Source organism: Prionailurus viverrinus, chromosome C1, assembly GCF_022837055.1.
Source record: "Prionailurus viverrinus isolate Anna chromosome C1, UM_Priviv_1.0, whole genome shotgun sequence".
NCBI classification, from domain to species: Eukaryota; Metazoa; Chordata; class Mammalia; order Carnivora; family Felidae; genus Prionailurus; species Prionailurus viverrinus.
In genome coordinates this window covers 165,307,455-166,460,887 of record NC_062568.1, presented here as the reverse complement: position 1 = coordinate 166,460,887, position 1,153,433 = coordinate 165,307,455, and the positions used below count along the sequence as shown (strand labels likewise).

General features: G+C 41.9%; 4 protein-coding genes, 2 long non-coding RNA genes, 1 other non-coding gene and 1 pseudogene across 21 annotated transcripts; 4 read left to right on the top strand and 4 right to left on the bottom strand.

Annotated features, from left to right (window-relative positions):
• Window positions 1–196,710: 196,710 nt before the first annotated feature.
• On the bottom strand, window positions 196,711–205,831 carry LOC125173791 (uncharacterized). The gene is made up of 3 exons (XR_007155152.1): window positions 205,543–205,831; window positions 204,506–204,538; window positions 196,711–197,387 (listed from the first exon to the last, which is right to left on the bottom strand). It is a non-coding gene; the product is annotated as an uncharacterized LOC125173791 (long non-coding RNA).
• Window positions 205,832–263,728: 57,897 nt separating this feature from the next.
• On the top strand, window positions 263,729–689,051 carry FGGY (FGGY carbohydrate kinase domain containing). 14 transcript variants are annotated; one of them, XM_047872218.1, is made up of 17 exons: window positions 263,751–263,848; window positions 264,796–264,918; window positions 286,327–286,541; window positions 301,913–302,024; window positions 308,715–308,866; window positions 334,278–334,366; window positions 418,076–418,191; window positions 464,583–464,711; window positions 499,713–499,816; window positions 542,074–542,181; window positions 570,328–570,389; window positions 582,440–582,587; window positions 598,040–598,114; window positions 603,590–603,710; window positions 609,730–609,824; window positions 683,068–683,129; window positions 688,822–689,051. In XM_047872218.1, the coding sequence occupies exons 3-17, from the start codon at window positions 286,341–286,343 to the stop codon at window positions 688,901–688,903; spliced, it is 1,656 nt and encodes a 551-aa protein (XP_047728174.1). In that variant the 5' UTR covers window positions 263,751–263,848; window positions 264,796–264,918; window positions 286,327–286,340; the 3' UTR covers window positions 688,904–689,051. The 14 variants fall into 14 exon arrangements, with proteins under 14 accessions (XP_047728175.1, XP_047728174.1, XP_047728185.1 ...); XM_047872220.1 differs by lacking the exon at window positions 264,796–264,918 and adding an exon at window positions 278,807–278,933 and having other exon boundaries at window positions 263,770–263,848; XM_047872219.1 differs by lacking the exon at window positions 264,796–264,918 and having other exon boundaries at window positions 263,729–263,848.
• On the bottom strand, window positions 675,595–734,141 carry LOC125173290 (uncharacterized). 2 transcript variants are annotated; one of them, XR_007154983.1, is made up of 3 exons: window positions 733,753–734,141; window positions 728,270–728,372; window positions 675,595–675,674 (listed from the first exon to the last, which is right to left on the bottom strand). It is a non-coding gene; the product is annotated as an uncharacterized LOC125173290 (long non-coding RNA). The 2 variants fall into 2 exon arrangements; XR_007154982.1 differs by lacking the exon at window positions 675,595–675,674 and adding an exon at window positions 720,787–721,098.
• Window positions 734,142–734,264: 123 nt separating this feature from the next.
• Window positions 734,265–805,974, top strand: HOOK1 (hook microtubule tethering protein 1). The gene is made up of 23 exons (XM_047873250.1): window positions 734,265–734,386; window positions 734,653–734,799; window positions 742,921–743,006; window positions 749,855–749,927; window positions 753,597–753,647; window positions 755,055–755,187; window positions 765,514–765,581; window positions 767,222–767,284; window positions 769,148–769,231; window positions 774,691–774,857; window positions 781,471–781,611; window positions 783,091–783,292; window positions 783,844–783,954; window positions 786,564–786,651; window positions 786,979–787,039; window positions 788,994–789,134; window positions 791,318–791,411; window positions 793,309–793,343; window positions 793,879–793,961; window positions 794,588–794,688; window positions 798,212–798,313; window positions 800,666–800,734; window positions 802,452–805,974. The coding sequence occupies exons 2-23, from the start codon at window positions 734,737–734,739 to the stop codon at window positions 802,620–802,622; spliced, it is 2,187 nt and encodes a 728-aa protein (XP_047729206.1). The 5' UTR covers window positions 734,265–734,386; window positions 734,653–734,736; the 3' UTR covers window positions 802,623–805,974.
• On the top strand, window positions 767,987–768,113 carry LOC125174298 (U6atac minor spliceosomal RNA). Its single transcript, XR_007155410.1, has one exon. It is a non-coding gene; the product is annotated as a U6atac minor spliceosomal RNA (small nuclear RNA).
• Window positions 805,975–816,117: 10,143 nt separating the features above from the next.
• Window positions 816,118–846,918, bottom strand: LOC125173408 (cytochrome P450 2J2). The gene is made up of 9 exons (XM_047872509.1): window positions 846,629–846,918; window positions 836,042–836,204; window positions 831,931–832,080; window positions 831,367–831,527; window positions 828,662–828,838; window positions 826,459–826,600; window positions 823,558–823,745; window positions 820,602–820,740; window positions 816,118–816,556 (listed from the first exon to the last, which is right to left on the bottom strand). Exons 1-9 carry the CDS (start codon window positions 846,836–846,838, stop codon window positions 816,378–816,380), a joined length of 1,509 nt encoding a protein of 502 aa, XP_047728465.1. The 5' UTR covers window positions 846,839–846,918; the 3' UTR covers window positions 816,118–816,377.
• A 45,897-nt stretch (window positions 846,919–892,815) lies between these two features.
• On the bottom strand, window positions 892,816–973,602 carry CC1H1orf87 (chromosome C1 C1orf87 homolog). Its single transcript, XM_047872135.1, is given in 13 exon segments — window positions 892,816–893,218; window positions 901,294–901,501; window positions 905,033–905,112; window positions 914,543–914,607; window positions 927,079–927,176; window positions 933,795–933,957; window positions 937,974–938,095; window positions 939,867–939,948; window positions 939,950–940,125; window positions 940,687–940,827; window positions 953,942–954,176; window positions 972,283–972,402; window positions 973,467–973,602. Coding segments are annotated over 12 exon segments (1,641 nt in total). The 5' UTR covers window positions 972,390–972,402; window positions 973,467–973,602; the 3' UTR covers window positions 892,816–893,054.
• A 76,568-nt stretch (window positions 973,603–1,050,170) lies between these two features.
• On the top strand, window positions 1,050,171–1,060,444 carry LOC125171750 (bridging integrator 3-like; annotated as a pseudogene).
• The last annotated feature ends 92,989 nt before the right edge of the window (window positions 1,060,445–1,153,433 follow it).

Sequence of the window (1,153,433 nt, the reverse complement as noted above, 5' to 3'; positions counted from 1 at the left end):
GTTCCTCTAAAACCACAGCCCTGCCAGTGGCCCCTCTCCTACAGCTCTGCCTCTAACTGGGCTCCAGCAACACCTGGCCCTCCATTTATCCCTTCGGGTACAGAGATGTTGATAGCTTCCCACTGTGGCCGGTGTCTGGGTGCCTCAGTATCCCTTATTGGGTCCCTTAGCCCCACCCCATCCCTGCAGGTTACCCCTTCGTGAAATCCTCTCCAGGAGCCCAGTAGAGGGTGAGGCTTCTTTTTCTTCCTGATAATTAGTCATGCCAAGAAAGTGACAATGGTGATCACGTATTAAATATCAACCGTGTGTGGTTGAGGCTCTATATGCAGTCCATTTCTCTTTGTTCTCACCACGGCCCACAAGTTCTGGATCATTTACATCCATTTTTGAGATGAGGGTGCTGAGGCAGGCACACAGATATTAAGCCCCTTGCCTGCTGGTCAAGAGCAAAGTCAGAATTCGATCCCAGAGCTCTGGACTCCAAAATATATCCTCCTCCACTGCTCCATGTCACTGAGTAAATTCTTGCAAAAGCTTAATTTGCCCAACTCTGGAAAGAAAGTCAGTAAAGGCCTCAATAGTAAAATCTCCAGGGGGAGCAGGGATGGGGTTTTCTGTGAAGGGATGTGTGTCTATTGAGGAGCGGGTTGGATCTTTAAGTAAAAGTTCCAGAATGTTGCCATTCCTCTGTTGACGGAAACACAACGGTGGATGATTACCCAGAATATCTCTCACTTCATAATGTGTGGTTCCTCTGTGGAGGGGAATGTAGCCCTTAATTAGTTCAAAAGAAGAGGAAACTCATCTCTCCAAGACCCACAGCAGAAAGCATAAGGGTTTATTTATAGAGAAGAATTTTATTATTTTTTAAAATCACTTGTGGGCTCCTGCACCGAAGCTTAGGAAAAGGCACATATTCATGGCCAGTGGTCAAGGGAAACCACCCTGTTTTCTTGGCAGTGGTATGGCTGAAACAGCCCTTCCCAAAAACAATATGTGGGGGAAGGAAAGTCAAAACCAATGGGAGGTGCTTTAGTGCTGTGGTTTGTTTTTTAATTGTGTGTGTGTGTGTGTGTGTGTGTGTGTGTGTGTGTGTGTGTGTGTCTTTGGGGCTGAAGAAGGCATTGGGGGATTCTACAACTGGCCAAAAATGTCATGCCCCTTGGACTGAAAATTCCTGGAGCTGCCCTTACATGACTCATGCCTTCTCGTTCCTCCTACTGCCCTGGGCCTCTTGTCCAGGCCCACCTGTGAAGGATAGTAACAATAATGCAGTGATGATAATGCTTCCACCTTAAAGTTCAGTAGCCCTTTCTGTTTCACAAAACTCATATTGGAACAAACAGGGATGTCTTTATCCTAAATGCTTCATGATTTTATTTCATCTTAGCAACAACAACCCTTTGGAAGCATAATTTTTACCCTAACTTGATAAATGAAGAAGCTGGACCTCAGAAGATTAAATATCTTGCCCTAAATCACACAGTTAGTACAGAACCAAGCTGAGATTTAAACCCAGGCTCATCGCAAAGTTGCTGGTCTTATGCTTCAGAACCGTTCTGGAAATTAGCATTGTCTTCCCATTTTCCAGATGAGGAAACCAAAGTAGAGCAAAGGGGAGGAGATGCTACACATCATTGGGCAAATTGGGGATGAACTTGGCCCAAACGCACAATTCAGGATACTTCCCAGGCAGTGTTCATCCACAGGCATAAAACTGCATCTCATAGATGCTACTAGCGGGTCAGAGGGACAGACCACTACCTCCTGGGCCCCATCAGCCAATCACAAAGCTTCTGTCTGAGACCCAAACAAGCACCCTCATCATCCCAGTATTATCCACAGCCTTGTCTTGTCATACCGTCAATCCTTATGCATGTATGTTTAAAGCAAGGGCCTCAGACCCTCCAAAAGGCCAAGGGGTAGGTTGTGCTTGGACGTGACATCAGAACCCAACCTCCAAGGCAGATCTGTATTTAACTCATGTTCAACCACAAGATGAATCAGCGCTAGAGAAACTGGTCTGGATTGGAAGTCTCCACAGAGTCTTGCCCTGTTTGCTTGGGACCCTGAGCTCTGATTCAGTGTCCCTCACTCGCTGTGCATCCTCAAGCAATCTACTGAACCTCTCTGAGCCTCACTTTCCTCCGAACACTGATTTGGGTTGCTACAGTCAGGAATTCATTTCTTCTAAAAATCTGATTGACTCGAGGAGACCCGGCAGGACCTTCTAGGCCAACCAACTGAGACATAGGACAGGACTAATGCTGAAGAGCAAAGGGGATGCTAAAACTTCCAAACCCTCCCGTCAAGATTCACAGTATATTCCAATTCTTGACAATTTTAAGCCATTACAAAGAATAGTGCATATGTTTAGGGTTATAAAATTCTTCTCTTCTCTCACAGAATTTCAGAGTAGATGGGTCCATGCCAATTTATCTGATAAGCTTCTTATGATATAGAGTTTATGGGCCAGGAAAGGGAAGCCCTGGGGTGAGACCTTACAAGGGCTTCAACCCAAACACCAGTGTTCTTTCCAATAGATGCTACTGTCACTTTAAAGAATTCTCCATCTGTCCCCAGAAATAGTAAGCATGAACTCATACCATTTTTCCGAGGATAATAAAAATTAAGACATATGACAGTGTTTTGTATACTAAAGCAGCATGCTTCTTTCTTTTTAATTTTTTTAACATTTATTCATTTTAGAGAGACGGAGAGACACAGAGGGTGAGCAGGGGAGGGGCAGAGAGAGAGGGAGACACGGAATCTGAAGCAACCTCCAGGCTCTGAGCTGCCAGCACAGAGCCTGATGCGGGGCTCAAACCCACAGACCTGAGCTGAACTTGGTTGCTCAACCGACTGAGCCACCCAGGCGCCTCTTAAGCAGCATGCTTCTAACAAGAGTTTTCATTAAACTCTGATAGAGCCACACCGGTGATGCTGCAGAAGCACAGGGTGATGAGGCCAAGGGGGAAATCTTGCTTGAAAACATAACTGTGCTTTGATTTGTTTTCAATCGGTATAGTGACATTACCTAGAAATTGTAATTAATGGGCATGAGTTCGAGCCCTGCGTGGGGTTCTCTCCTGTCAGCGCAGAACCCACTTCAGATCCTCTGTCCCCCCTCTCTTCTTGCCCCTGCCTCACTTATGCTCTGTCTGTCTCTCTCTCAAAAAGAAACATTAAAAAAAAAAAAGACACTGTAATTAACATTGAAGGTAGAGGTTATCTGACTTTGTTTTTCAAAATGGATGTCTAAACACTGAAAGATACTGTTTTATCAGGACTCTCAAACTCACATGCCTCTAGAAGTCCGGGGATTAGTGCCTCAAAGCGATGAGCTTCCTTCCTTTCTAATGCCAGCTAATTTTGCATGGCAGGAATGAGAATTCACCCGCTTCACCGTGCTGATGGCTATTTTTTTTACATTTAGCTACAGGGATCTGTTTGAGATTTTCTTTAAACCTTGGGTTGAGCCCTTCCAAAAATACATCTGCGAGCCTGATACAGGCTGTGGGCCACCAGTCTGTACCCTCTGCCCGTCTAGGTGTTCATGTTTCTGTGTGTTAGCGTGTGTGGTTTCTGTTCCTCCGCTCATTGCAATATGGGCATCTCCTTCCCTAAGTACACTGGCCACCGTGATCATGTTACTGTTACTTACCACTGCCTCCAGGGTTGCAGGCCAAGGGTGCCAGGGTATAGGAAGTGCACAGGCTTTGGACACATGGCCCAAGATTGGACCTCAGCTCTGCCACGTGCCAGCTGAGAAAGGGACATAATCTCTCTGCTCAGGCCTCAGTTTCTTCATTTGTAAATGTATAATACCCACCACCCCAGGCGTGGCAAGGAGTGATGAGAAGGCAGTTACAAAAGCCTCAGCTCACGGAAGATGCTCAAATATGATGGCTCCCTTCTTTTCTTAAAAATCTTAACGAGTGTTGAAAACTCATTGTAGGCTGCAGCCCTTCCTGAAAGGCTTTCATGACCTCTTCTGCTCACTGGACCCTTTTCACTTCCAAATTCCTGTTGCCCTTCAGGTTTTGGCATTTAGTGGACAGTTCTTTGCATTACCAGGTCATTTTTCATATGTATGTGACACTTTGCCTCAATTAGGCCATCAATTTCCCAAAGGAACTTTTCTCCTTTAAAAAAAAAAGTCTATTTATTTTGAGAGAGAGAGAGAGAGAACAAGCAGGGGAGGGGCAGAGACAGATGGAGAGAGAGAGAGAGAGAGAGAGAGAGAGAGAGAGAATCCCAAGCTCTGCACTTAGCACAGAGCCTGACATGGGGCTCCAACTCACAAACGGTGAGATCATCACCTGAGCTGAAATCAAGAGTCGGATGCTTAACTGAGCCACCCAGGCACCCTGGTACTTTTCTCCTTTTCAAATGAGCTTAATTCCTTGCACTTGACTTTGAACCAGCCTTTGCCTGTGTCAAGCTTTCTTGTCAGAGCAGCATAAGGAAGGGAACATCGCAGATTGGATACTGTAACAGGGCAGCTGGCACACAAAGTGGAAAAACCGGAAAGAAACAGGTGAATATACAGTGTTCATGGTCACCAAGGAGATCAGGCAAGAAAGGTGGATGACCAAACTCAACCTTACTTCTGCTTCTGGAAAAATGAAACAAAGTGCCATTTTCGGGAGGGGACGGTGAGCATGGCAGGCTGAAAAACGTCTCCCAAAGATGTCAGGTCCTAATCCCCAGAACCTGCAAATACGACCTCACATGGGGAAAGATGTAATTAAGTGAAGAGTCTTGAGTTGTGGAGATTATCTTGGATTATCCAGATGGACCCTAAATGCAATCACAGATGTCCTTGTAAGAGGGAGGCAGAGGGAGCTTTGATAGCAGCTGAGAGGAGGGGAAGGAAGGTAATGTGTGGTTGAAAACAGAGGAAGGGATCTGAGTACCACACAGAGAAGAGGCCACATGTTGCAAGAAGAGTGAGGCGGAATCAGATGCCACACTGCAGGCTGTCAAGGCGGAGGAAGGGGCCATCAGCCAAGGGAGACAGGAATGCACCTGTAGACATGTAATAAGGCCAGGAAATGTATTCTGTCCTAGAGCCTCTGCAGGGCATATGGCTCTGCCAACACTTTGATTTCAGCCCAGTGATACTATTTCCAACTTCTGGCCTCTGGAACCATTTAAGAAGGTATTGTTTTAAGCCCCTAGGTCTGTGGTAATTTGTTACAGCAGCAATAGGAAACTCACGGAGCAAGTGAGGGAAAGAAGCTGAGGGAAATGAAATAAGGATGAGTCGTGGAGCCAGTGTGGGTGCCTGGAAGAACCCTTCAGAAAATATCAAAGACCCCAGGGCTTGTCTTGGCTATTTCATCAGCCGGCTGTTTTAGCTTGGGAGGAGTCACTTCACCTTTGAGCCAGGATCTCCTCATCCGGAAAATGGGATAATAACCTATCTGTCATCTGGAGTTGCTATTATCTTTGTGTTCAAGAATGACACTGTACCGTGGCCAAGTGCTTGGGGTGGGTTCCAACTCTGCTTCCCTGGAACACGAGCGCTGGACTGATGCAGCCTGCGGAAGTCGACCGGGAGACCCCCTCACTCATTTCACAGGGAAAGAAAGGAGTCGGAGGGATAGTTTTATTCGTTTGATGATTCCTTCTCATATTCTCATTTAGGCCTTTGGTCCTTGCCCATACAAAAAATCGGTGAAGACGGCACCTGACGTGGTGCAAATTATACATTCATTGGAAGGTTAAAAAAATTCTCGGGGTGCCCGGATGGCCCAGCCGGTTGAGGGTCCAACTCTTGGTTTCGGCTCAGGTCGTGATCTCACAGTTCATGAGTTTGAGCCCCATGTCAGGCTCTGAGCTGACAGCGCGGAGCCAGCTTAGGGCTCTCTCTCTCTGCCCCTCCCCCACTCAGTCTGTCTCTCTCTCTCTCTCAAAATAAATAAATAAACTTAAAACAAAAAAGCTCCTTATAGGTGATATTTTGCAGAGACCACCGAGACCCTGAACTTCTACATCAGAACCAGTCTTGAACCACTGCTAGCACCAAAGTGACACCCTGAGAATATTCTGCCACTTCCTGGCTAGGTGACCTTAGGGAAGCTCCTCACCTTCTCTGTGACTCATTTCCCCCATCTGCAAAACGGGGATACCACCTTCCTCCGTGGGTACTTTTGTGGGGTGGTTGAAATAATATATGTAAAGTGCTTAGCGTGGGCATAGTAAGTGCTCAATAATTGGCAGTTTCTTAGCAATATTATTATTTGTCACTATGGTTACCCAGCTCTTAATGAAGCTAATTAACTTTGGAAAAATTTCATCTCCTGTATTTTTTTTTTAATGTTTATTTATTTTTGAAGAAGAAAGAGACAGAGCATGAGTGGGGGAGGGGGAGGGAAGGAGAGAGACGGAGACACAGAATCCGAAGCAAGCTCCAGGCTCTGAGCCTGACGCGGGGCTTGAACTCACAAGGTGTGAGATCATGACCTGAGCCGAAGTCGGATGCTCAACCGACTGAGCCCCCCGGGGAACCCCATCATCTCCTGTATTCTTCCATCAGGTAGCCACCGATCCTACCAGCAGGACCTGTGTTGTGGGAATGAAAGAGCTGAGTGGTGAAGCAAAATGAAGTTAGAGACAGACCCAAGTTTCATCCTATTCACACGGCCAGCCGTGTGATAGGGGGCCAACCGTGTGAACTTTTCTGAGCCGCAGTTTTCCCACCTGTAGCATGACAATGATATTTATGGTCGTGGTATTTATCTCACTGACGTGTTACGAGGGTTGCACAAGACCGTTGAGTTCACAGGGCTTAGCATAGCCAGGAAAGCATAGGCGCTTCATCAATATTCGAGGAATTCAATTCCCTTGCTTTCATTTCCATCCAAAAGTAGAGAAAAGCCTGAAGTTCTCGGAGGCGGTGAATGTCACCGGGCTCTTAGCTGAATGTGAAAACTGTAACTTCACACCTGGTGTTTGTGTCGCTTTAAAAGGCCTCGGGTTCTCTGTTGCTCTTGGTGTCATTTCTAGGAGGTTGCCTTAACAGGAAACAGGACCCTTCTCTCCCAGAAACCTGAGGCCTTAGCCCGGAGAAAAATCCCTTAGCCAGGAGGCCTGCTCGGTGGTGACCTTTCGCAGGCAAATTTACCTCAGGCCCCGGGTGGGCGGGAAGAGGCCCCGGGAGCTCCCCTTCCCAAGCGAGGCCCAGCGCTGTGGGAATTTCCTCCCGCCTCCCTGGGCCGGCCCTGGCTGCGCCTCACTGAGCGGCCTGCGGTTTCTGTCGCTGCTGAAACTGCTGTGGAAAGTTTAGCTTGAGAAGAAGAGGGAACTAGGGTGTTTTGATTTTTTTTCCCTTTCTTTTAGAGAGTCCAAACCACATGCTTTGCCCATGGGGTGACCGCCCGGTGGAGCCCCCCACAGCCCCCCCCCAACCCCGGCCCTGGGGGGTGGGGGCACGCTGACTTCGAGATGACAGTGACACGGGGACAGGAGCCAGATCTCCTCAGAAATCAAACAGCACAGGTTCACACGCCACCAGGGACTGCTGGAATGTTGCTTTGTTTTGGACTCTGGATTTATAGTCCAGCTCCTCCTTCCCCACCCCCTGGAACTTGATTTATTATTGTGCCGACCCGGTGGCTCCCCTCCAAATTTATTTCTTTCTTCAGAAGTAAACAAGGATTTTACAACTCCATAACCTCCCCAAAGTTTGTTTGTTCTTCCCTCCGTACAGTGTGGGCCATGTTTGTTCCCTGGGAAAGTCTCTTCTCTAATTATTTTCACATTTCAACAGCTTTTGTTTCTTCTTCTTTCTCAGAGGTTTATAAAAATGCTGATGGCGGATTTGCTCCAGGCTACATTGTACCGTAAACATTTTCTCCTCGGCACAGGGGAGCCTCGGTGACTGGGGGCCATGTTGCCTTTTCTTACCGTGTTCACTGTGCCAGAAGGAAATGTGAAAATCCTGAAGTGTTCCTTCAGATGGCTGAAGGAAAAATATGTAAATCGGTAAAGAGAGGAAATTCTGCTGATCTTGGACAAGGAGCCTTTGACAATGTTGTGTGTGTGAGACTCTGCTGAGAAGAAGGCTGCGTTGATGACTGACTTTTCATTTTAAGTTGGGATCTTTTCTGCCTCCGAGCACAGATGGAAAACTTGGTGCGTTTCAAGGAAATAGGATTTAGAAAATCAAAGGCTAATACATTTTAGAAAATCTTGGATTATGGGACAGGGGGTGGCTTGTTCTCGCCAAACACTGCGAATCTAACCTTGATGTTTACGTATTCAGTTTGAAGACTGAAGCGTCTCTTTTTAACAATGGCAGTCAATGGTTCTGGGTGAAATAGGGGCTCAAAAGGCTGGCGCATTGCTTGTTTTCTCCCATCCTTATAAGGCCCTATGTGTCTCGCTGGTTTCAGCAAGACATCCTCCCCCACACATCCACCCCCAGAGAGCCTTCCTGACTCTGAGTGGCTCCAGAATCTCAGATTCACATGGGCCATCAGCTGTTGTGTGAAATTCCAGACCTGCCCCTGACCATCCCTTCCAGTATCCGACAAGGACCCTCAAACCTGACCGTCCAAAATGGAACTGTGATCTTACCCTCAGTCTGCACTCTTCTCAAATTTCCCACCTCAGAGTGGGGCACCGTCATCCATGGAGGCCCCTTGCAAGGGAGCCTGGAGTCATCCCACCTTCCCCGTCTCTCCCACCTGATCGGTCCTTGAAAGTTGTCCATTCTACCCGCCCCCTGTCTGTTGAATAGGATCATTTCCCTCCTTCCCCATGACATTTGCCTCATTCAGGCTTTCATTGCCTGTCACCTAGCCCACTGCCATAGTCTCCTTGTTGCTCTCTACTGTGGTCTGAATGTGCGTGTCCCCCAAAATCATATGTTGAAATCCTAATGTCCAGTGTGATAGTATTAGGAGGTGGGACCTTTGGGAGATGCTTGGCTCCTGAAGATGGAACCATCGTGAATGGGATAGGTGCCCTTAGAAAAGAGGCCTCAGAGAACTTGCTAGCCCCTCTCCACTGTGTGAGTAGCAGCAAGAAGTCTACAGTCGGCAACCCGGAAGAGGGCCTTTGCCAGACCCCAACCATCCTGGCACCTAGATCGTGGACTTCCAGCCTCTAAAATTGTGAGAAATACATGCCCATTGTGAATAAGCGGCCAGGTCTGCTGGTATTCTGTTATAGCAGTTCAAACAGATTAAGGCAGTCCCTATATAAATCTCACTCCCTGAGCCACATCACAGGGATCGCCTGCCAACCTGTGAGGGTGCTCTGACTGCAGGAGGGACATCACCTTTGTCCCTCTCACCCCCTTGTGCAATCAGGCTGCTCCCAGCCCCTGGCACTCAGTGCCCTCCAGGAGCTAGTTCCAGCCTCCTCCCCAGGCTTGTCCTGCTGCTCAAGCCCCACATCCACCCACCCATCGCATAGCTGGTTAGTCCTCCAGGTACACCCCATGCTCTTCCATGCTTCACGCTGTTCCTTGACTTGGAGTGCTTTTCTGTCATAGGCTACAAATTGTTTCCTGTTCAGAGTCCTCCTTTCAGAATAAAGCAGAAACCACCTTGGATCTCACCTACCTTCATTTACCATGTGTGGTCTGGAATGTCCCGCTGCCAGGCACCCCTACCGTCTTGGACCCTCTGGCACCAGGTTCCGAGCCTGAGTGTGCCGCATCCCCTACAACATGGGGAATTGAACTGGGGACCACCCTGGCTCAGGGTCCTGCCTTCCATAACTCATGGGGCTTCTGTTGTGCATGAGGAAGTCCCAGTATGCTTCAAGGATGATCCCACTGTAGCCTGTTGGCACACGTTTTATCCAGGAATAGGGCAGCAGAGAGGCCACGAGCTTGAGGGCACTGTCCCCTTTGCTAAGACTTTAAGTGAAACAGGGAAGTTTCCAGGATCTGGGAGGTCAAAACCTCACAGCTTTATTCATTCATTTAGCTAGTGTTTTTAGACATCCTACTACGTGCTAGAGACCGGGGCTGAGTGCTCAGGTTACAAAGATGAATTAAACAGCATCCTTGTCTTAGAAGAGCTCTTGACTCAGGCTGGGAGGTTCTTTTCTGGGACCTGCCCAGCCTCAACCCCAGCCCAAGGACCAGGAAATCACCTGTGCTCAGAGTCAGGGTGCACATATGAGATGGATAGGACTGGGCTGGAGGGTAGGGAAAAGAGAAAGTGAAAGATCAGTCCTGGAAAGACCTGAGTCTTGCCATTATCTGAGGCCCATGCTATCTCTGGGTCTCAGCTCCCTTATCTATGAAGTAGGGATCCACACCCTTGCTTGTTCACAGTATATGTTGTGAGCACAGGCTATGTGGAGCCCTAGGTCAAGGCTAGAGATGCAAATACACATCCGGTACAGTGTCTATCATACTAAAGGTGCTCCATAAATATTGTTTGGATAAATGAGAATAAATGAATGGTTTCTCCTCTCAGCCTTATAGAGAAAGGCCAAAGAGCACCTGCTGCACTTTACCTATGTCACAACATGGTAGCAACAACCACAGCTAACAGGACCAGCATGAGCTAAGGCTGCCTATGGGATAGATGGTTTGCTTTTCCTCTCCTCTGGATGGAGAGTGGTTTCTGTTCAGGTATGCTTGGGAGGGCTCTGTGGAGGAGGCAAGCTCAGAGCAGCCCTTGGGTAAGGTCAGACCATACACTCCGCCCTCCAGGCTTCTTGGGGGACACTGGAACTTCTGCAGAGGGTCTCTTTCCATCTTGGCTTCCTTCCTGAACATGGCTGGGAGACACACAAGGATCGTACATCCTGGAGGCAAGAACCTTGCTTGGGATCCTCTGCAGATGCGAAGGAGGTCTTTGCAGTAGGGAGACACTTTGGCCCTCTCTATTTGTTTCTAGATATTTTGCCACATCATTGTCCCTCTGGGTCTTCATGTGCTTCTGACTCTTTTTATTGTTCTCATGGTCTCTTTTCTCTCTGTCCACCCCTACTCTGACTGGAGGTGTTCATCTCTCTCATTTTCTCTTTCTTGTCTCTCTTTTTCTCTTTTCTTCTTCTTCTTTTTTTTTTTTTATTTTTAGAGAGGGAGAACATGAGCAGAGGAAAGAGAGGGAAGGAGAGAGAATCTTAAGCAGGCTTCATGCTCAGTGTTGATCCTGACATAGGGCTTCATCCCATGACCCTGGGATCATGACTTGAACTAAAATCAAGAGTTGGATGCTCAACTGACTGAGCCACCCAGGTGCCCCCTCTGCTCTCTTTTTTTCAAAATTAAACAATTTGGGACTGATTGAAATTGCTTTTTTTTTTTTAAATTTTTTTCAACGTTTATTTATTTTTGGGACAGAGAGAGACAGAGCATGAACGGGGGGAGGGGCAGAGAGAGAGGGAGACACAGAATCGGAAACAGGCTCCAGGCTCTGAGCCATCAGCCCAGAGCCTGACGTGGGGCTCGAACTCCCGGACCGCGAGATCGTGACCTGGCTGAAGTCGGACGCTTAACCGACTACGCCACCCAGGGGCCCCTGATTGAAATTGCTTTTAACCTGGAAGTTCTATGATCATACCCCCCTTGAGGGCAAGGATCCCTGTCTGTCTGTTTACTGTAATGCATATGACATCTAGCATAGCAACTACACTCACTAGTGATGCCCAAATATTGTTGATCGAACACATGGAGAAGGCATGTTTTCTTCAGAAGTCTGAGGAGGGTCAGGACAGGGCCAGAAATCCCTGAGAAAAAGGCTACAGTTTTGGTCTGGCTTCATCTAAGCTATAAGGGGAAGGGCAGAAAAACATTGGTTGAGATTTTTAGATTGTCCTGCCCAGTTTCCCATGAGAAGTGAGAAGTATGACAGATTCTGAGTAGAAGCATCTCTTGGGAATAAAGAGGCTGTGTTTAGAAGCATATCCCTGGGTTTTATCTCTTAGAAACATGAGGACCTGGGGAACAGAAAGCCCTGAGGATGCCTGGTGCTACAGGAGCATATAATGTGGAGTCCCTGTCCTCGAGGGGTTGACAGTCACCTCATAAGAGTCTTAACTGCAGTAGGAGTCCCCATCCCTGTCCCATCTCAGCATGGCTGTTTGAACCTACTCTTTTGTCCCAATCCTACCTGGAAAGTGAGGGATGTGAGTTAGATGATCCCTAAAGGCTCTGCCAGTCTCTGTGGTTCTTAGCTTCACAAAATGAGGTAGGGGGTGGCCTGGTGGTTTGAGCAGGATTCCATGTCAGAAGCTGTTTCTCTCACAGGAAAGATGGGAAACTATGATTTGATTGATCTGCTCATTGCTGGCAGCACTGAATGTGCCTCTGATCTGTATGCTGACTCATGCAGGCTTTCTAGAAGGGCTTCCTGGCCCAGGCAGGATGCTACCTTCATTGTGAATGTGGTAAACAGTACGTGTGAATCTAGAACACAGGAATCCAGGTCTCTGAGCCATAATTGTCCGTATGGGCGATAAGCCAAAAAGTTCACAACTTGAAGTGTCAGGAAAATAATACTTTGGTTGTCTAGTTCATCTTTATATTTCACCCTTTGGGTTGTCCCCCCACCTCAGAACGCATACATATATACATATGACCACAGTTAATGAGGTCAGGCAGTGTATGCCCCTTGAACCACACACAAACACAGCCACCCATGTGGATACCCAGCTGACATGCGTCAAACAGGCACATGCCTTAGACATGTTTAGAGATTCTATATGTTCTACACCCATAAAAACCCACCTGGATATTCAGATATTTTATTCTTGCCCTTGGACTAGCATTTGGAGATACACAATGTGGTTGACAGAATAGTGGCTCCCTAAAGATCCCTAGAAATCTGTATGTTATGTTACATGGCAAAGAGAATTAAGGTTGCAGATAGAATTAAGATAGAATAGTAGCCTAGACGCTCCAGGTGGGACCAATATAATCACAGAGTTTCTTAAAAATGGAAGAAGTGAAAGAGTCAACGTCAGAGTAATGCAATGTAAGAAAGAAAGACCCCACCAGCCACTGAAGGTTTTGAAGAGAAAGCCAAGGAGTGTGGACAATCTCCAGCTGGGAAAGGCAAGGCAACGATTCTGCAACAGACCCTCCAGAAAGGAATACAGCCTTCCCACACCCTGATTTTAGCCCAGTGATACCTGTGTCAAACTTGTGACCTCTAGAATCCATAAGACCATTATTTTGGGTTGCTTGAAGCCACTGAGTTTGTTGTAATTCATTACAGCAATAGGAAAATGAATACCCACAGAAACATAGTCTCATAGCCACAGAACCTATGGTCTGGTAGAGAAGACAGGTGCAGAACAAGAAGACAGAGTGTTCTAGAATACATAGTAAAAGGGCTGTAATAGGAGTAGACCACACTGTAAGAAAACACACAGAAGAAACCTCCAACCCAGATTTGGGCATGGAACCAAGGTTTCCTCATGGAAACTCCATGAGGGCAGGGACCAACACAGGCCAATGTCAGCAACAGCTACCACTGTGCCTTTATTTACTGGGTGCCCAATAAATATGTGTTATAAGGGGGAAAGAGGAAGGGGGATAGGGGAGAAAGATGAAAGAAAGGTCAGATTTAGGGCCTGATAGATAAATAAGATAAATAGAATAGAAAGCAAGAAAACATGTTCCAGGCAGAAGGGACAGCATGGGCAAGATCTGAAGGCTATTTAGAGAACTAAATGAAGTTTAGTTTGGCTGGGACACAGTGCCCCATGGGGAATGGGGAAAGATGAGTCGGGCAAGGTACAGATCATAAGGGGCCTTATCAGCTATAATTAGACATTTGGCCTGTATCCTATATACAACTGGCTGGTTCTCTCTCTCTCTCTCTCTCTCTCTCTCTCTCTCTCTCTCTCTCTCTCTCTGTCTCTCTCTCTCTCTCCCTCCCTCCCTCCCTCCTTCCTTCCCTCCCTCCCTTTCTCTCTCTCCCTCCTTCTCTATTTTTTTCTCTCTCTCTGTCCTTTTTCTTTTGGTTTATACTTTAATATCTTTTAAGTGGAGTATGTGTGTTCAATGTCAGTTATGTCTTATTTGACATAACCTAATTTGGCTTATGGAAATATTTCATCCTTTTCTCAGGGTTTTCAGTCACTCCCTCCATTTTAACAATGCTTCACGACCTAACTCATCAATTTTCATTTTCGGTAAGATGGGATGATCCAGTAGACAAAGAGCACTGGATATGTAATCACAGATATCTGGGTTCAAGTCCACACATGCATACACACACACACACACACACACACACACACACACACACACACACACCTTTTATCAGCTAGTATTTGACCTCTGTAATCCCTACTTTCCCATTCTGTAAAATGGGACCAGAATAGTGCTTTCCTTATGGTCTTGCTCTGATTATCAAATGAGCTAGTCCATAGAAGTGCTTTCAAAAGGGCCAGGTATACAGCAAGTAGTCAATGACACATATCTACCCAAATCATCACTCTTTGGATAGCTATTCTTTTTTTTTTTTCAACGTTTATTTATTTTTGGGACAGAGAGAGAGCATGAATGGGGGAGGGGCAGAGAGAGAGGGAGACACAGAATCGAAACAGGCTCCAGGCTCTGAACCATCAGCCCAGAGCCCGACGCGGGGCTCGAACTCACGGACCACGAGATCGTGACCTGGCTGAAGTCGGACGCTTAACCGCCTGGGTGGCGCCCCATGGATAGCTATTCTTAATCCGCCATAACCCTTGTCCTGGTGAGTGTCTGTGTCCCTTCACATCACTGCCATCCTTCTGCACTCTGTGCCCCACAGACCATGTGGACCATAAGCTCCCTTGCCTTCTAGCTCCCAATGAGTCCAGCCTATGGGAGGCACTAGCAGGTGCAGAGTGGAAGGAGAATGAAATTGGAGTCTTTTTTCTCCCTGGTTCCCTCTTTCAGGGCTTCTGAAGCCCAAGTGATTTCCTCTGTTGACAGCAGCCTCTTCTCAGAAGACCCTCTCTCTACAACTATCCTCTTTTGGTTCCAGGAACAGCTCCCTATTCTTTCCCCTTCATGCCCTAGTGATAATAGTGGCTCTCTGCTGTTTCAAGCCCAAGATTTCCTTTGTACCATTTGATACTGCTTTCCTTTGCACCTAAGTGAGGGTCCTTTCACTAAAAGTCCCCCCAGTAACCCCATTTGAGCATGTCTTCTGTTCCTGCTGGAACCCTGACTGGCAACTTTTTCTCAGGCATTGAGGCTGGTGGCTTAACAGGCTGAGAATGGAGCCCTTGTCCCTCTGGTCAGCTATGGAACATTTACCAAGGTGGCCACATTGTCACAAGACCCCTTCTCGTCCATTCTGCAAGAAGCTTTGAAAGTATGAAGAAAATCTGTACGCTTAATAAACATTGTGACCATAACTCTGTAGCAGGAAATGAAACCAAAACCAAGTGGCCAAGGCAGAAAACTGGGTCACTGTGGATTTCCTGCAGCCAAAAGGCCATGAGTCAGAGTGACCAGCTTGAGGCCATGGGGGAAAGTAGACTAGCAGGTCTAGGGACCACCGTAGTAGCCCTGCTTTCCTGAGTCAGCTTCCTGCTTTTTCCTTTTGCCACAGTCCAGCGCTGTGTGGACCCTTCATCTGTATACTTCTCCAGCCTCCATAGGTTAGCAGTTCTCCCCTGCTGGGCACATCACTGAAATGAAAGTCCCAATTGTTTCTTCTCCCACCGCAGTCCATGTTTCTCTGCAGAAATAGAAGCTCAATCACTTTTCTCTTCACCCCCATTTAGGGCTACAGTACACAGCCCTCCTCCTTTCCCCCACACATCCTTCCCATACCTGGGCTCCTTTCTTGTTCCAGTCAGGTCTCCCTTTTCCCAACTGTGAACTTGTTGTGGTCAAGGAGTCTTCACGGCCTTGGTACCCAGCTCAGAGCATGCTTTTTAGAAAGTCCTGAGGCTAGTTCTGTAGTTAGGAGCATAGGCTTTGGAAGAAAAGAGATAGATCTTGGTTCCTTTGGTCTTTTATTAATCACTTCTCAGATTAACCTGATTCTTGTCATGTTGGTTACCACTGACTTCAGGTGCGGTATTTTATCTTATTGAGTTTTATTTTCCTCGTGTGGAAAATGGAGATAAAATTGCCCTCTTCAGAGTTGTTGTAGGGATTGAAATGGTGTATACAAAACTCTTAGTGGATTAGCATACACAGAAACAATTATTGTTATTATGTTCATGAATAAAACTTTTTGAAATTAGAGATCCATGTGCCTGGTTGCCTATAATTTAAAAATGGACAAGGAAACAGAACTATCGGAAGGTCAAAGCAGAAGAAGCATCATTTTCCATCAGTGCATCTGCCTGCGTTCATGGAGCAGCTGTATCCTATCATTAGAGAGGTTTGGGGTCTCAGATCTGCTGATCACAAAGTACCCACTGAAGGCATGTCACCCCACATCCATGAGCCTGTTTCCTAATCTCTCGTATTGGCTTAGTAACACCCTCCACTCGAGGTCATTTTCTCCCTGGATGATAATTGAGCACCTACTATGTGCCAGACACTATTCTAGGCTATAAATATAGCCACAAAAAAAAAAGGGAGATTAACCTCTGCCCTCATGGGGCTTACATTTCAGTTGGGGAAGGAGCAGGGGGAAACCTATAACAAGCAAGGAAATAAATACATCAGCAAGCTAATTTCAGGTGTTAAATATTATGGAGAAAATAAAAGAAGAACTAGAATACAGAATAGTCTTGTCAAGGGGTCTGGTCATGTTCCCTGATTGAGCTGGTCAGGGTGAGACTCTCAGAGGAGGTGAATTTGAACTTGAATGAAGAGAAAGAGCCAACCATAGAAGGATCTGGGGGAAAGTGTTCCAGTCAGATTAACAGCCAGTACAAAAGTCAGAGGTTAAATAAACAAGCTTGTATATTTAAGGCATTAAAAACAGGCCAGTGTGGCCAGAGCACAGGACAGCAGAGGAAGAGACCAGGTCACATGGTGGCGAGGATTAAGTGAAATGGTGTGACTGCACTGCCCAGAACAACAGCAGACATAGTGGGTATGTTTGATGGGTGCTATCCTTCCCTTGATGTCACCTCTACCTTGGGGACCCGCTGTGTGCCAATGTAAGATGCGAAACTCAGTAAACCATATCTCCATCTCTAAGGAGCTCATCGTCTAATATAAGGGAAAGATACTGACTTTACAAATAAACAAATCAGAACCAGGCAGATGATGTGAACTAAAACCAAGTAATAGTACCTGGGCAATGATACAAACATAGAATAGGTATAGATGTGGCTGTGGACTTGTCATTCTATCTATTTCTACAGCACATGAATGAACAAAGCCTGTCTACAGCAGACCTGAATTTATATGAGCATATATTATTTCCCCAATTTTCCCCTGGGAAAGTAGAAATGTAGAAAACAGCTTCCACCTGCCCTTTCTCCATGACCATTTGAGGTCAAGTATTATGTCTTAAATTCAACAAGCAGTGAAAGCATACACCTACAAAGTCTCATTGAAGCTCTGTAGGGAAAGAAGATGGAGGGGCCAGTGGTGATACTTAAAAAAAATGTTCTAAGTTTGTTTCTTGATTTATACTAAGTGTTTTACAATGCTAAAAATTGAAATACGGAACGAAAATCAGGAAGATTCAAAAATAAAGTTATTATAGATGTCAAAATTGGGGTGGCATAAGAACATATATCTGCAGTCCATAAGGAACCTCAGGATTTCTATCAGTGAGTTATCCATTTGATTCTGTGCAGCTTCAAGGTCAAAACCAATCATAGAGTGAGACCACAGAACTCCACATAGATGATCTTCCTGTGAGATGGCGTTTGGCAAAGGAAGCCCTGAAAAAAAGCCAATATCTGCCATTGAAGGTAGTCAGAATGATTTAGACCTGAACACTTTCCAAAGCAGGGGGTGCCATTTGTCCAATAGAATTGCAGAAAATATTTTAATAATATGCTATAGAACATGTACTTTTGAGCAATTTAACTTGCCAATGAATCTTCTAGGTTGAATTAGTTATAAATTGTGTCACTAAAATTACCTTAAAAATTTGAGCCATTGAAAGGGCTATGGACTATGTAATAATTACGTTTTTCTAGTCATTGTCAACCCAAAATAGAGTTTTAGAAGTGTTGATGTTAGGCTGCCCTTGCTGCCAACAATTAGATAGACATTTACCCATTGAAATAATAACTTCAGCAGAAGAAAAGATCCTTTCCTTCCAGCGTCTGTGGGAATGTGCCATGGGGCACATTTGTGAATTATCATCTGACCATGATAGGTAGGACCCAGTGCTGGCCTTTGTAGCCCTGGAGTCCACACAAAGAGGGCCTTAAGAAATATTGGCTAGTTGTGATGTCAAGAGAAGTTTGCAGCTCTTTTCAAAAATGACAGAGTTGAGATGGTAGAGTTTGTTTAGAGAATGCCATGATTTGGAAGAGTTTTAAAAATAAGTGAGTGACTCTATTTTGTTTTCCCCTGCTTCTGTCAAATTGATTTACATTTGAGGCACATGAAGGCTAGGTGCATGGCCTTGACATAGTCCTTGAGTCAGCCCTGTGTCCTGCAGTTTGACAAAAGCAGCCTGTCCCACCCGTGCCCCCAAATCATTGCAGACACAGTGGACTAGTTTTTGGCACTTGGGCGAAAATTTCAACCTGCTGTAGACCATATTTCCCGCATTTCCCTAAAGGGCCCCCCCAACCCAAATGTCCTGTTTTCCCTTAAGGTATCCAGACACAGAGCATCCCCATGCTGGAAACCCGGGGACTGTGGAGTAGAAAAATATGACTCCTCCCTCTCCCTCATATGTTTTGTTAGGTTCAAAAAAAGCAGGTGCAAATCACAACTGAATTTGAAACCCCAAAAGAAGCCAGAGCAAATCAACTTAACAACAACAAAAAAAGCTTATTATAGCAAAGCCTCCAAGCAATTATCAACTCCCTGGCTGATTTCAGAGCCCCCTAAGGACCTCATGTGGATTGAATCCCCATGATCTAGCCTCATGTGAGGACTGAGTGGGCTGTTCCTGAGCCAAATGTCTGAGGCTGTGGGTAAATATATTGATATCCTAGCAACTTGCAAAAGCCACAGTACCTTAGACAAGGGCTTGTTTTCACATTTTGTTAACGGGAGAGTAGGTTTCAGATGGGGGCCTGGATATTTTGGGCCAATCAAAGAGGTTGTGATGAACACGAAGTCACTTCCTTTTGGTCATCTTTGTCTGCCCTTTGCCAGCTGGAGTCGTTTTCCCATTCAACCACCCAGTGTTCTCCTGAAAAGTAAAGTTTGTTCTTTTTTTTTTTTTTTAAAGGTAGAAACCAATATTATTCAGTCACCAAATTCTCACTGGTTGAGAGTGCCTAGTTCCAGGCTCTGTGAATGGTTATAAACATGGAGATGTTTAAGATATGCTTTCCACCCTCAAGAAGAACATGATCTAGTCAGCAAGGTTCACTGTACCATCTCGCTCAACTTGCTGCTTCCCCCCTTGGTGTCTTTGCACTTGCCCTCTCCTCTGCCCGGACCAAATACCCTTGCTTCCCTTTCTTCTCTGTCAGAGGCATCTTCCACCCCCACCCGCACCTCTGGGATGGGCTGTGCTTTGGTCTCACATCTGTTTCACATTTCTCACCTGGCATGGGATTATCCGAGATCCTGTTTATCACTTCTTCCAGACATATTCCTTCAGCCTGGAACATTTCCTGGCACACGGTAGGCACATGACCATTATTGTTGGGATGAGTGAGTGAATGCATTCACTAAAAAGCATAGCACACTAAAGCCTGTCTCAGCTTAAATCTGGCTTGAATGCTTACGGTTTGGATGAACTTGGCTGAGTTATTTAGCTTACTAAGACTCACTTTTTCTATCTGTAAAATAGGAGTGAGACCTACTTTATAAGGCTGTTGTGAGGACGAGCAAATTCTTATTAAGTTCTTAGCAAAATGACTGATCCATGAATAGTAGCCACTAGGATAGTTGTTGCTAACACATCTGGTTGGCCTACTATGTGCCAGGCACTGAGGATATAAAATAAATAGGGAACAGTACCTGCCTTCAGTAAACTCCCAGGCTGGTTTGGTAGACAGATATATTAACAGAAATTAAAAGGCTATTTTACAAGTTAAGTGGGATTAGGAACACAGAGCATCAGTTTAAACCAGACTGGGGTGAAGGGACTAGATAGATAAGGAAGAATTCATAGCAGAATGATCCTGGGGATTGTGAGATCCAAATGGAAAAACAGACTTGGAATCTTGAAGGCCTCTCCAAACCCTGCCCTAAATATTTCTAACATACTTCATCATTTCCCTTCCCTTCCAAATCACCTTCCTTTAGCCATACTGTTGACTGTTATTGTTCTTTGAATTCCATAAGTGTGTTGTATTAGAATTTACAAAAGGCCTTTGTACATCATGTGATTGTTTCATTTGACTCTCCTAACTTCCCTGTGAGGCAGATAGAGCACATAATATACCATCCAGTTCATGAGTGAGGAAACTGAGTCTCTGAGAAACCACACAAATTCTAAGTGATCAGTTAGACGTGACTTTGATGACTGAACTAAGTCCAATGACTTTCAGTTCCCACAGAGTGCAAATCCTATGAACGAACCAAGAGTATACCACCTCTGCACCCGTTCCTCACCATTTCTCCCACCTGAAATGCCTTCACCATCCTCTCTGTTCACCTGAATCTTTCCCTGCTTTGAAGTCCCTGCTCTAAGCCCAAACTCTCCTGGGAAGTTTCTCCCTGTCCACGCAGCATACAGGGGTCTCTTGAACTGTTGAACTGGCTGGGCCATAATAGGACATTGATGTCCCCTGGAATCATGTTTACAGTTCATTTTCAGGTGCTCAGGGGCTCAGGGCTGAGCCACCGGAGGGAGAGACTATACCTTGTTAATCTCTGTATTTGGTATATAGTAGGTGCTCAGTAAATGCCTATTTATTAAAGGAATATCTTCAAGGTTGTTATTAGCCTGGAAGCCTCCTTTTAGGCTGATGGGAACATGTTTGCAGGAGAAGCAGGTGAGTTTTTGTTAGGCAACTAGGCCCTGATATAGAGATGTAAGTGAGGGGGAGGACCAAGGAGCATCTCGTCTGCTCAAGGGACACCAGATATGTAGATAATAATCACACAGATCGGGAAGTTCCAAATAGAGTAAGGTACAAGGTACAGTGGGAGATCCTGGGTGGTAGGGGGAGGAGGGAGTAGAGGGGAGGGAAGGGGTACAAGCTACCACAAAGGAGAGGAGGTATGGCAAGATCTGCAGAGGGTCTTAGAGCATAAGCAGGTACTGACCAAGATAATACCAGGTATGGTAGGGGGTAGAAAGGGGCTCTAAGGTCTAGAAAAGAAACCAAAGACAAAACCAAACCAATCTGGAGTCATGAAAGGATATAAAGTGGATATAAAAATATCACAGAGTATTGTTTAAATGCCTCCATAAAGTCTGAATAGATTTGCCTCCTGAGTGGGTGGATGGGTGGGTGGATGGATGGATGGATAGATGGATGGACGATATGAACATTATTAATATTAATAACTATGTGTTTGCAAGAGAGACTTAAGTTTATTGTTAAATCAAGAAATAAAGGTAAGCAATTTTAAAAATTTTCTAGGGGCACCTTGGTGACTCCCTCAGTTAAGTGTCCAGCTTCGGCTCAGGTCATGATTGGCGGGTTTAAGCCCCGTGTCGTGCTCTGTGCTGACAGCTTGGAACCTGAGTCTGCTATAGATTCTCTCTCTCTCTCTCTCTCTCTCTCTCTCTCTCTCTCTCTCTCCCCTCCCACTCATGCTCTGTCTCTCTCTCAAAAATAAACATTTGAAAAAATTAAAAAATTCTTCTAAATTTCTTTATCCAGATGTAACCACTGTTAATGTTGGTGTAGGTTTTTCTAGTCTTTGTTTTATCTTTCTGTCTCTCCCATCTGCTGCCCATCCAGCCATACCCTTATTGTCCTGCACATATATATATATATATATATATATATATATATATATCCCTTCAATCCAACCACTCATCTATCTATCTATACTTCTTAAACATTTTTTAAGGTTTATTTATATAAAGAAAAAAAGAGAGACAGAACACGAGTCGGGGGAGGGACAGAGAGAGAGGGAGACAGAATCCACAGCAGACTCCAGGCTCTGAGCTGTCAGCACAGAGCCCAACGTGGGGCATGAACTCACAAACTGCGAGATCATGACCTGAGCCAGAGTCAGAGGCTTAACCGACTGAGCCACCCAGGCGCCCCAGCATCTATACTTTTCTAAAGCAAAAAATAGGCTCATATGGTCCTTTACATTTTGTAACCTAATTTTTCTAAGCAATTTGTTATGAGAATCTAGTTATGTCTGCCTATTTTCAATCAGGCAGTAATAGTACTAAGAGAATGTTAAATTTGGGATTATAAGCCTCTGTTTTTGGTTTGGTTTTGGTTTTGCCACTTTCAAAGGTGCTTCGATGAACATTGTTGGTCTCCTTTTGGTCCAAAGTTACGACACAGAGGCTACTTTTCTTTAAAGCTCCTGAGGCTCTGGGATGATCAAGCAGAACTTGAATTTGATATGGGGTCGTATTTAATCCTCTGACATAAATCAGCTGCCTCCCAAAGTGACATCCTTTCATCTCCAGTCGCTCCCTCCCCACAGCAGCCAGGCAGGGTGGAGGGGGCTTTGTCACAGTGAGGATACCCCAGGGCAGCCAGTGGCGGTCACAGGCTGTCTCCAACTGATAGGCTTTGATGGCACCAGCTCTCCTGGCATCTCCACAGCACCGGTGATTCAGACTTGTCAGCTAATGCAGCTAGTGATGGATGTATGGCGTGTGACCCACAGATGGAAAAGCATGCTTTTGAAAGAAGACTAGTCAATGTGGCACAAGGGAGGAGAGAGGGACCAAGTTTATTAGCCAAATAGAACCCATCCTGCCACTTCTTTGAGGCTTTAAACATTCACTAACTCTCCCCACCGCCAGCACTTACAGAAAAACAAACAAACTCAACCTTTTTAGTTTAGCAAAGAGATAACCGATGTGGTGGAAAGAGGACTGGCTTGAAGGCCAGAAGCTATAGATTCTAGCTGCAGCTCTACTCCCCACTAGCTGTGGGGCCAGGGCAAATCACCCTCTTCTTGGGTTTATTTTTCTCCATCTCTAAAATGATCATACACAGATGATGTATAAGTGTTTGAATAAATGAGTCAGTGAAAAGTCATGCATCATCCAAAAATCATTTACTGAGGGATTTTCATGAGCTGGGGTTACACAGTCAAGCAAGAGAGACCAGCCCCTGATTTTGGAACTTGCACTCTAGGGGTGTGCATGGAGGGGCCAGAATATAAAATAATCAAATAGACTGTCAAATAGTGATGAATGCTCCATTGAATACAAAGCAGCAGAGATGATATAGACCAGTTCAGGGCCTGGATTGGGTTGGGTAGTCAGGAGATAGTGACCTGGCAGCCAAGGTTGGAATAAGAACATAGAAAAACAATGCAGGTACAGCTGGGGAGAAACAATCTAGTTGAGGAAACCATAGTAACAGGGCCTTGTGAGCAAAGGTGAGCTTGGTGTTCAGTTAACTAGACACATAGTTGCTGACTGTCCCTCTGCGAGGCTTTGGGGGTGCCAGGATGAACAGGAAAGCTACAGGCTCCACCCTCATTGGGCTGAGAGTGGAAGAGGTGGGTTAATAAACAGGGGGCACAGACCATGATAAGTACCATGATGCTGAGCAGGAAGTAAGCAGGGTTCTAGAGGAATGTGACAGAAGCCTCTAACCTAGCCCATGAAGGTTGGGACGCCTTCCCTGAGGAAGCTGAGATTGAAGCTGAGATCAGATAAAGCAAAATGAAAACAAGGAAGTATGGGACCTGAATTCTAACCTCTGATGGTCTCTCTGCCCATGCCCACTCTTTGGCCATGCCTGTGATTCTGCTGGACCCTACGTGATGCTGAGAAAATTCTTGACTCGTTTGGAAGAAGGCCAGGACATTGCAAGAAAAATGCATGAGATTTATGAAAGCATTCCATCAAACATTCATGCTGTCACATTATCACTTACTGGAGGATTTCTCAAACTTTGACTCACATCAGAATCCTCTAGTGGGCTGGTTGAAACACAGAGTGTGGATCCCAACCCCCTGAGTTTCTGCTTCGGGATGCTTAGGTGGTGTCTGAGAATTTGCAGGTCTAACAAGTGCCCAGGTGCTGGAGATACTGCTGGTCTGGGAACCATACTTTGAGAACCACTGCCTTAGTTCTTGACTCTTGGGGGAGGACTTTTAGGTCCATGGCAGTGTTTTCTAATTCTCCTCAAAGCTAGTAGAGGACAAAGGAGGGAGCAGAGCTAGAGATAGATACTCTCAGTCCAGGGGATCTGGCACTCTTCCAGAAGGATCCTCTCCAGTCTAGTTTTCCCTTCAGACGTTTTGTTGCCAGTAGATCCCAAAGAACAACACCTACTCTTGCTTTGGTATTTGTGTTCTAATGTGTAAACAAACTTAGAAATGTTTTCTTAGTTTTTTAAAGAAAGATAGGAGGGCTCTGCCAAGCTAACAACACAAGATACAAACACACATTTTCAACCTATCTCTTAGGTGGTTTATCCTCAGCTCTTTTTTGTCTATCATGTGGCTCCCAAAGTCCATACTAATTTTCTACTGGGTCACCTTCCTAAGACACCACTTTTATGGCTTCTGGGCTATGGACGATGCCCAGACCAACCCACCAGGCAGCGTGTGAAGTCTGTGATAGTGGGTGGAGCCCCAGCTTTGCAGTTACATAACTCTGAATCTGAATTCCCAGGCCAACCACTTAGCATCAACCCTTCATGGGGGTTGTCTAACCTCTTTGAGCCTTATGAGAGTGGTGGGCAAGAGGCAGTAATAGCTCCACTATATTGTTGGGATAATTCAAGAGATGACAGATGTTAAGACTTCGGGGCATAGGAGGTGCCCAATAGGTTAGGGACTCTCATGGCATTCTGTCATTTAAAGTGGTACTGGACAGAAAATTGCTGGCTGTAGGCCCATCACTCTGTCCTACATTTCCCCAGGCCTCAAGGGCATGCAATAGAAGATGGTGAGGCCATCATTCCATGCTTACCAGGCCCTCCTCCATGGAATAATTCCAGGCCCTTTACATCTTTTGTGTGGATTAATTCAATGGCCTTCAAAGGATCCCCCTGCCTCCAGAACACCCCTACAAGCTCTCCTCCTCATTAACACCAAGGGAATTATTATAAAGCAGAGGCTTGAGCATGGCTGCCAAAACCCCATCAGAGATTCTCCATCATCCAGAGCAGGGATCACACCCTGAGAGCCTACAGAAGGCACAAAGAAACTGAAATGAGTGCCAGGACAGGTGCTTGGGTGGCTCAGTCAGCTAAGCATGTGACTCTTGGTTTCAGCTCAGGTCATGATCTCATGGTTCATGGGTTTGAGCCCCACATCAAGCTCTGCACTGATAGTGTGGAGCCTGCTTGGGATTCTCTCTCCTTCTCTCTCCCTGCCCTCTCCTACTCACACTCTCTCTCTCTCAAAAATAAATAAACTTAAAAAAAATAAATGAGGGCCAGGACCATGGGGAGACAATGGGGAGCAGTGGGGATTGTGGTGAACTGAAGCATGGCTATCTAAAGATACTCAATCTCGGAATTCTGTAAAATCCCCTGTGAACCAAATAAAACTTGTCCTGTACTGAGTGTAGCGTTGGACTGCCAGCGTATGAGAGCTGGTTTGGAGTATGAAGTCCAAGATCCTTCACCTGGCTTATGAGGATTAGCCTCCTTATTGCTATGCCTTGACTTAACGTCCACACAAGTGTCAAACCGCGGTTCCTTTGTACTTGTCATGCTGGTCCTCAGCTTTGTACCTTGATCAAGCCTGGAACGCCCTTTTTCCTACTCTTCTCTTGGCAAAATCCTGCTCATCCCTTTAAAACTCCTTTCAGGTAACACCTCCTCCAGGAAGCTCTCTTTGTACTCATTTTTGGTTCTGTCAGATGGATTTTGTACCATTTCCTGGTGCCCCAACAATATCATCTGCTTTCCTCCATTATTATATTTATCAAGTGTTTAATATAGTTATATCTCTTGCATCTGCCTCCCCTGCCATGGTGTAGGCACCTATACCAGGTGTTAATCACCTTTGTACTTAGCAAAAAGGAGCTGTTTGATCATTGTTAAAGGGATGAATGGGGAGGCAGGTGGCTCCCATAGTGGTGGTGAAGAGTCTAAACAGTAGCATAAGGGTGTAGCCATCAGCAATAGGCAAAAATTGGGAGAAGTACAGGACTGGTCACTTCTACCTTCTTCCTCAGGCATGAACATCACAGGAATGGGGACAATGAAAGCAACAGAACTGAGGAGCAAGAATGTCTTTGATTTTTCTCTTCTTAGCTCCTAAAGACTGTCTCTCCCCTTATTCCTGATTAAAATTCTGAGGAGAGAATATGATTGTCAGATTAAATCACCTTAAGCCCTGATGAGATAGCTGCCCACACCAGACCACCCCCATCAACCAGCCAGACTGCATATTGGCGGCCTGTTGGCAAGAGTTCCTCTTTGGTCCAGTTGAGGCAGGATCATCTGCTGGAATACATGGTGCCTTCCAGGTATAGAATCTCTCTGGAGGAACTTTGAGTGTGGTAGGTATTCTCTGGTGCAAGGTGCATGGTGCAAGGTTCAGGGGCAACACCAAGGTGAGACAAGCAAGATGCCTAGGGTGCAAAATTTAGGGAAGGATTACTCTCTGGGCTGTGCCAATGCCTTGCCCTATTCCCGGTCCTGATGGGACTGATTTCTTGCATGACTTCAAGAAGTCACTGTCTCTATGAACTTCAGTCTCTCCATCCATAAAATAAAGGGGTAAAACAATTTGGTGTGTTAGGTTCTTTTTGGCTTTGAAACTCCTTTATACTCCCCCAGCTTCTGGGATAGCTCATCCTCCTCCATATTACCCCTGGGCTTTCCCCTTCTGTTGAAGAAGGGGCCTGATCGTCTCTTGATTAGCTTCCCAGCAAAGTTTCACTTGGCTTCCAATGGCTCAGCTCACAAGCCACTTAGCAAAGGCAGTCATGAAAGAACAACATAACATCTGTTCTGGCCCTTCACAGAGGACATGCCTCACATTCCTCCCCTCAAAGCAAAATTGATCAGCCTTGACCTGGGGCTGCACCAGGGAGAAGTAACCCTCGGCGGGCTGGGGTGCCATTCGGCGCCCAGATGAGGTCAGTTACCACATGGTCCCTGGTAGCCCTAAGGTATGAGAGGTATTTGCCTCACCTATTAATCACTCACAAGAGTGAATATCTTGAGTTGAACTGACAGTTTTCGTCTTAGCAGACAAAGGGGACTAAGGCTTGACTCCCACTTAGTGAAAGTCCATGTAGGTTTGTTCCTCTGAGATAGAGCTAGAGGACAACAGAGGGAGGAGGGGGGGAGATGATTAAAGGGAGCAGTGAGGTGGCAAGGAGGTGTTATTCATCTAGTCCGATCTCAGATCTTATACTTGAACCCAAGCTAAGAGAGTTCCATCAGTCATCCTCCTCCAGAGGCAGCTCATTTCACTGTTGGATGGCACAGATTATTAGAAATTAACCAAAGTACATCTCTTTGACACATTCATATATTAGTCAGTGTGGAAGAGGAACAAGTAAATTTCTCATCCAAACAGTTGCCCTTAAAACCTTGGAAGACATTATCACATCCTACTAGAATCTCCTGTTCACTATGCAAAGAAAACAAGTCCCTGTTTCTTTCAGTCCATTCCTTCTATGACAGGTTTTCCAGGCACCATCCCCCCTGGTTTATCCTGGTGCCCCTCTTCAGGAATCACAGTGTATCAGTGACCTTCACACAATGTGGGGCCAGAGCTGCACATGGTTATGCAAGTGTAGAGAGCAGATCAATCATCTCCACTTACAGATGCCATTGGGTGATGACAGAGCCAGGACAGAGCCAAGTTCTGCAGATTCCAAGGTACCTATGGTAGATGGAGAAATACAAACAAACCAGTGGGAGAGGGGACTAGCCTTTGCAACACACAATATTTTTCATGGAATTTACCATGTGTGTACTGTCCTTCAGGGCTCCTGTGAACCAAATATTTCACAAAGCTAGCACAATCATGATTACAGAAATGCTGACCAACTAGATGTGCTTTTAGTTCATCCAAACCAATGACAGTTGGATGGCTAGTGCTAAAAAGCAGTTAACGTAGGGTAAGGAAAAGGCCTGGATGAGGACTCAAGTCTCTGATTTATACCCATGTTTCCTAAAATGTCTTCCTTTTCTTGATTACTGTTTCTCAGTTTCCCTTTATACTACATTTCCAGGAAACACATAGCTACATATGAGCTGTTTCCCTGGCTTCCCTTAGTCTAATATTCTGGAAGAATTATTCCCTCCTTTCATATGATAACCACATTTGTTATCCTACTTTTAATGATCCTATGATTTTCTCTTTAAGATACATATTAGTCCCGTGAATTTTATACAGTATTTCTATAGAAATAGAACACTATTCTCGATTTGCCCCAGGGGTTTCAGCCACTACGTGTATACCATGACATCTCCCAAAACCTCCACTCCAAACTACACCTGGAGCTTTTATCCCAAATTGTGCTTTACACTTTGCAATGGAACCTCTCCTTGGGGAGTTCCATGGATACTTGAAATTCATCATCTTTCCTCCCCATCCAAATCTTGAATAATCTACCCTAATTAATAGTCCTGTGAACACTGCCAATCAAGGCACGACACTGCTGAGAGAAAATTCACAATTCTTGAGCTCCCACTGTGAAGCTTCACACAGTGCAGTACACATATTATCCCTATTTTATAGATACGGAGACTGAGGCATCTTCCTCACGTCCCACACCTGATCCATTAACAAATGCAGTGGGCTCTGCTTTTAAAGTACACCTAGGATTCTAGTTCATTCTTACACACTTGCAGCACAACTACCTTGGCTCTGGCCACCATCATCTTTTGCTGTGGCTATTGCAATAGCCTCCATGTGGGTCTCTCTGTTTCCATGCTTGCTTCTCTAACACCCAACTTTGTAAGGTCCCCAAAGAGAAGTCTTCATGGGATTCAGATCAAATGCCCATTATATTTCAATCTCACTTAAAACAATGTTCTTTTCATTGTCCTTGAGGACCTTCATGATATGTTTCCACTTCCTATTAGAACTCATCTCCAACTGCACTTTCTTTCACCCCCTTTTGCTCCATTACATGGGCCTCCCTGCCCTGCCACACATATTCCAAGGCACTTTTGCCTGATGGTCCCTGCACTTGTTCTTCCCTCTACCAGGAATATACTTACCCTAGATAGCCATTTGGTTTGTACCCTCATTCCCTTTCAGGATTCTGCTCAAATTGAATCTTATCAGGGAAGTTTCCCCTGACCACTCTGTACATAAGCTTCACATCTCCTCTCTCCTACCCTCACCTGCTCACTTTAATTTCCCTCCTAGCACATCTGCAGCCAACATATATATTAATTTTTATTGTCCAGCTCCTTTTACTGGAATATAAGGCTCATAAATTTATAATCTAGTGACAAAAATCTGTTTTATCTTACATTTATATTCACAGTGCTCAATAAATATTCAATGAATGAATGATTTAGAGGCAACTGGCAAACCAGGGAGTATCCAAGGTGGTATGGAATTCAGGAGCCATCACCAAAAGAGTTATTTGGAAGGAAGAGGGAAATTTGACCTAGAAGTGTAGGACCAGGGAAAGAGTCATGAGGACTTGGCTTCAACTACTTGAAAGGCTGGCAAGCAGACTTACTGACTTTTCCATAAGGTAAAACTAGGACTAATGGGTAGCTCACCAGGTGAACAAAGGCAGTCTTGAAAGGCAGGCATTTAAATAAAAAGAATTATATGAGCACTGTGTTGATGCAAAGACATGGAAGGACATGGCTTGTTTGTTGAATACCAATTAACACGTGTAGCTGGATCTGAGGGGTGATAGATAAAGTCAGAAAGATATATTGGTTGGGCTATGAGTGCCATGTCATAGAGTTTTGACTTTTATTGCATTCATTCATTAATTTATGTAAGCATCATATGTTCCACATTTAATGAGCACACATTATGTGTGTGTGACCCGCACATATGCCCCAGGTGTATGACCCAGGCTTTCTGCTGGGTCCTAGGAGTCGAAAGCCTAAAATATAAAATCTGTCCTTAAAGGATGACAATGGGCCTTTATCAAGTTCTTAAGGGTCTCTGCACATAAGAGGTGCTCAAAAAATACTGAATGCCTGAATGCAGGCTAAGTTTTTCTAGTTAACTCTCATGACAATCCTGTGAAGCAAATGGAATTGTCCTCACTTTACAGGTGAGGAAACTAAGATTTACAGAAGCGAGTTTTGTGTCCCACCTCTACACAGCTGGTTAAATTTTGAGCCGTAATTTAATACAGCTCTGACATCATTTTTGTTTTTCTCTTTGTTTTTGTTTTTTGTACTGTGCCATCTTGTCTCCTCAAAGGAGCACAGACTTCTAAATGTCTTCATAGATCAGAGAAGTAGAAAGAGAAAGAAAGGATCTACTCTGCCTATCCGGGAGATTTTTGAGAGGTCCTTTAAAAAATGAGTGAGTCTCTTTAATCTCCTTAGTCAAATAGCTACCAAGGACCTAGAATGTGTCCAGAACTGTCTTGCTATCACTTCTAGAAAGCAGGGGGCACCACGGTTAAATGTACCAGCCTTCGGTTGGACAGTTTGGGGTTTGAACACGTTTTCCCCTTGATTAGTTATATGACCCTGGGCATATCATTTGATTCTGTTAACTCTAAGTTTCCTCATCCTGAAAATGGAGATTAAAAATTGTACCTCTTGGGGTGCCTGGGTGGTTCAGTTGGTTGAGACTCCAGCTCAGGTCATGATCTCATGGTTTGTGAGTTCAAGCTTCATATCAGGCTCACTGATGTCTACCTGTCAGCACAGAGCCCACTTCAGATCCTCTGTCCCCCTCCCCCTCTCTGTCCCTTCCCTGCTCATACTCTGTCTCAAAACAATAAATAAAACATTAAAAAAAATTGTACATCTCAGGGGGCACCTGCCTGGCTCAGTCAGTAGAGCATGTGACTCTTGATCTTGGGGTTGTAAGTCAAGCCTAATATTGGGCATAGAGCGTTAGAAAAATGGTACCTCTTAGAACATTACTACAGATCCTACAGATCCTATGGTTATTAAAGGAAACTAAATGAATACTCTGAACAACTCTATACCCATAATTTTGATAAACTAGATAAAATGGGCCAATTCCATGAAAGACACAATTTGGCAAACTCACACAAGAAGAAATAGATAATTTGAATAGGCTTGTGTCTGGGGCACCTGGGTGGCTCAGTTGGTTGAGTTTCCAACTTTGGCTCAGGCTATGATCTCACAGTTTGTGGGTTTCAGACCTGTGTTGGGCTCTGTGCTGACAGCTCAGAGCCTGGAGCCTGCTTTGGATTCTGTATCTCCCTCCCTCTCTGCCCCTCCCCTGCTCACGCTCTGTCTCTCTCTCTTTCTCAAAAATAAACATTAAAAAATGTTTTTAATTGAATAGGCCTGTGTATAATAAAGAAATTGAATCAATAATTAATAAGCTTCCAAAACAGAAAGCACCAGACCCAAATAGGTTCAATGTTGAATTCTACTGAACATTTTAAAGAAATGATACCAATTCTGCATAACCACTTTTCAGAGGATAGAAGCAGAATGAATACTTCCTAACTCATTCTATGAGGCTGGCATTACCATAATGCCAAAAACAGAAAAAATATTACAAGAAAAAAAATACTACCAATATCTCTCTTGCACATGGAAGCAAAACTCCTCAACAAAATATTAGCAAATTGAATTCAACAATATATAAAAAGAATTATATGCCAGTACCAGGGGGGATTTATCCCAAATATACAAGGCTCATTGAACATTAGAAAATCAATCAATGTAATCCATCACATCAACAGAATAAGAAAGAAAAATCACATGATTACATAATCATATCAATAGATGCAGAAAAAGCATTTGACAAAATCTAACACTATTTCATGATAAAAACTCTCAGCAAACTAGGAATAGAGGGGGAACTTCCCTAACTTGATAAAGAATATCTACAAAAAACCTACAGCTAACATCTTACTTAATGTTGAAAAACCCTAAACTTTTCCATTTTATCAGGTACAAGGCAAAGATATACCCTCTCATCACTCCTTTCCAACATCATAGTGGAAGAAACAATAAGACAAGAAAAGGAAAGAACAGGTAAACAGACTGAGAAGGAAGAAACAAAGTCAAGTATTCACAGATAACATGGTCATTTAAGTAGAAAATCTGAAACAAACAAACAAAAACACTCCAGTAACTAATAAGTGATTATTACAGGGTTGCAAAATATAAGATCAATATACAAAAGTCAATTGTCTTCCTACATACCAGAAATGAACAGATGGAATTTAAAATGAAAAACACAGTACCATTTACATTGGAACATGACAAAATGAAATACTTAGGTATAAATCTAAAAAAATATATATAAGATCTATATGCCAAAAACTATAAAACTCTGATGAAAGGTATTAAATAAAAACTAAATAAATGGAAAAATCTTATCCATGTTGGTATATTGGAAGAGTCAATATTGTCAAGATGTCAGTTCTTTACAACTTCATTTATAGATTAAATGCAATCTCAATCAAAATCTCAGCAAGTTATTTTTGTAATACTGACAAACTTAATCTAAAGTTGATATGTAGAGACAACAGACCCAAAATAGCCAAGACAATACTGAAGGAGAACCCAGTTGGAAGACTGATACTACCCAAATTCAAGATTTAACTATAAAGCCACAGTAAGCAAGACAGTGTGATATTGGTGAAAGAATACACAAATAGATCAGTGAAATAGAATAAAGAGCCCAGAAATAGATCCACATAAATATAGTTAATTGATCTTTGATAAAGGAACAAGGCAAAACAATACAACAAATTTACTCTTTAAACAAATGGTGCTGGAACAACTGGACATACACATGCAAAATAATAATAATCTAGGCACAGACCTTCACCCTTCACAAAAATTAACTAAAATGGATCATAGACCTAAGTGCAAAATAAAAACCTATACAACTCCTAGAAGATGACATAGGAGAGGATCTAGATGGGAGTATGGTGATGGCTTTTTCAATACATTGCCCAAGACATGATCTATGAGAGAAATAATTGATAAATTGGACTTCATTAATATTGAAAACTTCTCTGTGAAAGACAATATCAAGAGAATGAGAAAACAAGCCACAGACTGGGAGAAGATATCTGCAAAAGGTATAAAAGTGTATCTGATAAAGGACTATTACTCAAAATATACAATGAACCCTTAGAACTCAACAATAAGAAACCAAACACCCTGATTAAAAAACATGAGCCAAGACCTTTACAGACACCTCACCAAGGAGGATACAGAGATGGCAATTGAAAGATGTCCCACATCATATGTCATCAGGGTACTGGTACTGGCATATAATTCTTTTCATATATTGTTGGATTCAATTTGCAAGTTGAAGCAACAATGAAATACCATTATACACCTATTAGAATGCCCCAGATCCTGAACACTGACAACACCAAAACTAGGGAGGACATGAATGAGGAACTCCCTCATTCATTGCTGGTGGGAATGCAAAATGACATGTCCACTTCAGGAGACAGTTTGGAGGTTTCTTACAAAATTAAATCTACTCTGGGGCGCCTGGGTGGCGCAGTCGGTTAAGCGTCCGACTTCAGCCAGGTCACGATCTCGCGGTCCGTGAGTTCGAGCCCCGCGTCAGGCTCTGGGCTGATGGCTCAGAGCCTGGAGCCTGTTTCCGATTCTGTGTCTCCCTCTCTCTACCCCTCCCGCGTTCATGCTCTGTCTCTCTCTGTCCCAAAAATAAAAAACGTTGGAAAAAAAAATTTTTTAAATAAAAAAAAAAATTAAATCTACTCTTACCACATGATCCAGCAAATGCACTCCTTGGTATCTAGCCAAAGGATTGAAAACTTATGTCCATGCAAAAACCTGAACATGAATGTTTATAGCAGCTTTGTTCATAATTGCCAAAACTTAGAAGCAAGGAAGATGTCCTTCAGTAGGTGGAATGGATAAACAAATTATAGTCCATCCAGACGATGGAATATTATTCAGGTCTAAAGAGAAATGAGCAGACAATGGACTATTATTCAGATCTAAAAAGAGGTGAGATACCAAGCCGTGAAAATACATGGAGGGACCTTAAATACATGTTACACAGCAAAAGAAACCAATCTGAAAATGCTACCTGCTATGTGATTTCAACTACATGACAATTGGAAAAGGCAAAAGTGTAGAGAGAGCAAAAGGATCAGTACTTGCCAGGGGTTGACATGGTGGGGGAAGGGTGAAAAGGTAGAGCATAGAGAATTTTTAAAGCAGTGAAAATACTCTGTATAATATTATTTTCACGGATATATGTCACTATACACTTGTCCAGACCTACAGAATGTACAACACCAACGGTAAACTGTGGATGTTGGGGTAACTAGGGTGTGTCAGTGTAGGTTCATCAATGGTAACAAACGTACTACTCTGGTGGGGAATGCTGGTAAAGGAGGAGGTGTTGCATGTGTGGGGACAGAGTCTGTATGAGACATCTCCATACCTTCCCCTCAATTCTGCCTTGAACTGCTCTAAGAAAATAAAATCTTCATTAAAAAAATTGTGCCTCTCATAGGAGATTATTATATAGGAGATAAATCATGTAGAATATTTAGCATAATTTCTGGCACAAAATAAACAGTGACTCTCAGTCATGGGATGATGAAGATAATGGTGATGAGAATATTCTGGCTCCAGCTGAAGAAGCCAAGAACACGTCTGGCTAATAAGGACCATGTAGTGGCTTTCCCTAAAAAACTATTTACAAGACAACCTGGGACCCCATCCTTCACAATCCCACACTGCGAAGTACTGTGCCTTAGAAAGGGTAGAGAGGAAGGTGAAGTTGCTATCCAGCCCACAAAGCTCTAAAACCCAAGACAGAGTTTGTTTTTGTTCTATTCCAAATACTTTCTAAATGAATTCTCCTTTTTATTTTTTTATTTTTTTTTTTTCCATTCCTTCTTACATTTTATTTATTTATTTATTTTTTATTTTTATTTTTTTTTTTTCTGAAATTTATTGACAAATTGGTTTCCATACAACACCCAGTGCTCATCCCAAAAGGTGCCCTCCTCAATACCCATCACCCACCCTCTCCTCCCTCCCACCCCCCATCAACCCTCAGTTTGTTCTCAGTTTTTAACAGTCTCTTATGCTTTGGCTCTCTCCCTTTCTAACCTCTTTTTTTTTTTTTTCCTTCCCCTCCCCCATGGGTTCCTGTTAAGTTTCTCAGGATCCACATAAGAGTGAGACCATATGGTATCTGTCTTTCTCTGTATGGCTTATTTCACTTAGCATCACACTCTCCAGTTCCATCCACGTTGCTACAAAAGGCCATATTTCATTTTTTCTCATTGCCATGTAATATTCCATTGTGTATATAAACCACAATTTCTTTATCCATTCATCAGTTGATGGACATTTAGGCTCTTTCCATAATTTGGCTATTGTTGAGAGTGCTGCTATGAACATTGGGGTACAAGTGGCCCTATGCATCAGTGCTCCTGTATCCCTTGGATAAATTCCTAGCAGTGCTATTGCTGGCTCATAGGGTAGGTCTATTTTTAATTTTCTGAGGAACCTCCACACTGCTTTCCAGAGCGGCTGCACCAATTTGCATTCCCACCAACAGTGCAAGAGGGTTCCCGTTTCTCCACATCCTCTCCAGCATCTATAGTCTCCTGATTTGTTCATTTTGGCCACTCTGACTGGCGTGAGGTGATACCTGAGTGTGGTTTTGATTTGTATTTCCCTGATAAGGAGCGACGTTGAACATCTTTTCATGTGTCTGTTGGCCATCCGGATGTCTTCTTTAGAGAAGTGTCTATTCATGTTTTCTGCCCATTTCTTCACTGGGTTATTTGTTTTTCGGGTGTGGAGTTTGGTGAGCTCTTTATAGATTTTGGATACTAGCCCTTTGTCCGATATGTCATTTGCAAATATCTTTTCCCATTCCGTTGGTTGCCTTTTAGTTTTGTTGGTTGTTTCCTTTGCTGTGCAGAAGCTTTTTATCTTCATAAGGTCCCAGTAATTCACTTTTGCTTTTAATTCCCTTGCCTTTGGGGATGTGTCGAGTAAGAGATTGCTACGGCTGAGGTCAGAGAGGTCTTTTCCTGCTTTCTCCTCTAAGGTTTTGATGGTTTCCTGTCTCACATTTAGGTCCTTTATCCATTTTGAGTTTATTTTTGTGAATGGTGTGAGAAAGTGGTCTAGTTTCAACCTTCTGCATGTTGCTGTCCAGTTCTCCCAGCACCATTTGTTAAAGAGGCTGTCTTTTTTCCATTGGATGTTCTTTCCTGCTTTGTCAAAGATGAGTTGGCCATACGTTTGTGGGTCTAGTTCTGGGGTTTCTATTCTATTCCATTGGTCTATGTGTCTGTTTTGGTGCCAATACCATGCTGTCTTGATGATGACAGCTTTGTAGTAGAGGCTAAAGTCTGGGATTGTGATGCCTCCTGCTTTGGTCTTCTTCTTCAAAATTCCTTTGGCTATTCGGGGCCTTTTGTGGTTCCATATGAATTTTAGGATTGCTTGTTCTAGTTTCGAGAAGAATGCTGGTGCAATTTTGATTGGGATTGCATTGAATGTGTAGATAGCTTTGGGTAGTATTGACATTTTGACAATATTTATTTTTCCAATCCATGAGCAGGGAATGTCTTTCCATTTCTTTAAATCTTCTTCAATTTCCTTCAGAAGCTTTCTATAGTTTTCAGCATACAGATCCTTTACATCTTTGGTTAGATTTATTCCTAGGTATTTTATGCTTCTTGGTGCAATTGTGAATGGGATCAGTTTCTTTATTTGTCTTTCTGTTGCTTCATTGTTAGTGTATAAGAATGCAACTGATTTCTGTACATTGATTTTGTATCCTGCAACTTTGCTGAATTCCTGTATCAGTTCTAGCAGACTTTTGGTGGAGTCTATCGGATTTTCCATGTATAATATCATGTCATCTGCAAAAAGCGAAAGCTTGACTTCATCTTTGCCAATTTTGATGCCTTTGATTTCCTTTTGTTGTCTGATTGCTGATGCTAGAACTTCCAGCACTATGTTAAACAGCAGCGGTGAGAGTGGGCATCCTTGTCGTGTTCCTGATCTCAGGGAAAAAGCTTTCAGTTTTTCCCCGTTGAGGATGATGTTAGCTGTGGGCTTTTCATAAATGGCTTTTATGATCTTTAAGTATGTTCCTTCTATCCCGACTTTCTCAAGGGTTTTTATTAAGAAAGGGTGCTGGATTTTGTCGAAGGCCTTTTCTGCATCGATTGACAGGATCATATGGTTCTTCTCTCTTTTTTTGTTCATGTGATGTATCACGTTGATTGATTTGCGAATGTTGAACCAGCCCTGCATCCCAGGAATGAATCCCACTTGATCATGGTGAATAATTCTTTTTATATGCCGTTGAATTCGATTTGCTAGTATCTTATTGAGAATTTTTGCATCCATATTCATCAGGGATATTGGCCTGTAGTTCTCTTTTTTTACTGGGTCTCTGTCTGGTTTAGGAATCAAAGTAATACTGGCTTCATAGAATGAGTCTGGAAGTTTTCCTTCCCTTTCTATTTCTTGGAATAGCTTGAGAATGATAGGTATTATCTCTGCTTTAAACGTCTGGTAGAACTCCCCTGGGAAGCCATCTGGTCCTGGACTCTTATTTGTTGGGAGATTTTTGATAACCGATTCAATTTCTTCGCTGGTTATGGGTCTGTTCAAGCTTTCTATTTCCTCCTGATTGAGTTTTTGAAGCGTGTGGGTGTTCAGGAATTCGTCCATTTCTTCCAGGTTGTCCAATTTGTTGGCATATAAGTTTTCATAGTATTCCCTGATAATTGTTTGTATCTCTGAGGGATTGGTTGTAATAGTTCCATTTTCATTCATGATTTTATCTATTTGGGTCATCTCCCTTTTCTTTTTGAGAAGCCTGGCTAGAGGTTTGTCAATTTTGTTTATTTTTTCAAAAAACCAACTCTTGGTTTCGTTGATCTGCTCTACAGTTTTTTTAGTTTCTATATTGTTTATTTCTGCTCTGATCTTTATTATTTCTCTTCTTCTGCTGGGCTTAGGCTGCCTTTGCTGTTCTGCTTCTAGTTCCTTTAGGTGTGCTGTTAGATTTTGTATTTGGGATTTTTCTTGTTTCTTGAGATAGGCCTGGATTGCAATGTATTTTCCTCTCAGGACTGCCTTTGCTGCGTCCCAAAGCGTTTGGATTGTTGTATTTTCATTTTCGTTTGTTTCCATATATTTTTTAATTTCTTCTCTAATTGCCTGGTTGACCCACTCATTCGTTAGTAGGGTGTTCTTTAACCTCCATGCTTTTGGAGGTTTTCCAGACTTTTTCCTGTGGTTGATTTCAAGCTTCATGGCATTGTGGTCTGAAAGTAAGCATGGTATAATTTCAATTCTTGTAAACTTATGAAGGGCTGTTTTGTGACCCAGTATATGATCTATCTTGGAGAATGTTCCATGTGCACTCGAGAAGAAAGTATATTCTGTTGCTTTGGGATGCAGAGTTCTAAATATATCTGTCAAGTCCATCTCATCCAATGTCTCATTCAGGGCCCTTGTTTCTTTATTGACCGTGTGTCTAGTTGATCTATCCATTTCTGTAAGTGGTGTATTAAAGTCCCCTGCAATTACCACATTCTTATCAATAAGGTTGCTTATGTTTATGAGTAATTGTTTTATATATTTGGGGGCTCCGGTATTCGGTGCATAGACATTGATAATTGTTAGCTCTTCCTGATGGATAGACCCTGTAACTATTATATAATGTCCTTCTTCATCTCTTGTTACAGCCTTTAATTTAAAGTCTAGTTTGTCTGATATAAGTATGGCTACTCCAGCTTTCTTTTGGCTTCCAGTCGCATGATAAATAGTTCTCCATCCCCTCACTCTCAATCTAAAGGTGTCCTCAGGTCTAAAATGAGTCTCTTGTAGACAGCAAATAGATGGGTCTTGTTTTTTTATCCATTCTGATACCCTATGTCTTTTGGTTGGCGCATTTAATCCATTTACATTCAGTGTTATTATAGAAAGATACGAGTTTAGCGTCATTGTGATGTCTGTATGTTTTATGCTTGTAGTGATGTCTCTGGGACTTTGTCTCACAGGGTCCCCCTTAGGATCTCTTGTAGGGCTGGTTTAGTGGTGACAAATTCCTTCAGTTTTTGTTTGTTTGGGAAGACCTTTATCTCTCCTTCTATTCTAAATGACAGACTTGCTGGATAAAGGATTCTCGGCTGCATATTTTTTCTGTCTAGCACCCTGAAAATCTCTTGCCAATTCTTTCTGGCCTGCCAAGTTTCAAAAGAGAGATCAGTCACGAGTCTTATAGGTCTCTCTTTATATGTGAGGGCACGTTTACCCCTTGCTGCTTTCAGAATTTTCTCTTTATCCTTGTATTTTGCCAGTTTCACTATGATATGTCGTGCAGAAGATCGATTCAAGTTACGTCTGAAGGGAGTTCTCTGTGCCTCTTGGATTTCAATGCCTTTTTCCTTCCCCAGTTCAGGGAAGTTCTCAGCTATGATTTCTTCAAGTACCCCTTCAGCACCTTTCCCTCTCTCTTCCTCCTCTGGGATACCAATTATGCGTATATTATTTCTTTTTAGTGTATCACTTAATTCTCTAATTTTCCCCTCATACTCCTGGATTTTTTTATCTCTCTTTTTCTCAGCTTCCTCTTTTTCCATAACTTTATCTTCTAGTTCACCTATTCTCTCCTCTGCCTCTTCAAGCCGAGCTGTGGTGGTTTCCATTTTGTTATGCATTTCGTTTAAAGCGTTTTTCAGCTCCTCGTGACTGTTCCTTAGTCCCTTGATCTCTGTAGCAAGAGATTCTCTGCTGTCCTGTATACTGTTTTCAAGCCCAGCGATTAATTTTATGACTATTATTCTAAATTCACTTTCTGTTATATTATTTAAATCCTTTTTGATCAGCTCATTAGCTGTTGTTATTTCCTGGAGATTCTTCTGAGGGGAGTTCTTCCGCTTGGTCATTTTGGATAGTCCCTGGCGTGGTGAGGACCTGCAGGGCACTTCCCCTGTGCTGTGGTGTATACCTGGAGTTGGTGGGCGGGGCCGCAGTCAGACCTGATGTCTGCCCCCAGCCCACCGCTGGGGCCACAGTCAGACTGGTGTGTGCCTTCTCTTCCCCTCTCCTAGGGGCGGGATTCACTGTGGGGTGGTGTGGCTCGTCTGGGCTACTTGCACCCTGCCAGGCTTGTGATGCTGGGGATTTGGCGTATTAGCTGGGGTGGGTAGGCAAGGTGCTCGGGGGCAGGAGGGGCAGGCTTAGATCGCTTCTCCTTAGGTGATCCACTTCAGGAGGGGCCCTGTGGCAGCGGGAGGGAGTCAGATCCGCTGCCGGAGGTTTGGCTCCGCAGAAGCGCAGAGTTGGGTGTTTGCGCGGAGCGAGCAAGTTCCCTGGCAGGAACCGGTTCCCTTTGGGATTTCGGCTGGGGGATGGGCGGGGGAAATGGCGCTGGCGAGCGCCTTTGTTCCCCACCAAACTGAGCTCTGTTGTCAGGGGGCTCAGCAGCTCTCCCTCCCTTTGTCCTCCAGCCTTCCCGCTTTCCGAGCAGAGCTGTTAATTTCTGACCTCCCAGACGCTAAGTCGCGCTTGCTGTCGGAACACAGTCCGCCCGGCCCCTCCGCTTTTGCAAGCCCGACTCGGGGGCTCTGCTTGGCCGGCGAGCCGCCCCTCCGCCCCGGCTCCCTCCCGCCAGTCCGTGGAGCGCGCACCGCCTCGCCGCCCTTCCTACCCTCTTCCGTGGGCCTCTCGTCTGCGTTTGGCTCCGGCGACTCTGTTCTGCTAATCCTCTGGCGGTTTTCTGGGTTATTTAGGCAGGTGTAGATGGAATCTAAGTGATCAGCAGGACGTGCGGTGAGCCCAGCGTCCTCCTAAGCCGCCATCTTGCCGCAACTCCCGAATTCTCCTTTTTAAAGAAATACTATGACCTTTCCATGGGGCCTGATTAGGATGCCTATAAATGTATACATTCCAGAATATTAACACAATATACTTAAAAATTTTTTTTTCTGCACTTTGGGATGCTGATATGCATTTTGTGCTTGTCTCAGCTGTGAGCTGGGTGGCCAGGGTACACCCACCAGAATGCATTTCATGTAAACATGATTTGATCTGCCACATCTTGGTAATCGGCGAAGACAAAGCAGATTGCAAGTGTGTGAGAGGCCAGTTTCCTAATGAGCTGAAACATATTCTGTTGATAGCAACCACTCCACACAGGGCATGGGTGGGAGACAGCAAGAAGGGTAAGCAGTATGAAGAAGATGAAGAGGTCGGAGTTTGGTCAAGCCCAGGTGTCTGTCTGGGATGCCATTCATGAGGAAGAAAGCTTAGGCACAGATGTCTATGATGTAGAGTAATCCCACATATTTATATTTCAAAACCAATTTCCTGGGGGTGGGATTTTTGGGAATTCACATGTTGCTAAGGTCAGACAATCCTTGGGAATTGGTTTTCCTCTCCCAGAACTCCATAACATTCAGTATGAGGAAAACCCAAAAAAAATGACCCACTTTGACTTCTGACATGAAATGGCAAGGGGGAAGTACGAGTCATATTTATTGAAAATTTACTATGTGCTTTCCTTCATTTTTTTCTATTTATCACAGGACAGGTTATTAGGGGTCAGAGAAAAGCAGTAATTAGGATTTGAAGTCCCAAGTGTCTGAGATGGGCCCTGGGAATCTATCGGGGAGGGGAGGAGGAAGATAACTGCTTAGCTCACCTTCCAAGTTGTGGACAGGGCATTAGAAAGTGAGCCAGGGACATGGGCGGCCAGTGAACATAGCCTGTTCCAGATCATTCCAGGGAGTTCTGCTCCAGTTCAAAAAGCTGTTCCACGTCCCCTCAGGGGTGACTTTGGTGGCTTTAAAGGACTTCCCAACTGAGTTGAGGAAGGACAGGTCATTTTTTTTCCCTTGAAAATGACTCAGCCAAGCCCACATGCCAACCTTCTGGGCCGGTGAACAAAGCAATAATAATACCCATTCAATCTTCTAAAGGGAAACTGCTATCACTTATCCTTATTTTGCTGTGCTGGAAGGAGATTTGCCAGATAAAATACAGGAGGCCCACACTTGAATTTCAGATCAACAATGAACATATTTTTGGTATAAGTTTGTTACAAATGTTACGTGAGATATTCTTATACTAAAAAAAGTGTTTATTGTTTATCTGACGTTCAGGTTTAACCAGCTTTTCCTGTATTTTTATTTGCTGAATCTGGCAACTCCTTCCACAAGTCACTAACCTTCTTACACGTGTGTTCCCTTCCGGATGGTGAGAGGTAGTATGACATAGCACAAGTCGCAAAATGGGAATAATGGCAGAATATGCCACCGAGGGATAGTGAGCCTCCCATCACTGAGAGTTCACCCGACGGATGCCATTCCTTCCCTCTATCTTTAATCCCTCACTGTTTAGTTCCTGAGGGTCAGGAGCTTGGACACTGAGGCAATTGCTTGGTTTGAACTCTGGATCCACAAATTGTTATCTCTATGACTTTATATTAAGTAATGTTATCTCTCTGTTTGTTTCCAGTTTTCTCATCTATGAAATGGGGACAATAAGAGCAGTTACCTTATAGAGTTGTTTTGGAGTTTTAAAGTACTTAGTGTTTGGCCTGGAGGAAGAAAAAAATATTAATTATTGTTTTCATTACACTTGTTATTATTATTCCCTCTTAACCTTATATAAAAAGGCACTAGGCTGGTGAGAATCTTGTTGTCACAGCTAAGTTGGGACAGAATTTGCAGTCTTGGAAGCCCTTGCAGAACGACTGTAGTTCAGACATGAAAAAGACTTTGGGAACATTTATTTAGTATAATTCTCTTGTTATACAGATGAAGAGAAAACTCAAGGCAGAGAGGCCACAGGGCTGGCTCCAAGCTTCACAGGTGGTTAAGAATAACGTCTTGGGATGTAAAGGCATATATAGATCAAAAGAACCCAGAGGAATTGGGTGGGGATTCTTTTGCTAGAATCATGGAATTACAGGGTTTTAGAGCCACCAGGAATAGCCATGGCAAAAAAATTGCACCAGGGCCAGTAAGGCAAGATATTGACATGGGAGTCCAGTGTTCTTGGGGTCCTAGTCTCAGTTTTTCCCTGTGTTTGCTACGTGTCTTCTGGCAAGTTCTCACCTTTTCTGGCCTTCAGCATCCCATCTGTACAAAAAGACAATCATCTTAGCTCTGTCTGCCTCCTAGGGCTATTGCAAAACCTTTGGAAGGAATGACACCCCGGCTGCCTCCCAAAAATTTACTACCCCGCTTTACCCTTGGGCCTCTCCCCAGCTCATGGAAGTGCTGCCTTCCTTCACGTCCTTGGCTTCCAGCCCTCACAGGCATGGGATATCTGGGCCTCAACTGACTGATGACCAGCAGATTCCAGTAGGTGGGGTGAGGGTAGAGATGGCTCCTTTCTGCTTAGCTGGCTTACGTTACGCATCAGCCTAAACGCAAGCCATGCAAAGACAGTCTCTGAGCTCAGCTCTCACCAATTTTTTTCTGAACTAAAGAGTGACCTTGCTAAAAAGCAAGTCTGGTCTTGGCATTTACCAACGTATTGCGTGCATAGGTGTTAAATTGGTCCCCATCCCCACTGCCATTTGTGACCTTTTACCCAGACTTTTGACCCCTAGCTTTTCTGTGCCTGGTTGCCCTGGCTCAAGTCCATTCTTTACATAGCCATTGAAGATCCTTCTAAAATGAAATCTAATTAGGACATCTATCTGCTTAAAACCCATCATCCACTGTGCGGATTTTTTTTAAGCTCATGGATAGGCCTTAGGGAGTTTGTGAATACCCTGAGATGTACACTCTGGTTCTATCTGTGTGCACATTAACTTTGATCAGATTCTCAGACCAGTCTGTGGCATCTTCACCACCCCCCCAGAAAAACTTAACAAACCTCAGCTTCATGGGATTAAATTTAAAGTCCTTACTTTGTAGGCCATGCAAAGACTTTTATGATACAGTTTCTACCTACACCACCTTGATTTTGAGTCTCTTGGTCCCAGTTGTTCAAACACATCTTGTAATTTCTCACCTCCTTGCCTTTGCTCAAGCTGTGCCTTCTGCCTTGAGTACTTCTTCCTTATCCTTCCTGCTGAACTCCTTCACTTGGTTAGCTCCTACATAAATATTATAACTTAACTGAGTTCAAGAGTTCCCTCTTCCAGAAAGCTTCCTCTGACCTTCTCGTCCAGCCCCACACTGAAGAGATGCCTCTCAGTTGTCACAGTAGAGATGTATCCACCTGTTCAGAATTGCGCTATTCACATTGTGCTCCCACAACATGGAAGCTCTTTGAGAATAGGACTTTGTCTTACTCATTCCTTCCCTCCTCTCTTACCCTAAAGCCAATGGTCCCAGGGGCAAGCAGCAGCTACATCATCTACATCTATACCTGGGATCTTGCTAGAATATCCAGATTCTCAGGCCCCATACCACACCTGCAGGATATGGTCTTGCTTTTTTCTCTGGCCTCACCTCATATCTTTTCTCTACCAATTCTCTACCCCGAGGCACACTGGCCTGCTTTAACTTATCAGACCAACAATACCTTCCTGCCTCAGGCTCTGTGCTCAGACGTGAGTCACCTTCTCTGTCCTTGAGGAGGGACAGTCAAGTAGAAGAGACAAATAGGGATATGGGCAGATTACAGAAAGCAAAACGATAGAGGTGTGCATGTGGTACAGAAGCAACAAAGATTAATTCCATTTGGGGACTTCTGTTCTGCGGTGACTTCCAACTGTCTGTCAAACTCAAATGCATAGATTTTGCCTCTTGTACCTTCCAACACTAGCGATTTCAGTGCCGTGAGCCTCAGTCCCCACATCTTTAAATTAGGGGTAATGCCCACCACCAAGGGCACGGGGCAAGGCACACAAAGTGTATGTAAAGCACACCTGATCATAGGGTGGGCCTATAGCAGGAGCTCAGCAGGGATTAGTTTTCCCTTATTTCTGAGACAGATTCAAATTTAAATCTTAGGGGGACCTGAGCTTTGGTGGGAAGCTAAGTGTGTCCTGAAAAACTGAGGAGTCAAGGAGCAGGTTTGATGTTAGGCCTGAAGACAGAGGAAATTTCCCCTCCGGGTCGAGAAATCTCCCTCCTGTGGGTGTGGGAGCGAATGTGAAAGTGGAACCTCCCTCCTGGCCCCTGCACTTACCAGAAGGAGCAGTGAGGCTTGCAAAGCCTTACAGAAAGAGCAGCTGAACAGGAACTGGGGCCATGGGTTCTGGGAAGCCAGGGCTCCGGGGGCAGAGCCCAGCAGGCCCAGTGTTTACAAACTCCCATAGCACCTGGACCCAGACTGTGCTCCACACAGAGTGAATCCCAGTGAGCTGCTGGCAGGAGTCCTTCAGAGCTGGCAAGTTGGAGAGAAAGCCAGGATTGTTTCTCCAGGGTCCAGGGCTCCCAGCTCTCTGGATGAGCAGCCTAGTTCTGGCTGCTGGGAGGAGGTGGGAGACACAGAGCAGGCTGAGTGGGCTAGACAGTCATTCATTCATTCACTCCTGATTTCCTCATCTATGAAATGGGAAAAGGATTCCTCCCCTGTCTATTTGGAATGTGTATAGTGGGGAAGGGTTGCTTTGGAGATTGGATGAGATAATAAATGCAGTCATCCATTTATTCTATGTATACTAATTAAACCTCTGCTGTAATAAAAATAATAATGGACACTCACTGAGGGCCTAAGTAAGTGCCAGCCGCTATGCTGTTTAATCTTTACAACCATTCTATGAGGTAGCTTCTGTTATTTCCATTTATAGATGGGGAAACTGAGGCTCAGAAAGATGAACATACCTGGATCACGTAGCTAGTCAGTGGTGGAACTGGGATTTGAGCACAAACAGATGGCTAACTGGTCCCGTGCTCATAGCCACAAATGGAGCCTAAGTCTTATCCCCTGCATGTGGGTTGGGGATTTTTCAGGTCAGGAATTATTATCTATCAATCTCTGAATCTACAGTGCCTAAGCTATAGCCCAGTGTATAGTAGCTGCTCACTAAATATGGGTGGACAACTTAAATCTCTATAAAACAAGGTGAAATGAAGCAGTCCGGGGCAGACAAGGAAACACACAGACAGCACATGATGCAATAGGTAGGTGCCTGCAAAGGACTCTCTGGGGTTTGCTCTGGGTCAGTATGTACCAGTTGGGGTCTCTATTTAGAGGAGGACTTACTTGCAAAGGTACAGATGTAGAAGAATCACTGGGGAGAATGTAGGAGCTTAGCTGCTGAACTTTTCCTACAAGGGAGGGAGAATCCTGCAAAACTGAACCTTAGGAAGAACAGTGAGGGACATAGTCAGATCTGTGGCCTTACAAGGAGAGAATCAAAGGAAAATTCCCCTCTTTCCCTCTAGTGTCTTTCCAAGGCCCTCAATTAGCCAAGATCCCACTCATGGCATCCACACAAATCAACCTCCTGGGCACATAGCAGATGACGAACAGTGGAACATGGATCTAGAGGAACAAATAAAAGATATTCTGCATAGACAGGTAGGATGTGCAGGTGTTTCCTGGAAAGCAGAGCTGGGAAGAGCATCCTGTCAAGGAAAAGGATGTGCAGTCATACTGTACAGTGTTTGGAATACTCTAAGTACTTTGATGTGGCAAAGACTTTGGGAATAAGAGTTGAATGGTAGGAAATGAGCTTAGAAAGAGAAGCAGGGGCTGGACTGCAGAGGGCTGAGTTGGGGGACTCTATTCTACAAGCACTAAGGAACCACTGAGGGCAGTTAGGCAGTGGACTTGTGTTCTGGAGCACTTCCTTTGATTGCAGAGTGGAGGATGATTCAAGGGAGGGAGAAGAGGTCTAGGGGCTGGGGGACCCATTGTGGACCCACCTGTAACAGCCATGTAGAGATGAAGCTGAGGGTCTGAACAAGGAGGAGCACACTCCTCCTCAAGTAAGAGGAAGACAGACCAGCCCCTTGAGCATCACGGGGCCCAGACTTACTTCCACGTGGGGTTTGTCTGACCTCAAGGGCATACAGGGAGCAGAGGCAGCCCAGTGTTAAAGACCCGAGTGGGGTCATTTGGTTCTGGATTTGGTTTCCTTTTGGGTGAAGAGAGATTGTGGAGAGGACTTTGGGAGAGATTGCAAATCCATAAGAGGCAAGCCTGCCTTGGTCATGCAAGAGAGAAAGGGAAGGAGAGACAAGATCCAGAGATTAAAAGGAGTGCCTTTGTTCTTAGGATGTGTGGCAGACCATGCCCGGGGGAAGAAATGGATCCTGAAAGAGGTAAAGTGTGTGCCTCAGACACCAGGCAACAAATGGGAGGGAAAGTGGTAGGTCTCTGTGGTTATTTTATTTGTACTTATTTTTATTTCGCCAGTACCATGGGGAATGGGGAGAGACAAAGTTTGGGAAAGATCAGGAGGATCAGAAGCAAAAAACATTTCTGAGGAAACTAACCACCTGAAATGCCAACAGGCTGGGCGAACAAGCAAGAACCTCAACCAAGCTTAGAAGAAGATGCCTTTGTTTAGGGCACATCACAAAAGGGCTGATGTTTGGGAGCAGGCCATTTCTTAGCTTCCAGAGATTATTTTGGTGGGTTATGTTTTTCTTCACCATTGAAGTATAATTATGTCTGAATTCCATACAAGAAAGTAGGTGACAGAATAAAAGATGGGAGGTGAAATGTAGAAAACAGTATCTTATGTTAGTATAGTGCCGGGACAGCATCTTCCATTAGCAGATTAAAGACAGAAGGAGACTTACACATCTGTACCTTCCCCTTTCAAAAGGGGAAACCGAGACCCAATGAGGGAGAAATGACTTCTCCAAACTACATACAGACACTCCCACCTCCATTATTTCCTTTGGTCTTCATAATGGTGCTTCAGGTCAACATGGAGAGGAGACAATGTAGCTTGGCTGTCAGCAAACTTTTCCTATGAAGGGCTGGATAGTAAATATTTTATGCTTTGTGGGACCACATGTGATCTCCACAACACAGTCATTTTTAATGTTTATTTATTTATTTATTTTGAGAGAGACAGAGAGAGAGAGAGAGAGAGAGAGAGAGAGAGCGGAATGGGAGAGAGAGAGAGAGAGAGAGAGAGAGAGAATGAATCCCAAGCAGGCCCTTTGCTTTCAGCCTGCCAGCACAGAGCCCAATGGAGGGCTCAATCTCACGAACTGTGTGCTCATGACCTGACCTAAATCAAGAGTCAGAGCCTTCACTGATTGAGGCACCCAGGTGCCCCGACATAGTCTTCTTTTTTAAAAACTATTTAAGCAACTCTTTAAAAATGTAAAAACCCATTCTTAGGCTGCTGGCTGTAGAAAATTGGGGCATACACAAACAGGCCTTTCTAGTGTATTTTTAAAAGCACAGCCATTGGATTTGACCTAGGTTTGAATTTTGGTTCTGCCATTAACAGGCTATGTGACTTTGGCAAATTACTTAAACATCTTCCCCTTCTTTGTAAAATGACCACACCTGCCTCACCAGACTGAATCTTAGCTCTGTCATCTAATTGGAGTGTGACTTTTGTTAACAAAACTCTCTGCACCTCGATTTCCTCATCTGAGAAATGAAAATAATAGTAGTCCCACCTCTATATGACTTTTTTGTGGATGAAATAACACAAATGTAAAACTCATAGAATAGTGCTAGCATGTATAAGTTTTATGTTTTATTACTAGTCCTTATATAAATACTTAAGGTACCTGGTACGTGAGAGATGCTTGGCAAATTCTAACTATACCAGCCATTCCCCAGTAAGAAAGCTGACTCAGAAAAAATTAAGGAAGGTCAGGCCATTTTGCAAGGGCCTGGTCTTGCCAGAGGTCAGCTACAGTTCACTCTTGATTTCTGTCCTGTAGCAAGCATGATTTGGCTGCATGAAAGTGAGCTCTATCTCTCTGACATATGGGGGGCTTCCCCCACCATCAGATAAGCACTTTCATAACCTAAATCCATTTTGATCTCAGCAGAGATCTTTGTATACATGCACACACTTGGCAGTCATGGGCTGCAGATTTGGTACTCTTGCTTGTGATTCAAGCCATGTTATCAATACTTGTGAGAGTACAGTTGGAAGATCAAAGCTATCCAGGGCAGAAAGGCTAATATTTAAATTCCAGTCTTGCAGGCACAACTTTGAAATTCCATGGCGCAGAATCAAGTTCACGTACAAAATCAAGTCAAACATTTATTTGACAGAGTTGTAGGGCTCTGGAGTGTGGGTGGGGTTTGTGTTTAGGGGAAATGGGGGGGGCCCGCCCAGAATGGGATCCTGTAAAACTCTGGCTGAGGACCGTTTTTAGGCTCAAAGCTCTGTGTGACCCTAGTTGGAGCAAACACATTTTCTTGGGCCAGCTTTGATATCACAGAGGAGATGTTTGTCATCTCTGGAAATAATATATTCTGCTGCTCTGAAAAAGTAAGACCTGGAGATGCCACCATTTACTTTGTATTGTAAAAACTAAAGATAACGGACATAACCTTCCTGAAACATAATAGGCTTTCAACACTTGGTAGCTACGTTTTTATAATTATCCGTTATTCCCATTGTCCCATCCCCTACACCACTAAAGACATGTAGACCAAAGACTATATCTTTTGGAGATATCAAATCATCTTTTGTCTGTCCCCCTCACTCAGTTCAATAAACCTTTGGAGAGTGACTTTTACATGCTAGGTAGAGTGTAAGGCTTATTTTAAATAAAAATATGAGGGGCGCCTGGGTGGCACAGTCGGTTAAGCGTCCGACTTCAGCCAGGTCACGATCTCGCGGTCCGTGAGTTCGAGCCCCGCGTCGGGCTCTGGGCTGATGGCTCAGAGCCTGGAGCCTGTTTCCGATTCTGTGTCTCCCTCTCTCTCTGCCCCTCCCCCGTTCATGCTCTGTCTCTCTCTCTCCCAAAAAGAAATAAACGTTGAAAAAAAAATTTAAAACAAAAAAAAATAAAATAAAAATATGAAGGGGCGCCTGGGTGGCTCAGTCAGTTAAGCCTCCGACTTCAGCTCAGGTCATGATCTCGCGGTCCGGTCCATAAGTTCGAGTCCTGTGTCAGGTTCTGTGCTGACAGCTTGGAGCCTGGAGCTTGCTTTGGATCCTGTGTCTCCGTCTCTCTGCCCCTCCCCTGCTTGCATTCTGTCTGTCTGTCTGTCTCTCTCTCTCTCTCTCTCAAAAATAAACAAATGTTAAAAAAAAATAGATGCGCCTGGGTGGCTCAGTCGGTTGAGTGTCCGACTTCAGCCCAGGGCATGATCTCGCGGTCCGTGGGTTCGAGCCCCGCATCGGGCTCTATGCTGACAGCTCAGAGCCTGGAGCCTGTTTCAGATTCTGTGTCTCCCTTTCTCTCTGCCCCTCCCCTGTTCATGCTCTGTCTTTCTCTGTCTCAAAAATAAATAAACATTAAAAAAAATTTTTTTTTAAATAATAAATAAATAAACAAATAAATAAATAAATAAATAAATAAATAAATAAATAAGATGGGCCTTCAAGGAGATTAGTCTGGCCATGGGGGACAGATACACTCACTACTGATTGCAATACAGTGCAGATGGCTTGGAAGCAGAGTGCATCCAGGACTTTGGAGTCACTAGTAACAGAGTGATTTTTCTTAGTAGCAATGGGTTAGCTTTCACGGAGGAGCTAGACTCCCAACCTCTTCCCTAATATAGTATAATGAATGGCCTTAAATCACAGAAACCTAGGTTCAAATCCTGGTTCTGCCACTTTTTGAACTATGTCACCTGGAGCACATAACTTAACCATCATTTAAATGAAGAATTAAGTCTTCATCTTAAAAACATAGTATTCTTTCTTATTCTGCTGACATATATTCAAATAATCGTCTTATGTCCAGGTAATGCTTTTAATATTTCTGTAGTAAGTTGAAAATTGCCAACATTTGACCATTTTTGACATATAAAAATGGCAACTCCATAATAGCACTCCAAGTACCCTCTCCTACAATGTTTCATTTGATCTCCACAGTAGCTTTGTAAGTATGTTAGCACCTGTGGGATTTTCTCCCACAGCCCTTTTCTAAAAGTTTCCCTTCCCCCAGTTCACATGGATGCCAATCCATCAGCAGATTCAGTGGCTACTGTTACTTGCCAAGGGGGTAAGCACATGGCCTAGGTGAACCAAAGAGTCCCTTCTCTGAGATTTTTGGGGGGTGGGGTGGTATTTAGATCCTAGGAAACTTTGTTAGCCTTCCAATTACTGAATTGCTTGGATATTAAACTCTGGAGCTTGTTGATTATGTTTTCTACCATTCATTTATCCAGTTAGTATTTACTGAGCACCTTCTATACTCCAGGTACTGTGTTGGGTGCTAGGGATGTAGAAATTAATAAACGGACAAGATCCTTCCCCTCAGTGAACTTCAATGCACTGGGATAGACTGGAAGCAAGCAAGCAAATAAGTCAGTGTGATCAAGGCTGTGCTGGGACTGTGGGAAGAGCTAGACTGCACTGAGAGAGGAGGATATAGCCAGCACACTGGTAGAAGCAGAGAAAAGGCTGGAGGGAACACTAGTGGGATTGGAGCATCTGGTTACAGCAGCGCCTGAAGCTCAGCTCTCTCACTTTCCTCCCAGCACCTTGCTTGTTCAGCTGTCCTTAGATGTCATGAACTGCCAAAACCTGTCTCTCATTTTTATCCTTCAAGTGAGTTAGGTTTCTGTCAGTTGCAATCACAAGGGTCCATTCTAGTATAGCAAATCTAGATGGGAGCATTTACCCTTTTCCCTGTATAAATGAAGCAAGTAAGGACATGGGTGGGAAAGTAGGTGTGAACCCTGAGCCACACAAACTCTTTTGGGATATGTAGCTTAAGCATAAATTATAAATAACTAAGGTGGCCTGGAATGTTGCATGAAATTAAAAAAAAAATTCATCAACTTTAGTTGGGTCATTGCTGTCATCACCACACAGCTTTTTATGGTCAACAATATGGAAAGATTGATAGGATCAGAGTGTCTGGGAACTGGAAAGGACTTTATGGATCATGAAATCAGACCTCAGTTTACAGATGTGGAGACAGAGACCCAGAGCAGGTACATGACATGTTCAAAGTCAAGTAACTTGAGAGCAACCAAGTAGAGTTGAACACAGGACTCCTGACTCTTAGCCTGTGGTTAGGCTACAATGAACCAATTCATCTGGTCACTCAAGAAATATTTGAGGGGTGCCTGGGTGGCTCAGTTGGTTAAGCGTCAAACTTCAGCTCAGGTCTCATTGTTCGTGGGTTCAATCCCTGTGTCGGGCTCTGTGCTGACAGCTCAGAGCGTGGAGCCTGCTTCAGATTCTGTGTCTCCATCTCACTCTGCCCCTCTCCCACTCATTCTCTCTCTCTCTCTCTCTCTCTCTCTCTCTCTCTCTCTCTCTCTCAAAAATAAATAAACAATAAAAAATTTTTAAAAGAGAGGAACATTTGGGTGTCTGTTATGTGTCAGGCCCTATTCTAGGTGCTGGGGTCACAGTGGTCCCTGCCCTTATAGAGTTTCAGTCTAATTGGGGAAAGACAGACAATAAGCAAACAAAATCCGGTGGTGCATGCTTGGAAGAACCTAAAACTACACATGAGAGAGTATAACTCTATGTGTGTGGTAGGGAGGAGTCGTGTTACTCTAAATTGAGTGGTCAGGGAAGCCTTCTCTGAAGGGGTGTCAGATAGGTCAGGATTTGAATGGCCAGAGCAATCGGCCACTTGAAGATTTGAGGGACGAGTATTCCAAGGAGGGGAGACAATTTGTGCAAAAGCCCTGAAGTTGGAATGAATTGACCTGTTCGAAGAACAGAAAGAGGAGTAAAGGGGCTGAAGCATAGTGAAAAAAGTGGGGACTTGGAGGGTGGCGTGACCTGAAGCTGGAGAGGGCAGCGGGGGCTAGAACTTGAGGGCAAAGGTAAAGAACTGGGTCTTTACTCTAAGTGTAACAGGAAGCCATTTGGGTGGTTTGAAATGAACAAGAAACAAGATCTGATTTCCGTTTTAAAACCTAATTCTGACCACTTGTTGGACAATGAAGAGTGTAAATAAAGAACTAGTAGTACAGGTAAGAATGCTGGTGTCTGGAATAGGGTGGGACAATGGACAGGGAAAGTGGAGGATGGATTTCAGATGTGTTATGGTGGTAGATTTGATAGGACTTGCCTACGGCTTTGGGACGGTGGAGAGTAAACCCGATCCGGATCAATAGCTAAGTCCTGAATTCTTGCCTTAAGAAACTTAGGAAATAGATGGTGTTGCCATTCTCTGTGGATAACTGGGGAAGACAAAGATTTGAGGAGAAAAAACAAATCAAGGGTTCTGTTTTATGTATTACTCTGCATTCTTCTACAAGGGGTCCATAATTTAAGGTCAACAACTGATAAAGTAAAACTAAAAAGAATCAGTAGAAAACTTTAGAGGACAGAGACCATTTACTGTGACTCAGTTGCTACCCAGCTGGCCATCTGGTCCCCTTATCTGTCATTGATTAATCAATGTGGAGCAGCCTGACAAGTAATAATCACCATTATGGCAAATCACAGGAAGGTATCCAGAGGCTACCAAGAGGTCTATCCTAGGATTAAAAGTTACTAGGTGAAACCCCACCAAGAGACACAGACTTGGACTTGAAGGACCATTCCAGAGGACCAGAATGTGCTCCAACTGTTCAGCTATGACAGAGATGATTCTGCTCCAACACAACAGAGACACCAGGGCATTTGTGATAGAGAGTCTAAGATGATAAGTCAACATTTTATTTTATAGGTGAGAGGTCAGAATAAGAAAACACTACCAGTTGAGCATGCTGGGAGGAAAAACAGACTTCATTCATTCATTCATCCATTCAACAAATCCTTATTGAACCCAACGACATGCAAACCTGTTCCAGGTTCAAAGACCTAACCATGAATGGGACAAACACTCTGCCCTCAAGGAATTTACATTCTAACAAGAAAAGACAAACTATAAGTAAGTCATGTAGTCATGTGTCAGGGGCAGATAGGTGCTATGGAGAAAAATACAGCAGTCAATACGTTTTGTACACTTTAAGCATTTTGTTCTCTGCCTAATGGGGCCAGCTAGTAGAGGAAGTGAGTGGGAAACCCAGTCCTTGCTCTGCTCATTGAGCTCTGCCCAGGTGCTGGTTGCTTCTGTACCAAATAAGCCTTCTTCCTCTTTCTTGGCATAAATCGCTGGGTCTGAATGTACCAAGAGGGGAGGGAAGGATGAGGGCAGATGTCACAGGGCTTGGTCTTGTAGAGCCTTGTAAGCTGTTGTCAGAACCTTGGCTTTTACTCTAAATGTGATGCATGTGCCAAAACAATGGGGAAGCAGGAAAGATACCCTGTGTTTGTTCCCAGCCCTACTTCATTCACCTTATCCCTGACCCTGCCTTGCTTTAGCCAATATGTTCTGTATAGGGTGAAGAAATCAGAAACTTTCATTCTCTCTGTGAAATGACATCTGCCAAACCTCTGATTTTCTATTGGTGCTTTACAGAAACCCCACCGGATATTTTGGGTGTGATGGGGAGGGGGATAAACCTACCAATTCTTTCAAACCTAAGAACATCCAGTTTAACCCTCTCTATCCCCAAGGTGGTCTTCTCGATGGAAAGGCTCCAGGGTAAGGGAGAGAGATGCCGAGGAACCTGGTATTGGGTCTGTCCCTGTCTCCCTATGTCCCTTTGAGGAAGTTAACCCCTCTCTGAGGGTGAGGAGAGAGTAGTGCTGGACTGAGGGCTCATTCTCTCTAAATGTTCCATCTGTGTTCTAATATTTCTTGACCCCTCATCAGTCTTTTCCTTCTCAAAGTTTCCCCACCTTCAGGCTTTGAAATCTGCACACTGTTGACAAAAAGGACTAGGAGGTTCAGGCGGGGAGGGGAATCAGGGCTGGGCTAGTGGAAGGCCTCGGGGCTGGCGTGGTCCAGCGCTGAGGAGTCCTGTGCAGCCAGAGCCTGGGGGTCTGTCCTGGTGACTGCTAGGGAAAGTACTGGCTCTCTTTGCAGAGGGGGCTCTGACAAGCTAAATCCAAACCAGATGTGCACCAGAGAGAGCAGGGCCTATTACAAAGTGTTGTGAAACGGCCCAGGGGAGGTAAATAAGCAAAAACAGGCCAGTTGCCTAGCAACATGTACAACAAAACAAGGAGCAGCCCAATTGGCATTGGCCTGGGCAAAACTACTCTCTGCAGTGGAGGGAGAAAGGGCAGGGAAGGTTTGAGTCTGATGAAGACCCAGGGGGCCCGCTTCTAGCAGCCCTGCCCTACTCCTTGCTCTCTGGGGTGGCCCTGCCCAGCCTGGCTTCACAGCCTCAGGGGCTGAGCCCCATGAGGTCACCCAGCCAGCCCCATGGGGTCCCAGTTGGGGCCTCTCCCCAGTGTTGGGGAACAGGGAGGGGGCAGGGACTACACCCCTCCTGAGAAATGTGCTCTGGCAGCATCCACCAGGAGGGGACAGAGGGGACACAGATACAGAGATCTGTCAAAAGTCTACTGCGTGCCCAATACCTGTGCTTTACATGTGACCTTCGTCATTCCTTCATACACTGTGGATTTCTTGAGCATCTATTATGTCCCAGGCACTGTGACTGATCGCAGGGATAGTCAGAAAGGAACAGAGGAAACACACTGTATACTCTCCACCTATGGAGGAGGGAGACATTGAACAAGGAATTACACCATCAAATGCATGATTGTAAATCATGCTAGGAGCTACAAAGGAAGAGAACTAGTGGAATGAAACTGTGAAAGAGGGGGTGGGATCTAAACAGAGCAGGCAAGGAAGGCGTCTTTCTGGAAGGTAAGCTGAGATTTAAAGAATAAGTAGGCACCTGCCAGGAAAGAAGAGGGGGAAAGGGCAGGTGGGAAGGCCCTGGGGCAGGAAAGGGCCTCTGCTTAGGACAAATAAAAATTCTGGAAATGTAGGGTCACATCAGGAAGGAAAGGTAGTGTGTGTGTGTGTGTGTGTGTGTGTGTGTGTGTGAGAGAGAGAGAGAGAGAGAGAAGTGAGCAGGAGGCAAGCATGTTTGCACAGCTTCTTCATGCTTTCCTCACCTCTGTGTGGCAGCTTTGCAAGGCACCTCTAGTTATACTGTCATAACTAGCCCTTGCCAGGCCAGTGCTTGCTTAGCCCTCAGTGATGATGGAGATACACCTCCCTCTTGGGGGAGAACTGAGGTGACACCCACAGCCCAGGAACAAGTCAGGAGCCTGGAGACACCAGCTTGGTGGTTACCCCGCAGGTCCAGGTTTGGATCCAAGCACTGCCTGTGATCTTGGTCTAGTTTATGAATTTCTTCATTTTCAGTTTTCTCATCTGCAAATGGGCACAGTAATACCTGCCTTGTAGGGTTACTATGTTTAAGGAGATATTGGGGCTTACCCTGGTGCCTGACACTAAATAAAGCACTCAATAAAGAGTGTCTATTTTTTATCAGGGTAGGAGAAGACCCTTGCCAAAATAAAACTAGGGGTTCTGTACTCCACATCTGCAGTGGACATCTCCCAGTCCCACCATGTTCTTCTGTTTGGAAAAGCACTGGGCTGAGTGTTGGGAGGCCTGATTCTTCTGGTTCTGCTGTCGGACTTTGAGTGAGGTCCCTCCCTCTCTGAGCTTCAGGTGCTCTCGCCTATAAAATGAGGGGCTCACACCAGATGGAATTCTAATCCAAGGGATGGAAATAAGACCCTGCTATTCACTTGGGGGTGCTCTGGCGATGGGAGGGAATGGAGGGGTGGGGCACATAAATGTTTTAAATTAAATGTGGATTTTTCTGCTCAAACACTTTTTACCATCCCCAAAGATTCTGCAGTTTGGGCAAATCTATCCTATACAACAGAGTTGCCTGTAACCCCACAGATGGGTTCTCTGGTTTCTTGTTGTACTTCCTATTTCTTCCACTCAGAGATAGTTCAACACCCACAAGGTTGTAGGATCTTTGATCAGCTTGCAGAATCACCCCTTCGAGGTTTCTCACTGTTGTAGGAAGAAATAACAAATGAACAACAGTGAAATGCTAGAATGAACCCTGTGGCTGGGTTGGAGTTGGAGACATCAGTAGGAACCCCATTTCGTTCAATGTGATGCACATGGGTAGAGATGGGGGTATATGTAGGTTAGTGGACATATGTCCTTTTCCTGGCTGTGTCCACTGAGAGGGCCCAGAAGCAGTGATACACAAATAGCAACAAATACAACCTAAGTACCCGCATTTCTAAAAACCATTTTTCAAAGAAATAAATCAGGATTTCTTGGAGAAATATAAGATGAACCTGTAGTATCTTATGATGGCATGAAAGAATGAATGAATGAATGAATGAATGAATGAAGAATGAATGAGTGAAGCAAGTGTTCAAAACAAAAACAACAACAAAGATAAGGACATGTAAAAAGGACACGGAAACCAACCTGAAAAGAGCTCCCAATGACGAAGGCTATAACAATCTGAGCAACAAAATATTAATTGTAACAATTGTAATAATCAGCAATAATTGCCTCAGGTAAGATCCACTGATGAATGCTTAAATTTCTGGATGAAAACTTAAGGAGGAACAAGATACTTTCATAGCCTTAAATTATCCCGTCTCAAGTATATATTAATTGCTGTGGTGTTTTAGCATTTGTCCTAAATTCCCCAATATTCCTCTCTCCAGAGGTAGAACTTAATTCCCTGCCCTTAAGTGTGGGTTAGACAGTAACTCCTTCACTCTTTTTTTGTTTGTTTCAAATTTTTATTTAAATTTTAGTTAGTTAACATATAGTGGAATATTGGCTTTAGGAATAGAATTTAGTGATTCATCACTTACATATTACACCCAGTACTCATCATAACAAGTGTCCTTCTTAATGTCCATCACCCATTTAACCCACCCCCTGCCCATCTCCCTCCATTGGCCCTCTGTTCTCTATAGGTAAGAGTCTCTTATGGTTTGCTTCCCTCTCTCTTTTTTTCTTCCCATACGTTAATCTGTTCTGTTCCTTAAATTCCACATATGAGTGAAATCATACAGTGTTTATCTTTTTCTGACTTTCCATTGTAGCTCCATCCACATTGTTGTAAATGGCAAGATTTCATTCTTTTTGTGGCTGAGTAATATTCCATTGTAGATACATATATATACCACATCTTCTTTATCCATTCATCAGTGTATGGACATTTGGGTTCTTTCCGTAGTTTGGCTATTACTGTTGATGCTGCTATAAACATCAGGGTGCATGTGCAGGAAGGGAAAAAGAGTAGCTTTACAGTAGTGAAACCTGGCAGACAACACCTGAGCTAAGTGCTCAAGGTCAACATTACCAGTGAAAAGTTATTTTGATATGGTTTACTCACTGATATGAAGCAATGAGATAGCAAATCATCTCTGGGTATTCTTCCCCCAAATCCCTAACTATACTCTAATCATAAGAGAAACACCAGACAAATAAAAATTGAAGGATATTCCACAAAATACCTGACCAGTATCAAGGTCAAGGTCATAAAAGACAAGGAAAGATAGAGAAACTGTCACAGATCAGAGGAGCTTGAAGAGCCATAAGTGACTATATTGTGAGAAAGTAGATTGGATTTTACAGTAGAAACAAGGACACAGGTGGAAAAATGGGAAATCCAAATCACGTGTGTGGTGTAGTTAATAGTAACGTACCATGTTAATTTCTTAGGGTTACTAAACATACCACAGTTATGTAAGATGCTAACATCAGGGGAAGCTTGGTGAAGGGTATATGGGAATCTCTATACCATCTTTGCAACTTTTCTGTCAATCTAAACTTGCCCGCCTCCACACTTCCTCCCTAAAAAACTTTAAGAGTATAAACTATTCCAGGGAAAAGGTGCTAATATGTACCTTATCGCTATCTTCTCAGAATTCCTAGCAAATATTCTTGTAGAGAAGAGCTCTTTGGAAGTACAGAATGTGTCCTAATAACATTTCTATCCTCACATTAACTAGTGGTGGCACATGATAGGTGAACATGGCTCTGGGAAGCAGGAGAATAGGGTTCCAATTCAGGCTTCACAGTGAATGACTACGTACACTGTAGGAAGCTCCCTTAATGTCTGAGTCATATATTTCTTCATATGGAAAATGGGGATAAAGTACTCCTTGCTTTGCGAGGTTATCGGGATTAAATGAGACAATGAATTGTGGGGAAAGACTTTACAAATTGCAAAGCCCTGTGTAAATATTTATTGTTATGTTGACATACAGATACCGATCAATCAGAAGTTTCATCTGAATGGAGTGGTGTTTCCCCAGTTCTCCACCCAGGACACACCTGTGCACAGAGTCAGGGATGTAGCCTCCCTTTCCAGCACTCACCTAATTTAGCAACCTGTTCATACACACCCTGGGTATGTTAAGCACATACAGGTATGTCTCTTTTTTCCTAACATGGACATAATCAGCTTAATCTTCTGCTTGCTTCTGTTCATGTTCTGGCAAAGAGAAATGAGGAAATCCTAAGTCTTCTCCCCATAATAGTACATGACTCTACGGTGAGATATTATAATGGTAATGTCTGCTTTCACGGTAGGATTCTAAGGCTTATATGTGGATTAGCTCAATATTTCCAAGATTTCAGTAATTTTTGCCATATATAACTATCATCATATTATGGCATCTCCAATTTGCTTTAACATGATTCAGTGTAGATTCGGTGAGTTCTGTAAGTCTGTGTTACTTTCTTTTGCTCTATACTCTGGGATGTCCAGTTGCTCTACACAGGAAAACGCACTCCAGGGGAATTTAACCAGCATCCAGGTAAGGGTATTTAGTCAGGTGGCCACACTCCAGATACAGCATATCACTTAACTTTATCTCCATTCAACACCAAAAATTTTGTTAAATAGCATAATAGATGTTAGAGATTTGTTTTAATTGATAAAAATTAATGTTTTTAAAAATATGTGGGTTGGCTAAAATATTGTGGAGAAAATGTTCACCTTTGCGTAAATAATATGCAAGAATCTAGTGGGCTTTTCACCATTCACTCTTTGGAATGGTGGATGAGGCTTGATACCAAAATCCTCTGAGTCCAGCTATGATTTAGAACATTGCAATTGTCTGCAGCTATGGTGGACATGAGAATGAGCTACTCAGACCACCGACTACATGGAGCATAAAGTAGCTCCTCACATTAGTAGCACTTGAGTCATGCTCCCAAGTACACTCCCAGCCAATGACTGAACACATCAGGAACACGAGGACAGGCTGGTTGCTGGGAGACGGGGATTCCTCTGATGAACACCACTGGTTCAGAACTCTCAATAATTTTGGCAAAGTTCCCTTCAGACCGCACTGTTGTCTAAGACACTTCCACCTGAATTTCCTTCCTCAATTCCCTCTTTTTCACTCAGGGTCAGTTCAGAACTGGAGTCTAACACTCTCCCAGGTTCCCCCAGCTTCCCCATTCCTACCCATTTTCTCTCACAGCCACTTTCATAATACATTTCTCCCACATTTACCCCCCACCTTGGCTCTACTTCTCAGAGGACCCAGGATAACATAAATGATGTTTAAAGTAACAATCAGTAGGATTGGGGATTTGAGACTGGCTCATCCACCACATAGCAGATGAAGGGGGCACAGTCATGGTAGCTAGGTGAGACACAGATGGTCCCTGGAACAAAGTAATAGCTTAGTTAAAAAGATTTCATAAGTGGTGAGCTTGGAAAATGTCCTTCTGGAGGGGAATGCTGTGGCAAATTCAATGATGTAAACATTTGAAAAATATGGGGGAACAATGCATAAAAGGCTTAGGAGTTGACTGGTTGCTACTAAATTGCATTAACACTCTGCAGGAGGATAATGAGACAGGGAAGGCGTTTAGCAAGCAGTTAATGGCTAAGTGTGAGAGTCATCAGGCCTCTATGGCAGCTGACATAGAAGCCCCATCACTTGTGACTGAAGGGCAAAACCAACTGAAGAGTATGCTGAAGCCGTATCTATGAGAATTGCAAAACTCAGTCCAGGCAAGTCTGTTATGTCCTGGTGTGAAAACCTGGGACCTGAAATGTGGGTGCCCCTGAGGATGAAATAAGTGATAAAGGAATTGAGAAAGTAATTGATCAAATAATCTGGATGGGTGCCCCTGAGGATATTGACTCTGTTGGCTCCCAAACAAATATCCAGAGTTAAATCCTAGTCTAATCCAGCTGGAGACATGCTAGGCTTAGTAAGGGAGGAAAGTGACCACACACTTAAAGACTTGCAAGAATTAGCTGTTATATATCAACAGGAGCCAGGGGACTACCCCAAGATGGGGTTTTAAGGATATTTGATCAAGGAAACCATCTTGACTGGATAAGCAAGAATTCGTTGACTTGGGGCACTTTTCTGGGGACATAGGATTTAACATTCCAGGAGGGACCATAGGATAGGGCAAACTCACCACTGTAATAGCTGTTAAAAGCCTGAAAAAAACAATGGCCAACTCTTCGGGGAGAGAAACTGCCTGAATTTTCCTGGCAAATGGGACATGAAGGAGTAAATAGACTGAGGGGTGAGGCATGCTGGCATTAATATAATATATAAGGCGAGAAGCCTGATTATCCAAGACCACCAGGGATGCACTGGCAAAAGAAACAAAGCATCACTAAGAAGTTCAGTGGTAGCTTCTTCTGCAGGCCAGAGGTCATCACAGAAATGGGCTCTTCAACAGCCATGAGGGAAGATGTTTCCCACCCGCCCACCCCACCCCCACTTCATCCACCCAAGTAATGGAGGTCTGGTGGTGGCACTAACCAACGGAAGCCAGGAGACCACAATTACTGGCAAAGCAAAGTCAGAGAGGTAAGCAAGGGAGTTTGACCCACAGGGAGGTGAGGATGTGGTTAAGAGCACATGATGTCCCTAGGGGCAAAATACATTGTTGGTCAGTAAGGGTGATGCTTAACATTTATTACTAAGACAAACAAAAATGGAGGGCAGGAGGCTGAGGGCAGTCACCTTAATAAAACTCATGGTCCTTGCTCAGTTCCCACATGTGAGCCAATTTTCAGATCCAGAACCCACTAGTTGAAGAGGTGGCTGGTCCCTAAGAGGAAAAACCCTGCAACACCATGATAGGTAAATACTGTGATACTCTCTCTATCCCCTTCTGAAATTGACCTGTGACCACTGACTTACCCTGTGGAAAGAGGGGAATATCCAGACATTTGGAGCACTAGTGGACACAGGGTCTGAGATGGCATCAATATCCAGAGATCTAAAGTCTTATTACAGTCTCCTATTAGAGTAGGGGCTGATAGGCAGAGCCAGCTTGTTGGGTTGGCCATGTGACCAGTGCAGCCATATAAAGCCCCACACTTTGAAGGGCCTGAACAAAGAGTTTAATGTTCTGCGACTGCTGTCTTGAAACTCTTCATATTTTTTATCTTTTAATTTGTTTCATTAAGTAAAGTCAATAGGAAAACAGACCTCAGCATGACCCCACCCTCACTGCTTCCCAAAGATGGGTTCTCTGCCACCTGCTTCCCTGCTTACTGGCCCTCTAGGACCAACCCAGCTGTCATCTTATCTTTGCTGTTCTCAGAGCTGGGAAGGACCTGAATGCAGGTAGAGAGTGAGTCAGGCCCAAGCCTCCCACAGCATCTTGGGGCAGGACATGGAAGCAGCTGTCCCTGCCTTGGCCTGGAAGCTATGTCTTGATGGAGGGACTGTGCATTGATGGAGGAAAGACTCTTGTTCACCTTAATCCTGGTACCAAGCATGTCCTAGGGCAGAGGTTTAAAGATCTTTGGGAGGTGCCTGTCTGTCATGAGCTGGGATGGTAGGCCTTGGGAAGTTAAGATGCCCAACTCAACATCTTCATACCCTGGCCATGGTCAGGACATGGCACATTAATCTAGCAGCTGGTGAGGGGACAACCTCACAACTATCAGGCCAGAGTGCAGATGGGCACCCTTCTTTGCAGGGCTGAGCTTGCACTCACCCTGCAAGTATCTCCATGCTCAGCAGGGCTCCATCAGTTGGCCGTGTCTGGGGGATCCTCTTTTTCTCCTTCCAGGCTTCCTAAGTCTGTCTTCTGTTTGTCTTTTTTGGCCATCTTGAAGCACCCTTAGCAGCAAGCTATGAAATACAAATAGATTATTGTGGTGATCCTTCATACTAGTTGGATACTCTGATATTTGCACTTAAAGTTGGCATGATGAGTGGTAAAATTCATGCTACTAATTTACAATTACGATTTTTATTTACTTACATTAAGTAGCAAATAAAAACACCATGACAAATTAAAAGAGAGCCCACAGAAGAAAGAAAAATCTTTATATGTACCTTCAATGACACTTTTTTTCTGCTTTTTGAAACAAGGGTCCTGCATTTCCATTTTGCTCTGGGCTCTGTCAGTCCCGCCTACAGGAGACAGGTAATAAATAAAATTCTGGCTAAAGTCTGGCTCAAGGTAAGCCCACTGGGCTCACAGACCCACCCAGTAGTAATTTTCTCAGTCCTTGAGTATATAATTGGAATTTATATATTTGGCAATCAGACTAATCCCACATTAGATCCTTAGATTGTGAGGTAAGGATCATGATGGCAGAGAGGCAAAGAGAAAAATTCTGAAACTGCCCTCCACCCCAGCCAAGACAGTAAATCAAAAATAATCACATCCTTGGGGGAGTGGGAGATTAGTCTCCCCATTAAACACTTAAAAATTGCAGGAGCCGTGGTCCCATGTAATTCACCAGCGTAGACCCTGCAGAAAGCTGATAGATCCCGGAGATTGAAGACTACTGCACACTTAACGAGGTAGTAGTCCTAGCTCCTGTGGCTATGCCAGATATAGTATCCCTGCTAGAAGTGATTAATAAGACTTCAGGGATATGGTATGCCCCCACGCATTTGGTGAATGCATTCTTTTTCATTTCAATTTAAAAAGAGGATTAGAAAGGGTTTGCATTCACATGAGATGGATAATATTCATTTTCTCAGGACTGTGTCACCTCTGTGTTGCAATAAAACCTGAGATAATTGGACCAGGACACTGGTCCATTACATCAATCACATCATGTTGATTGGCTAAAATGGACAAACAGTGGCTAGTATGCTGGAGGTCCTGTTTAGAGATACACACTCCGGAGGATGGGAGATTCGCCATACTAAAGTTGAGGGTCTTGTCACTTCGGTGAAGTTTTCAGGCATCCAGTGGTCCAGGACATGCTGGGATAGTCTTTCCAAAGTAAAAGATAAATTGTTGCATTTTGTGTCTAATATGAATACTTAATAGTGGTGATGATCTCCAGCTGACTCTGTACCTCAAGATCTCTGTGTCTAGGGCTAAAACATCTGATTGGTCAGTTGATCATTGTCTAGTGCAAAGCTTCCCAATCAGCAAGATACTATCTAGGGGACAGTGGACAGGGCCTGGGAGCTTCATTTATAAGCAGTGTCATCTGGGCTCTGACCTTTATGCTATTGAACCAAATGTGCTGTACATGCATGCACCATCGTGTGGAAAAAAATGTGGGGATGCCCTGTTCTGGCTGCCCAGAGTGATAAAAAGAAACGTCTTTCTTCTTGGGGACAAAGCCATGCTCCTATTCCAGTTTAAGAAGAATTTTCTGACATTCAGTAACTCAAAAAATGTCTACTCCATTAAGGCAGCTATTAATTCAACAGCATTCACTATTTAAGCACCTGTTATGTGCTCAAAATTCTGCCTCTAAATAAAAAAGATCCCTCAGGTTAATATGTATTGGGAGTGGTTAAACCTATCTCCTGATTAGTTTGGACAGTGGAGGGTATGACATTTCTTGTTTTGGCCACTTCTGGTAATTTCACTTTGTGGCTCCCATTTTTTTTTTAACCAAATTTGGACTGATGACCTAGTTGTATAATTCCCTGCTGCAGATGTGTGTTGTCTGAAGGGACAGGATCCCTGCATTGTGATTCTCCCACTGAAGCATGCCATAGGATTCATAATGAAGTCTTTCCTACCTTGTTACCTCCAACATCCAATCATCTGCCAGACATGTGGCCTATGGGTAGTGCTAATCGCACCACAGCCTGAATCTCCTGAGATGCTCTGTCTACTTTGGGCCCCATTTAAAACTCACAGCCTTCTGTGTTACCCAATATATGAGCTGGAGCAGTATTCCTGTGTGTGGAGTGTTTTGCTTCAAGAACCAAAGGAAACCTACCTGGTACAATGCTTTGGACAACCTTTTGGGGAGAAAGTGAGTTTCCAGCAGGGGCTGTCAGCATGGCAGTGAATGGCTGCTGCTGATTTGATGACCAGGTCAGTAGGAACATCCTAACTAGACTGGTCTTGTACTAGCATTGGGCTTCTCTTATTTCCAAGCCTCATCCTTTTGCTTTCCCATCAATTCCATGAGTTAGGCACAGGGTCACTAGCACTTACAGTGCCTTTGCATGAATTTCCTAAAGGCATACCTCTCTTGGTAGATCATTAGAAAGAAGAAAACCTTTCTCCAAGCTGAACACAGCCTCCATTTTCCCTCATCCTGTTGCCTTCAGCAGGACACAGCCTATACAATTCTACTTGGTGGTATTAACTATGCAAATACCATCCCAATCCATTTCTTTGCTACTGAATGCAACAAGATTTGATTTAAGTTTATGGCAGACATTGCTATAGAATTCACCAACCTTTACTTCTTTTTCCTCCTGGACACACAGCTGACTACATTTCCCAGCATTTCTGGAAGCTCTGTGGTTCCACATGAATGAATTCTAGCCAATAGTGTATGGAAAGAAGTGAGGTGCTTCCAGGCCAGGGCTAGCCATAAAAACCTCTCACATCATCAGTTCTTCTTTGTCTTTCCCCAGCTGATCACTGAGGTCACCTAGAAGAAGGCAGATCCATAAGACAAGTGGAGCCTGAGCTCCTAGTTCTTGAATGAGTATGTAGAACAGAGTCCCTCCCTACTCCACATGCCAAGAAATGAGCTTTTGTAATGCGAAAGCACTAATAGTCTGTGCTTGCCTGTTAAAGAAGTTAATTTACTGTGACAAATACACTATTTTCAAATAAGAATCCTGATTAGTCTTGGTCTCCCTAGGCTACTAAACTTTATCCCATTTTTATCATTTCAACTCATCAGTTTCTTAATGAAAAAGAGATCTTGAGTTTGAAATGTATTTTCTAGGGGCGCCTGGGTGGCGCAGTCGGTTAAGCGTCCGACTTCAGCCAGGTCACGATCTCGCGGCCCGTGAGTTCGAGCCCCGCGTCATGCTCTGGGCTGATGGCTCAGAGCCTGGAGCCTGTTTCCGATTCTGTGTCTCCCTCTCTCTCTGCCCCTCGCCCATTCATGCTGTGTCTCTCTCTGTCCCAAAAATAAATAAATGTTGAAATGTATTTTCTATTCCTCTAATACCTAGCCCATGTATGCCTATGGGAAATTAAAGACAGAAGATGTTTTAAAAACTGTAGTTCAATTCACCTTGTCCTAGTCCCCTCTCCACCAATACACTTTCCACAAAGAGAGGGAAACCAAGGTTTAGAAAAAGTGACATAGTAGAAACTAAATGAATATTCAATTGACTGCAATGTATAATTGCTGATTCTTAGTCCAGCTTTCCATATTCAATGATTCAGAAAATAAAGTTGGACAAAGGTTTCCTTTTGTCCTTCTATACTTTCTCAATCAAAGGGACTTTAGTAGTCATCTATTGCTTCGTAGCAAGTTACCTCAAAACTCAGTGGCTCCAAACTACACATTTATTACTGCAATTCTATGATCAGAAATCTGGGCATAGGTTAGCAAGTTGCCTCTGGGTAAAGAGCTCTCATGTTCCAAAGGAAGAGGTTTGAATCTTAAAATGTAGAAAGTTGGAGGTCCCAGGACTGAAACCCAGGTGGTGGTGCTCAGCTAGTGCTAAGGTCTCTAAGCTCAGAGGAGGAGCTCTGTAGTGCTGCAACCCAGGCCTCTTGGGCAGGGTGGAGGTGGGGTTTACTGCCCGCAGCCAGTGCTGATGTCTCTGAGGGGATGCAATGAGGCTGGTTTTCCAAGTATTGGAAACTGCCAGCTGGATCCAACTGGAAGAAACCTTTATTTCCAGGGTGAAGAAACAAGGTTTGGGTGACATGTACAGGAACAGGAGGCAAACAGGATGAAGGAAATCTCTTCCTCTGTCAGTCTTATTAGTCTCTCTCAAGCATCCCCTATCTACAGAGGCTAAAAGGAAGCAGCTAGCAAAGGAGGCATTTGGTTTGTAGAGCCCTAGCCCAATGTCTCAAAACAGGGTACTAAAGGGGGGTGGGGTAGGGTAGGGCAATAAGGGGTTGTATCCAAGAGACAATATCTTCATAACTTGTACATGGAGCCATCATCAACACTGGTGGCAGTCACTTGGTGTCTTTAATTTCCCTAAATGCTCCATTACAAAAGTGCTGACATTTGCACATCTCACTACAGTTTTTTTCAAGCCTGCTACCTCATTTAGTCTTAAGAAAATGATAGGAATTACTCTTTCCCTGTGGAAGATAATAGCACTCAGAAAAGTTAAGGACTTGCCAAATGACATACAATATGTAAATGGTAGACCTGTGTCTCTCTGAATTCAAATCCAGTGTCTTTTACTATACCACAGTGTCTTCTCAAAATTTGTATACAAAGTAAATAAATCAATGACCCTATCTTTATTATTAAGTCCTTAATTGATCAGAAATGAAATCATGCAAGCATATTTAGTAATTATCACTTTAATTCTCCTTGAGTGAGTTAAATTTCTTCCATTCATTTAACAAATATTTAATGAGCATACTCTATGCTGTGGAAGGAGATAAAACCTTAAATAGGATAGGGTTATCTGTCCTCGAGGATCTCTAGTCTAATGTGAGAAACAAAAAATTTCATTATCGTGTGTAAGAAGTATTCTTATAGAAGTGGTATAAAATGCCAGCAGAGAGAAGACTCTCCCTGCTGTACCTGGGGAGGGCAAGGAGGGAAGAGAGGTCAGTGAACACCATGGGGAGTAGATGACAGGAAGAAGATATAGCCTATGAAAGGTCCAGAGACAAGGAAGAACAGGGTTCATTTGGGGGAAATGCTTTTTAAGTGCATCAAAACTCCCCCCTGAAGAATGTGGAGAAGGGAAGAGACTTAGAAGAAAGAGGGAGAGGTACCAAGCCATGGTACCAAAATGGTAACAGCCATTTTGAATAGGTTGAATGCAGTCCTGAGGGCATTTGGGAATCTTGTCTCTTGAGTCTGCTCTTGAAACAACAGCAAACCCAGAGTTTACATCTGGCCTTCTCATCCCTGTGACCGAGGTGACAGAAGATAAAAACTTCCCCTCTCTTGGGTCCCCTGGATTAAGAGAAATCTGTTCTATGTAGCCAGGACCAATTGGTCCTGAGCACATTGCTCAAGAAATTCTCACCTTTCTTGGTTCCAGTAGATCACTCTTTGATGTCAAAGGGCATTTTCTAGGGAAAACATATGCCAAACTTTCCCCCTAATATCTGGGCAGTGCCCCTACAGAGAAATTAAGGAGGAGAAAGCCCCTATTTGGAAAGCCCCAGGTGACCAAATTTCTGGCCCTCTGTGTTTTCATTCTCCCTCCTTTAGCTCTGTGAAGATCCCTTTCCAAAGTCACCATAAACTCTAAATCCCCATCTGAGAATATGACAGAAAGAACTCCACGCCTCCACTTTATAAGCTCAAACTCACTACTTTGCCACCACTTGCATGGAGGTGTTGCAATGACTTTGCACTGGAAGAGAAACTTTAACTCCTTTCAGAAAAGGTTCTGGAGGCTTGGTGAGCAGAAATAGTTGAGCGCCACTTTGGGTGGATGATCATGTTTGCTCTCTTGGGGGTGGGATTACCCGGGCACTTCCATATTTTTATATTTCTGTATTGTTTTAATTTTTTAGCCACCTGTATTATGTGTATCATTTAAGAAGAGTATATAAATATGTACTTAAATCCATCGGAGACGTTATTCTTGTCACTAAAAAGACTGTGAGGTACACAGGGTGCGGGAACTGGAGGGAACTTTTGAACTCAAACTGTGGTCCCCGGCCCAGCATCAATAGCTTCACTAAGCTTTTCTGCTTAGAAAAGCAGAATCTCAGACCAACCCCGACCTGCTGAATCAAACTCTGCATTTTAAAAGATCCCCAGGTGATTTGTATACATATTAGCATTTGAAAAGCCCTGATCTAATCCAGCTAACTTCTGGATTTCTACTGCTAAGGAAACAGAAGGCGTAGGGGGAACCATTTGTCAAAAGTTCCCACAGCTTGTCAGCACCAGAACTAGGGCTTTGACTCCTGTCTTAAGATTCCCAGCCCAGGACTCTTTTTCTGCTTGCCTGTGCAGCTTGTGGTGTTCCTAGAACCTCTGCTTATTTTTTTAGACGTTATATGTGAATACATTCTGAGTCTCAAGGCAACATGGGAAGTGAAGATCAGTCTCGCAATACAACTCAATACTGCTAAGTAAAATAAAGCACTGCAATCTGGGAACTGGACCCACTAGTCTTGGATTGGGCCCCACATCACATTCTGATAGTGTTTGAGAAGAAGCCTAAGGTGGATTGAGGAACAAGTGCAGGTGGGAAAACCAGTAGGGCTGGTGATATCAGGGTATCTCTGGAAATTCAGGGGCAGGGGCAATGTTCAGGAATCCCTTTAGTTATCGGTTCCCATTTGTATGGTGATGAAATGAGTCAAATGCTGGCTGTGGTGTTAAGAAGAAGGGAATCACCTGTGATTGAGTACAGAGTGCTCACACAGTGTTAACCAGTCCAGCTGTTCAGAGTTTGAATCTAGCTTTCTATACACACACTTTTTCAGATGAGATCATTCCACCCTGTTGAGATGTCTGGGGAAGGAAAGGCTGGGTCTGCCTTGTTGGCTGCAACTATTGTTCTGAAGGCATCCTCAGACTGAGGCGTATCTGATTCAAGAAAAGTCTGAGTCTAGCTCCAACCACCAGAGGGGCCAGATGTCTGGAACCAAGGAGTCCTTGCCTGAGACCTTGAGGGATACCTGGGGAAGTGAGAACTACAGGCTGAGTCAAAGATACATAAGAAATGCAAGTCCTACACCTCAGAAGTACTGTCTGGAAGTTAACTACAATGTGGGGAAAGAGCACCAGGGAGAAGCCAGCAGGCACGAAGAATGAAAAGGTTGGTAGCTAAAAGCTGAACTATGGAGAAAGCATCCATTTTGATTCTACCAGTTTCTAGTTGTGGGATCTTAGGCAAGTGCCTTCTTCTTTCAAAGGCATCATACATCAAATTAAAGGATATTATTGCAAGTTAATATCATATCTTTTTTTTTAAATAAAGGACTAATTTTGATAAGGAAATGAATATAAAGTTACCCTCTGCTGTGGTCTGAATGTGTCCCCTGAAAATGTATATTTTGAAGTTCTAATGTCCAATGAGATGGTTCTAGGAAGTAGGGCCTCTGGGACGGGCTTAGGTCATAAGGGCAGAGCCCTCGTGAATGGGATTAGCACTGTTGTAAGACACTCCACAGAGTCCCCACCCACTTCTGTCATGTGAGGACACAAAGAGAAGTTTACCACCCAGAAGAGGGAAGAGAGCCCTCACCCACATGTTAGTGCTCTGATCTCAGACTTCCAGCATCCAGAACTGTGAAGATAAATTTCTGTTGTTATAAACTACTTAGTCTGTGGTATTTTGTTATAGAAGCCTGAGCCAACCAAGACATTTCCTCTTTTCTGTGGAATAGATTTTTTGTGGGGATGGGGGTGGGAAGGGCAAACAGTGCCTTATATTCAGGCCTATAGGAGATCTTACTCAAGGTTTTAGGTAATGGGTGGCAGTGGGGGATTCAACATGGTCTTAGCCCAAGTTCTCTGTCACAAAGCCGTGATATATACTTCCTTCAGGACTAACTTCATCACCTGCATAAGTCCTCCCTCAGTAGTGCTCCCTCTTCTGCCATTTGCGTGAAACCTGCCTAAGCAGCCCTGCTCTGCCTTCCCTGGAAACTCTAGGCTTCCCTCCTAGAACTTAGTATGCTGTGTTGTAAATTGTACTGGAGAACTCATTGAGGGTAAAGACTGTGTCACACTCAGCTGTGACCACAGTATTTAATGCAGTGCCTGACATGTGATAAATGTTCAGTAGAAAATATCTGTTGAATGACTATATACCCTCAAGATGGGATAAATCTACTTTGCCAGATATAGTAGATTAGCATTCAAAATCCACCTCCTTCTCCTTCTGGTATATATCCCTATGATGTGGGGGTTAGGAGAGTAAAAGTTACAAGTCCTAGACCCCTGTGTAGCTGAGCTCTGGGTGGGATTTAGGTTTGGCCAATCAGATACAGGGATGTGAATTCTGGAAGGCAGGAGCAGGGGACAAGCCTCTGCTGCTTCTGTGGCCAGCTTAGCTGTGAGGATTTTTGGTTTTTCTGCAGCCCCATTGGTGGAGGGCCCAATGCTGGTTACTTGCTTTGAGAGAATTAAGAGACATGACGCCTGGCATTCATTCTGTTGATACAGACTACAGCAGGTATCATATGTCCCTTTATGATCTTAGCAATTCTGGGGTAGGTTTGGAACCAAAGCTTCCACTTCAGAAAAGGGACAAGAAGAATTAGAAGATCTCTGGATTGCCCAGGACTTTGGGGTCATTTTTAAAAATTCATGTACACTGTTTCTTCCATCCTCTCAATGACCCCACAAGCCATTTAATACTAGATGTTTCTAGTTAGGACACTGTTTCAGCTGCTTCACCAGGAAAAATATAGTCACTTAAGGTGAAAAGTTTCTTTCTCTCTCATATAAAATTATGAGCTGGTTGACAGCCCAGGAGAGAATGGTGACTCTGTCCCTCCTGGTCATTCAAGGACTCGGTCTTCTTCTTTCTTGGTGCCCAGTCACTCCCTAGAGTGCTGCCCTCATCCCATGGTTAAAGTTGGTCACCACCTCCATGCCCCACATTCTAGTGTGAGGCAAGTGGGGGAAAAATGGAAGGGAAAGAGCTTCCTTTTAAGGAAATGACTTAAAACTTCATGCATCACTTCAAAATACATCTCATTGGCTATAACTTAACCACAGGACCACACCTCATTGCAAGGGGAATAGAAAATATAATTGCTATGTAGGCAGCCAAATAAATGCTGAGCTGAAATTTGGAAGGGGATTTAGTTCTAGTATTAAAAGGAAGGAAAGAATGATAGTGTAGATAATAGGCTCTACCATACTCAACCAAGCAAACACACAAGTGAAAAAAAACCCAGCCAGTCTATCTTCCTTAAACTACCTAGAAGAATTACATTCTTTGCAACTGAAAACTGTCACAGATACTCACACTGACATCAAAAGGGGGCTTCTACCTTGTGTTGGGGAAAAAAGTAACAGCTAATGAGCCCAGTTTATGTCCCAAGGTCCCATCAACAAGACAAAAAATAGCAGAGGACTAAGATGTAGCTTTTGAGAAACATCCAATGCAGCTGAAAAATCCAAATTAACACACAAGAATCACCTTTCAAAAGGACTCAGTGTTGTATTTGGGAGTGAGCTGAACAAAGCAGGGGGGTTAGCCTCAAGTGTGAGTAGTGTTGATAGAAAATACAGGTTTCATGTCATGGGATAATACATAATAAATTCTATTTTGGAAGAAATTGACAGAAGATATGGATGGCAACTCATTAGAAGTAAAATTTAGCTGAGAGGCGAGTGCTAATATTCATCACATGCTTATATTTCTAAGCAGAGAACTAGACATCTGTCTTAGTTTGGGTTCTTCCATTAGCATCAGTGTTTACTATAGCATTTTATATGAATACCTCAGTACACCCCAGCACCCTATAAGGAAGGCATTATTATTATCATTTAGAATTGAGGAAATTAAAATACAATGAAAATAAGTAACTTTCTTAAGGGCATGTGTATAGTGTAAGTGGTAGGACCAGTTTTCAAACCCAGGTAATCTATAGCCCATGCTCTCCAGCACTTTTCTGTATGGTTGGCATATCTAGCTGTGGTTAGAGCTTCCCTGTTTTGTCCCTTGAGATGGCCACCACCAGCTCCAGGTCAAAAACTTAAAAATGCAACCAAAAGATCCAAACGGCCTAGAAATGACCTGTACGTGACTAATGACTACGAATGAAGAGGCAATAAGATTATGCTTTTCCCACCATTGTCCTAGGCATACAAGATATGGTCCTTGTCCTCAGGAAACTTAAATGTGTCCTAGGTATAACATCAGGTACACAGCCATCAATGTAGAGCTGACTTATAAATGGACAAAAGACCTAAATAGACTCTTCTTTAAAAAAATTCAAATGACCAATTGGTATACGAAAATGTGCTCAACATCACTCACCATTAGGAAATACAAATTAAAATCTCAGTGAGATATCACCTTATAACTATTATGATGGCTATTATCAAAAAGACAAGAGATTAAAAGTATTGGGAAAGATGTGGAGAAAAGGGAACCCTCATGCACTATTGGTAGGAATTTAAATTGGTACAGTCATTATGTAAAATAGTATGGAGATTCCTCAAAAAATTAAAAAGAGGTTAAAATTTAAAATATCCAGCAGTCCCTCTTCTGGGTATATATCCAAAGGAATGGAAAATGAAAATATCTTCACAACCATGTTCATTGAAGTGTTATTCATAATAGTCAAGATAAGAAACAACCTAAATGCCCTTCAGTGGATGAATGGATAAAGAAAATGTGGTATACATGTGTATACAATGGAATATCATTAAGCCTTCAAAAAAAGAAAATACTACTGTTTGCAATAACATGGATACAGCTGGAGGACATTATGCTAACTGAAATACACATGATACACAGAAAGAAAAATACTGCATGACCTTATATGCAGAGTCTAAAATGTCCAAATTTATAGAAAGAGACAGTAGCATGGTGGTTTTCAGGAGGTAAGGGCAGGAAGAAATGGAGCGATGTTGGTCAAGGAGTACAAAGTTTCGGTTATCCAAGATGAATAAGTTCTGGAGATATACACTATGGAGGTGATAGTTAACAATACTGTAGGGTATACTTAAAATTTGCAAAGAGCTTAAACCTTAAATTAAATCTTCTCTCTCTCTCTCTCTCTCTCTCTCTCTCTCTCTCTCTCTCTCACACACACACACACACACACACACACACACACTCACAAATGGTAACTATGTAGATGTGATAAATATGTTAATTATCTGGATTGTGGTGGTCATTTCACAATGTATACATATATAAAAACATCAAGTTGCACACCTTAAATATATACGATTTTTATGTGCCAGTGATATCTGTATGAAGTTGTTTTTAGAAAGTTTAAAGTTCACAATCAGGAAAATAGCAGAGCTGCTTACTAGCAGCATGACCATGGGTATCCTTCACGTCTGCGAATCTTAGTTTCTGCACCTGTAACTAGGTATAGTAAACCTCTACTTCTGACGGCCACTGTGGGGGACTGGCACATGGAAGCCATTATTACTACAATATCTTACATAGAGAGTGTTCGATTTTAGATCATTTGTTTAGGGGCCCCTGGGTGGCTCAGTTGGTTAAGCGTCTGACTTCAGCTTAGGTCATGATCTCACAGCTCATAAGTTCAAGCCCCACATAGGGCCCTCTGCTATTAGTGCAAAGCCCGTTTCAGATCTTCAGATCCTCTTCCTTTCTCCCTGCCCCTCCCCTGCGCTTTTTCTCTCTCAAAAAAAAAAAAAAAGAAAAAAGAAAAGAAAAGAAAACTCTTAGATAATTTGTTTAACAAATATTTGAAGACCATGCTCCGTAGTTATTAGTTTCCTTCCTATTCCCTCTCACAAGCATGCAGATGCCTCTGATTCATGACTTCTCTCTTGCTTGTTGCTTACAGCCACCTCCCTATGTACTTACTTTTCCTGACTTCCACTTTCTTCCTTCAGAACCATAACCTTCATGGGGTCAGGAAGAAAGCACTCAACACAATGTCTGGCATTTTGTGTGCATTCAATAATCATTTTTTTACTATGACCCTCTGCTTGCTAACTGCTTACTCCTGGCTTTGCCTGGCTCCTTACATCCTTCAAATATCTTTGCTTCCTTTGGAATACCCCATGACTGGGCCAAAACATCAGGATACAAAGGCAGAACAGGAAAATGGAAAGAAGACGCTTTCCACCCCAGCCCATGCCCTCCTATTTTCAAGGCCAGTGGCACTTTGACAACCAGCTTCCCTTTAACCTTGGCCAGCTGGAGCCCTATCAGCCCCCCGGGGCCGGCAGCTAATGACTATGAGCAGTTGATTAAGGGGTAATTAGCGCGCCCAGTCAGGGTCATTAGCATTTCTAAGTTCCCATTTGTAAATCATAACCGGCTTGAGTGAGGTGCAGAGCAGCTGGTGTGGAGAATTCAGTCTGGAAATTAAGCTATAGCTCTCACTGAAGTACCTACTGGGAATCCTTGGGAACCTAGATAGGCCAGACAGTTCTGCTTGCCCCTTTTCCCGTGTGTGTGTGTGTGTGTGTGTGTGTGTGTGTGTGTGTGTGTGTGTGTGTATGCGCGCGCGCGCGCATACACACGCGCGCACACACACACACACACACACACACACACTTTCCGTAGGGGAAAACAGTCACCCAGCCCTCTGGACCTGTCCAACAGCATAGAAGTGCAAATGCCTCCTCTTCTGGTAGAAGGGACTTAGTTATATTGAAAAGAAAAGAAATTTTGGAGTTAGACTTGGGATGGAAACCTAGTTCCTATATTTATTAGCTTGGTGACCATGGACAAAGTTATGTAACCTCTGTATCAGTTTGGTTATTGGAAAAATACGCTCAGCCATATGGAAGAATTTTTATTTTCTAGCAAATCAAAAGTCTATTTGACAGTAAAAGGATCAGTGTTTGCAGGGATGCAGTGTTTGCGGGGGAGGTAGGGAGAGATGAGTAGGAGGAACACAGGGGATTTGGAGGCAATGAAACTATTCTGCATGATGCTATAATGGCCGATACCTGACATTATGCCATGTCAAAACCCATAGAATGTACATCAAGAGTGAACCCTTACATAAACTATGGACTTGAGTTTAAAACAATGTACTGTTGGTTCATCAATTGTAACAAATGGGCATACCAATGTAAGGTGTTGATGTTAAAAAATAAACTGAGGCATATTAAGATGTTTTTGTTTTTTTGAGCAAACATCAATTCCACTAGGGCAGCACCAAGCCAGAAATGATTGGGAGGACTCCACCAACAGGAGCTAGGGGCAAAATTTCTATAAAAAGACACAGAAGCAAAGCAAGGGTGTTATTTCATTGGTTATAGCTTTAGTGGTTGCTTTATTTGAAGTGGCTGTGATTGGTTGTCTTTAGGTTTTAAATTCTTAGCCTTGAGGCATTTACAGGCTTAGGTTTTGGTTTGCTTTTGTAGGCTGCTGAAGAATTAGAACCACCTCAATCTAATGACCTCTTGGCTTAATCAATATAATATTAATAATAGAGGGCACTCTGTGGAGGAAAGAAGAGGTATATGAGAACTCTACTTTTTGCATATATTTTTGTGTGAAACCTAAAACTACTCTAAAAATATAAAGTCTATAGTTTGGTTTTTTTTAGAGAAGTTATTCCTTACCCAGAGTTGCCTAATTTTGAACTTTGATGTACCTATGAATCACCTATACTTGGCTCTATAGGTCCAGAGGGACCCTGAGAATCTGCATTTATAACAAACAAAGCTGCTGGTCCATGACCATACTTAGAATTGCAAAACTGGAAGCATTAGTTGTCTAAGTAAAAAGACTAGGAAATGGTAGGTGCTCAACCAAATGGGACAATTGTTAATGTGGTTCCCTTCCCTGCCACACTTCTGAGAACCCAATGGCTAACTCCACTATTAGCTAAAGGAATACCTCAAACTTCAGGGACTTCACATTTGCATAACTGGGTCCATTCAGGAGTAGGAATGCCGAATAAAATATAGGACACTGAGTTAAATTTAAATTTCAGGTAAGCAACAAATAACTTTTAGTGTAATTATGTTCCATGTAAGGTTGTTCCCCAGGAACCAACTTACTACATCAGGGAAATGTCTCTCCTCCATCGCTTTCTTGTCCACACCCTCCTCATGAGCACGTGGCCAGCAATGACTGGACAAATAGAAATACTGAGTATGTATAGGCACACCTGCTATTCATCTTTTTCAAATCACTGCTAACCCAGTGCACCTGATTTACAAAACACTCTCACAGTGAGTGTTTACAAAACACTCTCACATCCCTTAGCTCAATGTTTCTCAAACTGTCAGGTGCATACAAATCACCAGGGGGTCTTGTTAAAATGCAGGTTCTGATTCAGTGGATCTGAAATTCAGCCTTTATAACAAGCTCCATGTGATACTGATGCTGCTGGCCCACAGACCACACTTCGAGCTGCAAGGGTTCATCCTAAGTTTACCCTAAGGTAACCTTAGGTTACCTTCCCCTGGGATTTGGTGACATGGGAAGGAGGGAAGAGACTAATCCCAGGGCATAGTAGGTTGTTATTATCCCCATTTTATAGTTGAGGAAATAAAGCCTTAGATTGAAAAGGTATTCTCAGATCTGGGGAAGAGAGGGGAAAGAAACTCACCAAGATGTTAAATCTGGCTTCACCATACTCTGCTTTGCTGCCTCTGCAGGAGAAAGAAATCTTGTGTCTACATCCCTTTTCAGTCTTTCACAGGGTTATGATCTTGTAAAAAAAAAAAAAAATCACTGGCCTCCCTGAATCTCAGTTTTCTGAACTCTAAGAAAAGAGGGTGCCGTAAGTGACAAAGGACAGAATCTCTGGAAGGTCTAATACTCTGTAACATGATACAAGTGCTAGTTATTATTTTTATTAAATCTGAGGACAGCCCTTGAAAAGGCTGTCCTAAGTGCTTTACATGTATTAATTATTTAATCCTCACAGCAGCCTTAGCAGGTAGTAATATAATTTCCCCCCTCTTTTACAGTAGAGGAAACTGAGGCACAATGAGGTTAAGTACACTGGTCAAGGTATCAATGCTGATAGAAGAAAGATGTGGACCTTGGCAGTCTGAGTCCATGCTCTTAATCTCTGGCTATATATCTTCTCTGTAGCTGTTATCTACCTCCCCCTCCCCCGCCCTGTTCTTCCCCTGCTGGTTTTATAGATAAGGAAATTGAGATTCAGGGAAGTTAAGTGATTTTCCAGTGGTCATACAGCAAGAATATAAAAACATGACCCACACAGTATCTTCTTATTCTCTCTCAAGCAGTTGCCTCGCCCCAAGTGGGCCCCACCTCTCTGCCTTACAGGAATCCATGAAAGCTTCTCAAAGGGAGAGAGATGGTCTCATGGAGGAGAAGGGAAAGAAAAGAAGCTTTCCAACTCCATTCCAGAATGACCAGGTGGCTCAGACCCCATCAGCAGCCTGGCCCACTCCTTTCCACCTCCAGGCCTTCCTCCTCCAATAAAAACCCTAGAATTCACCAATGTTGGAAGGACACACACTATGAGAGATGGCTTCTTGACCTGGAGGTGAACAATAACATCTGTTTGTATAGCAGATTCAGCCCAGAATTCTAGGGCCAAAATCTAGTTGGCTGCACATATTTAGAGCAATTATTCAAAAACAGTTGAGCAGGAAGGGGCAGCGTGGGTCTTGGAATTTGGAAACCAATTCCTAGCTCTACCATTTTCTGAGTGACAATAAGCAAATTTCTTCAGCTGGAGGGTGTCAGTTTCTTCCTTTGCAAAACAATGACAAAGACAAGTGTTGCTGAGATCAAATACCATCTTGGATGTGGAAGCACATTGTCAACTCTAAAGGTTGTACCCTTATTAAGTATGATTGTTATGATTGAATTCAACCTTTTCCTTTCTCAGTAGGAGAGGTCAAGACTTCACCAGTCCCCATGACAAGTGACCACTCCGCTCTTTCTTCCTAATACATTAAAGGCTTTCTGTTTGCAGGGCTTGCTGCTTATCCCTGCTTCCCCACTTGGGGAAATTCTCCCCATGCCCCAAATATCAGCTTAAATCCTGCCTCCATTGTGAAGTTTCCTCTTCTTTTTTTTTTTTAATTTATTTTTCACAGAGCATGACATGGGGCTTGAGCCCACAAACGGTGAGATCATGACCTGAATCGAAGTTGGACGCTTAACTGACTGAGCCACCCAGAAGCTTTCTCTTCTTAATCAGAATCCACTACTCCTTTCTCTGTGCTTCTATAGAACGTAGTTTAATTTTTATGCTGAGTGAATGCATGGATATATATGGGATTAGATATCACAGTTTAAATGCTATTTTCTTCTACTAATTGGGAGACCTTGGAAATGTGATTCAGTGTCTGAGCTTCTGTCTCTCTTTCTATAAAATGGAGATAAAAACAAACTGTTGAAAACCATTGGCAAGCCGAGGGTACTCACATGCACATTTATTTACCTGCTGTGTGACTCTGGACCCACCCGGGACTTGGTACAATCTACCTCAGACCTCACTGAGAACTGTACCCAGGATTTGTGACCCAGACCATTGCAATTACAAAGAGTGTATAATCTAATAATCCAGCTCATGAACCAACCAAAGCCCTGCCTTATGTGATGAACTCACTTATTTTTGCCATATTATACAGACCTTTCAGTGTTTGGTCTGGGAGCCCAGTTAAGCTTGTGTTTGAATGATATAACTTTCCTCTGCCTGGCAAGTAAAAAACTCAGCTTTGTTTGTTTGGGTTTTGTTGTTGTTGCTGTTTATTTAGTCTGTTTGGTTTTGTAGTTGTTATTTCACTTCTGTTGGTATTCATAGTTATATTTGACAATATTTATCTCATTGGGTATGATAAAGCTTAAGTAAGTTTGGTACAGTGTTGGGTAGGCATATGGGACACTTCACAATAAATGGTAGCTATTGTAGTTAGTAGTAGTATTGCCTTAGTATTAAGATAGTTGTACACTTCTGTTTTCCCCAGAGGGTTTGAGCATTTTGAGAGTAGGGCAATGTCTTACCCACCCTTCACAACCTTGACACATGGTTCCTGGCATTGGAATTAAACTGAATGTAAAGTTTGTTTTTAAATGGTGAAGCACCTGGGGCGCCTGGGTGGCGCAGTCCGTTAAAGCGTCCGACTTCAGCCAGGTCACGATCTCGCGGTCCGGGAGTTCGAGCCCCGCGTCGGGCTCTGGGCTGATGGCTCAGAGCCTGGAGCCTGTTCCCAATTCTGTGTCTCCCTCTCTCTGCCCCTCCCCCGTTCATGCTCTGTCTCTCTCTGTCCCAAAAATAAATAAACGTTGAAAAAAAATTTTAAAAAAAATGGTGAAGCACCTAACAAATGTGACTTATGATAATTTAATAGATATTCATACAGTTGAACCAATTTGGACCCTTCTCTGGTCATGAGGACACAGGGAGAAAGAAAGCTCATTGATGAATGTTTATGGATGTGGGTCTAAAACTCAAAGAGAACCAAGACCCACAAAGATAGGAGTTTTTTGTTTTTAATTTTTTTTTTTTTTACATTTTATTTATTTTTGAGAGAGAGACAGAGCATAAGTGGGGGAGGGGCAGAGAGAGAGAGAGAGAGAGAGAGAGAGAGAGAGAGAACCCTAAGCAGGCTCCATGCTCTGTGCTGTCAGCACAGAGCCTGACGTGGGACTCAAACTCACAAACTGTGAGATCGTGACCTCAGCTGAAGTCAGATGCTTAACCAACTGAGCCACCCAGGAGACCCGCAAAGATAGGAGTTTTAATCAACTGCTTCTAGCATGTGAAGGATGGACCTACATGATGGGAGATGAGGGGGAAGGATCTGCCTGCTGAAATCTGGAGCTACCTTGGTTTGGGTTGGGACTCTTGGCCTAAGTGGTAGGGTGGGGGTGAGTAGATGAATCTTGATGTATCTCCCAGGCAAAATGGGCACCCAGGCTGTGCAGAATAACTCCAGCAAGAAAAGATGTGCTTGCTTATGTGTGAACATACTGCCAACTTTGGTTTCTCTCCCCTTCCTGTGATTGGAGAGGGAAAGAGCTTATTAGAAGCCTTATGGTAGCTCATCACAACTCAAAGAGTTGGTTGGACCACTAAGGTAGTGGTGGGATCTTGGCAGTGCACTTAATCTTTGTGCTTCAGGGCAAAAGAGGTGTGTGTGTCTTTACATAGAAGGTAATAATGCCCTCCCTAGTTACCTGGAAGATCTTTGAGAAGGTTATATATTGAGAAACATAATGTATTCAAGATAAATTGACTGGCATCTATCATCTCTGCTAAGTATAGGATACACAAAGATGGAGCAAACACAGATTCTACCCTCAAGGAACTCACAATTTAATAAGGGTAGAAAGACAGAAAGAATTACCCTACTGTATGATATAAAACAGAATTATCAGATCTAGAGTAATAGTTATTAACACTAATTGCATGCCAGTCATCTTTCAAGCCTGTTACATTAATATCATTATATAATAATGATATGATGTTATTTTGATATTATTATTTTCACAACAACTCTAAGAGGTAGTTATTATCTATTTATACAGATTAGGAATCTAAGGCTTAGATTAACAACTGGTCATGGGGCACAACGCTGCTAAGAGGCAGAATGAGGGTTCAGATGCAGGCAGGCTGATCTGAGTCCTAGAACTTAGCTGCTGCCCCTCAGTAACACAGGCATCCCCATTACAGAAGAGGCTTCTAGGAGCCATGCTTCTCTTACTCAGCATGCAGTCTATTAATGTTTATTGATTCTGCTCTGTGTCAGATACTGCTAAGCCTTGGAAAATCAACAGCAAAAAAGGCAGCAAATGTGGTCTTTCTTCTGTTTTATAAACATTGTAGAGTGAACAACAAATAAAAAAAAACACATAGCCACCTTGAATGTATTCTCAGTGGCAGACACTGTGCTAAGCACATTACAAATATTAATCTAGAGACATTCCTACCAGATCTTGTGTTATTAGCCTCATTTAACAGATGAGGAAACAAGGGCTTGGAGAAATGAGGCAACTTGCCCTAGGTCCCATAGCTAACAAATTACTAAGCAAAAAGCTGACCTTTAGCATTTGACAGGAGAGCCAGTCTTCTAACCCTAAGGTCTATCTGAAAGCTGAAGATTTTGCTGGGTACTGTGGTGGTGAAGCAGAAGGTGTGGGAAGAACCCTCATTAAGAAGGCAAGGTTGGAGATAGCATCTCCAAGAGATGATGTGACATTTCATCCAAAGTGAGAATCATAAGTGCTAATGGTTGGGCACTGTGTTAGGTATTAATTAGGTTGAGTTTCCCCATCACCTCCAGGGACTCACAGAAGTGCCAGGACTGACTTCTTTACATTCCAGATGCTGCACTGGGAAGACAGCTTAATTTTGCTGGGGGGGATAGGTGTTACACAGATGAGAGTCAGAGAAGCCCTCACTGATAAGGCATTTGAGTCTTGAAGGAGTGAGATTCCAGATGAAGAAGACTGACGAGAACCTTCCAGAGACAGAGAGCACTGCATAAGCAAAAGCAGGGCAAGCACTGTAGTGCAGTTGTCTGAGAATGATTGGGCTCACAAAGACCCTCTGCTGCAATGCTATGGAGTTTGGCCCTGCCCTCAGCAAGATCCTGGGCCATAGACCCTGGGGGCCCACAGCAAGTAACTGCTGTGTGCCAGGCATGCTCTGGGTGAAGAAATGACCATTCGTCAACAAGATGAGGGAGCAGAGACAGGCTGGGTGATGGGAGAGGGGCTATCACTCAACATGGCAACTTCAGTCTTATTCATCAGGCAACCTCACCAAGGCTTTGAAAAAGGTACCAATTTCTGAATGAAGCTCTGAACCTGCTTCTGAAGGGTGAGCGTGGTAGGACATCACACTCCATGAATGAGTGACTGAACTCCTGAACAGACTCACTGCCCCGCCTGGTCAGCTGGATGCTTGCAGGATATTCTAAGAAAGGGTTCTGAACCCCAATCATGCACAAAGCACATTGGTATCAGACCTGTGTTGGAGATCTAACTCTCCTTCCTGTTGCTTGTATTCTCCAAGACCCTGGGTCTGCTTCTTTACTCCTCTGCACTTTGGTTTCCTCACTGTAAACCAGGGGTAACCACTGAAGCTACTCACTGGGTTGGTAGGGAGAAAATGAAGTAAGTCATTTACTATTGTTGTGAAATGGGTAAGTCAGGAAGACATTTAGCATAGTATAAGTGCTCACAAAAAAGGCGGACTATGGTGAGTAAAACATAAAGAGAGACATTTCTGTAGTAATGGGACAGTGGGAAGAAGGAAGAGACCAATGGGATGAAACCATTTAAACCCACACCATCAGTAAGAGTGATCTGCCTACTCCAATCCACGAGTCTTAGGGGTAGGGAAACTAATTTCTCTAAATAGGGGACGCAAATGAGTTTCTCTATCTGTGGGCACTGCATTTCTCTTTCCTTCCTGTTCTTCTTCTTGTTCTCCTTCCCCAAAGAGAACTGCTCTAGAGGAAGAAATCTCAAGTTTTCTGAGTACCTACTGTGTGCAGGACTCCTTATCAAGATCTTTCTTTTATATCCACCCAACCCCTCTGTTGGGATGTAAATTCTGTTGGCTCCATTTTGGAGAGGAGGAACCAAGACTCAGAGATGTTGAAAGCTGCACCCAATATCTCAAGCTCATTAGTGATGGATCTTGGATTCAGACTCACATCTGTTGAACCAACATCAAGGCTTTGATGGGCTCCTTCAGTGCACTCTGGGCTCTCCCTGGGCCCAACCAGTACTCACCCATTACAGTTTCTACGATGACACCACTCTGCACCAGATGGTCTTGAAAGCACTCCATCAATGAGCACAGAATCCTTTTCCCACAAGCTAGGTGGTTAAGTTTTATTAGCCCCACTTCATCCCTGAGAGGAGGCAATTGAGTTAATTATCGGAGTGAGAGCCTCTTGGTGGTAGCAGCTGAGGTAGGGATCACAGCTAGTGGCTGCCTGCCCCAAGCAGAGCTTTTGTTTTCACTCTCTTCCCTCAGAGAAACTCCAGCTCTCAATTGCTCATTAACACGATTTGGATAATTTTCTCAACAGCCCTCCAGTGGAGCAGCTGAAGAAGAAAATTATAAAAGCCCTTCCGTTCAGACGCACCTCCTCCACTTCACCTTATTCTTTCCTTGCCCAGTCTTGGAGAAAGACAGATTTGCTTTGGAATTCTGGCTGGGACATTCACTAGCTGGGTGATTCTAGTTTACAAAATCCCTTCTCTAAACTTCTTTGTAAAATGAGAATATAATACCGTAAGTTGTTTTGAGGGTTAAACTGGTAAAGTTTGTAGTGATGCCTCAGACTGTACCTGGGTTTAAATGGTGCCTGAAGACGGAGGCAGGGAGAAAGGAAGGAAGCAGATAAGGTTATCAAGTCTCTGTTAGGTGGCAGGAAATGCATGGACAATATTTGATCTTCACCATAATTCAGTGGGATAAATAGAATCACCCTCATTTTACAGATGAGAAAACTGAGTCAGCTTTCCTCAGAATTGTACAGCTGGTGAAAGCAATGATTCACACCGAATCTGGGTGTCTTCAAAGCCTTATCTCATTCTCTTTCCCTTTCTTTTTCTCTTGCATTCTTTCTCTCATTCACTCCTATTTGCTCTTTGTCTTCCATTCCTGGTCCATCCCAGACCATGTTATTTCTCTAAACAGGAGAAAGGAAAGGGGGAAGATTGAACAAAGATAATGGCGGCCAGAGTAATAGATGAGAGGTCTGAGCCTGAGAGAGCAAAAATCAGAGAGCGACGAGGGATAGGAAGGCAGAGTTTTTCCTCCATGGATTTACATACTGAGGGTCAAGGTCAAACCCAAGGCAAAATCCAACCTCTAAAATGTCTCCAGTAAGTGAGAAGTAAATGCTTGAGTATTTTTCCAATCTCCATTTTAGAGGTGAGGCTGAAATCTCACCTAGAGACTGGGTACAAATCTCCAGTCCTGCCTTTGTAGCAATGAGACTTCTGACAAAACCTTTCTAGTCCTCTAAGCCTCACTATCCTCATCTGTAAAATGGATACCATAGAAACATCCATGCTCCCGGGATTCAGGTGAGGATTGAACTGGATTGGGCAGAACAATGCTCTACATTGTTCCTGGCACATGACAGGCACTCAACAAATGCTCAGCAGTACCAGTCCTGCTGCTATCATTAATCCAGTGTCCTTGGCTTCCTCAAAACTCTTTGCTCTAACATGCAGGTCTTCTGCAAATGTGAACTTTTCCCTTTCTGCCGACTTCCCATGGTGATCTGGCCCCTTTAACTATAGAGGTGTCAAGGAATCTTTGTGAATCAGCCATCAAGTGTAGGCTGCTTGACATGACTGTGGGGTTAACTTACAAGTGACTAATTTTTGGAGGCGCGATTTTGTACCTTCCCACTGGTGGCACCATTGCTGGGTGTAATTATTGCTGATGAGTTTACTGAGGGGCTCATTAAAATGTCGGTATTCATATCCATATGAATACTTTCAACAAAACCTTTTGTTCTTGGACTAGGGGGTGTGGGAGGTAGTTACAGGAACTGTCTTGCTCTTCGAAACTTAATTGTCTAAATACACTGCTGTCTCAGCAGTTCAGGACATTTTTTTTTCACTCTTTCTTTCTTCACAGGGCTCTGCCAGAAGCCTACTTTGGCAACAGGAATGATTAGTTTGTATTTCAATAAACTTACTTCTTCAGAGTCAGATTATCCCAGCAGGAGCACAGGGAGTTGAAATGCATTCTCTTTAACCAATTTGAGCTGTTATTTATTAGAGATTAGTCGGGGCAAGCTTTGTGGGAGTTTGGGATGAAGAGGAGCTTAATAGCTCATAATCAAGGCATCTTTCTTTTAGCTGATACCTTGCGCTACACGTGAATGTCAGGGTCACAGTCTCTCTAAAGATAGACCTACCTCCTTTTCCAGAGTCGGCTAAATTAATAATTGATTGCTTACTTTGCTCTGAGTGTTCAGCACTGTGTAAAGCTGTGCTAAGTTAATCCTCATAATGACACACAAAGAACTATTAACAGCACTCTGATTTTGCAGGTGGGGAAACTGAGTCTCAAAGAAATTAAGTAATTTGCCTAAGTTCACACAGAAATCAAGTGGTAGCATCAGTATTTGAAGCCAGGTTTGTCTGATTGCAGAGCCTAAGCTCCTAATCACTACCGTGTGCCGTAGTTTGGAGGTTCCTGGTAGCTACCCCGCTTAGGCTTGCACAAGGTCATAGAATGTTATAACTGCAAGGGGCCTGGAGGTTGTGGTTTGCTGAGATTGAGCAGGTTCTCATGATACGAGACTTTTCAATTTTAAAACTGGGATACTCCCAGTCAAACCAGGATGAGTTGGTCACCCCAAAGGCTGTAAGATTGGCAAAACTGTCAAAGAGATTTTTTAAAAAAGTACAAGAGCTTCCAGACTAATATGAATTACTCTTATTACCTCTTCTTCTCTAAATTTGAGGATGAGGAAACTGAGGGAAAGAGGAGGTGATTTAGCCACGTTTCTATGGCTCCTTAGTAGACAGAGCAAGTACTGGTCAACAGATCTTGGGACTCTCATATGCCATTTCTCTTTTCTAATAAGTGAAGCAGGATTCAAGTCAAGGAGCCTTAACTAAATTTCTACTCTGGGAACAGCTGAGCTACACGTTAGCAAATGCCCAGGAGGATTAGGAAGTATCTCAGCAGTGGTGTCCAACAGAACTTTCCACGATGGTGAAAATGTTCTGTATCTGTGCTGCCCAACGTGGTAGCCGTTAGCCACAGGTATCTAGTGTGACTGAGAAACTGAATTTTTACTTTTATCTATTTTTAAGTAATTTCGATTTAGCCACACGTAGTAAGTGGCTACCATATTGGAAAGAACAGGTCTAATAGATATGATTAATATTTCAGAGGCATTTTCTTTCTCTCAGAGCACAGATTCTATAGCGTGCTCATTCTTAAATATTTTTTAAAGGGAAGGGAAGATGGGAGTAGAAAGGAAGTAGCATTTATAGAGAGCTTACTAGGTTCCATGACTGAAGTAAACATTCATTCTTTTATTCTGGAGGACTGTGACGGAAGTTTCTGCATTTATAACAAACATCTAACAAGCCAAATGATGCTGAGGCTGCTGGTTCAGAGACCACACTTTGGGTAGCAAAACTCTGTCATTCTTAAAAATGAAAACTTCCTCCCTTCCTTCTACTGTCAGGGAACACTTATGAGATACCTATGGAGAGAAGGAGAAGTTACAAGTTGTGAAAGAATTAAAGTTCTGAGAGAAAAAAAAAAGAATTTCCTTGTTGACCTGAAAGAGGCCATCTTTACTACTGGAGATTTGAGAGTCTCATCTTCAAGAGAGGTTCATCCAACATCAAGATCCAGTCATAACTCTATTATATCAGATGGTCCACAACCACCCAGGAGAAGATTTTGCATCAGAAGTAGGGGGGAGGTGTACAAAGAACATGTACTTTGGAAGGAGGCTGACTTGAGAGAGAATTCCAGTTGGGCTCCTTATCAGCAAAGTGCCCTTAAGCAAATTGCCGTCATTCATCTCTCTGAGCCTCCATCTTCACCCTGGTGAAAATGAGAATCATAGTTCATGGGGATGGAATAATGACTAAGACATTGTATGTGTGAAGTGCTCGACAGAGTATACACTCGACAAATGATTCCTCCTCTTCTGACACTGCACTGCCTTTTTTCTCATCTCTTCTGAGAAGTCTCCTCCAAAGGCCATTCTGAGTGGCAGAGAAATGGCAGTACCTGGGGTCAGGTTGGTCCGTCTAGAATTGTTCCAGTCTGCTACTTTCAACTCTGACCCACAGCCAGACTGGGAGCCACACAGGGAAGGCCAGGAAACTTGTCCCTTCACCTTCTTCCCCAGCCTCCACCACAGAGGGTTGGTTCTTCAGGCCCTCTTACCCATCATAAATCTGCATTCTGACTCTAGGTTGCAAACATGGAAAAGAGAGAAAGCAAGAATGCAAGCCCAATCACTAAAACATGTCTGGTGCTAAAATCCAAATACATGTAATTAAAAAAATGAATTAGGTGATTTCTTAGACAGGAAGCATAGTTCATTCACATCAAGGGCCCGTGTTTTAATTGACTATGACGATTTTTTTGTTTTGCTCTTTGGAAGAGTCTTAGAGGCATGACTAGAATGTCAATCTAAAATGAATGCAACTCTATTTAGCAACGATTTGTCTTGAGGAAGGCGATTGTAAACTTACTTTGTGCTGTTCACCTTCCCCGTGTGCTTAGCTGGGGTGAGGGGCTCTCTTTACAAGGGTCTTCCAGACTCCCAGCCAGTTAACTCTTACTGTATAAGTAATTCTAACACTCTTGGTTATCTATTACCCATTTGAGTCACCTATTGAACTGTAAGCTTCTGGGTTAGAGATGTATAGCTCATCCCTAGCAGTGTTTGGCATATATTCAGAGTTCAATAAACATTTGATAAAATTTATTGATTTTGATAATACCTATTATGGTAGATTGCAGTATTGATTCTAATTCTTCAACCCACATCAACCTCCATCTCTGCCATAGCTAAGCCCTTGCCATGCCCCTATTCCCTCCCAATCCCTTCCCTAAACACACACACACACACACACACACACACACACACACACACAAACACAGAGTTTCTGATACTGTAGGTCTGGAGTGAGACCAGAAAAGTCTACAAAAAGAGCTTTAAAAAAAAAAGCTCCATAGCATACATTCTGATTAACACCGAAAGAAAATGGAAAGAAGACCTCATTCTGCATTGACCCTATTTATTCTCCTTCTTTAAATGTGCAAAGAAGACTAGATTAAGATAAAAATTGGACAGAGGCCACCCAGAAGTTACAGCCCAGCTTTTAACGGTTGCTTAGTTTACATCTGATTAAGGATTGCTCTGCAACTGAAAACTGTTTCTTCTGCAAGGTCCAGTTGGTCTGAGATGCTTCTAGGCTGAGTCCCATGCCTCACATTGCTGGGTCTTTTTAGGGGCTTTAGGGTTCAGGCTGTGGGCCTGGAGATTCTGAGCTCCTGTCATTCCCTCCCTCCCTGCCTTCCTTCTTTCCTGGCAGAGACTATATCCTGTTGCTCTGAGCAAGGCCCAAGAGAAAGGCCAGCAGCAAGTTATTGTGCTGGGAATGAAGACAAATGAGTCCCTTTTCTGTAGGGTTCCTGGCATCCTGTTGGAGGAAGGAAAAGACAATGCTTTGAGGGAGCAGGCTCTGCCGACCCCTCCTGAAGGGCCCTCCCCTCCCCTTTCCGGTGCAGCATTTGTCAGCCCCAAAGCCTCCACTTCCTGAGTAATCATTAGATGCACGAGTGAGGTATGTGGTTTCCCCATGCCCAGGGCAGATTCCTGGCCCAGCCTCAGGAAGTGCAGCTCAAAGAGCCGTGGGCTGGGCCCTGAAACAGAGGAGAGTCTTGGCGGCTTCTCTCTGCTTGCCAGGGTGACCACTGCCAGATCACTTCACATCCCTGGGCCTCCATTTGGCATTTTTATGAATGCCTCCTGTGTGCCGCCTTCATCAGTGTGTCCCAGACCTCCCTACACCTAAATCACCTGTGGGGGTTTTGGGAGCTTTCCATCCTAAATTGGCCAAGCCTCCAGTCTAGGCGCACACAGCAGACATCTCATTACTGGAAATGCTCTGTGATGATTCCAGGGATCATGGAATAGAAAACTATCCCTCCCTCTCCCCTGACCTAGCTCTTTTCGATCCTTCTCTAAAAATTAGTGGATGAGAGGTTGATACTTACAGGGATACAGGAAGTGGTAAGGAGTAGTAGTTAGAGGCAGATCTAGGGGCCAATCCACCAGAAGATACATGGTCTTGGTCAGAACACCTAACCATTAAGTGCTTTCCTTTATTCATCTATAAAATAGAAGTAACAGGGGTGCCTGGGTGTCTCAGTCAGTTGGGTGTCTGACTTTGGCTCAGGTCATGATCTCATGGTTTGTGAGTTTGAGCCCTGTGTCGGACTCTGTGCTGACAGCTCAGAACCTGGAGCCTGTTTCAGATTCTGTGTCTCCCTCTCTCTCTGACCCTCCCCTGTTCATGCTCTGTCTCTCTCTGTTTCAAAAATAAATAAATGTTAAAAAAAATATTTTTTAATAGAAGTAACAATACCACTAACAACACAACAATAGTAATAAGTTCTTAGGATTGTTGTAAGAGTTAATTGAGTTGATATGTTCAGAGCTCTTAAAATAGTATTTGGCAAATTATAAACATTATGTAAGTTCTGGAACTAGACGAACACTTTAAAGTTGCCCAAAGTTAGGCCGAGATGGTCAAGCCTTTTTTTTTTTTTTTTACATGTATTTATTTTTGAGAGAGAGACAGAGAGGGCACAAGTGGGGATGGGCAGAAAGAAAAGGAGACAGAATCCAAAGCAGGCTCCAGGCTCTGAGCTGTCAGCACAGAGCCCGATGCAGGGCTCCAACTCATGGACCATGAGATCATGACCTGAGCTGAAGTTGGATACTTAACCAACTGAGCCACCCATGCACCCCAATGGTCAAGTCTTTATACCCCTGTGTGAATCAATCACTGCACGTGGGCTGTCCTGGAAGGTCGTGTGACCTTGGGTGAGGTGGCTGTCCCCAGCTGCAGCATCTCAGGAGGCCACCTGCAGACAGCACTCCCAACATCTCAAGTAATAACAAGTTCTTCGCTGAAAAGGGATCTTGATGGTGCAAAATGGTCCACCCCAAATAAGGAAGGGTATTTCTGATAAAATGGGGAAAAAAGGACAGATGAGTCCTACAGGATGAGTCATTAGTCATATATCTTAACCCCCTGATATTTCCATGGCATTTTATGTTTTTCAAAGTATCCTCCCAGACAAGGGCTGACTCGTGACCTCCATTCTAGGTTCTTTAGACAGGTTGGGAAGCCATATGTTGTAAAGGGACAAGGGCTGGATTTGGAGCAAGAGAACACTGTGAATCCCGGCTCTGCCACCATTTAGCTGGGAGTACTCGAGCAAATTTCTTATGTTTTCTGAGCCTACCCTGTGAAAAGGAATTGTTCACACATAATTTACACATTTGCGGTAAGGACTTAATCAAGTGATAGATATCAAACAGAGTGGCACACAGTCAGAACTCAGAAAACACTAACAACGACAAAAACAGTTGCAAAAAAAGCAAAAACAATAAACACGATGTTCCCAATTTTACAAATAACAAGGCTCATCAAGGTAAGATTCTTGCCTGAGAACTCACAGGTAAACTATAGGTAACTGACCTGCTGAGTTTCAGTGCTCTGTAACCCAACAGCTTGTCATCATACCTGCAGAACCCGTAGAAGTTGAACAACCTTTGAGGGATCAATTGAGGTATTCTGTTTATGGTTGAGATTAGAAGGAATCTTAGAGATCATGGTGCTGTAACTTTGATAAATCCAGGGCTCTATATCCAGACCTAGTCTCTACATCAAGTAGATTAGAAATAAGCCCAGTAGTAATCACAGACAAATTCCCATTTTTTCTTATGTCTCTTGGGAACATTAAAGAAGACCAATTCTCAGCAACACTTCTCAAGAAACAGTTCCTCCATTACTAATTCATTGAATTAGCTACTCCACTGTTGGAGAACCAGCTCTGTATGCTCCAGAGCCATACACTCAGCAAATACAGTTACCATCTCTCAAACTTCAGCCTTCAGGGTTTATTTCCTTTCTTACCTCTCCTCATCAACTCTATTACATAGATCAATTCAGTTTCCCTTTATGTTTTTTTTTTTCTAGTTCTGTTTCTCTCTACCTGTTTTCTAGATTCAGCATCAGATAAATCAAGGATTTCTATTAGCAAAGATGACTTAGCCAAGCAAAGACTTTCCACATGAACTGGGTCTATGATGGAGGGGAAGTAGGAGGCTAGGGGCAGAGGCGTTATCCAAAGTCACTAACAATTGATGGTGGTGTAGATATTCGTGAATCAGAATAAGTTGGCCAAAGAATTGGAGTAAGGTTACCGGGGGCCCCCTAATGTGTGATGACTTAAATAGTTGGTTGCTGACCAAGGGGCGATCTGAGAAATTTTTGAAGAAGTTCTGGATTGGCTGAAGTAGCAGAGGAAACAATTGAGGGGCTCAGGGCAGCAGCAATTTATGACTTGATACGAAAATATTTCAGTTTTTGCTATTTTAACAACCAGTAGAGTCTTACAAGTAAGTAACAAACTGTGTTTCTCCCAAGTCTGAGCTCTTATCACCACCCCATATACCTCAAAAGGTATGCAAGGCATTTGGCTGTGGAAAATCATAGTGAGTTTCCTCTCTTATGTCTCTCCCAGGCAATATAGTATACTTCAGAGAACATACAAGTTAGAATCAGAATACTAAGAAACTTCATCTTTACCCCTCACTGGCTTTTAAAACTTGGGCTGACCTCTTACCCTTCATGAGTTTCATTTTTTTCCTTTATTTAATGGAAATTATAACAACAATCTCTTGGGATATAATCAAGATTAAGCATCATTATATAGATGATAGCAATTGACAGCATGCCTGGAATACAGCGGGTACTCAATGAAAGTTTTCCTCCCTAGTTTCCATTTCTTGCAGTTCTTTCTCCCTAGTTTTCTGTTCCCTATTCCTAAGCTCTTGAGTTCATGACCCTAAACTGGAGACACCCCAGGTCAAAAAGAATTAAAAAATCCTTTGAAAACATGACAGATTACCAAAATCTGCACATTCTGGACTAGAGGAGGTCGTTCTAATAAAGAATGTGAAGTCCCACAGTCTGTCCAAGAATAGCGGACCTTCTCTCTTCTGTAGCTGTAATGGAAAGCAAGATCTCTTGGTTTGGGGGTCGAGATTAACTGCTTCAGGAAGGTGACTAGGATGGCCAGAAACTGCTTAAGACCCCCTCTGTAAGTTCCACACCTACACACACATGCACATGCATCCTTGTTTCTCTGTAAAAGATTCAGTGAGACTTACTCGTCCAATCTTTAAATCAGAATTATTGACATTTGGCATTTTGATCATTTTGCCTAATTGCTGGTATTGCGTGGTGTTCATCAGTATTTTGCACTAAGCAAACTCATGGCTATTTTGTTTCTCCTTGTCTCTAAAATGATTGCTGCTTTGTAAAGAGCAGATCATGTTGTCTTCTTATTAAGAGATCCGGCAAGGATGTTTACACACCAATTCAACTTTCTCTGTTGGTTTATTTACCTGATAACATTCAAGAAAGTCCTAGTTGTATTTTATTTTATTAATTTTATTTAAATTTTTTTAAATGTTTATTTATTTTTGAGAGAGAGAGAGAGAGAAAACATGAGAGGGGGAGGGGCACAGAGAGAGGGAGACACAGAATATGAAGCAGGCTCTAGGCTCTGAGCTGTCAGCCCAGAGCCTGATGGGGGACTTGAACCCATGAACTGTGAGATCATGACCTGAGCCTAAGTCGGACGCTTAACTGACTGAGCCACCCAGGTTACCCAAGCAAGTCCTTGTTTTAAAAAAAATGCTCGTAGGGGCACCTGGGTAGCTCAGTCAGTTGAGCATCTGACTTCAGCTCAGGTCATGGGTTCAAGCCCCACGCCGGGCTCTGTGCTGACAGCTCACAGCCTATAGCCTGCTTTGGATTCTGCATCTCCCTCTCTCTCTGCTCCTCCCTCACTCATGCTCTGTCTCTCACCCTCTCAAAAAAATTTTTTTAATAAAAAAGTAAATAAATGCTATTTTATGCAAAACTGTGGACAAAGTCTTGACTGAGCAAATCTTGGAGAAGCCTACTCTAACGTGTACCTTGGTTTTAAAAAGTTACAAGTTTAAAAAAGTTTTACATGTAAAAAGTTATAAGTTTGACACAGAAATATGCAGAATTACACCATCAGTGTAGTATATTTCTTAAAAGAGGTCAGTAAGAAACCTGCTGTACTAAGAACAAATAAAATGTTCTGTGAGTAATAACACAATTGTCACTTACTGAGTACTTATCATGTGCCAAGCTATCTACCTTGGTAGTGAGGGAGGTAGAAATGGAATGCAAGGAAATTTCACTAGAACACCTTTCAGAGACGGCTTCTCGTGTTTGGAAGGATGGGGTGGGGGAGCATCTGAGACCCCTACAGGGTTAACCTACCTTTTAAGGAGGATCAGCTTGATGATGGCAGCCCTCTGGGTTTATTGAGTAGGATGTGCAAGTTTAGATGTAAAATTTGGTCAAGAACTAAGAAGAGGTGAGAGACTGAGAGGCTCATGGGAGAATATAAAGCGAGAGACTATAGCTTCAGGTGGTAAACACATGAGTGAGTTGAGGGACAGCACAGAAAATAGATTCAGAAGAAAGATGTCAGGTACTTATTCTGGGATGTGTAATACAAACCACCTCTTCCCAATAGAATCTCCCAGAAAATCCATGTTTGGTGTGAATGGCTTTCTTCTGGAGAGTCAAGAGGTGCTGACACCTGCATTAAGGCTGGTCTGAGGCAAGGGTGGGCTGCATATATGGACTGCTTACATTTCAGAAATAATAATAAAATGATAATAACAAGGAGCATCTTCACTGCTGAGCACTCCTTGAAGTTAGGCTCATTGTAGATCTTAGTTAATCCTTGTCACTACTTCTTAATTCAGTGGATTAATCTCCATGATATAACTAAAGAAATTATGGCTCAGAGAGGTTAGGCAACTTGCCTAAGGGTGTTCAGTAGTCAGTGGAAAAGTTGGGCTGAGAACAGGTTGTATCTGACTCTAAGTCGGTCTACCTTAGGCTGCTGTCTTGATCAGACAGCAGCTTTACCAAGATGCATCTTGGGTATGGTGTAGTCAGTGTGATCACTTCCACCTTGGCTCCCTGGTCTCTGGTGTCTCAGGAAAGCCTAGTGATTTCCAGGTACCTTCCTCATAGGGTTCTTGAGAGGATTAAGTAAGTAAATACATATATTTTTTTTAATGCTTAAAGCAATGACTGGCAACGGAAGTGCCCAGTAAATGTTACTCATTAGTGAGAGCATTACAGGCATTTCTCATTTAATTCTCACAAACTTGAAAGGTGGGATTATTATCCCAATTTTACAGATAATAAAACTGAGCCTCCAAGAGGCTGACTAGTTTGCCCCGGTTCACACTGAGAGTAAGTTGTAGGGCATGAATTCAACCCCCAAACCGAGGGACTCCAGGTTTATTGTCACAGCATCTACTGTCTCCACGTCCTTCCCCCTGACTTTACCTCCCCAAATTTCTGGACTGGGGAGACTATGATCCCGAGACTGGCTCCAACTCTGAAGTCCACTTACGACTCAAGCATTCGTGCTGATTTGACGCACACACTGTGGACTTCTAGACTCTGCTTCGCTCTGTATTCCAAGGGGCCAGAGATCGAAGTGGATGAGCCCAGCTCCCGTAACATCCTGTCTTCTGGCATGGGTGCGAGCATGCAATGTTTAGTCTATTGTTTGTTTCCAGCAAGTCTGGATTTCAAGCCCTTTTACGAGAGGATTATAACTCAGGAATCCAGAACGAATGGCTTTTCCACAGCGCTTCTGATCACGTCTTCTGCATTTATTCATGCTAAGATGTTTTATCATGTTACCTATTCTAGCTGATGTAACCAAAAATGTCACATGTCATGGTGGCTGGGATTAAGTGACAGGCAACCCAAGGATGCTATTGTGCACAGGTACGTGAAGCACATTCTCAGCCCCCCCACCCCCACCCAAAATGTGTTTTGAAGCTGGGACTATTTGCAGTGACTGCACTGAATATTCAAAGCTATTTGTTATAGTTACCGTTATGGTAAATGTTGACAAGGGTATTCAGAGGTATGTTGTAATGGAGTCTGGAGTCTAGCCATTGACTCTAGGAAGGTGAATCCCAGTGCTCTGTCACCAGATGTGCGACCTGAGGCAAAACAACCTCATTTGTTGAGGCCTCAGTATCATATCTATAAAAGGAAATAATAGTATTATTATATTATAAGGCTATCATAAGGGTTAATGAATGAGTACTATAAAAATGCTTAGACGTATGGTAATAGCCAATACTGATTGGCTCTTATTATTTGGAGCCAATGCCCCTCAATTCTTCTGGGGATTAAATAATTTGGTTAAAAACAATTAGTATAATGCTTGGCAAGAATAAGTGCTCAATAAGTATTTATCATCAATAGCACTGCTGTTGTTGTTGATGTTCCCATTATTAAACCTAGAGTCTTTTATAATTCATTCATTCATTCATTCATTCATTCACAAACCTGAAGTCAGACATTGCTCCCAACACTGGAATGAGTCAGATACTATTCTCTGGTATCTAGAAGGTCACAAAATCATAGGGGAAGCAGACCAATCATGAGAGGTGGGCTCTGGGTGCCTTGACAGAATGAGAGGATGTACTGGGACCAGTGAGCAGGAGAGACTGGTGGGAGCAGTAACTGCTGGGCCAGGAAGGCAGGCAGCCTTGAGATGTGAAACAGAAAGTGCTGATGTTGAGTACCTACAGAGGATTTAGAACAGCTTATGCACAGGGACAAAAACTTGGTAAAGAGTTGAGTGAGAGGGGCACCTGGGTGGCTCATTCGGTTAAGCATCCGACTTTGGCTCAGGTCATAATCTCGTGGTTGGTGAGTTCAAGCCCTGCATCAGGCTCTGTGCTGATGGCTCAGAGCCTGGAGGCTGCTTCAGATTCTGTGTCTTCCTCTCTCTCTGCCCTTCCTCCACTTATGTGCTCTCTCTCTTCTCTCTCTCAAAAATAAAGAAACATTTGAAAACTTTTTTTTTAAAAAGAGTAGAGTGAGAGAAGAGTTGGGTATAGCACAAGGGTAGAGAGCCTTCTCTGCATGGGGAGGACTTGGGTTCCAACCCATTGTAGGTGGAGAGACATTTACAGATGGAAACATGAAGGTGAGGTGATGGTCTTTATGTTTTAGAACGCTTGAAGCTGTGTGGAGAAGCTGGAGGTGTCCATAGGGAAGACTATTCCTGACATAGTGATCCATGGGAGAGATGATGAGGACCAAGTCAAGGGTGGTGAGAGCAAGAATGGAGAGGAGATAACTGCTTGAATGTAGGGAGTGAGACTCAGGTGGCAGGGTGGATATCCACGTCCTTCACCAATACAAGGAACACAAGAAAGCAAAGGAGCATGTCTCGGGAGGCAGTGGTGAGTTCAGATTGGAGCATGTTGGAATGGTGATGCCCCCGGGAAAGCCACCAGGCAGAGGTGACCTCTCAGTCTGTTTGGGCTGCTATAACATATACCACACACTAAGTGGCTTAAAGGTGAATGTATCTTTCTCAGAGCTCTGGAAGCTGGGAAGTCCAGGATCAAGGCACCAGCAGATTCTCTGTCTGCTGAGAGCCCACTTTCTGGCTCATAGGGGGCCATCTTTTCACTGTGTCCTCACAAGGCAGACAGAGCCAGAGATGTCTCTGGGTCTCTCTTGTCAGGGCACTAATCCAATTCATGAGGGTTCCACCCTCAAGGCCTAACCATGTTCTAAAGGCTCCACCTCCTAATTTCACAACACTGCAGCAGGGGGAGGAGGGTGTTCAACATATGAACTGGGGTGGGGGACTGCACAAACTTTCATAACAGATGTCCAATAGATCCCGGAGCCATTCTGTATCCTTTTAGGTAAGGGTGTGAGAGTCATCCGCATGTAGGTAGTCAGATCCTGATGGTGGCTGAGGTTTCTCCAGGGAAGTACTGGGAGGACCGAGGCCTGAGGGTGGACTCTCACAAACCCTCCCTGATGTTGGGAAGTGGAGGGGACCAATACGGAAGCATCGGAGCGTGAGGGGTAGAGAGAAAAGATGGTAAGGATTCCAACTAAGGCCACAGTCTTGGGCATTATACAAGTGTGGATCTGAGTCCAGCTTCCGTCGTTCATGAGTTCTGTGAGCTTGGGCGATGGGACCTCTGAGCCTCTGTTTCCCCTTCAGCAACACGGGGAGAACAGTAGCATCTAACAGAGGACTGTTATGAGGATCAAGTAAAGCACAGAAGGAAGAATCCTTCACTTATCAAGAGCTCAGTAAATGCTGAAGAGTCAGGAGAAGGGGTCACAGAAACCCAAAGGAGAGGGGGTTCTGAGAAAAAGGAACTGTCAATCCTGCAGATGGCACAGGGAAACCAAGTGAGACGAGGCCTTAAACACGACCAGTGGATTGGGCAGGTAGGCCAGCTAGCGGGCTTGGAGAGCACGGTTTCCGTGAGCCGCAGGCACAGGTGGCCGATACGATGGGTTCCAGGGGTAGGAAGGGACTTTCAACAAGACCCAATGTTTCATTGTACCCTTTTTTTTTCCCAGTTGATTTATTTATTTTTGAGAGACAGAGAGTGTAGGGGAGGAGCAGAGAGAGAGGGGGAGAGAGAATCCCAAGCAGCCTCCATGCTGTCGGCACAGAGCCCAGTGTGGGGCTGGATCCCATGAAATGCGAGATCATGACCTGAGCTGAAATCAAGAGCCAGACACTTAACTGACGGAGCCACCCAGATGCCCCACATTGTAGCTCTGTTATCGGGCAAGAGGTAAGCAGAATAGAAGCCCCACCCTGGTGGGGATCGCTCCACCCCTGCAGGACTGTAAGCCACCCCCTAGCTTCCAGACTGAATGCCCGCCCTTATCCCCATTGCTTCTCCCCAGGTCATAATCCTACCACCTTTGTGACTGCTTGTCCGGGGCCTCTCTCCCCTGCCTGCGTGCAAGCTCCACCAGAGCCTGGCCTGCTCTGAGGCCCGAGTACCCAACAGCAGTCAGGCACCGGAGTATACTTTGGGACATAGTTGTAAACCCAGTGGACAAGCCTCACTCTTGCGGAGTTCACATCTCAGTGTGGGCAACCAACAATGAGCAGGAGAATCAGGACAGCGACAGAGGCTGTGAAGGAGGCCTGAGTGTGTCCTGGGGTCTAGAGCAGGCAGGGGTGGAGGGGAGAATTAGATGAGTGGTCAGGAAGGGTCTCAGTGAAAAGGCAGCAGTTCTGCTGAGGCACACAGAACCAGGACAAGAAGAAATGACAAGACAGAGGCAAAGGCTCGGGAGGAAAAGCCTTCCAGACGCTGAGACCAACAAGCAGAGATGTCCTGAGGTGGCAACAGACAGCCTGTTTGAAGAGACGAAGGAAGGTGTGTGGGCCCAGGGGGTTGGGGGCAAGGGAGGAGCCTGACAAATCAGATTGGAGAGAGGGGCGGGACCTCATCACTGGTGAGGTACACCCCCAACTTCCTCACCCTCAGCCCCTCTCCTAATGTGCTGCATCTGAAGGTCGCTGTCACACAGACTGAACCCACTCAGCAGACACCCCCTCAAGTGGTTCTCAAAGGAGAAAGCGCCCCCAGCTGAGAGCTGACAGTGTGGGGGTCACCCCACCCAGCCTCCAGGCTGTTCGGCAGACGGGGGGCTCAGGGCATGTGACGAAGAGGCAAGCATCACTTCAAAGATCTTTATACTTCACTCTAAGGATGGACAAATGAAAAAGAGATCCTCACACACATTTTATTGGGAAAATTTCAAATTTACAGCAAGGTTGCAAGCGCGGTACAATGGATATATGCCCTGCGAGCAGCCCCACCAAGTGTCCACGCTTCTCCACCTTTTCTCGCCCTCTTCCTCTCTCCTCCTCTTCTCTTCTCCCTCCTCCTCTCCCTCCTGCCCCTCCTCCCCCTCATCTCCCTCCTCCTCCTTCTCTCTCTCTCTCTCTCTCTGTTGCCTACATGTTTGCTCATTTTAATTTTTTTGGCTGAACCATTTGAATATTGCTTGTAGGCATTTTGCCCCAAATACTTTGTCCCAACATACTTTACCATGGATCTCCTAAGAACAACAAACAGGAATATTCTATCTACCCACAATTCTCATACTCAAGAAACTTACACTGATATAATACTATCATGTAATAAACAGTCATACATAAAATATAATATATGCAGGATCCAATCAGGGATTGTACATTTTAACTATCACATTTTCTTCGTGTGTCTTTTCATCTAGATAATTCCCCAGGGTTGTTTTTTGTTTTGTTTTGTCCTGTTATTTTTTTGTGGTGTGTGTGTGTGTGATTTTTTGGTAGTATTTCATACCAGTGAAATCTTTGAAGGGTCTAGGCCAGTTGTTACACAGAATGTCCCTTAGTTTAGATTTTTCTTATTATTTCTTCATTAGATCCAGATTGGTCAGTTTTGCCGTGAATACTACGTGGGTGATGCTGAATGCTTCTCAGTGTCTCATGTCAGGAGCCACCGATGCACTGCCCTTGGTGATATTATCTTTGGTCATCTAGCCGGGTGGTGAGCTCCAGATCTGCCCCCTGTGGAGCCAGCTTTATGCTTGTGTAGTTGATCAGCGTCCAAGGATGATTCTGCCTTGAATCCAGTATTATGGTGGTTATAAATGGTGATTGTTTTTCTCTATAGCTTTTCTGCTACATTTCTTGATTGATATTCTTCAGTAAAAAAGTGCTTCCCACTTTTAATACACTTGGTGCTTGGGTGACACCGTCCAAGATAAAAATTCCATTCGAATTCAAAGTCCAGTTGGCCCAGCTCAGGGGAAGGTGATGCAATTCAATTTACAGTTCCACTGAAGCTAGGGAAAGGGGTCATTCTTCAAAGAAAACTTGAAATGCAATCATTAAAAGTAGCAGAAGTAGAAGCCAGGCAGACAAAATCTGTGTCTATGCATTGGAGTAAAGAGTTCATGTTGGACCTCCCGTCATGTTTTCCCATCACTTTGTGAGATATCCTAGTTCCCAAACAGCAGTGTTGAAAACAGTAGAAAAAAAATCCCACATCGGGATATCAGTAAGTTATCGTGGAAAGGTTCAAAGTCCACAGTGGCCTAGACTGCTTCTGTCTTGTGCTTCATTGAGCATGGCCTTCACCCCCAAGACTACTCCTCTCGGTGCCTTATGCTTCCTCCAGCTTTCCTCCACTATGTTCTGACTGAAGGTTCCTACCAAAAAGTAGAAGTCCTTCTTCTGCCCTTTAAAGGACATTTCCTGGAGGATGGACTCACCATTTCTGCTGGCGTCCCACTAGGCAGAGTTTAGTCATATGGCCACGCCTAGCTGCAGTGAAAACTGAGGAAAAATAGTCTTCATTTCACACAGTCGTTGGTTCAGCTAAGAACTGGGGCTTCGAATACCATGGAGGGAAGGTGAAACCAAACAGAACAATTAGCAGTCTCTTGCACAGATCCCACAGGTACACGACCATTTTCAAGGTGAGAAAAAAGCTCAGTGAAATTAAGTATCCAGGTAAAGGTCACACAGGCAGTAAATCATTGTGTCTGTGTGATTTCAAACAGTGCTATGCTACACTGATTCTAATTTTCTCTTATCTGATCCACATTCCCATTCTTCGTGTTCTCATGGTTTGTTAAATTGCCATCTTTGTGGGTTGAGTTGCAGCCTCATGATATAATGACCCTGGTGATATCAGGTCTTTCTTAGAAATGTGCCGTTCCTTTGTAGCCAGTGTTCCCTGCATGACCCACATGCATAGCTGAAGCCCTGATAACGTGCACAGCAGTGACAGGAGATACAGATGGCATGTAGCATGACAGTGGGTGCGTGTTGGAAAGCATCCCAGCCCAGGAGCCTGGATACCCAGTTTCCAGCCCCAGATCAGTCACTCATTAATTGTGTGAACCTGGTCAGATCATGACCCACCGTCCCTGTTCCCTCCTCCGTGTGTTCCTTCTAGCTCTGGTTCTCTCTCATTTGAGGTAATACCTGCTAGAACCATGACTCAAACTGGATTCTGGATTACAAAAGCATTTAGAGCCTCCACGTCCCTACGCTGTGCATTTTTAGAATCTGGTGAACTGCAGGGCCTGGATTGCTAATCGGGCTTGCAGTTTGACTTTATAAAATCTCATATGAGCATTGGGAAATGTTCGTTAACCAGAAGCTCTATGAGAACAGGAATCATGCTTGATCATCTCACCATTGTATCCCCAGCAACTGTTGCACCCCCCTCATACACAGTGAGCTCTACAATATTGACTTGCTGACCGAACTAGAGGATGTCCTTGCTAGATATATGTGACAAATTATTTCCCTCAGCCCCCTCTTCAAGAAAAAACATGAGCTTCAAGGGAAGAAATAAGGAAACTGGGATTTATACAGTGCTTAGTTTGCAACTCGCCTCATTTACTTTTTACAATAATTCTTCAAGGAAGCTATTATCATAAATGAGAAACACGAGATTCAGAAGAACGAAGTAACGTACTTACAATTACAGAGTTTTTAACAAGAAATGTTCAGAAATTCTATGAAGAAAATTATAAGACACACTTGAAAGACACTTGAGCAGACCTGAACAAATGGAAACACATCTCTTGTTGTTGGTTTAGACATCTCCACATCACCACGATGTCAGTCCGCTCTTGTATCAATCCATGGTAATTCCAGTAAAAAATGCCAACAGTTTTCTTTCTCTTTTTTCTGGAACTAAGTAAGCTGATACTAAAATTCTTCTAGAATAAAAAGCATACAAAAATCGCTAGGAATCAGTGAAAGGTAAGAGCTAAGAGTCCTACCAAATATAAAGCGTCTGCAAAGTCTCTGTAACTAAAATAGTCCAGTACCATGATATGAATAGACAAACCAATAGAATAGTTTAGGCAGTCCAGAAATAGACCCAATCATCTATGGAGTTCAGAATTAACTTGAATCATGAGGACAAAAATGGACTTTTTACTAGATGGTGTTTCATCAACCAGTTAGACGTTTCAAAAAAATAAAAGTAGATCCATTCCTCACATTATATACAACAAAAAAATTCCAAATGTATCAAAGACCTAAATGTAAAATAAACTATGCAAGTATGAGGAGAAAACATGGATGAATTCCCTATAGGCTGGGTATAGAAAAGGTTTTCTAACTACGACTGCAAATCAAGATGTGATAAAATAAAAAAATGATAAATATGACAACTCAAATTTTTTTTTAATTTTTTTAATGTTTATTTATTATTTTTGAGAGACAAAGAGACAGAGTGTGAGCAGGGAAGGGGCAGAGAGAGAGAGAGAGGGAGACAGAGAATCTGAAGCAGGCTCCAGACTCTGAGCTGTCAGCACAGAGCCCCATACAGGGCTCAAACTCAGGAACTGTGAGATCATGACCTGAGCTGAAGTCAGGTGCTTAACCGACTGAGCCACTCAGGCGCCCTGACAACTCAAAAAATGTTTTAATGTGTGTTTATTTATTTTGAGAGAGAGAGAGAGAGAGAGAGAGAGAGAGAGAGAGAGAGAGGAAGGGGCAGAGAGAAAGGGAAAGAGAATCCCAAGCTGGCTCCATGCTGTCAGCACAGAACCCAACACAGGGCTCAGTCTTGCAAACCATGAGATCATGACCTGAGCTGAAATCAAGAATCTGACGTTCAACTGACTGAACCACCCAGGCACCCCTCAAAAATTTTTTTTTAAAAACATTTTTAAATGGCAAAATATCATAAGCAAAGTCAAAAGACAAATGACAAATCGGGGAAAATATTTACAATGCATATCACAGATAAAAGGCTAAGATTTCTAACATGTAAAAAACTTTTACACATCAAGGGAAAAAACAAAAATTGTATATAAGAATTATGAACAGATGATTTACAAAAGAAAATAAATGGGCCACTTATACTAAGAGAAATGCCATGACAGGCAGTCTATAGGATGGTCACCAATGATTCCCACCTCCTGGGATTCACACCCCGGTGTAAACCCTCCACTTGCTTGTGGGCTGGACCCAGTGACTTGCTTCTAATGAACAGGGTTTGCAAAAGTGATGAGATGTCACATCTGAGATTAAGTTATAAAACAACGGTGGCTTCTGTCTTGGGTGCCCCGTTTCAGCTTCTAGCTCACTTACTCACTTGTTCTGAGAGAAGCCAGCTTCCATGTTGTGATCCACTTTTTGAAGAGCCCTGCATGGCCAGGAACCAAAGTCTCCAGCCAGCAACCAGCGAGGACTTAAGGCCATCCAATAGGCACATGAATCTTCTTGGAAGTGAATCTTCCTCCAGTTGAGCCCTGAGATGACTACAACCATAGTCAACAGCTTGGTCACAGCTTTGTGAGAGACCCTGAGCGGGAGGCACCAGCTAAACCACAGCTCAATTCCCAACTCACAAAAACTGTGAGCTAAAAATGTTTTGTTGTAAGTCACTAAATTTTGGGATAAATTGTTATGCGACAATAAATAGCACACATAATACATAAATGCACATTAAAACTATGCAAAGATACCATTTCTCACACATCAGATTGGCAAAAAATTCAAAAGCCTGAGAAACAATCACAAGCTTACCCTGCTCATAGAAGTGCAAAATGGTGTACTCCCTAGAGAGAAAAATTTGTTATACCTAACAAAATAACTTTGCATTCTTCTGCAATCCAGCAATCCCACTTCTAGAATTTTACCCTAAAGATAGACCTCCACTAATACAAAATACAAACACACGAGATTATTTACTGAAGCCTTGTTTGTGGTTGCAAAGACTACTTAAATGCCCAAACACAGAAGATGGAGCCCTCGGATGCTAGATTACTATTGTTTCGGTTATCTATTACTTTGTAACCAACTACGTCAATACTTAGCAGCTTAAAAATACAACTTGTTATGTAGGATTCTGTGAGTGGACTGGGCTCAGCTGGGTGTTCTTCCTATCCCTATGCTATAGTCTGAGTCCACTCAGTTGACCATATTCAGCTGGGATCAGCGGATGTTGAAACAGCAAGATGGTCTCTTTTCTCCAGGCTCACTATGATCCATTCATCTCTGTGAATGGATATGCACAATAATGAATTATCACCCTCCGCAGTCCCATGCTGAGCTTTATAACATGGTAGCTGCCTTCCAAGGGTAAAAAACAAAAACAAACAAACTAAAAAACCAGAAGCCCATAATCCTTTGAATGTCTGCAATGGGAAGTTCTAAGACATCACTCATACCAAATGCTATTGCTCAAAACAACTCACAAGGCCATCCCGAATTCAAGGGGCGAGGAAGTAGACTCCACCTTTTCCAGAGAGTAGCAGCAATAATTTGTGGCCATGATAATGGTCGTGTGTAAAAAAGAGTCAAACATATCTCCATGAATGGATATGCAGTGACTTCCAGGGGAAAAAAAGCAAAATGCAAAAGTGTATACATAGGGCATGACCCTTGGTGTAAAAAAAGAAGGAGAAAGAAGAAAACACACATGTATCTATCTGCTTCCTTTTGTGAAGAGAAATACGGAATAAGAAAGCAGAAAGCAATAAAATTACTTATCCACAACAGGTTGAGGAATGCGGGAGGGAAGGACATGTCTCTGAGGACACCTTTTTGCAGTTTTGACTTTGGAAGCATGTTCGTGTTCTACAGGGTCAAAAAATCAAATCAACGAGAAGAAAATGTAAAAACTGAAGACAAACAGAAACAAATGTAGCAAGTAATTACTCCAGATCCTGGAGGGGAAGAAAAAGTCATTACTGGTACAACTGAAGAAATTGGAATACAGACTGTATCTAGAAGTATCCTATTAATGTTAATGTTTCTACTCTACCCGAAGTTACATAAGAAAATATCCTTGTGCTTAGGTGATCCACCCTAAAGTACAAAGAGGTAGTGTGGTGTGATATATGCAACCTACTCCCTCCTGGCTCCAAAACATAATCTGTACATTATTATATAACATTACAGAGTTCTCACATACCTGAGTTCAGCTTTAAATTTGAATAACTCCAGAAAGTATAAATGCTACAAACTTACAAACAAGATCATTTTAAAGTTTATTTATGTTTCTCTTGCATTTATTTAATTTTGTGACTTTTGAATAACTTTTTTATTATTATTTTTTAACATTTATTTATTTTTGAGAGAGAGAGAAAACGAGCAGGGGAGGGGCAGAGAGAGAATGGGAGACACAGAATCTGAAGCAGGCTCTAGGCTCTGAGCTGTCAGCACAGAGCCTGATGCAGGGCTCAAACTCACGAACCGTGAGGTCGTGACCCGAGCCGAAGTCCACGCTTTACCATCCAGGTGCCCATTGAAAAACTTTTTGTTTTAATTTTGTTTCAGAACACTTTTGTTTCAGAATGTAATTTGTTTTTGTTGACCATTTGTCATTTTCAACATGGGGGACTGAAACAAAACATTAGAAGGGAGAGAATAGAATAGCAAACGTTGCAAAATATTAAAAATTGGCAAATACTGGCAAAGGGTACACAAGAATTTCCGGTACTTTTCTTGCAGCTTTTCTGTAAATTTGAAATTATTTCAAACTAAAAAAAAGTTTTTGAAAGATTGTATAGTTGGTGAATGAGTGAAGTATTCATGTTTCATTCCTAGGGCTGTCTGTATCAAAGCTCAAGTTCATTGTCCTTAATGGCACCACCTATCATTCTGAGTGGGAGGGACGCATTCACCCTGACCATTCTCAGTCACTGGGACCAAGCAGGACCACAGTGCCTCTGGCCAGGACTGGGCAGCCAGCCTGCAGCCTTGAGCAGAGGAAAAGAAAAGGCTCCCACTACCCTTGGCTTTGAGGGACTCATTCCCTAATCCACTGAGCTAACCAACTCCAGACCTTACTCTGTAGAGAACCATGTAATAGGCATGTAAAAGCGATGAAGGGGATTGCTTTGGAAACTTGTGTAAATAACTCTTTGGGCAGAAGAAAGATTGCCAACACCTGCTTTTTGTTTTCTGGTATTTATTAAAGCCACCTCTATGCTTTCTGGAACTTATTCATTTATCTGAGTTCATTCTTGGTTCAGGGTCAGCATTCTGAGGGCAAAAAGTTGGCAAGGATCAGAGGAGGGTCACTGACTCTGAGCTTTCAGTAAATGGTCTAGCTAGACAATAATGATCTTGAGGCCAAATCTGATTGTTCACCATGCTCTTCCTACCCCATTACTTCCTCCTTTCCTCTCCTCACAGCCATTTATTCATCCATCCATCCATCCACTTACCTACTCCTTTACCCATTCACTTACCAAATCATAATAATCAGGCCCAAACCATGATTGGCATTGTGCTAGAAGCTGGGAGTATAGTGATGAATAATGCTGGTCCATGCCTAAGGAAGGGATGGACAATTTAGTGCAGCATGGTCAATGCTGCCATAGTCATAGGTGTCCGTCATAGGTATCAGAGAGAAGGGACACCTAGCTCAACCTGATAAGCTCAGTCTAGGGAAGTCTTTGGAGCTGGGTCTGGAAAATAGTGGGAATGGTGGGTTAGGCAGAGGCATGGCATGAACAAAGGCAGAGCAACCTAAATGCTTGCTACTCAAAAGTGTGGTCCGTGGATCAACAGAATCCGCATCACCTGAAGCTTACTAGAATACAGACTCTTGGGCCCCACCCAGCTCTACTGAATCAGATTCTGCATATGAACAAGATCCTCAGGAAAGTCCTATGCACATTAATGTCTGGGAAGCACTAGTTTCAATACCATGTCCTGGGAAAATTATCAGACTCTGCCAGGCATCCCCCTCCTAGTTCTGATCTCTCTTCTCTCAGCCATGGCTGTCTCCTACCACTGATTTGAAGATTCAGCTCTGGGCTCCCCTTGAACTCCTCACTTGCTTCGAACACCAACATCACCAGCCATTCTAAGATTGCTGGGAAAAGAGAAGCTCTTTCCCCGGGAAGAGTTGCTATGTCTAGCTTTCTTCTAGCTATAACACTGTCTGTACTTTTTGACGCAGCTATTCTACTCTGAGGACATTAGCCCCGGGGGAAGGGGTGGGGGTGGGGAACAAAAGAAAATAGTTATTTATACTCAAATGTTAGATGTTTACAACTGTGTCTTCAGTCATAAACAATCACAGGAGAAACAACCCAAGGCCCAGCAACGACACAGGCACGGGGTGGGGAGCTCGTTGTTCCCTAAGCACACTCGGGGGTGGTGAGGCTGCCTCTGGAGAGGCATCACGATGCTGTAGAAAGTGTTCTGGCTGAGAAGTCAGGAAACCTGGGTCGACTTTCAGTTCTGCCCCTCTTAAATGAATCCCCTTGGGTAAGCCCGTGCAGTCTGAGGGCTTCAGGCTCTTCTTTGATTTCTAATCTTTGACATTCAATCTGTGTTCCTCGGTGCCACAAATCCTCCCAGGATAAGCCCTTCCACACAGAGAGGCAAAGCTCAGAACACAAAGACCCTGGGAGGGGCAGCACGGAGACAGAGATTCCAGCAAAGCCAACAATAACCGCAGGGAGAGAGAGGGAGAAAAAGAACACGTATTGAACTCATATTCTCTGCAGACTGTGATACTAATAAAAGTTCATGTTTACTCAGGCTTGCTGTTTGCCAGACCCTGTGTTAAGTGCCTTATATGAATTAACTCACTTAATCCTCATATCAACACTATACAGTAGGAATGATTAATCCCCACTTTCCAGATAAAGTTTAGAGATGCGACCCAAATCGCTCTGCTAGCAATGGTAGGACCAGGGGTTGAACCCTAGTGGTCTGACTCCAGAATTCACATACTTACCTTGACCCAGTGGTGATCCTGGACCAGCAGCATAAGCACCACCTGGCCACTTGTTAGGAAGAAAATCAGTACCATCCAGACCCACTGAATCAGAAACTCGGGGGCAGGGCTCAGCCATCTCAGTTTTAACAAGATCCCCACCCCCCACCCCCCACCCCTCCGCCAACCCAGGTGATTCAGATGCATGATAAATTTCTTGAATCATTGCTTTAGTCACATATTGCTTTTAGTATTTATAACCATCCTTAGAGGTAGGTATAATGAACACCATTATATTGCTGAAGCAGCTGAGTCTCAAAAGGATCACATGCTCATGTTCAAACAGCTAGAAAATAACAGAGCCAGAATCCGAACCCAAGTCCACCAAGGCCTGAACGCCGGCTCTTTCCAGTACCTTGTGGCCACATTCGGCACCTCTGCAAAAGTCACTATTTCCAGAAGCAGAGGCGTGGGAGGAAAGGGAGAGCCAGGCTCTGGCCCTGGTAGGGGAGGAGGAGGCGTGGGGCCGGAGGAGGGTGGGAAAATCAGCCACGCCTCCTCTCTTGGGCCATTGTGCCCCTGAGGTGGTGGCGGCCACTTGGCTCCACCTGGTTAGCCAAACGTGTGTGTGCTGGGCCGCTAATTTTCCTGGGCCCCACAGCACAGCACCTATTTTTAGTTCAGCCCTGACGGGACACGTTTGCTGAGGGTTGCCAAATCCCCAGAACAATCACACCCCGGTAGCAGGCGGGCTCTGCCTGGCTTACAGACCAAAAGCAGGGCTGCCTGGGCATGCACCCAGCCTCCGCCCAGATGCTGGTCCCACCTGGACTAGCCCTAGGTGGGGAGAGAGACTCCAGGGGAACGCAGGTCACAGGATGCTGCTGCTGAGCGGGCTGTCAACTGTCAGAGGCCTAGAGGGGCCCTGTGACTTATCCCTGGTCGCCCGGCCAGCTAGCATTAAGGTAGAAATCAGGACCCAGGCTTCCTGGCTCCTTTTCTCTCTGCAAGGCAGGCAGATTTTGAGTACTTCAATATGTTTGTGTACTTGTGTTCTGTTTCTGCTAACAATAACAACAAATTAGCCCGAGGAATGCCGATGCCCATTGTAACAGATGGAACTTCCCAGGAGGCAGTTTGCAAATGGAGAGAGCAAACTATAGACCCCGGGAGGCGATTTTCCATGGGCAAGGGCAACACAGTGAAATGGGTAAAGGGAGCAAAACTTGTGGCTCCTAGGTCACAATCATAGGTGGCACTTTTATGCTAATTTTCCCCCAAAGTGTTCAAAGTTTCTTTTCTGTTATCTAATACCTCACCACAACTTACCCAAGAGGGGAGAAGAGCCAGAGATGCTTTATTATTATTAATTATGAAGATGCTGGTAATGATTAGAACTGCCGTGTTTGGTGTCGTGCTCCGGGCTTTGCATTCATTAGCTCATTTAACCCCCCCCCCCCCACTCCAAACCTCACGAGGTGGCTAACATCAGCCTCATTTACAAATGGAGAAGAAAGAAAGGCTCGGAAAATGCAAAGTCAGTTGCTCAAGATCAAGTAAGCTGGTGAGAGTCAGAGCCAGGCCTGACTTAGCCATATGGCACACCCCCTCTAGAAAGGAGGGGTCTGGCTGGGAAAGCAGAGGACAAACAGATGGACAGACAGACGTGAGAGCTGCCTTCACATAGCAAATGAGTTCTTTTTTAGAGTGAGGAATAAGCAAGACCTATTTCCTAGCCCAACCGGAGCTGTTGGGTAGAAGTTACTGGGAGGCAGATATTATTCAGTGTAAGAATTGAGCATTGTGACTCATGTAGTAAGCTGCCTCCGATGTAGCCCCCAACTCTGGACGTGTGCGAGCAGAAGCTGCAGATGATTTATCTGGGATGGAAGAGAAGACGGACTGGAGTGGAATGGATGGCCCCCACCATCCCTTCCAGCTCCGAGCTTTTACAGTATGTAAGCATGTACTCACCTACGGACTAAATACCACACGGAGTACTTCTCCACACCCCTCAGAGCACCCAGGGCAGGCCTGCGGAGGCAGTGGTGAGGAAGTGTTTGCTGGAGCATGGCTTTACCCATGCAATTGGGTAAAGGTGCAGTTGACTCCCTCCTCTGCATGGACCCCAGAACCAGCCGACGGGGAGGAGCTCTGTCTCTGCCACAGTAGCAGGTCTCAACTCTAGCAAATAGTAACCCAGACTAGAGCCTTCATTTTGTGGTCTCTCTGACCCTGCAGTGTGGTAATGGGATAAGGTCTGCTAATTTGAAGTACGCAGAACTGAAGACTGCAAATTCCAGGGAGGGTCCTCTTCTGCCATTCTCCTGCCAGGAAAACAGATCTACTGAGGAAAACTTGAGAGCCATCTTGACTCAAGACGTGGAAGCCATGGGCTGAGAATGGCGGTGAGGGACGATAGCAAGAGCCTGGTCCCGACCCTCGGGAAATGCCGCACTAGGGCTACACTGCCAACCTGCATGAAAGGGAAACGAGCTTCACTGTTATTTTGGAGTTGTTGTCACTCCTGATGGACTTCAATCCTAATGCTTACAGAGTTGAAAAAAAATCAACATTCAAAGGCACTCCAATGAGGAACTGAAATACAGTAAAACCTTGGATTGCGAGTAAGTTGTTCCGCAGGATGAGCAAACATATCTAATAAGTTTTATCTTGCTAAACGAGTGATGCTTGGATTACGAGCATTATGTAATGCCCAACGTCACATGATCACAACTGGGCCAATGGTTCTTGAAATTCGCTTTGATGTACGAGTGCTTTGGATTACAAACATGTTTCTGGAACGAATTATGCTTACAGACCAAGGCTTTACTAAATCTAGAAGGACTATTGAAAGGTAAGTAATTACAGAAGAGGAGAGAAGGAGGAGAAAAGAAGAATAAGGTGAAAAGGCAAGAGGAAAGAGGAGAACAGTAAAATAAGTGATGATGTTAATGACAATACTGTGTCCTGTTCACGGCCAGGCTCCAATCCCCCGGATACCCCAGGTAGAGAGAACTCTGTGTCCCCACAGCCACTGTCCTAGTTCACATGCTCACCACATCTCACCGGCAGTGTTGGGTCAGCTTTCTACTTGGCATCTGTCTCGAGTCTCTCCTTCTCTGTCCTCTGTCCATCCTGCACGTTTTTGTCCTAGACATCAACATCACTCCCTTGCTCAAAATCCTCCCTCCCTTTTTAATTACATAAGGTCTCCTTAGCTTGATAACGCTACCATTCCTGCCTTTCAACCCACATCATACCTCACCCCCTCACACACCTTCCATTTCAGAAAAGTAAATGAGTCACTGTTCCCCACGTGCACCTGCTTAATTCCTGCCCCTGTCTCTTTGCTCGTGCTAGTTTCTCCACCTGGGTTGCCCTTTGCCCTCATCTCTGAGTGCTGATACCTCATCTGTCCTCCATGTCCTTAGCCAGATGCCCACTTCTCCGTGAATAATGTTCCACCCTCCTTGCTCCAGCTGGAAGCCACCTCCGAAGCTTCCAGAGCGTTTTCTACTGCAGGGTCCCCCTCCTTGTACCCCCACACCAGAGCCCATGTGAGGCGAGAGGACTCAACAACAGCAAGAGGAAAGGGAAGAAGACAGAGTGTCTCTCTTTGGAGCTAACAATTTTGACTAGTCACTGTTAAACTCTGTCCAGGGTTCCCCAGTGCCTTTTGGCCCCAGGCCCTCCATGTGACAGTCCAAGCAGCCTCATAATCTGGCCTTTTCTGTCTCTTTATTCCTGTGAAGATGTCCCAGGCCAGGTATACTAAATGACATACCCCAACATTGCCCACTGCTGAGATTTTGATCTCTGTAGCCTCCATGTGGAATCTTCTCTTCCTCCACGAGGAGCTTCCCTGTTTCTCAGGACTACATTCCAGTTCCTTCCTCCATGTGTTCTTCCTGATCCTGTCAGTCAGATATCATCTCTTCCTCTTTTGAACCACCTCCTATCTCACAGAGCATTCCTCGTTCTCCAACCTCCCTTGCACCAACCTGAGTATTTTAATTTTTTTTTTTCAACGTTTATTTATTTTTGGGACAGAGAGAGACAGAGCATGAACGGGGGAGGGGCAGAGAGAGAGGGAGACACAGAATCGGAAACAGGCTCCAGGCTCTGAGCCATCAGCCCAGAGCCTGACGCGGGGCTCGAACTCACGGACTGCGAGATCGTGACCTGGCTGAAATCGTATGCTTAACCGACTGCGCCACCCAGGCGCCCCCCGACCTGAGTATTTTATACTCGCTAGACGGTAAGAGTGCAGAACTTTGCAATTACAATGACGTGTCATTGGACAAGATAGTAAACTTGCTTAGCCTCAGTCTCTCTGCCTGTAAAATGGGGATCCTAACACGTACCTCACAGAGTAGTGAGGAGATTATTATGAAGATTAAAGAAGGTAAACTGGTGCTAGAAGCAAGGTTCGCATCACTTGTCTGTGGGGAGTCAGCAGAGCACAGAGCCTGGCACAAAGGAGGTGTTTGCTGGGGCTGGTGCACTGCTCAGCTTTGAGTTTGAGTCTCCTCAAGGAAGCCACACTCTCTGAGGTCAGCTGGGAGTCACTGTTTGAGACCATACAAGCTAAGTGATTTTGCTATGATCTTGTCAACACCTGAACAAGATGAGCTTGACTGTGTAATGGAAGGGAGACCAGAGATACAGAGAGAGAGAGAGAGACAACATCACTGTATGGCTATAGAACTGGGTAACCTCAGGCAAGAGGCTTCTCAAGTGCCCAGTCGGGGCCCTGTGACAGACCAACGTCCTGGGACAGCCTGGGCTTCCTTGTCACCAGGAGCTCCTCATCAATTTATAAAGCTAGTCTGCAGAAAAAGCTTTGATGGGAGATCTCAAAAGATCTCAAGAGATGTGAGTACGCTGCCCCCCAGTACTCTGTGCTGGTCAGCTCAGAGAGCTCAGTTCTCTAAGTCCCATGCTGTGGGAGGGATTTGAATAAATGCAAGGTTTCAGAAGACAGGACAGATCTGTGGGGATAACAACTCACCCTGCTGGAAAAATTCACTGAGCTAGGTATCAAGTGTGAGGAAAGGATGTTCAGAAGGCATGGGTTCTGGTATCTCATATTCACTGGGCCATTGTGGGGAGATAATTGAGTGAAGTGGACCAGATGCAAGAAACAGTAGGGAGTGGTCAGAATACACTCAGGCAGCTGAGTATAATGGACTATTGCGTTTAGGGATATGGGTCCAGACACTCCCGCTTTGTTAGAGGAAATTTAAATCTAGATTTTTCTTGTTAAGTCTCACAATTTTTAGTTTTGGCAACTTATACAAAATTTTCATAGCTCCGCACCCACCAGTGCTAGGCAGCCACATGCAACCTATCTCTGGAAAGTGAGAGGTCCCTCTGAGCTGACAGTTTGCAATCTCTGGTTGAGATGACCTCTAGGGTTGCTTCTAGATTGTATTCTGTGGTAATAAAATGGTCCATAAATTTGGGGTAGTTTGAGTCAAATGGTGGGTGTTGACATCATGTGCCTGAGGAACACATGCTCTGTTATGTCTCTTTAGTGCTCATTACTGCTCCCATCCACCGAAGTGTAAATGGTGAGAGCACATGGAGGCTGGAATCAGACAGATCTAGGTTCAAATCCTGTCTCCACCATTTTGTAGGTCTGCAACATCAGGCAAGGGATTTAACTTCTGACCTCAGATTCTTCAGCTTGAAATAGCAGCTGAACTTATGGAGTTTACAAGGGTTTTTCTTGTTAACTACTGTAGTCCTGTAAACAACCCTATAAGGTACGCAAAATTACCATTACCTCCCTTTCACAGAGGAGAGGCCTGAGGCAAAAGAAAATTAAGGTTTCACAGCTAGTAAATAGGAAGCTGAGATGTAAACACAGACATTCTATCTTTAGGGTCTGTGCTTTCAGTCCTTTTATTGGACTGGCTGGAATCTGAGGAATGGGGATGGTAGGAGGAGTGACCCCCCCCAGGATTTTCATGAGAATAAAAATTAAGATGTATGTCAGATGATCAGCCCAGTGCCTGCATATGTTAACAATGCAATAAAAGGTGCTTATAATTATGATTATGGTTACTAACAATTTCGGTGTTCATCCTGTCTCCTCCTCCCATGCTCTTTGTCCCTGTCTGTCTCTCCCTCTCTTTCCTTTATTCTAATTATTATAGTTAGCATTCTTTCGACATCCAGCTCCAGACAAACACCTTTTTATTTACCTCCAAACCATGGCCTATTCTTATTCACCTTTCCATTCCCTGAAAACCCTCCCGCGTCCCTCCCCAACTTACATTGTTTAATCCTAGGGATTATTTATCAGATAAATCTATCATTAGGTAATGTTTTAATAACAAGTTTCCCATCAGATAGTGGGTATTACGTATTAACCAGCCATGCTCTATGGTAAATATTACCCTAAAAAGGAAATTCGTGACTCAGGACTAACTGAACAGCCAACTGGGAAGCCAGGGAGTTCTCACTTATAAAAATTATTATTGTTTGATTGATTTTTAACCCACCCACTGCCTGAGGGTCGTTTGAGTCATGCTGTACATATGTAGCGTGCAAACTGGCAGGGGTTGATTGGCTGGGAATGAAGTCAGGGTTGCTTCATATGCTATATTTATAATACCTACTTACAAGGGAAAAATCGCCTCTGTTTGATGCAATTACCTATAATCAGGAATTTTCTGGCAACACACACACATGCAAACACACACACTGATAGTTCTGCGTCTCACCTGCCCCAGCAGGCCAGGAGAAGTGTTCCCCAATTCCTTTTGTTCACCCCAGGAATGTGCTCAGGCTTGGCAATCACTCCCGCCTAGTCTGAAACCGAGCACTTACTATGTGACTTCAGACAGGTAACAAAGTCTCTGAGCCTCAGTCTCCTCTTTCTTGGAGAAATGCTAAGGATGAAATCAAATAAAGTGCCTGGCCCATAGTAAAGCACCCAAAATAAGGCACTGCTGAAGGGGCATAAAAGAACTTGAGACTTTGGGAAATTCAAATCCGGAACCGCAGTGGCTACATTTTTGAGGTTGTGACTGGGGTGGTTACAAGGCTCCATGCACATTTTAGAATCATCCGTATTCTGCTTTATATCGATGGGTCTGGACACGATGCCTCCTCTGCACAGTAAGGAGGACTTGCACATCAGGGACCGGGGCAGATAGGTGCAGGGTCATTTAGAGATGAATGTCCATATTGCCCTCGCCACTGAGGAGCTCACAGGTCACCAGGATTCTCTAAGCCAGGGGCAGTCTCCAGGCCCTTGTCCAGGGTCACCTAGAGTCCTGGACCTCCACTCCAGACTTGCTGAGTTGCAATGTTTGAAGGAGGAGCCTGGAATTTTCACAAGTTTCTCTGATCAATATTATGTACACCTTGCACCAGTTAGCAGCATCTAAGATTTACTGTGCACTGACTATTCCTTCCTTCATTCAACAAATATTTATGGAGGGTATTTCTGTGCTGGTCACCACGCTGAGTGCATTATGTGCTTTGTTTCATTGGATTCTCTCAATAGATCTATACAGCAGGTGCTGTTAATTTTTTTTTTCTAGCCAGAGAGCTAAGGAAAGTACACACTGAACATGACTGGATATGCTACGTATCATAACAGAGTTATATAAAATGTGCTCTGGGAATCCCAACAAGGGAGAAGCCACATCTAATTAAGAGATGTAGTTCAAGGAAGGCTCTAAAACGGGCCAGATCAAATGTCATTCCAGGACAGTTTTGTATCCCTCCGGGGACGCTTAAGTCACTAACTCACAAAGGAGCCAATTGCTCACAGGATCCCTAGTTACAAAGGTGTGGGAATATAGAGGAGCTACTCCACAGAGAGATTTATATGTCAATACACACTTTGTGCATTTCTCAGAAACAATTGATAAGCTTAATAATAATATTAGTAATAGATTAATTATATTAATTAACAATATATTAATAATTAATAATAATATAATAATAATAAGCATATACCCATATGCACCAAGAAGGAAGTAGCAACTTTTTCTATTTGATTACGAAGGAATGTGAGATGTTTTAAAACGAATTGTCGATTGACTAAGTCCATGACATTCATTTTCTCCAAATAAAACGCAGTCAGCCTGGTATTTGTTGTTACAGAGCTATGAACATGATGCCCACCAAGCAGACTGTGGTATGCCCAGGGCCTGTCATGGTGCCCGGCAAGTAGAAGACACTCAGCAAATACTTGTTGAATGAGTATAACACCAGAGTTACACTCAACGCATGAGTGCTTTGAAGTCGCACCTCCTGACCCTCATTCTGCAGCTGTGAGAACTTTGCCTCACTACCCTCATTTGCAAGATGAGGGTGAACATAGAACCTTTTCATAAGATTATGTTGAGGATTGAAGGCCATAATAGACACATAAGGTGGCATTCACACAGGAGCACTAAATAAATGTTAGTTGCCATTATTACCCATGGAGTTATAAGGAAACATCCTTCCGGTTAATAAAAACTAGCACCTGAAATATATTCAGTGAGATTGAAAATTCACAATAGGAAAGTACAAATATAGCGTTTATATTTAAAACACGAGAAGGGAAGTTTACTAAATGCAGTGATCTCTGGACCATGAGAAACACCATCATTTTCATACGCAGGGGAGCAACGTGCCCCTGACAGACTTGTGGTCAAAGACGAGTTTAGTGCATCTGTCAGTCTCTCCATTTGATTCCGGAAGGAATCAAAGCAATTCGGCAGGGTCTAGGAGTGGGAGACAGAATCATGCTGTAATCAATTATTGAAATGGCAAACAGAGGGGCTTTGAGAACTTTATTTACATCAAACCACATGTTTAGTGATGATTCTTGATCTCTGTCTGCTTGTGGATCAGAGGCCCCCCAAATGAAATTTAGCTCTTGGCATACTTCTACATTTTGTAGAGAACATCTGTGAACCTCAGGGAAAGTTCTTTCATTTGCTATTTCAAGGTTTTCCCTTAACCACTTCTGTGGCTCTAGACAAAGCCCATGCCCAGACCATTTTTCCAGAACTTTGTCTAACAACTTCAAGCAGATCTTGCCAAACTAAAGACACTACAAGGTAACTCGTGTTTCCAGAGCTTGCCATAAAACGTCCTGGGGGTACAGGCAAGCCCATAATAACCTGCGGGTAAGAGCAGTGATGATTGTTTGAGGTGACACTGTGCTTTCAGAAACCACAGACAGACTTCATGTTATGGACTTTCAAGATGTTTCCCAGGCTACTAGCCTTAAATATAATCTGGAACCTAAGGGAAGTCTTATGATACAACAACATTTTTGTGGTTCCACCCCCACTGCAGTATGGTTAGGCTTGTGGTCCAAAGGTGGGCTGTGGAGAGGGAGAATGAGAGAAAAACCAGTCCTATGTATAAAATTTGATATCAGCTACTGAAATCAAGGGCGAGATACCTCTGGCTGAAAGGGCATTTACTGAGTATAACAGGAGGATTTATTAATCACCAAATGATGAGAATTATTTTGTTTTGAACTGCCTAAAGCAATCAAGGCAGGGAAATTTGGTGAGAGGGTGCATTAGTTGAAATACAGATTCGCGAGTTCTAGGCCAAGACATTCTTGTTCAGGGGTTCTGATGTGAAAATAGTTGTTTTCATTTTTTTTTATCATCATCCCAGATGAAAACACTCATCCAGAAAAACCTTGTTTTTAGGAAATAAGTCCTCCTTTGCTTGAGAAATTACTGTAACTGACTTTTGGGGCTCTGCAAATATAGATGCCAGGGCTCATCTTGATGAGAGAGGTCAAAAAAAAAAGGAGGAGATTTATATGTTTTCTACGTCACAACATAATAGGACTTGAGGGTTTTCCCATTGTCAGCCCTTGTCAGAGTCTTTAGTGCTTGATTTAGGGAGAGAGGAGAACGTGGCAGGCCACATGGAAGTAGGCTGCAGCCAAGAGTGAGGAGACAGTGAGTCACTGCCTTCAAGGAGTGGATGATGTATACCACCGACATGCTGTTTGACATTTAGCTTTGTTTGTTCTCTTGTGACGTGACTTCCCTACTTCATCACTAAACCTTAGTAAAATGCTCTATGCAAGATGGGCTCTGTGCTGGTGGCGCACCGGGGAATGAAGGAGAGAGAAGCATACTGAGATTTTCCAGTGGAACATACTAGAGAGAACTGGAACAGCCATGAGGAGCCAAGATGGGAGAGTGAAAAGTGGGTGGAGAATTTCAGTAGAGGAGGATTTCATAGAACAAAGAAGCAGAGGTTCATAGGGCAGTCTCCAGAAATCTGAGTGGTCCTCCCTTTGCAAAACTTGGGAAGACTGCTGGAAGCCCAGGGTTTATGGAAGATTATTTACATACAATAAAATACTTTCATTGTGTATGTACAGTTTAACCAGCTTTGAAAAATGTATGCACCCATGTAATCATCGCCACCGCAATCAAAATATCCTCCACCATCACCTGAAAAGTTTTCTTCTGCCATCCTATCAGTCAACCCCCAAACACCCCAGGTCACGAGAAATCGTCAATCAACTTTTTGTCACTCTAGATTAGGCTTGTCTCTCATAGCGATTTATTTTAAGGATTTTATTTTTAAGCAATCTTTACCCCCAGCGGGGAGCTTGAACTCACAACCCCGAGATCAAGAGTCACATGCTTCTCCAACGGAGTCAGCCAGCACCCCTCTTCTAGAGTTTTATATAAATGGTGTACATATACTTTTTTTTTTAAGTTTATTTATTTTGAGAGAGAGAGAAAGAGAGACAGGGGTGGGGGGCAGAAAGAGAAGGAGAGAGAGAGAATCCCAAGCAGGCTCCACTCTGTCAGCACAGAGTCTGACTTGGGGCCTGAACCATGAGATCATGACCTGAGGAGAAATCAAGAGTTGGCTGCTTAACCGACTGAGCCACCCAGGTGCCCCTATACACTTTTTAAATAATGGTATTTTAGGTTTCTTCATGTGGTTGCATTTTTTTTAGTAGATAGATTTGTTGGTTGATTGATTTGATGAGTAGTATTTCACTGTATGGATTCACCTGTTGGTGGTCATTTGGGTTTTTCCCAATTTGAGAATAGTATCAACAAAGCTGTTATCAATATTTGTGTAAACAGATGTAAATTACGCAAATACCTTGTAGTGGAATCACTGTGATGTAGGGTAGGTATATGGGTTTGTGTTTAACCTTATAACAAAGTGCCTATTTCCCAGAGTGGTTATACTGTTTTTGTTAGTTCCATCAACATATAAGAATTTTAGGGGCGCCTGGGTGGCGCAGTCGGTTAAGCGTCCGACTTCAGCCAGGTCACGATCTCGCGGTCCATGGGTTCGAACCCCGCGACAGGCTCTGGGCTGATGGCTCAGAGCCTGGAGCCTGTTTCCGATTCTGTGTCTCCCTCTCTCTCTGCCCTTCCCCCGTTCATTCTCTGTCTCTCTCTGTCCCAAAAATAAATAAACGTTGAAAAAAAAATTTTTTTTAAAAAGAATTTTAGTTTCTCCACATCCTTGTCAACACTTGATAATCCCAGTCTAAGTTTAGCCGTTTTAACGACTATGCCCTCTGTCTCACTGTGGTTTTTAATTTGCATTTCCCTAATGATTAATAACATTGAGTATCTTCTCACATGCTTGTTGGCCACTCCTATATCTTCTTTTGGAAAGTATTTATTCTAGGTTTTTGCTCACTTAAAAAAAAAGGTTTTTTGTCTCCTTATGTGTTAAGAGTTCTTTGTATACTCTAGATATTGGTCCTTTGTCATATTTATCCATGACAAATATTTTTACCAATCTGTAGAGTGCCTTACTATTCTTTTGATGGTATATTTGAAAGGGGCATTTTAAATTTTGTCTAATTTGCCTAATTGTTTTCTTTTTTGTTTGTTTGTTTTTTGTTTTTTTGCCTAATTGTTTTCATACTGCTTTTGTCCTGCTGAAGAAATACTTGCCAACATAAGGTTGCAAAGATTTTACTGGAAATGTGTAGCTTTTAAATTTAGATTTATAATCCATCTTTGGGGCGCCTGGGTGGCTCAGTCGGTTAAGCGTCAGACTTCAGCCAGGTCACGATCTCGCGGTCCCTGAGTTCGAGCCCCACGTCGGGCTCTGGGCAGATGGCTCAGAGCCTGGAGCCTGTTTCCGATTCTGTGTCTCCCTCTCTCTCTTCCTCTCCCCCGTTCGTGCTCTGTCTCTCTGTCCCAAAAATAAATTAAAAAAACGTTGAAAAAAAAATTTAAATTTAGATTTATAATCCATCTTAAAGAAGTTTTGTTTTGTTTTGTTTTTGTATTGTGATTTATGTTAGTTAATGGTCTTGTTCCTGATGAAAGTGCTCAGTCATTCACTTTTTCATGTTAGCTGCAAATTTTTCATAGATGCTCTTTATCAGGTGGTTAAAGAAGTGTCCCTCTATTCTTTGGTTGAAAGGTTTTGAGCTTTTTTTTTTTTTTTTTAATGAATGGATATAAATTTTGTCAAATGCTTTTTCTGCTGAATTGTTCTCTTTATTCTGTTAATATGTTAAATTATATTAATGACTCTTAAGTGTTAAACCAACCTTGTATTCCTGGAATAAATCCCACTGAGATGTGGTATATTACTCTTTTTTATATATTCCTGGATTTTATTTGCTACTCTTTAAAAGGATCTTTACATCTGTCCTCACGAAGGTTCTCTTCTTCCTATGAAGTCTTTCATTTTGATAGCTAGACAAGACTAGCTTTATAAAGTAAATTATGAAATATTTCCTCCTCTACTGTTTTCTGAAACTGTTCATGTAGGATTGGTACTATTTCTCCCTTAAATTTACCTTGGAAATCTTTATTTTTATTTATAGAAAAGCTTTTGAGATTTTTTCATCATCACTTATTTTTTAAAATTGGTGGGGCACCTGGGTGGCTCAGTCGGTTAAGCGTCCGACTTCAGCTCAGGTCACGATCTCATGGTCCGTGAGTTCGAGCCCCGCGTCGGGCTCTGGGCTGATGGCTCAGAGCCTGGATCCTGCTTCCGATTCTGTGTCTCCCTCTCTCTCTGCCCCTCCCCCGTTCATGCTCTGTCTCTCTCTGTCTCAAAAATAAATAAACGTTAAAAAAAAATTTTTTTAAATAAAATAAAATTGGTTATAATGTGCCCTGGTGGAGTTTTCTTTGTTATCTTGATTGAGGTTCGTCGAGCTTATATTTTTCATCAAGCCTGGGAATTGTTAGCCTTTATGTTTTCAAATCTGTTTCTGTTTCTCCTTACCCCAACCTCTCTTGGAATTGTATGTCAGACCATTTCAAATCATCCTACAGGTCACCAAGACACTGTTAATTATGTTTTTCAATCATTTTCTTCTATATGATTCATTTTGGATAGCTTCTATTACTATGACTTCAAGTTTACAAATATTTTCTTCTGCAGTATCTATTATATCTTTCATCTTTCCAGAGGAATTTTCATTAGCATATATTATATATTTTTAAATCTTCAGAGGTTTCATTTAGCCTTTTTTTGTAGATTCCATTTTTCTCCTCACTACATTCATGAATAATTCAGTATAACTTAATAGCTGCTTAAAGTCCTTTTCTGCTATTTTATCATCTCTATTATTTCTGGCTCTGTTTCTATTGACTGTTTTTTTTTTCTCCAAGTATAGAACACATTTGCTTACTTCTTGATATCTCCAGTAATTTGTTTGGATACTGAATATTGTGTTTTATGTTGAGTGTCGGGATTTTGTTGCTATCCTATAAAGAGTGTTGAGATTTGTTCTGGTAAGCGGATAAGTTACTTGCTGGTTAACTTGATCTTTTTCCAGACTTCTTTTTAAGATTTTGTAGGGCAGGTATAGAGAAACTTTTATTCTAGGGATAGTTTAACCCCACTACTAACACATGACACTTCTGCAGCCCCTGAATGTCCCAGGAGACCTGCAAGGACCTTCTACTCTTAGTGGATGGAGTTTCCCAATTCTGTGATCTCTGTGACTTTCTCAGTCTGCAGTTCCCCAGTCATCCATTGCCTGGTTTCATGGAGTTTTTCCCTAGGCAAACATGATCTGATATTCACCAAAGATTCTGAAGTGTTTTCCTATATTGCTCTTCTTCTCTGAAACTCTGCTCCACAATTTTGAGTTACCTCAACCTCCCAGATCTCTGATCTGTATCTTCTCAACTTAATGAGATTGCTGCACTCTGCTTAGGATTCTCTTCCTGCACTAAAATCTAGAATGTGATTCCAGGCACAGGCCAAGTGTTTATCTCACTTAATGTCCCTTTTCTTAGTAATCACAATACCATACCATCTGTTGTTCAATGTCTGCAAACAGTTTCATATAATTTTTCCCAGTTTCCTTATTGTTTGTAATGGGAGAATATGTCTGAACCCTGACATTCCATCATGGCCTGAAATGGAAGTTCAGCTATTATGATTTATTTGTACATCAGAGAAAAAAGTAAACCTCAAGACTAGAAGCAGAAATATTCATATTACAAAAAAACAAAACAACATGTATGAGGAGTAAAATATAAAATGTGAAAGGCATCCCAGTCTGCATTAATTGAAGTGTAGTGTCTAAGGCAAGGAAAGTTACAATGCCTTTAACCCCACTCTGCATACTACTGGCCTTGTTCATTCTTTTATTTCATAGGCATGTTTTGAGCACCGTCTTTATCATCTTCTATGCTAGGCACTGAAGTTACCATGTTAAATGAGATACAACCTTTTTCTTTAAGAAACTCTTAGACCAGGGAGAAATAGACAAATAACCTGGAAATAACAATAGATCATGATAAATGATACAGTAAAGATAAGCCCAGCGCTTCTGAGAACACAAAGGAGAAACCCTTCTTCCAACCTGAGTGAAGGTGAGGGTGTCAAGATAGAATGTCTGCAGGAGATGATAGCTTATGAGTGGAGTCCTGATGGATGAGTAAGAATGCATCCGAGGAAAGAAGTGGGAGGGGTTGGGGGAAAGCATACACATGCAAAAGCCCATTTAATTTCTTTGGGAAATTACACGTATTTCAGAGTAGTTGAAGTGCCAAGTGGGAAGAAGAGGAGTGGGGTGAGATGAGGCTAAAAAGAGATGTAGGAGCTGAGTAATACAAGGTCTTGTTAAACACTTTAATTTAATTCTAGAACTGAAGAACTACTGAATTGTTTATTCAGGTGACTAACAGGATCTGTTTGTGTTTTAGAAAGATGCCATTGGCTGCAGTTTGGAAAATGGGACTGTCTGGGAAATAATGATCTGTCAGGAAGATGTAGCATTAATGCAAGCCAAAGATAATTTGAGCCTGAGCTGTTATTGGAAATGGGAACTGAGAGAAGTAGACAAATAAGAAATAGTTAGAAGGCATAACCAACTGAGCCTAAAGACTGATTGGATATGGGGATAGAAAAGAAGGAGGAGCCATAAATAGCATCTGGGGTTTGACTTGGGTGACTTGAGTTGTCTCTTAAGTGGTAGCAGATTTCTTGATTTCTGTCTGGGTTGACTATTGTCTTGCCATGTATGTGATTCCAGCCTCCTGGTTGCCTGGGCCTATGCATTTCCTCCAGGTGTTTGAGATTATTTTCGTCTGCTAAGTTTGCCTTCTATCTCTTTTCTCTTCCAATGGTCAGAATCTGCATGAGCGAATAGTCCTGGCTGCTCTACTGATTCTACCTGGATTACCAGATCTGGTATCTTCTTGAATATGTCTCACTCCTATGTCTTCCCTGGACCTTGTACCTCCAGCTTGATAGTTCTGCCATATTTCTTTCTGTGATTCAGGGAAAATTGTGACACAGAGCTGACAAAATAATTCTTGAAGATCAGCACTGGAAAAAACTTAGGACATCATGTGGCACAACACCCCAATATTGCAGTTGAAACACTGAAAACAGAGTTTCATCATTTCATCTATACATTCACTAAACATGTATTGATTTTACTACCCTTCTGAGGTAGCTATTAATAATTATAACTCACCCACAAAGACATGAGTATCTGTAGATTTTTATAGCCTTATTTTAACTTTGTATAAGGTAAAAAAGATGGTGATTACCTTGCCTTATGGGTATTAGGAGTAAGAGATAGAAGGTTCAATCCATAAAAATTGGATATAAGAACTGGTAAATTAAAGACTGATGGGGCCATGGCAAAGACTACTAGTTGTCCCATTATATGGCTTCTCCTCTCCTTTTTTGGTACCATTACCAAATTCAAAAAAATTCAATTTTTAGGTACCTGGCTCATAATAAAAACTTTGTAATTGTGTCAGTATGTCAAAGTCCCAACAGAAAAGAGATGACACACTCAAAATGGGATAAGCCAAGGAGGATTTATTTATAAAGGGGCTATTTACTAAGACAAGGTGTAGAGGAATTGTAACTATAGTGCAGTAATCCAGAGCTCACAGCAGCTAGACTATTACCTCCCTTAGGACCTAATGGAATGGAGGAAGGGAATAGCTACTAAGGCATAGAAAAAAAGTCAAGTTGATTCAATCACTTTGCAAGGGCCAGTCATCCTCAGTTGAGGGGTAGAGCCACCCCAATGCAACCCTGAAGAGAAGGTTCCAGAGAAATAAATACCCTCATCTCATTCTTCTCTTTTTCTGATCTCCTTCAGAGATCAGAGCCTCTGTTGTCTGAGCTAGAACCATAAAAGCCAGATGTTATACCCTCCCACTGATGTGGTCTACACAGGCCAGCCTCCCTAGGCAGAAAGCAGATGGAAAGGAGTTGGCCATGTGTATGGACAGGCAAATGGAAGATAGCTGGCATATTGAAGTTATGTAACTAAATTTTGACCAGTAGAATAAGAGCAGAAGTAGTGTGTTCAGCTTTTAGGACACACCTTTCAAGAGAGGGGCGTGTCTTCCTCCTTCCTATAGGCTGGATTGGTGACATGATGACTGGAATTTGAGCAGCCATCTTGGTCCTTGAGAGAGAAGTTACATCCTGAGATTGATGATAGAGAGGATCTGGATTCCTGTGGATCAAACAGTTAGTTTTGGTTGCCTATATTCACTTGAGAGAGAGAGAGAAACTTGTGTCTTTTAAAGCCGCTCTTATGGGTTTTCTGTGATTTGTAGCTAATGCAAATCTTAACCAATTCAGAGACCAAACAGGAAATTCTTTTGGAATTCAGACTGTATTGGTTCTTTTGTTGTTGTTGTTAACTTGTAAGCATTTGAAATGGACTTTGTTTTTTTAACTTGTAAGCATTTGAAATGGACTTTTTTTTTTTTTTTAACTTGTAAGCATTTGAAATGGTCTAGCTGAAGCAAAGGGGAAATTTATTGGAAGGATGCTGGGGGTGTCTCAGAGAATCAAAGGAAATGCTGAACTACCAAGATAGGAGAACCCAAAGCAGTTATGGTATCTCAGAATTCTTTATGGCCTTTCATCCTGGAGGACTGCCACACATGTGACTCACCCCCCAACAGCTCCCAATCTCTTCAGAAATCCATTCCAAATTTCATATTTCTTGTGGAGAGAATCTGATTGGACTGGCTCTGATCAGGTTCTCAGGTCTTTGTTGAAGGTGGTCAGGAAGGGCCACAATACAGGCAGGGCCACTGATTGTCTCTAAGCTTCTAGGAGCTATGGGTGCATTGTATACAACAGTTACCCCAAGAGGTGTGGTCTAAAATGACAAAGGGACCATTACCAAAATCTACACCAATCCCTAAAGCATTCACGTAAGTATAGTGTGTCTGCCTAATAAAATCATAAGTTCTTTGAGGGTGGGTTTCATACTTATTCTGGAAACAACATGAACAATAATGCCTGGTCCACAGTAGATACTGAATAAAGGTTCATTTCCTTTTATTCCCCACTTCATTACCAGATGTTCTGAACCTCATTACAGAGGCAGGGACAGGCAACAACTCAAAGCCACAATTTTGTGTAAATTCTAAGTTTTCTGTAACTAAATTCACCGAAATTCTCAATATCTACCATGTGCCAGGAACTATGTTGAACACAAGTGACAGAAAAATATGATTAAATGCTTTTAAGAGTTCACAGTCTGGCAGGGAAGAGAAGCACGTGGACAAATCATAATAATAATGAGCAGCAAGTTGTGTACCATAACAGAAGTAAGCATCAAATACCTTAAGAGAGAACAGAGAACCCCTGAGAGAGTTGGCAGAGGTGATGTTTGAGGTGGCTGTATGAGGATGAGTAGAGATCCTACAGACATAAAATGGAGAGAAAAAATTCTAAGCAAAAGGAAAAGCATGTGCAAAACTTCTAAAGCATGAAAATGCTCAGCTGTGCTCAGAAAAAAAGCCAAGATCTTCATGTGACTAGACTTCTAGGCACTGACTGGAGACTTATTTATTCCTTCAGCAGTAATTTATTGAGTGCCACTCTGTGCAGGGTTACCAGGAAGTCAAAGATAAACGAGATGCAATCCTCACCTTCAGTGGGAGAGGCAAACACAGTGACTATAATCAGATAAGTGCTATAGCAGAGAGGAAGCGAAACCCTGTGGTGTTATTGTAGCAAGGGAAGGGGCATTATTGAGGGACTCAGGAAGAGGTACCCAGAGCTGTATGAGGGAGTTAGGACCTTGAATGCCATGCTAAAGCTGCTTGGGGTTTTTTATCTTGTAGGTCAGGAGACCCTCTACACTTTTCCATGCATATTTGTTAAAGTAAAAAGGTTACAGTATGTTGAGATTGCTTCTAAAACTTTCTGACTCAAGAAAAATAAATCCCATTTACTTTATACTTGTGTGTCAGGGAACTGTGCTAGGGATTTTATATATGTTATCTCATTTGAACTATTTGTCTGCAGGTGGAAAGGGCTATGTACCCGACTTTGGAGGTAAGCAAAGCAGAGAATAGAGAAAGGAATGCTGTGTAGTGTGAATCAGGGGTGGTTGGGCAGGTTAATGCTATTTTATGTAGGGGGCGGGGGCTTGAATTCTCCCTCCACTTCAGAGAAAGGTCCCTGCTTTAATCAAAATGCCTATGATTCCTTAGGTGTGTATGATAAGCCAAAGTCTAGATTATTCCATCAGGAACATGGACGGCTGCAAACTGCTTAAGTTAACAAGGATTTATTTGTCTCAAGCGATGAGAGATCCACGAAAAAGCAGTCCAACAATACCATTGGAGGTGCAATTCTTCCATCATTCCAAGATGGCTGCTGAATCTTCACTTCTTCCATTCCTTGGAGTGAAGTTCCATTCCAGGAAGGAAGAAGCAGAGAAGAAAGGCTTTTGCTAAAAAAAGGTTTAACGTTCTAATTTGGGACCAGATTCCCTTTCTAGAGACTTCTGCTTACATTTTATTGGCCAGAACTCTGTCACATGGCTACTCCCAGGTACAAGGGAAGCTGGGAAATGGAATGTTTTAACAGGATATATTTGCTTCCCCCTTATACCCCAAGTTAGGGTTGAGTCACTAAGGAAGGGACAAATAGGGAGCAAGTAGGCAGTATATATAACCTCATTCCATTTTTCCAACAGCTCTATAAGGTAAATAATGTCATCCGCATTCTACATATGAGAAAATGGAGTCAGAGAGCAAAGTAAATTAGCCAAAGTCACCCAAATAGTGAGTTATGATATAAAGATTTTAAAACAAGTCTGTATCATTCCAAAAGCAAAATACTTTTTTGTTCTTCTGATAGCATCCAGTCTCCCTTAGCCATGTGACCTTGAGCAAGTCACTAAATCTCCCTGAGCCTCTGTTCTAATATCTATGTAATGAAGATAATTACCCTTGGCTCAAAAGTTTTAGAAGCATCAAGTTAGATGGTGAATTCAAAAGGTTAGAAAGGATGATATCCAGGACACCTGGGTGGCTCAGTCGGTTAAGTATCAACTCTTAATTTCGGTTCAGGTCATGATCTCATGGTTTGTGAGTTCGAGCCCTGCATCAGGCTCTGCACTGACAACAAGGAGCTTGCTTGGGGTTCTCTCTCTCTCCCTCTCTCTCTGCCCCTACCCTGCTCTCTCACTTGCTCAAAATTAAAAAAATAAACATTAAAAAATTTAAGAAAAAAGAAAAAATGATACCTGGGACCCTGATTATTATCTGTACATCTTTTGCCAAAGTGTCTCTTTTGCAGTTGACAAGCAGGATCTTTGAGGAGCACAGCTCCAGCATTGGTATTTGGGCTTAGCACCAGTAAAATCTCTTGACTGGCATTTCCTATTTGGGCCCCATCACAGTTTCCCAGGAATTTCCACTGGTTGGATTTCCTTTGTCCACTCCAAGAGCTGCCTATGCAGATGAGTTATGAGGCACATTCCATAGCAGGTCAGATGAAAACAATGTGCAAATCATCCATCCGGGCTTTCTCGCCTTCTTCCCCTGTGGCTGCTCCCCAGCTAGAGCTAAATTTGAGCTACTCCTCAGATTGGGCTTCTTCTGGTTCCCCACTCCAAGATGGAATAGCCATCTGAGTACCAAGAATCATTCCATCTGCAGACCTGCAATATCCCACCTGTTCCATGCCTCTAGGTATGGGCCCTTGTGTTCCTGTGCCCAGAAAGCTTTGCCTTCACTGTTTCCCCTAGAGAGCTCCTTCTCCCAAGTCAAAGCTCAAATTGAATCTCAGACTCTCCTCTCCTGTGACATCTTCCCACTTGTTTCCAGGAAGGTGTCTTATCTTATTTCACTTTTTGTCTCTACTAGCATGGGGCTTTGTCCATACTTTCATTATAGTGTAACACATGGTATACCCAGACTGAACTTAAAACTCATCATGAGTCTGGGGGCGCCTGGGTGACTCAGTTGGTTAAGCGTCCAACTTTGACTCAGGTCATGATCTCATGGTTTGTGGGTCCGAGCCCCACCTTGGGCTCTGCGCTGACAGCTCAGAGCCTGAAGCCTGCTTTGGATTCTGTGTCTCCCTCTCTCTGCCCCTTTCCCTGCTTGTGTTCATTCTCTCTCTCTCTCTCTCTCTCTCTCCCTCAAAAATAAATAAACATTAAAAAAAAAAAAACTCATCATGAGTCTGGCTTTGCCTTCACTGGATACCAGAACTTTTAAAAAGAACAGATAGAGTAATATTGATACAAAAAAAAAAAAATACATGTTCATTATACTGAAGGAGGAAAGGAAGGGAGGAAGGGAGTAAGTCACATATGTAAATGGGGAATAAAGTCCCATGTGACCCTTCCCTTCCCTTCCCATTACTACCCCATATAATCACTTACTTATGTATCTGGTATGGCACAGGCACAGACCAATCAGAACAAAGAGCTGCAGCAAACTGCTAAAGGCCTTTTATAGAGACAAGGGTTCATTTTTTGGTTGTCACAATCTGGTCATCTTTCCATTTCATACCTATGGGCCCATTGAATTTGTTGTCATCACTCCCTAACCATTGTATGAATGTACCATAACTTTTTAACCATTTCCCTACTTTAGAAGTTTCTAGTTTTTTACTATTACAAATGGTACTAGAATGAGCACACTTGAAAATACATTTGCAAACACATGTGCATGTATTTCTTTGATAGAGTCCTCAAAATGGAATTTTGGGGGAGCCTCCAAAGTTCTACTCCCACTAATGGGGTATAATCCTACCCGTTTCCTCAGAGCCTCATGAACCTGGATATTGTCGATCCTCGTAACTCTTGCAAACCTTGAATAATATGCAGCTGAGCACTTTTCTATATGTTTATAGGACTTTTTTTTTTCTTTTGTGCCATGGCTGTCAGAATCTTGACTGCAGTGAGTTCCCCTCAGTCCTGAGATCCATCTCTAAAAATTCCCCAGGAAGTTTTGACACAAGAATTTGTTGAGAATGACTGCTTTCCTTTAGAGTTTACTTGGCATCACTGTGTTTGACCCCCATGCATACCATGCACTGAAGGACTGAGGACAACTTCCAGCAACTTTAAGCATCTATTAAGGGTCTTTCTTTCATTTGTGTGACTAATGGACGAGTTTTTTGTGGGCTTTTTTTTTTTTTGGTTGTCTCATCTGTACTGCTCTTGTCTTTGCTTTGCCCCAGTCTGTCTGAGTCCCTTCTGTGTGAGATGATGTCTAGCTCTGCAACATTCTGACCTAGGAAGTCACCTTCTCAATTCAGATCCCTTGGTATTAAATAGTCGTAGTCTATTATCTTTGCATGATGAGTCAATTTCATTTCATTTCAAATTCAAGAACACCTACTCTGTGCTAAACTTTGGGAATACAAAATTGGCTAACAATCAGTCACTATCTCAGGGGAACGTGAAGTCCAGTAGAGATGAAAGTCATATAAGGGGGATTGTCATTGTCGCATGGTCAAGTCAAGAAAGAGTGAAACCCAAGGTGCTCTGGGAGACAGGACATTTCTCCTGCTTACCAGTGATGAGACCTTGGGTAGGTAATGTAAACTCTGTTTCCTCAGTTTCTGTAAATTGTCGAACATTATTATAAGGACTAAATGAGTAAATTTGAGTAACCCAGAGTTTGTCTTGTAGCAAGTGATCAATAAGTGTTAGTTTTCAGTGTTATCATTATCACTATGTTTCTTAATTATTATTAATATTATTATAATGACAGAGCAAAAGGTACCTACCCCAATCTGTGGGCTACTGGAGGTAATGGCAGGATTGAGTCTTGAGGAGCTGAAAGTGTGTATAGCTTTGATCTGGAGATGCAACACCCCATTCTCATCATGTGTTTAGTGGTAACATTTAACCTTTATCACCTCATTTACAAATGAAGGTGTTCAAGCACAGAGATGTTACATAACCTGCTCAAGATCACACAGCTAGTAACAGACAGTATTTTTATTTCCTCTATTTCATAGATAAGAAAAGTGAAGCTCAGAGTGGTGTTAGGGTCAAGATTAAATCCATGTCTCTCAAACTCCTAAGCCCATCTTCTTCCCACTATGCTGTATTGCATGTATGTATCCAAGGGGATATACACGAGTCTTGTTTCTTTGGGACTTTTGAATAAGACATTGAACATCTTATCCTTTGGTTTTCTTACTCCTACATTGGGCATCTCTATACCTCTCCTCTCTGCACACTGCCCCTCTTCCAGCCTCCAGAAGAAACTGTGACAATGAGAAGGCTCCCTCTGCCATATGCCTTAATTCCTCTGAAGAAAGGCAGCAAGGAAATGTGAAGTATGGTGATGGTGGCCTTTTCAAGGGTGGGTGATGAATGGAAACTTCCTGACATTTCAAGTGACAACATCTGAAAGGAAGTGGAATTTTCCTGAAGCACAGGCAGGAGTTCTCTGTCACAAGCTATTGATTTGGGGTGCACGTCTTGCATTTAATCCAGTGATTAATTTGGAGGGAGGCAGCATGCATGCTGGGCTTTCATTTAGTGAGTTTAAAAGCATACGGCTTCTGATTTATTTTGTCTTCATTTATGCAGGGCTGTTTTATTACTAAGGGTTGAATGACAGACTTCCCGGCAGCCTGTAAAGACAGGTAAAATTTAAGTAAGGAACATAAAATCTTTCAAGGCACTCTATTTATCTTTTGTAATTTATTAATCACACCTACTGAAATCTGGTTGACCCTCCGGGAACAGTTCAGCAAAGGAAAACTATTCAGCATGCTCAACTTGCCAATCCCCTCACTTGTCTTTTTCTTTTCTAAGTGAGAAAACTAAGGACCCCAAGTAGGAAGTGACTTGCCCAAGTCATGCTATGGGTTAGAAATAAAATTAATTCCTGGCTCTGCCCTGCACATTCAGAACCACCAAAACATGAAGAATGTGTGTAGAGCTTCAAACATATTCCTGAAACGTTCCAAGTATTTTCGAAACGTTCCAAGTATTTTCATAACAAATTGATGAATTATCCTAAGTATTCTCTTTCTTGCATCTCTTCAATATCACCCCCTCCCACCCTCCATTGCCTTAAAGATAAACTTCGGGGTGAGGCTTACAAAGTGCTTTAAGAGCTAGCCTCTGCTTATCCACCAAGCTCCATCTCTTGTCCCCTGGTACCCCCTTTGAACTCATTGATATGGAACATCTTTATCTTTTCCCAGATGGATATGCTTCTTTTTCCTGTTGAGTCTAAACATATGCTATTCATCTGCATGGAACATATCTCCCTGGGTGGATGGGTGGGTGGATGGATGGATGGATGGATAGATAGATGGATGGATGGACAACCTAGAACCTAGGTTTATAGCTCATTAGAGGCCATTGCCTCTGGGGTTAGTGCTCATTCCATCATTTTAGTCTACTTTTGACCCACAGTGGTTTTAAGTTCTCTGGCATGACTTTACCATTTGGCTCAGATTCTCCAATTATATTTGGCCTGAAATATCTTCACTTATTTCAGGAAGTCACAATACTTCTCTTGGCACAGGTCTTCCTCCTTAAAAACCCAAGAAATTCTCCTCGTTTCATTTGTTAATAGGCATCAAACCTCCCTCATCTATAATCACATGAAGTTCCAAGAAATCAAATAAAAATTTAACTGTGAGGTCCAGAATAAAAAAAAAAAAACCCTAATATTATGTAAATGAGGCTTATTAACTTACAGGTGTGGTATAAGTTCATAAAGCAGGCATTTTGAGAAGGGCTTGGGGCCATGCAGGACATGATATAATTGTGATAGGCCGCTCAGGAGCCTGGAAAAGCTGCTTTAGACTGTATTGTGGCATCATGGAAAAGACGGAAACCTAAAATTCACAGTAACTATATAAAGGACTGTTCTCAGTATAATTTATAATTCCTATCCCAGCAATTTGCTCTATTGACCCTTGAGGAGCACAAAGATCTTCCCTGCACTTGGCTGGACTGGACACTAAATGTTGTGGTCCTATCAGAGCCACAGGGACAAAACTTGGACAAAACCTAGGCCCCCAGGGGATAACAGCTGGCTCTTTTCTAGGAGCTCCGTGGAGGAAAGAGCCACATGTCGAGTTCAGCCACAGGCTTGGTCTTTAAGGTCTTACATCTTTGTGAACCATGCTTCCCAGGGGAGTTAGGCTTACAGCAGAGACTTCAAAGGAGAGAAGATGGAGAAGGCATTTCAGGTGGAGAGACAGTGGGCCAAAGGTCCAGAGGTGGTGGAACTCGTGGTTTGCTTGTAGAGGTTTACAGTCTATGGGAGTGGGAAGGCATTCAGCCACGGCGGGGTTGGGGGGGTGGTCACATCTCGGTGATCACTTAGCAGCTGGGTGGTTTCTCTGAGCCTCAATTTCCTCACTCATGGACTGGATTTATGTTACCTCACAGGGAAGATAGTTGGGTTCCAGTGAAAAAGAGACTTCATAACCAGCAGAAATGGTTACTAGAAAAGGTATGTAAGCAGATGTAGCTGGGTCCTTGATATTGGCAGGCTTGTTGGCAGGAGGGCCTGTGAAGATCCCTCCCATGACCCAGATTCTGGGATCCCACGAGTCGGGGACTCCAGCCCCGGGTTCTGATGTCGCTACTCACATGCCAGCCTCATGCAAACACTCCATCACATTTGCTGATGGCCTGCTGTGTGCCAGGCACTGTGCTCAGAGCAGTCAGACCGGATGGGCAGTTTTAGACTGAATGACATCTGAATCACTGCAGTTCCAACATCCACCGAATCCTTTCCTTGGAACCGAGAGGGTGCCACCCACACCCTTAAAAGTACACCACTACTTGGGGCGCCTGGGTGGCTCTGTCGGTTAAGCGGCCGACTTCGGCTCAGGTCACGATCTCGCGGTCCGTGAGTTCGAGCCCCGTGTCGGGCTCTGTGCTGACAGCTCGGAGCCTGGAGCCTGTTTCGGATTCTGTGTCTCCCTCTCTTTGACCCTCCCCCGTTCATGCTCTGTCTCTCTCTGTCTCAAAAATAAATAAACGTTAAAAAAAAAATTAAAAAAAAAAAAGTACACCACTACAAAGACAGGACAGTGAAAACCATGTATGCCAATTTGGGACGTCACCAAATTGGTGGGTCACGAGGCCTAGGGAAGAGCACAGACCTCACTGCTGGGTCAAACACACAGGCGGCTTTATTGTACGTTTTGGTCTGTGGCGAATCAAGGCTCCTAAATTCTACGTGAGAATATCGAATCTCTCTAAGTTTCAAAAAGAATTAACGTACCTTTCGCCCTCCATGCCTTTGAACCTGCAATCATTTTCTCTTCCTGGAATGCCCTATAGCCTCTGCTACGTGCCCAATGCTACACAGCAAAGCACCCCAAAATGGAGTGCTTGAAACCGTGGAATCCTTTCTTTTCCTCATGAATCTGCAGTGGAGGCTGGCTGAGGGGGAGCAGCTCATCTCTGTTCCACTTGGCATCAGCCCCGGAGGCTCAAGGGCTGGGGCATCTAGACATCCACATGATGTCTACAGCATGGCAGCTTCAGGGAAGCCCGACTTCTTACAGATCACCTCAGGGCTCCTGAGGTATGTGTCCCGAGAGAGGGGGGGGCCGAGCAGAAGCCACACTACCTTAGGGTGTCCTAGGCTCAGAAGTCACAGGTGTCACTTCTGCCATACCCTCTGGGTGGAAGCAATCACAGGTCCCCACTGAGATGCAAGAGCTGGGCACACAGAGCCCCACTTCTTGGAGCGAGCCATGTCATTGTAAGAAGAGAGGGAGGGGGCGGGGAGGTCTACGGGGCGGGGTATACCTTGAGGAGGCTGTCTTTGGAATTTACTCTCTGCACCCACTCTTTCCATCTGAAAAACTCTTTGCGTGCTCAAGACACAATTCAAATATCACCTCCTTTATAAAGGAGCTAGTTACCTCCTCCTTGGGACCTAACAGCATTTTGTACCTCTGCCTTCAGAGCACTTAGCCCCTGAAATGGCATTATTTCTCTGTCTCTTTCCGGGCACTGCGGACCGTGAGCTCTTCGAGGTCTGGGGCTACAACATGTGTTTCTAAAATATTTTTAACGTTTATTCATTTTTGTGAGAGAGAGGCAGAGCGTGAGCAGGGGAGGGGCAGAGAGAGAGAGAGGGAGACACAGAATCCAAAGCAGGCTCCAGGCTCTGAGCTGTCAGCACAGAGCCCGACGTGGGGCTCGAATCCATGGACCGTGAGATCATGACCTGAGCTGAAGTCGGACGCTGAACCGACTGAGCCACCCAGACGCCCTTACAACGTGTATGTCTATATCCCTAGCTCTCCACTCCAGGGAGCCTCTTAGGAAACCAATGTTACTACAAACCAGACTAGGGTTTCTCACACGCCCTGGACTGCCTACATCAGAATGCCTGCATGCTTGTTAAAGATGCAGTCTCCTCGGTGTGCATCAAGCCTCCTGTATTGACTCCTGGGGCTGGGGCTTGAGAAGCCGCTTTTTGATAAACTCCCCAGAGGATCCCAATGGCTCGTAACCTTTGCGAGCTACCCTATCCCCAGGGCCTAGTACAGTACCTGGCATGTAGTTGCTACTAATAAATACCTGTTGAATGAATAAATGAATGAGTGAAGGAACAAATATTTTTAGAACTGGGCTGGGCACATAAGAGTCAGTTTGCTCTGTTGGCTAATGGGACATCCAGTTCTGGCTCCAGAGTCCGATAGACAGACAGGTTAGGCTCCAGGTTAGGCCCAGGCGGGACTCAATGCCCCACTTCCCCTTACATGGGCCGGCCCTGGGAGAAGGTGGCTGGGACAGAAGGGAGACGAATCTTGGCCGTCGTTAAGTCGGTGCATTATCTCACCCTCTACCAGAAGGCTCCTTTACCGTCCCCACCTCCTCCTCGTCTCCCCACCCCCAAGCATCCTGTCACATCCCAGATCAGAACCATTCTGGAAGCAGTATTTGCTAGTTTGACATTTCAAAATAGCATCAAGGAGGCTAAAGATAGCTAGGTTACAAGGGAGGTTAAACAGCTTGCCAACTGACGCTGAGCGATTTCAGTCTTCTCCATGTTGGTCCAAAGAGTCCTGTGATGTTTTCTCTCTATTCAGAGGGTTAGAAGTATTGGAGGCAGGGGAGAGGGTGTTGAGCCAAGAGCAAAGGGCAGAGCTTCAGTCTGAATTCAGTAAGTGGTGGAAGAGTGTGTGTTTCAGGGTCTCCATTACCAGCCCTGTTTTCTCTAGTTCTCTGAGACAGAAAACTTGCCTTCATATAACCCTGCCTTCTGGGCTCCTTCTGTGGCCCCCACACCCACCGATGCATCTGGTTCGCTGCGGGCACACACAGCCAGAAGCACGCGAGTTGGGGAAACAGTGTGTCAATGAGAGAGAGTGAAATTCTCTAAGTGTCCCCAGCCTTTTAGCTCCTTTTTGCTTCTTCCCACCTCACCCTCACTTAAACTCCATTTTCCAAAGTCGAGACTGTGTGACTGTAGATATGGGGAGCAGGGTCAGCGCCTGGTGACTGTGGAGAGATGCCGTGTGCCCCGGGGATCCAGCATCTACGGAGAGACTAGCGCGTACAATGACCCCTCTCCCTGGATGGACGGTCTGCCAAGCGCTCTGCTAAGCTGCTTACACACGTGACCTCGTTTGTTCTCTCAACAGTCCTCCTCGGCATTAGATAATATTATTTCCGACTTGTAGATGAGGAGCTGAGGGTCAGGGAGCCTAAGCAACTTGCATTAGGTGCCACAGCTTAGCAGACCGCTGAGCTGGGATTCTAACTCAGGTGTGTGGGACACCACAGCCTGCTTTCTTCCCGACCATATTATATCAATATCATCTCCCTTTACGGAGGTAGACAAGGAACATCCTCCCTGGCATGCCCTGACTTGAACCCATCCCAGGCATCAAGCCGGCCTCAGCGAGGGGACAGGGTGCCCCTTGAGATGGGCCAGCAACGACGTGGCATCGAAGCGGGGGGGGCACTCTCACTCCGTGACTCAGCAGCCCGGCCCGCCTGTCTGACCTTTTCCCATGTCACAGATAGCTAATGAAAGGGTTATCCCTGCTTGCATCCTGCAGCCCCAGGGGTAAGTGGCAACCTGAGTCACAAGGGACAGATTGAATGTCAGAGTTGAAGTGAGTCCCTCTGCCTCACCCTCCCTGAATGTGATCGCAGCTGCCCATTCAGTGGTGACAGTGCTGTCACAGCCAGAACATGCTGGCAGAGAGGCAGGCAGGGATCCTGACGGGGCGGGATGCTGGTCATCTGGCTAAAAAAGGGGGGTGGGGAAGGCGGCCCAATTATGTCTGGCTTTGGGGCCAAGCTCTGTAATAGGATTCAGGTGCTTCCAAAGGCCCCCCTGCCTGTTCCGAGCAAATTCAGTTAAGAGCAGGGGGAGGTTGTCCTAATGGCTTCCACATTTGGGGCCTTACGCAACAGGGCCTTTCAAGTTCTGAAGGAGGCAAGGAGTCTGACCTGGCCTCAGACTAGAGCCCTGCTCTGTGGAAGGGAAACGTATGGATTAAGTGCCTCTTTGGAGTGAGGGTCTTACTGAGCTGGAGGCTGAGGATGTGATGATAAGCAAGCAAACAGACTCCTGCCTGGAGCTTACAGCTAGTGAGAAAGACAGAAAATGTACCAGAAAATTACAACACAGGGTGAAGAAGGTGCTGTAGGGGTCCAGATGAGGGCACCCACCTGAGATTTAGAGGTTCGAGGAAAGGCCTGGCTCACTGTGTTAGTGACTGAGAACTGCAGGATGTGGGGGAGGTTGGCAGGGAGCTGAGGGCACCGGGAGCAGGGAGAAGAGCACATGAGAGGCACTTGAGGTGGGGAGGTGATGGGGGTGGACAGAGCCTAAGGCCCAAAGGCACTAGGTGTAAAGGGATAAGTTAGGAGAGCTGAGCAGTTGGAAAAACGTCAGACCTTGAAATCTATCAAGGAGAGCATTGAAGAAGGCCAGGGGTAAAAAGGCCAGAGATGGAAGGCAATCCATTTAGAAGCGCCAGTTGGCTTCTGAGGACAGCCAGGACGGGACAAGATATGTGTGGGGACACCAGTAAAGTGGCTAGCAGTGACTCAGGGTGATGATCACGGTGTTCTTGACTGGAGTGAGGGCCAAAGGGATGGAGGGGAGGGGAGGGCAGAGCCAGTTACAAGGCCAAGTCAAGGAATGATACAGTCTTTGCCTTCAAGGGGAAAATAATTTTAGTTGAAATAATATTTTCTCCCTTAATCCATCCCAGACTTACATGATTGGAAGGGAGGTTAGAAGTCACTTAGTTCAATCTCCCCTTGCAAGAAGTTTTTGACCTGGGTTTGAATTCCATCAGTCAGTGCAGGGGGCCAGTGGGGGGAATGTTAGTCAGCCAGGGAAGAGTCTGGGTGGGCAGTCGGTCTGGACTCAAGCTTTCTTGAAGTGTCAGAAACGCCCGGGCCTGTGAGAGTATGTGTCCTGCTCGCAAGGCCAGGGTGGGCAGGAAATAGGGCCATTGTGAGGGTACACCTTTTCTGCCAGCTTGGTAACACAGGCTGCGGACCTCACCAGACAGAGCCTCCCCAGGAGACAGGGCCATGAGAGCTGAGAGGGGGCTGGGAGCACCTATCTGCCAATAAACCCACCCCCAAGTGCTTGCTGAGTGACCGCCCCACGCCCAGCCTTGTTCCTGCAAACTGCTATGATAACACTCTGGGTGAGAGCCAACGCTCGCTGACCTTTTACATGGGCAGAATCCACCGGAAAAGGTCATTCTTTTTGGAGGTTATTGAAATTTTAATGACAGCAATTCCTTAGGCTTGTAAACCTCCTTTAACGTTCTCTGAACACAGACAACAACATCTTCTCTTACACGAGCACTGTTTTACAGCTGTGAAGTTACTATCAGTGACTCGCCTGATCCACAGGTGAGCTTGGGAGGGAGGCGGAGATCCTCGGTCCTAGAGCCCCGGTGGCCTGGGTTCAAATCCTCGCTCTCCCCCTCGCGACTCTGTGGCCCTGGTCCTTGCTTGACCTCTCTGGGCTTCCTCTTCCGTAAAATAGGGATAATTACACTTATTTTGAAAGCCTGCTGTAAGCATTAAATAAGATGCTGCTGCCTAGCTCAGGGCTCAGTATGGGCTAGTTTCCTTCCTCTTCTTTCCCATTCCTAGGTTACCAACAAGGACATATCCAAGGCTGCAGAACTAGAAGAAGGGGTCCCTGTCATAGATTGTGCTAGTTCAGGCTACTGTAACAAAGTATCATATACCATTGGCTGGATGGCTTAAAAAAAACAGGCATTTTTTTCCCCTCATGGTCATAGAGGCTGGGAAGTCTGAGATCAGGGAGCCTGCATGGTCAGATCTGCAGAGGACCCTCTTTGAGCCTTGCCGATGGCCACCTGCTTCCTGTGTCCTCACACAGCAAAAGGAGAAAGCTGTGAGGGCTCTTCTTTTTATAAGATAACTTATCTCTTCATGGGGACCCCAGCCTCATGACCTCATCTAAACTTAATGGCCTCCCAAAAGCCCGGCCTTCTAATGCTATATTACATTGGGGTGTAGGGCTTCAACATGTGAATGTGGGGGAACACAAACATCAGTCCATAGCACAGTGGGTCTGAAATAAACATTGCTTCACTTTTTCTTACCTTCAACGCCCTGAATTAGGGGTGTCTCTTCTCTAAGCTTCTCCTTACATAGCCTCTAGTGCCTGCTGGTGACCCCCTTCGAGAAAGTAATGAGAGCCATGGACCCTCTCCCCTGAAAATGTACATGTATGGAAATAGGTACTGTGCATGCCTTGTTACCCCCACACAATTTTGCCTACACTTTTAAGGAGTTCACAGACCCCTGAAGCTCATTCACGGACTCTCATTTAAAACCCTGTTGTGGCACCCGTGTGACACCAGTTGTGGTTCAGTTCCCTTATTTCCCCTGGTAGACTATAAATTACATAAAGTTGGAGACCAGCTCCACTTGTTAAAGTCTGTATTCCCTACAGTGACTAGAGAGTGATAGTCACTCTCTAGTCTTTGACTTGTCATTGAATGTCATTGAATGACTTAGTGGATAATAAATGGATGGATGGATGGATGTGTAGATCAGTGGGTGGGTGGTGGACAGATAGGTGGGTGCTTTAGGTGGGTGGATGGATAAGATGGGGGGGGAGTTGCCATGCTCAGAGAAGGGCAGAGGCAAGCAGTGAGAAGGGGACAGGGCAATCCATGGTTGTGGGGAACCCAAATGCTAGAGGACCTTGAAACCCTTGGGTAAAGTCCTCTGAGTTAATTCAGTAGAGAATATGATAGCACAGCTATGGGCTGGGGTTGGACAGGAAGAGTCTGAATCAGAAAGCCAAACAGGAGGGCACCTGGGTGGCTCAGTCGGTTAAGTCTCCAACTCAAAAAAAAAAGAAAGAAAGAAAGAAAGAAGGAAAGAAAGAAAGAAAGAAAAGAAACAAAAGATTTCTGATTCTTGATTTTGGCTCAGGTCTTGATCTCACGGTTCATGAGAGTGAGCCCCAGGTCAGGGTCTGTGCTGACATCGCAGAGCCTGCTTGGAATTCTCTTTCTCCTTCTCTCTCGGCCCCTCCCCCACTTGGAATCTCTCTCAAAATAAATAAATAAATTTAAGAAGATAGGAGGAAAGAGGGAAGGAAAGAGGGAAGGAAGGAAGGAAGGAAGGAAGGAAGGAAAGAAAGAAGAAAGCAAGCCAACCAAATAAGAAGCTGGGCAAGAGGTAGGCAAGCCTCTAATCAAGAAAACAGTACCGGTAGGTACTAAATGGAAAGCCAAAGCTGCAAGACCCTTTTCTAAGGAAAACTGGGGAGTGGGAAGACCCAGGGGAGAGGGCTGAAGGGAGACACAAGAATTCATGGCATGTGGGGATCTCTGAATCATTCACTCAACTACTATTTGTTGAACCCCTCCTGTGTGCCTTGGCTTCTTTTAGGCACTGAGGAGGAGACCCAGTCCTTGCTGTCAGATGAGAAAGACAGAAACATTAGTAAGAGCTGAAATTCACAGAATACCTACTATGCACCAACCACTATTGTTAAGTGTTTGACGTGACTTTCCTTAACAATCATAGGAAGGAGGCATCATTATCACTGCTGCTTAACAGATAAGGAAACTGAAGCACAGAGAGGGTAATTTAGCTCCCCAAAGCAACATAACTAGTAAGTGTCAGAGCCACGATTTGGTCCCAGTTTCCAGAGTCCCTGTGCTTCATCGCCTTGTTACATTGTGGCCACTAAACAGGTGATTAAACATTAGTGGCAACACAGGGTGAAGACAGACAGGAAGGCAGTCTGTGCAGTTACAATCGGATACGAAGCCGGGGGCTGACTGACTCTGGCTGGGTGGGTCAAGGGGGTTTCAGAGAGAAGGCTGTTGGAGAATGGGTAAGGGGTACAGTTGAAGGACGAAGGGACGGGCACTCCCTGCCAGAGAAACCGCTCTATGCAAAGTGCACAGGCAGCGAGACATGAAAGCAACAGAGGCCCATTCGGAAAACAGAGGCAGCCTTGTGTGACTGCAATCCAGAGCTGGGAGCCGGGAAGAGGCAGGGCCGCCTGCCCTCGGGAACAATGCTTGGGAATGGTCCCCCCTGCTTGTGTAGAGATTTATGATGTTCGACACACTTTTTATCTCTTCTGATCATCCTGATCAACCTCAACAAGCGGGCGAGTCAGATATTGAAACTGTCCTTGGTTTGTAGATAAGGAAACTGGTCAGAGAACTTAAATGACTGGTCTAAGTTTATGCTACCAGCATGTAGCAGAGACCAGACGGGACCCTCTGACTTCTCACTTTAATAATCTGAACGCACAAAGCATTTTGCTGAGCACTAGTGCAGAGATAGATAAGATGGACCTCTCCGTGTTTTCTGGTACAAAGGCAAAGATGAGGAAACATAGATCAGCAAAGGACAAGATCATGCCGGGGGGGGGGACCTTGACAGAAAGTCAACTACCAAGGACAAGCACTATGGGCACAGTGCGTCACCGTGGCCAAGCACATAAACATACACAATTTTGACATCTCTGAAGACACCGTAGCAGGTTATACAGATAATACTTCTGTTCCCATTTCTCACATAAAACCTGAGGCTCAGAGATGGGAATTAATTCGTCTAAGGTCACACAGCTTGTAGGTGATAGAGCCAAGCTTCGAGCACAAGTCTTTCTAATGCCAAATGTACAAAACCCGTGAGAGCTGTTATTACAATAGCCAACTTACTAGTATGACTACTACTCGTTAGCTGCTGTGGTCGATACTTACATGCAACATTTCCTTTCTCCAACTGCACCATGAGACAGATGCTGCTGTTAAGCTCATTTTAATATAGAGAATTAAAAAATAGGTAAGGTCCCCCACCTAGGTCCCCCAGCCACCACACAAAGCTGTTATTCAGCACCGCCAATACTATCCTTAACCATCTTTGGACTCTCGTCTAGCGGACCGGAGCTAAGGAAAAAATGTTTTGAGCTTTGCACAAAACCTCTGTGAAAGCAGGTACATTTGATGATGAAAAGTATCTAACAAAACCATCCTCCATGGGGGTAGGCCAGTAAGAAAGGCCTTGATTGGAAAGCCACTGATAGCCAAGACCAGATTCCCTGGTGCCTTCAGTCAGGAAGAGAGATCAGGATTTCCATTGTTCTGGGAAAGAAAGGGCTTAGCCTGGGCACGAGCCAGGCACCAGAGAGGCCAGGGTGCAGGGCAAAATGTTCCTGGCCTCTGCTAAGAAGCCTGCAGGATACAGCTGGGATAATAGAAAAACAAGTAACATTCACTGGGTGCTTATTTTGTGCTGGATAACCTTCCTAACACTTAACAGAAACCATTAATCCTGGCATCTGCCCGGTGAGGTGGTTACAGCAATCTCGCAGATGAGAAAATCAAGGTCCAGAGAGCTTAAGTGGCTTCCCCGAGATCACACAGCGAGTCCGTGGTAGAAGCAGGTTTCCAGCCCAGCCAGCCTGGCTCTAGAGCCTAGATGCTAACCTGCATGTTACATCTGGAAGAAGCCTTTGTAGCCATCAAGCCAAGCTCTGCATTTAATCTCCAAGGGGGGCCAAGAGAGGTCATGAAAATTAATCAGTAACACACAGCATCCACTCTTAGTCCAGTACTCCAAAGTTTCAACTCCAAAGCTGTTCCACTACACTTTCCCCATCTTCCTCTCCTTGATGGCAGCCTGGCCTTCAACCTGGCCTTGTAGGATAATAAGAAGCAGCTTGGGAGTCAAACTGGGGTTTGAATCTTGACGACACTACTCACCAGCTGTCGGGACTTGGGCAATGCACATGGTTGCTCAGGCTCAGTTTTCACATATATAAAATAGTTACATCGTATTATTCACCTTGAAGGGGCACTGTAAGGGTTGAATGAGTACTTTTTAATCATTTATATAATTGTTTTAATTTCTTCAGAGCACAAAGAACACGGTGTGGTTTATATTATTTTGTTTTGTTTAATGTTTATTTGAGAGAGAGAGAGAGAGGCGGAGCGTGAGCAGGGGAGAGGCAGAGAGAGAGGAAGACACAGAATCCAAAGCAGGCTCCAGGCTCTGAGCTGTCAGCACAGAGTCCCTTGCGGGTCTCAAACTCACCGATGGGGAGATCACAACCTGAGCCAAAGTCTGAGGTTTAACTGACCGAACCACCCAGGCACCCCCTGCGTGGTTTATATTATTATTTCCATGGGACATTGCTCATCCTGAACATCTGACACACTAGCTACTCAATAGATCATTGAAATGAATGCATACATTTTCTTGAGTAAACGAGCATCTAGCATAAAGGGGAAAATAGGTGAATAGTGGTCTCTGTCAGCCAGGTGACATCCATAGGATATGGCTGTCTGTGTTAGGTTGATAAACTAATTTTGGTTGAGGTGTTAAGAGCTAGTAACTGTTGGGGCGCCTGGGTGGCTCAGTCGGTTAAGCGTCCGACTTCAGCTCAGGTCACGATCTCACAGTCCGTGAGTTCGAGCCCCGTGTCGGGCTCTGGGCTGATGACGGCGCTCAGAGCCTGGAGCCTGCTTCTGATTCTGTGTCTCCCTCTCTCTCTGACCCTCCCCCGTTCATAAGCTGTCTCTCTCTGTCTCAAAAAAAAATAAATAAACGTTAAAAAATTAAAAAAAAAAAAAAAGAGCTAGTAACTGTGTAAACTATGGAGGGGAGGAGAAACGCCCCAGACACACCGCGCGGGTGCCCCGAGCCTAATATGCACATCCAGGGGCACAGTGGGCTCTTAGTAACTTGGTTAAAAGACTGACCCGAAAAGAAGTCAGTCAGAGGAGAAGAAAGGGCATCAGATGGAGGGGCAGGGCAGAAGTGGAGGTTTGTTGGTTGCGGTCAGGAAGGGTGCAGGAGGGCAGAACCCAGGGTGCAGGCGCTCAGCGGGAGACCCAAGGCAGCTGGAGTAGGACGTGCCCCCTCCCCGCCCTGGACGAAGGTCATGGCCTTGCTGCAGGAAATTTCCTGGGGTGGGGCTGGAAGGACCTGGGAAAGCTGGCCTTGCTTCCTAGGTCAGACTCCTGCTGGGACCACCCTGCAGACCTCTGATGTGGGGGTGCCAGCCTGCCTACGCCCACCTCCACAGGGACTGCTCCTCTGGCCTGACCTTTTAAGCCTTCAGAGCTCTAATAAAATCCCTCCTTTTCCCTAGCCCAGGGATTCTCACACTTGAGTTCATCAGAATCACTGTGGAGGCTTTACTCATAAATTCAGTTTTTTAATTTAGTAAACGAAGTGGATGATTTATTATTTTTGAAGTTAATTCATTTATTTGGAGAGGGAGAGAGAGAGCATGTGCAAGGATGACCTGGGGAGGAGCCAGACTGGAGGGGGGGGGGGGGGTGGGCATCCCCAGCAGGCTCCAAAGTATCAGCACCTACCAGAGGTTAGAACTCAGCAACTGGCGAGATCATGACCTGGGCTGAAATCAAGAGTCCAAGGCCTAACCCACTGAGCCACCCTGAGCCACTGAGCAGTGAGTCATTATCAAGACGCATTGCTACCCTTCCTCCACTGTTTCCAATTCAGTGGGTTTTAGGTGGGGCCCGAGACACCCCAGTTTTAGTAAGTTCTCTGGTGATGCTGATGTGTCTGGTCCAGGGACCATTCCTTGAGAACGGCTGCCTTGTCTCCCTTGATTTCCTCCTTAACCCACTAAGTATCCTTGTTTATAGCCTCCCAGGAAGTCTGGAATCCTTGACAGCTGGAGAAACAAGGGGAGAGGGGACCTGGGTCTAAGCAAAGCCAGGAGGCACCTGGGAATCCCAACGTGCAGTCTGAGGGGTGGGGAGTGGGGAGCTTCCTAAGGCATCATTGGCTGCCTGTAGTCTCTGGGGAGGCTGTCCCAAGAGAACAAGGCAGAACCCTCAGGAGTAAAAGCTGAACAGGAAGCAAGGTTAATCAAGTCTGGCTGCAGGAAAGGGAGAAAAATGTCCTTTCAGGAAAGACTGTACGGAGGATGCCTTATTCGTCAACCAATGGTGCCCTAAGCAGTGCCACTGACTCTTTCATTTATTCAAAAAAATGTTAATTGAGCAGCCACTGTATGCCAGGCACTGTCTCGGGGTCAGGGATAATACAGGAAATAAAATGAGATCACTGTCTTTAGGGAGAATACTTTCTAGTTGGGAGGTTAACAATAAACATAACAAAAGAGTAAATTATTGAATATATTAAAAGGTAATAAATGCTATGGAAAAAAACAAGAGTAGGGTAAGGGAGTGCCAATGAGGGTTGTATTTTAAATAAGATGCTCAAGGGGCATCTGGGTGGCTGAGTCTGTTAAGCATCCGACTTGCGCTCAGGTCATGATCTCACCGTTGGTGAGTCCCAGCCCTGCACTGGGCTCTCCACTGACAGTGTAGAGCCTGTTTGGGATTTTCTCTCCCACCCCTCCACCCCTCCCCCAATGGTGCTTTCTCTATCTCTCAAACAATTTTAAAAATTAAACAATTAAAACAATTTTAAAAAATTGTTTTAATAGTATAAATAAATAAATGGTCAAGGTAGGCCTTACTGGGAAGGTGATATTTAAACCAGGAGTTAAGGTAGTTGGCTATGTGATGGCTGGGGGAAGAATGTTTCAGGCAAGGGGAGCAGCCAGTGCAAAGGTCCTGAGGCAGGAGCATGCCTGGTATGTTTGGGGCCCAGCAAAGATGCCAGTATAACTGGAGTGGAGCTAGGGTGGAAGGAAGAGATAAGTAGGAGAAGAAGTCGGACAGGTAAAGGGGTTGGCAGGAAGATGATACAGGGTTGGGTAGGTCATTATTAGGGCTTGACTTTTACCCTAAGATGTTCCTCCATTTTTCTTTACTTTTTTGCCCTGATTGTTCTTGCCTCTTGCATCTACAATACCAGGCTCAAGAATGGCATTAACTGTTCCCTGGCTCACAGCTGGGCCTGGTTTTGAGGAAGAAGCAACTTTCAATAGACGGTCAATCTCAGCATCTCAAATGGGGGGCTTACAAAGGTTGTAGTTATGCTATTAGGCCTTCAGACGGACCGTTGGCAGTTCGCGTTTGCCTTCAGCATCCTGTCCTCTCTTTATTCCCTCATAATTCTCCACACCTCCCCAGGCTCCAGTTCCCCCAATACGTCTGCTCCCCGAGACTTTCGAGCCTCTAGACCGGCACCGTCCAGTCAAAATATAATGTGAACCACATACGCCATTTAAAATTTTCTTAGTGGCCACGTTAAAAAAAATTCTTTAATACCAAAAAAAAAAAAAGTAAAAGAAACCAGGCAAAATTAATTTTAATAATACATTTGATTTAACCCAATCTATCCAGAATGTCGTCGCATCAACATGTTGTCAATATAAGAAAAATAATGGGTTGTTTTACATTACTTTTTTCCACACTAAATCTTTGAAACCCAGTATGTATTTTGCGCATATAACACACCCCTCCATTCAGACCAGCCACGCTTCAAGTGCTCTCTAGCCTCATGTGGCTAGCAGCTACTAGATTGTACCCCTGTTCCTGCCTGCTCTTCTCCGTCTCAGCATAGCTAACCCCTGTTGCCCACTGAGCTGACGCTTCATTCTGGAAGCCTTCATCGACTTCTCCACTTCCCCCATTGCCCTATGAGAACTAAGTGCATTCGTTTAGGGAGAGTACTTAGAATAGTTGCTGGCAGATGGTAAGTTCAACGGAAGTGTTAGCTGTCATTATTACACCATTTAGTGCAGTTGTAATAAACTGATTGGTTGGGTGACTCTTATTTCACGTTTTCCTCTCCATGTTACGATGCAAGCTTCAGGGGAAGAAAGAACTATGCCTGCCCTTTTCATTGCTCTGTTTTCGGGACCTTGTGTCTGGCATAAGAAGATGAACATTCAATATAAATGAAGTGAATGAATGAATGAGTGAATGGTAAGAAAGCATGCTTGGGGTTATGATCAAGTATTTTCATTCTAACATTACTGTCGATAAAATCTTGATGCTGGATGATGATGGTAGCAGGTTCTATTTTTGGAGGTTCAGATAGTAGAGCCTAAAGAGAGGTAAAATCTGGGCTCAAAACGGGGGGTAGAAAACAGGGTGGTGTGGTGGAGAGACAGGGACTTTGAATTTAGACAGACCTGGGTCTGAAGTCCTGTAAAATCACTTTCTACTTATATGACCTTAGAGAGGGTGGGTAACAGTTGCAACCTCAGCTTGCCCATCCGTAAAGTGGGGATATGAGCTGTCTTTACATTATGTACCTGCATGCAAAGGCCCTAATCTCAGCTCAGATACCCTCAAGCAGGTCACTTACCCCCACTCCCCACCCCTGCACCTCAATACCTACCATATATGTATGTTGTGTGTATGCTTTTAGTATTTAATGAGGTATGATATCATACATACAAGGGTTTAATACACAGTTGATGCCTGCAGTAGTTAGTGTCTTCACTTTTTCTTTCATTTTCATCCAGAAAATTTTCATGCATGTTATCTTTCTTTTCTCCTCCTTCTCAAAGGCAGGAGAAAAGTTCAAGCAATTTACCATTTGGGGAAATTGAGCCATCCTGCCTGGTAGATACAGGGCATCGCTGGTTCAAGTTAAGAAAGGCCCGTCAGCAAAACAGGAAAATTTGCCCCTTTAGTCTTCCTGCCCTTTGGCCTCTTTCTTCAGTCTTGCCTCATTCTTCCAGAAAGTCCTTCACCCGAACCATGTTGGCTCCTGGCATTTTCTTCACTCTGTCTTCTACAGATGGAAGTAATTTCTCACCCACACTCTGAATTTTTCTGCGTGTTAAAGAGAAATCCCAGGTACCTAGAAAGGGTTTGTCATGCTGCTTGGCGTTCTCAAAGCTCTCTCTAGCTCTGCTACAGTTCTGTTTCCAGGACTTCCTGAATGACTGCTAGTGCATTTCCCCCACCAGGCCCCTGAACTGTATGGGCAAATAGTGGATCCCAGTGCTTATCAGCCAGACACATAGTAGGTGCTGGATACAGTGTGCTAAAGGCATACACGGATGCATATGGGCGACTGTTACTGATTATGTCCCCTCCAAAATGCCCAGAAGACAGATGGGTGCGATGCCAGCTGTAACGAGAGGAGGTTGGCTGCTTGCTTAGAAATGAAACTGAACCAGCTGAGAAGCTCACCGTCACTGTCTGGTTCCCTTTGGTGTCCTCTGGGGACGAAGGGAGAGGGGGAGAGGAGCTGGGAGCCCAGGAGGGCCCACAAGGTGCCCTCTTCAGCACTGAGTCAGCAACACCCAGCCCTGTGGACATAGGAAGATCCCGCTTTCAGGGGCTGAGTCACATGAATAACTGGAATAGTTGTTTAGATCAGAATGAATTCCCAGAACCTCTCCAAGCCAACCAGCAGCCACACGCTCTCTCCCTATCCTAAGAGCTTTCCAGCTTTGTGACTTAGCAAAAAGGAGGAGCCAGGCCTGGGTTTCTGGAAGGGAGGGGCTGCAGGGGAGTGGGCCTCAGGAATCCTTGCCATTCCCATTCTCCAGGACTGCAGGTGGTTTCTGAGACTTCTCACGTCTCCAGGAAGACGTAAAAAGACCGGCGGGCAGGAACCCAGCACGGATTGCGCAGCTGTTGTGTGGCCTGGGCGCGGTGTGGACCAGAGGCCCTGGCACCTCACCGTAAGCAGTTAGGGTGTCAGTGGGTACTAAGTGCCCCAGGAGTGGGCAGGTTATCCTCTGTTGAAATGTCCTTAAAGGTCTGTGTACCTTGGATGAAACGAGATATCGAAACTGTAGCCCTATGAGAGAGGTACTGTAGCCTCTCATATGAGAGGCGAAGAGGCTGGCATCTGACATACCGTGGGGCTCGTGCACGCATCTATAGGGTTCCGTCTTCTCGGCTGCTAGTCCGGAGCCCAGCAGCTCCCGGGAAGGCATGTTCTGGGCATCACAGAAGCCCTCAGTGAGTGCTTTGTGCAAAATATTGGCACGGTTCAAAGCTTAGGTCTCAGTATTTCCTTCCTAAGTGTACGAGAAAGATCTCCGCCTTCTAAGATTTTGCCCTACCCTCCTTGCCGCTACATCCAGGGTGAATGGCCCACTTAGGCTAGGGAGGGCACCGGGCCGGTGACCCTATCTCTCGTGCTCACGCTTGCTCCGGGGCACTGGCTCTCAAACTTCAGCACACATCAGAAGCAACCAGAAGACTCCTCACAGCTTCCGGTTCAGGAGGTCTTGGGTGGGGCCTGGGAATGTGCATTCCTAAAAGTCGACCAAGAGATGCTGGTTCAGGGATCACACTTTGAGAACCGCTGCTCTAAGGCCAACGTATTCTTAAAAGTATTTTAAATGCCTTCCTAAATGGATTTTCAGGTCAGTGATCCATCTGAGGATTCTTGACAACACACGTGATAGGCCTTGCCACCAGTTCCCAGAAAAAAAATTGCACAAATGCTGAAAACAAAATGTAAACACTTCATTATAATTTCGGGATTCATTAGGCTTGCAGAAATTCATCCATGAACATCCAGGCTAAAAGAACTCCTGAATCAGAGTCCAAACCAGAATTCGTAAGTGAAATGTAGAATCGCAAAGTACAGGGAAGCAAATTTTATCAGCAAATGCAGAGAAGTTTCACAGCAAGTTGGCTGAATCTTTGTTCTCTAAAACGGGACCACCTGGGTTCAAATCCTGGCTCTGCCATTTGCTAGCCATGTTTCAGTTTCCTCATCCGCAGAAGCAGGTTGATAACAGAGCCTACTTCACAGAGTTTTGTAAGGAGTGGATGAGTTCATGCACGCACAGTGGATAGAATAGAACCTGGCACATAGAATACATACAGTAATTGTTCCAATTGCTTCAGCTTAGTTGGGTCATATTGATTCAACTTCCTGATATACTGCGAGCCCTCTCTTCCTATTTCAACATCCATGGTCCTAACCATGTCTTGTCCATATTGCAGTGTCCTTCCACCTGCTCTCTTTATCCTGATTTCTCCCCTCTTCCAATATGTCTTCCATGCAGCATCCAGAGGGAGCTTTCTAAAACTCATCTTGTCTTGTCAAAGTCCCCCATCACTTCCAGGAGAAAGTCTGAGCTCTCGAGCATGGCATGTGGGGTGCCTTGATCTGGGTCCTGCTTGCCTTGGACCTCAGTGCCCCATGCTCTCCTAGTTAGGGTGTCAGTGGGTACTAAGTGCCCCAGGAGTGGGCAGGTTATCCTCTGTTGAAATGTCCTTAAATGTCATAAGCAAATAATACGCAAGAGAAAAGGAAAGCATAGGCTGATTCTAGGTACAACTACACTTTTTTCATACTGTCTGCCATAACTCATGATGCTTACTCTGCCTCACATGCCCTTCAGCCCTCTTTGAAGCAAACTTCTAAGGTTCCCTGAACCCCAGGCAGAACTGATCTCTCCCTTCTTTGTGAGCCGTGTCAGGCTTTGCAAAGTTTCCTCTACATTTTTGTGCACATGTATGTTCATGAGTCTTTGGAAGCATTCTCCCAATATCTTCTACAGTACATGTTGCTCTTCTGTAGCACAAGTCCATTTTCCAGGCTTCTCTGCAGATAGAGAAGGTTCTGAACGCCAGTTATATCTCACCAATGGTCGCACATATGTGAGATTGAAAAGCAGGAAAGAAACAAAGAGAATCTTGCTGTTTTGGATACTTTTGTCCTGGCAAGCACAGTTGTGGAGACATGAAGTTTTCCTGCATTGTACTCCAGTAATTAGTCAACGGTTTAATGGTTGTCCAGAGTCACTTTTAAAAGCACCACGACTGCTTCCTAATGCTGCCTTTCCTTTTCCCTAGATTGAAAGTGTGCGGTCTGTTACAGATTCTAGAATCTAGACTTCACCGTTCAGCTTGGGTCCTTATTTCCACCTTCCTGATGGGGCGACAGTAGCAGCTCCCTCTGGAAGTTATCACTGGAGCCTAGAACCTACTCTGTCAGAAACATGCAATGATTTTATTAGCATCTGATTCCTACATTAGAATCTTTTCTGCTTGAAATATCTAGAGTGGCTTCCATTCCTTGAGTTGAACCCTAAATGATAGGGTCTATCTCCCTCACCCTGCTGAGAGCATGCCTCTCATTCATCTTTGCCATGAAAGGCTTCTGGAAAATGAAATTCTTAAGAAGTAGGTGGAGCCACTAACCTGAGTTGAAGAGGGGCTTGCTGGTCAGTGGCTGTGATACGGAACCAGGCTGGAACGCTGGTGCAAAAACCAAGCGGCACTTGGAGATCTCGGTAGATTGGAGATTTATTTAACACCGGTGGGCTCAGAGGAAACTCTTTCTCCAAAGGTCTGAACCCAGAATGCAAGTGGGGAGGGTAATTTATAGCCAACAGCCTCCATATCTGTGGGGGGTTTCCCCGCCCACAGCTAACAAAGGAAGAAGAACATGGAGGAGGGGTCTCTAAGCTAGAGAGACCAGAGTCTGTTTTAGCCCCATCGGCCATCTTTGGCATACTTTATTTACTTCTCCAACAGCTGAGGACAGGTCATTGATCTGTGTTCACCAAGTGAGCTTTGAGGGCAAAAGTGCTCTCAGACCAGCCAACCAACAAGAACAACACTACCACCAAAATAACAAAAAGTGGGGATTGAAGAGCGGTGCCAGCTTTGAAACAGGAGACTCAGACTCTGCTCCTCACTGTGGACTGGTACTCTTCTCCACCAAGGCCCTTGGCCCCTCCGGAGACCATGGGGAGGCCAGGAGAGAATGAAGGGGAAGAGTTTCAGCCAGCTGGCTTATGACTGTGCTTCAGAGAAATGTGAAGAGTGGAGAAAACAAGTGCTGGTTGGCATCACCTCGGGGTGTGAGGCGCTGGAGACCAGAGGTGTTGGCCCTGTGAGGCCCAGATGGGTGGAAAGAGGAACATAGGCAATGCAAAAATCTAAAGAGCATACAGTGGGAAACCCATGGGCTTTGGAAATCAGACCGACTCATGATCAAACCCAGGTCTGTTGCTAATTTCTGTGTGACCTGAGACAAATTCTTGACACTCCATGAGCCTCTGTCCCTTCACTCATAAATGGAGATTAAATTCTATCTCAAAGGATCAGCCACCCAGCACAGGGAGGGCCTGGCACGTGGTGAGCTCTCCACAAGGCCCCTTCAGATCCTGTTTCCTGACTTGCCTTAAACCCTGCTTGGTATTCTTTCTATTGTTAACACCCTGCTCTGCAAAGTAATTAATTTAGTGTTTTGTTTTGTTTTCTAATCACGGTGCCTGAAGGTAAGGCCTGGAGGTTTGTGAGAAGGGCAGGGTTCTCAATCCATTCATTGTATTTGCAGAGGCTTAGGGCAGGAAATCAGATTCCCGGAAGTTTTTTGATTGAGTTGAGGTAGGAGGGAGCCGTTCCAGGAAGAATGCTCTTGCCAGCTGGGGAGAGAGTGCAGAACTTGGCCTTGCCTTCCCTGTGTAATCATGTTGTCCATGCTCATCAGAGGAGCTATTAGCATTTGAGTCTAAGCCAATCTTCCAGTGGCTTCCCGGAGGACTCTGGGTTTCATGCAGTGTCTCTGCAGGTTTACTGCTATGAATTCCTCCACCAAAAGGACCAGAAGGTTTCCACTTAAGTGAGGGAGATGGCGATCTCAGATATGTCACCAGCCTTTCATCAAGATATGTCACATTTCCTCAGGGCAGAGCATATCAGAAGTTCTTTGGGAAAGGTCTCGGCCCTACAACACGGGGAAGGCTGTCTATCCTTCTGAGGAGTCTGTGATATTCATGTGCTCCTTCCACGAAGCAAAGTGTTATGTTCATCCGGGACAGATAGGACTATGAGAATAAGCCTCACAGGAACTGATATGGCCCCTGGGAGGGTGATAGTGATGAGCCTCATTTACGTAGACATCAACCACAGGGGAACGCAGACAGATGTCCCTGATAGCTGTTTGAGAGCAGCAATCACAATTAGGAAGGAAACTGCCATGACTGGGCATCCATCATGTACACAGCATCGTGCCCGAGGATTCTATAGCTCATGCACACTGGGCGTGAAACAGTTAAACCTGTCCTACTCTGGGCTTCTCCAGCCAGCAGGAATATTTGATGTTAGTACACAGGAAGCATGTCCTAGAGTGAATAATTCCTGCACAGCAGGGGAGCCTTTGTTCAGGGTGAGCCCGGCTGGAAGATGCTCTTTTCTTGTCCGACAGCCAGGGGCAATAGCTATTGGCCTCTCTCCTGCCCTGCCCTTCCCCCCACCAAAAGCACAGCACAAGGAGTTTGACTCTCATGGAGACACTCAGAGTATGGAGTAGATATCCACAGAGCTCCTACTGTGCATTGTGCACAATGGAAGAAAACACACCTCCTTATTAGATATTGATGACTGTCTGTATGTAGGAGCCCCTGCACAGGGAAACTGGGATTTTACCATCACTTTAATAAAACAACCCACCCGGAAGGGACCATGTTTTGTCTACCTGTGCAGGATGTAGACAAGGAGGGACTCAGAAAGGCATGAGGGCAGTGTGAAAACAGGATGGCCAAGAAGAGGGATCTCGAGATCAGGGGGTTCCCCACTCCCTGGTGAAGGACTAGGACCACAGCCGGTATTGGGGTGTGATATTATTGAGGTGCGTCGGAGGTGTGTGTGTATGATATACCTCTTTTGCAAACTGTGTATGTTATGCTTACAGAAGGGAAGAAGAGAGAAAGAAGGAAATAATAAGCAAGTTACCCCTTCAGATATTATTCTACAGGAATATCTGGCATTGAACCTATTCCAATAATTCTTACAATCAAAATTCTCCTAAGTGGTCTCCCTTTTAGGGCACAGCCTTAACAAGGGTTATTCCCATTGTTTCATGCCACTCACTTAAGAAGAGTTTTATTTATTCTTTGTAGAAACACCAGGAGATGGGCTCACTAGGCTCATTTTACAGACAAATGAACTAAAGTGCAAGGTGTTAATTGAATTGCCCAAGGCGACCTAACGTACCAAGTAGCAGAGCTAAAACGCAAGTTCAAGTTCACGTATACATGATTATTTCCAAACTTGTGTCCTATCTACTAAACTATGTTGATCTCCTTGATCTGTGTTCTGATTTGTAGAATGTCTTCTCAGAGAAAAAGGAAGCTGACTCTAGAGGGAAGAAGTAGGACAACACACACACACACACACACACACACACACACACACACTAAACACAAAGGATTCAATAACAATAAAAGGGACAAAATATTTGTCAATACAGGCATTTTAACAGAGAGGAGATAGAGATGGCAAATAAGTACATCATTAGTTATTGGTTGACACCAGTTTGGGGTGCCTGGTTGGCTCAGTCGGTTGGGCGTCTGACTTCGGCTCTGGTCATGATCTCATGGTTCGTGGCTCAATGCCCGAGTCAGGCTCTGTACTGACAGCTCAAAGCCTGGAGTTTGCATTGGATCCTGTGTCTCCCTCTCTCTGTGCCCCTCCCCTGCTTGTACTGTGTCTCTCTCTGTCTCTCAAAAATAAATAAACGTTAAAAAAAATTATCTAAAAAAACCACACCTGTGAAACGTACCATGAGAAACTTCTGCATGACAACTAGCATGGCTACAGGTAAAAAGATTGATGATATCAAGTGTTGGTGAGCATATAGAGCAACCGGAACTCCCAAATATTGCTGGGGAGAATGTAGAATGGTACAGACACTTTGGAAAAGTGCTAGACAGTGTCTTAAAAAGTTAAATGCACACCTACATGTATCACCCAGGCTTTGCACACCAAGAAATTCATTTATTTATTTATTTATTTTTTCAATATATGAAATTTATTGTCAAATTGGTTTCCATAAAACACCCAGTGCTCATCCCAAAAGGTGCCCTCCTCAATACCCATCACCTACCCTCCCCTCCCTCCCACCCCCCATCAACCCTCAGTTTGTTCTCAGTTTTTAACAGTCTCTTATGCTTTGGCTCTCTCCCACTCTAACCTCTTTTTTTTTTTTTCCTTCCCCTCCCCCATGGGTTTCTGTTAAGTTTCTCAGGATCCACATAAGAGTGAAAACATATGGTATCTGTCTTTCTCTGTATGGCTTATTTCACTTAGCATCACACTCTCCAGTTCCATCCACGTTGCTACAAAGGGCCATATTTCGTTCTTTCTCATTGCCATGTAGTACTCCATTGTGTATATAAACCACAATCCAAGAAATTTATTTAAATGAAAGTGTGTGTCCACATAAAGATTTGTACATGAGTACTCATAGTAGCTATACTTGTGCTGCTTTGTGTGATGTTACAGATAGCAGCATCCATACGAGGAAACAATAGTTAGAAACTAAAAAGAACAAATGATGGATATACTCTAAATCATGAATCTCAAAATAATTATGCTGAATGAAAGAAGGCAGACAGAAAAAGAGTACATACTGTAGAATTCCTATGGCATACAATTCTAGAAAGTGCTCACTGTTCCATGATGACAGAAAGCATATCAGTGGTTGCCTGGGGATGAGGGAGAGAGGGCGAAGAAACAGATTACAAAGAGATATGAGAAAAACTGGAGGAGGGAATGATGAATATGTTTCTTATTTGAACTGGAGTGATGTTTTCATGAGTATAAACATATATCAAAACCCATCAGTTTGTACTAGTTATTGTATGCCAGTTGCACCTCAAAAAGTTGGTAGCAATAGGCTGCTGGGAAGATGGAGGAGGAGGAGGAGGAAAAAAGCAAAATCCCGCAAGATAAGTGACCTAAAAATAAATGCAATGTCATGGTCAAGAGCTCAAGCCACAGGTTCAAATCTCAGCTCAACTTTAGACAACTGTTGTTTAACTGTCCCTCTAAAATGCAGATAATAATAGTACCTACTTCGTAGGATAGCTGAGACACTCAAATGAGCCATGCACATAAAGTCCCAGACCAGTGCCTGGAATTTACTGAGGATTTAATAGGCATGAGCTATTATTGTTGCAGAAATCATCTCGTTTCATCGAAAGTCAACCCTTTTCCAAAGCGTTTCCAAAAAAGACCCTTTTCCCACCTTTCTCCAATAGAAAACTTAAAGCCTCATCCAGTTGATGAATTCAGGGCCAGTGATTTCCAAGCTCAGCTCTTCTGGTGAATGGCGATTCCTCCTCTTGAGCATAGTTCCCTGTGGCTCCTTGAGAGTTTTCAAGCTAAAAGCTAAATAATGGACTTAACTGCCAGATAAAATCATTACTCAAGGGTCAGGGAAATAAAGGATAACAAGACTCCCTTAGTGAGGGTTCGGGAGGAGACAGGACACTGACTCACGGAGCTAGAGCATCATCTGGATTCTGTCGGGCCGTGCTCTCTCAGGGGTATCTGTTTGTTCCTTACCCACCCTGCTAGCTGCCCTGGGTTCCACCAAGTAGGCCAGTGTTAATCAGGGTCAAACTTGAGAGGGGAGTTGAGGGGTTCCATTATAGGGGACTGTACCACCTTGATAGTTCATTTTTGTTTGAGTCATGAACATGGCCTCAAGGTTGCTTTCAGGGTTGAACACAGGCCTGTATACTAGGCTTGAGCATTTCTTACAGTACAACGTTTTATGTATTTTTAAAGTTTATTTATTTGTCTCGAGAGAGAGAGTATATGCCAGTAGGGGAAGGGTAGAGAGAGAGAATCCCAAGCAGAACCCTACTGACATGGGGCTTGAACTCACGAGCTGTGAGATCATGACCTGAGCCGAAATCAAGAGTGGGGTGTTTGGGGCGCCTGGGTGGCGCAGTCGGTTAAGCGTCCGACTTCAGCCAGGTCACGATCTCGCGGTCCGGGAGTTCGAGCCCCGCGTCAGGCTCTGGGCTGATGGCTCAGAGCCTGGAGCCTGTTTCCGATTCTGTGTCTCCCTCTCTGCCCCTCCCCCGTTCATTCTCTGTCTCTCTCTGTCCCAAAAATAAATAAACGTTGGAAAAAAAAATTTTTAAAAAATAAAAAAAAGAGTGGGGTGTTCAACTGACTAAACCACCCAGGCGCCTCCCTCCAGTACAACTTTAGGTCCTTCCTTAGCCCAGCCTATTAACTGCACAGGGTTACAGCAGGGAGGATGCAGGAGAGACTCAGTTTGCTGATACTCAACGCTAGAAATCTTGCCAAAATTTCATTTTGAATTTGGACCCCACTTCGGTAGCATCAGTTTCTTAACACCAAACTTGGGGACTCTGCACATATCTCCAATCTATGTCTATTGGCCTCTGCCTTGGAGTTTGAAGAATAATAAGCTGGAGCCGTGAGGCAAGGTTCACTTTTTCCTACCATTGTGGCTCCTCTCTCCACTCCACGACCCACCCAAATGTGCATTTCCCACTTTCCCAGACAGAACTGCACAGCAGAGCAGCTCAGAAGCATCTGGGGGCATCAGGCCTCCTGGATTCTTCTAAATCCTCCCAGTTCCCAGTGGGCTGGCTGGTGCACCAATTTAAGGCTGTATTCTTAAGGCGCTTGATTATCTGATTCAACAGTTTCAAATTGCCAACCGCAGGTAGAAAGAAATTAATTCTCCAGAGTCATAAACCTACCCGGTTCTTCTCTCTCTGCTATCAGATGGGCCCAAGTCACTAACTTACTAGAAGAAGGAGCCACATGTAACAATGATTTGACATTTCTCCACCAGCTCACCTACAGTTCCCAGTTTGTGGGCAATGGTCTGAGTTCTAGCAGATAACTGGTAATCTTTTAACCAACTGATTTTCTACCACTTAGCAAGGATTGCTCAGATCCCAGCCCCATTTGGCAGAGTCCTTGCAACTCCCTGTATCCTGACTCAGTTGTAACGTTCCACTCTGAGTACCCATTCCTGCACCAGTCAGCACTCTTTTGGTTAGAAGTGACAAACATTCATCTCAGATAAGCCGAGGCAAAGGGAGGCTTCTTAAAGGATGTGGGAAATGACACGCAGTTGAAGGGGAAGAGTGTAAGGCTTCTGAGTGCAGTGACTTGGCTGGCTTTGTCCACGGCTCTAGGCCCAATGCACAGAGCAGAGCTTGCTGAATGTTACAGGCTTGCCGTCTGGCCTTGATACGAGCTGAAATCGGCCCTTAATTAACGTCTCAGGAAGAGAGAAGAGAGGGCAGTTTGTAACACCCAGCTTGGGGCTGTCTCCCCAATCTGTTTATTTGTCAGAACCTCCCTGCCCCATCGTGGTGTCCAGGGACTGTCCCCAGGAAGCCCAGTTCTTACACAGCCATCCTTCCTCCTAGGAAGGGTTGAATGTTGCAGCACTGGCCACAGATCTGCATGTGGCCTGTCACACCCGCTGTCTGGCTAATCCGGCCCTGAGATACAGTCTCTCTTCTGGTGGTTGAACTGGTTACATGTAAACATAGATGCTGATGGAGGCTGTTTTTCAAACAGTGTGTGTGGTGGGGGTGGGGGAAAGTAGAGGCAGAGGGGAGACAGAAAGAAAGGGGAGGAGGTGGGGAAGGAGATGGGAAGGGAGGGGTTGTGGAGAGAGCAGATATTATGAAACAGAGAGACAAATGATTTAAAGGTCCTGGTCTCAGACCATTGCCAGGATCAGCAGAATCCCTGTACTCGGGTTCCTTGAAATACTCCTTATTCCTGTAAAACTTGGCCCTCATTCATGTAAGCTAGCTCAAGTTCTTTTCTGACACTTTTCTGACCAACTGGTATCTCCCACCAATAAAAATATGAACACTGAGAATTCTAGAAGCGCAGAGATTTATTTGCCCGTCCGTGAGAAGATACATAAGTGCCATGGTTTTTATTACCCCCTCAATCCTGAAAAGTGCAGCATATCATATCAGACACAAATGATTTTCGCTGCAGATCACAGAATAAAACTAATAAAAGCTTAAGAAACCAAGGCATTTTGCTATTGAACTTAGCTAGGAGAGGGGAGGCAGGCAGCTCCTGGGTCTGCTGCAAGTGTTACCAAGCACTCTGCCACCCTCAGCCTCCTGGTTTTCTCTTTGCGTTTGTGATCGTAAAAGGCCACCATAGCTCTGGGCATCCTGACCACTCAGTGGCAAACCCCAAGAGATATATTTGCCCCTCTGCCCCCCACCCCTCGCATTGTATCACAGGCCTGATATGTTCCTGACCCACCCCCAGACTCCTTCAGAGCCCTTTCTATAAGAGGAGCCCAGGATGCAGGTGAAAGTCTGGGACTAGAATTTGCGCCCTTGTCTTTCCGACTCACGGTTTTCCTTTGGAAGAGTCACTGAAGCTTTCTGCATCTTGATTTCCAACAAAAAGGAAAACAGTTATCCTTGGTGGTTATAAAAGCAAATGAGGTTATATATGAAAGCGCATCCAGTTTAATACCTTGGAACTTACAAGTTTCTCAAAGAATGAGTCTTTATTCCTTTCTTCCTTCCTGCCTCCTAGTTCCCATAGTGAGAAAGCACAAGGGCCAGCTCAGAAAAATCACGGGCATTGACATCAGACGGATTTTACTTCAAATCCTAGTTCTGCCATTTATCAGCTATCTGACTTGGGCAAATTTCCCCTTGTTCACTGGCAAATATTTACTGGGCACCTACTACATGCCATGCACTGTTCTGCCTGCTGGGGATATGGGAATGAATAAGAGAGACATAGGTCCTGCCCTTTAAAGCTTATATTCTAGTTTGCTCACTTATTAAGTAAAAATAATAATACTTTACATTCTATTAGTCCTATAAATAAAACAATTCACTAACTGTGAATGGTGGACACTCAATAAATGCTGATTCTCTTCCCTCCTTCCCTTTCTTAGGCATTATAGGATGCTGGAAAAGGCATTGGGTTGGATGTTAGAACCCTGGCATTCTATCCTAGCCCTGCTGTTAATAACCAGCTGTGTGATCTTAGGCAAATGCCTTAACCTCTCTGGGTCTCAATTCCCTCCTCTATAAAATAAGAGTACCGTATGAAATGAATTGTAAGACACTTTTTGTTTGCATAAGTGTCTGTATTTCTCAAAAGCAATCATTCATCATCATATGTTGTGTCAGGGTGGGCATATTAGACGGTGCAATGATTTAAAAACAAGTCTATAACTAACATTAATCAAGGACTTACTAGGTCCAAGCCCTGTGCTACATCTCTATGCATTTTGCCTTAATCCCACAGTGACTTTATGCGACAAGTATCATTATCTTCATTTTCTGTGAGGGATCTGAGCTTCAGGGGAGTGAATTTGATCAAAGTTAGTTACTCAGAGGCAAGAGTGATATTGGTACCCACACCTGTTTGAGTCTAAAAGCCATTAGCGTTGCCCTCCATTGCTGCTGTGTGACTGTTAAGAGGTTATTGTGAGACCAATGGAACATTGTTAGTGACTCCATAAATGAATTAGTATGCCATGTCAGGAAGGAGTGCCTCCTGCATGGTTGGTCCAGGGCAAGATGCAGACCCTAAGTCTGGCCCCCTTCTGCATCCCAGTTCTTGTTCCTGCCTCCCCCACAGCTGCCTCTCCCTAACTCCATTTCTGTGGATGAGTCCATGTGATGGACGGGAAACCAAACATTATTGTTCAGGGATGATGTTTTTCAAATTGGACATCTGCTGCTTGTTTATATGGGATTTTGGCAAGGGTTTCAATTCGTCATGGTGGTCAGACCTAGAGGAAATAATTAGGTGGTCATGGCAACCAGCATCCCAGGCACACCACAGTGGTGCTGAGGAGGGAGCACTGAGTGGCATCCAGACATCCACTGTGCCATGAACCCTCTGGCCTTGGGTTCCTAAGAAGGGCCTCTGCCCCTTCAGTTCTAAAATTCTCTCAAAAAGAGAATGAAATACTCAATGCCATACTGAAAAATCTAGGTCCTGAGATCCAAAGAGTACCTGGAGGGGTGGCACAGAGACCAAAATTCATACAAAGCTGAGAAAGACCAAGGAGGGGTGCACATGTTCACAAGTGAACCCTTCACTGTGTCCCAGGAATGGTGCCTTGTACTTGATGTCATTCCCTCAGTTAAATCCTCACAATGACCTTCTTTGGACAGAAGAAGAAACGGAAGCTTGGGAACATGAAATGACTTGTCTAAGATCACGTGGCTATTTGGTAAAGGAATGAGAACTGGCAACTTGGTCTAGCTGGCCCTAGAGCTTTGTTACAACATCCATACTCAGCTGCTATCAGAACCCTTTCTAAGATTGCTCTCTGCTAGAAGTGGTGTGGGGGCTGCATGGGAAGTAAGATGACACCAGTCTTGAAGGCCATGTCATTGGCTGATGTCCTCTCCCCTATGTTGTCTAACTTGTCCTCTCCCCTACCTTGCCCTCTGAGGTAGACCTAACCAATCCTAGCATGGCTGCACATCTTTCCTCACCCCAGGTATTTTAGAACAACCTTCTCTCTACCGTGTTTCTGTGGAGCCCTAGGTGAGTCTGAGTTCAACTCCGTCTTTCTTTGCCTTACTAAAAAAATGGCAGAAAGTGCAAGATGCTCTCCAATTCCCGGATCATGTATCCTCCCTCTGACGCAGAAGTTGGACTGCTTGTTGTCTTCTAGATCTTTGAAGTTTTCTGCTCCCCATGGGCATGTTCAGAAAAATCCCAGTCTGCAGTGATTTTTTTCTTCCCTTTTCCCCATTCTTGTAATTCTTACAGAGTCTCGTGAGATTATTATACACCTCTGTTTGGTGAGGCAAGTTATCTGGCACTTGATGCCCAGGAGGCTCTAGGAATAGAAAATGCAGGAATGAGAGGATCTGCCTATCAGTCCCCTTTCTGCCACTAACTAGCCCTGTGACCTCGGGGAAGTCACTAGAATTTTTACATGTGTGAAATAAGAGGTCAAACTACTATTGAAATGTCTTTCAATGCAGGGATTTGGTAATTCAAGTCTTCCTTCTAGTAAACCAAATTTCCATTTCTATTGGAAAACTAAGATTGTTCAATCTGCCGGTTGCTTCAGAGTAAACAGTGTTACCTCTCAAATTGATGCAAATTCACAGATCTCTCACCTTGGGCTCTTAATTTTTCCAGCTCACATTTCCTGGATTCCAAGGAGGTAATCTCTGGTTTTTAGAGAGTTGTCTTTCTATCTTTCCTGATGGGTAGAATGGTGGGGAAGGGACAAGTAGAGATGGTGATGGTACCAATGAAGAAAGTACACAAGTTAAATGATACCTTCATGAAATTAAAGGCAAGGTTGCCTGGGTCATACTGCCCTCATTATTTCTACATTTCATTGTGCTTTGGCCACACTGGATGATGATAGAACACAGCCTTGGATCTAACTCTATCATGTAAGTAGCTGCATAATCTTGGGCAAGTCATGGAACCCCTCCAAGCATCAGTGTCTTCTTCTGTTAAATGTGGATACCTGTACCTTGAGAATTATTGTGAGGATCAGTGGCGAGATAGATAAAACCCTGCGGCTTTGAAATTTAGAGATACATATTGATATATTTACAGATAAATTGACATGATGTCTGGAATTTGCTTCCAAATAACTGGGGGTGATGGTCAACTGAGTTTTCACAAGGGAGCCAAGAAAATTCGACAGTCATTTCATTATTCTTTTCAACAAACGGTGCTGGGACAATTGAGTATTCACATGCAGAAGAATGAAGTGGGACCCCTATCATACCATCTATAAAAATTAACTCACAATGGATCAAACACCTAAATGTAAGAGCTATAAAATAAAACTCTGAAGAATGCATTGGTATAAACCTTTGTGATCTTGAATGAGGCGACTGTTTCTTAGCTATGATCCACAAATACAGACAGCAAGAGAAAAAATGGATAGCTTGGACTTCTCTAGAATTAAAACATTTGCGCTTCAAAGGACACCATCCAGAAAGAGAAAAGACAACCTGTAGAGTGAGAGAAAATATTTACAAATTATAGGTCTGATAAGGGACTTATATATTGAATATATAAAGAACTTTTAAGTCCCAATAATAAAAAGACAAATAACCCAATTAAATATGGGCAAATGATCTGAATAGATATTTTTCTGAAAAAAAAAAAAGGTCTACAAATGACTGATAGGCACATGAGAAAATGCTCAACATCCTTAGCCATCAGGGAGATGCAAATCAAAAAGACAAGGGCACAGAATTATTATCAGAGAAGTGTAAATAACACTCTGTATTATACTACAATGATGAATATATATCATTAGAATTTTCTGAATGCAGAGAATGTACAATACCAAGAGTAAAAGCTAATGTAAACTGTGGACTTTGGAGGATTATTATATGTCAATACAGGTTCATCAGTTGTAACAAATGCACAGCTCCGGTGAAGGATGTTGATAACAGCGATGCTATGTGTGTGTGGCACAGAGAGTATATAAGAAATTATACCTTCCTCTCAATTTTGATAACCTAAAAATACACTAAAAATAAAAGCCGAGGGGCGCCTGAATGGCTCAGTCAGTTCAGCATCTGACTCTTGATTTTGGCTCACATCATGATCCCAGGGTCGCGGGATCGAGCCCCATGTCCAGCTCTGCACTGACAGCGTGACGCCTACTTGGGATTCTCTCTCTCCCTCACTCTCAGAGAGGGAGTCTCAGAGTCTCAGAGAGACTCTCTGTCTCTCCCCCACTCGTGCTCTCTCTCTCTTTCTCAAAAGAGATTAAAAAAATTTCTTTGAGTTTAACAAAGACAAAGATAAAAGCCCTAATAAACTGAAAGAATTAAGAAATTGAAAACAAAAAATAAATAAGAAAAAGTGTGGGGGGACATGTGGAGAAATTGGCATCCTTCTACTCTGCTAGTGGGAATGTAAAATGGTGCAGCTACCATGACAACCAGTCCGGCAGTTTCTCAAAAGTTTAACTATAGAGTTATCGCATGACCCAGAGTGCCTCTCCTAGGTGTATACCAAAGATAAACGAAAACATACGTCTAGTCGTACACGAATGTTCTTGTACACAAATGCTCATAGTAACATTATTAATAATAGCTAAAAGGGGGAACTCAAATATCCATCACCTGATGAATGGACAATGTAGCATATGCATACAGTAGAGTATAATTGGGCACTAAAAGGAAATGAAATACTGATATATGCTACAAGACAGATGAACCCTGAAAACATCATGCCAAGTAAAAGAAGCCAGTCACAAAAAATGACATATTGTATGATTCCATTTATATGAAATGTCCATTTAACAGGCAAATCTATAGGAACAGAAAGCAGATTCATGGTTGCTTTGGGCTGGGGGTTTGGGATGCAGAGACAGGGGGTGATACCTGAAGAGCATGAGGTTTCTTTTGGGGGTGATGAAATGCCCTAAAACTGATCGTGGCGATGGTTGCACAACTCCATGAATTTACGAAAAACCATCGTGTGGTACACTTTAAGTAGTTGAATTGTATGGTGTGTGAGTTATTTGAAAAAACGATCATGTGGGCTGGGGGTGTTGGGGAAGAGTGAGAGAAAAAAATAGAGGAAACAAGGTCCACGGCCAGGATTTGATCACGGTCAAGCTGGTTAATAGGTACGTGTGAGTTCATTACGTGATGCTCCCTACCTTTGTCTACGTTTGAAATTTTCTGCAATAAAAATAAATTTAAGTAAGTAAATAAATCAGCAAGACATATCATACTGGCAACAAATGGCACTATTATCCTTATTATTAGTAATAGCAGTAGTAATACCATCATCATCATCGATCATAGAGCCACCCACCGAATTTAAGAATTAAAGCATATACCCCTAAATAACCCATTGAACCTCTGACGGTTTTCCTTTAATTTGCCTAAATCAGTATTTTTCTTTGCATCCTGGCTCCATGGGGACAGAAGAATCACTGGTCACAGACATGAAACCGACCTATAACCTCTGACTCATCCCCTTCTTCCTCTCCTCACGGCCAGTCACTCACTCTTGCCAATTTTCCTTCCAAATAACTTTATCTTTACCCATCCTTCATACCCATTGCCACCTACCTAGACTAGGGCTTGGCAAATTATAGCAAGGCTACGACAACAGCTGGTCCTCCCACAGCCTCTCCTCATTCCCTCTCCTGAGTCTTACACCCAACCATCCTACACACCACCAGCAGACTCTTTGCATGTCTGTCCTTACATTTCCTTCTCCCCTGCTCAAAAATTTATAGGCTGTCTATTTCTTATGGCATAAACTCTTAATTTTTCTATCTGGATTCCTATCATCTGATGCCACCCTGTGAATCCAAACTTGTTTCTCACCATTTTATAATTTGTACCCATTGCTCTGACCTAGCATTTCCATCTGCTGTGTCCATCCAGGCATACATGTGCTTCAAGTGAGGTGAATCTTTTTTTTTTTTTTTTTGAGTGAGAGAGAGAGCAAGCAGGGGTGGGACAGAAGGAGATGGAGGGAGAGAGTCCCAAGCAAGCCCCATGCTGTCAATGCAGAAGCTCACAGTTTGTCAGATCATGACCTGAGCTGAAACCAAGAGTCAGATGCTTAACCCACTGAGCCACCCAGGTGCCCCAAGTGAGGTGACTTGTAATTAATTTTATCCAATCATGTTATTCCATTTTTCTTCCCAGTGACCAATTTAGGAATAAGCAGATGATGAAATCCTAAACAGTAACACACGAGAGGAGATCTACTGAGGAGTGTACTTCTTGGGAAAAAAGTATCTCTTATCAAAAGACATGAAAGGGGGAACCTGGCTGGCTCATTCGATTAAGCATCTGACTCTTGATTTCAGCTCAGGTCATGATCTCACATTTCGTGAGTTTCAGCCCCATGTCTGGCTCTGTGCCGGGCATGGAGTCTGCTTGGGATGCTCTCTCCCTCTCTCTCTGCCCCTCCCCCTCTCTCATGTGTGCACGTATGGCCTCTCTCTCTCAAAAAAAAAAAAAAGACAAAAGACGTGGAAGAAGAGTCGGCCTTTCCTTCTTCCTCCACTCCAGACATCTGGGCATTGAGGAACAAAATGTAATGTCTGGAATCACTGTGGCCCTCTTATGATCACGAAGAGAAAGCCAAGAGAATGAGAGAGATGTCTTTGAGCTGGATCCACAAAGCCATCGAACTGCTAAGTCAAACCAGTCCCAGAACTGAGCTATTTCTGCACATCTCTTATGTGAAATGATAGATGTCTATATTGAAATCTTAAAACTTTGTGGGCCATCTCATTCTAGAGCCTCTCTGACTTGGCTAGAAGTCAGCCAGACTCTGACTTCTGAGTTTCTTTCTGCCGCTTATTAGCTCTATGAATTTGGCAAGTTAGACACCTTCCATATACTCAGTGCTTTTCAAATTTTAGGCTGCCTCAGAATCATCAGGAGAGTTTTTTGAAACCTGGATTCCTGAACACCACCCCACAGAGATTCTTATTCACTAGTTTTGTGGTAGAGCTGGAGAATCTCTGTTGCTAACAAGTTTCCAGGGAATTGCTTGGAAGACCACACTTGGAGTAACAGTGTCCCAGACTCTCAGTTTCCCCATCTGTAAAATGGACATGAGAGCATTCCATAGTAGGTTTTATGAGAATTAAACATGGTAATACAGATACAGTGGTTGGCACGGTGCCTGGCCCAGAATTATGGCCCAGAGATGGTCGCTATTCTTATTAACTTGGGAAAACGTTACTCTTACAGTTGAGGGCTTCGTTTGTACAAATTCCAGGTACAGACTCATTCCTCTGGAGTTCTGGGGCCTTGTGTAGCCAGCTTTCCCAGACAAAAGAGCCAAAAGCAACCTGTTGACTGGAGATATTAACTAGGTGACGGTGGGGGTGGTGGTGACTTGAGTGATTTGCTGGGATTATTGAACATAGTCCGAAATACTGCTGGATGGAGAAGCAGACAGGAGGAAAAATGGCCTTCACTTATCAGCCCTCCATTAAGATGGTTTGTAGCGCGTCTCAGCATTGTCCAAATGATTAAAGAGGTGAGACCTTGTGGGGGTGGGGGTGGGAAGGAGACTGCCCGGCTGGCTTTAAAGGACGGAAGGCAATAAAAGATTAGTTATTAAATAAATGAAGTTCAGGAAATGATCCAACGTCTTGGGAGTGTTCAATCACAGGAGACAAGAAGCTTCTAACCTTGTAGAGTCAAAAGAAAATTCACAGAAAAAAAAAAAAAAAAAAAAAAAGGAAGAAAGAAAGAAAAAGAAAATTCACAGAGACACATACCACCCCCAGCATGCCACTCTCTTGCTGTTGCTTGGGGTAAGGAGAAATTAAGAAGACCCAGAAAGCTGGAGTTTTAAAAATTGCCATGAATTCCTTTCCTAGAATTCCCAATAGATCTTGTCTTTCCCAGCAGTAAAGGAATGTGTCTGTTGCTATTGTTGCTGATATGAAGCATACGCACAGCCATTTATTTAGTGCTTAATATATGCCAGACCCCACGCTAAGCATTTACCTACACTGTTTCATTTAATCTCTTTAACAAATCTATGGTGTAGATTCTATTTTTATGTCTTTTATAGATGAGTAAACAGGTTCCGAACAGTGAAGTGTAAACAGGTTCCGAACATATGACCAGCAAAAGTGATTTTAACCTGGGCCCAAATGGCATTTTAACTTTTCAAATAATATATATCTCTCTTTCTCCCTTCTTCCCAGAAGGGGAGGCGGGTATTCATAGTCCTGTTTTAGAGATAGGGGCCTGGAAATTTGGAGCACTTCTGTGACATGTCCAAATGTCACCAAGGGTATGAAGTTGTAAAACCAAAGGAGTACTCTCTCTGCTATATCACACTGCCTTTGGGAATCACTCCAAATTGTTTCTTAAAGGTAATTTACATGATATTTACATCTCTATTTCCTTTCTCATCCATAAATGAGACAAAAGAGTTTCCCAAATCTTTTCTCACATCACTTTTTTATAAGTAGAGTTCACCTTCATTTTGATTTCTCTTCCCTCTCATTTCTATTTCCGTCTCCTCCAATTTCCAGAGTAGGTACTGGAAATTTCCAGTTTCCAGAGTAAGTTCCTCCCTACACAGCTTTCCTTCAGACTTGGCTGTGAATTTCTACAGCCCTAGAGAGCCTGAAGGACTAAGACATAGGTCTTCTTTTTTGTCCGCACCTCCTTTAATTAGCCTGTGACTCGCAAAAGGTCAGATATTATTATCTTCATCTTAACGATGAGGAAATGGAGTCAGCAGAAAGGTTAAAAAACATGTCCAGATTCAGGGGTTTAGTCCATGTTCTTTCTCGTTTTAAAGCCTGCATTCTTTATAAGGCTTTACTTTGAGTTGGCCAGATACCTGACCTTGAGAAGAGTCATAATCTGCCTGGGATCCACTTAAGACCTAGTTGATTCTTAAGCAAATTTCTTACCTTCTCTGGTCTCAGTTTCCTCTTTTGTATAAACGTATTTCTGTCAAGTTTGGCAATACCATGTGAAATGCTTGCTACTGCATCTATAGTGGAAGACATCAGTAAAAGTAAATTATATATATAAACTTCCAAAAGTTTTACAGTTTTAGCTGTTAGATTTAGATCTTTGATCCATTTTGAGTTAATTTTTGTATATGATGTAAAGGTAAGGATCTATTTGGGGTCGGCGGGGGGGGATGGATATCCAATTTTCCAAACACTTTTTGTTGAAAAAACTGTCCTTTATCCCATTGAATGGTGTTGGCACTCTTGTTGAAAATCATTTTCTGTTTTTATGTCTAAAATTTTTTTTTTAATTTTTTTTTCAACATTTATTTATTTTTGGGACAGAGAGAGACAGAGCATGAACGGGGGAGGGGCAGAGAGAGAGGGAGACACAGAATCGGAAACAGGCTCCAGGCTCTGAGCCATCAGCCCAGAGCCCGACGCGGGGCTCGAACTCACGGGCCGCGAGATCGTGACCTGGCTGAAGTCGGACGCTTAACCGACTGCGCCACCCAGGCGCCCCTATGTCTAAAATTTTTTAATGTCTATTTATTTTTGAGAGAGACAGAGAGACAGAGTGCAAGTGGGGGAGGCACAGAGAGAAGTGAGAGATACAGAATCTGAAGCAGGCTCCATCCAGGTTCATAGCTGTCAGCACAGAGCCTGATGTGGGGCTCAAATTCACGAACCATGAAATCATGACCTGAGCCAAAGTTGGGCGCTTAACCAACTGAGCCACCCACAGGCCCAAAAATCATTTTCCATATATGTGAGGGTTTATTACTATATCAATGTTCAATTGATCTACATGTCTGTCTTTATGCCAATACCTCGTTTTGATTACCATAACTATGAGATAAGTTTTGAAATAGAGACCTCTAATTTTGCTCTTCTTTTTTTTTTTTTTTTAGATTGTTTTGGCTATTCTAGGTCCCTTGAGACTTCATATGACTTTTAGAATGGGTTTTTCTATTTCTGAAGAGAATATCATTGGGATTTTAAAAGGAACTGCATTGAATGTGTACATGCCTTTGGGTGCTAATGGCATTTTAGCAATAAGTCTTCCTCCCCATGAGCACAGGATATCTTTCCAGTATTTGCGTCTGCTTTAATTTAATTTTTAATTTAATTCCTTAATTTCTTTCACCAATATTTTGTAGTTTTCAGTGCACAATTCTTTTGCTGCCTTGATTAAATTTATTCCTAAGTATTTTATTATTTTTCAAGCTACTGTTTTCTTAATTTTCTTTTCAGATTATTCATTGTTAATGTATAGAAATGCAACTGATATTTTGCATGTTGATTTTGCATCCTGCTGAGTCATTTACCAGCTCTCATAGGGTTTTTGTGGAATCTTTAGGATTTTCTCCATATAGAATTACGTCATCGGCGAACAGAGACAATTTTACATCTTGCTTTCCAATTTGGATGCTTTTTATTTCTTTTTCTTGACTAATTACTCTGGTTAAGACTTCCACTATTATGTTAAATAGAAAGCAGGTTAAAGCAGGTGTGCATGCCCTGATCATAGAGGAAAAGCTTTCAATCTTTCACCACTGAATATGATGTTAGCTGTAGGTTTTCATACATGTTCTTTATTATGTAAAGTAGTTTCCTTCCGGTTGTAATTTTTTGAGTGCAGATTTACACTTTTTAAAGACACTTCAGCAGCTAAGTAGAGAATGGACTGGTGGGGATGAGCTGATAATAAGGAGACCCTCTTGGAAGCTATTATAGTGGTTGAAGCAAAAATTGATGTAGTCCTGAATTAGGGAATTATCAGAACGCATGACAGGGAGAAAAGTTAGAAGAAACTTTTTGGCAATAATATTAGTAAATCTTAGTGATTGATTTAATATGCTAGGAAGGGAAGGGTCAGGGATGCTTCCCAGTTTTCTGACTGGGGACATAAGACAAAGAGAACCCTGGCAAGGGATAGTTTTGTGACGATGAATTAGTTGAAGAGGACGTGTGCAGGGCTAGGTAGTTACATAGAAGAGTCAGAAACTTGAAGAGAAAGGTATAAACTAGAGATGGAAGATTTAAAATATTTCCAACCGAGGTGGTGGTCAAAACCATGCGTATGGATAAGTTGAACAAGGGTTACAAAAACATACGCTTGGAGGGGCCAGGCAGGTACCAATCATTGCATGGGACTTGACGCAGTACTCTAGGGGAACCCCAGGGCCTGGGGCAACTGACCATGCCTGCCCTGCTTAAAGGCTTTCCAATGGAATCAGTCGAGCAAAGACTGCTGGTTTGTATGTAGGCCCTCTCCTGTCCCATTGTTCTTGCTCATAAACTTAAAGGAGTAGGTCCGTCATCTTAATGGAATTTCAGGGAGTGTGGCTCACCCGTGGGGAAGCAATTAGAGTCAAGAGAAGCCCCTTGCCTTCCCCCTAGCACACTTGACATCATTCCACAGAGGCAGATGTGGCTCCAGCTGCAATTGGCTCTGTTCTTTGCTGTGTTTCTTATCAGCATTACTCAGAGCAATGGCTGCCGAGAGCTCAAATTTAGGAGCCTAGGGGTCCTTAATATGAGACAGCCAAGACATCTCAAGACCAAGGCCAGCAGAGCTGGCTCCTGTTTCAGGGCCTGGAAGCACAGTTCTTCAAAATGTCAACATAGTAATGACCTGCTGAAGGCCTGGCTTCCTATGCAGGGAATATTTGGAAAGGGAAGGTTATTTTTGTTGTTGTTTTTATACATAAATAACACAATCTGACTTTTCAGCACTGCAGAGAGGTCTGGATAGTCAGAATAGGAAGACAACCCCCCACCTACTGGGGTGAGTTTCTGAAGCCAGGGCTTACACGAGCCTGAAGCTCCAAGGGGACTTGGGCCGAGCAGCCAGAGGTCAGCATCTCTGTTCCTGTTTTTCCTATGAATGGCAGGCCAACTAGGGCAGGCAATTGAGATAACTGGGCCTGGGTTACTGAAGCTGTGTGAAATGCTGGATTGAACAAACTTAGCAAGTCTGTGATTTTCACTTTTTGATGGCTATGTGGACCAGGATGGAGATTTTAGGAAGTTCTTTCCAGCGGCAGAAATAATCAGCTCCATTTAGCAATCAGCAAGCAAACACACATATCCTTCAAAACCTGGCTTAGATGTTACCTTTTGCATCCAGACCTTTGCCTGCCTCATTCCTTTGGGTATCCATAACATTTACTTCTGTTATGAACCAAAATAGACCACACTTTGGACTTCTCAAAGGCAGGAGAGGTATTTTCTACTTCTTCATTTATAAGATTCAGGGCCGACCAACGTGCCTCACACACACTCAGCATTTGAATGAATTAACGCATGGCTTTATTATTCTATTAAGCCACTGTTCCTTCCTCACACTGCTTACTTCATGTGGCTTCTATATACCTTCTCTTTGTTTTAGTAATCAAATTAGTTTCCAAGGACTGTCATAAAAAAGCACCACATGCTGGGTAGCTTGAACAACAGGAGTGTATTTTCTGTACAATTCTGGAGGCTAGAAGTATAAGACCAAGCTGTCACAGGATTGGTTCCTTTGGAGGGCTGTGAGGAAAACTTTTTCATGCCTCCCTCTTAGCTCCTAGGGGTTTGCTGGCAATTTTTGAGTGTTCCTTGTCTTGTAGACACATTGCCCCAATCTCTGTCTTCATGCTCACATGGCATTCTCCCTGCATGCATATCTAAATTTCCCCTTTTAATAAAGACACCGATCATATTGGATTCAGGGCCCACTCTACTCCAATATGACCTCATCTTAATTAATTTTATCCACACTGACCTCATTTCCAAATAAGACTATGTTCTGAGATATTGGAGGTTAGGGTTTCAAATTATGAATTTGGGGAAGACACACTTCAACTCGTAACCGAAATGTTTTACGACGAGTGATTTTTATAGCACTCTCCACACTCATAGCCTTCTCAATATCAGGGAGTGTACCTTCTTCTCACAAAGCTGAGGCATATTAGAAGGAGCCCTGCTCTAGAAGAACAAGTCACTCCTACATCCTGACCTCAGTTTTCTCCTATGTAAAGTGCCAAATTGGAGTAAATAATCCTTCAGGCCATTTCCTGCTCCGAGATTCTAGGATTTTTCTGGGAATCAATAACCCTAGGGCTTACTGACTGTTCCCATTGTTTTTCTCCCATCTTTAACTGGCAGCACACCTCACCATCAGTACATTTATTGCCCTTCTTACTGATCCATGACAGTTCTCATTCTTATTCAATAATTTGAATCATCTTATAGTTCATCTTATAGCAGATTTGAATCTGCTTTTTGTTTCTGTTGTCAGGTGTGAAGTCGCAATCTTAATTTAACTAATAGCAACCTTGAAGAAGGTGTTATCCAAGAACTCTGAAAGAAGTTCCCACTCGGTTGTACAATGATCTAGCCTTCTGTGGCTTCCTGTCACATTACAGAACAGCTAGGTCTGGCGTCTGTCTGGTGTCTGTGTGGCCCAAACCCATTTTGTCCACCTCTGTCAGCCAGTCTTTTCCTTCTTGTACTTTCCTCTAGCCACATTATAGGTGTATGTTTCCATGTGTCTCTGTGTGTATGACCATCACTAACATCATTCCTACAGTCATGCCTCTGTTTCCGATATTCTTTACTCCTGACATATGGCCTTTTCCCATTATCTCTTACTCATCCATCAGGATCCAGCTGATACGCTACCTCTTCCATGAAACCTTCTCTTCCCTCTCCAGGCCAAACAATCCACTCCATTTTCTGAGCTGCCATTGTAGTACGTGTAGACCCTCTTTTGGCATTTAATCACTTTCTACTTTGTACCATCATTATATGCAGAAGGCTCAGCTTCACCACTTTCCAGCTCCCACCCTGAGTAAACTCAAGTCTGTTTATTGGTCTGCCAAGTGGGAATTACGCCCAACATCTGGAGAAGTTACGAGAATGATTTACAACAATAAATGTGAAAGTACAGGAACACAGTAAGTGCATAATAAATATTAGTTCTCTCTCCCCCATTCCCTGTGTCAGGTTTGTGTATTTGCTCATTTCCACATTCCTCATCACCCTCTACAGGAGACCTGGCCTTTGGTAGATGTTTAGTAAGAGTTAGATGCATGGATGGAAGGATGGCAAATTGAATAACGTCTGAGAAAATTTAAGAATACTCAATTTGGGCTATTACTTTCATACAAACAATGCCAGAGTTGAGTCCCTATGGAACAAAAACATGATCTAAGTAGTAAACAAGGGAAAACTTTTGTGGACCCCAACATACTGTCCTCTGAGGCCCCTACCCCAAACACATTTTCACTCACTCCTACTCAGATACTCAAAATGCTACAACTGCCTCTTGGCTGCTATATTCAGGTTAGCCTTTCTCCCTGGACTTACTTGTTCTACGTATTCTCTTTTCCTCTCCTGGTCCATCACAATTTACCTATTCCCTGTGCTAATCACTTGGGGCTCCAATTATCACAGAAAAAAGTCTTTATTTGGTAGCAGGAAGGGCTTAATGATGTGGTGGCCAGCCTCCAAGACGTCCCCTAATGATTCTCACTTTCTAATATTCGTGTCCTTGCATAGAGCCCTCTCATATTGAATAAGAATGACTTGGATAGTCAGTAAAATATTGAGAACGTGACTGTGTGATGTCCAAAGAGAGGTCATAAAACACATTGCTGTTCTACGTTGGGTTCTTGGATTGCTCACATTGGAGGAGACCGGCTACCATGTTGTCAGGACATTCAGGCAGCCGTGTGGATAGACTCATGTGAGGAAAAACTGAGGCCTTCTGCCAATAGCCAGCACCAGCTTGCCAATTACAGGAGAGAACCACCCTGAAAGCGGATCTTCTAGTCCCAATTAACTCTTCAGATGACTGTAGCTTAGATCAACATCTGATTCAATCTCATTAGAGACTGTAAGTTTGAACCACTGGCCAAGGTACTCCCCAACTCCTGACCCTCAAAAACTGTGAGAGATAGTAAATATGTATTTCTATTTTAGGCCACTGTGTTTGGAAGGGATGTGTTTCATAGCAATAGGTAAGTGATACACTGGGTTATCTGGAAGCTATCGATTCCTTATGCCCAAAGAGTAAGAGTACATCCTTGGATTTCTGGATTTACAGGCCCAGTGAGAGAAATTGGAAGCACATAGAACTATCGAAGCCTCTCGAGGTTCTACCAATTAAATCTAGGGAAACCTTCTACCACCTTGTGAAACTGCCTGACAGATCTACAAAAGGTGAATGGGTACAAGCCCTAACACTGAAAAATTCCACTCACAGATACGTATTCAACAGAAATGTATTCACCAAAGACACATGCAAGAATGTTTGTGCAAACATTACTGAGAATAGCCGAAGCCACGCAAATGACCAATCAACAGCAGAATAGGTCATTAAGTGGTAGTATAGCCGCTGAAACACTACATAGCAAAGAGTGATGCAACAAAGCCACAAGTACACACAACAGGATGGGTGAATGTCTCAAACTTTGCATAGAGAGAGAAAAGCCAGGCGTAAGAATATCTATACCTGATCCTATGTCTATAAAGTATAAAAAGGTAAAATTAATCTATAATGTAAAATAGTAGTTATTGTCAGAGAGGTAATGAAGGGGCTGCTGGGGTGCTGGTGATGTTCTGGTTCTTGATCTGAGTGCTGACGACATGGACAGGATCCCTTTTGGACAAACCAGGGAGCTATAAGTTTATGATTTATGTGCTTTTCTTTTTTTTTTAGTATTTATTTATTTTTGAGAGAGAGAGGGAGAGGGAGAGTGTGAGTGGGGGAAGTGGGCAGAGAGAAAAGGGAGACACAGAATCCGAAGCAGGCTCCAGGCTCTGAGCTGTCAGCACAGAGCCCGACCCAGGGCTTGTACCCACAAACCGCAAGATCGTGACCCGAGCCAAAGTCGGTCGCTTAACTGACTGAGCCACCCAGGTGCCCCGTTTATGTGCTTTTCTGTATCTGTTATACTGTAACAATTTACTTTTTAAAATCACTTTAACAAATGGCAAAAAAAAAAAAAATAAGTACAGCTGAGAGCAGTACAAGTTTAGAAAGGATTGTGCTTCAAGGAGGAGGATGGAAAATTCCCGCCCTGGTATTAATTTGTGCTGGGGCTCACTTGCCTAATAATAAAATAATAGTTAATATTGATTATGTATCAACTATACCTGAAGCATTAATGAAGCAAACAAGTATGGCATTTTATTTAATTTCAAAATAATATTTCAAGACAAATCATATACTACCCATTTTACAAACATGGATACAAAAGTCAAGAAAAATGAAGTATCTCGTGCAGAGTTTCAGTGTGTGTCAATGACATAGATTGCATTTAAATCTGGATCTGTGGCTCCTAAGAATTTACTTTTCTTTTTTTTTAATTTAAAAAAAAATTTTTTTTTTCAACGTTTATTTATTTTTTGGGACAGAGAGAGACAGAGCATGAACGGGGGAGGGGCAGAGAGAGAGGGAGACACAGAATCGGAAACAGGCTCCAGGCTCTGAGCCATCAGCCCAGAGCCTGACGCGGGGCTCGAACTCACGGACCGCAAGATCATGACCTGGCTGAAGTCGGACGCTTAACCGACTGCGCCACCCAGGCACCCCCAGAATTTACTTTTCTTAACGATACCATGATTCCACTGAAAAGAGGGAGGTAACTAGGTAAGACTTGGGCTCCTCTAGTACAAAATTAAGATCTATGCAAGTGTAAATCTACACTGCATATGTATATAGGTTTGTACAACCACACACAATGCCTAAATGTGCATGGGTGCATGTGAGCGTTCATGCAGTGAGTTATATACCTATGGTTCTATCTGTTTAGTGCCAAGATCTAAAGGAAAACTAAAAAAATATGAAGATGCACTGGGATGATTCCAACTGTTTGATTTCTGGCATCGGACGATTCAAGCATCTCAATAAATTCACTCTTTGCTTTTCATCCGAGTATTTACTCAATACAAATACAGTCTCAGGCTTAGGGACCCAACAAGTGAGTTGATCAGTATTCATTTCCCTACTGCTTTCTTGGCTTCTCTTTTTCCTGTTATTCTGTTATTCCTGATCTTGATTCATAAAGCTCCCAAACTGAAGCTGGGCACATGGTTACCCAGCTAGACACTACATTTTTTTCACCCTTCCTTGAAGTGTGGGGTGTGACTGAGAATAAGTGATATACGGAGTGATACGTGTATAATAAAGACAATACCCCTTACAGAGGATTCACTTTTTTTCCTCCCTGCAGGCTGAAAATCTGTACAGACAGTAACCCAGCCACAGCCAGAGGTGAAGACAATATTCTAGGGATGGTGCAGAAACAAGTTGGTAGAAAACTGGAGTGGTTTATGGTACAGAGCCCCGTACTAACCCAGACTGTTTTCCTTTGGACTGTTAAAGAAGAGAGAAACTTGTTTCATATAAGCCCAGTGTGGGGGCTCCCTGCACTCTCTATAATGCAAGTAGCTTTAAGGGGGCGGGGAGGGTGATTGACAGAGACACATGAACAAGCACCTTGGCCAATGGCCAATAGCTAGACCCTCAGACAGCAGACAACTGGGTCCCCAAGTGAGAGACTACTCTGAGAGGCAGCCTCAGATGGACTGATAGTGTCCCCTTCATAGCTAATAATACAGTAGCATGAACACCTTTTTATTGGATCCTCACCACAAATATATGGGGCAGGAATTAACTTTGTATTCCCATTTTGAAAAACCAGGTCTCAGGGCGCCTGGGTGGCTCAGTCAGTTGAGTGTCTGACTTCGGCTCAGGTCATAATCTCACCGTTTGTGAGTTCTAGCCCCGCGTCGGGCTCTGTGCTGACAGCTCGGAGCCTGGAGCCTGCTTTGGATTCTGTGTCTCCCTCTCTCTTTGCCCCTTCCCCACTCATGCTCTGTCTCTCTCTGTCTCAGAAATAAATAAACATTAAAAAAAATAATAATAATGGAAGAAAAGAAAACCCAGATCTCAAATAAGTGTCTTGCTCAGGTTAATAAGTGACATAGAGCCAAAAGTTTTTCATCATTCCTGATCTCCCTAGAAGGAGTTATAGGGAAATGAGGCCAATGAAGGGGTTCCTGACAGAGGCCTTTTCTTGCAGAGCAACAGAATTCAGAGTTCAAGTCTAGGCCTCATCTATAAGAAGATTTAATCATGTAGGAATTTCAGGAACCTTACTTTATATTTTTAAGGAAATAATTTTTTTTTGAAATTTTATTTTTTTATTTTTTTGTTTTTAAAACTTTTATTTTAATTCTAGTGGGTTAACATGTACTGCAATATTGGCTTCAGGGGTAGAATTCAGTGATTGAGCATTTACATACAATACCCAGTGCTCATCCCAACAAATGCCCTCTTTTGTATCCATCACCCATCTAGCCCATCCCCCCCCACCCATCTCCTTCCGTCAACCCTCAGTTTGTTCTCTATCTTTAAAGAGTCTTTTATGGTTTGTTTCCCCCTCCCTCTTTTTTTTCCTCTCCCCCCCCACCCCGTCCCCTATGTTCGTCTGTTTTGTTTCTTAAATTCCACATATGAGAGAAATCATACGGTATTTGCCTCTCTCTGACTTATTTCACTTAGCATAACACACTCTAGTTCCATCCACATTGTTGCAAATGGCAAGATTTCATTCTTTTTGATGGCTCAGTAACATCCCATTGTATGTAGACACCACACCTTCTTTATCCATTCATCCATCGGCGAACATTTGGGCTTTCTCCATAGTTTGGCTATTGTTGATAATGCTGCTGTAAAACATCAAAGTGTGTGTGTCCCCCTTCAAATCTGTATTTTTGTAGCCTTTGGGTAAATACCCCTTAGTGCAATTGCTGGATCATAGGTTAGTTCTGTTTTTAACTTTTTGAAGAACCTGGAGTCAGGTGATTTGGGACAGGGTTCAAGGAGGCAGGGCCTGCTCTGTATTCAGTGCTATCGTGAAGCAAGAATAATTCTGATTGGATATCTTCATGAATCATATCTATAAGGAGGTACTAATAGAAAGAAGCTAAAGAAGTAATTAACAAAGAAGGAGCCATCACTCATGTTAGCTGGGAGAGGGGGACATTCCATATTTTTGTGGTTTCCACCGTGACCCTGTTTTTGTATGTGCTTAGAAAAAAATGGCTACCTATTGTCAGGGGGTGAGGGGCGGGGGTCTCCTTTAGGAGGTTATTTATGTTTGGCAAGGGAAACACCACAGCCTAGCTGCAGATTCCAGGCCAGCACCTAACAACACGGGAGCCTTGCTTTTAGGGTGAGTCCAATTCACAGGTGCCAGGGGCTGCTTTTCTCCTTCTCATTTACTTAATCTTCACCTCAAATTTATGATTCAGACTCTATCAGAATTATAGATGAGGAACGTGAGACACAGCAGATTTCAGTAACTGGCCAAGGTCACACGGCTAACAAATGGAGGAGAAGAATGAGAACCCAGGCAGTATAGATTACCAGGCTCTTTTCACCTCTTCAGCCATTTCCCCAGGGCCTCATCCTATCTGCAGACCCTCAGCATTTGATCCCAACAGGACAGTCCTACCCACTCCTAACCACATGCTGTGGATTCTCTAGCCTGCCTGGATACTCGCGTGGCTGGATTCCACAGATCCACGGAGGCTCGCCCTCTGGAATTCCGGACCTGATAGCCTGCCGTGACCATGCACTCACTCCCAACCCAAACTCTCTGGAAACCTGCTCCACCTGTTTCATTGGACTCTCCCTTCACCCTCTCACATTCCTCCCCACCCTGGTGAGTGAGGCTTATTTCTGGAGGGGCTAGACCAAGGCCTACCCAATACCACGTGCCTGTTGTGACATCCTGAAAGAATCTGATGAAGGCCCTCTGGGGTGTTTGCTGCTGTCTGCAGCTTGGAGGCAGAGACGTATAGAGGAAGGAGCTAGCTGAGTCCCTACTTGAGGGATGTATGATCTCTTGACAAGTTACTTAACCCCTCCAAGTTTCATCAGCTATAAAATTAAGAGCACCAGTGACCATCTCAAAGTACAAGGAAGATCAGATGAGACTATATACATATGTATGTATATATATATATATATATATATATATATATATATATATTTCGGTGGAAACTGAGGAAGTGATTAAGTTTCCCATATGAGTTGATATGAAGCAGACAAGAGAGAGCAAGCAAGGGAGAGAAAAGAAGGCATAACTAACCTGGGCAGGCAAAACTCTCTAGAACTATTTCTCTTCCTACTATGCACACAGCTCAATGCAGGGACAGGCCCGCCAGCGTGAGGGTCACCAGAGAATTTCCATCTCTGATGGGACTAAGAATGCAAAATATTGACTCTAATAGAAAAAGTATTGAATTTAGCATAGGAGATCTGAGTTCTAGATCGGCGCTGCCATTTTCTGGCCTTGGGCAAATCACTTGACCTCTATGTTTTTCTCCTCAGTAGCAAAAGGGAAGTGCCTGTAAACCAAAGGTCAAGCCCTTTACTTTTTTTTTTTTTAATGTTTATTTTATTTTTGAGAGAGATGGAGACCGAGTACGAGAGAGGGTAGGGGCAGGGAGAGAGGGAGACACAGACTCGGAAGCAGGCTCCAGGCTCTGAGCTCTCAGCACAGAGCCTGACACGGAGCTCAAACCCACCAAGTGGGAAATCATGACCTGAGCTGAAGTGGGACACTTAACCAGCTGAGCCACCCAGGCACCCTAAGCACTTTACTTTTATTAGTGCTTACCACAACCTGCTCCACTATGTAATATCATTATGCCCATTTTATTCAAGAGGAAACCCAGGATAAGAGTGGCCAAAGAGTTTGTCCACAGACACACAGCGGTGAGTGTCTGGGCTGTGAACCAGGCAGTCAGACCCTAGAGCCTGTGCCTCCACCCCTGCCGCCAGCAACACTCCCACTTGCTTATCTGAAACCCTGGAAGAAAAATTGCCCCCACTGCTTCCTCCAGGCAGCTCTGAGGATCAGATGGGCCCATGGGTGTGCCAGGGTGTGCTTTAACTGTGGATGCACTGTGGAGACGTGGTAGTGTCTCATTCGCTGTGGCTTTGTAGGGCAGCATCAGCACAAAAGTCCTTAGCGTGGATGTTTCAGAAAGGCAGATTTCAGCTCAGAGTGAGGACAGGCCTTCTGCAGTGAGTGCTCCTATGTGACCCGGGCTCTCTGTGAGGCAGGAAGCACGCCCCGCCCTCCACCAGCAAAAGAAGCACCCCCAGATGGGAAAGCAGCAGAGGGTTTCCTTCATCACCTGTGGTAACTGAGGCTCCTGGCACAGGGCTCCGCCAGGCAGGGTACCCCATTTGGCGGGCTTCCCTCTCTTTCTGTCTTCTTTTCATGTTAGATGCTTCCTCGCCACCGTTTCCCCTTCAGATTTTGTGAATTCTCATGTTTCTGTGAGGTCGCTGGAGCCCCACTTGACCTGAATGTCCTTTGCCAACTTCATCACCGCCTCTGGGGCAGGGGTGGATATGCGGGAAAACATTTTTCCTGAACTCTGGCTCAGAGTCCTTCAACATCTGTGGAAAACAAGGGAGTTTACCACACAACCCTCTCACAATCAAGTACTCAATTAATGTTTGGCTCCCCAGAACGACCTTTCTCAAGAAAAATACCACTTAAAACATTTTTTCTCCGCCTCTCTCCATCTTTCTGAGAGAGGGAGTTCTGAGGCCAACCACGGAGAGAGAGCCTTTGGTTTCCTCCATGAAAATTGTTGTAATACCCTGGCCAAAGCATGTGGGATGGGCCACTGAGAGTCCCCTGGCATGACCTCCACACTGCCTGGGTGGGGACAGAGCAAGGACGAAGATGAAGAGGTGGGAGGAGAGCAGTGGCTCTTTTATGGCTTCCTCTGTCACAGCTTCACTCTGAGAGGACAGGAGAGCCATGTTTTCTCAGGAACACCAGGAGATGGTATGTGTGTGAGACAGAGACAGACAGACAGAGATGGAGAGACAGAGAGAGAAAGAGAGACACTATGACACTGTTAGAAATTTTCCATCCCTTTGAGATCTGGAACCCTCTGATTCAAAGGGTGGTCCACAGACCACCAGCATCACCATCACCCAAGAGCTCGAACTGTCTGAAATGCAGAATCCCAGGCCCACTCCAGGCTGACTGAATCAAAATCTACATCTCAAGTCCCTCAGGCAATTCTCAGCTAAGCTAAAGTTTAAGAAGCACTGATCTAGATAAGACTGCCTCAGAACGCCTAGGTATGTCCCATGGAAGTCCAAATCTCTGCCCAAATTGTTGGTTCATTCCCAGGGAATCTCTCGGGGGCACCCCTGGAACATTTACTTCCCCTGCAAAGGACAGTTGATAGCTTATTTTGCCCTCCTTTGCTCCCTGTCTCTGTCTGTTTCACATCAGACCAGATGGGGAATTTAATCCCTTCTTCAGTTTACACCAAAAAGCAACTCACACAGCATTTGTGTATGTGTGTAGGAAACGTTCCCAAAATTTGCTGAGTAGGGGGGGATGGGGCGAAATAACCAATGTAACCACTTCATACTGAATGATAGACCACCCAGCAGTGGGAATTCTGCCCTGGTTCCCGGCCCCAGGTGTTTGCTAATCTACCCCATGACCCTGGGTCACCTCTCCCAACCTCTCCTGCTCGGTGGCTTCCCTCGATCGTCTCCCCATTTCTGTGAGGAGCAGAACTCCTCTCCTTTTCTCATATACAGCAGGAACGACCTCCCTTCTGCCATCTTCACACTGTGCTCTCAAGATCCTCCTTCTGTCCTGTATGTGGCAAAAAAAAAGACAACTCTGCACACCTGTGTTCATAGTAGCACCGCTCACAATGCCACGGGGTGGAAGCAGCCCAAGTGGCCATCAACTGATGAATGGATAAACAACATGTGGTACATACATACAGTGGGGATGTTGTTCAGCCCATAAAAAGGAAAGAGATTCTGGTATATGCTACTACACGGATGAAGCTTGAGGACGCTTCGCTGATGAAATAAGCTAATCAACGAAAGACAAAAGGTGTACGAGATTGTACGAAATATACGGAGTAGTCAAATTCACAGAGACAGAAAGTTAAACAGTGGTTGCCAGCGGCTGGGGGAGGGGGAAGAGGGGAAAGCGTTGCTCAGAGGGTGCTAAGTTTCAGTTTGCAAGGTAAAACACTGGTGCCCAAAAAATCTGGTGCCCAAATCTTCCCCAACCAGAATCCCTGGAGGTGCTGTAAACCAGCACCGGCTCCTGAAAGGACGTCGCTGAAGCCACGTGGGAAAAGTGTTGGCCTCACAGGAAAGAAAGATCTGGAGAGGGAGTCCTGCCTTAGTCATTCCAGTATGTGAAATGGCAAGAAACTCACTTCATGTTCTGGGTTCCCTCTGGAGTGTTTTTCACTTACTCATGACCTTCCTACGGGAATCTACAGGAGTGAGTGCCCAGCAGCAAGGCCTGGGCACTGTGACCCTACTCCTTAGCTGCATTTGACCAGACCAGGGGAAGGCCCCTGACTCAAGCTTTTTCAATCGGGGTCCCACTGGTAGTAATGGGGAATCCAAACAGAGAGAGGCAGAAGGTCAATCTCTTGTATGGTTGGCAGGATAACTCATGAGCTTGGAAACTGGGAGGCTGTCACACTCTACCCATTTGCATTGAGCTTCTGAGAAAACCGGGCTTCAGAGAAGAAAGGCAGAGGCAGCCGAGCAGCCACGTTGAGGAAAGGGGAGAGAAGGAGAAGGACCGTTTCCCAAGTTCCCTGCTACCTTCCTCTCACCAGTTTTTGTCATTCCTGGAGACCTTCCCCACAGCTCACTCACCAGCTTGGTTGCCTGAATCACCCCCGCATCTTAACGATGAATTTCTCTCTTTAGCGGAAACTAGCTCTGTTTGGTTTCTGTCGCTTACAACCGAAGCCACCTTGAGCAACTCACATTCGCCATTTTGAGGCTTAGTTTTTTTGGCTGAAAAATGATCATGAGACCGAATCACTGAATTGTTGACCACACGGATATTGTTTAAATGCCAGAAGAATAGAAAGGACAATTATTGCAGGAAGAGAGACATCATGGATGGAGAAAAATGGCTTAGATGGAAATTTTGTTCTGTTTTTTTTGAAACATTGGTTTAAAAAAATAGAAAAATGATGACAAACTAATTAGGAAGATATCAGAATACATCAGACCCTTTTCTAAGTATTTTATACATACTAGGTATTTTAATCCTCATGTCAGCCTGGTTCTGCAAAGGCTCTGTTCTTATCTCTCATTTTGCAGATGAGGTAACTAAGCTATAAGAGAAGGTTAATAACTAGCCGAGGTCACATTATACGAGAGTGCAAAGCAACATCCCTCGCTGTTATATCTGTTTCCTCATCTGTAAAATGGCCCAAATGATGGATACCCCAGGGTTGTGCTGAGAGAATTAACTGAAAATGTCTTCACAATGTATATGACACCTAAGAACCGATTCCATAATCTCTTTCATAAGAAAACTCATCATTAATCTGTTTTGTTACTGAAGTGCAAATTAAGAAAATAACACGTGCAGCTATGAAGAGCTAACTTTCAAACGAATAAAAGGCAATTCTGTTTACACGGTAAGAGTGGGACTCATAAAACTCATACACCCAAGTGGGAAATCGGCTTGAAAATATGTAGCCTGAATGAATGAAACAGGGCCTAAGGCGGCCTCAGACAGTTTTCAAGCCCTCTCTTTCTAGGAGAATCAAGATAAACACATTCTGCAGCACCTGTTGACAATGCAAGCTTTTTTTTATCTTCTCAACTTTGAGAGTGGCACGTCCCAATTGGATATGAGGTGCAGGAAGGCAGGGAAATTGAGAATGGCCACACAGTATCATATCCTGGGGGTTCTGTGGCATCATCTCAGGTTACAGATGGAAGATGGGAGCTCCAGGAGATAAATAAACGTGCCTTCAGTCCAACAACCAGGAAGCCAAAGAATCAGATTTCAAATACAAATCTCTCTGACCCCAAAGTCCTTGCTTTCCTCCTCATACCTTGACATACCTCGCCCAACTCGACACCTGTTGCCACTTAACACATTACCTGAAGTCAATCATTTGAAGCAACCATAAGCATCTTACAGTTTCTGTGGGTCAGGAATTCAAGAACAGCTTAGCTGGGTGGTTCTGCCCCTGGGTTTCTTGTGAGCTTAGAGTCAAGATAAGATGGGCCTCAGCTGAGGCTACGGCTATCTACAGATTTGGCGGGGGCTGGAGGATCCGCTTCCAGTCCTCACTGTTGGCAATCTCATGCTGGTTGTAGGAAGTGGGGCCTTGGTGCCTCTCCGTGCAGGCCTCTCCAGTGGTTATTTGAGTCCTCGCGGCATGGTGGCCGACTTGCCCCCAAACAAGCAATCCAAGAGAAGTGTGCAAGGGAAGCTCTCCTAGCTTCAGAAGTCCCACGGAATCACTTCTATCACATTCTTTCAATTAGACTAAGACTGACCTACATTGAGGGGAAGGAAGTTAGGTTCTGACTTTTGAAGGGTGGAGAATTATGGATCTGTCTGAAGACCCTACACTTAGCAACCTGAGAAAGAATTGGCAGCTCTGGCCTGAGTTGCCTCACCTCTGCTTAAAAGGAGGCAGAGGCTTCCAGTACCTTGGAGGTTAAAGATCAAAATCCTCAACATGGCAGCAAGGCCACACATGTCCTACACACTGCGTGTTCCCAACTTCAAACCCGGTCTTTCTCCTTGATGTTATACTCCTGGGCTTCATTTCCACTAAAATGCTACTCTCTCTCCTGCCTGAAGCCTCTGCACAGATGTCCCCTCAGCCCTCCATGCCTTCCCCTAACCTCCTGCCACCATGCCAAGATTCACTCATCCTTCAGATCCTGGTTCAAAGGTCACCTTTTCATCAAAATATGCCTCTTATCTCTGACCAGATCAGGTCCAGCCAGAAGCTCTTATAAATTGTTGATTTTTTTTTTAATTATACTTTCTTCCTTTCCCATTAGCATATTGGCACAATCATTTCATCCATGTCTGTCTCTCCCACTAACGTTCAATCCACATTGAGACCGCATCTGGATTTTTATTCTCTGATGTTTCCCCAGTGCTTTGCACAGTGCCAAGAGTGTAATGTGTACTCAATCACAAACGTGTTGCGTGAATGAATGAATGAATGCCCAGTCAGTGATCTCCTCATAGCTGGAGATGTGTAGGCAGAAGTGGAACCACCTCTATAAATGTGTTTCAAGGAGGTTCTAGCATCAGATTGGGGTTAACTGCATGACTTTGAAGGTTCTTTTCCTTCAGGAGAACATTTGAGATGTTGTAGTTCTGTGATTCTTGGGTCTCCACTCTCTGGCAAACAAACTCTGCCTCCTTGGGTGACTCACCTGTGGCCTCTCAGGTCTTTTGGCTCCCAGGACACACCCTCTCTGGGGACAGCCTATCTCAGGCTCGGCTGGCAGCCTGATGCATCAGGCGCAAGGAAAGCCTATGCTGGAAATCTTGGGGAGCAGCTGCCCGGGGCTCGAAGGAGGCTCAACTGATTGGGCCCTCTGTAGCTCCTTTAAGAAGTTTTACAAGGTTGAGGTTTGCTCTAAAAATAAGCCCACAAGGCTTTTTAAAAAGCTTCTAAAACCATATGTCCACAACAGCCATTTTTTTTTGAAGGGCCAGTGAGCCTTTAAAAGCTTCAAAAACCACTACTTGGCCTGCCTCCCACAGTAGAGAAAGTTCAATATGCGCTGTGTTGAAAACCAGACCTGCTTTTAAGTCTCCTAGAATCTGCCCCTGAAACATTCTGCTCCTATTAAAGGGGTTCAAGATGGAGATGGGGATATGTGAGGCTGGGGTACCCCAGAGGCAGCTTCTTTCCACTGTAAACAACTGCCCCAAATAACCACAAAACTGCCATTAGCTGCCTATAGAGACATTGTTTCAAGTCCTTCTTTCCTGTTTCCTCTCTTCTCCCTTAGGTCTCTTCTACCTCATGTTGTGGATTGTTCTGTTAAATGCACACACACACACACACACACACACACACACATATCATGGTGTGCCCAAGAAAAATGTCCACCCAGGTAGAGGGCCTACCAGGTGATGGGCAGAAAATGAGGAAGAGCATTTATGTGTTAAATTTTTCTCTCCTTTTCTTTCTCTCTTCCTTTCTTTTTCTTTCTTTTCTTTCTCTCTCTCTCTCTCTTTCCTTCCTTCTTTCTTTTTCTTTCTGTCTCCTGCCCTCTTATTTCTTTCTCTTTCATTTTTAAAATAAATGCATAAGTGCCTATTATGTACCATAAATTGAATATCTATATTTCAGGTGGGAAGAGAGCCATGGAGAGCAGTAGAAAGGGTATCTCAATGAATCAGAAATGCATTCTCCCCAAAGACATGTTACAATCCGTAGGGGACTGGAGAGGAGGCGTACAGGGTATGATGCACCATACTTCTGGCCCCTTGAGTCCTTCAAGCCTCAGTAAGGAATCCCTACTGACCTCTTTACATAAGGAGGAAACTGAGAGTTTAAGATGATTGCTCGTGATCCCATGGATCTATCAGTCTCCATGAACATATGTCTTGCTCCTTCCCTAGCAGAAGAAACACACCCGCCCATAAATAGCTATAGCACAGTAGGACAGGGCTCAGTGTTACAAGACCCATATCAGTCTAACATGACAGGGGAGTGCAGAGGAAAGAGGGATACCTTCCAGCTACAAAGATCAGAGAAGATCTTGATATGGCTCTTTGGAGCCACAGGAAAGTGGATTCTCTCTTCTCCAAACCAGGGAGTTCACTTCAGTCTGATTCACGTGCAAGTGAAATAGCTCCAGTTTCTTCACAAACATCAAAGCACCTATACAGGTGTCCACCTCGCTTATGCTCACACATCGTCAGTGACAGGGAGCTCACTACTTCTTTTCTTTTAATGTTTATTTATTTATTTGGAGAGAGAGGGAAAGAGAGAGAGAGTGAGGCATGCACAAACAAGGGAGGGGCAGAAAGAGAGAAAGAGACAGAGAGAGAATCTCAGGCAGGCTCCAGCTGTCTGTGCAGGAGCCTGACATGGGGCTCGATCCCACAAACCGTGAGATCATGACCTGAGCTGAAATCAAAACTCACATGCTTATCCGACTGAGCCACCCACATGCCCCGAAGTGAGTTCACTACTTCCTCAGGCAAGGCAATTCTGGACAATACAGACTATTGCCGAAAGCCGTGCTTTCTGGTAAAGCCACAGTGGTTCCCTATTCTGCGGTGTGGAACCACATCAAACTGGTTGACTCCCGTGACCATACTGGACTATACTGGCCCTGCGCAGGCAGGAAGAAACTTTTCACACGCTCTTCAGATGTTTCTCTTCACTAAAGCAGACTTCCTGGCTCTTCATACTGGTTAAAGAAGCACTGGGATGAGTTAGGAATTGCATGGGTTCTAGCAATAGACGACTGGGGTTTGAACCCTGGCTTCGCCATTCACTAATTGTAAATCTTTGGGCAATTTACAGACCTTTGGTTTCTTTATCAGCAAAATGAAAATTATATCTACCATAGAGCATTATTGGAGAGAGAAACTGTAATAAGTCATGTCATGATCTATTATCACAATGCCTAGAATATAATAATCATGTAGAAAATGTTACCTAGTTTGAGAGGGTCCCCTTAAAACTTTAAGTAGTAAGTATTTCTTCACTGTTAGGAGACAGAAAGGAATGAGCAGAGAGCTATCTTGAAGGATTATGGCGTTGAGGCACTCAGGAGCCTGAGACAGCTGCAAACGAACTGAAATACATCAGGGGCATTCTGTATGACCTCACAGAACAGAGATGCTCACACCGTAGCATGCACTAGAATCTTCTGGAGGTCTTGTTAAAACAGAGTCTGGGGGTGCCTGGGTGGCTCAGTTGGTTAGGCGACTGACTTCAGCTCAGGTCATGATCTCACAGTTCGTGAGTTCAAGCCCCGCGTCGGGCTATGTGCTGACCGCTCAGAGCCTGGAGCCTACTTCAGATTCTGTGTCTCCCCCTCCCTCTACCCCTCCCCTGCTCACTCTGTGTCTCTCTGTCTCTAAATAATAAATAAACGTTAAAAAAAACATTAAAAAACAAAACAAAACACAGAGTCCTGGGCCCCAAATTTTCTGGGCCCCAAATTTCCTGGGCCCCAAAATTTCTGATTCAGTGGGTCTGGGGTGGGGCCCTATAATTTACTTTTCTTTCTTTCTTCCTTCCTTCCTTTCTTTCTTTCTTTCTTTGATAATTTGCATTTCTAACAAGTACCCAGAGAAGGCTAAGGCTGCTGGTCCAGGGACCATACTTTGAGAACCCCTGATCTAGCATTTAAAGGATGATAAGTAGCAAGTTAACCATGATTTTCCTGAGCACTGTGCACATACATTTACCTCTTAGCCAGTCCTCCTAAAGGTCTTCCAAGGCAACTATGTAACCAGCTCCTCTTCTGAGACAAAGAAATTGACTCTGAATGTTTGTAACTTGCCCTTTATAACACAGTCCCTGCCAGAGCTGGGTTTGAAATCCAAGTCTGATTGCCCCTGAGTCCATGCTCTTAATCTCCATTTAGCAAATGAGTAGACTGAGGCACAGAGAAGTTAAGTCTTGCTTAGGTCACATGTGTAATATGTAGTTGAATTAGTTTTCAGATCCAGATCTGTCTGACCCCAAAGTCTAAGGCCTTCACTCAAGCTTCTGCATAAAGCAGGGTACGGTGAAGGTTGTATGCGTTTCAGCGTGGAGCCCGAGACCTCTTCCCTGGTGCATGAATTTTATTTTCTCCTTTCCTTTTTGCTTGGCTTCTCTAGATAATTGCCTCCTTTCTCCAGGCTCTTGATGGGGTAGATGTGGTCTTCCTGGGGATCGAATGACCACAGAAGGAAAATAACTTAGAACAGGCTGTTCTTCATTCTTCCTCACCAGTGTTTTTCCTTCAGAGCCTGGAAAGAAATGCAGCCCCTGCACACTTTAAATTGGGCCATCAATTATTTGGGTCCTGAATATGCAGCACTCATTAGGGCTGTGTTGGCCACAGCAGAGCACCTGGGTTGACAGAAGTAAACTTTCCTCCACTGTTTCAGGCAGTGCCCTCCAGCCCCCTCAAGAGTGGAGCCCAACCTGGGATTGCCAGGCATTAATGCGACCAATTATTTCTGTCCTCAGTTACTAGGTCATAAATCCTGCCTGGCACTGAGTCCCTGGTTTCCGGTGGAAGAAGGTTCAGCCTCTACCTTCAGGCTGTGCAGTGCTGTGATGTTGTGGTTAGGACTCTTGGGCTTGAAACCAGCGGGTTTGGGAGACCTCATTATGGCCTGTCAATAACCAGCTGTGTGTGAGTGACTGTCACATGCCCATTGTACCTCTCAGCTGTAAAATCTGCCCAGTGCCTCCCAAGTGTGTTCAAGTGACACCGTGATTGAGAAAAGACGTCAGGCCACTGGGGATATCTAGGTTTATCTGAAGTCCCTGGTGTTGTTGCTTAAAGCAAAGGTTCAGAGTGAATGAGTTCCAGGCTTCTTCCCGCTCTGGGGCCTTTGCACTTATTACCTGTCCAGAATGGTCTTCCTTCAGCCCTTTGCCTACCTGGATTCTTCTCACTCCTCACTTACCTCCTCAAATGTCACCTCTTCAAAGAAGGCTGTTTCTGGCACCTATATGAAGACACCCACCCCTTTGCTCTCTGCACCCCAGTTATTGCCAGAAACATCAGCCTCTCCAGTATGAAACACAATCTCTACTTACCTTTTCTTTTCTTTGATTGCATGATCATTATCGAGCGATGTCGTGTGCTACGGGTCATATTGTCTCTTTGCCATGCTCTGAATGAGAGTCTACCCACCCCCTCTATGAACTCCGCTCCCCTGAGATCGCAAAGCTCACTCTTCAAAAACAATACCTTGTGACTGCTCATCTGGGCAAGTCAGGATTTTCCAAAGTGAACATCAACCAAAACCTCGCTCAGAAGTAATCAACCAAAACCTCGCTCAGAAGTAATTGAGTGCTGAGCGTGACACTTGATTTAACATGTTGGTATTCATTAACCCAGCTTTACTGTTTCTTATTCATGGTCCTTACATGTTATAAATTTGATCTATTGTTTTCCAAAAAACAGGGAAAACAAAATGACAAAAGACAATCCCTGCTTTGAAAGAACTCAAAGGGAGAGATACACAAAGTAGCAGACAATTGTAGGGCCCTTTGCCGCGAAGGTAATAAAACAGCATAGAGGCTTGTGAGGTGCAGAACGGCAGGAAAAAAACAGCCTGAGTGACATCAGGACTGAGAAATAGGACAGCATGTTCAGGGATTCAAAAGTAGCCCAGTGTAGCCTAAACAAGAGTGGAAGGGAGTAAGACCCACAAACAACCCCAGCGTTTCTCCATCCCTATCCTGATCTGGGGGTTCTGGCTTTGTGCTTTTATTGCCCGTCTGTCTGCTTGTCTGTAGTCTGAATCCCAGATTCTGAGTCCCCAGTACCAAGCACAGTGCCTTCCCAGAATCAACATTCATTTATCATTTGTTGAATAAGCTTTGAATAAAGGCTCAAGTTCTCAAGGCTCCCCAGCTATCACCCTCTCCCCTACTATGAAGAAAATTCACTTGGGAGTCTTCCTTTTCTCCTCTCCTTCTCTTTACAGAGGAAGATTGATTTTTTTTTAATACCTCCTCATTTCCAAATGATAAAAAAGTAGATGGGGGCTGGGTGTGGGGCTCTCTGGCCTGGGAAGCATCCAGCTCGTTTATAGTACCTATGTACTCTGCTACCCAGCAGTCAGGGGGCTCAGGTTGGAGGACCAGCTCTACCTCTATACCAGCTCTTTACTGTGGACAAATGACAGATTGCCTCTGAACTTGACTTTACTCACCTGCGTAATGGCGATACTCCCCAGAAGAGCGGGAAGACCCTACGAGATGACTCCAGAAGACATGGTTCATAAAATGCTTTCCATGTAGACTTATTATAAGGGACTTGGCAGGCACTCCCTTCTCCAATTTCCAGGCTTCCTCCCTCCTCCCGCTGCCAGCTTCTACCCAGATTTCCCCTTGGAAAAAATGTATTGGCCTCAAAGACAATAACAACTTGAGAAAGGGATTCTGGGGGATAAGAGGAGGCAAGAACAAGCCTTTCATATTATGCAAGAGAAATCTTGAACTGCTTTTTCTTCCTTTCTAAATTACAGCTTATTTTGGGGTAACCTATTGGAAAGAACCTGCCTTAGAATCTTAGGAAATGAGCTCTGCTGAGAACTCACTTTATGGCCTTGGCCAAGTCACTGTGCTCTCTGAACTCTGCTCTGTGCTAACAACAGGGCTAGACCAAGGGCTCCCTACAGAAGCGTGTTGTGTAAAAGAGCACACTCTAGCCAGACCTACCTGGCCTCCTAGTCCTGTGACCTAAATATGTCTCGGTTTCCCCATCTATAAACAAGGTTATTAGATATAACCTAGCTAATGTGCTTTTCCTGCAGCTTAAACAAAGTAAACCACGTAAGAGATTTAACAGTGTGTCTGGTTTATAGTATTTAAGGAAAGGAAGTGCTCGTATGATTAAAATTGTCGTCATTCGTACTGTTACTCTCAAACTGTTGGGATTTTAAGTTGAAGTCAATCTCAGCAGCAGTGTGTTTTGAACAGCCACTTTCTCCCCGGGGGCCCACAGCAACACCCCGAAGAGAGGGTGTCCATCATGCCTGACACATGACCTGGGAAGGGAAACCATGCCCTCCTGTGTCCTTTCCCTGGAGTCTCGTGTTTTCCTCCTTGCGCTGCCCTGTCTGGCCCAGGTCTGAGGGCTGGGGTATCTTGCACTCTGGGCCCACGCTGGTCAGGCAGCCAGGAGGGAAAGGAAACCAGAATAAACATGTTTTGCAAGAGCAGGGCTAGTTTAAGTGAAAGCAATTCTAAATAAGGACAATAGAGAGCCTTGACTGCCCGTTGCCCGCTTCCTGCATGCAGGGGTTTGCCATGGAAAACCAAAGGTCAGACTGATAAGCTGGGGGTATCTGCAGGCAGGCTGGCAGGGAGCTTCTGACAGGATCCCCTCACCCAGCATTTGAACCCATCACAGGCCAGGGGGTGTGGCCATAAGGACAGGTCATTCAAAGACCCAGCATGGGCTTAGCATGGGCTTCAATCTCAGTTCCTCAGCTGTGACTTAAGGCATAGCCTTTTACCTTACAAAACCTCAGATTCTTTATCTATATTTTTCTAAAAAAAAAAAAAAAAAAAAGGAATAAAATGTGCTCTGGGTTCCCACGAAAAATTTTAAAAGATTGTTAAGTCAAGGTGCTTATAAACTACAAGGTGATTTGCAAAACTCAGAGTCAGAACCATGTTTTAATTCCACCTCCACTGCCTGCTAGCCTTTTGATCCCGGGAAAGTCAATTTATTTTTCTAAAACTCAGTTTCATATGTTGTGTTTCATACCTGTCCTGGGTCCAAATGATCCCAGGGGTCATCAAAACAGCAAAGTATGGTAACTTGGTGTGTTAGTTTCCTGCGGCTGTTAGAACAAACTAACACAAACTGGATGGCTTAAAACAACAGAAATTTATTTCCTCTGTGTGTTCTGGAGACCACAATTATGATTTTGTTCCTTGGTCCAGAATCAGGGAGGAGGTATTCCTCACCTCTTCCTGCCTCTCAGGGCTAACCGGCTTTCCTTGGCCTGTATCCGTTATCACTCCAGTCTCTACCTCCATGGTCGCATTGCCTTGTCCTCTTCCGTCGGGTTATCGGGTCTTCCTCTGCCTCCCTCTTAGAAGGACATTTGTGATTTTACTGAGGACCCCCTGGGATAATCCAAGATCACCTCCTCATCTTAAAATACTTACCTTAATCACATCTATGAAGACTTTGCTATGTAAGGTGACGTTTACAGGTTCCAGGTATTAGGACCTGGTACTTTTGAGTTCCATTACTCAGCTACGTTTGGGCATATTGTAATAGTAGTGTACCTACTACACTTACTCGTGTCTCTCTGATTATTAAGGAGAAGGAGACTCTCAGATAAGTGTTGTGATTGAAGCTGAGAATTAGAGACTATGGAAGTGTGCCAGAAATAATAATGTTGAAATTCTTCATCTTGCCCTGCAAAGAACCCCATCTTAGTTATTTCTTTATCCCAAGCAAGTGACTCAGCAGAGACACTAATACAAGCTTGACGAATGGACAGATGCAAGGAAATATTTGCATAAATTTGAATTTCATTTTGGGTAGTTGTGTGCATAGACTAAAATCAGATGACCTGGTGCCTTCTTCTTTATTAGCTATGAGACTTTGGGCAAGTTACTTAGCCTGAGAAGCCATATATATATATATATATATATATATATATATATACTTTTAAATATACTCCCATATATAAAATAAAAATTATTACAATACCTACCACATAAGGTTTTGAAAGGAATAAGTGAGATGATCCAGATGAAGAAATTTTCATGGTTCCTGTCATGCAGTATGTCCTTGTGTAATATACATGTTAGATATTACTAATTTTAAAAAGTTTCCAAACTTAATTAAGTCACCCTTTGTATATACCAAAAACTAACGTGGGGGGTGGGGGCTGGGGTGGGGAGAGATGGTTAGTTTAGAGAGAAATGAGGGAGCTGGCAGTATATCTTCAGACTTATGTTAAAGAATTCTAATTAATTGTTTTCCTTCCCATCTTCAACCCCGATTCCCACAAGGACCAGGGTGGGGCTTTGCCTCTGGGTTTGATTCTTCAGTAAAACACTCTGATGAGGTGAAGTCTTTCTTTCTTTAGGAATTCCTTCAATAAATCCTTTCTGAGCACCTTTGACCTAGAACCTTTCTGAACTCCTTCCCACTGGGGATGGGGAATAGGGCAAGGGCCTAACCGGTCATTGAGAGCTCCGTGGGTCCAGGGCCATTGTAAAACATGGTTCTCAGCCATAGCTGTGGCTCAAGGGATCAGATAGAATTGGGTAAGGGCACGATTGTCAATTAAAAGAATAATATCTTCATCCAGGAGAAGCAGAAGAGATATCTAACACAGGTGTCAAGGTCCAAGGTACCAGAGGGCCTTAGGAAGGTCAGAGAGTTGGTGGAGAAGAAACACCCAGAATATATGTTGTTGCTGCAGCTGGCTGTTACATGCTTGTTTTGTGTGGAAGAGAGGGCTACCCTGAAAGGACTTCTTTTGAAAGATTTCACATGCCACCAAGAACACAGATATTTACACAACAGGTCTAGGATGGACTGTACAAGATGTAGTTTTAGAGGTGTTACAGGGCTACAGGGCAGAGAGATAAAGACAAAAAAGGCCAGCTCAAGGGAAGGGAAAGGGGTGAATTTGGAACAGTGTTCCAAAGAAAATGGCATGACATTTCAATGGGTTTCACACTGCTTCCTGTAACCTCTAGCTCTCTCAACGCATACTTTGAAGAATCAAATACAAGAGACCTCAAGAGATTATCTGGTTTAGACCTCTGTTTTCAAAGGCTGTTTACCCCCATTTTATAGATAAAGTTGCTAAGGCCCAAAGAAACACAGGAAATGGTAGTGGGGAGAAAATAACGTAGATCTTTCTGCTTCTTAATATTCTCCACTTCTAGGCAGGATGAATAAGGAGGAAGTAGAATTTTTATTTTCATTTTAATTGCTAGGTCCTTTGTATTAGTTAAAAATCAGTTGAAAGTGACAAAAATCCAGGGCGCCTGGGTGGCTCAGTCGATTAACCATCCGATTTTGGCTCAGGTCACGATCTCATGGTTCATGGGTTGAAGCCCTGCATTGGGCTCTGTGCTGACAGCTTAGAGCCTGGAGCCTGCTTCGGATTCCGTGTATGTCTCTCTCTCTCTCTCTGCCCCTCCCCCCGTTTGTACTCTGTCTCTCTCTCTCTCTCTCAAAAATAAATAAAAACCTTTTTTTAAAAAAAGAAAGTGACAAAAATCCAAGTAACAATGGGTTAAATAGACAGAAATCTATTCCTGTCGTGTGTTAAAGAAATCTAGAGATACTTGTACACAAATGTTCAAGGCAGCACTATTTAAAAATTGTCAAAAGATAAAAACAACCCAAATGTCCATTAATAGCTGAATAAATAAACAAAATACGGTTTGTACATACAAGGAACTATTGTTCAGTCATAAAAAGGCACAGAATAGTGATACATGGTACAATGTGGATGAATCCCCCAAACATATGAAGCGAAAGAAACCAGATGCGAGTGGTCATATGGGATAAAATTCCATTTATATGAAGTGTCCCTAATAGGAAAATCTATACAGAATGAAGCAGACTGTGGCTTCTAGGGGCTGAAGGAAGGGAGAATGGTGCTGCTTAATGGCAGTTTCCTTTTGCAACAATTAATCTATCTTGGAACTACATAGAGGTGATCGTTTCACAACCTGGTGAATGTACTAAATGCTACCGGATTGTATAATTAAAAATGGTGAATGGCTAATTTTATGTTATATGAATTTTGCATCAGTTAAAAATAATAATAAAAGAAATCCAGAGCGGGGAAATTCAGAACTGGTAGGCAGGTTTATGACAACCTCAGGGATCCAGGCTCCTTCTATTTTGTAGTTCTGCCATCTACAGTTTTCACGTCTACCTCATGGTTTAAAATGGCTGCTCAAACTCCAGTGATTACAACTGCATTCCAGCTATCTGGAAGGAGAAAATAACAAAGAAGTGGAATGAGAGAAGGAACCCGAAGAATGGCATATAAATTGAGATTTGAAGAGTGGAGTACAGGAATTAGCCAAGGGAAGAGCTTTCCAGAAGAAAGACTGGAAGAGTGAACGTCTCAGGTGCTGGGAGAAGTCCAGTGAAGCTGGCATGGGGGGAGTGAGGGGGAGAGGGAGACACAGACTGAATTATCGAGCCTGCCATCAGCCCTGTCTGGCTCTGGAAAGCTGTTATCTTTCCACTCCCCATCCAAGTTCTTGTCATCCAACCACACCATATTCCTGAGCTGTAAGGAAGTGGATTCAATAAAAACAATCACACGAGAGAAGAGTCTCTAGATGGCCTTTGGTACACATAAAAGCACATGTTTTATCTTCCAGTCAAGGACTTCTTGAAATTATTTAACTCTCAAAGACAGCTGCCGAGGACCCCATGACTCAAGGGTCCTCTCCTGCCTCCTGACAGCGTGTTTTACTGCTGCCCTTGCAGAGGTCTTCTCCATTGTCTCCTTCCTTCCATGACCTCATTCTCAGTGCCAATGAGAGCCAAGGTAAATCGCGTAGACTTATAGCCAGGGCAGCTGCTGAGATGTGAACTGGTTATTTGTCTCCCGAGGCCCCAGGGGACAGCATTTGGTAGAACAGGGAGGAGGTAGCTGTTGCCCTGGTCACCAGTGCCCATGGCTCTCTAGATTTTGGCTTTGATAGGAGGCGGGATTTTATGTGCCAAGGAGCACAGCTGGGGCCAGCCTGCCCCAGCGGAACCTCGCATGCCTAAATAAAGAAGGAAACTGCTGTGCTCAGCTGGGGCTCCAGAATGCTTTGGCATGCCCTGAAGATGCCACAGTTTGCTGTGATGACCGAGAATGGCAGAGCTGGAGGACCTGAGTCTCGGAGAGGTGAGGCCACTTTCCCAGGGGCAGACACTGAAATTAGAAACAACCTGGTCAGCTCAAGGGTTGCAGGTCAGATCCTTAATTGTCTTGTGGCACTAACCCAAGAGGACTCCTTCCAAATTGCTGCATTTTGACCAGGAAAGCTGAGGACAGAGAGGAGACGAGAATGCAAAGATTAGTAGAGAATGAGGACTTTAATACCACTGTATCTATGAGTGTTTTCCTCCGGGCTCTCATCTGGGAATAACTCCCAGTAGTTAGTAGTTGACTTCTAACTACGTGCTTGACTCTGAGGGCATTACATGTTTGAACTGATTTTGTCATTGCCCCAATGCTGTAAGGTAGTATGATTGTCTCATCTCACAGGTGAGAAACTGAGGCTCTAAGAGGTGACATAATTTGTCCAAAGTCACCCAGATATTAAGAGACAGAGCTAATATCAAAACCCAGTGATGTCAAGGTTCGTGTTCTTAGTCAATATCCTTTACTGTTTCCCTTTAAACTCTGCTAGCCAGCGTTTCCCTGTTCAGGCAGATGCAGAATCATTTTTCAAGCACAGGAGAAGATGTGAAGAAATCACCAGATCCCGATTTGATTAAAAACAGAAGCAAGGTAGCTGAAGACATGAGATGCTCAGCTGAAGACTGGCTGTAGACAGAGAGGGGAGGAGGAGCAGAACTTTCTACCTCTCGCCATCTTACAGGGGTCTACAAATCTGATATAGACTGAGTAGTTTTCATTTGCCCCTGCAAATCCACTCTCCACTCAGTCTCTCTGGGCCTGGTGAGCCTGGCCTCTGAGGACCCCATCAACCCTCTGGCTCCCAGTTGAGTTTAGCAAATGGGAGACACTCTCAGGAGATCCAGGGACAAGAGAGAGACATCCCGGTGTTTATTCCCTGTTCCCTCCCCTCAGGGCTGTTGGTTGGTTTGCAGTGGCTGTATTCCGCTACCCAAGGCGTCAGCTCCTATCAGGTAGCTCTCTGGTTAAGCCACGGCACAACTCTGGCTTCCTCTAAGGACACTGGTACCAGCTGCCAGTGCTTCACCATCCCTTGTCTGTGTCCCTTAGCTCCATCCATACCTTTGTTACTAATTCCTTCATCAGACTCTTGTCAATGAATCCCATTCAGAGGAGCCATTTCTTTCACGTTAGGACCCAGGGTAATTCAGTGCTAGAGTTTTAAGTCTGAAAGGCATGTCAAAATGGTTCTCAAACCTTCATTTTTACCTGCACAAGCCTAGTAAGAGCAATGATGGTAAACCCCATAAGGTTCTAGAAGGCCATGGAACCCTGCCTGCTCATTCTTCCACAAAATGCACTCCTCTTACTTGCCTCTCCACACCTGCTCCTTGAACTCCCAGGTTGCAGGGAGCACACCCCATAACCAGCTGACCTAATCCAAATCCCTCGCTCACATGAAGAGAGGCAGTTGGCAAGGTTTCCAAAGTGTCCTTTGTTGGCCTGAGTGGGTCTGATTTATGTCCTGGGCCTTCATCAACAGTTTGCCTCAATATCTTCCAAAGTGTAAAGTCCCGTAAATCTTCCCTGGGAGCGACAATTCGACTGCCAGCCCGTGTTATACAAACACACAGAAATGTCATTAAGGCAACAAACAGCCCCACTGGCCTCAGTAGAGGCCTTTTCTGCCAGGCTCAAGTTACCTAAAATCAATATTTGAACAAGGACAAAACCACATGTTTTCAAAACCAAATTAGAGGGGTCTAATACCAGCTCTGGAGATGTGGTTACATCACGCGCCTTCCAGCGGGTCCCCTGGGGCTCTGCCTTTGGACTTGACCAGGCTGCACAGGCTCCCACCCGCTTACAGTCACTGGACTTACTTATCCTGAGCATCTGACCTCACCAGACAGGTGATGCCTGGGACAGAATGAGCCAGACATAGGAACGTTCCAGAGCCAGAGATGGGAACTCGAGTTTACAAAACAAAGGAAGTTGGGTACGTTCTTTCATGCATTCCTCAAGCATTGATTCAGGATCTGTACCAGGCTCTATGCTGAGGTCTGAGAGTCCCAGAGTGAGTAAAATCATGGGTCTCTGCTCTCAGGAAACTCATACTATGGCATGAGAGGAAGAGGAGACAATAGGTCACTTTAAGGCCAAAGGACAAGTACTAGCGATGATGCGAGTTAAGGGAGCTTTGGAGGCACATGATGGGTAACCCAGGGGCCCTTTGGGGGCCTGTCAGAGAAGCTTCCAACGACAGATACGCTAACGGTGCTCCTAACCTATGTTTCTGACTTTGTTTGCCCTGGGAGTGGGGCAGATGCAATGAGAGAAAACTCTGCCTTCTGCCAGAAGGGAAAAGTATGGGAGGAAGAGTTCTATTCCCTCCCCGGAAGAGTGCTTATCTGAGTGGAGGAGTAGGTTTGACACACGCCCACCTCAGCCTTTGTGGCTCCTGTCTGTCTTTTTCAGAACCAGCCTGTCTAGGGTCAGGCCACCGCCACCACTCAGTCTCTGCTTGAGCGTGGGGTAAGGGTGGGCGGGGCTTCTGCAGCTGGGCCTGGCTGTGGACACCTGCCATGGTGGGGGACAGCCTTGCTCAGAAGGTAGAAGGAAGGCCTTGTGCCTGCACATCTGAAGCCCTGTCACACCAGCAATAGAGCCAGCACCTTGCTTTCTATCTGCCTCCCGTGTCTCTATGAAGGGACGATTCTTTTTTTTTTTTTTTTAATTTTTTTTTTCAACGTTTTTTAAATTTATTTTTGGGACAGAGAGAGACAGAGCATGAACGGGGAAGGGGCAGAGAGAGAGGGAGACACAGAAACGGAAATAGGCTCCAGGCTCTGAGCCATCAGCCCAGAGCCTGACGCGGGGCTCGAACTCACGGACCGCGAGATCGTGACCTGGCTGAAGTCGGACGCTTAACCGACTGCGCCACCCAGGTGCCTGAAGGGACGATTCTTAACCACTGGTCCCTTCCAAGACGAAGAACACGTGAGGGGGCTCGTGGTATATTACTAATGAAACGGTAGCATACAGAATTGTCTTTCCCATATTGTGTTTAGAAAATAAGTAAAATTGCCAATATATGAACAATGATTGTATTTACATGTGATGATACAAGGTTTTCTTCTGTTTTTACTGTTTATTTTTCAGAGAGGGAGAGAGAGGGCGAGCAGGGGAGGGGCAGAGAGAGAGAGGGACAGAGGATCCAAAGCCGTCTCTGCCGGTAGCAGTGAGCCTGATGCGGGGCTCGAACTCATGAACCATCAGATCATGACCTGAGCCAAAATTGCATGCTCAACCGACTGAGCCACCTAGGCACCCCAGGTTTTCTTTTGTTTTTAAAGATATTTTCCCTTTTTTTTCCTAATGAGTCTGTGCTATGTTTGATCCTGGGAAAAAGGGGAATAAATCCATGCAATAAAATGTTCTTTTAAATCTTACTAAAATTATGAGGGAAAGCTGTAAATCCAGGCAAAGATGTAGGGTTTCCAGGCTAAAGCAATTAAGAGGTGGCCATGAGGGGCGACTGGGTGGCCCAGTCGGTTAAGCACCCGACTTCAGCTCAGGTCATGATCTCACAGTTCATGGGTTCGAGCCCCACATCAGGCTCTGTGCTGACAGCTCGGAGCCTGGAACCTGCTTTGGATTCTACATCTCCTCGCTCTCTCTGCCTTTTTCCTGTTCACACTCTCTCTGTCTGTCTGTCTCTCTCTCTCAAAAATAAACATTAAAAAAAAAAAAAGAGGTGGCCATGAGAGTAGGCACTGCCCATTGTCATTTTCTTGTAACTTGCTAAGCAACTTTGTGTCCGGTGTGCAGTGCTGTAGGGAGAATAGATACTACCTCCTTAGGATAGTATTCTAGGCCCTCCATAGTCGCGGGAGCCTGCCATCTGTGCTCGTCGTTTGCCCGGCTCCACTGCGCCCTGTGACACATCTTTCCTCAACAAGCAAGCTCTACCATGTCTCTATGCCTGTGCATACAACCTGCTGGAAATGCCTTTCCCTCACCCCCACGAGGAAGATGTGACCTTCCTTTCAGACTCAGCTTTAGTAGCCCTTTTCCCAGGACCCCTTCCCTGGTTTTTCCTACATTCCCCAGGCAAACTGGACATGTTCTGCTCTCCATGCTTGTTTAGAATTTAGCTATGAAATACTTGGCACTTTACGCCGGAACTGCTGATGTACTTACCTGTCTCTCGCTGGCATAGGAACCGCCTTCTGTTCACTCTCTTGTTTCTTTAACTATTTATTTCATTCAACTAACACTGACTGAGCTCTACTACCCGCCAGGTTCTGGGCACTGGGGGTCCAAAAAGGAAAAGACAAAGATGCCCCCTCGAAGGGACTTATGGTCTAACAGAAAAAATTAATATTTCTCTTCCACAAAGTAAGGGATGTAAGGGAGAAAGACAGTCTTCATGGAGGAACATTTCATTTCAACTTAGTGGTGAAGGGTAGGTAGAATTTAACCAAGCAGATTTTTTTTTTAATTTTCAAAGAAAGAAAACAAGAAAGAAAGAAGAGAAAGAAAGAAAGAAAGAAAGAAAACAAAAGAAAGGAAGGAAGGAAAGAAGGAAGGAAAGGATGGAAGGAAAGAAGGAAGGAAGGAAAGAAGGAAAGAAGGAAGGAAGGAAGGAAGGAAGGAAGGAAAGAAAGAAGGAAGGAAGGAAAGAAGGAAGGAAGAAAGGAAAGAAGGAAAGAAGGAAGGAAGGAAGGAAAGAAGGAAGGAAGGAAGGAAAGAAGGAAGGAAGGAAGGAAGGAAAGAAGGAAGGAAGGAAGGAAGAAAAGAAGGAAAGAAGGAAGGAAAGAAGGAAAGAAGGAAGGAAGGAAGGAAGGAAAGAAGGAAGGAAGGAAGGAAAGAAAGAAGGAAGGAAAGAAGGAAGGAAGGAAGGAAGGAAAGAAGGAAGGAAAGAAGGAAGGAAAGAAGGAAGGAAGGAAAGAAAGAAGGAAAGGAAGGAAGGAAAGAAGGAAGGAAGAAAGGAAGGAAGGAAGGAAGGAAGGAAAGAAGGAAGGAAAGAAGGAAGGAAGGAAGGAAAGAAGGAAGGAAAGGAAGGAAAGAAAGAAGGAAGGAAGAAAGGAAGGAAGGAAGGAAGGAAAGAAGGAAGGAAGAAAGGAAGGAAGGAAGGAAAGAAGGAAAGAAGGAAGGAAGGAAGGAAAGAAGGAAGGAAAGAAGGAAGGAAAGAAGGAAGGAAGGAAGGAAAGAAGGAAGGAAGGAAAGAAGGAAGGAAAGAAGGAAAGAAGGAAGGAAGGAAGGAAAGAAGGAAGGAAAGAAGGAAAGAAGGAAGGAAGGAAGGAAAGAAGGAAGGAAAGAAGGAAGGAAGGAAGGAAAGAAGGAAAGAAGGAAGGAAGGAAGGAAAGAAGGAAGGAAAGAAGGAAAGAAGGAAAGAAGGAAGGAAAGAAGGAAAGAAGGAAGGAAAGAAGGAAGGAAGGAAGGAAGGAAGGAAGGAAGGAAGGAAGATCAATCCAGGCAGAATAAATAGCAGCAGAGAGGCTTAAAATGGCCCATCTTATGTAGGCACTCTGAGGTGATTCCAGGTGAAGTGAGAAGAGAAGGAGGAGAAGCCTTGGAGTAAGGGGTAGGTCTGTGTCCAGTGTGGCGAGCTGTGTGTGCTGGGATAGGAAACTGTGCTTTTTTCAGTGACCCAACGTTATTGAAAGCTTGCAGAATCCTCATCAGATTAGTGAGCTAGGAAGATTATTCATCTCTGTGTTCTGAGTGCCGAGAATAATAGAAGCTTAAGAAACATTTGGTGCTGAATCTGAATGTCTCCGCCTATTCTAAGACAGAGGCCAGGCTACCTGCCAAGGGAAGGAGAAACACTCAGCTCTGGTGGCATCAGAACTACAGGCAGTTCTTGCCTTCAAAAACTTGAAGTCCATTCAACAAGCTGCTTAGTTAATGCCCATTCCTCAGTCCTTACTACTATTACCTAGACTGTGTGCAAATCAGGGGAGCACAGCAAACACCTTTCCTTTCCCTCTCCCACTCTGTCCATCAGTTACCAAGACCTGTGATTTCCATCTAACTTCATCCCTCAGATCAGCCCTTTCTCAGCAACAGGCTAGACCTACCAGACTTAAGGTCTCTGTGAGAGGCAGCTTCTGAAGAGGCTCTCTGTGATCCCTGTACTAGCTGGCTAGGTCTGTTATAGCAAAGCACCACACAAACTGAGTGGTTTAAGCAACAGAAAATTATTGTTCTACAGTTCTGGAAGCTAGAAGTCTGAGATCAGGGTATTGGCAGAGTTGGTTCCTTCTGGGGGCTGTGAAGGATAGTCTGCTCCAGGCCTCTCCCCTTGTAGATGGCTGTCTTAATGTTCACACAGTGTTCTCCTAGTGTGCGTATCAGTCTCCAAGTTTCCCCTTCCTATAACGGTACCAGTTATACTGGATTATGGCTCACCTAAGAGACCTCATTTTAGTTTTATTTCCTTGGTAAAGACCCTATCTCTAAATAAGTCATACTCTGAGGTACTAAAGGTTAGGACTTCAACATATAAATTTGGGGATGACACGATTCAACTCATAACATCCCATTGGTATTTCAGCCCTTATGTAATCCTCTCCCCTTGAGTGTTGGCTGGACCTACTGACTTGTTTCTAAAGAACAAAAGACAACAAAAGGATCGGGTGTCACTTCTAACATTAGGTTACGAAAGAGTGTGACTTTTGACTTGTCGTTCTCTCTCTGGTCCTTCTTACTTGCTTAGATAAAGGAAACTGCCATGTTGTCAGCTGCTCAACAGAAAAGTCAATGGCAACAAACTGAAGGCAGCCTCCGGCCAATAGTCAGCAGGGAGCTGAACCCTGCCAACAACCATATGAGTTAGGTTGGATGACACTCCTCTCTGAGTTGAGCCTCAGTTGACTGTGACTCTAGCTAACACCTGACCACAAATTTGTGAGAGACCCTGAAATGGAGGGCTAGCTGAGCCATCCTTGGATAAGTCATGCCTAGAGGAATACTGGTGTTTCAAGCCACTAAGTTTTGGGGTCATTTGTTATGCAGCAATAGCCAATTGATAGATTCTCTATTCCCTCAGACTGGACCTCTTTCTGTCCACCTCCTCCCTGCACCCTTTGTGACTTCCCTAAATGTAAATATGACTGTGAAATTTCCCCAATTAAAAATCTGCTATGGTTCCCCCATTGCTCTCAGGATAAAATTCAAATTCTTTAGCACTTCCAGGCCCCATCTTTACATGCAGGCTCTGGAAGTCTTTGATAGAATGTCATTTGCCTTAAAGAAGCCAGAGTTGGGTTCCAATTCTGGCTGTGCTACTTACTGTTGGTGTGGCCTCTGCGGTCGGCCCCCTCATCTGCAAAATCAGGATATGAATTTGTTATTTAACCAACACTTATTCAAAGCTCACTCCATATAGGATCTGTGCTAGGTACAAAAAACACAATTAAAAATAAGAAATGGTCCCTGCCTCCAAGGACCAAAAAACAAATTTTTAACAACTGCAGATGTGACACATACCATGATGAAAGAAGCATCAGGAATTAAAAGTTAATATGCGCTGAACAGTTCCTGAATACGTGGCACTTTAGATGTACTTACCATGTAATGCCACAGCAGTCCTAGGAGGTATGAACTACTACCTCTACATTACAGATGAGCAAAATGAGGCTGAGAGAAGTCAACTAACTTGCCTAAGATCACACACATAGTAAGTGGAAAGAACAGAGTCAAACCATGGTTTCTATCACTCCAAAGCTCTGTTTCCTACTGTGCTCTGTTCTTTGTTAATGGATGTCATAGGTGGGGTCTCAAGAGACAGACACTGAGACGGATTTGGGATACAAAGGGTTTCTTGGTGATGGACATTTATGTGAGGAAGGAGCAGGACTGGGCAGAAGAAGAAGTTGAACCTCAACACAGACCAACCTGGCAAAGGGCTCTAGACCCAATTGCCAAACAGCGACGTCTTCCATGAGGCTAAAAACGAAGATTCCTTTATGTCGCTGCCTTCCTCAGTACTGATGACTGCAGGGCTATGATTCCCAGGCAAAGTGGTTTTCTACAGCTCAAGCTGACCCTAGGGGAGCTGACAGCTGGAAATGACCTGCTGACCACACTCCTTTCTTGCAGGGGATCTGGGCAGTGGGTCCCTGTGTCTGTCACAAGGAGTGGACACACAACTCTTACAGAAGGGCATGTGAAAGACATCTAGGGGGAGGTGACACCGAATCCTAAAGGAGTTTGCCTAAAGGGAGGGCAGGGGCATTTGGAGCTGCTAGCTAAAATCAGGAGAGAAAAGAAAGGATTAGGGATTGGAATGGAGAGGAAAAGACAGGAAGCAAATAAGAGGATACTTACACCAGCATTTCACCTCCATGGACTTTCTCTGACCATCAGAGTCATGGCAAGATAAAAGGCTTGCCTTTCCCATTGCACCCCGTCCTCATTGAAGTCATTTCCATCAGGGTCTCCTAAGTGCTTCCTAGGGATCTTCTGTCCTGCACAATTCAGGCTTCGTGGATGTGCCTAAAAATGCAGCAAGTTGGGCAGATGGGGGAGCAAATCTGCTCTGTGACCTTCTTGGCAAGGAAGGGGTGCATTAATAAGTAGATGAGCCTAGGAACATAGAACCCTGAGTTAGGAGACAATAGGAAGTCTGTGATCAACATCAGGTAGGACTCTGTAAATAACTGAATCCCAATCAGTGTTTGAGCTCAGGGCCCTGGGATGTGAGAGAGTGAGCAAACATGGGGAGCAAGCAGGAGCATGACAAGGACTGCCGTGCCAGAGGCCGGGGCCAAACCAAGGGGCATTTCATTTATTTATGTATCCACACATCCTGTCTCTCGTTTGTTCATCCAGCCAGCCAGCCAGCCATTCTGCTGTACATTAAATATTTACATGAAAGACAGCGTTTGACTTCCCTCTCGCTTCCTTCTTTTTCCTGCCACCGATCCTTTGCAGAAAAGAGATTATTAGTAAGACGGAGTAAAGACATAAAGGTTGTGTCAGCACAAAAATATATTGAAAGTTGATCAGTATTAGGAAGAGAAATGCTGATTATGCTCATTGATGTTCCACTCTGAATACTTGGAAGGCCTAAGAGCTTTACAGACTTATCATCTCCTAGTAAGGTGCTAGGTTGCCCAAGTTTGGCTCAGATTAGAAGGCTAAGGGCTGTTCTCACCCCTTTGGGTTGCAGCTAAGATTCCAGGCAGGGGATGAGGAAGTACATGCAGGAAATGGGTGGGGAAAAAAAGAACGGGAGAATCAAAGGAGGAAGAAAGGTCCCAGATCCCAAACGTCTGTGTGAGTTGGACTCTGGCATGGGAGATGGTGACCTTTATGTACACTCTGCCATGAAAAGGATTTTCACTTTGATTATGAGAAATACCCACAAGTTCTTCCAGATATTTTGTTCCAACTAGGACCAGCCTTTCCAAGGTACTGGGGACACCAGCATGGATTAAGATGCAATCCCGGCTCAGGATCACTCACATCCTGAGGGAAACAGCAGACAAGCAGAGAAGCATTAACAGAGGACGGTACTGTTGATAAGACAGACACCTCTCCCAGACGTGGACATTCAGGAAGACTTCCCAGGGGGGTGTGATGGCCAAGAGGCTGAAAGATGTGTTGGAGACACCCAGGCAAGGAAGAAGTAACAAGCATTCCAGACAGTAGGATCAACTTGTGAAGAGAGGCATGGCAACTGATGTGTTAGAGAAAAGGTACGAGTGGGAAGGAGACACTGATATTAGGCCCAGAGCTAGATCATGAAGTACCGCGTATGCCAAGATAAGAGATTACACTTTATTCTGAATGCTATAGGGAGCCATTTGAAGAGCATTCCATACAACTATGATCTTGAGTCACTGAGATGGAACTGTTGGAATTTATTGGATGCCTTGAACAGCTTACCTCTGGGTCCTAGGCTCTGATGTCTGGCCTGAAATTCATGCAGCCTTTGGCTTCATTCTCTGCCCTGGGAGCAGGGACTGACACCCCTGGCCCAGATGATGGGCTCATTTCCATGGTATTGGGCCATTGGGTGGAGCCTCTCTAGGTGGGGCCTTCCAGAAATGAGCTGCAGGCCCATGATGTCAGAGGGGTGGGACATGGGGAATGGATGGGGCAGAACAGCTGCTATCACTGTCCCTCCTGTTCCCTCCTGAGAAATCACAAATCAACTCCTTCCTGCAGGCTGCTGATCAAGAAGTCCTTGCACTTCTAGAGCAATTCAACCTTTTGTAAAAACGAATTACTCCTGGAGACTGTAGGGCTGTGAAAAGACCTCAAGCTTTATAGTCAAGTTGATCTAGATTCCCTCTGTTACAAGCTGTGAGAGCTTCCACAAGTTAATTACTTTCTCTGAACCTGAGTTCTTTATCTATAAGATGGAGATAATATCTCTCTTGCTGGGTTATTAGGGGCATCAAATAACAAAATATTTATAAATTGTTGGCAGTATCTATTTAGTTCTGCCCAGATAATTTTCTGCTTATGGAATTTTACTCATTGGTCATCCAGGACCTACTCAATTCAGCTTTCTGCTCTAGTAATAGAAATAGGAAAATATTATGTGAAAATATGAGTTCCATTGACCGAAATAAAACATGTGGCTCATCATGAACTTATGTTGGGAAAATACACCAAGTCAGGCACCATGGATTTATGAAATTGGAATGCAAAGAACCCAGGACTCAAAGCAGCAAGACCTGATTGATCTCCTTTATCCATGCGCTTGGCCAAGTCCCCTCTCTGGAAAATAAAGTCCCTTCTAGACTCGATGGTCCCCAGAACAAGATAATAATTTATTAGACTCCAGTAAGTCACACTTATGAGGGCGTTGAAGAACACCAAAGGGTGTCCCTCCTTTTTTTTTTTTTTTTTTTGTCCCATGTAAGTCCTGTATGTTTCCATCCAGACCTGCTGCTAAGGAAGAAGCAATTCTTCCTCAGAAAAAGAGTTAAAAAGTTCACGCTCCAAGAATGAATCATAAACTATTCCGAGAATGTCAGAGAGAAATATGGCATACCCTGGGGGACCTCCATGAGGTGAGAGAGGAGAACAGCTGGAGTTGCCACAGTCTGAGCCCGAAGTCTCCAGTCTGGATCCAACCATATTAATATGGTGCAATGCCAAGGTGGGACTTCTCTTCCCTTGTTTCTCTCCTTGTCTTTTGCAAACAGGAATCCTTTCAAGGGCACACCCATTGACACAGTCTCTAACTTCTGTTTACTAGATAAGGGAACTACCTTTGGAATCAAACATCTGGATAGCAAACCCAATTCTGCCAATTAATATGTGATTTTTGGCAAGTGAATTCCTTTCTCTGAACTTCAATTTCTTCATCTGCCAAACAGGAATACAAATATCTATTCTCTAAGATTTTTTTTAAATATCTTCAGCCCAACATCCTAGGAGGGGCTCCATCAATGGCAGCTAATATTTTGGAAGAGTGTAGCTGGGTGGAGTGGCCATGTGCTTCTGGATGGCTTAGGCCCTCTCTGAATCATCCTGAGTCCCAATGGATATGTATAAATTACAAGGCTAGCTTTGGTTTCCATCTACAGAGCAGAGGTCTCTAAGGTGCAGGAAGGGCAGAGACTTTTTGCAGCAACATAAAAGGTGAAAGAGAACTTCCAAGAGGCCAAGAGGCCAGGAGATCAGACCTGGCTACCGAGCCTGAATTTGGACGTGTAGCTGAGCCATACTGGAGAGGTGGGGTCTAAGGGGTGGAGTAAGCTGTGCGCGACTCATCCAGTAATCATTCGATAATTCTCTACTGAGCACGTACTGTATGTCAGCCACTGGTTCTGGAAACTAGGGATACAGTAGAGAACAAGCCATTGTCCTTGCTTTCCTGGAGCTGACAGTCTAGTGGAGGAACAAAATAAATAACTAATATCTTTCAGGTAGCCACTTCAGGTAGTACTTCCCTCATTCAGGCAAGTCAACCCCAGGTTTCTGAATGGATGCAGAAGGCTTGATTAGGGCATAGAGACAGCAGCCTCTGTCCCTGGATGGGTATCAGGAGCAGTTCAGTTACTGGTGTTGGAAGCACAGGTTCTGAAGTCAGCGCAGGAGGAAACCTCACTCCACTAGTTATAAACTGTGGGCCTTGGGCACATTAACTGACCTCTTGGAGCTTTAGTCTCCTGCTCTGTAAAAGAGATTAAAATGCAGTTTACCTCTGGGATCACTATGAGGATTAAATGAGATGATAGATGTAAGTGCTTAGCAAAGCACAGAATTCAGAGTGAATACTTAGTAAAGGTAAATCATTCATTAAATTGCTATTATCCTCTGAATAAGCATGGCCAGAATGTGCAGATTCATATGGACTGGGATCCCAAGAAAAAGAGTGACTGGGTGCATGACAAAGACTTTATGACTGAGCCGGGAGCCTAGTCCTAGATCCAGAGATGAGTGCGGGAAGACAAAGGGCACTCAGGGTGCGTGTGAAGGGGGAAGAAAACAGAATCCAATGGTCAATGCCAAGTATGGAACCTGAGCCCAATTGGCAGCTGAGCAAACATAAAGAACTCACAATCTGGGGTACAAAGAGAGAATAGTATTCAAGCCAAAGAGTAGCTAGTAATACCTCATCTGGACTGAACACTTCTGTGTGCCAAGCCCTATGGAAGTGTTTGATATGCATGATGCCATTTAATAATTCAGCAGCTCTCTGTGATGGGCATTACTGTATTTCATTTTTACAAACAAGGAAACTAAGACTCAAAGTGATAGTGACTTACCTAAAGCCAACCAGCCAAGAATTGGTCTTGAACCTGGGTTCAAACCCAGATGTACTTAATGCCAAAGCTGATGTTCTCAGACATAAGGTCATTCTGTTTCTCCCCACACCCACCTGGCCTCCTTCAGTTAGGTTTGTTACCTTCATTCAAGTGACAAACATGTATTAAGCATCACCTGTGGCAGCCATTTACCATGAGTTGACCTGTGTTAGAGTCCTCAATCACTCTTATTAATATCGAGAGGAGGGTGGCACAAAAGAGCCATGCCTCAGGAATCAGACAGATCTGGGTGACTGGTGGGGAGACACTGGGCAGCTTCTGACAGCCCAATTCCTCAAAACTTACCTTCAGAGACATAGAGCTAACACAGGCTTCAGCATGTTGAATTGCTCTGAAATGGTACTGTAGAATGAACCTGGGTCTCTGAGTCAGAAATGCTGGTCGCAGGTCTTGGACTAGTCATTTGGCCTGCCAGATCCTCAGTTTCCTCCACTGCAAAACCAGTACTTAAGACTAGGGCCTGAAAATAAACTTCTGGGATGACAGAAGGACCTTGATTGAGCCTTGAATTAAAATACTTGAGCTCAAATCCCACATCGACTGTAAACCTACTCTGTGACTTTTAGCGATTCAACCTCCTAACCCCAGCTTACCTTAATCCTTGGTTTATTTGTTAAATAGAAATAAATTATCAATCAATATTCAGCATGCCCCTCAAGTAGTGGCTGTTTTCTCTCCCACATCCTTGAATCACTGGGACTGGGACTTGAGATCAATTACGTATCCTCCTTCTTGCATCTAGCTAATGGCTCCTTCCCCCTCCATTCTACTTTACCCCATGTTGGCTGATACATTTCTGGAATCCATTGTATTGTCTTCTGAGGTTCTTTCCAGAGTGTTAGATCTTGTATCACAGGATAGTATTCTTATACCAATACATTTTCAGATCCCACTTTATGTCCTGCCTTCCTTGATTTATCATGCTTTGGATTCAGGTCCAAATGTACCCTCCCAGTTCTTGCTGCTTTGTGCTGTATAGGTCCTTCAGCTTCTTCGGAGTATAGCCCCTCCCCTCCCTTAGTGAGCCCGGCACTTCCTCTGCTTGGTTTTGTTTGGACTTGACATAATTACTGGTCTAATGGTCACGAGGATAAGTGTAGATGAATCCTTGGCAGGGGCATTTTGTCTTGCAAAGCATAGGCTTTTGTATCATCATCAAAGACGGAGCACCATCTTTTAACAAACATGAGTGCACCAATTCTACAGACCAAGAGGGTGTAGAGATATGTGGAGTCTCAAGGTTTCCACATGCAATCAGTGTAGATGTTCCCACCCCAAGTCTCAGGATCCTTTTCATTCCCAATCAGATCTTTGGCCTTGGTTGAGTTGGCTCACTGTGGTTGAGGATTCAGGCTTCTCTAGAGCTCTGCTACCTTTATAAGTAAGTTCTGGGTCTGAGCCTCACTTTTTTTCTGTCTTCTGGCTAAAGTAATTGAGCATCTCCCTGGATGCTCTGATTTTTATGTTTTACCATGAATTGATGATTAAACACTCCAATCCTTCATATATTTTTTCATATATTTTTTAATGCATTAATTGTCCTCAACCATCCAATTCCAATGTCCTTATAATTCCTCTTTCCCCCTAAACCTCTTAAATGGCTGAAATATTGCAATGGCTAGTACATTTCTTTCCACTGGTCTCTCATTCTCTCTATGCACCACTAACTGAAGTGTCTACAACTGTATGGCTGGGGCATGCCAGGGGCTATCAGAGCTCCACATTCCTCTAGCAGTAGGGTTCTCACTGCCCACCAGGATGCCCATTCTAAGTTATCCCCCACAGAAACAAGGAGTCAAGTGTCTGTACCTCTGCTTCAACCAGTCACTGGATGTGGACTGCTCCTAGAGAGTGGGGCAAAATGTCGTCAAGTTAGTTTCTCCTGTTAAGGGCAATTTCAGGAGAGGGATGTAGATGTGGGCCCTCAGCAGCTTCCAGAAGCTGGGGGAATGAGCACCTTGATCCTGATCTGTACCACTCAACTCAACATTTTTTATGATCCCTTGAAATGATAGGAACACTCTTACCACCACCATCCACACTGCATGCGTCTGCTCAAATGTCATCTTTCCAGTGAGTCCTTTCCCTGGTCTCCTCTATTCCTCTTGCCCTTGTTTCATTTTTCTCCCCAGCACTTATCTCCACCTGAAACTCTTGTAGATTATTCATCTCCTATATTCAGATTGCATAGTGTAGACCTATGGTACCCCATCACCTAGAAGAGAGCCTGGTACAAGGTAGTCCCCAACACACATAAATAAAATACCAATATTGATATGTTCCTATTTCATACGCCCACTGAAATTTTAGTAAGGACTAAAATAAGTCTATGGGAAAGAATCAAGCTCACAGTAGACACTCAATGCAAATAAATGTATAAAAATATAAATGTACATAAAGAAATGTTTGTAAATATATGTCTGTAAGTGGCATTGGGATAAGGAAAAAGATCTTTCTTCTTTGCAGAAACACATTGCCATTTGAGCAATTCAGCAGCCAGGGACAGAGACTCAACTTCTTACTCAGGGCTTAAGGGCAGGCCTTTGACTTCTGTAAGGTAGGGAGATTTAGAACTCACTTTTATTTCTTCCAGCACCAGCATTTAATTGCAGACTTAACAGCAGCTCGGGCCTATAAAAGATTCACCTTGTTTCTCTGAATGTATACATTATTTACCATACAGTCTATAAAATATTTACCCATTTCTCAGCCGACTGCACCCTGCTCAGTCTTAACTACCTCATTGCTGTTCGAAGCCGATCAAATAGGCGGCTGGCACCTCTCCAGCAATGGACTGAGCAAGCAGCTGGAAGGGGACCATATTTTATGCATTTGTCAGAGCACATAGCAATCAAGGGTGTTGAAAGCCTTTCTGAAAGTACTAGGGAGGGATGTGGGTCCTTAATCCCTTCCCACCTCCACCCACCCACTCTAAAACATGACTGTCTTTGCCAGACCCAGTACATTCATCTATTTGGGATATACTTACAGAGCACCAATTGTGTCCTATACGCCTCGGGGAGATAGATGGGAATAATGCACATTCCTGTGCCCTTGTTGGGGAAAACAAACCCAATGATAAAGACTCACAGGGAGCAGAGCTCCTAGGTATTGAGCTATCTCCCTGTGTGGCTGGTGTGTATGAAACACATGGCCTTGTAAGCCAGTTTGGGATTGAAACTCTGTCTTAGCCCATCACTTACGAGCATATAACCCTGGGCAAGTTCGCTAAACTCTTTTGCCTCAGGTTCCCCAGGACATCATAGTAGTCCTAATTTCATGGGATTACTGAGCCCGTGGTGCCCAGTTCTTGGAAAGTACTCAGTAAAGGTTAGAGATGAGGAGGAAGAGGGGAGAAAATTCTGAGGACAGTTCTACGTGGTGAATATGTTATGATCCTCACTGTACAGAGGAGACACTGAGATTTAGAAAATTAAGGGGCGCCTGGGTGGCTCAGTCAGTTGAGCATCTGACTTAGGCTCAGGTCATGATCTCAGGGTTCGTGGGTTCGAGCCCTGTGTCAGGCCCTGTGCTGACAGCTCAGAGCCCAGAGCCTGCTTTGGATTCTGTCTCCCTTTCTGCCCCTCCCCTGCTCACACTCTGTCTCTCTCTGTCTCTCAAAAATAAATAAATAAATAAATAAATAAATAAATAATTTTTTTTGAAAAGGGGCACCTGGGTGGCAGAGTTGGTTGTATGTCTGACTCTTGAGATCTTGGCTCAAGTCATGATCTCACCATTCCTGAGTTTGAGCCCCACATCGGGCTCTATGCTGATGGTGCAGAGCCTGCTTGGGATTCTGTCTCTGCTTCTCTCTGCCGCTCTGCAACTTGTCTTCTCTCTCTCTCTCTCTCTCTCTCTCTCTCAAAGTAAATAAATAAACATAAACATTTTTAGAAAATTAAGTAGTGTGCCAAGGTCCGCTTATAATAAGTGGAAGAACCAGGATTCAAGCCCACGTCTGCCTAATTCCACTGTTGGCACATGTGCACACACCCACATTCCCTTATACACACTTATGTGAAAATGTGGCATAACCACCATGTATACCACAGTTTCAGTGATGCTCCCAACTAACCCTCAGTGAGTTTGGATATCCTGTTATTTGCCCTGATGGCATCTCTTTCATGGCAGTTGTCGTGCTCGTAATAATTCATCAACCTGATCATTGTTTGCTGCTGTCTGGGTCCTTCCTTAAGCAATGTGCAGACAGGGGTCGTGTTCGGCAGGTGTTCCCAGTGTCTGGGGAAATGAATGCTCCACACGCACTGTCATTTCTTCTTTGCAACAATGCAAGGATGGGAGCAATATTGTTCTTTCTGTCTTATTGCCAGTGAAACTGAAGCTCAAGGCAACGAAACGACTCATCCAAGAACACACAGCTAAAAAAAAAAAAAAAAAAAAAAAAGGGAGAACTAAGATGTTAACCCAGCTCAGTCGAATTCAGAAGCCAATGTCCCTTCTGTTGGGCTGGTCAGCTCTCTTCTCGAGAAGGGAGAAAGCCAGAGGACAAGGGTAGAGGAACAAACTTCTATGTATGAAAGACCACGGTGGCAGGCATTCTGCTGAAGCTCTTTGTCAACACGATCTCTTTTACTCATGACGAATTTGTGTTCAAAACAACGTTTCTGCTAAAAGAAGTTTTTTGCAAACTCAGTTGCAAACCTTGCTGGCATAAATTGGCAAGGAGGAGAGGAGGCTGGCACTGAGCGGGAAGTGAGTAAGGGTAACGGACAAGGCTACAAAGCCTTTCAATGCAGCTCTTCACTCCAATACTTCATGTCCAGAGAACAAGGCCAGCTCAGGTGTGACTCAAGTCAATGCCAATGTTGGAAGCTTGGTCCAGGGTGAGGAAGACAAGACAAAGCAGATGTTTGACTCCGCTGATTTGACTCTGACTCATGCTGTATTCCCTCCCTGCCATACTAACGCTCCTTCTCTTTGCTTTAAAAAAGAAAACGCAGATACCATTTATCTTCTCAGTTTTTTACATTCGGTGGCTATTTGGTTCTTAATGAACACTACTGGTAGACATATTTGGCACAAAACAAAGTTGATAATGGATAAAACCACACATAGCATGATGTGCTTTTGACGATAAATGAACAGGAATGTCAATTCTTCTTAAACAAGAACAAATTTTCAAATGAATTTTGTGGAAGTAATGCTCACAAAAGAAAACTGGCAGTGGCAGAAAGCTATAATCTGTTCAACTTAACATGGGAAAAATGATGATGGATTAATAAAACATTCATTTTATTTTTAAAAATTTTTAAATGTTTACTTGTTTTTGAGAGAGAGAGAGAGAGAGAGAGAGAGAGAGAGAAAGAGCATGAGTGGGAGAAGCAAAGAGAGAGGGTGATACAGAACCCAAAGCAGGCTCCAGTCTCTGAGCTGTCAGCATAGAGCCCAACGTGGGGCTCGAACCTGTGAACTGCAAGATCATGACCAGAGCCGATGTCGATGCTCAACCAACTGAGCGACCCAGGCTCCCCTAAAATATTCATTTTAGAATTTACAAAAGAAATATTTGATTCTAATAAAATTAAAATGGGAAAATCATAGTGAACTGTGCTACATAAAAATTCAATCAAAAATAAAAAATGGCTCCAGGTACGTGTGTGGCTCAGTCGGGAGCATTCCAACTCTTGATTTTGGCTCAGGTCATGATCCCAGGATCATGGGATAGAGCACCATGTCAGGCTCTGCATGGAGTCTGCTTGGGATTCTCTCTCTCTCTCCCTCTGCCTCTCTTCCCCACTCGTACTCTCTCTCATTCAATTAACAAACAAATAAACAAATAAAATATTAAAATACAAACTGGTTCAATACACTTTGCTCCAGAAAAGAAATGTTTGACCTTACATTCATGTGAATATAATATAGATTAAAATAGTTGTTTCATGTAGTCACAGTTGAAATATCTTTAGGATTAAATCCAAGGTCTCCAAGCATCCTATTCATCACAGTCTAGTGCTGTGAGGGGACATTGTCTCTCTCATCTTTACAACACTTTGTCATAAGGTTGCAATCCTCCAATTTTTAGATGAGGAAATGGAAATTCAGAAAAAGTGAGCAATTCGTCCTGGGTAATACATGATTTAGTGCCAGGGACAGCACTATTTTTTGATTAAACCACAATAGTCTCATCAGAGTGAGGGTCACCTAGACTTCCCTTGCTGGAATTCAGGACATTTTACGAGGGGTGGGGTAACTTCTATCTTCTCCTCCTCTCCAGCCAGTAGGGTGTGGCTGTGCCTTTTTCAGGGTGAAAATGTTGAGACCCCAGGAAAGCAATCAACTAGCCTATGGTTTCAAATTGCATAAAAGACCAGGCCTTGGGCACCTGGGTGGCTCAATCAGTTTAGCATCGGACTTCAGCTCAGTGCATAATCCCACAGTTTGTGAGTTTGAGCCCCGCATCGGGCTCTGTGCCAACAGCTCAGAGCCGGGAGCCTGCTTCGGATTCTGTGTGTGTGTGTGTCTCTCTCTCTGCCCCTCCCCTGCTCTACTCTTTCTCTGTGTCTCTCTCTCAAAAAAAGGAATAAATGTAAAAAAAAAATGTTTTTAATAAAAAATAAAAGACCGGGCCTTTCCTGATCCCGAGTCTACCATTCTCTTTATTCTATGAAATGACCTATAGAATAATGCCATTTTTACAAAGTAACTAGAAGCAGAGAGCTCTTTGACCCAGGACGAGTAGAGTTGTGTGGCATGTGAAGTGATTTATTCATGGCTGATAGCATTCAGGGAGTTTTTCTCCAGGCCACCAATCCTCCTCCACCCCCACCCCTGTCCCAAGTAAAACTATCCTTCAAAGATGCCCTAAAGAATATATCCTTCAAAAAAGAGCCCATGGCTCTTGTACTTACTATTTAACTCTCAGAGAGTGAAGAGAAGGGGCCTAGCTTGGTCATTTCCAACATTATATTAATGTTTCCCCTCACCCCTGGTTTCTCACAAGGGGAATCTCTCCCATCCATTCGATGGCTATCTAAATTGAGGGGTTATGAAGCAGAGAACTGAACACGTTTCAGGAAAGAAATGAAATATTTCTAGTGTGATTTCCATTTGTTTATGTCCAAATCAATAAAATCATACTGAACTTCATTTCATGAGCCTGGCATGACACTTAATGTTCTGTAATAGAGGAGCAATCTTATAGGACATCTTAGGGGACCATCTAGTCTGGTTTGTCGAGGGCTGCAGGGTTTTCCGGGATGCAGATCTTTCTGTTTCAAATCAGACACAGTGTTAGGCAAACCTGGATGGTAGCTTCCTCTACTTGTTCACCATGGTATTGCTAGCACACAGGCCAGCACTTGGCACGCAATGAACCTCTCCTATGCCCACTAGATTTCTCAATGCCTTGACTTCCTTCCCTGAAGAATGGAAACAAAGGGGACTAACATTTGTCCTGTCTCATTCACAGGGTTATTATTCTGTGTAGTAATGTTGAGGGAGGACTGTTATTGCTACCTTTTTATTATGCCTCGCCAAGTCAAAGAGAATTTAAATAATCTCTGAAAAATACAACCCAGAGCATCAGCTTCTTGAGCCTGGAACCATGTCTTATTGTAGTGAAGCACACAACACAGGGCCTGGCAGAAAGATGATGCCCCAAACCCTGGACAGATAAATGAAAGAATGAATAAGTGGATAGTTAGATGAGTAACTATGAGAATGAGCATAAAGTGATTAAATTAACTAAATTTGCAGGATTCTTCTCCGAGCCAGGGTTTTACTTAATCCAACCCCTGCATTTTTTTTTTTTTTTTTTTTTTTTAGAGCCCACAGTCAAACAACTAATTCTCATCATGGTCAAGATTAAATCCGGGTCATCTTAATATATTAAAATATGGTTAAAAATTCCAACTAATTTTACTCATTTTCTCCAATGACATTCTCCTAGCTCACAAAACTAGTTTAAGCTGCAGTTCATAGCTCTTCTCCCAACAAAGCTGGAGGGCTTCTCCAATAGCAGAGCAGTTTGGTTTGAGTCTCATGACATGCCTCGTCTCTGCTCTCATTCAGTTATCGGTGAGCTTCAGTGATAGCTTGAAAGGAAGTCCTGTGGAGCTGGATGGGGTTGTCCATCAGCCTAGGTCATCAAAAGTCATTACCACCAGCATGAGGAAATTACAAGTTTGTTGTTCCAGAAGACTGAGCAAAGCAGGCCAGAACTCTCAACCTGCTTTCATCCTTGTTTTCTCCTCTGCCTTTCCAGATCCTAGCTCCTTCTAGGCCCCAGTCAAATTTATCCTATCTCTTTGGCTTTTGTCATAGTTGAGATTCCATTAGGACAAGGACTTGCTTTATTCATCTCTAGATCCCAGCACTTAGCAAAGTGCCTTGTACAGAGTAGGAGCTCAGTAGATACATGAATGAATGAATGAATGAATGAATGAATTTTTTGCCTTAAAGTTCCAGAAGCTCCCAAAATTACAACTTCTGTGCCTAGGTTAAAGTGTGGTTTCAACAAATATTGAATAAATGTGTGAAATAATGAATGAATGAATGAATAAATGAATGATATGAATAACTACCATGAATGGACTACTGATTATGTGCAAGGCACTAGCTAACAACATTTTATGGTATCTTTCAACAACCCTGCCTTATCTTTTTCTCCTTAGTACTTAGCTCTAACACACCATATATTTTGCTTATTTACCTTGTCTGCTATTAGTTTCCTCCATAAGAATTTAACCTCCATGAGGGCTGAAATCTTCATCTGTTTTGTTCACCACTGCTTCCCCTGTCTAGAAGAGTACCTGATACCAAGTATATGTGAAGTAACTACTCATGGCATAAATATTGAATAAATATTATTATACCTACTTTGCAAAGAAAAAGCTAAATTTAGAGATGCTTAACAGAGAATTCCTGATTTGTGTCGAGCACTCCAAATTACCATGCATTCACTGATAATTGGTGAACTACACTGGTAACTACACTGTGAGATAAATATTATTATTCTAGTGAGGTGGACACTGAGACTTAGGCAGATGGGGTTACCCTGTTGAGTCAGAAAGCAGTTCATCTCATAAAGGGCTGAGTCACAATTCAATTCCAAGGGCTCATATGGCCTCAAAACTTGCTCTTCTCATGACCTCAACCCACCTTGCAATGAGAAAATGCCCATCCCAGCATCAGAATATTCATGGGGAATGTGTCGTTGCACACCTAGAAAAAAGAGAGACAACTCATTACAACTCGAGTCAACTTAGAAAGACCCACTGAACAAAGAGCATCCTTTTAATATGAACAATGCAATCAATGCCGAATGCAAGAGATTAGGAAAACGTTATTAGGAGAAGAAAGACATGCCAATGACTTGAGCCCTTAATGAGATGCCATCATAGCTAGGGTAAGCAATTTTCCAGAGGATTATTTCATGTGAAAGGAATAGTAAAGAGCTATTCAGAGGCACCCAGACACTCCCTCTCACATACACACCTGCTCAGGGCCCAGCTAAAGACAGTGCGTAAATGTCTGGAATATTACATAAAAGCTGTCTGCCTAACCAGTCAAGGCTATTAAAATCCATCTTGCTGAAATGAACCCTGAGAGCAGGTCAAACAAATCTAATTTTTATTGTTCCTTAAGGAGATGGCTGTGTCGGAGACAGAGGAGAGAGGCAGGAGGCCAGTTAGGAAGAAAAAAAAAAAAAACCCTAAGAGGCCTTAAAAAATTAAATGTTCAAAAGAGCCGTGGCAGGCAAGATAAATGATATATTACAGCGCTGGTTTAAACCTAATTGATGACTAATGTTGTAATGCATCTGAACCTACACTGATCTATTATCCGTCTGGTCCAGGCTGAAGGAACACTGCAAGGAGAAAAATTGCTAACTGTTTTAACCTGATGGAACTTTAAAAAAAATAACCAGCCCAGTTACTTTAAAAGATAGATGGCTGGGTGGTGACCTCCTAATGTATATCTGGGTCTTGCAATGCAAAATCAAATGTTAATTAAATAGAATCCAGTGCAGGAACGATGCAGAAAGAACGTGGTTTAGAGCTCAAGAGGCCGTAGGGAATTGTGTTGTTGGGTTTCCTACAAAATGTTTCAAAGAAACTACCAGTGGAAAGGCAGCAATGGCAGACCACATAGGAGTCATTGAAAAATCAAACGTACACACAAACACCATCTGGATAACACCTACATGTAGGTTATATAAAGTGGCATGTGAGCACAGCTAAATCACAGGTCATTGGAAGGACAGGGTCATCACCACCAGAGTCGTTTAAATTCACTGGGGTGGATCAGAGAGGCTTTATTTTCTTCAACTGCATCAACACAATCCCAACACAACCCTCAGAAGGAAAAACAATGTGAGATGTAAGATTATGTCAAAAGGATTCAAGAGCCAACTTGAGAACACTGTTCTCTTGATAGCCAAGGCTAGGCTAATATTAGCCACAAAACAGTAAATGCAATAGATTGTAACCAAAGACTAAAATAAGAACCAATAGGTTTATACTGAAACAGATGAATGAATATATGAATAAATGAATGAATGCCTGCATGAATGAAATCTCTTTGTTAGAATAGAGTTCCAAATCAGAAGCGTATGAGAAATGAGGAAAATAGAAAATGATCATTTGGCAACTAGCAAAAGTGATAGTTGTTTCAGGCAAGATTCTTCAATAGATAGCAAAATTATGAGAAAAGAAAAAAGATGAGAAACAGTATTTTTACATAGTTCCACAGTATCTCCGTTTTGATGACAATTTGAGCAAGGGATCACAGTTAACATCGCCAGGACAGACGAATGATCACCACGTGCCTCCTGGTGAAATGTATTGAGAAAGACTCCCCATCATTTCTGTGGTATTCTTGATAAACATGCATAACCAGAATGTAATCATGTGAAAATATCAGCCAAATGGAGGAATATTTTATCGAATAACTTGTCAGTTCTCCTTAAAGGTATCAAGGAAGTGTATCAAGTATCCAATCAAAGAATTACTCAGGACATGTCCCAGATCAAAGGAAACTAAGGAGACATAACAATAAAACACAACCTGTAATGCTGGTTTGGATGCTGGGCCAGAAAAAAAAGACATATGTGGGTTGGCTGGAGAAATCTATAGTTAGGACAAATTTGCATTAGAGAAATTTACACCAGATACCGATAGTGTATCAATGTTCCCTTCATAATTTTGAGAATAGCATGATGGTTTTAGGGGGAAAAATGTTAACATTCGGGGAATTTAGATAAAAGGTAGACATTCTTTGTCCTATTTTTAACACTTTTCTGTAAGTCTGAAATTATTTCAAAAGTTAAAAAATAAAACATTTAAAACATAAAATGCCATTATTGTGCTTTCTCTGAGGACCTATGTCCAGCTTCATTTTTCAGGAGCTGTTCTCCACAGAGGTAGGAGGAGCCACCACTCATTTGGAAAAGGAAGGAGCCAGGAGCAGAAAAAAAGTGATCATTTTGACAAAGTTCATGAGAAAGGATCACATACCGTCATAGACACGAACAACCATAGGACTGCTTGGTCTGAATAGCTCGTGCCTGTGATGGTATCTGACCATTTAGGTACAGAGGCTGCAAAAGGGTCCACTGAGCACAGCTCTTTTCTGAAGGTGACAGTGCTAACTCCGGAATCCATGCTTATTAGTCTCAATGCTGGTGCGCTAAACAGTCTCAATACGAGTGCAGACCACACCTGCCAGTGCCTTTTTAAAACTACAATGAGGTTTGACCCATAGCTTAGGGTGAAAGTTGAAATGTCAAAAGGAAAAAAAAAAAACAACAAAGCTAAAAACAAAAACGAAGAGTTTCTTAGCCAAGTATACAAGTATATAAGCAAGACTTTTGCAGGGCCATTTAAGGAGACCAGTGATTTCTAGCACTTAGGTAGAACTTCATTTCTTTCACACTAATCATTAACGGGCTACTTGCTGCTAATACTCATCTGTTCTTTTGAGTCAACAAGTGAACATCTTGTGCAAGAAAACAGTGCAGGGCCTCAGAGGGATGAAAAGATCTATTGAGGGCAAGCCATGTTAAGATCCATCACAGGAAAATTCCTCCTTTTCCTTCTCTCTCTCCCCTTCTCTCTCACCCTTCTCTGCCTTCCTCTCCCCTCCCTCTCCTCCTCCTTCTCTTTCTTTTTCTTTCAAACTATGGAAACACAGAAAAGGGAGGAATTCATTTTAACCGGAAATTTAGGAAGACTTACGGAGTGAAGAGCCCTGAGAAGGTTCTTGAACAAGGAGCAGGACTTTGATATTCAGGGATGAGAGACAAAGCTTTTCAGGCAAGGGACTCCGTGGAACAAAACTATACTGGTGGGGAAATCCAAGGAAATAAGAATCTGTGTGTCCATGAGATGATGAGGGTCGGGAGCAAGGAGCAAGGGGAAGTAGTAGAACAGCTGGAGTAGTAGTTCAAGGCTGATTCTGGAGAGACCGTTATTTACCTCAGCAGGAATTGGCATTTGACCTCCCGGACCAAAGAATGTCACTTGCGGAAGGAGGAACAGTTGAGTGGGCAGACTCCTTATCATCATCCAAACCCTGAATCCAATTCCTGAAGGTCAGGCTCAGGAATCTGCATTTTAACACCCTAGGAGAGTCTTACAAACACTAAAATGACTTGAGGAGACCTCCCCTGGGGCCCAGTTTGTTATTATTGCATTCTTTTTAAAGAACGAATTATATGTGTTGTCCTTGAAAATCCCTGTAATCCAAAGCCTTTGCAATACAAACCGGCTATCTCTCTGCTTTGTAAGAATCAGTAGGGATTGTTCAAAAGGAGTCATTTTCCATGATAGATTTTGATGGAAGTAGACGATGTGAGTGGCCAAAGGTAGCAAAATAAGAACAAACACTCTCGGGAAGAATTACTAGCTTCTCTATTAGTGTGGGAGCTGACAAACGAGCTACCCTGCACGGAGGCACTGGCCACCTTCCAGGCTGGCCATGACCACTCAAGCTCCCAGACCACTGGCTGGAAAGGTCAAAGTCATATTTTATGAAGCTCAGCTAGTTCAATGAAAACATCTTGTTGAAAAACCTCAAGTACTTTGTAAATAGATTTCTAGGGTTTTCTTGAAAGGTTTATGAGAACACCATGGCTTAGCACTAAGTTGTGTGAGCAAAAGGACCAGAATGCACCCTTTGAGGGGGTATGTGTCTCCTTGTAAATCTATGCTTAGTCACCCACATAAGAACACAAGCCTTTGGGTCAGGAAGACCTGGGTCCAAATCAGAGGCTGCACACAGAGGCAAGTTTCTTGATTCCTCTGAACCTCAGTTTTCTTGTGGCTATAATGCCTAGTTTTCAGGGTTATTTTGAGGGCAATTTCCCCTGCACCCCCCATCTCAGATATCTGTATGACTCATGATCACACGTCTTTGGGTCTTCACTCAGTTGTCCTTCTTAGTAAAGCTTTCTCCAACCTCCGTATTTAGTACTACAAACACCTCCTCCCTCCCGCCCCAAAACACTTTGCATCCTATCCCATGCTTTATTTTTCTCCTCAGTACTTATCACCATAGGATACACTGCATATTTTACCATTTTTACGTTCTTTATCTTCTATCTCCAACACTTCCATCTTAGCAACACAAGGGCAGGGATTTTTGCCTGTTTTGATCACTGTTATATCCCTTGTGCTTAGGAAAGCTCTTGGAACATAATAAGTGCATAAATATTTGTTGAATGAATGGATGAATGATTATATGGTTAGTCAACAGGAAGATTCCTGGCCCAGAAGTTCTGGTCGGTATGTCTTGATGAGTTCATGCTTCCACTGTTTTTGAGGGCCAAAAACCAAAAACTCAGAGATAAACTACAAAAAGAAGAATCTTAAAAACTTAATTGTGTTATGTAACAGGCTCCTATTAGGGGGAAAAGCCGGGTGGAAAGTATATGGCAACTTCTCATACTGTCTCTGAAACTCCTCTGTGAATAATGATTTTCAAATAAAAATTTGAAAAAATACTTTTAAAAAAAGAAAGAAAGATAAGCATCTCTGTGGCCACACCCAGAAATAGAACCAAAACATAGCACTTATCGGGGTTTAAAGGTATGGCCCCCTGGGCTTTTCACCTAGTCAGCCAAGATAGCACGCAGCTGAATTTCTGGAGCAAGGAGAAACAAATGTGGCAGGGAACCAGAGTGAATCTCATGAACTAAAACTGAGAGTCCGGGTAGGACTCTCCAATCCATGAAGGGAGGCTTAAAGTCGTACCATCTGTTGCCCAGGGCTGTGGTTTGTATAAAGCTCCAGGAGGGAGCAGAACAGCTGTGCAGCTAGGACTCAGGCCAAGCTATCTGCTATTGATTCTCTTCTAGACAAGAGTGGAGAGGCAGTACTTGAAAAGATAACGGGTGAGGATTTTTCAGCATGGAAGACAGACCATTGGGCTGAGACTGAAACTACCAGGGGGGCCAAAAGATAAATAAAAATAGAACAAACTGTACTTAGATAAAAAGTGCAGAATGTTATGGATTCCAAGCAAATCTTCAAAGCTACTAGAGAAAAAGGACAGATTATCTATCACAGAACAACAGTGAGGTGGTTGGCAGGTAACTCATAGCAGCGATCTTAGCCAGAATGCAATAGGTACGTACAACGTGCTGATGGGGAAAAGATTTGATCTTGACTTCTCCGTCATATATTCCTATTATTCAGAGGTATATTGTTTGCCAAGGATGCCATAATAAAATGCCACAAACTGGGTGACTTAAACAATAGATATTTATTTTCTCACAGTTCTGAAAGATAGAAGTCCAAGATCCAGGGTTGATTTCTCCTGAGACCTCTCTCCTTGGCTTGCTGATGTCTGCCTTCCCACTGTGTCCCTACATGGTCTTTCCTCAGTGCACACGCACTCCTGGGTTTTTGTGTGTCCGAATTTCTTCTTCTTATAGGGACACCAGTCAGATTAGATGAGAGCCCACCCTAATGGCCTCATTTTAACTTAATCACCCCTTTAAAAGCCCTACCTCCAAACATTCTGATGTAGGGGGTCTAGAGATTCAACATTTGAATTATAAGGTAGGGTGGAGACACAGTGCAGTCTATAACAAACAGTAAGAGAGATAAAGACACATTCAGATCCACGAAGGTAGAGCATTTATTACCTATAGATACTTGCTTGAAGAACTACCAAATGCTGTTTATAAATAAGGAGAAAATAAAATACTTAAAAAGGTAGTGATATATTCAAAAAGTAGTAATTAAGTTAATTATAAATGAATTAAATTTACCTATTAAAAGCTAGAAACTATCACATTGAATTTTGATAACATCCTGCTATGTGCTTCATGAACGAAACATCCAAAACATGATGACCCAGAGATCGAAACTAAGTGGGTAAAATAAGGTATAAGAGTCACATATAAATCAAATAAAGCTGGAACAGCAATATTAGTATTAAACCAAAACCAGCTTAAGGAAAAAAGCAATAGTAGAATAAAAAAATATTAGATAATTAAAAGAACCGCTTTATAATTATAAAAGTCATAAACTCATATTCACCTAAAATTGACTGAAAACATGTAGAGCAAACAATGATATATCGATCAGCGAATATGGAATCATGAGCAGAAATCTAAAATCCTCTTTCAGAAATGGTTTAACAATCCTGGACATACATGCATTTTCACACACACACACACACACACACACACACAAAGTATCTGACGTAGAAAATATGCACACTCCCCTAGGAAGTTTTCTCTCCCTTGTTAATCTGGCATATGCCTTTTAAACTTCAAGACTGAATCCTACTTGGGTCTTTTAGGCTCATAGTAGTCATTACAACTCTGCGTTCCCTTAATATCTTCCATATACTTTGTATAGTATGTATCTTAGTCATTTTAAAGAAGTACCTATTTGTTTCTACTAGACTCTGAGCCCCTTCTTAGGCACCTATGGGCTAACCATCTCTCTGCATCTCCAATGCATGGCACAAAGTACATGGTTGGTAATTGCTTGTTGAATGAATGAATCCATAGTCCCTGACCTTAAGAAGCTCACAATGTAGAATAACTGACACGCACAGGAAAGGTCTAGGTGCCACTCTTCCAAGTGCCTTACAGGTAGGATTCCACTTGTCATCACAGCAACCGTATGAAGCTAAGTGTTAACAACATCTCCAGGGTGCCTGGGTGGCTCAGTCAGATGAGCATCTGACTTCTGCTCAGGTCATGATCTCTCAGTTCATGAGTTAAAGCCCCATGTCAGACTCTGTGTTGACAGCTGGGAGCCTGGAGCCTTGCTTCAGATTCTCTGTCTCTCTCTCTCTCTCTCTGTCCCTCCCCTGTTCGTGCTCTGTCTGTCTCTCTCAAAAAAAAAAAAAAAAGCATCTTCCATTATAGATGAGAAAATTGAGCCCAGTGAGCTTTTGTAACTTGTCCAAAGACACATAGTTAATAAATGGCAAAAGCAGGATTTGGCTCCAAATCCTTTGATCTCAGGGTCTGAGTCCATCACCATCATACTTTTTTTTTAATGTTTATTTATTCTTGAGAGAGAGACAGACAGACAGAGCATGAGTGGAGTAGGGGCAGAGCGAGAGAGGGAGACACAGAATCTGAAGCAGGCTCCAGGCTCCAAGCTGTCAGCACAGAGCCTGACGTGGGGCTCAAACCCATGAACTGCAAGATCATGACCTGAGCCAAAGTTGGACATTTAGCTAACTGAGCCACCCAGGTACCCCTCTTCACCATCATTCTAGGAGCCCTCTATCATCATATGAGTAGCAAATCACATTTTGGATATGAAAATCTAATCACTATAATCACTAATAGAAAGTTTTGTTTTTTGTGTTTTTGTTTTGTTTTGTCTTTTGCTAAACAACCATTGAAGTAAATAGAACATCTAATGCTATTTTAGTAAAAAGATTGGGCACGCAAATTCATGTCTTGACAAACTGTAAAAATGATTCCAACGACTTTCCCTTTCCCTCTTCTCTGGAAATCATGTCTCTCTCCCACTTCTCTAGAAGGATATGTTAAGTGGGAGATGAGGGAAAAGCTCAACTGGTCACTTTCCTCAGAGTTCAGCTTCTCTCTGAGTCTCTGGGTCATTCTAGAGCCCTACTGGCCACCCTATGATTCTACAGTCTCACCAGGAATTCCAAAGTGGTGCACCATGATTCTCAGATCTGTCTCGCTTGCTGCTTCTCAGTGTCCTTAAGAGGGACAGAAGAGGGCGGCCTGGGTGGCTCAGTTGGTTAAGTGTCTGACTCTTGACTTTGACTCAGGGCATGATCTCATGGTTCATGAGTTTGAGCCCCTGAGCTGACATTGCAGAGCCTGCTTGGGATTCTTTCTCTCTCTGTCTCTCTCTGCCCCTCCACTGCTCATGCTCTCACTCTCTCTCAAAAATATATAAACATTAAAAAGAAAAAAAAAGAGGGACAGGAGACATGAAAGGTACTAAGGGCCCATGTAGACAATTGGGTGGCGGTTTTTTCCCCTCTTTTATTATCCAGAAAGTTCAGCTGTAGGTCAATAGATGGCTTCTGAGAAAAACCTGGAGCAGAAGAGAGTAAAAATCCATCTTCTTCTCAATCCTCATTATGATGAAAATATTATGAAATACTTTATGTTTTTTGGTGCCTGGATCATATGGGTCATGCACTAACATATATACATATACAAGCATACAGATATACACAATTGACATCTTTGCTTATTCACACTGAGGTAATAGTCAAGAAGAAAATACTGCTTCAGTTGAGCAGATATATATCAACTTCTCCAAGTTCTGGGAGCCCTCATGCTCCATCCTGGTGTCACTGAGAAATTATTATATATACAGCTTACATTGTTCATTGTGTTTGTTTTATGGTACATTTGACCACAGTTTATGACACAATTTACCACTGAATAATCGCCATCCATATGTGGAAGCTGGAGACAGTTTAATTCATGTCTAGCTTCAAAACTAAAGTGGTTGAAGGCTGTAGTTGATCAATCTAGCAGATGGCAGGGTGAGCCTTGTAAAGCTTTTGACTACAAAATTCAGGGTGTGAATTCCTGGCCAGCAATTTAATATCAGTGATCTCTTTTAAGAAGTCATCTCAAAAAACTCCTCCAGCTTTCATGGCAGAACTCTTAAGGCCCAAAACTGGTAAGAGAGATCATAATCAAAATAACAATACTTTGTTATTGGTAGAGAATGTTAGAGTTTAAAATTTAATCCTGACACAGATTTGGCTAAGGTCTTATTCTCCCCCACAATATGAGGAAAAGAAAGGTTCCAGAAAAGAAGCGATTCATCTGAGCAAAATTGCATAGTTGATAGGAAGTAGTAGAGATGAGACCTGGACCTAGGTTTTCTTGTCCAGTCCAACACCCTTCCCAGTACTTCAAAGTCCACTCCCTTGTACTTCACTTTGTAGTTATTTTTAACCACCTTCAGAGGTGGGTCCCTTAGCCAAAGAGCTGGAATCTCTGCTGTGTTTCACAAGGGAAGGACCATCAGAAGGTGGCTGAGCTGAGAAGGACCTTGGAGACTATTTGGTTCCATGTTCTTGCTTTAAGAGGAGAAACCAAGGCCCAGAGAGATGGGGATCACTTGTTGAGCTAAGACTGGAGTCAGAATCCGTCTCTGGATTTTCAATCTTTCTGCTAGTCCCTGACACTTCATCAGAAATATTTCACCACGAACTCTTGAAATGTATTTATTTATGCACTGCGTTTGCTCCTCACTTGCTGTGGGACAATTCTTGGTTTACTCTCTGAGAACACAAAGATTTATACCACAGGAACGCTTAGTCCTTCGGGGAAGGTTAATGCACACACAGTCAAGTTAGTCCGTTGGAGGTTTACACAGATGAAATGGATTAGCAAAGAATTAGCAAAGAATTAAGCCTGCGGAACAAGGGGGTATGTCACCAACAAAGAAAAGTTGAGTTTTCAAGAGGAGAAGCTTGCTATCCAGATCATGGAGAAGGGGGCTTTGCATGAAGAGAGAATTATTTGCATAAAGGAATTGGGGCTGAGAGCAACATGTACATCCTTCAGGGTGGGTCACTCGCAGGAGACGCAGAGGACAGTGAGATGAACAGAGAGCAGAAAATGAAGTCCTAGATGAAGGCTTCATATGGCATATCAAGGAGTATGAGCTCTCTTCACAAGGAGACAAGGAACTATGAGGACACAAAAGGCAGCAGAGCGAATTCGCAGACAGACTTTGTCAGATGAGTATGATTATCCCCAACTGTAGAGATGGGGCAACTATGAAGTTCACAGAATAAATAACTCCTCAGGTCACCCAGCATGCGTGTGTGTGTGTGTGTGTGTGTGTGTGTCTGACACAGAGAGACAGACGGAGACAGAGAGAGAGGGAGAGAGAGAGCACGATCCTAGACCAACGACCCAGATATTCTGAATCCAAACCTCAAGTTCCTTAGACATCACCATGCTGTCTCTTGTGAAAGAGAGAAACCGAGTCCTAAGGTCATTCCAAAGATTATAACATGGAGAGTACAGAGGCCCCATATGCTTCCATCCCTGAGGAAACACCAACCTGGCCTCTGCCTCCCTCCCAGAGCCTTCTTTTTCTATTTGTCTGTAGAGTTTAGTTTCTCTTTCCCAACTTCTGAAAACCAAACAAAAACAACTTTCTGTTGTTTTCCTCTGCCTAAGACTCTTAAGGGATTCATGTTGACAGGAAGGGCTGTCAGATGCAATGAGGGGAAGGGGGTGCTCTCTCGAGCTCTGCCCTCAAGAGAAGCACTAACCCCAGTAACAGAAAAGCCCTCCAGATTCGTATTCTCTCTGTCTCTTTCTCTGTGTGTCTCTCATTATCTTCTCTTTGAGCTCCTTCCTAAGAACCAAGGCTTCAAGTCTGCCTTTTGTATGCGATTCTAGGGTGCAAACAAATTTTGTCTATCTTCTGCTAAAAAAATGCATTTATTCTATATTCTGTTTCCTCGGTGATATACTTTCTGCTTATTGTGGTTATAGAAATGAGAGACAAAAAAATACCAGATCAGGGGCGCCTGGGTGGCTCAGTCGGTTAAGCATCCGACTTCAGCTCAGGTCACGATCTCGCGGTCCGTGAGTTCGAGCCCCGCGTCGGGCTCTGGGCTGATGGCTCAGAGCCTGGAGCCTGTTTCCGATTCTGTGTCTCCCTCTCTCTCTGCCCCTTCCCCGTTCATGCTCTGTCTCTCTCTGTCCCAAAAATAAATAAACGTTGGAGAGTGTGGATCCTACCCCCTAGCTCCCCACCACTGCTTCCAATGCTGAATGGCAGTGTAAGACAGGATCAGTAAAAATAATTGCACACACTTCTCTCCCATATATGTTAAAAAAAAAAAAAAAGAGAAAAAAAATACCAGATCAGAGGAGCTTTTAACTAATATAACACTGTGTGTTAAATACACTGGGATTAAAATAAAAACTTTAGGGGCGCCTGGGTGGCGCAGTCGGTTAAGCGTCCGACTTCAGCCAGGTCACGATCTCGCTGTCCGTGGGTTCGAGCCCCGCGTCAGGCTCTGGGCTGATGGCTCAGAGCCTGGAGCCTGTTTCCGATTCTGTGTCTCCCTCTCTCTCTGCCCCTCCCCCGTTCATGCTCTGTCTCTCTCTGTCCCAAAAATAAACGTTGAAAAAAAAAAAATAATAAAAATAAAAACTTTAAAATAAAATAAAATAAAATAAAATAAATTTCCTGGAGAAAAGAGAGCTTTAATAGCCACTCAGTCCCAACTGCAGCTTTTGTAGCTCTTGTATCTACAACATCTAGTACAACCATTGAGGCTAATGCATTGGTAACTTTGTGCCTGGCCCACAGTAGACACTCAGTAATTTTTAGTCAAATTTTCCAAACACTTGATCTCCTCTCTAGCATCTCGGATAAAAACTGGAAGAAAAAGTAAGTATAACCGCCATCCATGTACAGTTGAACAAATGTCTAAAAGTGTAGAAAATACAGTTAAGTAAATAATAGTCAAGGTCCAGTTCGGAAAAGAGAACCCAGATCAAGTAATTTGATGGAGGAGATTTAATATGAGAAACTCATTTCATATGTCTTGGGAGAGCTAAAGGTGCAAACAGGGGGTGGAGAAGTAACCCAGGAATTAGCAGAAGCCCACTGTCACCCCTAAGGATGGGAGGACAAGGAAGTCCTGGTAACAGAGCCAAGAAGCAGAGCTGCCTAGAGGGAGGGCTTGCCAGGGAAAGGAGAAGCCACTGAGAGCTCACAGCCGCCTGGTAGGGCTGCCTGAGCAAGCAGAGAGGAGCAGAGAAATCCCTGCTCTCCTCTCCTCCCACCCCTAACCTCTGTCTGTTGCCCTCCACCGGCCAATCTTAACAGAATGACGAAGAGCCTGAATGCACGAGAAATGGGAGATGTAGTTTGCAGGTCTATCTTGCCACGATACAAAGATCATAGGAAGTAGTGAATGGGTGTGAGATCAAACAAAAAATAAATGACAGAAACAGACATCTATCATTTCACTTTGAAGAGAGAGCCACGGTTTACTTCCTGACAGTTTTATTTTTCATTTTCTTTGGATGTATTTTTCATTTGTATAATTGAGATCATACAGGTTTTGCAAGGTGATGTCCCTCTATTTTTACTTGGTATTATTTCGTATGTATTTTGCCCCATCATTTGAAATTTTATAAACTTGATTTTTATGGATGTGTAATCTTGCATTTTTTATGGATGTACTATAATTTGTGCCATTTCTCTATCATTTTGATATTGAAAATAAAAACATTTTATTTTCAACAAAACTGGGTGGCTGAGTTGGTTAGGCATCCGACCCTTGGTTTCATCTCAGGTCATGATATCACATCTTCATGGGTTCAAGCCCCACATTGGGATTCTCTCTCTCTCCCTAACTGCCCTTCCCCCACTCATGCTGTTTCTGTCTCTCTCAAGATAAATAAATAAACTTAAAAAAAATTTAAATGTATTCATGGAAGCAATTTTTAAAAGAAGAAAAAAGTTAGAGGACTTCAGCAGATTTCATGACTCATTATAAAGTTATGATAATTAAGGCAGTACAGTATTGGTGCTAAGTTAGAAAAATAGACCCACCGAAAGAGAATATAGAGTTTAGTAATAGATCCCCACATATAAGGTCACTTGATTTATAACCCTGAAATTCAGTACAGAAAAGACAAATTTTTCCAAAAATGGTGCAGAGCACATTGAATATCGATGTGGGAAAAAAATGAACCTTGTTCTCTACCTCACAGCACGCACAAAAACTAATTCAAAATGGAAATAAAACCTAATGTAAGGACTAAAACAATCAAGTTTCTAGCAAAACATATCAAAGAATATCCTCCTGACTTGGTATATGAAAGCTATATTAAATAGGACACAACAAAACTCAGCTTAAAAGAAAAAAATAATAATGGGGCACCTGGGTGGGTCAGTTGGTTAAGTGTCTGACTACGGGTCAGGTAATGATCTCATGGTTAGTGAGTTCAAGCCCCACGTTGGTCTCTGTGCTGATAGTTCAGAGCCTGGAGCCTGCTTCAGATTCTGTGTCTCCCTCTCTCTCTTTCTCTCTCTCTGTCTCTCTCTAAGAAAGAAAGAAAGAAAAAGAAAGAAAGGAAGAGAGAAAGAAAGAAAAATAAAATATATTATATTAATATTAAGAATTTCCGTTCATCAAAAAGTGACTAGGCAAGCCACAGACTAGAAGGAATTATGTATAATACATATATCCAACAAATGATTGATACCTATAATATATAAAGAACTGCTTCTAAAAATCAATAAGAAAAATACGATCTTATTTTTTCAAAGGCAAAAATACTTGAATGAGTACTGCACAAAAAAGCCTATTCAAATAGCCAAACACATGAAAAAGTATTTGATTTCATTAGCTATACGGGAAATTTAAGATAAGCCACAGTGATATATCACTTATAAACTCACCAGAGTAGGTACAATTAATCAGCCTAGCTAAATCAAGTGTTATCAAGGATGTGGGGCAACTTTCATACATTAGTGGTATCATTGTAAACTAGTTCAAGCACTTTAGAAAACTGTTTTTCAGCCTGAATTAAAACAGTGAGGCAGAAATTCCAATCCTGGCATTTACTTAAGAGAAACAAAGGTACATGTTCACTAAAGACATGTACAAAAATATTTATAACAACTTATTCATAATAGTCCCAAACTGGAAACAACACAAGTGTCCATCAATAGGAGGATGGATTAGCAAACTGTGAAAAATTTAAATAGTAGAATAAGACACAGTAGTAAGAGCAAGCTATTGATGGACACACACACAATATGGTTGAACTTTACAAACATTAGGCATAATGAAAAGTCATCACAAAATACACTTACTATATGGTTCTAGTTATACGAAGTTCTTGAACGGGCAAAATTATTGTTGGTAGAAGTCAGGATAGATTAGGGTAATGATAGTGCCTATGGGTTATTGACAAGGAAGGCAAGTGGGAGATGGCTTGGGTATTGGAAATGTTCTATACTTCGATCTGGGTGGCAGTTACGTGGGTCTGCATGCATACAAAAAATTCATTGAATTAAACACTTAAGGGGCAGTTAAGTGGCTGCTTAAGGGGCTGGCTCAGTCATTTAAGCAGCCAGCTCTTGATTTCAGCTCAGGTCATGATCTCATAGTTCGTGAGATGGCGCCCCGTGTTAGGCTCTGCGCTAACAGTTGTGAGCCTGCTTGAGATTCTCCCCCTCTCTCTCTCTGCTCCTCCCCTGCTCATGCTCTCTCTCTCTCTCTCTCAATAAATAAATACACCGTTAAAAAAAAAACTTATGATTTGTGCACCTTACTATGAGTAAATTATACCTTTAAAAAGTATCAAAATATTCCCTAGGATAAGTAATATGACCATGCACATCTTTGTTCAGAGATCTTAACCCATGTAACTTGTCTACATAAATTGAAGAGGCCACGTAGTGTGGTGTTAAGCTCTGAAGTCAGACCGCCTCAGTTTAAATTCCCGCTCGACACATTACTGGATGCGCAAGTGTGAGCGTGGCATGTCAGCTCTGCCTTTTCTTACTTTTTGCTTCATCAGTAATGGAGACAATAGTATCTAACTCAGAGGGTTTCATGAAATTTAACTGTCCTAATACATGTATATTGCTTATAATATTTCCCGTATATGGTGTTTGGTTGTTGTATTAGGGTTCTCCAAAGAAGCAAAACCAATAGAAGATGTATCGATTGAGTAATTGATTTTAAGAAATTGGCTTCTGCATTTGTGGTTGCTGACAAGCGCCAAGGTCGACAGTCAGCAGGTTGGAGCTCCAGAAGAGCCAATGGTATAGTTTCTGCCCAAATGCTAATAGGCTCAAGACCTGGGAAGAACAGATGTTTCAGTTCAAGTCCAAAGGCGGGAAGGAGACTTGATGCCCCAAGTCAAAGGCAGTCAGGCAGGACAAGCTTTCTGCAATTCACAGGAGGGTCAGCCTTTTGCTCTTTTCAGGCCTTCAACTGATTGGGTGAGGCTCACCCACATTATGGAGGAAAATCTGCTTTCCCTAGTTTGTCAACTTGAATGTTAATCTCATCCAAAAACATCCTCACAGAAACACCCAGAAGAGTGTTTGATCAAATATCTGAGCACCGTGGGGCCCAGTCAGGTTGACACGTAAAGTCACAACCACCGTAGTCGTATTAGCTTAAATTATTAGTGAACATCCTGGAGTAAAGAATACTGGCATTTTGAAAGTTCTTCATACATGTCACCAAACTTCTTTCAAATGGTTTGCACCAGTTTACATTTGAATCATCAGTCTGAGAGAGGACCTGGCACGCCATTTAATGAGGCAGACTATGTTCAGGTATTACTAAATACTCGTGGGAAAGAACAAATCATTTGGGATGGCAACAAGCCCCAAGACTTGCAGCTTTAAGTAAGGTAAGCACAGGACAACCCTGACGAAAGCAGGTGTGGTGGTTTAAAACTAACCTGCTTTTGTCAGCTCTTCATTTTACAGACTCCATCTTGAAATTACCGTCACCACTCTGGTACTTGTCCTTGTCTCTGAGCCCCACTCCTGTTGATTTGCTTCCCCAACCCCACTCTGACTTTGGCCGCTGCTTGCCGTCCATCCTCTTGTCTTGACCTGGCACTTTTCATATGCAGTTTCCACAACTGCTGTCAAGCAAGTTTCTTAGATGCGGGCAGATGGGGTTTCTAGACAGAGGAATGAGCACAAGCAAAGACACGGAAGAGAGCATTTATTAAAGCTGAAACATATGCTCACCCCTGGGCCCAGCAATTCCAATGCCAGGTACAGTAAAGCCTCGGTTTGAGAGCAAATTATGCTCCGGAAACATGTTCGTGATCCAAAGCACTTGTATATCAAAGCGAATTTCCCCCTAAGAAATAATGGAAACTCAGATGATTCGTTCCACACCCCCAAAATATTCATATAAAAGTGGTTACAATACTGTAATACAATGCACAACAATAAGGGAAATACAAAAAATAAAGAAATCAACCTGCACTTACCTTTGAAAAACTTTCATGGCTGGTGTGAGGGAGACAAGACAGAGGAAGTTTATTCTGTAAGACAACTTTCACTATTATTAACAGAATCACAGCTGTCTATTGGCTCAACAGAATCTTGCTGTGTGGGGGCCATTACATAGGTTCACACAGATGTTGACTACAGTATTGTCACATACTGTATTTAATGTAACTGGCAATAAGGCAGCAGAGGAAAGGGTCTATATCTGCAAGCAGCCTGACCTAGAATGAAGCGAAGCATTCCTAAGCTTACTCTTGTATGGAAAAGCAAAGGACTGTCCATAGGTGCTTTGAAGTGACAAAAAATACACGAATGCCAGTTGTGGGCACCTTCCAACGTTCTGAAAAATCACTGATTTCTACCAAACACCACAGCCTGAGACCAAGCATCTGAGCATGGGAGACGATCACCCACAATCCTGCAGCAAGAGAGAGACCCACTGGCTCAGTTGTGATCGTGTGACATTCGGTGCCGTACTGCAAGATATCACTCGTTTATCAAGTTGAAATTTATTAGACATGGTTGCTTATCTTGCAGAACACTCACAGAACAAGTTAGTTGTAATCCGAGGTTGTACTGTATTTACCTAAGAGAAATGAAAGCATATGCTTAGTGATGGTAAGAGGTCTGGTGGCCCTGAAATTCAAGGTACATGGGATGGAGAGTCCTCACCCACCCATCCTACCACTTCATCACCATCCCCCACCCTCACTCTCCAAGTCCCTGGGTCCTGTCTGTTTTCTTTGCACATGCGATCACCACCTCCTGTATCACCATCCTCAATTGTTACCAGTTGACTGGCTCCTACTGCCCTCAGACTCATCTTTTTTTTTTTTTCCAACTTTTTTTAAATTAATTTTTGGGACAGAGAGAGAGCATGAACGGGGGAGGGAGAGGGGGAGACACAGAATCGGAAACAGGCTCCAGGCTCTGAGCCGTCAGCCCAGAGCCTGACGCGGGGCTCGAACTCACAGACCGCGAGATCGTGACCGGGCTGAAGTCGGACGCTTAACCGACTGCGCCACCCAGGCGCCCCGCCCTCAGACTCATCTTGAGCATTACCATATCTCCTTAAATCAGGATGGCTGAGAGAAAAACACATCCAGAGTGACCTTTCAAACCTAGAGAACCCTAATCAAAAACTTTGGATGATTCCTCATCGTCTTTAGACATAAAAATCTGGCCCAAAACAATCTGACACACCAGCTTCGTTCTCTCAACATTTCCTCTTCAGGCTCCAGTCTCCAAGCATGCTAGACTTCTTTCAGACCTTTGAATTTGACACCTACTGCTGCCTCTGGGCCTTTGCACATGTGTTTATTCCATCAGAAACATTCCTCTCTCTGCCACTCACTCCTCTAGGTGAGTGAATAGGGCTTTTCTGTTCACCGCCAAGTCTCTTAAATGTCACCTTCTCAGGGAATAGTCTCTGTACCCTAGACCGGATTAGGTACTTCCCCACCCAGCATACTCCCAGGCCTCCTGTCCTCTCCTTAACATAATACTCATCATGCTTTATGGCTTATTTACTTTATTCATCAGTTTCTCACTAGACTAGAAGGCCCATAAGGGTAAAAATGGTATTCATTTTGTTTACCCTTCACTTCCAAAACTAAATACGCTCCAGCAACTTTTATCTCCATGATTTACATGGTAGGTAATTATAAGTGTTAGCTAAATAAATTAATGGTGGGTGTGTTTGTGCGTGCACGCAGGTGTGTGAGTGTGCACACACATACCTAGGCTCCCTGAGAGATTGTAGATGCCAGATGTGCTGGCTTGTCTGTGTTTGCCCTCTTCCCCAGATCCATTTTCTGTCCTGGTTTGCCTTGCTCTATGCTTCTGGAGGCTGACTCTGTCGGGTTATGTCACATTTGCAATCTGGCTCCCAGTTGGATTCAGTCAACGGGAAGCATCAATTGAAAATTAGAAAATTAGGGGCATTTCTTCTCTGTTCCTTGCTTTGGTGCCTTTTTTCTGGCAGCAGCTATGACCCGCTATGACTACAGCTCCCAGTGAGAGGCTCTACTTCTCCAGGGCTCTACTTCTTAGCAGACTCTGATACACTGTTTCTTCCTTTTACCCTCTGGCTCTAAGGTTGAGAGTAGCTTCTCACTTACTATTCTCAGGGAGCCCAAATCCCCTTGCTCTGCCCGCATTCTGGAGGTGGTCCCTTCATCACTGTCTCTTCATTTAAAGCACCGGGATGAGTTCTTGTCCCTGCAGGGTCCCTGACATTGCACTTGACAAATGCAGATCATTTTCTTCCTCTATCCCAGCTGCCAGCCCTACTTCACAGGGGGCTTCCTCAGTTTTCTAGCACTTACCACCGAGCTTTCTGATCTCTCTTTGCCACTGGATGGCTAGCATCCTGAGGGCAGAGAAAACCTTTTATTCATCTCTGCATTCCCAGGACCTAAGACAGTGCCTGATCTGTACCAAGTACTTAATAATTCGCTGTTGGTCTTGCCTCATCTGTGAAATGGAGCAATGGGGATGAGCTATCTCCAAAATCACATCGAAGGCTTCCTAAGCAAATGAGGTAAAGAAAATGTTTTTTGGATTTCCCCTCCTGGAAGGGCTGCCCAGGAAGATGCAAATAGACTTGCCTTTTCTGGGAGATGAGAAAAAGCTGTCTCCAGAGGAGGAGACACCTTAAGAAGCCCATACCGAGCCATTTATGGTGGAGAAAAGATTTACCACAAAATATCACAGTTCAGATCAGATTTAATAGACCAATAAATGGCTGCTTAACAAGGACATTTGGTTACTGTTACATTAAGTTTCCTAAGGGACTTTGTTCTCTTCTACTAAAAGGCTGTAAAGGGCTATAAAGCACAGGCCTTCCAAATTTGATTAAAAAAAAAAATCAGTCCTTTTTGGAAATTGTTCTTCTTAAGTGACAGTATGAAAACAAGTCTCAAACGTTTTCTTTTCCAGGCACTTCCTTCATGTATTTTGGAGAAAGTTTGGCCTGACTTACAAGGAAACCCCTTAATTGTCCCTTAAAAGTAGAATTGCGTCATTGTGGATAAGACATAGGGTTCAAATAGCTCCCTGGGGGCTGGACTCTTGGAAACTCAGCAGGATTTTAATTGTAAGCAGACAATTTGTTTTGGATTGTATGCAGAGCATGAAAAGATGACTGCTATAGGATCTAACAACGTATAAGAGGATTAAAATCTAGTATTTCTCTACTGCCCTACTTCTTAAGCCTAGGCATCCTTGGAAGTGATGAACTCACCAACTAAGGTTATTCTGTGTCCTTCTTAAAATCTGAAATGTATTCATTATTAGCTCCTAGCACCTTGAGAAGCAATCTCGGTCTCATTCTCTCCTGTATCCCCAGTGCCTAACATTATTGCCTAGATCACCTGTGCTCGATACATATACTGTATTTCATCCATTCTAAGACCTACTTCTTTCCATTGTTTAACAGCTCCAAAATCAGAATATCTCATGTAACCAATGGTGTGTCATTGATTAATCGGCTTTTCCTTTCTCAGTGGTGCCCCCAAATCATGATGCCTGTGACAATAGATGGCATCTTAGATTCAGTGAAATGTGAAATGCTGAGCACCTGTGGTGAGCCAGATTCTATGTCAAGTTGTCTAAGGCATCGTTCATGACACCATGTGATAATAACTCTTTAAGGTAGGTATTGGTATCTCCACTTGACAGATAAGGCTCCGAGGAGTGCAGTCGATTGTCTGGAGTCACAATTTGTGCTTGGGAAATACAGAGTTGGCCTCAAACCTAAGTCTGATTTCAAAGCCCATAATCTTCCCATTGTGCTATGTAGTCCCAGTGGAGACTTCAGAAACTATATGTTAAACTCTGTGATGCATCGTTGCTGTTTTAACTTTCTCTACCCTGGTTGCCCTTAATTCAAGCAGTAAATACCATCCCCAAAAGCTCTCAAGAATGATCAATACATATGAATTCGTCTGTATTCTTGGTGATAGAGTGACAGAAACCCATCCAAATTAAGCCATGTTGAATCTACCGGAAGCATCCGTGAATATCTCACAGCTCTAAGGCAAGGTGAGGGTTCAGGAACCATTGGCAACAGGGACTCCAGGGCTGACGGGACACTATCTTGTCTCTGCTTCTGAGTACAGCTTCATTTTTCTCTTTTACCGGAGGTTCGTATTTTCTACAAAGCAAAATCATGGCTCTTGACAGCTCCAGAGTGCTACATCTTAGAACGTCAGGTACATGAGACAGGTTGATGCAACTTTTTCTAACCCAGACCTGAAATGTCTCTTTGGTTCAAGTATCCACCCTGCTCTGCACTGAACTGGGCTCTCAGGTGGAGTGACACAGAATAAAGCTGGCAGGCCCCACAGTGACTATGTGACAGGACGGGGTGGGGGGAGTAGTCCCAGAAAACAGCGGTGGTAGGCAGAAAACTCCTCAATGTCTGTTCTACAAAGCCCCTGGAGATGTGCAGAAACCATATTTATAGAGTGCTAGCAAAGAAGAGCAAAAGTATTTCCAACTGGAAGATTGGTGGGACGTGGAAGGATGGCTATGATGTGAGCACTCGGGGAGATGTGAGGGGAGCGCTTTCCGGGTGGGGAAGCAGTATGACAAATATCTTGTGTCTCTAGGAGCAGCCCATATAATAACACAAATGCACAACCGTGATTTAAAATTGGCGCCATGGGGGGAAATACATATGAAGATATGATGATAAAGGAGGCTTGATCTTGAGGAGTGAGGGACAGCTTCCTTGAAAACCTGATATTCGAGCTGCGAGCCAAAGGAGGACAACATGGAGACCAGCGATGCTGGAGGAACGACTCCAGGCAGAAGCAAAACACACGCACAGGATCCTGTGGTGGGAGGACCCTGGCACGTGTGTGGAACTAGATGGACCAGCTGCTCCCAATCTCTTTCTGAGTCCCCGCTGAAACTCCCAAGAGCCCTTGGTGCTACCCTTATCAGGTCATTTACAGGCTTAAAACTCTACTGTTATTCCCTGTCACCTAGAGCAGCACTTCCCAGCTGCATCAGGGCTCACTGCAGTGCCACCAATGGCTTACAGGGGACTTGAGATACGGATCCACTTCTGGACCACTTCTGGACCACGCATCCTCGTCCATTTGCAGCCGTGTGCCACACAAAACCAAAACTACAGTAATTTCCTATGTGTATCACAATGGGACAAAAGCTGGAAAGCTCTGAAGAGAATAAAAGGAAAATATCTAGGGACACCTGGGTGGCTCAGTCAGTTAAGCGTCCGACTTTGACTCAGGTCATGATCTCATGGTTCATGTGTTCGAGCCCCACATCAGGCTCTGCTCTGACACTGAGGATCCGTTTGGGATTCTTTCTCTCTCTCCCTCTTTCTCTGCCCCTCCCCCACTTTCTCTCTCTCTCTCTCTCTCTCAAAGATAAATATAAAAATAAACTTTAAAAAAAAAAAGGGCAAATATCTAGCTTACAACTCAGGTCTCTTCCCTAATTTCCCTGCCGGATATGTCCATCATAATCTTCCAATTCACCACCCTGTCCCCCCAGATACAAGGGAAGCATACGAGGCTTAATGGTGAGCTGGAACGAGGGAATTAGCTTGCACCCTCCCTCCCTACTTACTTTCAGACAAGCATTTTTAGGGGCCTCCATAAAACTGATCCTTTATGACACAGGCCTCTCTCTGCACCCTATTCTTTATGCACAGGAGCCCTAACACATTTCTTTAATATCTTCCTCAGCACTGCTTCCACAGTGCGCCCATCCAGCAAAATTGTGTCACACTTCTATGTTCTTGTACTTTCCCCCTCTTCCTGGAATGCCCTAATCCGAATCCCTCGAAGCCCCAGTGCTGAGTGGTATTAATAAGCTTGTGAAAGAATAATTAAATATGATCGCGGCCGTGAGCCAAGGAGATTAGGAAACCCTGGGTTGAAGGGAGTTAAGTGGTGACTTCACCACAGGATTTCTCGGAGCTTTGGGCATGGTGAGTTGCTCTGAGAATTTCTAGGAAGGGTAGTGGTTTGGTATCCCAGGTTTCCCAAAACTGCTTACATGCAGAGCCATTCGTGGTGGTACATCTGTGGTATGAGGAAATGTTCCCAAGGTCACGTGGATGGGAATATAAGAAATGTGGGGTTTGTGTTTAGGATGGCGAGAAGTCAAGAAGGAGCAGGAGCTGAGACAGGGAAGACAGAGGAGAAAAACTAGGAAGAGGAGGACAGACGTCTACGATACAGAAGTCTCCCCTCCCAAATCCATGGATTGGCCAGATTGCCCTTATCTACAAGGAATATTTTTTCCCTTGGCAGAGTCCCCAGAGTTGGGCTCTGTGTGGAGGGTAAAAATAAGCAAACAAAGCCACCTCCTGCTGCTAATCAGTGACCTGGTTAATAACGGTCCCTAGAGGATGTGGACCGTGCCTCTCCACCTAGGTCAAGGTCCCAGCTGCAGGAAGGATTGTCTGCACTGGCTGTTGGGTTGTGATGATGCCTTCTGCAGGAGCCTTTCCTTCCTTGTCTCAAACAATAGCTCTTCTTGCACTGCTCAGAGATCGCTTAAGGAATGAGATCCAAAAGGCAGGTGGCTGTTGGCATTGTTTCTTGATTATTCCACCAGGACTGTGTTGACCACCCAGTTAAAATTAGCACTTTAACCACGAGAACCAACAATATACTGATACTACTACTACTAATAATAATGTTATTGATCAGTTACCATATATTAAGCACCTTTTATGTAACAGGAACACTGCAAAACAATATGCCTACTGAGTATTCAAAGAATGGTAGCAAGATTGCATGACCTACTTGGTCAACATGGGGTACAAATCAGGCCACGTTTTCATTATTCAAAATTAAAATTAGCTTGACTCTCTTGGGGCACCTGGGTGGCTCAGTCAGCTAAGCATCCAACTTCAGCTCAGGTCATGATCTCACAGTTTGCAAGTTGGAGCCCCACATCGGGCTCTGTGCTGACAGCTCGGAGCCTGGAGCCTGCTTCGGATTCTATGTGTGTGTCTCTCTCTGCTCCTCCCCTGCTCATTCTCTCTTTCTCAAAAATAAATAAACATTAAAAAAATATTTAAGAAGATTTAAAAAAAAAAAGATTATCCTGACTCTCTGGTTCCCCTCTCTCTTTCTGCCTTCTCCCTTTGAATTGCTTTCCTAACCCAAAAAGCCAGTAATACTGCAAACACTTCTCAAAGGGGGAATAGGAGGTTTTGGTCTGTGTGTGAGTGACTCTGTTTTCAGTGGCTCTAGCTTCTGACACTGCTGCATGGGGTCATCATCACAGTCTGGTCCTGGCTAGTTACTTTGACCCTCGCTTCCCACCTCAGTGACACTCTTGCTGTTTCAGACACTTTCAAAGCTGCAGAGGTTTTTAAAGGAAGGGCAGTGATCCTTTCCCAGTGTTACTCTCAGCCGGGCTTGCTCCCCATCTGTGCTCCTAACTGTGCTCAAAGTGGCCACACCAGCAGAATCACAGGCTGCACACCGGACAGAAATGACCCTTCCTTTTCGCCACCTAAACACTGACATTGAACCTGGATAATCAGTCTGGAAGTTTCCTCATGGGGAATCCCTTTTCAGCAACTCTTGGTGTCTTTTTTTTGCCAGTAGACTTCAGTTGGGGCCATCTCCAGTCACTGGAAAGATGTAATAAAGCTGAACATCTTAAAGGGAGTCCAGATCTCAACGCCTTTGGAGTCTCTCTGCACATTTTCCTCCTTCCACGTAAGTGACCCTCTTGAGTACCAAGGGAGGGCAGCCTCCCAAAGCCAAAGATAAAATGCTCTGCTATAGAATTCCCGTGGCAGTGGGTGCCCACTTGCCTTCTGTTTGCATAACTGCAAGGGGCCATCAAGTGAAGAGACATTTCCAGATCAAGGAAAGATGACTCCACTGGCTTTCAGGCTTTGTCCCAGACATACAGGCAATTTTTAAGTGTCAGTTTCTTTAAAAAAAATATTTCCAGACCCGTATACTCAAGTGGTCCACTATTTAGACCACTGTCCTTTCTCTGTCTGGTTTGCTGGCTCTCCCTCTTTCTCCCATGCTCTGAATGTGAGTTCACAACCCTTGACTTTTCTCCTTCTCTTGGATTCTAAATCTTAGCTCCAGCACCCAAGATCTTGGTGACTCTTCAGTCTCTGTTCCCTTACCAGAGCTCTGTTCGGTACCCATCTGGAGCCTGGGACCTAAATGGTGCCCAATATATTTTTACTGAATAAGCTTCTATCTCTAAATGCCAAAGGATGTCTTCATTTGTATACCCTCCTTTCATCAGAAACGAAACCTGCCTGAAACTGCGTATTCCTTCCCATAGAGATGGATCTTCTCCAAGTTGCCTTCTCTTAGTTGTCAGTTTCTCAACCATGCTTGCAGCCTGGGGAGCGGGGCATATCTTGACCAATCCCTCCCCTCCATTGATTGCTCTACTCTGACCCATTTCCCCATCTGTAAAATGGGGATAATAACAGTACCATCTCGGAGAGCTCTTGTGAGATTAAATGAGATCCCATAGAAAAAGTGCTGGCATAGTGGCCAGACTATAGAAGGCAATAAATGCTAACCATTATTATTTTTACAGTCAGAAACCAAAATTGCTACATATGGTGTGACTGGGAACTTGTCACAATCACTGTAAAGATGCAGGAGGACCCCCCCCCCCGAGTCGTGGTTGGTGTGTCAAGAATGATGATGGCACAAATCCACTAAGAGGATTATGATAAAAGGTTACTTGTTCATATAAAGAGGCTTTCTGGGGAGAGAAAGGTGGCTTCCAAGCACATCCAAAAATGGCTTGAGAGAGCAGAGACAGGAGAGTTGGCTGGGAGTTTTATGGTGGTCAGGTGGGGCTGGGGTGAGAGTTTCAATGCATGGTTTAAACTTCCCACTGGTGCCAAAGGACAGAGTCCTGGGCTTTCTTTTCAGCTTCCCCAGTTGTGGGGACGGAGGAGCAGAGAGGGAGGGTGAGGCTTAAAAGCTGTCAGCAAATATTTTTAAAAAATAATAATAATAATGGGATCAGACTCTTTATTACAGAGCTAATAGGGCAAGCCTCAGCCAATCAACTACCAAATCTTTTCAAGTTTTAATTTGAATTACCTCTAATATGTGTCTCTTCTCTCCCCCTCCCATGATGCTGAATGAACAAAGGCTCCAATCATTCTTTTTAAAGTTTACTTATTTTTGAAAGGGAGAGAGTGGGCTCGAGAGAACCGGCAGGGGAGGGACAGAGATTGAGAGAGAGAGAGAGAGAGAGAGAGAGAGAGAGAGAATACCAAGAAGGCTCTGCACTATCAATGCAGAGCCTGACTTGAGGTTCGAACTCACGAGCCATGGAGATCATGACCTGAGCAGAGATCAAGAGTCATATGCTCAACTGACTGTGCACCCAGGTGCCCCTCCAATCACTTTTTAACTTCAAGTAGCACAAACTCTCCTTCCTGGATCCCTTACCTCTATTTCTCATACCTCCTCTTGCCCTCTCTGTCCCCAACTGTCTTTTTGATAATGTAATAAGTCAAAGGTGAGTATTCCTTCCCACTGTAAGGTTCAAAGTAGTTCCCCAGGTGACTTTTTAAAACATAGTCCAAAAATTCTTTGACACTCTTCCCAAAAAAGAGATGGGGTGTATGTACCTCCTCCACGATGCTGTTTTAACCAGTGGGGCACAGCAGAAGTGCTGCTATGGACTTCCCAGTCTAGGTCACTAAAGGCCATGCACTTGATTTCCTTGGGATGCCTCTCCTGAGGTGAGCCAGCCACTATCTAAGAAGCCTGACTCCCAGAGACCACCATGCTCTAGAGGCTATTTATAGGGGCTCCTGTTGAAAGCCCAGCTGAGCTGCTAGCCAGCAGCCAGCCTCAACTGTACCCAGGCGAAGGAGCCATCTTGGACATTCAAACAAGTGGAGCCTGGAGGTGCCTATAGCCACAGCAGATACCTGACCATAACCATATGAGAAACCTTGGGCAAAAACTTCCCGGCCCTTCCCAGAGACCTAGCCCACACTGTGAGTAAATTAAAAGGATGCAGTTTCACATCACTAATTTTAGAGTAATTTGTTATGTGCTAACAATAACTGGAAACTCTCATTTTGGCATTAAAAATGAGGACCATCTACGTAGAATTTCTTAAAATTATAAGCAGTTATAAAGTGAACACGTGTACAAGATTAATCTAAATCATTGAGGAAGAAACCAACAGATTAGTAAAAATCATTCAAAAAAAAACCCCACATAAGACAGGAAGTACTTATATGTGCTGAAGAAAGAATAAAGTGCAAAACCAAAGTGGTTAATGTCCTACAGGGCAATAAAAACATCATCTTTGGGGTTATTATTCTTTCAAACAATCATTTTCATCTGTCCTGGGGAAAAAAAAAGTCTATAAGTTGTTACGTTTCTTCGCAGAATCTGGGCCTTACACAGTGATAACATGAGGTATGAAACAATAGAGAATTAAATAATCTTAGGGTAGGCCTATCAGACAACACCCCAGCATGACATGGAAAGGACAAACCGCTAACATTTTGTCTAAGGCTTCAGTAATTTTTCTTAATATGACCTATGCTAGATCTCACCCTTTTCCTAAAGGTCTTCTTGAGGTGGAAAACAACCAAGGCACCAAGGGAGGAGTAGAACTTGGGTCTCTGTGACAGACCGTGGAAAGAGACAGTAAGGGAGGGCTCCGTCCTAGCACTTTTCAAACCACATTGTGTTGTCACCCGCCTCTTACCGCCTTGTGGCTGTCATTTAGCAAAACCTGTGGTTCACAGGCAGTATGTGGTTAGAGAACCAACTGGGTATTTTTCCTTTGGAAAGAATGGGGCTCTTGGTAGTGAAGATTATGTTGGGGAATGTCCTGAATATCGGGTTTTCAGATTCTCTTAGAGGCTCTATCCCAGTGTGATAGGTTTCATTGAAGTAGGAGATACTTGTATGGAAAACCAGAACGTGCTCTGGACTGGAGTCCTTTTTCCAAGACACCCCTTACCAGCTGAATCACCATCTCCCTGATACCTGGTCTCCTGATCTGCAAAGCGAGGCTGATAATACTTACTTCCCCGTTTCAGAGAGAACGTTGGAAATGGCACAGCTGTGTTCCCAAGTAAAGGATGATTATGATTACCTATTTTGAGGACACACATGGTAGAAAAGGAAGAAACCCATTCTAGCAGATTGCTAGGTCAATGCAGCCCCACCCAACTGGCTGGCCCAGAAGTTTTCAGTGCAGCTGACTATTACCCATGGAATTGTTTGGGCGAGCAGGTTGCTTTGACATCCCCTGGCAGGGGCAGCTCAGGAAATCCCCTCTTCACCCCAGCAGTGACTCATAAAGCAGACTCAGAAAAACCAAAAGTGAGCTGGGCGGGGTGGGGGGGGGGGTCTCCTGAGCCTTGAACCCACTGGATCTAGAGGGAAAACTGGGCCTTTGAAGAGGGGAGGAAGTGCTACTGCAGGCTTTGGATTTGTGGCGAATTGGGTTAAACCCGGGCCCCTTTGCTGGGTGGCCATGTGATGGCAGGGAAGTTTCCTACCCTCTCTGAGGCTCCATGTGCTCACCCATATGGTGAAGCTAATAATCCCCAGTTCACCGAGTTGGTGGGAGATTTGAAATTGAAGACGGGAAAAAATTAGAGACTTCTTCATAGTAGGTAATCAGGGAAAAACCCAAATCTGCCCCCTGCTCTGCCCCTGATAGCAGAATGGATAAATACACAGTGGTGTATGGACACAATCTAGTCCACAGGGAAAGGGATAAACTACAGCTGTATACACCCGAGTGACAGCGTCTTTGTAATATAATAAGTACAAATGTGTGTGTGTGCACATACTGTCCATTAAATGAACGGCGCACAGTTTGCAAGGTGGTTAATTGGGATGGGGATAGAGAAGAAAGGAAGAGGAACACATGGGTTTTCATGCTCAGGTTTGGTGGCTGGTGCAACTATATATTTTTAATTATTATTATTTTTTTTAGTGTTTATTTATTTTTTAGACAGGGCATGAACGGGGGAGGGTCAGAGAGAGAGGGAGACACAGAATCCGAAGGAGGCTCCAGGATCCGAGCTGTCGGCACGGAGCCCGATGCGGGGCTTGAACTCACGGACCGCGAGATCATGACCTGAGCCGAAGTCGGATGCTCAACCGACTGAGCCACCCAGGCACCCCAACAATATTTTATTTTACCGTTAATGATGAGGATGATGAGGGTTACTCATTAATAACATGGTAAGAGTGTATTATGAACTAAGGGTTACAATTAATTCAATGTTATGCAATAACAACATAGAACTGGCACTCAACAACTATTCCTTCCCGTCTCCTTGTCTCCTGTCTGAAGGTCTTCTTCTGGAAATGTTAAAAAGAAGAGAGCAAAGCATTTTCTTGGATGTTATTTGTTTTCTCCCACATGGAATACACAGTTCTTTGTCCCACACATCTTTATTTATTTTTTTATTTTTTATTTTTTTTGTCCCACACATCTTTAATTAAAGCTGAAAATTTTTGCTATAGCTCTGTTTAATAGTTTCCATCTTTGGAAACTGTAACTGATATAGCTGTTTGCTTCCTTCCCTTCCCTGTGGGTCCTTTCTAACTTCTATTTCCCACGCATGTTTCTATTATCATAAGGGGGAAATGCAATAAGATAGTTAAATAATTGAAAAGAAAATGTGTAGTACAGACAGGATAGAGTCAGGACCTCAGACCTACACATGAGGCTTTTCACAGTCTCACACCTAATTCAGACTCAGGCCTCAGCGCCTCTCCACTGCCGTCAAACCGAAAGTCACCGTGTTTGTCCAACGTGCTGTTAACTGTTCAACCTCTGTGCTGGACCCTCCTGGACCGCCTTTACCCCTGTTTGTTTGTTTGTTTGCCTCTTGGAAAATTCCTACTCTTCTTTCAGAACCACACTTAAATGTGACTTCCTCTGTGAAGTTTTCCTGAACACACTCAGGAGACTTTGTTTCTACGTCTTCTACACTTTCACGTTACTTGAAAAGCACCAGTATTTAAGCCCTTAATCTACAGTTATTGTAACTGTTTTGTCACATGTGGTCCCCCTACACTCCTGAGGAGGATCTATACCTGCAGCACCTCCGAAGTGTGTGGCACATCACAAACAGGCAGCTGAAGACTTGCATGGGTGATGGAGTGAGAGCCCATTGCAGTAAATGTTTCACACCCACCTTGTCGCTGGCTGCGGCAGCGTGCTGCTTGGGAGGGCTGATGACAGCCAGTGTCCAGGAAGGGAGCTTTCTTAGAGAAGGGGGCTTTATGTGGAGCCTTGGAGGCTCAGAAATACGGGGAAAGGCGATACCTTTTTTGCCAATGCCACAGTTCCCTAGCTGTTACCTTGCACCCGGAAGACCTGTCTCCGTCCTAGTTACAGGGCTCCTGTGAAGCCCAGGAAGTGGGAAGATCGACCCTCTTGTGAGAGGCTTTCACAGGAAACACACAACCACTTGTAAACACAACTTTGGGTGGCTGGGAACAATTTCCAGAAGTGGAAAGTTATAGGATATGTTGATGTTACTCCTATCTCGTGACATAAATTCTGAAAGTGTGCGTCCACGGAAGAGAAGCCAGCATAACTGCATTACAGGTGCGGTCAGCTTGACATCGAATGGTGGTGGGGCCCCTGTTCAGTAGCATGTCCTACCACTCAAGGCCAAGGGTGCACATGTGCAAGTATTATAGCTGATCAAGAAAAAAAAACCAGTGGGGTGTGGTGATCAAAGGACAGGATTCGAAATTAGGCCTGGGCTCCAACCCATGTTTCATTTACCAACTTAAATATCCTTTGGACAAATTGCTTAACTTTATGGATCATTTAGTTCGTCATTTTTGAAATGGCCAGAAAATAACATTGACCTCGCTGTTGGAAGTTTAAATGAGATGTAAAAACAATTAGCACATCAGAGGTGTTCAGTAAAGGGTGGCGATGATTATTACTCAAACTCTCAGAGTCTGTTTTCTGCAAGAAAGAGAAAGGGGAGGGGCAGGTAAATGTTCCCTAGTACCCAAGAGGGTTAAATGAAGAAGCATTTAGTAAAAATGGTTAGAATAGTGTTTAGCTCCTGACCCAGAATTCAATGAATATCGGAATCAAGAAAAAAAGATACTTTAAAGATGACGTAGTCGGTGTAAAATTTCTTAATTTTTTTTTCCAGAAGTGTAATCAATCAGAAACTCTAATAATCTTAAACAGCTTTGGAGTATTTGATCAGGAAAAAAGTATATGTGTGTATATACAATATGCATACATACTCTGAAATTCTAATAAAGTTGTAGTAACCCCCTGTATTTTATTTTAAAAAGTGGAGTATTTGGATCTCCAGGTTTAAAACCCTGATCTAAATAAAGTTATAAAGTATGGGTCAGAGGAAATGGGAACTGTATGGAGGGGTTATTTTTTTCCTTGTTTTTAAATGAGTAAGTCTGTCATGCATTTTAAAAACTCTAGTTAACTGAGGCAGGCAGAGTCTTAAGTGTAAATTAATAAACTCTTTTAGTGGAAAAAACAGGAAACAACAGCAAACATTTAATCTTTCCTCTTCAAAGTTGGAGTGGTTTAGTCTCTGCCCTTTTTGAACACAGTATAGATTTTAATCCCCTTTTGGCCTTTTCTTTTGATTACAGCTAATGGAATTGTTCCCCCACTTACCCCCTCATTTTCCATTCCTCAACCTGTCTGGACTTTTGCCTCCAAAGGTTAACATCGCTATGAAGTAATGTAATGCATCATTACTATTTAGACAGATTTATTCAAAGCTCTCTCCCTGCAGATGTCTGTAAGCATGGGGACTCTGACATCCAGGATTGCCCAGTGGGGTTAGATATTATATATCCAGTATCCAAGCCCAAAACTGAGAAGAAAAAAAAAAAAAAAGAAAGAATTCTCAAAAGCTCCCTAACTTTGGATTTAATCAGAATTAAATGACAATGTGTTTCAAATCACCATCCCAATTAGGGGAGAAAATTCTTCTGAAGGCAGGAGAGTTGTACATTTGTCTGGCTACACATAGTGATAAACTCTGGTGAACTCAGTTTCAGAATTTTGCCTTACATCGATTGGGACATTGAAGTTAGCCTTACCAACAGTTCTGGGCTGGACCAAATATGCACATTCACTGAGTCACAGACCATAAGGTTTAGAAGGATGTCTAAAGGACAGCGATATTTCTCATTGACTTCTCTATGAGCAGCTTTTCCACAGAGGCCCAGGTAGCTACCATCAATCAGTTGGAAATTCCTTAGGAGTAGGAACCTCTTCGCTATTTCTGGTATTCTAGGAAATGCATTTGGGGCATAGCTTTGTCATATCTCCACACCTGAGACCTCATAGCCTGTTCTGAGCTGGAGAGGCAGAGCTTTCCCACATTCAAGAGTCAAAGCCGGTCAACTCCATTGGAACGGATGTTCTTCCTCAAGAAAAACCACATCTAATCCCTCTTCTTCTTGACTGACATTCGGCAAACTGGTCAACCAATTGCACCATTTACTATTTATTGAGCATTAACTATGCCCTAGGCACTGTGCCAGACACTTGGGGTATTGTGGTAAACAGGAGAGACCCCAGGATTCGCAGAACTTCTGTCTTGGCAGGGAAGTGGCTGATGGCAACTGTGATTCTTCTGGTCTACAGGGTGACCACTCACAATTTCATGAACACTTGTGTGCAGCAATTTCATCATTCTTTTGAGCCTCTTCCAAATTTTCTCTCCTTGGTCTAGAAACCTTGCAAAGGGTGGGGCCTTAATTGAAAACCAGGAGGAAGGCAGGGGATAACAAGACTTGTCACTACTCTCCTAGATTACTTTTCCCTGTGAATCTCTGAGCTTCTCATCATTATCACCCTTTCATTTGAGTCTCCCAGATGCTCTCTGGGGTAGGGGCTGAGGACAGTGCCTAGACAACGTGGATGGGAACTATCTGGAATGGGTGTCAGTATCATTCTGATCTGGGGTGCTCCCATTGTAGGGTTACTTACAATTTGAGACTATAGACTCAAAGGGTTCTGGGTTTAAATCTCAGCTCTGCCACTTACTGGCTTAAGCAAGTTGGGCCAACCTTATGGGTGGGTGACCTGGGCAGTTTTGAGGGTGAGGAATGGGGGAAAACCATGCCCAGGGGGATTCTGAACTTAATATAATGTTTTTCTGTTGCCATTTTGAAATTCTTAATAGTTTCTCAACATGGGGCCCTGCATTTTTATTTTACACTAGGCCCTGCAAATTGTGTAGCAATCTTACAAACAAGCCATTAATCTCTCTGAGCTTTAATGTCCTCATCTAGGACACCTGTTGATACCTATTTCACAGGTTCCTTGCAAGCTTTAGATGAGACAATGTGTGTGCATGTCTGTCCCATAGTAAGCACTCCCCCTAACCAATGTAAGTCAATGGCATTGTTGTTTAGAATATCTATCAACTATTCTGAATTCAGTATATATGCTGCCAAAATGGGCACTTCTAAATTCCCCTGTGCCATTAATCACCCTTTTTGCTACTTCTCCTATTCTCCTAAATCGATAATAAATATGAGAGAAAGGGGAGTCAACTTTTTTTTTTCTTCTTTATCGTGCATCTAATTTCTTAGGTTGCAAATGACTAATACTATCTCTAGGTAACTTACGAAAAGGGAAGTTTTGGAATGATCGTGTGACCTCGAACAAACAAAACTATAGTAAGGCTGCAGAATAGAGCTTGGAAATGAACAGGAACAGATAGCTTCGCTCTTAGGTGGAAGAGCCCTGGCAAAGGTGGTTTGCACGAATGCCTACCATTTTCAGTCTCCGTCACTCCACTAAAGACTCAAGTTCCAGAGAGCCCATGCCCATGACCTAGCTTGTTTCACATGCTCGTGGCCAAGTCAGTGAAGGACAGAGCATCTAATTACAGTAGCATAGGTTGGGGGAGGGGGGAGGGGGCTGCCCAAAAGGGAAATGGTGTGCTGGTAAGAAGGAGAAATAGGTGCAGAAAAATAAAAATAAAACAAATTTTCTCCATAGTGTCTGCTCTATGCCTGGCACTCTGCTAGGGGCTTTGGTATAGCATTCACTTTACATTACATACGATGCCTAGCATGCAACAGGCACTCTGTAGATATTTGTTGAATAAATGAATACTTGAGTGAACTTATATAACCCTCACATAACTCTTGGAGTTAGGTTATATTAGTTCCGTTTTACACAGGAAAGAATTGAGGCTCCAAGAACTTAAATAGCTTGTTCAAAAATCACACAACCAGTAAAGTGGCAGAGTTGAGATTAGAACCTGGGTCTGTGTGGCTCCAAAGCTTGTCTCTGTGCTGCCCCCCCCGCCCCCATGCTGCCGGCCTCCCTTGAGGTACGTGTACATGAGAACCTTCTCTAGTACCGCCCCAAGTCACAGGAGCTCCCTGCATTATTGTTCATGGACAGATTCTGGAGAGTGTATCTGAGCTGGGAAAAGTTCATTTTGTGATTTTCCACTAATTTCAGAAAGGAAGTGATATAAACTGTGACCTTGGACAACATATCTTAGCCTCTTCAACATTAAAGGGTATGATAATGGTATCTCCTATAAGGCTGTTACATGGTAGGTGAGGGGATGTTTGTAAAGCCTTTTGCACAGCTCCTGGTACAGAAAAGCCCTCAAATGTGAAGCCTTATCGAGAGTCTTAAAAGAATACAGAGGCACAGGAAGTGAGTGTTGGGGAGGCATAGGGTTTCACTATGGGATTTCATCACAGTTAAGATTACCAGCTGAACTATTATTTTACATATCTCTTGGAAAGAAAAAGCATTGCTGATTAAGCTATGATATGACACTTCCTAATTACTTCAAGTTTATTTTCTTTTATTAGTACTAAAAAATCTTTGAGACATAATTAGACATGATTTAGAAATTTTAACAAAAATCTCCGACTTATTTAGACATATTCTTTAAATGTTTATTTTATTTATTTTTGAGAGAGACTGAGGGGAGGGGGCAGAGAGAGAGGGAGAGAGACAGAATCCCAACCAGCCTCCGCACTGTCAGTGCAGAGCCTGATGTGGAGCACAAACCCACAAACCCCGAGATGATGGCCAGAGCCGAAATCAAGAGTTGGACTGATTGGTGCTTCCCAGGCACCCTTAGACATGTGTTTTTAAATCACATATTGCCCTTGGGTATATGTAACAAGGAAAATACAAGCAAAACATTGGTTAAGGTATTACTAAGACTTCTTCACATTTGGAATGGTTTACCTCTTCTGCAGCACTTTCTGACTCCATTGTTGACGTGTTTTTCTGCACAATATTGTCAACTGAGCCCTAGAGACAGTCTGGGGATGCAGCGTTCCTTAAGAGTGCTTTGCCTTGGAAGCTGTCTTGGGAAGTTGGTGTCAGCCTACCGGTACCAATTTGCAAAGTCTGATGTTGGTGTCATTTTTTCACTCTGCAAGAAGGCATGAGTAGGAGATTTCCAGACAACTGCAACTCATTTGCTCCACCAAAGGTCCACAGGTGGTCTTTCAACTAAACAATCGGTGACTGTGGTTGCCAGTCACTTTGCCCCAGACTAATAGCCAAAGACCTCCAGGCAGGCAACGCAACTATGGCCTGGCCATCTGACGTCGTTGGGTGTAAGGTGTGCCCTGATTTCTGTGATGTTCAATGTGAAAGAGTGTGCACCTTGGAACATGTGGAATATGGCAGTAGGGAAATTCTGGGACCTATAGGTTCTCAGACCTTTGTTTTATTCCTTCTTTGCCACAACTAACTTGCTACTGCAGAAAGCTTTCAAGCATCGGAAGAGACCTTAAGAAATAATCTTGTTGAAAACTCTCACCTCACACTTAAGGCAACTGAAGGGCAGAGAAGGGTTGTGACTTAGATCATCCAAGGACACGATGAAGAATTTAGCCTGATGGCAGTTCCTTCGCCCTGCACACTCGGCTGCGCTGATTCCTACGGGGGAAGGGTAATTTCAGAAGAGTACGCACCACTGGCTGTCTTGTGATGATGCCCTGTCACAGAGGTTCCTTGGTGTTCTCTAACGGTTCGCTGTCCATTCTGGGCATTTCCAACCACTTTAGTCCTTCTTGGCTGGTAACTCCCAAATCGAATATCCTCTCTTCTCAAATGCCTTTTCTGAGAGCCACTCTAACTCCTTGCTCCCACCCCCAACTCCCCTGGCAGGTAATTTCTCTAGGTTTTGTCGTTCCAGTTCCTATTTTTCTCATGGAAGTCATCATAGTGTTAAACATGAATTTATTTGCTTTTTAAAAACTCTTCTTTTATGGAAAATTTCGAACATACACAAAGTAAACAACATAGTTGAGTGACGTCCTATGTACCCATCATTCAGTTTCTGCAGTTATAAACATTCTGTCATTCCTGCTTTTTCTATACCTCCCATCACTCTCTACCCTCAACTACTTATTTTTTAATATTTTTTGTATTTAATGTAAATGAAATACACACTTACAAATGGGTATGATTGTATAACCCACACATCTATCAAGGTTTTGAACATTTCCATTACTCTAGAGAGTTTTCTCATAACCTTTCATGGTTAGGTTTCCTCCTAACCTCCACCCTTTCACCCTCCAGACCAACCCGAGTCACTTATTTTCCTTCATAAGTTAGTTAAGAACTTCACAGAAATGCACAGAAATGTACGGGTTGTACTCTTTTATGGCCAGCTCCTTTCACTCAATATACTTTCTATGAGATGCATTCATGTCATTACAGTTGTTAGTACTTTATTCCTTTTTTTATGACTGAGGAATATTCCACTGTACAGGCACACCACAGTTTGTTAATCTGTTCTCGTGTTAATGGACATTTGGGTTGTTTCCAGTTTGGAGCTATGAATGATAAAACTTCTATGAACACTCCCTCGAAAATACTTTTTTGTGACTATGTAATTTCCATTTATCTTGGGTTAATACCTAGGAATGAGTTGCTGGGTCATAGTGTAGATGTATGATTTTACAAAATGGTTGTACTATTTTACATTCCCACCAGGGATACAGGAGAGGTCGGCTGCTACACATTATCTCCAACATTTTTGTCAATGTCTTTAATTTTAGCCGTTCTAGACATTAGGTAGTGGTATCTCATTGTGGTTTGACTTTGCATTTCCCTGAGAACTAATGAATCTGAGCAACTTTTCACAGGTTTATTGGCCGTATTGGCCATGAAGTGTCCAAGACTTTTGCCTATTTTTGCAAGCTGGAATGTTTTCTCTTATTAAAAAATGCAAATGGTTTTACAGAGTTATATTTTATGAATATTTATTCCCAATCTGTGGCTCACCTATTCATTTTCTTAGTGTTGTTTAATGAAGTGTATTTAATCAGACTTTTATTTTGTGGTTATTGCTTTCTATGTCCCATACTATCGTCTTACACGCCATTTCTATTGCTAGGCTGTGAATTCCTAGAGGAAAAGAATGTGAACACTTTTTATTTTGTACCCCCAGCCTTCAGCACAGAGCCTGACCCATGAGTGTACCTGGAAGTAGGGAGGAGAATATAAATATTCCTTTTCCTGTCTACCATCTCTTTGGGGAATCACCCTCAACCCTCATTATTCAGTTTTTCTGGTACGGGTGAAGGTTACCTCTTTCTAATCCATCCCTAGAGATGGATGCTTGACCAAAACTGGGCCATTTAAAGCTGTGTCCAGCATTCTTGCAAGAAATCGGAGCCTGGAGAGACACTCATGCACCTCCCAGCAAGATTTATAAGGACATTGTAAGGCTAAAGCAATTGCTGGCCATCTTTGCTACAACATGAATTGCTGCTGCTTGAGTAGGAAGTCAACACAGGAATTAAGAAATAAAAAATGTAGAATAAAAGGCATCAATATACATAAAAGACATAATTTGTATCCCTGGATCCAGCCTTTCCTGAAGTTGACTTCCGTTTGGGACTGCCAAAATATATGAGACAATAAGTTGCCTTTTGGTTTGTTTCTGTATATGTTATTTGCTAAATAAAGTCTGAGTTATATCTCTATTTCTTACAACCAAAAATTTCCTGTCTTTTATACTCCTTAATAATGTTACACCCTCACTGTGAAGTCCTCATATCCTTTTCCACGGCTCTAGAAGTCCTTTGGGAGGTGAAGAAGTTGGGGTAGACACCAATACTTGTGAGTTCTGAAAGTGGATAAACAAAAAAGTGGGAGTCATGATTCTGTATGCTATGTAGCAGTATTAAAAGTCACAAATTTTCCATCATGATATAAGCTAAAAACAAAACTAATTGTAAGACTCATATTATGAAAAGACCTAAGGCTATCATTTCTGAGAGTACCACTCTTTCCACTATCATTTAATTTCTACATATTGTGTTTACATGCTCTGTGTGTAGTGTGGATATATGGCTACATGTGTGTTTGCGCAATTATGTGCGTGTGCTTGTCCTTTGACGTGTGAGTCTGTGGGTATGTTTGTGTGGCTTTATGTGTATGTGTGTTTGCATGCTTGTGTGGTTGGGGCAGGAGAGAGGACAAAGCTACCAAAATTCTGTTTTACACATTGTGCAAATTAGGAAAAGTTGACCTCTCTGGTGGGGTACCAGGGCTTCACAGTCCTAGAGTTTGGCCAGCGGAATGGAGACTGGATTTCAGCCCCTACTAGCCCCCTCATCTGGTGTCTTGGAGAAAAAAACGACTTGGCAGGGAAGGGGGACACTTCGGAGGGCCTGAAAGTTCATTCAGCCTCTCCTTTGCCATGTAGAAACCTTCCCACAGAATCTAGTCTGAAAACTACCCAAACCAATGCTCTCTAATGCTTTCCAAATGACATGATTCTAGAGAAGTTCATGGCACAGTTCTTCCCATTGAAGACTGCATTCTTCACAGGCTCCAGCGGCCCCTGAGGCCTTGAGCATGCACTTCCAGTAGGCTGCCTCCCATCTCTCTTTTGGCCTCATCATCGTCTCATGGCCCTGGACTCTCTTCTTCCACCTGTTGCTTTGTTGCAGAAAAACACTGCTTGGGGTTTAGGGTTGCACATTGTTGTCATGGCTCATCACATAGTTTGCACTTTTATTAAAATGACTCATGGCCAAGAGGCTGTGGGCTTGTGATGGGGTGGTGTCAGGGAAGAAAGCTACAGATGGCATAGAACTGGTTCAATGGTGAGTAGGGTCTTGGAACTGGGAAGTGGGTGGGCAGCTCAAACCCAGAGGGGAAAACTGGGGCTGCGGGTTGACACCAGCGAGATTACTAGGACTTGCCTTCATCGGAAACTTTTCTATCTAGCATGAACTTCTCTGCCCACTTTCGCTCCTCAGCAGAAACTCCCTCTTTGGCAGCTTGACATGTGGTCTTGTGATAGATGACCTTGGGGAGGCTGTTTCACCCTTGTGAGCCTTCCCTTCTTCAGCAGCAACCCCTCTCTTGACACATGGGAGTTTGGGAGGAATCACTGAGGCCGTGGGAGGAGGTGCAGAGCACAGGGCTCGGTGAAGGCTAACACAGTCTTTCCTCTCCCCTTGTACCCCGAGTCTCCTCTTCTTCTCATGGCCTTGGGGTGCCCACCATGATTCATCTCTGCTTTCTGGATAGTACCAGCTCTGGCCTAGCACTTAGCAAGTGCTCAGTATTCAGCAGATGTTTGCTGAGTGAAGAGATGAAGGCAGGCAGACAGAGGGCACGGAATAGGTTGCAAGGAATTAATAAAGTAAGTTGGAGTGTTTTCCTGTCTTTGGAAACAAGCTACTGGCATCCTTCAGAGAGGCGGGCTGAACAGACTAATGGTTTTGTGTATAAAATATGGCTCCCAGTGGTGGTCAGAGTGGCGAGCTCAGCAGGCTCTTCTAGAAAGTGGTTTCCCCTTACTGACCACCTGTTTGGGCTCCAGCGAACTACAGCAGTTATTTTTCCTCCTGAGATGACAGTGTAGATTTGGAAAAGAGAGAGTGTGTATGCAGTGGCACCTGTCCCTGCTGGAGGATCAAGTTTAAGGGAAGTGTAAAGGGGTCAAAGTTGCAAAAGAGAGAAAGGAAGAAAGACAGGAGAAAACAAGTTTCATTAGTAGTGAGGGGCCCAGTGGGCAGGTAGGGGCTGTCACCGGCATAATTATATACCACTTAACATACCTGCTGTTACAGAGCATGGCTCTAGCTGCTGAGACTGTAGTGAAGAAGGCGTGGTTCTTGCCCTCCAGAGGCTTCCAATCTAGGGAATGGAATTGGGTAGAAAACTAAGCACTACGGAGCATTTACCATCTGTTTAGCACTGGGACAAATGTTTTAGGCTATATCTCAAGAATATTGTTACTCTCCAAGGAAACTAAAATACAGAGAGGTGAAGAAACTTTTTCCAGGTCACCCGGAAAACATGCAGAACTGGGAGGAGAGCCCCTGGCTCTAATGGCCTATGTTTTGCTCCCAGGACCGTGAGCAAGGACATTAGGGCTAATCTGTAAAAAAGATAATTCACTCTACAAGGTGTCCTAGGTTCAGCGATAATGATTGTTCTAGGAGCCTAGAAGAGATGGATTGAGGGCTCAAACAGAGGTGGCAACTTTGCAGAGAAAGTAGGCCCTCAACTAGACGCTGAAGCAGGATATGAACCCAGTAAGAGAAGAACGGAGGGAGCAGCTTTCCAGGTAGAAGGAGGCATAGCATGTGCAAAGGTGGCAGGCAGGAAAATTTCACCTTCTGGGTTTGTGAAGTATTGGAGAGAGCACAGCCTGCTCCAGACTTACGAGCAGGCTTAGATCAGTCACCTAATCTCCCTGAGCTTCAGTTTCCCTGTCTGTACAATGGTTGTGAGAATAGCCACTTCACAGGGGTTTGCTGAAGACTGGAGATTATGTATGTAAAGCACCCGTTTCCTCAAAATCATCAATTTAGGGGCGCCTGGGTGGCTCAGTCAGTTAAGCATCCAACCTCGGCTCAGGTCATGATCTCTCCCTGTTTGTGAGGTCGAGCTCCGCGTTGTGCTCTGTGCTGACAGCTCAGAGCCTGGAGCCTGCTTCGGATTCTGTGTCTCCTTCTCTCTCTGCCCCTCCCATCCTCATGCTCTGTCTCTCTTTGTCTCTCAATAATAAATAAATGTTAAAATATTTCTAAAAAAAAAAAAACACTAATCTAAGTTAGACCTTAATCTAAATCAGTTTCTTCTCTCAGGGTATCCTATTTCCCTTTCTATGTGAAACTGAATCAATTGCTTGCTTATTTATTCAATGTCTGTTTCATGTTTGTTTATTGAATGTCTGTTTCATGATTGTAAGTTCCGTGAAGACAGGGGCAATATCTGTTCTTCTCAACACCATCTCTTTAGCGCCTTGAAGAGTAGGCACTCAATAAATCTTTGTTAAATGAATGAATACACAAATGTATGCATGAATAAATGAATTCATGTAAATGAATGACTATGTCTATTTCTGTGCTGTGACTCTAAGAATCTCAGGGAAAAATTGTCTTCTCTTTAACGAGAGGGGGCGGGTTGCTAATGCAGGAAAAGCCTTCAGAGAATGCCACTAGAGAGTCACAAGGTCTCCACGCGTCATCAGAGAGAGCACCAGGTCTCCTGTGTACCTTCTGGTGCTCTATGTAACTCTCTGAGCAGGAAGGAAATTACACAAACTTCCAGTTCAGCTGGTTCCAGGGTTTCACAACCCATTTCTTTCTGTCTCACTTACTTACTTACTTACTTTCTTTCTGTCTTTCTGTTGTGCTGCCTCTCCAGTGTGACTTCTGATGTGCCTAGTGGACGATGACTCTGCATGATCCCCACGCTGCCCAGCAGTAACTGTGAAGGGAAGTCTAGACTTGCCAACACTCAGTCTTCTGATCCAGTGCAACACCATAACTCCTTATGCAGAGTTGGGGAGGAGTTCAGGGGATAAACAGACACACTAATGATGACTAGGCATTTGATACAATCTATACATTTCATGATGGAGGAATGAAGACTGGGAACTCAGGGATACAGAGGAGTATATGTGGCTTTAGCTGACATGAAACAATGTGCGCACAGTTGGATAATAGTGACAGCTTTCAAAATATGATGAAGTGTATCATCTCATCTCAGTCTCCCTGTATCCATGGAAAATGGGGATGTATGAATAACATTTACATTGTTCTTCGTTCATTAGCTAATACATAGGGAAACTGAGGCAACCAGGGGTGGTCCAGGATATAGGCCTGGTTTCAGCGACAGACATAAACTCACTGCCCAGTCTCATTCAGTATCAGCTTAGGGGTCTTTCTTCTGGACCACTCTGTCATGCACTGGCCTTTTACATCAGTCGACAGTGTGGGTCTGCCTGCAATGTCACAATGTCACAATCCCCCACCTCTGTAATGTATTTCCAATGCACTTTTGTAATGGAACATCACTATCAAAAAAAAAAAACCAAAAACCAAAAACCAAAACCAACAACCCTTTGCCCACTTTATTTTTATTTTTTATTTTTTTAATATGAAATTTATTGTCAAATCAGTTTCCATATAATGCCCAGTGCTCATCCCAACAGGTGCCTTCCTCAATGCCCATCACCCACCCTCACCTCCCCCCCCCCCCCCCTATCAACCCTCAGTTTGTTCTCAGTTTTTAAGTCTCTTCTGGTTTGACTCCCTCCCTCTCTAACCGTTTTTTTTTTTTTTCCTTCCCCTCCCCCATGGTCTTCTGTTAAGTTTCTCAGGATCCACATAAGAGTGAAAACATATGGTATCTGTCTTTCTCTGTATGGCTTATTTCACTTAGCATCACACTCTCCAGTTCATCCACATTGCTACAAAAGGCCAGATTTCATTCTTTCTCATTGCCAAGTAGTATTCCATTGTGTATATAAACCACAACTTCTTTATCCATTTATCAGTTGATGGGCATTTAGGCTCTTTCCATAATTTGGCTATTGTTGAAAGTGCTGCTATAAACATTGGGGTACAAGTGCCCCTATGCATCAGCACTCCTGTATCCCTTGGGTCAATTCCTAGCAGTGCTATTGCTGGGTCATAGGGTAGATCTATTTTAATTTTTTGAGGAGCCTTCACACTGTTTTCCAGAGTGGCTGCACCAGTTTGCATTCCCACCAACAGTGCAAGAGGGTTCCCGTTTCTCCACATCCTCTCCAGCATCTATAGTCTCCCGATTTGTTCATTTCAGCCACTCTGACTGGCATGAAGTGGTATCTCAGTGTGGTTTTGATTTGTATGTCTCTGAAGAGGAGCGACGTTGAGTATCTTTTCATGTGCTGTTGCTCTTTGCCCACTTTAGTAAATAAAGTTTTTTGAAACATAGTCACATCCACACGTTTACTATTATCTATGGCTGTGTTTGCACTACAAAGGTAGAGTTGAGTAGTTAAAACAGAAATTGGATGATTCACAAAGTCTAAAATATTTAATATTTGGTCCCTTAAAGGCAAAGTTTGCCACCCCCTAGAACATATGAGTAGAATGGAAGTAAATAGAAAAAAAATAAAAATATTCATTTGTTTATAATAGGCAGTGGGTACTAATTGAAATTGAGAACAAAAATTGGCCTAGAATCACATCTCCACCACTTGGCTGGATGACCTTGAACATTTTTTTTATACTCTCTGGGCATCTATCACCTTACAGAATTGCTGTAGTGATTTGTGTGACATAGGCTGTACATATCAGTTATGATTAGGTTTGGACCCATGTGACAGAAAACACAGAATGAAAGTATCTTGCACAAGACAGCAGTTTATTTCTTTCATGTGGAAGTGGGCAGTGGCTGTTGGTCTGGTGGGGTATGGTGTCAGCCTTTTCACCTTGCTGCTTTGCCGTCTGTAGCAATTATTCTGAGGTTCTCTTATGGTACAAATGGCTTCTGAAGCTCTAGCCACAGTGCTATGATTGCTATTACTACTGATAGTATGCTAATAAGAGGAAACAAGCCAAAAATCAAATACATAAAGCCTAGAAACAGAGACATACCTAAAGACCAGACAGCAAATCCACATTAATTGAAGTCTGGCCAAAATGACATGTCCTGCCATAGTTCATGAGACAACAAGTGTATTTCATGTATTCTGTTCCCGGGGTACAGGGAGGAAGATCTAGAAGCCACGTGTTACATGTATTCAGCATCTAACACTTCACAAAGTATTTCCATAACTATTACTTTTTGTTTGCTCTTCACAACCCTATAGAAAGGTCAAGATACACAGGTCTTAATATTATTTCTATTGTACACTATAATTCAGCCAGGTGCTAAGTATCAGATCCCAGTACCTCCTATCTTCCCAAAGAGTCCATGGTTAGATCTTTGGATATTTGTTGGAAATGAAAGGGGAAAAATTATGGTGTAGAAGAAAGAAAATGACCACCCCCACCCCTCCCAAAGAGACTCCCTAGTAGATGTAGCTGATCATACGGCTTCAGCCTGAGCCAGTATGTACGCCTGCAAGACAAAGCGAAGAGCATCTATTTTGGGGATGGTCAGGAGGACAGCAGACAGGGACTGTAAGGCGCATGGCACATAGGCCAGTTCAATGGCATCACTGTTATTACCTAGGCTTACCTCTTATATCTGCTGTGGTCTTGGAAACTCACTTCCTTTTACTGGACCTCAGTTTACTTTTCTAGGGAAGCAAAGGGTTTGGAATCAGCGGCTTGCTGAACTATCTTCCAAATCTTCAGTCCCATCAGCCTGGGAACCTACTTTTTGAAGGCAAACAGCTCAAATTGGAGCCCAAGTTGGAATTCTCTGTCTGGTTCCCTAGCAGCTAGCTGTGTTTCAGAACAAGCTAAAAAAACAGATGACTCTTGCATCTGTAAATAGGGGCGAATACCGCCTAGTTTACTGGAAAGGCAAGAACTGTGAGGTTTAAATGAATTGGGTGTGTCTAGGGCCCACACATTGTAACTTCTGCACAGGCAGGGCCTATCTGCTTTGAGGATTTAAAGACTGTGACACCACTTCAGAGGGTTGGCCAGAGGATTACACGGATAAATTCCTGCAAAGTATCAGAAAGAGGACCTGGCACAAAGCAAGCATTCAGTAATTATTATTAATATATTATTATTATTAATGACATCCTCCTACAACGGTCAGTAAATTGCATTCAGTAAATGGTTGAGAAGCGGTTATAGGATGCGGATCTTCCACACCCAAGCGTCAGAGGCTGCGAAGAGTTTATGCAGGGGACCTCCTTGCCTTTTTAAAAAGTCCATAAGGCCCGTGGAGCCGGGGCGAGGCTTCGGAGGCGGGGGTGGGCACGCGCGGGCCAATCCTCGGCCCGGTTCAAAGGGCCAATCAGGGGTGGCTTTACAGGGGCCGCGTCCGGCGGGGGCGGGGCCGGGGCGCAGCCGCAGCCACTCTCTGGGACCGCTCTGCACGCGCGCGGTGCCGTTCCGCACGGCAACCTGCAGAGCCCCGCTAGCTAAAATCTAATTTCAGATTGGACAAGTAAGTGACCCTCCTCCCAGTCCCACGTGTGCAGCAGGGGCTTTTGCAGGCGCGCAGGCTCGTAGCGCCCACGTTCTCCAACCCGAGAGCTCACCCGGCCCAAGCCTCCCCCACCTTTCCCGCAGTCGCCGCCCTTTCCTTTTGGTCTTCCTTCTCCTGCCGCTTAAGTCTCAAGCTAGCAGGGCCTCCGCCCCCCGGGATGCTGTTGAGTTCCCTGTGCCCTCTCCTGGGTGAGGCGGCTGGCCCGTGGAGAGAAGAAGAGTCGGCCTTTACTGCATCCCCAAGGCTGTCTATGAGATGTCGGGAACCCGGGGTCCTCTGCCATCTCCGACCAATTAACTGTGTTCACGCTCTCTATATTTTAGTCACTCCCTCCCTCCCCCGGACCCCTATTTTAGGATATTTTTTCTTGAACAGTTTTGAGTTTTTAATACAAATCTGGCTGCCTAAGACATTTTAAAGGCCAATGCTGCTTGTAACTTCAAACGCTTTCAGCAGCTTGTGATAACGTCTAAGGTGCATTTTAGTTGTGATGGTATAATGCTGTTTGGTTACAGTTAGCCTGGTAGGAAAGGCCTAATGTTATCCTTGCTTTTTAATTCATTTCCCTTCTTTTAAGGATTGGCAAGATGTAAAATGGTGAATTTCCCTAATCATTGGCTATTTTCCACGAAAGCACTTCTTAGGTCTTAATAGCGTCCCTAAATTAAAGGGTCAGTCACTACCAAAACATGGAACAGCATTAGGTTAATTTTTTAAAATAGGAGATCTGGAGGGAGGAAGTGATTACACTTTTGAATTGTAAATCAGTGAGAAAGAAGGCAGGTCTTCTCTTGGTTTGTGGCTATTATACAGATGGTAGAGTTTTGTTTTGTTTTTGCTTGCTTTTCTTTTTTTATGATCCACCAAATATATATCCTGATTTTTTTACTTTTTATGGTTCCCAGCTGGGTCTTGCAGCCTTTCCACTGCCTCCTGGTCTTCTGGGAGTCTCCTGTTAATGAGGCCCTCTGCCTGGCTCTTGACCTGATGATCACTGGCCTGGCTGTTGGATCAGCTGAGGAGGACATGTGAGTGGGAGGCCCAGAGGATTGTTGACTAAGGATGATAAGGGAAAGACCAGAGAGGGTGAGAAGGGCCTTGTGATTGATTTTGAGGGGAAGCGAGCTTGGGAGCCTCCCTTGCTGGATTTGGAAATCAAAACATGCGTATTGGGAGAAGGGAATAATCCTGAGGGTGGAGATCTGTATCTTTCTGGATGAAAGTAAGAAGTTTACTGGGAGGAGACTGGGCCTTCTTCCAGGCTGTGTTAATTTTTGCTGTGGACCTTGTCTTTTCCTGGAATCTGGTTCCCTTTCCCTAACCTTTCACTTAGTTCAAATCACAGTCAGTTACCAGCTGGTTTTGAAAACAGTTTAGAGGTAATGAATCTTGCCCAGCCAGAATAGGGACTAACCACCCCCCCCCTTCCCCCACCTCCCTACAGGGGATTTGAAATAATTATTTCACCAGAATGTACTACAGAGATCATTTAACCTCACCTGCCCATCTCTTTATACGGAGAAATACAGAATCAACCCAGGTGGTGGTCTAAGGGTCATCCAAACCAGTTCTTCCATTCATTCATTTGTTCACTAATGGTGTGGCATGTATTCTGGGCCTGGTACTGTGGTAGGCCCTGGGTAGGTAAAGATGAACAAGGTTTGCTCTCTGCTTCCAACTTTCACTCAGTCTGATTATTATATCTAGTCTAATGAGGGAGATTATATGATTCTGAGATTAGTGTTGCGGCAGGGTATGAGGAAGATGCTGGTAATTGACTGTGATTTGAACTAAGTGGAGAGAAGGGCAAATGGCCTAATGTGGGGTTTCGTGGAAGACTTCCCAGAGGAGATCATCCTCGAGCTGAGTGACAGAGCCTCAGTATGAGTGGGCTGGAGAGAGACAAAAGGGAAGGGGATTATTTGACTTGGGAACAGCGTGTGCAAAACTATATAAACCTGGCACATTGTTGACTCATATGGCTAGATAGGAAAGGGTGAGGTGGGAAATCACCAGAAAGGAGGCTGCAGAAGGTGAAAAGGTCCGATCAGGTCAGATTGGGGAGGGTCAGGTGATTCATATTAAGGGAGTTTGAAACCTATCTCCAGAGCAATCAGGAGCTGTTGAAGTGATGCAGATTGGTGTTTTAGAAAGTTAATTCTGGCCTCAGGGTGGAGAGAGGCTTTTATAATACAGGTGAGAGATGGGTTAGGGTGATAGTTCTGGACTGGAGAGGGAGAGAGAATACAGTTGACCCTCAAACGTTACAGGTTTGAACGCAGATGCGCTTATACGTGGAATTTTTACAGTACTGTAAATGTATTTTCTCTCAAGATTTTCTTAACATTTCCTTTAGCTAAATTCATTGTGAGAATACAGTATATAAGAATACAGTATATAACACACAAAATATGTGTTAATTGGTTGTTTATATTTTTGGTAAGGTTTCTCATCAATGCTAGACTATTAGAAAGTTAAGTTTTTGGGGAGTCAAAAGTTGTGAACAGATTTTTATGTCGCGGCAGGTCAGTGCCCCTAACCCCTGCATTGTACAAAGGTTGGCTGTGGAATGGTTAGGAATTAACAGCGATTGGATGTAGAGAATGGGAAAGGAGGGAGCAGTTACAGTGCCGTCAGGGAAAAGGCTTTCCCAACTGGGGTATTTTTCAACAGCTTTATTGAGGTATGCTTGACATATAATAAACTGTATATATTTAAAATATCTAATAGATGTTTTGACGTGTGTCTGGGTCTGTGAAACCATCATCACAAGTAAGATAAAGAGCATCTCTAACATCCATAAAGATTACTTGTGCTCCTGTGTAATCCCTTCCTTCCTGGTTCTCCCAACCCCCCCCCCCCCCCCCCCCCAGCAACCAGTGATCTGCTTTCTGTCAGTATAGATTATTTAATATTATTTTAGGATTTTATCTGTGGGGTCATACAATACGTATCTTTTTTGCATGGTGGCTTTTACTTGATCATGTTGAGATTCATCCATGTTGAGCATGCACACATACTTCATTTGGTGCATTGCACGAATATACTGTACTTTATCTATTTACCTGTTGGTGGGTATTTGGATTATGGGCTGCTTTTTGGCTACTACAAATAAAGCCATTAGGACTATTCATATCCATGCCTTTGAATGGGCCTATTCTTTGATTTCTCTTGGTTAAATACCTAGAAGGAGGATGGCTAGTTCACATGGTAGGTGTGTGTTTAACTTTTTAAAAAGCTGTATTTCAGAGCGATTGTGCCTTTTTGCATTCCCTTCAGTGGTGCATGAAACTTCCGGTTCCTCCAGCACTTGGTGTGGTCACTCGTTTTAATTTTAACCATTCTGATAACATGGAGTCCTCTTTGAGGGAGTTTCAACATTTCCCTAATGAATAATAATTTCAAGCTTCTTATCATGTGCTTACTTGCCCATATATGTATCATATATCTTCTTGGGTGAAGTGTTTGTGAAATCTTGTGTTCACTTGTAAAAAATGAGCCGTTTATTTTCTTACTGAGTTTTGAGAGCTTTTATATACTCATTACAAGTTCTTTATGTCACTTGTATGTACAAATATTTTCTCCCATTTTGTGGCTTGTTTTTTCATATATTTTTAAGCTTATTTATGAGAGAGAGGGGGGGAGAGAGAGAGAGAGAGAGAGAGAGAGAGAGAGAATGCAAGGGGGAGTGGCAGATAGAGAATGGGAGAAGGAGAATCCCAAGCAGAACCCCACTGACATGGGGCTTGAACTCATGAACTGTGAGATCATGACCTGAGCCAAAATCAAGAGTTAGATGTGTAACTGACTGAGCCACCGAGCCACCTCTTCTCTCTTCATTTTCTTAACCGTGTCTTTTCATAAGCAGAGTTCCCAATTTTGATGAAGTCTAATTTGTGAATTTATAACTTTGATGATGACTCTTTTATCAATTTATTATTTTATGGGTCATGGTTTTAGTAATTTTATGTAAGAAGTCATGCCTACCCAGAACTCTCATTTTCTCCTATTTTTTTTTTAATGTTTATTTATTCTTGAGAGACAGAGACAGAGCATGAATGGGAGAGGGTCTTGGAGAGAGAGGGAGACACAGAATCCGAAGCACCCTCCAGACTCCAAGCTGTCAGCACAGAGCCTGATGTGGGCTCAAACTCACGAACCATGAGATCATGAACTGAGCTGGAGTGGGCCACTCAGCCGTCTGAGCCACCCAGGTGCCCCTCTCCTATTTTTTTAAAGAAGCTTCATTGTTTTGGTTTTACGTTAAATCCACAATCTATTTTCAATTAATCTATAGCATCAGATATGAAACAAAGTTAATTTTTTCATGTATGTCATTAATTGTTCTACTACCATTTGCTGAAAAGCCTATCCTTTCTCCATTGACTTGCCTTTGCTCCTTTGGTTAAAATCAATTGACTGTGTATATGTGGAGGCCCATTTCTGGTTGTTTTGTTTTGTTCCGTTGTTCTCTTTGGCTGTTTTAATGCCCAATACTGCATAGTTTTGATGACTATAGTTTCATAATAATATGATAGGAAAAGATAGGATTCAGTAGGCAGAGAGGGAAAGATGATCTGAGGTCCCTGGGTGGGGAACAACACATATTTTGGAACAATTTTGGGAGTGGCTGACTACAATAAACCCCCTCCGGCATAATGTTCCTCTGAAGAATGTAACAGACACCACCTACTCCCCCACCAGTTTCCCTCAGGAATTTGACAAAAGACCTAACTGAAAATAAGGAGTAGACCATAAAACATATGACCCAGAAGGAATGATATGGCCATAGCCCTTATACAATGGAATCGAGCCAATCAGGAATGGACAACCCAGCACCTAGTGTTATCCAGCCAATAAAGGTAGAACCTGAGAAGGAACAAGGAGGAAGGGAAGGGTGGGTGTGTGACCAGAACCTTATTAAACAAGGACCCCTGTTCTATAGTCCACAGGTATTCACCTTTGAATTCCCCCTCTCTGTAAAGACAGCTTTCCTACCTCTTGCTTTCTAATCTTAGACTCTAATAAACTTTGCCTGCTGCTCATTCTGTGTCCACCTGTTCATTCTTCGAAGTGGCCAGACAACGGATCCAGGTATTGAGGTAAAAAATCTTGCAACAATAAGTATTGAAGCCAGGTAGTATAAGTGGATTTTGAAGTACATCTTCAAAAGTTGCTTTGGTTTTTCTAGGTGCATTACATTTCCGTATTGATTTTACAGTCATTTTGTCAGTTTCACAAAAACCTATTTAGATTTAAGTTAGAACGACATTAAATCTCTACATTAATTTGGGAGCAAATTGACATCTTAACAATTGAGTGTTCTAACCCATGGTTGGTATATCTGTTTATTTAGGTCTTTCTTAATTTTTCTCAGTGTTTTGTACCTTTCAGTAGGTAGGTCTTGCACATCTTTGTCAGGTTATCTGTAGGTATCCTATTTTTTTGATGCTATTGAAATGAAATTATCTTTTAAATTTTATCTTCCAGTTTGTTGCTGCTTGTGTATTGGTCACGTATCCTGCAATCTTGCTAAACTCCTTTTCAGTTCTAATAGCTTTTTTGTGGATGCCATCAGATACTCTATGTAGGTGATCATGTTATCTGTGAATAAGGACAGTTTTACTTTCTTCCTTTCAATGTGGCTGCCTTTTATTTCTTTTTCTTGCTATAGTGCACTGGCTAGAATCTCTACTCCGTGTTGCATGGAAGTGACATCTTCTTTCTGATCTTTCTTAGGGAGAAACATTCATTTTTTCATCATTAACTATGATGTATGATATTTGAATAGTTTTTATAGTAGGTTTTTATCAGGTTTAGGAAGTTTCAGTCTGTTCCTGTTTTGCTGAGACATGTTGAAATTTTTTTTGTTTTTGTTTTTGTCTTTAAATGAAGAATGAATTTTTTTTTTGGGTCAGGTGTTCTTTTCTGTAACTAATTAAGACCTTTTTTTTTTTAAAGAATCTTAATATGATGGATTATATTCACCGAATTTTTTTTTTTTTTGAACGTTAGACCTTGTATTCCTGAGATAAATCCCACTTGGTCAGGACCTATTATACTTTTTATAGTTAGTTGGATTCTATTTGCTAAAATTTTAAGAATTTCTCCATTTATGTTAATGATAAATATTGATACAGTTTTCTTTCCTTGTGTTGTCTTTTAAGTTTTGTTATCAAGATAATTCTGGTCTCAAAAATGAGTTGGAAAGGATTTCCTCCAATTCAGTTTTTTGGAAGAGTTTGTATAGAATACTATTTCTTCCTTAAATGTTTGGTAGAATTCACCAATGAAGATGTCTAGAGTTCTTTTTGTTTTTGGTTTTCTGTCAAGAAGAGGAAGAACTCAACTGATTTAATAATACAGGACTATTCAGATCATCTGCTTCTTTTTCAGTGAGGTTTGGTAGTTCCTATATTTTAAGGAATTTGTACATACCTTCTTAGTTGCTCATAATATTCCCTCATTATTTTGATATCTGTAGAATCTGTTGTGATTTCATCTCCCTCATTCCTGATACATAAAATCCTAATACTGGCATCTTTTCTCTTTATTTTCCTGGTTATTCTGTTCAGAAATGTATTAATTTGATTGGTTTTTTCAAAAAAAAAGCTTTTGGTTTTTATTTATTTTCTGTAGTCTTTTTTTTAACTTCTTGATTTTTCCTCTGAAATTTATTTTTTGTTCTGCTAACTTTGGGTTCCTTTTACTCTTCTCTAATTTCTTAAGATGGAAATTGAGTTATTTATTTGAGGCAACTTTTCTATTACATGCTTATGACGCTATAGATTTATTGCATCAAGTGCATCCTACCACTTCTGCTATATTTTTATTTTCATTCAGTTAAAATACTTTATATTTTTTAAATGTCTTCTTGGATCCATGTGTTAGAAGTGTTATTCAGTTTCCAAATATTTGAGGACTTTCCACTTATCTTTTAATTATTGATTTATAATTTAATTCCATTGTGGTCATAGAAGGTACTTTGTAGGATTTGAATTCTTTTAACTTCTTGAGACTATTATTTGGCCCAGAATATGGTCTGTCTTGGTAAATGTTTGATGTGAACTTAAAGTATGTGTGTTCTGCCCCTTTTTGGATAGAGTGCTTTTTACTTATCAATATATCAGCTTTGCTGACTACTGTATATTACATCCTTGCTGATTGTGTGTCAACTTACTCCATCATTGAGAGAATTACCGAGAGAATGGTGCTAGAATCTCTGAGGATAATTATGGATATATGCATTTCTCTTTGCATCTCTATCACATTTTGCTTTATGTATTCGGATGCACTGTTATTAGGTGTGTTAATATTTAGGATTGTTAGGTTATCTTGGTGAATCATCCTCATTATTATTTCTTAGTTTCTGGGAATATTCTTGACTCTGAAATATACTTAGTTATTAGACCTGTGGTGTTTTTGCTTTAAAATCTACTTAGTGTGATAATGATTTAGCTTTCTTTTGAATGCTCTTTTGTTGCATATCTTTTTCTTCTTTTTACTTTTAACCTGTGTGTTTCTTATATTTAAAATGGGTTCCTTATAGGCAGCATATAGTTGGACTGGATAACGAAGTGAGGCCTGCTAATTTCTGCCTTTTAATTGGAGTATTTAGACTATATTTAATGTAAGTATTCATATGGTTTCTTTTAAATTTTTAAATGCACCCATCTAGCTTTTTCTTTTCATTTCTATTTGTTCCATCTGTTCTTTGTTCTTTTTACTCTTTTTCTGCCTTCTTTTGGGTTGTTTTTTATAATTTCATTTTTTCTCTCCGTTATTGGCTTACTAGGCATAGCTTTTTCTTTTGGTATTATTTTAATGGTTGCTTTAGGGTTTACAGAATACATCTTTAATTTATCAGAGTCAACTTTCAAGTGGGAAATATACCACTTAACATATAATATAGGAACCCTATAACAGTGTGTTTATAATTCTTGCCTCCTAGCCTTTGTGCTACTGTTATTTTATATTGTACATTTTATATCTACATAGGTTTAAACCCCATGATGTATGGTTATTCTTTTAGTTTTAGGGAGTCAGTTATCTTTTTAAGACATTCAAGTAATTTTTTTAAGTTTATTTATTTTGAGAGAGAGAGGATGAGTGAGTGAGGGGGCAGAGAAAGAGGGAGTGATAGAATCCCAAGCAGTCTGTGCTGACAGCTGGGAGCCTGACGTGGGGCTTGAACTCACCAGCCGTGGTATCATGACCTGACCCCAAATCAAGAGTTAGATGCTTAACTGACTGAACCACTCAGGTGCCCCAGACATTTGAGTAATTTTTAAAAAGCCTTTATATGTACCCACATAGTTCCTCGTGTGCTCTACATTCTGTTTTGTTTTATAGATGCAGATTTCCATGTGCTGTCATTTTTTGCCTCGCTTCTTATGGTGCAGTTCTGCTGGTAATGAATTTTTTCATCATTGTTTGAGTTAGTCTTTATTAATGCTTCCATTCTGAATTTTTTTTCCACAGGGTACAGAATTTCATTTTTTTAATTTTTTTTATTTTTTTCAATATATGAAATTTATTGTCAAATTGGTTTCCATAAAACACCCAGTGCTCATTCCAAAAGAGGGTACAGAATTTTAGATAGAAAGTCTTTTTTTTTTCAATACTTCAAAAATCTTACTCTGCTGTCTCCTAGCTTGCATTATTATTTCTGATGAGAAATCTGTTGTCCTTACTATTTTTCTTTATTTCTTTCTTTCGTAATGTCGTCTTCTTTGATAATCTTTATTTATTTATTTATTTATTTATTTATTTATTTATTTTGAGGGAGAGTGTGTGAAAGGGAGAAGGGCAGAGAGAGGGAGACAGAGGATCCAAAGTGGTCTCTGGGCTATAGCGGAAAGCCCAATGCTGGGATTGAACCTACGAACCATGAGATCATGACCTGACCCAAAGTTGGATGCTTAAACTGACTGAGCCACCCAGGTGCCCCCGTATTTTTTTTTTTTCTTTTGGGCAATTGTCACCTCCCCTCACCCCAAGCTGCTTTTAAGATTTTCTGTATCATTGGTTTTGAACAATTTGAATCTGATGTTGTCTTGGTTCAGTTTTCTTCATATTTCTTTTATTTGGGGTTCATTGGTATTCTTGAATCTGTGAGTTTGTAGTTTTCATCAAATTTGAAATGTTTGTGACCATTGGCTCTTCAAATATTGTTCCTGACTCCTTCTCTGTGCTCTGCCTCAGGGATTCCCATTGCACATGTGTTGTACCATTTGTAGTTTTTCCACAGCTCACCGATACTCTGTCTGTTTTTTAAGAATCTTTTCTCTCTGTTCGTGGTTAGTGTCTTATTGTTGTGTCTTGAAGGTCGCTCGTCTTTTCTTCAGTATTGTCCAATTCTATACAGTAAGTTTTTCATCTCAGATATCCTGGTTGTCATTTTTAGCATTTCAGCCTAAAGTTGCTTCATCTTCCATTTCTGAACTTTCAAGTTCAATCTCTCACCTAGCTTTCTGACATACGAGATACAGGAATCATAGCTATTTTAATATCTGTGTCTACTAACTCTGTCCAGTGTGTCAGTGTGAGGTCACTGCCCATTGATTTTTCTCATTTTGGATAGTATTTTCCTGTATCTTTGCATGCCTGGTAAATTTTGATTGAACACCGGGCATTGTGTGTTTTACCTTGTTTTGTGCTAGATGGTTTTGTATTTTTATAAATACACTTGAACTTTGTTCTGGGGTATGAGTGAGGTATTTGCAAACCATTGGATTCTTTTGAGTCTTGCCCTAAGCTTTGTTAGGTGGGACCAGGGTTAATTCTTCTTCACTGCTGAGGTGAAACCCTTCTACTCTACTTAGTACCCTGTGAATTACGTTTTTCCACTCTGGCTGGTGTCAGTGGGCACTATTCATGGCCCCCTGTGAAGTACACCAATTCTGGGAGATTCTGGGAGATTCTGGCGCAAATGGTTTCCTCACATGCATGTGGTGTTTGGTACTCTCCTGAATGCTTGAGGAGCACCTTTTGTAGTTCTCTGGAATTCTCCCTCTGTGTAGCTCTCTCTTTTCTTGTACTCTGCCCTAAGAAGTGTAGCTTCCTGTTGTCCACAGACTCCTAGCTCTGTTTCCTCAATGCTGGCAGACTGCAGGGCTTGGCCTGGATTTCCTCTTCCCGTACCATGGTCCCACACATTAAGCTTCAGCAATTTCAGGACATTTCATTTTCCCTCCCCTTTCTGGGCTCACTGTACTTTCTTGCCTTCATGTTCAGGGTCCTGAGAACCCTCATTTCCTATATATGTATATTTTTAAAGTAGTTTTTGATGGGAGGGTAAATATGGTTCCTGTTACTTCATCTTGGCTAGCAGTGGAGGTCTTCAACTGGAATTTCTGAAGAAAATTTAAAGAAGGACTATTTGAGGGTATGAGGAAGAGGTTTTGAAGTATCCAGGCACCAGTAATAATGGGACCACTTTTACTCCTTGATGTCTGAAAGGGCACAGTGCAGGAAGTAGATCAAAAGGAAATAGAAGACACCCTCCAATTAGGATAATTTTTTAGTAAAGGAACTATTTAGAGAGATGAGGGCAGCCTGAATCCATGGGGCTGAGAAAGTAGGATTGTTCTGTCCTATGTAAAGGGGTTAGGAGAGGAAGGTTACCAGAACCCAAAAGGAGAAACTGTGCAGAAATCTGCCTTGAGAGGCTTTGTTACCTTTGTTCAAGAGATGCAGGTTGTTCGGTCCAAGGGAGCCTGGACCTTACTCTCCTTCCTTCTTGACGCCTTTTGCTACTGCTCTCCATTGTCCAAACCCAAGTAGAAGACAGAGGGTTGGGCGCCTGGAGATCCAGACTGTAGCCCTGGGACAGAGGGTAGGCAGAAAAGGATTGAGTGTATGGTGGGGGGAGGGGGGGTGGGGCAGGCTGAGAATAACCTGCACAGGAGTCATAACCTATAGATGCCTGGCAAACAGTCAGCATGGTTGGTGGTGCTGCTCACTGAGAGACAGGAGAGAAGGAATAGTATGTCTGGGAGAAGTAGGTTTGATGTGTGAGGGGGAAATGATGAGATTTCCTTCCCAAACTAGGAATACTTTTCCCAGGAGACTCCTCTATCACATCCTCCCCCCACACCCCCGCTCCGCCCCCGCCACCTCTGCCTTCATCATCTTAAATTATTGAGGAGGCTCTTGGAGGAAGAGAGACTTGGAGGAAGCAGACTTCATACAGCAGGTACCTATACAGTGATACACGGTGATGTATGTGGGGGGTGGCTTTAGGGAGAGTAGGGCGATGAGGTAGAAATCATTCAGGCTCAGTGTATTACCAGTCCCTTGGCCATCTGGAGTCGGGCCTCCGTTACAGCAAAGTCTGTTGCAGACCAGGCTGACAGCCGAGGAGCTTGTGTTCTGCTAAACCAGCCACAGGATGGAGAGATTAAGAAGGGACTCAGTTACCGGTGGGTTGTGGGGGACGAAGAATGAGAGGAAGACTGTGTAAAGTCAAGAGTGATTTCAACAGACAAGTCTCAGTGTATGTTGTTCACGGAATTCTGGGATGGTAGAACTACTGGCCAACTTTGAGGTTAGAATGAGGCTACTGTTAGGACATTTAAAACTATTCGGTGACCTGGTGGAAGGGGCATAGGACTGAAGTCCTTCTCTGATTTTTACTGGTTCTGTGATGGTGGCCAAGTGACCTTACTGTACAGAACCTTAGTTCCCCAATTTCTAAGTATGGATCCCTCCAGGGTTGGGAAAATTAGCAGGGTCACGTCATACTGTGCACAGATACTGTGCTTGGCAAAGAGTCAGCCCTCATGAGATCCAAGGTGAGGATTGGCTCAAACTATAAGTATGTTTGGGAAACATTTGGATTCATGTGAAGATACATCATGATAAAACAGTAGGAAGAGGAGGGTAGTTGACAAAGGCTCCCTCAGAGCCCTCCTTTGGAGATAGTTTGGGAACATATTCAAGCTCCCTTTCCCTTTTCTCCTGAACAAATTATTCTGCTCTTAGTGTCATTGGATATTGGGCCGCATGGGCCCCTGATTTGTCCCAGTATATGTTGCATCCAGTGGGTCTCCAGGCAGGTTTCCGTGTGCTGGTAGTACAGCTTACCTGCTCTCCATACAACATCACATGGAAACGTGAGTGTCTGAAGACCATTCTCATTAAACGTATCAAGTGCACCTTATCCCTTTTATTTTAGAAAAAGCCATGGCATGGAGGAGCGCTTATAGGAACTGAAAACCTATAGTTTTGGAGGAAAGAAGACCAATAGGAAGTCACTAGAATCATCATAAAGCATTTGAAAGGGATAGCTCCCCTGAAAGGAATTAGGTGGTTTGGATGATCCCACGGGACAAAAATGAGGTGTGGAGGATGGGAGCCATACAGAGCAAAGCTCCACTCACTATCAGGAAGATCTCTCTTGTTACTACAGTATTAGCTGCTCATTGTGAACATTCCGACAGCAGAGTGGGGAAGTTCAAAATGTCCTCCACGTTTCCACCACCTTTCTTTTCCCTAGGTGTCACTGCAGGAAGCGGGAGTTGGTTGTGTGCTTCCTGAATCTTGTGTGTTAGGTCTTAGTACAGTATGTTGACCCTCAGACTGTTGCATCTGTCACGATCACCTGGAGGGCTTTTACAGTGCTGGCTGTGGAGTTGCACTCCCAGGGTTTCTGAAGCAGTAGATGTGGGCTGGAGGCTGAGAATTTGCATTTCGAGTGTTCCCTGGTGATGCTGATGCTGTTCTTCTGGAGACCACGGTATTAGAATCACTGATGCTTTAAAAAAAAAAAATTAACATTTATTCATTTTTTGAGAGACAGACAGAGAGTGAGTGGGGGAGGGGCAGAGCGAGAGGGAGACACAGAATCTGAAGCAGGCTCCAGGCCCCGAGCTGTCAGCACAGAGCCCGATGCGGGGCTCGAACTCACAGACTGCGAGATCATGACCTGAGCCGAAGTCGGACGTCCATCCGACTGAGCCACCCAGGCGCCCCACTGATGCTCTGTCTTTAAGAAAAACAAAAAACAAAAAACAACAACAACAAAAAAACTAGTACAAATGTAGTCTCTAAGAACTTGCTCTTTTATTTAATAACATACCATTAACATTTTTCTTTAGCCCCTTTCTCATTGGTATTAATAGCTCCTTATGTGGAAGTTGCAGTAAGTCCCCTATTAGTAAACATTTAATTTGTTTCCAGGGTTTTTGTGAGTGTGCTTTTGCCTTAACGAAAACATGTTGTAGTGTATATTTTTAATGTATATCTTTTAGGTGAGCCAATCCATCAATTCTTAGAAGTTAAACTGTAGGGGAGGGGTGCCTGGGTGGCTCAGTCAGTTAAGCGTCGGACTTCGGCTCAGGTCATGATCTCACGGTTCATGGGTTCAAAACCCCCTGCATGGGGCTCTGTGCTGACAGCTCAGAGCCTGGAGCCTGCCTCTGATACTTTGTTTCCCTCTCTCTCTGCCCCTCCCCTGCTCATGCTCTGTCTTTCTTGCTCTCTCAAAAATGAATAAACATTCAAAAACATAACAAAAAAAAAAGCCCTGTAGGGTAGAAGGGGAGATTTAAAAAATGGATAGATAGTGCCAGATTGTTCTAGAGAAGGTTGAACCCCTTACTCTCCCACTAAAAGTGTATGAAACTACCTATTGCCCCACACTCCTGCAGAAACAGGGTAATATCAAAGTTTTCTATTTTTGCCAACTTGTTACATGAGAATTTATGTTGTTTTGTTTTGCATTTCCTCCATTATTTTATTTGTGAGGCTGAGTGTTCATGTGTGTTCATTGTATTTCTTTTTCTGTGAACTGCAAGTTTGTATTCTTTGCATCATAGGAGGAGGGAACAGAATGAACACAGGTGCCAAACATTCATTTAAGGGATGGCTAGTAGCTCCTAGGGTTGTTGTATAGGGGGTTGAGATTGGGGAGAGGGGTAGGGAGGTAGGGAGGTGAGGTTAGAGAGGCAGGTGGGCACTAGAGCTTTGAGGTCCTTGGGGGCCAAATAAAGAGCTTGGGTTTTTTGGGGGCAGAAGCAGCATTGGTTCAGTCAGTAGTTTGAATTTGTCCCATAGCTCTTGGCAATTTTGACAGGGCATGTTTGCAAAATGGCACCATCCAGCTCCCCAAGTGTAAAATGTGACCTTCAAATAACTCGTTCTTTATGCCTTTCACCTTGGACCTAAAATCCACTTGGTCATGCTTCATAAATAGGTAAACACAAGAAGAGGCCAAAGACCCCGGCTTCTGGCTGAGCATGGTCTCTGGAGGAAGGAGTTTTGGAAGATTGTGTTGGGGGAAGGGATTTTGTTGCTCTAGCTAATACTGCCCTGAGCCTTTCCTGAATTTGCTGACATCTGACAGCAGTCACTGAGGTTGGGGGTTCTTCTGTTGTTCTAATTTGAGTGACTTTTCTTGGAAAAGCCTTGGATTTCAGCCAATATGCTAATGATAAGAGCCTTGCTTTGAAGGTCTGGTTAGTTCTGTAGAAAATCAGTTCATAGTTAATTATGTCAGCAAATCAACAGCCTCTTGGAGAAGAAAGTGACAGAGGGAGAGAAACTACATATATACTTAAATTATTCAGAACTCAGAGGTCAGGAATTCACGTTCCAAAAAGAAGAGTCCATGTAATAATAAATCACTGAGTTTGTGTACAGTTTTCCCCGTTACGGGCTTAGCTTGGTAATTGGCATATTGAGGTTACACTATAATAACTTTGCATTTATAATCAGCGTGCCAGCCCTCACCCTCTTCCCGTTTTGCCATTTTTCTGCTTCAGGTTCCTGGCATGGGAGTGTGAGACTGTTGGGCTCGCGCTCTGAGTTTTAGTGAACTCAGCGTAAACTGGGTTTGTGGAAGATAGACCGACTCAGATGAGAAAACCCCTCGTCCAAGTAGTTTCTCCATCTTCTCCCCGCCGCCCCATACAGGTGCCTGGTCAAGGAGGGAGATTGTCCTGAGGGAGAAGCCAGGGGCCTCACACGGAACACAGGCTTGCTGATCGTGCTTCTGGAACTCTCCAAGGGCAGAGTCCCTAGAGACTTTTTATTTTAAAAGGTATTTGACTCTAGTATACATTAAAAGTCTTCCCTCTCCCCCACAACCTGGTACTTGCCCCGTTCCTAGGTTACCCTACACTGTGTTGCCAGTAGGCAGGTACTAGGAAGTAGCTAGTAGAACAAACAGTCCATTAGTATCTCACGTTTATTAGTGTAGCATTTAGGGTGACATAGTGTTTCTGAATCAGAGCAGAGAGAAACCATTTCTAATGTTTGAGTGTCCCAGAAGATTTCACAGGATAAACAAACCTGGAAGGGCATTCTGAGTTTGCCCAGGATAAAGGTGCCTTGTTTAGCACGGAAAGCCACGTTGTAGCAGGGACAGCAGCAAGAGCCCTGCTCTGGCTTGGACAAACTTGAATTTGAATACAGCCTCCTTCGTCTTCTGGTTTTGTGGCCATCCACTGGAGATCGATCCTCACAGAATTTCAGCATCCTCGTCTGTAAATGGGAGACACAGCACATACTTGGATGGGTGTTCAAAATGAGGTGTCCCCTCTCCCTTTCTGTGTGGAGAGAATAGCTTGGTGGGGTGTCATAAAAGGCTTCTAAGGAGTTGCTTTATCGGATCCCAGGGATTGAAAAGAAGAGAGAGTCAGCAGGGTTTTACAGAAGAGGATGTGGGAGATCCAAAGTTTCATCTGCTGTTAAGGCGGTGTTTGTTGTTGGAGTTTGAGGATGTCTTCTCATGAGTCAGATTTTCCGTCCATGATTTCTTTAGGACCTGTTCTGTGCATTTGTCCTCGACATGGTTGGATTTTGTATTTGGGTCAGCTGCTTTGTCCTGCCTGTGTGGCTTGTGGAGGGCGGTGGTTTTGGTCATCATCCAGGACTGGCTCAGTTTTGATCCTGTGGCTGCCACATTGTGAGGCAGGCACGGGGGTTTGGTGAGTTCTGACTTTTTTTTCTGCCTTTGGGAATCCAACTTTGAGTTGAAAGAACAGCCAGCCTTTCTCCTGTCTGATTTAATACTTTACACCTCCTTGGATACCCGGGGCTTGTACTTAAACATGGGCTTAGTTCAGAACATGAAGACCCTCAGTATCCTGACAAATCCTGACTTTCTGATCTCGTGGTTGGAGCAGTGATGCAAACAGCAAGCTGGTACTTCGACCTCCAACCATCATCTCCGCATTCTGTGGAGAAAGGTGGTGTTGGGATAGGACGCTTGGTCCCCAGCGTGTGGCGAGGGTTCCGGCAGCAGCAGCAAGCTGTTTTATTGCCTGGGTGTGTTAGGTTTTGCTGGAAGCACAAAAACCGGGAATAACTTGAGTCGTCACCATTTGATTTTCAGAAGTCAGATTCTTAGGTTAGATTGTCAGCTCTAAAGCCAGAGATCCTGTCTCTTTCAGCTGAAGAGTCCTAGTGTCCTGGCACAGAGAAAGTATTTACTATTTGCTTCGTTTACTGGGATTTGAGCTGTTAGAGTGAGAACACCCGGGCAGGGGCGGGGTATTTTGCAGGTCTCCAGAGGTGATCCGGTGTTGGCAGGGACATAATAATAGTCCTCACGATTGGAGCTCCTTATGGAGTGTGTGCCACACATCAGGTGCTATGCTAGTCACTTCAGTTCTATAATCTCAGTTAATCTCGTGAACATACTAGGAGATTGGAGCCATAGGAGACAGTTTTTCACCTTAAGAGGAAAACTGGCCACGAGCAACCTGTACTGTTTTCTTCCAGGGGTATTGTTGGTGAAACCACTAGGCATCCAGTTGTTATGAATTGCCAACTGTTATTATTGCCAAATGAGCCCTTTATCTCCCATCCGAAGCCTTCTTGCCATCTTACAGCATGCGAGACTCGTTTGAAGTGCTGTTCAGTTCTTTCTGTTAGAGGGCCGAAGTGGACAGGCATCCTCATTGCTTATCTCTTTCTTTCCAAACTTACCAAGCGCCTGCTTGCAATTTGACTAACCAAATAAATAAATTGTGTGGAACTCATGTGCCTGAGCTCACAGCAGAGTCCAGAGATCAAAGTTGAAAGAGGATATTGAGTTCCTTCTCAGATCCCTGGGACACTGTTTCTGTGGACACTGTCACCTAATTGATCCTGGTGGAGTGGCCTTTTTGAAGAAATAGGACTCAAGGTAAGCTCCTTCACTCTGGAGGATTGTAGTCGTAGGAAACAATATTCTTGCTATTAGGTTGTATGGGGAAAAGGAGGAGGAAAGATACAAGACAACCCCCAAATGAGGGGTTTTGGGCACAATATTTGTAGCCTTGACACCCTTCTTAGAATTACTGAAATAGTTTTGCAAAGAACTGCCTCCCATGTTCATGTCCCTCTTCCTTTTTCACGCTGCATTTGAACAACTTGCACATTTGTTGAAGAATCAGCCATGAAGCCTGTGGTTTCCTGTGGCATATTTCTAATATTTATAGAAGCTATTATTTAATGAGCCATCTAAATATTTATCATAGGAGCAGTCTTTTGATCATGAATCGGGGCTAAAAATGAGTCCCGTGCATACTGGGGGCTTGGACAGGAGGCTCTTTCTGCCCTGTGGAGGATCTTGCAGACTGAGAAGTTAGGTGGCCCAGGACTTGTGTCCGGCGCAACCTGAATTTCTCTCTTTTTCTTTCTCGTGGCCCCCACAGTCCATGTCCTCATTCTGCCTGCCTGTCACCCTCCCTGTAGCCCTAATAGTAATCAGAGTTTTTAGAGCATTCATTCGTCTTTGCTTAAAAGAATGAGATGGTACCAAAGTTCTGACCCCCAGCATTCATAAAGTGGGCTTTGCAGCCATTCCAGCACAGCCTCCGGTCCCAGCTCCTCAGGTTCTATGCTATGTGACGTTAAACAGACTAATTGCCGAGAATCTCAGTCTCCTTAACTGGAACATGGGCTCACACTGTCCGCCTCACGGGGTTGTTACAAGGATTGGATGGAATCACAAAATCGTGAGGGTGATTTGCAGAGCAGAGCTTAATCATTGCTACTTGTTGCTACATTTGTTGTTGATACCGTCATTGAAGAAGTTAACAAAGAATTTTGTTTTCGGTCGTTAGAGGTTGTTGTGGAAAGATCCCCACACTTGCTGTAGAGGCCGAGGTTCATATCTGGGTGCTGCTCTTTACAGCTCGTGTGACTGGGGCGAATTTTCCCCGTCACACTGAAGTACAAAATGGTGATGGGTTTACCAACTCGGTTGAGTTTCATTTGGAAGAGATTAAGGCATGTATGCAAGTGCCAGACACACAGGCGGATCCTAATCCTTTTTTTTTTTTTTTCTTAACAAATTAGAAAATGGAATGTTTTCAATTTTGCAGGTATTTTATTTTTTCAGGCAAAGGTGCACGGGATACAGTTTGGAGTACAGGACACAGCAGAGAGTACCTGCGACCCGGGAACAAAGGGCACAGAGCGGCAAGACAAGGGATCTGAGTTGCAGGGAATTCTCTGGCAGAGTTTTTAAAACTCTCAGGGTCGAGTTTCAGGGAAGCCGTCCAAGGGCTTGAACTTAACTTGCTTCCCTGCTTTCAGGGTCCAGGTGTGGAAACAATCACAAAGAGATCACTTAAAACTATAGTAATGGGAAACATGGTGAACCTGAAATATTTAATTAGGCTCTATTCCTTAGAAAAACATGAACTGGGAGGCGTGTGTGAACAGTGCCAGGAGGTATGGTGCCCTTGTCCCCGTGGGTTTGCCTCTTTCTGACCAGTGCTTTGGTAATGTGGTCTAGAAACGGGCGGTTTGCCAGAGAGAGGCAGCCTGACATTGGGGAAGGGGCCATCTCTGAAGGGGGGCACCTTGAGTTCTGAATCAGCCAATCTTAGACAAAGTAGGCAGGGTCCTTGGCAAATAGGCATTTAGTAGATGGAGGAGAGTCAGGCAGTATAGCACCCCGAGAATGGTTAGAGACTTTGGAGCCACAGGGAAGGGGTTTGCTGTCAACTCTATTACTTACTAGAGACATGATCTACTGCAGCACGTTACTTGACCTGTCTAGGACTCAGTTTTCTCATCAGTAAAATGGGGATGATATTAGGAATTAACCTTGAAGGACTGATGTCAGGATTAAATGTGGTATGGTAATGTAAGCAAGCTGTTGAACAGAGCACTGGGGACACAGTAGACGTAGCGCCTTTTATTATTCCCTAATGATAGGCTTTAAAGGTATCCACTGAGTCACAAAGACTCAGGTTCTTGCTGTGTGCCAGGCTCTGGGTTGGCACTGGGGGTAGCTGTGATCTGGGCAACATTGGAGTTAATAATTTAATAGTAAAGCTCCACCCTTCTTAAGAAGAAGTAGGAGCTCTCCTGAAGGGTAGATTCTTGCCTCTTTAGTGAGGACATGGGTCCAAAAACCAGAACTGAGGTAGGTACGCCCTAGGTGTTTCCAGAGTGGAAATGTGCCTCTGGGTTTTGCTGGAAATAAATTGGACTTGTGGGTGGTGGGTGATAAGATGTTGCACTCCCTGCAGGGGAAGACGGAGACAAAAGTGAGGAACCCAGGCTTGAAGAGCTGGGCTAGCAGGAATGGCGAGAAGCTGGGGGATGGCTGGCCAGTCAGGGTGAGCCGGAATGGTTGTATAGACTCTTGATTTCCTATATATTTCCTTGTTTCTCTCTGAAATGTTTCGAATAGCCTTGGGGAATTCTAGCCAAGGGCAGAGGGCTCTTCGCAAGCCAGGATCAGTGTTAGGAGCACCCCTGGGCCTTTACGCTGGGGACAGTGAGAAGCTAAAAGGGAATTCCGAGTAAAGAGGTTGTGGTGTGGTCAGTAGCAGGGAGATGGAGGAACTGGCTTGGTCAGTCTTCCTCCTGTTTGCATAGGAAGAAACTTGAGGTAGCTCTGAGCCAATGCAGGGCCCTGTCTTGTCCTCCGCTCATAGCAGGGTGCCTGTGCCTGGTGCATTCTGCATTTCTTTGAATATCAGTCATGGATTACAAGATGCATTATTGTTTCATGCATCACCAAGAAAGAAAATGCTACCACTTGATTGTAAGATGCCACTGATTATAGGATTTACTGATTTTAGAGAAGTAAAATGAAAAAAATGAGTGTCTAGAATTAATAAAATGTGGTTGTAGGCATTCAGTAAATGTTAATTGGATGAATGAAGCATACAGAGATTAGAATCAAGACGAAACACACGTGCGTATAGGTACAAAATTAGGAATTCGAACTATTAAAGCATGAGGTTCATCCATGATTTCTATTGATTTCACTGATCTAGCTGCTCATTCAGGAAACATTTATTGAAAACTGATTATATACCAGGAACTAGGGATCCAGAAATCAATAAGTTAGTTCCTTTTTTTTAGGTTCAGGCCAGTAAGGGAGACAGACCTGGAACCGAAAACAAATCCTATTTCACAATGGTTAGCTTGTAAAAGAAAGCAGGGACATGGTACCCTGGTGGCAGCGAGGGACAGGGAAAGGCAAGGATGTCTTTCCTGAAGGGGAGATGGTTGAGCTGGAAGCTTGCAGTGTGAGTCTGTGGCCACCAGGCTCACAAGAGAGGAAGGTGTGAGGAAGGGAAGGGCAAGTAGGAAGCCCTCGGTGGGGCAGCCCCGAGGCAGGGTGAGCCCTTGAGAACCTGCGAGGAGTCTCAGAATGTCTGGGGTTGGTGTAAGACCTGGTGGGATTGTGTTAGACATGCCTGACAGCAAACGGGGAAGCTCGTGGTGGGCCTGGGATGCCATGCAGGACACCATGCTGTATTTCAACCATCCTGGGTCCTGAGAAAGGGCCCCGCAGAGGGGTGGCTGCAGGGAGAGGTGTGGAGGGGCGCTGGGCTGATCTTTGCTTCAAATGGAGCAGCTGCACTTTGACTTGTTTCACTTAAATTTTGTGTGAGTCATGGCTTGAAGAACACTGAGGAATGCGTAGCTTGATGTCTGGTGCTGTAGATCCTGTGTAGCTCCCAAAGCATGTAAGCGAGGAAGTCAGGCTGAGAAAGCGTGGAGGCTGGAGCCTGGGAGCTGTTCTCCGAAGCCCTGCTGAAGGTAGCACGTGTGCTGGCTGTGGCTCCCCAGCACCGCCTCCCCGTTTTCCCTTCCACCTGCCAGGGAGCCTGCTAGCCCAAGGGGGCAAACACCATTGGGAGATCACTGTGATTAAGTCAGAAGTGGTCACTTTTCATGAAGCTGTTTTTGAATGGGATAAATATCCAGGAAGCAGTAACTGAACATCTGCGGGCTGGCTGCGTTTTAGCATCCCCAAGTGTGGCTTTGCCAGGGAAGCATTACCTTTTTGAAATGGATGGGCTCAGGCCACTTTCTCGGTTGAAATGAGATTCCCGGGTGCAAAGACTGCCCCGGGCTCACCTGGGGAGTTGTAGCCTGTTCACCAGCGCTGTTGTCTTGGGGGCTTGTTCTTGCTCTTGGAAAGGCTGATCTGGGAAATGAAAGTCGCTGGGAGATTTCTGTGTCATGTGGGCTAATCTGACCAGAGGGACCTAGAGTGGTGATGACGGCCAAGGAATTCCTGAGTGTTCTCTGGTCGGATTTCCTTGTAACTCACAAGGGGTCTGCAAAGAAAACAGACGGTCTCACAAATTCCTGATCCTGTGCCCCGAGAGGCTCCTTCCCAATTCTCAGTCTCTTCATGACTCGGCTGCAGTGTATTTGCCTCTTCTCCAAAGTGACCCTGCAGGCTGTTAAGAGGGAACGAGGGGAAGGGCATGCATGGGACTTGGCGGTACCAGATGGGAAGTTGTGGGTCTGGGCTGCCTGTGAATGATGCTGCTGCCTCTCTTCATGTCTCAGAGACCTGTTTCCCCATCAGTACAACGTGTGTCATTTACTCTTCCTAAGTGTGTGGACCTGCCTTTAAGAGAAAAGTGACGTATCTCTTGGAGTCTCCTCTGATGATCTATAAATTCGGATGACTTAAATAGACTCCTTCTGGGGTTGCAGTGAGGAATACGGGAGGGGTGCATGGACTTTTCCCAGTGCTTGGCATGTCACAGGTGCTCAGTAGATAATTTTTTGAATGAATGGTTGACAGGGTAGATGAGGTTCCTTTTTTGTACTGTGGCCACTGTCCTCACTTTGATTCAAATTTAATGAGAATAAATACATATCTATTAGCTCTAGATTCTCTGGATTCCACACCCCCTATTTACATGTAAAGCACTTCTTACTCACTGGGTATCATGCCTCTGCTTAAAGAATTGTGAGATTGTAGCTGCTTCACATCTGACTTCCTTCCAAGATGGAAACTCCATGTCTAAGGCCTTGCCTATCTCATTGACCCACCACCCAGCTCAATGTGTCCATCAGCATTCTGTGACCACTCTGCATTTTTGTTGGGTGAACGAGGAAGCAAATGACCACCAGTCAGCTGCACTCCTTTTATTTCCACTTTCAAGATGTTTTATGCCCAATTTTGTAGACCTATTTGGTCTTAGTGTGGTTTTTGTCCTTGATCTCTGCAGGTGGAGGGACCGCAATGCCCGGGGGAGGTCAGGAACCAGGGAGCTACTACGTGGGTGTGGACGTTGGAACGGGCAGTGTGCGTGCGGCTCTGGTGGACCAGAGGGGAGTCCTTTTGGCTTTCGCAGACCAGCCAATTAACCAATGGGAGCCTCAGTTCAACCACCATGAGCAGTCCTCGGAGGACATCTGGGCCGCATGTGGTGTTGTCACAAAGGTATGGCCACAGCTGTGGCATTCTACCCTTGCAGATGCTCCCCTGCCCTCACCTGCTGAGCATGTCTCTTGTACACCTGGTGTCAGGGACAGTGTTGGGGTGCTTTTGATGCAGGCGTTACCTTACGGGAGCTCATAGGCTAGTGACAGAGATCAATAGACAGCTAGACTATGACTCAAGTAGGTGCTGGGGGCTAAGTGGCTATGGCTGGAGCTGAGGAAAGGGGATCTTGGGCACAGGTAGATGGGACAGATATGGAGCCTGCAGATGATCTGGTCGCATGTGACCGAATGTGGAGGAAGTCCTGATAATCATAGCTGACACCTGCTGTGCCTTCAGGTGTGCCCAGTGCTTTGTAAACCGTGGTAGCATGCATCGTGTATGTGCATCCTCACAATGACCTTATGAAGGTAGTACTATTACGACCCCTGTATTATTGAGAAGGAAATAGGCACAGAAAGGTTAGGTGAACTTACCCAATGGTGAATGGTTGACAGGGCAGATGAGGGGACTGGGTTCATGGTGGGACTGGAACCGTAAGCAGGCTGAGTCCAGAGCTGCACCCTTAGTCACTGGACTGTCCTGCCTTCCAAGTGGACAGGTTGGGGAACCTCATTTTGTTCAGTGGCAACAGCATGTGCAAAGGCGCAGTGGCATGCACATGTGTGTTTTGAGGAAGCAAAACTTTGAGTTGTGCCAGGCAGATGTTGATGTTGAGTGGCCTTGGATTGCAGTCAGCCTGCTGATGATCAGGAGCTACAGAGATATTTTTGTCTGTTTTTTTTTTGTTTGTTTTGTTTTGTTTTGTTTTTTTAGAGGGAAAAATAAAGTCCTGGTTTCTCTCTTCTCTCTGTTCCTAGTTTTGTTCCTTAAATATTTATGAAGGGTTTGGTAATTTGCAGATGGACAATTCACCATTCTGTCCGTATTGATCAGTCTGTTTAAACTTTAATGAGCTCTGGGCTGCTGTTAGTGCCCCCAGAGAAGACGGTAGAGAGAGGAGGGTGGGGGTGGGCAGCGCTGGAGCATTCTGTAGGAATAAAAGTGGGGGCATGTCTCTTCTGCCTGTTTAATTTTCCTCTTCCCTCCTCACTCTTGGCCCCCGCCTTGGTGAGAATCTTCTACTCTTTGCCCTTGGGTCTCCTTTGTTCTTCTAACATATAGCCTTTCTTGCCATTAAGGAAATTGTCAAGAAGAAAATATAATCCCCTGATGAAAAGCTACTTTAAAAAAAGGTCTGGTCTAAGTACAGCTTGGTTTAATGGTAGATTTTTAATCATCTCCCGGTGCTGGCCAGCTCATCAGCTGTTTGAGCACTGTGAGCCCCCATGAGTGCCCTGGGCATTGGTCCTTAGTGAGGCTATTGCACTGAGGCTATTGGGATAAAGCTCTTGGGTCTCAGGCTGTCCCCTCACCTGGAGTATGGCTGTGTGACTGCGTGCCAGAAGGCATGGGATAAGCATGACACATTTACTCGCAGCTCATGGCTGGTATGAGGTTTAGAGAGGGAAGCATTTTTATATTCAGGAGTTAGCACACCATAGGGCACAGATTCTGGAGCCAGACTGTCTGGATTGACATCCTGTTTCCGACATTCATTAGCTTGTCTTCTTGCACAGGTTACTTCATGTTTCTTGCCTGAGTTTCCTTATCTGTAAGATGGGAAAGATGATTGTACCTTATCTGCAGCGGGGTTGTTGTGAAGGATCAAATGAGTTAATGCATATACAGTGCCTCGACAGTGCCTGGAAATGAGGAAGCACTGTGTTTTCCTGTTGTGGTGGTGATGGTAACAGTAACGGAAATGGGTAGATGGTGCAGGACAATGAAGTAAGATAAAATGCTGAAACATCAGAGTCAATTAGGGAGGTACCTTTTGGGACTATCCGCTCACTCCCTGTCTTTAGGGTTCTTTGTATGTAAGATTTTGATAAGCGCTGGTATAGGGCAAAGGGTGATGTAAAATACATCCTGTCTTGTGTCTTCTTTTTCAAGGACTTCAGGGAGTTAAGAGCTTGAGAGCAGTTGTTCTCAAGCTGGGTCGTTCACACTGCCTGAGATGGTTTGCCTCTTAGTCAAGTTAATAAGGACAATAACAACAACAACAATAAGATGATGATGATGTTGATGCAACTACCATTTCTCAGGCACTAATTATGTTCCAGGTACCATGTTGAAGACTTCACATCCATTTATGCGCACGACAGCCTCTTGACGTAGTTTTTATTCTGTTTCAGAGCTGGAAGGAATGAGCTTTGAAGGGTTAGGTAGCCAGCCCAAGGTCACATGGTTAATATGAGCAAGGGGTGGACTGCAGCTGCCCCCTCAAGCTCTGCCCTTTGCCCCTGTCCCCAGCCTCATTCCACTCCCATGCTCCCTGCTTGGAAATCATATTAAACTACCTGAAGTGTTTTGAATTTGCCACTATGTGGGGAGCCTTGACCTTACCCTGATTGTTATCTTAAACATACTGAATTATAAGTGGCTTTACCTGGCTGTCTGCTTATGTGAAAAATGTGTGCCCCTCGCAGGGGTCATGTCTTGTTGATCTAAATTTCCCTAGAGTTCCTTGCCTGTGATATGCCCAATTCATATTTGTGGAGTACATGAATGAATTAAACACCTCTGTTCTATTCTTTTTTTTTTTAATGTTTATTTTTGAGAGAGGGTGTGAGTGGGGGAGGGGCAGAGAGAGAGGGAGACAGAGATCCAAAGTGGGCTCTGTGCTGTCAGCGCAAAGCCTGATGTGGGGCTCAAACCCACAGACCTTGAGATCATGACCTGAGCCAAAGTCGGACACTCATCTGACTGAGCCACCCAGGCGCCCCTCTGTTATTTTTACTATCTGACATGTTCTTCTCTTCTTTACCTGCCCAACTCCACAGGTATTTATAAGGTAATCTTAAGGATTATTTCCTCCTGGGAGCCTTCCTGGATGACCTCTGACAGCCCCTGCTCTCCCTTGCCAACCTCAGAGGAAAGAGAGGGTGAGAAACCCCTCTGTGCTGCCCTAGAACCCACTGTCTTCACCTGTCCTTGCCACATAGCATTTTATCTGGTCCTTAACAGGTTTCGTTGTACTTGATGATGTGTTTGGTCACTTTAATACCATCACCCCTGTATTTCCAGCATCTAATACATTGCCTGGCACAACTTTGTTGCTCAATCAATGGATGTTGGATTAATGTTACTTAGAGCTACAAAGAAGTAAACTCTGGCATCCTTTATCTTGCTTAAATGTTGCAGTGACTGTGTGAGGTAGACTGCCATTCTTTGTTTTTGACACATGAGGATATTGAGGCTCTGAAACTAACAGGTATTAGAGACAGGATGAGACCCCTAAGGAGGGGACTCCAAACCCTAGTCTCGGTTCTCCTACTCCCGCTGCTCCTAAAACTGGTGGGTCTTTACTGGGTTGGTACTCACATATCTAAAAAGTGCTATGGAAACACACAAGTCCTAGAGGTATAGACTGTCCCTGATTTTAAGGGCTTAGATCTCTTTTTGGAGCCACAATCTTAATCCTCCCAAGGAGGTGAGAACGTATCAAGCTTGTATATGATTAGTACCAGCTTCCATTAGGAAGAAGGAAAAAGAAGCTGCAGGCATCAGTCAGCCAACAGGCATTTGTTGAGTGTTATTTAGTATGGACACTTTGTTTGAGCACCTGCTATGCGCTATGATTTTTGCTAAACTGGAGTGTGTCTAGAAGAGGGCTATAACGAATTCTCTGCCCCTAAGGATGAAATGGTTCAGTTGCATGGAAAAACCCAGCACCTAGGAAGCCAACAAAGTATTCAAAGTATTGTTTTGTTCTAAGTTGCACTACTTCTATGAGTAATGGTTGGAGGGAGAAGGAGCAGAAGAGGGAGTAGCCCATGTGGGATTGAGCAATAATGTTAACCTTTTACATTTGTAGAACCTGCGAGGTTTACAAAGCTCGTTCATAGCCATTTGATTGTCATACAAGGTAGGTGGGGCAGGGGCAGTTGTTCCCATTTTACAGTTGAAAAGAAAAACTGAGACCCAGAGAGTTAAGTGACCTTCCCTAAGTCACCCAGGAAGTTGGTGATGAGCCTGAACTCAGGTCAGATCTCTGCCTTCTTTCCATCTCCAGCACCACATACCTTTGTTGCTTGTCTGGATTAGTGTGAGAACCTAACTGATCTCATGTATGGGCTTCCCCTTCCCAATCCCGTCTCCTTCTTGGAGCTGGGATGATTTTTATTTTAAAGTTTGTTTATTTTTTGAGAGAGAGTGAGAGAGCAGGGGTGGGGGAGGGGCAGTGCAGAGAGAGGGAGAGAAAGAATCCCAAGCAGGCTCCTCACTGTCACCACAGAGCCCGATGCGGGGCTTGAACTCACACACCATGAGATCATGACCTGAGCTGAAATCAATAGTTGGATGCTTAACTGATTGAGCCACCCAGGTGCCCCAGGAATGATTTTTGTTTTTTAATGTAATCTGATCACGACATTCTTTTGCTCACCACATTTCAATAGCATCAGACTACTATTTGGATAGAACTCCAGGTTCTTAACAGGGTCTTCAGGTCCTGCATGGTTTGGGCTCCACCTACTTTCCTGGTCCATCTCATGATGCTTCTCTCAGCTCCCTGCATTCCAGCCACACTCTCCTGTCCTGCCCTCAAGCATGCAATGCTCCCTCTGGCCTCAGGACTTGTACACGCATCCTTCGTTCGTTTTTGCCTTCTGCCAACATCTCTAACCCTCTTCATCCTTGGATTCATGCTATTCAATAATACAGTAGTCTCTAGGCACATGTGGCTATTTAAGTTTGTTAAAATAAAGAACAGTTTGAAATGCGGTTCCTTGGAAGCACTCGCCACATTTCTGATGCTCTGGAGCCATGCATGGCTCATGGCTACTGGATTGGGCAGCACAGCGACAGAACATTTCTATCACTGCAGGAAGTTCCGTTAGGATACTGCTGCACTGAATCTTAGTTCAAAAGTCAGTCCTTCCAGAAACAAGCCTTTTCTCTCAATATCCCCTCCAAACTAAGCTCTATATTACTTACTGAATGTTGTCACAATACCTTGTACTTTGCCTTCAGAGAACTTCATGTGGTTGGGGAATCATCCCCTTATGATCAATAGTAATCAAATCATAAAATCATTATATAATCAAGTAACATAAATGAGGTAAATAATCCTACATTTTTTGAATTCATATCTGTCTTAACTCCTAGATTTGATGTTTCAGGGGGGTGGGAACTGCGGTTTGCTCACCCAGGTCCCAACATCCAGTAGACTCAGGAAGTGTAAGAAGAATGAATGAGTATAGAAATTGGGACCTCCCTACTCTCAGTGAATTGAGGAAGGATGAGATTGAGGAAGGGTGAGGGGATGGCAGCTGAAGGACTCTGGAGAACTTTGAGAGGATCTTCAGAGCCGAAGGAATGGCATGGGCAGATGGTTTCCAATAGGAGGAAGAGGGGAGACTGCAATCCATGAGGAGGCATAGCCGTAGTAGCTGGTTCTGAGGCCAGTAGGGAGTCTTCTGGAATCATCCTGAGTGTCACATTGACCAGCTGATTGAGGATGGCTTGGAGGGAACAAAACTAAATTCAAGGATGCCTGTTAGGAGGTGGTTTCTTCTTTTTTTTTTTTTATTTTTTTATTTTTTTTTTAAATTTTTTTTTTTTTTTTTCAACGTTTATTCATTTTTGGGACAGAGAGAGACAGAGCATGAACGGGGGAGGGGCAGAGAGAGAGGGAGACACAGAATCGGAAACAGGCTCCAGGCTCTGAGCCATCAGCCCAGAGCCTGACGCGGGGCTCGAACTCCCGGACCGCGAGATCGTGACCTGGCTGAAGTCGGACGCTCAACCGACTGCGCCACCCAGGCGCCCCAGGAGGTGGTTTCTTCTAATGAAATGCTAGAGAATGGGATTCCTTTGAACTACAAGCTCTGGGAGGCTGGGACTATGTCTGTGTTGTTCAGCATGTATACTCCATGCTGGCACATACAGGTGTTTGATAATTTCCCTTTAATAATGAATGGCTGGGTGAGAATGTTGGCAGAGGGATAAATGGGAGTGACAAGACTGACTTTGGAAGGAAGATCTGACAGGACTTAGTGGGGGAGGAAGGAGAGGGAGGCACTTTCAGAGTTTCCCTTCTTAGAAGCAAGTTGGTGTCCCTGACATAAATGGAAGTGTTTGGTCTCCATTTCCCTACTTGGTCTTCAAGGGACAACACCACACCTAAGCCAAGATGCTGTGTAGGTCATGGTCTGGGGTTGGATTTATGCATTTTACTAGTCACTAGGGTCGATTTTGTGAAATAGAGTATTTCCAGGGCTCTTGCAGGTAACCTGCTCCCCACACAGGCTGTATCAGCCTGGTCGCTGTTCCCATCTCAGGGCCTTTGCACTGGCTCTTCTGCCTGCCTGCAATGCTTTGCCACCAGATTTCCACAAGGTCAGCTCCTCCGGTCCCTCAAGTGTCTGCTCAGACCTCATCTTCTCAGTAACTACCTTCCTCTTTTCTGTCACTCCTGATCTCCTTATCGTTTTCTGGTACGCTATATGTACACTCTATGCTTTACTTGTATCAGCTGTTGTCTGTTCCTAATAAAATGTAATCTCTAAAAGAGCAAGGTTTTTTTTTTTTTTATATATATCTTATTCTTCATTGTTTTCCAAATACCCAGAAGAGTGCTCAGCCTGACCCTGAAAGAAGCTTGATTATATTTGCTGACTGATTGAACGTGTGAGTAATTGAATTGTGTAGGCAACAGGGAGTGATGAGCCTCAGGGAACCAGGGATTTCATAACCCCACACACCCTCAAGGCTGACAGAGGCACTCAAATCAAGATTGAAAAGAGTACGGTACCAGCCACAAGACTCAATTGCAAGCTGCACTCTGTCTGCGAGGCCCTAGGCTTTGACCCTGGCTCCAAATAGAGCTACAGAAAAAGCCAGGTATGCCTCTGCTCCTCCAGTTCTCAGTTTGTAGGGTTTCAAAGGAACACTTGTCTCCCCACCCAGTATGGCAGAGCCTGCTGATTTAAAACACATGCAGGATTGAACTGGTTCCCACCAGCAGAACAAAGCGATGCACAATCCCTTCCCCAAATATTTGTTTGCTGCCCCATAGCTACGAGTTGACAGTTGTGAGACATGGACCAGGTTACCAAATGAAGTTGCAGAAATCTGCTTCTCTGGAAATTCTTTAGAAGAGCAATGTGCTTTCTCTCTAGCTGGGGAAATTCCCTTGATGCCAAGTCTTTGGGTGAGTTTACTGGACTGCTTTCTTCCTCCATTAATAAGAGCATTAAAAGGAATCCTCAGGTCAGCAGGTCAAGTCCCAGGGACCTTCTGGGTAGTGTAGCTCTGATAGCCATCTTTCTGGGATGGTTTTGATGGGGGTGGGGTGGGGTGGGAATAGGGTGGTCCTGCTCCTGGATCAGCATGATCATAAGGCATTTTTGTGTAAGGCTGGATGTGGCTACCTAACCAAATCAGGTTTATTTTATTTTACTTTACTTTTATTTTTTTAACATGAAATTTATTGTCAAATTGGTTTCCATACAACACCCAGTGCTCATCCCAGCAGGTGCCCTCCTCAGTGCCCATCACCCACCTAAATCAGGTTTAAATGCATATCACAATTATCCTTCTAGTTCCTTGTGATCGATTTCTATTGTAGAGAGAAGAGGTTGAGCCTTTGTGACTGAAAGTCCATGAGTAGGATATGGTACTCCGTAGGACTTGAGAGGGGTTCATAAAATAGATTGAAGAGAATACTTTCTTTGGTTCTACTGGAAGGTTACTCCCACCATAATAATTTTAGGAAGATTTGAGTTTATACAGTCTTTTCAATCACTCTTCCCTTGGCTTACCATTTTTATATGCGCTTACGTGACACAGAGTGTGCTATGCTTCGTACGTAACAAAGATTCCATGAATATAGTTAATAAGGCATTGAGCGGGTTTTCCATCCTACAAAGGTTTACTGGTTCCGAAGCACTTTTAACCCTGTTAACTCCTTTGGTCTTCACCTGGGAGATGACTCTCACTCTCAGGAAACTGAAGGTCAGAAAGGTGTTGCAATTAGTGTAGGCTTTCCTGATCCGAAGATGGTGGAGTTGAAACTCAAAGCTGGCTCTTTTGATACCATATCTCATATTCGTTTCTATTCCAAATCTGCCCTATGGTATTGAATTTTATTGTCTTCTGCATATTCTCACCCATTTCCCCTTTTGACTAACTGCAGTCCTGTGTGAGTTGGGCCTGCACTCTCTGGGCACAGAGGCCAGTAGGGCCTCATGGCAGGTAGAAGTTAGGGCTGAGCTATCGATTTATTTATTGAATCCACATGAGTTCAGAGAAGATTTGAGGCAGCTGATTACTCTAATAATGGCTTCAAATTATTGTACACCATAATGCCAGATGTTAGGCTAGATGTTAAGCCAATCATACCTTATTTTGCTGAATTCTCATAACACAATTAAGAGATGGAGGTAGGAGAGCCCAGTGGCTCAGTAGGTTAAGCTTCCGACCTCGGCTCAGGTCATGATCTCACAGTCCCTGAGTTCAAGCCCTGTGTCAGTGGGCTCTGTGCTGACAGCTCAGAGCCTAGAGCCTGCTTCAGATTCTATGTCTGTCTCTCTCTGCCCCTCCCCTGCTCACGCTCTCTCCCTCTCAAAAATAAATAAACATTAAAAAAAAAAAAAAAAGAGATGACTGTCTTTGTGCAATGAAGGAGGCTGGTTTTTTGGCTTCCTAAAGTCCTATCAACTAGTAAGTGGATGAGCCAGGTTTCAGACTCAGGCGGTCTGCACCCAACATCATTTATCTTAATCATTGCCTGAAGATTTCCAAGCCAAGTTGGAAATGCATTCCAGGAAGAAGAAGCCACGTGCCTATACATGCTATGGCGACTTGACCCAGCAAGTCAGGAGAGGGATTGGAATGGCTGGAATTGTGTGACTCACACTCAGTCACATGGCCAGAGTGGCAGAACTAGGGTCTGAAACCAGGACTTTGTGACTCGCCACGTGGCCATGCTGGACAGGGTTTGGTCCTCTCTTGTAAGTGTAGATCAATCAGTGTCCTGAAGGCATGCAGGGCATTCAGCTCCTGCTGTGTGGCAAAGGTATTGCCACCAGTCACAGATGGGTCACTCACTAGCAAATGTTCTCCCCCAGGATACTAAATTATAAGTCTGGGGTTCTAAAACAGGGGAAGGGAAGAATTGTGTATTTTAAATGGGGATGGACACTTTTGAGTTGACTTTTGTGGGATTTACAAGGCTATCATCGTGTTTTAAGATAATGGGAAACCATGATTATGGTCAGTCATGCCTTTTCTTTTTTTTTTAAAAAACTTTTTTTTTTCAACATTTATTTATTTTTGGGACAGAGAGAGACAGAGCATGAACCGGGGAGGGGCAGAGAGAGAGGGAGACACAGAATCGGAAACAGGCTCCAGGCTCCAAGCCATCCGCCCAGAGCCTGACGCGGGGCTCGAACTCAGGGACCGCGAGATCGTGACCTGGCTGAAGTCGGACGCTTAACCGACTGCGCCACCCAGGCGCCCCCAGTCATGCCTTTTCAAAAAAGGAAACTGTATGGGGCGCCTGGGTAGCTCAGTCAGTTAAGCGTCTGACTTCGGCTCAGGTCACGATCTCATGGTCCGTGAGTTCGAGCCCCGTGTTGGGCTCTGGGCGGATGTCTCAGAGCCTGGAGCCTGCTTCGGATTCTGTGTCTCCCTCCCTCTCTGCCCCTCCCCCGTTCATGCTCTCTCTCTCTCTGTCTCAAAAATAAATAAACGTCAAAAAAGGAAACTGTAGAAACAAAAATAAGAAATAGAAATAATAAATCTATTAGTTTATAACTTTTTTTTTTTAATTTTTTTTTTTTTTAAATTTTTTTTTCAACGTTTATTTATTTTTGGGACAGAGAGAGACAGAGCATGAACGGGGGAGGGGCAGAGAGAGAGGGAGACACAGAATCGGAAACAGGCTCCAGGCTCTGAGCCATCAGCCCAGAGCCTGACGCGGGGCTCGAACTCCCGGACCGCGAGATCGTGACCTGGCTGAAGTCGGACGCTTAACCGACTGCGCCACCCAGGCGCCCCTAGTTTATAACTTTAAAAATTATATAACAAAGTAAAAAATCTGTCTCCTCCAACTGTAGTTTCTGCTCTCAAAGGCAATCACTGCTAACAGTTTGTTGTATACAAATTGGTCCCTGGCTTACGATTTTGTCACACTATGGTGGTACAAAAGTGGTAGGCATTCCATGGAAACCGTACTTTGAATTTTGAGTTTCGATTTTTCCTGGGCTAACCATACATGGTATGATTCTCTCTCATGACGCTGGGCAGTGGGCCCTGAAGTTATGAGGGTAAAGAACTAATACACTTCATACCATTCTGTACCCATACAGCTGTTCTGTGTTTCATTTCCAGTACAGCATTCAATAAACTACATGAGATATTTAACACTTTAGTGTAAAATAGGCTTTGTGGTTGGTGATTGTGCCCAACTGTAGGCTAATACAAGTGTTCTGAGTACATTTAAGGTAGGCTAAGCAAAGCTATGCTGTTTGATCAGTCAAGCGTATTAAATGTATTTTTGACTTAGACTATTTTCAACTGAGGGTGAGTTTTTCTGATGTAACCACATCCTAAGTGGAGGAAGATCTATATACATTTGACCTTATTTAGCATATATCATGGATATCTTTCCATTTCATCTTTAGCTCAACCTTTTAAAAATATTTAATGGCTTGAAGTATAATTTACATACCATGATGTCCATCCATTTAAAATATATAATTCGGGGCGCCTGGGTGGCGCAGTCGGTTAAGCGTCTGATTTCAGCCAGGTCACGATCTCACTGTCCGTGAGTTCGAGCCCCGTGTCAGGCTCTGGGCTGATGGCTCGGAGCCTGGAGCCTGTTTCCGATTCTGTGTCTCCCTCTCTCTCTGCCCCTCCCCCGTTCATGCTCTGTCTCTCTCTGTCCCAAAAATAAATAAAAAACGTTGAAAAAAAAATTAAAAAAAAATATAATTCAGTGATATTGAATTTGCACATTCATACAGTTATCACTTTAATCCCATTTTTGGACACTTCTGCTACTTCAAAGAAATTTCTCTGGGGCTGTTTGTAGTCAGTCCCTAGTTCCGTTCATAGATAGCTGTTTATCTGCATTCTATCTTAATAGCTATTCTTCTTTAGAAATTTCATATAAATGGAATCCTACAATGTGGATTTTTTTTTGGCGTGACTTCTTTCATTTAGCATAATGTTTTTAAGGTTCATCTATGTTGTCGTACTTTCTTGCATTTTATGGATATGCCACACTGTTTAATCATCTGATTAAATTCGTTTCCAGTTTGGGGATATTATGAATGATGCTACTATGAATATTTACATATAAGTGTTTATATTGACATACACTTTTTAATTTTTTACTTTTTTATATTAAATATAATTTATTTTCAAGTTGGTTTTCATTCAACGCCCAGTGCTCATCCCAACAGGTGCCCTCCTCAATACCTAAGAAATAAAATTGCTAGGTTGTGTGGTAAGTTAATGTTTAAAAAACTGCCAAACTTCTTTCCTAAAGTGGCTTTATTTTACATTTCCACCAGTGATGTATGAGACTTCCTCTTTCTCCAGGATTTTCTAACATGTGGTATCATCAGTCTTCTCCGATTGTGATTTTAGTTCTCATTTTCTTTTTTTTTTTTTTTTTTCAACGTTTATTTATTTTTGGGACAGAGAGAGACAGAGCATGAATGGGGGAGGGGCAGAGAGAGAGGGAGACACAGAATCGGAAACAGGCTCCAGGCTCTGAGCCATCAGCCCAGAGCTTGACGCGGGGCTCGAACTCCCGGACCGCGAGATAGTGACCTGGCTGAAGTCGGACGCTTAACCGACTGCGCCACCCAGGCGCCCCAAGTTCTCATTTTCCTAATGACTGATGATGTTGGGCATTTTCCGTGTACTTTTTGGGCATTTGTTTGTCTTCTTTGGTGATGTGTATATTTAAATCTTTAGCCCTTGGGTTGTTTGTTCTCATTATTTGAGTTATAAGAGTTTTTTATTCTATATATAGGTCTATTATCAGATATATGAATTGCAAGTATTTAATCTGTAGCTTATCTTTTCACTTTCTTATGGTTTTATTTGAAGAACAAAATTTAAAAGTTTTGATGAAGTCACATTTATCCATTTTTTTTCTTTAGGAGTCTTGCATTTTCAATTTTTTTTTAATTGTTTATTCATTTTTGAGAGAGACAGAGACAGAATGCGAGTGGGTTAGGGGCAGAGAGAGAGGGAGATACAGAATCCGAAGCAGGCTTCAGGCTCCAGGCTTTTAGTACAGAGCCTGACGTGGGGTTCAAACTCACGAGCCGTGAGATCGTGACCTGAGCTGAAGTTGGACACTCAACTGACTGAGCCAACCAGGCACCCCTAGGAGTCTTGCTTTTAAAAATTCTTTGTCTAAGTCATGTCACAAAGATTTTCCTCTACAAGTTTTATAGTTTTCATTCTTATATTTGGGGACATGACACATTTTGAATTAATTTTTTTGTGCATATGAGGTGCAAGTCTAGAAGTTTGTTTTTTTTCTTGCATGTGGACATTTAGTTGTTCTTGCCCCATTGTCAAACAGACTGTCCTTTCCCCATTGAATTAATTGTCTTGGTACCTTTATAAAACTAATTGACCATAAATGTTTGGGCTTATTTCTTATATTTCTCTTCTCGTCCATTGCATCTATAAATTTAACCCATGCCAATGCCACACTGATTTAGTAATGATAGTTTATAGTAAGCTGAAGTCAGGAAGCTTAAGTTCTGTCCAATTTTGTTCTTTTAAAGTTTTTTGAAGTTTTTTTAATGTTTATTGAGTTTTGAGAGAGAGAGACAGACAGACATCATGGGCAGGCGAAGGGCAGAGAGAGAGAGAGGAGACACAGAATCCGAAGCAGGCTCTAGGCTCTGAGCTGTCAGTACAGAGTGTGGCACAGGGCTCGAAGCCACAAACTGTGAGATCATGACCTGAGCCAAAATCGGAGGCTTAATCAACTGAGCCACCCAGGTACTGCTTGTTCTTTTAAAAAATGCTTAGGCTCTTCTATATTTCTTATATTTCTACATAAATGTTAAGAGCAGCTTGTCAATTTGTAAACAACAACAACAAAAAAACACCCCCAAAACAAAAACCTCCTGAAATTTTTATTGAGGTTCTATAGAATCTGTAGATTAATTTTGAGGACATTGCCATTTTCACAATGTTGAATTTTTCATTTCATGAATATGGCATATTTCTCTAATTTGTAGTTTTTTTGATAGCAATGTTTAGTAGTTATCAGGGAATAGATTTTGAATTTCTTTCGATAAATTCATTCCTGAGTGTTTTTTTTTAATGTTATTTGGAATGGAATTATTTCCTTAATTTCAATTTTGATATGTTATTTGCTAGCATACAGAAATACAATTAATTTTAATATGTTAACCTTATATCCTTTGATCTTACTAAACTTGCTTATTATTCTAGTAGCTTTTTTTTTTCTTTTGGTAGATCCCTTAGAATTTTCTGCATATGAGATGATGTTTTCTGCAAAAAAAAAGATACTTTAACTTCTTTCTTTCCAATCTGTGTGCTTTAAATTTCTTTCTTGCCTTATTGCATTGGCTGGAACCACTAGTTACAGGTTGAATAGAAGTGGTGCAAGGGACATTTTTCTTTGTTCATAATAGGAGGGAATCATTTCATTTTATCATGAAGTAAAATGTTAACTATAGGTTTTTGTAGATGCTCTTTATCTGGCTGTAGAAGTTCACTTGCCTCTGGGTTTATGGATTGTTTTGTTTTTCTCTTTCCTCTTCTGTTAAGATGATCATTTGGTATTTGTGCTTTATTCTAGTAATATATGTACTACATTAATTGATTTATGGATATTAAATTACCATTTCGTTCCTGGGATAGCTCCAGATGATCATAGTTTATAATGCTTGCTTTGTAGTCAGTATTTTGTTAAGGACTTTTACACTTATTTTCATGGCAGATACTAGTCTGTGGTGTTCTGTTCTTTTGATGTCTTTTTATGGCTTTAGTATGAGAATAATTCTGGCCATGTAGAATTTGTTTAAAAATATTCCCTCCTTCATTATATCCTAAACAAGTTTGTATAAGAATGGTATTGTTTCTTCCTTGAATGTTTAACAGAATTGCCCAGTGGAGCCATTTTGGTTCTGGAGTTTCTTGTTTTGTTTTATTTTGTATTTGTGGGAATGTTTTAAGTATAATTTTGATTTTTCAAGAACAAATCCTTCTCAAAAATTAAATGCTTTGATTTTTCAGGAATAAATAAATGTTGCTTTATTCAAGTTTCATAGCCCCCAAACGGTTGTTTTTGATGATTTTGTCCAGCTTGATACTTTTATTTTGCAAAGAGGATTTGCCAACCTCTACAAAGTACCACACTCAGAAGTTACTTCTCTACCTCTTTTTAGTGGGTGTAGAATATTCCATTTTGCAAATGTACCATAATTTAATGGGAAATAGTTTCTCTAAATTTTAAGTATATTCTTAAGCAGTGCTACAGTTAACTTCCATCCACATATAACTTTACTTATGCTAATAATTCACTAAAGTAAGTTCCTAGAAGTGGGTTGGCTGGGTCAAAAGTTATGCTTTTTTTTTAAAATGTTTATTTATTTTTGGGAGAGAGAGAGCAAGTGAGAGAGCAAGCGCGCGAGCAGGGGAGGGGCAGAGAAAGAGGGAGACACAGAATCTGAAGCACGCTCCAGGCTCCGAGCTGTCAGTACAGAGCCCAATGTGGGGCTTGAATCCATGAACTGTGGGATCGTGAGCTGAGCTGAAGTCGGAAGCTTAACCTACTCAGCCACCCTTCATGTTTTTAATTTTAATAAATACGGTGAAATTCTCAAATTTATACTAAATTATTACACTGTTAGAATAATGTAATAGAAGGTCTACTTCTCCCTAGTTGCCATTACTGTCTACTGTTAGTCTTATACATAATTGCCAGTGTGAAAAGCAAAGATTAGTGTGTTTTTATTTGCATTGATTTAATTTATTTATTTAAATGGAGTTGGGAATCTTTTTATATGCTCTTTGACTATTTCTTTTTATTTTATGAAGTGACTTGCCATGTCCTTTGCTTTATTTCCAATTAGGTTGGTTGTCTTTGTCTTACTAACTTACAGGATCTTCTGTTATTTTAATTATATTGAACTTTTATCTATTTTCTGTCGTAAGTATTTTTTCTGTTTAGTCATATTTGTTTTAGTCATAACTGTTTTCAGTCTTTTAAAAGCCTGCCTTGTAATTTATGTTTCTGTTTATTTGTTTTAACACAGAAAGTTGTACAAGGGATCGATGTAAACCGAATCCGAGGGCTTGGGTTTGATGCTACATGTTCTCTGGTTGTTCTGGATAAGCAGTTTCGTCCTTTACCAGTAAACCACGAAGGTAGGACCATCTCCCTCTCTTTCCCTGGTGGTGGGAGACTGGTTGGGCCCCAGGTGGAACATGAAGTCAGGTGTCTCTTATTGCCAAGGATGAGGTTTAGAGGTGGCACACTGAGGCCAGAATCATGTCCCGGAGGTTATGAGCTTCGAGAACAGTTGGTAGGAGTGGTGATATAGGGGTCGGTTTAGGGAGAGACTTGGTTCACTAATGCGTAAGAGCCACAGTGGTGAGCTCACTGAAGGAAGGACATGGGATCGTTAGCTCTGAGTGAGCAGCCCTTGAAACAGCCGAGTGGTCTGGGTGTTTTCTGGGAAGGGAGTGTCCATGCCTGTAGTTCATTTGTGTATGAGGCCCCTGTGGCGCCTTCATTTGGCCAAATGAAGTGAGCCAAATCCATTTAAAGGAAATAGAATTGGGCAGACAGGACCACACGTCACACACAAGCAGGAAACAGACTGGCTTCTCTATTTTCAGTACTCAGACCAAAGGCATTTCTACTTAATGGTGCTGTCTTAGCAGAGACTTGTGAGTACAGTGGTGAGCTGTTTCAATTGTATGTTCCACTTGGGTCCACCATCGGAAATTTTTCATGGGTCGAGATCCATCCCTCTTGGGAGAATTTAGCCAGTAGCGCTAGCATTCAGGTTGCAACCCAAAAGTCTATGGTAGGCAGGTAATGACAATGAGTAAAGTGGGCCAGGTTTGAGAACAACCAGTAGCACATCTGTGGAGATGAATTGCAACTGATATTTAATCTTGAATGAGCAGAAGACATTTGGGAGTGGTGGAGGCCACGGAGAACTAGAAATTGCGTGTTCCATCTAAGGAGTGTGGTTCTAGGCATCATCGGTTGGTTGTTGCCAAGGCAGCGATTGCAGATGCGTTTTGGGAAAGATTGTGTCTGAGAACCTTCAGCAGTGGACACTGCCGTAGTAGCAGTGCCTTTCTTAGCAGATGGCCGTGGACACGAGGGCACACTGGGACACCCTGGAATTGGGGTCAGGAAGGCCCCAGATCATAGCTCACCCGATGCTAGGCCATGACACCTCGAGCGAGTCACTTTGCCTCTGTATTTTCTGAAAAAATTGGAAGAATGAGCCATAGCTTTGCTGTGAGGATGGAGAGCCTGACATTGAACGCTCAGAAATATTTGTTCCATCCGATTATGAATTCCTAAAAAGAGACTGTGCCACACTCACTTTTATGGACCTAATGCATAGAACAGTGACTTTCATAAATTCCATGTGCTGGAAAAAGTTTCCAAGCGGATGAATTGTTAGAGCACAGTGGTAATGATGCCCATCTTTACACACACACACACACACACACACACACACACACACACACTTTCCTCCCTTTTTGTCACCTTTATTAGCACCTCCCACATACCAACCCCTGTCTTATTAAGTGTTGTGGTATCAGAGATGATTATGAATGTTCCTTGATCTCAGTGGCTGATCACTGGCTCACCTGGCATTGTTCTGGCCCAAGAGTGTGGGACAGCCTCAATCCGGGCCAGTTTAGAAAGCACAAACCAAAGGAATGGGGCTGGACTAACAGACCTCAGTTCAGCAGCAGCAAGAACTCCATTTATGAGATATGGGCAGCCATGGAGCTGGCCACTTTGGGAGGCTGTCAGCGCTTCCTTGATTGGCTTAAGTAGCGATGAAGTGATAGTCTCTCAGGGATACTGTTGGATGAGTTCACATTTGGGGTGGGACTTGAGCTGTTAACAACCCTAGGTTTCAAGGACGCTATACCTCTGGTCTGCTAACATACATGGTTTTAAATTCAGGCCATATATTACAATCAACCCGGGATCTTTCAAAATTTCCCATTCGTGAGCCTTACCCTCAAGATTTGTATTCAGTGGGCTTGTGGTGAGGCAAGGGCATCAACGTTTTTAAAGTTTCCTCCATGCTCTGATATGTGGAGAATCCCTGGTGCAGCTGAATGGAAGCTGAAATACTAGGAATAAGAGCACTTGTTGTGGAAGAAGAGAGTTCCTTGTTAAACCTGCTTACATATGTACCCTCTCCGGGTGCCATCTTTTTTCTTATTGTAGGTGGAATTGTCTCCTGTTAACAGACCTTCTGTTAAAAGGGTAGCTAGCTTGCAGCCCTAATGATAAGTGTTGAAATAATTTTATTTCACCAAAAAGGTTAAAATGTACCTGTTCATCAAATGCGTCCAGCTGCTGGTACCCCTTACCAGTTTCTTGCCTTTCAACAGGTTCTCTTAAGGTTAGATTTTATCTGAAATGGATTATCCTGTCCTAGAAAATGACATTTGAATTATAAAGGTGATTCACAGGTTGTTTTAAAGACTTCTTAGGCCTGCATGGCAGTGACCAACTCTTGATTGGCTGAGTGGAGTGATTGTGGGGAGCAGACAGTGGGGTCAGGAAATGAACCATCACCATTAAAGCCAAACCCACAAAACTGGCAAAAATCTAAAGGTGGTAACAACAACAAAAGCCTAAGTAAATTAAGTACAATAGTTTAAGAACACTACTCATTACTACATGATAAGATATTCTCATTTTAGCCTTGTCTTGCTTGATCTTCTTTCCTTTTTTTTTTTTTTTAAATGTTTATTTGTTTTTTGAGACAGAGAGACAGTATGAGCAGGGGAGGGGCAGAGAGAGAAGGAGACCTAGAATCTGAAGCAGGCTCCAGGCTCTGAGCTGTCGGCACAGAGCCTGATGCGGGGCTCGAACTCACAAACTGAGACCATGACCTGAGCCAAAGTTGGATGCTTAACCAACTGAGCCACCCAGGCGCCCCGATCTTCTTTCCTTCGAAGGTCAGACAGCCCCCCAGTTGGACTGTGCTACCACTGCTGTGTGCTCCCTACTCTGCAGGCTCCCTCTAACTCAGAGCACAACTCTGGTTGGGTCATCGCAGCCACAGGAGCTCTTGGGAGCAAGAAGAAATGCGGGTAAAAATTCAGGATCGGGGAGGGAGTTACCACTTAGGCTACCCTGCAAGAGAAACCTAATATTTAGATGTTTTTGCTATTTCATAGTAATTTCCCTCGAGTGTGCTTGGCACACCTCCTGTGAGGTGTTCAGAATATTGAGTGGATGAACACATGGATGAATGATCTCCCTGTCGGTAAACTGACTGTATAACCCAAATTCTGCCCTAGCAATTGCTCCCAGTTCTCTCCAAACATGACACATGGTTAGGTCTGTGCTTTGTTTCACGTGCTGACTCTATTGTGTAGGCCTCCTCGCTCCCCCTCTCTTCACCTGGCTAACTGGCGGCCAGCCCTTTTCAGAACTATGTGAAAGCTTTCCTGCCTCTTGGCAGCTCCCTGTGTGGCCTTGGGCTCGGCTCTCCACGGCCTTCTCTGTGCTCCTGCTCCTCTGGGCTGCCCGCCCCACTGTGTTCGGGCTGTCAATGCTGGATACTCTTTTCTTTCTTTCTATTTTTCCTCAATCTGGCCACCTGCTCCCGACAGGCAAGACTGCGGCATGTTCTCGGTATCCCAGCACCTACCACTGTGCCTGGTGTGTGTAGATGCTCAGTGAAAGGTTAAATGAGCTGTCAGTGGAATCACTGATTTGTGATTTTAAAAAATATTTATTTATTTTGACAGAGAGAGAGAGCAAGCGTGCGTGCAAGCAGGGCAGGGGCAGAGAGAGAGAGGGAAAGAGAATCCTAAGCAGGCTCCGCACTGTCAGCATGGAGCCTGATGCAGGCTTGATCCATGAACCTGAGCTGAAACAGGTTAACTTACTGAGCCACCCAGGTGCCCCCATTGTGATTTTCTAGAAGAACTGACAAGATGAACTTCTTCTTTGGTGTCCACAATGCAACTTATTAATTAATAATCATCGTATATATATATAATCTAATTCTCACAATTTGAGGGTGTCGTTCTGTGTTGTAAGAGCCTCTTCCTTTAGAGGCAGTAGTAACTGATGGGTCTGTCCTTCCAATTGAAAGTTTAGCAGCGGATACATTTATACGGTATTTAAAAAGCAGTGCTCACATGGTCCCCATTTTACACCATTTATTTTGAGAGAGAGACAGTGTGAATGGGGGAGGGGCAGAGAGAGGGAGACAGAGAATCCCAAGCAGGCTCCTCAACGTCAGTGTGGATAGAGCCCAACATGGGGCTTGAACCCACAAGACCATGAGATCATGCATGACCCAAGCCGAAACTGAGAGTTGGATGCTTAACTGACTGAGCCACCCAGGCACCCCCTGGACATCAGTGGTTTTAAAGCTGTCCCAGGTGGTTCTAATGTGCAGTGAGGGTTGAGAACCGAAGCTTTAGGTAGTGATGTTATACAGTATAATCACTCACCTATTTAAAAACAAATCTTAGGGGTGCCTGGGTGGCTCAGTCGGTTTAATGTCCGACTTCGGCTCAGGTCATGATCTCACGGTCTGTGAGTTCGGGCCCCGTGTCGGGCTCTGTGCTGACAGCTCAGAGCCTGGAGCCTGTTTCAGATTCTGTGTCTCCCTCTCTCTCTGACCCTCCCCCGTTCATGCTCTGTCTCTCTCTGTCTCAAAAACAAATAAACATTAAAAAAAAATTAAAAACAAATCTTAGATGTAGCTCTGGAAGGTCTCATGTACTTTCTCTTAATTTCAAAGTATTACTGTTGTTTGAGGAGCTTTTGTGGGACCCGAACCTTCTCCAGGCAGGCAAAGCAGAGACTGAATCCTTGCCTCATCATGGTGATGATGACCTGATTTAGATATTTTCCTAGGTGGGCATTTTTTCTTTCAGTTTTAAAGATTTTTCTTCAGAGATACAGCAAAGTAAGGAAAATAAAATTCACAGCCTTCTGTGTCCCCACTACTGAGGATAAGCCGATGGAAATTTGCCATGTCTGCCACAGACTTTTTTTCTATTTTGAAAGAGAGAGAGAGTGGAGGGGGGGTGGAGAGGCAGAGGGTGAGGGAGACACAGAATCTGAAGCAGGATCCAGGCTCTGAGCTGTGAGCCCAGAGCCTGACGCAGGGCTTGAACCCATGAACCTTGAACCTTGGGATCATGACCTGAGCGAAATCGGACACGTAACTGACTGAGCCACCCAGGAGCCTCTGCTAGACTTTTTCTTAAAGGAGGAACTCCTTGAATCTTCAGCCCACGCCTTTCCCCTCTGTATGGCAGGTGACCATGCTGCTGTTGACGTTCCCAAACACATTGTTTCTGTGTTTTCACCACATACGTGTATGCCCTCAGCAACAAGCAGTATATATGGTGTTTAAAAATATCCCAGCTGGTATCGTTATTCATGTTGATAGGCGTAGCTTGAGTTTAAATTTGTTTCACGAATTTATTTATCCGTTCCCTGCACAGATCCATTTCAAAGCATGCTATATGCTTTTCCAAGCTGTGAGATAGTAGGCAGGTCATAAATCTCGGAGTCAGCGTGTCATGGAAAATGACCTGGATCAGAGAGTTGTTATGAGGATTAAATGAGACGATGTGTATAACATGTTTAGCACAGGGCTTGGGGCACACACACACACACACACACACACACACACACACACACAGAGCTTTATAAATATTTGCTATTAGCAAAGATACATCATTGCTGCAGTTCTCCCGTTAAAGAATGTGTGAAGTGCCTGGTTCGATTACTGTTGGGTCCCCCTTTATCTTTCCCTTTTACTGTCTCCCAGTTTGTTCATTGCTGATCTCTGCGTCTTGCCATCTGAGGCAGTGGAAGACTGTAAAAAGAATATTGGCTTGCCCGTTAGTACCTGATGAATTAACGGAGGCCGTGGAAGGGAGAAAGGGGCAGTTAGCTCCCGTGTGCGCTGCAGGGTGGTAGAGGTCAGATGTGAGGGGCATGCCTATGCTGTTTTTCTAACTGGCTTTAAATTCTGTTTCTTATTTCTTTTTCTCTTTAGAGCCTACTATGTGATAGGTTCTTGCCTTTATGCGTGGTATCTTGTTCAGTGAATGAAAAATCCCGGTTAACCCTTATATGCTATTAAGTGTGGTTATCCCTGTTTTATAGATGATGCTACTTAGGCTAAGAAAACTTTAATGACTTTTTCACTGTATCTATGCCTGTAACTGAACTAGTGAGCATTCCGCAATAGGTCTGCCTGATCCCCAAACTGAAAAAAATTCCAGTGTTTCCCACTCCACCAAAGCATCTGAGAGGAAGTAAACACCTAAGTTAATTAATTTTCATTAAAGTGACTAGGAGAAGTGGGAATATAAGCAGATAAAAGCCATTATATGGATGTGGTCTGTTTGTTATGCTGGATGTATTATTCCGTTGAAGTGCTTGTCCATTTTTAACGGAGACAGATCTTAAAAAGCCAAGGATTGTTTTAGGCTTACTTCATAGCTCTTTTCCTAAGGTTAAACCCAGGGAACTTTTTCTGGAACAGAAGGGGTAGGAATAGGAAAGTTGGGGAAGAAGTTGGGAGCGAGTCAGTGAGAATCTAATTAATTGGTAGATCTTGACTGTTAGTGTAGACATTTAACCCCGGGGGCTGCATTGTAAAGGACACCTCACCGGAAGGGACATCCAAGTTTAGGGTGGAGTGTACTAATTCGTGATGGTGGTGGCCCGTTCGCTTGCTGCCATCTACGTAGGAAATTGTCGTACTTGTGCAGCTCTGTGCCCTTGGGACTGTGGAAGTGCCTCGTTGAATTAGAAGGCTAAGTATGTGCGTGTGCCCTCATCTCCCTTGTTTCTGCTAGGGGATTCCCACCGAAACATCATCATGTGGCTGGACCACCGGGCGGTCAGTCAGGTCCACAGGATCAACGAAACCAAGCACGGCGTCCTGCAGTGTGTTGGGGGCGTGATGTCAGTGGAAATGCAAGCCCCGAAGCTTCTGTGGCTGAAAGAGGTGAGCACATAGGGTGGAGAGAGGACACTAATTACGGCCAAGGATTTCACTTATCGTGGATCTGCCTGTACCAGGCACCATGCTGAAGTGTGTTGCTTTTGATTTTTCCCAGCAGCTCTCTGAGGGAGGTTGATCCCAATTTGTTGATTCAATTGCAGCTAAATCATTCCTATTTTTAGGTGCTAACCTTATGTAGGCATGGTAATAAGTATTTGGCAGATTGTCTCTTTGAATCCTAGCAGCAACCTTATGAAAGTAGAGGTTGTCTCTTTTTTGGGTGGGGTGGGGGGCGAAGGTTGTCTGTAGACAAGAAAACTAAAGCTAATAGAGATGAACCAACTCCCTCCAAAGTGACCTAAGTATGTGGCAGAGCCAGGGGTGGAAGCTGACCCCAAAATCAGTTCTCTTAATATCCAGGATTCTCCCAGGGTTCGGGAAGGCTGCTGATTCCCGTTCCAGATAGAAAGTGGCAGAGCTGGGATTGAAGTCCAGATCTTCTGACCAGAATCTTCTTTCTCTATGCACTTTTATCTGAGGATTAATCTGGCCTTGGTGGCAGGTTAGGATACTCCTTTCTCATGTCACCTGAACCTGAGTTTCCATGTCCTTGTGTGATACGGTGATCTCTGGACAGAGCACTTGCAGGTGGTTCCTGTTTCCAGATGTTCAGATCCTTTATGAAGTGTGGAGAATGGTGATGTCAGCTTAATGGTTCCCGGTAGAGAGGGATGTGGGAGACAGTTCAAGTCCTTTGGGAACCTCGGACTTGAAGGTCCCTAGGTGGTCTGGTGAGGAGAGTATCTGTCTAATGAGTAAGACCTGGTGTGATTCATGTACTGGCTCTGGGGTTTCAGGTGGTCTCAGTCTTTGATGACTCAGAATGTAAATGGGGTTTGAGGGGAGTGTAAGGGCGCTGAGAATGTGTCCTTGGATTGCCACAGTGGGCAGAAGAGAGAGAAGCAAAGAGGGAATCTGTAATCAAGGTGGGTTTGGCTTGTTATCTGTTTAGTATATGGAGTTGTTTTGTAACCTTTAATTTGCAAAAACGGCTTCTGTATTTACTAAGAGTTTGAAAACACACTATGTTGTAGAAGCCAGGAGTTTTTGACTCCACTGACCATCACCTTGTGTAACTTTGAGCAAATCAGTTCGCATCCCAGGCCTCGCTTTTTTTTTTTTTAAGTTTATTTTTGAGAGAGAGAGAGAGAGAGAGCTGGGGAGACGCATTGAGAGTGGGGGACACAGGATCTGAAGCAGGCTCCACACTGACAGCAAGAGAGCCCTATGTGGGGCTCGAACTCACGGACCGTGAGATCATGACCTGAGCCGGAGTCGGATGCTCAACTGACTGAGCCACCCAGGTGCCCTAGGCCTCACTTTTTCTGTCTATAAAGTGAGAGAGTTGGTCTGGACCAGTTTGCAAACCTGATGTAAATGTATCCTGAAATAGAAATTGGAAGATACAACTACTTTGCACTGCCCCACTCTCTGCTTTGTGTTCTGTAGACCTTAATTGATTTAATCTTAACAAGCTCTGCCTGATGGACAGCATGGGAAACTGAGGCTGACAGAGTTATATGATTGTCCTAAACAGATGGTAGAGCCAGAATTTAAACCCACGTCTACTGGGCTCCAAATCCCAGCTCCGCCCATCATGTGTTGCAGCACTGAAATCCCTCTGTAAAGCATTGCTGGCCCGGAGACTTATAAAATCACTTCTGATTCTAGAAACTGCCCTTGTATTCCGAAGAACACCCATTTATGGAGAATCAGGAGACAGTGTGTTCTTTTGAATGGGGCTATGGGAGATGGAGGCACAGAGAGGTTAGAGTGCTTTCACAGAGTCAGAGTCAGAACGTAAGACTCTGTGCTAAGCTCACTGTGCTGTCTTGTGTTTACTCTTTATTCACTCTTTAATTTGCCACATATTAACCGAGGTTCTCCTGTGAACCAGCAATGTCACAGGCACTGGGGACGCAAGCACAGAGAGAATGGGGCTGACCCTTGAGGGGCACAGAGTCCCCTGGGGCAGTGGTGGGGAAGCAAAGGAGGGGGGGGGCATGGAACCAGAGCTGTCAGAGGACGTGCTAATCACGTTGATAAAGGAATATACAAAGTGCTTTCGGGGAAAACAATTTGCTTCCAGAAGGAGTTCTCTAAGATGAGTCTCAAGATATAAGTGGAGGTTTAGCCTGTAGGAGAAGATGGGGAGGAAATTCTAGAGCAAGACTATGGTTCATTTTTGGTAAGGTATGTAGGTCCTGGGACAAGAGCCCAGGATACTTTCCTGAGTGCAGTAGGAAATGAGGCCCGGTGGGTAGCCTGGGCTTGGTTTGTTCAGGGCTTATTTGGTGGTCAGTTGTTCTTAAGCAAGGGGGAGGGAATGTCTGAGATCCCTTTGGCAGGGATGAAGAGACTGGATTAGGGGTGAGAAAATGTGTGTGTGTGGGATTAGGAACTAGTCTTCATACTTTCCTGATCACAGTGCTTTGTTGGCTTTACTTTGCTCTTAAGATAAATCCCCAGATTTGTAACATGGCCCAGAAGATGGTGTGTGACGTCATTTTCACCTTACCCTGTCTGCTTAGGTGTATCCCTCCCTCGTCTTGCTCACTCTGTCCCCAGGAATGCAGTCAGGGCATCTCAGACACACTCTGTTCTTTGCCACCTCAAAGAGGTTGGCAAACTCCAGGCCATGGGCCACATCTGTTGTGCTGCTTATTTGGGATGTTTTGGGAGCAAAGAATGGGTTTGACTTCAAACGGTTGAAAAAGGATCAAGAGAAGAATAATATTTTGTGACTTGTGAAAATTATGTAAAATTCACACTTTCATGGCCCTAAAGTTTTATTGAAACACAGCCACCCTCATTTATGTATCGTCTGTGGCTGCTGTTGCATCCCAGTGACAGAGCTGAGGACTTGAGACATAGACTGTGTGCCTGCAAGGCTGAAAATATTTACTCTGTGGACCATTAGAGAAAAGTTTGCTGACCCCTGGTCTTGATGATATCGTGATACTGTGCTTTCTGCCCCTGAGTATTCTTTCCTGTGCTCAACACTGATCCTAACTCATCATTTAGGTCTTAGCTTTATTGTCATGTCTTCAGAAAAGCCTTCCCTGACCCTCAAATAAATCAGAGGTCTCTTGTCACAGTCTCTTACTTCATTGTATGTTTTCATAAATTGTCATGATGTATCATTTTGTATGATGATTTGCATGGTGCTTGGGTCTTCCAACCATTGTCATCCATCTGGGGAGGGAGAGCCGGTCTGTTTTGTTCCTGGCTGTTTCTCTACCCCTGGTCAAATGTCTGCTGTATAGTGGGTAGTTAGTATAACACTTGTTGAATAATTTGGGTGGCTCACTAAGGGGGGTGTTGCAGTTCTCCAGGTGAGAAGTCATGAGGTGTGAAGTAGGCATTGTGGGGTGGAGAGGAGATAGGTTCCAGGATTTTTAGGGGCTCATTTCAGCAGGACATCGGGGCTGATCGGCCGTGAGGGGCGAGCTAGATGGCAGAGTCGGAGCTGACTGCTCACCTCAGTACTGCTGTCATTCACGGGCTCCTTGCCCTTAGCCTGGAATCGGATGTCAGAGAGAGTTGGACAGAATCTGGAGTTCAGACTTCCCAGAAGACACAAGTGATATACTAGGACCACCGCAGCTCTTGGGCAAAGTCACTTGGGTCCTGGTTCTGCCATATGGAATTTTAATCATGTCCTTTGCATTTAAGGTTTGTGTGTTTCAGGTTGATGCATGTCTCCTTAATAAGAATTGTCAGATAAAAGGAAAAATGCCATTTGAATTTTTCATAACCCCCAGCAGTCTGGCTTTTCCATTTGGTCTCAATGATTCTGACTCTCATCTTAATGAAGGCCAAATGTAAATTAAGTTCTGTCAGGCTGGAACAGCTGGAGTCTCCTATCTTTATAAACATGAAACATTGTAGGGTAACAAGGTGCAGACTGAGGGAGGTCAAGAGAGTTAACGGCTGATGCAGATTCTGACAGCTCAGTGTTAATGGAAGATAATTAACTGGCTTGTAGGGGCTGCATGGAGATATTCCAACCCGACTTTTAACTCGTTTTCTCTTTTTGCCATTGTCAGCAGAGCAGAAAGCTAATCATTTTAGTTTGAGATTTTCATTGTTCGTTCCAACTGGAACCAACTGGGCTGGAATGTCAGAGGGTTTTATTGACGGGTTTAGAAAATACATCTGCCCCTCCCATCTCCACAGTCCATGCCTCTCTGCTTCTGTTCCCCTGATAATGTACTGGGAAACTGAAGAAATGATTCTGTGCTTCTAATGTGCCTTTTCCTGTGTATACAGATTCCTTGGAGCAAGCTGGGAGTTGGCATGCCCAGATAGGTGGTTTGAGAACTTCGTGCTAGCTGTGGAAGAAATCAGTGGAGTTCTTTACAGGAGGAACTATTGGGAAAAAAAATACAAAAAACAAAAAAACAAACCAAAAAAAAAAAAAAGCACGAAACTGTTGGAGGTCAGGAAAGCCTGGTTCTAGTCCCTTCTGTGACATAAGAGGCTTGCCTCAGCTGTTTTTAGTGCCTTGTCTGGCTTTGTTCTTCCATTCTTCTTGACAATGTAATAACATTTGTTGTCTTATCGTAGATTTCTTCTTGCCTTGAAAATTTGTGAAAGAAAATGTTCAAGTTCCTTTCTTTGAAATACACCATTTCTTTTTTTAATGTCAATTATGGTAGGTACTGTGGTCTTTGTTAGTTATTCTGGCTTGAAGTTGCATGTATAGATCTATTACTGTTCACCTACATTCATCAGACCTTAGCAATGGACCTAATACAAGATATTGAGGAAATTTGGCAGGTAAAACACAGTTCTGTAACAAAGGTACAGGCTTTGAAGTCGGGCATACTTGCATTTAAGTCTTTCTCTGCCCTTTACCAGTTTGGGGACCTTAGAAAGGTAAATCAGCTTCTCTGAGTCTCAGTGTTTAGCTGTAAAAGGATAGTAATATCAGCCTGGTGGAACTACTGTAATTTAGTCAGATATTTGTAAAGCATTTTCTGCAAGCGTATATTCAAATAGTAGTTTAATCTTCATTTCCACTGTATTTAAAAATGTTTGTGTCAACTGATGGGCATGTCAGTAATATCCTATCACCAACTGAGAGAATTTTAAACACTAGAATATCTCATTTCACGTAGCTGGCTGCAATGAGTGGTATTTTTCCTGTTTGACTAATAACTAAGGAAAACATCTAAAAACCACCATGAGTTTGTCAGAGACCATCAGAGACAAAATCCAGTACCATCATACAAAACATATTTTCAGAGGCATTCATTTATGTGAATCATCCACATCCTATGTGTAATACCTATACCAGAAGGCAGCCAGCTTTGAACTTGAAGCAGATTTACCTAATGCCATCTACTGTTTCCCCTAAAATTCACCATTGCCTCCACCATCAGCATTAGTTTATTTCACAAAGATTATTTTATTTAATCTTCACGCCCGTCTTGTGGGGTAGATATGATCTTTTTTTATGGATGAGGGAACTTAGGCTCAGAAACGTCAAATGGCTTACTCAGAGTCTCCTACCATGTGAGCAAACCTGCGTCGGGAGCCATACCACTGGTCTGCCCCCATCCCCATCCTGTGGGGCCTCTGTCATTCACTGTGAGAATCCAGAAGTGGTCTTTGCCTTCAAAAAATCGCGGTGTGATTGGAGAAGAAAGATACAAACTCATCTAAGCAATAGGAACAGAATAAGGCAACAGGTGAAAAGAGTAGCCAAAGTGTATGTTGTGCTTATTTTACATCTAGCACTCTTGCAAGCATTTTATCCGTGTTAAACTCCTCTAATCCTCACCTCGACCGTTTGAAGTAAGTATCCTCTCTTACAGATGATAAAATGGGCTCAGAGATGTTATGCAACTTGCCCAAGGTCACTCAGCTAATAAATAGCTAGGATCGGAACCTCGGCATTTCACATGTAGAATATAGGCTTATCACCATTTCTCCCTACTGCTTTCCTCTTCCAGTGTTGGCCTTGCAGGGTTTGGATAAATTAGTTCAGGGAGGAATTTGTAAGTGATAACTTCAGGAGGGCCCGAGGCCAGGAACAATGGCTGGTGGGTTCTTTTTTTTTTTTTTTTTCCTTTAACCAATACTGTTTATAGTCTCCCATGTGATGGGCACTGTGTTGGGCACTGGAGATTCCAAAGTGAACAAAACAGGCGAGAGCCCTGAGTAGGCTTCTGAGAACTTAGATTCTAGTATAGAGAGGCAGAAAATAGACAAGGATATATCCATAAAGTGATTATATTTTCTGGTAAACGCTGTGAAGGAAAAACACAGATAAGCAGATTTGGCATGGCTGGTGTGTTCTCTCTTGGGAGGTGTTGTTTGGCCTGAATGATGAGGTTTTCAGGAAGAGAGGGCAGCAGGTTCATGAGGGGAGGAAAGTTACCTGTGAGATTAGCAGAGGAGGTCAGCGGGGCTGCGAGGGTGTGAGCCAGGCAGAGACTAGTGGACAGTGGGCTGGAGCAGTGGGTAGGGGCCAGCTCCTGCATGGCCTTGAGGCCATGGGCAGGAATTTGGATTTTATTCTAATAGCAGGGGGAAATGTTTGATGGATTTTAAGCATAGGTATGACATCTGTTTTATGACTTAAAAAAATCACTCTGGCATAGTACTGAGTAGGTAATAAATATTTGTCTAACAATAACACACTTGACATTATAATGTTAAAAGGAAAAAATACAAGACTGAATGTGTGGTCTTAGGAATGTATTTGTTTTAAGAAATGATCAGTAAAAAAAAAACAAAACAAAAACCTGGCTATGTATGCAAAAACCACTAATAATGGGTCACCATCTATGGTTGGAAGAGTTTGCTACTGTGATAGCACAGTGCTCATGCTTTTACTACTTATTAGTAGCTTTTCATTAAAAAAATAGTCTTATAGACCTGGCTAACCTTTCTGGTTTGTACTGCTTCATTATTTAGCATGGGATATTTTTTTCTTCTTAGTCTTGTTTTCCTTAAAAACACTGACACAGTATTATTATCCCAATATACAGATGAGGAAAACAAGACCCAGAGGGCTTACGTGGCTTCCCCAAAGCTACACAGCAAATAAATGGTAGAGCCAGGATTCTCACCAAATCCGGCCTGCCTCCAGCTCCGGCCTGCCTTCACTGGCCTTCACTGCCTGTTCTGAGACCACTCGTTTCCCGCAACATGCCAGGGGCTGCAGGCTGGCGGCCCACAGGCTGAATCTGGTCCCCAGATGGGTTTTGTTTGACCTACCCTATGCTTGGAAAAAAAAACTCTCTCTCTCTCTCCTTTTTTTTTTTTTTTTTGGAATTGGTTTTCAACATTTAAAAACTAAGAAATTTCACATAAAAATCCAGATTTTCTGCTTCTTTAGAAGAAATAACAAAAGGATTTGGCAGTCCTGGGCCCGCATTCCCATGTGGAAAGAATTGGCCAGTGCTGAGTATGGGCTGCCCCCTTCAGAAGGGGCAAGTGTCCTTCATTTCACAGCCATCCCCACCCAGCTTTCTTTTGCTCATTTCCTTTTCCAGCACTACCCTCTAGGCGTTTGGATTTGAGACCCAGGCTGTGGGAATTTGTTCAAGGAATCCATCATTACTTTTCCCATAACAAAATGCTTAGAGAAGTGGAAAGATTTTCCAGATGGCAAACTTCTTGGTCAGTGGCTCTAGGGATGCTGTACCCATATTCACAGACCTCTGAGTCTTTGCTCAGGGTTTTCCTTTGCCTGGCAAACTTAGTGTTTCTTCCTTCACTTGGAAAAACTTACACAAATTCTTCAAGACTCCAGGAAGCCTTCCTTGGCTTTCTCCATTGAGTGTTGATTAGGGTCCTGCCCTTTGTCCCCCATGGCATCCTCCCCTTACCCCTGCCCTGGAACTTATTACACCATATTACGTCTCATTTATCTCCGTGTCACTAATGCCTAGGGCACTGCTTAGCATCTAACACTGATCACTCAGGAAATATTTTAACAGAGGGATGGATGAACTGGGGAACGAATGTACCAAATTGTTTATCGTGCCATTTTTGATTGTTGTGTACATCTGACCATCTGTTCCATTCCCAAGTAAAGATCTACTGCAGACCAAACATAAGTTCATTTTCTCTTCCCCTTTGTGGAAAAGGAAGTTTGGAGTATTACCACTCCTTTCCACCCCAGAACCACCCCTTGGCTGCAGTCGTGTTACTTTGAGTCATAGCTTGTTTTGTGTGTGAAGTGAAGGCCTCACATTGAGGCAGTGACTCCTCCAGGCCTCTCTCCTGTGTCTTTGTGTCTTGAGGTGCATAACCCTTGAAGTTGCTTCCTTTACCCTGCAAGAGAATCCAACACCTATGTACTGAATCAAACAGCCTCTCTTATGAGTGTTTATACCGGGGCCCTGTTACATTCAGACCAGATTCTTTCCAGCCTTTGAGCAGTGTGGACAGTGTTGTCAGCTGTTGTTAGGGCCTCTTTTGTGGATTTTCTCTCCAGGGTGGTCTGCCCACCAACTAGGCTTGGAACTAAATAAAAATGGAGTGTTAAGGCTGGTGCCCTGCCTTCATTTTATTTACCTGGACAGCGAATCCTTTCCTTATCATCCTGGCATTTGCATAGTTGACTTATGCCAAATACGTATTGTATTGTTTTAGTTTTATAGTCCAACAAAGTAATTCTAAAAAGCAGACCAACAATAACAACAAAAAAAAGGGCTTGGTCTGATAACTAGTAACATTTAATAGATGTCAGATATTATTACTTAAACATTTTTTTTCAATGTTTGTTTATTTTTGAGAGAGAGACAGCGCGCGAGCAGCGCAGGGGCAGAGAGAGAGAGGGAAACACAGAATCTGATACAGGCTCCAGGCTCTGAGCTGTCAGCACAGAGCCCAACGCGGAGCTCGAACTCAGGAATGGCAAGATCATGACTTGAGCCAAAGTCAGACGCTTAACCGACTGAGCCACCCAGGCACCCCAATGTCAGCTCTTATTATACCAAATTTTGTATTTTACTTTATGGCTTAAGGCAGACTAATGTCTATTTTCTTTTCTTCTTTTCTTTTTAAAAGAAACTTTTTTTTCTTTTCCAAATGTTTATTTATTTTTGGGAGAGCAAGAGAGAGTGAACAGAGGAGGGGCAGAGAGGGGCAGTTCAGAGGATCCGAAGCGGGTTCTGCACTGATAGCAGCAAGCCTGATGCGAACTGCGAGATCTTGACCTGAGCCAGCACTGGACGCTCAACCGACTGAACCACCCAGGTTCCCCAATGTATATTTTCTTTATTTGATCTATGGTATGGACTTGTGGGATAAATATTACTATTTGCCCCATCTTACAGATGAGTACACGAGCCTCAAAGAAATGAAATGATTGTCCACAAGGATTAGGATTGCATCTTCAGTGAAGGTTCACATGGCTCTAAATTGTGTCTTGTTTTTTTCGTGCTCTACCATGTTCCTTCTCATTTGGGTTGATGGATTTTTAGCTTGCTAAGAGCAGGGACCAGATCTTTCTATCCATACCTGGCTGTTGTATCCCTAGAACCTAAAACAATGCTTGGCATGGAGATCATACTCTATAAATATTTGCTAAATGAACTCATGTTCCCTGGTCAGAGCCAGACTTAGGGCTGGAGCAGTGAGGCCCATGTGCCTGGCTCTTCTGCCAGTCTTCCTGACCACTAGTGCAGGGGTGTCTGCTACATCTAGGTGTTGCCAGTGTAATCAGAGAGGCAAGAACAAGATTGCTAAGTTTGGCTGCTTTTATGCCCACATGGGACGATTTGATATAAAACAAAAACTGAAAAAAAACCTCTTCTCTCATAGTGGCTAAAATGCACCTGTTGAAGGGAAATACTGTCTTTAGAAAAGACACAAAAAAAGACAACACATTTGATGTGTGTCCTGATAGAGGAACTCATGAGCACCATCGGCCTCATTGAGGTGAACTGTCACCTTGGAAATCTGGAAGCTCAGGGTAGATAGTTGATTGAGGCAAGGGAGGAGGCAGGCCAGAAGTTAGGAAAGATGATAGATGGGCTTCTTCTGGAAAGAGAAGTCAACCTCATTTCTCTAAACATATAGCTTGGTTTTACTTTTTTTTTTTTTTTTTTCTCTCTCCAAAATGAGAATAACTGTTCTATTGTTGTAGGGACATATTTATTTAATTGGTGAAACACACTTTTTGTCTCGTAACTACTATGTAGAAGACAATGTCCTTGGTGATGAGACAGAGTGGAAGCCAAGAGTGTCCTTTATCTCCAGTTGCTCCCAAGACAAAGACCAAGGAAAAGGCTGTGAAAGCCATTTTCCCCAACATTTTATTATAATCTTCAGACATACAGAAAAGTTGGGAGAATTTTATAGTGAATACTCAGAACCATCACCTGGATTCTGCCATTAACATTTTACTATACTTGCTTTAGCATGTGTATGTCCATCCATCTGTCCCTCTATCCGTCCGTCAGTCCACCTTAAGTTTTTGCAGTAAGTTGAAACATCATTACACTTCTGAAAGCAGTTTGAAATGTTAAAGACCCTTTACCTTTTTGAGATCCTTAATTCTGTTTAAGGTATTGACCGTGTTTGATTGCTATCTGTAAGCATCGTCAACACCTGTACTTTATTTTTATGTTATGTTATTATTTTTACTTATCCTAGATATTTATTAAATATCTACCATGTGCTTTTAAGTTTGCTATCTTACTTAATTCTTCTGAAAGTCCTGTGAGGTAGATGTTATCACTTCCTTTGCAGATAATGAAGGTGAGGATAAAGGAAGTTAAGTAGATTACCACTTACTGACTGTTGAATCTAATACAGGTGAGACACTTGGGTAGAAAGAGCTAGTTCTCCTAGTTCAGGTTTCAAATACCAGATAGCAACTTTGATTGAAATTTTGAAGTGAAATATGAATTTTACAATGAAAAGTTATCTAAGTTGTCCTTAGATAGACTCACAATTAAAGAATCATGCCTAAGACCCTCCACTGCACAAATTCCAGCCCATTTCTCTTCGTCCGTGTCTCGTACATTAGATCCCTCTGAAAGAGCTGGCCTCTTCCTCCCCTTGGCATTCATCTTAAGTGTTTGCAGTTCAAAAAAATGAGTAAATGATGTAACTAGTTCCTTACCTCGTTTGAACCTGAGGGTCCCGGAAGCATCTCTTCGGCAAAGACCTCGTTCAAGGATTATCTCTGTGCACTATGCTGCAGCCATTCTTTTGGTTGAGTGATCATGCAATTCAGGGATCTTCTTAAAAGTCCACGTCTCCTGAATCCTTCTGACCTCGGTAAGGAAGTCTGATCTCAACTCTGCAGCCCCATCAGTACCCGTACGCACACCCTCTTAAAAAGCTGCTTTAGTTTGGCTTCCAAGCTTTATAATCTCAACAGTCAGTGTCTACTGGCTCAAAAATGCAAGACTAGGGAGTGTTCAGAGGGAATGAGAGGGCTGCCTGGATTCGTGGCTCTGCTTTCCCTGGCCTCTGTCTCCCATTCGGGCTTTGCCAGAGGGTCTGAACTGTCGTGCAGAGACATTTTCTCCCAATAATGATACGTGTATGTATAGAGTATTGGAGCTTGCTCAAGTAAAGCAAAGCAAGCAGTTAGGAAATAAGATCTCTTTGCCAATTAATTCCTCATAATATTTTCAATAATGACTTATCTTCCCTAATATAATTATTATTATTGCTTCACCATTGACTCGTGAAAATTATTGGTCATGGACTAGCACCAGTCCATGGTCTGGCATTTGGGAGCACCTGGGCTCCATGACCCCTGAAGTCCTCCTGCAAAGCTGGCATTCTGTGGATCTGAGATAGATGAGAAGAGAATCAGGACCCGAGTGAACCCTGCTGCACTTGGCTTGGCATGAGGCCGTGTGGTCTGCTTTGGCTGGGGGTCAGAGACAAGCCCATGGACCTGAGAAAGAGAGTGAATCACTGTACAAGTATTTATTGAGCACCTCCCTTGTCCTGGGAAGCAGCAACTGGACAGTAGTGTATTGGCCTTGGAATTCAAGTGGCCGGGGTTTCACTCAGGCTTTTCACTTACTCTCTGCAATTCTCTTCACTATGGGCCTCCTGTTCCTGTCGGTAAAATGGTGTTAACGGCAGTATTGTGTCTCTGTGTCTTAGAAGGTATTTGGGAAGTTGTAGAGCGCTGGTCTAGTGATGTATTTTTTGATGAATATGACAGAAGTAGAATGGAAATTAGGTCTGTTTTTCATATACTTATCTCTGGATGCAGGTAAGAAGGCCAAGAGTGAAGGGAAAAATTCACATTGTTTTGGGGCAGGCACTTAAAAAAAAAAAAAAGCCAGCATGCTTAATCTTTACGGACAGCTTGGGGCACAGGTATTACTGTCCCGTTTGAACAGGTGGCAAGAGCCTGAGAAGGTTCACCTCATGCAGCTCATGAGTGGTCAAACTGGGATCTAACTCAAAATTTTTCAAGTGTGTGCTCATAACAGCTCACAGGCCAAGCCCTGGGGAGAGTGTAAGAGTCTGAGAGAGAGTAAATCCATCCTCAGAGGCCCCTAGCAGACGTTTCCAGAACAGTTTCACTGACGCTATTGTTGGTGACTTATGGGGTCTGGTCTTCAGCAACAAACATGCTCAGGATGATGACTATGAGTACACATTTTATTTTAGTTTATTTTTTATTTTCTTAATGTTTTTTTAAGTTTTTTTATTTTGAGAGAGAGAGGGAGGGAGGGAGCGAAGGAGGGAGAGAGAGAGAGAAAGAGAGAGGGAGAATCCCAAGCAGTCTCTCCATGCTGTGAGCATGGAGCTCCAGGTGGGGCTTGATCTTGTGAATTGTGAGATCATGAGCTGAGCTGAAATCAAGAGTTGGATGCTTAACTGATTGAGCCATCCAGGCTCCCCAAATGAGTGCACATTTTAGAAGTCTAAGAACGGGGTGTGCTAATCAGTTCCCACCAGAATCAAACAGGGACATTCGTTCATTCAGCAGACATTTATTGAAAATGGACTTTATTCCAGGTACTTTGTAAAGTGCTGGAAATACAGCAGTAAACATTAGAGTCCCTGTCCTTAAGCTGCTCATTTTCTAGCAAAGGGAGAGGAGGGGCAGAAATAGAGTCACAGTGCACTTTAAGTTGGATGGAATTTGGGTCCCTGTGAAAGTGCGCCCCCCTTAGGGGAGACGAGTCAGGAGGAGGTGGTGTGTAAGCTGGGGCTGATGGTGGAGAGGCTGTAGGTAAGCACTCGGGGGGGCGGTTTGCAGCAGGTAGGTCGGGTAGGTGGACTGATGCTGGAGAGGTGGAAAGGAGGATAGAGGACGGTAGGAGGAAAGGTCTCCTGGGGCTACAAGTACAGTACATGGGAAGGCAGTTCAGGGAGTCCATCAGAAAGCACCTTTTGAGTCCCATCTGTGTATTCAATGCTATTCATGATGGGAGTTTCCCTTCTGCACATGGATAGATCCCATGTACCCCAGCCACGGTCAGAGAAAAGCTGGAAACTATCTGCTCCACCTTTTCTGACTCTTCCATCTCAAGGGCCTGGAGGTGGAACCCAGTGCTCACATGGCTGCAGTGTCCTCCCTCGGCAGAGGAGAAGCGTCCTCATTTCTGTCACATCAGGACCAGACTAGACAGCGCCCCAGAGGATGAGGCGTGAATTAACCCCTCTTGTCCAGGAGGGTGGGACTGAACACCAGGCAGGGGCTCTTTCCACCTCTCCCTTGGTGGGTGTGTGACTCAGAGGCGGTGACATCAGCCATGACTTCATTCGCCCAGAGGAGAGACAGTGTGCAGACCCAGAGCGGGCTCTAGCTTCTGCCCTTCCTTCTCCATGGTTTGTCTCGTCGGGGACATTGCCATGGTCCTGCTGTTGTTTTCCCCACATCTTTTTCATTTTTCTTTTTGTTCTGGCTTTCTCATTGTATTCATTTCTCATGTGTTCCCATGTGTTTACTTCATTCCATCTCCCCTCTCTGTCCTTTTGCTTCTGTCTTTATTTTCTTTTCCTTCTTCTTCTACTTAATCTTTCCTGTTTTTTTTTATTGTTCATCTTCTCTTTTGCCTTCATTTTCCTTCCTTCCTTCCTTCCTTCCTTCCTTCCTTCCTTCCTTCCTTTTCTTGTGCTTTCTCCTGCTCTGTCTCAGAAATGGCAAAGTGGTCCTCCTGTCTCCTCTCTCTTCCAGACTTCCCACATGGCATTCTGTCCTAACCTTTCTAAAACTGTATTCACAAACCACCCCTACCCAGGACTGATGGTAGCTCCCATTCTCCCCTGACCTGAGTGTGTAATACAAATTCAGATTTCTTTTTACTGTACTTCAACATACATCACTCAGGCTAAACTTCTCAGGATTCCTTTTCCATGGCCAGGGATATATATAGCTGATCCTTCTCCTGAACTTTTCTCAGCCAGTTGTGCTGGCTGGACCACCGTCCTCCCCCATCTCCCGTGATCTTTGCCTTCCCTCCACACTGAGGTCAGACACTCCTCCCACATAACACCTTTCCCTTGGCTGCTTGCCCACAGCCGTCTCTTTCTATCATGACTATGCAGCATCCTTAGTTTGTAACAGGCATTGTCAAACTTGAATTATTCTACACTATTTATACACCTGCTGAGGGTTCACATGCAGACCCTTTGCTTCACCTACTCAATAAGCAATGTGAAGATCGGATCCAGCATATGCCTGACTTTTCATGCAGGGTCCTAGCACACCTGACCACAAACCAGGGCTGATGGACAGATTGTAGCATGGCCAATAAATACTTCATTTGAGAAATAATTATTTCATGTGCACTGTAGGGATACAGCTGAGTAAACAATGGGCCTCCCCTTAAAGGAGCAAATAGTCTTGTTGGAGAGACAGGCTCCCACATAATTTGAGAAGAGTAAGGAATGTAGAAGAAACAAATAGTTACTGGGGATGTGCCAGGATGAGCACATTAATATGTATAAACTCACTGAGTTGAATCCTACTGACAGTACTAGAGTTAAACATTGCTGTAGATGAACATGAGACCCATAGATATTAGGTGACTCTTGGCCAGAAGTAACACAAGTTTTGGTAGAAGAACCAAAGTTTGAACCAAGATGTGTCAGTCCCTGAAGTTCCTGCTCCTTACTGAAGATGGATACGGGTCGTGCTGTTGACATTCTAATAATGAGAACAGTCATTTAGGAAGTACTTACTATGTGCCAGATGCTTTAAACACTTCACAGACATTGGCTCATTTGTTCCCTCATCAACTTTATGGTGGAGGTGGTGTTACTGTTCACTCTAATTATTATGGGACAAGGGAGTGGAAGTGAAGAGTATTTAGCTTTCCCAAAGCCCAATGGCTATGAAGTAGTAGAGCCAGGATCTGCACCCCTGCTGTCTGGCTTGTGGGAAGAGGCAGCAGAATGTTCAGGGGCACCTCCGTGTAGAACAGCATATTGCAATTTTTAGAACTGCCAATGCATCAGTCCATTTGGAGAATCAGGGGTGGTGAGGGTGCTGAGAGGTGAAGGTGTTGAGAGGTGAGTCTAAAGAGGGAGTTGGAGCCGGGTCACAAAAATCAGAGAGTGTTCAGGGCCCTCTCCAACAACCCTTCACCAAAGATGCAAGAGATGTTCTTTGGAAGGGATGTTTTCTGTGGTGTTGAGCTATTCAGCATCCACTATAAGAAAGAGGCTATGAAGTTGTGCTCTTTTTCTACTAGTTGAGTTGTGAAGGGATTTCTCTGTTGTGGACCTCGTCTGTGCACTGTAGGAAATGACAGTGGCACTCTGTAACAGGAAGGATATATATGACCAAATAAAGCCCAAAGAAATGCCAAATGGAATGGTAAAGCACACTGCCCTTTATGGTTTGGGGATAGGTAAATTTTGGGTTGAAGGAAATTTGGGGAAGAAAGAGGAGGGGGCATTCCTGTCAGCCAGCCTGGACCTGTTACCAGCTTGTCCTCAGGTGTCCTGGTGCACTGGACTTTTGACGGAGTGCTGTTCCGGTCTCAGCCCCCTTTCCAATGGTGGTTGGCAGCCATTCAACATGGTGTTGCACTGACCCAGGAGTCCAAGCCAGGAAGTGAATGAATCCATTTTCCAATTAAAATGAAACTTCTCCAAAGACCTGCTAACCCCAAGAAGAGAAATTTATCTTCCTGGCATTCTGGCTTGGCTAGAATGTCTCTGCTCCTAAGTCAGATGGTGAAAAGCCATTAACTTGAATGAGGAAAGAGAAACTGGGACAGTTCTTATTCACAACCTCATTCATTTATCCATTCATTCCTTATTCCCATTTCCACAAACTCCTATTTAGTTTGTACATCTCTGCTCATTTATTTTTTCATCCATTCTGCTAACATTATTCATCATCTATGTATCAGATACTATCCTAGGACCTAGGAATAGAGAGATTGAAAAAAACATAGTCCCCCTCCCTTCCCCCTTAGAGCTTTCAGTGTAGTGAGGGAGACAAACACATGAATGGATAGGATGGGAAGAGCCATGATAGGCATATTCACAGGGTACTAAGAGGGCATAGCCTGGGAGCACCTTACTCAGCTTCGGGGAATCAGAAGATTTTGTGGAGTGGATACTATCTGAGTTGAGTCCTAAATGATGAGTCCATGTTGGCCAGGTTGAAGAGGGGTGGGTATTCCAGATAGGCTACACTATGAATGAAGATATAATGGTAAGAAAAAGCACATAATATGTGGGTGATTCTAATATAGTATCTCAGAGTGATCAGAGATGAAGCTGGTAAGACGTGGATTGTATATGCCATGTTAATGAATTTATTTTTAACTCCAAAGGTAGTAGAAAACTTTGAAGGACACAAGTATATTAGATTGAAAGCTCCCTGTCGGTGGTAGCTCTTATTGTTTGTTCCTTTCCTAGCATTGGGCACAGTACTTGACATGTAGAGGATACCATATAAATACTTACTGAATGAATGAATGAATGAGTTATTTATATAGTTAAATGTACATGTTAAATAGGCTATTCTTTTTTTTTAATTTTTATTTTACAGAGAGCATGAGTGGGGGAGAGGGACAGAGGGAGAAAGAGAATTTTTTTTTTAATGTTTATTTATTTTTGAAAGAGAGAGACAGCGTGAGGCAGGGAGAATCATGGAGAAAGGGAGACACAGAACCTGAAGCAGGCTCCAGGCTCCAAGCTATCAGCACAGAGCCTGACATGGGGCTCGAACTCACCGCAATTCATGACCTGAGCCGAAGTCTGATGCTTAGCCAACTGAGCCACCGAGGTGCCCCATGAAAGAGAGAGAGAGTCATAAGCAGGCTCCATGCTTAGCACGGAGCCGGGTGTGGGGCTCAGTCCCACAACCCTGAGGTCATGACCTGAGCTGAAATCAAAAGTTGGATGCTCAACTGACTGAGTCACCCAGGTGCCCCATACATAGACTATTGTATTCTAATTGGCTGTGTAGGTGGTGGAATTGAAAGGGGGTAGGATTTGAAAGCATTAGGGTGGAAACAAACCACCTCAAAATTTAATGGAGGATAAAACTAACCATTTATTTACTCCATAATTATGCAGGTTGCTGATTTGGGATGAGCTAAGATAAATGATTTTTCTGGTCTCGACTCTTGATTCAAGAGTAGAGTAGATTTCCGGGGTAGGGTTTGCTGATCTTGGCTTTGCTCAGCTCTTCAAGCACGGCTGGAGCCTTAGCACAGGTGGTTCAAGTAGGAGAAGTTCCCTCTTACTCAGCCTTTTTGATCTACTGAGGTCTTCAACTGAGTGGATGAGGCCACATTGGGGAGGGCAATCTGCTTTACTCAGTTGACCAGTTCCAATGTTAATTTCATCCAGAAACACCCTCTCAGATACACTCAAAATAATGTTTGGCCAAATGTCCTTGTGTTCTCTCGTTGTCCAGCAGGCCGGGCTGAGCTGCCTCACCTGGCAGCACTATATTCCAAGAAGACAAAAGCAAGGTGTTTTGAAGCCCGTGTTCAGAAGTAGCCCAGTGGCACCTTTGCTCCATTCCAGTGGTCAAAGCAAATTGTAAGGCAAGACCAAGTGAAGTGGTGTAGAAAGAGATTCACCTCGTGATGAGAAGAGCTGCAGGGCTATATTGCAAAGGGCATTAATACAGGGAAGGGAAGAATTGTGGCAACTTCTAGAGTATGCCATAGGTATGATAGCAGTAATCTGGGCAATGGAATGTGATGGACTGAAAAAGGATAATGATGATACGAGGTAGTCTGATGGTTAATTTTATGTGTCCACTTGACTGGGCATCAAAGTGCCCAGACATTTGGTAAAACGTTATTTTGAATGAATGATGTTCCTTTTTTTTGTTCCTTTTGGTTGGGGTGTGTGTGTGTATAAATAAATAAATATATCCTTTTGGTTCTCTTTGTCTGGAGAACCCTAATACTAATAAGAGGTGGAGACCTCATCATGAATTAATTGGGAGTTTAAATGATATGGATGATTGGATGTATGCAATGAGAGAGAAGGAGAAGTGGAAGATGACCATTTGGGTAAGTGTATCAACTGACAAAGAAATCAAGGGGGAGGAAAACATTTTGGGAAAAATAACAGATTCTTTCTTGCACATGTTGCATTAGAGGTGCAATGGAACATCCAGAAGGCATGTCTCATAGGAGAGCATGGGGTTTGAGATTTGGCAAATCAGTCATTCAATTTTTAAGTTAGTTGGAATGGTAGGAGTAATTGAGATTGCCCAGGCAGCATGTGAGTAGTAAGAAGAGCATTTGCGTGAGGGAGGAACTCTGGGGAGTGCCCACGCTTAAAGGGCAACTAAGGAAAAGGTACTCAAGATGGAAAAGCAAGGAGAAGGTCATGAAAGGATCCAGAATGAGGTATTAGGCAAGGCCTCCTCACCTCTTCACTTGTCCAGATCTTCTGCTTTCTTTCATGTCTGTTCCAACACCTTCTTACCCATTCCAAAGCCTTCTCTTCATATTAGGACTCCCTCCTTTGCTCCCTCCTGTAGACAGTACCACCCACAAGGAATTGTGTAATTGTGTTCTCTATCACCATAGCTTCTCTCCTCCTGGTGCTTTTGCATTTTATTAATGCTTTAGGGAGGTGGGCAGCTGAACTAGCACTGGGCTGGTCATTAGAGATCTCCATTTTAGTTTGTCTTACACTTATCTGTGTGTGACCTTAGGACAGTGTGCTCCCTTTCTGGGTTTTAGTTTCTCAACTTTCAAGGTGAGGTTGATAATTTCTTGCCTTCCCTGCCCTGCAGAATTATACAGAGCAGATGAGATCATGCATGTCAAAGTGCTTTGAAAAACATGGAACTCTGTGGCAGTAATTGGAATGAAACTTGTCGACTTCTCAGGCACTCTACGTTATTTCATTTGTTTCTCACAACATGTTTGGAGATAGATGCTAGTAATACGGCACTTGTGGAAACTGGGACTTAGAGAATTAATTTGCCTAAAGCTACACAGCTGGGAAGTGGCAAGGCCAATAATCACACTCAGGTCTGCCTGATGTTCTTAGAGCCCATATTCCACAGCCTTGTCTTCCTAATGCGTGTGGTGGTGTCACATCCCTGGCAAAGTCAGCTTTACTAAATATGGTCAGTTTTCATGAAAATGAGCATGTTTTTTAATGGTTGGGAAATCAACACTAGTGTGGGTTGTTAAGTTTGCCTTTTTGTACAGTAGTTGAGCCTTAGGAGAGATGGTGGGGGAGGATGCATATAAATCTAGTTCTTAAGAATGAAATAGTTGAAATTATACAATGGATTTATTTCGTTTCACAAGTAAATTCTCTGATGGTACAGTTAAATAAATCCTTCTCTAATGGGGACAGTCTGGCCAATTCAGACACTTGTTCCTTGGGTTTCATTCTCAGTAGTGGCACAGATACTTAGTCTACTTGACCTCTAGGCTTCCGCTCAAATCTCTTCCTCATGAAGCTTTTCTGGCAACCCTAACCCCAAAGCCTTTTCCCTTCTCTGAACCTTGTCTGTGATTACTCATTAGAGGCAAATATATGGCCACACACAAAATATTATGATAAAGTTATGAGGCTGACTCACCAAACCTGGGTATCAGGCTCATTACATTATTGTCATACATCATCTTATTAATTACCTTTTCCATTGTGCACATCTTCCTCTAGCTCTGCTCTAATTTTCTTTTGAAAGGTCTTGATTTGAAATTTCTTTATACCTTCTGAAAGTTTTTGCATTTTTTTTTCCATGTATGAGCTGGCTTTTGCCCTCCGAGAGTTTGTCATTTTGAGGTGGATTTAGGCATGTGTATATATAATTGGGCTACGACGAGGGACTGGAGGGATTCGCTGAAAGGGTGACATTTGAGTTGCATATGGATCAAAAGTAGAAATGTGGTTGTGGGAGAAGGTGGGGAAGTCAATCAAAGTAGAGGCCTGGAAATGGAGAGGAGCATAATGCATTTGGGCAAAGTGAAGGCAATGAGGTGAGTACCGGGTGGAGCATGCTAGGAGATGAGCCCAGAAGGATTCATCATCATAATGGCCAGGTTGGAGCCAGGGTGTTGAGTGTCCTGAGAGCCATGCCAAGGAGTTCAATGTGATTCGAGGCCAGGAGGAGCTGTCGGACCATTTTAAACGAGGGAGTGTAATGGTAAGTTTTCAGTTTTTAGCAAGATGCCTCTAGTGGCACAAACATCTCAGCGTATCTGCCTGTCCGACTTGAAATAGGTCCGGTGTTTGGTCTTTTTCTTTGTGGATGGGAGGTTGAAACACACAATTGTTTCATTCATTCTGGGAGGTTTCTGGCTGGGGATTGTGACCCACTCCATGTTTTCAGCGTCACTTTTCTCTTAAGAATGACACTGAGGATTACATTTTCTCTTTCTTCTCTGGCCTATCAGCCTGTGCCCTGATTTGAAGTCGTGAAGGTAGAAAGAGGATAAGATGTTGCTTTCTCATGGGTAGTTATGCTAGAAAACAACATCATGAGCACTTGGGCTCTTCAGGAAGGATCATTTACTGGGTGGGGAATCAGGGAGCTCTGTTCTCTCCCTTTTTGTTTTTTTGTTTTTTTTCCACTGCACACAGCAGATAGCCTAGACAGAATCCTTGTGCAATTAACAACAAAATACTTTTGAGTTGCTCATCTCTACCTTCTCATGCCGGTTCTAGGCCCTGATGTCTCCTGACATACGCTGAAGGACCTGCTTTGTGTCTCCTATTAGTTCTTTCAACATCGAGCATCCAGGGGATACCTCGCTGCCTCCCTGGACATGACAGAGAGAGGGCATGAGAGAAATTCCCATCTCTATGCCCTGAGGCTGTCAGGGCCGCCGCTGCCTGGCTCTGAATCTTGGGTGTATGTCTCTGCTTCCACCCTCTGCTGAGCCCCGCCACTGTGTGCGCTTTGAGTTGTAACTCCCCCCCCAAGAAATGCTGTGGTTTCATGAAGTTATAGGTGATTAAAAAAAGGAAAAAGTTGTTCTCTTTGGTTGCTTTCAAGCCTGGGGGATTGCTGAGCTCAAAAGGATTGTTATTGGAATGCAGAAGCCTTTAGGGCCGAGTCCTATACCCCAGATCACAGCTGATTTCTTTTCTTTCTTGAAAAGACTCGTTTTTGTTAGTTGCTTGGTAACTGGAGGATAGGCTGAACTCGTTCCCCACAGAGAGCTTTGAGTGTGAACTGGCTTCAGCTGTCACATGATGAGATACGGCTGAAGTTGGTGTGTGTTGAGGGCCTGCTCTGTGCTCTCTGTTTCTGGTACACCATCTGTGCGTGGAAGGTGTTATTAGGAAGTTAAGTGAGCTGCTTGGGATTGGAAGTGACCTCTCTGAAAATTTTTATTTTTTTAATGTTTATTTTTGAGAGAGAGAGAGAGGGAGGGAGAGAGAGAGAGAGGCGCGGGGTGGGGGGAGGGGCAGAGAGTTGGGGGCACAGAGGATCTATCTGCTGATGGTGCAAAGCCCGATGCGGGGCTTGAACTCCTGAACTGGGAGATCATGACCTGAGCCGAAGTCAGTTGCTTAACTGATTGAGCCACCCAGGCACCCTTGAAAAATTTTAAATTGTGTACAGAAATGTGTTGGAAAGGGCTTTTGTTTTTTTCTTCTGTAAAGAATGGCTGTAGCTTCCATTATGAATCTCCCCAAAGGCCAAACCCCACATCTCTGATGGGTCTGGGAGCCTCAGAGTGGTGACTGTGACATAGGAGAAGAAAGGAGCACTCAGTTTAGAGCTACGAGTCCCATGTCACTTTGGCGTAAGCCCTGTCTGAAACTGTTTGTACATCCTTAGTATGAGACTGCCGTATATTCGCCTACACACCTCTGAACCGCCCTGAGAATCACATGAGATGAGGCATGCGGGGGCTGTTTGTGAGCTGTGGACAAATATAGGAGTGCAATCACGGTGTCTTCATGCAGGCCCAATGGTTACAAAAATAGAAGTAATTCAGTAAGATTGAGGCCCTCAGCTGGGACCATGTACTGGAGAGTGGGATGGAAAGAGAGATTTTCCCACAGAACTGGATTAAAAATCCATCCATGGGGCTACATGCTCTTGGCCCATCTGGCATTTGATGACAAAGCACTTGTGAATCATGTAGCTCAACATAAAAACAGCATGAGATCGTCACAGATAGTCTGCCAGCATCTCAAAGTAAGAGATCAGGCTTTAGGAGACATTCCCTCTCATCCTGGCAAACTCTGCCCTCTTCTCTTTGTTGTTGTTGTTGTTGTTGTTGTTGTTTAAATTTATTTATTTTGAGAGAGAGAGAGAGAGAGAGGCAGAGAATCTCAAGCAGGCTCCGCCCTGTCAGCACAGAGCCCAACGCTGGGCTCCATCTCACCAACTGTGAGATTGTGCCCTGAGCCAAAATCAAGAGTTGGACCCTTAACCGACTGAGCCACCCAGGTGCCCTTGCCTTCTGTTTTCTGGCTAATCTCCAGACTGCTTTTGTAGAGGAAGCGGGGACTGCTGGTCTCTGTTCCTCCAAGACCATGCCTATTCTTAAGGATACCTCATACCTCTAATTAGATGCTTCTGGCTTCTCATCCTATAGAGAGAGGTTGGACTGGGGTATGTGGCTTTGGTAGATGAAGCTGGCATGGTTTCAAGAAGAAATGATGTTCCCTGGCTGCCTCATGCCTCCTGCCTGCAGCGTGTCTCTTTTTTTGGCAAGAAGCTTCAAGTTCTCTTGGAGACATTTGCTTGGGTCCCATTGTCCACAGTGGATGTCCCTGTGGCTCCAGGCTGAAAGCTCTCATTATGCAGAGTCTTTAATGACCGTATACGAGATCTAACAGAAGCAGTTGTTTTTGGAGTTTAGGAACATTGTTCGGCTTTGGCTTGAAGCACTGGGTGTTGCTGCCGTGGTTTAGTGGTTCATTTCTGGTGACTGGCCTTGGATTTCTGGAGCCCATAGAAGGAGGCTGCGTTTTCTCTTTCTCCCTAGAAACTGATCAGTGAAACCACAAAGCACATGGAAAGAGATTTTGGGGACTGCCCCGAAGGCATCCGAGTCGTTTGACTCACACAGTTTCAGACTACCATTTTCTGACTGTGACCTATCAGGGTATGAAGATACTACTAAGGCACAGCGGTGTTAGGCACATTCGGTAAGCTTTAAGTTTCACTTTGTTTACCGTTAACGTGTATGGGCGTTCAAAGAGCTTAGCCCTTCCTAAATGTAAGCTTTCACCCCAATGCTTTGGAATTTAAAACAAATAAACAACAACAGTAATAGGAAATTGGCTTCATGCTGCCATTTACATCTGAACCCTTTTGATGTTACTGTCATTTTAATGGGACCCTGTACCTGGGATTATACTCAGTTTCTCTGTTGTGCACAGATAGTCCATATAGTAGTGATAGGGAAGGAGGAAGTAGGAACTCAGAGAATTTGAGGGCAAAGGTAGATAAAGGCCAGTAATATGTCTGTAAAGTAGTCGTAATAATACTCAGAACTTTCCCTCATTCTAAGGAGATAACGCACGCGGAATCCACTTCTAAACTCTGAAGCATTACTCACAGGAGAGAGATTGGAAGGTAAAAATGAGCAGTTTGTCTAGTTGTTCAACAAATATTTATTGAGCGTCCACTGTGTGTCACCCTCTAGCGGACAGTAGAATACGTCTCTTTGGGAACTTCTTCATCGTGGCCCCCTGGTTCCCCCAAGAGCCCTGTATACTTATGATACATTCCTTTTAGTTGTAGCCACTTGGGAAGGAAATAATTGAAACCAGGACTTGGAGAGTTCCCTGGATGGTAGGAAACCTTTCTTGCTACCGCTTCTGTCTGCTTTACTCTTCTCTTTGTGAAGTTCTGCTTCTCTAGGTACTTGGCAGAAAAGGGCCACTTCAAGTTTGCAAGTTTATCTCCCCTCCAGTTCTATTCATAGGCAGAAGTGAAATGACTCCATTTGGATCCTGAGTCTAAATTCATGGGAGAAGGAATCTGATTGGCTCAGTTAGGTCACATGTCCATCCCTGGTCCAGTTAAGTGTGTAATAAGCAGATTGGAAGCAGGTGGTTTCTACCTCACAGCTAACTGTCCAGTCCTAGGTAGGGGGAGGAGAGGAGAAGGTTGTGGGTATATCATAGTGCATGAAAGGGACTAGGCTCTTTGACACTGTAGAGCTTATAATCTGGTGGGAAAGAAAGATAGCACGCAAATAATTGTGGGATGGTATGGGTTGTAGGAGAGTCAGACCCACCCTGAGTAGGAGATCCTGGAAGGCTTCTCCGAGGAAGGGTGGATAGGGTTAACCAAAGGGGCAGGCGACTTGGGTCCTGGGAAGCCACAGGGGGGTAGTTGAGGAATTCCAGACAGAGGTGGCAGAGGAAAGAAAAAGCCCAGTGGCAAGAAAAATTCTGACCACATTGGCACTGCGGAAGAGACTGGAAGAAACAAATGTTTAGGTATCTTGTAAGAATACCTTGGTCCTGTGCCATTCTCATTGGCTTAGACTGGAAGTTCTTTGAAGGCAGGGACCAACTTTTTTATTGCCTTTGGAACCTGTTGGTGTGGGGAGAATTTTACATGGCAGGACACATTCTCTTCCATGGGGTAGTTTCTTAGGGTGGTTTTCTTCCCAACTTAAAACTGTTCAGCTTTGAAATCTTACTGGATGCCTTGAAGTGTATCCTGTGGCCCTTCATGAGGAAGATAGATTGCATTCCCCCACAGAATGTGCATCTTCTCCCTCCTGGTTGGACAAGGGGATAAAAGGGAGATGATGGCCATTTGGGGAAGGATCAATAATTGCCAATTTTTCTTTCCTCTATAGGTACTACTTTTCTACCATCCCTGCCCCTTGGCCCCCAGCCCCTGAACAGATGTTTTCTTGGACATTGTTGGCTATGCTTTTGTTTTGAAAAATTTGAAACATTATTGAAAGAGGGGAGGGGTAGAAAAAAAAAGCCCATAATTGATTCTAATATGTATTTAATTTGGCAGAACTTAAGAGAGACTTGCTGGGATAAGGCGGGACATTTCTTTGATCTCCCAGACTTCTTATCGTGGAAGGCAACAGGTGTCACAGCACGGTATGTTAATTACAAGTTGGATTTTATTTGCGCTCATCCATTCTCGGGTGTCTGTATATATATTGCTTTCTTAACTCGCTTTGACTGGACGTACTATTTGTACATCTGCATGTGATTTTACATACTTGAAACATCTTGAATCCATCTTCCACGTCCACTGCACATGCCCAAACACCATTGTTCCCATGCAGCCTGGAATGTTGGTATCCAAGGTGAAGACCATTCATTAAAATTGGACACATTTGAAGGAGACATGAACAGTTCGTCATGAAATGTGACTGTTTTTCTAAAGGTGCTTTTTACATGGTGAATAAAAGAAAAATATTTTTTTTGGCTCCTAAAATGAAGGCAAGAGATCTGTTTTTCAAGGAAGTTGATTTTAACTGGATAGGCCCTAAAATTGAGGCAAAAGATATGTTTTTCAAGGAAGTTGATTTTAACTGGATGGGTGTGTTGCTTTTTATAGTAATATACCTGAATCACTGCAGAATGTAGAGGTCTGTATGTTGAAGTCACAATATTTTTCCGTAAATTATGAATATTATAAATAAGTATGTGCTACATGGCAGAGACAATTTAAAAAATAGTGTAAAGTAGCAGCCTGCTGTAATTAACAGTGTGTGTGTGTGTGTGTGTGTGTGTGTGTGTGTGTGTGTGTATTTAACAGAGACAAGTTGGACATGAAATCACAAAGTATGCAAGTCTATTGTCATCCTGGCCTCAGATTTCAGGAGATACATACGGAGGGGCAGTAGGGCAGGGTGGGAGATGGGTTTTCTTACCTTGAAAATAATTTAGATAATTTATGTTCAACAAATCTGTGAGGAAGGGGATCATTCCCCGAGGACAGATAAACTATGTATATATATATTGTGTGTGTGTGTGTGTATATATTATATATATACATATAATATATACACTATATATATTATATATACTATATAATATAGCATATATATTATATTTATATTATATATATACTATATAAACTATATATATAGATAAATATATACTAAATATATATAGATAAATCTATATATGCTAAATATATATAGATAAATATATACTGAATATATATAGATAAATATATATATACTATATATATACTAAATATATATAGATATATATATACTATATAACTATATATAAACTATATCTATATCTATATATCTATATCTATATATTTAGGGAGAGGCAGGTGTTGAATCTTAAAGTCAGCTCCTTCAGGGAAGGCTAATCGTCCCCATTTTATTTTTTGTTCAAAGTCAAGAGAAGCTGGGACTACGAGTGCCATTTTCTTGTGCTCTTCCTGTCTAGCTCACTTTGTATGATTTAGAACTTTTCTTATAGAGAGTTGATAAGAGTTCAGCATTAGGGGCTTCCAGAAAGGAGATAGTAGAGGACATGTTTCGCAGGCACATCATTCTTCATCCTTTGCACACCTCAGGTACTTAACCCTGTCTGGGGGAGCAGGCTCTTGGGGATTGGTGTGAACTTTACCCCCAGAAGGCACAATTGAGTCACTGTTACACTGCAGTCACCAGCGGGGATGTCAGTGTGTGGATTTTAAGATCTCATCTGGGGCATTCCTCTTTTGGTGTGACATTAATTGTCAGAAGTTATTTCTGGAAGGACCTTTCTCCAGGCTTTTTTCCTACCTTTGTGCAGTAGTGAAAGAAGTATTTCCATCATTTTAGCCAAATGGACCTATTAGTTAAGAGTGCTAATAGTGGGGGTGTTGGAAATACCCCATTGGCCTGCAAAATTTGGGGACTCAAAAATAGAACTACACATAGAGGAGAACCTTGCTGTCCTCTTTTTCCTTGAGTGTTATTCAACCCAGGGCATAGACTTCTTCCCTGGTTCTTTCTGATGGTGCTGGATAGTCTACACTCCCATTTCCTGGTCTCTGATGCCATAGTTAAGACCCCAAGGAGAGGACTTCTTGAAGCTGACTCTGGCTCAGATTTAGATGACATGCATACCCACTGTGGAGTCACAGTGTCATTTGTGGTTCTACATTCTGCCAGACAGGAGTTGTGTGATCTTGGGCGTGTCCTTTCCTTCTTTGAACCATACTCTCCTTATGTTTAACATGGGGATCAGGATACCTATCTTGAAAACTTGTTGAGAGGATCCTGTTAAAGCAGTCTTTCCGAACTAGCCTGAGTATAGGAATCAGCTGAATCATTTTTCCAAAGCACAGTTCCCCAGGGCTTCCAGTTTTAAGCATATCTCACCTGGGATGTCTGGGAATTTATATGTTAAACAAGTGCCCCAGGTGGTTATATATGATTAGGTAATTTTGGACAACAATGCTTAACAGAATATACATGAAAGTGATAGATGACACTAAGGTGCTTCACACCTGTGAGGGATTGAAAGTATTAAAAACAGTTAAAGGACTTGGTAAATTTCAAATGGAGAACTTCTTGGCCCATCAGAATGTTCTCGGGGGCTTCTGTCCCCACCCACAACAGTCTGAAACCCTCAGGAAGCAGAAAGGTTAATGCTCAGAAATGATTTATTGGCTGTCCAGTTATCCCTGCCATTTTTTAAAAATTGACTGTGACACCCATGAGTCATTCTCTTTTAATTACTACAAATTTGCAATTCTCACTTCCTCCCCCACCCTTGCCCCGTACTTATGAGTACCTTCAGAGATCTCCTGTCCAGTTTCCCTCTCCTAGAGCAGGGCCTGTGGACCTTGGGCACCAGGGATTGAGTTTCTCTTGTGAGGTGGTTGCTCTCCCCCTGGAACCCCTGTTTCTTATATCTATCTCTCCTGTTCATTCCTCAGTCTTTCAGCTCCTCCTCCCTTCTCTGTTTCAGCCTGTGCACTATTAGGATGAATCAAGTAAGCCCTCTGAGGTCTCTCGATTGTAGAATTGGGACAGTGACAACAGTCCATGGGATTATTGTTTGGGCTGACTAAGGTCACAGAAAAACTTCCAGTGCAGTGCTGAGAAATGTTTTGAAGGAATTAGCTATTTTATTTAGTTCCCTTTCTCTATCGATTTTGGCAGGAAGTCTTTGCATTAAGTGTCTGGCATAGTGGAAAGAGGGAAATCCTTGTAGTCAGGCTGACCTGGGTTCAGTGTCTCCACTGTGTACTGTCTGCAAGAACATGGAGTGAATTGTTCCCCCCACTGAGCCTCCGGTCCTCATCCGGATGTGTCGTCTTAGGATTATTGGGGGAGTTAGAGGTACTGTGGACAACATGTGTGGTACACAGTATTTCAACACCGCATGGTTCTTTTAATGGAAAAATCCCCATCCTCTGTCCCCTCTTCTCGAATAAGGAAGATGAAGGTCTGGGTTTGAATGTGCCAATGCCAAAAAACTTTGGGGAGTGAAACATGAACTTGGCATCCTCTGGGCCAAGGAGAGGTTCAGATTTGGTGTTTATTTGGCTCTTAATGTGATTGTTCTGGGAGACTTTGGGGAAATGAGTGCCAGAAAGACCAGAGGGTATTTTTTTTTCTTTCTTTCTTTTTATTATTCTAGTGGAGTCAAGGCTAAAAAGTGATCAGATTTCACCTTGTCTTAAAGCTTTCAGACTTGTTTTTGGCAGTGACGCTGTATAAGAAGTCCTCCCCCTCCTCCTCCTCTTCCCCTATCAGATTTTGTCCTCTCCTTTCTGCCCTCCCGCCTTTAGTTATTGTTCTCATCCCCCTAAATGTGGTAGCGACTCTTGTTTATCTGGGTCACTGAGAAAATCACCACCTGGCTTGGGATTAATTTGTAACTCAGCTCCATCATATGAATGCAAATACTGATAGCTGTTTTTGTTAGTAATAATAATGCTATCATTATCATTTTCAGGTGCCTTCTCTCTGTCTATGCTAGGCATATTAACAAATGTGAACCCCATTAGTCCTCATGACCCTTAGTTAAAGCAGATGGTGTTCGCACCAGTTTGCAGTTGAAAAACTGAAGCCAGATGCTTTAGCAATTTGCCCCATTCTAACCCATGAGTGGGTAACTATCCAGAATTTTGGTGATATGAGAAATGGGAAGTCAGAAATTTGAACAATGTAATTTTTTATAATCGGACAAAAACATATTCACATATATAAATCTTCCCTCTAAAGAGATTTGAGCCACCTGGGTGGCTCAGTTGGTTAATCATCTGACTCTTGATTTCAGCTCAGGCCATGATCTCACTTGTGAGTTGGAGCTTGGGATTCTCTCTCTCCCTCTCTCTCTCCCCCTTCCCGACTCATACTCTTTCTCTCTCTCTGTCAAAAATAAATAAACTTTAAAGAAGTCACTGTGCACAGCCCACATTTAAGGAGTAGGGAGTTATGCTTCACCTCCTTGAGGGCAGAGTATCTACAAACATTATTTTGAGTCATTCTGTGTGTGAGATGTGTCTATTTTCAGTTCACTTGTTTTTATTTCTTTGGACTGAGAGAAATTAACGGTCAGACTCTTTAAGTACAAGAGACACATTGGTAAGTTTGCCTTAGAATTTACATGTTAGAATTTATGAGACTTTTCAATGGCATATGAGAAAAGAGGGCTGATGGCTAAAATCTCAGGTTGGTTTTCCCCTTAGCTTTCTTTATGTGAAATGTTTATTTCCCTTCTCTTTCCTCTCTGCTGCAGTGTATAGTTCTGTGTAAGTTGTCCATAAATATTCTGTCTTCTAGTTTAAAGAGGTGAATTTACGATTTTGAGAAACTATATTCCCTCTTAAAATAACAATTATTTTCCTGATTTGCATGGTTCTCTGTTTTGAGTTTGTAGGAGATATTATTGTACTGTTAATTTGTCAATGGTTATTTACTGATCTGTCAAGAGAAGATTATGGTCAGATTGATTATTGATCCTGATCTGTAGTCATTTTCCGATATAATTTCAAGGGTTTCAAAAATAGTATCATTATTTAGACTTTACTGTGTGTTTTTCAATTGTAAATCTACTTTGTACAATTTACTTTTCATATATTATTCTATCTTCTATATCAATAAATACTATCTGAAAACATATTTTTGATACCTGTATTATATTCTGTCCTATGTCAGTATAATGTCTGTCAGTTTTGCCAAGTTTTGGGGATTAAAATGGTGTCTTATTTTAATTTTTGGCTGTTAAATGCAGTTAATTTTTCATATATATTTCAACCACTGGTTTTATTAATTTATGTCAGTGACAGTTATTAATTATGTCTATTAGTATTACATATGTCAGTTGCTCATATTGGATTTTGGTGTTTTCTTTTTTTTTTTTTTAATTTTTTTTTTCAATGTTTATTCATTTTTGGGACAGAGAGAGACAGAGCATGAACGGGGGAGGGTCAGAGAGAGAGGGAGACACAGAATCGGAAACAGGCTCCAGGCTCTGAGCCATCAGCCCAGAGCCCGACGCGGGGCTCGCACTCCCGGACCGCGAGATCGTGACCTGGCTGAAGTCGGACGCTTAACCGACTGCGCCACCCAGGCGCCCCTGGTGTTTTCTTAAATATTGGTGAGAACTCTATGTCATTGATCAAAAGCATTGAATTTTTGTTTTGGTATTTTTCCCTACATATTATTTTTGAAAAAAAAAAAACAACCAAAAATTTGAGGGAATGGTATACTGAACACCCTATCTTTACCTACATTCCTCAACATTTTGTTCCATTTGTATCTCTTGCTCTGTCTCTAATGTGTTTATTTTGCTGAGCCATTTGTAAATGAATTGTAGACATCATCTGCTTCCGCCTCAATTATGCCACGTGATCACATAAGAGACCTGACAGTCTCCTATGTAACCACACTGCCATTATTTCACTTAGGACAATTAACATTAATCTTCATTATTTGAATTCCTAACAGGTATCCCTGTTGTTAAGGGTTCAAAGAGTAACTCACTCTTGGTTGCCACTGGGGTTCTGACTCATAGAGACTACATAAAAAGCATATTAGCTAAGTGAAGAATGAAAACCTACCTCATTATTTTAGAAAATGACACTTTAACCTCTAATATGTAGAGCTTCTGGCATACTGGATGGAAAATGCAGCCCAGAAGTGCGACTGAACCAGCATCTTCATGTTCAGGTGTATGGGGGGAGGAAGACCGGATATGTCCAGCAGAGCTCAAGTAATAGAGTCAGCAAGATGGATGGAGACCCTGAATGTTCAGGTGTGCTTACCTGAAGCCAAAGCATGCTAGTTGCACCTGGGCATAGAAAGGGAAGGAGTGCATTTGATGTTGTTCTATGCATGACTCATCACCTATCTTTCACACAGTCACCCTTAAAACATGGCTTACTATATTCCAGTCTGTCACCAATCAGATGAGCCCTTGCCCCTTTGGGGGAAATTAAGTAAAGGGGATGAGGTGCAAAATCAGCTGTGGTTCTTCTGGTGCTGCTCTGAGTGGAGCCAGCAGGCTGGGTGGCAGCCGCCTCCTCCCTGGGGGCTGAGACAGCAGCTTGGTGGGAAGAAGGGAGAAACTTCCGCTATTGTATCTGCCTCTGGTAACATACCTGCAGTCCACATCCTTTCCGTAGTACTTCACTTCCTGATTGCCTTTTGCAGTTGCATATATAAGACTTGATTTTTAAAAAATAAACCAACAAACAGCTTTGCTGAGATGTAATTCACACGTTATGTAAGTCACTAAAAATAGGTCAGTGCTTTTGATAGATTACATTATTAATTTTTGTGAATTGTAGTAAAGAATATATATAGCAGAAAACTTACCATTTTAACCATTTCGAAGAGTACAGTTCACTAGCAATAATTACATTCATGGTATTGAAGAACCATTACCACTGTTCATTTTCAAAACTTACCCATCTCCCCAAACAGAAAACTCCATAGCCTTTAAACCATAACTCCCCATATCTCCCTTCCCCCAGCTCCTGGTTACTCTAATCTGCTTTCTGTCTCTATGAATTTGTTTATTCTAGATACCTCATGTAAGTAGGGTCATACAGCATTTGTTCTTTTGTGGCTGGCTTATTTTACTTAGCATTATGTTTTCAAGATTCATCCATGTTGGGGCACCTGAGTGGCTCAGTCGGTTAACTGTCTGACTCTTCATCTTGGCTCAGGTCCTGATGTCACGGTTTATGAGATTGAGCCCTGTGTCGGGCTCTATGCTGACAGTGAGGAGCCCACTTGGGATTCTTTCTCTCCCTCTCCCTCTCTGCCCCTCCCCTGATTACTCATGTGTGTGTGCTTTCTCTCTCAATATAAATAAACTTAAAAAAAAAAGATGCATCCATCTTTTAGCATGTGTCATAATTTCCTTTTTATGGCTAAATGATACTGCATTGTAGGCATATACTGCATTTTGCTTTTCCCTTCATCTTTTGATGGACCCAAGATGAGCAGTTGGGTTGTTTCTTCCTTTTGGCTATTGTGAATAATGCAGTCAACATTGAAGTATGAGTATCCGTTTGAGTCTCTGCATTCATTTCTTGTGGGAATATACCTAGGAGTAAAATTGCTGGGTCAGATGGTTATTCTGCATGTAGCTTTCTGAGGAACTGCCAGATTTCTCCATTTTCCATTCCACCAGTAATGTATGAGGATGCTCATTTTTCTACCTCTTCACCAACACTTCATTTCCTTCTTACTTTCTTTTTTTTTTTATTATAGCTGTCCTTATAACTATAGACTCTCGTTGTGATTTAACACTTGATTTTTTTTAATGTTAGAAATCTGAATGAAAGTAAAATTGATTGAACCTAGATCATGGTAGAGGTAACATTTTTTGACCAGACCTTGGTTGAAACTGGATGAGGATTCTCTAGAAGTATCATAAAATTAAAGAGTTCTGGGGAAAAAAAGATCACACTTGTTCTTGACGTGATGAATGCTACGGCTCTTTGACTAGCATTGTTTTAGTGTTGTATTGAAGGATGAGTTCCAGAACAATGTTTCTAGGTTCTAGGAAGAACAATTCCATCATCCTGTCACATCAACTGCTCTTTTCTTTTCTTTTCTTTTCTTTTCTTTTCTTTTCTCCTTTAGTGTATCTAATAGGGCTGAGAAATGGCCTGTAAGTATTAGCTTTACTTTATCCTTATTTTTGGGAAAGAAGAGTGTTTTCACTTTCTACAGAAAAAATATGGTATTTATCTCTTCACGGATAAATAATAGAAATAATAGAAAATTCACACACACACACACACACACACACACACACACACACAAAACAGTTGCTTAAATGCATAAGGGGTTCATTCTCTTCTGTAAATAAATGGAGACATATGGAGTCTTAGGCTACTGTGTCAGCCTGTGAAGTCATCAAAGACACTAGCTCTTTTGATATTTTTAATTCACTTTCATTAGCCCTGATTTCCATTCTCAAGGTCACCCCATGGTCCAAGTTGGCTGCTGGAGTCTCTGTTGTCCAGTCTACATTCCTTCTATCAGGAAGAAGGAAGACAGGGCTGTGTAAAAAGAACGTGCCACATACCTGAGTTAGCCTTCTTTAAACAACATTTGTAGAAGATCTACATAATACTTCTGTTTGTATATCATTGGCCAGCCCTCAGGATTATGGTCATGCCTAGCAGAATGGAGCCTGGATGGACTAGGCTTGGAGCTGGACACATTGCTACCTGAATGACATTGGGTTTCTCTTACTACTAAAGCAAAAAGGGGGAATTAATATTGGGCAGGTAAAAAGATAATCACAGAATTGTAGTTTCTCAGTAAATTACATTACTTATATCCCAGATACCAATTTATAATCCATCTATGATAGTGATCAGGAGGAGGGGGAGGATGGTAGTAGTCATGGGGGAGGTGATATGTGGTTTGAAGCAACTGTGGCTCATAGTTTCCTTCATTCAGTCATTCATTTATTCCTTGCATATATATTAATAGAGCTCCTAAGAAAATACGATCTGTCTAAGCTAGCACCGGGTAGGTACATATTTGTTTGAACTATTCAAATACACGTAAAGCCTGGGGCCACAGAATTCTTAACCCGAAGCTTTGCGCTCTCATTCATCAGCTGGGTGAATTTGGGCAAGCCAATTAATCCCTCTCAATCCCAGTTTCCTCTTAGGGTTGAAGGAGGACAAAAAGTACCTCGATTTGCTTCATGGAGAAAGGGAAACAGCATGAGGAAAACCTCTAGCCGGTACTTGCCACACAGAAGGGCACAAAAAGTGCTACTTCCGTTTTCTTTTTCTTCAGTTCTTGTTATTTTTATTTTAAAATTTTAAGGTGGACCTAAATTCTTTTTAAATAGCTTATGCATGGGGTGGGGAGGATGGGCCATGTAGCAACCAGATAACCTGTTTGACAGCCTGTCTGCCCCGTTTGGGGGTTTTGTCTTGGCTTCCTGTGATGTGATCAAAAGGTTTAGCATGTCGTGGAGTGTGATGGTCAGCAAAGGTCTCAGCTATTCTGGGCAGAAAGAAATGGGTAGTTGTTGAGAGACCGTAGGCAGGTCAGTATCTAGAGGCCAAAAGTCCAGGTAGGCAGGAGAGAATGGAATATTCTGGGTCCGTCAGGGGGCAGGAGAAGGCCTTTCATTTGTGCTTATCAGAGGTGCCAGAGTCGGGACACAGATCCTCCATGAGTGGGAGTCCTACGGATGCCCTACGCTGATGCTTTACTCTGGGATCGCTGACTATCTTTCGCTCTTTATCTGGTAGGTTGAGACTGTGCCGAAGAATGAGTTTCTTCCTTCACTTTTTACCAATAAAGCAAATGTGGCAGAAAAGGTTAAGAATGTGCACATTTGTCCTTTGGAAAAAAGGAGGTAAAAATGTGTGACCTTGTGTGGATGGGGTGTCTAGGTGGGTCAGGTTAGGCGTCCAGCTCTTGATTTCAGCTCAGGTCTTGATGTCACGTTTCATGAGATCGAGCCCCAAGTCACGCTCTGTGCTGACAGCATGAAGCCTGCTTGGGATTCTCTTTTCCTCTCTGCCCCTCCTCTACTCTCTCTCTCTCTCTCTCTCTCTCTCTTAAAATAAACATTGAAAAAATCAAAACTTATAAAAAAATATATGACCTCTGGTGGTTATGCTGTCCGTACACCCTTCGTTAAGAACTGCTGGTCTCAATTTGTTCAGTGTCTATGAACTTTTTTTCAGCTGTCTGCTGCGTACATCTAGACATGAATTTTGTATGCCTGAAAGATGATAGCCAGTATGACTGTGATTTTCCAAGCGAGCAGCAATATAGCATTTCCTTTACCTAACGCTCTTCACTAAGACCTTGCATCACTTTGAGAATATAATCCCCTCTGCTCTTTCTGGTGTGGTGAAGTAGAAGGACCTCTGAATATGATTCCTATTTGCAAAGAGTGCGATGGTCTGTTCTGTGCTGGAAATGGCTTGAAACTATGAAAGTGTTAAACAGAGATCTCATTTTCCAGGTGACATGACTGAATCCCAGCGGGGTCTCACTCTGCGGGGGTGAAACCAGTGGCTGCAGTAGTGGTTAGGTTTTGAAGGGACATCCCCATATTACACCTTGTTTTGGGGTCCTTGCTCTGACCTGAGAAGGCGTCTCAGAATGGACAGGGCACTGTGGTCTTTGTGGACTCTGACGTTTGTTTCCTATGTAGGGTGTCTGCCTCGGTTGGACTGCTCTTCTGTGAGCTCTGTTATTGAGTATATTGGACCTCTGTGATTCTGCGGACCTGGTTTCAGCCACTGATGAAAGGAGTAAGATTCATTCCTGGATCTCATGCTGCTGTAAAGGCTTGCCAGTGTTCAGGACCTACATCATAAGATGCACATGGTGGCATGGTTGGAAGGCTAGTGCCTGGTGGAACCAGGTGACCTTGGACCTCCTGGCACTCCATTTCTTCATCCGTAAAATTGGTGGTTGGATTAGGCGATCCCTTTAGCCCTCCTGGGACTAAAGTTCTCAGTCTGTGAGAGGTAATGGTGTTGACCAAAGTCTCTCTTTGGATTCTTTCTTAAAACTCATTCTTTTGTAAAGAGTACCGTTAAACTCTACCATTAAAATTCAACCCTTTGGGCTGGAATTTGGTGTCAAAATGCTGTATCTTTTTCTTCGCTTCTTCACCTTTCTTTAGTTTCTTTTTTATGTTTAATGGGTTTTTTTCTTGTTTTCTTCATTTTCCTTTCTTCCTCTCTCTGAATTATTGTCAAGGGCCTTTGAAGAGAATTCTTAAATGTTATTAAGAAATTGCAGTCAGGGAGCCCTTTGTTCCCAAGCCATTTAGAAGATTGCTTTTCCTTTTGTTAAATACAAAAAATTGTCAACCTGTGTCTTTAAAATGTGCCAAAAACCGCATTCACCAATAAAAAGTGTCAGCTCTCATTATTGCCCAGATATTATTCTTTTCAAAAGCTGAGCGCTCTCCCCAGGCTTTCTAAACAACCTTCGGCTCATTCATCTTCCTGGTTTCGTTACATTTTGAACTTCTCTGGGTCTATATAGGGTGGCAGCCTGTCTTTTAAAAATTAATGGGTTCCAAATGCCATTCAGACCTATTTCCGCCTCAACCTCTCGCTCCCTCTCCAGCCCTGCCTGTTAGGAGTCTTATATTCTGTGTAAATATTGAGCTGGAGATAGTTCCTAAAGAGGTGTTTGGACTTTTAATTAACACTGACAGCCTGTGTGCTTGGGATTTTGCTCTGCCGTCTCCATGGAAAAGTCAGGCAGGTCAGTGTGGAGAGGGGAGGGAGCCTCCACAGTGGCTATGTTCCTGGCGGCTGGCCCCAGAGACACTGAACTCTGAGCCAACCATGAAGTCATTTTGAATTTAAGGAGTCTTGCTAATCCAAGGCAATGTGTCTTAATTTGACAAAGTAAAGGCTGCCCGATAAGCAACCTTAACTACAAGTTCTGTGAAACTGGGGGTGTTTGTAAGTTTAGATTGTGCTAGAGAAATGTGGTGATGTGGAAGAATGGGCTCATTTTCTTCTGTTTACTCCTTTTCCCACCCCATCCCCCCTCTCTCCTCTCTCTCTCTCTCTTCTCTCTCTCTCTCCCTCTCTCTCTCTCTCTCTCACTTACTTTGGCCCAATTCAGCCCTGCAGTCTGGCCTCTGCAGTGGCTTGATGTGAAATTTGAGAAACATATGTAGTTTTCTATTTCAGGAAAATGATCTCAGGGATTGAATGTGTTTTTTTGTTGGCTGTTAAGCTCTGATCTTGCCCAGTGTGGTTTTTTGATGATGGGAAAGAGGCTTCGAAGTGCTTTTTATCAGAATTTCATGTAATAAACCTTAAGGCTTGGTTTCTTTAGTTCCTCCCCCAACCCCCTCCCCAGCCCACGACACAATGTCATCTATTCTGTCAGAAGTGGGAAGAAGTGCACATTGTTCATATTACAATCAATTCATTGCTGCTGGCACACATACACAAAAAATGGCCACTGTGTCTGTCTTTCACAAAAGCTATTTTAAATGTAGTTCAGTGGAGGACCAGGGGTCTGCATACTGTTGCTCATAAAGGAACAGAGATCCATGGGGGAGAAGTCTGCCTTTGTTTGGCCTTGGAAGGGCCAGTATTCTTTGTTCTAGAGGTGAGTGCCAACAATGGGCCCAGTGCCCTGTAAGCCAAACTACATCGATCCCGCCATGCAAAGGATGTACAGGCCAGCATCGCTGGGGCCTGGTGGGAGAAGGTCCAAGTGGAATCAGACGAGCGGGCTGGGATGAGGCTGGCGTGGGCACCGGCTGAGAGGTGGGAGGTGAACTCGGTATTTTCAGTCAGGTCCAGCCTTCCTTGTATCCAAAGCATGGCTCCAGCCCTTGCAAGCATCTCATTGACGGTGGAGAAAGGCTCCACGACCGTGGTTCTCCACTAGACGTGAGTTTCCTGCAGACTGTAGTGTGTATTTTCATCTTTGCATCCACGGAGTGCTTGCTGAGTTAACAAGACAATGATGTGCTTCCATGGAGGTTTCCATGGGATGTGCTGGGGATACACAGAGGGGATCCACCTACTCACCCTCAGACCTGAGGTGGGGTAGGGAGGATGAAGCAGAAGGAAGCACAGGAAAGGCATATCCAGAGGAAGAGGGGCTGATGTTCCTGGCAGTGTGCTATTCGACCCTTACTCGGTATCATTTTTACAGATGAGGAAAGTGAGATCTGGCGAGGTCAGACCATACACTCAAGCTCACACAGCTGCTGAGTTGCAGAGAAAATCCGAATCTAGATCTCTGTGGCTCCGAAGGTGTAGTTCTTGCTGTGGCCCATCTTCTCAGCAGGGGAGAAAGGATAAAAGCCCTAGTTCCTCTCACACTGAACTTGGCTCTACCTTCTTTTTGTCTTATGGCTGAACTGACCGCCTCCTTTGGTTCTCAAGATCTGGCTTTTGTTGCAGTAGGTTGGAAAAGTTGAAGAGACTTCTGGGCAGTGGCAGAGGTGGGCTTCCCACAGAGTGGGTGCAGTGAAGCTTAAGCCAAACCCTCACTTGTGGGGGCCCTTTTGAGAGCTGGTGTTGTTGGGGGTTTATGGTGTTTCAAGTGGGAAGAGGTTGCTGTAGGAAGTATTGTTGCTTAGGCAGTGCTGATCTCTGAAAAAAAATGGGACTTAAATCCCCAAAGCTCTAGTTATTTGTTTTTCATTTTCTTCGTGTTGTAAATATTCATAATTATGCCTGACTTTATATTCATAATTTTGTATTCCTCTTTTTAAAGAGTCCTCCCCCCCCCGCATATAAAAGTTTTCAAACCTGGATTTGCCCTGGGAAGTGGTATGAGAGGATGGAATCCTTTGTGGAGGAAGGCGTGTGAACTCAAGGGTAAGAGGTTGAGTTCAGGTTCTGGGGTAACATGAGAGCCCAGGAACTGATTGTGTGACCTTGAGCAAGTTACTTACCTTTTCTGCACTTTATCTTCCTCCTTTGTACCTCACAGGCTCATTATGAGGATAGAAAGAGTTCGTGAACCTAGAGCTTGTAGTACATTCTGCTAAGAACTCAGTAAATGTTAGCTGTGCCTGCTGCTGCTGTTCTACTTGACTGAAGTAGATGGAGCTTAATACTACTATCTGCCATTAAAACATTGACCTTCTGTATGGTGTAGTGCAAATAAAGACTTTCACTTAAAAACCTACAGGGGCGCCTGGGTAGCTCAGTTGGTTAGGCGTCCAACTTCAGCTCAGGTCATGATTTCGCATTTCGTGAGTTCGAGCCCCGTGTCGAGCTTTGTTCTGACAGCCTGGAGCCTGCTTCGGATTCTGTGCCTCTCCCTCTCCCTCTCCCTCTCCCTCTCCCTCTCCCTCTCCCTCTCCCTCTCCCTCTCCCTCTCCCTCTCCCTTTGCCCCTCCCCCACTCGTGTGCAGTCTCTTTCTCTCTCAAAAATAAAATAAATACACAATAAAAAAAAATTTAAAAGCCTACACATTGGGGTGCCTGGGTGGCTCAGTTGGTTAAGCATCTGACTCTTGATTTTGGCTGATGTCATGATTTAGCAGTTTGTGAGATCGAGCCTCACATCGGACTCCATGCTCACAGCATGGAGCCTGCTTAGGCTTCTCTCTGTCCCTTCCTTGCTCATGTGTGCACACGCATGCGCTCTCAAAAATAACTGAAAAAAAAAATATATGTCTATAAAATAGACTACAGATGATATCACTTTATACAATTTCCTTGCCATCTTCCACTGTCATCCAAGTGGCTTCAAATAAATTTTATTATATGGAAAACTGGTGATGCTTTCACAGAACTGAGCTATGAGCGGCCTTCATCTCCTGCCATTCTTCATCACACACCAGGATTCCTGCCCCATCTGACATCCCGTCTGTCTCTGGGCCTCTCTTCAAGTCCTCTTGTCTTTGCACATACTGTTCCCTCTCTCGAGAATATCCTTCATGCCCTTTATTCTATTTGGTGAGCTGTGGCTGTTGCCATCTTCAATGTCATGTTATTTGTGAAGCCCTTCAGATTCCCCAGGACTTCTGTCTTACACACTTGACCCTTGACCAATGTGGGGGTTTCTGGCACCGACCCCCATGTGATTGAAAATCCACATATAACTTCTTACTCCTCAACAACTTCTAATAGCCTCCTGTTGTCTGGATGCCTTACCAAAACAGAAACAGTTGATTAACATGTATTTTGTATGTTAAATATATTATATACTGCATTCTACAATAAAGCAACCTAGAGAAAAGGAAATGTTATCAAGAAAATCACAAGGAAGAGAAAATACCTTTACAGGACTCTACTGTATTTATTGAAAAAAATCCGTGCTTAAATGGACCTGTGCAGCTCAAACCTGTGTTGTTCTGGGGTTACCTGTAGTGTAACTGTCAGCACATTTTTCTCCTGCTAGCCTAGGAACCTTTGGGTGAAGAAACCACAGTTTAGTCCCCTTCGCAGCCTCTAGTGCAGAGTTCATGACTCTGTGTTAGGTGCTGAGAAATTTGGTGGTGTTGATTGGCAAGAGTTTCTCTTGTCATATCATTGTTTTAGAAGTCACAATAATACTTTGTTCCGAAAAAGCTATAGGGTGTGATTACAGAGAATCCTATTTTTCTGTTGGTTTATGCTCCAATTTAAGAAATGTTCTTGATGCCTGATTGATCTTCCATTTGAAAGGACTTTGCGGTCTTTTTTTTTTTTTTAAATGTTTATTTATTTTTGAGAGAGAGACAGCATGAGTGGGGTTGGGGCAGAGAGAGGAAGACACAGAATCTGAAACAGGCTCCAGGCTCCGAGCTGTCTGCACAGAGCCCGACGTGGGGCTTGAATTCGTGAACCATGAAATCATGGCCCGAGCCAAAGCCAGATGCTCACCCGACGGAGCCACCCAGGTGCCCCATGTAGTCTTTTCTTTTCCCTCCCTGCTTTTAACCTCTGATTAAAATAGATAGTACAGTAAAACCTCGGATTGCGAGTAACTTGTTCTGCGAGTCTTTGGCAAGACAAGCAAACATTTCTAATAAATTTTAACTTGCTAAACAAGCGATATCTTCCAATACGAGTAGTATGTGATGCCGAATGTCACATCATCACAACTGAGCCGATGGTTCTTCTCTCTTTCTCTCTCTGTCTCTGTCTCTCACTGCGGGATTGTGGGTGATTGTCTCCCATGCTCGGTCTCTGGCCGTGGTGTTTGGCAGAAATCAGTGACTTTTCAGAACACTGGAAGGTGCCCACAACTGTCACTAGTGTATTTTTTGTCACTTCAAAGCACCTGTGGACAGTCTTTTGCTTTTCCATACAAGAGTAAGCTTAGGAATGCTTTGCTTCATTCTAGGCCAGGCTACCTTCAGATATAGACCCTTTCCTCTGATGCCTTATTGCCAGTTACATTAAATACCATATATGACAAGAGTTTAACACTGTACTATAGTCACCATCCGTGTGAGCATGTACAATGGCCCCCATGCAGAAAAAGATTCTGTTGAGCCAACAGACAGCAGTGATTCTGTCAGTGATAGTGAAAGTCGTCCTACACAATAACCCTCTTCTCTCTTCTCTCCCTCACACCAGCCACGAAGGTTTTCAAAGGTAAGTGCGGGTTAATTTGTTTACTTTCTGTATTTTCTTTATTACTTTGTATTATATTACAGTATTGTAACCCTGTTTATGTGAATATTTGGGGGTTGCGGAATGAATCACCTGGGTTTCCGTTATTTCTTATGGGGAAATTTGCTTTGATATACAGTGCTTGGGATTACAAGCATGTTTCCGGAACAAATTATGCTCACAAACCAAGGTTTTACTGTAGTGTGTAAACAACTACTTAAGTTGCCTTCCTTGCCACACTCTAACTTCGTGAGCGCAGGACCTTGTATGTTTGGTCCACAGGTCCATCTTTAAGTCCTAACACCGGGACTGGCATGAAGTACTAGTTACAGAGGTAGAAAAAAGTATAATATTACTTTTGAGTATTAAAGAGTAAAATACTAAAATCATTATTTAATTAGAAAGAGTGGTTTACACTAATTACAGGGTACTTGACATGTGCTGGCACATTGTGAGCACTTTGGATACACTAGCCCCTTCTATCCCCCAGTATCCCTATATTATATGTACTGCAATTATCATGCATGTTTTGTAGCTAATAAAACCAAGGCTCAGAGAGACCCAGAACTTGTCCAAGGTCACACAGTTAAGGTAGAACTGAATTTGAACCCAGGTAGTTGGTCGTAGAATCCAGGCTTTTTACCGCCATGGTAAACTGCCCCTGATTACAGGTACTAATCAGCTCAATAATGTGGTTTTTTTTCCCCCTAACTATTAATGGAATCTAATAAGACCTGTTTTCCTAAAGAGCTCATTTGTTAGGTGATTATTCTCTTAAACCAGTGGTTCTTCAAAGTATGCTCCTCAGATCACAGAACATAGCCTGCAAATATAATAGAAATGTGTATTTTCCAGCCTCACCCCTTCCTGCTGAATTAGAAGTTTGGAAAGTGGGACCCAGTAATCTATGTTTTAACAAATCCTCCAGGAATTTCTGAGGGATGCTAAAGTTGGAGAACCATTTTCTAAGACTAAATTATTTTCTCTGGAATTTTACTCCTTTTTTATTGACTTTTTTTTTCCTTTCTCTCTCTCTCTCTCTCTCTTTTGAGGGTAGAAAATACAGACTTTTTTTGCAGGTTTATTGAGATATAATGGACCTATTACATTGTGTGCTTAAGCTGTACATTGTGCTGATTTGCTACACTTGTGTATTAGAAAATGATTACCGTCTTAGCGTTAGCTAACACCTCCAACACATCCTGTCATTGTTTCTTTTTTGGTTGAGAACATTTAAGATTTACTCTCTTAGCAACTTGCAAATATGTAATATGGTATTGTTAACTATAATCACCATGCAGCACATTAGATCCCCACAACTTACAACTGGAAGTTTGTACACTTTGGCAAACATTTCCCATTTCCCCAAACCTACATACAGCCTCTGGCAGCTACCATTCTACTCTGTTTCTATGAGTTAGGCTTTTCCACATTCCACTTGTGAGTGATATCATACACTATTTGTCTTTCTCTATCTGACTTATTTCACTTACCATAATGCCCTCAAGGTCCATCTGTGTTATTGCAAATGGCAAGAGTTCCTTCTCTCTCATGGCTAAATAATATTCCATTGTATGTATGTACCACATCATCTTTATCCATGCCTCTATCCATTGATGGACATTAAGATTTTTTTCCCATATCCTGGCTGTTACGAATAATGTTGCAATGAACATAAGAATGTAGATATCTCTTAGAAATCCTGCTTTCGTGTCCTTTGGATCTATACCCAGAATGGGAATGTTGGATCATATGGTAGTTCTACTTTTAATTTTTTGAGGAACCCCCATACTGTTTTCCATAGTGGCTACACCTGTTTACATTCCTACCAACAGTGCACGCGGTTTCTAATTGTCGGTACTTGTTATCTCTATTTAGGTGATGCTTTGGCTTTTTTTCCTTTTTTTTATGTTTTATTTATTTTTGAGAGAGAGAGAGACAGACAGACCGACAGCATGAGCAGGGGAGGGACAGAGAGAGAGGGAGACACAGAATCCGAAGACAGGCTCCAGGCTCTGAGCTAGCTGTCAGCATAGAGCTTGATGGGAGGCTCAAACCCATGAACCATGGATCATGACCTGAGCCAAAGTCTGATGCTTAACCACCTGAGCCATCCAGGTGCTGATACTTTTGGCTTTTCTTAAAATAAGTCATATGTTTGAATAGCTCATCTCTGTGTACCCCTGATTTTTGTGTCATTTATATGGGGACCGAGCTCCAATCTTAACGAATGTTTTTGCTAAGGTTCTTGAGAGATCTTAATGTTTTGGGTGTGTCTGTGGTTTGGTGATGGGTTTGTTTTAGGGCTGATAGATTTCAGGATCTGAGAACTTTAAGAATATCTTTCTCTCCAGCCCCGCTCTTTCAGGTTCCTCTAATTGGAGAGTGAAGAAGGAGCCCAGAGATAACTGGGACTACAGAGAAAGGGGCAGTAGCAGAATCAGGAACCAGAGTTTCATATCATTACACTTTCCAGAAATATCTGTGGCAACTATAGACCCTAGGTTTACACATGGTAGGAAAAAAGAACACTGGACTCTGAATTGGACTTGGAATCCTGGTTCAGCTTCTTTACATACGTGATTTTAAAAAAGTGACCTTGCTGAACAGCAATTTCTTCATCTGTAAAATGGGGATAATATACCTACTTGATGATGATGATATAAGAATTTATTGAGGCAAATGGTGAGCATTTAAATCCTGCTAGTTGAGAGGAAGCAGTAAGAGCTAGATTTAGTCACTAATGTCTTTACCAGAGAGTATTCTGAGAAATGGATTGTAGGTTTTGCTGAGCATCACGGACTCTAAAGTATTCCAAAATGGCTGGTATTCCAAGGAGTTCTGGGAGGCCCAATACCAGGGAAAGCCAGGCACCAGGTTGAACGCCTTATGTCTTAAATCTTTCTGTTTTCAAAAAGGTATCTAAAAGTGATTTAACAACGTCAGGATTTAGACATACATTCGTGTGTGTGTGTGTGTGTGTGTGTGTGTGTGTGTGTGTGTGTGTAATAGGCCATTGCTGCAAGTCAAGGCCTAAGGACTGTAAAAATATTGATGCAACTGTCAGAGGTACATGGTATTTGACCTTCTATTAATAAAGACAAATTATTGCATTTCTGTGATATTTGAGTCTCCAAGAACTTTCCTTAATTCCATTGGTATTCCATTCCACAACTACTAGGGCTGTGGGGACGAGGGACCTAGGGTTGTGTTTCTGATTAATGAGGTGGAATATCAGTCTGATTTACTAAACTGAAAGAGAAGGTTCAGATAACAACATAGCAAAATTTCCTGAGTGATAACAGGCACAGAAACAACTTGAGTGTTTGGTGGCACAGCAACAAGTTTGGCCAGAAGTTACCCACAGAATAAAATACACGTCATGGAGGAAAAACAAATAGGTAGGCACAGATAATCAAAGAGAGGGCAAGGCAGATACTGAGCAGATTAAACTGGGAGCAGAGGGACTTTGGGGGGAGATTCTTCATGGATCTGGAGGATGTAGGCGGTGGTGTCCACCATGGCTGTCTGCTGACGCCATCCCACTGCGTGGACTTCTTTTTTACCCAGACTTTAATGGCGGGTCGCGCCCCGCACAGGAAGGTAGGGAAGTACACTCTGCATTACTTAAAAGAAGTCTCAGCTGACACAGAGCAGCGTGTTTGTTTTTTATTGTCGCCTTTGCTGCATTTACAGACAGCGCTTCGGAGTCAGCTAGGGTGAGCCTCAGACTTTAAAGGGAGCTCATTCTTGTTTGATAACAGTCACATCCACATCCGTTTTTTTGTTTTTGTTTTTGTTTTTGTTTTTGTTTTTTTGCCAACTCTCTGACCTTCACAATAATGTGCACTTAGGTCTGACCTGTCAACTGTCTATAAAAATCCATCCACATCAAGGACTCCGTATTTTCAAGAGCACATCTAAAGGATGGGGTCCCTTCTAATTTTGCTCCTCTAGGACTTGTTTTGGGAGAAACCAGCTGCTGCCTGTAGTCTTAATGAGATGTGACTGTGGAAGGATTGAGTCTGTGGGGCCTCGACTTACATTATGATCCTGTCCCCTTTTATTACAAGTTGCACATGATGTTTTTAGCCACTCATGTCAGCATTTTTTAAACTCCAGCTGCAGTCAATTTTATCTAATTCTTGTTGATCGTGATTATTGGACTGTAAAAGTATAAAAAGAAAAAAAAAGTCGTTCCAAAAGCCATTTGTCATGGGCAAAAAGGATATGTTGACCCTTCTACATGTGTCTATTTGGGGACTTTTGGCCATAAAGGTCAGTTCACATGTGGCTTTGGAGACCACTCTATGGTGTGTTTCACACAGTCCAGATGTTGTCAAATTTTGCAGAATGAGAAAGAAAAGCTAGAAAGAAGTCCAGTTTGATTTAACCAGATCCTGATTGGCTAATTAGGACAATAAAATTCCTGATGCAGTTTGTTTGTGTCTTTGCAACATAGTAATAAATTACTTTATTTGACATTAGTTTACGTTTATATAGTTCCCATATTCTTAAAGAACTCAAAGCAGTGTCCCTTACTTTATGCCCTCTGTTTCTAAAATATATCTGAGATGTTGTATACAGTTTCCAAATGCAGGCATGTCGTCTTGAAGGACGAGTGCAATGGAAGAGTGGGAAATACCTGAAATTGGGCCTGCGGACAGCTGGTCAAGCTTCCAATAGCTACGAGGCATTTTTGTATCTCAGTATCTCAGGGATACCGATATATCCGATTGCTGGTATATGGGCTATTGTGAACATGTGATTATTATCTCAGGGATAATAATAGTCCCTGTATCATAGGGTTATTATGACTTGTGACTGTGTTAATACATGTGAAGCATTTACATAGTAATTTTGGCACATGGTCAGTTTTCAAATGGTCTTAAGTGTTAGAATTCATCACATATGAATTCAGATGTCTGCTCTGTCACTTATTGTGTAGTCTTGGGCAATAACGGTAACAATCAAAATGGCTGCCATTTATTGAATATTAATTTACGATGCCTGGCCTGATGTCAGGTACTTCATATACATTATTTATCTCTTAATCATTTTTTTAACTCTCTGAGGCTGGTAAGATTATATCCATTTTATAGATGGGTAAGGTAAGGTTTAGAGTCATCCAGGAACTTGTTCAACCTAACAGAGCTAGATTAGTGGCAAATTGTATATTTGGCACTTACTAGGCACTATTGACATGATGGGCTGTGATATTATCATTTCTTTTTTTATTTAATTTTTTAAAAAATTTACATCCAAATTAGTTAGCGTATAGTGCAACAATGATTTCAGGAGTAGATTCCTTAGTGCCCCTTACCCATTTAGTCCATCCCCCCCCCCACAACCCCTCCTGTAACCCTCCGTTTGTTCTCCATATTTATGAGTCTCTTCTGTCTTGTCCCCCTCCCTGTTTTTTATATTATTTTTGTTTCCCTTCCATTATGTTCCTCTGTTTTATCTCTTAAAGTCCTCATATGAGTGAAGTCATATGATTTTTGTCTTTCTCTGACTGACTAATTTCACTTAGCATAATACCCTCCAGTTCCATCCACGTAGTTGCAAATGGCAAGATTTCATTCTTTTTGACTGCCGAGTAATACTCCATTGTATATATATTCCACCTCTTCTTTATCCATTCATCCATTGATGGACATTTGAGCTCTTTCCATACTTTGGCTTTTGTTGATAGTGCTGCTATAAACATGGGATGTATATGTCCCTTTGAAACAGCACACTTGTATCCCTAGATAAGTGCCTAGTAGTGCAATCGCTGGGTCGTAGGGTAGTTCTATTTTTAGTTTTTTGAGGAACCTCCATACTGTTTTCCAGAGCAGCTGCACCAGCTTGCATTCCCATACTATCATTTCTGATTAGAGATTTCCACACAATAGAATTTTGTTTTTCTTTTTTCTGCTCCTCATACTATGTATATGTCTGTAGGGATTGAAAGAAAGTCCTTAAGGACGGGTTCTTGCATTTCTGAGAACTTCAGAATCGTATGTATGATCTGGTGGTGTATACACCTGGGCATCTGTGTGTACATGTCCTTTCCATCCCGTCTGGAAGTGGATGAACACTAAATCTGGGTGCTATGTAAGGAAAAGCACAAGTGTTGGTGGACTTGAACAGGAACATGTCTTGGCCTCAACATTTTTGTTCTCTTTTTATTCTTAACGTTTTTGAGGAAAATGGCTCAGTTAAAGCCAAGCATCTGGGAATCAAGTAAGCTTGGATGGTAGGGTGGAGTCAACGTTATACATACATTTTTGGCACTCGGGAGCAACAATGGTCCTTTAGACTGCTGCGTACAGATGTAATATTCCATGAAGTTTTAGCTTATGTGTCTTACCTTAGTAAGTGAAAACATATATAGAATTGGACTCCGGACCACCGCCCCTTTTCTTTCCTCTCCTGCTGTCGTGAGATCTTCCATACGTAGAATCAACTCCCACTTCCTTCATTTTTTCACTTAGTCTTTTACTTCTTAACCCTCTGCATACAGCGGCATCCTTACCATCCACTGCAGAGAGCACCTGTAATCCCCTTACCGTGTTTTATGGCATAAACACATCCCAGGCATTTCTTCTTACCTGAGTATCAGCCCCACATCTTCCAGAGATAACAAAGTTTTAAGGAATTATCCTTTTATGACATATTTTAACGTTTTTAATTGTAAAGATGAGTGAGCAGGAACAAAGTAGGTTTTGGGAATTTCATTTTTCTCTCACACTTTCATTTTACACACTTTAAAGTTTTTAAATTTTTGTTATCAGACAATTTACTATTAATGTTCTTGTGTGTAATGTTGCAGTTTTGCTTCTTTGTGAAATTTGGAGATTGTAAGGTTGATACTCTGCTTTTAATTTTTATATAAAATATGAAGAATTCCTCAATAGAACTTTTTCTTGAACGACTTTTTGACTCAAGTGGAACTAAACAATCAAACATTGTACATAATTCTGTATTGTTGTTTTGCATTATGAGTATTGGAACCAAGCAGTGTCATGATCTCATTTTAGTAGTACTTCGCTTTGGGGCACCTGGGCGGCTCAGTCTGTTGCGCCTCCGACTTCAGCTCAGGTCATGATCTCACAGTTGGTGGGTTTGAGCCCTGCATCAGGCTCTGTGCTGACCACTTGCTCAGAGGCTGGAGCCTGCTTCAGATTCTGTGTCTCCTTCTTTCTCTGCCCCTTCCCCGCTCACACTTTGTCTCATTCTGTTTCTCAAAAATATATAAGTGTAAAAAAAAGAAAAATTAAAAAAAATAGTACTTTGCTTTATGTTATTTAACCTTTTTGTATGGATTCATAGTCTCCAAAAAGACTGTTCTTTGTCAGTTCAAGTAGGTAATACTCTGTCTCTTGATGTTATCAATCTATTATCCTATTAAGTTATTTCACAGTTTTCAATAATTGATTTGGGAAATGTTAGCAGTTTTCAAAATCATCATTAATAACATTTTGTCTTCATAATAATATGAATAATGTTATAAAATACTTATATTCAGCTAGTTGCTACATCGTCAACATATACAGCCCATAAAGAATTTTTTCACCCCAAGTTGGATCTAAATCATTTACATATATTTAGAAGGGAATATAATATTAACAATAAATCCCAAACTGCTTTGTATTACTGACTGTTGTTATACTATCTAGATATGGCAGAGACCCTTGGTCTAATCACCTGTCATTGATCACACATGTTAAATAATGCCAGTATGGATGTTGAAATAAGAATGCCAAAGACTGAGGCCAAAAAATAAAACTGATAGTGATTATGGGTAAATACTGTTGCCATGCTGGGCTTCAGTATATTCCTGATTGATCCCCATTTTAGACATGTAGAAAATGTTGAGTGTGTGAGATATTAAGTAACCTGCCCAAGGTCATATGGCTGGTTTAAGTACTCGCCAGGACTCGAATGATAAAACTCATGCTTTTAACTACTATTAGTCCTGCAAGCCATTTGACATGTATCTGTCTGTTAAGGCAATCCATGCCCTCAAGGAATTGATTCTAGTGATGAAGATAAATAATCAAGTCATAAATCATAAGTCGATGTGAAAAATGTGGCTGCAGATTGAACAGCACAATAAGAAGCATATGAGTGGCAATAAATTGTGGTGGGACCAGGGAAAGAATGAGAGGAGGATCGGGAAAGAGTAGCATCTCCGAGAGGAGGCAGCGATACTGGGTCCCAGTCCTTTCCTTAGAGCTTTTGCACAACCCACATGCACTCCTGCCATGGGACATACTACGTAGTGTTTTGACTTATTTACTTGTCTTTACCTCCCAGTAGACTGTAGGCTCTCTAAGGTCAGGGGCTAAATCTGTACCTTTATCAGATGAGTTTGATAGTGTAATAAGTATGGAATGATGAGCGAAGGAGCTGTGTTTGCAGGGTGAATACCGCGGACAAGGTGAAAACAGAACGTGACAAAGGTATGAATATTGACGAAGGTGTGAAAGCTTATTGCAAGTTCAGGGAACAGTGGGCAGTGTAGAGTGGATGGAGCATGAAAATGTAGACTGACGTCTTGTGAAGGGTTGGGTCAGCCATGTATACTGATACATCATAATAAAGAGCGATCTGACTAGGTTTCTGGGTGCGTGCTTTTCCCTAATGCGCCTTCATCTCTTCAAGGACAAAGACAGAGGACCCAGAGTTGGGATATATTATGGGAGTTAAAAAGATTTGTTTTCATCTCCCACCTCTGCTGCTCATCAGCTGTGTGACATTGGGCATGTCACCTAGCTTTATAGTCCTACCTGTCACATAGTAGATAATTGAAAAGATTTGTTGAATGGATTAATTAGCAATAGCTTCTTGTAAGAAGGTTTTGAGGCATCTGAGATACAGTTACAAATACAAGACCTAGTACTCTGCCTGTTGCTTATTCATTCAGTGGGAGATAAGTCTTAGGGACTTCTGGGCATGAGGGGCAGTGTGCGTTGACAAGGTAGCAGCTTTGTAGCTCAGAGTGGCTGGTCTACCTGAAAAAGAACCAAGGTGGTAGAGGGAGGTCAAATTCCTTTGGAGATGGATTATTTGGCAAAAAGAAGCAAGGCTCACCCAGGCTCATAGCATCAAGGAAAAGGCTCCGTCTCAGTGTGGCCCTGGAGTGCAAATTAAGTAACACATGAGATGGTCAGTTGTTCAGACCTCACCTGGTGAAGAGGCCAAGGTCAAGGATGCCTGGGCATGGCGGACCAGTGCCCCTGAGGCCTTGGACTGAATGCTGGGGTGCAGGCAGCACAGTCAAGTACAGACTGCCCTGTGTGGCTGAGTCTCGGACAACTGTTTTGCCCTTGCTGTGGTCTGGATGGGGCTTGCCTTAAGGGTTGTAGGGTCCTGCAAGAAAGGAACTAACGCATGTTGATAGTTAAAAAGTAAAACATGCTCTGAGATACCAGTGAGCTGGATGCTTAAGTATTCTTTAGTTTTATAAAGTAAATTACATTTTTCTTTCCTTCCTCTCTATAAATGGTACCAGAGAGTAACATTTTTCTTTGTACTGACTTCGCTAATGCTCTGTACATGTCCAATGTAGATTGAAAGAGCCATCCATTTCTTTATTCTTTATACATGCATCAAAGTCCTGCTGTGTCCTCTGTGTTTAAGGGATTTAGGGATGAAAGCAGAGCCCTCCCCCCACCCCCAGTTACTTGGCAGTGCTATTAGCACCTAAAAGAAGTCTGGTAGGTTCTAGATTCTGCAGTAGCGAAAGAGAGAGTGATCAGTTCCATCCAGTGAATCAGATGAAGGCCTTACGGGGAGGAAATGAAGGATGAGTAGGAATCTACCAAATCGATGATGAGGGCCACCTGGCAAAAAAGGTAGCATGTGAAAAGTTATGGGTGTGAAAACCATGGTACATCTGCAAAATTGTGAGCATGTGTAGGATTTGGAGAGAAGAATAGAAAGTCGTCCCAGGCAGGTTTTGGGCTTTAGAAGTGGTTTTGGCATGGGCTGTGGAGCCAGACCGCGTGGCTCTAAACTCTGGCCCCACTGCTACATGCCTCTGTGGTCTTGGCCCAGTACCCCAATTTTTCTGTCTCTCAGTTTCCTCATCTGGGATAATAACAGCGTGGTTGTGAGAATTGGAATAATAACATAAAGAACTTCGGGCACGGTCTGGCGTATCAGTTATTATTAATGACAATATATATAATTATGTAACCAGCAATTATTCTTAAATGTTAACCTATGGTCGGAGTGGAACAGCCTGGTGGGGATGATGCTTGGAAAGGTAACTGTCCACCACGTGGGGTGGAGTGGGAATTGGAACTGAGCACTGAGGCTAGGGATAAGGAAGTACCATGGCTCTCAGAGGGCTCTGCTCACGTGGCTAAAATGGAAGTAGATCTGGAAGATGCTAGGAAGACCCACTGGATTTTGGTGGAAGATTAGGGCGGAGGGGGAGAAGCCTCTTTTGTCAGTATTCAGGAGTCCTGCTTGGTGGGTGCTGATGTCCACACTCTATCGAGGTACCACGGTGGCATTTATGACCACTCCGCTCATCGCGCTCCCGCCAAGCTCACATGCACACTGTGTATGCTGGGCAGTGTTCGCTTCATGATGGTTTCAGCTGACTTAAATGTAACCCATGATGATGAACATATTTACATAATGTGCGGCTGGTGAAATCATGGAAGATTGGAATTTCCCACTTTAATTCCATTTTAAAGATGCTTGTGAAGCAAAAGGATATAATTCATTTTTCAAACTGCTGAAATGTTGTTTTGGCCTCTTGAATCAAAGGCATTCCGCAAGTGTTTTCTTTATTACATGCCTTAAACTTTAATTAGAATTTAATTATAAGATCCTGAAGGCATGAGTAAGAGGAGCAGATGGGACAGTAAAAGCAGCTTAGTGAGGGAGGATTAAAGATTAAAAGTCGCTCGTTAATGGCATAAGGAATAACAGAGAGTTAAATTACTGTGCTTTTGTGCTATTCTGATGCTTTTTCAGTTCTGAAACTTAGTTTTATTCCTGGTTTGAAGCTGAAGATAGATCAGGTTTTCAGGTTTGTGCATCTAGAATAAACTCCATGGACACTTTTCTAAACCCAGAAGGATCCTTTACTGTTGGTGGATATTTCTGAACACAAAGGAAGAAGTCAGAATCAGGGTGTATTCATTCTTTTCTCCCTCTCTTGCCTCAAAGTACATGTGAGAAGTTGGATGGAGGTTTCAGGTGTTGTTTGTACAACTGTGCTTCTAGAACTTGGCTGGACTCGTGTCATTTTATTTTTATTTTTATTTTTATTTTTTAAATGTTTATTTATTTTTGAGAGTTAGAGCACAAGCGTGGGAGGGGCAGAGAGAGAGAGAGGGAGACACAGAATCCAAAGCCGGCTCCAGGCTCCAGGCTCCGAGCTGTCAGCATAGAGCCTGTGTGGGGCTTGAACCCACGACCTGAGCCGAAGTCGGCTGCTTAACCGACTGAGCCACCTGGGCACCCCTGGACTCATGTCATTTTTATAATGTGCACCCTGGGGCATGCTTTAGTGTCAGCGGGTTTGGGATGGCAGAAAGACCCATTGTGCATGAAATGCATAGAGACATCACTTCACCTCTGATCCTCTTTGTTTACCTGTGTATGTCGTTAAAGAATTCCTACTTCTGTGTTGTTGTTAGGGATTTATTCTGAATATAGTAATTCTTCAAGGGTTATTGAGGGCCTTTTCTCAAGTTTAAACACCAGAGTGGAAATAGACCAATATATAAATCAAAATAATGTGATATGCTATAGGAGAAAATATATATACATAATAGTGCCAGAGGGATACAAATTATTAACACAGACACTTAGAGGCAGGAGATAATAAGTATACAAGAATTTCACAAGTATAAAGTGCTTTAAACCACTTACATATATAACGTGGTGCAACTAGAGATGCAGACCCTTTGATTATTCACGAAACGGGTAGAACATGATGTGTGACAAAAATGGCCTTTTATTCATTCCAGTAGTCAGTACAGTGGTTTGTACATAGTAGGAGCTCAAGTCATAGTTGCTGAGCTGAGACAAGAGAGGTTCGCCTCATCTCATTAGTAAAGGTCAAATGAGCGTAAGAGAGATTCCGTTAGAACTGGATCGGGCAGGTGTGAGTTTCTGACTTCAGGCTGTGTTGTTTTCTGGGACTGTACTCGATCTCCTGAGGAAGCCAGCGTATATGCCCCTCCTGTCTGTAGCCTGCCCTTTGGTCAGCCTTCGCATTTTGCCCACCTTGAGTCACTGGCTGGAGGAGTGGGGACACCTTGCGACCACCTAGGTGTGTGCCTCCTGGGGCTGTATTTGGGATGATCCCCTGCCAAGTGAAATGATTCTGCTTTTTAATGGCTGTGTCCCTTGTTTTTCTTTACTTTTTGAAACCATACGTTTAGAATCCTCTCCCTCCTTAATTGCAATCTTAACGCAGACTAGATAACATTTGAGAATAAAAAGGAAGAATAAATAAATAACAGGACAAATAGCATTCCATTTTGTACCATTCAGGGACAATTTTTTTTTCATTAAATATCTTGTGGATTCTAATTATTTGTGGATTCCATATGTGCGAACTCCTGTACTTGTAAAATTTTCTTCGTAACTCCCAAATCTATGCTTGTGGGCCTTTCGCGGTCATTCTCCAACATGTTCAGGGCGCGGAAAAATGTCCGGGTCGCCTGGTGCACACATTCCCACCTGAGGTTGAGCAAGATTAACCCCTGCCTTCTTGTTTCTACTCTCATACTACAAACACTGTCCTTTTTGTGGTCTTTTATTGCCATATTTTTCTCATTTTTGTGCCTCTTGGGGTGATTTCAGTTTTTCAAATGGCCCCCGAGCGTAGTGCCCAAGTGCCGTGGTTCTTTCTGAGTGCAAGAAAGCTGCAGTGTGTCTTAGGGAGAAAGTACCTATGCCAAGTAAGCTTTATGTAGGTGTGAGTTAAGTGCCGTTGGCCATGAGTTCAGTGTTAGTGAAGCAACGGTATATATTTAATGGGGTGTTTTTAGACAGAAGCACACATAAAGCAAGGTTGTGTATTGATCTGTTGGTGAAAATATAACCATCAGCTCACAGGAACCTAACCTTGTGTTTCCTTTGGGAACGGTGGTTCAGTATTCACTAATGCGGCATTTGTGGAGATTCTCTAGAACATTACTACTGCAAATAATGAGATTTCTGCCTTCCGTTTGCTCTCTTTCTTAATCTTTCCATCCTATAATACCTCAGTCTCCGTATTGTATATAGTGTGTATATATTTGCCTAAATCACATATGCATCCATTTATTGATGATGACACACTATTTGAACTGATCGTTTGGGTTTGCCTTGGGCCTGTTTGCGCTCAGATCCATCTCCTATCCTTGTCCTGCTCCGCTGTGCATTGCAGCAGGTCGACCCCTGTCTCTGACATTTTGATAGTCACGGGAGATGGGAGAGCAGGAAGAAGAGGGAGGCCACAGTGTTGGTCCTGGGTAACGTTGTTGGCAGTGACCACATCCCCGTGATGGCTCTCCCACCCTCGGGGCAGGCTCCTGTGACTCCAGCTTCTAACCGATGACTTTGGCTCTTGGGGTCCAGCAACTGTACCTCCTTCCCTTGTTCTGTCAGCTTCCTATTGTTGTGGATCTCTGAGTTTCTTCCCCGTCCTCCCCGTAAAGCATCACCTTCAAAAGCCAAGGCAGGACAAAAAGTGAGAGACTGGTAGCAAGAGTCCCACACCGTACCAGAGAGACGAAGCGGGGGGCAGCCACAGGCCATATGTGTTGAATGCACGATGCGGGAGCTCTGCCTGCACAGGTTAGCTGAGATACTGTGGATGGCTGGAACACAGCCAGTGCCTCTCATCCGGAGCTTATTTGTCTGGAATATGATTCCCTTAAACTTGACTAGCTCATCCACTGAGGGAGAAAAAAAAAAAAATTCTATTCTGATAGTTATTCTGATAGAACTCTAACTGGCCCTCTTTTCCTAGAGTGTGTGTATATATATATATATATATATATATATATATATATATATATATATATATTTCTGGCTTCTTTTTATTCCCTCCTTCTTCACCTTAGGACCCTTTCTCCCAAGAGTGTGTGGTCCCTTGTGATTCTTACACTACATGCAGAGCCTCTTGCGTTGGCACAGCCCTTATTAAAAATGCATTTTCTACGAGTCTTGTGTGCACCCCCGAAGTGTGGGTTAACAGAGAGGCCTTCAGAGCTGAAAGACGTTTTCGAAGAACCACTATACCAGGCGGCATTAAATATTTATCACCTGCCACATGTAAATTGCTCATCTCCTTGCTTTAATTCTTGGAGCAGAATGTTTCTCATCTCTTCTCTGCCAAAGTAGAGATCACAGTAAAGCTGCCTTTTACCTTGCAGTGTGCTGTTTGCCTGTCCAAGGCATATGGGACATTTCTCTGTTCTCATCGCAATACTAGGAAAGGCTGTCTCTTTTTTTTTTTTTTTTTACTTTTTTTACATTTATTTATTTTTGAGAGAGAGAGACAGAGCACAAGTGGGGAAGGGGCAGAGAAAGAAGGAGACACAGAATCTGAAGCAGGCTCCAGGCTTCGAGCTGTCAGCACAGAGCCCGACATGGGGCTCAAACTCATAAACTGTGAGATCATGACCTGAGCCCAAGTCTGACGCTTACCCGACTGAGTCACCCGGGCGCCCCGGAAAGACTGTTTCTTGATGGTCAGCATTTCCTTGGGGGAGGGTCGGCAATGGGGAATGATGAGGGGGAAAAAAAAAACAGGTCCTGGGGGACACAAAAAAAGGTCTCTCACTTGCAAGCTATTGGGCTTGGAAATCTGATATTTACCATCTAAGCTTGTCGTGTCAGTAAAAAGGAGGCAATGCGCACGCAGCACTGAGCATGATTCCTGGCTCCCTGTGGGGCTGCCATCAAACGAATCTCTCTCCTCACTCTCCTTACTTCTTAGGTTTATCTGGGACTTTCCAAATACATTTCTAAGCAACCTAGAGTAACAAATACGCTATTAATAACAACCCAAAGCACCCAGTCTAATCTTATCAAACAAAACTGAAATGTTAAGGCACCTTTCCCTGTTTTTGGAAGGTTTCTGTAAAAAATCTTGATCTCGCTAAAAAAACTACAGGATCTCAATGGCTCGTTTCAGCCCTTGTTATTTGTACCGGAAAACATCAGAAGTTTGGATAATTTTGGCATATGTGTGTGTGTATATATATATATTCTTTTTCTTTACATCTGTACGTATGGGCAGGCACACATATATAAGTCTTTAAGACCCTAGTGTTTTATTTTCTTAAAGTCTGTACTTCACATCATATTTCCCCCCCAGAACTGTTTATCCTCACTCCAGACATGACCGTTGGAAGGTGGCAGAAAAAACAAACGGCTGGTGTGCTTTGGGTCAGTCTGCGTTCCTTTTAACTCTGTGAGACCAGGCTTATGCTTGGGCTTTCAACCTATTTGTCGTGGGGCCCAACCATTTTGATTCGCTTGAAAATTATCCTGTTGTTGAAACTCACGAGGGCCGCCGCAGAGCTTTCTCGGGTTCGCAAACTGGAGTTCTATGAAGTGTTTGATTTTATTTGTAACTTTAACCAAGGCAGCCTTCACTGGGCTTTTGTTTCCTTACTTAACTTTTATCCTTGTAACCGTAACCTGACTTATTTTTCAAATCTCCATCCTCACCCATCCCACAATTCCTAATCCCTCTTTTGTCCTCAGATTATCCTCCAAAGGTAAGAGAACGCCGTTTAAATCCATCCTGTAGGAAGTATATGACATGCAGTGCACATGCAGAATTCTTCTGGATTTCTCAGGAAGATAAACAGAGGTATTAGAATGTAGAATTGGAAAAGCACTGGTGGGGGTTGGGGTGCAGCTTGGGACTGGGCGGGGGTGGATTTTGGAAAGCATTGGGACACTTCTACTTGGCCTTCATACAGACTTTTACTTCCTCTTTGAGGGGCCCAGGAGCCAGGGCTGTGGATGGCTTAGACAGGAAAGGATTGAAGGGATAACTGCTTCCAGACAATGACCTTGAACACTTAGCCATCACTCAGGCTTGTGAGAAAGGGGGCAGGAGACGTGAGTGGGCTTGGGAGTTCCCGCATGACTCCCCTCAGCCCCAGCTTGCTGGTAGTGATCTCCACGGGTGTCCCTGACGTGATGGAAGACGCTTGCGTACCTCAGCTAACCCCGTGACAGCTCTGTGAAGGAGAAGGTAGTTATTTCTCTTTCACAGGTGAGGAGACTGAAGCTCTGGGAGGTTAAGGAAATTTAAGGAATAACCAGGATTACGAGTCTGAATCACGCAGTTAGTGCATTTTCTTTCTCATCAGATGTTTTCTTCCTTGGTTTGTATGGCCCTTCTTCGGAGATTTCCTTCTTGCGATCGCTCAGCCCAAGGGAGGCACTCAGATCTGTGGAGTCTCTGTCATGTGTCAGACACTGTTTTATGTGATATATGCAGCGTATGTCCTAATAATTTTGCGCATGGGTGATATTATCCCCATTTTAGAGAGGAAACCCTTGAGGATTAGAGGAGTAGGTAGTTTGCTCAAGGTCACACAGGACACAAGAAGTGACTCCAGGATTTGAGCCCAGCTGTGACTCCAAAACTTTTGCCGTGTCTGCGACACCAGCTCTCCGTATGAAGAGGAGGGTGTGAGGCCACTCACGCCATAAGTGGTGGCTGTGAGGCCATCCGTGCTGAGGAATTGTGTTTCATGCTCTCTTGCGATCTCAGTTTATCTCTGGCATTGTGGGGACTTAGGGCAGGGCTAAACTTGCTTTTTCTAAGTCTCAGTCTCCTTGGACACAGAGATGATAACCGTGACGATGGGTATTGCTACTGTACGTGAATATCTGTGTGTATCAGACAAAGAACTTGGTCTTGATGCACATCCGTTCAGGTTGACCTTGTAACAACACTGACGTTTTCTCTTATTTGGGTCTTATTTGCTTCTGTGGAATCAGGGAAGTTGAGTCACTTGCCTTCCCCTTGTCACACTGTTAGTGAGGAGAGGAGTAGGGATTTCAGTCTAAGACTTCTTACATCAAAACTACAGTCCTTCTCCTCAGCATATAGGACATCCTCTCCTGGGAGCATGTATGGGGATTTCAAGTTACCCGTAAGATGATTTACAGTAGTGTAGGGACAGCTGTTAAAGAACATTGACTCACATGGTTGAAACGTGACTCTTGCCTTTTTATTTTTTCATTTATTTGTTTAGTTTATTTTTGAGAGAGAGCGCATGCTCGCAAGGGGAATGGGCAGAGAGAGAGAGGGAGACAGAATCCGAAGCAGGCTTCAGGCTCCGAGCTGTCAGCACAGAACCTGACGCAGGGCTTGAACTCCCGTGTTGTGAGATCGTGACCTGAACCAAATCAAACACTTAACTGGCTGAGCCACAGGAGCCCCTGCTCTTGCCTTTTTAGATGTCTTAAAAGCCATCTTACTATATCAAGGAGAGAGTCTTAGTTGGGTGTCAGTATGCCTTTTACAACTTTCTAATACTTGCACTTCCCCCCCCCCCCCCCGCCCCTTTTAAGCAAGAAAGAACAGGGCTCAGGCTCTGAGGCTCAGTCAACAGAATCTAGAACATAATAACATCCATTATATTTTCATTGTATTTTTTAAATTTTCTCTAATTGAAAACTATGACATGTTTGTACCTATAAAATATTATAGTGCATATATAAAGTATAGGGAATAATCTAATGGACATCCATGTACTTATCACCTACTGGAGACTAATTTCAGGTACTCTTGGGCCCTGCTGTGTATCTCTCCCCATCACATCTTCTTCCTCTCTCTCTCCAACATTTTATGTAATCACTCTGCAGTGGTCCGAGTCCAGTGATGAACATGTGTGCTGCTCTATTACCTAATCTACAGACCTCATTTTGGTATTGTCAGTTATCTTACTAATGTCTCTTTCTGGGTCACAATCTAACCTAGGATCACATGGTGCATTTAGTTCTTCTCTCATCTTTGTCTCCTGTAGTTTGGAACAGTTCTTCAGTCACTGCTCGTCTTTCATGACCATGATGCTTTTGAAGCATCACACAGTTACTCTGTGTCATGCCTCTCAATCTGCTTAGTGCTTCCTCAAGATTAAATGCAGGCTATGCGTTTTTGGCAGGAAAACCCCTGAAGTGATGTTGTGTTCTTCCCAGTGCATCATATCAGGAGGCACTTTGTCCTGTTACCGGTGATGTTAACAGGTGATGGCACTTGCTTAAGTTGGTGTCGTTCAGTTTTTCCACTACAAAGTCACCATTTTCCCTTTTGTAATTAATCATTGCCTTGTGGGGAGATACCTTGCGATTATGTAAATATCATGCTTCCTGTCATACCTTTGCCTACTAATTTTAGTATCCATTATTCTTGCTTGTAACAGTTATTCCTGTGGTTCTGCCAGATGTCATTTTTCTGTTTATAATTCCTTCTCTATTTATTAGGATCTCTTCTGTAAGTGGCTTTCTCATTGTCTGTCTACATTTATTTATTACTTTGATTATTTATTTATATCATTATGTAGTTATGAATTATTATTTTCTTTTATTGGTTTCAATCCATTGCTATCATTATTATCTAGCTCAAGTAGTCACAAATGTAACCATCAAGTTGGCTTCTGTGCCCTTTTGATTTTCTTTTGGAGCACATCTTTACTTTCTGGCCCCATGGGATGTCACTTAGTGCTCTCCTTGCTCTAGCCCTAGAATCTGCTAATTCTCCCAGGAGCCCTGAGAGAGGCCTTCTCTTGGTGTTCTGCTTCCTTTCCTGCAGGTCGCACCTTCATCCACTGTAATGTGATGTACACTCTTCCCTGTGTGCTGTTGCTGCTGCTGTTAAGGTCACTGCTAACGTGGTAGCTATTCTTGGCTCTTCTATTATTGCATATCATGCACTTCTTATGTCCTGTGTTACATTTTCTCAGGAGGATGGTAGAGAAAAGTTGGATCATTTCTTGACCCAGCTGCCATCGTGGCATGGTTTGCATGGACTGTGCAAGGCATTCTCCACATATAAACAGCGCCTCACCTTGTGCTGTGTGCTTTCCTTGCATGCCATCCATTGTGTGGAATGAGGTTTCCTTGTTGATGGATCTCACTCTTTGCCCACATGAGTGCAGCGTAGATGTGTGGAGAATTAGCATTCCTTTTTTCTCCATCATGGATGGTTTTAGGATAGAGTTTAACATGGCTTGGGGGATTGGAGTGTGGAGGATGTGGATGGTTCTATGGATGGAGAATGAATCACTCTTGTGGAATCAGCTTGATAACGCAACTACATCTTGCTTCTCCCCCTCCTTATTTGTTTCACTCCCTTTGTCCATCGCTCTGCTCCCTGGAATTGTACTTCCTACTGTAGCGCTGCTACATAAACCCTCTTACCCAGAGTCTGCTTTCTGGGAGATCTGGGCAAAGATCCGCTGTGTTTAATACCCGTTCTCTATAATCCCTTAACTTCCACAGTATCCCATTCATTCATTGATTTCTTCATTCACTTAAAAACTTACCTATTGGGACCATCTCTGTGTGAGGCATTGTATATAGGTGGACAGAGTCATCAATCACATAGAACTTACTGTAGTGGGAGAAATAACTAAATATACAAATCATCAGATATAAGTGTAGCTGAGTGATACGTGCTCTGAAGAAAATGCAGCAGAGAGAGGGGTTGAAAGTGGGTCAAATGAGGAATGGCATTGAGATGGTTAATAAGCACTTTTGAGAAGGTGACCTTTGAATGGAGAAGGAACCAATGAGGAGAAATGAGCTGAGGAAGAGTGATCCCTTCAGGAGGAGAAGGAAGTTCAAGGGCCTTCAAGCAGGTGAATGTGCTTGACCTGTTGAGGAGCAGAGAGGTAAGCGTGACTGAACACAGTGAGAGGAACCAATTGTTGGAGATGTAGCCAGCAGAGGTAGAAAGGGATTCTCCTTATGAGACCTTATAGGATGTGTTTCTGGGTTTGGGTTTTTTCTGTATGTCCTGGGAGGATACTGGATAGTTTCGGCAAATGGCAAAGGAGTGATGTGCTCTGATTTACATTTTAATGAGCTGTTTTTAGCTGCTATCTGGGGAAGTGAATTTTTGGGGTGATAAGAGTACAAACAGATGAGAGGTGATTGCAATAACCCCGGTGAGAAGTGGTGGGGTTTTGGACAAGCGTTGAGATGTGGGGTGTATGTTGAAGTTGAGGCGGGAAGGACTTGCTGGACTGGGGGGCGGGAGATGTCTGGCAGAGCCATCAGGGATGAATGTGTGACCAACCTGTTCCCTTGACGTGAGGGTACCACACATGCTCTCACCTTTCTGGTGCCTCTTTCCAGGTCTCATTCAGAGACTCCTTTTCTAGAGTCTCTCTGTGTTGGTTTTCAGTTCTCTGCTTAGTTCTCTGCTCTTCTCACTCGCCGGTGATAATGCAACAGAAGTCAAAGGCTCACATTCCTACTGGATTGCAGAAGGAAGCAAATGGGAGGCGCGGGCTGAGATAACGGGGCACGCCGACCCCGTGAGAGTGGGGGCAGCCATGGTGGGCTGTGCAGTATGAGCCTGATTTTGGGGGGTGGTGGCGCTTGCTGAAATGAGCTCTAACGGAGTGTGTTACCCGGAGCAGGAATGCTGGTGCCTGAGATTGCAGAATCTTCCGAATTTTCAAGACAAACTAGGAATCCAGACTTTAAAAAAAATCCACAGTCTTAACATTTTTTATATGTTAGCTGAAACTGTTTTTAGAACTCTGGGTGGTGGTGGGGGGGCAGCAAACAAAACAAGTCTGTGTTCCATATGTGGCCCTTGGGCCACCAGTTTGCAATTTCTGCCGAAATATTCTTTTTGGGGTAACTCAGTATACGTGGCTTTGTTTATCTATTTAATTTATGGGCCAGTGACTTCTGAATCTGTATTCCTCGCTCTGTTCTTTGAAATGTCGCTGGCCACTGGACATAGCTCTGCACCATTGTGCCCTACCAGCATGTTCCAGATTTAGTTTTCCTACCACCTGGCCCCTCTCCTGCCTGTTCCTTTGATGGGCCATCTCTTCCCAGGGGTGCAGGCTGGAATCTGCCCTCATTCCTGTTGCCTGCCCTGCTCACAGACTGCATATTGAGAAATCTATCTCTCTGTCTTGTTTGTGTTACTTTCTAAATATTTTTTTAACATGCTGCCTGCCTCCTCTTTCTCTACTGCCTTAATTTGGTTGTTCAGCTAGCTTTATAACTAATATGGCTAAGTCTGCATTATCATACCCACTTTACAGATGGTGAAACTGGAGAAAACTTGTAGTTTGGCCAGATCACACAGCAGCACGTGTCTGAGTGACAGTTTGAATGCAGACGATGTAATTGCACAGTGTGAACTGTTCATCGGTACACAATAATAAATTGATGGTCTGTATCACAGGGATGTATTCCACAGTTTATATGCATATCCAGTCATCACCTTGTATGTTTTAAATATATACATTTATGTCTTTCAGTTTTTCCTTAGTAAAGTTGGAAAAAATAATTCAGTGGTGACAAAATAAGAAAAAATTGACAAATGTATACAGAGAGCTGGAGGTCATCAACCAGAATCACCTAGAATTGCTTATAGCAAACCTCTTCTAGTAAGCTGATAAAATAGATATCTTTAGTTACAGTATCATCGAGATAAGAAACAGTGCTTGCTAAATCCTCAGAGGGTATTTGATAACACATCTTTCTTTTATAGATTCTTAGTTCTTTCTTGTTTTAGGTAAGTTTGGTTTATCCACGAAATCAGCTGAATCGCAGAGAAGTTCAGTAAAAGTTGTGAAAGTTTGATGTTCACATCGCAAACATTTTAATATCATTTACAAACATGGCCATGTAAGGGGGTCCAGGTTGTGACAGGAAACAGTATTGACTCCTCTTGCCTGGAAGCCAGTTGCCTGCTCTCCGAGTCCCGGTTTTCGATGGGCTCCCCAGAGATGGGCAGGCCTGGCCTGCCTCCAAGGGGGGGGATTCTGCCTGGTACCATCTCCATGGCATTTTCCCAATTTTATTCCTTTCCTTTTTTTTTTTTTTTTTTTGATAATGGAAAACCGCGAGCCATCTACATTTGGATCGTGTGGGTAATACCTACCTAGTGGTTGTTTTTCTGCTCACTTCAGAGGATAGCTTTTATTTTGGAAGGACAGTTTTTAGTCACCCCCAAGCGAACACGTTTCTGCCTTGGTACACTGATGCTCTGGGTTCAAACACGACCAAAAGGCTTTTTGTGTGAGAAACCCTCAGGGAGTTTCCCACCAAAAATAGAACTATAATGGTTAAGAGTTTGTACTTTGGATTCAGACATTCCTGGGTTGGAGCCCCAGCTCATTTCTCTGAGCCTAGTTTTGTTCTGTAAAATGGGAATGATGGTTACTGCATGGGATCATTATGTGACTTCAGTGAAATGCCTGTGAAAGTGTCCATTGAATAGTTGGCACGTAACAAGCAGGCAGTAAATTTGAGTTATTACTGTTGTTATTATGATAATTATTTTATTGTTGTATTGGCTCATGTAACAGTTCTTCCGTTAGCTCCTATTATGCATTCCCTAGTATAGTTCACACGTTGAAGGGGCTCCTTAACTATGGCTAAACTGTGCTTGGTCAGCATGCCTTCCTGTCCGGTTTTGAATTAAGTAATTACACAGAATGAGTATTTTCTCTGTACCAGGAACTGCACAAAACCTGCACACATAAGAATGGTGTGCAGTGAGATCGCACCCCTTTTCATTCCCTGTTTCAAACCGAACCCACGTTATTGTGGTTCCTCTCTCTGCTCTACCTTCACACTTGGGTGCAGAATGTTCCTATGACTTGGAATGCCTTCTTTCTCTTATCAAGCTGGCAGATTCCTATCCTTTGCTCAAATCTTGTCAGAAGCCAGTTTGACTCCCCCAGGGAGATTGAAGTGTTTTGTTTTGTTTTTTCCTATCGTCTGTGTGCTGTGCTTTGAGTACATTGTTCATTTATGATATTCTCAGGAGTGTAGGCATCATAATTGTTTGCCTGTGTCTCTCCTCCCTCGACTAGGACCCTTTTGAGGATAGGGACTGTGTCTGTTTACTCTTGTGTTCTTAACCAAGTGCTTATAGGGACTTAATTCTGTTTATGGGTGAGTTGGATGGAAGAATGGATGGGTAGATGAGGGAAAGAAATGATACATGGATTAAAATAAGTAAGTGAAAGGACCAAGGAACGATACAGGGACCTGACCTTGAGATGTTGTCACACTTGTAAGTAAGGGAGACCGGAACGCAAATGCTCTCAGGGTACTGTGACAAACGCTTAAAGATGCGTAGAACGTAAATAGCAACTAGGAGGTTCTGCCTGTAGACTCGTATTGCCTCAGCCAGTCAGTGTTTATTTACTTATTTATGTATTTTTAAATCATTCAGGCAGCAAAAATAAAATCCAGACCTCCCGCTTCCCAGATTTGCTAACACTGGTCCCATTCTCCTGCGTGAGATGGCGTGGTCAGGAGTTAACGCCAAGGCAGGGGCTGCTGCTTGTGCGGGCTTGTGCTCTGCAGTTCCCCATCCTGACCCTTGAGTGCCCTTGGGTTTGAGACCCCTACTGTAGGAGGTGATTTGGAATTTCTCTACCTGGGGAAGCGAGGGAAGGGGCAGCCGAGGGTCGAAGGGGGTCACGGCGAATGGGAAGGCCTGGCGATGCGAGTACTCCATGGGATACTGGGGGACTGGCGTGGCGCCCATCCACCTGGAGCACACAGAGCTCAGTACTGCAAAGAGTTGGCTAGGGTGAGAGAAGCCTGCAGGGCCCAGTGACGGGGCCTTTTCGTATTTCTTGCTAATTTTGGATTTCACCCTAGAGTAAATGGGGAGTCGATGGTAGTTTAAGCTGAGGAATGACACAGTCTCACCTTCCTTGTCCTAAAATTAATTTGATCTATATTGTTGCTGTGGGAAATTCAGCTTTTGAAGACCCTGGGAGAGGATGAGGGTAGGGAGGAAAGGAAAGGTGATTAATAGTTCCCTGGCAAACTACTCAGCATTGGAAAAACAGTTGAAGTTCCAGGTCTTCACCCAGAATACTGCTTTATTCAGATTCTTGTTGTGAATGTTCATTGTTGTGTGTCCATTCAGGGCCTACAGACGAGGCAGGACTCCGAAGAGTGGGATGACAAGTATACTCTACCTCCATTTCTACATAACGATGGCTGTTCTTTATCTTTCCTTTTTTGGAAACTGCCGTCATGGAAAGAGAAGGCTCCCCTGGTCTTCCTCCAGTACCCATTGGAACACCTGCATCCATTCTCTTTTGTCAGTGTATCAGCCAGAGTCCCTGCAAGAAACAGGTGGCACACTCAGTTGGGGTAATCTGAGAAGAGTGGGTAAGGGTAGGGAAACCACAAGGGGTAGTGCAGGACCTCTGGACTACCAGGATTGGCGATGAGACCAGCTCTGAGCCTCAAGGTCAAGGAGCGGGTATATTGCCAGGTCCCGAAGAGACTGTTGTATGGACTTTTATCAGCGTGACCTTTGGTGCAGAGAACTATAGCCAGGCTGCATTTTCTTTTTGCCTGCTGATTCCCCTCTGTACTCATTGGCCAAACCCTGCTCAGGGCCAGAGAGTGGTGAGCCTTTGGGTATGCTCTGTTCTGCTCAGCATCCTGGGGCAGAGAGCAGCATGGAGAAGGTTCAAGAGTGAATGCAGAGAGGCACATTGAACATGTCTGGGACATTTGGACATTCCTCCTGATTGGTTGGCTCTTGTGGTCAGATATTTGTGGAGGAGTCAGGTGGTGATGGGGGCTGTGCTTGGAGTCGGAGAGTCTGGTGCAGAATCACATCTGCTTCACTTGCTAATTGAGCGATTCTCAGGTCTTTTCAGTTCACCAAGCCCTTATTTTCCTCATTGGAGAGTGGGAGAAGGGTACCACCTGCATCAGAAGGCCTCGGCAAGGCTCAAAACTGAAAATATTTCAGTGCTGTTGACAGTCTTGGAAAAGGCTGCAAAAGGATAGAGTAACATGTGAGCAGTATACCTCAGGAGAATTGTTTTGCTGTATAAAACAAATATAGCTACGTTGTGAGATAATAGTTGATTTTTCCTTTTTTTCTTCATTACATTATTCTGTGTTCCAGGTTTCTTATCATCAGAATAACAAAGACACCCATAAATGCTATTAATAAATACGTTAGTACTGTCCCTCTCCCTTAATGATTGTTTTTGCTTCATATCGTGCTCTCTGGGCTGAATTGTGTAAATTAGCAGCCATGGCAGAGCTGGCTTGACTGTGGTGACATGTACCCTGTAGTGACACGTGTGTCATTTCTTGCGATGTGGCCATAGTCCATCCCCAGGAAACCTCTGCTGGCCCTTCTAGTGCCTCCCCTCTGAGCTCCCATAGTCTGGGGCAATTCCCAGGACTTAATCATACTGTATTGCAGTTACTGCCTCAACTACTGTGATCTTCTTCACATGGTTTATGTTTATGTTTATGCTTTATTTATCTCCACATTTCCAGCGTTGTCTTGTCTCTTGTTGGTGAATGCTGCCTTCATTCTTGTTGCCCGGCTTCCTCCACGTGGCTGCCGAGAGCTCTCAGCCTCACCTACCGTAGCTGCTACTCCAGAGAGCAGTCGACCTGTGCTTTCTCTTCTCTCAAGTTCCAAAGTCCCAGGGAAGAATTTTGCTTATTTGCACGTGGCTCAGGTCCATATCCCTTATTGGATCAACTGTATCCATGGGTATGGCATGTTCTCGTGATCTCAGCTTTGTAGTTAAATGCCCACATTCCCAGGGAATCTGTTATGGCCAACAGGGTGGGATCTGTACCATCAAGACAGGTCCAATTTAAATCAGTTGGTTGCAGTGGAGGAGAATGAATCAATTAGGATTGCATTCAGCTGCAGTGACAATACTAAGAAACTCTTACCTTTTAAATCGGTGGGTTGCCCTGGGGAAGAAGCATGTGTCAAGAATACATTTGCAAGAGGGCAAAAATTGGTTCTTGGTGGATGACAGGATCTTATTTAGCTATTACAGTGGTTTGTAGCCTCCTAAAGCTCAGTCCTACCTAACAACGTAAATGACCAGAGAGGTTTTAAACTAGCATGGGGGCAGGGATAAGGCAAGGAATGTTTGAAAAGATGTTTCAGTGAGGTTGATGTTAAAAAAAAAACACACACACACAACAAAACAGTTGAGAAGCACTAAGTCATTATGACAATAATAATACCTAGCTGTTACATAGGGCTTACTGCGTGCCAGGAGCTGTTTGGAATGTTTTACTTATATTATCGCATGTAACAATCTATAAATTTATCAGTGGCTTACACAAATAGACCTGACTTCCCATTCTCTCACCCCTAAATAACAAATCCAAACGGGATGTGATCATGTCAAGGCCAGCGTATATCTTATTCTTTAGACCTTTCCTTGTTAATTACCTCATGGTTGCAAGATAGTTGCAGCCACTGTAGACATTCTATCTACCTTTCATCACCTTTAATGCTGAAGAATGAGGGAGAAGTGGAAAGAACAGAGTCTCCCCCCCACTTTTTTCTTTTTTTAGCATTTATTCATTTTTGAAAGGCAGAGAGAGACCGAGCGCAAATCGGGGAGGGGCGGAGAGAGAGGGAGACAGAGAATCCGAAGCAGGCTCCAGGCTCCGAGCTGTTAGCACAGAGCCCGACGCAGGGCTCAAACTCAGGGACCATGAAATCATGACCTGAGCCAAAGTCGGCCGCTTAACCGACTGAGTCACCCAGGTGCCCCATTTTTAAAAAAAAAAATGAGAAGAGGAAGTTTTCTCAGAGGGCTGCCTCCTAAATTTCTGCCTGGGTTCTCACATGGCTACTTTTAGCTCCCCGGGAAGCAGGGAAGGTAGAGAATAAGATAGTCATGGCCGGTTTAGATCTATACATACAATTTAAGATGGTAGCCATATGTGACTATTCAAGGGGGTTGTTTTTTTTTTTTTTTTTAATTCGGATACAATTCACATACTATGAAATTTACCACTTTAATTGTACCTTTTAATGGTTTTTAATATATTTTCAGGAATATAGGGCCATCATCACTGTCTAACTCCAGAACATTTTCATCACTCCCAAAAGAAACAAGTACTTAGTAGTAGTTAGTTCCCCTTCCTAACCCTACCTTCACCCTCTGACATCACTAACCTACTTTCTGTCTCCCTGGATTTGTCTGGTTTTTTTTTTTCAACATTTATTTATCTTTGGGACAGAGAGAGACAGAGCATGAACGGGGGAGGGGCAGAGAGAGAGGGAGACACAGAATCGGAAACAGGCTCCAGGCAGGCTCTGAGCCATCAGCCCAGAGCCTGACGCGGGGCTCGAACTCACGGACCGCGAGATCGTGACCTGGCTGAAGTCGGACGCTTAACCGACTGCGCCACCCAGGCGCCCCTGGATTTGTCTGTTTTGCACGTGTCATAAATGAAATCATACAACATGTAGCACTTTGTGTCTGGCTTCTTTCACTTGGCGTAATTTTTTCAAGGTTCATCTGTGTTATAGCATGTATCAGTATTTGAAAATATCAATTCCTTTTTTATAACTTAATGATAGTTGACTGCATGGAGGTGGCATGTTTTGTTTTATGCATTTTATTTGCAGATGGACATTCCAGTTCATGGACATTTTAGTTACTATAAATAATGCTTCTGTGAAAATTCATGTATAAGTTTTTGGATGACCATATTTTTATTTTTCTGTCAGTTTTCTTGGGCAAATTCCTAGGAGTAGAATTACTGGATTATTTGGTAACTCTAGGTTTAATCCTTTGAGAAAACGACCGACTTTTTCAGAGTGGCTATAGCACGTTATACATCCTGATGGGAATGAATAAGGGTCTCAATGTTTCCACATTCTTACTAACACTTGTTATTTTTGATTGTTGATTTTAGCCATCCCAGTGGATGTGAAGTGGTATCTCACTATGGTTTTGATGTGCATTTACATACTCATCACTAATAGTGAGCATCTTTTCATGTGCTTACCAGCTGTTTGTGTATCTTTCTGGAGAAATGTGTGTTCAGATACTCTGCCCATTTTGTAACTGGGTTGTCATTTTATTATTGAATAGTACTGGCTATTTTAATAGATTCATAAAATTAAATAAAGTAGGAAATTCACTTCCTCAGTCACACTAGCCACATTTTAAGCAGTTGCTATATTTGGATAGTGGCTGCATTACTGTCCAGTTGCATATATAAAGCATTTCCATCATGGCAGAGAGTTCTTCTGGACAGCACTGGTTTAGACCATCAGGAGTGATCACTTGGAGTTGCACATGGCCCCAATCTAAATAAAATCAGCTTTGGTAAGCTAAGGAAGGACCCGAGAAAGGATATGGAATACTATTACAGAACGTTCTTCAGAAAAAGTTAGATGTCTTGGTCCCCAAAGAGACGGATGTGCTTCTTCTCTCCTAAAGATGCATAGAAGTTTCCCAAGGGAAGAACTGGGGCAGGAGGTAAGTGAGAATTCTAGACCAGGGATTGGCATACTTTTTCTGTCAAGGACCAGATAGTAAATATTTTCAATTTTGCCAGCTATACGGTACCTGTCACAGCTCTGCAGTTTGATCATCATAGTGAAAAAGTATTCAGAGACAATAAATAAATGAATGGGCCTGACCATGTTCCAGTACAACTGATTTACAGAAATGGGTAGTGGGCTGGATTTGGCCCATAGATCGTATTTTGCAAGGAACGTTATATAGAAAGGTATGAAGCTTACAGGGGCTAGTGTGCTACGATAAAGGATATGGTAACATATTTGGTATGTCTGGAAAAACAGGCTTTCAGGATAATGGTGTACATAAGGTGAGGAAGAGAACAGAACCAAGTTTAAGGGTCCTCAGTACATGTCCAGATGGTTTTGTTATGGTATTTGTGTTTTTTAAAATCTTGTAGGTGACAAGAAGCCATCAAAGAATTTTAAGTCAGAAATCATACAATTACATTGAATTTTTAGACAACCCTCTGGCAGCATTGTGAAGAGTGAAAGGTTAAGAACACCAGTTAAGGTGGTGAAGGGCCCAAACAAAAGCAGTATTTTTAAACCGAGTAATTTTCTTAAGAAGTATACCTGTTCCTAATCTTGCTAGATAATAATAGGCTGTTCATAGTATACAGTGATTGTGACACAGGTCAAGTCTTTCTGTCCTGGATTAAAATAAGGATCTGGTCATTGTCATGCTAATTGCATCAGCATTGATGGCAGCTGATAAATCAGCTAACCCATTGGAAGTGAGCTGGGCAGGAAGCCATATTGACTTAAATGAGGCATTAAGAATGGGACCAGACATGGTCTTGTCCTGTCCCAGGACAGTCACCTGGAAGCCAGGGAGTTGGTGCTAAGGGTTAGTTACCCTGAGAATGCCAGTGACTCGTGGGGAGCTGGGAGAAGGAGGTGGTGTGGGGGAGAGACTCACTATGGCCTTAATGGAAGTAAGCTCATTCTCCACAACTCAGTTCTGAAAGGCCATTAGATGGGGAAAGAAAGCCTTGATGAACTATTTTATGAAGGTCTTGAGTTAAGCACAACATGGAGGTTTGACTGAAAGTGTTTTGCCATCAGAAAGATGAATTATCCACATGGGGTCAGGAAATTGTGAATTCATTCACATTCTGTCTCAGTGGATCTTTTTCTCAACATGGTACTCTTAGCCTGTGAGTACACAACATATATTCTAAGGCAGTCTTGCAGGCTGAATAATCAGAACTCTACAATAAAGGTTACTAAACCATTGACAAATTGGTTTTCATACCTGTAATTGATTCTTTTAGTACAGATTTCTCTGGTGATTAATTCAAGGTGGGGTAGTAAGTAGCGATTTCTGACAGTCTTCATTCTGTGACCATACTTTTCAAGAAAGCATTTTGGTTTATTTGCTCCTTAAATCCTCACTGATTCCTAAAATTAGGAAATACAAATCCAAAGAAACCACTTTGGGCCCTTCACAAGGCACAGTTGTACCTCACCCTAGGAATGAAAATGAACGAAGCTATTGCATACTTAGCTTTTTACTCTCTGGATGTCCTGACTCCAAATGCTGTGAGCATCAGAAAATGTCTCCTGATTCTGATTTTGAGTGGCCAGGCCTACGGCCATTGGGAATTACGATTGTTTCCAGTGGTGGGGCAGACAGAGGTGATAACATCAAAGGAGACTGCCCCTTGGACAAGGCCTGCTTCCTGAAGTCATTTCCCCAGGGTGGGCGGTGGGTGGCTGCTCTGGAAAGAGCTCTGTAGCTACTCCGGGAACACTCCCTGGGCGGGGCCATGGCAGCCCTTGACCGTCAGTCTTTCACTTCGTTTTTTGTGGAACTGTTATGAGAGCAGTGAGGAAACCTCATCCATTTTCTGAATCCAACACCCTGGAACAGAAGGGACAGACTGGATCCAGGGCACTTGGGGTTCCCTGAATTCATCGAATTAGTTTTTAATCTTGGGTTTAGGAGTTGCCCACATGAATTTGGCCAAGTGTTTGTACACTGAAGTCTCTTAAAAGCCATGTACCCTGGGGCGCCTGGGGGGCTCAGGAGGTTAAGCATCCAACTCTTGGTTTTGGCTCAGGTCATGATCTCGCAGTTTCATGAGTTGGAGTCCCATGTTGGACTCTGTGCTGGCCACACAGAGCCTGCTTGTGATTCCCTCTCCCACCCTATTGTGCTCTCTTTCTTTCAAAATAAATAAACGTATTTTTTAGAAAAAGAGCCCTGTACTCTATATATTTCTGATTTGTCTGCCCTGAAATAATCAAAATATTGTACTTCTGAGATCTCTGAAGTCCAGAAAGGTCTTCTGAATTTTTAACTTTGATTTTTGTGCTTTAATGAAACTAACAGATACAGGTGATCCCAGTGACCACAAAGAGGCCTCCATGGGCCTCTGACTTCCTGGCCACCAAGAAGCTTTGGGCATATGTGTTTTCTGGGTTATTTATGCCAACGAGTGTTCTTGGGCATATTTCTGATTTGTTTGGTACGTATGTGATAGAAAATCTGGTTTTAAAAAACTGTCCAGCAATAGTGTGTGCGTGTATTTACTGTATATGAAGCTTCTCAAGACTTGTCTCTGAAGAGGGAGATTTCTTTGTAACATAGGATAAAAACCCTCCAGCATGAAAAGCTAGTTAGGTGATCTCATTTTTCCAACAACAACAACAACAACAACAACAACAACAACAACAGTAACAGCAACAACAACCACCAGTTGCCAGGGAATAAAAAGAGAGATGGAGGGGGAGCTGTAGTGAAGAACTTTGGAAGTCCTTTGCACCACTTGTGAGCATAGCCTTTATCTGAACCCTCCTGCAAAAAACAACTGCTAAAAGAAGAAAAGTAAAACATGAGGTGAAATATGAACACAGAGTGGCTATTTGGTGATAATGAAGATTTTTTTTAAATTATTATTAATTTTCTTATGTTATTTTTCAAAAAAAATTTATTTATTTATTTTGAGAGAGAGAGAGAGAGAAAGAGAGAGATGGAGGGGAAGAGAGAGGGAGAGACAGAATCCGAAGCAGGTTCCACTCTGCCAGCCCAGAGCCTGATGCGGGGCTCAAACTTACGAACCATGAGATCATGACCTGAGCGGAAATCAAGAGTCAGATGCTTAACCGACTGAGCCACCCAAGTGCCCCAAAGGTATTATTTTTAATTATGACAATCATATGGCAATTACTTTTTTAAAGCTCTCTTAAATTTTATGTATGCATGCTGAAATATTTGCAGAAAAATAATACAGAGTTTGGGATTTGTTTAAAAAGAATTAGAGTGGGGGGTGCCTGGGTGGCTTAGTTGGTTAAGCATCTGACTCTTGATCTCATGCTTAGTGGGTTCCATTCCCACGTGGGACTCAGAGCTGAGGGTGGGGAGCCTGCTTGGGATTCTCTGTCTCCCTCTCTCGCTCTCTCTGCCCCTCCCCTGCTCACACCCTCTCTCTCACAATGAATAAATAAACATTTAAAAAAAAAAAGAATAGGAGTGGGATATAGATGAAACAAGATGGCTAGGAGTTGAAATTATCTGAGGCTGGGTGATAAGTACATGAGGATTCACTTAACTGTTGTTTCTAATTTTGAATGTGCTTGAAATTTTTAATTTCAATTTAAAAATGTTTTTAAAAAGTTAACAGATTGGAATCTCTGGAAGCCTTGGATTCCTAAGGGTAGTTTTTTGGTTGCCTTAGCTTCTATTCCAAATCTTCTTTTCCCCAGCCCAGGGGTATTTTCCCTCCCATTTTCTATTTTTCTGTCTTTCTGTCTCCTTCCTTCCCTACTCTCTCCCTGTCTGTTTTTCTGTCGTCTTCCTTGTCTTTCCTTTCGTGTCATTTGGGCTGACAAGAAAAAAGAGACACATGTTTTGTATCAAGTTGCAAATATACTTGGGGCCTATTTTCATGGCAACACAAAGGCCAGGCAGTTCTGGAGACTTCAAATGAGTGTTGCAGACTGCCTGGGCCTGCCTGACCTGTAAGAAGTCTTACTAGGCTGAGGTCAAAACTTGACTAGACCACCCACCCCACAGTGGGTCACTGCAGCATGCTTTTTGTTTTTTGTTTTGGTTTGTTTTTGCTTTTTTTGTTTTTTTAAATTTTGCCTTGATTAGAGGTACATGGGTGGCTCAGTCAATTAAGCGTCTGACTCTTGATTTTGATCATGAGATCGAGCCCCATGTTGGGCTCTGTGCTGACAGCCTGGAGCCTGCTTTTGAGATTCTCACTCTCTCCCTTTCTCTGCCCCTCCCCTGCTTGCATGCCAAGTTTCTCTCTCTGTTTTTCTCTCTCTCAAAATAATAAATGAACTTAAAAAAAGAAAAGTTTTGCTGTGATTAGAATGTAAAGGATTTGTGTTGAAGTTACCTTTTTATCATTAGTCTGGATTTGCAAAGGGGAATGTTAGGATCCCGTTCTTGGTTACTGTCTGTGATTTGGAATGAGTTCTTGTCTTTGAGATTGTACGGTGAGATTGGTCTGACCTAATCCTAGCCTGAGTAGATAAATATTAGGTCACTGGATCGCAAACCATCCTCAGAAAGTAAGTCATGATGGCAAGAATGACCTGGAGAGATTGTTAATTTTTAATTTTAAAAAATGTAGTAAAAATGCTTGGGTAACCCCTGGGAATTGATAGGCCTGAGTGGCAACAGAATCTAAAAATGTGCAATTTTATCTCATGTGATTCTCATGTTATTAGGTTGGAGATCTACTAGATTTAGTGGTTTTTAATAGAGTGGAGGGATTCTCATTGCTCAAGGAGCAGATTGAGGTTCTGCCTTGTTACAACTGGTGTGGCATGTTTTCATTGGTATTGTTCTTAATTGTTTTTATGTAAGACAACTTGCTTCTGAACAAGGCCTTGTATCTGGTAGTTATTACATAAGCACCGGCAAATAAATGGTGAACACAAAAAGGAAAGGCAATAGGAAACTAATGTTTATGAAGTGCCTATTATTATAGTAGACTTGCCTTCTAATTTATATTTTCTCCTTTAAGTTTTGCCACAGCATGAAAAGTAAGTATTATTACCCAGTTTTGCATTTGATGACATTAAAGCTCAGAGAAGTACAGCATTTTATGCAAAGTCACACAGTAAACCTGTGGCAGAAGGAGGATTTGAACTTAGATGTGACTTTCTCTTGTGCCGTGCAGCCTTTCTGAATACTGCAGGCCGTTTCTCTGTCCTTTCATGGCCCTGGAGGATTGTGTAACAGAAGGGGAAATCTGTGTAAAGGTCAGGAAACCCGACCAGTGGGGTAGGCCACCAGAGCTTCCTTTGACCAGGCTATACAGGCGCGTTTGTTTTTCTCGGTCCAGTATTGGGTAAAGGTCCCACCGAGAGACGTCGTCACTGCTGATCAGTGTGTCATGCCTGGGAACTGTTTGGCAAAGGAACGTGGCAGCTGAGGGACAGAAGCGTTTTCTAGGTGATTTTCCCATATCTTCCCATATTTGCTTTGGCACTTTGTGACAGGCCTGAGAATGTGGGAGTTTTGTGCTGATGTGGACGCCATCCAGCTTGTTGGCGGTCTTGGATAGTGCGAAGATCAAAATGTCAGATGGGAAGGAAAACTCCCCCAGTGGATGCCAGGCCCTCACTTTCACTCTCCTGGCATATTGCAGCAGTCTGTGTACTGATCTTCCTTCCTGCAGCCTACCTGCTTTCCAAGTCACTTTCCTCAGAGGGGATCCTTTTTAAAAAGCAGGTCTGATTATGTTTCTAGCTTGTAAAGTTCCTTCAGTGACTCTTGATTCCTTGAGGAAGAAGTCTGAGTCCCTGAATGTAGCACAGAAGACTTTTCCGGGTCTGGCCCTGTCTCTCCAGCTGCATTTCCCACCCCCTCCCACTTTGCAAGCAGCCAAACACTTGCACTTGATGGCCATGCAGCCCATTTTAGAGAGGGAATGGGAAAAAAAAACCCAGAAAGTAGATAATTGAGTTCTAACTTGCATGGTGCCTGGCAGTGTTTGATTTTTTCCACTTTTGTTGTCTCTTTCCTCCTGTACATAATCTCCCTGAGGGCAGAAGCTTTCTCTTATCTGCTATTGTATTGTCTCATGGGGCACAATGCCCAGTGCCTGGTGGGTGTGTGCTTACAGGATGGCTCAGTGCATAAATGAATGGTAGGCAGTATTTAGTGCTTGCTATTCAAGGCCAAAGGAAGGCATGATCAGTGTGGGCTGGAGTGGTCAAGGAGGCCTTCACGATAAGCTGGTTGTAAAGGTTAGGCTTTTGAGAATCAGCGGAAGAAGTGGTTGTGAGCTTTAGTCTTGAGAATCAGAGCTTTAGAAAGACTCTTGCTATATTGGAAAGAATATAGGTTTTAGAACCAAAGAGATCTAGGTTCAAATTTGGACCCTTTCATTACCATTTCATTATGTGACTTTAAGATCTTCTAAGTTTTAATTTCTTCACCCATAAAATGAGATTCATATTATTTTCCGTAGAGTCTTCTTGTGAGGGATAAAAATGGTATCGTATATAAAGCATGCTGCACAATGCCTAGCATATACAGGCATACCTGGGGGATACTGTGGGTTGGGTTCTAGACCACTGCCGTAAAGCACATATCACAGTAAAGTGAGTAAAATGAATTTTTTGGCTTCCCGTTGCCCATAAAACTTATGTTTACACTATACTGAAGATTATTAAATGTTCAATAGCATTATGTCTAAAAATTCGGTGTAACATCTTAATTAAAGAATCATCTGAGCTTTCAACAAGTTGTAATCACTGATCACGGATCACCAGAGCAAATACAATGAAAAAGTTGGAAATATTGCAAGAATTACCAAAATGTTACACAGAGACATAAAGTCAGCAAATGCTACTGAGAAAATGGCACCGATAGACTTGTTCAACAGGGTTGCCACCGATCTTCACTTTGTTAAAAACAAAAACCAAAAACCATGTCTGAGAAGTACAGTAAAATGAGGTATGCCTGCCTGTACAAGGCTCTAATAAATAGAAGCTATACATATACAGTGTGACTAACAGGGCTGAGAAACAAAGATGATTTAGATGAGGTTGTTAAATTTCTTTAAAATGACACAATTATGCTGGCCCAGAACAGAGTTATAATAGATTTCACAGTTTTTGTAGCTGATTTCATATAATTTGAAGAGTTCTTTCACGTTTCTATACGTTCTTTTTAAGCTTTTAAATATTAGGGGTAAGTATGTACATACCCCGTCTCCGTCCTACTCACCTGATACATAGATCCCCTGTCCCCTAACACTGGGGGCTCTTGGAAGGCAGGGGGCACCTAATGTGTAGAAGAAGGAACAGCAGTGATCTTTCTGTTTACTCTGCCAGGGGCACACCTGGTTTTCCTTCTGCTGTATGTATGCGCGTGCATGGTTCACTACGGATCTTGGTGTTGGAGTTTCCCCAGTGGTCATGATTCTGACCTCTGCCTCATTCTTCCACTCCATCTTATGCCTTCTCACTCACTCTTTCTGTCTCTCTCTCACTGTTGTCCAGCCACAGCTGCGTCTTTAAAACCCCTGAGCATACACCTCTTTTCAGCCTTGAGTTCTTTGACTCTACAGTTCCCTTGGACTGAGATTCTTTTCCTCTGCTTCTTTCTATTTTTCGGAAAATCAGACCCCTTGTCCTGGATTGGTATTGGAGCAAAAGGACGGAATTGGTTTTTTTTAGTGTTGATTTGACATAATACCAAGGAATAATACTATAAGGGTATTTGTAAGTCTTCATTTTTTTCTGCCAGAGAAATTTAATACATTTCAAATACAAAAATGTAGGCACATTCTAGGAAGCTTTCCTTTGGGTGCTTCTGGTGGTACTTTTCTTGGTGTCTGTTCCCTGTGTCTGGGCTTCTTATAGAGCTACTGTCTCTGAAGCATGGGGGGTGTCAAACCCTACTACCCCCACCCTGCTAGAGCTCCCAGCACCACCTCCTGGGGCTCACTTCTCTGCCTTAGTCTATGCCCGGTTTTATTCCTCTCCTTGCTAATCTTGGAAGGATGGCCCCACTTGGGCACCTAATTCCTCCTCTCCCCCAGCAGGAAGTGGGCCAGGCAGAGGAGTCGCCCCAGCTGAGTGGCAAACAGGCCTGGAGGGCTTGTCATAGCATATCCAGGATGGGTGAGGAGGCAGAGGAGGGAAAGAGAGAGGAGTGGGTTGGGAAGAGTCCAGAAGGATGTGAGAAATTGCTGACTGATGTCTGAAATAACAGTATTACAGCAACAAAAATAGCAGTAATTCAGGACTAAAAAAAATAGCACAATATGCTTTAATATCAGAACATGGTAGTATGTTTCTAATTCTCAGCCAGCGGTCTCACTTCACAAGTTACTTCTGCAGAGAGGCCCTCTCTGTCCCCTGTCTCAACTGGGCCTCACCTCCAGTACAGGTTTATGTCCCCGTGGCACTTACTTTTCTCTGGAAGTCTATCGTTCACTTTTTTGTCTGCCTCCTCCAAATATAATCTGAGCTCCATCAAGGCAGGGGCCTGCCCTCTTCTCACCAGGGCCTAGAACTATGTCTAGAAAATAGTTGGTCCCACTAAGTATTTGTTGAACGAACGCATGGGGATTATCATGGCAATCCAAGCTGTTGTGGAGGAGACTAACGTTGGGAGAAGGAGTACAGTTGCCTGCAGTTCTGGAAGCCCAGTCAGGCACTGCTTATACAAGCTTGGCTATTATTGTCACGATTATTATTTTGTTTCAAAGCCCTTTTAGGATGCCAGGCATGTTGTGGAATTGAGGGAAGTAAAAATCTTGAACAGATGGTACCACCTGCAAAATAGGGATAAATCTATTTTTTTTTTACCCTCCCCTCCTCTATCACAGATATGAATAAACAGCAACAGCGAAAAACCTGTTTTTAATTCTGCCTTGAGAGGTACGGCACTTATAGTATTCTGAGTCAGGCAAGGAGAGTCTCTAGCCGCAAGACAGCTGGGAACTCAGGTCCATGGAGGGCGCCCAGCACAGAGGTGAGGAGAAGGCGCCTCCTTGTCTGGTGACAGCAGCTGGGGCCCTCTCCGCTTCCCTCCCCACAGAAATCCAGTTGGAACCAGCGCATGCTGGGATGCTGCGTGCCCGACAGAAACAGATGGCCTCAGGCTGCCGCTGATCTGGTGGCATGGACCACATAGCTCCTGCTTTACTCACGGACGAGTGAGACTGGGGATGGCCTGTGTGAGGGTCAGTCGCCCCACATTCCCCTCCTCGGTTGCAGTGACTCACTTGGCTCTTAGCAAAAAGTTTCTGTTCAGGTTCTCTGGACTGGAAGAATCTCTAATGTTCATGCTCCTGAGAACCAAACACAGCCAGGAATAGGAATGTTTGTACATCATCCACCTCGTCAGTCAAAACATTTGAAAGAGATAATTAATTCCCGCCCCCTTCCTCCTCCTTCACCTGCCACAGAAGGGGGTTTGCTGCAATTAGATTATAAGTAGTTTGCTACATGTACTGGTCCCTCTGCAGCTCTGAGGAGGATGACCAGGAGAGTGTCAGAGTGCCTTCCATCATCTCCCTGAAGATGGATCGGCAATCCAGAGAGACAGAGGTGGAAGGCACCACATGAGGAGTTAGGTGATGTACTTTCTGGGCCAGGACTGCCGTAGAAGTCAGACCTGTGGCAGGTCGTTTAAACCTCAGTGGTCTTCTGCTTTCCCTTCTCTCATATTGGATAGTGGGACTGGATTGGAAACAGCAGATAGATTAGCTCTCATGCTGGTTCCTATCGACTGGAAATCGCTGTCTGGAACAGTGTGGGGGGATGTCTGTCTGGAACAGACTGGGAAGCCAGTCTCAGCTAAGCGAGAAAGAGCAGTTAGCTATTACTGTCTGGCAAGTATGCGGACGGGCAGGTAGTGGCTCGCATGGCAGGTGCTATCTGACTGTTGGTCATTTCTGCCTCGGTTATTTTATGATTCCGTGTATCCTACAGGTGATTCTGCAGGGATCATGTAACATTTTCTAGCCTTAATAATTGCATGGGGCTTTATGAATGATGATAAGGAATATACACAGAATGACTTTTATTGAGGGTTTGAGAATCTTTACTTTAACCCTCATCCTTCACGGAGAAACTGAGTCTCCTGCTGACTAAATGACTCACCCAAGGTCATCCAGCCCATCAGAGATAGAGCTAGAATTCCGACTCCTATCAGTCTGCCATCAGAAAACCCAGTGGTCTACCACCATCCTGTTCTACTTCTCAGTTGGACAGTACCTCAGTGCAGATTATAATTAACCATCGGGGTGGATAGCATTGCCTGTGAGCACACACAGATCAGAAAGGTGCTTGAAAGATGTGTTAACGGATACCTGCACAGCTCATTTGAGCTTACAAAGCACTTTCCAAAGGCTGTGAGCATGTACCGATTGATGGCGACATACGGGGCCTGGTGCTGCATGCTTTACCTGGATTATCTCACTTAAACGTCTAAAGGCACTGCTCCATTTTCCAGATGAGGGAACAATCGCTCAGAGAGTTAGGCACCTTGCCCCAAGGTCACGTGGCTGGGATCCCAGCCAAGGCCCACCTACTCTGGTCTGTGGTGGCATCTTTTATACTGGTGAGTCCTCGGTGGACCACCCAGCGGAATTAGAGGCTCCTTCAGTATAAAAGGAGGGTGGGGGGGTCAGGATCCCTGTCACTTAGGTGTGTTCCGTGCTCTGGAATTCAGGGACAGCCGTGGCCCTTAGTCCTGCAGGAAAGGGAGAAATCAGCGCATGCCGCCTGTGCACCTTCCTCTGGCGGGGCCTGGAGAGCTGCCCTGGTCTAGGAGTGCCCCACAGGCGTGCTGAGCGGGATGTTACTGTGTGAGTGACGTCATGCAGCAGACGGCTCTTCACTGTCATGAAAACTGAGAACAGCACACCTGATGTATGGCCGCACCGAAGGCAAGGGGCTAAAGAGAAGTGACGTGCTACACAGGTGACCTGGAATACACCTAGAGAAAAGTAAAGCCCCTCGTGGCTCTGATGATGTGAATTTCAGTAACTGGCTTTTTAAAATTAATTAATTTATTTTTAAACTAGTTTAGAAACTTAGAGGTTAAAAGATCAGGGGCGCCTAGTGGCTTCGTTGGTTGAGCGACACACTCTTGGTTTCAGCTCAGGTCATGATCTCGTGGTTTGTAAGTTTGAGCCCTGTGTAGGGCTTTATGCTGGCAGCAAGGAGCCTGCTTGGGATTCTCTCTCCCGCTCTGCCCTTCCCCTGCTTGCGCAAGTGGCACTCTCTATGTTTCTCTCTCAAAATAAAGAAACAAACTTAGAAAAAAGATAACCGGGGCACCTGGGTGGCTCAGTCGGTTAGGTGTCCAACTTCGGCTCAGGTTATGATCTCGCGGTCCGTGGGTTCGAGCCCCGCGTCAGGCTCTGTGCTGACTGCTCAGAGCCTGGAGCCTGTTTCGGATTCTGTGTCTCCCTCTCTCTCTGACCCTCCCCGGTTCATGCTCTGTCTCTCTCTGTCTCAAAAATAAATAAACGTTAAAAAAAAAATTAAAAAAAAAAAAGATAACCGTACCTACTTAAATAAACATGTAGAGTTAAAAAAAAATTTTTTTTTTACTTTTATTTATTTTTGAGAGACAGAGACAGAGCACAAGTGGGGGAGGGGCAGAGAAAGAAGGAGACACAGAATCTGAAGCAGGCTCCAGGCTCTGAGCTGACCGCACAGAGCCCAACGTGGGGCTCAAATTCATAAACCGTGAGATCATGACCTGAGCCGAAGTTGGACATTCAACCGACTGAGCCACCCAGGTGCCCCTATACACGTAGTTTTAAACCATGTGTGAAAATGGGGATTTTCACAGGAGGGGTGGAATATCCCTTAGTGCTTCAATGGTTTCTCCTTTAACTTTTTTCCTTGGGGAAGTTTCCATCTTTCTAGTCGACTCAAGTCATTTGGTACTCTTGCTTTCTTTTTATGAAAACGATTAATTCTGGGGATTTGATCAAAACAGACTTGAAAATACCACCTTCGGTTGGCAAATATCAGGGAATCCGGAAGTTGCCTTTTCTAGGCTGAAGTAATTTGCTGGTGAAATTTGCTCACTTGCCCCCGCCTGTACCCCACAATGGTAAGTCTCATCCTCTTCCAGCCCCCCGCTTCCCAGTCTGTTTCTGGCACCCATGTACACATGTGTGCACACACACGCTTGCACATGTTTATGACTGAGTGCTTATAGGTAAAAAAAAAAAAGGCCAGCATCAGCCAGGCGGGGTCACAGGCCTGTCTGGTTTAAATGTAAACTGCCTGGGAGATCTGGGGTAATAAGTGAGTGACAACAGGTGCACATTTTGTTACACCCTCTGAACCCAGCCCATAGTTCTTTTCTTTGATTCTTTTCACCCAACACCCTTGCCTGAGTTGTGTCCAATAAATTTTATAGCTGCATGATCTTGTTTCAGAGCCGAGGGGGGATTTTTTTCTCTCCGCTTGACTAAGGGGTGCTCAAGTCAAAACCCTGACTTCCTGTCCCCTACTTCTTAAGAAATAGTAAGGAATAACCCCAGGCCAGAAGCTACTGGGTTCAGTATCTTCAGCCTTGCACATGAAGAGCTAATTTTCTGGGCCCATTTTAGAAAAGCCAAGAATGAACTTGCAGAGAATTAGCTATAATTGGGGAGAAAATAATTACTTGGCTTTTTCTGCCCTGTGATGACTGGAGCCCTGGGCAGATCTTTCACAGCAGTGTCCACGCCCACGTCTATTTAAAACAAAGTATTGTGCCAGGGGCCTTGAAAACCCAATCTCCTTGTTCTCAGGGCTACATTTTTTTTGTGCAAACCACCCTAAATGTTGGCGTCAAAAGGGGATTTGTTTCATGTCTTTTTGGTGCAAAGTCCTAGGGCAGTCATACATTTTACATCTTATTTGAAGAGGTGAATGGCTTTTGCAGGTGTCTCATATGTTCATAGGCCCTGCGTGCAAACTTAAGGTTGGGCCAGATCAGGGTTCCTTCAGGAACAGGCAGTGGTGTGAGAGGAAATTGTTTCTGAGAAGGTCCTGTGTCTTCTAGACACTTCTAGAAACTTGCCTGGCTGCCTCTATTCTCCAAAGTGTGGACTTAAAAAAATTTTTTTGGGGGGAGCGCCTGGTGGCTTAGTCAGTTGAGTGTCCGACTTCAGCTCAGGTCATGATCTCACGGTCTGTGAGTTTGAGCCCCGCGTCGGGCTCTGTGCTGACAGCTCGGAGCCTGGAACCTGCTTCGGATTCTGTGTCTCCCTCTCTCTCTGCTCCTCCCCCGCTCATGCTCTGTCTCTCTCTGTCAAAAATAAATACACATTAAAAAAAATTAAAAAAATTTTTTTTAAGTATCCTGGCTGACAATAAACATGTAGAGGAGACCCTCCTAGACTTAGTAATTAATTATTGAAGGTGACCTGAATACAGTTTGTTCGATGACTTAGTCCCATCATAGTACAACAAAATGTCATACCTCCCCATCATTTAAATTCCCACTCTCTACTGATGACCTCACAGTGTAAATGTTTGTCCTCCACTGCTGTCCTGAGCCTCAGACTGAGGAGCAAACTTATCATCAGCCTTCCTTCCTGCTTTTCCCCCAACTTCTACCCCACCTCACCTTACCACTCCTCACTCCTCACTCCCCTACCCCCGCCCAACTGATACTCCATCCACCTTATCTTTAAATGTGGATTTGATAATACTTACCTATTGGAATCCCTTCAGTAGCGTCCCGTGCCTGTAGGATTTAGGTCTTAACTCCCTGGTGCGGCATATGAGGTCCATCGTAATCCAGCTTCTATTGGATGCTCCCATCTCCTATTCCATCACTCTCCTAGTAGGTGGGATCCAAAGAGTGATCCCTTTATTCTCTCTCAACTTGATTCTCTTTCAAGTCTTTGTATTTTTGCATGTGCTATTTCCACTGCTGGTAATGCCCTTTCCTTAGCTGGTCCACTCAATCACCTTCTTTACTTTTGTGTTATTAGGTTATAGTATCATTGGTGCCTTAAGTGAGATAGCTGCCTTCTTTCTCACATGGCAGTGCAGACAGCGATACTTTCTATGACATCCTCTAGGAACGCAGGTGGCTTCTGTGTTGAACCATCCATAATATGATGCCCTTGTCTACATGATCCGGGGTGGCCTTCAGCCTCAGCCTCTTTCCATGGATGATGGAGAAACATACCTTTTCCCTTTAAGGGCCCTTTTAGAAGCTGTACCATATCTCCTTCCAAGTCCTTCGTGCCTCCTGGCTCTCTGCCCTTCTAGCATCAGTGGCAGTAATGGCAATGGTTGTAGTAGTAGTAGATCTTCAGTAGAAGTTGTAATAGTAGCAGAAAGAGTAGTAGGAGGAGCAGAAATAGTGTCATAATTTCCCATTCATAGCTTCAGAAGAAACTGAAGGGTTAAACACCCTGGCCAAGGTCACACAGCTAGTAAGGAAAGAGCAAAGCCAGCATTTGAACCCAGAACTCTCTTCTAAGTCCAGTATTAGGCAGTGGTTGCTTTCAGTCCCATCACACTGAGTGACCATTGTTTCTTTACCTGATTATCTCTCCCACTAGATTCTGAACTCCTTGAGAAAAAGGACTTTTCCAGTTCACCTCTGTATTTGCAGAGCTTAGCACAAGGCTGAGAGCGTCCAGTCATAACTCAGTAAATATTTCAGACATCGAAATCAGGGTTTCTTGGCACTCTTGACATTTTGGACCAAATAATTCTTTGTTCTGGGGCTCTTCTGTTATACACTGTAGGGTGTTTAGCACCATCCTTGGCATCTATGCACCAGATGCCAATAGCATGCGCCCCTACCCCCCACCTCCCCAATGGAAGCCAAAAATACCTCCAGACATTAACAGCTGTTTCCTGGGAGGCAGAATCCCTCTGGTTGAGCATCACAGATTTAAAGTAAATGTTGGCCAAGAAGCCACAAGTAGTGCTCACATCCAGAAAGGACGTCTTCAGGATTGGTAAGGCTGCTGGGTCTCTCTAGGATAATGATGTATTTTCCAGTCCTGTGTGTGTCTGGAGCACCACGAGTAGGCTTGCTGCACTCACAGGCTGTCATGGAGGCAGCTGTGATGATCTTCTTGAGTGTGCCAAGCCTTCTTGGGAAATACCAGAGAGGGTCCCTCTGGAAGCAGATCTCGCTGGGCCATGCAGACCTGCTGTTTGGCATGGCACCACCTGGCAAAAATCTCATCGCCTTAACCAAAAACGCACTTTTGAAAATCTGGCAAAACAGGGGCCGTGTTCTGTTCCCTGATTTCTCTTGTCTATTTCCAGATGTGTCACTGACACATGGAGCCCAGCAAGAACTCTGTGGGGAGCCCAAGTCTCTTATTCTTTGCCAGCTCTGTTGTCATGATTTCCCTACCGTCTCAGCCAGTGGAGGTTATGTCACCCATGTGCTGGGCAGTGCCTGAATATCATTTCTCACCTTTCCCTTTCTCGGGCCCATCGCATGTTGCAAGGAGAAAACTTTATAGGTTATCTCACTGGTGGGGTTAACCCTGCCCTGCTTGCCATGCCTTTATTAATGACAGGAGTCGGGAATTCGAGATCCACCATGTATTATCTGTGTCACTTTGGGCTCTACACTTAGCTTCTTTGACCCTTCACTTGCCTGCAAAACAGAGTAACCTCTTGTCCAAGCTACCCCCACAGAGTTACAAGGGCAGAATAAGACATCTGTGCAGAAGGTTTAGACTCTCTAGTATGATCAATTCTTAATGGGCCTTTTGCACCCAAAGAACCTGCAGCATCTGCATTTGTGGGCACTGGGTTATAGGTTCAGTTAAGGCAGACTCTGTCTATCTGTATCTCCAGTTCCCAGGACCTAGCAGGCAGTCAGTAAACAAACGATGAATGACTGTCTGAAGAAAAGTGAGAAGATTGGCCCTGTGATCCGTTGCTCTGGTGGGGGCAGGAGCAGGGAGGGAGGGTCATTTTTTAGTTTATGTGCCACTTATATTTGTGACACACATACCAAAGAGTCACATTTGTAGGAGATCAGTGTTAATGGGGGTCCCAGACCTAAGGGCCCGTAGAGGCAGTACACACGTAGGAGAGTATGAGACAAGGCGTCGTGGGAGGGACCCGGGATACTGGCGAGGGTACACGCGTGCATGTGAATGTCTTATTCACATGCACATGTTTTGAAGTCTCTGCATCAGCCAACAAAATATGTCTTTGGGCAAATTTAGGCCTTCAGTCAACAAGTTGCAACTCCTGATTTACAGAGTACCTAGGATAAGCAGTGGACAGGTGCTGGCAGATAAAAATGAGGAGCCTGGACTCCTGTAGCAGAGATGAACAGGAAATGAACCGCGAGAACAGCCAAGGTGCATTCAGAGCTCAGCCAAGCACTGTTCTACATCCTTTACAAATGGAGACTTGTATTTAATCCTCACAGCAGCCCAGTGAGGCGGGGGGTGTTATTTTATGGATGAGGACAGTTGAGTTGCTTGCCCAGCGGTGTGGAGCCAGTAGCTGGCTAATAGTAAAGTGTAATGTGCTGTTTCCAGTGATGAGAGGGAGCACAGAAGCCCCCTTTTAGATCTCACTCCCTCCACTCCTGTCCTCTTCCTGGTCCTCCTCCACACGGCAGCCTGAGTGACGTTGGCACGTAGCTGAGGTCACTTCACTCAGCAGCTCACCAGGTGGCACAGTAACATCCCCACTCCACGGAGGCCCCGTGCCCTCTGGATGCCCCCTCCCGTCGCATCCCAGTCTGTGACACAGCGGCTGGCACAAAGTACATGCACGGTAAAGAAAGATCTGTTGGCCGAAGGAGGAGGCCCATGGGCAGAAACTAAGCTCACCCGGTAGAAACAGAGAGGCTGGGACCTACCCAACGTGATGTAATAGCTAGTGGCATAGTCGGGATGTGAGCTGATCACCACAGTCCCTTGGTCGAAAACCATCGTTGCCTCCCCCCTGGTCTCAGCATTGGATAGGACTCCACACCTTGGTGTCTGGCCCTGCAGCCCCTCTGGCCTCGGCTCTCCCACTTGTCTGCACACCCTCACTGTGGTGTCACCCCATGACAGTCCCATCCCTCAGTCAGGCTACGTCCTTTCCAATCCATGCCCTTTGTCAGGTTCTCCTCCTACAGCCTTTGTAGTCCTTACAGTTTCAGCTTAAACACGCCTTTCCCAAGAATCGTTCCCCAAGTGCCTGTTCTGGATCAGGGGCCCCCCTCAAGTGCCCTGCGTCGCATTTATCACAATTGCTATTATCTGTAGTTATTTGTATGATTTACTGCCTAACTTCTGGCTCTTCTGCCTGTGCCCCAAGAGTGGCAGCCTATTCGTCCTACTCATGTCTGTGGGCTCAGGATCTCCTCCTGGGTCTGTTCTGTGGCACGTGCTAAATAAACACTTGTCAAGGGAATGAATACGTTAATGGATAAATGAAGAGTGAGTGAGTGAATGAAGAGCTCCTAAATCTGTTCTATCCCACCTCCCTTCTCTGGGGAGCCTCACCCAGGATACGATTTCCCAGTCCAAGCAGGTGCTTGCTCCTCGCGGATGTCTGCCTTTATCTGCTGACGGAGAAGTTGAACGACGGGGGCAAGGGAGCCTTGCATTTGTCTCCTCACAGCACGGGAAGGGGAAGAGCTTCGGCTTTTACTGTTACAACTGGGACCAAAATTAGCCCGCTGGGGGTGATCTTTGTTTACCACGGCCTGAGGCTGCGGTGCTTGGAGGAAGGTCAGGAGAAACTGGACAGGAGGTGGCTGTTTACAAGTTCTGTCCAGTCTGTCCCATAATACCACACCACAGGCCCTCGTTTCTCTGACCCCTTACTTACGCAGAGCTGAGGAGGCCACTTGAGGAACTTCAGATGTTGGTTTCTGTCTTTGAAGAAGGATCCAGAACCCCGGGCATCATCCTCCATGCCCAGTGTCTCACCAGGTTGTTAGGATGCCTCCTCCTTAGCTGATTTTTTTCTTCCTCATGACCTTTGGAGGGATGGGGCAGAAGGCATGGGAGTCAGAGTTCTTTTGTTGCCTAAGGAGCTCTGTGGTCTGATTGGGGTTCTCTGTGAAGATTTCTGCCATGACCACCAGATTGGATGTTCCCGTGGATTGGTGGTTGGGAGCCAGTTCCATACAGAATTCAACCAGAACGGAAAAGGTGGGGGCAGAGATAAACCCACCTGTGCCATAATGACAGTGATAACACCACCTACTCTGTGGTGGAGCTCTCTCTGCAGGTCAGGTAGTCGCTAAGCACATGGTTTGCACCCTTCTCGACTGGCCATTCTCAGCCATGGTATGATCCAGCAACAGCTTACTAGTTCACCCTTAGGTCTTCTGTACCTTATTAAAGCTTAGGGGAGGCACACAAACCCTGTGGGGTTTTTTTTGTTGTTGTTTGTTTTGTTTTGTTTTTTTGTTGTTTGTTTTTAGCTAATAAAGGTGTTTGAGACCTAGAGCTTCATTGGTTTCTAATCCCACCAACACGACTACCCATGTATAAACATCTCACTATGTACTCACATATAGGGGGGCGCCTGGGTTGGTCAGTCAGTTAAGTGTACGACTTCAGCTCATGATCTCGAGGTCTGTGGGTTCGAGCCCTGCATCGGGCTCTGTGCTGACAGCTCAGAACTTGGAGCCAGTTTCAGATTCTGTGTTTCCCTCTCTCTCTGCCCCTGCCCTGCTCTCTCTCTCTCTCTCTCTCTCTCTCTGTGTCTCTTTCAAAATAATAAATAAACATTAACAAAAATTTATACTCGCATATAGGGAGTTATAACACGTTAATGCAACTGGTATTTGCTGGGAGCATCTGGAAAAGGAATGACCATTATTAATGAATAATTTTGGCTTTGCAACTTTGCATCAGTTACTTAGTGTAATTTATTTTCCTCTCATCAGGGCTATTGGGAGGCAAAAATCAGAGAAGTCAGAAGTGCCCAACAGGTTGCTAGGCTCAGAGCTGATATGACACCATTTGTTTCTTTGATCAGCATGGCTATCCCCTGGTTGGGACCCTCCCTCTCCCTCCTTCCCACTTTACTGGAAAACCCTGATTTATCCTTCAGGTCTCCTCTTTAGAGTCCTTCCCTGACTCTTGGAGTACATTCCACCCCTCTTAAATGACTTCATGGTACCCTGCACTTTTCCCACTTAAGACCACTGTAAATATTTATGTAATTATATGTTAAACCCTGGCCTCTCCTGCTTCATTCTGAGTTCAGGAGAGTGGATACCATATCTATCTTAATTCCTTCTGTGACTGGCTTTCAGGCTGTGAATAGGCATTCAGGTTGACTTTCACTAAGGTCAGCATGAGAGACCTCTATGTTATTCAGTCCTTTGTTGTTTGTTTCTACTTTTTATTGGCAAACATTCCAAAGGCAGACAACTATAAACAGGAAAGAAATTTCATGTACCTATTACATGTAGTGGCTGAGGACATATATGCCCTGCATTGTACTTCCTAAGTGATGGGTCTGGTGACTGCTTTGGTAGGTGACTGCTTTGATACGTGTTAACACTGATGTTAGAAATGTGAGGCACACTCTGGAGAATATGCCCGTGTACACATAAACCTATGTCAGTGATTGCTCTTAATGGACTGGTGTCAGGGTAGATTTTTAATTTAAAACTTTCCAGTTTGTAGTTTTTACATAAATTCCACTGAAGACGTGAATATTTCAAACCCTTTCTCAATCTCGAGTGGTATTGGGCTCTGGGGAACTGACCTACTCTTTGTGGGGAATCTGAGCCCATTGACAAGCTGACAAGAGATTTGTGTAATGATGTAAAACTTACCCATTCCACATAGTCTCCCTCCTGGTGGAGGGACAGATCTTGGGATTTCAGAAGAGACTATTTAATGTGGAGATTTGATGCAGATTTCAGAAGTACCTGTGTATGTATGTGTGTGAGCGTTTAACTGTGGTAAATTAAGATGAAGAAATATGAGTGCTGCTAATAATAGGTATTGTTTATTGAGGGCCTGTGTGGGTCACTTGCTACGCCAGGTTTTCTTTTTACAGTATATCTTTTCCTCACAACAACGTTTTAGGTTCTGTGTCTTTACCTTTACCTTAGATGGGAGAAAATGGAGAAGTTCGGAGAGTTGCCCAGACCTAATCAAATACCAAGTGGCAAAGCTGGGATTTACATCTAGACCTGCCCATTTCCAAAGCCTTTGCCTTTTCCATAATATTACACAGCACCCTAAAACATTCTGTTTATGTGAGAGATAAGTACCAGTTGGGAACTTACTCATTTATTTCATTGGACAACCCAGAATGCTTTGCAACTTCTGTAGAAATAGCTAGCCCTAAGGTTTAGGCATTTCATAGATTTTTAAAAAATGGCTGACGTTGGTGTTTCTCTGCTTCTGGCTTTTGGAAAGCTTTTCCAGAGTCGGGTCTCTATTGTGATAACGTCTTTAAACTCTTTCTAAAAAGTTCCAAGCCTGTCCCATTAGCTGTCTTCCATTAGGCAATCAAATCCATATTGGTCCCTTATGGATCCATTACAGTGGATGAGAAGCCAAAGGTTTTACATGTGTTTGGCAGTTCTCAGTTAATTGCCTAAATTGTAACTTTTCAATATTAGGATTTCTGTTAAAAAATAATATTGCAATAAATTTGGCCCGATTGAGTCCAGCTGAGGAGGGGGGAGGTAATTAGGAAATGAACTTATTTTAATTCTGGGATAATAAATATCCCTTGCTTCACATTTGGAGGCTTACAGAGTGGGTCACCTACATGACTCAAGCCAACTTTCAAGTTTTTTATTTTTAATCTCCCAACACCTACCTTTGTTCAGATTAAACAAGGACATTGCCTGTTCCCAGGCATGATTCAAATATCCGTACTTCTGTGTCTTTGTTTATAAGGTTTATAGCATTTACCATCTTATGAATTTTTAATACCCACCTCATAATCATCTTCTTCCTCAAATTTTTTCCAGCACTTGACAGCCTGCTACACGCTGTCTTTTATTGTTTTTACTCCTTGGTTACTTACATCATGGTAATTGATGGGCTCGTTTTCTCTCCAGCGGACTGAGGACCAGGACTCATGTTTTATCTCCATGCTCCTGACACCTTGCACAGAATTTGCACTTCATAGCCACTCAATATATTTTATTAAATTGAAATTTAAAAGGAAACTTGTGTGCTCTTATTTAAATAAGACCATAAATTCGGCATGACTGTCTTCATGAATTTGAAATTCTCAGAAATGGTGTTCTTCAGTATTGTTCTTTTGTTGGAATCAAAGAGGCCGGCTTTACAGTCAATGAAATGAATCACAGAATCTTCAAACCAGAATCATAGCAATAATAACGGTAAAAACACTAGAAATCATCTACGTGATGCAGTCCCTTCTCTTTGGTGCAGACAGTTCCCCAGTCCCCTTAAACTGGTGGAGGCTTTCCTTTCTGAAAGATCCCTTTATTTATTTTTTTTTTATAGTTTTTTAAATGTTTATTTCTTTTTGAGAGAGAGAGAGAGAGAGGCAGAGAGAGAGGGGACCAGAGGATCTGAAGCCGGCTTCATGCAGTAGAGAGCCAGGGCTCAAGCCCACAGATCGTGAGATCATGACCTTAGCTAAAGTTGGATGCTTAACCAACTGACTCATCCAGGAGTCCCTCAAAGATCCCTTTAAAGAAGACCATCTTCTCATACCAACTCATCATGTCTTTTGGCCCTGTAAGTTAGGCAGCTTTCCCTCAGTTAATATGAACCCTCCCTTTCTGAAATTTATGCTCTTTGCTTTCCTAGAAATGAAAAACAGCTGCTTTCAACTGAAAATATTTCCCTTCCTAAAGATGGTTATTCCATCATTCCATATCCTTCTCTTCTCCTGGTATAATTCTCCTTTCCATCTGACAGTCTTCTTTTTCTCTCCATTTCCTAACTATTGGAATACTACTCTCTTAATTTATTGGTCTTCTACCTAAAAGAAAAAAAACCCTCAGGCTAGGTATGATTAGTAAGTGATCGTTGATTTCAGGTGTCTTTGGAAATATGTCTCCCACCATTAAAAACAGTCGAACCCGCCAGATTGGTGGGTGACTGAAATACTGTGACCCCGAGTGATATATGATGGTATCTTTTTAAGCCTGCCATCAACCGTTCCCATCTCCATTTCGCCAGTTGCTTAATTTATAAGACATGATTTATTTGTCATAAACTGCTGTGCAAGGTTCAAAAGAAACAGAAACGATGCACAAGGGAAATAGAGCAAATTTAGGCCTTTTTTTTTTTTTTTTCCAGATCTGGTTTATAAATAAGCCTTTCTCAATTAGAAAAACACATGCTAATTCTACAGGAGATAAAAAAAGATCATGGTACACTGTAAGTACACTTGTACCTTTTTGTATGGTTTCTCAATTAAGAAACCCCACAAGCTCCTTCATGCTGGTTATTAAGAAGGATAGCAAACGGGTAACTTCCTTTAGTTCAGCAAGGATACTGGTTTACACTTGAGCAGAGGCCTCTGGTCCCTTTTGTTTGTTGGTTGCTTTGTTTTTAACATGAGCTCGTTGCAAATCTCCACATCACGGACTGAGTTGCCCTGGTAGAACTCCACTTCAAAACTCAAAGCAGACGTCCTCTGCGAGGATGAAATTGTATATTTGTATGTAGCAGTAGGTTGAAGAAGACATCAGAGATGGGTGTCGAGTCTACAAACATTTATGAAGTATCTGTGGCAGCCTTACTAGGAAGCTGAGGATGTAGAATGTACCATCCTCGTGGTTTACGGTCCAGGGTGGGAGAGAGAAGGACTGTTGAGCCAGAGATTAAAATGCAGTAGATGCTACAATAGGGAGTACTGGAAGCACAGTCATCCACACCCTTGGGACGAATTCCCAAAGGAACTGCCATCTGAAGATGATGAAGATTTACCAGGATAAGTCAGGTGAAGGTGTTTCAGGCAGAAGGAACTGCATGACCAGGCACAGAAGTGTGTGTGTGGCGGGGGAGGTGATACATCACCATCCAGGAAGCTGCAGGTTTGTTTTAGCCAGAGAATAGGCAAACCAGGGATTCCCACATACTCCTTACCCTGGGTTCCCTAGCATGCATATCTTAGGTTTTCATTTCTTTCTGGTGTTTCATCGAAGTTTCTAGAACTTCCGGAGTTAGTTTCTCTAGCCTTCTGTGCTCCCCTAGACAATTGTATATTGTTTTTATTTTTATTTTTTCTTCATTTCCCCTTGTGTGTCTGCCTTTCCCTTCTATCCTCTGCATTATTCCAGGGAGGAGATCTTGTTCTTCCCTCTCCCTGTCTGTGGTGCCATGCTCAGTGCTGGCAGAAATATATTTGGGGGATAATGAATCACTCCATGAATGGGTGGAGTGTTCTGAGTGGCTTTGCTCCTAACTTTGCAGAGGGGGACCCAGTTTGGGCCCTGTTTTGGTATGCACATTTAAGACGTGCACCAAGAATTTGGTTTTCAACTCAGTTTTATGTTGAGTTGATAAAGGCTGCACTGGTGGCTTATGTCATTAAGTTCATTTAGGTCAGACGATGCTCATCAAGATAGAGCTGAAAACCCATATTTGTCTGTAGTGTTCTTAGCACTGGGTCAAAGCAAGTTTTCATTTGAATGTTTCTCTTTCATTGATATTTTCTTCCTCATTGGTAACTATGGGATGATGCTGATGCTCATGTTGATGAAAAAAAGAAGAAAAATTACTACCTTTTGTTGGGCCTGTGCCAGGTACCAGGGACTGTGCTACATGCTTTATGTAGATTAACTCAGTTTATTGAATTTATGAGGCAAATTACTATTTATCTAGTACCATTTGTCTGGTACTGTGAATCTCCTTAACAGATGGAGAAAATGAAGTACTGGGAGTAATTGCTCAGTAATGAATGACGGTATCACCATGTCGAACCCCGAACCTGTAGTTCCTTCATGTGCAGTAATTTCTTGTATCAGCAGTCAAATCAGAAGATTGGAAGAATCCTTGGGAGGTCAGCTAGTCCATCTCCCATCTGGAGACAGGCTCATGCTTGAACTGAATGCCTGTACATACACTGCCTAAAATGTCTTCTCTGCAACCTTTGTCCACCTGGTAACTCCTACTCATATTTCAGGACTCATAATTCAAACTTCTCCTCCTAAGGGAAGCTTCCTAATATTCCCAAATAGAGTCGCTCTCTTCCTCTGGTGTTCCTCTTTGTTGTTGTTGTTTAAGTTTATTTATTTATTTTGACAGAGTGAGAGGGAGTAGCGGAGGGGAGAGAGAGAGAGAGAGGGGGAGAGAGAATCTCGCCTTGACGGTGCGACGCCCAATGTGGGGGCTGAATCTCACGAACTGTGAGATCATGTCCTGAGTCGGAATTGAGAGTCAGATGCTTAACCGACTGAACCCCACCCCCGGCACCCCTGGTGTTCCTCTTAAACACTTTGTATCTCACCTGTGAAATTCCCCTGTCATACAATGGGTATGTGCCTAGAGGTAGTGTGTATAGTAGTTAAGGGCATGAGCTCTGAAGTGAACTGTTAACCCATGTTAATGGGTGATCATAGGTGCTCTTCTCCTCCTGAGAGACCATGAATCCCTTGAGTCCAGAGTGATGATATTTACTATGAGTGTCTTAGATGGCTAATTAAGGCACAAAATTGCCATATTCTTGACATTAATTGTAAGCCTGACTATATCTTCTTGAAGTGCAGACACTGTTTCTGCCAGTTTCTGAATCTTGATCCTTGAAGGACATTGAGAAGTGAGATTGGTTGGTTGATTGGTTGTTGTTTTCAATAGAGTTCATTTTTTTTTCCTATTTATTTATTTACTTATTTATTTATTTACATCCAAGTTAGTTAGCATATAGGGCAATCATGGTTTCAAGAGTAGATTCCAGTGATTCATCCCCTATGTATAACACTCACTGCTCATCCCAACAAGTGTCTTCCTTAATGCCCCTTACCCATTTAGCTCATCCTCCCACCCACAACCCCTCCAGTAACCCTCAGTTTGTTCTCTGTATTTTAAGAGTCTCTTATGGTTTGTCCCCCTCCCTGTTTTTATTTTATTTTTGCTTCCCTTCTCTTATGTTCATCTCTTTTGTATCTTAAATTCCACGAGTGAAGTCATATGATATTTATCTTTCTCTGACTATTTTTGCTTAGCATAATACGCTCTAGTTTCACGCATGTTGTTGCAAATGGCAAGATTTCATTCTTTTTGATTGCCGAGTAATACTCCATTGTGTATGTATGTGTGTGTGTGTGTGTGTGTGTGTGTGTATATATATATATATATATATATATGTGTATATATATATATACATATACCACATCTTCTTTATCCATCCATCCATCGATGGACATTTGGGCTCTTTCCATACTTTGGATATTGTCAGTAACACTGCTATAAACATTGGAGTGCACATGCCTCTTGAAAACAGTACCCCTGCATCCCTAGTAGTGTTATTGCTGGGTGGTAGGGTAGTTCTATTTTTAACTTTTTAAGGAACCTCCATACTGTTTTCCAGAGTGGCTGCACCAGTTTGCATTCCCACCAGCAGTGCAAAAGAGATCCTCTTTCTCCGCATCCTCGCCAACATCTGTTGTTTCCTGAGTTGTTAATTTTAGCCGCTCTGACTGATGTCAGGTGAATAGACTTTGTTTTTTTAGAGAAGTTTTAGGTTCACAGCAAAATTGAGTGGAAGTTACAGAGATTTCCCATATGCCCCCTTCCCTCACACATGCATTGCCTCCCCCATTATCAATATCCCCCACAGGAGTGGTGCAGTTATTACAGTTGAACCTACGTTGACACATCATAATCACCCAGAGTCCATGGTGTACGTTACTTTTCACTCTTGGCGTTGGTTACTCTATGAGTTTGGACAAATGTGTGACATGTATCCACCATTATAGTATCTTACAGTTTCATTGCTAAAAATCCTCTTTGCTCTGCCTATTCATCCCTCTAGAATCTAGTTTTAGGCTGTTTTTCTCCTTGTTTCTTTTCCTTTCCCATTTCATTTTCCAGTTCTTTCTCTTTCCTTCCTTTTCTTAGGGACAGTGTGTCTTGAAAGTTTTGAAAACCTCATGTCTATTCCCTCTCCCCACTGACACTTGCTGGCTTCTGCCTCTTCTGCTCCATGTAGGCTAACCATCCATCTGATTGACGTATTCTTTCCTTAGCCATCTGAATGCTTTCAATCGGCTCTGTGAACTCAGAGTCCTGCAAGCCACTGTGTCTTCTCATGATAATTTTGCAATTTCTACTCTTACTCATTGTGGGTGGACTTCACGGCTTGAACTCTTGAAAGCAGTGTTCATTTTTGCACCTTCAGGGAGCATCTCATTATTGTCCCTGTGTCCTCTTGAACATGTTAAGTTTTACCAGAACATCTTCGCAGGCAACCTAAGGCAGCTACTTATTTGCCCCCTAGATCTCCATGTTTCTTCATCTGTTTTTATTATTATGTTTTTCCTTTATTAAAGAAAAGCAGTAACAGACAAGGTAAAACATAGAGAAATCAAATATCTCAAATTTTTATTACACTATTTTCATGCCCTAATTGATTGTAAATATCTTTTCTTGAATGGGCGTGAATATTTAACAAGTGTAGACTTTTGATTGATCAGGTCAGGATTTGGACTTCTGCCTTGCTCCTTCCTAATGATATGATCTCAGATGAGCTACCCAACCTTTCAGAGCCTCAGTGTCCTCCTTTGTTGAATGGGAATACTGATAGCACCCTTATCATTTTATTGTGGGAACAATTGCAGTAACCTACATAAAAGTCCCAGACTCATGACCTGCCTCTAGTTTCCTTCTCTTCCCCCTTACCTGCCCCACCTCTCATTTTGCCTCTATTCATTATCATCCTCATTCTTGAGGAGTTAAATCCAAACCCATGAGTCCAAGGGCTTCCCCAAGATCTTGGAATGTTTTGGCAGGGACTTTAGGGTCTTTTGTTTTCTGACTCTTAGATCTCTTTTTTCTTGGGAGCATGGGAAAACTCCCTGAGCTTGATTATTTATTCAGTTCTTTCATGCTCCCCAAATTGTCACAGCCATGTTTAAACCATGTTATCGGCAAGTCTCACTGAAAAGGCAATTTAATATTGCCCTGTGTTGCATCATTGCATATATTATTTCGGTCTGTCATGGACCTGTCAGCAAGTCTTGATGAAGTACAGAGCCAATGGTAACAAGCCTGAAATCTGACAGGTCTTTCACAGAAGCAGCTCCAATCGGTGCAGTGGTATTTCTTCAGAAATAAGGCCCTCTTGGTGTCTTTGTTGATAGAACTAGCAATCTAGCCCCAGTCATATCTCCCCCTGAGCTCAGTCTTCAGTGCTGGCGATTCAGTCTGTTGTATGGCTTAGAAAAACAGAGCCATCACAGGCCTGTGATATACTGAAGGCTGCAGCCAGGAATAGCTTGGTAATTTATCCCCACTCTCGGGCTCTAATTATTCTGTTACTCGCTAGTTTGTTCAATTGACACTCTCCAGGTTCTGCCTTACCCAAGCAGAGAACAAAAGGCTTCCCTTGAAAGTGGGGGCCTGGCCATGTCAATACAGTGAACTGCATATAAATAATGCAGCAGTGCTGGCTTCATTTTTATAAAGTCTTGTTGAGAAATGCATGATAATGATCAGGCCTCTGGAACCCAGCAGGCGTGTGCTTTTGATGTGTGCCTTGCTCTGGGTAAAAGCAGGAAAGTCAAAAGTTCTTGTGCTTGCAAAGGCTCCTTCGTGGTCTCAGGGGAAGTGACACTTTCTTTCCTTTTGTGTCCCTCAGAGGTGGGGGGCTCCTCCCTGCCTAGAAAAGTTCTGGTAGATACACAGTGGGCCCACAGTAAATAGTTTCTGTATTAGTGTGTTTTACTACGATGATGATGATGGTATCAGTTACCACTATTCACCATCAAAAATGGGTCTTACTTATATTCTGCCATTTTAATCCTCGTAGGCCTAGAGTGGCTTATTATTACTGAGAATGCCCTCCCAACTAGCCTTAGGTCTTTGCTTTTGTCTCAGCTTCCCCATAAACGGATCTTCAGGGTGTAAACCTGGCAGCCAGAGCTCCGGGACTTGAGTTGGGGAACGGATGTTGAGGGCTTACTCGCAGAGAGAGAGGCGTTTCCTTACTTTATCTCCCTGTTCTTGTCAAGACGATCCCTTGTAGCTGGGCCCTGTACCCTACTCAGTCTCAAGTGAACCTCCATCACCTTTCATGGTGCAGGAGAGGGAGGCCCCCGGTTGCTCATAATGAGGGCGCATGGGGTTCTGATCACTTCCTATGCAGCTTGCAGCCACCTTGCTGTTTTTAGCCACACTTTTATTCCCACTTTCAGAAGCACCTGGTGCCACTACGTCCTGAACTTTTTTGGGTCTCTGCAGGGAAATCATTGTGATTCTGGGTTTTTCACCCTGCTACTTAGGTTTTATCTTTCTGAGTCTCCCAAGAGCCTTACTACTCATCCATCTTGTGTTTTCTGCCTTTCAGATTTCTGTTAGTGTCCTTGCATTGTGTTATCTTTGTCATTGTGGGCTTTTGCCTTTTTGAAACATTCTTATACTGCCATTGTATTAGAGTTTTTAAAGGGAGCAGAGGTCAACGTGTGTAGTCAGTCTGGTATCTTCAACTGGAAGGGTCTTTTTGTTTTTGCTTTTTTCAAGGAAGAAAAGAAGATGTGTTAGAGATTTGGCATGTTTTGGGGGAAGTAGGCAATGGGAGGGAGGTATGTGAGGTAGGCGAAATGCATTTCCATGAGGTGCATAGTTTGTGTAAGAAACCAGTGTTTTGCTGCTGCTTTTGGTCGCTCCAGGGATCAGAAATCTAGCTTTTTCTCTTCTAGAGTCTGCACCGAGAGCAGTTGCTGAAGATCTGGGCCATATAATAGAAACAATTAAAAAGTGATTAGGGACCTGAAAGCTTCCTCTTGTAACTGACATCCTAGGGTTCTCATACATTACCTCAATAAACACAGATTGAACTCTCAAAATTTGCCAGGGAGGCACTGTGCCTCGTGCTGGGGAATGGCATGATGAATAAGGTACATATGGTCCCTGCTGTGGGAGGTCATGGCCAGACTTGAGGTACTGAAATTCCAGAAAGGCTAGACAGAGAGCATCAGGAAATGAAACAAAATAACATTCTTTTATCATAAAGCGGTAGATGCTTTAGTACCTTCTGACCTTCCCCACTCATACATGCTTTTATCTAAAATAGTATAAAATAAGGGCGCCTGGGTGGCTCAGTTGGTTAAGCGATTTGACTTTTGCTCAGGTCGTAATCGCGTGGTTCATGAGCTCGAGCCCCGTGTTGGGCTCTGTGCTGACAGCTCAGAGCCTGGAGTCTGCTTCAGATTCTGTCTCTCTCACTCTCTGCCCCTCCCCCACTCTCTCAGAAATGAAGAAAACATTTAAAAAAATAGTATAAAATACAATAAGCCCAGAGTTCTGGACCCCTCCAGACTGTCAGACCTTTTAGTCAACATGGGCTCCTGAGGCTGCTGAGTCTCAAATCTGTGTAAAAAACAAAGGCGACCCCAGGTGATCACATCCAGTTACTCTGTCGTGAATCCTTGATTTCGTGTACATGAAGTTCTGAGCTACCACAAAGAGAAAAGAAATATAACTCCAGCTAAGTTCAGGTTGCCATTCAATTACAATTTCTTTTTTAACCCATAAGTCATCTTGGTGAATTGACCCTTTTATCATTACATAATGGACTTCTTTTTTCTGGTAATATTTCTTCTTCTGAGGTTTACTGTGGAATACTCATGTAGCCCCTTGAACTTGTTGATTATTAGTGTGTGCATGGCATATCTTTTCTCTCCTTCCACTCGTGAACCTATTCTGCATCTTTGTATTTAAAGTAAGTTTCTTACAGACACCACAGAGTTGGATTTTTATTTTTTATTTTTTATTTGTTTCCAGCCTGAAATTTTTTGCCTTTCCAAGGGAGTTTTTAGGTGAGGTTTCAATCTGCCATCTTGCCATTTGTCTTTTATTTGCTCCGTGTGTTCTTTATAATTTTCCCCTCTTCCTACCTTCTTCTAGATTACTGAAGTATTTTTAGTATTCCCTTTTATCTCCCAAATTGGTGTATTAATTTTATCTCCTTTTTTACTGGTTCCTCTAGGATTTATAATATGCATCTTTAACTTATCATAGTTTGCCTTAAAATATTTTTATACCCTGCTGTATGTAGTATCTTTCATATCTCCCTATCGTTTGTTCTATTATTGTCATTTTTTTGTACATGTGTTATAAGCCCCACAGTACTTTGAATTTTTTTCCTAATTTATATTTTAAAGATGAAGAAAAAGTCAATTATCTTTTAAAGAAATTTAAAAATGAAAAGCTGCCCTTAGTATCTACCCACATATTTACTGATTCTGATACTTTTCATTGCTTTCAATTAACAGTCATTTATCAATTAACATTTCTGTTTAATGCCATCCTCCTCCTCCCTAAAGAATTGCCTTTAACATTTCTTGCAGTGCAGGTTTCTTGGAAATGAGTTCTGTTTTTGTTTGTTTGAAAAAGCCTATATTTCATTACTACTTATATAAAGATCTTTTTTTTTTAAGTTTATTTATGTATTTTGAAAGCGCATGCTTGATGGGGTGATGGGGGCAGTGAGAGAGAGGCGGGGACAGATAATCTCAGGGAGGCTCTGTACTGATGGGGCTCAAACCCGTGAACCCTGAGATCATGACCTGAGCCAAGATTGAGAGTCAGACGCTTAACTGACTTAGCCACCCAGTCACCCCTGAAGATCTTTTTTTCTGAATATAAAATTCTAGTTTGATTTTTTCTTTCTTTTTAAAATTTTTCAGTATTCTAAAGATGTCATTCCACTTTCTTCTGGGTTGCATTATTTCTGGAAAAAAAATTTGCCTTTTTAGGACTGTTCATCTATTACCTGTCTTTCCTCTTGACCACTTTTAAGATCATCATTTTTAAAAAATAATTTGATTATATAGTATGTCTTGATGTGGTTTTCTTTGTCTTTATCTTCCTTTGGTTTCTTCCAGTGAGTGTGGCTCTGTGGGTGATAGCCCTTGTCAAATTGAAGAAAACATTTGACTATTATTTCTTCAAATATTTTTTATTGGAAGCTGATATTGTCAGTTATTTTCTGTTATCCAGTGTCTGGGTTTTATTCTCTCTCTCTCTCTTTTTTTTTTTTTCCTGCTTTTTCTGGTAGGCTGTTAATGTACTTTGGCTTAGTTTTATTTTTTGAAATCTTTCTAAACTTTGTTAGTGCAGGTTTATTGTAACCTTTACACAGGAAGGCTCAGTTATACTTCTAGGTATTCTTTGGGGTTTTCCACTGAATGCCCCAAGGAGTCAGTGAGGATGGTGTGCTCAGATGATTCCCGTTCTCACTGTGAGCCCTGAGAACTGTTCAGCTCACAGATTTACAGTCACTTCTCACCAGATCTCCTGGAGCATCTGTGTGCATATCTGCATCTCCATAAAGCTTTCATGGGACTCTTGTGCAGATTTTCAGGACCCTCTTCCTGCACAACTACCTCCTCTTTGGAAATCTGTGCCAGCACAGCTTCCAGCCACCTCAAATTCCTTGAATTCTGATCTCAGTCTTCTCGGTTTCATGAACTTGACTTGTTTTCCTTGGCATCCTTCTTTCTGCTTTGTGGTCGGGCATGGGCTTCCTGGCAGAAAGCCAGAGCAATCTTAGGGCTCACCTCATTTGTTTCCTTCTCTCCAGGATAGTTCTGTGCTGCCTGTTGTTCAGGCTCTGAGAGCAGTTGTGCCACATTTTTTTTTCTCCCCCCTTTTCTGGTTTCTTAAGATGGGGGCAGGGCAGGGGACGGGGAGGTAAAATCCAGTCTCTGCTACTCCATCATGGTTAGAAGCAGAAGTTTCTATTGTTGTTACTTCAGTAAGAGTTTCTATCTTGACGTGGCCTTTAACTTCGTTACGTATTTTTCGTTCTTCAATATGAGTTGGTCATTTTCTCTCCTTTAATAAAAAAAAAAACTGTGGGAAAATACATTCATAGATCTCTGATTAAAATGTTTTGGAGTATTATGCATGATATTTTTTTTTTCTCATTTTTATTTTGGTCATGCCTTGCTTAGAAATTTTATGCTTCCATTCATAATGTGAGAGTGGCGTCTGATTCTTGCTTCTCATGCTGTCTTTGTTTGGCTTTGTAATATAGTTATCCTACCTTCCTAAATAACTTGGGGAGCATTTCTTCTTCTAGACTCCGAAATAATTTGGAGTACTTTGTTCCTTGAACATTTGGGAAAACTTTCTAGTATAGCCATTTGGGCTGAAGTTTTATTTGAGAGATGATTTTTAACTATTGGCTCATTTTTTAAATAGTTTATTAAGGTTTCATATGTTTTCTTGAGTCAGCTTTGGTAAGTTCTGTTTTTCTAGTAAATTTTCCATTCCGTCTAAATTTTCAAATTTGCTAGCATAATGTTACTTACTTAATCTCTTTTTTTCTTTTTTTTTTTTTTAAATTTTTTTTTTTCAACGTTTATTTATTTTGGGGACAGAGAGAGACAGAGCATGAACGGGGGAGGGGCAGAGAGAGAGGGAGACACAGAACCGGAAACAGGCTCCAGGCTCCGAGCCATCAGCCCAGAGCCTGACGCGGGGCTCGAACTCACGGACCGCGAGATCGTGACCTGGCTGAAGTCAGACGCTTAACCGACTGTGCCACCCAGGCGCCCCAATCTCTTTTTTTTTCTATTAAGGTCTGCTTTATCTATAAGGATGTCCGTCATTTTCATTCATGATATTTGTTATTTTTCTCCTACTCTTCTTTTTCCTTCCTCCCTTTGACCAGAGGGTTTTTTTGTTTTGTTTTGTTCTTTGTTTTGTTTTGGTTTCTGTATTGTCTTTTCCTAGAGCCACATTTTGGATCTCTTGACTGTCTGAGTTTTGTCTTGTTATTTTATATCTTTCATATTCTTTTTTCTTTACTATTCCTTTTGATTTTTTTTCAATTTAATCTATCTTTGTTTTTCCTAATGTTTAAGTTGGCTGCTTAAGGTTATTAATTTTGAGACATTCTTCGTTTCACTTTTTTTTTTAATGTTTATTTACTTTTGAGAGAGAAAGAGAGTGCAAGTGGGAAAAGGGCAGAGAGAGAGGGAGACAGAGTATTCGAAGTAGGCTCTGCACTGAGAGAGCCCTTTGCAGGGCTGGAACCCACAAACTGTGAGATCATGACCTGAAGCGAAGGATGCCTAACCGACTGAGCCACCCAGAAGCCCCATCAAGTGACTTTTGTTTTTCTTTTTTTTTTAATCTAGGAACTCTTGTTTTATAGATGTCACATTATGTTGTTCATTTCATAAAATTTAATGAATGGTAACATTCATTATAAAAAAAACCCTTTTATCATATTAAAAAATATGTGTTGTAAACCAGATAGTCCTCAACTTTAACCCCAATGTGGATAGTATTGTCTTTCAACCAATTGTGGAATTCAGCCCATTCACATTTGTTGTAATTAATTGAAATAAGCAATTTTATTTTTTCTATGGTATTTTTATTTTCTATTTACATTACATTACATTTTGCTTTCCTTTTTGATTTAGTTTGGTTTCACTGACTTCTTAACTTCCTCTTTATTCCTTTTTAATTCCTTGTTATTTTGAGATTTCTGCTACACTTTTTGATTCTGTTAGAAATTACCTTTTCATCCTGTACATTATTAAACTTATGTCCGTCCCAAACACACAGATATACACATATGCCTATTTTTCCTGTGTACGTACGTCTTCTTCAATTTCTGACTTTGAGATTTTGCTAACGGTATTTTCACCTCTGGGCCATTAATAGATTTTTTTCCTTCTAATATCCCAGGAAGGTGTTTCAGGAAAGCTTAGTATTACAAATTCCTGTTTCATGGTTTATCGTCATCTTTGTAGATTTAAACGTGTGTGTATGTACCTATGTACGTGTGCACACACATGTACACGTGCCTATGTGTGTAAGTGCACACACACGCATATGGAGAGAGAGAATGAACATCTCAGTGCTCACCACCACTGGTTTCCCTAATGTTGAATCACTTGTTTTTCTGCTTAAGTTCACGCTCAAGTATTGCCTTCACAGCACGTATATGGGAAGTTTTCTTTTTTAATCCTTGCATGTTGAAAATGTTTTTCTTCTCCCCTGACAGCTGAATAATATTTTGTCTGGGCATAGGATTTTTGGATCATTTTTCCTCATAGTCTGTACCCTGTTCCACTGTCTTCTACATTCCAGAGGTGTAGATGAGAATTCCTTAGCCGGTCTGAATCTCTTGCCTTTGTAAGTAACTTACCCTTTCTGTCTGGAAGCTGGTATAATTTTCTGTTTATGCTTGAAACTCAAGTATTTCCTGGATTCACTTCCTGGACTTAATGAGCGTTTTAATCTGCAGGCTTAAATCTTAAATCTTGCTTCAGCTCAGTATAATAACAATAAAAAAAGATCTGGTAGTGTATTCATTTAATTATAGCATCTCTTTCATCTCTCTTTCTCTCTCTCTTTTTAAAGTTTTCCTTTTCTCCTTGGAAAAAAAAATCCCGTGTGGAATTACAGTAATGCTCATGTTATACTGCTGTGGATCTGCTCTCTTCTTTCTTCCCTCATTATTTCTCTTTTTGTGCCTTTGCTCTGGGTAGTTGGAGATGTTGTTCATTTGGTCTTCCTGGTCATTAATAGGGGATTCCTATTAATTATTCCTATTAATTCCTTCCCGGTCATTAATAGGCTTGTCAGCGGTGCCAGCGATTTTCCCTTTAGTCCTTCTGCAGAAATTTAAAAAATTTTAAATTTAAAATCCGTGTGTCTTGTTCAGAAAGGCTTTCTCGCCGCCTTCTGCCCTCTGGCTACTTCCATTATTGATGTTGAGTTCCAGGCGTTGTACTGTGATCTCTTCAGAGACACCTGCCCTCCTATACATGTTCTCTGAGACCCACTCTCATATCACCTGGTCCCCTAAGTTAGTATGGTTTTTGTGCTGCCTGCTCACTGGTTGTTGTTCTTTTGACCTGGCTATAGGATTTTATAGTCTCGTCAGTAACAAATCTAAAAGCGAGGAAGCTCCAGCACTTTCTGCCCTGGTATTCTGGCTGGCAGAGAACAAACAGCCAGTGACCCTTTCTCCCCGGCGACAACACTCCTCCCTGGCTGCTCATTTTTGAAACAACCCAGCCTGCTAGTGTAGCCCCAGCCTTTCTCCCCTGTCTGTGGTTCTGATCCTATAGATTACACCTTCCACCCCCAGTAGGCTGGTAGGTCAGCTTGCCTGATGGGGAACAGCTATTCTGGGAGTTGTAAGTTGCTCAGGAATACCTCAGGGAATGGCAAAACCCTGGTGTCTTAACAAAGGCCTCATGGGGAGGGAAACCTTTTGTTCTGCTACTGGTACCTTGCCTTTACTCACTTTCTGTCTCCTGGAGAATTCTGGAGAGCTGGAGGCCTCAGATCCATTCTCTACATTTTTCCAGTTCTGCTTTTGTTTGTTCGTTTATTTGTTTTTAATGTCTTAAAAAAATTTTTTTTAAGTTTACTTATTCAGAGAAAGAGAGGGGGGAGGGGTGGAAGGGGAGGGACAAAGAGGGAGAGAGAGAGAGAGAGAGAGAGAGAGAGAGAGAGAGAAAGAGAAAGAGAAAGAGAAAATCTCAAGCAGGCTCCAACTGTAGCCCAATGCAGGGCTCAAACTCGGGAAAACTGTGAGATCATGACCTGAGCTGAGATCTAGAGTCACATGCTTAACCATCTGAGCTACTCAGGTATCCCACCCCCTGCTTTTACACATTCATATTACCTAGGAGTTGATTTAAAGAGATCCAAATGAAATGGGCCCTAATAGTGTTTGAATAATCCTGAGGAGGGTGGGTGGAGTTGCCCGAGGCATCTGCAGCTGTGAAGCTCTCTGCCTCCTGGGCTTAGTCATTTTCCCTCAAAGCAGGCTCTCTGGCCATTTATTCTAACATGCTGGGAGGACCCAGACATCCCTCTCCTTGCCCTTACTGCAGGGAAAACCTGCTTAGAATAACATAGTTGTGCTGTAAAGTGTGGAGTTGTTTAACTGTTGCTCCATTACAAACCACAGCGAGTGCTCAGTAGTTGAGCACAGTAATCCATTTATTTGGCTCATGGTGTTGCTCGTTCAGGCTGTGCTCTGCTGGGTAGTTCTTCTAGTGTTAGCTGAACTCACTGCGTCAGGTCTTGATGGCCTGGGATGTGTGATGCAGGCCGAGTCTGGTGGTCATTGCCCTGCTGTACACATCTCTTCTCCTCCTTGCACCACTGTGCTAGCCCCATGTGATTTTCTCTAGGCGGTGCGAGAGACACAGGAGAGCAAGCAGAAACACATGATGCCTCTTGAAGCTTAGGCTTGAAACCAGAATGCTGTCCTCCTGACTTATTCTTTTGGCCGAATCCAGCCATGTGACAGAATCTGAAGTCTACACTTAGGAAAGGAGGCCCTGTGGATAGGGTGGAGATAGGAGGGGGCGGGCAGTTACAAATCACATGGCAAGAGATGAACATATATGGAGGCTTGGACACTTTGGACCGTGACTCCAACCTGCCACCGCTGTTAAGAGCTAGAAGGCAATGTTACCAAGTTAGAATGCTGCCCCAGAAGAGGGAGCAATGAGTTTAGCTTGGAGCTAGTGGTGGGGGGTGCCATTGGAACTGGACTATAAGGAGGACTTGGAGTTGGCCAATAGTCAAGAATGAGTGGAAGGAACAATAAGCAATTAAGACAGAAGGAACATTGAGAGCAGAGGTATAGAATTCTGCAAATGGCTTGGGCATTTGGAGAGTGAAGTGCTATTCTGTGTGGCCAGATCATTAGACGTCATCTGTCCACACCGTCTTCGGTTCCATAGCATTGAGCCATCAGAGCTTCCAAAAAGTTGGAATTCCAGGCTTTGTGCCAAGAGGATTTAGCCTGTTGTATGTTCTTCGGAATGTGCTACGTAGGTGACTATCTTCTTGATACCTCAGATTTTGAGAATTGTCTTTTATAAGGTGGAGGATTTAGCATGTGTGTGTTACATTTCTGTGGACGCTACCACTCCTTCAGTATATCTGTCCCACTTAGCTTCCTTAGCTCAAGGTGTTCTGCCCTCTCCACCATGTCTAGAAAAATCCTGAATGATAAATAACATGTATTCGCTTTCAAAAGACTTTTGGGTCTCACAAAAGGTCACTTCCTGTGTGGAGCCCTTCTTGCTTGATACTTTCTCCCCTTTTCTCCCACCAGGTTATATCAGATTCCCTTGCTAAAGGTTTTCGTTTTTTTTTCTCTCCCTCCTTTAGAAATTACTGTTAGTATGTGATTTGAGGTGTGATTTATTAATTTCTGTGTCCCCCAGTTTGGCTGTCAACTTTTATACAGGCAGGGGACCAACTCTTTTGCCTACCACGGGTTCCCCAGGGCATCACATAGTGCCAGGAGCATAGTAACTGAGTACTAACTACTTCTTGAGTGGGTGAGTGCATGAGTGAATCAGTGTGAATGACTGAATGAGATGCACATAGACTATTGACTCTGAGAGATAGTTTTAGCCTTAAAACTGTGTGAGCTCCCCAGGTTTATCACTTACCTTTGCTGAGGCGGATAGACCATATTCGATTGTTGGTGTGGCCATTCAGTCAGTATGCATTTTGGCTGAGTGTGGACTATGTACTGGAGGTAGAGCTGGGCAGGGCTGGTTTGGCTCTGAAGGCTTAGTGGGGGAGACAGGGAAGTGAATGGGCAGAGACAGTGACCATGGTAAATGTTACAGGTATGTCCAGGTTGAAGCTTAGAGAAGAGGCTTTGGACTCAAGTTTGCCCTTCACTGGGGTTCATGAAAAGGGATAAGAGTCATGAACGCTAACTGGAAAATACGTAACAATGAAGAACATCCTAGGCAGAATGAATAAAGGTTTCAGTGCCCAGGGAAGTGAGGAATCAGGCCTGCTAAGGGAGACTTCAAATAATACCACTCTGGACAATGAAGAAAGCAGGGGTCGGAATGGCAAGACAGGAATCTGGAGGTTGGCACAGTCCTATTACTAAAGGTGGTTTAAGCCCAGCTAAGGGATTGGATTTTTCCTGAAGGCACTGAGGAGAAGTTGAAGAGTTTTAATCAGGGATTCATATCATCAGATTTAATTTTGTAAGGTTTGCCGTGGGCACACCATGAAGCATGGGTTGGAAGGCAATAGCAGTGTTGGGAAGGTACATAGGAAGCAGCTAATTACACAGCACTTTAAGGGTGATAATAGAAGGTATGTTTCACGTTCCAGGAGTTCAGAGGAGCACCTCTACCCAGAACTGGGGACTCAGTTATCAGGATGAAGAAGCTGGGAAGAGTTTCCAAACAAGTAGGAATAGGGCAAAGACCTAGAAATGTGCACAAATATGTTTTTCACCCCCCACCCCCCTTCAGAGAATTGCAAATGATTTGTTATTGCTGAAATGTACAATACTAAGGCTGAATGTATGAGAAACGAAGCTGGAGAGGAAAGTACCTTCCAGCATTCAGGTCTTCCTTCTATTAAATATTGCTTTAGACTGAAGCAACCATATGTATGCCAGTCACTTTTTGAATTTTTTTACTTTTTTATTATAGAGAGTTTTGAACATGCACAAAGCAGAGTAGAACACCCATTTACCCATCACTGAGCCCCACAGCCACCAACCCATGGCCAGGTACAAATGGAGACTTTGAATCTGAACAGGGATGTGTAATTACTTAGTTTGACTTATTCTACTTCGTTAACATTGCTTCAGATATCTGGGGAGGTATTTGGCAAAATATAAAGGAAGCCTCACTCATACTATTGGTTCTGCCTCTGTCCCATTTTCTTAGGTCTCTCTGCTCCCTGGTGTGCAAATGGACATACTCAGCAGAGAAAGGCTGGGATGACAGTTTCTGGAAGCTGATCGGCTTGGAAGATTTTGTTGCGGATAATTACAGCAAAATAGGTAAAATCAAAACAAAATGAAAACATCTGGAAAGTGATTATGTGTATGTGTGTGTGTATGAGGATATTGGTTTTTTATTTGTTTTTGTATGAATTGAAATGCAGAAACTCAGCCCTGTTTTCCTAAGAGGGATGAATCCATTACTGTGGGTCGACCACGACTAGTGGGCCCTTGTGTTGGGACTCATAGGACCTGAGTAGAGATATAGGCTGTGGAAGTCAGTCCTGAAATACAGAATTGTAGACATTGGGCTAGATTGAGGAAGACATTTGCAGGGAGTTGCTGGGAATAGCAAAATCGAGGAAGTACATATAGATTGTTTCCCATGAGTACTAGGAAGATGTTTTATGAATTAGGTTCAAGGAACCACACAAGGCCATGAACAGAAAAAAATAGTTGAAGACATCAAAATTAGAAGAAACAGGAACAAGACAAACTAGGACATGAGCCATTGGTCCATAAGGCCATAGAATCCCAGACTTCCAGTTTTATGTGGCAATGAGTAGGCATTAAAGGCATGAGTGACTAGTAGGGGTTTACTTGGGGGAAGAATTTAGATGCTAAGTACAAATCACAGTAGCTCACATTTGAAAGTTTAAAGTTTGCACGGTCGTCTCAGAGAGAGCTGTTTATTTCCTTTTGTTACTACTTAACAGTTCTAGTTGAATGTTTAGGCTAAGATGTTGTAACAATACAAGGGAAAAAAGTACAGTGGGTTAAACAAGATGGAAGGTCATTCTCTTTGTGATAGAATAGAGGTAAGTAACTGTCAGGCCAGCTCGGCCATTGTCACAACATTACCTCCAACTTTGGGTCCAAGGTAGTTACTCCAGTTCTCATCAGTTCCCAGCCAGTGAGTGGGATGAATGAAAAGGACTGAGAAATCCATCCATGTTCTTCTGGAGAGCGCATAACCTGGAAATGAGCCACGTCATTTCTGATCACATCCCACTGACCAGCCCTTGTTCATAAGACCCAGCTAGGCTGTAGGGGTGGTTGGGAAATGTGGTCATTGGCCAGGCAGCCATGTGTCCATGTGCATGACCAGCTAAAACTTGAGAGTTATGTTATTGAATATTGGCAAAAAACTGGTGTCAGCTACACATTCTGACTGCCCTTAATAACTGAGTCACACAATAGATTATTCCACTTTCACCTTTCTCTGGTGTGGAGTCCTCATGACCCGTCTATTAAAGTTCAAGGATCGGGCGCCTGGGTGGCTCAGTCAGTTAAGCATCTAACTTCAGCTCAGGTCATGATCTCACGGTTTGTGGGTTCGAGCCCTTTGTCGGGCTCTGTGCTGACAGCTCAGAGCCTGGAGCCTGCTTTGAATTCTGTGTCTCCCTCTGTTTCTGCCCCTCCCCTGCTCATGCTCATTCTCTCTCTATCAAAAAATAAATGTAAAAAAAAATTTAAAGTTCAAGGATAGAAACATGAGAGACTCTGGTAGCCCCTACACTACCATGTGGTAGGCAACATACCTTGGTTGTCTGTGGTCTGTTCAACTACAAATTGCTAAGTCTGGGGAAAAAGAACTGTCATAGTAGTATGCACAAAGAGCCATTCTGGAATTGCTGTGGCTCAGTTGAAACCATCTCTGGATCTGAGCTGGTGGAGAAGGGGAAGAGGTCAGGCCCAGGGATGAGAGGAATACAGCAAAGCAGCTTTCTTCTTCATCAGCTACATTCTGAGTCCTTTGGTAGGTGACTTATATACATTATCTCATTTGGCCCTCACAGACCTAGTAGTGTAGCTAGCTGTTCCCATTTTATGGATGGGGAGACTGAGATTCAGTTCCTTGTCCGCTCTTCAGTTGTCAAGTCAGTATTAGAACTAGGGTGTCTAATTCCACACATTCCTACCAAACAGACTGCCTATGGGACACATGAGATGGAGGCAACTGGTGTGGGTATATGGTGGCCTCCAGAAGGATTGGGCAGCAGTCCCAATATTGAGCACCCAAAGCCAACATTAAGTAGACTGGAACAAGTGTGCCTACCTGGACGGGAGTAGGGTGTGATGGGATCTCAGTGGAATATAATTTCATAGGGCGTAAAAAAGAGTTAATATTTTAAGTATTAATATGACTAATACGATGGTTGGCTTTAAAATTCTGGGTGGTTGGGCCATTTGGAGGCAGCAGCTTGGACAGTGACGGGGACCAGGGTCGGTCTTTTATGGTGGGGGCTGAATGAGCTGGCTAGAGGGTGGCATGTTGGGGCTCCAGTGAAGCAGGCGGGGGTTTTAGACACTGCTTCCTTTTCCCAAGGAGAATGGTCAGCGGCATAGAAGCTGATGCTCAGCTGTAAGCTTCTAGAGGGCAGGGACCACTGTGCCTTACCCTTAAGTGTCTTGGCACAGGCATACTGATAAATGGACACTGACGGAATGTGTGAGACACAGGCAAGGTTGTTAGAACCGAGACAGGTGGCAAGAGTTAAGAGAAAATGGTGGCAAAGAACTGTCCCGGGTCCTAGACCACTAAAGCTACTATAACAACACCGTAGGCTGAGCGACTTATAGCAATGGAAAGGAACTTCTACCCTTCTGGAGACTGGGAAGTCCAAAGTCAAAGTGCCAACAAGGTAAGTTTAATGCTGAGCCCTCTTTTCTTGGCTTGTTGGCAGCTGCCTCTCACATTTGTTCACATGACCTCTTCTTTCTACATATGCGGAGAAAGAGTGTGCACAAGAGAATGCTCACTGGTGTTTCTTTTTCTAAGGACACAAATCCTGTTGGGTCAGGGTCCCACCCTTTGACCTCATTTTACCTTCATTACCTCCCACCCACCATATCACCAGGTATAGTCACCTTGGGGATTAGGGCTTCACCATGGGAACTTGGGGACACAAGTTCAGCCCATAGCACCAGGGTATTAGTGTACTGGTCATTAGAGTTAAAGCAGGGCCATCAGGTCCTGAGTTCCCAATCTTTTGTTCTAGAGGCACCCCATGAGCTTGCTACCTTGAAGAACCTTTAGGACTGAGTGCTAGGGGAGGGTGTTTTGTCATCTAATTGAGGGGTACAGGCAAGATGGGTCTAAAACACTGAACTGGGAGCTAGGGCAGTTCTAGTTCTGGCACTGATGGTTTCAACTTAGATAAGTCTAGTAATGTTTCCATATCTCTACAGTCTTACCTGTGAAGACAGAGTAAATGGTAGCAATTAACACTAATAGCTTACTGCTTCCCAGACATGATACTGTTGTATTACAACCCTTATCTTGTTAAATTTTTACAACTGTGTAACAGAGCTGTTTTATTGTATTTTCTTCAGCTGAAGAAACTGAGGGTCAGAAAAGGGAACGGTGTTTAAATGATGGCTGTATAAGTTGCAAGCGGTAGAAGCAGAATTCAGACCCACGTTTGAATGATTCCAAATCCTGCTCCAGCCGTTTTGCTATCTTGACTTCCCATTAATATTCAGTGGGTGCCTATGAATAGTAAGCAGCAGATCAGTACCAACCCTGCTTCCCCTTCTGTATTTCAAGCACATGTCTATGTGCTTTCTCATACCTTGTGGCATGTAATTCTCACAGTCAGTGACAAAAATAGTGTTTCCCTGTTTGTAGACGAGAATTTGATAAATAATCTCATTTAACCACATGTAGAAGCAATAAATGATAAGTCAGGATCAAAGACCTTCCAATGGGAGGCCCTAGAAGGAGGTGATACCATATTGGAACACAAATTTCAGCTTCTTTTACTCATGCTCCCCACTGTCCCTCAAATTTGGTTGTTCATTCTGAGTGTTCCCATGGTATATTGGCCATATCTTATTATAATACACGTTGGTTACCTGTGTGTGTCTTGATTCCATGCTAGACTGTGAGCTCCTTGACGTCAGGATTTTCACTAATTTACCTTTGTGTCCTCAGTGCTGGCACAGGGCATGGCACAGTTTAGTAGCTCAGTTACTATTTGATTAATAAGTGGATAAATTTTACTATCTGATTAGTAAGTAGATAAATTTTACTATTTGATTAGTAAGTAGATAAATTGAGATGGCTGGTCCTGGTAGGTTGGCACTTTTTGCTTTTAAAAGCTATAATGATAGACGCCTGGGTGGCTCAGTCAGTTAAGCATCCAACTTCAGCCTAGATCATGATCTCATGGTTCATGAGTTGGAGGCCCTCGTTGGGCTCTGTGCTGACAGCTCAGAGCCTAGAACCTGCTTTGGATTCTGTGTCTCCTTCTCTCTATGTCTCTCTCTCTCTCTCTCTCTCTCTCTCTCAAAAATAAAAGCTATAATGATTTTTACTGATTTTTGTAGTATCTTTGGCAACTTGGGTCTAACTTCAATTATGGTTTGTTTGTTTTTTTTTAATGTTTTGGTGTTCCCCCAACCCTGACACAAAACCCGTGTTTAATTGGTAAATTCAGTTTGCTAATAGAGCAATACCTACAGGAAATATTCGTTAATAATCCATAATGTTAATCTAGCAGAAAATTTCCAGAGTAACTTTATTAGATTTAGCCTGTTAAGTTAATGGATTTTTAATGGATGTCCTAATATTGCCATACGTGAATTAAAACTTACCCATTCATCAAAATTAATTATGTGATGTTTCCTTTGATTTTCACTTCTGGTGACTTGAACTTGTAGTTTCGGTGAACCAAAAGTGGAAGATAGTAAAGAGGTTGTTAACTCTCAGTTTTGACTTTGAAAGATTGCTCTGGAAGATACCTCCAGACATTCTTCAGTAATTCTTGTAACGATGAGAAATTAATCTGGGAAGCCTCCTTATGAAGTGTTAAACAATTCCAGTGGACTCATTGCCCGTCAAGATGTGGGCAATAAAGTGCAAAACCTTTCAGCAGATTTGAGTAGAGCTTTGTGGATTTGAGCATTAATTCAATTACCATAATTCGCTCCATGCGGAGCTTTTAGCCAAGTCTTTACCAGCCTTCCTGGGCTCATACAGTAAATAAGTGCTTTCCCCGAAAACTGAACACCTCAGCAGCTGATGGTCTTACGGAGGGATATTTTTGAAATGAATTATTGATGAAGTGTAAGTTAAGGATCAAATGCAGTATTTATACGGTGCATCTGAAGGACAGGGGAAGAAATTTACAATGTTGTAAGTAACTTACATGCAAATTTCCAAAGCTAAAATATTACTACCTAATGCCTTCTTTCAAGGAAATATTTGGAAGATTTGATTTGGGAACATGATACAAAGTATGGGGGAAAAATCCTTTTGTGAATCAAAAGACTACAGTAGACATTTCTTTCTTTTTTTAAAAAATTTTAAAAATGTTTTTTATTTATTTTTGAGACAGAGAGAGACAGAGCATGAGCAGGGGAGGGGCAGAGAGAGAGAGGGAGACACAGAATCCGAAGCAGGCTCCAGGCTCTGAGCTGTCAGCACAGAGCCTGACGCGGGGCTCAAACTCATGAACCGTGAGATCATGACCTGTGCTGAAGTTGGACGCTTAACCGACTGAGCCACCCAGGCGCCCCATAGGCGTTTCTTTATAATTGAAACTATAGTAATGAAATGAACATTGAGAATTGATGGGAAACACCCAAATCCAGTGTTTTGCAGGAATCATCTACCCATAGTGCAACAAAATCTGTTCCAGTAAATGTTGACCTTCAGTTCCATGAGAATCACTCCCCAGATCACCCATCTGATCCTAAATATCTATCAAGGAAGAGATCAGTGAGGAACAAGGACGCTTAGGAAGACACACAGCATCCCATCTGCTGTCATCCATTTTCCAGGATCTCTTTCAGCACTTCCCAGTTGCCTTTTTACTTCCTGGGTAGAGTGCTTAGCTGTGTTGCTGGGGCAGGCCACTTTGTGGAAACTCATGTGGGCAACATGGCTTAATGACAGAGTGATGATTTGCATTGCAGAGAGAGCTTTGTTATGTAAGAGGGTTCAGTGTGTTAGCTTCCAGATCATTCATTATTTGGGGTCAGGAAACCCAGGCAAAAAAGAGACGTAAAGCTCAAGTACAAGGAGTTACTAACTGTTAAGTGAGAGGCAAAATTGAAGATATAGCATATGTGAAGGAAAACACTTCCTTAAGGGAAGGAGTGCTGTATTTTCAAACTTCATGTCTCTCCCTCCGGGAGACACACAGGACACTGGCTACTCTCTGGCACGTGGTAGATACTGATGAAGTACTTGTTGAGTGAGTGAATGTATGTTTGAATGGAGGATTTGATAAACAATTCCTTTTTTGGCCTCAGTTGTCCGAAATACGTAATGTACTCCCCATAAATTGTTTTGAATTATTTGATATCACTAGGCGACAGTGATTTCTTTTCATAATTTCAATGTTCACAGTCCTTTCTTCACGAATCGATTTACCACTTAAGAAGGGACTCTTAGAAAGACACACCCGAACCAGAATGATAGCGGCAGTTCAACCTCATTCCTGTAACAAAATCTCTCTGAGACTTTTCCATGATGAGAAACATTTCTGACTCCTTCAGAGCAAACAAAACAAAAACAAACAAAATATTATTTTAAGAAGATTATGAATATCACTTTTCCAAAGAGTAAAATAAACCCGCAGTTAACTAAAGCTACATTGTAGGTATTTTTGTCATGTAGGCTTCACGTTGTAGGTAAAGAATCCTGGCTAATCACAAGTATGTGTTGAGGACATAGCTGGGCCAGGATTCACTACCGTTCTGTCCTAAAGTCTAAACAATTGATGGGGCGCCTGGGTGGCTCAGTCAGTTGAGCGTGTGACTTCGGCTCAGGTCATGATTTCACAGTTCATGGGTTCGAGCCCTGCGTCGGGCTCTGTGCTGACAGCTGGAAGCATGGAGCCTGGAGCCTGCTTTGGATTCTGTGTGTGTCTCTCTCTCTGCCCCTCCCTCACTGGCCTGAGTATAGGTGGTTCAAGAAGAGCAACACATGCCAGGCCTGTGCTGACTCCATTTCAAGGCAGTGACTATACTTCCTTTTTAACATGGCCCCGGGGAGGTTGTTCCCCACCTCCACCCCCCCCCCCAAGTCTCCTGGATGAGCTAAGCTATCCTCCTTCTCATGGATGGAGTATACGAGCATGAATGATTGTTCACATTAATGCTTACTCCATCCTGAGGGAGAGAAGAGGAAATCCCTTTGTAGAAACATGCATAAGGGGTTTATATTAGTAATATGCATCGTGGCCAGTGTTGGGAGCCTGAATGCAGGGATCTCTTATCATCCATAGTTGTGGGTATTATAAAATCCTTTTAAAGCTATTAATACCCAGTGATCAGGGACTTGGCCAACATGGCGGAGAAGTAGGGGGATCTGTACGTCCTGTGTCTCCCAAACAAAGAAGGGCTAAAGCCAAAGGACTTTAATACCCAGTGGTCTGAGTTCTCCCAATAGAACTAGACATGTTTGCAAGGATTTGTCCGTTCATTTCTTAGAATGCGAGACTTTTCACATAGAGTTTTGCTGAACTGCTGTTCCATCTTGGTATCATGAGATGTTAGTGCTTTTTTTAGTAATATATTTTGGAAGGTCTGTAGACATCTTTGGCCACAGGTAATCCCAGCATTTTCTAGGCTCCGTGGGGTCTTATACAATACTATCTCCCATGTCTTGGGGGAGACCTTCCCTACGGGTGTTTTCGACTGGGCTTTGCCTTTGCCCATCACCCTGAGCCTTTGGTCTTATCCCACTTTCTCTTATTACCCTTTTCATTCCTGTCCAGGTGATAAAACAGGGTGTTTTCGGTACCTGAGACAAGTTCATATCCTCTGAGTATTGTACTATCTTATTTTATCCTTTAAAATCAAATTTCTGCCTGATGGAGGATGACCTAGAAGTCTTCTTGTTAGTTAGTGATCCTTCCAATCATGCATCCATCCAAACAGCCACACAACTGAGTGTGTGCCTATGTGCCAGGTACTAGGTTAAGTACGAAAGAAAAATATATTCACCATGATCCATGCCCTTGGGCATCTCGTGTCTATTGAGCAGAGAGGGGAGGTAAATAAAACAATAATCTCAGTGTTGTTCTTGTTTTTCAGTAAGTCTAGACATACTCAAAGTACTATGGGGCAGCAGAGAAGGAATTCACAATTTGAGGTGTTATCAAGGAATACCTTGACACCTCATAAGGAATTCTTATGAGATGGCACTTGAGATATCTAAAAAATATGAGTAGTAGTTTTTTAAGCAAAGCAGGTAAATGATTTTCAAGGCAGAAGAAACAGCCCAGGTGAAGATATGGAGGCACAGAAGACTGTAGGTGTCCATGAATTGTTGGACATGGCTGGAGCATAGTGGATCTGGGGTAGGAAAGGAGAGGGGACTGGGTTTAATTTCTAATTGGGTTTCTACCCTTCCTTAGAGAGGGGGCCCCTGGTAAGAGACCCAATGTCACAAGATTGGCTCCCTTCCTCTCAAGAGATGTTTCCAATTATTACTCCTACCAGTGCTGTAAATAACATGGTGGGCAGTTTTAGAAGTTTTGTAGCTCCTCTGAAAATGGTTGTGCATGCACACATGAGCACCCCAAATCTGTTTCTCCTCTAATCGCTATACAGTACCCACTGCCTACCTCTATACCATAAAGGTTTGTTACGGAGCTGAAAGGAGGTATCAGACGTCATAGATCAGTGTGGCTTACAAAGCCTGTAGACCTGTTAGTTATCATTTTTTAAATATATTTTGGCACCATTAGGGCAACAGTCTTTACTGTCTCAACACTCTGTTCCCTGCCTGTTGAGCCTGAAAAAAGTAGTTGTGCTCCCCCAACCCACCACTGCCACTCTTAGATTCCCAGAAGTACCGTTTCAGTTGCTGGCCCTTCCAGGAATAGCCCTGCAGAGCCAGGAGGGCAAGGGAGCAGTGATGACCACATCATGCTGTAACGTAATGGCTTTTAGAAGTCTCACTGTGTCTAAGGTTTCATGGAACAGCTATTCCTTTCACTGTGGCATCTGGAAGATAATTGGAAGCCCCCCCAAAAGTGAGGTCGGCTTCCAACTTCTCTTACTACTGCTGGGCAGTTCAGAGAATAGCCGAGCTGAAAGAGATCATAGAGATTTTGCTCTCGCCCTGTTTTGTTGATGAAAGATTCAGTGAGGTAGGGTGAACTTCCTTGGTCTTGGAGCACTTTAGTGACAGAGCTGAAACTGGAAACCAGGTCTCCCGACCCCCCTCCCCCCCAGTCCTGTGGTTGTTCCACTACTCCATGCCACCTTTCCTTGTCATTTAACCAGTCTGGTTACTGTCATTTGAAAGGGGCTAAGCACTAGAAGGTCACTGAGGGACAGGCTTACATACGTGAATGCACCGAATCCATTGTCCAGTCTTCAGCCTTGCAAATGCAGGAATTGGACTTTGTCCAAGCAACAAGGGATAGTTGGATCTAGGAATATTAGCTGTTGCCTATTTTAAGGGCTAAGAGTTTGGTCACCAGTATCAGGCCCGAGTTCAGTTTTGCCTCCATTATCTGCAAGCCATGTAGGCTCTGCCATATGGTTGGGTGAGTTACTTGATTTTCCTGAGCTTTAACTGGTATATTATAAGGACTGAAAGAAATAATGCAGGTAAAGATCCTAGCACATAGTTAAGTCTTCAAAAAAAATGCCACTTCTTACTGTCTTCATAACTGTTCAGTGTCTTGAACTCAGATTCTCACGTAGGAGATAGATCATGTCTGCCAAAGCCATTACCCCATGACTGATCCCATGTAATTACTGCCAACTTCTTCTGACTTTGGGGAATGCTTTTCTTAGTTCTACCCTCAGGTTCACACAGCTTTTCTTCCAAGCAGCATGTAATAAAATAATCAGACTTCTGCTTCAAAGTCATCATCACATTGAAGTCTTACCTCCTTGAGAGGTTATCTTAACCAGAATTATAGGATTTCCTAAATTCTTCAGTCCCATAACTGGTGATCTTTAGCTTTTTCTCATGAACAGAAGGGCACATATCCATAGGCAAAGAAAAAATACAGGATACATAGGTGATAATTAGCTAAGAAACTCAGTGACTAATGTTCCTATAGTGCTTTATGACTTCAAAAGAGTGTTTCTTTTCATGCATAGTCACACTTACTTTCCCACTGGAGTAAAATAGTTTTTACTCCAGATTTACACTTGGAGAAACTAGAAGTTAGAAGTTTTTGAGTCAGAAAGACCTATAATCAAATCCCAGAATCACCACTCATTGACTATACGACCTTGGGCAAGTCACTCAGCCTCCATGAACCTTGATTGTATCTATTAAACAGGTGTAGGAATACCTACCTTCCATGGGCTTCGTAATGGAGTGATGATGTATGTAAACTGACTCCTGGTAAGACCCCAGTAAACAGTAGCTAACTTAGCTGACATGAGAAAATTCAATGCTATGTAAAATATCATAGTGATAAAGGAAGCTAATAGTGGGCTCCCCTAATACCAAATTCTGTGGGCAACCAAGAAGGACTTTGGATAACTCTATTCACATGAAGAAAGACAAGATTGGGTTAGTGGTTTACAAAGATCAGATCATATTTATAATTGGATAAAAAGAGAGGGGAAAAACTCTTATATTCCTTCTTTGTTCTCACTCATTAACTTAATGCTTGGCATCATGCTCCCTGCTGGAGAATAATGATGAACCAAAACCAACATGGATCCTGCCTTCCTGGAGTTTTTAATGTAGTAAAGAATGCATAAGCCAATCAATCACAAAATTGGCACTGAGGTAAATGCTACAGGGAATGGTAAAGGGGGCATTAAGAGTGTATAATAATGGGATATGGCCTTGTCAGGGAATCTAGGGCATGTTTGAGGAATTGATATTTAGATGAGGTTGATATGCACAGACTCTGTTAAGAGGTTTGGGAACAGTGTTGCTGTTAAGGAACAGCATTTGCAATGACTGTGGCAGGAGGGAGCATGGTGAAGGAAGACCATTGTGGCCAGAGTTGAGTACATTGAAAGCGAATGGGATGCAAATTCCCTGAAATCATTATCTCATAGAGCTAGCTTCATTCAGACTGAGTGTGGTTGAGAGAAAGCTAAGGGAGTATTTTGACTGTCCCAGTCAGCTTTGTATATTCATGTTCAGCTGGGCATCTACAAGTAGGAAAGTAAGTTGCAGATGTGATCTTGGAGGCCCTGAGAACAAGGTTGAATTGCTGCTCAGGTGAGGTGCTGCTCCTAGTTTTCCAAAAATTTGATCCCTAAAAACCATTGACCTATGTGCTTCCTGCTAATGATAGACCTTGGTTTTGATGATTTTGCATATGATTGTAAAGGGGATGTCATTAGGAAATAGCACAGGTTCACTATGAATGAATTCTGCTGACCTAACCTTAGATGTTGCCTGTTCTGGAAATTCCTTTCTCAGTAACAGTCTCCTTCTTTAGATTGTTGGGCATAGTCTAAGCTCCAGTAACACCTAGTGCTTACATCTTGTCTGTCTTCTCTTGTATCCTCAACTGGACTGTTCTTATTGTCTCCTCTGCCCAGCATCACCACTAAGTAAGTGCTGGATAGCTTGGTGGATGGGAGAGATTGAGATCCAACACAGAACTCTTGATTTGCCCACACAGCCCAACCACCCAACATGCTCCTCCTGTAGTGTCCTCTGTCTCCGTATAAGGTACAACAGTTCTCTCGTTCAGTGAGGACCCAAACCTCAAAGTCATTCTCCACACTTCTCTTTCTCTTACCCCTTGTATTCAATTTGTCAATAAGTTCTTTTTGCTTGGGTTCAAAATGAACCCTAAATTAGATCATTCTTACCCCTCTTCACTGTTAGCATCCTAGTTCAAAGTATTTTGATCTTTTGCAGGATTAGTGTACCAGACTCTTAATTGGTTTCCTTGATTATGTTCTTTCCTCTGATAATCCATTGCTACAGCATCTGGAATATTATTTTAATAATGTAAATCAGATCATGCTATTCTCATTCCCAAATTCTTCTAGTGGCTTTCCATTACACTTAGAAAAAGAATCTAAATTCGTTGACATGTTTTACAAAGTCCTACACAGTAGCTCACTTCTTCTCCCCCCTTTCTTTTATTGCTTGCCATGCGCCCACTTATTTACCATCCAACATCAATGATATTCTTTCTGTTCTTCAGACATTTCTAGCATACGTAGCCTTTGCCTTAATTCAGCCCTCTATCTGGTTTTCTCTTTTTCAAAATATTGGCATGGTTATCCTTTTCTCTTTGTTCATATCTCAGCTTAAATGTCATTAGAGAAGAGGCTTCCCTTACCCTCTGAGCTACCACTCTGTTCACTGCTCTAGCAGTATTCTATTTCTCTCTTGTATTTTCCTTTTAGTACTTGTCACTGTCTCATTACCTTATTCTTGTATGTATTTTTTTATTGACAAAATAACTGCTCATTGAATATTATTAAAAAATAGGGGCGCCTGGGTGGCACAGTCGGTTAAGCGTCTGACTTCAGCCGGGTCACGATCTCGCAGTCCGTGAGTTCGAGCCCCGCGTCAGGCTCTAGGCTGATGGCTCAGAGCCTGGAGCCTGTTTCCGATTCTGTGTCTCCCTCTCTCTCGGCCCCTCCCCTGTTCATGCTCTGTCTCTCTCTGTCCCAAAAATAAATAAACGTTGAAAAAAAAATTTTTTTTAAATAAATGGGTTAATTAGAATTTTGAGAACACTAATGATCAATAAAATGGCAGAGAAGGAATGTATCTTGTTTGCTATACATTTTTGAAGAATTTCTAATAGTTTTCTCGTAATTAAAATAAGGGAATTTGGAATGAATGATATGTTCAGAATATATTCCCAAATGACTGAGAAACTATCTCAAAGACCATTGATAAAGTACTTAATCTCAATTCATTGTGAGTCCCTGGTGGTATGACACGCAGCATTGCATTTTAACCTGCCCTTGTTAATATTTTCAATCAGCAAGTTAGATAACACATAGAGGACTTGCTGAGTAAATATGTAAGTGATATAAAACAGGGAACCCTAAATAATACATTAAATAACATAATCCAAATTTCTTTTTAAACAACAGATTGGAAGGGTTAGCTAAAATTAACAAGGTGAATTTTTATCAGGGATAAATTCAGAGTTATGTCTTTTCATTAAAAAATACAAGGAAGGAATGGGAAAAAATCTGAACAGACATTCTAAAATAGAAAATAAAATTAAACAACGGTGTATCTTTTCTGAATAAGACATAGGGATGGCCAAAAAGTACGTGAAAACATGTTCAACATCACTCATCACCAGGGAAATGCAAATCAAAGCCACTGTGACATACCGCTTCATGCCTGTCAGAGCGGCTAGTGTCACAAAGACAGGGAATAACAAGTGTGGGCAAGGATGTGAAGAAAAGGAATCCTCGTGCACTGTTGGTGTGAGTGTAAATTGGTGCAGCTACTATGAAAAACCTGTACAGAGTTTCCTCAAAAAGTAGAAATGATCCCCCCAATTCCACTTGTGGGCATTATTATATGCCCCCCCCCCATCATGTTTACTGCAGCATTATTTATAATAACTAAGACATGGAAGCAACCTAAGTGTTCATCGGTGGATGAAGGGATAAAGAAGATGTGCTGTGTGTGTGTGCATACACACAATGGAATATGATTCAGCTACGAAGAAGAATGAAATCTTGCCATGTGTGACAACATGGGTGGATCTTGGGGGCATTACACTCAGGGAGATGAATCAGAAAAAGACAAATACCATATGGTCTCACTCTTAAGTGAGATCTTAAGAAGGAAAAAAGCAGCTCAAAGATACACAGAGCAGATGGTGGTTGCAAGGCAGGGTGGCAGGTGGGTGAAATGGGTAAATGTGGTCAAAAGGTACAAACTTCCAGTTAGAACAGTAAGTCCTAGGGATGTATGTATGGCCTGGTGAGTATAGTTAATAATACTATTTGAAATAATATATTTGATATATATAAATATATCAATAATATATATTTATAATATATTTGAAAATTGCTGAGAGAATTGATCTTAAAAGTCCTCATCGTAAGAAAAATTGTAGTAAGGTGACAAATGTTAACTAGACGTAATGTCATTATTTCACAATAGATACAAATTTCAAATCATTATGTTGTATACTTGATACTAATATAATGTTATATGTCAGTTATACCTCAAGAAAAAAAAATAGCTTCTCAATGACGTACGCGTGATCTCACTAGTAACCTAGATTTCATAGAGAATGCTTGATGGCTAAGGAGCGATGAGCCAAATATTTGTTGAGTACTTCTTATGTACCAGTCACTCTTATATGCTTTATAACTGTTAACTTATTTAATCCTTTTAGCCAGTCTAGATAGGTACTATTGTACTTTACTGATGAGGAAACTGAGGCACAGAGAGTTTAAATGAGTTGCAGGTCACACAATAAGGAATAGAGCCAGGTAGGTCTTCTCTAGAGCCTGCATATCTGACCACAAGGCCGCAGAGCCTCCTGGGGCAGGACTGTGTTAACATAGCTGCAGTGTTCAGGTCAGCAACCTCAAGAGCCTCAGTTCTGGTCAAGATTACATCTAAAATCCTGTGTCGAATTCCAGGCCTCACATTTATGAAGACCACTGACCACCTCCCCCGCCCCCCTCAAAAAAAAAAAATAGTGCATCTACAGGAGAATGACCCAGATAAAGAAGATAATTTAGATCCAGTGAATGTGGGAAATAGTTGGACAGTCTGGGGTTGTCTAACATAAAATCGCCTGCCCCAAATCCGAAACATTAATAAACGATGGAGCTAGATTCTAATCCAGATCTTTGACTGTATTGCTGACTGAAGGAGATGATTGAAGGAGATCACAAAAGGTTCAAGCCATCTCAGAGACTCCTCCTCCCCTTTCTCTGAGTGTAGGGAAAAGAGGTCTGTAGATACGGCTCACAGAGGATCAGAATGATCTTGGCTTTTCTGAAATCCCAGGAGGAGAATCAGTGGACAATATGACTCTTGCAAAGCCGCGTGTGTTTCATTCACATTAAAATTCACAGGTCAGTTTTGGATTTTTCCCTTCTTTTGAAAGTTATTAACCTGAGACTTGCATCTAGACCCCACTTGGACCTCTGACCTCATGCCATTATTGTCAACCATTTAGAGGTTATCTAGTTCAGGGTTCTTGGAAAGCAGCCGTTTCCAGTGGCCACTCTTCGCTGTTGTATGTGGCCTGTCAGAGCTGCTGCCTCTTCTACCCAGCTTATCTTGGTCGTGCAGCCAGCGGTAGGTGGTGACCTTGGTTTCCAGGGTGGCCCTTAGCCCTGACTTCCTAGCTCCTCTGCGATGCCCTTCATCCCACTTCTGTGGATTTTGATTGTGCGATACTCACGACCTTTTCAGTTTCCCAGCATAGGCTAACCTTTCTGAGAATACACATCAGAAGGCCGCTGTGGTCAGGTTGGCAGGTCACTGGTTGACTAATGGCCTCTCCAAGGTTTGCTGGCAGATACTGCATTGTTGTGAACCCTATTGATCCCAAAAGTTCGCCTGCTGCACAGACAGCCTCTGCGGGCATGAGGAGGTGGTGAGTCATGGCCCCACCACCCCTGCCACCCATCTGTTCTCACGGCAAGGAGAACAAAGATGATCTCTTTGTGGTATCGTAAAACCTAGAAAGACATTAAAAATTCCGTTAAATTTTCATACCCTTTTAGCTGCTGAAATGTACAATCTATTAGGAGGGGAAAAAAGCCTCGTGCAATTTTTTTTCCCCATTGCCCTTACTTCAGAGGCTACTTAAGGGACCAGGTAATGATTTTACGATGTTTATTAATACTTCATGTTCTGCTTCCCTCCCCCCCATTCTTTTCTACCAAGGACCATGCATTTGTCTTTAAATTGAAAGTACAGAAGCTGCCAGGGGATCTTTCAGATACAGAGTTTTTTGCGATGTCATAGGTTGCCCTGTTATGGATCTTGTATGTAGAGATCTTTGAGCTTCTGGGTGAGGGATATTCTTGAAACGCACTTTGGGGTAATAGAAAGAAAACAGGTTTTAGAGCCATACTAGATAAGAGTTTGAATCCTAATGCTGCCATTTATTCGCTGTGTAACTAGTATTACGTGAGTCACTTAACCTCTGAGGGTCTAAGTTCACCTACCTGCCACATTGAGAGAGAAATATCTGAGTAACACCTGGCAATTAAGATGACCTCATACACACACACCTCCTAATGTAGGCCGCCTGGGAAAAATCTTGTCTGACCCCAGTCCTCATACTATTTTCAGTTTATCCTAGTTTTTCTGAATAATTACTTGATTTTCTCGGTCTCTCGTGGGCATCGTATTGACTAAATGGCAGGATGTTCCACATCCCTTTGGCTGCTTGAGGACTTAAAGCAAATTTGAGACTCATCTGTAGAGGTGTATATGTTGAACGCTGTCTCAGTTCATTTTGTTCCCATCTGGGCTTTTATTTAATCTTCAGTCCCACTGACATTTTCCCCTCCTTGTGTACTAGTTATAAGCTCCCTCCAGTATTTTTGAAGACACGCTAGCACACAGAAGAAAGTCTGGAACATAGTAGGTGCTCCATAGATACGGCAAATGAACGAATGAGTGTTGGAGGGTACGTTCAGAGACAGATGCTTCAGAGGGGAGTTAAAACAAGTAAACGAAGGTGAAGGTCATGAGTTCACACCTCCAAGATCTCCGAACGAAGACCTGGAGAAAGCAGTGAGAAAATGGAGCCAGGAGGCTAGAAATAGGGATTTGGAAGTCATCAGGGTCGAGGTACTTGGGGCCGTGGGTATGTGCGGAGGACTCCAGCAGCAACACAAAACTGGAGCTGGGAAAGAGGAGTCTCAGCAGGTCAGGTGATGTGGTGGTAGCTGCTAGGAAAGCTAAGGAGTAATGGGCAGGGAGATGATAAGGCAATGAAGACTGAAAACTGGCCATTTGCTGAAGTGACTTGGAGACTCAAGAGCCACCCACTTCATTATATTGTAAAAGGGAAGGAGGAGCAAATAATGATTCAGTAAAAACTACAGCAAACATGTACCAGGCACTTATTAGATGCCTGGTCCTGTGCCAGGTGTTTAATACGGATTAACATATAGCAACACCAGCGTTATGAGGGAATGCTGTCCCTTTCCCCTCTTTCACGGAAGAGGAAAATTGAGGTGCATGAAGTTAAGAACCCAAAGTCACACAGCTGGCTAGTGTGGATTCAAGCCGCAAGTCAGATGTGTAGTAAGGATTCAAGCCAAGACAGTTGGATGCCAGACTGAGAATAATAGCTGAGAAAACAGCCAGCAGATTTAGACAACTCTGTAAAAAATTTGGTTGATAGAGAAAGAGAAATGGAGGAGGTTGGTAGAGGAGGAAGAATAGTTGAAAGTTGCTTGGTTCGTTGGAGATGAGAGAGATTGGCTTGAACAGCTCTACTTGCTGACAGGAAGGTTCTGGTAATGAGTGATAGATTGACAATACTAGAGAGAGGAAAGAGAGTTGATACACTGAGTTTGCAGAGAAGGCAGGAAGAATGGCTTCCAGAAAGAAATGGGGAGATAGTCGTTCTGTTGCTCTAGGAAGAAGATGATGAGTGCAGACCCGGGGAGGAGGGTATGCTCAGAAGGAAAGTGAGGGGAGCTCCCTTTGGGTGGCTTCTGTTTTCTGTGTGAAGTGGATGAGATGATTATCTGAGAATGTGGCAGAGAAGTAAGGGAGTCCGAAGCCTGAGAAGAGTGGGAAAGGTTTAAGTAGAGAATGGGGGAACAAGAGGGGTAAAGAAAACTTGGAGGGTTGTTGAATGATATTGCCAGCCTTGCATGAGTTTATCATTAATCTGCCCTGTTGTGTGATGTTTCCCCTGCCGTGCACAGCCTTCTGGTCGCAAGCACAGAGGAAGGGGCTGTTCGTTTGCTTTTTTGTTAATTGTAGTGAATAGTAACACTACCCATCCAGTTCTGCCAGTCCATGACACTTCCTCCCTCATCGCCTGAATCTCAGTTACCAAGTGCTGGCAGTTCTCTGCCCCAAATATCTCTATGATCTATGCCCTCTCTCCATCTTAAATGCTTCCATGTCGAGGTTCCTATGACCTCCCACCCGGACTGTTCAGCAGGCTTCTAAACTTCTCACTGAATGGAAACTTGCTTTCTTCAGCCCATTCTGCACACTGTCACCAGCATGAGCTTTTTACAATAAAAATTCAGGTGTGCCTGGGTGGCTCAGTTGAATAAGTGTCTGACTTCGGCTCAGGTCATGATCTCACGATTCATGGGCTCGAGCTGCACGTTCAGCTCTGTGCTGATGGCTCAGAGCCTGGAGCCTGCTTCAGATTCTGTGTCTCCTTCTCTCTCTGCCCCTCCTCTGCTCACGCTGTCTCACTCTGTCTCTCAAAAATAAATAAATGTAAAAAAAATTTTTATAATAAAAATCCAATGCTGTGTCTTCTAGCATAAACCTTCCCAAGTTTTCTGATTGCTCTTGGGGCACAAAACAAAAGTGCTCCCATGCCCTCCCCTTCTGGCACCATTCTCCCCTTTGATCTCTGTCCTCCAGTTGACTGCGTTTCTTTTAATTCTCCGCACCTAACCCTCTCACCACTGGGCTGGCTGTTTTGTTTGGTCTTACTGTCTTGCCTTCAGTATCAAGTCTGTGTCGTAGGCAGAAGAAGGACAAGCACAAAGGGCAAAAGTGTGTGTGTGTGTGTGTGTGTGTGTGTGTGTGTGTGTGTGTGTCTGCTTCCATTTCAGGATGTTACCTTTCATCGTAAGGCCAGAAGTATATTACATGAATACCACTATCTGTAAGGGAAGCTGGAAAAGATAAGTTTTTTGCTGGTCATACTACCACCTCCTGTAACATCTGAGTTGGGGCGCCTGGGTGGCTCAGCCAGTTAGGCATCCGACACTTGTCCTCAGCTCTTGATCTCGAGGTCATGGGTTTGAGCCCACATTGGGCTCTGCACTGGGCATGAGCTTACTTAGAAGACAAACCAAAACAAAAAAAAAAAACCCACATCAGAATTGTGTCATTAAGAAAGATGAGGAGGATGTGCACTAAGTAGGCATCTTATACTCTCTGCCATAGATGAGGAGTTGTTTTTCAGGTGAAGAGATGAGTGAAGGACATTGCTGATGGAAGTAACAGCCTAAGTAAAGGTTCAGAGCTGAGTAATAGGGTATGTGCAGGGAAGGAGTTTCTGGAACATTGAGTTTGGGGTGGGAAAAAGACGTGAAGCTGGAGAAGTAGGCAGGGACCAAATTATAATGGCTTTTCTGTGTCATGATGAATCACTTAAACTTTATCCTGTGTGTTCTTGTTCTCTAGATGGGATTTTATGCCCCAAGTGATGTCAAGTAAGATGGTCCAATGAGTATGGAAAGACATTTAGGGTTTATATTTACCTCTATTTTTATTTCATTCTTTAAAATTTTACCTTTACGTGTGTTTCACCATACACACATATAACTTACAAATCTAATAGCACATACATATCATTTATAAGTAATACATATGTTGGGAAATCATGATAAGACTTTTCTAGTGGCACACACAATTCAGATGTTCGGAAACCATTGCGTTAGGCATCTGGGAACTATTGAAAGGTTTTAAACAAAGAAATGACGTGGTCCATTGCGCCATTCTTTCTCCTTTAGAATATACAGTTCTTTAATTGTTTAAAGAATAATTTCAGAATGTTAGTGTTTGGAAAGGAGTATAGAGAACGTGCACTTTGTTTTACAAGGATGATCCCTGAAGGTAAAATAATTAAGGATGATCTCTGAATCAGTTTGGGGCTGAGCTGGGGCTCAAACCCAGACCCCATCTCCTAATGGTCCTTTGTGTGTGTTCCCTACATGATTCTTTTCTCTTCCTGATGCCCATCCTCTTTCTCTGCAATTATTTTTCTTTCCTCCTTAGAACCATGGACATGTGGGCACCCAGAAGGGAGTAAAGGTATACATTTTTCATAAACATAAACACCAACAAAATAGAGTTTTGTGGAAATGAATTACCCACTTCGCTCAGGATTCTGTTAACTGTTCTGCTGTTGATTTGAAGTCTCGAGGCACAGATTCCCACAGGTTCTATTTCCATGATGGTAAATTCATCCGCTCACTGGAAAGCCTTTTGACATTGTGCTTGCAATGCTAACAGTCTAAGTAAGAGATCGCACTGAACAGATTTCTGACTTGGGAAGAGAGAGGCTTTCCAAGGGGTACACTGCTCACTTTATTGCAGCTCTGTGCATATGAAGAAACACGTGCTCCCATGGGAATGTGTCTGTGTTTGGATATGTTTCATAGAGAGTATCTTGTAAAAAACGATGGGGAAAAATGTCTGATTTATAGAATCCTATTTCCTGACGCTGTGAATGCTAGTTCAGGTCTCTGTTAACTACTTCTTGGCCAATGTAATTGATTTATTTCCACCATGCCTCCACCAGCCCAGCTCTGCAAGTATGGGAAGGACAGGGACTCTGATGACCAGGTGGTAAGCAAGATCTTTACTCTCCTGGGTATGCTAAACTATTCAGAAAAGTCAGTTTATAGGGGTACAGATCAAGGGTTAGATGTCTCAGACGAATGTGTTTGTCAAGTTGATGATCATGTTTACCAAGATCCTTTTATCACCAGCTGAGTCCTCTTTTAATGGCTTAGGTCACCCCGGAATTATTTCAAAAAACAGCTTGATGTTAGGACCTCTTGCGGGCTTGCCAGACACAAATGTTAAGTGAAGTCTGTAGTCTTCTTGGTAGCAAACGCCAATCTCAAGCCCACTTGTGTGAATCCTGAACAAATGTTTTCATATTTGATCAATTATTTCTCGGCCTCACAAAAATGACCATTTATTTTAAAAAGAGAGTTGTTGGATATAAGAATCTTGACTGCATTTCCCAAAGAGAAAACTTTTATATATATATATATATATGTTATATATTTTATATATATATATGTTATATATATATAACATATATACATATATATGTGTGTATGTATATATATAACATATATACATATATATGTGTTTATATATGTGTGTGTGTATATATATGTTATATATATGTTTATATATATTTAACATATACTATAATAAATAATATGTTTACATTATTATAAATTAATAATTATAAATTATATTATTTATATAATATATAATATGTATAATATATAAATGTATATATATAAGTTTATATATCTTCCCGTTTACAGTGAGGAAACTGTAGCTCAGAGAGGCAGAATGATGGAACGAAGCCAAGAAGTGGTAATTTTGGCATCTTTTAATTGTCCAGTTGTTACAAAAGTTAATTCTGGAAAAATAACTGATTTTGCCTTCCTGGGCTTCCATTCTGCGAGGACACTGAACTCTATCAGCTATTCTCAAACTGGCGCACATATCAGGACACCAGGAGAGCTTCTAGAGATGCTGATTTCTGGGTCCCCCTTAGAGTTTCTGATAGAGAAGATCTGAGGGCTCAAGCACTGGCATTTCCAACAGGTTCCCAGGTGATGATCCCCAGCCATACTTGGAGACCCTTTGGAGTAGATGGTCTCTCACATTTCTTCCAGGTGTTACTTGCTGGAAGGCCTGAAACCTGGCTAGTAGCTTCATTAGACCTGAATTGGTTGGTGATCAAAAACACTACTGCTTCCAAAGTGCTTTGACGAAGTTTGGTGGTTATCCAGGAAAATTGTCAACATGAATGGAGGAAAATGCTGATGAAAATCACTCTTTCATGTATTAATTTGCTCATTTGTTCAACAAATATTTATTGAGCATTCGATGTGCCAGGCATTATCCTAGGTACTGGAGATACAGCATGATTAAGACATACCTGGCCCCTGCCTATGATGTATATATAGACTATGGAAGAAAACAGATTATTGATTTATTGTCATTACTGAAAAATAGACTATGAAGAAACATTATTAATTTTTTGTTATCACTGAGAAGGAAATGCACGGACCTATAAGAATAAAATACTCTACTCTGAAATTTGCAATTATAACTAAACTTTACCAAAGGAGGCTTATTTTCTACTGTGGTCTTCAGTCATAAATTGCCTACTTCTCTCTATCCACTTTGACTTTCGTCCTTTGCTTTTGGAGGAGGTAGTTCTATTGTGCCATCTCAGTAAGTGGCATTTTCATTTAATTTTTGCTAACCCAAACTTTGCCTTCCTGTCCTAGATGAAACCTTGGCTTTGTTCAAAATTTGCATTTTCATTTTTAGCAGATAGTGACAGTTTAAATCAACAGCAAGAGCAGAAACCCTTGTCTAAAGCAATTTCCTCACTATTATTCCTCACTTCAATGGAATTAGAAGTCCTAGGGTGATGAATTCAAATAGTCCTCTCCACCCTCACCTGTACCTCCAGCTGTTTACCTTTTTTTAAAGAATAAAAGATGAAAGAAGGTTCTTGAAAGAAGAAAATCTATAAAGAGAAGGAAAGGCAATCTTGTACTGATAATGGTGATCATTTGTACAGTGTGTATTATGTGACAGGGACCACTTTCAAGCATTTTATGTGAATTATCAGGTAAACTTCCCAACAAACCAGTGAGGTGCAGGTACTATTATTATTTCTCTTTATAGATATGGAAATCGAGGCTCATAGAGGTTAGATAACTGGCCTAACTCTCATACTTACCGGATGGGGGAGTAGGAATTCAAAACCAGGCCTGTCTGAATTCAGAAGCTCATGCTTTTTACCAGTAAATTAAACCTCCAGTCATTTCCATGCATTTTTCATAGGGATGGTGCTGAATCATTTGTCTTACTGGTTTTCTGAGTCATCTCAGTGAACGGGGCCAGATCTGATGTATCTTCTGCACTCTGTCTTGTATCGTCTTTATTCCTGTCCTTTTTTTCTTGGGCAGTCCACCTGCTCCATCATCTTTCTTCCCATTGCCTTAAAGAAGTAGCTTCTTAAGGCCTGTTTCTGTGATGCAGGAGAAGTCTGGTAAGCTTGCCAGGGAGTAAAAGTGCATTTATTCAGGCCTGTGATGTTTATTTGAAAGGGATGTTCAATCATAGATCTGACTTTTTTATGAGCCCCATTCTATATCCTTGTGATTGGAAAAATATATCAGTAAGTACTGCTTCCATGATGAGTCATTATCATGTCCATTATTTTAAAAGATTGACCATACAAACACTCAAAATATTGATAATCTGTAATTAATATGAAGTACATAACATGTACTTTAAGGTAAAATCTACCATGTAGTGATAAGAAGATGAGTTCTTGTTTGTTTGTTTGTTTGGTAAGCCAAAGACTTATAAAAGCTACGTTGTCTATCACTAAGGAATATGTAACCACATTTATCTGGGGGTTCAGTTATTCTTTATTGGTGAAAACATGATTCTGCTCTTCAAAAGAAAGAGTTAGTGTTTTTATTTTTTAAGCTCATTAAGATAGTTCAAAAAGTCTTGGCTAGCAAACACCTATTAAAAAAATCCATTTTTCAATAATTTAGAGTGAATCAGACCCATATAGTTACATTTCCCTTAAGGGGGTTGTGCTTTCAAAATAATTAGAATAGAGCTAGCATTATAGATCTTGAGCTTAGAAAATGTCTTGATTTGTTATGAATCCTAAAACTTTGGTAAAATGGGACAAGACTGGAATTACCTTTCCAACTCATCACTAGCTAGTGGTACATGACCAGTAGTACACAAAGTGCCAAGTGCCCACCTGATCTTCAAACTTTTATCCTTTTCATTAACAAAACTCAGACTTTGAGCTGTATAGGGGGCTCTTAAAGACCACATTTCCCAGCCTCCTTTGCAGCTACATATGCTCATCTAAGTTTTGCCCAATGAGATGTAAGCAGAAGTGGGATTCTGGAGACGCCCCCTTTAAGGAGAAGGTGGAGGGAGTGTGGATGTATTGTTCTCCCTACCTGCATGCCTGAATCAGGGAGGTTGTCTGGAGTTCTTGTTGCCATTTTAGATAAGACAAAAGCCATACTCCAGGGATGGCAGAACAGCAAGCTTTTATGGCGCTACCTTACCAGCCTTGGATCTGCTATCTGTGGACTTTACATAAGAGAAAACATTTCTTTTTCTCTTATGTCACTATTTTGTGGATTTGTAGTTACATTTAGTCATAACTAATAAAACAGTGACTCATCAGGTTTGGGAAAAGAGCAAGTGCATTGATGTAATTATTTAGCTATCATTATTGAGTACCTTCCATATGCCAGGAACTGTTTTGAGAGTTTGATTTCCAATAACTCACATATCACACTTTATGGTCTTGTAAGAGACTATGATCCCCATTTCACAGAGGATGAAACAGAGGCATAGAGAGGTTGAATAACTTGTCCAAGGGCACACAGCCAAGCCAAGAGTCGAATCCAGTTCATCAGCCCTGGAACTTTCTCTAAATCACTGTGGGAGAATAACTTGACAATATGTCAAAAAACAAGCAAAACCTGTACACCGACTCTAGCTTTTCCACATATAAGAGAATTATCCCTTAGATTGGACTTTGTCACTGATTATGTGAGGGACTTCTGACAGGCACATCACTTAACTTCCCCGTGCCTCAGAATTTTCACCAATAAGAGGCATATGACAGTCCCTCACCATGTCTATGGGGCATCCTCTCACCCTGGCACTGTGCCAGATACACAGACGCGTTAGTGACAGCTCTGCCCAGAAGGAGCCCACAGGTTGGTCAAGGTGACAAGGCCTGAATGCTTGAGAAAAAGGCAAGGGACAAGGGAAATACATTTTGCTTCCTGAATCCCGTGTACATTTGAATCTGTGTGTCACGTCTGTGAAACCACAAATCTTCTGCACTTCCTTTTATAGTGCTTCTTACATTTGAATTTTTCGCGAATTGTTTTGTAATTATGGGTTTAATGTGCCTGCTAGAGTATACATTCCATGAGGGCAGGGGCCACGTTCCTCTCTTTACCTGCTGTGGGCCCCACATCAGAACAGTGCCTGGCAACACTTTTGGAGTAGCTCTGTTCCATCTGGCTTTGTGCTTTCCTGCCTTCAAGAAGATCCACTCACCTTCATTTGCGGTCACTCAGTAGGTGCTGAGGCACTCGGTGAAGCCTCGGGTGGAGATCGAATCTGCCTGGTCTGCTGCTGCTGCTCTAATTCTACAGGAACCCTCGAAACTGATCATCACGCAGAGATACCTGGTATATCTGAAGGCCTAAGGAGTCTTGGACCTCCTGGGCCCGTTATCACCTCAGTATGTACTCCCCTCACCTCTAAATGGTCTTCTCCATTTCCATGCTGGTCCCAAGCCCTAGGGCTCCTCCCCAGCATCACTTTGACTGAGGCCCGTTCACAAGTGAACTTCACAGAAACCCGATCTTGAACATATGTCAGCATTGGTCTCTGTGGACGCTATCCAATAACAGCATCATCACCTTTTTAAATTTTGTCTTCTGTTTTGAAAAGAGCATAAATGTAAAAAAAACAACTAAAGAAAACTCATAGAGTAAATGAAAGCAGAAAACAGTTTCACCACTCTACTTCCCCGGTAGTTTTAGTTAACTTTGCCTTTTTTTTTCTGGCTGATTTAACACGATTGAAACTCTACTTTTTTTTTTTTTTTAAAGTTTATTTATTTTGAGAGAGACAGTGTGTGCACATGAGTAGGGAGAGGGACAGAGAGAGAGAGGGAGAGAGAGAATCCCAAGGAGGCTCTGCACTGTCAGCACAGAGTCCATTGTGGGGGCTGGATCCTGTGAACTGAGAACTGACAGATCTTGACCTGAGCCAATATCAGGAGTCACATTCAACCAACCGACTGAGTCACCCAGGCACCCTAAAGGTCACTTAGGCCTCTTAAATCCATTACTATTCATCATTCTACTTTCTGACTTCAAAATTTTGTTGCCGGTATTACTGTTTCTCACAATTTTGGCTTTATCAGTTTGTATTTCTTAGACCCCTTCTACCTCATATCCTTAGGTTGGCTGCTAACAAAACCCCAGAAAATAGCTTATGTTGGTGAGGATGTTGAGATATTGTAAGCCTTGTGCACTGCTACTGGAAATGTAAAATGCTGTAGCCACCATGGAAGACAGTATGTTATTCCCCGCCCCCCCCAAATTAAAAATAGGATTATCGTATGATCCGGCATTTCATTTCCAGTTATATGCCCCAAAGAATTGTCAGTAGGTTACCTGAAGAGAGATGTGTATATTCGTGTTCATAGCAGTGCTATTCACAGTAGTCAAGTTTCCAGTGACAGGTGAGTGGATAAACAAAATATGGTATGTGCAAACCATGTAACATTATTCTACCTTAATAAAGGAAGGAAATTCTGACTGAGCCTTGAAGATATTAATGTAAGTGAAATAAGCTGGTCACAAAAGGGCAATTACTATATGATTCCACTTATAGAAGGTACTTAGAGTTTTCAAATTCACAAAGACAGAAATTAGAATAGTGATTGCTTACAGGAAGGGGGAATGGGGAGTTATTGTCTCATGAATCTAGAGTTTCAGTCTTGCAAGATGAAAAAAGTTCTGGAGATGGATTGTGATGAAGATTGCACAATTGTGTGGATGTACTTGATGCACGCTGAACAAGAAATGACTAAGATGGGAAATTGTTGGTGTGTTCATTTTACAACTGAAAAAAAAATACTCCTTCACTTTTATTTCATTGCCATCTTAGAGAAAGAGAGAAAAAATCTGATCAGGTGTTCAATCTATTACTTAAAATAGAAGTCTGTTATTTCCTATTTTACAGGAAGCCTTTGGAAGTTAAATGACTTATCCTGGTCACAGAGCTGGTCATTGGCAGGCGAGGATTTGATCCTGTTCTAGAAGGAAGGCTGACTGTTGTACTTGCTGTGATACATAATTCAGTTCAATTCATTCTTTCAGTAACCAGCAAATACTCATTAAGCATCTTGTTAGGTTCCAGAACTCTTTTATTCTTTTTAAAAAATTTTTATTATTTAAACATAGTTGATAAACATGTTTCAGTGCTCTTGATGGTAGCAATGAGCAAGAATGTTAAGGCTGTATTACATTACAGTGTGAGCTGGGGGTCAGGGGTTCCATACCATAGGCAAGTATGTGCATAAGCAAGACAGGGGCCCCTACTGATGTGTGTCATGGCCCCTACTGATGTGTGATGCTGGCTGAAATGTGGGGAAGACTTGTGGGTTGAAACCTCATCATTCAGATGGTTTCAGCGATGTGAAATGTGGACAGGAGTGTTCCTGGCAACAAACAAACAAACAAACAAACAAACAAACCCAGCATGTGCAAAGTCTCAGGGAGGTGAAGAAGCTTGGCATGTTTGAGCAAGGAAAAAAGGGCAATTTAGTAGAATGCAGTCCAAGAGGGGAATGGCAAGGGAGGGGGTAAGGGTTTTCAAAACTGTGGAGCCTCATGAGCCCTGGAGTAAAGCATCCGGATTTTTCCTAAGGGTAATAATAGAACGCCACTGGAGAGTTTTGAAAAGGGAAATGTGATGTTAGCTTTTTAATTTTTTTTCATTGTTTTAAGTTTATTAATTTTGAGAGAGAGATAAAGAGAAAGCAGGTGCATGTGCACATACAGGGGAAGAGCAGAGAAAGAGAGGGAGGGAGAATCTGACCGCACAGAACCTGACGTGGGGCTTGAAGTCACCAACTATGAAATCATGACCTGAGCCCATATCAAGAGTCGAACGCTTAACCAACTAGCTACCCAGGCACCCCTGACGTTAACTTTTTAACACGCAGCTGGCTTTCAGCAAATATGTACCATATAGCAAGTGCTTATGTAATACCAGAAATGCTATATTGAACAGATACTGTTGCCCACAAGGAAATTACAGCCTGGTAAGTAGGAAAGCAGACAGTGTCAGTAAAAGATAGTAGTATAGCTCATAACGTGCACTCTGGATCTACAGGTGGTTTTTAGGAGAAGAAAATTCCCGTGATCAAATCGGATTGGGGATTCATATTTCATACTTCCTTAGAGATTCTCATTGCGCACTAGCATGGTAAAGTCTCTGAGAATTGTTGCAGTGTAGAAACCTGTCTTGGTTCAGCTTGGCATTTCCCAAACTTATTTGCACCAGGATCCGCATTTAAAAATAGCAGCAGGTTTTTGAAGTCATTGTGTGTGAAACACACTCTGGGAAACACTGAATTAAGGAAATGTGGCAGTTAAGTCATATGCTAGCTCTGACGGCTGTCCCGAGAAGGGATCCAGTGTGATTCAGATGCGGAAGAGGCAGGGATTCAGGGTGGCCTTCTTGGAGAGGGTGACCTCTGAGTTCTTAAGACTGAGTAGTGGCTAGGTGTGTGAAGAAGCAGGGAAGCATATTCCGTGGAGAAAGAACAGCCTGGGCAGACATGGGGACCCCCAAAAAGCACATTAACATCCTAGGAAGATAGATTTACAGATTTTAGGCAGGAAGAGGAGAAGTTTGCTTCTTTTGGACCTTAGGAGAAATAATTGTTTTGTAATGGAGACAGAGTAGAATGCCATCTTCCTAATCTGGATTTTAGTATGAATGCTGATTTTGCTTGTCCAGTGTTGCCACGGTCTGAACACCCTCCCCAACCCAGTCTCCTTTCTATACCTTTCTCCTCCCTTGGTCTGCACATGCTGCATAGCTCAGTCTCAGGAAGGCCGGACAGAACCCCCTCGCTGTGCACCTTTGTCCCCTGTGTCACAGGGCTCAGCCTCCCTGGAAGCCTGGGTTTCCTGTTGGGACCTCCAGCTCTGTCGGCACCGCTGTGTCTCTTCACGTTGTTTTTGAATACTCTCACACTGCACCCGGTTTTTCCTTCCACATCCTTGCAGGTTCGTTTCTGCATCTGATTTGTGTGAGGCAGCATCATTAGAGGATGTCACACTTCCCTGCAAGAGATCGTCTCCCTCACTGTGGGACACGGGAACTGGAAAGGCTTGCAGGTGCCACAGGGTCTCCCTCCTGTGCAGTCCCCCCGCCCTTCCATTTGATATAATAGAGGTTCTTTTACATGGGTTGTTTTTTCTTCATTCTTATTAGGCTGTTAATAACAACAGCCCCCACTTAACTTATGGTCTACTGTGTACCAGGCACGATACCGAGCATTTTACATTATCGTTTTCAATTTCACACTCCGAAGTACGTGTTATGAACTCTGTTTTACAAATGAGAAAGCTGGAGAGTAACTTGCCCAAGGTCACGCAGCTAGTCGGAAAAGAAGCCATCATTTAAACCTCGGGGGCGGTTGTGAAGTTCGTACATTTAGTACATAATGCCATGACATGGTCGAACTGTAAAAGCCTTTCTTTTTGGGGGAGTCTGTGCTGACGTCTGGGGCACCAGGCTCACCAGGGAGTTTTTAAAACTAAGGATTCTCACTTCATAACCAAAGTCAGGACTGGGGACCAGGTGATCATGCAGGGATTCTCATCAGAACCACCTGGAGGGTGACTCTGCCCCCACCCCCCATCCCCAAGTTTCTGCCTCAGTGGGTCTCTGGTCCAACCTGAACTGCGCTTTCCTGACAAGTTCCCAGGAGCTGTTCACACTGCCTGTTGGGGAGCCCACTTTGAAAACGCTGGTGAGAGAGGAGGAGACAGGCAAAGGGACAAGAATGGGAGAGTTAGTGTCAGGAAACCGAACACTGATGCCTTTTGTGTCCTTTCTTTCCTTGTTTAAGCCCCTGAGGTTTTATTTGGTTTTGACCAAATGGGTCAAACATAGGAAAGGGTGATACGCTGGAGTAGGATGTGGAGTCAGGCAGCTGGTATCAATTTATCAAGGCTCTGAGCTTCAGTTTCCTCTGCCGAGAAGCAGAGATGCTAATAGCCGCCCCCCAGGCATTTAGTAAATGACCTCTCAGTCTTCATCTCTTCCCTTCCCACTTGCCTCGGGGTAAGAAATGTGAAAACCCAGAGGCTTTACTTTTTGTCTTTGGTTCACAAGGTTATTCGTGCTAGGGAAGCTAGCTGTGGTATGAATTCATTTTGTGAATTATTTAGGCTGGCGTAGCTGATTTCCCGTCGGCCTCTTCTGCATGCCCCTCCGTTGTTTCCAAGAGGAGCTACAAGGTTGGGGGGTGGGGGGTGGGGGGTGGGGGGTGGCAGGAGGATCCTGGAGCCTCTGCTCCATAGGTTGCTGGTTTGTGCCCTGGGTCATCGGCTCTCGGCCCCAGGGCAAAGCAGGACCAGCTTCTCACTGGAGAGGGAGGTGAGAGGTTACCTTGGTGAGGGAGTTGGCAAGTGCAACATTAAGGAGACGGTAGTTGTCCCAGTAGAACTAATAGCCATACCTGAGCCTTGGGGCGATGAGTACTTTCCATTTGGCTGACAGAGAAGAAATGGGCTTTAAAAACCAGAGCAACTACCCTCCTAACTCTAATCCTGAACTCACTTGGCGGTGGGATTCAGACAAGTTACAGGTCCATCCTGTGTTTGGGTTTCTTTCTCTGCAATATGAGGATGGCCTCCCTTCCCTCACAGGATTAATGAGTTTCACAGAGCTCTGAGCTGTAAAGCAGCATGTCGTACTGTGCTTGGATGTCAGCTGGCACTTGGTACAAAATATAGTCCCCTTCCCTTGTATCATTATTTCCTCCTATATAACTTGCTCTTTGTGGGGAGAAAGAGAAGAAAATGAAATACCTCTGAAGCATCAGTTCAGTGCCATGCAGTGTGCTGGGTCCCCTTATGTTCATCATGTCATTCATTTTGTTTAGCATCCCTCTTATGTACTGTTCTTACTGTATTATACAAGGAGAAATAGAGCAGTTACATAACCCAAATTCTTAAGGCTGGTAAATGTTGAAGTGGATTTGAACCTGAGCATGCCTAAAGTCAACACTTGGGCTAGTTCTGTTCTATCCTACTGAGCAGAAAAACTGGAGAAGCATCCATCCAGTAATGAAGGGGGTTCAGATGGTTTCAGGTTTGATTTTTCCGGCTAGAGAACAGTGTTCATACTTTGCCTTGTTTTTCTTTTTTTTTTTTAAATTTTTTTTCAACGTTTTTAATTTATTTTTGGGACAGAGAGAGACAGAGCATGAACGGGGGAGGGGCAGAGAGAGAGGGAGACACAGAATCGGAAACAGGCTCCAGGCTCTGAGCCATCAGCCCAGAGCCCGACGCGGGGCTCGAACTCCCGGACCGCGAGATCGTGACCTGGCTGAAGTCGGACGCTTAACCGACTGCGCCACCCAGGCGCCCCTGCCTTGTTTTTCTAGTTCCTTAAGGATGTGAGCCCCTGGGCTGGAGGATATCAGGCATGTATTTATGGCTTCCACTGCTAAGTGAGGGGAAACAGAGATGCCATTCCTAAACTCGTCAAAAAGGCTATGATGCCATGCGGGCAAGCATGGTTGTTCACAGATGTTCTTTACAGTATTCTTCATACTAAGAGTAATTGAATGACAGTGTTGAGTTTTACTGAGCCCTGTGCTCCTAGCAAATAGTGAAGGTTAGTAAATGCCACTATGTTTTGTGCTCCAGAAAATGGTCTACAGCAAAGAGTTACTCTTTTCCATATTCGTTTTGGTTAAGCTTCCAACTCTTAGTTTCAGTTCAGGTCATGATCTCACATATTGTGAGATCGGGCCCTGCATTGGGCTCTGTGCTGACAGCAGCAGAGCCTGCTTAGGATTCTTTCTCCCCCACCCTTCTCTGTCCTTCCCCTGCTCTTGCACTCTCACAATAAAGTCCTACACTAGTCAGGGCTCTCCAGAGAAACAGCAATTTGTGTGTGTGTGTGTGTGTGTGTGTGTGTGCGCGCGCGCGTGCACGCGCACGTGTGGGCATGCGTGCATGCATGCATGCACATATTGTGTGCACATGTACATCATAATGAATTGGCTCATAAGTTTGTGGAGACTGGCACGTCTCAAGATCCCTAGGGTGAGTCAGCAAGCTAGAGATCCAAAAGAGTGTTTCAGTTCAAGTTGAAAGGCAGGAAAAAGTCCCATGTACCAATTTGAAGACTGTCAAGCAGGAAGGATTTTAGAGGCTGAGGGTGGGGAGAGATGTCAACCTTTTTGTTCTACTCAGGTCTTCAACTGATGAGTTGAGGCCCACCTGCATTATAGACAACAGTCGGCTTTACTCAGTCTATTGATTTAAATGTTAATCTCAACTAAAACACACTCACAGAAACACCCAGGAACATGGTTGACAAAATATCTGGGACAGAATTGCAGTTTTATGACTCTAAACTTCCAGGCAAGGTGACACATAAAATTAACTACCACAGGTTCCTCCCTCAAAATATACTGACCCCAGGGCAAAGTACTCTCTGATCTATTTTCCAGTCACATCACGATTTGATTCCATTTCCCTGCATTCTTTCTCACCTTATAAAAGACCCATTTTATCTAACTCTTGAGACAGTTGCAGATCTTGTGGTCCCAACATCCTCCATCTTGTAATAATTCCCCTCCCCACCTGCAAAAGCCCCTTTACCTCCTTACACTAATCCTTCCTAAGTCTTTTCTTACTAAGTCTGGATGTGTTTTTATTTTGACAGAAATGAGCTAGCTGTCTAGTACTAAGAGAGTGGTTAAATAATGTAGTACATTCAAATTATAGAATAGGATATGTTTTCAAGAAGCATGAACCATACCCATTGGTGAGTAAAGATGTCTAGGGCATACTACTGAGTTCAAAGCAGAATATAAAATTACATACTTACATGATCCCTTTTATGTAGAGTTAAATACATGTGTATCTTAATATTTTGGAATGATGGTCTTTAATAGTTTCTAATATTTCAGCGGTAGTTATTTCTGGGAGGAGAAAAATTGAGGGTAGGGTTTTTTCTCCTGTCTTTTTGTACTGTTTGAATTGTCTGTAGTGAAGTTGTGTTGTCTTTGTAAACTGAAGAAAAACTACAGTGAGTAATAGCTTCATGATCTTGATTTTTCTTTAAAAAAAAAAATCAATTTTGATCACACAGGCCCTAGCTCTGTGGGCTGGCCTCACAGATGCCCTTCTCCATTGGCACCCTTGATGTCCACCCTTGATCACCTTCCAGAGGCTGTACAGTCCCAACATCTTTCCTTGGAAACAGCTCCAGAAGGTGGAGTCCTGCACAGTTTCCCTGCTCTCAGCTCCAGGCACTAAAGCATGTTGGAAGTTGGGTCTCCCTCCCTCTACCCTCAGTGCTCCCCCTGGAAATGACATCTGTAGCCAGTGGGAAAGGCTGTGGTAGCTGGGGATGCTTCTGGGTTCTGGGCCAACCTTCCTTTTCCATTTTGCCTAAGTCCCTCATTCTCATAGCTCTTATGTCCAAAGAATGAGAGACTTAAGAACTGGAGAAATTAGGGGACACCTGGGTGGCTCAGTTTGTTGATCATCCGACTTCAACTCAGGTCATGATCTCATGGTTCATGAGTTCAAGCCTTGCGTCGGGCTCTGTGCTGATGACTCAGAGCCTGGAGCCTGCTTCGGATTCTGTGTCTCCCTCTGTCTCTGTCCCTCCCCCACTCACACTCTGTCTCTCTCTCTCTCAAAAATAAATAAACATTAAAAAAATTTTTTAAAGGACTGGAGAAATCAGATGCTGTTTCATTGACAAAGCTGGAAGCTTCCATCTTCTTGCTCCTTGAGTATTTTCCCCACAATCTGCACGAGGCTCCCCACTTTGTACACATATACCCTGGATGACGGAGATGGAGATTTAAATGATGTTAAGTGAGAGCATCCTTTTTGGAATCTTCCCCTGCTAAATTCCCATGGCAGTGTGGGTGAGCGCTTCAGCGATTTTTCCCTGACATTTTGGCCAAATGCCAACCTGGCAAATTCCACTCCTTTCCTTGGATGCTGTAGTGCCCATGTCCTCCTTCACCCAGGATGAGGTCATAGTCTTTGTCATTAAATAGTGGACACTTTCTGCTTCTTCAGCTTCTGTGCTACAGGAAAGCCTAAGAGAAGGGGCTTCATTTACAGCCCCAAACTTGCATTCCTCTCCTCTTTTGTGTCTGCAGATTGGCAGCCTCCACCATAGATTAAATTCCAGATTCAAACCCGTGTTCATCAGCCCCCACCATCTGGATGTCCCCCAAGTGTCAACGCTAGAGTACATCACTTTTGGACATTTCCTCCTTTACTTGATCAGATTTACATGCCAGGGTTCTGTGAAAGATTCCTTTTAGGGGGGAAAAAACATGGTCCTTGGAAAAAAGTTTAAAAACCACAGCCACATTTCAGTTCTTCATATATTTGAGAGGTTTCTGGTCTTTGGTGATAAAAGAATCTTAACTGGTTAGGATAAACAATAGCAACAACAAAGTTAGCCCTTTGTCTTTATGTGCTGTATTTCTTTGTAGCCTGGCTTCAGAAATACAACAGCTATTCAACCACACAAAAGTTCTACGTGACAGCCTTTCCTCGCCCAGTTGAGCTCTCTATACACTGCTCTCTCCTTTGTGTGTGTAAGTTCATATCTCCGTATTTATTTCCCCTTGAAGGATCTCAAACACAAAGGCCCTGGTCTTCTGAATATTGTCTCTGTACTGTTGAGTTTTACCTGCTGAACCTGACTGAAGGGATACATTGTCGTCTGTTTTCCATATTCTGTCTAGTAAATGGTTGGTTGTCAGGACAACGGCATAGAAGGTGGAGGGTCATTGATAACCACATGAATTCTTTAAACAAACATGATGAGAGCAAATTCCAATATGTGCTTGAAAGCAATACAAGAAGAGGAAAGGTTTCAGACAGATCCTTCCTTTTTACAAACTTGATACTCCCTTTAAAAATTAGTTACAGTTGAAGTTGCTCATACTTTTATTAAAAATCCTGAATAAAAGCGTTCATTACTTTGTTGGACAATATGTTGCCATTCAGGATATGGAGCGTGACTTTTCTAGCATGCCCTTCGGAGCACCTGCCTGTGGTCTTGACAGAGCTCCCAGGGGGCAGCATGGTAGCTCTCTGTCATCTCTCAGTGATGGGCACAGAATGAGTGCCTGACACGTATCATAAGCATGAATGATCTCAGGTCTTCATAGTGTCATTTATAGGTGGATTTAATGATTTATAACTGCAAAGGAACTGAATTCTGAGACTTTAGCTTTTTCCAAGACCCTTAACAGCTTGGGAGTGGGGGTATGCACAGAATTAGAACCCAATTCATCCTGACTCCTAAGACCACACTCTTTTCATTATAGCACACTGCCTTGCAGTAAAACACTCAGAGAGAAACATTTTAAAAGACAGAACGTTTCTGAAATGAAATGTATGCTTTTCAAAGCAAGGGTGGAAAACCTTTTTCAAAGGTAGAATGGTGGAAAAAAAGAAGAAATAATATGTAATTTAGTATTCATTGAGAATAAGCAATTAATTCTGCCCTCCAGGGGTGAATTTATGTCTAGCTTATTTGCACATGAAAGTACAAGATTGGCTTCATTTATATGAAAGTAAGACATCTGGTTGGGAAGTGAAAAATTTGGTCAATTACCTGAATCATGTTTGGTCTACATGATAAAAAAGCCCCAGATGTCTTCAAATCACCAGATGTTTGGCGTTGTGTGGTGAGCACTGGACCTGCTGACTTTCTCTACGTGAGAGCTTGCAGTTCAATATCCTGTCGATTCACCCATTGTTAGGAGGTTGTTAGCATTTTGTAAACTACCAGTTTGCAAGCAGTACTCTCGACTAGAGACCACCACTGGCCCCTGACAGAGGGTGGGTGATAGGAGGAGAAAATACGGTCATAAGAGGGCATTGTATTTAATTGTTTTTAACGTCCTTTATTTTGAGATCATCTCCTTCCTATCTTTTTGCTGATAAAACATTCTGTTAAATTATCCTGATTTTCTAATGTTTGTTTTTAATGAATCTATGGGACTAAAGAAAAAATGGAGGGGCCTTAGATAAGTCCCCGGTTTTCTATATGTGTCTTCTCTACTAGACTGTGGGGAAAACAAAACAAAACAAAACAAAACAAAACAAAACAAAACAAAACTGTGAGGACAACTGCTTTAATCCCGGTAATATCTTCAGCACAACGACGGCGAAAGTATTTCCCAAATATGTCTTTCCCAACTGTCTGTGGCCAAACTGTTTGCCTGGGTCTTAGAAGCATTGGTCATCATAACAGTCAAGAGTTTTGCTGACAAAATAATGATTTTTCCTTCTGAAACAAGCATTTCGTCCTTAAAATAACTCCAAAGAGAACACCTTCTGCACTTTTTAAACATTTTACTCTGGAGACACGCCATGGAGACATGACTACAGGGAGACTCTTTTTGTGCTGGAAAACTGAATTCCATCACTGTGAATATTTTAACAACTTTCACAGTTTCTGTGGTTTGCTCTCATGACCCCAAAAGCGTATATCTCCACATGCCGTAACATCAAGGATCCCTCCTCAAGCTTTATAAACTCAGCCAGAATGAACTGAGTAATCAGTATAGGCCATGCGATATCCGACAGACCGGGAATAGGGAGTTGTTGTACCATGATAATATCTCATATTAATTGAGTATTTGCCACGTGGCAGCATTCTAAGGTGCTTTATTTGTACTACCGTGCGTGATTCTCACATAACATAATAGCATTATTATAACCGTTTTACAGGGGAGGAGACAAGGAAGGCAAAGAAATGAAACCACTCACCCTCCATCACAAGCCTGCTCACCTCCTAACCTGAACTCCTCCTAAATTGCATGCTTCCTACAAATACACCTATGAAAAGACCTCTACCCTCAAGGTGGTTATAATCTAAAATGGAGGAATGAAGCACAAGGAAAAAGCCATTATGTAGAACAGAATGATGTAATTCTAAGAAACATGCTGTGGGGTTGTAGAGGAAAAAAGTGACTAATTATGATCTACCCAGGAAAGGCTTTTGGAGGTGGCCTTAGGCTAGGTGAGAATAAAATAGGGCATTGGCAATTATCTAGAGAATTAGGTCAGTGTGGGTGTCAGAGTGGATGATTTCAAGCTGAAAAGCCTGCACTATATGCTCGGAATAGTTCAGAATCGGCAGCCAACGCCATTGGAATCCACTGGATTTTTGTCTACTCTCTTGTTCACCCTGTGACTTGTTCATCCTGGCTTGGATGAGCTTCTTGCTCCAGACAGGGGCAAGTCCAGGCTGGTACTGCCACGGCAGGCGGTGTGGAAAAGTGAGTCCCTGGGCTTCAGTGTAGATGCTGCCACCACAGCAGTGTGGCCCCAGGGAGGTCACCTCCCTGTCTGGGTTCAGTTTTCTCTACTGAAAAAGGAATACACTGAAGTCTGCGGTCTCTCTGGGCCATCTGAAGTCCAGAGTCTCTGTTTTTGGAACCTGCCTAGGAGAGGAAAGGAAAGAGCTAGAAGATTGAGCTGCTGGATCGCATGGGTCATGGGGTTTTGTCCTTGGACAGGACCCACCAAGGGAGCCTTTGCAAATGAAGCTGCCTGCTTTTCTATCCATGACCCCACACACACTGGAGATTATTCTTCCTGGGTCTAGTGTCTGGCTCCTCTAATCTACATGGTACAGTTGAGAAATCCTAGACTTTGGAACCTGGGAATCCTGGACCGCAAGCCTAACTGTGTCCCTCATCACATAGGTGACTGAACAAATTAAATAACCTTTCTGTGCTTTTGCTTTTATGATTACAACATAGTGATTCTAGCACCAGCCCTGTAGGTTTGTTGCTGGCATTGAAGGTGAGAGCAACTGAAAAATGCCAAAAAGTGACGGAAAGCCTGTAGGTTTTGATAAACAGGTACTGTTACTATGATATTGATCTTCCTGAAACACAAGTTGTGTGAACCATTCCTTGGCTCACTGACCTATAATAGTTACCAGTTGCCCGTCAGAACACGTCCAAACGCCTTGGCCTGGCATCCATCCTGCCTTCCTCAGACCCACTAAGCAATGAGATCTGGGGCTTTTCACCTAACGTTAACCACCATCCACTTCTTGATTCAGACTTGACCACGCAAGGAGAATTTGAGAGTCTCTACTCCACCAGGTGGTGATAACCATAGCGTCTCATCACAGTAGCATCAGTGTACCTAGTGAGAGGCTTGGACCTACTGGTCACCATTTTCTAGGCACGTGCATAGGCCTTGAGACCTTCTGTTGTCCCTGAGTTTGAGAGATGAGGGTGTGATACTGGGAGGATTATATAAGGAAACATGTTCCTCTTCTCTTTACTCTCCTAGCTGATACTCAGCATCGTGTGTGTGTGTGTATGTATGTATGTGTGTGTGTGTGTGTGTGTGTGTGTAATCTGTTTGTCTAATTTGATTGATCTGTGTGGTCTTTTTTTATTTTATTTATTTTAATGTTTCTATTTATTTTTGAGAGAGAAACAGAGCAGGAGCAAGGGAGGGGCAGAGAGGGAGGGAGACAGAATCCGAAGTAGGCTCAAGGCTCTGAGCTGTCAACACAGAGCCTGATGGGGGGGCTCCAACCCGTGAACAGTGAGATCATGACCTGAGCCGAAGTAGGACGCTTAACCGACAGAGCCACCCAGGTTCTGAACGGTGGTCTTCTCTTTTGAAAAGAAAGCTGCAGGGGCGCCTGGGTGGCGCAGTCGGTTAAGCGTCCGACTTCAGCCAGGTCACGATCTCGCGGTCCGGGAGTTCGAGCCCCGCGTCAGGCTCTGGGCTGATGGCTCAGAGCCTGGAGCCTGTTTCCGATTCTGTGTCTCCCTCTCTCTCTGCCCCTCCCCCGTTCATGCTCTGTCTCTCTCTGTCCCAAAAATAAATAAAAAATTAAAAAAAAAAAAAAAGAAAGCTGCAAATTCAGTTGAATGAACATCACCAAGGACTCTTGTTCTAGATACTGCTGTGTGCTGGGGGGAAGGGTACATGAATGCAGAGATAAATAAAATCATCTTTGAGTAATTCTCTGTTTAGTAGGAAAGAGGGGAAGAGAGAAACATGGGGGAAAAGCAAAACTTAGCACGAGGGTCATTCAGAATTTGGTTTAAAATATATGATATGTTAGGCATCTGGGTGGCTCAGTCAGTTAAGCGTCTGACTCTTGATTTCAGCTCAGGTAATGATCTCACAGTTTGTGAGTTTGAGCCCTGCTTTGGCTCTGCACTGACGGTGTGGAGCCTGCTTGGAATTCTCTCTCTCCCTCCCTGCCTGCCCTTTCCCCCGCTCATGTTCTCTCTCTCTCTCTTTATCTGTCTCTCTGTCACTGTCTCAAAGTAAATAAACATTAAAAAATAAAATATGTGATATGTTTATTAAACAAATACCTACTATAGGTCAGAATACAAGAACGGGATATAAAGATTTATAAATAATAGCCCAAACCGTAGAAGAGGTTACAATATAAAATATTTACAAGATATAATTCAGAAGAGGTATTGGATGGGAATTGTATGTCTACTGAAAGTAAGCCCTGTAAGTAAAGGCAGAGAACTTCTCTGTCTTGTTCCTTAATGCATTTTCTGCATTACAGCAGTGCCTGGCACATAGTAGGTACTCAGTCAACATTTCTGTAATAAATAACGAATGAATCAGAAAGTTTCACATTTAGTCAGTAATTTAAAGTAGAGTTTAATTCCTAGTTAAAGTGAGGTCATTTTTAGGAGGCAAATGAAAGGCAATACTTTGGAAGATGGCTTTCAACAGATAGCAGGGCATATCAGGTTTGAGTTTTTTATTAATTTCTCTGGTTGAGTGAATAGTTCTGGATGTGTGTGACTCCTCTGCAGGAGCAAGAATTACCAGAATGTTCTTCTGTCAGTCTTGTATCAGTTTTGGTTCCAGAAAGCTCCCTGGTCTAACCTGTCTAAACTGAGGTCTCTGCAGAGGAAATTAGGTGCTGGGTATTGCTCAAGCCCCTAATATTGTCAGCTCTTTTAATTTTTTTTTAATGTTTGTTTATTACTGAGAGACAGAGAGACAGCATGAGCATGGGAGGAGCAGAGAGAGGGGGAGACACAGAATCAGAAGCAGGCTCCAGGCTCTGAGCCATCAGCACAGAGCCCAACGCGGGGCTCGAACCCACAAACCGCCAGATCATGACCTGAGCCGAAGTCAGACGCTTAACCGACTGAGCCACCCAGGCACCCCTCAGCTCTTTTAAAAGTATCAATAACCAGTCTACTGGCAGCCATATACACATGATGGTATTGTTTTCTTTGGGGAGGGTTCATGCTAATTTGGGAGCTCAACCAGAGTCGGAGCAGGTTGTAACCATCTTTAAAATCACGCCCATACTATGCCTGCATGAAACAGCAAACTTACATACACCACCACATGCTCTTAAGATAATTCCAGCCTATCACTGGAGAGTACAAAAGGATAATTCTGGTTTTGTTCTCCCACTCCTAAACCAGATTGACAGTGGATTCAGTCCTGCAGCGCTCAGAGAGCCTCTCTGCTGGCAGGGCAGGTGAGAGCACCGTTCCAGCCAGTCCAGTTGGCCTGTTGACCTTGGCAAAACTGAGCAGGAACCAGTGCCCTTAGTGGCAAACACAGAGGAACCAGGGTCTCATGCTGCCCATGCCCAAACCTCTTTCTGACATTTCCAAGGACTTTGAGCCCACTCTTCCCCTGGGTTTCTTCCCCATTTGTAGAAATACAGAGGAACACTGAACCTTCCAGTTAATACAACACCCCTCCCCCGTCTCCCTCTTCCTGGAGAGGATAACAGTTCTGTTGACCATTATAATGCATTTTCTGTCTCTCAGCAATCCACACAGTCATTAATTTCTGCTGCTGACGTCAGGAAAGAGGATTATGTGTGTGTCTGAAACTGTTCCCAAAGTGCTCATTAGTCATAGATAATTGAAAAACTGGTAGGGAAAGATTTGGTGTAATAGTAGCCCCTGCCTGTGAGGAGGGACCGCAACCACCAGATAATTGTAGGCTCCAGCTTTTGACCACTCGCACTGAATCTGCCCGTCTGAATAAGAGTTCAGTGGACATGAGCCCACGAACCCTCAGAGCGATTGCTTTTTTATACCCCAACATGAGAGTGTGTTCACAGGAACAGAAGCCAGCCAAACCAAGAGAATAGCTGAAGTGTCCTTGTCCTCCGGCCTCTCCTGCCTTCAGGCTGAGGAACAGGGTTTGGAAAAGGTGCACAGTATTCTTCTTAATTTTGCTTTTATTTTAACTTAGTCCAGTTTGTTTTGACCACAAAAGAAATATAAGGTCACGGTATAGAGGAAGCACAAATCCTAGAGAAGAGTGTCCCACACTGGGTCCCCATCCCTGCTGTTTAACAACATTCTGCATGTTTTTCTAGGATTTTTCTGGAAATATACATGCTTCCATTCTTGTATACTTGAATAAAATGCCCAAATGGGATCACACTGTGAACACTATTCTGTGTCTTGATGTTTTTGCTAAATGTATTTTGAACTTCTTTCTGAATTCAGACCCTGATTCTTCCTCATTCATTTTAGTGGCTTTGTAGGAATTTTCTGAATACATGTGCCCTCATTTATTTACCCTGATTTAAAGGGAAAAACACCTATAAAAAAAATTACACAAGAAATGTGTGTTCGAGGCAGAATAGTTAGAAAGTATAGGTTGATAAAAAGAAAAAAAATAATAACTTCTTCATCCAGGAAAAAGCAATTTTCTTTTTCCCCCCCTAGGAATGTATTTTTACAAATAGTCCATCTACCCTCTTTGTTGTTGTTCTTAAAATGAAGTCATACTCCACATAATGTTTTGCAGCCTGCATTTTTCAGTTGGCTTGATTGTTTTACAGATAAAAAACTATTTCCTATTCTAGCCTTTCCCCACTGCAGGTTTATCTTCTTAAAAAACAAATCTAAGTGCTCAGAGCTATTGGCTGGCAGGGCCTCATTGCCTTAGTTGGAGCTCCTCGCCTTGCCTGAGGTCCCACTTCACGGCTCCTCCCTGGTGCCCTTTTTGCCAACATACTGACTGCCTCAAACACTCTGTGCCCCTCGGGGCTGCCTGCAGTGAACGGCTTTTTGCTCTAATGGCATCCATTTCCCCTGAGCATTCTAGCTCTGAAACCAGCAATCCGCCACCTGTCTTACCAGACTAGGCTCAAATGTCACCTTCATCTTGATTTCCTGCACTCCCAGGGCCAACTCACAGTCCCCTCCTTCCTTGGCGTTCTCGGAATACCATGTACATTTCACCTGCAGAGCACTTTTTGAGGGGCTGAGAGCCTTGGTTAGCAGAGACCACTGTGTGAGTCTCAGAGGTGCCTCTTTCACATACACCCCAGCACCTCGATGTTGCCACAGGGTGGGCAAAACTATACGGGGCCACCATTGTTCTTGAATGTTTGTGAAGCTGTGTGGATGAATGGCTGAACAGAGGCTAGGAGAGACAGCCAGTGGTGAGGCTGTGAGGTCTTGATTAAGTCTGGGAAAATGGATGCTGTGATTAACTTAATTTTATGGTCAAGGAAGAGCCGAAAGGAGGATTATTTCCAGAAAAGTTGTCCAGGTGCACTAAAGCTTGCTTCTGACAGCTCCACCAGTCCCTCAGATGTAACCCTGGCTGGTAAGCCTAAAGCATGATCTGATGGGGTGATTTCTCAGAGATTCCCACCTTTTCCATCATCTTCTCTTAGGCCAAGCTGTTTGTTTTCGGTCTCTAAATAAACAAAACTTCTTCCTGCTTTGGGCCCAGATGGACTATTCCTGAAGGCTGTGTTCCAGTTCAAAGGAGGATGTTAAGCTTTGTGCATATTTATTTTCATTCCTGGACCAGTGGGCTGGGGAGAAGGCCTGGCCTACTGCCCCCGGTTGGGTTCTCTGGCAGCAGATGCTGAGACAGGTTTGAGGGTCTCTCTCAAATTATTAGGGGTTGCCATCTGTGATAAGAAGGTGAGGAGAGGGGGATGAGGCAGAGGGAGAAACTGAGCCGTGATATAGTCCCATGCCCCTTGCCCAGCCCAGCAGAGTGCTCTGGAGTGAGTGGTGCCATCACAATCCCTCTGCTCTGTCTCTGCTAAGTCATCAGGTGTGGCTGTCCTGGGAAAGGCGTCACTTTGGCACAGCAGCCTGAAGGAGCTGGCAGCTGGAAGCTGTCTGCTGCCCTTACTGCCCTTACTGGGCTGCAGGTCTGTCCTTAACAGGGATCCAAGCCGTGGCGTCTCCCTATCAGCCATATTTCCCATATCCAGGCAACTGCCATGACCTGTAACTTGCTGCTTCACAGAATCTCTTCTGTTGCACATGCCTGTCCCTGTGACTCTCTTGCCCATACCTTGATGAAGGTTCATATCTTCTCTCTTCCTGAAATAGCTTCACAACTGTTGTCCCTAACCCCTTTCTGTCTTCTGCCATGCTGCCCAAGAGATCTGTAGCAATGCTTAAATCCAGTCACCTCGCTGCCTGGCTTACTGTTCCTCCAGGGGCCCTCCGTGATCTTCATGATGAAGTTCAGACACCTGAGTCTGGATTACAGTGTCTGTTTTGTCCCCGCTTCCATCTCCAACCTTATCTGCTCCTTCCGCCCCCTGCTGGGTCCCAGCCAGGGTTCTGTTCCACTTTACTCAGCCTTCTTGGCAGTCTCCCATGTTTCTTGGCCTTTGCTCAAGATGCTGCCTGTGCTGAGAAATCTACCTGTGGTCCACCGGCATATGATTTGAACCTAGATCTGGCTGCAAACCCTGGACTCCCCTGTACCTGGCCAGCCCAGGGTTCTTTCTAACCTGCTGCCCAGAAGATTACAAGAGTTCCCCATCTTGCTAATCCTCCTTCTGTCCAGAACCTTTTTTTTAAATGAAAATCATGGCCTTTATGTTTGTGAAGATCGGGGATGAAGGTGAAAGCTTTCCCATTTTTACTTTCCTATCAAAATTAACCCTTTAAAAAAATCTGAAGATGGTGAGCATGACTTCCAAATGATGCGACTTTTTTTTTTTAATGTTTTATTTTTGAGAGCAAGAGAGAGCATGAGTGGAGGAGAGGCAGAGAGAGAGGGAGACACAGAATCGGAAGCAGGCTCCAGGTTCTGAGCTGTCAGCACAGAGCCCGACACGGAACTTGAACCCACAGACCATGAAATTGTGACCTGAAATGAAGTCGGATGCCTAACCAACTGAGCCACCCAGGAGCCCCCAAATGATGCTACTTTTTAAACCTACATAATGTTTGTTCTAAAAATATTTCTCTTGGAGCGCCTGGGTGGATCAGTCCATTAAATGTCTGACTTCGGTTCGGGTCATGATCTTATGGCTCATGAGTTAGAGGCCCCGCGTGGGGATCCATGCAGATGGCTCACGGTCTGGAGCCTGCCTCGGTTTCTGTGTCTTCCTCTTTCTCTGCCCTCCCCTGCTTGCATTCTCTCTCTCTCTCTTAAAAATAAATAAACATTAAAAATTTTTTTTAAAAATTATTTTCTCTTGTTTCTTTAGTCATTTCTTCTCTTGTTTTCTTCACTTAAAATTTTTAAAAACAGATCCACCAATATGTAATTTAACCAATAAGAGCACAGGTTTGCATCGGTTGGAGTGGAATCTATGGCCTGTACTCCCAACATTTAAGCTGTATGACTCTAAGGAACTTACCTTCCCTTCATAAACCTGACTTCCCCATCCATCTGTGCAATGGGGACAGTAATAGTATCCTTCACATGGCATTATGTGACAATGAACTGAGAAAATGCATAGCAGATCCTTAGCACAGTCCCTCTCACAGAAATGCTCAGTAAAGGCAAATGCTGTCTTTTATGTGCTAGATCCTAGATACAGTGACATACTCCACATCGTGTCCAGAGACAGATTGTCTACCTTGAAGGGCACCACTCTCCTTTAGGATTCTGCTGGCTTAGGTATTCAAAGCAGGCTAGAAGCTCTCCCTTCTCTCTGCCCCAACATTGGAGCATCTTGATTTTGTCTTCCAGACCAGGGCTGTCCTATAGAAATATAATATGAGCCACACACACAGTTTAAAATTTTTTAGTAGCCACATTAAAGTAAAAGGCAATAGGTGAAATTAATTTCAATGTAGTATAATCTAATATGTCCAAAATAGGATTCCGACATGCATTTGATATAAAAGTTAAGACTATTTTACATTTATTTTTTCCATGCAAAGTTTTTGACATCTGATGCATATTTTCTGCTTAGTACCTCCCAATACATACACTAAAACTTCATTGTAAACATTTGATTTAGATGTCCTCAGTTAACATTCAAAAAGTAGATTTGCACGCCACAGTGGTTTCAAACATCCTTAAGAAGTTTTTCAGTAGCTGACTTGAGTGTCAGTTTTTAAATTGAAATGAATTAAAATGAAAGTAAGTGGAAAATTAAGGTCCTTGAGTTCTTCCAGCCCACAGTTCAAGCGTTTAGTCCACACATGCCAAGCGGCTACCAAATTGGACAGTGAAGCTCCAGGATGCATTGCAACGGTTGCAGTCTTCTTCCTCTTGATTTTCTTAGCAGACTTTTTTTTTTTTCCAAATTCATTTATAGATGAAGCTCATTACCTAAAATGGATAAAAATGGTGTTGTGGAGGGTTTTTTGTTTCCAATTAGAGGAGATTGGTGAGCCATTCACCCTCTGCCTCCCTCAACCCCCACCTTCCCCTTCACCCCAAAAGTCCTGCAGCACCTCAGCCTAGCCCTGGGGCTCCGTGGAACAACGAACAAGTGGTAGGTATCTTAGCATCAAGCAAATTACTGAGCACACATTCAGAATCTTAGAATCTTGGAGCTCAGAGAGGTCTTAGCATATATTGTGGATCTCCCCCGACCCCCTCCTTGCGGTGCACAAACACTAATTATGAATTTCTTGACAAGGGGAGGGGGAGGACTCAGCCTCTGCTAAACACCTGAGAACAGATGGATTTCTTCATTCTGTTCTGACTTACATGGCTCCTTGTGTCCTGATCTCATCTCCCTAACTAGGTTGGGGGCAAGGACTGCCTTTTACAGCGCCACAGCGCCCACACAAAGCAAGACAATCAATAAATTCTTAACTGAAGGCCTGACTGACTGCAGGAATTCAAGGTCACTTGAAATATCAGGGTCGCTGCATTGCACAACTCCAAAGAACACCATTCAGATTGTATTCTGTGGTTGTGCAAGTAGCAGCCTTGTTAAGTTTGCAAGGTTTAGACTGGGCTCTCGTTTCCAACTGAGAAAAACTTTGAAGAGATTTTTTTTTTTTATTGGAACAAAATAATTCCCTCCCTTATCCTCTGACAGGAAGCAACTACACAAGTAAAGGTTCTCAACTTCCTTAGGAATATATGTTAACCCAGGACTGTGTATGGATGTGTGTGTGTGCATAAGGTATGCTGTTAGGGTTGCTGCTGTGTTAGGAAGCCCGTTTGGAACAGTTTGACTGTTTTAACTGGTCTTTAAGAGGCCACTGTGTTTATATCTTTGGAATTTCCTGTGAATGGAATCTTTCTCCAATTTGAAAGGTACCTTAGAGCTCTTGATTTTGTAAAGTACCCCAGAGCGTGACCCACGGGAACCAAGGACATACACCTAAGTCACCAAAGGAGCAAAGGGACACTTTGTGGGTGCATGGTTTTTATCTTCATGAGGTTGAGAAAATGCAGAAGACAGGGGCGGGAGCAGAGAGGTTCCCTTAAGAAAACCCTGTGTTTGCTTTTGTGTTTTTCAAACTGACAGGTGTTTGTTGTTTCTCATGTCTACTCAGGAAACCAAGTACTGCCTCCTGGAGCTTCTCTTGGAAATGGGCTCACACCAGAGGCAGCCAGAGAGCTTGGACTTCCTGCTGGAATTGCGGTGGCAGCCTCACTTATTGATGCCCACGCAGGAGGCCTAGGTAACCTCCCACCCTGTGTCCATGACCAACACTGTGTTCAAACGGAATATTCCTTGGAACCTAAGACACTCCTTTCCTGTTTTTAAAGCAGGGATCAAGGGCTGGTGGTTCCAGGTATAGTAAGGAAAAGTCTTTTTTTTTTTTTTTAATTTTTTAACATTTATTTTTGAGAGAGAGAGAGAGAGTGAGAGAGCGAGAGAGCACAAGCAAGGGAGGAGCAGAGAGAGAGGGAGACACAGAATCCGAAGCAGGCTCCAGGCTCCGAGCTGTCAGCACAGAACCCAACACAGGGCCTGAACCCACGAACCGTGAGGTCATGGCCTGAGCTGAAGTTGGACGCTTAACCGTCTGAGTGACCCAGGTGCCCCAGGAAAAGCCTTTTTACAGTTAGTCATTTGGATAGAGTTATCAAACTTTTAATCACATGTAGTATTCATAATCTTGTTAATTTTTTCAGTACAGAATAACAGAAAAAAAATGGCCCGAATCAATATCTGGATGGTTCTTTGGTTTACGGAGAATTTGAAAGAGATGTGTGCACTTCAGCTAGCACATATGATGGTGGTACACTTACCTGTACAGTTTGTTCTAAAGGCACTCCAAAACCCTCACAAGTCTAATGGATTTCTTTTCATACTTTGGTTTATATTCTATATCCAGTTAGGTGGGTGCAGTCTTGATTTTATCTCCTAAATAATTCTCACATCTGGCGTTCAGGCGTTTATTATTTCAAAGGCCCATTGAACACTTCAATGTGTCGTAGACATGGTGCTTGGGGACGGTGAATTTAAAACTATGCCAAACCAGCATGTCTCCTCCATGAGTTTTAGTAGGAAGGCGGGCAGGGAGACAAGGACTACAGGAAGGGGTTGATGACTCTTACCCCTTCTTCATCCTTATTACAGTTTTTCCTTCCTCCCTTCCCCTTCTCTTTCCCTTCCCTTCCCCCCCTTCTTCCCTCTTGTCTCTTTCTTTTCTTTTCTTTTCCTTTTCTTTTCTTTTCTTTTCTTCTCTTTCCTTTTCTTTTCTTTTCTTTTTTCTTTCTTTCCTTTCCTTTCCTTTCCTTTCCTTTCCTTTCCTTTCCTTTCCTTTTCTCTTTTCTTTTTTCTTTTTCCTCTCTCCTCTCCTCTCCTCTCCTCTCCTCTCCTCTCCTCTCCTCTCCTCTCTCCTCTCTCCTCTTCAATTCTCAATCTCTCTCACTTCCACTATAGTCATATTTTTCCCTAGACTTTCTTTCTAACAGTGTTTTTGTTTTTTTAATTATGGCTAAGACTTCATGCTATCAATTTGGTAGGTCATGACCATTGGATTTTCAGAGTGGAATCAACTGGAGTAGAAAACATCAGAGTACATATCACATAGTAAGGGTCAACACTGTTTTTATGGGACTTATGTTTATATTTTATGGGTAGTGAACGTAGACACTGGACCATGAAGAAAATGAATTTCTTACCTTGGATCATAGTCAAAGGAGTTTTGAAATATATTCTGGTCCATACTTTGTGTTAGAACCAAGAGTTATCTTTCAAATACTTAAATGGACTTGTGCTCCCAGAATCCAGTTTGTATAAATGCATGTGTATTTCTCTTCCCAGATTGGTTTATTGGTCCTCTCCTTCTCCCACTGCCTAATGTCTACTTGAAATTGAAGTCTCATAGCAGACGCTTTGTTCTTTGCATAACCTTCCATGGAACACTCAGATTATATTCCCAGAGAAATAATCACAGTGGGTTGTAATATAATCACACTGGGTAATAATCACACTGGGTTGGAATAATTGTATTCCCAGAGAAATAATCACACTGGGTTGTAATTGCTCATTTATCTGCTTCTCTTTTCCAGTGGACTCTGAGCTCCTTGAGAGCATTATATTATTATTCTTGTATCACCTATGCTGAGCCCTGGATCAGGCTCCTATAAGTGCTTGATAAATTTATTAAATGAATACAGTCATATTAAGACAAGAATAAGGTGAAATGGCCTTAACCTGTAGAGTGGAAGTTAATGTTTCCTTATGCAACAGGATAACAAGCAGTATCTGATTCCTCTACGTAGTCCATGGACTTCCAGAGCAGGGTAGTGCTTATCAGTTTATGAATGTGTCTGCCTTGTTCACTTTTATGTGTCCAGGATCTAACACAATGCCTGAGAAGTTATAAACAGCCAGTAGTACCTGTGGGTCGGTGGAATGGCAGGCAGGTAATACTGAGTGTAGGCAAGGGTGTTTCTCTCCCTTTTCAATGTGTTCTTTTGATGGGAGTGGCATGATTTTGAGCAGGCACAGAAAGAACTCGGGGTCTACATAGATAGGGAGTTTTCCTGTCCCCTTGTAATCCTGATATCCTGTGTCATGTTTGAGGTCAGGGAAGCGTTCTCCATCGTGCTTTTTCAATTATCATGCTTTTTCAATTCATTTCAACCATCCACCCCCAGCCAGGTGATAAGGACTTGGCTTGGACCACTGCCTGCTGAAAGAAAGCCTGCACCTTGCAGGGGCTTCAGGACTCCTGTTTCCTTGTCAGATCCCCAGACCTCCCTAAGGGACGAACCAAAGCACCCTTTTTCACTGCTGCCCAGCACTTGCTGTGCCCCATATGGTACCTGCTATTTGTAGACACTCAAAGTGTGGGAGCTCCACGGGGAGGAATCCAGGCCATTAGAGGGACCTACCTCCCTCTTTCCCTAAATCAGAGATGGTTCTGTGACGGGAATTTTACCCTTCGAAGCTTTAACTCAGGCTTTTAATACTCTTCAGTTAATGAGTTTCCCTTATGTTTTCCAAAAGTAAGCTCTTTACGTGGAAAGGTAGAATAAGGGCTTTGGATTCTTTAAGGGCTGAGCTTAGGGGCTGGTGGTGGCTGGAAGGGCACAGGAAGGGGGGCTTCCCAGCAACTGCAAGACAGTCAAGATCATAATTCTGACCAAGTTTTATCCTTCGTATACTTCCTTATGCGTCCTCCTCTCCTCTTACAGTCATGACAGAATTAGGATGTCTGGTGAAGAGAGGAGGCCTGGAAGCAAACGTTGCCTCTTGTTTCTCACCCTGCCGGTGCCCTGTGCAGGCCTGAGAGTCTTGAGAAGGTCATTGATGCACCCAGCTGCCTAGTCACTAAAGAGACATACTGAGTACCTGCAAACCTTCCAATTACTGGTCTAGGCGCTGGGGGTTATAGTGTGAACAGAGCAGACAGAGTGCCACTCCTTCCAGAGAGAAAATTCTGGCTCTTCTTTCCCAACCTGCATGTTTATTGCTTAACAATACTGGTTGGAGTCCTCTATTGTTATGATGCTCTAATAAGGGAACTGAATGCGGAGTCTGAAGATGTGAGTTTAAATTCTTACTCCCTCTACCTGTGTACCTTGGGCCAAATATCATCTCTCTTCACTCCTGTGTTTCCTCTTCTGCAATAAGAGATAGCAATGCGCCCCTCCCCCACCGCCCCCCCCTCCAGAATTGTTAAGAGCATTGGTAAAGCAGAAAAGCAGCGAAGGTAAAGCAGCTGGCACATAGTAGGCACATAATAATGAGGCTTCTCTCTTTGGTTTTCTCACTCTGAAATCACAACGCCTGACCAAAGTAAAAGCTTTTAAATTGGAAGTTCTCTGAGTTACTGTTGTAGTCAGGTGTGTACCAGGACAATGGTCTTCTTTTTGGACAGGCAGTTGGAAAAGAACTTCTGGATTCTGTCAGCCTTCCCTGAATGTGCCCTGATTCTCCTTGCCTGGCACTTGGGAACAGAATGCAGGATTCAATGCTTTCGATCTTGTGCAGGTTGAGATCAGAAGCAGTCTCAAGAAACGGGTAAATTAACTCCATGTTAAGAGGTTGCTGAATGTCAGGTTAAGAATTCAGCTTTGGAGGTCAGAATTGGAGGCCACCCAAGCCTCCCTGAAACAGGCTTCGACAGTTATGGCCCCTTCACGGGCTGACCTGGCATGACCTACCTTGGACCCTCCGTTCTGACTGATAGGAGGGGTCAGCCCTCTGCTTTGGAGAAATCTCCCTGGGCTCTCATTCTCAAGGGAGCCTGGGACAGGAGGATGAAGATCAAAGAGGCAAGTAACACTCAACCCCTGCTTTTTCCAGTTCTGGAAAAAGAGGAGGAAGGACTTTGTGGGAATAAAAATCAAAGATTAAAGAACATTTTGTTCTTAAGGTGCTGGTTAGTAAGTTCTGCAGCAGACAGCCAGAAGATAGGACTAGCTTTGTTTGCTCTTTGCGGGGGTGGTTCTGGCCAGGGCTCCTGCTGCTGATATTTTTCTAGCTTATAAAAATAGTATTAACTTTGTTCCAGGTCTGTTCTTGGCTCCAGCACCCCAGCTGTCCTGAAAGGCAATAACAAGCCGATTTCTGTCTCAGGCTCCCTTCTCTCAGTTGTTCTGTGTATCACACAAACTTCTGATTATCCCTCAGATCTTGAATCCGGTTGATTCACCTCCTCTAGGAGCCTTCCCTGACTCCCTCTAGCTGACTTAAGCATTACTTCCTCTTCCCCTGTGTATCTTGGACTTGCTTCCATTTTACTGCATGTGTCACCCAGTTTTATGTGTACAGCTTGCTCTCATTCACCAGTTGTAAGCTCTTTGAGAGAAAATACTGTGTCACTTCATCCATATATCCCAGCAACCTGCATCCCAGTGCTTTGCATATGGAGGACCCCTAACACATGCATGTTTAGTGAATGAGTGAGTGAATAAATGAGTGTTTTCTCCTCCCTGAGGGATGGATGTTACAACTGAGAGAGAGCATAACTTCTCATTACAGATGCAATTATCCCTACACAGTAGGCGTACCAGCCTCAGTTCTCCATGAAGCAAGAGAGTTTGGTTTGAGCACTCCCTATGGAAATTGGTATCATTTGTATCCCATCATGTTAGCAGATTCTGTGCCTAGGTTTAGCATTGCTCTTTGTTTCCAGATACTGGATTTTTTGCCAGGTGTTGAGTTGGCATAAATTGTTCATCGGAGTGGCAGAGTCAAACCAAAATGAGGACATTTGAATCCCTCCCGCCCTCCCTCCTTCCTTCCTTCCCTTTCTTCCCTTCTTGCTTTTTTTCAATAGCAGAAGAATTGGTTACGTAGCCTTACAAAAAGAGCTTCTGATGCATGCCCTCCTGTAGCAGTTCTAGTTTATTCCAGTGAGCTATAATACCATTGTCAGTGGTCTAGAAGCAGCACTGATTCTCAAAGCCACTTTATATATATATACTACTATCGTGTTCCCATTTATCAAATAAAACAGTGAGGCTCACAGAGACTACCTGACTTACCCAGAGCCACACAATAAGTGGTAAATCATTTAAATCTACTCCTTCTGATTCCAGAGCTCACATTCTTTTCGTTTTAAAGTTTATTTATTTTGTGAGAGAGAGACAGACCGAGCATGAGCCGGGGAGGGTCAGAGAGAGAGAAGGAGAGAGAATCCCAAGCAGGCTTCGTGCTTTTAGTACAGAGCCCAGTGCAGGGCTCAGTCTCATCAACTGTGAGATCATGACCTGAGTCAAAATCAAGAGTTGGATGCTTAACCAACCGAGCCTCCTAGGCACCCCCTAGAGCTCACATTCTAATTACTGTGCTCTATGGAATGGTGTATCTATTAAAAGGGGATCCTTTGAATTTGACCCTTAAAAATGCCATTTGAGCAAATAACCAACATTAAAAAAAAAGTATTTTAATAAATTTTTATTGATGACCAACTGCTAGTTGATGGGAGCATCAGGTGGATATGAGAGAGAATTGGACCTCTGGGAATCTATGGTCTAGTAGAGAAAATAAACATTAAATAAACAATGATAGTTATATGTACCAAGTGTGGAGAGCCTCAGAAGAATGTAGATTATACCTCGAATTGAGACTTGAAGAACCGTAAAAGGATTCCTAGAGGATGTGGTGTCTGCTAATGGAATCACAACATTTCTTGCCCTATTATGGCTTCTCGGCAAAGTAGAACTTATTTATTCATTGTGTCTTTTTAACTTCACTTAGGCTTTATTCCTTGTAATACCAGCAGTGACAACATCAGCATTGTTAATTAAAAAAATATATATATTGGAACCACTACTCTTATTAGTACCTCTACTATTTTGACCGTTTTTACTGCCTTCTCTGTGCTAAATACTCTGGCCTGACCCTTTGCCTTTACCTACTTTATCTCTTGTCCCTCCCAATAATCCTACTAGGTAGAGGTTATTTCCCATCTTGTACATGAAGAAATTCCAGTTCTAAGCAGAACATTTCCATAATCATGTAACTTGTGTCCTGGCGAGATTTGAGCTTGAGTCTGACTCTTAAAGCTCTCCTGTTTCTCTACACCGGTGCTTCTCAACCAGGGGTGATTTTAACCCTACCCCTACCCCAGGGGACACTGGGCCATGTCTAGAGATAGATTTTGGTTGTCAGACTGGCACGTGGAGACTGGGAATGTGGCTGAACATCCTATGGTACTCAGGACGGCCTCACAACAAAGAATGACCTGCCGTGGGTCTCCGGTCAGTCGGGCAGAGGATGAGAGGCCTGCTCTAGACTGAAACACCCTCAGTGATATTATTTCTCTTCACCAGCTTACTTCCGTGGAAGCCAAAATGCAGCCCCGAGTCAGGGGCTAATATATTCGTAGTTTGTCAACATGTATTTTGTGCAGTTAACTCGTAAGTGAAAACAGCTATGAGGTAAGAAAACAGAGGTGAAGAGTGAAGAGCACGGGGTACAAGGTGACTGCTACCCCATCCGTCTTACTGAGAGACAAGCCACACCAGCCACCCGCCCTCTTTCCACACATCATGCACGTTCTGCCTCCTTGCCTTTTTTCCTCCTGCTGTTGGCTTTGTATGGGGTGGTCTCTCCTCGCCACCTGGGCGGTCCCACTTAGGCGACAGCACTCAACCTTAACGTTATTTCCCCCATAGAGACTTCTCCAAGGTTAACCCCACTCTTAGGAAAACCGAATCCCTCCCTATCTGCAACACTTTGCATCTATTTCAGATTTCTCACCAAACCACACGCACCTTCCAATGCCCATCATCTGGTATAGGACCCACAGTGTCAGTCAGTCAGTCCTCAGTAAATCAGTGAATTGATTACTATAAGAACTGAGAGGATTTTGAAAAGTTAAACAGAGATGGCTAAATCTGAGTGGGGAATCTTTAGAAAACAAACAAACCTATTCCCAGGCTCTACCGCACCGTGGATTCTGAGTCTGAACATCAGGCATGACCCAGGAAGCTGGTTATGAGGCAGAAGGTGTCTCCTGGTACCCAGAGGCGACAGCCTGCGGGACGAGTCGGCACTGGGCACACAGGGTCAGAAGCAGTGGTGATGTGCATCTGCCAAGTAGACAAATCAAACCAAACCGGTGCTGTTGAGGAGCCAGGCCCAGGCTCGGGCCCAGAGCCAGGCAGGAGGGAGCATATCCAGGTGGATCCAGAGAGGCAGCCGGTCTGTAAGACATGGAGGGGGAAGGATGAGCAGATACAGTCATGCTGGGGAATCTGGAAGGAGAAAAGCAGTGTCATTGAGCACACAGAGCAGGGGCAGCTCTGGGAGTTCCTGGATGTGAATCAGAGGATGGAGGAGGAAGTTGGTAATATGAGTTCGAGTTTATTGTTTTAAGCTGAGGTTTGGGTTAATGAGAACCACTGCTGCCTCGGACTTTAGCAGCTGCAGGAGCCACAATGAGGTGCAGAGGGGAAAGAGGGGGGGATAGTAGTTTTGGGTTTCCTGTCCCCAGGCCTCGAGGCTCTCTTGGAGCACTGTGTTCCTCTGGACTGCGAAGCACTGGTCTTAGCTGGGAGACCAGCCTTTTCCTCCGTGGTCAGAAAGTGAGGGGGATTATGGGGCCTTGGGGCCACAGCCAGCTCAGCCCATCCTACCCACCTTGTGCCTCGCAACTCAGGAGGTACAGCCGTCAGCCTGTGCTGAAATGGTAACGTCTTTACTTTGATGTCCACACTCCTCTGGATAATGGGTGATTATATAGGCTTTGAGCTGAAAGGTTACTTAGAGATCCTCTACGTCAAATTCTTCAATTTGCAGATGAGCAAACGGGAGCCCAGAAAACCAGTGAGTCATCCAAGGTTACCCCGACAAGTTACCGTCAGAGTTGAGGTTAGAAATTGGGCCTCCTAATTCATCTGCCAGTGCCTCTTGCCCTGTTTGGCCACACAGTCTCCAAATTAGGAAAAGGGAATGATTCCAGGTGTCAGGGACTGTATCGGTTGTAGGGAGTAAAACCAGACTTAACCAGGCCAGGAAAAGAATGGGCATATTCGCCCAGTTTATGTGTGTTATGTGTACATATACATATACAGTTGTGTCCGCATTGCATGTGTATACATATGCTTGGCTATACTCATGTATATGTATTGTGGTATATGTGTGTATTCCGTCTTATACGTTGTATCCCACGTAATGCTACTGTCCGTGCTACCGATGACTGTTAAATAAGTAAACTTGTTCTAAGCCACCTATGAGCAGGTTGCTTTGTTTTGCCATCACATCCTAGCCTTGCTGGGAGCTGCCATTGTTTTCCAAATGTAGCATTGGGAAATCAAAGTGCAATAACTTGCTCAAGGTGACATTTTAACAAATGATAGAGTAGGATTCTAGGTCCAAGGCTTTCTTGGACTGTGAGCTTTCTCCTACCTGCCCTGGCTTCCTTATGTTAGCCTACACTCACGCCAACATATGTATCTATAACAAAAGATAGAGCTTCTGTTTCACATTCTTCCAGACAGGTGTGTTTCTGGATCCATTTTGTGGTTGAGAAAGTCGAGGCCCAGAGTAGAGAAATGACTTCATAATGAATACTTAAAGCTGCACAGGTTTCTAGGGCTCCATCAGTCATGGGGAATAAGGCCAGGCTTATAGGAGCAGCCTAGACATTTTTTGACTGCATCATGGAGGGATCAGTAATATTAAAGGGCATATGAATATTGTTGATCAGTTTTGCTGGTTAGTTTTGGTGATTCGTGTTAAAATTAATGTTGGTATGAATTTCGTCTGTGTGGTGACTTTCCAGTTTCAGACTACCACTTGGTATTTTTACCTTCTTTAATCATTGAGCAAATGGTCACTTGGAATGAAGGGATTTGCCTAAGGTTACAGGATTGGAAGGGTTGGATCTGAGACTCAAACCCTGATCTGTGGGTTTCTTCCCATGACTTCACATTGGCTTGGTGCAATCTTTGCATCAAACAAGTACTACCTAGTAAATAGAGCAGAATGTCAAGACCCAGCAAGAGTTTCTGTGCTCAGAGCCCCCGAAGACGAGCAGATCTTTACCGACTCATTAGCTTCAGGAGTTTATCTGGTTTTCGGAAGCTACCGTTTGTTCATCCCACGTACTCATATATGACTGAAAAGAGAAGTTGCTGGTTTCCTTTGCTGGGCTTGGGAACAAAACAAGATCACACTGAAGAGCCAGAGCCAGGTTCTGATCCTGCCAACCACCTGTTAGGAGGACAGTCCAAATTCTAAGGCAGAAGATTGCTAGAAAAGTGTTTGGGGGCCCAGAGTCTAATACTGCACTTGTGTCACTGGGGCAAGAGTAGGCTTACCCTGAGGGTCCACTGTTTTTCATGGCACAGGGACTGAACACCCGGTGCTCCACATCCATGGAACATTTCTGAGCACCACTGTTTACTTTAGGGCTTGCTCATCGGCAGCTGCTGGGGAGGAAATGCACATCTCCAGCCATCACCCCTCAGTGGCAGCCTGGCATCTCGCTGCTGGTTGCTTCCTTATCATTGGTCCATAGGTCTGGTTAATTTCCTTGTTCCAATTTTCCCTTAACCATCCATTCGTATAAGTCATTATGAAGAGGAGGGAGGAAAAGTTTTTGATTTCCTCACACTGGGGATCTTGAGGTTTGTCTCATGGCACTGTGCGGCCAGTGTAGATGCCTGGAAGAAAACTAAGAAAGGAAAGTTTTTGGAATATAGAAAAATCACAGTAGTCTCCAGTTATATCAGCCCACAACATGGCTCCCACTCCAGCTTTCCATAACTTAGTCCTTATTATGCTGTGTACTGTGACTCTGATGTAAGAATTTGGTCTCTGAAAACCATGAAAATCAAAGATATGGAGGAAACCCAGTATAGTAGGTAAGAACACATAGCTGATTCAAATCCTGGTTCCACTTGCTTTTTTTGTCACCTCGGGAAGTCACCTGACACTCTGTGCCTCAGTTTCTCCGTCTGTGAAATGGAAATAATAGTACCTACCTCACAGAGTTGTTTTCGGAATAAATGACCCATTATCTATAAAGTACTTAGAACAATGCTGCTGGGGCTATGTATATTTAGCTGTGATTAATGTGACCTCAACAGATTCACATGAATGATAGCAGCAGGCAAGAGAAATTTAAAGATTCTTTTATTTTTTTTTTAAGTTTTATTTATTTATTTGAGAAGGAGCATGCATGCAGGAGTGAGTAGGGGAGGGGCAAACAGGGAGGGAGACAATCCCAAGCAAGCTCCGTGATTTCAGTGCAGAGCCAGACCTAGGGCTGGATCCCACAAACCGTGAGATCTTGATCTGAGCCAAAATCAAGACTCAGATGCTTAACCAACGGAGCCGCCCAGGCACCTCAATTCCATTATTTATGTGACATCCTTCTTTTATGTGTGAGGGCTTGTTGTAGGTGTATTGGATATAGGGGCGAACAAAAACAAGGTCCTACTCTCATACAGCTTTTATTCTTTTGGGGGAGTTCATAAACCACCATATAAACATATATGGGTGTGTTTGTATGTGCTGCATGTATGCATATGTCTGCACACACAAGTGTTCATATCCATGCACGTGTATCACACATGTGTGCACATGTATTGTACCTATGCGTACATGTGTGTGCTTATGCATGTGTTCATAAGTGTGCCTTGTGAATAGGTGTATGTTTGCATATATGTAAGTGTATGTGTACAAGTACTCATGTGTGTGCATGTGTCTCCTTATATGTGTGTTTACTTTGAGTGTGTGTGTGTGTGTGTGTATGTGTATAGGCATGCATGTGTATGTATCAGGCATTGCCAAGTGTTATGAAGGAAAGGTTTATACGAAGCAATGGAAAGTGTCAGGTGTTGCTACCAGTACAGAGAGTTCTGAAAAGTTGAGTCCAGACAGACGACATTTGGGGACACAGACCTCAATGAAGTGAGAGAACATTTCATGGTATAAGAAAGAAGGTAGAGACGAATTCAGTGAGAAAATATATGTTAGGCCGACCCTTGGTCTCAGTTATTGCACTGGGCATGGGGCATATCAAGGTGCTGAGGACTCAGTCCTTTGTCTGGAGGAGTCCAGCACCTAGTGTGGAAGACAGAAGCCGTGCGGCAGGGTGTGGACTCTGGAGGTCCCAGGTTGCCACTTATTAGCAGACCACTTCCCTGTGTCTCAGCCTTCTCTTCTGTGAACACGAGTCATATGGCGCCTCCTGGGGTGGTTGCATAGAGGGCTTCTCTTGACACATGGTGAGTGCCCATCCAGTGTTAGCCCTTCCCGGTCAGAAACTCCATTGTAAAAGTCCTTGAATTCCAAGCCAAGGAGTTGGGATGCTAAAATTAAGTTGGATCAACCCTATCTATTCAAATAGCTTCCTCAGCACTGATTGTCATGTGAAAACTATGTCAAGTGTCCTACAGCAAGAGTTTGCCTTTGGGAGTGCAGCTATGATTTTTAATACCAGTGGATGATACTCCAAAAGAATAGTAAGACCAGTAAAAAAAGATACCATCTCATTTGAAGCTTAAAGCAAAAGCTCACGTCAATAGAATTAAGCAGGCATATATTTTTCCAGGCTCTGGGGATTCAGGAAAGGCCCACTCCCTGCCAGGGCAAGCCCACTCCACTGTTAACAACTCCACTGTTAACAACTTCTCTTCACCCAACCTGCAGAATTGTGGCTGGAAGGGAAACCGTGTTCCCCATCTCTGACTTCTCCCTCTCAAGGTGATTGTTCCTCATCCACTGGGTCCGAGACCAGGCAGTGCTACTTTTCACTGTCTCCTACCTCCTCTCATCTCTGCCACTGTCTTTTGTGCAGGGAGTTTTATCTCGACTCCTTTTTCTTCACATTGTTATCTCTTGCCTTGCTTCATGTCCAAACAGAGAGTGCGCATAGTTCACCTGCATTCACTGTAGTCTGAGCCGGTGGGAATTCTCCCGGAGCCCTTAAGGAATTCTGTGCCAACACTTCTAAATGTTCCACTCTCATTTTGTTGGTGGCAAGACACGTGTTCCCACATGGTTTCTCTGTTCCCATTTTAGTTAGAAAATACTGTTTACGGGAGACAGAGAATGGAAAATAGGTGGGGGAGTGACACGGAAGAATGGGTTATTCAGATTATTTCCCATCATTCATAGTAAACTGAATTCCCAGTGCAGTGAATCCAAAACAAAAGTCTTTGAATTTAAACTTAGAATGATGTGTAGGTGTTTTTAAAAACTATCTGACTTCTGTCCTTATTTATTTACTGTAGTGGTTTTCAAGCTGAGTATGCATAGTCACCCGAGGAACTAGCAAGGGTACAGATTTCCCCACAACCACCACCACTACTGAGTTAGCTCAGCAGACTCCCCTGGGGGGACTGTATCCTCCCATGAGCCCGACAGGCTTTACCGCTGGGATCTTAAAAGACAGCACGAGGGGCAACCTCACCTCCATTTGGTCACAGTCAAAACTTTTCTGTCTGTAGTCCAGGAAGAACAAAATTAAATCCAGGCTAATTGAAAGAGTACATTTAAAAATTTTTGTTTCAAAAGCAGAGCATTGAAGAGCGCTTCGATCGGGCGTGCCCACCATAAGCTGGGCACCACCTAAGTGTTCATAGAGGCAGTGCTTGGTGTGGACACAAGCTCTCTGCTGTGCATGTTCTTACCACTGCCATGTAAAGGGAGAGATGAGACTTACCTAGACTCTGGCAGCTAGTCTGGCGGAATTTTGAGAACCTTGGTCTGTCTGACTCCACCTCTCTCTTGTCTTACCTTTCATAGCGTCACCCAAGCCTGTGTTAACTGAGTTAGCCATAGGCAATATTATTAAAAATTTTCAAAAAATAGAAAACATGGAAAATCTTTGAATCACAGGCACAGTTCTAGCACAACCCTCGGCTCTTATATTTCATTTAAGTAGAATGTGTTGGATTATTGATCTGTTTTGCTGCAGGTCCCTGGGCTGAATTTAGCCTAGGGAGTTAAAAGTTACCAGCCCGTGACTCACCACTGTGAAGCCTGGAGGGGTCGGGACTCTCCCACCAGTGTCAGTAATAGGAGTGAAAACGACTCGCCTTCTATATTCAGGCCTCTCACAGCTCAGAGTTGTAAAGAAAAACCCACACAATTCAATTCTGTGAAATATATTTAATATGCCCGACTAATGTGGCTCTGGTTCGTACATTGTCTGCTCTACTGTTGGGTGACGCTGTTGTTGTCCAGCCTAATGCATGCGGCCTATTGCCTTTTCCCTTGTGCCTGTCTCTGTCATTACAGGTACCACATAGACAATAACATGGAAACACTTAAATAGATGATTACATTACTGTCTCCCCCACATAGACTGTGAGCTTCTTGTGAGCCGCGGAATCTGGTCGTGTTCATCTGTGTAACTTAAGACCCCAGCAGTTAAGTCAGTAAATGGATGATTATATACATTAGTTAATGGGTTTGTTTATAAACAACATGCTGAGTGCTGTACTAGTTACCGTGGCGAAGACAGCGATTTACCAAGACGGAGATAACATGTGGACCAAGTTGCATAGGAATTTGAAAAAGGGAGAAGCCTCTTGCAGTTGAAACAGGCGGCGGAAGGGCAAAGACACTGGTATTCGTTGAACGACTTCAGTTTGACATAAATGCTGGCTTATCTAAGTGTCTAATTGTCACGTCTACTCCAGCAGCTTGCTCTGGGTCACACAACTAGTCACGATAACCCCCTGAGTATCAGCCTGCCACGGGCCTTGAGGGAAGCGGGAGATGTCAGCCTTAAAAATAAAAGAGCCAGTTATGTCACTCGCAGCCTGAGTTTACTCTGGAACAGCAGAGGAGTTGCACATTGGGATGGGAAAACTATGGCGAACCATTGACAAGTCTGGAGAACAAAGGAGAGGGGCTTGTGTTTGTAACAGGAGGGAGGGTTTTGGGGGATGTTTCGAACAAAAGCTCACTGGAGAACCAGAGTTCGAGGTGTGGCGGTTTCTCATTGACTGTAAACAAGGGTAAGTGTGTGGTTGCTGGGGCAGGAAGGGATCTCCCTCCTTAAAAGCAGGAGATGGAATTCCTATGTGAAAAATATCTTCCCTTCCAAGATAATTCTTACCTTCATCTTCCTTCTTTCTGCTGGTGATGCCGGCTGCAGCCAGCGGCCCGTGTGTGAGAGCTCCCCCTTCAGGGGGAGGGCTGCCCCACTCCATTTTAAATGGCCGTTTCCTTTATTTTCACAGAAGGGTCGCTTTGAACTGAGCAGAACATAATAGGTGTTTTCTCCATTGGAAGTGATGAAATGTAGAGTATTCTGAATGGAGAGAATAATGTAAGTTAGGGCACATGGGGTTGGGACATGATAAGCTTTACAGTTTGGCCCAAACCTGTTATGTCTCTAAGGGGTTCCTGGAATATGGGGCTGTAAGGATCAAATAAAGTCACAGATTGGCAGCCCTTGAGCGCCATGTTGAGAAATTTGTACTTCTCCCCGTCCCCCAGGCAGTTGCAAGCCATTGAAGGGGGGTTTTAAGCAAGAGACTCATTTCTGCAGAGCTTTATATAATTCTCTACACAGTAGTTTGGGGAGAGGGAAGAATAGTGGAGGAGTACCCGGGAATAGGAATGCGAAGGGAGGACAGGGAATTTGACAACTTTTCTTTTTTTCTAAACTTATTGGTTAGGGAAGAGTTATTTAAAATGTTAGATTCTCTCTATGTACCTTCTAGCTATTGCTAAATTAAACACATGGAAGTGTTTGAAATGTTCCGTCTCATATTTGGAAGAAGATGATAAATAACTTATTAATTTCAAGTCAGTCACTAATTCACCCAGTTTCTAAGCCAGGCATTCATTCAAGTCCCTTATCTTCAGTGGAGGTATCCAGTTAGACTCATCCACTTCAAGCAGAGCTATGTAGAGTTAAATAACCAAAACAGAAGACCTCCAAAAGCTGAGAAAACACTTGTCAGAGAGTTCATGCACTGTAGGAAAGTCCAAGGACCATTTCTCAGGCTCTCACCCAGCACTGTTGACTTAGAATTTTGGTAAAGTACAGCAGATTTGCTGTAAATACTGTGGCTGTGAAAAAGAAATATTCCTTTCTTTGACCTTCAACAACAGGTAACATATCCTCACTAAGTGCCAGGCACTGTGCAAGAACTAGAGATACACATGTGAACAAATCTAACTCCATACTCTCAAGGAGATCACATTCTAATTGTAGAAATGGACAAGTAAACTGTCAAAATGCGGTGAAGGAAGTTGATAGAAGCATGTGTGGCTTATTGCAGGAGTCTTAAACTCATTTTGCCTGAGTGGATGAGGAAGATTTCTTCTTCAAAAAATGGTACTGATTTGACACCGGAAAGATGAACAGGAGAGAGTAAAAGGAGTTTATCAGATGGATAAAGTGGGTGTGGGCAGTCGGGGAGAAGGGGAAGAGGGGAGAGGGAGGCAGAAGGGGACAGCATGTACTAAAGTCCAGAAGCAGGAGAATACCTGTTTTGGCTGCACAGTACTGAGTATAGCTATTGTGTGGTCTGCATGTGGAAACGGATGTGTGGAAAGATATGTGTGGGGCAGGTTTTCAAGGACCTGAATGCCACTTTAAAGAATTTGGATTTTTATCCTTAAGGTAATAGCTTTTAGGTAGAGACTTTGGAGATCACGAAGTTAATGGCAGGGGATAAGACAGCACTGAGGGTAAGAGACATTGAAGGCTGAGACCCAAGACAGAACCAGTAGGAATGGAAAAGAGGGAAAGATTAAGAAATTAAACAAAAAGAGGCTGATGAACAGTGATAAAAGATGGTGGGTGTGTTAATTGGATATCAATATGAGAAAAATTGAATTTTGACTCTTAGCCTGTACATGAAAAGAAATTCCAAATGGATTATAGGCCTAACATGAAATGTAAGGGCGCCTAGGTGGCTCAGTTGGTTAAGCATCCAATTCTTAGTTTTGGGTCAGGTCATGATCTCATGGTTCATGAGTTCGAGTCCCACGTCGGGCTCCGTGCTGACAGTGCAGGGCCTGCTTGGGATTCTGTCCCTCTCCCTCTCTTATTGCCCTTCCTTCACTCATGTTCTCTCTTTCAAAATAAATAAACTTTAAAAGAAAAAGAAGAAATGTAAAATACAAAGTTTCTAAAAGACAATATTTAGGAGAAGATCTTCATGACTTTATGATAAGTAGATTTTTTTTTTAATGTTTATTTTTGAGAGAAAGAGCATGAGCGGGAGAGGGACAGAGAGAGAGAGAGGGAGACACAGAACTGGAAGCAGGCTCCAGGCTCTGAGCTGTCAGCTCAGAACCCGATGCGGGTCTTGAACTCATGAGCGGTGAGATCATGACCTGAGCGGAAGTCGGATGCCCAACTGACTGAGCCACCCAGACTCTCTGATAAGTAGATATTTCCTTAGTAGGACATCAATATAAGCACATCCATAAAGGGAAAGGGTTGATACATTGGACTACATTAAAATTAGGAAATTGTTTTCATCAAAAGATGCCATGAAAGAGTGGAAATGGGAACCACGGAATGAAAGATGCTATTTGCAAGACATATAACAAAGGACCTGTATCCAGAGTATACAAAGAATTTCCATAAGTTAGTAAGAACAAACAAACAAACAAAAACCATAGCCATGCTGATAGGAAAATGGTAAAAATGATTGGGCTATCTTAGCAGAAAAAATTATATGAAAATGAACAATAAAATAGGAAGAGTTTCCCAACCTCACTAGTCATTAGGAGAGTCCAAATTAAAAGTACAATATGATGCCTCTGTACTCCCACCACACTGGCTAAAATTAAGCAGATTGAGAATACCAAGTGTTGTTGGGGATATGATGCAGCTCAGGTACCGAAGCACTACCACGGGATGAGGAGTTGGTACACAGCCCTGGAAGGAGTTTGGCAATGTCTCCACATGTGCTGATTCAGCAGTCCTGCTTACACATCACTTCAAGAGTAGTGTGTACCCACCCCCCCGCCAAAGCATGCAACAAGAATACAGAGAACGCCATTATTTGTAATAGCCAAAACCTGGAAACAGACCTTGAATGTCCATCAATCATGGAATGAATACATAAATGGTTGATATATTCATGCAGTGGAATCTCTCTCAGCGATAAAAACATACATAGATCGCTGCATGCAGCAACTGGGTTGAATCTCACAAACACGGATGACAGGCTCGCACAAAGAAAACATACGGAATGGTTTAAAAATTAAAAATCAGGGAAATCCTATGGTCTAGACATCCAGATAGTGGTTTTCTTTGCGGGGTGTGGTGTCTGGAAAAGGGCATGAAGGGAATTATTTCCTGATCTGGGTAGGTGTGTTTACTTTGTGAGAATTCACTGAAGTGTATATGTAAAATGTGTGGCCTTTTAACGCATGTTATACTTCATTGATAAAGTTTATTAAAAATTGCAAAGGGAAAGGTATTAAGCATTGGCATCATGCAGCCTTGCACTAGGTGCTGGGAATACAGGCAGGGAGTAACCTAGTCTGGCCAGCAGCAGTGGAGTTCGGGAGGTGAGTGGTTTAATATTTAATAGGCAATCAGAAGTAACTTGATAGGCGTGAACTCAAGGTACATCGGTGCACAAAAGAGCAACTTATAACTCAATACTGGCCTGTGTTAGTTGTTTAATAAAGTTAGTTCCTGCTTCCACCTTGGTATACTGAGAAGTCATCAAGAAAAGGGAAAAATTATCTTAAAAAATCCTCTTTTTCAGTGCACAGTACATGTTGGGGATGAAGGTAGTAACATACTGTTCTTTTGTTCATATTGTTTGAACGGTAAGCTTTCCTTACCAACATGCTAAGTAGAATTCCAGCCTCCTCGGCTGAAATCAGATCGTCAGTTACTGCTCTCTCCATGGAGTGTTAGTACAGAAACTTTCTCTTGTATATTTAACCAAGGACTCTGAGCCCTTTATGTCTCTACCTTAGACCGTGCTGTGGATTGAATGTCTGTGTCCCCCTAAACTTTGTATGTTGAAATTCTAACCACAAATGCGATGGCGTTAGGAGGCGGGGCCCTTTGGGAGATAATTAGGTCATGAGGGTAGAACCTTCATGAATGGGGTTAGTGCCCTTCTAGGAAGAGACTTGGTGCGAGCTTACTATTACTCTGCTGTGAGGACACACTAAAAAGACAGCCATCTGTAAAGGTAGAAGAGAGCCTACGCCAGAACCTGCCCGTGCTGGCCCCCTGATCTCCGTCAGACTTCCAGCCTCATGAATTGTGAGAGAGAAATGTGTATTGTTTTTTTTTTTAACATTTATTTATTATTGAGAGACAGAGAGACACAGAGCATGAGCAGGGGAGGGGTAGAGAGAGGGGGGAGACACAGAATCGGAAGCAGGCTCCAGGCTCTGAGCTGTCCACTCAGAGCCCCATGCGGGGCTCGAACTCACAAACTGCGAGATCATGACCTGAGCCGAAGTCAGTAGCTTAACCGACTGAGCCACCCAAGCGCCCCAAAGAAATGTGTGTTGTTAAAGGCACCTCGTTTATGCTGCTCTGTTATAACAGCCTCAGCTAAGGCCACACAGCCCCGTAGAAAGATCACCGAGTGAAACAGGAGGGAACACCTGCTGGCCTGCCAGAGTTTAGGCTGCAGGTGGACAGGCAGATGACAGGATGGAAGGAGGACATGGATGATGAGAAGGACTGGCTAATTTGGGGGGGCAGTGCCCAGGGAATGGCACAGCAGGTGTGCACAGGCCATTGCAAAGTTGGAAGGCCTGGCATGGTAGTTGTGCACGGTAGTTTGCAATGGTGCACGGGCCATGGCAAAGTTGGAAGGCAGTGGTAGCTGCTTCACATCCTCTCACGCATCGCTGCCCCTGGGCCACCCTGAAGGAGGCTGCCGAGTCCTGCTCCAGCCAGCTCCGGAGGACCCAGCACTGACTTGGCCACAGGCTGGGCTTGGCCGCAGGTGCTTTGAGGTGTGGACTGGGAGTTACTTTTATAATCACTGAAAAATTCTTCCCTGTGCAGTTCAGAGGTTCGAAAGAGAGCAGAGAACGAAAAATAATGTGGATATCCAGCATATATCCAATAGAAACGTGTACCGGTGTGTGCCCAAATCATATGTACCATTCCTACAGCCTCATGGTTGGGGAGAAAACATGATTCCTGGAGCCAGACTGAATTTACATTCCATGCCATCACCTTCTGCTCCCTGTGTGATCAGGGGTCAGTTACTTAACCTGCTGGGCCTCTGTTTTCATCTCCAAGGTGGGCACCATAGTAGTGGTTCGTTACGTAGTAGGGCTAACTACCATAGTAGCAGTTGTGAGGATTAACTAAATTAATTTGTGTCACGCACTTGGAACAGGGCCCGGCACGGGGAGATACTAGAGACATAGCGGCTGTGATGATGTAATGTGATGTGAAGAAGCGCTAAGGCTTTTGACAAAGGCTGTGGCAGGACCTGGAGTGCAGGAGCACGCAGATCATCAGGGCAAAACGGGAAGAGGGCTTCCGTGAAGAACGCCCCGGCCCCCTCGGGCAGGGGGGACTTCTTTCCTCCTGCCAGAGGCTGGTGCTTCTGTTGCAGACGCTATCAGTCCTCTGTGTCCTAGCGTCCTTGGCTCCCACAAGTCTGTAAGCTCTTTGAGGACAGTGCTGGTGTTGTTTGTTTGTTTGTTTTAAGTATTATTTCCTCTTCAGTGCCTAGGACAGCACTTGACCTCGAGTTGCACTAGGTGAATGTGGCTCATATCGAATCCTACTGAGCACAGGAGGCAGAGAATATTATTCAGGGCCTAACGTGTGCCAGCACTGTTCTGTCTAACTACGGTTGTATTTTTACACTTTTACTTTGAAGTCGTCACTTCCCCTTTTACAGATGAGTTATCAGAGAATCAAGGAGCTCAGCTCATTTGCCTGAGATCATCCACTGAGTCACTGGGGTGCCTGGAAGTCTCTTGCCTTCTGGCTATCGCCCATTACTCCGTGGAGCTTGGATGGGCACAGGGGAAGGAGAGCTGAGCCTGGTTGGGGCTGTGGTCCCAGAAAGGTGGACAATCAGGAGCAGGTGCATAGGGAGAATAAGAAGGCTGAGTCTTGATCTCTGCTGAAGCAGAGTTGTTGTTTCAACTACAGTTTTTGAAAAATGCCAGTGTATTCCTCGTGGGATTTCCTGTAATTCATTTTTGCTCTCATCTTCCACACTATTTATTTACCTAAGCTTTTGTTCTCTTTGAAACGATTTCAGCCACATGTCATTCATTGTGTTAAAACCCTGGGCCCTTCATCCTGCTCAGATTTTGTGTTTTTTTTTTCCCCCTCTCACCAGCTGCTCTGCATATCACTTTTAATTCACTGCCGCTCTGGCCTGACTTTTGTCCGGTGCTGGGAATTGCCTTACACTCCCACTCCTACTCTCCCGGGAATGGAGCTAGGGGTGTTGAATCAGGATCCAGCCTCAGGATCTATTTTTCTTTTTTGTCTCCTTGTTGTCTGAAGCTTGGGGCAGGGGTAGATTAATCAGTCTAGGTGTGGTGGAGCCCTGTGACCCTCCCTGGGGGAAATCCTAGCCTCATAGAAACTTGGCCTGCTTTTGGCTCTCAGAGTGAATTCCAGGCTTTGAAGAATCTGTCAATGTTCAACTAACCCCACAAAACCTCTGGAAGTTTTTGATGGAACCGAAACTCACACCAAAGGAGGTGGTGCTGAGCTTGGCTCAGCTTGGCTGAGCTTGGTTGGGGAGAGCTCGCCTGCCAGCTGAGATCTTTTTCTCTGAGATTTCAGGCCTTGCCCCCATACTCTGAGCGTCCTACAAGCTGTCTGAGCAAGTCCTGTGTCCCTCCTAGTGTGTCCCTGAAACATCTCACTGGTCTGCGCTGTGTCTTTGAGGGGTTTATCAAGGCTGCTGTGTCCTCTCTCCACCTTTTTGGAGCCATCAGAGAATTTTATAAACGAGACCATTTGTCTAGGGACAAGACAAGTTTGCTGAAGGAAACTTGGTGTTACTTTACCTTCTCCAGGAAGAAATGGGGCACATTTCCTAGAACCCAGGCACAAAGTGACCAGCCATTCCAGTTTGGTCAAGACTGTGGGGAGGTGTCTTGGGACACTGGATATACAGTGCTGAAGTCAAGAATATTGACGCTGTACAACCAGTGCCATTATTGCCACCTTGCAACTGGGAAAACCGAGGCTTGAGGTTAGCTGAGGAGAGTTAGCTTATTGAAGGTTGCTCAGCACCCTTGTGAACTGGGTCTGTCTGATTCAGACTTAGAGCTTTACACCAACCAAATTCTTCACAATATAAGACTCTTGTCTCCTTCAGACCATGTGGCTCAGTGACCTTGTGTCGTCTACTTCTCTTTTTTATTTTGTCTCAAGTTCTACCAGAAATGCCTTTCCCTCCCTATCTCCTCCCCATCCTGACTGACATAACTCCTGCCTCACCTCCTTTAGTAGGTCCTACCCTACTCTCCAGGGTAGGTCATGGGCCAGGGCTCCATACGTCTGTTAGACCTACTCAGATCTGAGTCCTCGGTTGTTCCCTACTGTCTTATGAGTGTCTGCCTACATATCTCTCCACCCCTTACTAGACTGGGACCTTGCAGAACAAAAGGAAACAACTTACATCTATAGATTTCTAGCGTGAAACGTAGTGCCTGGCTTATAATTGGGAATCGGTATATAGTTGGTGAAGTAATTTAATTTATAAGATAACAGAAGGAAGCTGTGTGATTTAGAGTCACAGTTTCAGATCTGCTTAAGGATTTGTGTCATAAGATACATTTGTTATACTTGGGCCAGTCCTCTTTCTTTTGATTTCTGTATTTTAGAAAGTAACGTTCATGTGTTACCTTGGCCGTTTGCATTGGATTGCAGCCTGACCCTTTACCATGTCTAATGCCTCAAAGTGAAAAATTTTCTCTTATGAGGTCATATATGAGAATGTCCCAAGTAATCTGGAGGCTGTATTGAGGTTACAAAGAAAGGAATTTTTGAAACCAAGTTTTTGCTTTGTCTTTCCTGTGGATTTTGCTAGCTCTCTGTAAGGCTCAGATTTCCAAGCTATTACATACTAGTCTACCTTCGAGATTTGATCTTTCTGGCTAGAAGGGAGGAACAGGGAAGGGGGACCCAGTTATCTGAAGGTCAGTTCTTTGTTCTCTGGGCTCTTGTATTGGTTCCTGATTGGTGCAAGTCAGGGAAGAGTGCAGCGTTTAGACAGAAATGATAAATGCCATCGCCATGTTGAATTGCAGTATGAATAGTGCTACACGTTATTGTGGCTTTTAGAGATAAAAACAGCTTTTGGTTTATTCTCAACCATGTTCAAAATGTTATCCTGGATTGTTGCGGCTATCTGGTACCTTATCTTCCTTATTCCCCTGGGCCCCCCATTATTGTGTCACCAGGAGTGTACTCAAGGACAGAAAGGGGGAAAAAAAAAGGTTCAGTCAATCCAAATAAACCCAAACAACTCAGACAAAGCACGCAGCACACTGAGCACGTGTGCCTGCCCTCTCCCGCCAAGCCCTGCTATTAGCACCAAAGATCGAGAGTTGTCATTAGTCACAACAATGGCAAAGATACCGAGTAAACTGTGTTCCAGGCACTGTTCTTCTCCCTTAATTGTCACAATAGCTTTATGAGTTAGACATGATAATTTTTCCAGTTTTATAGATGAGGGAACTGACACACAGGAAGGTGAAGTGATGTGACCAGCTTGTCAGACTTTAAATCAGGGAGTCCATTTCTAGAGCCCTTGTTCTTAACCATTCTGCCCTGACTAGTTCAAATATCTAGTGAAAGTCTGTCCGCATCTCATTTCAAATATCAGTGAAAGTCTGTCCCCATCTTCCATATTATCTTTCTGGTTCTGTGGCGGGTGTGGTGTGGGGGCGGGGGACGATGGCTCTGTCCAGGTGTGTAAAATTTCTTTGTAGACTTACCACATAGGGCTTTTGGTTTTTTGTTTGTTTGTTTGTTTGTTTTGTTTTTTTTAAGATAAGTCTATTTCAGGATTTAGATTGGGTGAATTCTAAACCACATTTCTTTCAAAGCCAAGGTGATGTTTCATCAAACACTAGGATCACAGAAATCTTTTCAGCTGTTTCACTCCCCTTCATGTGTTGGGCTTGAGATGAACCCTTTGGACTGCTGCAGTGGCATTATAACAATAAATCCTGAAAGGGATCTGAGTTCAGCTATGCCGAGTGTGAATACTTCGCATTCCTGCTCATAGTTGAAAAGAAAGGAACTTGTTTTTTTGTAGACGCCATAGGATTTAGAGTTGGGTAGATTTGCATGTGATACCCTCTCCCCGACACACACACACACACTCTCTCTCTCTCTCTCTCTCTCTCTCTCTCTCTCTCTCTCTCGCAGTGAGGGACCTTGCACAAATTACTTGATAACCTTGGTTTCATTTTCCCTGTTAGTAAAACAGTGCAGTAATAACTACCTCTCAAGATCGTTGTAAGAGTTTAATACAACAATTTTGCAAAATGTGAGGCACAAAGCTATCTTTCAGTAAGTATAAGGATCTCAGTGCTTTTCCTCTTTACCAGTGATTTTGACTCTTCTAAAGGAGGTGTGTTGTGAGGCTCCAGTAATAATTTCACTATTACCCATGAGCTGTCACTCAAAACTCTTCAGTATTTTTCATCATTATCATATTTAAGACACAGAGCATTTTTTGCATGATTACATTTGTTCCTTTTATCTAGAAAACCCCTTATGCTTTACAAGTATCCATCTTAGGCCACATCCATTCATTCATGTATTGACCAACAACAGCAACAAAAATTACGGAGCCACTGCAGTGTCAAGGCCTGCCTTGCCCTCAGTCTTCTCATAGTCTAGTAGAGGAAGACAGCTGTGCACACAAAGAAATTATAGATACACGGATAGAATCTGGACAGTGTCAGGGAGTGGGGTATAATGAAAGAGGATCTGTTGATTCTCCCTGGCTAGAGTTCCTGGAGGGATGGGGAAAGGTGTGACCAGGGAAGACTTCTGATGAAAGAGTTGAATCTTGAGAATGTAGCCCTTTGGGGCGCCTGGGTGGTTCAGTTGGTTAAGCATCTGACTTCAGCTCAGGTCATGATCTCCTGGTTCCTGGGTTCGAGCCCGGCATCAGGCTCTGTGCTGACAGCTCAGAGCCTGGAGACCGCTTCAGATTCTGTGCTTTCCTCTCTCTCTGCCCCTACCACGCTCTCTCTCTCTCTCTCTCTCTTTCTCTGTCTCTCTCAAAAACATCTAAAAGAAAACATTTTAAAAATGTAAAACGAAGCCCATGTTCCCCAGGTAGATTGTTGGGAGTGGAGCATATTATAGAAAAAATGTTCTAAACCAGAGAACAGCATGAGCAAATGATCAATGGTAAGAATGGGCAAGACACATTCAGGAATAAAGTGGAAGGACTGTTAAACTTGCGCCAAGCACTTCTATAGGTCCTGGATTTCATAGCTCTTATTTGTTGAGTGCTGGTATGTTCCACGTGCATCTCACCTTATTCCCACAGCAGTTTTGTAAGGTAAGTGTTGTTGTTCCAGAATCTGCAGATACTGAAATTGAGGTTCTAAAGATGAGGCATTTGCCCAAGAGCATATAAGTGAGGAGTCAAGGCTCTCAGTCTGAGGACAGAATAACTACAATAATAAAAACACCAAGCCAGTCATAGAGTGCTGGGCATGCTTTGACCTGCACTGTCTAGTACAGTATCCACTAGCCACATGTGGCTATTTAAAATAATTAAAGTTGAATAAAATAGAGAAGTCAGTCCCTCAGTTGTGCTATCCACATTTTCAATTGCTACACGGGCCTGGTGACTACTCTAGGGGACCGTGCAGATAGAGAACATTTCCATCATCTCCAAGTGTTCCCTCTATTGGACAGCACTTTGCATACGTTAACACATCTAATCCTTGTAACAATCCTAGAAGAGGATACCATTATTCATATTATATAGATGGGGAAACCGAAGCATAAAGATTAGAAACGTGATTAAGGTCACATGATGAACGAGTCCATGCCTTGAAACACAACACTGTAATGCCAACCCCATGGGTTGTACTCTATATAACATGAATGAGCATTAGTCAGAAGAATAGAATTCAGTGCTTGCTTGCATATAGACTAGTGTTTAGTCCCCTGCAGAGCAAATGTCTTCGATATGGTTCCTGCCCTTCCAGGAGCTGACAGTTATTGGTACAGGTTTTGCATACGTGAGGCTGGTGGTTTCTAGAGAGCCTCCTCCCAGGGATCCTATCAACCTTTTAGGAACAACTAAGCTTGGTAGAACCACACATTTGATGGAATTTGTCACTCCATTCATGCCTCTAACTGGCCAAGTCTGCAATCTAAAATGATACAGTCTTAGGTAATGTTCAAAACCCTTTTCATTCTTTTTCTCTTTGGAGAAGGTGTCTGAGGCTGTTATTTCAAGAGAATCTTTTTCAAGATGCCAACACATCTGTAGCAGATCTTTTATTTTCAAACATGGGGAAAAAAACTGCAGACCGGGAGGCTAAAAAACCTTAGTGTGAGCTGTAGCTCTGCCTCTCAGTAGCTAAATAAACTTGACTAAGTGACTTCACGTCTCTGAAATTCAGTTTCTTCGACTCTGATCTGGAGAGAAAATAACATATCGCAGGATTTTCTAAAAGCTAAATGAAGGGTACAGTGTTTGAGGATGCTTTGCAAGTTATAAAGTACTTTATATAGCTGTCAAGTATGAGATAATTCTAACACAAATGCTAGAACTTGAGATGCTTTTCTTCCATATAATCCTCTAAAGTGTTCAAAGCAGTGTGGCTTGATAAATTACAGGATAACTTACTCTTAATTGTAACATTTGCCATTTCTTTTTTCTTTTACATGAATATTGTAGATATTTTAAAGATGGATGGAAGGAATGATGGATGGTTGGTAGATAGGGGAGAGGGAGAGAGACAGCACATAGGCTAAACAGGAGAGTTGTACAGGAGGTTTTAATTTTTTCTTCTTAATTTTGTTCTAAAACATAATCCTGATAGGTACTGTGGTCTGTGTATGTGGAGGAGTAGGAATCATTAAATAAGACTTGCATTGATTCATTGACTCAGCAAGCTTGTTTTTCTGATTATTTTTTTCATTCAAAAGTTTATTGAGCAACTACCACCGCTGAGCGTTATGCAACTTTCAGGGAAAATACGATTGAATGTCTCACTTTGTGTGTGTGTGTGTGTGTGTGTGTGTGTGTGTGTGTGTGTGTGTGCTGATTTCTTCAGCTGCTCATTTTGCCCTTTAAACTTTCTGCTTTAAAGAAGCTGATACTTGATCGTCATATGAAGGGCCCCAGCAGTGTTGAGGGCTGTGCTTGTCAAAATCGTGTCTCGTGAATTGTTTCCTGATGTACGAGTGCAGCCTGTGAGTCCTCTTTGGATTGTGAAATGTATTTATTCAGAAAGAGAAATCTCCTTCTGCCCTTTGTTGCTTTCCCTGCTTTGGGCCTCTTTTCTCAGGGAAGGCCCCTCCAAGCTCTATGTGGCCAAAGGAAGAATGAGATATGTCAGCTCTTGGATTCATGTGGCCTCACAGCGGGCATCAGCTACGCACTGCTATTGAATAGGGTGGACGTGAGGCAGGGTTAGAGGGCTTCTCCTGAGAGAAATTGGACATGACCTGCCTCTTACCCATGTTAGACACGCCTGACCTGAGGTTATCCACATCTCGGAGCTTGAGAATGTAGGATTTGGGGATGCATTTTTCTGCCTTCCTGTTGCCAGGAAAGGGGAAACTTGACTTGGTTGTTTGAAGAAGCACCGTGTGTATTGTGTACTGAGAATGGCTGAGAAAGGATCTCCATTTATGATCCATGTCTTCCGTTGTGAATGTGATGGAACAGTTCAAACTATGATGTACAATGGCAGAATGTATGGCTAAAACTCAGATTTTCTAACTCTAAACCCATGGCTCTTACCAATGTTCCATGGTGTGCCAACACTTAGAAAGGTATTTCCTTTATATGAGACAGTCTAACATCAAAAATTGGAGGAGTAGAGAAAGAACATGGGCTTTGGAATCGGGCAGGACAAGGTCAAATCCTGACATTCCTCCTTCTATCTGTATCACCTTGGGCCTGTTACTTGAACTCTCTGATCCTTTCCTTCTGCATATGTTGAAGGGGGGAAAGAATATGTATGCTTTATGGATGTTATGGAAATTAAGTGAGATAACATTTGAAGAGCTTGGCCCAGTACTCAGCCGATCTTAGATGTCTTATATGTTTGCTAGAAAGACATGAAAGGAGACCACTATCTCTTGGGAAATAATTCAGATGATGTTGATGCTGATGATGAGCTGGTACTGGGGTCACTGTGGTAGTGGTGATGGAGACATAGCTACCATTAACCAAACTTTTATTTTTAAACATCTGCTCAGTATCAGAGCAACCATATGACATTGCCATTTTCTTCATTTTATAACAGGTCTTCCTGTCTCCAAATTCCACTCCTCTCCTATACGACACCCTAGTTCTCAGAGTCCCAGCCTAGAATATCAACAATGAATCTACTGGAGAAGAAACAAAGAAATATTTGTCACAGACTTCTTTTTCCCCCCATTTTGCTATTTGAAACCCTGTGAGATATGCTTCGCCTGTGCTTTATGTATGTGGAGCCAGTAAATATAGGTCATCATCAGAAATTCCTTGAACTTATTTATAACACTGTGGACCAGCAGTGGCTACGCTCTCTCCTGTCAGGGATCTCAGCATCAGCATCTTTAAGACATCAATATTTTGAGATATACAGATAAGTAAATATCAGCCACTAATTATTGGGTTTTTACCTTGGAGAAAAAACCTAAGAACCAGCAGTTTGAAATCAGACTGCCTGGATATGAAGCCCAGCCCTGCTTCTTGTGAGCTTTGTGAAGTTGGTTAAGTTCCTCTCCTCATTTGTAAGCTTCCATTTCCTCATCTCTGAAATGAGGTTGATAACAGTTGGAAGAATAAAATGAGACATGCATGGGGAGGGGTGTGTAAAACGAGCTCAATTCATACTAGCTCATATCTAGGGTTTCTTCCTGTGCAAAAGCCTTTGTGCCCTGGATGAGGAGCTCTGTCACTCAGGGTCCACCCAGAAAAATGTAAAGTGCTCTAAGTATTTAACAAATAGAATTCAGTACACATAAAAAAGGTGACCCAGATCATGAAGGGGCTTCTCAAGAAGGGCTATATCCCCATAAAGCAAGCTGGAAATCAGCGAAATAGAAGCTGCTACTACCCCTTTAGGCTAGAGGGACAAAGGAAACAGGTTACCAGAGTCCAAGGGTGGCAGACACCAGCAGATGTTAGAGCCATGCGGCCCTGTCAGCGGGCTGAAGTCATCATGCAGGAGGAGACATGCTTTGGCTCTCCGCTTCCTGCAGCCCTCAGATCTCCCAGCCGACCTTGGCTCACTTGGAGTCTGGGAACCGCAGTCTGCAGGCACCCACGGTACTGAGCAGAGCAGAGGACTTGATGAAAGCCAATAGGAAGTCTTACAGTCTCAGTCTCGGACCTCAGTTGCCTGATTGCTGAGACCTCGCTGCTGTGATAACCACCACGGGAAGTTCGAAAGAGTCTTACTCCCCCCTGCTGATGGGTCTCTGATGAACAATGGCTGAGGTTTTCAAGTTGCTGTGCTTGGGAAGGTAGAATTTGGAAAAAGCCTTGGAAAAACCTAGAAAGTTGTTGGAATGTAAGGGCCTGTCAGTGGCCCTCTAGATCCTGCTTTCTGGAAAGGCCTGCTTGCCTGGGCAGCCAACACCTTTAATATCTGGGGATTTGTGGTCCGAGGAGGTGTCCCCAACCCCGCCTTTCCCCTGGCCGATTCCTGCAGAATGCAGCAGTGTAGACCCACTTCCTGGGGAAACCTCCCTGAACCCCTGCCTGGGAGCTCAGCTGTCCTTGTGTTCCCCACGCCCTGTCTGTCCTGACCCCCTGCATTGAAGTGCTCCGTTTAGGGCTGTGTCCATCCCACCACACTGTGAGTACCCCCGAGGACAGGGAATTGTCGTCTTTATCCCTGCACCCCCACAAATCGGTACTTTGGCCTCCTGCTCTGCACTAGCGACTCTGTGGAGGCTCCACTGCTAAGCATGTGGATGAGGCAGGCCAGTTTCCAGAAGCTTTTATTATAGAAGAGGCAGGCAGTGGAGGGTTTTTAAAACCACCAGTGTCTCGTGTGCCAGGGATGTTCAAGGATGGGTTTGAATATTGAACAGGGAGACTCCATCTTTCCTGGAGGACCAGGGAAGCCGCCTGAGGAAGTAACATTGAGTGAGGAACGGACAGGAGTTAGCCTGGCCAAGAAGTAGGGGAATGGCCTCTGAGGTAAGGGAGGAACAAGTGCAGAGGTCTTTGAAGTGAGAAGGAGAGTTGAGAGTGGGGGGCGAGGCTGGCACTGCATGGAGCTGGGGAGGTCAGCGGGAGCCCAGGCTCGGCCCTGCCTCAGCGTGCGCTACGTCCTGCCTGTATTGTCCTGAGGAATGTTTGCAGCTCCCCCCTCACGACATCTGCTATATAGCGTTGTGCATAGGAGATACTTGCTGGAGGGGTGCCTGGGTGGTCAGTCCATTAAGCATCGGACTCTTGGTTTCTGCTCAGGTCATGATCTTGAGATTTGTGAGTTTGGGCCCTGAGCTGGGCTCCGTGCTGGCAGCAGGGAGCCTGCTTGGGATTCTTTCTCTCTCCCTCTCTGCCGGCCCCTCCACCACTAACAACCCCCCACACCTCAAAATAAATAAATATTTTTTTTTTTGAAGAAGAAGATGCTTGTTGGCCATTTTAATAAATGATGTGTAATTCTAGGGTCTAAATAGTCTTTTTTTTTTTTTTAAGGGAGAAAAAGGACACCTGGGTGGCTCAGTCTTTTAAGCTTCTGACTTCGGCTTAGGTCATAATCTCATAGTTCATGAATTCAAGCCCCACGTTGGGCTCTGTGCTGACAGCTCAGAGTCTGGAACCTGCTTCAGATTCTGTGTTTCCTTCTCTCTCTGCCCCTCCCTGGCTTGTGCTCTGTCTCTCTCTCTCTCAAAAGTAATTAAACATTTTAAAAAACATTTAAAAAAAAAGAGAGAAAAAGTCATTTAATTGTATCTACCAGGCAATCTTTCAGTACAAAACAGAGGTACAATTTAGATCATAGCTTTGACGGTCCATTTTGTGGTCTGTTATGAAAACTCTAAATTTTGAGGATACAAAGGCAACCTAAGGAAGCAACTGCCACAACATTGTTAGCATTAATTTCAGCTCATCTGGCCAGTTGTGTGAGCTCTGGGTCATTGGCCATAAGTACATTTACCAAAAATCACTTTATCTACATAAAGGCCAAGAGGCTGAATTCACTTTAACTCTTTAGTTGATATTTACCTTCATAATAGCATATAAAAGGAATGTTCAGTTTGCTTGCCCTAACTCTCTGCTACTGTCACAAGAGACTGAGAGGCAGAGAAAGGAACAACGAGGCTTAAAGTCTTCAAAGTCTCACTGATAAAGAATACATTCGTTGCAATTATATTCTTTTTTTTTTTTTTCATTTAAATCAAAGCTAGTCAGCGTATGGTGTAATAATGATTTCAGGAATAGAATTTAGTGATTCATCACTTAAGTGTAATACCCACTGCTCATCCCACCCAGTGTCTTCCCTAATGCCCCTCCCGCATGTAGCCCATCCCCCCACCCAACACCCCTCCAGCAACCCTCAGTTTGTTCTCTGTATTTAAAAGTCTCTTATGGTTTGTCTCCCTGTCTGTTTTTATATATTTTTTTGTTTCCCTTTCCTTATGCTCATCTGTTTTGTATCAAATTCCACATATGAGTGAAATCATATAATACTTGTCTTTCTCTATTTTCGCTTAGCATAATACATTCTAGCTCCATGCACATTGTTGCAAATGGCAAGATTTCGTTCTTTTTGATTGCCGAGTAATATTCCTGTGTGTGTGTGTGTGTGTGTGTGTGTGTGTGTGTGTGTACATACGTACATACATACCATAGCTTCTCGATCCATTCACTTGTTGATGGACATTTCGGCTCTTTCCATACTTTGGCTATTGTCGATAGTGCATCTCTAAAACTTGGGGTGCATGTGCCCCTTTGAAACAACACTCCTATATTCTTTGGATAAATACCTAGTAGTGCAATTCCTGGGTTGAAGACTAGTTCTATTTTTAATTTTTTGAGCAATCTCCATACTGTTTTCCAGAGTGGTTCCACCAGTTTGCTTTCCCACCAGCAGTGCATAAGGGTTCTTTTTCTCTGCATCCTCGACAACATCTGTTGTGTCTTGTATTGTTAATTTTAGCCATTTTGACAGGTGTGAGGTGGTATCTCATTGTGGTTTTGATTTGTATTTTTCTGATGATGAGTGATGTTGAGCATCTTTTTATGTGTCTGTTAGCCATCTGGGTGTCTTCTTTGGAAAAATGTCTATTCATGTATTTTACCCATTTCTTCACTGGATTATTTACTTTTTGGGTGTTGAGTTTGATAAGTTCTTAATAAATAGATTTTGGATACTAACCCTTTATCTGATATGTCATTTGCAAATATCTTCTCCCATTCTGTCGGTTGCCTTTTAGTTTCGCTGATTGTTTCCTTTGTTGTGCAGAAGCTTTTTATTTTGACAAAGTCCCAATAGTTCAGTTTTGCTTTTGTTTCTCTTGCCTCTGGAGACACGTGAGTAAGAAGTTGTGGCCAACATCAAAGGGTTTGTTGCCTGTTTTCTCCTCTAGGATTTTGATGGCTTCCTGTCTTACTGTTAGGTCTTTCATCCATTTTGAGTTTATTTTTGTGTACGGTGTAAGAAAGTGGTCCAGGTTCATTCTTCTGCATGTTGCTGTCCAATTTTCTCAGCACCATTTGTTGAAGAGACTGTTTTCAATTGCATATCCTTTCCTGCTTTGTCAAAGACTAGTTGGCCATATTGTTTGTGGGTCCATTTCTGGGTTCTCTGTTCTGTTCCATTGATCTGAGTGTCTGTTTTTGTGCCAATACCATACTGTCTCGATGATTACAGCTTTGTAGTATAGTTTGAAGTCCGAGATTGTGATGCCTCCTGCTTTGGTTTTCTTTTTCAAGATTGCTTTTGCTATTTGGGGTCATTTCTGGTTCCATACAAATATTTGGGTTGTTTGTTCTAGCTCTGTGAAGAATGGTGTTATTTTGATGTTTATTTTGGTAAGGATTGCATTGGATATGTAGATTGCTTTGGGTAGTATCAACATTTTAACAATATTTGTTTTTTGGACTCATAAGCATGGAATGTTTTGCCATTTTTTTGTGTGTCTTGTTCAGTTTCTTTCATAGGCTTTCTATAGTTTTCAGCATATAGATTTTTCACCTCTTTGGTTAGGTTTGTTCCTAGGTATTTTATGGGTTTTGGTGTAATTGCAAATAGGATCGATTCCTTGATTTCTGTTTCTGCTGCTTCATTATTGATGTATAGAGATGCAACCAATTTCTGTACATTTATTTTATACCCTATGACTTTGCTTAATTCATGTATGAGTTCTAGAAGTTTTTTGGTGGAGTCTTTTGGGTTTTCCACATAGAGTATCATGTCATCTATGAAGAGTGAAAGTTCGACTTCCTCCTTGCTGATTTGGATGCCTTTTATTTCTTTGTGTTGTCTGATTGCTGAGGCTAGGGCTTCCAATACTATGTGAGAATGGACATCCTTGTTATGTTCCTGACCTTAGGGGGAACTCTCTCAGTTTTTTCCCACTGAGGGTAATATTAGCGGTGGGTCTTTCATATGTGGCTTCTATGATCTTGAGGTGTGATCCTTTCATCCCTACTTTCTTGAGGGTTTTTTATCAAGAAAGGGTGCTGTATTTTGTCAAATGCTTTCTCTGCATCTATTGAGAGAATCGTGTGGTTCTTATTCTTTCTTTTATTAATGTGATGTATCACATTGATTGATCTGTGGATATTGAACCAGCCCTATATCGCAGGTATAAATCCCACTTGATCGTGTTGAATAATCGTTTTAATGTATTGTTGGATCCAGTTTGTTAGTATCTTGTGGAGAATTTTTGCATCCATGTTCATCAGGGAAATTGGTCTTTAGTTCTCCTTTTTAGTGGGGTCTTTGGTTTTAGAATCGAGGTAATGCTGGCCCTGAAGAATGAATTTGGAAGTTTTCCATCCATTTCTATTTTTTGCAACAGCTTCAAAAGAATAGGTGTTCCGTCTTCTTTAAATGTTTGGTAGAATTCCCCTAGAAAGCCATCTGGCCTTGGACTCTTGTTTGTTAGGAGATTTTTGATTACTGATTCAATTTCTTTACTGGTTACGGGTCTGTTCAAATTTTCTATTTCTTCCTGTTTCAATTTTGATAGTTTATGTATTTGTAGGAATTTGTCCATTTCTTCCAGTTTGCCCAGTTTGTTGGCATGTAATTACTCATTATCTTCTCTTATAATTGTATATCTGTGGTGTTGGTTGTATACTTTCCTCTTTCATTTGTGATTTTTATTTATTTGAGTCCTTTCCCTTTTCTTTTTGATCAGTCTGGCTAGGGGGTTATCAATTTTGTTAATTCTTTCAGAGAACCATCTCCTGGTTTCATTGGTCTGTTTTTTTTTTTTAATCCGATATCATTGATTTCTGCTCTAATCTTTATTATTTCCCTTCTTCTGCTGGTTTTGGCCTTCATCTGCTGTTCTTTTCCCAGCTTTTTTAGGTGTAAGTTAGTTTGTATATTTGAGAACTTTTTTCCTTCTTTAGGAAGGCCTGGATTGCTATGTCCTTCCCTCTTATGACCACCTTTGCTGTATCCCAGAGGTTTTGGTCTGTCATGTTTTCATTTTCATTGGCTTCCGTGTAGTTTTAAATTTCCTCTTTAATTTCTTGTTTAACCCACTCATTCTTTAGTAGAGTGTTCTTTAATTGCAAGTATTCATGGTATTTCCAAATCTTTCTTGTGGATGATTTCGAGTTTCATAGTGTTGTGGTCTGATCTCGATCTTTTTATACTTGATGAGGGCTGATTTGTGTCCCAGTATGTGATCTGTTCTCGAGAATGTTCCATGTGCATCTAAATAGTCTTCTTAGCTCTGTCATCACATTTATAACTTCATTTATCTGGGAGGTATCAACAAATAACAGTCTGGAGAAGAAGCCTGAGCTTATACCGTTTATGAGAAAGTCTCCATTATCTCACATTCTTTTAACAGAAACTCGCTGTCAGTCACCCTACCCTTTACACTGAGAGTTCTCTGATGAGTAATAGTAAGAATGGGGACCTAGAGAGACCAAAAAGATTGAAATCATCAAACAGCTCAAGTGCCTTCTTTGAGATTGAAATGTGTTGTGCTAAATCAGATCCATTCAGCTCTGCCCTTTACTAGCAGTGTGACCTTGGTCACTTCACTCAACCTCTTCGTACCTCCGTTTCTCCACCAATGTGTGTGGCATTACTAATACGAACTTGAGACAGGGTTAATATAAAATGAGATCGTCCATGTGAATATGCAGCATGGTGCCCTGGTATTTCCTGGGCACAAAATCGCCAATAGCTTCACCTTTTATTATTCTAATTACAGCTACTATTATTACTACAACGTTAGATACTATACATTGACCAGAATCGAGCATAGACATAATGTGCTTCCTAGCTTCTCGGTGGCAGGCAAGTATGTTCTGTTGGTTTCCATTTGAGACTGGCTTACACAGGAATGCTTTCTTAACATTTAGTTATAAAAAGGAGTGTTGTATGCTTGTTCTTGGCTTTCTTTTCTCGTTTTTTTTTTAAGAGGGTTTTGTTTTATTTTGCTTTCTCGCAGGAGTGATTGGAGCAGATGTGAGAGGGCATGGCCTTGCCTGTGAGGGACAGCCAGTGACGTCACGGCTGGCTGTCATCTGTGGAACATCTTCTTGTCACATGGGGGTGAGTCTGAAGGGCTGAGGGCGGGGCCACCACAGGGGATGGAGGGGGGGCAGCCCAAGAGGAGATGTAAATGGCTGGCCCCTCCTTTGCCCTTCAATTCCTTCCCTTCCTGCTGCCTGCCTGCTCTGTTTTAGCCACAAGCCCAGCCCTTCTCCCAAAAGCTGTGCTTAAATTTGCCAGATCTTTTCCCCCTGAGCTAGATTCTTAAAAAGTATGAAAAGGTTTGAGTCTGTCTTTGACATCAGCCTGGTCAGAGAGCCCCGGCGTGAGGGGTGAAATTGGATCCAAAGATGGCAATGCCTTCCTCCCAGGCTGATCTGTCCCTAATGGGTCTCTGAGTCTCCTCTGCACAGGGGTGTCTGTTTTCCTTGGCCACGGGGCTCTCTCCCAATCAATATAAATCCATCTCCCTAGAAGCAGCCTGATGATCTATAGAATTAGGCTGCGTATCATGACTTCAAAAGAACACTGATAAGCAATTTTCACTTTGTTAATTTTTCTCCATGAATTAGTGGAAAGGCGTTCTCCAAGATTGCAGTTAAAATTTAGTGCCTGCCCTAAAATTTATATCTTCTTTAAATGCATGAGTCTGAAAGCATTCCATTTCGATAAGTACCCATTTCTACCATATTTTTATTTAAAAGTCATTACTCTGTTAAACTTAGATGGACGACTCCTTGGATGTTTCCCAGATGAGTAAAATAGAGGGCGGGGGGAGGAGGCGGAAGGCGGGTGAGGATTAGAGTGGACACAGTCCGGGGCCGAGTCTCTGTAGCCATGGAAGGAATCATGTGCCGTGTCAAATGTGGGGCCTAGTGACAGTAGGGCCTAGTGAGCCTTTTTTTTTTTTTACCATTAAATATTCTGATTGAGTAAATAGTGATACATCTACTTACTTATGGATCCCCTCTTCTCGTGTCCAGAGCTGTGCTCAGCCTTGGGGACGTGAGGGTGACCTGAAGGCTCCTGTTGATGAGGCATGGTTACAGCAGCCATTACAATACAGTACAAGGCCCCGGGGTATCAATTTGGATTGAACTTGTGATCCTGAGCATCTGCGATATGCCGACATTGTGCATGGCTTCCCAGCGCAGGGGGATAATGGAGCCAGCCGCATTGGTTTCCAGTTTTAGTCCCTCTGCTTACTAAGTATGCGCCCCCTGGCAAGGAACTGACCCCCTCCAGGCCTCAGATTCCTTATCTGCAAAATGTGGAGATCTCTAGTACATGGCTCCTAGTGTTATGATCAGGCGATGAGGCTATGTGATGTGCTTCCCATGAAGTAAGTTCCTCACAATGGTTAGCTCCTGATGACTAGCACTGGTGCTGTTGGGCAAAAAGGAGACAGTGACTGACTCTGTCCGGGAATGGTCCAGGGTTAGGGACACCTTCCTGAGGGGACCCTTGTGTTAGACCTTCAGGTCATAGGTTTCCTTGACCCTGCCTTTCTCCCGGCCAAAAAAAAAAAAAAAAAAGTTTTCCTATTATTTGTTTCTGTGGACAAGGTTTTAAGTGGGACTTCTTTTAAAAATTTTTTGGTAATGTGTATTTATTTTTGAGACAGAGAGAGAGCATGAGCAGGGCAGGAGCAGAGAGAGAGGGAGACATAGAATCTGAAGCAGGCTCCAGGCTCCGAGCTGACAGCACAGAGCCCGACATGGGGCTCAAACTCACGAGCTGTGGGATCGTGACCTGAGCCGAAGTCGGACACTTAATCGACTGAGGCACCCAGGCCCCCCTTTAACTAAGTTTTCAAAACCCCAGCCTCTTTGTCCCCTTAGCAGCCCTAATGGTAGGGCCCAGCTGTCCCTGAAGGAAGAGATCTGCAGAGGCCTCAGGCTACCTCAAGCAGGAGGCACCCGTTAGGGCAGCTGGTCCTTATTTCCCTTGACACGAGTCTACACTGGTTAGCCTGTCTTAATTGAACGCTGATTGAAACCTATTTAAATCACCCCCCATTTTCACAGGGACACATCTAATCTGGTTTCTCCTGTGAAATCTGAATTTTAGGCATTTTTACTACACTTAATTCGGATTTCCGAGCAAAAGCAAGTCCAAATGAATGTGAGGGACTCTGTCAGGTCTCCCCCCGCTCTCATTCTCCTTGTCTATTAATGGGGATAGTACTGCCTTTTTGTCTAGGATCCATTTTGCAAGTTAGGCAGCCAAGGCATAGAAAAGTCCAGAAATTTTCCCAGGGCCACAAGCTGTTAAGTGAGAGCTGAGAACTCAGACCTAGCTCCATCTCAATCCCAAACGCATTCTGCTCAGTGCCTCGCTGCCTTGAGCACAATTGTAATGTCCCGTAAAGACGTGGAGACGGCCTGGGCTTCAGAGCTGTGAGATTCAGGTTAAAGCCCTGCTCCTCCACTCTGTGGTCTTGTGACCTGAAGGGAGCTACTTAACTTCTCTGAACCTCTGAGCCTTCCTCCATCCCCTTGGGGTGGTGCTGCCTGTTTCATAGTGTTGCTGGTGAATGTGACTTGTGGACGTACATACCTAGTACATAACAGACACTCAGAAATGGTGGAGATTCTTAGTGCACTTGCCTAGTGATATACAAGGCTCACTTGAAGCAACTGTTTGGGCTTTAACGAGTTTGATGGGCAGCTGCAGTTGGTTGCAATGAATTAGGGCCATAAAATGCCAGTTTATTATGGTCATGTTGCGCTGGAAATAAAGTCCCCACCCCCACCTTGCTTTGTACTTGGGAGTGGGAAGGGACCTTCGGGGCCAAGGGTATTAATCATCAGCTTTAATGTTATGTGGTGAGGGCGAGACTGTGGTCATGCTGGCATCAGAAAGTGGCTTTGATCTTCCTCAGGTGCTGGGCGCCCAGGGAGCCAGCAACAATAACACCTTTGTGAGGTGTAGGAGAGGTGCAGGTCTAAGGAAACACTCCCAGGGAAGCTCAAGGACCCCCTTTGTTGTGGTTCTGGCAAACAAAACCACCAACTGTCAGGAAAAATTCACCAAACAGAACACAGGGACCAGAGGGGGCTCTGGGCTTTTCTAAAAGTGGTTTTCAACCTGGCCTTAAGGATTCTGTTTCTTCTTGTCTGCACACTACTGACTTTTTTGATTCAGTACGTTGATCGAGCCAAAATTCCCAGGAATATTTTGTGCTTGATCCAGGCTGCCTCTTTCTAGATATGAATGAATGGGTGGATGTCCAAGTAACCAAATGTTGATAAATACTTGGAAATTCCTCACCTCCCAGTCCCTGTTACTTCTAGGAATCTAGAGAAAAGGCTTGAGGTTGAACATAAGACTTACTAATCAGGTCTTTGATATTTTGAAAGATAAGTGTGTGGGTTGTACATTTATCTTCCTTTAGATGTTTTAATTAACGGGGAAAAAAAAAATACGTGTTCTTTTTCTTAACTCCACGAAAGCAGGGCTGCTTGTTCAGAGTTAATTACCACCAAGTCACCAAAACCCAAGATAATACACAGCAAGGGTTAGCCAGGGGTTGAAAAGTCACGGGGTCAGATGGAGATTGATTCTTGCCATCGCTCCAGCACCCCTTTCCTTGACTTGTCAAGTCGGGTTGTAACTTGGCACCTTGTCTTGCAGTTAGCACGTCAAATGGGGAGAGGACCCCGGGAAGTGGAACGAGTGTTGAGGAGGCGAGATTTGAACAGAACAATAGTTGTTGAGAGCTGGCAATTCTATCCGCATCTTTAATCACCCAGAACCGAAGCTTTTTCAAGGGCTTAGATGAATGTGGGGATGGAGGTTCTCTGTCAGTCTCAAAGATGTAGTAGGCTCCTTTGCTGGTCCCACTGCCTACTGTGTTTCGGTAAGATACTTCACCTTTCGCTACCTCAGTTTCTCCATCTGTTAAATGTGGGCAATACTCTTTACCCATAGAGTTGTTTTGAGGGTGAAATGGGGTGATCTTTGAAAGCAGCTTGGCACTGTACCTAACGCAAAAGACCAAATATAGTGCTATCATTGAAAGCGATCCATTGAGGCCGGAATGATCCATGTGGAAATGGATTGAATTGGGGGCATCAGAGTGAACTCATGTGTAGCATAATATAGATTACAGATGGATACATATAACGAGTATTTATAGATGCGTGTAGGTATACAGGTTAGTAAACATACATATCTCCTAGCTCTGACAGCTCAGAGGCTCTAGAAACAAGGACACCCCAGCAACTTGGTGTTCCAAGCCTAGCTGGTATCCAGATCGTGGTTTCTAATACCTTTCTCCAATAAAAAGAGCCTAGACTCCATGGAGAAATGGTTGATTTTAAGACTGGAGAGGAAATAGAGGAGATAACCCTGGAGCATCTTTTAGTGCCAGAAAGCAAGGAAATGCTCAACAAAGAAAACAAAATAAAAAAGGGGTATCAGGAGCCAACTGAGGGTGCTGCCAGTGACCAAAACTGGAGCAGTGTGGGCAGCAAAGTAAAGTAGTATTATATAATGACCCAAAGTATAACATAAACATCATGAGTCCCTAGGGATATACCTAAATGAACCAATGAATGAATGAATGAATGAGACAAATCTCTCATGCAGAAGAATTCCAAATAATTTATGTCGGTGCTCCCCCATCAAGGGGGTGGGGCATCGCTTCCCACTCCTTAAGTCTGAGCTGTGTTTAGTGACTTTCTTTCAGAGAGGACAATGTGAGAAGGGGAAAAAGTATAATTTTACAGTGGAGCAGTCTTGACAAACGCTACCTCTGCCAGGTGGCCAAGGTCATCAGCAGCAGTGATAAGCCATGTTGATAATATGTACCGTTGATATGATGTCATGAGAATGGCGCTTTATCATCCTCCCAAAACCTATATCCACAGTATCCCCCTAAGGAAAACATCAGCAAATCCAAGTTGAGGGACATTGTATGATATGCCTGACCAGTACTCCTTGATGCTGTGATGGCTATCAAAAAACAAGGAAAGTCTTAAGTAATCATCACCGCCAAGAGGAGTCTAAACAGATGTGGCAACTAAATGTGACCTGGGATTCTAGATGGGGTCCTGGAACAAACACAGGACATTAGGTGAAAACTCCACAAATTTGAATAAAGTAAGGTGTTTAGTTAGTAATAACATATTGATATTCTTCTTTAATTGTAGATCTACAATAGGTATACCTCATGTGGGATATTAATGATAGGAGAATCTGGGTGTGGTATATATGGGGACTTTTTTTTTTAATTTTTTTTAACATTTATTTATTTTTGAGACAGAGAGAGACAGAGCATGAACGGGGGAGGGTCAGAGAGAGGGAGACACAGAATCCAAAACAGGCTCCAGGCTCCAAGCTGTCAGCACAGAACCCGACGCGGGGCTTGAACTCACGGACCGCGAGATCGTGACCTGAGCCGAAGTTGGCTGCTCAACCGACTGAGCCACCCAGGCGCCTCTATATGGGGACTTTATACTATCTTGCAAATCTTGTGTAATCTCAAATTAGTCTAAAATTAAAAGTTTTTCTTTTTTGAGAGAGAGCACATGTTAGTGGGGAGGGGACAGAAGGAGAGAGAGAATGAATCTCAGGCAGGCCCCACACCTCTAAAAGTTTATTTTTAAATCATTTATTAAGTCACTCATTCATTAAGAAAGCATTTTCTTAAGGGCGCCTGGGTGGCTCAGTTGGTTGAGCATCCAACTCTTGATTTCGGCTCAGGTCATGATCCCAGGGTCGTGGGATCAAGCCCCACATCAGGCCCCACACTGAACATGGAGCCCGATTAAGATTCTATCTCTTCCTCTTCTCCTCTCCCTTGATGACTTTGTCTCTTTCTCTTTCTAGAAAAAAAAAAAGGCATTTCCTTGTACTTGCCTGGCTGAGTGCAAAATATGATGAAAGTATCATGCCTGCCTTAAGACAAAAAGGAGAAAACCGCAACACAGATGGAAATTGCTGTGATAAGTGCAACACTGGAGTATGGTGAGAATAGGGAGAAGGTCCTGCCCAAGTCTTGAGTAGACAAGGAAGTTTTCGTATAAGATGGGACATTTCCCTTGTCCCACTGGGACACCTCCTGCCAGCCCAGTTTTAGGTCCTGAGCCCTGTCTTCTTCTCTTCCTGACTTTGTTTTTCTCTTCTGTGTCCACCACACCATGCGGGTGACTTCCTCTGTCGTCTGGATGGGATGTGGTTATGTATAGGCCCATCAGGAGGGCACCATAAGAGGGGTGGACATCCACGGGCCTTTAACAAATGACCTTCTGTTAGTAGGGTCATAGCTAAGAACAGAGTGGGCAGGTAGGACCAGTTTTTCTCTCTCTCTTGGTCTTTTTAGCAGGTGGCATTGGCAGAGGTCATTGAGAAAGGTAGACAGGGAAGGGAGTCCACTTGGTGCACATAGGACCACTGTTAAACCTAACGATGGAAGAATTGCGGGTCTATGCATGAAGTGGCCTGCACCCTCTTCATTCACCAGGACCTGCTGCTGTCAGCTTTCCAGGAACGACTATTCTCAGGAGACTCTCCTGTGGAGACTGGCCCAGGGACCCACAAGCACATTTATTGAAAATAGAATATATGTTGGGGCGCCTGGGCGGCTCAGTCGGTTGAGCATCCGACTTCGGCTCAGGTCATGATCCCACATTCTGTGAGTTTGAGCCCCGTGTCGGGCTCTGTGCTGACAGCTTAGAGCCTGGAGCCTGCTTCTGATTCTGTGTCTCCCTCTCTTTCTCTGCCCCTCCCCTGCTCATGCTCTGTCTCTCTCTGTCTCAAGAATAAATAAAAACATTTAAAAAAATTAAAAAAAAAAAGGAAAACAGAATATATGCTAGACATTGATTTGTCAAGTAGATGGTTGAGGTGGCTCCGTGAGCAGTAAGAGACAGATAATGTACTCAGGAAGCTTAGGGTTGTGCTTTTCCTGGCATTTGAAACTAGGGCAGTTCTACACTATGCTGGACAGAGGATGTTTAACGTCTCTGGCCCAGCCTCAGTCATTATGAGACAGACAATAGTATTAGCTGCTGCCATCTATCAAGCACTTACCGTGTACCAAGCTCTGTGCTAAATCCTTTCTGTCATGTGATGAGCAATTCGGTGAGATAGCCACCATTACTGTCTTCATTTCACAAGTGAGGAAACTGAGGCCAACAATAGTTCAGTGGGTCATGCCATATTTGAGCCCTCTAGGGGACTGACCCCAGAGTCCTTGCTGTTCCCTTTCAGTGAAATAGCTTCTTGCAGAGGTCCAGAGGAGAGGAAGAACAGGCTCAGTGAAAATATGGGCAAATGTTGGCACAGACATCTTACTGAAACAAAGGTTTGAATGATAGGCCCCTGAGAAGATGCTCAGCATCATTAGTCATTTGGAAAACGCAAGCCCAAACCACAGGAGGTAAAGTACGCTTACTGGAGTCGCCGAACTTGGGGCGAGGATGTGGAGACTGAAACTTCCACGCTGCTGGCGGGAATGTGAAATGGCACACCCAGCTTGGAAGATAGGTTAGTGGCTTCCTACAGAGTGAACCTACACCTGCCATGTGATCCAGCCATTCCACTCATGAAAGCCTATGGCCATTCAAAAACCTGTACAGGAATGTTCACAGCAGCTTTATTTGTAATAGCCCCCTTCTGGAAACAGCCCAAATGTCTATCAATGGTGAATAGATAAATCCACTTCTGGTATGTCCATTATAATGGAATACTACTAAGCAATGAAAAAAGGAATGAACTGTTCATATAAGATACAGTATGGATTAATCTCAAAATAAGTATGCTGAGTGATAGAAGCCAACCCCCCCCAAAAAAGTACAAACTAATATAATTCCATTTATTTAAAATTAAGAAACGCAAACTAACCTTGAATGACAGAAGGCAGATCAGTGGTTGCCTGCATTGGGACAGCAGGTGCAACGACAGCTAGGAGGATGAGTAGAGCACAAAGGGCACAAGGAAACTTCTGGGGTTGGTGGGTACATTTGCCTTGATTAGGTAACATCTTCACTGGTGTATGCCGTGTCCAAATCTAGCAAATCCGACGTTTGAATTATATGCAGCTTATCACATGCTAGTTACACCTCAGTAAAACTTGTTTAAAACACAGAAAAGAAGGGGTGCCTGAGTGGCTGGGTCAGTTAAGTGTCCGACTCTTGATTTCAGCTCAGGTCACTATCTCACAGTTTGTGCATTCAAGCCCCACATCAGGCTCTGTGCTGACAGCGTGGAGCCTGTTTGAGATTCTCTTTCCCTCTCTCTCTGCCCCTCCCCCCCCCAAATAAATAATAAACTTAAAAAGAAGAAAAAAACAGAAAAGACCAGAAAAAACAACACAAGTAGTATCTGCAGTCACTTATATAGTGCTTACTATATTTCAGGCACTGTTCTGTCTATAGAAATGATTTCATCCTCATTTTAAGAATTGTGCAATAAGGGGCACCTGGGAGCCTCAGTCAGTTAGTTGTCTGACTTCGGCTCAGGTCATGATCTTGCAGTTCATGAGTTCCAGCGCTGGGCTCTGTGCTGACAGCTCAGAGCCTGGAGCCTGCTTCAGATTCTCTGTCTTCCTCTCTCTCTGCCCTTGCCTGCCCATGCGCTCGCTCGCTCTCTCTCTCTCTCTCTCTCTCTCTCTCTCATATAACTAAATGTTAAAAAAAAATTGGGGGAACTGAGGGGCGCCTGGGTGGCTTAATCGGTTAAGCATCCAACTTCGGCTCAGGTCATGATCTTACCATTCCCGAGTTTGAGCCCCACATCTGGCTCTGTATTGACAGCTCAGAGCCTAGAGCCTGCTTCCAATTCCATGTCTCCTTCTCTCTCTGCTCCTCCCCTGCGCTCTCTCTCTCTCTCAAAAATAAATAAACGTTTAAAGAAATTTTTAAATTAATTTTTTTAAATTGTACAATAACTGTTAGTTTTCCTATATTTTCTTTCAACCCACATCAGTTCTCTAGCTACTCTGACATGTTTTATTATTTTGTTCTTTTGGCCTCTAGCACAGACCAATAGTTATTTGTGTTTTACTGGTACCAACTTGTATCTCAGATGAAGCTGTCTTGCTTACTGAGTCCATGTCTCCTGTGGCCCCGTTTGGCCCCTCCTGTCCAGTTTGAAGCTAGGGCTAGATGGATGCTTAGTGAGTGTGTGGTCGGATTGCTTCCCACCCACTCGCCCCCCAACCCCAGAAGTGTGCAAGTGCTTGGATTTTCCTGAATGCCTTCTCACTCCTTGCCGATCCCGTGGTGTTGCCTTTCATCATCTGTCTCCACTGAGTGGGGCCTGACTGACTGGGAGAAGCCCCCTGTGTGATAGTTAATGGCAGTCAGTTGCCCATACCACCTTACCAGAGAGATCTGGATGTTCATTTGGCCTCTCTGGGAAGTAACATTTTCACTGAACAGTGTTAGTTAGTGGGACCTGAGAGACACAACTCAGCCACAGCTGCTTTCTCTTCTTCCGTCCGCCATGACAGTCTTGCATAGCTTTCCATTCCCATGCTCTGCACCCGCCCCCCACCCCATACACACACCCTGTGGCCTTGGGAGGACATGACTCCCCCATGCTCTCCCCCAGCAGCTCATCAGGATGCATTTGGGCTCACAGTCGTTCTGCAGCCTGACATTTGTTGTCTTGGGAGAAGATTGTTCAGGAGCCCTAGGCTCTGGGCTCTAACCAGAGAAATGCCACCCATCAGACGGTGCCATGTTGTTAGAGCCATGCTGTTTGGGTGATTGCAGTGGTGTGGCCCTGTGGCTTCCTCACGTCATCCAGGAGGAAGTTACCCCAAAGCAAAGCCTGTGGCCTGAGCTTGGGGCACCATGGTTTACTCAGGCCGGTGTTAGAGGAGGTGTTAGAGGAAATGATGCTCCACACCATTTCTTTTAAGGGAAATACAAATTTAAACCACCATGAGAGCTACAGCACGCTTTTAGATTGGCTGAACTTGGGGTGAGGATATGGGGACCAGAACTCTCTCATGCTGCTGGTGGGGATGTAAAACGGCACAACCGCTTTGGAAAATAGTTTAGCAGTTTCTTACAAAGTCGCACCTACCATGTGACCCCCATTCCACTCCTATAAAAGCTGGGCAGGGCTGTCCGGACCTATGTTAACGGAAGGCCACCAGGAGCACAGCAAGGTCGGGTGACCCAAGGCCTCTCAGAAGGTCAGAAACTAAAGCTTCTGGTGGGAGTCTATCAACTGGCCTGAGCCCAGCTTCCCACAAAAGACAGCAGCTTGCCTGGAGGAATGATCAAAGAAGCAGAAGAAAAAAAAAAATTAGCAGCAGTAAGAGTAACACCTAACATGTACTTCATGCTTATCGTGGGCTAAGAAATTTAAATTGTATGATCAAACCATCCTAATAACCTCTTGCAGTTATCAGAATTATCCTCCCCTTTACAGGGATGGACACTGAGGGTCAGAAAGACAGAGTCCTTGCCCAAGATTACATTGCTAGTAAGTCCTAGAGATCTGTTTCCCATGCTGCTGTTTGAGTCCAGAGCAGATATTCTCAACTCTTAGCAGAACGGTAAGACAGAGGCGGTGTGGCAGGCGCACGCGTGTTGTATGGGAAACGGGGGTGGAGTGATTACAAGGTAGATCTTTTCCACAGCCTGATGAGAAGAGCCAAGTTAGACTTGGATCAAAGCTGAACCGCAGTACTCTTGTTTTCCCTTCGTCCCAGTCTTTCAGATCACCGCCTTTCACGAGGCCACCCGTCTAACGATAACAATAAAAATAAACAGCCTCACTTGTCACCATCGTCCCCTGGGAGGAGAATATTTATGAGACTCCTTATTTAATCTTCCCTGTTTCCCTGCTGCTCTGTGGTCAAGTACTTGAATAGGCACTTTGAAGACACGAGGCCAACCTCCCACTCATGAAGATGTTTTTATATTTGTTTAGAAGACCATGAAATGAAAACCACATTGATTTTTTCCCCCCCTTTTCCTATTTACTACTCATCTGCTATGTGGGTAACTCTGGTACTGTGGCGGCTAAGGGTGACCTAGCAGTTATGGAAGTGTTTGTGCTTTGCCGGTGGCTCAGTACGCATGAAAAAGATGCTCAAGGGAGCTTGGGTGGCGCAGTCAGTTAAGTGTCCGACTTCGGCTCAGGTCCTGATCTCACAGCTCGTGAGTTCAAGCCCTGCGTTGAGCTCTGTGCTGACAGCTCAGAGCCTGGAGCCTGCTTTGGCTTCTCTGTCTCCCTCTCTCTCTGCCCCTCCTCTTCTCGTGCTCTGTCTCTCTGTCTCTCAAAAATAAATAAACGTTAACAACAACAAAAAAATGTCTTTTTTAAACAGATGCTGGAGGCGCCTGGGTGCCTCGGTTGGTTAAGCATTCCACTTCAGCTCGCGTCATGATCTCACAGTTTGTGGTTCAAGCCCCACATCGGGCTCTGCTGACAGCTCAGAGCCTGGAGCCTACTTCTGATTTTGTCTCCCTCTCTGTCTCTACCTTCCCCCCCTCTCATTCTCTCTCTCTCTCTCAAAAGTGAATAAACATCAAAAAAAGAAATACAAAAAAAAAAGATGCTGAAGACAGCCTTTACAGAGCCCTCTCGCCAAAGATCAAGTACTGTGCCCATGACCTCAACACCCATCAGCTCACTTCTACATACATTTAGTTCAGGGGTTTTAGTAATTGTGCCTTGTTGATTTTCCCTTAGTTTTTCATCCCTTTCTCCCACTCTCCTTATATGCTCTCAGGGCCTCTTCTTTCATATCGTCATTAAATTTTTCTACTTTTTTGTTCCCCAGAGCCATGGTAAGTGTAGAGTAGTTTTTCTTCTAATACTTACACGGTGTTAGAGCACCAGGAGCAATAATATCTAAGAAATCAAAGGTCCCAGAAGACCCCATGAGAAGTTGATTGAATAGCCAAGACTGTCGGATGCAGGCTGAGAGTCCCTTCCTAATGAACAGTCAGTGGCTCCCTGTTGCCAGTGCAAAAAAGTGTTCAAAATGGAGAACTAAATGGACATTTGGCCATGTTGTTCAACATTCAGATTACATTCAATTAAAGAACAATTATAGAAATTGTAAATCCAGAGGTGGTGAGAGTTACTTCAGTGCCATTATGTATTTTTTTAAAGCTCTTTTAATGAATGATGATTCACATATTATAAAATTCCCTCCTGCATGTGTTTTCAAAACCTCTAGAGAGCTGAGTTTAGTGATATTTGAGAAAGAGGAAGTTTTACTGTGCGTCTTTTAGGTTACACTATGAAATGATAGCAGCATGTAGCCTTTATTATTTAGAGAGGGAATAGAAAGATCGTCTCAAAGCAGTAAATTTCCACTTATTGTGCTTAGCACCATACCTGACACACAGTTTGGGACCAGTATGTGTTGCATTGATAGTTGGACAGAAGGACAGGCAGAAACATACTGGATAGCCAATATATGATATACTAGATATCCGTTAGAGTTCACTGAAGATCAGATCATGCCATTCCAGTTTGATTTTCTTTTTTTGGTGGATTTATGGGCTATGCTGTGAGAGGAAGTTCTAGCATGTAAGCTGTCTGGTCTTCAGTAAGGCTTTAGGTTCTTTCTTTGATCAACAGAGTCTTCCCAGTTGACACAAGGCATTGGTCCATCCACTCACAAAATTTGGCCACTTGAGAACTGAGTTTTCATTGTACTATAGCTTGAAATAGGCTAAAAGCAAAAACGTGAAAGTAACTGAAAAGTATCCACGTCATCTAATTGCCGAAGTTACGTGTGGGCTTTTCAGACATTGGTTTTGGCCTTGTGTGGAGCCAGGACAAGACTGGGTGTTGGTTCTCTGTGTCAGGAGGACATTTAACTGGAGGGAAGTCCTTGACATAGACCAGTCATGGCGCCTCCCTGACTTGGGCACCTATCATCTGCCTGCGTGTTAAAACTTAAAGTTCCTTAGGTATCCACGTAGCTCCTAGCTCAGAGATTTACTGTGATCTTGGAATGCAGGGCTAGGGTTCTCTGGAATTGGGGAAATGGCCTATGAAAAAGAAGAGAGAACCTAAGAGAAATAGGCCAGTAATATTAACATACATATTTGTTTTTCTGTGGTGTGCAAGACACTAATTTGCGTGGACCTGACTACCCTGATAGACTCCCAGTGAAGATATGCCTCAATATGAAGTCTGATAGCTTCATGGCCCTGATGAAAATCTCCCAGTGAGTCTCCTGAGTCCTACAATCCTAGCTGGGCGAGGGGGCTCTCCTGTGATCTGGGCCCTACCCACCTCTAGTTTTATCCCCCACCATCCTTTAGTTTTCATCTGCGGTCTAGCAGGTATATGCACACACATCCTTATCTGAATTGCATGGGGCCAAAGACGTTTAGGAATACAGAATATCCATATTTTAGAAAGTTAATATTGGTATGTACACAGTATACAACATTACACAGCCAGGCAGGTCTGGGATAGCACCCATAATACAACACATTAGTATTTCTGCAGTAAAACTTACTAATATTCACACCAAGCCTGTTAAGTAGATTCTACATAGTTTGACAAGTTCAGATCAAATTTGGCCAGCAGAGGAATCAGGGAAGAACTTGGTAGGTGGAATGCTTTAGATGAATACAGACTTCTATCCAGTCTTTGGGAAAAGAGTCTGTCTGCCCTCATTTAAGTGCCCTTCAGGCAGGTGTTTTCTCTGTGCAGAGTGGCTCCGTCTCTCTTCTGCGTGGTGGGTCCCATCATCACCAGAATCATCATCACTGTTATAATTCACATTTATTGAGCATGTTCTGTGTTATTTGATATCCACAGCAAACTCTGGGATGGTTTCTTATTGTGTTATGGTGAGGACACTGAGGCTTGGAGAGGTCACAGAGCAAGGAGTGGAGCTGAGGTTGTGCTAAAGCACAGGGACCTCAGAGCCCATAGTCCCGGTCACTGTACTGTGCTTAGTGTTTGTTCCCCAAAGTTCCAGTTTAGATGTCTCCATGAGGCTCCTTTTTCTTTCTCTGCCACGTTGAGTTCACCATGCCCCCCTGCCTTGGCCTTCATATCTCTTCCCGCACATCTCCAGTACAGCACGTGTCATTCTCCGTGTCTTCCCCATGAGCCTGGGCTCCTTGAGTAGTTGCAGAAAAGTCTACTGCATGCTCCATCTCTAGGGCACACAGTAGGTACTCAACATACTTTATAGTCAGGTTCACCCAGAGAGATATGCTGACAGCAAATAATTTGTATCCATGAAATAGCTATTTAAACACCAAACCCCTAGTTTAAAGGTGCAAAATTTGGTTCTAAAAAAGAAGAAGAAACATTCAAAAAGGAAAAGGCTACTCGGGTTCATGCATGGTGTATAAAGAAGAAGAATTTGTTAGGGACAACATGTCAAAAATGAGCAAGGAATATGTTTACATTAAAGGATAATGATAGCTAGGATTTATTACATATGTACTATGTGCCAGTTCTGCGGGAGGCAGTCTGTTTATAGCATTTCTAATCCTCACTGTTATGATACGTTAAGATTAATTTAAGAAAAAGAAAGATGTAGTAGCCATGTTTTAGATCATAGTAAAAGGTAATACTAATAGATTAAACAAAAGGTAAATGTCACTAGAAGTCAGTAACCTAAAATGACCCGAAAGGAGTACATTTCTCCATCTAAGAGATGATGGAATTAAGGTCAAAGAGATCAGAGAGCTAGAACATGTCAGGGGAAGCCAGGTCTGGCTGGGCTCCTGACTTTTATATCCATTCCTTGAAAATGTTAACATGGCATCACGAACGTATCCTGTCATCCTACCCAGGACTGGGTCCAGCCTTGAGCTTTGCTTTGAGAAAAATGTGCTGGAACCTGGAACCCGGAAAGAAGCATATAATACACAGCTACAATATTTAAGAGATACCGGCCCCCACTTTTGTTCATTTTTAATTTTTTTACTCAAAAATGATTTCAGACTTACACAGACTTGCAAAAGTAGAATTCTGTATACCTTTCATCTAGATTGTCCTAATATTTTGCATAAGCATTCTACCCATATTTTATATGTGTGTGTAAATTGTTTTATCTGAATCATTTGAGAGTAGGTTGCAGATATAATGCCCATTTACTCCTAAATACTCCAGTATGTGTTTTATGAAAACAAGGATATTCTCTTATATAGCCATAATACAGTTATCATAGCAGGAAATAAACACTGATACGATACTAGGGGCTCCTCAGTAGCTCAGTCAGTGGGCATCGGACTCTTGATTTCGGCTCGGGTCATGATCTCACATCAGAGATCATGATCTCTTCGTTGTGAGATCGAGCCCCACATTGGGTTCCGTGCTGAATGTGGAGCCTGGTTAAGATCCTGTCTCTCTTCCGCTTTCTCTGGCCGTTCTCCATTTGCGAACATGTTGTACTTTTTCTCTCTCTCAAAATAAACACTAAAAACAACCCAACATTGAGGGGGCACCTGGGTGGCTCAGTCAGTTGAGTGTCCTGCTTTGTCTCAGGTCATGATCTCAGGGTTTGTGAATTCAAGCCCCACATCAGGCTCTGTGCTGACAGCTGGAGCCTGCTTGGGATTCTGTGTTTCCCTCTCTCTCTACCCCTCCCCTCCTGCATTCTGTCTCTCTCTGTCTCTCAAAAATAAATAAATTTAAAAAGTTAATAATTTTTTAAAAAACCAACACTGAATACAAGTCTATTATTTAATTTGTGTACCTTATTCAAATTACATCACCTGTCCACACAACGTCATTTACAATAAAAGAAAAAATGTTTCTCAGAGTTTGGGATGGTTAGAAGATGGGGTAGTTCTGACTGCTTGAGAGAAACCTTAGGGGTTGAATTTGTTTTTTTGTTTGTTCAAGCTTTTGTGATGATAAAATGACTAACTCCTTCTTGGTGCTTTGGAGTTTGTTGAATGCCTTGTGGAACTTGGTAGAATAACTAAGTGAGGCCCAGTGTTTTTTTTTTTTTCAAATTCTTATTTAAATTCTACTTAGTGAACATACAGTGCAATATTGGTTTCAGGAGTAGAATTCAGTGATTCATCACTTACATTCAACACCCGGTGCTCAGAGGCTCAAAGAAACAGTGATTTATGCAGCATCCCACAGCTAGCAAGTGATAGGGCCAAGGCTCAGATACTGTCTGAGCAAACCCCGAGCCTGTCCCTCTGCATCCTTAATCAATTCATCCTTATTTGCTCAAATTGAAGGATCAGGCAGTAAGAGCTCCTGATTCTCTCTCACTAGCCCCATTGTGATTGGAATTTTCCTCCAAGCGCAAGCTGTTAGTTCTCAGTTGACATACATAAAATGGACCTGAGGAACTCCCTAAAATGCAGTTCCCCAGGTCCCACTCCTGCAGGGTCTGAGTAAGTGTGACTGGGAAGGAGTGTATACCAATGTGTACTTCTAACGTGTGCCCAAGTGATTGTAATGTGGGGCTCACAGGAAAACCACTTTTACCTTCCCAGGAGTAGCAGTTAGATCTATCGTTGCTTCCTCAGTGCTTTGCAGAGCATCTTGTACACAACAGGACTCTGAATTTACACTTGATGAAATGTAAGAGTGAAGTCAGTGAATGTAAACGACTAGAAACTGAAGGAAATCAAGTTGGACCGTCAGTCCCTGTGGGTTTGGGACACTCTAGGGGGTTCCTTGAGTCCTCTCCCTTTCAAACAAAGTCTCTCTTGGTGGGCTTAGGGGCAGATGGCCTGGGAAGTCTGGACTTGGATAGAGGACCTGGCGGAATGTGCCAACAATCAGAGACTGTGGAAGTCTTCTTTTCTCCTGAAAAGCAGAATGAAGTGAAATAGTGAGAGACCCCATTTGCAGCTCTGGGCAGACAAACACAGAAACCAGAGCACAGACAGGATGCAACAGGAAACCACAAAGGCCTAAGATCTCTCAGGGTAAATAGGAAGCCAGAGTTTACTTTCGAACCCACAGTGCCAAGCCGAAGCACGGAGTTTAATCCAGTTTTGTGGCCAGCCCTTCCTGGACCCCTGGCACAGAGGAAAGCTGATGCCACCTGGGTGAAAGCATTTTAAAATGTTTGTTCTCATCAGGCTTGGAGGAAGCTCCTTTTGTTTGTGCTGGTGAATAATTTGGGGCACAGGTGCAGCTTGGACTTGAAAGCATTAATTGGTCTCCCTGGTTTTCCCTGCATTGATATCTGAAACCCCGGTCTTCCTCTACAAAGTAATCTTAATCCACATACATTTGTGAGGCATTTGCCATTGACAGCCAGCTTTCATACACTCCATCTGTGGACCTCTGCGTCCAGGTGCCTAGTGGGGGAACACTGCTGGATGCTTAATACGCATTCTGTGTTTGTTGGATTGGCATGCGTAATCTCACTCCATTGCTGCCGTTACACTGGAAAGTAGTAAGTAGGATACAAATGATCTTCACTGTTTTGAGATAAGGAAAATACAGCGTGGTAGAAAAGACATGGGTTCTGAAGTCAGACCTGTGCTTACATTCGAGATAGTTAAACTTCCTTATCCAGAGTGCCTTCTTTTATTCAGTGAATCTTGAGCATCTCCAATGTGCCGGGCACTGGAGGGAAAATAACGGGCGCAAGTAGAAACTGACCTTACAGTCTAGTGGAAGGGAAGGATGTTAAGCAAACAGTCACAAAAATATATGATTATAGACTTTGATAAATGCTCTGCATCCCTACCCTGGTGGTGGGAGTATGAACTGGTGCAATCACTTTGGAAAACAGCATATATGAATATATGCATACAGCCTGCACATATAGCCATATATGAGTATGCATGTAGCCTGTGCTGCACCAATTCCATTCCCAGGTAAAAACCTAGAAAAACTATTGCTCCTGGGTACCTGTATGTACCCAGGGACAAGTACACAAGTATTCATTGCATTATTTCTCACAGTAGCCCCAAATTTGGATCAACCCAAATTTCCACCCATCACAGAATGGGTAACTCAATTGTATTATTTTCCTACAGTGGTATACACATTTAAAACTAAGGAACTAAAGCTACATGAACAACACAGAGGGATCAATTTTAAGTGAAAGAAACAGGATATGAAAGAAATACAGAATCACTTTGTTCATAGGCAATTCACAAAGAGGCAAGAGAAACCATGCATTTTAGGAATGCTTATATAGGTACCAAACCTAGAAAGTCAAGAAAGGAAATGACTGCTACAAATATCAGGACACAAGTGGATTACATGGCTGGGGGTGCTAGTTGTTGACATAGAAAGAAGCCATCTGGAAGGGACCTGGGGAGCTGGCATTTACTGGTGAAAGATCCATGAGTACTTATTATCAGTCTTAAAAATGTACACATATGTTTAATATGCTCTTCTGTATATATGATGCTATATAGTATATCATATAGCTGTATATATACCTGTATGATATACATAGGTGCTATAAAGTGAAGGAACAACCATGAGAGCATAAAGCCAAGTAACTGATATAGTTTGGGTGGTTGGCTTCTGTAAGGAAGTGATGTTTGAGCTGAGGTACTTTGATTAGGTAGCTAAACAGAGCTGAAAGGAAGGAAGCAGGTGCCTGCCTGGTGGTGGTTGAGAAGAAAGTGGTCCAGAAATTGCGGCAGGATAATGGGAGGGAAATTGGCAGATTCCAGGTGGCATAGGAGAATGGACAGGCATCTGCTAAGGCTGGAGAAGCAAAAAGGGGCAGGGCTGGCTGGATTTATAAGCATAATGAAGGATTTCTGTCTTTTAAGAGACAGTGAAAGACTTTAGGCATTGTGGGTAATATAATTGGATTTACAGAGGACCCAAATAATTGCAATTTGGAGAACAGGTTGGAGAGATACCAGAGTGGATGATTAGAGGACCAGATAGAAGGAGATTAGGGGTCCGGTTGAGAGGCGGCATCATGGCAGTTGCCTTGGATTATGGTGGGGGAGATGGAGAGAAGTGGATATATCGGAAAGATGTTTAGAAGATGCAATCAGTGACTCTTTGTGCAATGAAGGAACACCAGCATCACAGGATGGATGCAATGCAGGCTCTGTAGGTGCGTCCCCCAGTCTTCTGTGATCAGCTACTGCCTAGTGAGCAGAGGTCAACAGCAGGGGCTCAGGCATTCCTTGGGCAGACTAGACTGACAGGAGAGGAGCTCTTTGGTTAATGTCAGCTGTGTTTCTTTATAAAAATTAAATGTTTTGCCCTGGGCTTTTAGCAAAGGTCTCCCCAAGATGTAACCGTGTGAACACAGTATCACTTCTGTGGGAGCCTGACAAAAATACCTAACCTGAATCTAATCATGAGGAAATGTCAGAAACCCAGATTGAGAGGTATTCTTCAAAATAACTTGCTTCCACTCTTCAAAAATATCCAGGTCACAAAAGATAAAGGCAGAAGGGTTCCAGATGAAAGCAGACTAAAGAGACATGACAGCTGAAGGCAGTGTGTGGTCTTGCGTTTTTTCTTTCAAGGTAAAGGACATTTTGTGGACAGGTGATATAATTTGAATAAGGTCTGTAGATTAAATGATAGAATAGTTTCTGTGTTTATTTCCTGATATGATAATGACCATGTAGGAGAATATCCTTGTTTTTATAAAATACATACGGAACTATTTAAGAGTGAACAGGCATTATATGCACAACCTGCTCTCAAATGATTCAGAAAAAAGAATTTACGCACACATATAAAATATAGGCAGAATATTTATGCAAAATATTGACAGAACCTGGGTGAAGGGTGTACAGAATTCTACTGTTTTTGCAATTTGTAAGTCTGAAATCATTTTTGACTAAAAAATTGAAAAATACAAAAAAAAAGTATTAATACCCCTGCTGATGAGTTAATATGTCACTCATTTTACTCCCTCCAAAGTCCTCCTGGAGAATTTTAGAATTTATATGATTGGAAAAGTGATGTTTAATCTGCACATCCACTATATTTTCTTTTTCCAGTAATAAAAGCTATTTAACTGATCACCTTTTTCTTCCAACCCTGGAAAGCAGGAAGCTCAGAGTTGAAATTGAACACTCAAGCTAAAATATTGAACCTTCTGTTGGCCATATTTCCATTCTTTTTTTCATCAGTCTTATATTATATATGTTGCTATAATATCTGTGTGTGTGTGTACATGCACACATGTGTATTGGGGCAGTATTTAAAACACATTCAGTATTGGGGCGCCTGGGTGGCACAGTCGGTTAAGCGTCCGACTTCAGCCAGGTCACGATCTCGCGGTCCGGGAGTTCGAGCCCCGCGTCAGGCTCTGGGCTGATGGCTCGGAGCCTGGAGCCAGTTTCCAATTCTGTGTCTCCCTCTCTCTCTGCCCCTCCCCCGTTCATGCTCTGTCTCTCTCTGTCCCAAAAATAAATAAACGTTGAAAAAAGAATTTTTAAACACGTTCAGTATTTATATTAGTTTCTTATTGGCTGTTATAACAAATTACTACAAATTTGGTGGGTTGAGACAATGCACATTTATTTTCTTAAGGTTCTGGAGACCAGGAGTCCGGAATCCATTTCACTAAGCTGAGATCAGATGTCCTCAGAGCCTACTCCCTCTCAAGGCTCCAGGGTACAATCTGTTCTTGTCTCTTTGCAATCTTGGTGGCCGCTGGTCTTCCTTGGCTTATGGCCACATCACTCACCTTGGCCTCCATAGTCACATTGCCTTCTCCCCATCTGTGGTCAGTCTCCCTTATGATTACATTTAGAGCACACCTGGATAATCCAGGATTCTCTTCCCATCTCAGGATCCTTGATGTAATCAGATCTACAAAATCCTTTTTTTTTTTTTTTTTTTTTTTGCTTTATAAGGTGACATTCACAGCTTGGAGGGATTTGGACGTGGGTGTGGTTTTTTTTTGTCAGGGGTGGGGGAACATTACTCAGCACACCACACACACCCTTTATGAAAGAAGTGACAACATGAATTCCTTTTTAGGAGTAAATAAAAATAAAATACATTAGTTTATATTTCTACGCTAATTCACGTATAGCAGAGGAACACAGATAAAGCAAAGGAATCAGATTCTTATATTGTAACTTTCAATCGCTTTTATGAATTGCATTTAGTTTTTTTTTTATATTTCCTACTGAGTTATTGCTGGAGTAGAGAAATATATTTTATTTTCAAACATTGATCTCATATCCACTAACCTTGCTAAATACTCTAAGTTTTAAAATGTATATGTGTTATGCACTGTCTGCATGCATAAGATCTTTCAGAGTAATTTTTAAACTATAGAGCTAGGTGATCTAATGTGGTTTTGATGGTCAGGGAAGGCTTCTGTAAGGCACTGACATTGAACTGTAATATTCTGGTTAGAAAAAAAGAGTGGTCCAATCAGAGGGGCCAGTATGAGCTGTAACTGTGAGATCATATCACCTGCAAAATTTTGTCTCTTTCTTTCCTTCTCAGTACCTCTTGTGAATGAATTTTTGCCTGGTCGTGTTTGTCAGGACCTCCAGTATTTTGTTGAGCCATTAGGATAATAAAAAGTAACCTCATCCTGGGGCACCTGGGTGGCTCAGTTGGTTGAGCATCTGACTTCGACTCAGGTCATGATCTCACAGTTTGTGAGTTCGAGCCCTGCGTCAGGCTCTGTGCCAACGACTCAGAGCCTGGAGCCTACTTTGGATTCTGTGTCTCCCTCTCTCTCTGCCCCTCCGCCACTCACATTCTGTCCTTCTGTCCCTCAAAAATGAACATTAAAAAAAACAAAAGTAACCTTAACTTGTTCCTTATGTTAGAATGTATCTAAAATTTCTCCAGTAAGCATGATACTTGCTGGAGATATATATATCTGGAGGTGTGTGTGTGTGTGTGTGTGTGTGTGTGTGTGTGTGTGTGTCTGTGTGTCTGTGTGTCTGTGTGTGTATACACACACACACATACATATGTATATATATACTTACGACATTAAGGAAATGATCTTCTATAGAATTCAGGACAGATAATCAGTATCCTGTGCTTGAATAACCACCAAGGATTCGTTTATTTGACAGTCCAATTCCACAGCCACAGAGCTCCATCACTGAACTTCATGAGGGCAGTGACCATTGACTCAGTATGATATCCTCAGTGGCTGGCACAGTGCCTGGGACTTAATTAGGCATTCATTATGGAATGAATGAACGAATGAATGAATGGAAGATGCTTAATACGTATTTGTTGGATGAATGAATTGAAGTTAGCAAATTATTATTTAAAGGGAGCCAAAAATCGCCCTACTTTCCAAACCCCTCATAAAATGAATTGAGTTCACGGTGCTGCCTTTCTTACATCCTCAGCACCTGGCACAGTCAGCTAGTCATTTGACATATGAAGGGATAAATGAGTGAGTCAGCCCCAGAACATTCTGCCAGTGGCCATTAGACTTTGCCCCTAAAGATTCACATTTATTTGAACTGAAGCCAGGTGGCTAAAGATGATTTAATCAGGACAAAAATTAAATGCTCTCTTTAATAGGATAATTGCTTATTTCATTTTCTCCTTAAAGTTGGCCATTCATCTCATGCCACTGTCTTTGAATTTATATATGTTGTCCACGAAGTAATGAAAGTGATTATTCTGAATGAAGTCAAAAGAATTCACAAAGGGCTGTCTTCTCGTGTGACCAGAAAGTTTGGAATTCCAGAGAATTGGAGAGGGGTTAGGTACAGTGGCAGGTTTAAAGTTTACATACAAGAAGACAGAGTTGAACACTTGAGTGACAACAAATAGAGATTGATCGGGGAACAATTGAGGGAGGCTGGTTATCATAAAACAGGCAGGCAGTTAGGTAAGAATGTCTTAGTAGTTTAAAATACTGGATGGTGGTGGTTTTAATCCTGTGTGTACTTCCCATTTCAAAGGGGAATTTCATTTAGTAAGTTAGTTAATGTAACACCTGATATTACAATGTCCGGTGTCTTGAAACTGATACCTTTTCCTGACGTGGGACTCTGTTCAGAAAGCCTTTGATGATACCCTCTTGCCTAGAAAGTAAAGGTCAATTCCTTTAGCCCTCTCCAGCTCTGTCCACCTCCTCTCCCAACATACTTTCTGCTCCAGCTTCATGTAATGGGATCTTACAATAGGGGTCTTCTTTACCCAGAGTTTTTGGAAGAGGCCCCAGAGTCCAGATCAACTATGCGGGACTTGTTAAAAGATGGTAACACTCGCCCTAAGGATATAAAACACAGATGGAAGAAGTCAGAGGTGAGGACTAAGGAGCAGAGCCTGAGTTGGACTGTTGTGTCTGGGATAGTCAGCAGAAAGTGAGGGCTGCTTTGGGAACCGGATGTATGTCCACTAAAAACAAGGGAAAGCTGTAGGTGTATTCATGACAGGGGAGCCAGCTGGGCAGATCTTAAATGGGACCTCATCCGAAAGGTTTGATTGAAGGAGTGGTATGATCCCAGTAGATGGGTAAGCCACCTGAAACCCAGGACTGAAAGGGAGTTGGGAGTAGAGCAGTAGACAGAGGAGCAAACTGGCTTCAAACATCCTACTGTGGGGAGGTAGAGGGAGTCCCCGGGTAGACATTGCAGTGAATCACCAGGACCACATGACCAGCGAGTCCTTATCGGATAGGCACCCCACGTTGAGGACCTATGGAAGTCCAATCATGACCATATCAGTCAAGCAAGACCTTCCTTACACACCCCAACCCACACCACCCCAGCTAGCCCGTGGAGGGGAAGGTGAAGCAGAAAAACCAGAGAGGCAGGATATCACCCCCCCCCCCCCGCCCCCCGCTTCTCCAATACGCTTCTAAGCCTGAAATAAGCTGTAGCTCTAGGAGGGAGAATTTGTAATTCAGTGATATGGAAGTTTTGGTTATTATAATGGAGTGCACACATTTAATGCTTGAAAATGGACAGTGGACTTGTGCTCTTTAAGAGTTTAGGAGTACTATGGATCCACCTAAAATTCCATCTCAGGATAATGAAAACTTCACAGAACAAATTTAACATGGAGTAGATAAGGGAATACAGCTGTTTTCCCACCGTACACCTACCCATACAGATCCCTCAATAAATTAGAACATACACAAGGCTCTATCCATTCTCTCTTCCCCCTCCTGCACTGACAAATCTCTTTCTTGACTTAATCAGTTAACATTACAACATGCTATGATAGCTGTCTTCTAAAGAACCAGAGGGCAGGAGGGAGAAAAAAACTCTCTTGACCCCACATCCCATTCTTAGACCCCCACTTATCTGCTCATCTTTGCTTTTCTACCCTGCTCTGTCACTCTTCTTGTTCACACCACTCTAGCTATACTGCTTATGTGAGATAGCAAGCACATCCCTGCCACAGGGCCTTTGCACTTGCTCTTACCATTCTGCTTATGTCACACCAAACTTCATGCTTCACTCCCTCACAGTCTCTGCTTAATAGAGCCTCATAATTAAGGTCCACCCAGATCACCCTGTATTAAAATAACAATGCTCGTCCCCACCATACTACTTAACCTCTCTCTCCTGCTTTATTTTTCTAAACAGTATTGTCACAGCTGACATATATATATTCGAATATTCGTGTGTTTTTATCACTCTCCACCAGATTATATGTTCCATGAAAGTAGGATTTTGTTTTCTCATAGCTATGTTTTTGAGCCCTTGAACCATGCCTTGAATATAGTAGACGCTTGTATTCAAGAAATACTTCTTTGTTTTTTGGTCTTTTGGTTTTTATTTTTGAGAGAGAGAGAGAGAGAGTGCGTGCAAACGGGAAAGGCAGAGGGGGTGGGGGTGGCAGACACAGAGCGAGAGCGAGAGAATCCCAAGCAGGCTCCACACTGATCATGGAGCCTGACGTGGGGCTCAATCCCACAAGAGGTGAACATGACCTAAGCCGAAAGCAAGAGTCAGATGCTCAACCAATGGAGCCACCCAGGCATCCCATGAAATACTTCTTGAATGAAGGAATGCTTCCTAACTTATTTTAGCCTTTCCACATGCTGTGCCTTCCGTCATGAAAGCTTCCTTTTACCCCTTTTCCTTACAGCCCAGCCCCAGCTGAGCCTGTTAAATTCTGTGCAGGCTTTGAGAATGCATTTCCATACCCCCTCCTCTGTGCCACCACCGCAGCCAGATTTAATTTCTCTCCCCAGAACTGATAGCTCTCTGTTACATTTCGTTTTAATCAAGTTCATGCTTGTAACCACTGCATCGTACTGCCTCTCAGACTTCTATGTTCTTTCTTGATTTTTAGGCTTACAGATGACTAACCCAGCAAGCACAGGTGCTTCTCTCATTGTAAAACTGGAAAGTAGCTATCTTTGAACTCCAGGCAGCAGTGTGCATCCTCAGTCTCGAATCATCTTCAGTCCGAACATCCTCCTCCTTTAGCCCCACCACATGTATTTTCCCTCCTCCTTCTCTGTCTCCTGTTAATAGTCTTCTTCCTCTTCTTCATCATCACGTCCAAGGGCACATTACACATCAACCATTTCCCTCAAGCTTCTTTCATTTAATGTTAAGGAGAAAGCCCACCTCTTCCACAGAGTGTCCTTCCCTGTGACTATGGGGAATGAGAATTCTTTCTCTCACTTGACCTTTGTAATAGCTGACACACGCCCCTGACCATTTATGATATAATGCTAAGTGGTGGTCGTCGTTAATGGCTTGGATTAAATTTTTGTCTGGTTCATACGTGGGGGAAATGACTTTGGGCTGGTGACCACACAAGGTCATTTTAGATCTTCCTTGAAAAGGGTTTGCTAGGCGAGGCTGATCAGTCACCACAGCTCTGTGCCTCCCCGGTAAGATCCCGTTAGGGTTTTGGTCAAGAGCACAGTAATATTTCATGACACAACTTGGAAAAGTTAAAAATTTACAGACCAACTAATGTTTTGTGTGTTTTTTTTTCTCTCTCTCTCTCTCTCCTCCTTTTGCCTTATTCATTATTGTTTATTCCCTGAGACCATTTGCATGAGGAGGAGGAGTTTCATTAGAATCCCCAGCTGAAAAAGTCTTCATTGGACACAATTGGACCTAGAGAGAAAACGATCTCACAACTTGTGTTGAGTGAGACATCCTAACTAGGATCTTATGCAGCTTGTTCGTAAACTGTTGGTAACCAACTTAAATAGAACCTTTTCCCTAAAGCTTGGCCTGGGCTTCCTCCCGTGACTCCAGGCAAAAGTACCCTCACCTTCCTTTGCGTCCCTGTAGCGTTTGATTCGTAACTGTGTTGTTCCACTCACTGGATTTTATAAAAATGTATTAAATGTGTGTCACCGCACTAGACCTGCAGCTCGCAAGGCCTGCAGCCATGCCTCATTCATCCCTGTGTACTCCGGGCCCTTACATGTAACATTCTTGCAGTACAAGTTGAAAAATACGCTGAGCTACAGTCTGTCTAGGTCAGTTCATAGAGTCAGTGGACATTGGTTGAGTAACTGCTTGTGTGCCAGGTATTTTAACATATCTGGTATTCTCTGTTCCTTACGGTTTCCCTCCCTCCAACGTATTGATCTCCCTGTGTTAGAGATGAGAGAGTAAAGGGATTTACCCGGTCACGTAGTAAGCGGCAGACCTAGCTTTGAATTCAAGTCGCTTGAAGACACATCCAGTGTTCCTACTCCTTCGTTAGAGCTCAACACCTTGTTCAGGCACCCATCCATAGTGTTTGGCTACCAACTCTGTTGCAGCATGAAAAATGTTTCTGTAACTGTAATCATCCATTTGATGACCAGAACGGGAGACTCAGAAGGAACGTGTGAAGATCATCTAATTCAGTACTCTCATTTGCAGATGACCGAATGGAGTCCCGGAGAGGACGCAGGTCTTAGCCAGAATCTCTCCTACCAGTTTGAAACATGTTATCCTTCTCTTTCCCATTGCCCCTAAAGGAATTATTCTAATTCCTTAGCATTCTTTTTTTTTTTAATTCCTTAGCATTCTGATGACCCTCTGCATGACACGGCCCATGATGACCAGTGAACTCAACATGAAACTACTCCCCTTCACATTCTATCTCCTTCAGCCCTGCTCCAAGATGTCCTGTACTCCCTGATGCCTCTCCCTTTGCCTCCTCTCCCTTCTCCTGTCTAACAACTCTCACTTAGCCTTCCGATCTGAGCTCAGGGGTCACCTCTTCCTGGAAGCTTTCAGAATCACCGAGATGGCCCATGGCACGTGCCTCTGTCACAGGGCATACTCCTCCCTGTTTGTTGCTAGTTACCTGGGCCTGTGTCTTCCTTGTTCACATGGCTGTGAGTTCCTCGATGGCAGGTGTTGTGGCTCCTCCGTTTCTGTATTGCCAGGATCTAGTACAGTCCCTGGAACGAAGTTGGCTTTCAGTCAGTTTTGATGGACATGGTCACTCAGCAGGATCCCAGTGTGAAGTGATGTGGTGTGGTGAGTGCTCGCCGTTTTGAGATCTTGAAGGTGAACATTCTTGAAGACTCTCCCAGTATCAAGGATGCAAAGGAGGTCATCATTTCTTAATGCCACAACTGTGTCTTGTTGTCCCTAATATTTGAGGGCTGTTGTTGAGTGCAACCAAGAACTTCGGTAGGAGGGTCTGGTGTGGCATATGCAGGAGAGGCATTCACCTAATACTGATGATCTCATAGTGTCTGTTCTCGACTGCAACGAAGAAAAAGAAAATGCAGCCATGTCCTTTCTGTTGTGTGGTACAACTGACTACAGGATGAGTCCCTCTGCAACATCTGTCTTCGTACAAAATCAAAGCTTTTAAATTCAGCCAGCGAGGCTCTCCTCTGGTGCATCATCCTACAGGAGACCAGAGGGATGATGGCTTTGGGGGGATATAAAGGTGCTTCTGACTTCTCTGAAATCATGTACATCCACTCTCAGTATTAGGCCAACGGAGAAATTACTGACCTTTGAAATAAAAAGAAGGGTCTTCAAGTTGACATTGGCACTTTGTGTCCAGGTGAATGAGAGCGATTCATTTGATTTTTCAGGGCTTCCTCTCTTTATCAAAAAAAAAACAAAATGACTTTCCCTACTTCCTATAGGTGTCGAGCATTGGTGGAGCTAGTGACAGCTGTCTGGAAACCCTCTGTAGCACAGAGACGTCTTAGGGGCATTGAGGCCCATTGGGAACATGGGCTGTTGAATGGGGAACATATGTGGTGTGCGGTATTTCCTCCATGGAAGACTACCTTTACCCTTGGCCATAGGCAAGTGTCCTTCTGTAGGGTGTGGGTACCAGGCTGGTGTCCTCAGTTGAGTCCACTTCTGGGTGATGATCCTAACCAAGACTTTCAGGGCAGGGAGAGCTAGTGGAGTGCATTTTAGCCAAAGTTATTGGGGAAAGCCAGGATTTGGAAGACTAAATCCAGATGCTAGGCCCTGTGGAGCAGGCATGACATGGATGAGGGATAGAGCAAGGGTCTTGGGCCAGATGTTAACTGAACCAGGGCAGAGTCAGGTGGTTTCAAAGTGCAGGTCATGGGACGCCTGGGTGGCTCAGTCGGTTGAGCGTCCGACTTCAGCTCAGGTCATGATCTCGCAGTTGACGAGTTCAAGCCCTGCCATTGGGCTCTGTGCTGACAGCTCAGAGCCTGGAGCCTGCTTCCGATTCTGTGTCTCCCTCTCTCTCTGCCCCTCCCTCGCTTATGCTCTCTCTCTCTCTCTGTCAAGAATAAATAAAACACTAAAAAAAAAAGTGCAGGTCAGATGTGTAGCTTGGGCAGTTTAAAAGTCCAAGATCAAAGTAGCACTTTGGGACCGTTTAAAGCATAGAGGGGCCAAAAGCTGTGGGAGGGTGAATCAGGACAGAGGAGATGGATAGAATGAGGTGAGGCAGTGAAGGGCTTTTGGATAAACATATTTTGATGGAACTGTTGACTTAGCAAAATAGAAGAAACCACACACATTTACACACCATGAAGCTGATCTGCAGCCCCGAGGCTCCAGGGGTCCAGGGAAGGCGCAGCTCTGTGTGGGACACTTACGTAGCCTGTGGACCACAAGAACTTTGGGGCAATGTAACAGGTGATTATCATCCATTATGCATTCAGTTGTGAATCAGAACAAATTAAAATGAACCGTCGTGCAAGTCCAACTCTGGTAATCCTGAATGTGTGCTTGAGAGGGGAAGGCAGTGGGTTCGTGGGCTTCTGGCTACAGAGTAACCAAAACGTAACTTGGGACTATTTCCTCATTGCTTTCAAGAGAAAAATCCCAATTACTTAGCCTGTCATGATAGAGCCTTCATGATCTAACCTCTGCCTGTCCTCCCACTCATAGGTTTGATTTTTTTTTCTTATCTCCTGTTCCTGGAAGCCTTACCTTGAGCAAGTTCTATAACTCCTCTAAGCCTCAGTTCCTGCATCTGTAAAATGGGAATACTGATACCTGTCTTTACAGGCCTGCGGTAATTATTAAGTGAGATAATGCACATAAAGCCACTTAACATAGTCCTTTGCTCCTCATATATGGCAATTCCACATTTGTGGGATTTTGGTTATTATTACTGTAAATTCTGCCTTGCAGCCAAACCATAATACTCTCTTCATGCCATTGTTATACTAAGAACCTACGCCTTTATTGACGTGCTTATCAGAGTTTCTTGCTATTCGTAGATTAGCTGTCATACATCCTAACTACATTGAAAACCTAGGACAATGACAGTATCTTTTTCATCTGTTTCCCTAGAACCTGACCCCATAGTAGGTGCTCAGTTAAATGTTTGTTGAAGAAATGTGTGAAGTGTCTCTGTTTTCCAGAATCTTGATGCCCACCAGTCCCCAGATGTTTCCTGGGTCCTCCCCCTCTCATTACCCATGTTCGGCACCTACCGTGTGTGGGAAACCACACCAGGTGCTTGCATGCATGATGTCGGTTAATAGCCCCACAACCCTACAAGGCAGCTAGCCTATAAACTCTTGACAGGTGAGTGCAGAGCCTCGATTAACAGAAATGCCTCAAGTCTAAACATTAGATGACTTTTTTACCATGAACCCACTAGGAACCCACATTGAGATCCAAACAGTCCTCCTGGTCTGGCATAAAAAATGAGACCCAGATTTCTTCCACTTAAAACTCACTGTATCTCCAGCTATTCCCACCCTCTGCTGGCACTGCTGTTGTTTGTACCTTACCAGGATTAAGCAGACCGGTCTGTACTCTGAACTCAGAAAAATACAGAGGAAACATTTCCTGGCTTTAAGAAAACGAGAGTGCAGCTCTTAATTGTTGATTATTTACTGTGTGCAGGCAGCACATCAGGGCTTTCTTTGCATTGCTTCTAATCTTTCTGAACATCCTGGAAGATGAATATTCTTGTGTGTCTTTTACGCTGGAGGAAACCGGCATTTGCCAGGGTCTCATAGCTTGATGATGGAGTTGTGATTCCTGACCTGGCTAAACCAAAACGCCCCACTGCACAGCACCAGTCAGCCTGGAGGAAGTAGTCTCCCTGGCCCCCCGGCCTCTCTAACCCCCGCACCCTTCTCTGTACCCACCCAGAGGCAGCTGCACAGGGACATTCCCTCCTACCATGGCTGAGTGCTCAGTCACCACCTTGAGAGCGCAGGCCAGTGAAGTGGAAAAATAGCTCTTACTCCTCACTCTGACATCTGTCCCTCAGGTGAGAGCCAAATTCTCAAATTGCTAGGCCAATGGCGAATAAGTCTACACCACACACACAGGGTATCACAGTCTACACCATCACACAGAGAGTTCTGCCGGAATTCACACATCCTGGAAGCCAGGCTGGCGTTGGTGACCAGTTTCGTTTAATCTTGTCTCTGATTGCTGCATGATGAGTGGGGAGAAGGGAGGAAGGCAGGACCATAGGGAAGCACACTGATCTCCAGAAGCCGGCTTTGGTTTGCTCCTTGAGAGCATTCTTAGGCACTGGCCTGACCCTTCCCTGTAAACCCACAGCAAGAGCTCAAATGTCCGGGAGGGGAAAGGGCAAGGGCTGGTTCCACTGGCCCCTTACATTCTTTGGACTTCTGTTGTTCTTCCGGTAGCCAGGAGGCAGCCTGGTATAAGGAGAAGAGCATAGCCTTCTTCCCAACCAGACCGAACCAGATCAAATCAAATCCCCATTCTGCCACCTGGAGCATCTATATGACTGTAAACAAGGCTCGGGACTTTTGTGAGTCAGAGTATCTTCATCTGTAACCTGAAGGAAGTGGCAGGATTATCATGAAGATTATGCAGGAGAATGTGTATCAAACAATCAGCACCTAGTAGGTGCTTGGCAAATGTTAGTGGCCTTCCCTCCCTTGCCTGCCTCCATTCACCTGTAATAACTTCTTTAAAAAAAGCCATTGTAACTGTCATTCATTTGTTACTTTGCGAGCCCAATTGTTACCGACTAATAACACAGAAACTATTTAAACCACTCTCACAGAACTGTAACTCTGCCCTACATCATGTCATATTATTTCACAGATAGCTGTTTCTCCCCCTCTCTTCCCTGTTATCCCCTGTTTTTCTTTTGTCTAAGGAAATCCAGATGGGCCCTATACATTCTTCTACACTGGATAGCCTCCGCCAAGGGTTAAAATCAGGTCTGTTTCACATGCAGATGATCTATTCATAACAAAAGCTGCCTCCTGGCCTTTGGCCACAGCTGAACACTGTTACTCTCAAGCCCTCATTTCATTTGTTTCTGATTGTCCTACAGTGTTTACATATCTTACTTATTAGCATGGTCTTTTATAGAGTACAGGCAGAGGGCAAACCCTCCAGATCAGCTTTCCCTCTGAGTGCCCTTTCTTCCTCTCGTCTCCTTACCTCTGTGGACTATTTCTCTTCCAAAAAAACTCACTCAAATAGGGAAGCAATTTTTAAGTCCCCCCCCCCCTTTTTTTTTAAAATCTGAGAGTCACTTAGCATTCTCAAAAAACTGCTGTTGAATATGGAGAAAAGGGAAAAGATAGCACGGGAATATATGATTTCTCTCTCTCTCTCTCTCTCTCTCTCTCTCTCTCTCTCTCTCTCTCTCCCTCCCCCCCCCCCTTTGACAAAGGAAAATCCCATCTTGTCTACTGGCTTTCCAAGGGACATACTCCATTCAGGGCACAAAGAGAGCTGGGCTGACTCTGTCTGCCTGCCGGGTCCTTGTCTCTCCTGTGTGCAGCCTTTTTTCTATAAAAAGGTGTCTCAAGAAGCTTGTGGACTCTTGAGTCAGATTTGAGTCTAAAAGCTGGTTCTGCCCCTCTTTGTGAGCCTGGAAACTTGAATTAACATCCTTGAAGCTCATTTCCCTTGACCATCGAAACCAGGTGACACAGCCTTGCCCAGCATCGCAGGTGGGGGAGTGGATGTAAAACTGCCCCATGTGGGGACGACAGAAGCTTCGCATAGACATCTCTCCAGCTGATGGCGGTGACTCCCTGGTGTGCTGGCCTGTGTAGGATTCAGAGGCATGGCCCAGACACGGCAGGAAGATGGGCCGTTATCGCTGTCTGACATGGACGTGCTGGTACCTGTGTCGCTTGTGTGCTGCCTCTGGTAACATATTCGGTGGCCAAACAACGTGGGGTTCCTACCCTGTCTCTCCATCTTTCTCCTGACCTCCTGCTATCTGACCATCACGACTTTTTAATGCTCTCGCAGTCTCCTTCATTACAGAGCAGATGTAAGGGATGAACTCCTTCACCCTAACACTCGATAAACATTTGTCAGTTTATGACACGTGGGCGGTCCCTCCGTCACGGAACCACCCAAGTGTCCCAGAGTCTTTAATTCTCTTTGCCCGGCCACTTTAGCCTTCTCATCTTCTCTTAGGCCAAAAGCGGAGAGACAGTTCTGAAGATTGGGATTCTTCATGTCCAGACTTGTGTGGACACGTCCCAGGTCCCAAATTTCCTGAGCTGAACCTGAGAAGCAGGAGTGGGTTCTTTCGGGGAGTGCTTCCAAAAGGCAATGATTGATGCATCTGCCCAGAAATGATGACTTTTTTCAAAAGAGGCCCTGCTATAATTCAGCCAGGATTCTCTTTGCCTTTACACCTTACCCTGTTAACAGGTACCTCTCAGTTGTGCTTACGCCCAATGACAGATCTTGCCAGTAGAAGTTAACGCACCTGAGTGATCGTGTTGATTCCTATCTTGCTCCTTCTCTACAGCCCGTGCAAACCCTGTACCCTACTTTAGATTTCCAGTCAAGATGGTGTCAGATCTTGCTTTTTAAAGTTAAATGCCTGCATGTAATCCACTCCATAAATAAGAAGTACACCTTGGCCAGTGTGGAGGTGATGATATTAATACGGGCTCCATTTCCCTGGGTCACTGAATGTACCAGGCACTGTACCAAGGCCTATAATAGATTGTGCCACATTTAGTCTTTACGGGTCTATAAAAGAGGTCCTGTTTGCCCCACTTTCCAGAGGAACACCCCAAGGACCAAAGTCATACAGCAAGTTAGGACCAAACATTCAGAGCCACACCAGACAATCTCTACACCCGGGGTCAGACTTATGAGACAACATGTGAGACTAGACACTGGTATCAAAGCAAAAGTCGTAACAAGGGCAGCTCAGAAGCTGAGCAGGAGTGGGGCAGGAAGAGAAAGTGCCCACAACTTAGCAGTCGGAAGTCAGAGGGTACCTGACCAAGACTCTGTGCGTTGGGGTGCCGTGTGCTTGTTACAGAGAAAAGGCTGTGTCATGCTCGTGTGCACCTGCTGACCGGCCTTGGCTGTAAGGCTGCCTGAGGCAATTTTTTTTTTTTACTGAACTCTGTAAGGGAGAGCTGCTTTTCCTAAACAGCTAGTTTAGAATCAAAGGGAGGCATCGGCTGGGTCGTATTGGAGAAGCACTCAGTTAGTCCTCTGCTCACTCCTGGGGATGTGACAGAAGTAGAAGATAGGGTTCTGACTCGGAGGGTCCAGCTCACCATGTGACCTTGGAACATCTGGTGACCACCACGCAGAAAGGGCACCCTCTCTCCTCTCATTAGCTGCCTCCCCTTCCCCCACTCACATCACTAGCCCCTCCTCCCTTACTCACAGGATCCACAGAAGAGACCGATAACTGTTTACCCACTGCGGATTGTTTAGGCTGTGAAAAGACGCAAACTATGATTTTATATCTTTGGGGTCATACAGCTCTTGGAACTTTCAAAGCTGAGAGCCGGTCTGACCTCACTGGAGCCAGTCAAGCATCTGTAGAGAGGAGGCCAAGTGTGGCTTCTTGTCTGCAAGGGAGAGAAAATTGGGGGAAATTTTAGGACTGCCTCAAAAGTTTTCTTGGTCATTCAGTCTCTTGCAAAGCAACTTTGGGTGTGTTTTAAGTGTATGTGAATGAGAAACATATGGATTAAATTTCTCTTGTGATCACATATGGGTTTCAGAATGATGAAGAATAAGGAATTCAGGGTTTAAGGAGTCCAAAATACTTTGCAAATAACTCAGGACATTGCAAACAACATTTGGCTGCCTCCCTCCATCCCAGATTTGGGGACTGTTTGGTTGGGTGACAAACCCATTCAGTGCCCTCCCCGCCTGCTCAACTGCTAAGCCCCAGGAGGTATCTGTAGACAGGTTTCATGTGTTCTTGTTTTGTTCAAACTGAAATAAAGGGATTGGATTTCTAGGAAGGGCATGCTCTATACTGGAGGACTCTTAACCTTTCAGAAACCTCCAAATATAGCAAAGGGAGATTTGGCAAGCCTGAAGCTTTGTTAACTTTGTGCCGCTTACAGGTGAATTACAGCTGTGAATATCTGCGACATTGTTAATAACTTTAGCCATGTGCTGCATTTGTATGGTTTGGTTTACAAAGCATATTATATGCACATAGCATATTAAGTATGCATTACTTAATTATGTAATCCAATTACATATGACTTACGGATGTAGGTATACACACTTAGACATATATGTCAAAATAATCTACAGTATAGAAGGACAGAAGGTTAAGGAAGATGCCGGAAGAAGCAGCTAATAACCCAGTCAGAGTTTAGAGAAGCTTCCCAGAGCAGATGATATTGAGCTAAGTTCTATAAAAGGACATGGAAGGGTTAGGGGGAAGTCAGAAGAAATGCCTTTTAGAGAGAAGAGAAATTATGAAGACATACAGATGAGAAAGAAGGTGGTGTACGTGGGGATTTCTGGGCTGTGATGGGCTCGTTGGAGTAAAAATAATGGGGCAAAGGATGAGGAAATGTACCATGTGTGATTAGACCAGACTTGTAGATAAAAGCCAGGTCAGAAAGCTCTCCTATGTCACGGGGAACTTCTAAAGGATGTTTATAATAGGGCCGGAGTTTGGGACGAAAATTTGGGACTCAATAGCACAAAAGTTGTCAGTGCACGTGTGGGAATGGATGGGCTGCCCCCGTGAGATGTGCCGAGTGAGACAAGCAAAGAGGAGTAAATCCAGGAAGGAAGAGCAAGGAGAACCTTCCAAAGGGACAGCACTAAGAAGGGGCAAAGCCTAGACTCCAACCCAGGACTTTGTATTCCAGATCTTCCCACTGTCCCAAAAAGGAGTGGAATTAAACCATCTGTTATTTCACATTTCTTGAGGGGATGTCACGTCCTAAGATTTTTAAACACATTATACCACTTAGGACTCACACAAAACTCTGTGGGAGGTGAGATTATCCCCATTTATAGATGAGGAAACTGAGTCCCAGAGAGATTTAAAGGAACATGGCTAATAAACAACCCAACCACAATTGAAACTGAGGTTTGTCTGACTCCAAGGTCTCTGCTGACGTTACTAAACCGTGTTCACTGCCTTTTGAGAGAAGATGTGGTTCCTCACTATTTCATAGGAGAAGCAAGTAACTCACTACAGTTCCATCTGAGAAGTGCAAAAATAGAGGTCAATGCTAAGAGCCCTATTCAAAAACCAAATTCTCTCTGCTCTTTTTTGCACTGTGTAGTGAGCTGGGAGTTGGCTGGAATGTGTATAATTTTTTTTTTTCTAGTAAGACGATAGCACAGTCCATTTGGAGGGAGAGATGAGCCACCACGGAAATACTCAGTCCCACACATGCCTGCGGCTACCCTCTAAAATTCCCAACCTGGCTGGAGGCACTCAAAACAAAACCTCCTGTTCCCTCTCAGGACCACTGGCGCCTGGAGCCTGCCTGCTGCCCCTGCCAGAGGTTTAGGCCAACCTCGGGGATGATGGGGTGGGGGCAAGGCGGAACGGAAATTGCTGCAGTAGCTCCCTGCTCTGAGCCCAGTCATCTCTCCCAGAAAGAGGTGTGAGCAGGCGCTCGGGCTTTAGCACCGAAGGGAAACTCAGCTGACAGCAGCGCGGCCTTAGATGAAACTCAGCCAGTGGCATCCACTAACGGAGCCAGCTTGGGCACAGACATGAAAAGAGGCAGGAACAAATGGAGAGAGGCTTCTAATCCCTGCTGCACCATTTCAGATCCTTGTGATCCTGGGTAGTTTGCCTACCCTCTGCATGCCTTTGTCTTCAGCTATAAAATGGGCTGTGCATATTTGACTCCGTATACTATCAGGGTCATTGCAAGACTGAATACAAATAGAAACTTACAAATCACTTGATACCTGACTGACACCCAGCCCATCCTGTGCTCTGGCTCCTCCTAGATTGCAAACCTCAAGAGGCTCTGATGCCCATCTTTCCGTATCTATTCGTGTTGGAAACAATAGTTTGAATTCAGTGTGTATCCAATAAATACTTGCTGAATATGTGCTCAGCAAATATAAGAGATTATAATTATAGATGGTAGCCATTATATACAACCCATGAAGTTGACAGTCAACAAATGCCCCTTATAATCCTGGCCACGGGTCACAGAGGTGGCAAAGCAAAGTCGGTAGTTAAGAGAAGCCCCTCGAGACCACCCAGTTTGATCCTCTGAGCCACAGAGCAGAGTCTGTGTTGAAAGAGCTTGCTGGAGAATTCTGATTGGCCAGCTGGAGAAGAATGACTCCGCTTCTTGGAATCTTAGATAATCTCAAAGACAAAGGAGATATTAAATATTCCAGTCCAATCTAACTACCTTATAGACGAGGAAAATAAAGTCGGCAGAGGAAAAGAAGTTGGTAGTCCATAGCTTGGATCTTGTTTGGATCCAAAGTTACCCTTTTATATACTATCTATCTGATTTCCTTCAACTTAGATTTCCTCGTTTGTGGGGTAAGTATAATAGGACCTATCTCATTGGGATGTCACAAGTATTATGTGATAGAACCTCTGTAAAGAGCCTAGAAGAGTATTTGGCATCTTCTGAAGCCCACAGTAACTGTTAGCGATTGCCATTTTAGTATTTCTTATTATTATCCTTATTTCTGCGTTATTTCTTACTCTCGTTGCTTGACTTAGAGGGTTGTTTGAGGCTTTTTTCCTTTTAAAAAGCCACAGCTTTTTCAAAATTGAATTTTTCACAAGCATTAGGACATATAAATGCAGAAATACACCTGTCCTTCAAACTTTATGACCTTTTATTTCAAGTAAAATTCAGAACGTTAAGCCCTCATGAAAACCAGAATGCTTGTGCAGCTTCATGAGTGTGCCCCTAGCCCACACAGTCCTTTCTGCCTGGCATGCCCTCCTTCTTTACTTAGGGAAACACTTACTCGTCCTTCAAGGCCTCGCTCTGTGTGATCACCTATGGAAAGACTACAGCTTGGGTTCCTACCCCTCCTTCCCTCTCTTACTGTGGGGCTTAGCATGATTTGTTGTAATTTCTGAATTTCTGCCTCTTGTCTGCCTGGTCAGACTAGGAGCTCTTTGAGGAAAGGAGCCACGCCTTATTATTAATTATTCGTGTTATTACCATTTTACTTTGTTACTTTAATAGCCTCGATGCTGATCTCAGTGCCTGGCGTATGGTGTGCAACCAAATGTTTTGTCTCATTGTGGGCTTCTTTAACTTTATTGATAGCACACACAATTTAAGAATAGAGCAAGGGTCTGTGTACTGTTTAAACAATACCACATGGAATACTCATATACCACCACCCATTAAAAAGAATGAGAATATTTCCAGTACCTTCTAAGTGCAAATATTTATACAATTAAATAAATGTTAACTAGTTTCTTGTATTTTGCTTAATGTTCTAGCTCTTTGAAGTAATCTTGAATCTTGATTTGGACATGCCCCATTCTAAGCAATCCTCCCAAGTTAACACCATCTGAAAACATGATAAGCTTTACTTCTGTATCACTTTCTACTTCAGTGTTAACAATATTGGCTAAATCAGGCCATGGACAAATCTAGAGACCTTCTTACATGATGATAATTACTTTTGGCTGTGGTCATTCAACTCTGTCACCTGACTGTTCTCTCATACAAACTTCGTTTCAAGGAGAACTAATGTCTATTTGGTATTTAACATATAATAAGGTCTTAGTAGGTGATAACTTATTTCATCTTCACAGAAGTCTTTCAACATTCACATCGATACTCCCATTTTTGTATAACCATATATTTTCTTTTTCTCTTTTCTTTTAAGTAATCTCTGTTATCCAACATGGGGCCCAAACTCACGACCCTGAGATCAAGAGTCACATGCTCCATTGGCTGAACCAGCCAGGTGCCCCTTAATCCTCCCATTTTGTTAAATGTTTATTTTTGAGAGGGAGAAAGAAAGAGGCAGAGAGAGGGGGAGAATCTTAAGCAGGCTCTGTGCTGACAGCACGGGGCTTAGACTCCCAAACCACAAGATCTGAGCCGAAATCAAGAGTCAGAAGCCTAGTCGACTGAGCCACCGAGGTGCCCTGATCCTTCCATTTTTGAATTGAGGCTGAGGCCCATTTATGTCCTTGTGTAAGATCACCTGGCTGGAATATGGCAGTTGGGAATAGAATAAAGATAGGTATTTGACTCAACCCACGTGTTCTCCTCTTCACAAGTGTATTGGAGAAAATTTATCAAAAGCTTTTGGAAATGCAGATTCCCTAACTTATTTGTCAGCAAAACCAAAAGGTTTGTTCCATTTGAATGAGTCTGTATTGACTGTGATGGCCCTTGCTCTCTGCCTTCAAGAGGCAAAGAAGGATTCCAAGAAGCAAAGGTAGCCTAAAAACTAAGACAACACTTTGGCAGAGACAACTATGGAACCTGTAGAGTGTGGTGCCTGACTGCTTGGCAGTTTTTATAACCTTGGACACGCAGTTGAACTCTCTCAGCCTTAGTTTACACATCTAGACAATAGGAATAATGATGGAATCTTCCCTTAGGGTTTTCATGAGGGTTAAGTGATTTAATTCCTATAATATGCTTGGAGTAAGGCCTTTGGTAAGTAGCCAGTCCATCTTAGCTGTTGTTGTTGCCAACAACACCACGATTACTAGGAAGTCAGCGTCCTGCACAGACAGTTGTTACCAGTGGAGTAAAATGAACTCCCTCCTTTGGGTAACAGAGCAGCCTCCAGGATAGCCCACATCATGGGTTAAGAGCTTTCACAAAAATATTTTTAAATATTTAGGTTCATTGCAAAGGATTAAAGCACACAGACATATACAAATGCGCGTTCTCTCTCTCTCTCAAAACAAACTATTACTTATTTTCTCCAAGAGCACAGGGCTTGGAAGTGATTGGAAATGCTCTGGGGAACATATTTCTGTCTTGGTTTCCTCGCTTCACTCAGATGTCTGATGAGAAGCATTTGCCATTTCAAACGAGTGAGCATGAGCAGGAGTCAGCTCAAAGCTTTATACGTGGGCAGAGCCAGGCAAAGCCTTCACCTGACATTTCGGAGCCACAGAACCACACTCTTCCAATGGAGCTCTGCTATGGCTGACTCAGGAGCAGGTTTAAATTTTGAGACAGGGTGGAGGTGGGGTGTGATGTGTAACCTTCCAAAGCAGAGTATGTACTATAAGTTACAAATAAAGCCTGCCATCTGGTTTGAGGCCGGCATCTGCCTGGGTTCAAATCCTACCTTGGGCAGTTACTAACTGAGTGACTGTGGATATCTTATGAAGCCTCTCTGAGACTTATCTATCAAATGGGGCTAAGAGTCCTGGAAGGGAAGGGGTGCCGGGCAGGAAAAGAGATGATTTGACTTTGGTGGTTATCCATCTACCTGTCAAACACAGGGTTCTTAATGGTTGTGAACATGAGCTATCTTATTCACCCCAAAGCCACTCTGGGATGCAGTTTAGGGAGTAGTTTCTAGGCCCGGCAGGTGGTAAATGTTCACGGGCAAAGACCAAGTGACAAAAATGAAGATTGTGTAGTGTGTGCTCCTTCTGGCTGGAACACTCTCTGTATCGTACACACATACACAAAAGCTCATATACGCACACTCCTACTCACACACATACCTTCACACCTACTAAATAACTTCTATATATGTTTTACTTCGTAATTCTGATGTTACCTCCTAAGAAAGCCTTCCCTGACCCATAGACTGGATTAGGTACCTCACTTATTTGCTCTTATCAGACCTTTTGATTTTCATTCATTTACATATCATGCTTTATAATTACACATCGTGTGATGGTCTGATTAATATCTTTCTGAGGCTGCCCAATGATTTATCTCTTTTGCCTAGGTCGGAAGGGTTTTCTAGGACGCAAGGCCTTCAGTACTAAACCAAGAGATTCCTGGCCAAACTTGAATGATTGGTCGCTGTAATCTGTCTGAGGGCAGGGGCTGTGCTGTTTTGTTTAACATTCATTGCCAGTGCCTGGCACAGACTTGGATCACAGTGGGAGTTCAGGAAACATCTGTTATAACAGTAAGGAAAGAAGTATGTCAATGTAAGCCAAACTGACTTTTCTTGCAAAAGTCTGTCTTTTTCCCCTGACATTATTCTTTCTTTTTTAGGTGTTAAATGTCCCTTTTTATAAATTATCTTGATTTCACACAATTTAGAGTTGACAGTGTTTTGTAGTTCCCTTACCTTTCCTCACCTCCTTCCTGTTGGAGCTTCGGAAATCCTGATTTGAGGACTCACTAGTTTAGTGAAAAGGCAACTGGAACGGTTGGGGTCAAGACAATTAAATAATGTTTGTCCGTGTGCTAAAATGCTGGACTAAAAATTTCATGAGGGCAGAAATCATGAATATTCAGTTCATTTCTATATCCCCAGGATGAGACATAGTACCAAGCACATAATAAGGGCTGAATAAATATTTGTAGGATAAATGAATGAATGGATTTGCTGCCTATCCAGAAGACATGTGGGAGTAGATCTGACATGCCTCCCTCCCTTTCCCTCCCCACCCTCCCCTACACTTATCCACAACCAGAAATATGACTTCAACACTCATCCCTGCTAGATGGATGAGAAACATGCACCATTCCAAATGAGTGAACATGTGGTCCGTCCTCGTCCGTCCAGGTTCATGTCTTGATGTATTCTCCTAATACCTGAAAGGACTTCTGTGGTCTGCTACAAACACACTGTTGCAGTGTCTTGAGTCCTAAGAACACCTCTCCCTCACCTACATGGCTTTGTTCAAGCCCTTCCCTTGACCTAGAATGCCTGCCTCAGTCCTGCCCATCTGAGCTATGTCCTATTCCCTAAGACCATTCACTCCTGGCCTGCTCTGTCCCTCCATAACATTCTATGTATTGTCTTTACCATCCCGTGGACCACACTGCATCCTATTTGTCTATTTACCTGTGGAACTCCCCTCTAGATTGGTAGATTCCTGAAGATAAGAACTCTGTGTGATTCATCTCTTTGTCCCCAGCACCCAAGAGGGGGAGATGGCATGCTATTAGTTGCCTAGTAAGTAGTTGGAGAAGGAAGGAAATGTGTCACTTACTATTACCACAGAAATGCTAGGTGTCAAACACAAAATGTTAGTGATATACAAGACATGTGTTTTTGTTCACAAGTCTATCAGTTAGCTGGGTGATTGTGGTGATCCGGGCTTGTTAGTGCTGGTTGACTAGGGTGATCTACTGATCTTGTTTGGGCTGTCTCTTATATCTGAGATACACCTGCTACATTTGGGTTGCCTCAGTTCTGTTGCATGTCCTTCCATCCAGCAGGTTAGTCTGGGCTCTTCTCTTTGCAGAGGTTGAGAACCAAGAGGGAGAGTAGAAGCACACAGTCCTCTTGAGACCTAAGCCTAGAAGACTGGTGGTACGACTTCCGTCTCATTGTGTTGGCCAGGACAAGTCACCAGGCTGACCTAGATTCCATGGGTGGGGACTCCACCTGTCAGTGAGAGAAGTTGTAAAGTCACATTGCAGAGGAAATGGACACAGGGAGGGGTAGAGAATGGGGGACATTTTTGCAATCAGTCTACCACAGAGAGGGAGCCAGCAAGGAAATGTCCTACCAGTTTCTTTCCAAAATGATCTTTTGCTACTCCGACATCTTAAATGAATGTAACAGGAAGACCTTCATCCAAAGATGAAGCCATGCCCTTCCTTTGGAAGGAATGACTTTCTTACCAAAGAAGGTATTTAATAAGAAGTTGAATCACATGGTCACAGAAACATCAGATGGGAGGAGGATAAGGCTTCTTCTAGCCCTGAGCGTCAATTATTTTCACATACTTTGCCTCTTTCTTTTCAGATCAGCAAAGACCCAATTTTTGTACCAGGTGTCTGGGGCCCTTATTTCTCAGCCATGGTCCCTGGGTTCTGGCTGAATGAAGGTGGTCAGAGCGTTACTGGAAAATTGGTAAGTTGAAACTTTCTCAATACGGGCTTAAATGGTTTCATAGCCTTGATTAGTCCATTTTGTCACCCTCCCCATTTACCCCATATATAAAATTTGCAGGCTCCTAAATCAGAAGAATTAGCTTTCTTTTAGAGCACAGCCTAACATATGGTGCATATGCAGCATGCATTTGCCAAAGGAATAAATGTTGGTCCAGGCACTGGTGACTAACGCATCTTGACACCTACCTTTCACGCAAAAATCCATTTTTTTTTCTCACGTCCATGAGAGTGATACTCTACTCTGTAAAAAGGACCATGTTGCTCTCCAGCCAGAATCCTTCAGGGTTCTCCATAGCCTTGGGGACCTCATTCAGATAGTTTTCTGGGCACATTGCATCTTTCATGGTCCAGCCCTTCCAGTCCCACACATGTACTTGTCGCTAAGGCTAGATTGCCTTACCCACAACTTCCCCATGGCTTATGTTATTCTACTCCTCTGTGCCTTTGGATGTGTTTCTTTCTCTGCTCAGAGAGTTCTTTACCACCTGGATAATTTTAGTTGTCCTTTAAGACATGACTCTACTTATAGTATTCTATTATTATTGGTTTCCTAATCTGTCATTTCCAGAAATCTATGAGCTCCTTAAAGGCAAAGGCCATATCATACTTGTCTTTGCATCAAGCTCAGTGCCTCCTTCATAGAAGGTGCTTCATAAATTTGATGAATTTGTGGGGTTGTCTAATAGGGAAGATAGAAGATGCATAAAAGTGACATGAATACTATACCAGAAGTGCAAAGCAGAGTTGACCTAAAGCTAGGTTAAAGAGCTAACTCTTTGAGGGGGAGAAAGCATTTGTGCTGAGTCTTAAAAGGTAAATAGGGACAAACCAGGCAAAGAAGGGTAGGGCTACTCTTTTAGGCAGAACTGGCATAGGACAAAAGATATGGGAGTTAAAAATAACAAGGCCTACTCGAGGTAATAGCACATAGTCCAGCGTTTAAATTGTGACATAAACTGTTCTTAGAAGAATGACTTAGGATAAAAGTTAGAGAGCTGGGCAGGGACCACATCATAAGAAGTCCCTGTAGAACATGTTCGGGAGCTGATACTTGTCTGGTGGACCAAGGGGAACCAGCAAACGGTTGGCAGAGCGGACGCATATGTTCAGATCTCAGTTGTCCAGACTCCAGCTAGCAGCCGTGAGGAAGAAGGCCTGAGGACACGTGGCTGAAGGTGGGGAGATGATTTTAGTAGGTTAGTCCACAGACAGAAAGCCTTGCGGGCTTGAATGAGGACAGTGGCAATGATGACTGAGAACTCAGGTCAGGAGAGGTCAGTGGGCCCTCAGGGAGATTACATGTGGAAGGCAAGGGAGAATGAGACCTAGGCTCAGCCAACCTCACATTTACTGTGTTACACTGAAATCATCTGTTTATGGCCTGATTCCGATACCGACTCTCCAAATGTTCAGCAGAGTTATAGTAGTCTGATCCAAAGCTGGCTATGGATGCAAATCACCATTAGTTTCCATTTCTTAGTATACTGCTATTTTATACTTAGCTGCCTCAGGTTCTCTTTCACCGTCCATGGAAGCATAGATGAATGGCTAGATTCAAAACACACGTTCTGGAGGAATTAAATGGATTAGGTCTTCATCAGGCCCTGCTTTTGAGGAGCTCACTGTCTAGTAGGGAAGCTTAGTGACTTCCCTACCCAATCAGACATAACATCTGATTGGTCTTAATAACCCCATGCTAGAGAAGTTGAGATGACACCGCTGTCTGAAGGTGCCATGGGACTCAGGCTTTTCATTCTCCTATTTTAACTAGTGTCATGTGTTTACACAACTGTCAACCTAGATATCCGTTCTTCTCTGTGACACATTGAAAATCCATTACTGAAATATAGCCCTTTTCAACCCTGCGTCATAGTATAATCACCCTTCGCAGACCCAGAACTCCTGGATCACACAATCCAGAGACTTTGTGTGTTTTTTTTTTAACAAGGATCATGATCCAGTAAACCAACTCTTTGTGCAGGATGCATTGTTCGTGCAGCTGTCTATCAACAGGTTTTCAGAGACTTAATATGCAAATTGAACATCTGTGTCAGTCTGGAAACACTCTTCCCAGTATTTGGCTCAAAGTTTGCTCTGTTGCTATGGATATAAGCCATCTTTTCCCAAACATTATGACATATCTTTGTGGATAAGAATTGGTTCCGCTTGTTTCACGAGCCCTGAATTTAAATAAAAAATGTGACCTCTTTTTCGCCATTAATAAAATCTTCATAATAGTCTACTATGACTTTCGACAGGAGTCATGGAAATTGTTGGCCCTTCTGTAGTTAGTTGATTTTGTGCCATCAGCCAATCAAGCTGCGTTCGGAGTTACACTTTGGGCAATTCTACTTCTATGGTTTTATTGGCCGTAGACTAACCTATGGGTTATAGACAGCAAAATCTTAGGAAATCTAAATGCTCACATGATGGGACAAAATCTGAGTCAAGAACAGAACAGATCACCCAAAGCATCAGTCCAGAGAAGACAAGCAAAGAGACAGAAACAACCTATAAAATAGATAAAATAAGAATAATAATGATAGTAATAATAAAAATCACATTTAATTGAGTATCTTTTTCTGTGGACAGGACTTATATATATAATCTTGTTAACTCCTTGCATGATATTTATAATCATTACAATGCCTGCCATTCATTTTTAAGGCTTATTTCCCAGTTTCAGTGCCAAGAGCTTTGCATATACATCTCATTTAATTCTCTCGAAACCCCTGTAAAATAGCTACAGTTGTTGTCCATATTTTTCCGATGAAGAAGAAAAACTCTGGGTAGCAAGCACAGCCCCAGGAGATTCCTAGTGCACTATCAGTGGCCTTTTTCTGTGGCTTCTTTGCCTTCCTTTCCTTTTACTTATTCTCCTCAATTCTGTTGTGAACTCTGACCTCTGGTTTTACAACACATTGGTTTCCTAGAGAACACTGCAGGGAGGAAGTTACATTTTTTTATGTTCTTTGTCTCAAATGCACATCTCTGACATGCTGCGTCTGTTCCGTTATTGCATTGTCCAAAGTACATTCTAAACATGCAGTCACAAACATAACCACCTGAAGCAGAAGAGGAGAGAAAGGAGAGGAAGAGGAAAGGGAAGGAGGAGAAAGAGAAGGAAAAGAAAAAAAAAGAAACAAAAAACTACCTAATCTCTAGATTTGCGGGGTGGGAAGCTATTTTGCCTCATTTTTATAATTAAAAAAAAAGAAAGAAAGAAAAAGAAAAGATCATCTATCCCAAAGCAAATCCTTCATTCCAAGTATGTGAATAGATTGCTACTGGAAAACAAAACAAAACAAAACAAACTCCATCTGGTTAACTTCAGCATGAAGAAAAAAAAATAGAATAGGATTTCTTCTGGCTTTGGACCTCTTATAGTTTCATTCGACTGAGACTTGCATTCATTTTCCACTCATTTCAGACTTGTGCCACTGATACTCATTTCCTTTTAGAAGGGCACATGCCTCCATCCTGTGGATGATTGATTTTAGTTGCATCAATTGGGCACCCATCAGGGATTGCCTCGTGCTTGTCAATACTCTCTCCAAAATAGTTGTGCAAAAAATATTGCTTTTTGTCCAGACCTTTTTCATAGAACACCAACCCGTGCAGTCACCAGTTGCTGAAACTGGTTTCCAGCTGGACCATGGCCATCCCTCTCTCCAAACACTCTTGTCTGTCTTACTTGGAGTCATTTTCATTGGGGGAGGTGTAGAGCGAGGGAGGCAAAGTCAAATTTGTGGCTTTGGCTTTCTGGGACAGGTAGGCTTGGGTGAGGGTTACCTTTGAATTGTTTGAACCTAGAATTTAAATTTATGAACTTAAGCTCCAGGGTCACCATGTAGCAAGACGTTGTGTGCCCAGAATTCTGGCATTTGTGCTTTGGGAAGCCTCTCTGTCCCCTGCCTTATCCCCAGTGCTAGTCAGCCTGGCCCTAGCCTCAGGAAGTCAGTCAGTCTTCCATAAGCGGGTGTACAAAGACCTTGCAGTGTGGGTGCATGGGGTGCATGGATGGAGATAGTGATTTCACCCCTTCCATTATGTTGCAGTGATTACACTGGGCCAAGCAAGAATACGGTCACATGATTCCTGTCCTCCAGTAGCTTATCTAATGGGAAGGCTGGATAGAGACCTGATAATTATTAGTTAGTGTAGCACATAGACTGTGCTATCCCTGCAGCCTACTGGGAGTATCTGCTATGTGACAAACACCTTCAGGCCCTTTCTGATCAACCCAGCCTGTCTGTGTGGCCAGTGTTATTACGTCAGTTTTACGGTTCAGAACAATGAGGTAACTTGATCATAGCCTTAATAGTTGTAAGTGGGGAAGCTTTGATTCAAACCCAAGTGGGCTACCAGAAGCCCCAGATCTCTCCAGAACCGGACCTGACTTTTGTGGAGCTACATTTTTGAGTTTTTCCTACACTTGTCTTATATAGTCCCTTGAGAAGCAATTATTGTGAGTTAGTAGGACTTTCTTTTCAAGTGTATTGAAGCAAATACAGTTGACAGGCTTTGTAGGACCATGAGAGAAAAAATGCTATGTGTATCAGTATTGACAGATTCTGTGTATAGACTTAGGTATGTCCCTAGCATTTCACATTGGCTAATTGAAATGACTTCGTGGATACAAAGACCTACCCTGGATAAATAAACTCTTCTGTGTTCCCTCCCACCCAGGCTTTCACTGTATTTTTTGTATACACACCTGGATTCCTGCACAGCTCTCTGATGACCTTCTTTCTTCTAATCCTTCCCTCTCTGATTCTTTTGTCTTAGTGTGTCCCGCTCAAACAAGGTACTATAGACTGGGTGGCTTATATACAGCAACACTTTATTTCTCACAGCTGTAGAGGCCGGGAGGCCAAGATCAAGGCAGCACCTTGGTTGGGTTCTGGTGAGGATCCTCTTCTGGGTTGAAGAAGAAGTGGAAGGGGAGGACTCTGGTCTCCTCAACCCCTTACAAAGGCATTAATCCCATTCATTAGAGCTCTACCTTCATACTTAATCACCTCCCAAAGGCCCCACCTCCCAATACCATCGCTTTGGTCGTTAGGATTTCAACGTGTGAATTTTGAAGGGACACAACATTTAGTCCACAGAATTTCAGCTATGTGTTGAAAGCACATAGATGTGACCCCGTCACTCTTGACACCTCTCCAGTTATCTGTAGGATAAAGTCTAAACTCTTTAGAGTGATGCTTGTTTAAACAGCCAGTATTTATTGAGTGCCTATGTTCATGTTACCGTTCTGAGTGAGAAATAGTGACGAAAATAGCTTCTTCTGCACCCCACTCCAAAAATATGCCCCTTGTCAAGCTTACATTCTAACAAGAAGAGACGGATCATACACAATACATAGAATGAGAAAGCCATAGAGTTTATTTCATGGTTAAAGTTGTTAAAAGAGGAAGTAAGCTTATGGATTCAGGTGAGCAGTTTGCAATTTAAAAAAAAAAAAAGTGGTTGCGGCAAGATGGCGGCTTAGGAGGACGCTGGGCTCACCGCACGTCCTGCTGATCACTTAGATTCCATCTACACCTGCCTAAATAACCCAGAAAACCGCCAGAGGATTAGCAGAACAGAGTCGCCGGAGCCAAACGCAGACGAGAGGCCCACGGAAGAGGGTAGGAAGGGCGGCGAGGCGGTGCGCGCTCCACGGAATGGCGGGAGGGAGCCGGGGCGGAGGGGCGGCTCGCCGGCCAAGCAGAGCCCCCGAGTCGGGCTTGCAAAAGCGGAGGGGCCGGGCGGACTGTGTTCCGACAGCAAGCGCGACTTAGCGTCTGGGAGGTCAGAAATTAACAGCTCTGCTCGGAAAGCGGGAAGGCTGGAGGACAAAGGGAGGGAGAGCTGCTGAGCCCCCTGACAACAGAGCTCAGTTTGGTGGGGAACAAAGGCGCTCGCCAGCGCCATTTCCCCCGCCCATCCCCCAGCCGAAATCCCAAAGGGAACCGGTTCCTGCCAGGGAACTTGCTCGCTCCGCGCAAACACCCAACTCTGCGCTTCTGCGGAGCCAAACCTCCGGCAGCGGATCTGACTCCCTCCCGCTGCCACAGGGCCCCTCCTGAAGTGGATCACCTAAGGAGAAGCGATCTAAGCCTGCCCCTCCTGCCCCCGAGCACCTTGCCTACCCACCCCAGCTAATACGCCAGATCCCCAGCATCACAAGCCTGGCAGGGTGCAAGTAGCCCAGACGAGCCACACCACCCCACAGTGAATCCCGCCCCTAGGAGAGGGGAAGAGAAGGCACACACCAGTCTGACTGTGGCCCCAGCGGTGGGCTGGGGGCAGACATCAGGTCTGACTGCGGCCCCGCCCACCAACTCCAGGTATACACCACAGCACAGGGAAAGTGCCCTGCAGGTCCTCACCACGCCAGGGACTATCCAAAATGACCAAGCGGAAGAACTCCCCTCAGAAGAATCTCCAGGAAATAACAACAGCTAATGAGCTGATCAAAAAGGAATTAAATAATATAACAGAAAGTGAATTTAGAATAATAGTCATAAAATTAATCGCTGGGCTTGAAAACAGTATACAGGACAGCAGAGAATCTCTTGCTACAGAGATCAAGGGACTAAGGAACAGTCACGAGGAGCTGAAAAACGCTTTAAACGAAATGCATAACAAAATGGAAACCACCACAGCTCGGCTTGAAGAGGCAGAGGAGAGAATAGGTGAACTAGAAGATAAAGTTATGGAAAAAGAGGAAGCTGAGAAAAAGAGAGATCAAAAAATCCAGGAGTATGAGGGGAAAATTAGAGAATTAAGTGATACACTAAAAAGAAATAATATACGCATAATTGGTATCCCAGAGGAGGAAGAGAGAGGGAAAGGTGCTGAAGGGGTACTTGAAGAAATCATAGCTGAGAACTTCCCTGAACTGGGGAAGGAAAAAGGCATTGAAATCCAAGAGGCACAGAGAACTCCCTTCAGACGTAACTTGAATCGATCTTCTGCACGACATATCATAGTGAAACTGGCAAAATACAAGGATAAAGAGAAAATTCTGAAAGCAGCAAGGGGTAAACGTGCCCTCACATATAAAGGGAGACCTATAAGACTCGTGACTGATCTCTCTTTTGAAACTTGGCAGGCCAGAAAGAATTGGCAAGAGATTTTCAGGGTGCTAGACAGAAAAAATATGCAGCCGAGAATCCTTTATCCAGCAAGTCTGTCATTTAGAATAGAAGGAGAGATAAAGGTCTTCCCAAACAAACAAAAACTGAAGGAATTTGTCACCACTAAACCAGCCCTACAAGAGATCCTAAGGGGGACCCTGTGAGACAAAGTCCCAGAGACATCACTATAAGCATAAAACATACAGACATCACAATGACTCTAAACCCGTATCTTTCTATAATAACACTGAATGTAAATGGATTAAATGCGCCAACCAAAAGACATAGGGTATCAGAATGGATAAAAAAACAAGACCCATCTATTTGCTGTCTACAAGAGACTCATTTTAGACCTGAGGACACCTTTAGATTGAGAGTGAGGGGATGGAGAACTATTTATCATGCGACTGGAAGCCAAAAGAAAGCTGGAGTAGCCATACTTATATCAGACAAACTAGACTTTAAATTAAAGGCTGTAACAAGAGATGAAGAAGGACATTATATAATAGTTACAGGGTCTATCCATCAGGAAGAGCTAACAATTATCAATGTCTATGAGCCGAATACCGGAGCCCCCAAATATATAAAACAATTACTCATAAACATAAGCAACCTTATTGATAAGAATGTGGTAATTGCAGGGGACTTTAATACACCACTTACAGAAATGGATAGATCAACTAGACACACGGTCAATAAAGAAACAAGGGCCCTGAATGAGACATTGGATGAGATGGACTTGACAGATATATTTAGAACTCTGCATCCCAAAGCAACAGAATATACTTTCTTCTCGAGTGCACATGGAACATTCTCCAAGATAGATCATATACTGGGTCACAAAACAGCCCTTCATAAGTTTACAAGAATTGAAATTATACCATGCTTACTTTCAGACCACAATGCCATGAAGCTTGAAATCAACCACAGGAAAAAGTCTGGAAAACCTCCAAAAGCATGGAGGTTAAAGAACACCCTACTAACGAATGAGTGGGTCAACCAGGCAATTAGAGAAGAAATTAAAAAATATATGGAAACAAATGGAAATGAAAATACAACAATCCAAACGCTTTGGGACGCAGCAAAGGCAGTCCTGAGAGGAAAATACATTGCAATCCAGGCCTATCTCAAGAAACAAGAAAAATCCCAAATACAAAATCTAACAGCACACCTAAAGGAACTAGAAGCAGAACAGCAAAGGCAGCCTAAGCCCAGCAGAAGAAGAGAAATAATAAAGATCAGAGCAGAAATAAACAATATAGAAACTAAAAAAACTGTAGAGCAGATCAACGAAACCAAGAGTTGGTTTTTTGAAAAAATAAACAAAATTGATAAACCTCTAGCCAGGCTTCTCAAAAAGAAAAGGGAGATGACCCAAATAGATAAAATCATGAATGAAAATGGAACTATTACAACCAATCCCTCAGAGATACAATTATCAGGGAATACTATGAAAACTTATATGCCAACAAATTGGACAACCTGGAAGAAATGGACGAATTCCTGAACACCCACACGCTTCCAAAACTCAATCAGGAGGAAATAGAAAGCTTGAACAGACCCATAACCAGCGAAGAAATTGAATCGGTTATCAAAAATCTCCCAACAAATAAGAGTCCAGGACCAGATGGCTTCCCAGGGGAGTTCTACCAGACGTTTAAAGCAGAGATAATACCTATCCTTCTCAAGCTGTTCCAAGAAATAGAAAGGGAAGGAAAACTTCCAGACTCATTCTATGAAGCCAGTATTACTTTGATTCCTAAACCAGACAGAGACCCAGTAAAAAAAGAGAACTACAGGCCAATATCCCTGATGAATATGGATGCAAAAATTCTCAATAAGATACTAGCAAATCGAATTCAACGGCATATAAAAAGAATTATTCACCATGATCAAGTGGGATTCATTCCTGGGCTGCAGGGCTGGTTCAACATTCGCAAATCAATCAACGTGATACATCACATTAACAAAAAAAGAGAGAAGAACCATATGATCCTGTCAATCGATGCAGAAAAGGCCTTCGACAAAATCCAGCACCCTTTCTTAATAAAAACCCTTGAGGGGCGCCTGGGTGGCGCAGTCGGTTAAGCGTCCGACTTCAGCCAGGTCACGATCTCGCGGCCCGTGAGTTCGAGCCCCGCGTCAGGCTCTGGGCTGATGGCTCAGAGCCTGGAGCCTGTTTCCGATTCTGTGTCTCCCTCTCTCTCTGCCCCTCCCCCATTCATGCTCTGTCTCTCTCTGTCCCAAAAATAAAATAAAACGTTGAAAAAAAAAAAATTTAAAAAAAAAAATAAAAAAAAAAAAAATAAAAACCCTTGAGAAAGTCGGGATAGAAGGAACATACTTAAAGATCATAAAAGCCATTTATGAAAAGCCCACAGCTAACATCATCCTCAACGGGGAAAAACTGAAAGCTTTTTCCCTGAGATCAGGAACACGACAAGGATGCCCACTCTCACCGCTGCTGTTTAACATAGTGCTGGAAGTTCTAGCATCAGCAATCAGACAACAAAAGGAAATCAAAGGCATCAAAATTGGCAAAGATGAAGTCAAGCTTTCGCTTTTTGCAGATGACATGATATTATACATGGAAAATCCGATAGACTCCACCAAAAGTCTGCTAGAACTGATACAGGAATTCAGCAAAGTTGCAGGCTACAAAATCAATGTACAGAAATCAGTTGCATTCTTATACACTAACAATGAAGCAACAGAAAGACAAATAAAGAAACTGATCCCATTCACAATTGCACCAAGAAGCATAAAATACCTAGGAATAAATCTAACCAAAGATGTAAAGGATCTGTATGCTGAAAACTATAGAAAGCTTCTGAAGGAAATTGAAGAAGATTTAAAGAAATGGAAAGACATTCCCTGCTCATGGATTGGAAAAATAAATATTGTCAAAATGTCAATACTACCCAAAGCTATCTACACATTCAATGCAATCCCAATCAAAATTGCACCAGCATTCTTCTCGAAACTAGAACAAGCAATCCTAAAATTCATATGGAACCACAAAAGGCCCCGAATAGCCAAAGGAATTTTGAAGAAGAAGACCAAAGCAGGAGGCATCACAATCCCAGACTTTAGCCTCTACTACAAAGCTGTCATCATCAAGACAGCATGGTATTGGCACCAAAACAGACACATAGACCAATGGAATAGAATAGAAACCCCAGAACTAGACCCACAAACGTATGGCCAACTCATCTTTGACAAAGCAGGAAAGAACATCCAATGGAAAAAAGACAGCCTCTTTAACAAATGGTGCTGGGAGAACTGGACAGCAACATGCAGAAGGTTGAAACTAGACCACTTTCTCACACCATTCACAAAAATAAACTCAAAATGGATAAAGGACCTAAATGTGAGACAGGAAACCATCAAAACCTTAGAGGAGAAAGCAGGAAAAGACCTCTCTGACCTCAGCCGTAGCAATCTCTTACTCGACACATCCCCAAAGGCAAGGGAATTAAAAGCAAAAGTGAATTGCTGGGACCTTATGAAGATAAAAAGCTTCTGCACAGCAAAGGAAACAACCAACAAAACTAAAAGGCAACCAACGGAATGGGAAAAGATATTTGCAAATGACATATCGGACAAAGGGCTAGTATCCAAAATCTATAAAGAGCTCACCAAACTCCACACCCGAAAAACAAATAACCCAGTGAAGAAATGGGCAGAAAACATGAATAGACACTTCTCTAAAGAAGACATCCGGATGGCCAACAGACACATGAAAAGATGTTCAGCGTCGCTCCTTATCAGGGAAATACAAATCAAAACCACACTCAGGTATCACCTCACGCCAGTCAGAGTGGCCAAAATGAACAAATCAGGAGACTATAGATGCTGGAGAGGATGTGGAGAAACGGGAACCCTCTTGCACTGTTGGTGGGAATGCAAATTGGTGCAGCCGCTCTGGAAAGCAGTGTGGAGGTTCCTCAGAAAATTAAAAATAGACCTACCCTATGACCCAGCAATAGCACTGCTAGGAATTTATCCAAGGGATACAGGAGCACTGATGCATAGGGCCACTTGTACCCCAATGTTCATAGCAGCACTCTCAACAATAGCCAAATTATGGAAAGAGCCTAAATGTCCATCAACTGATGAATGGATAAAGAAATTGTGGTTTATATACACAATGGAATATTACATGGCAATGAGAAAAAATGAAATATGGCCTTTTGTAGCAACGTGGATGGAACTGGAGAGTGTGATGCTAAGTGAAATAAGCCATACAGAGAAAGACAGATACCATATGGTCTCACTCTTATGTGGATCCTGAGAAACTTAACAGGAACCCATGGGGGAGGGGAAGGAAAAAAAAAAAAAAAGAGGTTAGAATGGGAGAGAGCCAAAGCATAAGAGACTGTTAAAAACTGAGAACAAACTGAGGGTTGATGGGGGGTGGGAGGGAGGAGAGGGTGGGTGATGGGTATTGAGGAGGGCACCTTTTGGGATGAGCACTGGGTGTTGTATGGAAACCAATTTGTCAATAAATTTCAGAAAAAAAAAAAAAAAGTGGTCAGGGTAAACCTTACTGATGTGACATCACAAACTTAACAACAAGGAGGGGAAGGAAATTCGACATTTGGAAACCTGAAGGAAGAATGTACCAGGCCAAGGGAACAACCAGTGCAAAGGTCCTGAGGGAGGATTGCCTGCCTGCAACATTACAGGAACAGCAAGGAGGCCACAAAGATGGAGCAGAATGACCCAAAATGAGAGTTGTAGGGAATAAGTTTACGAGGTAATTTGGGACTATATTATTGGTCACTGTGAAAATTTTGGCTTTTGCTCTGAGGGAAATGGAAAGCCACTGGAGAATTATGAGCACAGGACAGATATGACTTAGTTTTTGAAGGATCATTCAGACTGCTGCCTGACTGCTATGTTGGGAATAAACTGTGGGATGGGGGGTGTGAGAGACAGAAGCAGTGACACCCCAAAGAGGCTTTTGCAGTAAACCAGCTGAAAGATGGGGTTGATGGCAGTGGAGCTGGTAAAACATGGTCGTATTTGGGGATGTATTTTGAAGGTAGAGACGGTGAGGTTTCCTGATGGATTGGATGTGAAAGGTGCAGCAGAGAGGGAGAGGTCAAGGTTTCTGAAGTATAGCATTGCTATCAATGGAGAGAAGATAGAGTCAATGTCAAGGAGGCGGGGGTGGGGATTTCAGAATTACCGTTTTCTAACTCTGGTAACTGATACATTCTCTGTGTTGATCCTCAATTATTTGTCTTCATTTGAGTAAAGACCACCTCATTTATATTTTTATCAAAACAAAAAAATTGGGATGAATTCTTGACTCCCCCCTTCCCTTCTCTGGCCACATCCAGTCAGAAGGTCCTATGGATTCTAAGTCCAAAATGTATAACATCTCTCCATCTATTTTTTTTTTTAACCTTCTCTCCCAGCACCATCAGTCAAAGCACCATTTTCTCCATCCAAGTCTATGTAAAGTGCATCTTTTATACACAGTATATAGTTGGGTCTTGCTTTCCTGCAGTCTTGTAATCTCTGATGTTTACTCTGATGTTGAAACTACCTACAATTCAATGTGAAGGTGAATGTTGTTGGATTTAGGTCTTCCATTTTGCTCTTTGTTTTCTGTGATTCTGGTTTGGTTTTGTTTTGTTTTGTTTTGTTTTGTTTTTTCTCTCTCCTTTTCTGCCATCTTTTGGATTATTCAAATATCTTTCAATTTTCTGAATTCCATTTAAATTCTTCTATTTGCTTTTTAGGCATGATAGTTTGAATTCCTTTAAATGATGTCTTTGGGAATTATATACAATAAACGTCATGAACTTTTCAGCCTACTTAGATTGTATATTATAAACTTCATGCAATATAGAAAAAGCATTCAACTGTGTAGTTACATGCTACCCCCCCAACTCTTAAATGCTATAAGTCATAATATGCGTGATGTCTACATATGTTATACATCCAACAATATAGTAGCTGCTATGTTGTTTGCTTTATTTTAATTTTTTTAAGTTTATCTATTTATTTTGAAAGAGAGAGGAAGTGCGTGTGTGTGTGAGCAGGGGAAGGGACAGAAAGAGAGGGAGAGAGAGAATCCCAAGCAGGCTCCATGCTGTCAATGCAGAGCCTGATGCAGTGCTTGATGTCATATGCAGGGCTCAATCTCACAAACTGTGAGATCATGACCTGAGCCGAAATCATGAGTCTGTATGATTCTTAACTGACTGATCCTCTCCGGCACCCCTGTTGTTTGCTTTAAATAACGCATTAGTCTGCCCAGGGTGCCATACCAAAATACCATAGACTGGGTGACTTAAACGATAAACATTTATTTCCTTACAGTTTGGTGGATAGAAGTCCCTGACCATAGTGCTAGAAAATTAAGTTTCTGATGAGAGCTGTCTTCTTGGCTTGTGGACAGCAGCCTCTCCCTGTGTCCTCACGTGGCCTTTTCCAGGTGCATGCGTGTAGTGAGAGATCTTTGGTGATCCTTGCTCTTCTTATAAGGACAGCAGTTCTATCATGTTAGGGCCCTACCCGTGTGACCTCGTATGACCTTATTTACCTCCGTAAAGTCTCTATTTCCTGTCACATGGAAGGTTGGGGCTTCACATCAGAATTTTGGGAGGATACAATTCAGTCCCTAATAAGTCATACGTATTTCAAAGAAATTCTGAGAAGCAACCATTATCTTTTGCATTTACCTACCTGTTTACCATCCCCGTTGTTTTTTTTTTTCTGTCTGAAAATGTAAATATCTAATATTTTCCTTATCCTGGAGAACCCACTTCAGCATTTATTCATTTCTTGTAGTTGTACTGACAAAAAAGAAAAAAAAATAGGTTTTTTTTTTTCCTTTTTTAGTGATTTATTTTACCTTCTATCTTGAAAGATATTTTTGCTCAATACAGAATTCTTGGTTGGGGCACCTGGGTGGCTTACTCAGTTGAGCCTCCAACTCTTGATTTCGGCTTAAGTCATGATCCCCGGGTCATGGGATGGAGCCCCGTGACGGTCTCCACATTGAGCAGGTCTCCTGGTTGGGATTCTCTCTCTCTATCTCTGCCCCTCTCCCCCCACTTGTGCTCTCTGTCTCCCTCAAATAAAAAATAATCGTGGTTGACAGGTTTTTTGTTTGTTTTTCTTCAGTGCTTAAAGATGTTACTATCTTGTATTCTGGCACTCTTTTTTTCTCAGGAGAAGTCCACCATCGTTGGTATTGTTTGTCCCATGCGTACAGTATATTATTTTTCTTCTACCACGTTCTTGATTTTCTCTTAACCTTTGATTTTTATTATGGTGTGCCCAGACATGGTGTTCTTTGGATTTATCCTCCTTCTCCCGGATTTGCAAAACTTCTTGAATTTGTAAATTTCTCTCTTTCACCAAGTTTGGGAAATTGTCAGCATTTATTTATTTAAACATAGATAAATACTGCATCCATATGCCACAGCAGCAATATAAACAGCACCACAAGATTAATATACCTAGAAGACAAAAGAAAGTATTTAGAACTGTGGTTCCCTAGTGACCTAGCAAGCCATCCTTTCCACAGACCCAGCAGTTGGAGTGAGAGTAAACTTCAGCACAGTTGGTGGCTCTTGACAATACATTTCCTAATGCAGTAATAAGAAACACCAGCAATGTGAGGCTAGGAATAATAAGACAAATGTTTTATAGGTAATAGATATGGCAGATCTTCATTTAGCAACAAGAGTAGAGGTGTGGTTCCCATGAATCTGTACCACCCCTGGCTTAGGTATTTTCCCTGGGGGATGATACTATATATTTGCCCCTTAATATCATCAGAGGGTGTGCCTGTATGATACATAGGCATCTCCATTGCACCCATACTCACAGACCTACCTCATTACCAAGGCCCCGTGTGCTCTTATTCCTCATACTGTGACTCCAGTCACATATATTTGAGACCCTTGGGGATTGTCCCATAGGCCCATGAGGGATTTTTCCCCCCCAGTCTCTGCCTCTCTATCACCCTTCCCACCTCTCTCTCTGTCTCCTTCTCTCCCTCACTTCCCCTCCTTCCCTCCTCCCCCTCACAATTAAGTACTCTCTCTGGGTCTCTTTTCAAGTTCATTGACTTTCCTCTTTTATCTTCAATCAGTGTGATGCCTATCCACTAAATATTTTGGGTATAATATTTATCAATACTAGAATTTCCGTTTTAATAGTTTTTGCTTCTTTGCTATTTCTTCTCTATTTATTGATTATGAGAATATTCTCCTATCCTAAAGCATTATTAAACTATTGACTTCATTTTTCTTGGTTTATTTATTGCTTGTTTAAATGTTTATTTGTTAAGGTGAGCAATATTACATTCAACAATGTCAATACATACCAGTGCTCAGATCAAGCAACAATATTAGTCTTCTTCTCACCTCTCCTCCTTTTTTGGATGTATAGCAAATTTTTCTTCATGTTGATTTTATTTTGTTTATTTTTTTATTTTCAGCATATTTTTTATTTAAGTTCAAGTTCATTAACAATGTTGTAGTCTTGGCTTCTATTTTCAGTATAATTAACGTACAGTGTTTTATTAGTTTCAGGCATACAATACAGTGATTCAACAATTCTATACAATACTCCACGCTCATCATGATAAGTGTACTCTTAATTCCCATCACTATTTTCCCCATCCCTCTACCCACCCACTTTCCCTCTGGTAACCATCAGTTCTCTATAGTTAGAAGTCTGTTTTTCGTTTGTCTCTTTTTTTCTTTGCTTGTTTTGATTCTTAAATTCCACATAGGAGTAAAATCATATGGTATTTGTCTTTCTCTGACATTTCACTTAGCATCGTATCTCTATGTCCATGTATATTGTTGCAAATGGCAAGGTTTCATTCTTTTTGATGGCTGGGTAATATTCCAGTGTGTGTGTGTGTGTGTGTGTGTGTGTGTGTGTGTGTGTGTTTTATTTTAGCCATTCTTACAGTAGTGAGGTGATTATCTCATTGTGGTTTTGATTTGCATTTCCCTGATGATGAGTGATGTTGAGCATCTTTTCATGTGTCTGTTGGCCATTTGTATGTCTTCTTTGGGGAAATGTCTGTTTAAGTCTTCCGCCAAATTTTAATTTGATTATTTGGTGGGGGGGGGACTTGGTGTTGAGTTGTATACATTATTTTATTATTTTACTTCTTGGTTTTCTTTTCTTTTCTTTTCTTTCCTTTTCTTTTCTTTTCTTAATTCCAGTGCACTTAATACTGTGTTCTATTAGTTTCAGATGTACAATATAGTTATTCAGCAATAACACATATTAGCCAGTGCTCATCACGATAAATGTACTCCCATTCCCCTTCACCTATTTGTATGAGTTCTTTGTATATTTTGGATACTAACCCCTTATCAGATATGTCCTTTGCAAATACCTTCTCCTGTTCAGAGACTGTCTTTTAGTTTTGTTGACTGTTTCTTTTGCTGTGCAGAAACTTTGTATTTTGATGTAGTCCTAATGGTTTATTTCTGCTTTGGTTTCCCTTGCCTCAGGAGACAGATCTAGAATAAACTGCTGAATTCTTGCCTTCTAAATCCAGTATCTGTGTCATCTCAGGGTCATTGTCCATTAAATGGCTTTTCTCATAAGTATGGATTACATTTTCCTTCTCTCCATATGTCTAGCAATTTGGGATCCTGTCTTAAACATTATGATTGATATATTGTAGAGACACTGGGTTATTCTTATTTCTCTGAAGAGTATCTTTTTGTTTGTTTGTTTTTATTTAAAAAAATTTTTTTTCAACGTTTATTTATTTTTGGGACAGAGAGAGACAGAGCATGAACGGGGGAGGGGCAGAGAGAGAGGGAGACACAGAATCGGAAACAGGCTCCAGGCTCTGAGCCATCAGCCCAGAGCCTGACGCAGGGCTCGAACTCACGGACCGCGAGATCGTGACCTGGCTGAAGTCGGACGCTTAACCGACTGCGCCACCCAGGCGCCCCTGTTTGTTTGTTTTTAACAGGTGGTTTATTTGGTTGAACTCAAACTCTCAAATTTTGTCTTTCTTCTGATGGGCACTACTGAAATCTCCGCTGAATTTTTTCAGCTTTAGCTAGGCTGCCTGTAATGTAGTTCAGAGATCATCCAGAAGTTAGGGTAGCATTTGTATGATAGGGTTGAGCTTCCTTTCCATGGCCACTGAATCCCCTGTGCTTACTACAACTAGAACAGAGTAAATGTTCAATAAACATTTGTGGAATCTACCAAGAACCTAATCTTCTGAGGCCATATGTGAGTATTGGCGTGCCCATTTTCCACTGACAGGCAGAGCTTTGTGAGAGCAATGACTTTAATTTATCTTTGAATCTTCAATTATTACAGTGATGCCTAGCACAGGGTAGCTGTATATCACATTAGTTTCATGAATAAGTGAATCAATTAACAAACTAGAAAAATACACAAAGCTATTAACTTTGATGTTGAATGAAACTAAAGTAGCTCTGCATTAAATCAGAATTTGTCCACCACCTGTAAGTGAAGCGGTTCTATCTAAAGCTAGTATTAAAGTTAAAAAAAAAAACAAAAAACACAGTTTACATTTTCTTTCAGGAATGTTTGTTGTTCTTAAGAACTGTTCAGTGTTGAAACCCACAATTCTTCCCAACAACATAAAAGAAGTTATCTAGGTTGGGCTTTCTTCTTCCATTAGATTTTTATGAGAGTTTCAAGTCTGGGAAAAATCAGGCAAAATGTTTTTGCTTTGAGATAAGAAGGCGAGGTAAGGAAAGAGTTGGAATAGCCGAGATGAAAAAAGTGACATTTCAGGTAAATGCAAAAGGCGAAAAGGAGTTGTGGCAAGCAGTGAACATTTCTCTGAGCCTAATGATTTTGTAATCTGCAAAGTAAGGTAAAAGACAGCCTTGAGACTAATACATAAAATTGATTTTAATAGAGAAAAACCCCACATGCAAGAAGATAGCTATGTCCTAGCAAAATGATCGTAGAACCTAAAATTCTGGAATTCAGAAGTCGCCTGTGTCATGTGTTTGTCCTGCCTGTGAACTCTGTGCCAGCAGTTTTGATATCTCAGGCAATGCGGTCCTCCATGTAATTTTACAAACACTTGGCTATTTGTCATATTAATTTCTTAAATGTTGCAGAGAGAGAATTAGAAACGGTCTTGTGTAAGGTCATTCCCTGAGCCAGAATCGACTGCGGTCTTAGGAGTCCCTGTTTGTGTTCTTCCTGTCATATCAAGAGTTGAAAACCCAAATGCCTAAAGGAGTCAGACAGCATTAAAGAATAAAGACAAGGCAAACAATTTGTTTTTTTTTACTTCCACAGAGAAGTTTTTCTTTCAACTCATGGCGCTCTAGAGAACATTTTATGTTCCTTCCTTTCATAGAGAGATGGGCATAGAGAAATAGATCTCTCCTACAAGTAAAACATGAGTGCAGTCATGATGAGAAAATTGGTAAAATGTGGTGCCTATTGTTGGGGAATGGTGGAGACCAGTGGTGCCTTCTACATAGTGAAGGGTACAGTCCTATCTGAAGGGATCAGCTCCAGCTGACTCTGGCCATGGGGAAATATGTGTGGCCAGTGTTTTACATATGCCAGTTCTTCAAGAGAAACCAAAATCTGGATTTCAAGTGGAATCTCCCAATTTAAAAATATTGGCTGATTTTTTTAAACATTATATAACACAAATAAAATACATATGTGAGCCAGATGTCCCCTCATACTACCCATCTATGATCTCTGTGTTGTGTTGTCTTTCTATTTCTCCCATGTTCCAAATACAGATGGCACCTTTGTAAGGAAGGACCTAAAAACCCAACCCTCATTATATATCATAAGGTAGCTTTTCCCTCTTGATCTAGAAAGCCATCCTGAAGATCTGACTCCATCCAGCTCGAGCTTCCTACCTATCCATATAGTTTGTAGACTTCTCTGCTTGCTCTCAGAGCTGAAACCTGAGAAGATGGAGGAAATAAGAAAGTAGTCATAAAGTTAGGCGAGCTCTGTCTATGTATTTCTGAGGCAACCACTTGGCAGATACAGTCATTGTGGTTAAACTGGTTGTTTTACGGAGAAACAAATAACCACTAATAGGACACTATGTTCTATACTGGACTAAATGCATTAGAGAATAGGACATAAATAGAGAGATCAGGCGTACGATCAGACACTCCAGGCTATTGAAATGAGTGCTCAGTTATTTGAAAAAACTGGCTTGTTCTTTGCTAACCAGAGTGGGCCTTTACCACCAGATGCTGGGGGGGGGGGGGGGTGGGGGGTGGGGGGTGGGGGGAGGAGAGGCGGAGTGCAGCTGACCATTTGAGATTCTGTTTTCCCAACCATTTTTACTCTTTTGGTGATACCCCCTTCTTTTTTATTGATGATGTTGTGAACTGAGAGACACCCATATACCAGGCACTTGGCCACTACTTCCCTGCAAGGCACATTTTATTATCCCTATTTTACAGTTGTAGGAGATGTGGCTCTGAGAGGTCAAGTAACTTCCTAGGTAGCACAGAATGTAAGTATAGACCATGAATTTGAACCCAAGTCTTGTTTCCAAAGCTTATGTTTTTTTTTTTTTTACTAAGGCACTGTTTTAATATGTAGATTTTGTTATTATTCAGGTATGAGGCCAACAGATCAGGGGTTGATTGCCATCGAAAGGATGGTTCCTTGCTCACAGTTCTCAAGAGGAGGGGGCACTCCACGCCACCCCAGGACCACGCCACCCAAGGGAAGCACCAGGCTTGTCCTAGCCTTCTGGTTCCTGGCCCTGAATTGCTTAGAGCAGGAAGCAGTAGCCCATTGAGGTGGGGGAAGGTGGGTTCTGGAGTGGTTAGTTTGCATATGAAAGGTATGCTTTCAGGTATGCTGAGTCCTTTGCTTTCTCTGGGACTTGCCAGCCCTGGGAGGGGCAGTCTCTCCAGGGTCCATAAGGTCATAGAATCAAAGCATCAGAAATACAGAAAATAAAAAGACATGATTAACATGGCCACATTTCCTTTTCTTAGACCCAAAAGTCATTCTTGACTCTGATTTCCTTATATTCTATAATTGGTTAGCCACTAAATTTGTTTTGTTTTTCTCCAAATATATCTCATTCATTCATTCAAGATGCCAGGCATTGATGTAGGCACTGGGGATTGGGAAATAATGGGGCTCTTGATTTAAAAGAGTTTGGAGTGTCAGGTAAAGACAGACATATAAACTAGTGATTGTTTAAAACAACTTGACAAGTGCCACAATGGAGCAAGAACAGGAAATATTTTTGCCTCTTGTTCTCACCATCAGCCTCTGAGCCCAGGCTGCATTTCCTGCCCTCCCTGTCTGGTCATCTCTCCATCCTGCATACCCTACCAGACTGCTTTGCCTTAACTTCTCATCATTTTGCACACAAATCAAAATAATTCCATGGTCTCTAATCCAATAACTCTATAAATGCTTACCTGACTTTCCAGAACTACCGTCTGCTCCCCCCATCCATCCAATATCTTAACCACTTCATGTATCCTCTAAGTTAGCAGTCACCCTGTGACCAAAGTGTGCCCCGTACAGACAGATGTAAAGTATATGGTAGTGCTTCCAGAATACATGGCACTGTGTGAGTATATGATGTGCCTCCATTATGCTTCCTGCCTCCCACATCTTTGCACAAACACTTCCTGAGCAGCAATGATATGCCAGGCTCGGGACTTCACCAGTTTCCTTACTGTCCACAATCATATATGTCTTTGCATCTCCATATCTAGTCATCACAGCCTTGTTCCCAGCATATCCTGCCCCTGGCTCCCTCCTCCTCCAAGCTGCCTGTTCTCAGCCTCTCAGCTGAAGCCTTGCCTCTCCCACCTATTTAATAATTGCCAAATTAGGGGCGCCTGGGTGGCGCAGTCGGTTAAGCGTCCGACTTCAGCCAGGTCATGATCTCGCGGCCCGTGAGTTCGAGCCCCGCGTCAGGCTCTGGGCTGATGGCTCAGAGCCTGGAGCCTGTTTCCGATTCTGTGTCTCCCTCTCTCTCTGCCCCTCCCCCGTTCATGCTCTGTCTCTCTCTGTCCCAAAAATAAATAAATGTTGAAAAAAAAAATTAAAAATAATTGCCAAATTAATGACTTCTTTATTTTACTATGTATTACATGTATTGTATTTCTTACTTTCTGCTGTATTCCCAGGACCTAGTCCCAGTACCTGATGCATTAGGCATTCATTAAATACTAAATAACTACATTCATGCACACACCACACATGCTAGTTTCTGTGCTTCTCACTGGACACTCATTTAAATCTCCCTTGTCTGAACTCAGAAGGTGTTCCTATAGAAATTAGCATCAAATCAAGTAATGACTTTACTTATCCATCACTGATGCAACTCTTTAAGGTCCAGACGCACCCCATCACAGTAACCCAAAGCTGAACCTGTAGGAAGTTAACACTCGAAACCTGCATAGTTTTTTCCCACTGAAATGACCAATTGCTTTGATATTAGTTTGAGCATTTCTGCATTACTGTATAAATGGAATTCAGCAACGTATACCTGCAAGTTTGGTAGACATTATGGCATAGTAGTTAAGAACAAGGACTTTAGATACAGGAAGACCTTCTCAGTTTGAAACCTAGATCCGTCATTTACTCCCTCTGACCTTGGGCAAGTTGCTTAGTCTCTCTCGGTCCCAGTTTTCTCATCTCCATAATAGAGAATAGTATCTTTTTCCTGCAAGCAGAGTAAGGAATATATGAGAAAATGATGTAAAATGCTTAGCTCAGTGTTGATGTATGGTAAATGAGTCAGTAAATTTTAGGGGGATGGTATTTACACTGTTGTTGACATTGTGGTAGACACTGTTGATATCCAGCACCCCTGTTTTAAAGGGAGGCTGGGGGAGGGCACAGGAGGTTTTTGAGACTCAGAGTAGTTGAATGGCTTACACAAAGTCACACAGCTAAGTGGTATCAGAGCCAGAACCCAGACCTGGCCTCCGTGGCTCCAGAAAAAATTCTCCTCCCCTTTATACATGTTAGGAAACATGCTTAGAGATCCTATCTCCATGAGGCCAGAATAACCAATCAGTTCATAGTCTCAATGAAAATAAATTGGTCCCAATGGTTTTGGAGTCCTGGACACTCATGTGAACACTGGGAAGACACACAGATGAGGTTCAGGAACACAAGTACAGTGTTGGGTGTGTTTTAGCAAGCAGGGTGGTAGCATCATGGGAAAACATTTCCCTTCCTGATACTGTTATATATTATTTTGTTTAGAGCTACCTAGTGGATTAAGGAATAAAATCAGAGAGACGCGATTTCAAATGAGAAGAAGGTAGTTGTCCACAGAGCCTAGACATTTCTATCCTTGGTGAGCTGTGTCCCAGTTTCTCATGTGATAACTCTTCTTTCTTTTTTGTATTTTTTTTTTCACGTGCTAACTTTTCAATCAGGAGGGGTCCTCTTTTTTTTTTTTATGAAATTTATTGTCCAGTTGGTTTCCATACAACACCCAGTGCTCATCCCAACAGGTGCCCTCCTCAATGCCCATCGCCCACCCCCCCTCCCTCCCACGCCCCATAAACCCTCAGTTTATTCTCAGTTTTTCAGGGTCTCTTATGGTTTGGCTGTCTTCCTCTCCACCTTTTTTCTCCCCCTTCCCCTCCCCATGGTCTTCTGTTAAGTCCTCAGGATCCACATAAGAGTGAAAACATATGGTATCTGTCTTTCTCTGTATGACTTACTTCACTTAGCATAACACTATCCAGTTCTATCCACGTTGCTACAAAAGGCCAGATTTCATTCTTTCTCATTGCCAAGTAGTATTCCATTGTGTATATAAACCACAATTTCTTTATCCATTCATCAGTTGATGGGCGTTTAGGCTCTTTCCATAATTTGGCTATTGTTGAAAGTGCTGATATAAACATTGGGGTACAAGTGCCCCTATACATCAGCGCTCCTGTATCCCTTGGGTAAATTCCAAACAGTGCTATTGCTGGGTCATAGGGTAGATCTATTTTTAATTTTTTAAGGAACCTCCACACTGTTTTCCAGAGCGGCTGCACCAGGTTGCATTCCCACCAACAGTGCAAAAGTGTTCCCATTTCTCCACATCCTTGCCAGCATCCACAGTCTCCTGATTTGTTCATTTTAGCCACTCTGACTGGCGTGAGGTGATATCTGAGTGTGGTTTTGATTTGTATTTCCCTGATGAGGAGGGACGTTGAGCATCTTTTCATGTGCCTGTTGGCCATCTGGATGTCTTCTTTAGAGAAGTGTCTATTCATGTTTTCTGCCCATTTCTTCACTGGATTATTTGTTTTTCAGGTGTGGAGTTTGGTGAGTTCTTTATAGATATTGGGTACTACCCTTTGTCTGATATGTCATTTGCAAATATCTTTTCCCATTCCGTTGGTTGCCTTTTAGTTTTGTTGATTGTTTCCTTTGTAGTGCAGAAGGTTTTTATCTTCATGAGGTCCCAATAGTTCATTTTTGCTTTTAATTCTCCCTTGTCTTTGGAGATGTGTCAAGTAAGAAATTGCTGTGGTTGAGGTCAGAGAGGTTTTTTCCTGCTTTCTCCTCTAGGGTTTTGATGGTTTCCTGTCTCACATTCAGGTCCTTTATCGATTTTGAGTTTATTTTTGTGAATGGTATAAGAAAGTGGTCTAGTTTCATCCTTCTGCATATTGCTGCCCAGTTCTCCCAACACCATTTGTTAAAGAGACTGTCTTTTTTCCATTGGATATTCTTTCCTGCTTTGTCAAAGATGAGTTGGCCATACTTTTGTGGGTCCAATTCTGGAGTCTCTATTCTATTCCATTGGTCTATGTGTCTGTTTTTGTGCCAACACCATGCTGTCTTGATGATTACAGCTTTGTAGTAGAGGCAAAAGTCTGGGATTGTGATGCCTCCCACTTTGGTCTTCTTCAAAATTACTTTGGCTATTCGAGGTCTTTTGTGGTTCCATGTGAATTTTAGGATTACTTGTTCTAGCTGCGAGAAGAATGCTGGTGCAATTTTGATTGGGATTGCAGTGAATGTGTAAATAGCTTTGGGTAGTATTGACATTTTGACAATATTTATTCTTCCAATCCATGAGCATGGAATGTGTTTCCATTTCTTTGTATCTTCTTCAATTACCTTCATAAGCTTTCTATAGTTTTCAGCATACAGATCTTTTACATCTTTGGTTAGATTTATCCCTAGGTATTTTATGATTCTTGGTGCAATTGTGAATGGGATCAGTTTCTTTATTTGTGTTTCTGTTGCTTCATTATTAGTCTATAAGAATGCAACTGATTTCTGTATGTTGATTTTGTATCCTGCAACTTTGCTGAATTCATGTATCAGTTCTAGCAGACTTTTGGTGGAGTCTGTCAGGTTTTCCATGTATAATATCATGTCATCTGCAAAAAGTGAAAACTTCATCTTTGCCAGTTTTGATGCCTTTGATTTCTTTTTTTGTCTCATTGCTGACGCTAGAACTTCCAACACTATGTTAAACAACAGCGTTGAGAGTGGACATCCCTGTCATGTTCCTGATCTCAGGGGGAAAGCTCTCAGTTTTTCCCCATTGAGGATATTAGCTGTGCGATTTTCATAAATGGCTTTTATGATGTTTAAGTATTTTCCTTCTATCCTGACTTTCTCGAGGGTTTTTATTAAGAAAGGATGCTGAATTTTGTCAGATGCTTTTTCTGCATCTATTGACAGGATCATATGGTTCTTATCTTTTCTTTTATTAATGTGATGTTTCACATTGATTGATTTGCGAATGCTGAACCAGCCCTGCAGCCCAGGAATGAATCCCACTTGATCATGGTGAATAATTCTTTTTATATGCTGTTGAATTTGATTTGCTAGTATCTTATTGAGAATTTTTCATCCATATTCATCAGGGATATTGGCCTGTAGTTCTCCTTTTTTGCTGGGTCTCTGTCTGGTTTAGGAATCAAAGTAATGCTGGCTTCATAGGACGAGTCTGGAAGTTTTCCTTCCCTTTCTATTTTTTGGAACAGCTTGAGAAGGATAGGTATTATCTCTGCTTTAAATGTCTGGTAGAATTCCCCTGGGAAGCCATCTGGTCCTGGACTCTTATTTGTTGGGAGATTCTTGATAACTGATTAAATTTCTTCACTGGTTATGGATCTGTTAAAGTTTTCTATTTCTTCCTGTTTGAGTTTTGAAAGTGTGTGGGTGCTTAGGAATTTTTCCATTTCTTCCAGGTTGTCCAGTTTGTTGGCACATAATTTTTCATAGTATTTCCTGATAATTGCTTGTATTTCTGAGGGATTTGGTTGTAATAATTCCATTTTCACTCATGATTTTATCTATTTGGGTCATGTCCCTTTCTTTTTGAGAAGCCTGGCTAGTGGTTTATCAATTTTGTTTATTTTTTCAAAAAACCAACTCTTGGTTTCATTGATCTGCTCTATAGATTTTTTAGATTCTATGTTGTTTATTTCTGCTCTGATCTTTATTATTTCTCTTCTTCTGCTGGGTTTGCGGTGTATTTGCCATTCTGCTTTTATTTTCTTTAGGTGTGCTGTTAGATTTTGTATTTGGGATTTTTCTTGTTTCTTGAGATAGGCCTGGATTGCAGTGTATTTTCATCTCAGGACTGCCTTTGCTGCATCCCAAAGCGTTTGGATTGTTGTATTTTCATTTTCATTTGTTTCCATATACTTTATAATTTCTTCTCTAATTTCCTGGTTGACCCACTCATTCTTTAGTAGGGTGTTCTTTAACCTCCATGCTTTTGGCGGTTTTCCAGACTTTTTCCTGTGGTTGATTTCAAGCTTCATAGCATTGTGGTCTGAAAGTGTGCATGGTATGATCTCAATTCTTGTATACTTATGAAGGGCTGTTTTGTGACCCAGTATGTGATCTATCTTGGAAAATGTTCCATGTGCACTCGAGAAGAAAGTATATTCTGTTGCTTTGGGATGCAGAGTTCTAAATATATCTGTCAAGTCCATCTGATCCAACGTATCATTCAGGACCCTTGTTTCTTTATTGACCGTGTGTCTAGATGATCTATCCATTGTTGTAAGTGGGGTATTAAAGTCCCCTGCAATTACCACATTCTTATCAATAAGGTTGCTTATGTTTGGAATTAATTGGTTTATATATTTGGGGGCTCCCATATTTGGCACATAGACATTTATAATTGTTAGCTCTTCCTGATGGATAGACCCTGTAGTTATTATATAATGCCCTTCTTCATCTCTTGTTACAGCCTTTAATTTAAAGTCTAGTTTGTCTGATATAAGCATGTCTACTCCATCTTTCTTTTGAGTTCCAGTAGCATGATAGCTAGTTCTCCTAACCCTCACTTTCAATCTGAAGGTGTCCTTAGATGTAAAATGTATCTCTTGTATACACCAAATAGATGGGTCGTGGTTTTTTATCCATTCTGATACCCTGTGTCTTTTGGTTGGAGCATTTAGTCCATTTACATTCAGTGTTGTCTGTAGGTTTCATGCTTGTAGTGATGTCTCTGGTCCTTTGTGATCCTTGAAACGTTTCACTCACAGAATCCCTCTTAGGATCTCTTGTAGGGCTGGTTTAGTGGTGATGAATTCCTTCAGTTTTTGTTTGGGAAGACCTTTATCTCTCCTTCTATTCTGAATGACAGACTTGCTGGATAAAGGATTTTTGGCTGCATATTTTTTTTGTTCATCACCTTGAAGATTTCTTGCCATTCCTTTCTGGCCTGCCAAGTTTCAGTAGGTAGGTCTCCCACTACTCTTATGGGTCTCCCTTTATAAGTTAGAGCCTGTTTATCCTTAGCTGCTTTCAGAATTTTCTCTTTATCCCTGTATTTTGCCAGTTTCACTGGCAAATGATATGATATGTCATGCAGAAGATCGATTCAAGTTACATCTGAAGGGAGTTCTCTGTGCCTCTTGGATTTCAATGCCTTTTTCCTTCCCCAGATCAGGGAAGTTCTCAGCTATGATTTGTTCAAGTACACCTTCAGCCCCTTTCTCTCTTCTTCTTCTGGAGTTCCTATGATTCAGATATTGTTCCATTTGATTGCATCACTTAGTTTTCTAATTCTTCCCTCATACTCCTGGATTTTTTTATCTCCCTTTTTCTCAGCTTCCTCTTTTTCCATAATTTTATCTTCTAATTCACCTATTCTCTCCTCTGCCTCTTCAGTCCATGCTATGGCCGCCTCCATTTTAGTTTGCACCTCATTTATAGCATTTTTAGCTCTTCTTGACTATTTCTTAGTCCCTTGATCTCTGTAGCAATAGATTCTCTGATGTCCTCTATGCTTTTTTCAAGCCCAGCGATTAATTTTATGACTGTTATTCTAAATTCTTGTTCCTTTGTATTGCTTAAATCGCTTTTGATCAATTCGTTAGCTGTCACTACTTCCTGGAGTTTCTTTTGAGGAGAATTCTTCCGTTTCGTCATTTTGGGTAGTGCCTGCGGCGGCTCCACGCTGCAGGGCACTTCCCCAGGAGGGGTCCTCTTGACAGCTCTAAGGCAACCCTTTGTGGTTGTTGTTGTTTGAACTAGTTAGTATTCCTTCCTCCTCTGTCTCTTTCACTCCCCCCCCATGTTTGGTAAGACACAGTGAGTAATTCAAGGCCTGACCTTGCCTGGGCTAACAGCTTGGATGGGGCGGTGGAAATGGTGTGATCTGGAGATTGGTGCTTCAACACCCAGGCCCTTTGCCCCATACCTGGAGTTACTGCCTTCTCATTCCTGTCATCACCCCTCCTTTTGGGACCCGATACTATCTGTTGCTGCCACTTTAGCCTGAGAGTTTCATTTCCTGCTACTTTTTTCTTTAGACTGCTTTGTTTTGTGGATCAAAAGGCTGATAGTAGGTTAAGCCAAGCTAAATTTCTGAAATAGCTATGACACTGAAGTTGAGTTAGCATTTTAGCATAGATCCTCTATGGACAAAGAATGGAAAGAAACAGACATTTTAATATATCCCTTTCTGGCTTAAACATAAATCCAAGAAACTGTAAAACTGACCCATCTCTCTTGTTTTTCAGATAGACCACGTGGTGCAGGGCCATGCTGCCTTCCCTGAACTACAAGCCAAGGCCACAGCCAGGTAACTGCTGTCCCTGTTCCCTTTTGTAAGCTCCTGTGCATTCCTGCACTGAAGGCATTCAGTCCCTTTAGGCAGATGTGTGATTTTCAGTTCCTATGGGCAGTGAAGATACCTGGCAGTGTTTGGTTATAAAATGATCCAGGACATACATGCATTAGTTTTCAAAATGATCAAAGAGAATTCAAAGAAATTAGAGATCCCCAAAGAATATGCCAGGAACCCTGGCTGAGAGACTCTAATGTAGTAGAAGGAACATGGATTTGGGGATCAGAACTTCTTGGGTTCAAGTTCAAATCCAGCTTTACTCCTTACTTGGTGTGTGACCTTGGGCAAGTTATCCAATCTCTTTAAGCCTTTCTCTTCATCTGTAAAACTGAGGATATTAACTGCTACAAAATGATTTTCAGGAAATGTTGTTAAGTGAAGAAAGCAAAGAAGTGTTTACAGTTCCCTTCTTTTTATGTAGAAGGAAGATGACTATAAGAAACTGTATGTGTACTTACTCGTGCAAGAGAAATGCAGGAAAGTTAAATCAGAAAGTGGCGAGACTGGTTACCTAGAGGTGGTGGGTAGGCATGCAGTAGAAATATGGGGGAGTGTGAACAGGGTCATAGTGGAAATGGTACTTCTTTGAGTATGTTTTTCGATATACCCTAATTCTTAGAACCATGGTGATACTTCTTGTATCCCTGAAAATAGGAGGGAGGGAGGGAGGGAGCAAGGTTGGTTAGGTAGGTAGTTTAGGTAAGGTAGGTAGATAGATAGTTATGAGGATATACATATGTGGTGAGAATAGGCAAAGTAAAATACAGTTAGCAAAAACGAAACGTATTATATTAATAATGAATAACATAACCACACTAAGAAGGGTTTGGGAAAGAAAAGAACTAACTTAAGTAATTGGAAAAAAATGTTTTGATAGTATAATGTATGGCTAAAGATAAAATAACTGTACTTGAGTATTATAGTCTAATTCCTAAATTTGTTTTTCATAAATGTCTGTATGAGCTCTTCTGAAAATCTGTCATGTGTATACCACAACTGAGCAAATAAATAAATATATTATGGATAATGGAAGCCAGGCTTCTCTTAAATAGGGAAAGGGAAGGTTACAATGAACCCTATGGTAGTGGGTGGAAATTGGAGATATTAGGATCAAATTGTGATTTTGTATGTATGTGTGTAGGTGTAGCTATGTACAGATAGAGCTATAGCTATAGAGAAATAAATCCAGTATATATGTTCATGTGTGAGTACACATACATATATTCCCTGTGTTCTCTGCTGAGATGGCCTAGAAACAATGACCCCTAGGAGCAGTTTGCATGGCTAGCACCAGATGCTGGTTTTTAAATAGTGTTCTCTACCGAAAAGTAGGTTTTAGAAACATGGCCGATTCCAAAGAGAGGGCGGGGGACATGTACACATGAACGTTTTGTGATGCCAGAAAGTAAGGAACTACTCAAAGAAGAATTGTCGAAGGGCATAGGAGCCAGCACTAAAAATCTCTCAGTGGTCTTTGGGGACAATTTGATCAACTGAATTAGTAATGATAGTATAAAGTGACTCCTTGAGGCCATACTTATTGAAGAAATAAGTGGGGAAGAAAAGGCAGATTTCCCTTTGCACTGCAAGGACCATGTACTTGAAATTAATAAATGTGGAGGAGAGGTGCCTGTGTGGTTCAGTCAGTTAAGCATCCGACCCTTAGTTTTGGCACAGGTCATGATCTCATGGATTGTGTGTTCAAGCCCTGTATCAGGCTGTAGTGTTGATAGTGTGGAGTCGGCTTGGGATTCTGTCTCTTCCTCTCTTCCTCTCTCTCTGCCCCTCCCCTCCTCATTCTCTCTTTCTCTCAAAATAGATAGACCTTAAAAAATAAATGTGGAGGGAATAATGGAACTAAAAGATCATCGTTAGGCAAGCAGCACTTGTTGCAAGCAAGAATCACCAATGGATGCTGAAATTAGTGAGTGAAAGTATGATGCAAAGCAGGATACATGCATAGTCCCAAAGTATCTCACTCATTAATAGCAAAGGAAAAAGGGTAACTTCACAGTGGAGAGATCTGGCAGACAACACCTCTCTCATGGTTCGTGAGTTCGAGCCCCACATCAAGCTCTGTGCTGCCAGTGTGGAGCCTGCTTGGGATTCTCTCTCTCTCCCATTCTCTCTGTCCCTCCCCACCCTCTCAAAAAAAATAAATAAACTCAAAAAAATAATAATGTACTTATGTTAATTTCTTAGGTGATGAGTATAGGAAAATCTGTGTACTATTTTTGTAACTTTTCTGTAAGTCTAAAGTTACTTCAAAATGAAATCCATTTATTATTTTTTGTTAACTGCTTAAGACAGGAGTGCTGTTGGGCCTTTTTAGAAAAGTAAGGTATGCTATAATATTAACAGAAAAACCCCATGTAGCAAGTACATGGAAAATGAGAGACAGTCTAAGGTAGAGGTTAATATCATAGACTCCGGAGCCTGTTTGAATAGTGGGGAGCATATGGTGACAAGGGTCAAGCTGTTCTAAGTTTTCAGGGAATGAAAGTAGTAATGATGGAAGTTGTCGTTATGGGTGTCATTACTTATATTAGACATTTCCACCCCACCAAGGGGCTTACATTCTAATAGGGGAGGCACCTACACAGAGCAGAATGAGATGCATACTATACTAGAACGTAAGCTGTCTGGGGGCACCTGCGTGGCTCAGTCGGTTGAGCACCCAACTTCCGCTCAGGTCATAATCTTGTGGTTCGTGAGTTTGAGCCCCACGTCAGGCTCTCTGCTGTCAACACAGAGCCCCACTTTGGATCCTTGCTCTCCCTCTCTCTCTGTCTTTCTCCTGCTTGCGCACTCTTTATCTCTCTCTCAAATAATAAATAAACTTAAAAAAAAAAAGCAGTCTATTGTCAGAGTGTAGATAAGGAATGGTCCTGCAAGGGATTTTGAGGAAAGCTTCAGAAACTTTCCCTTCTAGCAATCCCTGGTTATGACCCTCTTACCACTGAGAGGGATCACACCATGTAACTTCATCAACTCACACTTTATTTGGCTTAGAGACCATGTAACCTAGAGCAAGGGTTCCTACCTTCAGATCATGAGCGAACCCCTTAATTTGTGTGCAGAGTTTTGTTGATTGTATTCGTACGGGTATAATTCTCTGAAGAGAGGCCATCACTTTCATCAGATTCTTGAAGGAATCCAGCATTCATAAACCACAAACCCAAAGACAAGAACACTGGATTTGGAGTTCAGAGATTTGGATTCAAACCCCAGCTTCCAACACGCATCATCATATGAATTTGTTTCCCCATCAGAACATGGGGTAGTCACTCTGCAAGAACCAGCCCTGGGTACCTCTGAGAATTTGTTTTGATTTTAATGAGGTAATGTATTTGGCAAGGCTTTGTAAACTCTACTGTGACAATTATGACAACAGCTCTTTCTGCCACTATTACTAATGGTTATAAAAGTGGAGGATGTTTTGGTGGTGGTGGTTCTAGGGTTAAGCAGCAGAGCAGTCATCCATAACCTGCTGACCTTCTTGCGGAAAGTGTGGTAAAGTAGTCAGAATGCTGGGCTGAGAATTGGAGGTCTGGATTCTTGTGCCATATCTGCCATAATTGTCTCAGTGACTCAGTTTCCTCACCCATAAAACCACAATAATACTTCCTTGCTTACCTCATTTTACAGATGTTATGTGGATGAAAATAGATTGTGGAAATGCCAGTCTCTGAAGATCTTAAAGCCCAATACAAACCTAAGGGATAGGTAGATTTTGGAATGCAATATTCAAAATTTCCACAGCTCTACTCTGTGGATGAGCCTCATGTGAATAGTTTTTATAGAGAAGAAGAGAGAGAGATTTATGGATTAGTGTGCAGACTCAGAGAAACAACAGCACAGGGTGGTGCAGAAGCAGCAACTCATAGAATTCAGAACTGGAGTCAACTGGATTTAAATCCCAACTCTTTCCACATACTAGTCGACTTTACCCCGTCTTCCTACTACCTCCCTGTATTTCTCCCCTTTTAGAGCTAAGATTCTCCAAAGCATTGCCTCCATCCTTGGTCACTATTTCCTCACTTTGTATACTCATCCCTTGCCCACTTCCATTTGAATTCTGTACCCATTGACCCCTGAAACTGTTAAGGTTAAGGTCCCTAGTGACCTCTGTTGCTGAGTCTATAGGGTGCATTCCAGTCCCCATCCTTGGGGTCTCAGCAGGATGTGGCATCAATGATCGCACCTTCCTCTGCTTTATAACACTCTCTTTCCTTGGCTTTCTTTCTGGAATGTTAACTTCTCCCAGTTTTCTTCCTATATCTCTGGCTTGTCCTTTTAGTATCCTTTTCAAGTTCAAGACTATCACATCAAAGTTCTTTACAGCTAGGGTTCTGGACCCTTTTCCTTCTCTCTTTGTCATTCTTCCAAGATGCTCCCATCTATATATACTCTTGGCTTCATTTCTTTCTTAAATTTTACATCCAGCTCGTATATTTAGCAGGTATTCAATAAATGTTGGTTCTCTTTCCTCTCACGTTGCTTCTATTGTTTTGTAAAAGAAAGTGCATCTCTGTCTTACAGATCTATGAATAGAATATCCCAAGACTACAGAGGTCTTAGGACGAAATAGGCATGACTTTACTGAAGTGAATTTGGCTGTTTGGAAAGGACAGCAAATCCCTGGGAATCAGAGACTGTAGGTCTCTTTTGGTGCAGCTTGAGGCTCTCTGAAAGCAGAGTGCAGGTTACTCCTGCCTTAGAGCTTAGCATCAGCAAATCCTATTTGAAACTGCAAGAACAAGTGCTGATAAACAGATTTAGTATTTCATACTCTTGATTTTCCCTAATCTTCTCAGACCCATCCCTGAAGAGTGATGTTTTGTGAGCTTATAAATTAAGTAAACAATAACTAGATGTGCTCGTGCGTGTAATTGGCAACCAGAGTCTCTCTCTCTCTCTCTGTGAGGCCAAACTTTCACTCCTTAGACAGAGACTGCCTTACACTGATCATAACTTTGGCTATTTTCCCCTAAACTGTCCTTTATTGTCTTAATTCTCTTATAGAACCTTAACTCCCACTGTCTCAGAAGGAGGTTCTGGTGATAGCAGAATTTGGTGGGGAGGTGTTGGCACAAACCACAAGCGCTAGATTCAAGGTTGGCAGCAGAACAAAGGTGATGAGTAATGAGTGTCTTATGAGCATTTATAATAGTGAACAAAGTTAAAAAAAAGTCCCTATTTTCATGGAAATTATATATACACAGTAGATACATACAAATTGTGTGTGTGTAGGTAAAGAGCACACATTTGCACACCAGGAGTTGATAAACTTTCTAAAGAAAAACAGATGAGGGGCACGTGGGGGGGCTCATTCGGTTAAGCGTCAGATTTCATCTCAGCTTATGCTCTCACGGTTTGTGAGTTCAAGCCCCGTGTCAGGCTCTGTGCTGACAGCTCAGAGCCTGGAGCCTGCTTCGGATTCTGTGTCTCCCCCTCTCTCTGTCTGTCCCCTGCTTGTGCTCGCTCTCTCTCTCTCTCTCTCTCTCTCTCTCTCTCTCTCAAAAATAAACTTAAACAAAAACAGAGATGAGTAAAGAGACAGAACGAGGGGTGTTGAGGTGATGGATGGGAACTCTTTCAGGTGAGGAAGCCATCTTTGATGGGGTGACACTTGTGCGGGACTCTGAATAAAAAGTGGAAACAAACCATGACTCAATGGGTTACGTGGCAACCCAAGAGTATATAAAATAACGAAGTCTGTTTATCAGTACTTGTTTCTGCAGTTTCAAGTAAGATTTGCCGATGGCTTAGCTCTGAGACAGGGGTCTTCTGTTTTTGGAGCTCCCCAAGCCATACCAAAATACCTGAGGAACAGCAAGGCCCCAGGCCTTGAGGCAGCAGCCTGCTTGGGGGGCTCCAGGAGACTATAAAGGCCCTTGTGGCTGGACCAGACAGGGAGGGAGTTGGGAACAGATAAGGGCTTGAAAGTTAGCCAAGGCCAAACCATGGAAGTCATTGAAGGTAACCATGAAGACCCTGGCTTTTATTCAAGGTTTTCATTTCTGAGCCGGAGGAGAAAGCCACCATCAGATTTCCCTTAGAAGGATTGCTTTGGCTGCTCTGTGGAGAGGATACAAGACCCTTTTGGTGGGGAGAGAGGAACAGAGTAGAACAGAGGGCCCCTAATGTCAGCAAGCTCTCAGTCTACCAAAAGGGGACAACTGTAATCAGACGCCCAGCCTGTTGTGAGTTACTTTTACAGAGGTCACTGCAAGAAGTGATCATTTCTTGTGCTCTCCTGGTTTCAGGCCCCTTGAGATGAAACTGGAGATGAAAACTTCAGAATGAAGTTTTCCCAAGCCACGTTTTCTCTCCCAACCTTTCTTTTCTCCCACTCTCTTGGATTTTTCTGCCATTTCTGTAGGGACAGTCAGTGTTTCTCAATCTGATTTATTTCTCAGACCTTTTTTTTTTTCTTTTTGCCGCTGTGATTCCTGTCATCCCACTGAGGGTCACTTTCTAACCCCATGGGCCAAATCTCAGATGCATTTAAAGCTCCTCATTAAAGGCTGTGTATGTTCCACTGGAGCAGGGAAAGGAAAAAGAAAAGACAAGAACATTTATTGAGAACTTGCAGTGTTCCTGACACTGCTCTTTCTGATAGTTATATCTATATATATATCTACCTATATATATATATATATATATATATCTACCTATATATATATATATATATATATATCTACCTATATATATACACACACATATACATACATACATATATATGTATAATTTCATTGAATTCTTTTTTTAATCAATAAACTTTATTTCTTTTTTTTCTTTTTCTTTTTTTTTTTTACTTTGATCCAAATTAGTTAGCATATAGTGCAACAATGATTTCAGGAGTAGATTCCTTAGTGCCCCTTACCCATTTAGCCCATCCCCCCTCCCACCCTCCCTCCAGTAACCCTGTGTTTGTTCTCCATATTTATGAATCTCTTATGCTTTGTCCCCCTCCCTGTTTTTATATTACTTTTGTTTCCCTTCCCTTATGTTCAACTGTTTTGTGTCTTAAAGTCCTCATATGGGTGAAGTCATATGATTTCTGATGAGGAAATGAGGATTAAAGGGACCTCTTCGACTCCACTTCTAAAGATTATTCTCACTTTCCATTCTCCTCTGGTGTTCTCAGATTGCTTCCTTGGCCTTTATGGCTCCTTGAGTCTCAGCCCCTCATTCTGACAACTGGGGCCATCAGTCTGTCAGCAAGTATTTACTTGGGCTCCCCTGAGCTAGGACAGTCATGGAACGAGGGTGATGATATTAACACCTTTCATCCCCTAGGATGTGCCAGGATAATCACTAAATTCTTGATGGCTCTTGAATGAGAAATGTTTCTTAAACAGAAATAAGCTACATATCATAATGCCTTTCTTTGGCTTCTGTTTTGCATGCAAGGATTAGCAAGTACTCAGGGCATTGGGGTCCCCTCAGAAAGACCGAGGACTGTGCTGACTTAGGAAATAAATTCTCCATTTTCTCCCTCTCGGTGGTTACTGTTGCTCAGCACAGTGCCTGGCACATGGAAGGGGGGTGGTGTCCCAAGATATTTTTCCTCTTCCCCGCTCCATTCTGAGGTGTAGACCAGAGTGCCTGGAACATCGTGTCCATATGACTCCAGAGATCCACCCTTTGGCAAACCAGTGGTACAGTGAAACATAGAGTTGTAAACAACCCAGAAATTCCAGTTCTGGTATTCTGCGTTGGAAGACATGTATGTAACACAGTGCCATGTAGGGAGAGCTAGACAATGAATAACATCTTATGCCAGACAAGAAAGTTTGTGCTTTATCTTGAGGATAATGGAGAGCAGCCCCTGAAGGATTCTAGGTAGGGGTGTGAGTCATGATCACAGTTGAATTTTAAAGTTTACTTATTCATTTTGAGAAAATGAGAGAGTGAGAGAGTGTGCGCAAGCAGACAAGGGGCAGAGAGAAAGAGAGAGGGAGAGAGAGAATCCCAGGCAGGCACAGGCCTGTTACCACAGAGCCTGACCTGGAGGCTCAATCCCCCAACTACGAGATCATGACCTGAGCTGAAATCAAGAGTGGGACTTGATTTCACCCAGACACCCTCCTCCCCACACCCCAAGTTGCATTTTAGAAGAATCACCAAGGAAGCAGTGTAGGAAACCTAGTTGGGAGTGGGCAAGATTTCAAGAATGGACTTCCAAGAGGAACCATTGGTTGGGTTGTTGGCTCTCTGAGCTGGAACTCAGGAAAGAAATGAGCAGGAGACACGAGCATTTTTGAAAGTCCTCAGCCCTAGATGGTACCTGGAGCCACGAGAGGAAGATGGGATCATCCAAGGGTATGGAAAGAGGGACAAGTCTCTGGGAGACTTAAGATATTTAAGGGACAAGTAACGAAAGAGAACCAGCTGGAGAGGAGGTACGAAAACCAAAGGAGTATAGTGTCTGGAATCAAGAGAAAGAGAACCAATGAGTAAGAAGTGGTAAAATGGTACAGAATGAAAGAGAATTCAAGTAAGATAAAGGCAGGAGATGGTCCATTGGAGTTGGAAGCAAAGGCTATATCGTTCCTCACTGTGGGACCAGTTTCAGTAGACTACATATTGCAGCGGGTCAAGAGGTGAGGAACTGAAGACAGACAGACTTCCTCAACTCCTAGAAAGGACATACATGTCTTCTTCTAGACCATGTATTATGATTTTTGCTTAGAAATTATGGTCACTACACTTCTGGGCAGCCCAAGAATCCAAAGAATTAACTGATTTATAGAGAGGGAGGAGAGAGTAGAGATTCCAGGGGTGCTATCCTCATCTAAGATTATAAATAATAAAGTCTGTGAACAGTCTTCCCTGACTCTTGGATGTTTCAAAGCTAGAAATGAATTTCCTACGAGGGGAAGGGAGGGGGAACTATTTATTCATTACCTCTCATTGTACAGTGCTGAGGCTCTATATTGAATCTTCACAGCAGCCTGTAAGGGAAAAGAATTAGTCCTGAATATAGAAAAGTTAATGAAGCTTAGGGAATTTGTGTACCTGACCACCCAGCTGCTACACAGTGAATGTGCTGTGTGAAGGTTGCAACTGTGTTTTCTTCAACATATGCAGTGGGACCGGGGCAGCAGGAATTTCTCCCTCTGACCGAAGATTCGTGAGCCTGGGGGTTGTGGAGGGAAGGAGAAGCACACACTTGAAACAGTTGATGTGTGATTCCCGAGCTGGGAGAGGTCAGACCGCCATTTGAGAAGGAATTGGTAAAAAATAAAAACATAAAAAATAAAAAAAAAAAAATACAAAATGAAACAAAGTCAAAACCAAAAAAGGCATCATGTAAGGTTAAAATTATGTGAATAATGATGTGCATTTGTTATTATAATGTTTTCCAAGTGCATTTCATTTTGAATGATATACTCAGATAGCACACATGGTAAGGTATAATTGGAAAAACGTGCAGGAGAATGGCCGCATTCAAAGAATAAACATACAGCTGTGAGGAGGTTAGGAGTCAAAGGGGTAAGCATATGGCCCGTCCCCCAGGGATCTCATTAGTGCATGAGTGACCATATATGTAAGAGGCTAACCGAATCTCACTGTTTGCAAAGACCCACGGTAAATGAGACAATGACAAATCAATAGTAATTAGGCCTATAGGTTCTTATTGACCCAGATGTCTGAAACCAAATGCCCTGCCCTGAGATTCCTTGAGAGGCAAATGAAAAGATTTATAGATGTGTGATTTTAAAAAAAAAAAAAAAAAGCCCTTTGCTTTAAGTGCAGTGATGGTATTCTGAAGTCGGATGTTGCTAGAATCAGTGCAAACTCTGGATTCTGGCTCGGATGGACGTTCCTGTGGCTTTTGTGGTCAATGTTCCTTTTGGACCATGAGCAGCGAGAGTTGGGAAATAGAAAACCAGGATGTGATCGTATTCTACCGAGGTATATGGCTCCGGCCCTACCTTCCAGGGAGGCCTCCAGGATCCTCTCCTAACACTGTCAGAGAATCATGCTAAAGCAGAGTTCGAATGTGGGTTTTGACAAGTCTTTTCCGATCTGGGTTACAGATATGGCTTCAGAATCCCTCAGAGAAGGGTTCGTTTAAATTTGAACTTGGTCACTTGTCTTCACTTCTTTGAGCATCTTGCATAGGCTTGCACACGTGCACACAGACATACTCCCTCACTCTGGCACTTACATGGAGCAGTTTTGGTTTTCTATCCTTCCTATATTGGAGTTCCACATAAAATTTTTATTTAACCAAGGGCACCTGGGTGGCTCAGTCGGTTAAGCGTCCAACTTCAGCTCACGTCATGATCTCACAATTCGTGGGTTTGAGCACTGTGTCAGGCTCTGTGCTGATGGCTCAGAGACTCGAGCCTGCTTTGGATTCTGTGTCTCCCTCTCTCTCTGCCCCTCCCCCACTTGCGTTCTGCCTCTCTCTCAAGAACAAATAAACATTAAAAAAAATTAAGAAAAATTTTTAACAAAAGAGTTTGAAAAACACTGCTCTAGTTGTTTGTTTCTTCCTTTAATGTTAGTTTAGAAAACTTTTGGGAACTTCATGGGCTCCATGGGAACATTCACAGTGTCACAAAACTGGAATTAGAAATCTCTGAGCGAGGGGCGCCTGGGTGGCGCAGTCGGTTAAGCGTCCGACTTCAGCCAGGTCATGATCTCGCGGTCCGAGAGTTCGAGCCCCGCGTCGGGCTCTGGGCTGATGGCTCAGAGCCTGGAGCCTGTTTCCGATTCTGTGTCTCCCTCTCTCTCTGCCCCTCCCCCGTTCATGCTCTGTCTCTCTCTGTCCCAAAAATAAATAAACGTTGAAAAAAAAAATTAAAAAAAAAAAGAAATCTCTGAGCGACACTCCTAAAGCATTTTTGAAATTCAAATACTGTCATCTTGAGTTCCTTAGATATTACCCTCCCTTGGACATTGATTTCCTATACTTTTCTTCCTGCCATTGTTCAAGCTGTGAGATCTTTCCAAGGTCACCAGTGACAAGAAGCATGGATGCCATCCTCTGATAAACCCACTTTCCTCTAGAATCGTTGGTACAAGACTTTGAGAATGAAGCACATTTAAAGAGGGGAAGGGCGACCAAATTTAACCTTTGTGCCTTGCAGTAAGATTCAGCTCCGTGAGATAGGTATTATGATACCCATTTTATATGGGATAACTGAAGTTCACAGAGGGAGAGTTACTGGCCCATGTCACCCAGCTACCGATCTGAGCCCAGATCTACCAGAGGGCCAGGGCCAGGACTACCGTAGCTCTCAGTCTCCTCACCTCTGTCTCCCTCTCCCCCAGACATGTGGAGACTGAGAGGTAGTATGACTCCCTCATCCTGCATCCAAAGAGACTGAGCCTTAGAAAGGAGCAAGAACAAACGTGACGCCATTTGGTGCCTTTGGGTAGGAAATCAAGTCTCCTAATTCCTGATCTAACTGCATTCCTCTGTGCTGTCACTTCCTGTGGCCCAGCTCCTATGCTGAGTCCAAGAACTTAGGTTTATACTCGTCACCCCATCATTATTGTTACAATTAGCAATACAGATTTTTTAAAAATCCTTTACATATGTCCACTATTGTCCCGTTTACAAAATACCGTATCTTCACATGCATAGCCTCCTTTGATCTTGACAATAACCATGAGGTAAGTTGGACAGGGATTATGATATCTGTTTTTACAGATGCGAAGAAAGTGGTTCAGAAAGTTTGAGTAACTTTCTCATGGTCACACACCTACTAGGGGTAAAGCCCCTCCTGGCCCTGGTCTTCTGATTCCAAGCCTTTCCGCTTTGCACCAGGACATGCTGCCTGTTCTTGGTGATGGCACTTCATGATCTGAGAGTACAGAATGCTGGTTTCTGGGGGTTTGGGTAGTTTCTTTGCTGAAGGTTGGGGACTCTGCTTTGTTTCTGGATCTGATAGGGAAGTACAGATCGTTTCTTTCTGCCGAAGAGTTTGCCTCCCGACCCTACCCCCCCCTTTTGAAAACAAAATCAACGTCTCTTCCAGATGCCAAAGTGTATATGCATATTTGAACAGTCACCTGGATCTGATTAAGAAGGCTCGGCCTGTGGGTTTCCTCACTGTTGATTTACATGTTTGGCCAGACTTCCATGGCAACCGGTCTCCCTTAGCAGATCTGACACTAAAGGGCATGGTAAGTAACAGCCAGTCCTTGCACGAAGGTGCAGGCAGGCCAAAGGCCTACAAAGTTGGGAGGAAGCAAAGTGAGGGGAAAGGAAAAGAGGAAAAATAAACAAAGCGGGGCAAGGGCACACAGGCTTCTTGCAGATTCATCGCTTGTTGCGAAGGCCCTTGCTGCTCCATAGGATGAGCTGCTGAAAGTTCTCATTGTTGCCGAGCCAACCTTGAAAGCGTTAAAAGCAGTATTTCTTACATTTAGCTACTGCTGCCTCTTTGTCCTGTGGAGCGGCTGGAAGTCATGAGCCCCTGCCTTGTGATTTTTTATTCACATCAGTTTGCAGAGTCATGTTTTCTGTCTCCATCCCCAGGCTGCCCAGTAAATAAGTGGTAAATATTACCACCCATGGTCTTGATTGCCATAACCACATGTCTGCTTAAGCTCTGAGTCAGAGCTGTTCCGAGTGCATGTTAACATTATTAGGATTTCAGATTAAGCTTTGCTAAAAGGAAAAGAAAATTAATAACTTACACTGATGGATAAATTCAGCTGCTGGTGACCTTTGGGGTCACTGATGGTACAGAAGATTTTGGGCCCTCCTTTAGGAGCCAGGATCAACTTGTGGCAGAGTTCATAGCCTCCTAAACTAAGATAGAACACCCTGGTGGCCAGGCAAGATTAGGTGGCTGAGTGTAGGTAGTATAGCCATTGAGAATCGTATTTGAGGTTGGAAGAAGCACGTTCAAGCTAGAGAAATAGAACTCAACTTCAGTTCCCGGAAGCCAAGAGAGGCCACAAATAGGAAAATAAACCAGGAATTCAGAATCCAGGAAGATGTCAAGACGCCAAGAAGTCAAGAAGCAGAATGTGCAGTGAATGGAGGTGGGAGTTCAGAATGGAGGCCAAACCTGGCAATTCAGGGTTTACACTGAGTGATGGTAGAACAGGCGGCTGGCTTTGAGAACTTCGAGACTCAAAACTCATGGTTTTATGACTGATTGAGATTTTTAAAGTGTTTTTATGATGCCAGTAGGAAGACCTGATCTTTATTTTCATTACCTAGTTGATACAATCAACTTCTGCTAATAAAAGGGGAGTTGCAGGAAAAGAAAATAAAATGGGACATAGCCAAAGTTATGTCTGTCTGGAGTCCATGAAGCGTGCCCGCGCCACTGACAATGAGCTTGGCCTCCTTACTTGGCCTGCAGAAGCAGAAGAGGAAAGTTGGGAGAGAGTCATGTGGCCACAAGCTGCAGCCAGAAAGCTGCCCTTGCAGATAACTGACTCCTGGGTACCAACAGGTTGGGGTAGAACACATTTTGTGTGGGTAAAGAGTGAGTGACTTAACTGGAGACGAATACCTGAAGCCAAATGTAATGGGCCTTTAAAATGTTCACGATGTTAAGAAGCATGACCAGTTCATAAGATGACCCCACAACAATGCAGGGCTGTGGAGTGAAATGATCATGGGTCTGGAGCCCATGGCCTTGGATCTGGAGTCCTTCCCTCTCTTGCCAACTTCTGTCATACCCAGCTTCAATACCCAGCATGGCAGGACTCATGGCTCCCAGTGTCTTTTCTCTGTTCCTTAAAACCAAGCCTGACACCCAAAGACTTAAGAATTGCCACCGTAAGGATATTCTTATAAAGGTAACGTCAATCCAAAGTATAATTCCAAAGGAGCCAATGGAATGTTTTCATGAACGCCTGTCTCATTATAACAAGTACAGCTAAGTACATGCTTACCAAAGGAGGCTTCTTACACGGGGACATACTCCCAATTGTATCAGAAGATCCTAGTATGTTTACTTTTTAAAAAGTTTTACAAACATAACTCACATCTCATGTACTGTTTCTTAACACTGATTTCCTTTTGTAACTGGCCTTGGGTTGGGCTTACATTGGAATAGCTGTCTTTCCATGAATTTACATCACATCACTAGAAGGAGAAGGTGACCTTGGTAAGACAAAAGGAAGGAAATTCTGGACTAAAAATTTCTCCCAGTATTTCTTGCTTTTTTTTGAGAGAGAGTGAGGGGCAGAGGGAGAGAGAGAGAGAAGGAATCCCACAAGGGGCAGAGGGATTTTTTTGAGAGAGAGGGAGGGACAGAGAGAACTAGGGCTCGTGTTCACCCGAAGTGGGGCACAAGCTCACCCGATGCAGGACTCAAGATCACGAACCATGAAATCATGACCTGAGCCAAAGTCAGATGCTTAACCGACTGAGCCACCCAGGCACTGCCCCTGCCAGTATTTCTTTCCCTCAGTTTCAGATAACATCAAACTAATCACCCTGAAATCTCTACTGTCATGTTATCCTTTGTCAGAACCTTCAGTGACTACTATCTCCAGCACTCATTTAGTAGATATTTATTTTTTACCTAGAAGTGCCTGGCACTACCGTAGATACAGTAAGGTACAACAATATGTATATTCACAGAGCATGTTTCAAGGGAGGGAAGGGAAGTGCTTGATAGAATGTCTACTTGGCAACTGTAATTGTCAGGATATTCCCAGTAGAGAAGGAAACCTATGTGATTTCTTCTTTTGGCTTCTGAAACATTTCTCTGGACATATACTAAGTACTTAATATGTACTTAATTGACAGTCAACATGGAGATAAGAAAGAAACCATGTATTGCTTTAAAAACATACATATGAACAGTTTGCTAATATTAAACAGATTGGTTGCTGCTCTTAGTATCCATATGATATGTATTTAATACCAATATTAATGTCCAGGTAAATGAAGCCAAGAGGTTCCCATTTTATCCTACTTATGAAGACATTTGCTTATCAACTAATTAATTAAATATTTGAACTAATACAGGCCTTTTATAGTTGCTGGGTGATATAAGAATAACTAGATGTAATTCCAACCATCAGGACTATTACTGTCGGGATGGGGGACTGGGCAGACAGAATATATAAACAGGTGATACTGGGCATGCCAGCTGCAGGTGCCACTTACTGTCCAGGGCTCCCTAGATGTGTGGGAGATGACTGCCCAGCCTAGTCTCAGAGGTCAGGACAGGCTTCAGACAGGAGGTGACATTGACACTGAGTGAAGCAAGGAAGAGGGTTTGGAACCAGGAAAACCATAGTAAATGCAGTGTTCTAGAGGGGAGGAGAACATGGAACATGAACGCCTCCAAGTTTGGTTCCCTGCATCATTATCTAAGCAATGATAGATTGCATTTAGCATTTTATCTTGGTAGTAAAAAAAAAAAAAAAATCTCAAGAGAAGCCCTGGACCCTCTCTGTACTTCTGCTTTCTAGCACTACACTCTCCCAGTTCTTTATCCTTCGCTCGGTTGACTCTTGTCTCTTATCTTTGTTATTCATTCATTATTGATCACCTACTATGAACACAAAGAAAAAAAGAAACTGTGGGTGTCCCAAATTCACATAAAATCAGGGAGATGATTATTGCGTGCATGTGAGTGTGTGCATGAACATTACGCAGTGTGATACTTGTGATGCAGGTATCTGTGCAAGCCAAAACAGGCGCTCAGTGGATGTCTGACTTTGAATGATTTTTTTTTTTAATGTGGCATTTGGGTAGTAAGACCTGATGCAGACTTCCTCTTCTTCATTTGAAAATACATGTGAGGATGCAAAAAAAAAAAAAAAAAAAACTCACACTGACTTTGAAAATTAACATGTCGTTCAACTAGCAACACCAGCACCAACAGTCTCAGAGAGAATCTGGGAAGAATTTTTAGAATCTAAAAGACTAGCTGGAACTTGTTTCATAAACATAATACATGACATATACGCAAAGTGAACCTCTAGCCTTGCAAGAGGTTAGACCTACCTTCTGCTCCTTGGCTTAATAACGCAAGGTCCCTTTAAGCCTAAGAACAGGGCAGGCCTCCCTCTGTGCTGCTGCTGATGGTTAGGGTGTTTTGCTTTTTTGGAAGCAGCCAGTGAGTTTTATTTCCCAGAACTCTCCCACAACCCCAGACCTTATCTTCCCTTTCAGTTCAATCCATCAGAAAACTGCCAACCCAAGAGGCCAGCTGGGCAGGAAGACCCATCTGGGATGAATGCTGCTGCCCTACGTTCTGAGGATCCCGAGTAAAACTCTGTTACTGGGATTCAACATTAGGAAAAGCTGTGAATTTGGAGGAGGGCTATTGGTTTGCACATCTGCTGCCTGTTCTAACAGTAGAAAACCGGGTAGTGGTGAGGCCACCAAAGCTACCCAAAATAGAAGCTGCTAATTAAAAAAAAATTTTTTTAAATAGGGGCGCCTCAGTGGCTCAGTCGGTTAAGTGCCAACTTCGGCTAAGGTCATGATCTTGCAGTGGTCCGTGAGTTCGAGGCCTGCATCAGTCTCTGTGCTGACAGCTCAGAGCCTGGAGCCTACTTTAGAATCTGTGTCTCTCCCCTCCTCCACCGTCTCTCTCTCTCTCTCTCTCTCTCTGCCCCTCCCCTGCTCATGCTCTGTATGTTTGTCTCTCAAAAATGAATAAACATTAAAAATATTTAAAAAAAAACTGCTAGACTCTGGGAACTGGCAACTAGCTTTAGATCTGAAGAGGCATATCCAAGTTGCAGTGAGTGGGACAGACAGTAAATCATGTGTACTCTCTGCTGGGAAGCACTGAATATGTATAGCTCTCTAGTTGAAATAAATAAAGAAATAATAAAGTGAGTCCATTAGAAAACAACATGTTGCATACAAAGCAAAAAGAAGTACCATTAGAGCACAAGGAAAGGCCTCTTAAAGAATTATTTACTACTGAAACCAAAAGAAAATATTAAAAAGACTCGGCATATTCAGTAGGTTGTTTGTTTTGTTTTTTGTTTTTTGTTTTGTTTTTAAAGGCACATCTCTATGAAATAGGACAGAAACTTAGTGGGGGGAAAAGTGAGCTCAGATGGAAAGCCAGTGGAATGAGGAAAAAAAAAAAGGAGATGATAAAGACAACTAAAAATACAGAATAGCAGAATTAAAACCTGCATTGAAGTCAATAAAAAACAATTTTTACAGAAGAAAATAAGATCACAGCTGCCATATGACCTAGCGTATATTTTACATTTATTAGAAAAAAAATTTGAGGATAGGGACTACCTATGGCTTGTTTACTTTTTAAATTTCAGCAGTGTTTAGGGGTGCCTGGGTGGCTCAATCGATGAGGCGTCCGACCTCAGTTCAGGTCATGATCTCACAGTTGTGGGTTTGAGCCCCACGTTGGGCTCTGTGCTGACAGCTCAGAGCCTGGAGCCTGCTTCAGATTCTGTGTCTCCCTCTCTCTCACACTCTGTCTCTGTCTCTCAAAAAATAAATAAACATTAAAATTTTCAGCAGTGTTTAGGTCAAAGACAGGCATCGAATAATTGCCTTATGGCTAAGCAATTATTTCCGTCTTTGTCAAGGGACAAATGAACAGTGACCTGCCTAAAGTCATAACGCCAAGAAATGGTCTGCCTAAATACAAATGTGACTCCTGACTTTGAGCAAGCACACCCCCACAGGCTGCCTTAACTCATAGCTCTTTACTCTGCACGATACACTAGTGACTGTGAGATGGGAGTCCTAACACCCATCTCACACGTGGTTTCATACCAAACCACACTCCTCAGCCTGGTCCTCGCTCCCCTTCTCTGAAACCTGGCCCTCTTCCTTTCTCCTATGTTTGTCCTTACCCTGGCCCTTGGATTTAAGCTCTGACCTCTTTCTCTCCTCAGTAATGGTGCTTGTTTCCTTCACACCCTAATGGACTCAGATTTCAGAACTAAACAGCACTCCTGCTTTGACCTGGCTGTAAACTCTTCTGCTTTAGAGCTGCCTGCCCTCAGAAGTAGGAACAGGGCATAACCCAGGAATCCTTCCCTTATGCGTGAACACATCATTTTCTTTTGTTCTGGTAACAGTTGGCTCCTGTCTATGTGCACGGCTGCTTCATTTCTCCTTCTGTGATTGACCTGTGGCACTAGGCTAAAAAGAGGTAGAGGCTAGGGATGTGGGCAGCTTAATGGTGTGCCTGGACCAAGTAGACATCTATGTAAATATTTCTCCTTTCCACTTGATAAATTAGTTAAGGGCCCTGCATGTGATGTGTAAAGGGAGCAGAAGCTCGGGTCATAGCAATCGGTATCAAAGCATTTAACACTGATGGCTCTAGGTTCTTTAAAAGGAAAACATAAGAAAAAATGCTTGTATTTAAAGAAATGTGGCATGGTCATGCATCAAGAAAGATGAAGCTAAATATTCATCATCAGGAATGGTGGCCTGTTTTAGATAGTTTTTATGATTGTTTTTATTTTATTTTTTAATGTGTATTTATTTATTTTTTTTTTAATTTTTTTTTCAACGTTTTATTTTTTGGGACAGAGAGAGACAGAGTACGAACGGGGGAGGGGCAGAGAGAGAGGGAGACACAGAATCAGAAACAGGCTCCAGGCTCTGAGCCATCAGCCCAGAGCCCGACGCGGGGCTCGAACTCCCGGACCGAGAGATCGTGACCTGGCTGAAGTCGGACGCTTAACCGACTGCGCCACCCAGGCGCCCCTATGTGTATTTATTTTTGAGAGAGAGAGAGACAGACAGACAGAGCATGGGCAGGGGAGGGGCAGAGAAAGGGAGACACAGAATCGGAAGCAGGTTCCAGACTCTGAGCTGTCAGCACAGAGCCCTACACGGGGCTCAAACTCACAAACTGTGAGATCATGATCTGAGCCGAAGTCAGACCCTTAACCCACTAAGCCACCCAGGCACCCCTGATTGTTTTTATTTTAAATGTTTGGTTGGAGAGTTTTTACCCCTGTGAAACAGTAAAGGGAGCCCAGTGATCAAAGTCAGATCTGCATTGGCATCCTGCTTTGAAAATGTACCAGCTGTGTGACCTTTGACATTAGCTCTGTGAGGTCAGTCTGTTCATCAGTAAGTGGAACAGGCTTCCTTACGGGATGATTGTCAGAATCAACAAGGGGGAGACTATCACATAGTGGACAGACAACATCAGCAAATACTTCGGAACCTGTGGCTTCTGCTCAGTGGCCCTTATCTGCGCATTAGAAGACAACTAGCAGGATTCTTAGTGTAGCCTTTGGATGCCAAGTAGCCAGTCATGAGCCATTCCCCTCAGCCCAGGGACCATCTGGACTCAGCAGCCACGGAGGTCATCGGCTGTGCACGACCAGCTGGTGAAGGCGAACAGTCACTTCGTCCTCACAGAAGCCACATTTCATACTGTACAGAGATTAGTCTTTTCTCTACATAAGTCCTTAGGCTTCACTTCCCTTAACCACAGCAGGAAACACTCAAATTTTGTGTGCCTTACAAAACTTTAGTGCTGGAGGAATTTAGAAAGAGGGCATGTGTCTCGGTATATATGACTAGTTTCAATTCTCAAATTAATACTACCTCTTTGTTTTGGCGCTTTTTAAAACATTCTTTTCCTGAAATATCCAAGAAGTCAATTCATCAAATGTAATCAAAGAAGCAAGTCATGTCAGAAGCCTATCAGGCCATGAAAACACCATATCCCCCAGTGGTTGAAACGTGTTTTCTCTGCTTCCTTTTGCAAGAACAGCGCTACCCAGAACGGAAAGCTATTTTCTCGTGCTTTGAAGAGCTGTGATTTCTAACATAAGACCATATGCTGCTCAAACTGCTGGAGAGGTTGAGTCCTGCTCCAACGGCTCTTCAAAGCAAGCCCAGAGCAAGTGTGCATGTGAAAAACCGAGACAGAGAAAGGGAAGACGCATTGTAAGATCTTAGCCGGTTCCCAGAGGACGGAACCCCAGCTAGAGACGGGCCTTGCTAAACAGTGTCCGATGTGGATGGAGTCAGCAATGCAGATGAGGCTTTGCAAGATCTCAGGAGGAGCCACAGGCTGTCTCCCAGTGGCTTCCTCTGATGGGGAGGAGGATGCCAGACCTGGAAGCTCATGGGCTAATTCAAGCAGCTCGTGACTGATAACATTTATCAGGCTTGCAGGGATGTGCACTCTTTGACATGGGTTTGTTGATGATTTTGTTACAATTTAATGCCAGTTCATCTCACTGTTTTTGTTTTGTTTTGTTTTTACATATTTTTGCCTATGACAAATTGAGTCGTATAACAAAGCTTAATATCCTAAGTATCATCTAGCTGGTTTTCTGATAACGCATTTTCTTATTGAAGTATCTAGTTTAGCAGCTCGTATTTTGTTTTGTGATAGGTATCATTTTCTCCAGGACTGTAGCGTGTCAGGCACCATGACAGATGCTTTACATGCATCATCACCAGCATTTCTCACAGCCCTGCCTGACAATGTCATTGCCCCATTTAAAAGAACGGAGATGGGGTGCCTGGGTGGCTCAGTAGGTTGAGCGTCAGACTCTTAATTTCAGCTCAGGTCACAATCCCAGGGTTGTGGGATGGAGCCCTGCGTTGAGCTCCGTGCTGAGCATGAAGCCTGCTTAAGATTCTCTCTTCCTCCGCCCCTCTCCCCTGCTCGTGCTCTCTCTGTCTCTCTCTCTCTGTCTCTCTCTCTGTCTAAGGTTCAGAGAGTCACAGCTATTTTTTTCCTAGAGGGGGAAAAAAACAGAAGTGATATTAGAAACCTGGTGTGTTCAGATTGAGGCCCCTGATATCCATTAGGAGGAAAAAAAAATTTAAGGAAAAAAATGTTTTTAAAGAAAAAAAATTAAGTTTTTGTGTTTTCATATTCCCACTCTGTTTTCAGTGTGTCTGCCATATTTTCTCCTCATTTGAGTGATTTTTTTAAAAATTATGTCACAGATTCAGACTTTATTTTCTTAGTGCTTTCTCTCTTCCCTAACTATACCAAGCAACAAGTAAAACCCAGAAGACGGAGGCAAGAGGAATATGAATTACAAATAAGAGTCCTTCCCAAGGTAGTATGGCTTGATAGAAGACCGAGGAGTGAATTGGGTAGAAACCCGCTAGGAATATCCAACAAACAAACAATGAGAAAGATCTAAGGCCAGGAGACCAAGGATGGGATCCAAATCCGTATGTAAATCATTAGTATGTAAATCAAGATAGGCTGGATGACACCAACTAAGGACCTGGACAGTTGACCAGAACAGTTTTGGGATACTGGTGCATGAGTACATTAAAATGGTTTGGATTGGGGCGCCTGGGTGGCTTGGTCGGTTAAGCGTCTGACTTCAGCTCAGGTCATGATCTCACGGTCCGTGAGTTCGAGCCCCGTGTCGGGCTCTGTGCTGCCAGCTCAGAGCCTGGCGCCTGTTTCGGATTCTGTGTCTCCCTCTCTCTCTGCCCCTCCCCTGTTCGTGCTCTGTCTCTCTCTGTCTCAAAAATAAATAAACGTTAAAAAAAATTTTTTTTTAAATGGCTTGGATTTAGAGCATCAGAAGCAGACAAAGATGTGAAGTGCCTGGTGTATCTGGGGCCTAGCAAACAAACTAGTGTGTCACGTAGGGTTCACCAACAGAATAAGGCTGTAAGGGAGAATGTCAGTCTAGGCTTCGTGAGTTTATCGGTTGTCTGTTGCTGCTTGAATAAATTACCACAAACTTAGAGGCTTAAATTTCTTATCTCGCAGTTCTGTGGGTGAGAAGCCCAGGCTGGCTCAGCTCGTTTCTTTGCTCCAATTTTCACAAGACCAGAACCAAAGGCTCATATCTGGAGGCTCTGGGAATAATCTACCAAATTCATTCAAATTGTCGGCCAGTTTGAGCTCCACGCAGTTGTGGGACTGAGGTTCCTATATCCTGGCTGACCGTCAGCCAGGGGTCCTCAGCTTCTAAAGACCACCTGCATTTCTTGACTCATTGCCCCCCTCATCCATCTTCAAAGCCACCAATGGCAGATCATGTCCTTCTCATCCTTTGAATCTCCCCGGTTTCCATTTCTGCCTCATTTCTTCTGCCTCCTACTCTGTCACTTGACTGACTCTTCTGCTTTTACGGACTCACATGATTACACTGAGTTTATACTGCATAATCCAGGATAATTTCTGTATTTTAAGGTCATCTGGCTAGTAACCAGTTCCATCTACAAAGTCCCTTTACAGCAGTGCCTAGATTAGTGTCTGATTGAGTAACTGCAGGATGGGAATCTTGGGAACATCTTCAGAGTTGTTAACACGTTGTGTTTTGTTAACACGTTTATCTGCATTTCCCAAATCTGGGTGAGTTTTGGGCGATGCCAAGTGTCATCCTCGATTCCTGATGCTTACTGAAACCTCTGGGACGTTTGTGTCCTTTCTCTTTCAGGCTGCTGATTATTTCAGACCTGTTCTCCAATCTCTGTCCTCTCTCCAGAGGTTTTCTATACATTTTTCTCTGATCCTTCTCATTTCCCTGTTGTCTGTCCATCAGCTCTGTCCTTATTATTGACTGAGCCAACAGACCATTTTTGCTGTTCCTTTGTTTTCTCAAAAGCTTTCAACCAATTCCCCTGAGCCTTGGATACTCCATCAAGCTCTGATGACCCTAGAAAACCTCAGGACTGGGGATCCTGTTTTCTTGTCTTTGTAATCTTTAGAGACCCCTTGAAAATCTATTTCCAAACTTTTTTTTTCTTTCTTACTAACATATATAACTAATTCCTTTAAAATCACTAAGAAGGAAAAAAAATTAGCTAACTGAATTACTACTATCTTTTTTTGAACAATTTCGACAATTTTAACGCCTGTCAACCTTTAATTCACAATGCCAAGGTTAAGGACACTTATTCCCACAATTTATTGTACAATATGACCTTGCTGAAATGCAAATTGCTGGGCCCACACCAAAGATTCGGGAAATCTGGAGTTAGAGCTCAGGAAGTCTGCATTCAGCGAGGATCCCAGGAAAAGATGAGGCGTGCTCAAGGTCTCACAGCTCCTAAGTGGCAGCAAGACTTCAGGTGAAGTCTATGGTGAAATTCATCTGTCCTTACTATTTACATAGTGAGTGAAGGTGTGTAGGTTGATAAGGACTAGGACTTCTCCAAGGAGTCCTTGCAGTGAGTCCCTCATCATCCTACTCGTGGGCCCTCATCAGGGGCATGCTGTTTGTCCACACTCCTGGATGTCCATATCTTTAACATTATGATCCTCATGCTGATGATGATGAACATGCATTCTGCCCTGTCTTCCCCACGCTGGATGTGCACTAGTCTTTAGTGCCCCTCATTAATACCCTGGGGGTACCCATACCACGTTAAAGGAGATGTTTTGTTGCCCTACTCCAATTAATGAATGGGATTGAACCCTTCGTGCATTTAAGATAAAGAGAACAAACATTTAGTAAGAGAACGGAAAAGAAAATCAACGCTAAGTGTCATTGGCATCCCAACGGTTTAGCTCTTGTAGACTCAGTATAGCTTCCTGAAAATGTAAGACACTTTGCAAATGATTTTTAATCTTCACAAAAATGCCTTGAGGTATCATTATTCCTACTTCATGAATAGGCTTCAGAAAGGTCACCAAACACTCCGTTGTGCAGCCAGCTGGGGAAATGTCAAGATCCGAACCCAGGTGTCTTCCTCCATAGCTTGTCTTCTTTCCATTCACCCACACTTGTCTTCTAAGCTCAGAAATTCCACATAAGCATTTTATAACCATCATCTAGGATGTTGATGTTATCAGCCATAGTTTGCATCTCTTTGGCCACCATATGCAGCTTTCACACATCTCTAAATATTAATTATAAAAGTTTTCTCTTACAGTTCTCCTTCTTACACAATAGCAAAATAAATAAAATGTGCTTACCAGTGCAACTCTCCCATGGGGCTTCCCCGCACATTTCACTGTCTTGCCCAAACATTCAAAATAGGCACATGCACACCTTCTAGAAACACACTCCTTCCACTTATGCTTTCTTCCTACTTCCCCTTATTGATGGAAGATTCGGCCCTCAGATAGGGATATCTGCTCATCTGTCACGTCTCAGCTTTCTCACTGGTTATAAAGCTGCACCTCCTCCCAGGATGTCCCTGGCATTCCTGGGCTACTGCTGCCACTTCCCTACCAGGCTGGCTCCCTGACAGGCCTCTGTAGCCTCCTGAGTGGTCCACATGGCAGGCACTCCTTAGGGTCAACAGCCATTTGACTTTCACCAAGGCATGGTTGAAGTCTCTAGTATTTGAGAGAGAAATCAAATGGAATTCATGATGACGGGCCCTTCTGGAGTCTCCATCTGCTTATCAGATGAGATGTCAAGCAAGCAGGGCCCCAGACCACAGTAACTTCTTTAGAGAGAAATGTCTTTCACTGAGTCACGTTTCAACTCCCTGGCCCTGGTGATGTTGGAGATGGAGTGGGAGAGCTGTGCTTGCTTAGTCCCGTTCATTGCTGAGTACCTTCTTCCTTAGAATAATAATGTTTTCTTCCTTGAAATGCAGGTATGTTTTATTTATCAGAAAAAGAAAATGCTATGTCACCCGTGTGGTGTTCCTTTTGCCAGAGCTACTAGCAAGCTTAGGAGTTAAATTTAGTGCTCATTTACATGATCTCATTCTCAGTTTCTGGAGAAAAGACACTATCTTCTCTCTTCTCCCCTATGATTTCTGAGCTCTGGGGGCACTAGACATTTAGACAAGAGGCCATGATACTTTTGTTGCTTGAATATTAATACTGTGGGGAAAGTCTTACGATTATTTACTGCAGGATAAGAAAATAAAATCTGGGGGAACCTGGGTGGCTCCATCGGTTGAACGTCCGACTCTTGATCTCAGCTCAGGTCTCGATCTCAGGGTCGTGAGTTAAAGCCCCACACTGGGCTACACACCAGGTGTGAGGTGTACCTAAAAAACTAAAAAAGAAAAAAGAAAATGAAATCTGGTGATATTGCATCCATCCTGTCTTACGGGTTTTTGCTAATCAAGAAGGATATAAGAACCAGTTACATTATAAATGTCATACACGGCACTAGGGTTCCTAGTTAATTAATAGCAGAATGTATCTCATATCCAAAGTCAGATTTCTTCCCCACCCCATCACACTGTACCCAAATCTGGTCTTCAGGACCCACCTACGGGGAGATGTGAGTCTGCCAAGCATGCACATAACCCAGTCACACAAAGGGTCACAGCTTCATTCACATTGATGACCAGAGAGGGGAGCCAGAGGTAGCGTGCCTCCTGGACTGGTTCTGGAAGGCCGCTCTAGGCCTTGTCCCAGTTGGCTTTCCCAGTAGGTAAGCTGCACAGATGCTGTTGAGGCCAGGCCAGTAGAGAAAAGAGAGACCATTCATGATGAGCGATCTTTATCCAGGATCATCATGTGATACAGTGCTGGTTGGTGACATGAGGTATTTGGCTGAAGGGACATACGACAGGGCTGAAATCCTGCCCACTCTTCTCCTTTTTATAATTTATTCTCCCAAGTGGGATGCCTTTTGCATTTAGTCTGCCTGGAGGGGGCACCTCTTTCTAATTCACACAAAGGTTCCATATGAGCAATGGGCTGCTCTTTTACCCCGATGATCTCCTCTAAGCCACTGTGATGAGGGAAGCTAAGTGTCGAGTCTGGGCGGTGAAGTGGGGTGGGGTGGGGTGGGGTGAAAGCCTGGAATGAGCAACTAGAAGTGATCTTCCACTCTTCTTTCTTGGGGCATGGAGTAAATGGCCCTCCCTTCTATGAATATATGAGGAGCTGAGGTGGTAAATATTATCCTCCCGTAATCGCGTAATTAGACACAAAAGGCTAGGATGTTAGGAAAGACAGTGGTATACAAAGGGAAAAAGCATTGTCATTAATTCACACGTTCAGCGGATCGTAATTTAGTGCCTACTATGTGCCAGACATAGTGCTAGGCATTGGAGATACTGTGTGAGTATCACAGGTAGTCTGTCAGAACAGCTAGGTTCTGGTTTCCATTGTATGTGTGCCCTGGGGCACGTTATTTCCTTACACACATTATGAAGCGAACTTCTATAACATCAGCAGTGTTCATGTTCTCCTTTACTGCCAGTGTTTTTACTATGTGTTTAGGTCTCTGGGGAACTTTACAAGGGATGTTCCTTCACACTCGAGTTATTGGCTTGGGAAGATGCATACCCAGAATTCCCCTCTAGTCTCTCATTCAAATCTTCATGTTCCTGTGTGTTAAAATCAAAGCTCAAATTCTCATCTGGTCACCCAATCATTTGGCAAGAGAAACCATTAGCAGGTAGCTCTACTTGAATCCAATAATGCCTGCATCAACAGACTTCAGTGAGTAGTCAGAATAGCTAGAGCAGAGAATACTAAGTGAGGAAGGACATGTACAGATGTTAGAGAAGTAAGCAGGGGCAAGCCAAAGAGGGAGCACATAAAACAGCATAGGCATTTCTGCCTCGAAATGAGGTCAGTGGACAATTTGTAACAGGGAGTAACCTGATCAGGTTTGTATGTCAGAACAAGTACTTACAAAATGGTGGCCTGGATTGAAAAAGTGAGCAACAGGACAAAGAGAAGGGATGGATTCGTGAAAGATTTGGGAGATAAATGGACATGACTTGGGAGACTGTGTAAATCTGAGAAGAAAGGAAAAGTCAGGGGAGAGTGCCCTCAGGTCTCTGGTTTCGGTGACAGAATGGAGTCTGCCCTGCAACAGGTCAATACAGCCCCTTAGTCCTAGCTCAGAGGGCAGTCTGGAGAGGGTAATTAAAGGGGACTGGAGAGACCAAGGAAAAGGACCTGGGGAGACCGCTCAGCTCTCCTCTTTTAATGTCACCACCTCATTGCACTCAAGATCATACACACCGTAGGCTCTGAGTAAACCTATGTTACGTTGATTAATTTTGTAATGTGAAAATACAGAGCAAATTCTGGTATCGATATCCACAAACTTCAGAGTAGGCTTGAAGGACCCCGCAGTTTTTCACCCTCTAGAAATATCCCAAGAGAAGATGTTAATGAATGGGAAGTGTGAAGGAGGGACTGTTGAACAAGTCTTGAAGGCATCTACATTTAGCATCCTGTTCAGTTCTGGAATCTCTCAGAAATTGACATACTCCATATAAGCATGTGGTTCCGATTGACTTTAATGGGATTCCCTTGCAAACCACAGATTGTAAATTATCCCCTAGTAGGTATAACATTTATAGGAGACATATTATTTTACTCTGAATACCCCCTCGATGCTGTTACACTGAATTCTGACAACAGCAGAGCTCAGAATAAGATCATCTTTTACTAGAATGCCACTGTTCCATGTTGATTTCTCTAAGCCAAAGAAAATGGGTGTTTATAATAAAAGAACATTTTTTTTAAAGAAGAAGAAAGACTTAATTCCATGCTAAGGAATATCAAACACGATTTCCGTATGGTATTTGTTTTGTTTTTGTTTAATACAAGGCAGGGCACTTTCTTTTAGAGAAGAAATGATAGTTTTTCCCAGGTCTGGAGATTAAACAGTTTGGTAGTCATTTCACGTTCAGCTCACAAAAAGGGGATTTGCATATGAACTTGTTTGGGCAAGAAAACACATCTGAACGTGTTTCATGGGAACTATCTCTATCCATGGCAGCTCCTTTTGGCCATCTCTTTCTTTTCTTTTCTTCATCCCTCCAGGTCACCGGGTTGAAACTGTCTCAGGACCTCGATGATCTTGCCATTCTCTACCTGGCCACAGTTCAAGCCATTGCTGTAAGACCCTTTAATGCCATTTTTAAAGAGAGTGAGGGCTATCAATAAACTTTAGACCGCATGCTCCTCCAAGATACATCATGTGCTTTTTGCGACAGAGATTGTTAATTAAAAGGGAGCTTGCCAAAAAGAGATGCGTGTCTTTTAGGAAGGAAATCTTGATGAAGTTCTTCACCTGCTTCACTAATCACCTCACATGGCTGAAAGCTGAAAGGAGCTCAAGCCTTTGAGCATCATAGTTGTTATGTATGTAACTTGTCTTCCAAACTCAATTAAATAGAAGCAGATGCCATGTATGCTTGCATTAAGAAAAGCTGATGTTAAAGAATGTGCACACTTATAAAACACATGACATTGTTCCCTTCACAAAAGGATTCATTATAGGGTTCCTCTAAATAGTAAGCATCCTTAGAACTTGGAAGTGTTTGTTTTTAGGTCATTAGCAGCTTCAGCAAGAGGTTCAGATGGTTAAGGAGAGGAAGGGAGAATTTAAAGTGTTAGGAACTCCTATGCTGAAGATGAATCCAAAGTGAAAACAAACTCCTAAAAGCTCAAACATCATTCTCTAAGGACTCTTATTCTCCCAGAGGTGATCATGTTAGGAAGTGCATTTTGGAGGAGCGGGTCATGGCTTTCTGAGTTTCAGAGCTGGGAGGAACCCCCCAAATTATAGCTAATCAAGCGAGGCTTAGCCACTCTGGTAAGAGAACCTGGACCAACAGAAAGGAAAAATCAGGCCAGTAAATTCTGATTCAAAATTTATTTTTCAGAGACACACAGAAAGTTTCCTGGTTCCTGTTATGTGGACATATTTATATGCCGCTCAGTTATTTTGTTTCTCCATATACCACTTCCATAACCTTATTCCTTCAAATAATAGAACTGCATACATTTTTTCCATATATCCATATCACTAACAGAAGTGCTTTTCTCATGTCCCCATTTGTCCATGTAGCTATGTTGAGAGAGTAGAGCTTTCCAACCACTAAGAACATACAGTCTTATATGCCCCAGGCCAACTGGATTGGATGAAACAGTCCTTTTAGTTTATTTATGTGCCAGTTTGACTATCTTCCTGAAGCAACTGTCATTGATTTAATAGCTTGGCTAGTTCAGTGGCGTCGATCAGCTGGTCCTACTTATGGGACCTTGGTCAAAAACAGGTAATTCTGATACCTGTCTAAATGGAGGGAGTAAATAGTAAAATGAATATGAAGGAGAATAATGGGCATCAGTCGTCAAGACAGTTATTTAGTGATCCTATTTGATGGTAATAATGATAATCATGATGAATAATTTAGTTTTGGGGTATTATGTGCCAGGCACTGTGCTAAATATTTACTAACATCATGTGACTCAACCTAATGAACTAGGTCTTAGAATCCCCATTCCGCAGGTTTGAAACCTACACTTAAGCAAGACCACTTAACTTGCTCAGTTTCATGTGGCTTAGCGAGTAGCAGAGCTGGGATTGGTGGTCCTGGCTTTCTAAAATAAAAGTAGCTATATGGAGTATTGAGGAACTTTGGTTTTCTGATCCAACAATGCCATTGCATGGAAGTCTTCGAGTGGAATAAAATGACCACGTTGAAATGGAAAATCTGAGCTGTGTGTTGCTCGTCCTCTGAGTACATGCCGAGAGGCAGACCCAGGGGCACCATCACGCGATGATCATGACCGTTGCCTTTCCTCGACACCCACTAGCTGTGCCAGGCACCAGAGTACCACCCACCCACCTGTGGCCTAGGACAGCTACCCTGTAAGTAGGTGAGCTTGTCCTCATTTCACAGACAGGAAAAAGCACCTGGCGAGGTCAGAAAGCTAGTGCTCAGTAGAGTCACATGGGGAGCCCGAGAAGTGTCTGTCTCGCTCCCGATCTTCTGCTCTTTCCACTCTCCCAACCTGCATTTGCTTTTCGATATGCTTGTAAATGCTACATGGAGGAAATAAGCTTCCAGGCATTTCTAAGGCCAGTTTTTATTTTACACATCTTAGCAAACTTTGTTATTTTGGCCAGGATCGCCTCACAGAGGCACCCCCCTTCCGTGTAAATGAGGTTAAATATAATGTGGGCTGGGTGGAGCCAGCCAGCTACATTTTCCCAAATACCACACAGTTGGAAAACCAATCTTGTATTCAGTGGGTTGTACATGTATTAAAAGCTATCATATTTATTCTGTCCATCGCCTTAATGACCTTTATAATACTGCAAAGGGAAGGAAATTTAAGACCTTTTTTTTTTTAAATAAGGTTTCATTGTAGGGTCAACTGAATTGTGAGTAGTTCGGTCTGTTTTGCAAAGGTAAGACAGTATGCCGATCTTTCAGGCAGAAATGTGCATTTCAAAGAAGTATTCTGATAACAGATATTTTCCCATGATGTTCAACTTGGGGAAAAAATGGTTTTTTTGTTTCATTAGCTCTGAATATTGCCCTAGCATCTATATGTTGTGAATAGATGTGGTTGGTATTTTGTAGGAATAGAATGAAAGCGATATTGTAATGAAGTTAACTTGGGACTGTGCGAAACTCTCCATGAAGTAAAATTCTCTCTTGATCACACTGAATTGAAAGACTTGTCAAACAACCAGTTTATCCATAGCCTGTTCATCTATAGTTTTCTTTTCAGAATAGACCCTTAAAAAGTACTATTTGCATTTGAAGTCTCTCGATTTGCATTTGGTTCTGTACATTCCCAGTGGACTAGCCTGATTTTAATTTAAATTTCTCTGTGAAAACATTTTTTCCAGAAAGGTGAGCACAAAATCATTTTAGCACAAAGCCCCGTGGCAGGGCATTTAAGGAGGGTGGGACATTTCACAGAGTGGAGCCTGGGACACCCGAAGGGAATGCCCTGTTACTGACTGAGTGGGAAATTCCAGCCAACAATGCCACATGGGGGAGAGGCAAGGCTGTCACAGCCCCTCCCAAGGGAGTGCCTCTTGTGCAGATACTTTCTTGCCTTTTCCCAAGGGAATGTGCTTTGTGTTACCCTCGGCTCTGGCCCGCTAATCACATGAACCACACTTCTCTGGTTTCAGAAGTATCAGACATACCAATTTTGCATGGTATTTTCATGCGTGTTGGGGGGAAGCTGTCCTCCCCCAACACAGACCCTCAGGCAAGTCATAGAACTCCTACATGGGGATAACAAGGTGCAGTTTTTGAGTTTGTCATAAGATTGGAGACGACATCAAAATGCGTAGCAGAGCACCTCGAGTATAGCTAATAACCAAGATAGCGCTCATGTCCAAACACCTGCCATGTACCCGACACCCTTGTGTGAGTTGTGCATACGCTGTCTATAGCGGCAACCTTGCAAATAAGTATTACTGTATTTCATTGAATCTAAGACCATACTAAAAAAAATGTTACTTGCGTGTTAACATTTCTGACAATTGGTAGAGTTTTAAGATAAATGAATGTGATGTTACCATTCCTTTTTAAAAAATGGGAATTGAGTCTTAGGTTCCATACAGTTTGATTCAAGAAGTAGGTGAAATGTCTTAACCCCAACCTAGGTTTCTTGAATTCAAAAGCCATGCTCCTAACTACTACAGGCTCATGCCCCTTGATTAGACTAGAGTGTCCTGAAATCCACAGACACCAAATGATCCATGGTGGACGTGAGGGCATCTGTCGACCTTCTAAAATCATTCATAATACTATTTTGTAAGTGGCTTTTTTTCTGGAAAGGTCAGTAGGTTTTATCATATTCTCAAGAGGGTTCATGACCCCCCAAAAGCTTAAGAAAGAACATCTGGGGGTAATCAGCCACATGCAATAAGCAGGATCTGGCCTTATACAGTACAACATGTTTTAATTTTTTTTTAACACACTACATCTGTGGATTATTTTTGGAGGCCCAAGTTTCACCTAATCCATATTCTTGCCAGATTCACGAAAAGCTGAGGGCCCCTGGGCTGGAACTGCTGAGCTTTTGCTCCTGAACTGCCCCCGTCTCTCATAATTTACTGCACAGCATTCAGGATTTCATGCCCCATGGTCCCCCCCCCCTTCTAGCCACTCCCTCTCCCAGAGACACCACCAGACACAGGGAAGACAGCTCTCCAGACTGCCTTGTCAAAAGAGGCTTCCCTCGCCCTGCATCCCACCCCTGGGGGTCAGAGGGACATCCTGGCCACTTCCCAAACCCTCTTCCTTTACTTTGGTTACTCCTCTGATAGGGCATGCCCTCATGCTAAACTGCCTTCTTCTTCTCTACACACTTGGGTACCAGCTTCCCAGCAACATGCAGGATACCACCTCACAGTTTTCTCTCCAGCCCTAACCCTGCCTTCTTGGTGGCTGTCCCATCTGTGGCCTCCTAGATCCTTGACCTTCTTACGTTCCCTGACCTTCTCCTCCCTCTGCTTCATCAACTCACCCCCTTGTCCACACCTGGGACTGTGTCATCCCTCAGAGTTAATCGCTCTCTAAACATCTCGAGGGCTCTCTCTCACCATCAAAAAACCATTCCTCTCTCATTTCCCTCCAGAGCCACTTTCTCAACCATTGCCATGTGGCTGCCTCACAAAGTCACGTCACACGCCACCTTTTTGTTTTAAATCCTGACCCCCAAATAAATGATGGCTCGTGAACTTCCAGTTTTTGAGCCTCCAAATAAACTGATTTTTAGCTCTCCATGTATCCTAGTTAAAACTAAAGAATCGTACGTTGGCATTCACCCTGATGACCCCACAGCACTGTCCTTTTCTCAAGCATCAGCGATTTGTACTGAGTTTAGTAAACTTAGCAAGATGAGGAGCATAACACATTTTGGGGAGATCCTAGCACATGAGGGCTGAAATGAAGCACTGTGAAGCCATGAACAAACCGGAGCACGGGATTCCCACCTCGTCCCAGGCCGCGGGCTCCAGAACTGTCATTGGAGAACCGCTGCCTGGCTTCCAGTGAGAATAAAGGACAGGTCAGCGCTTTGCCAGCCTGAAGTCTTACTCTCATCTTCATGCAGCTGGAGCTCTCTTCTCCTGTTTCTGCTGCTGATTTTATTGGTGTCCTTTTCCAAAGCACCAACCTCTTCAGTTCCTATCCAGGGAAGGAAGCCTGACCCACAGACCACCAGCCAGTCACTCCATGCTTCGTTCCTGCTAGAGCATCGGGGGCCGCAGCAAACACCCATGACGTGTGGGTTCCGGTGGACTGTGTTAATATTAACTGTGGTAGCACCATCAGTTGTTTTTGTCAATGTCGTGTAACTACTGATGGAAGCGAATGGTATAGCAATTAAGCAGGTTTGGGAATCAGGCCCCCGTTGGAATTCCCACTTTGTGACTTCATTTGCCGTGTGATCAGAAGCGACACGGTCTCCCGGCGTCTCAGCGCTCTGAGACAGGGCATGTAAAGCTCTCAGTGTGGTGTCTGTCTGGCACTGGGTGGACACTTCGTAAATGTCCCAGAGCTTTTCTTTGTGCTGCTGCTCTCCTGATGCTTTCTTCTGCTTTTTCCCTTTAAGTTTGGGACCCGCCTCATCATAGAGGCCCTGGAGGCGGCAGGGCACTCTCTCAGCACTCTTTTCCTGTGTGGAGGCCTGAGCAAGAATCCCCTTTTTGTGCAGATGCATGCAGACATTACAGGTAAGTCTGAGGAGGAACAGAGGAGGTCACTTTGGGCTTGGCAGCAAATATGCCCGGCTAAGAACCGGACAGGGTTGGAGATAGCAGGGTACAAGTGATGTGCCAAATTATTTTGCATAGTTAGGTTAAAATGTATGCTTGTTTCTTAAGATCACTGTGAAGTGTCTGTAGCCATGATGGAGAAAGTGACTTCTCTGTGAAGGCATCTTTTGAATGATCCTGAGAAATGACAGGGGTCGGCAAGGGCTAGGACATAATTTAAGCCTTTACGGAACAGTATGAGCACCTCTTCTGATGCACACTTGTGGGGAATATTGAAGATGCAGAGATGGGTAAGACAGGATTCCTGCCCCCAGAGAGCTCAGAGTCTATTGAAAAGGACAAACCACTGTGCAAATATTGTGTGGCAAGAGCTGAGAGTGAGAAAAGCACCGAGTGTCACGGAAACATAGTAGGACACCTCACCCTGGTTTGGACCTGGGACCGGGCAGGGCAAGCGCTCTGGAGGAAGTGATGGGGAAGCTGTCTTGAAGAAAGAATTCTGAGCCCAGCTGCTCTGTGGGAACTGGGGTCTGGCTGCAGATGGGAATTTGAGCCCTGAGACCCCAAGATCCTGTGATCCTTTCATAGCTTATGACACATATCAGGAAAATCCAGAAGCATGGGCTGGTCCCTTTGTGATACGAACACAGCAGAGCAGGATCCCCGCTGCTGATCCCTCAGCCTTCAAGAAAGGGACCCCGTTGGCAGGAGGCTTGCTTGTATCACAGAGCCTTCCCTGGACTGCTGTCCCTCTGGAACTAGTGCTCTCATGCCTCTTGTCCCTTCTCCCCTGGTGTCTCCTGGAGATGGGCATCCCCCCACCCCAGGATGGCCAGGCACCAGAGCAGGGCAAGGGAAAAGAAATAGAGGGGATTGGACCCTGCCTACAGCTCCAGCTCCAGCGTGATATGAGTCCTTCCTTCAGTAGCCTCCCTTCATCATGATCTCTTGCTGTCCCTCCCCCATCACCTGGATTCCTTACCTCTGACACCTGGGTGAATCAAGGTCCCTGCCCTTGACACTGCTTCACATCACTCTTGCCCCCTCCAGAAGATACAGATTTCTGCGGATGAGAGCTTTACCAAATGTCAGGGGTGTAGTCAACCCCTGCACTTTGGGAGATCAAACTAAATAAATTCTTCATCCCCATCTTAGAGATAAATAGACTGAGGCATAAGCCAGAGGACAGTATAAAAAAGCACATAGTCTAAGGGTAAATGTATCAGGATGTTAAGTATAGAAATTACTACCATTAACCAAGCTCCCACTGTGTGTTGCTAGAATCACTCTGTATATGTTTAACTTCATAAACTGCCAAAAGGTAGCATTCGGTGCCCCATCTTACAGACAAAGAAACTGAGGCTAGGAGGGTCAATTAAATTGACTATCCAAAGTCAAACATTAGTAAGAGGGGAGGGACAGAACTGGACTGTGACCTGGGTGTGCCTAGGGTAAGCGTCCCCTACACTGTGCTGCTCACCCAGGTTTCTTGGCTTTCCTGAGTAGTTTGTGCCAATGTGTTAATTACTCTTCCTTGAAAGTGTCCATAACCTAGGGACATGGGCCATGCTGAGGCTGAAAGAGGAAAGACCTAAAAAAGGAGCCCAAATTACCTTGTAGTTTTCCCTAGGAGAAAACCGATAACCACATTTTATCTAAAAGTCAGCTAGCTAGTCAGATAAGATTCAGACTTAAAATGTGATCTGTGAGTGACTTTCCAATTTCCAGCCTTCTAATTGCCATGAAGCCTTCCTACCTCTGTGCAGGAGGGGAGATAAGATCTGCCCTGTCTAACGTGTCACCTGTGAGAATGCCCCGAGAGCAGGGCAGTTTGAAAGACCCGGGTCCTGACCAGGCACTGCGGCTCCAGCCTTAATGAAAGTGGGTCCTCTTCCAGGCCTTATGTCCCTGAGCTGACTCAGAAGCAGGGGCGGGTAGCAGCTTCACAGAAAGTTCTGCTTTGGAAACAGTTCTTCAGGCTGTTGAATGAAAAGGCTGTTAATCGTTATTTGGATTCCGATTGAAACTGGACCCTTTGTCTCTGGCCGTGGACCAGTTACACTTCCAGACAAAGGGACCTTTTCTTTGGCTGGAATTCCTCTGCGTCGGGAAGCTGTGACTGACGAGTGATGGCAAAGTGCATCTGCCTTTAAATGCTTTGGGTTCTGCTCAACTCATTAATGCATTGGATAAAATAGTTCCCATTCCAGGCAGAGTTTCCTTCTCCCCTCCTTCACCCAGCACTCACAGAAAAGAACACATTCGCATTGGGTCCTGTAAAAGGCAGGTGCACACCAGTAGGTATAGAGGTAGAGTCTTGGATGCCTCGAAACATTGTAGTTCCGATTTTCCTGCAAACAGGGGCTTCAGGAGGACCATAGACCTGGTGCATGAGTCTCAGGACTGCCTGTCAAAAACCCAGCGGGATTAGAAGATTCTTTGGAGATAGTGTGGAGTCATGGAAAGAGCAGGGGGTCACCTCTGTGACTTTGGGCAAGCTGCCTTACCTCTCTGAGCCTCGTTTTCCTCTTCCAAAAGAGATAACGCTATTTCCTCCTGATAGATTGTGCTGAAGGGGTACATGCTCGTGAGTTCATGAGCACCAAGGTCCATGCCTGGAAGTCAGTGTTCCATAAATGTTAACTCACTTCTTCCCTTAAAGCAGCCCCTCGCCAAAAAGAAGGAGGTGTGTTAGAAAAAGATTTTTAAAGTGCAGTTTAATAATTTGTAAGCAAATCTTTGGCATGTGACGAGCAGGCTTCTCCGTGCACGCAGAGAGAATGGGGCTTTGCCAACTTGGGAAAATGTCCTCTACGTGAGGAGGAAGAATCTCCCTGTACGCCTGGCAGTTAGTTTAACTGTGGTTTCAAGAAATACTTGGTGTGTCCTAAGTAATTGTAGGTTTCCTCCATTGACTTGGGACTGAATGTTCCTTCTCTGAATTTTGTTTTTTGGTTGTTTTTTTTTAATCCCTGGCCGTTTCAGCAGGGATTTCCCTCTTTCTTACTCATTATTTTAATAATTTGTCCTTCCATTTAATTCACTCTGAAGCCTTCTCTGAGCACACAAGCGTACCAAGCACTGAGCTTGGCAGGGGGATGCAAAGAAAAACGATAAGGTCCTGCCAGAAGGGTCATTGCAAACCAAAAAAAGTGCTCTTGGTGCTCTGAGCAGTGTCCAGAGAGGACAGCAAGGACCCAGAGGATGCTGGTGTCGGTATGAGTCAGGTCCAGGCAGGGAACAGATGACGCACAAAGTTTGGAGTAAAATCAAACAAAGGGTCTGTTACAGAGGTGTGGGCAGGGTATAGGGAAACCCCGATGACCAGGCGGTCCCCTGGGGCTGCCCACAGTCTTACCACCCCAAAGCTTGCAAGGGGCAGGCAGGGGCATAGCCATCCTGAGTCTGAGGGGCTCTGAAGAGGCTGCCTGACTAGAGTTTAGTCAAGGTTTCAGCCATGAGGACAAGGGAGCCATGGATGTGGTCTGCACAGGCCGGTGTCCCAGGACCCACAGCAGGTGGGAGGTGGAAAGGGACGAGGTGGGATTGACCTGAAGGGAAGTGGAAGCAGTGAGTTGGTATCATCCAGGTGACAGGGATGAGGAGGAAGTCTTTAGAGATAAGGGTAAATATTAAGAATCCTAACAGCTAATGCTAATGTAGTGTTTTCTCTGAGCCAAGCACTGTTTTAAGTGCCTCACTCACAATAGTACTTTCAATCCTCACAGCAGCCCTAGAGGGAGGTAGAATTTTATCCCCATTTTGCAGATGGGGTAACCGGGACACAAAGAGGTCCAGGAACTTGCCCAGGATCACACAGATAAATCAGCGAGCAAGCCAGATTTCAAACGCTCTCGGTCTGGCTCCAGAGTCCTTAGGGTACAACCGGAGAGCTAGTGGGGGGTCCACCAGTTTCGCTCTGGTGTCCGGTTCCCCAGGGGAAGGGACTGCAGGTGCCTACTCCCTGCTCAGAACTAGTGAGGCTTTTGACAGGGTAAGGAGGGGCTGGAAGGTCAATGGCATTTACAGGTGCTTGCTATCTTCTAAGAAGAGCCATGTCTGTGAGGGTGGTCCCAGCTGCTACAAAGGCATGCAGCGCTCTCCTGACTGGGCCCACACAGCCCTTCCGTGTGGCCCAGTGTCTGTCCTTCCCCTGTAGTTGGCTGATGGGCACCTGTCTGGCCCTTCCCCGCTGTGCAAGTGAGTGCGTGTAGAGGGCCTTGGCTCACCTTCCCGCTTCATTGTAACAGCGGCAGCCACCGTTCTCAGGGGCTTAAGACACTAGACATGTGCTGAGCCCCACGTGTGCCTTCTCTCATCAAGCCTCACTGCAAACCTGCACAGCACATCTTACTATTGTCCCCCTTTCACACACCAGGAAACCGAGGCTACCTATTTATGTCACTTGGGGAAGGACCCGGGGCTAGTGGAATGGACTCTGAGCTTTTCCAAGGGACCCACCCCCGATGCCTGTCAGCGGAGCCTCAGGTGCTGGCCCTACAGTCTTGGGGCTGGCATTCCTGAGCCCCTAGCTGTGTGAGGGTGTTCTCTTCCCTGACCCTCTGTGCCAGGTGGCTGGGCAGCTGACTGAGCCTGGGAGTAGGAAGAAGAGTTAGGAGGCAGTGGGAGCCTCGGGGTGACTGTGTCAAGGAGATCTTCCCAGAAAGGATAGGAAGACACATGCAGTCTTTGAAAAAGTCAGTCTGGTGTCTTGAGTAGAGGAAGGTGTTCAGGTCTGGCTACCGAGCTTACCTTTGTGGAGGCTGCTGCCATCTCCTGATTAGCCAATGCATTTATACTTATGTTTTACGTATATCTTGTTTATAGCGTACACATATACACATATAAACTCCTCAGAATTCTAAATTATTTCTATTAATCTTAAACCCACTGTGAGCCCTCAGGCTCCAGCAGCTGGCATGTGGAGTGCTTTCTTGCTGCCTGGTGGACCTCTACTCCTCCCTCAAGTGCCTCCGTGAGGCTCGTCTCCACTCTGACGAACACCCCAGCCCGTTCCCTATCCGGGAAATTTGCTCTTTCGTCATTGAAGCCTTTGCCGTGTGCTAGATAGTACTTAGGCAGTCTCAAATCCAGGAATTCAGCAGTGGACGAGACCATGTGCCTGCCCTCATGGAGCTTAGGCTCGAGCAGGGGAGACAGACGGTAATCGTGCAGGGGTGAACGATGCTGAGGAAATAGGGGAATGAGTAATGTCGTGGGTCAGTTGTCACTTTGAACGGTCAGGAAAGGCACAGTGGGATGGGGATGTTAGCGCAAATGCGCAAAGGACACAGAGGGAGTTGCTGTGTGGGCCTCTGGGAGGAAGTGACCTAGACAGAAGGAACAGCATGGGTGAGGGCCCTGCAACTGATTCAAGGAAACAAGGAGGCCAGCCGGGGCAGGGTGGCCAGGAGGGGAGGAGACCGTCGGGGTGGGTGCCAGCTCTGGAGGGCCTCACCAGCCATTGCAAGGGCTTTGGCTTGTCTGCAGAGAAATAGGAAGCCACCAGAGGGATTAATCACACCCTCTTACTACTTCCCTTTTCTTAGCGCATCTCAGAGAACCACCCCCCTGTGCGGCCTTAATCTCTTTCTCATCCACCTCCCCTTGGAGACCTGAATAGCAGGATGGAGGTTCATCTCCATATTCGCTGGGCCCAGCAAAGCAGTCAACAAATGTTTGTTGAAGGGAACTTGAACCAATGGCAGGTAGTAGCTAGCAGAAGCCTGGGAAATCGGGGCAAAAAGGTCTCATGAGTGCTGGGTCCCTTGGGGCTCCTGGCTGCTGCAGCAGTAGGCACTGGCTGTAAAATCCTTTAGAATCAGGAGCAGAGAACTGTGGGGGATGGGGAGAGGGTGCCCGCTGCTGCCTTCACGTCACATCACGTCAGGTGTTTCTGTTGCTGGGGCTGCTTGCCGGCTCCCCTCACCATCCCCGGCCCTGCTCCCTAACCAAGGTGTGGCCTTGTCCTGTGCAGGCATGCCTGTGGTCCTGTCGCAAGAGGTGGAGTCTGTTCTTGTGGGCGCTGCTATTCTGGGTGCCTGTGCCTCGGGGGACTTCGCTTCTGTACAGGTATGTGAGGGCCGAGGGGCGGGCCGTGGCTCCTCCCCTGTCTGAGGCTGTTCTTCCTCTTGACAGCAGCTCACATCTTGCAAAACACACGGAGGATATAATTAAGAAATGATAGGTTCCAGCCAGGGAAAGCACAAACACTTCTAGCCTCAGACATATTTATTGCAGTTTTCATTTGACTTGGCCTCCGTTAGTGTTGGTCATTCTGTTTTCCTGTTAGGTTTTTTTTTTTTTTTCCCTCTCCTTTAAAATAGCTCTTAAATGATTTCTTTTAATTTCCCCTCGACTTTTTTTTTTTTTTTGGTAGCGAATGAAACAGATAAGTTTTAAAACTTAAGTGTTCCGTGTACATTTCAGATTCATATTTGTTTATTTCATCTTCCAAATAATGTACCACTTTCCAAATAATTTTGAGGATTCTGACAATAAGAGGCACAAATGAAAACGCTAGCTTAAAAAAAAAAAAAGAATTAAAAGGGAAAATAAGGAACAAAGATATAGGAAAAAGGAAATAACTTGGGCTCCGTGACGGAGCACACAACTGCATTCTGAGCTTCCTGGCAGCCAAGACAAAAATGAACACATGATAAGTTGCATAATTCTTATTTTCAAAAAGAGGAAACATTAGTTTCTTGTGGGAGACAAGGCTTTTCCTGCCACCAAATTGCAAAAGACATTTCACACATAGGTTCTATGGAGAGATTTTGAGTGGTTAAATATCCAGTCCTGCCTTGTCTACCTCCTAGCTCTGTGCCCTGACCACTCTGCTCTTTCCTCCATTTCTTTCTCTGCAATAATCATCAGGAGCACATTATGAGTTCTTTCTCTGTGTCGGGAATGCACGCTTAATCCCATTATTCCCAGCGTATAGTCGAAGAAGCTGAGGCATGAAGAAGTGAAGTGACTTGGCCTCAGTTGAAACAGCTAGTGAACGTCAGAACCAAGAAGTCTGGCTCCCCAGCCTCCCCTGAGAGTTCAAGAAATGTTTGTTGGGAGAGCTTAAATGACTTGTCCAAGGTCTCCAGGTCAGGATGGGAAGCCGGGTTTCACACCAGTGGCCCAGTAACAAGAGCGCTATTTATCGCGACCCTTTTATGTTCGAAGAGCTGTGCTAGGGGCTCTTCCTGTGATCTTCCAGACACCTGTTACCTACACGGGCAGCAGAGGTTAAGCAACAGAGATCCAAAAAGGTGACAGAACTGAAGGGTACACTGTTAGAAACACAGACACAACAGTCTGATTCCAGCATCCGTACCACATTTTGAGAAGCGTGGTTCACTGCACACTGGCCAAGCCTTTGGAACTGATGTCTGAAATATCGCTCCTAAGGAATTGAATCCACTTCTGAATGCTAAGTACCCTTTAGCTGAAGTTTTTTATCAAAGACAGTGCAACTGAATTCTCAAGGATTTCTGGATTTTCTGGTGTACTCTCCAAAACATTTGCGTGGGGTTTCTCTTTCTTTTTCTTTCTTTCTTTCTTTTCTTTCTTTCTTTCTTTCTTTCTTTCTTTCTTTCTTTCTTTCTTGTTGAAATCTCAATTATTATTTTAATGCATCTGTTTATGGAGGTGTTCTCACAACTAGATGCCATTCCTGGGACAAACGGTAGCGAAAGCAAAGCAGTAGAGATGCTCCCTGAGGCCCTGCGTTGGTTTACATCGTATTATAAACTGAACGTGTCTCTTCCTGTGTTATATGTTGAGGCCCCAACTCCCCCATATGTTGGTATTTGGAAATTGGGCCTTTGGGGAGGTAGTTGGGATTAGATGAAACCATGAGGGTGGGATCCCCATGATGGGATTAGTGCCCTTATAAGGAGAGACACCAGAGAGCTTGTGTTTTCTCTCTCTGCCCTGGGAGGACACAACAGAAAGGTGGCTGTCTGCAAATCAGGAAGAAGGCCCTCAGCAGAATCTGACCAGGCTAGCACCTTAATCTTAGACTTCCAGCTTCCTGAACTGTTAGAAAATAAATTTCTCTTGTCTGAATACCCAATCTATGGTATTTTGTATGGCAGGAGGAGCGGACAAAAAAAACGTCCTTTAATTTTGACAGTGTCCCTGTCTCCATCCTTGTGTTGTTTATGAGGAAGCCAAAGCCTAGAGAGGTTTCCATTTGCTCAAGGCCACAGTTAATAAAGGGCAGAAGAGGAATTGAAACTAAGGCACTCTGGATCTCTGTCCCATCCTGATTATCATTCTATTTCTACTTCTTTCGACCTTTTTTTTTTTCTTTTTTGTGTTCAGAATAGTTTGTGGCTTCATGAGTGTTTAGTAGTGTATCTTCTAAAAAAGAAATGCCCCATTGGTCACAACTCAGGAGATAGTCTACAGCTCGAACGAAGAGTAGTGTGGGATAGATAGGCCTGCTTCATCAGATACTCCATACCGTGACTTCGGGTGCCTCAGTGATATCTTGGTCAAACCTGGAGTTTCTAGCTCCAAGACGATTCCACTCACATCTTTCCCTAAGTGGAAAGTCTTAACCTTCATGCCACACTGACACATCATCACTGCATGAGACTTTCCGTTCATCTTCTGGAACAGAATCTCAGGTAGAGTGCATCGAGTATTGGAATTGGTGATTCGAGTGTAGCTGCAAGTCTCACAGCATTTTAAAGACAAGCTCATCTCTTCTATTAAGCCCAAGGAAATATGTGCCCCTCCTGACAGTAATTTCTAGAAGACGCTGTAATCTAGTAAAGAGACCCCCCAGCTGAGAGAGCCCTGAAAGCTCACCTGTCATTCCGTTGCCCAAGAGAATCCCGTGGTCTTGACCTCTGTGCTTGCTTGTTGTATATCTTCAGTCAGTGGCACCTGACCTCTCCAGGTACTTGCTGTATTTGTGTATTTCCTTTTTAAAAAATATTTAGAGAATTGCCACTCATGTGGGGCTGTTGAGATAAAGAGCCTTTGGAACCTCTAAGGACCTACATGAGCCCCAAGTGTAATTATCAACATTGCTATAATGATGACCAAACTGCTTTGGAAATGTAAACACATGTGGATGTGGCTTCATTCACCCCTCTCCAAAGAAGAGACAGCCACTTCTGTGCCCCAGGCCTGGGGATGAGCTCAGGATTCTGGCAAGTTGATGTGAAACAGAATTGCTTTCTCCCTATGATTCGTATTATTCAACCTGAACTTCAATATACTTTTTTCTTTGAACTTCAAAGACCCTACTTGGTCTTCAAGGTGCCTGCTACTCCTTCCTTTAAGAAAGCTGAGCGATTCCCGACAGCAGCTTTCTCTTTCCATAGACCACACATTCGGTGGTCGGAGGAAGGACTTCACTTGACTCTACCATGGTATGCAGACTTTGGTAGACTCAGCCAGAGTCCTCTCTTCCAGACGAATGAAAGACTAGGAAGAGTCAAGAGCACCTGGACTACACCTAGGAAAGAGGCCTACATGCCTGAAGAGATGGGGGTTCCTGATTTCCTGGGCCTGTGAGTGGGTGTCTTCAGCCAGGGGTAGAGCCCTGTGCTTCCCTGTGGTGATCCGAACAGGTTCAAAGGATTTAGAGTTGCAAGCTTTCCTTACAAACATTGCAAACCTCTCTCTATATTTCAATTTTGGGGGAAGTTTTGTCAGATGGAGAGGGCTAGGGGATAGAACGGTCTGGTGGGATGTTAGGGGGGTCCACTGCTATTTCAAATTTTGGAGCCCACCAACAATGCCTAGCCTCCACTTCTTGTTCTTTTATTGGTTCCTGTTACCATCAGAGTCTCTCTCTCTCTCTTCACTGCTTCTTGCCTGCCCTCCTCTCCCTTTGACATCGAAAGCTTCCTGCTGTTCCCCTTTCAAATGAGGATCTCACAGAGGGTACTGATCTAGCCATCCATCTGCATTAGAGAATAGAACAACTACTAGTATCTTAAAGGGTTGTGTCTCTCCAGAAATGGTGTTCTCCATGTAAGTAGTGTTCTAGACTCTGTCTCCAATAGAAAGTATTGACAAGCGTCATGGTACAGTCATCTTCGTATCTGCAGCTCAATCAGGAAGAGGGACTCAAGCCACAGAGATGCTGCGTTCATGGTAGAAGTTATACTGTTGGGTAAGTGGGAGGGATTGCAAGAGGAAGTCTTCCTTCCTCCTTTTATTCACTGCAGTATGGAATCCACACAGCCTTGACCTCTGTGACCTTCCCATCTGACCACTCCTGATCCCCCAAAAGTCACCTCACTCCCTTGGCTGTCCATGCACTCCGAAGAGATTCTCTAATTCTGAGTATCCTAGAAAGCACATAATTATGATTAGAAAGTTGGGATCATCCCAGCACTCTTCTGTAGCCTCCCAGGCCCTGGAAAAATAACAAACTGGAAAAAATACGTTTCTGAACTAACAACGTACTTACATTATCCAAGCACAGATGGTAGAGAGGTTCTAAGACATGCAAAGGATACATAAAACAAGAAACCAGTTTCAAGATGCCTTGAAAGACAACTCAGGCAAAATGGCAAAGAGGCAGAGATACAAAATCCCTTTCCACTTTCTGCTTCCTTTAGGCCCCTGCAGATGTCATTCGCTTTCTGTAATTTCTTGTCTTAAAAGACAGGGTCTGTTTGTTTTTTGGTTCCGGATCTCTTTTTGTGACACCAGCTTTAATTCCAGGAGTGACACCTTCCCCTCTGCCCCCTTGCCCCGAAGTAGAGGAAGCAAAAGGCAGCAGAAGGAGGCTGTGACAAGACATGAAAATGAATTCCCCAATCAATGTAAGGCACGTACCGGTATAAAGAAAATAAGCCCTTGGAATCCACCAATTAATCAAAACCTTTCTTCCTCCCACCGTGCGAGGGCTGCCGCCTCTGTAAACCATGGACTCCGTGTGTTCCCACCATTAGCTTTCCTTGTCACGTTCCAGACAGACTCCCGTGTCTTGCAGACCACTACGTGTAAGTGGCCTGTTGAGAGGCGTGACTACTCACCCTTTCTGTAATGTGTGCGCACAAGAGAAGCTATCCACACTGACCGCAGTGGCCCACCCTCAAGGTCAGTCCTTGCAAACAGGCTCACCGCTTAGCTGAAGCTTCTCCTTCTATTCTTTTCCACAAAGTACACTTCACTTAGAGCCGATTATATTCATCACCTATTAGGTGCCTCACAGCCTGTGACTTCATACACGGTACAATGCACCTCCATTCTGTTTTATGTTGTGGGAGTCAACTTTCTGTGATTTTTAGGGCTATTACATTTTACAAAGTAAAGCTGATTATGGTGATGTTAGTTTCTGGAGGTTTGGAAAGACTGCTATATCGTGGATGTTCAGAAATAGGAAACCATCCCATTTCTTGGCACATTCAATCTTAATTTGCTTTTTTTTTCTTTTTCTTTTCCTGGACTACAACTAATTATTCATGTTCATGGAGGGGGAAAAAAATAAGAAAGTTCAGTTACGCTGAAAGAAAAGTACAAAAACACTGATCTTACTGCCCTAAAATAGCCAGTAATGAAGATTCTGGTTTCTAAACTTTTAGTATTTTTTTACATACTTAAAATTTTTTTTTTAATTTTTATTTATTTTTGAGAGAGAGAGGGAGACACAAAATCCGAAGTAGGCTCCAGGCTCTGAGCTGTCAGCACAGAGCCTGACGTGGGGCTCAAACTCACGAGCCGTGAGATCATGACCTGAACCATGAGATCACGACCGGAGCTGAAGTCAGATGTTTAACTGACTGAGCCACTCAGACACCCCTTTTTGTACATACTTTTAAACCACTTTGCATTTTTTTTTAATTACAATAATGTGTTCATACAATGCATAGTGTTTTGTAGCTTTTTTTCCCACCCCAAAATAGGTAGTAAACATTGTTACTTGTTATTTTTATGGCTTGCATAATTTTATACGCACAGGATAAACCATGGCTTATTTCACCAATCCCCTCGTTTTGAATATATGTGTTGTCTCCATTGTTTTAAAGAATGTTGCAGCTAACATCTCTGTAGCTAAATTTTTGCAGATACCCTAAATTATTTCCATAAAATAAATTAGGGAGATACATTTGTTTCATCAGAAAGTTTCCCAGCTTTTAGAATTCTGATACATAGTAACGCTTTGTACTCCCACCAGTGGTGGATGAAAATTCAGGGCTCCCATTTCTTGTGTGTAGGATGAGTCTTTTGCTGTGAATTTTTGTTCCATTTAGCTTTCATCCCCAGGCCTTTTATAATCCTATTCATTTCACATATGGTCCTGATATTATCAACTTTCTTTGGTAGCCTTTTGCCCTTTGCTGCTTAAGCATGTGTTTCTGGAGATATGAGATCCTGGTTTCTAATTAAATAGATTCAGATTTCTGATTGAATTTTCTGAGTGTCCTGTCCCATATGTCAGTGCCTCATAGAAAGTCAACAGAAAATCCTGGAATGAGAATTAGTAGTTTAAAGAAGGATTAAATTAAGAATGTGATGCTGGCCCTAACATTCATTATACTATTGCCACACCTGGTTAACAGTACATTCTTATCTTTTTGAGAATCATTCCCTCTCAGAAAAGCAACAAATTCAGGTTCTGATTAATTGTGAATCTCCTCTTCCAATCTACTTTGCAGAATGGAATCATGGATATAAAAGTCAAAACATTTGAATTCTGCAGGCCCCACTGTGCAGACAAAGACTCTGAAACCTGGAGGCATAGTCAAACCTTACTTGATACAAAGCGCATATCCGTTTTATTCCATCAAACAGTATCCCAGTAAATACATATACCTTGCCCAGGAAAGGTCTAGATTCCAACATGGCAGTGCCGCTGGCTTCACAGGGTAGCCTGCTTTATAGAAATTATCAGCAGCCCACATTTGTCATCACTGCTTAGTTGAGTATCAAATATAGAAATAAAATTAAGAAGTATACCCTGTTTGGCTCGGAAATTTTCTAATCCCTTTGCCTGGAAAAGACGGCATGCCATGCCCAAGAGTTTTATTTTGTTTTGTTTTGTTTTATTTTATTTTATTTTATTTTATTTTATTTATTTTATTTTATTTTTATTTTATCTTATTTTATCATATGTCATCTCATCTTAATCATAATACACCCACTCCCTTTTTACAGAGGTAGATACAGAAAAGCCCTTTAATTAAGAGACACTTTTTGTACTATTGTTATTAACACAAAGATTTAAACTCATCAACTTGTTTCCCAAATATCTCCCACCGCTTTTTTATTTAGGAACTTAAGAACTGGGCTTTTTATAAAAAGCAAACAATGGCCAAACCTCTGCTGAGCCCTTTATAAACTTAGAGGGGTTACAGAACTATATTTCTAAAATAAAGTTCACCAAACTCTTTAACTTCATTTTGTGCCAGACATTTCATACTGGTACAAATCTGCAAAGATATGTTAAGATCTTTCTGTGAAAACAAATGCTTACAAGTAATTAACTTCTCATTGCAATGATCATTTATGCCTTTACTTTTCATAATAAACTTTTTTTTGGCATAAACTGGAAATGAATGGGTTGGATATATATTTTTTTTTCCTTCACACTGATAACTCATGAAGAACAGATCTATGCTCCTATAAGCTTAATGTTCAGAATAATAAGTTAGGCCATGAACTGAAATGAAAGACCAGGAAAGATAAGACCTTTATTTAAGTCAGGAATTTTCTTTAATTGGGAAAAAGACCCTAAAAATGACTACACACACACACACACACGCACACGCACACGCATACCACATACTACTGGACAGAGTTCAGGGTCATGAGATGTACAGAGGTCTTACTGAAGTCAGCGAATGAATTTTGGTTGCATCATTGAGGCAAGTGATCAAGAAGTATTCAAAAGAGAAAAAAAAATTTCAGTTGTTTATTGGAGATGTCTGGTACTCTGCAGTGAACTTTAAGAAAGTACCATGTATTCAGAAGTTGAGTTGGCTGATCTTTAATAATTGCATATCACAGAAATTCAAACGTTTAAAATATAGATACCATGTCAAAAGTTGTTTATAAGGACATTTCCTATGCTGTTATTGTAGTATTTCCTATACTGTTGTAATAATTTTACAAATGAGGCAGCAGGTTAATGACTTACCAAAGTCAATACCTAGAAAGGGGTGGAGCCAGAATCCAAGGCTTAGTCTAGGATTTCAAAGCGAAGGGTTATTGGCCTTTGTCACAAAAGGAAATGGATTCTTCTGGGGCTGGATGTGATTGCTCTTGTTAAAAAAAAAAAACAAAACAACTAGTACCAGTATTAGACAACTGGAATTTGGATGTACCTTAAAATATCGCGGTGTTAGTCAAGGGGCACTCTCAAATTAGGATAATTTTAGAGATTTTACTGGAGGGACTGTTTACAAGACTGTAGGTCAGGGCACTGAGGGTCACAAGGGAGGATGTAGTACCCTGGGGTTTGTACCAGTTGAACCTTAAGAGGTGAAGGGAGAGCCCAGTTGCTGGAGCCCCAGAACCCCAGAACAGAGGCCTGTGTGGAGACTACTGAGCCAGCTTGCCTGCCAGAGACCCTGGAAAGAAAGAGCTGAGTTATTGACCCCATTTTCCTCCCTGTCTCTGTTTTACTGCCGGGCTCCCCATTGGCTGGACTCAAAAGTCAGAGGGCAAGGGAGCTTGTTGATGCAGTTGGTACAGGTAAGGCTGGCAAGGCCCAGAGAAGGGTGGGGAGGGGTCTTCAGGAGCACATGCAAATGTCCCAAACAGTCATCCAGGCTGGGCTGTTAGGTCCGTCTGAAGGCCAGAGGGCAATCTGTGAATGGTCTGTTGCAGATTTGTGATAAGATAAGGGACTTGCATCAGAATGTAAATCAGTGATGACATCTTATTCATGCTAAGATGTTCTCCATGAAAGAGTCTTTGTGTTTCTTCACATTCTGGGGCAAGCTCTGTTATGACCGGGCTGGTTGAATAGCACTGATGGAGACTTCACAGCTCTGCAGACAAGGACAGACATGCCGAGGTCCTCGAAAGGTGCTCCTTTATTCCTGCTTTCATTTGCCTACTTTCCCTCTGCCAGAAACGACTAATCTTGTCCTGCACCTCCTCTGAGCTGGGCACTCTGCTAAGGTACCTTAGATAATGTTTAATTCTCGCAAGTTAGGTTATTCACCTCACCTCTACAGATAGAAAACCGAGTGTGAGGAAGTTTAAGTGCCATGCCCGTGGTCTAACAGCTACGAGTGGCAGAGCCACCAATCACATCCAGATCTGACGCCAGTCTCTTTGCTCTTCTTATGTCTGGGCTGACCCAAGCCTCTTAAAATTACCTGACATTGGGGCCCCAGGGTGGCTCAGGCGGTTGAGCGTCCAACTTTGGTTCAGGTCATGATCTCATGGCTGGTGAGTTCGAGCCCCACGTCAGGCTCTGTGCTGACAGCTCAATGTCTGGAGCTTGCTTTGGATTCTGTGTCTCCCTCTCTCTCTGCCCCTCCCCTGCTCATGCTCTGTTTCTGACTCTCTCTTTCTCTCTCTCTCTCTCTCAAAAATAAACATTAAAAAAAAATTTTTTTTAATTACCCGACCCTCGCACCCAGGAAATAATGCAGGATTGTAGGAGGATTGCCCTGGTTGGACACCCATGGCTGTGTTTTCTGTTGTCAGTAACAACCAACGTAGGGTTTCTGGGAACAGATGTACCCAATTCCCAAAAACTCTGGTAGCACCCTTTATAGGTCCCATGTTTCTGCACTTCACAAGGCCTTGCCCGGCCCAGCCAGTCAGATCAGAAGATGAAGTCAGTTTGTTTCTAAGTGGCTGTCATCTCTTCCCACCTCTTTTTAAACCTGGGAGGTGGAAAAGAGGATGGGGAGAAGGAATTCGTGAGAGGGATGCATTTCCTTAGAAATGTCATTAATTGGCTGGGCAAAACAAAAGAAGGAAATAAAATAGCTACTCCTTACTAAGCAAAGGCATCTCCTTCCCTTATCTCATTAAAAATTAAAAGCACTCTTGGTTTAAGTAGGGCAAATTAGTAATTAAGTGCTATATAATCAACTTGTGTAAACATAATATTGAAGGGGAGGCCAAATTAATCACTCCACTGGCTTGTTTTTGCCCCCATTAATGTACCTTTTACTCCGGTCCTTCCTGTGATGTCAGGATGCATTTTCTGCTCTCCTCCACCGCTGGACTTTGGGTGGGCCCCGCTAGCTCAGCTGACAGATGCCAGTGGACTAGATCTGGAAAAGGAATGCACGTGGGCCTTGATTCAAGTGGGTGATGGGGCTCCCTGTTCAATTCTTTAAGCCAGGGTTTGGCAACAAGAGTCTGCCATGTGACGAGGATGGCCGTGGGACAAAGAAGAATTAAACATATCTCAGTGCCCACATAGTTCCAATCTAATGGGGAAGAGACAGATACCATTATGAAAAAGTCTATACTAAGTAAGTGGCAAAGACCTTGGGGCCTCGCCTGAGCTCAGATCATGGCTCTGCCACTTACCTTGGGTGAATTACTTAATTTATCTGTGCCTCAGAGCCTTCATCTGTAAAAGATAACAGTAATACCTGCATTATAGAGATATTATCTCACAATTCGTGTTATAAGGAATAAGCACGTTAGAACATGTAAGGTGAAATAGTGTTTATTTAATGTTGGCTATTATTTTTTTAAACTGCAGTTGCTATGCAATGGGATAATGGAGCACCAAAGAAGGAGTACTTTCCACTGTCTTGACTTTCCACTGGGAAAGTCCTTTGAAGGCAACATTTGAGTTGGGCCACCGAGGATTAGCGAGTGATAGAGTGGAACTCAGGGGAGAGGCCCCGTGTCCCCAGGTCTGCTTGCAGTGGGGGGCCTTCTAGAAAGCAGAGAAAGGAACATGTGCCTCAGTCCTCACAAATCCCTCTCCGTTTCAGCTCAGCCCAGTAAATATTAGTAATTGCTGGAGCCTCAGTTCTGTGGTGGTATGTTAGCTGCCTGCCTGGAAGCAGGGCGGGGATGGGGGGCTTGGTGTGGAAGAGGGTAAGTGAGCTGAATCCATTGTGGGCAAGATGGAAGGAAATCAGATGGGGCAAGAGAGAAAAAGTAGCGCTCTCAGTCACTTTGCTGCACTCCAGGCTATGGCTTCTTGGCTCGCTAGCTACGTGAACGAACCTGTCTGGACAAGGTACTTAATTTCTCTGAGATTCAGTTTCATATTAACTGACCCACTGAGTTGCTGCAAAAATTTTATGAATGAAAGTACATTTAGCACAGTGCCTGGCACACGAAAAAGCACTAATGTTATTTCCTGTGTTCATTTCATCCGCATGACAAACCTGTGAAGTAGGTAGTATCGTCCTACGTTATAAAGCAGGAAATTGAGGCAACAAGACCGCAATAAGCTGGCCTTAGGTCACATTGACGGCTAGTGACGGCATGAGGGTTTCAACTCAGGTGGTCTTGCTGCAGAACAACCTGCAAACCCCCCGCAGCCCCGAGCTCCAGAGGGCACCTAAAGCTAGATTTACATATCACGCGCTAGAGAGAACAGGGGCCACGTGATTATGTCCAGGCCCCAGTTTCTTTTCTTTCTTGTGCCTGAGGGAATGGCAGGCCTGAACCCACAGCCAGGGTAACCCTTTAGCAGGTGGGGCAGGCCAGAGGAACGGTCAGCCCTTGGATCAGCAGGAATACCGCTGCTTGATCTTGGCAATTTTGCTTAGGGAAGAAAACAGTTTGTTTACTTATCTTTTATGCTTCGCTTCCATAAAGGATTCGTGGAGGCTTATAATATATGAGTAAGCAGAATAAAACTAAGCAAAATAAAAACTCACAAATCAGAAGCCATGTAGCAGGAAGAGAATATAACAACCACTTAGACTAGGGGATCCTCAAATTCATATGCCTTCAGATGCCAGATAGTCCGTTTGAACATGGGGAGATACCAGCAAAGGACAGCATGATTTGGTTGTATACCAAGTCGTAGAATGTATACTCTGCCGAAGGGCACTGAAATTCAAATTAATATAAATCCTGGATTGGTGAGTGCCAAACCAAACAGCTTTATGGGACAGATTGGCCTTTAGGTCTCTGACCCATAAATTAGAGAATTTCTCTGAGCTTCCAGGCAGCCAGGACAAAACTGGGAAATGTGTCAAGTCATACGGTGTCTGCAGACCCAAGGAAGTATACCAGTTCACCAAAAGAGACTACATTTTTCCTGGTACCAAATCCTAAAAATTCTGTTTCTTTAAAAACCAACCGAGAGGGGCGCCAGGGTGGCTCAGTCGGTCAAGCCTCCAACTCTTGACCTCAGCTCAGGTCATGATCCCGCGGCTCGGCTCGTGGGTTAGGGTTTGAGCCCCACATGGGGCTCAGTACTGCTAGCACTTGGGATTCTGTCTCTGCCCCTCCCTTGCTTGTGTGCTCGCGTGCACTCTCTCTCTCTCAAAATAAACTTAAAAAAAAAAATAAAAAAACAATCTAGAAATCCTTCCATGGAACTTTCACAGAAGCAGCAGCAGAATTCATCATATACTACTTTGTTAAGAGCCTGGAGCATGATATTGAAACCTGACTTCGAGTAAAGGATCGCTGGGGTTTATAACATTCAGGAGATGTCGCTTGACCCAGGAGTAGAAACTGAGAGCAGCCAGCACGGCCGATGGATGAGATGGCTCTTCACTTCTCCTCCCTGAATATCCCTTCCTTCGGCCAGCTTTACAAGCAAAGCTGCATCAGTGACCTAGGAGTGTGTTAGAGAACCTCAGTACCAAAGCTTTCCCCCAGCTTGGCATCAGGGAAGTGCTAAAATGAAGCACCCATCAATCGAGAAGGGCAACAGATGTTGAAGCATATCAAGTATCAGTAAACAGCAAGCCTGCAGAGGCCACTGAACTTGGGATCCTCTTAGCAAAAATACCCTGTTGCCTTCAAGAGGGAACACCATGGACTTTTATAAACTGAATTAAGTCATGCATTTGTTTTTTTTTTCATCTCTCCTTTTTTTAAGGGCAGAATCAACACTCACCGTGTTCTAGGCTTCCAGCCTTGGAAATGTAGGTCTTCAAAATATCCTTCCAGTGCTTGTGAGCAGTTTCAGCTTATCCAGTACCCTCCTTTTTACTGTTAGAAGTATGATTCATATTAGAAGTAATGGCTGGAACCATAGTTAAGAGCACACACTTTGCTATCACCTTAATCTGTGTTCCAGTCCTGTGTTCACATGCTGTATTTGCCTTAGATCAGTCCCTTCTCCAGCTGGTTTCCTCATTTGTGAAAATAAGGCTATTAAGAGTGTATACTTCATAACATTGTTGTAAAGATTAAATGAGATAATATGTATTAAGTATTTAGCACAGTTACTGGTATGAAAAAACTTTGAGCATTATACAAAATTGTAGTGGTATTCATGTCAATGCTTATTAGCTATGAGTTATAAACTGTGCCATTGCTTTGGATATGTTACTGAGAGATGGTGGGGCTGGTCATTTGCCTATTTGTTCTCAGGAAGCTTTATTCTCCCCTCCCGATCCCCGGGCCCCACTCTGCTGTGTACTACATTTCCCAGGCTCCTTTGTGGCCAGCCTCTGGGTAGGTTTGGCCAATGGGGGATACTGGTGGAAGACTGACCGGCAGGAAGAGGGGAGTTGTTAGGTCATCTCTCCCTGTGTGATTCCAGCTCTCAGCCTTCCCCCTTCATCCTCCACTTCTGGCCACTCAGCCCTTCTTTGGTTTCAGCTCCAGCCTGACATCTCCAGCTCCTGGCTCTGGTCACACCACAGCCTCCCATCATCCCTTGATCCCCCAAAGGGGTCGCAGCTTTCTGCCATTGCTGATCTCTTGAGTTACTGCAGGATCATCTGTTTGACTTTTTGGTTTCTTAGGTGACCTATGAAACCAATTTCTTGTATTAGATTATGTTGAAAAACCTAGAGTAGTTTTGGTTCTCCTGACTGGATTCTGATATGGTTGCTTTTTAATTATTAAAAGAGAAGTCAGCCCTTACAAGCCCTTACAGCCCTTATAGCCCTCCACTCCCCTTCTCTCTCCCTGTTGGAATGAGTTGGTCCAACTGGAGAAGGAGGGGCTGGTTATCCTGGAGAGCCATTCACTCTCAGTGAATGTGGTGCCCAAAAGATGAGGAATTGACCTAAGTATCTTTAGTGAATACCCAACTCTGTATAAGCCAACTCTAAGTTAGGCATTGAGGCCAACAGCCCCATGTAGCTTACTACCTCTCTGAGGAGACCAGACTTGTTACAAGTCAGAGCCAGGCACAGTCTAAGGTAGTGTTTAGTCAAAAGGAATAGAAATCCTCTTGCTTGAGCCAGATCTCGGGACCATTCATTATTCTAAGTGAGTCACTGTATTAGGTATGTAATTATTCACAACCCTCCCCCAGCCCTGGATAAGGAAATGGAAGCTCAGAGAAGGCAAGTGATTTGCCCAAAGTCACACAGATATTAAGCATTAGCGTTAGGATTTGAACTTAAGTTTATATGTGTCAGAGTCTGTGTTTATTAGAGAATTATATCTGTTCCTCAAAGTTTTCAAAGCTTTCTTCCTGCTTCAAAGCAGATAGTAAGAAAGCTACATACATAACCCATATTCTATGGTCTTCTTGTACAAATTTCCTTACAGAAACAACCTTTTTTACCTAATTCTCACAATAGATTTATTTGGAAAGTATATTTTTATCATTTTTACAAATGACTAAACAGACTCCGAAAACTGAAAGAACTTCTCCAAGGTGTTACTGGGTGTTAATAGTCAAGCTGGATATTGAATACAGGTTTTTCTGTCCCCAAGCACACACTCTCTGCAGGTGACATCACAGTGCTGGATTATGTGGTATAAGGCCAAGCATGTTTTACAAATAAAAAAACAGATAAAAAGTTTTAAAAAGAGGAAAAACCACCTTCAGGTTGGCTCTCCGAGGGAGAGATCTTCAAGTGGCTGATAGACTGGATAAATAAAAACAAGGCAACCTAAAAACAGAGCATGTCATTACATAACCTGCTTTCTGCAGGAAAGACAAGTTTCGTCTGGGATAAGAAGTGGGGCTTCAAATGGAAATGTTAATCTAGGATGAGCAGAGAAGCAGGAGGAAGAGGGCTTTTCAGGAGGTGCCGTGAAAACAAAAGAATAAACCACAGACAGAAGGAAGAGCAACTCAACCCCTGGGAAGGGTCCCAGGTCAAAAGGAGCAAAAGAGAAAGCTGGATATGTAATGACCACAGTTGATTGGAGGTGCTGGTTTTTAACTATAAACAGATCATTTAGGAATTTGATCAGGAATCTTGTGAGCATCCTTTGGCCAATATCCCTTGACTCTGTTCTTTAAAAAAAATTTAAAAAGTTATAAGCTAATAGTGTCATTTTTAGAAAATCAACATTAAGTGCTTCACAGGTGAGAACAGTGCTTCCTGCTTAGGAAAAAAGAGCCTGTAAATTGATTCGGCCTGGGAGTAATTACAAAGGTTTATTACTTACCTCCAGTTTTGAAGAGTCCCTGAAATAGAAGGGGGACACTCTTTAAATGCCCCCTGGAAACTGTCCCGTTTCACTAAAGCACACCTGTCTGTGTGTAGGGCGTTGTAACAGACCGCGTTTCAGGATTTCAGGTTGGAGTAGGCACCTGATGAGACAAGGCCACGGGCTGTGGGAAGCAAGCAACCCCCCTCGCACGAGTTCTGAATGTGCCCCTTCTCCCCTCCCCACCCCCCCTCCCTGTCAACTGACACCTCTGCCCGGAGGAGACTGTTGGATGGAGTCTGTCAGAGAAATTCCTACCAAGCTGGCTGTGTCAGTTTCACCTGTCAGCATCTCTGATGAGGAGGGATCCTGGCAGATCAGACTGGTTTGGATAGTTGGATTATAGTGGTTGTCTTCATCTCCGTAAGCTGACTAACCAACCGCTGCAGACGCCAGAGGAGAAATTCATAGACAATCCTGAAGTGGAGGTTCGAGCAAGTGCTTCGACTACTAGGAAGCAGCAGACAGTAGTGGGTCTGAGGTACCGCAGGGCGGTGGGGAGCCGGGACCCTTGTCTTCAGAGGACTCCTACAAATGGTTCGTGTACTATGCACCAGCCCCCTCTCTACACTTTTTGTGTTTGAACTCACTTAATCCTCACTAGCCTGATGTCAGTTGCGCTTTGCCTTCTAGGAGCTGGATTGTGAAGAGGTTAAGTACTTTCCCAAGGTCACATGGTTAGCGAGCTATGAAGCCAGGTACTCTGACCCTACAGTCTGCTCACTGGGATAATACGGAAACCCATCTCTATAAAGTTGCTTTGGAAAACTCCTCTTGACAAGACTCACCTCTACCCTTCCCCACCCCCCCCCCCACCCCGTGCTTACCCCTGGGGCTGCCCTTGGACGTTTCAGTATCTGCTTATCCCATGTGAGTGGGAGCTTCCAAGTAATGGACCAAGTCTTCCCCATCAGTAGGGGCTGGATAAATGTATGTTGTCCTGAGCTGCAGGTGAAATTTTATAGATACTTACTTGGCTGGTTACACAGAAAGCCAGCCGCCTAAAGCAGTGGTGCCTCTGTGGATAGACTTGGATTTAGAGTCTTTAACAGATAAACTCTGATCCAAGACCACCTAGATTATAGCTGAAACAGCTTTCCCTGTTTGCACTGGCACTCGCTCCGGGCTGCTCCTTACGATTCTCAGTTACGCCCATTTTTCAAAAACAAGCTCCCCACCCCCATCCTTAGTGGTTCAGTTACTGAACAGCTCAATGTGTGACTTGGGGCAAGAGGTTTATTGCCTCTGTGGGTCTCCGTTTCCTCATCTTTAGACTGAAAGAATCAAGTCTAGTTTTCAAAAAATTTATAGCAGTGGGACATTTGGGAGGCTGTTATATAAAAAAGGCAGAAGGTGAATCATGGCTCCTTCTTACCCTTGTCACTCCTTTATCTTTCCCCACAGTAGGCATGGCAGCCTTGGAAGGTCTCTTCAGAACATAAGAAGCAATGGACTAGAGTAAATAACCCAAAATATATTAAAGTAATTAATATAAATACTTAATAATAGGGTACCTGGGTGGCTCAGTCAGTTGAGTGTCTGACTCTTGGCTTCAGCTCAGGTCATAATCTCTCGGTTAGTGGGATCGAGCCCCACAAGGGTCTCTGTGCTGGCAGTGCAGTCTGCTTGGGATTCTCTCTCTCTCTTTCTCTCTTTCCCTCTCTTTTTCTTTGCCCCTCTCCCAGTCATGTGCTCACACTCTCTCAAAATAGATAAATATTTCAAAAATAATTAACGATAATAAAATAACTTCAAAATGAGAGTTCCAAACCACTGAGAAAGGTATGTTCCAGGGCTCTGGTGGTGGGACCTCTGAGCCTGCGTGATGGTTAGAGGCTGTGTGTTGCTGGCGAGGGGTGTCAGCTTGGCCTGATTGTGTACAGTGGGTTGGGGAAGCTAAAGCCTCTGGGCCTCATCCTCCTTGGCTGGAAACAGACTGCGTGTCGTGGCACTGGTGGATTAGAAATTCTATCCAGCGACTCTTAGAGATTGATTTTCCGTCTGGGGATCTGACCTCTTGCTTCACCAGCAGAGTGGATCAGACTGTTCTGGGAGGAGTCAGGGAGCCAGGCCTCTGAAAGGCCTTCCCTTTCTTTTTCTTTTTCTTTTTCTTTCTTTCTTTTTAAACTAGTATGTTTCAAAAAGAATTTCTAATTACTTTGGGGGGCTTAACGCCACCGCTTTGAATCCTTCTTGGCACTTAGAGCTTTGAGATATCCATACCACCCCACCACCTTGATGCTTTGTGCTAGAATATTACTGCAGATTTAAATCCATTTATGCCACTGGATTTATCAAAAACTCTCTGGAGTCGGGATGAATGCCTCATTTCCTTTATTTTTGTCAATTTTCATAGATCCCTTATGTGAATGCCTCAAGGGTGAGAATCTTGCTTTAATTATTTCCATATCTCCAGTGCCTACCACAGAAACTGACATGGGATAGCTGCTTGGTAAATATTTGTTCATTCAGCAAGTATCCCCTTGGGTTCAATGATGAGCAAAATAACCATCATATCAATTCTCATCACGTTTACAGCTGAGTATTAAGAGATAACGAAATAAATAAATACAAATAAATATATACATGCCTTGCGTTAAGGGCTGTAAAGAAAAAGACTAGTTGCAGGGGAAGAACAAATGACTGATGAATGATTGAAGGCAGAATGACCTCAACCCCCAACCCTAATCCCCTGTTTCATCTCATCTCTTTGTAAATAATTATTGCTATTATTTTAGTTATCACATCTGCTATCCTTTCTTGGGTATCCACTACGTTCCAAGCCCTGTGTTAACATCCTCATTTTTTGTTACATCAAATTCTGAAAATAACCTTGCCACTTAGGCCTTCTTGTCACTTACTCCATATGAAAAAGTAAAGCCCGGGGAAGGTCATTAACTTGTTCAGAGGGCTCGGGAGTATGAGAAGTGAAATTGGAATCAAAGTTGGTCAAATTTGCATTGAGCCAAAGGGGCAAAAATTCCAAAGGTTATCACTGGGAAGCCAACAGCGGCCCCTGTTTGAGAACACCACATCATACCGTGTGGCAAAAGGTCAATTATGTTTCTGTAGGTGAGAGGAGAAAGAAAGAGAAAAATCTCTGCTGGAGAGCGGGAGGGAAAAAGGAGGAAGATAGTGTTCCTGAACTGGGCATCTTATCAGCCTAGCAATAATAAACCATCACCTTCGCAACAGGAACTCTAATTAATGACAGATGTTGAGTTCCTTTAAAAACCACACCAACTGAATGCCGAGCTGGTGCTGTAAACCTCTCTCCCCTGCCCCAGCTGGGCTTATCTTGTCGGAGAGACCTGCCTTTCAAGGGTGGAGCAAACTCTGGACTTGGCATTAGAAGGCTTTCGTCTGGGCCCCAAATCTACCCATTCTGAGCTCTTTTGCCTTGAACAATAAGTTTGTCAAAAGTGGGAGGTGGCTATCATTAATGTCATCATCATTGTCATTACTACGAGTGGTAGTTTTGTGAGATTGCATTTCAAAATCTATGAAACGCTCGTATTTGTGTAAAGCGTGGTCAGGAGATTTTAAAACCAATGAAGGATATGGAAGTGCTTAGTAAACAGAAAATAACTCACAAAGATCAAGTATTATTAGCTCCAGGAGGCGGCCTGATATGGTAGAAGGGGCTTTATTGGAATCAGCCAGACATGGCTGTTTATGGATTGCTTCACCTGGGAACTCAGTGCAGTCAGTCTCGGTCTGTTAATCAATAGGATTTCTTAGCATAGGTCTGTGATTTGGTCTACCCATCTTACGAAATGTGACTCTTCCGTAACCTCTGTGCACTTCAGTTTCTCCCTCTGTAAAATGGGGATGACACTAACATCTGTCCTAAACAGTCATGGTGGGAAGTAAATACATTAACTCAGGAATTGCCTGTCCTTAGGGCAATGCATGGCACAGACAGTGTCCCATAACACATACGTGTGGTGGCGGTCATGGTGATGGTGGTGATGATGGTGGAAAAGGAGAAGAGTGAGGAGAAATTGCCGTGATGTATGTGCACAGAAATGTCAAGGCTCTGATGTGTGACACAGATGAGGGCATTTGAGTCATTGTCAAAATACTTCTGGTCAGCTCCTGGACCGGCCAGCTCATCCATATGTGCAGTTTTCTCAAAGGTTCAATTGTCCAGCCCAATGTATGTCTCCTGATTCCAGCTGTATAGTTTAAATCAGGGAAGGAGAACCAGGACAAAGACTTGATAGAAACCATCAGAAAAATTGGCTCACACCTCAAGTTCTCTATAAGCCAGAGTTTTCCAAAGGGTGGTCTTTGTTATATTAAAAGGTATTCCTGCAAAGAATTCATTTTGAAAATTCTATGTTCAAGTTAACTGGGTATCTTTACAGCAAGACTTCTCATAAGACTTTCATATGTAAACATGCATCATGGATTTCCATATAGAGCATAGTCTTTCTCAAATTGACTTGACCAATGAATCAGCTTTGAAGCATCTTACTTTGCTAACGTTTCTAGCACCAAACACTGGAAATGCTGCCATAAACCCATGGTCCAAACCGTCGAGCATACCACAAGCAATACCACAAAACAGATTTGAAAACTTATGCCAATGTTCCCGTCAGTTAACGTGTGCGTTTAACAAATGAAAAGTGCATCACTGCTGACTTTTGTAGCCACTATGTGTGTTCTAGATGGTGGAGAAGCAACAATAAGTAAGACTGATATACTCCCCAGTCTCTCAGAGCTCTTTTGGACCTCCTGGGGTAAGTAAGGGAGAAGTTGCCTGGCAATTTTAATAAGTTGCCTGGCAAGTGGGGTACCTGGGTGGCTCAGTCAGTTAAGCGTCTGGCTCCTGATGTCTGCTCGGGTCATGATCCTCAGTGTTAGTAAGATCAAGCCCCACTGACAGTGCAGAGCTTGCTTGGGATTCTATCTTTCCCTCTCTCTCTGCCCCTCCTGTGCTCTCTCTCTCTCTCTCAAAATAAATAAACACGTTAAAACGAATCCAGTGTGGCAAGTGAACAGTTGCAGGGCCCAGAATGCCATGGTACCAGGGACAGGGGCTTCTTACCCAACTTGGTGGGTCAAAGAAAGTTTCCCTTCCCAGAGGAAGTAGCTTCTAAACTGAGATCCCCAGAAACCACTAGAGCTGCAGGACACACTTTCAGTGCACCAACCATGAGTTGCCATCTTGTATCCTGAGAGCAGCTCTCCTGGTGAGATAGGACGGGAAAGGTAAGCCTCGGCTTGTACCACAGGCCAGGCACTGTGTGAGGCACTTTGTACACTTACTACACTCGATCGTTACCACAGTGAGCTGTAGCTTCGGTTTACACATGAAAAGCCGAGGCTAAGGTTTCACAAAGCTGCACATGTAGTTAGTGCACAACCAGGACTTGAACTCAGACGTGTGTGACTCCAGAGCCGTCTCCGGTTACATCTGTGGCCCATGGGTGCTGAGGCTGTCAGTGGCTGGCCCATGGCAGAGTTTTCACCAGATGGAGAAACAGACAAGGAAGCAGAACATCATAATTGTTTTTCTTAACTTATTTCCATTCGCCTGAGAAGTACTCCTCCCGATTGTTTGGTGTAGAAAGTCTTCTGCTTTGTTGTTGTTGTTGTTATTAATTACCTTGTGTGAGAATATTGTTTTGAGTTCTTGCTTACTATAAGAAAATAAAAACTTGCTATATGTCAGTCTCCAAAGTAGTTTTGGAAATGTTAGTATCCCTGAAATTTGAAAATCTCAGAAAGACTCTGTTCTACTTTATAGAACCCAACCATTCTAAAGATGAGAGGAATATGAACCAGCATGTTGAGTGGGGTCTGTTGGGTCTGCTGTGGCTCAAGTGTCCAGCAGCCATAACTGGAGATAAAGTGGGTTAATGTGGCATCTCCCATATACACCCATATGCCACCAGTGGCACCCAAGATGACTTTAGCTGGCATGTGGACACTCTTTTTCTACTAGTTATATATTTATCTTAATGTGTATATAACCAGCTTCCCACCTGGGTTCTCCTGGACATTATTGTGTAGAACATGGCAATTTAAAACAAAGAGAAAAAGCGGTTTATTTGGACTTTAGAAGAAAAAATTATACATAATACATAGTACAGGTAGTACTTGGATATGGAAACAATTATGAAGATAGTGTGTGAATTGCCAAAATTGTAAAGTAAAAAGATAATATGTGTGGAAGGACCTTCTGCAGAGAAGACCCCAATAAATGCTTCCTTCCTTTCTGATTCACATGGCTAGCAAGTGGGAGAATCCAATGGAACCTCATAGCCTCAGACTCCCAGTCCAGTGCTCCTTCCAGAACACCTTTTACTCTTTTGCTTCCTATTGGCCTACCTCATCCTGCACCTTTCCTTCCTGCTTTTATCCCTTGGGGAAAATGCAGGGAGTAGGTATTTCATAAACGAATAGCGGCTTGCAAAAATGTCCCGATGAATGTCCATAAGGGATGAAGTATACTTAACAGAGGACAGTGTTAGCATTTGGAAAAACAGGAATTGGAATCTGAGAATTGAAAGGGCCCTCAGAGATCATCTCACCCACTCCCTCCTTTTATGGATGAGGAAGTTGGAACCCAGAGAGGGGAAGTGCTTTGTTCAAAGCTCTTTTAGCTGGTCAACCAAGATGAGAATTCATATAAAACATGCAGATATAAAATTTTACATGTTAAAAAAAAAAAAGACCTGTTTCCTCCAGACTTCCTGCTTTCCAGAAAAGTACCAAGGATGTCCCATAAAAGGACTTTTACTTCCATAAATCTGAAAATTTGGAAGGTCATGTTTCATACTGTACCAGGCAAGAGACATTGTAAATTACCACCGGAGCGGGTGTTCGTGACTGTATGCTTTTCTTCCTTTCTTTGTTTGTTTTTTAATTGTAGTAGAATACACATAACATAAAATTCGTCATTATTAAGTATACAGCTCAGTAGTGTTAAGGACTATTCACATCATTGTGCAACCAGTTTCCAGCACTCTTTTCATCTCGCAAAGCTGAAACTGTGTGCCCGCTAAACAATGATCCCCCAGTCCCTCTTCCGCCTGGCCCTGGCAACCGCCATTCTACTTTCTGTCTCTATGAACGTGACACTCTAGGTACCTCATGCAAGTGGAATCATACGGTATTTGCCTTTTTGTGACTGGCTCATTCCACTTAGCATCGTGTTCTCAAGATTCATCCATGTGGTAGTGTGGGTCAGAATTTCCTGTTTCCCTGGTTGTAGTCTCACTACAGCCCACACCCTGTTCCCTGTGGCCCCTGATTGTACCCATCATCACTGTAAAGGCCTTGGCGTGCTTAACGTTATCATGCGTTCTGTCCAGTGGGGGACATAGCCCAGTTGCAGATGACAGTGACAGGGAGAAGCGGTCTCTGGAAGGAACTTGGCCCCTCTTCTTCCATTGTTTTGCAAGTAGGTGACAGGGAAATAAATGAGATTGCATGTGGTGTCCCCACCCTTACCCCTAACTTCCATCACTGCGCCTGTCCCCAGTCTTCAGTCATCCACAGAGAAGCAGTGGGGCTGTGGGGTTAGAGGTTAGAAAAGTGTATTTCCGGAGCACCAGGGTGGCTGAGTCAGTTCAGCATCCGGCTTTTGGTTTCAGTTCAGGTCATGATCTTGCACTTGGTGGCTTCGGGCACCATGTCAGGTTAGATGCTGATAGCACGGAGCCTGCTTGGGATTCTCTCTCTCTCCCTCTCTCTGCTCCCTCCCTTGCTTGCTCTCTCTCTCTCTCAAAATAAATAAACAAATTAAAAAACAAAACAAAACAAAACATGGATTTCCACATAAAATGGCCTTGGGTTTCTGGCCAGGCTCTGTGCCTTACTGAACGTATGATGTTGGGTAATGTTATTAACCTCTCACAGCACCCCCTCCAATCATCCATAAGTGGACAGAAAAATACCTGTATCAAAAAAGCTTGCTCTTTTGTTTCCTTCTGAGTTGTAAGATATTTTCTGGACTTTTCCAGGCTTAAACTTAACTTCTCAAATTAAAACATAATAATATCGTGACCCGTTTCACTGAGTTGTTTAGAGACGTAATGTGAAGTCATCTGACATTTTGGCCACTCTGAGATGTCTTGTTCCAGCCTGCAGATTTTAGGGAACCTCATGATACTGGAAAAAAGAGAATGCTCATTACTGTGCAGCTTTTGCATGTCAGACATATTATTTTTTCATCAAAAACACTGAGTAGAACTGTATTATGGTGCTTGGCTCTTTGCATTATTACCATTATCTGTCTCTTTGGTTGTTCTGAACCACCCTAGCACCCCCAACTCCTACCGTTTGATCAGTGCCTAATGCAATGCCCAAAAAACTACAGATCCCCCCACCCCCAACCAGTAAAAAAAAAAAAATGTTTCTTTAACACATGGGGAATCAGCATCTGCCTGTATTTGGCCACTAATACATTCCCCATATCTTAAGATACTCTGTTCCCATTGTGATACCCCCATGGCCTCATGGTGAAAGGTACCATTCATTCGACCTCTCAACTCAGGCAAAGAAGGAAGCCTGGCTGTAGAAACTGATTTCGGCTCCTCTCTGAAGTTGGGCATCTCTCTTTGCAGACCAGTTAGGAATTTTTTTTTTTTTCCTGCCTCTGACCCTACCCTCCTTTCTTTTGATAAACAGGACAGCTGTCCCCAAAGGGATGAATCCATTACCTTTCACCAGAGTTGAGTTCATTTTCCATTGCATGTTTCAGTTTAAAGAGAAAGCCTTTTAAAAGGCTTGAGCATACATGGAGTATGTGTACTTAATTTTTAATATGTGTATGCACACCGCCAAGAGAACAGAGAAGCCTTAAATAACAATGAAACTGAATTGTACATTTTGCGTGTTTTATGTGGCACTGATTCCCAAATATACTCTTAGCAGCCAGGTATTATTTAATACATCCCCATTAATCAAGTTGCCAAATCTAAATGAAAACCATGTTTAAATATGTTTAATAAGATTACAGCTTTTGGTTGAATATCAAACTAACATAACTGTTTTTCCCCAGCCAACTCTCATTTGCTGTCTTACATTTTTACTCTGAACGCTACTTCTTTTGTTCTACCAAATGAATCTTGATTATAAAACAGTTTATACTACAAACTTTTAGCATAGTGTGGGTTTCCACTGAGCCCTTAAATGTAAATGTTTTAGAGCAAGAAAACAACCCTGAGATTTTTTTCTGGCTGAAAAATGAGATGTCTCTTTGTGGGGTGAGCACTTGAATTAAAAAGGAAATTAATAATTGTCGTAGAGATACTAAATTGTAGCTTCTGTAATAAATGGAGTCTGCCTTTGAGCTGTTATTGCTTTTAGTGTTTTGTACTAAATGTACTTTGTTGATTATTTTTCCCCCCTTCGGAGTATTCAGGCTTCTGTTTTGTAATAGCGCCACCTAGAGGCTGTATGGAACATGGCATGTGCTGCTGAAACCTCAGTACCTTTTAAAAAAGCAATCCCCCTGTTCTTTGAGATGCGGTGATAAAATGCTGTGGGTCTTGGGGTTGGAGGAGGGAGAAGGCGAGGGCATCCTGATGAGGTAGGTTGCGAGTTCCATCCACCAGGCTTCCAATCTGGCGATAACCAAAAAGAAGCTGTAACTAAAAAGAACTGTTTTTATAAAGAAGTTATCCAAACTTGGAGTAATGTGTTCGTTTCTGGCAGATTTTTTAAAGTTGTGAACAAATTTCCTTGGATTCATTTAAACTGTTTAACTCTTGTTCTTGTCCTCAGCAGTTTGCTGTTTTTATCCTCATCACAGGCATTTCCTGTAGTGATTCCATTGAAACGATTATTGCGTGTGGTGCTTCGATTTACCGTCCTGTGCTGATTTCTTCTCACTTATGGAAATGTTTTTTTCTTTTCTTTCTTCACTGTTCTCTGTATGAGTCCTTCTGGAGTTCTGTTTCAGCCTTTCAGCCTCTTTATCCTTTCCACTGATGATTCATTATCACTTCCTCCAGCTTCTCAGAGTTCCTGCATGGCTGGCTATTCATGCTTACATGTCTTAAAGCTTTTGCATCTTTGATTAATATGATCGTAAATGTGTTTATTAAAAACAATAAGATTCTTTGATTCTGAATACTGATGACTAATCCTTATAAAACTTTTTGTACTGTAATAAATGCAAAATAAGGGACATATGTTTAACTTTGTATACTATAGAAGTTATGTGCTTCATCTTAAATGTAGGGGCACCTGGGTGGCTCATTCAGGTAAGTGTCTGACTTCAGCTCAGGTCATGATCTCACAGTCCATGGGTTCAAGCCCCACACTGGCTCTGTGCTGACAGCTCAGAGCCTGGAGCCTGCTTTGGATTCTACGTCCCCCTCTCTCTCTGCCCCTCCCCTGCTTATGCTCTCTCTCATTCTCTCTCTCTCTCTCTCTCTCTCTCTCTCTCAAAAATAAATAAGCATTAAAAAAATAGAAAGTAAATAGCATACAGCAATGCATAAAATTCTTCTGAATAGATACTATCTGTATATCATATCTCTTTGTAGATGATGATGATGATGATAGACAACATTTATTGATGCTTTCTTTTTTTATAAGTTTATTTATTTATGTATTTATTTACTTTGACAGGAAGAGGAAGAGAGAGAATCCTAAGCCGGTTCCTCACTGTCAGCTCAGAACACAATGTGGGCTCCATCTCATGAACCATGAGATCATCACCTGAGCCAAAATCAGGTGTCAGACGCTTAAACGACTGAGCCACCCTGGCACGCCTATTGATGCTTTCTGTATGTCAAGCACTGTTCAAATCGCTTTACATGAATTAGCTAATTTAATCACCACAGAAAAGTATCATAGAGCAGGAACTAAAATTATCCGTGTTTTTACATATGTTCACAGAATGTTTATGCATTCCCAAAAGGGAAACGTAGCAGTGTCATGCATAAGCCTGCTGTATTAGTGTATAGTAAGTGAGTTAATATTATTCATTCTTCCTTAAACTTTCAGAGTCACTTTGGTTCCGCTTTCTTTGCCCCATCATCTGCCTTTCCCTTTAGGATCTAGTGCACCTTTTTCATCCTTTGATACCTGTCTCTTTCTCCTCGCTCAGTACCTCCAGCTGTGTCTAATGAAAAAGCAATGTCTGCCCTCACAAAACTTATATTCTAGTTACAAGGAATCCAGTAGCAAGTAATTTTAGCAACCGGGGATCACAACCAATAATATGACTTCAGGTAGTGAAAAATTCTGTGAAATAAAGTAAAGCAGTACAAGGGAACAAAGAGGGATCGGACAGAAGGAACATGACATCCTGGCTGTGTGAGCAGCAAGAAAGGCCTTTCTGAGGAAGAAGTATTTGAGATGAGATTCGAGTGGCAGAAAACACAGTGAATGCAAAGGCCCTGCGGTGGAAATGAATTGAATATGTCTGAGGAAATGCAAAAAAGACCAGGGAGGCTGGAGTGTGTTATGTAAGGAGAATTCTGTGATGTGAATCTCTTCTCTGTCTTTCCTTCTTCACTCTGTGGTACTGTTTTGGTTTTTGTTTGTTTGGTTTTGTTGTTTTTTTGTTTTGCCTCAGACCCTGATTTCATTGAATTCAGAGAAATCCTGAAGTGTCTTCCATGGGAGTCGCGTACAGGGAAGTTCACAAGCAAGAGAATTGGACTGAGAAAGTTGACACTCTGTGTGTCCTCCACCTATACTCATATCGCACACGTTATATCCTGTAAAGTCAGATTATGATGAACATATGGCTTAAGTGAAATCCAGCCTCCTTGGTACAGTCATTCATCAGTCAGGTCTGCCATTGTGCAGAGCAGACCTTAGGTATAATACTTCTCACACGTATGGTGACTGTCCTTTGTGTGTCCACCCCCACTCCGACTCGAGTGGAAGCTTCATGAGGGCAGAGTCTATGTCACAATCACTCTTCAGTGAGTTTTCTTTATTTTCTTCATTTATTCAACAAATGTTTCTTGCGTGCCATCTATGTATGCACCAGCCACTTGTGCTAGGTCTGTCTCTGGTTTTTACAGACAGACACAGCTCTGAACAAGAGAGGCTCAGTCCTTCTTAAGTTTCTTACAGTATTGCAGAGGAGAAATACGATGAAATAGACAGCTGTGATAGAATGTGCTATATGATAGGATAGGTAACAATAGGTGACACACCTTCCCCAGCATTGGGGAATCAGAGAAAACATTCCAAAGAAATGGCAGTTGAAACAAGGCTTGGAAATGTTAATTAATCATAGGTGTGTGTGTGTGTGTGTGTGTGTGTGTGTGTGTGAGAGAGAGAGAGAGAGAGAGAGAGAGAGAGAGAGAGAGAGTGAGTCTTGAGGGCTGAAATGGGAGGGTATGCAGAATTTTAGATCTTGGGAACAAAGGATTTATGAACCCAAAAGTGAACTCAATTATATATTGGGAAGCAAATGTGAATTTGAGTGAATGAATGAATAAATTAATGCTTTTGCGCTCACATGTGGTAGGGGCAGCTCATGAGATGGAAACATAAAGCCAAAAGGCATTTTGTCGCTTCACCTTGATAGATCACTATTCCAAATTTTTCCCATCGTTTCCCTGTAGGCAGACTCCTATGGAGACCCACCTCATTATCAAAAGGTTGTTTGCCTAGTACATTATTCAATGACTTATTGGGAGAGCAGGCTAAGCATTCATCTAACCCTGGGGATGGTTTATCAATGGGTTTGGACAGATCCAAAACCCAATGGCCAGCATTCCTAACTTTCCTGAACACTGCTCAGATGAAAACTATGGAATGAATGAATAACTGAAATGAGGAGTCATAACTCAGGAGCTGTGCATTGAACGGACAGTGGCCACTGGTGTGTTTTAGATGCCAGAGGCAGAATTGCTGGCTTTGGAGGTAGGGAACTGGATTCCAGTCTTTGCTCTACCATTAACTTGTGTGGCATTGAGCAAGTAACAGTTCTCTAACCTGTGCACTGGAGGGCCACGCAGTATCTAAGGTCCCTTCCAGCTTTGGAATTCTGTGTTCATTTTCGTTCTGTCTGCTGAGGAGTGGGAGATGACGAACATGTGTGGGTACCAGCCAGGCAGTCCCCTCATCCTTCTTGGCCAGCAGCCCTGTCTTGAGGTACTCATTCCTTCAGAAGCATGGGCATCTCTAGGCCCAGAGCACCCTGAGAAGCTGTCCGAATATGCCACATTCGTGAGTAGGTTCTGGTTGTCCACTACCTATGTTCTGACAGGGCCATGAATGACCACACTCGTGATGTCCTTCTCCTTCCCCTGGTATCTGTTCTTCTAAAGTGATCCGAGAGGTGGGCTAGCCCTGATGTGGGCTTTCCATAGATTCTGCAGGGGGAGCTTCTGGTCTGCCCGTGTTTCCTCTCCTCTTCCTGTTCTAGAGCCAGACAGCAAGCATCCAGACCCCAGCCCCTCTACTAACCACCTGTGTGGCCTTGGTCAGCTCCCTTAATATCTCTGTGCATCGGTTTCTTCAATCAGGAAATGTGGATAGCATTTGTTTCTACCTCATAGGGTTAATTGTAAGATAATGAGATGATTTATATAAAGCAGTTAGAACAGTGCTTGGCACATCACAAGTACGAAGTACCTGGCTGCCTTCCCCCCTTAAATATCTGTGCCCCATTCTCAGGCAAGCGGTAGAGCTACTGAGGTAAATTTAGGACACCATCTCTGCGCTGAGGAGTCCAGTCCAGGGCCATTCACCGAGCGCCTCCTGGGTGGTAGACACCTGGCCTGGATTGCCTCACTGAATTCCCACCACAGCCCAGCGTGATGCTTATTGTTCCTATTTCACACCCTAGGAAACTGCAGCCCAGGGACATCACGTGACACTCCCAGCATCTCGCCAGTAGTAAATGGCAGTGCTGGAACCAGAGCTCAGTTCTCTTAGGCTCCAAATCCAGTGCTCTTTCCACCAGCCTCACGCAGCTACCGCGAGGCTGCCCTCGCGTGGTTTGTTTTGAAAAGAAAAAGAAGGGGCGCCTGGGTGGCGCAGTCGGTTAAGCATCCGACTTCAGCCAGGTCATGATCTCGCGGTCCGGGAGTTCGAGCCCCGCGTCAGGCTCTGGGCTGATGGCTCAGAGCCTGGAGCCTGTTTCCGATTCTGTGTCTCCCTCTCTGTCTGCCCCTCCCCCGTTCATGCTCTGTCTCTCTCTGTCCCAAAAATAAATAAACGTTGAAAAGAAAAAGAAGCGGGGCACAATGGGAGTGAACCTGATGGGAAGTAAATCTCTCCTGCTCAGGGCTCCACGTTTTGCTCTCAGAAGCAGGGGAAAGGCAAGGCGCATGAGCCCAGCTCCCAGCAGCCCTTGCTTTCAGCCCATCTGAAAAGGATCCGTCTTTAAAAGCAAGGAGCCAGAAAAAATAATTCATACTAAAAACAAACTCTGTCATGAGTCATTTGACTTTGCTTTCCCCTGAACCCATAGTTTATGTCTTGGGCGAGCTAAGGCTAAAGGAACATCTGATAAGTTTTAGGCCAGCAGAGCCATTATTTAAGGAGCTTCGCGTCCAATATGTGCCTGTTGGACCCCGTGATTTAAATCAAGGCTTGCGCCGATGGGGCCTGACCATTTGTTATTTTTCTGTAGTCATATTGGGGTGTGATTGTGTAGTAGCTTTATCAAGATGACAAAAAATCACTTTGGTCTGTGATTCAGAAATTCTTGAGCCATGAACTAGCCTATGTGGTGGTTATTCTGAGTGAATGTGTGCCCAAGAGGAATGTGTATATGTGCGCACAAGTTCAGATGTGTAAACACCTTTGGAACTGAGGGAGCGAAGGAGGGAAAGGCAGCTTCCCCGTGAGCTGCTTTCCATTCCCATCAGCAACGGATGAAGCCTCAGCCCTGGGTGGACACCACCCAGAGAGCAAGGCAAGTGACTCTGTCTGTGCGGCCAACTTGCTCTTTTTAGATAAGTGAAAAGTCAGGGTGCTTGGGTGGCTCAGTCGGTTAAGCGTCTGACTTTGGTTCAGGTCATGATCTCGCGGTCTGTGAGTTCGAGCCCCACAGCTGACAGCTCAGAGCCTGGAGCTTGCTTTGAATTCTGTGTCTCCCACTCTCTCTCTGCTCCTCCCCCACTCATCTTCTCTCTCTCTCTCTCTCTCTCTCTCTCTGTCAAAAATAAATAAACATTAAAAAAATTTTTTAGATAAGTGAAAAATAACAGGAATACACTTACATCATCAAAACTCGAACACTCTAGGACTACAGAGTAAAAGACAAAAGGCACAAACCTCACTTGATCCTAGACATAATCACTATCATACAATGTGCATATCTTCTGAACTCTTTTCATGCTTTTGCAGACGCATATATGTGCATGTATAAGATCATAGACTACAAATTGTCCTGCAAGGTTGTTTTTTTCATTTATAAGGTATTTTGGAGTATGTTAGAGCACATAGAGCTGCCCCATGCCCATTACATACTGACATTAATTCCAGAGTCTGTATATGAAAAAATTATTTAACCACTGTCTTACTGATAGACACTTAGGTAGTTTTTATAATCTGGCTTTTATAAACAGGGATCCAGGGACCATCTTTGCTGTGGCGCTTGATATACAAGTATGAAAACCTCTCTTGGAGAGATTTGAAAAGGCAGAAATGGTCCTGGAAAGATTGTGCATTTAAAATGTTAGCTGTGGCCAAAATGTCCTCCACAAGGGCTGTCCCGATTTGTATTCCTGCCAGCGGTGTCCCTGTGCCTTTGCCAATACCGGGTGTTGTCAGTCGGGTAACATTTTTGCCAATTTCTTGGGCAGAAGAGGACTCTTCATTGTTGTTTGCCTTTGCTCTGTTACTAGTAAGAATGAACATTTTCTTCATCTCCTTGGTCACTTGACTTCTGTTTTCTGTTAATGGCCTCTTAATATCCTTTCTTCATTTTCCCTTGGGGTCTCTCTCTCATTGACTTGCAGTTTTTTGTATGCTCTGTATATCAGCCCTTTGCCATATATATTGAAGAGTTTCTTATAATATGTCCCCCACCATCTACCTTTGCCTGTGATGTCTGGTACAGCAGTGTTAAGTTTTCATATACTCATATCTGCTACTCTCAGTCTCCGTGACTTTGGGATTTCTTGGAAACGTTCCCTGTAAACTATTTCTTCTCCTACAACTGTTTTTCAGAATGCTAACATTTTAGACCAGAGCACACCAGGTTAGCAGAATGGTCTGTGGGTTTGTGCATTCTTGGTGATTTCACCATTAATTATGGGAAAATTCTGAAACCATATGGATCAGTCATTAGGCAAATGAGAGGCAGCAGAGGTCTAGCTAAAGCATGCAACCTGAAGTCATTTATATGGGTTTTGGGCCATGTCCAAGACCCTTTACTTGCCATTTGATTTGGGGACATCACTTTGCTGCTCTGTGCCTTAGTTTATTTCTCTGTAAAATGAAGTGAATCACAATTTCAGACGTTATTATGAGGTTTAACAACTCCCATGTTTCAGCATGTGGTCACTATTCAGTACGTGTTTGTTTCTGTCTTTCCTGACAAAAGGCCTTTCTCCCCCCTGAATATTTAAATATAACTGGTCATTTAAAACTGTTGACTTCCCTCTCTTCTGAGGATTTTGTAGCTGAATAGTGGGATCAGCTTGCTCATGAAGGCAATTTCCTCATGATGCATCTCAGTGGGCCTAAAGGAAACAAAACACCTACACCATTGCTCAATGCTGGAAAATTCTCCAGGGTGGCCGACCCCTTTTGGAGGAGAGAGCCAAGGCTCTGGGGTACTACTTCAGTCGATGTGGGTGGACAGTTCTTCTTCCAGAACTTTTGTTCTCACTGAGCCTCTTGCCCACGCAGAGATAATTCCCTCTGCCTCTGAAACCCTCTCCTCTTCCCCTCACCTCGCCTGGCATCCTTCCCTTCTTACGCCAACATTGTGCTAGAGATCAGGAGCTCAGACTGCGTGGCTTCAAAATCCAGCTCTGCCACGCTTACTTGTGAGGCCTGGAGCAGGGGGTTAATTTCTCTCTGCCTCGGTCTTCCTACCTGTAAAATGGGAATTCTAGTGTTACCTACCTCATAGACCTGTCACAAGAGTTAATATTTATAAAGCACTTGGCACACAGTACTGTGTTCAAGGAGCTACAAAGAAAGCATACGTGGTATCTGAATCCCATCTCCTCCTCTCCTAGCCAGCTGACACTGCATGACATACGTATCCTGACCTCAGCTTTCTCATTTGTAAAATGGGTATGAAAACATCTACTTCATGGAGCTGCCGGGCAAGTCACATGGGATAATGTGTGTACCGATTATAGGTACTCAATCAGTGGTGGCTACTGTGGTGACGATTCTAGAGAAGGACACGAGTGAACATGCAGGGAGGCTGGTGATTGATTTAAAAGAAAAGACCCGAGTCAGACACTGGGTTAGAATTTAGCCTCCCACTTGGCCCTAGGACCTTGGACTTAACCTCTTCAACATGCAGTCTCCTTATCTATAAAACTGGATTGATAATGGTGCCTACCTCTAGGCTTATTACAAAGGGGGAAAATGATAATCAATTGGGCACATAGAAAATGCTTAATAAAATGAACTGTTATTGATTGTTCATGGCTCCTGTCCATCCGTGGGAAGATCCCTGCCTGCAGTCAGGGGTCCCTGGTTAGAAGGAATGGCAGGACAGCCACATCCCCAACCCAATCTGCTCTCCTGCATATCTGGAGCACAAAAGAGGAAAGAGGATCAAACTCAGGAAGGAAAACTGAAGCAGAAGCTTGGTCTCTGGGGAGCAAGCCAAAATGATTGGAGCAGAGAGAACAACACAATGAAGTATGTCCATCAGGATCTACAGCAACGCATCTCATTTTAATTCTTAAAACAGTCCTGTTGGGTAGGTATTATTATTTCCTGTTTTTACCTGGTGAAACTAAGGGTCAGAGAGATTAAGTGACTTGCTCAAGGTCACACAACTAAAAAGTGGAGAAACCGGGATTTGAGCCCAGGTTTATCCGACCCCAAATCCCTAATGATATGCTGTTAATATATGTCCTGCCTCTGTTGAGAATGACTCATAGGCCAAGGGAGAGGGGGAGGAGGAGGGAGGGATGACCCTGTTTCTCTGGGAAGAGGCAGGGCAGTAGGCCTGGAGCTGACAGGCTGTATGTAAAAATTTGGAAATTTTGCCCTAAAAGACAAAAGAGTGTTTTCAGCTGAGGCCATTTCCAACTGTACCCTATGTACTAGGCCAAGGGTAAACCAAAACACAGCCATAAATAGTATTCTCCAGAATTCCTGTCACAACAGCCCACTGTGCTCCTTCTGTTTGGAGATGGATGTTGAAACGCCCCGCAGGAAAATGGCTGAATCTGTCACTGTTCCTGAAGTCAGTCATAGCCCATTCCAATGATATATGTGCCTTCGGTGTGAATCATCAGGAATCATGAGATGTCCGCCATTGTGGAGCCCCAAGCAATCAGGAGCATCCTTGGACTTGAGGCAGCCTTCCTACAGCCACTGCTTTGAAGGGGCCCATCCTAGTTTAGCAGGCATGTCCCAGCTTATTACAAAATATGTTTTTACAGCTATCCACTCCTCTATCAAAGCTGAAATAACTTTGAACAACTTATCTAGTCTAATGTGTTTAAAAGACAGGGGACATTTGGTTCTAGAGTAGGAAGTGATGAGAGAAAGGTTATAGAGAGAAAACCTGAGACTGGAATCTGGGCCTTCGGATTCTTCATCCAAATCCTGTTGAAAGCTGTCCTCCTGAACCTTTCCACAAGGTCTGCTAGCCTCTCCGAAAGGCAGGGAAGGAGGTTGTGTTTGTACTTGGTGCTTTCTACCCTACCCCCAACTTCGGTACTTCTTTTCATCTGTCAAAATAACTAGGCCTATGTGCTCAAATCTTGTTCCTGGAGAAGCATTTTCTAAGATTTCCAGAGTTCTTGCCCCTCACCTAGCCAGGACTTTTTCCTATTTAGGGCAGTGCTGCCCTTTGAACAGTGGGAAGTCCTCTTGGCCAGGAGGATTCCTGGCTCAGCCCCTGTTGGGTGGCTTTTCCCCAGAGGAGACTTTGTCTCTCCAGGCATTGTTCCTCATCTCTAGGGGCCAGGAGAGGAAGAGGGAAGCAGTAAATGTTAGTTGATCACCCGTAACTTACTTGGTTATATAGCCACATTTACTTTTTTAAGTTTATGTATTTTGAGAGAGAGAGAGAAAGAGGGAGGGGCAGAGAGAAAGGGAGAGAGAGAATCCCAAGCATGCTCAGTGCTGAGAGCGCAGAGCCCGAGGCACGGCTCGAACCCATGAACCTTGAGATCATGACCTGAGCCAAAACCAAGAGTCAGACGCTTAACCAACTGAGCCACCCACGTGCCCCTCTGTAGCTACCTTTAATCTGTAAGTTAGCTGTGTGAGGTAGGTAAATATTAGTATTTCCATTTACAAATGAGGAGTTAGAGGAGCTCCTGGGTGGCCTCGTCGGCTAAGCATTTCACTCTTGACTTTGGCTCAGGTCATGATCTCATGGTTGTGAGGTCAAGCCCCGCATTGGGCTCTGCACTGGGCATGGAAACTGCTTGGGATTCTCTGTCTCTCTGTCAGAAAGAAAAAACGAAAACAAAAACAAGGAATTCAAAGTCCAGAAAAAGGCAGATATGCTTGCTCAAAGCTACACAGCTGGAAAATGAGAGAGTTGGGACCTGAACCTAGATTTGCCTCAAAATCCAAAGTATAAGTTCTTTCAGGTTCATCCAGCTGGAGAAAGGGGGATTAATGAATGTGCGCACATACGCATGTGCATGCACACATAGAGTAAGAAGAATGCTTTCTAGACTGTGGAGTGCTGCCCACCGGTGAAGGGTGGTAAGAATGACATTTTGCCACCCAGTCAGACCAGTGCTGAGTCCTTGGGGAAACTGGCTTTCCACAAGGAAGTCTGGGAATCACAACCCTTATTCACATGTGAGAGGAGGTGGGAAGCTATTTAGGGGCAAGAGTCTATGAGTAGTCCGGTAGTTCTCAGATGTCATCAACGGCTCCTGCAGGCAGAGCCAGATGCATGATTTGTGGGATCCAGGGACAGGGAAGTCCCCCCTTCCCACGGGCCTGCTGCCTCAACTCATGACTGACAGGTGACCCCCAGGGTTGCCAGCTTCCCGGCCAGCACCCCACGGCAGTGGGGGTGGCAGGGAGAGCCACAGCCTTCCCCCACCCTGAGACACCAGCTGCTCACTACCTGACCTGGCTCTCCCCACACCTGTGCTTGGCCCTGTGTGCCCCCCACCTCACGTAGCCCGTCACCACCCCAGAGGTGCACAGTCAGCAGTGGGATGTGGAGTAGGGCAGAAGGCAGAGAGCAGACAGCCAAGAACAAGCTTGAGGAAAGGAAAGGCAACAGCCTGCCCCCAGCCCACCTTTCGTTGTCCCATCAGCCTTTATTTGCAAAGCACACATTCAAAGATAAAATTGTTAAGAATTTCACAGCAATGACTACAGATCACTAAACCCCAAGCCTGGGCTCTCCCTGACGTGGGGCCCTGGGCGACAGACAACCCAGAGGGCACACCCATGACGCTGGCCCTCGCTGGCCCTTAACAAAGGGCCCTTTGCAAAGTTCCAGGCCCTTAACAAAGTTTCACCAGCCAGTGGGAATTGAAAACAAAAGAGCAGTGCATTGAGTTTTTAACAACGCTAAGTGTAGACAGTTTCAATATTTTACCTTTATTCTGAGATCGTGGTAACTGTTTTTTTATTATGTTAAAATCGCCTATTATGACGTAACGGTCAGAGCACATGTCAAGTAGTTGTGGGGCTTTTTGTACATCTTATTTTTAAGGTCCTTATGTGGCAAAATAAAAAGCTGGTAATTCTTTGCTGGTTTCTAAAATGGATCCACAATGTGGGAGCTCCTGAGCTAGGCCTTATGAGAAGATAGCCCTTCCTGCCTGAGGGAAAGAACCTTGTCCCCCAGCCACCAGCATCAGACAGGCTCCACCCGGCCTACGGTTAGCATTGTTGTTGCACGCGTTAGTATTTTCTTCTTGGTGCGTCTTCACTTTCGTGAAGTCTGAAGTCTGGTGGCTTCTGTCACAAGAGGCAAGACAAAATAAGGGCATCGAAACCAAAATTAAAAGTTTGAAACTTCCCAGTTTTCTCTGACCCCAGAGAGAGCAGGGCCTGAGGACAGTTACTTCCCCAAATCGCCCAGCCATCCACAGCCCCTGAAGAGAGGTGATAATACATCCAGGACAGACCCAGCCTATGTCTTACGTCTTGATGTCATTATTGATAATTGATCATCAGAGGGATTAGGACCCAAAGGTGAGTTTTACTGCAATAATAAACTATGGCCACCCTAATTACCCACGCCGTCATCTCTCCTGAGACAGCAAGCCCCAGAGAGGCGGCTGTTTTCTCTGGGCAGAAAGCCCATGGCGGCCAGTGGAAAGGTTGCATCTGTCAGCCTGGAGCCTGGAGGATCCACTTTGTTTCTGGGCTTCAAAGACTTAGTGGTGGATGAATCTCTGTAATTCCCAGCACAGTGGCTTCTCCCATTGCATTGTCTTGCAGGCACGTCAAGCTGAAGGCCAAGCCACTTTCCATCCTTTGATGAGGTAAAACACATCAACACAGTGGTCCACTGAACTCTGGAAGTAGACGGCATGCAGTGCCTTGGGGGCATGGCAGCCTAAATGGTTTTACTCCAGAAGATGCAGAATTAAACATAAAACAGACAGCTGATTGCTGTTATATTCACGTGCACAAAAACCAGTCATGAGGGTGTCTTCTCAGCTATAGAACCAGAGAGGCTTTCCCTGGAATAGACCGGATGGTAGACGTGGCTTTAGGGTGTAAGGAGGAAGGGAGGAGGAAGGAGACAAAGAGGAGGGGATAAAAATAACAAGTCTGATAGGTGGATAGTTTTGAAATGCACAAAGTCTGTGCTATTTAATGGGGATTATTTTTTTCTTTTTTTTCCGTGTAGGTAACATATGCAAAGAAATCTTTGCTGATACTGGCTTCAGAGTCCCGGGTTTAAGAAGCCAATCATTGACCCGAGGAAAAAGTTTTATAAATCACACTTTCAAGGCTTTCAGACAAAAGAACAATTTGGGGCAAGCTAGAGAGTTTGCAGGACATTTCGGTGACATTTCTCCATGCCCTTTGTTTCCCCCTTTCAAGAAAAGCCCTTTCTTTCCTTGCCGTCTCATGTAACAGCTTGGGATTCTTGACCCCCAACCCCCACCCCAGAAATGCATTTGAACTTGCTGGGTTTGTTAAGACTTGGGGTATGAAGCGTTTTTCCATGGTAGAAACGTTCTGGCATTCCAAAGCAGAACTAATGTGGGATTTGGGAAGGCTGCCCTATTTGTGCACTTAATTAGGGCTCCCCAAAGGCAGCTGATCCATCGTTGTCATAGGAAACCGACGCTGAGGCCAGGGAGGGCTGACACTTGTGTGAGCACCCAGGAGAGTACTGAACATGGATTCCACACCTGTTCTCCACTGACTGGAATCAGGATTTAAAGGAAGTAAAGTTGGGGGCTGTCTGACAATGCCCATATGGATCTCAGGCCTGATTTCAGCATTCAGTGTGTGATCAGTGTTTGAGTCAAGTCCCCAAACACTTGGAGATACTGGGGTATAGAGCAAGGCTCCCTTTGGGTTTATGAAATAAGGTCTTGGTTCTGATAAGATCCTTGACGTTGACAAAAATTACAGTGAACAGCTATAGACTTTAGAGTCCCACAGGTCTGTGCTCTGAGTCTGACTCTGCTGCTATTAGAAGATGCCAGATTTTGGAGAAGATCTTCATTTCTAATCCTTTTTTAAAAAAAAATTTAATGTTTATTTATTTTTGAGAGAGAGCCAGACAGAGACAGAGTGCGAGCAGGGAAGGGGCAGAGAGCAAGGGAGACACAGAATCTGAAGCAGGCTCCAGGCTCTGAGCTGTCAGCACAGAGCTGAACGTGGGGCTCGAACTCACGAACCATGAGATCATGACCTGAACGGAAGTCGGACACTCCACCAACTGAGCCACCCAGGCACCTCAAAGTTCTTCATTCCTGAACGTTGGGTTTCTGCCCTGTAAAGGGGCATTCTAACGCCTATTCCATGGGTTCCTTATAATGCTAACAACAGCTAACCTTTCTTGAGCAGTTACTGTGTGCAGGGCACTGTTCTAAGAGCATGAACTTTATTAACTCTTCAGTCCTCTCTGGACCCAGTGAAGTGGCTTGTGTATTAGAGGTTGGCAAACCACTCCCTGTGGGCTGATTCTTGCCCACTGCCCGTTTTTGCAAATACTGTTTTATTGGAAGACAGTCACGCCCATTTGCTCACATAGAGTCCGCGGGCTGCTTTCACACTGCAACTGCAGGGCTGAGTGGTTGTAACAGAAGCTGTGCATCCCTCAAACCCTGAGATATATTTGCTATCTGACCCTTTACAGAAAAAAAAAAAAATTGCCAACTCCTGCTTTAAATGATCCCAATTTAAAGATGAAGAAAAATCTAGCGTAGGCATCTTGCATAACTTAACAGCTCACACAGCTGGTAGCTGATCGAACTGGGATTGGAACCCAGAAGCCTGGTTCCAGAACACAAGCTCTTCACCATTGTCCTGTACATCATGTGTACAAAGCTCCTAGCACAGTGCCAGACACACGGGAGACACCGACTGCCTTCGTTTCGTTAGCAATTCTCTGCATTCCCCTGTAGAACTCCTTTTCCTCTGCCTTAGGTTCCTATGATTTCCGATTGCTTTTTCCTTCTCTTCTGCCAGCTTGTCTTTTCAACTCAGCAGATTTCTGAGCAGTTTTATCCCCATTATCTCAATCTATCAAACACTGCTATGAGGCTGGTATTATTGTCTTGATTTAAAAGAAGAAAACCACTCCTGAGCTCCCAGGAATTTTTACACTCCATTTGGAAACCCTCAGAGTAAAAGTCACTAGGAGCTTTTAGAACATTTGTTTTATGCTGAAAACTAACATTAAAGGAAAAAAATAAGTAACCCAGCAGTTACTCAAGAAAGGATTACAGTCTAAGTGGGGTGAGAAAATCAAAATATTGGAACAATGGCAAGTATTTAAAAGTTCTTTAGTACACACTGTAGATGGGAATGACTCTGGAGAGGTGGGATGTGGGTACGTGGACAGTTTCCTGGAGACGATCCAGTGTGAGGGGGCCTTGAACACGGGGCAGGATTTGAAAGAGGCTCATATTGGGGCATCATGGGAAGGAACCACAGAGAGAGACATGGAAATGGAAACATCCCAGAGGAGCAAGTCCAGCAAATTCCTGGGGGCTGTTGGAAGTCAGATTGGGCAATTAGCATGGGGGGAGAATGTGCAAGACTTTGAAGCCCAGAGAGAAGGATCTGGATTTTAGAATAATAATAGCAATAATTATGATGGTACTTAACGTGCACAATTATTGACCCAGGCATTATATATGCATCCTCTCCTTTAACTAAGCCAACTATTTTGTGCTGATGATAATCTTAGGTTCTGCCTGTGAAATAGTTCCTGCTTGCTGTGATGCGGTTATCTATTGTCAGTCTCTCGTGCACTCAGAGAGTACCAGGGATTAGAAGCTCCCCATCACCTGGACCAGTCTGATACCTCCCACCACAGGCACTGGGGAACTATGGAGTGCTTTTGAGTGGGGGATGCCATAATGAAGGGAGCTGCTTTGCCCACAAAGGCTGGATGGGAGCTGGGAAAGACAGGAAGAAGGACGTAGTATGAACCCATATGTGTGGAATGCATTTGTGAAGCAACCTTAGATTGTGTCACAGAAGCTTGAATTTGGGATGACTGAAGAGCACATAGCAAGAAGACAAGGACATAGAGTCTGAAGAGATTTAGGTTCAAGTCCCGGCTCCGCTGCTAAAGCTGTACTGTGTAAAGGAGGACAAAGGAAAAATAATTTGCTGATGGGGTTACATAACCTCTCACCGTGTCTCCTCCATCAGCTCCGGGAGGGGGTAAGAACCAGAACAGCAGAGAGCGCTTAAACAGTTGCACGTGCCAGCACTTTCCACATTCTCTTCTAGGCACTTGGTATATATTAGCTCATGTGCTCTTCATAGAAACCCCATTAGATAAAGGGGGGTTATCCCTTTCGTGTAGATGGGGAGAGACTAAGGCACAGAGAGATTAAGTAACATGACTGGTCACACAGCTGGTAAATAGAGAAAGTAAGCTTTGAACCCAGGCCCCTGAGTCCATGCTCTTAATCCCTTTCACACTGTCTCTAGGGTGATTTTACCCACAGGAGTGTTCTGGGGTTAAAGTCCTTTCCCACCCCTTTCTCTGTGTGTTGACACTCTGCCACCACACCATGGGCTCAGGGACCTCCCCCAAGAGGGCCTGCCACAGTCTGACATCTTCCACAGCCTGTCTAGAACTTTTCACTGCATCCCCTGACCCCAGACCTTCACCCCTGGCACTCCCAGTGCCCTTGGTTCTAGCTTCCTGCCACAACAGGACTGGCACCGGGGACCACCACCCCCCCCCCCCAGCTCCCTTTCTTGGAATAATTTGCTTTGCCCTTGGAGCACTTTTACCTCTTTTATTCAAGATGACACTCGAGCCCAGCAGCCAGGATCCTCCTCCCCTGCCAGTCCACATAGCTCTTCTGAACAGGACTCGGCCACCTTCTCCAGGTCAGTCCCTGGTAGCTCGGCCAGTCCCACTTGTTCCTCGGAGCTGCCAGTCCAGAAGATGCGGCTATCCCAGGCAGTCAAAGAAGGCTTACTCACCCTGGTTGAGTCATCTTAGCAAAAGAAGTCAAAAGTGCCTTTAAAAAAAAATGCTCTTGGGGCGCCTGGGTGGCTCAGTCAGTTAAGCGTCCAACTTCAGCTCAGGTCACGATCTCACGGTCCGTGAGTTCGAGCCCCGCGTCAGGCTCTGGGCTGATGGCTCAGAGCCTGGAGCCTGCTTCTGATTCTGTGTCTCCCTCTCTCTCTGCCCCTTCCCCGTTCATGCTCTGTCTCTCTCTGTCTCAAAAAATAAATAAACGTTAAAAAAAAAATTAAAAAAAAAAAACTTTATAAAAAAAAATGCTCTTAAGAGCTGAAAGAAGGCCTACCTTCTTTAGGGGACTATGAGAAGTCAGTGAGGTGATGTGTGTGAGTGGGTATCACAGCACCTGCCCAGTAGTAAGTGCTCAACAAATGATTGTTATTGTCAGCATTGTAGTAAGTATCATTACATAAAGTATCATTCATGACTCCCTGGAGGTATTCCCTTCAGACAGTTACATATTCAACATTTATCAGGAGGCAACGATTTACCAGATCCCTGTCTGGTACAGATACAGGCTGGATAAGTATGTTCGTAAAAGGAAGCAACACATGTTGGTCACTTATTTTAAACTAGACACTGTTCTTGGTGTTTGGGGACATTATTTCATTTAATCTTGAGGAGTTCTTTGCAGGAGATGCCATAATTGTCATTCTACAGCCAAAGAAACTGAGGTTCAGAGAGGTCAGCTCACCAAAGACGTGGCCAGTGATTGAGTATTCTTAAATATTCTTTCTCAACTATTCTTAAATAGATCAAGATATTTTGAGATCAAGTCCTTGCTGTTGGATGATCCATATTTTATTCCCATGCCCATGCAGTAGAATGCCTTTATTTATGTACATTTCTGGTTAAAGTTCATAGAAAGGTGTTTTTGATTTCATCTCTATCGATGAGTGTTTTTGTGCCCGTCTTGGCATGCAAGTGATGAGCTTGGTGTGCTTTCCTCTGATGAGTGTGGCTTTCGTCATCATCCAGGATACCATCTCTCATTACCTGGGACTAGGAGTGGAGAGGGAGAAGGTGGCTGGTAAGGATCTCACACTGGACTCACCTAAGACATGGTTTGCAAGTAATTTTGTTTTTTAAACAAGTCCCAGTCATAAGCTTGCTTCTTGGATTGGTGCCCTTTGCCTGTAGCCATTGAAAGCCAAGTATGTCAAGGAAAAAAAGGTCCTTCAGTTAGTTGAGGTTTTATTCTGGTTCTACTTTGGTGGTTTGAAACTAATTACAGACTCTGGGTTGTGCCTACAAGTACAAAATGAAATGAGAGTTTGAGCCAATTACTTTAATAACGAAGAGAGGAAAATCCACTTTTCTTTCCATTATCTAAAGATTTCAGGCATATGTAAGTTTCTTTTAAATTGAATTATGTGAAAAGTTGGCCTCAAGCCTTCATTTCACTTTGCTTGCCTAGAAACCGTCTGAGATTTTGTTTCAGAGAGGGGGTGGCATGCCTTAGACTGCTTCTGTGGGACTAGAGGGTCGGGTCAGCATAATTGCAGGCTAAGAAATGTTGGTATTGTTGTGATAGAATATTTGTGTGTACTTGTCGGGGGGGGGAGGTGTTTCCAGATGACTCTTCATTTACATTGAAGAAAAAAAAAAAGGCTGGAGTACCTAGAATAAATTTCAAGATGAGTTTTCATTCATGCCCTGTACTGATTGACTTGCTTCGTGACCGTGGCCTACAAGGCCCGCCTGGCCTGGCACCCACCCCCTTTCGGACTCCACCATCTGCTCCTGACCAGGCCACACCACCTACCCTGGCTTCTTTCTTTTCTTTGTGCATACTGAACACACCCCCCAGCCTCAGGGCCTTCCTAATGCCCTTTCCCTTCTGCGTGGAATTCTCTTTCCCTAGATATTTCCATGGTTCCCTCCCCCATTTCCTTCAGATCTCTGCTCAGATATCATTTCACCGATATCATTTTATCAGAGAGACATCATTCTTGGCCACCCATGCAGACGGCTTGCTCCATTCATCCTTCGTCATCACTGCCCTACTTGTTTTTTCCTTCTAGAACTGACAACCTCCTGACATAATATATGGGTACGTGCATTATATGCACGTGTGTGTGTGTATTATTTTGACAAACTTTATTTTTTAGAACAGCTTTTTTTATTTACAGAAAAATTGTGAATACATGATTTTCATAAACCCCATCCCGGTTCCCCTTACTATGGACCTGTTTCCCTTATTGTTACCAACTTAGGTATGTTATGATGAGTCAGCCGGTATGGATGAGTTATTAGCTAACGTCCCTATTTTATTCCTAAGTTTTTATCTAGTGTCCTCTTTATGTTCCAGGATCTCATCCAGGATACCCCATTACATTCAGTCATCATGTCTCCTTAGGCTTCTCTGGTTTTTGATGACCTTGACAGCTTTGAGGAGTGGTAATCAGATATTTTGTAGAATGCTCCTCAGCTGGGATTTGTCTGATATTTTTCTCATGATTAGACCAGAGTTAAGATTTGGGGGGAAGAAGACCACACAGACAAAGTGCCATTCTCACATTATATCAAGTTACAGACTATCAACCTGACTTACCTCTGTCAGTACTGACCTTGGTCCCCCAGCTGAGGTAGGGTTTTCGGGTTTCTCCACTGTAAAATACTTTGTTTTTCCTCTTTCCCTGTACTCTTTGGAAGAAATCACCATGTGCAATGCACACTTAAGGAGTGCTGCATTTCCTCAAGGGTAGAATGTCTACATAGATTTGGAATTAACTCTTCTTGGGACATTTCTGTCTTCCCATTCATTCATTCATTCATTCATTCATCCAATTGCTTTAGAACAGTATGAACTCACAGACATTTATGTGCTATTTTGGGCTATGACCCAGTATTACTTTATTCTGTTATTTGTTCTGGTTTTGGCCATTGGGACTCCTCAGATGGATCCTTTATCTCTCTGAAATAACCCCTCATTTCGTTTGTTCTTTTTTATTGCTTCCTTACTTTCTGACACTACAAGATCCTCTAAGCTCATTTTGTCTGTTTCCTGCCCCAGCACCAGAATCAGCCACTCTCCATGGAGCCCTGATTCTTTTTTTGCTGGAGGGTGATAACAAACACCAAGATCTGGGCACTAAGTGTGCTCATTGCTACTGAGCTGTTGTTGCTTCCTAGAGCCACCCTGTTGACAGTGTGAGCAGATACCTGTGTGTGTACTAATCTATGTGTATACCCATATCTATAAATATTTACATACGTAATCATCTCTGTCCACATTAAGCTAATCATTAGTTTATACTTTATCTCCAACACTAATCTCTTATCACATGAGTCATTCTAGCTTCCCTCTCTTGCTTTTCTGTAAGCTTCCACTCAAGTAGTGAGAAGCCTGGCACCTGCCATCTACCCTGCCTTTTCTTAATTATCCAGTTACAATATACAAGTGTAGAAATACCAGAAGTGTTAACTTTATCAACTGGAGTATATTGGTGATGTACAGTCTCTGTTGCCCTGTATAAACTCTCCTCATTTCCAGAGTTACTTAGGTCAGTCCCTTTATCTCCCACAACCGTCAGTGACATTGACAGTGACATTGACATTCATATGTTTGTAATACAGTTGGATGCCTTGTCACATATAGCACTTTCCATTATGGGTTATGCAGTGCATGATTCCAATTATGTGACATTCTGGAAAAGGCAAGATCATTGGGGCAATAAAAAGACCAGAGGTTGCTAAAGGCTCAGGGAGAGTGAGTCACAGGGATTTGGGGGTGGGGGTGTGGGTAACTGGTGAAACTATTATGATACTGTCATTGTGCATGCATGACATTGTGCATTTGCTAGAACTATTGAACATTGTAGCACAAAGTGAACTTGAAGGTGTGCATTGTATCAAATGTCTTTTCTGCCTCTATTAATAGGATTATATGGTTTTTATTCTTAAACCTATGGATGTGATGAATTCATTATTGATTGTTGAATGTTGAACCATCCTTGCATACCTGGAATAAATCCCACTTAGCTGTGATGCATCCTTCTTTTTATACTTAGTTGGATTTTATTTACTAATATTATGCTGATGATTTTTACACCTATATTCATGAGAGATACTGACTTTTGGTTTTCTTTTCTTGTAATGTAGTTACGTTTTGGGGGAATAAAAAGTTACACGCACATTTTCACCTGTGGGGTGTTGGTGCCTCTAACCACTGCGGCGTTCAAGGGCCAAGGGTGTATCTCCTTAATGTAGTTCCTGACTTTCCATATCAGGATGTAAACTCATGAAAAACCAGGGGCTATGTCACTTTTACTCACTGCTCTTTCTTCAGTAGCTAGAATAAGTACCCTGCTCAGGGTAGGTGTTTGATAAATATTTGTTAAATAAATTAATCAGTTGATTTTTATGGAGCACATCATTGTACTAGGCACTGTGCTCCGGAGGGAGAGACAACAATGAGAAAGAAAATGCCACACATCTACAGTTGTCCCAGGGGTGGTAGGGGGCCATGGTGGATAGACACTTAAGATGGAAAAAAACAACAGACTGGAGCAGAGGATAGGGAGGTATTGAAGTGTAGAAGACACTCACCTGAGCTAGCCTGGGCAAAAAGAAGGTAAGACATTTCCAGAAGGGGAAAGCACCGCCTGAGTTGAGTTGTCGAGAATGCGGTGACTAGCCTCTGTGAGCAAGAGCTATCCTGGTTGGGAGGCCAGCGCAGGCCCGATAAAGTCCATGGCAGACGATGTGCGAAGTGATTTTCTCACCCCACCTCATGTAACCCATTAGTGCTCCACACAAGGCAGGAACTATTAACTCACTCTACAGTTCAGAAAGTCCAAGTGACTCGACAAAATGTCACCCATGCTGAGTGACGACGGAGCAAGTCTGTTTTCTGTCCAGGGCTCGTTTTCTTTCTGCTACATAGATGACTAAGGCACGACTCAGGCTCTGGCGAAGGAGCCAAACACAGAAACAGATCTTTATGGTTATCAGTGCTTCCTTGGAATGTGCTTTATTGTTGTTTTCTTTAAGACTTCGGCCCTAAAAGTAGTAAGCTGAAAATCAGGGCTGCTTTGCGAATGCCCACAAACCACTGGGGGGGGAGTTTTGTCAAAGAAGGCGGGAAAGAAAAATAAATGTGGGCTTCTGCTCTTTAAACCTCAGCCCAGTGAGCCCGGCTTCCCGGAATACTTCAGGCCGCTTCAAAGGCCTATTGTGGAAAGTCTCCAGATGTGCGTGGAAAACCTCACTGGGGAGCTTCCCAGTGAAGAGGGCTTTTAAGCTTGAACTGAGATGAAGGAAGTTGACGTGATGAGTCCTACCAGGTGGCCCGTTTTCTGAAGGAGCCCAGATTCCACCACGACCTTAGGAAGGCAGGCTGGGGGAGGGTGGGCTTAGCCAGTTCAGCTTCCTTTGCCAAAACGGCATCTTCTTTGTTTGCAGAAAGCAGTGGTCTTTTTTGCTGTAGTGAGAGGTAGGGGGCACTCAAGAAGTGATTTATCTACCTGTAAATTGTTAGTGACATCTTGTGAGGGCTGGATGGGGTTTCAAGAGTAGAAAAAGTCGAGGTCCTGAATGATCCGTGCCAGTCCCAACCAACGATGCCTCTCAGTGTTCTGAGCAGCAGCATCCTTTGGATTTTTATCCTGATGCTTTGCCCTGCGTCTCCGTTAGAGCTTTTTACCCCGTACCCTATATCTGTCCTCAGTTTGAGGCCCCATCTTCCTTTTGCTAGGCACTTTGAAGTTAGAGAGACTCAGGTTTAAATCCTGGCTCTCTGGAGAGCTGTCTCATCTCGGACAAAATAACTTTAGCGGCACCGAGCCTCAGTTTCCTCATCTGTAAAAGGAGCGTAAATCTAGCCCCTGTAGCATCCTCTGACTGGGAGGAGGAAGTGAATTGCCGAGTTGACTCACACAAAGTGCTCGCACGGTGCCTGGCACAGAGGAAGGATTCAGTCTGCTTTCATAGCCTTCCTCTTCGATCCAGTCCTACGTTTGGGAAGGCAGGGGCAGTCCCATTTGGCTTTGACTGTTCCTTCTGTAGCTTTTCAGATCCTCTCCCCGCCGTGTCCATATGCGCTTAGCTAAGTATTTTGAGATCACAGTGTATTTGGGGGAAAGTCCTTTTGGCTACAGCTAAAATTAGGTCTCTCTTTTGCTCCTCTGTTTACCACCCCTCTTCCTATTTTAACTAATTAGAAGCATTGACACTAAGAAACACTTGAGAGAAGTTGGGAGAACAGCTGGGTTCTAGATACCAGCAGCTGCTCCCTCGAGGCTTAAAAGCGTGGGAAAGAATGATCCCGAGTCGGGGAGGCAGCAAGGCGAAGGTGACAGAATGCCGAAGTCCGCGGCTTGGCAAACGGAGCAGGAGTCGGGGTCTTACCACCACGTCCTCGGCCTTCTGCTGAGAGGGACAACGACAGAGAGAGCAGTGGGGGCAGGGAGAGAGAGGGGGGAAGCAAGAGACCAGGGAAGGAAAGCACTGAGGAGCTCCACTGGTTGATCGGTTATGTAACCGGGTACTTCTTGCAAACCCCTGTTCCCCCCACCCCTGGACTACTGCAGGGTTCTCCCAGCTGGGCCCGTGCTCTAGGCTGCTTCCCCACTGCACCCAGAGAGGCCCCGTGGAAAGGTCAGTGTCACACCCCCCCAAGACTCCTGCAATGGGTTTCCACTGTCACATTTAGGAAAACTTCTAGAACTCATCACATGGCCCCTGAGTGCCTGGCCGTGCCCTCTCCCACCACCCCGGTAGTTGCTACAGCTCAGCTTTGTTGCCTTTTTGTGCATGCCCTTACTTCACCGGGCCTTCCTTTCCTGGAGCCAGATTATCTAGGTTTCTCTACCCTCCAGCTATGTGATGGGCAAGCTCCTTCACGTCTCTGGGCCTTATTTTCCTTATCTGTAAAATGGGGACAATCATGGTATATTGCCTCACAGAGTTGGTGTGAGGGTTTAATGAATACTTATTAGATGTTTAGAATCGTGACTGGCACATAATAACTGTTCAGTAAGTCTTACCTATTGCTTTTATCATCACTGTTATTGTTGTTATTGTTTCTTTTATTCCCTTGGCTGTAATGCTGCCTCTCCCCCACACACAGATTTTTCTTGACCTAATTCTTCGTCTTCCTTCAGCTGTGCGCTTAAATGTCACTTTTGGGGACGAGGATCCCTTGACACCCCCCCACCCACCCCCATCAAGCTAATGTTCCTTACACAGCCCTTTGTCTTTCTTCTTCATAGCACTTACTGCAATGCGTGATGACAGATATATTGGGGGAATGCTTGTTGACTGTCCGTCTCCCCTACAAGGCTCTAAGTTTCCCAAGGACAGAGACCGTGCTGATTTTGTTCACCAGTGACTTCCAGAACCTAAAATAGTGACCGACACATGGCAGATGTTCAGTAAACATATATGAGGGGAGGGAGGGAAGAAGAGGAGGAGGGAAGAAGGAGAGAGGGAGAGTGGAAGGAGGGGACAGAGGAGAAGGATAGGAAGATAATTAGGAAAAAGGAAAAAATACTTGTGAAGCCCACTCTCCTTGAGATCTTGTTGTCTCCCGTGCCTTAAGATACGAAGGGGCGGCAGAGCACTTTTTTGTCTCTAGGTCCCTCTCTCCTCTCTTTCCCGTATCCCACCTTTGGGACCCTGCTCTAGGCTTCCTCATCTTACAGCTAGTTGATATAACAAACATGTGCCTTCTGGTATATCTACTATTCCAGTAATCCTTTCTTGCCAGACATAACAAATGTATAAGCATTCATTTTCTGGACATACTGCCTTCGTTAAACTGTCTTAGAGGCTGAAAACTCCAGGTAGTGAGGCAGAGAGGTAGGCAAGCTTTTGGTGTCACCGTTCCCTGAGGATCTTCCTCCTTAGGACTCTTCCCCCAACCCCACAGAACATTTCAAAGGTAGCATGGCAGAATTTGGGGATCAGGAAGATTTCCATCTGACCTCATCTTTGCCTGTTCTCTGCCAGACTCCATGTTACATTCTAAACCATTCCATGACTGGCTGTGATGCCAGACCACCTATGTCCCTGCTGTCACCGTATCATGCAGTTCATGCAGCCTCTCTCCTGGGATGTTGGCTTTGAGCGTGAGGACCGACCTCGCTGTGACCCACCTCTCAGAGGAGACCTGGGAACTCTTTTCTCACGGTGGACCACCCAGAAAGGTTGACTGGAACATCATTTTATTTATAGGGGTGAAATACAGAAATATAGTTTAAAGGATAAAAAAAAAAGAGGACATGATACAGCATGATACCTAGAATGTTTTACAAAGGATTACAGTCTTGTTTAACAAATGGGCTTGAAGAGGCTTGCTGAAGGGATGCTGACTCCATAGTGCTTTAGCAAAATATATATTAGTTTTAACGAACTTATAAACGAACATGCTCTCATTTCAAAATAAAAACAACATCCCAGGTCATAGAGATGTTTGCAGAATTATATTTATCTAGCAACTTAGAAACATGCCAAAAGCAAAATAGATTCTCTAAGGAACATGCTGGGATCTTTTATATCTAGATCTTTTTTTTTAATATGAAATTTATTGTCAAATTGGTTTCCATACGACACCCAGTGCTCATCCCAACAGGTGCCCTCCTCAATGCCCATCATCCACTTTCCCCTCTCCCCCAACCCCCATCAACCCTCAGTTTTTTCTCAGTATTTAAGAGTCTCTTATGGTTTGCCTCCTTCCCTCTCTGTAACTTTTTTTTTCCCTTCCCCTCCCCCATAGTCTTCTGTTAAGTTTCTCAGGATCCACATAGGAGTGAAAACATATGGTATCTGTCTTTCTCTGTATGACTTACTTCACTTAGCATAACACTCTCCAGTTCCATCCACGTTGCTACAAAAGGCCGTATTTCATTCTTTCTCATTGCCAAGTAGTATTCCACTGTATATATAAACCACAACTTCTTTACCCATTCATCATTTGATGGACATTTAGGCTCTTGTATCTAGATCTTAAGGATCGTCCTAAAGATAATCATAAATCTGTGCCTCAGTTAGGTAGTTTCTGGCCCTAGACAGGTGTAGAAACTATCAGTTCTCAAATATCAATCCTAAGAGGGGAGTCTTTTCTTCCTGGTTCCACAATGAGGAATGTTGGGGTGCCCTGAAGCTCAAAGCTACACTGAGACCCATGCTTTTCACACCTGGCCCAGAACTTTCAGGGCCGCCCTGGAGGGAAGGAGAGCCCAGCCCATCCTGATGGCTTCTTCCAATATCTCCTGTTCCACCTTCTTCTCTGAAGTGCAAAGCTCTTCTACCCTCAAGGAAGACTTCATGGAGGAAATGGCATTTTAGATTGACCGTTCCTTCATCCTTCTGTGCATTCAGCAAATATCTTTTCAGGTGAGCACCACCAACATGTTAAGCCAGGCACTCCAGTAGGAACTGCAGACAGTCCCTACCCTCATGAGATTGATGGTCCAATGGCAAAGGCAAACACTAAAGAAATATGTGTACATGTGACCAATATACTTGTTAGTGGGGAGCAAAGGGGCTGTGCAGAGTGCAATGAGAGTGTTTGGATGGGATCTGAAATCTGCAAAATGTGACTTGTCATTCCTCCCTTTTAGAATGGTTTAAACCAGTGGCTTAGGAGGGGTGGGAGATACATCGGGTAGGAGAGGTTTGCCCTAGAGGGGAGATTTTACTACTCATAGATTGTTAATGCATATGAGAATAAAAAAGAGATGGATCTTTTAACTGATTTTATTATTATAATTTAATTCTCTAGAGACAGTGCACCCCTCCCCTCATTGCCTATACCCCAGGTGAACAGCTCCTCCCACCCTGCCCTTTGGTAGCCACCGAGTCCAGGAAATGGATTTTACTGCCTGGGTTTGAATTCTGGACCTACTACTGTTTATTCACTGAGTGATCTTGGGCCAGTTATTTATCCCTGTTCACCCCTCTTTTCTTCCCCTGTAAAATAGAGTTAATAATGATAATACTCATCTTTTGCAGTTGCTGTGAATATTGATGAGGAAGTTCAGGTTCTGCATTCTGGCCTTGAAAAGCTGCTGAGCACTGCCCAACCCCTTCTCCCCCCCCCCCCCCCCCATCGAATTGCCTGCCCAAATCTTAACACTCCTGGCTGGAGTCCCCCCTCCTGCCCCCCCCCCCACAGATAGAGGCTTATAGGATCCCAGGCAAACATAGTTTCTTACTTCAACTAAGAAATGTCTGTGCACAAGAACCCTGCCTTTGCCAATGGCCTCATAACCTTCTCTCTTGGCATGCATTCTCCTGTCCACCACCCTAGGGAAACTGGGAAATGCCTCCATGGAAAGGTCCGAGCCACAAACAGTGTGTTGGGTGTCCCGAGGCTGCTTTTAAAACTCACGGATTGGGGCGCCTGGGTGGCGCAGTCGGTTAAGCGTCCGACTTCAGCCAGGTCACGATCTCGCGGTCCGTGAGTTCGAGCCCCGCGTCGGGCTCTGGGCTAATGGCTCAGAGCCTGGAGCCTGTTTCCGATTCTGTGTCTCCCTCTCTCTCTGCCCCTCCCCCGTTCATGCTCTGTCTCTCTCTGTCCCAAAAATAAATAAACATTGAAAAAAAAATTTAAAACTCACAGATTGTCCAGAGCGTCTGTGGCTTTAAAAAGAAAAAACTAAAAACACAAAGTGCCTTCACATCTCAGGTGTAAGTGCCAGATCTTGTAGCACGTACAAGGACAAATCCACTTCTTACTGAATAATAGAGCTTGACACGCACATGACTGGCTGATGTAAGCTTTGGCCAGGTCTGTGAAGAATTTTGCGACATTATTTCTCTTGATGTTCTTTTCTTGTAGCTGTTGTTCTCTGAACAGGAGGCCAAGCTGAGGTGCTCCTTCTTCCTTACCCCATGACCCTGAATGAGCCCTTTCAGATGTAGAGAGGCAGACTTTAAGCAAACACCTCTAGATGCAGGTTCTCACTCTGCCTCTACCCAAGTGGGGAAGATGCGTGGGCCCAGAAATCTAAGGGTCCTTCAGTATTTCCCACAACTCTTTCTCCCTAACACCGCCACCCTATCCATCACCAAAGCCTCCTGAACACCTCTCATATCTGCGTACATCTCCCTCATGTATCACCGCCACCCTGATTGCCTCCCTAGACCTCTGCACCTGGCTCCTGCCAGACCGAATGCCGGTGCTTTAGGAAAGGAGACTGCAGGGTCCCCGCGGTGTGGCCCCAGCCTGCCTCCGGGTTCTGTCTCCTCCACACTTGCCCTCACTCCATCTGTTCCAGTCGCACTGGCCTTCTCATTCCTCAAGTGTGTCATTTTCTTTCCTTGTAGATAGTTCTGTTCTCTGCTGGATGCATGCTCATGCCTGCGCATCCTTTTACTGTCAGCCAAGCCATTACATACAGTATACATGCATGCATGCATATACCAAATTACACATACATACATATCGTACATAATGTGAGGCGGCAGAGACCCAGGAATGCCAAAACCCTCCCCTCCTTGCCTCTCCACACCCGGAAACCCCATACCCCGGGTCAGGAGAGAACCCTCATCTCTCAGATTCTGACTGCTCTTTGACAGAGGAAAGATCTAGAGACAGCCGCCTACACCACCCTTCTCACACAGCTTCTCCTCATGCTTCTGAGCAGAGAGGGCCACAGCAAGAGGCTGTGGACAAGGTAATTTCTTGTTCTCTACTTGCCTCTGACCTGACAAATTATTTCTCAATTATCTCAGATTAATTTGGCTTTTTCAAATAAGCCTGCAAAGCTTTCCTGCCTAAACTATCAAACCCAACCTCACCTGTCGGTCTGGTCATATCCAAAATCATTCATTCAAATAATTTTTGTTCTTTTGGGTTTCACTTTCACGGGCACAGAGACTAGTCGGGAAGGAATAAGGGCAGAAGGAGAGGCGGGGGGGACAGATGGTGAGAGAGAGAGAAAGAAAACCTCTCAGAGCAGTTTGAGGACATTCACAAAAAGAGGTCCACTCCCTCTTGCCACCACCCCATAACACTTTTCCTGACCCCCTCAGGAATCTCTCTTCCACTTACCAGCCCTCTGGAGTAAGGATTAGGCCACCTTCCTTTCTTAGCCATCATTTGGTCTCCGGTGAATTTGACTCAGCCCCCCACCTTTTTTCCCCACCCCTCTTTAACTCATGAGAAGGAACTGCAGCCTGGGAGTCAGGAATCCCAAGTTCTAGTTCAAGGTTTGGCATCCATTGATTTTGTGATCTTCCGTAAGTATTGTCGGTGTCCTCCTCTGAGGCATTCTCAACACCGTGGCATTTCACCACTGAATCCACCGTGCACAGAGGTAACCAACATTTGTGAGCACTTGCTTCATGCAAAACGTCATCCTAGGATTAACGATCCCTTCTCCGCTCACTACCCCTGCAAAGGCAGATGGTACTCCTGTTTTACAGAGAGGGAAGATACCACTCAGGAAAATTAAGAAACCTGCTCAGGGCCCAGGCTGGGAAGAGAAGAGGGGGGTTTCAAACCCAGGTCCCAGGTCCGTGTCTTTCCAGAGCTCATGAGCCATCACACTAAGCCGAGGCCCAAAGAGACTGTAGAAAAAGAAATCAAGATAACTTCTTAAAAAACGACAAATAGAGCTCACCCTCTTCATTCCTGCATTATACAGAAGACGGGATGCCTTTCTTGGATTTTTTTCCTCCATGCACACCTCTGCTTGGGAGCCGGGAAGAAGGAAAGCACACATTGAGACTTCAGGTAGAAATACGTAAAAGCTGGAAGCCCAGGACCAGAGGACGGAAGAGGGCAGGGAAGGCTGCGGCCCCACGCAGGTGTCAGAGCATCCCCAGCCCAAGCCCTTTGATCTGCAAGGAGCAAACTGAGGCCAGAGAGTTACAGAGTTTGAATTTACACCTTTTGCAGGTGGAGAGAAGGGCCTAGAACCCAGGTCTCCTGACTCCACAGAATCACCCACATCTAATAAGTGTCCTCCATTCAGAAAGAAGAACCTTCAGAACATCAGTTCGTACCTACCTAAAAGCCACACCGAGCTATGCTAACAGGCTCTGCAAAAAATGTTCTCACGGCAACTCCCAGCTGAGCACACAAAGAAGCAGGTCCCAAGGAACACTGTAAGGATTGTCTGAAGGGATCTATGCTGGTGAGATTACAAAAATCATAATATACGAATAAATGAACATATGGAAGAAATCAGCAAAGCCCTCTCCTCCTTCCCATATGTAAACTCGGCCTTCGCCTAAAGTCATTAAGCAAACACAGATGCGGCCAACCCAGGCACCAGATGGCAAACGAGAGTTGGAATAAGTGGGAAAGAAAGCTCTCAGTGTTTATTCAAAGAAGGGAAAAAAAGCCATGATCCAAATTGCCGCAGCTTCCACAGAATGGTCACCTGGGGTCACCAAGGCCCAAAGGTGACCAAAACAAAACAAAAGAAAAAAACCAGGAGTGACCATGATTGGGAAGTGGTAGGAAAACCACCACTAACTTCAGTGAATTGAATGCAGCGTCAGAAGAATGTGACAATGCTGGGAAGTGAAGGAAATAGTTAAAGAAAAAGGAGCAGAGATGGACAGGGAATGGAGGGAATCAGCTTTTGCTACGCTTACATGTACCAGGAGCTTTGTATCCTTGGGCTGATTTAATGCTCACAATGACCTATCAGGGGCTGGCCAAATTTTCTAAATGAGTAAGTTTTACAAATGGACCAAGAGAGATGAGGCTCTCAGGTCACATCAAGAATTCCAAGCTAGCTGTTTCCAGTGATTCCTGGGCACCACTCCCTGCTTTGCAGCTCTGATTTCTAATTGTTTATCCTATTGTCAGACCATGTAATATTTGACACAGCAAACATGGCCCTGGAAAGATTCCATTTATCCCATCATCGCTGAGCATTAACCATGTGCCCGCCGCTGGGAATACACATGGGTTATATCCATGTGGCACTCACAGGGGAAGTCATATGGCACTTTCTCCCCCATCTGCCCATACCACTGGGTATAAATAAAAAGGTGACCTATTCAGGTATTGCCTTAAGGAGAAGCCAGAGCAGACATATAGAGTGAGGAACAGAGCATGCCTGAGAACTCGATTCCACTGTTACTTCGCTAAAGACACCCTTGTCTTTTCCTTACCTTAGCTCACTTCCTCTCTTAGCATGTGCATGTGGGATGAGCTTCTATAATGAAAATACCCAAGGGCATTCTTGCTTTTAAGTGTGTATGAACTTTTTTTTAATTTGTTTTTAATGTTTATTTTTTTTTGAGAGAGAGACAGACAGACAGAGCACAAGCAGGGGTGGAGCAGAGAGAGAGGGAGACACAGAATCCGAAGCAAGCTCCAGGCTCTGAGCTGTTAGCACAGAGCCCAATGCAGGGCTCAAACTCATGAACTGTGAGATGATGACCTAAGCTGAAGTCAGACGCTTAATCTACAGAACCACCCAGGCGCCCCAAGTGTATATGAACTTCTGTATCAGAAGTAGAGAATTCTAATAATGCTTCGGTCTCAATTAAAAGCTTAAGTGAATATTAAAATATGCCCCTGCCCCCACAGTTCAGTCAAACTGTTTATTTGCTCGTGGATGCATCAGTAGGGTGGAAAACGCTTTCAAGCTAGATGGACATGTCTCTTGACTCTACCACTAAATATGTTGTCTTGGGCAAGCCACATTACTGCTTTGAGTTTCAGTTTCCTTGCCTGTCAAACAGAGTTAACATGCATTTTGAAGGGCTGGTTTTATTTTCCTCTTGCCCCTCGTCTCTTTCCCCATGGCCAGTGTCCACATGACCGTTTTTTTTTTTTTTTAATTTTTTGTCTTACCGAACCTCAAAGCAGGATGAGTTCAGCTTTCTTTTTCTTTTTTTAAAAACTTTTTATGTTCTATTTTTTATATTTGAGAGAGAGAGACAGAGACAGAAAGCAAGTAGGGGAGGGGCAGAGAGACAGAGATGGAATCTGACACAGGCTCCAGGCTCCGAGCTGTCAGCACAGAACCCAACGCGGGGCTTGAACCCACGAACCGTGAGAGCATGACCTGAGCCGAAGTTGGATGCTTAACTGACTGAGCCACCCAGGCACCCTGAGTTCAGGTACTTATCCCTTCCTAAAGGCCACTGAGCTCTGTAATAAAACACTGTACAACCATAAGGCAGGCTTCTGTCATTGTATATTGTCCCTGGACAGCCTCTCTTACCCTGGTGTTTAGTTGAGTTTGGCCAATGGGAGGCGCCAGCAGGAGCTTGGAGGAGATATGGAAGGTATCCTTTCTCTCCTTGCTGAGCTGACATAGGTTGACTGATCTATCTACTGTGGACCACCATTCCTGCAGGTGACCTTCCCCCTGCATCTTTCTCTCTGGGTGTTGGAAGTCTCTCCCTCTTGTTACTCCTGCCAGGGCATTAATGGTTCCCCACTATTGCTAGTCATGGGGTACTTGTTTCTTTTCCTAAACCTTCCTTTAAACAAATCCATGATTAAGCTTTACCTCAGTTACCCAATATGAGTGTCCAGCTGTTTTCTGATGGGAACCTAACATGTCAGCTCAATTTCCCATTTTCTATAATAACTACATCAAACCTCCCCGATTCCCAGACGTATCTTTCTTCTCACATTCAGACATATGACCTAGTTATTCTCAGTCACCATCCACCTTGAAGAAAAAATAGAAGCCATTAGAAAGACACCTGCCATCACATCGCACAGCTTATGTCCAGCGATGTGCTGCAGCTGATTCACAACTGGCATGAGAGCTGACCACGCATGTCTCTTCTCCACTCCGTGTCCAGGGACATCACATGAGTAGCTTCCTGTGGGCCACAGAGGAATTATTTACGCTCGAGAAATTGGCAAATGCTACACAGTAGGGCTATTGTTATTCTTATTTTTTTGGTAGAGCCAGTTGCTAACATTTATCAGCACACCATTGCTTATATCCCGACTCAAACTTTGTCTCCTTCATATTTATTATAATGGAAGAGCCTGTTATCAGAGGCTTCGCCATCCCCCACTGCCTCTGACAGCCCACTCAATCCATTGTCCTCTCTTACTCCTGTATATGTGGTAGCTCCTTCTCAGCACCGTTTACACATGCTCCAGACTTGTCCCGTCCAGTACGGCAGCCACGAGTTGAATGTGGTTATAGAGCTCTTGAGATGTGTCTGGTCCAACTGCAAATGTGTAAAATAGGCACAAGACTTCAAAGAGTTACTATGAATAAAAGAACATAAATGTTGAATAACTGTGCCGATCACTCGTGAAATGGTATTTTGGGTATAATAGCTTAATTAAAATGTCATAAAATTAGTCGTTTCTTTTCACTTTGTTTTAAGTGGCTACTAGGAAATTGAAAATCACCTAACTCCCATTATTTCTTTTCGACAGTGCTACTGCACACACTCTCCTCTTAATGAAATCCCTTCTTCTACCTGTCAGCCCCTCCGATTATTATCTTCTCACAGTCAAAAATGTTTTAAGAGATGGCTGTCCTCACCATCCTGATTTTCTTGCCACTCCCCTCTGCCTCCTTAACCAAGGATGATCAGCCCTTTATGTCCACAATTCTGCCCAAATTGTCCTAGCCTAGGTTACTAATGCTAACCTAGGCCATTGCTCAACACAAAGGGCTTTTCAGTCATTACCCTGCTTTATGTTTAGCAGCATTTTGCAACATGGGACACTCCTTGCATTGAAACACTCTTCCACTGACAACATACATTCGTGATCTTCCTCCCGCTGCTCTGAACACTGCTTTCCAAATTCACTTGCCAGCTCCCCTCTCTCCTCCTCCCAACCCTACACGTTGGTCTTCTACAGGATTCCGTTCATCTCATCCGCTTCTAAGAATCCATTTACTATCTGCATGTCAGCAGCTCTGCAGCTGTCCACATCACATGTCCACTTAAAGCACTCACAGGCATCTGAATATAAATATGTTCAGATTTGCACTCATCATCACCCTTGCCTGCAAAACCAGCACTGGCTCAGTCATGGCGCGATGTGTAAATGGTGCCACGTCTACTTAATCTCTCCTGCCAGAACCTCAAGGACCTTGTGAACCCACCTTTGCTTTCCTTTCCACTTCAGTCTCTCACAGTCACTTTCTAAACTGCATCTCAGGTCTCTTGAATTCTTTCCCATGGCTGTAATTACACACTCACCACCCTAGTCTGGGCCACCATCATCTCTCTCCTGGACTGCTCCAGGGGCCTGCTGAATGGTTTGCTTGCCTCCTCTCTTACCATTCCCTAATCTACCCATCAGCCATAGTGATCTTTTACAAACTTGAGTAGGATCACTCTTGCTAAAAACCCTCTAGTGGCTTCCCCTTCACATCAGCATAAAGATTTACAAGGCCATCCAAATTCAGACTCCTGCTTTCAGCTGTAGCTCCATCTCTTGTCACTCTTTCTGTTCATTCCATCTACTCTTGGATTTCCCTCATTGCTTTGAATGCACCATAAAAGCTCAACTTCAGATATGCATCCCATCCCGCTTAGATACTTCTTTATCAACATTCTTTATGGAGCCGATTCCTTTTGCACTTATAGATCATTCCCTAAGCACCCAGACTAGCTTTATATACCTCTGACCCTCTCCTATAGCATCTGTATTGCTCTCGTAGAGTCTTAAGCTCCACGAGGTCAGAGATCAGTGCTGTCTGGCTCAGTGATGTATCCACAGTATCCACAGGCCTAGCACAATGCCTGGCACATAGTAACCATTTGTTAAACCGTAAAGCTAATATTATCTGGCTCAGACTTCCCAGTTTGTAGAAGATGAAACTGGGATCTAACGAAAGGAAACAACTTGTTCAAAATTATAGAGGCTAGACTAAGGTTAATGCAGGACCAGAGCCTCCTGATTTCCGGATCACTTCTCTTTCTAGTACATCATGTGCCTGTCTATAATTTGGTAACCAGAGAGAAGTGGACCGAATTCCCTATGTCTTGTGAAAGCCACAGAAAGCTCACATTCATAAACACAGCTGACATAGTTGTTGTTTTCTATGTTTGTTTTAACTAGAAGGCCTAGAAGTCCAGTCTAAAAATAAACTCCATGTTTCTAAACCTAGAAGCTCCTGAACTTTTATTCCCAACAGCCCCTATTCTACTCATTGTTCATCTTCCTTCCACTGATGAACCAGAGGCATCAGCTGGTGTTCGGTGTTGGATGGTTTCTTCGTTCCATACTCTTTATCACTCTCTGGCCCAGGCAGCATATCACATGTAGCAGAAGATTAGGAAGTGCTGTCTTTAAATAGTAGCACGCAAGAAAATATTGCAGGGTCTTATGAAGTGTGGGGGTGGAGATGGATATAATAATTATAAGAATAAAAATAACCCTAGGGGCACCTGGGTGGCTCAGTCGGTTGAGCGTCCAACTTCAGCTCAGGTCATGATCTCACGGTTTGTGAGTTCGAGCCCCGCGTCGGGCTCTGTGCTGACAGCTCGGAGCCTGGAGCCTGCTTCGGATTCTGTGTCTCCCTCTCTTCCTGCCCCTCCCCCACTCATGCTCTGTCTCTGTCTCAGAAATAAATAAACATTACAAAGTTTTTTTAAAAAAGAATAAAAATAACCCCAATTTTTAAGCTATTACGTTGTGCCAAGTACTAATTTAAATGCTTTGCATGCATTTTCTTTTTTATCTCAGTAACTCTGTGAGTAATTATTTCTATTATTTCTACTTTGCTGATGGGTCAACTGAGGCACAAAGAGGTTCGTAAATTGGCCATTCAGTTAGAAGAGCCAAGGTTCCAATCTAGTTGGTTCAGAGCCCATAACCATAACCTTAATTGTGACATCCGACAATGAAGAATATGCTGAACTGGCAGTTAGAAAATAACCAGAAAAGTTCAACTGAGGGAGATCCCAAAGTTGCTGTATAGATTCCTCCTGATTCATTCATTGTTTCATTAATCCATGTACTCATTCATTTTTTCATTCTCTCAACATGCATTTACTGAAGAGTTACTTTATATCAGTTATTAGGAGTACTGATAAAAATTGATGGCCTCTGTCCTCTTAGATCTTATAGTCCAGTTGGAGAGACGTATAAGTAAATAGATGTGTATCCTGCTGTGTGATAGGTGCTAAAATGGTGGGAAACCTTAGGGCATTGGGAACAAAGAAAAGCTTATAGACCAAATTAAAAGGATACCACAATTTATCCAGGACTTGCATTCCACACCTTGCACTCTCTTTCTGGTTTCTGCTTCCTCCCTACCTTACTGGCCTCCCTGTTTCCCTCCAGCCTGTCTCTTACTTTGGTCTTTTGGTGTCCCCCCACCCTGGCCACCTGAACTCCTGGCTTTTGATAGATCCTCTCTCCTATCTTTTCCCTCCTGAAGTTGGTTTGAAATGAATTCTGTCTTTGCCAGAGGGACTCCTGTACTGCAGACGGTCAAAGGCCAGCCCCAGAGGCTAAACCAGTGTATCCAGAACCCACCTTTAATATGACTTTGGCCTAGGAAAGTTGGATATCCAACACAGGGAGCTTTAAAGAGTATGGAGGAATGGATGTGTGGATAGATACCCTGTGTCTTAGATAATTTGGATATTTACCAGCCTAAACAGAGAGAAATTGAGTCAACATTCTTTATAGCTCAATCATTGTGCACTATATTCATGGCACCATGTTTTGATCCTTTGCTACTAATTATGGTTCCTGATCTTTTCACCAGAAAAATCTTTTCTGTATGGAATTAACTTTGAAGCAGGCAGTGTAAATTTCTAAGATGTTTAGACCCTGAGAACTTTAAGGATATTGCACTTTCTCAAATTGCAATCTCCCATTGACCTGTTCTGTCCTAAACAAGATTTCTTTCTTACAGCCATGAACAGAGCATATCCTGGCCAAATGATTTTTGTGAATTTGAAGTACCAGTTGAATTTTGCAACTAAGAGAGTATTTGTGGCGATTTCTATTCATCAACGTGTTTGATATAATAGATGGTAGATTCTACCCTCACTACTGAAGAAATTATACCCAGAAAGGGTCTGTGGATTGAAAGAAAAGGAAGGGGTTGAGAATCAGGAAATTACATGAGGTGAAGGAGTACATTTGGTAGGAAGGATGGAACCAATGAGAAAATTGGACTGATGTGCAGTTGAAGCCAGAAAATGGCTGTTAGGGCATTGGAATATACCTAAGTGTAGCATTTCCAGTAGATGATACGTTTCAGAGTGTGGCTGTGGGGATGAGTGCTGGAGTAAAGCAAAGATGAACCATCCTGGAGTTGGGAGCATTTTGAAACCATAATATTCAAGCATGGGATAGGTCTTGTAAATAGATGCTTCAGTGTTCCAGGATAGTGACAGATTTCCAGGTAGATGGGGACACTAGGTGATCAAGGTCTTAGCTTCATTTAACATAGGGATGCAGGCAAGAGGCCAGCAGTCACAGCAGTGAGCTGCACAGGAGGTAGGTACGATTGTATGTCTGTCATCAGGTGGTATAAATCTCAGAGGAGCAGAGCTTTTTGCTTGTAGATGGAGGAATAATTGTCTGGAAAGGATTATGCAGAGCCATGTTTTGACTCCCAACAGTCCCCGAGCCCACCCAGTCTACCAACCGGAAACACGCACCCAAGTATATGCTTGTTACCTCTTGGCATTTTTAAATAAAGCTTCTGGAAGAGTAAGGTTTGTTCCAGCTGATGGGCAAATAGTGGTAGTAATAATAATAATAGCTGTGTACGCGTAAGTATTTCATCCACAAAACAAACCTATGAAATAAGTATTAAAACTCCCATTTTCCGAATGAGGATCTTGAGAGTCAGAGTGCTAAATGGCAGAGCTAGGATTTGAATTATGGTCTCTGTATCACTGAAGCCTTTGTTCTGCAGTGAGTGGTTAAGAGTACAGGTTCCAAAGCTGTGCGTTTTCCTCATATTTCTAGCGGAGATATGAAGCAGGTAAAGTGTTTAATACATTGCTGGACCATAGTTAGTACTCAATAAATGTTAGCTACTACTACTGTTGTTGTTGTTGTTGTTGTTGTTGTTGTTGTTGTTGTTGTTGAGTTATAGATATTGTCATGTCAGTTCCACTGCAGAGCTCTCAGCCAGAAGTGGCAGGACTCCTTTTCCCCAGCCAATAATAGATTCTTAGATGGGTAATGGGTTGCAGTTTTGAAGTCTGCAATGTCTGATGCTTTTAGTAAGAAGCTTGATATTTTTGCTTTCAGAAAACCCGTAAGAAGCGAGTCAAGCTCAGGTAAATAGGATGAATACTTGCTCCCCTATTCATGTTTGGACCCAACCCCTTAGCAGCCAGGCCATATATTAGGACCCACCCTCAGAAGATTGCAACAATGGTAGGTAGTCTTTCCTGTTGTAGGAACACTCCCCTGGGCCATATTTGCTGTGACTGAATTTGGAATGACGCTGCCCCTTGCTGGAGAACCACAGTGGGTATGTTTCTTCTCAGGGTGGACCTAGTAAAACCCTAATAAAATGTACCACGGGGAGTAACTGCTTTACTTGTCAGCTGAGAGTTAATCAAAAAAAGACATGTGTATCGAACCACCAGATTGCAGACCTGGCGAGACTTTAAAGATAATTTAATCCAACGCCCTCATTTTACTGATAAGGAAAGGGAGTCCCAGGGAGGGGAAAGGGCTTACTCAGGGTCATACAGCTGGCAGTAATTTTGTTTGTTTCAAAAATTAATATGAACAGTCTTTCTATACATCAATGAATCCACTTTCCTGCCTTTGTAAACACAATAGAATGACCGTAATTGAATTTGTCTTTGACAGTGGAGAAAGCAAGCTTTTAGAGTTTTACACAGCCCCAAAGTCATCAGGGAAAGATAAGTTGTCATGAACTCACCTGAAGATCTGCCTATTGACTGACTGTGAGCTCCTCAAGGAATAGGCCTGGTATTATTCATGAGTTAAAGCAAGTTTTAAATCCTGCCTAAGCCACTTATTAGCTTAGGCAAGTCACTTAACCTCGATGAGCCTCTGTTGTAAATTCAGATAATAAGACTTTTGTTTCAGAATGTTTGTGAGCATCGAATGAGGCAAGATGTACATAGTGCCTTGCTAAAATAGGAATTCAATAAGTGTATATGTTCAGCAAACGTTTAACTAATGCCCTGCTAAAAGCTAGGAATACATTAATGAATAAGAGAGCCAAGGACCCTGCTTTTATGGAGCTTAAATTCAGGAAGGAGGAGTAGAGGTGGGGGCCACAGAGGAAGAAGACAGTAAATGAGGATGCAGATAAATTAACAGTAATAATTTCAGGTCATGCTAAGTGCTACGAAGGGTTTTAAAGACAAGCAAATGAGATGATCTGATAGAAGATGTTTGGGAGAAGTGGATATTTCAGCCAAGTGGCCAAGTCTGGCTTCTTTAAGATTATATTTGAAGAGGGCCTAGGGGGACCTGGGTGGCTTAGTGGGTTAAGTGTCCGACTTCGGCTCAGGTCATGATCTCACGGTTTGTGGGTTTGAGCCCCACTTTGTGGGTTTGAGCCCCATGCCGGCTCTGTGCTGACAGCTGGAGACTGGAGCCTGCTTCAGATTCTGTGTCTCCCTCTGTACCCCTTGCCTGCTTACACTCGCTCTCTCTCTCTGAAAAATAAACGTTAAAAAAAAATTTGAAGAGGACCTAAATCATATGAAAGATCCAGACAGTCAGAGATCCAAGAGAAGGGCATTCTTGAGAGAGTAAGAACAGGCAGGACCCAGTTTGACATGTTCAATCAATAGCAAAGATGCTGGTGGTTTCCAGCATGATCAGCACAGTGAGTGAGGACAGGAAATAAGGTTGGAAGCAACAGCACAAGCATGATCTCCAAGTTCTGGGCCATTCTGCAGAATTTGAATTTTATTCAAAAAGCAGTGGGGGTCCATTGCAGTTGTTAGTAGTGAGAGTGACTGTAATAGAGGAAAAACTAAAGATTTGATCTTTGTCCGCGATTCCTGGCACAGGGCTCCTAAGATCCTTGGAATCTCTGGCATGAAAAGAGTTCTCTTTTGTATACTGATGAGATGACTGGCAGCTGGTGGCCAGGGGCCACAGACAGCTTCTGCATGGGCTGATTGAGTCAGTGGCCAGTGATTTTATCAATCAAGCCTATGTAATGAAACCTCCATAAAAACCCCTCAACAACAGGGTTTGGTGAGGTTTGAGTGGCACACCCCAAAGGGCATGGGAGTTCCACACCCCCCCCCATCCCTTAAACCTTGCCTATGTATCTCTTGTATTTGGCTGTTCCAGAATCACATCCTTTATCATAAACCAGTAATAGTAGTGAACGGTTTTCTGTGAGCCATTCTAGCAAATTATCCATCCGAGAGGGGGATAGCTGGTCATGGGAACCTCCAGTTTATAATCTATCAGAAGTACAGGAGAGTCCTGTGCCTGGCATCCAGAGTCGGAGGTAGTCATGGGGGACTGAGCCCTTAAACCTCTAGAGTCTAACGCTACCCCCGTGTAGTGTCAGAATCAAATTGAATTCTAAGACACCCAGTTGGTGCCTGGAGAGGTAGAAAATGGATTGGTGTGAAGAAAAAAACCTACACATTTGGTGTCGGAAATACTGTGTGTGACAACAGCCCCAGGAGACAAAATCTAACTTACTTCATTCATTGATTCATTCAGCAAACACTTATGGATTACCTATTCTGGCCAGGCACAGTTCTTAGTACAGTAAATGAATCAGATAAAAATCCCCGGCCACATGGAGTTTGCATGCAAGTAGGATAATAAATATGTAAAATTCGTGGAGCATTTATTCCCTGTGTGCTGGTAGTATTCTAAGTGCTTTGCCTGAAATACCTCATGTGATCCTCACAGCAGTCCGATGAGAGGCATATTATTCCCATCCCCGTTGTCAGAAGAGGAAACAGACGTACAGAAGTTAAATCATTTGTCTGGGACAATCTAGCCAGTCAGTAGTAAAGCCCAACTTCAAACTCTGGCAGTCTGCTATCGTCAGTCAATCATTTTAATCCCTGCACTACCTTTTCCCTCCCTGACAAATCACTGGGACTGGCCCTGCTGCTTTTAGGGCACCAAAGTGGAAGTCAGGAGACTAGTTAGGATATGGTGGCCAGAGAGTGGGGTGCTGGAATTTTCAGCCGTGCTGCAAGGAGGTATTGTTATTCCCACTTTACAAATGGGAAAACTGAGGCTTAGTTCAAACGTCTAGTGAGTTGGCAGAGCCCAGATGCAATCCCAAGCCCACGTCAAAAACCCCAAAATCTTTACATGAGCGTCTCCATTTCCTGCAGAACACCCCCTCCTTTATGATCAGGAGGCTGAATTGAGGTCTATTTGGAGTCGAGATTTCAGAGCTGGGCATTTGCATTTGCTTATTTCTTTTTGGTAGGCATTGTATAATTGGAAATTAAATACAAATATTCCAAGAATACACATATACATGTACAGTGTTGTTTCTTTTACCTTTTACAATTTTTGCTTTGGTAGATAGTATACGTAAAGTGAAATGCACAGATCTTAAGCACACAGTTTGATGAATTTTGGAAACTATATATGCCCAAGTAATCACCACCCCATGTGGTGAGTAGATAGGTAGGTGGATTTATTGACATATAGATAGGTAGAACTAAAAATTATAAATGAAGTGCAAGTCTTCACATCATGATTAATAGTTACGTCTTCTCCCACTCTTTCCTTTCTCTCATCCCTCCTTGCTTCTCAATTGACTTTGTTGTCATCAATGCATGGAGGTTACACAGAATACCAGGTGCAGGTCAAAAGATGACTGTATGAAAAAAGAAAAACAAAACAAAATAAATAAAAGAACAACTAGCCATTTCTTCATGTTTGCTGGAGGAACAAAATCACATTGCTATACTTTCTGTTTTTCTATGGAGGGGTCATGTGCCTCAGCCCACACATTACCATGTGAACTTGTTTTCCAGTAAAATGACTCAGAGTTCGTCAAGAAGGCAGATTCATGTATTTCAGAGAGCTATGTGTCAGCATCTCTGGAAAAAGGTATGGTGTACTGTATTGGCATATCATGCGTGCGTACACACACACACACACACACACACACACACACACACACACTTATTCATTTTCAGCCAGGGAGCTCACACAATTAATAAGCAGCAGAAATGGGATTTGAGCTCAAGCCTAGGGGACTCGCGGGCCAGGCTTTTTGCATTACAGGGAAGACAGGAGCATTGAGTCTGAGTGTGAGGCTAAGCAAAGGTCCAGAGTCAGAGCTGGGGGCTTGAATTCTGGCTCAGCTACATATTGGCTTTATGACCTTGGGCATATTTCTTACACTTTGCTCACTTCCTTGATGCATAAAGTGGGCATAGATGACAATATCTATGTCATAAAGTCGTGTTAAGGATTAAAAACGTCCTTTACATAAAGCTAGTAGCACAGTGGGCAGCATAGAGTAAGCACCTGGGAAATGTTGGCTTGAACCAGTAATAAGGCAATGGGAGTTGTCTGCTAAATCAATGGGTGCCACACTTTTTGGGTCAGTTAAAAAAAAAAATTTGAGCTTGGATTCTGAACACATGGTAATTTACTGATGCAGAGGCATAGATGTGTTCTACTATGCTTGTAGATTATGTATACTGTAAAGCAGATGAAATATAGCTGAAATAAAATATTTTTAATACTTGCCTATCATGACACTTTCATACTAACACTATGCAGCGATACCTAAAGGTATATTTTATATCTATGGCCAGGTGAGTTTCTAATGATTTTTAGTGTTTTGATGATTTCTGGACGATTTTATATGTGCCTGCATATCTATATCTAGATAATTTTGATTTCCTCCCAAGTCTTGTCTTACCTGACCAGGTCTTCATTGCTCGTAGATTCTAACATGAAGAGGCTACTACCAAATAAAAGTATCACCATTTTCTTACTCCCTTAGATCTGAATTCTCACCATTACCTTTAATTCATTGACTGAATGTTTTTCAGCCACCTGCCCATTTTGCAAAGGTTGGTGTAAATAAGACCAGGCAATACGTGTAAAGCCACTAACCTGGAACATGTAAATGACGACACGGAGCAAGTCCTTGGATGCTGGGAACCCCGGGCCAGCACCCTGCTGTCATCCCCTAGGTGTTGTAGAGATCCCATATTTCTTTTAAGAAACCTCACACATCTTACATGATACGTGTCTCTCCTTTGTGTGGACCAACTCACCACCCTGCTGACAATCTGCATGTTAAATGCTGGTAAAGCTCCACTCATTTCTTTAGACCAGAAATCGTATAAAGGGCACTTCTAATGTGTTCTCCTGGAATCCTGATGAATCATTTCGTGCACTCCTTGGAGTGCAGGTGTACCATTTTAGAAACACTGGCTTACCTGATTTGACATTGCCCCTGTGATGCAAGCCCTCACCCTTTCATTCAGCGACTCTGCAAACATTAACCAAGCCCCTGTGAGTACTAGGACCGTGCTAGGCTTGACCCCCGCAGTGCCGCGGTTCTTGCCTTTGGGGAGTATGCAGTAGAACCCTCACCAGGCTAGATCCTGATTATTCTTCCCTGTGGACCGTGACTCTGGACACTGCCAGGCTTGCAGTGCCCTTTGGTACCTAGGCCTGGATTATCTGACAGCCTTCCCAAATTCTTAAAGCCATTGTTTTCCCTCCCCTGGCTAGGGGAGAAGGTACCAGTTCCTGCATTCCTCCGATGGCTGATATCAGTGTGTCTGCCACTCACTGAATGCCCATCTTCGTGAGTGCTGAAAAGCCCCATTCTTTCCAGCCTAATTTCCCTGGATAACTCACCCCAGGGTAGCCTAAAGCCCTTTGCTAGCTCCCAAGCCAGGCCATAACACATGAGAACTGGGTGTGTCCTGTGCCCACACAGGCCTGGTGATTGCCAGTGCTGCAGCCGGAGAAGTGGTGAGCAGTGTGTGTGGACTGGTATCTCGGCCTTGACACGGCAGGGAAGGGTCAAACCCCATGAATGCGGTCTTTCATGACCATGGTACAGGGCCCCCATTTTTTCCTACAGAAAGCCTCCACTTGCTTTCAGAAGTGACGATCCAATGTGAACTTTCATGGTTTATTTATAGCGCTGCCTTATAGAGAGAAAGAAAAGAAGTGATTAAAATGTGCTTTTACAAAATATTTTGTTTTTAAAAGGCTTTCATTGTGTGGGCAAAAAGGAAAGAGAAAAGTCACTGCATTCATTGTGCTGTCTAGACTCTCAAACAAAGAGGGTAGCGTGCTGCAAATTAAGATTGTCCAGCTCCTGCCTGCCGACAAGAAGTATGAATTTTGAGGCCAACTTCAAACAAACCCTTTTGAACAGAAATATATTGTGGGGGGGGGGGTGACTATATTTAGCACGTGTCAGCATTCCCATAATAAATTCATATTGTTATGCTGTGGTAATTTCCAGATCTACTGCAGCCAGTGGGTTCTTGAGGTTTTGGCTTAATGTTAGTTATTTGGAGAAATTAGAAAAGCCAGCAGTGCTGTTTCTGATGACAGCAGTGATTCTCTGGGCATTCTCCATATTGGGTCCAATACCCATAATGAGGCCTGCCTCCCAGGAGACAGGGGAGAGGAGCACGAGTCGTTTTGAGTGCCTATGTAAGCATAACTTTTTTTTTTTTTTTAGAATGCAGTATTTTTTTTATCCTTAAATGATCAAATCCACAGATGTCACTGTAGAAAAATTAGAAAAGAGAAAAAAAATTACCACCCATGCTCATGAGCCTGTTAATGTTCTAATATATTTTCACTCACTGTTTATTGTGCGTATCTAACTCGTGTTTAGGACAAACGTGATTCTTGAGACAGAAATGAGAAACGACGATCTTTTTCACTCCCACTGCCCCCTAACACTTGTGCAGTGGGGCTAGTTTTTTCTCTGCCCTGGTAGTTCCGTTGCTTTCTTAGATAAGTACACAGCCAGCCTCGGGTAATGCAAGTTTTATGGTCTCCTTAAGTTGTGAGACATAGCCCAGATTCAGAAATTAGAATATCAAGGAATATATAATAATCATTACATGAGTTTTATCCCAAGGTAAGACATCTCCCCACTCCCCAGCAAGGGTCTGCTGCACATGACAGGACATAACTGTGATCAGTGTTCTCTCTTCCTCATTCCCTCTCCCGCATATTTGTTTTTCCTCTTGTTCCTAGTTAGACGGTGGAAGGGAAGAGAAGTCAGGGGTGTAGAAAGTTCTCATGTGATCAGCTCCCTTAGCCTACTAGGTGTTTGTAGCTAGGCTCCATCAGAGATTTCTTTTTTTCAATTTTTTTTAATGTTTGTTTTTGAGAGAGCTCGAGTGGGGGAAGGGCAGAGAAAGGGGAGGACAGAGGATCCAAAGCTGGCTCTGTGCTGTCAGCACAGATTGGGGGCTTGAACTCACAACCCATGAGATCATGTCCTGAGCCTAAGTTGGACGCCTAATAGACTGAGCCACCCAGGCACTCCCATCGTAGAGATTTTTTGGAGATCCCCCACTTTTGGAAACTTCTCATGTATAATATCTTGTCCTTGTTAATGCTACTCTTCAAATAGACTGTTTACTCTTCATTCCTTAGACATCCAGTAGGGTCATCTGAAGCTTCTTTATGCAGACCCCCTCTGCCTCATTGGACAGGATATGAAACAATCCATGACCGCTTTCTCACACGTGGGCCACCTAGGGTTCATGGGAACCAGCCATGCCTTTTGGAGTCTGACAGACTCTGGAAGTGCTGGCTGATTCCAGTGCTGGCTCCTTCACTTCTACACTGATGCTGCCCGCCAGCCCTCCTCTTCCAGACGGGCATCTCACTCAGTCCCCTGTGTCCCACAACCTCAGGGACACATATCAGGTTCCCTGTTGTTCTCATTGAAGCCCTGCTCTCTTGACTTCTGAAGGGGGGAATCCTCTCACCCCTCCCCTGGAAGTAGGCCTCATACACAATAATCCAACGATTCAGTCCTAAAACTCTCTGCCCTTCCATGTGGATGAAAGTTCTAAGAGTTGATTAATGGGTCCTCAACCACCTTTTTTTTTTTTTCCTTTTTCCCACCAATTCTTCAGGGTGGTCTGTTTCCAGCTCACTTTGGTATCTTATATCTGTCAACTTTAGATCTCAGCCAAAACTTCCATTTGAGCATTCTGTCACGTGTATGACCCTTAAGTTCATTCATCCCATAGACATTCCCTGAGTGCACGATACACCAGATGCTGAGTCTGGCGGTGGGAATAATTGTAACAGTTCCTGTCTTAAGGAGCTCAGAGTCTAGTCAGGGAGGCTGGTGTGCTAACAAAAAATTGTGGTGCCATGTCATAAATGCTATGATAGATGGTAGCACAAGTTGCTGTGAGGTAGGCCACAGGGATGAGTCAGAAAAAACCTCCTCAGTGGAGTCAATACCTGAGCTAAGTTTAATGTTGAAATCTATACTTATTAAAGGAACCCCTCTTTTTAAACCTTTAAAATCTCTAGTGCTGGTGTTTGTTTCTCAATAATTAATTAATTTTATTTTATTTTTGAAGTTTATTTGTTTTAAGAGAGAGAGAGAGAGAGAGAGAGAGAGTGCATGTGCGCAAGCAGGAGAGGGGCAGAGACAGAGGGAGAGAGAGAATCCCAAGCAAGTTCTGCGCTGTTGGCCCAGAGCCCACGCGGGGCTTGATCTCACAAACTGTGACCTAAGCCAAAATCAGGAGCCGGATGCTTAACCGACTGAGTCACCCAGGCGCCCCCCTCACTAATTTATTTTAAAAACAGGCAAAGGTAATGTGAAGAAGGGAAGAAAGCCCTGGTGTGTACCATTTGTCCACACAACTGTTTCCCTGGGAAAGGAAAGGACATTTATGGAGCACCCTTTATAATACAGATTTCCTGGGTCCCACCCATGAAGGCAGTTCTGGAATGTCCTCTCAAGTCCAAGGCTTGAGGTCAACCAAGAGGAGTATTTCCTGAGGGCATTTTCAGGATTCCAAAGAGCAAGAGGAGGCAGAATCCACTCTGGAAGGACTGCAGAGCACTACTCTGAAAGAAGTGAGGACAGAACAAGAGAGTTGGCAATGGAGATTGCTGAGGCCATCTTCACAAGATATGGGGCTTACTTTAAAGGAACCAGAACTTAGTCTATGAAGGAAAATACGGAGTGAGCGGAGCTCTTAAAATATCCTTGTGGAGTGGAATGGCAGCAGTCTCACTAAAATGTGTTTAAATGTTTGTCCCTCCACAAAATGGCCCCAGATTGTCCTTTTTAAGTTCTTCTAATCATGGTTTCCTTTTCGGTAATTTTTCGTAATTTAGAAAATCTCCCCCTTTCTTATGACTGCCATTTTCTTTTGTCATCACTGTGCTTGCTGACCTCAGCATCTCTTATTTCCTAGTCAGCCCTTTTAAATCCATTGAGGATTTATCTAGATAACCAGATAACTCTCAGAATGTTCATGTCATCCTTGGGGAAGAGTTGGTAGAGCATCCTAGCCAGGGTAGAAGACATATATGTAAGTGATTAGCAGATGAAAAAGTATCAACTTTCCTAACCCTCAAATAACTACAGAGAAGAAGTTTATCTACTTCTAGCAAAGTGTTTATCACACTCTATTTTGATCGCAGTAAATGTCTCTTCCATTCTCTGGTGAGCTCCTTGATTAAAAGGCCCATGCGATCTTCATATCTGTTTCCTGTGCATGTTGAATGCTGCGCTTGGTCCATAGAAGGGGCTTGGTTTATTTTATGAATATTCTAGGTGCTGAGTAAGCAGTAAGTAGACAGAGCTCCTGGCCTCATGTGGCTTGCATTCTGGTTAGGGCAAGGAGTGGGAGGGAAGATAAGGTGTACATAAAGCGGTAAGTACATGGCATACCAGAAACGAATCAGTGGTAAATAAAATATATAATACAATAATTTATATAAATGTAAATAAATGCATAGAAATAATATATAAATTATTTCTTCCCCTGCTACTATGTAAGTTTCCCCAGGACAAAGGGTATGTCACGTGCAAATCTAGCACAATGCCTGGTACATAGTGAGTAATTAATAGATATGTGGAATAAGAAGTTGTACGTACGTTACCCCAGAATCACTATATCCTCAACAATAAGAGTTCCATAACTGTTCCTAAGGCAGCCCTATTTGAGGAGATGTGTCATGCCACTGCCTGCCGTCTCCCTGGTCGAGTCTGTTGGACTCCAGAGTTTGGGTTCATTCCATTCCCCCTAACTTTTCCATCACCTTACCAGCGTTGGGAGACTGCCCAAGGAAACCTAACCCTCTCATTCCTATAATGGAGCCCACACAAGCCGTGGTTGATCTTGATGCTGCACATATCAGCCACGTCCACCTACCCACTGCAATTCACCGTCTGCCCAGTTGCCCCATTGTAAAGACAAGAATGTCCTGAAGTCATATTCTAGAGTTCAAGTAAATTAGACTCAGCCCACAGGCCTCACATCTGTGCTCACAGTGTTAAAGAGTGCTGGAAAAAAGAGCTGACAATGAACTGAAGAGGTCTTTTTTTGTTTTTTTTTAGTCATTTATTTATTTTGAGAGAGAAAGAGAGAGCAGGGGAGGGGCAGAGAAAGAGAATCCCAAGCAGGGTTCATACTGCCAGTGTGGAGCCCGACATGGGGCTCGAACCCATGAACCGTGAGAGCATGACCTGAGCTAAAATCAAGAGTCAGACGGTTAACCTACTGAGCCACCCAGGCATCCCTGAACTGAAGAAGTCTTAAACATATTATCCTGAAGAGCAGGTGCAAAATGGGTTTCATTCAGTTATTGTAATCTTGAGTTTAAGTAAACAGTGTACTTAGTCGCTAATTATATTGCCTTCTTAAGCCCTCCTCTCCAGGTAATGAGAAGGGAAAATAATTTCCTGCTTTCTGCAGGTGGTCTTTTTTTTTTTTTTTTTTTTTTTTCTGCAGGTGGTCTTAAAGGTGCTTTGCCTTTTGGGGTTGGTTATGCCCAGAAGCCTTCAGTACTCAGTCATTTATTAAGCCCAGTCTGTTTGGTCATAGATTTAACTTTTAATGTTCATTGGGTTTTATTCTCACCACCAAAGAGAAGTTGGAAAAAAAAAATGGACCAACTGAATATCCTAAGGGGGAGTGGTATCTAATTAGAATGTTCTTGCACATGACAAATCACTTTGATTTTAGCTTGCCAACTCAGCTCTTTTTTTTTCCATTTGACAGGAGGCAATGTCTAGAATGAGCAAAGTTGGGAAAGTTGTGTTTCCCAGACTTGAGGATAAAAGGTAAGTTTGTATTTTTTATATGCACAATACTGAGGAATGAGGCCATACAAGGATAAGTAACTGGAGAGCTAGAATAAACCTTGGGGGCTTCTAATCCATTTCTTTCATTTAATAGTTGACACAACTGAGTCCCAAAGAGGTGAAGTTACTTTGTTACCTAAAGTCACAGAGCAAGGTAGGGCCAGACCAGTGGGTCAAATACAGACTTCTGAACTCTCAGACCACTAATCTTTTCCCTGTGTCATTAGCTGCAAGTCTGGTCTTTTGTTCTAAAATGGGGGATCTCTTACATCTTCCATTAAAGGACACAGTAGCATCTGTCTGTCCTTCCACCCTTTGCATCTCTTGGCATTGGGGACTACAACATGACCTTGGTCAGTATTTTAACCCCAATTCACAAAACACTACTTTACTGAGCTCCTGCTATAGGCAGCACATTATGGTAATTTGCCTGTGGCCAGGGTTTAGAGGGGAATAAGACATAATCTTCTGTATGCACATAGATCATTTCAGAACGAAAGGAGAGGTTCTACAATAGAAGTATTACCAGGTGACAAAGTAATCCAAGGAAGAAAGGAATGTGACCCTGTAGGGGTGAGAGAAAGCTTTTGAGAGGAGACAAAGTCTACACTGTCTTTAATGCTGGAAAGAAATGGTCTCCCAGACCAAGACAGGAAAGGACATTCTCAGTGGAGGGAATAACATGTGCAAAGTTATAAAGGTGGGAACAGCTTGCTATATTTAGGTAACCATAAACAACATAGAATTCTGAAATACAAAGTGTGAGATGGAGAGTGGCAGGAAGTACAATAGGCGAGAGGGGGATGTGGAGGGGGTCATCTCATAAGGAGCTTTGAGGCCGTGATGGAAACCTCATCCTGTGGGCAGACTGGGGATACTGAACTTCAGGCAGCGGTAGGACCTAGCCAGACACAGATTTTAGAAAGATCCCTGTCAGAGAGTGAATTAGAGGACCCAAGGGTAAAAGCAGAGAGGCCACACGGAAGTCTTTTCCATCTGGGTGACAGATGAAAAACACCTATATTAAGTCATTGGCACTGAGTTTAAAAATGGAAGGATAGGGGCGCCTGGGTGGTGCAGTCGGTTAAGCGTCCGACTTCAGCCAGGTCACGATCTCGCGGTCCGGGAGTTCGAGCCCCGCGTCAGGCTCTGGGCTGATGGCTCGGAGCCTGGAGCCTGTTTCCCATTCTGTGTCTCCCTCTCTCTCTACCCCTCCCCTGTTCATGCTCTGTCTCTCTCTGTCCCCAAAATAAATAAACGTTGAGAAAAAAATTAAAAAAAAAAAATGGAAGGATAGGGGTGCCTGGCTGGCTCAGTTTGAGAACATGCGAGTCTTGATCTTGGGGTCATGAGTTTGAGCCCCACGTTGGGTGTACAGATTACTTAAAAAATAAGATCTTTCTCAAAAAAATAAAACAATGAAAATGGAAGGACAGTTGTCCAAGTGGCTTTTATAATTTTAGGGATGTATTTGAAGTTAAGCATAAAAGCAAATCCCACCTCTGTAACAGGCAAAGGTGCTGATCCCACCGAAGAAGCATGATCAGTATTTAACAAAGTTGGAAATGTCCATGGAAAAAGCAATCCAGTTCCTTTTAATTTTCTTAAAGCAGGTTTCCACATGGAGTTGGATTGTTAACCCTCCGAATATAAAGCCCTCCCTGAATTCTGGAGTCAGAGAGGCAGGCCATTTTACATGGGGGAGCTCAAGTCAGGAGCATTGAGAGGTCTGAGTCCCCAGTGGCCTTGGAAGTCATCGGCTAGCAGCTTCCTCCTTTTGTAGAAAGATTCTTGTTCTTCGTCTCTGCTCTGACCCTCCCAAGACATTTGAGGGAAGTCTATTTTTAAGTTCTTTCAGTAAATCCACATGTTCTTTTGAAAAGCATCCTTAGCTTGTCAGCTGGGAGCCCTCCTCTGGGGAGGCAGCACATGTGGTGCTCTAGCACCATCTACAGGCAGCCCAAGGTTTGCAAGTAGAAAGCTAACACTTCCTTATGAAAGACTTCAGCATCTCCTCAGTACCTCAAGTCACATTACTATCTGTACGAGACGTTTACTTAGGTTTGTGCCCCACAGAAGCCACTGACTGACTGTGGGGAGAATAAGAAGAGAGGAAATTCAGCTGATTTTAAAATTTAGGACCACAGAGAGCATAATCTAGTGACTCTGGTTCAATATGCTTTTTTCAGAAAGATCCTCAATCTCATCCTTCTACCCAGACCAAATTTATCTGTAAACGTAGTCACTTAAAAGTGCCCTGGGGAAAAAAAAAAACCCATGCTTCAAAGAGAAGGATCAACAGAGTAAACAGGAAATCTGCAAAATAGGAGAAAATATTTGTGTATCATATATCTAATAAAGGATTAATACATAGAATATACAGAGTACTCTTAAGACTCAACAACAATAGGGGTGCCTGGATGGCTCAGTCGGTTAAGCGTCCGACTTCAGTTCAGGTCATGATCTCGCGGTTCGTGGGTTCAAGCCCTGCCTTGGGCTCTGTGCTGACAGCTCAGAGCCTGGAGCCTGCTTCACAGTCTGTGTCTCCTTCTGTCTGCCCCTCCCCCATTCACGCCGTGTCTCTGTCTCTCAAAAAAAATGAATGAACGTTAAAAAAAATTAAAAAAAAAAAAGACTCAACAACAACAATAACAACCCAAATCAAAAGTGGGCATCGATCGTGAGTAGATATCCCTCTAAAGATTACATACAAATGGCCAATAAGCACATGAGGAGATGTTCAACATTGCTAATAATTAGGGCAATGCAAATGAGATACCACCTTACACCCATTAGGATGATTACCATGAAAAAAGAGAAAATAACAAGTGTCAACAAGGATACGGAGAAATTGGATCCCTTGTACACCATTGGGAGAAGCATGATATGATGCAGCCACTGTGGTGGTTCCTCAAAAGCTAAAAATAGAATCACCATATGATCCAGAAATTCCGCTTCTGGGTATGTACCCAAAAGGACTGAAATCAGCATCTCAAACAGAAATTTCTACTCACATGCTCATAGCAGCATTGTTCACAGTGGCTAAAATGCGGAAGCAACCCATGTAGCCAGTGGCGGGTGAATGGCTAAAGAAAAGTACATACATACAGTGGAATATTATTCAGCCCTAAAAAGGAAGGACATTTTGACACATGCCACAACATGTGTCAGTCCCATTTACAGATAAAGAAATTTAGACACAAATGGATTAAATAACTTACCCAGGGTCACAACATGGATGAACCTTGAGGGCATGATGCTAAGTGAAAAAAGCCAGTCACAAAAGGACAAATATTATAGGGTTGCACTTATATGAAGTACATAGAGTCAAATTCATAGAGAAAGTGGAATGGTGGTTGCCATGGGCTGCAGGAAGGGGGAGAAGGCGGAGTTGGTGTTTCATGGGCACAGAGTTTTAGTTTTGCAAGCTGAAGACAGAGCTGTGGATGGAATGGTGATGGTTGCACAGCAGTGTGAGTGTATTTAATGCCACTGTGGTGTATACTTAAAAATGGCTAAATTTCATGTTACGTATATTTTACAATAAAACATTTTTTGAGAAAAGGAAAAAGCACGGGGGGAAAATGTGCCTTGGACCTCAGCTTCCCATGTGTAAAAAAAGGAAAAATATAGTCTATCCATCTTTTGGTGTTCCAGGATAACGGAAGGATATAAGAACAACATTAATCCCTGTTTGTGAACACTTGACAGCTCACAGAATATTTCATGTCTAAAATTCAGTCAATCTGTGACGGAGGTACGGCTATCATCCCTCTTACGGCAGGGAAACGGAGACACCATTTAAAGAAGTTGTCCAGGGGCACCTGGGTGGCTTGGTTGGCTGAGTGTCTGACTCTTAATTTTGGCTCAAGTCATGATCCCAGGGTCATGGGACCAAGCCCTACATCAGGCTCTGCACTGAGCATGGAGCTTGCTTAAGATTCTCTCTCTCTTTCTCTCTGCCCCTCTCCCCGCTCACGCTCTTTTTCTCTCTCTCTAAAATAACAAAAAGAAAAAAATTTTTTAAAGTTGCCCAAAGTCACCCAGACTTCTCTGCCTGTGAAGCCAATACTTCTTCCACTGGGCAAAGAATAAGACCAATGAACAAAGTTGCTGCAAAGTTGTCAGGATTAAAATTGAAAATCTTCAGGGCACCTGGGTGGTTCAGTTGGTTAAGTGTCCGACTTTGGCTCAGGTAGTGATCTCATGGTTCATGAGTTTGAACCCCACGTCCGGCTTTCTGCTGTCGGTGCAGAGCCCACATGGGATCCTCTGTCCCCCCGCCCTCTCTGCCCCTCCCCTGCTCAGACTCTCTCTCAAAAATAAATATTTAAAAAACAAAATAAAAAATAAAAATTGAAAATCTTCAAGTATATGAGAAGGTTATTGACCCAAACTCCCTTCAAAAAGGTTTGATATTCCAGAATGGAGATATCCATCTCATATAATATAAGAAGTATTTAATGGTAAATTGTCATAGAGTATTGTTAGAAGGAGAAAACTTCTGTCCCCAAAATCATTCTATGATTAATAAATTTCGAGGCTCATAGAATGGGTTTTAGTAGAATCTACTTAGTGCAAGAGTGTTGATAATGTTGGAATATTAATTTTTTTAAATGTAGTAACCATAATCGGCACTGATAACCCTAAGTTCCGGACACTATTCTCAGTGTTTTTCATTCATTGCCTCATTTAATTCACCTAACAGCTCCATTGAGGTAGATTCTATAATTATTCCCATTTACAGATAAAGAAATTTAGATACAAATTGATTAAGGAACTTAGCCAGGGTCATACATGGCTTGGTAGATTCTGGAATGTTCTGGAAAGAACTCTTCTGGAAGGAGTTCTCAGGAAAGAAGTCCTCTGGAAGGAAGTTGGCTTCCTCAATTCCATGTCAACCCCACCTCATGTCAGCCCCTCCCAACCAAGAGGAGTAAGGACAAAGTTACAAGTGTTCAAGTATAATTTGTCTTAGCTGCTATTATCCCTTTCAAAATCAGGCTGCCTTGTGGCCAACACCACATTCTAACAGGTCCAGGGATAACAAGTCTACCAGGACCCAGATGGAGAGGAGGATGGGAGGGCAAGATCCACCCAGGGATGCCTGGACGGCAGGGCACAACTAGAGGGAAGGCCTTAGTGACATTTTCACAGGATTGTACTCCCAGATAAAGCAGTCTGCAAAGGAAATGTAGGTGTGGAATCCACAAAGGGTGATGAAAATGTTCAGTCTCTTCTCTTTTCGGGCTGTGGTTTTTAAACCAGTCATCAAACCTGGGGCTAGTCATAAATGAAATATTTATGAAAGCTGGGAGTGAGAAGGGGCCTATGTTGAGCCTAAGCCTCTTAGTATGTTATAGTGGAGGCTGTGAAGTCAGACAGACCTCAGTCTGCATTCCAGCCTCGCTAGTCTTTAGCTGTCCTACTTTAGATACGCCTCTCTGAGCAAATGTCTTCCCTTCTACAATGAGGATAATAACACCCCATGTAGGTTAGGGATAATAGCGATGAATCATGCTGATCCATTGCTCAGGATGTTAGAAGCATTCACAAAATGGGAGACGTCTGCATGACCATAAGGGATATATTCCTGTTCTTCTGAATATAAGGGGAAGCTGCATCGCGGTTGTGTCTGAGATCATTCAGCATATTCATTTTTCTCCCACAGATACTATGACAAGAAATACCAAGTATTCCTGAAGCTGGTTGAACACCAGAAGGAATATGCAGCAATCATGAAAGGAGACTGAGCAGAGCATGCAGGTGCCAGTGCCAGAAGGTTCTGCGTCACTACATCAGGGATTTCTGTCTTATCTTATATTCAAGACCCTTTAGGTATCACTCTATCATTTCTGTATCGTCTCTTAATAAAGGCAACCAAGACGTGTGCAACCAGAACTAGAGTCTTCCATCCCAAAATACCACCATGATGTAGTTAGCAGTTTCTGCAGACACTACCATAAAGACAGAAGTTTTCCATAAGGTTATAGGGTCTCCCATGGGACGAGACCTTGGAGCCCATTCAGCCCAGGGAAAGCTTGCACTGGTTGAGTCACTGTCAGCCATCAAATGAAAGACTTGCATTGCTTTAGGTATGACAGCTAATGTTTATTTTATAGTGTGGCTGAAAGCCTATTATTAACGTCTTATTTGGGAATAATTTCAAACTTACAGAAAAGTTGCAAGAATAGGAATTATGCAAGGAACACCCATGCATCTTTTACCTCTAATATATTCACCCCATTGGCTTTACCAATTGTACGTTCTTTCCACACACATATATATACCTGTATATGTACATACACACACGTGAATTTTTGAGTCATTTGAGAGTGAATTTCCTTAGACTTTTTATATAGCACTTTTATTTAATTTTCACTCATATTCCAGTTTTGTCAATAACTCAGTGTCCTTTATGGCATCCCACCCCCCCCCCCGGCCCCTCCTGTGTAGGATCCAGTCTAGAGTCAGATACTGCATTTCATGACAGAATCCTCATCTTGCAATTACCATGTTAAAAATAGGTACTGGTAGGAATCATCAGTGGATCCAGGAGGGAATTTTAACAAGTGGCAGGATGTATGCGTGGTCTTAAAATGTCTCCTCCCAGATTGTTTAGTACTTACAAGAGGAGAAACAACATTAACTATACAGGGAAGAAATGGGACAGCATCTTGATTGGGGGATGAAAATTAACTTCATATGGGTAGATGGACATCACGTGCCTCTGGATGTGCTAGCCTGAGGTCACAGCATCAGTCTGGCTGGGAATGCATAGCCTGAATCTAATCATAAAAAAAACATCAGACAAACCCAAAATGGGCAACATTCTATTTTTTAATGGACTATATTCTTCAAAAATGCCTGTGTCATAAAGACAAAGAAAGGCTGTGTAAAGTTTCCAGATTAAAGAAAACTAAAAAAAAAACATAAAGACTATAAAAGCTTTCGATGGAGACAAGTATTTGAAGAAAAAAAAAAAGAAGGTTGATACCATAACACATGCATAAACACACATAGACATACACATTTGTACATATACACACTCACACACAACATTCCAGACCCAAGAGTAACCACTAATGTTGGCTCTAGAGCCACCATAACTCAGATGAGTTTGGATAGAGGACATGTAGACTTCAGCAGGTAGGGAAGAAAAGTCACTACAGGTCAGTCCATAAACATCATTTTATTTTTTTTTTAATTTAAATCCAAGTTAGTTGACACGCAGTGTAATAATGGTTTCAGGAGTAGAATTTAGTGATTCATCACTTTCATGTAACACCCAGTGCTCATCCCAACAAGTGCCCTCCTTAATACCCATCATCCATTTTAGCTCATCCACCCACCCACCTCCCTTCCAGCAACCCTCAGTTTGTTCTCTGTATTTAAGAGTCTCTTATGGTTTGCCTCCCTCTCTGTTTTTATCTTATTTTTCCTTCCCTTCCCTTATGTTCATCTGTTGTGTTTCTTAAATTCCACATGTGAGTGAAATCATATGATATCTGTCTTTGTCTGACTGACTCATTTCTTTTAGCATAATACATTCTAGTTCCACCCATGTTGTTGCAAATGGCAGGATTTGATCACCAAGTAATACTCCATTGTATATATATACCACATCTTTATCCATTCCGTCAGTCGATGGATATTGGGCTCTTTCCACAATTTGGCTATTGTTGACAGTGCTGCTCTAAAGATTGTTTACAGGGACATGTGCCCCTTTGAATTAGCATCTTTGTATCTTTTGGATAAATACCTAGTAGTGCAATTTCTGGGTCATAGGGTAGCTCTATTTTTAATTTTTTTGAGGAACCTCCATACTGTTTTCCAGAGTGGCTGCACCAGTTTGCATTCCCACCAGCAAGGCAAAAGAATTCCCCTTTCTCCACATCCTCGCCAACATCTGCTGTTTCCTAAGTTGTTCATTTTAGCCATTCTGACAGGTGTGAGGGGATGTCTCATGGTTTGATTTGTATTTCCCTGATGATGAGTGATGTTGAACATTTTCTGTCTGTGAGCCGTCTGGGTGTCTTCTTTGGCAAAGTGTCTATTCATGCCTTCTACCCATTTCTTCACTGGGTTATTTGTTTTTTGGCTATTGAGTTTGGTAAGTTCTTTCTAGACTTTGGATACTAACTCTTTATCTGATATGCCATTTGCAAGTATCTTCTCCATTCCATCAGTGGCCTTTTAATTTTGTTGATTGTTCCCTTCACTGTGCAGATGCTTTTATCTTGATGAGGTCCCAATAGTTTGTTTTTGCTTTTGTTTTCCTTGCCTTCCGAGACATGTCTAGTAAGAAGTTCCTGTGGCTGCAGTTAAAGAGGTTGTTGCCTGTTTTCTCCTCTAGGATTATGATGGTTTCCTGTTCAACATTTAGGTCTTTCATCCATTTTGAGTTTATTTTTGTGTATAGTGTAAGAAAGTGGTCCAGGTTCATTCTTCTGCATGTCTCTGTCCAGTTTTCCCAACACCATTTTGCTAAAGAGACTGTCTTTTTTTCCACTGGATATTTTTTCCTGCTTTGCCAAAGATTAGTTGGCCATACATTTGTGGGTGCATTTCTGGGTTCTCTATTCTTTTCATTGATCTATGTGTTTGTTTTTGTGCCAGTATCATACTGTCTTAATGATTACAGCTTTGTAATATGGCTTGAAGTCCAGAATTGTGATGCCTCCCACTTTGCTTTCCTTCTTCAACATTTCTTTGACTCTACAGGGTCTTTTCTGGTTCCATACACATTTTAGAATTGTTTGTTCTAGCTCTGCGAAGAATGCTGCTGGTATTTTGAAAGGGATTGCATTGAATGTGTAGATTGCTTTGGGGACTATCAACATTTTAACAATATTTGTTCTTCCTGTCCATGAACAGGGAATGTTTTTCCATTTCTTTATGTCTTTTTCAGTTTCTTTCATAAGCTTTCTTAGTTTTCAGCATATAGATCTTTCACCTCTGATTAGGTTTATTCCTAGTTATTTTATGATTTTTGGTTCAATTGTAAATGGGATCTATTCCTTGATTTCTCTTTCTGCTGCTTCATTATTGGTGTATAGAAATGCAACTGATTTGTAGACATTGATTTTATATCCTGCAACTTTTCTGAATTCACATATCAATCCTCGCAGTTTTTTTGTGGAGTCTTTCAGGTTTTCCACATAGAATATCATGTTGTCTGCGAAGAGTGAAAGTTTGATTTCTTCCTTGCCAATGATCTTCCTTTGCCAATGATTCTTCCTTGCCTTTTATTTCTTTTGGTTGCCTGATTGCTGAGGTTAGGACTTCCAGTCCGTCAACAAACATCTTGAAGTTCTTAATCTGTGCCAGGTACTGTGCAAAGCACTCGAGCACAGGGGTAAATAAAGTATGGCCCAGATCTCCCCATTTAATGAGAGATAGAGACAAGTGACTACACTGTAAGAGGCACTGCAATAAAAAGGGCACCTGCTGGAGCAGCTGGGTGGCTCAGTCGGTTAAGTGCCTGACTTCACTCTGGTCACCATCTTGCACTTCATGGGTTTGAGCCCCGCCTCGGGCTCTGTGCTGGCAGCTCAGAGCCTGAAGCCTACTCTGGATTCTGTGCCTCCCTTTCTGTCCCCTCACCCACTCACACTCTGTCTTTCTCTCTCTCAAAAATAAACATTAAAAAAAAGGGGGGAGGGGGCACCTGCTGCCGTGGAGTGCATCAAACACCCGGAAAAGGAAGAAGCAGCAGAGGGTTGACAGGTAGGATGGAAAGGAACATGGTATAATGGCTTTGAGCCCTGGCTCGGGTTTCTGGGCCTGGCTTTCCCTCTTATTAGCTGTGCCACTTGGGAAAGACCCTTAACCTTCCTAAGCTTCAGTTTCCTTATTTTCAAAATGCAGATATTCATAGTACCTTAGTACTTTACAGGATTACATAAGGATTAAATGAGATGATATATGTAAAGCACTTAGGTTAACTTCCTGGACCATGCCTATTTTTTGCAGGGCCTGGTACCTAGAAATTGCTCAGAATATTATAAAAATTACCGAGTAGGATGACCCTACCCACTTGTGAAGGCCAGCTCTACAGTGGCATTCAATGCTATCCAAAGGATATTGACATCTTGGACATGGTCCAGGTTGAAGGTGGGTATGTGTGTCCAGTCAAGCAGCAGGAGCAAGTCCAGCTCATTCAGCTTGCTAGACCCCAGCCAGCACCTGGGCCAGAGATGAGAAGGATTGGGGAGTTGGGCTCAGCACATCTGAGGAAAAGTCGGGTACAGTAGGACCCAGGCATGATGTCAGGACCACATCCGGACAGGCTTAAACTGGTAAAGCAGATCAGCACTGACTCAGAAACAAGGGCAGGCCTGGGCCTGCTCTGGCAAAGCAGAAGTGCTGTGCAGGGTAGGAACACGGAGGAAGGGGAATGAAGAATTTTCCTCTATGTTCTCTCTAGTCCTTAACTACAGTGCTGAGAGGCAGACAGCACTAACCTCACATTCCAGCTGAGAAAGTAAGGCTCAGAAAGGATGAGCAGCTTGTCCAGGGTCCCCCAGGTGATAGGGCTGGCATTCAAATTCAGATCCGTCCCGGTGGAGAGCTTCGGGGGTCACCCCCTTATCATAGCTGTAGAGGAATTCTGCCCCAGCACCTGCTCTTTAGTGACAGTGCTCATGCTGTGAGTGTCCCATGCTCTCAAGCAACTGCTCTCCCACTCAAACATGACCCGGGGTTCCCCATGCTTTATAGAAAAAGGAAAACACACACCGATGAGTCAAGGATCATGGGAACCCTAGGAATCCGCTGGCATCTCAACAGTGAGGGACAGCTTGATAGAAAAGCTGAAAGATCTTGGGCAAGATTCTTAACCCCCAGGCCTCAGTTCTCCCCATGGGTCAACACGATAATCCTGCTACCTACCTTTTAGGGTTAGTGGTAAGGAATCAGAAAACTATGTGTAAAGTTCCTAGCACAGAGCCTGGCAGTAACAGGCACTCCACAAATACTGTTTCTACAGTGTTCTCTTTGGGCCACCTGGCCAGAGGGTTAATTCCTAAGAAAATTCTGGTTCCTACTATAAAGCCAGTGTTTTAGGAAAATGTAAATGTCTGTGTGTGTGGATTTCTATAACCATATGTAGCTTGAAAACAAAAATTTTAATGGCTCCAATACTCACCTTCTTGCACTGGGAAAGGAGGCTTTATTTAATGCACACATGTAAAGTATAAGTACATTTTGCTTTCATGAAGAAGAATTACTGCGTGGCCAGAATGGTTTGTGGGATTTTTGTTTTGTTTTGTTGCCTACCGAAACCTTTTCTTTCAAGTTGAAGCCAGCCTTGCTTAACGAATCATTTTGCTGAGGAACACATTATAGGTTTTTAGTTTTGACCCCAAATACTTGCCATATGTGAAGAACATAAATGGGGCTTTCAAAGGAGCCCGAGAGAACAAAAGCGGGGAAAGGGAAGTGGGGAATAAAAGACAAGAATGGCAACATGCAGGGTTGCCATAACCCTCAGATGCGACGCCAGTGTTTGCTGGTCCACATGAGGCATATGGGAGGGATGCCCTCTCTTAGGGAGACCCAGACGGGGCATTGGCCTTTATATTCAGAGCATAGTTGATGTGGTTGCCAGTTGCACTGGGAACAAGAGGGATACAGGGGTATAAGTTCCAAAGGGAGCAGTAAAAATAAGAAAGAAAAGAAAAGGAAAGGGAAGGGAAGGGAAGAAAAAAAAGAAAGAAAAAGAAAAAAGAAAAGAGAAGAAAAGAAAAAAAAGAAAAGAAAAAGGAAAAGAAAAAAAGGACATCCTGGAAACTCCCACTGAATCATCAGGTGAAGGTAAGAAGCTGAAACATTAACATGAGCTGCCCTTTCTCACACACCTGAGGATAACCAAGTTATTGGGGCTTATGTGTCCCCCTGCACTGGCCTGTGAGCTCCTCTTTGGGCACCAACCCTCTTAGGACCTTGTTCTCTGCACCTAAACAGTTCCTGGCACATGTGGGTGCTCGATAAATGAATAAACGCATAAACACAAGCTGTTTGTCTGCACAGAGGTGACTGGTAGAACTAAAAATGTCTCAGAAGTAACTCACTTGGGGGTCAGTCTATGATAACGTGTGAATGTGCCTTTATTTAGGTAATGTCGAAGACTTTAAAATGTGCCATGGTCAGTAAGGGTTAAGAAAGTCCTGCCTGATGCCTAACGACTTGCTTTTTAGTTTTTTATCACACACACATACGAATAGCCGCACACCTTCGTTTTGGATTGTAGCTCAAGCTTAGAAACCTTTTGCAAATTTTCAGCGTTGTTACAGACCATTTCCTGTAGGGTCCCTTAGGGGAAGCCAATTGCGTCCTAGTTTAGAAATGCCCATTGTTCAGCCCGGCCACAGTACACATGCTTTCAAAATTCAAGGGCATAGTTACAAATAATTACCATCAAAGGATTTAAAATGAAGGACATTGTCGCTAAATAAGAAACTAATGACTGAGCAGAGCTGTGTAATGTAATTATACTTAAGATGGGCCTTCTGATGAATCACAGAGGAATCTTTGTGCTGCCTTGTGTCTCCATAAATGCACTTAACTGCTATTGACAGTAATAGGAGGGAGTCAAATATAAAAAGCTTTTTTTTTCCTTTTCGAGTTTCTAGAGGGAGTTAGAAAGAAAAAGTACATTTTTTAAAAAGGATGCTTTGCCCAGTACCTCTGAATACTTGACAATTATATGAAATTATTAAACGAAAGTCACTTAAATGAAAACCAAGCCCACTGCTAATAAATTCAGGTTTCTCTATCATTAACAACCCCCTGAATCTTATGGTCAGTTTCCATTCTGCACAGCAAATCTCTTAAACTTACATATTAAGTGTTTCTATGAACCTAATTTTTATTTACTTAATTCATGCCTGAAGCCTTCATTAGAAGTGTTTTCTTATTAAAATCGGGGGTGAGCCTGGCTCCCTGCTGTACAATTTTAACACATTTGAAAGGGAAAATGTTTTATTGATTAATATCTGATACTTAGGCAAAGCCAATAGTGATACCTTCCCTTTGAATATTTCTTGATGGTTTTCATCTTGATTGTGCATACATCATCCCAGCTACTCCTCATAATAAATTGGGTGAGGGAGGCCTGAGAGGGAGTACAATCCCACTCTACAAGATACAAAAACCATGGCTCCAAGAGTATAAGTAACTGGCCTAAGATTGTGTAGCTGAAACACGGAGGCGGTACCACTCCACTGCCTCTCCCTAAATAAATTCAATTAGCTTATTTGTGCAACAGAGGATGATTCATTAGTTTGCTAATTGCTCTCTCCTCCATGGTTCCCTTCTTTAGCAGATGTATAAATATCTAGGAGGCCCCTTCTGATGCTCATTGGTTGATGAACGTACTGTGTTATTTCTGTTGGCAAGCACAGTGGTAAAGTGAGAAGGCCTTGAGCCATGGAGTCACTGAGTTCTTCTTCAGATCACTGCTTCACTACTTACTAATTGACATGGTATGTGAACTCACGCAAGCCAGTTAACCTCTGAGTCTCTGTGTCGTATCCTAGAAAGTGGGAGAAAAGAAAATCTGCCTCATGGCTGATGTGAGGAATAAACGGGATGATGTTTCGAAGTGCCTGGCACCGTGCCTGATGTAAAATAGAAGTGCAACAAGTACGAATTTTTCTCCTCATCCAATCCATTTTTATATTATCAAGTTTCCAGAAGCGTTGCTTCTGGTCAAGTTGAACAACTTAATGTTCGTTTTCTGTGGGTAAATCTTCTGTGTTCTGTCATCAACCACCAACTATTATTGAGCTCTTACTATGTCAGGAGATCTGGAATAGTCCCTGTGGAAACACAATGGGGCCAGCATCAGGTTCAAGAGAGGGGACAGTCATCCAAAGAGATTTCACAGAAATTTTGAACCAGGTGGCCAATGAGCACCAGAGTTGATAGGCATGACAAGAGGTCCAAGGATGCCAGTAACATAGGTCTGTCTGGAAAGGCTCATCTAGAAATGATGAAAGCTGACATCTGTCCAGCCTTGCCTTTCTGGGATCTGCAAAGCTATAGGTACTAAAAGTCTTCTGCCTGAAGATTCAGCTCTGCTCCATCTTTGAGGTAACCCATGCTGAGGCAGGCCATATATATCCAGTTCAGACCAGCCCTACCTCCCGTGGCACGTGGGTCTGGAATTCATCCTTTTGCCATTGGCTAACTGGGCACCTGGAGCCTCACCAAATCATAGGCTTCTCCCCTAAAATATAAATACATGTTTGTCTAATCTGGCACAATCCCTTGAAATTGTGCAATTATCTTTTGCTCGTCACAAAGCAAGATAAGTGTTGACTCTTCTCACATGGTTCACTATGTTATTCCTAAACCATTTGTCAAAGACCATGCCTCACATTACCTTTCATTCCACCTGTAATCCTCCTGTGCTCAGGCCTTGTTTACTTATTCTCTCTTTTCTGCCCTCACTACTTCCTTCAAATTTGACTTCTGAAACTCTCGTTGGCTTTCCTTCAACCATAGGTTGGTTAAATTCTCCTTCCTGCTTCCCTGACCTAAAATCATCTTTCCCATCCCACTTGGCTCCAGAAAATCCTGTCTCTAAGTTAAGCCATATGGAAAGCTTATCTCCCTGCACTTAGCAAATAGAAACCAAGGCTGAGTGTCTCATTGGCCCTCCAGTTTTCCTCTTCAGGCTAGTGTCCTGCCTTGAATTTTAGGCTGCTTGGACAGAGTCCAGATACGTTATCTAACATTTAGCAAAGGCCAAATCCAGTTCCCTGTAATTCTCTAGCCACCAACCTAGGCCTTACTTTTGCCCAGACAAACTTCCCAGAAAGGATCTAAGGTACTCAGGTATACTTTCCGACTAGACACTTCTATTGCTATGCCAACCATTCTGATGTGAGTAATAGCAATTAACAGTGTTCTGTTTCCTATTCCTGGCCCCCTTATAACCAGTTGTGTTCAATGAGCTGTGAGAAATGGTGGGTGTTATTCCTGGACCAAGTTTTCTTGTCATCAGTGCACAAATTCCCAGAGCTTTCTTTTCTGCTACAGTACAACTCGCAGTTTTCCAGATGGGGATTCTCTCTCAGCCTGGGGTCCAGAGTGAGGATGACTGGTACCCAACTAGCCAACAATGAACATGTAGCTTGAGTGAGGCATAAACTTTTGTTGTGGAAAACACTGAGATTTTAAGGTTGTTTCTTACCTCAGCATAATCTATCCTTACTGATACACTCTGTACTGTTTGAGCCACACTGACCCATATGAGGCTGACTTTGCCATGATCAGAACAGCAGGCTCAGTCTTGCGTAGGGAAAGACTTATCGCTCAATTAATCCCCTTGGTCTGTGCTCTGAACAACCAACCCATCATGCTTCCTTTTCAAGCATGCCCTGAATGATCAATCTCCCAGGAAATCAGCAGGACACCCTCTTACCTTACTCCAAGCCGGGATTTCCCAATAGCAGCTTACATGATGTTTATTTCCTTTATAAGAAATATAGAGACTGGCCGTCATCAAGTCAACTTGCAGATTCAATCACTGCATCAAAGATCCAAGTGCTTTTTCCTTCTCTTCCCCTAGCCTTGACCTAAAGTGCGTGACTTTCTGATTGCAAGATGCTGCAACCTTTAGAGGCATCTATTTTTCAGGTAACAGCATCCAAGGCATAATAAGACCTTCTCTGTATGCCATCTTTTTTTCCCTCAGGTCTCACTAGCCAGATTGTGCATTGCTGCCATTAGGGACTGCCAAAACTGGCCTGGAGACCTCATGATGCACCGAGACTGGGCCTGCTGCTATTCCAGTGAAATCAGGTTCTGTCATAACAGGTTTTCCTTGGGAGAAAAGAGCCATGGTCAACTAAGGTTGGGACACAGTGAGTTAAATAGGCTTTGTTATTACACAATATCTTAGAATAGTCTTTTGATATGCTATGTACCCTGTGAATCTCCAAGAGAGAGACAAAGTTGAAGTTGTGAAGCATATATCCCAGACTTATTCCATCAAAGTCTTGTACAGAGCATCTCATTGTACTCATATAGAACCACCCCAGTAATTTGGACCCTAATTAACCAAGAGTTCATAATGTTTTGACCAGAATTGTATGAATGTTTTCTTTCATGTTAACTGTGACTAGGAGGTTTATTCAGCAAATTAATGGCTACTAAATGAAATTTGGTTGTTTTACCTAATTATAGAAACAAAATGCTATTCACTACTTTACTATGTCAATTTACTATATTCACTGCTTTATCAAATAATGTCTTCCAAATGAATGTTACTAATTATCAATGTCTATGCTAGTCATTAAAAATAGGCTCAAAGAAGACTTCAATTTAGAAACACATTTTAAGAAGGCTTTCAGTTAAATTATCCTTTCAGTTAAATTAAATTGTGGCTCTAGGAACGCCTGAGTGGCTCAGTCGGTTAGGTGTCTGACTTCGGCTCAGGTCATCATCTCACAGTTTGTGGGTTCAAGCCCCGCATTGGGCTCTGTGCTGACAGCTCAGAGCCTAGAGCCGGCTTCAGATTCTGTGGCTCCCTCTCTTTCTTCCCCTCCCCCACTCATTTTCTGTCTCTCTCTCTCTCTCTCTGTTTCAAAAATAAACAAACATTAAAAAAAAATTGTGGGTCTAAAAGCACCGTAGATCAAACCATTGGGATAGCAAATGTCAACTACTAATGATCCTGCATTTCTTTCTGATTTTTTCAAAGCTAGTATTTCCATTTATTCCAACTTTTAAGTCTTCCTCCCCTCTATTATATACTGCACGTAGAAAACTCCCTACCCACATATAGCAGGCTGAAAACATCTCCTTCATCCTTCTTACATCCCCTCCCTGCTCACTCTAACCCCAAACCACATAGGCACACGGACAGCACCGACCACCTTAACATTATGTTTACGTCTTCGGCCAAAAAGAGTCAAAGGTTCTCCCATTGAGACTAAGCAAATATCAGAGGATAATAGATCTAACATTGGCTGTTTTGTGACACATGGAGTTTTTAATACTAAATTCCATGAGTTGGATTAAAGGTATTTCTGGTTAAATCCCAACGTTGTATAGAAATTTTAATATCACCCTTTTGACAATATGCTTCTAAGATTTTAGGTGGTTATACTTTAATGATTTTAAAAGACATTTTGGCATATGCTACAAGATAAAAACTTGTTACAATTAGAAAAGATTTCAGGAAACCATAAAGAGTTATGCTAATAGCAAACACATGTTTATCTTTTGTGCAAATGTGCATTTTCCTTTTTGACATCTACGTAGTAATTTTTAAAGTATGATTTCAGAAACATATGGCTTGGCTGTTCCACACAGGTGTTATATGGTGCCGCAGAACATATTGTGCTTATAGATATTCAAGCATATGCTTCAGTCCTACTCTTCTTACAACAAACACTTCATAGACTTCCTGCTATTTATGTCAGGAACATGCATTTGGCCTTGATATCACCTGTTCTTTTTAATACAGGAGCTTACCAGGAAACTTCTGGGAGGTTATAAAATCTACAGGAAATAAATACAATGTTGACTTTTGTCTTAAAGGTGATTGAGTTGGTAAGGAAGTGGTTAAAAAAATCCTTTATGCCTATAAATGTAGCATGAGATAACAATGTGTTCCCCTTTCAAACCTTGCCTTATTATTTTCCTCTCCCCACAACCCTTTTGCATTTATATAAAAACTTAACTCGGTGTTTTAAAAATCATTAGTTCTCAGACTATACTTTCATCACAACCTTCATTTTCAAGAATATGACAGTCCATCTACCAATAAGAATAAGTAATAATAATAGTAGCTGACATTGGCTATGTGCTATCAGGTCATATTAAGACAACACTAGAGTCAACATGAAGTGTTTTCCACTGGCCAAAGATAGGACAATTTTTGCATGAAAAGAGTTAATGATTACAATGGATTAACATACATATATCAAAAATATGAACATCCATGAGTGGTCCCTAAATATAAACATGACTTAATTTATACTTCCCTCTAAATAACTGCAACATACGGTACCTAGGATTATATTTATGCAAATATATTCGGCCAAATCCTTCCACCCTGGACCTGAATCGAGGGTGATACCAAACTTCAATTACTGGTTTTAGGGAAACAGAGGTCCATGTTTCTCACCAAAGAGGAAGAAGAATGGATAGTCTTCTCACATTTGTAGAGTACACAGGATCGTAAGAATGTTACCTTCATTAGGGTTCTCTAGAGAAGCAGAGCCAATAGTATATATAGATGTAGACAAAGATATATTCATATATATACATATACATGTATATAGACATGCATACATAAATGTATATGTATATATAAAGATATGTATTGTAAGGAATTGGCTTACATAATTATGGAGGCTGAGAAGTCCCACAATCTGCTCTCTGCCAGCTGGAGACTCAGGAAATTTCATGATATATTCTAGATGGAGGACCAAGAGAGCCCAGGGGGGGAGCAAGAGAAAGCAATGCCCCAGCTCACTCAGTCCAGCAGGGATCAAATTCTGCCTCTGCCTTTTTTTGTTCTATTCAGGCCCTTAAGAGATTAGATGATGCCCACCCACATTGAGAGGGCAATCTGCTTTACTCAGTCTACAGATCCATTCTCATCCAAAAACACCCGCTCAGACACACCAGGAAATAATGTTTAACCAAATTATCTGGGCATCCCGTGGCCCTGTTAAGTTGACACATAAATTAACCATCACATCATGCAAATTCAGATCCACGGTTCCTCTGTTCTAGTGATTTTTCACTCCCTGATGCGTATTAGAATTCCCTAGTGAGCTTGGACTCCACCTCCAGAGACTGAGCGAATTGCTCTGTGACATGGCCTGTCACTGTTATGTTTGAAAAAAACTCCTGAAGCAATTCTAAAGCGTAGCTGGCGTTAAGAACCATTGCAGTCTAACTATGGATCCAACCTCATGCTGTCTCCGGAAGGGGGCTGGAATAAGAGAGAATATCCTTCGGGAAATATACTTAAAAACACCATCACCAACAGTAACACGCCACTAAATGCCAGACATAGCACATTAGACAGTATCACTTACTTAGCCCTCTAAAAAAACACTGCAAGAGACATACTATTATCTGTCTTTTTACAGATAAATACACTGAAGCACAAAGTTAAATAAATGACCCATGGTCACAGAGCTAGTAAATAGTGAAGCCAAGATTCAGACCAGGTCTGCATGAATGCAAAACCCATTTTTCACAACATCACACTTCAGATACATTTTCTTTCTGACTCTTAGCTAAAAATGATCTGCTGTCTAGGCTCTGCAGATAACTGCTCAGTATCAGCCTGTGGTGATAAAGATGTTCATTATTCTTCATCAAATAGCCACCTGTGAGGAAGTGAATACTGCTAGATTTATTTTTATAGGTCATGGAAGAAGGCATTTATGATTGTGACTTATTTGGGAATATAGCATAAGATTACTGGTTCTTCAGAATCATTAAATGGTAGCATTTTAAATACATGGTACCTAATGATCATGTTTTAAAATCAAGTATACATTTTAGGGGCACCTGGGTGGCTCAGTCAGTTAAGTGTCTGACTCTTGATTTCAGCTCAAGTCATGATCTCACAGTTCGTGGGTTTGAGCCCCACAAGGGACTTTGTGCTGACACTGTGGAGAAGCCTGCTTGGGATTCTCTCTCCCTCTCTCCTGCCCCTCCCCTGCTCTCACTCGTTCACGTTCTCTGTCAAAAGAAATAAACCAATATTTAAAAAATAAAAGTAAAGTATACATTTTAAGTACAGTAGTCAATATTTGATAGACATAAACTATTACTTTCAATAGGGAATCTAGAATTTCTATATAGGGATTTCATAGGGGGCTCAATATGGTGGAAAGGAGAGCCTAGCAGGCTTGCCTAAACCTATTTTTGCAGAGCCTTCTCCATAAGAATGAGAAAATGTCACATGTTCAGATCAAAGAATTGAGGGGGAAAGCTGGTGGAAGTTGTAGAGAAGCTAAAGCTCCCTCACCCTAGAAAAACTTGTCACTGCTGCTGTCCCTTAGACAGGCGAGGACGTTTGTGAACCATCTGATTGGGGTTTACACTATAAGCTATAGTGTGTCTTTATAATTGAACGTTTTTACTATTCCTCTCCTCCTTTAAAAGAAATCTCTTGGATTTCCCATACATGTTCACGTCTTCCACTCTGAGAGTCTAGGTTTGTTTGTTTGTTTGTTTGTTTGTTTTAATTTTTTTAAGTATTTATTTTATTTTTGAGAGAGAAAGAGAGCAAGCAGGGGAGGGGCATAGAGAAAGTGAGACGGGATCTGAAGCAGGCTCCATGCTAACAGCAGAGAGCCCAATGTGGGGCTCGAACTCACAAATGGTGAGATCAAGCCAAAGTCGGATGCTTAACCACCTGAGTCACCCAGGCGCCCCTCTCAGAGTCCAATTACACCTGACAGCCTCTGAGCCAACTGTTTGCTTCTGTCCCTCTTTCCTTTACTCAAGCCTGACTATGGCTGCCAGCCTCATCACCAGCTCTCCCATCCTGTCTTTCATTTGGTTTCCTATTTTCAAGGATAAAATAAAGTAAAAGGAAGACCATGGTGAGGTCCTAAATGGGGTTGTAGAAGGAGAGTCCTTCATCAAAGTGGTGGATGTAGGAGAAGCTGGAAGACAATGCCAGAATGATGTCCTGGGAGAGACACCAAGGTTCAGGGTAGGATAGCTGGCCAACCCACGTCTTATCCCCGAGAGCTAGGTGAGGAATAGATGGGAGAGATGAAGGTCCAAATAAGGAGGACTGAGAGCAAGGGACTCAAGTGGAGGGTGGCTGAAATGAATACCAGAGACAAAATGCTGATGATAGTAGCATTTTGTTTTGTATGGAGACCCAGCCTGAATAAGCCAGATTTTACAGAACTTAGAATGGTATGGATACCCCTGGTTTGGCTCCAATTCCCTGGCATACTTCTGAGCAGGGGAGGCTCTTCAGCCCACATAACCCGTGATGGACCTGTCACTGGGTCTGTTGTTGTGTCTGGGATTCTGAAACCCCCCCACCCCCTCCATCAAATTTGTTAGTTCTGTGTGGGACTGCCCAGAAGGCCGTGGTGTGTGGGTAATCCTAAACAAGCTGTCACCAGTACCTCCTTCTAAACTTCAAAATATCCTGAAGCCCAGGCAAGTTCATAGCACACTGACTATGTAATTGATCCTTAGGGACACAACAAGTATCTGTCTGTGGTAGCCCTGGAAAACCTTCTCCAGGGTTCTAGTCGGTCTGGAAAACGGGGAGTTGCATCATGCCCTTTGTTTCTGTCAGAATCTAACCAGAACATGGAAGCCACCTGAGCGTTCCTAAGAGGGATTTCAAAACCAGGAATAAGTTACGTAGGTAATAGAGGAACTGAGAGCCAACTAGAAGACAGTGAGGCAACCCAGAGAATAATTACAGAAGGAAGCTGCTAAGACCCTAGACCAGAGGGACAGAAGAAAAGGTGGTGTTACTGGCCCTTGGACAAAAGCTGAGACCGTGGCAGGACTGTTTGTAGAAGAGATGTGGCTGCTGCTAGAATTGCTGCCCAAGACTGAGAGGGAAGGAGAGAAAACCTCTGGCCTCTCCCTTACTCTCCAGTCTCCCACCAGTGTGTCCCCTTGGTCACATTCAGCTGAAACCAGCTGAAGTATGAGGCTGAGAAGTGCAGCATGCATGGGTCAGACCCCTGCAAACACGCAGCAGAGCGGGGAAGAGTGGAGAACTTAAGGAAGGGCGGTGTGCCCAGAGAGGCTAACTGCTCCTCTTTGTTGGCCAATCAGACACACTTCTGTGTCAACTTTGCTCCATGCTTCACTCCCCACAGCTTAGCCTTACGCTTCTTGCCATCCTGATGCCAACCATCTATGGTGCCTCACGGAGCCCCATTCCATTCATCCTACTCCATCCCCTGAACCTCTTCTCCAAACTCTTTCTCATGTCGAGGGAACTGTGACTCACTCTTAGCCAAACAAAAACAAAAAGGAAAACCTCCCATCATTCATTCTCTCAGTCAGTGTTGATACATTAAATGGGAATTATGTCAGTGATAACTTGCACTGCTGTACATCTTTTACACATATTACATTTTTTTAGTGTGTACTTATTTTTGAGGCAGAGAGAGACAGAGCATGAGTGGGGGAGGGGCAAAGAGAGAGGGAGACACAGAATCTGAGGCAGGCTCCAGGCTCTGAGCCATCAGCACAGAGCCCGACACGGGGTTCAAACTCATCAACCGTGAGATCGTGACCTGAGCCGAAGTCGGACGCCCAACCGACTGAACCACCAAGGCGCCCCCATGTTTTACACATATTAAGGCCTCCGATTCTCCAACCACTTTGCATTCTTTTTTAGATGAGAAAGCTGAGACATGGAATGCTTATAAAACTTGCTGACAGCAAGACCCACCAGTGTTAGAGCCAGGAATCAAACATGCAGCCAGGCCCCAGAACCCAAAGTTTTATCCAGCACGCACCCCTGTTCTCAGAATGGGCATACAGTGGTGATCACGACAGGAGACTCCTGCTAACGGAGCAGATGTTTTTAAAATACCTTTTTTGAGGGGCGCCTGGGTGGCTCAGTCGGTTAAGCGGCCGACTTCAGCCAGGTCACGATCTTGCGGTCTGTGGGTTTGAGCCCCGCGTCAGGCTCTGTGCTGACCGCTCGGAGCCTGGAGCCTGTTTCGGATTCTGTGTCTCCCTCTCTCTGACCCTCCCCCGTTCACGCTCTGTCTCTGTCTCAAAAATAAATAAACGTTAAAAAAAAAAAAAAATTAAAAAAAAAAATACCTTTTTTGAAACAGTTTTGAAATAATTTTAGTTTGCAGGAGAGTTGTAGACAATACAGAAATTTCCCTCTTTGTCCCCTAGTGCTAATATCTTACACAACCATAACATATTTATCACTACTAAGCAATCCACATTGGTGCAATACTATTAACTGTGTTGTAATAGACAATATCATGATCGCATCTGGTCTCTTGCAGTCTGTGACAGTTTCTCAGGTCATGTTTTACATGACCTTGACACCTTTGAAAATTCATGGTCAGGTATTTTGTAGGAAGTCCCTTGGCATGGGTTTGTCTGGTATTTTCTCCTAATAGGCTGGTGTTATAGATTTTTTGGATGGGTTAAAGGGTGGAGCGTCTTTTTCATCACATCATGTCAAGGATGCATGCTATAAATGTGATTTATCACTGGTGATACTAACCTTAATCTCTTAGTTGAGGGACTGCATGTCATATTTCTTGACTGTAAAGTTCCTATATTTGTGTTTTCATACTCTGTTAGAAGTGAGTGACTAAATCTAGCCCACATTCAAGGGGAGAGGAATACAGTTCTACCTCCTGGAGGTGCATTTATTTTCTGTAATTGTCCTGTAAGAAACATTTGTTTCTCCTCTGATTATTTACTCAGTCCTTTATATCAGTATGAATTCATGGATGTTGATTTTATTCTTTAAGTTATAATCCAATAGTCATTACTTCTTTTCTGGTTCAAACCATCCCAGCTTTGGTCTTTGGAAGTTCTTGCAGGTTGACCACTGTGTCTTTTTCATGAATCACCATTTTTTAAAGCATTTCCTTGCTTCTGGTCACTACAAGATACTCCAGACTCATCTTGCATTTTCTCTGCCCCAGCCCTAGAATCAACCATTTCTCCAAGGAGCCCTGGCTCCATTAATTGGAGAAAGGTATTAGAAACCAAGATCTGGAGCTAGATGTACTTCTAGGCCTTCAGTGGAAAGAGCTAGAAAATATATGTATGGGTGTATACTAACCCATGTGTATACTTTAAGGAAATAAAAGTACAAATAGGTTGTTTCTAGTGCCAGAAAAAATGAAAAATGCCAGATACCATGTAAAAGAGTTGTCGGTGTGATTTAGCACAAACGGAGTGAGGTGGAGGCCAGTGTGGTCTTCTCTGCAGAAGGAATACTTAAAATCTATTAAATGAATAGAAATTAGCCAGGTGGAAGGGTGAGAAGAGAGTACTTCCAGTAGAAGGAGCAGCATCTGAAGAAGCACTGAGTAGGAAGAACTCAACGCATTTGACCAATTGGTACAGACCCATCATGGTGAGAGCAGAGGAATTCAGGGAAAATGCAAATGAGCAGAAGCTGGATCATGTAAGGCCTTGAAGGCCATGGTAAAAGTTCCCGATTTTTTCATGAATACAATGGATTGCCATCAAAGGGTTTTAAGTAGAGAAGAGAGATGCATCCTTTTTCCACAGAAATGTAGGGCCATGTGAGGTAGGAATCACCTTCCTTAGCAACCGCACCACACCTCCTATAAGCTTTTCTCTGGGGTCAGTCATCCTCCGGAAGATTTGCACCTGGTCCGCACCATAGCCTTACTTTCTGGGTTTTGAATTTCACCAAGTCCTCATCTACAACATACACTCCTATGAGGGATAATGTTTCTCTATTTTTTACCTAGTTGCTAAAAAGTTCACAACTATGTTTTCTACACAGTTATATTTTCCTGAGTTCATAATAAATTATTCATAATAAAATATCTCTCCTCTCCTCTTTCACTAATTAGTTACCTTTAGAGAATGCTGGGTTGTTCTTGTGGGGCTTTTCTTATTATTATCATAAATACCTGTACTTTCATTGCAAGCAAATTGAAGACCTCCTTTGACATAAGGACGGTTACATACTTTGTAAGAATTAACAAAGATATAAAGAGACCCATCCTATTACTTGATGCAGGAATTTTCTCTTTCACGCCACTACCAGTCTCACCCAGAGGATTCCAATCACATGGAACTCCTGAGATTGTTCTGTTTCTCTGAACAGTTCTAATTACTGCAAAGTTATTAGATGTTTATTGATTGTTGTGCCAGATGAATAAACAATGGTCTGTTGTTAAATAATGAGGCGCTAGTTGTTTAAAAATGTTTATAGTGTCTTATGTAAAATCTAAATGTTTACCAAGTATAAAACATATTAAGAAAATAATTTGCTTATTAAAAAGCAAACTTTTAAATTGCACACATCAAATATGACTATAAAAATGAAAATAGAAGGTTCTACATCATCTATAGAATGCAATAAAGACAAATAATTATCCCCAGGGGAACACTGTTACAACCATTGCTTACTTATGCTTTATTTGTCCTTTTCTCTTGTGATAATTATTCACTCCTTCGGACTAAGAGATGCTGACAGTTCACTAATAGCATGGTTGTTTTGTTCCACACACCCTGTGGTTTCCTCTAATTTTAGTCCTAAGACAATGTATTCAATTATTTTCAGGTCCTAAATCTGTTTCAATGGTGTATCTGTCTGTTTAGATTAATGAGTCTCTAATTTAGGAAATCACACCAATTCTATTTTGATATTTCAAACTTGTACTGAGCACCATTTAACATGTTACGGAATTCTCACCTCTTCCCCCATACATAAATTTACGTTTGAAAGTCAAGCCAGGAGAGCGCTGGGAATTGGTTTCAAGACTTGGGTATGATGGCACCTCTACACATACCACATAATAATTGTGACTGAACTTAGACAAATCAATCAATCCCCACTCCCCATGTTTAACATAGAGTTGGTAATCATTCCTATACCTCGTTCATCGGGTTGTTATGTGGTTCAAATGGAATAATGTCTGGAAAACTGTTTTCTTTGTGTACCATAAAGTTCTTGTGAATTCTCAGTCATACGTATATGAATATGCATTCATCTCAAAAGCACTGAACACACACTAAGTGCCAGGCCCAATGTCCATGCCAAAAATGTACAGATGTTTGAGTAGAAGATGATGATGATGATGATGTCGATGAGGATGATGATGATAATGACCAAAGTTGCATAGGGTTAAAAATATGTGTAATAGTTCTTAATATCTATATAATAACTTCAGAATATTATAATGGAGATATGGCATTTTGTCTATTAAATCTCTTACATTTATGTTTTGGTCATTTAAAGAAATAAGTTTATTGTAAATTTGTCATGGATTATTATATGCTGAATATTAACCGTGTAATTGAAACTCTGGAATTGCAAACAGGATATAATTTATGATTCTATTATTTCTAGGAAAAAGTGAGAAATTGGTTAACTTTTTATTTAACTGGTGAATTCTGTCAGGTTTTCTGTTGAGTTCCCAGTGTTTTCTCTGATCAGCTCTTCCTATTTTAGACTGACAGTGGGCCCAGGCAGAGTTTCAGTACAAATTGTCCTAGGGAAAGACTTTTGCGACCTTGTATATCATCTGTTTTTTAGGATTTTATTTGAGAGTCAGAAGCATAAGTGGCAATAAGGACTCTGAGAGCAAGAGAAATGTGAGCTGTAACTTCACTGGGGCAGCAAGAGACCATAATTATCACACGGACAGCAAGATACTAAGGTAATATGCTGAGTTCACACAATTAGTCAACAGATACTGATGAAATATTTGCCATTCACCAAGCACTGTGCTGGTGACAGGGAATATACTAGTGAATACAGCCTAGTACCTCATCATGGAGATCCAAAAAATTAGGAAGAGTTCAGAAAAGTTCAGAAGAGTGTTCTGGGCTAGGGTTAGGAAGAATCTTCTAAAGAAAACAGCATGTGGGAAGACCTGAGGGTAGGAAGGAATATATTGCCTTTAAGTTAATGGGGCGCCTGGGTGGTGCCGTCGGTTAAGTGTCCGACTTCAGCTAGGTCACGATCTCGCGGTCCGTGAGTTCGAGCCCCGCGTCAGGCTCTGGGCTGATGGCTCAGAGCCTGGAGCCTGTTTCCGATTCTGTGTCTCCCTCTCTCTCTGCCCCTCCCCCGCTCATGCTCTGTCTCTCTCTGTCCCAAAAATAAATAAAAAACATTGAAAGAAAAAATTTTAAGTTACTCCTGGAACATAGACAACATATTCTGGGTGTTCTGTGTATCTATTTGTCCCTCACAATGTCCGATATTGTGTTGTACACAGAGAGACAAACAACAGATATTTTTGAATCAGTAATAAATGATGAACACCAATGACTATGACACCATTGGGTCAGTGGACCCTACCAGAGCTTGTCTAGTTCTGAAGTCTAGAACATGAATATCTTGTCTGGCAAAGTGTGCATCATGATATCTGCTACACAGGGCTACAAAGAAATATAATGAAGTGATACGTGGGAAAGCAACCTTTAAAATGCAAACACATCATCAACGTGCTCATTGTTCGTCTTTGAAACAAATAGAGGAGTGGAAAGAGCATGGAAAAGAACAACATCAAGGAAGGTTCTCATTACAAGGGGTCAGAATCCTTGGGGCACCTGGGTGGCTCAGTCTGTTAGGCGTCCAACTTCATCTCAGGTCCTGATCTTGCAGTTTGTGAGTTCGAGCCCCTCATCGGGCTCTGTGCTGACAGCTCAGAGCCTGGAGGCTGCTTCAGATTCTGTGTCTCCCTATCTCTCTGCCCCTCCTCCGCTCATGCTCTCTCTCTCTCTCTCTTTCTCTCTCCCTCAAAAATAATAAACATTAAAAAAAATGTTTTTTAAAAGAAGGGGTCAGAATCCTGAACACTTTATTAATTTAATTCTCAGACACATAAAATAACAGAATGTATCTGAGAAGCGGAAATAACCACATCTGTGTCAATGTTAAAGTCTCACAAACTTGAGGGAGAGACTTGGGGGAGAACTCATAAACTTGGGGGAGAAAGAGAAAATGTTTAGGCTACCAGCTTAAGTAAAGGCATTGTCATTCGTCATGATCAAAGCTCACAAGCCAATGCACCTGAGTTTCACACAACAGCATGGAAGTTGAACAATTTGGTTAAAGAACGTGTTGATGATGCCAGTCAGTGAATTTGGATAGATTTCCCCACAGACTCAAACTCTTGTTTTGATTCTACATTTACATACACAGAGAGGATATATGTGTTAAACAGAAATTTGTTAGAGCTTTGTTTTGGGGTTATGAGATAATATATATGAAAACACATATCTACAAATACTTACAGAACTCTAAGAAACTACTATGATCAGTAATATTTTTACAGTTATATTGCTCTATGCCATCATAATGTTATGGACATGGCTTCTTAAATAATGGTCCTTTGAGAGCTTTTGCTAAATGGTCTTGAATGGAATCCAAGTGTTGAATTGCTTAAATGAATTCCACTCTCTCCTGAATGGTATAATGCTGCTTCAGGATGTTAGTTAATGGAATTGTGACCCTACAACTTTAGTGGAGCTAACTCTATTAATAAGGCCAAATAGGCCTTTATCTAGGATGATAAAAAAACAAATAGCACAGCACTTTTTTTTTAATAACCATTGAGATATCCTTGGAATAATGCCACAAATTTGAGCCTGGAGAAGAAAAATTAATTACTTGGAGAGAGAGTACGTTCACATAGCTGCTCATCCTGCCTTTTACTAAGGTATTTGCAGTGTGGGAAGCAGTCAGACTACACTGATTCTCATCACATGCAGTGAGCTTGAGTAAAAGGCTTTTAGGATGTCTGCTGTTAAACACGGAAGCCACTCTCTCCATAGGGCATTTCCAAATTAAATATCTTGCAGTATTATCAGTTAATTTACCAGTCATATTACAGTAAACACTGCAAATAGGTTTCAGTTGCCCTGTCAGTACTAATTGATTGGTAGTGGCTGTGGGGGGGCACTCTGTTGAATAAAACTGTGATGGTAAAATCAAACTCGAAAGCAAAGATCATGGGTGTTTGTGTGTGTGAGGGGTGGAGATGAGGGGTTGGCAGTCTCTATACACTGAGTCATGGCTCTGGATTAGGGAAAAGGCTGATTTAGCACAGGCCCGTGGTTACATACTCATTTCTTCATTTTTTACCTCTTCAAAAAAATGGAAGAAGATATTTAACATAAAAAGATAAAGAAATCAGGGAAAAAGGAAAGTAAGATCAAATAATAAGAGAAGGCCACTAGGAAATGCAAGCCATAAAATCCCACAACCCTTAGCAAACGGGGCTTAAAATTTGACTCTGGACTTCCTAGTAGCTAAATTAAAAATGGGAATCACAATTGTTTGTAACATCCACATTGTCAAAAATGTAAGGCAGGTCCAATAGAGAAAGTATAAGACAGACATTTTGGTAAAAAAAAGAACAGATGTGGAACTAGAAGGCAGGAATTTAACTCCTATTTAGTAGTCGTGTGACTTTCAGCAAATTACTTACACTTGACTACCTCAATGTCTTCTTCTGTAAAATTTGGATACCACTGCTTCATGAATTGTTTCAAAATTAAATTCTAAAGTGAGTATGCTCTTTATTTTTCTTTTGGTCACCTGAATCGATTCCCCTTACTTCTCTGCTTCCCAGGAGTCGACCCTGCAAACTGCATCATCCAGGATCTTTTTGCCCTCTGGCTTCCAGCATGGTTCAGTCGACAAGAGGTAACCTCTCCCCACCGCCGCAATGCCAAGAGCCTAATGGTATCTCCCTCTATAACTACAGCTTCTGATGGGCAGCAGCCTTCCATAGCACTGGCTCATGCCAGCCTCCCAAAATATTGCTGCCTCCCCTCACCTAAGAGTAGTAACAGCTTCTGGATGCCTGGCGCCTCTCATCACTTGTTGGTTTCCTCAACTGCATCCATACTTCTAGAAATAGTCCATTAAATTCTCATCAGAATCCAACAGGAGAATGTACAGTATTCTGTTTCTGGCCAGGCCCCTGACTGATAAAATAAATATTTATAATAAGGTAGAGAGGGAGGGAATAGAGTCCCAGTTTTGAGCCCCTACTATAGGCCAAGCACAGGCACTGTTTATAAAGATATTCAATAAATGCTGATAAATCTGAACAAAGGGGTATGAGAGAGGATTTAAAAAAAAAACAGATGTCACAAGAATTTGAGACACAGGAATCAGATCCTTTCCATCAGATGACCCCCTTTCCCTAATATGGAATGTGAACAGAAGAAAGAAACTCAGGATTGATTTAGTCTGAACAACAACAAAATGCTAGCATGTATTAAGATGTAAAATATCGTTCTCAGTTTTAATGCAATTCAAAGAGAAACGATGTGGCAAGTGCATGATTTTTCTCTCTGCCATTTAATATAGTTGGGTATATAGTGGACGCGAGTGGGTATAACATCATTAATGGAATGACTAGTATTCTCAAATGCCTAACCACTTTTTGGAATGATTTTCTTTTTTTTTATGTTTATTTATTTTTGAGACAGAGTGTGAACAGGAGAGGGGCAGGGAGAGAGAGGGAGACACAGAATCTGAAGCAGGTTTCAGGTTCTGAGCTGTCAGCCCAGAGCCTGACATGGGGCTCGAACTCACAGACTGTGAGATCATGACCTGAGTCAAAGTCGGATGCTTAACCAACTGAACCACTCAGTAAACCCCTCTTTTTTTTAATTTTTAAAAATTTATTTATTTTTAGAGAGAGAAATCACAGGTGGGGGACAGGCACAGAGAAAGGGAGAGAGAATCCTAAGTAGGCTCCGTGCTTAGCACTGAACCCATTGCATAATTTTCAAAAAATGTGTCAACAGAAAATAAATATTTTGCCACTTTTTCACATACAAACAAGGGGGTCAATTGAAGAATGACTAAAACAATAAAGGAACCAGTGCCCCCAAAATGTATTGTTCACAGGGTCTAGCACAGACACAACAAAAGGTTTGTGGGCATCCAGTAAATTCTGTTATTATTCCCAGAAACCACCAAAGTCAGCTCATCCCACGCATTTCTCTTAATAAACTATCCTACATGTGACTTGATCAGGAGAGGCCCTCTTCCTCAGATCCTCTTTATTGGTGTGTGTGTGTGTGTGTGTGTGTGTGTGTGTGTATTATATACCTATGTATATAATATATATCTCTATATATTTTTCTCTTTTGATGAATGTTTTTTATAGGAGAGCAAAGAGGTCTTAGATCCTTTGTGTACAAGGTGTCTCCATAACCAGACAGATCTTGTATAAAATAACCACAGTGTAGGGGAGAACTCACAAAGAAAAAGACTCATAAATTAAAACACTTTGCTTTTTTTTTTTTGCCATTTTCATCCTGTTTTGATTTTCAACATGTGTAAATCATTCTGTTGCTATAAAACTTATTAAATGAAGCAGAAGAGCCAAGACCAAAAATGTAATAATGAAGCAATGTTTTAATCCTTTACAATTTTTTGGCATGATCAGCTCGATTATACTTGATATACACTTAAGGGTTTTGTGTTTCAGAGGGAACTTTTCTTAACACTGTTCATGTGTCCCAGATGTGACCTAGTTTCATTCTGGGAAATAGATGCTGAGTGTTGCATAGGCAAGTGAAACAGACATGGGTATTTTAGGAGCCATTAACGCAGTATGCTTACAGGAACCAAATACGAAATTCCAGCTGGCCAGTGAAAACCTTTCTTGAGCATGTACTATGTGCTGAGCACAGATATGTAAAAACAAAGGTCAGGTCCTGATTTTGAGGAGCTCATAGACTAGTTAAGAGAGATGATAAATATGTCACATTGTAAGAGAAAACAAATGTAAAAATAAAACCAAAGCATAATATGTTCAGATATCAGAAGGTTGAGGGTAGAGAAGCATTATATACTATGTAGCCTTTTTTTTTTTTTCTGTTTTAGGAGTGTTACGGGGATGCTTCATAGAGGAGGTGGAATTAGAGCAAATTCTGAAATTTTAATTCCAGTTTGCAAATTCCCTTCAATTAAGTCATGACCTCTTTATGGACAAATGTCCACTTGGATCAGTGAGAAAACAGATGGAAAATTACCAGCCCAAGTCTGGGCATAAAATAGAAGTATTAAATGTTTCCTCTTCTGTATTTTTTTTAATTGAGGTAAAATAGTTTGCAACTATTAACGCTTTCTAATTCCAAAAGGCCTTCATCATTCCACAAAGAATCACTACACCCATTGAACAGTCATTGGCCATTCCCCTCTCCCCACAGCACCTTGCAACCACTAATCGGCCTTCCGTGTCTATGGCCTTTAGTGTCTTGCTTCCTTCGCACAGCATAATGTTTTAAGGTTCCTCCATGTTGTAGCATGAATCAGTACTTTATTCCTGATGAATATCCCATTGAATATGTATGCCACATTTTATTTATGCATTCATCTCTTGGTGGATACTGGGTTGTTTCCACATTTTGGCTATTGTAAATAGTGCCGCTATAAACATTCGCACATAATTTTTTTTATTTAAAACTTGTCTATATGATATATTCATGTCATCCGTGACTAGAGATAGCTTGGCCTCTTCCTTTCCAATTTGGAATATCTTTTCTTTCTTTTTCCATCCTTGTTGCTCTGGCTAGAACTTCCAGTACAATGGTGAATAGAAGTGTCAGGAGCAGACAGACATCCTTGTCTTGTTTCTGATCTTAGGGAAAGCTTTCAGTCTCTCACACTGAGTGGATTTTCCTAGATGCACTTTATCACGTTGAAGAAGTTGCCTTTATTCCTACTTTTCTGAGTATTTTTATCATGAAAGATGATTGAATTTTGTCAAATGCTTTTTCTGCATCAATTGTGATGATTGTGTGGCTTTTTCCCTTTTGTCTATTAATATGGTAAAATATATTGATTGTTTTTCCTATGCTGGACCATCCTTGCATTCCTGGGATAGATTCCACATGGGTATGGGATATAGTCCTTTAAATATGCTGTTAGATTCGGTTTGCTTGTATTTTGTTAGGGACTTTTGCACCTATATTCATAAGGGATATTGCCCTACCATTTTATTTTCTTGTGATGTCTTTGTCTGGTTTTGATATCAGGGCAATACTGGCTTCATAGAATAAAGTGTTCCCTCCTTCTATTTTTTGGAAGACTTTCAGAAGGATTGGTTTTATGTCTTAAAACAAACAGTAAGCTCTACCAGTGAAGCCATCAAGTCTTGAGCTTTTCTTTGTTGGAGGCGTTTGATTATTGATTCAATCTCCTTATTTTAGGTCTATTTAGATTTTCTATTTTTCTTCTTGAGTCAGTTTTGATAGTTGATGTGTGTGTAGTTTGTGTGTTCTGAGGAATTTGTCTATTTCATCTAGGTTATCCAATTTGTTGATATATAAGTGTCCATTGATTGATGAATAGATAAAGAAGATGTGATTGATATATGCATATATGTATATATATATATGTATATACAATGGAATATTATTCAGCCATAAAAAGAACGAGATATTGCCATTTTCAACGACATGGATAGAACTAAAGAGCATTATCCTAAGCAAAATAAGTCAGCTAGAGAAAGACATATACTATATGATTTCACTCATATGTGGAACTTAAGAAACAACAACAACAAAAAATGAGCAAAGGGAAAAAAAGAGAGAGGGGAGAAACCAAGAAGCAAATTCTTAAGTATAGAGAGCAGACTGATGGTTACCAGAGGGGAGGTAAATGGAGGGATAGGGGAAGTGGGGGATGAGGATTCAGAAGTGCACCTGTCGTGGTGAACAGCAGGCTTGTGTGGAAGTGTTGAATCACTACATTGTACATTTGGAACCAATATTATGCTGTGTTTACTAACTGGAATTTAAATTAAAACTAAGAAAAAAAAATACACTTCCAGGCTTTGCTGGCAATGGCCCAGGTGTAAAAGAGCATGGTATAATTGCATGTGGCTTGAAATGGCAGTTCTATGTGAGATCATTACATGTCAGCTGTGTGTGTACTCTAGGGGCTGTGTGTGTTTAACAAAATGATGTAAAATATCACATTAAAAATGTTAATAGTATTCTCTTATAATAATTTTATTTCTATAAAGTCAACAGCAATGTCCCATTTCATTTTTTACCTTAGTAGTTTGAGTTTTATTCCCCCCTTAATTAGTAGAGCTAAACAGTAGAGTTTGGTAATTTTGTTACCTTTTCAAAGAACCAACTTTTTATTTCATTTATTCTGTTTCTATTTTCTTTTTGTTTTTTATTTTTTTAATGTTTATTTATTCTTGAAAGAGAGATAGAGTACGAGTGCGAGTGGGAGAGAGGCAGAGAGACACAGAATCAGAAGGAGGCTCTAGGATCTGAGCTGTCCGCACGGAGCCCGACGTGGGGCTCAAACTCACGAACCATAAGATCGTGACCTGAGCCAAAGTTGGACGCTTACCTGACTGAGCCACCCAGGCGTCGCTTCTTTTTCTATTTTCTATTTCATTTATCTCTATTCAGATCTTTACTGCTTTCTTCCTTCTGCTGCTTTCGGTTTAGTTTGCTCTTTCTTTTCTAGTTGCTTGGGAAGGTTATATTATTGATATAAGATTTTTCTTTCCTTAAAATGTAGGCATTTAGAACCATAAATTTCCCTCTGAGCAAGCACTGTTTAACTAATCACTTAAGTTTTGGTGTTGTGTTTCCTTAATTCTTCTCACAGTATGTTCTAATTTTCTGTGACTTCTCTTTTGACCCATTCATTGTTTAAGAATGTGTTTAATTTCCACATATTTGTGAATTTGCCAGCTCTCCTGTTCTTTTTTTTTCTTCCTTCCTCCTTCTCTCCCTCTCTCTATTCTTCCAAAAGGATTTGTGTGTGTGTTTACACATGTGTAGTAAGAACATTAAACATGAAATCTACTCTCTTAAAAATTTTTAAGTGCAGACCACAGTATCGTTAACTATAGGCACAGTGTTGTACAGCAGATCTCTAGAACTTATTGGTCTTGCATAAGACCCATTAAGTACCATTAAACTTTGTACCCATTAAACAGCAACTCCCCATTTTACCCTTTGTCCAGCCCTTGGCAACCACCATTCTACTCTCTGTTTCTAAGAGTCTATTTTAGATACCTCATGTAAGTAGAATCAGGCAGTATGTCCTGTGACTGGCTTAATTCACTCAGCATAATGTCCTCTAGGCTTATCCATGTTGTCACATATGGCGGGATTTCCTTCTTTTTAAAGCTGAATAATATTCCATTGTATGTATACACCACATTCGTCTGTTGATGGACATTTAGGTTGCTTCTATATGTTGGCTGTTGAAATAATGCTGTGATGAATGTGGGAGTGCATATATCTCATTGAAGTCGTAATCTCAATACCTTTGGATATATACTTGCTAGATCAGATGGTGATTCTAATCTTAATTTCTTTGAGGAAACTCCATAATGTTTTCCACAGGGGCTGCACCATTTTGTATTTTACATGTACCAACAGTGTACAAGGGCTCCAGTTTCTCCATATTCTTAGGAACATTTGTTATTTGTTTAACATAATAGACATCCTAACAGATGTGAGTGATATCTCGTTGTGATTTTGACATGCATTTCTCAGATGATTAGTGATGTTGACAATCTTTTCATAAATCTGTTGGCCACTGTACACTGTCTCTATAGAAATGTCAACTCAATTGGGGCGCCTGGGTGGCTCAGTCGGTTAAGCGGCCAATTTCGGCTCAGGTCATGATCTTGCGGTCCGTGAGTTCGAGCCCCGCGTCGGGCTCTGTGCTGACAGCTCAGAGCCTGGAGCCTGTTTCAGATTCTGTGTCTCCCTCTCTCTGACCCTCCCCTGTTCATGCTCTGTCTCTCTCTGTCTCAAAAATAAGTAAAACGTTAAAAAAAATTAAAAAAAAGAAATGTCAACTCAAGTTCTTTGCCTATTTTTTAATGAAGTTATTTATTTATTTATTTATTTATTTATTTATTTTTGCTGCTGATTTGTAGGAATTCCTTACACGTATTGGCTATTAATCCCTTATCAGCTATATCATTTTAAACTATTTTTCTCATTCTTGGTTTGCCTTCTCACTCTATTGACTGCCTCCTTTGCTATGCAGAAGCTTTTTAGTTTAATTGCTTTTGTAATTTTCCTTGTGTTGCTTGTGCTTTTGGAATCATATGCAAGAAATCATTGCCAAACACAGATTTCATGAGCTTTTCCTCTGTTTTCTTCTAGTAGTTTACTACTTCTAGTAGTTTATTTCTAATTTTGTTCTATTGTGGTCAGAGGAAATGCTTTGTATGGCTTCAGTCTTTTAAAATGTATTGAGATTTATTTTATGGCCTAAGGTGTGGTCTTTTCTGGAGAATGTTTCATGGGCACGTGAGAAGAATGTATATTCTGCTGTTGGGTAGAGTGTTCTATATATCTCTCTTAGATCTTGGTGGCTTATAGTGTTGTTCAAGTCTTCTGTTTCCTTGTTGATCTTCTGTCTCATCGTTGTATCCATTATTGAAAGTGGAGTATATAAATGCCCTACTGTTATTGTTGAGCTTTCTATTTTTTTCTTTGTCAATTTTTGCTTCACATATTTTGGGACTTGGTTTTTGTGTTTATAATTGGTATATCTTCTTGATAGGTTTTTTAGTCATTATGTAATGTCCTTCTTTGTTTGTTGTAACATTTTTTTCTTAAACTCTATTTTGTCTGATGTTAATATAGCCAATCCAGCTGTCTTTTGGTGAGTATTTGCATGGAGTATATTTCACATCCTTTAATTGTCACCTTAGCTTTCTTTGAATCAAAAGTGAGCCTCTTGTAGATAGCATGTGACTGAATCATGTTTTTTACTCCATTCTCCCATTATTTGCCTTTTGGTTGGAGTTTTATTCCATTTACATTCAATGCAGTTACTGATAAAGAAGGACTTCTATTTGGCCATATATTTTTCACATGTCTTATATACTTTCTTTTTCCTCATTTTCTCCATAACTGCCTTCTTTTGTGTTAAATATATATTTTCTAGCATACCATGTTGATTCCTTTCTCATTTTTTTCTACACATTTTTAAGTGATTTTCTTAGTGGTTTACCATCTAATTATAGGATAACAATTAACAATTTAATTTATAGAGATATAGTTTGAATGAGAAAAAAGTTAGTTTCAATTATATGTAAAAGTTTTCTTCTATACAATTCCATCCTTCCCTTTATGTTGTTATTGTCACAGATTATATTTTTATACATTGTGAGCCCATCAACATAGATTTATAATTATCTTACAGTTTTTTAAATCATATAAGAAAACTAAGGAATTCCAAATTAAAATACTGATAGATATTTACCTATATCTATACCTTTATCAATACCTTTATTGCTCCTTCTATGTCTTTTCCTTCCCTTCACCCCTTCACTTTTCACTGATCCTTTTGTTCCTTCCCTCCATGTTCTTTCTTTTCTTTAGAACATTGGTAGGAAAAAAGAGAAAGTTGTATTTTATTATTATTTTAAATTGAGAAGCTTATAATATCCTTGGTGATTGATCCTTTCTCTCATCTTTGACACTCACATGATCTGTTACAACTATTCTCTGTGTGGTTTATTTGACTTTTTTATGTGCAAGTCCAGCACCCCTAATTACAAGGCAAGCATAGTGAGGGTAGAGACTCTGCCTTATATTTCTCCACATTTCCAATGTGAAAGGAAATGTCCTATTCATAGAATGCACTTAAAATGTGGTTGTTGATGTTGCCCTAGATATCCTGCTTCCTTTTTCAGGCAGGCAAACTATTATTATCCCCATTTATAGTGAGAAACTGGGAACCAAGAGAGTTCAGGAACCTTACCAAGGTAATAAGAAGAAGGGGGAGAAAAACATGTTTTTCTGGGCTTTGTACCCAAGATTGTTTTTCAGGCAGCTTGCCTCAGTTCTCCCTTACAAGCCCGCAACAAGTTTTCCCACCGCTAGCACTAACTTCTGGCAATAGGTAATACTTGTAAAGAATAATCCAACCGAGACAGCATTCAATTTGAGATGCTTATCTGTTATTTTTAATCAACACTGAAAGCGAATGAAATATAATTGTTTCCCACAGACTTCCTGAGTCTGAGCTGTAGAAACACTTGAAGGTATTTTTTCAACCAAAGGACAACGTTTGTGAGGGTTGCTGCACATGTAAGTCACAATGAATAAGTTCAAGTGAAATAGGAAGGCAGCATGTTCACAGCTTGCCTTTCCCAAGCCTTGAAGAGGTTGAACTTTGTCTTCTCAGCTCATGGACCTCCATGTTTGGCTTGCAAAATGGCATGTATAGGAGAAGGTACAGATGAGGTTTCTAGGATTAAATTAAAAAGGGGGTTAGTTCTGGCATATCTGCCATACACATGGCAACTTTGAGCAGGTTACTTCCTCAGTTGCAGAAATAAGGATTTATGTGAGAATGAATTTATGCCATGTGTGATGGTGCCTGGGAAAGAAAAAATTGTCGCCAGCCTTCTTTTATTCCCTCTCACTCCTCCATTGTCCAGTGTTGTCATTCCCTGGGCTTCCTATCCTTTATAAAATACATGGAGTAATAAATACTTTCACCCTAAAGTATAATAAATGACTAGTAGGTTCAATATTAAATTTTTACAGAAATGCCCTTATTTAACAGGGAACTAAAATCTAATGTCTGAGGAATGAAATTATAATTATAAAATAGAACCTGGTTTGGTTACAGAAATTCAGCCGTACTAAACATCATTCCTCACAAAATGGAGCCAAGATCTCTTAGAGAAATGGATGATTCCAGGATAGGGACAGGAAAACACCAAGGAAATCTGGAACATCTTGTCCCAGGAAGCATAGAAGGGGAGGGATGCAGGAAGGACAAGAGACCAACTTGAAGGTGTTCCCACTGGCTGAAATTGGGACAGTTTGATGATTAAAATGAATAGTGACAAGAATGGATTATATCACATTGAATAAAAATAAATGCATGAATCCATATTTACACTTAGAAAAATAAAGGTGGGTGTGGACAGAAGAGGAAAACTTTTTTTATTATAAAAAATAGAATAGTACCAACTAATAGATATAAAGGAATGACAGAAATAGAAAATCACCATCTTATGACCACCACAGCAATAATTAATTCAGGCAGTAATTAACATGGATGCTAAAAGCAGTGTGTGATAAACTTTTGAGGAATCATATATTCACACAGTCTCAAATTACTTATTAATTACAGTGGGAGAAATATCTTTACAATAGAGAAATCTGATGGACACCATACTAACCAAATGATAAAATTTAACACCCCCCGTAATTGGACAATCCAATACCATGTTCCTGCCAAAGTGATGCACTGAGCTCACAATATAATCTCTGCTAAACATGATCATGAAATAAATCTTATGAAGAAAAAATCTGACAAATCTTGCTGGACTAGACTATTCAAAAATGTTGCTGTCATGAAATATCACAATGCATACTTGGATGTGTGCGTGCATGCACCCAGCTGGGGAACGAACCTAGATTAGAGGAGATAAAAGAGATATGGCCATAAACACAAGGGATGATCCTTGACTCTGGATCCCAGAGGGAAAAAAAGGGGGGAGACGGGGGACAATTAGGCAAATGTAAAGAAGGATTACAAATTAAATAATAATATTAAATTTAAATTTCCCAAGTATGATAATTATATACGGTTATCTTAAGAGAATGTCCTTATTCTTAGAAGATAGATGCTGAAACATGCAGAAGAATGAAACTAGACCACTTTCTTACACCATTCACAGAAATGAACTCAAAATGGATGAAGGACCTGAATGTGAGACAGGAAACCATCAAAACCCTAGAGGAGAAAGCAGGAAAAAACCTCTCTGACCTCAGCCACAGCAATTTCTTACTTGACACATCCCCAAAGGCAAGGGAATTAAAAGCAAAAATGAACTATTGGGACTTCATGAAGATAAAAAGCTTCTGCTCTGCAAAGGAAACAGTCAACAAAACTAAAAGGCAACCAATGCAATGGGAAAAGATATTTGCAAATGACATATCGGACAAAGGGCTAGTATCCAAAATCTGTAAAGATCTCACCAAACTCCACATCCGAAAAACAAATAATCCAGTGAAGAAATGGGCAGAAGACATGAATAGACACTTCTCTAAAGAAGACATCCAGATGGCAAACAGACACATGAAAAGATGTTCAACGTCATTCCTCATCAGGGAAATACAAACCAAAACCACACTGAGATACCACCTCATGCCAGTCAGAGTGGCTAAAATGAACAAACCAGGAGACTATGGATGCTGGCGAGGGTGTGGAGAAACGGGAACCCTCTTGCACTGTTGGTGGGAATGCAAACTGATGCAGCCACTCTGGAAAACAGTGTGGAGGTTCCTCAAAAAATTAAAAAAAAATTTTATGACCCAGCAATAGCACTGTTATAAATTACCCAAGGGATATAGGAATGCTGATGCATAGGGGCATTTGTACCCCAATGTTTATAGCAGCACTTTAAACAATAGCCAAATTATGGAAAGAGCCTAAATGTCCATCAACCGATGAATGGATAAAGAAGTTGTGGTTTATATACACAATGGAGTACTACGTGGCAATGAGAAAGAACGAAATATGGCCTTTTGTAGCAACATGGATAGAACTGGAGAGTGTTATGCTAAGTGAAATAAGCCATACAGATAAAGACAGATACCATATGGTTTCACTCTTATGTGGATCCTGGGAAACTTAACAGAAAACCATGGGGGAGGGGAAGGAAAAAAAAGTTAGAGAGGGAGGGAGCCAAACTATAAAAGACTCTTAAAAACTGAGAACAATCTGAGGGTTGATAGGGGGTGGGAGGGAGGGGAGGGTGGGTGACGGGCATTGAGGAGGGCACCTGTTGGGAGGAGCACTGGGTGTTGTAGGTAAACCAATCTGACAATAAATTTCATATATTAAAAAATACTAATAAAAATAAATAAAAAAAGAAGATAGATGATGAAAGTATTTAAGGGTAAACAATGATTAGTTTTGTTACTCTTGAAATATATATCTATCTATCTAGAGAGAAAAAAATGTAACTATAATTAAAAAAAGAAATTTGTACATAAAAAAATAACCCCCAAGAGTAGGCCAGTATGTAATCCAAATGGCCAATTTAGCTACTCTTCAGAAAAATCATGTGAAGTTTATAAGGAAAATTATGTTTGAAGTTGATAGTTCAAGTTTACACTTGTGGTGGGCACAGAAAAACATATAAAGTTGCCAAATCACTGTGTTATACCCCTGAATGATGTAACATTGTGTGTCAACTATACTTCAATTAAAAAAAGTGTCAAAATATGTTCAAGGTCTCTGAATCATCTATTGTAGTCATTAACCTTCAGTCAGCAGATTCTCTAACAGGTAACAATTAACTTCACTCAACTAGATGTGATGGCTTTGCTTGCTTCCCAGTGTTGAACAAAAAGAAACTTGACTGCCTGAAAAAATATTTCAGTAACAAGGGAGAATATAGAAACAATAATGACTGAAGAATTATACATGCTATATTTTATTTTGCCATGATTATCTTTAAAAATAAGTTCTTTTGTTTAATTTTTTAGTATTTACTTATTTTTGAGAGACAAAGACAGAGCATGAGCGGGGGCGGGGGGGGGGGGGTGGCAGAGAGAGGGAGACACAGAATCTGAAGCAGGCTCCAGGCTCTGAGCTGTCAGCAGAGAGCAGACACGGGGCTCAAACCCATGAATCCTGAGATCACGACCTGCGCCGAAGTTGGACGCTTAATGACTGAGCCACCCAGGCTCCCCTCTTTAAAAATCCGTTCTTAACACAAAAGACACACAAAGAACACAAGGTAATTCTGGGAGGGGATGGATATGTTTAGAACCTTGATTGTGGTGATGGTTTTGCAGATGTATGCATGTGTCCAAACTCACCAATATGTACATAGTCAACATGTGCAAATTTTTGTTTATTGATTATACTTCAATAAGGCTTAACAAGGCCATTCTGACCTCCCTCTCATCCCCCCATGAGGATTCTCCTCTTTATATCTGGAAGGATTTTCTGAAGTAGTCAGCTTATTTGTTATATAAGCTTGAGTATGCATCAGTTTCCTCATCTATAAAATAGAAAGTATTACTACCTTGTCACATTGTTAAGGATAAATGAATTAGCACAGATGAAGCCCTCTGAATAATGCATAACACCTAATAAATACTCAAATTTTAGGTGGTGTTGATAGCCTCAGGATTGGGTATCTCCTTGGTTACCAGTTGTGTTCATATAAAACATTATCAAAGTGTGAAGTCCCCTACTTTAATAAAATGTGCAGCTTGTCTTTTTTCTGTATAAGGCTAAAAGCTCTGATCAGTTTTTGTTTTTTGTTTTTTGGGTGTTTTTTTTGTTTGTTTGTTTGTTTGTTTTTTTGTTTTTTTTTCTTTCGGGTTTTTGTTTTTTGTTTTGTTTGTTTGTTTCTTTTACAATCTCTGGAAAATATTTCCAAATTGCACTACCAAGTATGTGTTTATTTGGTTAAGTAATTTCAAAAATTCCAGCAACCACCTACTACTGTCAGTATTTCCTACAACTGCTCATGTCAACAAACCCTTCACACATCTTTCCTGGCGCTTCCTTCTTTGTTCCTACAGCCCATTTATTATTGCTTATGGTTAGGTAAGCCACTGTTCTTCTGTCCTTAAATGACCTGATAATTTCTTCTTTCTAGCAGTTTGGTATTTTAAGATATATTATGTTCTGTATAAGTTATACTATGTAACACATGGAGAGGGAGCAAGATACATTTCCTCTGGCAGATATCACCTTAATGTATTTTCAGTTGATACATGTGTAGAGGTTTCAGAATCCCGTGTTTAGTCAGCCATAGTGGTTTCAAATACGGTTTTCTCAGGCTATAATAAAATATAAACAGTATTTCTAACATAGCGCTTCCTGTTCTCTTTAGAAATTATTCTCTTCTTATTTATGTGGATCTCGTCTCAAGAACATGATTCTATCCACTTTCCACTTATATAAATTAAAGAATTCATTTTTTAATATTAATTTTCAATACACTTGGAAACAATAGAAGGTACCTTGGGTAGTTATACTGTAAAGTTAGATTTTACTTGCTTTTTAGAGACAAACATCTGTGGATTAAATGATTAGCCACTATGTATCAGTGTTTGGCCTTTATTGTAAAAATCTGCTTACATGGATTAGAAGGATTTTTGTACATAAAAAATAGGTCACCAATGGAATAATGAGCACGGATCATCTCTTTAACAGTGTAAAATGATATGTCTTGTGATTCACTTAAACTGAAATTTGAAGAACAGAATTTATGTTTCAGTGATACTTTAGATTGGTTACATTATCAGTACATTTTACTAAATGTCTATTTCTATTACTTATTGTTTTTAAGTATTTGAAAAATATATATACCTTTTTATTTGTTCTCATCTGAGTTACTTTAAGACAAGATAAAATAATTATTTCCAATTTTATTTCACTTAGGACTTTGGTGTGGATTTAACTTTTTTAATGTTTATTTTTGAGAGAGAGAAAGAGCATGAGCAAGGCAGGGGACGGGGGCAGAGAGCGAGGGAGACATAGAACTTGAAGCAGGCTCCAGGCTCTGAGCTGTCAGCACAGAGCCCAACACTGGGCTCAAACCCACTAACTGCGAGATCATGACCTGAGCTGAAGTTGGATGATTAACCCACTGAGCCACCCCAGCACCCTGGGGTGGAATTAAATATGTCTAATAAAATGGTTATATTAATTTTAGCTCAGTAAATGGCAAACTAAACATCCCTTCCCATCAGTTTATCATACAAGTTATATTATTATCATCCTGAGCTGTGATTTATCTTTTTGTAATTTTTGTTTCCAGGTACTTAAGTCTTAAATCCTCCAAGGTGGCATTTGTTTAGTTATATGCCACCAGGCCCCTATGAAATTATAGGTGTGACAACAACCCCTTTCCATTTTGGAGTTTTTCAGTGTAAGAAACAAGAACGTCAACAGTCTTCCTCTGTGACCATTTTCACTTTGCAGTTACACTATTGCCACAATTAGAGATGCTTGTCCATTTCTGACACCATGCTTTCCCATTCTGGGTGATGGCACACGAACTCCACCAAAAATGACTGTGGATGCTGTTCAGAAGATAGCGTGATGTGATGCCCCGATCCCCAACATCTGGGAATCCTGTTGTGAATTGCCTTGGCTGGCTCACCACCTTTCCAGGACAGCTCACATCCAGGGATTCAGCAGCACGTAGGCAAAAAAACCTAACCCCCTCTCATCCAATCTCGGACAACCTGGAAGGGCTACCCCAGCTTCAGAGCTCCCCAGGGCGTGGTTGAAGCTTTCATTAGGACTGCACCCCAGGCTGCTTTCTCCCACTGTGCACTTCTGCTTCTAATCCTTCTCCTCCAATTCCCAAGCTCTCAATTCCCAAGACTGCTTCTTCATAAATCTCCTGCCTGCTAATCTTCCACTTCAGAGTCTACCTCCTGCAATGTGGCTGTGTATAGTGTAATTTTAAAATCCCTTGTACTGGGGCGCCTGGGTGGCTCAGTCGGTTAAACATCCGACTTCGGCTCAAGTCATGATCTCACGGTCCGTGAGTTCGAGCCCCGCGTCGGGCTCTGTGCTGACAGCTCAGAGCCTGGAGCCCGTTTCAGATTCTGTGTCTCCCTCTCTCTCTGACCCTCCCCTGTTCATGCTCTGTCTCTCCTGTCTCAAAAATAAATAAACGTTAAAATCCCTTGTACTATGCATATACATGTCCCAGTAACAGAGATGCCTTCACTCTTAATTTGAACTTCTTCTCCATTGAAATCTTCAAATAACTTCTCTTTGAGCAGACCACCAGGTTAGTGTTAACATTGTTTCCAAGTGCTGAACTAAAATGTATTAAAAGTCAGTTCCACTAAGTCATATAAAAGTCTCTTAAACTTAAGTCTGTAGGGGTGCCTGGGTGGCGCAGTCGGTTAAGCGTCCGACTTCAGCCAGGTCACGATCTCGCGGTCCGTGGGTTCGAGCCCGGCGTCGGGTTCTGGGCTGATGGCTCAGAGCCTGGAGCCTGTTTCTGTGTCTCCTTCTCTCTCTGCCCCTCCCCCGTTCATGCTCTGTCTCTCTCTGTCCCAAAAATAAATAAGAAACGTTGAAAAAAAATTTAAAAAAACAAACAAACTTAAGTCTGTAAAGGCACCAGAAGCAAAATTTTTGGTGTCCCGTACAGTCACCCAGTAGTAAGCATTTCATAGGACTCAATTCCTAGCCAGTGTGAGGAATAGATATGTATTTCCTTTTATACAGTGGGAAGTAGGTCCACAGTCTTGATCCCCTTCCTCTAGTCTCTGTCCAAAGGAAACCCAGCTGGAAATATTTGTGGAGATGAAGTCTGTCCCAATCCCATCACCTAAAAAAGTTCAGACCTACTGAGTATCCAAGTCTATTCTGTCCAAGACTTTCTTTTTATTAGAAAGCCAAAGCTTACCCATAGTGAGTGTCTGGGGCTGGTCTTGCTTTCCTACACCCAGTACAGTAGTTAGAAGAGTTATAGGTGCTGCTAGACATTACTGCCCACTGGGATCACAGGCCTAAGATCAAGAAGCAGTTTTATTATTTTTTTAATGTTTATTTTTGAGAGAGAGCGAGAGAGAGAGGTTAAGGGAGGGGCAGAGAGAGAGGGAGACACAGAATCTGAAGCAGGCTCCAGGCTCCAAGCTGTCAGCACAGAGCCCAATGTGGGGCTTGAAACCACCAACAGTGAGATCATGACCTGAGCTGAAGTGGGACACTTAACCAACTGAGCCACCCGGATGCCCGAAGCAGTTTTACAATATCAATTTTTTTTGGTCACCATTTCTCTTCCCTAGAACTCTAACTAGGGCTTGTAAATCTTTCCCAGGGCTTGGACACTATCATTCCAAAGTATCTCTCGGATTCTGAAAATTGTCAATCTAGAAGTGTCTGCTCTTGTGTTTAACTGCCTGTGGACCTTGATGCTGATTGGATATAGCCTGAGTCTGCTGTAGTTCTTTGGATATTGTGGACTGCAGACCACTCGTACGGGGCATCATCTAGAGTTAATCCCTATCTATGGTGGATCTTACATCATTCTGGCTTCTTCTGTCTCTCTGTTGCTGAGATCTAGCCTATGTTGCAATTCTCTTTTTTCTCCTCCCTTCTTCCCTTCTTCTATCCTTCTGCCTCTAAAGCATCTGTAGGATTTCTGTTTGGGAGACTTTGGGAGTTACAGCTGCACCTAAGCAATGCTGTAAGGATCGTGTGGGGGAGGGGCAATAATTTGGTTGAGGAATAAGTGCTTTGCTAGTGAGATCCACTTGTACCGTTTGCAGCTGGTATGATCACTCTACTAGAATGGCTGCTATGTCTGAACGTCTAGATCAATGCCTGTCCAGGCCACAGTTTTCCTCTAGCTGATGTATGCTCTCAGCCATTCAAGGTATCCATATATCAACAGGGGAAACTTATGATGTCTCCACCCCTTTTCACCATTGCTTGTGCAAGGCACAGATTTACTCTTTACAAGTAGAGCCTACTACAGTTCTATTTGAGGTACCTAATCAGCGATTCTCTTTTATCATTTCTCCATCTACTTATAGCCCAATTCAGTTTTTTTTTAATTTTTTAAATGTTTATTTATTTTTCAGAGAGAGAGAGAGAGAGAGAGAGAGAGAGAGTTTGAGCTGGGGAGGACAGAGAGGGAGGGAGACACAGAATCTGAAGCAGGCTCCAGGCTCCAAGCTGTCAGCACAGAGCTCAACACAGGGCTTGAGCTCACAGAGTGCAAGATCATGACCTGAGCCAAAGTCAGACGCTTAACCAACTGAGCCACCCAGGTGTCCCATAGCCCAGTGCAGTTTAAAATCTCATCCTGACCGTTCTTTTTCTCTCTTAAATATTTGTTTTTTATTTATTTTACTTTTATTGTTTGTTTTTATTTTAATTAAAAAGGTAATATTTATTCACTTTGATAGAAATTGGAAAATAATTAATCATCATGAACAACCTCTGCTAATATTTTGATATATATACTTTGTTTTAAAAAAATGAGGGGAAACAAGAATGTGTGTGCGTGCACACACACACACACACACACCCAAGACATATACACAGTGTGTATAATAGCTAAAATGTATTGACCAACTATGATGAGCTGGGATCTCTGTTAAGCATTTTGTATACATTTGATTTTCACAGCAATCGTGTGAAATTACGTAGAGAAAGTTGTTTTTATTTTTGTCTGCAGGCATCCATCTCCCCCACCCTCCATCTACACAGGGCAACCACCCCATGATTCACCTTGGGTCTGCAGTACTGGTGGGACAGACAATCTAGGGGCTCACTCTGTTCCTGGCAAAGGGCTGGACACATATCCCATGACAGGCTAATTGGATGCCCTCTCTGGAACTTGAATCTTGAAGAGAATGACCCAGAAAAACTTAGCAACTATTTAAGTGTATTCATCTAGGTGGTGTTCTCCTGAGAAGACATCTATAGTTTCATTACCTAGATCTAATGAGCAGCTCTGGGACCTGCTTTTGCCCATGCTGGGTTCTTCAGATATTCCTCTGAATCTATAAGATTTCTCATACCCTTGCAACATTTTTTTTTAAATATAAAGTTACTCAGGTCTGATTCCTTCCACTTATCACTAAAAAATCCCTAACCAATATAGAAATACACAAGTATTATTCTATTTTGTAGACACTGAAACGGAGGCTTACTAAAATGAAGTGACTTGCTCAAGATTACCCAGGCAATAAGAGATCATATTAGGTCATATTAGGTCTCCATAACGCTCAAGTCTGTGCTTAATTTTAACCATATCTCTTTTCAGTCTCCCTCTTTACAGATACACAGGTGTGTGTGTGTGTGTGTGTGCTTACACACACATGTGTATTCTTTTATGTATTATTCCACATTAAGATCTGGCCATATTCTTACTGTGAAGGGGAACATGCACCCCAATGTTTACAGCAGCAACAATTGCCAAATTGTGGAAAGAGCCCAATGTCCATCGATGGATGAATGGGTAAAGAAGATGTATATGTATGTGTATACACACACAATGGAGTATTACTTGGCAATTGAAAAGAATGAAATCTTGCCATTTGCAGCAACATGGATGAAATTGAGTGTATTATGCTAAGCAAAATAAGTCATAGAAAGACAAATATATGATTTCACTCATATATGGAATTTAAGAAACAAAACAGATGAACATAGGGGAAGGGAAGGAAAAATAAGATAAAAACAGAGAGAGAGGCAAACCATAAGGGACTCTTAAGTACAGAGAACTGAGGGTTGCTAGAAGGGAGGTGGGTGGGAAGATGGACTAAATAGGTTGATGGGCATTAGGGAGGACACTTGTTGGGATGAGCACTGGGTTTTATATGGAAGTGATACATCAGTGGGCTTCTCCTGAAACCAATACCACACTTTATGTTAACTATTATTAGTTAACTCAATATTCCAATACCTAGATATCATCAAAATTACTACTAACATTTTGGTTTATTTTGTTTTCAGTTTCTCTTCTCTTTCTCTCTCTCTTGGCATATATAAATACACTCACATGCATACACAAATAGGGATCCATACATAAATTTTAGATATATATTAAACATATAACAGGGAGAGAGAAAGCGAGGGAGAGATCCATACTGTGTATACAGATTTCTATTATCAACTTTATCTTTTAATATTATTCTTTAAACATTTCTGAGTCGTTAAACTTCTTTCACAATATTTTGATAACCACAATATATTTCATTGTATGGATATACCATAATGTATTTAATGACTCTTCTTTCATTTAATGGCTGTTTCTTTTTCCTTTTTTCTTTCTTTCTTTCTTCCTTTTTCTTTTTGCTTGGATAACTAGCACTGCAATCAACAAATTTGTTGGCATCTGATTATTTTCTTAGAATAGATTTTGGAGGGCCGCCTGGGTGGCTCAGTCAGTTAAGCGTCTGACTTCAGCTCAGGTCATGATCTCATACTTTGTGGGTTCAAGCCCCGTGTTGGGCTCTGTGCTGACAACCCAGAGCCTGGAGTCTGCTTCGGATTCTGTGTCTCCCTCTCTCTCTGCCCCTCCCCCACTCATGTTCTGTCTCTCTCTCAAAAAAAAAAAAGAATAAACATTAAAAAAAAAAAGAATAGGATTTGGAAGTGAAACTATTGGCTTAAAGTCTTTGAACATTTTAAAGATTCTTGATATATATTGTCAAAAAATTTTCAGAAAGATTGTGCCAATTTACAACCCCACAACTAGTGTTTAAAAGTCAGTTTTATTCAATGCTCCAAATATAGATGCCAACTTTTAGAAATGAATGTCAACAGTTGGAAAAGGATAGAGTATACTGTATTAGGCATTTCTTCTAATATTATTTTCTGATTATAAAGTAATACAAGCTAATTGCAAGTTGAAAAATATAGAAGATTACAGAAAATAACATCATCCATAAATAAAAATGATGGTTTGATGAGCATTCCTTTGTCTTCTTGGTGTGCACATGTTAAATACATAAATATTTATTATGTTGAAATCATATGGCTCATACTTTTATATCTAAACTTTTAATGTTATGTATCATGAAACATTTGTATTAAATATTCCCCAAACCATTATTTTTACTAGTTGCCAAATATTATATCTTATACATTGACTATAATGTAGTTAACCTTTCTTGCTTATTGGATGTGTATTGATCAGTATATACAGAATTGCAATACATGATGTTGCTCATAACCTCTGACTACATTTCTGATTATTTCAATAGAATTTATGCCCAGAAGTGGAATTCTAGAATCATGGGTTTAAATTGTATGGATATTTTAAAGTTTCTTGATAAATATTGATAGAAAATTGGAAAAATTCTTCTAAAATGTTTGCTCCAGTTTTGTATGAAAGTGCACTCACTCTTCTCAACATTATTTTTGTTGTTTTATTTCAATGATTTATGTTTTTCATTTTTCAAATCTTTTCACATTTCCTTGAACTATCTGTATTTCTTCTTTTCTGAATTCACTGATCATATGCTTCACATATTTTCCCTTTAGATCTAGTATCATGAAGACAACTGAGCATCCTTCCCTTAGGATCTGTTCTCTGCTCCTACAGCGCTCAGAAGGATAACTCAGTTCCTCCCCCCCATTATTCTTCTTAAATATTCTGAATACTTCAGTCACCTGTGACTCTTAGTGATAAGCATGTATGATTGTAGTAACTCATATTTGCAAAGGAGTTTTTAATTCATAAAACTCTTTCACACCCATTATCAGTTTTGCCCCTGTGAGAGAGACGGGGCAGGTCAGTGTCATCAGCATCATTTTAGAAATGTGGACGTTGGATTCCATAGGAGAAAGCTGTCAACAGCCAGTGGGAAGTAAAGTCAAGATTCAGACCAGGTCTTCAATTCCTAGATCTTTTCCCTTTCCTTTTCCTTTTCAGTTAAGTCATATTACTGATGTTGCTGTTGTCCAGAAATATAAAATGACTCCACATGGGGTAAGAAAGTTCTAGAATGAGGTTAAGAGACTTGATAGCAAATGCAAGTACTGTATTTTTAGAATGAGACTGATTTACATTTGAGGGCTTTTAATTGCAGTTATCCATCAGTTTTAAACTTTCAATGTCTAAATATAAAGACCGTGGCAATATAAATGAGCCAGCTGCATTTTTACACAGAGCATGAACTGATGAGTTTATGAATGAGTGAAGTGATGGAAATCAACAGTAAGAATAAGAATATCCCAACCCATTTCAACAGCCTAAGCCATACATCAGTACCTTGGAGAGCTTCCAACTCTACGCCACCCCCTCCCTCACAAATATTCTCAGAAAAGGCAAGTTTTCCTCCGCCAAAGGAAAATCGGAAGCATTGTACACTGTTATCTTCCATGTTTTTTGAAAACTAAAAAAGATGATTTCATTTTCCATTTTCCTACCTGAAAATGGTCTTCCTTTTCGCCCCATTTAAAATGCAATTGCCCGTCTCTGTGATCTTGTGCGAGCTTATTTAACTTAAGCAGCTTTATGGTATTCTCCCCCCTTAGCAAACACATTTCTTTGCCATGTCTGCAAAGGAAAATGTCCTTTTCCAATGAGCGACCGGGAGAAAATCAGCTCTCCTTTTCTCGAGTAGGATCTATTTCTGAAGACACGAGGGCAGCAGTGTGGATCTCCACAGGTGTAGCCAGGAGCTGCCCTACTGAGGGGAAGGAGGCGCGAAGATGCTTGAGCCAGCCCTACTTAACGCTGGGAGCCCCGCGGCCTCCTCTGCCCTTGGGGCAGCGTGAGCTTCAGCCGCTACATCGCCCAGCCGCGCACGCGCGCTCCCCGCCCCCGTCCCCACCGCACCTGCCAGGTCACAAACCCCTTCCCACCCTCCCGCGCTCCCTCCCGGAGGCTGTCTTGTCTCACATTGATTGGTCGGAGCCAAGAGGGTGCGTCCAATCAGCAATCCCTCCTGCGCAACCTATCCCCGCTCTTCCCGCCCCCTCCCGCCCCGCACGCCCCTCTCGAGCACCTACTTTCTTTGTGACTGGTGCGCGCCCTGGTCACTCAGTGCGGCGGGAAGAGGTGTGCGGGATAGGGAAGGAGGGGGGAGGACGGGAGGACGGGAGGGGCGGGAGGGGCGGGGAAGGGGCAGGAGGGGGCGGGGCTCAGGTGCAGAGCCGCGCAGCCGGGCCGGACCCGGCAGGGGGCGAACGGCGGAGCGGGGCGGAGCGGGGACGGGGGCGGTGGCGAGGAGGGGGTTACGCCGGCGACGTCGGCCGCGCGAGGCTTCGCGCGTGAGCCGCGCGGGCGCTGGGCCTGGCTACCGAGCTTTCCCGGCCGGCGAGCAGGTCGTCGACGCCGGCTCCTGGCGGAGCGCGGGGAGGAGGGAGGTGTCGGTGCCAGCGGCGGCGTAGTCGACGGCGGCCCCGGCCATGGAAGAGACGCAGCCGCTTCCGCAGTCCGAGCTGCCGTTATGCGACAGCCTCATCATCTGGGTGAGTACGAGGGGGCGGGGGGCCGAGGGGCCGAGGCGAGTTGCCCCGGGCCCCCGGTTCTCCGCAGGTGAGCCTCAGGAGTAGCCGGGCCACCTGCGCCGCGGACTCGGCGCGTCGCCCTCCGAGTCTCCTGTCGCCCTTGACCGCGAGAGTGCCACCTGCGGGTCGCGGGGCAGGTGTGTACGTGTGGGTGTTGTATGTTTGTGTCTGGGGACTAGGGGCAGGTAAAGGGAGCTCCGGAGCTGGGGCCGGAGGAGGCTCGTCTTACTGCCTTGATCTATCTAGCTTGTGACAGCTGTGGCTGGAGCCAGGCGTCCATCCCCTTTGCTCTTCGCTGCCCCCATTTTCTCCTCCCCGGACTGCCGACTCTCTGCCTTCTGTCTGCCGAACAGCTTTCCTGTACGGACCTCTGTGCCACTTGGGAGCGGAGGCCCCCTCCGAAACTCCCCTCCTATCCAAACCACTTTGCTCTGCTTGGACACAGGTGGCCAAGAGGTGGTTTTGGTTCCTGGATCAGAGCTCCTCCAGGACCTCCGATTCTGTAGAAGTCGTTTCGAAAGGATATTTGCACACACTTGATATGTTGAAGGTGGGGGCTCCTATTCCTTTTTTCTTGCCGCCCCCCACCCCCCGTTTTCCTCCTCCAGTGGACAGCATTTTCTTTCAAGAAAAAGACTTGGCATTTTCATTTGCACTTGGTGCGTGTTTGGTATTTCTAATTAATTTTTGTGGTATTTGGACAGACAGGATCTGCCCCCAGTATTCCCGTCAGTAAAACGATGTCTCACCTTTTGGAGGTGCTCAGCGACCAAAGAGCTGGCAATTCAGGTGTAGCTTCCAACCCACATTGGGCAAGGTTGGTGCTTGATGGTCTGTCCACAGGGTGCTGTTGATGGTGCCCATCCCTAAACTAGTTGTTTGGTTGTGTGTGGATGAGTGTGTGCATAATGGAATGTAAACAGACTGGATCAGGAGGTGATATTCGGTTGATGCTGTTCTCTAGCGATCTCCTCATTTGAGTAATTCAAAACAATGAGGAATCAGAGAAGGTTTCTGGCTGTGTATGAAGTCTATTGGAAATGACCGTGATTTAAAGCAACTTTTACAGTTTAGAGGTAAATAGCTTTGGTTATAAGTGGAATGCAGGTATATAGGGCTTCTGAGTTAAAAGCAGTTAGCTAACTGTTCATCTTTATTTTCATTTAGAGTAAGTATTGGGATTGAGATGCTGTGTTTTAAGACTCTCATGAAATAAGGCAACATTACTTTTAACGATGTGTTTTGCTAAAACAAGTGACTAATTAAAGGGGGTATCCTAATCTGTTACATTATTGCTCTAAATATCTGACTTAAGTAGTAAACTTCATCTTTGTGATGTCATTGACTTATATGAGGTGGTGAAGTAAAGGATGTTTTTGAATTGTATTGCAATGTTTTAAAATACTATGTACTATACCCATTCTTTTAGCCAGTATTTATTGAGTTCCTGCTTTGTTCAAGGCACTGAGGAAGACATATCAAGAATAATCAAGGAACTTTCCATTTTTTCTTGGAGTGGTAGGCAGAGCTGTGTATTTTTATAATGAGAGGCAAAATTCCTTAAAAACTGCAAAAATGCTATAGATGACATAGTAGGTTATTTGCTTCTCCAGTTCTAAGGCTGCTGAAACATTGGAGAAAATGGAATTACTGTGCAGATTGTTGCCTTTAAAAATGCTCTACAGAGAAATCTACTTGCTCCCATAACAATGCCCAGCTATATAAAGACTAAGAACAACCACACAGATCCCCTCACATTTCCCTTTGCAAACCTCTACCAGTACCCTGTTTGAACCCCCAACTTTTCTCCCCTCAGAAATATGATCTCCTCCTTATCTTGACCCTAGCTCTAGATCCCATCCCTTCTACCTCTTCTAAAACTTTGCTTTTTCATTTCACTCTTTCTCTGCTTTGGATCCTTCCTCTTTACACATAAACTTACTTAAATCTTCCCTATCTTAAAAAGAAAACAAAGAGCCACCACTCCCTGTTAAAACCACACTCTATTTCCCCTTCCCTCTGCAGTCAAATTATTTGAGTTTTGTATACTCATCCTTTATACTTGAACTTTCATTCACTTCTCAACCCACTGCACATGAGATTCTTTTCTTTTAGGCCTTCACCTACTGGATTTGGCAAATTCGTAACTATTCTTTATTATCCTTATCTTACTTGATGGTTCTTTTGTGAGATCATCTTCTGCCTTAGTTTCTTGGGTACCTGTCTCTTGGCTTCTCTTTACCTTTCCAGATGATTTCCAGTGAACGTTGGTATCTGTCTTTGCCTTTGCCAGCCACTGCATTGTTGATGTCACCTCACTTCTCCAGGTTTTCCCAAACTCTCCCGATGCCCCAAGTCCTCCATGCCCACCATGCTGCACTGACTTTCTATTTCTTGAGGAATCTGGGCTTCTTAATTATACTTTCCTCTACCCAGAATAATCTCTGTCTAGTGAGTGACTGACTTCTTCTCACCATTCAGTTCTTGGATCTGTTGTCATCTTTCAGAGTCAGTAACAGTGAATGACTTACCTGTCCCCCAGTCCTATCTCTTTATAACCTGTCACCCCTTTTCTATGAGTCTGTAACACTTAACACTTTCTGAAGTCAGCCTATTTGCTCCATGGGGTCACAGCCCCTTTGTGACCTGTTTTCTGCTGTATTCCCAGGAACAACAACTGGCTGGGATCTCTAATACAACATTGAATCAAAGTGGTGATAGTCCATATCCTTGTCTTGGTGAGACCAGTATTTCACCATTAAGGATGTAGGTTCTTGTAGATACCTGGGGTAAACTTTTAACAGTATGATAGAGGATTGATGGATTTCAGCAAGTAGAAATCAGGGGAAATGAATTTTCTAGACACAGGGAAGAAACCCTGGAAGTAATGTAAATGGTCTTCTTTGGCAGTAGATCAAAAAGAGGTAGTGAAGGCACATCCTTGTCATGATATCTCTCATTTCTTAATGTGCTCCCTACCATAGTAAGTAATGTTACATGTTGAGGGGAAGTAGTAGGAGATAAAAGATTAAAAAGTTATGATGGGGCTAAATCATGGAGGTGAGAAGAAGACAGCTGGTAGTAAACTCTGTTCTTTCAGCACTAGACAGTGTTCTAGGACAATAGAACCAACATTAATAGAATTTGAGAGGTCATTAAGAAAACCTGATTAGTACAGAGATGCCTCTTTTGGCAGTTTTTTTTTAATTTTATTTTTTAATTTACATCCAAATTAGGTAGCATATAGTGCAACAATGATTTCAGGAGTCGATTCCTTAATGCTTCTTACCCATTTAGCCCATACCCCTTCCCACACCCCCTCCAGTAACCCTCTGTTTGTTCTCCATATTTATGAGTCTCTTATGCTTTGTCCCCCTCCCTGTTTTTATATTATTTTTGCTTCCCTTCCCTTATGTCCATCTGTTTTGTCTCCTAAAGCCCTCATATGAGTGAAGTCATACGATATCTATCTTTCTCTTACTAATTTCACTTAGCATAATATCCTCCAGTTCCATCCACATAGTTGCAAATGGCAAGATTTCATTCTTTTTGATTGCTGAGAAATACTCCATTGTGTGTGTGTGTGTGTGTGTGTGTGTGTGTGTGTGTGTGTACCACATCTTCTTTATCCATTCATCCATCGGTGGACATTTGGGCTCTTTCCATACTTTGGCTATTGTTGATAGTGCTGCTATAAACATGGGGGTGCATGTGTCCCTTTGAAACAGCACACCTGTATCCCTTGGATAAATACCTAGTAGTGCAATTGCTGGGTGGTAGAATAGTTCTATTTTTAGTTTTTTGAGGAACCTCCATACTGTTTTCCAGAATGGCTGCACCAGTTTGCATTCCCACCAACAATGCAGAAGAGATCCTCTTTCTCACATCCTCGCCAACATCTGTTGTTGCCTGAGTTCTTAATGTTAGCCATTCTGACAGGTGTAAGGTGGTATCTCATTGTGGTTTTGATTTGTATTTCCCTGATGGTGAGTGATGAGCATTTTTTTCATGTGTCCGTTGGCCATCTGGATGTCTTCTTTGGAGAAGTGTCTATTCATGTCTTTTGCTCATCTCTTCACTGGATTGTTTTTTGGGTGTTGAATTTGGTAAGTTCTTTATAGATTTTGGATACTAACCCTTTATCTGATATGTCATTTGCAAATACCTTCTCCCATTCTGTCAGTTGCCTTTTAGTTTTGCTGATTGTTTCCTTCGCTGTGCAGAAGCTTCTTATTTGGATGAGGTCCCAGTAGTTCATTTTTGCTTTTGTTTCCCTTGCCTCTGGAGACGTGTTGAATAAGAAGTTGTTGCGGCTCTTTTGGCAGTTATTAAGAAGTTATATTTTATGGGACACCTGGGTGGTTCAGTTGGTTAAGCTTCTGACTCTCGATCTCAGCTCAGGACATGATCAGGACATTTTGGCTCAGGACATGATCTCATGAGATTGAGTCCCACACCTGGCTCTGCACTGGGCATGGAGCTGCCTTAAGATTCTCTCTCTCCCTCTCCTGCTCCCCAGCACACACTCTCTTTTCCTCTCTCCCTCTCTTTCTCTCTCTCAAAAAAGAATGAAAGAAAGAAAGAAAGAAAGAAAGAAAGAAAGAAAGATGTTTTATTTTATGATTTGGAACTCATCTTAAAATAATTCATTCTTAGAAATGTTGTACTGCTACTTAGCAAAAAGTTTAGAGCTGAAAGACAAATTTGGGCACCATTTACATGGTAGAGGGAGTATATGAGAATTTGCAGTATTTGCATGAATATATATTTAATAAACTTGGCTTTGTAACATTTGGAAAATTAAAATTTTGGGACTTGACTTTCACCAATAAAATTAGAATTGAACTATATTTTTAATGGTTTTCTTAGTTCTTGTGTTCTTTGACCTTGACAGGCAGGTGAGGGAAAAACAAATGCCAAATATATGCCCAAAGGAACAAAAAATATTAAAGGCTGAATCATTGTTATGAAAATCTTAAAACAATAATCTTTCTGAAATGAATATTTAGAGGAGGAGAATATGAGAATAGAGCTGACCCAAAGTTGAAGATTTTGGCTGTCAGTTGGGAAGACCCCCCCTTTCTTCCTTGATTTTGGTGACATTTATATTGAAGCAATTCAGGAACAATATTTCCACATTTTTGATTATTTGCGTTATTTAAAGATAAATAAGAAAGTAAGATTGATTTGCAAGAACCCTGTGGTTACTGATGGAAGCCCTGTCTGCCCCTTTTGGGCCACTCACCAAAAAGACTTCTGCTTCTTTACCTCTGTGAAGAGTAGTGTGAAGGAGGACGGTTTCCTTTGTCCCTCTGCTTTGGCATCAGTACCCACACTGAGCTTTTTAATTTATTCACTCTTCTTGGTTATAAAGCCTTTCTGTTTGGCCAAATGAAATTACATTCTGTGTTATCTAATTTATTTTGCAACTAGGTTAAGAACTTTCAAGAGACACTCCAATTAAAATTTTTTTTTAATGTTTATTTTTGAGAGGGAGAGAGAGGGAACACAAGTGAGCGAGGGTCAGACAAAGGGGGGCACAGAATTGGAAGCAGGCTCCAGGCTCTGAGCTTTCAGCACAGAGCCCGACACAGGGCTCGAAGTCACGGACCGTGAGATCATGACCTGAGCCGAAGTCGGACGCTTAACCGACTGAGCCACCCAGGTGCCCCGAGACACCCCAATTTAAATCCATGTCTAAGAGAAGGAAAAATTGATCTTAATCTGGACTTGGTGGTCAATGAGGCAATACTTAGTATATGTACTACTTTTACATATTTCTTTACTATTTTGCTTAATATTCTGTGCTTCTTAAATCATTCTTTTAAAATAACTAATCCTATCCATTTTGTAAAAAGCTAATGATATAAAATGTAAGTAGGAAGGGTTGAAAAGTGGGAGCCACAGTTTACCTGAAAGTATATGATTATCTTCTTTTTAAAGATGCCCTAACCCTGGGGTTTCTCTTTCCTGTACATCCACTTAATTGCAAAATCCTGGTTATTTCATATTTTAAATTCCATGAATTTATTCTGTCCTCTTGGTCAGTGTTACCCTATCTGTAAGCCACCTGTTTTATCAACAAGACTATTACAGGAGCCTTCTAATGGACTCAGGTGTAAAAGTTACTCTCTCCCTTTCTCTGTGTCAGTATTGTTACCATCCTAAATATGCTAAAGTTATCACTCTCTTTCTTACTGTTCTTCAGTGATTCATCATCATCCAGAGCATTGGTTCTAAAAAATTGATGTGCATAAGAATTGCTGGGGCAGGGGCATGTGAGTGGCTCTGAAGGTTAAGTGTCTGACTCTTGATCTCAGCTCAGGTCATGAGTTCAAGCCCCACATTGAGCTCCACCCTGGGCACGGAGCCTACTTAAAACCAACCAAACAAAAAAAGAATCACTTAGGCATTTTCTGATTTAATGTGTCTAGAGATTCTGATTTGTGTTGTTCTTAGACCCCAAGCTTTGAGGAACCCCGAATCATAACTAATTGCTAACAGCTGCTGAGCTTGTACCAGGCGCTGATCTAAGTTGGCTCTCTTTGCTAATTCTCTCAACCATCTTGTGAGGTAGATACAAACTATTCTGCTGTTTCCTATTATAAGGATGATACCATCAAGGGTAAGTCCATGCTTCTTGTCATGGACCTCCAGAGTTCTGACCCATGTCTGTTTTCTTACCTGCCCCCCCTTTGTTGTCACCTCTTCCCCGTTCCTCTTTGCCCTGAAAATCCAGTAATACTGAACTGTATGTTGCCTAAAAATACCATTTATTTTCAGGTATTTGTGCTCTTATCATGTTCCTATTTCCTAAAGCTTCCTTCCCTTGGTTCTTTCTTTACTCAAGACCTTCTGTTCAGGAATCATCTCTGAGAAGTATTTCCTAAATAAAAACCCTAATTAGTTAACTCCTGTCTATTTCTGAATGATTTGTGCATACTATAGTCATGAGACTGGGAATGGCATGTTCTAGAAATAATTTATGTCTTTTTCTCCTGTCCTTAACTCTTGATTGCAACTGCTTGAGAGTAGAAAACAGGTGATTTTCTTTTGTAACCCCACGGTGCCCACATAGAGTAGGATCTCAGTAAAGTATCTTTGTGTACTTTGAAAGTAACTGTAGCTAGCATTATTTGTCTGTGTCATTCTTCCATGTGTATTACCATAATGGAGACTTATTTGTAGAATCTCAAACAGAACCACTAAAAGTGAATCATGGAGGGGAGAGACTTTTGTCAGATTAAGATAGTTAAGTGGCAAATTAAGGAATTATAATTGAATAGTAAAGGAGATAAATATATGTAGGAAAAGAGAATCATAGTGTATTTAATTTAAGATCATTATGGGTTGAGATTAGACTTCTAGGAAATATATGACCCATTGTAGCTCTGCTGTAATTTGCTTTTCAAAAATTCTTGTCTTGTATTTGCTTTTTAGAAAAAGACGCCACAGTTTCACTTCTCTTTTTACCATGTACATGAATGTTTAACAAATAGAGATTCAACAAGAATAATATGTAAAGCCAAACTAAATAGAAACAACTTGATGTGGTGGGTGGGCCCTGGACCATTCATGCCCTGAGACTAATTGTTGGATGGCAGGCTGAGGTCCTGCCTTATTTCAGGCCTCACTGGTTAATTAAGTAGTTTTAGACTTGACATTTCTAGGCTTTGTTGTCCTACCAAATGATGTGAGTGAAATTTTAAGTTGAAATAATAGGTTACCTTAAAGTCCTTTCTGATGTTATTCTCCTAACGATGAACACAATATAGTTGATCTTAAGGTCTGTGCATCTGGCTCTCAGAAATTCTGAAGTACTTCCTACATTGCATCAATATATTTGACTGTTTTAGGTGTGATTATTTGAATTGTTAAGTGTTTATGTTTGTAAGACTATTACACAGCCACGAAAACTTGTTAGTATAGTTGCATTTGTTCGGCCCAGTCTGAATTTAAACAAAACAGGACAATTTATAGTTATTTTTCTCTGTCGTGTTCATATGTTTGGGGAGGGGAGTTGGTAACACCATCCTGTAAGGATAAAGGAACAGTAAAGTCATTTGCTCTGTGTCATTTTAGCTGCAGACATTCAATACTGCCGCACCTTGTCAAGATGTCAAACAGCTGACTAATGGAGTTGCCATGGCACAAGTTCTTCATCAAATGTAAGTAGTAGTCCAGACTCTTTTTGAAGGAATTGTAAACCCAATACCAAGGAAGAAAAATTAGCCGTGTATTCTAAAAGTTGCTGAAACTTTATCCTATTAAGTCGTGACAGGCATTATTACATCTAGGGCACAGGAAAGTTCACCACCTGACTCTTCCTTGCTTGTTCACAGAGGTAATCTTAATTAAGTGAGCAAACACGATTATTATCTAGCTAAGAGGTTTTCATTTTAAACTTGTTCTGGTCACATTCACAAACTACAGTAACTGGAAAAGAAGCCGTTTTAATGAATGGTATAATTGCTTATGATTTTTTGAGTTACTTTACTATCATTGGAAGGTATCAATGCATGGAGATTATTATTTTAGAGAGAATTGAAGTATATAATACTGGATTTGGAAAAAAATATTAAATTCTAAAATCTATATTTGAGTTAAAAGTAGGAATTCTATGACTCTACCAATAATAAAATGAGGTATAAATGGATTTTGGAATCACAAATATTGGAGAATCTTAATAAAACGATTCTGTTTGGATTAGGCCCATTAGATATAATTATATAGTATCAAAAGTTCCTAAGTCCATTATTTCATAATTTTTGCCAAACATTGTGCAATGATTACGGTTATAACATCTGCAATATGAGCTCTACCCTTAGTAGGAACAAACAGGGCTAATTTATTAATTGATAGCCCTACTGATTTTGTATTAGCTTACTTTTATGATAATGTGTCTTCCATGAGACCAGAATCCTATCTCTGCTATTTGTTTTATAGTCAGAGATGTTTTTTTCAGTGGTTGCCATCATTTTGTCAAGGTTTGTTGTGATTGACATTGAAAACCCTGTAGATGGGTTTGCAGAAATTCCTTATCACCCTCAGAAAAACAACTCAAAGTGTCAAAATTGTAGTTACTTGGAATTTTCAACATGATCTAATGTGAATAGATGGATTTTATGGTTAACTCAAGATTAATACCTTAAGAGACAAACTTAACATGTTAACTTTTTTTTTTTTTGGCAGTCATTCTAAAATATGCCTTTCTCCCTTCTTTTCTCAAACATGTTTCTTAAACATTTTATTTATTTATGCCCTGATTAGTTTCAAAGTGATTTAATTGGTCAGAACCAAGCATTCTGGATATGACCCTTTATTGATGATGTGGGAAAGTCGTCATTATTTTTTATTGTTAGAATGTGCCCCTGGCCTTTTGTTATTGCAGTATGTTGTGGGTATTGGTGTAGATGGAGCTACATTGTGGTTGGCATGGATGTAAGACTGGTACGCATTCATTGACTTCAACAGTGCCATCCAAAGCTGTTATTTATATGTATTGTGGTGGCTCTGGTAGCTTTTATACTACAATACAATAGAAGAGACCTGTTTTTACTGTGATATGATGCATTGGCTCTTTGTCTCCCTGTACTCTACCACTGTACCTGATGTTTATTATTTTTTTTATTTAAAAAAATGTTTTTTAGTGTTTATTTATTTTGGGGAGACAGAGAGACAGAGTGGGGGAGGGGTAGAGAGAGAGGGAGACACAGAATCCAAAGGAGGCTCCAGGCTCTGAGCTGTCAGCACAGACCCCGACACGGGGCTCTAACCCACGAAGCATAGGATCATGACCTGGGCTGAAGTCGGATGCTCAACCAACTGAGTCACCCAGGTGCCCCTGTACCTGATGTTTAGAGTAGGGTCAGTTCAAATTTAGTTAAACTCTACCCTTTATCACTAACTCATTTTCCATAATCTGTTGGATTCTGCTGTTACTGCCGAACCTCTGGCTCTCTGATTTTCCTTTTTTTCTTTTCCTTCTCTCATTTGTTGTCTTCTAATGGCTTTTCTGCAAGAATAATAAAATAGCCAAACAATCAGAAAGCTCTCTTTCTTCATAAAACATATGACAGTGACCTAAAATTGGATTGAAACCTCTTTTTTTGCTTTGCCTGTTTTGGCATGTACTTAGCTGTCTTAGTCTCCTTATCATCCAAGAATTATTTAAACTTTATTTTTCTTTTGAATCCCCTTCTAGTTTTATAGCTTTCCAGAAGTCTGGATCTGGATAGTGAAACTTAGAAGCATACATTTTTCTCTAGTTGAATCAGTATATCATATTGCGGCTAGAAGGGCACATTTTACCATATTTCTTTGAACACTCAAAAGCACTTTGTATATGTTACACTCTGTTATGAATTGCATTGATTACTATTGTGACTCACATCAAATCACATCAAAGTTGTAACTGAAGATGAGAAGGGAAATTCTGCTTTCTAAGGAAGTAGCAAAATTTAATGAGTAATTATTATTTACCTGAGGCAAGTATGGTAAATAATAAATCTTAAAAATCAATGCCCAAACTATATGACTTAGACTTGGAGAGTCATGGAATTATTGCTAGGGTTTTACAAGTCCTTAATTATTATCTTTGGCCTGAATACTTTTAAAAATATATGTAGATATTTAAAGAACACATGGGGAGAATCTATAGTTAAGCTGCATTAGTTTCCCAGGATTGCCATAACAGAGTACCACAGAGTGGGTGGTTTAAAACAACAAAAATTTGTTTTCTCTTAATTCTGGAGGCTAGAAGTCCTACATCAAGGTATTGGCTGAGTCATGCTCTCTCTATTGCCTGTAGGGGAGGATCATTCCTTCCAGCTTTGGTACCGCCGTCCCCCCTCCCCACTCCCCCCCCCCTTCCCCCCCCCCCATTCCCAAGTCTGTGGCAGCATGGCTCCATCTCTGTCTCTTCTCTGCTTGGTTGTCTTCCCTCCGTGTCCGTGTCTTTGTGTCCTCTCCTCTTCCAGTCATTTTAGTAATTTAGTTTGATCTCATCTTAATTTGATTGCATCTGCAATGACCCTGTTTCCAAATAAGGTCATATTGACAGATATTGGGGGTTAGAATATGAACATGTTATTTTGGAAGATACAGTTCAACCCACAACAACTATAAATACCATAGCATGTGACTTCCCCCAAAAGAAAGGCTTCATTTGGCCACTTTAAACAACAGAGACACTTCTCTTAAGTGTCTCTCTTAAGAGAACTTAAGAATAAGTTCTCTGCTTATTTCTCTTGCCTGTCTTGACTAGACATTTTTGCAAGAGGGAAAAGAGAGAGAACAAGAATGTAGAAACCCAGAGACCTCAAGTACCATGCAGCTATCTCTTCATTCATTCAGTCAGATATTGGAGTATTTGAAATGATGAATCATGATAGCCAACATCTGAGTATTTACTAAGTTATAAGCCATTGTTATATATCCTACGCATATGTTATTTCATTTAATTTTTACTGTTCTGTGAGGTAGATATTCCTCAGTCTATACATGAAACAGAGGTTTAGAGAGGTGAAACAACTTTGGTAAAATCAAATAACGAGTTAATAGCAAAGCCAGGATTGGCATAGCTTTGGCCTGACTCTAATACCTGTGCTCTCAGTCAGCTGTTATCCGTGAAATCTAGTATATTGACCTTCTCCTGATAGATTATTACTTTGGGGTCTTAATACATAAAAGGCCAGATGTGCATGCCCAAAGTACAGATCACAATTTCATGTGTTAACCACAGTAAGCCTTTTGATTGTCCAAGAAAAACTATGTCAGGGTGTCTCTTGGAGCAAAACAACTATGTTGTGTATAGTAACCGGCAGCTGTTAATTATTGCCTGTATTTAGTTGGTAAAATTGTTGAAGACAAACACTATGAGTGGAGTTAAATAATTTTATACTCATTCCTACTTACTTTTGTTAGACAACAATTGGACCATATTTTGCTTCCTCAGTCTTATGTCCCCTCGAGTTTCACTGAAGTTCTGGGAAGGATGAGAAAAGGAGCTAATTGTTCAGGCCAGGAGTCTAGTTAAGACGTGTAGATGTGGCAGTGCAGAAGTGTAAGGAAGGATATGTCCAGAGTTACGAGGTTGGGTATCAAGGGGAAGGTTGGCTGCCATTACAAATGTTTCAGAAGAATGACTTGTTTATGAGAAAAGGAAGAAGGCAGAAGTTACGAAGTATTTCTCAGAGTGTTATAGGCTGAATGTTGGCATCCATTCCAGATTTCTGTGTTGAAACCCTGACCCCCAGTGTTGTAGCTGTACTGGAGATGAGGCCTCTGAGAAGCAATTAAGGTTAAATAAGGTCATAAGAGTGGGGCCCTGATCTGATAGGATTGGAATCTTTGTAAAAGAGACATCAGAGAGCTCACTCTCTGTGAGCACACCAAGAAGAGGTCATGTGAGCACACGGACAGATGGCAGCCACCTACAGGCCGAAAGAAGAGAGCTGAGAACGAAACCTACCTTGCTACACCATTTTGATCTTGGGTTTCCAGCTTCCAGAGCTGTGCGAAGTAAATTTCTGTTATGTAAGCCACCCAGTCTGTGATCGTTTGTTATAGAAGCTTGAGCAGACTAAGACTTAGGGCTGAAGTTGATTTGGAGTAGAAAGAAAGACAAGGAGGAACACAAGATAAAAGGAGGAAAGCTAGAAGAGGTAATGTCTATATCCATTTTCTAGAGGTAATTAGAACATAATTCTAGAAGCATATATGATGATATCTTTTAGAAGACTTGTGTAGTAGGGTTCTCCAGAGATATAGAATTAATAAGACATGGATATATACAATAGGATGGACACACATACACGCACGCGCACACGCACATGGGACAGAGAAATTTGTTTTTAGGATTGGTTCACATGATTGTAGAGGCTGGCAAGTCCAGAATCCACAGGTCAGGCCTGCAGGCCAAAGATCCGGGAAAGAGTGGATGTTGCAGCCAGAGTCCACAGGCAATCTCTTGGCAGAATTTACTCTTTCTTGAGGGGGGTTAGTCTTTTTCTTAAAGGCTTCAATTGACTGGATGAGACCCACCCACATTATGGAGGGTAATGTGTTTTATTTAAAGTCTACTGATTTTTTTTTATTAAAAAAATGTTTTTTAATGTTTATTTGAGAGAGAGAGAGAGCGTGAGCAGGGGAGGGGCAGAGAGAGAGAGAGAGGGAGACACAGAATCTGAAGCAGGCTCCAGGCTCTGAGCTGTCAGCACAGAGCCTGATACAGGGCTCAAACTCACGAGCTGTGAGATCATGACCTGAGCTGATGTCAGACACTCAGCCGACGGAGCCACCTAGGCGCCCCTAAAGTCTACTGATTTAAATGTTAATCTTACCTAAAAAAGTGTTTTCATAGCCACATCCAAGCATGTTTGAACAAAAACTGGGTATCCTGACCTAGCCAAGTTTATACATAAAATTAATCATCACAACTGGCTTACCTCTTTTACTTAATCTGATGTCGAAAGAAATGAATTTACTTTGATGACAGTTTTGACTTATTAGTAAATCAGAATTTTCAGGCAAGTGCTTGGTTAGAAATACACCATTCATATATTGAGCCAAGTCATTTTGGTAATTGTAGCCTTAGTATCTGGGAAAAGTTGAATATAATTAACATTAATTTGCTCAAAAGAAAATGGTTACATATTCCACATAGATGAATTAGAAATGAAGTCATTTTTGGTTACCCAGTCAAAGCAATATCTTCTGTATTAGAACATCTGAGGCAGAATGATTTGTGGAAAGCTAAGCACTGTGTTCTAGTTTCAGCTTTTCATTTTTAAATTCAAGTTTGGAAGAGGATCCCTTTAATTTCTTCCCTCACTTTTGTTGGCTTATGTGTAAAGTGAAAATCTAGACAAGACCTTGAAAACCTCTTCTAGCACTATTCTGTGATTTTACAGTGTTTAACTCTTTTCAAAAAAATTTTTTTTAATGTTTATTTATTTTTGAGAGAGAGAAAGAGAGACAGAGTGCAAGCAGGAGAGGAGCAGAGAGAGAGGGAGACACAGAATCCGAAGCAGGCTCCAGGCTCTGAGCTGTCAGCACAGAGCCGGATGCGGGGCTCGAACCCTTGAACCGTGAGATCATGACCTGAGCTGAAGTCAGACGCTTAACTGACCGAGCCACCCAGGCGCCCCTGTAGTGTTTAACTCTTAAAGAATGTCTCACATTCTCCTTTGAGTAGAGTTTTTGTGCTCTTTACTTTCCTGCTTTAATAGCTATTTCCCTGAGAGTCATGGTAGTAAATTACTCATCTTTATATTAATCTTGCTCAGTTCCTTACTCAGAGGAAGCATCCAAATTTTTGTTTAGAATATGTATGATCTATTAGTGTAGTTCACTGTATAGTCAAATGTTATTCTTTAAAACCTTATTAAATACATAAAAAATCAATATAGCAATTCATTGTCCTGGCCTCCCATGTTAATATGACTTCACGAGTTTAAAACTAAACTGTCCTTGTAGACTTCTCATTACACTCATTCTCCTCAGTTACAATCAAATAATTTTGGCCTTTTCTATATACTAGTGTGATTTGGGGCTAATTACATAGCTTCTCTCATCTTCATTTCTCTGAAGAGTAAGATTGAGGATAATCATAATCCTTTTCCAGTGACTACAATATTGAAAGTTGCAATATGGAAAAACATCAAGCCCAGTGCTTGATACAGAATAGACATATTAAAATGTTAGTTTTAATTTCTACCCCCCCCCCCGCTTTAGGAATGGGACTTCTACATCTTCCTGCTACCAGAGTGTCTTGTATGAGATATTCAGTAAATGTTTATTAAATTGAAGATGCTAATGAATTAAGTAATTTATTATGAGAAATTCCAAAAGAAATCCTTAAGAATCACTAAAAATTCAGGGGGTTCAGTTAAATAATGTTTGCTGTTCATATTAAGGACAGGCTTTTAGATATAAAATAACTTTATTGATTTAATTTAGTACTTTCCATGCAACAAAAACATTTAAATGTTTTGCATTTGTGTTTTCATTTCAGAGATGTAGCTTGGTTCGATGAATCTTGGTTAAGCCGAATTAAAGAAGATACGGGTGACAACTGGAGAATAAAGGTATACAGAATGAGCAGTAGAAGCACTTAACCCAAACAGTGATTTTAAAATTAGCACTAAGCTCAGCTAAATCTTTTTTTTTTAATTAATTTAAGGGTGCATTTTATTGTGTGCAGTTTGTTTTGACACATGCATGTTCTTAGGTAACTACAATCATAATTAGATGTGGAACATTTCCATTAACCCAGAACATGCACTCACGTCCTTTCCCACTTAATCCCCACTCCTGGCTTGGCCCTGTGGATCTGCTTTCTGTCACTGTAGATTTCTAGAATTCTGTATAAATGGTAACGGACATTATTTACTTTTTGTTACTCTTTGTGTCTAGCATCTTTCACTCAGTGTGATGTTTTTGAGACTTACCCATGCTACCTCTATTAGGAGTTATTTATTATTATTATTATTATTTTCCTGAGTAGTATTTCATTACATTGATAGTGTACAATTTGCTTACCCATTCACCTGTTAATGGATGTTGGAATTGTTTCAGTTTTTAGCTACTATGGATACAGTTACAATGAATATTTAGTATGAGTCCTTGCGTAGATATATGTCTAATTTCTCTTAGATAAATTCCTCAATGTGATTGTATCTGGTTATGTAAGTATATATTTGATCTTATAAGAAACTACCAAACTGATTTTGTTTCTTCATAAGTCAGTTTTGTTGTGTATTATAGGGCATTTGTGTGTTTCACTTAGGTTGTCCAATTTGTTGGCATACAGTTCTTAACTGTGTTATTTTGCTAATAATATGCTGGTAACTCTGTGATCTTTAGTGATGTATCCTCTTTCTTTCCCGATGTTGGCAGTTTATGTGTTTTGTCTTTTTTTTCTTGAGAAGTTTGGTTTGATGTTTTTCAAGTTTTTTATTTTTTGTTTTTTTTTTAAGAACTAGCTTTTGTTTTTTATAGATTTCCTCTCTGTATTATTTTCTTTCCTTTACCTACACCTTCTCTTCTTTCTTTATGCCTTAAAGTAGAAAATTAAATCATAAGTTTTAGGCACCTTTTTTCCCCCTAATTTAAGCATTGCCTTACACATCTCACACATTTTGACATTCTATGTTAGTATTTTCATTCAGTTTAAAATACTCATTAATTCCCCATGTGATTTCTTTTGACCTACAGGTAGATTAGAAGTAGATATTTCAAATTATAAATATTTGAAGATTTTTTAGGCACCTTTTTTATATTTATTGATTTCTAATTTCCATTTTTGTTTGATAAAATAACTCCGTATTGAGAAATTCTTTTACATTTATTGAGACTTATTTTATGACCTAACATATGGTCTGTTTTGGTGAATGTTCCATGTGCCCTTGAACATGTATTCTGCAGGCAGATTATATCAAACTTACTGATAGTTCTGTTGCATCTTTTACATCTTTATTGATTTTTCTGTGACCATCCTGTCAGTTATGGAAGAGGAGTCCTTAAATCTCTAACAATGATTGTGGATTTGTCAATTTCTCCTTTTAGTTCTGTTAACTTTTATCATGTAATTTGAATCTCTTGTTAGGTTTATATACATTATTTTTTAAATGTCTTCTTGGTGAATGAATCTACTTATCATTATGAAAGACCTCTTTTTTTTTTTTTATCCCTGACAGTATTCCTTGCTCTGAAGTCTAATTTGTCTGACATTAATGTAGCCACTCTAGTTTTATGATTATTTCTTGCTTTAGTGTATCTTTTTTTATTCTTTTAATCTGTATCTTTATGTTAGGTCTCTCATGTACACATCTAATAGTTGAGTCTTCCTTTTTTTATCCATAGAATATCTATTTTTTTAAGTTTGTATTAAAATTTATTTATTTATTTATTTATTTATTTAAAAAAACTGAGTTGAATCCTCAGCAGCTTTTTTTTTTTTTAAGTTTATTTATTTTTGAGACAGAGACAGAGCATGAATGGGGGAGCAGCAGAGAGAGAGGGAGACACAGAATCGGAAGCAGGCTCCAGGCTCTGGGCCATCACCTCATAGCCCAACGCGGGGCTCGAACTCACGGACTGTGAGATTGTGACCTGAGCCGAAGTCGGACGCTTAACCGTCTGAGCCACCCAGGCGCCCCTGTATTAAAATTTTTTTAGTGTTTATTTATTTTTGAGAGAGAGAGAGAGACAGACAGACAGAAAGACAGACAGAGTGTGAGCAGGGGAGGGGAAGAGAGAGAGGGAGACAAAGAATACAAAGCAGACTTAGGCTCCAGCTGTCAGCATAGAGCCCATGTGGGGCTCAAACCCACAAACTTCGAGATCATGACCTGAGCTGAAGTCAGACGCTTAACCAACTGAGCCACCCAGGCGCTCCTGGTTTTTGTTTTTGTTTTTGTTTTTGTTTTTAAAGAAAATCTTCCATTTTTTTTCTTACATTCCTATTTCCATTTAAATCCTTGAACATTATTTCTAAGCTAGCAGTTTTAACATTGTTATCTTCTAATTCTTTCATCGCTCATTTCTGGGCTTGTTTCTATTGACTGAGATTTCTCCTCATGATTCATGTTTTTTTAATGATCCATATTTTCCTGCTTCTTCACATATGTAGTAGTTTTTTATTGGATGCTAAGCAGTGTTTGGATGATGCTAGAATTTCATTGTTGAGTGCTGGATTTTTTGTTTTTCTTCGAAGAGAGTCGGACTTTGTTCTTGCAAGCAATTAAGATACTTATGAATCAATTTGATCCTTCTAAAGTTTTGGGTGGGAGGCAGATCTAGGCTTATCTTTCTTCTAGGGCTAGTTTAGACAAACGACTAAGGTATGACCTTTTCAAAGTCTTTAGTGAATGCTTGTCTATACAGCATTGTCTCTTCACTCTGGCTGGTGGGAATTTCAACCATTTCTGGCCTTGTGTAATCTTTGGAAATTGTTCAGCTTAAAGTTCCCTGGCTGGTTTTTGCCTTGGGAGTTATTCTTGACTGGGGAAAAAATGGGGAAAAAAGTGAAATTTTTTTTGTTGAATCTCACTGAGTTTCTCTCGTGCACATGCGAATTAGTATTCAGCTGAAAGACACAAAACACTGCGTAGATTTCCGGAGCTCTTTTCCTCCATAGTGCTCACCTCTTCATTTGTCTGCCTACAAAGTCTGACTACCTTGACCTTCCTGAACTTCTGAAGTCTAACTCTTCAACTCAAGGAGAACCTCAGGCTTTGTTCAGGTTCTACCACTCCATTCCATGGAATGAAAATCCCCTCCAGAGAGAAATCTTGGACTAGAGTTGGACTCATCTTTTTGTTTTCCTTCTCTCAGAAATTAGAGTTCCATCCTGCCCAATGGCTAAAGCTTGGAAACAGTTGTTTCTTTGTATTTTGTCCTGTTTTCTGTTGTTTTTGGCAAGAGAATAAGTAGAAACCTTGGTACTCATTCATGACTGGAGGTGAACATAGTCAAAGCTAAATCTTTAAAGTTGTACTTTTCCTCATTGCGTCTCATTTTAAATAGAATCACCCTGGTTAACCTATGTAAGCATGAAGACATTTTTAATCAAACTCCGATTAAAGCTTTCATGTTTTAAAAATATCATATGCTTGTATCTATAAAACTCTAATATATGTTTTTGTTATCATTTTTATGAGGCCAGAGTTCTTATGTCTTTCACATTGGCATAAATTTTCCTTCATTACTAATGTGAAATAATTCATTGAATTCTTTTTTTTTTTTTCCATTAGGCTAGTAATTTAAAGAAGGTACTTCAAGGAATTATGAGTTATTACAATGAGGTATGAAAAACATCTGATTTGTTTAAATACCAAATCATATATGATAATTATGTTGACACTAAAAAAAACTTGGATTTTCGTTTATAACATTTTACTGAAATGTAATTCATAATTAGAATATATTGTTTTTTGCCATGTTCAGAACACTCAAATTTTGTGAACATGAATAAGCTTAAACTAATATATTGGTTTGTAAAATAATGTTGCTTCTATATTGATACTCCTGAAATTGGTTATTTTCTACAATTGAATTACTGTCATTTCTGTATGACTTGATTTTAAAAAAATGCAAAGTCTGTACAAATAGATTTTATAATTAAGTTGAAGTATTTCCTATGTAAGTATTATTTTGACATTTCTTTTCAGTGCAAGCAGCAGCAAAGGTATACTGTGAAATTATGCTTTTGTGCAAGTGAAATAGAAAATAAGCAAAATGGAAGTAGTATTAAAGTCACTTTAGATAGTACATTATTCAAGTAGGTTTTTTGTTTTTTTCTTATTCAATACTGTAACAAGTTTTTTAATAGGGTTCTTTGATATAAGAAAGTTTATTGCTTATGTTTGCAATCTTTTGGTTTGGTTTTGCCATTAAAATATTTGGTTTCTATTTTCACTCTTTTAAATTTTTTAATTTTTTCTTTATTTTTGAGAAAGAGAGAGTGCGAGCAGGGGAGGGGCAAAGAGAGAGGAAGAATCTCAAGCTGGCTATGCACTGTGAGCTCAGAGCCCAACGTAGGGCTTGAACTCACAAAACTGTGAGATCACTGCCTAAGCTGAAATTAAGAGTTAGGTGCTTAACTGACTGAGCCATCCAGGCGCCCTGATTTCTGTTTTTTAAAGTTGTCACATATTTACACTTGTATTTTTTTCCAAATAATTTTAAAGACTGAAAAGTTTCAATTTATTAATGCTAAAACTCATTTTGGAACTTTTTTTTTAATGTCAAGAAAATGTTTTAAAATGCTAAAAAAAGATAAGGAAAGATTAATCCATTGGATTTGTTAGATTTGCTGTTCTTTTGTAAGTGTGATGATTTATATTATGGTTTCTGTTATCCAATCATGCGTCAAAATATTATGCATATCTTTTGGCTTACGTAAATCTATTTTTGGAAAGGTGTAACTTTTGTCATAATAGATCAGGCTAGGGGTTTCTTAATCCCTTTGACAGTGGGATCAAAGGATATTGATGTAAAACTATTTTAGTTGCTGTTGGTTCGTTACTCAAAATTTTGGGATGCTGCTTGAACTTTGCTTACTGGTTTTAGTAAATAATTATGGATATATCAATTTGTTGATTTATCTCATGATCCTATTTATAATTTATTTTCCTTGTGATAATTAAATGTAATAAATTCTTTGTAATCTACATAAATGAGTGATCTAATTTATTGTCTCACTACTGCAGTTTTTGGGGCAGCAGATTTCTGAAGAACTCATCCCTGATTTGAACCAAATAACTGAATGTTCAGATTCTGTGGAGCTAGGGAGGTTGCTCCAGCTTATTTTAGGTTGTGCCGTCAATTGTGAAAAGAAGCAAGGTAAGTGAATTTCAATCAATTCAAAGTCAATCTGGGAATATTTACTTTCTAGGAACAACCTACATTGTTATAGAAAGTAGCCTAAAAATTCACTGTTGCATCTTGCACAAATCACCTGGAAATGTAGCCTAGGAGATCTTAATTCTATCCCTGTTCTGCCATTAATAGTTACAAATCTTAGCTGTGCCTGGATTCTGAGATTTATATTCAGTGGCTAAATTAAATGTATTTTAGTTTAATTAATTTAATTTATAATATGCAGTGCTAGGACTTAGTGGATATTTAGTAAAAATTGTATTTGTTCATCTGCTACATTTTCTGATAGAAGATAGAATCTTAGGCTGATTCAGATTTTTATAAATAAATATGCAGATACTAAGTTATAACCCAAGCTTCCTCAGATGATATTCTGCTCCTTTCAGAAGAATGCCTGTCCAGCGTATCCTCCACTTAAGCAATCTGATGACACAAATGTAATTGTTATATTGGTATATCCAAAAACAGTGACTCATATCCTAGTGAATACAAAAAGATCATTTTTGGTTGCATGTAGTGAATGAAATAATGAATGGAACACACCAAAATTTACTTCCTTCAGAGTCTTGCATCAGTCTGGGTGGTGAGATTTTTGTTGCTGATGTTTTTTGCAGGAGTCATCCAAACTTGGTCTCAGTACATCACCTTTATGAGAGAATGTTGGGTGCTTAAGTTTGTAAAAAACTGTAAGCCAGGATTTTAGAAGACAAGTTCAACATTATCTAGTGAAGTAATAATATGAGGCAGGTTAAATTCAATAAGAACAAACTCAGGAAGGAGAAAGAGAAAATATGTGAAATTAATTGCTTTGTTTTTTTAAGTTTATTTATTTATTTTGAGAGAGCTGGAGAGAGCATGAGCGGGGAAGGGACAGAGAAAGAGGGAGAGAGAATCCCCAGCGGGCTCTGTACTGTCAGCACAGAGCCTGATATGGATCTCAAACTCATGAACCATGAGATCATGACCTGAACTGAAGTCGGATGCTCAACCGACTTAACCACCCAAGCGCCCCAGAAATTAATTGCTTCTCAATAAAAACGGACAGCGACTGGGTATCAGAAAATCTTGGTATTAGTTCATCTCTATCATCAACTAGCTATTTTTTTCTAGGGCAAGTGAGTATTTCTCCACAGGCTTTTATTTTTCAGAGATAGTGTCAAAGATCTATGTATTGGGGTTTTTCACACAAATAAGGAGAATTTGGTCATCAAAAGTTATTAACACTTCCATAAATTTTAATTACAAATTGACAAATAGCAATTAATTTATAAATCTAGCAATTTTCTGTTATTGTGATCCTTTTTATTTTTTATTTGATTAATGCTTTGTTTCTCTTTCAGTTACCGGTTATTTATAACATCTGCTTGCTTAATTTTAGCACATTTGTCAGTTTTTTTATTGAAGTGTAATTGACATTCAATTTTATATTAGTTTCTGGTGTACAGCATATTGATCTGACACTTCTGTACATTACTCAGCGCTCACCATGGTTAGTGTAGTCACCATCTGTCTCCAATGTTATTACGGTGTTATTTACTATATTCCCTAGGCTGTACTTTCATTACTGTGACTAATTTATTTTATAATTTAAGTTTGCACCTCTTAATTCCCTGTATCTGTTTCACCCATTCTCCCCTCACCCCTTCTCTAACAACCTTATAAGTGAAATCATATGGTATTTGTCTTTATCTGACTGACTCCTTTCACTTACCATCATACTTTTTAGGCCCATCCATTTGTTGAGAACGCCAGCTCTCTCTCATTCTTTGGCTGTGGCTGAGTAATATTCTGTCCTGTGTATGTAGACTACATCTTCTTTATTCATTCATCTATTGACAGATATTTGGGTTGCTTCCATATCTTGGCTATTGTAAATAATGCTGCAATCAACATAGGGGTGCATGTATCTTTTCAAATTAGTGTTTACATTTTCTTTGGTTAAATACCTTGTGGTGGAATTACTGGGTTGTATAGTAGTTCTGTTATCTATGTTTTTGAGGAACCTCCGTACTGTCTTCCACAGTAGTTGCACCATTATATATTCCTACCAACAGCACATGAGGGTTGCTTTTCCTCCACATCCTCGCCAACACTTGTTATTTCTTGTGTTTTTTATTATAGCCATTCTGATTGGTATGAGGTGATATCTTATTGTGGTTTTGATTTGCATTTCCCTGATTGTTAGTGATGTTGAGCATCTTTTCATGTACCTGTTGGTCATTTGTATTTATTCTCTGGAAAAATGTTGAGGTCCTCTCATCCTTAAATCAGATTGTTTGTATTTTTGGTGTTGAGCTGTAGAAGTTCATCATGTATTTTGTATATTAACCCCTTATTAGATAGATAATTTACAGTTATCTTCTATTCAGTGGACTGTCTTGCCTCAGGAGACATATCCATAAATATGTTGCTAAGGCTGATGTTCAGGAGATTACTGCCTATGTTTTCTGTTAGGAGTTTTACGGCTTAGGTCTCATAGGTTTCCCAGCACCATTTATTGGAGAGACTGTCTTTTTTCTATTGTATATTCTTTTTTTTTTCTTAATTTTTATTCATTTTTGAGAGCGAGAGAGAGAGAGAGAGAGAAAGGGAGGGAGAGAGAGTGGGAGGGGCAGAGAGGAAGACACAGAATCCAAAGCAGGCATCTGGCTCTGAGCTGTCAGCACAGAGCCCGATGTGGGGCTCAAACCCACAAACCACAGGATCATGATCTGATCTGAAGTCAGATGCTTAACCAACTGAGCCTCCCAGGCACCCCTCCATTGTATATTCTTGACTTCTTTGTCATTGATTAATTGACCGGGTAGGTGTGGGTATATTTCTGGGCTCTGTATCCTATTGCATTAATCTATGTGTCTCTTGTGCCAGTACCAGACTATTCCAATTACCACAGCTTTGTAGTATATCTCGAAACCTGGGATTGTGATACCTCCAGCTTTGTTGTTCTTTCTCAAGATTGCTTTGGCTATTCAAGTTTTTTTGTGGTTCCATACAGGTTTTAAGATTATTTATTCTAGTTCTTTGAAAAATGCTTTTGGCATTTCGGTGGGGATTGCAATGAACCTGTAGATGTTTGGGTAGTATGGACATTTAACAATATTAATTCTTTCAGTCGATGAGCATGGTACATCTTTCCATTTGTGTCATCTTCAATTTCTTTCAGATTTCAGAGTACTGGTCTTTCACTTTATTGGTTAAATTTATTCCTAGGTATTTTATTTTGGCATATTTGTAAATGGGATTGTTTTCTTAGTATGTTTCTGCAACTTCATTGTTAGTATGTAGAAACACACCAGATTTCTTTATATTGATTTTGTATCCTCCATCTTCACCTCATTTATTAATTGTAGTAGATTTTTGGTGGGGTCTTTAGTGTTCTCTATACACAGTAGTTTGTCATCTGTAAATAGTGATGATTTAACTTCCTCCTTACCAGTTTGGATGCCTTTTACTTCCTTCCTTTTCTGCGGTTGTCGCAGCTAGGACTTCCAGTAGTACTGTGCTGAATAAAAGTGGTGAGAGTGGACAGCCTTACCTTGATACTGATCTTAGAGGAAAAGTTTTCAGTGTTTCATCATTGAGTATGATGTTACCTGTGAGATTTTTTTATATGACCTTTATTATGTTGAGATATGTTCCCTCCAAAACTACTTTGTTGAGGGTTTTTATCATAAATGGATATTGTACTTTGTCATATGCTTTTATGCATCTTTTGATGTGATCACATGGTTTTTATCAGTCCTGTTGTTGATGTGATGTATCACATTGATGTGTGAATATTGAACCACCCTGGCCTTCCTGGAATAAATCTCACTTAATTGTGGTGAATGATCCTTAAAGTGTTATTGAGTGTGTTTTGCTAATATTTTGTTGAGGATTTGGGCATCTGTGTTTGTCAGAGTTATTGGCCTGTAGTTATCTTTTTTAGTGGAGTCTTGATCTGCTTTTGGTATCAGGGTAGTTTTGGCCTCATGGGATCAATTTGGAAGTTTTCCTTCCTCTTATATTTTTTGGAATAGTTTGAGAAGAATAGGTATTAACTCTTCTTTAAATGTTTGGTAGAATTTACTGTGAAGCCAGCTGGTCCTGGACATTTGTTTATTGGGAGGTTGTTTTTTTTTTTTTTAATTACTGATTCAGTTTCATTACTAGTAATAAGTCTGTTTAAATTTTCTTTTTATTCCTCATTCCATTTTGGAAAATCATATGTTTCTAGGAATTTACCCATTTCTTCTAGGTTGTGTAATTTGTTGGTATACAATTTTTCAAAATATTCTGTTGTAATTCTTTGTATTTCTGTGGCATCAGTTACTATTTCTTCTCTTTCATTTTTGATTTTATTTGACCTTTTTTTTTTTCTTGACTCTTGATGAGACTGGTTAAAGGTTTATCAATTTCATCTTTTCAAATAACCAGTTCTTGGTTTCATTTCATTTCTATTGTTTTTCAGTCTCTTTCCTTAATTTTGCTCTAATCGTTATTATTTCCTTTCTTCTATTAACTTTAAGCCTTGTTCTTCGTTTTCTGGTTTCATTAGGTGTAAGATTAGGTTGTTTGGGATTTTTCTTGTTTCTTGAGATAGTCTGGTTTGCTGTAAACTTCCCTCTTAAAACAGCTTTTGCTGCATCCCAAAGATTTTGGACTCTTGTGTTTTCATTTCCATTTGTCTCCATGTATTTCCTCTGATTTCTCTGTAACCCATTGGTTGTTTAGTAGCATGTTGTTTAGCCTTCTTGTATGTGTGGGGTTTTTTTCCAGTTTTTGTTTTTAACTTGATTTCTAGTTTCATACCATTGTAGTTGGAAATGATGCTTATTATTATTTCCGTCTTCTTAAATTTATTGAGCTCTGTTTTGTATCAACATGTGATCTTTCCTGAAGAATGTTTCATGCACACTTGAAAAGAATGTGTATTATGCTGTTTTGGGATGGGATGTTTTGTATATATCTGTTCAGTCCATCTGATTAAATGTGTCATTCAAAGTCACTGTTACCTGGTTGATTTTCTGTCTGAATGGTCTATCCAATGATATAAGTGAGATGCTAAGTCCTCTACTATTGTATTTCTGTCAGTTTCTCCCTTTATGACTGTTAATATTTGCTTTATGTATTTAGGTGTCTCTTTGTTGGGTACATAGATATTTACAATTGTTATATCCTCTTGTTGGAATGATCCCCTTATTGTTATGCAATGCCCTTCTTTGTCCCTTTGCCACAGTCTTTGTTTTAAAGTCTATTTTATCTGATATAAGTATTGCTATCCTGGCTTTTTTCCCCCCCTTATTCCATTTTCATGGAATATTGTTTTCCATCTCTTCACTTTCAGTCTATTTGTGTCTGTAGATCTGAAGTGAGTGTCTTGTAGGCTCATATAGATTTAGCATATAGATTAGTTTTTTCTTTTTTTTTAATGTTTATTTGTTTTTGAGACAGAAAGAGCGTGAATGGGGCAGAGAGAGAGGGAGACACAGAATCTGAAGCAGGCTCCAGGCTCCAAGCTGTCAGCACAGAACCCGATGTGGGACTTGAACCCACAAACTGTGAGATCATGACCCAAGCTGAAGTTGGATGTCCAACAAACTGAGCCACCCAGGCGCCCCTAGATGGGTCTTGTTTTCGTTTTTTTTTTTTTTTTTTTTAATTTTTTAAAATGTTTATTTATTTTTGAGAGAGACAGAGACAGAGCGTGAGAAGCGGAGGGGCAGAGAGAAAAGGAGTCACAGAATCTGAAGCAGGCTCCAGGCTCTGAGCTGTCAGCACAGAGCTCAACGTGGGGCTTGAACTCACAGACTGTGAGATCATGACCTAACTGAAGTCGGATGCTTAACCGACTGAGCCACCCAGGCGCCCTGGGTCTTGTTTTCTTATCCATTATGTCACTCTATGTCTTTTGATTAGAGCATTTAGTCCATTGACATTTAAATTTTTTTTTTCAACGTTTATTTATTTTTGGGACAGAGAGAGACAGAATATGAACGGGCGAGGGCAGAGAGAGAGGGAGACACAGAATCAGAAACAGGCTCCAGGCTCTGAGCCATCAGCCCAGAGCCCGACGCGGGGCTCGAACTCACGGACCGCGAGATCGTGACCTGGCTGAAGTCGGACGCTTACCCGACTGCGCCACCCAGGCGCCCCTAGTCCATTGACATTTAAAATAATTATTGATAAGAATATACTTATTACCCTTTTGTTAATAGTTTTCTGATTTTTTTTTATAGTTCTTTGTTCCTTTTTTCTTCTCTTGCCCTCTTGTGGTTATGCTTTCTTTGAGTTATGCTTGGATTCCTTTCTCTCTATGTTTTGTGTATCTATTATAGGTTTTTGATTTGTGGTTGCCACTGGGTTGATGTATAATATCCTGTGTGTTTGACAATTTATATTATGTTGATATTTATATTAAGTCACTTAAGTTTGAACACATTTTGAAAGCACTAAATATTTACTTCCTTCTTCACATTACATATATAATGTAATAGTTTGCATCCTTTTATTTTTTTTGTATCCTTTGGCTAATTTTTGTAGATATAAATGATTTTACTGCTTTTGTGTTTCATCTCCATACTGGCTTTATAAGTAATTAATCTACTGCCCTTAAAATACATTTGCTTTTACCTGTGAAACATTTTCCCTTCATAATATTCTTACATCTGGTTATATCTTTTGTTTCCCACTTAAAGAATTCCTTTTAAAGTTTCTTGTTAGGCTGAGTTAATGATGGATGAACTTGTTTAACTTTTGTTTGTCTCAGAGACCGTTTATCTTTCCTTCACTTCTCAGTGATAACTTTGTTGTGTAGCGTATTCTTGTTTGTAAGGTTTTTTCCATTCAGCTCTTTGAATATATCATGCTACTTCCTTCTGGTCTACAAAGTTTCTGCTGAAAATTCAACTGATAGCCTTATGGAATTGTCCTTATATATAACATTTTTATTTTCTCTTGCTGCTTTTAAAATTCTCTATCGTTATTTCATCTTAATTATATTTATCTTGGTGTAATCCTCCTTGTATTCATCCTGTTGGACGCTCTGTGTGCTGTCTGGACCTGGATATTTGTTTCCCCAAATTAGGCAAGTTTCCAGCTGCTATTTCTTCAAATAATTTTCTGCCTTCCTTCTATCTTCTCTTTGTGGGACCCCCTAATAATATGAATGTTATGTGTGGTAATGTTGTAGAGTTCCCTTAACCTGTTCTTCTTTTTTTTTTTCTTACTTTTTTCTTTTTGCTGTTCAGCTTGGGTGCTTTCTATCACTCTGTCTTCCAGATCGCTGATTTGTTCTTTTGCATCATCAGATATGCTGTTGATTCCCTCTAGTGCATTTTTCATTTCAGTTATTGAATTTTTCAGCCCTGACTAGTTCTTTTTTTTATATTTTCCATCTCATGAAGTTTTCACAGAGTTCATGCACTCTTTTCTCAAGTCCAGGGAGTGTCTTTGATTGTTAGTTTGAATTCTTTATCAGGCATGTTGCTTACCTCTGTTTCATTTAGCTCTTTAACCATGATTTTGTCTTGTTCTTTCATTTGGGGTATATACTTCTGTCTCCTGATTTTGTCTAACTCTCTGTGTTTATTTCTGGGTATATTAGGTAGGTCAGCTACTTCTTCTGGTCTTGAAGATAGTGGCCTGGTATGGAAAAGTGTCTTACAGCACAGTCCCTCCTGGTCATCAGAACTAGGTGCTCCAGGAGTATCCCCTACATGGGCTTCCTGTGCCCTACACTTGTGGCTGGGCCATCATAACCTTCAGCCCAGCTAGCTGCAGTCACCTGCTTTACCTGCTGTGGATGCACTGGGCAGGATTTACTCCCAGTGCTATTGAGAGGCCAGGCTGAGGCTGCCATGGGCCAGTTGGTGGGTGGGGCTAGTGGTCACCCTAGCCACCTGCAGTTAGCCTCTATACCACAGCTGTAAGTCTCACTGAAGAGCAGGGCTTACTCCCTGTGCAGCCAACTAAGAGGCCTAGCTGCAGGAATTGCAGCTGTGCTCATGTTTGGGATTATTTACTCACCTCCTCAGCGTTGGAGAACTATGGAGTGGGACAGGCCTGGCCAGTGCTACCTGTCAGGTGTGGCCGAGCTGGAGCTAATTTGCAGGGTTGCCTGCCAAAGCAGGCAGGTTGGGTGGGGCATGTCTGCAGGGTAGCACTGGGGCAGAGCTTGTGGCATTAGCGAGCTAGAAGGAGAGTGTTAGAACTGGCTCCCAGAAGCATCTCCTTAGTGGGGGAGGGAAGAAAAGCGGCACTAGCCAGCATTTTTCCCTGGGAGGAATCTGCAGATCCTGCCCTTCATGCACATACTCTGACATTAGTCACTGAATTTCCTTCATGTATACCCCAGGTGCTTTTCAAACTGCTGCTTCTGTGCTGTGTCTAGGGCTGAGTTATTTAGTGTGCTGGCTCTTTAGGGGGGTGGGCGAGGATGGGGCTCTGTTTCCTATTGCCTTCAGTAGGAAACTCTCTTGGCGTTGCTGATTTTTAAAGCTCCCAGTGTTAAGTCAGATATTATAGGGACTCATCAGACACAGGGTTGCCCAGTGTGGGGTCTGATCTCGCTTCTCCATCCTTGTATTGCCTATCCTGTTTGTGGTTGGTCCCACTGGGGATTTGGTTCCCAACCATGTCTTTGCCGCCCCCCTACCCTTTATATGTGGCCTTCTCTCTGAGACTAGCTAAGGAAGGTCTGTTTCACTAGCCTTTAGGTCATTTTCAGAGTTAGTTTTGCATAGATGTAGCTGTTGCCTTGGTGTGTCCCTGGGACAAGTTTAGCATCCTCTTACTCTGCCATCTTTTCCACATTTGTCAGTTTTAATACTCTTTTTCAAAAAAGTAACTTTGGGCTTTCACTGTATTTTGTCTGCACTATTTAATATCTGTTCTTTTGTCTCATTTCATCTCTTTTCTTGTGAATTAATCAGTTCTTCCTATTCTAAGTTATAATTGACATTTTCAGGTGTAATTTTCCCATGTTATGATTTTTGTTACCTTCCATGAATTTTAATATTATTTTCATAATTTAGTTCCAAGCATTAATAGAATTTTTGTCCCCAGAATTTCGAAAGGAAATTCAATTTCAGCATACGTAAATAAAAGCTTAGCAAGTGGTAAATATAAAGAAATAGTTTCACTGTCTTGTTAAACACATCAGTGTTACCTAATTGGATTTAATTTTGGAGATATGTGGGCTCTCAGATTTTAGGAGTGAGCAAATAAATGAAATAAAAAAACCTTGCAGTAATTTAATTGAAACCTAAAATACACCCAGCATGTAAAACAGCTTCCACACCTTTATACTTTGCAATGAGAATTGATTTCGAAATGATTCCAAGGTATTGCAATAGTCTCAGTCTTGAAAGAATGAACTTGTTTGGTTAATAGTACCATATTTATCTTGGTGGGAAAAGAGATATTTTTTTTGAAGGTTTCAGCAGACTTGAAACTCTCCGTTACCCAGAAAATCCAGTTAAAGGAAATCCTTGCATTGCCTGTGCTTTCTCTACTTAACTCTTCCCCTTCCCCTCCCACTCCCCACCTAGTGGTCAGGTGCATATCGGAATCTGTCAGAATCTTTGTCCAGTTCTTGACTTCACAAATAAAAGAAAGATTTAGAGAACTTTCAGGAGTGTTCCAGGACAATCATTTAAGCAATAAAAATGTTTGAAAATAATGTTTTTTTGGAAATTTGGAATTATATGGAAATTGTTTTAGCTGGAGAACATGCCATCAAAGTTGATTATGTAAATATATGAAACACCTTTTCTTATGGTTCTTCATTTCATATTGGGACAGACTTAACTTATTGCATGTGTGTTTGTGGTAAGGCATAAGGATCTCCTTCAGATAAGACTTGATGAATATTGAGTATGTGTTTATAGGAGGCTGTAGAAGTCCCTTCTTTGAAAGCCTTCCTGAAATGAACTACATAGGTGGTAAGATTTAATTCTCTGGGCTGAAGATTTAACATTCATTTAATATGTATGAATTCATCCCATAATACTGAACATCTAAGAAGAGGGAAGAAATTGTCATAATTGTTTTAAGATTAATCATAATTTCTTCTTTTTCTTCTTATAAGAAAAGTAGAGGTTTTCTTCTTTAGGAAAAATAAAACATTTAAAATTTGGGCATTTTAATTCTGCTTATATAATTTTGGTGGACTTATTTCTTGTGGAAAAATACACTTGCATAAAGAAGTATGTGTGGTAAATGACCTTTTATACTATCAATTGAATGGCTAAAGTAACATGGGAAAGAGTAGATTCTTTTTATCATATCTGTCTTTTTTTTAAATCACAGAACATATTCAAAATATAATGACATTGGAAGAGTCTGTTCAACATGTGGTCATGACTGCTATTCAAGAGGTAAGTTTTTATTATTTCACCTATGTATGAAAATCCTAAACCTAATGACACAAAAATTATCACATAAATCTTATGGATGTATATTTTTCTACTTGTATAAACTTGCCCTTTGCAGCAGGTTTATTTACCTTAAATTAGTGTGCCTTCCTTTCTTTTCTTTCTCCAAAATATCTTAAAAAGACTTCAAGCCCAATTTTAGTACTTCTGTATTTTAAAAGATAGGTTAATATTGTCAGGTTCCCTTTTTTTTTTTTTAACATTTATTTATTTTTGAGAAAGAGAGAGATGGAGCACAGCAGGGGAGGGGCAGAGAGAGAGACCAGACACACAGAATCCAAAGCAGCTCCAGGCCCCAAGCTGTCAGCACAGGGCCTGATGTGGGGCTGCGACTCACAGACCATGAGTTCATGACCTGAGCCGAAGTCAGACACTTAATGACTGAGCCACCCAGGTGCCCCTGTCAGATTCCCTTAAATAACTTCACCTAAGCAGGATAAACAACCTCTGACCAGATAGGAATCTTTATTTTTTCTTTTTTTTCTGCCAATTAGAGTAGTCTTTCTTGAAATTTTAAAGCATGTGTGTAAACATATCTTACATTCATTTTCAGAATGGAGAAACTGTGAGCAAATATGGTGATAGGTTTGGGAGTCAGGTAGCCTGGGTTCAAGCGAATCTAGATGTGTAGGTTGAACCAGAATGGTTCAGAATTCACGTGGTACATGTTGATTCTTAACATCAGACTGAAGTGCAGGGTAGAGGATGTCCAACGGGAGGTAGAATGAGGAATTAGTGAGTATAAGCAGTTTGACAGGGGCATGATTTGGAAGGAGGCATCTCACAGGAGGTTAGCAGTGTGTGCTCTGAGTTTGCATTGTTGACTTGAATTTAAAGCATCATAGTACAGGGGCTCCTGGGAGGCTCAGTCAGTTAAGCATCTAACTTCGGTTAATGTCTTGATCTCACGGTTTGTGGGTTCAAGCCCTGCATTGGGCTCTGTATTGACAGCTCAGAGCCTGGAGCCTGCTTTGGATTCTGTGTGTCCCCCTCTCTCTGCATCTCCCCTACTATCTCTCTCTCTCTCTCTCTCTCTCTCTCTCTCTCTCACAAATTGAATAAATATTAAAATAAAAACGAAAAGAAAAAACATCACAGTACATATATCTGTGTTTCATATGCAAAAAGGTTACCTTTATAAGATTTTTTTTTCCATATAATTGTAACTCCTACTTTTAAAATGACTTCTCAAATTAGGAATTTTGCTATATCACTCATTTAAAGGCTGTATTTTAAAAGTGTTAATTTTATGGGAGAATCTTTTTTTATTATTATTTTATGTGTTCCGTGTTATTCAGTAGTTTATCTCTTAGAACTTAGATTACAATTTTTCAGCATACAAGTATTTTAAATTTATCTGTGCATTTCAAGTACACTTTACTCCTGATGTCCCCACTGATGTAATAGTTGAAATGTTGTGTTATTTAGCTTAAGTCTCTAATAAGTTTTTATTTAAATAATATTCTAAGGATCATCAAGGGAAACTAAATATAAAGCATTTTACTGCCCTTTTAAGTAAACTTATTTTTACTTCCTAACTTAGTCTCTTTATTGTACTTAACATTGCTACTTTAATTTCCTAGTTGATGAGTAAAGAAATAGTGAGCTGTCCCACAAATGATGCTGTCGGAGAATTAGAGCAACAGGTAAGTATCTTAGTATGTGGGGAGAGTATTGAAAACAGTCATGCAGTTCCTTAGCCAATTACTATCATAAGGCTTACATAGGCGAACATATGCAAGAATATTCTCCTCCATGAAATGTAGCTTGTTTATCCTATAATATCTCAATTGAATATTATTATGAATTCCTTCATGAATGCAAGTAGTGTTGGTTTCCAAAAGTTTTTATGATCATGTTCAGAGATGAGTGACATTGAACTTTCCTTCCAAAACTTCTGATATATATGTGGCTCATGCTGGATGATTGCACAGTTAAGTAGCAGACAGTTGAAAAAATTCTGCTAAGTTGTCATTTATCTAATATGATAATTTTTGTCATGTTGCTGTCCTCTCTCCTGATTGTGAAGAAACAGCTCCATGACCCTGCGCTCAAGACCCCTTCCCCCAGTTCTAGGTTCTCTTGCATGCTGGTTCACACGGGGGAGGGCACTCTCCTGGGCTGTCGGGAGGGGCACAGGGACAGGCCGTTGCATCTAGTGCTTTTCCTGCTCTACTTTGGAACACCTGTTTTTCATAAGTGTCACCAGGCATCTCACCAAGTATTCCAAACTAAAATTTTCCTAAGAAATTTCTATTTGAATTTAAACACTGTGTTTTTTCTAAATTTTGTGTAATGAAATTAAACAACATCCTCTAATATTCTGCTGTTTGAACATTTCATAAGGAGTGATGCGTGAAAGGGGAAAAGGTTAGCGCTCCCTGTCACAAGGCTGGAAGAGGCCCTCCGGCCTGCCAGCACACAGCTCAGTTAAGGCCTTGTCACCCCCTTCAGGGCATCTAACCATCGTTTTGTTGTTGAATCACTGTATGATGTATGTCACTAATATAACATTCTATGTTAGTGATACTTCAGGTTTTTTTTTAAAAATGCACATTAAACCAGAAAACAATTTTTTTTTCATGAAGATTTACCTAAAATTTTATTTCTGTGGGACCTTTGCTTTAAATATTAATGAGATGGTGTAAATATTCACACAGAAACAACAAACTGAGACTTATTTGTTAATAGATAAAATTTTCTAATGTTTTTGTTTAAATTCCAGTTCGTTGACATACAGTGTAACATTCGTTTCGGGTGTACAATTTAGTGATTCAATTCCATGCCACACTCGGTGCTCACCACAAGTGCTCTCCTTAATCCCCACCACCTGTTTTCCCCATCCCCCCACCCACCTCCCCACTGATAACCATCAGTGTGTTCTCTGTAGTTAGCTTATAAAACTCAGCACCCAAAAAACAAATAATCCAGTTTAAAAATGGGTAGAAGACATGAATAGGTATTTTTCCAAAGAGGACGTGTAGATGGCCAACAGACACATGAAAGGGTGCTCAACATCCCTGATCATCGGGGAAACTCAGACTAAAACAATAATGAGTGCCCGTCTTTACTGCAGCATCCATGCAGCTGAGCTCTGTTAGAGAAAAGCACAGCCATTTATTTGAATTGAGGTCACTACAGATGCATGATTTCCATCTGCAGTTAGGTCTTCCTCATTGTTTTATACTAATCAGCACCTTCTCCCATGACCAAACACCTTTTTCACACAACTGTCCATTTGCGTCTGGTCACCCTCTTAAAATTTTCCCCCTCACTCCGACTAGTAGTCACTTATTTATTGACTGTCCACTACATCCCAGAGACCCTGTGCCGACTGCTTTTCCTATGCTGTCTAATTTGCATAGTAACCCTAGAAAGGTTCAAATGGAGACTTAAAGAGAGTAGACTTGTTGATAAATTTGAATGTCCGTGTCTATGTGTACATACACATATTTTTCAACTTGTGTCAGAACACATCTTTCTAAGAATCAGAACGTTTTCTGTTTCAGCTTAAAAGGGCCTTGGAAGAACTTCAAGAAGCACTAGCGGAAAAGGAAGAACTGAGGCAAAGGTGCCAAGAACTGGATATGCAGGTGCAGAAGAGAAACCCATCCGAGGGAAACTTCCTCTTTAAGTTTACGGAGGTTTTATTGTAAATAATTCATTGGCACAGTGGCTTGGAGGAGGGGTTCCATTCCAGGGAGGGAAATTTTAAAGTGTTTGTTATAGGCTTGAACATTCAAGCATGAACTTCCTAGTTACTTTTCTCTTTGAGTTGAAAATTGGTGATTATTTCTTTGAGAAAATCATTTTAATTGTGGAATTTCAAGTATTTAGATGAGCCCTTAGTTTCTTTTGTAAAAAGGAGAAATTCAAGTATCTACTGCATAGAGCGAATATTTAAATGAGGTCATTTATGGAAGTATTTAGAAGTGCTTTTCTCCCCTTCCCAGTTAAATGCAGGTACCAAGTTTGTTTTGCTAACATGTACATGTATCTGAATCCATGTGTATATAATTCTTATATTCACATGTATGTACATGTTAGCAAAATAAACTCGGCATGAGAGACAATAGTTAACGTTTAATAGGGTAGATGGTCACACTAGCCCACCTATATTCAGATGATTGTATCCTCTCAAACAAATTACTTAATTTCTTTATAGTTCAGTTTTCTCTCTTGAGAAGTGTTGTGATAATAGTGTGTATCTCCCAGAGTGTTTTTATGAGGATTAAATGAGTTACTATGCATTAAGCACTTAGAGTAGTACCTGACGCACATAAGCACTATGTGTATTTGCGCGTATTGTTGTTATTGTTATATGAAAAGTGCAAACGCACAAGTTATGCAGTAAGTCTTAAAAAAATTATGCAAAAGGGTAAGTGTACTGGCATAATGTGCTAAATGGAAATTGCACGTTTTTGTTCAAATAATGAGTTACATAAATAATTTACTCTCTGAAAAGTAAGAAGACAAGGAACAAGGGTTGTGAGAGCATCATCCTGGCTTGATGAGATAAAGATCTAGACTGACAGGGCTGGGTAATATTTCTAATCCGTAAAGGCTTGCACATAAGGAAAAGAGAAGTGACTAGGTCACAGTGACTCAGCTACTTAGGACAGTGACAGCACTGCAGTTCTGGTCTTTTAACGTCATTCTTTAAAAAATCAGTCCCTCTGTGTTTGAAAAGAGTTAATGTTTATATTTGAACAAAGCCAGTACCTCAAAATTAGGGGGCTTTCTCTATGTTCTTCTTTCATGTTTCTTGGCCACAGTTATGTCACACGTTACAACAATTGCATACACACATACAAAGCATCTGAGATGAGTTATTGCCAAATAGGATCTTATTCACCTGCCAGAATACCTGATATAAAGAACAGAGGATTGAATCATTCAGGCCTTAGCAGTCTTTTGTAGGATCTCTGTACATTTTCTAGAAATTCTTATTTGATAAAGAACACAAAATTCTGTGTTAGAATATGTGTTTGTTATACACAGTGAAGAGCATGTGATCACCTGATTTTAGCAGTAAAGTACAGACAACTCAAGTTTTAGCATTTTGATTCTAGTATTAAAATAGAATCAACCCTCAGATTATCTGCACACAGGAAATGAATGATTATATAATAGAACAAAAAGTAATTAATTAACAACATAGAATCCACATAGGTTCACATGACATATATCCCAATTTTATAAGGGACATTTTTTTTCATTTTTTAAATGTTTATTCATCTTTGACAGAGACAGAGACAGAACACGAGCAGGGGAGGGGTAGAGAGAGAGGGGGGTGTAGACTCCGAAGCAGGCTTCAGGCTCTGAGCTGTCAGCACAGAGCCCTACGTGGGGCTCGAACCCACGGACTGTGAGATCATGACCTGAGCTGAAGTTGGACGCTAAACCGACTGAGCCACCCAGGCGCCCCATAAGGGAATTTGTTTTTGAGAAATCTTTACTTTTAATCATATGTTACTTGAGAGTTGTTTTTGAATTGGGGCAGAGGGGATTGTTTTAATACCTGACCAAATGTAGCAAAAAAAGAAAAATAAGCTGCACAGAAATGCACCAAGGACAGGTAAACAAGAAAGAGGACATAACTTGTGAAGTCAAAAAACCGAGAGTCAAGGAAAGAAGCAGGCATGTGATGTTGACAGAAGTGCTGCATAGCGAGCATCTGTTCTCCTTTCCTCATCCCTGAGCCACGCAGGGGGATCCACGGGAATCTCGATACTTCTCCCTGCGGTCTACACAGTCAGGAGAGTCACCCTTTGATCCTTTTGTTTTCTTTCACTGGACTGGGGAGGAGCAGCTAAGACACTACGGGCCTGACTCCTGATAGGCAGTCTGTAGAGCTACACACTGCACTGGGGAGAGGGCTGATGTCCAAAGGATTTCCTCCCTGGGAGTGGGAGACACTGCTCAGCACTCTGGTGGAAGGTATTTAAACCTCAGAAGTGAGAGTGTAGCCCAGGTGTCATAAAGACTGCGCCTTGCCTCAGCTTGCCCCCTCCTTCCCTGACCATTCCCAAGGCTATGGAATGGTGTGGAGGGAGAACAGCCTCCACCATAATGAGAGAGGAAGGCACACTGGATCTTCAGTAGAGTGGAGACGTGTTGAGGAGTCTTCAGCCCACACTGGAACATCTGGTGTATCCTGACTGCCAACAAAGCACAAGTTAGATGGAAAGAATAGAAGCGTGACATCCATGCAAACAGTGCAGACTAAAGTGCACGTAAAAGACTTCAGCCGAGCTTAGAAAAATAATGTTTGCTTCATGTTGTGGAACAGCTTCCTCAGAACACATCAGTAAAATAGATGGGGCGTGAAGACAACAAAGTGAGGTTTAAAAGAAAATTGCAGATGCACAGAAACTAATCACCGAATAATGGGAAACACTAGGCTTTATCCTAGGTAAGCCATTGAACTTCATGAATAGGAGAAGAACGAGTCCTTGGTTGTTCAGGTAGAAGAGGCAAATCACCCACAAAGACCAGACCATCAGGCTTCCCTACAACTTCAGTACCAGAATTTGGAAGAGCAGGATCTACCAACTGCTTAGGGAGGCGGCATCATGGCCAAATGAAGAGCTCAGGTGCGGACTCACGAGCTGTTCTTGAAAAAACTGCTTGTTGATGGAGTCTAGCTAGCAAACATGTTTTAATCGAAATAAAGAATGCAAGAGTGGAGATTCTGTGGGGAAGGATCTGGTGAAGCCTGAATCCTTTCAAATACAGAACTGTGTTGGTTCTGTGCAAATTATGGTCATAAATTCTGATTCAGTAAATCAGGAGGCAGGTCTGATTATGTGTACTTAAAAAAAAAAAGAAAGAAGAACTCCACGTGATATTTGGATGTGAAGTTTTGAGGAACTCAGTTCCAATCAGGATATTATGGGACCTTCAGGCAAGTTGTGACGTTTGCCAGTAGCTCTTATTCTGCCCTTCCAGCCACCATTTCGTGACCCCCGGCAGCAGTCGGATGCAGTCCTTCACTTGCTGCGGTAATAATGCCGTAGCAGTGGTCAGCCATTCTTGCCTGGGGTACATTAGAGAAGACATGCTCCTGTCCACCATTGTACAAGATAGGTTTATATCTGAGGCAGTGATTTTCAAACTTTAATGTGATGACGTTTTTGTTTATTTATTTTTTTAAGTGGGCTTCGTGCCCAGTGCAGAACCCAATGTGGGGCTTGAACTCATGACCCTGAGATCAAGACCTCAGCTGAGATCACGAGTTGGATGTTTAACCAACTGAGCCATCCAGGCAACCCATATATTTGTTTAAATAAGCAAATAGGACACAAGTGTTACGTTAAGTCTGGGTAATGTAAGAAAATGGCGTGTTGTTTTTTTTTTTAGCTTTTTGAATTTTTCTGTCTCATTTTTAAATAATTCGACACAGCAACAAAGGAGAGAGAAACAAAGAAATAGAGAAGAAAAATAAAAACAGAGAAGGATAAAGGCAGGTACATAATGAACCTATGGAACTTGTTAAAGGAGATGTTGTAGAACCACCACTGGACATTCTGTGTCATAGATGGGAGGGAGGGTGTGCAAGGAATTTGCATGTTTACTACCTTCTCCTTCACGTCTGTGGTTAAAGGTAGCTCTGGAGCCACACTGCGAAACATGGATAGGACCCAGGTTGGTTACACACCAGGTGTTGAAAACTGAATTTGCCCTTACCTACCTTATTTACATGGTTCTTACACAGGTTGGAAGACTGAGGGTATTGTTTCTCTTTTGTGGATCTTTTTGTGACACCCTCTTCCCTCCAGCTAGAATGAGATTTTCTTTTCTTTGTGTCCCATCTCCTACCCTATGGTATGTTTCCACCAAAGCACTTTGAACATTTCCTGTTGTGTAATTATTTACATTTTTACCATAAGGATGCTAAGGGTACAAACTCTCCTCCTTTTTCATATCTCAGTCATTTAGGGTTGTACATGACAGGTAATAGTCACTAAACTGCTTGCTTGGCAAGGGTAGATACATGCGTTGAATTTAGGGAGAAAAATTGCTTTCTCCCGTAGTCTTCCCGGGAAGACTTTTCTGAGCCTTTGTGTTGGTCATTGCCCATTGGTCGTTGTGTTGGTCATTGTGTTGGTTAAAGGCAAGTATTTGTAACTTGCCTATATGGTGTTGAAGGCACTCACTTGCTTTTAATTTCCTATTAGTAGCTCACTGTGTCGGTATACAGCCTCCTTCACATAACTGGGTTGAATTAATTGCATCTATTGAAAAAACAGTCGCAAACCTATGTAGTAATATGTTCAAAATCATAATACGTCAACTTTTTTTCAAAGGAAGCTTAATATAATCATATGTAAACTTCTGGTCTTACATATGACCAGGTTACAGCCTTTTTAAAAGGTTTTAAAAGATGTTTTTAAATGGAAAAGAAAAAGAACTGAAGCAAATCATATTTGTTGCATTAATATGTAAGTAAAGTGAAAATGTATCAGGTACTGATATCGATGTGATTCTAAGTTTTTAGCCATTTTAAATTATAAGCAAACAGTCACAATGTGCAAATGGATTTAGTTCAGCTTTTTGTTACTGATTCATTAACCAAATAATGTGCTTGTCTCTGAAGACATGATATGTAACTGATAATTTTCTGCTGTGAACCTAAAATAACTTTGTGCATGTGTGTGTATTTTAGCTTATTAGGTAACAGCATCCTAATAGTAAATTTATAACTAAAAGAGGAACAAATTAATTTTTCAAAGCTTATCAGTACATCAAATTTTAAAGACTTAGAAAAATTTTCTTACCGAAACTAGGGCAAGCATAACATTGTGAGGATATTCTCCTTGTATGTTTTAACTCGGTTTTCTCTGTAGTAACCAAATTACTTTGATTTCTTTTGTTTGACTCAAACATCCTAGACCCCTAGGGTCTAGGATCCAGCTTTGGAAGGATCCTTAGAAATTATGTTGCCTGATTGACCAAGCTAATTTAATGGCTTGGTCACATAGCAGTGTGGGGCTCTGGACTCTTAAGTTTTTTTGCTATTGATGCTTATATTTGTGTATTTGTTTTTTAGGTGACTGCACTTCAAGATGAAAAGAACTCATTAGTTTCTGAGAATGAGATGATGAATGAAAAACTTGACCAGTTGGATGGATCTTTTGATGATCCAAATACAATGGTTGCAAAAAAGTATTTTCATGCACAGTTACAACTAGAACAATTACAGGAAGAAAACTTCAGGTAGCATTTTTAGTAAAAACCATTCCATGGATTTCTGTTAAACCAGGAGTTAAGAAGTCTATCAGTGATGAATTATTAAGCATTTTATAGTGTGCTATAGCATGCTATAACTTTATAGTATGCTTAGAACACTGAAAATAGAAGCTCTGAAAATATCAAATGGTGTAAATAGTTCCTGCCTTCATGGGACTTGCAATCTAGTTAGGCAAGTGGGATATGTGTATAAAAAGAAAGCAGTTCAAAATAACTTGTGATTAGGGCCAAATAAAGGCCATAGGCAAGTCCAATAGGAGTTTAAGGGAATGACTGCTGAGATCTGGGGGGAATGGGGTGTTTCTTACATAGGAGAGGGAACCTGATAATAAATGGAAAAAATGGAAATCTTAACCTAAAGAGGTGCTTTCTATTTAAATTTTTGTATTTTTTCTTTGAAAAAAAAGGTGGTGTACATCTTTATTTTTTATTTATTTTTTAAAATGTTTTTTAATGTTTATTTATTTCTGAGACAGAGAGCATGAGTGGGGGAGGGGCAGAGAGAGAGGGAGACACAGAATCTGAAGCAGGCCCCAGGCTCCAAGCTGTCAGCACAGAGCCCGACACAGGGCTTGAACTCACAAACCGTGAGATTGTGACCTCAAGCCGAAGTTGGTCGCTCAACCTACTAAGCCACCCAGGCGCCCCACATCTTACCTTTAATAAACACTGTCTCTCTCTTGTGTGCTAGTAGCCTAGCCTTGGACTATATAAGGCCTTGAGAAGAGGCACTCTAATTGTACTGTATGTATTTTTTGTTACTTTTTTAAAATATAATTTCAAACAAATGCAGTTAACAGTTGCAAGAATAGCACAAAAAACTCCTTTATATCTTTTGCTCAGATTCTGCAGTAGTTTGGCAGTGTTTTCCATTTGTTTTAGCGGTCTCTCTACATATTCTTACAGATGCGTATATTTTTTCCTGAACCACTTGAGAGTACACTGGAGACGTGCACTTTTATCCCTGTATACTTTGGCATACATTTCCTAAAACAATAATACTTTCTTATAAACCACAGTGTAGTGATTAAAATTAGGGAATTTGCCATTGATACATATTACCATCTAATCCACAGATTGTATTCAAATTCCAGTAGTTGTTTCATTGTCCTGTAGAGCTATTTTTTTTCCCGTTTCAGAATCCAATCCAGGATCATGCATTGCATTTAGTATTATTCTTACTCAATGGACTACACATCCATTATTGTCATCAGTTATTTGATGCTGGAATTATCCCAGATTCGACCACTGGGAATCCTTTCAACTGGCCCCTGTGTTCTTTCCAACCTGTCGCTATCCTTTGAGCACGTTCTTACTTTCTTGCACAACAAAATATTCTAGACTCATTCCCCTTCTTTCCAGACTCTGCAGTCAGCCATTTCTCCAAGGATTTTTAATTCCTTCTAGTGGAGAATGTTATTTAGAAACAAAGACCTGTGCTCCAAATGAGTGTTTTGGTCCTTGCTTCTAGGCCACTTTGGAGTACAGAGCTAGGAAATACACTAGCACAGGTTCCTATGACCGATGTTCACACTTGCCTGTGTCCACACGCTGGAATATACACATGTCTGCATTTATTCTATTTCTCAGTATGAACAGTGAGTTCATATTGCCATCTTTCCTTTTAGTCCCCTGTCTTCGGGGTTCATTCTGATCTGCATTTCCATATTGTCAACTCCTCCAGTGGTGAGAAACCTGGCTCCCATTTTCCTGAGCATATATTCTCATATACTTAATCCTAAAACACATAGAAAGCAATTTAAGAATTGCAGTCTTACCTTTTTAATACAAAATATTATTAGACTTCAGTATGTTTATGGTTCTTTTACAAGGTAACATTTACATGTTGTGAAATGAAGAAATACTGCGTCCAATTTAATGTGCTAACAAAGGCATACATTTGTGTTATCACACTTTTATCAATATATAGTTCATTTCAATCACTGAAAAAAGTTCTTTTATGCTTCTTCCCAGTCAACCCCTACCTCCCAGAGGCTACTCTTCTGAGTATTTTTCAGCATTGATTAGTTTTCTCTAATCTAGAGCATCATATAAATTGAATAATGCAGCATGAACTTCTTGGTGATTGGCTTCTTTTGCTCAGCATTTTTGTGAGCTTCATTTATGTTTTGAATGTATCTGTAATTCATTATTTTTTATTGCTAAGTAGTATTCAAATATTTGCAATTATTCTACATTATACCACACTTCTATTTATCCATTTCCCTTTAGATGGGCATTTTGGGTTTCCCAATTGGGGTTAATATAAGTGAAACTAGTCTGAACATTATAATACAAGACTTTTTAAAGACATATGTTTTCTTATTTCCCGTTGGTAAATATATACAGCAGTATTGCTGAGTTGCGCACTAGCTGTTTAATTGTGAAAGATACTGCCAAACCGTTTTCCAAAGCGGCTATAACATTTTATACTCTATGAGCAGAGTTTGCTGCTTATTGCTCTAGTTGTTCTGTCTGGTAGGATATTTTGTTCTTATCTGTCTTTTTAACTTTAAACATTTCAGGGAAAATGTAGTAGTATTTCATTATGGCTTTAATTGGCATTTTTCTGACAACAAATGATGTAATAAGCCCCTTTTCAAATGCTTATTGGCAATATATCTTACTTTGTGAAGTGTCTCTTCACACTGTTGAGCTGTTTTTAAATTGGGTTGTTTGTCATTATCAATTCGTTGTAGGAGGTTTTAAAAATTTGGATACAAATCCTTTTGTCAGATATATGCATAGTAATATTTCACTCATCCTGTGACTTGCCTTTTCATTTTTTAAATGGGGTCTTTCAAAGAGGAAAAGTTCTTAACTTAGATGATGTCTGATTTGTCAATATTTTTAATATTAGTGTTTTTTTGTGTATTGCCCAAGAAATCTTTGTCTACTTCCATGCCATGGAGATACTCTCTATTATGCTCTTCTAGAAACTTCACAGTTTTATCTTTTACATTTAAGGCTATAGTCCATCTTGAATTGTTTTCTAAAACAATGGTGTAAGGTATGGAGGTCAAGCTTTATTTATTTTTATTTTTTATTTATTTTGTTATTTTTTAAAGTTATTTACTTATGTTGAGAGGGAGAGAGCATGAGCAGGGTAGGGTGAGGGTAGGGAGAGAATACCAAGCACGGCTCTGTGCTGAGAGCACAGAGCCCAGCACAGAGCTTCATCTCATGAACGGTGAGATCATGACCTGAGCCAGAATCAAGAGCTGGACACTTAACCAACTGAGCCACCCAGGCGTCCCTATTTTTATTTTTGTTTTCCATATGGATATCTAGTCGTTACAGTTGCATCATTGAAGATATTTTAATTTTACTCCAAATCGCTTTGTATCTTCATGAAAAATGGTATCATAAAATTTGCTTCATCTTCTGGACTCTCTAGTTGTTTTCTATTGATCAGATTGTCTTTATGCCTGTATGATGTGGTCTTGATTACTTTAGCTCTAAAGTAAGTTTAAAATCAGGTAGTATAAGTATTCCAACTTTGTTCTTTCTTTTCAAAATTTGTTTTGGCTATTCCAAGTCTTTTTGCATTTTCACATCTGGCAGTCAATTTCCATTTAAAAAAACCTTTTGTGATTATGATCTAGGTTCTATAAAATTGATATCTTAAATATATTGAGAATTACCGTCTATGAACATGGTATCTTCATTTATTTAAGTCTTTAGTTTCTCCCAGCAATATTGTGTTGTTTCTAGCAGAGAAGTTTTGTGTTTTGTTAACTTTATTCCCATGTAGATGCTACTACCAATACAATTAAAATTATCCTGAAAAGTGGCTGCTAATATGTACAATTCATTTTTATATATTGAAACTCAAGCTTTTATTTTGAAACTTTTATGTCTTCACTTATTGATTCTAGAAAATGGTTTATGTAGAAAATTCTAAGGCATCCATAGTCATCTAATCTATTAATAGAGCTTTACATCTTCCTTTTATTATTTCTGCCCTGTATTTATTTTTCTTGCATTGAACAAGAGAAGACATCTTACTTTATTCCAGGTCTTAGGGGGGAAATGTTCAATTAAGTACCATCAAGTATAATACTTGCTGTAAAGTTTTTTAATGTGTTTTTTTTTTTCTGTTTGAAGGAATTCCCCTTTATTTCTGGCTTGCTAAGAGTTTTTATTACTAATTGTTGATTTTTGTCAAATGATTTTTCTACATCTTGAAATGACAGTGTGGTTTTCTTTTTCATTCTTTCATTATGATTGTTTTATTTTTTGATTGTTGAACAATCTTATATTTCAGGGTTAGACCACTTTGGTCATACTTATTATTCTGCATATATATTAACTAGATTCAGTTTGCTTATAGATTGAGAGAATTTTTTTTTTTGGTTGTCTTCATAATAGATACTGGTCTATAACTTTTTTTCTCTTGTAATGCCTTTTTTTAGGTTGTCAGAGTTCTGCTAGTCTCATAGAATAACTGGGAATAATTCTCTCCTGTTTTCTGAAAGAGTTTATGTGTGAATGATATTAAACAATCTGGGCCTATGGTTTTCTTTGTGAAAGGGCTTTTAATGACAATATAATTTCATCAGTGCTCATAGGGTTTCTTAGATTTTCTGTTTCATCTATGTCAGTTTGATAAGTTGTGCTTTTCAAGGTATATGCTTATATTGTTTAAGACGTTGAATCTATTGGCATAAAGTTGTTCATAATATTCTTTCATTGTCCTTTTAATGACTGTAGGAGCTATACTGATGCTTGCTTTTTCATTCCTGGTATTGGTAATTTGCATTTTTTCTCATTTTTCTTGATCACTCTTACTAGGGTTTCATCAATGTTATTAATCTATTCACTTTATTAGCTTTCCGTATTATTAGTTGTACATCTCTGTTCTTTCTTTCTTTCCTTTTATTTACTTTGGATTTAATTTGCTCTTCTTTTCCTAGCCTCTTAAGGTTGAAATTTCGATTGATTTTAAGACTTTCTTCATTTTTAATATATAAGCCTTTAAAATTGTAAATTCTCCTCCAAGCACTGGTTTAGCCACGTTCCCCAAATTTAACTGGTTGTCTTTCTGTTGTTATTCTGTCTGAATTATTTTCCAATTTCCTTTGTGATTTCTTCCTTGACTTGTGGGTTGTTTAGAAACATGTTGTTTAATTTCCAAGTATTTAAGGCTTTTCTAGACTTCTTATTGTGACTGATTTCTAATTTAAGTCTCTTATGGTTAGAGAACATATTGCATGGGATTGCAGTCTTTTGATATTTATTAATACTTATTGCTCATCATGTTTCATTGTGATTAGTGTTACATGTGCACTTGCAAAAATGTGTGTTCTGTCATTTTTGACTGACATGTTCTATACATGTCAACTGAATCATGTTGGTTAATAATGTTCAGATCTCTTCTGTATTTTTATGTTTAGTTTTTGGTTTTGTTTTTTTTTTGTTTAGTTCTGTCATCCATTAGAGACTGGTATTAAACAATGATTGTGGATTTGTGGATTTCTACCCTTGATTCTATCAGTTTTTGTTTCATGTATTTTAAAACTATTTTTAGGTATATATATACATTGATGATATGGCTTTCTAGTAATTGACCCTTTTATAATTATGAAACATTTCTTTGATAATACTTTTTTTGTCTTAAAATGTATTTTGTTTGATGTTAACATAACCACCCCAATTTCCTTTGCTTACTGTTTTCATGGTGTTTTTAAATCCTTTTACTTTTAATCTGTGTCTTTATGTTTATAATATCCCTTGTATAATTAATGTATATTTGAGCCTTTTTTGTTTAGTCTGATAGTCTCTGCCTTTTCAATTGGTGTGTTTAACCTATTGGCCTTTTATGTAATTTTTGTTATGGTTATATTTAGGTCTGTCAATTTGCTGTTTTTCATTTGTCATATCTATTCCTTTCCTTTATCTTCCTTTCCTGCATTCTTTGGAATCAAATATTTTTTTAATATTTTATATTAAACACTGTATTGCCTTTTTCCTTTTTTTTTTAAAGTTTATTTATTTTGAGAGAGAGAGAGAAAAAAAAAACAACAAAAAACGAACGAGTGGAGGAGGAGCAGAATCCCAAGCAGGCTCCTTACCGTCAGTGCAGAACCTGACATGGGGCTCAAACTCATGAACTGTGAGATCATGACCTGAGCTGAGTTCAAGAGTCAGAGGCTTAACTGACTGAGCCACCAGACTTCCCCATTTTCTTACTTTTTGTTTTTACCATAGAGTTTGAAGTATTTATCCATAACTTATCATAGTCTACTTAGAGTTAATATTTTACCATTTCACACGCGATGTATATTTTTGAGTGATTATATATCTATACATTTTCTCTTCACCTTTTGAGATTAAAACCCCTTTTAGAACTAGTGATAACCAAGCACCATATTTCAGAAGTGAAAATGAAAATTCAGAACATTAGTTTATTCTCAGCCAGTTTTAAATCCGGGAGCCAGAAGTGTCTTATTCTTTTAGTCATTCTTTTGAGTGTAGAATTTTAAAGAACATTTTAAAAGTATGTCTTGCTAAGCTTATGTCTCAGTAAGAAAACAAATAATGGAAATTACATTATAAATACTTATTTTGTTTATGCAAGGCTTGAAGCTGCAAAAGATGATTATCGTGTTCACTGTGAAGAACTTGAAAAGCAACTAATTGAATTTCAACATAGGAATGATGAACTGACTAGTCTTGCTGAAGAAACAAGAGCCCTGAAAGATGAAATAGATGTCCTTAGGTATGCCATGTCTGAATATAATTATGTCGCTTCTAAGTTATTAGTCATTTCAGTATTCCATATTTTAATCAAGGATTCGTAGGGTTATTTCTACATATCAAGTACTGATCAGTTTTTTCCAGGCTCCTAGTCTTTACTTAATTTATGCTTGTTAATAATAATTGCAGTTTAAGGATAATATTCAATCTTTGTTAGCACAATTTCATATTAGAATTTGTAAACCCAAAATGATACCTTTTTCTTTTTTTGAGAGAGATAGAGAGTGAGCACACGCACAGCCAGGGACGGGCAGAGAGAGAGAGAGAGAGAAAGAATGGATCTCAAGCATATCTGACAGCACAGAGCCCGATTGGGGGGGGGGGGAGGGGGTGTGATATCTTTTTCTTAAGATTGTGTAAACTGAATTACTTTTAGATACATTTAGCTTCATCTCCTTGTACTCATTAGTTTATTTTGTGAACTTTTTACATGAGGGAAAGTATTCTCACAATCCATATTTTGGCATTTGATATAAAATAGATATAGGTAAGTATCTTAACATTTATTTCAGGGTTATCCCAAGGTTCTCTTACTGTCTTTGACAATATAAAATTTATATTTAGCTTTTCCTATGAATTGTTAGTCAAGCAAACAGACTATCCATATGCTCTTTATATTTTCTGTTAAATTTTCTTTAAAAAAAAATTTTTTTTAAATGTTTTATTTGCTTTTGAGAGTTAGAGAGAGAGACAGAGCATCAGCAGGGGAGGGGCAGAGAGAGAGAGGGAGACAGAATCCGAAGCAGGTTCCAGACTCTGAGCTGTCATCACAGAGCCCGACATGGGGCTTGAACCCAGGAACTGCAAGATCATGACCTGAGCTGAAGTCAGACCCTCAACCTACTGAGCCTTTTCTGTTAAATTTTCTTAATTAGCCATTTTGTTGCCCAGTTTTTATGTCCATTTGAAACAAAATCTTCCTACCATTCATTTGAACTTGCATGTGATGGAAAGTGATTTGGTTTATGTATTTATTTTTGCTCTAGTTGGCCAGGTAAGCACAACTCTAAAGGGATGTGCTTTGTCAAACAAATTATAAGTCAACTGCCTAAGTATATCAAATACTTAGAATAAAACTGCACTAAATGTTAAACACAAAGCACAATTGACCTGTAAGCTGCAGAGAAGCTTGGAATTGTTCAGTTACATTTACAAAACCATTATTTTTTAGACATTGTGCTGTATGAAACGGTTTGATAATTTAGTGTGTCAAATTTAAGGCATTTTTGTTTTGATACCTTTATAACAAAAAGGTTCCACACTGGACTTGAGTCTTTTTCTAAAGTTCTCACACAGTTTAATTCTTTTGCTGTCTGTCCGATTTTCTTTTCTGTTGTTTCAGCCAATTGATAGTTTATCTAGCTGACTAATTTTAGAGCCAGAATAGAAATGTTATGTGCATTTACTAGCTTTTACCCAGTAACATGTAGCTTTATTATAGGGCTACCTCTGATAAAGCTAATAAACTAGAATCAACGGTCGAGATGTATCGTCAGAAATTACAAGATCTGAATGACCTTCGCAAGCAGGTGAAAACTTTACAAGAAACAAACATGATGTATATGCATAACACAGTCAGCTTAGAAGAAGAATTAAAGAAGGCAAATGCAGCACGTACACAATTAGAAACGTACAAGAGGCAGGTAAGAAAATATGTCAATTTTTTTTAATCATTGTAACTGAAAGAGCTCAACTTTCTTATTCCTTCTGATACTTAAGAATGATAGAGAGGTGAAGAACATTGCCTATAACCAGCTGTGAGCTTATTATGATGACAGATTTCTCCTACCTGTAATTTTAATTCCAGGATTGATAGTTGAGTTTGAGTTATCTAGGTCTTTCCCCTTTTTATTCTCTTCTGAGCTTGTATATATTGGGAGGCATTTTACTGCTTATTATTAGCATTTCTGGTAACTAATAATAATTGCCTAGAGAATGGAGCTATAGCCGGTAATATTCTGTTTAGCTATTTATCAAGCAACCTAGAGAAACAGTAGAGTACAAGAATGATTTTTTTATTAGATTATTATTTGAGTATTTTAAAATTTATGTTAACTCTTATCCACATGCTATTTTCACAACTATTGAGGATTACTAGATTATAGTCTTAGTCTAAGTTTTATTTCCAATCAGTTTCTCATTTATTGACCTCTGAAAAACTATTAATATTATATACCCTTGTTTTCGACAAAAGGTTCAAGATCTTCACAATAAACTTTCCTCTGAATCCAAAAGGGCAGATACACTAGCATTTGAAATGAAGCGGCTTGAAGAAAAACACGAAGCTTTACTTAAGGAAAAAGAGGTAAACATAAATACAGTTGATAAGTCATACGCCTGTCTTCTTTTAGTTTTTAATATTATCCTTGCTATTCTAAGATTGGAAGTCACATCAGTCAGTTCTTCTGTCTTTCTCCAAATTAGAGTGTTGGTGTAAAAGGAAGTAGAAAGAATTCACCCTACAGTTTCGTTACTTTCCTTCCCAAGGGAAGATGGAGTCACAGAGGCAAGGCCCCTATGTCTCAGTGCGTGCGTTCCCATTCTAGACCGTTGGCTCCTTGAGAGCAGGCACCATAGATGGGATTTTTTTGATGGCTTTATTGAGATATAATGTATATGCCATCAACTTTGCCTACTTAAAGTGTACCATGCAGCAGTTTTTAGTACATTTGTAGTTGTGCAGCCATCCCCACAGTCAGATTTTAGAACACTGTCCTCACCCCATCAGTGTGCCTACTAGCAGCTGCTCTCTGTTCTGGTTCCCTCCCGCCCAGCTTCAGCAACCATTACTCTACTGTCTTTCTCTATAGATTTGCCCAGTCTGTCCAGAATATGTCATTATACACTTCGTGGGTTTTGTGACTAGATTCATTCATTTAGCTTAATGCTTTCAAAGTTTATCCATTTTGTAGTATGAATCAGTACTTTGTTTGTTTTCATGCTGAATAATACCCTATTCTGTGGACATACCACATTTTATTTATCCTTTCATCATTTTATGGACATTTGGGCTATTTCTGCTTTTTGTCTATTAAACAGTTAACGTGGCTATGAACGTTTATTTACAGTTTTTATGTTGACATGTGTTTCATTTCTTGAGTATATACCTATGAACGGTACTGCTGGATCATATGATAACTATGTTTAACCTTTTAAGGAAATACCAGACTGTATTCTAAAGTAGATGAACCATTTTTCACTCTCAGCAATTTGTGAAGGTTTCCGATTTCTCCACATCCCTGCCAACACTTACCAGCCTTTTAATTTTAGCTGTCTTAGTGACTATGAAGTGGTATGCCATTGTGGTTTTGATTTGTGTTCCCGTAATGACTGATGAATTTGAGCATCTTTTCATGTACTTGTTGGCCATTTGTATATCTTCCTTGAAGAAATTACCTCTTCAAATCACTTATTCACATACTATTTAAATTATTTGCCTTTTTATTATTGAGTTGTAAGAATTCTTTATATATTCTGGACATAAGCTCCTTCTCAGATATGTGATTTGCAAATATGTTCTTTTATTCTGTGAGTTGTCTTCTCACTTTTTTGATCGTATGGTTTGCAGCAGAATAGTTTTTCATTGATGAAATCAGAGTTAGCCATTTTATTCTTTTGTGTATTTTTTGGTACTATTTCTATGAAATCATTGAATAATGTGAGGTTATAAAGATTTATGTTTTTTGTTTTCTTTTAGTTTTATAGTTTTAGCTCTTATATTTATTCTGTGACAAATTTTGAATTTTTGTATATGGTATAAGATAAGAGTCTCAACTTCATTCTTTTCTGAGTGGTATTCAGTTGTCCCAGCACTATTGTTCTTTCCCTATTGGATTGTCTTGATACCCTTGTTAAAAATCAATTGACCATGAGACTGTAGTGATAGATACATTATACGTTTGTCAGAACCCATAAAAGTAAAAAAGAAACAGTTAAATCTAATGTTAAAAATCAATAATGGCTCATCAATTCTTTTTTTTTTTTTAATGTTGATTCATTTTAGAGAGAGAGAGAGAGAGAGACAGAGCGTGAGCAGGGGAGGGGCAGAGAGAGAGGGAGACAGAGAACTCGAAGCAGGCTCCAGGCTCCACACTGTCAGCACAGAGACCGACATGAACTTGAACTCATGAGCCATGAGATCATGACCTCAACCGAAGTTGAATGCTTAACTGACTGAGCCACCCAGGAGCTCCCTCATCAATTCTTAAAATAACCACAAACTTTACCTCGCTCACTATTCAGAACACCTTTGCAAGGACCTAAGTATCAGCATTTCCATTTTGATGGTGTGGCTCCTAAAGCCAAAGAACGAAATAACTCACCCTGCATAATTTAACTAGGAAATAGGGAACCTGGAATTCAAGCCACGATCTATTTGCCTCCAGAGTCCATACTTTTTACTAATTACTCCACAGTTGCATACTTGTACTCTGTTGCATAATTACATCAGTTTGGTTCAAAGGTATATTATCTTTGAAATCACAAGATTTGTGTTGTATAAAGATTATTTACATGATTTAGCACTAAAACTAAAATATTGTCATTTTTATTTTTATTTTTTTTAATTTTATTTATTTATTTTAAACATTTATTTATTTTTGAGACAGAGAGAGACAGAGCATGAATGGGGGAGGGTGAGAGAGAGAGGGAGACACAGAATCTGAAACAGGCTCCAGGCTCTGAGCGGTCAGCACAGAGCCCGATGCGGGGCTCGAACCCACAGACTGTGAGATCATGACCTGAGCCGAAGTCAGATGCTTAACCAACTGAGCCACCCAGGCGCCCCAAATATTGTCATTTTTAAATAGCTAAGCAACAATTAGGAAATTAGTTTGCTAAGATAAATTGTTATAACCATAAAGTACATTTCTTGTGGAAACAATTGTTTTGCTCATATAAACAATTCTTTTTTAGAGACTAATAGAACAACGTGATACTCTGAAAGAAACGAATGAAGAGCTTCGATGTTCACAAGTGCAACAAGATCATCTAAACCAAACAGGTGAATTTTGTTGGATTTTTAAAAGTTTTTTTTTAATGATAGAAATGCTGGGGGCGCCTGGGTGGCGCAGTCGGTTAAGCGTCCGACTTCAGCCAGGTCACGATCTCGCGGTCCGGGAGTTCGAGCCCCGCGTCAAGCTCTGGGCTGATGGCTCAGAGCCTGGAGCCTGTTTCCGATTCTGTGTCTCCCTCTCTCTCTGCCCCTCCCCCGTTCATGCTCTGTCTCTCTCTGTCCCAAAAATAAATAAACGTTGAAAAAAAATTAAAAAAAAAAAAAAGAAAAAAAAAAGAAATGCTGAAATGTTGATCTTTCATTGTTGTTGTTTAGATGCATCTGCTACAAAAAGTTTTGAGAATCTTGCTGCTGAGATTATGCCTGTGGAATACAGGTAAATGTGTTTTTATTAATTGATAATATTAGAAATGTGATTTCTTTAAAAAAATTATTAGCCTTTAAAATGTTCCATTTTATGAGTCATAGAGCTCAAAATACTTTGTCTCATCTGCTTGAGCTTCTTAGATTGTTATTGCTACTTTAGCAGTTTTAGGTCTTATCAGAAGTAAAATTTCAGACTTGCTGAATGAGATATTCTGGTTTTTACGATATGACTTTTACTGTGTTGAACTTCTTTCCCTACCCATAAGCTCTACGGAAAACCCTTTTTACACATGGCCTTTAAATCCACATGGGTGAAGCCAATAGGAAAGGGGCTGTCAAATATAGCAGGAGGATTAAACAGAAGTTAAATAAAATATAAATTTTAGAGATTCTTCTTCACCAGCTTTTATTTTCGTATTTTACTGCTATGTTTACTTGTAGGCATTTGACTAATCTGGTAGTTTTTATGGTTTTCTTTTTTGTGGTAACAGTTTTATTTATTACTTCAAATTCTACTTTTTAAGCAGATTTATTGAGATACAACTCACCCATTTACAGTTGTACAGCTCAGTGGTTTTTAGTGTAGTCCTAGAGTTGTGCAGCCATCTAATTTGAGAACATTTCATTCCCCCAGATGGATACCCTGTCCCTATTAGCAGTCATTCCTCATTCCTGCTTCTCCTCCAGCTCCAGCCCCAGGCAACCAAGAATTGACTCTTTGTCCATTTGCTTGTTACAGAATTTCATATACATACAGTCATACAATATGCAGCCTTTTGTGACTGACTTGTTTCACTTAGCGTATAGTTTGCAAATTTGTTGACTTTCATTTTGTTCAACTTTTGTTGTTAAGACAGAGGTCTTTACCTGTTGGACTGGAAAGCAACTTGTTAGCTAGTATCCAGTGATATTAATATTACTTTAAAATAGCCATATGAGCCTATAGTTTAAAGTCATGATGCTGTCATTCAGAAGAACACAAACTGAGATTAAATGAAATTAGTTGCTTCTGAGAAATTGCATTTAGGGAGGCAGGTAGGAGAACATTACTTTTTTCTTTAATATTATTTCTATCATTTGCATTTTAGAAAATATGTGTATGTAAACTTTTAATAAAGATTTTTTTGAAAACAAAAATAATCTAGAGACAGTGATAGGCCTGTCATCATGAAAGTATATTTAAAAATATTAAGCAAACTAGGGGCACCTGGGTGGGCCCAGTTGGTTAAGCATCCAACTTTGGCTCAGGTCATGATCTCCCAGTTCACGAGTTCGAGCCCTACGTTGGGCTCTGTGCTGACAGCTCAGAGCCTGGAGCCTGCTTTGGATTTGTGTCTCCCTCTCTCTCTGCCCCTCCCTTGCTCTCTCTCTCTCTCTGTCTCTCTGAAAAATAAATAAACATTAAAAAAATAAAAATATTAAGCAAACTGATTTCTTTTTTTTACGTTGATGTATTTATTTTGAGAGAGAGAGAGCGAGTGAAGGTGCTCTGTCAGTGTGAAACCTGATATGGGGCTCGAACTCACAAACTGTGAGATCATGACCTGAGCCGAAATCAAGAGTCAGACTTCAACTGACTGAGCCACTCAGGCACCCCATAAGCAAACTGATTTCTTAAACCTATTGCTTTTAATTTATGTTTTCTGAGGATATACTTTATATTACCTTTAGTAAATAGTTTCTAAATTACCAGTGAAAGAACTCCTGTTTCTCTTTGGGATTTGCATAATAAATATTTAATATGATATAACACTTGTGCTTTTAAAAATTCACAACTTGTTTTTCAGGACAGTCTTACAATATATGTAGGCTTTTTCTTAAAAACTTTCAGAAACATTGCTAACAGTTTTAAATGACAGCTATTGAATGAACAGGAATTTTCTTTCCTGAAAAGCTAAGGATGTAAAAAAAAGCAAAATGTATATTTAGAAAAAATTAAAAATAAATTTTCTTTTCAACATCAGGGAAGTATTTATTCGACTGCAACATGAAAATAAGATGCTTCGCTTGCAACAGGAAGGTACTGAGAATGAACGTATTGAGGAACTCCAGGAACAGCTAGAACAGAAGCACCGCAAGATGAATGAACTGGAAACCGAGCAAAGGTGACCCACTCTTTGTAATTGTCATAGTGATTCCATTAGGTAGCCACCAAATCTTGACTCACAGAAGAGGGAGATAACATCGTAATTGAAATAGTTAGGAGTTTAGTCTCTCACTCCCATTGCTTCTAGCACACTTTAGTAACCAGGTTTCTCATTCTTGAATTTCATTTATATGTCTTCATAATTCTCAGAAAATTTAACAAATGAGTAAATGACAATCTGGGTTTCGACTGCAGTCAGTGCTTGGATGGAACATAGACTGTGGAGTCAAATTTGAGTGCCACCTCTATTTAAACCTATTAACAGTTTTGTTCTGGGCAAGTTTCTTAAATTCACACTTAATGTCCTCAGCTATAACTGGAGGTGATACCTATTTGCAAGTTGTTATGAAGATTCACAGATAACGTGTTTAAAGCAAATGACGTACTTATCTGATACTGAGGAGGGGCTTAAAAATTATAATATTAAAAATATATTAACATTGATAAAGTGTTCACTGTATGCCAGCCACTTCCCTGATGTTGAAAAGCAAAATTTATTTTTAAATTTTTCTAAATATACATTTTACATTTTTTCTACATTCTTAACTTTTTAGGAAAGAAAATTCCTGTTCATTCAACAGCTGTCATTTAAAACTGTTAGCAATGTTTCTGCAAGTTTTTAAGAAAAAACTATTTATTGTAAGACTGTCTCGAAAAACAAGTATTACATTGTTAAAAGCACAAGTGTTATATTGTATTATATATTTATTATGCAAATCCCAGAGAGAAATAGGAGTTCTTTTACTGGTAACTTAGAAACTATTTACTAAAGGTAATATATAGTATTACCTTCTAAGCGCTTGTTTGGTATTAACTCAAAAAACCTCACAGTAACTCTGTGAAATAGGGACTGTAATTATCTCTTTTATGGATAAGGAAGCTGAGGTTCAAGGAGGTTAAGTAACTTATCCAAAGTTATAAGCTAGCTAGTAAGTTCTCGATTGCACATTTGAACTTTCTGTCATTCTGACTCCTGAGTCTGGACTCTTAAACACTATGCTAACTTGCCTCTTATATATGGCATATTTTTCAGTAAAAGTATGTGGTTTTATTTGACCAACCTTTATTGGATCTTAGAGACTAGGAATTTTAGATACACTTGAACCTGGTTTCTCAAACTTGTATATATAGTATTACATCAACTGTGGTTGAAAAAAGAATAACATTTTAGCTTTGTGAAGGGACCATCAAATATTACTATCCTCTGCAATTCAATATCAGCACTGGAGATAGAAAATTTCAGCTTTTAGAAAGTTAAAACAGGAAGATAGACATATGAATAGATAATTACATTATCTGATAACTGGAACAATGGGGCATTATAACGGGCAGGTGTGTTGGGTCATATATACATGAAAAGAGAGACAGATTCTCTTTCTTGCTGGAAACCTCATTAGAGGCAATTCTCAAGCAGGGTTTTAAAGAATGAGGTTTTGCCAAGTTAAACATCTGCATTAGTTGCTAGTGTTAGTCTCTTTAATTTAAACAAAAAATTATGAAGAGATGGTTGGAAAACGGTGACCTTTGTCAGTACACTATGAAATCTGAAACAAAAAGAAACCTAGTTCCCATTCATTAAAAATACACCTGTAAGGGGGCACCTGGGTGGCTCAGTCGGTTGACCATCCGACATCAGCTCAAGTCATGATCTCATGGTTCCTGTGTTCAAGCGCTGCATCGGGCTCTGTGCTGACGGCTCAGAGCCTGGAGCCTGCTTTGGATTCTGTGTCCCCCTCTCTCTCTTTGCTGTTCCTTTGATAGTTCTCTGTCTCTCTTTCTCTCTGTCACTCCAAAATAAACATTAAAAAAAATTTTAAAAAATACAACTGTAGGAAAACTGAGCTAGTTTTCTAATTTCTCTTACCAGTGAGTACTGTGCAGAAATGATGTGCTTTTGCAACTGGCACTTAAGTATCTTGAATTTTTACATGTGGGTGTTTATACTTCCTGGATAAATGTCTTCTTTTTAAAAAATATTTCTTGCAAGTAGCCTACTATACTATATATTAAACCTAGCCACAGATAATTGTTCAGCCTTCATTATTACTATTAAATGCACCAGTTGCACAAATGCACCTTTATAGATCCTTAACTACTTTGACTTTCCATACAAATAAATGTGTATGATCCATCTTACAATAGGCTGAGCAAAGAGCGCATCCGAGAATTGCAGCAGCAGATTGAGGACCTCCAGAAATCTTTACAGGAACAAGGCTCCAAGTCTGAAGGAGAAAGTGTAAGTAACTTGAAATCTTAATAATTCTGCTGCGTGTGGACTCTCTGCGAGAGGTCCTAACGCCCAAATTCGTCTTGTGTTTGAAAGTGCCACCCTTATCAATGAGGGTACCCTTGAATACCGTATATATCTGCATAACGGATGCTGTGATTTTGCCACTTTGGAGCCTATAAATTAATCGTATGTATTCAAGGTGATTTCTATCTGTCCTACTTCAACAGCTACACCTAACTTCATGGTTGCTGGTGTGCTGCCGGTGAGGTCTTCATGGCTCTGCTGGGACACCAACAGGGTGGGCCTCAGAAAAGTCCTGGTTGAGAGTGCTCAGTGGTCAGAATTGAGGAAAACTTCTAACAGGAAAAGGGAGAGGGAGAAAATGATCTCTAGCAAAGAGCCTTATAGGAGTGGATCATACTAACCTCCAAAGGACAGAAACCTTAATGCAGTTTTGAAAGCATCACCTCGTATTTCTTCCCTTTTTCCATGCCGACTCGTGGCCTTGCCGCTTCTAATCTGTTTTTGATGGCAAACATTGTGAGGGCAGAGAGAAGAGGACTCAGCAGAACTCAACAGCCCCACCCCGAATGCACCTAACAGTGTGTCTGTAGTTTGAGCTCTGTATGCAGGGGGAAGGAAGTAACGACAGAGGGAGGAAGGCATTTAATGGAAACAACAACGAAAAGACAGGGCTCTGTGTGTGTTAGGTACTGGTTAGATGGAAGCTGAGGTGGTTAGATCTGTGTTGACGGGGAGAAAGCTATGAAGAGTAAGTAAAGAGGTGAAAAGGAAGACTGAAAGGGTTGTGTTTCCTCTCTGTCTGTTATATGCTTTATATGATTTTTTCTTTTTTCCCCGGGGGCTTGGAAAATAGAAATCGTCTCATGCATGGCGGCATCTCATATGTGCATATATACGGTATTGTAACCTCTCTAATATGAATATTTTTTTAAGCCACAATAGAGACTACTTTTAAAATGGGATCTCTTTGAGAGAGTACATTTTGGATTGCAGTGTTTTTAAATGTGTTCTATTTATCTTTTAAAAATAAATTATTGGGGCGCCTGGGTGGCGCAGTCGGTTAAGTGTCCGACTTCAGCCAGGTCCCGATCTCGCGGTCCGTGAGTTCGAGCCCCGCGTCGGGCTCTGGGCCAATGGCTCAGAGCCTGGAGCCTGTTTCCGATTCTGTGTCTCCCTCTCTCTCTGCCCCTCCCCCATTCATGCTCTGTCTCTCTCTGTCCCAAAAAATAAATAAACGTTGAAAAAAAAAAAATTAAAAATAAATTATTAGTGTCTTAGTTATGTTTCAGATTATGTATTTTAAACCCTTCAACTTTTCAGTAGATGATACAGAGCTAGTGTTGCAATTTAAACTCCTGCTTTTTAAAGAGGAAGTTTTATGTTTTGAATTTTATTTTTTAACAAAATCCTTTTCATTTTGATGTTAATATTAAAGTGCTTGCATTTATAATGATAAAGCTTTATTATAAAGATAATTATTTAAGTCTATTCCTCACTAAGGGCCTAACATCTTAAATTATGTATTTTAAAAAAGGATTTTTAAATGTTTGATACTCCTCAATATATCACATTCAGCTTGCATTTGGTATTTTTCTTCAAGTTCAAATTTTATTTTCATGGTATTCAGAAATATGAAGCCCTTTTCTTTCTACTCTTGTACTCATCCTTATGTCATTTCCTAACCTCCTTTCCTTTCCCTTTGAAGTAAAAAACACCTGAAATTTTATGTCTTTACAAGTATGTTATTAGAAATACAAATTGTTAAAAAATTTATAATTTTAAATAATACACTTCAAAAGGAGGTAAAGAGATTTTGATGTCTGGAAAATTTATCTTGTCACAACAGTTATCTTACAGCAACTTTTTTTAATTTTTATAGTCCAGCAAACTAAAGCAGAAGTTGGAAGCTCATATGTAAGTAAACTGATATTTCATTTCAAATATGAGAGGGGAAGGGTTTTAAAAACTTCTAAAGTTAGTATCCTTTTCTGACTTTGTTTGTAAGAGAAACCCCCTGATGCCAATTGAATGTTCACCACTGCCATCAAGAAGTGAAAAGAAAAACGCGCTAAAATGTTCAGCCTGCCTGTCAATGATCTCAAATCCTACATTTTTCCATCACTAATGTCATTTGAAGAGTTTACAAAGTAGACAGCTGTCACATGTGGAGATGTGGGATGTTTAACCAATAAAATATTTCCTCTGACTTTCTTAGGAAGCAAGGATGAGAGGGAAAAATTAACATTTTTAGCACCTGTCATGTGTCAGGCAGTTTACCCTCTCACAACAAGCCTATAATATGTGTCAGGTATTATGCCCATTTTACAGGTGAGGAGATTCAGGATCAGAAAGTGATTTGGCCACAGTCCACAAATGTCCTGAGGCAGAAATCAGTTTTCATTCTCAGGTCTGTTTGCTTCCAAAACTCCATGCTTTTTCCACTACTTAGGGAAAAACTAACTGAGGTCCAGGAAGAATTACAGAAGAAACAAGAACTCATTGAAGATCTTCAGCCAGATGTAAACCAGAATGGTAGGTATTTGTAAAAACCTGGATCAGACTACGACTAAGGACTTGCCTTTTTTAGTTGAAAGATGCAAGAACTGTGTATAAGTTTTCAGACACTCCATAAATACGTGCATTGCAAATAAGAACCATGATAATGTTTTAGTGATTTCAGTGATTAACAAGTGATCTGATTTTAAAGCGAAAAAGTCTAATAAAATGAACTGATTGATATATAGGAGTATCAAACATGGTAACATATAATAGAATTACTACTATGGAAATGTAAATAAAATAATTTATAATAAAATTAAATTGAGCCTTAAACAGTATGTAGAAGGACTGCTTTATTTTCTTATGATGATCGTGCTTACATGCTGAAGTGTATTTGCTCATTGAAACGCTTGATAGAAGGGAGAAAAGCTGGGTAAAGCAGATTATAGATATTTTTAAGAAAAAATAATATGAAATGATTGAGGATATGTTAGTTGTAGTTCAAAGGTTTTAGATACGAATTCACTACAAAGAAGAAATAAACATTTCTCTTTTAAGTTCTCTTATCAGTCCTTTCGAAAAAAATCAGATAAGTATAATTTTTGTGTGAGGAGGGAATATTTTAAATTGGTCCTGTTTCATTTCATTTTCAATAATAGTGCAAAAGATCAATGAACTTGAAGCTGCTCTTCAGAAGAAAGATGAAGATATGAAAGCAATGGAGGAAAGATACAAAATGTACTTGGAGAAAGCAAGGAATGTGAGTGGCTTACCTTTCAGAGATCAAGTCTTCTGACTCAGGTTCTCATAATGCGCATTCCGCCCATGAGGTCATCTCTCTTAAATATGCATCATGTCCCTTTTCTGACTCTACCCTGCCTTGCGGGTCAGTCCTCACAGTCTCTCCCTGTCACTCATCAGCATCATGTAAAACAAACACAGGGCTGTTCTTGGACAGTTTAAACGGGGACTGCAGTGACCTCATTAGAGAAGACGACTATTAGAAAGTATGGAATCGTGGGGCGCCTGGGTGGCTCAGATCATGATCTCACAGTTTGTGGGTTTGAGCCCCATGTCGGGCTCTGTGCTGACAGCCCAGAGCCTGGATCCTGCTGCGGATTCTGTGTCTCCCTCTCTCTCTGTCCCTCCCCCACTCACTCTCTGTCTCTCACAAATGAATAAATGTTAAAGAAAGAATTTTAAGGGGCGCCTGGGTGGCTCAGTCCAACTTCGGCTCAGGTCATGATCTCATGGTTCGTGAGTTCAAGTCCCACATTGGGCTCTGTGCTGAGGGCTCAGAGCCCGGAGTCTGTTTCAGATTCTGTGTCTCCCTCTTTCTTCTGCCCCTCCCCCGCTCTCTGTCTCTCTGTCTCTCAAAAATAAATAAACATTAAAAAAAAATTTAAGAAAGTATGGAATCTTTAGCTCTTAAATTTTTTTTTTAACTTTTATTTATTTTTGAGAGACAGAGCATGAATGTGGGAGGGGCAGAAAGAGAGGGAGACACAGAATCTGAAGCAGGCTCCAGGCTCCGAGCTGTCAGCACAAAGCCCGATGTGGGGCTTGAACCCATGAACTATGAGATCATGACCTGAGCGGAAGTTGGATGTTTAACTGACTGAGCCACCCAGGTGCCCCTGGAATCTTTAGTTCTTAAAATGAATGTTTGCCTTTGTGAAAATTTTGCTCTTCAAACTTGTTTAAAATTGTTTTACCATTTAATTTAGATTAGATAGTTAAACACTCTTCTAATGTTTACCAGACTGGTCTTTTTCCCTATTTCCAACTTAAATATCTGTGAGAACATTCTCATAAAATCGTTTATTTCCATGAATACCATGTATTTTCTTAAAATATTCTGTCTTAGAGAATATCAATATACTCTTTTCTATTTGTTGAATAAACAAGAGGATTATATGATGAAGCTTTAAAATACTGCTAGTGTATCTATTCTTTTTATGTTTGAATTTTGTATTTACTAAGTTGTCCACATTACCTGCAACAACAGATACACCTCAAGATCTCAAGGCTTCACATGAAGTCCATTTTTCAATGGGGGAGGGGCTCTGCTCCGTGCAGTGTCCCCAAACCCCCAGCTGACAGAGTCTTTGCCTTCTTGAACACAATGTTCCCAGCTCTACTTGACTTAGTCCAGCTGGTAGACGAGGGCAGCCAGCCTAGACCATACCGGAGATAGTAACGGGGTGGGCCTGGGAGCCACATGAACCACTTTCACCCTCACTGCAGTGGGCAGAATATAGGCACACAGCTGCACTCAACTTCTAGGGAGTCTTGGTAAATATCCAGACAGTCTCTGCCACAGTCTAGTGTCTCTCAACTATAGAAGTGCTTTTAGTAGAAAATATAAAACATAGAAAGATTCCCTTTCTTCTTAACTGTGCATTTTTTTCAGTGCATACTACGTCCATGATTGCAGACATAGACACACACAATTTGTATGATCATAACACATACAATTTATATTTTGAAAGTTTAAAATAATTCCCTCATGTTATATAAACATACTTTAATATTTATTAAGCAGCTATTATACTTAACACAGGGAATAGAGAGGTAAACAAGACAGACGCTTCTAGAGCGGACTGTGCAAAGTAAAAGAATGGCTATATAATATTCAGTTGAATGCAGTATATAGTAATTTAGTCATCATCCTGTTGGAAATAGTTTGTTTCCATTTCTTTTTCCTTCTTGCTTCTAGAAATAAGACTATAGGCAACTTATTTATATAGAAAGCTTGCCCCTTATTTTGGCTTATTATGTTAGCCTTGTTCCTAAGCTAATGGGTCAAATGGAAGTTTTAGGTCAAAGGATAAGAACATTTTAATAATGTGCTTGATACACATATCTAAATGATATTCTAAAAGGATCACAGTTAAGTAGACAAAACAGTGACCATGAATACCATATTCTTGTCATCATCAAGTACTATCATTTAAAAAAAAAATTGCTGGAGCGCCTGGGTGGCTCAGTCGGTTGACTTTGGCTCAGGTCATGATCTTGCAGTTCGTGAGTTCAAGCCCCGCGTCGGGCTCTGTGCTGACAGCTCAGAGCCTGGAGCCTGCTTCAGATTCTTTCTCTCTCTCTCTCTCTCTCTCTCTCTCTCTCTCTCTGCACCCCTCCCCCACTCTCTCTCTCTCAAATAATAAACATTTAAAAAATAAAAATAAAAAGCAATTGCTTGTATGATAAACATGATTTTATTTCTTACCTTTACATTATTTGGAGGGAGAGGTTAATTATAGTAACATAATGTCCATGATAGAAAATTCAGAAAATATAGAAAAGTCACAATCATACTTTTTATTACTTAGAGGTAAAAAATTATGATGTGTTCTCTGTAATTAAATTATGATTTAAACTCTGCTTTTACAATGTGAACTCCTCGAAGGCAGGCACCAAGCCTCCTGTATCCCATGGGCCATAGTCAGTGCCTGCCATATTCAGCACTCAGCAAATTGTTTTTAATGAACCACAGTCATTTTTAGGCATATTACCTTTCAGTCTTTTTCCTTTACCTCAGTGAATATAGGTGAAATCTTTAAATCAGTTTAAATCTTTTTGAATAGATTTGTAATTACATCATACAGCTGACCTTATTATTGGAAATTTGTTTTTGCTTCTAATTTACACCTGATATTTTCAAGTTAATTTCCTGTTATACTGCTGGCTCCATAGTTTAGTTGAGTCTATGAACAGCATTCTGAGCAAAATCTCTTTTCACCTAACTTTTAGTGACTTCCATAAATGTGATTGAGCCACTCTAGGGATTGCAGACAAAGTCATCAGTTTCTAATAAGTTGATCTTACATATTGAGTTACATTTCACTAGATAATGGTAGTGAAAAAGGTTGTTGCTAAGAATTTTTTTGTTACTTTGTACAATGAGTTCCTATATAATTAGCAAATTCTTTTAATTTTTTTAAAAAATGTATCTGATAAATATGGAAAGTGTTGTTTCAAGACCTCAGTGCTCAAAGTTTAATAAGACTAGATTACTATCCCTGAGTACTGAGCCTTGGAGAAAGGAAATTTTATTTTGAGATAGGGATCTTCCCATTTGGGTACTGAATTATAATATCATTCTACCTCTATAATGTTATTTTTATTACTCAAATTTAATTGTAAAATAAGTCATAGTTCACACCTGGATCACTTTCTGGATAATTTTCCACTTTATACACAGAGGTTTATAGGTTCTTATATTTCAGTACTTGATAATATAAAGTAAATGTAAAATATTTGTTTTTTTTTCCTTTCAACAGGTAATAAAAACTTTAGATCCCAAACTAAATCCAGCATCAGCTGAAATAATGCTACTTAGAAAGCAGTTGGCAGAGAAAGAGAGAAGAATTGAGATTCTGGAGGTAAAATTTTCATATTCACACGTCTCCTTTTAATTATTCTGTATAATCCTGATAATTAATTGCTGTCCAGCATCTGCCATTAATGATCAAGTTTCACAAGAAGTTGAAATCAGGAGCTGGCAATGCCATGTTTTCGCGCTCAGTATGTTTACTACGAAGCATCTCACCAGCCAATAGGAGTTTATCTACTCTGCTACATTGTCTCTGTCACTCCCACAACAGCCAGTCCTGTGGATAGCCCTTAGTGGCTAATAGAGTTCTGTTACAATGTTAGCTCCTTTTAAAATTATGTGGATTAGAGTTCATTCAGAAAATATAAGTAAATAAAGGAAAAAAAGGAACCAAACTCACCTTTAAAAAAAGGTACTCTACTCTGTCTGTTAACTAGATTTTCCTTCTCTTTTCTTCTCCCTATTCCTCACTGGAACCTAAGTAAACTCATTAGTTGGCAATTCCTGGGGGAAGAAAGTGCTCATAGAATCCAGTAAGTCCTTGCACTGAAGTGGCAGTCTTGGTTGTTAATCATGCATAGTTATGTTAGTGATGACATCTTCTCATTAATTAGCCAGGCCTTTAGAACTTATTTTTTGTGCTGATGATCATATCATTTTTACTGGCTGGGTTAATAAGTATGTCAGTCTGGAACTGTATATTCATAGATTTTATAATTGGGCATGTTCTAGTTTCCTTTGCAAAGTGTTTTACAAAATTATTTAATACTGTGGTGAGATGTGATACTATTCTTGAAATCATTATGTGCTTCCTTATAATAATGTATGTGTAATTGCAGAGCCATGATGAGATCTGTATACTAGCCTTGAAATTTGAGTAATTGATAGTAGGTTTCTTTTTAAATCAACTAGGAATGTTGTATTTCAGAGAAACATGTTGTATTCATTTACCATTTTCTTCATATTATTTCTGAGCCAGGGTGTATGGGCTGTAGTGGAACTATTTTGTTTAAAGACTTAACATTCAGAGTGCACACCAGCCTATGTGCCCTTGCTAAGTGCTTGTCCAGGCCTTGTCAGGTGCTGTAAAAAAAAGCACTGGATGGTGGCATCTCTCTGCGGAAATACTATCCATTCTTCAGCATCCAACTCACATGTGTCTTCCTGGATTCCTTAGGCAAAGTTGGTTATTTCTCCATAGCGATTCCACGTATTTTGAACTCATTAATTCATCCCACAATAGCATTGTTCTTCTTCCTGGTGTGTGTCAGAGTTTGAGGGCAGAGCGTGTACCTTATATACCTGTACTCCCAGCATTAAATATCACATAAATGAGAGGCCAGGTTTGCTGCTTTATTGGTAAGTTCTCCTAAAGTTGTCACCTCTCCTCTCTGGTCCTAGGGCTCCTCATCTGTAAAATAATGAGACTTGGACTGAAAACCCCCTGAGCTCTGAGTTGCCCTGATTATCCACCTCCCAGTGAACGCCAGTGAGCGTGTGCAGCATCGTCAATGCTTCAAGCGCAGCTCCCTACCAAGTAGAAAGACAGAATGGCACCTCTGATGATAGGGCTTTGAAGAGAAACTTGGGTTACATCACAGCATATGGGCTTTGGTTCATGTGTACTTCTCTGCGCATACACTGCGAGAAGCAAAAATGAGAGAAATATAAATAGCAGGTGTTATTCTATCTGCCATCGTTCTTGGGGAGTCATTGTCTGGAGTGGGTGTGAGCCAGCAAAAGGCCATCTTGCCCCCGTCATTTCTTGCGTCCTTTTGTACTGTGAGCATCTCGCTGTAGGAACACTCAGGTGTTTATGTAGAATATTTACGTGAGCCAACTGCATCTGGTGCTCAATGAAATTACTAAATTTGCTATATTTGAGCAATTAAGAAATGGATGTCAGTCTCTAGGTCAGCACGCAAGCATGGCCACAGGCAATCTAGTATACAGATGACCGAGGAACGAGAGAGAAAAATTCGGGTTAAGCGTTATAGGAGATCTTTAGGATTTTCTGGCATATGTTTTACTACATCCTCTTTCTCCCTAGTTTTGAGTCCTCCACAGATGCTGGTCTGTTTTGTCATCCAACCCAGTTATTACTTTCGTCTCTCTTTATAGGTGACAGTAGCATGAGAATCATGAGTTTCTTATTTGTTGTTGCTTAAGTGCTGTCCTACCAGTAAAATTCTTGAAGTTAAAGGTTTACTAGTCACAGTCTTACTCTTTCTTAAAGGTATTGTGCATGCTTTCTCCATGATCCAGTTCAGATTTTGACTGCTTTATGTGCTACACGATGCATTTTTCAAATTCTCTCAATGAGCAGAGTGAAAAAATGATTCCAGTTTTGGTAGTTTGGGTTTATTTCTGGGATTTTGATAGTCCTTGTGTCTTTTTCCAGAGTGAATGTAAAGTAGCAAAATTCCGTGATTATGAAGAAAAACTCATTGTTTCTGCCTGGTACAATAAGGTGAGTTGCCATTCAACCAGTGATTAGATGTTGTGTTTATCAAACGTTTTGACCAGGAGCCACAGAAAGAAATATATTTTCTACCACAGATCATTACACATGCATGCTTACATATATAAGTAAACAGAAGTTACCCTGTGTGCATGTACCCAGGTATCTCCTGACATAGTCTCTTCTTTTTAATGTGAGTCATAATCCAAATTATATACTTTAGTGTTTTTAGGTGATGCACATGAAGCACACACACAACAGCTCACAAATATTTTAAAAATTGCCTTATTTGAGCTAAAATATTTAATTTGTGCTTCATGCAGTGTTTCTGTAGAAATGTGAATATCTGTGAAATGAAAATCCCGTGTTTCTAGTACTCAGCATTTGTTTTAACATCCCATAAAGCCTCTAAGTGTGTCTTTCACTGTGTTTTGTTTTCTGTTTTGTTTTGTTTTTAATAAGAAATACTCTTCGGTAGTTGTATGTCTGTGTTAAACAGGAGAAAATAGTGTAAAATTATTTGAAGTGCATTTTATTTTGTCATCCTTACTGTCAGTGGGATATTTGCAAGCATTTCATGATGTATGCGGTTCTTTTGGATTATTTTAATCGAAATAGAAAATAACACAGCCATTATCTACCTTAGCTGTTGCTTATTTAGTATGAGAGAGTATGGACTCCCATGTCTGAACCCTGTGCTTCCCCACAAAGAGCGGGCTGTCCTTCCTCAAACATGTCTGTTCTTGTATGTCACCATATTTTTTGTCTGTGCTCTTGCCTTCCCTTCTCTGTTTGACAAAATCTGGCCTAATTTAGCAAGGCCTTAAAGGAAATCATATGTGAAGTGTTCCCAGAACTTTCCCTCATAAGTCAGTCATCCGAGTTAAGATTGGTAACTGTGTATTATTTTCTTTGTTCCTTCGCAGCCTCTCAATACATAAATCATTAAAGATATTAGATCCAAATAATGCATTACGTATTCATTTTCTACCCATGTCTTTTGAGCATTTACTATATTCTGTGTGTTAGACTAATTCCTAGTGATTCTAAGCTTAGTAAAATTCTATTACGTGGGCTAGTGAGAAAAAGTAATTACTTTTCTTACTAAAAAACCCAATATCCACAACTACGGTAACTTGTCATGTATCAATGTGTAGATAGACAGTAGTGAACTATAGTGGTTCTCACACTTTGGCATGCATTAGAAGACTTGTTAAAACACAAGTTACTGGATGCAGCTGCAGAACTTCTGATTTAGTAGGTCTGGGTAGAATCTGCAAGATAGAATTTCCGGTTTTTTTCCAGTGGTGCAAATATTAATCTGAGGACCTCATTTGAGAATCTTTGACCTAAGCTTTTCTCTTGTGTTATGTCTGCTCATAGTGGGTGGAGTGAAGGCCCAAACAGAAAAAGTTACTTTGGAAACTTTTTTTATTGTTATAATTAAGCTTAATGTTAGAATACTAATTTAAGCTACTGCTTTTGATGATTTCAAGTCTAGTGGGTTAAAATAGAGAAACTGAGTGTTATGCCTTTGTTTCCTCCTCCTTGCTGGTGTTACAATGTACAGATGAATTAGCTTCTGAACCCTTAGCTTTTCTACGAAAGGAGAAAAACATCAATCAGCTTTATAGTAGTGTTTTGAGGAAATGACTTTATATTTGTCAAGTGAAAAGCACTTGACAAACTAAGTAGTCTTGTTCCTTATCTGCTTATGTTTGTGCAGAGTCTAGCGTTCCAGAAGCTGGGGATGGAATCTAGGCTCGTGAGCGGCAGTGGTGCCTGCAAAGACCCTGGTGCGTGCGCTCCCGCACGGTCTTTCCTGGCACAGCAACGGCACATCACCAACACCAGAAGAAATCTCTCTGTTAAAGTTCCTGCTACAACACCTGATTAAACTACAGAAGAAAACATAAACAGAAGTGCCCTTAAAATATTTTGTATCCTTCAATTAACTGCCAGATTGAAAAAGAAATTTATGACGCTGGATATCAGCTATTTTAAAATTAACATGCACAAAATTAATTTTGTCAGCTGACTTGGAAAGCAAAATATAGAGTCAGCTATTTCTCTAAGGGAGTATATTTGAGTAATTGGAAGATGTAATTAGGCACACATCTCAAACTTTTGTCTTCTGAGAGTGTTATAAATTCAAATTGACTTTGTATATTTTAATGTTTTCACTTGTACCAGTAACTTGGTTAATCTGCAATGTATAATCAGTAATAAGTAATTTACAAATATATCTATATTTGCTTTATTGCGTGGGTCCATATAAAAATAGTCTTGAGTAGGTACATGGAGAACTATACAAGAGTTACACTTTTTGACTCAATGCATAGAAGGTTTTACCTCTATCTTCAAATCTGTCATCAGATGGGTCTCTTTTATCATGTGATGGATGTTATAACATTTGGAAGATTGACTATTGAAATGACTTTTTGTCATAGTAAAAGTGACTAACTGGAGATTTTGCAGATTCAGGAAACTTCCTAGTTCTCATATACACCTACTATAAACAAGGGCTTCTGTACAGCATGGTTGAAAAGTTAAGGATATGGAAATAAGCTGACTTTTATAAGTGATTTTTCTGATGGGAAGTAAGGCAAAAAATATAATTTGTGTGAAACGTCCACACATGTTTTAATATAATGATCATAATTAATTGCTTTTAAGCATAAAATTATCAGGGCATTTACTAAAAAACATGCCATAATAGTTTTTCCTCTTCACTGCAAAGAGATGGTGTGGTGATGGAATAATCCAGAATCAGTTTGATTTTGTTTACGAATTAAAGAATCTGTCTGGGACTGAGTTTATGGTATTCAGTTCACTTCTATCCAAAGCTTTTATCTTCAGAGGTGTTATTTTCTAATTTTTTTTGGCCTTTTTTAGGAGTCACACTTTTAGATCTTGAGCTAAATCTGTGCTGTCCAGCATTCTAGCCACAAGCCACATGTGGCAATTTAAATAAGATTAATTAAAATTAAAAATTCAGTTCCGTAGTCACATCAGCCACATTTCAAATGCTCAACCGCCACATGTGGCTGATGGCTCCGGTATTGGAGAGCGCAGGTATAAAAAATTTCCATCGTTGCGAAAAGTTCTTTCGGACAGTGCTGTGATCAACCTTTCTTTAGTAACTTGGAAATACTCTTTGATATTAGACCACAAACATAAAAAGAAGAAAACTGTTAGGATTCTTTCAGATATGAAAAGGAATTGAATTGTGGCACAATTAGCATTTTGCATTCCGTATAGTTGAATACCTTAGGTTGTGACATTTGTAGTTCATCCTTCCAGTGCCATTCGACAACTGCATACCTGTCAGCATATGTCTGAACTAGGGGTCAGCAAACGTTATGTAAGAGACAGATGGTAAACAGTTTAGTAAACACTGTCGGCTTTTTGAGCCATATGATGTCTCCCAAGTACTGGACTCTGCTGTAAGTGTGAAAACAGCAACCATAAACAAATATGTAAACAAAATGGGTGTTATTGCATTTCAATAAAATTTTATTTAGAAAAAACTGGCAGGAGGACGGATGTGGCCTGCAGGCTGTAGACCCCTGGTCCAGATTTTATTTTCAGCCTTTCTTTGCATACGTGAGTATTGTTCCATTTACAGTATTATTCATTTAGATACTTGCTTTTTAGATTATCTACCAGAACATTTTTCCTAATCACTGAAAATACAAGAGTTTCATACTGCATTTAGGTCTCTTAAGATTAGGGAGCATCTGTCAGGATATATTGTTTCATCAGGGTTACTTCTGTTGACTACCTCTTAGATTTTGATGGTTTTTATTGGTGCAATTATATTGTTGGTTTGCTTTTTTGTATATTCCTATAGTCTGCCTGCCTGCAACTTTTAGTGAAATGAAATAGCCCTTTGAAAATATTTTAGCATGCTGATTAAAATTTTCCAAATATTATGGCATTTTGGTATATTTTGGTCAGTGTAGGACATCTGCTCCTTTGGTGTTTACTATTTGCTCATAATTGAGATTTTACAAGTTCTTCAAGCTCCCTTTTATTGGAATTTGTTGTAAAACATCAATTTCAATAATTTAGTATTTTCACAGTCAATTGCTCATAAATTTTCAATTATTATATTTGGAATTTCTAAATAATTTGTGCAATTTCTGAATAAGGACAGAAAGCTAGATTCTTTTTTAATAGAGAAAAAGCAAATTTTGTGATTTATCACTTTTCTAGTTGATAAGTAGAATTTAAAATGCTTGATACAGGAGTATTTATACAAGACTAATGTAAAGTTCTGTATTATTGTGATTAACCTTATGGAAATTCAGGAACTGATCAGAAGTGAGATTATTTTCCACATCTGGTTAATGTAGTGAGATTGACACCCTGTGGGTGGTACAGCATTATAAATATTCATCACGAACTATGATTTATGTCTGTGTTTTGAGGCTTGAGTGCATATGCCAGGGAAGAGAAAGCCAGCATCTGTCTGTATGGTAAGGTCTTGAATGCCCCACTGATAAAAGTACAACCCCAGACCAGTTTGGAAGTGATCTTTAATTTTGAGCATTTGCTCTAAGGTTAATATTCCTTTCTCTTTTTAAGTTAAAAGTGTGTATACATATGACAATGATCACTTAATGTATTGAGAAATATTTGAAGTTTATTCTGTTGTGTTTTTTTTTTTTTTCAGTGAATCAGGCTGTTGAACTCTTATGATTTAGTATAGATTAAGAATTAATGTCTTATCTAGAAACACTAAACTGAGTATCCCTCATTAAGATGTCATCATCTGATAACTGGATTGCTAATTTGAATGTTAGATAGTGCTTCTACATCTACACCTGTTTCTGTATAGTGGCACATTGGGCTCTATGGGGTGGCTTTTAGGCCACAGTACTATGTTAGGTTCTCTATAGGCATATTTAATGAGAAACATTCCTATGTAAAAATGTGTATGTATGGCTGTATGCATACATTCCTGTTGTGAACCTGTACATTACAAAGAAGTAGCTTGGGAATTTGTAAAGCACAGCCATTAAAGAAAATAGTGTGCAGTTATTAAACTTGATGTAGCTTAAATGTTACGTTTAGTTTATAAAGGTTCTTTCTATTTTCTATGGCAAAAGACTTTGACACTTGAAAAATAGAAGCAATACTTGATTTATTTTTGTAAGTATTTAGGATATTATTTTAAATAAATGATTGTCCAATAACAATATAATAGTTGTGAAACGTTTTAAATAAACTTTCTGATTTCTGTGTCTGACGGTGATGGTGGATTTTTAGTGGCTACAAGTGCACATTTATTTGCTGCTTTAAATAAAGGACTTAAAATATTTAGTTTGTTAAAGAAAAAATAATTGCATTAATTCTTCTAATTTAGTTTTTCATTTGAATTTTTTGGTGAATGAGAAAGTGTGTAGGAGTGATTTTTTTGGTGTTCCCTTTTTATGTCTCCAGTTTCACATGGGGATCTAGGCATTTTCCATTATCATGAAATCCAGAATATTTCTGGGTTTTCTTTGGCAGAGATTGCTGCTTATCCCTCAATATCCATTATCCCCTTCTTCCTCTGGTAACAGAATGCCATATTTTAGCTTGTGATTTCACTATCCAGTGATGGGGGGTGGGGAGGATAACTACTTTCCAGACCCCATTGTAACTACATGGGGCCATTTAAGGTCTGGCCAAAGAGATGTGACCCTCAGGGACGATGGAATAACAAAGACTAAGGAGCTCGGATCCCTGATACCACCATTTAGCCATATCAGCTGCCACTTCCCACCTGAATTTCTCTTAAGCAATATTTCTTAAAGCCACTTTGTTTTGTTTTGTTTTGTTTTGTTTTGTTTTGTTGTTTCCAGCATCCTTATTTCCCATTCTATACATGTGTGTCACAATGAATTGTGAAATTTTTAGGAAAGTACAACATGTCTTGGAAAGGCTTAATTCTGTTGCTGCTGATAGATGCCCAGTAAATATTTGTTTTATCACATGAATGAAGTTCATGTGCCAGACATGCAAAAATGAGAATAAAGTCCCATCTCACTTCAGATAGATCCCCATGTAGCCAAAAGAACATGATTCCATAAATTGGACTTTCAGAATTTTACAATAAATGCTGGCCCAACATCATATCACAATTTTGTGATTAGTTCCCTACCAGAGATTCTTGACCTATACTGACCAATGTGGTGGTTCTAGCCACAATATGTATTTAAACAAATTTTAATTGAGTTGTATTTCCTCATTAGCCTAGTGGCTACAGTATTGGTCAGTGCAAGTAAAGAAATTTCTATCATCACAAAAAATTGAATTGGACAGCTTGTTCTAGATGCCTAGGTTGAATGGACACATTCTACATCTCTGAAGTTTCCAGTGATATGTGACCACAGAAATGTCGTGAAGTGAAACCTTCAGACACCTTCCTGCACACAGTGACACGCTCAGGGATAGAGCTGAAGTTGGATTGTTAAGCCAGCCGTGATTTTGATGGTGAAACACTTGGTTCCCTTGCCCAGCTGGGCCACAGCAACTTGCTCTCAGTAAGTAGTAAAACTTAACAGTTCAGAACTGCTGCTTGCTTTACCTCAAATATTTCCCTCTTTCATAAATCCTTCCAAGTTTTCTCGAATAAGATGACAGATCTGTCTTTCTGAAGTTTTCCAATTCTTTGTCTTAGTGACTGTAATGTGATCAACCTTTTTTTTTTTTTTTTTTTTTTTTTTAAATGTCCCACTACACTAAGTTTCTTGAGGTCATTGGCCATATCTGGTTCATCTCTGTTTCCCCTCCAGCACTTGGCACAGTATCTTCTGCACAGTCGATACATACGTACTAGCTGAACTAGACTTGCTGATGATGGACAGAATGTTTTCTTTAGAAATCCAGTTTCAAGACGCTCTGAAGAGATAAGGGAAATGCATTAAAGGAGTATCTGAGTAGGCAAGAAATTAAGAAATGCTCCACCCATGGATTCAAGAAACTGTTGCACATGGATCGGTATCTCTGAGAGAAATGCAGAAAAACACTTGAGAGAGACTTGTACGTACCAGGTGACTAAGGAAATACCCACACTGAAACAGGTAAGAAGAGCTGAGGCACACTTTCACCATAAACCCCACCCCCAGCAAAGCACCACACAATTGGGTGGAGCCCTGCCCCCACCCCCAACAAGCAGCTTCTCCCTAGGGAGTGAAAGGCTTGGACCATACATCTAGCATCCCAACTTTTATGGTTGCTACCTAAAGAACTAGCTTCTAACTAAGGCATCATCTCTGGGAGCTGATGAGGCCTGGGATGTGCTAGTGTCCTGGGACCTCAAACAACAAGGACATGGTTTTAAGTGGGCACGCAAACACTTCCCCGGGCTCTTCGCTTGGCTCAGTGCTGAGTGGCAGGCAATAAAGCTCAGTTCTCTGCTTCACCCTGGGACGGGTCTGACTGCACATCTAGCACTGTAACTTTTCCAGCTGCTGCCTAAGGGCTGGCCTAGTCATCAGCTTGCATGTAGAAGCTGATGGGGTAGGCAATCCCCAGTCCTCTGAAAGCATGATCAAACCGGTGGGTACTTCCTGTATTTACCCTCCTACCCCACCGCCCCTGGCTGACTCCAGTGAAGAAAACCTAGCCATCAGCTTCTCCTTGGAAGGAGTTGAACTCTACATCTGGTGCCCTCACTTTTCCAGCTGCTGCCTGAGGGTCTAACTTCTAACTTTCTTCTCTCTAGAAGCTGACAAGGCCCAGCCTTCAGTAGTCCCTTCGGGTGCACAGAGAAAACGACAGCTTTCAATGATCCTGTAGGCTCTTCTTAGGACTCCTCATCTCAGCTCGCTCCAGCAATAAAACCCAGCACCTCTCTGGAAGGTAGACTATACTACCACCCTGACTTTTCCAGTTGCCAACTGACAACCTGGCTTCTAACTTGCCTGTTTCTGGGAGCTGATTGCACAGGTAATGACTAATGTCTGGGATTTTTGAAAAGGTGTATGGATACTTACTTCCTGCAGCTCCTATACTCAGCAGTGCTGCAGCAGTAAAACCAAGTCCCCAGCTGCTCCCTAGAAACAGATGGACTTTAGACCTAACCTCCCTCCCCTCAGCCTTTTCAGCCACTACCTATGGGACTGGCTTCTGACCCAGCTAGGAGAGCTATGTGACTCAGCATTTATGAGGACCCTGGGACAACAGAAGACAAAGTAGCCATTTGAAAGAGTGTGTGGCCTAAATGAGGGAAGAGGAATTTGCCACAGTTCCTCTGCCCAGCTCTGTGATAAACTCTGGCTCCTAGCTTCTCCCTGAGGAGGGAAGGAATAGGACTACACATGTAGTGTTCCAACTTTTCCAGCTGCTGTGTGAGGAACTGGCTTTTACCTCACCTGTCTGGAGGCACTAACAGGACTTGGCATTCTCTGCTCTCCTGGGGGCCACCAAAAACAAGGATGACAGCTTGGACAAGCACAGAGGTTTGAGAGGCATCCACAATCTCTGGCCAGGCTGATTTGTGAGGCTCATCTATGTGAGGCCAGTCTGTGAAGACTTGGAGAGGTGGGTGTTTTATCTAATGTGCAGAAAGCAACATAGAGTGTCAAGGAAAATGAGGAAAGAGGAAAATCTGTTCTGGATAACAGAACAAGGTGAATCTCCAGAAACTGACCCTAATGTAATGGAGATTTGTGATTTACCTAACAGAAAATGAAAAATAATGATCATAACAATGTTCACCAAACTCAGGACGACAACGCATGAGCAGAGTTAGAATATAAACAAAGAGATAGAAAATATTAAAAAGTACCAAGCAGAAATCATAGAGTCAAAGAATACAATAACTGAACTGAAAACTTAAAAAATGAGCTTTACTAACAGAGTAGATTAAGCAGATGAAAAGATCAATGAAACTAAAAGGACGTTGGAAATCATTCAGTAAAATGGGCACAAAGAAAAAAGAATGAAAATGTGAAGATAGCTTAAGGGACTTAAGTATTACTCCTTATGGGAGTTGTGGAAGGAAGAAAGAGAAATGGGTGGAAAGCTTTACTCAAAGAAATAATACCGGAAAACTTTCCAAACCTGGGAGAAAAAAATAGAAAACCAGATCCATAAAGCCCAAAACATACCAAATAAGATGAAGGAGACTCACACCAAGACAAACTGTCAAAAGTTAAAGACAGAATTTTGAAACAGCAAAAGAAAAATGGCATATTACACACAAGGGAACCCCTTAAGACTATGGGCAGAGTTTTCAGCAAAATCTTGCAGTCTGAATATACAGAGTGGGACCATATATTCAGAAACCTGAAAGGAAAAAGAACAAAAACAAAAACTGCCTATCAGGAGTACTAATCCTGACATACATGTCCTTCAAAAATAAAACGGAGGTAAAGACTCTTAGATAAACAAAAGCTGAAGGAATTCATTATTACTAGACCTGCCTGACAAGAATTACTAAAGGGAGAGGGGGTGGCCTGGGTGGCTCAGTGGGTTAAGTGTCAGACTCTTGATTTCAGGTCAGGTCATGACCTAGTGAGGGTCAGGCTCAGGGTGGAGCATGCAGTTTGCTTTAGATTCTCTCTCCCCCTCACCCCCTGCCCCTCCTCCATCATGTGCTTGGGCTCACTCTCTCAAAAAAAAAAAAAAAATACTAAAGGGGGTTCTTCAGGTTGAATGAAAGAATGCTAAATAGCAACAACACAAGAACATAAGGAGGTATGAAACTCACTGGCCAAGGTAAATATAGACAAAAACAGAATACTGTGTTACTATTATAGTGGTGAGTAAATGATGAGAGTATTCACAGCAACTATAAATGATGTTGATGCATACACAATATAAATAGTTGATGACTGTGACATCATTAGTAATATAATGGGGGGAAGAGGAAAGGTAAAAGTGTAGAGATTTGTTTATACGTGAAGTTACCCACTTGAAATAGATTGTTATAACCATAGTTTATGTAAGCCCCACATTAACTACATAGAAAATACTTACAGAAGTTACACAAAAGAAAATGAGCAAAGAATAAAAGCCTATCAATAGAAAAAAAAACCAACATAAAGAAGGATAGCAGGAGAGAAGATGAAAAGAGCTACAAAACAAACAAATCAGTTAACAAACTGGTAATAAATTCTTCTGTATCAATATTTTAGGTAAAAATTGATTAAACTTTTCAATCAAAAGATACAGACGCTGAATGGATTAAAAATAAAAAAGCAAGACTATGTGCTATCCATAAGAAATAATAGGGCAGGCTAGAAAGTAAGGGGATATTAGAAATGGAAGACAGTCCTCTGACGTGGCAATAAGAAGAAATCAGGAGTATTTTTCAACCTTTGAAAAAGAAGGAAACATTGCCATTTGCGACAAGGGTGAACCTGGAGGACACAGTAAGTGAAGTAGGACAGACAGACAAAGAGAAATACTGCATGATCTCACTGAAATGTGAAATCTAAGAAGCCGAACTCATAAATGCACAGGGTAAAATTGTGGTTGCCAGGGGCTGGGGGGTGTGGGAAATGGGGAGATGTTCACTAAAGTGTGCAAAAAGGTTCAGTTATGTGGGGTGAAAAGTTCTGGAGATCTAATGTTCATCGTGGTGATGATAGTTAACACTACTGCATTTTGTACTTGACGTTTTCTAGGAGGATAGATCTTAACCACCATCACCCCACCCCCCCACACCCCCCCCCGCCACACACACACAAGGTTAACTATAAATAGGATGGATAAGTTATGTAGCTTGATTGTGGTGATTTTTTTCACAGTGCATACTTACATATAAAGACAAGTTGCACACCAAAAATATGTGCAAAAATATCTCACATTAAAGTCTTTTAAACTGAAATAAATATTAGTTACAATTTATTAATAATTTAAAGCTGTTAAAAATAACTCATCTTAAGTTTTTTTTGTTTCATAAATCCACTGTCTGGGCATCCTCAGGGAGTTTCTGTTGTTTGCTCTGGATCCTGTGTGTCGGCCATAGTTTCCTGTTTCTTTACGTGGTTTATAACTTGTTAAAAATTTGACATTTTAAATGATATAATGAGGAGACTCTGGAGATCAGAAACCACCCAGGTCTGTTATTATTACTGTTGTTATTTTTGTTGCTTGTTGTCTGGTGACTTTCTGGGGCTGATTCTGTAAAATTTCTGTTCCTCCTTAAGGGCAGCCGGTGGGCATTCTCCTCTGTTAACACTGACTTCAGCTACCCTGTGGACAGAAGTTTCCTTAAATGCCTTGAAGCCTCTCAGGGCTCTGCATAGGAGTCAGGTTACATCTGACACTCTAGCAGGTACTTTAAACTCTGTCTTAGCCTTCATTTCCTGCTTTCCTCCTGTGAGCCTCAGGCTTGGCCAGAGTGAGAGTTCTGGGCCTTGCCAGGTCCTTCCTGGCCACACACACGGTCCTTGCAAGTACCTGGCCATTTAGATTCCCAGAAATATGCCAGAACTGTTGGAAGCCCCATGGCCATCTCCTTCCTGGGTTTTCCCTTTTCATCCTCTCATTAGCACCATTGGGTATTGCCACCTGGGGTGACCACAGTGTGGTACAATTGTTACCGATTTTTGTTTTAAACGAATGCCTTATGGTGTGGTTCACACAGACTGAACTTTGAGTCAGGTCAAATAAAGATACGCCCTGAAAATGGGGTTTTTCAAGGAACTGCCAGACAGGTCAGGTAGTGACCGCTGTTTGGGCACGGTGCCTTCGGGCTGCTCCAGCCGCCCACCCTCCCCACCTCACCCCTACCCGGCTCCCTCCAGTGGTTGCTTGGCACTTGGCTGTCTCAGCTCCATAGTTGGGAGGCTGCTGCTTTTCAAGGAGACTGCAGAGCTGGGGAGAAGAGAGCAGGAATAGGGCAGGTTCACATGCCACAGCGCTTGCCATTCTGATTGAGACCCAGCTCTTTTATTTTTATTTTTTCTGCCTTAAACAAATGCTCAGATTGTTGCAAGACTTTGGTTACTTTTCAGGGTTCCAGAAATGCTGACTCTGACAACTTTTGCTACTTTGCTTGTTGCTTTTATAGAGGAATGGCTTTTGGAGGTCCTTGATTTGCCATTTTGGAAGTTCTTCTCCCCACAAATCAGGATTCTGGAAGTAGCAGGGACCTTAGTATGCAGTCTCTGACTGTGAACTTGAGGCACATAGAACTAAGAGGCTTCTTGCACAGCAGCAGGAAATGCTTGACACCCTGCACATTTAAAGCTTCTGTTCTGCCATAGTCACTTGGAGGCTCACCCCCAAGTGAGCCCATAGGTCCAACAAACATTTACCGAGCATCTCCTATATGCACCAAAACTCAGGCACAGGCACCCCCGAAAAGCTCAGGGTAACTGGGAGAGATTACACGGATATAGGACTTTAAAGCTTTGGAATAAAACTCTCAGAGAATGAAGGAGGAAGCAACCAACCGGCTGAGAGTCAAGAAAAATGTCATTGAAGAGCTGACATGTAGGGCTAGGTATGCCACGTGTGATGATAGACTTCTTATAGAAAAAAATAGCTTATATAAAGACGTGAAAATGACAGAGGACCTAACCTGTCTAGGGAATTGATAGGAGCTCACTAGTTTGGCAGAAATACTGAGAGACATGATTGACGAGGTGAGCAGCTTTCCGATCACAAAAATTATCCTACGCCCGCCCGGCCAAGGAGCAGGCCCCTACCCATGGCCATCCACAGTCCAACTCCAGACGATGCCACTCACTACAAGGGGAGGACAGCCAGTGGTAGCACCTGGGGTTTCACCATGCAGCAGCCCTGCGAAAGGGCCTATGCTGACCCTGGAGTCAGTAGGGGGAATATATTGTTCTATGACTCCAGTGAGGAAAAGATCAAATTGTCTAGAAAAAAAGGTGTAGAAATAACAAAAATGTTTTGTCTGAAATAACTATAATAGCATTGCAACCACAATTTATTATATGCCAAATACACCGTTACTTTAATATAATATATACGATATACACTATATATAATATATAAATTTATGTTTATTTAATATGTATTAAAGTAACATTTTATATATTATGTATATATAGAGACACACACACATATATTTGGTGTTCACAGTAACTACAAACATAAATCTATATGGTCCTCACAATTAAAATGCTGATGTGTCTGTCAGTTTAGGATAACTTATGCTGCATAACTAATAATCCCAAAGTCTTAGTGGCTCACAACAAAATAGGTTTGTCATATCTCGTGTCCATCTTGCATCAGCTAGGACTCTGCTCTCTGTCTTTGTCACCTGGATGTAGGCCACAGACCCTTATCTGGGACATTGCTGGTCTCATGGCAGAGAAAAAAGAAACATGTTGAACTTGTGGAACTTGTGCTCTCATTTTACTGAGCGAATGTCATGGCCATTCTTGGATGTATCAGGGTGATTATATAAAGAAGTCCCGTGGAAAGAGCACCACAAAGAAAGGCAACCCAGAGAGGGATAGTGGGTCTTTTGACCAGTCTCATAATTTACCACAGCAGGTGTTATTTAATTCTTTTTGCAGATTAGGATGTGAATTCAGGAAGATAAAGTAGCCTGTTTAATTCACAAGCAAAAGTGAATAAATGGTAAAACTTAGAACTGAATTCAGGCCTGGCCCCCAGTCACCTGACTCGCCATGCTACACTCCCCACCCCACCCACATCTTTTAATGTTGTTTTATATATAACAAGAGCCCTGTGATATCTTTGGACCTTTCATGTACTGGGGCTAAGAGAAGCCTCTCTTCTGACCCTGACTGTTGCAACAGGCATCATCAGCGATTCTGTGCCAGCCCCTGAAAGTGACCCGTTGCATTTGACCCTTTATTCTTGCTTAATTTCATTTCTTATCTGCTTCAAAAGCACAGGGAAAAGTTCTTAGCTTTTCAGAGCAGAACACATAGCTCACGGTGAATGCACAGAAACACAGTGTGAATCAGACAGTACAAAATACCCATCCAGGGACATCAGCCTGTTCTTGAGAACTAAGCCTGGGGAAGAGGGATAGGTGGCCCCATTCCAGAAAGCCACATGGGAAATGGAAGGAAACAGTGAGGTCAGAACAAACCTGTACTCCTCCACTGTGTTCCTAAAGGATTATAACAGAAGTTGGTATCAGGACTGAGAAACAGGTCATTAGAATGAGGTGACAAGGACAGAGGCGCAGCGGCAGAGATCTGATTTGGAGCGATTGGTCCAATCTAACATTAGCCCACAATTATTCTACCTTATTTCATCCATTAATTCACTATCTATTGAGCCCTATCATGTTCAGGGCACTGTTCTTAAACCAGACGGATACTGTTCCTGCCCTGTAGGAATGTATTCATTAACTACTGTCGTATAACAATACAGCTGAAAACATAGTGGCTTCAAACAACCGTTTAACTCACAAATCTAAGGTGAGCGGTTTAGGCTGAGTTCAGTTGGGCAACTGTTGTCTCAGCTGGGATCACTCATGCATCTACGTTCGTTCGGCTGCTGGATGTGCTCAGGTCCAGCTCACGTCGGAGGGTCTGAGCACAGCTCAGGTGGTTGGGTAGCTGGCAACCAGGGCAACATAACAGTAATGCCTGGGCTATGTGTTTCTCATCATCCATCAGGGTAACAGGAGCTAGATTCAGTGGTGGTAGCAAAGTTCCAAAAGAGCAGGCAGAAGCACACAGAGTCTCTACCTTAGGGGAAAAAAGATCTTCTATGTGGTTTAGTCCAGTTTCCCAGGTGGCTTTGTGTGTGTTTGCATCGGGGTTGGTGTCAAAACTCCACGGACCATGAGTGTTACTCGGCCTTCCATTTTATGGCCATTGTCTCCCTTCAGCAAATACGTACAGAAGGGTTGAGCAGGATCCTGGCATTTCTGGTTCCCTACTATAAACTACTGTACCAGGGCTCAGTTGAGTTTAGGCTGGTAATACTTACCATTCAAAAACTGACCCATCTACTTGCAAGAAAACTCACACCCACCACATAGTTAAATCCAATGTGAACAGCTTGAGAATAAATGCCTGATAGAGGAATTGAGGCAAAGAGTGACCCTCAAAGAAGATAATTTCACATTGTTTCCCAAACCTGTTCCCCAGGTTTAGTTGACAGTGGTCGCCCTCTGCTTGCTCCTGAGTTCAAGGTCAAGGTAGTGTTTCTTTAGGTAAACCTTACAAACTGCTGCTTCTTAGAAACCCGCCTATAAATAGGGGGTGACAGTTGCCCTGCTGACTTGCCAGAGGGCCATTCTGAGGCCGGAGCAAGATAATGCTTGCACAGTGCTACCACGAGTGAGCGCATTTGTGGCTAGCCTCTGGCTGCCTCAGGGTCCACATTCTAACTCTTACCAACCATTTGGCACCACTTTGACCTGAGCTACCTCCACAGGCCAGAAGCAAATCCGTGTCTAAGGAAGCTGGCAAGAAAGAGGCAGATTTCAGCTAGAACTTTTATGATAAGCTTTATGGTTTCCGAATCACTCAAAGTCCATTCTCCCTCTGGTTTTTGTAATAGTTCTTCCTTGAGAGCAGGAACCATTATCTGCTTTTCATCTCCTGGATGAAAAGGGTAAATCATTCACAACATAAAAGATCTGCTCAAGGCTCCATCAGAGGAGACAGCAAAGCTGGGATTTGCATGGAGCTTCCTGAATCCAATTCCTCCGATCGTCCCTCAGGGTCACTCCCTGACAACTTCAAGACCGAGGGACTGCACAGAGGCGGTGGCTGACTGGGGAGACTGTGATGCCCATTCTGAACTTCAGACTCAACTTCTCATTGTCGGGGGCCCTGAAGGTAAATTTTTGCACAAGGGAAGTGAGGAAGATAAACAGCTCAGACTTGGCCAACTGTTCTCCAAGGCACACCCGCTTTCCTGGAAGACAAAAGCATAAGAGAGGTCATCTTCCCATCTAGTGTGGGGCTGACATCTACTTCTTGCAAAACCTGAGTAGGAGAAGGGGCTGGAAGGCCCCACGGCTTTACGTATGGAGGCTCCTTTAATCTGATAGCCAGCCAGGCTGAGTATTAAGTCTGGACTCCAATGCTTTCAAGGGTCAAGCAGCTGATGCACAGGGCGAAGGTACAGGGTGAGGGACCAGAAGAGGAGGGAGGCCTGGGTTGACCTAGAAGGTGAATGTGTAGCCTGAAGACTTTTCAAAATCAGTCAGCAAACAACAACACTAGCAGATAACAAAACTGTTGAAAAGTAGAAGCCAGTGAATGTCAGAGCAGGTTTTCTAAAATGTAGGACATCTGTCCCCCATGTCGTGTTTTCCTTCTTAATGACTGGGGACCTCACGGCCATGGATGGCCCTTTGCATTGGAATTATCTCAGGTTCCCTCCTTGAATAGTCCTTCTTATACACAGTGGTCTTTCCCCCAGTGGGGTTTTTGCTTCTGACGTGGGGCCCTTGCTGGATCCCTTAGCTCACACTTGGCACCAACCTAGCCACATCCCAATCCCTGTTAGTGAGGAAGGACCTGGAAGCAGAAGAAGGGAGAGCCAATTCAACTCCTCCAATTCTAGCCCTGTGATTTGGGACTAATTAAGTAACCTCTTCAGTTATCAAGGGAAACTTCTGTGTGTGTGTGTGTGTGTGTGTGTGTGAGAGAGAGAGAGAGAGAGAGAGAGTGTGTGTGTGTTTAAGATGGGAACCTTATTTTATATATTGTGTGGGCTACATACTGAATCCAAATAGAGCAAAGAATTCAATAACTTACACATCAAAACAAAGTATTTTAACATATCACCTGAATAATAATAAATATTCTAGCTGCGAAAGAGCTTAGCATTAACTTCATCTGGTTAATTCTCAAAAATTGGAAGAATATGATTGAAAACACTTCTTAAGTGAAACATTTTGGGTGGCAGCATTATTAAGATAGCTTTCTGTATGTTACAGTTATTTATTTACTGTTATACTTTCCCTATCATGCCTTTTATTCTGAAACACTTTCAAAGTACAGAAAAGTTGCAAAAATAATACAAAGAGCTTGTTTCTCCCAAGTTATCTGAGCATACACTGTCTACATTACCTGTGAACTCTTTAGTATGTGTTTCCTACAAACAGGGACATTCTCCGACATAACTACAATATAACCACCAACTCAAGGAAACACCGATGCATCACCACCATTTCCTCCTGAGATCCCCAGTCAGGTTTTGCCAGTGGTCCCGATAGTGCCCTTTATTGTAAAAGGACCAGTTGAGTGTCAGCTGTTGCATTTGGCTGACATGCAAGTGATGCCTCAACTTCTATGACTGGCATTTTTTTTTTTTTTTACAAAGCTGTTTATTTTAATTGCAGGATAGATAACATACAGTGTTATATTAGTTTCAGGAGTACACCATAGTGCTCCAACAGTTCTATTCATTCCTCAGTGCTCCTCACAACAGGTGCACTCCTTAATCCCCATCACTTTTTCACCCATCCCCCACCCACCTCCCCTCTGGTAACCCTCAGTTTGTTCTCTATAGTTGAGTCTGTTTCTTGGTTTGTCTTTCTCTCTTCTTTTTTTTTTTTTTTTTTCCTTTGCTGGTTTGCTTTGTTTCTTAAATTCCACCTATGAGTGAAATATGGTATTTGTCTTTCTCTGACTTATTTCGCTTAGCATTACACTCTCTAGCTCCACCCATTCTCCTCCTTGGGATCTTATGGCTACCATGTAAACAAACTCAGGCTAGCTTGACAGAGAATGAGAGGTAACATGGAAAGCCCTGTGGTTGCAGCTGAGGTCCCAGATCAGCCTTTCAGCCAGCTGACCTCCCAAACACATAAACACACCCAGCTAAGACCACAACTCCCTAACTGAAGTGTAGATTTGTAAGCACTAATATTGTTTTAATAACTTATCATTTTAAGCCACTGCGTTCATGGACTGTTATGCGTACGTATGCTGACACCTGTGGAATGAACTCTGAATCAAAGTGAAAGGGACTTGAAGGGGGAAGAGAGTTATATTCTAGTTATGCTAAAGACAGCAGTAGATGAGAAGTATAAAACCTTAACTCGTAGGCCCTGTTCTGCCTCATTCCTTGGATAAGAAACCACTCTGTTATTCTTAGTTTCCTTATATGAAGAAAGGAAATACTGATCGCTTTCCTAGTTATTAATAACTGGGTGGCTGCAAAGATTAAATGAGATAATGTGCTTGCAAATGAAGTCTGTAATTAAGAGGGTGTGATAAAATTCTCAATAGCAAAGCACCAGTGCGGCAAAAATAATTTTAATCCAATCCTTGAAATAGACGGCTGGGACTTGGTAGTGAAATATAAAACTTGAAGTTACTGTAGACAGAAGACTGGAAGGCATTCCAATATCTCACAGCAGCTTTCCTATCAGGGAGGGATTTGTCCAATGTGAGCAAAGATGACTTGGAATCAGGTGAAGAAGACAAAGAAGCTCTAATCAGAAATCAGCCCAGAAAACAGGGCGGTGCTGCACCTTGGACTTCAGGTCTTATCACAAGGGTTCAAATTCCAGTTCCTCCCCTTCTGAGCCCTAGTGTCATCAACAGCAAAAGGATATTGGATCAGAAAAGCAATCTGTATTTATTTTTAAGTTAATGGTAAGCAGACTATCGTGCATTCCACAGTATGGGCTCCGTGTAGCATTTAGTTATATGTATATAACTAAATAACTGTATTATTATATATGTGTACATATATGTGTATGTTTAGGAGACAGTGCTAGGAAGAACACAGGCTTTAGTTTTTGATAAATCTGGTTAACACTGAGTTCTAGCTCTGCCACATGAATTTGATGACTTTAGATGTCATAGTTACCCTTCTAAACCTCAGTCTCTTTATCTTTGAAGTGGTTCTAGTAATGTGAATCCTGCAATGTTACACATTGCACAATTAGCACATGCTAATGAGAGCAGTTTTTTTTTTTCTTTTCCACTTCATTCATTGTCACATCCTCAGAGTTGATGCTTGACATGTAATAGGTGCCCAAGAAATCTTTATAGAATTCAGGAATCGGGGAATTACTTGAAAAAAAATCTAAGCAACATACCGTAACTCAATACCTGGAATATTCTAAGAATTTTTGTTATTCATTTTACAATGTTAAGAATTAAAACACCCTTTTGGAACTGGCTGGCTTAGAAACATGTGAGAGTTTTCACTACATCCTCTTTTGTACTTTACAAGCTTTGTACCATATAAATGTATTAGCCAGATTTTTAAAGGGTAATTAAAATTGTAAAAATCAAAAGCTCCTCTTAGGGTAGAATCCCACCTAGTTAGGACAGTGGCATCCAGAGTCATTCCTGATGGCCATAATGATAAACAAGTAGCCCCTTTCCTTGCCCCACCCCCATCCTATTTTTATAAATTGCCTCTAGCTCTATGTGAGTGGGTGGCTTTTAAAAAGAACTTGAGGGGCGCCTGGGTGGCGCAGTCGGTTAAGCGTCCGACTTCAGCCAGGTCACAATCTCGCGGTCCGTGAGTTGGAGCCCCGCGTCGGGCTCTGGGCTGATGGCTCAGAGCCTGGAGCCTGTTTCCGATTCTGTGTCTCCCTCTCTCTCTCTGCCCCTCCCCCGTTCATGCTCTGTCTCTCTCTGTCCCAAAAATAAATAAACGTTGAAAAAAAAATTTTTTTAAAAGAACTTGAGACATTTAAAACCTCTATAGAGATAGCAAATATCCAACCTTCTTTGTGAGCGAGAGATGGGGACTGAATCTCTGTCCCCAGTGCTCTGGGGAACAGAACAAAGTAAAGCTAAAACCTCCACCAGATGCAAGCAAGGGCTGAGGAAGTAAGGAATCCACAGGTGCGGAGAACAGCAGGAGGGGAGTCACGCTGAACAGGGCTGTCTGGAAACCTTCAAAAAGCCAAGCATGACGGGAAAAAGGGTAGGGAAGGGCCAAAAGAGGGACTGTGGATTCTCACACTCCTTTTGTCACAACTCACCTATTGAGAAAGGCAGAAAGTATTCCCTTTTCTTAAACTGTCCATTCTCCAGAAAATGCTCCGGATTGAACCTGTCGGGGGTGGCCCATTCTGTGGGGTCCCTGTGCAGTGCAGTCAGATTGGTAACGATCACGGTTCCCTAGAAAAGGCAGAAAACATTCAGGCGAGGCTTGACCCATGCAACACGTGTACTCAGAAGTGCAGCAGTCACCTGACTCCCACGCCAGGGCTTGACCACACAGCAGACTCCCTCACACTCCCCAACTCACTGTCTTCTGAGCCTGACCCCTACCCACCCCCACCCCCCCCAGCCACCCTGCTCTTTGCAATGGTATAGCTTAAAATGATGGGCTTGCAGGGAATTTTATCAGAGAAGTGTAGCTTCTACTGACTGCAGAATGGATCTTTCTACAGGGACATGTCTACACCAGAGAGAATAATGCAACAGCTAGCTAGTCAGTACCATACCCAAATCAACCCAGCCGCTCAGCGAAGTGATAACTCTGGCAGCTCTACCCAGGTAAAAGATACCCCATGCATCTCTCTTTTTCCCATTATCTTCCCTTTAGTGTCTGGTATACTCCACAGAAGGCTTAATAATAGGATCAGGTCCCCCAGTGAAGGGAACCACTATTCATCGAAGGACACAACGAGAAACCAGAAATCCTCTGTGTTGTCTCCCTTTCCCTCATTCTGCCTTCAATCCTTTAGTGAGGCGGCTCACTTTTACTTTAAATGTCTCTTGGTTCTGTCACTTCCATTCTGTGTCCACCCCCGCCTCTGATCCAGGCTACCAGCTGCCTCGCCTACAGTCTTGTAAGAGCTGCCCACCATGCCCGTGGCCTCTCTCGCCTTTCAATCTGCTCCACGCTCTAAAAGCAGAGTGAGCTTTGGACATGATAGAATGATGCCAACCCCCAGCCGCCCACCCATACCTTGAACACCCTTCACTGGCTTCCCATCACCCTTAGGGGAGAGACCCATCTCCTGACCCCTGTCTGGACCACTCTCCTTCTTCCTGCACTTGCACTCCAGACGCCCTCCTTCAGCTTCCCAAACATGCTATGTTCCCACTCATTTCCAGGCCTTTTTATAAGCTGTTCTCCTTGCCTGGATGCCCTTCCTCCCTACTTTGTCACTGAGCTAACTCTCCATCACTCGTTAATCCTCAGCTCACACACCACTTCCCTTTGGAAGCCCTCTCAGACCACTCGTGCCCCTCCTCCCCATTCCAGCTGGCCTGTATCTTTATGGAAACCAGCGGGTTCTCCCCTCTGGGCAGTTTCCGTGGTTTATAAGTATATACTTGCATGATTATTTTGTTCAGAGTTGTTTTCCCAGGTGGGAGCCTTTTAGATGCTTACTGGATATTTGTTAAGTTAGTAAATCACTGCTATTTTGAGCACTTTCTACACTAAACACTACATGCATGACCTCATTTTCTCTCCATCCATGAAGTAGTTTTAAATGGCATTTTACAGATAGATAAGTCTTAGCTCTGAGAGGTTAAGTGATATGCCCACAGTTACGCAGTGGGAAGAGGTAAAGCCATGATCTGTACAAGGTCTAGTTCATGTCAAAGGCATGGCTCCTGGCCTCTACAAGATATAGTCACTAAGATCTCTCAGTTCCCAGGATCTTTATTAAAGCTGATCTTTAAAGCCAGTGGTAGAATGAGTCTGTTGAGCTAAATGAATTGCTAGAAAAATGCAAACTGCACCTGTGAAATAATTTAGACTTAAGCCTTCACCCACGAGATGTCTATAAGAAAACAGTGAATGGAAACAGCTGTAGGAATAGGATAGGAATAGGTAAGCTCCCCTGGTTCTGCCTGTTGAGAGAAGTTTCCGGTAAGACACACACAGAGGGATCTAGACAAACTGGAATGGATCCACAGAAGCCGACCGACACCCTGAGAAAGCAAAGGAACTGTAAATGTGCAATGTGCAGAGACGACACCAGAGGGCAGAGGAGAGCTGTCTGCCTAGATCCTAAGACTGGTGGGCAGAGCGAGAACAGAATTTCCTTTGTGAGGACAGGAATTTAACAGGGGCCAACTGAGAACACTTGCAGGGAGACTCTTTTAAAGTCCAAGTAAGGCAACTCCTGTGGAGAGAACATGGTGTAGTACAAAAAAGATGAGCCTGGGAAACAAACCGATCTGGTTCTGGAACCCAACTCTTGTCTCTTTGTAGTTGAGAGATCTTATGCAAGCTTTATCACTCCTGAGCCTCGACTTTCCAATTTATAAAATGGGAATAATAGGTATTCTGAAGACTGATGAATACATTTTGAAAGAATCTATATAGTCCATGTTACATACTCATTGCTTGATAAGTATTGGTTCCTTTCTTTTTCTAATAATTCATATTGCATACACCTGGATTGGTTTCTTTTGTGAGGCAGTCCCATGACAGGTCTGTAAGTAAAAGCCGGAAAAAATACTCCAGCATTAATGTGATATTGACCCAGGTGGTCTCAAATGTCCCTTCCTATTTTAATGTCCTAGAACCCCAGGATTGTGAAGCAGAATTTTCCAAGTCTGGCAGGTTCTAGCGCTGTGAGAAGCTCCACAAAGGCAAAGAAAAGGGCTCCGTGGCAAAGTCTGAGAACTGCTGCTTGCTGTATCCCCACAAAGACGCATAATGCACATTACATAGTAAAACCAAACAAACAAATAAAAAAACCCACTGAGACATCCCACAGCAAAGAAAAGCCGGTCTCTGCCTAAACATATTTGACCTAGGAATCCCCTTTCCCCTCCCTAATACCTATTAACGTCTCATTGGATTAATGTTCCAAAGATCACACATGGAGAAAAAAACTAGTATCATCTCAGGTATAATATATCTCTTTCCCATTTAAGTGATTCCCTAAGGCAAGAGTATGAGTCACTTTCCAGTTCAGAGCTCTAAAAGATGGGTTTGAAGATCTGAGGCTGAGAGTCCCTGGTTACCTTGGGCAGGTAGTAGCCAGCTAGCGTGGTATCATCTATCACTTCCCTGGGCACATTCAGGGGGATGATGTTTCCCATTCGTTGCACCTCATGGATGAAGGCATTGGTGTAGGGCATGGACTCTCGAGCGGCTGTGCTTGGTATGTGCGACTGGCCAATCACCCTGTCGATCTCGGCTTGGACTTTTTCTGGAAAAGAAGGTTCTATTATTCTACTCTTCCACAACTTTCCTTAAGCCCGATTAAACTAAAGAATGGCATAACCAGGATCAAAATGGCTAAAACTATAGCAGGTTCTATAGACTGATTTCTCAGGAATTATATGAGTGGAAAGTGGGCCTGGGTTTTAGACAAATCTGGTTGCAAACTCTTGCTCTACAACATTACTACTGCAAGTTAAACTCTGTGAGGCTGTTTTCTCTTCTTACCAGTAAGGATAAATCTACCTTCCTCTTAAGGACGTCTTGAGATTTACACGAACTGGTTTAGGTGAGCACCCAACACATCAAAGACGCTTCTAATTGTGCCCCAATATAGCTGTTTTCCTTTTTTTTTTTCTACAATAAGAGATTTTTAGCTGGACGCCTGGTTACCCAACTACATACTACATTTCCCAGATTCCCTTGTAAGTGTGACCATGTGATTAAGTTCTGGTCAATAGAATAATGTAGAAGGAATGTCTGGTACTTGAAACATGTCCTTAAAGGAAGGGTGTTTCCTTCTTCCCTTCGCACTTGTGGAAAGGCAGCCCTCAAGGTGAGCCATCTTTAAGAGTATAAACAAGGCCATCATTCTAGATACAACAGAGCAACATGTTGGAAGAAGCTTAGAACCCAAAGTGCTCTGCTGAGTCAAGCTTAGATTGTTTAATTTTGACAGAAATAAGAATTTTTTAAATATATTTTATTTTTATTTTAGAGAGAGTGAGCGGGGGAGGGGGCAGAGGGAGAGAGAGAGAACCTTAACCTGGCTCTGTGCTAAGTGTGGAGCCCAACATGGGGTTTGATCCCATGACCCTGGGATCTTGACCTGCCTGAGCTGAGATCAAGAGTCAGACGCTCAACTGACTGAGCCACCCAGGCACCCCTAGAATTTTTTTTCCTGACCATTTAATGAGTTTTGAAAATTATGGTAAAATATATGTGACCTAAAATTTACCATGCTAACCACATCTAAGTGTATAGTTTAATAATGTTATGCATATTCACATTGTGCAACCAATCTCCAGAACTTTTTACCTTGAGAAACTGAAACTGTACATCCACTAAGCAATAACTTCTCATTTTCTCCTACCCTAACTCCTGGCAACCCCCATTCTACTTTCTGTTTCTATGAATTTGCCTACCGTAGAAACCTCATAGAAATGGAATTATACAGTATATGTCTTTTTGTGACTGTATTATTTAATTTAGCATAATGTCTTCAAGGTTCATCAGTGTTATAACACATGTCAGAAATGCCTTCCTGTTTAAGGATGAATAATATTGCAATGTATTCCGTATTTTATTCATCCTTTCTTCCATTGATAGACACTTGGGTTGTTTCTACCTTTTGGCTATTGTGAATAATGGTGCTGTGAAGATGGCTATAAACTATCATTTAAAATTTCTGTTTAATATTTATTTATTTTTGAGAAAGAGAGAGAGAGAGAGAGAAAGTAGGGGAGGGGCAGAGAGGGAGACACAGAATCTGAAGCAGGCTCCAGGCTCTGAGCTTGAACTCACGGACTGTGAGATCATGACCTGAGCTGAAGTTGGATGCTCAACTGACTGAGCCACCCAGGTGCCCCTATCATTTTAAGCTATTGTTATTTTGGGGACCCTATTACAGAAGCCAACTCTATATCCTAATGAGATAGCTTTTAAACTTTTTAGAAAATGTAATTCAGAGGTCCAAACATATTTTACATCATGAATCATAAAACATACTTTTATGTAAATATATGGAAAGAAATAAAGTTTGATGAACAATCTTATCCTTCGTACATGGGAAGTACTCTGATCTTTATTTTTAGTTTAGGAAAAAATGTTGGTCTTGATCCACTAAATTGATTTTATATCCCGTTAATAAACTGTTATCCAAAGTTTGAAAAACTGTATCCTAGCATCCCATCTCTCCAGCTCAAATTTGCTCTGGGTCCTGGAGAGAAAAAAAAAAAAAAAAAAAAAGATTATAACAGTCACTGCCTTTGAATGGATGACAGTCTTTGGGGAAGATATATGAATAATGTGCAATCGCATAGTAATGGAGGTGTGTTAGGTTATCTCTAGAGGAGGAAAATAATCCAGTAATAATAAAGTCATCTCTAGAGTAAGTAGTTTCCTATTAGAGTGGGAAAGCATCTTAGAGGAGGTTGTATTTGAGCAGATTCTTCAGGCACACACATGAGGGGGAAGAGCAAGCTTGATGGCAGAGGCATGAATAAGGACAGTGCAAAGAAAACAGCATGTAATTTAGTGAGGCCACCATGTATGGTGGGTGGAGCTAAGGCTGGACAGGCAGAAGAAGGAACATCAGAGAGCATGATATTCCAGACTCAGGAGTCTGAACATTATCCACAGGCCAATGGAAGACATGACTTAAAAGGCTAGAAGCTTGTAACAAGATACATTCATATAAGAATGTAAGTCTTTTCCCGAAACTCACCACAGTGTCCATTGACTTCACTGTTTTCACTCTAGATTCTGAGTTTCCTGAGGGCAGGGACTCTGTTACACTGGGATTATGTGAACCCATCACAGTCCTAACAGGAAAATTGAAGAATGTGCCCATTCTCAAGTCCACGTCACCTCAAGACTGTTTTTCCATTCTACCATCCTATCTTCTAGTCTCAACTTGGGGGCCGTATGCTCTAGGAGACACCATTCTGTCCTGCCCCAGGCACACTCACTGGCATGCTCACCTTGGATTTCTGGGTATAAGGCCAAATAAAGCAGACCCCAGCGCAGTGTTGTGGAAGTTGTCTCCGTTCCAGCAAAGAAGAGGTCCAGGGTGCTGTAGATGAGGTTTTCTTCGTGGAAACTTGAAGTAGCATTGCCCCTATTCTAGAAAGCACAAGGTTATAGGTTTATTCAGTGGGTTCTTGGTTGCTACAACACACAGGGGCTTCATCCTAGGGAGAGAATGTGGAAGAAAAGATTCCCAGGAGAAATATCTTTCCCTTTGGCCACCTCAAGAGGTAGAGACTTATTACAGCAATATCGTTAGCATCCTCTTGCCCCAAGTGCTGGAAACTTTTGCTGGCTTTGGTGGATGAAAATCAAGACACTTAATTTTTTTTTTTACATCTATAATTTGGGAGAATCTATTAGTACACTGGGAAGAGAAGCAGTTCAGTGGAAAGACAGACTAGGGTTCCAATATTAGCTACACCATTCACTCTCTGTATGACCTAGGGCAAGTCACTTAATCTCTCTGTGCTTCAGTTTCCTGTTTCAGAAAATAGCAATGAAATACACATGCCCCTTAAGATGACACTATAAATTACATGAGATGAAAAGAGCACATAACAAATACTCAACGTGTGTGTACTGATACCAGGAAGAATAATCTGAATTCCTCTTATGGAGAACAATGCTTGTATCTCCCTGTTAATGTCTTCCTTTCTAGGTGAAACCACTCTCATTCCATCAACCATTCCTCATGGAATTCCTTCATCTTTACCACTTTGCCCCGGAAGCTTCAATTTGCCAACAATCTGCTCAGTGTGTGGCTCCATACCTGCACAGCATTTAGCAAGTGACGTCTCCTCCTTTGTGGAGAAATCAATGCTTCTACTAATGTTATGCCAGTAAGGTGAGATAAAAGGGGAGACGGATAGAAATCTACCAGTCTGGTCAATCCCAAGAGGAGACACAACTAATCTGACGAGTCAACGATTATGACAGTGATACTGATGCATCGAGGTATATTGAACACGGGTGACTGGGCTAAAGGCTACACATCCAATTTGGCTTTTCCCTCCTTCTTTCCTATAATGTTGGAAAGTAGATGATAGGAAGATCAAAGAGGAAGGCAGAAGTCCCACTCAGGCCCTGAGGCTGAACTCTGGCATCCAACTCGGCTTTTCTTGTGTTCTGCACTGGGGGGTGAGGGAAGGGGCAGGCAACTGGGCCCAGATCCAAATAACAATGAAAGAGTTCTTTGAAGCTCAACTGTTAGCTTTCCTTTTGTGTATAGCTCCTTCAGATATGGGCAAAGAGCAGAGAATAGAAGATGAACAGGCAGTATTTGAGTATCCCCAAGGACTCAAGCCAAATATCATTTACCCCTATCCTTATTTCTACCTGCCTCATCAATCCTGAATTAATGCTGCTTCTACACTCTATGAAATACTGCTTCTATTTTGACTCCCCGTGGTAAGCTAAATAATGACCCACAGAGATGTCCATATCCTAGTCTCTGGAACCTGTGGGTGTTACCTTATATGCTAAAAGGGACTCTGTAGATACGATTAAGTTAAAAATTTTGATATGGCAGGAGGCCCCTGGATGGCTCAGTCGGTTGAGCATTCTACTTCAGCTCAGGTCATGATCTCATGGTTCATAAGCCTGAACCCCTCGTTGGGCTCTGTGCTGACAGCTCAGAGCCTAAAGCCTGCTTCAGATTCTGTGTCTTCCTCTCTCTCTCTGCCCCTCCCCTACTCACACTCTGTCCTTCTGTACTAAATAAACATTAAAAATTTAAAAAAAAAAAAAAAGAATTTTGATATGGGAAGATGATTCTGGATCATTCCAGTGGCTCCAAAGTAATTACAAAGGTCTTTATAAGAGAGAGGCAAGAGAAGGATGGCAGCAGAGAAGATGCTCCATGCTGGCTTTGAAGATGGAAAAAGGGGCCATGAACAAAGGCAGCCTCTAGAAGCTGGAGAAGTCAAGGAAACAGATTCTTTTCTAGGGCCTCCAGAAGGGACCAGCCTTGCCAGCACCTTGATTTTAGCCCAGTAACACTGATTTCAGACTTCTGACCTCCAGAACTATAAGAGAATAAACGTGCGTCGTTTGGAGCTCCCAGGTTTGTGGTAATTTGTTACGGCAGCAATAGGAAATGAGTATGCTCCCATTTGCTCTTTAAGAACAAACAGGAAACAACTCTGATTTCCTCACCTTTTCCATCTCCTTGAGGTAAGCGTCAATAAAATCTCTTGTTTGGTCAGGATTCCAGTCTCTCTTGTGGTTTTCAATCATCTGAGCGACGAACAATTTCAGTTTCTCCCAGTTGCTAAAGAGTGTTTGGTGGGGTCCAGGAAGAAATTTCATAATCCATGGAAATACATTGTAGAGCTAAGTGAGAAAAATGAAACACTCAGACAATTTGGTGCCAATTTTTCGCTTTTTGAGATAAAACAATGGATATTCTCTTTCCATCTCTCACTTACTGGCTCTTAAAACCTTGGGGTCGCCTTGACTCTTGTCTGTCACCCTCTAGCAAAGCACTTCAGCACTCCATCCAAAATGTGTCCAGTTTCAGACCACGGCTCACCACCCCAGCCACGTTCCCCCCTAGCAAACACCCAACATTTCTCACCTGGATGCTGTGCTAGGCTTCATCAGCCTCACTGATTCCATTCTTAACCCCCTCCAGGTCTGTTTTCCAGAGCTGCCAGGGGCATCACTTTATACCTTCATCAGATCATTTCACTCCTTGGCTCTCAATCCTCCAATGACTTGCCATGGCTTTCGGACAAAGCTCTACATCATGCTCCTAGCCCATAAGCTCTGCATGGGCCAGCCACCGCACACACCTGTCACCTCCTTTGCTATCACTTCCCGCCATCTTGCTCTCTCTCACTCTCTCCAGTGCAGCACCACTGGCCCCTGTGATGACATCAAGGATGTTCTTGTTTGGGTCTTTGCATTTGCTATTCCTTCCACCTAGAACACTCTTCCTCTGAAATCTGTATAACTCTGGCCCCTCGCTTCATTAGGGTGCTGTTCAAATGTCACCTCCTTGGAGTGGTCTTAGCCTGATGATCCTATAACCCCTGCCAGCCTCTCTCCGTTCCCGTATCCTGTTTTATTCTCCTTCATGGTAATTATCCCAAGTAAGTGTGTGTGTGTGTGTGTGTGTGTGTGTAAGATATAGATAGATGATAGATGCATGTCTTATGGATTTGTCTGCCCTGCTATGATGTAATCTCCATGTAGATAAGACATATTTTACTGAAATAAAGTATTTTTGAAAACATTTTCTCTAATAATATCTTCTGGTAGAAAGAAGCATGACATAATGGAAAATCACTCAGACTTAAACAGATACAGGTACAGGTCTATTAGCTCTGCTGCTTTCCAGCCATAATATTCTGTTGATAATAATGACGATGATGATAACAATGATGTAATCTGTTGCTCCTTAGTTTAACCAGCTGCCAGTGGGGGGCCAGGATTTTTCTGGTGACTGAGCGACATGAGATCCATACAGCACCTAGGACGGAGCCAGCGGATCACTATCTGGATTTGCTTACACACTCCCATACCTGCTTGCACACACCATGACGCTCCATTTCATCTTTCAAGGTTTTTTTGCAAGAATTAGCTATGGTAAAGTATGTATTGCTGTCCATCAAGATGCCTGGCCTATGTGAGGACTCCAAGAAATGCTTATTATTAGCCTTACCCTACTGCCCCTTCCAACCCTTTCAGGAATTACTTTTCCCTGGGGAAGATAAGCTGGGTACCCACTAAACTCTCATGACTTCCTAGGTTCTGCATTCATGGGGCTAAAGAACATGGGGTTATTGAATTAGGGACTCCTATGACTAGGAATGAGAAAAAGGAATTCAAAAATAACTTTGACAATAATAATAATAGCTCACATTCATTGCACCCTTTTAATTCGCATGGAATCATGCTAATGCTTTATCAGTTTTGATTCACTGGGTCCATAAAGCTCCAGGCAAAGATGTTTGTCAGGAATAAATAGAAACAAATCCACTTCTAGATACAAGAAATGTGACCTTAATAGTTGGGGCTGCTTTGGCCATAGAAGTGTCTTCCAAATCCAGAAAAGTGGCTGAGAGACCAAGAAGCTGAACAGAGTTTTTGACAGACTCACAGACCCTGAGGGACAAAATGGAGTACAGGGCCCACCAAGGAAGGGGTGAAGTTTGAATCCCAAAGGTCTGTACCCTATGGAATGAGAAGATTGATAATATCAAGTGCCGATGGGCATGTAAGTAGTGTAACTGCTTTTGAAACCTTTAGGCATCTTTTATGTCCCGGTATAAACTCAAGAGAAATGAATGGACGTGTCCACATGAACAACTGTACAAGAATGTTCATGGTAGCTTTATTCATAACATCCCCAAACTAGAAACAGCCCAACTGTTCATCAAGACAGGGACAGAGCAGCAAACAGTGGTGTATTCATACACTGAAATACTATTCAGGATTTAAAAAAGAAAAGAGCAATTAACACAGATGAATCCGCAATCTGCGGAGGGAGAAGCCAGGCACCAAAGAACACTTCTGGGGCAGGGGAGTGCCTGGGTGAGGGAGGGACGTGGAGGGGCGGGACTCAAAAGGCAATGGCAATATCATGCTTTTTAAAGAAAACAACATGGATGCATAGGTGTATATCATGTAACGTTTTGTACTTTACATGAATGTTAGAAATGTTCTTTGTATGTAGTAAATATCTGGTTATATTATCAGAAAACACTAAAGTCAACAGATTGACTTCCAGTAAGTTTGAGTGAAGTCAGTTTCAAAGGGTGATATTTTAGCTTAAACAAACCAAAAGGTCAGAACCCATCTGTTTTGAACATCAGCTCCAATATTCTAGCCCAAGATATTGCAAGAGAACCTCTTACCTGGCATCTCTTTGATGCCTCCTGAAAGGTGACGTCATCCAGCAACCTCAGCAGTTCCTGAAACTGTGCATCCTCATAGTCAAAGCGTTTCCCAAAGGTGATAGAGCAAATAACATTGGAAACTGCATTGTTCATCTTGAAGTGAGGGTTAAAAGGCTGTCCTGGAGGTGGAAGAAGAGACGGATCTTTCGGATTGGTTTGTTTCTATTTTCTACAGAGAGTCTCCTCTACAGGACATAGGACATAGGACATTTTAAGTATAGAATCACCTATGAAGCTCTAGCCACAGTCCCCTACTTAGGGTCTGACATATAGCAAATCGTCAATACTTGGGAAGGCAAGCTGATGACCAGGGTTTAAAACCGGTAATGTGTTTAATATTAATCTTCCTGCACTTAATCCTAGAGTTCTATGAAGGCAAGGTCATGGTTAGCTGTTCACTGCAATATGCTCAGTTCCTGGCACAATGCTGGGCACAGGTTAGGTACGTAAGGCACTTAATAAGCATCTGTTCAATGAATGAATGAGTCACAATCTCCTGCACCTGTCCTAGGAAACACTCACCATTCTCCTCTTTTATCGCTTGGATGAGGTTACGGGCCTCCTCCTGAATGCATTCCTCTAAGCTCTTCTTTCCTAGACCAAAGTTCTTGAGTGTTGCCAAGGTGAACCTTCTTTGCTCCTTCCAAGTCTGGCCATTGGACATGATCAATCCTGGAAGGAAAAATAAAAAAGCCAACATTATGGTTTTCTTATTCTATAATGTAAATATCTGGCAAATGGTATGGCAACATGCATTGGTGGGAAGGAAAAGGGCACTGAGGCACTTGAAAACTATCCAGAGATACAGTAGATATCTCTGGATATGCAGTAGATACAGTGGCTAGCATTACTGCATTGCATTGCTGGCACTACAGGGGCTTTGGTATTTTTACTGCATTATGTCACTGGTACTTACAGAAACACTATGAGGTAGGTATAATCATTACGTCGCCCTCCCATTTTGCTGATAGAAAACCTTGGCACAAAGGCTAACGTCAACTTTGTAAGGTTACAGTTAGTAAGCAGCTGAACAGACGTTCAAATTAGATTCCAAAGCCCATGCTTTTATTGCCAGTCACATAAGTATATTTAAGTATTAATTTTATGCTGCATACTAAGAATGCACCCATGGACAAGAAAAATCTATACCTGTAAGGAGGTAAGGCTTTCCAGGAGACTCTTATCTAAGCTAGAACTTGAAAGATGAAGGAATGACTCAAGAAAGCAAGGAAGACTATTCCAGGCAGAAATAGCACATGGAAAGGCAAAGAGCCAACCCCCCCCCCAAAAAAAAAAAACAAAAAACAAAAACAAAACCCCAGAAACAACTCAGTGTGTTCAATAGACCATCATCTGATTTCCAACACAGATAAGGCCACACTCCTTTGTTTTCTTCACCTCCAGAGTGTTCTGCAACCCCTTTTAGTGTCTGGCTTTGGCCTCCCCCATTTCCACGAGGCAGCCCTCTTTGTCAGCCTGGGGAAACTTTTCAATGTTATCTTGCTTGATCTTTCAGTAGCACGGAGCACTTCTTTCCTGAAGCCCTCCCTTCCAGCGTTGCTCAGGACAGCATGGCCTCCAGATTTTCTCCCTTCCCATACCTTATGCTGGTTCATCTTCTTTTATCAAATTTTGAAGTAATGGAGTACTTCAAGATAAGGTCTAACACCTCTTCTCTTCTCCCTCAATACTCCATTCCTGGAAAATCTCATCAACTCCTAAACTTTTAAATGGCATCTGTTGATCGTGACCACTTCTTTCTGCCCCTGAGCTCCAGACATACACAACTGTCTGCCTGACTTTGCTGACTTAAAAGCATTTCAAACTCAGCGTATCCATGATTGGCTTCGTGATGCTCTCCATACAATTCCCCACTCAAGCCACACTAAACACCTGCCCTCTTCCACATGAGGCAGACATTTGGGTGTCCACCTCAACACCTCACTCTCCTTTCCATCGTCCATGATTTAGGTCATCCTATCTTGTTGGATTTACCCCCTGGATACCTTAAATCTATGTATCTTCACTGCCACTAACCTGGCCTAACCTACTGTCGTTTCTTGCCACCTCCCTAGTCCAAGCTAGTACCTTCTCTAAGCTAAAATGCTGTAATAGTCTCTTGCTCCCTGTATACCATTTTCTACACTGCCACCTACATAGGTTTTATAAATGTACAATGTAAACATGATGATTCCTTTCTCCACTTGAAACCATTCTATAAATATGGGGGTACAAGTGCCCCTATGCATCAGCACTCCTGTATCCCTTGGGTAAATTCCTAGCAGTGCTGTTGCTGGGTCATAGGGTAGATCTATTTTTAATTTTTTGAGGAACCTCCATACTGTTTTCCAGAGCGGCTGCACCAGTTTGCATTCCCACCAACAGTGCAAGAGGGTTCCCATTTCTCCACATCCTCGCCAGCATCTATAGTCTCCTGATTTGTTCATTTTAGCCACTCTGACTGGCAGGAGGTAGTATCTCAGTGTGGTTTTGATTTATATTTCCCTGATGAGGAATGACGTTGCGCATCTTTTCATGTGCCTGTTGGCCATCTGGATGTCTTCGTTAGACAAGTGTCTATTCATGTTTTCTGCCCATTTCTTCACTGGATTATTTGTTTTTCAGGTGTGGAGTTTAGTGAGTTCTTTACAGATTTTGGACACTAGCCCTTTGTCTAATATGTCATTTGCAAATATCTTTTCCCATTCTGTTGGTTATGCTAAGTGAAATAAGTCATACAGAGAAAGGCAGATACCATATGTCTTCACTCTTATGTGGATCCTGAGAAACTTAACAGAAGACCATGGGGGAGGGGAAGGAAAAAAAAAGTTAGAGAGGGAGAGAACCAAACCATAAGAGACTCTTAAATACTGAGAATAAACTAAGGGTTGATGGGGGGTGGGAGGGAGGGGAGGGTGGGTGATGGGCATTGAGGAGGGCACCTGTTGGGATGAGCACTGGGTGTTGTATGGAAACCAATTTGACAATAAATTTCATATTAAAAAATAAAATGAAAAAAATCACTAAAAAAAAATAATTCTAGAGTTTCCCTTGTTATTGAGCATAAAACCCAACACCCTTAGCAAGAACTTGCATGAACAATTCCTGGCACTCAGCAGCTGAATTTCCCTTTAATTATCTCTATTTAATCCCTATACTTGCCATATGGGCCACCTTTCAGTTCCTCGAGTTCACTGTCCTTCTTCCCACCTAAGGGACTTTTCCTATTCTATTCCCTCTGCCTGACTGCTGCTTCACTTTGTTAAATTGATTGCCATTTATTTACATTAGCTTTCCTTGAATCCCAGGGCTAGATTAGATGCCCCTGATAAATGCATCCTGCACCCAGCTTAATGATACTAATGCATTAAGTTATTAGCACTCATTGATAGTGTCTTTCTGAATAGAATGTAAGTTCCCTAAGGACACGGATTTTGTCAGCACTACTCATGGTCATGTTGCTAGTACCTAGCACCGTGCCTCACATAATAAATGGAGTGGAGGTAGCGTTAAAAGACAAACTATTTCAAAAAGCATCTGGGGGGTGGGGCGCCTGGGTGGCGCAGTCGGTTAAGCGTCCGACTTCAGCCAGGTCACGATCTCGCGGTCCGTGAGTTCGAGCCCCGGTCCGTGAGTTCGAGCCCCGGTCCGTGAGTTCGAGCCCCGGTCCGTGAGTTCAAGCCCCGGGTCCGTGAGTTCAAGCCCCGCATCGGGCTCTGGGCTGATGGCTCAGAGCCTGGAGCCTGTTTCCGATTCTGTGTCTCCCTCTCTCTCTGCCCCTCCCCCATTCATGCTCTGTCTCTCTCTGTCCCAAAAATAAATAAACGTTGAAAAAAAAAAAAAGCATCTGGGGGAAAAAAAAGGCTGCTTTGGTGGAGTAATACATTTGAGTTATCCATTTAGATTTTTAAATGTTTATGTTTATTTAATGACACTTTTAAGTGTTCATGCCAAACTGTTCCAACACAGAGTGGAAGGCTTGAGATACCTTGTGGGGCACAGCCCTAACAAGAAAGCGGAGGAACTAGAGGCAAGAAGAGGGACTTCCATAAGGAGCAGAAGGAAACGGTGCACATGAATTTTCCCAGGGGAAGAGATTTGAATGGAAAGCAGAAAGAACAAGAATGCATTGACTCTTCCCCTGCTTTCACTGAGTAATCAGTGCTTCCAGAGCGAGTTCATGCAGGAGACACAGCTTCTCTCAAATCCCTGACAGGACCCTGCCAAGTTCTCTAAAGTGCCTTTAAAAAAAAAAAAAAAAAAAAATTTATGTTTATTTTTCAGACAGAAACAGAGCATGAGCAGGGAAGGGGCAGAGTGAGAGGGAGACACAGAATCTGAAGCAGGCCCCAGGCTCTGAGCTGTCAGCACAGAGCCCAATGCAGGGCTTGAACCCACAAACCATGAGATCACGACCTGAGCCAAAGTTGGATGCTTAACCGACTGAACCACGCAGGCGCCCCTAAGAGGGTGCCTTTAATAAGCAAATGTGGGAATCCAGCTTTCTTTAATTGTAGGAACTTTATAATGGCCCAGCTCACTGGGAGTATTGGAGAATTACAGTCACAAGGGCACCTTTAACAGATCATAAAAATATCAAGTATACACCCCGTACATTAGTTAAGAAACTTACCATTGTTCTTAAAGATACGTCCTCGGATAGGAGTTGTAGGGCGGTTCACAAAGTTTTGGTTCTGATCGACAAGGACTTCTTTGATCAAGGGCAATCCAGTTATAAGAACTAAAGACATGTCACCGAGCTGCAGGCTAAAAATGTTTCCATATTTCTCCACAAGCTGAAAAATAGTCAAATAGTCACAACTGATTATGCACATGTCCACGTGTCCAGGAATGGAGGGGTTGTGTGTCGCTGAGGAAGGTCTTGTACTGAGCAGAGTCTGTGTGTGCACCTTGGTATGATGGGAACGTTCCTCTCTGCTCCCTCTTTCCTCTTCCTCTCAGCTAGACTAGGATTAAAATCACTCCAGGATGTGCTTCTATACCTTATAAACATTCATTCATATATTCAACCTACACAAATTGAGTGAGCATCCAACACTGTCCCAAGAACAAGACAGGAATATGTAACTAGAATAAAACAAACAAGGTCTCTAACCTCGAGCACCTTAGAGTCTAGTGAGGGAGGGGGGAGAATTCAGAACATGTGACTCACAAAAAAAAAAAAAAAAGCTGATATGCTTAGTGTAACTCTGGGTTGCAAGCATGGACTTCTCAGTAAATTATAAGAGTTTAACTGGAAGAGAATGTCCCCTTCCTCAACACGTGCTAGACAACTGAAAATTCATGACAGGGCTGAGGCCAGCTGTGCGGAAAAGCACTCTAGTTCCGGAGCTATGTGGGCATCTTAGCTCTATAGTTGGCTAGCTGTGGCTCTTGGGAAAGTTGCTTCACGGTTTTTGAGCCTCAGCTATAAAAAGGAAAAAGTGTTCCTCCCTTAAAGGGTTCTGTGAAGAAGAATGAGAGCAACAGTGTGAAAGGCACTTTGTTTTCTGGTACCTGGCGCACAGCCGCTTGAGTCCCTGAGGAACAAACGGGCTCTGTGTGCAAAGGGATGAAGACACACGCTCATGGCAACAGAGAGGACGAGCGCACACGGGGATGTGCTGGAAGTGGGCACATGGACGCTGGGGGCCATATTAGGCCCCTTTCTCTGTTTACCTCATTCGATCTCGCAGCCAGCCACCCTGTGGCATTAATGGTTTTCCTTGTCTTTCAGAAAAGGAAAAAGGAGTCGTCGAGGAAGTAATGTCACCGAGATGACAAAGCTATTGAGTGGTGAAGGGAATTTTCCAGGCGTTAGGGAAGATCTGAGGACAAAGACTTGAACCTGAGAAGCCACCAGGCCCTTAGAGTTCAGTGGGAGGGAGAGAAAGAGGGAAGAAGGCAGGGAGAGAATGGAAGGCTGTGTGGTGTGTACAGACGTGGGCTGGATGAGAACGAATGGCTACTAATCAAGGTGGTTCCTGACTTGTTCCTTCAAGAGACGACTCTGAGTAGACCCTACGCCTGCCTCTTGTCCACCCGGGGTTGTGGCTAGTTGCAGGCAGTGGTACCAAACACAAGGGCCCCATTTCCTCCCGGTGTCTGTGTCCCCTCCTTCTCAGTCTCCATGCACGCATGCTCCCCCTTGTCACCCTTAGCGCCTAAGACCCCACCACCCTGCTCAGAGCAAATACAACAGACTACACCAGCCTCATTCCGCCTCCCTGCCCCCACATTAAAAACCAAGCCTGAACTCAGTCTTCCCTTGTTCTCTCAGCCCAGAGCCTTCCATCAGTCTTTGTTCCTGTCTAGCTCCTATCTCCCTGGAAAGAGTAAAGCCGAGATTCCCTCTCAAATTCATCTGCCTCTAAAGTACACATCTTTGTCTCTAAGACATAGCAGGAAAGGGCCCATAAAAATCAAGCAAAATCTTTTTTGTTTCATCTTGCTGACTGCCTCGATGAACTTCTTAGTCTTTATGAGAAAGATTTCTTGACTAATTTATTCTATTCAGAAAAGATGTTTTTGGAATGGGTGAAAATCTCGGATTAAGCTAAATGACTCCTGACAAAGTGCACGTACAACCTAGAATCTCAGCTTGTACTTGGAAGGAACAGAGCACTCCATTAGTATTTGCTGAACTGAACGACTTCAGAGTTTCTGCTCTATCAGCTCTCTGCCCACGTATGAGTCCAAAAGAACTGCATCAGAAACTTTCACGGTGGGGCGCCTGGGTGGCTCAGTCGGTAGGGCATCCGACTTCCGCTCAGGTCATGATCTCACAGCTTGTGAGTTCGAGTCCTGCATCGGGCTCTGTGCTGACAGCCTGGAGCCTGGAGCCTGCAGCCTGCTTTGGATTCTGTGTCACTGACCCTCCCCCACTCACGCTGTGTCTCTCTCCTTCAAAAACAAATAAACATTAAAAAAAATAAACAAAAAAAAAATTGAAAAAAAACTCTCATGGCATATTCAGCTGTGTAAACACAGGTCAAATGACCTCCCTGAGCCTGTTGACTATGGTGATGCCTAACAGTTCCTCCATGCACTGGGCTGGGCACTAGGCTGATCGCTTTACATGGATTTAAGTGTATGACCCACCAGGCATCTGAAAAGACTTTGTAAGGTAGACCGTACTGTCGAATGTACAACAATAACCAAGTCATTACTCAAATGAGTAAGAGAACAAAAGAGGTTAAAAGTAGGATGATTCAGGAGGCTAAAATAGGCTTAATATCAGAAAGGAAAATAGAAAAATAAGAAAAGAATTAATGTGGGAGCTATAAAAGGTGAACAAAAGTAATAAGAGGGAATTTGATACAAAGGATTAAAAACCCCAAATGTGGGATTAAGTGCTTACATAATAAGGTGGAGCGAAATAAATGTTTAGAATAATGAAAAATTAGAAGGGGGGGTGGGGTTTAGTGAGACAAGTGCGTGAACTACGATTACCAAGAGACAACTGGGAGAGATTCCACCTCATCTCAGTTCTTAAACTCAAGAGCCAACATAACAAAGACACAAAGAGAGGAAAAGTGTAGCTATTCTCACTCCATGGGCAGCAGGTGAGAGGGTGTGCTCCCCCAAACTCTGACCAGCACTGAGCTGTGTGTGTGCATGTATCATTCAAATAAGCCCCCTAAAATGCACGTTGTTTCTATATGTTACTAAGATTTATCATCTTTTCGGGGCGCCTGGGTGGCGCAGTCGGTTAAGCCTCCGACTTCAGCCAGGTCACGATCTTGCGGTCCGTGAGTTCGAGCCCCGCGTCGGGCTCTGGGCTGATGGCTCGGAGCCTGGAGCCTGTTTCCGATTCTGTGTCTCCCTCTCTCTCTGCCCCTCCCCCGTTCATGCTCTGTCTCTCTCTGTCCCAAAAATAAATAAACGTTGAAAAAAAAAAATTAAAAAAAAAAAAAAAGATTTATCATCTTTTCCCCAATATGTACAGTATTGTATTTTTTTCAACTTTTAAAAAATGTTTGATTATTTTTGAGAGACAGAGAGAGACAGACAGACAGAGAGACAGAGTGTGAGTGGGGAGGAGCAGAGAGAGGCAGACACGGAATCCAAAGCAGGCTCCAGGCTCCAAGCTGTCAGCACAGAGCCCGACGCAGGGCTTGAACTCACGAACTACGAGATCATGACCTGAGCTGAAGTCAGATGCTGAACCGACTGAGACACCTAGGCACCCCCACAATTATTTCTATCCAATAAAGCAAAGAAGAAGAAGGAGGAGAAAAAGAGGGGGAGGGGGAGGCAGAGAGGAGGGGGAAGAAGGACAGGAAAAAGAAAAACAGACCTAATGAAATTAGGAATAAACCATCGTTAACAATGGTTCTTACTCTTTTTTGAATCACAGAGTCCTTTGAAAATCTAGTGTATGGCATGATCCGCTCTCCAGTAAACTCCTGTACACATGAGCACAGTCATGCATGTAGTGTCAGGGGTTCACCAGTCCCTTGGGGCCCATGAGCCCCTGCTAAGAATATTGGCGTCACAGGTAGTTCTTGGGGGCTGTGCTAGGCTTCTGAGAACAGTCTGCGGAAAGCAAATTCAAGTTCGGTTCTATACATTTTTATAAAATGCTTAAGAGTTGCCAGGCACCTCGTGACATTGTTATGTTATAACACATGGGGTGGTACAAAGGTCAATATGATTCGGTGTTTTCCTACAGCATCAAAGTCTCTTGAGCAATGCTGACTGCAGAAAACACTAACGCACAGCAGAAGTGATATATGCTATAGTGCTGGTAGAAAGGAACATGAAGCCATTGAAAGAAGAAATGAATTTCCACCCCAGATGTATTAGAAAACCTCTAATGGGCGCCTGGGTGGCTCAGTCGGTTAAGCGGCAGACTTCGGCTCAGGTCATGATCTCACGGTCCGTGAGTTCGAGCCCCGCGTCGGGCTCTGTGCTGACAGCTCAGAGCCTGGAGCCTGTTTCAGATTCTGTGTCTCCCTCTCTCTGACCCTCCCCCGTTCATGCTCTGTCTCTCTCTGTCTCAAAAATAAATAAACGTTAAAAAAAAAAAGAAAGAAAACCTCTAAAAGGGGATGGTATTTCAACTAGATCTTAAACAAAAGCTGCCAGCAAAAGGACATGTAATGTGGGAACAGGATACGCAAATACAAGGTAGGAAAATGGAGGTGTTCAGGGACAAGTAGGTGATGTGGTTTGACTGGAATGCAGGGTTCATTAAAGAGCACTGACCATGTGGTAGGTCAAGGCCAAGGGCTGGGGATACAATGAGTCCTTAACTTAAAGCACTTCCCAGTCTAATGGAACATATGGAAAAATAATCAGTTCTTATTTTTACTATTCTGTACAAGAAATCATTTGACGAGGGAAAATAAGGAAGCACATAAAGGGAACCAGGCACCAGGACAGGTTTCCTGGGAAAAGTATCTCCTCACTTGAGTAAGGAGATAGGAAACAAGGCTGGGCAAGGCAATCCGAGATAGATTGAGGACAGCCTTCATGCCAGCTGAAATAGTTTGGATCTAGTTTTGCTTGTAATTAGGAGGCCAAAGATGTTTGAATAGGAGACGTAATGTAAATGAGTGTTTAAGAGTTTGGATTGTGAAGTCATACAAATCTGTTTGAACCCACTTACAAATCACACTCACTGTGATTTGGTGGCAAGTTATCTAACTTCTCTGTATCTCAATTTCCAAATGTATAAAATGGGGGATATTGCGGGTTCCCATCTTTAGGATTGTTGTGATTAGTAGCCACAATACTAATATTAATAACACAATTACTTGTTGTTATTGATCTATCTGGGAGTATATTTTAGCAAAGGCATTCTGATACGATATTGACAACGGAATGAGGAAGAGGCCAGAGAGTGGAATAGTGGAGCTCATCCAGCCACTAGGCAGACAAGGGATGCCTGGGATGCAACAGCACTGGCTCTCCTTGAATTTCTTGCTTTAAACTTCTAAAGGGGAATAGTGGTAGACGTGGAAATGAGTATCAACTATGTGCTTGGCACTTTGGCAACAAGTTGATATTCATGAAGTTATCTGGTTCTTATAACAATCCTAGAACGCATTTTCAGCATTCAGAAAAGTAGGCACAGAGATTTAGCACCTAGCTTGTGGGCATAAAGTTTGGGCTCTAGAGAGGGGGTTCTGGGTGGCTCAGTCTGTGTCCGACTTTCGGTTTTGGCTCAGGTCATGCTCTCACAGTTCGGGAGTTTGAGCCCCACATCAGGCTCTGCACTATCTGTTTGGGATGCTCTCTCTCTCCCCCTCTCTCACTCATGTGTATGCTGTCTCTTTCTTGCAAAATAAAAATAGTTAAATGAAAGGATGAAGATACTCTCTTTTTGTGAGTGATGGCACTAAGTGTTAACTAGCCACATGACTTTCCAATCAAAAACCACATTCCCCAGCTTCTCCAGGTGTACCCAGTGGGACATGAGTAGTGGTGACATGCGCGTTGTCCGGGTCTCATCCTTAAATGAAAACTGCTTGCTCACTACCTACCCCGTTCCCCTTCCCGTGGACCAGAACTTACACACAGTGGGGTTACAGGACCAGAGCACAACAAAGAAGGAAATGAAGTTTCTGGATCGTCTTGAGGTATAGAAAGCAGTCTCCCTATCCCGGGCTTCCTGCCTACATCTGAACTCATTTGTGGGAGAGAGGTAAATTTCAATCTTTTTTTACACCACTGTATTTTGGGGTCTCTGTTATAAGCAGCTCAATGTGTACCCTACCTAATACATTTATCCACCTTATCTACCATTTTCCCACTTTAGTACAATAAGCTTTTCTCTTATTTGGATAAATGCTCCTCTAATTGGCCATATAGCCATGATAGAGAAAGTTTTAAAATATAGGGGGAAAAATACAAGGAAAGTTCCCATCATACCATTTAAACAGGCTAGTTTCTTCACGGTGCTGTTGCTGTGTTTTAGCTCACGCCACTTTGTCCCATTTAAAATCTCCTGTCCCCTGAACTCCACGTGGCCACTTGCCTAACATCCATTTAACGCTCAGCTCAATTTATTCCAACATTCTACACGACGTTTTCTCTAGGGTTTCCCATTCCCAGGGATCCCATCTCTTGATACTTCATTTGGTTACCAAGAGTCTACACCACACATTGCATCGTATACTGTTTTGTGCTGTGCCTGTCATACGGTAAGCGCTTCATAAACGTGTGTTCGATAAATGAATCCATGAATAAATCAGTCATCCTTTCACTGTCATGAAAAGTCAAGTAGCCCAAGTACAGAATAGGTGTAAGTGTCAAACAGTTCTGGATTGAAGTGCTCGTTTTGCTGTCATCTATGCTGAATAACTCAAGCAGACAACTTTATTATTTGCAGCCACTTTCCTCAGTGGCAAAGTGGAAACCGCACCAGCTAATGACGAACCTGTGTGTCTTTTGTGAAGAGTAAATGAAAATGAACAGATAAGTCCTCATACAGGATCTAGCAAATAGTTGGTACTTAATGTCTCCGAACTGCTAGAGTGTAAATTTAGTTATAACTAAATACACCATTTGACTCCATTTGTTTTACAACCAAATACATAAAAAATGCAAACCTGTATGCAGTAAAATTTAATAGTTCTGATGAAAAAACATCGGGCCATGGATAAGATCCTAGCCTCGGTTTCATCACTAGCCAGTTTTATGACAGACAAATCATTTACCCTTTCTAATCACATCTATCTTAGTAGTAAACCAGAGGCACATATCAAATTTATGATTTCATACAAGATTGAGTAAAGGCATTCCATTTTACTCCTCCTAGTATTCATGACACTAATTGGCACAGACAAAAATAACTCCAAGAAAGGCTTGCTTTCTCTAGCCAAAGTTTCAGAAAAAGGCTAGCCTAATAGGACAGAAGCGGTTTTTTTTAAAGTTTGTTTATTTATTTTTTTATTTGGAGAGAGACAGAGACAGCCTGAATGGTAGAGGGGTGGGGATGGTGGTGGAGAATCCCAAGCAGGCTCTGCACTGTCAGGGCAGAGCCTGATGTGCTGCTCAAACTCACAAACCCTGAGATCATGACCTGAGCCGAAATCAAGAGTGGGACGCTTAACTGACTGAGCCACCCAGGTGCCCCAGGACAGAAGCGTTTTAACTTTATAGCGTTAAGTGTTTAAAGCAGCTATAATATGTTTTAACAATTACAAATACTCTCAAAAATTTTAAATAGAAAATCTTACCAAAGAAATAAAAGATAGGTATAAGAACCAAAGGGAAAAATTAAAAGTTAAAAATGCAACTATCTAACCAAAAACTCAGGAGAGCAAATCAATGGTAGAAGGGTAATGACAAAAAAAGAACCAGTGAAACTTGAGAAGATCAACAGACTGTATACAGTCAGGACAACACAGAGAAAATAGATTGAAAAGAACAAAAACTGAGCCTCAGGGACCTACGTTAGAATAACAAAAGATCTAACATTTGCACCATCAGTGTCCAAGAGTCCCAGAAAGGAAGGAAAAAGACTGTGGAATTGAAAAAATATTGAAGAAACAATGGCTGAAAACTTCCCGGCTTTGGTAAGAGATCAACCTACAGATCCAAGAACCCAATAAACCCAAAGAAATCAACACCACGACCTACCATAATCAAATCTCTGAAAACTAAAAGCAAAACGACTTCTCGACAGCAGCAGAGAGAAACAACTGATTACTTATGGGGAACAGCAATTCAAATGTGGTTTCTCACTAGAAACCACAGAGGCCAGAAAGAAGTGGAACAACATTTTAAAATGTTGAATGAAAGAAACTGTTAACCTAGGATTCTATATTAAATGAAAATATACTTCAGAAACGAAAGTGAAATAAAGACATTTTTTAGGTAAGCGGAAGTTAAGAGAAGTTTTTTGCCAGCAGACTGACTCTAAAAGAAGGACTAAAGAAAGTTCCTCAGGTAGAAAAGAAATGATATTGGTAGAAATTTGGAAAACTGTGAATAAAGAAACAGCAAAATAAGGGTAAATAAATGAGTAAATGTGCTTAACAGTTAAAAGCAAGTTTATAATATTGTCTGATGTGGTTTTCAATATATAGAGAGATAATATTTAAAAAAAAATTTTTTTACATTTATTTTTGAGAGGCACAGAGACAGAGCACAAGTGGGGAGGGGTAGAGAGAGAAGGAGACAGAATCTGAAGCAGGCTCCAGGCTCTGAGCTGTCAGCACAGAGCCCAAGGCGGGGCTCGAACTCACAAACCGTGAGATCATGACCTGAGCCGAAGTTGGACCCTCAACCGACTGAGCCACCCAGGCGCCCCATAGAGAGATCATATTTAAGACAATAATAGTGTAAAGCGGGGAGGATAAAAGGATCTAACATTTGTAAGGTATCCACATTGAACTTGAAGTGGCAAAATATTGACACTAGTAGATGACAATAAGCTATATGTGCCTATTATAATCCTTAGGTAGCCACTTAAACACAATGCAAAGAGATATACTGAAAAGCACAATAAATAAAATGGAATTCTAAAAAAAAAAATGTTCAAGTGACCCACAGGAAAACAGAAAAATAATAAATAGGGGAATAAAAAACAGAGGGGAAAAATAGAAAATAAATAAAATGATCTAAACCCACCAATTAAAACAGAGACTGGCAAAATGAAAAAAAAAAAAAAAATGACCCACCTATATGCTGTCTACAAGAAACTGATTTAAAATATAATGATACAAACAGGCTAAAAGTGAAAGTATGAAGAAGCATATACCATGCAAATAACATCAGCAGATAGCTGGTGTGGTCACATCATATCAGCTAAAGTTCGGGCAATAAAAATCACCAGACATAAGGAGGGATATTACATAATAACAAAAGAGTCGATTCACTAAGATGATATAATAATTTTAATGTGTATGCACCAAATAACAGAAATGGCAAATACATAAAGGAAAAACTACCAGAATGGAATTGGAAAATAGACAAACCTTCAGTTAGAGTTGGAGACTTCAACATGCTTCTTGTAGTGATTAATAGAGTTGGTAGATAAGAGGTCAGGGTGTAGAAGAAATAAACAGGATCATCCAATGATATCTAATTGATATATACAGAACACTTATCCCCAAAATTGTAGAATACTTTTTTTTTTTTTTTCAAGCATGCATGGGACTGTATCTTGGGTCATTAAACCAACTTTAACAAATTTAAAAGACCTGAAATTAGACAAACTATGTCCTTTCACTATAATGGCAACAAACTGAAAAATCATTAACAGAAAGCAAGCAGGAGAATTTCCAAATGCTTGGAAATTGAACAACACATTTCTTAAACACTATAGGTTTAGGAGCCTCGCTTTAAAATTCTGTGACTAATCCTGTCACTTAGTGTTACCAACTGGGTGTTTCTCCAAGAAAGTGATAAAACCTTCTCCCTCTGTACTTGAGTATAGACATGTGTTTAAAGTGCTCCAGGCATGTCTAGGGAAAGGGGACTAATACTGTGCACCTAGTAAAAGCCATGTCTGACCATTGTTTTTATTTAACCTTCACAACCACCTATCACAGTGTTGTCATTCAGGTAGGTGCCTGTGCTGGTAGGAAACCAGCTGAGGATTCTTGGGAGAAGTTTGGATGTTGGAGGGAATTTTAAGTAAATCAGAGGAGCCAGGGTTAAGGAGCCCTGGCGGGATATGATTATTAAAAGGTGGAAAGAGGCTTAGTCAGAAAGAGTTCCAAGGGGCTCCCAGATAAGTCCTCACTCTGGAAAGCAGTGGGAAGCACTAAGAAAATTTAAGTCGAGGGATGACATTTTACAACGATTACTTTAGTGACAGCAGATCGCAGGGAGAAGAGATTGAAAGCGAGGGGCTCAGTTATTGAAAAGTGGTGAGGATTTAGGCAGTACTGTCACCATTTTACACTCAGTAAATACAGCCTCAAAGAAGGTAAGTACAGCGTTTTTTTTTCCCCCAACGATAAAAATATTAAAGAGGACAAAGTGATCATATGCTAAATACGCTGTTCCAGTAACATTTCACAAGATACACAATAAAGAATGTAGCAAGTCTGGCATACTTTAATAGTAAACAGTGACTATTATTTCACTTCTAGAAAGGGCAGGTGTAATCATGCCAGCTGACCATTGGGAAACCGGGGCTCAAAGCAGGGTTTACCAGGGTCCCTGCATTAGCTGCACAGCCCCCCAGCCTCCCGCCCTCGATCCCCGGGACGGCCCCTGTCCCGCAGGTCAGGGTCAGGGCACCTTCACCCGCTCCTACCCGCTGAAGCTGCAGGTGCGACCGCTCAAAGTCCAGATGGAAGAAGTTGCCCACGAAGGGCAGGGGTACGGGGCCCGGCGGGTAGTTCTTGGGGCGCCGTCTTTTGAGGAAATCAGCAAAGAACAGAAAGGCGACGGCACCCAGCAGGACCGTGCGCAGATGCAGCACTGCCCAGACGGCGGCCGCCAGGGAGCCCACAGCCGCGAGCATGGCTCGCAAAGTCCTCTCGCTCGGCTGAGCTCGGAGCAGGCGACGTCCCCGCCGGTCCCTGCAGCCGAGCTCGCGGCACTGCCGGCCCGCCCACGACTCCGCCGCGCCCCGCCCCTGCCGCGCCGAGCTCCCCCACTGCGCCCCGCCCGCCTGCACGGTCCCGGCTCTTGGCCCCGCCCGCCTGCTGCCGCGCCCAGTGAACTTCCTCTTCCCCTGCTTCCTTCCCCGGACCCCGGCCCCCGGCCCGGCGCGCTGCGCTCCGGAAAGCCTGGCACCGAAGTCCTGGGCGGCCCCGCGCCGCGCGTCTGGAACAGGCCAGGCCAGGCGCGTTGTTCTTCTCTGTTTAGAAAGCGCGTCTCGGTCTGAGACCACTGGGGATCTTGGATTTGTGGTGCATCTCCCCGAGAGCGCCACAGGCACTGGAGCTCAGTGTTTTTCAATCGCCCTCTCTCATCCAAACGTTGGAATCTTGCCGGGTGAACAGGACTGATAAGGGCAGCGCTTGGCATTTCTTGGGCGCCTCGCTGAATGCCAGGCAGCACCCTCGCGTCTGTACGTGAAGCGTTTCATTCTGACCAAATTACGCAAGAGATGCTCTTTTTACTTCCGTCCTGCCGTGGAGGAAACTGACACGAAGAGGTTAAGTGGCATACACGTGGTGGATAAATAAATCCACTGGTCCGCAGCACCTCGGAACAAGAGCCTGCATTTGTAACTCTTTGAAGACGAAAAAGCGTTGCATCAGAGCCTCCAGCACTGAGCCTAGGTCTTCAACAGGGGCTAAATTAACATTGGAAGAAGGTGTTTTAGTCCTCCTTTTGGGTACGCCTTGTGAGATTTCCCTTCTGAAGCCCCAACACGGTGGTAAGGCCCCAGGTTCCAACTTCCCATGCCCTCCCGTGCGTGCCACCTGTGTCTCACCGTCCTCAAAACAGGAAGCATAGTCCTGGAGTACTATAGCACATCCCCGTGTACTTAACATGTAGATAAACAGTCTGCGTCGGATAGGATAATCTGTTTTCTGCCTTTCCCGAATCAGAACCTCTTCTCATACACTCTGTATGAACCAAGTGTTGGACTGTACCTGAAAGCCACAAAAATTGATAGTTTGCATATGTTTATGATAAGCTGCTTTAAACTTCTCTAAGACGAAAAATTAAGACCACTTACTTGAAAACAAAGATTTCTATTACTTGTCTAATCTTCCACCACATGAGTGCATCAACAATTAGAAGACACAGTGTTTTTCAAATGCTTTTAAGAATTTAGTGTAAAAATTGATTGAAGTGATGTATTACTTTTGCTAGGAAGTAACTTGGCCCACCAATCTTTTATATTTGCTTAGGATGTTTCTTCCCCATTATCTGAAAGTTGAAGGCATTTCTGTCATACTGAAAACAAACTTAAATGTGCCAAAAAATGTTCGTGTGTCCTGTATTAGTATATCTTTGATGCCCTGGAAATCTGAATGCTGATCTAAACTGGCATTTAGAATATTCAAGAAGAAAAAAAAAATAGCTACTTTAATACCAACTTCTTAGATTTCATGAAGATTTTGGTGAGGAACAATAATACATAATATAAGTATTGGCTAAACTCTAAAAATTCCTTTCTATAAAGTATAAAATACTCAGTATTTAAAAAGAGTCAGGCAAAGGAGATCAGTATTTAATACTGGATATTTTGTGTCTTGTGTTTGTATCATAGTATTAAAATAGCAAGTATAACATTTTAATATTTGCTGATATACTTTTATAAAAGTGAATCCTAACTTAGTAAGCTTTTGTAAAAAATGAAGGAGAAGTAGTCATTTTTTCAAATAAAAAATTGAAGGAGTTTTCTGCCAGTAGAACTGCCTTACAAGAAATGTTAGAATAAGTTCTTCCTAAAGAAGTAAAAAGTTATAGGTCAGGAACTCAGGTCGACAGAAAGAAAGGGAGGGCATTAGAGAAGAAATTAATGAAGGTAATGTAAATCTTGTGTTTTTCTTATTCTTAATTTATCTAATAACAGTTGATCAAAATAAAGACAGCAGCAATGTATTCAGTGATTATAGCTTATAAATAAGTGATATGAATGATGAAATGTAAGGGAAGGCAGTAGGAAAACTATTATGAGGTACCTGCACCACTAATGAAGCAGCACAGTGTTATTTGAAAGTGGATTTGGGTCATTTGGACATGTGTGTGGTAAATTCTAGGGCAACCGCTTAACTAAAAAAAAGAAATGTAATTGATCTGCTTGAGACAGCAGAGAAAATGGAATTGTATAAAATGCTCAGTTAAAACCAGAAAAGGCCGAGGCAATTGAAGCCAAAAATAGGAACAAAAATCAAGCGCAAGGAGTAGAAAACAGCAATGCGTGTGGTAGATATCCATACAACTGTATCAATAACCACTTTAAATGTCAGTGGTCTAAATACACTCATTAAAAAACAAAGTCTGTCAGAGTGGATAAAAAAATGACCTCTTTTAGATTGTTGTCAGGGTATAGAAATGCAACTGATTTTTTTGATTTTTAAAAATTTTTTTAAAAATTTATTATTTTTGGGGCGCCTGGGTGGCGCAGTCAGTTAAGCGTCCGACTTCAGCCAGGTCACGATCTCGCGGTCCGGGAGTTCGAGCCCCGCGTCAGGCTCTGGGCTGATGGCTCGGAGCCTGGAGCCTGTTTCCGATTCTGTGTCTCCCTCTCTCTCTGCCCCTCCCCCGTTCATGCTCTGTCTCTCTCTGTCCCAAAAATAAATTTAAAAAAACGTTGAAAAAAAAAAAACAGATATGCTAACGAATGGAACGTCATAGCCCAGAAGCAAACCTGCATACAGATGATCAAACGATCTTCATCAAGGGTGCCAGATTTACACAATGGGGGAAGGATAGTCTCTTCAATAAAGGGTATTGGGAAAACAAGATCTACCTGCAAAAGAATGAAATTGGACCCTCATCTTACATCATATACAAACATTAACCCAAACTGGATTAAAGAATTAAACATAAGACCTGAAACTATAAACCTTCTGGAAGAAAAACAGGGGAAAATCTTCATACTTAAGTGAAAGGGCACTTTTGAGAATTAGAAACAAATGCATGCAGTATTCCCTTCACAAAGCTTGTGTTCAGATCGTTGTAGTTAAGAACTTCAGTGCAATGTGTCCTGAGGAGACTGATCAGTATAGATGAGATTTCACACTTGTGAGGTATTAGATATTTCAGAACTTGTAGCTGAATCTATTTTCACAACCCTCTCTCTAAAGTGAAGTTATTATTCCCATTTTACAGATGGTCCAATAAGTTCAGAGCAGCGAAGTGTTTTGCCAAAGCCCACAAAGGCAGATTAAGTGCCACTGTGAAAATAGGAACCCTAGTCTTTTTATTCAAAGACATGTACTCATGTTTCACTATTACTTACAAGAAAATAGATTATAGCAACTGTGAAACAGGGTACGAAGGAGTTGTCACCAGCGTCATTCAAAGAGAAATCACAATAGGTTATCTGGAGAAGAATGTAACTGTCAGGAGGAATGCTGGATTAGAAGGGCTTTAAGACTCTCTAACACTGAGCTTCTATGATTTTATGAGTCCTCCAGGGAAAACAGAGTTAGATATATAGAGATGGATGTATACCACATACCCTTTAAAAAATTATTCTCATTTTCTGTTCTTTGCAGGTAATGGGTAGATACCATTTCGTGAAAGATAAAGCCATCCGATGCTACGTGATACCCTTTGAGTTATATATAACTTTTTAATGGGTTGATGTTCAAATTTTAATTCTAGAAAAACTGATCATTTTTCTACAGTGAGGCACATTTAAAATGCCTCTCTTATTTATGTAAATGCATGGCGAGTAGCCCCTTTTGCCCTGGGATTATGGTGTGAAAAGCTTTTAAATCACTTGTTGAAGTTTATCATATACCCAGAAAAGTGCACAAATGATAAGTGCACAGCTCAGTGAATTTGCAGAAAGTTAACTCATCCTGTATAAGTAGCACACAGAACAGGAAATAAAATATTACCAGCAATCTGTCCTCTGCCACTTGCCAGGCATTATCCTTTATCCCGGGGTAAGTTTTACCCTGGTTTATAAAACTCCAGGCTGTCTAGTGCTTGTTGAACCAAGCTGAACCCTTGCTGGTCTCACTCAGGAACCGGTGTTCCAGGAAATATTTAGGTAGCTATTTTTTAGATTGAATTTTGTTCTCACTTTTGATCATCTTACTGACTTTATCCTCTTCAGTGTCTGCCTCCTTGTCCGTTTTCCCATCATCCCTTCAGACTCTGGCTGTTCAGCTGGGGTCCTTCATTCCTCATTGGAAGGATATGAGCTAAGTTCTGAGAATATTAAACACCTTCACAAAAGAAACACGGTGACTCCAGTCTTGTAACTGTTGTTACAGTTGTTTCAGGACATGGGATTCGGGCAATTGTTTTGGGACATGGGATCAAATCTTCCCCTGTGGATTGTGGGGCTCAGTTATCGAGAAGACATGAGTGTCAATTGACCCTAGAGCTGGATCTAGGCAAGATCTCCGCATCCCCTCCCCTGTCCTTGGAATGTGCAGCTGGCTTGCCTTCCCTGCTCCCAGAAGCTACCCCAAGGATACAACTTTATAAGTGTGGTGTTGAGACTATCTGGATGGTATATATGGCTGAAGCCAGTTAAAGCCTCTCTATAAACTTTAAGATTTGGCAGCTGGGTGTGGAAACCTAGTCATCTTGTGGCCACCGAAGACAATCCTGTTTTAGTTCCAATAGCAAAAGCACAATCTATGAAAGAAAAAGTTAAGTTGCCCTTCACTGAAATCTAAAAAAATCGCTCTGTGATAGATGTTCTTAAGAGAATGGAAAGTCGTTGGGGCGCCTGGGTGGCTCAGTCGGTTGGGTGTCCGACTTCGGCTCACGTCATGATCTCACAGTCTGTGAGTTCGAGCCCCACGTCGGCCTCTGTGCTGACAGCTCGGAGCCTGGAGCCTGCTTTGGCTTCTGTGTCTCCCTCTCTCTCTGCCCCTCCCCTGCTCATGCTCTGTCTCTCTCTGTCTCAAAAATAAATAAAAACATTAAAAAAATTAAAAAAAAAAAGAACGGAAAGTCGAGCCACAGACTAGGAGAAAATATCTGCACAAAATAATACCCTATTAAATATACCCAAAGTACACAAAGAATTTGTAAAACTCAACAGTACAACCCAATTACAAAGTGGGCAAAAGATCTGAACAGACACTTCGCCAAAGAAGATATACAGATAGCATATGAACAGCTCCTTGACATTATATGTCTCTGGGAATTGCACATTTAAGCAATAATAAGATACCACTGCAAACCTATGACAAAAAAAAAAAAAAAAAAAAAACTACAATACCAAATGGTGGTAAGGATGTGGAGCAACGGGAACTTTCATTCATTGCTCATGGTTGTACAAAATAGTACAGCCACTTTGGCAGATATTTTGGCAGTTTCTTACAAAGCTAAAGATAGGCTCCCCATAGGATCCAGCAATCATGCTCCTAGGTATTTATCCAAATGAGCTGAAAGCTTATGTCCACACAAAAGCCTGCCCGTAAATGTTTATAGCAGCTTTACACATATTTGCCAACCCCGGAAAGCAACTGAAATATTCCAAAGGTGAATGGATAAGCAAATTGTGATCTGTGGATACAATGAAATATTATGTAGCAATAAAAAGATTTTAGCTATCAAGCCACAAAAAGACATGGAAGAAACTTAAATACTTATTTTTAGTGAAAGCAACCAGTCTTAAAAGCCTACATACCGCATGACATAATGGAAAAGGCAAAAAGTATGGAGACAGTAACAAGATCAATGGTTACCAGGGGTTTGGGGGATGGAAGTAGGCAGTGAACAGGTGAAGCACAGAGGATTTTTAGGGCAGTGAAATTATTCTGTATGATACTGTAATTGGATACATGGCATGCATTTGTCAAAACCCATAGACCTGTAGAACACAAAGAGTAAACCCTAGTGTAAACCTGGGACTTCAGTTAATGATAATGTATCAATACTGGCTCATCAATTATAACAAATGTATCAAGATGTTCAGATGTGAGACATCGGGAGACCGAGTGGGGGGGAGAATGGTGTATGTAGGAACTCTGTAGTATCTGCTCAGTTTTCTGTAAACTTAAAACTGCTTTAAGAAAACAATCTATTCAAATGACAGAACTTTTCATTGTATCAATGCTAAATTTTTTTAAAAAAAATTTTTGTTTATTCATTTTTGAGGGGGGGTAGGGGCAGAGAGAGAGGAAGACATGAAATACCAAGCAGGCTCCAGTCTCTTGAGATGTCAGCACAGAGCCTGATATGGGGCTCGAACCTGTGAGCTGTGAGATCATGACCTGAGCGGAAGTCAGACACCTAACCGACTAAGCCCCCCAAGCTCCCCTCAATGCTAAATTTTCTAAATGTGATAGTTTATTATGATTATGTAGGAACATCCTTTTTTTTTTTTTTTTTTTTAGTATATACAGGCTAAAATGTTTAAGGTTAGATATTATGATGCCTGTAATTAATTCTCAAATGGTTCAGATAAACAGAAAAGGGGGGGAGGGCAGGAAGAGAGGGGAAGCTGAGGAGGAGGGAAGCAGGGAAAACAGAAGCACAAATGCAGTAAAACCTAAAAAACTAGTGAATCTAGGGGAAGATTCTAAGGGAGTATTATGAATAATTCTTTTGTAAGATTGACATTTTGGGAGAAAAAAGATAAAAGGGAACTATAATATAAAGAAAAGAGAATTAGGGGTGCCTGGGTGGTTCAGTGGTTGAGAGTCTGACTTTGGCTCAGGTCATGATCTCACAGTTCATGAGTTCGAGCCCTGTGTCAGGCTCTGTACAGACAGCTCAGAGCCTGGAGCCTGCTTCAAATTCTGTCTCCCTCTCTCTCTACCCCTTCCCCGGTCATGCTCTGTCTCTCTCTGTCTCTCAAAAATGAATAAACATTAAAAAAATAAAAAAAATAAAAAAAAGGAAAAGAGAATTAGGTGATAGGTCAACAACTCATAGTCAATTCCTAGTTTTGTTTCTTAATAGCTGTAGGGCTTTCTGGAAATGCTTTGGGGCTTTCTGAACAGCACGCACTCTCTTTGGCACTGAAATGGAGACTGGCCGTTCTTAATTGTCCTCCTCAAAATAATCGCAGGGCCACCCCAGTGAGATAAAGAGGGTGAAATTGATCTGTGAAGTATCTTTATTTTATCTTACCTTCCCCCATTCTTTGAGAAGTTTCTCTCTGGAGCATTTACTTTCTGTAGCACTTAGTTGACATTCTCTGATACTAAAATGACTCAATTTGAAACTTCTAACTTGATAACTTTCACAAACTCACTTATTGCTATGCTCCAGAACAACTGTACCAATTCATTCCACCATGCATGAGCACACACACGCATGTGCAAATGCTATCACTGACTGCATATACTTGTAAGTTATTGCCTTCCTTTGTGTTATTATTTTTTAGGTTTTTTTGTTCCATTTAGTTCTGAGATGACTTACAAATATTATTCATCCAGCATATCTGATAAATACAGAAAAAATTGGGGGGGGGGATGGAAGTGCTACTATGATAAAGCTATTATTTCATTGGCTATTAGAGATAAAAATTGAAGTGATAAGATGATGCATATATATTGCATGTGTATTATATGTACAATATAAATGTATATAAACTTATATACAAATAAATAATATATATAATGTAATATATAATATATGAAATATATGTTATATATTTATATAAATATAAATGATGTATAAATAGAATTAAATATTTGATTCTTAAGAATAAAGAAACAATCTGATAAGCAAAAAAAAAACCAAACAAACGAAAACCAATTCTAGAAAACTTACAAAGGGACAGGATTGGAGGACCATTTAAAGATTTAGAGAGGAGGCTTCAAAACAGGACAAAATCTGGGACTGGATTAAAGCCTGTGAGGGGAAGAATATATGTCCCTTCTTTCCTTTCAGGTCCTTTGGCTGGAATTATAGTTAAATTGATAGAAGACAGATCAATGGGAGAAAAGCAAATTTAATTTTGTACCTAGGGGAGCCCCAAGAATATGAAGCTCAAAGAAGTGACCAAAGCAGCTTTTATACCTTTTAGACAGAGAAACAATAATTTTTGAAGAATTGACAGTTCAAAGGGGTTTGCATTCAAGGTAGCAAATTGTAATGATGAAGTTACAAAATTTGTTTGTACAGCCTTCTTGGCCGTGAATTTCCTATATCTGGTGATAAGAATGTCCTCTTACCCTCCAGGTGTAGGGAGGGTTCATTTCACATGAGGAATTTATTTCCTAAAGCTTTCAGGAGGTCAGAGGAGAGTCAGAGTGTCCTTACTGCACTGGCTGTTTCTTAAGTAATTTTAATTCAAAACAATCAATATGCCAAAGTGGCATATTTTAGGGCAGCCTGCCCTGAACTCCATGAAGATATCTGTAGGCATCTAGGCTGCAGGAATCATTCCACTATCCCATCTAATGCTGCTGGAAAGCATGAACTCTACCTCCTTTCCCCATCTTTCAGGGCTCCAAAATTTGAGATTCCTGCCGGTCTAGCTTAGATTATGCATTTGCTCCTTTGCTAGGGGATTCAGGTGCCTTGATTTACAATCCCATTATGGTGTGACACAGTGGGGAAGCTGTAATTTCCCAAAAGAAAACCGGGTGCTGTTAAGATATGAGAGATAATGGATGCTAAATGGTCAATAGGTATATATATTTTATATACATATGATATATATATACATAATATGATTTATACATACATACACACATATATACATATACATACACATTGCTCTATGTGCAGTATATATAAAAGGTATATAAATATACATATATACATTGATACACACACATATCTATACTTACATATTGCTATACACACATTGCATTATAGAACATATGACACATGTTTACAGGTGATAAGAATCAACAAGAAATGGCAAAACAGGATGGATAAGATAGAAAAACAAGAACACGGGTGTGGTTAGAAGGTTGGCATTAGTGGGGAGCCTGGGTGGCTCCGTCAGTTAAGCATCCGACTTCAGCTCAGGTTGTGAACTTGCGGTTCCTGAGTTCGAGCCCTGTATTGGGCTCTATGCTGACAGCTCAGAGCCTGGAGCCTGCTTCAGATTCTCTCTCTCTCTCAAAAATAAATAAACATTAAAAATTTTTTTAAAAAGATTGGCATTAGTGTTTGATGCCAATTTTTTCCTAATGTTGGTACAGAAAAGGTTGGGAATTAGAACATTCAAAGGTTGTATATAAATTCAAATATAAAATCTATTCAAATATAAAATAGAGCCTAAACTTGAAAATTCCCTGAGCAGACAATACCATGTAAGTCATGTAAGCAACACACAATCTAGCTTATTTTATGAACATAAGCAAAACTTAGCTTGGATTATTTTTTGTAAATGCCCTCATAATCATAAAAGAGACTTCAGTTACCTTCCTGAAACGCTCGCTGTAAGATAATCTCTTTTACCAATCTCCTGCTGTCTAGAAGCGCCCACTTCAATAACCAATCCTTTGTAATGGTTAAATAGCTTCCTAATTTTGACTGTATAAGCCATCCTCCATAGTCATGTCTCTGAGCTTCATATCATTTTGGGGCTGGAAATTTCCCAGACTGTGAACTGCTATTATGTGCATGATAAACTCTTAATACTACTTTACTGATCTGGTTTAATTTGTACTGTTTCTGAATTTTCGGCAAGGTGAAGCCTGACAAAATGGCTGCTGATGAAACTTGTTGCAAACCGTAGACAGTGACCAGGTACCAAGGACACTTAACCCTTAACCCTGCCCTAGACAGGTGAACCTGGTGAGGTGATATGTGTGCACACTGCAGCTGCTGAGCAATAGTATTCATTTATTGCTCAACAACCATTTATTGAGCACTTATCACAGGTTGGTTTCTATTCTAGGCACTGGAGATACAGTGGTGAAGAAGACAGGCAAGGCTCTGGCTCAGGGGACATTATGTTCCAGTTGAAGGCAGCTAATAATAAAACAATAAGAAAAAGTCAGATAGCCCTACGCACTATTCAGAAAAGTAAAATAGAGCCATGCCAAAGAGCATGATTAGTGGCTCCCTAAGGCTTACTGGTCCAGGAAGATCTCCCTGAACAGGCAACTTTTTGGCAAGGAGCCAAAAATGCTAGTGTAGTTAAGGGCGGGGGCAGAATCCATAAAAGGACTAATGGCTCTATGGTGAGAAGAAACTTGGCATATTTGTGTTTCCAGAGCAGAGTGAAGAGGATGAAGAAATAAAAGGGTTAGGGGAGTGGTTGAGAGATAGGAGGAGGGAGATCATGTCAGGCAAGGAATTTGTAAGCCAGGGAAGAAGTTTGGGTTTTATGTGAATTTTGATCAGAAGCCATTGGAATTTTTTAATCAAAAAGTGACATGATCTGATTTTTTCCCCCTGTTAAATGACACTGTCTTCCTTGAAGAAAATGGATTGTAAGTGTGAGAGCAGGAGGGTGGGGCGCCTTGGTGGCTTGGTCAGTTAAGTGTCCGACTCTTGATTTCGACTCAGGTCGTAATATCACAGGTTCGTGAGATCAAGCCCCGTGTGGGGCTCTGTGCTGACAGCACGGAGCCAGCTTGGGATTCTCTCTCTCCCTCTCTCTCTGCCCCTCTCCTGCTCACTTGTGCATGAGCATGTGCATGCACTCTCTCTCTCTCTCTCAAAAGTAAAAACAAAACAAAACAAAACAAAAAATATTAAACAAAAGAGCAAAAGAAGGGAGACTGGTTAGGAAATCATTGTAGTAAGCAGACTGGTAGATAATGGCTTAGCATGACAACAGTAGAGGGGATGAAGAGAAGCATTTTGGATTCAGGATAGATTTTTGGAGGCAGGGTCTGTAAGATGGGCACGGTGATGGAAAAAGTAACCAAAAATAATGATGACAATATCTCTTGGTATTTTACTCAATCCACATAACCATACTCTGAAATACATGCTGTTATGAACCCATTTTCCAAATGAAGAAATGGAGGCACCGAAAAGTAAAGTATCTAATTTTTGACAATTAAATAAAACTAGGTCACTGTTCTTATCGTAGGTAGTAGTGCTATTTGTCAAGATGGGGACAGCTCAGGGCGCCTGGGTGCACGGAGCCTGACGTGGGCTCAAACCAACAAACAGCGAGATCATGACTTGAGTTGAGATCAAACTGGATGCTTAACTGACTGAGTCACCCAGGTGCCCTGCCCTGCATTTAAGAAATTCTTGAGTGAAAATGTCTAGAGGATAAATTCATAAAAGTAGACAAATTGGATCAAAGAGTTATGTTCATTTAAATGCTGATGTAACTGGTTTTTCTAGAGTCTCCACCACCTCTGTATGAGGATGTCTGTTTCCCTACATATTTGCCAACTTAGAACTAATGGTTATTTGCTGATTGGATTAGTGAGGAATGATTGCACTTTTTTTTTTTCCAATTTTATTACTTACTATTTTTTTTTCAACGTTTATTTATTTTTTTTGGGACAGAGAGAGACAGAGCATGAACGGGGGAGGGGCAGAGAGAGAGGGAGACACAGAATCGGAAACAGGCTCCAGGCTCTGAGCCATCAGCCCAGAGCCCGACGCGGGGCTTGAACTCACAGACCGCGAGATCGTGACCTGGCTGAAGTCGGACGCTTAACCGACTGCGCCACCCAGGTGCCCCTATTACTTACTATTTTTAATTACATTATTTTTAACCTCAAAAGTGATGTGGTGCATATCTTTGTAAGAGACATTTACATTTATTTTTCTCTGAAATCATGACCTTCACCCAGTAGTAGACTTTTATCTATTATTTATGTTATTTTCTTCATGGTTTTCCTGGTCTTTTGGATTTGATTCTAGTATTTTTACCATATAGAAGTGTTTGTTTTTTAATGTAGAGTCAGAATTACCAATTTTTTTTCTTTTTTTTAGGGCTTCACAGCTTTGTGTCATGCTGAGAAAAACTATCCCAGCTGCAGTAATATAATTTCCCCACATTTTCTTTGAATTCTGCTGTGGTTTGATTTTTACTTTAATATTTTTGACCCATCCAATCCTTATTTTGCTGTGAGAAGGAGTATAGCTCTAACTTCATCTTTCCCCCAGTGGCTATCCATTTACTAATTAATTCATCTTCTTCCTACCAATTTAAAATACTATATATTTTTTTTTAGATAATAAAATATTTTTTTATTTTATTTTATTTATTTAATATTTTATTTTTTATTATAATAAAATATAATAAAAATATTTTTTTAAAATAAAAAAAAAAAACTTAAAAAAAAAAAGAAAGTAAAATATTCTTTCTCCCTCCCTCTCTTTATCTATATATTTACGTATGTATATATGTACCTATCTATCTATTGATGGATCTAAGATTATGTGAGCCCTCTCTCTGTTGATCATTCTATCTATTCATGTGCTAATACATGTCTTTTTTTTTTTTTTAATTTGAAATCCCAGAAGCTTAATTATTTTCTTCAATAAAGTTTTAGCCTTGGTCCCCCTACTCCACAACTTTCCTGTATTTCATATTTTTCTGGCTATTCTTTTCATCTGATTTTCATTATCGACTTGGGAGTCAGCTGACCTAGCCAATTACGAGGGAGATCATGGTGGTAAAACCTGATTCTATTGGCATCAAATCACATCTCTCGGAGTCTTCCAGACTCTCAGAAGTGAGAAGTCCATCCTTCTAGGTTCTCGGACAAAGAGCTCTCATTTCCTCTCTTTCTTATACTTCAAATGTAAATCAGGAAATCCAGTTGAGGTGATCTTCAAAATACATCAAGGACCCAAGTATTTCTCCCCACCGCCTCCACTGCTGACGATCGTTTCACAGGTTATCATTATCTCTCACCTGCATCATTGCAAAAGCCTGGTCTTCCGGTTTCTGTGGTTGCCTTTTGAAACATGCAAGCACATTCATGCCTGAGCAGTTTTTGTTTTTTGTTTTTTGTTTTTGCTTTTTTCCCAATGGAGCTAGAAGTTGGTTGGATACACGGCAAGGGAGTAGCAGGTAGGATAGCAAAGGAGAGGCTGTCTGGCAAGAGGCAGCGGTGGGGTGCTGTAGTTAAGGGTCGGGGGGGGGGGGTAGTGTGAGGTATGGGAAAGTATGGAATTGTGCCCAGTTGTAAGTAGTCCATTGGTCAGCTAGGGCCTATGGCTATTTTGAGGTGGGTCACCTAAGGGGCTTGTTTAGCCTATTGGTCATTGTGGACCCTTCTACCTTTCTCAGGTCTCCATTGCTCAAACCTGTTGCCTTAAAGTGGCCTCTGCATTCCCCTCTGACAGGTGGACAAGGATGAATCTTTGGCATCTGGGTGGAGGTCTCATCTTCAGTAGCTGCTTCATGCTGGGGGAGACATACTGTCCCTACCTAGACTTGTGGGTCCATCAGGGGTTCTGTGCAGTTCAAGACTAGAGCATGGTGTTTTATCAATGTGTTGGCGATTTGAGTGAAATTCCTTGGTGCTCAGGTGCATGGAATTTATGGGAAGGGGATCCTCTGATGGTATGAGGTGGAATCCTTATTGAGCCATCATTCGTATATGGAATTGTTGGATTCTAGAAGAATCTCTTTGATTTAACAAAGAGATTGAAGAGGGCGGGACCAATAATCAGGAACCAATAGTCAGGAATATGAGTATTGAGGCCAGGGGTCCTAATAAGGGAAGAAGCCAGGGTAGCCATGACCAGGTTTCTTTCCAGGAAAACCACCTTTGTGCTGCATGGTCCCAGAGGGAGGAAGCCACTCAGATGTGTACAAATGTATTTTGCCTGTAGATCAAGGAGGAAGCTGGATCCACAGGAGCAAGGGAAAAAAAGGGAGGGGGGCCTGAAAAAAGCAAGGTGGTGGCTGTACAGATTGAATCCATAACATGTGCAGATTCACCCTGGATGAGCTTCGGCTCCCAGTTGTGCCGCACGTTGGGGGGACAGAGTGGGAGAGGCAAGGAAGGGGGTCCTTTGCCCTCACAGGATCTGGCTGTCTGACCTGTTCACCCTCAGACCTTCAGACCCTACCAGAGAGCCACCCTGGCCAGAGACCTTCAGTTATCTGTACGAGGGTTAGGCTGCTGAAGGGCTGAAAAGAGAGGAGAGGGAAGGAAAGATCCCTCCTAAGGGCAAGAGGGGCAATCCCTCATGCTTTTGGGCAAGGGTGGTCTGGCTGGCTCTCTCTGGAGATTCAGGTCCTCACCATGGAGTAACCTTGGCCAGAGGTAGTCAGTTCCCCAGGGAGGACCAGAGCCAGGGCCACCAAGAGAAAGTCTGGAGAAATTCCTGGATAATCTAGGGGATGTCCTGGTCTGGCATAAGTTTCCTGTGAGGTCACCACATGTGGGAGGACCCAACCTCGTGGACCGGTGGTGTGGGTGGTGAAAGAACTCACTGAAGGCAGAACAAAGGACGTAGAAGTTTATTGAATATACTGCAAGGGAGCCATGGGCAGGACAGCAAAGGAGAGACTGTCTGCCTCAGCAGTTCTTTAAAAAAACAAAATCGGGTCATATCATTCGTCTGCTCATACAGCTGCTGAATGGCTTTAATCCTCATGATAGCCCCAAAGGCCCAGTATCATCTGGTTCTTGTCATTTCCCTGCCCTTGTCGGTTACTCCCCCTTTCAATCTGCTGCAGTCATGGTAACTTCCTGGAATGCGTCAGGCACACTCCTGACTCAGGGCCTTTGCACTTGCTCTTTTCTCTCTCTGCAGTGCTCTTCTGCCAGATACCTGCAAGGCTCTGTCCCGAACCTCCTTCTGGACTTTGCTCAGAAATGATCATTTCAAGAAGGATTTTTCTGACTGCCCTGCGTAAAATGACAAAGTCTCTCCCTGCTGTTCCATTTTTCTTTATAGCACAAATTCTCATTCGGCATGCTACAATGCTCTGATTTGTGTTTATTCTCTCCCTCTGCTCCCCACTAGAATGCAAACTCCACAAACAGAGGTGATTTTTTTTTTTTAACTTGCTTCACTCACTGTGGTATCACCAGTGACAAGCACATAGTGGATCCTCAATAAGTATTTGTTGACTGTGTCACAAGAAGAAGAAAGAGGAGGAGGAAGAGGGGGAGGAGGAGGAGGGCGGAGGGGGAGGGGAAAAAGAAGGAGGAGGAGGAGGGAGGGGAAGAAGGACAAGGAGGAGGACTGGAATTCACATCTTGGAAGAAAATAAAGCAATCTGAAGGAGACATTAAGGAAAGTAGGTCAAATATCCAGAAAGATAATGAAAAGATGAGCTTCTGTAAGGTGAAAATGGGGTATTTCACACGTAGCAAAATAACTCATATTTGTATTAGCACCAATAGAATTTCTAAATGTGAAAACATAATCTTTGAAATTATTATGAGACTTAATGTGTGTGGTACTTAAGTACTGGCTTCATTGGAAGCAATTTAAAAAAAGATTTTTAGAAACTAATTTAACCTGAGGAAGGTGAGACGGGGAAGCCAAGGCACAGAAGAGAAGGAGCTTGCCCAGAGTTATTTGGCCATAAGTGGTGAAGACAGGATTTAGACCCAGATGACCTGTGCTCCCAATCTTTCCTGTTGTGCTGCTTCTCTGGCTCCTTTCATTTCCCAACTGAACTGTTTCCTCTGGTCATGGCCCTGCTTGGGACTTATCTGTATCTTTCTTATCTATGAGATGGAGGTAATGGGGTTAGCCTACATGGTGTGCTGAACTTTGTAAAGAAGTGGGGTTCACAAGCGGTGTTTACCGTGGTTATAGGTCCTATGGGATGCCGTATATGCACTTTGAAAATTAAAAGAACAGGTAAGAACTTGACGTGGGAATCTCAAGGACTGTTAATGAAAATCCTAAAACACCCATAATTTCCAAAAAGTGCGTTCTCCCAAAGACAGGCAACGCTAAACGCCACCAGGGTGTGTGATCATTTAGGACGGTGAAATCTGCGGGAAGTTCTGAGCGGAGCCTGAGAACTTTTGGGAAGCAGTGGGTTGAGTCCGCCCCCATGTGGTCATAAGGTGAAATTACAGAAGCTTCGTTGCTTGGGGGAATTCTTGCTCTGTCCTTGTTGCCGTCCAACCCCTGTGTCCCAGATCTAAGGCCATTGGTGGCACTCTAGCCATGCCAGTCTTTATCTCAGAGAACATCCCTTGTTTAAACTGGTCACGGGATACAACTTACTTAGGAAGCATAGCATTTCTAGCCTTTTGTGATCTGAGGCCAGCTAACCTTTCTATCCTCAGTTACATCCAAGGGCATTTCTCTGTTCCCTGTACCTGCCAGACACACTTCTTGCTCTGGACTTCTGAATGTATGATCCCCTGGCCTGGAATGCCCTTTGCCTCCCTTTATATCAGAAGAAATCTCTGTAACTTTGAGCTAAAAAATACTGTGGACCCCTGTGTCCTTGCTACCAAGAGCCTGAGTTATTTTTGGAGGAATGCAGTGCTTTTGTGAACTTGCATACTCCAGACGCATACTCCAGACCCTAGCACTATGCAACCCACTAGCAAAATTGTCACCTTGCTTTCAAATATTCTTAATTGCATTTTATTGTAAGAGTTTTAAACAATGGAAAGCAACTAATTTGGACACCCTTACTTCCCACCTTGACTACTGAACTATCCTCTTAAATGGTTTCCCTGTTTTCATTCTTTTTCTCCTTCAGTCATTCTCCAAATAGTTGCCAGAGTGAAATGTCTACAAATTGACATTAATAGACTACTAAGTTGCATGGAACCCTCTGCTTGCTTCCCATTACTTGCCAAGTGCCCTTCAAACGTTTTGATTATGCACATTTATTAGTAAAATGCTTTTCAGCATCCACACACAACATAGATTCGTTTAGGTATTTACAAATCATATTAGGTACAACTATAGTCATAGATCATGTATGTTATAAAACACAAAAGTAAAAAAAGTTAAAAATAACAATTCATACAATGTTTTAATTAACCCTGTAAAATATCTTGCTGTATTAATACTCACATTTTTATGGTGAGAGCGATATTATTGGATGTACTTGGGTATTTTTGAAACTTCTTATTCTATTTCAGTTTTATTTGAGTACTTCATTTCCATGGCTATTGTTAGCAATAACAATAGAAGCTCAAACATTTTTTCAGTATCCCAGCAGAGAATGAATGAAACACTTGGTGCAAATGAAAATCCATCTGGAAACTGCCGACTTAAAGAAAAGGATCTGAGCTCTCCAAAATGGCTTTCGGGAGTCTTTAAAGCTTGACACAACCCACCCTTCCAACCTGGCTCTGAGAATTGTCTCCTTTGAAATGCTTGATCCTAGACCTTCCGGACAACTTATGGGTCCCAGGTGGCACTGTACATTTTCACATTTTTGTGCTTTTGCATATGCATGAAACGCCCTTGACCTCTTTTGTCTGCAGTCAATTTCTAGACATCTTTCAAAAGTATGCATATAAAGGCCATTTGCCTTTGAGCTTTTCCAAATTCCAGCCCTAAACCCTAGACTCAATTGCTTTTTCATTGGGTGCTTGGATAACATCTTTACATTCCCCCCAGCTACACACACACACACACACACACACACACACACACAGGTATATATATTTTAGTGTATTATAGATGTTTGATTTATTTGCCCAATTTTCTGCAAGACCAGCAGAGAAACTATCCGTTGACAAGTTCCAAGTTTATGGGAGAAGTTCAAAAAGTGATTTTAGAATGAATGAGTGAATGCCAATAATTGCCGTTGAGTCTGAAGACTGCATATGTTTCCCAAATAGTTCTATCATGAATAAACCTCAGTCACCTCCAAACACGACAGAGGCAGGTCCCAATCTCTGTGGTGGGACGCCTTGATCTCCTGTAGCGAAAAGCCCATATTACTCTTCCTTTGCAGGAGACTTCTTGCCAGGGACTTTTCATAATGGCCCCAGTCACCTGGGGTTGTTCTGCTCCATTGCCTGTATTCCACCCCAGCACTGCTGCTCTTATCTGTGCTACCCCTCACTGGAGAAAGAGGACAATATCCTGTGGATATTCTTGAACACATAGGTTTATTTTCATTGCTTCTTTCCTTCCTCCCTTCCTTCTTTCCTCCCTTCTTTCCTCCCTCCCTCCCTTCCTTCCTTCTACCTTGTTCTCTATCATCCAACGTGAGAGGATTTGGAGGAACATGGTCCAATTCAAGAAGCGAACAGGAAAATGAAGACTTTCTAAGAATTAATGAATTGAACCTTGGGCTGCACGTTCTGTTGTTAACTTGACGTCATTAGCACTCTACCCAAGGACTCTAAGAAGCTACGGGCTCCATTTGCTGGAATCCCCTTCCTATGGGGTTTCAAGTTAGAACTGGCCAACGAGCAGCACTAGCAGGGGATTTGGAGGATGGAAGGGAAGGAGAAGCAAGAGTCAGCTGCAGCCCTACGCCAGGGCAGATAGGGAGTTCTCAGAGGTTTTCCTACAAGCTCTCGATACTATTTGCTTTGCTGCTACATAGTTGGCGGGAGCTTCACAGACATCTTCATCAACTTTATGGCGAGCTCTTTAGAATCACCCCCTACAATTCCCAAGGCTGAGTGTTCGGTGTTGGCTCCCCTGATGGTTGCTCCTCCAGCTACTCCAGTGAATGTTCAAGCCCTTCCTCCCATAAGGAATGCCTTCTTCCTGGAATACGCGGAGTTGTTCCTGTTTTGCTGACCAAACTCTGCCACCTCTTGTGGTAGTGAGGGGTATAGAATGAGTTAGATAGTTGGGTTGTTGACCAGCGGTAGCGGGCATTGAAATCATCCCCAAACACCGGGGCTTAGAACAACAGCCATTTCATCGGCCCCCATTCTGTGGGGTAGGACTTTGGACGTTCGGAGCTCAGAGAGTATGTTCATGTCAGTTCCATGTGGTTCTGCCTGCAGTGGCTTGACTGAGACTGGGAGATCCAAGATGGTGCCATGTAACACCTGAGGCCTAGATGCTGGCTACCTGCTGAGGCGCCTTCATTCTCCTCCGTGTGGCCTCTCTCTCCACGTGGTCTGCCACCACTCAGGAGTCGCGACTGAGTTTCTCTCCATGGCTTCCAAGAGGGGAAAGCGGAAGCCACGAGGCTTCTTAAAGCCTAAGCCCTGAAACCGCAGAGCGGTATTTTTGCCACATTCTGTTGGCTCCTTAAGAAGGGAAAAGCGACAAAGTCACTTTTTAAGGAGTACGGGAGGGAATGTAGCAGCCACATTCGAAAACCATCTCCACACTAGCTGAGGAAACTGAGATTTAGAGAGGTTAAGTAACTTGCCCAAGGTCACTCAGCTGCAAGGGGTGGGGGCAAGATTTGGCTCTGATCAGTTTGACCCACATGTTCCTGTTTCCTACCACTATGTTACATTGCCTTACAAGTTCCCTTTTATTTATTTCTAAAACTCTTCCTGACTACACGTTTATGTGTCCAATTTCCATGGCCCCTTCCCTCCAAAACGCTATCTTATCTCTTATTCTAATCTTGAAATAAATAGCCTTTTAACTCAACCCTCCACAACATTTCTCTTTAAGGTCTCACATTAAAAAAATGAAGCAAAAAAACTGTCTCTATTTCAGATAACTAAGTCAGACACCTCTGAGTGTCCTAATACTTTAGTTAGTATATGGAGTCTTTATGTTTTGCTTAAGCCTGTCAGAACCCTGTACCTGGGCTTAGATCTTGTTTACCTTTCTATCTTTCGGATCCTATAGCATGAGGGCTAGTGCATCATAGGTAATTAACAAATATTGATTGAAGAAACACGCAAACAAGCCCACCCTGTTTCTTAAACACCATTCTGGCCTCTCTGTGCCCCGGGAAATGTTTGGTCATTGAAAGTAAGATCTAGGAGCCTGGGCCCTACTCCTCTTAGTGACTCAGGACCCTCGAGGCTTCTCCCCTGCCCTTGCTCTTCTCCTGTTCCACGTTCAGCTAATTTCTGGCCTTTGCCTTAGTATCATGGCGTTGGCTCAGTTTTTAAGTGATGGTTTTGACATTCTTGGTTTTGACCTTTAATGACTTTTGAGAGCCAGTTTGGATTGGATCTTACCTCGCTTCCCATGTCTGTCATTAAGATCATGGTTTCCGTGGCTCCATTGTAATCTCCACAGGAACGGGGACAGTGTCTGTTTTGCTCACCGTGACTAACTACACAATACAAATTTCAAAAAGTATTATGTGGGTTGAACTAACTGGTGCCCGGAACCAGGCCCACCCTGGCCCCTGATGAGACTTCTGTTTGAGACAGAGTGAATGACAGAAGTATATAATGAAGTGCTATGGGGCTGCTTTTGCACTAGGGAGGAGCATAAGGACAGATTTATCAGAGGGGCTTCCCATAAGCCAATAAGCTGAATAATCTCGAGTGAAGCATGCTTAACATAGCCATAATGAACCTTGTGTCAGAGGGGCCAACCGGTTGCCAATTCTCTATGCATATGGTGCTCTTTTTTGCTAAACTCCCCTGGAGCTCCTTTGCTTATTTAACTTTCCTTAATAACCAGCAGATGGCTTCTGTCTGGGCAATCATCAGCTGGTGCTTAGCAATGGCAGATTCAAGAGGAGGCATGGGACTTGTTAGGGGTGGGGGAATCCAGATGCCAACATACAGAATGCCAGGTGAAGTTATCAGGCATTGTCTAATTGGTGTTGGAGGCAGGGAGGACAGCTGAGAGGGGTATTAGAAAGAACCCTAATCAGGGAGCCGGGCAATGGCGGTGGAAATCAGGAGTAAATGCAGAGCAGAGACTAGTTCTGTTCTGAGTGTTCACCGTCTAGCTCTGTGTATTATGCACGCAGGTAGGCAGTCAACGTACAGGGAATATAAACTGGGGCCCACCATTTATTCACATATCCTTCCATTCAACAAATGTGTGTTGAGGTCCTAACTGTGCACCAGACCCCATCCAGCGCAGCCAGGCACTTGAGATACAGCAGTGAACAAGACAGGGTCCTTCTTGTATCTGTGATTGGTTGGCAGGAACATAAGTCAATACATTCATGTGGTACCATAAGCAAACAAATGGGTCCCTTCCCTTTAGAGGAAGAGACTCAGGTAGACGGCACAACGGCATGGAAAGGATATTCAGCAACTGGAAGAGTCTCAAAGACTGGGTAGTCAGCTGACTGACAGAAATAAGCAATAGCATAGAGATGGAGAAAATCTAGGAGAGTCCAGGAAAATCTCTTCTCTGGTTGGTCTTAGTCTTGCTGTGTAGAGTACGAATAATGGCCAGGAAATATGTGATGAATCAAACTCCTTACAACAGTGGAGGGCTGCCCTTTGTCTCAGAGTCCAGGCCTGCTCTCCACTGGAATGCTCACCAAGCCCCCATAACCTATCTTATGGAGGCTTATGGTCTGGCGACGAGTGGGGGAAACATTCATTTATGCGTTCAGCAACTGTTTATTGAGCGTCTTCTCTGCACTAGACGCTGCTCTACGCCCTGGGGCTACCATGCTGGGTTACATAGGGACAACAAAAACAGACTGCCCCCATTCTAGAGGAAAACAAAAGAAAAAGGCAACAAATAAATATATGATATTATGTCTGGTAGTGACAATTGTGAAAGAAGCTGTGAAAGAAGATGAGGTGGATTAATTGGCTAGAGAGAGACACCAGTGTGTAGGGGTACTTGAGTCAGGGATGGCCTTGTTGAGGAAGTGGCATTTGAATGGGGCCCTAACTGGACTGAGGCAGGAGGCCGTGTGAAGGTCACGGGGAGAGCATCCCAGGTGGGGGAGAGCATGTGTGAAGTGTTTCTGATGTGGTGAACATTTGGTAAGTCTGTCTACTTACCAAGGAGACCAGTGTGGCCAGAGTATAATCCAAGAAAGAGAATAGAAGATGAGTCGGGAGTAGCAGGCAAGGTTGTATTTCGTAGAGATTTGCAGGCGAGAATAAGAAGTATAGACTTTATTCCAGGAGTGACAGGAAGACATTGGAGGGTTTCACCTAAGGAATGTTGCGGGTGTGAACACTTCTGCGTGTTCCTGAACGCAACAGATGCAGGCATGTTTTTCACCTATGTTACATTCAAATCTACACACACGCGTAGAACATTTTAGAAAGAGCACAGCATTGTTGTTGTTGTTGTTTTTTTCCATGTTCAAGCTTTGTCTTTGTCTTTTTATCCCAACTAATCTTAATGGGTGAAATAATTTACAAGGAAAAACAGGCACTGCCTCTGCATCGATGTGCTACACTGCACAGGTTTACTAAATGCTAATTTATTCCACCTTCATTTTACCTGCTGGTTCAAAGGCTGGCAGCTTGTGTTCGTTGTCTGAATGAATAACTGAATATTGATGCCATTGGCGTTGCCCAGTGGACACTAGATGATGCAGCACAACGAGCAAATGGTCAGGTTGGGATGGAGTTTGGTGATTGTCTGAGTTCAGTGACTGCCAAAACACCAGGCTGGCACTCTACCTCACAAGTTGAAAAGTGAATCTGGCCTCACTCTAGGGTTTTTAAACCATCTACTCTGGGGTGTTTATCCCACCGATCTCTGAGAAAAGCCCATTCCAGTTCTTGGTGACGATTCAGGTTTTGAATACTTCTTTGTTTTCCCCAGTGATCCAACGGGTGAGAACTGATGAGATACTATCATTTTTAATGTTTCAATAATTGTTAGAATTGTTTCATGTTATCCAGGACATTTTACTTTTAAACAGCCTTATTGAGATTATAATTGACTTATATATGTATAATCTCACACTGAGATGCAGTTGTCTCATTTAAAGCATACGATTCAGTGTTTGTTGGTATTACATTATCAAATTATATATAAACGCAACATTACATCCTATGTTATATTTTTAAGTGTATAATTCAGGGGCATTAGTTACATTCACAGGTGTGACCATCACCACTAATTACAAAACTTTTCCATCATCTCAAACAAGAAACTGTGAAACAATAAGCAATATTCAGCAATAACTCCCCCAAACCTCCACTATGTAGTCCTCAGTAACCTCTAATCTACTTTCTATCTTTAAAATTTTGGCTATGCTAGATGTTTCACTTAAGGAGATGCATACAAAATTTGTCATTTGTGTCTTGCTTATTTCCCTTATCATAATGTTTTCAAAGTTCATCCATGTTGTAGCATATATTAGAACTTCATTGCTCTTTAAGACAATGATATCCCATTGTGTGTGTGGAACCGTATGTTACTGATGCATTCGTCCGTTGGTGAACATTTGGGTTCTTTCTATCTGTTGGCTATTGTGATTAATGGTGCTATGCACATTGTTGTAGAAGTATCTGTTTGAATCCCTACTTTCCATTGAGACACCATCTTGAACTAGAACTTACGTGGAATTGGGAGTCAGGAGGCCTCAAGGCTAGCCCGGCATCTGTCTATGAATAACTATAATTTCCTGTACAAATAACTTTCTCCCTGGGCTCAGTTTTCTCATCTATAAACAAGACCAGCTTTAAAACTTTTTTATTAGAATGCTTTTAGATACTAGAGTATAAGATTTCACTCGAAAAATAAACACATAAAAGTTTTATTCTATTGGTGCAAGCATATTTTATAAATTCATATCTATAATGCAAAACACTGACTATCATTTATGCTGTTTTGAAACCTAAGAAATGAAATACGAGACTATTAATGATGGTTTTTATCTATTTGGCCCACTGATACATCTCTTTTTGCAAGCAGAAGACCATTTACCTCATTTTTCTTCAAGGTGTCGAGTGATTTGGTCTCTGATTAATCATGGCAATAAAGAAAACCCATCTGAACCAGTTTAAAGCAAAACATAAACAAGTATTAGGAGGTCAAAGGAACTCCAGGTTAGAGAATAGGGTCCAATGGTTGCACAGGCAGAACAATACCCAAATGCCTTTCTGGAATGCCTTTCATGCTGTCTCACCTCCACCAGGCACTGGCAGTGTGGAGACAGAGAATGTGAATACTACCTGGAGGACATCTGGCACTGATGTCAATGGAAGCTCACATCGGCACTCTTTGCCATCTACGCACTCCAGGAATGGATTCGACCAGTGCCTGCTTCCTTACAGTGTATGTTGTGAATGAAGGTTTTGCCAAGGTGGCAACTAATGGGCAGGGCCTAGGTCACATACCAATATCCTTGCCGTAAGGGAGACTGGAAAAAGTTAAGTCTGACTTCTACTTTGGGGAGATGACATAAGTCACACAGGGAGTTCCCCAAATATAAGAAATATATAAGGTTCATGGTTGGCCACCAATTGGACTGATGTCCCCTGAAGTCTTGATTTCTTTCCTCTGGAAAATGAGATGACTATTCCATATTGTGAATTTACTTAAAAAATTATAGGTTGATAAATTCAGCAAAATTTGAGTGATTATGAGGGTTTTCAATGTGATTGATTGCCTTTTATTCTGAATGCCATGGAAGCCAATAGAAGGCTTTGAGTGAGAAATGACATAATCTGGCATGTATTTTAAGAGAATAAACTCTTCATGCTATGTGGAAAGAAGATTTATATTGGAAGGGGATGCAGTCGAAGCTTGGGGCCTGTTAAGAGTCTATTGTAATAATGTATGGGAGCTTTGGCCAGAATGATATTTGGAAAGTCACAAAAATAGGTCAGAGTGAGGATACATTTTGGGATGGGAGTTTATAGGACTTGCTAATAGCATGGATGTGGAATATATGAAAAATAGAGACATCAAGAATGATTGTAAGGTTTTGGCTGGATCAACTGAGTTGTCATTTTTTTTGAAAGAGGGCGAGGCAGGTTTGGAATTGTGATGGTGGCAGGGAATTAGTTCGTTTTTTTGGAATTGTTAAATTTGAGATAACACTTAGACACACAAGTGAAGATACCTAGTAGTGAGTTGGATGCTTGCAGTTCAGAGGAGAGGGCCAGGCTGGGGAGATAAGTGAGAAACACTGGGTGTAGGTGGTATATACAAAGCCATGGGCTAGATGAAATCAGCCTGAGAGTGCCGGTGGACAGAGAAGAGCAGTGTTCAGAGAGCGGACACCTGGGCTACTCTAACTCTATGCTACAAACACAAAAAGAGAGTTATTATGCTTGTGAGAAAAGACACAGAGCATAAGAGACACCATGAGTGGCCACCCACTGCCAGAGTGGTCCAGCTTGTCTGTTCGAAAGTATGGACTCACCAGATACCCTTTTCCTATGCCTGCTGTGTGGTTGTGCAGGCATCAGCATCCCAATGGAACGATGGCAGTGAGCTTGGTGTCACAGCATTACTCTGACCAACACAGGCATTATGACTTTGTGCTAATTGGTAAGTTCTCATGTCTTTGGTGTATGGCAGGGTTCATTTCTTTTGGAGGTGTTGTGGTATTCAACATCTACCTTCTGACCTGTATCATAGATCCTTCCTGGTCCCGTCATTAGTTGACCCAGGAGTGGGAGGGTAGAAGACAGACGTAATATTGGTTAAGCTTGACCCTCAGTCAGGTAGTAATGTAGGCTCAGCCCAGTCTTCTTATGGTGGTGCCTCAACTTTTCACGGCAGCGTTCTCCTTCCTCATCTTTACCTGTGTCCAAAGCCTTCCGGGGCAGTCTTTACTTAGAGTCCTTCATGAAGACATTTATAAAAGGCTTGCTACATCCTGGGTACCTTAAGAATATTTATTGTTTCATTTAATTGAATTATCAAAGCAATCCTATGATGTACATTTTCTTTAATTCTTACTATCCCCAGCTTACAGATGAGGAGACTGAGGCTCAGGTAGATCATGCAGCTGGTAAATGGCAGAACTGAGAAACAAGTACGGGCCCGTTTGACTCCCAAGCCCGTGTTCTTGCTTTATTGCACTAATGACATATCTAATGTATTAAGAGCAAACACATGACAAACCTGTGAGTGGTTGCTGGTGAGGACTCAGTGGGTTTTCCTAGGAAAAATGCAGGTGGGGCTGATTAAAAAAAAAAACAAGCAAACAAACAACACAACAGTTGGATTTCTCTAGCAGGAACATCTTTGCAAAAGCAATGAGTGGGAATGAAGGCAGATGGGAAGCTCCAGTTGTGCCTGTCTTCACACACCAGCTAAGTTGGCTGAATTCATGTTGGAGGAAAGAGGTAAATAGTATACATTTTCATCCAGGTCACCAAACCAAACACCTGTGATTGAAGTTTTTACTTTCTGGGTGATTGTTAATGCACTGTGAAGTCACGGCATTTATGTCTCAGTGTCGGTGGGGGGTGGTTGAAAAGGACAAGTTATTCAGATCAAGGAAATCTAAGGGCTTCAGGCAAACCTACTCCCCAAACCAATCATTTTGCATTTACAGTGTATATCTAATCTTCCTCCTTTTTCTCCCACTGAAATGTGACCTTAGCCTTCATCTCTGAGCCAACCAGCCTTTGAGCAGATGCGGTTTTATGGCTTTGGTTGAGAACTCCAGATACAAAAGCTTACACAAGTTTTAAGAATGAGCTGAGATAACTACGAAAGAAAGCTCTTGCTGGAGGGGCCACGAAGCCAGGAACAAATCTCCAGGCCATGTAATCACAAGGGGTTTATGCAAACCTCTTAAAGGAGGTTTACACAAATACACATCCAATTTCTCCTTTAGAAAGGGCTGTTCCTTTCCAATGAGTCAGTATTTAACAGAGCTTGGCAAAGCGTGAGCCTGTCAGCTGGAAGAAGATGAGGTTTTAAAACCCAACCTATTCTTTAAAGGAGAAAATAACCCTTAAGCTGCATTAACATGGCCTACCATGAGCAGCAGGGATGGGGATTCTGTTATCAAGGCATCCTCTGGGCTGGCGTTTCCTTTCCAGGCTGCAGCAACCTCTGCTTGCCTGCACCTGCCTTGTTATCTGCCTCCTGCAGACGAGAGTTGCCTTTGTGTGTGCCGTCTCTGAGTATGTATCTGTGAGCAAGGCTTGGCTTTCTGGGCTTTAATTTTGAATGAGATGGAAAACACACTCGGCACAGCCTCTGCCTCCTATGTCTACGTCGTGGGGCAAAGTTCACGTTCATGTTCCTATCTCATGAGAAAGAATGGGATGCACCGGGTGTAGACATGATGGGATTATGCTCTAACGTGCTATTGTTAAGTACTGAAATACTGGCCCTTTGGGGTAATATCATACTATCTTATTAATACTTTCACACATCTGAGTCATTTGTGTCTTGAGATCAAGATCAAAGACTCAACATTTTCAAAGCACGTGAAAAGACACCTTGCCAGACAGTCTTCCAGCCTGGCCAGGTCTGCAAAGCTCGCATCCCCAGGAAGCCCCCAGGTCATGTATCACACAGCTTCTATTGCAGGAATGATTCTTCTGTGTTCTCCTAACTGGGCGGAATGTGAACTGAAAGAGAGGTAGGTAGCCCCGTGCCCACTGGGATCTCCATCTGTAGATGGTAACATTGCATTCAAGGAAACAGAGGGGAATCCAAAATGGCTTATTTGAAACCAATACTATGCTCTCAACACAAACCCTGTGGTGTCTGCCCGTCTTTGCCCCTTCCCCAAAATGTTTGTTTAAAAACCATCTTCAAAGTTACCAAACAAGAGATGGGATTATTTGAGTGGCATCACTTGAACATACTTGAAATTATGTTATAGCCCCGTCTTTTCACTACTCTCTCTCTCTCCTTTCCCCTGTTACCCTCCTCTCTCTCTCTCTCATCTGTCTTGAATCCCCACTTCATTTCTTTCCCTTCTTGGCCCCAGTTGTCCCCCACAAGGAGGTAGCTAGACTCTCCTAACAGAGGACAGCTGGTGGGGTTGGTGGAGAACCAGGGAGGGGAGATGGGAAAGAGGTACAGAAGGTAGGGCAGCTGGGTGCTGGCTCTCATGCCAGAGGGTCCCAGCAGAGACATGGGGCACCCCAGTTCCGTCATCAGCACTGGCTGAACAGACAGGAACAGTGTGTGTGGTTCCATGGACTTGTCACCAGTCAGAGGATGAAGCTGTGGGGGAAGTGGGCAGGCATGAGGGGCACTCATGAGGGGGGACAGAGCACACGGATTGATAAAAGGGCAGTTCTGTGCCATTTTTGTGATGGCATGTGCCTCTCTCAGTGGCTCCATCCAAGGCGGAACTCAGTGGCTCATGCTACGTAAGTTCTGAAACCACTGAAAAAGTTTTAATCAGGGGGAAGCAGATGTTCTATAGCCCTGTGTATGAGGAATAGGACAGCTGAGTTTTGAGTTCCATTCCTACATGTAATCTTCCTTTGTTGTAAGGATGTTAAATGAATGCAATAAAAAACCCCCTTCATATTGTTGTTCATTTTCAGCTTGTTGAAGACTGATCTGCTTCCATGAAGGAAGAAAACCATGGGGTCAACAGCATATCTGTTGAGTCATGTAGAGGCTCAATAAATATTTGATGATAGTTCACGTTCCATGGAAATGTGTTCTCTATGTTTTTGTTTTTTTTTTTAATTTTGTTATAAAAGCCTAGTAATCCCATGGCCCAAGTCTCTCAGGAGTCTGATGGATGCTTGAAACGGATCCGGTGATGATTCTATGTTACAGCTCGTAAAGTATTAGAACTGAAGGGGCCTCTGACCCACCTTGCATAGAGGAGGAGAAATGAGTTTCTCAATGACACCCGGAGAGTTTTTCACAGAGAGAGGAGTGGTTGCTTGATTTACTGGGCAAAACTTCCCACATACCATTTGCATGAAGCAGGAGCGTGGGACCATGAAGCAGGGGTGGGTATGTCCACAGCCCTGAGAGCCAACCCAAGGAGCTCTCTGACCTCAGCTGGCTCTTACTTATTCCCCATTACTGCCTCAGATAAATCCTTCCTCAACCCGTTTCCCTTACTGGTATCATTGTTAGTTGGAAACCCTATCGGGAGCTTCCCAGGTGTAATCAATCTGAAACCAGGCCCCCTACAAGGAGGGCAAGGAGAGATGGAAGAGAGAGGTAGACCACCCCATGTTGGCAGGTGGCAGTTTTAACAAGTGAAGGGACTTACACACGAGGCTCGCCCTGGGCGCCAACAAGAGAAATAAATCTCTGCACCTGCTCACCCACCAAGTCTTAAAAGTTTATAAAGAGGCCTCAACACGGTCCAGTCACATATACCAGGCAAGTGTTCTCAGCCCCACATTACTGTCTCCAGGCTGTGTCCTTGCAGCAGCTTCTGGGAGCAGGAAAGGGAAGCAGAACTCACACCCCATCGACAGGGGAGATGGGGGTAAGGAGCCTCCAAAGCTCACGGGTCACCCAGGTCAGCTCACGGGTCAATCAGCGGTCAACTTTTTTGGATGGTGTTCCCAGTCACCTCCCTGGCCCTTATGGGGCAGAGGAGGGATGGCCTCTCTACTTCAGATGCTTGGGCCCAGGCATCACTACATACCCTTCTCCTTACGTCCTTGGAATGCTGAAAAACACTGGGGTGGAGGTTTAAATGAGATTTTGCTAAAGGAAGGGGGTGGGGGGCATGGCGGCCAGGCTTGCCTCTTTCCTGAAAGGTTGACATCATCAGGAGCCAGGTTTTACCTCTAGACAGCTGCAGGGTAATCTCCCACCTCACAACCTGGAGGGACATTCAAGCCGAAATACAAATTTACAGCAGCTGTGGGAGTGGGTGAGCTTTTTTTTTTTTTTTTAAACAGAGACAATGGGCTTCTTTTCCCGCTCTCTCCTGTGTTTATTTCCTGTAGATTTCTCTCCCTTTACACAAGAGGGCGCTGGAGCCCACGGTACTGCGTGCCTGGCTTGGAGACCAAGATCCAGAGAAAGACAGGACAGCGTCCTGGGTGTGTTCCAGGTGATGGCACCGGCCCTGCCAGTTCCGGGTTCAGGTACTCAGTGGGTGCTCCTGATGCAGAGATGGGAAGGGATCGTACAAACCCCGCCTGGCATCCAGGAGCGTGGGGGTTCTGGGCTCCTCTGTGAGAGAAACACTGGCCAAGCCAGCTTGCAGGGTATCCGGCAGGGAGTGGCTCTGTGAAAACCCACTGAGGCACTCAGGGTCTGTCAGTCCAGAGAACAGGAGATCGGGGTGAAGGGATCTGGCTCTGCATTTTTGAAGGGCTTTTTCTGGAAGAGAGACGAGGCTTATTTCCTGTGGCTCCAGCAGCAGAGCTGGGACCAATGAATACTGTTTATCAAGAAGGGGGCTTCAGTTGAACACAGGAAGAACTTTGTAGGTGTAGAAAGCAGCATGGTTGAGGCAGTAAGTGTGGGCTGTGGCCTGCCATCACGAGCTCTGTGACTTGGATGAGCCACTCAACCGCTCAGCCCGTCTTCTTTTCTGTAAAATGGGGATCGTGATGTCTATCTTGTAGGGCTGTGGAGAGTCATATTTGAAGAAAGTACTCAGCATAGTGCCTGAGCCCTCAAACAACCCTATGAGGCCAGCATCGCTACTCTTATTTTGCAAAAGTGGCGTTCGGAGAGGATAAGAGATCTGCCTAGGGTCTCAAGCCCCTGAGGTTACGAAGCTAAAATCCTAAGCCAGGTCTGTCTGTCTGCAGAGCCGCACTCCCGCCAGGGCACCATGCTGCCTGCCTGTGTCAATGTGGGGTCCTCACCCAGAGAGCCCCTGGGTCTGGCGAACTGTTGGCGGGTTTATCTATCACACACAATGACGCAGGGGCACATATGTTGTTCTGGCAAAGGCGAGGCACATTTTCCAATGTCGGTCGAAACAGTGGATGAATAATACAGGGAGAGGGATCAACAGAAGGGGCAAGAGGAGGCCAGAACCGCATCAATTCCCCTGCCCCCAACAGGGGCAGCAGAAGGTGCAGCTGGCGGGGCCCCGGAGTGGAGCCGCCAGCCCAATCATCTTGCCGCTGGGTTGTGCCCAGCTTTCCCTCCCCATTCTTTCTCGTTTTTGACACTTGTGATTATTACCAATCCTGGTGGCGCTGACGCCCGGGAGTGCAATGGTTACCATGGCATGCTTAATAGCGAGAGCAGATGTTTGGCAGGCTAACTCCATGCATTCTAAACACACAAGGCGAAAGTCGGTGGAGGGCGTAATTGATTTGCTGGCTGCGGAGGGAAGCCAGCCCGAGCCCGCGCTGGGCCAGGGCACCATATACTCTAACGCCGCACACAGTCTCCTCATGAGCTGACCCCTTGCAGGCCCCTCTGGCCTCACGTGTTCTCAGTTCCCACCTGCTCCCTCAACACCTGCAGCCTCACAAACAAGCTCTGATCTGTCTCCTGTCTGGGCCTCTAAACAAACTGCCGCCTCTATCCCCAGCCCCTTCATGTGGGCAATGCCCACAAGCCCCTCAGTCCTCAGCTTAGACATCGCTCTCTAGCATGCCCTCATGAAGTCCCCGTTGACACGATCACCCTGTTCCTACCCTCTCATAGGACTTACTCCTGTTCTGTGATTGCTTGTTTAATTGTTTATCTCCCCCATAGAAGGTGAGTCTCTTGAGTGCAGGAACCATGATATTTACAGGGACAATTCTGACTATAATTCGTATAAAAATTACATGAAATAAAAACTTCTCTCCTTTACCATTCAGTATCCCATTTCTTGCCAAACACATCACAAGTTGGTCATGACAGCAAGTGCCCATGTCTTCCCTCCACACAGGATTATTATTATTATTATTATTATTATCTGCATACAAAGTACACTTTCCTACCTCTCAGCCTCTGTTGGCACCATGGACTCCATCCAGAAACCTGGTGTCTTCTTATTCACCTGTGCCTTTTCAAATCCTGTCCCTCAATCAAGACAGCTCTCAACTGCTGCTCAATCTTCTCTGATATACCCTCCCCCAAGCAAATGTGATCACTTCTCAACCCCACAGGCCCCTTCCCTAATACCCCCACTCCCACCCCACACTTAACTCCACAACATACTGTGTGCATCTCCTTCAGGATCCTTGACCTTCCAAGATTGAGTCAAAGGCAGTGGAGAGCCCAAGCTCTGGCCTCAGGCCTGAATTCATATCCTGAGCCTGCCAGTTACTTGTTATGTATAACTTGCAACATGTTGAATGACCCCCCAGCTTCATCTCTCCCTTTATGAAAATGGATATAATCACACCTACTTCAGTGGGTAGCCATGTAGGTTAAAGGAGATAATATGTAGCTCAGTGCATGGAGCACAAAAAGAACTCATTAAATGGTTGCTATTGTTAACTCACTATTTACCTATTTGTCTGATTCTACTCTCCTCAAGAAGAGGGCCTTCCTTGAGGTCAGGTGCCATAATTCCTCTGTGCGTCCTGCACCATGATCCAAGTTCATGGCTTCCTTTATGTACATCTGGGTGAGTGGAGGAAACGTACCCACTCCATTGAGCTCTACTTTCCTTGTCGGGAAATTGGGGCTATTAGATAATAGATGTCTGAGTCCCTTTTAAACTGTAAAGTTCAAAAATAATCTGAGTCAACTTAAAAGAGCTAGTATGAGAGGGACGTGCATGGAGCAAAGGCATATTGAATTTCTGCTTCACTTTGAAGATGCTGGGGATGAGGCCAGTTTGTAGTTGATTATCACCCTGGTGACACAAATGGTTTGTATTCACCTTGCCCATCTAGTTCTGAACCAGGTAAGGGAGAGGCAGAGGAAGAAGAGTGTATGTATGTGTATTTATGTATGTGTAAGCAGCCGTGTGTGTGTGTGTGTGTGTGTGTGTGTGTGTGTGTGTGTGTGTTGGGGAGGGAAACGGTGGATAGCAAGGAGGTTTTCTGGGGATAGAACTGCTGAGAATTTGCCTGAAATAAAAATAGACACTTTGGTTTTGACATTATTTTCCAATAACCGCAACTAAGAGTAAAGAAACTTCCAGTGTTATGATAGTGACTCAAATATCAAATTACTAAAGAAGAGTGAGAAAGCTTTTATAAATGGTTTCATGTAGGGTACTGACAAAAGTGAACATTTGCGAAGGTCACCGAGCTGGCCCCCAGCTGGGTGGGGGGTAGGATTGGGAGGATTCTGTCATTTCAGTTATACCAAAGTTTTCAAAGCCTTTTTTCCTATTTTAATAAAAATTCTGTGATTTTTAAAAACTTCTTCAAAAGAAAGACAACTGTGGCTCGTATTTCTCAAATTATGAAGTGGATTTCTTGCGTCACGTTTTCAACAGTTGCAATTTCTACCTCTTTTGGAAGGTCTATGCAGGGGATACATAATCCTTCCACATGAGCCCAATGCTCTCTTGGTTCTGTGCTTATGTGCATGAACCTCAGGTATTTCCTACTTGGTGTGAACTACAGTTAGCTTGTTCCGACTTCCTCACTTCTGTTCATCATGTGAGAGGTGAGAATGAAGTCTCTGGATTATTGCCTCTCTATACTTTAAGGGTTTCTCTGGCTCCCACCATAAGGTGATAGGCCCACACAACTCTGAGCTCTGGAGAGCTGGATTCTAAATCCGGATTTGTCACATCTGTTACACTAAATCTGCTACACCTTTGTTACACCAGGAATATATTTTCTCCATTCTGGGCCTGAGCTTCTCATCTGGAGAACACAAAGGTTGGACTCCATAATTTCCTGTGTCCACTCAGGTGATCATATGGTTTTTCTTCATTCATCCGTTGATATGGTTTTTGATTGTTGAACCAGCCTTGCATTCCCAGGATAAACCTCATTTGGCATTATACATTTCATGTATTACTGGACTTGATTTGCTAGTATTTTGTTAAGGATTTTTGAGCCTATGTTCATGAAGGATATTGGTTTGTAGATTTCTTTGCTTATAATGTCTTTGGCTTAGGTATCTGGGTAATCTAAGAAATGAATTGGGCAGTGTTCCCTCCTCTTCCATATTCTGGGAGAGTTTATATAGAACTGGTATTATTTCTTCCTTAAATGTTTGGTAGAATATTTCAGTAGGCTCCATCCCTTTGAAGGTTTTTCATATTCTAGTCAGTTGCAGGATGATTGAAGGTACTTCCTGGAGTAGCCCACCTCAGGCCCTTTGAAGCTCCCTGTGAATGGAGGAACAGTGGAACCACTTTTCTGCAGACCGTGTCCAGAGGGGTCCCCTTCTCTAGTCACTTCTGGTGCTATCTCACCAACTTGTCAGTCACAATCTTCCCATAATGATTTTGCGTCTTTTGAAAGACAGCATGGCATGGTGGAAAAAGCTCAAATCCTTGGCTCTAGCGTGTGACCTCAGGCCCACATCCCTGAACCTCAGAGACTCTTGGTTTCTGCGTCTATAACTGGGCACAGTAAATTTTAGTTGACAAGGCTGTTGTAAGGATTGAAGGAGATAATACTTAAAAATGTTTGGCATAGTAGACTCTCAACGCGTATTAGCCTCCTTCCCGAGGAAATAGGAACACCCTGTCCCATTTTACTCAGGCCATGGGATCCATCTGGATCAAAAGCCTGTTTACTCACCTCTGAATCTGGGATAGAGTTTTTCTGAGGGGAGTCAGAAATGCAAAGACAGAGTTGTTGTTGTTTGTGTGTGTGTGTGTGTGTGTGTGTGTGTGTTTTGCCATCTGTTCAACAAGACAAATGAGTTTACCTTGAAAATAGTCACATTACAAAGTGATTGCTGGATGGGAACAATTTGTTATAATGCTCCAATTCCACTGCTTCTTTCCCAGTGGAGAGAATGCCCTCTTCAGTTACTGAGGCTCCATCCAGAGCGTTGCTTCCTAATGGGAACTGGAGAACAGGCAGCCATTCAAATTCTAACTGGAGCCTAGAAGGATGGTTCCTTTTGATTGGAAAAAAAAAAAAAAGTCATGAGTCAGCCGCTTAGGAAAATGCCTCACTGATGATATTAGTACATAGAAGCAATTTCATCTGTCTGGGAAGCTCATTTTCAAGAGGCAAGATTGACAGGGCAGAAAGGACAGAATGTTAATGAAGCTGTCAGAGGGGATGATAGTGTTGTTTCAGTTCTTGGCAGCAGAGGGAGCTGTTGTTTCCTAATCCCGAAATAGCTACTTGGCAGGAAGGTGACATCATGGAGTCTGAGGGAATCTTGGCTTCTTGTTGGCTGTCATAGAGTTCCACGATTTACTTAGGAAAATTGCATTTGGGTAGCTCTTCGCCCTCACTAGGAAGAACCAGTGGGCAAAGGATGGTTAGTCACAGTATTAGCTAGCTCTCTGCCTAAAATTTGCTACGAGTCAGTCAGTGTTCTTAGTAATTCATGTATATTAACTCATTAAATTCTCACAATAGCAATATGAGGTAAGTCATAATATTTCTAAGCCCATTTGGGGATGAGGAAACTGAGGCAGTCAGGTTTTGTGATTTCTCCAAGGTTACACGGCCGATAATTGTCCGTACTCTTAGCTATTAATAACAAGTTGGATTTGTGCTTTTGATTTTATTTGATCTTACCAACAACCTCTATGAGGTAGGTACATTTTATTACCATTATTTTATTAGTGGAGAATCTGAAGCCAAGGGGGAGAGAGACAGAGACAGAGAATAAGGGAGAATGATCTTTGCAGACTTTGGACTTGAAGTGTTCAAGACAGTTTCAGTGCTAATATTCTAGGCTTCCTATCATTGGCCAATAACACAGAAAAAGAGTTGGAGATCAGGACTCAGTCCCAAGCCTGACTTATTCTTATTGCTGCATTGATTTCCACACACCTCCCTCCTCTGTGCAGTGCTATGTGGGAGTGAGGTATCACAAGATGCAGAAGCCTAATCTCTGAGCTGTAGATGCCCTGGACTACATTGATGTCTCCCATATTTGAGTTTCTCAGCCCCTGGATCTAGAAATATAGGATGTGATGTTATCTCTCTCATTTGGTAGCCTGGTGACTTTGACCTTTGGTTTCTCTAATCCATCTGGGGAAGTGTGTTTTCAAGAGGCAAGGTAGAAAGAAGAAACAACAATATCATTTTCACCACTCACTACATGAGACAGGGAGAAGGCAAGTCCTTGGCCCCTCTGAGGTTTACTTTCAGTAAGATGGGTATTTGGACCACACAATAGTGACTCTTAGGGTCAAAGGTCTCTCTTAGGGTTGAAATTCATTCTATGAAACCACAAGTTTATGTAAAGCCTCAAGTTTATTATTAAATCTTCATATGATGGCAGAAGACCTCAACCCAAAGGAACGACTCTAATGCAAGATTCTTCACCTTGGCACTATTGACGTTTTGGGTTGGATAATACCTTGTTGTCTGTGTGTGTGGGAGGTGTCCTGTGTATTGTAGGAGCAGAATCTCTGGCCTCTGCTCATGGGATGCCAGTAGCACCATCACCTCCTTGAGTTGAGTTGGTAGTACCACAACCAAGATACAACCCCTAATAGTGGAAATGTACATACTGCGGTAGACCAGGAGGACAGATACTTTAGATTGATGATGATGATGATGATAGGTAGGTAGATAGATAACGTTTTTATCACCGGCTACTATGTTCCACGTCCTGTCTTACACAGTCACACGTGTAAGTCACATCCTCTTTTCATCTTCACAGCTGCCCTATGAGTTTGGTAGTGTTAAACCTTTTTTATTGAAGAGGAAACTGAGGCACAGAGAAATTAAATAACTTGATCAAGGTCACATAAAGCCCATAAATAGTGAGCTGAGACTGTATACTTCAATGATAACACCATCTGATCTCCTCACGGTAGTCCTGATGGCAAGACTTGATGTGTGGGCCACAGACTGGTGTTGGCCCATGGACTGTTTGCTTAAATCTGTGTTGGAGTAAATCAACTGCATCACTAAGCACACCATTTAGTTCGGCTAATATTCTTTTGTAGCCAGACTTTCTCAATGAAAGAAGCATTGCATAGATGCATAGATTTGTACAATGACACAGGCTCCTTATCTTGTTACAGGCAAACATTTTGTTTGCAAGCAGGCACATAAATGAAAATGTTATCTAATATTTGCACAGAACTTTACCACTGACACACTGTGCTCCCTTCTATAATCTTACATACTCCTGATAGATGTGCCTTTCCAGACCCTATGAGGTTCACTGAAGAGGCAACATAGGGTAGACTCACTTTCTAGTTGAGGAGACTGAGGGTCATAAAATTAAGTGATTTGTTCTTGCTATTAAGATAAGTTGGGGGTCCAAAATATAAGTCCAAGTTTCCTAATTCATAGTTCACTGTAAGTTCTCAGATAGGACTGTATTCTGATCATATCAGTAAGTGGCTCTCTTCCTCCCTCCAGCTCCATTGTCATTGTAAGGACATAAAAATAGATTACCTTTCTTTCACAGGATGCTCTTCTATTATAAGATGACAGGGTTATCAAAAGAAACAAAATCATAATTCTTTGGTCAGTGTACTTCCCATTCAAAAAGTCGGAATCTCTGGTGTTGTAGAGAGAGCCTGGGTTTTGGACTCGGTCCTAGCTGCCTTATTTACAAATGTGATTTTAGGCAAGATTTTAAGCCTCTCTGACCCTCAGTTCCCTCATGTGTCATATGGGCAAAATCACATTTGCTTGTTGGATTGTTGCGATGGTCAAATTACATGTATGCAGTGTGTATAGTGCCTACAAGGTCAAGTGCATGGTGGGAGCTAAGTCAATGTGACTTTTCTCTCCTTACTTTTATCTAGCATTTACTTTTTGATCCACTTCCAGATCTCTAAAACTGTCTACTACGATAGTAACTAATAACAGTGGAAACTAATCTTTATCACTAATGCACAACCCATCTGGGAGAAAACCATTCCTTCTTAAATCAGGACTAATCAATGGGGCCTCAAGACCCAGCTCCGTCCTACCACGAGCTTGTAGGAACAGATGGAAAATGGGCTGGGCAGATGGAAAAACTCCATTTTCCAACAGGAATTATTTATTTGTGAAGTTGGAACCCCTTGGAATGAATATTTTGAATTAGGAGGATGAAATATTGTAAGATTCACAACAGGGCCATGAAATTAACTAATGCACTGTGACTACCAGCCTCACTGTGAGGCAGGGAGTAGGAATAATAATGGGGCCTTCAAAAAATGGTTCAAACACATAAATTATTTACTTGTGTGTGCGTCAGTGTCAATGACTCCCTTGAAGCTGTTCTGCCGATGGCGTTATCCTTCATGTCCTTCCTAAGAAAGGCTGTTCTTATGGCAAGGTCCTTTGCCTTGTGATCAGATTATTATAGAACATGAATATTATAAAATACACGGCTATCATTTTATGAGGCCTGTGTAGTGTTAGACACTGTATGTGGGGTTTTCCATACCTTATATAGCCTTGATAATGATCCTGAGAAGTAGGTACCTTAAAGCCTGCTATTTTACAGATGAAGAACCATAAATTCCGTGAGGTTCGAGGTTTCCTGCCTCTGTTCTTGTGTCTCAGAGCTTTCCCCCCATAGCCGCTGAACAATCGAGACGTTCATCTGACCATACCACACCCCTTTGTGCTTCGTGTGGAATCTTGGCTGGGCATCAAGAGCCTTGAAGACCTGATTTTATCTTCTCCAGCTTTGCCTCCTCTGCTTTCACCTGGAGCATCGTGCTTCACGTATATGTAACCACAGCTCCCGGAACGGAGGGTGGGGTCGTGTCTCAGGGGTTTTGCTCATCTTGCTGGGCGTACCTGGCAGACTCAGCCCTGCCACCCAGGTACCCCACTCCCATCCCTGTTTTAGACGGTTGCTTCTCCTTTGCCAGGACTTGGCTCAGTCCTGAAGGTTCTAGGAAGCCTTCCCTGACCACAGCTGTGTCCCATCACTGGGCTGAGCTGTGTGCGCCCCTGGGTATGCTGTGGCCGAGTACTCCTGGCTTTTCTCTCGCACAGCACTTGCACTCTGTTGTGCTCAGCTGCTTTAGTGTCTGCCTTTGCTTAACAGACGATCAGTCCTGCCTCCCTCATCTCTGCATGCCCAGTACCCTGCACGGCTCTAAGCACAGTGGGGTGTTTGTTTTTGTTGAACTGATGAATGAATAAATGAACGGATGGATGGATAAGAATGACAAATGATTCCTGCCAAAGCGTCCATGTGGTATGTCTGTGGTTTTCATGATAGCCTCAGACCGACAAATCGCTATGTTATCCATATAGGAATAAGTCACTAATGCCTCACTAGAATCCCAGAGAGGGGTGAGGGAGACCATAGCATTGGCTGAGTGGTGTTCTCAGAGTAAGAAGGATTGAGTGGGGAGAGAGGTAAATGGGAGTGGACTTTCATTTTTTGATCCACTAAGTACCAGGATGAGAAGCTACTGACAGGGCAATTCCAGACAGTGATCAGTATTGGAAGGAAGGAAGGAAGGAAGGAAGGAAGGAAGGAAGTCCAAGTTAGTGGTATTTGGGCAAGGGCATTTCCTAGGAAGTCTAGGAATTTGGGAAATTCACTCAAACTGTTTACTGAGGCCTGCCCATTGTACTTGCTCAGCAAATACTTGTTAAATAAAAAAGAGAGAACTATACAGGTCTGAGTTCCTCTTTTCCCTCCTTAGACACAAGAGACCCAGGGGAATTAGAAGCCCAGAAGGAAGCCCTCCTCCAGGGTGGAGGTCTTCGCAGGTCTTGGAGCTGGGAAGGTCTGTGTTAAATTTTGACTCTACCATTCTTTTGCTGAGCCTCTGAGCCTCTGAGTATCAGCTCTTCACTCCTAAGTGGAAGTAATCCCCACCTCCTAAGGCTGTCATGAGTATTGGGTGAGATTATAGTACCTGGCTCATAGCGTGTATCAATACTGATAGTTTCCTTCCCCTTCCTCTGGGTTCACTGAACCTTGGCAGGACACAAATCCCAAGCCCTCCCAGTGTGTGGGAACACAGTTTCTTGCACCCTGCCAATCTTGCTCTTGGGATGGGGGCACACTTACTGCTGGCAAGTGGATAATAAGCCAGGATAATGGCAGGTCTGGCAAGGAGTGGCCACTAAGAGCTGTGTAAGGGAAGGCAAGTTCTTATCTCTGTCTCCAACTCCTCTTCCACATTTAGCAAAACTATAGAATTTCTCTGAATCTCAGCATCTTCATCTGCAAAATTCTCACCATTCTTCTTGAATTTCCCTCCATCCCTGGCTGATTCTTGTATTTTTTCCCCTCAGGATAGAGGGTTTATCTGGAAACATGCCTTAGACACTGCACAGGACATCACAGTTGACCTGGTCAGAAATCATTTGCTCCAGGAGGTGGGGGAATAACGAACCCCAAATATGTCTTCCAAAGGCAGGGTGCGGACTGGATCTCAGGCTCTGGAAGCTCCCACTGTGTGTAGGACTTTGTTTTAGGTCTGCTTGAGAAATAACGGGCATCTGATTAGACCAGGCCTTCTGGACCACAGGTCAACTAAGGAAACTAAGGGAAATGTTGATGTAATTACAAGTGTGATGATGGTTACAAAAAAGCAGAGGAGAGTAATTCAGTTTAGGGATAGGGATGCCTTCTCTCACCTTTTCTGCCATCAGGATAAGGTGGCCAAGACCTGGCAAACCTTGACATGTTTCATAACCCAGATATTCTGTCATTCATGTTGTTCTATACTGGAAAGGAACTACTCACCTTTACCATCACTGACACATTTTCATCCATCTCTAGTGATTCTGAGGACAGAAAGCTACTGAATTAGAAAGAAGCCTACTTTACGGGGTGCCTGGGTGGCTCAGTTGGCTAAGCGTCCGACTTCAGCTCAGGTCATGATCTCGCAGTTCCTGAGTTCAAGCCCCACGTCAGGCTCTGTGCTGACAGCTCAGAGCCTGGAGCCTGCTCGGATTCTGTGTCTCCCTCTCTCTCTGCCCTTCCCCTGCTCACACTCTGCCTCTCTCTCTCTCTCTCTCTCTCTCTCTCTCTCTCTCTCTCTCTCTCTCAAGAATAAGTAAACATTAAAAAAAAATAAAAAGTAGAAGAAAGCAGCCTACTTTATTGTTTATCAGTTCTGATTGTTAGCATGTCTTTTCCCGGGTTGAGTCAAATCCATCTATCTATAACTTGCCCAATTCCTCACTCTACTTCTGGACCCAAAGGGGAACAGAACATCTCTCTTACCTGCCTTTCTGTTTCTTTGCTCTCTCTGTCACATGCTGAATATGAGGGCAGGTGGTTCCATGGTTGAGTAAGGAATAAGAAATGTTGCTAACCGAGGGCAGCTGGTGGGGATATTCCAAGATTGAGATGGCTTATATGGGATGGGCTGTTTATTCAGAGGTACACACATTGGAAAGTAAAAATGGAGAGTGTAAGTCAGTGTATGATTATGGAAAGTTTTCAAAAAATATTTTAATGTTTATTTATTTTTTGGGGGAGAGAGAGAGAAACAGAGCACTAATGGGGGAGGGGCAGAGAGAGAAGGACGCACAGAATCTGAAGCAGGATCCAGGTTCCAAGCTGTCAGCACAGAGTCTAACGTGGGGCTCAAGCTCATGGACTGCAAGATCATGACCTGAGCCGAAGTCAGAACGTTAACCGACTGAGCCACCCAGGCACCCCTGGGAAGTTTTGTAAGTAAGGACACCTTCCTGAGCTCTCTCCCCAACTCGAATCAGGTCTGGAAGAGAGATTCTTTCTTTCTATCTTTCCCTTTTTTGTTTGTTTTTGGGTTTGTTTTTAAATCCTTGATGCCTAGAAGAGCCAGGCACAGGGTTAGTGCAGGTGTTGTTGCATTGACTGATCAAACTTTACATCCTCTTTGGCCACAAGGGAGGGTAGAAAGGAGCCTAAAGTGGAGACCAATTTTAGATGAACAAATTGGAGCTTTTTGGAGCAGGAATTGTCTTAGAGATGAAAAGTAGTGAGGTCCACATTCCTGGAGGTGTTCAAACGTAAGAAGTCTGAAAGAAACTCTGCTCAGAGACAACATGAGAATGTTGAGAAATAGTTTTGCTGGTTGGAATCTTCCAGGGATTGGCCTATTGATCAGTACTTTGGAATTCCAGTGAGACAGGACCTGGGTAGGGTTTCCCTCATGGAACTGTTCAAGATTGTATGGGAGAGCAGGATGTGTGTTTTGAGCAAGGGCTTGGTACAAGGCACCAACTGTTCTCCAACGGCTAAGTCTTCGTCAGAGCTCAATCTGCTTGTGAATTTGTCTGGAATGCATTCCCAGCGGCACCATCTGTTTGGAATTGTCCTACCATCTGACCATTTATCCTCCAATAACTCCCCTCCTCTGGGCACTCTCACTGCCAGTTAAGAGTCTACCCATTGCCCAACCTGGATAAACTGAGTCCGAGGAGAGACTGGACAGCAGACAGGGGAGGAGGAGGGAGACCTTCCAATGTATTGGCATTCAGGGCCATGTTGTGTCTAGGAAGTCCCCACCAAGCCTTCGCACAGAACCTGGAGAGAAAGCATGTGGCTGAGCCAGAGCCATATTGTGCTCCAGGCAGTCTGATGGCTCCACAAATAATATTGATGCCTTTTGTTTGGAAACTCTTTGTGGAGGTTTCCCATTTCCCAACAAGCCACGTTAAATGCTGGGCCTCCCCCAAGCCACTGCCTTTTGCATGGTCCCACAGCTAACTGTGCAGGCAGATGAGGGGCCCTGAATGCTAATGAGAGGAGTGGCTGGCATTCCTGAGGCCCCCCAGCTCTGGGAACCCCGGCCTTTGTTGCTAAGGAGCGTTGGAACTGTAGCTGAGAGGCTCTAATGAAGGGGGAGGCAAGGAGAGAATGAGAAGAAAGGCCAGCATTTGTTTGCAGAGCTTCACAGTTCTCTGGCCAGCTCCAAAGCCGTCCAGTTGCTGATCCCAATTAGAATATCAAACCCCGTATTGTTTCTCTTAATGATCTTGGGAAATTCCTCTGAAGAGTCAGCTAGCACTTAGCAAACTCTTTGGATTGCGTGATCTATACAGTTGTGTTTCTGCTTGTGTGAACACAGGATGCCAAGAGTCCTGAAAACCCCCTTCATTTCAGTCCCCAAAAGGCAGTGATGAAGCTGGCAGAGCTGGAAGAGGGCAGAAAGCCCCAGGGCTTCAAACATTTCATGCGGGGGCTCCATTCTACAAATGTTTTCCAGGTGCCCACCTGGGGGTGAATCTGGGTTCTGTGCTGGAGATGAAGGTGAGGAAGACCTTAGCCCTTTCTGGAAGTGACCTCCAGACTTCCTGGGGAGATGGACCACACATACTAGAGAAAATTCGCTCTAATGGTGACCTGCAAGGCACTGTTGGGCTTGAAGTTGTGCACTGGATTCTAATCCTGACTCAGTCACTCACTAGCTGTTGGTCCTTAGGAAAGCACCTTTTACCACCATGAGTCTCAGTTTCTTATCTGCACAATGGGCATAGTAGTAATGCCAGCATAGTTAGGTTACTATGAGGAGTCAGGGCAGGTGGAAGAATCAAGAATAAGAATGTGTAGGGCACGGTCTCTGCCTTCCAGGACCACACAATCAGGGAGCCACCTATTGGCTTGGAAGTGGTCTGTACTTGGAAAAGGAATTTAATGGTTTGGTCCATTGAATGGGGTAAATGGAAATACTGTATAAGAATAAGATAGGAAGCCAGTTTTCCCTTACGGAGCATGTCTACGTGACAGATACAGAGCTGGGCAATTTGTACCATTATCTCCTTTAACGTGAATGACTCTGTGAGGGAGATAGTGAATTGCTCAGGGTCACACATCTGTGAAGGAATCTGTCCAACTGGTGAGATTCAGCTTCTATCGTGTCTTCAGTGACCCATTTTAGAAGCTAAGGCTTTCAGACAGTTGGGGCAGATACAGTTGACCTAGAGTCTCTCCAGGGCACACTGGAGTTTAACCAGGCCACTGCACACAGACACCCATGTAGAAAAGGTTCTGCTAGAGAAAGCTGGTCAAGACCACAGACAGCAGAGTTTCTCTACCCAGGGTTAGAAGTTCACAGTCACGGGGAATATACAAAACATCACTGACCTTAAGGGGGAAAAAAGAGAGAAAGGTAACAGATTTTCCATAAGTAAACCATGGGGAAGTCCTAGCACAGAGGTCAAACCAATATTCTAACACATAATGACCTCATAGCATTTTCCTGTTTGTGTTCAATGGTTTGCCTCATGGCAAGGCCTCATTTGACATCTGCTGTCACACTGTCACCCTGATATCTTAACTTTTCTCTATGAATTGAGTTGAATTTTGCTTCTTTTAATGTTTACTCCGAGAAAACCTAGTGAGTATTTGCTTTTGCAAAGTGGAAGTCTTGCAAATTCGCTCACATGCGCGCGCACACACACACACACCTTGGGGTAAAGTAGTGGACAATTCCAGACAGGAGATGATCCAGTAACAATTGTCCCCTGGTTCTAGAAGGCAGATATATCTCAAAATTTGTTTTTGCTATAGGGGTAACGTTATGTCCCTGTGTCATGTCACACAGTCGTTGTTCAAGCATCCTGATGCTCAGCAGCTAAGGGACGGGACGTAAGAAAGGGCCATCTCTGCTACGTGCAAGGAACTGTCCAAATGACATGACTCTCAGCGTTTATAACACTTCTGTGAAACACTCAGTGTTTTTATTATTCCTGTTTTACAGTTGAAGGAACTGAAGCTCAGGGAGATTAAAAACTTTCTAAAGCTACCACCTACTAAGTGACGGAGATGGATTTTGGCTGATTTAAAGCCTGTTCTTTTTCTGCTCTCTATTGAAGGGTGGGTAGTGGTGGTGGGGTGATTGTGGATCCAGATCTGGCCATTGCTACCCACTTATAGAAGCATTCCGTCAGTGAGCTCTACAGGAGTACAAGGTATGCACATAGCCCTGGAGCACCTTTCTGCTGCATTCCAGGTCCACGGAGTCCCCTCCAGCTGTGTGAGTTGCTGGGTGCTGAGGCTATTCCTGAGGAGCTAGTCTAGATGTCACACACAAAGAACTGGGTAGGGCAGGATCACTGCTCTTCAGGACCCCACGATTGAGTCTAATAATCCTGCCCTCATGTTTAGGGCCTCCCTTCATCCAGCCCTCTCTCCAGTTCATTTCCCCACAGAGATGTAGAGTGGAAAGGGCATTCTTAGTGTTCTCCAGAAGGCTCTATCCCTCCGGCCAATTATCAACAGGCAATCAGTCTCAATAACTCTTCTACCCTTTACTTCTTTGAGCCTCTCTCTCTTCATCTGTGAAATGGAGTTGTAAAACCTGCCATATTGAGTTGTCAGCGATGGATGAAACAAAATATTTCCAGGTCCCAGCACACATTAGCTGCCCAACGTATACTGAGTTGCCTGATCTAATATTCTAACTTTCCTCATTTGGCATTTTGGTAGTCTGAGAAAGCCATGTTTGTTTGCTTATTTCTCTGACCTAAAAGGCTAGGGGGTCCAAGGGTTCTAGAATGCTAGAGAGGTGGTCCAGTCTGCTTTAAGAGGCATTTTTGGAGGTTACTCAAGGATTATAAAAACTAAAGCAGGCTCACACTTGAAGCCCTTAGAGATCATTTATGTTAGTGAATCAAAACTATTTTATTCTTAAGATCTTGTTTGTAAGACTTTATGAGACATCCCCCCCCCCCCGCCCTGTATAAAACGGATAAAAAGGGATACTCAGGGATCTTTTTTACTTTTCCCCTTGACCTAACTCCTGCATCCTGTCTCCTGCACAGTTTTGAAAACCAGAATCCAGGTCACGCAACGTTAATGATGGTTCTGGGAACACATTTGTCTCTGAAGTCCTAGGCTAGCATTCCTTCAGTGAGCTCATGCTACCTGTGTGGTGTGATGTGTGTGTGTGTGTTCTGGGGGAGGTGCAAAGTTAGACAGAAGAACTATGGGGACTGGTGGAAACTTTTGCTTGATTTTCCTGCCAGAGGGAGCAAAGAAGATGTTACTTAGTTCAGATCCCTTTGTCCCAGGCGTCACTTATTGAAACTTCTATCCTATACTCTGGAAAAAGGACAGTGTAACAGCATCTACTTTTGTACTAGAGAAAATATTTCACTTGTTCAGAAAACCTTGCTTGGAATTCTGCTCCTACCCTTAGTATTAACATATTGTTAATAATTTTATTTTTCTTATAATGTGGAAATCCTTCCTAGAACAGTGACTAGAGGCAGATCACACATCCAAAAATGATATAGTTAGGTCTCTTATGTGACAGGCATTTGAGGGAGTTGACAACAATATCTAGCATATTTTTTACTCTATGGAATTGCAGGTTTGCAAAAGCAAAGTTTCCTCAGCAAGGTAGAAAAAAAAATCGTGTAATGTTCATAAGGAGCTTTATTGGAATAAAAGGGGGTTTTAAGAAATTGGGTTCTTGCCACCTCAGGAGAGGAAACCTGGTTTTCTCGGGTCACTCTGAGCTGCCTATCAGGGAGTATCATAGCTAGAAATGAAGCCCAAGTCCAAAGCATCTTCAGTTGCTGCATCGGCCTTGACTCTGTGACAGTGTCTCCACCACTATGCATGGGCTGGGGAGAAACACGTGTCTGGGTAGAAAGGAAGAAAAAGGAAACATCTGTTCTCACAATATGGGTTTGTTACCATAGCTCCTTTAAGTACTGGAGTGCTGGCTCCAAGAGCATATTTTCTCCAGCACGGAATCTCCTCAAGGCTTGGTCGATCTTCCGAGGGCTCAGGGACAGGTTGTAAATGAGATTGTAGTTGTGAATGAGGCATCTGGCCTGTTCCTTTTCCAGGACTCCTGCGATTGGGTTGGGTGGGTGGTAGGTTTTGAAAAGAAGAAAGAAAAAACAAAAAAGAGAAAACAAATCTATTAGCTCAAATGACTTCCGTGTAAAAACAAAATGCTAATATTTTGATACTTTAGGCTTCCTAAAGCAATTTAAGCTTGTTCTTTGGGGCCATAACACTTTAAAAGCCAATTTTTAAAACAGGTGGAGTGCCTGCGAAAATCGATTTCTAATTTTTCTGGTTTATTTTTATCTTATGGAAGTAGCCAAACACGTTCCTAAACAGGCAGGTTTCAAACAGCCCATTTTGATGCTTTTCTGGAAATGTATTTGCTGTGACTCCCTCCAGCTTGCTGTGTGATTACAGGTAAAGCATCACGTTTCTCAAGGCTCAGAGTCTAAGTCTGTATAGTTGTGGGCGCCTGGGTGGCGCCGTCGGTTAAGAGTCCGACTTCAGCCAGGTCACCATCTCGCGGTCCGTGAGTTCGAGCCCCGCGTCAGGCTCTGGGCTGATGGCTCAGAGCCTGGAGCCTGTTTCTGATTCTGTGTCTCCCTCTCTCTCTGCCCCTCCCCCGTTCATGCTCTGTCTCTCTCTGTCCCAAAAATAAATAAAAAAACGTTGAAAAAAAATTAAAAAAAAATCTGTATAGTTGAGATGGTAGTGCTTATCATCACAGGATGTGCTCTGGTACTTACGTGTTATATGTATCAATGCCAAGGTGCTTTCCATGTTAAGGGTAGGTGGACGTTGGTGGTTGCAGAGAGGAGTTTTAAAGGTAGAACAGAGCATCAGCAAAGATCAAGAACTCACTTATGAGCTCCTAATTGTGAGCTCATATATGTCAGATACAGATATGCGCTTGGGAATATAGAAGATTTAGAGAAGTGACCTTTTAACCTCAGGGAGATCCAGTTGAGACAGTCAGATATGCAAAAAATTAACTAGAATGCAACAATAACAATAATCACACAGAAGCGCGCGCGCGCACACACGCACACACACACACACACACACACACACACACACACAAACACCATTTATCATGTTTCAGGCACGCCTCCAAACATTTTACCAGTAGCAATTCATTTAATGCTCAAGACAGCCTATTTTACAGAAGGAGAAACTGAGGCATAGAGATGGTAAGTCACTTGCCCAGGGTTGCTTAAAACCATGCATTTAACCACTACACTACATTATAGAGTAAGGAAGAAGAGATTATTTTAAGTGAGGCTCAGATTGTTTCCTAAATATGTTCCTTGAATTTGGGGGATCTACACCACTGGTGTCAAGAAAAGCTTTAAAATATCTTTTATAGGGATTAAAGATGCATCTCATGCATGTTGTTCTTCTATTCTTCTCTACTGGTGTGGGCTGTGGTAGCGATTGTGGATTATTTCTCAAAGAGGCCAGAGATGGTCCCCGGGTCATGTTGTAAACATCACTACCAGCCCATTAGAGTTTGTGTCTGCTAGATACCTGTTATCTCTGTTGAAGCTGCCAAGTAGTATTCATATGTATTTTTTTAATGTTTATTATTTTTAAGAGAGAAAGAGAGCATGAGCAGGGGAGGGACAGAGACGGGTGGGGGGGACACAAAATCCAAAGCAGGCTTCAGGCTCTGAGCTGTCAGCACAGAGCCCGATGCAAGGCTCGAACTCATGGACTGCAAGATCATGACCTGAGCCGAAGTCTGACTCTCAACCCACTGAGCCACCCAGGCGCCCCAAGTATTATTTATATTTAAATGAGCAAAGACCACTGAGCATGATGCTTTCCTCTGAACCGCTCCCTGATGGGTCTTCTTAGCAGTGGACTATAGACAGGTCCTAATGTGATTTATTCTATTCGTTCTGTTTAGTTCTGTCCTGTCCTGTCCCATCCTCTCTCTGTTTGTTTATTGTCTATCTCTTCTATTAGAATGTTGATCTTGGCAGAAATAATTTTCTTTGAGTTGGCCAATTGCATCTTTGCAGTTCTCTGGATTGGGTGGCTGTTCTTGGTCTGGTCTAGGTTGGATCCCTCAAGACATTTCCTCATATTCTGCCTCTGGAATTATTAGTCATGGACTTTGGAATAAGTGTCTGGCCGGGGAAGGTATTTTAACTTTTTGAGCCTCAGTTTCCTCAACTTTAAAATAGGGATAATTAAACTGTATAAAAACCAGTAAAATAATGAAAGCTTAGAACGGTGCCCAGAACTATTAATCACTCATTATTGCAAGAATTATAAGATGATTATAATAGTTATATCATCAACATTATTTGAAATATATAAGAATGTATCTTAATAAAAAATTTTTTTAAAAATACACAATTTAGTTTATATTTTAATCACAAATTAAAAGTAATGTTAAGGGGTGCCTGGGTGGCTCAGTCGGTTAAGCGTCTGACTTCAGCTCAGGTCATGATCTCACAGTTCGTGAGTTCAAGCCCCGCGTTGGGCCCTGTGCTGACAGCTCGGAGCCTGGAACCTGCTTCATATTCTGAGTCTCCCTCTCTCTCTGCCCCTCCCCTGCTCATGCTCTGTCTCTCTCACTCTCAAAAATGAGTAAATGTTAAAAAAATTTTTTTTTAAGTAATGTTAAAAAATACATCTAGAAATCACCACTGGTGTGCATGGGGACATTTTCTGCTATCTTCTGAGCTTTACCATTGGTAGAAGATTCCTAGTGTCAAACAAGAGTCCATTGACTGAAATTTGTATCTGTCTAATTTACTGTCATTAGGGGATGCCTAGGACAGCTGCATAAAATAACCCTTACAATCTATCTTAGGGTTGAAAACCTGTTCTTGTCCCACCAGAACCAAAATAAAAGAAATAATAAGACTTCCTTTAACATCTACTTTATTCTACAGTTTACAAAGAACTCTCAAATGTAATTTGATCCTTTCTCAAATCTGGGGAGGTATGTTTTATTATTTTATTTTATTTTTTTAAATTTTTAAAAATCATTATTTATTTCTGAGAGAGAAATAGAGTGTGAGCAGGGGAGGAGCAGAGAGAGAGGGAGACACAGAATCCGAAGCAGGCTCCAGGTCCCGAGCTGTCAGCACAGAGCCTGACGCAGGGCTCAAACTCACGAACTGTGAGATCATGACCTGAGGTGAAGTCGGACAGTCAACCGACTGAGCCACCCAGGCGCCCCGAGGTATGTTTTATTATTAACAGTCTTAGTTTATAGATAAAGAAACAGGCTCAGAGGATATATATATACATACTGGCTTCCAGGGCGCAGCAATTAGTAAAATCTGGAGTTGAATCTAAGTCTTCTGGTAAAAACAAACAAAGAAACAACCAACAAAGCAACAAGCAAAACCTCATGTTCTTTCTGGTGTGTCATGGGAGTTTAGTGTAGTGGGAAGTCCAATAGAACTGGGTTTGAATTATGGCTCAACTCCCCACTGGCTATTCTTTTACCACTTTGAGGTTGGCTTTTTCCTCCGCAAATAAGGACATTAATGCCTTCAGCATGTGGTTGATGTGAGGAGTTAGTGATTCAGTGCGTGCAAAGTCCAGACTCATGCAAAGAATGTCCTTGAGGTCTCTCATTGCATTCTGCCTCCTTGAACGTGAAAACGTTTTCTATCTAGCCTTCAGTTCATTGGGAAAATTCCAAATCTACCATTCACTCAAACATTTATCCCAACCACCCTTTTTTCTTTAGAAAACACGACCAGTTATTCACAGTCATTTCTTATTCTTCCTCTTCAAGGATATTTTCTTGACAACCCCTGTTAGAAAATAAGCACAAAGTAGGTTCCCAGAAACACTAATTTGATGATGGATGGTCTGTCTTCACCCTGAATGAAGAACACCCTGGCCTACATATTTCCTTGCACATAATAAAGAACACTGATTCATCAATAGGCAAAGTAGGTATCATCTGCTCAGTGTCTAGATTGAGGCTGTGGTGGTCAGCTAAATACTGTGGTTAATAAACCAATGAAATGACCTCAGTTAATCCTCTTTCCTCATTAAAGATAGTTTTAGATGTTCCCAGATCAGGCTGACACATTCCCTGGCTGACAAGGAACTAATGAATTTCATAGAAACAGAGAAAACAGGCATAAATAGTGAAGAGGCCATGAGAGAGGCATTTCAAATCTGCTGGAGTCTGCCTCCAAAGTCAACAAAACTCTGTTTTTCCTCAGAAGAGTTCAGAAGTATGAGAAAGGTCCCAGCCATTGGGGAGTCTTTTAGCAACCGAGTTTATGATCCATCATCCTTCACTGCAACTTAGCATTTGTTTCTTTAGAAATGTCTTCTCTCTCCACCTGATGTTTTTTTGTTTGTTTATTTTTGTTTGTAACCCCATCACCACTCTAGTTATGAATACCTAGGCTCATGATTATTTCAGTAATGGCTTTTTTAAAAAAATGTATTTTTATTTATTTTGAGAGAGAGAGAGCAAGCAGGGGAGGGGCAGAGAGAGAGAGGGAGACAGAATCCCAAGCAGGCTCCACACTGTCAGCACAGAGCCCAATGCGGGACTTGAACTCACCGACCATGAGATCATGACCTGAGCCGAAGTCAAGAGCTTAACTAGCTGAGCCACCCAGGCACCCTTTCAGTAGCCTTTTAATCTCCTTTTCTCCAGTATCATCTGTAAATTATCCATCTTAGCTTTTGTTGTGCTCTGCTCTGGTTGAACATTTGGTGGACACTGGGTAGAGGATTATCCTAGGACTTGGGATTCACAGTAGGGTTTCAACTTCACTATCCAATCCAATAGAAATCTTCTAAGCTTTGTGGAAGATGGTTTCAACTCAGAACATCCTCCCCAGTTATCTAAAGCTTCTCTCTCTGGGAGGATCACTCAAGCTCTCTCTTCCATGGAACCCTCTCTGAATACTCAGCTCACATTAGATGATGAGCTTCTTTTCATCTCTTCTCTCTTTTCCTTGGACTCTAACTCTTGTGTCTTCAATTATGATGCTTTACTATATGTTGTCCTTGAAGATGTTTGTTTTTCAGCATTTAACTACTCTTAGTCTTGGTGTCAGACCTAAAAGCTCCTTGAGGCCAGAGACCATGTCTTTTTTTTTTTTTAATGTTTATTTATTTTTGAGAGAGAGAGAGAGAGAGAGAGAGAGAGAGAGAGAGAGAGAGAGAGAGAGACATTGGCAGGCTGGAGGAAGAGCAGAGAAAGACGGAGACACAGAATCAGAAGCAGGCTCCAGGTTCTGAGCTGTCAGCACAGAGCCTGATGCAGGGCTAGAACTCAAAAACTGTGAGATCGTAACCTAAACTGAAGTTGGCCACTTAACCTACTGAGCCACTGAGGTGCCCCCAGATACCATGTCTTATCCTTTCTGGTTTTCCTTCTGGTCCAGCCTCTAACAAAGTGCTGGGCTGATAACACGTTTAATAAATGATTTTCTAATTCAGCTAGATTAGTTTTTCATTAATTTTTTTTTCTCCCCCTCTCTTTGGTAGAATTCTTTGAAGTCCTTGGGTATTATATGGTAATTACACTTTATGTGGTCTAGAGTTAAGTGATTTGGAAATTCAAAACAAAATGAAACAAGAACACACAGTGAATGAAAATACACGCATGGCTACTGTTACACGATTACTTCTAGAGAGTACTAATGCATCTGCTATTTCTTTTGTTGAGATATAATTGACATATACCATTGTATAAGTTTAATTTTTTGAACGTTTGTTTATTTTTGAGACAGAGAGAGACAGAGCATGAACGGGGGAGGAGCAGAAAGAGAGGGAGGCACAGAATCTGAGCTCCAGGCTCTGAGGTGTTAGCACAGAGCCTGACGCGGGGCTCGAACTCATGGACTGCGAGATCATGACCTGAGCTGAAGTCACACGTTTAACCGACTGAGCCACCCAGGCACCCCTACCATTGTATAAGTTTAAAGTGTACAATATGATGATGTGATACATGTATCTATTGGGAAATATTTACCACCTTAAGGTCAGTTAATGTATCCTTTATCACACACAATTACCATTTTATTGTGGTTGTTACTGTGGTGGTGAGCATATTAAAGCTCTACTCTCACAGCAATTCTCAAGTATACAATACAGCATTGTTAGCTAGGGTCCTCATGCAGAACATCAAATCCTTGGAACTCATTCATCTTATAACTCAAAGTGTGTACCCTTTGATCAACATCTCCCATTTTGCCTGGCAACCGCCGTTGTGCTCTCTACTTCTCTGAGCTCCATATCTTTTTTTTTTTTTAACTTTTTTAACGTTTGTTCATTTTTGAGAGAGACAGAGACAGAGTATGAGCAGGGAAGGGGCAGAGAGAGAGGGAGACACAGGATCTGAAGCAGGCTCCAGGCTCCGAGGTGTCAGCACAGAGCCCGATGCAGGGCTCAAACTCACAAACTGTGAGATCATGACCTGAGCTGATGTCGGACGCTCAACTGACTGAGCCACCCAGGCGCCCCTGAGCTCCATATCTTTAGGCTCCACATATAATATGCTAACTCATCATGAACACAGAATGTAATTAAGTACAATAATTTCAGTCCAGGTGCTTTTCTATCTGCTCCCTCTTTTCCATTCTCCAGGCTTCTGACCTTGATCTGGCCTTCATTTTCACTAGGACATTGCAATAGCCTCCTTTCTCCTTTCCCTGCTTTCAGTTTCTCCTCAAATCTGCACGTAGCCATTGAGGGTCTTTCTGAGATACGACTTCATCATACCAGTTCTCTGCTTAGAAACTCTCAGTGCTATTCATTCCCTTTGATCTAAATCCAAATTCCTTGGTCTGGCGTCTAAGATCTTCTTGGAGCTAGAATCTTATATTTTCTACCTTTATCATGTAACATTCTTCTTAATAGCCCTTGTCTTTTTTCCAACCCAAACTTCTGACACTGAGCTTCACACATAACGCTTTGCTTGGGTAACTCGCACTTTTGCCAGAAAAGTCTATTTCATTCCTTTGTACGTAAACTGTGCTTTATCCTTAACGGTTAATTTCACACTAGCATAACCTTCCCAGATCACCTCACTAGGAAGGAATTCGCCTTTCTCTGAATGCTGACATAGCACACTGTAATGGTATTTATCACCTTCCATCTTGGATTTATTTATGTATTTATATTCATTTATTTGTTCCCTCAAAAAAAAAAAAAGTTGAATAAGGGTGCCTGGGTGGCTCAGTTGGTTCAGTGTCCGGCTTCAGCTCATGTCATGATCTTGCATTTTGCGGGGTTTGAGCCCTTCGTTGGGCTCTGTGCTGACAGCTCAAAGCCTGGACCCTGCTTCAGATTCTGTGTCTCCCTCTCTCTGCCCCTCCCCCACTTGTGCTCTGTCTCTCAAAAATAAATAAACATTAAAAAAAATTAAAAAGTTGAATAGAATTATGCAAGGTACTAGAGCTAAAAAAGGAATATAGTCTACTGGTGATATTGTAGTAAGTCTCCAGATAAAAAAAATACAATATATCAAACAGGATAATGGTTGTTAAAGAAGTCTAGGAGGCCAGATAAAGGTTGGCCTAGATCTTTCTTGGGGAAATCCCGGGAGTCTCAGAGGAGTAAAGCCTGAGTTCTAACATAAAACATGTTTAGGCATGAGCTAGCCAGGCGGACAAGATGAGGAGTTGGCAGTGGGTAAGGTAGGAAGAAGAGAGGTGGACGCTCAGACTGGGCATAGGGTTAGAAAAAGAGCAGCCACAGGGGAAAGCATAGCGTGTTTGAGGAAGACAAGTTCTTCATTATGACAGGGTAGGATATGCTGAGAGAATAATGAGTTGAAGGAGAAGAGACTGGTCAGGTGGACAGAACCAGCTTTTGCCTTGCTAAGGAGTTTGGAGTTCAGCCTGCCAGTGGGCACGCTGAAGGTTTCAGCCAGGAGTTTACAAGATTGGATTATGGGTTGGACTCCAGGAGTTGATGGAGGAGGATCAAAGACACAAGAGACTGTAAGCAAACTGGTGGGTGATTCACGTCTGATTCTGATTCATCTTTGTATTTCCTGCTTGTGATCCCAGTGCCAGTGCACGTGGTTTCTATACAAACTGTACTTGGTAAGAAGTGAGAGAGAAGGAGGTGTCCACTTCCAGACTAGAATACAAATAGAAAGGTGTATCCACTGTAAGCGTCCCACTTCACCTGTATTAGTCAGGTCACACAGGTAGAGGGCATTTTCCAGCTTCCTGAACCTGTCAATCCATGTCTCATATTCTTCAGGCTCGTTCTTCATCATTGGAGTCACGAAAGGCTGTGAGATTGGCCTGACCTTCAAAGCTTTCAGGGGATCTTTGGGGGCTGAAATCTCAGCAGGAGCGTTTTCTGGTTGCAGCTTCTCTTCTGGAATTTTCTACCAAAACAACACAGGCATCTCACTGGCAATACATTCACCACAAAGAGCTCCTCCAGTCTCTTGGCCAAAGATGAGGCCACACAGCTAGCAAGATTTATTGCAAGGTCTGGCTTTGTAAAGCTAGAGGATGTGTTTCAAATCCTCAGTGCCATAGGACCATATCTGCCAATTCTTGCTGGATATAAACTACTATGTTGAGTGCGTGTGTGTGTGTATGTTTTAAGAGAAGAGTGAAATCATGACTTTCATTCAGTTTACATTTCTGATTTACACAAAACAAAGGTTTTTGTAACTGAGACATTTCATGACATCCTACTCTATTTTATACTAGTGGGGTTACACGAGGGGATGGGCTTCAGGCAATGCTTATAATTTCTTGGTGGGAAAACTTCTGCATCATGAGTGTGAGATTCTTGACGAAAAGTGATTGAAACCACACTGATATGATCTTAGGCTCCTGGGCTCATTTTAACAAAGCATAAATCACCTCTGCGATCTGTCTGTCCTATTCATTTAAGAAAGGAAGGAGCAGCCCAGGGAATAGAAGTGACTTACTAAGATCAGACTGTCAATGGTAGACACAAGACTAGGAGGAGGGTGCAGAGGTCATGTCCAGCTCTTTGTGGTGTTCTAACCCCGCGCCCTGCACAAAATAGAGATGCCTTTAGAACAGGTAGACAAATGAGTCCCCGCCATGCCATGTAAGACATTCTGTCACTTATCGTGAAGACAGAGAGTGGGCATCTATTGTTTCATCTGATCAACCCCACTTTTCCAGGAATTGCCCATCTTGTCTATCTACATGGTTGTGGAGAGAATTACCATGTATCTACATGCATGGTGCAGGACGAGGCATCTAATAATGCAAAATGGGCCAATAAACACACTTTCCAGTGACTGGGGAACTATTTGTGAGAGCTAAAGACAGAGAGATAGAAAAACAGAGTCATTCTGTGTGGGAGGTAGGAACTGCAGCAGATTTTCCACTCAGTGTATTGGAAATGCAAAAAAGATGGTCTGTTGAGAAAGACAGATAAATGGATAGTTAGACAGAAGGATAGATAGACAGAGGGTAGGAAGTTGATGGCAGAGAGAAGAGAAAAAAATATAGGAAGACATGATGTCCAAGTCCCTGAATTGGGCACACTGTTACAGTTCTATCCTTAGGCAGCATAATATGCTTGTTTACCCTTTCAGTATATTTCGTTGTTAGAGTTGGTTCTATTAATTGCAATCCAAATAATCTTAACTAATTTGCCATAGAATCATTCCTCTACCTTTGGTATAATATCTGTGCTTCCCCCAATTTTCAAGTATCTGAATTTCTCCAGTTTTGTACCTTTGTCTCAAACTTCTCATATACAAGCTGTGAAAATCCCAAAGCTCTAAAAAATAAAAATTGCAGTAAGGAACTAAGTTTTGAGTTTGTTAACAAACATGGATTAAGCTGCTGCTGGGGAATATGAAGAATTGGTTTGTTTGCAATAATAGAATGCTATATGAAATTGAACCCATATGGATGACCAGCAACCAGCAAATTTTAAGAGATTAATATAAAAGAATTCCTCTTTGATATATATATATATATATATATATATATATATATATATATATATATATATATATATTTGTCTGACCGGTGCTCATTTCTCTTCAGAAAGCTCTGAGTGCCTGGTGGAGCCAGGGAGAGGAAGGGGGTGAGGGAGGAAAGGGGAGAGGGGACCGCAGGAATCCAGGCTGGAGCCTCACAGGAGGAAGATGGCAGAGGGCTAAGCAGTAGCCACTGCCCGATAAAATCAGTGTTAACAAACAGCTGAAAGTTTTCATGAAGTAAATAAACAGGACTCTACTTTTTAGAGCCTTGGACCACTTTAGAAATCTGATGAACACTTTAGATAATCTACCCAGCTAAAGGCACACATGCATAGAGTTTGGTGGATGATTGTAGAGAATTCAAAGAGGTCATTGGATCTGAGAAACTGGTTTAAAATAACTTTGTATTTCTTCAGATAGTTCAACAGTCTCTTTGACCACTAAAGGCAGGGAAAGGGGGGATTTGTATGGACCCGAATTAGGCTCAACCCAACAAGTAACACATCCTATACTGTTTTAGTCCCATGTTATCAGGATCAATTCCAAATTCCTTACTTGGCACATAAGGCCATCCAAGTTCTTGTCCTTGTTTATTTTCTTTCGGCCCTATGTATGCATCTTTTTCTCTCATCTTTTTCCAGCCACATAAATCCAGAAAAAAAATAATGCCTTTATGTTTTATACACACTATTCTCTCTGTTGTAAAAGCCCTTCTTACCACTTATGCCTTGATTGGTTGGACTTCTACGCATCCTGCAAGACCCAACACATATTTCACTTCTTGTGGGAAGCCTTCCCCAAAGCTCCAGGTGGATTGAGGGGTGATTCTTTGTAGCCCCTTTATCCATCCCAGCACTTATTCCAGGATATTGTGATTGTTACAGTGTCTCTCTCTTCTACCAGAGTTCTAGAGACCGGGTCTGTGAGGTAGTCATTTGTGGATCGTCAAGGTCTTGTTAGTGGCTTGGCACATACTTGGTTCTAAAGACATGTTTACTGAATGAGTAAGGGGATGAAGACACAATTTTCTCTGGGAAAATAGGAAATTTGCTTTACCAAACTTCTGCTTCAATTTCACTCCCTAAAAATGGGGGCAGTGAATGCTGCTTATACAGGAATGTGAGAAGAATCAGTTATTGCAGAAATGCAGCAAAATCCTCAAACAAGAGGCAAAATAAAAGAGCAAAGTATATTTTTTATAATCTTATTCACAACAGACTTAACACTCAAGGAGAAAAGCATTTGCTGTTGTTTCTTGCGTGGCAAGAGGCTTGCCAAAATGGATACTATTTTCTAAAATATTTCAAAGTGTGAAGTGCATGAAGAGGCCTCCCGTCATTTTAAGATGAATTATGTTCTAATCCGGGCATTTAAAAAACAACAACAACAGAAAAACTCAGGCTGTTTTTCAATTCTGTCTGCATCTTCTTTTGGCTAAGTGCTGGGAATATTAAAGCGGATTTTAACTGCTTGCCAGATTTTTTTTTTTTTTTAAATCAAAGAGCCCATTACATTTTAAAATGTGATGTCTGGGGAAAAGGTCACCCTCAGTTTCTGGAAGCTGGACTTAAGATGTTAAAATAGGTCTCATAACCATCTTTTATTTTGATGGCAGTTGGTGGATTGGTCACAGGCTTTGGAAGGACACCTGTATCCATGCTACAAGTCCAGTTTCTTGGGGGCAGATGGCAGGCCCTTCACCTCGTGTTGAGAGAGATCTGTGTGCGTACCAGCTGGGACAGGAACCAACCCACGCTCTCAGAGTTCTTCCTCCCTCCTCTGTTGGAAGAGAGTCTCAAAGTCAAAGATAGCCTGACATCAAGGTGTTGGGTGGAAATCAAAAACCCAGAAGGGAGGGCCCCACCCAGCATCAGAGAATAGAGGGCCAAGGATCATTGAAGCCCTTCCCCAAGCTCTGGGTAGCCAGGTGCATACCATATGTTCTGTTCTGCCTTGAGATATCTTAGCAGCTTCAGCCTGCATGGTAGTGGCAGAGGTTTCTTTTGCTTTCTTTCCTGGACAAGAAAGAAAAAAACCGAAGGGTTTAGTTTGGCCTCTTCATTTTAGTACATACACATACCTACAGAGGCAAAGAGAATGTTGAAGCTCTGTTATGGGGTTGGCACTGTGTTGGGTGCTAGGGATCTACTGGTAGATAAAAGAGATCCAGGGGTGCCTGGGTGGCTCAGTCGGTTAAGCCGCCGACTTCGGCTCAGGTCATGATCTCGCGGTCTGTGAGTTCAAGCCCCGCGTCGGGCTCTGTGCTGACAGCTTAGAGCCTGGAGCCTGTTTAAGATTCTGTGTCTCCCTCTCTCTGACCATCCTCCATTCATGCTCTGTCTCTCTCTGTCTCAAAAATAAATAAACGTTAAAAAAAAAAAAAAAGAGATCCGGTAGCTGCCTTGATGGAGCTCACGAAAGGGAAGCAGATGCTCCAAGTTATTATTCAGTTACAAACTACCAGAAACACAACAAAGGAAAATGTGAAAATATTTGAACATATATTGAGGTAGTGGTGAGAGCGGTGGAGGATATGAGAAGGCTCCTTGGAGGAAGGTACACATAAACTGGGGACCTGAGGGGTGAATAGGAGTTTCCAGGTAAAAGTGATGCTTGTGGTGATGCTGGGCAGATTCCTTCAGATAAGCAGAGACAACAGCCCATAGCGCTGCCTTGAATCAGGAGGGCTTTTGCAGCTTGGAGAGTGGCAAGGGCCCTCCTTTCATGGTTCTGCCTCTTTACAGAGAAGCAGGAACTTCTGCCCCTCTCTCCACGCAGGTGTGTGCCTCAAGGCTCCAGTAAAAGCTTTGCCTTCCTTGCTCCTTTCAGTGTTCAGAAGTGCTGTACAGGAAGAGGTTTGGACATCATTCCTAACCCAGGGAGTTCCACTGCCCAGAAACTACTTGCTCAGGCTGCTGCCTTCACGAATAGAAGAAACTTCCTTAGGATGCAGGAAAAAGACACGAGGCTCTTCTGCTGAAATCCTCTTAGGCTTATTGTGTGTATCATCCATTCATCACTAGCCGCTTCCATCACACTGGGTGACTCACTCATTTGTTTCACAAATCCATGCGACGACCACACAGTACAGATTTCTGGGGACTTCAGCTTCGATGTTTAGTGCGTTGTTCAAATATGCCATTAGCAAATAGCTGTTGTTCCTGAGTGGGGTCTCACTACTTTCAACAAAAATGGTTCAATCAATACATTGCACAGAAAGGTGGAGAGTGGAGGCTCTGGTCTTGGGTTGGAGTCCCGGCTCCTGTCTCTATCAGCTGCGTGGCCCTGGGCAGGTTCCTTGTCACCACTGTGTCTCAGTCCCCACTTCTGTAAAAGCTGGAGAGTTTAGTGTGAAGATTAAACGAACTAGAAACTATAAAGTCTCTTAAAAACTGAGAACAAACTGAGGGCTGATGGGGGTGGGCAATGGGCATCGAGGAGGGCACCTGTTGGGATGAGCACTGGCTGTTGTATGGAAACCAATTTGACAATAAGTTTCATATTTAAAAATAAAAAGAAAAGAAAAGAAACTGTAAAGCAAACTCCTGGCACACAGCAAGTGCTCAATAAATGTTAACTAATAGCGGCACCTACGTAGGGATCCTCATGTAAATTAACTTACATTTCAGATGAAAAAGCCTTTGTTACACCTTTAATATTGTACCTGTGAGCCATGACGCATCTTCTCCCTCAGTATCTTGATGAAGGTAAGGTGACTTCATGATATCTGAAGCTTCATTACCCAGCATTAGAATAAGTACTCAGTTAGACTAAATGAAGGACCAGGTGCCCTGATTTGGAGCCTAGGAAATAAAGCCACTGAATATATAGTTCTATTCCTCTAATTCCTTTTCAGGTCCTATGGGAGGAGGAATTTCTTCTCTTCATTTCTTTATTCCCCTGTACCTAGCCCAGATGCTAGAGTAAGACTTAATAGATGCTTAATGAGAATCATGATAGCCAGTTCAGGCAGCCCCTTTGAGGCAGATCCGATTTAATCAGCTGAAAATTTGCCATGGGAACCCATCATCACCTAGTAGCGCTGGCCCCTGCTTATTTCACCCAGTATGTGGAAGAAAAGCTTTCTGCCGGTGAGAAAAGGTTCCAATTACTCTGAATGATCAAGTTTGAGAGTTAAAAGGATTCTGGAAGCAGTGCGTAGCATAAGGGCGGCAAGATAAACTTTGGTGTCAGACCTGAGTGCTAAACCTGGTCCTTCCCTTAACCAACCGCAAACTTTCAGATCCTGACGTTGTCAGTTGTGGAAAGGACATGACACCAGCGGTCTGCAAATAATATTGTGGCGATTCAAAAGAAAAAAGTTACTGAGAGAAAATACTTAACACGGGGAAGATGCTCCATGCAAGGTATTATTCTTTGTTATTGTGTTATCATTATTATATGATCTGAAATCTCATTTCCCCAGAAAACGAGACTTAGCATTAATTATGATGTGGGCACTGTTTATTTTCTGGGCACTGTTCACGTACATTATCCCTTTTAGTATAAGAGCTAGAACCTAGTCTTTGTTCCAGGCCAGTTTCTCTCTGGTGTCTGCACTTCTCTAAGTTACATTAGAAGAAAATACAGGCTAGTCTCCCTGGTCTCTCTCAAGTTTCCCTTTCTCCCTTCTAATACCTATGAGCATATAAAGAGGTAATGGTTTGCACATGTAAAAATGGTTTGAGAAACCCGAGGCAGAACTAATTTTTTTTTTTTCTAACACAGCAGGAAGGATAAATAATAACCATCTGTCTAGTCTGCCAGTTGATGATTTGTACTGGAGGAAATAAGCCAAGCTGGCTTCTAGAGATTTCCAGGTGTTGGAAGGGCCAGGTTTTACAGGGCTTCCAGTGGATTCTGATAGTCACACAGCCAGCCCTCCCTGCCCCCACCCCCCTCCACTAATGACTTGAAATCATGGTCTTCAGTGTTGGCTGCTAATATGCTACCACCTGGGGAGCTTTAAAAATTACCAGTGTCTGGACGGCACACCAGACCAATTAAATCAGAATCTCGAGGGGTGAGAACCCAGCTCAGAACTTCTAAAGAATTCTCTAGGTAATTCTAAAGTGAAGCCACAGGAGAAAACAACTGATGTAAATAAAGACTTCTGGCCTCATTGGACCTAGTGAATGAACTTTTGTGAGAAGGAAACTAATATATGTCAGATATCTCAATATATGTCAGACATTTCTCATGTGTTTTCTTACTCAATCTCAAGAATAACCCTGCAAGGTAGAAATTGTCTCCATCTTACCAAGGAGGAGACTGAGGCAACATGAGGTTCAGTTTCTTGCTTAAGACAATAGAGGTAGCGTTAAGTCTAGGATTCTAATGCATTCACTCATTCAACAGCCATTGTTAAATGCTTACTGTGGTACAACAATGAACAGGACAGAATCTTCTCATGGAGTGCGCATTCCAGTGGTGAGGGCACACAGATAGATATGTAAAAATAATGTCAAGTAGTGATAAGTGCTAGAAACACAACTGCAGCCAATTATGGGGTTGGAAAGTCTTGGCAGTTGCTATTTTAGGGAGTGAATTCACCAAAGGCCTCTTGAAGGGACATTCAAATAGTCCTGAGAAACAAAGGACAAAGGTATGCAAATGTCTGCAGAAAGAGCATTTCAGGAGAAAGCTATCATAAAGACAAAAAAGGTCACAAGGGAGGGAGGCATTCAGGCAATAGCTGAGAGGGGGGTCTTGTTGATGTGGGATGGAAAGGGAAGAGAAGTGGGTTAAGTATTAACAGAACTGAAGGGCCTCATGGGCCATGCAGGTGACTGGAATTTATTATTACTATTACTATTTTGGCTTCCATCATTCATTTCTTCTCTGGTGATTGTTCTCTTCATTATCCCTTTCTAGTAATAGCAACAATATTTTGGTTGGTGGGCACCACTCTTCCCCCATCCTGGTGCTGTGGTTTGGTAAGAATGACCCCAGTTCCAACTCTAAGCTTGGCCTCTGGTTAGTTGAAGACTATCATGGTTATCCTAATCACAGTCTTTCAACGTTTATTTATTTTTTGGGGACAGAGAGAGACAGAGCATGAACAGGGGAGGGGCAGAGAGAGAGGGAGACACAGAATCGGAAACAGGCTCCAGGCTCCGAGCCATCAGCCCAGAGCCTGACGCGGGGCTGGAACTCACGGACCGCGAGATCGTGACCTGGCTGAAGTCGGACGCTTAACCGACTGCGCCACCCAGGCGCCCCATCCTAATCACAGTCTTGATTCAAAGGTGGACATAAAAATCTAACCTAAGTGTCTGAGGCTAGTGGAGACATCCACTACGGTTTTTCAGCCAGCAAAATTCCTCTGGGAAGGATGGGCCAAAAGAGAGTGCTGTGAACATGTGATGAGCATAGCTGTCATAGCTATTTTGTTACTGCAGAAGAAGTGCCTGGAGTAGTTGGGGCACCACCAGGTAGAGCCTAAAGATGATGCCAGCACCATGTACAGCAGAGCAGAGAGCCAGAAAGAAACCAAATCTTGGATTTTAACGTTTAATTTTTTTTTTTTTTAACGTTTATTTATTTTTGGGACAGAGAGAGACAGAGCATGAACGGGGGAGGGGCAGAGAGAGAGGGAGACACAGAATTGGAAACAGGCTCCAGGCTCTGAGCCATCAGCCCAGAGCCCGACGTGGGGCTCGAACTCACAGACCGTGAGATCGTGACCTGGCTGAAGTCGGACGCTCAACCGACTGCGCCACCCAGGCGCCCCGGATTTTAACGTTTAAATGACTACATCCAACCATGCTTATAGTTCTTGTTGCTGCCAGACTTTTCATTTAGATAAACCAAACCTCTTTACTGTCTCAACAGAGTTGGCTTTTCTTAGAACTATAAGTAGTTCTAAGTAGGAATTACTGCGGTTATTTTTTTCCATAATAAAAGGGAGATTAAACTCTTAGTCATTTTTTCTGTGTTATCTTGAGTGATAGGTCTTCAAGAGACGTTTGAGGGGATCAATGAACCTCTGAGGCTACAGCTATTCCCTCCAATTCCCCCCCCCCATTAGCAGCTTTGCTATATCCCTGCTCTGTGCTTCCTGCTTTTTCTTCCTCATCCTCACTCACAGGCTCCATAGTGAAGAAATTCGGTTTGGGTATACTTCATTTTTGTGAAATACTATTTTAGACCTCATACCGTAGCATGTCTGGAGGGGTCTGAGCTCTTCTGTATTTGTCTTAATGGGAGTTAATAGCATTTCTTGGATCTGTGGCTTGAAGTCTGGAAATTTCTAAGTCATAATTGCTTCAAATATTGCTTCAGCTCTATTCTCTTCCTCCTATCTTTCTGTGACTTCATTACATGTATACTGGATTTTTTGCTGCTTCCTGTATGTCTCACATACTTTTTTGTATGTTCTATCCTCATTTCTCCTTCATGCTTCAATATGGGTATTTCCTACCAAACTATATTCCAGTTCACTAATCCTTTCTTCAGCTATGCCCAACCTTGTGTTCAACTCATCTATTGAGTTATTAAAATTTAGTTTTTATATTTTTTACTTCTAGATATTCCATATGATTCCTTTTATAGATTTATTTGCTAAAATTATCCATCTTATCCATTTTTTATATATATTAATTACAGTTTTTTAAAAAATCCATTTCCTCTTTTGTATCATTCCTGATTATTTGTAATTAAATCTGGACATTTTGTATGAATAATTCTAAAGATTTTATATGATTTTAACTTCTTCCAAGGTTTTTCTTCTCCTTTCTATACGATATTCAATTTGAATTCCAAATAATAGCTTTCAGAGAAATACTGTTCTGTCTTTTATCTAGTCTTGGGGTTGATCTTGCCAACAGGTTTGGTCTGCTGTAAACTAGTCCATTCTATATCTTAGCATAAGTCACAGATATTAAGTATTTATGTGATAATCATGTGTACATTAAAAAACAAGTTCATAGGATTCTTGTGGGTCCAAATGAGATAAAGTTTGTGATATAAGGCATATATATATACATGGATCATTTTAATAGGTTATTATAGAATCTTTGAATGAAAACAGGCCCCAGGAATGAGAAAATTCACAATTCTTCACACTCAAAATGAGTAGCTGCCTTTAGTTTCTTAAAAGGTACCTTCTTTCCTTTCATAACACTCACCTGTGGAACTAGAAAAATGGGAGATAAAATGCACCCCCCTCCCCCCCTCCCCCCACTGAGGGCCTAAGAGCACTTATCAGCATAGCTCTAGCAATACAGAATGGGAAGAGATCAAGGCATTAACTTTCTCAGTAAGCAACAGGCCATCACAACAACAATGCCACAATAGCATTGCCAAAGTCCTGTCATTCTGCAGAATGCAACATTGCCTAAAAACTTTTGTTAGACTCACACTTAGCCCTGTCAGAGCAGTAGGGTAGGTTTTTATTTCTTTCACATTTTCTGTTCTTTTTACAGATGAGAAAAATGGGTCCAAGATACGTAAAATAAGTTCCAATATAAGGTGGTTATTTAGTTGTAAAAGTGTGACTGCAACCCTTATTTTTATGCGGTTTTCTATGCCATATGTTATGGGTTAAATTCTGTCCCCCCAAATTCTTATGTTGAAGTCCTAAACCCTTGTTCCTCAGAATGTGACTGTATTTGGAGACAGGCCATTTAAAGAGGTGATTTAGTTCAATTGCAGGCCATTACAATGAGGATACCAATCTAACTGGTGTTCTTATAACTGGTGTTCTTATAAGAACAAAAATTTGGGCACATACAGAGACACCAGGGATGTGCACGCACAGAGAAAAGACCATGTGAGGATAGAGTGAGAAAGAGGCCATCTGCAAGCCAAAGAGAGAGGCCTCAAAACAACCAAGCTTGCTGACACTGACTTTGAACTTTTAGTCTCCAGAACTGCGAGAAAATAAATGTCTATTGTTTAAGCTACTGTAGCAAACTGATGCATCAAATGACCCGGCTTATATTAGGGAAAGAGAGAGTGTTCGGTTTAAATATTTGTTGTTCAGGGGCGACTAGGTGGCTCAGTCAGTTAAGTGTCCTACTTTGGCTCAGGTCATGATCTCACGGTTCAGTTCGTGAGTTCAAGCCCTACATCGGGCTCTGTGCTGACAGCTCAGAGTCTGGAGCCTGCTTCAGATTATGTGTCTCTCTCTCTGTCCTTCCCTACTCGTACTCTGTCTGCCTCTCTGTCAAAAATAAACAAACATTAAAAAATGTAAATATTTGTTATCTTTAAAAAAAAATTTTTTAACGTTTATTTATTTTTGAGACAGAGAGAGACAGAGCATAAACGGGGGGGGGGGGGGGGAGGCGGGTCAGAGAGGGAGACACAGAATCTGAAACAGGCTCCAGGCTCCGTGCTGTCAGCACAGAGCCCGACGCAGGGCTCGAACTCACAGACCGCAAGATCATGACCTGAGCCGAAGTCAGCCACTCAACCGACTGAGCCACCCAGGCGCCCCAATATTTGTTATCTTTTGATGTACTTGTTTTGTCTTCTCAACAAAAGTGAATTCTCTGAGGTTATATACTTCACCATGAAAAATGAACCCTGACCTGAGATCACTCTGTTGTCTTCTAGCATATTCCTTTTGTCTCTTTTCTATAATGGTGGGCTGGGGATCTACAACTACATTTCCCAGGTTCCCTGGCCCACTGGCTTTAGGCTGAATTCCAGCAATGGTAGACATTTGGAGGGAGATTGGAATGTGAGAGGAGTAGAAGTACTAACTTCCTGGTTTTGGAGTCAGTATCTGTCCAGCATCAGGGGAGAGCTATTGCTATCATGCTTTTCACCATTCTCAGCACTAATCATCTATGGAAACTCAAAATTCAGATTAACAGCTACAGCACATCCCATTCAGTGGGCCCAGTATTGACCACATGGTGCTCTGTCAGAAATCCAAGCACCAGCCTCATTTGTGAAGGACTGAGATTCAAACTATGTGGCGTTCCAAGAACAAGCTGTGTGGCACCTCCTTCAGAGTTCTTTCTCTAGCTGCTTGGCATATTCTCGGAGATCCTAGAATCAGCTAGGTAGGAATACTAGCCAAGGTCCTGCTATTAGTACCCTTTGTCTGTGTTCCTTTAGCCCTAAGGATGATAGCTGCTTCCTACAGCTACTGATACCTGGGTTACTTCCACTGTCATGTTTTGAATTGTGTCTCCTAACACAGCTACCACTGGTGCCCATTAATGTTGTCTTATTTGGAAACGAAGTCTTTTTTATGTAATCAAGTTCAGATGATGTTGTTCTGGATTAGGGAGAGCCCTAAATCCAACTAACAGTGATGTCTTTATATGAAACAGGAGAGGGGGATACAGATACAGAGACGTGAAAGAGACGGAGAGGGAAGAAGGCCAGGTGAGAAGACAGAGGCAGAGAGTGGAATTAAGCAACCATAAACCAAGGAATACCTGGAGCTACCAGAAGCAGGAAGAGGTAAGGAAGGACTCTTTTCTAGAGCTTTTAGCATGGCCCTACTTGGTTTCAGACTTCTAGTCTTCAGAACTGTGAGAGAATAGATTTCCGTTATTGTAAGCAACCCAGTTTACGGCACCGTGTTGCAGAAATAACTACACACACCATTCTCTTTTTGCTCTTTGAATCTCCTAATGCTTGTGCAGCCAATCCCCCAATCCCTTCAAGCTTTTGGTACCTTGTATTTTGATCCAAAAGGTAATTAGTAAATGGTTGATGGATGTAGTAAATAGACAAATCGCAACAGCAGATTAATATCAATGCATATTTTTTCACCTGTCATATTTAAAACTTGCTAATTGCTAAATATTTTGCCCGAATTCATCTTTATAATTTCACTTAATAATATGTCTTGGAAATCTTCCTGTATTTAGGCCAGCCATGTTATTTTACAGCTGTGTAGTTTTATCAATTGCATCGACTGTAATTTAATTAAATTGTCCCTGAAAGGATTTTTCATTGTTTTCCATTCTTATTTTTTATTAAAAAAATGTTTTTTTGTGTTTCCATTTTTAGAAGCATTTACCAAAAAATATTGCAATAGGCTTTATTTTATTTTATTTTATTTTATTTTATTTTATTTTATTTTACTTTATTTATTTTTTTGTGAGATGCAGTTAGGGTAAGTACCTAGCCGAAGGATTCCTAGACCTAAGGGGTTGTGCCCTTAGGAATTCTAATAAATAATGTCAACTTGTATAAGTGTGCCTTATCCATCTTAAAGGGCTATCACTAGAGAATGTTTCATGATATAACAAGACCTGAAGGACTATGCCTTTTATGACCCAACTGGCCTACAAGAATAGCCAGTGAGGCAATTCTGACTCCTGCCTTTTCTTCACTGGTGAGCCATTTACTTTTCTGGGAGCAGTGAGACGAAAGCCAACAAGCAAACCACCGCAGCAAAGCTGGAGAGTCAAGAGTAGCTGTGGGAAATGAGGGGGGTGGCGGGTGTCTCTCAAGGAACAAAGTAACCCAACTCACCTGTAGGCAAATCATGTGGCAAATCGGAGGATGCTTTACTCAACAGTTCAACAAAATTCTGCCATCTGTGCAGGGAAAAAAAAAAGCACATAGTATTGGTGGTCAATGCAGAAGCTCTGGAAGAAATGTGCAATAAATGTCAAAGTTTATGTTGATAGTGATATTGAGGGAGCCTTTTGATACCTGTATCGTTCATGGTGTAATTCAGGACACAGAAACTACTTCAGGTGTCTCTACTAGAAAGGGCTTTCATATGGGAAAATGGGTGCTTACAAAATTATCGCAGGCTCAGTAGAGTGGAGGTCAGCATCTACTGTTCTGCTCAGGATCAGGCTTTAGCAGATGTAGTCCTGAGGAAATTCTGACTGATGTCTCAGTTGCCCGTGACTGTGAGGTTGGTGACTAGGCAGTACAAGGTCCATTTTGGCTGCTGGAAAAACTGATGCCTGCCAGGGTCTGGCATGGCTACTACTGCAGGAAAATAAATATTTAAAATGTCCCTCCCCGCCCCTTCTGCCTTTCAAATCTCATGCGGTTGCATCTCACAGATGGAACTTAAATCAATTCCAGAAGGTTGGTGTCAAATATTCTTTTGTAGCCTTCCCGGGAGTGGGAAGTATTGCAATACAGGAAAAAAAAACATAGGAGGGGTTAGAAGTGGGTGCTGAGTGCAAATAGACAACATTTAGTGAAATCCCCAAGCAGAAACTGCATTAAGCAATATACGTGCATGTGACAGAGAGTCATTTAAGGCTGGTAAGTACTTTGGAACACGTTGGTAGTGAAAGTCACGTGTATTTGCTTGCCTAACACCCACCCTCCATTTGTATACAAATATATTCTTCCCTGGGGTGAGGGACTATAATCAATGTCCCATACCCTACCCTAGCCAATGTTGTGACTCACCTTGTCTAATCTCTATTTATCACTTTCTCCATTCATCCCTCCCTACCTTCCTCCCTCTCTCCCATTCTCTGTCCCTGTATCTCTCATTAATTTTTCGTTCTGGGCGCGCCGGGGTGGCTCAGTTGGTTAAGTGTCTGACTCTTGATTTTGGCTTGGGTCATGATCTCATGGTTGTGAGATCGAGCCCCACATCGTGCTTTGTGCTGGGCATGGAGCCTGCTTAAGATTTTCTCTCTTCTTTTCCCTTTGCTCCTGCTCATTATCTCTCTCCTTCCCTCCTCTCTCTCTCAAAAAAAATTGGGATTCTGGTTTTTTTCCAAACTTTTATTTCCCCCCAGATTTTGCATAACACCATATCCTTTCAAAATATTTCTTTTTGCTTATGTTAGCAAAAGGCAGTTTCTGTTGCTAGCAACCAAACTGTACCTGGTAAGAATTTTTATCTCCTCGTCCATCAGAAGTCAAGCAAATATAAAGAGTAAGTTGTGAGATACAGAAGCCCTGGATTTTCTAGAAGTGGTCTAATGTCACGTGACAATAAGATAAAAAATGATTCATTAGACATGCAACTGGTCTGTTTTGCTTATACCTCATAAAACTTTCCCTATACACGACATCGCAGATCAGAAAAGGTCTATGGTTGGTATAGAAAGTAAAGCTTCTAGACCTTCCTGTCACTTTGGGCACAAGAATAGATAAGGCATAGGTATGCAGCACCACAAACCAGATAAGCTGATGACTTTATCAACTGCTGAGGCGCTCTGCAGCTGGAGAAGCAGCACTCTCGAGAAATATCGATAATCATGCAAAGATCTGATGTTAGCACAGATCTGAAGGTGAACTACAATAAAAGAAACTCCTGTCTTCTATGCCTGTTGCAATTCTCTCCTCTTAGGAGAGCCAGGCTTCTGCCTACTGTATCTTCTGACCCTTTGAAAAACAGCCACAACAATACAACAACAGAATCCTAGTTCCGTTGATGTTTCCTCATTGTACATTTCTTCTTCAGAGCTGTTAGAAGCTATCAAATATGAGAAAAGGCATTTGGGTCAAATGGCACCAGAAACTCTCCTGCCCCTTCTTGAATGGTGCTGAGAGGAAGAGGAGGAGACTGTGAGAAAATTTTGTCAGCACTGAAACTGGACACCGCCTGATTTAAGTGGTGTATAGGATTTATGTGACCAATGAAAACCTTAAGTTCCTTCTAATAAAATATTTTCTTTCTTCCATAGTCTTTACATTACCCTGGAACCTTCAAAGAGCCATTGACAATTTGAATGTGAGAATGGGTTCCAGTTACCATTGTAGGTACTATAATTCTGATCACAGAGGCAAGTGCCAAACTCCCAACGCAGAGTCAGAGAGGTCAGGACTAGACAAGGTGTGTGAGCCCATTTCTAGATTCAGGCAGATCTGAGTTCAACTTCTAACTTCCACTGCAGTTACCAAGTGCAAATGGCTTTTAGTAAGCATTCTGAGTACTTTGTGTGCATTTTCACCTTTAATTTAGACAACTGTCCTATGAAACGTGTAAGTGAAATGCCCAAGGACATACTGATCAGTGAGGTAGCTAGAATTTAAACTCAGGCTCTTTGACTCCAAATCCTGCACCCTTAACCATTGTGCTATATGGCCTCACACGTGAATGTAATATAATTTGGTTTCAGTTATGTTTTTTTTTTCTCCTTTGGAATCCCATGAACACGGCTCCAGTGTCTTCTGATATTTATTATTGCAGAAGTTTGAGGTCAGTCTGATTTGGGTTCATTTAAAATTAATTTTTTCCTTTATTTGCTTTGGTTTAGTTTTATTTTGTTTTTGGCCTGCATCCTTAAATAATATTCTTTGTCTCTGGAAACACAAAACTTTTGTCAGGATAGACATGGATACATTTTTTTTCCCCTTAATTTAGCTTAGTCATACTGAATCCTTTCAATCTGTATACAGAGCGTTTTTTTCTTTTTTCCCCATCTCTGTAAAGTTTCTTCAGCTGTGGCTTTTGTTGTTAGTTCTTGTTCAGTTTTTCTAGTTTCTTCTTCCACGATGCCAAGTCCTCTTAGGTTCAATTTCTATTCTTATTCGTCTATGTCTGCTCTCCTCCCTCATTTTCTTCTGTTTTTCTTTTCTAGATTTTGTGAAAACCTCTCAAGTTTGACATTATGTATTAGATTTTCTCTGCTGTTAATTTTCCTTTTTATTGATTCTTTTTTTTTTATAAAATAATATTTTATTGGAACACAGCCACAGCCATTTGTCATGTGTTGTTTGTGGCTGCCTTCAGGCTATAGTGACATAGCAGAGTAGCAGAAATAGACTGTAGACCCACAAAGCCTAAATCATTTACTACCTGGCCCTTTATAGAGAAAGTTTGCTGACTTAAAAATATAATACAAATATCCTAATATCATCAAATATCCAGCAATATTCAGGTTTCCTTGATTATCTCCTATTTTTTATTGAGATATAATTGATATGTAACGTTATATTAGTTTCAGGTGTATAACATAATGATTCAATATATGTATATATAGAGAAAGGATCACAATTAATCTAGTTAATGTATATCAACACACCTAGTTACAATCTTGATTACTTATTTTTTTAATGTTTGTTTATTTTTGAGAGGGAGCGAGAGACAGAGTGCAAGCAGGGGAGGGGCAGAGAGAGAGAGGGTAGAAACAGAATCCAAAATAGCTCCAGGCTCTGAGCGGTCACAACAGAACCTGAAATGGGGCTCAAACTCATAGAATGTGAGATCATGACCTGAGCTGAAGTCAGACGCTCAACCTACTGAGCCACCCAGGTGCTCCAATCCTGATTACCTCTTAATACGGCTGTTGAAGCTTCAGTTTCTTTGAAACTATACATATTTTACCAAGTTCTTTCTAATTTCTTCTGTTCACTTTAGGGCTTTTCTAAATTTTGTTTTAATAGCCTTTTAATCTCATTATGCTTATTACTTTCCAATTGGTTTCATTAGAGGACATGGCTCCATACAGCCTACAGAGAACACCAAAGGTTCTCTAAATGTTTTCTGGTTTTTAGAGTAAGTCACTTCCAAAGTTCGCTGCTATTTGGAGCCGACCAGATTGCCATGACCTACCTGTCCATGGTCTGCAGGATTTTTAAAAATTAGGCCTGATAGTGGGCTTTTCTCTTTATTCACTGTCAAGTGAGGAGCTGTTCACATTCTGCGCAACCCAGCAGATGAACTGAATAGTTTTCCCTTGGCCCTATTCACTGCTCATTTAGCCCTGCAGTCAAGGAGTGAGTGACAACCCTCACCGATGCCTGGTAGCCCTCGGTTGGGACCCAGGGCATGTATGTCATAATTGATACACTCAGCATATACAACTACCACGGATCCCTCTCTCTGCTCCAACCCACATGACTTTAATGTCAGCAATGATGCCTCACCAAATGCAGACATCACAGCCATGTTTACCCCTGCCCTCCTTCCTCACCCCAACTTTCTGCTCTGTCATTCCTGGGAGTTGTGCCTTCTGCATAGGTACAGGAAAGCAGTCTGTGAGGAAGTGTGCATGTGTGTATCCTTGGGTGGGGAAAAAAGGGCAGTAGTACTCTAGCAGCTACAGAAAGCAGTGCCTGTGTCATTTTGTAGTTGGTGAAGACTTGGGGCCTCCAAATCAAGGGGAAGTCTGGTGAAGGGACAAGGGATCTCCTGTCTGTTGTACTTCTCACAAGTAGACAAGGCAAAGCATGGGTGCCAACTCGCTGATTTTCCCAGATTCCATTTACTTATAGTAGGTGAGATTACTTCTAGATTTTGACACTAGAGTGCTTATTAGTGTGTGTGTGTGTGTGTGTGTGTGTGTGTGTGTGTGTGTTTGGCTCTTTTTTTTATTCAGTTGGAATTTTAATCATGGATTGTTAAGTGGATGACATTTTATATAATAAGTATTATATATCAAAAAAATGTAAACAAAATCCTAAACACACCAAACATGCAAAATGTGGGCTATTTCGTAGGAATACCCTTGTAATCTTCATGAACTTAACTACAGGTGACATGTTTCTTTGTGAGCTCCATACAGGCTTAAACCAAAAGTGTGCTGGTGCTGACTTCCCAAACCCATTAACTTTCTCCACCTTGTGAAGTGTATGCTCCAGCCAAAAACCGAGTTCTCCAGACTTGCTATGCTTTTGCTTGCTTCGTTGTCTTGGCATGTTCTGCTTTTCCCTCTGAGACACTCCCCTCCTTCTTTTTTCTTGTTAGTTACTACACGTCCCCCACCAGGCTCAGCTGAGATGTAGTATAGAATAGTGCTGAAGGGCCAGCTCTGCTCAGACTGCTAGAATCACAGGTTAAGTCCCATGATCTGAAGCATTTGATCATTACAGCCATACCCTGAGGGATCATGTACTCTTCTCCTCCAGCTGAAAGGGTACAATATATGCTAGAAGGGGGAGGTAGGTAGGCTGTTATAACATAATACTGTAGACTAGGGAAATTAAGCCACAGAAATTTATTTTCTACAGTTTGGGAGGCAAGACGTCCAAGATCAAGGTGTCAGCAGGTTTGACTTCTGCTGAGATTCCTGTCATTAGCTTGGAGGTGGCTGCTTTCTCTGTGTGTCCTCACATGGTCTTATCTCTGTGTTAGCCCATCCTCGGTGTCTCTGTTTCCAAATTTCCTCTTCTTGTAAGGATACCAGTCAGATCGGATTAGGGCCCACCCTAATGGCCTCATTTTATTTAACACAATTGCCTCTTTAAAGGCTTTGTCTCCAAACACAGTCATAGTATAAGGTACTGGAGGTTAGGACTTCAACATATGAATTTGGGGAGATGCAATTCAGCCTATAATAGAAACAAAGATTCAAAGAAGCCCAACTTTTGGGACAATTTACTTAAGGTCTCTGAACCTCAGTTTACTCATCTGTGAAGTGCATATAAAAACATAACTCACGGGGCTTTTGGGAGTATGAAATGAGATAAGCCATGTAAAGCATCTGGCCCAAAGCTTGTGTCACATGAAGTGCCACATGCATCGATCCCTTACACTCTCAAGTCAGGAGGTTATTTTGGTTATGTTATTTAACCCAGTGACTGGGACGCTCATTCTACTCCCACCATCTTCCTTTGTTGTCACCTTCTTGATGATAGAAGCTATGTTGTATTTTTCTTGCCTTCCAGTTAACTGTGAGAAGCACAGCCCTTCTCTGATCTGTAGGCAATAAATTCTTGAATCCATACAAAAGGATTCTTTTTACATTTGACAGATGAGGAAATTAAGGTGAAGAGAAATTAGTGATTTGCCCAAGTGCATTTCCGAGCAAGGATTTCTATCTAGGCAGTCCATGTGATTCCAGAGCTCATGCTGCCTTTCCCCAAGGGCAGGGACTGAGAGGTAGAGGAGGTGCCACACACCAGGGAGGAGAGGTTACCTCCAAGCCCTGGGCTCTTTTGGATCATGCCTTCCTCTGGAACTTAAGAGCTTTTGAATCTGTATCTCACACCTCTCCTGGGTCTTAGGAGAGAGGACAGGACGGAGCTCCTCAAATGTCTATGCTCAGCACCAAGCCCAAGGGTGGACCTAGCCATGGAACTCAACCAGTTTTTGTAAATCCCCTGTGGTTTGCCACTATCCTATAAGCTTCTGAGTTTCCTAGACCTGTCATCATAGTGTATTAAGAATGAAGTCTCTGAAGCTAGAGAGCCTGCTTTTGACTCAGCCTCAGTGATGAATGCATTTACCAGTAACCTGTTGGTTTTAGCCTCTCTTTACCTTAGTTTCTTCTTTTGAAAAATAATAGTACCTACCTCATGGAGCATTCACAAGGATGAAAAGAGTTAATATTTGTAAAGCACTTAGAACATTGCCTGGAATATAGTAAGCTGTATATAAATGTTGGCTCTTAATAATAATAATAATAATAATAATAATAGGAAATATATTATTGAAAGTAATAATATAATTATAATTATTAATATAATTAATAATAATAATTATTATTTTCACCCCATATGGATACGGACTTCTGCAAGAGAAGACTGGAATTAATGAACTCTTAAAAGACAGGTCTGGTTTCCAAGACCCAGCCAATGGGCAGACCCATAAAATGTCTCTAATTGCTCACTGTCTACCAATTTTTCGATTCCCATTTACAAGTAATTGCTGAATCAAACACCTCATGTTTGCTTTATCTCCTAAAATCCTCTGGTCATCCCTGGGATTATCAAACCGGTCCTTTTCAACCTAATTGCACTCTTCATAATGGGCCAGATGTGGACGAGAAGTCCTACTCGTGGCTGTGTCAATTGCGGCTTCCAGAGCAGCTACATTATTTATCCCCTCCCCCAAGACAATTTGGCTTGTGTGCCTGTGTTTTAAACTGGGTTTAAAGCATTTAATTTTGCCAATACAATTTTAGGGTATTAGTTTGCCTCCTGTTCTCTCTCTGCCCTCCTTAATTACCATTTATTGCAAAGTCACACAGAAACATTAAATGCTAATTCTGACTTACGAGTTCCTGGCCAAGAACAAGGATAATAATTTCCATCCAACACAACCTGAACTCATTTTATATAAGGGTGATTCAGAGTAGAGATTTGAAATCGTAATCAAGTCTTTCTCAAAATCGCCTTACCCTAGCAGACATTCACTAATGTCTCTGCTAATTGGTAGGCAAATGGCAAAAAACAAAATCTCAGTGTTAAAAAAAAAAAACGCAAAAAACAACAACTTTGTAACATCGTTGGTGAAATTGCTCCTCTCATCAGCTCTTGCAACGTGACAGTTTAAGAAGGGAACACAACTCATTTTATTTGGTTAGATGGGGCTAATCCCACATCACCATAATCCCTCCTGATGTTTTATTGATTCTAAAGGACATTTAATCAGGAAGCAGCTCAGCACTAGAATCCCGCTAATTAGCAAGCAGCCACATTCCAAATGGGTTCCCAATTGAACAGCAGATTAATGGACAATATGTACTAAAATAATGATTCGTGCATTCAGCTCTTAAAATGTGTGTCTAAATTGCATCTTTAATCTCTTAAGGATATAGGTTTGCATACAAAGCCCTTAACGGAATGGATTTAATTCAACAGAAGAAGCTTTAGCCAATGACTGTTTAAGGATGAAACAGGTTTATCACTTATAAATGCAATTCTTCACTGGTTCTCATGGTTTGATGTCCTTGAACATTCAAAGGTCAAAGGTGAATAAAGAAACTGGTGCGCTTCTCTGATATGCATATAAGCGTGGGAAATTGAGAATATTGATATATAGCCTAACCTCATTTGCTTCCCATTCACTCTTACTCTCATATCTCTGTTTCCTGTAATCTTTGTTCTGGACCTCATGTTTTAATCAGGTACACTATGTACCAGGTATAATGTGAGCTCTGATACTTGCATTTTCTCCATTTATACTGATGCCTTTTTAAGACTCCCAATTTTAGCTTATTGGTTTTCTATTCGGCTCTTAGCCCACTTTAATGCTTTTGCTGCTTAACCGCCTCCTCCCCCCCGCCCCCGGCCCCTTACTCAACTACCCCCAAGATTTTACAGAAGGGAAACTCCCATGTTCAAAGATGGTCTAGTGGAAATTCATTGGCTAGGCTCAACCTCCTCCCATCGTTTATTTATCAATTGATGTTCCCATTAACCTTTACACTTCTTTGTTTCTCTGTATTGCTCTTATCATCATGTGATGTATCACACATTCCAGCTTACTTATTGTTTCTCTTCCCCGTTAGAATATAAGCTTCAGGGCACCTGGGTGGCTCAGTCAGTTAAGCATCTGACTCTTGATCTTGGCTCAGGTCATGATCTCATGTTTGTGAGTTTGAGCCCAGTGTGGGGCTCTGTGCTGGCAGGGTGGAGTCTGCTTGGGATTCTCTCTCTCCCTCCCTCTTTCTCTGTCCCTCCCCACTCACATCCTCCCCACCACCCGACTCTCTCTCAATAAAAAAAAAAGAATATAAGCTTCAAGAGTGGGGAGACTGTTTAATTCATGTCTATATTCCCAATGATTAGAGTAGTGCTTGGTAAACAGTAGGAACTCTATAAATGTTTGTTAAATAAATGAATAAATAAAGTAATAAAATATTTACTGCGTGCTTTCCATTTGCCAAGTACTGGCCTAGAAGATGTTGGGAATATAATGTGAGGGAAACAGTCCTGTTTCTTGCCAGCATGGAGATTACGACCTAGACACTGAAGTAACAAATCATATAAATAAATACATAATTATAAATAATGATAAGTTTTAGGAAAAATAATAGCTGAGTGCTAAGAGAAAGTATAGAACAAGGAAACTGGTTTTGATGGGGTGGTTAGGAATGGCCTTCTTCAGTTTGACCATGAGAGGGACTTAGTCACAATTTGTGTATCTGCATGCATTCCTGAGACTATTTTGAGATTCCATCCCTTCCTTAATTCAGTTCAATTTCATAATGCTTCTTGAATTCTAATATATGCCAGGCAGCGCTCTAAACACTTAGCATATATCAATGGGTAAAAACAAAGATTCTGCCTGCCCCCTGGAACTACAGCTTATAGTCTATCAGAGATCAACTGGTAACAACAATAAACATACATCAGCAAATCACCGAATACATTAGAAGTTGATAAGTGTGGAGAAGAAAGCAGAAGAAAAGCAGGAAGAGGAGTGAGAGACCACAACTTTAACGAGGGTGGTTAGTGTAGGCCTCACAGACAAGGTGACATCTGAGCAAAAAAATAAAGGTGAAAGGGTTAGCATGGAGATATCTGAGAAAGAACATTTTAAGTAGAGGATACAGTCAGAGGATAGTTGCTGAGGTGGATGGGTGCATGGTGTGTGTGAGAAAAAGAGCACAGTGTAACTGGAACAGAATGAGCAAAGGAAGTTGTAGATGGAATCAGAGAAGCAATGGGGGAGCAGATCATGTAGAACCCTTTATAAGGACTTTGATGTTTTTTTCTTTTTCTTTCCTCTGAGTGAAATAAGATTCTCTTGCAGTTTCATGAGCAGAGCAATGATATAAATTATGTTAGGTTTTAATAGATCACTGTAGCTGTTGTACTGAGGATAAACTAGGGAGAAGGGAGACGCCTCGTTCAGTTAGGAGGCTATTATAGTAATCCAGGAGAAAGGTAATGGTAACTTGAACGAAGTGTAGTTAAGTAACAATAGAAGTGGTGAGAAGTAACCAGATTCTGGGCATATTCTGAACATAGAGTTGATTTACTAGTTAATTTTTGATGTATTCAACATAAAATGTGAGAAAAAGAGAAACACTTAAAAATTACAGGTATGTCGGCTTCATTTTAATTCAGTTCAAAATATGTTCTAATTTCCCTTTTCCTTCTTACCATAGGTTTTTTAGAGGTGTCTTGTTAGTTTCATAATGTTTGGAGATTTCCAGGATTTTTGTGTGTTTGCTTTTAATTTCCAATTTAATTCTATTATGGTCAGAGAACATATTTTATATGATTTCATCATTTTAAACTTACTGACATTTGTTTTGTGGCTCAGAATATGGTTTGTTTTTTAAATATTTCATGTATGCTTAAAAAGAATCTGTTTTCTTCTGTTGGTGTTATGTAACTGCTACTTATATCATGTTATTTGATAATTTAGTCCAAATTTTTAATATTGTTACTGATTTTCTATCTGCTTGTTCTGTCAATTACTGACAGAGAGGTGTTATATTCTCCAATGGTAGTTGTGAATTTGTTTATTTCTCCTTTAGTTTTATTTTTTTGTTTCATGTAACTTAAAACTATATTATTAAGGACATGAACATTTAGGTTCATTATGTCCTCTTAATGAATTGACTTTTTGGCATCCCTTGCTTTGGAATGCACTTTGTCTTACATTAATATAACTGATCCAGCTTTCATTTCATTAGAGTTAGCATGGTATATCATTTCCATCCTTTTACTTTTGGTATGTCTTATATGTTTATATTTTAAATGGGCTCCTTGTAGACATCATTTAGTTGAGTCTTGCTTTTTTAATGGAGTCTGAAAATCACCTTTTAATTGGTGTGTTTGGATTATTAACACTTAACGTAATTATTAATATGGTTGGGTTTAAATCTAACATCTCAATATTTATTTTCCATTTATATTATTTGTTTCTTGTTTCCCTTTCATCTTTTTTGTCTTTTTTATTATTTAAATGTTCTTATGTTTCATTTTATTTTTTTAATTAGCATTTTAACTCATTACATTCTTCTTTCAAACAAAATTATACTACTTAGTTTGTAGTATAAGAACCTTATCAAGAACATTTTCATTTCCTCCTCCCAGATTTGTATGCTATTGTCAAATGTTGCACTTATATTATGAATCCCATGCTGCAGTGTTCTTATTTTGCTTTAAACAATAAATTATCTTTTAAAGAGTTTTTTAATAAAAAAATGTATTTTTTTCATACACACATTTACTATTTCCAGTGCTTTTAATATTTTTGTGTAGATCCAAAATGATAATTTTCCTTCTGCCTGAGGACTTCTTTTAATATTTGTACTACTGCTCTGATGGTTATGAATCCTGGCATCTCCATCTTATCTTTGTTTTAAAGTCTATTTTGTCTGATGTGATTACAGTGACCCCAGCTTTCTTTGGTTCCCATTTTCATGGAATGTCTTTTCCATCGCTTCACTTTCAGTCTGTATATTGTCTTTATATCTGAATTGAGTCTCTTATAGGCAATATATAGATATGTCTTGTTTCTTTTTTATCTATTCAGTTACTCTGTATCTTTTGATTCAAGAATTTATTCCATTTACATTTAAAGTAATTATGGATAGGTATGTACTTATTGACATTTTGTTCATTGCCTTCTGGTTATTTTGTAGTTCCTCTGTTCCTTTCTTTTTCTCTTGTTCTTTTCATTTGTGGTTTAATGACTTTCTTTAATGATATACTTAGATTCTTTTCTCATTGTCTTTTGTGTATCTACTATAGGTTTTGCTTTGTGGCTACCATGAAGTTTACATATAACAACTTATATTGATAACAGTTTATTTTAAACTGACTGGTGGAAATACGAACTATTCCCTACCTTTGTGCAAGATCTAAAAATTTTTGTGTCTTTCTTTTGCTCCCCCCCCCACCCCCCATCTGGCTTTGGGTAGTTTCCTCAAATGGATATATTAGCCAGTACTCACATGAAGACTCAAGAGCAACTCTTTAGAAAGAGAAATGTTCAGATGTCTCTTCTCCACTACTCTGTACTGTGCTTTCTAACCTTCTTGGCCTTCTTGAACTCCAAACTCCATCTCTTTAACTAAAGAAGAATCTGGGCTCTGGATTTCCTCTTCTTGTTCAGTAAGCGTAGCTTACCTTATTTATTTTCCTTTCTTCAGGAATTGCTGTTCTGTGCTGGCTGGTGTCAAATGTCTGAAAACTATTGTTTCATAGATTCTGTCCTGTTTTGAGTTGTTTAAGGTGGAATGGTAAATCTTTTCTTGATGGTCTATGATGGTTGGAACTTGAAGTTTCCTGCTGTGTCTCTCTATGACCAAGAAGACTCTGTCCTTAATATAAGTAAACATTCCTTAACTATCTATAAATGATGAAATTGATAGCTTCACACAAAAAACTTCTAAAGACAGATTTCAGTATTTAGTATCCTAATAAAGGACTACGTGAATAAAAAGTCAACTTACTTTATTTCACCATGATAACCCAAATTCTGGTGGCTTAGCAATGTTTCCAGAAAACTCAAAGTCAGATATAATCCATGTTTTCCGCATATAGCCCTGACCTGCAGAGTAAGAAAGAATTTGGAGTCTTGTTATAATGAAATTAAGATTTGAATTTCCTTCCTATAATTAGAACCCATATGATTTTGACAAAGAACTAGTACCCAGGAGTGAATTATCTCATCAGGATATCACTCACGACAATAATATCCCACTGAATGAGCACTGGGTGATATTTGGAATTGTTCAATCACTGTATTGTTCACCTGGGACTAATAGAACACTCTATGTTAAATATACTGGACTAAATTTTTAAAAATTAAAATTAAAAAATAGCAAATTTGTATTTGGTTGGTGCCAAGGTATTGCTCATTATTCAGAAGCCATTGGACTTTGAAATGTTGGTCTTAAATTTTTGTCAGCAATGGAATTGGTGGTTAAGGTCTAGAATTTATATACAATTATTATATAGGTAAATTGCAAAAATTTTTTTTTGTGTATCTCCTTTGATTTATAAAACAAGCTTGATGTATTAGCATGGTCAATATTGCTATCTGCATTTAATATATGACAAAACCAAGACTTAGACTAAGTCACTTCCTTGATGTTACACAGTTAATAAATGATGGGACTTAATCTAGAAACCAGATGCCAAATACATTCCTGTTGGATGATTGAATAAGGTGTCAGTGCTGTTTCCCAAGTACTTAATATTTTCTTAATTTAGCTGACAAATCAGTTCAGTTCTCAGGTTGGTGGGTGGATGGCACTGAGATTCAAACATGTCAGACTTTTAGGGGTATGATAACATGTGTTGTGTGTTTATCTTGCTGTTTAAACATGGACTTTGGAATGAAACAGGACTCATTTTGGACACCAACTCTGCTTTCTGTGATCTGTGTGACCTTTCTGTGCCCAATGTTTCATCTACTAAGTAAGAGTAGTATTTTCTACTTCCTAGACTTCTGTGAGGTTTACATGAGAAAATAAGCAATTAGAATAGTGTCTGGCTTCAAGTTAGGCATTTGATTAATATTTGTTTAAATGAAGAGAAGGAGGAAGGGAGGAGAGAGAATGAGAAGGAAGGGAGGGGAGAGAGAGAAAGGAGAGGACAGAGGATAGAGGGATTAGAGGAGAGGAGAGAAGGGAGAGAGAGAACAAGGAGAAAGAGGGGAAGGAGGGAAAGAAGGAAGGGAGGGAGGAAGGAAAGGACAAAGAAAAAGAGATGTCTAATTTAGTGTTTGGATTAAATAGTAGCTACTATTACTACTTTGAGAGGAAGTTCAGTATAGTGACTGTATTAAGCATGATTTTTATCTTGAGTGATTGTGCCCCCCCCCCCCCCCCCCCCCCCAGCTAGCCAATTCCTAGATTTAGTAAAGGACTGGCTTGAAAGTATGCTTTTCTTTCAAATGCAAACCAACCTCTTTCCTGGGGCTCTCACACTCGGGCTGCTATGCCCTTATCATCCCCAGGGCCAAGTACTAGGTGACAGCCCCTGAGTCTCTGAGCTCACTGAAATAAATCCAACTAGCTAATCCTAAACCTGCTTACCCTGCCTTGCCCCTTCCACAATGAGGGCTCTTGACCACATTTTCCCCTTATCCCCTCTGCTTCCTGACCAACCCAGCTGCTTCTGAGGTGGCCTGTGGGAATGCGCCATGCTCCCTCCCCTTGGAAGCTGCGAGTAACAGACTATCTCTTCAGTGGCAGTCATCTCCTGATCTGTTGGTCAGACCATAGCTGAATAATAATAAAACCTAGATTTTAAAATAGTGACAAAAAAACTAATCTTGGTTTGTCTTTATGGAAGGAAATAGCAACAAATCTAAGTTTAAAACTTGTACATGTTACTTACTAGGTATAGAGGAGTAATGTCAGGGATGTTTCAAGGAGGGAAAAAAGATCAATTTGAAACATAGAAACAACTTAGTAAGAGTTTATAAGAAGAATAAGAGGTCAGGAAAAATTCCAGGCAGAAGAAAAATGTGTAATTAATGGATGAGAAAGAGTATGGTGCTTTTTAGAAACGGCATGTATTTTGACATTACTCACCCACTATAGTTTTATACCCTTTTCCAGACTGGGCAGTAATTATTTGTTCACTAGAACTTTATTACAAAACCTTGGCTTACTGAGGGCTGTGGTTGTGTTTCATTCATATTTTGATCACCATTGTCTAGCACCATATTGAAAAATAAAGTATTAATAATTTTGAACAGATGAATACATAGACGAACAAGGAAGCGAATGAATGAGATGAAGACAGAAAAAAGTAGAGTGTGTATGGGCAGAGATTGGCAAAAGTACCTTTAGAGAGGTAGAAATTAGTGACATTATGCCATTTTACTCCATAAATAAGAATGGAATTATCCTCATGATTACAGCATATTGATGTATTTTTAAACATCAGAGGTTATTCTAAAAACAGTTGATTTACTTCTGGCAACATTGAGTTTTGCTCTAGGCTAAAATGAACAGCAGATTAGAAATAGTACATCAGGGTTCCTAGAAGCAGATTGATTGATAGCTGCTAAGAACTGACAGTTATAAAGGAGCAAATAAATAAATAACAACAACAAAAAAACCAACATCTAGCAGAAAATCCTGCCAACCTAGTGTTACTCAGGATTATTACTAAAATTCTTTAAAGCATGAATATATATAATGATGACCCTTATTCAATAAGAAAGGATTTCATTATGTGTAGTTTCTTCTGTTTAGTAAGGAAATGTTTTTTAATCAAATGTAAATAAAATGTCTACATTATTTAGAAAATTCCATGTGAAATAAATATTTATTTCCCCAAAATGCTCCTTGAAAGAGTGGTACACAGATGCTCTCTCAACTTCCTCTCTTCCCACTTAGGGCTCCATTTGCATTTTACCCCATCACTGTACTTAAACTGTATTTGCTAAGTCACTGGTAGTTTCCATAGTTTGAAATTGTGTGAGTACTTTTCAGTCCTAATTATACATGGTATCTTCATAGCATGAAACATGGCTGATCATGCCATTCTTCTATAAATCTCTTTTTTGGTTTTCCTGACCATTCCCATGTCTCGTTTGATTGTTTTTAGTCTCCTTTGCTGGCTTGTCTTCTAACTACTCCTTAACGATGAAAGTCCTCCTCAACCTTCCTTCTCACTTTCTATATGTCCTTGGGTAACGCTAACTATTCCCATGGTTTCAACTCCATATTGAAGACCCTTAAATCATTATTTAATTTCTCACCCCAGATCAATGTGTTTAAAACTGAACTCCCCATCCTGTCCTCCATTCCTCCAAAGCTACCCCTTTTCTGTTTTCTATCACGGTGAAAGGTACCACCACTCACCAAGTTGTGAAAGCCAAAATGTTGGGAGTAATTTTTGATTCTTCCTAATTCAGGGCCCATACCCAGTTAGTCACCAAGACCTACTTTACTACCTCTATCTCTCCTGTTCTGCCTTGGTTTAAAACCTCATAATTTCTTGCTTGAATTGTTGGAACAGCCTTCTAAAGGGCTCTCTTTGCCTTTAATTCTTCATATTCCATTAAGGTGCTTTTGGTCGAATTTCAAATTTGATCGTATCATTCATTCACTGTTTAATATCTTTTCATGATCCTTTTGGGCCTTCAGGATAAGGTTAAGCCTCCCCTTCATAAACTGGCTCCCACTTTCTCTTCTAACATTGCCTTGAGCAGCATCTCCCACCAATCCCAGCCACCGCATACCTGCTGTGTCCTGTCCATTTGAATGACTTACAGTTCCCTGAATTAGCCACGCTGTCTCTCCTTTCAGTTCCATTTCACATTATTCTTTTACATAGAATGCCTTTCCCATCCCTTAGTTTGCTCCTCCTCCCAATTCTTTGTCAAATTCACTTGTCCTCTAAGATTTAGTTTTTGTACCATCTCTTCTGGAGGGTTTTTGAGGCAGGCTAGTTTGGTGTTCCTTCTTTGTGTTTCAAGTTACTGCCATCACTATTTGTCATACAGAGTTGTGACATAGTTAAAATTTCACCTTTCTCCTGGGTTCCTGGAGAACTGAGGAACTGAAATCATAATAGTCTCCTCTCCTTAGTGCCTTCGCATAGTGCTCAGAACCCAGCATGTGGACCTACATTGCTTCAGCAATCCTGCCAGAAGCCATCATTGCATCAAGACGTGCTAGAGGAACAGGATGAGGGAGTCCACAGAATGAGGATGGTAGATGCTTGACATGTTTTTAGACTGTTCTATGAGAAGGGCAAAATTTCATTCGAGTGGCAAGACCCATAGATTATCCTTCAAGAATACATTTATTTGAGAGGCTACAGATGATCTGTGAACCCTCTGAAGTGTTGGCTGTGAGGATGGCAACCCCCACCCCCCTCAACACAGGGACACAGAGTACATTGATTTCATGAGAAATTTGAGGAAGCCTGTGATTCTTTCCCCTACGCTCCAAGGAGATTAAGAATTACTGGTCCAAAAAGAAAAGCCCTTCCAACTCATATCCTTTCCTGGTCTACTCTGAAGTCCTGTGCCTAAAAGCATGAATGTTGGGGCACAGCTGCTGCTGTTTTTTTGTATCCAATGTCCCTTGGGCCTCAATTTGTCTCACGTTCTGGGGAAACAGAATTCTATTTTATATGCCTCCCAGACTGTAATATACTTTGAGTGAGTTCCAGATGTCTTAAGAGATGCCAGATGGCTGAAGAGAGGCAGACCAGCTTCAAGGAAAATGTGCCCCATTTCCTTGGATATGAACCACAAATTTAAGCTTTCAGGACCAGCTCTAAGAGCCAGTACTCAATGTGGCCATCACTTGACCCTGGGAAAGATTCCCCTTCCTTGGGCTGTTTTGAGTAATAATTTAACCAAACACTGAATTTTTTTGTTTAATTAGAAGAAAAGGAAACTAGTGTTTACTGAGTGCCTCATGTATTAGCCTGCTAAGTACCTTCACATACTTATCTTGCTGAATCCTCCCAATAGATGCAGGAGATAGATATTTCAAACCCAGTTTTTCCAGTGGAAAAATCTAAAGACTCAAAGAGTTTAAGAAAACTTATTTTGATTCCCAAGTTATTTATGTTTTATTCTCCAAGTATTATCCGAGAACCTTCAAGCTTCATTGATGGTGTTATGTAATTTCCAATCTGACAGAGAATTGCTGCTTCTTACTGATCTTATGAACCTAGTGAAAGCTATCTATGTTGTGTGGAATCTCTGGTAGTGCTCTCTCTCTCTCTCTCTCTCTCTTTCTAGTGACACATGCTTGCATGTGTCATATTCACATATGTACACACACATTTACACCCTACCATGACCTTTGCCTTTGCATGCTTAGTTGACTGTATAAATGAAAGCATAGAGAAAGCTGCTTCTGTCCTGGGATAAGTGTCCACTGTCATTATATTGTGTCCTTGCTTCCTTAGTAAACATCACACGTTCTTTTAAATTCTTTCTCATTTCTAACCTGTTTGCCTAGATGAAAGGCATTTTCCAATCTTTTCTATAGCATTTTCTTTTTCCTTCCCCCCCCCCTCCCCGCCCCTGGCTAATTTCCAATCCCTTTATTCCCCTGGAACTCTAAGTCTTGTATCACAGACTTAATGGACGCTTCCAGATATCTTCTGCCTAATAGAGTTCCGATTTTGGCCCTCAATATCCCTCTACTCTTCTGTACTTTGAACCCTGGCTCTACACCTTGCTAGTTGTAGTCCTTGGATGATTCAGGTGGCCTCTCTGAGACTCAGTATTTTTCATTAAATGGGTATTATAACATCTATCTGGATTTTGTAGTCATCTGTAAATGTTAAATTAAAATGGTGTAACTAAAGCATTTAGTGCAGTTGTTGGCACTTAGTAAGAACTCAATAAAGCTTGGTGGTGACAAATCGTTGTTAATGGAATTGTAGTAATACTCATAATTATTATTTGCCCTGTATCTGAGGTAGCCTCATGCCTAGGGTTTGTTTGGCTGAAGACAATACTTGAGTTAATATGGTTCTGGATCTTCTTCCATAAGACACATCTGTACTGTTAATTAATGTTCCCAAACAGCAGACTAGTCTCTATCAGCAATAAATCACACTAGTTCCTAAACTTTGGTGTTCCTAAAGCATGAGATACCACATGCTGATGTCACTGGAAACTGGTACAGGGTGTGAGAAGTGAACATTTGGCCTTGGAAAAATATTTATTTTCCATCGTGAAATGTTACTTGGGTGTTGTCATATTTTCTATTATTTAAAAAAAAAATTTTTTTAACGTTTACTTATTTTTGAGAGAGAGAGACAGAGCACGAGTGGGGGAGAGACAGAGAGAGAGAGAGACACAGAATCCAAAGCAGGCTCCAGGCTCTGAGCTGTCAGCACAGAGCCTGACACGGGGCTCGAACTCACAAACTGTGAGATCATGACCTGAGCTGAAGTCAGACACTTAACTGACTGACCCACCCAGGCTCCCCTCATATTTTCTATTATTATCATAAAACGCATCCCAGTGTAAGTAATTCCTGGACCGATTCTGCACATTCCATAATTCCTTTTCGTCGTCGTCGTCTTCTTTTTTTTCTCCTCTGAGGCACAGGAAACAAGTGTATAATGTGATCCACAGGCAGAACACAGATCATAACTGTGCTTTCTTATAGACCCAATGCCCTGAGGTAGCCTTTGGAGATCAACACATCTGAATTCTAGTTTTGGTTACCTTGGGTAGGGGCAGGGAGCCAGAAAATGAGCAGTCTTCTTTTTGAAAATTCCGACTGAGGTTCTCTATGTTGAGTTTCCCGTTAGTTGTCCTTAGTGCCATCAAGATCTCCGACAGGCTCTTGCTCACTTCTGACTGTGGGCTGGCATCTTGACGAGCAGTACTGTTTGGAGGGGCAGGGGAAATGCTATGAAAAGATGATCCACCCAAAGCCGTTCTATGTTTTCATACTGGATCTCTCACCCCTGACATACACTGTGGAACCAGAGAACCCACCCAGGAAGGTCTTCTAAATCTCAGTAACCTGGTCATGGCATCTGAGCATGAAGATTTGCTACATTCATTCCAATCAATTCCATTCTCCTGACCACTAGAGTCTCTTCTCCATGAGGCACCAACCAATTCAACTAGAACATAAACCAAACTTTGTAACCTAATCTCTAACTCTTTTTTCCAGGTTGAGAGAAAAAATTGGAAGTGACCACAGTAGTTTACTTTAGCTGCCTGATCCTACTTCTCTTAGGCCCAGATAATTATTGATGGGAAATCAAATTTCCAAACCGCTCATTGCCACAAGCAAAGCAAATCAGATCCTGCCAGATCCCTGTAACCAGGGAACCTATTTATTTTATTTTATTTTATTAAAAAAAAATTTTTTTTAACATTTTATTTATTTTTGAGACAGGGTGAGACAGAGCATGAACAGGGGAGGGTCAGAGAGAGGGAGACACAGAATCTGAAACAGGCTCCGGGCTGTCAGCACAGAGCCCGACGCGGGGCTCAAACTCACAGACCGTGAGATCGTGACCTGAGCCGAAGTCGGCCGTGATATCGTGACCTGAGCCAAAGTCGGCCGCTTAACCGACTGAGCCACCCAGGCGCCCCACCAGGGAACCTATTTAGAAGGAAATCTTGAATCGAGTGAACTTCCTCTGTTATCCTTGACTTTGCAATTTGTATCTGGAAAACCCAGAAAAGTTTTGGTAATAATGATTTTGCAAATGTTTATAATTATTAAGATGGTTTATCTCACTGACTATTGTTACTTTAAATAATAGGTGAAAAACCACAGGGTGATAAAAATGTTACATTTACTTATTTGATTTAACCAGTGAGATTTTTACTCATTTAGCATTCACATGATGTTCCTTCCGGATCCGTCTGAACTGTCTTCTCAGCAGTGGAGCTTTTCCTAATTTCCACCGTCTCAACGTCAAGTGCCACTTCCCTACAGGGACATTCTGTGACATCCCTCAATCTCCACTCCTGTAAATCAGCCTTCTTTCAGTGGTATGCCAGTAAAGTTTAACAGCCCGCTCTCCAAGATAAGGCCCTAATCTGTTAGCATTACTAATTTTTACGGTGCAAGTGCTCCCACAATGGCTGACTTCAAGCTACCAACCTGACGTCACTGAATGAGTATCTGGGAAGTGGTGCTCCCAATTGTCTCTCAGTGGTGCTCCAGCACCCTGTGCTCGATCAGCTCTTTTATAATTCCTTGTTCTTTTCCTTAATAAATCTCCCTCGTGTTGCATTCACATCTTTATTTCTTTGGTCATTGCCTCGTGTCTGGCTTCCCTATTAGACTGCTCCATCAGATGTGGATCAACTCTGTTTTGTTTCTTACTATTTCCTGGGGATCTTGTGCAGCACTTGGAATGGATTCTTTTTATATGAATGTATTTAACTTTTACTAAAGGTCATATTGCACCTTCTTTTGCTCTGTGACTCTTACTCGGGCTTTGGCCTAATAGCTAATATTTTCCAAAAGCTTAGTGCAGGAAGGGGTGGCTGTTTGTCTTTGTTTTGGTCACATAGTTTCTTCACCCTCCTTCCTTTGTTCAGAGAGTTCTCTAGCTCAGGAGTCTGCCTCTCACTCCAGCCGAGGAAAATGCTAGCTATTTGGTTTACTAGTCTCTCTTTGCTGATAGAGCACATGACCCAGGCCTTGCCAATCAGATGTATCTGTCCCAGATTTGAATCACAAATTTTCCTTCCTCGTTCCTTTTCTTGCAATGCCATTTCCTGGGGGTAGGAATTCATGAGGCTTTGGCCCCTGACTCCGAACACCAATTGCTAAATGGGCAGGAGTTGTATGGAACCCATTTGTTTCAGCTGGTGGGGTTTCTTAGGAAACCTGCTGCAAGAGTGTGTTTCATCTGGTCCAAGTTAGGTAAGGAGAGCCATTGCCACTGTTGTTGCCACAGGTGATGCTGGAGGCTTTTTAAACATCACAGAGCTACCCCATTAAAGGCTCTCCCTGACAGAACGCGCTGGGAGAGCCTTTTCCTGAGCAGCACATTGATTAACAAAGAGCCTGGATTCATTATGGGCCATCAGTTCTGCACTTCCACAAACATGCTGTCTGGTTTGTGTAAAGCAGCACCTTCTCTGATGAGTTCAAAATGATCTCTCTGTGCACCTCTTTTACAGAGTAGATATCCAGATGTCCCTGCAAGTGGATAATTAGGGTGCCAATTACATTAAAAAAATTACTCGTTGAGCATCTCCCACGTGCCAGGAGCTACGCTCGACACCGAGTTGGCTAGGGTACACGCTATTATCACTAACCTCAAATGTCAAGTACATAGTTACAAGTACCGTGGCTGTTAGGCAAGGAAAGGACTGTGGGGCCATACCGCAAAGAGATACAACCTAGTCCAGGGCTCAGGAAAGCCTTCCTGTCCAGGACCCATAGTACCCATACCTGCCAATGGGTAACCATGTGTTTTAGTGCATAGCTCACCGCCTCTCTGGGCCCAAATCTCATGGTCTGTGTTTTATGAAGTGTGGTTGCTGATTATTAAAAATTTCTGTGGCTACAGGCGCCTGCATGGCTCAGTGGGTTAAGTGTCTGACTCTTGATTTCTGCTCAGGTTATGATCTCATGGTTTGTGAATTAGAGCCCTGCATTGGGCTCTTCACTGACAGTGCAGAGTCTGCTTGGGACTCTCTCTCTTTCTCTCTCTCTCTCATTCTCTCTCTCCCCTTCTCCCACTCTCTCTCTCTCTCTCACAAAAATAAACCTACTTAAAAAAAATTCTGGGGGCTTTATGGCCCTCCATAGCACAGTTGCTCCCAGATATTTGACTCATAGACCCACATGGCAGTGTCACTTTCTTTGCAACTTGAGCCCTTGAGGGAAAGAATGGGCCTTGCCAACCTCTGAATTCACTGTGCACAGCAAGGTGTGCCTGGCAAACATCTGGTATTCAACGAATGCCAAAAGGGCATGAAAATGGCACACTGTAGAAAGGAATCAAGTCTAACATTTGGCCCAGGGACCTTTTTGCAGGAAACTCTAGTTCCCTAGAGTGAAGTGATAAATTCCAATATCATGGCTCTTAATCACTGTGTCTCATTATTTGTAATGGAAAGAGTATCTTCTGGTAGGATAGTTAAAAAAAAAAGTAAAAACACTCTTCTATAGCATTTACTATGTATCGGATACTGTTTTTGAGAACTTTGCCTTGATTGATTGACTTACCCTTATAAATCTATGAAGTGAAGGGAAATCTCTTATGGTTCCTATTTCACACTTGGAGAATGGAAGCACAGAGAGGGTAGCTGACTGTCCTCAGGTTACATAGCCATTAAATGGCAGAAACAGGAATTGAGCCCAGGCTTTAGGTAATGGAGACTATGTTCCTAACTACTGCACTTTGTCAACTTTCTTGGAGAACACAGAGACTCTCATGCTTTATTGTGCCTCATCTCTAATGATATTCCTCACATCCTGTTTTTACTTTGTGTCATCTCTTCCCTTTGAGATTATATGAGGGGATTATTGATTCTTGTACCTGAAACCTTTCTTTGCTAGTGCCCGTAAACCAGGAGTTCACTCATGAAGCATGTTGCTGGAATCATACCTTAGAGACTGGAGCTCTGTGCCAGTATACAGTCATTCCTTACTTCATAATGAGGGTTTTCCTTTTCACATGGCAACCTCATAAAAAAAGACACATGCTTGATCTCAAGAAACTATGCAATTGTTGCAAATAACTTTCTGTGCTGGCCTTTGTACCAGAGAGAGGAAATGATCAGCATAAGCCCAGTGAAGGGCATGGTGAAGGGCATGGTGATTCTACCTTGGGTGAGCTTTTCAGGTGAATGGCCTCTGATGTCACTGCCAGCTCTAGAAATCTAGGAACACTATGCCCAAGAAAAGAAGGAAAATACCCTTGGCCATGATCATGATAACTCTGACTCTTGTTCCCGTTGCTGTCCACAACTCTTTGGCTTTGCTGGGGGTCACCTGAAGCTGCAGCTTTTAAAAACCAGAGGAGTTTTCCGTAGCTCACCTGAAAATCCAATATGAAAAAGAACGCTGTCATTTAATGTACATATAAGGGAAATAAATGCCCATAAGGGAAATGCCTGTTGAGGTAGAGGGTGTTTGGAATTTTTTTTATCATTAAAAGTTTCTAAAACAGCCTTAAAAATATAGTATAATAATTATTAGTGCTTTTGAAAAGCAAATATTCCTACTATCCCCCCTTCCTGATTGCCTTGTGGTTGGGTAGGGCTATGGGAACAATTCTGGCCGATGAGTTGTGAGCAGAAGTGACATGTGCTCCTTCTGGTTGAGGATTAAACTGCTCACACGAGCCCCTCCATAGCTCTCTTTTTATCCCCCTCTGCCAGCATGTCCAAAAATGCTCCAGAGTTGCTACCTCATCTGTGTGGGTTTGGGAGCTAAGATAATGGCAAAACTGTGCCTTACCTATTAGGGAAGTGTAAGTGAGAAGTAAACTTTTGTTGTTTTGAGCCACTGAAATTTTGGGGCTGTTTGTTACTACAGCATAACCTAGCCTCTAGCTGCTCTCTCACATCTCATGTATTTATTATATATAGCATTTGCATTTGCTTGTATTTAGATATATCTAGCAGATATGTTCGGATTATTTGAGGACAAGGTCTTATTAAGCTAAGTGAAAAATCTCAAGACACCCCCCCACCCAGTCCTTTTTTTCTTTTTAAACATGGGAAAGGACTGAAAGAATGTTGTCCATTTCCATTGCTGGTCTGGATGACATCCTACGGACTCTGGTGGGCATACAACTCCAGGGCAGTTGGGGGATAACCATGGGGGAGGGACGCTATATAAGGTTCTGACATAAAATCAATCTCAGGCCAGAGAATTTGATTGAATTGAAGATTCACAGTGGCTGTACTAAGTTGACACTGTATTGCTAAATACTTCTCATCAATATACAACTAATTATAGTTGGTTAGTTGGTTAGAAATGGGCAGGAGAGAGAACTAACATTTGTTTGAATACCTCCTAAACGCTAAGCATGCGACCAGGTAATTTGCACTTATTATATTACTAAATTCCCAGATTACCCCTATGAGGTTTGTTTTAGCCTGGTTTTCTACACATGCTCACTCATGATTTACCCATTGCTATTACTTTTTTCTATTGTAGGATATATTCCTCTAGCACCCTGGTTACACTTGGACTATGCTTTGTATCTACCCATAAATGTGAGCTTGGGAAGTGCAGTGTTCAGAGCAAGAACCCTGGACTTGTCACTGGGGAGCCTTAATCTCTGCTTTGGGCCCACCATTAATTCTCTGAGTACACTAAGCAATTTCCTTTCCCCACTCTGGATATCAGCTTCCCAATTAGTCAAATGGTGGTGAATTATATTTCAAATATACCTCCCACCTCTAACTCTTTAGGGACTCTCTACAATGATACATCCTAGTCAAATTCTCCATTCTCATCTCAGAACCTACAGACTGACCAACACGTAAGTTGACTCAAGTGAGCCCATTTTCCTGAATCTGTAACCCAATAGTGCTAAGGGCAGATAATGAAAGTCAGGAACAGCAGTCTTTTAAAAAGAAATTAAATAGAGCTAAGAGACTTAATCCATTTTCTATTCTGGTTTCTTCTGACTAGAAATTTCCACATATGAATACAAATAAGCTTTGTATCTTAGGAGTCAATAGTAAAGGTTATTTTTAAGAAAAAAAAAGAAACTAAAATTTTAATTCTACTACTCTGGTGCGTACAAGTAAAATAAACAAAAGGAACCCATGCTTAGAATAGCAACATGGCTGTACCATTTCTGGAGAGCCCCTCTTAGAAAATCTCTGGCAAAGGATCTTGACTATTGGTAACTGTAGAGGGACTTCCTGTCTTAAGGTGGCTTAGCTGAGACTGGAGAAGAAATCCTGAAGAGATAGGATCCAGGATCTTCAGCTCTTTCTGAAGCGTTTCTAGTAAGCCAGAACTCAAAGGGCGCGAGCTGAGTTCTCTTCTGACCAGGGCAAGAAGAAAAGCGTCTTCTCTTGTTGTTCCACTTGGCCTCTGGCCAAAATCCTGACACAAGAGCAACAGCAACAATCAATTAACACGGCTCTAAAATGAGAAGTGACGGCCAATGCAAAGAAGCAGAAGCCTAGTGGGGCTGATATCAGAGCACCCACTTTCAGGCTTCGCCTAGAACAGTGCAAGCTGGTAACACCTGGAGATAGGTATTCATTCTGGGCATGTTTATTAGTTTGCAATACCTCGGGACTGTTGCCTTCCGAAGAAGAAAAGAAGAAAATCATTTTAGAGTGCATACTCTGTTAGAAGGCTACTGAAGGTATATCATCCGTCTTCTACAAAATAACTTTTTAAATTATAAGAGAATTTAGAATGCCAAGTTTTAGAGACCCATTGTCTCCAGAGGAAGAAGGTGGAAGAAAGATGAGAAGTTCAGTTGAGACAATCAAGGTTTGCCTGTAAGCTCACCAAGGAGCTTCTTGGAAGCTTCATCATATGGCCTCTAGCATCCCTCTCAGACTGTCTCATTATCTGCTGCACGTCAAAGTCTACAGGCAACAAATAATACCCTTCATCCACAATAGAAAACAAGGCAAGTCTTAGTATACGTACTTTAGGTTGGTCAGAGCTGTCCCTTGCCATCTGTTCCAAAGACCAGTCTCTGAGGTTTCTCCCGGGGAGGCCATGGATATAGGATAGGGACTGGTCTCCAGTTGGTACTGAGCTACAATGGACATTTGCCTGGATGGAAATCTTAAAGAAACAAAGACAAATGGTAGTAAGGATCAGAAGGAGAGAGGAAAAGAGAAAGAAGAAAGAAGGGAGAATATGAACGAGGAAACAATCTCTTAAAACACATTCCCAGTTCTAAGTGACTTCAGTCCATAGAGTGACTGAATCAATGAGTCCCCAAAGAATGCTTGTCTCAACATCAATCTCAGCATTATGCAATTCATACATTTGACAAATATATTAATAGTAAAACAGTGCCGTTTCATTTGTGCAAGAAAGAAGGTATCTGCGACAAAGGAAAAATAGGTATATCATAAGGCATTTATAGGCAAATATAGGGTTCTTATTAGAGATAAAGGTATCCTTAGGCTGTGTGTGTGTGTGTGTGTGTGTGTGTGTGTGTGTGTGTATTATATGTGTGTGTATATGTATATATATATATATTAAGCTCCACACCCAACGTGGGGCTTGAACTTACAACCCTGAGATTAAGAGTCCCATGCTCTATGATGGAGCCAGCCAGCTACTCCTTTAGACTGTTTTAATTAACAGATTGAGGAAGAACAGCAAAGGCAATTGTGAGTTTTGTCAGGTATGGAACAGAAGAGATTCAAAAGCCCAGAATATTATATCCCAAGAGCGACGTTCATAAAGTTTACAATAGAATAAAGGATGGAACAAAGGTGAGTGATGAAGTACCATTCCCTCTTGCCATGGTGTAGGTGTATTATACTCATGTTTTTTATTGTCTGTATTTTATGACGTTTTGACATCTCAGGTAGCCTTGCTGGCTGGAAGAGACTGCCCTTCCCAGGGTTCACGAATTTCTCACGAAGCAAATATTTCCCCTGCCCCAAATCAACCCAGTCCAGATACTGGATAACTAGGGACCACCCCTATGCTCAAACCCTGCTGGAATTATTTAAGCTAGCCAGTCCTAAGCTGTTTCCCCTATGCTGCGTTGCCTTTCCTGTGGAAACCTGTATAAAGACTGTAGCCTGTGCTGTCCCCTCACTTCTGCCTCCTGAAAGAGCTTGGTCCTTCCTCATGTGTTCCTGTGATATGTGGCATGCCGCCTGTGTGTGGGAAATGTAAGAAACTATTCTCTGAAAGGCAGTTGTCATCATATCTGTTACCGTGTCATACCAGATAAAAATAAAATCTTGGGAATAAATTGAGACACACAAAAATAATCATTTTTGATGTCAGGTAATTGAAAGGAGACATTATCAGAAGGATTCACTGAAAGCTGAATGTCTGTACTCAGTTGATAGTCATGTTGAATAACCAGTCAGTATGGATAGCAACCTGTAGGTGCTTTATAGTCGTGAAGCATTTTAAAGAAAAATCAAGAGGCTCTTTAGAGCGGGAAGAGTGAGCAGGAGTGGTAGAGAGTTCTAGAATAGGCATAAAAAATAATGACATTGTGGAGCCTAGGTTGCTCAGACAGTTAAGCATCAGACTCTTGTTTTCAGCTCAGGTTATGTTCTCATGGTTTGTGAGATGGAGCCCCGTATTGGGCTCTGTGCTGACAGCATCGTGCCTGCTTGGGATTCTCTCTCTCCCCCACTCTCTGCCCCTCCCTTGCTGGCATGTATGCATGAGCATTTTCTCTCTCTCTCTCTCTCTCAAAATAAATAAATAAAGGTTAAAAAAAAAGGAATTGATCAAAATTTACCCCCTAGTGAATTGTGCAGGTAAGATTTGAACCCTACATTTCCCCCACTACCCCAGGAGGAGAGAGATTCCACATTCAGTCCACAGAGCAGTTTCATCCTATAAAATGTTTGGTTAGGTATTTCAGGTGTTTCCTAGAACTTTTTCTTTTTCTTTCTTTAATTTTTTAAAAACATTTATTCATTTTTGAGAGACAGAGCGTGAGTGGGGGAGAGGCAGGGAGAGGCAGAGAGAGGGAGACAGGATCCAAAGCAGGCTCGATGAGGGGCTCAGCACAGAGCTCGATGAGGGGCTCAAATTCACAGACCACAAGATCATGACCTGAGCTGAAGTTGGATGCTTACACAACTGAGCCACCCAGGCATCCCTAGAACATTTTCTTAGAACAGTATGTTTCTTTGGAAATTATTTGTAATATAAAACATTTCTATTTTCAGCCACATACAAATATTTTTCTGCCTCTGAGAATTGATACACTTCTATATTGCAGGATTCTTTAAAAAAATTTTTTTTAATGTTTACTTATTTTTTAAAGAGAGAGAGAGAATGAGCAAGTGAGCAGGGGAGGGGCAGAGAGAACAGGAGACACGGGATCTGAAGCAGGCTCCAAGCTCTGAGCTGTCAGCACAGAGCCCAAGACTGGGCTTGAACTCATGAACCATGAGACCGTTACCTGAACCAAAGGCAGATACTTAACTGACTGTGCCACCCAGGTGCCCCTATACTGTAGGGTTCTGAAGGAGCATTTATCAATACTTCACCATTCCAATGGAGTCAAGGTGTCCCTTTCCTGATTTAAACACCACAGTTTATTGAGTGCCTTTATCTTCACTACAGATACAGGTGAACCAGGCAGGTATGCTTCTTGCCATCACAGATCTTTTAGCCTAGATGTCCACAGGCTAAATTTTATAGGCTCTCCGATGGAAAGAGGAAATTATATTCTACTCCCAGGGCTGCTGTGAGGAATGAGTATTATAATGTATTTTAAACAATTTGTAAATTCTAAACCTTGATTTGTTATTTGCTGTGTGTCTCAGAGTGAGAGCTCTGTGTGGGCCAGAACAGTCTGGCACCCCGCTGACTCCCAGCATTTAAGAACAGTGCCAAATTTGAAGAACAAATAGAGAAACACAGGGTGAGAAAGGTGACGATGGCCTGTTCAGGCCCTGTGGCGTGTGCCTGGCTTCAGACTTCTCCCTTTGCTGACATCAATCACCCGGGGCTGTTGTTTTTCCAAACATTGTATCCATAAAGTGTCAAAGAAGATAACATGGAAGATGTTGATCAAGAATTACCATGTTTCTGACTTCAAGGGTTGCCAGAGTATCTGTAAAATCTCTAGTTCTACAGGTTTCTCTCATTTGTTTTACTTTGAATCACAAAATAGTGCTTGTGGCTAACACACAGTGGATTTGGGGCATAATACCAGTATTGTGACATTTACCTAGAAGAATTGTTACAAATGAAGCACAGAAGTTTAACACAGATTTAGGGGCGCCTGGGTGGCTCCATCAGTTGAACGTCTGACTCTTGAGTTTGGCTCAGGTCATGATCTAATGACCATGAGACTGAATCCCATTTTGGGATTCTTTCTCCCTCTCGCTCTGCTCCTACCCCACTCATTCTCTCCCTCTCTCTCTCTCTGTCTCTCACTCTCTCTCAAAATAAATAAACTTAAAAACATTAACACAGATTTAGTAATTCTTCTTGGGGTCTGGGGAGTGTAAACAAGACTTTTAAAAAATATTGGTTATTAAAAAAATTATTTTAAAGTGGTTATATTGTGATGGGGAGCCTGGGTGGCTCAGTCGGTTGAACGTCTTTGACTTCAGCTCAGGTCATGACCTCTCGCTGTTCCAGAGTTTGAAACCAGCATAGGGCCCTGTGCTGACAGCTCAGAGCCTGGAGCCTGTTTCAGATTCTGTGTCTTCCTCTCTCTCTCCACCTCTCCCCTGCTTGTGCTCTGTCTCTCTCTCTGTCTCTAAAATAAATAAACATTAAAAAATTAAAAATAAATAAAGTGGTTATATTGTGGAATCCATGAACACCCTCCTCCAAGACAAGTGAACACAATGAATTGTCTTCATATTGTGCAATGCATAGCTGGGGCTTGAGAGGAAATCTGCAGAGACAGCATCTAATGCAGATTTGAAAAGTTCTGTTTCTTCAACATTTGAGACCAAGGTGTTGATGTGCTCTAGAAAGCTGTTAAATGGCTCAAAAAGAGATGCTAGTGATAATAAATACAATCATGAGAAAGATGGATATAAAAAGCTTGACAGGATTTCTTAAGAAATGTAGAACTGAAAAAAAAGTATTTCCAAATTAATAAATTTAACATGTGATTTTTATACCTGAAGTCAATACAGTAAGTATTAGCATTAATCATTTGAGTATTGTATTTATATTTACAAATATAAACATATATATTTATAAATATAAACATTTATATTTTCTTTACATGTTAACTTGTAATTATAGAACACTTCAAACACAGGCACATGTGGTAAGGATAGTATAATAGAACTCCATATACTCGTCACCAGCCTGTAATTATCAACGGAAATGCTTGTTTTATTCATACCCACATCACCTGCCACCAGAAATGAAGTAAATAAACCACAGATGGGCTATTATTTCATCCACATTTTTTTTTTTTTTAGCATGTATCTATAAAGCAGTGGTTTTCAAAGCGTGGTCCCTGGGCCAGAAACCTCAGCATCACCTAGAAACATGTTAGGAATGTGAATTCTTGAGACCCACCCCAGACCCACTGAATGAGAATTTCAGGGCTTGGGGTCCACAAATATGTGTTTTTGTAAGCCCTCCAGTACTTATAACACATGCCAAAGTTTGGCAACTTCTGCCTTAAGAGTAACAAATTTTTGAAAATATAACTACAATCCCATTATAATACTTTTAAAAGCAGTAATTTCTTAACATCTTCAAATATCCAGTCAGTTGTTGAAAATCCTCCGATTGGGGCACCTGGGTGGCGCAGTCGGTTAAGCGTCCGACTTCAGCCAGGTCACGATCTCGCGGTCCGTGAGTTCGAGCCCCGCGTCAGGCTCTGGGCTGATGGCTCAGAGCCTGGAGGCTGTTTCCGATTCTGTGTCTCCCTCTCTCTCTGCCCCTCCCCTGTTCATGCTCTGTCTCTCTCTGTCCCAAAAATAAATAAACGTTGAAAAAAATTTTTTTAAAAAAATACAGTTTGTATAGAAAAGGCAAATAATAAATGCTTCTATTATTTACCAATTTAAAAAATAGTCTGTTCCCTAGCATTCTTCCCAGGTGACCAATGAGGTTTTTTTTTTTTTAATCACTATAAGGTTATAGATTTAAGCATATACAATGCATTTAAATCCATTAAAATTACTTTTATTGATAGCCAAAATATCCCACTTTTGGCTACTGGGAGCCTTTAATATTATTATTATTATTATTATTATTATTATTATTATTATTATTATTTTAGTGAGAGCCATTTTAAGTTAGATTCCAAGCCTTTTTTTTAACAAGTCTCGGGAAGTGTTTGGTATCTCCATTGCTTCTGGTGTAAGTAGACATTCCAGGCTCAAAGCTGGGATCGTTGTCAGATCCAGTGTGAAGATTTTGCCCATTTTTTCTTCCAAGAGTTTTATAGTTTTGGATCTTATACTTAAGCCATGGATCCATTTTGAGTTAATTTTTATATATGGTGTTAGGTGAAGGTCCAGCTACAAATTTTTGCATGTGGACATTCCAGTTTTCCTAGTGCCATTTCTTGAAAAGACCATCTTTTCCCCATTGAATCATCTTGGAACCCTTGTTAAAAAAAATCATTTGACCATATATGTGAGGGTTTATTTTGGACACCCTATCCTAATCCATTATTCTAATGTCTGTCTTTGTGCCAGTACAATAGTGTTTTGATTACCATACGCTTGTATACCTTCTTTCTCAGGATTGCTTTGGACGTCAGGGTCCCTGGAGATTCAATATGAATTTTAGGTTGGATTTTTCTATTTCTTCAAACAAATGTCAGTGGGATTTTGATAGCGATTCACAATGTTAACTTTTTTTCTATACAAGAACAGCATACCTTTTCATTGTTCAAATCTACTCTTGTGTCTTTTAGGAGAGTTTTTTATTTTTTCTCATAAAGGTTTGGACATTTCTTGTTAAGTTTGACTAGGCATTTGGTTTATTTACTTATTTACTTGATATAGGTATGCTTTTATTTGTAATTGTAAATGCTGCCTTCCATTTTGTGTCCTAACTAGCTTTTGTTTATAATATATGAAGGCCACTGATTTGTGTATGTGGATGATATAATTCTGTTTTGTCAAATTCTCTTAGTGTTTTAGTAGTTTCTTCATTAGCTGCTTTCAAATTTTATGTGTGTAATTGTATCATTTGACAATAGTTCTTCCTCTTTCCAATTATTCTGTCTGTAATTGCTTTCTTTTTAAAAATTACATTGGCCAATACCTCCAATTTTATATTAAAAACCAATGGAAATAATAGATATGCTTGATTTCTTTCAGACTCTAATGTGAAAGCCTCTAGTGTTTGTCTAGTAAACAAATGTTGGATGTTGGCTTTGGGTAATATATAGAGAGAGGCATTTTGGAAACAAAAGTGAATAAGAAAATTTTTATTCTCAGGGAATTTACAGACTCATGGAAGGAGACAAGGAAGGCTATGTTTTTATTTATATAAAAAATATTCATTTACTTATAAGGTTTATTTGCAAGAAATTTTACCATAAATGATGTGTTTATGAGAGGCATTATAGTGTAGTACATGCATTTTTCTCAATGTTGCCCTTGAGGGGGCAAAAATTCATTCTTTGGGGGCAAAAAATTCTAAAATATTATAACGGTTTCTAGCACTCACAAGCTCAACTCTACTCAACAAAATAGTATTTCTTGGCATTTAACCCCATTCTCTTTAGGGAGAGTTTTAATTTTTCTCCTGAGGAGTGGGGTCCAATAATGAGAGAGAGATTTATACAGGTGTAGTGGATCCAGACTACTTGGGTTCACATCCTAGATCCACCAATACTCAACTGGTTGTATGAGCTTTGGCAAATTACTTCATGTAACTCACTGTCTCAGTTTTCTCACCTATAAAATAGAGATGTGGGCACCTACTTCATACCATTGTTTTTTTATTTTTTTAATTATTTTTCTTTAGTGTAACTGACACACAAGTTTACATTAGAGGAAACAACCCATTTTAATAGTATAGCAACATCTGCCAGAGGGGTATGCACAGACTGATTTACAAGTACCTTACAAAAGGCATTTACCACAATCTTGGTGATCAGACAGCGATGCTTCTTAGTGGAGTTGATATCTCAGTAAGTTGAGACCCTAGTGTAACTAGAGGTTACATGAAGAGAATTTGATATAAAAGGAATAGCATGGACAAGGCATAGAAGACAAAATGGAACAGAACTCTATCTGGGAAATAGAGATTGTTTAGGGAAAGGTGGGCATGTGAGAGAAATAGAGAGAACAGAAGTGAGTTGGAGTGACCATCAAGGACTTTGCATTTTATACTAGGGCAAAGGGGATTAAACAATGGTTTTAAGTCTTTTAAGTAGTGGCCACACTTGAGTGCTTCTGAAATTCTTCCTAAAAGAGGCAAAATATATACCCTTGCCCCAGTTGTGTTGTGCTTTACCATGTGGTTTACCTTGGCCAGTGGGGCAGATGTTCGTGGATAATGATGTGGAAGTATTGGGGTTCAGAGCCAACAGCCAAGATAGAATGCTTCAGACATCTTTAGTGCAAAAAGGTGGTTTTATTAAAGCACAGGGACAAGACCCATGGGCAGAAGAGCTGCACTGGGGTTGTAATGGGTGACTGATTATATACTTTCAAGTTGGGAGGGGGTTAGGGATAGCATAAGTCTCCAAGGAATTTTGGAAGCAAGGTTTCTAGGACCTTGAAAGGGCTAGCTAAAGGATAAGGCTAGCTAAAGGATAAGGTCATTTGTTACTGTCTAATAAAACCTTAATAATAATTATGTGGAATAAAGGCAAAAAGGAAATGTAGATAATATCAAATTTCCTTAGAACCTGCAGCCCGTTGACAAATACTTGAGGCTGGCAGAGTAGAACATTCCTCCAGGAATTCCCAACTGTTTTAATATTGATACTTTCCTTGAGGGAAAAATAGCCTTAGCTTCACAATAGTTAGGCCTCCGGTATCCCATGAGTCTTCTTTGGCATATTAAAATGCTTTTGTAGGGGCACCTGGGTGGCTCTGTCAGTTAAGCTTCTGACTTTGGCTCATGATCTCACAGTTGGTGAGTTCGAGCCCCGCGTTGGGCTCTGTGCTGATAGCTCAGAGCCTGGAGCCTGCTTCGGCTCTGCCCCTACCTCACTTGTGCTCTGTCTCTCTCTGTCTCTCAAAAATAAATAAATGTAAAAAAAATTTTTTTTAAATGCTTTTGGAAACTTCCCTCTGTCTTTACCTCCCCCAGCTCCCAAGTAAACAATCAACTATTCCTCACAATCCCAGGGCAGCTCTTTCTGCCCATGTGTCCTATCCCTGTGCTTTAAGAAAACCACCTTTTTTGCACCAAAGACATCCTAAGAATTTTTTTCTTGGGTTGGCTCCAGAACCCCAACACTTGCACATCAATAAGATCCTTCAGATGTATATCAGTAAGCTTTATGCTTAGAGGATGATTGCAAACATATATTTGGGGGTAGAGATAAAGGGAGTTTCCAAAGGATTTTTTTTTTTATGTTAAAGGAAACCTACAGGATCCTGGAGGTCAGGATAATGTTAAGCTAAGATCACTTTTTGCCCTCAGCAAAGAGTCAACATTGAGACAGTTCAGTTCCCAGAGGAATGTCACTCTGCCTGTCTCACAGACTTGTCAATGGGCTAAGTTGCAAGGAAATTTAATTTTTTCTTCTGCCTTTGTTTCCCACATCAGATATGATGCAAGCAAAGACTTAATACGTACTTGTGGTAGAGTCTGTTGTCTTGAAACATTTCCATTACCATAAGAAGAACTTGCCTTGAGGAGCCTACTGGGTTCAGAACAGTAAGAAAAACCCAGAGCAGACCTGAATTAAATCTATCATTTGCAGCCAAGCCTAGAAAAGTCTAAATAAAGAAAGCAAAAGCTGTCTTAGCTCACATCTGCAGATGTGAGCATAAATGATTCTTGTTATAAACCACTGAGTATTGGGGTGATTTGTCACACAGCAGTATTATTACAGTAGCTGACCAATACAGAGAGAGAAGCATAGAAAAGGACAGCCAGTTTGGAGATAATTAAAATCAACTTGCTGAGGTACAATGGTGGTCTGACTAGGATGATGGCAGAGGAAGCAGATTAAGAAGGCATTTTTGAGAGACATAAAGGGTTAGGATTTAAAGGGCTCAGTGATACTAGATTCAGGGAGAGAGAGAGAGGGAAAGCATGCCCAGGTTTCTTGCTGATATAACCGGCAAAGATGGGAGTCTACTCTGTGAGACTCAGACCACAGAAAAAGAGCAGGATCAAAGGTTCTGTGTTGAACATGATGAATCTACCAATGCACGGCCAAGTGGAAATGTCCTTGACCTCTGTCTCTTCATCTACAAAATGAGGATAGCATCATGTGCCTCCACCTACCTCTCAGGGTACTGTGGAGAACAAATAAGATAAAACACACAAAAGCACTTTGAAAAGAACACATTACCGATCAACTATGATAATTATTAAAATTAAAGCACTCACACTTTTCATTTTCATGCTGCCAGATGCAAAAAACACGCTCTAATTTTATTTTTGAAACCGTGCTACTGAGTTTGTAGCTAGTCACACATCCTTTTTTATTTTCTGAGAGAAGGCAGAGCTGATGCTTCTGAGAAATAATACAAACAGTATTTGTATTTTCAAAGACACATAAGGAACAGAATTTGGAGAAAAAGGGTTCTAAGGCTACTGTTAAGAAGAGCCAGGCTCTTGACTTGTAAAGCCTCAAACTAATCACTAAAGCTCTCTGGGCCCCTCGTTCTTCATTTCGGAAGTGGAGATTTGTACTTCCTGATTTCTAAGATATCTTACTGTTCTCAGATACATGAAACGATGAGCTCTCATAGCATTTTCAGCTTTACTTACCTCCTACTAACTAATGATACTCTTCAAACTTGATCTGTAATGTAGAAAAGAGTTTCACACTTGCCTGTCCTCCCCCACGTTAGCTCAGTCTTTATCAGCAACTTTTCTTTTGGAGCAAATTCAGGCAGTCCAGATTGCCTGTTACATCCCAGGCAGGAAAGCTTATTTTCATCTATGTGTGAGAGAGAAGGATCTAGAAGGAGTTCTGATTGGTTTACTTCTTTCACTGCAGCAGAATTCCATTTACCACTTAGTCAAGGTGGTAATGAGGGTCTCTTTACCAGGCAACTGTGGCTGCCATCTGGCAGGCCAGCATCATAGACTCGGCAGACAGAACCAATTAGTCAGAACCCACACCTCCCAGGAGGCCTTGCTGTATTTGGTGGCTGGGTGTTAGCCCTGCTGAGTCTCCCACAAGAAACCTCATTGAGTTCTGGGAGGGGAGGAGCAAATCATCCCCCTCTAGCACTACAAAGCTAGCAAAGAATCCGTATCTTGGAGGTCCAAGAACAGCTTATTCAGTGAACATTCTGGCCATGATAATGGCTACTGCGGACTCTGTTCCATGAATGGGCTGCTTGATGTGGTAGAGGGAGTGTCAAGAAACCCATTTCCATTTATAAGAGAAAAACTAGAAATGACTTAAATGCCCATCAGTAAGGGATTAGTTAAATGAGCCATGTTATATCCATACAAAGGAATGAATACAGTTGGTGGTGATTAGGAACCTAGGACTTGGGCTTCAATTGTGGCTCTGTCCCTTCTCAGCCTCAGGACCTGGGCAAGGCACTTGACTTCCTTGTTTTTCAGTTCCTTCCTGTACGGGCTGAAGAGAATAAGAGTTCCTACCTCATTGGGTGCTTGGGAGTACTAAGTTAGTTAATACACGTACAGAACTTAGAATGGTGCCCGGCACATAATAAATGATATTTAAGTGCTTGTTCTGAGTATGATTCTCATAGAAGCATTCAAGATGATGCTTAGGAAGAATTTTTTGAAGCCAGGGTGAAAATTCTTAATATGAAATGAATTGAGCAGGATCACAAGGAGTAAATACATAATGATTCTCATTCTATATCTATGCACAGAGAAAGAAAGAAAGAAATATGTTATTATTTTTCTTTGGTTGAGTTTTCTTCTTATATTCTCCATCTGCCAAAATTGTACATGAGTATGCAGTACTTTATAATTAGAAAGATGATTTAAAAAAAAGAGAGAGAGAAGAAAACCTGGGTAAACATCTTCTCTCTACACTTATGAGCCTCTTCAACTTTTCTGAGCCTCAGTTTTGTTTTCCTTCCCTTTTTGAAGTAGGCTTCATGCCCAGCATGGAGCCCAACACAAGGCTTGAACTCATGACCCTGAGATCATGGCGGGAGCTTAGATCAAGAGTCAGATGCTTAACTGACTGAACCACTCAGGTGCCCCTCTGAGCCTTAGTTTTATCATCTATACCATAGTGATAGAGAACACACTGGTACCTACCTCAAGGGGTTAATTCCAAACAGCAAATGATATAATTTATCTGAAAGCAACCAGTCAATAATAAAGTGTTTTATGACATGATATTATTACCAAGGTTATCCTTGGGGAGTAACAATAAATACATTAATGCCAGAGTCAAAATTATGTAAAAACTCAGAGGTTTTTAGAAGTTCACAATAGGTCACTTCACCTCTGCAGATGTAATGCCCGAAGTTCCGAAACCTCCCACAAAAGTCCACCAGAGTCATAAGTCAAAGCCAAGCGGCAAGGGTCGTTTATTGCAGGTTCGAACCTGGTCCTCTGCGCACTCGTCGCCGGTGACGCAAGAGGCCACGATCAGGGTTGGTACAGCGTTTTTATAGACAGAGACAAATACCACAGGGGAGGTTTCAAATTATGAGGGGCCTGATTAGTTGATTTTAAAGTAAGGACATTTGTTGTTCTCTGATTGGGCGTCCTTTGTCTGTCCTTTGGCGGGAAGGCTTTGTCCGTTACTTGTGGCGGGAGGAAAAAAGGGAGAAGGGGGAAGGGGGTAGGTGAGGAATGTGTTAAGCAAGCAGGTTTACAGAAGCGAGAAATGCCGGTTAGTCTATGTACAATCACTCATTCCATCACATATCGGACTACATTTAGGAAGGTTTACAACCCATTCTACTACACAGCGGGTTACATTCAGGAAAGGCCTCACAATGCTCGTAGCAAACAGCAAGCAAAACAGACTTCTCAGCAATTGTATTTCTTATCAAAGATCCATAATAAGCAGAAAAGAGAACCTAGCTTTAAACTAAGGCAGGGCTGTCATTTGGATTGTTCCTTTCACAGATGCACTATATCCTGCTGCAACCAGGCCCTGAATTCAAGGACTACTTATAAGACAGCCGAAAGAACACATTAACTGGGTATTAGGAGGCATCATTTTCAGCGTAGGTTGTGCCACTGACATTCTGGGCAAGTCACTGTTCTTTTGGGACCTGTGTTCAACTAGACCTTGCAGAGTATGGTCTGAGGTCCACTGGTGGGCCATTAACCACTCTAAATTATAAGCTTCGCAGAGTTCTTACGAGGAAAAGATCACAAATCTATAGGCTTTTATTTTCTCAGATGACTAAAGACTAGCTAGGATCTAAGTGATTTAGTAAGGGCTATTAAAATTATAAACTAAAAATAGTTATGTTAGAGTTTACTGCAGACTCGAATTCAGTATTCTACTGAAATATTTGGCTGTCACTTAATGCTTGGCGTCACTGCAAAACTCCTACTCTATGTATCCGTCTAAATGCAATTTCAGCAATTTTTGGAAGTGGTACTTTGTTATCAATGAATCATTAGTTTTGTCTTGATTTGGATCCAGTTTCCAATTGCTGCTATTCTTGCTTTTTAATTACAAATTACTAATCATATGGATTCATCATTATCAAGTTAGTGTGTTGTGAATTGTTTGGTTGATTCTTAACAGAGTGCAGAGATATATATTTCTATCAAGATGGTTTTGGCTGATAATTTTTCGATATACAGTTCTGGTGGCATTGGATTTTGAAAATAAATGACTTCTTCTTGTAATGTTAGGCAGACCTTTCCCCTTGAGCACATCCCAGGGTTGCATGTACATTTACATGTATCACTATATGATTATCACTGATTTAGCTGCAGGTAGAGTAGGTTGGCCAATTCACTTGGTGGTCAACCAGAATGCAATATACAAAATGATCTCAAATTTATTTTCTGATTTAAAAAATGAATTCCAAGTCCCTCTTATGCAAAATACATTAATTACCATTAGTACAAGGGTGTGTGGTATGAACCTAATTTGAATTTTCCTAGTCAATTACCAAAAGAAGCTTGGGTTTTTGTCACTCACTTTGCCATCCAGAAATCTGCTTGTGAGTGCTCCTGTGAGGAATTTCTGGTTGTTCTCTGGGCTCTGGTTGTTCTCTTGGTGCTTGTTTTCTTCCTCATCATCTGGGTCATGGTTGATTTGATGATCAGTAGGATTAGTAGGAGCTGGGGAGTCTCTGCTCATCTGTCTTGCACTACCAATCATGGATTTCTGGAGTACTGTTTGAGTTTCTGCCTTCAAGTTCTCATTTTCCTTGCTGTGAAGAAACAGTTTTGCACTTTGTTACTCACAGGGCAGACTCTGAATACACTAGGCTGGCATAAGAAATAGAGGGTGTGTGTGGTGTGAACAGTGATAACTCAGCACGGTGGAATGAAGGAGGAGACGTTGGTTACTGTGTATGGATCATTTAGCTAGAGAGACTATGCTATCCTGTGGCTTCTTTTCTTCTCAAGAGTCCTCCATTTAAATTTAATATTAAATAGGGAAAAGAAAAGGAAAAACCAACTGTAGGAATGATTCAAAGAAATGCAAATAATAAACAAACTAAAAAAAAAAGGAGTCTACCTTGTTTGCCAACTGAAGACTCACAAATCAAAGCAATTATAAGACATCATTTTAAATTGAGAAAACTTCGAAAATAAGAAAGTCAAATGCCAACGTCCATATAAATAGATATAATTAATATATTGGGTGACCTGACAAAATGTATGAAGGCTCAGTCAGGAAGTCGCAATGCTTTAACCTACTAAATCAATATTTAAAATTGTGTATTATGGAAAAGAATGCAGAAGCAGAAAAATTTTAAATTCTAAGTATTTAGTAATAGGTGAATATGTTGAATATTTCATTCTATGTTCATATGATAGAATTTATAAAGCCATGAAAATAGTTAGGAATAGTCTTAATGACACAAGAAAATTTCCAGTTATACAAATAAGTGAAAACTATAATTATCTCAACTATGTCAAATGCATGTACATAATATATGTGTTTATGTGTGAGAGTACATAGTACATCTAAAAAGAAACATGCCAGAAATAAACAGTAAGTGTCTGTGGGTAGCAGAATTCAGAATATTCCTAAAAATTTATTTTATGATATTACAATATTATTTTATAATCAGGAAAAGTCAATTTCTATATAGCTATAGAAGGCACACTAAATTCCAACTGTTAGTATTGATACAATGCAAAGGATCCATTTTAAATCATGACATCATCGGAGCATAAAACAATCACTCCGTTACTTGTTGATTTGATAAAGCCAAACAAAGCACAGGCAATGATTTGAATGTACGTATGCTTTTTATAGAAATCCTCTTGGTTGAGGTAGCATGAGAAGGAAAGAAGGCCTGATAAAGAACTCAGAGGAACACCTACATTTACAAAGAGCAGAAGAGCCCTACAAGGAGATTTAGAAGAAATTCTCAGTAAGGCAGGAGGGAAACCAGGGAGTGTGGGGCTTGGAAACAAAGTGAAAAGGATGTTTCCAGAAAGAGGGCATAGTCAACAGTGTCAGGGGCTCCTGAGAAAGGTGAGTTCTGAAAAGTGTCCATTGTTTTAAGCCATAAGGACACCGGCAGGAATCCTGACAAAGGAGCTTCTGTGAGGTAATGGCCATGGATGCTGGGCTGAAGTAGGCTGGGGAAAGAAGGGGGCAAGAAACCAAATCCCAGAGGTGTAAAGACCTCTGCAAAGAAGTTTGGCTGCAAGAGGGGAGAGAGATGGATTGGTAACTGGAATGCAATGAGGGTTTCAGATTGGGCTTTGTTGTTATCATGTTGAAGGATAGTGGACACATTAACACAATTAAATGTCAATGGTGCCAACTGAGCCAGAGGGAAAGAGAGGATGTCATTGATGAAATATGATGAACCCCAACAAAGTGAGGTGGGGTGTCATTGAGAGAACAGAGGTAGAAATGAAACCTCAGGGTAGGATAGTAGGGAGATAGGTGAGGATGTAGATAAATTTATTTATACATTGGGTGACAGCTTGACTTTTCTCTTTGATATATAAGGTATGCTTCCCTGTTGGCTCTCAAGGGGGAAGTGCTAGGGAAGGAAGTCTCAACTAAGGGCAGATGGCTTGAGGCAGCTGCTATGAAAAGTGGAAAAGAGCTGGTCAGAACAAGAAGAAAGGTCGGCTGGGTACAACCAAGTAGCCATCAAGGTTGGAGACCACAATTTTGTGGCTTCGGGCTGAGAGGGGGCATACCCTTCTCTAGGATTGCCTAGGAGTCTTTGTGGAGATGGGAGAAGGAGAGATGGGCGCGTTCAGGGCTGGGATTTTCCAGATGGGTGCAGTCAAATGACAACAGAGCAAGGCGGGAAAGTGAGGACAAAGGTGTGTATTTAACAAATAATTCTTGCAGTGAAAGAAGACATAGAGCATATGATCCCTGACCTCAAGAAATTTAATTTCATTTGGCTGTCCAAAAATAACACAAAGAGTAAAGTTAACCACAGGTAAAAATCTACTTCCAGAAATTAGATCGATAGCTTCTAGGTAGTGGTTACCTTTTTAGGGAGGTGTAGAGCCCAGAAGGGAATACCAAAGGCTTCTGTGGTATCTGTACTATTCAATTTTTTTTGGTTTTGGTTTTGTCTTTTACCTTGGCACTTGTTACAAGGGTTTAACCCATTTGCGAAAATTTGGTGAGACTATATATATGACATGTGCATTTTTATGTGTGTATATATAATAGATAGATACATTATATTTCCATAACCTGTTCAAAGAAATTAGTATAAAATTTACATAAATATGAAACATACTTAATTAGCATATAAATCAATGTCAAGTGAATATTACAGAGAATCAGTGCTATTTGAAGTTCGTAAGAGGGACGGATAACTAGGATTTGCAATGGTTGCAAAAATAATATTACTGAGCGGGGCGCCTGGGTGGCTCAGTCGGTTAGGCGGCCGACTTCGGCTCAGGTCATGATCTCGTAGTCTGTGAGTTCGAGCCCTGCATCGGGCTCTGTGCTGACAGCTCGGAGCCTGGAGCCTGTTTCGGATTCTGTGTCTCCCTCTCTCTGATCCTCCCCCATTCATGCTCTGTCTCAAAAATAAATAAATGTTAAAAAAAAAATTAAAAAAAATATTACTGTTTAACTACATGACAGTCCCATTAGAGCCATTCACATACACTAGGTAGTTAATCTTGAGATTAACCCTATAGGTAGGTGCTTATATTATTTTCGTTGTTAGGATGAAGGAATTCAGGCTCAGGGAGTTGATGTGATTTGTCTAATTGTACACAGCTTTTCAATAGTGGAACCGGAATTTAAACCTAAATCTGCCTGATGACCCCTGAGTGACTACTGCCCATAGAGTCAGGAGAGAATCCATGAAAGTTTACATTTTGTGAGGAGCAGAGAGTAGGAGGAAGTGCAGATTTGAAGGCAAGAATGGGTTTGGGGCAGAGAGTTAACTCCACTGGATAAAGGCAAGGGAGATAAATCATCTTTTTGTCAATCACCTTCAAAATCCTTTGGTGGGCAGTTTCAGGACAGAATTGCCTGAGAAATGTGAAATGTATCTGCCTGTCTGTTAAAACAGTCACAGTAGATGTAAAACCAAAAATAACCTGTTAAATCTGTTCAAAGTAAAAGCTGTTTAAAAAAAAAAAACAACATACATAGCACTTTAAAATTATCACGAAAATGACTCCCCAGCTGAGAAACGGCATGTGCCTGTTGTTAGCACAAACAATTCGTCAACACACATTGGTTGTTAGGCTGTTCACAAACGCACAGTTCTTTCTTTGAGGCTTGTGTGCTATCTACCTGCAGAACTGAAAATAGAAATTTGCCATTTGAAGAGGAGGAAAAAAATGCCATCAACACGATCTTGGAAACAAGGCACGACTGGCTTCTTCATGTGTACTTCTGACCTCGGCTGCAGCTCTCAGGGACGCCGTGAAGAGTTTAGTGCCATCCTGCAACTAGAGCAATTAGGATTACTGCATTGCTGGATGATAAATAAATGAGGCAAAAGCTGTTCAGTTGTTCCCTCTGTCACACTGGGCTCTTCCTGCAAATCAGCCCTTTAGGGCACCGTCTACTAGAGCTCAGAGTCTCAGGGTTAGAAAGAAACATTGCAAGGGCTTCTGGGAGCATCGACTGCCCAAAGCAGTGTAGAGACTTCCCATTGGCCCACCTCCGGTATAACTCCAACTCACCAGATCTCACATTTGATTTGGATTACACCCCTGCCGAGAACATCAAATCTCAAATGGAGGACCCAGGGGGGCTCAGGGAAAAGGTCACCAGATGCCATCTTAAAGGTCTGCCAGCCTTGGCAGGGACTCGGTGCCACCAGCTTCCAACTGTGCGCCATCTAACAGGCCTCCAACCCTCTGGAGAAGACAGTCCTGAGTGTGCCAAGGCAGTGAATGGGGATCCAATTTCAGTAAATGAAAGCATGTTCTTATTTGGAAGTAATAGTAGATAAGCAACACAACCAGACTTTCCTTTTTTAAAAAGACAACAACAAAATAAAAATATGAAATGGGACTGGGGAGGGGAGTGTAGCTGAAAATCTCACCAAACTCCACGGGGAAGCTGAATTGTGAAGCCTGTGCTAATGTGGCAAATGTTATTGTGATGAAGTGTGAGGGGTTTTTTATTTTTCTTCGTCTTTTTTTTTTTAATGCCAGAGAGCCATACCATGTATTATTATGATAGAAATTAAACCTTCAGAAAGATTTTTAAAGTACTTTAACTCCTAAACCTATGCCCAAATCATTTCTTCATCATTGGAACTCTATGAACTAACATTCTAAATACTTCCATGAGTCAAGCTGCCATGTATAAATTTACATAAATCCTTCCATGTTATCTTAATCATCCTGAAGAGTGGGTATTTTATCACCATTGTGCAGATGAAAAACTCAACGATCAGAGAGGTTCAGTACATTCCTCAAGGCCACCTTGCAGGTAGAGATCTAGGATTCATTCCCAGGTCTCTGTGGCTCTAAAATACACGCCCCTTCCTCTACATTACTCCTCAATTTTCTACCAACAATATACAAACTGTTTTAAGCAACAGGATTTTTATTCTCTTTTAACAAGTCAATAAAAAGGAACATCTATCAAGGCATCTCGTCCATCTTCCCAGCTAGACTTACGTCCCTCCACAGAACCCTTAAGTGGCTGATGTTCTGCTGTGGCTTGTAAACTTCCCAGGGGCAAGGAATTCATTATATCCCCAGAGTTATTCCCAAAGTATTCCATTTCTTTCTCCACAACATTGAACCGAACTCTGACATCAATGAAATTAACCAAAGTTGATTTCTCACGGCAGAGTAAAATAAAAGGGTTATTTTAGACGCAAAATGAGCAACCAATCCAATCCGCTCTAATTCTTTGGCGTGATGTACTTCTGGCTTATAGAAAATGATAACCCAGCACACCTTACTCTTCTGCATCTTTCTTCCGTCACTTATATGCAGTTGTACAGCATGATATACACATTACACTGTGGATGTTTTCTTCTATTTGAATTGTCTTTCAGCTATGCACTACTATTTGATTAATGTTGTATTGGGCATCCAATGGGTTGCATGGTGTTTCAATTTGCGAAAAACTGTGTGATAACAGAAAAAATAGAGTTATGTAAAAAGGAGATCATAGAGCAATTTCACACCAAACCGGCTTAAGGAGGATGGGAATGATTCCATGAAGGTATTGACTGAGAGGAAGAGGCTAGAAAGCAACCAAAAACATTTGGGGTCTGAGAAATTGCAATCTGGGAGACACAGAGTGGACCAAAATTGATAGTGTGCTCCAAATTCCAAGCAGGGAGTACAGGTTTATAAAGGCAAAACCCACAAGATTGTATAGCTTGTTTTGAAGGAATTATAATTGGTGCTGACAGAGCGAGACTAATATGTAAGTGGCTGTTTACTTAACAGATACTACATTTTACCTATTTCAGTCCAGAGTAGAAGAGTATGCTCCAGAAGGTGGTGGAGTTGCAATTTTCAAGCTGTAATTGACTAAAATCAGCAGTCCCAGGTGTTCCAGAAATTGAAACAGGAGACTCTGCAGAGGCCTGTCTTCCTTAATATCCACCCCTCCCTGTTTTCATTCTCTTTGCAGTGCTTACTTTGCTTTGGAATCTTCTTCCACAAAGGAATTGACAAATAAAATGTAGTTGAAAGAGGAGATAGGAGGTGGGAAAATATTCCAGAAAGGATGAAGGGCTCGTACTTGGAGACAATGACAGTGGTTTCTAACCTTTGAACCTCAGACCACCTGAGGTGGGTCATAATCATGCAGGATGCTGGATAATAAAACACAACTTGGATCACTCTGAACTCAGTGAATTGGAATTTCTCAAAACAGGACAAGAAAATCTGTATTCTTCACAAACATGTCACATGATTCCTATGTACACTGAAGTTTAAGAAACAACACTGTAGAGAATGAAAAAGAGGGGTGCCTGGGTGGCTCAGTTGGTTAAGCGTCCGACTTCGGCTCAGGTCATGATCTCACGGTTCGTGAGTTCGAGCCCCGCGTCGGGCTCTGGGCTGACAGCTCAGAGCCTGGAGCCCGCTTCAGATTCTGTGTCTCCCTCTGTCTTCCCCTCTGCTGTTTGCACTCTGTCTCTCGCATTGTCTCAAAAATAAATAAACATTTAAAAAATTAAAAAAAAGTCTTTTCCATAATTGTGCAAAATTAATCCTTAATCACAAGCAGTATAATGTAGTGGTTAAGGACATGTCCTATGGACCTGATTCTGAATCCTAGCCCCAGATGTCAATTGACTTTGGTAAGTTACTTCACATCTCTGATTTCCAGTGTCTCATCTGTGAGATTAGAAAAATAATCCTTATCAATATAAGATGTACAAATTATGTACCACTGAGCCTGGATCTCAGTCAGCCCTTGACAAATGGTAATTTTATGTTAGTCCTAGAGTAGAGTGCTATCTCCTTTATAAACACCTCCTTCATCACCCAAGTACAGAGGGATGCTCTTCTTTCCTATGGACCCTCAGAACTTTCTTTACTGGTAAACTAAAGTTCAAAAAATCAAAGTTTCATAGTACTTAAGAACTGAGGAAAATTTATTTCGATAGGTAAAAAGAGAAACAGTCCAGGGGTGCCTGGGTGGCTCAGTCTGTTGAGCATCCGACTTCGGCTCAGGTCATGATCTCATGGTTCATGGGTTCGAGCCCTGCATCGGGCTCTGTGCCTACAGCTCGGAGCCTGGATCCTGCTTCGGATTCTGTGTCTCCCTCTCTCTCTGCCGCTCCCCTGCTCACACTCTGTCAATCTCTCTCTCAAAAAATAAACATAAAAAAAAATGTCTTTAAAAAGAGAGATAGTCCATATAATCCATCTCACTGCCTTGTAATTGACTAGCAACAGTGAATCCAAGTTCTAGAAATCACCTACTTTAAACAAACAAAGGAGATTAATTAGTATTAAAATCTGCTCTGATAAAGCATAATTGTTCAGAATCACTTTCCTTAATTTTACAGAAGAAAAAAAAAACCCAAAAAACGAAATATTGAGTCATCACAATGTCCTCAGGTGGATTATACCCAGGAGTTTTGCAGACTGCGCCGTTTTTAAATCTTTGAGCCAGCCTTTATCAGTTGGAAATTTAACGTCCTTTGCACTTGCATTCTACTCTGTTTTGCTTTTGCAAGTCTAAGCAAAATGACAGTGCAAAACTGGCTTGCCTTTTCTCCAATTATCTCAGTGCTTTAAGGCACAGTTTCTGAGCCAGGACTTCTGTCCATACTGTGAGAGAATGCAGCACAAACCATCTCTCTCTGGACCACCCCCCAGGTACATCCACGTGGTCTATGGGAATGAGGAGTAATAATTATTGCTATGTTATTTTGTTTAAGTAGGTTGAACTAAATCAGGGGTATCAGGAGATCATGGATTTAAAAGTGTACTAGAGGAAAGGAGGAGAGGATTTTTAGGGCTGTGGAAATACTCTGTAATGATGGATACATGTTATTATACATTTGTCCAAACCCTTAGAATGTACAACAGCAAGAGTGAACCGCATTGCAAACTATAGACTTCAGGTGATTATGTTGTGTAAATGTGAGCTCATCAACTGTAACAAATGTATCACTCTCTTGGGGGACGTAGATAATGGAGGAGGCTATGTATATGTGTGGGCAGAGGGTGCATGTGGTATCTCTGTATCTTCCTCTCAATTTTGCTGTGAATCACATTGGTCCAAAAAAAACATTAAGGTCTAAAAAAAGTTTACTACACAAATATAAACCTGTGCTTTCTCAAAATTATAAGCAGTTCAACTAAATGTGGCAAGGTGCTATAGTATCTCTTTATAGAAAATTTCCACATACATACAGGAACTTTTGTGTTTTTTTTGTTGTTTTTTGTTTGTTTGCTTTTAATGTTTATTTTTGAGAGAGAGAATGTGAGCAGGGAAGGGGCAGAGAGAGAGAGGGAGACACAGAATCTGAAGCAGGCTCCAGGCTCTGAGCTGTCAGCACAGAGCCTGATGTGGGTGAGCCCATGAACCATGAGATCATGACCTGAGACTAAGTAGGACCCTTGACCGACTGAGCCACTTAGGTGCCCTTCCCTTTTTTTTAATGTTTAAATTTTGTTTTGCTTTCAAACCAAACTAGGATTTTACAATTTTGTAATCTTTTAAAAGAATTTACAGTCCATAATATAATGCAGGTATCTTTACACATTGATAGTTATGTCTCCATGAGAACATTTAAAATATCTAAACAGTATTTCATTGCATGGATATACCATTTATTTAACTAGTCCTATTTTGTTGAACATTTACTGTTCCCCGTTTTTTACTAATTTAAACATTGCTGCCCTACTGGACACGTTCCTATGCCTCCAGTTCCTTGCCTCCTTCCTCAACCCAGGAAGCTGATCTGTGTGGACTAATGATCTGCTCTGATGCCTTCTGATTCTGGCTGGTTTTGGCCAGTGGGTGGCCCTGGCAGGAGATGACTCTTTCCCCACAATGTTGCCTTAAGTTCCTTGTGTTTCTTGCCCAGAGGTCACTACATTTCTCCAGGTGGCCTGAGCTGCAGAGTGCTCCCCAGAAGCATTCCCCTTTTCTCTTCTCTGCAGACTGAGGACAGCTCAGAGCTTTGCCTCAGCTAGCCTGCGGTTCCTGCGCAACACCTTGACTCTTAGAAAGGAAACCCTTCTGGAATCATGCTAATTTGAATTTACATAATCTGTTTCCTGTGGGACCCAGCCTTATACATTATTATGTAAATTTAAAAAGGCAAACCATCTATCCATCTATAATTGTTTCTACAGAGTTGATTGATAGAGATTTTATGCCAAAGTACATGCACTTTTAAGGCTTTTGATATGTGTACTTAAAAACCAATAGCTTAGGGGCGCCTGGGTGGCTCAGTAGGTTGAGCGTCCAACTTCGGCTCAGGTCATGATCTCGCGGTCCGTGGGTTCGGCCCCACATCGGGCTCTGTGCTGACAGCTCAGAGCCTGGAGCCTGTTTCAGATTCTGTGTGTCTCCCTCTTTCTCTGACCCTCCTCTGTTCATGCTCTCTCTCTGTCTCATAAATAAATGTTTAAAAAAATTAAAAAAAAAACAACCAATAGCTTATGAGTATTCTTTTTTTTGAAATCTTTGTTAACCCTGGATATTTCCCTTATAAAGTCATTTCTAGTTTTATTGGTAAAAATAATGTCTCATTGCTGTTTAAATTTTTTTCATTGCCACTCAGGTTGAATCTCCCCCACACCCATCACACACATATCTAGTGTTCATTTTTTTCAATGCTTATTTATTTTGAGAGAGAGAGAGAGAGAGAGAGAGAGAGAGAATGAGAGAGCTCGAAGCAGGCTCCATGCTGCCAGCACAGAGCCCACAGTGGGGCTCAATCCATGAGGTCATGACCTGAGCTGAAATCAAGTTGGTCGCTTCACCGACTGAGCCACTCAGGCACCCCTGTAGGTGTTCATGTTTATTTCTTCTTTGTGAATGGCCGATCTCGATCTTTTGCTAGTTTATGAAACTCAGCTGCTTGTCCTTTTCCTACTGATTTTCAAGAGCTCTTTATACAGCAAGAAGAAAAATTTTCCCCTGTCATATATGTTATAAATAGTGTCCTTCTGCGTTTGCCTTTTACCTTTTATTCTGTTTTTTGAAATACAGATTTTTCAAATGGTAAAGTAACAACTTTTACCTCATAGTCTCACTATTTAGGATAGATAGGCACCTATTTTTTTTATAACATTTATTTGGCATTTATCCACGTAATGCCGTACACTCTTACTTAAGGTTTTTGTTTGTTTTTTAAGAGAGAGAAAAAGAGCATGAGTACGAATGGGGGAGGGGCAGAGAGAGAGAGGGAGAGAGACAATCTTGAGCAGTCTCCATGCTAAGCAAGGAGTCTGTCTCAGGGATCGATCCTCTGACCCTGGGATCGTGACCTGAGCTGAAATCAAGAGTCGTACACTCAACTGACTGAGCCACCCGGGGGCTCCCTTACTTAAGGTTTTATGCCTATGTCTAAAATAGTATCTCATGCTTCTTTACATGCCTTACAGTGCCAACAACAATAATAATAATAACAGTAATAATAAACCACCAATTGTAGGAGATTAATAAACAGCTTAATGTAGTAAAAAGGCATGAGAAGTATGATTTTATTTAATTTTTTTTTTAATTTTTTTTTTCAACGTTTATTTATTTTTTGGGGGACAGAGAGAGACAGAGCATGAACGGGGGAGGGGCAGAGAGAGAGGGAGACACAGAATCGGAAACAGGCTCCAGGCTCCGAGCCATCAGCCCAGAGCCTGACGCGGGGCTCGAACTCACGGACCGCGAGATCGTGACCTGGCTGAAGTCGGACGCTTAACCGACTGCGCCACCCAGGCGCCCCAAGAGAAGTATGATTTTAACATATTACCCGATCACTTTGAACTTGTGAAAATGGAGATAAAAGTGTACCCTCTGATGTTGCTCTGTTTCAAGGAAAGATGGGAGTCTGTGGGTACTAAGATTTTATGTAGATTATATGGCAAGAAAAGCGATAAACAAAGATAAGATGTTATGCTCAGTTATTTCTCTAAAGAAAAAAAAAGAATAAGCAGGGTACTTGAATTCTTAAATTATAGGTTTTTTCTAGTTAATTGGTCACTGCTACAATCTCCTGCGTGGATTACCATAATGACTCCCTAAATGGTCTCTCTCTTTTTATTCACATCCCTTCTAATTTATCCTCCACGCGGCAGCCAGAACCATCCCATAGAAAGTATACATTTGACTGTGACTTCTGCTGCTCATAATATTCCAAGGGCTTCCCATTCTACATAGAACAAATCCTAAGTTCCTACCATGGCCCACAGGTGCCATGATCTGAGCCCTGCTCTGACCTCATTTTCTACCCCCTCTCCCCTTGTTCACTCTGCTACACCAACATTGGCTTCCTTGGTCCTCCCTAAACATGCCACAAGGCTTTCTAGGGGCTGTTCCCTCTGCCCACAATGCTCTTTCCTTGGGTATTTGCCTGGTTTACTCTCTGTGCAGATCTGGGGAGGCACCAGGAGCATGGAGAACACCTGCAGAGTCACTTGGTACAGGCTGAACCTCATAGACAGAAAAGCAGCAGCTACGTGGGTGCCCTGGTCTCTGGGTGCTGTGCTTCTGAAAAACCGTATCCTCTCACTTTTTACGAAGTGAGCATGAGGTGGCCTTGCACAAAAAAAAATCTGCTTAGGCTCTAGGTGGTCAGTTTAGGTGCTGTTTGTAGCAGGTGCTGGGAAAGCCAGATGTCTAACATTGGAGAACTTGGAGCTTGTGGGAAGTTGCAGCCAGCCTCTTCTTCTGAGGCACGAGCAGGAAGAAGAAACCAAAACTTCTAGTTTTATGGAAAGTTGGAATCTGGTGAGCCACACGCACCAGTATTAAGTTGGGCCAGTCTTGGCCAGCTCACTGTTAAGTAACCATGGATAATTCTTATTGGATAATTCTGGCTCTTGTCTCAGTTCAAATGCCATTTGCTCAACGAAGCCTTGTGGGAACACTCTCTGTGACTTGATATACTGTTATGATCCCCCTCTATTTTTCCTCATTTGAACAGTCATTCTTCATATGTTTGCTATATGTCCCCCATCATTAGAATTTTAGGTATACTGCTGTATTCCCTAGACTTGGCTCTCAGCAGGTGCTCAATTAATGTTTGTGGAAAGGAGATTGATGTAACTCCACCTATGCATTGATTTCTAAAGCTTTTAACATTAGCACTTTTAAAAAGTTCAACAAAGCAAAAAACAATGTATAAACATGAAGGGCTTTGAGGGATCAAAAAATGACAGAATATGGGCTCCAGGATAATCATGTGGGGAAATACCAAAACTTTCTTCTTTCTAGGCTACAAGTATCAACACACATTATTACCATTTTTGCTATCCTTTCCTGTAAAAATCTGCAGCCAGCCTCCCTGTGTTTAAGAATGCCATACTAACAGCAGTGCAACTATGGAATGAAGTGCTTTGGGTCATTGATTCTTGGCATTGGAAGGAACTGTAGAGGCCAGCTTTATTCACTGGAAGCATCTATACTCACAGGCATTTCTTGAAATGAACCCAATTCCTCTTTTATTTAATGACTTAATCCCCAGGTTTTATAAATGTTCCCCTAGGCCACGTTTCACACCCTAGGTTTTCCATCATGCAGCGCCTTCAGTGGCCACACTCTTAGCGTGCCAGGGTCCCTCCTAAAACGTGGCCTGCAGAAGCACAGTGCTGTACAGGTGGCATACCCTGTTCTGAATCCACTGGGCCTCGCACATCCCACTCTGTGGATACTCTCTGCTCGTGCTGAGCTCAAACCCAAGGGTAGAGGGGAAAACATTTCATTTTCTCCTCTCCTCTCTACTACCACCACAGACTTCTGGTCACCAAACGTGTATGGGTTTCCCCACGCCAAGCAATTCAACCCCAGCTGGGTATCCCTACGAACCAATTCAGTTGTGACGATATCTACCTAGAGTCAGCACAGACCCTATGGGGTAAGCGTTCATTCCCACAAGACTGCCCCACCCTCTTCGGATATCAGTCACAAGTCCAGTGTGTTTTTGATAGACCCACTATAAATCAGGGTTCTTACACCCCCCTCCTCAGGTTTGAGTAATTTGCTGGAGCAGCTCACACAACTCAGGACAACAGTTTATTTAACCAGACTATTTATTGATTATAAAAGGATATAACTCAAGAACAGCCAAATGGAGGAGATGCACAGGGCAAGGTATGTGGGAAGGGGCGTGGAACATCATCTGTATCCTGTCCAGGCACACCACCCTCCCAGCACTTTGATGTGTTCAGCAACCTGGAAACTGTCTGACTTCCATACTTGTGAGATTTTTAGGGAGGCTTCATCACCTAGTTATGCTCAATCATTAAGTCAATCTCCAGCCCCTCTCCCCCTCCCCGAAGATGGAGGGTAGGGCTGAAAGTTCTGTTCTTAATCACGGCTTGGTCTTTCTGGTGACCAGCCTCCATCCTGAAGCTGTCCAGAGGCCCACTGAGAGTATCCTCATGGAAACAGAGACACCACACCACCCAGGAAATTCCAAGGAATTTAGGAGCGTTGTGTCAGCAACCATAGTCAAAGACCGAATACTAGAACAGAAGAGGCACCTGGTGCTCTTGTTATCTCCTAGGAAACTGCAAGGGGTTTAGGAGCTCTGTGCCAGGAACTGGGAGCAGAGACTAACATATCTATTTTCTATTGTTTCACAACAAGTAAAACCCAGACATTTATTCCATAGAAGCATTTACACATACTCTTATCTAAACACAGACTTTGAGTGTATCTCTGTTGATTTTGTCTTGTGGGTTTTAGCTCATTTTCCTGCCAGGGCTTTCCAGCATTCTTCTTCCTACATGTTTACTGAAGTTATTTGTCTGTCTTCCTTCAGTTATGGATTTAAAAAGGTCAAGGTGCCTGGGTGGCTCAGTCGGTTAAGCGTCCGACCTCAGCTCAGGTCATGATCTCGTGGTCCATGAGTGTGAGCCCTGCATTGGGCTCCATGTTCACAGCTCAGAGCCTGGAGCCTGCTTCAGATTCTGTGCCTCCCTATCTCTCTGCCCCTCCCTTGCTCATGCTCTTTCTCTCTCACTCAAAAATAAATAAAGATTTAAAAAAATGTTGACTAAGAACAGGGTTACACACAAATCCTCTTAACTTCCCCACCTCCAACACGTAGTGTTGACATCAATTGTTCAGTCACCACCATGTTGGCATAATCTGGTTTTAGTCAACATGTACCAACCCTTAGTGACCATCACTTTCGTGTTTTGTTTTCACAACTAATATATTTCATTCTTTGGCCTGCAATTTTGTCAGGGATTGTCCACAAGCCTCAGGTTTTGTGGTGTTATTACATACTTTTATCTCCTTTTAGAAAATGGGAATATTTGTCTCCTGTCAGTTGGCATTATCTTCTTCTTGATGAGCTTTGGAAGATTACTCCTCAGAGTTCCATAGTTACATCTGCATAATACTTCAGCAACATGAGCCTTTAGATTTGGATTTAAAACAACTAAGCATTGTCTTTCTAGCTCTTTATTTTTCTTGGCATCCACTGTACCCTCGTTCATTTATTAGGCTTTCAAAATGTAAAGACTTTGTACTCAGTGCTGAGGGTTCAATTGTGCACACAGGATTTACAGTTAAATAGGGGAGCCAGAAATGCATAGGAAATCATAGAGTGTGACAGTCCCTTAAGGTTGCTATGGAAGCCCACAGGGGCGAAGGGCAGGGGGTCAGTGAATCTGGGGCTGAAGGTGGGGCACCTGATTAGATCTGCATTTCAGAATGATGATGCTTGCTGTACTTGAAAAGTGGGCTTCTCAAACTGTAATGTTGCTTAAGAGTCCCCTGGGAATTGACAAAAATGCAGATTCTGGCTCACTGTGTCTGGAGAGGGGCCGGGGATTCTGCATCTAACCAGCTCCCAGGTGAGGCTGATGCTGGTTTTCCATGGACCACGCTTTGGGGAATAAGCCTTTAGATGAGTGGATTAGAGTAAATAGAAAGGAAGGCTGGTGGGATGATGTGGGAGGCAAGTGATGATTCCAAAACTCGGGAACACTTGTTTTATTCTTTGAAGCCTGCAGATCGATCTCCTTGTTGAGGAATTTGACTACTAAATGGGTATTGAGTATTTTTCTTTCATCTGTCAATAACTGTACAGGCTAAATTAAGGAAAGAGGGAGGGAGCTCAATTCCAATCTTAGTTCTTAGTAACCAGCCTCACTTTAAGCCCACAGGATCCTCACTTGTCTCATCTATAAAATGGGAGACTGGTGGTTATGGGCTGCATTGAACCCTAAAATTCATATGGTGAAGTCCAACCCCCAGGACCTCAGAATATGACCTTGTTTGGAAGTAAGGTAATTGCAGATATAATTAGTTAGATTGAGGTCATACTAGACTGTGACGAGCCCCTAATCCAATTGACTGGTATTCTTATAGAAAGGGGCAATTTGTACACAGACACATATACAGGGAGACTGCCATGTGAATCTTCGATTTGTGCTTCCATGAGCCACAGAACTGCCAGAAGCAGGGAGAACGACCTAAAAGAGATGGATTCTTCCCCGGCTCTACTAACCCCTTGATTTCAGACTTCCAGCCTCTGGAACTGTGGGACAACACAGTTCTGTTGTCTAAGCCGTCTAGTTTGTGGACCTTTCATACAGCAGCCCTAGCAAATTAGTACATTGATTCAGACCTTGAAGATCACGTTCAGGTCTGACATACTATTCGACCTTCTCCACATAGGCTACAGGAAATCTGAACTAAATGTGGTTATACAGGAGGATTTCTGTTTTCCATCCATTATGAATTTGTTTTTAGAGATTATTTATTTATTTTGAGAGAGAGAGAGAGCAAGAGAGAGAGAGCTGGTGAGGAGCAGAGAGAGGGGAGAGAGAGAATCCCAAGCAGGATGTGTGCTGTCAGCATGGAGCCTGACATGGGGTTTGATCCCATGAACCATGAGATCATGACCTGAGCCAAAATCAAGAGTCAAATGCTTAACTGACTGAGCCACCCAGGCACCCCTTTCCATCATTAATTTGTAGTTTTTCTTTTTAATTCAGGTTGTCCTTTTAGAGACTTCTTTCTTTTTGGCTTTCACTTCTGTTTCTTACCTAGATTTTTGACTAACAGACTCATCAGATTCAGCTCAAAGAATAAGCCCTCTTGAGACCTGGGCTGAAGGGTATACACGTAGCACAACTAAAATGCTTCCGAGATAGATTTTAGGACGTGCCTGACACGACAGTGGTGGGTCTATTTTTACCTCAGCAACAAGAACCTTTTGAGAATCATTTATTTTTGAACTATCCAGAAATATTTTAGCTAAGTGTGTTAATTAATGGTCCTATGTAATTCCAGCCACGGTAACATCAAGCCCATAGAAAACAGAAACGAAATGACCTGTCTTGATGTTCTTTAAATTTTTTTGTCTTATGGTCGTCATAGAAGAAAAAGAACTGGGTCTTTTATTTCACAGTTCATGTATCTAACCTAATGTAGTCTTTTGTTTCCTGGATTCTGAAATTTAAAAAAATAAAGAGAGGAAAATAAAAGGCACCTTTTCATAAGACAAAGGAAATTTTTCCCTATTTAAAAGGACAAGGACCCTCCCCAACCAACCCTTTTAGGAACATATTGGACTCTGATACTCCTGGAAAAAGAAAGGGATTTGGGACACAAGGGGCTACAGAAAGAACCCCAGAGAAGAATGGAATTAGTACAGTAGTAATTTTGTCTCTGGATGGGAGGAGAACTGAGCCAGGCATCCAAACTGACCCTAGTACTTTCCTCGCCAAGCACGGACATTTACTAGATCTTATCACTGTAAGATTATTATATGATTGTATCACAGTATCTTAGTTTTCTCATCTACAAAACAGAGGTAAGTGACCTCCGAGACATAGAATAAAAAAAGGGATGAAAATCATTCCATAGAATGAGATTTGATTTTTTATTAAATGTCTTGTATCCCTGGAAAAATATGCTTCAATAATAACAACAGAACCACCGAGTGAGCATCTTGAATACATTCCTGGGCACTGGAAAGGTGTTTTGCATACTTTTTCTCATTTGGTCCTCATAACAACCCTACTAGATACATGTGTCTTAGCCTTAATTAATAGATGGTAGAATCTGAGGCCAGAGACATTAATGAACTTTCTCAATGCCAAAAGGCCAGGAAGGCACGGAGCCAGGATTCAAATTCACATCTCTCAGCTCTGTAGGGATCCCAAATGCCGGACTCATGGGCCGCAAAACTCCCTTGCTGTGCCAGACAGACATTACTAATTGATTATAGCACTCACTTTGGAATTTTTCTGGGCTGACAATACTGATGGTGGGGAGTTAAATTTACCCTGCTAATGCCTATGCTCCATAACAGTGGTCCTGATGGCCTCATTTTCAGAGATTCCGATTCAGTAGGTCTTGGGTTAGATTCCAAATCTTTATTTGTAAGGGTTTTCTAGATGTTTCTGATGGCAGCCAGGTTTGGTTTCCACCACTTTCAGCACCTTTGTTTTGTGAGGCTAGATCTTATCTGTTTGTCTCTGTGTTTGGTCTGTTGGTGTCTGAAACCAATGGAAAAGCTATGGGAATAATCTCAGGAGGGAAAGGCCACGATTGACCAGCTGCTATTTATGGAATGATACTAGAGCAAAGGCAGGTCTCGTGCTTTCTTTTTTCTTTTGTGAACCACCAAAATTCTGGAAGGAAGACCTAGTCATAGGCTTCTGTGCCAAATATCTGGTGAATTTTAAAGATCTCTGAGTGTCCTCCCTTACATGTGATTGTGATGAGTTGGAGGGAAGAAAGACCTCGTAGCTAAGCTCTGAGAAGCCCCTGCTTGGAGCAGTATAGACTATAAATAAGAGTAAATGAAAATCTTATAATTTATGATTCATTATTAATCCCACCCCTTTAATTCATAACAAATTGACTAACACTGACCCCCCCCCACCCCTGCTAAAAAAATTACTACATGTAGTAGATTGCACACCTGATGAGAAGCAGCAGAAATACTCCATTAATATTTATAAATGTCTCTTTGATTACATTCCTCATCTATTTGGAAAATCTGCCTAAGTAATTAAGGAGTAAGGGAAATTATAAAGATGAAAAATATCAGGAAAACAGTGCTTATGGAAGTTATCAACACGATTTTGCTTCTACTGTTACTCCTTCATGACTTAATTTTCCATGGACAACATTTTAAAAATGTAAATTTCCAGATTAAAAAAAACCCAGCAACTCCAAACTTCATTATCTTCCCAGCAAAGCAGACATTTTTCAAACAGTAAACTTACATCTTTGGCTTCTCCACGAGGTACCGAAAATGTTTACTTCCAATGATTTTCACCACCATCTCAGACACTGCATCTGATCCACACGGAGTCTTCCAAACAGAAGACATGCTTCTCAAAATCCTTGGGTTGGAAAATAAGTAAACCTTTCATTGTCTGGATTTCCCATTAGTCAATTTACTGTTGTCAATTATAACAACAAAAATAGCAGCAGAACAAAGTGCTTTGCCTATCTTATCGCACTCGACATTCCTAATAAAGGCATGAGTAAGATATTCCTAATTACGATTATCATTCTTGTTTTAGTTGAGGGGACAGGCATAATGTACTTATGCAACTTACTCAATATCATAGAATCAGTAATTAGCAGATTTGGGAATCCCACTCAAGAGGTCCACCAAATCGGTCTGCTGAGCCATTTGGGCACTCTACCTTTCTGATATCAGGTGGTTTCCTTCCACCTTTCTTATGTGATTCTTGTGAAGTGAGAGAGGAAACCAGGGCTCTTCGTGGGTATGTGAAGATCTTATATTCAGCTCTCATGCTCAGTTTCTCCATTTACAAAACCAGGATAATTCCAATTTTATTCCCTGGGTTTTAGAGTGAATCCAATGAGATAATACATCTGAAGGAGTGCTGTACATAGGAAAGAGTGATTTTTGTTGTTATTGCTGATGTGTGTTTCTGAAACAATCCAGTGAATCTACAATTGAGATCCAGTATTAGATAAGTACTGGATATTTATACAGATCTGATGCCAAGGGCAACTCAGATGTTCTATAAACCTGGCCCCAGGCTGATCACTCTCTTTCAGAGTCTATTATTGAAAAGTCTTCAGAGGTCATTCTAATCCAAACGCTGGTTTTACAGACTAGTAAACCAAGGCCCAGAGAGGTGTATCATTTGACCAAACTCACACAGCGAGTGAGAACAGACCTGTTCCTCGTGTGCAGGTCTGAAGTAGACCAGCGCTCTTCCCAAGACCCCAACTTCACTTAGTGTGTGGCCAGCACGCAAGAAAGACCTGCTCTGCCAGGATAGCCCTGTCCAGTGGAACCTGCAACCTCTGTGAAACTGTCTGAAACTTCAAGGACCACAGTTTGTGATTGTGGTGTCCACTGTCTGCCCAGCAGCTGCACGTCAGTCCTGAGCCCTTTCCTGGGATGAAACAGAGGGGGAGGCCTTACCCCCGAGGCGGCGTTTCCCCACCCAGGCAGCTCAGGGATACTCAGTCTTGCTCTCCCAGGATCGCGACCAGAGACAGCCTGGCGGGGAACATGGTGGGGCGGGGGATTGGAGGCCAGGAGTCGGGCCAATCACCGGGCCCAGCGCGCGGGCGGGGCTGCTACCGCCGGGTCGCTAAGGACGCAGAGGCTGTTGCTGGGCGGTGTCCGAGTCTTCTTCCACCTGCTGGAGAGGGGAGGGGGTGGGTTCCTCCACAGGCGCCGGGGTGTGGCTGCAGACAGGGGAATCTGAGTGTTCTCCCATCTGTGCTTTGGAGCTTCTCCAAGACATGTGAGCGTCTTTCTTGCAACTCCTTCGCTCACCTGTGTGATGAAATGAAATAAGAATATTAAAAAAAATAAGTTTGAGTGGTATCTGTATGCCAGATTCCTCATTTGAGCCAGGCAACTATTATTACTTGGTAAGTTAACAATTACCAATAACATAGTTTTATCTATATTTTAAAGATTAAAAAAAAATAAGGCTTGGGGGTGTTGAGTAATTTCCCAATATCCCACGAAGGCAATTGACAGAGTGAAGATTTGAATATGTTCCTACACATCCCAGATTTCCAGAAAGTTTTTATTGTTCAGAGACTAAAAGCAAACACAGGTAAAGACACTTTAAATGGATTCCAAAATGGTGTTAGTATTTCCAGCAGCAGCCCCAGTAACCATCCTGCCTATCTCCTGCCCTCTGGCTGTGCTGTGTTTTGTGATTTACTGTATCATCTACTGGCACGTGCAGTGTGATGATACACGCATCCCCCCTCTAGGGCTCTCTCTCTAGTGGCAGAGACACACAGGACATTCTGTGATATACAAAGTACCTCGGGGGAGGAAAGGGGACGGTTCCCTTTTTACTATGCCAGCCCAGCCTTCACATGGTCGCCAGAGCAGTGTTCCCAAGGCCCAATTCTGATTAAGTCCCCACCTCAAGTCAAAGGACTCCCATCAGCCATGGAGGTTGTCCGTGGTTTCAAAGTCTTCCACACCCTATGCTCAAGCTACTTCTCCGGCTTTCTATACTCCATCCAACCCAGTCTACTAACTGGCCTGGCCTGAACCTTTCTTTCTTTCTTTCTTTCTTTCTTTCTTTCTTTCTTTCTTTCTTTCTTTCTTTCTTTCTTTCTTTCCTTCCTTCCTTCCTCCCTCCCTCCCTCCCTCCCTCCCTCCCTTCCTTCCTTCCTTCCTTTTTCTTTCTTTCTTTCTTTCTTTCTTTCTTTCTTTCTTTCTTTCTTTCTTTCTTTTTCTTCTTCTGTGCTTTATTCATTCTGTTCTCTCTGTACAAGACCCTTCATGTTTCCTCACAGTCCATTCTTTAAGTTCCATCCCAAATGGTCAAGTGTATGCACCTGGGAATCGGATACCTTGGGTTCAGATCCTGGCTGTGTTAGTTCACAGTGATCTTGGCAAATCACTTAAAATCTTTGTGCCTTGGTTTCCTCTTCTATAAAATGAGGATGGCTTTTTGTGAAGATTAATTGAGTTATATAAGTAAAGCACTTAGAACAATGGCTGACACATAATGAGCAATATAAATGTTTGCTGTCATCATTATTATAATTATCTGTCACAAAGCCAAATCAGATCCCAGAAGCTGAAAATGGTTTCTCTGTTCTCTGTATAATTTGTGGTTTCTCTCTTCCATAAAGTGTGTCTTCCTTTGCCTGATAGTGTGATTACTTGTTTGCATTGGTTGCCCTACCTTCCTGGATTTATGCTTGTTGTAGGCTGAATAATGGCCTCCTGGACATCCCCGCCCTAATCCTTAAAACCTGTTAATATTATCCTCTGTGGCAAAAGGGACTTTGTAGACGTGATTAAGAATCTTAAAATAGGGAGATTATCCTGGATTATCTAGGTGGGTCTTAAATATCATTGCAAGTGTCCTCAGGAGAGGGAGGTAGACAGATAACGGACTGTGGAAGAGGAAGGAGTAGATGTGACCATGGAAGCAAGAGGTTAGAATGATTTAAAGAAGGGGTTTGAGCCAAGGAATGCAGGTGGCCTCCAGAAGCCAGAAAAGGCAAAAAACAAAAACAAAAACAAAAAAACAAAAAAGCAAAACAAAAACCTCCTCTGGAGGCTCCAGAAGGAACCAGACCCTACTAACTCCTTGACATTAGCCCAGTGAGACTGATTTTGGGCAGCTGGCCTCTAAAACACTAAGAGAATAAAGCTGTGTTGTCATAAGCCACCAAGTTTGTGATAATTGATTACAGCAGCTGTAGGAAACAAATGCAATGTTATTGAAGAACCCACTTCTTTTTTACAAATGTTTATTTTTGAGAGAGAGAGAGAGCACATGCATGTGCACACGAGGGGGGAGGGGCAGAGAAAGAGCTGGAGAGAGGGGATCTGAAGCCAGCTCTGCACTGACAGCAGAGAGCCTGATGTGGGGCTCGTGACCTGAGAGCCTGATCACCAGGAGATGGTGCATGACCTGAGCCCATGTCAGAAGCTTAACTGACTGAGTCACCCAAGTGCACCAGGACCCAGTTCTTCATAGAACTGATCACATTCTATGGCTCAAGGAGGCCAAACAGAATTCCTGTTGAGGACCGCTGTACAGGTATTGGATAAAAAGGAGGCCTTCTGTCTGTTGGGGTTACTAAGGTGTGAGGATACGGTATTGAGGTTGTTGGCAGATATTTATGTCAACACATATGCATTTTCAGCAGATGAGGAAGAAGCCAGATCAGAGCTGAAAATGGAGCCAGTGTGGGGAAGGGAGTGACAATGAAGAGCCTGGATCCAGCTATGCTTGAAGCTAGCAAGATTCTAGGCCTCCTAAACACTGAAGAGAAAAATGTAGCTCTTGCTGAAAAGATATTGTGAAATGAGCTTCATTAATCTTTACCTAAAGAGTCCTGGCGAATGCAGAGACTTTTAAAACTTCAGGTTGCTAAGGTTCATATGTGGGCTGCAGTTAATTGATTGGTATTTTAAATTTCATTGTTAATTCTGTGATAGACCTTGAAGAATTCAATCAATTTTGATCAAATCAGTTATTCTACTAAAGGCTCCCTTTGACCTTATCTTGACCTAAAGATTTTATAAATGCCAACTTGAAACACAATGACATAGAGGGAGGATTTCTACTGCAGCTTTTTTATTAGTTTGAAGGTATCCACTTGAAATTGGATATATTTCTTTCAGATCCAAGGGAACCTCTGCTTTGCCATTTCCTAGCCAAATGAACTTGAGTAAGCAATTTAACTCTTACCTTCTGGTGGAGACAAACAATAATTATCCTGAAGATTGCTATCAGGATTAGAGAGAGCATTCCTAGAGCCCCTGACATATAATAAGCTTTCATAAATTGTAATCAATAGCAGCTAACATTTAGTGAATATTTATTATGTGCCAGACATTGTACTAAAAGCTTTTTTTAAAAAATGTTTATTTATTTATTTTATGTGTGTGTGTGTGTGAGAGAGAGAGAGAGACAGAGAGACAGAGAGACAGACAGAGACAGAGACAGAGAGAAAATCCCAAGCAGGCTCCACCCTGCTGGAGATTCAATGTGGAGCCCAATGTGAGGCTTGTTCTCCCAACTTGAAGATCACTACCAGAGCTGATATCAAGAGTGGGATGCTTAACTGACTGAGAGACCCAGGCACCCCATCCTTTTTTTTTTTTTTTTTTACAGAGGCTCCTCACTCAACACGGAGCCCAATGTGAGGCTTGAACTCACAACCCTGAGATAAGCCCTGAGCTGATATCAAGAGTCAGTTGCTTAACTAACTGAGCCACACAAGTCCCCCTGTGCTGTTCATTCAATATCTTATCTTATGGATTTAATATCTCCATTTTAGAGGTGAGGAATCCAAGGTTTAGAGAAGATAACTTGCTAGAGGGAGCATAGCTAGGAAGAATCAGAGCTGCAAAAAAAATCCAGGTGTGTCTAATTCTAGACGTACCCTTTATAGCCACTACTCCATACCTCCTCTGTGGAAGTTAGCCATTATTGTCAGTATTGTTATTAATGTTGATGTTTTCGTTGGCACTGTTTTAAGGCTCTAGTTCCCTTAGAGAATGCAGATTCTATGCTAGAATTTTTTTTTAACGTTTATTTATTTTAGAGAGAGAGGGAGAGATGGAGCACAAGGAGGGGAGGAGCAGAGAGAGAGGGAGACAGAATCAGAAGCAGGCTCCAGGCTCTGAGCTGTCAGCACAAAGCCTGATGTGGGGCTTGTACCCACAGACCATGACCTGAACTGAAGTGGGACGCCCAAATGACTGAGCCACCCAGGTGCATCCTATGATAGAATTCCTAATGAGGAGTGGCCTCTTCTTATCTGGGATTTTCTACTTCACACTCTGGTTTACGAAATGACATAACCAAGAAACGTCTCTCTAGTGGTTTATATTAAACAAGGCAAAACAAAAAGCTATGTAATAAATGTCTCCAGAAGATTAAATACTGTGGTTAAAACTGTCCTTGAATTCAACAGCTTTAGATTACAAGTCACCAGAGAAGGATTCCAGAGAAACATCTTCCAATGGAGACAGCTCTCTTTCTTTCTCCGAAGAAAGATGAATAGCTATAATAAGGAAACCAAAGAATGCTTCCTCCTAAAACTTCACGATTTTACATTTACCATCAAGTAAAGAAAAGGAAAAAAAAATGCCTCCAAAAAATGTTTTGTTTTTGCCCATATAAGTCAAAGTAGAATGAGTTTATAAATAGGAAACAATAAAGCACTGCTCTTTTGAACAGTTTAATCGCAGATATGTAAAAATGAGGCATTTTGCGTTGAAGTCCCTGTTCAAAAATAGAGAAAAATACTGATGTTAAACTGAACTGTATTGCAAAGAATTCGGGGCTTTACACATTTACCCCCTGATAAACATATGGGACCCAAGCCAATGATCTTCTTTATGACTAAGGAAGGACTGTGGGTAAAAAGATGAGCAAATGACAGGACGATTTTCTAACAGACTGCAAAGATGGCTGAGTTTCTTTTCCTTTTTAAAACCCTCTCCTGGCTCTGGAGAAAGAAGATCACGTGGCATACTGATTAGATGGGCCAATTTGGGGCCCTGTGTTAATTTACTAGGGTTGCCATAACAAAGTACAACAAAGTAGGGACGTTATAAAAAACAGAAATTTATTATTTTACAATTCTGGAGGCTAGAAGTCCAAAAAGGTATCAGTAGGGTTGGTGCCTTATGAGGGTGGTGAGGGAGAATCTGTTCCATGCTTATGTCTTGCTTTTGGTGGTTTACTGACAATATTTGGCATTCCTTGGCTTGTGGATTTCAGCCTTTATGTTGGCTCGCGTGGTATTCTCCCTGTGTGGGCCTCTGTGCCCACTCTACTCCAGGATAACTTCATCTTAACTGATTACTTCCACAATCACCCTATTTCCACATAAGGTCACATTCTAAGGTCCTGGGGGTTAGGATTTCAACACGCGAATTTTGGTGGGATACAATTTGCTATCAACGGAATGTCTGTGTTGAATCCCTAATTCCCAATGTGTTGGTATTTGAGGTGGGGCCTTTGGGAGGTCATTAAGTTTAAGTGAGATCATATGGGTTGAGCCCTCATGACAGGATTAGTGCCCTTAAAGGGAAATGAAGGGACTAGGGCTCCCTCTCTCTCCACACTGTGAGGGTACAACAAGAAGACATACCTCTGCAAACCAGGAAGAAGGCTGTGTTTCAGAACTGTCTCCTTGAAGTTGGACTTCCCCGACTTCAGGACTGTGAGAAAAGAGTGGTTGCTATTTAAGCTATTCAATCTGTGGTATTTTTCTTATAGCAACTTGAACTAAGACACAATTCAACCCAATACAAGCCCTAACTGCTTGGATTCCAAACCTGGCTCTGCACGTAGGATGAGTTACTTCGGGCAAACTACTTTGCCTTTCTGTAATTTTATTTCTTCATGGGTAATACCAATACCTACAATAATGCAAAGTTGAAAGGAATGAGCAAATGTTTAGAACAGTGTTGGTATCTGGTAAGAATTTGTTGCCATTAGCCTTACCTCCTTAAAATAATATATGCATCCTTTATTATGGCCCCCTTGATGTGGTTCTTGCCCACTTCTCCAGTCTCGTCCCCCACTCTCTTTCTCCCCACCTAATTAACTGAAGCTGTGCCATATTACCTAAAGTTCCTTCAACCTTCCATAAGTTTTATCCCTCATGCCTTTTTAGAGGTGGTTGTTTTTGCTTGAAATGTCTTCCTTGTGGCCCCGTTTCAAACTTTGAAGATAAAGTCAAATGTTACCAACTACGTGAAGCTATCTATTCTCAGTGTCCCCAGGCAGGTGGGCGTGCTCCCTTAAGTAAACCAGCAGTCTTAACACCTTCTACTCTTCACTGTAATTACTGGTTCAATATCTTTCTCCCCTGTGGAGTTGCTCCTGTGGATGGTAAATGCTACATCTTGTTTTTCATGAGGCCAGTTCTAAGCACGGTGCTGGTATATAGTATGTATCATGAACACATGTTGGATAATTTGTAACAGTATGATAATGATGATGATGATGATAATGTTAAGGAAGCATCATTTAACAAAGGATAGCTTCTTCTATGTATTTAAGGTTTACTATGTGTCAGTCCCTGAGGAAGGGTCTCAGTTAATTTCAGTAATGATCTCTTAAGGGATAGATTATTTTCTTTGCCCTGCTGATGAAGAATCTGGTCTCAGAGTACTAGATCAGACAGGAGGACTATTGGTGGTAAAAAGCAGAAACTCCACTAAAGGGGATTCTAGCAAAATGGGTATTTGTCATGAAACCCACGTGCAGAAATGAACTCAGCTCTCTGAAACATGAGGGACATGAGGAGAATTTTCTTTTTCTAACCCTTATTTCTGCTCCTCTCTGTGCCTCAGCCTCATTTATTCTTTTCTCTGCTCTACATTGGTGTTTTGTGATCCCAAGACCACAGGAAAGGAAGTCTCCCATAACAATTCATGAGTTTATATCATTTCCATTCAAGAGACCAGTACACCTGGAATTTCTTTGTCCCATTTACTAGGGACAAATCATGGTTGGCTTGTTTGGGTTAGGAGACATTTGGACCAATAAATCATTGCACAGGGGAAAAGAAGGTAAATAGAACTGTGAATTGTTGGAGAAGCCCTTGGCTCTGGAGAAGAGCTAGTATGCAGAAAGTTACAAAATAAGGGAATCTGGTAGAGATTAACCAGATAGGAGGTTGAATAACTTGCCCAAGGTCTTACAGCAAATAAATGGTACAGCAATGATTCAAATTCATATCTGTCTCACTATATAGCATTGTATCTTCTTGGAACATGTGTTTTTAACTTCTGTAGTATAATATTAAGCAACCTAGAAAAACGTGGTTGTATTAAAAGGTTCTAGAGAATGAGCACAGAGACGTTCTCAACCACAGAAAGACCATTCCAGTCACCTCTGCCCTGGATTGTTAGGAACCTTACTTGCTTTTAAGTTTGAGCATCTGTAAATCACAATATCTCAAGGTTGAAAGGAACCTCGCAAGTTACCTTGTCTAATCAATTCCTCCATGCGGCTACATGGAGCATGGATAGTCTTCAAACCTTCTTGCCTAGCGATTCTGAAGGCTGCAAAGAGGCTATAGGGTAGAATTCAGAGCACTGGCTCTGAGGTCAGAGGCTTGGGTTCAAATCCCAACCCTGCCATTTACTATCGTGTGTCTTTGGGCCATGAGCTTAGCATTTATGCCTTAGTATCCTAATCTGTGAAAGGAGGATAATAACAACAGTTATATCATTTTTTTTTCAAAGCAATATTAATTGTGCACTTACTGTATGCAGGCCCTCACCAAAGTGTTTTGTATTTACCAACACATTTATCATCATAATAATTCTATGAGGTAGAGAGTGTTATTTTCAATTAAGGAAACAGGTAGAGGAGAGTGAAGTACCTGTCCTAGGTCACCCAGTTGGTGGTAAGCCTGGATTTAAATGCTTGCAATCTGGCTACAAAGTTGATGCACCATCCACCATGTTATAACAGCTGCCTGCTGTTCTTGGGAAGAGCAAGTGATAAAACAAACACAAAGCACTTAGCACAGGTCCTGGCACACTCTGTATTGTCAATAAATATCCATGCAGTTGCTACCTTCCTCCCAGTCCCAGTTTTCTTAACACCAACCACCAAGCCTGAGTGCCATAAAGTCTTCCATTCTTGAATGCTTGGGAGAAGCAGGACGCCTGGTCCATTTGCTAATACTGCTTCATGGTCTAGAAGAAGGAACTTGTATAGATGCAGGACTTCTCAGTGCCCAGTATCCCCACCAACTTCTAAGCATGGCTTAACTAAGATAATGCTTCTTCCTTTTTTTAAAAAAAAAAATGTTTATTTATTTTTGACAGGGCACAAGTGAAGGAGGGGTGGAGAGAGGGGGACAGAGGATCCAAAGTGGGCTCTGTGCGGACAGCAGAGAGCCCGATGCAGGGCCTAAACCCACGAACCACAAGATCATGACCTGAGCCGAAGTCGGATGCTCAACAGACTGAGCCACCAACAGAATAGAAAGTCCAGAAATAAACCCACACATAGCCACCCAGGTGCCCCAATAATGTTTTTTTTTTTTTTTTTTTTTGGAATAGGAGTAAGAAAGTGGTTGAAAGAAGGAATGCTTCTTTTTTTTTTTTTAATTTTTTTTTTCAACGTTTATTTATTTTTGGGACAGAGAGAGACAGAGCATGAACGGGGAAGGGGCAGAGAGAGAGGGAGACACAGAATCGGAAACAGGCTCCAGGCTCCGAGCCATCAGCCCAGAGCCTGACGCGGGGCTCGAACTCACGGACCGCGAGATCGTGACCTGGCTGAAGTCGGACGCTTAACCGACTGCGCCACCCAGGCGCTCCGAAAGAAGGAATGCTTCTTGATAGTGCCCCCCAAAAGCCTCAGTTGATTTTATGGCAAAACTTGCTGTAATAATATCACTGATGTATCTATACCTATTAAATATTTACTAGGCATAGTTTTATGGCCCTGGTTTGAATTGTTGAAGATACAATGATAATCAGATTTGAATGATCCTCTCAAAATTGCTAACAGGGGAGTTAAAATTTGCTCATAAACAATAATAATCCATAACTGGGTAGGTTAATATTGTTAAAATATCCATACTACCTAAAGCAATCTACAGATTCAATGCATTTCTTTTCAAAATTCCAGTGTAATTTTTTCACAAATTAGAACAAACCATACTGAAATCTGTATGGAACCACAAAGCCTCCAAATAGACAAAGCAATCTTGAGAAAGAAAAACAAAGCTGGAGACATCACACTTCTGATTTCAAAATATATCACAAAGTTATAGTAGTAAAAACAGTATGATATTGGCATGAAGACCAGCACAGAGGTCAATGGAACAGAAAAGGAAGTCCAGAAATAAACCCACACATAGATGGTAAATTAATTCATGACAAAGGAGGCAAGAATATATGATGAGGAAAGAACACTCTTCAAGAAATGAGGCTGAGAAAACAGGACAACTACATGTAAAAGAATGAAATGAGACCACTATCTTACACCACGCACACAAATCAACTCAAAATATTTGAAAGACTTGAATGTAAGACCGAAACCATAAAATTCCTGGAAGAAAACATAGGCAGTAAGCTCCTTGATGTTGGTCTTGGCAATGATTTTGGGGGGTTTGACATCAAAATCAAGAGAAATAAAGTGAAGATGAATAAGTGGGACTGTACCAAACTCAAAGGCTCTACGTGGAAAAAGAAGCTATGCACAAAATGAAAAGACAACATACTTAATGGAAATACTTGCATCATGCATCTGATAAGGGGTTAACATCCAAAATATACAAATAACTTGTAATAACTCAATAGCAAGAAAACCCAACAATCCAATTAGAAATGGGCAAGGGATCTGAATGGACTTTTTTTTTTTTTTCCAAAGAAGATACACAGATGGCCACATACATGAAAAGGTACTTAACATCACTCATCGTCAGGGAAATGCAATTCAAAACCACAGTGAGCTATCACCTCACATCTGTCAGAATGGCTGGCTAGTAGCAAAAAGACAAGAAATAACAAGTGTTGGCAGGGATATAGAGAAAGAAAAAGGAACTCTCATGCACTGTTCGTGGGAATGCAAATTGTTGTAGCCACTATGAAAAACAGTATGGAGTCTCCTCAAAACACTGAAAATAGAACTACCACATTATCCAGCAATTCTACTACTGAGTATTTATTCAAAGAAATGAAGGCTCTAACTCAGAAAGATAAATACATGCTCATGTTCATTACAGCATTCTTTACAGTAGCTAAGACCTGGAAACCACCAAGGTGTCCACTGATGGATACGTAGATAGAAATTATCTCGCCATTTGCAATGACGTGAATGGATCTTGAGGGCATTATCTAAGTGAAATAAGTCAGACAGAAAAACAAATGAGGTATTATCTCACTTATATGTAGAATGTAAAAAAAGAAAAAACAAAAAAAAACCTAAACAAATCCCATAGGTACAGAAAATTGGTGATTGCCAGAGGTAAAGCATGGGGAATGGGTAAAATGGGTGAACGGGTTCAAAAGGCACAAACTTCTAGTTATAAGATAAATGAGTCATGGGGATGTATTGTACAGCATGGTGACTATAGTTAATAATATTGTATTGTTTATTTAAAAGGTACTAAGAGAGTAGATCTTAAAAGTTATTATAAGAAAAAAAAATTATAACTGTGTGTGGATGGATATTAATTAGACTTCTTGTGATCATTTAGCAATGGTTACAACTATTGAATCATTATGTTGTACACTTGAAACTAATATGTTAAAAATCATTATATAGGATATAAAGTAAGAAAGAATAAGAAATAAGTATGAAAACTTGAAGGAAAGAGAAATTCAGAATAGTAGGATTGGGGGAGATTTCATGGAAGAGTTAGCATATGAGTTGGGTCTTTTAAAGGTAGGTAGTCATATGGCATGTGAAAGGGGAAGAGACAGTATGCTAAGTGGAGAGAATAACATGCGTGGAGATTAAAAAAATCAAGAAATTGTAAGATGTGGTGAAGGAATATTGTCTAGTTTCATGGTGGAGTGGTGGAAGGAAAAATTTGGATGGTAGGTTTGGCCCAGATTGTAGCAGATCCTGAGTATCATATTAAAATGCACCTATTATTTTTGATGAGGACAGAGAAACATGTATTCTATTTTACAGTATGAATGAAATGACCTCACCCACAGTGTTAGTTGGGAGAGTCCAAGTTATGCTGTGCTAAGAGACAATACCTAAATCTCAGTGTCTTTTTTTTTTTGGTTTGTTTATTTATTTTGAGAGAAAGAGAGAGCAGAGGAGGGGCAGAGAGAGAGAGAGGGAGAGAAAGAATCCCAGCCTATCAGCTATCATCATCAGAGAGAATCCTGTGCTATCAGTACGGAGCCCAATGGGGGGCTCGAACTCACAAACCATGAGATCATGACCTGAGCTGAAAACAAGAGTTGGACACTTAACCGACTGAGCCTCGCTAAAGGTGCCTCACTAAAATCTCAGTGTCTTGATAAAAAAGAAGTTTATTTTTGTTCATGCAAATTGTGCTGTGCATTTGAGCAGACTCTAGGACAATTATTGTCCATGTGTTGGTTCAGCAATCTGGTCTCTATGGACCCTATGGCACCTCCATTTCAACACATGCTTCTGTGGTGATGGTGGCAAGAGGAAGTTTACCCTTCCTCTTCTCCAGGTGGGGAAGTTTACCCACCTGGAACTAAGTGCTTTCTCTCAAAACCATACATGCAGTACTTCTATTGGCCAGATGAGGAATATGGCCTCCTTATTACAAAAGGGAACTGAGAAGTATTGTCTCTGTATGCCCGGAAACAGAAAAGTGGATACTGATGAGCCCTACAAATGTCTACCACATGCACACTTACAGAAAAATTACTGATTCAGAACAAGATTGTATTTACAAACAAAATAGAGATATGTAAGATTTCTAATATACTATTAACAGAAATTTTCCCATCTGTTACACTTACGACTTTCAAATGAAGGAAATGTTGTTTACGGTTTATCCACCCACAGCCCATAATGAAAGAAAGATACCCACTTATTTCTATAATCTGCCTGTTATTATCTCTTGAGTAGCACGAATTGGTATACATTGCTTGTGATGTAGGCTCTGCCAACACGCAGCGGATTCCTCCTTTGGTTTCAGCTGCAAGCTGCCCTCTAATTAGTACAGACCATGTCTTCCAAAGAAACACCTCCTTGTCAGAATGTGATGAGAGAGAAACCCACACTTAAAGAACTGAGAACACCTATGTGATGTGAATACACACGGTTGTCTACAGGTGATATTAACATGTTATACGATCTCAAAATGTCTTACTCTTACACAAAGTGGAATGTAGAGCTAGTAGGATTTGAGCAAAAGTGCCTGAGCTTTGACATCAGAGATAAGTTAGAAGCCTAACTCTATGAATTAATTGCTCTGTGACTCTGAGCCTTGGTTTCTTCATTTAAAAAAGATGGCATTGCTAACAATACAGTTATCAAAATGTATTAATAATAGCTAAAGTTGAGAACCAGGTGTTATGTCAAGCATTCTTACATGTGCTACTCTTCTCTTTTTATTTTTTTAAAATTTAACGTTTATTTATTTTTGAGAGAGAGAGAGAGAGCACAGGGGAGAGACAGAGAGAGAGGGAGGCACAGGATCTGAAGCAGGCTCCAGGCTCCAAGCTGTCAGCACAGAGCCAGATGTGGGTCTCGAACCCATGAACCATGAGATCATGGCCTGAGCCAAAGTCTGATGCTTAACTGACTGAGTTACCCAGGCGCCCCTATATGTGATATTCTATTGTATCTTTCTATCATCCATCCATCCATCCATCCATCCATCCATCCATCCGACAGTCTTCTGTCATCAACATGAATAAGGACAGTGATTCAGTTCCTGTGTAGTGGGAGGGAGTGTTTCAGCTCAAGTCTAAACTGAGATTTAGATGTATTGATGAACTAAACTGGTGAATAAGACCTGAGATACCAGGTTTGCATGAAAGGATTTTTCCAGGGATGGAGAGGGTTGTTGAAGGAGAAGAATGACTTAGTTTTATGTGAATATCTAGGACTGAGCCTGAAATAGGATAGACATAATAGCATTTGTCTGAAATTTAGGTACCCTACCCATGTAACCCAAGTCTAGAAGCACATGATAAAAGGGATGATGTGGGGAGACTCTGAGACACAGAGACACGAATGGCACCTGTTTGGTGAGCAGGTGACAAGGTGTAACACAAAAGAGAAAAGGGGATGTTTTTCTCTACTTTGGTGTGAGAATTAGAAGGCAGTTCTGCTCGAGTCTCTTGGGGGTTTGATGCTTTAATTGCTCTGGATCACAGCATCTTTGACAGGTAATCAACATTCTCCTGGAGGGCAGCTTCATCTGAGGCAGTGGCAAGATTCTGCTATCCTCTCATGGCTTCCTGAACAGTTACCACATCCTCAAGGGCAAAAAGAAAACCAACAAAAGTAAAGTGTTGGTATGTTGGTGAGAATGCATGGAATACCCACTGGGATCCTTTGAAATTTATGGGAAGTTCCATCTTAAAATCAGATCTGTAGATTGTAACCTGAGGTCTGACTTGAAGGGGCTCAGAAAATCGTTTATCAAAGAATTAAAGAAGGTATGAAGAATTGTCCCAGTCCTCAAGTGAATGCAGTGTTTCCCAATGGGGACAGTATTGGCATTGTTGATGGAACATTCCTCATTATGCAGGACTGTCCAGAGCATTGCAGGACATTTAGCAACATTAACTCATGAGCATTAGATGCTAGGAGTGCACCCCATTCAAGGTAGCAATAAAAATATAAGCCTCTTTCCATTTCAAATGCTCATTCTGGGGATGCTGTTCTTGGATTGAAAGCCATTGATCTATAGAACTCAACGTTACTGTGCAGCCTTAGAACCACTATTTCTGTGGGAACCGGTAGAATCTCTGTAGAACAGGATCTTACTTCTCTGTATGCTCAGTATTTATGACTGATCTTTTTCTCTTGCTTCCTTTGCTCTGTACTCTAGGAATCTCTTAGAAAGGAATTCTACTTGACATCCCACTGTACTTGTCCGGGGCAATGAGTCTGCCAAGTTCAACCTAGTAATCTGAGGAACTGATTTGGCTGCTAACTTCTCTGACTCTAGAAGCTTCTCTGTATTGCATTAGAACTGGTAGAGATTTCGGAAATAGGAGTCAAAATATCAGCTTTGCTGATGGTCCAGTAGATGTTAAGGATCACAGCTCTTTTGGCAAAAGTAGATTTGGGATCTTTTCTACCTCATAGACCATAATCCATGCTACAGCCTTTTAGACTCTGGCTGGAATAGTATATGTGTATGTGTGTGGGCAAGGGGCGGGGGAGCGAGATGAGTGAGACAGGAGAGAAAGATGCCTTTCAGGATCATTTGTTTGCCATAAACTTAAAAACATCTGCCTCCTGAAACTCCAACAGCAAAACTGCCAATTCTAATATACGCCATTGGGTGGCAGTAAAACAGAAATGTCTGCAAAGAAAGCAGAAATCCCTTCAGAATTATAATAAGTTTTATAGACCAAGACGACTGCGGTTGTAAAACATTATGGTGTATCAATTGGCATATTTGCTGATCAAATCTTTACAAGGTTCGAATAGACTCATAAATACTGGGTTTTCTAGTTTGGCCAATTCATGCTTCATGCTTCTGTTTCAGACATTTAGGAAGGCGGGAAATCCAACAAATGGTTCAAACACCAAAGCAATATGCCACTGACAATTTGTTTTCCTGTGATTGAGGCAAAATATATATGCCTCGATTAGAAGCACTACCCAAACAAGCAGAATCTGCTACATTCAGAGATGAGCTCATTTCTCATGCAAAACACAGCCCAGGCTGGAGTGAACCAACAGCTAAATCATTTTGCTATTTGATTTTTGTGAGTTCCAATTCCCTTACTATTCCCACAAGAGTCTTATTATTCAAGGATGTTTCCATTTTTTTTTTAAATAAGTAGTTACTGGCTGATGATAAAATCAGGTGTTATGACAAATGAATAAAATCACAGGGCAGGAGGTGATATCAAACACCCCTTTCATTAAAGTGTTGGTGTCCTAAGAATGGTTGAAAAGAGGAGTGGACTGGTTTATGACTGTCAACATTTGAAATGGGGAAACTGAGGCCTAGGTGTTAATCAACTTGCCCAAAGACATGTGACCAGTGAGTTATTTAGCCAGACTGTGAAATCAGATTTTCCATTAGGCATTGGATTGACTGGGACACCGATTCCCTTTAGAGACCCATTCAAGAATTTTTGGCTACCCAAGCAAGTCAAGAAGCGAAGCTTCTCTCTGTTTGTTTTTGTAGACATGTACACTGACCATTTTTTTAAAAAAGAGAAGTTGAAATTCCTTGGAAAGCTCACCTTCATCAGATAGTGGCTGCTTATCTTACATTTATAGATAAGGATCTTGTCTCTGGCCACAGAGACAACTTGTCACTTCCCACAGATTCTACCTTAGGAAAGGTCTTTCAGTTTCTTCCTTAAAGATTTTTTTTTAAGTTTATTTACTTATTTTTGAGACAGAGACAGAGCACAAACAGGGGAGGGGGAGAGAAAGAGGGAGACACAGAATCCGAAACAGGCTCTAGGCTATAAGTACAGAGCCTGACGTGGGGCTTGAACTCATATGGGGCTTGAACTGAGACGATGACCTGAATGGAAGATGGATGTTTAACAGACTGAGCCACTCAAGCGCCTCTTCTTCCTTAAAGTTAATGTATATGTGCCCTTTGCTCTTTCTAGAATCCTCTGCCTGAACATCCATCAGATATAGAGTGGAGACCACATCTGTTTTGCTAGTAGTTATATGCATGAAAGTGTTTGGCACAGAGGAGGTCCTTAAATAATTATTGTGTAATTGAATAGACTGATCCTATCCTGGCTTTTACACAGTGATACTCTTTTTGAAGAGGTAATATTTATTCAAGAATTCAAAATAGGGGCACCTGGGTGGCTCAATCAGTTAAGCGTCTGACTCTTGATTTCTGCTCAGCTCATGATCTCATGGTTCATGAGTTAGAGCCCGACGTTGGGCTCTGTGCTGGCCTGCTTGGGATTTTGTCTCTTCCTCTCTCTCTCTCAGAATAAATGAATAAACTTAAAAAAAAAGAATTCAAAATAATATAGAGTAGAAAATGTAATATCTATTATATATTATGTATATTTATAATAATTTTAAAGAAATGAGTTTTAATTTATCCTCACAATGTATATGCATATAATTACATCTATACTATCATCTATGTACCTATGCATGAATCTGCATATCAAGTATATATAGACTTCATTGTTTGTTTTGCTCTAGGGAAAGAGAAGTTGATAATTATTGATCTCTGTTATGTGCCAGGTACTATATTAGGTCTTCATACATAGTGATGCTATTTAATCTTCAAATATAAGCAGCTCAAGTGATGAAATTAGGGCTGGGAAAATTGGGTAATGTGTCATGTGTTCAGAATGTAGGTCTGGGTGTAAATCCAGAAGCTCACGGTATTTCTGTTCTCCAGAAGTGACTGCAGAAGAACGTAAGTCCCTCTGTGAAGGTAAGACAGCAGTCAGTGGCAGAGCTGAGTGGTAGAATCTGGAACTTTTGGCCTTTACCTCCCCTTTATCCATCAGACTTTCTACTGTGTATAATGAGAAAAGGTAAGAATTTGTTTCCATTCTGCTGGAGTAATTTGGCAGATTTCAGGATTTCATGAGGTCTAGACTTTCCATTGGTTCTGTTTATACTGAGAAATGATTCATTTGGCAACTGCCTGGGACCCATGTGAACATCTGCTAACTTGTGGTATTAGCTAGTTCACAGATTCCTTGGTCCTCCTGACTTGAGCTGCTGCAGAAGTTCAGGATTGGGAAACACAGATTTTGTAATCCATTTGTTTGCATGTAAAAAGGCGTTTTCAGCTCTCCCACTCCTTAGTGATTCTCTTCTAAGCCATCTTGCTGTGCATTTGTCAAGGAAATTTGCCATTTTCAATTAGGAGACAACAATTCAAGTTAGAGAAAGCTAAGCACCAGAATTCATTGAAAAAAAAATTAGAAACAGTTTAAAAATGAGAATGGTCGTATTTGCTCTATAACAAACGGAGCATTGAAAAAAATCAATAGTAAAAGCAACAACTAATGGTGATAATGTCTTCCCTGACTCATAGGGATATTTAAGGGTAAAATGATGTAATTGATGGGAAACACTTTGAAAAATAAAAGCACCATGCAGTACAAGACATTACGCTTATTATACGATTGTCCTGAAGCACAGCTAAAAGTAAGCCTTCTCTCCCTCGGGACCAGATGTCATCATTGATAAATCATTTGTGTAATTCCCAGAGTGCAAAGGATTTCTTCAGGGCTCCAGGCTCTGGTACTTGCTGTTATGATCTCTCTATCAGGGTGTTCAATGGATCTGGCCAACGGCAAGTCACACCCTCTCTAGGCCTTTGTTCCCATATCTTTGAGCTGAGGATTATTATTATTACTAATGCCTACCATATGCAGAGTAATTCTATGTCCAAGATACAAAGCATCTTAGGTTTATGATTTCATTTAATGCTTATGGCCCTAGAAGTGCCTTATTTTATAAGGAAAATGAAGAGGAAATGAAGAGGAAAATGAAGCTCAGAGCAATGAAATGTTTTGGCCTGGATCACACAGCTAGAGTACTGTGATGTGTCTGTAGAGATCGACAGGTCTTAACTTCAGGTATGCTGTATGTATGGATTGTATAGATTTGACTTTCCAGCATGCTTTCCTCTAGTCTTTCTTTGGAGAATTGCTCCTATACCAGAACATACTCCACAGTATTCTGACAGGGCCGCTAATCCCATGTACCTCTTCATGTCAGCACAGGATAAATAAAAGTATGACCCGGTCCAGCCAGTCACAATAATTCACACAAGGTGTCGGTAAAGAATGAAAGCTTGGACGATCAGAATTCCTAGGATTTGTATACACGAAAGTGGAGCGAAAGACTTCCTCTCCTGTAGGCTTGCCAGTCAGAGAGAATGGAGAGAATGAAGCCAACGGAGTATATACCAAAGGCAAGAGATGGAGGGCATTCAGATTGTATCATTTCATGCCCAGGTCCAGCAGTGCATGAGGTGAGATCCACCCCACCCTTTTTGGTCACCCTTACTTTGGAGCCAGTAAACACCATTTTTTTGGTTTGTTTGTTTTAAAGACATATTTTGAGAGCAGTTTTAAGTTCACCCAATAGTTGAAGGTACCGAGATTTTCCATATCCTCCTGACCCCACCCATTTGGAGCTTTCCCCATTATCCCCCAACGGAGTGGTGCATTTGTTACCATTGGTGAACTTGCATTGATAGAGCACGATCCCCCAAGTCCATACTTTACATTATGGTTCACTCTTGCTCTTACACATTTTATGGATTACGACAAATGTATGATGTCAAGTATCTATTATTAAGGTGTCATATAGAATATTTTCACTGCTCCAAAAGTTCTCTGAGCTACACCTATTCACTGTGCCCCCACTTCCATCCCCAGCAACCACTGATCTTTTTACTGTCCCCATAGTTTTGCTTTTTCTAGAATGTCATGTAGTTGAAATCATACAGTATGTAGCCTCTTCAGATTGGATCCTTTGCTTAACAATATGCACTTAAGGTTCCTTTATGTCTTTTCCTGGCTTGATAGCTCCTTTCTATTTAGAGTTGAATCATATTCCACGGACTGGATGCACCACGGTTTATTAATTCATTTACCTACTAAAGGATGTCGTGGTTGCTTCCAGATTTTGGCAGCTATGCCTAAAGCTGTTATAACCATACATGTGCAAGTTTTTGTGTGGCCATAGTTTTCAATACATGCCATTTTTTAAAGCTAACTTGAATTAGATTTTTAGCACTTGCAACCAAAAAGGTTCTGATTAATAGAATACATAACAAAGTATGTTTATATACATGGTTTTCCTTCGTTCTCACAGCTAGCCTGTGCGAGTATTCTTATGAATGCCTTTTTTAATAGAAATGAAAACAAGAACTAGAAAAACTAGACACACACTTGATATTTATACTCAATGTTTGCACCTCCAAAGACCTTGTTTATTCCACAATACCCTGCTAGATACAGAAGGTAGAACCAGACATGCTCATGGGCTTTGATTTTACTGTAAAACAAAGGCAGGTGATCAATTACATTGGAGTAATCTCTCATTTATTCTGCATCATCCAAAAAAGTTAATATTTTTCTAGCTATTAAGGCACATACACATAAAAGCCTCAAACTTATTTTAGTAATATCTTGATTTTAATCTAAAATATATTTCACTCTGTCATGTTTTCTTGACAACAATACTAATTATGATTGTATTTCTACTTGATGATCTAAGTCATAGTTTCCCGTTGTAATAGACAACACACCTTATCATGTTGCTAATTCAATTGTTTATCTTTCTAATTAGATAGTAAGGTCGGTGAGAGTGGGTAGCATGCTGTCAGAATAAAACCAATAATCCCACATAAATTTCCAGTTCTTAGCCCAGGACCTGCTGGTATGCAGTGTTAACTAAAGGTCTGACATAAATGCATATATAAGTGGACCCAGATAATTAAAAAATGAAACAATAATTGTAATGCAATTCAATTACTAATGTTTTAGAGGCTACTGAAATACACAAGCTTGGCCTTTTGCTGAGCCCCAAGTCGCTAAGGCTTTTGTGTTTCTGTCTGTGTTTCTGCCTATGGCTGTGAGCTTTATTTAAGTAGTGTGTAGGAAGGAAAGAGAGATCTCTAACATCCTATAGAGCCTGGTTCTGTCCCTTAATATTTGTGTGACCTTGAATGAGGTCCCTTAATGTTTGTGTGACCTTGAAGATCCCTTCATACCTCTGATCTTCACTCTACCCCCTGCAAAATGGGAATCTGAAAAGTTACCCTAAAGATGTGTGGTAAAGATTGAGATAAGGCCAAAAAAACATCTAGTAGGTGAACAACAAGCACGTTTTTAATGAAATTTGAGAGGAGTAGGAAGCTGAATGCTGAATGTCTAGAGAAGGCCGGTGAAAGCTTGAGCAGCACTTCAGTGGAAGAAGTGTGCAGTCAAATGGAGACTCACACAGAAGGGTTTTCAGTGTGGTCTCCACTCTGCAAGTGTCTGATCAGCCTGAGGCCAAGGCCTGGTTGAGAATAAGGGAGGAGTTCCTTCTATAGGATGGAAGGAACACAATTTGCTCTGAGAGTAAAGGAATGTTTTTTTCTTTAGTGTCTAAGGAAATTAGTGCACATGTATAACCTGTTTTATTTTATCTTTGGACTTTTATTTACCTATTTTGAGAGACAGCGTGCATGAGTGGGAGAGAGGCAGACAGGGAAAGAGAGAATCCCAAGCTGGCTCCGCGTTGTCAGCACAGAGCACAATGCAGGGTGTGAGCCCATGAACTGTGAGATCATGACCTGAGTTGAAATCAGGGATGGGACAGTCAATGGACTGAGCCACCCTGGTGCCCTTATAAACACTATTTTGCAGACCTTCTGTCTTCATTAGCATGTGCAAACCCTGCAAACACTTCTAGAGACCCAATTTCAGACAGCTTTGTAGGAAATCAAGCTGTTGCCATATCTTATCACTTTTCCTTTCCCTAGTAACATCTATACTGTTCATCAAAGATAAAGGAAGATAAATACTAGGAAAACAGTTTGGGAGGTGGGAGGTCCTTAGGTCTTATTACCTAAGTGGCTTTTCAAAAAACATGTCTAAATAGGTAATTACTGACCATGTGTTCACAGTAGAGGGTGGCAGTTAGGAATAAGACCTGGAAGTCCCATAGGCAGGGATTTAATCTTTGCTTCTGTCTTTACTAGTTTCGTGAATTTGCATAGTAATCTAACCTCCCCAAGCCTCATTATACTCCTCTGTGTGATGGGTATAAAAATGCTTGGCATAATTGAAGAAAAACCCAGAGCCTGGTACTTAGGACTTAAATAACTGCTGTAGTTACACCGTTTGTTGTGCAAGTACAGGTTATGTCAACGTTTCGGGTAGCTAGTCAGATCATCTGGTGTGAATCTTTAGCTTTATTAGATATTGCCTAAAGGTTTTCAGGAGTAGTTCAACCAATTTATTCTCTCATCAGCAGAGAATGAGAATTCCGGTAGCTCTACATATTCACCAATAATTGGTATGGTCAGAATTTTAATTTATACCCATTCTGCTGGGTATGTAATGGTAATATTATTTCAATTTGCAATTCCTTAATGCCTAATGAAGTAAAGTACCTTTTCATATGCTTATTGGCCTCTTGGATATCTTCTTTTATGAAATATCTATTCTGATTTTGTCTTTTTTGTCTTGATTTTCAAATTAATTTTTTTTTTAATTCTGGTTATGGATTCTTTGCTGTATATGTGTATGGAAAATATATTCTCCTACTCTGTGGTTTAACTTTTCACTCTCTAAATGCTGTTTTTGGCATATAAAAATACTTCATTTTTATATAATGTGATTTATAACTTTTTCTTTTATGTGGTTGATTTTGGGTCCTGTTTAATCTTTGCTTACCTTCAGGTTATAAAGATAATATCTCTTTTTCTAGAGGTTTTAATGTTCTACTTTTCATACTGAGATCTGTATTTCATTGGGAATTTGTTTTTGTTGTTAGGAAGGGATCAAGATTCACTTTTCCCATAGTAGTGTCCAATTGACCCAGTACCATTTATTGCAAAGTCCATTATTTTTTTACTGCAGAGAATTGTCTGTCCAAATCAAGGGACCATGTAAATATAGGTTTAATTTTGAACACTCTCTTGTCTTCTATTGATGTTTGTCTATGTACTCACCAGCAGTACCAATATTGCAATGTCTTAATGTAGATTTAAACAGGTCTTCATATTTAGTAGGTGGATCTTCTAGTATTGTCTTTTTCAAGATTATCTTGGCTATTATCAGCCTTTTGCGTTTCCGCATGAATTTTAGAATCAGCTGGTCATTGTTCACAAAGACAAATAGTTAACTCTGTTGGAGATGTTGAATGGGGTAGTATTGATTCCAGTGAACCATTTTGGAAGGAATTAGCATTTTTATACTAGGAATTTTTCAATACTTCAGCACGTTAGATCCCTCCTTTTATTTTGGTTTTCTGTGATTTCCCTAGTGTCTCATAGTTGTGAATGCGGAAGTCTTGTACATTTTTCATTATTTTTTCTTATTTCATGTCTTTGATGTTATTGTAAATGCCATTTTTAAAATAATGTTTTCTTACTGATTTAGAGGGGCACCTGCATCCCAACATTTATAGCAGCATTATCAACAATCTCCGAATTATGGAAAGAGCCCAAGTGTCCATTGACTGATGAATGGATAAAGTAGATATGGTGTATGTGTGTGTATGTATGTATGTATATAATGTATATATTATATGTATGTATTATATTATATATGTTATATGTATATGTATTATATGTATATATATGCATATAATGTATATAATTACTCAGCCATAAAAAAGAATAAAATCTTGCCATTTGCAGCAATGTGGATAGAGCCAAAAAGTATTAAGCTAAGCAAAATAAGTCAGAGAAAGATAAATACCGTATGATTTCACTCGTGTGGAATTTAAGAAACAAAACAGATGAACATAGTGGAGAGAAAAAAGTAGAGAAAGAGTCAACCAAGAAACAGGTTCTTGATGACAGAGAACAAACTGAGGGTTTCTGGAGATGATGGGTATTAAGGAGGACAGACACTTGTGGTGAGCTCTGGGTGTTGTATGTAAGTGATGAATCACTAAATTCTACACCTGAAACTAATATTACACTATATGTTAATTAACTGGAATTTAAATAAAAACTTTAAAAAGAAAAAATATGATTTTTAATTTTTTATTGCTCTATAAAAACATATTTTTATATTAACCTTGTTGATTTCACTTGTTAATCCTAATTGTATATTCTTTTAGATCGTCTATTGCATGCAATCATGTCATCTGTGAATAAGAACATCTTAATTTCTTCCATACCAGTTCTTAATTTTTTTCCTTCATTGTTGTATCAGCTACATCCTTAGTACAATATTGAATAGAAATGATAGTATCAAGGGGCGCTTGGGAGGCTCAGTTGGTTAAGCCTCTGACTTTTGATCTTGGCTCAGGTCATGATCTCATGGTTTGCGAATTTGAGCCCTGTGTCGGGCTCTGCCCTGACAGTGTGGAGACTACTTGGGATTCTCTCTCCTCTCTGTGCCTCTACCTGACTGTGTCTCTCTATCTCTCAAAATAAATAAATAAACTTAATAATAATAATTTAAAAAAAAAGAGCAATGGTAGTATCAGGCATGTTTTTTATTCCAAGTTTCAGGAAGAAAGTTTTCAATATTTCATGATTAAGTATGATAATTGGTGTTTTTAAAGGATAGTATTTATCCAATTAAGAAAGTTCAGTCTGTTCCAAGTTTGCTAGGAATTTTAAGATGAAGGGTGTTGGATTTTATCAAATGCTTTCATCTATTGAGATTGTCTTTATTTAATTCTTTATTCTACTAATGTACCGAGTTACATGGATTGATTAAACTTTGAGTGCTAATCAACCAGGAATTTTTATTCCTGGAATAAACCCTAATTGGCCTTGGGTACAATAGTTTTTACATACTACTGAATTGGATTTGTTGATGTTTTATCTAGGATTTTCCATGTTCTTTGACATTTTCCTTTTCTGTAATATTCTTGCTAAATAGTTGAATTAAGGTTATGCTGATCTCATAAAAGTTTTAGCTCCCCTTTTCTATTATTTGGAAAAATTTGTTATGAAAGACTAACCAGTGAGGCTCTCTAAGCTTTAGAGACTTCTCCATTTGGTAAATTGTTTTACTTGGAGATTTAAGTTTTTAAACAGAAATCATTCAAATTTTCTCTTTATTCTTATATTAATTTAGTCAAGTTTTTTGTTTTTTAAGAAAGTTGGGAATTTTATTAAAATTTTAAAAATTTATTGGCATAAAGTTATTCATCATATTATCTTATCCTTCTTTCTTTTTTAAGAAATATATATTTGTAAGATATGTTGTGTTATGCACTTTTTCATACCTAGTTATTACCTCTCTTTTCTTTCTCTCTTCTTGCTCAGTCTTGCTGGGAATTTATTCATTTTGTTATTCTACTCATCACTTTTACTCTGTTTACTTCCTCTATTGAATTTTTCCATTTTATTATTATTATTATTATTATTATTATTATTATTATTATTATTTTGCTTTTTAAAAAAATGTCCTTCCTTCTCCTTTTTGAATTAATTACTTGAAATGTTGGGTTTAGGATTAAAATTACCTTTCTAATATATGCATTTAAGGCTACACATTTTCCTTTAAGCTTATACCTAATCAGTATCCTGCAAGTTTTGATGTGTTTTATTGTAATTTAATACAAAATATTGTCTAATTTCCATTGTGATTTATTCTTTGTCTCAAGAGCCATTTGGAAATATTTTACAAAATCTTTGGTTTTAGGGATCTTCTATTTAGATTTTTGTTACCGAGTTCCAGTTATAAACCACAGTGTTCAGAGGGCATATTCTCTCTGACTTCAATTATTTACAAGTTGTTGAGACTCACCGTATGGCCTAGCATATGGTCAATTTTGATAAATGTTCCAGGTACACTTGAAAATAACGTGTGTTCTGTTACTACTTGCAGGGTTCTCTGTCAGTTAGTTCCAGAGTATTATTTGTTTTATTCAGATCCTCTTTAAAATTACTGATATTTTTGTCAGGGTACATATTATTGAGAAAGACACGCTGATATTTCTGCTATGATTGTAGATTTCTGTTTCCTTTGACTTATGTCAGTTTGTATTCCATATATTGTGCAGCTATGCAATTGGATATATATAAATTAGTAAATGCTAAATCTTTTGTGAAGTATTCTTTATTTCTGCTAGCATGTTTTGCCTTTAAGCCTACATTGTCTGATATTAGCACGGTCATGCTAGCTTTTTGTTTTTGTTTTTGCTTGTTTGTCTTTAGTTAGTATTTGCGTGCTATATATTTTTTCATTTGTGGCTGAAGCTACTGAGGCCCTGCTCCTATCTGTTCAGCACTCACTCTACTATGTGCCAGAGCATCCCACAGAGTCCTTGTGAATCTACCCACGACTCTCCCTGACAGTTTTATCTTAAAAACTTGTTTTCTGGGGCACCTGGGTGGCGCAGTCGGTTGAGCATCCGACTTCAGCCAGGTCACGATCTTGCGGTCCGGGAGTTCGAGCCCCACGTCGGGCTCTGGGCTGATGGCTCAGAGCCTGGAGCCTGTTTCCGATTCTGTGTCTCCCTCTCTCTCTGCCCCTCCCCCGTTCATGCTCTGTCTCTCTCTGTCCCAAAAATAAATAAACATTGAAAAAAAAAATTAAAAAAAAAAACCAAAAAACAAAAAAAAACTTGTTTTCTTTTTTCTTTATTTTTCTTGAAGTATTGTTGACATGACTCATGGGAGCAGGTAGGATGTAGGTGGTTTAGTGGTGCTCCAGATGTTGCCCTCTACCAATAATGTAGGGAGTTTAGGGGTAAATACCTTTGTTCCCTCGTCTCTCAGGCGAGACCACTGTGGTATGTATTATATACCACCTCTCAGCAATCCATGTCAGGATTCAGTTATAGCTACTTCAAGAATTAAACTGTCCATGAATGCATCCAATATTCCCTTTTGCCCCTGTCTTATTTTCTTACTACCTTGCATATGATCCTGGTTTCACCTAATACTAAATGATTTGCACTCAAATTCTTGTGCTAGGGTCTATTTCTGTGGAAACTTGGCCTAAGAAGCTGTCTTTGTACCTACAGTTTGTCTATGTCTTCAGGTTTCAAGAGCATCTCTTTTTTTAAAAAAAAGTTTTATTAGTTTATTTATTTTGAGAGAGAGAGAGTGAGAGAGAACAAGTGAGCAGCAGAGAAAGAGGGAGAGAGATAATCCCAAGCAGGCTCCACACTGTACAGAGAGCCAGATGCAGGGCTCAAACTCACCGTGAGATCACGACCTGAGCTGAAGTCAAGATTCGGGTGCTTAACTGACTGAGCTACCCAGGCATCCCTAAAGACCATCTCTTATTCTTATAAGGAGCATATTGTGTTTTGTTTTATTCTGTCTGACAATGTTTGTCTTTAATTGAAATATTTAGTCTACTTAACGTGATTCCTGGTATGTTTGTCAGTTCTTTTTTCTCTACCATGTCTCTCTTTATGTTTTCTACTCCATTAACTTGTTAGTTATACATTCTTTTACCATAGCGGGTATCCAAGAAATTACAATAAGCATCCTTAACTAATTACAGTGTAATATGAATTAGCTCTTTTATAACTTCCCAGACATTGCTAGGGTCTAGAACACTTATACTCCATTTATTTTCTTCCTGATTTTTGGTGATTAATGCCAAGTGAAGTTAATACACATGTTTTAGAGTTTACAGACATTTTTATTGTTTTATATAGATAATAGTCATTTAATTTTGTATTTTAAAAAAATTAATGCTTATTTATTTTTGAGAGAAAGAGTGAGACAGAGTGCAAATGGGGGGAGGGCCAGAGAGAGGGAGACACAGAATCAGAAGCAGGCTCCAGACTCCGAGCTGTCAGCACAGAGCCTGACACGTGGCTCGAACTCACGGACCACGAGATCATGACCTGAGCCGAAGTCAGATACTTAACCAACTGAGCCACCCAGGTGCCCCATAATTTTGTATTTTTATGTATCTTTATCAATTGCCCTTAATTATTTCCTACATTTTGATTTTGTTGCCCGGGATCATTTTCCTACTGTCTAGAGAGCTGCTTTTAGCATTTCTTTTGGTGTGATTCGGTTAACAACACATTTTCTGAGTTTGTTTGTTTGTTTGTTTGTTGCTTGTTTGGAAATATTTTTATTTACCCTTCACTTTCTTTTTCTTGATAAAAGTAATATTGTTTTTATTGAGAGATAAGTTACATATATTCGATAGCACAAATCTTACATGTTCAGCTTGATGAATTTTTACATGTACCACCCATATCAAGGTTTCGAGCCTAGAAACCTTCCAGAAATGTTCCAGAATGCTCTTTCTTTCTCCCTCCCAGACAGTACCCTTGCTACAGAAGTAACTATAATTCTGTGTTCTCCAACCATGAGTTAGTTTGGTCTATTCTTAAGCTTCATATAAATGGAATCATACAAAATGTACTTTTCTTTCTGGCTTATTACACTCAACATGAGGTCTGTGAAATAATTCATCTCTTATGAATAATGTAGTTCATTTTTTTATTGCCATGTAGTATCCCATTATATGAATATACCATGATTTGTTTATCCATTCTATTACTGATGGTCACTAGAGTTGTTGTTCACTTTTGACTATTAAATGTGTGATGAACATTACTGTACATGTCTTCTTCTTTATGTAGGACATAAACACTTTTTCTGTTGAGTATATACCAGTTTTCATTGCTTTTAATTTGGGGGGTTGGTAGTGACTTTTAAAAAGCCCTTTAAAAGCATTTTTATAGGTCTATAGCTTCTCAAGTTTCTACTGGAAAGTCAGCCATTAAGTCTTGTTATTGTTCCTTTGAAAGTAAATGTGTTTTTTCCTCTGTCAGCTTTTAGTATGATTTTGTTTTTGGTTTTTAGTAGTTTTATTATGATAGGCTAGGTGTGGTTTTCCTTGTAGATATCCTGCTTTAGTCTATAGTTTCATGTCTTTTGTCAAATTTGATACTTCTCAGCTGTTTCAAATATTGCCTTTGACTCTCTTCCTTTGACTCCCTTCTCCCTTTATGTGATTCTAATTATATTATGATAGGCCTTTTAATCATCTCTCATATGTTCTCACTGTATTTTCTAAATTTTCCACCTTTTTTTTACTCTCCTTGTGTTAGCTTGAATAGTTTCTGTTGACTTCTGGTTCACTGTTATATGTTCATACTGAATTCTTAATTTTGATTATTATATTTTTTAGTTCCGGAATTTTTATTGATTTTTTTTATAGCTTCCAGTTTTCTGATTACATTCTCCATTTTGTCATTTATTTGTTTTTAAGGAAGGAAATCTACTTATTTATTTTTATATTTCAGTGTAATCAACATATGGTGTTATATTAGTTTCAGGTGTATGATACAGTGATTCAACAATTTTAAGGAGGGCACTTGTGTTGAGCACTGGGTGTTGCATGTAAGTGATGAATCACTGAATTCTACTCCTGAAACTAATAGTACACAGTATGTTAACTACCTGGAATCTAAATAAAAACTTGGAAAAAAATTCTATACATCACTCAGTCCTCATCATGATAAGTGTACTCTTAATCTTCTCTACCTATTTCACCCATACCCCCACCCACCTTCCATCTGGTAAGCACATGTTTATTCTTTATATTTAAGAGTCTTTATATTTAAGAGTATATATTAAGAGGTATTTTTTTCCTTGTTCACTTGTTTTGTTTCTTAAATTCCGCATATGAGTGAAATCGTATGGCATTTGTCTTTCTCAGATTGACTTATTTCACTTAGCATTATATTCTCTAGGTACATCCATGTTTTTACAAATGGCAAGATTTCATTCTTTTTTATGGCTGAGTAATATTCCACTGCATATTTATATATACCACTTTTTCTTTATTCATTCATCTATCAATGGATACTTGGGTTGCTTCCATATCTTGGCTATTGTAAATAATGCTGCAATAAACACAGTGGTACATGTATGTTTTTGAATTAATGTTTTCATTTTCTCTGGGTAAATACCCAGTAGGGAAATCACTAGATCATATGGTGGTTCTAATTTTAGGTTTTTGAGACACTTCCATACTTTTTTCTATGTAGCTACACCAGTTTGCATTTTCACCAACAGTGCATGAGGTTTTCTTTTTCTCCACATTCTTGCTAGCACTAGTTGAATCTTGTGTTTTGGATTTTAGCCATTCTTACAGATGTGAGGTCATATCTCGTTGCGGTTTTGATTTGCATTTCTCTGATGGTAGGTGATGTTGAGCATCTTTTTGTGTGTCTGTTGTCCATCCGTAAGTCTGTTTAGGAGAAATGTCTGTTCGTCTTCCACCCACTTTTAAATTGGATTTTTTAATTTATTTTTTTGGTGTTGAATTGTGTAAGTTCTTTATATATTTTGGATTCTAACCCCTTGCCAGATATATCATTTGCAAATGTTTTTTTCCCATTAAGTAGGTGTCTTTTTGTTTTGTTGGTTGTTTCCTTTGCTATGCAGAAGCTTTTTATTTTGATACAGTCTCAATATTTTATTTTTACTTCAGCTTCCTTTGCCTCAGGAGATAGATCCAGAGTAATGAATGTTGCTATGGCTAATGTAAGAGAAATTAATGCCTGTGCTCTCTTCTAGGATATTTATTGTTTCAGGTCTCACATTTAGGTCTTGAATCCATTTTGAGTTTATTTTTGTGTATGGTGTAAGAAAGTGGTCCAGTTTTATTATTTTGCATGTGGCTGTCTAGTTTTCCCAACATGATTTGTTGAAGAGATTGTCTTTTTTCCCTTTGCTTATTCTTGCTTCCTTTGTCAGCAATTGATTGACCATAAAAGTGTGGGTTTATTTCTGGGATTTAGTGTGGGATCTCTGTTCTGTTGATCCATGTGTTTATTTTTTGCACCAGTACCATGCTGTTTTGATTACTACAGCTTTGTAGTGTATCTTAAAATCTGAGATTGTGATATCTCTCAATTTTGTTCTTCTTTTTCAAGATTGCTTTGGCTATGTGGAGTCTTTGGTGGTTCCATGCAAATTTTAGGATTATATGTCAAGTTCTGTGAAAAACGCTGCTGGTATTTTGATAAGGGTTACATTAAATCTGTAGACTTCTTTGGGTTTTATGGACATTTTAACAAAATTCTACCAATCTACAAGCATGGAATATCTTTCATTTTTTGTGTGTTTTTCAATTCCTTTCATCAATGTTTGATAGTTTTCAGAGTACAGGTCTTTAACCTCCTTGGCTAAATATTTTCCTAGGTATTTCATTATTTTTGGTGCAATTCTAAATGGGGTTGTTTTCTTAATTCCTCTTTCTTCTAGTTTATTATTAGTGTATAGAAATGCAACAGAATCTCTCTATATCGATTTTGTATCCTATGATTTTGTTGAATTCACTTATCAGTTCTAGTAGTTTTTTGATGGAGTCTTTAGGGTTTTCTTTATATAGCATGATGTCATCTGCAAATAGTGAAAATTTTACTTCTTATCAATCTGGATGCCTTTTCTTTTTGTTGTCTTATTGCTCTGGTTATCCAGTACTACGTTGAATAAAATTGGTGAGAGTTGACATCCCTCTCTTGTTCCTGACCTTAGGAGAAACGCTCTGATTTTTTCACCATTGAGTATGATGTTAGCTGTGGGTTTTTCTATCTATGGCCTTTATTATGTTGAGATATATTCCTTCCAATCATAATTTGTTGAGGATTAAAAAAATGTTTTTAAGTTTATTTATTTACTTTGAGAGAGACAGAGACAATGCAAATAGGGAAGGTAGAGAGACAGGGAGAGAGAATCTCAAGCAGGCTTCCACACTGCCAGTGCAGAGCCCAATGTGGGATTCAAACTCATGAAACCGTGAGATCATGACCTGAGCTGAAACCAAGAATTGGACACTCAACCGACTGAGCCACTCAGGCACCCCATTTGTTGAGGATTTTAATAATGAATGAACGCTGTACTTTATCAAATGCCTTTTCTGCATCTGTTGAAATGATCATATGTTTTTTAACCTTTCTCTTGTTGATGTGATTTATGATGTTGATTTGTGAATACTAAACCACCCTTGCATCTGAGAAATAAATCCCACCTGATTGTGGTGAATAATTTTTTTATTTTTTTTTTCAACTTTTTTTTTTTTTTTTTTTGGGACAGAGAGAGACAGAGCATGAATGGGGGAGGGGCAGAGAGAGAGGGAGACACAGAACCGGAAACAGGCTCTAGGCTCCGAGCCATCAGCCCAGAGCCTGACGCGGGGCTCGAACTCACGGACCGCGAGATTGTGACCTGACTGAAGTTGGACGCTTAACCGACTGCGCCACCCAGGCACCCCTAATTTTTTTAAATGTATTGTTGGATTCAGATTGCTAATATTTTGTTGAGGATATTTACTTCAATGGTCATCAGAAATATTGGCCAGTAGTTCTCTTTTTTTGTTGTACTTTTGTCTGATTTTGGTATCAGGGTAATATTGGCCTCATGGAATCAGTTTGGAAGCTTTCCTTCCTCTTCAATTTTTTGGAATAGTTTGAGAAGAATAAGTATTACCTCTTCATTAAATGTTTGGTAGAATTTGTCTGTGAGGTCATCTGGTCCTGGAATTCTGTTTGTTGGATCGTCATTTGTTTTTTAAAGCATGTTAATTATTTTGAAGTTCATGTCTAATGACTCCCCAAACCAGGTCATCTCTGGTTCCTTTTCTATTTGTGTTTTTCTCTTAGTGCTACTTGTTGATAAGTCTGGCATACTTAATTGAATACCAGATTCTATTTATGAGAATTTATATAAGCTCTCAGTGATGTCATTTTCCTCTAAAGTAAGTTGATCATTGCTCAAGATGATAAATCAAGGACAGATCACATTAATACAGTCCTAGACTGGCATAGCGTGAATCTTTGTTGCAACTTTGGTAAGCTTCCATTTGCATCTGGTTTATCCCAGATCTAGAAAGTAGCCCTCCACAGGCATTGTTTATTTTATCCTTATATTGTAGAATTCAGGTAGAATTCCTTTGACTGCCACAAGTAAAAAAAAAGAAAAGAAAAAAAGTAACTTAAACAAAATAAGTTTATCATCTTATATAATGAGAAGTCCAGAGACAGGATGAGTGTTTGCATAAATGCATCCTATCATTGATCTAGCTTGGCTTCTCTAAAATTCTCTTGGTTTTGTTCTCATGGTCCTTACATGGCTAATATAGTTGCAGGTGTCCCATGTCTTGAGGTAGGAAAGTGAAGTTTGTATTTATAGGGCACTATGTAAGAGTGAATAATCCATTTTCTAGAGACCTCCTTCCCCCAAAGCCTTCTCATGTCTCTTTGGCCAGAATTTTGTCACATCCCTATCCTAAACTAGATATTGTCAGTGACAATGGCATGACATATTTCACTTAGACTGGTCAAGATTAACCCCTTAGGCCCAGGAGGGGTTCTTTCTCTGAATATAGCCAGGTAGAATATGAACACCTAAGCAAAACTAAGACCTAATTAACAGGGAAGAGGGAATAATAGGTATCTGTCACAGGGAGAGGTAGCTGTCTCTCATACGGTAGTCCTGTGAGAAGAATACTATTGTTATCCATCTACTTTAGCTATGAGAATTTTGTGATTCAGAGTTTACTTAGCCTGAGATCAAGTATTTAGTGGCAGAGTCTTTATTCAAACAAGTTATCTGATTCCAATTTTGTACGTGTTTTTGTGCTCTTTAGTCTTCCAATAGGGATGTGAGTTTTCTTTTTTAAAATCATTCCTACAATATATTCACATACGCAAATTAAGGTAGATAACTCCATTTCCCCACCCCACTTTAGCAGCAGCCTCAGGAGCTATGTGGAGAGTGTTAATCATCTATAGATCTGAGATTGCCTAAAACTTTAATTCCTGTATTTATGCAGCCATTCCCAGTCTGTAATGGACGCAAGCCACCTAGGGCCTAAGCATTATAAGGTGTTGCTATTCAAGCTGAAACCACAAGGGACCAATTAGAGTTTTTACTTCCATTAGCAAATATGATTTGTGTCCACTCCCCACTGCCATTCATAATTTGGAATTCCACTCTGCTTCAAATGTTCCTTCTCCGCTTCAGCTGAATGATTTTCACAAGAATCTGCCTCTTTGCGAGGTACCCTCAGAGTGATGGATTAGCAGCCCTGACAGCATTTGCTAAGCTGGGAGCACATTAGCCATTGCCATTTCTCTCCTCCACAGTGGAGGTGGGAGCCCAGAAACTCTGCCTCCGGGAGGATTGGGGAATAGGCTGCTTTATGACAAAGCAGGCCGGAACAACCACAATTGCGGCCCCCGAGAACAGCTCATGCCACGGGGTCAGAGGAGCAGCATTTTATGTTCCTTTGTAGAATAAACTGAATATTTTTATAAGAAACAAATCTTCCATCTATGATCCTGTTCCCATTAGTGGGTCAAGGCAAGAGCAAACCAGAGAGGCTTAATTTACTTAGGAGACATTCTGTATAAATACTCTATTCCCTTGTGTGATGTTCTTGTTCTGTTGGCCTTAATACATGCAAACAAAGATGACTTACTCAAGTTTTGATATGCCCAAAGACCATCCTTCTTATAACATGGTGTTCCTTTTCAGCTGGGTGTCAAAAAGATCCAGAAAGTGTACATCAACACAGCATGTATTTTCCCTCCACTAAACTAGTATACAATCTGTAATTGCTAACCCCACAAGTTTGAAAGTTTACCTTAACATTTGTGGGAAGCAGATGGTTTCCATACACTGCCAACCTGTTGTTACCAAAGCATTTTCCGAGAATTGTTTCCCAGCCATAGTCACTAGCATAATTAACCTTTCTGTGGATTGTATAAACAAGAAAATGATCACCAATCTGTGTGAAAGCCAAATGTACGATTCAAGATTTTGCCTCAGAGCAAGTTCTGATGAACGACCCATTTTTGGTATGTTTTCTAGTGGCCACTATTCTTCCCCTGTCTCCTTTTTTATTCCATAGCACACCTTCTCTTTTTAGCCGTGGGTTCCCCTTTACCTATTTCTACCTGCAGACATCGTTCTGGCCAGGTCCTGAGATATTTTTCTTAACAGAATAGTAAGCAGGCAAGAAGTGTCTAGGCTGTGAGAGAAAATGGCCTCCATTTGAGGCTTTAGGACTAACACTCCACAGCTGTTCATTTCCCTAGAGGCTTCATGCAGCCTTTTTCAATACCTGTGGATTTCCTGTACTTTGTCTTGCCCCCTGCCCTTTATTGGTCTTTGCTTCATTTTCTATTAGTGTCTTACTGATTTCAATCTCTCTCTCCCTCTCTCTCTCTCTCTCTCTCTCTCTCTCTCTCTCTCTCTCTCAATCCCTCTCATTTATATTCTACTGTTTTCCTGGACTTTTTTTTTTTTAACTTTTTTACTAGAAACAATTACAGATTCATAGGAAGTTGCAAAAAAAAAAAAGTATAGAGAGGTCTCTTGTATACCTTTCAACTAGTTTTCCCCAGTGGTTACATCTCCCATGATGAAGTATAATTTTCAAAACAGGAAATTGACATTGGTACAATTCCCAGAGCTTATTCAGCTTTCACTAGTTTTAGATGTACTCGTGTGACCGTGTGTGTGTTTGTGTGTGTGTGTGTATGTGTGTGTGTGTGTGGTGTGTGTGTGTGTTCTGACTTTTAAAGAGGAAACATCTTCAGTCTTCTGCCTGACTTTAGAATGGCTTAGAGTCAGATTCAGTAAACACTCATTAAGGGTATGTATGAGACATTATCATATAATTGACACAATTTTTTTCAGTTAATCTTCTCATCAGTGATCTTCCCGAGGTCATCTAAGTAATGTCCTGACTCTAAGTCCAGTGCTCACCATGTCACTTGCCTGGTCCTTAGCCTCTGTATAGACCATGACCTCTGTTTCCATGCTTTCTGTTTTTCATGTTTTCTCTATTTGATTCATAGCCCCCCAAATAGTCCTTAGCTTTGTAGGGTCTTCCTTCCTTCTGGCTACCCTGACTGCTGATCCACAGCCTGGATTTACTCCTGCCCAGTGTGCTCTTTGCTTTTCTGCTTCTGACATCTGATTGGGGGTCAGAATGTCCAGTAACCCATGGTGGTATTTGTATTTATGCCTTAGATTATTGGAAGCAATTTATGAATCTCTTCCACAAGTATAATTTGTTGTTCCTCCCTGCATACTGAGGTTGGTAGGGCTATTACTATTGCAATTTTGCAGATGAGGTCACAGAGACTCTGAAATGGTAAAGCCAGAAAACTGAAGTCAAAAATCCAGAGGTGGAACTCAGAATAAAACTTGGGCCTTTTGACTCTTGGTGAAGGTTCTCCACACTGTTTCATGTCAAAGTGTGGGAGATGGTTTTCCCTCCATAATGATAGGTTTTATTGCCTGAGAACCCACTGTGTGTCATGACCTTTGCTAGGCTTCCTACATATATTGTATAATTTGTTCACACAACAGTCCTATGAGGTACTATTATTAATATAACCCCATTTTACAGATGAAGATACAGGCTCAGAGAGCACAAGTGAGTTAGCATCAGGCCCAGAATTAGCAAGGGGGAAAACTGGGATTGGAACCTAAGGCTGAATCCTAAACTAAACTTGTAACCTACACTTCTTGCTTTGAAGTAAACAAATAATTACCTCCAGACACAAAAACTACACAGAATAATTCAAACTATGATATAGGGTTAGACATTACAGACTGGGCATTAAAATTTGAATTACTAGTAATTCAAAATTTATATACTAGTAAATATTTACTAATTTATTTACTAATAATTTCATTTTGGGAGGTATAACATAAAAATCTGAATTTCTATCTTTTGATAATAGATCGATATACCCAGCAATTCTTGGCCAGATCTTAAATCTGTACTTTCCAATTTACCATAGTTCCCTGCAGGCTTGTGAGATGTTTGTGGCTTATCAGGCAGTGCATCAGGGGAATGGGATTTTTAGTCAAAGCTATGGGTTTAAACCACAGTTCCAATACTTCCTATGCCTATGGCAGTCTTGAAACATAATCACAGGTCCTTTGACATTTCTTCCTATCTGGAGATGGAGTGGATGCTTTCTCATCTTGACTTTGTCCGTGTTTATGATTACTTTGGCCAATAGAATCTGGGTGAAGTGATCATGTGGCTTTTGTAGTTAGATCATCAATATCATGCCGTTTCCACCTTGCTCACTGGAACACTCTCTTTTGGAACTAACCTGAGACCATCATGGTAGAGAGGCCATATGTAGGCACTCTGGTCAAAAGTCCCTTTGGTCTTGATAATCATTCCATAACATATATGTATATCAAATCATCATATTGTATACTTTATTTTATTTTTATTTTCATTTTTATTTGTTTATTTTAGAGAGAGAGAGTGTGTGAGTGGGGAGAGGGGCAGAAAGAGAGAGAGAGTCTTAAGCAGGCTCCACACTCAGCACAGAGCCTGATGGATCATGACCGGAGTCGAAATCAAGAGTTGGGACTCTCAACCGACTGAGCCACTCAGGAGCCCCTTAAATCTATACAATTATATTTGTCAATTATTCCCCAATAAAGTTAAGAAAAAGTCCCAGCTGAGTGCAGCCTTCCAACTATCTCTGCCAAGGCACCAGACATGAGTGAAGCCTTGTTTGATCTTCCAGAGTAGATCTGCTGGATAAATACCACTGAGAGATCTCAGTGCTACATGGGACAGAAGAATCATATAACTGAGTCTTGCTCAAATACTTAAGTGCAAAATAATGAGATACAATAAAATGGCTTTTTTTCTATAACTTGGAGTAATGGTGTTTATATATATTTTTTATTCTCAGCACTACATTAAAGAAAGTACTCTGTGTCCCCATTTGGTCATGTATAAAACAACTCATGAGAGTATGTGCCCTATGTTCTGTACACAGGCTAAAGAAGCAAATGAAAGAATAGATTGACAGCCTTTGTAAGTTACCAAGTGGTATTCAAATAAGGTCATCATGATGATTGTAAAAGGCTGATGACTGTTTGACAATCTTTAAGACTTCTTTCAAGGGATATACAAAACTGCAATGTAAAAGGAAGGCACAAACAGGTTAAATTCTTTATTAAATGCTTGTGTAAGGATTTTAATTAGTCACATGTCTCAATGATATGCTCCTATAGCATTGTGGCCTTTTCAGTATGCGGTATTCCCACCAAATGTCCTTTTTATATCTGCAGTAATGGAGAACAGAGGGATAGGACTCGAGTGAAACCTTGCAACGTTCAGCTATGTTGGGACATTAAAATAACCAGAATGTGGGTTTGATGGAAAGTCAGCCAGGCAGATTTTACTGGATAATGAGCTAGTGTTGGGAAGAGAAATCAGGTCACTGTAGGACTGAATGCAGAGAAAACAGGGGAGAATGATTTTACCAATTGACTGACTGAAGGTCCAGAGACAATTCTATTTCCTTTTTCTTTTTATGCGACAAATTACTACACAGCCCTTTTTGCTGTGATAGGTGATATACTATGGTGGCAAGTCCTTGTTCAAGACTTTCCCTTTGCTTTCTCCTACCATGGGTGACTTTTCCATAGTTTTTTTGTTGTTGTTGTTTGTTTTTTGTTTTTTGTTTTGTTTTTTTTTTTTGCCTGGCTGGGATGGTCCTTTAATTCTCCTGCCTCGTTAACTCCTCCTCCTGATTTCAGCTCACATAGCACCTCCTCAGCCTTACCCGATCCCACAAACATAAGGCATTATGTTGTTCCCTGTGTGTTGTTGACATCACTGTATTTGTCACAGTGGCATTCATATTTAGTGAGGGGGAAAATACACTACATTCAGATACAAAAGAAAATGTAGCTACTTCATTTTCTGTAATGGATCTGATCTTTCTAAGGAGTGGCAGCCTTGCTGGCTTAGCAGGAAAACTCAGCTTTAACTGACGAATCACAGTGCATCAGTTGCTGTCAGTATCGAGTCTGAGGAATTATACAGCCACTGCTGGTTTAAATGGCCCATTGTTCCTAGTGCTTCCCCAAGTCTACGTTTAAGAAGGTGTCTAGTGGCTAGTAACTCTGAGCAGGTTAGAGTGACCTTGTGGCTTTGGGAAGAAGAGGGATGTCTGGCCAGGAGCTCGCTCTTGGCCAATCTCTATATATTACATATTGTACACTGTATGTTCTGTGAAGTATACTATAGAAACAATTTAGTTTCCTGCTTCCTTTCCCCCCCCCACCCCCCCGCCACCCCAGAATAGAAGAGTGGTTAAGAGCTCTTGCTTTGGAGTCAGATTGACTTTAATTCCAATCTCTACTCTGCCAAGGGTTAACAGTATTCTTTCAACAGACACTTGCCTACACTAAGCCTCAATATCTTTATCTATATAATAGAGGTGTTAGTAGGTATCATTGGTTTTGATTAAGTACTTAGCCATATTCTTTGGTCCTTCTAGTTGCTGGGTTTCTTGTTTGTAGGGCATTCCACCCTTGGATATCCATGGACTTCTGATCCTTAATCTCTTCCCTTTACCCATGAAAATGAGCAATCCTGGGCTCCTTTTACTTATGGTCCTTCTAAAAGATATGGTGGGGGTTGGGGTGAATGGCATGCTCATTCTTTCAGAGGCAGCATGTTGCAATGCAGTGAGCACAAGTCTTGAAATCAATAATATCGTACTTGCAGGATTTCGTGAATGCCTCTCACATTAAGGCAACTTCATATCAAGCCTGCATAATAGAATACTCTTCACGAAAGGAGATACAATGGGAAAGCAGTTGGCTGTCTGTGACTCTAAATCAAATTAACTAGTGTAGCGCAGAAGAAGGAGACTCCCTTGATGTATTCAATATACAGCTTCTGATGAATATTCCAAAATACATATATTCCAGATGTTTCAGATTTGCTGGTTGTGGTATGATTATTTGGTACCTTTCTTTAAGGCACTCAGCAATTTCTTTTGAGGCAAATAATTTGTTTCATGATTTCTGACAATAGCTTGGAGAAAATAACATTGAGTATTTATCTTCATATTCGACTTGTAGCCTAAGAAGGGAGAAGCCTTTAAGTGACGTTAATGTTTTGATAAACACAAACTCAAGATTAACACAAACTTACTCTGAAACTTGTCATAGAGGGAACAACCTCTTTTTCCAAGATTAGATTTCTGAGGGTCTGGGCCTTGTTTATTTATTTTCCCAGAGCCTGGGCAAGATCAAGGACATGAAGTTCTATATAGAATAATCAGGCCATGTTGAATGGGCCAAGGAGTTTCTGGGAAGATTGCTATAAAGTTAAACGCTTGCTGTACTAGTCCCTAAAGTTCGTCTCAGTATGTGTGGATTCAGAATTACGTTATGAAGCAGGAGCTACAAAAGGCACTTTGTTAGTAATATCTATGAGTGTAATGGACAGCCTTTTGGTTTTTCAGAGTGAGATGCTTGTCTTCACATCCAAACTCCCATGAACTTGCTTAACTCTTACCCATCTTTTCAGATGTGCTTTTTGTTCCTTCTCTGAAAAACTGCCTGAGCCATTGAAACTCAGTCACTGAACTCATTGCAGCGTCACTCTTTGTAGTGATCACTTTGAGTGTAGGATGGCCAAATAGCATTTTTTTTTATATATATTGGTCTTCCCTACGAGACTGTGAGCTCTCTCCAGATTAATGCCATGCCTGGTTTTCTATGATTTAGAGAAAATACTTAATAGTTCCTTAGATAATTACTTAAAAGGCTTTGGGGAAAGCAAAAAGCAGAAAGGCTTAAGAGACTTTGAAGATAAGGAGGGCAACATAACCAATATTTATTGAATGACTAATATATATGCCACTTAACATAAAATAATTTATTTGTCCCTCACAGCATCCTTTAGGAAAAAACGTATCATTGTCCTCAATTGACACAGCAAGAACTAAAGCTCAGAAAGTGTAATAAATGTATCAAAGTCACACAGTCAAGAACTGGCAAATTCAGAATTTGATTTGAAATCTGTGTGTTGCCAAAACCATAGTGGTTTTTTCATTATTCTTCCCTACTTCTCGGGGAGACTGAAACTCATGGTTTGCTCCCAGGGAATATGCTTTCTGGAAGTGTGATTGGTTTTGTTCTATTTTGACAGAAGAGAATGTTTAGCCACCTCTCAGACATCAGGTATGGTTTTTTTTTTGAAATGACTTCCTCACATCCTGGCTACTTCTAAAACGAATATTTTCAGGTTGATTGTGGAAAGCTCAAGCACCTGGTTAGGCTTTGGTTACTAATGGCTAAAGGGACTGTGCTTAAATCACGTAATTCTTCAGAACTTTGTTGAGGCGTAAGCGCTATATAAAAAAAATATATTTGAAGTATATAATTGGGTAAATATCCATGAAAATTACATATATGTATACATATATATGTACGTGTATATGTATATATATACACGTGTATATGTACATATGTATATATGTACATATGTATATGTATGTATATGTATATATGTATGTATATATATATATATATATATATACACGTGTATATATATATAAAATCTCCATGAAAAACAAATCACCACAATCAAGATAACGAAATATCCATCATTCTCTAACTCCCTTAAGCTTCCTCATGGCCCTGTATAGAACATCCAGTAAAAAGTTGAAGAGAAATGGTCTAAACTGGTATCTTGATTTGTTCCTCATCTTAGAGGAAAGCATTCAGTCTCATACTATTAAGTATGGTGTTAGCCTTAGGTTTCTCATAGATGTGGTTCATCTGACTGAGGACATTCCCTTCTATGCCTTGTGTGCATTTTTTGTTTTTTGTCTCCTATTTTTTTTTCTTTTTAGTCAGAATTGGGTGTTAGATATCATCAGATATTGTCAAATGATTTGATGATTTTCTTGAACGTATTGAGATGATTGTGTTTTTTTCCTTGTTTATCTCTTAATCCACTGGTGGATTACACAAAATCCTTTATAGCCTTTAGATTTCATGTGTCTATGATTAAAAGTTATTTAAGTACTTGGCTCTATCTTAGCAAAATTCTAGTATTGCTTTAGGCATTATATATCTAAAGGCTAATAATTAAAGATGATATAAATATATATCTCAATTAGTGGAGCAAATTCATAATTGTTAGATACTTCACTGGATTTCTTCCTATCACACCATGTGAACAAATTACATGGACTTTAACATTTATTTATTTTTATTTTAAATTAAAAAAAATTTAAAGTTTATTTATTATTGAGAAACAGAGAGAGAGAGACAGAGCATGAGCATGGGAGGGGAAGAGAGAGGGGGAGACACAGAATCTGAAGCAGGCTCCAGGCTCTGAACTCTCAGTACAGAGCTCCATGTGGGGCTCGAACTTACAAACCATGAGATCATGACCTGAGCCAAAGTTGGATGCTTAACCGACTGAGCCACCCAGGTGTCCCTGTTTTTTATTTTACATAAAATAAAATTCATTTCTGACTGTACAATTCTGTGGGTTTTGATGAATACAGAGAATAAGGCAACCACTTACTGAAATCATGGTACAAACTCCTTTCTTTCTCCATCAAAATTCCCTTATGTAGTTTTTTTCTAGACAAGCCTAGGGCCCCCTCCCAACCATGGCAACCATTGCTCTGTTCTCTGGCCTTATAGTTTCACCTTTTTCTGAATATTACACACAATAATTCAGAGAGTATGCAGTTTTGGGGGAGGGGCTTCTTTTATCTAGTGAAATGAACTTAAGATTTGTTGATGTTTCCTGTATCCATAGCTTGGGAGCACATTTTCCCACCAATTTCCTGAAGGGAAAAGAAAATAAGTTGTTGGGAATGTGGTATATTTATCAAAAGGAAATGGAACCAAATATATAAGTGGTGAAGCTTTCCTTCACCACTTTCCTTTGCTTTCCTCTTTGATTTGCTGTAGTACAAAAGTCACATGTTTTTCAATATGTAAAAAAAAGAAAGAAAGAAAGAAAGAAAGAAAAAGAAAAGAAAAACCATGATCTCTTTGAGCCAACAGTTAACAGTATCCTTTGATCACACAATCGGGAGTGACCTTGTACTAGGCCTCAGTACTTGTCATTTTTTTCTATCCAGATGCTATCATCAAAATCCGCCTGTTTTGCATATTCAGTAGTAATTCATTAAATCCTTGATGTAGTCTATATGGTATTGAGAATGAAATAGTAAACAGAGATGGGGTAGATGGGGTCAGCTTTAGTGAATGGATTTCTATTTTTCTCCCCAGTGTGGGATATGTTTTCAGCAAAGGCCCCTATTGGTCAGGTACTCTGACAGAACAGGCAGTTTGGAATAAAAGCAGCATGAGACCTAGAGGAAGAGTTTCAACAACAGCAGGGAAAAAAGATACCATAGTAGATCTTATTGGCTTAGCCATTTTACCCTAAAGGTTTTCTCTAACCCTTTGGGAAAGTTGAATAGGACACAAATACCGGGGTCCCGTTGTATTGTATGCACGATGGAATGTTCATTCTGTCTGCTTTTGTTCACTATATTACAAACTGCATTTTCATAGTCCGTGAAGTACATTCGACTCTCAACTGGTGCTTTGGCTGTCTGGTAAGTCCTCAGGTGTAAAACAAAATGAAACAAAACAATGCCCCTCCCCCCAAAACAAACAAACAAAACAAAACAAAACCTCTCTAGAGATTTCTAAAGACTGGCAAGTAATCTCAGGAGAAGCCCTCATAAGACAGCACAAGTCCTATCTGACCCATAGCTAGGAAGCCTTCAGGTCAATGTAGTTGGTGTTGGTGGGGAGCAGCAGGTTCTGGGGGTAGGGTAAGAGATTGACATTGACATTTTGTAGGGCATCGTGGAAAGTAAAGTTCCCTCCCCCTAGACAGCAGGGAGCAAATTACTAGGCAAAAAAAAAAAAAACAAAAAAAAACAAAAAAAAAAAAAAGCCAAACTTAAAACAAAATCTGTCAGGCACTCATTCACAGCAAATGTCAGACTCCAGACACCAACTGCTAATGTGTTAGAAAACGCTGATTAGGGATTACTGAAGCTGCCTATAAACTTTCTATTACCATTATTTAAGAAACTCTGAAATGAGTTAATTCACATTCCATCAGCATTTTGTATTTTTCTTGTAGGTTTTCAATCTGTGAATGTCAGCATTTACAAAATTGAGATGAGCAATATATTTCTAATAAATGCATTATAAAAGAGGAGCCAGGCATTTAACAAATATAAGCATCAACTTGATCTCTCTCTCTATCTATATATGTATATACATATATAGAGATACATATATCTCTATACAGTTTTATATACTGAATGAATAGATAGATAGATAGATAGATAGATAGATAGATAGATAGATAGATATATCAACCGTTTTATATACTGCATGAACTTTGGAATTGATTTGTATGATGTATTAAAACGTCTATATGTTTAAACAGGGTGAGTTCCATGAGGGGAGAATTTTAATTTTGTTTTGTTAATTGATATGCACCAAGCACCCCGAACAGATAGGTGCATATAATAAGCTCTCAATAAATGTTGTCAAACTGAAGTGTAGAGACCAGAAAATACAGTAACAATATAAATATCCGGAATAGGCTTATATAGTTGCTATGATTAGACCAAAGATTTGACTCTGAAGTTCTTAGAAGCTAAAAAAAAAATGAAATTGTACTTAATTTTATACTTATATTGTCAAAGAGAAGAAGGGATACCAATTCATTGAGGGGAAAATAACTTTCCTAGGGGTCGACTCTATAAAAACATCTAGTGTAGAAATCCACATGAAGCAGTAGTGGGATTTTAGGGTGATTTTTCATAGCAATTGTAGGTAAATGTGAGAGAATTTGCTAAATGTGAACATATCAGAGATACTTATGAATGAGTTAAGGAAATACTCTTTCTATCATAATATGGGAGGAGGTGGAAAAAGGCAGCAGGGAGTGATACATAAAGTTGCATAAGTAGGCAAAACCCCATGGTGGCTGAGAGAATTTGGCTCTTAGAAAGTGTGGGCTGCCTGGGTGGCTCAGTTGGTTGGGCATCTGACTTCAGCTCAGTTGGTTGGGTGTCTGACTTCATCCCACAGTTCATGGGTTTGAGCCCCACATCGGGCTCTGTGTTGACAGAGCCTGCTTTGGATTCTGTATCTCCTTCTCTCTCTGCCCCTCTGTCTCTTGTGCTCTCTCTCTCTCTCTCTCAAAAATAAATAAACATTAAAAAAATTTAATAAAAGAAATAGAAAGTGTTTTCCATTTGTGTTTGTAGCCATTTCCTGATAGATCTGGATTTAATCATTTCACTCAAAATCACTTATAAATCACTTTGCATGCCTCAGTTGCTATGATAGATGCTGAGGATACAAAATAAATTCAGCATAGTCTGTCCTTAAGGAATTCTGAACCTGGTGAAGGAGAAAAACAAGTCAGTTGGCCGTTATGGAGAATTGCTATGAGTCAGGTCCCCATATTGTGTAGGGAGACACAGAGGAGAGGCATCTAAATTAAGCTGGAGTCAAGGTGGGATTCCCAGAGGAGAAGACTGCAGAGCTGGTATTTTAAAGATATATTTGGGTATCTGGATGAGCAAAGGGGAGAAGGCACCCACTGGAGGAGTGGTGTGTGGAGGGAAATTGCAATTACAGGCTGTAGTAGAAGGTGGCAGTGTAGAGGGAGACCAAGCCTCTGAGGATTAAGGAGAAAGGAAGGCAAAGGAATAGGAAAAATGGTGATCAAGGACCTTGTAGGCTAAGGTAAGAACTGTGAACTTCATCCTGACACCTATGGGCAGCCATGATCATTGGAAAAAATCTTAGTGATTGCAAGGCAATTTTAATGCAAGGGACTAATTAATGATTAATGGTTTTATCTTGGTCAAAGGGGGTTTTAATTGTTCCGTTGGTTCTGAGAGGCAATCAGTGGCATTTTTTTTTTTTTTTAATGCCAGACAGGCACAGAATCCTTGTTTTCCTTTTCTGGTCTATTCTCGATATTTTATAGAAAAGAAAAGACACAGAGGGAGTAGGTGTCTTGACCAAGGACATCCAGCTACCAAGTAGCAGAGCCAAGATTCCCACTTCATTGAAGAAGCACTGTAATATGTTGAAAAGAACAAAAACATGAGTCAAGAAATGTGAGTTCAAATTTCAACACTGAAACAAATTTGTGACCTTAAAAAAGTCAGGTAACCTTTCTGAGCTTCAGTGCCCTCATCATAAGATAGAGTTAATAATGATATCTTAAAATACAGATTCTAGTTAGAATTCTAGTTAGGTGAAACATGTCAGCTTATCACTATTAAGTGGGTGCTTAGGATTTGTTGACTCTGAAACTCAAGCACTCTGATTTCTACTCAGGAGTTTTGTCTTTTTATTAAAAAAATGTTTTTAATGTTTATTTTTGAGAGAGAGAGAGAATTCAAGTGAGTTGGGGCAGAGAGAGAGGGAGGCACAGAATCTGAAGCAGGCTCCAGACTCCAAGCTCTCAGCACAGAGCCTGGTGCGGGGCTCAAACTTATAAGCTGTGAGATCATGAGCTGAGCCAAAGTCAGACACTCAACTAATTGAGCCACCCACGTGCCCCATACTCAAGAATTGTTTTGCTGCAGTCTTTTTTGGAAGATGGTGTCTACATTATGGCCTTCTTTCTGTTCTTTATTTTAGTCCACAGTATTTCTCTCTCTTTTTTTTTAATGTTTATTTTTGAGAGAGAGACAGACAGACAGAACATGAGTGGGGGAGAGGCAGAGAGAGCTGGAGACACAGAATCTGAAGCAGGCTCCAGGCGCCGAGCTGTGAGCACAGAGCCTGATACAGGGCTTGAACTCATAAACTGTGAGATCATGACCTGAGCTGAAGTTGGACACTCAACTGGGGAAGCCACCCAGACGCCCCTCTTTTTTTTTTTAATGTTTATTTCTTTATTTTGAGAGAGAGGGAGAGAGAGAATCCCAAGCAGGCTCTGCACTGAAGTGGGGCTAGATGTCATACTGGTGAGATCACAACCTGAGGTGAAATCAAGAGTCGGATGCCTAGCCGACTGAGCCATCCAGGTGCCCTATAGCCCACAGTATTTCTGTGCTTGTGGATTCAAGCTTTAGTCACATCCAAATGGATCCTTTGAGCTGGGGTGGTTTGGGTCTGTAGAAGGTTCCTGAAAAGTCTCAGTGTAGTAGACCCTGCAAGTTACTGGAATTAAGAGAAAGTGGCAGAAACATTGAAACCTCTGGAGAAGAGCATTTAAAGCTTAACACAGCCAGGATCTGCCTGTATATCTGCAGATCGAGGCCTGAAATCATCCGGAACCTGAACACTACTCATTAATGATGACAGTGCTTTGAGAAAGTACTATGGGGGTCAGGGGAGTGTGGCTGTGACTTAAGCACAGACATGGAGGCAGAGGCACATTTTTGATATCAATTTTTCTTAAAATCAACCCGTCCAACTTAAGTCATTATAAAGCTAACCAAGGATAACAGCTCTATCAATCAGATCTTTTGCCTTCACAGTTGAGTGAAATCTTTTTCTTTTTCCTTTATAACCAAAACTGAGAGGGTAGTTAAATTTCCCAGTTAGAGGCAAAAGAGTCTTTTGTTGACCCTTTGCTCTTCATCTTTCCTGAATAGCTTGCCCCATTTTAATGTTATGCTTTATTATTCATATTATTATTTTTGAAAATTTTTCCCAGGAGAGGAAGGATATAATGAAAAGGCATTAGGTTTCTTATTTGAAGAGCTAATCAGATTTGAGGAAGACAAACCAGTGTGCTGTAGGGTTCCCGGGCAAGAAGCGAAAATGATCTGTTCCCCACTATGGTTATGGAAGTACAGTTTTAGCAGAGTTTTTCCTGGCTTTCCAGGGAGGGCTCCTAAAGGAGGTAGAAGGCCCTACTGTATGGCAGAAGGAGGGATACCAGGCCCATGTTAAGATTATTCCCTTTGAAAAATTGAAATTGTATCCTGATAGCTATAGTGCATTAATTCTTTAGTCTCATTCCGGGAAGAAATGAAGTTATTGTGAAAGAGTTCTGCATCAGAAAGGGTGTCTGCATCTCAGCCAGGAGAGGTTGATTCTAGCTAATGAATTCCATGTGTGGCTTATTGTATTTTACAAAGCCCAAAGTATATCTTACTACACTCATGGGACCAGGTAAGATTCAGCCACATGCTGAGATCCCACCTATAATGGTCAAAAAAATTGACAAGGAAGTGGGGGGTTTTCCTAATATCACTCCGAGTATTGAATGAGTTCCAAAATGAAGGTGAACTGAGCTTTCTGAAGGAACTTCTTATCTTCAGGACATGAGATAACCCAAGAAAGCCTTAATTTAAGGCTTTCAGGTGATAACTGAAGAGCCAGAGACTAAAGATGGTATACGATCTGCTGTAAGTCAGAGTGACTATGGCCAGTGACAGACTGATGGGCCAGGTCTTCCCAATTGCAGCACCAACCTCTTTAAAAAAGGAGTTGCTTAACTATTCTGCCTTTATTAAGAATAAAAACTTGAGGGATAGGGGTAGAGGAGGAATCTAGTATTTGTTGGATTGTTCAGATACTTAGAGTGACGCGTGAGGGTTCTTAAATTTAATATCTCATTTAATTCACAATAATCCTGTGAAGTCAGTGTTATGCTTACTCTATAGATGTAGAAACTGAGGCTTGGGGAAGTCAACTTGGCCCAGGTACTAAAGCTAGTATACTGAAAGTGAAATTGGATCCAAAGCAAATTAGGTTCTCAAATTTCCACAAGCCACTATTTAATACTTAGGCAATATTACCTTATGAAATCCTACACTCTCAGAGTTGGAATTGAAATTAGATGTGACTGACTTTTATCTTCAATGCAAACTTTTTTCCTACGGAATTCCTGACAGATGTCCTCCAGTCACGAGGACCTCACTGTCCCACAAAATAGTTAACACCTTGTACATAATATGGTAGGAAATATTGCCCATATTTGATTTCTAAGTTTATCCTTATAACTCCTATCCCCTAGGTCATCCTTTTACATTCTTTTCTGCATGATATATCTAATCATTCGTTTGTTAATTCAAAATATTTATTGAACATTTATTCCATGCCAGGCACTACTTTAAGAGTACAATGATGAATAAAGCAAATATCAACCCTGTCTTCATGGATTTTGCATTGTTTAAACAAGGATTTGGGTGTAATTCATATCTGAGTAACTGGAAGAGGAGAACATTAATAAAAGAGCACATAGAATAAAAAAAAAAAAGTAACCCAGCCTCTAAAATGTGGCTTGCTCAACCCTATAATGTTTATGTAAAAGGCAACTGACATGCCATTGAGATCACTTAGAAAATGAAATATGGGGAGAATTTTTTCTCTGAGAAAGGAATGAAAAAATTTGCTTAGAGCGTCTAAATGACTCCTCAGAGATCTGGCTGAGTTATGGCTGGTGACAGAAAGGAATCCCTGGCAAATAGGGCTGGATATTTGGCCGCAGGCAAACTGTGCTGCATGTTGGACTTTCCACTGTGCAAATATTGACTCCAGAAGTTGGTGTGAATAGGGCCATGGTCTTGGTCCTGAAGTAGCAGCTGCTTAGACTGGCTCTCAGAGGACTGAGGAGGAAAATCCAATTCAATCATAGCAGAAAGGAAGCAGGCCTGGGGAAGGCTTAAAAGAAAGCTGCTGGGAAAATACCTTCACCAGGCAAGGTTGAATGATTACTAAGCACCTACTGTATGCCGGGAACTTCACATCGTGATTTTAGGTAATCCTCACAGCAGTCCTCTGAAGGAAGAATTATTAACCGTCTTCTGTAGATTAAGTAGGCCAAGTCTCTTGGAGGTTAAGTCCCCTATCCAAGTTCATAACTAATAGGCAAAGGAGTTGGAACCCTCACCCATGTGTATCTGACTCCCACTTCTACGCATTTTTCACGACACCATGCTTTTCTCTTCACATTTATGCACAGGCAACTGGCAGTTTCCTTGAAACTTTGAGTTTGTCCAAGAAGAGGTAGACTGAAGCTGGAGAAGCTTGAGTTTCAGGGCCCTTCATTCTTATGGGACCCATTCAAGGCCTTGGGAGAGGCCTTACCAATAGGATAATATATTTTTGTAAACTTGGCAACATTGACATATATGTATATTCTTTTCTTAAAGAGAGCCTCCAAAATTGTTAAGGCTTTTGTCTCCATAAGACCTGTGCTAAAGCCCTATTTAGAGAACAGTCATTTATTCAACAAATATTACTTAAGTGTCTAATACATGCCAGGCACTGTATGTGCTGGGGATACAGCAACTAAAAACTCAAAATAGAGATCCCTGTCCCTATAGAGCTAATAGCACAAAGACCATGCGCATTGGCAGGATTGTATCAGGAAAGGCATGCCACACTTAAACTCGATAATTTGAAGGCAGTTTAATAAAAGGACTATTTGCCAAGGTGTGGTTGAGTGCAGGTAAACCATAAATAGTGCAGTATTGTCTGGCTAGTAACAGGAAAGTACTAGCTTGATGGGCAAGAGGAGAGAGTGGATACTAACCTGGAGACAGAGATAGCTGGGTGAAGAAAACTGCCTAATAGGGAATGAGACCTTTGGTTGATGGCAACTAACCAATCATAATGGGAGGGAGCAGGGCAATAAACACTCAGCCTCACTTTGCTCTTGCCCCTCTGATTTCCTGATGGTATTCTCCATTGGCCATACCCATTTGGAAAGTAGAGAGCACATTAGACCAATTAGATATTTACATGGACCAGCCTCCTGTATCACATGGCACAAAGGGTAGAGAGTCGAAGTAGAGGAGAAACAGATGATATCCAACACATCTTGTGTTCAGTTCAACCCTTACAACTCTGGTGAGGATGTTTTTTATGGAAAAGTGTTATATCGAATAGAATGCCAATTCTCCAGTACTGATATTGCTCCTGAAAATAGTAATAATAGTAATAATAATAATAAACATTTATTGGAAGCATACTCTGTTATAGATGGGAACTGAGACTTTGCAGCATTTGATATCACATAGGCTCGTTCCTTGAAACAATATTCTAAAGGGCTCTAAATTGGTCTTTTGCCAACTTTGAAGCATTTTCCATCAATGTAGGAAGAGTTAAACTTCCTGAGGGATCCTTTCATCTCTCTCTCTGTCTTATATATTAGGGTGTATGGGGAAAAAAAAGAAAAACCATTGAGTAATGGTATATATGAAGAATTCACATTCAATCAGCCTTAGTGAGGATAATAAAAGATTGAGAAGCACTAATTACTAAATCCAAATGGATACTCTTTTGCAAATGCCTTAGTAACCCCCTGGTTCTCTCTCAGATTGGGCACTTGCAAAAGGTCCATTGGACCTAAGAGGCAGAGTGTGAAAGACACTAGTCATTGAATAATTCCCATTTCTTTCCTAACATATTCTTAAGTAGAAAGGCTATTCCCAAAGAGGACCAACAGGGACTGACCCATTTATGAAACTGAATTGATTTGTCCACCTGAGAGACATGTTTCAAATCACTGAGGCCACTGAGATTGGATATGCAAATAAGTTCTTCCAGAGTTCTGCAAAGGTATCCAAAGTGAACTTGGAAAAGTTCACAAATTTTAAGAAAGCTAACAATTACTTTCTGTACATTCATGATATAGACACACAGTAGCTATACTTAATATCCAGAAACTCTAATCTTTGTTGAAGTAAATGAGCTTCCTGAAAGTATCATGGAAATCTAGATCCCAAATTACGTTTTGAATTAAAGAACATTTAAGCTGTAAATTGAGCTTACAAATTATTCATTGAATACGTCCCTTTGACAGATGACAAAACTGTGACCTAGAAAAGGAAAATGACTTGTTCAAGGTTGTACAACATGAGTTAGTGGCTGAGCTGTGATCAGTAGCCTTCTGTTCTGTCTCTAGTCCCATGATCCTTATAGTTGTATCATACTGTCTTTCAGAGACACAGACAGTCACACCAGAAGACTGGGAGTCCATGAAGGTTGCTTGGCCCATGGGAGAAAAAATATTGATCACTTCTCTAATAATATAGAAGGGAAAATCTAGTGTTAAAGAATTCAGTTGGAGAAAAAATATAGGAGAAAGGAAAGCTCCTAAAATATTCTCATCTGCCTGCACTAAAAAAGGAAGCTTTAACTTGTGTAGTCTTCTTTGATGTCACCAGGTTGTTAGTTTCATGAAATGTGGGCAAGAACAATATCCACTTCTTAGACTGTAATATTGGCAAATGATCTTTTTTTTTAAATGTTTATTTATTTTTGAGTAGAGAGTACAAATGGGGGTGGGGTGGGGAGAGAAAGGAGGACAGAGGTTCCCAAGTGGGTGCTGTGCTGACAGCAGAGAGCCTGATGTGGCAGGCTCACAAATCACAAGATCATGACCTAAGCTGAAGTTGGACACTTAACAGACTGAACCACCCAGGTGCCCATCTTTTTTTTTTTTTTTTTAAGAATATTAGAAGATGATCTCAGCTCAAAGATATGTTAAGTTTATTTATTTTTATTTTTTTTTACACTTACTTATTTTTTTGAGAAACATAGAGAGACAGAGTACAAGTTGGGGAGGGTCAGAGAGAGAAGGAGACAGAATCCAAAGCAGGCTCCAGGCTCTGAGCTGTCAGCAAAGAGCCTGACTCGAGGCTCAAACTCACAGACCGTGAGACCATGACCTGAGCCGAAGTCGAACGCTCACCCGACTGAGCCACCCAGGCGCCCCAAAGATATGTAAGTTTAAACAGCAGATCAGGGGTGCCTGGGTGGCTCAGTCGGTTAAGCATCAGGCTTCGGCTCAGGTCATGATCTCGCGGTCTGTGGGTTCGAGCCCTGCGTCAGGCTCTGTGCTGACAGCTCAGAGCCTGGAGCCTGTTTCAGAGTCTGTGTCTCCCTCTTCCTCTGACCCTCCCCTGTTAATTCTCTCTCTCTCTGTCTCAAAAATAAATAAATGTTAAAAAAAATTTAAACAGCAGATCATATTGACAATGGTAGATTAGTTGAGAAATGAACAAATGGGATCTAGGGCCTGATCATTGCTGAAAAACTTTATTCTTCAAGAGCTATTCAACTAACCTAGACAACTGATGCTTTACTCCTTTTCCTGAGTAAGTATGGAAAACTTGAGAAACGTATGTGTTCAGGCTCTGAGCTCTCCCAAGACTCCACTATGTGAATTTAGCTTTGGATGAAGCAAGAAAATTCAGTCACACCGCCTTTTAATGAGCATCTTTCCATTCAACTGGGTATGATCCCACTGAGTTTACCTGTAATCTAGTCACACCTGGTTTTCCAAGAAGCCATTAACCCCACTAGCTGTTATCTGCCTAGCATCAATTGTCACCTGAGACATTAATTTTGGACTTTTTGTCTGATGTCACCAGGTATGAGAAGCACTTAATTCTTTCCACTGATAGCTAATATCTTGTTTCTCTTCACACCTTTGTTGTTTTTATTGGCCAGGGAATCATTTTCTATTCCCATGGAGTTCTCTAAGAACTTCCCTGACTCCTTATTCTTCCAAGAATCAATGCTTCCAACGTATTTTCAGTTGGTTGGTGTTGACAACGTGAGCACATATTAAAAATATTGAGTCTTAAGTTAGAGAGGGAGGCAAACCATAAGAGACTCTTAAAAACTGAGACTAAACTGAGGGTTGATGGGGGGTAGGAGGGAGGGGAAAGTGGGTGATGGGCATTGAGGAGGGCACCTGTTGGGATGAGCACTGGGTGTTGTATGGAAACCAATCTGACAATAAATTTCATATTAAAAAAAAAGAATTAAAAAAAAACGAATTTTGAAAAAAAAATATTGAGTCTTGAAACAGATCAAATTTGGACAAGAATACTTCTGCTAGAATGGAGAATTGGTGAACTCCCTTGTACTGCAGGTTGTTATTTCCTTTCCCATTTGGTCTGAACATTAATAACATATGGAAATATTGTGGAAAAAGTAGGAAGTTTCTCAAGTATCCTATGGAATGACATTTTTACATTTTGAGGGAGAAGATCCATGCCCTTCTTAGTACATTTTTATTATTTTGAGCCCACACTGGTTATCCATTCATTTTCAATTCTGTCTCATGACGTAGAGAATCATCCATGGATCCATGCTCTGGACTGCAGGCCGTGATAAGCATAAAAATTCAGGCTTATTTTTCTGTGGCTATTAATAATGGACTGAAGCATATTAAATAAGACAAAGGCAGAGAAAAATTTGCTACCAATAGGGAAATTTGGCCCATGGTAGGTCTATAATGAATCCTATGTGAGTGACTCATCACATAAGCCTACAAAAAGCTATGATGTTTGTTTCTTTATACATTTAGATTGAAGACAAATATGCCCTGTAAAACTATGAACACTGACATAATAAACCATTGTGGATCATTTGAAGGTACCTAAGTTACCCTAAATGACCACAAAAATTCAGCCATGCCTAACTCATGATGTTATGTATCAACCTCATAACATTCTGAAGTCTCATTTTTTTAGCTACATATTTATACAATTTTCAATATTCATATTCACTGCACTGAGGAAGATCTATGAGGCAAACTGGAGGGGACTACTCAAATATTGTCTTGTCAATGTAATTTGTATTTGATGTAGAATCAAGACTTCAAATAGGGTTAACCAAGAGCACTGACATAATAAACCATTGTGGATCCTTTGAAGGTACCTAAGTTACCCTAAATGACCACAAAAATTCAGCCATGCCTAACTACATGATGTTATGTATCAACCTCATAACATTCTGAAGTCTCATTTTTTTAGCTACATATTTATACAATTTTCAATATTCATATTCACTGCACTGAGGAAGATCTATGAGGCAAACTGGAGGGGACTACTCAAATATTGTCTTGTCAATGTAATTTGTATTTGATGTAGAATCAAGACTTCAAATAGGGTTAACCAAGAGCAATGAGAATGACAGATGGAAAAATATATCAGACCTTTTTGGATTGATTGATTAATTGGCTTATTATATCATTCAAAAAATTCTAATTGGGTGCTTACCAAGTTTGATATACTATATCCATTGGTGACTAAAACATGCAGTCCATGCTCTTACAGAAGGTACAATCCAGTGACCTTTAGATTTAGATTAGGCAGTATTTGTAGCAACAGTATCAAAGTACATATCCATGAGGATACTATATGCTTTTTTGAGCACACTTTTAGGTAAAAATAAAAAAATCTTGGTATGGATCCAGAAGTCACTCAAGAATGGGTACTCCTTACATTGTTCCTTTGCCTCTGCTTTACATCAAGTACTTGGTTTGCTTTAAAGGTTAAAAAAAAAAGTACGCACCAACTAATACTTAATTTTTGTATGTTGACAAGTAATGACTTGTTTCACTGTAGGAGAAGATATTTATTTTTAGGGTAGAATTATATAAAATATGTTGTTATTTTTTCTTGATTTTTTAAAAAAAGAATCATGAATATGTAAACATTTTTCATGTCAATCAGAAGAACATTCCCAAGAATTCTCTATGGATTTCTGGTTCCATTGTTTTTTCTCCTCTTCATTCTTCTCCATAATATTAATTACCTATCGTAACTTATTAAGAGTCAACTTGATATATTTGTTTGTATATTTTATTTCATGAACTCTTACTGTTTTATATGGCTTCCAAACATTTGGTTGCTTTCAGGTTTAGATATTTTTGCAAACAGGGTGCTGTGGCTCGTATTTGCTATAGAAGTTGATCTAGTGCGATGGGGCAAACCAAGAGCAGTGACAAATGAGAGATAGAAGGGAGCTAGTCAGATAATTCCACCTCATTTATCTTTTTGGGGATTTCTCTGAGGTGAAAAATTTCTTTGTGAACCTTCCTAAGAAATCCTGCAGGTCAAGCAAACATACCTGACAACAAACTGCTGTAAGTCTTCCTGACTTACTAAGAAAAAGTGGCCAGTGTGATAAAATACATTGCATTGCTTCTCATATTTCTTTGCCTCATTAATTTTTTTTCACCTTCCTATCTCTAGGTTTGTTTCTTCTAAATAAAGTATTATCACTTCAATCCTTGCCTCAGGCTCTGCTCTATAGAGACTTGGCTAAAACCAGATGTGATTCTAGCAAACAGAGTTTTAAAATTATACTGCCCACTTGTCTAGAAGCAGTAAGACTCATTGCTGGTAGTAAGATGCTATACATTATAATCACTTAAGTGTTTAGCTGTCGATGTTGGTGAAGTGCAGTTAAAGGATAAGGCATTGGGAGACCAAGAAGCTGTACCTCTTAATTGGTATGGCGGCAAGGTTTTTTCAAATAAAGTTTGTAAAATGAGGTGGCTACTTAGACAACATTAAAGACATCGTTCAAAAAAATAAAAGATAAAGGAGAGTCAATTTCAACTTAAGGAAGAATATAAAAACCAGAAGGTTTTTATCAGAGCTTTATAGGTCAGTCTTCTGCAGTCTCAGGACACAGCTGTGATGAACTTAGGCCCAGGAACTCATGATAAGGGTGACTGGGCTGCAAAGGAGATACATGCATAGTCTTTGTAGGTCTCTTAGGTCCCAATCAGGGCCTTGATAGAAAAAGAGTAGAAGCACGAGACCAGGGATAGAAACATTTGAATAAATAAATCTGAAAATCTGGAACACCCCCAATTCTCTCTGATCTTTCTGGCCAGTAAAAGCAACATCTCTATCTTTTCCAGAGGAGAATAGTCTCCCCTTTTCTGGAGACCATGTAATAATTTGGCCTGCAGCAAGTGTCTCATAAAGTGACTCTCTTTATTTCAAGACTCACCCCTACCACTTGTCATTCATTGCCTCTTGGCTGACAATTAGGGTTAGGTCTCAGTACAGCCTTGATAGAAAGTACAAGCTTAAGGACGCCTGAATGGCTCAGTCGGTTATGCATTCGACTTCAGCTCAGATCATGATCTCATGGTTCGTGAGTTCGAGCCCCGCGTTGGGCTCCTTGCTGACAGCTCAGGGCCTGGAGCCTGCTTCAGATTCTGTATTTCTCTCTCTCTCTGCCCTTCCTCTGCTCATGCTCTCTCTCTCTCTCTCTCTCCATCTCTCAAAATTAAACATTAAAAAAAAAAGTACAAGCTTAGGTCTGAAAAGAAAAACACCTAAGTCAAGGCAATTCCAAAATTTGTCTAATGTGTATCAGGAAGAACAGGAGGGAATAGTTGAAATATGCAAATTTCTGTGTCACATTTAATGTCACCAGGTAGCATCTAATGCAAGAGGGAAGAATGACCTATTCTTAGGATGTCAGCCATATTTTTTCCTCAATATTCCTGTGCTTGTGCATTTAGATAGATCATGGGAGCAGATAGGTACGTTATTCACAGTCTGCACAACATAAGCTCCTCCTTACCTAGGCTCATATAACCACTGTCACTGCTGAGTGCAAATCTGCCAGCAGCAAAAACCAAGGAACAATTCTCAGGAAGACCAAGCAGCCACCTGGCAGCAGATCACAACATCAAAATCCTTCTACCTTGGAGGAAGAAGTCATTTTAGAATTGACACATACTCCAGATATCAGTTTAACTTCCCTTCCCATAGACCCTTTCCTATCTGAAAGCTTACAAAAAGTCTCATCCATTGATATGAGTACAACACAACATTGCCTTTGATAAAGAGACCCATTGTATAACAAAAGAAGTATGGCAATGAGCTCATGGTTATGGGTTTGTGATCTCACTATGTACCTTATTACTTGGAAACAGCCAGTCTGATAAGAGTGGAAAGGCCAGTGAAGACTCATCTGAGGGCGTTAGGATTGGGCAGTGGGAATATGCTTGCAGGATAGGATACTGTCCTTCAAAATGTGGTGTATACTTTGAACTAGTAGTATTTTGTCCTGTTTAACTAAATACATTGCTCTAGAGAATGAGGAATGAAAGTGAAAATGGGCGCCAAACTCTTATGCCCAGGGATCCACTTATGGAATCTGTGCTTCCATTCCCTTAATCTAAGACCCTGCCATGTTACAGAACCTAGTTTTGTGGTGGTGGAAAATTCTTTTCCAAAGGATAAAATAGATTTTTACTAAACTGGGTGTTGTAACTACTACCAAATCACTTTGGACTGCTCAAATGGCAGTAGACTAATAGGCTTAGAAGAGCACTATGGTACTGGTGGTGGTAATTTATCCTACCACCTACGGAGAAAGGGTGACGACTACTCTAAGAGGGTAGATCTGCAGTCCAGAGGAATCTGTGAGGTGTCTCTTCATACTTCTGTGTCTGGTAATGACTATGGTCAACTATAGCAAACATACCTAAACAAGGGCAAAACAATGAAAAACTAAGAACTCAGATCTCTTAGAGATTATAATCTGGGTCATTCTGCCAGACAAACAACCAAGACCAGTTAACATGTTAGCCAAGGGTAATGAGAATCTAAGATGGATAGTTGATGAAGGAGTTGATGAATATCAATTTTGCCCTCTAGACAAACTAAATCAGCAGGACCGTAACTTGTCTTACAAGCTCTTTTGTTTTACTCTTCTAGGATATCACAACTGGCCACCATATTGAATATGAATTATTGGACTTCTCCCTTTCTTCTCAGAGAAGCAAGGAGAATACCTTCCTTTTTTTTAAAAAAAAAAAAAAGACATCTCCATTGTAGTCTTCCTATGAAAGAAGACAGTAAATGGATCTCGGTGGCATGAGATGTTTTCCATACCCAAACTAAACCTTCCTTTGGAGCTCAGTGTTTCTCTGGATGGATTTACCAGTCTGTGTTTGAACTTCATCACTCAATTTCTGTGTTTTTTTTTCGTTCACTAGGTCCTTGTGAATCCATCTGAGATGCTCCCAGCTGGCTCACACTGTGACTAGTTGCAAGCAGAAACAGAAGCTAAGTCTCTCTGGTTAGCTCACACTAAGAAGAAGTACCCTATTCCAACCCACTAACTCACAAGTATATAACCTTGAGGTTTTTTTTAAAGTTTATTTATATATTTTTGAGAGAGAGAAAGTAAGCTCGTGTGAGTGGGGGAGGGGAAGAGAGAGAGAGGGAGAGAAAGAATCCCAAGCAGGTTCTGTGCTATCAGCACAGAGCCCGATGTGGGGCTCCGACTCACAAACCATGAGTTCATGAAGTGAACAGAAATCAAGAGTTGGATGCTTAACCGACTGAGCCACCCAGGAGCTCCTATGACCCTGGTTTTAAAGAAGACTTAGAAAAAAAAAACCCAGCACAACAGGAAAAATAACACAAAACACTGATTAGACTAGTGTTATATCACTTGACATTTTATTAATCAATTACTATGTGCCAGACATTGAATTCTATAGAAATGTACACCAAGGCATAGTTTCCACACTCAAGAGGGTAATAGTCTCACGAAAGTAATAAGAAAAATAATGGCAATATAAGCTAAAAAATGCACAGTCTCTTACAGAGTTGAGAAAAAAAGGAACTATGCAATTTCTCAGGGTCTCAGGAAAGGCCACAGAGGAGAGCTATTTAGAAAACTAGCAGCTATAAATTTTCATTTAATTGTTGGAGATTTGAGAGATGACATAGAAATCCTAGGGTAGACAGAAAGTTCTTACTGGTTCAAGTGTTCCATTAGGACATGCTGTTATACTTTAGAGTGTTATAGGATCCTTCTTCTCTTTCAAGTAAGAACGCCTACTTTCTGCATTATCCCCCAGGGGCATTTATTGAAATCTGAGGCATATGTGTCACCTCTTGTCAAGCTGTGTGTGGTGGTGGGTAGGGGAAAGCTGAGCCCAGCAGCTCTCTAGATAGCAGTGCCCTTTGTCTGAGTTGAAGAGACCTTCATATCCTCAGTTTTGAATCATAATTAGCACCAATTGATGGTAGCCATTTCAGACTATTTGAGGCTTCATTGTGTGGGGAACCAGCCTGGAGCTTTCATTCTTGCAGCTTGGAGCTTATGTGAAACTGGAAAAGACAAAAATTACTGGAGGAAGTGTGGTACCCAGTGTATTTTTTATAAAGATAAGAAAGATATTTTTGGCGACTACTTCTTGATATATTCCTCTAGTTTCTAGTTAGACTTATGAACATACATTTAAATGCTTGCCTTTATTTGTCCCCAACTCCTTTGTCATCAACATATCCATTAGGCAATTAATTGTAACTGCTTCAGTTCCTGCCTAGGCCAGCCAGCTCTTGGAGAGAATGAAGGAGTTTCATGGAATTGGAGGGGATTGAAATAAGATAAGGTGGAAATCTGATCCTGGCTCTTTTAGGAAGCTTATAGGTTGCAGGAAAGCTATGAGGTTATTGGTGCCTGCCTTGAGACCATGTGGCTGTCAGTAAAGAGCTAAACTGAGCTTCAGGTTTGCAACATCTGTGTTAGGCACAATCCTAAGAATGACCCCAGTGATCTTAATCCTTGTATAATACCCTCCCCTTTGAATGGAGGTAGAACCTATAGACATGATCAGATAGCTTCTGATGATTATTGTGTTATGGCAAAAGGAAATTATCTAGATGGGTATAATATAATCACATGGAATCTTTATTTTTTTATTTTTTCAGAGTTTATTTATTTATTTTGAGAGAGACAGCACAAGCTGGGGAGGGGCAGAGAGAGAGGAGAAGGAGAATCCCAAGCAGGCTCCACACGGTCATCATGCAGATCATGACTTGAGCTGAAATCAAGAGTCTGACATTTAACCCACCGAACAATCTTTAAAAGCGGAGTGTTTTCCCTGGCTGGTATCAGAAGAAGTATGAGAGATTCCAAGCATGAGAAAGATTTGATGTGCTGACTTGAGGGGGCCATGGGATGAGAAATGTGGATGGTTTCCAGAATATGAGCACAGCCCCAGCTGATAGCCAGCAGGAAAATGGTGGCTTCAGTTCTAAAAAGACAAGGAATTGAATTCCACTGGTAACAGGAATGAACTTGAAAGAAGACTCTGAGTTTCAGATAAGAACATAGCCAGCTGATACCTTAATGTAGCCTGCACAGAGAGTGCATGCATAGAGTGCCACATTTCTGCACTACAGAGCTATGAGATAATGAATGAGTGTTGTGTCAGGCTGCTAAATATCACCTGTTTTTTGTTTGTTTGTAGTAGAAAACTATGCAATATCCAAGGGTGGAAATAATTTGAACTGCAGATTTATACTCAAACATGGGCTCATCGTGATTATCATTTGTTACATGCTAAGTGACGTTGGGTTTAATTGCAGATGTTTACTTCCTCACCTATAAAGAGATAGAATAATACCCACCTGATTCTAGGACTGTGGCCACAATTAAATGAGATATAGTTTACGCAATGCCTAGCACACAAAACATTGTTTCACACCTCCTGGGAAGACTGACCACTCTATTCAGAAGAGATAGAAATAGCCCATGATAGGGGCACCTGGGTGGCTCAATCTGACTCTCATTTTGGCTCAAGTCATGATCTTGAGGTTTGTGGGATCTAGCCCCACATCAGGCTCTGCACTGACAGATTGGGATTCTCTCTCTCTCTCTCTCTCTGGTTGGGATTCTCTCTCTCTCTCTCTCTCTCTCTCTCTCTCTCTCTCCCTCCCTCCCTCCCTCCCTCCCCTGCTTATACTCTCTTTGTCTCTCTCTCAAAAATTAAAAAAAAAATTAAAAAGATGATTTGCAAGATTAGAACCACAGATATCTCTGGAAGAGGAATAGGGTGGAACTCTGGAGAGAAACATTTGGGTAAAAATTAGGGAAGCGTATTGTCTATTTGGAACCAGACTAGAACCCAAGAATTCTAGGATCACTGCTAACAGTAAGATTATTGCTAAAGCCAAGAGTCATAGAGTACCATACATCCTGGTCTAGATGTGACTGAGAAATTTGTGGACTGACAGGAAAAATGCTATGCATTTATTTATTTACTTATTTATCCATTCCCCAAATATTAATTGAGCACTTGTGTGCATGGTTATTGTCCAAGATACTGGATTGCAGCAGTGAACGAAATGGATGAGAATTTCTGCCCTCCTGGTATTACATTTTCACAGGAAGAGGCAGCCAATAGACAAGAGAGTTTGTCAGAGAGTGACAAGTGCTAAGGAGAAAAATAAGCTCAAAAAGAGGGATAAGAAATGTAAGAAAATAGGCGCCCAACAACCAGAGCCAGAGGTTTAAATAAGGTGGTTAATAAATGTTTCAGAAAGTAAGGACCTTACAGCAAAAACCTAAGGAGTGACCTAGATGAATTTCTGGGGGGCAAACTCTCTAAGAACAGGGTATCTGGTTTTAAAGCCTCCACATTTTCTGGTTCCTGCTAAGCAAAACAGTAGCATCAAAACCACTTGCTTGCCTCATAGTGCCTGGACAACCTTGAGCAATCCATTGACGTAGGTATTTAAGCCACACGTTATTTGGTCCTCAGAGTTTAAGTGGAGCCCAGTCTGGACTCGAGGGATCAAGTCAGATAACATCTTTAAAGCCCGTGTAGATCAGTATCTCCATTACCAACACCAAAGCACTTGTATGTGGCAGGCAGTGACATTAGTGCTGAGAACAACTCCTCAGTAAACAAACAGATAGGGTTTCCTATTCTTGAGGAGTTGACATCCCTTAAGGATTAGAGGAGAGAGACATTTAAAAACAAAAATCAACAACCTCATTACAAATTGTGATGATGGAAGGAAACACAGAAGTGCCCAAGATAGAGACCGGCAGGGCGAGGAATCGCTTTATACACTGGTGGAGGAAGAGGACCCTGAGAAGATATCATTGAAGCTGGTGAAGCAGTGTGGGAGTGGTACTGGCAGTCTGTGCAAAGGGGTGGCTCCTTGGGGCACTTGGGAGAAGTATAAGGTTCTCACAACTTGCCTCAACACCTGAAAATTTGATTTGCACACATTTAAAACAATCTCCAAGCAGCACTGTTCACGACAGCCAAAAGATAGAAACAACTCAAATGTCCATCATCGTTTTGTTGGAAAATGAACATGAAATGGAATGTCACCTGGAACATTACTGTGCTGCAACGTGGGTGAATATTGAAAATACGATGCTCAGTAAAGATGAAGCCACCATGAAAGACCACATGTTGCATGGTTCCACTTATATAAGATGTGCAGAACAGGCAAATCTATACAGGGAGACAAAAAGGAAATTAGTGGCTACAAGGGGCTGGGAGAGGCAGGAAGTGAGTACTAATAGACACAAGCTTTCCACTTGGGATAAAGAAGTTCTGGAACTAGGTGGTGGTGATGGATGTACAAGATTGTGAATGTACCTAAGGCCACTGAACTGTCTACCTTAAAATGGTTAAAATGTAAATTTTATATTATGTATACTTTGCCACAATCAAAGTATAGATGGTCTCAAAGGCAGATGTGTCTGAAACACCTGTTTAACTCTCTGGTTTACCTGGATTTTTTTTTTAACTTCAAGTCTTTGAAACTACAAAAATGGCATGATCCCCACTCCCTGCCTTCTCTCATGAAAAACATGTGTACAGGGTAAAATTGTATCACGCTAGAGTTGCACCATAAATAGGGAAAGCCAGAGGAGAGAGAACATTTAGCAGCTGCTTATGCTTCATGTCTTTTGTGGGCACTCAGAAGTCTCTCCTGGGTCTCACTGGTTCGGTTCTTATTGGACTGATTTATTTTTCCAGAATGTGTGCTTCTAATTCTTAATTTTAAGGTCAACATCTTTCCTGACTGGCACCAGAAATGTTTAACAAGGATGACTAAACTGTTCCTCATTTCCTACTTTCATTTTCCGACGTGTGTCAGAAAGCATGCTGGCAGGAGATCAAACACCCAGGTTGAGTGCTTTGAAGTTGATTTCATGATAGATGTTGTAGAGGCAAAGACCCAACACCTTCTTCCAAGAAGCTAGAACAGGAGCAGTTAAGGATAATCACCCTTTAGAGACTGGAAAGTGATATCTCATTGATACACATGTTCCAGGGTACCAGCTCTACCTTTTAATGCATCAGCATGGAGCTGTAGAGAAAGCAGAGGCTTTGGAGTCAGTTAAAGGTTTTCAAATCCCAGTTTATCCACCTGGCTAGCTGTTGGAAAATTGGGCAACAACTAAATTTCACTGAACTACAATTCCTTCATCTGTAAAATGGGAAGGTGGTTAAAAGAAGTGAAAAGTATATGTCAAAAGCAACCAGCACAGCATAATAACTCATAGAAAATACTCAATTAAAGGAAATTAATAGGGACCATAGCAATAATCAGAATCTGTTCTTCAGGGAAGAAAGCAAGCAGATGTTTGAAGTGGCAATTCACCAGTATGGAGCAGACAAGGACCACCTCTCGGCAAATCATTTTTGATTGCCTTAATAGATAAAGGTCTGTTCATATTGTGTATGTCTTTCTGTGTATGTTTTGGCAAATCGTGTCCTTCAAGTTATTGGCACATTTCATGGAGGTTATCAAAGTTGTGGACATAGAATTGTTCATAGTATCACTTCAATATCTTCTCAGTGTCCATGAGACTGTAGTAATTAATGTCCTTCTTTCAAGACGGACTGTTCATTTATGGATTAGAGAAGATAAAGGTAGAAGGAATATTTGGGGGGGATCAAACCCCCAGTTTTTTAAAGTTTGCTTATACATTTTGAAAAAGAGAGTGTGTGAGCAGGGGGAGGGACAGAGAGAGGAAGTGAATTCCAGCAGGCCCTGAGCTGTCAGTACAGAGCCTGATGTGAAGCTCAAACCCAAGAACCCAGATGCTTAACCAACTGAGCCACCCAGGTGTCCCAAACCACCAGGTTTGGACAGGTTAAATCTGAGATAACAATAAAACCAAATGGAGAAATTGAGAAGGAATTGGATAAACAAGATGCAGTTTAGTGTGTCCTATAAGCTCATTGTGTAAAGGAAGAGGGAGAGAGGAACTATATTAAATGTTGCTAGTAGAGCAAATTAAGATGTGGATAAGATTCAATCTTTCAATTTATCATTTAATCTTTCAAAATAGCGATCTGGAATTATAGATGTTTGACAAGAACAGGTGTAATGGAGCTATGGCTCAAAATTTGGACTGGACTGGACTCAAGACAAAGTGAGAGGAGATTGAATTAGAGAGTGAGGAAATTAAAGAGTGGGCTCTTTAAAGGAGTGTGTTATGCTGTCCTCTGAGAAGCACATTCCAAGATGGAATTATATGTACAAGGATTCATTTAGTGAACACAGCTGTGTTGGAGAAAATGGAGGGGGAGCTAAAAGACCTGGTAGAGCCCCCTGAGTGTGATGCAAGCCTGACCTTGCAAGAAAGAGAAAGGGGTTGAAGTTCCGGGGGACACATCAGATGTTGTGCATCTGAAAGACATTTCTACAGGTTGTCAGAGTCCTTGAGCCAAGGTCTGCCATCAGAGGATTCCCATTTCAGTTGACTAAGTGTACCTGCTTTAGGGTCATGCTGCACTTAGTCATTGACTAGAGGTAGCTGTGGGACACATGGCCTTTGTGCAAATGTAGAGGTGGATTTCAGAGCACAGCAACTGGGCTTTTAGTTACACTCCCTGTAGTTGGAGTTTGCCAGAGGCATTTTAATGGCTGCCATAAGGATTTTTTTCTGTAAAAAAGCAGAAGGAAATAGTGTGGTACATGAATGAAAACATGTTCTCTTTATAAATGGAAAATTTGCATGTCTTTGTGATTATGAAAATTGATGATATAGGAAATAAAGTGGAGTTGCTGGAGCTATGTTCTTGAGGAGGTGTCAGGAAATGGGATGTGATGTAAGAGTGGAAGGGTTGAGATCTGTACAGGGGTATGTGAAGAGTTTGGGCATTAAAACAGAGGGTCAGGAAGAAACAGGTAAATTTATTTTGTGATGTGAGCTTGTCAAAGTTCTCTTCTGATTACTTCTTTCTTCTGAGGGAAATAGTAAGCAAGGTCTTAAGCTGAGAGCAAGAATGGGAGCAGGTGTAGCAGTTTGAGGAGAGAGAATATAGCTGGAATAGTCATGTAACAGAGTAGGAGAGTGAGTGAAATTAGCATAATTATCAAGCAACCTTAAAGTTGAAGTTCTGTGTGAGTTTAACTATTCTGAATTTCAAATGAGAGCAATCAGTAGGGTTTTGTTTTTTTTTTTTTTCTCTAACCAGTTCTGCTGTGAGAACATTGGACAGTAAGTAGAGAATTGTATCTCAGTGAGGTTAGTAACAGATGATGATGATACTTACCATGGTGAGCATTTAGTAATGTATAGAATTGTTGAATCGATATGTTGTACACCTGAAACTAATACAACACTGGATGTCAGTAATACTTGAATATTTAAAAAAAGTAAATTTAAAAATTTTCAGTGGTATATTGTTTTAAAGTATCTTTTTGCAAGTAACTTTCCATTGCATTAGTTATATTGTGGTCAGAGAATATGGTCTGTATGGTGACACATCCTTGAAATTGGTTGAGACTTACTTCAGGGTATAGGACATAGTTTTTCATAAAGGGTCTAAGTGTGCTTAAACAGGATATGTGTTCTCCAACACTGATGTAAGACTGTTTACATATATGTTCATTAGACCAAACTTGTTAGTTGTGCTGTTCAAATTTTCCATATCTTTAGTGATTGTTGTGCTTAATTTTAGATATTTTTTTTCCAACGTTTATTTATTTTGGGGACAGAGAGAGACAGAGCATGAACGGGGGAGGGGCAAAGAGAGAGGGAGACACAGAATCGGAAACAGGCTCCAGGCTCTGAGCCATCAGCCCAGAGCCTGACGCGGGGCTCGAATTCCCGGACCAGGAGATCATGACCTGGCTGAAGTCGGACGCTTAACCGACTGCGCCACCCAGGCGCCCCGATAATTATTTTAAATATTCTAATGAGTCTTCAGTTTATCCATTTTTACCTCAAGTTTCACTTTGTTTTTGCCTTATGTATTTTTGAGGTCACCTTTTGAAGTGCATACAGATTTAAAATCATTAAAATTCTAGGAGAATGAAAACTTTCACTATTACATGATAATCTTTTCCCTTTTAAAAAATGCTTTTCGCTTTCACATCAATTTTATTTAATTTTGGCATGGCTGACATAAATTTCTTTTGGATAGCATATGTCTGAGAAGTCACATTTCTTCCATTTCGTTTTAATATTTTTTGTGTCTTGATAGCTTTACATATATTACTTACAAATAACAAGTGTTAGTATCAAAAAAAGTCCAAACTAAAGAATTTTATTTAGAATTTTAATCTAGTCGTATTTGTTGTAATTATTGTTGCATTTGGATTTATTTTTAGCACCTTTTTTGGTGCTTTTTATTAATTTTACTTCTTCTGTGTCTTTGCCTTTCTTCCTTATCTTCTTTAGGATGAAATTTTTAAAAATCTCATACTATTTTTCTTTTACTGATTTTAAAGTGATATACTATTTCTTTTTTTTTTCTGGTCAACCTTGAAATTTAAGTATTTACACTTAAAGTCTAAATTATTATTAACATCTTTCCCCTTCCTTTGAATAATATAAACATCTTAAAATACTCTAATTCTAATGGTTTACCAACTGGCTTATATGGTGTCTTTTACAATATTTTAGCTTTAAATAGTTTTATTTTAAACCTACAAGTTGAAAATTATTATTTACTTTTTTATAGAGTCAATGTTTGTTTCTATTTCCACATGTTAACCTTATTATTTGTTCAATATTCCTTCTTGTTTCTCCAGCTTTTCTTGTGGGGCTGGTAATATTTTCCTGGAATACATCTTTTGTAGTTATTTTTATTGAAGATTTATTGGTGGTAAACTTTCTCAGTTTTGTTTACCTAAAACCCTATTTTTTCCCTGTAATTTTGAAAAATACTTTCACTGTACATACAACTCTAAGATTCCAGCTATTTTCTAATAGCATTCTATGTGTATATTTTCTTTCTCCCTCTCTAAGTTGCTATTATGGTTTTTGAGAAGTTAATTATTAGTTTAATTATTGTTCCCTTGTTGGTGAGTTAACTCTTCTCTTTATTTGTTCTTAAAATTGGTCTTTTCTTTGATATTGTTTGGTATTGATCTGATATGGCCAAGTGTAGATTTGTTTTATTTATCCAGCTTGGGATTCATTAGACTGTTGTTGTTGTCATCAAGGTTGAAAAATTCTTAGTGATTGTTTCTTCAAATTGTTTCTTCTCCACCAAAAAAATTTTTTTTTTAATTTTAGAAAGAGAGAGAGAGGAGAGAAGCAGAGTGAGAGAGGCTGAGAATTTTAAGCAGGCTCCACACTCAGTGCAGAGCCTGATGTGGGGCTCGTTCCGTGATATTGGAATCATGACCTATGCTGAAATCAATAGTCGGATGTTCAATGAAGTGAAGCACACAGGTGTCCTCTCTTTTCTATTTTTTTAAACTCAACTTTCTTTTTTTTTTTTTTTTATGAAATTTATTGACAAATTGGTTTCCATACAACACCCAGTGCTCATCCCAAAAGGTGCCCTCCTCAATACCCATCACCCACCCTCTCCTCCTTCCCACCCCCCATCAACCCTCAGTTTGTTCTCAGTTTTTAAGTCTCTTATGCTTTGGCTCTCTCCCATTCTAACCTCTTTTTTTTTTTTTTTTCCTTCCCCTCCCCCATGGGTTCCTGTGAAGTTTCTCAGGATCCACATAAGAGTGAAACCATATGGTATCTGTCTTTCTCTGTATGGCTTATTTCACTTAGCATCACACTCTCCAGTTCCATCCACGTTGCTACGAAAGGCCATATTTCATTTTTTCTCATTGCCACGTAATATTCCATTGTGTATATAAACCACAGTTTCTTTATCCATTCATCAGTGGATGGACATTTAGGCTCTTTCCATAATTTGGCTATTGTTGAGAGTGCTGCTATGAACATTGGGGTACACGTGGCCCTATGCATCAGTGCTCCTGTATCCCTTGGATAAATTCCTAGCAGTGCTATTGCTGGGTCATAGGGTAGGTCTATTTTTAATTTTCTGAGGAACCTCCACACTGCTTTCCAGAGCGGCTGCACCAATTTGCATTCCCACCAACAGTGCAAGAGGGTTCCCGTTTCTCCACATCCTCTCCAGCATCTATAGTCTCCGGATTTGTTCATTTTGGCCACTCTGACTGGCGTGAGGTGATACCTGAGTGTGGTTTTGATTTGTATTTCCCTGATAAGGAGCGACGCTGAACATCTTTTCATGTGCCTGTTGGCCATCCGGATGTCTTCTTTAGAGAAGTGTCTATTCATGTTTTCTGCCCATGTCTTCACTGGGTTATTTGTTTTTCGGGTGTGGAGTTTGGTGAGCTCTTTATAGATTTTGGATACTAGCCCTTTGTCCGATATGTCATTTGCGAATATCTTTTCCCATTCCGTTGGTTGCCTTTTAGTTTTGTTGGTTGTTTCCTTGGCTGTGCAGAAGCTTTTTATCTTCATAAGGTCCCAGTAATTCACTTTTGCTTTTAATTCCCTTGCCTTTGGGGATGTGTCCAGTAAGAGATTGCTACGGCTGAGGTCAGAGAGGTCTTTTCCTGCTTTCTCCTCTAAGGTTTTGATGGTTTCCTGTCTCACATTTAGGTCCTTTATCCATTTTGAGTTTATTTTTGTGAATGGTGTGAGAAAGTGGTCTAGTTTCAACCTTCTGCATGTTGCTGTCCAGTTCTCCCAGCACCATTTGTTAAAGAGGCTGTCTTTTTTCCATTGGATGTTCTTTCCTGCTTTGTCAAAGATGAGTTGGCCATACGTTTGTGGGTCTAGTTCTGGGGTTTCTATTCTATTCCATTGGTCTATGTGTCTGTTTTGGTGCCAATACCATGCTGTCTTGAGGATGACAGCTTTGTAGTAGAGGCTAAAGTCTGGGATTGTGATGCCTCCTGCTTTGGTCTTCTTCTTCAAAATTCCTTTGGCTATTCGGGGCCTTTTGTGGTTCCATATGAATTTTAGGATTGCTTGTTCTAGTTTCGAGAAGAATGCTGGTGCAATTTTGATTGGGATTGCATTGAATGTGTAGATAGCTTTGGGTAGTATTGACATTTTGACAATATTTATTTTTCCAATCCATGAGCAGGGGATGTCTTTCCATTTCTTTAAATCTTCTTCAATTTCCTTCATAAGCTTTCTATAATTTTCAGCATACAGATCCTTTACATCTTTGGTTAGATTTATTCCTAGGTATTTTATGCTTCTTGGTGCAATTGTGAATGGGATCAGTTTCTTTATTTGTCTTTCTGTTGCTTCATTGTTAGTGTATAAGAATGCAACTGATTTCTGTACATTGATTTTGTATCCTGCAACTTTGCTGAATTCCTGTATCAGTTCTAGCAGACTTTTGGTGGAGTCTATCGGATTTTCCATGTATAATATCATGTCATCTGCAAAAAGCGAAAGCTTGACTTCATCTTTGCCAATTTTGATGCCTTTGATTTCCTTTTGTTGTCTGATTGCTGATGCTAGAACTTCCAGCACTATGTTAAACAGCAGCGGTGAGAGTGGGCATCCTTGTCGTGTTCCTGATCTCAGGGAAAAAGCTCTCAGTTTTTCCCCGTTGAGGATGATGTTAGCTGTGGGCTTTTCATAAATGGCTTTTATGATCTTTAAGTATGTTCCTTCTATCCCGACTTTCTCAAGGGTTTTTATTAAGAAAGGGTGCTGGATTTTGTCGAAGGCCTTTTCTGCATCGATTGACAGGATCATATGGTTCTTCTCTTTTTTTTTGTTAATGTGATGTATCACGTTGATTGATTTGCGAATGTTGAACCAGCCCTGCATCCCAGGAATGAATCCCACTTGATCATAGTGAATAATTCTTTTTATATGCCGTTGAATTCGATTTGCTAGTACCTTATTGAGAATTTTTGCATCCATATTCATCAGGGATATTGGCCTGTAGTTCTCTTTTTTTACTGGGTCTCTGTCTGGTTTAGGAATCAAAGTAATACTGGCTTCATAGAATGAGTCTGGAAGTTTTCCTTCCCTTTCTATTTCTTGGAATAGCTTGAGAAGGATAGGTATTATCTCTGCTTTAAACGTCTGGTAGAACTCCCCTGGGAAGCCATCTGGTCCTGGACTCTTATTTGTTGGGAGATTTTTGATAACCGATTCAATTTCTTCGCTGGTTATGGGTCTGTTCAAGCTTTCTATTTCCTCCTGATTGAGTTTTGGAAGAGTGTGGTTGTTCAGGAATTTGTCCATTTCTTCCAGGTTGTCCAGTTTGTTGGCATATAATTTTTCATAGTATTCCCTGATAATTGTTTGTATCTCTGAGGGATTGGTTGTAATAATTCCATTTTCATTCATGATTTTATCTATTTGGGTCATCTCCCTTTTCTTTTTGAGAAGCCTGGCTAGAGGTTTGTCAATTTTGTTTATTTTTTCAAAAAACCAACTCTTGGTTTCGTTGATCTGCTCTACAGTTTTTTTAGTTTCTATATTGTTTATTTCTGCCCTGATCTTTATTATTTCTCTTCTTCTGCTGGGCTTAGGCTGCCTTTGCTGTTCTGCTTCTAGTTCCTTTAGGTGTGCTGTTAGATTTTGTATTTGGGATTTTTCTTGTTTCTTGAGATAGGCCTGGATTGCAATGTATTTTCCTCTCAGGACTGCCTTTGCTGCATCCCAAAGCGTTTGGATTGTTGTATTTTCATTTTCATTTGTTTCCATATATTTTTTAATTTCTTCTCTAATTGCCTGGTTGACCCACTCATTCGTTAGTAGGGTGTTCTTTAACCTCCATGCTTTTGGAGGTTTTCCAGACTTTTTTCTGTGGTTGATTTCAAGCTTCATAGCATTGTGGTCTGAAAGTAAGCATGGTATAATTTCAATTCTTGTAAACTTATGAAGGGCTGTTTTGTGACCCAGTATATGATCTATCTTGGAGAATGTTCCATGTGCACTCGAGAAGAAAGTATATTCTGTTGCTTTGGGATGCAGAGTTCTAAATATATCTGTCAAGTCCATCTGATCCAATGTCTCATTCAGGGCCCTTGTTTCTTTATTGACCGTGTGTCTAGATGATCTATCCATTTCTGTAAGTGGTGTATTAAAGTCCCCTGCAATTACCACATTCTTATCAATAAGGTTGCTTATGTTTATGAGTAATTGTTTTATATATTTGGGGGCTCCGGTATTCGGTGCATAGACATTTATAATTGTTAGCTCTTCCTGATGGATAGACCCTGTAACTATTATATAATGTCCTTCTTCATCTCTTGTTACAGCCTTTAATTTAAAGTCTAGTTTGTCTGATATAAGTATGGCTACTCCAGCTTTCTTTTGGCTTCCAGTCGCATGATAAATAGTTCTCCATCCCCTCACTCTCAATCTAAAGGTGTCCTCAGGTCTAAAATGAGTCTCTTGTAGACAGCAAATAGATGGGTCTTGTTTTTTTATCCATTCTGATACCCTATGTCTTTTGGTTGGCGCATTTAATCCATTTACATTCAGTGTTATTATAGAAAGATACGGGTTTAGAGTCATTGTGATGTCTGTATGTTTTATGCTTGTAGTGATGTCTCTGGGACTTTGTCTCACAGGGTCCCCCTTAGGATCTCTTGTAGGGCTGGTTTAGTGGTGACAAATTCCTTCAGTTTTTGTTTGTTTGGGAAGACCTTTATCTCTCCTTCTATTCTAAATGACAGACTTGCTGGATAAAGGATTCTCGGCTGCATATTTTTTCTGTCTAGCACCCTGAAAATCTCGTGCCAATTCTTTCTGGCCTGCCAAGTTTCAAAAGAGAGATCAGTCACGAGTCTTATAGGTCTCCCTTTATATGTGAGGGCACGTTTACCCCTTGCTGCTTTCAGAATTTTCTCTTTATCCTTGTATTTTGCCAGTTTCACTATGATATGTCGTGCAGAAGATCGATTCAAGTTACGTCTGAAGGGAGTTCTCTGTGCCTCTTGGATTTCAATGCCTTTTTCCTTCCCCAGTTCAGGGAAGTTCTCAGCTATTATTTCTTCAAGTACCCCTTCAGCACCTTTCCCTCTCTCTTCCTCCTCTGGGATACCAATTATGCGTATATTATTTCTTTTTAGTGTATCACTTAATTCTCTAATTTTCCCCTCATACTCCTGGATTTTTTTATCTCTCTTTTTCTCAGCTTCCTCTTTTTCCATAACTTTATCTTCTAGTTCACCTATTCTCTCCTCTGCCTCTTCAAGCCGAGCTGTGGTGGTTTCCATTTTGTTATGCATTTCGTTTAAAGCGTTTTTCAGCTCCTCGTGACTGTTCCTTAGTCCCTTGATCTCTGTAGCAAGAGATTCTCTGCTGTCCTGTATACTGTTTTCAAGCCCAGCGATTAATTTTATGACTATTATTCTAAATTCACTTTCTGTTATATTATTTAAATCCTTTTTGATCAGCTCATTAGCTGTTGTTATTTCCTGGAGATTCTTCTGAGGGGAGTTCTTCCGCTTGGTCATTTTGGATAGTCCCTGGAGTGGTGCGGACCTGCAGGGCACTTCCCCTGTGCTGTAGTGTATAACTGGAGTTGGTGGGCGGGGCCGCAGTCAGACCTGATGTCTGTCCCCAGCCCACCGCTGGGGCCACGGTCAGACTGGTGTGTGCCTTCTCTTCCCCTCTCCTAGGGGCGGGATTCACTGTGGGGTGGTGTGGCTCGTCTGGGCTACTTGCACCGTGCCAGGCTTGTGATGCTGGGGATCTGGCGTATTAGCTGGGGTGGGTAGGCAAGGTGCTCGGGGGCAGGAGGGGCAGGCTTAGATCGCTTCTCCTTAGGTGATCCACTTCAGGAGGGGCCCTGTGGCAGCGGGAGGGAGTCAGATCCGCTGCCGGAGGTTTGGCTCCGCCGAAGCGCAGAGTTGGGTGTTTGCGCGGAGCGAGCAAGTTCCCCGGCAGGAACAGGTTCTCTTTGGGATTTCGGCTGGGGGATGGGCGGGGGAGATGGCGCTGGCGAGCGCCTTTGTTCCCCACCAAACTGAGCTCTGTTGTCAGGGGGCTCAGCAGCTCTCCCTCCCTTTGTCCTCCAGCCTTCCCGCTTTCCGAGCAGAGCTGTTAACTGATGACCTCCCAGACGCTAAGTCGCGCTTGTTGTGGGAACACAGTCCGTCAGGCCCCTCCGCTTTTGCAAGCCAGACTCGGTGGCTGTGCTTGGCCGGCGAGCCGCCCCTCCGCCCCGGCTCCCTCCCGCCAGTCCGTGGAGCGCGCACCGCCTCGCCGCCCTTCCTACCCTCTTCCGTGGGCCTCTCGTCTGCGTTTGGCTCCGGCGACTCCGTTCTGCTAATCCTCTGGCGGTTTTCTGGGTTATTTAGGCAGATGTAGATGGAATCTAAGTGATCAGCAGGACGTGCGGTGAGCCCAGCGTCCTCCTAAGCCGCCATCTTGCCCTAAAGAACTAAACTCAACTTTCAACAGAACTATAATTAGATACATATTAGACCTCTCCATTTTTTTTGCTTAAGTCTCATGAACTCTTACATTGTCCCTATCTTAGTTTGTATTACATTGTGGGTCTTTCATTAGATGTTTTTTCAATTCATTCACTCTTTAGCTATCTTGTCTGATACCTAATGTATTGTTTAAGTTGTTGACTTCAATTATTATACATTCATCATTTAGAATTTCCTTTTGATTCTTTTTCAAGTCTCTGGGTTTGTTTTAATAATTGTGTGGCCTTCATTTGAAATTCCTCTTTTATTTTTTTCAAACATATTGAACATATACTTATGTATGTGGTCTTTAGGAGTTTATTTTTGCTGTGGACATTTTCTGCTGTCACTCATGGAGGTTTTGCTCTGTGCTACATTTGTATGCTTTGTGCTACATATGCTTTGCGCATTTTTACTGTGAAATTATATTTGAAATTATTTTACTATGAAATTTATTATGGGGCTTCCGTTGGACCTAGATTAAGGGTATATTTTTCAAGAATGAATTGTGTTTGCTTATTTTAAGTGCTGGAAAGTGCTCTTGACCCAGAAGACCTTTAAATTAAGGGCACCTAGGTGGCTCAGTCAGTTAAGCGTCCAGCTTCGGCTCAGGTCATGGTCTTGTGGTTCATGAGTCCAAGCCCTGTATCGGGCTCTGTGCTGACAGCTCAGAGCCTGGAGCCTACTTTGGATTCTGTGTCTCCCTCTCTCTGCCCCTCCCCTCATGCTCATACTCTGTCTCTGTCTCTCTCTCTCTCTCAAAAATAGATATTAACAATATTTGTTAAAAAAGAAGACCTTTAAATTAAATGTTTAGGTTGTGGTTTTAGGAAAGATGATACTGTTGATACAGGCATCAATTCACAGGGGAAATACTTTTTCTCCTTTCATTCCTATCCAATGCTAAAAGAGTAAACTTTCCATGCAGCGCATTTTTCCTTTCCCCCCCTTTTTTTTGTTTACACTTTTGTTAATGATTTGGGAATCTCAGCTCTTTGAGGGGTCTCCATTTCTATTTTCTACCTTGTACTGGCCTTAGATCTCCTAATCTCATTCTGGACAATGAGAAGTTTGCAATACATATTTGAATCTATAAATATACAAAGGGCAGTTACCATTTAAAGTGTTTGCTTACCTGAGTCCCTGCTCTTATTTTATATTTCATAATTAAGAATTTTACTTATGGTCTTGTAAGCTGAGTTCTGCATTCAAAAATGTCCTCCTCCCTTGTATTTTATCATTATTTCTAGGTATTTTACAGAAAGAGAGTAGACAGGATTTTCAGTGGACCATATTTACAGAGAAAAAAATCTAGAATTTTTTCCTTGAATCTACTTTTAAAGCCATGTATTTCCCTAGAAAATAGTCACTTTCATCCAGAACCTAAAAACTTTTTACAATAGATTGCATAAATATCATTTGCATTAATTTCCCCTGTAACTTCAAGACCTTTGTCTCCAGTTCATCCCTTATTTCATGTTTTGTTTTCTCCCACTTATTTTTCTTCAAAATAATAATGGTTGATTTATTTCATTTATTTCTTCAAAGGAACTCTTCTGGGATTTAGTCAGCAATTAGATTGTTTAATCTATTTTCTAAGTCTTAATTAAATATATAATTAATATATTCTAATTAGATTCTGTGAATTTTTCTTATAGTCCATTTTTGGCAGTTACATGCATTACGATATTAGTATTTTAATTTTGTAATTTTCCAGATATTTCTAGGTATTTTCTAGATATCCTTCCTTTTGACATCCAAATTAAAGAGACCGTGAATTTTTTTATGTCTGCTTTATTAGCTTTTAGTATTATCACACTTTTGCCAGAAAGTATAGTGTGTGATAGTCTTATTTTCTGAGTTTTATGGAGGTTTTAAAATTTTTCTAATATGTGATCATTACTAAAGCTATTCCATGGGTCCATAAAAAGAACGTGTATTTTATATTTACAGATGATAAAATTTGATTCAGCTCTATTTTTATTTATTTATGTATTTATTTCTCTAGCTTGCTTATATCTACCTATTATTTGAAAGTACTTTTGTATTATTTGAGTGCTCTGTGGCCTGAAATTCTGAGCTATTTAGCCTCCATTTTCATGAGTTTTGCTCTATATACTTTGGTTCAACTTGTTTGAGTACTTTAAAAGTCACTAGTTATTGTCTCATATGATATTGTGTTTTTAGTAAACCTCCTTATCTAGGACGCTTAATCAATTTTACCTTGATTCCAAGTCTTTCTGATAATAATAATAATGTATTCTTATTTTTTATTAGTCAAGCTTTTCATATGCCCTTCCTTTTCATCAGTTTTTTTGAAGATGTTTTGTTTTAGACGTATCACTTTTTATTTTGATTTAATGTAAACATTTAAACTAAAATTTATTTATTCTATTGTAATTACCAAATATTGCTTTAACAAAATTCTTACAGGTTTACATCTGTCTTTTCCATTTACATCTGGTATTTTTAAAAGAATATGTCCTTTTTCCTTCCATTAAAAATTTCATCTTGACGTGCCTGGGTGGCTCAGTCAGTTGAGCATCTCACTCTTGGTTTCTGTTCAGGTCATGATCTCATGGTTTTGTGAGTTCGGGCCCTGTGTTGGGCTCTGTGCTGACAGCACGGAGCCTGCTTGGGTTTCTCTCTCTCCCTCTCTTCCTGCCCCTCCCCAACTCACACTGTCTCTGTCTCTTTCAAAATAAATAAATAAACTTAAAAAAATTAAAAATTTTTACCTTTATTCATAGGTAGAGAATTTTGTCATTGTTCTTCTCATTTAGAAATTTGAAAGGTATACAGTCAGCTTTTAGGTCCATTCAGAATTATATTTATAACTTTAAGTAACTGACATTTATATTTCATAATATGTGCTATATTATGAAATCCTATCTATTCTAACATAATTCTATTAACTCGCTGGTGAAAAATGAAGACAAATCACATGGTTTTACCTTCATCAATTAATGCTCTTTTGCTCTATTTTTTGTTTCTATTTGTATGATCTGGACATTTTACGCCTTTCTATTATACTTAATCTATTGTTTTTTCACATTTATGTATTTTTGATTTCCAAGAGATGGTTTTCTAACTATCATTATTTAGTCTCGATTCTCGGCTGCATGGGTTAGTGTTCATTGTGTCTTTTCATATTAAACTTTCCCACTTTTGACCACTGAATTTTGATATCTTTCTCCTTTGCATGAGGTATATCTCTATTTATTTACTTATTTATTTAAAAAAATTTTTAATGTTTATTTATTTTTGAGAGAACGAGACAGAGTATGGGCAGGAGAGGGGCAGAGAGAGAGGGAGACACAGCATCTGAAGCAGGCCCCAGGCTCTGAGCTGTCAGCACAGAGCCCAACATAGGGCTCGAACCCACGAGCGGGGAGATTATGACCTGAGTCAGACGCTTAACTGACTGAGCCACCCAGGTGCCCCATGAGGTGTATCTTTAAATAGACTTTTAAGGAAAGGTATTTAAATAATAGATCTCCACAAACTTTACTAATTAGAATATTAAATTTCTGTTCATTGTTCTAAAAAGAAACCCCACAAAATAATAGTGGCTTAGAAGTTTATTTCTTTTTTCTGGAACTCATAAAAGGCACATAAAACAGCATGCTGAGATAAACTAAAGTAAGTATTGCCTGAAGCTGTGCTTTGCACACATTATCTCATTTAATCTTTGCAAGAGCCCTAGAGGTGGAATTGAGCGATCTCTAGATCTCTATTCTGAAGACAGAAAACTCAAAGGGCAAAAGTATGTGGCCCGATGCTAGTAGGTGGCAGACGTGGGGGGTATGGTACCTGCCTCCCTTCACTTCAGTATACCGCCTCCACCTCCGAGGAAGTAAGTGGCATAATAGAATTAAGGATAAAGTGTATAGGGGCAGAGCTGAGTAGTCAATGAATTCTTCCTGGGAACAGTCTTTCAGGGAAGCATCGGACAGCAGTGATATTTGAGAACAACTTTGAATAATTAATGCACGTTTTTAGGTGAGCAGGAAATGAATAATTAATGCGTGTTTTAAGTGAGCACGTTTTTAGGTGAGCCTTAGCACTCTAGGCTCAGAAGAAGGCATGAGCAAAAGGTAGATAAGCTTTGGTTCCTTAAAGAAATGAATCAAAACTTTCTATTCATTTGTAAACAAAATAGGTGCTTAATAAAGTCACATTGGCTTAATTTATTTAGTCATTCTCTTGGTCCTATGCAGCAGACAGCTGGCCTCTCTAATATTGTCCTCCCCTTTCTCTGTAGTAAGAGAACCTGGGTTTTATTAGAGGCAGCAAGCACCCAGACAGAACACTGTGGTTCCCAGCCTCCTTTGCAGCTTGAGGACACAAACAGAAATTGTTAGGAGGACTGCTGGAAAGTTCCATCAGAAACAGATAGACAGCTCAATCTGTCCCTTTTTACTCTTTGCTCAAATGTTCTGACCTTCTTAGAATCATGTATTCACAGTCCTGGGAGCAGTGGCTGAGACCATAGGTCAACCTTGAAGATGGAAACCACATGATAGTGACAATAAAACTGGACAGCAGAAGGACCCTGGGTCCCTGATGACAGTGTGAGTTTACTGTACCAATCCTGAGTGTCTACTTTAAGATATATTTTATGCAAAACATCAATTTCCATCTTGTTTTGGACACTGTTATTTCTATCCTCTGCTATAGTGGCCAGATGCAATTCCTAAGTGAGTATCCCGAATTCAGTATCAATTCCAGGAGTGTAAGTGGCTGGGACACTTATGAATACTTACAGCTAGAAATTACTCCTTAGAAAATGCACAGAAATACTGAGAAAATTTCCCAGCTGGACCCCATTCCCAAGGTGGATCTCAAAGACAGTTTTACATCAACTGTATAACCTGGAAGAATTCCAGAAGCCTTTCAGGAAGAGAAAGTGGCTGCTGTTGCTGCTGATACTGCTATAGTTGAGTGGAAACTGAAAGGCCGGAATGATGACCTTTCAAGAAGAACAAATGTTATTAAATAATGGATTTTGTCCCACCTCCTACAACAGTCAAGAGCAAAAGGATGAAAAGGGAATCCTATTCTTCTATTAATAACTCTGAGACTCAGCCTCATGCTGACAAAGCAGAAAGCAACTGTAAAATTAGCAATTTTGCCTGCAAATTAGCCCCTTGCAAAGCCATAAAAAGAGAAAAGGAATTAAGAAAAATTCTATTAATGGAGTCAAGGATGGAAAAACCAAGAGTGACAGAGCATAAATACCCAGAAAACTGATACTTATTTTAAGGACGATATTATCCAGGTTTTAAATAGCTGCTTATAGCTCTGTATGAAGAAAGTGTTAATTTATAACCCTTGGATCAGTGGCCTTTCTTAATGGCTCCTTGGAGCAAATCTATCAGAACTTGAAGAGCCTAAGGCTTACGTTGATGTTAATGAAAACTACCCTATCCACCCCTACTGAGATATTACTATTCCACTTTAGAATGAAAGACAATGCAGTACATGGGAAGGCGTTAAATTTCAGGAAGCAGACAAAGTTAGGTTTGAACCTGGCTATGTCCCTTCCATAGAAGTCTTTAAACCATCCTGGACTGCTGTTTTGTCTTCTGTCAAAGCAGAGGGTGATTATGCACCATTGTGTTAATAGCATTAAATTAAGTAACATTCGAAGAATATGGTCCCTACTAGGTTGTTAGCAAATGTTAATCCCTTCCTTATCAGAGGGTCAGAAACATCAAACCTGGCAAACCCATGCAAAGCACTTAAGTTTAGCTCTGGGAAATTCTCCCCATAAGAAGTCAGTCCCTCCAGGGGAGGTGAACACATTTTCATAATTTATGACTGGTCTCAGGCAACAAGCCCCCATTTGCAATTTTATGAAAATGATAAATCAATATTCAATACTGGGGGATAATCGGGAGAAAGGAAAAGAGACTTCTTTAACAATAAAAAGGCAGGGGGGCTTCATTTCCAACAAGAAACGTACCCAGGGGGAGAAATTTGAAATTGGTGCAGTTTGCTTCATTATAATGTTGGCAGTTTCCACAGCCGTTGTCCTCTAATGTCATCCAAGAGGAGGTGAAGAGTTTGCGGCTCTGTTGGAGTGCCTGGGTGAGTCTCCTCTGGCTTTCTTGGTTCAAGAGGGTTATTTTATATCTGAAACACACATATTCCCTCTAGGGCTAAAAAATGGCAAAAAACAGACAAAGCAGTTACATCCACAATGCCCATGGAAGGTGAATATTGTTTAAAAGTGGATATATCATTGAAAAAGATCTTAGCAGCACTTAAAAAATCTTTTCCTAATTGATGGCCAGAGCTCATCAGATGGGGCAAATTGGTTAAAATTTTTTTAAATGTTTATTTATTTTTGACAGAGAGAGAGAGACAGAGCATGAGCATGGGAGGGGCAGAGAGAGAGGGAGACACAGAATCTGAAGCAGGCTGCAGGCTCCGAGCTGTCAGCACAGAGCCCGATGCGGGGCTCAAACTCACGAACCGCGAGATTATGACCTGAGCCAACGTAGGACGCTCAACTGACTAAGCCACCCAGGCTCCCCAAGACGGGGCAAATTTGTAAAACTCTGACTGAACTAGTAACATGAGTCAGAGCCACCTCCAAACATTGTAATATAAACCCAGAATGCATCCCCTCCAAGGTCTTCACATCTTACTGAAGGTCAGAAGATCTGGTTTAGGTGGGAATCTTAGAAATAACTTAAATTTCTCAACAACATCACCACCGAATGGTCTTCCTGTGTTTGAGCACCTCCAGCAATAGTGAAGAGCATTCTTCACAGAGGAGTTTAATTTAGAACAACACAAATGAGTTGAAATGCTCTAATTTGCTGGGCAATTATTTGTGTAGAGGATATACATTAGTTTCCTATGGCTTCCGTAACGGAGTGCCACAAATTAGATGACTTAAAACAATAAACATTTATTGTGTTACAGTTTTGAAGGCACAAAATTTGAAATCCAGTGTTTGTAGGGCCATATTCCCTCTGAAACCTGTAGGGGAGAATGCTTCCTTGCTCCTAGCTTCTTGTTTCTGCATTGATACAACCCTCTGCAAGATATTTTTACATGTGTAATATCCTCTACATATATTTGTGTTGAATTAATCCGTGGCATAATTTTTAACTCTAAGTGAAACAACTTCCTGGGCAGCCCAGGAAACAACAACAGTGTTGTTCTCTCCACAACAGTGGAGAGAAACTTTGAGAGGAAGTATGGAAAACTCCAGCATCTGGAAGAGCAGAGCAAGAGGCTGCAGAAGAACATGAAGAAGAAAGAGATACCCTCGGACTTATTCTCCATCCCTCTTTGTGAGCAAGACCAGGGCTTTCTGAACTTGGTGACAGCACTGGACATGGCCACAAATGGATGGATGCCCTCAACCAGAAAAAGGTGAACCAGATCCAGAAGACTGTGGTTGAGCCCTTTAAAAAGTTTGGCAGTGTCTTCCTTAACCTTACATGCCGGTGAAATGGCAGAGCAGTCCTGGTAAGATTGTAGGAGATTGTAGGCCAGGGTGGAAAAATACAAGGAAAAGGAGAAGTTGGGGCCACTGCCGGCGAAACTCCACCAGGCTTAAGCAAAGCTTTGGCCTGCATGGGATGATTCTAAAGCCAAGAACAAGCAGCTCCTGTATAAGATAGCAGTTCTACAATAGTTCACTACATTAATTCTAGCTCAGCTTTGAGTTCTTGATTTAAGTACAGGTGGTATAATAGCCTGAAATGCATAAGATCTTTGGAGACTTGACCCAACAGCTTGGCCAGCCTGGATACCTGGATGAGCAGCGGGAGTGGGAGAATGAGGCCAGACTGAGTAAACTCAGAGCCTTCCTCTATTGTGGCTGGTAACTGAATCCCTGTCACCTTTGGAAGACTCCTGGGACACTAGTCAATTTTTCCACTCTTTTCAAGCTTTGGTGAAGGCATCAGCTCAGCAAAAAGCCCTCCCATGGGAGAAGGCTAGGGATAGAGGCAGCTCCCACTCTACCTCAGCAACCTTTTCCAGTGAGCCTGACACCAGAAGCCTCAAGCAGATAGTGCTCTCCCCACCCAGTAGCAAGAATCTCCAGACCCAGGTAAGCAGTATAGGAAGAGCCCCAGAGGCTTTCTTATTTCCTAAGAACTGCCCAAAGTGCATCCTGGCCTAGGGCCAAAAGCAAGCTTCCAGGCTTCAAAGGGCATGAGCTTTGCCAACTCATTTGAAGTCTTAGCCTTGCTTACATGGTTAAGATTACATCTACCTCCAAAAGACCCATCCTGGGGAGTTCACTGACCCTCATTTCCTTTCCACTTCAAAGACTCTTTTTCTTTTTTTTTTTGCCCCTGGAAGAAGCCCTGCCCTCCCAGAACATGTGAATCTGGGAAGTTGGCCTGCCCTGGCGATGGTCCTCCAGCCTGGACAGGCTCCTCTCTCCAGCCTCCCAACATAACAAAGGCTAGTTTAGCCCACTTGTATCCATTAGGTCAAGGGCAGGGAAAAACCCCAAGTTGTTGTTTCCCCAGGTAACCAGGACTCAACTCAGGTCAATATCCTACCACTTAAAATATCACAGAACTATTCATAGGCCTCAAAGCCAGAACAGTGGATTTTGTGCTGGCAGTTAGGCCTGGTCAGAAAGAGAACAATACCACGAAGCTGCTTTTCAGGGGAAAGTCTCCAGAAGCAGGTCACGGTGGTCTCCTGGGACAATTTCTAGATACCTTGCAGCTGCCAGGAGAGTGTGTGCAATGGAATGGTACATTTGGGTTGCTTAATAGTAGCTAGCACCCTGTAACCATGGTCTCTTGAAATCAGAGTTTCAAAGGATGCAGTCAGTGGCCACATATGTGGACCCATTGCAAGATTATGACTCCCTTAATTCTGTGTTGTAAGAAACCAGACACCTATGCATTAGCTGAAAGTGATTCCTCCAGCTTTATACTCTCCCCCCACTGACGGCCAGAGTCTTCCTAAGGCCCTGTATCACTATCCAAGGACTCATAAACACTAGTGCCAGGTAACAAGCTCTCCATATGGTTTGTCTTTTCAGAGAAATCTTAGGAGATTAGCAGCTTGGAAGGCCGTGATAGCCGTGGAGTTGATGTCTGTTTCTATGTTCCTTTCCTTCATTTTATTGTCCGTGCAGATCATATATTCTCTTGGACACCAGCAGGAATCCTACAAGCCTTTCAAAATAATATATTTCCTCTTGTTCTTTGGGATAACCTACTTGAAACTCTTCTATGTATTTTATCCTGAACTTGTTGAGGTTTAGTATGTAAATTACACTTGATTTATTTGTCCACATATGGCTGTGAACTGAAGTACATTCAGAATTGAAAAGGATGACTTCTTACTGGCAATGCTGTCAATGAGGATATGTTTTCAGAATTCAAGCAGCAGATAACCTTGCAGAGCAGTGGTTCTCAACCAGTGGCACATATTGCCACCCCTGACCCAGGGGGCAGTGGCAATATCTGGAGGTACTTGTGGTTGTCAGAACTAGTATGGGTGTGGGGTGCTATTGAATAGAGGAAAAGGATGCTGCTAAACCCTGACAATCACAGGACACTCTCACACAAGACAGAATTACCTGGTCCAAATATCAATAGTATGAAGACTGAGAAACCATGACTTAGAGGAACAGTTTCCTCCTACAGCCTTTAGGCATTACTTTGGAAACTGTGTGACCTGTATTCCAGGCTCACATCAACTGCTTATTACTTAACGTTAACATGGTCACACAGCTTAATGATTTTGGAATTTGGCTTGTTTGTATATAAAATGAGGAAAGGGGCTTTGGGGAAAGAAATTAGACCATGTTGAGTCGCTAATTGTATTTTACGGTCAAAAGAAAAAAGTGTTGAATATTCAAAGATTTTTACTGACGAAGTATTTATAATAGTGAATATTTTAAAACAGTTCTGTTTAAGTAGATGGCAGTTCATCTATTTCATAGAACACTATGAGGATCTTACAAAAAAGCTTTTCATAACATGGCAAATGCCTTTATGATAATGTTAAGAAAAAGTAATGGAATTCAGATTCGTATGTAATGTAGACCGGATGGAAATTTGTTACTTTGTTTCCTGAACTGCCCTTCCATATTTCTTATTGTTGCACTTATCACAGTGACTAAGACTCACTTATTTATGTGGGTGTCTTTATGACCAGACTATGTACTCCCTGTGGATGACAGGGAGAGAACTTAGTCACTTTTCTATCCCCAATGTCTTGCATATAACGAAATGTATGTATGGTCTCTCATGAAACATTTAAGTGCTCCATGCTTTGGTTTCCTCATCTGGAAAATGCAGGCAAAACTGTGCATACCTCAGAGTTGTTGAAAGGAATAAACAGGCAATGGGTGTATATATCATAACACATTGTATCTGACATATAATAACCATTCAGTAAAATCAGTTATTGTTATTACTTGCATCCCAGCTCTGCCAGTAACAAAATGTGTAACCTTTGGAAAATAAATTCAGGTTGGGTCTGGTCTTCTCTTTTTCCTTCTCTCTTTTTCCCTTTGTAAACAAAGATTTGTACTAGACTCTCTTGATTCTCCTTCCCATAGTCTAGATTCTTGTATATTTTGTTGCTACAGATTAAAGGCTTGTTTGAAGTCTAATCCTGTGCAGACTCTGTAAGAGGCTAAGCTAGTGCCACCACACATGGTCAGATGAGACTTGGAGGATGGGGACAGTCATCAAGAGGGAGTGTGGTGGTGGGTGGGCCGGAGACAATGTGGTATAGGGAAAAGAGCACTGGATAAGGTGTCTGAGAACTGGGACCTTACTCGGCCCTTGTAAGGCTGTTACTTATCACTTCTCCATGGCAGCTTCCAACTTCCTCACCAGTAATAGTGGAAGGAAAAAGCTAGCAGGCTTCAGGGACTCTTTCAAATCTTACCTTGTGTGATTATGACCTTCTTGCATGCTGCCAGGCATACCATTCTGAATTTGTTCTTCTGTGCAATGGTTTGCCCCAACCACCATGTGGCCACCCTCCTCCCTCAACATTTCTATGAGTCTAGGTTTTGAAGACAACTTGTGATGTCTTCCCTTTTAGATGCTAGCTTATTAACCGTCCCCCCTTTTTTTTCTGGCCAGAAATCCCAGAATAATGCAAGATTTTTGTCTGAATATATCTTGGGGTCTTTTCTATTTCACGATGACCTCATGGGATTAACAGTAGGTTAAGGGGAAATAAAAAACCAAAACTACAACTATCTTTTACTGAGAAGCCAAAGGCGGTGGGAAAATCCTTCACAGGAACAGGAGAGGTTGGGGAAATAACGGATGGGAAGCAATCGGAAAACAGAATAATAACAACAAATAAATCATTAAATCTTCCGCTTACGTAGGCTTGCTCCAGAAAGAACAACAGATAAACAATGAAGACAAATTTAGACTCAGTATTTGAATCAAATTGGTAACAAACAATAAAACTCACTACCTTTCAAGGTAGGGAGTCTCCAGCCAGAGAGTGGGAAGTTTTAATACCGGAGAAGTTTCTTGCTTCTGATGACAGAGAAATGGAATAATCTCCAAATTCTTTTCAGCTCTGAACAGGTGGTTCTACATGTGAATGAAGCCATGCTCAGAGAGGACCAGTACTGCAAGGCAGCCTTCATATCAGGTGCCGGGCACCGTGGGAGAAGACTTTATGTTTTCACAGTGACCCTAAGGAGAAGGCCTTAAGGATTCCATTTTGCAGGTAAGAACATTGTGATTCCGACAAGGAAATCATCTTTCCCAAGCTTGTAAGAGGTACAGTAGGATTTGACTTTGTATCTGAAGACTCCTGAAGAAGCCAGAGCGCAGCTGGTTCTCCCTGTTTTGACTGCACTGGTTTGGGCTCCTGAACTACTCCATGGAAAATCCAATGAAAGAGCATGTTGTTAGCTGCTTTGCACATAGAAGGGGAGAGGAGGAGCAACAAATGAAATGACTCTACTCCTTGACATAGGAGGAAAGGGGGTGTCTGTGAGGAGGTCTTGCCTGGGAGCTCCTGCAATCAGTCAATTCATCCTCCTGGAACCTTGAGGGCAGGCCCCTTGCCAGCTTGTCAGTGGAGAAACTGGCAAGAAGAGAACTCACTCAGAGGCTGTCAGACGTGAGAGCCTGCCCACAGGTTACACTGTGAAAGGGGGACCCTAGGAACAGGGGCAGGGGCCAAGCTGAGCAGTCAGCAGGTGGTGGGGTGGGGAGGAACGGGAATGGGGGGGCCGAAATGAACCCTGTGTCTACTTTGTGCTTGGCACTGTGTTGTGCTCTGTGCTTTTTAAATATTTCCTCTTTTAATTCCTCTCTACAGACCTATTAAGTCTTATTTTCTTCATTTTTCCAAATGAAGACGTGAAGACCGAAACAGTTTAAGGAAACTGCTTTACATTATTCAGCAGGCCCTGGATATGAAGCCAGTTTTGTCTGATGCCAAGTTCCACATTTTCTACCAAATTATGGTTTTCCGAATTCTCTTAACTAGTATTCCCTTTCGTGTTTCACCATATCTGCGTGCACTTGTACATTTTTCTGCAAATCAGTTCCTCTCCTTCCCAAATTTTACTTACACGAGTGCATTTTAAAAGGAAGATGTATGGTGCCATCATAAATGGAAAGCAATTTCACTTGCCACAAATAGATGGTAATAACAAAAGTAAATACATGAAAACGCAATAGGGTTATTGAATTCTTGCTGTAGAGTCTTGTGTCTGGGAGGCTCTGTGTCCAAGGAATACTTTCCTCATGAAAGTGGAAGATTAGCTAAGTGTTAGAGCAGTGCCAAAAACATGGAGAACCAAAATGATGTTTTTCTCTTTGATGGAATCAAACAGATCGAAAGAATTGAAATTCTTGTTACAGAGGTGCCTGGGCGGCTCAGTTGGTTGGGTGTCCGAATTGGCTCAGGTCATGATCTCATGGTTCATGGATTTAGACCCTGCATTGGGCTGTCTGCTGTTAGTATACAGCCTCTTTGGCTCCTCTCCAACCCCCTGCCCCCGCCACCTCTCCCCTGCTTGCACGCACTCTCTCTCAGAAAAAAAGTGAACATTAAAAAAAAAGAGAGAGAAATTCTCTTTATGTGGTGCAAAGCTATGTATGCTTTCTCTAGCCCACCCCGCACCATCTAGGACCGTCAGTGTCCCATGCCCATACTTTGGGAAACTCATCAGGATAGTGATGATATTATTAGTCTCTCTTCTGAAGTCAAGTAGGTGTGCACGTTGAATACCATCTCAGGTGAAACAACACAGATTACTAGGTAGCAAGCAGAGGGAAGGATTCAGAAAATAAATACATACCCCTTAACAATTTTCTCACCCCAAGTCTTCAACCCAGTGTATCATAATTAAAGGTCATGACCGTTTTCTACTAAGAAACATGAACTGGCTTCTTGTTGCAGATATAAACCATTCTCAGTCCCTTAGCCTGGCATGTAAGGCCTTGCAGAATGCTGTTAGGCCTCACCACCAACATTATCCTTAGGCCACAGAGAGCCAAAGTGAATCACTCTGGTCGTTTCTTTTATACGTCCTCAAAATGTCTTATCTTCGCAGTATTGCTAATCTGTTGCTGTGTTTAGGGCACTTTTCCCTGTTGCCACAGTATATCTACACGTGTTAGTGGTGGGCTGAGAAAGCCCAGACAGATGAGCATAAGAGAAGCGTAGTATGCGGAGGTCTGAAAGACGTCTATCGGATTTGGCGGTATGCAAGGTCTGAGAAGTGTCTCCTAGAGTTGTTTCAGTCGTGTGTTAGGTAGACTGAGAATTAAGCGGGAGGTGAGTAATGGGAGGCAGCAAGACTGCACTGAGACACAAAATGAAAAATGAAGTGTTAATAGGGGAGCCCACAAGAGGGCTCACCGCCTGTTTTTAGGGGAGGTTTGACTCCTTTTGTTTTTCCAGGAAGCAAGAAGTTAGAGAGGAAGAGGCTTCAGATCTAACTCTAGAGAATATGGGCGGGAACAGAGTCAAGAACAAATGTGAAGGGCTTGGCCCTGCACACAAGGGGGGGGGGGCACCTGGAGAAGCTCACAGTGAAGCGGTGACTTTCTATAAATGGAATGGAATTAGCCAAGTGAATCCATAGCACACATTACCATTAAGTGGCTGGAAAGTCGGCATCTGTCTGGATTTTTGCCATTCAGTATATAGCATTAGGGGAGTGAGCCGGCTGATTGTTCTGCGGAGTCACAGAACATTTAAGGTTGAAGGAAGTCCAGTCCTCTACCTTATGCTTGGCAGAAAGGAGGTCTACTCTCTTGAGTGGCAGGAGATTAATGCCTACACAGAAGAGAACATTTCATTTCACAAAGCCTTAAATATCAGACAATCCTCTTCTAGATAGAAATGGTGTCTACCTCCTGCCACATGGTGCTAGTTTTGTCCTTAAAGATCCCTCCAGACAGGGACACCTGGGTGGCACAGTCAGTTGAGCGTCCGACCTTGCCTCGGGTCGTGGCCTCACAGGTTCCTGAGTTTGAGACTCGCGTCCTACTCTGTGCTGACAGCTCGGAGCCTGGAGCCTGCTTCGGATTCTGTGTCTGCCTCTCTCTCTCTGCCCTTCCCCAACTTGTGCTCTCTCTCTGTCCTTCAAAAATGAATAAATGTTAAAAATTTTTTTTTAATTCCCTTCGGACTTAAATACTTCTTCAAATATGTGTTATAGTGATGGATTTTTTCCCTTTAAACCGAGCTATTAGGTGGTTCAACCATTTTTCATATAAAATAATTTCAAAACTTTGTCTTTTTTTTTGTATGTAACAATACATATCGAAGTTGTGATGTCCACAAATAAAAATAACATCCCAGACATGGTTAGATCAGGGAAAGGTAGTGAAGAACTCATTCTAGGCACTCGGTTTCATGAAGTCCAGCCAAGGTGCTGACTGAGATTTATAGAGTACTTACAATATGCAGGCAATTTCTTCAGAGTTTTAAAGCATCATCTTATTTGATGTTTTCAATATGAGGTAGAAACTTCTAAGATTCCATTTTACAAATTGGCAACTGGAAGCCAAGTATGTTTCCCAGGCCAGCTAAGCTAGCGAGTAGCCGAGTTGGGACTTGAATTCAGGTTTGCTTACCTTCACTACATTATGACCTCTTCACATGTTGATGTGTTGTTACTCACTTGCCTTCTGTCCTGCACTTGTCCAGGCAGGTGTGAGCAAAGAATATAGCCCACAGAGGTTCTTGTTAAACATGGTTTGGGTCCTTATGGTGTAGAACTCGCTCTCACTCTGTAGATGAAAAAGCTGAGGCCCAGATAAACAAGTATTTACTGAGTGCCTACTAAGTACCAGATTCAGTACTGTCACCAACAGTGTGACAAAGGTAAGCAAGCCAATAAGTACAAGTGTATGAAAATAAAGAGTCCCATCTATGGACTCAGCCCTATTTCCATAATACCATAGCTTACACATCCAGCAGAATAGCTCAGAGTTAATCTAGACAAATGGCATTCGCCCTCTCCAGCAAAAACTTCTGTTCAGAAAAGTGACGGTGTCCTTAGAAAGTGGCGCTCCAGTGAGGAAAAGCAACAATGTATGTGTCAAGGAGTAGAGATTCTCTTTACCTTCTCTCCACCGATCTGAATTTATTTTATTAATGCCCACCCCGCCCCCCAGCAAATGTGGCATTCTTTTAAATATGTCCTAAAAGTGTAAATCAGAGCAAAGAACATATTTCACGCCAACAGGCTTGTATATCCATCAGGTATTTATGGCGCTGCTGTTAGCCAACTCTTCCATCTGGGATGCCTTTAGTCATCTTTCATCTGGTACACCTATTAGAGGAACTCCAGAGCCATCCATAACAAAGGGGCTCATCTTTTAGAACTCCTTTGGCAGGAGTGAGAAATCCAAAGGTTTCCCATAAAGCCTGTGTTTCGCGTTGGGTTTAAAGTAGTTGTTTGATATGATAATGTCTTGGGGGGGAATACTTGGCCCTGCCTCTCAAGGATAATAGAGGACAATTATTTTTTTCTGTTGTGCTGTCTAACGAGGAACCATCTATTAAAGGCACAAGGGCTTGTGTAATCTACAAATTATGTAGGGAAAAGATCACAGGTCCTCACTGCATCCTCTCCTGCCTCCCCCACCCAATCCTAAAAGCTTCAGCAAAAAAAAAAAAAAAAAAAAAAAAAAAAAGAGTTTTTTGGCTTTCTACATAGGATAGTGAATACCTGCTATAACCTAAAACCAGTTCAATAAGGGGGAAAAAACACAGAAGAGGAAAGATTTAATGTACTCTCCCATTAAATATGATCGAATATTCCTGGAACCAAGTTGTTTCCCATATACTTGCCAGTTTGACTCTGTTCAAGTAAAGGTAAAATCTAAACATGAGCTTTTTTCTTTTTTTAATAATCACTTTGAAAGAGATGAATACATCTCCGGGAGAAACAAACAAACAAACAACAGCTTTCATTGTCACTTTGAACCCGGCAATTCTATCTCATTAATTCCTCAGCAGAATGCCTCATTATTAAAATAATACGTGCGCAGTTTGTAGTCCAAAAAAGCCAGGAGACACATTCACTGCTAAAATGTTCCAGAATGTCTCAGAAAGAAATAAAAGTACCAGAACTTTCATCCTATTCCAATCATAGACACATGTCCATGAGGAACTGTAATTCATCTTAACATGACTGCTCGAATGGTTCCAAACACACAAAGCCATGCTGGAGACCACTACCACTCTGACTGCTCCCATCCTTGGCGTGGATTTGGAGACACAGGCTGCGAGTGTCTCCTATCAATCAGACATTCAGAACAGAGAAGGGCTCGCTAAATGCACGGGGGTGAGGAAGCTGCAGTTTTATGCCTTATTAATTGGACCTCGCTATTTAAACTCTTGAAAATTCCAAATGGCTTTGGCATGCGGTCAGAACCATAAAATAAATGGACTCAAGAAGTGAAAAGAAATACTCTGAGCTAGGCCATTTCCTGTTCCTCCCTAGAATCCTAAACTGTATCTGGTACCAGAATTTCAAGTTCAAATCTCAGCTGAATACTCAGCCATCCTTTAAATGCTGTTGCAGCTGTGATGGAGACTTTTCTTTTTCTCCTTTTAGTTCTGGCCTCCTCGAGAGGTGGTGGCATGAATAAGTAACCACCTTTACTTTTCATGGGCCGACAGGTACGCATCTGTCAAATGTGCCCAGCAAAAGAAAAGCCCACTTGAGTTGTCTGTTTGTTTGTTTCTTTGTGGCTAGAATTTGGTCAAACAATAGTGCCTCTTCTGCCTCTCATATCAGTCTTTCTGAGTGATTCATCCTGAAAAATAGTTACCTCTGGCCCTAAGCCTGGGAGAGGTTCTGCTTCTGGGAGAGAAGGTAGTGGGGGAGATCGGCCTTGGTTTCTTTCTGTCTTTGCTTCCTTGGAAATCAAGACCAGTCTTCTGAGACCAGATGGCTTGGTCATGTGAAAATGAGCAGAGTCAGGAAACAAAGCAGACACCTTTGTCATCAGCACCCCCACCCCTCCCGACACTTGTGAGGATTACTGGCAGATTACCCTTTGGTACCTGGTCCATGAGTGGAGATTCCCTTGAGAGTAAAAGTGGCAAAGCTGGATTTCAGATTCAGGGCAGGCTATTTAGCATGCAAAGAGATAAACTGACTGGAACCATAGGAAACAGCTAGGGAATAAGAACGCTTTGTGGCAATGTCCAGCTCGGAGTTTCCTTAATAGAGGCTCTGCTAAGGGAAATTAAGAGAGAGGAGAAAGGGGCACGCTTTTACTAGCCACCAGGTGCTCTCTCTAGAACTTCACAGACATTATTGCATTTAAACCTCACAACAGCTCTGGGCGGTGGCTATGACTCCTATTTTATAGGTGAGGAAACAGGCTTAGAGATTTTATTTATGTATTTATTATTATTTTAAAAAATTATTTCAATGTTTATTTATTTTTGAGAGAGACAGAGACAGAATGCGAGTGGGTTAGGGGTAGAGAGAGGGAGACGCAGAAGCAGAAGCAGGCTCCAGGCTCTGAGCTGTCAGCACAGAGCCCGACGCGGGGCTCAAACTCATGAGCTGTGAGATCATGACCTGAGCCAAAGTCGGACACTCAACCAACTGAGCCATCCGGGCGCCCCGTGTTTATTATTTAAAAAAAATTTTTTAACATTTATTTATTTTTGAGAGACAGAATGAGCAGGGAAGGGGCAGAGAGAGAGGGAGACACAGAAGCAGAAACAGGCTCCTGGCTCTGAGCTGTCAGCACAGAGCCCGACGCGGGGCTCGAACTCACGAACTGTGAGATCATGACCTGAGCGGAAGTCAGAGGCTTGACAGACCGAGCCACCCAGGCGCCCCCAGGCTTAGAGATTTTAAGGTGCATGTTGAAGGTATGTGAACTTTAAGGTTGAAAACTACATCCGTATATCCCCCGAATCATGGTAGGTACTGCCGAAAACACTTTGTGTCACTTCATAGGGGCAGCTGACAACTCAGCCCGTGACTCCTACCTTCCTTGGTGTTCCTCTCTATGAGCTCCCATGTTGGTGAGCCACTCTGGGGTCTGCTTGGTGTCTCAGTACTTAACCTGGGTCTCTGCTCGTCGTCCGGACATTGGTAACCAGTATTCACTTTTTCCTCCAAATAAAACCTGATCTTGGCTCCCCTTCTGTGTACTTGTGTTGGCACAATAGAAGGAAGCATGAACAGCCCAGCAAGAGGCAGAAAAGCGTGCTGTAGAGTTTTCTACCTATCCCTATATCCTTTCATTAATTTAAGGTGTATTTTAGTGTTGAGAGCATGGGCTTTGGGTTTACTCAGAACTCAGGGTTCAAATCCTGAGATTACTTCTCATTAGGTGGGTCACCTTGAGCAAGTTTCTAGGTTCACTAGCCTCAGTATTCTCATCTACAGAATGGGGATAGGAACAGGTTCCTCACAGATTTATTGTTAGAATTACGTGAGATGATGTATAAGGGCACTAAGTATAGTGTGGAGTGCTTAGTGAGTACTTCATAAATGAAAACTGTTATTTAGGGTAGATGTTTAAAATTAAATGATCTCCATATTTATTTTAGAGTGGATAAACAAAAGTAACATCCAGAGAAGGGATAGAACGACATTATAAGGGAATACTGACTCAAGATCCCCTAGGATGCTGAAGTCCCTTCCTACCCCTTGGAGGAAATATCTCTTACACTGCAATTTTTCATGTCTTGTAAGGTCCAATCAATACAATTGATTTAATGATTAATTTATTGTGTTCCTCAGTAAAAGCCCTGCATCGACTTCTTAAAATGGAATCTTATTGCATTTGAGACCAACACAACTAATTGGCAGCAATCATTTAAAGGGGAAGCACAAAGTGTTCTAAACACACAAACACAATCAAGACCAATAATGAAACAAGAAAGAAAGAAAAGCCTGGCACTATTTTAAGAACACAAAGGTAGAAGGGTGTGTTGAGCGTAAGCATTTTCTGAGTTGCTGAGCCCCAGAGAAAGATCATCTGGGCCAGTTATGCTATGTGTGTACTGACAGTATTTATGACCTAAAGGTCTATGAGGACTTCAGGAGGGTTTTCCCTCCCTGCTGTTAGCCTGAAGAGCAGTTGTGTTCCTCTTTGGCTTATGGTTCGTTTTTATCTCCTAGTCTGTAACCAATGAGGCTCCCAGATTTCCATTGGCCTATCAAAGACCCAGAGACAAATCTATGTCATATCCATGCCCTTGGATTACAGTTTTTAGTTATGCATATTGTATATATTTTATTTCTGGACCTGTGTTTCTGGCATTGTTTATCTTTGCTTCACCTTACCCACCAAATTTTAAAACCAATTACCTAACTGAACACCAATGTATCTTTTTAAAGCTGCCTATAAGTGTATTTGGGACAAAGTAAGGGATATAGAAACTGATAAATGAGCAAATGCAGAAATTAGAAAAAAGATGTCTAATTTCCTGTTCTCCCATGCCACGAACTAGCTTTGTATTTGGTTGTTTACCACAGGATTTGTCTTCTGATGAAAGCAATATGAACTCCACCAGCAGCTATCCCAACCCAGTGGCTGGTTCTTTCTCAAAGATTCTGTCCTCCTTAACACCCCCCGTCCTGAGAGTCTGAGTGTGGGAGGGGATCCAGGGAGGGGCTGGGGAGACCTGACTTGGCCACACGGTGTCACTGTTGCTGCACTGGAGGGAGGTCTCTGGAACTTGTCTTTGGCAGCAGGAAATGCTTCCTGCTTTCCTCACTCAACTAACTCTTAGGTGAGCCAGGATGAAATAGCATTCATTAGATTTTTTTTTTTCTGCTCCAAATAAAAGGGATAAGAACTCTTCGATATGCACTTTTTCAGCTGCTGTGAGGGTTAAGTTTAAGGCAATGAAGGGATCAGTGATTTTTAAAATTAATTTTCTTCATCAAGAAGCTGTCTTGATGGGATTGTCTACCCAGCACCACACAGAGAGAGCCTGCGGAGACAGCCAGGTGCCCTGGCCAAATCCTGGGTTTTGGAGCCCTACAGACCTGGGTTTGCATCTGGGTATCCTCTCCTCTACTCCTCCATTCTTACTAGCTGTGTGACCGTGAACAATTTTCATCTTTCTGTGCCTCAGTTTCCTCATCTTCAAAATGTAGTAGATAGCACCTATGTCAGAGGAATTTTGTGAGAATTAAATTGGCCTGGGCATGAGGAGAGATGCTCATAATAGGTGTTCAGTAAATGAGAGCTATAAAATGTGAGCTGGGGATAGCTGTCTGGTAACTCAAAATAAATCTTGTATGTTTTTATCATTGCCCACAGAAATTGGGCAGAGGGAGTGTTGTGTGTATGCGTGTGTACGCGTGTGAGAGAGACCAAGAGAGTGAGAAGGACGCGAGGGGGGAGGGAGGAAGGTAGTGGGATGAGCTACAGTGTGTGTGGGAGCGAGGCTCTCTGGTAACGTGTAGAGCGAGCACAGCACTGCTAATCTATCACATGAGACACTTGCTGAACCTGGACCCTAACATCTCTTTCCCTGCTTGACAGTTCTACGACTTTCTTGCAGTGACAGCCAGTGCTTCTGAGATGCTCACTTGTGACAGAATGTACCACCCAGAACAAGGAGCAGCCTTTCCCCAGACCCAGAGCTCGCCAGCCTTGTGCCCTGCCATCATTTGCACCAACTCTGACAGACAGCCTCGTCCAAGGAACGTGGGCTTTGGAGTCAAGCGTAGGTGCAGATTCCAGCTCCCAGACTTCCTGGCTATGTGACCTTGAGCAATCATTTACTTCTCTGGAGTTTTACCTCTCAGCATTTGTAAACATAGGGATAATGACACAATTATTTGTGGTTTTTATGAGGGATTAAATAAGAGAGAACAAGTGAAAACATTGAAGATAAAGGATACAGTTCCTGGTGGTTCTCTCCTGTCCACTTAGGAAAATGCCATCAGGACTGTCCAGCCTAGGGCAGGAAAATGCCTCCTTGGACCTGTGGGGTCTCTTAGAAGTGCCTTGCTTCAGAGATATGTAGAGGAGGAAAAACACAAGTTCTGTTTTAAACACATTTATTTAGAGGTGTCTGTTGGATAGGCAGGTGGAGATGTTTACCTGCAAGTTGGATGTATAAGTCTATAGCCTTGGAGGTGATGATATGGAAGTCTCCTGAGCTGGCCAAATTGCATTTATGCAAATAACTTTCTTCCTAGTCTTTTCTGTCCACTGGCCTCTTTTAATTCAATTGAACAAAGGGCACCTGGATGGCTCAGTCAGTTGAGCGTACCGACTTCGGCTCAGGTCATGATATCACAGTTCATGAGTTCGAGCCCCACGTCGGGCTCTGTGCTGACAGCTCAGAGCCTGGAGCCTGCTTCAGATTCTGTGTCTCCCTCTCTCTGCCCCCTTCCCGCTCATGCTCTGTCTCTCTCTGTCTCTCAAACATGAATAAACATTAAAAAAAATTAATTCAATTGAACACATGCTGTTATACTTACTTTCTTTCAAGAAGCCTTAGGCTAGATGGAGACACTACTCTTATCCACTTGGCTCATCCATTCTTCCTGCCTTACATTACTGTCCAGGTATCACTGAATGCAGAGTCCTCCTGAAACTATGAAATTCTGTTCTGGAAACCATGGCTTCCTGCCTCACCAAATTCAGAGGTCTGACACTGAGTATTCTCCAGGCTGGCCTAGGATATGATATTGTTGTAGAATCTTAGAGGAGTGTATAATAATAATCTGTTTTTCAAAATTATAAACTGAGGTGTAGAGAATTGAGGTGATTTTTCCCATCACTGTGGAGCTCGAAGCCACCACATGGGCTGCCTCCTTACTTATAAGGCAATAGATTATAATCCAGATGGTCTTTCAAATACTTACAAGACCAGGGGTTGAAGCCCAGCCCTTCTAACAAGCCAGCTGTTTGAAGGCTTGAAGGAAAAGTCTTCAATGACTTTACATAGATAAAACCATCAATTACCATGGGTCATTGTCACACAGACTTTGATTTGTATGGGATTAAAAAAAATCTTGGCTTTCATATATAGTGATGAGTTAATGAAGCAACAGTTTCCCTACTGGTAAGAACCAGAGGGATCAAAGCTGTGCTGGGCATCCTGTAGTCCTGTATGTTCTGTCTGTCTTGGCCAATATTTCCCAGTGTGATTATGGAGCATGAGTCCTTTAGGATGCCTGGTTAGAAAAAAAAAAAAAAAAAGAAAAGAAAAGAAAAGAAAAGGAAAGAAAAGGAAAGAAAGAAAGAAAGAAAGAGAAGGAAGGAAAGAAAGAAAAAGAAAGGTTTGGAAAAGCTGAATTTACTCTCTCATACCCTTAAAGACCCACAATGAAAATTAGCATATGAAAAGCTGTAGTTCTAAAGAAATACACTCAAAGTCTGTACCCAGTTCAATGGCATATTCCAAATCACAACTGACCATGGGACTTAGAACATCTGTTAACATCCCATAGAATACATGTTTTATGAATATTGTACTTCGAATTTCTGATATAAACACTGTTCTGGGTCCTTTAGTGCTTTTCATCTTTAAATTTTGCAACCAGCTAGTGAAGAAAGAGGTCGCTGGGGTTCAGAAAGGTAAGGGAATTTGCTCAGGCTCACAGTCTGTGTGCCCTCCTTTTAACTTTATCTTGTATATAATTTTTCATTCATCCTCTGTATGTCCTTCCTGGGTGTCTTCACTCGTAATATTCTCAATGCCTGGAATTGGATTCTCACCATTCCTGGCTGGGATTGCTTCCTTATCTTCTACGATGAAGGTCAGGAATCACCTCAGCTTTGCTAAGTGCCTCTCCTCCGTGCTCCCATGGCACTCTCTTTACCTCTCTCTTAATATCGTCCACTTTATTGTGGAAATGTCTATTTATGTGCAAGCTCCTTAAGAGCAGGTGTTCTGTCTTCATTCTCTTTCATATATCTACTAAGAAATATAGTGCTTGCCTGATGTTAGTGGGCATTTATTAAAACTCCTGGCATAGAGGCTCAACATCTCTCTGTTGCACTGAATTGAACTGAACTGAACTGAAGCCAGTTTTCACTGTCTTCAAAGCCCCAAACATTTCCCATTATACTTCACTGCTTGCCATTTTAGCTGTAAAAGTTCTATTATGTTTTGGCCCAAATAAACAATGGACCTACTCTTGCTCCCATGGTAGCTGGTAATGCTGTGGAGGACTATAGGGAGTGAATTTGGGAGGAGAATAGGCACCTAAACTCAAATTTATATCACATCAAAGATTGCATTAGCTATTTATATATAAACCCCCTTAGTACAAGGTTGAGAATTAAAAAAGTCTTTAGTAAACATTAGCTCTTATTTAAACTATTACAATTTCAGGGGCACCTGGGTGGCTCAGTCTGACTCTTCAAAAAGAAATTTTTTTTAATGTTTTTTCATTTTTGACAAAGACAGAGAGAGAGAGAGAGAGAGCAAGCAGGGGAAGGGTAGAGGGAGGGGGAGACACAGAATCCAAAGCAGGCTCCAGCGTCTGAGCTGTCAGCACAGAGCCTGATGCGGGGCTCGAACCCATGAACTGTGAGATCATGACCTGAGCCAAAGTCAGATATTTAACTGACTAAGCCACCCAGGCACCCCAGCATCTGACTCTTGATTTGGGCTCAGGTCATGATCTCATGGTTCAGGATTCTCTCCTTCTCTCTCTCTCTTTCAAAATAAGTAAGTAAATAAATAAATAATCTTTAAAAATAAATAAATAAACTATTACAATTTCAGAGAATGGGTTCAGTCATTCTCAATAATACTTTTGTTTCATGTGTAGAGTTAAAGGTTAGATTCCAGCATTTTGTTGATGAATACTTTATTTAGGCGGGTAGATCCAACCTGAAAATTAAGATTCTTGTGTTTGGAGCAGATATAGGTTCTTCAGAAGCCAATTGTTAGGGGGCATTCTGGCATAGATGGGATATTCTCTCAGAGGGGGTCACCCACCCACACTGGACACCATAGTCTGCATGGGGGCCATTAGGACTGAGAAGAAGAGTTCTACCTGGGAGTCCAGTTTAATCTCCCCTACTTTGCCACCCATGTCTAGCACCATCTACCTATCAGGAGAACAGGAGTCTGAAACTTAAGCTTGCCCACAGTTTTGGCCACGTTGCTATCATAATTCTTTAAGAACGGATTTATAGGGTTTTTCTGTTTGTGTTTCTATGTGTCATTCTCCCTTCTATTGAGACTTTGAGGCTCTTCTCTCCATCTCTCCCCATCTCTGACACTGAGCCCTGAAGGTTATTATTCATAAATAACCCCCAGGTTCGGTCTCTGGTTTATTCACAACCTCACATTCTCTGAAAAATTAGAATAGGCTCTTGACTTGTCTTCCTGCCTCTGATGATGTTAAAATAAATCATGCCAGTCCCATGCTTTCAGATCTCCCATGAAAAATTAGAACTATTCACCTTGACAAGCAAAATCCTTCTAAATCTGCCCCAGTCACTTCTCCAGTTATGTCCCTTATCACTTGCCTCCCTGTACCTGTCCAGGTGCCCAAGTGCCCATTGGTTTTCTTACCATTTCACGTTCTGTGCCTCTGTACATTCTCGCTGTCGGGAATTTTCTTCTTCCTCGTGTGTTTGGCATTTCTAACTCATCTATCAAACATCCCTTCCTCTCCAAAGCCTCTGTTTCTCCTCACAGGCAGTGTGTAGAGTTATTCCTTTGGGCATGTCACCAGTCCTCTGTTACGGCGACACAGAGTCCTCTCCCGTCTTTAACCAGAGAGAGTGTTCTGGTGATGTATGAAGGACAAAGGGGTCAATATGACTTCCTGCCATGTGACACTCTCTGTCCTCTCCTGTGGCTGGAACATAAAATTTAGGCTGGGTAGACCCTTACTAGGGAGATCCCAATACTGAGAGAGCCAGATGGGACCAGGTAAGTACCATGAGAGAATGCAAAAGGGGAAAAATATACTTATTTGGGATTGATCTGAGCTCTGTCTTAGAGTTCTCTCCTGAAATTTACTTTTGATTCACTTACTCCATATGGGATCTATTCCAGCTCTCTAGAGTAGGCAGGGAGTCAGGCAAGAACCATGGCAAGGAATAACCAGGGCACATATGGTTGGCATCTTTTGTGTTATATTTTCTCAGGAGCTTTAAGTGACTGAGCAGGGATTGGGATCCTGGCACACACGATAACACCCGGCACACTGAAGTGTATTTGTTTCTGTGTCTTTCGTCTCTGTTAGACTGTGAGCTTTTTGTGTCCAGGGTCTGGAGCACATTTCCCCTTGTTTCACTACTGTGCTGGTCTTGTAGCTATCTTACCAAAACAGCAGAGCTAGCCTGGTGGCAAACAGCGTGGACTCTGGAGATAGTCAGCTTACGTTCAAATCTCACTTCTGCCACTTCAGGGGGGTGTGCCCTCAGGCAGGTGAAATCAGCTTTCTGTGCCTTGGTTTCTTCAAGCGTTTAGTGAGGATAATAATGGCATCTTTTCTACACTGCAGTTAAGATGATCCAGTGAGCTAATGTGTACAGGCTAATTGTACCCGTCGTTTAGCAGACATTGAATAGTTGCTAGTTATATGTAATCTTATTCCTCTAGGGCATAACGTTTTATCAGCATGTATTAGACACTTAATAAATGTAAACACAGAATAGAGCATTGAATGGGAGGTTTTTCGAGGCACTGTGCAAAGTGACTTGGTGGTGTTCTCTGAAGAGGGTGGGTCGGGAGTAAAAATGATGAGTTTGAACTCCAGATCTACCACCTCCTACTTTCATGAACATGGACAAGCCATTCCATCTGTCTCAGCCTCAATATATTCTTAATCCCAGGGGTCAGTGTTATTTTCACCTTCTGTTTTATTTGTGTCCCGGCACAGTGTCTGGCGGCCCATTCTCCAGACAGAGAGCTGCTTCCTTATGAATGGAAGCTTTGTGACAGGCAAGGCAGGGAGCAGAGGTGAGGGCAGGGAGAAGTCTCCAATGACCAGGAGCACTGAGGACTCCTAAATTGCACCTTCTAAGAATATACACTCCATGTGATTAGGGCTCATGGTTTTTATATGAGCATTGATTTCTTTTTCTTTAAATTTTTTTTTAATGTTTATTTTTTGAGAGAGAGAGGGAGAGAGAGACAGAGCACAAACCAGGGAGGGGCAGAGAGAGAGAGAGAGAGAGAGAGAGAGAGAGAGACATGGAATCTGAAGCAGGCTCTAGACTCTGAGCTATCAGCACAGAGCCTGACATGGGGTTGAACTCATGAATCACGAAATCATGACCTGAGTGCAAGTCGGATGCTTAAACGAGTGAACTACCCAGATGCGCCAGCATTGGTTTCTTTTTAATGTTTATTTATTAGAGAGAGAGAGGGGGAAAGGAGAAAATGTGAGCAGGGGAGGGACAGAGAGAGAGAGGAAGAGAGAGGATCCTAAGAGCTCCACACTCAGAGCAGAGCCCGATGTGGGGCTCGATCTTATTACCATGAGATCATGACCTGAGCTGAAACCAAGAGTCAGATGCTTAACCGACTGAGCCACCCAGACACTAAAGCATTGGTTTTATTGAAATAGTAAACAGGTACGTCTTATGTTTCAGGTGTTTTGGACACCATTTGGCAAAATTGTTAATTTCAATATATTTTGGAAAAAGGCCTGTCGGTTTAGTTAATACATCTGAATTTTGAGAATTAATTAATTAATTAATTTTAATTTCAACCGTATCCAGAAATTTTAACAATCTTAAGTCGAGGTTATTCTGGGATCTATTTTGATGAAGCGGCAAAACAGTAAAGACTAATTGGGGCCTGGGGTTGGGGGGAGGCAGTGGTTGGGTGTTAAAATTTATCGAGTGCTATTTTATGCTAACCTTTCTCGTTGTCATCCTAACAATCACACTGTTAAAAATTATTTTAAACCCATTTTATAGATTAGGACATTGGCCGCAAATCACAGACCTGAAGAGTGACAGTTCCAGAATTTGAGACCCAATTTGTGCTCTTTGGACTGTGCCATGCTGTGTTAGGAAGCAGCAACAATGACTCCCTGACAGGGGCTGGTGCATCGGAGGGGCTAAATAAGTAATTCTGCAATAATGGATAGATGGACTGATGGATGGATGCATACTCCCCAAATTCCCAGCAAGGTAAAATGTGTTTACAGTCACATGACATATGAAGAGATTTAGGAGTTGAGGGAGGCAGAAAGCATTTCTTCAACCTCTAGGTTAAGTGCCAAGTAACTAAAAGGAGGATGGTACCAGGTTCAACAAGTGCCAACTGAACCCACAGAACTCGGTAAGAAAAGGAACAAGCATTTCAGACGTCTCCCCTGCAGCCCCATTTGCTGAGTTGACAAGTTAATTACTCAGCTATCAGGAGATAACTTGGTAGCAGTAACACGTGTAACTGTGTAATTATCAGGGGTTCCAGTAGTCGCTGTGTAATTATCAAGTAGTTTTCATGAAACAACATGTGTTTGCTTGTAAATATACAATTAAGCGGTGTCGCCACCGTTAACTATAAAACAAAACCAGCATCTGGCACTTAAGGTACCAGCTGTGGGTCCCTACAATTAAACTTTTCTTTAAATGGGACTAACTTTCCAAAGGGCACCAAGTCACAAAAACTCACCGGAGCACATCTGATGCCACTAATCATTCTATCCTTTTCGATTGAAATGACATTTTCCTATTATACCTGTAAAAATCCAGCCATTCTTTGTCAGCCTCAAAGCTCAAATACCTTTTTTTATTTTTTTTGTATTTTGCAGATTCTTTTAAACAAGATGTGAATTCTGCTTCCCTAAATTCCCTAAACCATTTGAACCCCTTATGACTTTTACTACATGCTGCCTACCTGGGAATTTGGGGCATATCCATTCATCAATCATAACACAAATATTTACTGGGTCTTTGTTATGTGACAGGCCCTGGGCAAGGCAATTGGATGATAGTGATCAGCTGAGAAGATATAGCCTCTGTCAACACAAACCTTAATAGTCTAGTATAGTAGGAAAGACATATATACAAATAGAGTATAGACATTATGACTAGCCATAGAAGATATTGATGCAGAAGTGAAAACTTAGATTTATAATTTGCTGTTATATTTTCTTAAAATACTGCTATTTATTATAAAAATCTTTGAAGAAAACATGAAAAATATACAAAAATACAAAATAATCACACAAAATTCTATTCAGATGGAGCTGTTAAGATTAATTTCCCCACGGATATTTTTCACCAACACTTTTTAAGGGGAAAATTTTGTGTCCTGCTTTGTCTTCCACTTAGCATTAAAAGATGAGAATTTTTCTATATTATTAAAAGGTCATCTCAATTTTATTTTATTTTTTAGGGAGAAAGAGAGAGCATGAATGGGGGAGAGGGGCAGAGGAAGGGAGAGAGAATCTTTAAGCAGGCCCCATGCTCAGCACAGAGCCTGATGTGGGGCTCAGTCCCATGACCCTGGGATCATGACCTGGGCTGAAATCAAGAGACGGATGCTGAACCAACTGAGCCACCCAAGTGCCCCAAAAGTCATCTCAATTACAATAACTTTCATGTCCTGTCGTAGATGTGCTAGAGTTCTTAAGCGTTTCTTTGATGTCTGAATATATCATTCATTCATTCATTCATTCATTCAATCAATACTTATTTAGTGACTATTTCTTTTATCAGCATTGTTCTGGGCACTGGAAATTCAGTAAAAATGAAAACTGAGAAGGACTCTAAGAGTTTACAGTCTGGAAGATATATATAATGAAAAAAAAAGTAACTACATAACTATGGCAGATGATATGAGGTAAAAGAAGGGTAAGAGGGTAGAGAACCGAGGAGGTACTCTTTTCCTAGAGTAGGCAGGGATAGTGTCACTGAGAAGGGTATATTTGAATAAGACCTGGAGGGCATGGGGTTCACATGCAGAAGTCTGGGGCACTAGGAAGAAAAGCAAGTACAAAAGTCCTGAGGTGGAAGTGTGCTTGGCTTATTCAAATAATAGCAAGTATATAAGTGTAGCTGAAGGAGAGTCAGCAAAGGGGAAGAGTAGTGAGATCAGAGCAGTAAATGAGGATGATGGTATATGGATCACCTAGGGTCTTGTAGGCCACTGAAGGTGGTTGAGTTAAACAAGGAGCTAAAAAGCTTACATTTGAACAATGGTTGTCATGTTGAGAACAGATGATAGGAAAGAAGATAGAACAAGAAGTCCAGATAGAAGACTATGCAGAACTATTTTTTTGTTTGTTTTTGAATTAGAAATAAGTTTTAAAAATATTTATTATAAAAATTTTAGTGAAAATTTATGGAAATTTAAAAAATATTTATTATAAACTTTTAAAAAATATTTACTATAAAAAATTTAGTGAAATTAAAAAAAAACGTAATGAACTTCCATACTCAACACGGACAACACACATGACTAATTTTGGTTCATTAATATACCTACTCATTACTAACCCTCCAACCCTGTTGGATTTCCTTAAAACAAATTTTAGACATACTTTGATCTCTAAATAAAGGAAAGCTTTCTGTGGGGAATAATTCTAGGAATTTCCTGAGCTTGCACCCAAGGGTTAACAAGGCATAAAGAAATAGAAAGCCACAGAATGTAAGCACCCAAGATTAGGTAAACAAGATTACATAAACAGGGCAAAGGTCCCAGTATAGGACAAAGATATGGGAATAGAAATACCTAGGGATGAAAGCATCAAAAATGAGGTAAGTAAGATTAGGCGGAAACACCCCCCAATTTAGTACAATAGCAGAAAGTTGCTTTTGTAGGAAGGACCAAAATATGTAAACAGGTAAACAGGACTTTAGACCACAGCAGGGGGAGTTGCCCAGAGGGGAGCTAATTAGCAAGAGAAAGGTGCCTGTTGACCTTGAGGTAGCATGCTCTTTCTAGTCCCCTAGGCCAGTTTAGGTAAACAGAGGTGGTGCTCACATCTGCTGTAAATCTTCTGCCCAGCCCCAGGATTTTGTTTTATATTGACCCAAACCCCTAACACGGCAAATCTTCAAACTCCCCCCTTTCCCCCACTCCCATGAGTTAATGTTAATGGTTTCATTGTCTCTTTGTGCACACCCATCACACTTGTAAGTGGTCTGATCCTAATAAAAAGAGAGGCTAAGACATGAGCCTCTCTTGCATTTTAATCCTGCATCCTCTCTCTTGCTGAACAAGAGAGAACTCTAGACCCAGAGTCTATGACAGCTTTCTAAGCTGAAAATGCAGTGAAGAAATCCCAAAGCAAGGAAAATCTTACAGAGTTTCCTTAGACTAGATAGAAAGATTCTGGACATAAAAACTGGATTTGGGAAAGCATTTATGTTAAGTATACACAAAGTTTGTCATATGTAAAGAGTTCATAGAAATTAATGAGAAAAATTACTAATACCCCAGGATATATTGGGGAAAATCAATAAGGATCTTTTTGAAAACTGGATAAAAAATGATACTAAAAACTGTAATTATACAAGAAATGAAACAAAAACACGCTAAAACGATTAGATACTCTCACCACTTCTCTCACCACCCCATAAGAAACATTATTAAGCATGCCAAAAAAAATTGGAACCAACTTTGGTGACCCATCACAAGCTAGAATATTAATTATTTCACTCAATTAAAAGCTTTTTTGAGGTACTTTAGACTTACAGTTAAATCACATACATGAACATTAACTGTATCCTGTTTAATGTTGTTTGATGGTTCTTTCATCTATACTAGTTCAGCCTTCCCAGTAGGTACCACCTCATTCATTGGGTATTACCATCTCTAGAGCAAGTTGACTATTTAATGCTTGTCTAGATTTGTCCAATTGCTATTTGGAAATTGCTTGCTGGTTCTTCTCCTTGTTCTCAAAATATTACCCACTCAACAGGTAATCTCTTGGCAGAATTAAAGCCATTGGTGATGACCCCCACCCACATGTGCATGTTTATATCTTTGTTGCTTTTGAGCCCTGAAACCTAACTTTCCAGTGTTCACAGGTTCATGTGAATGCAACCACCATCTATCTAGACAGGGAAGCCAGAAATTGTGATACCTCTCAGGTCTTCCCTCCCCCATCCAGTCCATCAACAATTCCTAGTTATTTCACCTAAAATTTCTCCAGTCTGCATGCTTCTCTTTACCAAACCCAACTCTGATACATCATCATTTAGTCTCTAGATTACTTTCTACCTTGGTTTACCTACCTGCACGTATGCCTCTTTTCAATTTATTCTCCAATGTGCAGCTGGAAAAAGTCTTTCAATGCAAATTCAATTGCGTTGATCTTCTAATGAAAACCATTCAGTGTCCTCACATGGGACAAAAGTCATGGCTTTAATCCCACCTGTGACCTGTTTAATCTCCCTCTCCAGTCTATCTATCCCACATCAATCTACCCATAGTCTTGTCCCGCTTCAACTATTTTATATTTCATTCAGTTCTTTATCCTGGCAAGTCTCTGGTCCACCAATGGAGGACAATGCTAGTGCTTTTCCCAATTTCCCAGGAGCCATTTATATCAGTTCTTTGCACCTCTCCTTCTTTGTGTTCCACACAGTACTTTCAACAGCTTTGGGGAAGATTCCCCTCTGGTTACTGCAGCCATTTTGCTGACAGGAGGTGCCTGTGAGTTTGAACCCCTGTCCCATAGGGGCCTTTAACCAATAGCTCTAAGGGAGAGCAAGCTTGTCACAGACCAGGACAACTCTGAGGCAAGGTTTACAATCCAGAGTCCCCCTGATGATTCTGGCTGCAGCTACTCTCTGCATAGCCGTACCTGAGATCACACTTTTGTTTGGCTTCCTCCCCTTCTCTGTACTACTTTCCCAGCTCTTACCCAACTCTATGATAAATCTCTAGTAGAAGAATGTGTGTCTCAGGCCCTTTAGGGAACCCCCATCTAAGACACCTAGATAGTACACTTACTTTAGATCTCAGGTAAAATGTCACTTCTTAGGAGTGGCTGACTACCTAAATTTCTCTTCCTTCTCCTACTGATAAGAATCGCTCCTTCATAGCACATTCCAGTAAAATGTTTATAAGTGTTGGTGAGTCTTTGACCATAAGCCGCATAAGGCAGAGGCCACATGTGTTTGACTTACCAGTGTGTTCTCAGTGCTTGGCATAGTAGCTCAAGAACAATCAACAGAGATTTATTACATGAATATTAAATGAAGAATAAAAGTTGATACACCATAAGTGTGATGAACATGAGTATAATAACAAATCAAAAATTGCATTATTCAAACCATTTTACTGAGCTGCTATATAACAGGAACTGAAAGAGTAAATGTAAGTTTTCATATTATCTTATCCATAGTAGGCACTCAATAAATATCTGTGAAATGACTAAATGAATACATGATATATGCCTGAGTTGTACAATGGAAAATTACAATATAGCTGAGGAAAATAAAAATACAGGTATGGGGATTTTTTTTTTTTTAACTCAGGATTTGTTGACATGTCCCAGAGGTTGTCTACTTGGTCTCAAAGTTACCTCAACAAAGAGAAAAGTTCATTCTTTTTGAATCTCAGCCAGATGAGCTATTGCCAATGTTATTTAAATATATTTGGCTCAAACTAAGGTAGCTGTGAGAAGCTAAGGCTCATTATAGCCCAGCTATTTTCTGTGCATTCACCCTTACTTCTGAAGTTTTCTTTGGCACAATCTCATTTTACAACTGCTTAGAGTTGAAAACAGTTAAAGTTTCATGATTTTATAGCTAGTTTTCTTTCCAAGGGTGTAGGGAGGTCCTCAGTCTGACAAACCTTAAGTTGTAAGACCCCACAACCCATATTTTAGGGTATTCTTATTGCTGAGGCTTCATAAACTAAAATCAGCATCTTAAGATGGAAGATGAGGTTATTCTCAAGTAGAGACTAGTTTTGAATTTTGAGGTTCTTATTCTAATATCTGCCCCTCCTCAAAGTTATAAAAATAAACTCTTGCCTTTTTAAAAAAATTTTTTTAATGTTTATTTTATTTTTTAAGAGGGAGAGAGAGAGAGGCAGAATGTGAGCAGGGGTGGGGCAGAGAGAGAGGGAGACACGGAATTTGAAGCAGGCTCCGGGCTCCAAGCTGTCAGCACAGAGCCTGACGTGGGCTCGAACTCATAAACCGTGAGATCATGACCTGACCTGAAGCCGGACACTCAGCCAACTGAGCCACCCAGTTGCCCCTGAGCTCTTGACTTTTAACAGTAATGATATTACACAATGAATCCTCCCTTTAAAAGCCCCAGTTCCAAGCAATTTTGGTTGCTTTTTAGATGAAGGGAATAACACGTTTACTGTACTGAGATCAAACTGGACTAAACAAGTTGTTGAGGATAAATTCCAAGCCAACTCTTGTTGAAACTCTTATTCTGGAATATCAGATGTTATGCTAAGAAAAGAGGGCCAGCTGAATAATTAGCAATTGCTTTGATTTATCCTTTATTTGAATTTCTTGATTGTGACTCAGATTATAGTTCACATTGTATACTTTGATAATAACATAGTTTAAAATTATTGAGCATATACCAAATGTAGCACATCATTGTGTTAACTTAGACATAACAAATAATTTCATAAGGAGAAACAAATAATTTCATAAAGATCATACAGGCATCAATCCTACCATACTTTAGTTTTTAGCCATCCCCTCACTAACTCAGTTGACTCCATCCAAAGGAGGCTCGACAACATTTGGTGTTTCCTTTGCAATCATGTTTAGGTTTCTGAGAAGTATCATAGTATATGGCTAAGTGCATGGAGTCTGTGGGGTTAAGCCCTGCCTCTCTACCATCTACTGAGTTCAGAGACAAATTGCTTAATCTCTGATTATTTTTATGTCCTTGGAAAAGTCATCTACCTTTTTTTGGTCTCAAGTTTCCTCATCTGAAAATGATGGATAATGACAGTAACCACTTCAATGCATTTTTTGTTTTGCTAAGAATTAAGTGAATTTCATACTTACAAAGTGCTTCAAATAGTGTGTGCAATAATAATCACAATATAAAAATACCTTGACATTTAAAAAGTGATTTTTTTTTAAATTTTTTTTTCAACGTTTATTTATTTTTTTGGGACAGAGAGAGACAGAGCACGAATGGGGGAGGGGCAGAGAGAGAGGGAGACACAGAATCGGAAACAGGCTCCAGGCTCCGAGCCGTCAGCCCAGAGCCTGACGCGGGGCTCGAACTCACGGACCGCGAGATCATGACCTGGCTGAAGTCGGACGCTTAACCAACTGCGCCACCCAGGCGCCCCTAAAAAGTGATTTATTAGCTCACTTTTTCGCAGACATTTGTGTGATCATAAAATAGATTGCTTAATATTGTTCAGTTCTGCTTTTCTTATCTGTAAAATGGGCCTAATGGCAAATTATCCCCACAATGTTTTGTGAAGACTGAATGAGATTATCTCAGGAGAATACAGCATTGCCAACCACAGAGCATGTGGTCTTGTACATATCAGTCATTTAAAAATATTTATTGTATAAATGAAAGAGTTGAGTGAAAGAACAATTAATTTCTGTGTCACCTCTATGTCATATTTATTGATTCATTTCACAAGAGTTATTAAATGTATTCTAGGTGCCAGGTACTATATCAGATCCTAGAGGATGCTGGGATGAACAAGATAGTGTCTCATGGAGATTTGGATTCTGATGTGAGACATAGATATTAATTAAATAAGTAAGGAATTTATTCTAATTGTGACATATGCTGCAAACCATATACAATAAGATGTGTGACTATTAGATTCATTAGGTACATTTGTCTACTTTTTAGATAAAGAAAGATAGTATCAAACAGTGGGACTAGACCAAGGTCAGAGTGTTATTTTTAATTTTTTTATCACTTTATCAAGACTTTATTATTTTAGAGTGGTTTAAGGTTCACAACAAAATTAAGAGGAAGATACAGAGATTTTCCACATACCTCTGTCCTCACACACACATAGTCTTGCCCATTATCAACTTCCCCCACCAGAGTAGTACATGATATTTGACACATTTGATGAACCTACACTGACACATTACCACCCCAAGTCCATATCTTACATTAGAATTCACTCTTGGTGTTTTACCTTCTATGGATTTGGACAAATGTATAATGATATGATTCCACTATTGTGATATCATGCAATATATTTTTACTACCCTAAAAATTTCCTGTGCTCTATCTACTCAACCCCCTGCTGCTGCCTCCCCCAACCCCTGGCAACCACTGATCTTTTTACTGTCTCTATAGTTTTGCTTTTCCAGAATGTCATGTAGTTGGAATCATATAGTATGTAGCCTTTTTATATTGACTTCTCTCACTTAACAATATGCATTTAAGCCTCCTCCATGGCTTGATAACTCATTTCTCTTTAGTACTGACTAATATTGCATTATCTGCATGTAGCATCGTTTATCCATTCACCTACTGAAGGACATATGGGTGAATGTTAATATTTTACAGTGAGCTCCATGTTGGATAAAATGGACTGGTGGCTGCTTATTGTGCCTTACAAGATAATTAAATTCTGTTTCTCAGGTCAAAGTTGGGGCTTAGTAACAGATAAAAGAGTGGGAGAAAAATCCCTTAAATAAAAATATTCATGGTTTCCAAGTGTTGACTACCTTCTACACACTGAACGCTTTAGATTCCTCATTTGATTCAATCCTCACAATGTGTGCAAACAAGTATTATTGCAAAGTACGGTTGAAAGAGACTCTGAGCAAGATTGCTTCAAGATCACATGGCCAGAAAGTGCAGTGAGTGCTGTCTGCTCAATAGTCCTTCCTAACACACCCAACTATTTCTACTTGAGAATAGTTTGGGCTCAGGTCCTAGCCTCAGAGTATGCAATCTTGTAGATTTTTAGGTTTCAGACTCAGCTCCTGAGTTTCTTGGCTGAGCAAGACTGTGCCTGTTTGGGCACATTATTTACTTCTTTTTTTTAAATTTTATTTAAATTACTTACATGTAGTGTAATATTGGCTTCAGGAGTAGAACTTAGTGATTTATCACTTACATACAACAGCCAGTTTTCATCCCAACAAGTGCCTTCCTTAATGCCCATCACCCATTTAGCACATCTCCCCACCAACACCCCTCCAGCAACTCTGATTTTTCTCTTAATTTAAGAGTCTTTTATGGTTTGCCTCCCTCTTTGTTTTTATCTTATTTTTTCTTCCCTTCCCCTATGTTCATCTGTTTTATTTCTTAAATTCCACATATGAGGGAAATAATATGATATTTATCTTTTTGCTACTGACTTATTTTGCTTAGCATAATACATTCTAGTTCCATCCACATTGTTGCAAATGGTAAAATTTCATTCTTTTCGATCGCTGAGTAATATTCCACTGTGTGTATGTATGTGTGTGTGTATGTGTATGTATATAATTATGCACACCACATCTTCTTTATCCATTTGTCAATCAATGGACATTTGAGCTCTTTCCATAATTTGGCCATTATTTACCTCTGTTCCCTCCTGTGAAACACATGAGAATTAGGATATCAGATAGCATAATAGAGAACTTGGGAAGGGAATACAGGATCTTTTTGGTACTCTGAAATACCTTTATTTTTCCAGCCAGCTCCAAATTAGAAGACAATGAGACTATATTTGAGGGACATCCCAAATCATTACTAAGCAACAACATTCTCTTGAGGAGGTCATTCTCTTCTATTTTTCAGAGAATTACCCAATACCATGGGGAATTATGTGTCAGGGAGAGTGTGGTGTTGATCATTCTCTTGGAGGCCTCTGAAGAAGAGCATAAGAGAATCCTTAGTGTGAATAGAGCCACAGTTGAACTATGTAGAAGGGGCAGAGATAAATAAGGTATCTATTTGTTGAGTTATAGGCCAAGCACTATGCTAAGACTTGACATGCACACTCACCTTATTTTCTCAGTAACTCATTGTATCTCTATTTACAGATGAAGAAAGCAAAGCACAGAGAAGGTAGGTGAATTGTCCAAACAAGCTTGCACTCAGGCTTAGAGGTGGAACTGAGAATCAAACGTTTGATTTGAGTCACTCTAAACCCAGCCTTTTTTCCATTGGAGTATATTCCATAAACACATGGTTAATTAGGAAGGAAGAAAGGAAGGTAAATCTGACCCACTGGTGAGTTGTGGTTTATTTGTCCTTAGGTCTGTGGTTTCATTTTTTGCCTGTATTTCGTATTGATCAGCTGTTCCACTAACAAACACAAATTTAAAATGCTCCTAGAATGTTTGACTTATTCAGAGACTTCATCATTAAAAGGACACTGGGGAGGGAGGCAAGAATGGAGTTTTCCAAGATACATTACTCTGTGCAAACTGTCCTCTCCCACATCTCTCTTGAAATATCACCACCCATTTGGCTTTATGCTATCACGGTAGCAGTAAAGCAGCTCTCTGCAAGCTACATGGAAAATCCATCAATCTCTACTAGGGTAGGGGACTTTACTATATAAGGCCAAAAGATATCATTGTGGTAACTTCAAGCTAAGAGAAAAACATGCACATATAGTGATGATATTTATACACATGTCACACATAAGCATTTAAAATGATCAGACTTGTGGGTTCCCTGGGTGGCTCCGTCGTAAGCATCTGACTTCAGCTCAGGTCATGATCTCACAGTTCATGGGTTTAAGCCCTGGGTCAGGCTCTGTGTTGACAGCTCAGAACCTGGAGCCTGATTTGAATTCTCTCTCCCTCCCTCTCTCTCTCTGCTCCTCCCCTGCTCACACTCTCTCTCTGTCTCTCTCAAAAATAACTAAACATTAAAAAAATTTAAAAAATGATCAGACTCGTTTGGGCATGGAAAAGAAACACACACACACACACAGACACACACACACAAACAAACCCAGAAGCAATACTCACTGTAATTGTTTTAAATAATGAGAGACATTCAGACTGTGTGAGGACTACACACACATGAGGAAGATTTAAGGTTGAAATTAAATAATTAAAAGCCTCTATAATGATCTGATGATTATTATTGTGTATTGTAGTAATGGTAAGTCATTTACAATAAGAAAATAATTACCGTTGTGTGTGCTGTCTCAATTCTAGTATTCCTGGAGTCAGCGGGAGCAAACAGTGGTTGTAGAGAGAAAAGCCAGTCAAGGGTGAAGAGGCAGTGCATTCTATCTTCCTATTACTTTTCCTGCTGTTGGGTGAAGTCAATCACTTTTCCATTCTTCTGTCTCCTAATGGGTCTGATTTGTTCCCCTTGCAGCTGAAATCCAAACCCTCCTGCAGGACATGTCCTGCCTCATTTTCTAGGAAGAGTCCCAGAGAACTTTATAGGACACTGAGATTGAAAGATGTTGCTCAGTGCCTTGGGGAAAGAGATTCCTGTTTCAATGGGTAAGTGGTATAGCGAAGAACAGTGCTTTTGAAACATTAGCGTGCAACGGAACCACCTGAAGCATTCGTTAAAACACAGGCTGATGGGCCTAAGCCCCAGAATTTCTGATTCATTATGTGTGGGGTGGGGCCTAAGATTTTGTGTTTCAAACACGTTCCCACATGATGCTGATACTGGTGGACTACACTCTGGGAACTACTGATGTGGAAGTTAATCAAAATCACAGGTGCTAAGTCTAATGTTAGACCTACTTGTCTATCCCAGTTCTTCCACTTGCATAACCATGGGAAAACTACCCCTCCAAACTACCATCTCCTCAGCTAGGAAATGAGCCCAGTTCACAGCTTTGTTGTGTGGATTCAAATAAGATAATGCATACAAATTTCTTATCAATGTCCCTGCAGTTTGGTAAGCATTTTGTAAGTATCAGTTAATGTTTAATAATATTTTCTTGACTTTCTTGGAAAACCATTGCCTATACACTACGTTCAGCAGCTAGCAGCTGGAGAGGAGGGACCAAGCACCAGGGATGAGTAACAGGTATGACTCACATTGAGGTCACAGAGCATAATCAGATTTCATTGTGTTTTGGTGCTGTGCAAACTCTGTGAGAATCACCTGGGAGACATGCTAAAAATGTGTATTCTGGGACCCACTCCCACAAATTCTGATCCAGTAGGTCTGAGACAGGCTCTGGAATCCGTATTTCTAAAAAAGTTCAGATGTGGTTTCCTGTGTGAAAACCATTCATGTTAGCCATAGATTGCTTTCCTAACCTTCAAATTCAAGGCATTGTTCTCAACCTCAGGTCAACATTAGAATCACTGGGGGAGCTTTCAAAAATCGCATGGTCAGGCTCTCCCCTGGATCGGTGACATTTGAATCTCTGTGGGATCTTGGCATCAGTTGTTTTGTTTTAATTAATTTGTTTGTTTTGTAAGATCCCTAGTTAGTTATATAGGCAGCCAAATTTGAGAATCATTGTTCTAAGGGAAGGAGAATTTTACTGGAGGAAGATGAATTGGCAAGAAGTAATTTTGAAATACCAGGCATGGTTGTATCAAGCAAAACCTGATCTTAGTGATGAAATAGAGTTGATTATCAGAGGGGATTATAAAGTCATTAACCGTCCTTGTAAGTGCATCTGGCATTAGGAGATGGAAGAAAGTATAGAAAGAATGGTCCCTAAATAGTGTTTGCCTGTTGGAATTCTTCTTTGCCTCTTTTATATGTCAAATGAGATGTTTCATATTTGTTAATCACATACCCCTCATTACAAAATGTGAGCATGCATTTCTTTTTTCTGTTTTTACCTGTGATGGGCTAAATACTGTGCTAAGTGTTTTCATATATGTAATCTCCTTAGACTCTGAAATCATCAGTGTGAAAAAATATTATCTTCTCCAGATGAAACACGAACTCTGTCACATAAGTAGTAAGTAGATGGTTATCACAGGCCCCCTACACATGTACAACTCACCTTCCATAAATGGCCTTAATTTTTATTTCACTAATTCCTTGCAAATGTTTGTTAAATGTTTTCAGTGGGATGGGATTGAAACTGAATGCCAATAAAAGAGAGGACTTATTCTTTACCATAGGCAAGAAACCGAGTCTCTTCTTTTCCCTAGCAAGGGGTGAAGACACATCAGCACAAATGTCCCTGGGTGGCTCTGCTCATTGTGTGTCTGAGAAAGAAATAGTTTTAAAAAGAATGTGGCTTTTATTAAATTGATTTGGTTACTTCCTTAGATATTTGATTGTTCTCAAAGTTTTCCATCATCTTCTCACCATTTACAATATTGGACATAAAAGTAAAAAATTTTATTGAACAATAAAAATGCTCTAATAAAGTAAAGGTGGTAAATCCTTCCAAGCGGCAGCACAGAAGGTAATGCCATGAGAGCCAAGAGAATGGTCCTGCTTTGGGAAATGGCAATCCTAGTTATGGCATAATACTAAACATTATTTTTAAAAAATGAAACAAACGGAAAACCCTTGAATATTTAGGGCTACAGAAGATGTCTGTGAGGGATTAATGAAGGCCCTGGAATGTATATACCAAGCCTCAATATTTCCACTTAACTATGTCTTGCATTGATGCTTGACATTCAAAAGTATTTCAAGTCACTTTGGTGGAGGGATTTATGAGGTATTAGATGGCAGGCTGATTTAAAAGAGTCTCTGCAAATATACTTGATATAAACTTACCTGTCATAGACAATGGCACAGTTTTAAGAAGGTTTTCAGATTCATCACAGTCCCTATGGTATTTTCCTTTAATAATGCATCTTGAAAAATAAGATGTTTAGCTAGGGCTGCTAATTCTTTGAAACTCTAATCATTTAAGCTGTCTAGCCTTGTTCAGGGTAATTATTTCTATCCATTATCCATCATGCTAAGAAATGACAGCTCAGGGACAAGGAGACTTTTCAAGCAAATGCTTTAAGACAGTGTTTTAGTTTGCAGGCACTGGCCAATGTTAATTAAATTATATAAACAATGACTCATGGTATAAATACAGCACAGAGAAGCTTGAAAAAAAAAAGACTGTTCAATAATTTTAAAACAATTCTTTCAAAAAAAAGATAAAAGGGGGCTTTTATTCTCTTTGCTTTCTGTTCATCTTCCTAAAATTCAGGTGCTGTCAAAATACATTGTCTCTGAAAGTCTCACTTCTTAGATTAGTAAGGGAATCTTTCTGGATTCTATTTCTGGAATCTCTTTTGCATTAGAGAAAAAAAAGAAAACCAATGAAAAAGAGTAAGCTCTTTTAGGAGCCACGGAATCATGAGTCAAGCCCCTAGACATTCTCAACCTGGAAAACAGATTCCAGTAGATGGGAGATATAACTGCTAATATTAGAGGAACTGTCAATATTTCTCTAAAATAGCACTGTTGAGTATAGCTGCTAATATCTCTCGAATACACATCACTTTTTTCTGAAAGTTTTGGAATGTCACCATTTTTTGAAATTTTGTTCTTTAAGATTGGTAATAATCTCAGAACCAGTGGCATGTATAAAAGTGAGGAATTATCACTACTACTCATGGTTCACCTTCTTTACCTGGAAGGGGAAAATATCTGACAGTCTATCCATGTCCTTTTACTATAAAACCAACAGCTTATCAACCTCTTAGAAATTCAGAATTTTCGAGTACTGAATTGACATCTATAAAAAGAAAAGGAGCTTCTGGGTCTCCCTCGCTTGCTCTGTTTCCTTTTGTCCTTTTGCTCTGACTAGGAAAGCCACAGGAAAACTGAATGCTTCACAATGTGGCAGTAGCCTTTACTATGTGAACATACCCTGTTAATTTAGGGGATTTAGGTAAAGTAACTTGCAAGCTTCTTGAGGTTAGAGACTATGTGTCATTCATCTTTGAATGGCCGACAGGGTCTGATAGGTGAGTACTCATAGGCCCTCAGGGAGGATGATATATGCAGTGGTTGTTGCAGGTTGAGCCAAAGTGGGATATGTTCAGATAGAATGAAGCAAGTTGCATTGATTTTGTTACATTCTTAACATTGTAACATATTCCTCAAATAAAAATAAAATATCCAGTTGCCTTTCCAGTTCTTAGTGGGCTAGTATTTTCTGAGACAGTAGTGTGGATGGATAAAGTTTTTGAGTTTTCTGCACATGAAAATCAGCTGTTGCATAGTAAGTGACAATCAGAAAAAGGGATCATTCTTAGTTGGGAATTTTTAGACTCTGGAAGGTGAAATTAACACAAATTTCCCCCTAGATAATTAGACTTTTTTCATAGGCATTTGCCTCAGACAAATTTCCAAATGTTTAAGGATTTTCCAGATACTGTTCTGAAAATGACTTATAATTTAATCATGTTGTGGTAGAGAAGATACTCTGTGACTTTGGTGTGTTAAATTTATTTACACTTTTTTTTAGGACCCAGTATATGGTCTATTGTCATGAATGTTTCAAGTGCATTTGAAAAGAATGTCTATTCTACATTATATTGGCGTAGTGTTCTATAAATGTCAATTAGGTGAATTTGGTTGATGGTGTTGTTCAAGATTTCTATATCTTTACTGATTTTCTGTCTATTTGTGCTATTAGTTATTGAGAGAAGACATGTTGAAATGTCTGACTATAATTGTAGAGAAAATAAATACTCATTTATCTTTTTAGATCTTACTTTTTACTTTATGTATTTTGAAGTTCTGTTATTAGGCACATATACATTAAGACTATTATATCTTCTTGATGTTTGCATAGTATATCTTTTACTCTTTTTTTTGCTTTTAATTGGTGAATCTATTAAATGTGAATTTCTTATAGGCAATTTAGAATATTGCCTTTTTATCTAGCCTGACAATATTTGCATTTTAATTACAGATTGAGATAATTTTCATTTAATATAAGTATTTGTAAATTGTATTATCTTGCTAGTTGTTTTCTATGTGTCCCAATTGTCCTCATTTCTTTTCCCTCTTTTCTGAAGAAAAGTTATAAGACACTTGTTCTCATGTGTCTTTCTCCCAACCCCCTTCCAGGCTGCTTTAAATATTTTTTCTCTTTTCAGCATTAAAATTTTTTTAAATGTTTACTTATTTTTGAGAGACAGAGAGAGAGAGAGAGAAGAGAGTGAATCCAAAGCAGACTCCAGGCTCTGGACTGTCAGCACAGAGCCCAACATGGGGCTTGTACTCATGGAACAGGCGATCATGACCTGAGCCAAAGAGTGATGTCCAACTGACTGAGCCACCCAGGTGCCCCTCTTTTCAGCATTTTGATTATGATATACCTTTGTGTAATTTTCTTATCATTTATCCTTCTTTGTGTTTGTCTGTTAGTTTTTTTTTTAATCTTCTTGAATATGTGGTTTTATAAAATTGATTTAAAAAATTAACCATTATTCTTTCAAACGATTTTTCTGACCATCCCCTTTTCTTTTCTGGGACTTCAATTAAATATACTCTAGTATACTTAATATTGTCCTTTATGTCACTGTAGCTTTTATCATTTTTTCAACTATGTGTGTGTGTGTGTGTGTGTGTGTGTGTGTGCTTCAGTTTAGATATATTCCATTGCTGTGTCTCCAAGTTCACCACTCTTCTTTTGCAGTATCTGCCCTGTTGTTAATCTCATTCAGTAATTTAATTTTTTTCCAGATATTATATATTTTTTAACTGTAGGTATTCTTTTTTATGTATTCCATTTCTCTATTATGTTCAAATCTTTTTGGAACTCTTTATATTTATAATAGTGTTTTAAAGTCTCTATTTGCTAAATTTATCAGTGCTTGCATTTCCATATCTGTTTCTATTGACTCTATTTTCTCCATGGTACGGGTAAAATTTTCCTGTGCTTCTTCAAATGTAGTATAATTTTTTCTTATTAGATGATAAATTTATAGATATAGCTTTGTTGAGAGTGTGAATTTTCTTGTCATTCTTTAAAGATTGATGGATTTGGTTTCAAGATCAGCTTGCAAATCAGCTTGATTCTTTTGAGTCTTATTTTTAAGATTTTAAAAAGGTGACCAAAAGTATTTCTTACTCTTGGCTTAGTTCAGATTTTCTATCAAACATGACCCTTTTAAGGTCTCTACTGAGAGTTCCAGTTGTTCAACAAGGTCTCTCCACTCTAGATGGTTAGAACTTGAAAGTCTTTCTGCCCTTTTTGAGCACTGAAAAGTGTTCAATTTATAGCCTTGTGGTAATTGTTCTTTCCATGTTAGCTATTCTTTGTTTAGCTTCATATATTCTCACATTATGCATGTGCTGCTTCATGTTCAGCCAGATTGAAGGGGAATCCATGAGGATTTATTGAGTTTTTCTCAGAATAACTCAATTTTATTTATCTTGGAATTTATCTTGAAATGTGCTTCAGCTTCCCAAATTCTGATTTCTATCTCCTTTCAGAAAGACCATTATTGTGTTTGGGCTCCTCCTTCCTGTAGTGATATAGAAAATCTAGTGAGATAGAAATGTAGTGACACAGAAAATTTAGACACTTGCAGGACTTACCTTGTGTGTTTCCCTTTATTAAGGGTCACAACCCTGTGCTGCCTGCTGCTTGATGTTTAGAAAGCAGTGGTTCATAGAGTTGGTCCAGTTTTCTAGTTGTATACCGTAAGAGGGCAAATCCACTACCTGTTGCTTCATTATGATTGGGTAGTGTAGGTGTTAATCTCTTATCTTGATATAAAATTTCCAATTTTTTTCATTCTCCCAGAACAAACAGTTTTATTACATATACCATACTTACGAGTGTACTTTGGTAAGTTCTTAAACATGTCTCTCAGTTTCCTTACTTATAACATTGGAATAATAGTACTAACATCATGAGGCTGTAGGGACTAGAAGTGATCAGATATATATATGAAGTTTGATCCTTAGAAGAAGATTGATAAATGCTCCATCATATAATTGACAGTCATACATATTGTAGCTTTAAAAAAGGTAGAATTTTATGGTCACTTATGTTGGTCTCCAGTGAATTGTTAAATAATCTTATCTTTCCTATAAATCAAACCACCAACTAGATGCAAGTTAAAAACAGAGATCTCAAATTACTCTATTTTAATTATTCCCCCATATCACCAAAGATTTTAACTGGTGTTTCTTCTGTGCCAAAATTTAATTGACTACTCAGGTCAATAATAATTTTATTTAGCACCTTTTAGAAACCACAAGAAATTAAAAACTATGCATATAGGATCAAAAATTTGTGATCTGTCCCTGGCTCTTGGTCAACACTATATGCCTTGATCCCACACAATATTCTAAAATGATATTTCTATGTCAAAGCCAAGATACACATGCCACTCTTTCTCTTCATTAATAAGATAGATTACAGGCATTGGTAAACCAGCCAACAAATACTCTGAATGCCAAAACAAAGCTTACTGACTTCAGGAATAACTTGATTTCCTTAATCTGTTAGTTGGGCTTACAAAAATAAAAACCAGTGAGGATAGAGATGTGTACCCCAGGGCCTGGGAAAGGGGTATAGCAGTGAGGAAGAGGTCAGTGCAATTCAATGCGCGAATAATCCAAGAGTATTTGGGATGGTTGGAATGTTATAGATCACCTGGTTCTATGGTTTTCAAGCTGTGTTCCAAGGATGGAGCAGGTGGGGTGGCACAGTAGGAAAGAGGAGATTAAATGGCAGAGTTCCAGATAGTCTCCTTTTTTCATGCAGAATAAGTCCAGTGTTTTATTTGAGCTTCATAGCATGATTTCACTGAAAAAAGGAAGTGTTGCTGCCAGCCAAAAATGTTGACCAATCATGATCTAGTCAAACAAACCTTATTTTACAGCTGGAGAGTGACATCGAGTGTGGCTACATGCAAGTTTACACAGCTAGTTAGTGGCATTGCTGTGGCTAAAATTCACATTTATGGTCTCTCAGGCTATTGTTTCTTACAAAGAAAAGGATGTATTTAAAAGACAGATCTTTCCACTATCCCTTGTTTGTTTTTCCCACTGTGTTCCGGGTCATGCTAGGTTCTAGGGAAACAAAAATAAGGTTAATGTCTGATGGGTAAAAGCATAGCAGTACAACAATAATTATGATACAATATTCTAAGTGCATTTTGAAGGTAAGCATAGGGCGCTACCAGAATGCAAAGGAGGGACATATAAATCTGACTAGGGGTAAGGGAGTACGTGCTATCAGAGCATAGTCTTAAAATATATTTGAATATTTGACAGAAAAGGGAGAGAGAGTTTCCTTCTCAACAGAAGGAACAATATGTACAAAGGCACTGAAGTAAGAGAATTGTGTTCCAGGGTGGTGAGGTCAATAAGTGGGAAAAACAGGAAGACCTGGAGCCTCCTTCTCCCCTGGGAACCCTGACTGAGCAATAATACACCAACCAAATTCCACTATGGCAAATCCAGAAACCAGCTGAAAAGCTCCTGCACCCTGGGCAAGCATGAAACCAACCACACTGAATCTGGTAGGACAAACTAAGATACTCTTTCACCATAATCTTTCACCTCCCCCTACCACCCACCAGCCCCCAGCACAGCATCATATGAGAGAGAGGAAACTTCCAGCCCCCAGATTTTCCCTGGGAAGGGAAAGAAAGAAAGAACTGGACCATATGTCCAATATTCTGGTTTTTTGGGGGGTTGCCCAAGGGACTGGTTTCTGTCTAGCCTGAATCTCAGTGCTGACAAGAAAGGATCCCATAATGGGAGCCTCTGAGAACAAAAATGGTGGTTTGAATAGCATGTAAATACTTGCCATAGCCCCTTTTCCAAGCTCAGCACAAAGCAAGAGGGTGAAAAACCCAGATCTCATCTTTTCCTCAGGGAAGGAAATAATTGGACCATGTGTCCAATGTTTCAAAGTTTCCAGGGACTGTCCAAGGGTTTGGCTCTGTTGTGCCTGTCTCAGAGTTCTGACAGGACCTGGTATACTCTAGATGGTTGGAGGCTCCTGAGAACAAATACAGCAATGGACTACCATGCAAACACTCAATATAGATCTTCCTGTAATCTCAGTAGAGAGCAAGAGAGTTAAAAATCCTGGATCCCACATTTTACTTGGGAAGAGAAAGAGTATAGCTGTGCATCCAATGTTCCAACATTTCCAAGGAGCCATCAGAGGACTGGCTTCTGTGTCACTTGTCTCAGAGTAGTGACTGGATCTGGCATAGCCTAGGTGACTGAGGACCACTGAGAGCGAAGGTGAAGGTTTGGGCTAGTACACAATCCTCTGCCAGAGCTTCTCTCCCCAACTCAGTGCAAAATGGTTGGCAAGACTCCCATTCTCTGGCTTCTCTCTGGGGAGGGAAAAAGAAGATTGAAACATATGCCAAGTGTTCAGACTTTTCAGGTGGCTTCCCATGGGGCTGGCTTCAGTCTCAGAGCGTGGACAAACCCAGCATTCTCTAGATCCCGGGAAGCAACTAAGAACAAAACAAAATTACTTGGGAAATGCTACTGCTCCAGAAGATGCATGGCACAGTAGACAAGTCACCAGAGGGAGGAAGAAATTATGAATTCTTGAAAATAAAAAAGAAAAACTAGCAAATCCTTCTAATTGGTAACTTATACACATTAGTCCAGAGAAGATGCATACATGGAGCAGGTTTGAGAGGCCTCAAGCTGATTGGTGAGGATCTTCTGGATAAGATCAGTCCATGAAGACTGGGAAAGGTAGCTATTTTCTCTAGTGCATCGATACCAACAGAAAGCATAGAATGAATTAATGAATAAGTTCAACATGAATAGGATGAAATTGGACCCTTATCTTATGCCGCATACAAAAATCAACTCACAAATTTAAAGACTTAAATGTAAGACCTGAAACTGTAAAACTACTAGAAGGAAACATAGGAAAAAGCTTCATGACATTGGTTTTGGCAATTATTTCTTGGATATGACACTAAAATCACAGGCAATAAAAACAAAATAGACCAGAGAGATTACATCAAACTAAAAAGGTTCTGCACAGCAAAGGAAACAATCAACAGAGTAAAATGGCAACCTATGAAATGGAAACAAAATATTTGCAAATCATATATCTGATCCGGAGTTAATATTCAAAATCTATGTTGGATTTCTACAACCTAATAGCAAAAGAACACCAAATGACTAGGTTAACAATGGGCAAAGGACATGAATAAACATTTTTCCAAAGAGACATACAGATAATCAACAGACACATGAAAAGATACTCAACATCACTAATCATCAGGGAAATACAAATCAAAACCACAATTAAATATCACCTCATACCCTTTAGGATGTCTGACATAAAAAAAAAGATAAGTTTTGACAAGGATGTGGAGAAATTGGAACCCTTGTACACTGTTGATGGAATGAAAAATAGTATAGCCATATGGAAAACCATTTGGAAATTTCCATACAATTAAAATAGAACTACCACATTACCTAGCAATTCCACTTCTGAATATTTATCCAAAATAGTTAAAATCAGGATATTAAAGATGTATTTGCACTTCCATGTTCAATGCAACAATAGTCATAATAGCCAATATGTGGAAAAAACCTAAATGTCTATTGAAAGACAGATCCCTGGATAAAAAATGTGGTATATCTATACAATGAAATGTTATTCAGCCTTAAAAAAGGATAAAATCCTGCCATATACAACAACATGGATTAACTTTGAGGACATTATGTAATGTGAAATAAGTCAGGGACAGAAGGACAAATACTGCATGGTTCCACTTACATAAAGTAACTAGAATAGTCAAACTCAAAGAATCAGAGAGTGGAATGGTGGTTGCCGGGGACTGAGGATGGTGGAAAATAAGAGTTGCTGTTTAAAGAGTATTATTTCAGTTATGAAATATGTGTACATTCTGTGGATTTGCTGTACATTGTGCCTATTTTTAATAATACTGTATGGATACTTAAAAATTTAAGAGAGTAGATCTCATGTTAACTGCTACCATGAAAGGAAGGAAGGAAGGAAGGAAGGAAGGAAGGAAGAAAGGGAGGGAGGGAGGAAGGAAGGAAGGGAGGAAGGAAGGAAGGAGGAAGGAAGAAAGGAAGAAGGAAGGAGATGGAAGGAAAAGAAAGGAACGGAAAGGGAAGGATGAGAAAGGAAAGGGAGGAAGGAAGGAAGAAGGAAGGAAGAAGGAAGGAAGATGGAAGGAAAGGAAAGGAAGGAAGGAGGGAAGGAAGGAAGAAAAGAGGGAAGGGGAGTGGGGAAGGGAGGGAGGGAAGGAAGAAGGGAAGAAGGAAGAACAAATGAAAGACAGAAAAGAAAAAAAAAAGAATTGTGTTCCAGGAATGCAAACAGATTAGGGTAGCAGGAAAGTTGGATACAAAGGAGGGAGTAGTATGAAAGATGAGGGATAAATGGAGGTCAGGTCAAAGAAAGCAGCCAGTCACAACCAGTATGCCATTTAATTCTTCTGGACTCAAGTGGTGGCAATCTCTTGATTCCATTGCATGTTCTGATCACTTGTCTTATTAGAAACACACCCTACTTCCAAGCCACAGTCTAATTACCTGCTACACTGCCTTTGCTCCATCCTTCTTGGGGGACATTTCTCCAGCTGTCATCTTATGACAACTGATTAGTGAAATAGGGAAAGGGGTTTAAGAAATATATAACTCAAGTATTGGTTTCCATTGTCTCTTTCTCTGCCTAATCTATAAAAAGATTTCAACAAAGAGAAAAATAGTTAAGGCTTTTGTACTTGGAGGTGGTTTATATCAGCTAAGCATGGGTTCATATCTTAAGCTATACCAGCATGAAGGAAATATTCTTTTTTTTTTTTTTAAATTTTTTTTTCAACGTTTATTTATTTTTGGGACAGAGAGAGACAGAGCATGAATGGGGGAGGGGCAGAGAGAGAGGGAGACACAGAATCGGAAACAGGCTCCAGGCTCTGAGCCATCAGCCCAGAGCCTGATGCGGGGCTCGAACTCACGGACCGCGAGATCATGACCTGGCTGAAGTCAGACGCTTAACCGACTGTGCCACCCAGGCGCCCCGGAAATATTCTTAATTAAGTCCTGATTATACATTGCTCTTGAGGTGCAAAACAACAACAGCAACAAAAACACAGGTGCCGAAGGTACAAGTATTAATATAACCAGAAATAGTATTCCTTATAATAAAAAGTATATCACAGCAGTGATGTTATTGCACACACACACGCATACACACACACACACACACACACAGGTTGTATGCTTGCTGGTAGTGCCACAGGCAAATTATGGTGAGTTGAAAAGCATTGTATCTCTTTTATTCCCACCTTGCCATAATTCTAGAACTCCATGGTCTCAGGGGGAAATGTGCTTTGGATGAGACATTTGGGTTCAAATTTCAGCTTTGCTTCTTGCCAGCAATGTGTTCAGAGACAGGTTATGTAACCCTTTGAACTTCACTTTTCACATGTATAAAATGGAAATAATAGCTAATCATTTTCTTTCCTAAGGAGTAAATTAAATCAAGTTTATTTAATTTAGAATATATCCCTGTTTAATTTTGAGATTTATTTAAATGTAGGCTACATATCAGAAAGTATGGGGTTAAGACTTGACTATGTTTGTTCTGGGACTTGTGACTGAGAATCGGTCAAAACTAATCTTTCTACAAGACTGACTCCTGAACTAGTACCCCAGCCCATCTCTCTGGTGGGTGTGATGCTGATTTAACTGACACACTAAACCTGGCAGGTTGGAGGAGGCAGCTGAAGGAATGGTACAACCATTAGCACCATTAAAGGTGAAGCTATAATTTAAGTGAGAACCCCATGACTTGGCCTGGCACCAGAAGTAAGCTATGGATATATTAAAGAATCTGAATCATTTGCCTTAAAAAAAAAAAAGAGTAATTAGCTGTTCACTGCCATATAAACCCTAGGTAATTACAGATCCCAGAATTCTGAAAAATTAAAATAAACATCATTAAAAAATGGAGAAAAATAATGAGAGCTATTTGTAGGGCTCCTGAAGTGCTTTTCGGCAGACCAGTCTAGCAGAACTGTCAAGATCATATCTCGAATCATGTTAATGTGAACATTTATCACTCAAACCTCATCTCTGCATTAGCTAATTGAAGCCATTTACATTAAGCAACAGGACAATTTAGGCTAGACACAGTGCTTAAGACTTGTCAGTGAAGTTCAAAATAGCTCTAGTTCCTTGCTCCCCTAAGATCATAGAATCTTTGTGTTGGAAGGGATGTTAGGATGTCAGCCAGCTCAACCTCCTACCCATAGAGTAAATCCCACTATAACGTCCATGTCTGTGTTTTGCCAGAATTTTCTTGAGTACTTTTATATATATAAAACTCACTAATTCAAATAAATTTTTGTCAGTTATAATTATTAGAAAGATTTTGCTGTATTTTATATGAAATCTTTTTCTTTTTCACTTCCATTCATTTGTTTTAGTTTTGGCTCTGGACCACAAAACACTCCCTGTTCTAGCTTTCTGAAAACATTGCTCATGGCTTCCTTATATCTTCTCTAAGTTAAGCAACCCAGTTTCCTTTGATGAACTTCATGAAATGTAGTTCACATGTTATCTTCCTAGTTGTCCTCTGCTCATTGTAATTCAGTGTCTCAGTCCTTTTCTTAAAAATGACCTTGCAAAATGGAACATATCTTTTTGACATATGACCTCATCTCGATACTTTTTGTTTAACTTCTTTTAGTTTTTGCTTTGTCTTTAGTTCTTACATTGACCTGTTGGAATGTCCAAATTTCTGGACAAATAAAAATCATCTCTTAAGTAAGTGAGCAATTACATTGCAAATCCTAGATATATGCCCTTTTCAAACCAATATAAAATTCTTCTGAGTTAAGAGTCAAGTTACTAGATGGGGTGCCTGGGTGGCTCAGGTGGTTAGGCAACCAACTTCGGCTCAGGTCATGATCTCACATTTTCTGAGTTCGAGCCCTGCATCAATCTCTGAGTCTGTGCTGACAGCTCAGAGCCTGGAGCCTACTTCAGATTCTGTCTCCCCTCTCTCTACCCCTCTCCTGCTCATGCTCTGTGTCTCTCTGTCTCACAATAATAAATAAACATTTAAAAATTAAAAAAAAAGTCACTAGAAGATAAGTAAATAAATATTAGAAGAAATTGGTTTAGTTGATATGATTGATTTTTTAAATATTAAACCAGCTTTTTATCCCTGGAATAAACCCCATTTTGTCATGGTGTAGAATTCTTTTTATAGGTTACTGATTTTTATTTGCTAGTATTTTGTTAAGGACTTTTGTGTCTACTTTTATGTGAGATATTGTTCTGTAGTTTTATTTGTGTTGTCTTTGTCTGGTTTGGGTATCAGGGAAATGTGAGTTTTATAAAAGGAATTGGAGAGTGTTTTCTCCTCTTCTATTTTGTGGAAAACATTGTGTGGAATTGCAGTTAATTTTTCTTTAAAGTTTTGGTAGAATTCTCTAGTGAAACCATTTGGTCCTTACCTCATACTATATTCATAAATTAATTCAAAATGATTCAAAGACCTGATTATAAAAGTTGAAACTATAAACCTTCTAAAAGAAGGTCTAAGAGAAAAATCTTTGTGGCAGATTCCTTCGGTTGGACACAAAAAGTACAACTTAAACTTCCTTGTGTGTGTCTGAAAATGATCACTAAGGGTACATTGAGCCAGTTCATAATGGAACATTTGGTAAGCTGACATATTAATTACTTGATGTCATTATATTGAAATAAATGTTATACTTTTGATGGAGGTTTGGGTCTGATTTAAGATCTGATCACTGGAAAAATCAGGGAAAAATAAAATTGAAATCAATGATTACTCCAAGAAAAAAATTCATTTTTACAGTGTAGGAAATATAATTTTAATACTCTAAGTGACTCAGATATGAACAATGATTGTATGGTCATATACCCATTGACTATTCACTTAAAACTGTTGGTAGCTATGCAACTTAGGAATTACGCAAGTAGAGGAAACATAGATTGGTAGGGCAATTCGTAAAATAGAGTTTAATGTTCTCTTCAGTAGTAGGAAGTCAATAAATAATGTCTAAAGTTGAAAAAAGAAAAAAAAACAATATAATCATGTTGTTAGAAGTAAGACATCAAGTACCAAAGCGGGGAAGAAAACTGCTAAATGAAGGAAAAGTTTGTGGGGAGTTATTCCAGGGAGTAGACTCAGAATACGTGGTACTTGGGAAGGGTAAGGACAAACAAAGAGGAGTGAAGCCTGGGACTTCTATTTAAAAAAAAAAAAAAGTATGTTGGTAATATTTACCTTTAGATACAATGAACAGTTCGTACTTTGATAAACATTACATTTAAAAAATGAAAAGGGAGTGGGGAAAGAAGGGAGGAAGAAAGAAGGGGACAGGAGAGAAAGGGCAAACTAGTAAGTTGCTTCATTATGCAGATAATGAGTGTACTCTTGCAAGATAAATGAACTAAGGCTAGCTGAATGGTATGCAAATAGGTATTTATTACTTGGAATAAAAATCCCAGTGATAGCATTTTGCAGTTGTAAAATAATCTCACATAATTTAGGCAAAAACGAAGATGCTTGTCAGATGATTTCCTATGTGTCTCTATTGATAACCTCGACATTAGGGTGTAAGATGCATTTCCAGAAACCAATAGTGATAGCTAACACTTATTTGGCATTACTATGTGCCAGACAGTAGTCCTAAATATTTATTTTTTATAAGTTAAATCTCCACCAAACCCTAGAAGTTGTAGCTATTATTATCACCATTTGATGGGTGACAAAACTTGTCCGAGGTCACAACTATTAACTGATAGAGCCAGAATTCAATCCCAGTCAGTATGACTTGGTTTTCCATGAATAAGTAGAACAAAGCAATATTCATAATGTAGTTTATTATTTTAGAGAATACATTATAACATCTGTGATTAAATTAATACATGAAATATTACAAGTAAACATTGATTATTTCATCCCTATCATTAGAACTTTATATATTCAAGTAAGTTAAAAGCATTTTGGTTGGTTAAGGGTAGGGAATATTGGGAAAATCTGATGATTTTTATTCATCATTGCTATATGTTATGGCATATTTGTTAATATAGGAAGCTTTCCCTGACCAACAGCCTAGGTTATATATTTCCTATTATATGCTTTCATAGCACCCCATACTTTTCCTTTGTGACAACTTACTATAATTCAAAATGAAAATTACCTTGTAAATGTCTGTCTAATTTTCTAAACTTTAGGTTTCCCAATGGCAGGTACCTTGTTTTTTCCCACTATGTTGCCTAGTATCCATCACAGGTGTCACATGACATATATTGAAAATTTGCTAAGTAAATGAATGAAGAAATATCCATTATGTTTATGCAGTGATATTTTAGTCAATTCTCTATGGGATTTAATTAATTTCTCTTTTTTTCTTTTTGCTATTATAAACAATGTTTAAATTAATACCCTTATACATACATATTTACCTTTATCTGATTATTTCCTTAGGTTCAATATCTATATGTGAAATTCTTGGGTTAAATGGCATGTACATTGCCAGAATACCCTTTATATTATTGTAAAGCTAAAATCCCACCTATAGTGTATGAATTTTTTTAAGGCAATGATTGATAAACCCAAATCTCAGTGGCTTAACAAGAGGGAAATTATTTCTTACTTATATAGCTTCAGTTAGTGGTGGATTTCAAAGTGGAAGTCCATGCAGACATTGAGACCCAGGCTGATGGAGTCTGCCAATTTCCAAGATATGGCTCCCAAAGTCCTCCTGAACTTCTAACGCAGCCAGCAGTTAGGGAAGAAAGAGAGTGGGTACATATGTATGTATGTTGGAAATGGGAAGAGGAGAACAGGAGATGATAGACCTGGCCTAGAAGTCACATATGTTGGGGTGCCTGGGTGGCTTAGTCAGTTGAGCAGCCAACTCTTGATTTTCCCTGAGGTCATGATCTCATAGTTCATGAGTTTCAGCCTTGCATTGGGCTCTGTGCTGACAGTGCTGAGCCTGCTTGGGATTCTCTCTCTCCTTCTGACTCTGCCCTTCTGCTGCTTATACACTCTCTCTCAAAATAAATAAATAAACTTAAAAAAAAAGTTACATATTTTACTTCTGCCATATGTTATCAAGAACCTAGGCAAATTACAACTATGTACGAATGGATAAACATTACCCAGATATTTACATTGGAGGAAAGAATCACCTGCAGTAAATAGCTAGTTGCTACTGGCCAGTACATGACAGTGCCTATTCCATGCCTTGTCAAAACAGAATAGGAGCAATTACATTTTTAAAAAAAATTGAGTATAGTTGACACACAAATGTTACATTAGTTTCAGGTGTACAAAATAGTGATTCAACATACATTATGCTATACTCACCTGAAGTATAGCTACCATTATTTTTAACTTTTGCCAATCTAAGAGGATAAAAGATGACCAGTCTTATTTTAATTTGTAGTTTTAAAAATCTCTAAAGAGGTTGACAGTATTTTTATATGTACTTTGGCCCTTTGTATGACTTCTTTCGAAGTTACCTGTTAACATCTTTTTCCATATTTCTATTGGACACTCTTTCTTCCTAACCTCTTAATGTATGCCTCATATCTCTCTTTGGATTCAAACTACTCTGATCCTAAAGCCAGTTCCTTTTAGCACCATAATGGCCCAATAAAAACGGATTTTTCCCCCATATCCTATAACCTTGAGTATGTTGGCTGAGAGCTTGAATTCTAGAAACAGATATAAAATAGATCTTCACTAACAGTGGGTGATCCGTATATCTGACTGAAAACCTGAATCTTCACAGTGCCAAGAACCAATCCAAAACTCAGATTAATCAACAAGTTAAAAGGTAAGTGAAAACCAAGTCTGAAAATAAGTGAGGAGGTAAAGACCAAGGATGGTAATGGAAAAAGAATGAGTTCAGAAGAGAAATGAATGGGGTCTTGGACTATAATAACAAATGGAGTTGACTTGGCTTTGGTGTGTTTTTATTGGCAAAATAACATATTTAATTTATGAATTTAATTACACACATATTTTTAAATTATATTTTGTATAAAATAATAGCATAATTTAAATATATTGCTTTTTCCATGGTTGCATTTCGTAAAACAATTTTATTAGAAGTCTTTGCATGCATAGTTGACCTAAATGTCATTATAATTACTAGAGCCATTTTTATTTCTTTTTCTAATTTTTCTTCAAACACATTTTTTTAATGTCCCTAGAACCCTCCATCCCAACATTTTTATATTAATTCTACTGGTTTAGAAGTTTTGCATATGATTTCTTCTACTTTAGTGGTTCCCAGTAAACAGGTATATTTAAAATTCTAAAGTTGATCTGTGTCTTTCCCACATCTGTTTATCAGTTAAGTTATGCCTTTTGTGCATTTAAGAGAAAACCCAAAATAGTGGCAGCCCGAACAACATAAGAGTTTATTTATTTATACATCAAATAATTTCAGAATTGAGAATTATAGGGCTGACATGACCTATTTATGGTCATGGTACCCAGAACATTTCTATTTTTCTGCTGTTTTTCAAAGGTGTGATTTCCATCTTTAAGAACAGTTTATTATCCAATATGACTGCTGGAATTTGAGCTATTATGGGCCATTCCATGAATAAGGAGGAGAAGGTGAAGGCAAAAATGTTTTTCCACATAGCTGAATAATATCCCCTTAAGAAATCTTCCTGAACATCTCATACATAGTATTTATTTTTAATTTGCAAGATATTCTAAGTATACCTAGTCTCAAGGGGCAGCTGGGAAATATAAAACTTTAGATAGTCGCATTGCCTATATATTTTTAACTAATAAAAAAAGAAATATGGATATGATACAGCTTCTTTAGCCACATCCTCAAATAAGAAACTCAAGACTATCTTCTATTCAAATTCTTCTCTCTCATTTACATGTGATAACCAGTGTTTTGTTTTTGCCTTGTTTTCAATTGTTTCTTTTATTATTCCTTTTTAGAGTCCATTTGTATTTAGATTTACCAGTCTGTTTTAGGGATTTCTTTTGTTCACCTTTGTTTCTTGTATCTCTCTCTTATCTTCTAAAATTCCTTCTCACTGAACTGTATCTCTTAGTAGTTCTTTAAATGAGAGTATGTTGATGGAAAACTTTTTTAGACTTCATATTTTTGAAAATCTTTATTTCACTCCTATTCTTGAATAGCTGTTGAGATGATATTATCAAAATTCATACACTGAAATCCTAAGCTCCAATGTTACTTTTTGGAGATATGACATTTAAAGAGGTAATTAAGGTTAAATAAGGGCATAAGGTTGGGGCCTCAATCTAACATGACTGATGTCCTTATAAGAAGAGGAAGAGATAACAAGAACATGTACACACAGAAGAAAAGAGAAAACCAGAGTGCATCTTGACCTCCATGTGTTGGACAAATAAATGAAGACAAGTGAGGTACAGTTCAAAATGGCAAATTCAGGACATGGAATGAGTAGAGTGGGTGATTAGCATGTGATAAAAAACCTGAAAGCTTAGTGCCTAATTTAACTGCTATGAATAAGATGGATATTGATAGACTGTTAATTCACAATAACAATAACTCCAAATTTGGAGTTTTCATTGCTTTCTCCTCAGAACCTAGTACATTGCTCAGTGGTGCTCAATAAACATATTTGACATTTCTAAGCAATTGCCTTAACTCATTCCTCATCCTCATCTTATTCATCACTTGGCTGTCCCATCCACTGACTTTGTCCCTTATTTTATCATTTCTGTACTTATTGCATTCTATAAACCAGTTCCAAGCTCTTGTCTTCCTTACTGGAGCTTTATCTCCTCTTTACAAACAATTCTTGGCTTTTCCATGAGCAGTGATGCTACCTACAGCCATATCTAATAGTTGTAGGTCTTCAATATGGCCTCAAGAATCCTTTTTCCTGGGATTGCCCCTTTAGGCAATCATCTTACTGTTCACATTGTATCTATGATTGAGACTCAAACTTCTAGAGACTCAAATACTTAAACTGGAAGCTACAGAAATCTGGAGGGGGTTGTTGTTTCAAATTCAAATTGAATGAGACCCAGAGCATAAAACAATTTTCTAATTTCACTAATGTGGGATCATTGAAGCTTTTTGGAGACTTTGACCTGGTATACATATGAAAAGAGTATTAGATTTGTTAACACCTAGGGGCCAGTTGAAGAAAACAGAGACCACTCTATTTCCAAGAGATTTAATACACAAAAGTAGGGGCTTATAACATCATGGAGGGGGTAGATCTTTAGAAATGAGTCCTCCAAATCACTATAAAATTTGCCTTTCATGAGAACTGTTACCTCTGCTATTGTCAAGAAGCTAGACCAACTTCAGGTTCCAGGATCTCATTATCTTATCCTTCATTATAGCATCTCGCCTGGCCAACTGCTGACTTCAAAATTTTATCACCCTAGCTCTAATCTGGAGATTAGAAAGCTGCCACCAGAATTGTTGTCTCCTACATTAAAGTAGAGGCTCCTAGACTCTTAAGTCGAATCATGCCTGTTGGTCCCACACCTTGGTCACACAGACCAGGATTTGAATGCTAGTTCTCTTATATATTAGCTATGTAAACATGGAGATATTTCATATCTCCAAGCTTCAGATTCTTAATCTGTAAAATGGAGATGGTAATAATTCATAAATTTGTTGTGAAAATGAGCTCCTGAGAACAGTGTCTGGTATATAATTGGTACACCAAAAATATTAGTTATCTTTCTGCTTTTGGCTATGACCTCAGCTTTCTTTCTAAGTCAGTCTACATGTGCTTATATTAACTTCTTCATCCAGAAAATGCAGTTGATGACACTTTTCTTGTTTGTCCCACAGGTTTGTTGTGAAGATCTGATGAAAGAGAGCATATAAAAAATACAAAGAGCTGTGAACTGCTAGGTAATATTATTTCTTTTATTGGCTAATTGGGCTTGCTGCAATTTGATATGACCAACCAGGTCATATACATTTCCTGTATATTTGCTTTTCTTTCACTGAAAGCATATCAAGTCACTTTAAATTGTTAATTAATTTATGTAAATAGGTTTGCATCTAGAAAGACAGATGATAAAATAGTAAGAAAATGATACCTATGAGGAAGGATTAAAGGAACAGAGATTATTCACTCTGTAAGGATGATTTATAATGCACCTTCAAACACAGAGACAGGCCTTGATTTAAGAAAACCCAATATCTGAATACCAATGTTTACAGAACCCAAATGAAGGGATAATCAATCACTCCACAAGAGGATTCCTCACCTCCCAAACAGATTCTCCCTCACACAGGGGATATCCCAAATAGAAATCAATTCATTTTATAAAATTTAATTTGCCCAAAATGTTTCAGAAAAAGGAGGTCCATCTGTCTAAATGCCTCTTACACTAAGGATGGTTGCCATCTGTTTTCTAATCCCCACAGGGCAGCAAATAAGAGCTTGAATTCTAAAATGTGAGATTTAAGTTGATCTGAGGAAGAATTTCATATCTATTGTAGGCTTTTTATTTGTAAGCACAAGTAAGTGAAGGCAAATTATGGACTTTTCTGTAAGTCCTCAAAACAGGATGACCTTCTCCACTGAAGGAAAGTGGCTTAAGAGTGGGCCTATGTAAAGACTGAGGTGGATGAGATGGTCATTAAGACCCCGAAGGCCACAGGAGGCTATGGTTTCCTGGAGTGCAGATAGTATTCAGAGCTCTTTGTGAAAAGCATTAGGAAAGATCTCACCATATGGGAAAGATTCACAATTTGAGATTGTGTGTAGAAGACAGTGTAAATACAGAGGCAGCTGAGAGGTTGGAAGACATCTCTAGCAATATGCTTTCTGAAACCCAGGACACCTGTTTTGCTGAATTGGGTAGGAAACCTGGAGAGACTATACTTTCTTGTAAGGATTTTCCTGGAGATTTCCATGACTTCCTGTCTTTATGCTTAGCCCAACCCAGGAAGCACCCAAAGGTACAGAGACAACAGAGCAGAAGAGAAAAGCTTATAGGACATTTTATGAATGTTTAATGTCAGAAACTCAGTTCAAATTGGGCTTCATTTCTGTGATTGGTTTAGATTGATGAGATAAGTTTAAAATAATTGATCTTTCCCTCCTGAAAAAAACATGTTCTTAGAAGTGTATCTATACCTCTACTGGTATGCTGGTAAATGTGTAACAGCTGGCTCTCTGAGGAAAAACAAAACAAAAAATTTAAGAGCACTGATTTGTAAAGTTTGCCAATTTCCTTGGTGTAAATTTTTCCACCATGGACATTTTCAGACTACCAGCATGGTGGCAGTAAATGCAGACCTGTGACAGGTGGCATATAATTGGTTCTTGTGAATCCATTCTAGCACACAGCTGCATCTTCTTCACGATATTTGCCACTCTCACTATTGCACTCTAGCCTCACACATACCTTATCTTCTCCCTTTTATTATAAACATAAATCTCTGGCTCTTCTACTTAAGTGCTTTTTTTTTTTTCCTTTTCTGATTCATCTCTGTCTTCCACAATGCCTGGTATTTGTCTAGGGCTTGAAGAATATCCATTGAGAGGATAACAGACCAAATGAATGAGCTTTTACATTTTAAATTATACTGAGGTCCAGTGGTGAAGAGCAAGACCTCATTTAGTAGCATTTTTTTTCCTGAATTTCAAAAGTTTCAAGGTATGTCAGATGTCACTTAGCCAATTCTCTTTTTTTCTTGGTATCCAAACCCCAATTTTGTGTAGTTGTTAGGCAGTAGTTTACTCAAGGAATGTGGATGTTCCCCTAGCCAACATGCTCTAGACTTCAGAGCATGTATACAAAGGACATGTGATCCAGTTCTTTCAACAATATGCATGTGCAAATCTTTAGGGAGACTTTAGAAAAAGATTCCCCTCCACAGTCAACAGAGTTGCACTGAAGGGAAAACTCTCATCTTATCTTTTCATAGACATGGGCATGTAGCACTTAGATCTGTGCAGAATCCTGGTGTTCTTTAGTTAAATCTAGGAGAATCACGAAGAAACCGACCAAGAACCTTGATACTGTTGATCAGCTGAATTAATAAACCCCAAAGTGTCCACTGGCTCCTTATTATATGTGATAACAAATCCATATTTTTTGAGCCACATTCAATTGGGTATTCCATTATATAAAAGCTGAAAGCCTGCAAACTAATCTACTGCATTATACATTCTGTAGACTTCTCTAATTTTCTCATTTTATGCAAGTTCTCGATTGGCTGGGTTCTATTTACCTTTGCTATTCTCTACTTCATCATATCTCAAGCAACTTAAGAACTTCTATATATGCCATGTGCCTTCTTGTCTTTGCTTGAGCATTTTCCTTCTTTAGGAACATACACTAAGTTACCTCTTACCCTCAGCCCTTCAGTCCCTTAAATTACATTGTCTACTTGGAAAACTCCTGTTAACCCTTTAAGACATATCTTCTCAACTTACTCCACCAAAAATATTTCCTTTAGTCTATCATTAATAATTAATTACTTCATTATCTATGCTCCATACTGTAGCATATATGTACTGTGATTGTATTTGAGTTACTCATTTTCTTGTCTCTTTTATTAGTCTATCTCTGCCCCCTCCCCTTTTTCTCTCTCTGTATGTGTGTGCGTGCATGTAATGCTGGTAATTTAAAATGAATGAACATTTATATACATACCTAAATACTGTATTTCATTAAACTTAAGATACATCCCTAATTTATAGATTAACAAAAAGAAGAAAAAAATGCATCTAAATGAACAATGAATTGCCATTAATTGCAAGATACACCCAATTTCAGAGACAAAAAAAAAGATTGTCTTAAAAATCAAGGGAAATCCCACAATGAACGTGTTCACACATGGAGAATAATAATTTTTGTTTTTGAAGTATTATGAAAATGACAATAGGTTTAAGACCTGAGACACATTTTTCACCTTTTTTCAATAAACTTAAACTTGATTTGTGTAACAAAGTATTACAAACTGGATGGCTTAAACAACAGAAAAATACCTCTCCTAATTCTGTAGGCCAGAAGTCTAAAATTGAGGTCTTTGCAGAGTATCCTTCTTAGGGAAGAAACTGTTCCAGGCCTCCATCCTTGGCTTGTAGATGGTTGTCATCGACCTGTATCTCTTTACACCATCTTCCCTGTGTGTGTGTATCTGTCTCCAAATTTCCCTTTTTTATAAGAACACCAGTCATATTGGATTAGGACCTCATTTTAACTTGATTGCTCTGTTTAATACACTCTCTACAAAACAGCTCACATTCTGACATCCTGGAGGTTAGGACTTCAGCGTACGAATTTCAGGGAGACAATTCAATCCATAACACTTTGTTAAAGCTTTGACTTAAAAGCATTTTTTTTCATACTGTGCCAAATATGCTTTTTCATGGAAATATTGAAACATATTGGATGATGCTTACTGTTGTGAAGAGGTTCCCCTGGCACACTGAGGGAAAAAATAGTTGAGGACTAGCCTCCTGGTCATGGATTCACTTGTTATTTATGAGGGAAAAGAATTCCTACCATTGTAGCCTGACTGGAAGCTCATGTTCCATCCATTCTAACAATTTTTGAAAATAAAATACAAAGAGGAGTGAAACAACATAATGTTATTTAAAATAACACCAAAAGACATCATAATTTAAAATAATTAAGTGCATATACTCATATACTGCTGAAGTGAGGTGTGAGTACAAATTAGTACTATCTTTCTGCAGGCAAACGTTTAGAAAACTATTTTAAAATTGCCTGTACCCTTTGCCTGGAAGTGCCACATCTGGTATTACACTCAGAAGAAATTAGAAATGCGCACACAGGTGCATATACCAGGGTGTTTTTTACTAAAAGTATTTATAGAAATACTGATAAATAAAAATAAAGCTACTAAAATGTCTACCAATAGGGAACCGATTAAATGCATTATTGTACATCTATATGGCTGACCACTAGGCAATCTTTAAAAATTGTATTATATGGGGCGCTTGGGTGGCTCAGTCGGTTAAGCGTCCGACTTCGACTCAGGTCAATGATCTCGCACTCCGTGAGTTCAAGCCCCGCGTCGGGCTCTGGGCTGATGGCTTGGAGCCTGGAGCCTGCTTTGGATTCTGTGTCTCCCTCTCTCTCTGCCCCTCCCCCGTTCATGCTCTGTCTCTCTCTGTCCCAAAAATAAATAAATGTTAAAAAAAATTAAAAAAAATTGTATTATAAAAATATTTAGTATCATATATTGGTATAAGTGAAAAACAGCTGAAATACCATATACAATATAATTCCATTTTGGCTAAAAAAATAAGAGTATTTCTGAAAGGGTGCTGAATTAAAGCATTGCTGTAAGTGCTTACCTCTGACTGTTGGATCAGGAGTGATTATTTTTCTTGAGTTTTAGGTTTTGCTCGAAGCATCTGTTACTTTCAATTTAAATAAAGAGTACTGTCTTATATAAAGAGTGACCATTTACAATGAATAATTCCTTCTTTTTAGTAATCATCCCATGTGACAAAAAAAAAATCAAGTTAGTTTTTGGAGGCTATTTCTATCCACTTCCTAAAATACACATTTGAGTCCATTTTTCCAGGATTCTGTAGAGAACAGAAACATGGAATCGAATGACCAGGTCAGAGAAATCTGTGAAGACACCGCATCACTGAGAGGGAGTCTCAGACCTGTCTCCTCATTTATGAAAATACATTTTCTCCTCTAATTCCCATTTTCTGAATTCGGAAGAGAACAGTTTAGCACCATGATTTCCACCCCTCTACCCTCCCCCCCCCCAAAAAAAAATTTTATAGCCTATTATTGCAAAAGATACAATGATACTCTTCAGAATTCTAGAAAGTCTAAGTGCGATCTGTTTTAGGGTCATCACTTCCCTAATCCCAGCAGAGGCATAAAACTATACAATGAAATACACACATAATGCAACCTTATAGTGAACATAATAATAATAATACTTCCTATATGTATATATGTATCTTACAAATTACAAACGTTTTCCCGTTTATTTCATTTTCTCATTAAAAAATCCCTGTGATGAGGGAAGGAAAATCCCATTTGTCTTCATTTCACACTCAAAGGAAAATGCTCAGAAAGGTTAGATTTGCCCAAAGCACACAGTTGACAAGCAGGGCCAGCTGTATCATTAGTGCGCTTAGTGCAAAATGAAAAATGGGGCACCTCGTTCAAAAAAGCAGAAAAAAAGTGCCGTTAAAGGTAGGTGCTAAAATGATAAACGCTTTTGCTTTTTTTTCCCTGTTGTGTGTCAATCTGCCCTCATGTTTCCTAGTGAGTGCTGGAGACTCTCGGGGTGAGTGCACACCCTCACTGGTGCCTGGAGACCCACTGTACATGCAGCCTACCTGTAGTTTGGTTCTCCCTCCTGCCAGTCTGTGGAATGTCCATTGACTAGACCCATCATGGACATGCAGCCTCCAAGGAGCTGCAACTTCATTCTGGTATGTGTTCAGTACTTGGATCCAGGATGGGTGGGAGCCCCGGCAGAGTCAATTGGCAAACGTGCTTTGGCATGGTCAGTCAAGGAGGGGACGGCCATCATTATGCCCTACTCTGTGATGCCACAGGGAGCATAACCAAACTTTCCATCATCCATATTCATATCCCAGTAGGGGTAGAGCATGATCTTGGGTGAGAGCAGGAAGGCGGAGGCCAGGCTGGGTCCAGGGTGGCAAGAGGGCCACGTGGCCAAGAACACATCTTAGGGAGGTAATTGCAAGTGGGGCCACGCGAGATCTGGTGCCCTAAGCCCAGGGCACATGCTCTCTTGTCCCATCAGCCCTTACTTAACAAAACATAAATTCAAAGATAAATTGCTAAGGATTTCAAGAAGGTGGCCACAGAGCATTCAACCCCAAGCACAGGGCCCTCTGAATGTGGGACCCTATGCGACTGCACTGGTCACAAGCCCATAAATTAGGTTCTGCTGAAAGTGGCAGAGTAGGGACTGCAACTTGGGTCTTTCAATTCATCACTCATTTAATCCTTATAACTAGTCTATCCTGTAGGTACTATTTATCACACCCATTTTGCAAATAAAGAAACGTGCCAAGTATTACACAGCTTGTAAGTGGCTGAGTTTAAAATTGGGGAAGAGTCCCTATTCTTAGCTACTAGGATGTATTGCCTGAGAAATGTGAAGTTACTCAGCCAATGAGGAATTTTAAAATCTGGCACCCTTGTTCTTGACTTGAGGAAAATCGTTATGGTTTTGGATTATATTTTATTTAGAGATATTTAAAAGTCCATCTGTAAAATGCATAAAAAGAGATTTTCCCAAAATCCTTGCTGCCATCTACATGGGATTGGATAATTATTGAATTTCACACTTTTGTTTCCTTCTCCTTTGTGTAAAAGAATCAGAAGACTGAGCAGTGCGTTACCACCACCCCTCTCAACCTTGTCCAGCAGGGTTTTGATTCTTGAAGAGTTGATACTTTACCAGAATTAAGATCATTTATTATTACTATTATTTTTAACTAAGGCTTGGGTTCCTGAGTTACAGAACTTAGTAGGTACAGTATGAGGAGGATATTTGGAGCTCTAAAATCCAAAGCTATTGGATGAGGATGTTTAGTTTGGGGTTCCACCAGGAACAAGGATCCAACATCTACATTCCTGTCTAATGACACCCTGGAGATATGCAGATCTCCAGAGGGAAATGGCGCTGGACATGTTGGTACTCATCTTCAGCCAAGATTCCCTCTGACCTCAGTTTGCCTCAGATAGTAACAGAGCTCTGTGATGGTAAAGGAACATTGTCTTGGGCACTGAGCTTTCAAGATGACTAGTGTGGATAAGACCAGGATGCTTGCCTCGAATATGAGAGCCAGATGGTGTTAGGCTCTCAGACTGCCTTGAATGAGGGAGAGAGTCCCATGACTGAGGCTGAGGCAGGATTCAGGCTCCGGGCAGATTAAATGATAATACAGAAATTAAATGTATATTTTGGGGGCACCTGGGTGGCTCAGTTGGTTGAGCATCCAGCTCTTGATTTTGGCTCAGGTCATGATCTTACAGTTTTGTGAGTTCAAGCCCCACATCTGGCTCTGTGCTGGCAGTGCGGACCCTGCTTGGGATTCTCTCTTGTTCCCTTTCTCCCTGCTCCTTCCCCGCTCGTGCTGTCATTGTCTCTCTCAAAATAAATAAACTTAAAAAATTGTATATTTTTGTACTCCAAGTTCCTTAGTACGCCAGTGATACAGGGGAGAAAAATCAGGTCAGTTGCAGGATATGCAAGCTCATATTGCCTTTTGCTTCCGTTTGGCCTCATTTACTGGTGTATCCTCTCCGAGATAAACCCACCAGATTGTGATTCCCATCTGGAAGAGGCAAAAGATGGGTTCTCTTGTCTTTCAAAGTTTTCCATTCCTGTCTGCATTTCTTTATCCACAAGAAAAAGCAAACACAATCACAGAATTGTACAAAAGCATCAGTAAAACAAGAAGAGAGGGATGGCGAAAATTTGTATCCACGGTGCTGCAACTAACTACACACCAGACACCCAAAATGCATTGTCTTATTTACTTCTCAAAAGATTTCTGAAATGTAGCTATTATCGCATGCAGAGATGAAAACCCTGAGGTTCACAAAGATACAAGAGTTTGCCAGAGGTCATTCCTGTAGGAGGCGGTAGTGACAAATTCCTGTCTGAGGTTGGTGGATTCCAAAGACTATGTTTTTTCATCAGTTATGAAAAGAAAAACAAAAGTGGAAACAAAAGGAAGAAGACCTGTCTGCTGTGGTAAAGGTCTGAAGTTCAGAGAAATGCTCTGGCAAAGGGCTTATTGGGATGTTGTTAGGGAGGGAGGTTTGCAGCTTGTTGGGCCTGATGTGGATTCTAGTACGTCACATCATCCCCGAGGTGCCATTTCTGACTGATCCACTGGACATTGGTCAAAGAGTCCTCCAAATCTATTGTGCACAGATTCTTCAGAAAGGCTATTTCTAATTTCTTCCCCTGCAAAATGTGAATGCATGCACTTCTTACATGTAATGTTAACAATGAAATAAGGGAAAATCCAGTTTGCCTCAGACATTTAATCCTGATCCAATTTAGCCTAGTAACAGTGTGCCTTACAGATGCCCTTAAAGACACAAGGCAACAACTTACCTAAAAACAAGTTGAGAAATTAAGGAAACCTGCGTGCATAAGACAGTAATAACCTTCTTTTTCAAGTCATTTCAATAATTCTAAAAGAGCAGACAGCTCCCAACTCAAAAAGCCATATATAAAATGGTGAGCCCTTCCCAAGTGACTAAGAAATGTGCATGTAAAAGAATTTTATGCAATTATGTTCAGGGAATATTAAGACTTAATTAATGTATTGGTGATTTTAATAATAAAATGCCCAGTGTTGTCTAAGAACAAATGGAAAGCATTAAACCAATGGTTAGATTTATGGCTGAATAAATCAAGCCTGTTGTCAAATTCATGAGGGAAATCTCTCCACCTATATGTGTCCTTGGTTCTATAGAGAGCTTCCTCCCCAAACGCCAGACTTTCTGTCAGTGACGCTCTACAGTCATGAATTGTGACTATTGCAATACATTTAAATTATAGATAAGGGGTATTCTGGTGAGCGGGGTGCCTGTAAAGTGACCCAAGGTACAGAATCCCTGGGTTTGCCTAATCTAGTCACTTGTGTACATCTGTCCATGTGCTTCGGGGGTATTAGGCTTCAGGAGATGGGGTGGGAATACGAAGGCTGGGGTGCTGGGTTAGTGGAGCAGAGAAGCAGCTGCATTGAAACATATAAAAAACAAAGAGCCAAAAAAAAAAAGATTTTTTTTTCTTATGAATATATTTAACGTGTTAAACAGATTCTGGCAATTTCCTGATGGCTCCAAAAGAAGCCTGATCTGAGATTTTCACAGAGAGTGTTCCAGGCTCTGAATCCTGTACTCGTGCATTGAGGCACATCTGCTACAGAGAGGAAGCAATGAATAATTAAGTCGGCCTCCACATCACCGCCATAGATTACAGTCGTCTTGACTGCTGGACTGCCTTGCACAACATAAACCATTTAGAAAACTCGGTTACTCTCTTTCCTTTTAAATTTGTCTTGCTATCACTTACCATTTAAAAGGGTAAATCTTTCTGTAGTTTTAATTAAAGCATTTAAAATAATTTACATTGAAATCATATGTGCTCGGGTCTGTCAGAATTGATGCTTTAATAACATGCCATCCCTTTCTCCATTGCCCTGAAATCTGTTAAAATTACCACTAAACTAATTGGGAACAAAGTTGTCAAATGCATGCAGTTCTGACAGTTTGTCTTTCTGCAAACTGCCGACAGATTGCAAGTTACGCATGTGTTGAGCAGATGGGTAAGTTAAAAGGAACACCAAAAAAAAAAAAAAAGCAATTTATTAAATCACCTGGAACCAGCAGCTCCAGTCCAAAAATAGTGAGAATGAAATATAGCGGGAGCTGGGAGTGCTGGCACTAGAATATACCAGAAGGTACCGGTTACAAAACAAGATAAACATTTGGAGATGCCTCAGCTGTGTTACAGAATAATGAGGAGTTATTTAACCCGATATAGATTACCAGCCAAAATTAATTTAGGGTTCAGCTTTTTTGGAAAATGATTTCCAAAGTGATTGCTTTAACCCTTTAATGTCTTTTCATTATCATGGGAGGGCAGGCACGATTTCCTTCCTGTCTCCTTCTCAGAGCCATCAAATATTCACATGCATATATACACCCACACCTTTGCACACACAACACACTGGCATACAGGTACACATGCACCCACATTCATCTACACATGCACACTCACACACTGTGTATACATGTGCATGTGCATACATGTGATCTCAGGTGTATATGTGCACACACCTGTGAGATATATATGTACATATACATCAAATGTCTATCTATCTATCTATCTATCTATCTATCTAATCTGTCATCTACCTGTCTACTTATTTATGATTATGTCCGTGAGAGTTTGCTTGTTTTCCATCAAAGAGTTTCCAAGCCTATTGCCGCTGTTAGCATAATTGCTTTCATGTGTTCCATGGAGAAACTATCCAGGCAGGAGATTGGGAAGAGTGAGGTAAGCATGGGGAGGTGGAGAGTAAGGGTAAGGGGCCTCTTCAGTGGGGCTCCATAGAGCAGTGTGATCAGAACTTTTGCGATGTGTTCTTTGAAGGCTTGTGTGGCTTAGGAACCAACAAATAAAGAGGACATGTCTTAACTAATATTGTCCTCATTTAGGCAACCTAGGCCTCTACAAAATCATCAGTTTTAAAGGACGATAAATCTAAAATAAAGATATATTCTGTCTCTGCATTAGCTGTTGACAGACCTGGAGGTCCAGAAAATTAACTCTCTTTCTGTTCCTGGAACAGACCAATACAATTACTTGAAGGACAATCTCTTGCTGGAAATGCAGGTGATCAGCAATGAAGAGCCAAGAAGGGAGAGCGTGCCCAGGTTCCTGAGAGCAGTGCAGTGGGATTCAGGTATTCAATATTGGTGTTCACCTTGGCTCACCCCCTTTGCTTTGCTTCCTGGGGATGCGCTCCACTTTCATACTTTGGGCCACCTATAGTTGCATGACTTGCAAATCTGTATCTCCAACCTTTGTTATTCTTACTTGGAGTCATTTCATATATATATATATATATATATATATATATATATATTTTACATTTATTCATTTTTGAGAGACAGAGAGAGACAGAGCACAAGTGGGGGGGGGCAGAGAGAGAGGGAGACACAGAATCCTAAGCAGACTCCAGGTTCCGAGTTGTCAGCACAGAGCCCAACGCAGGGCTCGGGCTCACAAACCGCGAGATCATGACCAGAGCTGGAGTCGGATGCTTAACCGACTGAACCACCAAGGTGCCCCTGGAGTCATGTCTTATATTGAAATGCCTGTGGCAAATCACTGCATGAACATTACTCACTCTCTCAAGCTCCCTGGGTTCAAAATGGAATTCCTGAATTCTCTTACCTCCTCAAACTTACTTCTTGTGTTCACTATGTTATTCACATCATTTTGTCCTTTATTATTCAAGCTAGAAACATGGGAATAATAAAGTCACCTCTCTTCTCCACCAGTCATAGCCAGTCGTCACATCTCCCCAGTTTTGACACACCAGTGTTTCTATAAATCAGTCCTTTCCACTCTATCTATAACAGAGTATCTCCATTTTAGGTTTTCCTCATCTATTTCATGGTTATGAGTGTATGTCTTCCTTTCTAAAGGTTCATATATCCTCTGATCCATTTTCCATATAGTTGCTAGACTGACTTATCTAAAATTCAAATCAGACCATGTGACTCCACCTTGCTGTGCTGGACCTTCTATGTTTGCCTCTGCAGGTCTGATCTCTGCCCTTCTCCAGTGTTGCTGGGCGCTGAGAAGGGCAGACCTTGTCCAGCTACAACATGGTGTGATTGTTTTCCTCTCCTGAAGGCCATAGCTCCTGTTAAATTACCTTCTCCTTCATTTCTGGCTTCAGCTGGAGCTCTCTCCAGGAACTGGGGAGGCTTTCCACCCTTTGTCCTTTAGAGCCCAAGGTGCTACTGTTATCTCTCTGTTGCTTTATCCTGCATTGTTAGTGTCTCTTTGACCCTGCCCACATCTCTATAGAGTGTTCCTTCATTACACTTTCTTCAATGATGTCTTTGGAGGTGCCATCTATTTCTTCCTGGAGTCCCTACTGGTACATTCCTTCATTGCCAATAAAATTTAAATTTCAAAATTATAATATGGCAAACAACACCCTTTAAAATCTAGGCCTTAACAGCTTCTCCACTGCCTTGGCCCTTGCCCTAACCAACTTAGCTATTTGAGCTCCCGACATACAGTGTGCTATTTCATGCTTCTGTGACTCTGCCCTTGCCCTTCCCATGCATGAAATGGCCTCTCAGCCCCCAGACTCTGCCCACTCCCACCTCCACACTCTCTCTGGTTCTGGCTCCTTTTTCCTTAAAGATGGAACTCAGGTATCACCTCCTCCAGAAAATCCTTCCTGAGTCCTTGGTGTCCCTGTGGCCAAAAGCTGTGGTTAAAAGTTTTCATAGACTCAAAGAATGTTAACATATTAAAGACTCTGGGAAGTTGCTTGTTAAAGAGACTTGTTAATCCATTTTTACCCAGTTTTTCCCAAAGTGACTTGAAAACCTAAATTAATTTTCAGATCCTTTTTTCTTCTTTCCTTCCTCCCCCTCCTCTCCTTCCCCTTCCATCCTCCCCCTCCTCCTCTTCCCTTTCTTCTTTTTCCTCCTTCTCCTTCTTCTTCCTCTTCTCCTCCTCCTCCTCCTTCTCTTCTCTTCCTCCTCCCTCCCCTTTGTTGCCCTCCCCCTCCTCTTCCTCCTCTTCTTCTTCTTCTTCACCCTCCTGTTTTCTCTCTGTTTTCTCTTTCTTCTTTCCTTTGCTAAACAATTTATTGGATTATCTCATTTAACTTAAACAACAATTTTATAAGGTAGGTCCTATTATTATGACCATTTATAAGCTGAGAAAAGTGAGAATCAAGGAAGTTGAAAGTCTATTCAATAGTAAATCAACTGGCAAGTGAAGAAGCCTGAATGTCAATGCAGAGTCTCACTCTAGAATCTATACCCTTAATAATAATATTAAAGGCAGGCTTTGTTTATATCTAGGTGTTAGTTATGTTAGTTATGCTTATAACATATGTGTGAATATAAATATATACATATATATGTATATATAATACTCACATATAATTAGTAATAATTATATAAGAGTTTGTCAAAAGTAAAGAGGCAGCCATTGAGTTTTAGTTTAATAGATTAGATTAAATGTACTATTCTGCTTACAAGCCAGAGTTAAATTCAGGAGCCCTCAGCGTGGTACTTAAGATCAAACAAGTTGGGACACCTGGGTGGCTCAGTAAATTAAGCATCTGACTTCTGCTCAGGCCGTGATCTTATGATTTGTGGGTTTAAGCCCCACGTTGGGCTCTGTGCTAACAGCTCAGAGCCTGGAGCCTGCTTCAGATTCTGTATCTCCCTCTCTCCCTCTCTCTCTGTATCTCCCTCCTCCGCTCATGCTCTACCCCCCAGAAATAATAAATAAACTTAAAAAAAGATCAAACATGTTAATAATATTTGCTCAATAGTTCAGTCTTCGATATGACACTTTTGTACATACAGCTTGGGAGTAACAGAAATACTAAAGTCTTTGAAATAAGTATAGAACAAATCAAAAATAAAACCTACGTATTTCCCAACACAACTCAACATATTTTGAACAGTGTGGTCCTAGCCAGGCAGCTTCAATTGTCCATGGAGACAAAGGCAAATTCACAGGCAGGAAAATGCAGCTAATCCAAGATTCTTGGAGGATCTTCTCTTATTGTTAAGCTCATCATCATCAACTAAGCAGACAGTTTTTGAGAGAATGCACAATTGGCAGTGAGGTAAGAAGAGGAAACTTTTCAGCAAGTCAGATTAATGTTTCAAATTCTCAATACATTGATAGATGTTATGGCCACACATCATAATTTACTAATATTTTAACTGCCATAAAATAAGTAATACAAAAGTGCTTGTGTAAACTGAAATGCAACATACAAGTGTAAGATTTTATTATGCGTATCCATCAAGGTGACATGCAATTAAAAGTCTATATCAAAGTTATTTTGTTACTCATGCACCTACTTCCACATGGACTCACCAGTGTTTCCTAAGCAAGAGTAGACACCAGAATCATCAGAGAAGCTTTTTTAAACATCTGTATCTGAAATTTGCACTAGAAGATTCTGACTCAGTAGTTCTGGAATGAGCCCTGCCTTATATTTACTGGAAAATCTCCCCGGATGCATCTGATGTCCACCACTCTATAGCATGGGCAAGATTATGCAGCAGTAACCCAAAACCCCACCCAAATCTCAATGGCTCCATATTACAGAAGCTTATTTCTTGTTCATGCCACATAGAAAGTGTAGATTAGCAGGAAAGTTGCTTCTCTTCCTGGTCACTGAGAGATCCACTTTGCCTGAAACTTCATCCAGAGACATCCTACTAGGACCATAATAGCACTGGGAAGGAGATGGGGTGAATCATGGGCTGGTTTTTTAAAACCTCTGCATGGAAGCCACACCTCTTGTGTTCCATGGCTGAAGCAAGTCACATGTCCACATTTAACTTCAAAGCAGTGGAAGATCTACTTCCATCATGTGCTTGGAATGGGAGAGACTAGAAAATATTTGTGAGTAACATTAGTGGCTGCCCAAATCTCTGATTAAGAATGATTGAGTTCAATCTCTTTGGATTACAAGAAAAGAAAAAAGCACAGAGAAATTAAGTGAATTTCCAAAATTACACAGCTGATAGACCTTGAATTAGCATAATGGTCTCCTTACTGCAACTATTTTCTTAAAATATTCCAACTAATTTGACCTGCTTCTCTTACTACATATTCTTCTCTTCTTTCTTCCTTTTTGTCACAAATTTTCAAAATCAGAAAAATTTCTTCCCTTAACACATAACTTAGGGTTTGTGATTTATTTGATGGCAGTTTTAAATAAGATGTTTTTAACCCCACTTAGAAACAGTCCACTTTCATGATTTATTACAACTTTCTTTCCCTGGTTAATTAAACTCATTTCTTAGGAACTGACTCATGGCTAATCACGCTAAGAATAAAATTAGTTATATTACCCTCTTTGTTATAAAATGAGTGTAAATAACTTTTAAGGCAATTTTTCTAAAATCAAAAAAACATGTAATAGTCCCCAATTCAGCAACATTATGTAAAATAGCAGACTCAGGGAGTAGTAAATCCAGATGCTGTCCTATTATTGCATGAAACAAGGCAGAAATTTACATTCCTTTATTATTAAACCAAGCTCTATCAATTGAATTTCTTTGTAGAAATACTGTATTTTGGAGGGTTAAACTACCATTAAAAAATTCCTAGACTAAAACCTGTTGTACAGTTTCTTTGCCCACTGGAGAGATATAAAACCATTACATTTAAGTATCATAATAGCTAGCATATGCTATTTCTTAGAAATGACACCACCATCTGGATTAAGGTCCACTGATGATTTCATACAATACTCCAGCTTTCTTCGGGTAGAGAGAGGCCAAACTGTTCCAACTTTAACTACCCTGTTGTACTAATGAAAAATAATAAAAGGTTACGTTTATGTTTGACCTACTTACTGGAGATCACATACTGCTTTATAAATAAATTATATAATTATCATAGTAGCTGGGAATACAGAAGGCGAGCCAGATGCCTGTGTTAAGAAAGGAGTTGGGGCCCATATTAATCTCCCAATATTGTCTGTGTCTAACCAAGCAGATTATAGATTTTCCTGGTTGCTAGAAGCACTGTTCTGCCATGGAAAGCCTACCTGCCTTGCGTTCAAATCCTGACTCTCCTGTTTGCGAATTAGGAGACCTTGGGCTCGTCCTTGAATCTTTCTGAGACTCCATTTCCTCAACTATAAATTAGGAATAATTCTATCTGTGGTAAATTTGTTAAGATGTTTAAGGATTGTGACTATAGAATATCTAGCAAAGTACCTCTTTTATACAGTAACAGATTAGGAAATCATGACTATGATTATTTATTTTTCCTTTCTCTAGTCATCTTTATTTCCTTCAGCTTGAGCACAGAGAAGCAAAAGGAGAGATTAAGAACAAGGATGGGATCAGCCTGTGGCGGGAAAAGTCAAACTGTAGGTATGATAAGTAAAGATCAAATTACACATTCTGTGCCTATTCCTAAAATGGCTTTCTCATGTGGCAGAATCATCAGACAATAAAATTACACTGCTGTGTATAAAGCAGTAGCAATATTGGTTTCTCTTTGTGTAAGCCATCCTCATGGTGGCTATCTTTAAAGGTCATGTGGTGAATTTTCACTGATAAAACCAGTTTAGTCTTTTAGATTCACTGAAATCATTAAATATACGAGTGAGTGAAGGTGGGGATTTGTGGTAGGGAAGTAGAAGAGGAAAAGAAGGAAACCCTCTCACCTGACTGCTTCCTCACTAGCCCCTTGCCTATTGTCATTCACACAGCAAACCTTCTGGGCCAATCCATCTGACTGGCTGTGCAGGGGATGGGGCAGCCTGGATAATTGATGGACTCAATCTGACCAGGCACAGGTGGCACGGAGACGGCATACAGCAGCTTCTCGGGTTTGCCAGTGCCATCTGTTGCCATAAGAACATCTGTCGTCAAGGTCACCCTGTCACCCTCTGTTAAAGTTACAGGTTTGGTGAGTAGGATAATGTCACCTAAGAAGAAGGGGTATGTATGTTGGGGGCTAGGAGGGAAGAGAAAGGGAGACCAAGATACACAAAGACAACAGGAAATCTTGTTTTTTTTTTAGTTGTGAAGAATTAATAATAACACGAAGAATTACTAAATAATTAAAAGAAAAAAGTACGCATAATTTTAAAAAAGGACTTCCCTGTAAAAGGTTTGCCAAAAGATTATTGTCATTGTTCTCTCTCGCTAAAACCTTAGCTCATTTCATAGGGTAAGAACATTTTTACCAGAGGCATGACACACATTTGTAAAAGATGTGATATGTAATTATAGGATCTACTTGTAAAGAAAAACACGCCTCCCAGCTTGCCAGCTCTAAAAACCAATTTTTGATGTGCTCCTTTTATATAAATACACTTGATTAAGCATCTGCGTGTGTGTGTGTGTGTGTGTGTGTGTGTGTGTGTGCATGTGTGTGCATTCACAGCATGTTCAGGGAGGGAGCAGAGTGGAAGGGGTGTTGCATTTATCAAAGTATTTAACTGGCATTTGAGCTTTGCTCTGCTGCCAGAGAGAATGACCCATTTGTTAATAAAGAACAATTAAGTTAATAGACTCAAATGAGCTGATGGACAAAGTACTGTAATGGAAGCAAATGCAATATTGGATTTTTAAGCAGTGAGTATTACATGTGGCCGGACTTCCAGCAGCAATGGTTCAGCTTTCCCTCCCTGTTTGTTGCTGACGCTTTTTAAAGCAATTTCACCCAGTGGCAAAGAAACATCATTCCCATCTGTTTAGGAAGTGCGGCTTTACTTATTGGACCAATATTGCTGGCACCGTGGGCTTTTGGGGACTTAATGATTGCCATTGCATGGTGAGATGGGAGGGGGGAGATAATCTGCTCGATTTTATGAAATATACTCACATCTGCCCCATCAAACCCAAAGGGCAGTAGAGGGAAATAAAATGGTTTTTCAGCAAAAAGGAGGGTCAGGGAAGGAATAGACAAAAGAGCAGATGAACTCTAGTTTTATCTGTACCTTTTAGCCCAGTCACCAGACACCATGCAGAACATTCAAATGGGGCTCTTGGAAAGAAACAACGTGTTGGTAGCCAACTGCAATTTTAATTGTTGATTGTGTAGAGGATATACAGAATTCAGCTTGTTCCCTGACTCAGTTGTTTCATGTTTTGATTGTAGGAACTGAATGACAGTTTGGCAGTGATTAAGGGTAGTTTTGCCTCTACTCTTTCTTCCAGTTTGGGCCACCAGGAGGATGTTTCTTTCATCATCTCTTCCTGATCTTCTGTTCTAAGTCTAATAAAACAGGTAATATAAGCACAGACCAAAAATTCAAGGAAAAGAGTCATAAATACTGATTTTGATGCTCTGGATTTCAAAATTATTTAGGGACTCATACTTGAATGTATACTCTAAATAGAGCAAAGTCTCAATTACTTGGCTTCATGAGGTTCACAAAAATTATTTTTCTTTATTAGCAAAGTTAGGTCCTTTTAGTGCTAGAACTCCTTAACATGATCACATTAATTTCAAGGAGACTATTCCCTAAGTTATGATGTAGTTGATGGATTTGGACTGCTAATGGGCCACATGATCCTGTGAAAGTCACTTACCATCTCTTGAGAATTCTGTAGCCAACTTCCCATCCAAATCTGGATTCCATAAGAGCAGCTGAGCTGCATATATCTTGCTCCTTGCAGCCCATAAAAGCAAGCCATATTCCCAGCTTTGTCCTTCGATCCCACCATCTTAGCTCATTCTTATCTTGTCAGCTCTGTGCCCTAGTTCTCTACTCTAAGTTTGACAATTGTCTCTGGTCTCTCCAGATCTGTTCTTCTGAGCAGGGCACTTTCCAGGACTTTGTACCCTGTTAATGTAGCATATTGGGGAAACAAATGAGTATTGCGTTTGGGGGATAGGCTTTAAAGTCTCTGAGCAGTTGGACACTTACCAGCTGAGTGACCTTATGCAAGTTTCTTAACCTTCCAGCCTTGAATTGCTCATCTGTAAAGTGAGATTTTAAGTGGTAATTATCAAGTAGAATTCCTGCATATTAAATGGCTGACATAATGCCTGACATACAGCAAGTGGCAAATAAATGGTAGGTATTAATATTATCAATCTTTAGCTTAAACTATTATTCAGAACTCAATATCGTGATTTCTGGAATATAAGTATTTTGAACTGACCTAATTCCAGGAATTTCCTTTCATGTGGTTCCTTCCCCAAAACAAGAGTTAGGCTAAGCTTGGTTCCCTAATATGTTGTGGTTGATTTAAATAAGTCTGTCTTTACATCTCTAAGTCTGGAATACGTGGGAGGTGTTCTCCCTCAGTGGTTCACAGCCTGTATTCTAATATGCCCAAATACCTCCACAAAGGGATGTGCTTCATTGTGAAAGGACAAGAATGCAAAACAGAGCTGTTTGGTTTTTGGACAGTAGACCATCTGAATGAAATATGGTCCTGTGGCTAAAAGATTTGAAACCTACTGGACTTGATGGTCCCCAAGATCCCATTCAGCATTAATATCTTAACCTCTAGACTACGACTAAATATATTTCGTGCTAACCAATCAGAGGCAGTAAACATATTATAATAAATAAATGTATCTTATTACTTCCTTGATGATTCAAGGAGTTCATTAGGAACAGCAGTGTTTTGAAAGAAAGGACTTTAGGCTATTCTAGGCTTTTTTTCCCCTTTAGTAAATATATTCAGACTGTGTATGTCTTTGAATGTTCATATCAGTCAGATGTTTGTTTTCTTCCTTTTTGCCATCTTCTTTGCCTCTTTTAATTTGCTGCTTCCAGTGTGCTGTCTAATGAGACTCAATAATGAAGCATGTTAGTTGTATGTTGATTGAAGGTAATGACACTATGAGTGAGGACACGAGATCTATCCTTAATTATACACCTGCATGGATTTTGTCAATTGGCTGCACAGTGGCTTTAGGTAAGGGACTTGTTTTCTGGAGTTAGGCTTTGTTCTCTACAGGGAGGATGAGTTGGTAAATATTTATTACCAGTTGATACTGGAAGAGCCCCAACTTGTAGGACTGGCTGATTTCTGTGGTGTAAATAATCTGACCATGTCTGCCATGACACGTTCAGACCCTGAACGCAGACTTTGTTACACGTGAAATTGGAAAGACACGAACACAAACTCCCCCAATCCAGGATACTACTCTACTGAAAACACTGTCAAGTAAAGTAACCTCCTATTCTGCTAATGTTAGCATTCACCTGCATACTCAACACTTGGAAACGTGGGATCTCAGAAAGACTGAGCCCTCTGTAGTATGCCTAATTGGTGGTCATTTCTTCTACAGAGATTTGCTTCTTCTTAAATTTAATGTTTCTTGATAGCTTATAGGTGTTAGACACTGTGCTGAACACTTTAGGTGAATCCACTCATTCAATCATGTAATAACCCTCTGAGGCAAGGACTGAGATTAACCACATTTCAACAATGAAGAAACTGAGGCTGAGAGTAGTTGAGTAACTTACCGAAGTTCCCATAGCTAGTCAGAGATAGAACGGGAATTCAGATCCAGACACTCTGGCTCAATATCCCACACATTAATTGTGAACCGACTTTGTAAACAAGATAGCACGTTTGACTTGTGACTCTTTTCTAACAAACATATATACACTTAATTGATGACTACTTGTCCATTATTAGACGTGGTTTCAAATTGTAATTTGTAATGATCCCTTAGTATGGTTCATGAAAAATATCATATGTAAATTTATTTTTGGCAAAGGAAAGAAAAGGAGGGAGATGTAAATATTCAAAACTTCGTAACTTGTATATTGATTCTTTCAATTGTCTTCTCCTCCCATATTCCCTCTTCCCTTCTTTATTGAAATTGCAATCTCAATTATTATTCAAGTTACACAACATGCCCAGCCTAAGTCAGTGGGTATCATTGCGAAAAATAAAAATAAAAACAAAAGAGAAAATGAAAGTCTGATCATTTTTATCAGTGTTTTTAAATTCAAAACACCATATAACAGAATATTGGCCTACAAATAATATGCCAGTGACCATCACACGGCCACATAATTTAAACAACCATAAATGCAATGTCACATTATAGAGGGCTTCTAATTTAATTGAGTTTAAAGTAGGCCAAAGTCAGTCATTTATATCTCTCTGCATAGATTACAGTAACAATTACTTCCCAGAAAATAAAAACAAAGCATAATATTCAGAATGATGGCCAACCCTTTTTAAAAATGAAAATATTGCCCGCAAGGACTTATTCCACTGGAATGTATAAAAAAAAACACACAACGATGAAATTAATCATTATTTATATAATCAGTAGGTATGGATGAATCTAAGTTGATATTCAACAAATCAATTCCCTTTAAAGGTCGGTGAGTGAAATATTTAGTTTTGCTTAACACAGTTCTTCTCCCTTGTAATGATTCTCAGTAATCTTCTCTTCCCATGTAGTAAGGAAACAAACAAAAACTGAGAGTGGATCTTTCCTGTGTGTACCACAGCCATTTTTAAATAAAATGAGGATGTGTGTGTGTGTGTGTGTGTGAGTGTGTGAGTGTGTGTGTGTGTGTGTGTGTGTGTGTGTGTGTGTAGGGGTGTGTGTATGTGTGTATGTACTGGCATCGCTTTTACAGATGAAAATAGAAGAACTCTAACCTCAGAAGCACATGCCGGTTAGCAGGGTTGGGGAAAGTTCAGGTGCTGAGGGAATACACCTTTTCCCTCTTATCCCACCTCCAATTAAAAACAGGTAACCCTATAATCTGCTTCTGGTCATCTCAAGCTAATTACACTTGGACGAGAATTTAGGCAATGCTCAATTGCAGAAAATTAACATACACATTTCTCTACATGTACTTGCGGAAAGGGAGAGATAAAGCCACATGCAAAATCTTTCCAAAAACACAGCCAGACCTCATTCATATCTACATACTTCATGTCACATTAACTCACCCAGCCTGACACCCAGAGCTACACCCTCCAGCTGACTGGCAAGGTTAGGCTTTAGCTTTTTAATAACCTTCTTATACATATAGGCCTATATATCCAGGATCTATGAAGTACACAGATGATTATTTAGGATTAATGGATCATCCAAAGTGCCAGTTGGCACGTTTTGAGAAAAAAGTGTAACAAATGCAGCTGTTTACTAATAAATAAAGCCTCAGCTGTAAGAGAAATAAATTAGATGCATTTAATTGGTAGGCTGCAAACCTCCCCTCTTTATTACAATGCCGCTTCTTGTTATTTTATGATGTCAGGGTAGATGGCAGACTGACAGAGTGTTTATGAGTCACAGTTTGCAGATGGCACTCTTGGTTCTCGGCAGCTATGAGCACAAGTAGCATGAGGCCTCAATAGCAGATTTTGCCAAAGACGACCCCCTGAGAATTAGCTGTCTCCATTTCTCTTGTGCCAATCTCTCCCTGGCAGAACTCTACTTCACAAACCCACCTTCGATAAATTGTGGCTGCCTTGGCAGGGAATTAAAGAGAGCTCGCACTCAAGAATACCCTCATCTCCAGGTGATCCCTTTGTCATTGTGGAGGAGGCCTGTGCAATGATTCTCAGGGCAGCCTTCCTACAGTTTCTTACAGGGGAGGATGACCAAGGATCCGGCAGGACCCCGCCTCCCCCCTTCCTACTTACTTGGCTCTCCACGCCTGCCCTCCCTCCAGCTGACAGGAGTGATTTCCTGTCTCTCAAGCACAGCATAAGGTCCTTGCACTTGGGATTCAGAGCTCCCCTAACTAATGACAGCTTTGTCATCATACAGCTGGGGATGGAGGGGGAGGGGTCACCCCTGCCCGAGGAGCTGCAGCTTCACAGCTTCTGTACTCCCTGCATTCTCCCTGGTCACTAGTCACTTCTAGGGCTGGGAAATAGCACACAGGAGACACGCAGTCATAATTGTCAACAGATTTGTACATTTTTGTCACCAGTTATACTCATAATGGATTTTTATTCTAGTGGGTTTTTTCATTAGAAAATAGGAATGATCAAGCCCCTTTGGAGAAAAGAGAGTATATTCTGAACACATAATAGTAATGATAAGGTTAATGATAATAGCAGTCATAATATTAATATCAGGAGCTACCATTTATTGAGTATTTACTATGGGGTAGACTAAAATCACTTCCCTCACAATTATACAAATTATCTTATGACAGTTTAAAACACATCAGCAGTCCTCCCTCTTTGTCTCTTGTTTCCTTTTCCTACCTTCCAGCGTTCAGTCATGTGAGCCCTGGCCATGTGTCCAGTAGGGCCCTGAGAGAAATCTTTAGATCCCTGCCATCTCGTTTCCTCTTTTCCACTGTGTCTGATGGGGACCCAGTGGAGGGGGTCTGATCTCTCCAGCTGTCTCTTGAAGCTTAAAAATGGCATCTTGAGGTCAAGCTGGATGAGGTAAAGAAAGCATACAAACAAAAGTAAATGTGGTTGGTTGGTTGGTTTCAAAAACAGTTTGGGAAACCTTAGGTGGGAAAGGAATCAAGCTCAGATTTTGCACTTTAGATAAAGTCTCATGTCTCTCTCAAGGGATTTATTTAAAATAAGGGAAAAGTCATCTCTGTTACATATGTGTGGATCAAGCACATCAAGATCAAGATCAAGCACAAGGCAAACATTTCTGTTTTCACTACATCATAGAGAAGTTTCTCTAATTGGCATAACAAGGTAATGCATAAATATATACATACATACATAATAGATGAATAAAATTGGAGTCATCCAGATTGAGAAAGAGGTTGTAAAATTGTCTTTATTTGCAAAGACATGATTCTTTATGTAGAAAATCCTAAGGATTCTATTTAAAAAAACCAGCTAATGAGTTCAGCATGATCACAGCATACAAGATCAATATACAAAAACCAATTGTGTATCTATATGCTAACAATGAACGGTCTGAAAATGAAATTAAGAAAACAATTACAATTACAAAACAAGTAAAATTACAATGGCATTACAAAGAAAAAAATACTTAGGAATATATTTAGCAAAAGACGTGTCAGGCTTGTACACGGAAAACTACAAAACATTGTTGAAAAAATTAAAGAAGACCTAAATAAAGTGAGATATGTTCATGGATTGGCAGACTCAATATTGCTAATTGGCAATTCTCCTCAAATTGATCTGCAGGTTCAATTTAATCCCTAGCAAAATCCTTAAACTGTATATATTTTTTTCAGTACTTGACAAGCTGATTCTAAAATTTATATGGAAATGCAAAGGACCCAGAAAAACCAAAACAATTTTGAACAAGAAGAAAAAAGCTGGAGGACTCACATTTTCCAGTTACAAAATTAAGTATAAAGCCACAGTAATCAAGACCTTGTGGTCTTGGCGTAAGATTAGCTACATAGATCAATGACACAGAATTTAGTGTTTAGAATGACAACCCTATATTTATGGTTAATTAAGTTTTGACAAAGATGGCAAGGCAATTCTATAACCTTTCACCCAATGGTATAGTCACTTGGATATACTCATGCAAAAACAATTAATTTAGATGCTTACCTTGAACCATAAGAAAATTAACTCAAAATGGATCTTAGACCTAAATGAGAGAGCTGAAACTATAAGACTTCTAGAAACAAAGATAGGAAAGTTAGAGTGGCTTGTGAGGGAGAGAGTTTTCCTGAGGAGGTAACACTGAGCAGAAAGTATATCGCAATGAGGGAATAAGCTATAAAGTTCTGGAGAAAGAATATGCCATACTCCAGGCATGTGGAATAGAAGTTGCAGATGCTCAGAGGTGAGAATAAATTATGTATTCTTAGGAAGTAAGGAGACAAGTATGGTGTGTTTTATTGTGATACCGAGCTAAACAAAGATCTCTTAGGCAGGACATGAATAGTACTACTTATTAAGAGAAAATTAACAAATTAGACTTAAAATGAAAAGCTTCTTTTGATAATTAAAAAAAATTTTTTAATGTTTATTTTTGAGAGAGAAAGAGAGAGTATGAGCAGAGGTGAGGGGGAGCAGAGAGAGAGGGAAACACAGAATCCAAAGCAGGCGCCAGGCTCTGAGCTGTCTGCACAGAGCCCCATAAGGGGCTCGAACCCACAAACCATGAGATCATGCCCCGAGCTGAAGTCGGAAGCTTAACTGACTGAGCCACCCAGGTGCCCCGCAAGTGAAACACTTCTGATTTTGGAAAGATACCATGAAGAAAATGAAGGGTTAAGCTACAGACTGGGGGAAAATATTTGCTAATCTTGTTTTGGGCAAAACCTTGTACCAGAAAACAGAAAGAACCCCAGCAGCCTAATAATCTAAAAACAGATAAATCAGAAGTAGGCAAAAGATTTAAACAGACATATCACAAAAGAAGATATATGGGTGGCCAATAGGTACATACAATTTGCTCAAGGTCACTCGTTATCATGGAGATGCAAATTAAGGCATCCAGAGAGAGAGAGACCCTTACACACCCACTAAAATGGCCATCGTTAAAATGAATGACAAAACTAAGTTTTACAGAAGACTTAGAACAACTGGAACTTTCATGGATTGGTGTTGAGAGTGTAAAATGTTGTCAGTACTTTGGAAAAAAGTTCAGCAGTTTTTTAAATAAAGTTAAATATGCACTGCTGTTTGTCCAAGCAGTTCTAAAGCTAACTAGTTACTGAAGAGAAATAAAAACAATTTTGTTGACAAAATCCCTTGTACACAAATGTCCATGGCAGTTTTATTCACAATAATTTCGAACTGAAGATATTCCAAATATCTTCACCAGACAAATGGATTAAAAGTAATTGTCTATTCATACACTAGAATATTACTCAGGAATTAAAAGGACATGCTGCTGATTCATGCAACAACATGAATAATTCTCCAAAACATCATGCTGAGCAGAAGAATCCAGAGCACATATAGTATGCTTCCATTTCTATTAAATTCTAGAACAAGCAAACTGATTTATAATGGCAGAAAGCAGACCAGAGGTTGCCTAGTGTTTGAGGGAGAGGAATTGAGTGCAAAGTGTCTTGAGACTACTTATTAGGATGATATAAATGTTCTCTATCTCGGTGCTCAAGTAGTTACATGGGATTTTTCATTTGTCAAATCTCATCAACCTGTACATTTAAATTGCTTGTATTCATTGTATTTAAATTATACCTCTATAAAGTTGATTTAAAAGTAAAATTAAAAACTACCAGTAATGGGGCGCCTGGGTGACTCAGTCGGTTAAGTGTCCGACTTCAGCTCAGGTCATGATCTCCTGACTCATGGGCCCTGTGTTGAGCTGTGCTGAGAGCTTGGAGCCCGGAAACTGCTTTGGATTCTGTGTGTGTGTCTCTCTCTGTCCCTCCCACACTCATGCTCTGTCTCTCTCTTTCTCTCTCTCAAATACAAATAAATGTTAATAATAATAAAAAAAAACTACCAGTATTGACATAAGATGTAATAAACCTGAAACAATGAGAAACCTTAAAATAAATTTCTAAAACATGCACTAAACATAATTTTCAAGTTATAATTCCTAATAAACATTCAATGATTAAATATTTCCCATATGATATAAAATTTCAAGATCATATAAAAAGATATTAAAACTTAGCAACTTGTTTTATGAGCCTAGTAAAATCCAGATACCAAAACTGAATAAAAGTAGATTAAAAGAAAAAGAAAAAATAGGCAAAAATTTATGAACATAGGTAGAATAATACTAAACAAAATATTAGAGTATCAAATCAAGCAGCTTAATAATACTAACAACAACATCAACGATTAGGATTTATCACAAAAATGCAAGAATTGTTCACATTATAAATTTTTAAAAACATTGTAACCCACTTTGGGATGCAAAAATACTGATTCGAGGGTATATGTTCATGCCATTGTTTAGAGCAGTATTATCACCAATAGCCAAATTATGGAAAGAGCCCAAATGTCCATTGACTGATAATGGTATACTACTCGACCATAAAAAAGAATGAAATCTTGCCATTTGCAATGATGTGGATGGAGCTAGAGTATTATGCTAAGCAAAATAAGTCCAAGAAAGAGAGATACCATAGGATTTCACTCATTCATAGAATTTAAGAAATAAACAAATGAACATAGGGGAAAAAAAGAGAGAGGTAAACCACAAAACAGACTTTTAATTGTAGACAACAAACTGATGGTCACCAGAGAGAAGGTGGGTGTCAGGATGGGTGAAATAGGTTATGGGTATGAAGGAGGGCACTTGTGATGAGCACTGGGTGTTGTATGTGATGAATCACTATATTGTACACGGGAAACTAATATTTACTGTATGTTAACTAACTGGAATTTACATGAAAACCTGAAATGACAAAAATCAAAATAAAGGAAAATAACTCACTTTGGTTGACTGGGTGGCTCAGTTGGTTAAGCATCTGACACTTGATCTCAGCTCAGGTAAAAGATCTCATGGTTCATGAGATTGAGTTGAGCCTTGTGTTTGCTCCACACTGACAGTGCAGAGCCAGCTTGGAATTCTCTCTCAAAATAAGTAAATAATATATATATATATATATATATATATATATAAAATCTCACTTTGTTAAACAATTTAAGAAGAAACAACCAAATAATCAGCTTACAAGACAACTGAAAAGTGTTTGATAAAATGTAACACAGTTCTAATAAATTATTTTAGCAAGTTTCCCCCTTTACTCTTGAGATAATGCGATTAGACGAAAAATAAATAAAAATATGTTTGACTATAAATATGGATAAGACTTCTATTATAGATAATATGATTATTTAAGTGTACAAATTTAAAAGAGCCAACCAAGAATCTGTTAGAACTACTCAAGGAGTTCAGTAAGTTAGCATGATATATGATTAATAAATGAAAATTGCAGCTTTCCTATTATCAGCAAAACAATAAAAACAATTTAGGAAGAAAAGAAATTACATTAAAAATTTACAAGCCAAACTGAATCCAGGATACCTAGAAATTAACCTAGCTTAAAGTATGTGAAAACTAAATGAAGAAAATTATAAGGTTTTAACAGGGGCTATTCAAGCAGAACTGAATAAATGTAAAGGGGTTTATTTAATTTTTGAAAGCTATTAATTATCACTAAATTCACTAATCCCTGATTTTATGGTTTCTCCTGAAGCAATGTTGCACAAAAGTTTAGGAAAAATTTTGCAAAGAATGCATAAAATTAAAATTCCCTATCAGGTTTTTACATATATATATATATATATATATGGAAATAGGGAAAGAGAGAGAGAGAGAAGCAAATCTGGTTAGTTGCCTACTCTACACTAAAGTTTCTTTTACTTGTACTAAGGTTACCTTATACCTTACTCAGGGTAATGTACTCAGATAATAAAATACATTTCCTAACCTCTCTTATAGATAGAGTGGTCATGTACTGATGTTATACTAACATCCCTAGGCAGGGCTTCTAGAAAATCTCCTTAAAAGAAAGGATGCTTAGATCCCATACCTGCCTACTGCTCTTTTCTTCTTTATTTTTCTTGCCTGGAACACAAATATGCTGCTGGAGATGAAGCAATCATCTTACAGTTGTGAAGTAATGACATGATGATGAAAACCATACCCAAGATAGTTGAGCAAAATGTGAAAAGTCTCTGTTATTGATGTCCAAGGGCTGCACCAGCCCTGTACTTTTTAGTTTTCTGTTATGTGAGAATGATAAATTTCTCATTTCATTAAGCTTCTATAGGCAGTTTTCTGTTATTCTGTGACATGAAGAAGAATGCAATCCGTAACTGTAAAATGCTTCAAAGCTACAATAATTAAAATACTGTGTGTTGTGATATTAATGCTAGAATAGGCAGGGGAATGAGTGGACAGTCCTGAATTTATACTTGTAAAAATCTATCTATCCATCTATCTATAATAAATAACATATATATAATCATATGTATGTTATAAATATACATATACATGTATATTTGATAGACTATATATATATATTTGATAAACTTTATATATGTATATTTGATAAATTATATATATATATATATGTATATATTTGATAAATTAGACATTTGAAATCAGTACCATGTATGGGATAACTCATTTAAGGCAGCCAACAGGAGTGCTTGGGTGGCTCAGATGGTTAAGCATCTGACTCTTGATTTCAGCTCAGGTCATGATCTCATGGACCTGAGATGGAGCCCAGCATCGGGCTCTGCACTGGGGGTGAAGCCTGCCTGAGATTCTCTCCCTCTCCTTTTGCCCCTCCCCCACTTGCTTCGTCTCTCTCTTTCTCTCTCTCAAAATAAATAAATAAATAAATAAATCAGCCAAAATTTGAAGAAAGGTTTCACCAGCTCTGATTTGACCATTTTTAAAAATATTCCCATATTCTGAAAGCTGGCCCTTTCTGTCTCCACAGCTGCACAGTGGTATCCTGTTTTGGAACACGGCTGCTCTCTGTACAATCAGCTTCTCATGTTACAGAGTGTTCCTAACTCATTGTCCTCCATTACGGAATGTGCTCATCCTTGGTTTTCATCACAATCTGCCCATGGGAGTCTTTGTCCTGTCCTGCCTCAAGTCGGTGCCACACAATTGGACCTTTCACAATTGGTAAAATTCTTGCTGATTAACTCCTTAACTCAAAAGTCCATTTTCCTGATAATGTTCAGGATTTCATCCTCTGTACTCCTTCCTGCCATCCATTTATGTTGATTGATTAGGTCAGAAAGCCCAAGATTTTCATTTAGTTCTTCTAGCACCCTTGTCATTTAGTCCATTAGTATTTGAATAGTGGATTTTAAAATATTATATTAAATTTTATTGCTTTTTGACAAAGGCAGTTCAAGAATAATTTCTGAATATCTTATAGAAACCATAAAATGTCAGAGTTACAAGGGCCCTTAGAGATCATCTGCTATTACCTCTTATTTTACAGATGGAGAAAGTGCAGCTCAGAGAGGGGAGTGATTTGCCCATTGTTGCATATCTTGTCAGTTAAGGTGCTGAAGATAAAACACTAGAACTTTGTTGATTATCATTTTAATTTCCAGTTGCTTGGGTTTTCTTCCTTGCTATTGGAGGGATCACCCTTATTTATTTTTTCCTTGTTATCATTAGGGGATTGCTATTCTCCACTGTTAAGAAAAGATGGGCTAATAAAGACTAATTCCAATTTCTTTCCCAATCCTTTCACTTGCTCTCCCCAGGACACAAGGAATGATTTATCAAGTTGGAGAGGTGGCAAAAAACTGACAACTCTGCCAACTAGGAGCGAATCATTGAGATGGCATTTTAGCAGTGTTGGCCTATCTTTCTCATTTTTGTGAACCACCTGGTTCTACACATAGTGGAGACCCATGCTTCTAGACTCTACGCTGTAAAGGGATCAAGCAGAGATTGGTCTTTGTTCCATCACTGCCAGGTACAACTAGGTCAGAGAGTCAGATCCACATGGGTTCTGATTTGTGTGTTTACTATGGAGGTATGACACCTTATCATACTCTCAATTCAACTTGACTAGGAATTACCATGGAATTATAGCCTAATCATTATTTTATTTATTGTGTTTCTTCATAAAAGACTAAAAACCTGTAGAGAAGAAGTGATGAATTAGGTTTGTCCTCATAGCTAATATTTGCTTCGATTTTTGAGTACCTAACCATGCATCATCTTCGATATGGACTTCAGGGACGGATGCCAGAGATGGGAAGTGCATAGAAGCATACGATAAGTAGGCTGGACTACCTGGTTAATTACAACAGAATCCTAACCTGCAAATTTGGATACATATTATTGTTCTTAAAGTGCTTCTATGACTTCTTGTGCCCTAGTGTTTTCCAAAAGGATGTGGCTACCCTGGGGGCGTATAATTTGGTGCTGAGGCATAAGAAAAACATGTTAAAATATCGATTTCTGTTTATTTTTTATAATAAGCTTTCTAATTTTCTTTTTGCGTATTTTATAACGTACATAATGCCTTAGAGCAGTACATGTAAGTTTATATATTAATTAATGTGTGTATATCAGGAATGAGTGTCCCAAAACATTGACTTACTAAGGTAAGTGATGAAGCAAAGTTTTGAGACCACTGGTCTTGGATTTCAAATTCCTAGTGTGAAGTATAAGTTCATCTGTTATGATGCCTGTTTAACCCTTTAGCTTCATTTCTTTCCAATCTTCCTCTTGGCAATCACTTTTGTAATCAGTTATTCAATATATTGAAGCTTATTCTATGTCAGGAATCGTAAGAGGCAATGGAGAACATTACTGAAGAAGAGTGACATAATCCTGTGCCTCATTATGGAATTTACTTTCTACCTGGGACTAAAGGGGGAAAATCTTATCTTACCTGGGGGCTCAGGGAATGCCTTTCTTGAAAAGTGATGTTTGGGTTCTAATGGATGAGTTCTCTCTAACAGTAACAAGTTACTGGAAGTTCATGGAATTTGCCAGTGTTCCACGTAAGGCTCCTTGTATGGATTAGTCTTGCTTTCCTGAAAGCTTTCCTTCCAGCCCCCACGCCCATTCTTTCATCTAACTTCTCATTCTTGTATTAGATTCTGCTGGAAGCCTGATCCCTCTTTGTACTACTTATATTATAGCACTTATTCCATATATTAAAATTTCGTGTGTGCTTATTGGCCTTTTGCACTAACGCATGCCTCGTTCTTGTTTTCCATTGGGCAGCACATTGCTTGGAGTATAATATGTTGAACTGAATAGAAGCTCCCTAATGATCAGACATATAAAATAATTTCCTATGCTATTTGTTTGCATAAAATGTTCTCTGTGCATGGAAAGTTCTCCTTTTATTGACCTGTTTAAATCTGAGTTACCCTACACAATTTCACCCTCTTGGGAAAGCCTCCATTAGGCCACATGAGGTGGTGCTCTTTACTTCCTTTTTAGACTTTCTAGGTTGGCAGAGTATATAAGCATTCCACAGAACAAGTAATAAATGGTATTTTAATTGTGTGTTTAGTGGTCTGTTTCTACCACAAAATCATGAGCAGATGGATGGGAAGAACATTTTTTATTACCTTTTTATTCTTTCCTAACATCCAACACTGAATCTAGCGCTTAGCATGTTCTCAAAAACTATTGCTTGAGTAAAAAAGAATGCGTTGTACTGTCACAATCTATCAAGCAACTCTAACACTGAGTTAATTATGATGGAGCAGGTAAGAGCTTGCTAGGAGGCATGTGTATGTGCGTATGTGAACACGTGATCTCATCCTCCTAGTGTATGGCTAAGAGTTAATGAAAGGGAGAGTGGCAACCAATGTATGTAATCTGTTTTTAGTTTTTGCTCGTTTATTGTCTGTCTCTCTATAATTTAAAGCACACTGTGAAAGAGTGCTTATTTACTGCTATGTCTTTAGTTCCCAATCATGCCTGGCACATAGTAGTAGGTAAATTGGTTAAATGAATAAATAAAGCTTATTTAAGGCTTGATATGCATAAATAGTTTGTCAAGCATCCTGCTTATGCTTACTCATTTAATCCTCATAGTAACCCTGTGTTGGGGATTAGTAAACTGAGATTGGAAAAATAAAGCAATAAGCCCAAAGTCCCCTAGCTCTTATGTGCTGAGGCAGCCACTCAAGCCCAGAACTCTCTGACTCCAAAGTCTGCCTTAAGAGTGAAGGCAAATAATTCTTACATTAAAAAAAATTGCCCTTGGGTACATTTCTTAATTAACCCCATCCCTGTTTTTAGAAGAATGAAAGCTGTGAATCAAGAATAAATTGTATTGCCTTGTAAACTGTGAACTGCTAACTTGTGAAGTGAGGGCGAATTATTTGTGACCAGAACATGATTCCAGCCCAGACATGGATAGATCTCACAACAACTTGGAGACAACAGAAGAGGAGAATTATGTCCATACTTGAACCCAATCTTCCCATACTTCATTTCAGGGGGACTGACTGAAAACCAAGCTTTCTTATGCAGCTGGCTAGGCTGGGATCTTGTCCAAATGCTTGAAAGTGACTTTGATTTTTAGTTGTTTGGTGTCTAACGGGAGGAGAAGAAGACACAGGCAAAAGTAGGCTCCTTTGACATTACCTTGCAGCTCATGGTCCAGCCTCTGTCTGACTTTGGCACTTTGTCCCAGAAACTTCCCCTTTCCTTCTGACCTTATATCCAGAATCAGTTTTGCTTCAGAGTGATAGCAAGGCTCTCTAGGCTCCCATGGTTGCCAAATGTAACCAAAGACAAATGTGAAAGGCAAATGGATTCAGGGTGACATGTACTGTTACTTTCTTGGCCATAGACATTGTATGGTGTGAGGTTATATGTGGTTTCCTTGGCAGCTTTCCGGGTCTGATTTATGGCAATGAAACTGGCAGATGAGTAATTGTGAATGTTCACACAAGAGTGTGCAGAGAAAGAAAATCTCTTGAAGCAAAGAAAGAAATTCCAACTTTATCCGTTCTTGATCATTACATACATGGTGTGATTCAAATGCATTTAATATATTCATTTACTATGCCCCCACTGTACTGCAAGCATATACACACAGGGAAGTGTGTACAGTCTATAAGAACATGATTTTTTAGCAGAAACCTTAATGAAATGAGCCATGTGAAGATTTCAGGACTGGCTATCAGGCAGGAATATGTATAAAGCTCTGAAGTGAGGGCATGTCAGTGTGTTCTAGGAGTAGTAGGGAGTGCAGTGTAGGAGACCAGAGCAGAAGGATTGAAGGGATTAGTGGTAGGAGGTGAGGTCCAACAGGAAGCCAGGGTTTAGAGAACCATTGTATCTACCTGTCAGACCTTTCTAGTTCATGTAATAGAAAATCCCTGGGAAGATTCTAAGCAGGAGAAGGTATGACCTGACTTTTGTGTTAAAAGCAGCACTCTAGTGGAGAGTGGAAAATAAACTTAGGAGAGGTGAGAGCAGAAGCAGGTGGACAAGATTCTGTTGCTGCCTTCCATGGGAGAGCAGCACTGGCTTAGACCAGAGGGTGGAGATAGGGGTGGATGGCAAAAAGCATAGGTTTCAAGGTGCATTTGAAGGTAGATCCTGAAGGATTTCCCAATAGACTGCATACAGAATGGGACAGGAAAAAGGAAGATGTTGACAGCAGAGTTTTGGCTTGAACTGTGTACATTAAGGTAGGAGAATAGGCTGAGAAGGGGGTGAATCTGATTTAAAGGGGAATCAAGAGCTCTCTTTCAACACATTAGGTTGGAGACATTCATTAACCATCTTAGGGAGATGTTAAATGGGCAGTTAGACATATAAGTCCAGAATTCATTTGGAGCTAAAACTAAAAATTTAGTAGTTAACATCATATGCGTAAAGTGATGGAATTGGATGATACCACCTAGGAAGTAAATGCAAGTAAAGAAGAGAAATCCCAGAAAAAAGGACTGACCCTTAGGGTACTCCAATAGTTTATTAACAAAGGCCTTATTCAACCCCAAATCATTAAACCTATCCTTGGGTGAACCATGTTCTATGCATAAGAAGGATTCAGAATTTATAAGACAAAGACTTTGCCCTCAAGGAAGACAGGTTGATGTACTGCAAAGAATACCACCAAGGAGCATTCATCCTACCCTACCTCTTACCATATGTGTGATGTTGAATAGACTAATCTTTTTGATTTTCAGTATTTCTATGTTACAAGTGAGCTACTAAATAACTATGTCATGGTAGATTTATGAGAGTTAAACTACATATCAAATGCATGACTTCCTATAAATCCTAGTTTTTTTCTCTCTTCAAAGAATGCTCATTGAGGGCATGTTCCCCCATAACCTTTCCACCTAATTTAGACTACAGACTGCATAAAGGCATGAAACACTTCTATCTTATTTTGTTATGTAGACCAATCCTAACATCATTGGTACCCAACACCTATTTGCAGAAAAAAATCTGTAGAATAGATTAAGTGCATTTGCATAGGATGCAGGTGCCTGGATACTTAGATGAAAGTTTACATAGTGTATATGCAGCCCAGTCTTTACAATATAGTGATACTCTGAAGGAAAAGACAATCCAGTAAAATACCGAATGAATGACAGAATTTTTTTGCAACACTGTGTTTGTATACAATTCAAATATGCTGGATTACTTTTGGGCTGTTTAGAGCAAAGCAGTGCATCCAAATGAAACAAATATCTAGTTCAAAAAACAGTATAGAAAATTTGTTGAAGTTTTCTTAAAAATTCAGTAATGAGGAGTGTCCAACAACAGCACATAGTGGCATTTCTGACAGATCTTTATTGTCTGCAGTACCCCAGTCTCAGATCCCTATGCTTTTTAATCCTCCTTTTACCATGGTCCTCCTTGCTCTCTTCTCAAGCCTAAAACTCTGGACAAATAACGATGGTATTTACTTGTGCATTTTTGTTCCCTTAAATGAAAATAGATTTAGCTTCTGCCAGTGTCTCTGAGTGCCCTGCCCTCAGATCACACCTACCAACCACCCTTATCGGCCCTCCTGACAGAGACCTTTCTTACAAGTCAAAACAGAGGAGGCTTCCAATGGCTTCAGTTGTTTTATAATTCTTATGAGATCTGTTAAAATGATTGATTATGGAAGAAAACACGTCTCAAAGGAATAAAAATCTGAATAGAACTTAAGGCAGTGTCATGATTTCTTGGGGTAAGTTAAAAGAGCAGAGGATGTGTGAATGGCCCTTTTCTCACTGGCTTCGGCATTCTACCTTCTCACCTGTGTTCATGTCCTTACCTGCATTAGTCTGCTAAGGCTGCTGGGATAATTACCATAGACGGAATGACTTAAACAACAGAAATTTATTTCCCATAATTCTGGAGGCCAGAAGTTCGAGGTCAAGGTGTCAAGAGGGGTTGGTTTCTTCTGGAGGTCTGTCTCCTTGACTTGTAGATAGCTGGCTACTCCTGTGTCTTCACATGGTCTTCTCTCAAGGTGTGTCTGTGTTCTAATCTTTTCTTTTTATAAGGACGCAAGTCATACTGGAGTAGAGCCCATCCCAGCAAACATCATTTCAACTTAATTACCTCTTCAAAGAGGTATTCAGGGTTAAGACTTCAACATAAGAATTTTAGACGGTCACCATACAGTCTACACACTTGTGTAGAAGGCTTTCCCACTGCTGTTTCTCTCTGTTCTCCCATCTTGGGAAGATATGGGAAGCCCCAAGAGCACAGTGAGTTAAACATAGATTTTGAGTTGGTCCTAGGTATGATTAACAATTGGGCATTGCAGTGAAAAGAGATTTGCAAAGAGCATTAACTGTACATTTTACCAAATTCTAAGCTCTAGAATTTCTGCTTCTTATTCACAACTTATGAATGGATGAATGAAGAAAAAAGAGCCTCCAATCATATTGGCATTTACTTCTGAAACAACTTATTTTTTACTACTAGATGTCAGGAGTCTCTATTTCTTTCAAGAGACTGACAAAAACCTCTCTGTTGAGTTGGGAAAATCTCAAAATCAAGCTGCCAGATCCTTCCTTTTGCCCTGAGAAGCTCTGAGGAAGAAAATAGGTCAGCATAAGCTAAGGCAATATTTCCAACTTGACAAATTGGTCTCTTTGTGTTCTTTGGCTGTACTCAATGACAAAAATTTAAGAACAGTGTTCAGATGAAGGAGGTAATAATCTGCCTGTGTCAAGTTTGGGGCTTGGCTTGATTCTGTGTCATATTTAAAAAGTGACATTGGCATAGCAAGACATCCTCAGAAGTTGATTGACTGGAATAGGAAAAGGCTGGAAACCAGGAGGCATTTAGAATGGTGGAAGAAATTTAAAATGTTTCACCTGTTAAAAAAAAGGGGGGTGGGTAAAAAAGTCAAATTATCTCTTTTTACATATTTAAAAGAGTATCACATGGAGGAAAGAGGATATTGAATCTATGTGTCTTCAGAAGGCAGTTCTAGGACCAGTGCATGGAAATATCAGGGAGCAGACTTGGGTTCATGATAAGGAAAAATTTCCTAAGTGAGCTGCTCAACGATGCTTCTAAAGGTAGGAGGAGGGTTATGACTGATATTCATTGTGCTCTTCATATTTTTCTGTATTTTCCAGTTTTTCCTCTCTAAGGAATTAAGATTCATTGTTATAATCAGAGAAGAAATCAAATATGTGCTGTAATCTAAGGAGAAAGGAGAAGTAACATTTATTAAGAAGATATTATTTGCCCAGTATTTGACATATGTTACTGGATAAACCAGTAATAGTCTGAAGTTGGTTGGGTATACACATGAAATATTTGTTTTTTACCAAGTAATGCCCACCTCCCAGATGTGCCACTTATATGATCTTTTATTAACTTTTGTGATGAGTGCTACAATTTTCTGGTCACTTTAATTATTAAGACTTCATTCCAGTACATTATTAAATTGTAAACTAGTTAACCACCCCTTTCTCACCTTTTAGCTCAAGCTTAACCCATGACTCCTGGGAACTATAGCTATGTACTGTTGTGTGTGTGTGTGTGTGTGTGTGTGCGTGTGTGCGTGCAAGGGGTGTGATCCATGTTTACACACTTTCAGTTCTTTGTCCTTGTCCATCCTCTTCTTGTTCTACCTCCTCATGAGGAATGAATTAGGGGAAAGGAAACACATTTATGTTTAACTGGGTCTGAAGTTCTATATTTTGTTAGGTGTTGCTACTCCTCTTCAGGACATGAATTGGTCTGTGTGGCAGGTGTCCAAATGCAGGCTCCCTTGTAGGGCTCATGTATATGTTCTCACAGTTTCATAATTGGGATGTACCATTTCTATTTTAATTCTTTCCTCCAGAAAAATATACCTAAAGCATTCCCATTGAGAGTACACCTTATTCTCTTGCAGTCAGAGTTCCCTATGGCTATGCAGAGGTGCTCTCTTGTATGGCACTGGCAATATGACTCCAATTCACCTTCTCTAGAACCTTTGGATTCCTAGGGAAGTTGCCTGTCCTTACCACTTCACGTGGTGGCATGAGCCTGTTTGAAGTCTCTGCTTAACACTGCCATCTTCCTCCAACCCTATTTTTCTTTAAGAGGCACTCAGGAGATCAAAAATTCATTGCATAAGCAATTGTCTAACCAGGGAATGAGACACAAGTTTCTCCTTCTTGAAGGTACTCTTGTTACTTGGCATTGATTCTCTTGGGGCCTTCCTCACTGACTTTGGGAGGAGGAGGCCAAAGCAGCAACATTCCCCATTCTAGGCCAATTGCTTTAACTCCCACGATGCTTTCTTTCCCCTGTGTTATTTTCCTTCTTCGTTTCTGGAGAACAGGAGATCTGATTGATCATAAGTGGTAGCAGAGGTGTTTGCCTACTTAGCGCACCCGCCAAAAGGCCCAGTCGTTAGTAGTCTTTTCAGTGTTCTTGCTCTGTGATATTGGATAATGAACACTTTTTATCCCTCTGTTTGGAGTCCTACTCTTCAGCTCTAAGGCAATAAGAAAAATTCTGTTTACTGTACATGTTATATATATGATCCCATTTAACCGTCATAAAAAATTATGAAGAAATACTACTGCCAGTTTATTGACAAGGAAATTGAGACTCCATAAGGCTAAGAAAGTACATAATATCACTCCCAGGGAGGGGAAGAGCCAAGGGGTAACCCTAAACCTAGCTGATTTAAAGGTTTTATTTATTCACAATACCAGTGGTGGCCAAATATGTAGCATAGATTAAGAACATGCTTTTGTGTAGAAGCCCTGTTTTTACCATGCCCAGTCATCTTTGAGACTTAGGTTCCTCCTCTTCAAAAGAGTGTAAGTATAGTGTCTAACCTCAGAGAACTATTTGGAAGACTAGATGTGCTAATAAGTCTCAAGTTCTTAGCCTGAAGCCTAATATCTTATAAGTGCTTGTAGAGATTGTGTTATGCAAAGGGGTCCCACGTACTACACACACTGCTAGTGTAAATCTATAGTAACGTTTCCAAATGGAGAGAAAGCACACACAAGGCTCTGGATTCTCATTCTGCAGAGAGTTGGGTTAGGCAGACAGCACTACTGGATGCACCATAAAAAGTGTTCTCATAGGTGGGGACCCTGCCCCCACAACATTCTTCCTCTGAAAAGGCAAGTGGGATAGGGACCATCTAACTGACTTCTTGCTTGTAAAGGGAGGATGTTCTAAGTGCAGCCTTTGGTATCAGCCTATTTCTGTAGAGGTCAGGAATGTTGAGATGACTTCCTGTAGAACTACTAACAAGAGTAAGGAAATGAGCTTTCACAACCATTCCAAATTTGCCTCTCCTTGGAGGTTATAACATTTGCTATAGTTTTGTTAAAAATGGTACTAATCCACATATTAATGACAATAATAATATACACAGAGCTCCTCACAAGTAATGAGCTCCCTATTCCTGGAAAGTGTTCAATGGAAGGCTGCGTGGCCATCATTCAACCATGTAAAGAAGGAATTCCAGCACTGGGTTAAAGGTAGAAGAGATATCTATAGATTTACATTCAACTTTGGATTTCTCTCAGTCTGTGAGTAACTTGAACTGATTGCATGAATCCAAGCTTTCCTCCTTGGCTTAAACCACTCCACGCTGTTTCCATTTTGAGCCAGAAAATGTACCCCATCCCCAAGGGTGTCCAGTCCATCTGCACCACTGAATGGGAATGCTGACAAAGAAGAAAAACAGAGCCCGTTTCTTGAGCCAAACATACCACATTTGTCTTTCTCTTCCCCAAATATGAAGACAGTTTATTTAGAGAGCCCAATGGCTCAGCTCTTGTTATATATTATTCCTAATAGACATGCCTGCTCACATCCATAAGACTGCACTGTGGGGGAGCTATGAGATTATTCCTTCCATTTTTTCTGGAGCATATTTAATACAGATGCAAGCCAGATCTTTGGTAGTATGGCAAAATCTCCTCAGGATGATCAATTCTTTCTGCTCCAGAACCAATGGGCATTCAACCTTGCCTAAGAGAGGTACTCACTGGATAAATTTGGACCCCCATATCACTATTTGTTACCAAAAGAAACACTGTTCTAGGCCACGCACACATAGCCTCATTTTTTCAGGTTTACAAAGACTTTTCAGGTTGGTTTAGTGTGAACTGCTGGTGAACAAATGCATCTGTGAAAGTTAATGTCCTGTACCTTCGCCCAGATGAATAAATCCATCTCTTTATTGGCACCATGAAGACTTGCCACTTTTTGAACATTTAAAGTTCTTTTTATGCATTGGGAGAATTTTTCAGCCAAGACCACCTGATTTCTGAAACAGAGATTTTGTGTGTTCCCAGTTAAATAAAAAAGGCAAAGATGAAAAATTAAAATAATAAAAAGAAAAAAAGAGAGAGAACGCCAACTAACCACACTGAAAAACATTTAAATCCATTTCTTTATGGACTAAATTTCCTCAAACACAGAAAAAGCCAAGAAGTTGGAAGCTTGTTTTTTCTTTCTTTTTAAAATATTACTTTCTTTCAATTTATTTTTATATTGGTAGATGATGTGAGACTCATTACGTTTTATAGGCCTGAACAAAATCTTACAATTTCTTACTAATATTATGCAATGACATAATGCCATTTGTAGAGGTGTCGCATAAAGCAATTGACTTTTACTGGCTTCTGATGGCAGGACTTGCCATTTTATATTCTGTTTTATGTAAGCGTTTTCCAAATTTATCGACCTCACAGGATTTCTCGAGTTGCTTAATTATGGCAGGAAGAAGATATCTTTGTGGCCTGATACAAGAGCCTATTAAAGTCCCCTTTAAAAAGAGAATGTAAGAATGGAAGAGGTAAATGCAACTAACATTTAACGCAAGCTTACTCTGGGCTGGATGCTAGAATGTAGGGATAAAAGAAGGGGCATCTACCACAAAGTAGGCACTGCCCTGAGAATACTGTTTCTTAATTTCATAGATGACCAAACTGAGGCTCAGTTGTAATGCCCAATGTCACAGCAGGTATTAAGTACGTGAAGGTGCTAGGGTATCCACTCAAGTCTGACTTCCAGTCCATCCTCCAGAGTCAAAAAAGACAGCAGGGTTCACATCAAAGTGGAACAGCCTCTAAGGGGAGCTCCTTGAGTTATTGCTTTGAGATTCCTATCCAGGGAATGAAAGCTCAGGAGGATCTATCCAATGAATTAAAAATTGAAAAGTTTTGTTTATCCTCATGACCCCTATACGTTTGTTTCCAAAGTTTAATTAAAAGAGTTCTATATCACACCAAGGAAACAAGACTACATTTTGTAGAATGTTATTTCTGAAAATGTATGCAAGATGTGAAAGCTTTCGTTGGAGCTCCTCAAATCCTGATATGCTGTCCCCATGTTACTGAGTTCCACCTCTGGGGAGTCTGTCTCGTTCTCTTCACCTAGTCCTGCAGTCTCCACATTTGGATCAAGCAGCACATCTTAAGTGTGGAGAAAGACATACCAGGGATATTGGTAGGAAAAGGAATCCAAGTAACACTGAATGGTGGAGTATTATTGCTCTCTCAGACCTAAAAGATTCCCTAATCAAGCTTTTTATTTTTATATTGGAGGAATCTGAAGCCCTAAAAGAAGAAGTAAAAACATACTTGAAGCTTTTGTTTATAATATTCTGCTGAACCATCCCCATCAGTTGGAAATATGCTTCGCTGTGGGATAAAAAGTATATATAATTACAAACTGATGCCCTGGTTGCTAACTTCCATTTCTTGGGAAAGGCCATGGTCCCTAGAAGTCTGAGCTTGCTCTTCTCGTGTCAGTTACCACAGGATGTTATGGTTCTATCTTGTTAGCATTTACTTCATTGTTTTCTCTGTGTTTCCACCACCCTTTGCTCTCTCAGTGGTCTTTAGGACCATTTTTTTTCTTTCTCTCAGTCCAAAATGAAACAAAAATACAGATTTGAAGAAATGCTTTACCTCTGTGGTCAAATTCTTGGATGCATGTATGCAGAGTCCCTGAAAATTGGGTAATTCTGAGACTTGGGGGAAGGAAAGAGAGAAGGTTGAGAAGTGAGTTACACAGGGGAAGGACATGTGGAGGGAACTTTACAGGATTTCTTTGAGAGGTAGGAGTGACTTTACTTAGGGGCCCAGAGAGCAAATACTAGGAATACAGAAAAAGCTATCATTGAACATCGATATTCCTCCTGATGACAACATGCCCTTCAATCTTACTGGGCCTTCAGTCTTACTGGGACTTAGTCCCAGTCAATGTGAGTTGACCAGACAGAGAGAGGGATGTTGGACAAATTGGTGAGGACAAGGTCATGGAGGAAGATCCTGACTCCCTGGCCAAGGTGAAAACAAACAGAACCAGTTGTAATTTCCCTGTGAGTAGTGCAGTAATGACGATACTAACACCATCACATGAGATATGATACTTGCTCTCCTTTTTCTCTATTGTGAAAAACTAGTGGGAGAGCTGTGTCATTCCCTGTGTATCCCTAGCCAGCTGTTATAGTTTGTCGTGTGCAGCAGGCACTTGGAAAAAGTTTGTTGAATGAGCAAGCCAATGTATGAAGTAATTTGTCCAAATTAATGCAGTGAGTTTAATGATCTGACTAGGATCCAAACCCAGGGCTCCAGGTCCAACTCCAGTGTTTCCACCAAGCATTTTCTATCTTTCTATAGGTTAAGAAAGGTGGATAAAAAAGATGAAGGACAGAACTGCTTTGATTGTAGGAGGGGTTGCATAGAGTATAGTCAAAATGCACTTCTCTGTTCTAAACGCTGATTCTATTCTGCCCAAGTAGCAAGGCTATCCCCTCTCAGTCAGTAATGCTGGTTCCCAAGAAGTACAACTTCTTCAACACAGAATATCTTTGAGGAACATTGACCAAGTAGAGACTGCATTACAATATTGAAGATAGAGGGTACTTATGGCTTTGAGACTTAGGATTTGAGTTCTTTCTTTAGGTTAAGATTGCTTCCTTAAGAGCATATGGCTGCAGAGTTGTGGTCAAATCTAAGTAACTCCAGTATCAGCTGGGAGAAATGAGCATTCCCTGCAGATTACAGCAGTGCCAGCTGTTCTACTAGTTCAATCCTTAAAGATGGAAGAAATATTAAAGACCATTTAGTCCAGTGGTTCTCAATTGGGAGTAATTTCCCCCTCAAGACCTATTTGGCAATATCTTCAGACACTTCTGATTGACAAGGAGTGGGTGCTCCCAACATCTAGAGGGTAAAGGCCACGGATGTTAAAGATCCCCCTGTGCACAAGACAGCCCTCCACAACAAAGAATTGTCTGGTCCAAAATGTCAGTAGTGTTGCTCTTAAAAAACTCTGATCTAGTCCATATGTTTGTCCAGAGTAGAATTCATCTACAGTGACTCTGATATGCAATTTTCTAGCCTCTGATGGAATATGTCAAGATCGAGTGATCACTGTTTCACTGGCAGTTGTTCTATTATTGGGCAAATGGTAGTTTAGTTGCTTGTCCTTGGTGCTCCCCAAACGCTGAATGCATATCATCACATTGTTTCATAGTTACTTGATTCTGTGTCTTTCTTATCCATTAGACTGTGAGCTCTCTGAGGGGCTAGATCTAATTCATATTTATCTTTGCATTACCAGCTTCTGCATGACACCTTGTGCAAGAAAAATTCTTTGGTAAAAATTCAGGGAATAAATAAGTGAGCAAAAGATTAGAGGTCTTACATTCCAAGGTCTACCCTATTTCAGGACTGAAATTCTCATTATTTTTACTTTGTAGGTAATGAAGCTCTAGGCAATGAAACTTTTCTCTTGCACTGGGGGTGGGAGAGACAGACCACATGTTGCATCAGGCTCTATTTTGCCTTTTCCTCTAGGCAATCCTTGTGAGCTTGGAAAACTATACATATTCTTACTTTGCACTTCTGTTTCACTGGATGCAAAATTTCCTATAAAAGTGCCGACACTGGGGCAAATGGAAAATATTTTATAATCAACAAGTTTAATTTGCTGAGTGCTTTGCATTAAAATCACTGAAGTAGGTTGGGCTGGCCAATTCCCAAACTCCATTGCCAAACTGAGAAGCATTTTCTCAGTCTTGCTTTAAATGGCCATGAGCCATTGGACCACTGGGCTTGGACCAATATTAGAAGGAAGGAAAGAGCATGGAAACCAATTCTCCTGTGGGGTTGAGAAGGCCAGAGTAATTGACCACACTTTTCCAATTTTAGTTTAAAAGTCTGTAAATAATAAGGGTAATTCACATTTGTAAAGAGCTTACATAGGACTTTTACATCTGTCTCACCTTCTCAAACTGTAATAAATGTGCACCTAGGAGGTAGATGTTCCAGGAAATATGTACACCACAGGATAAGTATGACATAATTTTTTTAGGGAATCAATTGTTTTTTTAAAGAAAGATGTGGGACAAATAATTTGATATATTAAAATATGAATAATTGTGGAATAAAATACACCATTAACATGATCTTTTAGATAAAACTAATTTAAAAAAAAGCTCAATGTGGGGGTGCTTATAACTATATCCTTAGCCCATTATCTTATTTATGTTTGTAAGAAAACAGTTGAAAAGTTGACACAGTTGCTGTGACACACATTATCTCCTTTAAATTCACAACTCGCTTATTCTTCTTTTTCTGGAATTTTGTCCTCTCTTGTTAATCCTTCAAACACATCCATTTTTGTTTGTTTGTTTGTTTGTTTAACTTAAATTCAAGTTAGTCAACATGCAGTGTAGTATGGGTTTCAGGGGTAGAACCCAGTGATTCATCACTGCCACATAACACCCAGTGCTCATCCCAACAAGTGTCCTCCTTAATTCCCATCACCCTTTTTCCCCACCCCTCCAACCCCCACCCCCACCAACGCTCAGTCTGTTCTCTGAATTTAAGAGTCTCTTATGGTTTGCCTCCCTCTCTGCTTGTATCTTATTTTTCCTTTCCTTCCCCTATGTTCATCTGTTCATGTGTTTCTTAATTCCACATATGAGTGAAATCATGATATTTGCTTTAAACACATTCTCCAAGGCTCAACTCAAAAGTTACATTCTTTTTGAAGATTTCTGATTCCCTGGCAGTGGCTCTGTTCTCCATATTCCACCTGTCTATGTTCAGCCACTTCTCAACCTATATTGTAATTAGCTGTTTATATTTCCATCTTCCCTGGTAGACAGGATCTTTAAGAGGGAGAGGATCATGTCTTAACCTCCACTTTTCTTCATGGTGTCATTTCTATAGAAACAACCTGTGACAATTCAACCTCATAATCAGGCCATAGTAAAAAAACAAAAACAAAAACAAAACTTCTTTCTAAATATTTCCAAGAGACTCTGATCGTAATTTCCTTTTCTTGACTAATCGCTTTTTATTTGATCGGTATATACTTGGGTTCTAATGTGAACACAGCCCTGTGTTTGGTTACATAAAGAATATTCACAAAACATAAGGAAAGGACTAAAATATATGGAGCATCTACTCTGTGCCAACTGCCATGCTAGCATTTTATAAATACCATCTCATTTAATCTCTGCCACACCCTGGGAAGTCCTATTGATTCTATTTTGCACATTAGGAAAGTAAGGCCCATGTAATTAAATCACTTGTTCAAGGTCACACAAGATGTAATCCTCATAGTGTGTGTGTGTGGGGGGGGTATTTTTAATTTAATTAAGGTAATATAACACACACATATACAGTTTATTTGCAAAGTTATTTCTTCTGCGTCAAAGCTGTAGCAAAGTGAAAAGAATAGAAATTCTGAGCCCTGTTTCATGGCTCTGTAGCCCAGTAGCTATGCAGCTTTAAATATGGGATAAAATCTATTTTCCTCCCAATATTGATTCCCCTCCAGCACAAAGCACATGCCCATCCCTGTGTGTGCCCTGCCTGAGTCCTGTGAGATTGGCCTCCATAGATTGCTCTCTTGGGCTCTCTTATTGTCTCCCTTCTGGTTGGAGTGTACCATTTCTGTTGGGACAGAGATGAACACACTTTGAGCAGATCCCTGTGTCCAAGCCTCAATTTCCTCATCTGTAAAATGGGGATAACAATGTGATCACAGGAATTTTGTGAGGATAAAATATGTTAAAAAGTACTTTGTAAATGTAAAAGTACTACCGAAATGCTTATAATTGTAAATTTAATGTTCTTTCCTATTACAGTTTGCATTTACATTTACCAAATACCTACTGAGGATCTATTTACAGTAAGGTCCTATGCTAACTTCTGAGAGAACTCCTCTAAGCAGAGATTTTGATTAGAGAGGGGAAGAGGTGCATTTAGGCTAAGGGAGGGTGGATCAGGTTTTAATAGAGGAAAAGAGATGACTCAGCCTTAACGAATAGCAGGATTTTTGTTGGGTAAAGTTGGGTGGAGGCAGTTCAAAAGATTGTAGGGAAGAGGAAATGCGTAAGGGGATATGCAGAGATAGGAGAGAGCAAGGCATATTCAGGGTGAGTGAGCAAACCAGTTTCATAGGAGAAGAGGCTAGGAATTCAGTGTTGGGCCAGATTTTCAAGGACTTTCTAAAGAGTAATTATATCCTTTAGGAGTCTGGATGGATAAGAGGAAAATAAATTCCAATGTATTTTAATAGCTTTTTCCTACTATGGCATCTGTCCTATGAAAAGCTCTACATTGAAAAATAAGTGATCCAGAGGGATTTGGATGTCTTCACAATATGATTCGATTGATTGTCCTAATGGATTTTGCAGCAGATTGCATATTACAGTGGCCAAGAAAGGATTTGACTGAAAATAGACAATTTAGTCCAACCAGTACCTTTGTCAACAAATATTTCTTGAACTTCTACTATTAGATATTATCTTGGGACCTAAAGAGGTTTTAACACGCACACACACACAGTTCATTTCCTAGAGGTTCTCCACGTGTCTTTATTCCTGCTTTTCTCCCATACATGCTCCTAGGGTCCAGCAGAGGGCTTGGCCTATATTTGGTAGATACACAGTACACATGTATCATTTGTATTCCTTTTGGTTAAATAATAAAATGAACGACTCATTTAAGATATGATCACAGTTACCCAGAATTTTCTGTGGTGCTAAAAATGTTCTATATATGTGCTGTTCAACATGGGAACCACTAGCTATATGAGCCATCAAGGACTTAAAGCATATCTAATGCAACTGAGGGGCTGAATTTTAAATTCTATAGAGAAGAAGGGAAACAAACCACAAAAGACTCCTAATGATAGAGAACAAACAGAGGGTTAACAGAGGGAGGTGGTTTAGAGATGGGTTGGATTGGTGATGGGTATTGGGGAGGGCACTTGTGATGAGCACTGGGTGTTGTATGTAAGTAATGAGTCACTGAATTCTATTTCTGAAACCAATATTGCACTGTATTTTAACTAACTATAAAAAGTTACTATGTCCAAAAAATCATATTATTTAATACAAATTTAAATTTAAACAGCAACATTTGGTTAGTGGCTACTGTATTGGACAGTGCAGGTCTAGAGAGAAATGTCCTATAGTAGGAAATCCACGTATAAAATTCACTCATCATGTCTTCATAACACTCCATAGTTGATAAAGTCCTTTTCCATACAACCTAATTGCTACAATGTTTGAGTCATGGTTTCATGGTTCATGGAGTAAGATTCCAGGCACTTCCCAGGAACCCCTACCTTGTTGTTTCACTTTAAAAATACAATTTAACCCATGTTTACTCAACTTCTTTCCTAAAAGGTTAAATGGGGGTGGCAGGAGATGATTTTCCAGCTGTAATCAGTGTGATTCATTGAATGTGTTTACACCTGGCAGGCTTAAAATAGTACAGTCTTAATTTAGTAGCACCTGTAGCCAATCTAGCTAATTATAAAAAGGCTTGGTAAGCCCGTGATTATGTTAAGAGACAGACTTGCTATGTGAGTGGCCGCATGAACAGCTTGCTAAGAACTTCTCCACGGGTAAGATGGGTAAGCACAATGTGCTTATTTTTTATTGCAATTGTTTGAAAAATTATGTGCATATATGCAAAACAGAACGTATAGACAGTGTGTAACATAATTTTTACACAAAATATAGGGTCAAGGAAGCCTTTCCTAATTCAGCATTCTAACATTATGTAATTTCAAGTTATCTATCTAATACATACTAATATCAAATGTATCTAATATATGCTAGAGTATATTATATGAATTGAGGACTTTTACCTTTGTAAGCATGTTTTGTTTAACAAAATATTAAAATGTGTACCTTCATTCATTATCAAAGCTTTGAACCTCCACTAATTTGACCTGAAATACAGTCCTTCCTTCTCCCTTACCACTATTACCACTACTTGCCAAGGATCCTTATATTAAATTGTGAGTATTCCAGAGGAGATGTAATTTTTTATGTAAAATAACCACTACTAAAATTTAAATTCAGTAAAAACAAGTGTTTCCTCTGTTTTCAGTTTTGGTTACTGACAAAAACCCAAAGCCTTAAATAGTGCTTTGTACCTAGTAAAACCTCAAGCATTTTATGTTAATCAACAAATATAACCAAATTTGCCTATATCTTTACAATCCCTCATTCTACCTTCCAATACACTCCCCATCTGTTTAATTGACCACGAATCATTCTGCCACTCACAAGTTACTGCCTATGTAGCTACCTGGCCCCTTCCTAACCTCCTCTAAACAATGGCACTGTATGTCCACCAGGTAGCTCCCTATCCCACTGCTGACCTCTGTGAGCCCACCTCTAGGAGTCCATCACCAACAAGTGCACTCTTTCCACTTTATGTGATCAGCTCTTTCAGTGGGGGGTCTCTATAACAGAGCTGACTGATGCATCTAATGATGT

Excerpts from the sequence above, each read along its gene's own strand:
- LOC125173408 (XM_047872509.1), bottom strand. The coding sequence starts at position 846,838 with ATGCTCGCGGCTGTGGGCTCCCTGGCGGCCGCCGTCTGGGCAGTGCTG. Across the intron at positions 828,839-831,366 it reads AGGCATCAAAGAGATGCCAG|CTCTACAATGTATTTCCATG; the intron begins GTAAGAGGTTCT and ends TTTCTCACTTAG. Across the intron at positions 820,741-823,557 it reads CTGGCTACTACCTGCCCAAG|GGAACCGTGATCGTTACCAA; the intron begins GTAACCAGGGAC and ends TGCCTTTTCTAG.
- FGGY (XM_047872219.1), top strand. The coding sequence starts at position 286,341 with ATGCCCGGGGGAGGTCAGGAACCAGGGAGCTACTACGTGGGTGTGGAC. Across the intron at positions 598,115-603,589 it reads CCACAGTTCAAGCCATTGCT|TTTGGGACCCGCCTCATCAT; the intron begins GTAAGACCCTTT and ends TTTCCCTTTAAG. Across the intron at positions 683,130-688,821 it reads CCCAGACTTGAGGATAAAAG|ATACTATGACAAGAAATACC; the intron begins GTAAGTTTGTAT and ends TTTCTCCCACAG.
- HOOK1 (XM_047873250.1), top strand. The coding sequence starts at position 734,737 with ATGGAAGAGACGCAGCCGCTTCCGCAGTCCGAGCTGCCGTTATGCGAC. Across the intron at positions 734,800-742,920 it reads GCGACAGCCTCATCATCTGG|CTGCAGACATTCAATACTGC; the intron begins GTGAGTACGAGG and ends GTGTCATTTTAG. Across the intron at positions 783,293-783,843 it reads TAGAAACGTACAAGAGGCAG|GTTCAAGATCTTCACAATAA; the intron begins GTAAGAAAATAT and ends TTTCGACAAAAG.